Here is a 1,072,224-nt window from a genome sequence, read left to right on the forward strand (position 1 = left end):
TTTAGGATTTCGCAAATATAAAATAATTCAATAGTTTTTCTACACAGAGAAAATAAATTGTCTAAAGTAAAACGAATGAGAGCCCATTTACAAAATAAACAAAATAAGGACCTTAGCTTGAATAACCTCACTGAACTATGCAAATGAACCGTGGAAAATATCATAAAACTTGGCTTTACTTGAATTTTTTAAATAATACTCAAGTGCCATGCAATGATTTAGTTCAGAAAGAGCAATTATTTTTAAGAGGACAATTCTCTCAAATTATGTGTATTTTAAAAAGAAGGACTTGTCCTGACAAGGTACAGTAAAATAAGAAAACAAGGGGGAAAAAAAGCCTTAAAATAATATCGTTCTAAAACACGCATAAATAAATTGAATACAAATTATTTTAATACATACAATCTCATCATTGTTCTATAGTGACTCACCTTCTGTATAAAATTTATCTTAAGCAGATTCTGCATTGTATATATAAAAGGAAACAGCAGAAAACAGGACAGGAGTTGAATTATTTAATAAATGTGACTAGAATATTATTTTTATGAAAAAATATGTACTAACACTATTTATCATATAATTCTAGATGGGTTAAAGAGACGAAGAAAAAAATCAAACCATAAAAAGAGAAGGAAATGTTGATTAATATTTATCTGATTTCTAGATGTGGAGAGCCTGCTGAGCTTAAATAAATGAAACCTGATTTCAACCACAGGTTATTTCCCGTGACTGTCAGCTGCACTGTAAAAACCCAGCTTGGGAACAGGGTGGCGGTGGGGGATCCCACCAGGAAGGAAAGGCTTGAGCAGCTCAATTATTTCCATGTGACGACACAGCCCTGTCTCCTTTGTGATTTAAAAAAAAAAAAAAAAGTAAAATAAAACTTCCATTAGGTACTATTTTAGCAAAGATTGGTTTTAAAAGATATACAATTCAGTGACAATAAGATGTTAGTGTAAATTTTCCTAAATAAATATTGGCAAATATAATGATGAAATCCTGTCAAGAGTTTCAAAACAGGCCGGGCGCAGTGGCTCATGCCTGTAATCCTCGCACTTTGGGAGGTTGAGGTAAGTGGATCCCTGAGGTCAGGAGTTCGAGACCAGCTTGGCCAACATGGTGAAACCCTGTCTCTGTTAAAAATACAAAAATTAGCTGGGCATGGTGGCACGTGCCTATAGTCCCAGCTACTCAGGAGGCTGAGGCAGGAGAATCACTTGAACCCAGGAGGTGGGGGTTGCAATGAGCTGAGATCATGCCACTGCACTCCAGCTTGGGCAACAGAGCAAGACTCTGTCTAAAAAGAAAAAAAAAAAAAAAGAGTTTCAAAACTCAATCGGCTTCTTATAGGATTTAGAGAGGTCTTCCTGGATCTAATAAACTACTTGAGCTAAATATGCTCATCTCGGGGCAGGACGTTCTCTTCTGTAAGTCTCTAGAGGCCTTATATAGAATCCTTCATTATTTCTGAAAGTAACAGATGAGAGGTCAAATACGCAGCAACTTCCTTTGCACTGAAGTTGCCACGGTAACTTTCTACCATGGGAAATTTGAGAAAGATTATTTTATTTGATGTCTTACTGTACATAATAAGCAAATAGCAAAACAATGGTATTTAAATATCTTTTCTTTGGAGGGATAACATAAAGAATAAATGTCTCTTTTTGTTGAATTTCATAAAACAATGTCTACCACACTGGATATGGGTAGAGAAATGAAAAATGAAGAAAGAACCCACAGAACCTGAGCCGTGGAACTAGAAGAGGGGGTACTCTCCTGTCCGATGCTAGAATTTCGGCACAAGGGTCCCTAAACCACACCTCTATGTGAGTACCAAGGGTGATCCTGAACAGCGTGGGCCGCTGGTTTAATTCAGCCCTCATGACACCTTGTATCTCAACCTCTCCCTTTTCAGATGAAGAAGAGAGGCTGAGAGTCTGTCTTACCTTTGTTTCTGAGTGGGATCCTGACTCTCAGAGCTCACAGGTGAGCCCATACCTGTCGAATTCCATAGCCCCAGCCCTGCCCCTCACCGCACAGCCGTCCACTGCATGCTTTTCCTCCTAGGCTAGACAGGTGGGAACCAGTGTCCGGACAGTCAACTGTTCCCCCTCCTGCTTTCCAGACAGTGACCAGCCTTGGTTCAGCCCACCACTGTCCCCTGTGGACGCCATGCTAACCTTTATCTCTTCACCTATCCCTGAGTTGGTGCAAGACCCTGAGTAGCTTCTCACTCTCTTCACTCTCCATATAACTGTGCCCATCTACCTCATCAGCCAGTGCCCAGGCAGCATGAACTTGGATGACTTCTGTACGTTTATTAATGACTGGATTGTCTTACGTCATCCCTAAATTGTTCCAAGGAGCTTCTATTTATCTTTCCATTAAGAAAATGACTGACCTGATGCCTATTTAGAGTTATTTTGTGTACCTAACACAATGCCAAGCAAACGCTCACCGGGCACGTTTTCAAAGTGGACGTCATTGATCTTTGATGGCTGTGTCTTCCTCTGCCTTCCACCAACACATGCAGTGCCTCTGACTTCTCATGGCCTGGTTTGGCCCTGTTCTACCCCACAGAGTTTATTTCTGCTAAGTCTAAGGGTCCAGGGTCTCCTGAATTCTTGTACTATTCAAACATATCACTGGGCAGCTTCTGAGTCAAAATCACACTTTTCCCTACCTCCTTGTAGATAATCTAATTTCCTCCTTCCATAGGTAATATCCCTTCTTTTCCCCTATTCCTTTTTAACTGTCATCAACTGCAAAGGGTTTTCTGCATCTTTATGATCTGCAAGATCTCGCATTTGTGATGAGGAAAAGACTAACGTTTTGCATCAGGTAATGTTTTTCAATTAATGTGCTCCTGCCTCCCTGAAGCTTTTGAGGCTTCAGCCCATTCCTGAATTCTAGTTGAATCAGCATTTCAGTGCTCCATTTCGGTTTCAAATCAATTCATTGCCTGCTCTAAAGTGCTATAAAATGTTAGTGGTGGCCGGGTGGGGTGGCTCATGCCTGTAATCCCAGAACTTTGGGAGGCCGAGGCGGGTGGATCACCTGAGGTCAGGAGTTTGAGACCAGCCTGGCCAACAAGGTGAAACCCCATCTCTACTAAAAATACAAAAATTAGCCAGGTGTGGTGGTGGGCACCTGTAGCCCCAGCTACTCGGGAGGCTGAGGCAGGAGAATCGCTTGAACCCAGGAGGCGGAACTTGCAGTGAGCTGAGATTGCACCATTGCACTCCAACCTGGGCGACAGAGTGAGACCCTGTCAAAAAAAAAAAAAAAGTTAGTGGTATGAATTTGGTAACAGTGACCCAGGCAGCACGGCGAAGAATGATGATGGAATTTGGGTAACACTAAATAAGGAAATAAAACTGATGTAACTTTAAAGTATTTAACATATCCTTGACACTCAATGAATATTTTATCTTTTCCTTGGGTGAAACTAATGAGGATAGTTATGCATGCTACCTGAGAACAAATATGTAACACATGTCTCCCTAACAAACATTTCCATTTAGAACTTTTAAGTATATGCACCATGTGGTGCTAACCATAACTTTGCAGGAAATATTTACTGGTGATGCTATTTTTGAAAAAAAATAGTTGATATTATTGGAAAACTTAAATAAACCAATTCAAATCTTATGTCATATATTAATTTCAAGCTCTGACTTTACTTCCTGTATTCAGTGGTATACTCTTAAGTCTACAAATAAAATGCTTATGCTGTTTCATTTTGACCTTCAAATATCTTTGCATAGAAGATACAGCCAAAACGCCTAAACATGAAATTCATAGTCACCATGGGAAATAATTTTTATAATTGCTTAGAATAACATAACTGTACAATAAATAAGATTCAGCCTATTTTCAATGTAAATGAAATAATAGTTACTACAGGAATATTACACATTAGTGAGTTTGCAATTGTCTACACCCCTTGCCATTAATAATTATTATTACATTTATAGCATGCCCAAAAAGATACTGTTTATTAATGCAAAATATTAAAAATGAAAGAGGTTAGTTGGCTATATTATATTTGATCATTTCAACCACAGTATTTTTCCCCAAATATTAAATCCACATCACATAATCTAGGCATCAACATGAACTTTACAAGAAATCTACTTACTCTTATAAAGGCATATCACATATAATTGATTTTCACATTTAAGGATATATACTTAGTATATTTTAATATAATCTGTGTATATGGTTTCTGCATTTGTGTATATACTGTTACCCTTCTGTATCCATGAGGAATTGGTTCCATGACTCCCTGTGGATACCAAAATTATCTAATGCTCAAGTCTCTGATATATAATGGTGTGGCGTTTGCATACAACCTATGCACAGCCTCTCCTATACTTTAATTCATCTCTAGATTACTCATAATACCCAGGTAAAGAGGACTCAGGTTATCCCTCCTGTGATACTAATTTAAAATGCCACATTGACCATTTTGGGCTCACCCAGTGTCTTCTGCAACTGCACAGCATTACGGAGTCACATTCTCTGGACTCCTATTAGCTTTTCAAGATGCTGGAAAGTGTTGGGTTAGGAGCAGACAGAAGATTGCACTGAACATAAACTTGACTATTCTCTCTGCACAAGATAACATCCCCCAAGAATGCTGACCTTTCCAGAATCACTGTCCTCTCCTATAACTTGTTTGTAGTTGAATTATTTTTAAGAAAAACAAATTTCTTGAACCAATACTCTGCTTCGAGCTCTCTCAGCTGTTTTAGACATGGTAGTCATCAAATAAATGTCATGGAACTCTGAGGCTGGCACTTAACAGAACAGACAAGGTGGCTGGCATTTACTTAAACATTTCCTATGGTACAAAGTGGGACTTTAGTGAGGCCGTGAAAAGTCAAGTAACAATGGGAATGCTTAACTGAGTACAAAAAGCAAAGACACACATAGCTATATGACACAATTCTAATATTTAAGCATTTAAAATGCTATTTAGAACATAAATAAATGATACATTTAATTCCAAGCCTTCTATAAAGACAAATTTAATTTGTACTCACTTGTTATTCTAATATTAAAACTCATCTAAAGAATGAAAAGTTGTAATAATACAGTTTACTATTATGCGATTAAAATCATAGTGCAAATAATTTGGAGTGCTATTTTACTGAAAGAGCCCCAGAGATGATTATAGGTGCCTCAGTCAATACACTGACCATCTCGAACTGCATGACACTAACATATTAGCCAAAGTGCATTTATTATAGCTTTTTACCAACCCATGCAACTCTGATTTAAAGTCGTGCATTCTAATGTGTTTTGACAAGTAAATTGCTTGCCTTTTTCCATGATAGCCAACCATATAAATAATGCATGCATGGTAATAGCTGGAGCAATGATGTAAAAGTCAACCATGAAGCACATGCAGCATGTTAATGATCAAGATGCCTTGGCCTTGAAAAAGCGAGCCGCAACCCAAAGAAAACCGCACACCTGAGGCCACACATTTTTCCACACTATGACTAAGCTCATAACTTTACTTTTTTCTCTCTCCTCCACACCTCCCCAATTTAAGACCTGAATGCTTTTTCTTAAGAAATATCAAGATTCATGATAGTGTTCTGACTTTTATATAACACTTGATATTACTTGGAGTTGTTTTCTGAATAACATTCAGAAACAGAAACCATGGAGAAACAACTTGAGTTGTTTCTAAAGTACGGAAAAGCTTCTTGAAAATGATAATTAAGGTAATTGTACAGGAGATAATTTTATCTTAAGGGTTGTTTTTAATTTTCCCTAGCAAATCTCCCACAGTGAGCATCTTCCTAGATACCAAACCAAAAAATGAAGCAAAATGGAAATTGTCAATAATTATTCTTCTAGAGATCCTGTTGGGTAATTTATGGTGCACGTTTTTTCTTCCTTATAGACTCTACTTTTGTCTTCAGTTTCACATTCTGGGTCAAATTTTGAATTAAAATAACAACACACATATACATTCACGCTAACCATAGTGATTATCAGCATCACCACCATCATCATTACCATTATCATCATCTTCTTCATCATTATCACCATCATCACCACCATCATCACTATCACCATCACCATCATTACTATCATCATCACCATCATCACCATCACCAATACCCTCATCACCCTCATCACCATCAACATCATTCTCATCATCATCACCATGACTATCATCATAATCACATCACCATAATATCATCACCATCATCATTCTTATCATCACATAACCATCATTCACTACCATCCTTATCACCATCATCATCACCAACACCATCGTCATCATCACCCTCATCATCACTATCCCCATCAATATCATGTCACCATCATCATCAATACCATCATCATCACCACCATAATTATGATGATACAACCTCATCATCCTTATCTTCACAATCACCACCACCAGCATCATCATCATCATTATTGCTGGTACTAAAGGCAAATCTGCACAGACAGTACCACACTTTTATTGCTACTCCCCTGTTTTGTAATAACTCTAGCCCCAGTGAAACAAATTATATTGCATTTGTCAAATCATTGTAGTCTCCCCTCTTCCATTATTATTTATTAATCTTAGAGTAGTCATGTAGAAATATTAATATCACCAAATTTTTCAGTCTGTGCAGTTAAGCAAGACCACATGTTTGAACTGCTCTTAGAGCAGAAAAGATGAGTGTCATTCCTAAGATAAAGGCATCCAGTGCACAGTCTGGCTCTTCTTCCATACTTAAAGCATAGCCTAGTGTTATCTATTTAGATCTCTGAGACAGAAATGGGCATAGTCTGAATTCTGAGTTACAGTTTAGAAAGGCATTACTGAAGAGAACCACTGGACCTACAGGAGATTTTGTGTGAGTGAATAGTAAACTCAAACATATTAAACTTCCAAGAGAAAAGTGTTTGTGTGCCCACATCCAAACTTCTTAAGTAAATTATGAGTAATCTTGTCACTTACGTCCCTATTAGTCAAGTGTTATTTTACCTGTAGCCAAAGCCATCTTGACCTTGCTTTCACAGGAAAGGCCACTCATTATTACAAGTAGTAGTTTATTTGGGAAATCCTAATTATTCCCATTTAATTTTTTATTCATAATTTCCTTTATGTTATTGCAATTATCACGATCATTATTATTTTTTAATCTATCCCAAATAATATCTCAAACAAATCTATTAAGCATTTATTTGAAAGAAGGGAAAACCGAAATGCAAATATTTTGAATGACTAAGCAAATATCTTACAGAAAGTTACATATAAAATGACATCTCCTGAGTTTCATTCATTTTTCAGAGCTCCTTGTGTATCATCTATGCTACCCAAACAATATGTTTGTCATACTTTCCAGCATTTTAGAAATCTGATTTTCATGTGTGGAAAAGAAAACCAGGAGACTTCTGGGTTCCCTTCCAGCATGTAAGGAAATAGGAAGTCATCCCTCCCATCCTCACACCAAGAAAAGAGCCGGGGAAGCTGAAAATTAATAACTCTTCTTAGATCTGTCAGAGAACTGAGGTCACAGTGCAAATGGCTGCCCCCACAATTGGAGAAAGAGACAAGTAGATACAGGGAATCCAAGGTTATTGGCGCAGAAGTCCAAGAGCAGAAACCTCCCTGGGGCTTAGGAAGGAAAGTTTAAACTGTAACTGATAAATTGCTGGAAGCTCAGTGGGGACAGATCTGAAAGGAAAAAAAAAAGAAAGAAATCAAATTCCAGAAAAAGAAGGGAGCCTCCACTTTCGTGAATTTTTCTTCCAGGAGTTCTACCATGTTCAGGTTGAAGATTGGAAAAAAAATTCCATCATGTTTCTAGCAGGGAGAGGGAAAGAAGCCATTTTGGAATAAGCCAGAGCAGCTTCTTAACATGGTTGCCCCCAGGATAAACTATTTTATGATCGCCTGGCCTATTGGGATTCTACGAAAGCCTTACCACCTGGGCAGAGGGCAACTCCTTACTCAATTCCCCCAACTCTTCCTATCACATTTTAGGGTGAGGGGGAGAGGAAGCCTCTGTAAAGATCTCATCTCAGGGGCACCAGCTCACTGAAAGACTAAAACCTAATCATGGGTTCATTGAGGTCTTCTGTCTCAACACTCACACTTCACTACTGTGTCACTAAGCACTTACAGCACTTTCTTTTATCCAGTCCACCATATCCAGCTTTCAACAAAAAATTACAAGGCATACTAAAAGGCAAAAAGCACAGTTAGAAGAAAGAGCACAAGTATCAGAACCAATCTCAGATGTGGCAGGAATTGTGGAATTATCAGACTGGGAACTTAAAATGATTAAAATGCTGAAATTTCTAATGGAAAAAGTAGATGCAATGTGAGAACAGATGGTCAATGTAGGCACACAGATGGAAATTATAAGAAAAAGTAAAAGATGCAATGTTAGAAAGAAAAACATGACAATAGAAATGAAGAATATCTTTCATGGGCTCAGTAGTAGATTAGACATGATGGAGAATAGAATCAGTGACTTGAAGAAATGTCAATACAAACTTCCAAAACTGAAAAGCAGAGAAAAAAACGACTGAAAAAAATGGGCAAAATATGTGAGAAAAAAATCTGATAGAACCTCAAGGAGAAATAGATGGATCCACAATTTTAGTTGAAGAATTCAACATCTATCTATCAGTAATAGATACATCAATTCAGAGGGCCAAAAATTAGTAATGACATACTTAAGCTGGACAGCATGATCAATCAACTTGATCTACTTGACATTTATAGAATATTTCACCCAATAAGAACAGAATATACATTGTTCTCTGGCTCACTTGGATCACTTACCAAGATCAATCACCTTTTAGGTTATACAACACTCCTTAAAATTTCAAATCAATAGAAATTATAAAATGTATTCTCTCTAAAACCAAACTATTAAATGAGAAATCTATCATAGAAAGCTGAAAAATCCCCTAACACTTGGAGATTAAAAAACAAAGTTCTAGGCCAGCACAGTGGCTCAGGCTCATAATCTCAACAATTTGGGAGGCCAAGGCGGGTGGATCACTTGAGGTCAGGAGTTCAATATCAGCCTGGCCAACATGGTGAAACCCCATCTCTACTAAAAATACAAAAATTAGCCTGATATGGTGGTGCATGCTTGTAATCTCAGCTACTTGGGAGGCTGAGGCAGGAGAATTGTTTGAATCCAGGAGGTGGAGGTTGCAGTGAGCTGAGATCATACCACTGCACTCCAGCCTGGGCAACAGTGTGAGACTCTTAGTTAAAAAAAAGAGAAAGAAAAGAATTAAGGAAAAACCCCAAAAACAAAAACCAAAAAAGTTGTAAATAACACACAGATTAAACAGGAAGTCTCAAAAGAAACTAAAAATATTTGGACTAAATGAAAATGAAGATAAAACCTATCAAAATTTGCAAGATGCAGCAAAAGTAATGCTTAGAGAGAAATGTATAGTATTAAATACATGTATTGGAAAAAATATCTAAAATTAATCTAAACTTCCACTTAAAAAATAAAAAGTAGAGCAATTTAAATACATAAAAAGAAGAAAATAATAAAAATGAAATTAGAAATCAACGATATTGAAAGCATTAAGCAAATCAACAAAACCAAAATTTGTCTTCAAAATGATAAACAAAATTGATTAATCTCTAGCTAGGTGATCTTTAAAAAAGGAGAGAAGATACAAATTACTAATATCATAAATTAAATATGTACCAATATATTATTCCCATTATTATTAAATATATCATAAAGGAATATTATTTTAAAAACTGTGCACACAAATTTGATAACTTCGATAAAATTTGGACCAACAGATTGAAAGACATAATCTTCTAAAACTCACACAAGAAAAAAATGGATAATCGAAATAGGCCTCTTAAATAGGCCTATTTATTAAACACAATCTAAATAGTATCTATTAAAGAGATTGACACAATAATGGGCATCCAACCAAAAAGGAAATCTTCAGGCCCAGACGGGTTCCTGGTGAATTCTACTAAACATTTAAAGAACAAATTATTCCAATTCTGTATGATGCTTTTTAGAGGCTAGAAGCAGAGGAAGTACATTTTAACTCATTCTGTGAGGACAGCATTAGTCTAAAACAAAAAGCGGACAAAGACGTTACAAAAAAAGAAAACTACTGACAAATATCTCTTATGAGCATAGATGTAAAAATTCTTAACAGGATATTAACAAATGAGCATAAAACACTACATTTTATATTAGTATAAAGACAATTACACACAACTAAATGGAGTTTATTGTAGGTATGCAATTCATCCTCAATATTCAAAAACTAATCTATCACATTAACAGGTTAAAAAAGAAAAATCAGGTGGTCATGTCAATAGGTCAAAAAAACCATTTGATAAAACCCAATATCCATTCATGAAAAAAAAGTACAGTTAATTCAAAGCAGAGAAAAACTTCCTAAATGTGATAAAGAATATCTACAAAAAACCTGTAACTAACTCATACATAATGGTGAGAAACTAGACATTTTTTCTGTAAAGTTCAGAAACAAGGCAAAGATGCTCTCTCTCATCATTTTTTCTATATTATTTAGGAAGTCCTAATGCAGTAAAACAAAAGAAAAAAAACAGAAAAACAAACAAAAAAAAAAGCAAAAAGAAATGAAAGGTATACCAGATTGAGAAGGAAAAAATGAAACTGCCTTTTTTCACAAGTGACATAATTGTCCATGTAGAAAATCACAAAGAATTAAGAAAAAAAAATCATGGAACAAAGCTGTAAGATACAGGTTAATATACAAAATCCAATCATCTTCCTATATATGTGCAATGAACAAGCAGAATGCAACATTAAAAACACAATGCTATTTGTATTAGCACCTCCCAAAATGAAATACTTTAGGTGTAAATCCAACAAAATATGTCTAAGATCTATATAAGGAAAATTATAAAACTCTGACAAAAATGAAAAAGTATTAAATGAATGGAAGGGGTGTTTTAGGTGCATGGATAGGAAGACTCAATATTGTTAAGATGTTAGTTCTGCCTATCTTGATCTATAGATTCAATGCAATCCCAATCAAAATCTCAGAAAATGGATGTCAACAAGCTAATTCTAAAGTTTACATGGAGGAGCAAAGATCCAGAATTGGCAACACAATACTGAAAAAGAGGAACAAAGTCAGAGAACTGATACCATTAAACTTCAAGACATACTATAAAGCTTCAGCAATCAAGATGGTGCTATATTGGCAAAAGAAGAGATGGATAAAACCATAGAACAGAATAGAGAGCCCACAAATCAATTCACACAAATGTAGTCAACAAATGTTGAAGAGGCAGCAAGAAAATTCAAGAGAGCAAGGGTAGTCTTTTCAACAAATGGTGCCAGGAAAAGTGAGCATCAACATTCAAAAATATAAATCTAGACATAGATTTAATACCACCACATAAATTAAGTCAAAACAGACCGTAAGTCTAAATGTAAAACATAAAAATGTAAAGCTCCTAGAAGGTAACATAAGAGAAAATCCAAATGACTTTGGGTTTGGTGACTTTTTTTTTTTTTTTTTTTTTGAGACAGAGTCTTGCTCTGTTGCACAGGCTGGAGTGCAGTGGCACGATCTAGGCTCACTGCAACCTCCGCCTCCTGGGTTCAAGCAATTCTTTGCCTCAGCCTCCCAAGTAGCTGGGATTACATGTGGCCATCACCACGCCCAGCTAATTTTTTGTATTTTTAGTAGAGATGGGGTTTCACCATCTTGACCAGGCTGGTCTTGAACTCCTGACCTTGTGATCCACCCACCTCAGCCTCTCAAAGTGTTGGGATTACAGGCATGAGCCACCGCGCCCAGCCAGGTGATGACTTTTCTAATAGAACAACACTAAAGGAACATTCAGGAAAGAAAAAAAGTCGCATAAACTGGATTTAATTGAAATTAAAAACTTCTGATCTGAGAAAGGCACTGTCTAGAGAATGAGAAGAGAAGCCACAAATTGAAAGAAGGTGTTTGCAAATCACATATCTAATAAAAAGACTTATCCAAACTATAAACAGAACCTTAAATCTCGACAATAAGAAAATGAACACCCAATTTAGAAATGGGCAAAAGATCTCAACAGACCCTGCAGCATATGTGATATACAAATAACCAGCATATGTAAAGATGCTCCACATCTAAGTCATGAGGGAATTGCAAATTAAAACCAGACATCATTATGCATATATTAGAATGAGGAAAGCCCAAAATACTGACAAAACCAAATGCTGACAAGGATGTGGTTTAACAAGAACTCTCATTCATTGTTGCTGGAAATGAAAAATACTATAGCCACTGAGGAAGACAGTTCAGCAGTTTCCTGCAAAACTAAACGTACTCTAACCACGCATTCCATACACTCTTCACTATTTGTCCAAATGAGTTGAAAACTTGTAATTTACAGAAAAACCTGTACAAAAGATGCTTATAACAGCTTTATTTGTCATTGCGAAAGGCTGTTTTCAAGTAGGAGATGCTTCACTTGGTAAATGGCTGAACAAGCTGTGCTGTATCCATACAATGAGCTATGGAATCTGTGCTAAAAAGAAAGGAGTTATGAAGCCCTAAGAAAATGGAGGAAACTTAAATGCACGTTGCCAAGTGAAAGAAGCCAGTCTGGCTGGCTGCAAATTGTGTGATTCCAACTCTAAGACATTCTGGAAAAGGCAAAACTATAGAGACAAGAGAAAGGTCAGTGGTCGCCCGAGGCCGAGGGAGGGAGGAATGCATAGGTGGAATATAGGATTTTGCAGGGCAGTGAAACAACTTTTTATGATACTGCAATGACAAATACATGCCATTATACATTTGTTCAAACCCATAGAATATACAACACCAGGATTAAACCCTGATGTAAACTGTGGACTTTAGGTGATGCTGCTGCGTCATTGTCGTTTCAAGGATTGTCACAACTGTACCTTTCTGGAGGGAGAAGTTGATGGTGAGGGGGCGTGCGTGTGTATGGCTGGGAAGGGTGTATGTTGGAGCTCCTATACTTTCAATTATTCTGTGAACCTAGCACTGCTGTAAAAAATTGAGTCTATTTTAAAAACAGAAGCTAAAGTACAAAGCTTCAGTCAATCTAGCTGCTTTTTTGAACAATGAACAAAACACACATTTTTAAGTCATAATTATACTATATTGATCTGATAGGAAAGCAATACGTTTTGATAACAGCTGTTTTTCAGGACTAAAATCCCATTTCATAAGTATCTGACTTTGATTTTTTTCTTTTTTTCTTGCCTTTCGAGCATGAGTTGTGTGTTAAAAGATCTAGCTTATGAGCGTGTAGTTTCTATCACTCTCACAGCATGCTATGCTGCATTACATAATGATACTGAGGCTAAATCTAGCTACAATCTGTTGTTTCAATAATAACAAAATGCATTAAGCAAATGGACTAAAATGGAATTATAGTTGCAGATGCTCAATTCTCATTTCTTTTTATTTTGCATCTTATTACAATATCAGGCTTCAGTGTTCACCTCTGATCAGGTTGATCAACTAGTAATTATAAGTCTGTATTTAAATGTTCATATCTTTCTGCAAAGCAGTAACTAAGTTTCTCTATTTGACTCTTTGAAACATTCAGTAAGTAAACTAATTCATTACCTTATCGCAAAATTTCCTACTGAATGATACTGTGTTTGGACTTTTACAAAATTATTCAAGTGCAAATTCACTTAAAAGAGATCTCTCATCTAATTTATTCAGCTAAAAGTGTGGACCATTTGTGCTTTATTCACACTGATACCCAGACATATGATGATGTATTTGTCTTTGGTTAATTGTTCCAAATAAAGTTAATATATGTTATCTGACATTCACCAGCTCAAAAAATATACAACGGCTCATACTCTGACTTAGGAGTATACGTCATAGAATCAAGACACCGTGGTCAGGAGTAAAAATAGAATATGCATGCCTTTCAATAGATTTTTGAGTAAATACCAAGAGGGATGAGATATCAAGTTTTGTTAAATAATTGTTAAGTTTATTATATCAGATAATATTGAGAATTACAATAAAATTTTAAGTGCATTACTGAATGGTTTAATCTTTAATTCGTTGCTATTCTTTTTATTATTTTCTCAATATTTTGTAGTGTGAAAGTAACAGGTATAATAGAAATACAGTAGAAAAAATAAAAATTTATCATTTCAATGCACAGACATTTGATGAATATTACCCCATACACATTTAAAGGTATAATAAAAATTGCATTTTATAAAAATAGAGCTACATTCTTTCATCATATAATTTGAAAGTATTAAATTTTAACTAGAAAATTTGCAATTCTTGGACAATGATACTGCCTCTCCTTTTGGTCTATTGTGGATAATGATGACTTCGTCAGCCCTGAATATGTCTCTGCACCTTCCTGGTTATTTCTGTAGGATAAATATCTAACTTAGACCCCAGGAAGTCCATTGAGCAGATGTAGTTTATATATATATATACTTTTTAAATTTAATTTCTAGGGTACATGTGCACAACGTGCAGGTTTGTTACATATGTACACATGTGCCATGTTGGTGTGCTGCACCCATTAACTCATCATTTAACATTAGGTATATCTCCTAATGCTGTCCCTCCCCCCTCCCCCCACCCCACAACAGGCCCCAGTGTGTGATGTTCTCCTTCCTGTGTCCATGTGTTCTCATTGTTCATTTCCCATCTGTGAGTGAGAACATGCAGTGTTTGGTTTTTTGTCCTTGCGATAGTTTGCTGAGAATGATGGTTTCCAGCTTCATCCATGTCCCCACAAAGGACATGAACTCATCATTTTTTATGGCTGCATAGTATTCCGTGGTGTATATGTGCCACATTTTCTTAATCCAGTCTATCGTTGTTGGACATTTGGGTTGGTTCCAAGTCTTTGCTATTGTGAATAGTGCCACAATAAACATACTTGTGCATGTGTCTTTATAGCAGCATGATTTATAATCCTTTGGGTATACCCAGTAATGGGATGGCTGGGTCAAATGTTATTTCTAGTTCTAGATCCCTGAGGAATCGCCACACTGTCTTCTACAATGATTGAACTAGTTTACAGTCCCACCAACAGTGTAAAAGTGTTCCTATTTCTCCACATCGTCTCCAGCACCTGTTGTTTCCTGACTTTTTAATGATGGCCATTCTAACTGGTGTGAGATGGTATCTCATTGTGATTTTGATTTGCATTTCTCTGATGGCCAGTGATGATGAGCATTTTTTCATGTGTCTGCTCATGTCTGCACAAATGTCTTCTTTTGAGAAGTGTCTGTTCATATCCTTCACCCACTTTTTGATGGGGTTGTTTGTTTGTTTTCTTGTAAATTTGTTTGAGTTCATTGTAGATTCTGGATATTAGCCCTTTGTCAGATGAGTAGGTTGCAAAAATTTTTTCCCATTCTGTAGGTTGCCTGTTCACTCTGATGGTAGTTTCTTTTGCTGTGCAGAAGCTCTTCAGTTTAATGAGATCCCATTTGTCAATTTTGGCTTTTGTTGCCATTGGTGTTTTAGACATGAAGTCCTTGCCCATGCCTCTGTCCTGAATGGTATTGCCTAGGTTTTCTTCTAGGGTTTTTATGGTTTTAGGTCTAACATGTAAGTCTTTAATCCATCTTGAATTAATTTTTGTATAAGGTATAAGGAAGGGATCCAATTTCAGCTTTCTACATATGGCTAGCCAGTTTTCCCAGCACCATTTTTAACACTTCAATGTACATTGTTAAGTTGTTGTGGTGATTTTGTGGTGTATCAACTGGAACAGGCGATCGGGTCTCTTGGAACCCTTTCCCTGTAGGATTCTGGTTTAAGACGGGCCACAGCAGAGTTGAAGGTGTCTCTGGCAGTTACCGTGATGGGAGTCTGTAAGAGATGAACACAGAGCTCTGGTCGGTCTAGGGTCTGCTCTGCTAAGTGCTCAGCTCTTTTCTGAACTCGAGACCAGTTGACCAACAACCAGCCATAGGCTCCATTCTCTCCACTGCCTGCACCCCACGTAGCCATGGCCTGGCTTCCCAGATTTTCACAAGCTCCAAATGAACCCTGCATGCCTGTCCATGCCTCAGGAAGACTGACTGGTGATTCTCCTTTGACCTGTGATGTCTATGGCCAAATCTTGTTTCCCAAAGCCCTCCCACCATCATCTAAGGTGTAATTGCTGTAATAATCATGCACTTTCCAACCCTCATGACTGTTCTGCATTCCCCATCAGTGGGTGTCAGACAGAATAGCTGCAGCAACAAACACCTTACCTGACCCATGAACCTGGGTTTGGGGCCAGGCAGAATTCTGAAGGTGTAGAAACAAGAGTGCTGGAAGATTCAGGAAGAGCAGCCAGAAGGGGTCCTGGGAAGGTGGAGAGAGCCAACCCCTGCTGCCAGCACGCTCACTTGTGGCCATGGGGAAGCAGAGCTGACCTAAAGGCCCCTGGATTGTGCCAAGGAGACATCCAGGCTGAATGTTGAAAGCGACAGCTGGTTCTTCTTAGCTTCTTAGGAGGAAGCACAGGAGGAGAAAATGACCCAAAGATGCTACAGTTCACTTTCCAGGCAGAATTAGAGAAAAACAGTTTCAACGAAAGACTTCCGGGCATAAAAACTTTTTTTTTTTCTCATTTCCATTCTTCTTAGCTTGTGTGAGACTCTCAATGTTAGAAATAACATGAAGGCAAAGATCAAGTCCAGAACTTCCCCAGGACATACGGTCTTGGTATTTAGACAGAGATTCCAGAACAGCTCTAAGGCCTTTGTGACAACCTCAACAAGGTGAAAGCTGGGTGGGGCTCTGTGATTCATGCCTCTAATCCCAGCACTTTGGGAGGCCGAGGTGTGCAGATCACCCGAGATTAGGAGTTTGAGACCAGCCTGGCCAACGTGGTGAAACCCCATCTCTACTAAAAATACAAAAATTAGCCAGGCATGATGGCACGTGCCTATAATCCCAGCTACTTGGGAGGCTTAGGAGGGAGAATCACTTGAACCCAGGAGGCAGAGGTTGCAGCGAGCTGAGATCGTGCCACTGCACTCCAGCCTGGGTGACAGAGCAAGACCCCATCTCAAAAAAAAAAAAAAAGAAAGGTGAAAGCTGGGACTGTGTGCCCTCTCTCCTGGACAAAGGGTCTTGTAGGACTTTTTAGTGGAGAGAAAAGTGCTATCTTAAAGAGAGGGATGCACCTGGTCTAAGAAAGAGCCAGTGTAAAATGAAAGGAGGAGTCTCGCCTCAACCTCCTATAGGCTGAGGAAGCCTCTAAGCTGCAAAAGAGACCCTTTCCTTCGAAAAAGGAAGAACGATGCAGACAGTGACTCCGTTGACTAGTTTATTTCCCTACTAAGCAATTCACTCCGATCTCACTCTTCATTCCACGGTGTGTACAGGGTGTGAGAATACAAAAATCCACGTATTTACAATGCTTAGTAGCATAATGTACAGAGTACATACGTAGGCTGAGAAAAAATAGGGAGGCCACTTGGAAGAATAAAGTTGATTTCAAGTAAGAAAAAGAGTAATGTTGATTCCAAGTAACAATCAAAACTCAGAAATCTTCTAGCTCACTTTTAAAATGGCCAAACTATTTTTGGAATGTGTATTTTCTGCGTTTTGGAACATTTATCACACCTCCTACACATCTGGGGTGAGCGACTAGTTTGAGATGACTGGCAATGTACACTCACATAAATAGAGGTCTTCAAGCTTCATTTTTAAAAGTGCTACTGTAATTTACAATGACATCATTCTAATTTTGACATCTTAATACGTCTCCATAGGTTTGCTTTGACAATGTTTTGTTATGTTTTGACACTGTTTGTAGTTTTATTCTAAAGCCTCGGAATTTTAATTCTTTGTTTCACATCAGAGGCACAATGGAAATCAATTAAAATTTTTCCTGCTTTTGGAATGGAGAGAAGCACCCTGAGACTTGATTGACGATTTTTACTTTAATGCCATGTGAGAAAAGTATAATTCACATATATAACTCGAACAGATGTTTAAGGTTTTTGGAATTCCATTTACAAGTAACTAAAAGTTAAAGAAAATAATATTGAAACTTGGCTTCACTTCATGATTTAGGCTTGGAACAGGGAGCTCTCAGAAGTTGGAACTTGGTGAATATTGATTTCTCTAATCATCCAAATATGTGTAAATGAACTCCCACTAATGGTCAAAGTACATTTTCACATGTGTTTAAAATTATCGTGTGCTCCAAATAGAGTACTCAACACTGACCTAATCTTAGAAGCAGGTCGTCCAGCACGATGGTGGCCACGGCCTTGAGACCACTGGCCGTGCAATGAAGATCTCTTTGTATGCATTTACGTTTAAGACGCTTCAAATGGGCACCTTTCATGGTTAAAAGGGATTGAAAGAGTAAGGACCAACTCCATGTGTCCTGATGACTAAGTCAATCCTTAAATTCCATCTACAAGGAACTTCCATCTCTGCAAAGTTTTCAAAGGGCCACACCTCACATTTGGAGTATGCTGTGTGTATTCAACAGCTTTTCATGCTGTGGGTTTGTATGTGCTAACTATAGAGTACTCTGCTCCTATGAAACCATGGAAATAAAATCTACTGATAACTCACGATGTAGTCCATGTACAGTAGCTGTTCTGGCATCCACATCTTCTCTTATCTGGGCAAAATAATCCACACACATTTTTTTTTCAGTTCTCAGTGTGATATGTGCATGTATGGGATGCCCTGGGGTCTCCTGCCCTTCCTAATTGATCTTCTCTGGACATGCCTTTACACCATCACATTTTAATGTTTAAAAATATCTTGTTGTGATGGTTGATTGTATGTGTCAAATTGATTGGGCTAAGAGACACCAAGATAGCTGGTGACTCATTGTTCTGGATGTGTCTGTGCAGGCGTCTCCAGATGAATGAGATGAGCGTTTGAACCCATAGGCTAGGTAGAGAGCAGGTGTCTCCAGATGAGATGAGTGTTTGAACTCGTAGGCTGGGTAGAGAGCGGGTGCCTCCAGATGAGATGAGTGTTTGAACCCATAGGCTAGGTAGAGAGCAGGTGTCTGCAGACGAGATGAGCACTGGAACCCATAGTCTGGGTATAAATCAGCTGTCTTCAGATGAGATGAGCATCTGAACCCCCAGGCTGGATAGAGCAGATCCACCCAGCAGGTGGGCAGCATCAAATCCACTGAGGGCCTGAGTCAAACAAACATGTGGAAAAGGGGAATTCTCTCTCTCTTCTGCAGCTGACGCACCTTCTCCTGCCCTGGGACACCTAAGCTCCCAGTCCTCGGGCCTTGGGAATAGGACTGGGAGTCACACCGCGAGCTCTCCTGGCTCTCAGGCATCTGGACAGAGGCTGGATGACAGTTCGACTTTCCTGGGCCTCCGGCTTGCAGAAGGCAGACTGGGGGACTTTTCCATTTCCAAAACTGCTTGTGTCAATTCACATAAGACATCTCCTGTTACATATCTATTTATATCCTATTGGCTCTGTTTCTCTAGGGAACTCTGACTAATAATGTTATTAATAATTCTTTCTGGAAAATATTAAATATACTATTGACTCAGCTCATGGTACTGGACTGTCAAACCCATTGTGAACAATTATTCTGCCAAATATCATGTGCACTATTTTAAAAATATATGCTGTTTCCCACAGATTAAATCAACAGGACCTCTACTCTTCGCGCATCTGAAACATAGTTAAAGAGGAGGGGACCAGGCATGGTGGCTCTGCAGCATCTCAGTCTGCTGTGCTGGCCCCAGATGGATCTCGTCCTGTAGGGCCATTGCTCAGCAGCTGCTAAGCCACTGTAAGGAGTGGCCCCATTGCCTGCAGTGCTCTATTTCACACCAAGTCTTTTCTCCACCATTTCTGAATAATGAGGTTTTTTCTTGTCTTTGGCTTTCATAGTACTGAATAGTTTAACTCACACAGACATACACACACACACACACACACACAATGTTAGAAACATCTGAAAAACCAAGTCTCAGCTGGGTAGGGTGGCTCACACCTGTAATCCCAACACTTTGGGAGGCCGAGGTGCATGGATCACTTGAGGTCAGGAGTTCGAGACCAGCCTGGTCAACATGGTGAACTCCTGTTTCTACTGAAAATACAAAAATTAGCCGGGCATGGTGGCACGTGCCTGTAGTCCCAGCTACTCAGGAGGCTGTGACAGGAGAATTGCTTGAACTCAGGAGGCGGAGGTTGCCGTGGGCTGAGATCAGGCCACTGCACTCTATCCTGGCGACAAAACAAAACTTCATCTCAAAAAATAAAATAAAATAAAATAAAATAAAATAACTACATTGCTTCTCCAAGCAGGAGGACATGGATACACCCCAGAGGCTACAGTCAAAATAAGTCCATGGTGGCCATGTAAGGCCCGAGCATATTACATAGCATTTCTCTATCTCCTGAAGTGTCACATCACACCTTCCACAAGTGAGACAGGGTCCCAAAGACATGTGGGTGAGCCCCACTGCAGGCTTTGCATAGCAGGTGCACTTACTGATTTTAATTACAAAGGTAACACACTATGATTTCCCACCAGAGAACAATAAAAGAAATCCCAACACAGGAAGGTAATGTGGTCCCCTCACACCCACTCTGCCCCTCTAAAAGGAAGCCTGCCAACCGGGAGATGGTTTCTCCATCTGTCCCTTTCCACGCATTCACACTTCTGTGCAATCATATGCGATCATGTAGCTTTTTTATGGAAGTAGATTTCAAGGCCTGTCTATGTCACACTTCCCTGTGATCATATGCACTCTTATAGTTTTTTTATGAATGTGAATTTCAAGGCTTGCCTATGTCACACTACTTTTGTGATGAGGGGAGTGGTCATTTTATATGTTTAAAAATTAGGGGTTCCATGCTTGAAGGATTTTTTGGCAGCCAGGAGGCAGAAGTGTGACTGCAAAGTCAACTATGATTATGCAATCCAAGATAGTATTTTTAAAGGAATACATACTAATTAAGAAATTTAAAAATTGAAGAGATTAATACTAATTTAAACGGATTTATAGTCTTCCCTGGGTAAGCACAAAAAATGAATTTTGATTTAAAATTTTATGCTGTACTTCCATGTATTTGATTTCGTAAAGCCACGTCTTCATTAGAGATCTTGATACAAGTGCACCCCTAAGAACTTTCTCAAGTCAGATTACTGTTTGTATATACGTGTGTTTGTGAATTTGTTTTATTCCAGATATTTGAAAAATAGTTATTCATTTTCTCCCATCTACATGTTTCTTCAGAACACATTTATGGGACATCCGGACTAAAGCAAGCCAAGTGCCAACCCTGTATTTTCTGAGCAGAAATATTTCCTACACCAAAAGAGATGTATTGTGACGACGTAAATTGTTCCTATTTGGAAAACACCAATCTGTGAAGGCACCATAAAAAATGTGGCTCCCTAGTTCTCACTTAATAAAGATGATACACACATATGTTGTTCAAGATGCGCCGATTGAAAAAGGGACAATTTCTGAAGCATTTAGACATATGGTTTCCTTTTTTTGTCGTTGTTGTTTCAAGAATAATTAATAATATTTAAGCTGGCAGACAGAGATGCATTTCAGTTAGCCAACTGACCTGGAAACATAATCGGTAGTTGTGAAGCAGGTCTCAGGCTGGTGGTTGGAAGTATCCTTAGAGTAAGTTTTCAAGCATACATTTTTCTGCCTCTGCGTCGGGCAGCTCTAAACATCACTTAAGCCCTCACGAAAGAGGGAGATATGACCACCTGGAGAAGCACGCAGAGGGAGGAAAGGGCACAGAAAGACAGAGACAGGTGACACGATTCCAGGTGGAAGTGACACTGGTGTTTCACAGAAAAGATTGTATTGAAACCCTCTAGTTCCGTGCTCCAGGGGTTGACACTGGTTTTCCACTAAATTGCTGCCAGTTTGAGGCAACAGTGATATTTTATTACCCAACTAAATTATTTTATTTTATTGGGTAATTTTATTACCCAACTAAATATTTATTACCCAACTAAATATTTATTATCCAACTAAATATTGGGTAATTTTATTACCCAACTAAGTATTTATTAATTGTTGACCTGAGCTCTACTTTTGCATTTTCCATGCTTCTAATTAGGCTTCGTTTGTTTGTTTGTTTTCTCATGGAATGTCCTACATGCCTAGATTACAGTTCTGAGATGACAATATTTTATTTACAACTTTCTGAAGTAAGGGGAGAAGCAATAGTGTTTGTTTGCTGGGACTTCCAGCACAAAATAGCACAGACCAGCGACTTAGAAAACAGACACTTATTCTTTCACAGTCCTGGAGGCTGGAAGTGGGAGATGACGGTGTGGTCACAGTGGTTCCTCCTGAGGCTTCTCTCCGTGGCCTGCAGCTGGGCCTCTTCCTCCCTGTGTCCTCACAGGGTCATCCCTCCATGCATGTCTGTGCTCTAATACTTCTGCTTACGGGGACAGGAGGCAGAATGGATTAGAGCCACTATAATAGTCTCATTTAATTTGATTATCTCTTTAAAGGCTTTGTTTCCAGATAGAGTGACGTTTTGCAATATTGAACATTAGCACTTTGACATGAATTTGGGGGTCACTCAACTAAGCCCACAGGAGCAACATATTTGGCATAGTAGCTTTGAGCTACTTCATCGTTCAACATTGACAGCAACCATTTCTTCCATCCCAGGTTTTTCAACAATGAGACCTTGCCCCTTTCCATGAAAGGTGGTTCCCTCCTTGAGTCCAGGTAGGCCTGGGACCTTTCCTCCCATAGCACATAGCAGAAGCAACGTGATGTGACTTTTGAGGCTGGGTCACAAGAAGAATAGCAACACTAGCTGACCTGAGCCACGGTCCGGGAAGTCCCTACACTTGTTGTCTGCCACAGGGTGTGCAGAACAGGCCAGGACGTGAAGAACCCCGGGGGATGTCCTCATGGATGGTGATGGGAGGAGCCCCAGATGAACGTTCTGATGAACGGTGATGAGAGAAGCCCAGGGGGAGGTCCTGATGGACGGTGAGGGTTGAAGCCCCAGGGGACGTCCTGATGGACGGTAAGGGGAGGAGCCCTGGGGGACGTCCTGATAGACGGTGATGGGAGGAGCCCCGGGGGAGGTCCTGATGGACGGTGATGGGAGGAGCCCCGGGTGACGTCCTGATGGACAATCAGGGGAGGAGCCCCACATGGACATCTGATGGTTTGTGACAGGAGGAGCCCCTGGGGACGTCCTGTTGGATGGTGACAGGAGGAGCCTTGGGGGATGTCCTGGTGACCCATAGTCTTGCTCCACCATGGCCAGGCTCCAGAAGTGTAAGTGAAAAGGAAAACTCATGTAATTCCAGCCCCCAAACCTTAGACAGAGGGCTTTGGTTTGGTCCCATGTGGGGCAGAGCTAGAAGGGCCATGCACAGATGTTAATGAGAACCAGGGGGCCAGGGGATCCCCAAAGCCTCCAGCAAGGCCCTGGGGCTCCTTGCAAAGCTGGTGGCGAAGGTGGCGCTGGTGCTGGAGGAGGCTGACCCTCCTGGTGCCACATCAGGAGGCTGGCAGCGGCTCTTGGAGGGTACAGGGACAATGATGATTCAGGTTAGGAGACCGGGGCTGAGTGACAAGGGGCCACCGTGAGCTAAATAGTGATCTATTCCATTTACTGGCAAAATTTTCTAGAAATACAAATGAGCCAGGGTTTGCTTTGTCTAAAAATCAAACTATTTCTCATCCCCAGTCCTGCCTCAAGGAAAAAAAGTACCAGGATGCACAGAACAAATCCTGGAAAACGGGGCCTCAGGTGAAGATGTGGGGAGGGTGTTCCTGGAAATCTACCCACATTCTCCCTCATGGACGCTTCCAGACAAGATCACAGCCAGACAAGAGGCTGCACGTGTCTCCAACCCCTCCTCTAAAATTCAGGGCTTGCGGGAGTGTTGGGGCGCAGTGGCTCAGCTGTCCCCAGGAAGAAGGGAAGAGCTTGTCTGGAAGATCACAGCTCTGGATTTTGCCCACAGCAGCCCCTTGCTGTTCTACAAGACAAAGTTTTCAGGGAATCAGGGAAATGTGCCAGCATGGACAAACATGAACAGAAGTTGTAAAAACCACAACTTCTTATAGGAGGAGGCAGCTGACAGGGAGAGCCATACACCAGGCATTTCTCCCTTCCTTCCTTCCTTCCTTCCTTCCTTCCTTCCTTCCTTCCTTCCTTCCTTCTTTCCTTCCTTCCTTCCTTCTTCCTTCCTTCCTGTCTCCCTCCCTCCCTCCATCCCTCCCTCTCTTTCTCTCTTTCTTTCTTTCCTTTCTTTCTTTCTACTAAAAAAAAAAAAAAAATGCCATCCATGTGCAGAACATGCCCAGGACAAGATGGATTCACAGCTGAATTCTACTAGAAATAAAAAGAGGAGCTGATACCATTCCTTCTGAAACTATTCCAAACATTTGAAAAGGAAGAACTCTTCCCTAACTCATTTTATGAAGCCAGCATCATCCTGATACCAAAACTGGTAAGAGACACAATCAAAAAAGAAAACTTTAGGCCAATAACCCTCATGAACATCCATGTGAAAATCCTCAATAAAATACTGGCAAACTGAATCCAGCAGCACATCAAAAACCTTATCGACCACGATCAAGTCGGCTTCATCCCTGGGATGCAAGGCTGGTTCAACATATGCAAATCAACAAGCATAATCTATCACATAAACAGAACTAACAGAAAAATCATAGAATTATGTCAACAGATGCAGAAAAGGCCTTTGATAAAATTCAACATCCCTTCATGTTAAAAACCCTGAATAAACTAGGTATTGATGGAACATATCTCAAAATAATAAAAGCTATTAATGACAAATCCACAGCCAATATCATACTGAATGGGCAAAAGCTGGAAGTATTCCCTTTGAAAACTGGTACAAGACCAGGATGCCCTCTCTCATCACTCCTATTCAACATAGTATTGGAAGTTCTGGTTGGGCAATCAGACAAGAGAAAGAAATAAAAGGTATTCAAATAGGAAGAGAGAAAGTCAAATTGTCTCTGTTTGCAGATGACATGATTTTATATTTAGAAAACCCCACAATCTCAGCCTAAAAACTCTTTAAACTGATAAGCAACTTCAACAAAGTATCAGGATACAAAATCAATGTGCAAAAATCACAAGCATTCCTTTACACCAACAAGAGACAAGTGGAGAGCCAAATCATGAAAGAACTCCCATTCACAATCGCCAAAAAGAGAATACGATGCCTAGGAATACAGCTAACAAGGGATATAAAGGACCTTTTCAAGGAGAATTAGAAACTACTTCTCAAGGAAATAAGAGAAGACACAAACAAATGGAAAAACATTCCATCCTCATGGATGGGAAAAATCAATATCATGAAAATGGTTATACTGCCCAAAGTAATTTATAGATTCAGTGTTATTCCCATCAAACTACCATTGACATTCTTCACAGAGTTAGAAAAAACTATTTTAAATTTCATAAGGAATCAAAGAGGACCCCTTATAGCCAAAGCAATCCTAAGCAAAAAATACAAAGCTGGAGGCATCATACTACCTGACTTCAGGCATTTCTTAAGGAGGAGGAATGGGCCCTCGGAGGGTATCATCGGGTGCTCAGAATGGCTGTTTAGTCCAGTAAGTGTGAGGATGATCTGTAAGACATCAGCAACAATCAGATTGCAGCCACTGTTTTCTTGGTCATAATTTTATGAACATGGGTGCAAGTGACTTCCCAATCTTGCCCTGTTCTCCAGGTGAAAAGCCCAGGCTCCTGCCTCAGAGGATGTTCAGAAGGTCAGCCCCAGAGCAGCTGGCTGCAAGGAAGGAGATGTTTACAGTCAGGCTCACCTGTGAATATTCACCCCATGGGGCACTCCATCACACACAAGCCCCTACACATACATAGCACACACAGCACACACATAAACACACAAACACATACAAACATACCCATACGTGAACACAGACACACATTCATATGCATACACACCCCAGACTACCCACACACACCAGACTACACATACACACATCACACTGCAAACACAACACATGCATATGTACACAGAAACACACACACACAAACATGCACATACATATACAAACACCCTACCAAATACACCACATACAGACAAATATAGACATATGCACACATGCACACACAAACATACATATGTATACAGATAACACATGCATACACACAGTGACAGAGGCTGCAGGAAGAAATGCAAAAAAATAAAAATAAAAGAAGAAAACACTTGGCTTTTTAAACAGCTCAATAGCAGAACATTTCTGCATTCACAGCCCTCTGCCGATATTTCTGTCATGTCTGCTAAATATTTTGCATGAATGAATGAATGATTGTTTTTTAAAAAAAATTATCATGAGCTTTTTCAGATTCTACACAGCACAGTCTCTTTGGGACCTGTAAAATGCAGTTTGCATAGAAAAACAGTTTTTAATGTAAATATGATCTTCAGTGTTTCTTAAATTATATGTTTGAATATATTTTTCATGTTTAAATTATACTTTATTCTGTTTTGAGGTTTCAGCGCTGTGTTGGCCTTGTTAACCTGGGCGCTCTATGGGGTGTGAGTGCCTGTGAGGTGTACAGTGGCTGCTTTGCCCATGACAGGCTCCGTGTATGACAGAAACTCAAAGCATGTCAACACCAGCCTGCTTGTGTCCTGGTTCTGTGATGGGATTATCTTTTTTGTGTCCAAGAAGATGTTCAAATAATAACTCAGCAGTTTTAATGGTTTAGTATGACAATGCAATTATCCAGAGGCACAATTCAGCACAAGTCCATATTATTATCTATTTTGGTATAATCAGTCACCAAAACTTGACAGTTAGAATTACTGAGGGAAGTTGTGATAACTAGAATAATAATTATTCAACATTATGCATTTTGGCATTGGTTTTGATATGTGCACCTGCCAACAATTACTTTTCAGCCTAGAGAAAAGCTTCACTCTAATTATATGATCTATGGTTTAGAGAGGGCTCTTTGCCATCCCTTTATATCCTATTAGATCAAACTGTTCTCAGATTCACAGGCAAAGGTCCATGCATCTGTATTTGCTTATAAGTTCAACTACAATTGAGAGTTTGCAGAGCAAACTAACGCACAGTAGGTACTCAAGACAGAATTACTAAATTGATTATTTAATTCCATTTTTATCCACTGTATTCTTGCCCTGCTCAACAATGTGCTTAGTTTACTCTAATGCGGGGGAAATTATTTGAATACAAAACAACTCAACGTTGTTATAAAACCCTTGCTTTGGATTTCAGAATTTATTTTGTTCTCAGTCTCTGCATCTCTCCTCTGCACGGCGTGGAGTGAACTCTGATTCCATCAGGACATACACCATTTTCACAGTTCAGGAGGGTTATAAACAATCCTTCTATTACTAACCACTGAAAGTATCGGTGCTGTGTTTTCAGATGTTAGCCCAGGTGTTATTGCTGCCATGGTGTGTGGCGGTGGTGTCCTTTGAAGTAAGTACTTCCTTCCTTTTTTTCAGCAGTTATTTTCTATCCTGATCCCATTAAATTCACGCGTATAATTTGTTCGACTATATTGGAAAGGAAATCTATACTGGAAAGGAAAGTCAACTACTATCTTCAATAGAACCCATTTCTACCATCAACGATCTCTGTATCTCAGAATATTCCAGGGACTTAGAGAGAGGCTAATGCCTAGTAGCAGAGAATGTCATAGAAGTATATAAAACTTAAAGAGATTACTTAATTCTTAAAGATAAAAGCAAGCATTTTGGTTGTTGATTTTGGTATCAGTCTAATTTTCTGTATACAGCAGATAGACGATCAGCTTCAATGATCGCCTCCAGCCTTTACGATGTGACCCAATGAAGAGCAGGATCATAGGAGCACTTGCCGTGTGGGCTGGGTGTGGGGGCTCATGCCTGTAATCCCAGCACTTTGGAAGGCCGAGGTGGGTGGATCACTTGAGGTCAGGAGTTCAAGACCAGCCTGGCCAACCTGAAGAAACCCCATCTCTACTAAAAATGCAGCAATTATCTGGGTGTGGTGGCAGGTGCCTCTAATCCCAACACCTTGGGAGGCTGAAGCAGGAGAATCGCTTGAAACTGGGAGGCACGGTTGCAGTGAGACGAGATCTTGCCACGAGTGTACTCTAGCCTGGGCGATGGAGCGAGACCTGAGAAAGAAAGAAGGAAAGAAAGAAAGTGGGAAAGAAAGAGAAGAAAGAAAGAAAGAAGAAGAAAGAAAAGAAAGAAAGAAAGAAAGAAGAAAGAAAGAAAGAAAAAAAGGGAGGGAGGGAGGGAGGAAGGAAGGAGAGAAAGAAAGAAGTAGGGAAAGAGAGAAAGAGAGAGAAAGAAAGGAAAGAAGGAAAAAGAAAGAAAGAAAGAAGAAAGAGGGAGAGAAAGAGAAAGAAAGAAAGAAGAAAGAAGGAAAGAAAGAAAGAGGGAAAGAGAGAGAGAGAAAGAGAGAAAAGAAAGAAGGAAAAAGAAAGAGAAAGAGAAAGAAAGAAAGAGAGGAAAGAAAGAGAAAAAAGAAAGAGAGGAAAGAAAGAGAAAAAAAGAAAGAAGAAAGAGGGAGAGAAAGAGAGAAAGAAAGAAAGAAGGAAGGAAAGAAAGAAGGAAAGAAGCAAAGAAAGAAGGAAAGAAAGAAAGAAAAAGAAAGAAGGAAAGAAAAAAGACTCGCTGCATAGACCTGCCTCCCAATGGAGACGCAGAGAAAGAAGGAACATTCGCTGGGTGGAGGCACCTTAAGAGAGGTTTCCTGAATTCTTTCTTGAGGTAGAGAAGCGCTGTGGGGAGAAAGCATGTGCTCACCAGTGCACGGAGCAGAACCTCACCTGAATATGTAAAACAGTGAAGAAGGAGAGTTTTGAACAGGGCTATTGAAGGGTGCGTTAGATGGATATGAGAGACTAATGGAAATGCTGCTGGAAGCAGGGTCAGGATGGTACCCGCAGGAAATGCACCTGTGTGGATGGGCTGAGCCACGATTTTCCCGCCTAGCATATATGCTCTTATATTTGCTCACTGGTTTAGAGTGAGTCTATTTGTAACAAAAAAAAAAAAAAACACTTCAAATAAACAGGACTCCTTTATTTATGAAGGAGAGCTCTTTATTTATGAAGGACAGCTCTTTATTTATGAAGGACAGCTCTTTATTTATGAAGGACAGCCTTACTCAGAACATCTTGAATGATAAAATCCACAGGCAGTATGACTTCGTTTGGTAGTTAATGCTATTTTATTTTACAACAAAATAGCTTGCTGGACTTTCTAAGCAGCATGGTGTAAGAGGCATTTTGTCTCTGCCTCTCATCATAATGATCACGGGGCACATGTCTGTAGGAAGGGCCGTGCCCTGAAGACACAGGCAAAGTGCCTATAAATAAACCCTGAGTGGGCAACACGAATGGTCACAGATCAGACAAAATGAGAATCCAGTTAAACAAGTGCATGAAATATGCCCCTTAGTCCACCCAGCCTGCAACACGAAAGCACAGAACACGCAGCTTCTAAACCACAGACATTGACTTCCTTCCGTTCTGCAGGCCGAAAGTCCAAGATGGAGGGTCCTGCAGATTCCGTGTCTGATAAGAACTGCTGTCTGGTTCACAGAGGGTGCCTTCCTGCTGTGTCCTTTTATGGTGGAAGGGCCAGGGAGCTCGCCAGGGCCTCCTATATGCAGACAGGAATTCCATTGACAGGGAATCTGCCTTCAGGGCCTAATCACCTTCCAAAGGCCCCACCTCCTAATACACTGGTGTTGGGGGTGAGGACTTCCACATGGGAATTTGGGGGAGCACACACACTCAGATCACAGTAGGCCCCAATGACAAGAGAGTGTTCACCTGAGTTTAAATTGGGTTTGTTATTAAAATTAAAACCCCAAAAGTCCTATAAACCAGAGGCTAAACTACTAAACAAACACAAATAAGGTCTTATGCCTCTCCCATGCATTTCATACGAAAGAGACATCTGCTTTTGACTCTTTCAAGAAATCCCTTATTTAGTGAGCTAGGAACTAGGCTCCTGCGATTTTACAGAGCTTAACACGATCAAAATCAGCCCCATGGACTAAAATTGCATTTGCACTTTAAGGAATTCTCTGTTCGTATGACTATACCGAAATATTACAAGCTACCATTTCCTGCTGTGCATTGATTTTGAAAAATCATTTTACTGTGCTAAAAATATACCTAATATGTAAGTTCTAAAAAGGTCTTTTTCTACAGAAACATTGGCAAAATCATCTTCATTGTTCATAGATTGTTGCAGCAGATCCAACTGAAGGATACACCAACCACTTTAATCAGACACAAAAGAACACGCTGTCCTCACCTGACCACCACCCACAACAACCAAACTTTAATCAGACACAAAAGAACAGGCTGTCACCTGACCACCACCCACAACAACCGAAGGGCAGGGTGAGTCCATTTAGAGTCTCGAGAATTTTAGACGTGCATTCACTTTAAAGGTGAGATTATATTAATAGCAAAGTTTAAAAGTCACATTATACACAAAATTAATGAAATCATTAAATACCATAAATCTATTTTGAAAAATATTGCCTTATAAAGTAATTCTTATAGTTTTAATGAAAAATTATATAGCATTTTATTACTCATAAAGAACAATAAATATTACTTTTTCAGCAGAAATACAATTTAAAAATGGAATTCACATTTTTAAAACAGAACTTTAAATTCCATTTTACTTAGAGCCTACCAGTATTTTCTGAAATGTGTCTAGAGTGCACCGGAAGTGTGATTTGAAGAGAATAAATGATTTTCTAACTCCAGAGTGGCTAAAATATAATCCGGGTAAGTAAGGAGAAATGGAAGTGCCTAACAAATCCAACGTGTGAGAAAAGCTGGTGAAGACAATTCATGGGGGATTCGATGCTCTGTGTAAAACAGAGAAGGAAGAAAGCCATTCACTCGCGATAGAGGCCCTTCCCGAACACCAGCAAAGGCAGCCCAGGACAGGGATGCTGGCCAACCTCTGCTAGAATCACGTTGCTGCTAGATAATGCAATGCACAAATAAAGTAACAGATCCAATAATGCAAATTTTAAAAGAGAGAAATTATGTTTATTTGCAAGTGATATGAAGTGAGGGGGGAGCTATTGCTTAGAATAAGCCCATATTTCCAGCAGGGCTCAGGACCGTGACCCCAGGCTGAGGACTGAGGGTAAAGTGCCACTTGCCACATGGGGCCTCTGGGGGGAGTCGGGAAGAAACCTGCACAAGGAGGATGAGACCGTCCCCCAGCAGGACTCCAGGCTCCGTCTCCAGGGCCATGGCTATCCCAGGGCCATGCATGCCCAGAAACACCCTCTGTTCCCTGCAGGCAGGAACAGCAGGTGCAGCTCCTCTGCCTGCCAGCTTTGGGACCTCTAGAACTGACTGCTTCCTGCCTGGACACCAGTCCTGTAATGCTCTCATCCTTGCTGTCTGAGCCTGGCCAGTTCCTGCTGCCATCTCAGACGGCCTGTGGCCTGGTCCTCAGCAAACCCCTCTGGGCCAGCTTCTTCCCTCCTTGTATCCTCACAGGCGCCCGTCATTCCTCTTGGCTGCCCGCTGCAGCCGTGCTGTCTTCTCTTTCACATCCTCGGCCACTGGCCTGGGGTAAGACTGGGTCCTTTCTCTTCATGGCCGGCCTAGAAGCTTCTCCCTCTTTCCTTCCTGGAGCCTTGCTTTAAACCCATGTCAGCAGGTGACACTGGCAGCTGCCTCTCTTGGGGTGAGCAGACCTGACGCAAGGTCAGGAGTGTCTGCAGCTTCTTTGGGAGCGGGAAGAACTTGGGCAGGGAGCAGAGAAGGAAGACAGAAGCGTGGCAGCAGATAGGAGCTCACAGGTGCGTTACCAAGTCACCTCCACTGTGTAGGGAGGAGATGCGGCCTCCAGGAACTGAAACTGCAGGCTTCTTTCCTTTCAGGGACAGCTGTCCCTGAGTCATGGTAGTGGTTCCTGGAGGGCAGGGGGGAGACGGGGGACATGGCATGGTGTGTGTGGGGGGTTCATTTCCTGCATTTCTGTCCAGGCTGAGACCCCCAAAAGTTCCCTGTACTCTTGTACTGAGCATTCAGAAGTGTGGCCATTCCGGCTTAAAAATAAAAGCCTAAAACAACCAGACTGTGATGACAAAACAGCCACCTGCGACTGCCATCCATCTGAAAGCCGCACTGAGCTCCAGCGGCCGCATTTCTGCTGACCCAAGGTCTTGCCAGGTCAGGGAGCTGGTTTTCCTCCTCGAGGGGTCTCAGCCCAGGCTGCCCTGCTTTTCCCCCAACCACCGGCTGTTATCAAACGGAACGAAGCCAGGAGAGCAGGCGGAGAATCCCCCAGCTCACACACTGGGGGGGCCTGCCTGAGAGTCCTGGTCAGCACCTGACAGTGGACAGCACCGTCCAGGCTGCTCTGCTCAGCACCCACGTCCAGCCACAGGGGCCACGCTGCGCCTGCCCCAGCCCACGTGAGGGCCACCCCACGCACCTGGCTGTTCAGGGCCCTGGCCATGGTAGACACCCAGGCAGGGACACCGAGCCCCACCTGTCCTCACTCCACGGTTCCATCTGTTTGCTTCTTAACCAGAACCTATTGTCCCCAGTCTTACAAAGCTTATCTTACCAGGCCCCTACGAGCCAGTGGAACCCTTCACCGCTGACAAGAGCCCAAGCCTCATGTTGGCACAGGGAACGTTCCGTCCACACCAAGTCAGGGAATGGGAGAGTCGTCACAGCTCTCTGCTCGGGGCCGGGAGTCCTCCCACTTCTGCCATTCAGGGCCACATTGTCATCACAGCCGCCCGAATCTGGCCTCCCCAAAAATGTGTCCACACCATGATTTTTAAAAAGTAAAAATGGAGGATGATTTGGGCAAAGGGACAAGTGTGCAATCAGAAAGATCAATTCAGAGCTTTGTAAACAGCTGAGGAGAAATATGGTCCCAGAATATCTTTCTGGTTTATCTCAAGAAAGCCAGGTAAAAATTCCCAGTGGCAGGTTGCAGTTGTCGTAACCTCTTAATAAATCATATGATTACCTACCTCATTTTGCTTTGGTAACCACATGATTAAGTGTGCTAAAATTAAATGTTACCTTCCTTCTAATGCTGAAGTACTTCTGATTATTCTAATAATATGCAAATTGCATCTTTAGAACTCAAACTACATAATCACCTGAGTATTCCAGTAAGAATTCAACTTATTAATTATATTAAAATATATTCAATTAATTAAAGCCAGCTCATTGCAATTATAAACCTGCAAATAAAAAAAACATAAACTTTCCTCAGAAAAATAAGTGATTGAAAAGAGCGACACTTTGGTTGTTTTTAAGTGTATTTATGAAGTCATTAAAATTCACAGACTGTTTCATACAGTGTCTCCCACGACCTCTTATTGTGGACTGATTTGAATCAATTGATAATGAAATGACTCGAACTTGTAATAGCAATTAAGAAATAGTGCTGAGCGCAGTAGCTCACGCCTGTAATCCCAGCACTTTGGGAGGCCGAGGCAGGCAGATCACGAGGTCAAGAGATCAAGACCATCCTGGCCAACATGATGAAACTCCATCTCTACTAAAAATACAAAAATTAGCTTGGTGTGGTGGCACATGCCTGTAGTCCCAGCTACTCAGGAGGTGGAGGCAGGAGAATGGCTTGAACGTGGGAGGGGAGGTTGCAGTGAGCCGAGATTGTGCCATTGCACTCCAGCCTGGTGACAGACTGTGAGACTCCATCTCAAAAAAAAAAAAAAAAAAGAAAGAAATAGAACTTCCACCCACAATGCTTCCACATTGGTGATTGTCTTATGTCTGGGTCAGATGGGCGAAAGGATAAAAATCACCACTCAGCATCCAGAGCGGGGCGTCTGATAGGCACTCCTGCCAGGAAGAAGCCAGGGCTCAGGAATTGGCTGGGTCACACTCAGAGGAATAGACAGTCCTGGGAGGGCCCGGGAGAAATTTTGACATAGCTTTTTGTAGTGTGTCAATACGTATCTGATAGGGTTTGGCTGTGTCCCCACCAAAATCTCATCTTGAATTCCTATGTGTTATGGGAGAGACCCTGAGGGAGATGATTGATTCATGGGGGCAGGTCTTTCCCATGCCGTTCTTAGGGAAGTGAATAAGTCTCATGAGATCTGATGGTTTTATAAAGGGGAGTTCCCTGCACAATCTCTCTCTCTTTGCCTGCTGCCATCCATGTAAGACGTGACTTGCTCCTTCTGGCCTTCCACCATGATTATGAGGCTTCCCCAGCCATGTGGAGCTGTGAGTCCATTAAGTCTCTTTCTTTTGTAAATTGCCCAGTCTTGGGTATGTCTTTGTCAGCAGTGTGAGAACAGACTAATACAGCACTTATTAGGAAGAAGCTCAAAGGTTTCCAGTCTAGGAGGAACACGGGAGCCCAGCAAGGGGTGTGCCTGGTTAGAGAACAAGATGTCATTCTAAAGTGCACTTCTATTAGAGAGATAATTACATTGCTATCAATAATAGTTTGGTGAACTAAGTTGTTGTTATTTTTTTTCTGACAGTGATTTGGGAGATTATTTTGATAGAAGTTTCCAGTGAAGGAAATAATATGTATTTTTTTTTCTAATATGACTTGTGTGTGCACGAGGTAAGTACTGGGCACTCAGGCTGAAAATAAATTTGCATATCTCACACACATGCATTGGATGTGTATCCAAAAATCATACATAGAAAAGATTTCTAAAACCATGGCATGCTTGTCATTATTTGAGATGTGGGATCATCACATATCCTATTTCCAATATTTCAACTTCCTAGAGAGAAAGCATTTAAAATGTGCCACTGATCACTGGGAGCATTCAATTCCATCATTTCAGGGCTCCTGATCTCTAAAACATCCCTCACTCCTGGACTCTGCAGCCCAGCCTGCTCACTCGATGGCTGCTCCCTGCAGAAAGAACAATGTGTGGACGGCTCTCCTTGTGATCGTGCATGAGCACAGTTTCCCCAGGATGCCAGCGGCAGGGAAGAGCACTCACCACCTGGAGGACGGATCCAGGCAGCCTGAATTGTGAGCCCCCAAGGGCACTGGGCTGGGTGGGGTGTGAGAGCCTCCAGCTTCCAAAGCCTGGCCGGATCTCACCTGGGACAGGAACAAGACCGTCACCCTTCATCCCAGTGCAGTGTCCGTGAAGACCAGAGGGGACCTGAGAAAGCCCCTGGGCACCTCCAGCCTCGGAGCTCTTGGCATGTTTTCTGAGAATGCACCCTTCCTGTTTAATGCAGTCATCATTTTCTTTGACAAGATTTACTTTTTTTTTTTTTTGAGATGGATTCTCACTCTGTTGCCCAGGCTGGAGGGTAGTGACACAATCTCGGCTCACTGCATCCTCGCTTCCCGGGTTCAAGTGATTCTCCTGTCTCAGCCTCCTGAGCAGCTGGAATTACAGGCGCCCACCACCACTGTGCACCCAACTAATTTTTGTATTTTTAGTAGAAACAGGATTTTACCATGTTGGGCAGGCTGGTCTTGAACTCCTGATCTCAAGTGTTCCGTCCACCTTGACCTGCCAAAGTGCTGTGATCACAGGTGTGAGCCACCATGCCTGGTCTCTTTGAAAAGATTTCTATGTGAGCACCCTCCAGTCTTCAAAGATATCTACCTCACACACATAGTGCATCAAGTACGTGCTCAATAAATATTTGACTAATAGAAGAATCAGCAAAATTTCTCTTGAAGACTACTCTGATCTCAGAGTTGAGCTAAGCTTTGTGACAGTTTTAATGGCTTTCACTGTGATACCCTCAAGGAGTTAACAATGTATTTAAGAAGATGATTATAATACAGGACACAAATGTGAATATAAGACAGCACGTAATTGAGTGCTAAATTGTGTGGAACATCGTCTATGTACTGTCAAAGTTGGAAGGAGACAAATTAGTGAGAACTGAAATAGTTGGGAAAGGCAATCCATAGAAGGAATTGAGCTATGTCTTTAAAAATAGGGTTTGGACAAATACTGTCAGAGGAACATACCCTGAGCCCAGAAACGAAGAGGAAGACAAGCAAAGCTCACTCTTCCCACAAACTATAAAGGGACTACTCTGCAGAAAATGCTGCTTCAGCCCCCAGGGGAAATTCAGGGATAAGTCAAGAGAACTAAAAATAACTATCATGTGTTGGCTGGTGGCTCAGAGTGAGACATGCTTTTAAGTGATTCACAAAGTGTATTTCATTCAGTTCTCACAAAACCACCTGAAGTAGGCACCATTATTATCTCATTTTAGAGACAGAAACTGAAGCATGATGACATCAAATTACTCGACATCACTGTGTTAGTCCATTTTCACACTGCTATGAAGAACTACCTAAGACTAGGTAATTTATAAAGGAAAGAGGTTTAATTGGCTCACAGTTTCACATGGCTGGGGAGGCCTCAGGAAACTTACAATCACGGTGGAAGGGGAAGCAAGGCACATCTTACATGGCAGCAGGAGTGAGAGAGGAACCGCCAAACACTGCTAAAGCATCAAACCTAGTGAGAACTCACTCACTATTACAAGAACAGCATCCGGTGAGACCACCTTCAAGATCCAATCACCTCCCACCAGGTCCCTCCCTCAACACACCTGGATTACAATTCGGGATGACATTTGGATGGGAACACAGAGTCAACCTTATCATTCATTTAGCTAGGAGACTGTGGGGACGGATGTGAGTCCACACAAAAGCATGGGGTACGTAAGGAGGAGGTTGGGGGCAGAGTCAAAGCAGAGGCCCAGAGTAAAAGTTTAGGGCAAAGGAGGAATGGGGGTGAATCCTGATGGGCATTAGCAGACGCTTCATGGATATGAACAGGGTCTCTGACGGATAAAGTTGCAGATGTCTAAACAGCTGAGAAAATCATTTAAGCAAATACTTAATAAAGTACAGAATAAAAGAGCAATATACAATATATTTAACAAGTCTACATAGTATAGTGTATAATAAAATATAACATATTACTATATAATTTTATTAACATAAGTATATTAAAATAATGTAACACGTAACGTAACAAGTGTATATAATATATAATATGCAATGTTCTATAATTGTAGTGATATCAATTATATTAAATAAAATGCAATATGTGGATAATATAAATATGATCTATATTGTTACATAATGTTAAATAAGATATATAATCTAACAAGTCTATATAATATATAAGATGTAATTTTCTATAATTATAGTGATATCAATTATATTAAATACAATGCAATATGTGAATAATATCACTACTCTATATAGGATCTACATTGTTACATAATGATATTAAATAAGATATATAATCTAACAAGTCTACTGTCATGAAAACGATTCCTTGGTATTAAGTTCCTTTCAAATGCCAACATTTATGCTCATTTGCTGCATAACTGCGAGTGATTTGGCTTTGCATATTATGTGAGAAATTACACAATTACAAAGATAATAGTCATGCCCTGAGATCCCAGCAAGCCAATGGCCCGGAGGACAACGTGAAGCCCAGGCAGGTAGCTGGCAAGTATTCCGGAGTTGGTTGTTAGCAGCTTACAGTTATGCTCTCCTGAAAATCACCACGGCCTGATGGGGGGCCGTCTTGTTGGGGGAGTGCAGGAGCCTGCACCCTCCTGGGGTGCCCACCGGTGGCTGCCAGAATATGGTATACAAGCCCAGGCTCCTGCTCCAAGGGGGAAACAACCCATTCCTCCATGGCCAGAGATCCCACCCATCTCCCTGCAGAGTGCTCTGCTGCTCCCCGGCCCAGCCCCTGCCTCTCACTCCCATTCAGGCTCATCCAAGCGCCCTCCCTCAACAAATCACCTGGACAAAAATAGCCCCCATCCGGCTCTGCTTCTAGGAAATACATGCTAAGACCAAAGGACACTCAGGTAAGTGAGATAAACAAATAGCAAACCTGCTCAACCCAGCACACACACAAAACATGCATCACAGACCAGAAATGCCAAGGATTCAGGAAAAGAAGGAGATGGATTCACGTATGATTTCTTTGAGCAGAGCAATGACCAGAAGTGGGCTTTGAAATGTGCGAAGAGCTAGTGTAAGTGTGGAAAGGCCGGGAAGCGACTCCAGGAGCTTAGGTGAATTGTGAACACCTGAACATGGCTTAAGGTCTCTCCTGGTCCAGCTGCAGTGGCCACGTGTCTTCCCTGCCAGCTCTTGCTCTCCTCTGCGCCCAGAGGACCCACTTTAGATTCTGAACTGAGTTCACCTTCCTTTTTCCACAGTGCATTCGAGCACGCCCTGCTGCCTGGAACTCTGACCCCCATCTCAACTCAAACTGAAGACTCTGTGTGTGTGTGTATGCATGGACCCATGTTTAATGCCTGTATCCTGAGTTCCAAAGAGTCCAGGGTTATCCTTACACAGCAGCTACTACTTTTAGGAAGAAAAGACGGAAGTAAAAAAAAAAGGGAGGATGGAAAATAGATTTATATGGAAGAGTAATCAGAGCAATATGAGGGAAGGATTAGATACACAGACATTAAAGCAAGGAAGAGTAGAGAGAGACTCCGTATAGAAATGTAAGAGGGACAGATGCCACTGGGACTGGATGGACACACATTGGCATTTATGTGGAACCCAGGCATTGGTTGGTTTGCACCTGCATAACTCAGGTATAATGAAGAAACTGTCAGACATCTACAGGTCACGAAGGCTCTGGGTTTGAAGAAACAAGGACAACTTACAAACATTTCTTGCTGCAGTGCATCACTGCTGGCTTGTTTGCAGGCATAGCAGTGGAGATCCTTTCTTCCCTGGAGGAATCTGTGGTCCGACAACTGCATGGTGAATGGAAATGCAGCCTCTATCTATCTATCTATCTATCTATCATCTATCTATCTATCTATCTATCATCTATCTATCTATCATCTATCATCTATCATCTATCTATCATCTATCTATCTATCTATCTATCATCTATCTATCTATCATCTATCTATCATCTATCTATCATCTATCATCTATCTATCATCATCATCATCTATCATTTCTATCATCTATCTATCTATCATCTATCTATCATCTATCTATCTATCTATCATCTATCATCTATCGTATCTATCTATCTATCATCTATCTATCATCTATCTATCTATCTATCTATCTATCATCTATCTATCATCATCATCTATCATTTCTATCATCTATCTATCTATCATCTATCTGTCTATCATCTATCTATCATCTATCATCTATCTATCTATCATCTATCTATCTATCTATCTATCATCTATCTATCTATCTATCTATCTATCTATCTATCTATCTATCATCTATCATCTGTATCATCTATGTGGAGGACTGTGTGGGGGTTGGTTCTGCTTTGTTTTTGTTTGTTTGTTTTGTTTTGTTTTGAGATTACTGAGCAATGCCAGTAGCATTTAGGACAAGAAACAGGGATCTAATGTCCCGCAGGGTGTGGGACCATCCTCAAGATGAAGGGCCATCCAGCGAAAATGCCCATAGCCTTTCTTCCCACCTCAAGAAATATTGGGGTGGTGTCAGATATCAGGGCAGTTCTCCGGAATAAAACAGCATCTCTGCAACAAAACAAGTCATTAAAAATGAACTAGGACAGTCAATTTCTTGACAATAATTAAATCTGAACAGGATTTTTCTGTGTCTTTGCTCTTCTTGTAATACACTCTGTGGTGTTTACGAGCGGATGCAATGCTCCCCTCCACCGTGCCAGACATGAGGACGCCCCTCCCGCGGCTGCCTACTCGCTGTGCCCTGTCGCCTAATGAGGACAAACTCTTCTGTTTTGATTTGAAGGCCGTGCATCTTACCCAACAGACAGATGAAGAAGTGATCATTTCAGATCTCTTAAATATGCCCCTTTAGGTTTTTGTTCAGCTGTTCAAGGGAACCATTAAAGATAATGACTGCTAAACCAGCAATTCTGAAATGGAATAATGACGTGTTTCATTTGTTTCTAAACAGTTTCGCTGTTTTTCCACTTTTTAGAAAGCTACAGCTCATCATGTCCCAACAATGACAAGACATTTTCCAAGTTATACATTCCGATGCTTCCCCTGCACAGCCCCAGAAACGATTCTCATAAAGTGTGTGATAATCCCCACTGCAGACAGGCCTTTTGGAGGGAGTCAAGCTGCTGTGGGGCAACATGTTACAGATGAGTTCATGAGAAACACCCATGCATGTGCGCTGAGCACACCGTGTCTCTTCATGCTATTACGTGCTCATATTAGAGGCTCGCCGTTCACAACTAAGCATATTTGGAAACAGCATTAATATGAAAGCTAGTTTGGAATTTTATTTTTTATTTACTTATTTATTTAATTTGAGACAAGGTCTCACTCTGTCTTCCAGGCTAGAGTGCAGTGGTGTGCGATCATAGCTCACTGCAGCCTCCACCTCTTGGGCTCAAGAGATCCTCCCACCTCAGCCTCCTTAGTAGCTGGGACAGAAGGCATATACCACCATGTCTGGCTAATTTTTAAAATTTTTTGTAAAGATGGGAATTTCACTGTGTTGCCAAGGCTGGTCTCAAACTTCTGACCTCAAGTGATCCTCCCATCTTAACCTCCCAAAGCACAGGGATTACAGGTGTGAGTCACTGCACGCTGTTTCAAATATTTGTATTTCTAATATCTGTAGCCTTTGAACTATGAGCTATTATTAAATATTACTTTATTATGTAGCACTTAGCTCAGGATTCTTTTAGGCATATATATGTTTATCATCTCCATCATCTATCTATCTATCATCTATCTATTTTTCTATCTAGCTATCATGCTTTACCTATCATCTATCTCTATCCTCTGTCTATCCATCCATGATTGTTTACCTATCATCTATCTAGCTATCACTATTTCCCTATCATATCTATTTATCTATCTGTATCTATTTATCTATCATCTATCCGTCTTATCCATCTATCATCTAGCTAGCTATCTCTGTTTACCTACCATATATCTCTATCATCTATCAACCTATCTCTATCTATAATCTATCACTATTTACCTATGATCTATCTCTATCTATCCTCTAATCTATCACTACTTACCTATTATTCATATCTATCTATCATCACTAGTTACCTATCATCTATGTCTATCAATGATCTAGCTATCATCTATCTATCACTGTTTACCTATCATCTATCACTGTCATGTATCTAGCAAGGTAGCTATCACTATTTAGCTATCATCTATCTATCTATCTTTATTATCTCTCTCCTATCTATCTCTATCATCTGTCTATCACAATTTACCTATTATCTATCTATCTCTGTCATCTACCTATGTATCTATCTATCTATCAATCACTCTTTACCTATCGCCTATCCCTATCATCTATCTATCTATCTATCTATCTATCTATCTATCTATCTATCTATCTATCTATCACTATTTACCTATCCTCTATCACCATCATCTAGCAAGCTAGCTATTACTATTTAGCTATCATCTATCTATCTATCATCTATCTATAAGTCCTACATATTTCTTCTTTACATTACCTCCCCCTGCTTAGCAATGGAGCTCAAGATATGGCCCAGTCTAAATCTCTAAAAATAAACTAAAATAATTGGAACTATTACCCAGAAAATTTAGAACCTCAGTTTTCTACTTTGTTTTGATTCTGGAAACTCAACTTGCAAATGTAATACTACTACATACTATATGTAATACTACAGTGAAAAGCAGATTTATTTACTCCCCATAGCCTGCTACAATGGTTTTGTCCAGAGATGAGTGACTAAAAGAGCTATTGAGAAAAAGTTTAAAGTATGTTCTGATAAGATCAAAATTCCACTGCGTGGTTTGTAAATCCTTTCTTCCAGTGTCATGCACAAAGATCGCATTTAGATGCCTCTATGGCTGCCTATATTTAAATTCCTACTTCATATTCTTACTCAAAGTGAAATTCTCTAAATCTTTGGGTACGTTTATCAAAACATACATTATTATTGTGGACTTTCCTTCAGAATAGTCTTATGTTCTCATCTTAAGAACCTAAAATATTTTTGGTTTATGTAATAGGCACGCTTTAAAATATAATGTGTTATTTAAAAAATATTAATGATAATTTTATAATTTTCAGCAGGACAATGTGCTTCCCTAGGTGAGGAGAAAGAGTAGAGCCAACAATAGTTATCTACTCTGCCTCTGAGCACACCTTGGAAATAAACCACCCATGAGAGGAAGTCCCCCTTCTGATGTGGGGGGTTTGGAAGAGACGCAGGGACAGTGCTCACAGTGGATGGGAAGAAGTAACCGCACCACGCAGTGGATGGGGCAAAGTAACTGCACCACACCGGGAAGGAAGGAACTGCTGTGGACATGTTCTTCCTGTTGGGATGAGCCAGTGCCAACCTGAACATTCATCGTCTATGGTGAAAGTAGACATTAATCATCAATAACTTGCCAAGTTCTCCCTTCAAATATTTTCCAGACCCAAGTTGCCATAAACACCTTGTGGCTTCCTTCCTATAGGCAATGAGAATCCTGTATCTTGTTCCACGTTTAGCCTTGGCCGCCTACAGGCACAGAAGCACACTGTTAGTTCAAATTTATTGTCTGTGGGCCAAGGCACCATGCACATAATTAAATCAGTTTTTTAATACTTTAAAACCAAAAGGTAAGATATTTCAGACACTCAGTTATGAAATAGACTTTCTTAGAAAAAGACATAATCCTCTTGACATCTGCCCTTAGGTTTTCAGATATTAAATTGGAAGCTGGAATGAGAGCACTCATTTGCAGGATTTCATGCAGTGATAATGAACTAACCCCCATCCTCATTCTTCTCTGTGCTGTTAGACAAACAGTTAATTTTTTAAAATCATATCCCCACCTTGCATTGGATTTTATCTTTCTTATTTCCTCGTAAAAAACCTCCACATTTTGTTAATAATACCAGAAAGTCACTACTAATCAATTCCCAGAAATCTCCAGTGAGATTCACCTGTTTCTACTCAACTTCTGAATTCTGCAATGCTCAGCCTGTCTCTCTAGAGTCTGACCTGGGCTTTCCTAGCCTTATGCAAGTGATAGAGCTTGTGACTCCAGCCGTTAACCCCTTCCCTAGACTCCTGTCTGGTTTCTTCCACTTTATCTTGTTCAAAGGATGCAGTAGGCAAAGAGGCTAAAATGGACACTTTGTAACAGACCCACTGGAATTCCAGTGACTGTCCTGCTCCTTCCTTCTTCAGCCCCCTTGAGAAACTTAGTTAACCTCTTTAAAAAACCAATTTCCCCAAATGGCAAAATAGGATGATGATAGTGACAGACACATAGGTATTTCCTTCTGAGTTTATTTCTTCCTCTTGTTTCCTAAGTGTGGATTGTCCTTAAGATTCAGTCTGATCCTTCCTGAACCTACCTTTCAGAACCTTCTGGAGAGCTTTGTAAAAGCAAGCATCTTGGGGTTTTCAGCCCATTACTGAATCAGAATCCCTCCAGATGGGGCTGAGATCCATGTTTGAAACCCCTTGCTTTAGCTGATGTGTCTGCTATTCATCCTTCCTGTCCCAGGGCTGTTACCGCTACCTCCATGGTGTGGCTCTGCACACGGAGAGTCCCACACACTGGGGGTCCCGCTGTCTCTGCCCGTGAACCAAATGCATCCTCACCTCACATAGACCCTGCCTGTCTGCAGACTATTCGTACATATTTTCCTTTTCTGTTACATTTTATATCAATTTTTTTAGCATAATATAATTCTATGCAATGTAATCTTCCAAGCATCCTGAAATAAAACCAGATACCTTCCATATACCTTCTACTTCTGCTAATAAAATTAACAGGAAGAATATGTTGATAAAACACACTTGCTTTTGTTAGAACCCAATCTATTTCTTTTTAATTGAGACAGGCCTTTACAACTTTAGCCTAGTTAGTGGGAAAGGCAGTAAAATAAATATAATATAGTGTCTAGTGGTAGTTTAAAAATGCTATCCATATCTCTACCTATCTATAAATGAAGGAAATTTTGATTCAACCACTAGCTAAGAAACTGACTTTCATATGATTCTCTACAAATACCAAGACAATCTCATAGCACCTTACTCTTTCTTGAGGGGTATTGATTTGTAGTCTCTTTGCCTGTGTAATGAACTACTTCTGTCTGACCTCTGGAAACTCCTTTCAGTATCAGGAAAAGAGAACCTCATGAAAATAAAAAGAAAATAAAATGTTAAAAATGAACAACTCTACTAAACGATAATTTATTTTAAAGCAAGGATTAACTTTATCACTATTTATATACCCACATTTTCTGTGCTTAATACCTGTGCAAATAATTGATAAGATGAATGAATGTGTAAACATTATTTCTAAATGAAACCCAAAGAACAAGTTTTATGTGACTATAATATCTTTATTAGCAAATTCATAAAAGTTGAGCATCATTACTATTTTACTGTGTTTAGTAGAATGAAAGAACATATGTATTTCAATGATGTGGCTTCACCAAGTGAATCGAGATATTTTGCCAAGTGCCTGATTTACAAGGAGTCAACAAGGGGAAAACAAGATTGATGAAGAAACTGCAGTTGATCTATTAGAGCCAAGTCCGTGTACAACATGATTGAGTGCAGGCTCTGGAGCCGGACTGAGTGGGTTCAAATCCCAATTCTGGTTTTCACTAGCTCTAAGAGCTTGAACTAAATTCTTACCTTCCGCTTCTCAATTTTCTCATCTTCAAAAAGGGAAAATGGATCCTACCTAATGGGGCTGTTGAGAAGCTGAAGGTAAACACACATCTGAAGGCCCTAGGGTGTTCTGGCATGAAGTCAGTGCTCTAGCCATTATTACCGATGTCATCACCATCGTTGCATAAATGGAATTGCAGGGAACCCCAAAGCATAATAATACAGCATGACACCCAACAGGTGAGGTATAATTATTGGAGAGTACTAATGTGTTATGATGCAGCCTCAATTACCGTGGCCAAGTTTTAGAAGTATTTCTTTAAAAAAAAAAAAAAAACTAAGGAAAGACATGTCCCCATTGTGAAAACTTATAAACACACCTTATTTATTCCTTTTGTGACAGCATAGACAGAAGAGGCCTTGCAATGAACAGATTCAAAATATCCCATCAGTAAAGCTTCAGCTCCTTCTCAATGCCCTTGTCCCCACTGTGTCTTTGCCGTGCTGAACTTGACAGGGGTGGGCATCTAAGGCATTCATTCATGAGAGGTCACTCGCTCTGTGTGCCGCATGGTTGTGAGAATCAGGGACTCACGGAGCCATGTGGACCAAGTACCAGGGAATCTCATGTCAATGGCTACAAGAAGATGTTAAAAAAAGAGTGAGTTTTGAGGTGAGGAAGACATTATTTTTTTCTCCCCAGAGCATTTCAGTGGAGCTGTAAGAACTAAAGAGTGATTAGCGTGGTTTCAGGTAAGTCCAGTGGTGGATGTGGACTCCATGAAGTGGGGAAGGTAAATGTAAGTACATAAGCTTGTAGGGCTCATGATAGGTAAGCTTTATCCAAGATGGTAGAGGCATTAAAACTGTTTATAGTGCTGGATGCAGTGGCTCACGCCTGTAATCCCGGCACTTTGGGAGGTCGAGCCCGGTGGATCACGAGGTCAGGAGTTCAAGATCATCCTGACATCAAGACATCCTGACGGGTGAAACCCCGTCTCTACTAAAAATACAAAAAATTAGCCAGGAATGGTGGTGGGCCCCTGTACTCCCAGCTACTCAGGAGGCTGAGGCAGGAGAATGGCGTGAACCTGGAAGGCAGAGCTTGCAGTGAGCCGAGATCACGCCACTGCACTCCAGCCTGGGCGACAGAATGAGACTCCGTCTCAAAATAAAAGCAAAAAAAAAACAAAACCGTTTATAGTCCTTGAAAAGTTAGTCAGAAAATTATAAAATAGAGGAAAAGAACCACGAGACTGACTGATTTCAAAGAGAAATAGCACAGTGGATGGGCGAAGAGCACTCCAGCCTGGGAGACAGAGCGAGACTCCGTAAGAAAAAAAAAAAAAAAACTTTTATTGTAGTAAAATATACATAGTATAAAATGTACCATAGGTACTTTTAAAAATATTTTTATTGTAGTAAAATACACACAGCACAAAATTTGCCATTTTGACCAGCATAAGTACACTTCAGTGGCCTTAATTTCATTCACAATAGGTGTGGCCATCACCACCGTCTGTTTCCAAAATATTTTTATTGCCCCAGATGGAAATTCTGTTCCCACTGATCAATTGTCTTCTGGCTGACTTTATTTCTCTGGGAACTTGTCTATTCCAGATATTTCATGGCAGTGTCTGTCCTTTTGTTTCCAGCTGATTTCATGTAGCATAATGTTTCCAAGCTTCACCATGCTGTGGCATGTGTCAGAATGCCATCTCTTTCATGACTGGATAATATTCCACTGAGTATCCAGGCCACATTTGCTTTATCCACTCACCCATTGATGGACGTCTGGGTTCTGTGCACCTTTTGGTTATTGTGGATCATGCTGCAATGTACTTTGATGTACAAGTACCTTTTTGAGTCTTGGTTGCCATTATTTTGGGGAATACGCCTAGTAATGAAACTCTTGTATGATATGGTAATTCTACGTTTAAATTTTTGAAACTTCTAAACTGTTTTCCACAGCAGCTGTGCCATTTTACCCTCCCACCAGCAATGCATGACCACAAATATTTCAGTAAGAATCCAGAAACAATGAAGGAAAGCCGTGAAGGAGAAACCAAGGCTGGAGACTGGAGTTCCTGTGCACACATCCATGTATCTCTATGGAAGGGAGGACATCACACATGTAAAACACCGCCTGGAGCCCAAGGCTGGGGACTGGAGTTCCAGTGCACACATCCACGTATCTCTATGGAAGCTAGGAGATCACCCATGCAAAACATAGTCTGGAGCCCAAGGCTGGGGACTGGAGTTCCTGTGCAAACATCCATGTGTCTCTCTAGAAGGCAGGAGATCACGCATGCAAAACACATTTCAAAGATTTTTGATTGAAAGGATATATTGTTGTAATGTATTGTTATTATTGTGAAAAACAAAAGAATGTCGTTAAGATTCCTTTTTCCCCATTATATTAAGCCTTCATTAGAAACATTGTCAATCTTCAAAACACAGTGTGGTGATTCCTCAAGGATCTAGAACTAGAAATACCATTTGACCCAGCAATCCCATTACTGGGTATATACCCAAAGGATTATAAATTATTCTATATAAAGACACATGCACACGTATGTTTATTGTGGCACTGTTCACAATAGCAAAGACTTGGAACCAACCCAAATGCCCATCAATGATAGACTGGATATATACACCATGGAATACTATGCAGCCATATAAAAGGATGAGTTCATGTCCTTTGCAGGGACATGGATGAAGCTGGAAACCATAATTCTCAGCAAACTAACACAAGAACAGAAAACCAAAGACCGTGTGTTCTCACTCATAAATGGGAGTTGAACAATGAGAACACATGGACACAGGGAAAGGAACATCACACACTGAGGCCTTTTGTAGGGTGGGGGACTAGGGGAGGGAGAGCATTAGGAGAAATACCTAATGTAGATGATGGGTTGATGGGTGCAGCAAACCACCATGGCACGTGTATACCTGTGTAACAAACCTGCACGTTCTGCACATGTACCCCAGAACTTACAATATAATAAAAAATATATTTACCAATCAATTGATGGATAGAGATTCTAAAGTTGAACTTGGTCACTACTTCTCAAAATACAGCTATTAGGTTGCTGCAAAAGTAATTGCAGTTTACCATTAAATAATTAAATAATGACAAAAACCGCAATTATTTTTTTACTAGCCTAATAACCTTCTTTTCGGCAGAGCTTATCGGGATCATTGTTGATAAAGATAGAATTTTTCTTTCGAAATGGAAACGAAAATAGAACACAAAAAATAAACTGGTGATATTCCACCACCTAGGAGTTCTGACCTCGTCCTTCGGCAAATATTTGCTAACTTAATTACAATTTTAAGATAAGAAAAACTTCGAAGATAAATATTTACTCTAAGACTAGAATAGATAAATATTTACTCTAAGACTAGAATAGATAAATTGGATGGCTTGTAAAGTGTCTCAAAAAAGGCAGTGTTTACATTACATAATATAAAACATAAATTAGATAAAATTTATGGCACTCTCTTCTTTATTAAATGAATTCTATTGTGCAGAATTTACTAATAATTGGTTAAAACAATACAATAATTGTAATGTTGATGATAGTTTATGGTCTTAATAATGACTGTGAAGGTCTAGAAAGTGTTTGAAGTATATCTAGAATCATAAATAATTAGATTGAGTTTGTGGAGAGAAGTGGAAGACCTTAGAGATTAAATTAAAGACCTGTGTTCTAATCTTTATTTTTCCACTTAACTGGAGGAATTATTATTCTGAGTGAATTATTGATCCTATAAAGACCATTTTCTCATCTGTAAAATTAGAATGCCATGTAATTCTCCTGTGGAAATTAAATGCTTTAATAACTGTAATACACTTAGCACAATGCCTGGCCATATACTTAGAACACAGCACCTGCTGAAAGTTAAGTATTTATGAAGAGATGGCACACATTTCTTTCTGTATTTGCTAGTGCTCTCCTTTTCATTCTAACAGGCTAGAAAATCCATCCCATGAGTTTTCCATAAAACAAAATTTTTTCATTATAATAGGAGTATTTAGAGATAGATAAGTAAGAGCTAATTGATTGACTTAAATTTTTAGCCAGATGGACTGATGTTGTGTAGAAGTACCTTCCCATGTATCCACCCACAACACATTCTATCAAAATCCAGTGTGACCAAGTACACCTTCTTCTTAACAGGCAATAAAACAGGAAATAGGTGTTCTGGTTTATTCTTAAAGTTGTGGATTTGTGGCATCCAAAGAATCTTTAAAGTTGTGCAATTGGAAATGCATACCTCTCAACAATTAACCAGAATGCACATGTTGTATCTAATTTTATGTCTCTCTCATGAATATGGATGAACCGTGAAGGATCACCAGCCATTGGAGGCAAACTTCCAGCAAGAAACACAGAGATCCAAATAAAGAAACAGAAAATAGCAGAATTCAGAGTAAAGGGAATGAATGTAGATGACAGAATAACACTTCAAAACTCTAATGCCTGCAGAATGAGAATACTTTGATAAAGGAAGCCAGAGAACAAACAAAAGGTCTTGGAAGTTAAAAATATGTTAGTGGGAATTTAAAGAAACAAATAAAAATTTGGAAGGTAGAGTTGGAGCCATATCCCAAAATCGAAGAAAACATTAAATATATAGCAAGGAGATGTTAAAACCATTTTAAAGAACTGAAAAGATCTATTTAATTAGTCTGGAAAATATAACTAGTAATATTGGAGAAAGAAATAATAAAGAGAGGAAACGGAATCACCAATGATATCAGATGAAAAATAATTAAAAATATGGAGTCGATGGATTTTCAGATTTAATGTATTAAGGCAAATGCATTTAAAAACTACTTACACCAAGGGCGTTATCATTATATCCAAATACTAGGGATTAAGCTGATAGAGAGTGAAAAGAAAAACAAAAACAAGACTTAATAGGCAAAAAAAACTTGGAATAAAAATGACATCCAATTTCTTAACAATACTGTAATCTAGAAAGAAAATGCAGAACGGTGTTCACGATTCTCAGGGCAGGTTATTCTCAAGTTAAAATTTTATGTCAGCAAACTAGTAACAAATTATTAAGTTAATATCTGTAATTAGAACCATGCCTGACATGAAACAAGGACTTTTTAGTGTTTGATAAATTAACAGAATTGATAAACAAAGGAAGACTTCTTTATACATGAAAGATATCAATAATTATCTTCCATTTCTTCTTCCACCGGAAGCAAATGTGGATCACAGAATGGAGGAGCAAATCAGTAAGAAGAAAGACATTGGATCCTGCAAGGGTTGGAGCTTACACAGAGACAAAAAGCATCCCAGGAAGACACAAAGGGCTGCGGGAAGTTCTGTGCCTCAGGATCAGAGAATGCTAGCAAACTGGAGCCAGGGGGTTCGCGTTCCCAGAAGTGTCTTCTCCTGGATGAGAGACAGGGAACTGACAGATTACCTTATCGTTTTCATCGTATTGAAAAACATTTAAAAATATAGATTCATCTAAAATGCTGAGATTTAATGGCAGATTTGTCTCACACACAAAATATGAGATAAAAGGAAATAAAAAGAAGCAATTAAAATATGCCAGGGAAAAAGGGGATTGACAATGCATAGTAGTACAGAGTCATGCTAATGTAAACGTCATGAAGGATTTAACCAAAACTTATGACACAGCTAACTTGGGAATATGGGAAAAGAAGTTACTGAAGTGTGTATATTTAGGCAGGAGGAGGAATTCCAACTGCTTCTGTCTTCTTCCACAGAATGGATTCTATAGCTGTGGTCTATGAGTGTCTCAGTACCTGACAGTATAAGCAAACCACTGAGAAATCTGGAAGGGTGTTTTGTGCCAAAAAAAGCACAAGTAAGACTTTTGGACGGCTTTGACTCTGGAGATCAGCGAAGGGTGTGGGCGTGACACGGAGGCAGCATGAGACAGCTTGCATCTGCAATAATAGTTCACTTTCAAAACTGTATTATGTTAATAGCCAGATCATTTTTCTGTTTTTCAAAAATATTTTAAATATGCATGGATAAAATTGTGTACAATAGTCAAACGTATGAGACACATAATTTTTGTATAATTTTCATCAAAATTCAATAAAATGAGTATTTAAATGCCTCACAGATGAGAAAATAGAATCCTGATCTCTGAATATTTGCCCTGGGTCATTGACTTGTAGTACAAGTGGACCTTATATTGAGGGTTTAAAATATAAGAGTCCCTGATAGCTACAGAATCCTCATTAACAAGAAATACAGTTTTAAAAATACAAACGCTTGTGTTTGTCAATTGTGTGAAGTACTTGGTTTAAGTCCAGCATCTCTGCGTATAATCTCCGAACCCACTACTACGTCTGTAAAGTTAATATCAAACTGCACTATCAACTGCAGAAGGCTGGGGAGAGTGTAAAATGAGATTACCTATTTCTAAGCTAGCGCAAAAATTGAAACGTCATGCTCTGCCCTTGCCTGTGTGGTCATCCCATCCCCTAAAAGCTGGATGGGAAACCCGCTGCTGTGCCCAAAACCTCCTTGAGGCGGTGGAAAGAGGCTTAAAAATCACAGACACATGTGAGGTTTCTATTTTCATCCATTTTCTCACGTATTGAATCAGCACTTGTTACGTGTTTGAACACTGCTGGTGTGGCATCAACTTTCCCAGGTCCCTCGGAAAACCACTGAAATGATGGCAGTAATGATTCTGTTTGGCATGTAGACATTTCTTCACCAGGTAAAACCCAGGAGCTCTGATGCTGGGCATTTACTGAGTAACAAATCTACAGCACTAGCAGTGTGCATTTCCTCGTGCACCCTGAAGTATCTTTGCTTATGAAAATCTGAAGGCAAGAGGCATGGGTGCCTCTGACAGCAATCCCCTTTGCAGGTAAGCAAAGAATCCTGCACCTGCGTGAAGCCCATCTGCCTGCCCTCTGCTCCAAAGTACCCGCTTCCCCCCATCCGCCTGCCCTCTGCTCCAAAGTACCCGCTTCCCCCCATCTGCCTGGACTCTGCTCCAAAGTGCCCGAGTCTTGTGAATCGACATTTAATATCCTTAAGAAGAATTTTCTCACATCCTGATGCATAATCCTGATCACAGGTCATTCACTTTTGAATTTTATTGTGCCAGGCACTTTTCTGAGCATTTTACTCATTTATCTCAACAACAATTTATCTTCACAATGATACTGTAAGGCAAACATTATACTATCATAAAGGAGAGAAAATTAAGACAAAACACAGATTAAGTAATAAACCCAAGGCAAGCTAGCTAGTAACTGGGGGAGGTAAGATTCAAATGCAAGTATCATAGCTCCAGACCCTGTGTTTCTGGATTGTATGCCTTAGAAATAAAGAATAGTTTAAAATGAGAGATTGGACAGCCTTTAAATATAAAGTTAAAAACACACATTTATTATGCTGGAATTTGTGTGGGTCAGAAATCCGGGCACAGCTGAGATGGGCCCATGGTTCTTCACAGCTGTGGTAAGATGTAGACCAGGACTGAGGTCTCATCTGAAGGTTTGCCTGGGGATGGACCTGTGGATAAGCAGATTGGTTGTTGGCAGGATGCAGCTGCTGCAGGCTGGGAGCTGAGGGCCTTAATTCCTAGCGGCTCTTGGCTGGAGGCCATCCCCAGTGAGGATGTAAGGTGAGAAGGCAATAAAGAGGGTTGCTAGCAACATGGAAACTGCAATTTTATGTGTTGCAATCATACATAAACCATCACCTTTGCCATACTTGTCAAGAGTAAGGCACAGATCTGACTTGAAGCGGGGGGGGTTGCAGAAGGGCATGAATTCCAGAGTGAGGCATCATCAAAGCCATGCAGAGGCCACCTGCTGCCCAGCCCGAGCACCTCGTTTGGAGGATAATATGCTGAGGACTAATAAGTGAAGCCTAAAAAGATGCAGTTAGCTAACCTCAAATAGCCAAAAGTCTATGTCTCCTATTTATTTCAGAGTTGATTTTTTTTCAAATAGTTTAATGGGTTCCTCCTTCCAACTCTGCAAACTCTTGTGGGTGATCAAACGTTTATGTGAAAGCAGCAAAACTAAGGTGGTAGTAGACATGTGAGTTTAAAAATAATAGGCTGGAGAACTTTCCTATAGCACTCAGGGATTTCTCACACTCACACATGTAGACAAAACAGACATGTGATCCTGCCCACTAGGGTTTTTGTTGTTGTTGTTTGTTTTTTCTTTTTTCCCCATTGCAGCAGCTTTTTTTAGGTGTCGGTCTCAAAGAGAGTTATTATATCTTCACTTGCCGGCCAGGCGAAATCATTTCAGTTATACCTCACAGTGTCTGCCTTACCTCAAACTTACTATATCTAGGAGCTCATATAAGTGCACTTGCTGTAGAAGCACAGCCTGTACTCTTCAGCCCCACAAAAATGCAATCATGGCTTCAGGAAATAGATAGTTCTACGCATGTCAGCCTCTCCTTATATAATACTCGACCCAAGCAGGATTATTTCAAATACACACACAGAAACATTTATATGAAGAATTAGATGGGTTCAACAATAAAATCTTTAATATGACAAGCAATTGATTACAGATGCATCCATTTAACTGTGCTCCAAAATATTTGACCTGAGGAAGGAGTGTGTGAATTCACCAAAAAGAGCACAGCTGGCAGGAGTCTCCGGAGATGTGATATGTCAGGCACCCTCCAGGACAGAAGAGCTATGCTTGTTTTTATTAATGATCTTGTTACTTGAAATGAAACAAAATCACAAATACATAGACTTTCTAGGCTTAAAACAGGGCTGTGAGATTAGAGTATTATAGATTAATGTGCCCCTCTGGCTTATAAGAGCACAAGACCAAATCCAGTTAAAAAAGAGATAAGAGCAATTGTCCTCTACTTGGGATAAACAAATCTGCTTCATCCATCCGTTGGGGCTCAGATTAACACAAATCCCACCCAATAGGATTGGCCTAACTTATTTCCAGTGATAAGAACAGGCCCATGTGATGCAAACCTGCTGGAAAAACATGCTGATGTCTTTTAGCCATATTCCTTCCACAAAGGAGCAGTACAGGGCATACAGTATAAAGACGGAAACGTTTAAAAGGGAAGCGGATGTTTAGAAACTCACCCAGTGCAGGAGAGGAGGGGAGGGTCATTTCAAAAGACGTCCTATACATTTCAGATGTTTTTCTCACTCTGGGGTAAGTGATCGGAGATTGAATTGCTTCCTAGAGAGAAAATTCCACTCTGAGCTTACTTCTCTTTTCGTCTGCATTTATATTTATAAGAGGCATCAGAATGCTGGGAAGAACTGAAGCATGGCTGAAAAGTTGAACAGATACTGTCTCCGTATCATGGTTTAATACACCGATAAACAGACTATTGAATTCATTCTCCATTCATAAGAAGAAGCTTGAGGAAGTGAGCACATTGAACCTGCCCTGATTTTAGCATAACACACACTTAGGAGACTCCAGAAAGATGGCAGAGGAACTGCAGCCTCAGGAAGCCAACCAACCCCTGCTCATGAAATTTAACTACCTTCAAAGATGATCAAGCTTTGGCCAGGCAAGGTGGCTCACACCTGTAATACCAGCACTTTGGGAGGGCCAGGTGGGTGAATCACAAGGTCAGGAGTTCAAGACCAGCCTGGCCAACACAGTGAAACTCTATCTCTACTAAAAATACAAAATTAGCCTGGCATGATGGCGGGCACCTGTAATCCCAGCTACTCAGGAGGCTGAGGCAGGAGAATCGCTTAAACCTGGGAAGCGGAGGCTGCAGTGAGCCAAAATCATGCCACTGCTCTCCAGCCTGGGTAATAGAGCAAGACTCCACCTCAAAAAAAAAAAAAAAAAAAAGATTATCAAGTCTCATGAAGCATAAAAATGGCATTAATACATGTATAATATATTAATACATTGAATTAGGACTATTATTAGATTAATATGTACAAAAAGTGAAATGCAACTAATTTGACCCCTAAATTGTAGGATATATTAAGATATTATTTTTTGATTAAAAAAATACCACCATGATCTACCTGATTTGTAAAATAATGTGTATTTTATTTTACTATAATTATTGTTTGCCTACCCAATCACATCCAGAAACTGGCATGAAGAAATGGTTTGTTCTTCATAATAGGTAATGATATATAATAATAATGTTAACTGATGAATTGATTTATTAATGTATAGCATTTAGTGAATACCTATAGTTTGCCAGTAACTGGTTTGACAATAGGCTTCAAATTCAGCAAGAGAAATTGAGTCTCTGATTTCATCCTGTTTATAGTAAAATATGGGCAATGAAAAACAAACTAGCAATTAGAGTATAAACTCCACTGCAAGGAGTGTGTGTGTGTGCACACCTGTGCATGTGTGTGCGTGTATGTGTGTCTCTGTGTGTACATCTTTGAGTAGACTGAATTTGTTATATACGTGTATGTGATTCTCTATTCAAATATTTATGCACTTAATTAGATTATTTGATGATTAAGAACTAAGAACTTATTATTGTAACGTAATAACTACAGAGATGTGAAATGATTTTTAAATGCATATGAGTCTTTCAAGTTACAAACTCAAGTGTGCAAAACATAATTTTTATACTGAATGTAATGTGTACATTAACTCCCATTCCCCTGATCTTGCAGATTTTAATCTTAATTAATTCAGAAATGTCTGAATCAATTTGTGGTTTTCCTAGTTTGGAATTACCATCCCAACTCACTTTTCCTCAGGCATACTGCATTTTCCTCTATAATTTATTTCTTTTTTCTAACCAACCAACTCCTAATTAATTCAGCTCTAGGACAGAAAAAACTGATGGTCAGCTATATCAGGCATTTGGCCCAAATTTTTGTGTTTTCTTTTTTGTTTGTTTATGACAAAAACTGTGATAGTGATAATTTGAAAACTAAGATTTTGAGGTTTTGAGACTCAGTGTCCTTTTTATCTACAGCTCTCCTGAGAACTTCAAAATGCAACTCTGAGTCTCAAAAGATTACAAAGAATTCTTCGTTTTGTTGTTCTGCGGCCGATTTGCTTCCTGCATCTGTGTATGGAAATAGGGCCAACTCGGAGAGCTGCACAGAACCACAATGACCAATGCAAACACACTGGCCAACAACCCAAACGTGGCCCTTTCACCAACTCTATTTAAAGCAGTTGCCTACAAGTCCCAGAGAAGGGAGATAATGAATGAATCACGGCATAAACAGAAAAGGGGATGCTTCTCCATTTGTAAAGTTGTGGGGGATTATTTGGTGGGTTTAGCCATGCTCATTACACATCACTAATCATGAAGGCAATTGTGCAACTGGAGAAGCCAATGTATTATAATAGCTGGGGAGGCCAGGAATGGTGGCCCCTGCCTGTAATCTCAGCTACGTGGGATGCTGAGGTGAGAGGATTGCTTGAGCCTGGGAGATGGAGGCTGAACTGAACCGTGGTTGCACCACTGCACTGCAGCCTGGGGAACCCACTGAGACCCTGTCTCAGAAAAGAAAAAAATAAATAAACAACTGGAGTAAGTACTCTGTCCCCAGCAACGCTTGCCTCTAGGTTTTGTTAGGCAGACTACCTGGAATTTCTTTTTTGACTATTTCTGTATTTTCCAAGCTATGTATAGTCATTTTATAATACTTAGCCATTAAATATATCAAACATCATTTCTTTCCCATGGTCTTATGCTGCAGAGTTAACATTACCTACTGAAACGACTTGGCTCTGTGTTTCCACCCAAATCTCATCTCAAAGTGTAATCCCCCTGTGCCACGGAGGCACCTGGTGGGAGGTGATTAGATTATGGCACAGTTCCCCCGATGCTATTCTTATGATACTGAGTGAGTTCTCAGGAGAATTAATGGTTTTAAAGTGTGGCACTCTGTCTCTCCCGCCATGTAAGACATGCCTTGCTTTCCCTTTGCCTTCTACCATGATTGGAAGTTTCCTGAGGCCTCCCAGACATGTGGAACTGTGAGTCAGTTAAACCTCCCTTCTTTATAAATTACTCAGAGAGTATCTTTACAGCAGTGTGAGAACAAACTCATAAACCTACTATCCTACTGCAATGCCTGGATTATTCTTCATCATGACCCCTTTTCATAAAAAAAAAAAAAAACAGTTTGTGGAGGATCTAAGAAAATCCACAGGAAAGCAAAGTGATGAAGGTTTCATGCTGATGTAAAAGACAGTTCACATTTTATCTGACTTATTTTAGATGTATCTTTTTTTTAGCTAAACATTTGTGCACATCATCAGTTCTACATTTAGTTTAACCATGTAATTATAAAATATCACTCCACATAGAAAGCATTCACTCTGATTTGTCATGCTTTGTAATGTGGGACATTTTAAATTGCATATCTCTAATGCTACCTTTTCCATTGCTTTACCTAGAACCAGTCACATGGTTAGCATACTAAAGCAGCATATCTTTCAGTAGCATATGTACTGGAAATAACCTCATTAACACTTGCATACTCGATTTACATTAACCTGCAAGATAAAGAAAATACATCAAATATGGGATATCAGACCTTATTCTAATGCCCAGACAAACGTCCACCAGCTGGACAATTCACCTCTTAGTGGCTCCACATGTTTCTTAAACCAGATGCCAATTATCTTCTCAGTACGGGGCAGTGGGCAAAAAACATGGAAAAGGATGATTTAAAAAAAAAAAGTAACAATTGACTGGCCCACTGATTTTACTTGATAATCTACAAAATCCTTATTTAAAAAATAAATATAGAAAACATATAAAAGCACACTCTTGTGCATATGTTGTGTGTGTGAGAGAGAGAGCAAGTTTTTACTAAATATATTCACACTGTATGCACTATTATATCACTGCAAGGTTTTCTGTTGGCACGTTTTTCTTTTTCTTTTTTTTTTTCTTTGTAACCACAGAACATTCTACTATATGAGCAAGGTTTTATTTTTGTTCCCTATTGGAGAATATTTTGTTGTTTCCCATACTGTAATGAATATTTTTTGTTTCTGTTTTCTGCTGCCTGAATCTCATCCCCAGAACTTTTATGAGATCTCGTTCTCAGATCTTACACCTGGCCGCCTTTTCCTCTCATCTAGTCACCTTGAGCTGACCTCAAAGGTGCATTCTCATGAAAGTCCTTGCTGATCACCTAGCCTCTTAATTTCCAGTTCCCTATTAGATTTTTCTTCATAGCAATTTTCCTTATGAGAAATCACTGATGTTCATTTTTATAATGTTTTTCTAACTGGAATGGAGGCTTTATGGTTTTCTTATCTTTACTCAATAAATGTTGTTTGGGTTTATGAAGAGCCTACCTGTGTACGGTTTAGGGCTGAGGGGCAGTGGTCTTAAAGCCGAAGTCACTAACAGCTACAGCTCTCTTCTAGGGTCCCAAAGCATTCATAATACTCTGTTACAAAATGAGGCAAAGGTAGGCAATAGCAACACTAGTAGCTGATAATTCCTGAGGGCTCACTGAGCCCAAGTCTTGGGTACAGAATCCTCACAGGAACAAATCAGCATGTATCTGCCATTATTCTTCCCCTACAGCAGACTGTACTCTACACATACAATGAAACTCATTTTCTGACCCACATTCTCATGTGTGATATGATCTTTCTAGACATCCATCAAGATTTAGAGTTCGTTTTTTTTTAATCTCCTTTAGCCTGTGGGAGTCCTACACTGATTTGGTGACTTAGAACATGGTAGAAGTAACTTTGCCACTAACCTTCTAGAAGCCCCTGCCTCTTGGAAAGATTGGTCTAGGAATAATTCCTTTTGGAAGCCAGAAGCCATGGTGTGAGAAGAACAAGCTCTTCCAGGAGGCTGTGCTTTGAGTGATGGCTCGGATCACTTGTCTGAGAGAAGCTGTCGTGGATGCACAACCAGTTAGGTCATCAGGTTGCTCCACCTCCAGCAGCCATCTGACTGCAACCACCAGAGCCCTAAGCAAAAACCACCCCACTGAGCCCAGTCGACCCAAAGAACCACCTGTGGTAACAATAAACAGCTGTTTTAAACCACTGGGTTTTGGAGTGGCTTGTGGGTAACAATAGATAAGTGGAAAATAATTTGGTATTTTCAATGGGTGCTGTGAAAATGAAAACCCAGAACACGTGACACTGGCATTGAGTCCAGCAGGCAGGCAAGAGAGGGAAGACTTCGCAGGGGTTGGTGGTGAAGGTCTGCAGGACAGGAATGAAGTGGCTGTACAAGGCTGGAGAAGAAAAGGTTCAGAGTTCTCTGAAAGAGCAATTAGCAAACCTATATGTGGGCTGCAGTAATAACAGATAAAAAGGATATGCAAGGAACATTCAAACCTGGCTAAGCTGCATCCAGGCAGAAGGTAACGAGCAGCACTAGGAGCATCACCAGAGTCTTCTCATGTCCCAAGACGCAAAACAAAAAGTGGAAGCTTTGTGATGCACCAGTAAATATGCAGAACATCTCTATTTACAGGTGAGGAAACCAAGACTCAAACAGAAAACTGACAGATATTAATCATCCCCAATGTTAGGTTCTTGGCCAAGCATTTTTTCTTATTTAACTGCCTGGAGCAGCATGTAATTTTGTCCCCATGTAACAGATGAAGAGCCATGTATGCCACAAGAAAGTGGAAGAACCAGGTCCACACATCCAGGTCCGTGGATTCAACCTGGTCTCACCGACTCCAAAACTGACATCATGATAAACTGTTGGGGGAGTGGGGAACTAGAACCAGACCCTCTGCTGCTGAACACTGTTTCAGCCAGTGGGCTACTTTTCTTACAAATGCCAAGCAGACGCATGTACCTGCCTCTCCTGATTATTGGAGTAATGTACATATCACAACGGACCATGCAGTTCCTCACCCATTAATACTACACCACTTCTCAGTGCAGAAATGCCAGCTAAAACCACCACACAGCCATTTCTCTGTGATTATAAGCAAAATTCTTGCAAAGTTTCCCATACATAAAATGTGTTTTACCGTGGAGCTAGAATCCCACATGGAAGGAAAGGACTGTACTTTTCCCATCAGTTTCCTTTTATAGTGGAGAGGAAGAGGGTCTTATGCAGCAAATACCCTTTAAAGCTCTTGCTCTGCCAAATACACTTCCTGGCCACTTGTTATATGAGACAGGTGTGCCTCCCTTCCAAGACCCCTGGCTCAGAGGACAAATGCGGTCACTCAGGGGGCAGGGTGGATGAGGTGATACCAGGTTGCGACAGGTCCACACGAGTAGCTCAGTCAACGAGGCCACCTGCTCAAATGCAATCTGTGGATGACACTGTGTGATGTGCAGAAGGAACTTCCACGACTTCGTGGGCCTTAAGGAATGGAGCCATTGGAGGAAACCAGCCTAACAAAGTGCTTGAGCAATTCGTGTAAATAACAAATGCACTCTTGAATATTTCTTGCACTCATGTATTCAAAAATATTTATGGAGTGGGCACCTTGGCCATATTTTTTTCTAAGTGCTGAACTTAGCAAGGTAAGAGTCATATTTGACATGGGCAGAAGAGTTTCCAGGGAAAAGAGGTGCCTGGCTGGAAGAGTTCCAAGAGGAAAACGGAGAAGAGAAACAAGAGATGGGAAGATGGGACAAAGTCTTTCAAGGAGTTTTGCTGTCAAGAAGGACAGAAGCCAGGACAGTGCTGGAAGGTAACGTGAGGACACGACGTTTCCATTGTAAAATGGTCAAAATTACAGCATGTGTGTACAGAATGTGACAGTGACAAGGGAGAAATGATGGGATAAGTCCTGGGCACGTCGTTGAGCAGGTGAGGCAACACAGGCTCTAGCACACCCAGAGGAGCTGGGTTTCTTAGGACACCGATTGTGCCAGGCCTCACAAAGTCAGGCAGAGACAGACACAGGTGCAGTCAGATGGCAGATGTGTGTTGGGTGTTAGACATTGTCTTGTAATAACTGGCCAGGAAAGAGAAGAGCGGGAGGCTGGGGCTGGTGATGGGAGACAGTGACAGCAGAAGTGTGTTGCTTATGCCCAGTCTACTCTGTAATCTCATGTTGGTGGCGGTCGCTGCAGAAAATCCTGCTTCACAAAGACAGGATGTTGGAAATGGAAGGGTATGGGACAGTTTCTGGGAGATAGGAGGTCAGACCAGGGAGAGGGGCAGTCTTGCAGGACAGCCCCAGGAAGCCGCATACAATGTCGGGGAGGAGGAAAGAGGCGTTCTTGGCCCCCCAGAGCATACACGGGAACGAGGCTTGGAGCTCAGTTAGGATGTTTGTAACTGGACTTGCACACCCCACCTGCCCCTTCTGGAAATCTATGAGGCATAAAGACTCTCACAATACCCAGAGAGGGATGGACAGTTACATGCTATATTGGACATGCTATGTTGTCAGGGTAAAAATAAAACAGAGACAACATTTGTTCCCGTCGCTGGGATGCTGGAGGATGAATTATGGCACAGCTAGGAAATCTCATGCAGGGCAGCCTTAAATGCATATGATGCAAATCTCATGCAGGGCAGCCTGATCATGATCAGGCAGTTCAGGATATCATAATAGGAAATGATAGTCAAGGTTTATTACCAAGTAAAGCAAAACAAAATACAAGGTGTCGTAAATGTGTCTAGTATCTGACCAAATGTTTAAAGAGAAAGACACACACACACATACACACACACACGTACACACACATAGATATATATAAAGCATCCCCAGAATTACAGGTAAAAACTGATCAGAGTTGTTGCCTCTCAGATGGAAACTGAGGGATGTTAAGTAAGTGTGAGATGCTCCTCTACAGATAATGACGAAAAATAGGCATATTACTAGTCAAGTAAATTAAACATAAGAACTTAAGGTTCCATTTTGTTCTTTTTTTTTTTTTTTTTCAAATGTCAAGCTGTCCTGGGCTGTGTCTGCAGACCCATGGGGTGTGATTGACACTCTTTAGACTTGCCATGGTGGAACAGCTGAACCGCCATTGTAGACTGGCACTGTGGAAGGCTCATTTCCACATTTGTGGAAATACCTTCCCCCACAGAATTGTAAACTCTTGGAGGAAAAATGTAATACCTCTAAGATCCTCTGCCGGAAGTCATTACCTTAATCTGCCTCTATGATCACAAAGGTCGATTACACAGAGCCTGACACCCTTTTGAGAGTTAACGTTCTAATTCTGTGTTCCTTTCCACTCCTTAAGCCCTCACATCATCAACATGCCGTAACAGTAAAAGTAAAAAACAATGCTTTTCATGTAAGACCCAAAGAACTAGTGTGTCTTCAACTAGTCCATTATTTTTAGTTGTAGAGATTAAGATACTCAACACAAGTTGAATAACACCTATTGAGTCCTGTTTTACTTACTTAACCACCACGTCAGCTCGAATGTTTATTTACGCAAGGGGGTTCACAACACGGTGAGAATTGCTCACCTGTTATGTCCCTTACACATCTGACCCCCTGCGGCTGACGTACTAAGACATGGTCTGACACCAAGCTGGCTCTGCGTGTTTTCCTACCAGGTGTGATTCAAGATGCAATCCCATGCCAAGTGGACTGCTTCCGACTGAGCCAGCTAACACCGAGAGATGTGTTAAATTGCTCTCATCCATTACCATCAATGGCTCTCAGGAAGTAGAAAGGACCTTGGGGATTACTCTTGGCAACTGTTTTAATAACTCTCCTATAGCTCCACTGATGTATGGTCATTAAAATTTTTATAGGAAGTGATTAAAGTGGAAGTGGGTTTTGTGAATAGATATGGGACTTATAAAATGCTGTCTTTTCTGAAAAGATACTTTGGAAACCTTTGCAAAATAATAATTTGACCCACAGGACATAGAAAAAGTGGGCGAGCTTCCCTCTGTACAGCCAAGAAAAGGGATGGGAAAGGAAGGAAGGGCTGGTGAGAATCTGAGATGGACTTCCTTTCTCTGCAGCTCTGGGATAACCCACTGTTCCTTTAGGAAACAGAAGTGTCAACAAAAGAAATTGAAGCAAGAAAATTACCAACACAATGTCCAATAAATATGTAAATAAACACTGGGGGTTGGGTTGAGACATATTCAGCTACTCAGCAATACGTTTTTCAGAATTGGGGGTGGGACTTTCATTAGCAGTGCTTTAGAAACAATGCAAGTAGGTCTGAGGCAGAGATGGTAGCTTTGCTCATCGTCCTTGCTTTAAAAAAAGCTACTAGACCTTGGGCAGCTCTTCAGTATCTTTGGACACAGGTAGTGACCTGGGGAGAGGGAGTGGCTTGCGTTGATTGAAGCTCCGGATCCGAGCTCTATACTGCAGCTGCTTATTGGATTTTTGCATATTTATATAGTCTTACCGGCTCATAGATGCCTGGTGTAGCTTTTTGACTCAGCATAATGCCAAGTTCAGGCTACAGTAGCTTACTGCAAAATTTTCAATGAGCTAAATATCCCCATGCATAAAATAATTATATTTTGCATTGTTTAGAATGTACAACTCTTTGTATCTTTTGCCCAAATAAATCTGATACTATTTTGGTATATGATTGTTATCTGTAGTAAACCATTTAAAGGACATTTGGACATCCTCGTTTCTCCTGATTCATAGCACAGAAGCAGAATGTGCTGTTCTCCATAACCATGAAGAAAATTTATTCCCCACTGACCTGCCCACTGAAATCATGTCCTCGACGCAGCTGCATGCGGTTAGAATTGGAGCCTCCCCCAAGAACACCCATCTCTTCTCATATTGTTGACATGGATTTATTTTCTCATGGAGCTGCATTAGAAAGAGATTTAATTATGAACATCTAAAAATGCACATTGTGAAACGCAGCTGAACGATCCCCAAAGACTTAAAGCAGGTGAAGTCCATGGACAGCGTTGAAGAGTGTGTCCCCGGGGATCCACTCCCCTGCTCCTTCCCACGCGGACGACGTGCCTTGGCCATGTGAAAAGCACAACCCACATACCCCGGAGTTCCAGCTGAGAACAATGATTCAGAGATCAGGGCATGACGAGCTTTTCGATAAAATCAGCTTATGGAGTTAAAAGACTGGCTTCCGACTGATCTCCTTAGGATATATTTAATCCAAAAGGAAAAGTCACCGGTGAGTGCCAGCAAACTACTTGGATAATAAGGAAGTTTTAAAAATAGAAACATGAGATCATATAGGGTAACAATCAGAGTTAGAGCTGGTCTAGTTTATGAGTTATTGCATATTCTTAATTCAGAAAGCCACATACATATGGTTAAAGATAATGTGAATTTTCATGTGGGCCACTGTCTTTCTTAATTTAGTAAAACCTCAGGTCACTCCCAGATTGAAGATAATAAAATACAACCTTATCTAAAAATGAAGTCGACTCTTTAAAATAAAAACATGTTCAGACAGGTTATTATACTTACAATTTCCCTGACTTCACCCTGTAGCCAAAGGGATTTTACAACTTTTCTTTCAAATATATCTTTCCTGTATGACCTTCTCTCTTTCGAAAGTCACTTTCCTTTACAAACATATGTTCATCCATTTCTATCCTTCCTTCTTTTCCTCTTCTCTTCTTTAAATATTTTCCAATTTTCTTCAAACTATTCAGATTTTTTTGTGCATTTCATAATTCCTGCACTTCCCTAGGAACAAGGGTCTCTGAGATGTACCTCAGTGATGTGTGTGTTTTCTGACATCTTCATTCGTACAGTAATTGGACGGACCCAGTGGTGATCTGCAGGTTAACTTTGGTGATTCTCCAAACCCTCTTTCAATGGCTGTGTATCCTTTTCTGTCCCACTCCTATGAATTGTGTTCTAATAATTATTATAACAAAGAACTGACAGAATAGCAAACTGACCATTTTTTTTTTGCTCTGCTCTATCTATGCCTAGAAGAAAAAAAAATACAGCAGCTCTCAAATCCTCTTTTCCTATATCAAAGCTAATTTCCTTGCATTCCATTTTCCCAGACTTCTGCTTCTCACTATACGACAACAGGACAGAATAAACACTATTTTGGGGGGAATGTTTCTAAATGACATGCTGAAAGAGGCAGCTGGATTTTAGCTCTATTCTTCACTGTGAGCCCTTGCTATTTAAGGTTGTCACTTTAACTCCGCTCTGCTGACCTAGAAGCGAGATTCCTCTGCTCTCAGCACCTCACAGATCCCTGGGAATAGCGCCAGGGGCTCCGACCCTGAGTAAAGTGAGTTTCTTCGCTGCGCTGCGTCCTCCGCCGTGCGTCCTCCACCACGCATCCCAGCACTTTTGCTCAGGAGCTGCTAGAAGGAGCATCACCAACCCTCAAGCCAATGACAAGGGACCTGAATGTCTTCCAAAACACCAACATCCTTGGTTGACTTCTTCCAGATAATTATCCCCAAAACTGTTCAGATTCATCCAGGAAGCAGGCAGAATGAGTCCTGTCTCCTACACTGTGCCCAAATTTCAAAGAACTTCTCCAAGCTTCATATCCATGCTGTGTTCACTAAGTGCACACATGCACACATATGCGCGTGCACACACACACACACTCACTCTTTCCAGTTACCCCATTGGCAATTTGAAATTCATAAAGAAACAGAAGCAAGAGTTGGAAATATTCCCTTTTAAGGAACCATTTGAAAGTGGGCCCAGATTCCTTGTAAATGTGTATTACAAACTCTAAGATAACCGATATTTTCTTCTTTAGAGAGCAGAATTTATTTCTTTTTTTTTTTTTTTTTTTTTTGAGACAGAGTCTCGCTCTGTCTCCCAGGCTGGAGTGCAGTGGCGCAATCTCGGCTCACTGCAAGCTCCGCCTCCCGGGTTCACGCCATTCTCCTGCCTCAGCCTCTCCTAGTAGCTGGGACTACAGGCGCCCGCCACCACGCCCGGCTAATTTTTTGTATTTTTAGTAGAGACGGGGTTTCACCGTGGTCTCGATCTCCTGACCTCGTGATCCGCCCACCTCGGCCTCCCAAAGTGCTGGGATTACAGGCGTGAGCCACCGCGCCCGGCCGAGAGCAGAATTTATTTCTTAAGAGAAGAAATAACATTAAATTTTATGCAAATTTTAATCAGAGAATGCAAAAATGAAGAGGAAGAAAAAACGAATAAGTGTAATAAATACAAAATAAGAAAATGATTGATATTAATATCAATGCAATGCCATAAATATTTGCTTTAAATGTAAATGTTCTAACTATACCAACTAAAGACAATGATTGTTAAAATGGATTCTAAACAACAACAAAAGGATAGTTTTCTATAGGAAACTCAATTAAAACATAAAGACAGTAACATATTAAAATTAAAGGGGTGAAGAAAGATATATCATGCTAACAATAGTCAAAATGAAGCTCAAAGAACTTTAGCAATTCCATTCAAAACAGACTTCAGAGCAAGGAAAATTGTTAGGGATAAAGATGGACACTACAGAGTCCATAAAGTGGTTAATTCTCCAAGAAGATATAACAATCTTTAACAAGCATGTCCTTAACAACAAAGTATCAAAAAACAGGTAACCTAGTAGAATGGAGAAATGAAAAATAACCAGTTACAGCTGGAGACTTCAACCCCTGCCTTTCAGGACTTGGCGGATCTAACGAGCAGAACATTAATAAGAATATAGTTAATCTGAACAACAATGGGGATTAAGTTGATCTACGTGACACTTCTAGGCAGAAGATAGAACATTCCACTCAACAAATAGGAGAAAATACATTCTTCTCAAGGTCACCAGAAACATTTACCAAGACCGTGCACATTTTGGGTGATGAGACACATCCTAGCAAACTTGCAGAAAGAAAACAGACAAAATGCATTCTCAGATCACAATGTAATTATGCCATAAATTAGTAACAACAAGATACTTGAACCATCCCCACAAATTCAAAATTAAAAAGCACGCTTCTCAATGACACATGTGTCAAAAAAAAAAGTCTGAAGAAAGTTTTAAAAACATTTTGAACTAAATAAAAGTCAAAACACAACTTTCTAATCAAATTTTATGGAATAAGGTAAAGTGATACCTATAAAGAAATGCATTTATTAGAAAGGCATGATTAGAAACAAAAAGATCTGAAATCTAAGCTTGCACTTCAAGAAACTAGAGAAAAAACAATTTAAGCTTAAAATAAAGAGAAGAAAAGAAAAAAAATAAAAATCAGATTAGAAATCAATGAAACTGAAGCCAGGAAATTAATAGCAAAAATTAACAAAACCAAAGGCAGGTTCTCTGAAATGATTTTTAAAATGCTATACTTCTAACCTGGCTAACCAAGTAAAAGAAAAAAATACTCAAATTAGGAATACCAGAATGAAAGAAGGGACATTACTACAAATGAGCAATAAAAGGAAATAAAGGAATATTATGAATCGCCGTATGCCCACAAATTTAGCAACAAATAAAATGGATCAATTCCTAAAAAAATGCAAACTGCCAAAACTCACACAAGGAGAACTGAATAAAATCAATGAGTCTATATCTATTTCAGAAATTGAATCAATAAGCAATAACTTTCCAAAAGAGAACACTACCACATGTTTAAGAAAAAATGATACCAATTCTCTATGATATGTTCTGAAAAATAGGAACTGAAGAACACGTCCTAACTAATTTCATGAGTCCAGCATTACTCAAATGTGAAAACCAGGTAAAGAGGTTGAAAGTGACGAAAAATACAAACCAAAATCTCTTACGAGCATATGTACGAAAGTCCTCAAACACAGTGACAGCAAATAAAACCCAACAATAAATAAAATGAATTACAAACCACAACCAAGTGAGACTCTTTTCCACATATGCAGGCACATTCCACACTTAAGACTCACTTAATGTGGCTTGTGCGGTGGCTCACACCTGCAATCCCAGCACTTTGGGAGGCCAAGGCAGGAGGATTGCTTGAGGCCAGGAGTACAAGGCCAGCCTGGGCAACATGGTGAAACCCAGTATCTAGGAAAAAAAAAAAAAAATTAGCCGGGTGCTGTGGTATGTGTCTGTAGCCCCAGTTACTCTGGAGGCTGATGTGGGAAGGTCAATGTGAGAGAATCGCTTGGGCCCAGGGGGCAGAAGTTGCAGTGAGCTGAGATCACACCACTGCACTCCAGCCTAGGAGACAGAGTAAGACTCTGACTCAAAAACAAACAAACAAAGAAACAAAAAACCTCACTTATTGTAATCTACCATATCAACAGGCTAAATAAGAAAAACCACACAGTCATACCAATAAATGCAGAAAAAGCATTTGACAAAATTCAAATGAAAAGACAAGCCACTGATTGGAAAAATATTTGTAAAACACATATCTGATAAAGGACTGGAATCCACATGATACAAATAGCAATCCAAACTGAGCAGTAAGAAGACAAACAACTCCATTAAAAATGGGCAAAAGTTCTGAACAAACACCTCACTGGGGAGGATAAACAGATGGCAAATGAGCACATAAAATGCAGTCCACAGTATTTGTTTTCATGTCATTCCAAATTAAAATAAAAAAAAACTCCATACCTACTGTCAGCTAAATCCAAAAACCTGTCAATAGGAAGTGATGGTTTTGGAACAGCAGGATACATTAGATTTCTTCTTTCAACTCCCAAAGTGGTGGTTTCTGTTTCACTGAATCATCCCCTGGCTGGTCCTGTGTAGATCATATAAATTGGAGCTGCTGACCCAAGTCAGAGTTGTCCTAAAGTTACGTATTTCTTTTTTTTTTTTTTTTTTTTTGAGATGGGTTTCGCTCTTGTTGCCCAGGCTACAGTGCAATGGTGCTACCTCAGGTCATTGCAACCTCTGCCTTCTGGGTTCAAGCGATTCTCCTGTCTCAGCCTCCTGAGTAGCTGGGATTACAGGCGCATGCCACCACTCCTCGCTAATTTTTGCATTTTTAGTAGACGGGGTTTCATGACATTGGTCAGGCTGGTCTCAAACTCCTGACCTCAGGTGATCCGCCCGCCTCGACCTCCCAAAGTGCTGGGATTATAGGCATGAGCCACCACGCCCAGCATAAAGTTATGTATTCATATAACAAACATGCCTTGTGGATTATCTTCCTAGTGAATGTAATACTGGTAGAATATCACTATGTTAATTTCAAAACTTTATGAAAAAAATTCCTCTTAATAAATTATTTTGGCCTGTTTTATAGAAAAATCATATTTACATCTCCTAAACTCAGTACATTACTAACAGGATGAAATGTGAGAAATATCTTGAGTTATATTAAAAATAAAACTGGCCAAACATTGCAATCATGCTTATACATTTGGAGAAGCTAGTTAAATGTCCACTAAGGATTATGCCTCTTGAATTTTGGTGATGCTGAGAGACCACGTTCTTGCACAACGAGCAACTGTTTGTTAGCAAAATATATGTTTTAAATGATTAAGAAGATATTTTAAGCATCTTATCTCCTAAGATAATTGCTGGTTATGTATGGCTGGTTTATTGAATTTCATTTATACTGTAGGTCAATCATTAGGGGTTTAGGTTTATATGAAATGTATCATAATTTCACATTTCAAATGATAGGAAAAAGCCCCTCGACATATTCATGCAGAATCTCACCTTTTCAGGAATAAATATTGGTTCTATAACAAAAAATACACTTTATAAGGACATAGCTGTGCTATTGCTATCACTACTAATTTTTCACAGCTTGTAAAGGACAACTTATTTCTTTTCAGGTTCATTTTGTCTCAACACTGACTATTTCTAGTTGATCTTTTCAGTAAGGATATAAATATTCTGAATGTCCCAGATTAAAGTAAGAATCTTGGATTCACCTCCTCCCTCCCTGCCCAGCCCAAGTCAGGCCCACAGCTTAGCATTCCTTTCTCCTCCATATCAGATACCTCAAATGCCTGTAATAAACATTTACCCTCTGGCAATGCCAGCTTCTGATTTCATTTCTTGCTCCAATTTTAGATGACATTTATTGAGTTGTGTTATCTACAGAAAGGAGTAACTGCAGCAGGTATTCTTTTCAAAATATTTGCCCTGCCTTATTTCTAGAAATGGAAATCTTTCCTAATTGCTTTAAACACCAACATAGCAGTTTCATTTAACTTGAGTTTCACCTTCCCGTCTGTGATAACCCCACTTCAACACTCTGCATCAGACAATGAATGCCCTCTCATTCTTATTCTCCAGTAAGATTCCAATTCAAAGCTGTTGGTTAAAAATGCCAATATATTTGGCAAGAGCTAGGAATTTAAAATTCAGACATCATCTCCTATTAGCATCTTAGCTGGTCTGGGTAGCTCATCTCATCCCTCACATTCAGGCTGCACCAAGGCTTCTCGCCTGCTCATATCTTTGGCTGGGACACCTCTTCCTTCAGTGGCTCTCGTGTTCCAGCGACTCAGCCGCCCCCATGCACACCAGGACTCAACGTTGTCCACCTAAAATTTATTTTTAATAACTCACCAGATTCCAAATTCATTGTACAAAATTATGATTGTCAGGTGATGTTTCTTTCAGGAGAATAAATAATAAAATTCAATAAGTATGTATTAAGCAACAGTTCTGTTAATGTTCTGTTAATTGCTCTGAACACTAGAAAATAATTTCAGGGCAAGCTTTGCCTTTGAAGAGCTAACAGATTTAAAGGATCATTTCAGCCCATCATTTATATACAGTCCTTATTAGAAACTAAAAAACACATTTGGAATCAGTAATTTTCAATGACGGCCATCCAGATGATTGAGAGAACGTGCAAGCAGGATTGTTCTGAAAATAAAATCACCTGGGATGACCGAGACCACGTCCTCCTCTCCTCCCAGCAGCTCTGGCTTCTCCAGCACTTCGTCCTGCGACGCGCCATCTTATTCATCACTATTTAACCCCATCTTTTTTTTTTTTTTTTTTTTTTTGAGACGGAGTCTCGCTCTGTCACCCAGGCTGGAGTGCAGTGGCGCGATCTCGGCTCACTGCAAGCTCCGCCTCCGGAGCTGGGTTCACGCCATTCTCCTGCCTCAGCCTCTCCGAGTAGCTGGGACTACAGGCGCCCGCCACCACGCCCGGCTAATTTTTTGTATTTTTAGTAGAGACGGGGTTTCACCGTGGTCTCGATCTCCTGACCTCGTGATCTGCCCACCTCGGCCTCCCAAAGTGCTGGGATTACAGGCGTGAGCCACCGCGCCCGGCCCTTTTTTTTTTTTTTTTTTTTTTTTTTTTTGAGAAGGAGTCTCACTCTCTCCCAGGCTGGAGTGCAGTGGCACGATCTCAGCTTACTGCAACCTCCGCTTCCCGGGTTCAAGCAATTCCTGCCTCAGCCTCCCGAGTAGCTGGGACTACAGGCACATGCTGCCATGCCTGACTAATTTTGTATTTTTAGAAGAGATAGGGTTTCACCATCTTGGCCAGGCTGCTCTTGATCTCCTGACCTCGAGATCCACCCGCCACGGCCTCCCAAAGTGCTGGGATTACAGGCGTGGGCCACCGCGCCCGGCCTCTCCCTTTCTTCCACTCATTTACAGCAGTACAAAACAAGCGGTTATTTTCCCAAAGTCTTGAACTCACTTCGCCCACTAACTAGGACCCTAGTTTTTGCTGGGCTGTGCAGGACGCCTCTCAGGGCCACCTGCACCTGCTGTCTGTGGTTTGTCTCCCGAGTTACACTCCATGAGCGTCATCTCCTGAGGTCACTCAGGCCTCCGCATTGCCATGTCCAAGGGTGCATCCAGACCCTGACCTCCCGAGTCATCTCAGCAGCATTTTACAGACAGTCCTTACCTCCTTCAGCGCTTCCTTCCTCCGTGTTCCAAGAGGCCACACGTGGCCCCTGCAGCCATCTCCTTGGCGGACCCCACTCTCCTCCCAAGCCCCTTGGCGTTGCCTAACCCGAGTGCTCGGGCTCCAGCCCCCTCTTTCCTCTGTGAACACGCACCGCTTTGGTAACCACCGCATCCAGTCTCGAGGCTTTAAATAAACGCCAGGTGTCGGGGCGGCTGAGTAAGACAACAGGCCGCAAGGACGGCAGCGGAGGAGCCTCCACTGATTTGCTGTGATGGTGTGAGCCAGAGGTGAGGCCTGAAGGCCCCTGTTTCATTTTCCCCTCAGAGCAGAGACAGCTGAGGGTTGCTGGGCGTCAGCACAGAGCAGAGAGGGCCGGTCACGGGACTGTGGGCGGAGCCCTAAGGACGGGGCCTGATTTTATGGCTCCGGGAGTCCCAGGGTGGAGAGGAGACGCGCTAGGAAAGGACCCCCTGAAGAGGCCTCGGAGTGGAGGTGTCGGGCCAGGGGGGCGGATAAGGCGTGAGGATAGGAGTGCGGATAAGGGGTGCAGATAAGGTGCGGATAAGGGGTGCGGATAAGGGGTGCGGGTAAGGGGTGCGGGTAAGGGGTGTGGATAAGGGGTGCGGATAAGGGGTGTGGATAAGGTGCGGATAAGGGGTGTGGATAAGGGGTGCGATAAGGGTGTGGATAAGGGGTGCGGATAAGGGGTGCGGATAAGGGGTGTGGGTAAGGGGTGCGGATAAGGGGTGCGGATAGGAGGGCGGATAAGGGGTGCAGATAAGGTGCGGATAAGGGGTGCGGATAAGGTGCAGATAAGGGGTGTGGTAAGGGGTGTGGATAAGGGGTGCGGATAAGGGGTGCGGATAAGGGGTGCGGATAGGAGCGCGGCCGCCAGTGGGCCTAATCCTTACCTGCCAGCTCCATCCCCGGTGGACCCCAGCGCTTGGCTGTGCCCCGAGTCTGTTGTGGGGATGGTAGCATCTCCAAAAAGTCTTCCAGGAAAAGCTTTGTTATCACGCGGGGTTAGAGCTGAAAACCACACACAGATTTTTAACCAAGAGCCAGGCTTTTCATCCAGATATTGCAAGACATTCCAGTCCATCCTTATATATCCAGCAGCCTTCTTGGTTCTTCATTCTGATGTGTCCTAGATACCTCAAGCTGAATGTGCTCAAAAATGAGACCCCGCTGCCCGAATCGAGTGCCCCTACCCTCCTCCCCATTCCAGTTGTTGATACACCCATTCTTCCAATTGTTCAAGCCAACATCTTTGATGGCTCCAGAAAATTCATGAATTTTCTCTTGTTCCCTTATGCGTTCCCAGTCCATCAGGACATCCTAGTCCTTCAATATTCAAGCCTTTCCCATGATCATTCCAGTCCTCACCAACTGCACAGCCCCCCGATGCAGGTCACCACCTTCTTTTTATAAAAACTTCCAAGCAAATTGAACACTTCTTAAACATGAGTCAAAGGAAAACTTTCAAACAACCATAATTTAGAAATCATGTATGCAAAACTTATTCAGACAAAAAGGTGGTACATTAAACTAATGTGTATAGTGATCCCTCACTGGCATAGGGCACATTCTGCAATTGTGCAGTCGTTTGATTTCTTTTGCTATCTTGTTTTTTAAGCCTCATCTAGATCATAAGTATTCCACATCTGTGCTTTCTCCAGAGGCTTTTTATTTGTACGTTGTACAAGCATTCTAATTTTTCCCCTCATCTTGAATAGCATGCTACTGTGGCTAACTGACTCATCAAGGTTAACCATTCTTCTTGCCACCTTCAAAAATTACATTCCTAGAGGAACTGCACAACCAAGTCAGACACTGTGGGCAAATTTAATTAACTAAATGTCAGAGACCATAGTTGTTACAAATGACATAAAGGGAAGAAAACAGGCTAGGGCATAACCTTGAGAGACTTGTTATTGTTGCTGAGTGTTTTTAAAGGACTGTTCACTTGGGCATAATACCTTCAGTCCCAAGAGCGGTGAATAAAACCATGAATATTTCTATAAATAACAAATCACCTCAATTCTCCTATAATTATCTCATGTTGAGACAACATGAAAGGTTAAAAAAAATAAGTGGGAGGCTTTCATTCTTTTTTTCTGCCTCTGCTTTTCTCTGCAATGTGAAGTTGTGCATTTAGCTGATCCCATCTTCAGAAAGGTTGCTGGATCAGCTGCAGGCTAATCAATGGTCACATCTGGAGGGCCTGCAGACAGAGCAGCCGCTCTTGAAAGAGCTACAAATCGTTTTCACCTTCCTCATCCAACAGAGCCATAGAGAGCTGGATTGCTCCTTGAGCTAGGAGGATATAAATATTTCCAACATCTTCCTCACTTGCCAAGCTCACCTTGGCCTTGGTACTAAATATCTATGTGTGTTCCCAACTTGCTTTTGTGCTATGGCCACACCACATGTTTCTCAACCATCCACAGGTTCTAGGCAGCATTGCCTATTGGATATAGCACAGGTCTCATGTCCATCTGCTACTACGATCTCTAACAAAGAATATTTGCTGGAGGGTGTGAGCACTCCATTCCGCCTCCTACTCTGATTGTGTTGGATTACACCAGTCATATGAGACTTCCTGCTGGCCTTCCAAACTCTTGACCCGTTCCAAACATCCAGAGCTGTCTGCATCCTTCAACCTGGTCGAACAACAGAGCTTCAGCCAGGACTCCTCCGGCTTATGGAATGAACACTTCTGGGTTATTGAACCTGAATTTCTTTCCTTATGGGTGGGTGTCAACTATTATAAACTCAACCTTACCACATTTCCAGCATGGGACTTTATTATTTCAACTCTATTTCTACCAGAATAATACTTTAGAAACGCTGCAAAGTATAAGGTTTTGTCAAATTATCACCATTTTATTTTTACATTTGCCTGCTGTTTTTACCACAACAACACTGCAAAAAACACGAATGCTTTTAACTAAAAATATTTAGATGGAGCATTTCCTTCCAGCTTTTTACACACAACAATCCAATCAACATATGTCAACAGAAATCTATCATCATCTCTGTTATTTCTGACAGACTTCACACCAGTGAAGGAGCACTGTGTAAAATGAAATGTTTAAAAAAACTCAGAGAATCCAACCTACTGCCTTCTACAACTGGGGAAGAGCTGTTCTTATTTAAGGAATTCATTGACTTCAAAAATATGTAACTAACATCTTAAGTTCCTCTTGTTCAGATGACTTCACTCATTCTTTATCAGCCAAGGTGAGCAGAATCTAGGAATGGGTTGTTTCTTTCTGTCAAGGCAAGGAGCACCGGATGTGGGAGTGCTCCTGAGACAGAAGGCGTCAGGCATAAGAATGGAATCACGGGCCAGGCGCGGTGGCTTACACCTGTAATCCCAACACTTTGGGAGGCAGAGGCAGGCAGATCACGAGGTCAGGAGTTGGAGACCAGCCTGGCCAGCATGGTGAAACCCCATCTCTACTAAAAATACAAAAATTAGCCAGGCGTGATGACACATGCCTGTAGTCCCACCTACTTGGGAGGCTGAGGCAGGAAAATCACCTGAACCTGGGAGGCAGAGGTTGTGGTGAGCCAAGATCATACCACTGCACTCCAGCCTGGGAGACAGAGTGAGACTCTGTCACACACACACAAAAATAAAATAAATAAATAAATAAACAGAATCACGTTGTTCTGTGGTGACTGAGATGAAGAGAGAGTTTTGCAAGCCGCTTGGGGAGGGGACTTCTGAATAAAAGCGGGGACTTGCAGGGAGCAAAGGGAGAAAAAGAGTAAATTATATGGCTAAAAACCACAGAAGTTGAGTTAAGCCCTTGTTTAGAAGAATCTCCTAACGTTCCCCTGGTCTCTTCCCTAGAGATATGATGTCTGCAGGGTTGGCCATGCAGCCACTGGAAGCTGTAGTTTGGATGGTGGCTGTAGGGACTCTTGCGGAGAGGGCACAGACACAGGTTGACTCTGGCTGGGTTCACGCGTCACATGCCTGAAATCTCCACCTTCTATGTCCTGACTACAGCCGCAGAAGCCCCAGCCCCATCCCTCGGGAGACCACTAGGTTATCTTCACATGTGATGGGAAAACGGTGTGAGGTTTACCTAAGACAACAACAACAAAAACCTGGACTGAAGAAAAAAATTCTGCCTTTTGAAAACATGCCTTACCATCTCGTCACACAAATATTTTACCCATAAATTATGTATATCGTTTTTCCTATACTCTATCCACACAAAATGTATGAACATTTTAGAGCTATGTTAAAATGTGTTTGGATTTCTCAGGAAAAGTATGATTATTTACTTTTTCTCGTCTAATAATGTCTTCAATTTGTCAGTAGCACGTAGAGCAGCCGAGAAGAGGTACTTAAGCATGTCAGCAAAGCAGAGTACATTTACACCCATTTAAAAACCGTTTAAGATACTAGCTCGTGAAACAAAAGCAGCAGCAGGATTAAAGAATTAATTAAACTTTACAAGTAGAGTTCCAAGTAGATGTGGAATGGTTGTATGCATGAAAAACAGTATCTTCAGTACTCACTGGTTTCTAAGAAAAGTGAATTAACTACTTGAAGTGAAGAAGGAGGAATAATCTTGAAATAGGTGAAGAACAAAGAACTACGAGCTCTAAAAAGAAATGGGTAATTGCTACCATGAGGTAATATATATGTTTGAATATAAAACACAAACATAATTGCTACATACAGTCAACATTGGAGTAATTTGGTGAAATGAAGGCTATTTAACTAGAAAAATGGATACCAGAAATTTTAGTGAGAATGTTTTCGTATAATTGGGATACATGTGACCTAAATCTAACAAGGAATATTTTGCATAGTTTTAATGAAGTTATGGAGTAGAATCACAATAATAGATCACTTCAGAAACAGACTTTAAGGAAATGATTTATTGGTATATGAGTCTGTGCTTACACAACCATGGAAGAAGGGAACTCAGAACATACTTATTGTTGGTATTAGAGTTCATGGGGTGTGCATACTGGGTTTCACCTGTGGCTGAGAGGTCATCACTTCCTGTTGGTATTAGAGTTCGTGGGGTGCGCATGCTGGGTTTCACCTGTGGCTGAGAGGTCATCACTTCTTGTTGGTATTAGAGTTCATGGGGTGTGCATGCTGGGTTTCGCCTGTGGCTGAGAGGTCATCACTTCCTCTTGGTATTAGAGTTCATGGAATGTACATGCTGGGTTTCACCTGTGGCTGAGAGGTCATCACTTCTTGTTGGTATTAGAGTTCATGGGGTGTGCACGCTGGGTTTCACCTGTGGCTGAGAGGTCATCACTTCATGTTGGTATTACAGTTCGTGGGGTGTGCATGCTGGGTTTCACCTATGGCTGAGAGGTCATCTTGAGAACGATTTCATGAACAACATCCTTTGGCTCCTCCTGGGAGGTGTTTTAATTGTCTTTGCCTTACATATCTGTTAAGGAAGACACAATGAAAACAATTTTCCCCTCATCTCTCCCAGGAGGTATGATGTCAGCAGAGTTGGCTCTGCAGCCTTCGCAAGTTTTAGTTTGGATCAGCAAGTTGGAGATTAGAGACAGAACTTTACACCAATTCAGGCTAGCACAAACTGATACAGCAACTACTCATAAAGGGAAGGAAAAAAATCACCTAATTCCCATCAGAGTTGACCTACATTATGTAGTTTTATTTAATGTCCTCTAATTACTTGATATAATTCATGCAATGCAATTATTTGACATTGCTACCAAACCTAATATACCAAACATATTGACAACAACATTTTTCTGGGATATTTTCTGCTAGGCTTAATGCTAACAAGCTGTTACCCCTGTGTGAGTGCCAAGATGAGCCCAGCAATGGGACCCACTGCTTAGGGAGGACCCTGGGTTACCAGCTTATTCCGGAGTCCCACAGGAGAGCACCCCGCTATTGACTACTCAGTTCTCACACCACTTGTCTGTATTTGAACTACTTTGAAACCTTTGTATAGAAAGTATGTCACGGCATTCTTTGGTTTCCTTGTGCACCCCAAAGAGGGCATATTTTGCATATTTATTTCACCTCTGTTCTTTTCTCAGCTTCCCAAGACAATTAAGTTACCTTTCACTGGTACTAAGTCACTTTTTTAATAATACTGATTCAAAGTCTTAGACAACAGTCACATGCAATGAAATACTTTTCTTAAACTATAAACTACAAAAAAGTAGGTGTTGTACCTTAAAAACAGCAAGAAAAATAAAAGCTCAGCGTGGTACCACAGAAGTCATGTGGGGCCTATCAGATGCTGATTCTCCATGTGTTAAGGCTCACTGTTTCCTGCACTTGACTTGGGGTTTGGATGAGGACCCCAAAGCCTCACCCAAGCTCTCTCCCACATATTTAATCACACTACTATCTGATTCCCACCAAAAAAATAAAAATAGAATTGGGATTTGGGCCATCATTGATGTTCAGAGCAATAAATGCACCCCTGATGGTCAGGAACGGAGCCCTCCCAAGTGTAGCTTGCAGTAAAGGATTGCTTGCAGAAAATTCTAAAGGGATTAGGTGTCTCAACTGGTTGTGACGCAACATCATGCCCTGGAGATTCCACGGGAATGGGAGATTCTGTGTGTAATAGATAATTGACAGCATGAGCCAGTCCTCCTTCTTTGCCTCGACAATGTTAAGTGCAAAGTGAGTTGTGTATATATACGCTTGCTTTGTTTTCATCTTTTAACTCTTTAGGGCTTAGGTCTGGGTTTCTCTTGGAATGAATATAAATAGAAGACTCCCACCTGACTTAAAAAGTGGCTTCCCGATTGTCACAGTGAAGAGATAAATAAAGGTAAATCTTGGACTTGATGATGATGATGTGGCGGGAACATTAGGGACCAGTGTGAGGACTCAGAAAATATGAATTCATGGACTTCATGTTTTCCCTGAGAACAGCGGCTACAGTGGGGAGGCAGCCAGGCCCATCCAGCAAGGGTATTCGTGGGAGTCAATTCTGAATATAATCCCAGAAAATGACTGGACTTTAATCAAATAGAAAGAAACTCAGGAAAAGTAATATTTGAAATATTAACATAATTGAAAACATAAAACAACATGTTCACACCCATTAGCTGGTGAAGCTTGAGACACTCTGTTTATATCCCAAATATTGGTTGACTAATATTTGATGTCATCTTTAAGCTAGAACAAAATAAGTCCTAGAAACAGTAGAACCAAGTTCTAGAACATTGACTGAAGCCGGAACTGTCCCTGTCCAACTTGTTTTGAATTTCTTTCCACTTTTCTGTGCACGATATTAATCTCTGCCTTCGTTAAACTTGGGGGAATTCAATGATACTGAGTGTCCCCAGCTTTCCCTGAGGCACTAGTTTGACCACGTGTTATTTTTGGTGACATAACGGCCGTGTTAATGACACATGTGGAAAAGCCATTGGTCAGCAGGCAGGAGTCGTCAGTGCCTCTGAGACTCACTGCTGCACAAGGCAGTGAATAAATATTTAATGAGACCCTTTTCCATTAAAAAATAATGGATTACACTAGACTCTAAAGATCAACTTGAATTACTTCAGCAAAAGCCATCAACATTAGTCACGAGAGAAACGGATTCCTCGTCAGTGGTATAATAAACTTATGGTATTTGGAGATTAACATCTTTGTGACTTTGAATCTGCTCATCTCCTACTATTCAGAAGGCTCACCTAAAAACGGAAATTTTCCCATGAGGCCTCCTGCTCCCCATAGCCCATGTCCCAGGGAGAACTCGGAAAATCAACACGATGGGCCTCTGGCGGGGGTCTGAGTGGATGATGTTGGGATGATCTTAACTATGCTTTGGTTAGTTGCTCATCAACGCTGATTAAATCAAATCAGAAGTTTTCCTACATCCTATTTTGCCACAGGCATAGGTACAGAGCAAACGTAAGCTGGTGTTGACCATAAATAGCATAAGCTGCCTCCATGCACTGCTAATGGGACCCTTGACTGAATTCTTTGGAGCCTGGGAAGCTCTGGAGGCTGAGGCAGCAGTCACCATGTGGGCCTGGGCCTGCGTGGGGCGCCTAGGTCCGAAGGTTTAACTTTATGCGGATACATCCAACCTTAAGGATCTGCCATGGGTGTCTTCTTGTTGGGGGAGACATCTTGCCTCCTCTCTTGCGCTCTCCGATCTCTGTGATCTAAAGGACACATCCTCTGTGGAACCCTTCTGTCAATTGATCATTAATGCTACAGAGAAAGTGTTCACTGCTGGCCAGAAGGAACCAAATGCTATCCATCCACAAGCAGGAAAGTCAAGGATCCCGTACCCCAAGGTGTTAGGACGGGACGGGAAGAAAATCTTGGCCTTCCTTATTTTTAGGCCTAAAGTCATGGTCCCACTTATCAATCTCAATTTGCCTCCCCTCATTTTCTCTGCGTGAAAGATGTTACTTTCGGGTTGGGGAGGAGAGCAGGGAGAAGCTGATGATGTGGAAGCCCTGGGAGAAATCGAGGAAAGCCCTGGGCGAGTCTCTCACCACGCTTTGCACCTGTATTCCTACTGCATTTACCAGCTACCTTTCCGCTCTTTGCAGAAGTGGCCATTTCACTTCAGAAGTGCATTTCAGGTTTTTCGGCTCTGCCACTGAGAGGCATTTATTTATGTCGCCATCGGCCCTTTTATGATGTGTGCTAGCACCTGGCAGGTGCTTGGCCTTCCGGAGGACGCAATGTTATGCCCCGATGTTACTCACTGCTATGATGGCTTTCATCAAGTGGGCGGTGGGGCTGACGTGAATATTTTCGAGGAAATGATTACTTTGAAGGTCTGTGCCTGAACCCTTCCCGTGGAGGGGGAAGAGAAGCTCACAGGAGTGGGTGTTACGATGGGGCCCTGAGTGTGCTGTGCACCCTGTGTTGTAAAGCAGACATCACAGGAAAAAATAAACCGGGAGAGAAACAGAAAGGGACTCAAGATTCAAATGCATACTTTCAGGTCAGTCCTCATTTGTATTGCTTTAAGACAAAACATTAGATTTTTGTCTTAAATGTACTAATAAAAATATACCTGAATGCAGAAAGCAAAAATATGCCTGAATTCCAGAAGACTGGAATATGACTTGGAATTTTCTGAACTTATAAGTAAGCTTAGGGTTCCAAAACTGACAATGCAACGGCCTTAGGATTGGCTTTAAAATGATCTAGTGATGTAACTTCGAACTCAATCCATTATGAAGCCAGTTTTCTCCAGGTTCTTTGGGAAATGCCTGAATGGATTCAACATTCTAACAAAATTATTTGGGTTCTTTGTCCAATTTACTTTCTAAGGAATGACTCTCAAAGCAAAATATTAGTATGAAGTTTATAAAAAATGAAGCTGTTCCTGTCTGCGGTTTTCCTGGAAGCAGCCCTCACTCACAGAAAATGACAGCATTCTCCACGGAATTGATATTTGCTGCCACTGGGCTCCGGATCGCATGGACATTTCCTGCTATCTGCCCACAGAACTTGGCACCACTCCCTTCGTTAATTTCATTTTTCAGTTACCCAATTTTATAAACAACTGTTTCCTGCTTGGGCCTCGATTGTCATACATGAGAAGACGGTGCCAACAGTGTAACGTAGCATGATGCTGAGCCCCACAAACAAGGACTTGTATTTTCTTGAATAAAAATGAACAAAATTATTACCCAAAGAATAATTTAAAATTGTAGATACTCAACTGAGTTTTTCTATTTCAAATTTTCCCTGTACTATGTGTACTCACTGAGTTTTGCAAGAATAAAAATGAAAAATAATAAAACTGTCAAGTAAACATATTTAACAAATAAACATATTGGACAGTTTTATTATTTTTCATTTTTATTCTTCCAAAACTCAATGAGTATAAATAGTATACAAGTATGTTTATGTGACATGTTAAACAAAACAATAAGAAACAAAACTAATTATAGAATTCATATTTCAAACAGATTTAAAAATTTTTAGGAATTTAGGTGATTTTATCAAATTGCCATTTCACATGTGTGTTTCTATGGAATCTGCATTGAATAAATTAGGCAGTAATGATTATAATGGAATGCGATCAAGTTATCCTCTTAAGTATCACATTGTACTCACTGTAGACATTGGGTCAAAATGCAGAAGATTGTTCGAGTTTAGTTTTGTTTTTAGGCATTTAATCAATTTATCAATCCTATGTTGGTCATTAAATTGTATGACTCTCAAACCACCAATTAAAAAAAGAAGATTGTTAGCTGTATGAGGAGCTTGTTCACAGACACAATGATCGATAATGGATTCAAATGATTTAAATTTTTTGCAAAGCCATAATAATCTCAGGCTATTACTCAAATGCAAAATGTGAGGGTGCCCAACTCTGCTTCTCCTCCTTCTATCCAGGGGTTTCTGCCCATATCATGTGTACCCTCACGATCCTGCAACAGATTTAGCCTCTCTTTTCATCACTTATTTGTGTAGTATGTACAATCTGTAGTCATAGACAAAGGCAGTTGTTTATTATTATTATTATTTTTTGAGACAGGGGCTCACTGTGTTGCCCAGGCTAGAGTGCAGTGGTGTTGTCTTGGCTCACTGCAGCCTCACCCTCCCCATGCTCAGGCGATCCTCCCACCTCAGCCTCCTGAGTAGCTGGGACCACAGGTGTGTGCCACCACGCCTGGCTAATTTTTGTATTTTTTGTAGAGATGGGGTCTTGCTATGTTGCCCAGGCTAGTCTTGGACTCCTGGGCTCAAGAGATCCACCCACCTCAGCCTCCCAAAGTGCTGGGATTACAGGTGTGACCCACCACTCCCTGCCAAATGCAATAATTTTATCAGGTGCTTTATCAAGCGTATATAAAAGTACTCAAATAAATTTATCAGGTGCATCTTGATTTTTCAGGGTCCAAATTTTGTTGCTTATCGTTGCTGTGTGTTTTGAATAACCACCTTCTTAATGTCAGCGGATCCAGCCTATCCCATGATTACACATGGAGGTGGGTCCCATGAACACAGGAGGGGCTCCTCAAAGCAAAGACTATTCATTTAAAAAATGAGTACGGGGCAGACTTAGTGGCCCATGCATTATAATTCCAGCACTTTGGGAGACTAAAGTGGATGGATCACTTAGGTCCAAGAATTTGAGACCAGCCTGGACAACATGGTGAAACCCCATCTCTACTAAAAGTATATATATGTACAAAAATAAAATAAGTTTTAGAAAAGGGTACATGGGTCTCGGGAAATTAGAATCCTTGCTTCTGTGTTTCTTCTTTACACATATCTGTTCTAATGGCTGCACCCCTATTGTGTCATTACCACCCTGACGAGTTCAAGTTCTCCTAATAGATACACAAAGATTATTTTACCTGTATTAATATTTGAATAAATAAATATGCATTTATGGGGCAAATTCAGATACTGTTTGCTTACAACACAAATATTTGACATGGCTAGGAAATGAAATATTAAAGGCAATATATTCTAAATAAAAGACTGTAATTATCATCTCTCTCTCCACACACACACGCGCGCGCACACACACACACACAAACGAAAAACAAAAAGAATAAAAAAGCACATCCATAGGCACTGTTGGATTTCTGCCCCGGGGGATTCCCCTTGTCCACTGTCCTTTGGGGACACCTCACAGGGGCTTGGTGCTGCCAGCATCCACTCCTGTGTGCTGCCTGCATGCCATGCAGAACCATCTGTAACTCAGGCCCAGGTCTTCTCTCTCTCTGTCAACGGATCCTAGGGAACTCCCGATGAGGCCACAGGTGCAGGCTTGGGGAAAGAAGGCAGTGCGGCCACAGTGGGGGCCATGGGCACTTCGGCCACTGCCTCGTGTGACTCACTTGTGTCTCCAGGACCTGCTCAGCACTGGTCATGCTCTGCTGCTTCAGTTTGAGGATGGAGGGTGGCTGTGCACACCCCGTGTTGTAGCTTGGTGGGTCAGTGCCCCCAGCTTATGCTGGGCAGCTCAGGTCACACAGCAACTGGATAGTCCATGGTCAGGCGGCCAGCCTCTATTAAAAGCCAGTAACAGGCCAACGCTGAGCTTTCTCTCAACAGGAGAGTAGTCATCTGGGATGATGGCAAAGCCTTGCTCCAAAATCCTAAAGGCCTTCACTACAATTCAGCAAAGGCCCCATGCAGCATCCTTCTCTGCCACAGACACTTCAGGCTCCACTGGGTCTGCTGGATCACGTGGTCTAAGCATCAGAGCAGCTTGCATGAAGCTGGATTTGCTACAGAGGCTTTCTGATTGTTCTGGGCCCCAGAACGCACACACGCATGCACACACACACACATGCACACACACACCACACGCATGCACACACACCACATGCACACACGCATGCACACACATGCACGCACACACACACCACACACGCATGCACACACACATGTGCACACACCACACACGCACCACACACACGCACACACACACATGCACCACACCACACATGTGCACCACACACACGCACACACACATGCACACACACGCACACACGCACACACACGCACACACACGAAGAGAGGTCTAGGGAGACAAAGTCCTTCCTTCTCAGGAGAGCTCAGTCTGCACTCAAGAACTGCAGCCATTTGGAGGAGGCCACATTGTGAAGAATAATCTGCTTTGCTTGAAGGCCATGGATGCAAGTGTCAATCATATCACAAAATGTCTTCAAGACCACGTCTAGACTGTTGTTTGACCAAATGGCTGGACACCGTAGCTCAGCCCAGTTGACATATAAAATTAGCTGTCCCACAAATCTAATTCAGAAATGCCAAAATTGGCCAGGCACAGTGGTTCGTGCCTGTAATCCCAGCACTTTGAGAGGCCAAGGTAGGCGGATCACTTGAGCTCTGGAGTCTGAGAGCAGCCTGGGCCATCTCTACAAAAAAGAAAAAAAAAAGAAATGGTGGTAGTGCATGCTTGTAGTCCCAGCTACATGGGAGGCTGAGGTGGGAGGATCACCTGAACCCAAGAGGTCGAGGCTGCACTGAACCATGATTGCACCACTGCACTCCAGCCTGGGCAACAGAGTGGGACCCTGTCTCAAAAATAAAGAAAGAAAGAAATGTAAAAATTAAGACCAATGCATCAAATCCAACTTAGAATTACTCTAGCGATGCAATGATTGTTCAAGCTAAAAAACGTATTCGTTGCATTTCAATTAACAAACTAGAAATAAAATGACATAGTCACATCTTTAGATCAATAGATGCAGAGAAGAAAATGAGAGCGAAGTGGCATAGTCTAGTCTCTCTGGCCATATTTCAGCTGACCCACAAGCAGGTGCTGGAGCGCCTGAGGCCCATCAAGCCTCAACCTCTGACCCTCTGCCTGGCACGCTGGGTAAGCTCTCATTCTCTCAAGTCACTGGGCTTCAGTGTGGCTCCCTGTGCAGCACTATTTTAGTAGTAAATGATGGACACGTGGTGCTGTACAGAAAGAAAAGAGTCTCTTCACCTCTGACACAAAATGTAACAGAAAAATAAGTAACAGGTGGTCTTTACATCTACCTGTGGAAGTTAATAAAGTTAACAAAATAAAATATGTTCATGACATCAGGGTAGGTACAATTTACAGAAGCCAAGGCATTAAGCATTTCCATTTATCAAAAGACACTATTAAGAAAGTCAAATGTCAAGCCATAGCCTAGAAGATTTTTCAACAGTTAGAATCAACAATGAATAGCATTCAAAATAGACAAAGTATTTTTACAAAGCAATACAAAGATAAAGAACCCATTATAATGTAGGGGAAATTCATAAAGAGCACTGCACAAAAGACTGTTTTCAAGTGGCCAGTAAGTGTATATAAAAGTCCTCAAACACACTAACCGTCAAAAAATGCAAATTAAATCTGCAGAGACATAACCAGCACACACCTGCCTCAGTGGATGAAAATGCAAGAACTATAATATTAAACGTTGCCTGGAGATAAGTGCAGGGAAAGTTTCCCACTCACAAGAACACACAGCACTTACACGGTGAAAGATCACAAGAATACCCAGCACTCACACAGTGAAAGATGCTTTAATCTGGAAAAAAAGAAGATGCATTTTTCAGCTGCATACATTTGCATTCTCATCCAATATTGCAGACTTGAATAAATCCACTAGGTTAATTCTATTATCTCCTTCTTTCAGGCCCATCCCATTTTAAAGTCATTGGCTCCTAAACATATAATCCCAAATGAAGAGAGATCAGAAATCAATGTTCTTATACTTTCTTTCTTTATTTTTTTATTTTTATTTTTTTTTGAGACAAAGTTTCACTCTTGTTGCCCAGGCTGGATAGAGCACAATGGCGCAATCTTGGCTCACTGCAACCTCCACCTCCTGGGTTCAATCGATTCTCCTGCCTCAGCCTCTGGAGTAGCTGGGATCACAGGCACGCGCCAACAAGCCCAGCTAATTTTTGTATTTTTAGTAAAGACAGGGTTTCACCGTGTTGATCAGGCTGGTCTTGAACTTCTGACCTCAGGTGATCCACCCACCTGGGCCATCCAAAGTGCTGGAATTATAGGCGAGAGCCACCGTACCTGTCCCTATACTATGTTTTAAGTGTGAAAACAGGAGTAGTGCAATATCGTGTCTTGTTTCTGAACTAAGCATAGGGACGCAGCCTGGAAAATGAAATAAAATTTAGTGGGTGGTCTGGAGAAATACATAAAATAAAATAAAATCCGCTGCATATGGCTGTGGTGGTGGTTGGTGCCAGCAGCTGATTCATCTCCGTGGGCGCTCATGACCTGTTGAAGTGCGGCTCCGAGCTGGCTGCTTAATGAATAAGTAAACCCCCGACCACGCACGCCTCGGAGCGGCAATAAAGGGGCCTCGGACAATCCGTGGACTAGAGCTCCAGCCCGCACTGGGTCTCAGGAAGACATATTTGCTGAGGTGCGTTAATCTCCCTACATAACTCCCCACAGTTTATAATTAGTATTGCACTTGTATTCCACCTTACTGAGTGTTTTTGAAAGGCTTTTGAATTTAGGTTATGAGTTTTATGACGGGCATGTTATTAAATATGAACTACTGATACCCAGAGCTTCATGTGCATCACTGCCAGGGGATTTGACTTCTGTCTGCCTGGCGGGGCATTTTGCTGCCTGTAATAGAAGAGTTTTTGAAGAGATGCACGTCTGCTGCAAAGTAACACTTCCTTTCTCTGTAATTAAAAATGGGGGGAATGCACAGCCATTTATTGCATCAGTGAGATCCCCCCGAGCCCTGGGTGGGTCTGTGCAGTCGCCAGAAGTCCCGGGTGCACTCAGGGCCCCCATCCCTAGCCCATCATTTCACCCAATACCCCCTCTCTGCACTCACTACAGCCCCAGCCCATCTTCCCGCCTAGCGGCCGTGTTCCTGCTTCCATTTCAAGCAGTCAGATGAGACACCGCCCAGACCAGCAGCACTTCCAGGCCTCAGCCTTCCCCAGCACCCGGAGTTCCACCTTCCCAGGCAGCAGGGAGGGGCTGGCCCTGCTTCTACGGAAAAGCCCTTAGCCTTCTAGAGGGCGTTACCCAGCGGGCCTCTGGTTCCCCTACCCCACCAACTCTTCCATTATTATTCAGTTTCATTTTCCAGGTTTAATTCCATCCACTTTAAAAATGTTGCTATTCTTCCCTTCTTTAAAAACAAATGTGATTTCATTTCACTGGTTAATTTTTACTTCTATTCTCCTTCTTCTTCCCTCCCCCTCTTTCCCCCACTCTCCCTCTCTCCTTCTCTCTCTCCCTCTCTGTCTCTCTCCTTCCCTCCCTCCTCCTCTCTCTACCCTCTCTTGCTCTCTCCCTCCCTCTTTCTCTCCTTTCTCTCTCTCTCTTCTACTCCTCTCCCTTTCTCTCCTCCCCCTCCCTCCCTCCTTCTCTCCTTCTTTATGCCCCCATCTCTCTCTCTCTCCTCTCTCTCTCCTCTTTCTCTCTCTCTGTCTCCTCCTCCCTCCCTCTCTCCAGATAGCCACTCTACCCACAAGGCTTTCTGGGATCAAGGTGCAATGAGGGAAGAAAATTGCACTGGTAAAATTACTGAAATGAGGCCAGGTGCGGTGTCTCACACCTGTAATCCCATCCCTTTGGGAGGCCGAGGCAGACTGATCACTTGAAGCCAGGAGTTCAATACCAGCCTGGCCAGCAGGGTAAAACCCCATCTGCACCAAAAATACAAGAATTAGCTGGATGTGGTGGCACATGCCTCTAATCCCAGCTACTTGGGAAGCTGAGGCACAGAGTCACCTGAACCTAGGAGGAAGTGGTTGCAGTGAACCAAGATTGCATCACTGCACCCCAGCCTGGGCGACAGAGCAAGACCCTGTCTCAAAAATAAATAAATAAATAAATAAATAAATATCCTTGAATGGATATTGGTATTTCATATACTATACATCACATGGTTGCTAACAGACTGGATATTTTAATAAAAGAAGTAGTTAGCTTTTTTTTTCTGTTGAAATACATAGAGACTAACATAGCAGGAACATTAACTATGGCAGTCTTCGAAGTCTGTCTTTTTTCTCATTACTACTTGCCATCTCCTGTTACCTTTTTCTTAATATATCATTCATGTTCTGTTTTCCTATAATCCCCAAGACTAGAGCCACATTTAAATAGTATATTTATATGTTGAACAGTATAGTAATACTGTTTAGACTAATCTTAAGAACTTTTTAAGTCTAAAAAAAGATCTTGTTGAAAGCAGTTTAAGCCTCTGATGGCAATGTGTCTTTAAAGAACAGTTGAAAAGATGCCAAATATACAATCTGCTGATAAGTGGGAAAGCTATAGTCACAAAAAGGCACATCCACTGGAAATATAAAACATTTTACTGTAACGCAGAAAACTCATCTGGAAAATTATGCAGCAAATGACAGCAGTGATTAACCGTTGCTACGGTGGAAAGCGGGTACAGACACCTTCAACCATCTCTGTGATCATTGTATGTTTATTAAAAATGTGTAGCTTTTATATGGACAAAAGGAGTAGAGATGATAAAACATTTATCTACATATAATGAACAGATATCTCAATCTTTCTCCTCTTCACTTTAAACCCTGATGTTATTTTATTATTATTATTATTTGAGACGGAGTCTTGCTTTCCCACCCAGGCTGGAGTGCAGTGGCACGGTCTTGGCTCACTGGAACCTCTGCCTCCGGGGGTTCAAGAGATTCTCCTGCCTCAGCCTCCCAAGTAGTTGGGATTACAGGCACCCACCACCACACTTGGCTAATGTTTGTATTTTTAGTAGCGAGAGGATTTCACCATGTTGGCCAGGCTGGTCTCAAACTCTTGACCTCAAGAGATCCACCTGCCTTGGCCGCCCAAAGTACTGGGATTACAGGCTTGAGCCACCACACCTGGCCTGATTTTTTTAAAAATATATTTTTGTACTAAAAGAATGTCTATTATATTTATATAATATAAAGCAATTTATTTATACTTCATCATCTTATCACCAATCTTCAGTTTTATGTATAAAAATTTATGATTAGAAACTGTACAATCAGAAGTTTGAAGTAAGGACAAAAGAAGGTGACACAGGACCTCACAGTTTGCACATTTATGGCCTTTGCCCTCTTCTGAAAATTGTACATTTTCCAAAGATATTCAGAAAAAAAAATACATATAAACCACATATTACTGAATTATTTTCCCCATCAGTACTAATTTTATGTGTATTATACTGTCTGTTAGAATGAGAAATAGTGATTAATTATGACATCTCTCAGATTTAAATTCTTGCAAAATTTTCTACATGTTAGATGGTAATCAAACAAACAATTCTTTTAGAATTTAATGAAAATTTCTCCTCTTTAACATGGGTTTTTTATTAGAAAACAATACAGTGGAAGCTTTCCAATTCAATACAGTGGAAGCTTACAATTATTTTATAGAGAAAATTGCATGCAGACTTGATTACAATAAGTCACAATACTTCAATATTTTAACAATTGAGTCCCAGAGTCAGGTAAACGCCTTATGACATGGTAAAGGCACTTCTTTTCAAATAAAATCAGTGGTTGCCAGGAGACGCTGTGCTTGCTCAAAAAGAAACTCTAATCATATCTTCAGTTTCATTAGGAATAAATGTTCTTAGTAGTTTCGTTAGTCATTCAAATAACCTCAAATCTGCGTTCAAATATTTCCTGGGCTTCTCCTTTCCTCCCCGCAGGGATGGCACTTCAAGTGCATACGCAGGACTTTTATTAGGTATTTAAAATGAGTAGCAGACTCTTATCCAGAGCCCATTGTTCCTTCATTCGAACAGGAAACGAAAAAATAATAACTCTCGGTTCTAAGCAAGCAGCAAATGGCATAGTTCTTTCTCACTGGGAACCATCCCCACTCCGTGTAAAGGAAATTGTGTGGGGCTCTCCTCACCCTCTTTAGCCCAGCCTCGGCACAATATCAATGTCGGCTTGGGTTGAACGTTGTTTTCCCAGAAGATAAGAGTCTGAGAGAATCACCAGCCTTCCTGGAAACTTCCACCTCACAACCTCCTTTATTGTATTTTGGGGCAAAGATCATGAGACCAACACAGGCTGTCCAGCCCTTTCTTCTCCACTAGCCAGATGTGGGGCAAAGCTACCTTGCATTATAAGATTCAATGTTCTTATCTACAAATTAAAAATCACACCTCCACTACCGTGTTTGTTTAACTTATAAATTGAATTATTTTGGAAATAATAGACAGTTGCCAAATCAAATTGTTACGGGATTACTGATCAAACAGACTTTTGTTTACTCCACAGCCCCGAATCTCCCCATCCCGAGTAGATCCCAAAACACCGGTTTCAAAATGTTTAACATTTATACACCTTTCTGTTTTAAGCTGTTCTGGAAGTTGCCTCCATATATGGCAGTAAAGAGGAGAAACAAGTGGCTACTTTATGATTATGTTTAGCATTACAGGTGGTGGTTCTGTTTGTTCACACTCCCCACCACCTCTCTACCTGTCTACCTTCTCGGTGCAATTCAACACCTGTCGATTAACTGGGTGATTTTTAAGGATCTATAGTTAAAGTACTTTTTATTTTTCATCAAATTTGGAGTCCATATTTAGGTTCTGCACTTTGTACAATAAGGATGTGAATGTGCCGCCACCTGCGTTCACCTCATCTCTCTCTGTTGACTATATTTTTCAGTGTTCAGTTTAGTAACATTTCCATTACACTCTTAACCATCACTCTCTCCTGTTTTATCTGCCCATTGGTTCCAATTGAAAATACAGGGCTTCATAGCATTATGTGTAAGTGTTGCTACAGACTAAGATGATGATTCCACAGTTTCCAAGGAGGAAATTTATTTTCTTCGACAACTTCCTTAAATGCTTCTTGGCGTTCACATTGGCATGATTTTTAAGAATGTCCTTGAATTCTCTGCTTTCGTCATATGACTGATTTCTTCCAACATTTCATCACACTGTCTAGCCTCGAGAATTCCCCCTACACAGGGCTCTCCTTCCTGGGCCCTCCTCCCTTTGCTCTAATGGAAAGTGTCGGGTCTGTGCCCACAGCTGTCAGCCTGCGATGTGCCCAGATCACTCCTCCATGTGGGAGCCTGTTCTCTTCCCATCCCAGCTTCCCTTTCTCTTGGCCTGGGCTTAGTGCCGCTTCCCAGGAGAATGACCTCAAACAAGGCTTCCAGAATATCTGCATGGGAGGATCAAGCCACCAGTGCTTGAATGTTTCCCAGTCTAGCGTGCCTTGGTAGACTCTGCTCTTCATATTTTAGATGAGGATATAAAAGTATCAAAAGCATTTCCTGAAAACACTTTGATGAAATTGTTTCATTTCATATAATCATCCAACTTAACTTGTACACGTGGAATACCAATGAGCGCGATCTTCATTTCCAGTGAAGAAATTAATAAGAAATGAGGATTCCCATGATCTTTGCTTTATCACTGTAGTTCTACAAGCTCACAGTGTTGGATAGATGTGTGTATTTTTAAAACACGCTGTTTAACACTTAGTAAGGCTTCCTCTTAGAACACACATGCCTTTTGTCACTAAGAGATCCCTTCTGCAATTTATTTGATAATTTTTTCTCCTTCACTTTCTCTATGTTCTCTTTCTTGAAATCCTGTTAGTCAGATGTTGGACCCCTCACTCGGGTTCCTCCCTCTTAATGTTTTCCCGCACATACTGTGAACCTTGTAATTTAGTTTCATATTTTGTGAGACTTCCATAGCCTTATTTTCCAAGCTTTTTTTTTTTTCAATTTCAGCAAACACAATCGTCTTCTAAAGAAATCTTTACATTTTCTAATTATTTCTTATCCATAAAACCCAGTTCTTCTTTTATGGATAAAACATCTTCTTGAATTCTTCTAAATTCTAAGTTTAATTCTTCTAATTTAAGTCTAATTCTTCTAATTCTAAGGTTTTCTTCCTTTGTTTCATTTAGAAATAGTTTTCTGTTTAACTGGAATTTTAAATTCAATGTTAAAGATTTTCCTTGCATGTCCGTTTCTACTTGATCTTGCATTTATGTCTTATAACAGGAGGGTTTGTGGTGAGTGTGTGCATGCGGGTAAGTCATTTGGGAGCAGACCATTTGGAGCAGGTGACACCACACTCCAGCTTGCAGCATAGTTCTAAGAGGTCAACGACTCCCGTTAGCTTTCTTCCGTGATTTGTTCTGGATACTTCTGTGCATATTTTAGTAAACGCACCTCCACTGTGTTGCTGAGGTGGGAATGATGGCTGTGAACGCTTTGCGGGTAGCCACATTATTTATGAATTTGGAACAGGGATGTAGAGAGAAAGTCATATTGATATACGTTTAAATAACCCTTCTATTTTCACTCCGCATCTCATTCCGCTCTGACAGTTTCAGAGCTCAGCGCCTCTGTGTCTTTGTTCTGCTGGAGGTCAGCTCCCATGTGCCTGCCCTCTAGGCCTATGTTTACCTGTAGCTTACTCTGCTGTGCTATTCAAGGCGGGCACGTTAACTTTCTTCAATTCAGAAATCTGTTGAAAAATTCTATATGCTGATGGTCCCATCACAGTTTGCAGGGCTGCAGTGAGTTTACCATGCCATTTCCTTTATAATTCATGTAGTATAATTTAAGTGGAGTCAAAAGGAAATGAGGATATAAAGTTAGACACTCTTACATTCTCTCCTGAATGGATATCCATGACCGAGTTTAGCAAGCTGCTTCAGCGGTTAATCCAAGTGAGAGGTTTCTTTAGTAATGAAACCTCTTGAAAAATGAAAGAAAATGAAACATTTTCTTCCAAATAACAAATTGTTATTCAAAATATGTTCTGACACATGTTAAATCTTCTCTTTTGGGCATTAGAAATAACCCCTCCCCCATTTATTTCTTGAGACAATTTCTTGCCCTGTCACCTATGCTGGAGTGCAGTGGTGCAATCGTGGCTCACCGTAGCCTCGGCCTCCTGGGCTCAAGCGATCCTCCCACCTCATCCTTCTGAGTGGCTGGGACCTCAGGTAAGCACCATCCCCAGCTGATTTTGAAAATTTTTGTAGAGATAGGGTCTACCTATATTTCCCAGGCTAATCCAGCACTCCTGGGCTCAAGTGATCCTCCAGGCTGGGCCTCCCAAAGTGCTGGGATTACAGGCATGAGCCACTGCACCCATTCCTAATACCTCTTTTAGTATATCTAGAAATAAGCAAGACATGTGAACTGAGTTATACCATTTGAAGAAAAAGCCTTCTAATGAGACTGCAATGATAAAATTTAACTTTTAACATTTGTGTGTATACATATACACAAAACCGTATATAACCAAATCACATACAGCTGTTCTGATTTCAATACAAGTGTTTTTGCTTATCACAATTGGCTTAGTCATTTATTCATGTTTCAAACATGAATTAAACTCATTATTTTTATCAACTGTACTAGGAGAATGGCATTTAAAGATGAGCAAGATACTCAGATTCTAGTTAAATTGATTAATGTTTCTTCTTTTTTAGAAATAGCTTTAAACAAACATCAGTTGTACAAGTATTTAATTTAAATCAATCAAACATAAGCATCTGTTATGCAACACAGTTTCTCCCATAGATTTATACAGGATTGACTTTACCAGACTCTGAAAGCCCATGAGCACATTTTGTTAGAGATTTATTCTTTCTTTGATTTATTCATTTTATTTGCAACGCTTTGAACTTAATAAAGGCTCAATTATTGTGTGTTAGCTGAAAACACGGGCTTGGAAGGAGTGTAAGGCTTCATAATATAATTATATAACTCTTTATAATATTCCAGGCAATTCTTTAAAAATATTCTGCTTCTAAGGTTGTTCTTAATGTCCTCATGATCAAGTTGGTCTCTAGTTTGAGATTGGAATAGCAAATTAAAATACAAAGTCTCACCTGGTAGAAAAGAAAAAAAGAAGTAAAATATAGCATTCTGGTAACATAAGAGGTCAGATTAATTATAAGATTGGCTAGACATCTAAAATAGGTTAGGCCCCTGACAAGGACAAAAAAAAAAAAAAAAAAGAGGCAAGGAAGTGCATGCAGGCCGGGAAATTTCCAGAATGTGGGGCTCTGGCCCAGAAATTGCACTGAGAGATTTTGAGCAGCCACGGTGGAGTGGAGAGAGTGCATCTTCACAGGGAGGATCATTTTCTAAAACGGAATATTTTGTACCACCTAAAAGTGCGCGTCTCTTTATTCCCTAGAGAATATTATCGTGGCTCTAAGTAAATGTTGGAGTTAGATGCTAATTAAATATATTCTAGTTAATCTTGACTCAACACAAATGTTGGTAAGAAAGTTACTTTTTTTTCCTAAAGAGCTTTTTATACAAAAAATTAAGTCCCCGCAAAGCTATTGTGTATGAATCTCTCTGTAATGCACAAAGAGTATCAAAGATCAAGACAAGGAAATGTCTCAGTAAATGTAATGTCTCAGTAATTTTTTTTTAATTTTTTTATTTTTTTATTTATTTTTTTTTTTTGAGACGGAGTCTCGCTCTGTTGCCCAGGCTGGAGTGCAGTGGCGCGATCTCGGCTCACTGCAAGCTCCGCCTCCCGGGTTCACGCCATTCTCCTGCCTCAGCCTCTCCGAGTAGCTGGGACTACAGGCGCCCGCCACCACGCCCGGCTAAGTTTTTGTATTTTTAGTGGAGACGGGGTTTCACCGCGGTCTTGATCTCCTGACCTCGTGATCCGCCCGCCTCGGCCTCCCAAAGTGCTGGGATTACAGGCGTGAGCCACCGTGCCCGGCCCGTCTCAGTAAATTTAATGTCCAGATACACATAAATTCGTTATACACAGATAAGGCTACAAGCTAAAGTAGTTGATTCTTAACTTGGCAAATTTGAACTTACAGAAGATTTATAAAATTCAGCATTTTATTTTTTATATTAAATAGCCTTACATTAAAAATGACAACATTTGTTACACATAAATACGCAATCTCCATTACTAATATTGACTTAATAGCAACTAGATTTAAATAGAAAATTGTTAACATAATCCTTGCTCATTTATATTTCTACTGTTTCCTTACAATTCTCTGTAACTTCCTTTTCAATTAAACAATATTCTTATCCTGGAAACTAATGAAGATTGCTTCAAGTTTTTATAAATATGAACATGACCACCTTGGGACAGACACTCTGATGCCTGAAACAAATCAATACTAATGTGAGTCTTTAGATTTCAAACTGAAACAAGCCAAAGCATTTCTGAATTAAGAAAAAATATATATCAGGGGAATTTTAGAGGAACCTCATCAGTAAATAGAAGACAAAGCAAATGCTGCTTCCAACTAGGACTGGTGGTCATGCATTCCCGCAAGGCAGTATATGGAGTTCCATGGAACCAAGCCCCAGATAAACAACCACACTCATAAAAATTATTTATTTATTTATTTATCTATTTATTTATTTATTTATTTTATTCATTTTTTTCTGAGACAGAGTCTTGCTCTGTCACCCAAGCTGGAGTGCAATGGCGCAATCTCAGCTCACTGCAACCTCCTCCTCAAGCAATTCTCCTGCCTCAGCCTCCCAAGAAGCTAGAATTACAGGCATGCACCACTGCGCCCAGCTAATTTTTGTATTTTTAGTAGAGACGGGGTTTCACCATGTTGCCCAGGCTGGTCTTGAACTTTTGACCTTAGGTGATCCACCTGCCTCGGCCTCCCAAAGTGCTAAGATTACAGGAGTGAGCCACTGCACCCGGCCTTAAAAATCCTTAAGTGTCCAGAAATTATCCGAGTGTATGGCTAAAGAAACATCTATTCATGAAATTGGCTGAAGTTTGCAACAGCGACGAGAGTCTGTGCTTCACTCTTCCCTTCATCCCTCAGCTCAGTGAGGTGAGCCTCTCCTTGGGACTGCGCACAGAGTCGACGGGACAGAACCCCCCCGGCAGAGCCTAAACAAGGGCCTGGTGCCTCCGTGGGAGGGCTGGTCTCCAGCCTTTCTCATCCCCCACAGCTCCGTGATGCAGAGGACAAGTTCTTTAAGAGTTTGGGGCTGTCTTGTCCCCCCAGGGCCCTCTCAGAGGGCAGAAGCTCTCTTCCAGGGAAGACAAGCCAGGAACATCAGAACTCAGGTCCCCTGCACCCTGGTGGGCCTGGACGATGGAGGTTGCACACAGAAATCCAAATTAGAAAACTGGAAGCCGCTTCACCTGGCCCATGCTCCGCCCATAAAGCAGGTGTCACTTTGAGAGAAGCGGCCACCGTCCCTGCACCAGCTTGGGAGAAGTGGCTCAGAGATTTTGCCAGAAGCAGAGGCAGGCGGTGAGAAGAGACAGACCCACAGCTCTCCCCAGAGGAACCAACGTTATTTGAAACAAGGTGTGGGGATTTCCCTCTGCAGGAAGTCAATTCAGACTCCTCGAAAAAGCAGAGATTTTGTTTGTCATTGCAAGCCTATTTAGTAGTGTTTTTAAGAGATGAAATATATTAATTCCCATGGAGGCACCAGCCACTTTGGCAAGTGCTAGAAATAAAAACACAAAAGAAAGTCTCAGCCCTCCAGCGATTTTTAAAATCTGACTGAAAGAACAATATCCATTGGAAAATAAATACAATGAAAAGAAGGCATGTATGTGATTGCTCCTATGCATTCATTGAGAAATATGGTGAGCATCAGGAAGGGTGTCGGCCTGCACCCAGAGAGTAACGGCATTTCAAACCTCAGAGCAGGGCACGGGGAGTGTAGCAAGGGAGAGGGCAGATGGCCTAGAAGCCAATGAGGAATTTACGCAAAGGACTCAGCCCAATTCAGCCTGGTTTCTCACCAGCCGGCATCAGCCCTTTAAGGAGAAAGTAGTTATTTGCATGGAGATGTTAGAGAAAGAATTTAAATTCCAAGAGACAAAAAGGTATATACAACCAGCCAATTACATAATCTTGCTGCAATTTGTAATTTGCAGTTCAGAACTATACATATAAATATATCTTATTTTATGGTGCCCTCTGATTGAACATGAAAATAAAATATTCACTAACTGACCAGTTGTTGTACTTACTTCTGAAAACTTACCATCTTTGTTTTCATAAGGTAGATGAGTCTTTTGTATACATGCATGGATTTTATTATACTCATACATATGTTTCATGCATGTCTATGTAAAGGTGAGAAGAACAATTTTATTAAATCCCTGTCTCAGCATAATCAACTTGGTTGTTCAGTCTATATAGATTTTTTTATACCTTAAAGTGATAACTTAATGCTTCTTCTATCACTGCGCTGGTCTCTGATAGATGAACGGGAAGACTGTGGTTCCCAACTATAGTAAATTTATTTTAGCAGTGGAGCAACGACATGATGATCAAATGGAAAGTTTATTCAATCATGTGTCTTGTGGGACTGGGAGTAGAGGAAAATGCACTTTGACAACCAAAGCACAATTTTAAAAATCACTATCTTCATGTATAATTTTATTAAACAACAATGTCAAGCTGCTGAATTAAGAAGAGCTAATAGGTCATTGTCTGTAAAAAGGCAATTAGCAACCAGTGGCATTTAATAAGGTTGATTTTGCAGGGTATCTATCAGAGTCATAATTTTTTTATATAATTAGGGTAGGTCACATTTTATTCGCTGTATTAAAAATGATACTAATGTTGCCAAGTTTATGAATTTTGATGAAAGTGTTCAATGTACATGTGAATCATCAGTCTGAAGACAAATCATTAAAATGTCATGATCCCTAACATTAATCTTCCTTCAGGCAGTAACAAATTGGGGAAAGTGTGAGAATATGAGCTAGGTAACAGCTTTCACACACTGTCTTACTTTTCGTCTTAATTGTGTTGCATTTACAGTGACTGATCAAATTATTTTGTTATCTCCTTAAACATGACAACTTTATGCAACTTTAATTTTGAAAACTGCATCGACACTGAGTTCCACGATGATGTAGTCTAAGAATTTGAATATATTCATTTGGTCTTAAAATTTGAACCTTGACGTTTCCCTCAGTATTGCCAGCTCCCACGGTGTGTCTCTTTAATTAGTTCAATGCTTTGCTTGTCCCAAAGCACAGGACCAGGGCGTTCACCCAACTGTAATTACCCCTTGCAAATTGTCTTCCATAGAACCTGATGGAGATACTTTGCAAAATAATTTTTAGAAATGCATTTTTATCATCTTCTTTACTATCCATCAATATAATTCATAGCTGTCATTTTAAAGCTTTAATTTCTTGGTGGGCATTGCATTATTGCACATCCAGGATAAAGGATTAGAAAAGGCTACATCCATTAACGGGAATGTTCTGGCAGATGCAAGTTTGCTTTTCAGCGCTTTGCTCACTAAGCTGATCTTGTTCAATCCCATGCCATCCAAAAGCTAATTTCCACACCCTCTTTCTCATGCCCATCCAGAAAGAGATGCAAGTGCTTAAAACAAGGAAATCATCTTAAGTGAATTTCCATATCATTTAACTTTTGACTGCTTCACTTGCAGTTTTCTTAAAATTGACAGGTAAAGAACTCAAATAAAAACATACACCTAATGTATACATAACATATATAATCTCAGTGTGCCTTTTGAGTTTTTTATAGCCTACTTTTCCTGACAGATTTCTTTCCAAATAGTGGAACCATTCTTATTTTTTTCCAAAAATTTCAAAAACATGCAACACAAAATTACACTGAGATTTGTGACAATATCTAAGGTCTCTATATAGAGGAAATAAAAAAAATTGAAAGAATAAGCACATACTTGTATGGGAAGATGCTGTAGCGAGAAAGTTGTGGATAGAGCCCACTCGACTGCTTCTTACCCAGTTATTTATTCACTCCCATTTTCTGACTGCATCCAGACAGTCTCTTGCCCTTATTTATGTAATATACACATAGACCCCAACCCCAGTCGTGATAGAAGAAGAGTCCTATATGCCTATAGATGGAGACCCACAGCAGGGATTTCACGATATTGGAAGTAAAACATGCAAGGAAATTTTTTTTTAAAGTTGTGTGAGCTAGAAGAACAGCTGGATAACTCTAGAGGCTGGTCGTGGTGCCTGTGTGTGGACTCCAAACACACAATGAGCAGCTGGGATGCACTAACAGTGCCGGTCAGCACCACGCAGCATGGGAGACGGTCAGTGGAACTTATCAAGAAATATGATTAGGGAAAAAGATCAAAATGTGTTCAGCAGTCAAAAAAATTTCAAACAACATAAGTCCACACAAGTCGAGAATAAATAAATGCCAAACTATATGCTGACAACTATATTATCAGAAGTATGGTTTTAGGTGGAGAAAGGCAAATTTTGGTGAAAAACATAGAAAACATTTTGAAGGAAGTGACATTTGGGCTAGGGCTTAAAAATGGATAGGAAGCACTTTATTTTTAATATATCACAAGCATAAACCTACAAATGTAAATTTGGACTTTGCATTCTCAGCTCTTCTCCTTTTCAGAAATAATTGGAGTTATGTAACACTAAAAGACACATAAAACTAAGAACGTTTAAAATTGTTCTCAGTTTCTACCCAATATTATAAACAATAACAGAATTAGAAATATTGTTAAGGTATTGCCAAAACTAAAATTGTATTTAGGATATTTTATGATATTCAGAGCTAAATAAATTGTATTTATTTGTTACAATGTGGATTAACCTAGGCACATTATGTCAAGTGAAATAAGCCAGGCACAGAAGGACAAATACCCTCCTATATGTGGATCTACGAAAGAACTCCTAGAAGCAGAGAGCAGGGGTGGAGAATGGGGAGTTGTTGGTGGATAAGCACAAGCTTTCACTTCTGAGATGAATAAGTTCTGGGACTCTAACATACAGCATGGTGACTGTAGCTAACAACTTTAAATTATGTACTTGAAATTCACTTAAATGTCTTAACCCCAAGGCAAGGCAAAACAAAACAAAAAGGTAACCGGGTAAGGTGATAGTTGTGTTATTAACTACATTGATGATGGTGATCTTTTCACTATATACATTACCATATATACACATAAAATCATCGTGTCGTAGATCTTAAAATCCTATAATTTTATTTCTCAATTATACCTCAATAAGTTTGGAAATTTTTTTAATTAAGAAAACTAGTGGAGGTATACAAGTTTAAAAGTAATCTTTATATTTCTAGTTATATTCCAATAACTGATATATTTTACTTAGTTTATTCCTCTTACTGTGTATATTAGTTTTTTTTATTTGTAATGGTTTCTCTTCATGTTGTAAAGATGACATTTGAGTATGAATAATGTGGTGTTACTCATACAATCTGTGTATAATAAAAAGTACACAGAACATGTTACCTTTTCCCACTATACCAGAATATCCATTAGGACTAAGAACGTGTCTATACTTCACTTACCACCACGTTCCATGTAATGAGCACAGGGCCTGTGCCCACAATTATGCAGTCACCTGCTGGAGTGAAGTATTCTGAAAATCTCTATACCTGCTGGAGTGAAGTATTCTGAAAATCTCTATACCTGCTGGAGTGAAGTATTCTGAAAATCTCTATACCTGCTGGAGTGAAGTATTCTGAAAATCTCTATACCTGCTGGAGTGAAGTATTCTGAAAATCTCTATACCTGCTGGAGTGAAGTATTCTGAAAATCTCTATACCTGCTGGAGTGAAGTATTCTGAAAATCTCTATGAAATTGTGATAATCACATTGTTCAACAAGTTGGAGAATTACAGCAAATGAAACAGGTAAAAATGTGGAGAACTTCTCCAGGGAATTGGAATCTAGAAATAAAAGTCAAATTTTAGAACTAAAAGTACAATAACAAAAATAAAGGCCCTTGTAATCATGTATTCAACAGTAAATGAGACAATGGTGAAAGGAAATTTGGGACAACAGAAAATATTAGAGTTAAACACAGGAAATAAAGAATGGGTAAGAAGAAGGGAACAATGAAGATACACGGACATATTTGAAAAAGATCTAACATACACGCAATTATAATACACGAGAAGAAAAACAAGTAAATGAGGCAGAAGTACTATTTGAAAAAAAAAATAGCTGGCGACTTTACAAAACCAAGGAACTTGATAGATTCTGCAATGCACAATGTTCTGCAAATCTCCAATAGGATCAGTGCAAGGGAAACACGTGGGTGTAAAATAGACTGATGAAAAAAAGCAGCAGCCAGAAAAAAAAAGGAATAACAAAAAATGAATTTTAAGGGAGTATCATTAAGACTAAAAGCTTAATACTGAACAAAAATTTTGGAATCCAGAAGACAATGAAAATGCATCTGAATGTCCTGAAAGAAAGTAATTACCAAACCAGAATCAATAACACCTTTCAAAAGTGAAAATAAAATAATGATTTTATGAAGAAGAAAAACTCAGAATTTTTTTACCAGCAAACCTACACTAAGAGAAATTCTAAAAGTAGTTATTCAAGCAGATAGAAAATGAGCTAAGAGTTAAGATAAAATTATAGGAAAGAACAAAGATCAACAGTGAGGGTTATTATGTAACTACATAAAATTGACCACTGGCTAAATATTGACCTGCAAAATTAATATTATTAGTGGCCCTATGGTGTTTCAGTGCAGGGCAAAAAAAAATGCAAAAGGTACAGGGTGATAAATTGAGATAAAGAATAACCATCTTCAGAAATGTTAAGAATATAAAGTGAGATTCTTTATGAATCTAAATGTAAGATTCTGTAAGGTGAGGTTCCATGTTAAAATTTTTGCTAAAATGGTAGAGTGAGTCCATAAGTAAAAAATTAATGGAGAGAAAATAAATATTTGACTAAAATTACTCAAAAATATAGGAAAGATACAAATGCTCCCAGTATTATGAAATAAATATTTTGGTGGAAAAAACTGTTTTAAAATTTTGCTGAATTAAGTATTCTAACTAAGATTCAAGACAGTCAGATCGAGAAAAGAAGAATAATGTTGCATATTATAAGACACAAAACTTAAATATAGGAGTTGGTAATGTTGACAGTAAAAACATAAGAAAAGGTATACCACAAAAACACTAACAAAAGAAATCTAGGTTACTTGTATGAACAGCATATAAAGAATAGTTCAATTAAAGAAGGATTACCTAAAATAAAAAGGGACACTTTATGATTAGTAGAAGATTCACTGGGAGCTGTTATAATTTTAAATCTATATGTAGCCAGTAACAAGACTTCAAAGATATACAGCAAAAATTGACAGAATTGAGAGGAGATATAAGCAAGTACATGATCATAGTAAGAGATTTTAACACTCATAATTACTAATAAAATAAACAGGTGAATGTATCAGGGAGTATACAGAAGTCACAAATAACTGAGACATACACTATTATGAGGTATATCTGAGCTATTTCCTAGAATTGACCGTATCTTCAGTCATCAAACAATCAGAAAATCTCAGAAGATCGAAATTGTCAAAAATATATTGGACTAAAATGGAATTAAGGTGGATATTAATAACAGAAAGATAACTAGAAAATACTCAAGTGTATGGAAATAAAGACTACACTATTAAATAATTCATGAGCCAGAAAAGAACATTACAGCAGAAAGAAGAAAATATTTAACTGAATAGTCATAAGTATAAGAAGAAATCAAAACATATGGGTTGCAGCTAAAAAGAATGCTGAGGAGATTTTTCTTGAAAGCCTATTTTCCAGAATATACAAAAAAAACTGAAAATCAAACTTCCAAATGATAAGGCTGTTAAAAAAAAAAAGAAAGAAAGAAAAACAGAGTTGGAGGAAGAGAATAAAAATATCAGGGAAGGTTATTCTAATTTTGACACTTATCCCAATGTTTAAGAAACAAACACTCTCTCAAAGAGTTCATATAACAAAGTTAGATGACAGACTGTTGGGATTGTTTACCTGGGATATCAATGGATTCAACAGTGAATGATTTCTAGGAGGGAGTCATGGAAATGACAGATCATGCCATGATTTGTTTTCAGCCAGTAAGCACTGGTATGGCTTTTGTTTAATGTATTTCTGTGCCACTTGGTAAATAGTTACTGAGGTCAGTGGTAAAATCATGAGCATATCTTCTGATCTATTGGATCTGTGACCACATAGACAGAATGATTGAACTGCACATTCTTTGTAATATGTTCTAAACTGCAGTATTAGAATTATCGGTTTTATTATACTCATTATTTAGTTGTTTCTACTACTCCTGGATAAAATATCTTTTTCATTGCCTTTAATATCCACATGGACAGCACTTGTGTAAGTACTTACTATGCAATGCATATATTTATAAATTGGAGAATCTTTAATAAAACATTAAGAAAAAATTCAGGTCTTTCAAACGGCTTGGGGGAAAAGCAATGATACTAGTAACAAAAATAGTCTGGAATATTTATGACATCATAGAAATCAGAATAGGCAGGACTATATTTTGTCTATAAGAATCAGTAAAATTGAACAAACTTATTTCAAAAAATATGTGAGTGGAGTTGTACTGCTGGTGACATAATGTTGAAGGCAAATGGTGCTCAAAAGTTATATCAATAAAACCTGAAAGTGCTGATACTTAGATACTTCATCGGAATAGAATTATATTTGATTTAAGGTACAGATTTTAATGGGCAAAATGTGCAATCATTAATGAAGAAATGATGTAAACAAATTAAATTTTTAATTAAAACACTATACTAAAAAACAAATTATTTTTTAAGAGTGTTAAAAAAGCAAACAAATAACACAGAAACCAAGATGACAGTTTTTAACCATATGTACTTAATAGTTAAAAATAACCATGCACTTTCAGACACTTATGATTTACTAAGGCTTGAAAACAATATTAATAGATAGATATATGCTTTACCTGCTTTAAAAATAGATATCTATTTTCATGAGAAAATCAAATTTTAAAAATCAACAATTAAGATAATGCATTTTAAATAATAATCTATGAATATTTACTTCTTATAAATAAATGTGTTTAAATAATTTCCTTAAAATGTAAAATTCAGACCTTAAGATAATTTCATTTTTTAATCTCATGGAACCGGAAGGATCAGCACATGAAATTATGTACCAAAGGTTTGTTTGTGCTTTAAAGTTTCCATTTGGTAAAAAACTGTGAGTGAAAAATTATTGGATTTTAGTAGACATCATATTATTAAATTTATAGAAAAATATATGGTTTTAGTCAAAATCTTGGAAAAGTTTCTGAAGGTTTTATTTTGGCACTGATTTGCCACATGAAATTTTCTCTGATGGATACAATAAAAAATAAAATATTTTAAATGTTTTCTACTATATGCCAAATAATGTTCACAGAAAATTAAATACCAAAGATTGAAACAATGAACTATGGAAGGAAATTTAAACAATGTACTGTGGAAGAAAATTTAAACTTTGTTGGTTAGCCTTGAGTCCAGAGGATATGAAGCGGTTTGAAATTCTTATGGAATCTTCTAAATTTACTCTGATGAAAGTTAATGAACAAATAATAATCATTTTACAATGTAATTACTAGAGTTATTTGGTTTTCATAAAATACATCCTACCAGACACACCAATTTTGTTTCAAAAGAAATAGTTCAGTTGTTAAACCATGATTATTGATTTGTTGAAGATTTATTTAATTAAATGAAGGAAACTGGCAAAGATATAGAAATCACAGAGAAATTAAGTCATATGATATAAAATAAAACAGAACATTTATTCTTTTTACAATTTATGAAATATTGAGACATTGACAAATGACATTAACAATGTTCTATGGATAAAAACTAAACAGAAATTAATATTAAGCTAACTATTTAAATTTTAAGATCTCCCATTAAATATCTTATCATTGAATTTTTAAAAAATTGATCCATGACACAAACACGTTTTATAATGTCAATGTTATTAGAAATGTGAGGAAAATGTAATGTGATTTCTCTTAGATTATCATAAGGTAAAACAGAATTCAACTTACACATAATGCCGTGAACAGTGAACTATGTGGAAAACTAATGGAAAAGTTTGAAGTCACTACTCATGGCAGACCACGTGTCAGAAAGAATAGTTTAGCTAGAGATAACCACCCCAAATGCAATTTACAGGCAAAATTTCTTATTTTTCTTAAAAATATGCTAATTTTCTCAATAAATAGCAAATAACTGGAAATTATTAGAAAGACTTGATAAAAAAAAAATGTTTTGAGACAGAGTCTCGATACGTTGCCTAGGCTGGAGTGCAGTGGCAGGATCTCAGCTCACGGCAACCTCCGCCCCCTGGGTTCAAGTGATTCTCCTGATTCAGCCTCCCTAGTAGCTGGAATTATAGGCATTCACTACCATGCCTGGCTAATTTTTATATTTTTAGTAGTGATGGGGTTTCGTCATGTTGGCCAGGATGGTCTCAAACTCCTGGCGTCAAGCCAGCCTTGACCTCCCAAAGTGCTGGGATTACAGGTGTAAGCCACAGCGCCCAGCCTTGATCAATATTTTTAATACTACCACTTTTAAAATTCAGTAAACAGTGTTACTAATGATATAGATAGATGATAGATAAATATGTGGATAAATGGATAGATAGAAGATAGATAAATAGACAGATAGATGATAGATAGATAGATGATAGATAGATAGATAGATAGATAGATAGATAGATAGATAGATAGAGAATAATTTTGGAAAAAGGAAATATCAGTTTTTGAAATGACTTTTTCTCAAAAAAATAAAGCCAGAGAAAAATAGATGAACGTTAAGGGTAAGAATTATATATTTGAAAAATAGTCCAGGGAAGCTATTAATACTAAAAGTATATCTTGATGTATTGATTACTTTGACAATGTTTACTTCTTTAAATTCTACCTGTGCTCCACAGCTTTTATGGCCGCTAGAAAATGAATGGTATTTAAAAACACATATATGAGCCTTTATAGGTTACACTGTGGCTGGCTAAATCGAAGTTAAATAATTATATGATGAATGTACCTTTAAAAACTGTGGTCTGGAGGAAAGAAAATGATGTCATGGCATAATAAATGGGCACTATCTGGAAAAGTTGGGGACAATTTCCTCGAAGACGTGATACTGGAGGCCTTTCTTTCGTAAAAGTTAAAAAAGAAAAATATCTTTTGTTTGTCGTATTTTAGCATAAAATTATAAAAGCATATTAATTCATTGGGAAAAAAAAAGCCCTTTCAGGCAAAGATTCAGAGGAAATGTTTTTAAACACGCATTTGTCTCCACCTGAGCGTGATTGATCAATGCAGTAGATGATGTTCTCAACTTGTTTCCTTACTCAACTGAACTCAGAAAGAGTGAGATGCCAGGGCCTATGCTTCAAGGCAGAGTGTGGTATCGAAAAGTCCTGATCTAATTAAAAGGGGGGAAACCCGAAAATAAATAAATAGTCCAAATTTGAGTAATCTCATGTGGCTTTTGACATGAGCCCTGTGAAATGCAATGCACGAGACCAAAACAGATTCTCCTAGGAAGAAGCACATGCCTCAGCTACCCAGTAGGTAAGGTAAGATAAATCATTATTCATATGATCAATGTACTGTATTGATAATCAAAGTGTTAGCCTTTTAATAAATCAAAACTAAATGTGGCCATCTTTCAATTGTATGTCACCATTGAATTCCAAAGGGTCTCACGGCATCATGTGTGATTGTTTAGTAAACAGACTAAATGTTTGAACATTAGCGAATCCAAGTCTAAGAGCTGCATTCCCTTAGGCACCATTATTCAAGGAGCATCTCTCAGAGAACGTCGAAGCCAATGGGGAGGGAATTATGGGAAGGTCATCATGAGAAACTGGGGAGGGAATTATGGGAAGGTCATCCTGAGAAACTGGGGAGGGAATTATGGGAAGGTCATCCTGAGAAACTGTTCCCCCTGAATCCACCTGAGTCCAGTGGAGAGTGGGTTGGGAAGCATTTATCCTAGTTATAGGGTTCTTACCAATGAGGAAATATATTCAAACACAATTTAATAAAAGAAATAAAAATTAATTATCCTATAAAACAGCATAGATTCTCCAGAGTTTTGTACTTAAATATAATTAAGTATCCTGACTGAAAATAGCTCCGACTTATCTCAATGTTGAAGACTAATCTAGCTCACTATTCTGTGTCTCTGGATAGTTGTTAATTATATTATTATTACTCTCATTAATATTAGCAGTGTTCGTATTATTTGAGTTTCCTCTTACCTTTTGTAAGAAGATGCATTTGTGCATTTTTTCTGGATAACAATAAAAGAATTTGTAGAAAATGGCTTGTATAACATGACTCTTTTGGTATCCACAGCACATCATTCATGGGTGGTAATACACAGAGAAGGTCCCTCCCCACTAAGTCCCACTGGGCCATCCTCATATCCTACTTTGGAAGCTGAAAAACAGAATCTCATGATTGAAATGGTAGAACTGTCACATTTGGTAACATTCATGTATGTCTGCTGTGAACCATGGGCACGGTTTTCTCTTACTGTTGTTTTACTAAACATCATCAAATATTCACAAATGTGAGAGAGAGGAAAGAGAGGGTGGGATATAGTATGATATATATAAAAATATATGACATTATATATATGATAATGTGCCAATAAGTATGATATATGTTACACATCATATATACGTATGACAATGCGCTGCAGGTCTCCAGGAATTACCATGTGCAATATTCCTCAGGAGGCACCAGTCTCACAGTTCATATAAAGAGCAACATCAGAGTTTATGCAATTTCCAGCTATATGGTTGCATGAAATTGTCCCAGTAGTATGTAATGTAACATATAACATATGATTTATATAATGAAAAATACAAGGACCTCACCCTGAGATGTACATGTGTTCATGAAAAGCTGCACCTCCTATTTGAGGAGGCAAAAAATTTCACCAGCTTTAAAAATCTTAATGACTTTAGCTAATCCAATGCTGTTCTTTCGCAAATGTATCAGCAGAAGACCTATCGCTATAGCAAATGCTATTCCTGCATCTCATGCGTGGTGAGTGGTGCTTGTTATGTGGTGAGTGGTGCTTGTTGTCTGATTTTTATAGCTCTATTATGATCAGTTTGAAATGTAGTTGCAGTTCTCAGGCCTTACAAATGCATGCAACTTGTAGTCAAAGAAAGAGTGATTTCAGGCATTGGGATATTACCCTGACCCCCCCTTTATTAGATCATCTGATTTATATTCTGTTCCTGACTGTCATTGTTTTCTTCTACACAGAAAAAAAAATTGATTTTTATCCTGCTGCTCGAGCTTGTGAAACAGGGTAAGTCAGAAAACAAAGTAAAATAAGCAAATGTGACAAATGACCCAAGGCTATGGAGAAAATCTTTTTATTTTTTTATTTATTTTTTTTTGAGACGGAGTCTCGCGCTCTCACCCAGGCTGGAGTGCAGTGGCGCAATCTCGGCTCACTGCAAGCTCCGCCTCCCGGGTTCACGCCATTCTCCTGCCTCAGCCTCTCCGAGTAGCTGGGACTACAGGCGCCCGCCACCACGCCCGGCTAATTTTTTGTATTTTTTAGTAGAGACGGGGTTTCACCGTGGTCTCGATCTCCTGACCTCGTGATCCGCCCGCCTCGGCCTCCCAAAGTGCTGGGATGACAAGCGTGAGCCACTGCGCCCGGCCGAGAAAATCTTTTATTAGAGGCAGACCTCACTCCCCACTCTCCAGTAGAGGCCACTGGTCCTCCTGAATTAATACCTAATAATATCCTCAGATTCATGGGTGAGGCCCCCAGGGCATGACAGAGCAAGATACATACTCTTAAAATACTTTCCACAGGACTTTTTCGAATCTGCTAAGTTACTAGGTTTTGGGTTTTACCTGAATATTCAGAGCTAACTATCTCTTGAGAACACTTGGAATACAAATGTCATATGGACTAAAGAGAAAGAAGCCAGGCCACGGGCAACTGAGGAGTGATTTGGGTATAACTGCAGAGATGTTTAAAGAGAAAATAACTCAAGATCTCCATGTCTTGTGCAAGGCATTCTTTGCTTCCACTTTCCCAAAAAGTATTCAGTAAAATCTCCATACTCTTACATGCATGGCAAACGTTCCTGTATTTCGGGAGTTGTGACAAAGTACTGAATATATATTCTCACTAAATAAGGGCCCAAGGATCCCAGTTAATTAGCTGAGATTTGCTCCAATTAATTTGAATCTGTCTATTTTCCCCTTTTACCTTATAATCATGTCCCTTCTGATCTTTGCAAAACTCTCAGACAAAATTTCAGAAACAACAACGAAAACCAGAGACCATTGTCTTCCACCTCCATTATCAGAAAGTCATTTCCATCCTTGTCCACCATGTGCAATGCCTGCCCACTGCCCTCTAAGAATCACTCCAATTCCCGTTGTCCACTCCTGGGTAAGGCATCCACCCACCACTAAGAGTAAAACTGTATACTCAGTAAAAAGACTGCATCTGGATACCAAAGTGAGGCAGTCTCAAATTACCAGCATTTCACTTCTTTTTTTTTATGCTTCTCAAATTTATTTTTTATTTTATTTTATTTTATTATTATCATACTTTAAGTTTTAGGGTACATATGCACAACGTGCAGGTTTGTTACATATGTATACATGTGCCATGTTGGTGTGCTGCACCCATTAACTCATCATTTAGCATTAGGTATATCTCCTAATGCTATCCCTCCCCCCCTCCCCCCACCCCACAACCGTCTCCGGTGTGTGGTGAAGACACATGCACATGGATGTTTATTGTGGCACTATTCACAATAGCAAAGACTTGGAACCAACCCAAATGTCCAACAATGATAGACTGGATTAAGAAAATGTGGCACATATACACCATGGAATACTATGCAGCCATAAAAAATGATGAGTTCATGTCCTTTGTAGGGACATGGATGAACCTGGAAACCATCATTCTCAGCAAACTATTGCAAGGACAAAAAACCAAACACTGCGTGTTCTCACTCATAGGTGAGAATTGAACAACGAGAACACATGGACACAGGAAGGGGAACAGCATTTCACTTTCTATCTGCATATCGTTTTAAACTCCATCAACTTCAGAGTTGTTGTAAGATTAATAGAAAATCAGGCAAATGGCCTGGGTGAGCTTGTCACTATACATTAAGTATGCAGCAGCTAAGAAGTTCAATGATGGTGAGAATACTTATGATCATTGAGACATTCGTGCAGATGGGGAGAATCACGATGCTACCATATTTGAAAATTTCAGCATGATGTTTGTATTTAATGATAATTTCAAATACTAAAATTCTTTGACATTCAAAGAATGTTGCCAAAGGACAGAATAACAAGTGATTAGGCACCATGTGGAACGGGTCGATGAATAAATCTACATTTCTTATTACATTGGGTAATGACTTTCTTTTCAACCTTATGGAGAGAGACACAAATAATATCAAGACTGATCTGAAAAACATGTGGGGTTAGATTTACATCATAAGGAAAATATCCTGGATGCTATACAAATCCAGCTATTTGCATTTATTCTCATAAAGAACAATTGCATTTGCGAAGGTTGAATTTGGTTTTACCTTTTCTTACAGGAAAATCTTTGCTATCGTTGGACTTTATTTTTCCACTTGTCTAATGTAACATGATGTAATCTGATTCTTAATAGTTCTTCCTCTGGTTTTTAAATTTGTTTTTCTAGAATGAGGAAGTACACTGGGCCTTTTAATGTGTTAATATTTCTTGTATTTCTGTTCTTAGAAATGTAAAGCCAACAAAATTTAGTACCAGTTTTTTTTTACATTAATGAAATATTTTATTTTTCTGTTTTGCAAGAAGGACAGAATAGAAAGACACCATTTTAAAATTATGCCTTGTTTAAAGTTTATTAATTTCTGTTGTGCAGTGGGGCGTTATCTGTTTCTGTGACTTTCAACATTTACTATTGGGAGGACGTAGTGTGTTCAATAATGTGTTCGATTGAATTAGTTTTCTAGGCTTCAAGAATGTTTCCATCTCTGTATTAACCTGTTAATCTTTCATTCCAGCAGTTAGGTATTTGTATCACATTGGTTAGAGTGTGTTAAAGAAAATGTGAGTAAAAAAAACCTAAATTTTATTTTTAATGATATGTAGAAATGAGGAAAAGTGTTTCACCAAGTATTTTCAATGGCTCTCCCATGCAGGATAGACAGAGGTGGCGAGACTAGAATCTCACCTCCCAGTGCCCACTTTCCCTCTGTGATTTTCCTTCCTCTCCCTTCTTGGAGTCCTGAACTGTGGGATTCACGATCACTATCTGTCAAATTGACTCCGTCTCAAAAAAAAAAAAAAAAAAAAAAAAAAAAATTGCCTCTCACTATCACATTTTCATCCCTGCCTCCTTAGTGCTCAGAATGGGCCAAGAACGGCCTGCGGCCGGCCACATCTTTCTAGGTGATTTATCAGGAATGGAGGGATCGGTGTTTACTTTGACATAACAAAACTTAATCAAAACATAAAAAAGTGTGTTCTGCACACACTGCGCACCATTTCCCACACTTTTTAGAAGCAGAAGATACTGATCTACTCGGAAGACATGACCTACGTCCCCACAACGAATCACAAATGCTTCAGCCTTGCTTGAATATATACACTTTACCTACAGAAAAACGTTAGATGTCAGCCGCGGAGAAAATGTGTGTACATCCCACAGGAAATTCCATACTTGGCCAAACTGTAAGCCATATTTTACTTTACCTCTCTTACTATGATTTTGCTAGAGTTTTAATTATTTAACCACGTTTTTACTTGTTTATTCCCTGTTTCTCTAATATCCATAAACTTTTAGATGTCAGAAATGTATTTTTTCTGTTGGTTTGTTTGGGGTTTGGGGGGTTTTGTTTGTTTTTTGAGACAGAGTCTGTCACTTAGGCTAGAGTGCCCACTGCAGCCTCAACCTCCCCGGGGCTGACGCCATCCTCCCGCCTCCGTCTCCCAAGTAACTGGGACTATAGGCATGCACCACCACATCTGCTAATTTTTATTTTTTTCTTTTTTTTTGTAGAGACATGGTCTCACTACGTTGCCAGCTGCTTCCACACTCCGGGATCTAAGTGATCCTCCTACTCCAGCATCTCAAAGTGCTGGGATTACAGGCATGAGCCACCCTGCCTGGACAGACACCAGAGATATATTTTTAATATGTTTACTTCCGAATATTTATTACTTAAATTTTTAACAAATAAATAATCTACGAAATTGTTGCTAGAGCTTTCTGGTTTCAATAATGCCATACAAGGCCCAACACACTGCAAAGGTTTAAAGCCATACAAGGGTGTGCACTTCATCCTGCAAATCTCAAACAATACTTCGACAGCACCCATATAAATTTGGAAATTGAGGACAGTACATCTCACTTGCCCATATGATAAAGAATAATCCGTGATAAAAGATATTAGAAAAAATTCAGAACTAAAAATTTACTTACTATAAATTTTGATATGAAATTTTAAAAATAATTTATTGTTCTTTTTAGACTTAATGAGATGGATGCTTACATAATTTACCTTTTAGAAGAAAGTACAAAGGATCAAATATTAGCAATCATAGTAGAAATCAAAGGAACAGCAAACAACATATAAATATGCTCTAGGCAGGTCAACAAAACCTAGAATTAGCTTTTTAAAAAAATGTGTAATGTTGATAAGCCCCTGAGAACATTGATGGAGAAAAAAAGGCAGTAGAAATAACGAATATTAGAAATAACAAATGTATATCATTACCACTTTCTAAGTTTTTATAATGAGTATAGTGTAACTATATAATAATATAGAGTAAATATATAAATATATATTTCTATATAATATAAATCTATAAGGGAAAATATGAAGACCATGATTTTGAAGTACATATTAAATAGATTAATCCTCAGAAAACATACTTCACAAAGCCTGACCAAATAGATATAGAAATTTAAATCATCATAAAATTTGTAAATAAAATGAAACTATTATGAAAACTGCAGACCATAGAAACTATATTAGTGAATTTTACCAAATATTTAATGAAGGAATAATACCAATTTTTTATAAAATTTTTCAGACAACAGAGAATTATTAAATACACTCTAACCAATTTAACATGCCAGAAAAAAAAACTGATGCCAGATCTTGACAGAGAAATGATAACAATAAAATATAGGCCAAACTCATTTATGAATATAGATTCAAATATCCTTAAACAATGAAATTGATATATTTAAAAAGTCATTCATAATTAATTTTAAAATAGCATTCTAAAAATCTAATTAAATACCCTTCATCTTAAGGAAAGGGTATATACATGTTCTCACTCATAGGTGGGAATTGAACAATGAGAACTCATGGACACAGGAAGGGGAACATCACACTCCGGGGACTGTTGTGGGGTGGGGGGAGGGGGGAGGGACAGCACTAGGAGATATACCTAATGCTAAATGACGAGTTAATGGGTGCAGCACACCAACATGGCACATGGATACATATGTAACAAACCTGCACATTGTGCACATGTACCCTAAAAACTAAAGTATAATAATAAAAATAAAATAAAAAAATAATGAAATAATGATATTTGCTGGAGAAATGTTGAAATCTTTCTCACTGAATCAAGATGAGGATGCCTTCTCTGCTCACATTTACTCTGTACATTACTGAAGTGCTAACCCATTTAATAAAGGAAGAAAAAAATGAAATCTATAAGCTTTTGCAAAAAGGAATAACACCCTCATTATCCAGTGCATATAATTCTGTGTTAAAAGTCCAATAGAATATACAGAAATGTTATTAAAAGTTTAATATGAAAATTATGAAATTTAAATACTATTACTAAAGAGAAACAAACATTATAATAGATATTTGTCAGTTCTAACAGTTTTTTGGTGGAGCCTTTTGGGTTTTCTATTAGATCATGTCATCATAAAACAGACAATTTAACTACTTCTTTTTGTCTTTGGATCCCTTTTATTTCCTTTTCTTGCCTGATTGCTCTGGCTAGCACTTCCACTTTGATGGTGAATAGAAGTGTGTGTTTGGTGGAGGGCACCCTACCCTTGCTCTCGACGTTAGAGGGAAAGCTCTCAGCCCTTCACTATTGAGTGTGATCTGGCTGTGGGGCTGCCATGTGTCCTTCTGTGCCACATGTGTGCCGGGACATCACACTATACCGATGCTGACAGCTTGATGAGTGCGGTGGCCGTGTGTCCTGTGCCACATGTGTGCTGGGACATCACACTATACTGATGCTGACAGCTTGATCATGGAGGGTGCTGAGCAGAGGCCTCCAGGGCGCCCACCTCCTTCTTTCTTCCTTTCAGGGACTCCCCATGCTTCTGAGATGCTGTGATGTTTTAGTTGTAATTGGGAGGGCCAGGGAGGTACAGGGCCACTCTGTCTTGGATTAACCGTGGGTGTGCCCAGCTCTGCCTTGTCTTAGAGAGAGTAAACCCTCTCAGACTCCACTGTTGCCTGAAATCAGCCTCGGGTCATGTGACAGAAGGGTCCAGGGCCCCTTCAGATGCTGCCAGGTCGGAAATGGGCCCTGGAATCTTCATGGCACCAAACTCAAGTGACCTGCGGTAAAGCCCTGGGAAACGGGAATAAGGACTAAGCGGGGCCCCAGATCTCGCCTTTGAAAAAAGCAAGACAGTCCAGGATTTAAGAAATGCTGGGACTGCTGCGGCCACTGTGCTCTCAATCTGGAAGGAAATCGATATCCAAGAGAGAGGTTGGGTAGACCCGATCCTGGGGCGCACAAGCTGTGTCCGAAGCAGTGACACTGCTCTGAGGCACCCTCTGCAGTGTCACCTTACAGACAGGAAGGTCATGGCTGGGGCGCAGCTCAGAGTCCAGTGGAGACCCGTCTATGTTAGTGCATAGGATTAATGACAGATGCTTTCATCACTGGGAATGATCCATAAATATTGCTGGATAGCCAACTGGAAAGTAATCATTTGAATCATTACTTTATAACTTAAACCAAAGTAATTTTGATTTGAATAAGAAAGTATAGCATAAATCAATAAAAATCATAAAAGAACTAGCATAAAATGTGACGGAATCTCAAAGTAGGAAATGTCTTCCTAAAACTATGTCATAGTTGAGAAGAAATAAGTGAAAAGCTAGATCACACACATGCATACACATACACACACCTTTACAACCAAAAAAAAAAAAAAAAAACATACCAAATGAGTTCAAAGATCAATTACAAATTAGGAAAAAAAATGTAACTTTTGTTATAGCAAGAATTGTAGCTGTTGATCTACTGTAACATATATTGAAGTCCTAAAAATTAGTTGATACTCAAATTGTATGTGTATATAAAAAACTACGTTACACTATACATATTTTATAGAAAAGAAAACATTGTTTTTTAAACGTATGAAAAGATGTCCAAATTCTCTTTTAATAATAGAAATAAAAATGAAAAGCCAATAGAGACACAATTTTTCACCTATTTGAGTGATAAAGATGATGACAGACAGACATATAGGCAGATGATAGATGATAGATAGATAGATAGATAGATAGATAGATAGATAGATAATAGATAGATGAGTAGCTCAATAGGTTGATAGATCAATAGATTGATAAATAGAGATATCTAACTTAGGCAGAGAAAAACAGATTGTCTCATATATTGTCCATAAAGGATGTCAGAAGAATCGATTGGGAAGTAATTTGACAATATCTAGAAATGCATATATGCCAACAACTTTGATTCACTGATTTTATCCTTAGTATTTTTCTATAGACACTCTCTACCTGTGTGAATGGGGTACTCACAATGGCATTGCAGCATAATTTTTGCTACCCCATGTAAAATAAGTACAAAATAAGTAAGCATCAAATAAATAAGTAGCTGTACAGATATTGCCTTCAGCTTCTTCAGCCTCCTACAAAATAAAAAATAAATCCCATCAGAGTCTTCATCATCATTATGCAATTTTTCTATACAAAGATCAGGAGGGGTTTGAGCTCTGCATCTCTTTGCTGTTTCTTGTGAATGGACTATAATTGCATTCAAATTGACACCTTCAGAATAAACATTTTTTTGCATGATTTAACTGTCTTTACTATCTGAGCAAAGTGTCTACACCCCAAAAACAAAGTTCTGTGATTTTAAAAATGATTCATTATCTACAAGTTGTTGCTTAGGAAAAGAATCGTTTGGAGGATTGCAGGTGTGCAGATTTGAATGGATGATCGCTCTGTTTTTGAATTAGTTCCTCTGTATGTGTGTGCACCTGTGCATGCGTGTGTGCACGTGTGTGTCCATGTGTGTGCATGTGTGTATGTGCCTGTGCACATGCCTGTGTGCCTGTGTGCATGTGTGTGTGGTGCGTGTGTGCATGTGCATATGTGTGTGTGCCTGTGTGCGTGTGTATGCACCCATATTCTTTAGTACTTCAGCTTCCTCCTTCCCTTTTTTGTGTGTCTTCAGTATAGATATCAATGGTAGGCTTATTTCTCTGCCTTCTGGCAGTGGTCATAAGATTTAGATGGAGTGTCATGATTGTCGATAAACGTATACTGGCCTGACTCTGGAAACTTCTGTTGAAAACAGATGATCTTGGGTTATCATTTTTGAATTATACAGTGTGGAGTAGAGGAACTGAGTAGGAATGGCATTGGCTCGCCCTTGGAAATATGTGTAGAATGAGTTTGGAACAAGAAGCTGACTGGAGGAGAAATATCCATGAAGGCTTGCTTGCAATGCATCACTAAACACGTTGACACCCGAGGAAGCAAGGATTCAGGGGCCACCTGGAGTGCCGTGTTTCCCTCCAGTACAGAGAGTCCTTCTATCCCCAAAAGATGCTTTCTGATTCAAGAGATGCTTAAGTGGCTCAAGTGGTTGAATCATTTCCAAAATGTTAACATACACAATAGAAATTGTTTGGATTGATTTTCTCAAGAGGCATGGGATTTTCACCCTAGTGCTCATGGACCACAGATGCCAATAACAGAAGGAATTGTCAGTCATTGATCCAGTAAATAGTCATCAACTTCAAAATTTCAAATCGTAAATCCCAACACATACCCATTTTTTACACACAGCTTAAATTAATTCAGCATTATTGTGTGAATGATGGTTTCATATTTTTTACTTGAAATTCAGAGACATTGTTTAGAATCGGGAGAAAATAGAAGAAGAATAAGAGCTACCTATGGGTCATACTTAAGGGTCAATGCTATCCTCTATCAACCAGGAAAGATGTCTCTAGGAAAATCTCATCCTGCTGTCTGGCCACCTCTAGCCCATGCAGCTAACAGAGGCATGGTTTCCTTTGAGTAGAGCCTGGAGAGATGATGGGGAACTATTTCCACCAAAATCAACTTTTATCAGCCTTCTCCTATGCCAGAATATCTGAAAAAGCAAGCATTCCAGCTCTGTATGAAAGTCGGTTAAAATAGGAGTTTGATAGAGAATTCCATCCAGAACAGAATTCCCCCCAACTGCACGTTAGTTTTCCACAGTTTCAGTTACCAGTGGCCAACTGTGGTTCTAAAATAGGTGAGTACAGTACAGGAAGATATTTTGAGAAAGAGAAAGAACACATTCATGTAACTTTTGTAACAGTATATCCAGTATATTGCTATGATTGTTATGTTTATTATTAGTTATTCTTGTTAATTTCTTACTGTGCCTAATTCATAAAATGAACGTCATCATAGGTATGTATGGACAGGAAAACGCAGAGCTAGTATTACTCAACTTTGAGACTTTTTATAAGGATACATGAATCTAGACCATGGAGTGCTGGTAAAGACTAGACAAATAGATTAGTGTGGTAGGATAGAGACCCCAGAAATGGGATCACATGAATATAGTCACCTGATCATTGACAAAGAAGCAAAGGCAACTCATTGGAGAAAAGAATCTTTTTGACAAATGGTGCTGGAACAACTGGACATCCACCCCCACCCAAAAAAAAAAAGAACTGTAACACTGACCTTATATACGTTCACAAAAATTAACTCAGAATGGACACTAGAGCTGAGTGTAAAATGCAAAAGTATGAATCCCCAAGAAGATAACATTTGAAAATCTAGGTGACCCTGGATTTAGCAATGACTTTTTAGGTACAACACTGAAAGTATGATCCATGAGAAAAAAAACAGTAAGCTGGACTTGGTTAAAATAAAACATTTCTGTTCTGTAAAAGATACTGTTAAGGTAATGAAAAAATAAGGCACAAACTGAGAAAAAAATATTTTCAAGAGACATATCTCATGAAGGATTGGTATTCAAAGTATACAAAGACCTCTTAAAATTCAACAATAAGAAAACAAACAATCCAATTAAGAAATGGGCAAAAGATATGAACAGACACTTCACCAAAGAAGATATAAAGATGGAAAATAGTGCCATGAAAAAATCAAAAAATCCTATGTTACCAGGAATTGGCAAGTTCACAGTGAGCTACCACTACATACCTATTAGCATGATCAAAATGCAAAACGCTGACACCACCAAATGCTAGTGAGGATGTGGAACAACAGGAATTCTCATTCATTGCTGGTGGAAATGGTGCAAAATGCAAAATGGTGCTGCCACTGTGGAAGACAGTTTGACAGTTTCTTTAAAAACTAAACATACTTTAACCATGGAATTCAGCAATTGTGTTTCTTGCTATTTATTCAAAAGAATTAATAACTTTTGTCTACACAAAAACCTGCACACAGAAGTTTATAACAGCTTTATTCATAATTGCCAAACCTTGGAAGAAACTAAGATGCCCTTCAGTGAGTGAATGGATAAATCCACTGTGCTACATCCAGACACTGGAATGTCATTCAACACTTAAACGAGCTGTGCGGCCATGAAAAGACATGGAAGAAACTCAAATGTATGTTACTAAGAGAAAGAAGTCAATCTGAAAAGGCTACATCCTGTATAAACCCGTCTACATGACATTCTGAAAAATGAAAAACCATGGAGATGGTGAAAAGATCAGTGGTTGAGGAAGAGAGGGAGGAACAGGGCACAGGGGATGTGTAGGGCAGTGAAACTACCCTGTATGATACTGTAATGGTGGACACGTCATTATACATTTGTCTAAACGCACGTAATTTATAACACCAGGAGGAAATCCCAGCATGAACTATGGGTTTTGCATGATAATTATGCATCAGTGTAGTTTCATCAATTGTAACAAATGTACTGTTAAGATGTCTATGCTGCGTGGTGTACAATCAGTTACAGAGTTGCACTGCCATTGATCAAGCTATGGTGGAATAACAAAATTGTAGCATGCACAGCAACCCATGGGGGAGATGCTGTTAGTGAGGTCGCTTTTGCCTTGTGTTTGGAAGGGGTATACGAGAACACTCTGTACTTTCCACTACATTTTGCTGTAAACTTAACATTGTTGTAATAGAATCTATATTAATCATAAAATGAGGATGTGAGAAAATATTTCTGGTTTAATTATAAATTGGTCAAATATTTTTAAATAATTATAATATGAATCAAAAATTTTAAATATCATTACTTTCAGACTGGTCATTTTCTTTCAAGTCTGTTATCCAAAGCAAACAATCATGTATAGCAACATTTTTATAAATAAGAAAATATATTTTTAAAAATCCTCAGTATGTAATAATTTATATCAATTAAATCATTATACCTCCACACAGTGGAATATTATGTAGCTACAAAAATGCATTTTAGAAATAATTCAAACATTATAGGATGCTGTCACAATACAATATGAAGAGGAAAAATACTATAAAACAGTTTGTATAACACAGAATTGTATTACTAGCCATATGCAAATCATGTGCATTTATAATATATTTGAATGTATTTGTAATATATTTGAATGAATATACGGAATCAATCAGTTTTAAACTCCACTATATGCTTATTAATAAGGGGCATTGTTATGGGTAGTGACTATCTGGGATCAGTGTCACTCAGGCAGTAAAAAGAATTTAGCAAGACAGTTGTAGGTAAAGAAATGCAGATTTATTAGAGAAAGTAGGAAAATACATTGCAAGAAAGCAATGGGCAAGTCAGCAAGAGAGGAGCTGGCTGCAAGGGGACAGAGACTTGCTGGGGATCTTATAGGATGGTGCTTGTGCTGGAGAGAGCCACGTGCAGTACTAAGAACACCAAGGTTGCAATGAGCTAACTGGCATTTTTCTATCAGCACAGGGTCTGGGGATAGCTGGGCCCAGGAAGATTGTGAGTTATTTGCACAGGAGGGCTGTGTGTTCCGCACCATGAAGAAAGGCAGGCTTACAGCATATCTGCTTCTGCTTTTTGCTTTCCCTATCTCCCTCCAGCCTGGCTCCTGTTCCCTTATTAGGACTCCACAGTCATGGCTGTTGTTGATCTGCCATTTCTAACCATTGTATTGAGACCCTGATTCTTCTGCCCTGGTTTCTGGACTTTCCTTCCTTCCCGACTGCCTTTGGCCTCATTTGAGACTGGATTAAATGCTAGCTGTGCTTCCTCCCTTGCGTGCACACCCAGAAGTTAACCAGCGGAGTGTCTTGGCTGAGCTTCTCTCCCCATTTCTCCTCTGCATAATCCCAGGAGATCCTTCCGTGTTTCCCAAGTTCCCTGGGCGTCAGTGGACCACATAACTCACCTGCTGAGCGGAAATATTTTGGGTGGCTTTGTCTCTCATATTTTTCTCTTGCAAGAAACTTCAAACCCACTGACCATGTTTTGGCAAAATCCATTTGTATCACAGTTGACCATGCTACAAATTTGTTTTCTTTGAATACGTCCTTCTTGGGATGTATTCTGCAGGAATGCCAGAAAAAAAATGCATCAAATATTCTAGGACGCTCTGAGCGGTTTCCACTTCTTCAGCTACCATGGGTTATTTTATGTGCTTGGCATCCCTTGACTCTGCTACTGTCCACGAGCCCCACTTGTTCTTCAACTCGCCAAAACCTCAATGTCTAAGACATAACTTTATTTGTTTACTTTGTTTTTCTGCCTTATTAAAGTCATGTTTTACTTCCTCTGGTTCAAATTCCTCTGAGACATTACTTGATCACCCTCTGTTACTTTTTGTTCTTTGGGGATTTTTTTTGTTTGTTTTGTTTGTTTGTTTGTTTTTGAGATAGAGTTTCGCTCTTGTCACCCAGGCTGGAATGCAGTGGTGTGATCTCGGCTCACCACAACCTCTGCCTCCCGGGTTCAAGCGATTCTCCTGCCTCAGTCTCCTGAGTAGCTGAGGTCACAGGCATGCACCACCACGCCCAGCTAATTTTTTGTATTTTTAGTAGAGAACTGTCTCTACTCCCGACCTCAGGTGATCCACCCGCCTCAGCCTCCCAAAGTGCTGGGATTACAGGCATGAGCCACCCTGCCTGGCCTGGGTTTTTTTAATTAGATCTCCTTACTTTTTTTTTATTATTATTTTTGGGTTTTTTTTTTCTTCTTTCATTAAGTCCAGGAAACGTGTTTTCACTCTCTCAACTACTCTCTCTTCATTAAAAAAAAATCCCAATAAGATATATGCATTCCCTTTGCAGCTAATCAAAGGCATCTAATTTAAAATGCATTACTCTCAATTTGATAGTGCATGTTTTTTAAATATAGAAATTACTTTTCAGGCTGGGTGCAGTGGCTCATGCCTCTAATCCCAGAATTTTGCAAGGCCGAACTGAGAGAATTCCTTGAGCCCAGGAGTTCCAGACCAGCCTGGGTAACATAATGAGACCCTGCCTCTACAAGAAAATATAATTAAATTTAAAAATTAATTAGCTGGGTGTGGTGGTTTGTGCCTGTGCTCCCAGCTACTTGAGAGGCTGAGGCAGGAGAATCACTTGGGCTTGAGAGGTCAAGGCTGCAGTGAGCTGTGATTGCACCACCGCACTGACAGAGGGTGAAACTGTCTCAAGAAAAAATTATTTTTCATAAAAATAGAGTTGATATGTAATCCCAGCACTTTGGGAGGCCAAGGCTGGTGGATCACGAGGTCAGCAATTCGAGACCAGCCTGGCCAATATGGTGAAACCCCATCTCTACTAAGAATACGAAAATTAGCCAGACGTAGTGGCACACGCCTGTAGTCCCAGCTACTCTGCAGGCTGAGGCAGAAAAATCGCTTGAACCCAGGAGGCGGAGGTTGCAGTGAACCAAGATCGCGCCACTGCACTCCAGCCTCGGTGACAGAGCCAGAGGCTGTCTGAAAAAAAAAAAAATAGAGTTCTTACGTTTCATATTTATCTCAAAAAAAAAATGCGACTATATCTTTAAGTGAGAACAGTAGAACCAAAAATATGGAAGTACACAACCATAAAGACAAACACATTTTAATTGAAGGAGCAGACACCAGAAATACAAAAGAAACTTACGCAAGCTAGTTAGTGGGATAGGCTGACCGTTGATCTCTATCATTTCCTAAGCCCCCTACCCATGAATGTTTGCTGCACGTTTAGTAGACTGAATTATATAGAAAGACTTCTTGAACTTTGATTACTATGAGAGCTGAAGGAAGTACCTACAATACAGTATCTTCTATTTTGACATGTCTATTACAGGGGCCTGGGACAGGGCAAGAGCTCACAACACTCTTTAAATACTCTCAGGCTTATTTCACTCATCACTGTGAGTATTAAATAAGATCATATTTAATTAAATAAAAAAGTGCTTGGTATGTGTGTGAAATGTACAATAAAACATGGATTAAATCATAAGCAAACCAATGCTGGTAAGACTGAGACTCCACATAGATAAAAGGCTGGCAACGGAGACTTCCTGGAAGAAGCAGTGAACTCACACTCCTCACCAATGTTGCTCTGTGAACAGCGTGCAGCCCTGGGGCTTGTTTCTGCTCCCACCACGTCGCTGCTGCGGATGCTGGGATTCCGTTATTCCACCATAATGTGATCAATGGCACTGCAGCTATGTAACTGATTGTACATCAGACAGCATAGATATCTTTGATTAATCTCCTCCTGGTAGGTTTAAAAGACGAAAAAGCCCCTGAGGATTCCCGTTCGCTCTCCTTCTTTGCACAGGTCAGAGACAAATAGTTCTTTCCTATGTTATTCTTGTCTTGTGTAAAGACGGTTTGTACAAGAAAGCCCCTGGTGTAAACAGTATTGAAACATTGTTCTAAAAGATTAAAGCCCCTCTAATGATCTGACCCCAGGAGTGTGTCTTCTTGCAGGCTGCATTGATGTAACTGTGCTGAGGCTGTGGGAAATGATATGAGCACATGGTATGGAAAGTAAATAAAAAAGTAAAAACTGAGACAATCATAAAGTCAGGTTTGCTCCAATCTTTTAATATAAATACAAAAGAATTATAGACAATATATTAGAATATACGCACTTATAAGTATATCTATACGTGTGTATATATACACATATTTACACACACGTATATACATGTATAGATACACTTATACGTGCATATATTCTAATTTTAGTTGATACATTAGGTATGTGTAATTTATCAACTAAAATTAGAGACAAAATGCATAGGGTGTTTTTACGGGCTCTGAGGGCACGTTGAGCTAGGTAAATGGGATTATTACAAATAGGAAAAGCTGGAAGAAAAATAAATCCAAATATGGGTACAATGAAATAACAACACTGAAATCTGAAAACACTTTCCAGTTCATCACTCTAGGACTTGCAGGAGCAGGATTATTTTACCCGCTGCATCAGAAAGTTGTTCAATGTCAGCTTTTATTCCCCAGAGGGAAAATTTAGTCTGTCACAATAATCTCTTTGGATCAGTGAATCATTTGCAACTTAATTTAGCAAAGCACTGCTTTTATTTCCCACCCAAGGTTGGTAAAGCAGACAAATGTCTGAATAAGGCTGTGACCCACTGAGTTGCCTTTTAATGCACTTACAATGATCCAAAGATTACAAATAAATCGAAAGATTACAAACAAATTGCTGCCCAAGACTGCACACTTCCGTCCATCTGCTCTGCCCTGGAGTGGACAGGAGCCAGGGACAGTCAGTTACCACTTTGCAGATGTCTGTTCTGTCATAAGAAGGGGCGCTCAGCTGACCTTTCAAACTATTCTTTCTCATGGGAAAGTTAGAGTGGAGGAGGGTTCATATGAATAATCTTTTTAAAAATGTCCTTGCAGAATTTACTGAATTCTTGACAGAGTCCAACTCACTTAGTACAGCTTAACTCAAACTTGAGAATACTGCGAGGAGAAAACCACTCATTGCCACTCCTAGGCCCTGTTTGAAGGGCTACATTTTTTTCCGTAAATAAGCACACCATAAACCAACATACCTTAAACTGTTATCCAGTTTAAAATGCCATTTGAAATGGTGTCCTGTGGATTGAAAAAGAAAAAAAAAGGCAGGAAGCTTTGGATTTAACAAGGTATGAGAGATTTCTTCACCCCAGGGGTTCCAGGATCCTGTAATATACTAATGAGCCTTACGGTCTGCAGAACAGATTACATGAATATGTGTGTGCTATAAACAGTTCAAGTGCTGCTTTTGGCTACTTCACGAGAGCCTTACGTGCTCAAAGTGGATTTAATTTGGATGTCAAATATTCAACTGTTATCCAAAACACAGTACTCGATCACTGGATAGCTCACGGCTGGGTTCAAAGGCATTGACTTACTAGCAAGCCTTCAAGTGCATCACGATCACCACCGGTTTGGATCAGTGTCTCCAACAACCCGGGCTGGGGATGATTTTCTTCCTCATTTTCTTCACTGTCACACTCACCACTGCATGAGTCATTGCATTCCATGTGTCCTGTAAGTTCCTCTAGCTGGTCTGTCAAACCATTAGCATTTACCCCTAATATAGATCACTTTACAGATTTCCACCAAAATGTCAGGATGGATTTTTAAATTTCAAGAACACATCCTGCTAAGGATGGTGGATACTATGGTGGATGCTATGGTGGATGCTATGGTGTATACTGTGGTGTATACTGTGGTGTATACTGTGGTGTATACTGTGGTGTATACTATGGTGTATGCTGTGTGTATACTGTGGTGTATACTGTGGTGTATACTGTGGTGTATATGGTGTATACTGTGGTGTATACTGTGGTGTATGCTGTGGTGTATGCTGTGGTGTATACTGTGGTGTATGCTGTGGTGTATGCTGTGGTGTATGCTGTGTGTATACTGTGGTGTATACTGTGGTGTATACTGTGGTGTATACTGTGATGTATCTGTGGTGTATACTGTGGTGTATACTGTGGTGTATACTGTGGTGTATGCTGTGGTGTATCTGTGGTGTATACTGTGGTGTATACTGTGGTGTATGCTGGTGTATTTGGTGTATGCTGTGGTGTATGCTGTGGTGTATACTGTGGTGTATACTGTGGTGTATGCTGTGGTGTATCTGTGGTGTATGCTGTGGTGTATGCTGTGGTGTATACTGTGGTGTATGCTGTGGTGTATACTGTGGTGTATACTGTGGTGTATGCTGTGGTGTAATGCTGTGGTGTATACTGTGGTGTATCTGTGGTGTATTTTTTTTTTTTTTTTTTTTTTTTTGTGGTGTATACTGTGGTGTATGCTGTGGTGTATGCTGTGGTGTATACTGTGGTGTATACTGTGGTGTATCTGTGGTGTATGCTGTGGTGTATCTTTTTTGTGGTGTATTGTTTTTTTTTTTTTGGTGTATCTGTGGTGTATGCTGTGGTGTATACTGTGGTGTATACTGTGGTGTATGCTGTGGTGTATGCTGGTGTATGCTGTGGTGTATACTGTGGTGTATGCTGTGGTGTATGCTGTGGTGTATACTGTGGTGCATGCTGTGGTGTATGCTGTGGTGTATACTGTGGTGTATGCTGTGGTGTATACTGTGGTGTATGCTGTGGTGTATGCTGTGGTGTATACTGTGGTGTATACTGTGGTGTATGCTGTGGTGTATGCTGTGGTGTATACTGTGGTGTATACTGTGGTGTATGCTGTGGTGTATACTGTGGTGTATACTGTGGTGTATGCTGTGGTGTATGCTGTGGTGTATGCTGTGGTGTATGCTGTGATGTATAGTATGGTGTATACTGTGGTGTATACTGTGGTGTATGCTGTGGTGTATGCTGTGGTGTATACTGTGGTGTATACTGTGGTGTATGCTGTGGTGTATGCTGTGGTGTATACTGTGGTGTATGCTGTGGTGTATGCTGTGGTGTATGCTGTGGTGTATGCTGTGATGTATAGTATGGTGTATACTGTGGTGTATGCTGTGGTGTATACTGTGGTGTATACTGTGGTGTGGTGTATGCTGTGGTGTATACTGTGTGGTGTATACTGTGGTGTATGCTGTGGGTGGGGGGGGGGGGGGGCGTGGTGTATACTGTGGTGTATGTTTTATCTGTGGTGTATGCTGTGGTGTATGCTGTGGTTGTTATACTGTGGTGTATGTTTTTTTTTTTTTTTTTTTTTTTTTTTTTTTTTTTTTTTTTTTTTTTTTTTTTTTTGTGGTGTATGCTGTGGTGTATACTGTGGTGTATTTGTTTTGGTGTATACTGTGGTGTATACTGTGGTGTATGCTGTGTTTGTTGGTGTATACTGTGGTGTATACTGTGGTGTATACTGTGGTGTATTGACTGTGGTGTATACTGTGGTGTGTATGCTGTGGTGTATACTGTGGTGTATGCTGTATGGTGTTATACTGTGGTGTATGCTGTGGTGTATACTGTGGTGTATACTTGTTGTGTTTATACTGTGGTGTATGCTGTGGTGTATACTGTGGGTGTATACTGTGGTGTATGCTGTGGTGTATACTGTGGTGTATGCTGTGGTGTATACTGTTGGTGTATGCTGTGGTGTATACTGTACTGTGGTGTATGCTGTGGTGTATACTGTGGTGTATGCTGTGGTGTATGCTGTGGTGTATGCTGTGGTGTATACTGTGGTGTATACTGTGGTGTATGCTGTGGTGTATGCTGTGGTGTATACTGTGGTGTATACTGTGGTGTATGCTGTGGTGTATGCTGTGGTGTATACTGTGGTGTATGCTGTGGTGTATACTATGGTGTATGCTGTGGTGTATACTGTGGTGTATGCTGTGGTGTATGCTGTGGTGTATACTATGGTGTAGTTGGTGTATGCTGTGGTGTATACTGTGGTGTATACTGTGGTGTATGCTGTGGTGTATACTATGGTGTATGCTGTGGTGTATGCTGTGGTGTATGCTGTGGTGTATGCTGTGGTGTATACTGTGGTGTATGCTGTGGTGTATACTTGTATGTTGGTGTATGCTGTGGTGTATACTATGGTGTATGTTGGTGTATACTGTGGTGTATGCTGTGGTGTATGCTGTGGTGTATGCTGTGGTGTATACTATGTTGCTTTTTTGTTTGTTTTTGTTTTTTGCCACTTAGCAATAACTCCTATCAGTAAAAAGTCACAAAGATCAAGGAGCAATTTTTTTTTCAGATTTGCCTACGGTAGGATTAAATAGGAGAATTTTAAGGTACCACTTTTTGATTCTAGAGAGATCTTTTTCTTCACTCAGTTTCATAAACTATAGGAATAGCAACATTATTTTTTACTGGTATTTTTATTTCACTTTTGCTGCTTGTGTTTATTTTTTTAATCTTCCCATGTCTCATATATTGGGAGTTGATGGCAACATGGCCAGAACAGCAATTTTTAATCCCCAAGCCCATGTCAGCCGTGCTTCCTACGACTGTCTAACAAAGATCGGCGGAAACATAGACTTCCCCAGTCACAGGATTCCTCTCTAGCCGTTGAGGCTGTGGCCCTCTGAACAGCTTATCTGCTGTACGTTTCAAAATGCTTATTTTTTAATATTATTAATTAAATTAAGTATTAATATTTATTAAGTATATTGAAACATACAGCAGTTAAGCTGTTCAGAGCTGCACCATTATAAAAATGTCTTTCTTTTCTATATCCCCCAGCCTCCTGTATGCAAAGTCAGGAGAAAATAATAAGGGAAACAAAGAAAAATAATAAAATTCAGCTTGAAAAAATCTCCATTGCGACTGCTGTAGCTGTACTTTGATTTCTGTTGCCATCGGCTCTGTCGCGAGCCTCCAGCTCCATGACCTCCCTTGTCCTCACTCGTGTCCTCCAACATTAATTAGTTTGCACTTTGTGAATGGTTGCTGCTGCCTCGGAACCCAGGAGTTAATCACGGCACGAGGGAACTTGTGTTCACTCAGAGACTTTGTATTACAGCACTAATTGTACTAATAGTCTGAGGTCAGGTGGGGCAGAGGCGTCCCGCGCAACCTCGTGCTGGGGAGAGGGCATCCATCTCAGCTGGGCCAGGTGCCTCGCTGGCAGCCGCTCAGGGAGGGCACTAAACACGGCAAACACAGCGAAAATAAGACCTGGATTGAAATCTCCATCTGCGATCTCTGGATAGGGTGGGCAAAACATTGGTAAGGGGGTCACTTGCTGAGTGTTCAAGGGTAGGATTTAATAAAAGATAAGATTCCAGAGGAATGTGGAGGAGAGCACACTGTGGGCTGCGGTCTTGAATCGTTACATGCAACGCGCTAAGTCAGGGAAGAAGTGGAAAACGTGTCCCTGTGTTTCTCCGAAAATTGTAAATCTATGCAATTATGTTTCAGAAGATCCTGGAGCCCACAGGACTACATACATTGTATGTATAAATGGGATACACATGCATACACACATACATATATGTATATATATACACATATATATACAAAATTAACATTTCATATAAAATGAAGTTTAAAACAGGCAGTAGAATGCTACATTTGGATTAACTTTTAACATAAAATAAAAGAGTTCTAATGCTTTTGATATTTGGTGTGATTCTCTCAACATTATCTAGCCACTGGGGGCAGCCTTTCATAACCGTCTGGTATAGTTGTGGTTCAGTGAGAATTCCAAGAGAAATGACTTAATGGGTACAATATATGTTATTCGGATGATGGTTATCATAAATGCCCTGACATCACCACTGTGCAATCTGTGCTTGTAACAAAATCGTACCTGTACCGCCTAAAATTATACAAACAACAATTTTAAAAAGAATTGTAAGGCATTCTAATCTATTCTATATCCACAAACATCATCGTCATGTCTGAATATCCTGCATTGAGGACATGTGTACATAGAGATATGAGAAAATAGATCAAAAAGCATAAGTATATTAATGAAAGCAACACTAGTACATTTTAAATGTAACAACTTTGAGGTAGTCTTACTTTCTAAGCTTCTGGTAAGGTCATTTCTGTGTTGGAGAGATATTTTGTTTAGGCTACGGCTATGTTTCATAGAACAGAAAGAAGCAATTCTGCACAGTTAATGGATTAGAATAGAGAATTCTTGGAGGAAAGTCACAGGAGGGAGAGGGTTGGCAATGAAGCTGAGTGCTGCACATGGGGACAGGAGGCCAGTGATGGGCAAAGCAAGTCCTCCAAGGAGAGCAGCACGCCTGAAGGAGCCTCCGTTGCCTGTGCAGCACCCTTTATAAAGCGCCTGCTCTGGTCTGCAGGTAATGTTGACATTCTATCCAAAAACCCTCCATGTGTGGATCTATTTTTCTGGAGAAATGTGGGAATGCGGAGTTCAAGAGGAGGGTGAGATAGCAACTCATGTCATACCCAAATGTGGCATTCCACCTAAGGCTGCGATAAGGTGCAGAGCACCCTGGAACCAAGAGACAGGCTTGTCCCTATGGTGATGACCAAAATGCAAGAAGAGAGAGGTCAGACAGTAGCAATCAGAGAGCAGGTGCCAGGGACAGGCCAGCTGCTCTTCAATATAAGTTCTAGCTGGGCACTCTGGCTCACTCCTGTAATCCCAGCACTTTGGGAGGCTGAGGTGGGTGGATCGCCTGAGGTCAGGAGTTCAAGACCAGCCTGGCCAACATGGTGAAACCCTGTCTCTACAAAAATACAAAAATTAGCTGGGTGTGGTGGCACATGCCTGTAATCCCAGCTACTCGGGAGGCTGAGGCAGGAGAATCTCTTGAACTCAGGAGGTGGAGGTTGCAGTGAGCCCAGATTGTGCCACTGCACTCCAGCCTGGGTGACAGAGTGAGACTCCATCTCAAAAAAAAAAAAAAAAAAGTTTCTACACTTACCTGCTATTTAAAACTCAAGAGGGGTACACTTGACAGTGACATATTGGTAGACATGTGGCTAATTGTTATTGGTTATTCCCTTTTTATTTAATAATTCTTTACAAATGTATTAAATTCTTTATTTCTGCTCAAGACACAAAAAGTTGAAAGAAAGCATCAGATTGCCATGACAACAGACACCACTCAAAGACTCTCCAGAGTGAAAAGGCCTCGACGCCCATCCAAGAGTGGAGGAGGCAGAGAAACCCAATGGGCCGGGAAGATGAGTCTCCTCCTTGGAGGAGGAGATGCTCAGCGACTTTTATCTTCACCAGAATCACAGATCAGGGAGGGAGCTGCCCTCCGTGGAGGAAGGGGCAGGTAAGAACATGGCACTGGAATTTCAATGGACTTTAGGGCCAAGTACCCACTGGAATGGTGGGTGAAAGCCGCAAGGAACCCCATGAAGGGTTGGCTTTCACCTGCCTGTCCTTACCAATGGGTCTCACCTTTATGCTCATAAAAAGCTTCAGGCAGAGCAGGGGAGCAGAGAACCCCAGTGCTGGTCCTGCTCAAGTCTGGGGGAAAGACAAAGACATCGAGAAGAACAAACAAAGACTCCTAGGCACTCACCTCCTCAAAAACTCTTCTCACACTGCTCTCCAATTATTAACACCTCAGAGCGAATTGACTCTAGTTCGGAAAAATAAATCCCAGATTGAACTCAGCCACAGAGTAGATTGACCCAAGGCCCAAATTGGCCTCCTGACACAAGAGGCATGGAGTTTTCTGGGTGTAAAAATGATGCATCTAATTATTTTCTGGACTTTTTACACAATATACCTGAAATCCAATAAAAAATTAGTTGATACTTGAAGAAGCAAGGAAATTTGACATCTACCAAGACAGGACTGAGCAAAACCCAGAGAGAGGCAAATGCAGGAATTCTAGATTGGGACTTAAATCAACAACAACAACAAAAACCTATGGAAAGTTATTCTAGTAAATGAGTACAAGAACTGCACAATAAATATAAATAGATGGGAAATTTAAGAATAGAAATGGAAGTACAACAGGAAGGAAGGAAGGAGGAAGGAAGGAAGAAGGAAGGGAGGAAGGAAGGAAGGAAGGGAGGAAGGGAGGAAGGAAGGAAGGAAGGAGGAAGGGAGGAAAGAAGGAAGGAAGGAGAAACGGAGGGAGGGAGGGAGGGAGGAAGGAAGGAAGGAAGGAAGGAAGGAAGGAAGGAAGGAGGAAGGAAGGAAGAAGAAAAGGATGAAAGAAGGAAGGAAGGAAGGAAGGAAGAAGAAAGGGAGGAAGGAAGGAAGAAGGAAGGGAGGAAGGAAGGAAGGAAGGAAGGAAGGAAGGAAGGAAGGAAGGAAGGAAATGAGAGAAAACAGTATCCTCAAATGGGTTGTTGGGAAAATCTGATGGCAAAGGTCAAGGAGCAGAAGCAGAGGTAGTCATGGAGCTCTAACTGGGGTTGGATGTGTCTGGTTCAGTAAATATTATGCTTTATCCCCTATCTTTCCCCTGAGATTATATAATAAATTTTTGAAATGGCAAATATTTTGAGAAACATATAAAATGTGGAGGAAAATATTATCTTTTTAAGAGATAGAAAAAATGTAGAAAAAGATAAGATTTTGCAGAGAATATCTATCATTCAGCCCACTGTCATACAAACATTAAAATCCCACAACCTGAGAACAGAGGAAGAGGAGTGGAATCCACTGAGGCACAGCGAGCAGGCTGAGAGCTGCACTGAGGAGGGCGAGGAGAACCACAGCCTCTCCTGGGTGGGCAAGGGAGGACTGGGGAGCTGTCCGAGGAAAAGCTGTCAAATGACTGTTCATCTGCGTGATTGTTTCACCTCTTTGGTCAGTTCTTTGGGGAGAGAGTAAGTCATTCTGGGACAAAACTTAATCCTCAACAGGGAAAATATCATCCAATGAGCATTACAATGAAAGATGTACTAGAATAAAAGCTGTATCCAAGACCAAAGGGAAGGTCGATTACTGGCTATGGAAAGGTCAATATGGAAAGATCCTGAGGTGGGCTGGTTAGATGTAAACCCAGGCACACAGCCAGCCAATGGCAGCAGGGAAAATACAAGAACAGCACACCCCATTATCCTCTATTCGATGCCTTCCTAGTAAACCATCCACCAAAAACAAAGTGAGCTACTGATGTGACTGATTTTAATTGATAAATTTTGATGAAATGGATTCAATTGAACAAATAGATTATTTTATTGTATAAAAACCTATTGTATGAAATATAAAATGCAGTCCTCAGATTAATTCACAATCCCTGGTGTTTTTGATCTTTCAACATTTTAGGCCTACAAGTCAGTCCTGTAGTCAATCAGGAAATGAACAAGCTGATCACCAGAGCATTCTTACTTAGTGGCCACAGGAGGCCCTTCCCGCCTCCTCCCGCGTATATTACGCTATTCTGCCGTTTGTTTTGAGCCTTGTAAGGTAAGAAGTTAGCTTGCTGGCCAGGTGCGGTGGCTCACGCCTGTAATCCCAACACTTTGGGAGGTCGAGGCGGGCAGGTCACGAGGTCAGGAGATTGAGACCATCCTGGCTAACACGGTGAAACCCTGTCTCTACTAAAAATACAAAAAATTAGCCAGGCGTGGTGGCGGGTGCCTGTAGTCCCAGCTACTTGGGAGGCTGAGGCAGGAGAATGGCGTGAACCCGGGAGGCGGAGCTTGCACTGAGCCGAGATCGCGCCACTGCACTCCAGCCTGGGCGACAGAGACTCCGTCTCAAAAAAAAATAAATAAATAAAGTTAACTTGCTAATATTAGAAAACCAAAAGAGGTCAGATTTGGACATTAATTAAATTAGCTTTAAGGGCTAAAATTTACTCCTTTTTCTTATCCCATGCTATCCAAAACTATTCACTGGGGATGATTGTAAATAGCTCAAGATTCTAGCTAAAAAAAAAATCCACAAATATTAAAATGAAACCATATTTGATAGACATTGAAATGATAGCTTATTGCTTATATTTACATATAATACAAGTATAAGTCACAATTACCCATCTCAATGAATTTCTACATGTGTGTATACCAAAGTAGGTACCACCCTGATAGATTCCGAATATTTTTATCATCCTTGCATTTTCTCTCATGCCTCTTTCTATCTATATATTCTCACAGTCAATTCAAAGATTGGTTTTGCCTGTTCAAAAATTTTAAGTCAGTGAAATAATATAGGATAGACTCTTTTCCACCTGACTTCTTTTGCTTGGCGTCCACTTTTAATGTCCTCTGTGTTGTATCCGTAGGTTGTTCTGCTCTATTGCTGATAGTACCCCATCATATGAATAAGGCCATAATTTGGTTATTCATTCTCCTGCATTAGCAAGTCACATGTAGGAGAATGAAACCGGATCCTCATCTCTACCTTATACAAAAATCAACTGAAGGACCTGAATCTGAGACCTGAAACTATAAAAATTCTAGAAGATAACATTGGAAACTCCCTCCCAGACAATGGCTTAGGCAAGGATTTCATAACCAAGCACCCAAAAGCAAATGCAATAAAAACAAAAATAAATAGTTGGGACCTAATTAAACTAAAGAGCTTTTGCATTGCAAAAGGAATAGTCAGAAGAGTAAACAGACAAGCCACAGAGTGGGAGAAAATCTTCACAATCTATACATCTGATGAAGGACTAATAAACAGAACTTATAACAAACTCAAACAAAATAGCAAGATAAAGACAAGCAATCTTATCAAAAAGTCAGCTAAGGACATGCAAAGACAATTCTCAAAAGAAGATATACAAGTGGCCAACAAACATATGAAAAAATGCTCAACATTACTAATGATCAGGAAAATGCAAATCAAAACTGCAATGCAATACCACCCTACTCCCACAAGAATGGCCATAATCAAAAAATCAGAAAATAATAGATGTTGGCATGGATGCAGTGAAAAGGGAGCACTTCTACACTGCTGGTGGGAATGTAAACTAGTACAACCACTATAGAAAACAGCGTGGAGATTCCTTAAAGAACTAAAAGTAGAACTACCATTTGATCCAGCAATCCCACTCCTGGGTATCTACCCAAAGGAAAAGAAGTCATTATTTGAAAAAAATACTTGCACATGCACGTTTATAGCAGCACAATTCTCAGTTGCAAAAATGTGGAACCAACCCAATTGTCCATCAATCAACGAATGGATGTAGAAACTGTGGTATATATACACAATGGAATACTACTTAGCCATAAAAAGGAAGGAATTAATGGCATTCGCAGCAACCTAGATGGGATTGGAGAATATTATCCTAAGCAAAGTAATTCAGGAATGGAAAACCAAATATTGTATGTTCTCACACATAAGTAGGAGCTAAGCTATGAATATGCAAAGGCATAAGAATGATACAATGGATTTTAAGGACTTTTGGGGAAAGGGTGAGAAAGGGGTGAGGGATAAAAGACTACAAATTGGGTTCAGTGCATACTGTTCAGGTGATGGGTGCACCAAAATCTCAAAAATCACCACTAAAAAACTTACTCATGTAACCAAATAACACCTGTTCCCCAAAAACCTATAAAAATAAAATTTTTTACAGGTTTTTGTTTTGGTTTTATTTTAATTTTGTTTTTTGATATTATTAATAAAAACATGCCTAGAGAATTATTATAGGTTTTTTTCATTTCTTTTCCCCCTGTAAGTAGGTAGTCTGGTAAGCAGGTACCTGGTAAGATGAAGAATTTTTTTTTAATTACAGGTAGAAAAGAAATGAACATTTTTTCATTGGGTCTCATGAACATATATGTTTAACTTTATTAGAAATTTGTAGACAGTTTTCCAACAAAGTTGTATCATTTTACTCTTCAAGTAGCAGTGTTTGTAAGTTCCAGTTGATCTACATTTTTGCCAAGATTTATTAGTATTTTCAATCATTTTAATGTCACTCTGTAGTATAAAAATGGGAATATCTCATTGTGGTTTTAACTTGCAATTTTCTGATGACTAATGATGTTGAGCACCTTTTGTTTGCTCATTAGCCATTTATATGTATTTATGGGAGGTAACTGATTAAGTCTTTTCTCTATTTTCTATTTATTTGGTTATCTTTTAATTTACAATTAAAGGGATTTCTCATTAAAGGGATTTATTGGTTTTATTTTGAGACGGAGTTTTGCTCTTGAGGGATTTCTTTATATATATTATAGATGAAAGTCTTTTGACAGATATATATATATATATATATATATATATATATATATATATATTACCCATCTCAATGGTATATATATAATATTTGTGGCTTCTCTTTCCATTTCTTACAGATGCTTTTGATAAGCAGAATGTTCATTTGTGATGAAGCTAAATTTATCTTTCTTGCTATACGTTGCATGCTTTTCTTCTGTGCTGTTTGTTCAAACAATTGTGCCAATCTAAAAGCTGTGAAAATATTATTGAGTGTTGTCTTCTACAGTATTTATACTGTTAAATGTCTTAATTCCAATTAAAATTACTTATCTATGTGGTAGCAGTCAAAGTTAATTTTATTTGAAATCAATATCCTTTTATTTCAGCAACAATTGATTCTGAGAACTTCCATTTGCTACTAAATTATGGTGGAGGCTTGGTTGGTAATCAAATGGCCCAATGAGTATGAGTACATTTTTGGACTCTTCATTTGCTATATTGACCTAATTTTCTAATGGTATACAAACAATATACTCTATTATTGACTACAAATTCATAGTAAGTCATGAAATAAGACCAAGTAAGTCCTCCCATTCTTTTATTTTTACCTAAGCTTCTCTTGGCTATTCTGAGTGCTTTGAATTTCCATATAAAATTATAGACTCTGCTTGTCAATTTCTACAAAATAAAGCCTCCTGGGACTTTTGTTTGGATTGCATTAAACCTGCAGATTAATTGGTAGAGAATAACATCTTAGCAATGCTGGGTCTTGCAATTCATGAACATTGTATAACAGTCAAATCTTTAAGATCTTTTAAATTTCCTTTTAGTTTTATTTTGCAGTCTTTTATGTAATATACTTTAGTTGTTATTAAAGAGTTTTAAAAGTATTTAGTGTCTTTATGCTACTATAAATGCTTTTCTAAACGACATTTTTCATTATTCATTGCTAAGATAAGAAAATACAATTGGTGTTTCTATAGTAAATTGATACCCTGAAACTTTGCCAAATTCACATTAATTCCAGTAGATTGCATTTTTAAGTTTTTTTGCATATCCAACTAAGCATCATGCAAACAGAAATTTAACATTTATGATCATTATTTATTTTTCTTGCCATATTGCATGGGCTAGAAACTTCTATCCCATTCTGAAGCAAAGTAGTGAGAACGGACATTCATGACCTGTACCATAACTTGCAAGAAATTTAACCCCGCCAAATTTTAGCTGTAGATAACTCATAGATGTCACTTATCATATTGAAAAAGTGAGCTCCTCTTTCTGGTTTGTTGGTTTTATCTGAACAAATTTTGATTTTCTCAAGTGCCCTTTTTGCATCTATTGAGAACATCATGCAGCTCTTATTTAAAAGTCTGTTAATATACAGGTTGAGGAATTTTCAAATGTTAAACTAAAATTACATTCTTTAGATAAACTTGCTCATAATATGTAATTTTTAATATAGCTGGATTTGCTGATCTAAATTTTTATTAAGGATTATTGTATCTATGTTCATGAAAATATTGGCATGTAGTTTGCTTTTATTGTTACATGTGTTTGTGATTTTTGGGTAATACTGGCCTCATTAAATGGATTGACTACTTCTTAAGTCTTTTATTTTCTGGAAAAGAATATGTAAAATGATATTATACATCCTTTATTTATTTGACAGTAATCATCAGTAAAGCCACTGGGACTGGAATATGCTTTAAGAAAATGATTCTAGTGATGACTATAATTTATGATTTTATTTATATACTAGATCTAGAACAAGTCATACTCCTTTTTTTTTTGACGGAGTCTTGGTCTTGTCACCCAGGCTGGAGTACAATGGCATGATCTCAGCTCACTGCAAACTCTACCTCCTGGGTTCAAGTGATTCTCCTGCCTCAGCCTCCTGAGTAGCTGGGGTTACAGATGCCCACCACCACACCTGGCTAATTTTTGTATTTTTAGTAGAGATGGGGTCTCACCATGTTGGCCAGGCTGGTCTCAAACTCCTGACCTCATGATCTGCCTGCCTTGGCCTCCCAAAGTGCATCTTATTCCTTTTTTAAGTAATCTTTGGTGGTTTGTTTTCTTGACCAAGCACTCCACCTACTAATTGGTAAGTTTACTATATAACCGAGGTACTCTAAAAATATCTAAGTTTAAATCTACTATCTTGCTCTGAGCTTCCCTTTTGTCTCACATAACCATTGCTTATTTTTCCCTATCTGCATGGGAATTAGTGGAAGGATTTTAAGATTCAATCTGACCTCCAAGATGGCATAACAGGTGTATCTCTTTACTTTTCAGTGGTAGCACTTGGGTCTGCAGCATGTCACTGTAACCAATCTCAGGGAACCTTCACGCGCAGTGTAGGTGCATGTAAACACCATAATTCCATTCCCCTGCTACCATTTGGTTTTTGTTTTGCTGTCATGCACTTTAAATCTAGATCTGTTATAAACCCAACAATACATTCCTGTCATTTTTTTTATTAAAGAGTCAAAGATCAGTTAAAAAGTTTAACAAGTGAGAAAATATGTCTTTGATATGTCTGCCTGTATTTACAATTTCTGGTGCTCTTCATTTCTTTCTGTTATACAAGTTTCCATCTGGTGTAATTTTTCTTCTGCATGAATAACTTATTTTAACATTTCTTGCAGTGCAGGGCTGCTGGCAACGTTTTCTCTCAGCTTCTGTTTGTCGACAAAGACTATTTCTACTCACTTTTATAGCAGCTTTATTGAGGCATGATATATTTTAATAACATTATTCATGTTTATAACTTGAGGTTGGGCACCATGTCCAGACTTGTAATCACCAGCATGGTCATAGCATAAATGTTTGTCAACCCCAAATTTTCCTACCACTCCTTTGCAGCTAATCTCTGCCATGCTACCTGGTCTAAGCAATGACTTATTTGCTTTTTACCACTGTAGCGTTGCATTGTATGAAATTTAAAACTTTATGGACCTAAATTATACAATATGTAATCTTTTATGCCTTGTCCTTTCACTCAGCATCACGCTTTTGAGAATCTCCCAGGTTGTTGCATGGATTAGCTGTCTGTGTCTTTTTCTGGCTGAACAGTATTCTGTTATGTAGATAGAACCACGATGTATTAATCTCTATTGGTTTGATGGACTTTGGGTTTCTCTGCAAATGTTGACTATTTAAATAAAGCTTTTTATGAATATACAGATACAAGACTTTTGTCAAGGTACATTTTGATTTCTCTTGTTTTCATTTACTAATTGACCCATACAGTAAAAGTATGTTTAAGCCTAAAAGAAACTGCCAAATTATGTTCCAAAATGGCTCTACTACTTTGCCTTCAAAATAACAATCCGCGTGATTTCCATTGCTGCTGCACACGCTCCGCCTGGAACTCCGTGCCCCGCTCTGTGCAGCGCCTTCTCCTCTGGGCCGAGCCGCACAGATAGAAGACCCACAGCTGCCAGGCTCTGAGCCCTGCTTCGTCCTCCGCTCTGTGGGGTCACCGCACTCCACTGGGCTCCAGAGTTTGCCCCGAGGTAGAAAACTGTCCCCAGACCAAGAACCAGCATGAATGTGGAACTCACCTCAATAACCTCCTTTTTCCACAATAAATACCGTCCATCCAGTGATGACAGCATGGTGCTGTCTTTGTCCAAATTCTGAAAACAATCACTCCTTATATTTTTGTTTCCATTTTCCTGGTTGTTACGTGAGGAGCTGGTCTTGTAGCAGTCATTTCTTCATAGCTGGAAGAAGAAAGCCCCCTTGCACGCCTTTTAAAGTGTTTAAAGTACAGGGATGCGTTCACAAGAGAGGCTGTTTTCTCCCGGTATGCGTGGTGCTTCTGTATTAAGTGGTAACACACACACACCCACACATACACACAAATACGACCAACGCACACATCCCTCGCAGTGCAACTTTCACAGCTCATGTGGAGAAGACTCCCAGGATCATCTGTTCCAAGGGGCACAAGGGGCGCCACCCCATGGCTCTGACAGCTTGAGGGGGGCCAGTGTCAGCCACCGCAGCCTGTGAACATCTAAAATTATACATTTCAGGGATATCTACAGCTAATAATGTCAGCAACATATACTGCCCTGTTTCAAAAATGACAGTAATAACGCCAGAATGATAGCATTCAAAGGACAAGCCACGGAGAGGCTGAGGAAAAGTGAGTCCGTGTGGAAGGGGTTGTTGATAGACAGGTGAGATTCCCATTGTCAATGCTCTAAGTCAGGGTTTGCAAAATCTGGGAGTCAGACCTACTTAAACAAACAAACAGGCAAACAAGCAAACTTAGTTGTAAATATCTGCTCATACTTATGGTTACACCAGCAATAAACTGGTCATACCAGCAATAAACAGCAGACTTTATTCAACCATATTGATCTTATCTTCATGTAGATTAAGGTAGAAAAATATTGCATCATCAGTAAGAACTGGAACAGAATTAAAGTATTTGTTCATTACAAACGCTGAGCTAACCTTATGAGTAAAACAACGAACAAAGGCTCCGATGGAAATTCTGCCCAAGGAGAACTGCTATACACATTTTTCAAATTCTGTATCTTGCATATCATCTATGTCAAAGGCATATTTATCCAAACAAATTCTAGAATCAAAGAAAAGAAACCGCATTTCTCACCACATTACACATTGAAAATATGACACATTTATTTCTGAGCAAGAAGCTGTAAAAAAAGCTTAAGAATGGGAGTCGTGAGGTGACCCAGACCATTTTACTCTAAAGTTCTGTCCTTGACATAGGATATATTTTGCTGGTGGCAATGAAGTAGCATTTACGAGTCTGCACAGCCTCTCTCACATATGTGCACGTTGGCTGGTGGTCAGCGGGGACAGTGGAGGCCCCCACAGGTTGTTCGTAATCAATCAGGCTGCCAGGTGGCTGCACTCCGGCAGCAGGCGTGAGCAAGCCCTGTGGGGTGAGCACTGTGCACGGCTGGGTTGAAACCACAAGGGCTCTTGTCTCATCAGCCAAAGCAAGCCGAAGGCCTGAGCCCTACCTCAGGTGGGTTACTCTGAGATTGGTGTGATTCACGTGGGACCACACTGCGTCAATCGATTATCAACAATTCACTCTCTGGCATGACTAAGCTGCACCCCTCCCACATGCCCAGGGCTGTCACCCTACCCACAGCCCCCGATGCCTCATCCTACCATAGAATTCAGCCCAAAGCCCAGCATCTCCTCATTCACATCATGTCCAGAAGTAACTCCTCAAAGTCAACCCTTAATGATCCAGAAATCTTTGAATTAGAAGGTCAGTTTCTGTCTTTCACACACACAAAACACACTGGTGTTCTGGGGACAGCATATGTGTGACAGGCACAGCCACTGGGACAGTGAAGGAAGGCAATGGGTGATGTAGTTCCTGTTCCGAAACACCTCTGAGATTCTGCCAAGGCAGCTGCCGTTTCCCTGTTAGCAGCGCTGGCAGTGCCCACATCAGGCCTCAGCTCTGCCCCTCAGGAGCCTCCCTTCAGACCGTCCTCTCTCAGAAGCCCTGGCGCTTTGGTCCTGCCATGCCCTGCAAGGGGCTGCCTTCTCTGTTGCTCCCTCCAGCTCTTGGTTTCACCCACTGGGCTCTTGTCATCCTCCTCCAAGACACTCTTCCTTTTCCACAGAAACCTCTGGCTTTGCGGATAGGGCCTTCCTCACCTTGCTTCCTGCCTGTGGAAAACCGGGGACCTCTTTGCCCTTTCATCCATCTCAGGCCCTCCTAGCACAACATCATGTTACATTTTCATGCACAACACTCTTAAAAGTGTCGTGAGCTTTTCATATATTACAAGTTAGCCCTCTACGGTCAACCAAAGCCACACTCTCAAATGTTTTTGCGACATGTTTCTTTCTCAACCTGGCTTCCAGATATTTTGTGATTAAGCTTCTAAGAGACTGCACTCCTTGATTCTTAGAAGCCCTCCCTTAGAGCTGAAGGGTCTTCTCTGTAGCGCTTTAATCGTATCAGAAGTCCTAACAAACAGTCCTACCACCCCCTAGATGTAACCTTTGGCTCCAGGCCTCATGGCACATTGAGGGCCTTGTACCAGCTGTGGATCCCATGGAGGAGAAGCAGGTTTGTTTTTCAAACTAGCAAGACCTGCCTACTGTAGATTCCTGCAAAATACTGCATCCAAGCTGAACAACCATTTCTTGAGTTCACCTCCCTTTTCCTATGTCCTCTCATAAATAGCAAAAAGGAACCAACTTACACTTTCAACATTTTGCCTGGAAATCCCCTCCACAAGGTCCACACGTTGATGGGACCCATTTTCTGTCACCCGAGAGACCGCTGAAGACATTGCGCTAATTCTCTGGCTTCAACAGAACAGGGGCCAGCATTTTCCAGCTTTTCGTGGAGTTTTCCACTGAAAACCTGCTCATCATTTTCCAGTCCTTGTCCCCAGCCTCTGCTCCCTACCTCATCCCAAAGCCGACGTCACATGTTTTAGTTTGTTGTGTTGTTGTTGCTGTTGTTTTCAGCCTTCCTCTTCCAGGTAGTGATTTTTCCATCTGCGAGATTCTAAGTAACAAACCACTTCCAAACTTCGTGGTTTAAAACAACAACCAGGTGTTCAATTGAGCTTGAGATGAGCTGGACAGTTTTTCTTAACAGGGATCATAAAGTGTCTGTGGTCACACTACAAAGTCCGCCAGGGCCCAGCCGGCCAAGGGAAATGTCACTAGAGTCTGGGCAGCTCCGCTCCATGTGGAGTCTCTCTCCCCAGCAAGGCTGTCCCATCTTTCCCACAGGCTGGCAGAGATCCGTGGGCAACAGAATAAACCATGAGACCTCCTGAGAACAAGACCCAGAGCCTCCAACGACACCTCACCACAGTCAATTGACAGAGGCTAGTCAAAGTCAAGCCCAGGTTCAAGGACTGGGGAAACTCTCAGTTCTTGCTGTTGGAGGTTGCAAAGCACCTGTCCATGTCTGTAATCTGCACCCTTCTCCCATAGCAAGTCCTTGAGCACAGGACTTGGGTTGGACGGGTTATGTATGAATAAGAAACAAAGATGTTGACAGAAATGGGATAGAACGGCCTGTTTTGAGTTCCTTGTAGAAATCCCTAAATCCCTTTGAACAGATGCTCACAGATCTCTCCACATCTCTCTCACCACCTAGATTTTCCCCCTTCTTTCTTCCCACTCCCTCTTCTTGCAACACCACAGGTGGAAAAATTTTGAGGAACTGGCATAATCAAAGTGGTAGAGCAAGAATACAAATTTATAGGCATCTTGTTTCTCCCACTTGAATCCCTAAGAAAATCTCAACTTTGCCATCTATAGAAGAGTATCGGCTGGGCGTGGTGGCTCATGTCTTTAATTCCAACGCTTTGGGACGCCAAGGCAAGAGGATCACTTGAGCTCAGGAGTTCGAGACCAGCCTGGGCAACATGGCTAAACCCCATCTCTACAAAAGAAAAAAAAGATAGAAAATTAGCTGAGCATGGTGGTGTGTGCCTGTGGTCCCAGTTACTCGAGGCTGCAGTGAGTCATGATTGCATCACCACACTCAGCCTGGACAACAGAGCCAGACCCTGTCTCGATAAATAAAAAAAGAAAATAAAGAGTATTATGACTTAGGGCACAAGTGCATTTATTTTAAAATGGCATCTGTCCAAATACTGAAATGCTTTAAAATGTCATAGAACTTAAAGCAACACATCCTTCACTTGAAAATCAAAACGTGTCTTCTTGTCCTAAGCAAATCCCTGCATGATGCTGGTGATTTTCCCTGAGTCAACTTCTATGAGATACTAAAATTTGACATTCTCACCTCTGTTTGAACAAAGAGATTAAGGAAGGTGTTGCCTGGTAACAGAGTTAGCATGTTTAATGATGGCGTTGGAGACGTTCGCACCTTGATATATTTATAGAAGGTATCCTGAATCAGGTGAAGGTATTAATTTGATGTTAAGATGGTTTTGTTTTCAATGGCTGTCAAAATTATAATGATAAACTTTACATGTTAGCTCACAAATAATAATGGCCTTTGGGACATGCGAAGCTTCCAGGAATATTTTGGGCAGCTCAGTTGACAAGTGGGTCGCTCAGGATACAGGACAGCTGCTGACACATTCACATGTGCTGTGTGCTTTCTTTCTTCCTGTCTGTTTTTCCAGCATTCATCATATATATATATAGATAGATATAGATATTGATATATGTGTATATATGTGTGTATAAAGAGAGAGATATATATGTGTGTATATATCTCTTTTGTTTCTACAACAACATTCTCTTCAAGTCAGACTTTTTGGACAAAAATGATGTTTGACTTGAGTGCATTTCCAGCTTCCCACTGACATCACCAACAGAAATGAACATCCGTTATTGGCAACAGGGAGGAGACAGCCCGAAGTGTAGCCCCCTGTCTTCCCCCTCACACTCTTCTCTGATTCACAGTCCACAGTCATACTAATGTCATACTAATTTTTGTCACTGATCAGGTTGCAAAATGGTCTGGCTTTTACACATGCAGCACTTTAAAAACTTGGACAGCTGAAGCCTTAAAAATACAGTGTAGCAATATGACCTTTTTTTTTTTTTTTTTTTGACAGGGTCTCACTCTGTCTGCCAGGCTGGAGTGCAGTGGTACAATCACTGCTGACCGCAGCCTTGATCTCCCAGACTCAAGTGATCCTCCTACCTCAGCCTCCAGAGTAACTGGGACTACAGGCATGGGCCACCATGCCTGGCTAATTTTTTTTCTTTTTTGTATTTTTCATAGAGACAGATTTCACCATGTTGCCCAGGCTGGTCTTGAACTCCTGGGCTCAAGCAACCCTCCCACCTCAGCCTTTCAAAGTGCTGGGATTACAGGCATGAGTCACCGTGCCCCGATTTTTTTTTTTTTTTTTAGTTCACAGCATCAAAAATGCACCAGTTTGGTGACATAAAAAGGAAACTGTAGAATGATTACATTAAATGTGACAGAAAATAAAAAGTAAAACTTCTCCCATACATTTACTGAAGACTGCCTAGTCTTCCTAGGTTTATTAATCACTTGATTTTATGTAGCAAATGACTCAATGTTTAAATGGCAATGAATGCTTACTGGCATCTCACAATATGACTGAAAACACCAAATTAACTAAATCAATGACAATAAAATGAAGAAAAGGAAGAGAAATAAGCCAGGCACAGAAAGACAAATGTTGCCTGATCTCAGTTATGTTTAGAACCTACAAAACAGGAACTCACAGAAGCAGAGTAGAATTCCCATAACCAGGACCAGGGCTGGGGTCTGCAGGGCATGGGGAGACATTGGTCCAAGGGTGCAATGTTTCAGTTATACAGGAGGAATAAGTTTAGTGATTGATTGCACAGAATGGTGACTATCATTAGTAATAATGCAGTATATATTTCAAAATTACTAAAACAGTAGATGTTAAATGTTTTTACCACCAAAAAAAGATAAGTATTTGCAGTGATGAATTTGCTAAATAACTTGATTGAATTATTCTACAATGTAAACACATCAAAACATCACATCTTATCTCATAAATATATTACAATTAGTATCTGCCAAATAAAAATTAAATTAAATTTAAATTTAAAAAATGATTCTAAAAGCCATACTTAAAAAATAAAAAAGAACAGGATGCAATAATATTAAGATAAGGAAGAATGCTGAATCCCACATTTATGTGAGTTTTACTTTGGAGAATTCATGCTTTATTCTGTCTACATACAGTGCTGCTTCTGTTTCAATTCACAAAGACTTGTGCTCTGAACCTGCTACCCCCATCCCATGGCCCAGTGGGGTTTGCCGAGATTACTCCAGGCACGCCTACAGTTTTCCTATGACCATCAACCTTGCAAGATAGCTGGTCATGCCTTGAGAGAAACTGGGTTGGAGGCAATGAGTGTATCTACCCCAGCCTCATAGGTCCTAAGTCATGACCTTAGTCTCATGACCTCCATGCCCCAAGCTGCTAACCTCAGTAACCACGGCATAACATAACACAATCATCCAGATCATTCCATCTTTAAATTCCAATTACACGCAAATTACTTCCACTAAAAGATAACTGTTGCTATAATCTCCTTGCAGGTCTCTTAGAAAATAGATTTTAAAAAATTTATTGTTGTTTTCAGCAGCCTTTTATTTTGAAAGTGGATTATTTAATTTCTTTATAAAAGACACTTTAGCACTGGGGTGCTATCAGTGACAGTTAAATATCTGTACCTTACTTCTGTACAGAAAATACAGAATCTCGTTCAATGTAACACAATGCTATATTTTTCCAGGAATGAAAAGGTATTTCTTAGACAATCACAGTTTCAGTTGATAATTTTTCCTATTAAAACCAAACACTGCATGTTCTCACTCATAGGTGGGAATTGAACAATGAGAACTCATGGACACAGAAAGGGGAACATCACACTCCGGGGACTGTTGTGGAGTGGGGGGAGGGGGGAGGGACAGCATTAGGAGATATACCTAATGCTAAATGACGAGTTAATGGGTGCAGCAAACCAACACAGCACATGGATACATATGTAACAAACCTGCACATTGTGCACATGTACCCTAAAACCTAAAGTATAATAATAAAAAAAAGAAAAAAGAAAAAGAAAACAAAAAGCTCCTCTTGTATGTATCTCAAACATTCTCTGCAGAAAAATAAACAGGTGCTTAAGAATGACAATCAACTGATAGTACCAATCATGTGATTTCAGAATTAACTTCAAACATTAATTTGATATATTTCAGAAGCTAAAATAAACCTGAAGTAGTCAAGTTTAAAATAATTGTATAGAATTCATGGAGGGAATTTGAAATTCTAAAATACACGATTTCAGTTACAAGCCTCACATTTGCTTCTTTATAAATTTTTTAATAGGCAGCAATTCAGTATTCTCAAGGTGTCAGTTTTTCCAGGATTGATGGATAGATTTGGTGCAATCTCAATTAAAATTTCAGCAAGTTATTTTATTGACAACAATTCTGATTCTAAAGTTTATCTATAAATTTAAAAGATCCAGAAAAAACAAGCACGATACTGAAGGGAAAGAGCAAAGTCAGAGGACAGACACTACCCAGCATGGAGGCTTACTATGAAGCGACAGGAATCGAGGCAGGGTGGCATTAGCAAGAGAGGGGGCACAAAGATCAATGGAGCAGAACAGAGAGCCCAGAAATAGACCCACACAAATATAGTCCATTGAACTCTGACAAAGGATCAACGGAATTCAGAGGAGGGCAGATGGTGTCTTCAACCAACGGTGCCGGAACACATAGCTATCCACCTGCAAAAATGAATTCTAGACACAGACTATAGGTAATTTCACAAAAATTAACTCAAAGTAGATCACAGAGCTATATGTAAAACACAAAACTCTGAAACTCCTAGCAGATAATATCAGAGAAGATCTAGGTAACCTGGGATTTGGGAATGACTTTTTAGACACAACACTAAAAACATATTCCATGAAAAAATGATAACTTAGACTTTATTCACATTTAAAAACTTGTTCTGCAAAAGACACTAGTAAGAGAACAAAAAGATAAGTCAGAGACTGGGAGGAAGTATTTCCAAATTTAAAAACTGACAAATGACTGAGAACTCTTAAAACTTATCCACGAGGAAACAAAGTAACTGAATTAAAAAATGGGCAAAATATCTGAACAGACATCTAGTACCAAAAAATATATATAAATGGCATATAGGCATACAAAAAGATACTCCACATCATATGTCATCAAGGGAAATGCAAATTAAAATGGCAATGAGATCCCACTGCACCCCTACTAGCATGGCCCAAATCCAAAACATTGACAACACCAAATGCTGACAAGGATGTGGAGCAACAGGAACTCTCAGTCATTCTTAGTGAGAATGCAAAATGGGGCTGCTGCTTTGGAAGACAATTTGGCAGTTTCTTCAAAAACTTTTTTGAAAAGTTGTGTTTTGCAAAACTTGTACCATATGATCCAGCCATCACTTTCCTTGGTATTTACTCAAATAAGCTACAAACATATGTCCACACAGAAACCTGCACATGCATGTTTACAGCAGCTTTATTCACAATTGCCCAAACTTGGAAGCAACCAAGGTGTCCTTCAGTGGGTGAAGGGACAAGCCGTGGAGCGTCCGGACAATGCAGTGTTATTCGGTGCTAAAAAAGTGAGCTATCAAGCAATAAAAAGCACAGAAAAATCTTAAATGCATATCACTAAGGGAAAGGATCCAATCTGAAAAGGCTACAGACATCACAATTCCGACTCTGGGACATTCTGGAAAAGGCAAAACTATGGAGACAGTAAAAAAGTCAGGAGTTGGGGAGGAGGGATGAACAGGCAGAGTGCAGAGGATTTTTAGGGCAGGGAAATGACTCTGTGTGATGCCACGGTGGTGGTTACCTGTTATCCATTTGCCAAAACCCATAGAATATACAACACTAGGCGCAAACCTCAATGGAACCATGGACTTTGGTGAACAATATTGTGTATTATCATTGCCTAATCAACAGTAACAAATGTACCACACTGAGGCAAGATGTTAGTAAGAGGAGAATGGTGGGAAGCATTCATATGCGAACTTTCTACATGTTTCTCTCAACTTTTGAAAACCAACACTGCTATTTTTAAAAAAACGATAAATTAAAAGGAAAACAAAAAACTCAAATTGGTAGCATCAATTTTTCGTCTGAGCAGCTTCTGCCTATGAATTTTCAGGCTTCTGAACAGCCAAGTCCCCCACGCCGCTCCCTCGCCACCAGGAGCATGGGCCCTTGGGAGGATCCTCTGGGGAAGGAGCTGGGGAGCCCCTCCTTGGGGCTGCTGGGGTCCCCTAGAGCTGATGGCCATGTCCAGCGGCCCTCTCTCCTCCATCCGCGACCTCTGCTGCTGCATCTGAGACCAGCAGGTGGGTTGAGGGTTTCCCTGAAACATATTTTGGTTTGAGTCACACTTGTGTTGGGATCAGCGATTATTTAATTTCTTTATTATTTCATCTTCTTCATGCTATTGAAGCTCCATTCATCATGAAATTTTCATCCAACTAAAGGAAAGAGTGAAGGACTTTCACTTTGTCCTTAGCCCCATGAGCAAAGAAAGAGTTTATTAAATACCTTTGTACAGCTCTTATTTCATATTTCTACTGTGTTTGCCTTCCTGGGAAAGGAAACGGTCAGTGTTCGGTTTTAACCTGTTAAAATGTCCATAGGTGCGAGAGTCCTCAGATAAACCCAAGGTGGGCCAGAGGGGCTGGATCCGGAGGGCTTGAAGGGGGCTCCCCTCACCTGGCCCTACACTCAGCTTCCTCCTATGTCTTCAAGTTACTTCTATTTCATAAATACAGACCGAGAAGAGGTGAGAAAAAGGCCAACAAACCCAACCACTCGAAGTTTGCTGAAAAAAAAAAAAGGTTCAACAGAAGTGTCTTTCTAAGGAGACGTCACAGCTGCTCGGACTTTAGCACCTGACAAATTGCTGTCTGGGTCCCGCTACCTCCTCTGTCCCCACCCCATGGGAGGCACCAACATGAAAGCACCATGTGGGCGGGGAAGAGGACCGAGTCCATGAATAAGGATTGTGTTACATTGGCTCTTTCAATGTCCTCTTTAACCGTCTTGACTGCAGGGACAACCGAAGTTAAAGGTTGTTACGGCTCGACACCATTTCCTCCCTAATGGAAGCGCTGATGACCTTACACTGCTATAGCTCTGCTCAGCGTGGAATGGCCCAAGCTTATTACGTGTCTGAAAAAATGCACCTCATCCATTACTAACCCATCACTGCTTCCGGGAGGAGCAAGTGCTGTTGCCTCAGAGTGTGCAAAGCAACTGGACACAGCTCATGGAGAAGAGCAGTAAAAACAAGGTATTTTTGTCTGCATTTTTTTTAAAGAGGTGGCCTTTTTTCTTGAGTAATGTGTTTTTGGTCCTTTGTTTTTTTTTTGTTTGTTTTTTGTTTTTTTTGTTTTGTTTTGTTTTATTTATTTATTTTTTCTTTTTATTATTATACTTTAGGTTTTAGGGTACATGTGCACAATGTGCAGGTTTGTTACATATGTATCCATGTGCCATGTTGATTTCCTGCACCCATTAACTCGTCATTTAGCATTAGGTATATCTCCTAATGCTGTCCCTCCCCGCTCCCCCCACCCCACAACAGTCCCCGGAGTGTGATGTTCCCCTTCCTGTGTCCATGAGTTCTCATTGTTCAATTCCCACCTATGAGTGAGAACTGCAAATCAAAACCACAGTGAGATACCATCTCACACCAGTTAGAATGGCCATCATTACAAAATCAGGAAACAACAGGTGCTGGAGAGGATGTGGAGAAATAGGAACACTTTTACACTGTTGGTGGGACTGTAAACTAGCTCCAAGTTCAACCATTGTGGAAGTCAGTGTGGCGATTCCTCAGGGATCTAGAACTGGTCCTTTGTTTTATTCGCAATAAACGGTCACTTTTCAAGTTTAAACATGTTAAGGATTTAGTTGTCTTCCTAAGAATTCCCAATGTAGTTGTCCTCCTGAGGATTTCAAATCGAGATCTCAGTTTACAGCTCTACTAAGAAACAGGTCACTCTTCTATAAATCCAAATAAAAAGCATTTATATTTTTCCTAGAGTGCAAATTTTTATGTTTATAGTTTGTCCACAATCTCTAAAGAATATGTATTTTGAAAAAAAAAAGTTCTTAGCTACAAATTAGAGAACACAAAATGATGAACTTGGAACAGAAACACATGAATCCATCTTACAGCTCTGCCCACCCAGTTTCCACTCACCTGTGCTCACCATTCCTTGCAGTGCCTCACGGAGAAGATCTCCGCTCCTCTGTAGACAATCAGACTAGGAAGTTTGAAACTATTACTGAAAATGTTCTGGCCGGGCACAGTGGCTGACGCCTGTAATCCCAGCACTTTGAGAGGCCGAGGCGGGCCTCCCAATCGCAAGAGAACACTGACCTCCTGATCACGAGGCCGAGAGTTCAAGACCAGCCTGACCAACATGGTGAAATCTGTCTCTACTAAAAATACAAAAGTTAGCCAGGCATGGTGGCAGGCACCTGTAATCCCAGCTACTCGGGAGGCTGAGGCAGGAGAACTGCTTGAACCCAGGTGGTGGAGGTTGCAGTGAGCTGAGATCATGCCACTGCACTCCAGCCTGGGCAACAGAGCAAGACTCCATCTCAAAAAAAAAAAAAAAAACAAACAAAAAAAAGAAGATGTTCCTTTTGACAATTGTTGTACCCACAGGGGTGGCCTCCCTTAGAAACATTTTTGGGAGAGAACCCCTTTTCCACCAGCCTAACAGCACCCCAGCACTGCATCTCCTGTGTCTACAGCGATCAGCCATCCAACATCACTTCCTGTAAACCCACTCCTTTCTCCCAGAAGCAACCTGGGAGTGGGGCTTTGGCTCACTCAGCCCGGACTGACAGAATCCCTCCTGTTCTGTCCTGGGTTTGTTTTCTCACCTGGACGCTGAGCTCCAAGGGGACAGAAGACTTCCCATTGATCCTAACATCCCACATCCCTTTGGTCGTTTCTAGGCTGATCCTGGCAGCCCCACAAAGGGCAGCCCGTTGGGGACGCCCCCTGCATGAGTGCAGAAATGTCACCTCAGCATGCACGGCACACACCAGTTACCCACCTCACAGCTACAGCTTTTAGTTTCTTTCTGGGTGCAAGACTTAAGTGAACATTTTCCAGTACCTGTGTGTCTCAATGGATGTGGGAATCACTTCGCTTTTGTCACTGTGATCCAAAAAATGCAAATCAAAGTGTGGGTGGGTTTCATAATTTGCCAGTGAACATATGTTGAGTGGGCAAGTTAGTTGGAGTATTTGAAAACTTCAAATGAATGTTCTTTCTTCTTCCTTCGCCCTGTCCTTATCTATCTCTCCCTCCCTGACCCCTAACCCCTTTCTCTCTCCCTTTCCCTCTGTTTCTGTTTCTTTTTCTTCCACTCTTTTTCTGTCCTCTCTCATCCCTCCCTCCTCTCTCCTTCCCTTTCTGTGTCTCATCCCTCCAGGCCCTTATTTGCAGATCTAATTATTATAAATTGAGGAACACAGGTCCTCCTTTTAGGATCCCAGCTCCTGGACCCTCTTTCTCTCCCTCTCCCTCTCTTTCTCTTTCTCTCTTCCTCTCTCTTTCTCTTTCTCTCTTTTCCTCTTCCTCCCTCTCCTCTCTCGTCCCTCTCTTCTCTCTCTCACATCACTCCATGCCTTATGTGCATATCTAATTATTATAGACTGAGCAACACAGGTCCTGTTTTAGGATCCCAGCTCCTGGAGCTCTCTCTCTCTCTCTTTCTCTCTTTCTCTTTCTCGTTTCCTCTTCCTCCCTCTCCTCTCTCTTGCCCCTCTCTTCTCTCTCTCATCACTTGCACCCTATGTGCAGATCTAATTATTATAGACTGAGGAACTCGGGTCCTGTTATAGGAGCCCAGCTCCTGGATCCCACCATGGCTCGGCATGATAGCATGCAGGCTAGGGTGCCCACTGCCTTGAGCAGCCCAGCCCATCCATTATTTACCCTGGTTATCAACTGCAGACCGTAAAGTACTCTTGGCTTCTGAGCTGTAAATCATGAAATGGAATAATAACTAGGCTGAAGGGGAAAAACAAATTGAGATCAATCCTACAGAAGAGTACAAACTAATAACACTCGTTGTCTCTTTGGAGAATTGGAATGAGATTTTATCACAGGAGGTTGTTGACAACGTTATGACAAAGCAATTTTCACCCTAACCTGAGGGCACTGTTCCCATGGGACAGAACCGAAGTTTCTTTCATTTACATGCGGGCCAAACATTCAATTGATTTTTAACTGTCCTTTTTATTGTTTTTCAATATAAAAGAAAACATCCAATTTTAGGGGATTGGTTCCCACAGGCAAGCTCTTCAGAGCATAAAATCATAGGGTTCAGCCCCAGTGGTGCGTTTCCTGCCTGCGCGTGCGTCAGACTCTGCTAACATGTGGGCTGTGAGCAGGTGGTACAGGCCAGTGGGTGAAGATGCTGGGGGGAGCCCAGGACAGGGGTTGGCTGGGACCACTGAGGCTCTGCTACGAGCCTATCCCACGTGGACTCTCTCTGTCACTTTCCCTGCCTTCTTTCCCGTGGAAAAGGCCCATTTGTTCACTCTCTGAGGTTAGGAGTGTGACAAGTTTTCATAAGTCATCAGCCATTTGTACTGGAGTGAGAACTGTGTTTATCAGAATCACCCAGCTTCCCGCATGGGTGGGATACTCTGGCTGGGGCTGAGGGAATAAGAAAGCATCCCTTGAGCAGAGGTCCTCAGCGATCCCCCCACTGCCCAGGGCCACCTGGAGATGCTTGTGACAGCCATAGAGTCCTGGAGTAGTCACGGATCCCTTGAGCAGAGGTCCTCAATGATCCCCTCACTGGCCAGAGCCACCTGGAGATGCTTGTTACATCCACAGAGTCCTGGGCTTCACACCAGGAACGGTACCCATGAGCAAGATCTGATGGACTTAAAATACCCCCAAATGTCTTATTACTGATCCAAGATACTGTGTTCCCTTAAGTCATCAAAGCCTAGTGGGGCCCTGTGAGGAAGCACAAAGAGATACCCACAGCACAGCCTGAAGCGGGAAGCACCCAGACCTAGGCAGATGAAGAGGACTCAGGAAGCACAGCCACTGTGGGCCCCAGGATGATGGCCCACGCTCAACACCCACATCTCACATGGAGGCAGGATCCACTCCGAGTGGCGTCGAGATCTAGCACGTGAGGACAAACGCAAGAATTCTTGGCAACGTCAAAGCTGGAGCCCAGGCATATCTGGGCTCTGGTGCTAGGCATGCTCTGCTGTCCACATCTGCCTCTCAGGCACTCCATATGCCAGCCAGAGACTGGAGGAAAAGGGTCCCTGGGAAGGGCTGGTGAGTATTTGACAAACCCAGTTCCAGACACAAGCCCAGTGTCAACTCAGGTGCCCCAAATCAAGGATGGGGCCGACTAGAGACCGGAACACCTCAGGGACTTTCAGAAGAGGATTGCAACCTGGGAGTCCTGCGGGTGCACCTGCTCATGGTGGGGGTGACTGTTCAGATGGGAAGATTTCTTTTCTCTGACTTCTACCCGTAAGAGCTGTATTCCTGGGGTGGCCTCTTCATTTTACCAGGATTAACTCGGGAAGGAATTTGACCTAAGGGCCTGCTCCTTGGTGACTGGGAAGAGGTGAGCCTGGGCCCCTGAGGCCTCTCTGCAGGTTGATTCTCACCATTAGTCCATAGAACATTACTGTTTAATCTCATTTTCTACTGCTGCCTTAACCAATCACCACCAACTTGTCAGCTTCAAACCGCAGAGCTTTATCGTCTCTCACTGTTCTATAGATTGGAAGTCAGTGTGGGCTCCACTGTGTCCTCCGCACAGGATCTCATGGGCTGAGCTCAAGTCTCCTGCAGGGCTGCATTATTTACCAGAGACGCCAGGGAAGGAGGTGCTCCCCAGGGTGCTGGCGGAGTTCAGTTCTTGTAGCAGTGGGACTGAGTCCCTGCCTCCTCTGGTCCATCCCATCCTCTGATTTGGGTACCCGTCTTCTCCTCCGTGTCCTCAGCCGGGCACTGCTTTCTCCAGTGTGTCCTGTCCTCTGATACAGGCACCATTTCCTCAGCCAGGACTGGCCTTTTCCTCTAGAGGCCCCCACATTCCCCATCAGTTTCCACATGGCCCCTGCTGCAGTGGCCCCTTTCCCTGCCTTTGGCCCAGGGAAACTGTCTGCTTTCAAAGGCCCTTGTGGTTAAATAGGGCCCACCTGAATAACCCAAGACAATCTATTTTCACGTTCCATAATCCTAAGGACAGCTGCAAAGGCCCTTTTGCCACACAAGACAACAGCACTTGCAGGTCGCAGGGATTGGGGTGATGTCGTCAGGCCTCCCACTTCCCACACCCTGCAGTGATGCACCTGTCACTGCATGAGCCATACCTCCATCTCAGGAAGCGTCTGTGGTTGGGCTGCAAGAGAGAAACATGCCCTGGTCCTTGAGAGGCCACACAGCAGGTCTCTGATGGAGTCCTGGAATCTGGACAGTTGGCCTATGTGTCTGTGGATTCTACAAGAGCCGTTGTCCATATTTCAACATGAAGAGCATTAAAATATCTTGGGAGAAGTGGGTGCCTTGAGGAAATAGTTGGAAATAATTGAGGAGGTGCAGATTGAGGTACAAAAATTTTATGCCATCTGATTAAAGATGAATGCACCGAGAGGGACCTTGTTCTCCCAAGGATTGGGGACAGCCTGAGTTAAATTCCTGAAAATGTAAGTCGCATGTCCACTGTCAACAACAGTGGGTGTCTCTGCTGCCCCTGGTGAACAAAAATGAGGTGGCAAGGAGGAGTATTTTGGGTGGTCAGGTGGCACCTTGGTTGGCATTGGGATGAATTTCTATGAAAAGAAGAAAAGGTCATGTTCATTTACCAAAACTGATTTTTAATAGGAAAGGTAAAAATAAACTTATGTTTTCATTAACATCTATCTTAAATGTCAAATGTCTCAAAAATCATCCCCTGACAAGAATACATTAGTGATACATGATAATTTAATGCATTCTAGAAACTCAGGACAAAGACCTTTGAGGAGAGACGTTTCTGAGGATTTTGGTCTTGTTTTTATCACATTTGCTAAAAGTCTAGGATAAGAAGCTTGAGCTGACTAAATGTAAACAGAAAGACCTCTCAGTACAGCAGGGAAAAGTAAAATGTAAATTGTATAATTGCATATATGGGATGAACTTTAAATAAGTGGAAATTTTATCATGCTATGGTGTAGTATTTATGTACAGTGAAGTATTTATGTACATGGTAGTATTTATGCAGTATTCATGTACATTGCAGTATTTACATAGTACATTGTAGTATTGATGGAGCCTTTATGTAGTATTTATGTACATTGTAGTATTTATGTAGTATTTATGCATATTGCAGTATTTATGTGGTATTTATGTACATTGCAGTATTTATGCAGTATTCATGTACATTGCAGTATTTACGTAGTATTTATGTACATTTCAGTATTTAGTATTTATGTACACTGTAGTATTTACATAGTATTTACATACATTGCAGTGTTTATGTAGTATTTATGTACACTGTAGTATTTATGTACTTTGCAATATTTATGTACATTTTAGTATTTATTTATGTACATTGACAAAAGCTCTCTCCTCAACCAAACTTTAGTCTGACTCCTCTGCGTTCTCTTCTCCATTTGACCTTGACCTTGGACTTTCTTGTGTGTCCTTACTGAGTCTGGTTTTGGCAACAATTCTGCTAGGTCTGTGTAGGGAGAATCACCCTATTCTGGAAGCCTCCTCTTGGTAATTTTTCATGCACAGAACCCACACTCTGCTTCTTGACTATAAATTCCCACTTGTTCTTAGTGTGTTTGGAATTTAGTTTGATATTTTCCCCCATTGCAATAGTCTAGAATAAAGTCTTCCTTACCATTTTAACAACTGCCAGAGCTTTTTGTTTCATTTAAAAGCATTATATGGTGTGGATTTACATGCATATATTGCAGTTGGAATATTTCTTTAGAAATAAAATGAAGTAGGCTGATTACAATGAATATTTTTTTTCATTAAGCTGGTTTTAACTGTTTGTCCTTCACTAGAGAACTTTCAGAATTACAAGAGGTTATTAAATAATAGCCATGTTTGGACTTGATGTCATATAAGTCAAATCAATCTCATCTCACTTTTAGGAACAACCATTAAACTGAAAAGGAAGCATTTATCTTTGCAGAAAGTCAAGCACCACATCCCATTCACTTTATGATATAGACACTGAATAAAGAGAGGAGTCAAAAAGTATTCTCTGAAATTATAGGTATATAATTTATGTAAGTGTATAATTATATATGTATATATGTTTATGTGTATGCATACATATTATATTTAGTTAGTTATATTGGTATTTCCTTATATCCACTGTTGAGGAATTTCAAACAAGAAATTTGGAAAGAGATGATACAAGACAGAAAAAAATACTTTCTCATGAAACATTTTATTTTATTTACACATTTTTTGTTTGTAAAAATTTATGGGCTACATGTGCAATTTGGTTACATTGATAGATTGTGTAGTGGATGGATTATTAAATAAACTAATCAATCTTCTACTAGAGTCCTAGCTAAAAATAAAAATAGAAAAAAGCACTGGCACTTTCTACCACTTCATGGCACAGAAATGGCTCTGATCATGAGTAACTCGTCAGCAAGCTATCCAGGTATCCTAGGGAGAGAAAGACCTGAGGAAGCCCCAAAGCAGGCAGAAAAAAACAACAAAAACCTCGGAGAAAGAAGCATATTTTCATTTTCAGCTGGCTTTGCATGCATCCAGGCAAGTGTGGATGTATTTTGAGAAGGGTTATTGTTAAAATTAGCTGGGTAAAATTGAAAAAATGCCAAAGGCGGAGTGGAAATTGGAGTTGAAAGTCTAGTTCCTGAACGCACTGGACAAATGTGGGCAAGTTCCTGAAGTGTTCTGGGCTTGGTTCCTTATTTTCAAACCAGAGAAGATGAAGTCATCTTCATACGGCCATCCTGGGAATTAAATGAAGTTGCGTGTGGAGAAACTCATCGTGCACAGGGCTTGTATATAAAACACTAAGTAAACATCAGTGATTCAGTCTCCAAATCTTTACTTCCCTCTTCATTACCTGTCCATATCGTTGCACAGTCATCCCACAATATCCATGAAGAATTAGTTCCAGGATCTCCCACAGATACCAAAACCCTCGGATGCTCAAGTCCCTTATTGAACATTATGGAGTATTTGCAGATAACCTACAAACATCCTCCCATACACTGTAAATCATTTCTAGATTATCTATGATATTGAATACAGTGTAAGAGCTATGTAAAAAGTTGTCATACCGTATAGTTTAGGAAATAATGACCAAAAACACATCTGTACATGTTCAGTACAGACTCAGATTTTTTTTTCCCAAACATTTTTGATTTGTGGTTAGTTGAAGCCACAGATATGGAGCCCATGAATATTGAAGGTCAACTGTACACAGACGAAACTCAGAGATATGACGGGTTTGGTTCCAGAACATCACAAGAAAGCAAACATCACAACAAAGCAAGTCACATAAATTTTTGGATTTCTTCTGCATCTAAAAGTTATGTTTACACCATACCATAGTCTATTAAGTAGGCAAGAACGTCATGTCTAGAAAAAGTGCGTATCTTCACTAAAGAATACTTTATTGCCCCCAAAATGCTAAGGATCATCTGAGCCTTCACGAGCCATGATCACTCACTGGTGAAGGGCCCTGCCTCTATGGTGATGGCAGCTGACTGAACAGGGTGGCAGTTATGAAGGGTGGGGTGGCTCTGGCAATTTCTTAAAATAAGACAGTGAACTTTGGGGCCTCAACTGACTCTTCCTTTCATGAGACATTTCCTGTGGCATGTGATGCTGTTGATATCATTTTACCCACAGTAGGACTTCTTTCAAAGTTAATCCTCTCAATCTCTGCTGCTTCTTTATCAACTAAGCGTATATAATATTCTCAATCCTTTATTCTCATTTCAACAACGTTTACAGCATCTTCACCAGGGGTACGTTCTAACTCAAAAAAACCACTTTCTTTCCTCATCCCTAAGAAGCAATTCCGTGTCCATTCAAGTTTCCTCATAAGATTGCAATTCAGTCCCATCTTCAGGCTCCACTTCTAATTCCAGTTCTCTTGCTATTTCCACCACTTCTGCAGTTATTCGCTCCACCAAAGTGTTCAATCCCTCACACTCATCTACGAGGGTTGAAAATTAGCTTCTTTGAAACTTTTGGTAATGTTGATATTTGGACCTTGTTCTATAAATAACTAGTGTTACTAATGGCATCTAGGAGAATGAGTCCTTTCCAGAAAGTTTTCAATTTACTTTGCCCAGATCCATCAGAGGACTCACTGTCTATGGCTACTATAGCTTTTCGAAGTGTATTTCCCTTTTTTTTTTTTTTTTTTTTTTTTGAGACAGTCTCACTCTGTCTCCCAGGCTAGAGTGCAGTGGTGCAGTCTCAGCTCACTGCAACCTCCACCCCCCGGGTTCAAGCAATTCTCCTGCCTCAGCTGCCTGAGTAGCTGGAATTGCAGGTGCCCACCACCATGCCTGTCTAATTTTTGTATTGTTAGTAGAGATGGGGTTTCACCATATTGGTTAAGCTGGTCTTGAACTCCTGACCTCAGGTGATCCACCCACCTTGGCATCCCCCACCGCACCCGGCCTGAAATGTATTTCTTAAATCATAAGACTTGAAAGTCAAAATGACTCCTTGATCCCTGGGCTGCAGAATGGAAGTTGTGTTACCAGGCACATGAATGCAAACAGCATTATCTCCTTGCACGTCTCCATCAGGGCTCCCGGGTGACCAGGTGCCTTGTCAATGAGCAGTAACAATTTGAAGGGAAGCTTTTTTCTGAGCAGTAGGACTCAACAGTGGGCTTAAAATATTGAGTAAACCATGCTATAAACAGATGTGCTGTCATCCAAGCTTTGTTGTTCCATTTCTAGAGCACAGGCAGAGTAGATTTAGCATAATTCTTAAGGGCCCTATGACTTTCGGAGTCATAAATAAATATTGGCTTCAAGCTAAAGTCATCAGCTATATTAGCCCCTAACAAGAGGGTCAGCCTGTCCCTTGAAGTTTTGAAGCAAGACATTGACTTCTCACCTCTAGCTCTGAAAGTTCGAGATGGTATTTGCTTTCCAATAGAAGGCTATTTCATCTACTTTAAAACCTGTTGTTTAGAGTAGCCACCTTTATCAATGATCTTAGCTAGATCTTCTGGAGGACTTGCTGCAGCTTCTCCATCAGCACATGCGGCTTCGGTTTGCACTTTTACGTTATATGGATGGCTTCTTTCCTTCAACCTCACAACTTCAAACTTCTCTTCTGCAGTTTCCTCACCTTTCTCAGCCTCTGCAGAATCGAAGAGAGTTATGGCCTTGCCCTGAATTAGGCTTCCACTTAAAGGAATGCTGTGGCAGATTTGATCTTCTATCAGATCTCCATCTCAGCAATGAGGTTGTTTCACTTCTTATCATCTGCGTGTTCGCTGGTGTAGTAATTCTAACTTCTTCAAGAACTTGTTCTTTGCATTGGCCACTTGGCTGTTTCGCACAAGAGGCCTAGCTCTTGGTCTGTCTCAATTTTCAACATGCCTTCCTCACTAAGATTAATCATTTCTAGCTTTGCACTTAAAGGAAGAGAAGTATAAATTTTCCTTTTACTTGTGCAGTTAGAGGTCATTGTAGGGTTACTGACTGGGGCTGACTTTTAATATTGTTGTATTTCAGGGAATAAGGAGGCCTGAGGAGACAGAGGAAGATGGAAGAATGGCGGGTCAGTGGAGCAGTCAGAAGACACATCCTTCTATGGACATGGTCTGTGATGCCCCGAAAAAATGACAGCAGTGGCATCAAACATCACTGACCACAGAGCACTAAACCAGATATAATAATAATGAAAAACTTCAGAACATTGGGAGAATTATCAAAACGTGGCATGGAGACCCGAAGTGAGCACACACTGTGGGAAAATGCCGCTGGTAAACTTGCACAATGCAGGGTTGCCATGAACCTTCAATTTGTAAGAAACACATGATCTGTGAAGTGCCGTGAAGTGAAGCTCCACAAATCAAGGTGTGCCCATACTTGTCACATCATCCTGATTGTCCAACCTTTTGCTGAATTCACCTTCTCAACATGAATGTTCATTTATGAGACACAGACCACAACAGGGTCTTTCTCTGATATGAAACGTCAAGGTCTTTATCCAGATTGAAAGCCTTTGCTGGCATCATGGTGGGTGGAGGACCTAGGAAACTCCCCATCCAGGTGGGATAGTGAGAGGCAGGGGATCTCTGAGGCCTCTGTACTCCTGACAGCAACAATGTCCTTGGTGTGTCACTGGGGGGAAAAGCCTCAGCTGTTGGGTGGAGGGATCTGGGCCAATCCCAGCTTCTCTATTTAGTTTAATCTGGCCTTGATCAAATTCCTGCACAGCTTCAAATTATCAGGTGTCTTCAAATTTTAGTTTCCTCATTTGTAAAATGGAGTTTATACTATTATTTGTCAGTATAAAGATTAAATAGGGTAATTCAAGTCAAACTCCCTACACAATCAAAATTGTCAATACAGTGCATTAACTATGAGCAGAGCTATTGACTAATGATCTCGTGTAAACTGCCTTATGCCAGGTGCCTTCCACTATCTCACGGAGTTCCGACCATTCTTGAGATGGGCCTTATCATCTCCATTGTAAAGGATGAAGAAAATGGAATGCAGGACAATTAAAGCAAAAAAAAAAAAAAATCCCAATTTGCACAGCAGGAAATCACCTTGGATCCAATCCTGCCTCAGCCCTGGTGCTGCTTGTTAAATATTCTAGCTCTCTGAACTTTGAGACAGTCGTATCAAAGCTCCTTACCATGTCTCAGTGCTTCCACCTATGAAATACGAGTGGACACGGGTTCTGTGCAGGCTGTGCCTCTGTCAAACTGTTTCCCAGGGTAAGGACAGGCAGGGAAGACGTGGGCCAATGTGACCAGGACCCATTGAGCAGGTGGGGACGCGCATTTCTGTGGCATCACAGGTGCAGTCCAGAGTCCATGCTCCTCTTGCATAATACTCTGCCCTTGACCGAAGATGGACCACGTTGTCGTCTTTATTATTTACACCAATAAATGATGATCAATTATGCCCAGTTACTAATAATATACTGCTTATTTTGCAAACCTCTCTATGCTTAGTAATTAGTGGTTTAGAAGGAGTGAAGTTTCTACATAACATAAATAGTTTTTGTATTCCTAAAATAGTGTCTGTAGATTGTTCCTCCTTAGAAAGTGATTGATGGCTGAAACTGAATGTATATTTGATTATTTGAAGTAGATGTGATTTCTCAGTGCAGAGTTCTTTAGATTTAACTTCAGAAACCCTAGTAATTTGTTTTTATGAGTGCACTTCTGTTATAAATTTATTCTTGAATTGTTTGTTCTAAAAAGCTAAATTCAGAAATGAAATTGAGCCTGGATGAGTCAGTTACAGGTAAATTGCAGTTTTCATGTAACTGAATCATAATGCAATGAAACCCAGTAAAGGCATTAAACAGTTACAGGATAAACTAATCAGATAACTAATTCAATCATCCTAGAAAGGATTCAACAGTTAATATGATGGAGACACCTTATGTCATGATTAAACGTAGCAGGCCAAAAGAAAGTTATTAAATAGAAAGCAACTAATTGCATGCAAAACAACCACCATTCCTGCTATGTTTAGAATTGTATTAATTTGTTAACTATTGATTATTACACACACAGACACACACAAAACATTTTTACTTCCGCTTGTAAATCAAATGATTCAGACACCTACTGTATTACCTACAAAAAGAGCAAGAAGGCCTCATATTTTCGTTTGTACTTTGGTTTATTTTGCATAATTTCTGTGTTCCTGGACAAGAACCATGCAGTATTCCTGCTGCTATGTGGAGGGAACAAGAAGCAACCACATGAAAACAGAAAACGAAGCAAAGAGACAGCCTCTTCTTTTGTTCAGCAACACCAAACATGAAAGAATGGAGCCGTGCAAAAGTAGAAGCTATGGAATCTATGGAAACCAAGAGCGTACAGGATTCTGAAATACACATGCCAAATATCCAAATGAATGTTTTCACAGATAGCAATAGCCATGCAATCATGGCTTGTGCAATGCTGTCAAATGTAACTCACTTTAAGTTGGTATTAAAGAAATGGATTGTGTACTGAAGAGGGACGCAGGAGGGAAGCTGATATTCCAAGATCTTCCCAGCTGCTCACAGAGGTGTGTGAAACTACTACGCATCCTTTGAAGTGAAGGAGATTAAGGGAATGGCTCATTGTGGGAAAGAAATTTCTACTTGGAACAGACGGCACAGAAGGACCCGCAAAGCTATTTGAGATAAGACGGAAGGGAGTGGCAAAGGAACCTAAGACCCTCTCTCTTCAAAAATAAAAGTTTGTGGAATTTTTATTGTCCCATGGACTATATGTAAATACTATTTCTGAGATCTTTCTGATTCAATAATCGAATAAAATGACTCTGGCCCCATGCGTCATCCGCCTCATGTTAATTCCAGTTATCTGTCATCCCCTCTTGGCTCAATCCACAATATTTATTGAACAGCCCTCATCTGCATGGGACTGTGAAGGTGCCGTGCAGGGTGGGGATGAAGTGGCAAGGTGCCTCTTCCCTCAGTGAATTTCCATAATAACTGGAATGCCCTCTGCCAATTGCCAGCCAGGATCAGACACAAGCGTGCCAGTGCCTGCCTCAGAATAGAAATGGCAGGAAGCCAAACCCTCCCAGGAGGAAGTGACTGGGACGCTAGACCACATTTTTACAGGGCTTTTGGCTTCCCACAACCCTGTTTCCATACACACCGCTGTCTAAAAAGCACCAGTTAAGAAATGAGGAGTGCCATTGCTCAGTGTTTGCTGTTGACAAGGGATGGGATCCACAGCTGAAGCAGGCCAGGCTCATCAGTAACCAGCTCATTAAACATTTTCTGGATGTGATACAATTCCACATGTTCTGCTGGGCAGGGGTGACATTTTACAAAGTCTGAGGTGTTTTGATTTGGAACATCTCAGCAGCCAAGTCAGGTGTTCTTCCCTGATTCAAGTTATCTCAATACAGCCAATAAATATGAGCCACAGTTCAGAGACAGGTAGGTCAATGGATATATAGATGATAAAGAGATGAAGGATAGAGGCACAGATTGATACATAGACAGATAGATGAGATCTAAATAGTAGACAGATAGATACATAGAGAGATGAGATAGGTATTAGGTAGATGGATAGACATTAGATCGCTTAGATGACACAGATGATAGATAAATAGATCATAGATAGCTACATAGATATATAGATGAGATAGATAAATAGATGTTAAATAGATGGAAAGATGATAGATTAGATGGATGACAGATGAATAGATAGAAAATGATGGATAGATAGATGTTAGACTGGACAGATAGATAGATAAATAGAGATGATAGATAATAGATGATTGATAGATTATAGATGGATAGAGATGATAGATGATAGGCAATAGATAGATAGATAGATAGATATGATAGATTTATAGGTTATAGATTAGAGAGAAGACAGATAAATATGACACCCATAGCTTACATGTAGATCAGAGATTAGAATGATTCTTTCTTGTTTTTGAGGGTGAACTATCACTATACTGAAGATTCTAATTTTATCTGTAATATTTTACTTATTTTATTAAAATTGTAAGGCCAATATGACATAATATTAATAATTGTGGTTTCGGGGAGGGAGGCATTTGACTGTTTATGGCACTATCTGCTTTTCTTCCCTTTTAAAATTGTAGTTACCTACCATTTTACAATTTTTAAACCAATTTAATGATTTTCCAGAACAATTTAACTTTTCACATCTGCTAGTGGTTAAAGTAGTTTCTTCTGCTGTACATAAAGGAAGAGCTTTTCTAGGAAGGACATTTCTAGAGAGCTTTCCTTCCCAGCCGTATGAGTTTTCCACCAGAAAGCTCCCCGCTTCAAGCACTTTAGGAGGAAAAGGCTCCATGGCAATGAGGGGTGTGGGAAAGGATAAAGAGCAGGCTCGGTTTCAGAGAAGCCACGGCCTCCACGTGTCTGGCGTCTGATTGAAGTCTGGTCTGAGGCTGAGAGAACACCCATATAAATTCCTTGGTTCTGTCTTGGAGGAAGGAGAGACCCCGAGAGGTGTGCAGCGCTGTCCTCTGGCCACCGGCTCATCAGCTTGTGGCATCGCCCGAGACCCCAGCCCGCCCCTTTGTGCCCTGACTGCACAGCTGCCTCTGCTGTGACCCTGCCCAAGAGACTGATCAGTAAACCGACTTGGACCCAGAAAGATGGTGCAGGAAATGGGCTTCAATTCACTAGAGTGCTTCAGAGCTTCCTGGATTTTACTGTTTTGAAAACGTTTGTTTAGCATTGGCCCAGGGTACTAAGGCTGCAGGTGTCAATTTTATGAATCAGATAAATTCTCACTTGTTCACTGCAGTTGTAGACATTTTCCCCCACAGACGCTGCAGCTCCCAGCTTCATTAGTAAACGCCACACATTGGAGAATCAGGTTCTGCAGGAGGGTGGCTGAGTGCTTTGCCCAACCGCAAGCCTCACTCATGCATAGGCACATTCATTATTGATGACACCAACCATCCTGGAATATGCAACGTGGCCTTTCTGTTTGATTGATTGTTTCATTTTGTTCAGATATGTGGCTGTTTCTAGGTGGCAGGGGATACTTCCATCAGAAAGGCAGAGCAATTGGGGTTCTGGAGTCAGACGTGGCATCTGGAGTCACACTCGAAAAATAGGTGCCTCTGGCAACTACCTTATGCCTCCCAGCCTCGGTTTTCTCACCTGCAAAATGAGTAGGGTAATATTCTCCACCACGTATGGTTATGTTCTCATGCAAGTCCTTAACATGGTGCCTGACATACAGTAATAAAAATCCAATATGTGTTAACGTTTGGGCATCGCAGCAGCAAAAATGGTTGTGTAAGTAGTGGTCATGGCAGTGTTCTTCCTGTGTGTAACCGGAAGAACAAAATCACAAGGGAAGGAGCCTCGGGAGGGGCAGGGGGAAGAGCTCCCAGGGGAAAAGGCACCGTCCTGCTAATGCTCTGTTCAGTCCGGGGCGTGGGGGGACTTGGACAGCAGGAGGCTGGGAGCTGGGGCCAAGCCCTGTGATAAACGAGTGTATTTACTCTTTTTGTTCACACACTAAACCGCATATTTCCCGCTCAGATTGAGGCTTTCAAATGTGGCAACTAATTTCCCCTTAATAGGAAAGATAGAACACTATATTCAAGAAGTTACGCTTCATCTTAAACCCTCAGATATTTCACAAACCTTTTCATTTCTTTTCTTTTCTGTTTTCAGACAGGGTCTCATTCTCTCACCCAGGCTGGAGTGCAGTGGTGGTATCACAGCTCACTGCAGCCTCTAACACCTGGGCTCAAGCCATCCTCCCACCTTAACCTCCCTAATAGCTGAGACTACAGATGTGTGCCATCATGCCTGGCTAATTTTCATTTTTATTTTTTGTAGAGACAGATCTTGCTGTGTTGCCCAGGCTGGTCTTGAACTCCAGACCTCAAGCAATCCTGCCACCTTGGCCTCCCAAAATTCTGGGATTACAGGCATGAGCCACTGCACCCAACCCCTTTCCTATTCATATCTCCTGGTGATGGGGGGGTTCTTACAGCATCTACCTGTGTGTGGAAACTTCCCATTGTAATGTAATCAGCAAATGGACAGGAAGGAGGAAAGCCTCTATTTTATGACTAAGCAGCCATAATGAGGAATTCAAAACGGCAAGTTCTGAATTCAGGGCAATGAGTGGACAATACCCCAACAAAATATGCTGTTGAGTTTCAGGGTCCACCTCTTTTCTCCTCCAAAACTGCTGTCTTTCTTACCTAAGCATTAAGATTTCAAAATGAGAAAGCACCTTTGGAACTGGCGGGAGAACAAGCCGCAGCCTGCGTGTGGGTTCACAGGCATTATGGTATAGAAAGGTTAGATCCTCATGAGAACTTAGCCTGAAATTATATTTTGTTTTCCCACAACCTTTTGAAAAGAGGAGCGAGAGTGACCCGGAATGCTTCCAGAATATGACACAACAGCTCAATCTCTGAATGTAAGACCACATGAGATGAACAATATGAAAAAAATATTTAGAAATGTCAGGTGGAACACGACTCTTGATGTTACATATTCTAAAGACAATCACGGAAATGGGAAACCAGGCCTGCTCTATGTGGCCATGGAACAGACTTGACCTGCACCCATGACGAAGACCCAGTGGTGTTTTCCTGGCTTGTGCTTTTTACTAAAATCCTGCTCGGCAGATACACACACAAGCATATTTGCCTATATGGTGGCCTGAGAGACTGAGTTAATACGAAGAGACTTCGCACAGCCACAGCCATGCACTTTTAGAGAATAAGAGGAAGAGAGGAGGCAGCTTATATCACTGTTAAGTTAAAGCTTGCTGACTCTGAAAGGAAAACAAAAGTCCTCCTCACTCTTCTCTGCCTCCAGTGGGGACAGCTGTCCTGTCTGTGCCCCTAGGAAGTTCACTCACCTGGTGATGAATCTTACGCCACATCATTTCGTCTGAGGGAGAAAAGCCTTGAGCCAGAATAATCCTTTCCTTCAATACAGAATATTAAGAATGGGGCAAGTAGAAGAAGTTTTGAGTGATGATGCCTCCTCTCTGAGACTGCAAAATTCTGGAGAGGGGGTTGAACAGAAAAACAAGGTGGCACTGGGTACGGGCGTTCAGCTTGTGGAGCTCAGATGTGTCCACACACCTGTGTTTATAGGACTCTCTAGGAAGATGAACCACAGGCCTCATAAATATCTGTTCCATGGCGAACCAGCTATTCAGAGGAAGGTGTCATTAGGAACAAGTTGCTAAACAGTGTTTGCATATGGTTAAGGCTGGGAAGCAGGATATGCCCTTCTTGTTACAAAATAACTATTCCAAATGAAACAGCCACAGCCCTCTAAGACCCCACTGTCCTAGGTTAAATCATCAAAAATTCATTCAGTTTTCTACTTTGCTTTTTTTCCTAAAGGATTGTTGTATTCCGCACTTACACAGAGGCCTTCCTTGGCCTGGTGTGCCGCCAATTTTTTTTTTCTTTTTTTAACAGTTAGCAGGGAGGCCATCCTTGTGGTGCCAATGATGGCATCCAGGGCTGTAATTTTTCCAAATTACTGGTTTTGTTTAGCAGAATGGAGTTGGCTATCCATAGCAATCCCTGCCAGCATCGTGCGGTATGTTTAGACCTGCAAAGCAATTAGGAGAATCTCAGAGGACACCCCACGCACAGCTGAGTTTCCTGTGAAAGCCAAGCCGGTATCTCAGAGCCCTGCAATGGAGAAGAGCTTTCCAGAGTTCAGCTTTAAAACTCGCTGGCACGTGTTTTTTTAGTTCACCTTGGAGGGCTGGGCTGTCCTCCCACCACAGGCACCTTGAGTGGGTCCTGAGCCACTTGCCCCGTTGGTCCTGAAGCTCAGCTCTCAGGACAGGGGGAGACGGGCACCCACTCCCCCTGGTGCTGTCAGGCTCTGGCAGACGTGAATGGCATTCACCCGCCACAGGCTGCCTCCTCTTCACAGACCAACTCGTCTTCACTCGTCAAATTCCTGCTAACTCTTCAGGATCCAATTCAAATTAAACTGATCCAAATTTTACCAAAGAAAAAGTCAATTGCTTATTTCCATTATATTTTATAAACATATCCCCATTAGTACATCCTTTTCTCCGGGTATTTACTTACATTTCTGACTACCCTGTTTAGATGGTCTGTTCCTCCAGCACAACTGCAAACTTTTACATCTGCTCCCACCTGCCCTAAAGCTCCACACAATGCCTACATTTCAGGGTACAGGAAAGGTTTATAGTAAATTTTTGGATGCACCCCCTGGCTTCAGCTGACTTTACGTCTGTGGCATCTTCAGTGTGCCTGTGGTATCTTCTTTGAAATTAGGAATGGCACCTATGTCACTCATGTAGATTATACTCACGTAGAAAATGCAACTGATGAAAATAATAGGAATTTCGTTGTTTTTCAAGAAGATGAACTCTGACAGGAAAGGCTTCCTTCAAATTATTTATTTATTTATTTATTTATTTATCTGTCTATTTTGGGAGACAGAGTCTCGCTCTGTCACCCAGGCTGGAGTGCAGTGGCGCAATCTTGGCTCCTGAGTTCCTGCAACCCCCACTTCCTGAGTTCGAGCAATTCTACTGCCTCAGCCTCCCAAGTAGTTGGGACTACAGGCACATGTCACCACACCTGGCTAGTTTTTTGTATTTAGTAGAGATGGAGTTTCACCATTTTGCCCAGGCTGGTCTCGATCTCCTCAGCTCAGGCAATCTGCCCACCTCAGCCTCCCAAAGTGCTAGGATTATAGGCGTGAGCCACTGTGCTGGGTCCCTTCAAATTATTCATTTGTTTCTTCCTTGACCGAGGGCTGAAAATCTGCAGCACGCTAGTTGTGGGCGTGTTCGGATATTCCACACACAAAAGTATATAAAAATTCATCAAGTGGAAGAGAGAACGCTTGGTCATGATACCTAGGCGTGACTTCTTTCTTTTTTTCTTTTTTTAAGTTTTACTTTAAGTTCTGGGATACATGTGCAGAAAGTGCAGGTTTGTTACATGGTTTCTGATTGACACGCGGGGTCATTTCACTCTCAGCGCAAGGAATGGAATGGTCCAGGTTTCCACCCTGATTTTACCACATGCAGAAGTGATGGCAAGGGTTTAAAGGGACGCGGCTTCCATTCGCTGATTACATTACAACGGGAAGCTTCCGGAAACACACAAGCTGATGCCCTCAGAACCCCTCACCAGGGGATATTAATAGAAGAGGGGCGGGGGGCGGTGGCTCATGCCTGTAATCCCGGAACATACCACCTGGAACGTGGGTTCTGTGTTGTTGCCTCCTCAGCTCTGAGCGGCTCTGTCCAAATGATAAGAAAGAAGAAAGGAGAAGTCACTCCAGTCTCCCACGAAGAACAGCAAGGGTAGGCTGAGCATTTCTTTTATTTTTCAAAGTTACTGACATTAAAAAGGAGCACAGAAACATTTTTAAAACAAAAACCTAAGACAATTTCCTCATGTCTTTTTATTCTAACTCACTTTCGGAAACATCTCTTGGTCAAGGTTCAGCCCCGTTCTTGGAATCCTGTAATCACTCTTTCAATACAGAGACTCACCGTCTCCGATATCTTCCTAGGTTATAACACGATCTCCTTCATAGGAGAAACTGAGCAGCACTTGACACAAGAACAGAGAACGGTTCTGAGTACCACAGTCATCATGGCTGGAGTTCCCCGTACTCATGTCCCGTCTAGTCCATAGCACATGAGGGGACCACGGAGAGGGACGTCATGGTCACAGCACACCTGAGAAGTGCCAACTAAATATTCATCAGATTATGGAACTAATACATAAACTTTAATACCTGAGCAAAATCTACATGACCCTTTTGGTGCCACCCCTACCCAAACAAAGAAAAATGAGGAATTGTCCAGTAGAATTCTCCCCTCGAAAACTTCATTGCCATTTTTCTTATAGTTCCATTGTTTGGGACAAAATGAAGGGCATTTACACAAATGTTATTCCAAAGGGTCCAACACAATAATGCCAGAAACAGCCACTACTCATTCAGCATCTTGTACGTGTGAGCCAGTGGCCAGGGACTTCAGGAATACTTCCTGGAACCTTCACAACAGCCTTTTACAGTAATCACTGGTGTGCTCCATTTCATAGTAGAGCAGCCTGGGGTCATCCGTCAGGTGAGGAGCTGAAATCCAAGTCTGCCTATCGGTTTCAGTTTCCTGGACGTGTCCCAGGGACGAAGGCTACCTCCAAGGCAGGCAGGCGGTACACTGGGAGACTGAAGGAGCGGTGTACCCCCGGGCCTCACACACGCACTCTGCTGATGTCTCCCTGGGGCGGGGACGGCACTCACAGGGCTCACGGCACCTGTGGCTTCACCGTCAGACAAAGGACGAACGGAGAAATACCTTCACAAAGGAGAGAGAGAGAGTGCGTGTGTGTGCGTGCGTGAGAGTTTTAATATAAGAAACACATTTTTGCAAGGTGGGGTGGTGGAGGCAGCCCTTCTCTGATGCTGCCCAAGTTACAGTAACCGTAATTGGTACGCAGGGAAAACGCAGCACTCAAGTGTCAGGACTGGAGTCCTCAGCCACCGTCTCCCTGACTGAACTGTGATCGCTGGCTCATTAGAAGCACCGTGTTTTACTTAGAGAGATCTGAGGTTATTCATAAATAATTCAGTGCTACTGGGAGGGCAAAAACAATTGTGAGAACATTAAATTTCCATTAAACATATTAAACGCAAGCAGACTCTCAAATGATCTCTTGGGCACAGGATCCAGTACAGCATTCAGTTAGGTATCAAGAGAAAGCCCCCTGTACAGTGCATGCTAAATCGCTGTTTAAGATAAAAGTAAAAAATCAAGGAGTCCAAGACAGTTGAAAATGAATAAATCACAAACTTTGGTAAAAGACAATAGCTCGTGGAGAATATTTTATGCCAAAGGAATGTGAATAAATGTGAATAAAATTGAGACAAGAGTTAAAGTCGAGTTACTCTTACTGGAATGCATGAGTAAAGTCGCTTATTTATTTATTAATTAATTTATTTATTATTTTTATTTTTTTGAGACAGAGGCTCGCTCTGTCACCCAGGCTGGAGTGCAGTGGCACGATCTCGGCTCACTGCAATCTCTGCCTTCCAGGTTCAAGTGATTTTTCTTCCTCAGCCTCCTGAGTAGCTGGGACTACAGGCATCCACCACCACACCTTCCTAATTTTTGTATTTTTAGTAGAGAGGAGGTTTCACCATGTTGGCCAGAATGGTCTCAATCTCTTCAACTTCTGATCCACTGGCCTCGGCCTCGCAAAGTGCTGGGATTACAGATGTGAGCCACCGTGCCAGGTCAAGTCATTGTTTTAAATCCAATTCCAAAGGTATCTAAAATCCCAGGAAGCAGGAGGAGGTCAGTCCATCTATTCCTGTGCTCCTGCAGACAGTCCCAGCATCAGCCCAGGAAAACTTTATATCTACAAAATTAGAGAAGAGAGGTCTTAAGGCCTCCCAGGGTGAGCACTGCTGTTACTAGCAGGGAGCAGAACCTGCAGCCCCATGTTCAGCTGCTCTTAGAAGGATGATTAGTTCAGGCGTGGGAGGAGACAGAACAACGATCTTGCTTAAGCGGAGATAATATTGTACAGCTCATCTCACTAAAATGTGACATTGGTAAAATATTTGAGGGTTGTCACTAAGTGCATATGACAATAACTGATATTTATTGAGTGCCAGAGAGTGTCGCAACGGTATTGCGTGTCTCAACTCATTTCATCAAACTAGACGGCAAAGTGATTCTAGACAGTCACGGCACCAGGCAACCTCACTGGCTCCCGCTGCAGGGTTCTTGCTTGTTTTGCAATCCATTTACCACAGTAAGGTGGGAATTTTTATTTTCTCTTTAATCACCTTGTTAGAGGAGTAATTGGCAGACGGTAAAATTCGTTCTTTGTAAGGGTACAACGTAATGAGCTTTGACAAAGTATTGTAAGACTTTTAACCATGACCAAAATCGAGGTGGAGCATTTCCATCACCCTGTCAACATGGCACTGTTGACATTCATCAGTCCTATTGTATGAAGCATTCAACCTTAGCGCCAAGTCCTTTTCCATTATATGCATGTACCACAATTTATTAATCTATTAAAAAGTGGATAGACACTGGCTTCCCCCACCGTATTGGGAATTACAACTAAAATGGTTGTGTTCATTTCATGTCACGTAATGTGAATTAGTATTTAATATTAATTTCATTATTATATCTCATTTCACGATAGTTAGATTGCTGCTTAGGATAAGTTTATGTTTAATTGTGTAAGAAACGGCCACACTGTTTTCAGAATTGCTTACCCCACTTTGCATTTTCTATAACAATGTGTAAGCATACCAATTGCTCCACACTGCTTTGTATTTGCCTGGTTTTAGTCATTCTAGAAGTGTCATGGTATGATATCACGTTGTGGTTTTAATTTGTATTTCATTAATTAATGAAATTACTAATAAGATTGAACATCTTTTCATATGCTTATTCATATGCTTATTTAACATCTATATTTATTTGACTAAATGTTCAAATATTTTGCCCACGATATATTGGAGTATTCATCTTTTTTTTTTTTAGATGGAGGTTTGCTCTTGTTGCCCAGGCTGGAGTGCAGCAGCCCAATCTCAGCTCACTGCAACCTCTGCCTCCAAGAGCCAAGCAATTCTCCTGTCTCAGCCTCCCAAGTAGCTGGGATTACAGGTGTCCGTCACGACACCTGACACCTGGCTAGATTTTGTACTTTTTTAGTAGAGACAGGGTTTCACCATGTTGACCAGGCTGGTCTGGAACTCCTGACCTGATGTGATTCTCCTGCCTCAGTTTCTCAAAGTACTGGGATTACAGGCTTGAGCCACCGCACCTGGCCAGTATTTGTCTTTTTATTTTGAGTTTAAATAATTCTTTGTGTAATTTTGTTACTAGTCTTTGACCAGATACGTGTTTTTCAAATATTTTCTTCTATCCTGTGTGTCTTGTTTCTTCATTTACCTCACAATGTCTTTCAAAAGTTAGGCATTTTTAATTTAATTTTAATTTTAATAAGTCCGATTTACCCATTTTTTTTAACGTTTGATGTGTGAGTTTTATGTCCTAGTTCACTTTTGTACATATGGATACTCAATTGTTCCAGCACTATTCATTGAATATTTTTTTACTAAACCACCTTGGCTCAATTGTCAAGAATCGTTGAGAGTCTTTCTGTTCTGGTTCATTGATCTACATACCAATGATTATGCCAATGCATACTCTGTGGATTGCTCTAACTCTCTGGATTGCTCTACCTTTACAAAAAGACCTGAAATCAGGAGCGCTGTTTTTTCAAAATCACTTTGGCTGTTCTAGGTCATTTGTTTTCCTTATACATTTTAGAAAGACCTTGTAAATTTCAACACAAATAGGCTGCTGTAATTTTGATTGTGTTAAACCTATAATGCAGTTTCGTGATAGTTGACAATGTTACTGTATGAGTTTTATGATAAATATATACCATAAACATGGTATATATTTCTTCTTAACAAATTTATTTAGATTTACTCAATTTATCTCAGCAATATTTGGTAGTAGTTTTCTTTCTTTTTTTTTTTTCATTTAATTGAGATGGAGTTTCAATCTTTTGCCCAGGCTGGAGTGCAATGGCGCAATCTCAGCTCACTGGAACCTCCACCCTCTAGGTTCAAGCAATTCTCCTGCCTTAGCCTCCTGAGTAGCTGGGAGTACACGCACCCGCCACCACACCCAGCTAATTTTTGTATTTTTAGTAGAGACAGGGTTTTGCCATGTTGCCCAGGCTGCTCTCAAACTTCTGATCTCAGGTGATCCACCTGCCTCGGCTTCCCAAAGTGCTAGGATCACAGGCGTGAGCCACCACGCCCAGCTGGTAGTAGTTTTCAGCAAAGAATTTTTACATATATATTTTCGTTTTATCCCTAACAATTTCATAGTTTTTATGCAATTTTAATGTATTTTGTTAATTTTAATTTCTAATTTTTATTGATAATATATAGAAAAACTATTGATTTCTGTATTCTGAGTCTGTTTTCTGTTAATTTGCTAATCTCATCTATTCCAGTGCATTTTTGTAGACTCTTAGGACTTTCTTTGAAAATTATTTTATCTTCCAATACAGACATGTTTTATGTTGCCTTTCCAATATCTATGTCTGAACAATATTTTTCTTGCCTGTTTGTTTTGGTTACCTGTTCAGTATTGAATAGGAATTGTAAGGGAGAAACTCTAAGCCTTGTTTCCCATCTTCAGGGAAAAGACTTTCACCATTAAGTATGAAATTTCTTACAGATTGAGGAAGTTTTGTTATCAGGTTGAAGATGTCTTCTTTTTCTACTTTGCTGAGAGTTTTCATTGGGACTGGATTTTGTCCAAAATTATATAACATTATCATACACATTTTTTGATGTGTGTATTTTTTTTTTTTTGAGATGGAATCTTGCTCTGGTGCCCAGGCTGGAGTGCAGTGGCATGGTCTCAGCTCACTGCAACCTCTGTCTCACAGGTTCAAGCGATTCTTCTGTCTCAGCCTCCCAAGTAGCTGGGATTACAGGCACCTGCCATCATGCCTGGCTAATTTTTGTATTTTTAGTAGAAACAGGCTTTCACCATGTTGGCCACACTGATCTCAAACTTCTGATCTCAAACTTCTGATCTCAAGCGATTGCCCACCTTGACCTCCCAAAGTGCTGGGATTACAGGCACCCACCATCATGCCTGGCTAATTTTTGAATTTCTAGTAGAGATAGGTTTCACCATGTTGCCCAGGCTGGTCTCAAATTCTAGACCCCCAAGTGATCCACCTGCTTTGGCCTCCCAAAGAGCTGGTATTGCAGACGTGAGCCACCACTCCCGGGCCCTTGTTTAACATATTGATATTGGGAACTACACTTACTTGTTTTCAAATGTCGAAACAACCTTACATTCCTGGGATGAATTTCAATGAGTCATCCTACATTTTCTCATTTTGCTGGATTTCACTTCTCAAAATTGTGTTAGTGATTTTATTTGTCCCTGTGTATGTGGAGTATTGTTCTGTAGTATGCTCTTTTTCCTGTATTGTCTTTGTATGGTTTTGCTTTCACAGTAGTTCTAGTCTCATCAAATAAGTTGAGAACATGATCGGTCCTCTTATTTTTTGGAAGACATTGTGCTGAATTATAAGTATTTTTTTCATAAATTATTTTGTAAATTTTATCAGGGAAAATATACAGGCCTGTAATTTTGTTTCTTTAGTGAATTAATGATGATTTTGTTGATCTACTTCTTGGTCGAGATTGGAAACTTTCTTTTTAATCCCTCAAATATATTGCCTTACCATTATTTTAATATCTCTTATGTTTTATTACCACTAGAGTTTATAATAACCTCATTAATTTCATTCCTAATATTGGAAATTTGTGTATTTCTTTTTTCCCTTAATCACACTAGTTAGAGTTTTAGAAATCTTATTTATCTTTTCAAAGGATTAGTTTTGGTGTCACTGATTTTCTCTACATTTTTCTGTTTTCTATTTCTTTGCTTATCTTTACAATTTTCCTTTTCACCTTTTTGCATTTAATTAGCTTTTCTTTTTTAAGTTTCATAACCCTGCAACTTATATCATGGAATTGAAGCTTTCTTTCCTTTTCTAATATAAACATTTTAAGGCTATAAAGTCTCCTCTGGGCACTGCTTTAGCTGCATCTTACCCGATTTTATGAATTCTACTACATTTTTATTCAATTATTATAAATTATAACTTTCCTGATATTTCTTCTTTGACCGTTGTATGTAAAATACTGTTGTTGTTGGATATTGTCAAGATACCTTTGTGTTCCTGAATTTTAATTTTAATTTAATTCTGGTGTGTTCAGAGAACACACTTAGTATTATTTCAGTGACTTTATACCTGTTAATATGTGTTTTATGGCCAGGAGTACTGTCTTGAGCACTACTGCATGTGCACTAGAATATTATCCATACCCCTCTGCAGTTGGGTGCAGTAATCAGCAAATGTCAACAAACTCAAGTCGGGATGGCAGGGCTGTTCAGGGCTTCCGGACTCTCATTTCACTGTGTCTAATAATTCCATCAATTGATAAGAGAGGGGTGTTAAATACTCCAAAAACAAGTAGATAAATCCAACAATTTTGGATTCATCTATTTTCTTTTTTAGTTCTGTCAGATTTACCTTGAATCTTTGTTATTAGTTGCATAGACATTTAAGAATAACATTTTTTTCTAGACGAATTAACTTCTTCAATATTATATGTGTCTCTTTATACCTGGTAATACTTCTCCTTAGGCAGTCTAATTTGATATTAATTTGCTACTTAAGCTCACTTTGGGCTAGTGTTTGCTTAGCATTCTTTGAATTTTGTCTTATAATTTTATGTCTTTATACCTAAAAAGGGTTTAAATAGACATCCTCTCACGTCTTGCTTATCATCTAAAGTGAGAATCTCTATTAATATCTTTACATTTAATATAATTATTAACGTGGTTGTGTTTAAATGCAGTAGTTCATTAGTTGTTTTCCATTTCCCCATCTGTTCTTTATTCATTTTATCCTCTTTCTATGTATTGCCTTGTGTTAAATGAGTATTATTATTATTCCATTTTATTTTACTATTGGCTTATCAGCTGCACTTTAAAATGTTTAATTTATTTATTTATTTATTTATTTATTTATTTATTTATTTATTTTATTTTTCTGAGACAAGGTCTCGCTCTGTCACCCAGGCTGGAGTGCAGTGGCATGACCACAGCTCACTGCAGTCCCGCCCTCCTGGGCTCAAGTCATCCTCTTGCCACTGCCTCCTGAGTAGCTGAGATCACAGGTGCGCACCACACCCAACCAATTTTAGTCCAGTCTAGTCTAGTCTGTAGAGATGGGGTCTCAGTGTGTTGCCCAGAGTGGTCTCAAACTCCTCGGCTCAAGCAATCCTCCTGTCTCAGCCTCCCAAAGTGCTGGAATTACAGGTGTGAGCCACTGTGCCTGGCCTGAAATTTTTAATTTTTTCTAAGATCTGCATGTGCACATTTAATTTAATTTATCAGAATATATCTGTGACTGTCATTAGACAAGTCAGTTATCCTCGTCACCCTCCCTGACATGCAGGATTATTTCAGTGCTCCATCATGGTCCGTAAGTGTTCCATGGGCCCCCCCTCAAGGCTGTTGTCACAGTTGCTATTTTATATACTTTCTTCTGAATGATGATTTGACAAATTCACCTTCTAATATAATCTGTGCTCCAAGAAGACAGGAGACAGATCTGTGCTATTCTATTGCCTGTGTCCACATGCAGAATCAGGCACATGGCAGTGCATAAGGCTCTAGAGAGTAAATACTTCCCGAATCAGAAAATAAGTCAACGAATAAATTAAAGACTGGATTTTTCTCCAAATATTTCATTCTACATCGAGAACATATCCCTTCCACCCCAAACCCTCCTCTGTTCCCTCTGTTGTCTAAGTATCAATTAGGATCTTTGATCATCTACTTGGTACTAGGCCTATATTTCACTTCATCTCTTTCTTCTTTCTCTCCTATTTTTTTTTACATAAACACCACACACACGCATACACACACACATGCTTACACACTTGTACATATCTAAGTTTTTAAAAAATAGTTCTTATTTCTAATACAATCTTCACATACATAAGTATGTGATATATACACATGACATGTAATACAAATATATATGCAAACACATAAATTTAATATAATTTCAAGCCATTTCTGACATGAATATAAAACTGACAAGTGTGACTCAAGTGAGGGCTATATGGAAGTTCACATTCAGATGAAATACACCTCTACTTGGCTCCTGTTAACAAGTGTTTTAGCTTCTTGTGCCCAAACCAGGTCATGAATCAACAAAGAAAAATGGTTTCTGCCCTATAGTTATTTGAGAAATTGATTAGGAAAGTTAAAAGTCAGATTTGCGGTGCTAGACCTGAAAAGAGGTAGGAAGTAATTAGCAGAGGGTCAAAGAAATCTGAATCCTGAAAATGCCCGTGGGATTCGGGCACCCGATTCCATTGTTATTTAGTCGATTTGAATATTAATTAGGAAATGTCCTTACATTTATGCTCCCTGTGAAACTTCGAAAACTACCTTCACTTCCGTCAGAAGATGGATTCGAAATTTATATTTCCTTTCCCGTTAACGATGTTGACATTCTTCTTGACTCTTATGGCTTCCCATTCCGGGGATTAAGGGGTGCAGCTCTCTCGAGCCCTTCGAAGGGAAACACGCCAATCTCCCGTTCTGGACAGGGTGGGGCTGGATGCTCCTTCACCCCCGCCCCAGGCTCTACTGCACGCCGTCCGTCCACGCAGCCCAGCCTGCTGAGGCCTCAGTTCTGCTGTTTTCCCGGTGCTTATCCTCGGGCACAGCAATCCATTTGGACAGTGAAGTGAGTCCTGTTGCAGGCATAGCGCGAGGGTTTCTAATAAAGGACCATAACGTAAACTACCCGCCTGGCTTGTCACCTGGAAAGTTAATAGGCCAGCACCACCCTGGCGGAGCCCCTTCATTCACCGCTGGGGCCCACCTCCGCACGGTCCCTCGGGACTGCAGGGGCCGCTATGCAGGTGCATGGCGATGTGTCGGTGCAGGGTGGGGAAGCTGCTAGAGTAACTTCAACTCCAGGACTGAACGCACCGTCAGAATAGAGGAACTTGGCCATTGAGCCAGAGTGAAATGGGAAAGGCGAGGACACATGAGGGAGAGAGATACTAATACTTGAGAAGAAGGAGAATGAAGCCCAGATGGCTCCCGGGTTTGCCCACGGTCCCCTGTCTAAACCAACCTGACTCTTCCCAGTGCCTGCCTGCAGGTGGGTGGCTTCAAAGGACAGCGCCCCGACCTGGACAGCGCCTCCAATGAGAGGGCCTCAAGGATGACCCCTCTGCCTCCCTCTTCCAATGCTTAAATCCTTCCCACAGCACTGGACTCTGCGGATGCCCGGCCTCTGCCTGTCCCCTGCACCCACAACTCAAGAAACCAAAGTACTGGAGATCAGCAGCTTCTTCTTATTGAGCCCAAAGCTGCCTCCTTTAAATTTCACACATTGGATTTAGCTGAATCCAGAGGTCCACCCTTCATATTCCCCTTCATATTCCTGGAAAACGTGCTGTGCCTCCGACTCCCCGCCTCCCCAGGCTAGAATTTCAACAGTTACTCCAAGGACGTCCTATCATCCTTGCCACTGTTTTTTTTAAAAACCCCACTTCCCCTATGCCGTTATTAATGTGTGAGGTTCAAAACTACACAAACATCTTCATATATTGTCCAAAAAGTCAGAATAAAGGGGAATATGCTTCTTCTCAAACCATGTTCTCAGAAATGCAGCTTTCGCCTTTACCTGGGGGCTCAGGTCTGGCATCACATCGCACCTGGCGAGAAACAGGATTGAATCCCCCGGTCTTTCCAAAAGAAAGCCAGAGACAAAGTTTTCATGTTTCCAGAAGGTTATGCGCAAAGGAGAGGAAGAAAATACCCCAAAATGAGAAGAACATTTTATTTTTATACTCACATATTTGACTTTTTTAAAAAAGGTTTCTTCAATTCTTAAAAGAACTAGGTAACAAAATAATTCTTCAGAACTTCTTGGCCTAAATGCTATGATTAGGTTGTCTTTTCACTTTGGAAAGGATTTTTTAAACTGCATATCCAAATGCACATCTTGAGAAGTGACTTTTTTTTCTGTTGCACATACATATTAATAGGAACTTTCATGGAACGCCACCGAACTATATCTTCATTAAATCTGAGAAACATAGAAATCCAAATGCTTGAATAGGTCATCATTTCAAGAAACATGAGTGGTGTCACATTTTGATGATTTAAATCACATGGGCTGATAAATCAATGTTCTTCCATTTCTCTGCATAATGTGCCCTCTACCACCCACCCAGCAATTGTATCAAGATGGAAACAGCCGTGATCGCTGAGTGATAGCCGGAGAGATTTTGCCTAGCATAAGTTCTGGCATCACACACAATTTGGCTGAGAATTGCAGCTCCACCACTTACAGCGAGTGTGAAATTGGGAAAATTACTTAACCACCCTAAGATGAGTTATCGTAGGCAGCAGACACAGGTCATGGAAAGGGTGGTTGTGAGGATGCCGAGAGGTACCAGGGACCATCTCCTTCCCCGTGAGCAGCTACTCCTGTTTCCTATCATGAAGACTATGGGTTGAATTCTCATGCTTCTCATCCAGAAAATAAGTTAGGAAAACCTGGGACATATGGAGGATGGTTTGTTAATTCCTGCATTCCTTGATTTATATGCACAAGGCTATTGTCCATTCCTGCATGATTACCTTCGTTAAAAACACCTCCTCTTGCTCTAACTAGACTCTAATTTGGGGAAACCAATCTAGAAGTAGAAGCCAGCAGAGCAAACACAGAGTGCAGCCTCTGCTCCACCCTGACCACCAACCACGCAGCTCAGCGACCCAGAGCAACAGCCTCACCTAGAGCTTGTCAGATGTTCTGATTCTCCAGCTCCAGCGCAGACTCCCATGTTGAAATCCACAGTTTAACACATTTCCCCAAGGATTCACAGGCTCTCAGGGGCCCCACTAGAGACCGCCACAAGGGGAATGAGAAAGGATGAACACAGGCACAGTTTGGACTCACATAACACAAGGCAACGTGAGTGAGACCACGCTGAACCCCATAATTGCACACAGGAGGAATTTGTGAAAACACAGAAGTTATTTTCTACAAATTCTAATTGCAGTGAGTCAGAACTGGATCTCAATATTGCATTATATTCATAGCATCATTCTGTCTACCTTTTGAGCCACATGTTAGTAAGAAGATCATAGAACCAAAACTATAGGATAAGTAATTTTATCCACATCACTGCTGTTGAGTTGGATGAGACTTGCACCTGCCTTGTATGCCACAGTCTCTGTGCTGACACTCAGGATGTGTATAGAGAATGGTGCTGAGTGAATGAGGGAACCAGAGCCAAGTCACAGGAAATAAAGGAACCTTGTTGCATGTGCAGATGAAATATTAGATTGTTTTCAGCTCATATGAATGATCTGGGGAAGAGTTTGCTGGTAGCAAGAACATCGAAGGATTTTTTTGCAAACTGATTAATTGAACATTTAACAGCTTGTTTTCATGTACAGTTTACCCAATTTATATAAGCAATTACTGCATTTGCATGTACAAATGGATGCAGCTGCAAAGCCTAAGGTATTTTTTTTTATTCAATCTACTAAATTTGAATCAGAACATAGGTTTAAAAGTAGCATTTGACATAGCTGTTTCTGCTAATGACAAGCAGAGACCAGCATCCTGTATTTGAAAAAAGGTCATCCGGAAGTTCAATTTCACCAAATGAACTAATTGGATTTGAAATGCATGTAATCTTGTTTTACAGTTAAAAGGCGAGAATCACATCCTACCTTGATCGAGTCCTAACTCCTCAACTGTTTTAAGTTCGTTATTTAGAAATAAGCCTGTGGAGTACGGGTAACCTAGAGTGAAATGTGGTCACAGCAATGATGTTAATGCCTATTTCCGTTTATTACATCACGTGGATGCCACTTTGTTTATCAAGCATATTCCTCTTGATTTCTCACTGGAATATGAAGGATGGGTAAGACACTTCAGTGCTGTGGCAGATAATTTTATCAAAATTTGGCATGGTACATACTGAAATTTTTTTAGATTCTGTCTTCCCGATTTGCCTGCTTTCTTGTCTCTGGTACCTGTATTCTGAACTAAATAAGAGTGGTTTCATATAAATAAGGAAAGATGTTATTTTAATTTCTGATTAATTCTAAGCAAAGAGAATTTCATGGCACATCTGTGTAGATACCTCCAAATTCTTGACAATATACTGAATATATCTGAGGGTTATTAGTAAATTCATGTTCCTGGGAGTTTTCTTCATGCTTTACATAGTAAATTAATTCGAGAAGAATCTGCCAGATGATGTTTAAAATCACTTGTACACAAAAGTTACTATTGTGATATTCATTTCAAGCTTTTCAAATCAGACAGAAGTGCTTGAACATTCCTATATTTTAAATTATGTTGGTGTACGGTAAGCTAAATAACTTGCAACTCCCTGGTTATAAATCTAACAGGGTCTTTCAATCTCAGATATTTCCAACCTTTTTATTTTCATTAACGTAAATCACAAAGAGTTGAGGTGACAGTGAGAGATTGTTCAACCCATAAAACAAATCCAATAAATTTCAACTTGTTTGAGGCATTGCCACAGAACCTAAAATACCCTTATGAGAATTTATAACAATGATTTGTTCCTTCAAGCCTTCATGGATGTTCCATTTTATTGTTTCTCTTGATTTATAAATTGCCTTGGACGTTTTTGGCCATGGAGTCCTATTACCTTCCCTTTAGTGGTTCGTGAGTTTCAAATTTTTCTGGGGTGAAAGCATTTTATATTTAGCGGAATTCAGTGGCAATTTGTATAAATGGACTGAAGAAATGTCTCCAGACTGTATCAGTCTGAATGGTATAATACACTCAAGGCTAAATTGACTTAATTATGAAATCACACATATGTGTGCTCATATCCCAGTTATTTACTCAGGTGTCAGGCATTAATGCAAATTTCTCATTGACTACTGTTATTTTCCGTAACAACAGATAAAATGAGGTGTGCCAGGTACTGTGCAAGTGGGTTTATGTGTGTTCCATTCACATAGCTTGCAACACAACCCTGTGATGTAGGCGTTATTGTTATCCCGACTCTGCAAATAAGAAAACGGTGGGGCCCAGGAGAAAGGACAAAACCTGTTCCAGCTCCCACATCCGGTCAATGGTCAGTTGAAGATCTAACGAACAGGTTGCAGTAAACGGCATTGAAACCAATGTGCCTTGGATGTGGGTAGCTGAAAACACTCAGAGATTCCAGTCAGGAGAGCAGGCTTTGAGTCCAAATACTGTCACTAACCAGGTGTTTGGGCTTGACTTCTGGTACTTACAGTTTCTCATATATTACTGTAAAAGTTGGGCTTTTAACTGTTCAGCTATGCTCCCACCAAAACAATATAGAGTCTAATGAAAACCATTAAATGTATTTTTCAAAGTTTCTTTGTGGCCTTTAGATTATTGTCCTGAATTTCAAATTCAAATTCAAATTCCAGTTTTAAACTATTTGGATTAAAATATGTAAGAGATCTGAAGCCCTCTGATTCCTCTGAAAATTGAGCTCCTTTCAAAATGTACACTCTAGATTTTATTTTTTGTAATCGAAATGTCCTCAGGTTCATTATTCACAGTTAAAACACTCAATTGTGTTTGAAAGCACCATTATGGTACCTGGACCCAGGCCATTCACTTTAAAGCCTTCGCTTGCCCTCCCCACACTGCTGGGCAATAAGTGCCCTCCCCACACCCCTGGACACTAAACGCCACATCCCCAGGCCCCACGTGGCAGCGGTCAGCTGCCCAGGAGGGAGGACACGAAACTGACCTCTTGACCCCTTGGGGCAGCTCCTGGTCTTCGACCCGCACGTTTCTGGGAACCACATCTCAACGTGTGTCTTTACGTCTTTCTAGCACGATTGCTTTCATCTGTTCATACCTGGTTTGGCATCACTGTTACTTTTTATAAAAGCAGGATTGTATTAGGCAGGTTAGAAAATATCATGTATCAAAACTTGGAAATTAAAAAATATGAGGACTGTGTGTTCACAGGTGTGCAGAATTCTATCCAACTTGTTTCATCCTGAAAACCATGGCCTGTGTCAAGCTTCTGATGTGCTCAGTCATAGCTCCCCCTCCCTGCGGCCACCAAGACGATCTGTTTAGACCACATCATTGGTGGAGCTGTCACTGGTAACTGGCGCTGCCCCAGACACCATGCTAAATGGTTAAGATTCTTGACATTAAGACAAGATTGCCCCTGCTTCTCCTGCTATTTCAACCCAAAACTCTCTTCAGAAGCAACCTTACCAAGTATTCTTTGATGCTCACATCTGAGCCGGGACCGAGCTTTGTGGAAACTACCCAATAAATCATCATTGAGCAGATAGAGTCATTTTTTTCCTATATTGCCTGCAATAGAATATATTCACAACACTTCATATTTCATTATAATTATCAGCAAAATGACTTTCATTGAATTTTATTTCTTCTCTTAATAAAAAGAGCCTCCAAAGTGAATAATACAAATTTTCCTCTCATTTTTATACACATAATCCAGAATATAATCATCAGAAATAAATGACCCCTAAAATGGATGACAAAGGTCATTCCCTATAGGGTCAGGATGAGTCTTTTTTAAAACTTTCTCCAGAGATTTTATAAATTTATTTTATGAATTAAAACTACTCTGACTTCCACAAATTTTAAGTCAATGTATGAAATGTGATATAGATTTTTCATTGTTTATGGAATCTGTTCAGACTCGAAGTGCAATTCAGAGCTCCAGCATATTTCGTCCGTTCACTACTAAAAAGTCTGTTAAAATCGTCACAAATGCTTTGCATAAATTGTCAAGTTTGTGTACTTTCAAAAGCCGTTTAGAGAGGAGAACGCTAAAACAATTAGATGATCTTGTGATGTATGTGTTTATTCAATTCATACCTGTGAAAGGAAGATTTTAAATCATCTGAAAAATATATGCACACATTTATATACTTACCCCCCCCACACACACACAAGAACACACACACAGGAATGAACCCCATGTTAGCGACATTGATGTGAGATTTACGTTCGTATTTCTAAATGGCCCATCTTGCTGCTATCTCCCTCTCCATTGATGGTCTTGTTGGTGAGTTTTCTCTTTCCTTCTTTCCTTGTCCCTGGTTATAATGAGGGAAACAGGCAGGTCCTCACATTATTTCCTGAACAGACTCTGGTCCCTGGAGATGCAAAGTCTTTAACTCCCTGCTGACTGTGACTGACGAATGGATTACCGAAGGGCAAAAGAGACTCCATGGGACTCATAAACACACTGATTTTCATCATTTAGTCAATACTTTCACCTATCAAGATTCAGTATTGAATATCATTTTATAATTATCAACGGATACACACACACATCTTTAATAATTCATATGAAGAATTATCTAACTTAAATTTTCCCTTTGTTTTGTTTTTCATTCACATAAAATTTCATTCCATCCACAATCCAGGCTCTACAGTTAGGTTGAAGGGATCCAAATAAAGCTGAACCACTGGGGCTCTGTGACCCTGCCAGATTCACGCACCAATCTGTGCCTCAAATGCCATCCAGAAAGCGAGGAGTAATACAGCCTATCTGTATGCTTTGAATATTTAAATATAAATGATGATAGATGATTGATAGGTATATATAGATGGACAGATGACAGAGATAGATAGATATAGACATACAGACAGATAGATGACAGATAGATAGAGAGATGGAGATATATCTTCCTGAATTATGCCAAAGCCATCCATTAATATTAGCTGTTATTATTGTCATCATCATCACCATCATCATCACCACCATCATCATTATAATCACTGAATTTCAGGAATTCTGAAGAATGAAAAGTTAAACTACTATGCCTTAAGTTTGAAGAATGTATCCCAGATTGACTATAGAACCAAACAAGGATATAAATAACAAGAATATACATATAACTTAATAGATTTTTTAGGCCCCTGGTTTCTAGGGAAACCTCCCCTGCATTCAGGAAGCCTCCACGAATATTCTGTTCGGCCGCACTCTCTCCCTGCCACATGGATGACCCCTACTTAGGAAACCCTCAGAGGACAGCATCTCAGAAACGGCGCCCTAATTGCCACCACAATGATGTTAAGGTGAAAACCAAAGACACGATTCCCCAGTGCTCCTGAACCTGCAAACTTGCCAGCACACAGACATGGCTTTGGTGCCTGAAGCTCACACTGGAAAAGGCAACACAATCATTTGTAATTCAACACATGAAGTTCCCCTGATCATTCTTCAGCTAATAAGCCTGTGATTATCTGTTCCTTGTGTGAAGAGAACAGGAATGCAAAAACTCCTAGAGAAAAATGTGTCCTTTTGATGAGTTGACTCATGTCATGATCTTATTTTTAATGAGAGTGTTTTTAAGAAGCTCAAAAAAGTCCCTAAATTTATTACTATACCTCATATACATGAACACATCCGCCTGGTTTATATGCAACCCTTGTCTTTGAAATGATAATTATTGGTTTTAAAAAGCAGTTGAAGAGAAATATACAAAAAGTATCCTCATATATCAAATCTAGCTGCAAAATTCAAGAACCTAAATGTCCTAAAGGATGTATATAAAGACATGCTTGTGCAGAATTGCTCAAGGGAAAGCAGGGTGGGAAACAGCTCCTTTTACACCTGAGTGTTCCAGTCCATCTATTTTATTCTGTCTTTTCTGTCCTATATCAATTAGGCGCTCTGATCTAATGTTCCCTAATATTCAGCCTCGCACCAAAGCCTGCTTTACAGATAGACCGTGATGTATATCTGCCAATCTAAATCTGTGTATCTATATATCTAAATCCAGATGTAGATAGATACAGATATATAGACACATAGATATAGATATACAGATATCTATATCCATTATGTATCTATAGATGTATCAATGTATCAATATCTATAGATATAGATATATAGATATCAATATCCACAATGCATCTATAGATGTATCAATGTATCAGTATCTATAGGTATCTATATAGATATATCTAGATATGCAGACATATCTAGATATAGAGATAGATAAATAGATGGATGATCGATTGATCGATACATAGATACATACACACATACATACATACACAGATGTATAGATACATAGACGTATAGATGGTGTAAATTTAGGTGTTCACGATAATTCCTTGATACCATCAGCATCTCCTACAATCTTTGGGAAATTAATTGATATCTCCCTTCTCCAATTTCCCCTCCCTGGAAAGCAAGAACCCAGCACTCTGCACCAAGGTTGAGGATGGACACCATGAGACCTGCGGCAATAAGTACATTATACATATTTAAAATATATCTTGTACTTGTGGTCGATACATGGATGCAGAAAAGGAATACTGGACTAGAAATTCCTAGTATTTTTCCTGGTATTTTTCCAGTGTACTCTGAATAATAAACACATTCTTCATGTTCTTCATTATGTACTTCAGATGCCAACCTCAAAAAAGGGAAAACAGGCCTGAAATGTAGAATACTTAGAACCACTCAGCCTTTGGTGTGCATCAAACTTTGAACTGGGCATTGTTTCAATACTAACCAATACCTTACCAAGTATTTTGAAAACAGGGATTGATCTATAAAAAGTCACTGGCATTGATCATTTTCATTGCAATTGAGTTTGATAATACCATTCCAAATCCTTCACAGAAGTCACTGTAAGAATGTTGCATGTCAACCACACGATAACTCATTTTCACAAACCCTGCTTTTCCTGTTGCCTGGTTTTTCTCTCTCTGAAATATTCCATCAGAACTTTGTGTGCAGCACCTGGATCCTTTCAGCCTGGGCTGCAGCCATCTGGCTCCTGAAGGAAGCATCGCTGAAGACCCATGATGGCTTCAGGAGCTCCTAGAGGAGCCACTTTGGTGCATACTGAAGCCCAAAGCCCTCTATTAAATGTCCCCACCCCCATATCCTACTGTGTACCATATAACGATAAATAGTCCAACCCATCGAAGAATAGCTGGCCACTATTTACCAGAGCGTGTTGGAACCCACTCATTCAAGCATTTCTTGTACCTACAGTGAGAAAAGCAAGGACTCATCACCACAGTCAGAAACTCACAATTTCCTTCTGTTTAGTAGTTTTGCAACCCTATTAGCGTTATTTACTTTTTAAAAAAATCGTAAATCTTTGTTTTAATTTCTAAGCTGTAGTTCTACAGTGTAGCCTGTGGGCTTTAATATGACAAGTAATTAACAACTGCAGGCCTTTTGTGTTCATATAGATATAAAAACATCTTCCACGCTGAGCGACATGAGAGGGGGACATAGGAATCTGAAAGTCCTTGTTGCTTCTAAAAGACCCTTCCCTGGTGAGAAATTCCCAGGTTCTTTGTTTTTCATCTTTATAACTGACACATAAAAATTGTCTATATTCAATCCATCATGTACAACATGTTTTGATATTTGTCTGCCTTGTGAAATGACTAAATTGAGCTACTTAACATACATCACCTCATATTATATGGTGAGAACACTTAAAATTACTCTTTTAGCAATTTTCAAACATATATTATATTGTTATTGTATTAGTGTTCTCTAGAGGGACAGAACTGATAGGATAGATGTATATATGGAAGGGAGCTTATTAAGAAGAATTGACTTACGCGATCACAAGGTGAAGTCCCACCATAGTCTGTCTGCAAGTTGAGGAGCAGGGAGGCCAGTGATGGATCAGTCCAAGTCCTGAAACCTTCCCTGCACTAGGGAAGCCGACAGTGCAGCCGAGAGTCTGTGGCCAAAGACCCGAGAGCCCCTGGTAAACCACTGATGTAAATTCAAGGGTCCAAAAGCCGAAGAACTTGGAGTCTGATATTCCACAGCAGGAAGCATCCAGCACGGGAGAAAGATGCAGGCTGGAGACTCTCCAGTCGGCTCATTCCGCCTTCTCCTGTCTGCTTTATTCTAGCCATGCTGGCAGCTGATTAGAAGGTGCCCACCCAAATTAAAGGTGGGTCTGCCTCTCCCAGTCCACTGACTCAAATGTTAATCTCATTTGGCAGCTCCCTCACAGACACACCCAGGATCAATACTTTGCATCATTCAATCTAATCAAGTTGACACTTAATATTAACCATCACAGTTATCCACTAAGTCACCATGCTGTCCGATAGATCTTGAATTTGGAAGACATCGTGTTCCATGCAGTAAGCCAGGCACAGAAAGACGAACGCTGCGCAGTCTCACTTGTATGTGGAGGCTGAAGATGTTGAACCTGCAGAAGCAGAGAAAGGAACGATTATCACCAGGGGCTGGGGCTGTGTGGTGGGGACATGTTGCTCAAGGGATACAAAATGTCAGTTAGATGGGAAGAGTATGTTACCAAATCTTTCTATACCTTCATTTTCTGGTCTCTAAAATTCATGGCACAGAATCCTGCCACGTGGCCAGCACATCTCAGGTGCTGGATGGACGTGGGCACCTCCATTGGCCAGTTCCTCTCTTCAGGTCCCTGGCCTTTGTCCCACAGCCTCCAGCGACAGCTGATTCCACAACAGAGGGGCAGGTGGGAGGGGGGTGGCAGGCGGGAAGCTGAGCTTCTCGCACCACAGCCTGCCCTGTGGGGCCTCGGGATGGGTGCCCAGCTCTAGGGCTCTGGTGGCATGGCCTCATCCCTCTGCCCTGAGCCTGGCAGGCAGGTCCAGGTAACCTCCAGATCCTGTCTGCCTTGTCAGCCTCTTCCATCACCTGCGTAACTGAGGCTCTGCTGAGTCCTCCCAGACTGAGGGATGCAGAGTTGTTCTCCTCCCTTGTCCTCCCCCCACATCCATCCACAGCCCTCTGTCCAGTATTGAGCCATTTAAGCAGCATTTACAGAAGGTGCCAGATCCCTGGCTTCACCCAGGCTCGGGTCTCCACTGCCACTGCCTCCCAGGAGCCTCCGACCTCCTGACTCTCCCCAGCCCTTGCTCCTGACTCCCCTTCTCCCCACGTCTTTGACATCCAGTTTCACACTGTCCATTTCTGTCTTTTAGTTCTTTCATTTATTTTTGTCTTATTTATCAAAAGAGTTCCTAGAGGGTACAAATTGCATCTTACATTATTTTTCAAAACTACAACCCACACCTGAGTATAATATCAGTGCTGACCAATATTTAAATATCCAGCAGCTTCTATTCTAATTGCTTTGTATCTTAGTAATAGCAACTATACTACCACACGGAGAAATGGCAGGGAAAGCATATGAGATCTTCCAGCTGTAAGAGACACTACCGATAATATTAGTTAATTTTTTAAAGATGTGTATATAGAAAAATAGAAGTCAAGAAATGCTACTGGATTTATCTGACACAAAAGCTTAGGGGAAGCTTTCCTGCTTTCCAGCCCAGTAAGAATTTCAGTAAAAGAGGAATTCAACTAAGAATTTTATGACAAAGGTAGCCATTCAAAAGGAATTACGTTCAGTTATTTGTTTTTATTTTAAAAATATGTTATCTATTGTTTAAATTACAGAAAAAAAAACAGGCTTATAGGGTATTAAAATCAGATTAAAATTATATATTATTTCAAAATACCTGAATATCATACAAGCTTGGATAAATTATTCAGAAATAACTAGACAAATGTTGAGATAAGTGATGGTGTGACCTCTCTTGTTATTATTTTTAATTATTATCTTTTCAAGACAGAGATCCTGCTGTAGAGAATATACCTGGTTAATATGCTCCCATTCTCTTTGAAATGGTAATTACTGGGGGAAAGTTTTATAAAGAGAAATCAGAAAAACACGAAAACAGAATCATCTTCCTTCCTCGGGGCCCCGGCTGTGCGTGGCTTCAAGAGCACCCTCTGAGCCAAGGGAACGTCTCCAGCTGCACTGTGACCGCCCAACTGGGCTGAATAGATCCAGTGCGCATTTGCAAGGTGATTCTGCAATTACAAGGTCCCCAGACCAAAGGGAGATACTGGCATTTTTGAAGTTACAGTGGTCTCAGAAATACCGTTGAGCATTTGTGCATTTGACATGCAGGTCAGTAAGACTCACTGTGTGCCAGGCACTGCCCTAGGCTCAGGAGAACAGTCCTAGAGGAACAGACGGGGAGAAGCGAGCAGGTTCCCCGGGACAGGGGTTGATCACCATGCCAGGCAGCCGGGCAGGGGCCTGTTACACCCAGGTGTGCGCAGGTGGCCTCTTCTTCATGAAGGAGACCAAAGCAGCTTCAAGTGTGTGTCCTCCACTGGCCAGAATCCTGTGCAGGGAGAACAGCCCCCCTGGAGAAGCAAGGATTCACCCCAGGGATGCGTTTCCGCTTCAGATCCCAGAGGAAACAAAGGTGGGCTCTGGCCCCTCGGGATACCTCCTCCAGCCCATCACTGGTACAGCCACAAGAGTCAGTGTACACAGAAACCCAATGAATTGTTAAGAAAAAAAAAAAGAAGAAGAAGAAGAAAATAGAAAAGAAAAGGAGGCAGTTCCAGTCATATGGCTTCAAGTCAACAAACAAATACACAGACAGCCCCATCCCGGGCAGCGGGAAGCCCAGCAGGCACCACCCTCTTCCCTGGGCTCAGTGACCATCTGGACCCTGACAGACGTGTACATGTACTTATCAGGGGACTTTCTTCCCTAGGCTAGAAATGAGGTTGGTCCCTCATGTTGCATTTTATGGTAAATGTTGAAAATATTAACTCGGCAACCAGGAAAATGAGAGACAAGAGAAAACCACCATGAATCAAGTCATTTAATTTCTATTCAGGACACCAAAGACCACGTAGCAGTGTGACGTGTATAAGACATGTTTAAACGTGGATAGAGGAAAGCAGGATTCAGGCATGTGTGACGTCCACATATTATCACTCTGGTAGCTATGGGTCTCACTTCTTTATCAGCTGTTGCAATGAGATCTCAGTGGAAACAATTATTGTCCGTGCTCAAAATAGACTTAACAGTTTGCAGATGATAGAATGCCAGCACCCCAGGGTGTGATATAAACAATAAAAGGAATTTTCAGAAAATGCAAGGTAAACAGAAAAGTAAAAAAATATATTTCGGCCGGACGTGGTGGCTCACACCTGTAACCCCAGCACTTCGGGAGGCCGAAGCGGGCAGATCACCTGAGGTTGGGAGTTCGAGACTAGCCTGACCAACGTGGAGAAACCCCGTCTCTACTAAAAATACAAACTTAGCCTGGCATGGTGGCACATGCCTGTCATCCCAGCTATTCGGGAGGCTGAGACAGGAGAACCACTTGAACCCGGGAGGCGGAGGTTGCGGTGAGCTGAGATCACGCCATTGCATTCTAGCCCGGGCAACAAGAGGGGAACTCTCTCTCAATAAATAAATAAATAAATAAATAAATAAATAAATAAATATTTCATCCATACAGTTTGTAGGTCTGCTTTACAGAAACACTACAAAGAAAAGACCTACGAAAAAGAGCTAATGGAGAATATGAACTTAAACATTTTAAGGTATGGATACTGAGCAAATTGGACATACTAAAACCCAACGCATGGTGTCTCAGTTATACAATACGCATAAAGAAAGTAAGACAGGTATCGCACCTCATACAATTGAGTGCAGCAAACAACTGGTTCTAGATTGTTCTGGTCACCATCTCCACACAGCTACCAGGGATGTGTTAAAAGCATGAGTCTTCCTTCCTTTCTCCTTGTACCACATCTTATTCAGAATCAAAACAAAAGGCCAAGGTCCCAATCCCCTTTCAACAATTCTGAGTTCCTCAAGACCAAATAGTAAGAGTTGAAAGCCAAAACTTCCAGTACAACAGAAGGTGTTCTGGTCTGAAATGAGAGCTGCCTCTCACCTTTGTTCTTTCCACCTTTTCTCTGCTATTCTGTCCACATAAACGATCACATGGCAATGCCCAGACCCCATGGGAGATTGTGTGTTAATGGTAATATGCAGAAAATTATGTGATTTTTTTTTTAGACGGAGTTTCCAGGCTTTTTTGTTTTTTTACATTGAGTTTCTTGTTGCCCAGGCTGGAGTGCAATGGCGCGATCTCAGCTCACCACCACCTGTGCCTCCCATGTTCAAGCAATTCTCCTGCCTCAGCCTCCCAAGTAGCTGGGATTACGGGCACGCACCATCATGCCAGGCTAATATTTTGTATTTTTAGTAGAGATAGGGTTTCTCCATGTTGGGCAGGCTGATCTCAAACTCCTGACCTCATGTGATCCCCCCACCTCGGCCTCGGCCTCCCAAAGTGCTGGGATTAGAGGTATGAGCCACTTTTTTTTTTTTTTTTTTTTTTTGAGAGGGAGTCTCACTCTGTCGCCTAGGCTGGAATGCAGTAGTATGATGGCTCACCGCAACCTCCACCTCCCAGGTTCAAGTGATTCTCCTGCCTCAGCCTCCCAAGTAGCTGGGATTATAGGCACCCGCCACCATGCCTGGATAATTTTTGTATTTTAGTAGAGACGGGGTTTCACCGTGTTAGTCAGGCTGGTCTTGAACTCCTGACCTCAAATGATCTGCCCGCCTCAGCCTTCCAAAGTGCTGGGATTACCGGTGTGAGCCACCAGGCCTGGCCTTTTAACTGTATTTCTGGACATGATTTCTAGTTAGAAAACTTTGATTTCGAATTACTTTCCTGAAAATCTGGGTAAGTTCAAGTTCTGAAACACACTTGGCCCCCTCTAGGTTTGGAAAGACCTGCCATTCCACTGGTCAGCCAAGCCCTGTAGAGGGGACCCCACCTCACTCCTGCAGAAGTCAGCTCTCACCACACTGGCACCTGGTCCCTCCAGCACCATAGTGTCCCTGCCCCAGGGTCTTTGCACTGCCCCGTCCCTCTGCTTGACAATGTGTCTCACTAGATCTCTGCATTAGGTCGCTTCCTTGCCATTTTCCGGACAACACTGAAATCTGGCTTTTCTAGTAAGGCCTCCCAGGACCATATTGCTGCAAACAGCAGGTCCTGCATGCCTGGCCTGCTTACCCACTTGCTTGTTTTCTCTTTCTCAAGAGTACTCATGGCTCCTTCTTCACGCAATGGCTATTTTGCTAATATATTACTTATTTTGTCTTAGAGTAAATAGAAACTCCATGAGAAAAGGAGTTCTATGATGTCTGACCAATAGAAAAATTTAATAAATACCTGAATATATTTCTATGTGGAATATCTGTGTGTGTGTGTGTTCTCCTTGAATTTCTGGCAAATATTACATATGAGTACCAATTTCAGGTATTCTCAACTGAACTTTAGAGAAAAATATGTTATTTTATGATCTGGATGAGCTAGCTAATGATGTTTCTTGCTAACTTTTACCTTTAGAGGTGAAAATTTGATTATCACATAGGATATTTACTTGCCATAAAACAGAAAGCTGTAAAATTCCTACAGCTTTCATCTTTTTATTTTCTTTGAAGTGTTGTGTATTTTAAGCTGTAAAAGGCCTTTCATTTCTAGTAGGATTAAGAACTTTCTTTTGTTTCAGCTTTTTTGAAATATACCTGACAAATAAAAAACACATACGTTCAAGGTACACTACGTGATGCATTGCTATACTTTGTGAAACAGTCACCCCAATCAAGTTAATTACCATTACTCACATAGTCACCGTGTGTGTGTGTGTGTGTGTGTGTGTGTGTGTGTGTGTGTGTGGTGAGAACAATTTCAACAGGTTATTTCTCTGTTGAATCTTTCAAATCCAATCCTTTGGAATTTTATTGACACTTGAACAGAAAAATGTTTGCAAAGTTCTTATTAAATATTTTAACTCCCCTCCTTTTTTAGCACAATTTGACAAATGTTTGCTGAACACTGTGCTTAGGGGTGGAGATATGGCAGGAGCGAATTTTATCTGTCTTCAAGGAACTGGCAGTCAAATGAGTGAGAAAATAAAAATATATAATCACAACTTCTTATAAAAGTCAACAAAAGAAAATAAACTTCTTATAAAAATCACAAAGGCCATTAAGGTAAAGAATTCTGGGTGTGTGTGGCAGGGGCCAGGAGCAGGGAGACGTGCCAGGATGAGCAGAAACTTACCTGCACGTGGCCCCTACCCAGCCTGGAGGTCAGAGGCCGCCCCTCCAAGGTGAGCCATGGCAAGGGCGTCTCTCCAAATCCCACACCTGCATTCCTGCTAAGTTCTTTCTTGCCTAAGCTTTGGTTTTGAGGACCCTCAGGTATTTAGATGCCTTCATAGTGAAACCTGTTTTCTGGACCAAACTCCTATGGAATTTAAGGAGGTCGCTGAAGCTGCAGGACAGGTGGGGTGCTGGGTGTGGATTACCTGGTTGCTGGTCTATCAGTGTGATACCCACGTGTTTCTCCACCATGGTGTTGTCCACTGTGCTGGTGACATTAGGTTTGGGATCTTCCTGCCCACATCTGCAAACTGGCTGCCACCAGTCCAGTGTCACCATTTCACAAGCACTGAGGTCTATTGATGGCATTTCCAGGGCCTCCATCCCTCCGAAAATGGTGAGTAATTTTCTTATTCCAGGTGTCCCAATCCAGCCTCTTATGAAAAGCCAAAGCTTCACTTTTCACCCATGGTGAAGCCGGTGGTTAAACCGCTGGCTCATGTGAGAGGCACACATGTTGTTGAGCAAACACAGTGCCAGCCAAGGGCCCGCAACCTGTGTGCACCCTTTTCTAAGGCCGTGACACACTACGAATACTTCAAGCATGTGTAAATAACTATGGCTATGCTTTGGATATGATCTCCTCTACTCACACCAGAGGCAGGCTTCTGTATCCCTTGCCTGGTGATTAGCTGGTTGAAAAGGCACAGATCACACCGTACTTGCGTGTGCATATGTATGTGTGTATATGTGCAGCTGTTCATGAGTGCACGTGTGTGAGTTGTGTATTGCGCTTGTGTGCATGCATGTGCACATGTGCATGTATGTGTGTTTATTTACTCACCATATCTACTAACTTATGAGCTACTTGAAGCCTGGAGGTGACTTTTACCCCTTATATCTCTACACCAATACATGTTCATCAGGGACTGTATCTGCCATTGTTCAAGTAGTCCATGTTTGAAGCCACGGAAATCTCAACTCTGAGAATGGAAAGGAGGAAACTATAGCTGCAAGAAGATTTATGAAGGAAACATCGAGTTGAGAAAATGTCATGTGGACCTTTGATGAGTAATTCAGGGATAAGAAATACTCAACGGGTAAAAAAATCCCACATTAACTAGTAAAAAATAGCCAAGGTAAGAAAAAATCAGTGAGAACACTGAGTAATGAAGGATCATTACAGAATTCAGTTCTCTGTGACCTTCTCAGACATTAAAAATGATAGGGAAACGAGGAGTATCATGTATTTTTAAGACCATGAGATGATTGTGAGAGAATGCTAACAGTTAGGTCTAAAGTAATACAGTTCCGTTTCTTGCAGCATGTCTTTTCTCTTGTAAACACTTACAGGTGGTGATTATCCTGCACCCTGGCTGTGCAGGCTGTAATTACCATGCTAACAGAGCACGTTATAGTAACGCACAGCATGTCAGTCATGAAAGGAAGCCATCACTCCTCTCAAGTGCTCAAAATACCCTCTTGGAAAGCAAGAGAGTTTCCAGAAAATTGTTAACACTTATGCATATCAATTTTAACACATTTTCAGTTTTTTTAGATTTCAAATTCTCATCACCAATTGCAAAATCATTAATTTTTTTAAATCATAGAGCAACAGAAAAAGCAAAAGGCCTTATTTAGAGTGTGAATAATGAAGCTACAAAGATTCTTGCACATGTATTTCCGTGAATATGTTTTTAATAGAAAATTCGTTGATGTATTATTCACTTAGAATAAAATGTTCTCATTTAAAGTCACAATCTATTGATTTTCAGAGGTGTATGCTCCTGTGGAGTTGGCATCATGATTAATAAACAGACCCTCCCCATCACCCCCAAAGTTTTCTTACCAGCATTTGAAGTAGGTCCCTCCCTGCGTCTTCAGTCTCCAAGAACCATCCGGCTGTCCACTGTAGGAATATAACAGTTTCAAGAACCATCCGGCCGTCCACTGTAGGAATATCACACAGTTGCAAGTACCATCCGGCCGTCCAGTGTAGGAATGTCACACAGTTTTAAGAACAATCCGGCCGTCCACTGTAGGAATATGACACAGTTTTAAGAACAATCCGGCCGTCCACTGTAGGAATATAACACAGTTTCAAGAACCATCCGGCCGTCCACTGTAGGAATATGACACAGTTTTAAGAACAATCCCCCCACTGTAGGAATATACACAGTTAAGAACCATCCGGCCGTCCACTGTAGGAATATAACAAGTTCAACAGGTCCACTGTAGAATATAACAGTAAACCATCCGGCGTCCACTGTAGGAATATAACACAAACAGGTTATTAAAAGAACCATCCGGCCGTCCACTGTAGGAATATAACACAGTTTTAAGAACCATCCGGCCGTCCACTGTAGGAATATAACACAGTTTTAAGAACCATCCGGCCGTCCACTGTAGGAATATGTAACCATCCAGTAGTTTAAGAAAAGAACCATCCGGCCGTCCACTGTAGGAATGTAACACAGTTTTAAGAACAATCCGGCCGTCCACTGTAGGAATGTAACACAGTTTTAAGAACCATCCGGCCGTCCACTGTAGGAATTAACAAGTTTAAGAACCATCGGCCGTCCACTGTAGGAATGTAACACAGTTTTAAGAACCATCCGGCCGTCTACTGTAGGAATGTAACACAGTTTTAAGAACAATCTGGCCGTCCACTGTAGGAATGTAACACAGTTTTAAGAACATCGGCCGTCCACTGTAGGAATATAACAGTTTTAAGAACTATCCGGCCATCCACTGTAGGAATATAACACAGTTTTAAGAACAATCTGGCCGTCCACTGTAAGAATATAACAATTTTCTCATCCATTCATTCACCAGTTGATAGGTACATGTATTTGTTCCAATCTGGGGCTATTATAAATAAAATTTCTATGAACATTCACGTACAGGTTTTTGTGTAAGCTTTTAAATAATTTATTTTGCATAAATATCCATGAGCTGAATTGCTGACTTTTTTGAAAGCACATGTTTAACTTTTTTATTTTCATGTGAAAGTATTTTCCAGAGTGGCTGAATAGTGGGGGTTGCAGTTGCTCTATGCCCTCCTGACACTGCCATTGTCACCATTTTGATTTTACTTCTCCTAATGAGTGCATAGTGGTGTCTCATTGTGATTTTAATCTACAATTCCAGAATGATTTCTGATTTGGGGAATTTTTATGTGCTTTTTGACCATTCGTAGACCTTTCTTTTTTTTAACTTTTATTTTAGGTTCAGGGGTATGTGTGCAGGTTTGTTACATGGGTAAATTGAGTGTCACTGGGGTTTGGTGTACAAATGATTTTATCGCCAAGGTAGTCAGCACAGTAACTAATAAGCAGTTTTTCAAATGATTTTATCGCCAAGGTAGTCAGCACAGTAACCAATAAGCAGTTTTCAAATGATTTTATCACCCAGGTAGTCAGCATGGTAACCCATAAGCAGTTTTCAAATGATTTTATCGCCCAGGTAGTCAGCACGGGGACCAATAAGCAGTTTTCAAATGATTTTATCGCCAAGGTAGTCAGCATGGTAACCGATAAGCAGTTTTCAAATGATTTTATCGCCCAGGTAGCCAGCACGGGAACCCACAAGCAGTTTTTCTAGCCTCGCCTTCCACCCTCAAGTATGCTCCAATGTCTATTGTTCCCTCTTTGTGTCTATGTGTACTCGATATTTAGCTCCCGCTTCTAAGTAAGAATGTGTAGGATTTGGTTTTCTGTTCCTGCATTAATACACTTAGAATAATGACCTCTAGCTGCATCAGTGTTGTTGCAAAAGTTGTGATTTTGTTCTTTCTTATCGCTGTGTAGTATTCCATGGTATACTTGTACCACATTTCTTTATCCAGTCTGTTACTGATGGCTGTGTAGTATTCCATGGTATACATGTACCACGTTTTCTTTATCCTGTCTACTACTGATGGGTATCTAGGTTGATTCCATGTCTTTGCTATTGCAAATAGTGTGAAGTGTCTTGTGTAGAATTTAGGGAAATTATGACAACATTTATTTTGCTCATTAATTAGCAAATCAGTTAATTCTTAGCAGGGAGAGCTTATCTCAGCTGCCTGACACCACTGGAGTGGAGCAGGCTGTGGACTGGAATCTTCTTGAGGCTCACTGGTTGGTGTTTGTGGTAGTTGAGGCTGGTGGTAGCTTCAAGCTCTTAGTGGGGACTATTGGCTCTGATGCCTCCACACATGGCCTGAGCTTCCTCCCAACATGGAGGCTGTGTACCAAGGGCAGTTGTCCTGAGAGAGAAAGACCTGGCAGAGGCATTTTGCTGTCTATGACTCAGTCTCACTTCTACCACCTTCTATCAGTCAAGGCAGCCAAAAAAGGACAGCCACATTTCTATGAAAAGGGTAAGAGAATCAGCCTCTTGGTGGGGGAGCAGCACGATTCTGGAAGAGGACTGGAAGTATTGCTGTGGCAATATTGGAAAACACAATCCACCCCAGATGTTGTGGGAAGTCAGGGACCCCCAAGAGAGGGACCTGCTGAAGCCATGACAGAAGAACATAAATTGTGAAGATTTCATGGACATTTGCTAGTTCTCCAAATTAATACTTTTATAATTTATTACATCTGTCTTTACTGCAATCTCTGAACATAAATTGTGGTGTTGCCAGAAGTCAGGGACCCCGATTGGGGGACCTGCTGAAGCCATGACACCCAAGTATGTCCAAATCTGTTGCTCATTTTCACTGACTCATTCTGTGGACATGTTTTTATTTGTGGTGGGAAATAAGAGTGAAATTATCAAGCAATTGGATTGATTTAACTATATAAGAATTTGTCCATTGATCTATGTCTCTGTTGTTGTACCAGTACCATGCTGTTTTGGTTACTGTAGCCTTGTAGTATAGTTTGAAGTCAGGTAGCATGATGCCTCCAGCTTTGTTCTTTTGGCTTAGGATTGACTTGGTGACGCGGGCTCTTTTTTGGTTCCATATGAACTTGAGAGTAGTTTTTTCCAATTCTGTGAAGAAAGTCATTGGTAGCTTGATGGGGATGGCATTGAATCTATAAATTACCTTGGGCAGTATGGCCATTTTCACGATATTGATTCTTCCAACCCATGAGCATGGAATGTTCTTCCATTTGTTTGTATCCTCCTTTATTTCATTGAGCAGTGGTTTGTAGTTCTCCTTGAAGAGGTCCTTCACATCCCTTGTAAGTTGGATTCCTAGGTATTTTATTCTCTTTGAAGCAATTGTGAATGGGAGTTCACTCATGATTTGGCTCTCTGTTTGTCTGTGATTGGTGTACAAGAATGCTTGTGATTTTTGTACATTGATTTTGTATCCTGAGACTTTGCTGAAGTTGCTAATCAGCTTAAGGAGATTTTGGGCTGAGACAACGGGGTTTTCTAGATATACAATCATGTCATCTGCAAACAGGGACAATTTGACTTCCTCTTTTCCTAATTGAATACCCTTTATTTCCTTCTGCTGCCTGATTGCCCTGGCCAGAACTTCCAGCACTATGTTGAATAGGAGCAGTGAGAGAGGGCATCCCTGTCTTGTGCCAGTTTTCAGAGGGAATGCTTCCAGTTTTTGCCCATTCAGTATGATATTGGCTGTGGGTTTGTCATAGATAGCTCTTATTATTTTGAGATATGTCCCATCAATATCTAATTTATTGAGAGTTTTTAGCATGAAGAGTTGTTGAATTTTGTCAAAGGCGTTTTCTGCATCTATTCAGATAATCATGTGGTTTTTGTCTTTGGTTCTGTTTATATGCTGGATTATATTTATTGATTTGCATATGTTGAAACAGCCTTGCATCCCAGGGATGAAGCCCACTTGATTATGGTGGATAAGCTTTTTGATGTGCTGCTGGATTCAGTTTGCCAGTATTTTATTGAGGATTTTTGCATCAATGTTCATCATATAGATCAATGGAACAGAACAGAGCCCTCAGAAATGATGCCGCATATCTACAACTATCTGATCTTTGACAAACCTGACAAAAACAAGAAATGGGGAAAGGATTCCCTATTTAATAAATGGTGCTGGGAAAACTGGCTAGCCATATGTAGAAAGCTGAAACCGGATCCCTTCCTTACACCTTATACAAAAATTAATTCAAGATGGATTAAAGACTTAAATGTTAGACCTAAAACCATTAAAATCCTACAAGAAAACCTAGGCAATATCATTCAGGACATAGGCGTGGGCAAGGACTTCATGTATAAAACACCAAAAGCAATGGCAACAAAAGCCAAAATTGACAAATGGGATCTAATTAAACTAAAGAGCTTCTGCACAGCAAAAGAAACTACCATCAGAGTGAACAGGCAACCTACAGAATGGGAGAAAATTTTTGCAACCTACTCATCTGACAGAGAGCTAATATCCAGAATCTACAATGAACTCAAACAAATTTACAAGGAAAAAACAAACAACCCCATCAAAAAGTGGGCAAAGGACATGAACAGACACTTCTCAAAAGAAGACATTTATGCAGCTAAAAAACACATGAAGAAATGCTCATCATCACTGGCCATCAGAGAAATGCAAATCAAAACCACAGTGACATACCATCTCACACCAGTTAGAATGGCCATCATTAAAAAATCAGGAAACAACAGGTGCTGGAGAGGATGTGGAGAAATAGGAACACTTTTACACTGTTGGTGGGACTGTAAACTAGTTCAACCATTGTGGAAGTCAGTGTGGCGATTCCTCAGGGATCTAGAACTAGAAATACCATTTGACCCAGCCATCCCATTACTGGGTACCCAAAGGACTATAAATCATGCTGCTATAAAGACACATGCACACGTATGTTTATTGCGGCACTATTCACAATAGCAAAGAGTTGGAACCAACCCAAATGTCCAACAACAATAGACTGGATTAAGAAAATGTGGCACATATACATCATGGAATACTATGCAGCCATAAAAAATGATGAGTTCATGTCCTTTGTAGGGACATGGATGAAACTGGAAAACATCATTCTCAGTAAACTATCGCAAGGACAAAAAACCAAACACTGCATGTTCTCACTCATAGGTGGGAATTGAACAATGAGAACTCATGGACACAGGAAGGGGAACATCACACTCCGGGACTGTTGTGGGGTTGGGGAAGGTGGGAGGGACAGCATTAGGAGATATACCTAATGCTAAATGACGAGTTAATGGGTGCAGGAAATCAACATGGCACATGGATACATATGTAACAAACCTGCACATTGTGCACATGTACCCTAAAACCTAAAGTATAATAATTAAAAAAAAAAAAATATTTTGTCAAATTGCTCTCAAATAGTTTTGCCGTTTTTCAGTCCCCCAAGCAATGGACAGAGTTCCACTTTCTCAAAACGTCACCAGCACTTGGTGTGGGCAGTCTTTCCATTTCAGCCAGTCTACTGGATGTAAAGTGGTGTCTCCTGGTGGTTTTAATTCACAGTTTTCTGATAAACAATGCTTAGGACTGTCAAAGATTATTGCTCATGTGACTGTCACATGTCACAGATACATTTTCTAAATGTAAACTCTGATGGAGTATGAGAAGTATACTTTTTAAGGGATCAGCAACAGTGAAAGGAATGTGGAGAAAGTGAATTAAGCAGAGGGAGAAGTTGAATTGAGGTGCAGGCTTGACGAGGTCTCAGTGGACCTAGCAGGGACCTCCAAAGAAAACATGGACAATAAGCTGTGTCACCTTCAGCCTTGGATGTCCATGGCCTCAGGCAGGGCAGCTCCTTGCAGCTTGGCAGACCCGATGCCCAGGGGCTGCCCGCTAACCACTCTCCTAGAAAGTAGTGGCACGTCCTTCTTCAGGGAGTCCCCGCCAGTGTCTCCACATGGGCCATGCCCCTGTCTCCATCACTCATGGCCCTGCCAAGACCCTGTCTTGTAAATTTACGTCTGCTGCCCAATGTCATTGGGTTGTTTGAATTTTCATCTCTCCCATGGGAATTCTTCATATATTCTGGATACAAATCCTGTATCAAATGTGTGTTTTACAAATATGTTCTCTGAATCTGTAATTTGACTTTTCATATTCTTATTAGTATCTATTGAAAAAGGGATATTTTAAATATTTATTTCCTTTTTGTTTATTGCTTTTTTGTGTAATATATAAGAAATAGTTGACCCTGAAGTCTCAAAAGTATTCAATTTTTTATATACACTTTACATTTTCAGCTTTTGCATTTAGGCCTGTTATCTGGTGGTAGGCAGAATAATGACCCCCAAAGATATCCACATCTTCATCTCCAGAACTCATGAAGATATTACGTTATCTTATGTGGCAAAAGGGACTTTGCAGGTTTCATTAAATTAGGGCCTTGAGGTGGGAGGTGTTCCTTGATTTTCTAGGTGGCTCCTCTGAAATCATGAGAGTCCTTGGGAGGGAAAGAGGAAGGCATGGGGTCAGTCAGAGAGATGTGAGGAAGGAAGGATGTGGAGGTGGGAATAACGTGACTGTTGGCTTTAGAAGAACCTGTCTGTTCCCACCAATTTGTTGATCATTAGATTACCTTGTAACCCTTTTAATGTTGTAGAATCTGTTGTGATGCTCTCCATCTGCTTGAGGAGCAGCAAGGAAGTCAAGGCTTCTAGAGAAGATCATTGAAGAGAGAAGTCCCCAAGAAGCATCACTGCAGATAATGAAGACTGGCCTGTGTCAGGCCTAGGGCCCTGAGGGACTATGGCTTTCACTTCAGTTGGATTTGAGCAGAAAGTGGCATGTTCCTACATTAAGTGGATCATGCTGATGGCTGTAGAGAGAAGAAAGCTGGGGGATGCAGAGTGATAAAAGGAGGAAGTAAATCTGAAACCAGCAGCTGCCATCAACCCAGGAAGGGATGCTTTGCCTCCACCTAGTCTGGACACAGGGTGAATAAGCAGCCATTGGATACTGCAGGTTTGGAGGGCAAATTCAACAGCATATGCTAGTAACTGAGCATGGGAACTAAGAAAAAGAGAAAAATCAAGAGTATGTGTGAGTTTTTGCTCAAAAAGTTGGAAGAACCAAATTGCCGTTTACAGGCGTGAAGAATTTGCAAGATCAAGCTTAGGTCTGTGGGTGGAGGAAAGATGAAGATGGATTTGGTGGTGGATGCCTTCAGTTCAGGAGGCCACTGATGAACCGAGTCGTACAAGTGCCAAGAGAATGGATGGAATCATCACAGAGGTGAGTAAAAAGAAAGCCACGGGGGCTAGAGGACCGAGTGCTTATCAGAAGATGGAGAGGACGAGGACTCAGACTGGGAGAAAATGAGCACCAGTGGCGTGGAAGGGAAACCGAGAGAAGGAGGCTCCTGGAGTTCAGTGAATAATGCCGTGGGGGGAGGGCAGGCAGTTCTGTCAAAGCTGCTGACCACTAAGCAAGGGGGGCTCCCAGGCAGGAACACTGGGTTTACAAACATGGCAGACAATGGTGTTACTACTTGGGGGAAATATGTAAACCATGTTACCTTCAAATTAACTGTAATTTTGAAGTCTTGTAATAGTCATGGAGCATCCCTGTGGTTTTCTGAGTCATCAACCAAAGAAGAATCCTGTCTTCTCCACGGTAGAGTCCCCATTCCTTCCTCACTGCCAAGGCCTGGAAGCCCTAAGCCTGGATCATGTCCCGGAATTGACGCATAACAGCTCTGGAATCTCCAGTGTTCCAGAATGACCTGGGAAATATGAAGACCAAGCCAATCTCGAGGCACTAGGAGAACTTTCATACCTTCATAAAATCAACATGTTTCACAGGGAATAGCAAAAGAACATTTAACAGAGATGTGGAAGAAACCGTTTTGCACTAGAAATTGGGATCTGAGAAATTTCTTCTCAGCATACTGAAAAGAGAATGCCTGCTCTCCATCACAGGTCCAAAGCTGTATTTTCTCTTTTGTATTCACAGGATAAAATCTTCTGGGCATCAACACTCAAGATTTCTGGAACCAAGACCTACATATTGAAGATTCCAGGTTGTGTAACTATCATTATTCAATGATGCTTTCACAGCAGGACCAGGAGGTTGGCTTGATTTAAAATATCATATCTGCAGATGCATAAACATTCTAATCATTATCACTAGATTAAAGATGAGAATCTCTAAAACTCTTCCACTTGCAGAAAAGTTGATCCCACCCTATTTTAATGTTAAGTCTCTACCAATGTAATGTTTATGACCATCGATTGTTAAAGATCTTGTCTAGCTGACTTCCCTGGTCCAGCTTGTCTGCCTTTCCTCTCTGAGTACCTTGGTTGCTATTCAAATCTTAACTCAAATGCCACTTCTTCCACTTCTTGCTCCAGTCACCTGAGCAAGCTGTGGTTCTGACTTTAATCTCCACTCCCAGGGCAATAGCATCACCAACATGGTAATAATCATATTTTGTTAGGTGATAAAACTGTTTGTATTCATGTATACAAATGCATATCTTAACTTCTGTGGTGCACAATAAACTGCTTCAGAGCAAAAATAAGTCTGACTTATTGATAGCTACTTCACAACTCCGGGCAAAGTGCCTTGCATATAGGTGTTCCATAAAGTTATGCAAATACCCTAGCCAGAAATATTATAGATATTACTAATTGCCAGCATCTCAACTGAAGGTGAAGCTCAAGGTTGCTTATAAGAGGGAGAGATTGAAAATGAGAGAGAGAGATAGAGAGAGAGAGACTCAATGGTTAATATTTAGCTGATGATGTGACAAAGTAACAATTTCAGCTGGAATAGAGAAATTGACACAAAGCATTAAACAAAAGCGAAGATGAAATGATATGGAAGATGATGCTGATGAGAATAAAGTAAGAGATTCATTGCTAAAAGAGGCACCATGGAGAGTTTCAACTCAATTGATGGTTGGTGAGATCTAGATCGTAAGCATGAACAAATACCCTGCATGCAATAAAGAATTGGAGTTAGCAAGCCAGTACGCTAACAAGCAGAGAAAAATTATGTGCAGTGCTTGAGGGGATAATAGGATTCGAAAAGAGAAACTTATAAAGAGAAAGTGAATGAGGCGGTGAAGAGCTGTATAAAAATTTTATCTGGAATAGTTTAAGGGATAACTTTTGTATTTATGCAAGACAAAAAAATACTGCACTGTTAAGATGAAAAGTTATAAATGATGGCAAGGATTTGGTTTAAACTTTCAAAAGCACATTCATCTATCAAAATGTCTCTTTGGATTTGCATTTTGGGGTCAGCATACTCTGGCAGGGATGAGAGAAGAAACTGCTAAGTAAGAGGTGTGTGTCCTTTTTAAGTCATCTCTTTAAGCCATCTCTTCCTGGAAAGAGGACAGAGACACACAGGGTTGGGGTTCTAGAGCAATAATAGCCAATGGTGCCAAGATAGTTGTGCTAAAAGACCAGAGATTACCAATTTCCCTTGGAGTTTGGACATTCCCTGCTGTTTTTGGACTTTTAGGTGCCGGAAATTTCCACATCGCCCTGGACACCTAAGAGTGTGTAGAGCTCCCCTCCTTCTCCCCACGTCCCTCCCCTGCTGCACTGCCTGGCCAGTTGTCCACGGGAAACTGACACCCTCATCCTATATCATATTCTGGACACGCACAGTTTCACCCCCTTGGATCTAAAGCCAAAGTTATTCTTTGCCACGTTGTTCCTTTTGTTTTTCAAGTTCTGGTTCACCTTAAGTACACACCTGTCTGTCATTTGGACCCCCCATGGGACACAGAAAATGACTGCATTTTTTTCTCTTTAGTGTGTTAAAAATCAACCTCGAGATCACCTTTTTCCTACACCTGCTCCCTAGTGGAGCCAGTTCTGCACACAGGTGTCAGCTTTTTCTGGGTTCGGGACAGGTGCAGCCCATTCCTGCTCAGGGCTGTTAGAAGCCTCAGCTGGTTAGATGTATCTATGGTGATAGCAGAGGATGGTCCTCTGCCATTCAGGACCATAAAGTTCAGAACCAGCTTGCTCCTCCTTAACAGGCATTTACTTTCGCGTTCATTGTGAGTTTTACACATGGCAAGTCTGTTTATAAGGGGTCTGATATGGTTTGGCTGTGTCCCCACCCAAATCTCATCTCGAACTGTAGCTCCCATAATCCCCACATGTCACGGAAGGGACATGGTGGGAGGTAATTGAATCATGAAGGCGGTTACCCTTACACTGTTCTCGTGATGGTGAGTTCTCACAAGATCAGATGGTTTTATAAGGGGCTTTTCCTCCCTTTGCTCTCATTCTTCTTTCTCCTTCTGCCATGTGAAGAAGGACATGTTTGCTTCCCCTTATACCAAGATTGTAAGTTTCCTGAGGCCTCCCCAGCTGTGCAAAACTGAGTCAATTAAACATCTTTCTTTTATAAATTACCCAGCCTCAGGTATGTCCTTATAGCAGTGTGAGAACAAATGAATACAGGATCCATATGAATGGTTGCATTTTATTTATCCAGAAAAGTGTATACAAATTCTTCTGTGTGTGAGACTGATTAGGTGATGCGGTAGGATGGGAAGACAGATACCTGTCACTATGTCTTACACAAAGAAGCCTTCCATATGACATCTGGAGGATGATCAGCAGCCCCAAAGTGTACTTGCTCCTTTTTTTCCTCGATTACATTCAATGGTGAGTTTTCTGTTTTGTTGTTTTTACTGAGAGCTAGGATTTTTAGTTATTAATTTGACCTAACTTTTTTTCTCTATTTTATCAATTCTTGCTCACATCTTCGTTATATCCTTTCTTGTACCATTTCATGAATGACACTCTACTCCAATTGAGTCCAGTCCATTCAATAAATTGGTCCTACCATGTGTTAGTTTCTTGCCACCGTGGCAACAAGGTATGAAATGGGAGGCTTCAAACAAGAAATCTGTTCTCATCACAGCCCTGGAGGTCAGAAGTCTGAAGTTGTGGTCTCAGCACAGGTGCACTCACTCCAAAGGCCCCCAGGTGGAAGTCTTCCTGTCTCTTCCAGCTTTTAGTGACTGCAGGCACTCCTTGGCTTGTGGCCACATGGCTCCAGTCTCTATGGACACACAGCTTCTCCTGTGTGTCTGCCTAAGCTCCCTCTGCTCTTGTCTTACAAGAATGCTTGTGAGGGTGTTCAGATAATCCAGGATGACGGCATCTCAAGATACTTCATTTCATTACATATGCAAAGACCCTTCTTTGTAAGTAAGCTAATATTTTAATGTTACATGAATTAGAAAGTGAAGATGGATAAATTCATCCCTTGGTATCCACAAGGGAATGGTTCCAGGATCCCCTATTGATATCAAAATTCACAGATGCTCAAGTGTCAGATATAAATGGTGCAGTATTTGCATATAACCTATGCATATCCTTGCATAAACTTTAAATAATCCATAGGTTACTTATAACACCTAATACAACGTAAATGATATGTAAATACTTGCTATGCTTTATTTTTATTTGTATTTCTATTGTTGTATTATTATTTTTATTGTTTTTAAAATATTTTAAACTAGCAACGGGTTGAATATGTGGATGTGGAACTCAGGGATACTCAAGGATATAATTTGGAGAAGGTGATGGGGCATATCTTTTTTCAGTTTCCCACACAGACTATGTTTATGTAATTCCCTCTCTTGTTTACCAATATCTTTACTCATCTTCATTTTTGGAATCCTAGACCCATCATGTAGAGTTTATTTTTCTTGAAAAATATCCTCTGTTAGATGTTTTTATGTAAGCGGTTACTTCCATCAGATGGAAACATCCTTATTTTCCCATATTATTGAGTAACAACCTCTCTGGGGTTAGAGCTCCAGTGCCTTTTATCATCTGTTGTTTGTTTTCAGTCTTAGAACATCATTGTTTGGTATTGAGAAGTGGTAATACATGGTCTCAGGGTAATTTATTTTTATATGTCCTATTTTGAGTTCCTTGTTAATCTAAAATTTGAGGAATATATTTGTTCACACTTTCTGGAAAATGAATCATCTCTCCTCTTCTGTCTTATCAACTTCCCTCTTCTGATACTTTTAATGGAAATTGGAGTCTATCATTGCATCCTTCATAACTCTTCATTTCTATTTGATATTTTCTATTTGTCATCTCTAATCAATTCTGATGAATTTATAAAGCTCAATCACCTATTTAGTTCATTAATTTCTTCTTAAGATATGTCAAATAATTGGATTTAATTGCCATATCTATGCTTTTAAATTTGTAGATGCTCCACTTAATTTACAGAAATATCAATTTTCCCATTCTTCATACATCATGGCTTCTATTATTTGGTCTGTTTTAATCAACTCAACCATATTTTTTAGAATTGATCTTAATATTACTACTCTCTTAATTTAGTTCTTAAGTGTCTAATTCTACCTTTTGTTGTGTTTTTTGACTTTGATTTTTGTGATGTCCCCACAAAAATCTATTTTCCAGTTTTATAATAAAAATAGAAAACACAGTGTTTTCATGTGTTTTCTATTTTTATTATAAGCTCTTTTATGTTAATTTGTTTTTATTTAAAATCCCTTAAGTTTAGTTATTTTTCCAGCTTGTGTCATTTACACATAAAGCTTGCTGTTTAAATTCCAACCCCAAACCAATGTGATATAAAATTCTAAATTCTGAATTATCATTTTGGGTTTTTTCTTCCACTTACAGCCCAAACAAAAACAGGCAGCTATCACTGATGTTCATATGTTTTTCAAGAGGTGTTCATATGGATGATCTAACATTTTTCTACTGTTCCTTTCCATAGGGGAAAATCATTTTATGATTTTTGTTTAATGCCATACACTCATTTCCAACACCAATCTTCATGAAGATATTCAAACAAAAACTTACTAGGTTATCAAGACCATTAATACATTTCCCCCAAGTGCATTTGCTCATGCAAAAGATAAACCTGAATAAATAAGGTCATAGAAATGTTCCAAATTATTTATAGACCAGTGCATTTGCTCATGCAAAAGATATACCTGAATAAATAAGGTCATAGAAATTTTCCAAATTATTTATAGACACCAAAGCATAGATTCAGATTTAAGAATTACAACCATTCAGGACATAGGCGTGGGCAAGGACTTCATGTCTAAAACACCAAAAGCAATGGCAACAAAAGGCAAAATTGACAAATGGGATCTAATTAAACTAAAGAGCTTCTGCACAGCAAAAGAAACATCAGAGTGAACAGGCAACCTACAGAATGGGAGAAAATTTTTGCAACCTACTCATCTGACAAAGGGCTAATATCCAGAATCTACAATGAACTCAAACAAATTTACAAGGAAAAAACAAACAACCCCATCAAAAAGTGGGCAAAGGACATGAACAGACACTTCTCAAAAGAAGACATTTATGCAGCTAAAAAACACATGAAGAAATGCTCATCATCACTGGCCATCAGAGAAATGCAAATCAAAACCACAGTGACATACCATCTCACACCAGTTAGAATGGCCATCATTAAAAAATCAGGAAACAACAGGTGCTGGAGAGGATGTGGAGAAATAGGAACACTTTTACACTGTTGGTGGGACTGTAAACTAGTTCAACCATTGTGGAAGTCAGTGTGGCGATTCCTCAGGGATCTAGAACTAGAAATACCATTTGACCCAGCCATTCCATTACTGGGTATATACCCAAAGGACTATAAATCATGCTGCTATAAAGACACATGCACACGTATGTTTATTGCGGCACTATTCACAATAGCAAAGAGTTGGAACCAACCCAAATGTCCAACAACGATAGACTGGATTAAGAAAATGTGGCACATATACATCATGGAATACTATGCAGCCATAAAAAATGATGAGTTCATGTCCTTTGTAGGGACATGGATGAAACTGGAAAACATCATTCTCAGTAAACTATCGCAAGGACAAAAAACCAAACACCGCATGTTCTCACTCATGGGTCGGAATTGAACAATGAGAACTCATGGACACAGGAAGGGGAACATCACACTCTGGGGACTGTTGCGGGGTGGGGGGAGGGGGGGAGGGACAGCATTAGGAGATATACCTAATGCTAAATGACGAGTTAATGGGTGCAGGAAATCAACACGGCACATGGATACGTATGTAACAAACCTGCACATTGTGCACATGTACCCTAAAACCTAAAGTATAATAATAAAAAAAAAAATTACAATGAACAGCAATCAAAATGGATAAGTATCCACACACACTCACACAAATTAAACCTAGCAATACAAATTGTGAAAGGATATCTAGAACAAAATGGACTTACTTACATGTAGGTGCAAGTGTAAATTGGGAAATACATTTAAAAAAACAATTTGATATTAGCTAGTAGTGTTGAAGATGTACATATCTATGAGTCTGTGATTTAACTCATTGGTATTAGAGTACACCCTAAAGAGAGTCTTGAGCACGGGCCCAAAGAAACACATGTAAGAATGTTCAAATATCAGTGTTTGGAATAAAAATGAGGAAAATGACTATCAATAGAATAATAAATACATAAATGTTGATATATTCACACAATGGAATATTTTCTCACAATTAAAAATAAATGACATAATTATATGTAAAAACTAAACAAATATTAGAAATATTATTAAAGAAAAATGGTGAGTTTTAAAAATCATTTCACACGTCCTAAACAAGTAAAACTATAAAACTTTGCTTCATTGCATACACACACATACCTACACACCTTTTAAAAGCAAGTAAATAGAAAATTGTGAAGTAAGCAACTCCAAATTCTGTTTTTTCATAAAAGCTGTGAAAACCTGGCAAAATTGTTAGATTCAACATTTTTAGAACTCAGGAAATGAACCAAAGGCTTGCAGCACCCTGGGGGACACTTTTTTAAGAAAAAAAGAGCTTATTCTCAGAAGCAACAGCAAACTCCAGAGAGATTTGACTTACCACAGTACCATTTCTCCCTCCCCAGTGTAATGGTAGTCATAAAAGTAACAGCTCACATTCCCTGGACTTTGTATGTTGAAATCCTAACCACCAGTATTTCAGTGTGTAATCTTATTTGAGGAGGAGCATCTTTACAGAGATAACCAAATTAAAATGAGGTAACTGAGTGGATTCTAATCCAATATGACTAGCATATTAGGAACATTTGGACACAGAGGCATGTACAGAGGAATGGAGACATGAGGCCATGCAGGAAGAAGACAGCCAGCTGCAAGCCAAGGAGAGAGGACTGGAACAGATCCTGCCCTCAGAGCCCTAAGAAGGAACTAATGCTTCTGACACAGAGGTTTTGAACTTATGGCTTCTGGAACTATGTGACAATACAGTTCTGTTGTTTAAACCATCCAGTTTGTGGCACTTTGTTATAGTAGCCCTGGAAACCTACTAGAAAGGAATTAAAAGAATCAGATGAAAATTCTCCAATTGGGAAGTACTGTACCTGAAGTGAAAAATACACTACAGGGTCTCAGTAGAAGTTTCATGCAGGCGGAAGAAAGAATCTGTAAGCTTGAGGGTAGGTCAATTGAGATGACACAGTCTGAGGAATAAAAAGAAAAAATATTTTTTTTAAATGTAGAGTTTTATAGACCTGGAAGAGACCATCAAATGTACAAGCACACACAAAATGGGGCCTCAGAAAAAGACCAGAGAGAGAAAGAGGCACAAGTAATACTTCAAAAAATAATAACCACAGTTTCCCTAATGTGAAGAAAAATTTTAATCTACACATAAAAATGTTCAACAAACCCCAATCAGGATAAAATCAAGGAGATCCAAACTAAGATATGTTAAAACTGAATTGTTGGAAGTCAAAGACAATCTTGAAAACAGTAGGAGGAAAACAACTTGTAACACACAAGGGATGCTTGGCAAAATTAACAACAAGTTTCCCATTAGAAACAATTAAGTTCAGAAAGCAGTGGGATGATATATTTAGTGTTGAAGAAAACACTGTCAGCCAAGAATATTATTTCTAGAAAAGCTATGTCTTCAAAAATGAAAGAAAAATTAAGATATTACCAGATAAACAAAAGTTCAGAATCCGTTGCTGTTAGTGCTAACTTACAAGGAATGCTAAAGGGAGTCCTTAAAGCTGAAACAGAAGGACAATCAACAATATCTCAAATCCACCTGAAATAATGAAGGACTCAGGGGGTGATAACCACAAAAGTAAAAATAAAAACAGTATAAGTGAGTTGTTTTGTTTACAACTCCTTCTTTATCTTATTTTTTAAAAATGATTGCATAAAATAATAATTATAAATCTAGGTTGACGGTAAAACACTATATAAAGAAGCTACTGTGAAAATCACAGCAAAAAGTGGGGAGCAGAACTAGGTAGAAGCAAAATTTTTAATATTTTTGAGACTAAATTGGCATTAATTTAAACTGGATTGGTATAATTTAAGATATTTATTGTACTCTACAGGACACCCACTATGAAAATAACTCAAAAAATATAGTAAAGGAAATGTTAAAGGAATTGAAATTGTATGCTAGAAAATGTTTATTTAATGCAAAGAAAGCAATAATGGAGAGTGAGAGAAAAAAGGTATAAAACATATATAAAATAGTTAAATGGCAGAAATCCTTACTTAACAGAAATTTCATTAAATGTAATTGACTAACTTCTACATGATAAAAGGCAGAGATTGTCAGGACATATTTTAAAAATTATCATACTATATGTTATATATAAGAGACTTATGTTAAATTCAAGGACACAAATGGATTGAAAGTAAAAGGATGTAATTTATGGAAATAGTAACCAAAAGAGAGCTGGGGTGGCTATACAAATATCAGTCAAAATAGACTTTAAATTAAGAATTGTTATAAAGGACAAAGAAGGACATTATATGTTTATAAAAGGGTTAATTCATCAAAAATATGTAACAATTATAAACATGTATTCACCTAAAAAAAATCAAACTGATGAAGCAAAAATTAACTTAATAAGTTAAGCAAAAATTAAGCAAAGATTAACTCGCTTCAACAGTTTGGTACATTGTTTTTAGGTGAATAAGTATTTGTAATTGTTACATATTTTTAATGGATCAACTCTTTTATAAACATAATTTGAAAGAAGAAACAGACAATTTACGAAAATAGAGATTTTAATAGTCCACTTTCAGTAATTGATAGAGCCTCTAGAGTGAAGATCAGTAAGAAAACGAGACTTGAATTATATGCCAACCGGACATGGCATCTATAGAACACCCCATCTAACAATTGCAGAATACAAAATTTTTTCAAGAGTACATGGAACATTCTCCAGGGTAGGCCACATGTTAGTCCATAAAATAGTTATTAATAAGTTAAAAATCTAAAAATCCACATATGTTCTCTGACTTTAAAGGATCAAAATTAGAAAAAAATAGAATTCACAAATATGTGAAAATTAAACAACCTTTTATAAAACCAATAAAAATGGAGAATCACAAGAAAATACATTAATATGAACGAAAATGAAAACAAAATATGCTAAAATTTATGAGATATAATGAAAGCAGTGCTCAGATCAACATTTGTAACTGGAAATGTGAGCACTATGAAAGAAGAAAGATTGCAGACATATAAACTAATCTTCCATTTTAAGGGGATAAAAAATAGAAGAGCAAACTAAACCCAAAGAAATAAGAAGGAAAAGAATAATAAATATTGTCAGGACATAAAAGAATTAGACAATAGAAAAAACAAGAGAGAAAAATCAATGAACCTCAATTTTGGTTCTTTTAAAATATAAACAAAATTGACAATACATTGGAATATTGACCAAGAATAAAAGACAAAAAGGTCCAATTACTAAATTAGAAGTGAAAGAAGATACATTACAATCAAACTTAAGGAAATAAAAAGGATTAATAGAAATACTATAAACAACCAATTGCCAACAAATTAGATAACTTAGATGAAATAAAAGAACTACCAAAACTGACACAAGAAGAAATGGAAAATAAGATTAGACCTACAACCCCTAATATATTAAATTAGTAATAAAAAAATCCACCCACAAAGAAAAACCCATCTACAGTAGGTTTCTCTGATAAATTTTACTACATGCTTAATAATGAATTCATAGTAATTCTCTTCAAATTCTTCAAAAAAGAGAAGAACTATTGTCCTTTGAAGAACAACAGTTTTTAATTTTGATTAAATTCATCATCTTTTGTTTCATTGCTTATGCTTTTGATGTCTTATCTAAGAAACTCTTCCCTAATTCAAATGCACAGCAATTTACTCCTAAGTTTCTTGTAAGAGTTTAATAGTTTTATGTCATATATTTAGCTCTTTGATTAATTTTGTATTTGGTGTGAATCAGAGATCAAATTCATTCTCTTGCATATGGATATTCAGTTCCCAGAAACATGTGTTGAAAAGACAATTGTTTCCCCATAGGGTGGTCTTGACACCCTTTATTTCCATACTCTTCATGCTGTCCCATTGGTCCATATATCTATCTTCATGTCAGTTCCACATTGTCCTGATTCCTATAGATTTGTTGTAAGATTTGAAATCAGGAAGCATAACTCCTCCAACTTTGTCTTCTTCTTCAAAAAGGTTTGGTTTATATTGGGCCATCTGAATTTTCATGCGAATTTAGTATCAGTTTGTCAATTTCTGTGCCAAAGACATCTGGGATCTTGATAGGATTATATTCAATCTGTAGATCAGTTGGAATAGTATCCTATATTACCAACATTAAGATGTCTATTTCATGAATATGAGATATCTTTTTATTTATCTAGATCCTTTTTAATTTCTTTCAACAATTTATTTTAGTTTTAAGAGCATAAACATTCCGCTTCTTTTGCTATAATTATTCCTAATTCGGTGCTATCATAAGTAATTTTTTCTTAATTTAATTTTGTATTGTTCATGTCTAGTGCACAGAAATAGAAGTAATTTTTATATATTAATTTTGCATACTGCAACATTTCTGAAGTCATTTAGCAGTTTTAATTATTTTAATATATTTGTTAGAATTTACTATATACAATTATGTCATCTTCAGCTACATATGGTTTCACTTCTTCCTTTTCAATCTGGATGCCTGGTATTTCTTTTGCTTCCCTACTTGTCCTGGCCACATCTTCCAGTTTAATATTGAAAAGAAGTGAAAAGAGTGGAATCCTGCCTTGTTCCTTATTTTATTGAGACAACATTCAGCCTTTACCACTGAGTATGACGTTGGCTTTGAGAGTTTTATAGATGACTTTTATCAGGTCCAGGAAGACCGCTTCCATTTTTATTTTGTTAACAATTTTTATCATGGAGAATGTTGGATTTAATTAAATGCTTATTTTTTAATCTATGAGATGATTATATATTGTTTATCCTTTATTCTATTGATATGGTGTATTTCATTAATTGATTTTAGGATGCTAATCCCATCTTTCTTTTATAGGTAAATCCCCCTTGGTCATGTTATATAATCCTTTTATAGGTAGATGGTTGTTTGCTACTAGTGAAGAATTTTCTTATCTATGTTTTTAAGACATATTCATCTGTGGTTTGATTTTCTCACTATGTCTTTTGTCTGGATTTTGCTATTAGAGTAATATCAGCCTCATGGAATAAGTTGCAAAGTGTTTTCTGTTTTTTTAAGAGTTTGAGAAAAATTGATGTTGATTATTAAGTGTTTGGTAAAATGTAACAATAAAGCTAACTAGGTCTTGGGTTTTTTGGTGGGTAGTTTTGGGATTACTAATTTAATCCTTTAATCTGTTTACTAGGCCCATTCAGATTATCTATTTCCTCTTGAGTTAGTTTGAATAGCTTCTGTCTTGCTGGATGCTTCTCCATCTCATCTAAGCCATCTAATTTGCTGTCATGCAGTTGTTCATGGGTCAATGAACTTCCAACTTTTACACAGCTAGCCAATTACATACCTTATAACAATTATCTTACAATAATCTTTATTTCTATAGTATTGTCAGTAAGTCCGTCTTTTTTTGCTCCTTTGGGAAATGATTCTTCTTCCCTTTCTCTTTGGTCAGTCTAGCTAAAAATCCATCAATTTTCTTCTTTTCAAATAACCAACTGTTAGTTTCATTGGCTTTCTCTGTGGCTTTTCTATTCTGTATTTCATTTAATTATGCTCTAATATTTGTTATTTCCTTTCTTCTCATGGCTTTGTGTTTAGCTTGCTCTTCATCCACCTGATATCTTAGTTTGAGATTAGATTGTCAATTAAAGATCTATCTGGCTTTCCTTATGTGTATATTTTCAGCCATAAATTTGTCTTTAAACACTGCATTAGCTGCACCGCATACTCTTTGTCATGTTGTGTCCTCATTTCATTAATTTTGAAGTATTTTAAAATGTATCTTGTAGTTTCTTTTTTACTTGTTGGTTATTTAGGAATGTGTTAATATCCATACACATGTGAATTTCTCAAATTTCTTTCCATTATTGGTTTCTAATTTAACCCCTTTATGGTTAGAAAACATTATGTTTAAATTTTTTAATTATTTAAATGTATTAAGGCTTTTTATGGTATATTATGGTCCATGCGGAAGAATGTCCTATATGCACTGGAGGATAATACCTATTCTTTCTTGTTGGGTGGAATGTTCTATAGGTAGCTGTTAGGTGTAGTTCACAAGCAGTAAGTTATTATGACTAATTAATCATTAAGGTCTTATATGTCCTGGGGGATATAATGGTTAAGGCTGACCCCAAAGTTTAAGGAATGAATAATCTAACTGGAGAAGTACACATGAGAAATTGATGTTCAATAAAATACAATATTCATGCTACAAATTATGGATATAGAAAATAATTATTCTGAAGTGTCTGATACATTAAGAAATATGATATTTGGAGCAGGGAAGATTCTAGGAGAAGTGGGGCTTGAGTATTGGGCATGAAAGATGGGTAGGATTTGTCTGACATATAATCAAGGAAAGGATTAGGAATAAGCCATTTAAAATGACAGGGCTTAGAAACCATGTGGTTAGTATAAATCAAACTTGAGACATACAGACTAAAGGAGTTGACAACTCAATGGGAATAAAACATAAAATAATGAAGGAAGGGTAAGCAGATAATTTGGAAATCAGACAAGAATTATGTGAGAGTGATTGCTAATTCAATAATTTAATGAATCTGCACATCTAGTCATCACCTTTTGCTTTGTGGTACCAAATTTGTGTTCATATCTTTATTCTCATGCATTCATTTACATCTATTTGAATAATGCTCAATTTACTGCTTAAAACCTCTAAGGACAAATATTACCTACCTGACCTCCAAAGTTATCTGCTTTCAAGTAATGCTATTATGAAACACAAATCCCAATTTTTAGTCTGAGTGAATATCTATGTATTTTCTCATATTCCCTTAAATTCACTGACCCTGATTGTTGAATGGCTATTTGTGTTGAATCCTGGAAAACTACAAATAATCGATGCTTTTTGATGTGCATGCACTTTAATTTCATGCGGTTCAACTAATTAGCATATCTCTTTCCGGAAAATTCCAAAGCAGAAAGCCCAGAGATGTGTGGCTTTGCTAGGTGCTGACATGGTCTCACATTATGTCAGTGACCCACCGGACAGGAGCTTGTGGAACCATTACCCAAGTGAACTGAGCCATTTCATTCTTTAAAGGAAATAAAGCTCACGGAATCTCAAGCTTTCCTTTTTGTCCGCGTGCCTTAATTTACATAACAAATTTGTTCCAAATTGTTCCTGTTTGTCTCCTAACACAGCAAGTCCCTTATGGAGGCCTAATGAACACATTTAATGAACCCATAGTAATCCATTTGTAAAGGACAAATTGGATTGTAACTTAAAGAATCATTCCAAATATTTATTTACAAAATTAGATATGCATAGGTCCATGGTTGAATATATAGGTCTTATCTGTTTTGGACACATTCAATGTCTCTGAATACAAATTAAAATATTATTTTTCCCTTGATCTTGAATTTTTACACTTGAAGTAAAGAAGGAAATCTGTTTCTTAAATGTTAGATTTATTACATTGTATCTGCACACATCTCTATCCGTATGTATGTATAGATACATATAATTTTATAATTTCTTAGACTTCCTCCTATAGAATATAGCAAGAAACTTTCAATCTATAAATTTAAATGTGTGTGCATAGTGGTATTTCAATAAATACGTCATCAAAAATGGAATACTGAGATGAAAATATGGCGTTTTAATAAATGTTATAAACTCTTTTTTAAATGGCAAGTTAGACAATTCACTGGGCCTATTCTTAATTTTCCATGTACTGAAACTGATAATACCATTCTAACATGCAGAATGATTATGATTATACTAGTATTAAAGACAAAACGTGAAAATCAGATTGTAAGTCATGCAAACCAGAGAAAAATAACTGTCCGCCTATTTCCTCAAGGTTGTCTCATAACTTAGAGACTGTTTTGTGGCTTTATTGTGGATATAGTTTGGTTACAATTTCTTCTGCCACTCTAATTTCCATGACAATCTAAATATTTGTTTTGGAGTATTTTTGTAATTTAGAAACTCTAACTTTGAAAGGTTAATGGACTTTCAACTTTTACACTTCTTCTCAATAATAGAGCTGTGTCTAGAATTTAAGGGCTGTTTTCAAAGCCTCCCTCTTTTTTCTCCTCTCTTCTCTGCCTCTCTATCCCTCTGTGTGTGTTTCTCTCTCTGTCCCTCCCCTTCTATTTAGAAATATAACTAATAGCATTAATTAATTTTATGTGTCAACTTGGCTGGGTGTGGCATGCCCAGATATTTAACCATGATTTTGGGGGTGTCTGCACGAAGGCTTCTGGACATAACTAACACTGGAATCAGTAGACTGAGAAAACAAATTGCCCTCGCTAAGGTGGATGGTTCTCACCAAACCATTGAAGTCCTGCAGAGTAGACAAAGTCTGCATGATAAATAACTCTCTCTCGGCCAGGCGCGGTGGCTCACACCTGTAATCCCAGCACTTTTGGGGGCCGAGGCGGGCAGATCACAAGGTCAGGAGATCGAGACCATCCTGGCTAACACGGTGAAACCCCGTCTCTACTAAAAATACAAAAAATTAGCCGGGCGTGGTGGCGGGCGTCTGTAGTCCCAGCTACTAAGGAGGCTGAGGCAGGAGAATGGCGTGAACCCGGGAGGCGGAGCTTGCAGTGAGCCGAGATCGCGCCACTGCAATCCAGCCTGGGTGACAGAGCGAGACTCCGTCTCAAAAAAAAAAAAGAAAAGGAACTCTCTCTCTCTCTCTCTCTCTGCCTGAGTGTCTGAGCTGGGACACGGATCTACCTTGGCCTCAGACTGGACCTCACCACTGGCTGTCCTGGGTCTACAGCTCAGCCTCCAGCACACTGTGAGTCCGGTTCCTATCAAAAATCTCCTATTGCTTCTACTCCCTGGAACATCCAGACTAATATGCACATGTGTGTATATATTACCAACATACACATCTGAATATTCACATCACACACACACACACACACACACACACGACAGAAATTCTGGGAGTGGTTTCCGACAGCACCCTCCACTCCTTGCTGGCGTGAGAACCGTCTCTTGACGGCTGCTGTCTGTCAAGGGAGATCTGGGATGACTAAATGGGATGTGAAATTGTGTCACCCATGCCTAGAACATGAGGCACGATGTTGGTTGGTTTCAGCTCTGCACCTTACACAGCATACATAGCTTGGAAATTAATCTTATACGTTTTCTTAAAAGGAAACCAGCAGTTGTGACACTCACCTCTGCAGCATTCTCCCCTCACGGCTGGCTACACCCTGCTTCTCGGCCTGATCCAGTCTCCGCGCCGTGTTGCTAGGTGATTCTCAAGGCGGCTGGGCTTAGGGAAGCGTATGGACATGCGCATGCGCACACAGGCCTGCACGCATGCGCACACAGGCCTGCATGCGACAGCGCCTCGCCCACGCTGGCTCCGCACGCGGAAGTGAAGGCAGCGGAAGCTCCCCACTGTCCCCGCGCTAGTAACTGAAATATCTGCAGGAGTTATTTTAAGGAATTACACATAGAAACAGCAATAAGTTCAAATTGTCTTAATGAGAAAATATTTATTTCGAATAAAAATTGGAATTTTGAGAACACTTATTGCTTTATCATATTCCAAAAAATGTTTAATGCTGAATCTTTTAAAAATTTTCTTAGGCCGGGCGCGGTGGCTCACGCCTGTAATCCCAGCACTTTGGGAGGCCGAGACGGGCGGATCACGAGGTCAGGAGATCGAGACCATCCTGGCTAACACGGTGAAACCCCGTTTCTACTAAAAATACAAAACAGCCGGGCGTGTTGGCGGGCGCCTGTAGTCCCAGCTACTCGGGAGGCTGAGGCAGGAGAATGGCGTGAACCCGGGAGGCGGAGCTTGCAGTGAGCCGAGATTGCGCCACTGCACTCCAGCCTGGGGAACACAGCGAGACTCTGTCTCAAAAAAAAAAAAAAAAAATTTCTTTACTTGTTTTCTATAAAACTGATGCTTTTTCTTTTCCGTTGGCATCTATTTGTTTTACTCATATTTCATGAGAAAAAATTTCTTATAGTGAATAATGTCCTTGAATATTAGAATTGATTTTTAAAAAATATTTACTAAAAGCATCTGTAAAATTCCTATGCTAGACATACAGAATACGGTGAGAGACAAGCCATCGTTCTTCCTCTCCAGAAGATTACAAATCTTTTCTTATTATGAATACCCATTCTTTGTCCACGGTGAACGGGGCTTCATTTTATCTGATTTTTTTGTAATTATATAATAACATGTGCTTACTGTAAAAAGTAGCAATAATAATAATAAAACGTTATCTCCCTTTTATCCATGGAATATTCGTTCCAAGACCCCTGTGGATGCCTGAGATGGCAGCTTGCACCAAGACTTGTATGTATTATGTTTCCCTGTACTTACATATCTATGATAAAGTGTTGTCTATAAATTAAGCACAGTAAGAGATTAACAACGACAACTAATAAAAATAGATCAATGATAACAATATACTCCAATAAAAGTTAGGTGAATGTGGTCTCTTTCTTTCGAAATATTTTATTGTGCCATAGTTTGGGTAGCCCACGGGTAACTGAGTAACTGCGTAAGGGGGACTACACTAGTAATAGGATAAAGTAAAACAACCTAAACAAGTTATACCAAAGAAAATACTCATCTATAAATATCCCAGCTCTGCTGTGTTGGAGGCAACTCTGTGGCTCATGCCTGGCGCCCACGCAGGGACGGGCAGTGGCACCAATGTGTTCCCAGGACACTCACAGTTCTCTGGCGCGCGCTCCCGTCGCCCTGGCCTCCCCCAGCTGCTCTGCCCTCTGTGCCTGCCAGACGCCAACGCTGTGGCGTGGGCCTCCCAAACCTTCCCCCGGGGCACCATGGAGAAACACACGCCAGGCGGACACGAGGCGCGGAGCGCACCGTTCATGTTTCAAACATGATTGGAAATTTTTCACATCACCTCCTACACAGCGAACTCTAATTTTAATGAGTAGAAATAATGCACCGGCTTGTTTGTTTTTATGATCTGCATTCCCAGGAGTAGAATTGTTGGGTAAGAAGAGAGGTGTGCTCTTCACTCTCAAACTCTTTGCACACTTTTCCTCTGTGCCTGGCTGTGGTTGCAGTGGCTGGGTGTGTGCTGCTGAAGGTCCCTTTTACCAAGAACCCCCATATCTGGAAATTCAAAATGTTCCCTTTCGTGGCTCTCTGATGCCTTTCCGGGTATCTTTTTGTGTTTCTTGTTTTCTTTGCCATCTTTCTTTCTCCATTGCCTCTGCTCCCAGCTTCTGGGGTAACCTTAGCAAGGGCAGACCTCCTTCCCAGGGGGGATCACTGCCACGTCCCTCATCTGCCACAGAGGGGGGTCACTGCCGCACCTGTTATCTGCAGAGGCAGGTGGGAGGAGACAGAGACCCAGCCACGCTCCCTGTGCCATCTCTGTTGCTGGAGACCTCCAAGCTTGCCACCTCTCTCCAGCTACAGGGGCCCCCAGGCCAGCCCACCCACCTGTCCAGGCACAGGGCTCCTGGCCAACATGCCCAGGTTTCCATCTGTGCTGGCATTGGGTGTACCCAGCCTGGAGAGCCCCCCGCTGCCAGCCTGGACCGTGCTCTGCTCGGGAAAGCTCATGGTGGGTGGCACCAGCTGAGGGAGAGTCCAAGGGTGGCACATGTGCAGGCCTGGGTCCCTCCACCCATGAAGGCCACGCCCTGGCAGTGTTACCTGTGGGACCCAGACCTGCACCTGCAGGATAGATTTTCTTCCTCTCTCTCACACTGAGGCCTCTGATAGAGGAGGTTCATTCTCCTGAGCCCCTGCCATCTGACACTGCCATCTGACACTGTTGTCATCTCTGCCTGGGATGAGGGTTAGAATTATTATTATTATTATTATTATTATGAGACAGAGTCTCACTCTATTGCCCATGTGGGAGTGCAGTGGCACCATCTCAGCTCACTGCAACCTCCGCCTCCTGGGTTCAAGCGATTCTCCTGCCTCAGCCTCCCAAGTAGCTGGGACTACAGGCGCCCGCCACCATGCCTGGCTGATTTTCTATTTTTAGTAGAGACGGGGTTTCACCATATTGGCCAGGATGGTCTCGAATTCCTGACCTCCTGATCTGCCTGCCTCAGCCTCCCAAAGTGCTGGCATTACAGGCGTGAGCCACCACGCCCGGCCAGAACTCTGTCTTAACTGGTGCCAAGATCTGGCTTTGGTGGCAGATATCTTATCTGTCAGAGAGGATTGCTTAGACCCTGGAAATATCCCATCAGCAACAATCTCATATGTGTCCAAATGAGGCAAGTAGCATGGAGAGAAAAGGCCAGTTCTGAAAAGGATGGGTGGCCACGTCACGCTATGTCATCACCTACCTGTGTCTCTGTGCTGCATTTATAAGGAGTCCATCATCAACAGTTAATCCTCGAAACACCACTGAGACCAGGAAGAACCCTCAGAAGCAGTAAACCATATGAGAATCCACTCTCCAAAACAACATTTGCAGGCAGAGGCCGGGCAAATTATTCTAACAACGGCAGAGGTGACAGGGTGCACCTCTCAGGGCTCACTTCGGCTCTGCGTGGAGAGCGGCGCAAGTCATGGCCCCGCAGGTTTCTTCTGGTCTCTGATTGTGAATCAAGGTAAGGGTGTATCATAGAAAGTAAGAACTTATATTTTTCTGGGTTTGTAGCTTCCAGAGTGCTTTCCTGTGCATTCACATGACGTAGAAACGCAGCCGCTCTCTGAAGCCGGAACACTGAGTGTTGGAACCCACACCTGCAGCCACGGGGAAACTGAGTCCCGGGTGCTGCAGCAGGGCTGGGGTGGACCCAGTGCCCTCTCCAGGGGTCTTGATGGCCTGGCCTGTTTCTGGCTTAACTCGCCTTTGTCATCTTGTGGCAGACAGAGCCTGACACATGGTGACCCTTGATGAGTGTGACGAAGGAAGGACAAAGGAGGGACAAATTGAGTGAATGGACATGATAGAATAAACGTCCACACGTGCGAGATTTTCATTCCCAGCGTCTCTACCTGACCTGTCACCACGCCCTCCAGTCTCTTTCCAGAGGCAGAGCAGGCAGCGAGGTGTAAAATCACTGCATTCCCGACTTCCCTACACATGGATGGGGTCAAGGTAAAGACGCCAGGAGCTGTGCTGTGCCCTGGTTCTCCCAGTGCAGCCAAAACACACTTCATCACAAACACGTGTGTTTTAACATCCCTTGCAAGGGTGTGAGAACAACCTACTTATTGTCACTGAACCCAGAGGAAAACAACGGAAAGGGACTGGCTGTGGCATCTGCCCACAACGGTGAATGTCTCCCTTCAGGTGGAAGTAGCAAGTCCGTGACAGGGATTCTGTGATGACATCCTACGAAAAGTAGATCTCTCTGGGGCCAGAAAGAGTTCCCTAAACTCCGAAGAGAAAATGCTGCACCACACTGAAGCGGAGTAACAGAGGGCCTTGGGAAAACAGGTGGATGCTGGAAGAGGAGAGGCCCTTTTTAAAATTCAATCACAAATTGAAGTCTTTTTTTCTTTTTTTTTTTTTGGCTCTTGGATTTGTTGTTCCCAAAAATGAAGTCCGCAACACACTTAAGAAGAAATGATGGGATATTTCCCACCTCATATTTTATGCAGATCATCATCATTCCATATGTTGTTTGGCTTGTTTATGAAGTTTAAGAGTAACTATTTAGAAAAATGCATGCCTAATGGGGCCTGAGGAAGCTGATGCTTTTAGAGAGAAGTCCATATGTTTCTGCTCACACATACATTTTTCCAAGATATAGATGCTCCCTGTGTGTCACTTGCTCCTCCATAAATTAATTTCCTTATGCACCTTGGCCTTGGTTTTATATTAAAAATGGAAGGTATTTCACCTCCTAAAAACGGTAATTTATATTGAATATTACATTTGGTGATTCCGTCCCGTTTGAGGTTTGTTGCAAGAAAACTCTTATTTTTACCAATGTTTATCATTTGTAGACTAACCTAAGATAGGATTTTTACAAGAAAATCCTGCTTGTTACATAGCTACATAATTTCAAAAATATCTATCTTGCTGTCTTTGTGCTTACCCCACACCAACCGTGCTCCTAAAGATGGTTAAAGAAGCTAGGACTCCCTCTTCCTCCAGAGGCTCCTGCATTCTAGAGTCGACAGCCTGGATACATGCTGAAGAAATGGAGGAAAGACCCATTTGTTCGGATTCATCATAAACAATCCCGTGAGGCTGTGGGGGTGTCAGCTACCTCACCAGGGCCAGGCTGGGCTGAAGTCGTGGCCCGCTCAAAGGCCTCACAGTGGAGCCCTATTGTTTCCGTGGCTACAAAAGCAGGTCTGAACTGTGACCTCCAAATTCACAGGCGAGGTGGTGCAGGAATGAACGGGTACAGCCTGGTGTCATGAGGGCCTGAGGTTTTAAAGGAAACAGAAGTGGCCCGGCCTGGATGCACCAGTGAGGATCAAGGTGGGCCCAGCTGGCATGTGGGATGCTGGGTAGGAGGATGGGGGAGGGGAAAACAGCCCCCCGAGAGGCGGGCAGCCAAGGCCGCTGTGCCCTGAGGCTCTGGTCAGCCTGAGGGAAAAGGTGAAAGGCAGGGCTGAGAATGGGAGACGGTGCTGACAACAGGCTCACAGGTCTGGAAGCCCATATAGCAGGACCTCAAGAACTGAGGAAAATGGCCAGGCACAGTGGCTCACGCGTGTAATCCCAACCAAAACTTCAGGGCACTGAGGCAGGCGGATCACCTGCGGTCAGGAGTTCGAGACCAGCCTGGCCAGCATGGTGAAACCCTGTCTCTACTAAAAATACAAAAATTAGCTGGGTTTGGTAGAGGGTACCTGTAAGCCCAGATGAACTCAGAAGGCTGAGGTGGGAGAATCGCTTGAACCAGGGAGGCGGAGGTTGCAGTGAGCCGAGATTGCGCCATTGCCCTCCAGGCTGGGTGAGACAGCAAGACTCTGTCTCAAAAATAAAAAAAAAATTGAGGAGAAATGTGAATGGAACAAAGTGGTGGAGAGATGGGGGCATGGAGAGGAGGCCCCACTGCAGGGCCCTGGGCACGTAGCCTGAAGCACCTCTGATGACGGGGTGCTTGCCCAGAGTTGGTCAATACCGCTGTGTATTGCATCTCTGTGGTGTGTCTGTTGCAGAACTCTCATTGCTTTGTCTATATCCCTTCTCATCAGAAATCGAAGCCCTTTCCTTCTTTTATTTTCACCTTCTGCAAAGACAGGTCCACTCTCCCTCACTGAAGGGGCCCATCTCCCGTGTGCCTGCCACCCTCCTTCCCTCTTTACCTCTCATCCCCTCTGCTGCCTCCCCTCCTCCACACGTGTGGGTCTATTCTAAGGGTTGGCCTGCTTCAGGGAGCGTGCCACAGTGCACTTTCTGTAGGAAGTGTTCCTTGGGGGTGATTGAAGCCTCATGACCAAACTTGTCATTTATTTATTATTTTTGAGGCAGGGTCTCACTCTGTTACCCAGGCAGGAGTACTGCTTTTGTTCACAAATGACATTTCTCTATGTAGGAAGATATTCTAGTTAATAATGTGTTTATTGTGGGTGTGCAGGTTAAAAATTCTGGTACTGCTATGCATTCCCCTGGAATTGAATAGCTAAGTGAATGGATGTCGGTGGCTGGGTAATAAATAGGTATAAATAAATAGCGCGATCACAGCTCACCACAGTCTGGGCTTCCTGGTGCTCAAGTGATCCTCCCACCTCACGCCTCCTGAGTAGCTGGGACCACAGGTGCATACCACCTTACCCGGCTAATACTTGTGTTTTTTTGTAGAGACAGGGTTTCACCAAGTTGCCCAGGCTGGTCCTGGGCTCAGGCAATCCACCCTCTTCAGCCTCCCGAAGTGTTGAGATTACAGGCATGAGCCATCACGTCCAGCCTTGTCACGTATTTAAGCACTGGTGGCCGGGCGCAGTGGCTCACACTTGTAATCCCAGCACTTTGGGAGGCTGAGGCGGGCGGATCACGAGGTCAGGAGATCGAGACCACGGTGAAACCCCGTCTCTACTAAAAATACAAAAAATTAGCCGGGCGTGGTGGCTGGTGCCTGTAGTCCCAGCTACTCGGAGAGGCTGAGGCAGGAGAATGGCGTGAACCCGGGAGGCAGAGCTTGCAGTGAGCCGAGATCGCGCCACTGCACTCCAGCCTGGGCGACAGGGCAAGACTCCATCTCAGAAAAAAAAAAAAAAAAAGCACTGGTAATATCTTTATTACTCTGTGGTCCTTTCAGTTGCCACAAAAAACACAAATTGAATTTAGCTTGTCCCTTGCCATTTAAATAATGGCCTCCCGATTACCCCTTTCTAGGGCAGTGGAAACCAAGCCTTAAAGCCCCACAGCCCCAGTGTCTACTTCTGAGCACTCTCTCCAAGGTTCCCAGTAGCCCAACTATGCCTGACACTGATCACAGAGCCCAGAAGCACCTGCCTTGCAGTCACCCTTCCCTTCCAGACGTCCCTGCTTTCCAAAGCTTATGTTGCCCACTTGGCGTTCTCTCTCTTGGCCTTCTCTTGAGCAATGTGACATCACCCATGTTTCTTCTGGCCTCCTTATCTAACCTCACCATCTCTCTCTGTTGCTCTTTTCTTCTTCCTCTCTGTGCAGCAGTAAGTACATGCAACTTGTTTTATCATGCAAAGAAACATCCCTTTTCTCTGACACCTTGGGAGTCACCAATACCCAGGGTCTTACCTTGATCAGTGCTAAAGGTAGAAAATATTTTTCCAGTCCTGATTTTATCTCCCTAAAATGTATTCTGATGCCTGTTGTGGAGCAAAACAATGTAGCCTCCCCATCACAAATAAGTGTGCAAGAGGGAGGCCAGCAAATAGTGGCAAACATTCTTCATAGATCTCATTTTAAAATGAAATATGATTCTTAGTATTTGAATGGTGTCTACACTAAGCGAAAATAATGAAATTGAAAAACTCATTCTGTCAGATTTTCTGCACTCAAAATTCCAAACAATTAACTTGCGTGCTTGCATGATTTTTTTACAGAATTGGTAGAATTACAACAGTTGCTCAGGTATCATATGGAGAAACCATAAGACGTTCATCTTGATTTCCTTATTCCCTCAGGTACCATTTCCAACTAAATATATGCACTCTATAAAATCTCTGTCATAAATATAGACAGCTGACTCATAATGCTAGCTAACAGGATTTCAGCTTTTTCTCCCAAGAATGTGCAAAGCAATTCGGTTCCAATCCAAGTGGAAAAAAATCTCTAAAACTTGTATTTTTAGCAAGCATCTTATTGCATTATATAAGAATGCTGAGAAAAAGTGTAAACCCACACCTGTCATTATAAATCATCCAGAGGGCATGACACTGCCCTTTTCTTCTGCTGGGCAACATAGCTGTGATCATTCTACCCAAAGAATTCCTAAAATATCAGTCACTACCAATGGATCAATAAACAATTACTGAGAATCTGTTCTGTACAAAGACCTGCACTTGATACCCTGTGACAAAAAATGAGATACAAAGGATGGCTTTCACACAAAACCAAATAATGCATTGCAGTCCTGGGACTGCCACAGACAAACCCTCACTGGGGCTCTGAAGTTGTAAGTGGTATGTAGCAGAGCTCCTTACAGAAACTCAGAGAAGAAAACTGGGATTTGGGTGCATGGAGGAGGGAGAGTGTGTGTGTGCATGTACGTGCAAGTGTGTGTGTGCATGCATATGTATGTGTGTGCAGATGTATACACACGTGTGTGTTCTGTATATGTATATGTGTGGATGTGTACATGCATGCATTTGTTCTACATGTGTGTGTGCAGATATGTACATGCATGTGTGAATGTGTGTATGTGCAGATGTGTACATGCATGCGTTTGTTCTGCATGTATGTGTATGTGTGTGCAGATGTGTACGTGCATGTGTGTGTATGTGTGTGTGTGCAGATTTGTACATGTGTGTGTGTTCTGCAGCCATGTGTATTTACAGATGTGTGCGTGTGTGTGTGCAGATGTGTATATACATGTGTACGCATGCATGCTTATGCATGTGTGCAGATGCATACATGCATGTGTGTGTTCTGCAGGCATGTGTATGTGTGTGAATGTGTGTGTGCATGCATGCTTGTGCATGTGTGTGCCGATGTGTACATGCATGTGTGTGTTCTGCAGGCATGTGTATGTGTGTGAATGTGTAATGTGTGCATGCATGCTTGTGCATTGTGTGCCGATGTGTACATGCATGTGTGTGTTCTGCATGCATTGTATGTGTGTGAATGTGTACGTGTGTGCATGCATGCTTGTGCATGTGTGTGCCGATGTGTACATGCATGTGTGTGTTCTGCAGGCATGTGTATGTGTGTGAATGTGTGCGTGTGTGCATGCATGCTTGTGCATGTGTGTGCCGATGTGTACATGCATGTGTGTGTTCTGCAGGCATGTGTATGTGTGTGAATGTGTACGTGTGTGCATGCATGCTTGTGCGTGTGTGTGCCGATGTGTACATGCATGTGTGTGTTCTGCAGGCATGTGTATGTGTGTGAATGTGTACGTGTGTGCATGCATGCTTGTGCATGTGTGTGCTGATGTGTACATGCATGTGTGTGTTCTGCATGCATGCTAGAACCAAATGTCTTTGAGAGAGAAATAACGCAAAATATGCACATTAGACAGGAAGCTGATAAAATGACATTTTATAGGGCAATGTGTTTAAGGGGAATTTTTCTTTACTTCTAACAGATGGGTGAGCTGTAAGAGTGACGTGCAATCGTTCTGTTTTAATACGTAGGGACCTCTGGCAAGGGCCACAGCTGACATGCATAAGTCTGGTGGCCTGGCCTTGTCTCACCAGGTGAATGCCACAGAATCAAGACAGGGCCGTTGCTTGCTGTCCTGGAAGCTGATTCATCAGAGACTTTGTCTTTTCTTGATTCTTCACTCCCAGTCCCCACGGCTCAACATGTGTCTGCCTCTATTCTTCTTTTGGAAGGCCAGTCTTCCCAGGGGTCTTGATTCCTACTTCCGTGTGCTCCTAGGTGGGTGGCTTTGGGGTCTTAGGTGTCTGGCTTCTCCTCTCCTTCTTGTTCACGTACTTGGTCTCTCTCAGGTCATCTCAGACACACACACACCTGTGTCTCCGTATGGGATGGCATTATAGTAGCCACACCATCCTCTTCCTCCCTCACATCTGAGCAGACCCATGCCCGTCTCCTCACCCTTCCCTCACTCCCTCCTCAGTGGGACCTTCCACTGTGAACCTTCCCAGGAGAAGGTTCCCAGTGACCACATGGACACTGCCCCTGCAGGTCCTCCCGCTTTCCAGTGACCACCCTGGATGTGCCCTGGAAGCCACAGGCCCCTCCTCCAGAATCTCCTCCCTTCGCCTCTCCAACACCAACTCTCGTCTCCGGCCTGTCCCTGGCCCTCCAGCATCTCCTTAGTCTCATCACAGACTTCATGTTCTCTTCTGTCTCTACATACTGACGTTTTCAAGGATTCTGTCATTTGAATCTTCCTGTCTCTGCCCAGTGAGATCTTACATAATAGACACTTAACCTCTCTAAGCCACAGTTTCTTCTTCTTTAAAACATATATGCTAATGGTATCTATCTCATAGTAAACATGATGATTACATTGGTGAATGCTTGTAAAGCACTCGCAGGTGTGTTTGACATCAGGAAATGCTAAGTAAATCTGTCTAACAGTATATCATACGCTACCCTGAAGGATCTCATCCCCTCATACTGATTGTTCAAAGCCTTCTGTTCTCTAAATTCTAGATTACCTATTGGATAACTTCATGTTCATTCCCCGTAAGCATATCAAAAATAATACAACCAGAACTGAGCAAAGTAACACACACAGGTACACACATATTTCCGCCCTGTTTAACGCATCACTTTTTCACATTTCCCATCTTAAAGAAAAGCAGTGTCACTCACCTAGTGCCACTCACTAAAAGAAATGTCTTTTAATTCTGGTCTGAAGGAGCAGCTGTGATATAGAAGAAGGTAGGGAGTTTTGGGTAGATACAAAAGACAGTGGGGAAAACCGCCATTACTGGTGAAGAGTCAGCGATGGGGAGAGGCAAGGAGACACCCAACAGAGAAACACACTCCCTGGTGGAATGTCACAATGTCCCCAAACCTCAGAGCTGAGAACGAGGACAGCCGTGGAGCAAGCTGGCTCACAAGGAATGAGTCCTAGCAAAGCAGTGACCTAGTCACTCCTCAGTGGACTTTGCTTAGTTGATCTTGCTCTATGTAGCCTCTGCCATGGTAGGCCCTTTCCTGAGAGAATCAATTTGGGGGCATCAAAAGACAAAGTAAAAATGTAATAAAAATAATGAAAACAATATCTAACCAGAAACAGCTTGTTTATAACAGGATGTGTTTCCCTATGTTGCTCCCACAACTTCAGCCCCTTCCCATTGAAATATGCGCACCTGCCTTCCCCCCAGCTGACCACCATAAGGTAGAGGAGCTGAGACCAGGCACCAGGGAGTGGGTCTGAAGGGTGGGGCTTCCCCAGGGCTGTTCATGGGAAAGCTGCCCTCAAGCTGGCCACATCCTGAGTGCCCTGGCACCTGCTGCCTCCTGTGTCCGGTGTGAACGCTTCTGCAGAGAACTCTGGGGGGAATGGAGAAGGGTCGCAAAGCCCTCTCCCCAAGGGGCTCTCCTCTGTGCTTGACTCCCTGCCAATACTTTGGATAGAAAATCTCTGCTTCCTGGGAAAACACTAATTGTGCATTGCAGGTGAGAGGGGCCCTCCATGGAACTGAAATGCACCAGAGAGGGCCCCTAGGAAAACCATATAATGGCCTCAATTGCTAACTTACTGGATACTTACCAGCTACCTTAGACATGGACCTATGAATGTAATTAGGTAACAGAAAAATCAGCAGCTCAAAAGATGAGAATCAAGTTTACTAAATGTATATGAAGCTGAAGCTCTATAATATAGTAGTAGGATTCTGACAACACAGCTACAATACATGCTTAGGTTCGTATGTTGGTTAAACAAATAAGCAAAGCGCAAGAACAAGAATCACTGAAAAGAAGAAAATATAAAGTACAAGGAATTGTGAAAAGCATTAACTCCAATACATTTCAGAGTACAGGTCAAAGTAAGTGTTGATGATGTGGTATATAAATGTCAATGCAGTGGTTTAAAACAGTTTGCAAAGTTAGAAATACTTAATTTCAAAAAACAAAACTAAAAGGTCATTAAAAAGAAATTTCTTCTATCTGTGGGCAGTGAGAGTAGAAGTAGGAAAGATATGGAAGGATGTTTATATAGTGCAAGCCAGAGAAATTATTCAATACAAGGGAGGCTGATAAAGACATTAAGGTTTAAATGCATATAAACAAACTTTAGAGGAATCCACTAGTACTATTAGTAATATGATATGGAAATCAATAATAGTTCATCAATCAGTATTAGCATACAATCAGAAAACAACAAAATGTATAATAAAAGGAAAATGTATTGTGGCTAAAGTAATTTAGAGTATTTATGTTTTGACAAAAATTGTAAATGGATTATATTCTCCTGCTGAAAGAATCAGATTGATTTTTAAAACATCTTTCATTCACATACTTTTTCTGGGATGCATACATTTAAAACAACACAGTGTTGTTGAAAATAATGGAAAAGCTATGCTTTACTGGATTATTTTAAAAAACAAAAATAAAACTGTAATAAGAATATTGATAACTAAATTATAAAGAGGTGTGTGAATATGGGGGAGAGATTGAGGATGTCAAAGGTAAGTCATAACAGAACAAAAAAGTAGAGAAAAGAAGCCATCAAACCTGCACATTGTGCACATGTACCCTAAAACTTGAAGTATAATAATAATAAAAAAAAAGAAATAAGAAACTACTAATCATCAAAGCTTACATTGAATGAGTATATTTGAGTGTATATAGTAAGCAAGAATGAAACCAAGTTTGAAAAATCACTTCATGAAATCTTTAGCACATTTCTATGTTTTAGCTAAGATATGCATTACCAATTTTTCTATCTCAAAACAGAAAACTTGATCTCACAACAAACTACATTTAAATAATTATTTTCACCATAGGCAAAATGGAATTCAAGTGATCTATCTTTACCAAAAAACTTTCATTGTATGGTAGAAAAGAGTGATACAGAAATGTTTAATTATAATTAATAATATTTAATTATGTTTAATTATAAAGAGTTAGCACTTCATCTCTGACTTCAAGTATACAAATCTAAATATTTTCATTTTATTCACAGTAGATATAAAACCCACATATATCCAATGTTGATACTGTAGGGTTTCATGCCACTGTGCAATTGGAGAAAACCAACATTAGGAATGGTTTCCAGGATGCTTCTTATAATTACAATGGGAACTTAACAGTGTATCCTGAATGAAGAAATTATAGTAACAAGATGTCATTAGAGAAACTCTTATCCCTCTTTAATCAGGCAAGAAGCTTTCTCTGACTTGCCTCTCCTCACTGTCCACATGCAAGTTTCTCTCCACACACTGCTTCTTTCTTGTTTTTATTTCCATGTTACCACCTGCATCTTTTTATTCTCTCTGCTCTCCTGTTCTTCTTCAGGTCAGATGAGTTCCCATTCCTACTACCTTCTAAGGGATATGGCTTTCACGCCAGCCTTGGACTCTACTGATACCTACATTAGGTACTTGGGACTCTCAACATATTTTCAATTTTAAAATGAATGCAAATAGTAAAAAACCACTCAGGGCTGGTGAGACATACCTTGGGGAAAATAACATTGGCCAGTTCCAAGAGAACGTTCAGTGAGTTAAAAAGAGCCAGGCCTGAGAAAATATCTGAAAAAGCCAACCCAGTGAGATAATTAGTTGCTGAGAAACTGGGCTAACTCACCCAGAATCCAGTATTTGATATTTGATCATAATTATATCCAAATAAGATGTGGACCCAAGGAGATTTTGATTGAAAGAAAAATAACCTATTTATAATTAAACTGGATTCTTGGTGATTGAGCAGTCAAAGGGCAAAGAGAGCCTGTGTTTTCTGTTTGAATCATTTGAAGAGCTAATTGTGACTAATAATTCTGTAAGCTCCCATCTGCATCACCACTACATTGCGTAGGCGATGTGGCCACTGGGCTGCACCCCGACCTGTCCCACAGGACTGGAGGACCTATTTCCCCAGCTGGGGGTGCTCTGAGGGTCCTCAGCTGTCCACCACCCCCCACGGGATCCCCCACATGGCACAACTCAGGACAAGTCTGAAGGCCCTTTGGGGGCACGGCTCCCCCAGCCCACCTTCTCCCTCTGCTTTCTCACCTGCTTTCTTCTCTCCCTTCTCATTGACCTAATAACAATCTACCAGCTCTCCAATTTCAGACTCTGCTTCTCAGGGAACCTGCCAGCAAGAGTCATTCCTAGTGCAACACTTTAAGGTTGAGGATATTGAAAACCAGCAACATTAAGAGATTTTTCTCAAGATCACAGGGAAAAATATGGCAGAACTGCAATTGAAACCTTAATTGTTTGGGACTCCGTAAAACCGGTTCACTTCACACATACTCCATGTTGTGGGGACTGGTCCAAGCAGGAGTGAGCAGACACTCCTGCACCCATGAGTGTGCGTGTTTGTGTAGGGGAAGCCCCGATACTGCCTGTGTGTTGCTGATTTGAATTGCTCAGCCAGGATCCCTCTGCAAGGCCACACCAGGGCAATATGAGGAAAATGATGTCTTTCCGTGAGTTCTCCGTGCCTCTCCTCCTCCATTCTGTGATACTTCATTCTCCCTCCCAAGATACTGTTTCTCAAGATCTGTGCGAGCCATGTCTTCCCTCCCATCTCTCACCAAGCTTCATTTCTTTTCTGTCATTTCTGTCATAATTGACCACAGCTATGGTCTTTTTCTTGGCTTATGGTATTTGGTTAACCAAATATCATAACTAAGTGGCTTATAAACAATGGAGACTTATTTTTCACAGTTGAGAAGGGTGGAACTCTGAGATCAGGGTGTCTGTAAGGCGAGGTTATGGTGAGGGCCATCTTCCAGCCTGCCTACGGCCAGTTTCTCACTGTGTCCTCACATGGTGGAGAAGAGCAAGAGAGCTCTCTCATATAGGACACTTATTTATGAGCTCCTATATAAAGGCTTGGATAAGGGAACTAGTCCCATTCGTGAGACTCCACCTTTGTAATCTGACCACTTCCTAAAGGCCCACCTCCTAATACTATGCATTGGAGGCTGGATTCCAACATACACATTTTGAGGGGACACAAACATGCGCTCCATTACAGTGACCATAGCTGGAGCCAATGCTAAATCCAACTAAAGTGCAAATATCCTTTGATGAATGTGTCACCCTATAGAGAGATGAATGTTGGGCAGTTGTCCTGAAGATCTGGCAGGTAAATATCAAGCAGTGTGTGAACTGGAAGTAACTGGGAGAGACAACCGCTTTCCACCCTGTAGCAACGGGAGCTAACTGACGCCACTCTTTGCCTTATCTAAAACACCATGTCTGTAAGATCTCTGGGCTGGTCACTTTGGGATTGTAGCACCAGACGCACCCTGCACCCTTCCTCACTCTGTTTTCTGTCCAGGGCAGCTCACCTGTGTGAACAGTATCCAAGGCTCTCTGGTCATCTGCTTCTAATTGGGTTTGGTCACTGCGAAGACAAGCAGACAGTTGGAAAAAGGACAGGATGAAGTTTGGATTTGGCTATGTCTAGCTTTCTTGGGTATCAAAGACTGGCTCTGTGCCTTAACAAACAGTCAGGGATCTGATGGGGGCGAGGGGGTGGGTGGACCTCTCCCTACAGTTGCCTGTCCCCAGATTCTCATGGGCTCTCCTTCCCTCATCGTCATGCTGAGGATCAATTCGCACTGTTCCCAGCCCCAGGTCACTGCAAGCACATGGCAGCTTCTCCACTCTACCACACTTACGTGAATTCTTGAGAACATTCTTCACATCATCCGAATCTGTCATTCTGCTTTCTGCCAGCTTCTTAAATACTACAGTCCACTACATGCTTTCAACCAGACAAAGGTTACATCTCTGCAAAAAAAAAAAAAAAAAAAAAAACCACCACATGTAATGTTTTAGGCATTGCTATTCTAAAAAAAAAGCATTTGCATTTGATTTTATCATTTGTACGGACAGGCGTTTGAAGTGAACAGTTTATGAGGTGCTTGCTGGCAGTGTGATTACATATCTTTATGTGACTTTTCAATTTGGGGATGAAGTTGAGCCAACCCTAAGCACACATATATCTTTAGAAACTAAGTTGACATTTAATTGTTAAATAGGAATTTTTCTCCCCAGGGTGCTCTTGTTAAAATTCCAGTATCTTATTTTACAACGTCACTAATGTTACTCAATTTAGCTTATCGTATTCTATGTGTTGGTTTCATTTTCCCAACCTCTAAATTAAAATGCAATTTTTTACTATATTTTGAATATTTAAAATATTGAGGGTTTCATAAAGGCTTCTTATCATTATGAAGGAAGAAGGGCTTCTGTCCTTTCATCATAAAAAATAGTCTCACTGAGATCAGGAATAAGACCAGGCTGTCTCCTCTCATTTCTTTTATTTCAACACTTACCAGAAATCTTAGCTAATACAGTAAGACAAAAAAGGAAGAAGATGCATACAAATTGGGAAGAAAAAATAAAACTTTGTTCACAGATTACATAATTTTAATGTGGGAAATCCCAAAGAATCAACAAAAATTGTAGCAAATAATTAAACTAATAATTGTAGCAAAAAAATGAACTAATAAGTTATTGGAGAATTTAAGGTCAATATACAAAAGCCAGTCGCTTTTGTTTATACCAGCAATGAACAATTGGATTTGATTCAAAAACACAATAGTGCTTACTCAGCACTTCAAAAATGAAATACAAGTACAAATGTAGCAAAATGTGTACAATATCTGTATGAAGAAAACTAAATTTTGAGAACTCTGATTAAAAGAATCAAAGAAAAATCAAATAAATGGAGAGAGATTCCATGTGCATAGAGAGAAACACTCAATATTGTCAAGATGTCAGTTCTTCCCCCATTTGATCAACACAATTCCCATGAAAATTTTAGCAAGTTATTTTGTGAATATGAACAAACTGAATATAACGTCTATATGAAGAGGCCAAAACCCCAGGAGAGCCAGCACAATTGTGAAGGAGATAAAACAAAATTAGAGAACTAACACTACCTGACATCAAAGCTTACTATAAAGCTACAACACACAAAACTGTGTGGTATTGGTTGACCTATACAAACATAGTCTTGACAAAGCATAAGGGCAACACAACAGGGACAAGACAGTATTTTCAGCAAACGATGCTAGAATAGCTGGACATCGACATGCAAAAACAAAAAAAAAATAAAAGAATCTAGACACCTACACCCTTCACAAAAATCAACTCAAAATTATTCATAGACCTAGATGCAAACTACAAAATTATAAAACTCCTAGAAGATAACAGAGCAGAAAATTTAGATTAACTTGAATTTGGCTATGACTTTTTAGATATAACACCAAAGGCACAATCCATGAAAGAAATAATTGATTAGATGGACTTCATTGAAAATCAAAATGTACAAAATACATCATTAAGGGAAGAAGAAGACAAACCAGACTAGTAGAAAACCTTTGTGGAACACGGATTTGATAAAGAACTGGTATCTGAAATATATAGAGACTCTTAAAACTCTACAGGAAAAAAACAAACAAATCATTAAAAAATTGGGCAAGATATCTACACAGATCCCTCACCAAATAAGATGTATGGAAGAAAGTAAGCATATGAAAAGATGTTCAATAGCATATGTCATTAGGAAATCGCAAATGAAAACCACAATTAGGTACGTCTAGACACCCAGAATAACCAAATTCCAAAGCGCCGGCAAAATCAACTGCTGTCGAGGATGTGGAGAGGAAGGAACTCTCATTCTTTGTGTGTGGAAATGCGAAATGATACAGCCACTTTGGAAAACAATTTGGTGGTTTCTTAAATAATTAAACATGCACTTTCCATATGATCCAGTTACTGAGGATTGAAAGATAAAGGAGCATTACAAGCCAATATCACTCATTTAAAAAGGTAACAAAATACTAAAATATTGATAAACTATTCTAATATTTTATGTGTGAATGTAATATTATATATAATACTTCATTACCAAATATGTATGTATGTGTGTATATATTCATATATACATATCAGCTATGTACACATCATACATATGTATACTTCACATATATAGTACATCATTATCAAATTATGTTTATACCAGGAATGCAAGGTTAGTTTGACATTGTCTGGGCTAAATACCATGCAATTTCTAATCCTTTCACTATATAGAATATATTTCTCAGCATGAAAAAAATCTCAATTGATGTTTTTGTAAAAATATATTTACCTGGCCGGGTGCGGTGGCTCACACCTGTAATCCCAGCACTTTGGGAGGCCAAGGTGGGTAGATCACGAGGTCAGGAGTTCGAGACCAGCCTGGCCAACATGTTGAAACCCTGTCTCTACTAAAAATACAAAAATTAGCCGGGCATGGTGGTGTGCACCTGTAATCCCAGCTACTCCCGAAGCTGAGTCAGGAGAATCGCTTGAACCCGGGAGGTGGAGGTTACAGTGAGCTGAGATTGTGCCACTGTACTCCAGCCTAGGCAACAGAGAAAGACTCCATATCGAAATAATAATGATAATAATTTTATGTAAATATATATATATACACATATATATATTTACCTTCCCAATTTCAATGCAGCCTTTTAATAATGTAATATAATAATAATTTAATAATAAGATTAAATCTTATTTTAATAAATATTTTAATTATTTTATTTTTTAATCTTAGTTTAAATAAATATGTAGAGAATCACAGCCATTGTAAATTTTCTGAAAATCTTACTGAGTGCCTACGAAGGGGCTGTGAGCTCATATGGTTTTCTTACTAAAAGAGGCATTTTGCATTCTGCTGAGAGCTCTCCACTCTGCCACTTATCCTGAAGGTGTTTCCATATTGTCTTTCATATTCATTATTTTTCCTTTGAATTGCATGAGTTCCAAGAACATGGAAAAGATGCTGAAGAAAAAAGCTTGCCCTTCCCGGGCTGAGTGATCACCTCTTTACTCTGCAGCTGCCACAGGAGGTGGCGGTGGCTGCAGGGAAAGAGCAGCACATTCCCTGTCCTCAGCCCCCTGGCGCACCCCTGTCTATTCCTCCCTAACAGCTTTTTGGTGAGAAAACTTGTATGATGTGCTGTCTGTTGATCAGTCAGTTTGGCCTCAGCAGCTTGTCCTGCCTGAGGTTTATTGGGCAGGAAGGCATTCCCATCTCTGCAGTGTGCATCAGTCATGATAAGGATAAGAGCTGCCCCTCTCAGGCAAGCAGGGCCTGCAGTCTGTTGCATAGTGTGGCACCCAAGGTGCTGCACCCAGAACCCAGCACTGGACTCTGCTGCTGGAATGTTGGACATTCAGCAGTGGTAGAAGAGAGCCCATACTTTCAGAGCCACACACAGACTTCATTCCTTCGCAGTGGTCCAAAGAGCCACCGTGTTTACCGGTCCACTGTGCAAGGGCTGGGAGCAGCTGCAGGAGAAGCAGGTGGCCATCCAGGACGGAGATCACTGTTTCCAGCTCAGGCACTGATGACCCTTCATGAGTTGGCATATATTCCTGAGTATCTCCCTACAAATAAAATGGAAAACCAAATGTACTGCTCAACTTGCCACCTGGAGGGCTTCCCTGCACCCGTGTTCTTTAGGGGCAATGCTGAGAGGGGCTGCAGTGCAGCCAAAGTCCACATCGGTCTAGGAGCAACGTATTGTATGGATTCTGTGAATGTCACTCAAGTCCCTTTATGCTCTGCCAGTTGATGCTGGAAGCCTCCCATGAGGTCAGGTAGGAGCTGAGGATGAGGCGCCTCAGGGCCAAAGAAGCAGGTGGCATGGGCATCTGGTCTACCTGATGATGTAACCAACTCTTTCCTTCCTGCCTGGTTCCCAATGTGTCATGATCATCATCAAATCATGAGGCATTACTGCTGCCTCCAGGAGCCATAGGACATGAGGAGCCTCTAATACTGAGATCACAATTAATTCACATCTGTGTGGCCAGTTACGGATGCAGACCTGGTAGCAGCCAGTAAGCAGTGCTTTGTAAACGGAAAGTGTTCTCTGCCACTGAGGATAGTCCAGGCTCTGGGCATGTGCCTCTTCCTGGAACAGGGCTCATGCTTTCCTCATCATTGGGTGCTAATAACTGAGGCAGTGGAGGTCATTCTCTCCAAATGACCAGTCTACAAATCTGCCTTGTAAAGTAACCCACAGCAGCAGTTTTCTTAATTCCCTCTGCTCCCTAGAAAACGGAGAACCAGGCACAATTTTTGCGCTGAGATTTTTATTAAGTGCAATTCCAGCATAGTAAGACTATGGGAAAAAAGGAAGTGGGGCAAGAAAGAAAAAGAAAAAATATTCAAGGTGCTAAATGACAGAAGTAGAAGCACTCGGTAGTAACGGCTGGCGGCTCAGCCTTGCAGGCTGTCTTCAGACAGGTCTTGCTGGCCTCCCCGGCTCAGAACAGATCCGTTGAGGGAGAAGTGGAGGGGATTTTTCTGCCACTCCCTTTTTGTTGCTCCTTGATCAAAGGACACCACACAGGGTCTTAAGTCCCAGATTCTGTTAAACGGCTGCTCTCATTAACCATAGGATGGCCAAATCCACCTACCATGCCATGCTGAAGGAAGAAGAGGATGAGGGAGCTAAATGACCATGGTTGCAGCTGAGTTGGGCTGGGCGGACCTCACAGTGAATACCACTGCAGCCATGCCAAAGGCTGTTCCCCATCCCCAGGAGGCTGAAACAGCCAGCAGTGTAGACATATGAGGCCACAGTGATAGCACCTCCATTAAACAAATGCCCAAGGTGCATGCCACAGTTGGGAACAAGCTGTGAAAAGAATTAGGATTTGGATGCAGTAAAAATCATAACAATTTTATGAACATTATAAACAATTTTGAACCAATGTTCACTAGATACACTTACTTCCACTAAGCAAATAAATCCCTTTCAAAGTTCCACCATATCTATTTCCATCTGGAATCCTATGAACAGAAAATAATGGCGGAAGGATTTAAGAAAAAAAAAGAAAAAGAGGAGAGGCATAAGCAATGAGTTTGCCATTGTGTATCTACCATGTACAGTTATGGAGAGAATAGGACATTTCACATACCTTAACTTATTTTATTCTCACGTTAACTTCTGTGTTAGCATCACTGAGGGCATCATGAATGAAGAAGTTAGTGTTGATGAGATGAAGCCATATTCCCATGGGGAGTTCCACAGCTGCAGCAGAAACCGTGCTCCTGGCTGCAGAGTCTGTCTGCCCTTGGATTGAGCCAACCAATTCTCTGAAATTTCAACACTCCGTCAGTGCTACCCAGCATCGCTCCCCAAAGTAGTTTATTGCATACTATGTATAAGCATGGTACCATAATAAGTGATGTCTTTTTAAATCATTTCAAAATGGCATAAACTTGTCTAGTTTTAAAAAAGAAAAAGCACAGCCCTGTCATTGGCCAGACTTGGAAGAGACGTAGATAAATCCAGCTGCAGGTTCTGAGGAAGAGCTTCCTCTGGGGTGACGCAGCAGCTGTGAAATGCCTTCGCGACCCCCTCTTTGAGTGGTAATTGCTTTCTTTCTAATACCACCCTAGAACTGCTTTGCTATTTCCACCCAGAAATTGGATACCTGATTGCTAAACTGCCCTTAACTCATGGCAACACCTAATCCCGAATTAATCCTCACATTCACTAATCCCTCCAAAGAGCAGCCAATTCAGAACGGATCCCTGGCTCCCCTAGGCCCGCATCTCATTTCCAGCTTATAACAGGTTCTTCCCCTTGCCACTGAGGCTCATGCGCTGTTCCCCACGAGCTCCCCTTAGCTGCACCAGATCAAAAAATCGAACTACAGACTTTTCCTAGAGTTCACAGGGAAGTGATTGTGTATGTTTTATGCTGAAAACAGATGTTCATAGAGCCTAAAACAGGCTCCGGACTAACACACATGGTCAAAAAATATTTGTTCAATTATCTTATCTCAATAGAAATTATCGTATCATTTTAAACCAAGCATATGATTTGATTTAAGCTGACCACCTTAGGGAGGCAGTTCTTTTGCATAGACAGCGAACCCCTTTGTTACAAGAGTGCAATGGCTGCTGGACTTAAAATGCTACCACCTGGCTGCTCATCAAAACTGCTGACTTCCAAGAAAAAAGGACCACAAAAGAAATGTGGTTACCAACAGTAACTCTTTCATATTTATCATCTTCTTTCTAACTCTATTTTATGTACCTAAATAACTATATTGCATGGACTTAAATATAATTTGCATTAAAACTATACAACACTTCGCAAATTCTTTGAATCCTACGTGCAGAGGAAAATCTGATCATTTCACAATTGCAAGGGATTCAAGAGAATGCATGGCCCAAACGCCCTCGTTATACAGGTGACATCAAAAAGACTCAGAATGGCTAAGCTGACAGGACAACCAGAACCAGGGCTACATACTATGCACCTGACCGCCAGTCAAGGGCCCTTTCTATTAATATATCCTAATATCTGACATTTAAAGATATAAAATGGTCATAAAGGTTGTTTCAGAATTTCATAAAAGGTAAAATCATATTATCTTGTTGATCATAGATTTTGAATTTAAAACTATGAGCATGTAGTTACTAATCATGATTTATCAAGAGCAGCATGTTTGATTAAGTTCTACACTGACAAAATGTAGCTTCTGTTAAATAATCATCAGGAAGCATAATAAAAACATATGAATGCTAGAAAATATTTTTTACTCTTGTTAATTGGAACTTTTCTTGCAGTTAACCTGTATGTTGCATTGCATATAATTTTTTAGTGCAAGATTTTTATAACATATCTATTCTACGAGTATAATGAAATCACAACTGTAAAAACTAGTATGAAATAACAATAAAAGGTCATTTTAATTTTTGTTATTATTAGATTGCAAAACATATGTCTGCTTTCAGTGTAATCACTATGCAAAAAAAGGCTATTCATCTATTCAACTGCTATCTTGTTGAACCCAGTTATGACTTAGTGAGGAGATTTGTCATTTTTCAAGATATAAATTAATTTTTGAGCACAGATTAAATATTTTTAAAAATGAAAACTTGAAACAGATTGTGAAAGCTTATCACATAAAAGAATCTCAGTAGTCCATCTCTGGCTATTCACAAAACATATTAATTTATATTTTATCTGCTGAGGATTTTTCTAAGGCTTAACAGTGAAAACTGGTGCGTGAATCTCTCTATAACTTCCAAAGGACAGCTGCATTTTTTTAAATTCACCCTATTCAACACTTCATTTTGCCAAGCACCTCTGTGAATGTGCTTCCCTCTAGATATGTGCGTGAAGTCATTTCTTCATCTTCTATTTTAAACTGCCCACCGACCAGTGCGAAGCCAACAACCTTTGAAAGGAGGCTTCCTGGTCTCTGTGTGGCAAATCCACCCCACCTCTCCAAAGGGAAGTGGGATGGATTTGCCTCTAAAGTTCTCTAAAGAGAACTTACTTCCTTACAGTTCTCTTTAGTGCTAAATACACTGCACACATGCACATAAGCACATACACACATATGTACATGGAAACAAATATGAGTGCATTGACAAAGGTGCTCACACAGGTGCACACACATGCAGAAACACGTGCGGACACATACATGGCTGCAAGCACGTGTGTGTGTGCACAGTCAGGAACACACACACACACCTGCATGTATGTGCACTCACACAGAGCCTGTCTTCACATTCATCAACGCACAGCCCCTGGACACCTGCCCGTTACTATCCCAGCTTCCTCTGCATCTGCACTGACCACACAACCATCGTCTCCTTATGTTTAGCACAGAAGTTGTCTCCTCCATTAAATGTGTTCCAACCCCTCAAATATGAATAAAAGCGGTTCTCTGCTCTGGGTTCTAAGTCATTTTTTTAGATTCCTGTTATGTTTATGGGATAGATCTCAGCTCTTCCAGGGGAGGAATGACCATGCTGGAACAATGTCAAGTGCAAGTCTATATCGAATATTAATTGTAAAAAGTGTTATGTGATAGGTAGTTCCTCATATCTCCATTTTAAGCAAAGAAACTGGAACTTTGGAATATTTTTAAAAAATTTTGTGCATTGATTGACAGGATACGTAGCCAAATGCACCCAAGTTCATCCCAGTGATTACAAAATACAGTTTGTTTTTATATCTAAATAGTAGCCCCTTCAGAATATATTATCAGTTATTTCTGAAAGTTATTGGAGTTCTTACATGTGCCCATCACAAGGTGCCAACCACTGGTCAGTGCCCTCTGACCCTGAATTTTTGGAAACAAACCTCACCTCTGTCACAGTTGTTTAAAAATAGGCAAACAGTCATTCAAGTGCAGAGTGTCCCCTGAATGATCCCAAGGCTGGCACCCTCCAGTGACAGGGCAGGGTTCATTCAGAGGAAGGACAGCAGGTCCCCCCCCCCCCCCCCCCCCCCCCCCCCCCCCCAGGCAGAGTTCATTCAGAAGGAGGAGAGCAGGGGCCTCATCAACTACAGAGCACACTGTGGTGGTCTTTGCAAACTCCTGTCGTCCACGCTCAAGCTCAGCAGATGCACAGCGGCTGACAGACAAACACAAGAGCCACACGGGTTCTTCCATCCCCCTGGCAGCCCTCCTCCAGCTTAGGGCCTGAGCAGACTCAGGGAGGAGAGCAGGGGCCTCATCAACTGCAGAGCACACTGTGATGGTCATCACAAACTCCTGTCATCCACGCTCGAGCTCAGCAGGTGCACAGAGGCCGACGGGCAAACACAAGATTCTTTCATCCCCTCCACCCCGCCCTCCTCCAGCTTAGGGCCCAAGCAGACTCACCTGCTCCATTATTCATGGTGAGGCAATCATGTTGGCCAGGGTTCTCCAGAGAAACAGAGCACCCTGTTAGACACACACATGCACACGCGCACACACAGACACACACACGTGTGTGTAGGAACCGATTCACATGATCCTGGGAGCTGGCAAGTCCAAAACCTGCAGAGCCAGCATCCCAGCAAAAAGGCTGCCAGGCAGGAGATGCTCTGGCCCAGGGGAGGCCAGCCTTGTTCCATGCAAACCTTCACCATCCAATGAGGCTCACTCACGTTTGGGAGAGGGACCTGCTGTCCTCAACCTACTGATCCAAATGTTAATCTCATCCCAAAACACCCCCACAGAACCACCCAGAAGGACATCTGACCAAATATTTGGGCACCCTGTGGCCCAGTAATGCTGCACATAAAATGAACCCTCACAACACCCAATCCCCCGCCATCAGCACATGCTAAGGGCCAGAGCAGTGAGGGGGTGCCCGTGAGGGCAGCATTGCAGCAGACGGAATTCCAGCCTAAAATGCCCTTTTATAAAAGAAAAAAATCGCCACAAATGAAGAGACAAAAGAAGCTCAAATGAGAAAAATATCACACTACAAATCCAAACCTCAGGCATTTCATTGTATTCTGATCCAACATAACATTGTGTTGCTAAGGTTTTCAGTGTTAGGGTCTCACTGTTTAAAAATCACTTCTCAAATGGCCACACTGCCCAAAGTAATTTATAGATTCAATGCTTTCCCTATCAAGCTACCACTGACTTTCTTCACAGAATTGGGAAAAAACTACTTTAAACTTTATATGGTACCAAAAAAGGGCCTACATACCCAAGACAATCCTATGCAAGAAAAAAAAAAAGCTGGAGGCATCACGCTACCTGACTTCAAACTATACTACAAGCCTACAGTAACAAAAACAGCATGGTACTGGTACCAAAACAGATACATAGACCAATGGAACAGAACAGAGGCCTCAGAAATAACACCACACATCTACAACTATCTAATCTTTGACAAACCTGACACAAACAAGCAACGGGGAAAAGTTTCCCTATTTAATAAATGGTTCTTGGAAAACTGGCTAGCCATGTGCAGAAAACTGAAACTGGACGCCTTCCTTATACCTTATACAAAAATCAACTCAAGATGGAGTAAAGACTTAAACATAAGACCTAAAACCATAAAAATCCCTGAAGAAAACCTGAGCAATACCATCCAGGACATAGGCACGGGCAAAGACTTTATGTCTAAAACACCAAAAGCAATGGCAATAAAAGCCAAAATTGACAAATGGAGTCTAATTAAACTAAAGAGCTTCTGCACAGTAAAGGAAACTATCAACAGAGTGAATGCGCAACCTACGGAATGGGAGAAAATTTTTGCAATCTACTCATCTGACAAAGGGCTAATATCCAGAATCTACAAAGAACTTAAACAAACTCACAAGAAAAAAAAAACCATCAAAAAGTGGGCAAAGGATATGAACAGACACTTCTCAAAAGAAGACATTTATGCAGCCAACAAACATATGAAAAAATGCTCATCATCACTGATCATTAGAGAAATGCAAATCAAAACCACAATGAGATACCATCTCATGCCAGTTAGAATGGTGATCATTAAAAAGTCATGAAACAACAGATGCTGGAGAGGATGTGGAGAAATAGGAACACTTTTACACTGTTGATGGGACTGTAAACTAGTTCAACCATTGTGGAAGACAGTGTGGTGACTCCTCAAGGATCTAGAACTAGAAATACCATTTGACTCAGCAATCCCATTACTGGACATATACCCAAGGGATTATAAATTATTCTACTATAAAGACACATGCACACATATGTTTATTGCAGCACTATTCACAATAACAAAGACTTGGAACCAACCCAAATGTCCATCAATGATAGACTGGATAAAGAAAATGTAGCACATATACACCATGGAATACTATGCAGCCATAAAAAAGGATGAGTTCATGGATGAAGCTGGAAACCTTCATTCTCAGCAAACTATCACAAGAACAGAAAACCAAACACTGCATATTCTCACTCATAAGTGGGAGTTGAACAATGAGAACCCATAGACAGAGGCAGGGGAACATCACACACCAGGGTCTGTTGGGGGATGGGGAGCTAGGGGAGGGATAGCATTAGGAGAAATACCTAATGTAGGTGACAGGTTGATGGGTGCAGCAAACCACCATGGCACGTGTATACCTATGTAACAAAACTGCACGTTCTGCACATGTATCCCAGAACTTAAAGTATAATAATAAAAAAAACCTCTTCTTTGAACTGCTCATATAGGTCTTCTCAGCCTCTGCTCCCAACCTTAGATTCCCTTCAAAGAAAAACTTCTCTAAATCTTAATTTCTGACTCGCTTTATGTTTATTTTTTGCCTTTCTGGACATCGCAATTACCTGGGAAGTCAAGGACCTCCATGCTGCATGATGACACACACTTGTGCCCTGAGCCCCCGCATCCCGGGCAACTCGCTCTGAGAACACAGCACCTCCTTAGCCCATGTGCCTTCCACAGCCGGCATGGCCTGCTGGGATTACTCAGACAGGAGCACAGGTGCCTCCTGGAGAAGGAGCAGAATGAGCAGGTGCTGACATGATCTCACAGGTTTACAAAGTTCTGGTTAAATAAATAGATCTTCACGACATAATGTTCCCTTCCTAAATATCTCTTTGGTGGATGCAATTTATAAACTGGTTTTGTCGGTGAATCATTCTACACATTCAAAAATGGAATTGATGCTAACTTTTCCTTTTTGTAGCATGAAGAAAAATATCTACAGTGAGTCTTTGAATAAATTATTAGACACAGGTAACCACTATCAAAGTGTTATTTTACATGTAGCCATTTACAGCCCTTAATTAAACAGCCAACATCTAAAGAACAAACTGAAATACCGGGTAAATATGGAAATATTATCCATTCTGAATAAATACACTTAAAATAGGCCCAATTGACCACAATCTTAGTATAATTCTGCTAGGCAACTAAACAAAGAAAGGCAAATTACATTGCCTTCTCCCTTCTCTCCCTCTTCTCTCTCTCTTTCTCTCTCTCCTTCTCTCTCTCTCTCTCATCCCTCCAGCCACGTCTCTCAGAAACAACCTCAATTAACCCAACAAATTATCAGCTTCAAGAATTATAAAGAGTTAATAATCTTAATACAAAGGGCTCACGAATAAAAAATAAAATATGAACACAAAATAGAAATAAATTCAAATATCTAAAGAAGAAAAAAGCTCAATAAATACATTAAAATGTGAAAAATATCATGAATAAGCAATAAAATGCAAAAATATACCAGATACCAGAATTTATGTACCAAAAGGCATAAGCTATGTCTAATAAGAATACTAAATCTTTGCAAAAGAATAGTGAAAAGAGAGTTATCACGCATTGCCTATGGGAATACAGGTGTTAGAATACCATAAATTCCCTTGCAATTGCCTATCAACGTTTCTTTAAAATTCAGGTCCTTTTCCTCAACATTTATGTGATAGGAATCAATTTCGCCTTTACCTTCATAATCTGAAAGATTCAGATGAAAGACGTGTGCGAGTATGTTCATGATGCCATCATTCATGAGGATGTAGATTAGAAACTGCCTACATGGCCGGGCGCGGAGGCTCACGCCTATAATCCCAGCTACTTGGGAGGTTCAGGCACAAGATCGCGCCACTGCACCCCAGCCTGGGCAACAGAACGACACTCTGTCTAAAAAAAAAGAAAAGAAAAGAAAATACAGGTCGGGCGCGGTGGGTCACGCCTGTAATCCCAGCACTTTGGAAGGCCAAGGCGGGCGGATGACCTGAGGTCAGAAGTTCCAGACTAGCCTGACAACATGGTGAAACCCCAACTCTACTAAAAATACAAAAATTAACCGGGCATGGTGGCACATGCCTGTAACTCCAGCTATTCGGGAGGCTGAGGCAGGAGAATCGCTTGAACCCGGGAGGCGGAGGTTGCAGTGAGCCTAGATTGCGCACTGCACTCCAGCCTGGGTGACAGAGCGAAACTCCGTCTCAAAAAAAAAGAAAAGAAAAAAGAAAAGAAAAGAAAAACAAACCGCCTGCATATGCAGCAGCAGGAGGGCACTGACCGCAGTGGAAGGCATCCCTAGAACAGACGCTCTGGGACAGGCTCTCACATTTGTCTCAGATGCCCTGATGTGCATCATGAATTTTCTTTTTTCTGGGAAGCAGATGAAATCGACTGTGACAGTTGTCTACACATTTTGTTTCACCAAGATCTCTGCATCATTTCACCAATATACAGATTAGACTGTGGAAAGAAACACCAATGCTTCCTCCTGGCCTAAAGTCAATCTGTCTGAAGACTATGTATGCTTTATATATACCTTGCTGGTTAAGAGCTTTAAATTTTTTCACTAAAGTTTCGATATGATGGTGAAGATAGAGAGGTAGCAGGATAGACTAGAAAAAAAAAATCAGAATCTTAAAAGGGTCTTCTACATACCCCTTGAACCAATGATAAAAGGATTAGTATATTTTATTTTTTCTTATTATAAAGCAAAAACAATATTTATGAATTACTATCGTTAATGTTTAAATAATTTTTTAAAAAATGAAACGTCTTCCTCTAGTTTTCATTAAAAATAAGCACACAGCACCGCAGCTGCTGGCCTGCACATTGATGATGAATTAATTAATAAACCTATATAACATTGAGGAAAATGAGCTCTTCCTCTGAAATAGTAATATTAATGTTGAAAACAAGTTTCCCCCTGCTAGGTAGCTTAAATATCTTTCCTCATCCCATTTGAAATATCTAGGAGAATCTCAAAGTGTTTGTGAATGGGCACATGCTACAAAATTTCATTTCTTAATTTATCTTCTCTATTTGGGGATAATTTTAAGCTCCTCATTTCCCCGACGTTCCACTGCTCAATCTCATCCCAGTGCCTTAAGGGAGCTGCATCTATACATGGCATCAGCAGTATATGTGGGGATGAGAAGGAGCCCATGTTGTTAGGACAATTTAAATCCAGAGGGACCATCTCCATCACGGGGACCATCTCCATCACGGGGACCGTCCTGGTCCTGGAACTGTGATGTCCAAGGAACACCTGCTCACCTGACTGTTCCAAGCCTCCTCTGGAGTCAATGTCTTCCTGGTGCATTAACGTGGGATTCCAAGGTCATTGTACTTTCTGGCCAGGGCCATAGGTCCACCCGGAGGCTTTTTCTGGATATGTCCTTGTACTGGATCATGCAGTTTGTTCTGGAAGGAGTCTGTTGGCCAATCACTGGCAGTTTGTGTGTCCTCACGCCGCAGGGCAGTGCTCCCACCTTCCCAGCTGGACAAGCAAGAGTGCTGCACAGGGCTGGGGTTTGTGCCTGTGGTCCAGTTCCACTCTGCCCTGCTCTGTGCCCCTGTTCTTCTCAATGTTCAGCCACTTGTGTCTCTGCCCACTATGGTCTTAGGTTTTTATGGGCACAGGATGGGAAGGGGCATGGCAGGCTGGAGTGGGCTTGGAAAATGCAATGTTCAGGTGCAAAAACAGGAGTACCTGTTCTCACTTAGGTCCATGGGCACAGGCCAGAGGATGGAGCCTTCAACAGGGACCCTGCCCTTCTCTATGCAGCACTTCCCTGCCCCCATCACATCTCCCTAAAATGGTTAAAACCAAACTGTGCCCGGACCACTTTGGGCAAGTGTTCTCAGTGTCTCCTGAGGGCTGCATCATGGGCCATGGTCACTCATATTTGGCTCAGAATAAATACTTTCATATGTTTTAAAGAGTTTGACTCTTTTCGTCCACACTAATATGCACTTCTTGCCAGTTTATATTAAAGATGTTTTGTGATTTGAAGCTAATGTATGTATTGGTTATCTTTCTTTCCCTCTATTATAATTCTTATTTATATAAAAGTGAAGAAAACAGTGAGATAAATCTCACAGGTCTATGACCCAGCATCAACAAGGAGCAGCCATTCTGCCACCGCTATGCAATGGAGTCACTGGGTCAGCCACATGATAAAGAGCTGTGGGTGTGGCTGGGCGCGGTAGCTCACACCTGTAATCCCAGCACTTTGTGAAGCCAAGGCTGGCGAATCACTTGAGGTTGGGAGTTTGAGACCAGCCCGGCCACCCTGGTGAAATCCCTATCTTTGCTAAAAATACAAAAATTAGGCAGGCATGGTGACACGCACCTGTAGTCCCAGCCACTAGACAGGCTGAGGCAAGAGAATCCCTGGAACCCAGGAGTCAGAGGCTGCAGTGAGCCAAGATTGCACCACTGTACTCCAGCCTGAGTGACAGAGCAAGGTTTGATCTCAAAAAAAAAAAAAAAATACAAAATTAAAAAGCCATGGGCCAGCTTCCCTCTAGTTATTCTTCCATCCCCTGTGTGTTCCTTGCTTTGCTTTCTCTTTGTGGCTCAGTCAATGACGCAACTGTGGTCACTGGATGCAGACCTCGACCACACCTTGAATCCCCTGGTAAACTTCTGCATGGGGAAGAACATCAGACCGGGGTGCAGAAGAGGATTCCTTCTAATGGCCTGTGGGCCCCAGGAAGCCAGTGCCTTTCTCATTATTTAATTGTCTCCCTGCCTGGGGAGAGCCAGCACATGGCGAGGGCCACAGGTGCTGAATGCAGATGGCACTGAAATGGAGCTTGCTCTTTTCTCTGACACACAGCTCCCAGTAACATCACGATGGATCTGGCCTGATTAACCACTTACGAGATGTTGGAAAAATCACCCAACACATTTTTTGTGTGCAAGATTCCTCTGTTTGAACACTCTCAACTTCCCATTACCATGGAAACCATAAAGATTCAACTGTGAATTACAGTTTGAGATTTTTTCCTTGGCTGGTTGTGTATAATTAACTTTTGTCATATCATGTATTTTGATACTCCAGAGAGGGCTGCTGTAATACTAACAAGCCCAACTATATTCTATTTTAAAAAGTGGAAACCCCGCAGTGGTTTCTAGGAGACATGGATTCTTGTTCTAACTTGACTACAGCTGCACAGGTCAGAAAAGGGGAACTTTTGTTGGCCTAGCCAACCTCAGTCTCAGTGGTGGCTGCAGAGAAGTGGTTCAAGAATTATCTGAAGCCTGGCTGGATGCAGTGGCTCATGCCTATATCCCCAGCACTTTGGGAGGCCAAGGCAGGCAGATCACTTCAGGTCAGGAGTTTGAGACCAGCCTGGCAAACAATGGTGAAACTCCATCTCTGCTAAAAATACAAAAATTAGCCAGGCCTGGTGGCACATGCCTGTAATCCCAGCTTGGGATGCTGAGGCTGAAGAATGACTTGAACCTGGGAGATGGAGGTTGCAGTGAGCCAGGATTGTGCCACTGCACTCCAGCCTGGGCAACAGAGCAAGACTTCGTCTCGAAAAAAAAGAAAGAAAACAAAATTATCTGAAGTTCTTTCTAACACAAAAATCCTGTGAATCAATAACTGTTGGAATTGTCTTCTCTTTCAGATTAAAAACACAAGCAATAGTAATGTCTGAGCACTTTGAAGTCAATGATTCCATCTCAAAAGCCTAAACACTCTTCTCAATCAGATTGATAGACATTCTGGGGAACACTCAAGAAGCTTTAAAGCTTGGACCAATAGGCAAGTGGAAGTCAACAGCACTCAACCTATTAGTGAGCAAGATACTAGCAATAATAATAATGATAATGATAAAAATTCCTACTCCTTAAGTGACTGCATGTGCCAGGCACTGAGCTAGATTATTATAGTATTTGATGGAAATGACTTTTGACAGGTCATTATTAACATCTGTTCTCACAAGGAAAATTAGTTTCAAAAAATTAAACGGCCAGTCCACGACATCTGAGTAAGTGGCAGATGGGTGTGAAATCCTCCTGCCCGTCACAGCCTTTCCCCTGCTGTTTCCCTATTTGAGCCTGCCTTTTCCACTAGGGGAGCCCCTTGTTTCTGAGAGCCACGCTTTACTTCCACTGACCTTTTCTTAAATTATTCTCCCTCAATTTTCTGATAACTACTACTAAGTTCGGCAATTTATATTCTGATGAAAAAATTACAAATGATATTGAAAGCTCATATTTGCAACACTTCCATTCATTGTGCATGGCAAAAAAAAAATCCAAAGCAAGTTGTCTCCTTCCAAAAATGATTTTAAAATATCAACAACTGCCTGTGAAATATGGCACTAAAACAGAGTGTCAAAGGGTCCAAGAGGATACCAGTAAAATAGCTCTGTCCCCAACAGCAAATCCAAACAGGGCTGCAGCAAACTCACTCCTTGCCACCTCCCTCAGCAGAGGAAAGAATTCAGCTGAGGGGCAGAAGGGGGTTTAAGGCAGAGGCAGAGACAGGCAAGTTTTAGAGCAGGAGTGAGAGTTTATTAAAAAGTTTTAGCGTGGCCGGGCTCGGTGGCTCACGCCTGTAATCCCAGCACTTTGGGAGGCCGAGGTGGGTGGATCACGAGGTCAGGAGATGGAGACCATCCTGGCTAACACGGTGAAACCCCATCTCTACTAAAAATACACACACAAAAAAAATTAGCCGGGCGTGGTGGTGGGCGCCTGCACTCCCAGCTACTCAGGACGCTGAGGCAGGAGAATGGGGTGAACCCGGGAGGCAGACCTTGCAGTGAGCAGAGATCGCGCCACTGCACTCCAGCCTGGGCGACACAGCGAGGCTCCGTCTCCAAAAAAAAAAAAAAGTTCTGGAGCAGGAACAAAAGGAAATAAAGTACACTCGGAAGAGGGCCAAGCAGGCGATGTGAGAGGTCTCAGTGCTCCATCCACCCTTGACTTGGGGTTTTTTGTGTTGGCATGGCTCTGGGGTTTGCATTTCTTCTCCCCTGGTTCTTCCCTTGGGGTGTGCCGTCAGCGTGCACAGCGGCCTGCTAGTGCTCAGGAGGGCCGCAGGCCCGGTGTTTACCGGAGTTGTGCGCATGCATACTTGAGGCGTTCTTCCCTTAGCAGTTGAGCGTCCTAGAAGGTCATATCCTGGTTAAACTCCACCATTTTGCCTCTTAGTGCACACGCTTGAGTCTGTTTGTCCAACTGCTGAGGTCTTATCGGGAAGCTGCTGATCATCAGCTTCAGGTGTTTTCTATGGAGAGCCTGCCTTTCCCTGGCAGCAGCTGCAACCAATTATTATTTCGGAGAGACAGTTTAATAACTGCCTGACCATCACCTGAGGGTCACCTGACATTCCTGGATGGGGGGCCCTCTCTTGCCCTGCTCATGTCACTGAGCTCCCTACTCTAACAGATCGTTCCATTGTACATGTGTGTGCCCACGTACACATGCATAAATACATGTGTATTCAGAGGTTTGTTTTTATCTCCTTCCTTCATTATCTATGGGTGCAGAAAATTTCTATTGCAGAGTTTCAGATTGTTTATGCTTTTGTGCTGATTAAGACCTAATAGTACCGGAGAGTCAATGGAGAGTCCTGTGTTCTGAATGCCACACAAATAACAGCCAGAGACGGGAAGCCACTGGAACTTTAAATATCCACACACATAACCCCGCAGAAAAACCGTAAGCTTCGATTTTAGTTTGAAAGATAATCACATAGGGCTTAGTTTTCCTTTCTCTTACACTTTCTGTCATTTTTAAATGTAGCTGAATGCCCACTGGACCCACTCTATCCTTAAAGATGTAAATAAAATTGGACCAACACTTCTGTCCAGGGTGATTGTGGCAACAGCCTAACAGTTCTGAAAACCCCTCTTGCTCTAACTTCTATCCCTTCTCTCTCCCATCTTACTGCCTGCAGCAGTCCTCTTTCCTTTCCCAAATTTCCTTGGGAAAATTTCCTATTTTCTCTGGCCCTGGCCTGCTGAGCCAACAGTCTTTTCTTAGGGCATTGACTATCAGGTTGGTGCAAAAGTAATTCCAGTTTTGGACCATGAATTTTAAGTCATTATAACTAGGCTCGAACACACCTTTTTTTATTTTTTATTATTTATTTATTTATTTATTTATTTTGAGACAGAGTCTGACTCTGTCACCCAGGCTGGAGTGCAGTGGCATGATCTCGGCTCACTGCAACCTCCAATTCCGTGGAGGGTTCAGAGCCCATGAAACCAGCTCCCCACTTCCATCTTTACAGGATATTTCTGCAATTGCATCCCGTATTTCAAACCCCCAAATCCAGAAGTTGAGTTTCTTAAGCACCTGAAATTGGGAATAAGGAATTGCAACCTGCCTGCTCCTACCCCAAAGCCACTCAGAGCTGGAGCCGCCTCCTGCATTCCTGGCCCTACCTCTCTCTGCTCTCAAATGGTCAGATACTCTCTCTGCCTCCTGTCTGTACACTTCCTCAATCTGCTTCCTGAAGGCCTATCGTTTTTTTATTATCACCTCCATTTATTTGACAAAGAGCTGTGGATGTCTCTCTTCCTGTCTTTCCCTGATAAGCGTTCTGCTAAATGAAACACAATGCAGCTATTGGTGCAAATTACCGAAAAGATAATGTTGCCTGACCTGGGGTCAATGGTGTTGTTAGCAATGGAAAGGTAGTTACATTTACACAAAAGATCCTTCGAATTAAAGAGTCTGCAAGTAACCTGCTGGGTATGAAGGGCAAAATTATAAATATGCTAATATGCCTCATTATCATAATATGACTTTGTTGCTAAAAAATATTGAAAAATTATAATTATATTAATATAGTAGACACGGTGCTTTTCACGTTCATATCTGATATTTAAACTTTTATCTTGACGGCCACAAATTAAAGAAAGAAATACATTCCACAAGCAAGATGGGTTTTGCCATCAGCTCTTTCTGATTACAAAATGCCTCTTTTAAAATTTGGGATCTTTTAAGAAAAAAAATTGTGTTTAATTTAATTCATGATAACAATCATTCTTGGGTAAACATCAGTTTTTTTCTGGGTTTTTTTTTTTTTTTCACTTGATTTTGACTCTAGGATGTACATCTCACTTACAAAGAGGGAAAACTCCCTATTTGGGGGTTATTCACAGGCTGCTGTGAGGTCGATTACAAACGCCCAGGGAGAAGCTCATGATGGACACAATCTCGTCCAGGGATACCATTTACACGCTAACCTTTCCTGGTTGGATATGGTGGTTGTTCTTAAAGTTAAAATGACACATATTTCTGCTACATGTTTAAAATTCATAGCATCCCAGATTTATCCCTTTACAAATCACTTTTTCTCATCAGATAAAATATCGAGAGTCTGAGATTTAAGTGCCAGGAGTAGTCACTGCCCTGTTTTGCCCTCACTCATCTGGGAAGGAGGGAGAGGCATGAGCCAGGCCAGTTATAGCACAGAATAAATCCCAGCTGCAACCATACCTGCAGTCGGAATTACTTCCTCACAGAGCATTAGCAGAGGTGAATCTGTATGAGTCTGCAGCAACTCAATTCTTGCCTCTTCAAAAGAAAGAATTTGGCCAAGGGGCATAAGGCAGAGTGAGAGATTAAGATGAGTTTTAGAGCAGGAGTGAGCGTTTTTTAAAGTTTTAGAGCAGGAACAAAAAGAAGTAAAGTACACTCGGAAGAGGGCCAAGCAGGCGATGTGAGAGGTCTCAGTACTCCATCCAGCCTTGACTTGGGGTTTTTTGTGTTGGCATGGCTCTGGGGTTTGCATTTCTTCTCCCTGGTTCTTCCCTTGGGGTGTGCCGTCCGCAGGCCAGGTGGTTACCGGAGTTGTGCGCATGCTCACTTGAGGCGTCCTTCCCTTAGCAGTTGAGCTTCCTAGAAGGTCACACACTGGGTAAACTCCGCCACCCTGCCTCTTAGTGCGCATGCTTGAGCCTGCTCGTCCAGCTCCGGAGGTCTTATTGGGAAGCTGCTGATCACCAGCTTCAGGTGTTTTCTATCTATGGGGAGCCTGCCTTTCCCTGACACTGGCTGTGATCAATTACTATTTCAGAGAGAAAGTTTAACAACTGCCTGACCATCACCCGATGGTCACGTGGCAGTCCTGGGGCGGGGCCTCTGCTTCCCCGCTTATGTCTGCCGAGCTCCCTACTCTAACAAGACCACCAGGGCGTTTCCGTGGAGGGTCAGTGTGGATAGAGGGGCAGGATACGGAGATGCTAGATTGAAGCATATACATCTCAGTATGAAGAAAAGGTAAGAATTAGACAGACGCGAGACAGGCATCCAGGTAAGGAGGTGACCTGGAAAACAATGGTTACCACTGACGCCCTTCCTCTCCAGGGCACCCAGCACAGGCAGACGACTTACCACACACATCAACTCTTTCAGTGCTCACCACGCTTAGATTCCCAGCCCAAATCCCAGGACACTCTTGCTCACAGACTTTACCAGTGTCACATGAACTTGCCAGGGCTGGGACCTGAGCCCAACAGGAAAAGGAGGAAAAACAGACCCGGGAGAGGGTCTGGAGCATGAACTGCACATTTTATTGCCTTGTAAACATTTCTACTGCAGGTGTCCCGATGGCCCAGCAGTGTCTCCATCAGTAAAGTTCACCTGGTCGGGCGCAGTGGCTCATGCCTGTCATCCCAGCACTTTGGGAGGCTGAGGCAGGCAGATCACAAGGTCAAGAGATTGCGACCATCCTGGCCAACATGGTGAAACCTCATCTCTACTAACAATACAAAAACTAGCTAGGCGTGGTGGCACACGCCTGTAGTCCCAGCTACTCAGGAGGCTGAGGCAGGAGAATCGCTTGAACCCAGGAGATGGAGGTTGCAGTGAGCCGAGATCACGCCACTACACTCCAGTCTGGGTGACACAGTGAGACTCCATCTCAAAAAAAAACAAAACAACAACAAAAAACAAAAAAACCACCTCACCTCTGCTGCTACCTCTCATGCACAGAGCCAACTCTTGCACCGTATCTCTGATGGAGAGTCGTCCAGTCTGTGGAAAGTTTTCACATCCTGCCGAGAAACCCTCTTCACTGAGACCTGGCCCTCTTCATTAAGAAATTCCTGCTTTGTATAACAAATGGGTTTTTTTCAATGCTCAGACACTCATCATCGTCCAATCTCCTGGAGCCATGTGGAGGAAAGCACTCCACCTCCCTCAGAACAGAGTTTCAATAACTGAGGGCAGCTTCGACGACTCTCAGTGTCTTCTTCAGGCCAAGCCAGAGCAAACTGGCTCTACCGTCTTCTGCAGACTGGGCAGCGTCTCCCCACAGCACTCACGATGAGAGTTATCAAGTGATTGATAATCCAGGTGATCTTGGTCACTCTTCTCTCGGTAAATTACAGATTGTCAATGTCTCCTCCCTCTCGTGTCCCCGACCATACTTCCTATTTCACTCTTTCTAGCTCTGAATCCGTCCGTGGAACTCACACTGTCGGCTCACTACAAGCTTATCTCCAACTAAAACTCCCAGCTCCATGCCTGGCTGGCTGGGCCCAACAAGCCCTCCAAATCTATACTTTGGCAGCTGATATTTTGGTTGTTTCTTCTAAAGGTGATACTTCACAGATGGCCCTGTTAAATTTGCTTTTCTTGGCCTTGGTCCAACATCGTATCTGGTCAAGGTGATTGACATAGGGGAAGAAAGGAAGATGACAGTACAAACTATAAGGATGTCTATAAAGTCCAAAATGAAATAAATGCAAAATAAAGAGGTCTCAACATAATCAGGAAGAATAATAAACTTCAGGGGCAGAGCCAAGGGTATAAGTCCCATAATACTAGACAGTGGTTAGGGCACGGGGCGCCATTTCCTTCTGCCTCTGTCCAGATGTAAGGGGAGCTGCATTCACCTGGAAATGCACCTCGTGAAAAGCTAAATACCCCTCATCAGAAACACGCGCTGTGAAAAGCAGGACGTCTCTCAGCAAAGCGTTTTTCTCTGTCCTGTCTCCAATATGGATTTTGCAGTAGCTTTAGAGACGCCAGTCAAGTAGATGGGAACATAAAAATAATCTGACTTAACTGTGTTCCCTGTCCCATATCAAACAATAAAACTGAATTATGTTTCCACATATTCCCAGCTGTCCTATCATCACCTTTATTTATGACATGCATCTGGTAACGGAGGACAAAATACATAAAATTCCTTAAAGGAATTAAATGGACTAAAACTTATTAGATTTACAGCATTATTATTACTATAAATTTTTATATTTCTATTTTTAAATTTCATATAAGCCTAAGGGAATTTTACATTTAATTAATATCCCGGTCTAATAAAAGTCGCAGGATAAATGCCATCATTCCAAGACCTGAGAGAGCCTTCCTTCCAAGAACGATGAGCATAAGCAGTGGAGTGTCAGTACACTAAAACCTATCGACACCAGGCCAGCCCCAGCATGGAGAGAAATAGCCCATGTGCAGTTACCATGAACCAAAACAGGGTTTGGGCTTGTGTTTCTTCATTGTTCATCTGCTTCTCTTCTTTGTTCATTCATTTGATTTCTTTTTAAGTATAATTTTATCTTATAGTTCCAAATTGTCCCCAAATAGAAGAAAGTGAAGGAGTAGATAATTTCTAGCATTCTCTTGTTTTGTTTTAATCTGACCATAGCAGAGATCATCCCTGAAATAACTGGGTACTGAAAGCTATTATACACACATCCTAACACATCAGCATCCAAAATTACTTCATATTTCATTATAAGTCAAATGTCAATGCACATAGCAGAGTCCCTTCTAAACGCAGTGTTCCAAAATGTTATGATTTATTTATGAGCAAAATGCATTTATTTATGGAGACAATTCTTTTTTTATTGTTATTATTATTATTATACTTTAAGTTTTAGGGTACATGTGCACAATGTGCAGGTTTGTTACATATGTATACATGTGCCATGTTGGTGTGCTGCACCCATTAACTCGTCATTCAGCATTAGGTATACCTCCTAATGCTGTCCCTCCCCCCTCCCCCCACCCCACAACAGTCCCCGGAGTGTGATGTTCCCCTTCCTGTGTCCGTGTGTTCTCATTGTTCAACTCCCACCTATGAGTGAGAACATGCGGTGTTTGGTTTTCTGTCCTTGCGATAGTTTACTGAGAATGATGGTTTCCAGTTTCATCCGTGACCCTACAAAGGACATGAACTCATCATTTTTTATGGCTGCATAGTATTCCATGGTGTATATGTGCCACGTTTTCTTAATCCAGTCTATCGTTGTTGGACATTTGGGTTGGTTCCAAGTCTTTGCTATTGTAAATAGTGCTTCAATAAACATACGTGTGCATGTGTCTTTATAGCAGCATGATTTATAGTCCTTTGGGTATATACCCAGTAATGGGATGGCTGGGTCAAATGGTATTTCTAGTTCTAGATCCCTGAGGAATCGCCACACTGACTTCCACAATGGTTGAACTAGTTTACAGTCCCACCAACAGTGTAAAAGTGTTCCTATTTCTTCACATCCTCTCCAGCACCTGTTGTTTCCTGACTTTTTAATGATGGCAATTCTAACTGGTGTGAGATGGTATCTCACTGTGGTTTTGATTTGCATTTCTCTGATGGCCAGTGATGATGAGTATTTTTTCATGTGTTTTTTGGCTGCATAAATGTCTTCTTTTGAGAAGTGTCTGTTCATGTCCTTCATCCACTTTTTGATGGGGTTGTTTGTTTTTTTCTTGTAAATTTGTTTGAGTTCATTGTAGATTCTGGATATTAGCCCTTTGTCAGATGAGTAGGTTGCGAAAATTTTCTCCCATTTTGTAGGTTGCCTGTTCACTCTGATGGTAGTTTCTTTGGCTGTGCAGAAGCTCTTTAGTTTAATTAGATCCCATTTGTCAATTTTGGCTTTTGTTGCCATTGCTTTGGTGTTTTAGACATGAAGTCCTTGCCCATGCCTATGTCCTGAATGGTATTGCCTAGGTTTTCTTCTAGGATTTTTATGGTTTTAGGTCTAACATGTAAGTCTTTAATCCATCTTGAATTAATTTTTGTATAAGGTGTAAGGAAAGGATCCAGTTTCAGCTTTCTACATATGGCTAGCCAGTTTTCCCAGCACCATTTATTAAATAGGGAATCCTTTTCCCATTGCTTGTTTTTGTCAGGTTTGTCAAAGATCAGATAGTTGTAGATATGCGGCATTATTTCTGAGGGCTCTGTTCTGATCCATTGATCTATGTCTCTGTTGTGGTACCAGTACCATGCTGTTTTGCTTACTGTAGCCTTGTAGTATAGTTTGAAGTCAGGTAGCGTGATGCCTCCAGCTTTGTTCTTTTGGCTTAGGATTGACTTGGCGATGCGGGCTCTTTTTCGGTTCCATATGAACTTTAAAGTAGTTTTTTCCAATTCTGTGAAGAAAGTCATTGGTAGCTTGATGGGGATGGCATTGAATCTATAAATTACCTTGGGCAGTATGGCCATTTTCACGATATTAATTCTTCCAACCCATGAGCATGGAATGTTCTTCCATTTGTTTATATCCTCTTTTATTTCATTGAGCAGTGGTTTGTAGTTCTCCTTGAAGAGGTCTTTCACGTCCCTTGTAAGTTGGATTCCTAGGTATTTGATTCTCTTTGAAGCAATTGTGAATGGGAGTTCACTCATGATTTGGCTCTCTGTCTGTGATTGGTGTACAAGAATGCTTGTGATTTTTGTACATTGATTTTGTATCCTGAGACTCTGCTGAAGTTGCTAATCAGCTTAAGGAGATTTTGAGCTGAGACAATGGGGTTTTCTAGATATACAATCATATCATCTGCAAACAGGGACAATTTGACTTCCTCTTTTCCTAATTGAATACCCTTTATTTCCTTCTCCTGCCTGATTGCCCTGGCCAGAACTTCCAGCACTATGTTGAATAGGAGTGGTGAGAGAGGGCATCCTTGTCTTGTGCCAGTTTTCAAAGGGAATGCTTCCAGTTTTTGCCCATTCAGTATGATATTGGCTGTGGGTTTGCCATAGATAGGTCTTATTATTTTGAGATACGTCCCATCGATACCTAATTTATTGAGAGTTTTTAGCATGAAGCGTTGTTGAATTTTGTCAAAGGCCTTTTCTGCGTCTATTGAGATAATCATGTGGTTTTTGTCTTTGGTTCTGTTTATATGCTGGATTAATTTATTGATTTGCGTATGTTGAACCAGCCTTGCATCCCAGGGATGAAGCCCACTTGATCACGGTGTATAAGCTTTTTGATGTGCTGCTGGATTCGGTTTGCCAGTATTTTATTGAGGATTTTTGCATCAATGTTCATCAAGTATATTGGTCTGAAATTCTCTTTTTTGGTTGTGTCTTTGCCAGGCTTTGGTATCAGGATGATGCTGGCCTCATAAAATGTGTTAGGGAAGATTCCCTCTTTTTCTATCGATTGGAATAGTTTCAGAAGGAATGGTACCAGTTCCTCCTTGTACCTCTGGTAGAATTCGGCTGTGAATCCATCAGGTCCTGGACTCTTTTTGGTTGGTAAGCTATTGATTATTGCCACCATTTCAGAGCCTGTTATTTGTCTATTCAGAGATTCAACTTCTTCCTGGTTTAGTCTTGAGAGGGTGTATTTGTCAAGGAATTTATCCATTTCTTCTAGATTTTCTAGTTTATTTGCGTAGAGGTGTTTGTAGTATTCTCTGATGGTAGATTGTATTTCTGTGGGATTGGTGGTGATATCCCCTTTATCATTTTTTTTTGTGTCTATTTGATTCTTCTCTCTTTTTCTTCTTTATTAGTCTTGCTAGCGGTCTATCAATTTTGTTGATCTTTTCAAAAAACCAGATCCTGGATTCATTAATTTTTTGAAGGGTTTTTTGTGTCTCTATTTCCTTCAGTTCTGCTCTGATTTTAGTTATTTCTTGCCTTCTGCTAGCTTTTGAAAGTGTTTGCTCTTGCTTTTCTAGTTCTTTTAATTGTGATGTTAGGGTGTCAATTTTGGATCTTTCCTGCTTTCTCTTGTGGGCATTTAGTGCTATAAATTTCCCTCTACACACTGCTTTGAATGTGTCCCAGAGATTCTGGTATGTTGTGTCTTTGTTCTCGATGGTTTCAAAGAACATCTTTATTTCTGCCTTCATTTCGTTATGTACCCAGTAGTCATTCAGGAGCAGGTTGTTCAGTTTCCATGTAGTTGAGTGGTTTTGAATGAGTTTCTTAATCCTGAGTTCTAGTTTGATTGCACTGTAGTCTGAGAGACAGTTTGTTATAATTTCTATTCTTTTACATTTGCTGAGGAGAGCTTTACTTCCAACTATGTGGTCGATTTTGGAATAGGTGTGGTGTGGTGCTGAAAAAAATGTATATTCTGTTGATTTGGGGTGGAGAGTTCTGTAGATGTCTATTAGGTCCGCTTGGTGCAGAGCTGAGTTCAATTCCTGGATATCCTTGTTAACTTTCTGTCTCATTGATCTGTCTAATGTTGACAGTGGGGTGTTAAAATCTCCCATTATTATTGTGTGGCAGTTCAAGTCTCTTTGTAGGTCACTCAGGACTTGCTTTATGAATCTGAGTGCTCCTGTGTTGGGTGCATATATATTTAGGATAGTTAGCTCTTCTTGTTGAATTGATCCCTTTACCATTATTTAATGGCCTTCTTTGTCTCTTTTGATCTTTGTTGGTTTAAAGTCTATTTTATCAGAGACTAGGATTGCAACCCCTGCCATTTTTTGTTTTCCATTTGCTTGGTAGATCTTCCTCCATCCCTTTATTTTGAGTCTATGTGTGTCTCTGCACGTGAGATGGGTTTCCTGATACAGCACACTGATGGGTCTTGACTCCTTATCCAATTTGCCAGTCTGTGTCTTTTAATTGGAGCATTTAGCCCATTTACATTTAAAGTTAATATTGTTATGTGTGAATTTGATCCTGTCATTATGATGTTAGTTGGTTATTTTGCTCGTTAGTTGATGCAGTTTCTTCCTAGCCTTGATGGTCTTTACAATTTGGCATGTTTTTGCAGTGGCTGGTACCAGTTGTTCCTTTCCATGTTTAGTGCATCCTTCTGGAGCTCTTTTAGGGCAGGCCTGGTGGTGACAAAATCACTCAGCATTTGCTTGTCTGTAAAGTATTTTATTTCTCCTTCACTTATGAAGCTTAGTTTGGCTGGATATGAGATTCTGGGTTGAAAATTCTTTTCTTTAAGAATGTTGAATATTGGCCCCCACTCTCTTCTGGCTTGTAGAGTTTCTGCCAAGAGATCAGCTGTTAGTCTGATGGGCTTCCCTTTGTGGGTAACCCGACCTTTCTCTCTGGCCACCCTTAACATTTTTTTCCTTCATTTCAACTTTGGTGAATCTGACAATTATGTGTCTTGGAGTTGCTCTTCTCGAGGAGTATCTTTGTGGCGTTCTCTGTATTTCCTGAATCTGAATGTTGGCCTGCCTTGCTGGATTGGGGAAGTTCTCCTGGATAATATCTTGCAGAGTGTTTTCCAACTTGGTTCCATTCTCCCCATCACTTTCACGTACACCAATCAGACATAGGTTTGGTCTTTTCACATAGTCCCATATTTCTTGGAGGCTTTGTTCATTTCTTTTTATTCTTTTTTCTCTAAACTTCTCTTCTCACTTCATTTCATTCATTTCATCTTCCATCGCTAATACCCTTTCTTCCAGTTGATCGCATTGGCTACCGAGGCTTCTGCAATCTTCACATAGTTCTCGAAACTTGGCTTTCAGCTCCATCAGCTCCTTTAAGCCCTTTTCTGCATTGGTTATCTTAGTTAAACATTCATCTATTTTTTTTTCAGTTTTTAACTTCTTTGCCATTGGTTTGAATTTCCTCCCGTAGCTCAGAGTAGTTTGATCGTTTGAAGGCTTCTTATCTCAACTCGTCAAAGTCATTCTCCGTCCAGCTTTGTTCCATTGCTGGTGAGGAACTGCGTTCCTTTGGAGGAGGAGAGGTGCTCTGCTTTTTAGAGTTTCCAGTTTTTCTGCTCTGTTTTCTCCCCATCTTTGTAGGTTTTTCTACTTTTGGTCTTCGATGATGGTGATGTACAGATGGGTTTTTGGTGTGGGTGTCCTTTCTGTTTGTTAGTTTCCTTCTAACAGACAGGACCCTCAGCTGCAGGTCTGTTGGAGTTTGCTAGAGGTCCACTCCAGACCCTGTTTGGCTGGGTGTCAGCAGCGGTGGCTGCAGAACAGTGGATTTTCATGAGACTGCAAATTCAGCTGTCTGATCGTTCCTCTGGAAGTTTTGTCTCAGAGCAGTACCTGGCCGAGTGAGGTGTCAGTCGGTCCCTACTTGGGGGTGCCTCCCAGTTAGGCTGCTCGGGGATCAAGGATCCACTTTAGGAGGCAGTCTACCCATTCTCAGATCTCCAGCTGCGTGCTGGGAGAACCACTACTCTCTTCAAAGCTGTCAGACAGGGACATTTAAGTCTGCAGAGGTTCCTGCTGTCTTTTTGTTTGTCTGTGTCCTGCCTCCAGAGGTGGAGCCTACAGAGGCAGGCAGGCCTCCTTGAGCTGTGGTGGGCTCCACCCAGTTCGAGCTTCCTGGCTGCTTTGTTTACCTAAGCAAGCCTGGGCAATGGCGGGCTCCCCTCCCCCAGCCTCACTGCTGCCTTGCAGTTTGATCTCAGGCTGCTGTGCTAGCAATCAGCAAGACTCCGTGGGCATAGGACCCTCTGAGCCAGGTGTGGGACACAATCTCCTAGTGTGCCGTTTTCCAGGCCCGTTGGAAAAGTGCAGTATTAGGATGGGAGTGACCCGATTTTCCAGGTGCCGTCTGTTACCCCTTTCTTTGACTAGGAAAGGGAACTCCCTGACCCATTGTGCTTCCCGAGTGAGGCAATGCCTCGCCCTGCTTCGGCTCGCGCACAGTGCGCTGCACCAACTGTCCTGCACCCACTGTTTGGCACTCCCTAGTGAGATGAACCTGGTACCTCAGATGGAAATGCAGAAATCACCCGTCTTCTGTGTCACTCACGCCGGGAGCTGTAGACCGGAGCTGTTCCTATTCGGCCATCTTGGCTCCACCTGTGGAGACAATTCTAACTTCTACGCTATTTGGATCACAATGATTGGAAAAACACCAACACTTATTTCCAGTTAATAAACATATTGTGTGGATCAATATGATTTTGACATTAATACATTTGAATAAAAACAGATTTTTAAATAAAAACTACATTAAATATTCTCTCATGGCTGGGCATGATGGCTCATGCCTGTAATCCCAGCACTTTGGGAGGCCGAGGCGGGCGGATCACCTGAAGTCGTGGGTTTGAGACCAGCCTGACCAACATGGAGAAACCCCGTCTCTACTAAAAATACAAAATTAGCCTGGCATGGTGGTGCATGCGTGTAATCCCAGCTTCTTGGAAAGGCTGAGGCAGGAGAATCATTTGAACCCAGAAGGCGGAGGTTGCAGTGAGCTGAGATCATGGCATTGCACTCCAGCCTGAGTGACACAGTGAAACTCCATCTCAAAAAAAAAAAAAAAAAAATTCTCTCATTTTCTTCCTTATATGTCATTAAGCAGAAGAATTTAAAATTCCATTTCCTCAGGAAAGGTATTTCTATTTAGGCCTAGAACTGGCTCCCATTCAACTTTGCGTGTGAAAACACGCAGAGCTTGAGAAGATCAGTGCTTTATCTAGAAGAAACATTCTGGGTAACCTTATGTGCCATATTTCAGTGAGAAGATGGGACAGCTCATGCCAGCCTGAGGAGGAGCCAGGGAGGAGCTGCTCAGAGAGCCTGGCGTGCATCTGCGAAGGACAAGACCCATTCGGACTTGCCGGAGTGCAGAGGCCACAGGAGAGCTCGGACCAGTGGTCCCCCCACAGCTGTCCATGCAGGAGGACTGGCCGGGAGTGCAGAGGCCACAGGAGAGCTCGAACCAGTGGTCCCCCCACAGCTGTCCATGCAAGAGGACTGGCGGGGAGTGCAGAGGCCACAGGAGAGCTCGGACAAGTGGTCACTCCCAGGACCTCTCTTTATAAGGCCACCAGTTCCACTCCCATGATTACCCATTAATCTATGAGTCCATTAATTTATTGATCCATTAGTCCACCAATAGATTAATCTATTCATGAAGTCAGAGCCTTCATGATCCAATCACCTCGTAAAGGCCCCAACTTTCAATATGACCAAACTGGGGAATAAGTCTCCAACACATGAAATTTGGGGGACACACTTAAACCACAGCAAATATCAAGAGTTCAGGCCAGGTTTTCGGAGGTAGAAAGTATTTTGTTTGGTTTTGCTTTGTTTTGTTTTGTTTTCCATCAACATTTTTGAAAAGGGAAGTGGGAGAGGCAAAAATGTGAGTGGTTTCTGATTTATCCCAGCACACATACTGCTTACTAAAGAGGCCAGAATACATAGACATGTATGCGTATGCATATATACACAATGTAATATAGTGTACGTTACATATGTTTAAATATACATCGTGTAAAGTAATACAGGTATCTGCATGCGTGCATACAATGTAATATAATGAACTAATGTGTATAAATGTATACATACACATGTATTCACTATTTTTTCCTGTGGAACTACTCCAGGGAACAGTGCGTATGCCTGGGTGCCATGAGCCCTGAATGCCCCCAAAGCCGACACTGTCAATCCATAGTTGATTCCTTGGAAATCACCTGGGCTCTGGGGTCAGGAGCTCTGTCTTCCCTCAGGAGCATGAGACTGAGAATGGAAAGCAGCCTGAAGGGAGAACTGGGGGCTCTGGAGTGAGGCGGGCTGGTTTCTGATCACAGCTCTGGGATTTGAGCTGCATGGCTTGGGTGGCCCATCTGCCCATTTCCTCACCTGTACAACCATGGCAATGCATCTCCTCATTCTGGCTGGGTGAAGGTGAAGGTTCAACGGGATAATGTGTGTGTGTCATGTTTTGCCCAGAGAAGCTCCCCAAAGACGGTTCTTATTGAAATAAGCCGGGTGCTCTCCATAGCCTCACCCTACTAGACTTTAAAGTGGCGGGAGGGACCAGCTGTCCCTTCCTGCCTTAATGTACCCTGAAGACTCACTGAATACACATAAGAGACAGAAGCCTGATCATTTTGCAGTGCCTTGTTATGGACAAGAGAAAAAAGAATAATTGCAGTTGGTCCCACCGGGGAAGGGGTATTGAGACAAACAGCTATTTTCTTCTAAGAAATGGTATTTATTCCAGGTACTCACCAAATAAAAATCAGTCAATAATAATTATTAAAGTCTGGGCCACACACGGTGGCTCACGTCTGTAATCCCAGCACTTTGGGAGGCCGAGGCAGGCAGATCATGAGGTCAGGAGATCGAGACCATCCTGGCTAACACAGTGACACCTTGTCTGTACTAAAAATACAAAAAATTAGCTGGGCGTGGTGGCGGGCGCCTATAGTCCCAGCTACTCGGGAGGCTGAGGCAGGAGAATGGCGTGAACCCAGGAGGCAGAGCTTGCAGTGAGCGGAGATCGCGCCACTGCACTCCAGCCTGGGCGACAGAGCGAGACTCTGTCTCAAAAAAACAAAAAAAAAAAGAGAAAAAGAAAAAAAAAGTCTGCAATGGGTTACTGCTATACCAAAAATAAGCATGTCCTAAGACAGTCCCTGGGAATGCTATGTGGGGAGATTTAGTCCTATCAGCGAATTTACATGAAGGAGAGCCACATTTAAAAATCGGGGCACACATTGCTCCCCAAGTTAGAATTTACTTTCTTTTTCAGCCATGAGTTAGACTTTGATCTTGACAGATTTAAGGGGTAATTTTTTACAGTATAAGATGGCATGAAATGTATTTATTGACATTTCAAATTACAGCATTTTCAGTGAGAAAGATGTCTAATTTTGAGCCACTAAAGCAGCATGGTGTAGTCATATATTTCTTGCTGAATAGTAATCACTCAGATACAGGGTTCTTATTTATAGCAGGTATCTAAGACGGGAGTGCCACGTACAAAAACTGATGTTAAATAGACAAAAAGTTATCATTGTGATTACTCACATGCTTCACTTGATTTCAAAATGCTGAAGAATTCTATGATATTTCTGCATTTAATAATCATGCCAGCTCAATACAAAATATGAAATCATTATTTCCTGACATTAATGAAGTCAACTTTTCCAGCACAATTTGAATAGGCAATTGAACAGCGAGACTCAAAAATGCATTAAAACCGGGTCAGCTGCTTCCTGCTTCCAACAATATGTGCACGATTCCATGAAGGGTAATCTTAAACCATTTTTTAGAGCAGCCTGTACATCTTTATCTTAAAATTCCAAATGCTTCAACAATAGACAATTGTTAAGAACTAGACAATTATTTTTCAGCAGCCATTGATTAATGAGTTAGTCCATGTTGCAGGGAAACTGCAGAACAAAGGGGTCCATTAGAATAATGCACGGGCATTAAACCGTCTTCATTAACAGGATCTTCTGAATTCAGTTTAGCATAAAACCAAATATACCATCAAGAAAGTGGAGAGGTGAGAATTTTAAATATATTTTGAAAACTCACTTGATAAAAAGAAGATTAAATAATGGTACTGCCCTCTATTAAAATTCCCTCTCTCACTCACTCTCTCTCTCTCTCTCTCTCTCTCACACACACACACACACACACGGTTCACCCAGTTAAAACTGTCATAAAACTGCATTTTTAACAGCACTATAAATTAATAATACTTATACATTCATATATTCTCAGTCGTTATTAGCATTCAGGAGAATGTACAGTATTTTATGTAATTACAATCTGTTAAACATAAAATGCGATAAAACGACAGAGTGTGAGAGTGGCCATCCCACGTTAGTAACCTTGCTATGCAATCACAGCAAGGAAGACGTGGTTTTAGAAAACAAGATGGTTTTTTTAAAAGTTGTCTTGGGGCTAAAATTGTCAATAAAAGTCCTGTTCATGACAGAAGTGTTGCAAAAGGTATTATGATTATCAACTATTTCAGCCTTTTCTAGAACCCTATTAGGTCAACAGCTCAGCCCCCATCCAGTTTCTTCATGTGCAGGTCCGTGGCTGCAAGAACCCAAGTCACAGCAAATCCAAACAAAGCCGTGTCAGTCATGGTGTCCCCGACATTTAGGGAGCTTGACACGGCGAGGCGCGGCCTGAGTGGCACCATTCAGTTTGCACAATGGCCCTCAGGAGTGGGGACTCCAGACATTTCTGTTTCGTGGGAGAAGAAATTGAGCCTCAGTGAAATTAAGTTGTTCCATGTTGTGACTTTTTACTGTGGCTACTGGAAAATTTAAAATTCTCTACAGGGCTCACCTATGTAGGTGACTAACATTTCTATTGAACAGCTTTGGTCTTGCTACCCTCATTTTGAAGTTTCCATTATTTCTATATCAATTTAGTGTCTGCTTCAAGTGATTTAATCTGAACGTGCCACAGCGCATCTTCTGAGCACTGTGGCAGGAAGCCTCCCGGGTGGCCCTACCTACCACCACCTCCTGGTGCTCACCTGTCCCATGTGTGACTGATGGCAAAGGCAGGAGCTATGGAATGCCACTTTTGAGGTGCAGTTGCAAAGTACTGCTACTTGCTTCTTGGATGCCCTCTCTCTGTCTCTCTGCCCTCTCTCCTGTCTCTCTTCCTCTCTTTCTCTCTCTCTCTCTCTCCTTCACTCTCTCTCTCCCATCACTTGCTCTGGGGGATACCTGCTCCCCTGTTGCAGGGACACTCTGGCAGCTTATGGAGAGGTTCACATCGTGAGAAACCAAAGTCTCCATCCAAAAGCCAGGAAGGTCTTGTGTTCGCCCAAAAACCACGGAAGCGCCTTTGGAAGCAGGTGCTTACCGGTCAAGCCTCTGTTGAGATGGCGTCCTCAGCCCACACCAGGAGCCCTCTGAGCCACCTCTGGATTTCTCAGCCTCAGGAAGAATGAGATTTGAATGCTGGTTGCTTTAAGCTTCGGAGTTCCAGGGTGATTTGTTATTCAGGAATAAATCGCTGAACAGGGAGGGCTGTGGGGAACGCTTTGTGAAGGTGTGGAATGCCTGGCACTGTTTGGTAATCATCATTTCCTCTAATCTTGATGACAAGTCTGTGAAGTGAGTGTTGCCATCATCATTTTACAGATGAGAGAATCTACACTGACTGAGCTGGAGTTCTGATGAGGGGCTGGGCTGGGACCCTGAGTGCTGGAGTCTGAGAGACAGGGTCTTCTTCCCCACATCTCTGACCTGTCCACCCGCCGTGCTGGCTCTCGGGGAAGGCATGGGGTCTTACTATATATCCTATAGCCTAGACGAAGCACGGTAGTGTTTTCCGCAATGCATCAATTAAGGTTGTACTCCGCTGCAAGGACATGTGTATGCGTGGGTTAGGAAACAAAAGTGTCTGCTTATTCTCTATCACAAATGCCTGGAGATCTGCATGTCCGCCGTGTCCCTGTCGACCTGCCTTCCACAGCTTTCCACTCTGCTGTCAGGAGCATCGCTGGTTTTTGTCCCCCTGCTTATATGACCTCACACCTGCCAGAGTCCCTTGTACTGAAGCAAGGAAGACAGGGTACAGGCAGTGCTGGCAATCTCTCCTCTGTCCTTTAATTAGGAAGCAAACATCTTTCCAGAAGGCCCCCAAACTAGTGTAATTATTCTTTTTATATATTTCCTTGGTCAAATTTAGGTTATTTCAAAGAAGGCTGAAAAAAATAAAATGAGTAGTGGGGCTGGGCACGGTGGCTCACGCCTGTAATCCCAGCACTTTGGGAGGCTGAGGGGGGGGTGGTGGATCACCTGAGGTCAGGAGTTCAAGACCAGCCTGGACAACATGGTGAAACCCAGTCCCTACTAAAAATGCAAAGATTAGCTGGGCATGGTGGCAGGTGCCTGTAATCCCAGGTACTCAGGAGGCTGAGACAGGAGAATAGCTTGAATCCAGGAGGCAGAGGTTGCAGTGAGCCAAGATCAAGCCACTGCACTCCAGCCTGGGTGACAGAGTGAGACTGCAGACTGCCTATCTCAGCAGGAGAGTCCTGGAGGTTCGGGCAAGAAGGATTCTGGGTTTCCATCGAGGCGCACTGTGCCGTTCAACACCTTGTTCTGTATTGCATAGACTTGTTTTGTTCCAACCAGGGGAAGAGTCATAGTGGAGAGACCCTAAAGCAGGCCCCTGTGAGGCTGTAGGGTGGAGGCCGGCGAGTGGGGCTGTTGCTGGTGGGCTGGAATGGAGGCGGTGGGCATATTTATAAGGAGAGTCTAGAGAGAGAAGGATCAGAGGAGAGAGGACAACCTTTGCACCAATTTAGGATTTGGGGCCTGCACGTCCAAGGCATACTTGTGAAACTTTATTCATTTCTTCATCAGAGGGATTCACGAGGCTTCCACAAAGGGACAGGAAGCATAGAAAGTTCCACTCTGCAGCAGTTGTTCTTCTCTGCTTAGACATCCTGCCCCTCTACAGAACAATCAGGAGAAGTAAGTCAGGCCATTTCCTTTGGGATCAAAATGGGCATAAGCACTCACAGACCTGGACGTGACCAGTCCTCACGGGTAATTAGCCCGTAATAGGACTCCATTACCAAAGCAACACAGGAAACCCCACTTCCACAGCAAATTACCACATTACTGCAGGCTCTGAGGGCAACTAAGCGGGCTCAAATTTTATACAAAGAATTGGCCATTGGGGCGTTTTGTGTTATAATTTAATGGACTTTTACAAATATTTGTAGCATACTATTATCCCACAAAACAACAACAACAACCACAAAACAACCAGCAACATCAGTAATGACAGCAAAAGAATCTCATCACGGCAGTAGATTGAACTTCTGAAAGTAATTTTATGCGTGCAAAGGATGGAAATGTATGTGTGTGAGTGTGTGTAAGTGTGTGAACAAAAACAGACGAAGAGATTTCTGAATGAATCAGACTGTTGGACTGTTGTTTTAAAGCCCCGAGGATTGGGACATTCGTGCTTTAAGTTTTTGCCCTTGTATCCAGGACTTTCTCACCCTTTTCAATCTTTTCAGCATCAGCTTTTAATCGAGGTGACCTAATCGGACCTGGAGGTTAATGACACAGAGTGTGCAATTAATCCGTGTGGCTTTCTGGGCTCTTAAGCCTGAACGGCATCTGGCTGCCGGTGCTGATCTGCTTAAGATGATGATCAGCTGCTGGTTTTCTTGGAAGGGAGGAATTAAGACTTCAGGACAGACTTGCAAAAGGAGAGCCCTTCACTCTCTCCTGTAAGATACAGACAAGGGGATTCAACGGACAGGACGATGGAGCTGAAAGTTGGGGAGGGCTGTGGAGTGAGAGACTGGGGGAATTAACTAAATATCACCAAGGGTTTCAACCAAAAAGCTGTCTACTTTACCCAGGAGGGGCAGCCATGACCTGTATGAAAGAGTGATTTTCAGCAAGTGTCTTTCTATTTCAGCCTGGAGTCACTCATCTTTAGATGTGGACAGGGACCACTCCAATACGCTGCAGCATCAGGGCGGTCTATGAACAAAACCTTTAGATAACGTACTGCTTCTTTGGCCTCAGGGCTTTTTCAATAAAACCTTCCCCTTCTTTGGGAGGTACTCTTTGCACCCCCACTTTCATATTCGCTCAGTCGCAATCCCTGAGCAGCCATCATCCCAGTTGTCGCTTTTTTAGTGGAAACCTTAAAAAGAAAACAAACAAAAAAAACTTTTATTTTAGGCTCCGGGGTACATGTGCAGCTTTGTAATCTAGGTAAACTCATGTCCGTAGTTAGGAGGTGTGTTGTACAGTTTATTTTGTCACCCAGGTACTGAGCCTGGGACCCAGGAGTAATTCTTCCTGGTGCTCTCCCTCCTCCCACCCTCCTGAGAGAGCAGCGGCCAGGTCGGTGAGGTCGGTGCTCCCGGAGCCTGCGGGCCTGTCTTGGGAATGGAACCCTCAGCTGGGGAACCACCTGGTTGAGGGTGTCATGTCGGTCTTCACTGTAAAGAAGGCAAGAACAGGGCTGTGTCTGCCCCTGGTCCCGACTATAACCCATCATCCAGCACAGGGATAGGCATGAGAAAGGGCCTGGAAGGGAATAAGTGAACTGAGAGAACTGTGCAGATTTAAACACAGATTCTCATGTTCTCTGAAGTCAACTTGACCCTGAATCAGCCTGAACCATTGCTCCCCTGGAAAACACAAGGTTAGGATCCTGAAAGCCACTGGTCACACATTTTCATCAAATAGTCAATAGCTAACCTTGGGTTGGGTGTGTGCTTCTGTTTAAAGACGCCGTATTTAATAACCATTATGGACTCATTGACGTTGGACCCGAGGCCCATACCCCATAACCCAGGCCTGACCAAAACTCCTGTAGCACAGACTCTCCCAAGGAAGCACATCCCAGCTGCTGATGCTCACGTACACTGGGAAGCATCTCAGCTCTGTGCTGGGCATCGCTGTAAACAGCGAGATCGCCAGCAAAAGGCATGAAACAGCAAAACACAAGGGATGGAACAGGCCGTGGAAAGAACACATGTTCACAGCATGAGAGCTGCAGGAAGAACACAGCCTGGCTTCTGCCAGGAACACGCGCCTTCACCGCCCAAGCTTCTCACCCCTTTGAAGCTTTCCCGAGCACAAGCTTGGGGATAACAAGTTAAATCGTACTAAGTGGGCAAATTCATAACTATGAATCTGTGACTAATGAGGATCGACTTTCTGTTAAAAACTGAGCACATGGATCAATAGGTAATCACTTTCATAGCATCACGTCATCATGAGAAGATCATGCTGGTGGCCAGCGAGGTGCCCAGGAGGTGTAGAAACACGCGGGTCTGTGGGACCAAGACCCTTCCTAGCTGACCCAAGTGGTCTCTCGCAGACCTCCTAGAGGAGGTGGGTGAGTAGAGGGATGGTTCATCTCCTGGGAATTTATCCCTTTTTTAAAAGTATTTTATTATTTTAGTATCAGGGGTTACACGTACAGCTTCACCACATGAACATGGTACATGACACAGGTGTTGGGCTTCCCTTGAACCCACCACCCAAATGGTGAGCATGGCGCCCAGTAGGCAGTTCTTCACCCCTGACCCTCCTTTCTCCCTCCCTGCTTTTGGAATCTCAGTATCTATTGTTTCCATCTTTGTGTCCCTGTGAACCCGTTGTTTAGCTGAGAACATGTGGTTTATTTTTGGCTTCTGCATTAATTCACCTTTCTAACCAAAGTTCTCTCCAACTCAAATGTTCTCTGGGTCTTTGCTTTTAAGATTTCAAATGATAACTGTGGGCAGTTTGATTTTCCTTGTTTGAAAATTTGTCTGTAACAAGAAAACATTTTTTTTTTGAAGATTTTCTTTTTTTTTTTTTTTTGGTTTTGTTGTCTTGTTAGGAAGCAGCCTTTTCTTTTCTTTCTCCTGTTTTTGTTTGTTTGTTTGTTTGTTTCTCTCTTTTTGACTGTCGCTTCTGTTTTTGGTCCTTCTCCAGTCCTTCCTAACTGCCACGGGATACACAGGTAATGTTTACTTTATGCACCACTGAGTCATTCTTTCAGAGACTGACTTCGCCCTAAGGAAAATCATGTTTTCAGCTACTTCACTTGTTCAAACATTTTTTAGCTTTTAAGCAACAAAGTGATATTTCTTACAAGTAACTATCATATGGATGAATTTTGCAAATGTTTTTTTTGGCTTGTATTTGGATTTCTGTTTTTTTCCCCCTGGCTTTCTTACTCTCGCTTACATTAAAAACTATGAAGAATGTAAAGTGTCTTGTAATAAATAAATCCAAAATGGAAGAGTGGGTCTAATCATATGAGCTCCTTCCTGTATGTCTGACTATTTTAAAATTGCAGGGCAATGGGCCCCCTGGAAAGTCACTGGAGTTCTTTCCATGTTTAGGGAGTATGTGTAAATTATTGACCTAGGAGTTTGCATGGGTTTTTAAAACATCTGCCTCAGTCACAGAAGACAGCCTCCCCTGGGTCTGATGCATGGCTCTCATGGGTGTTTATTCGATTTTCTTTTCTCTTTTCACTCTAACTTCAGAGAATGAAGAGACATGCCTTTCTTTCTAAGTGCATTTTAGTTGAGTAATCTATAAAGGGCTGAAGATGTTTTTAAAGAAAAAAATATTATATCATATTTTCTATGGTTTTATGAGTCCACTGAAAAAAATAACACCTTGATAAATTTAATTCTGATTTTTTGAGAGAAGATTATGGGAGTAGGAACTCCTGAAAAATATATTCCTGGGTTTTGAATTTAGAATTAATACTTGGGTTTGTAAATAATCCATGTAGGGCTTCCAAAAATTATGCTCCATTCTTCATCTGAGTCAAAAACAAACCACTGTTTTTTTTAAATAAAGTAATAGTTCTTATAATTTTTCACAACAATTTAAAGTGTGTGTAAGACACAAAACTTGCTAATAGGTTATCTGGCAAGAATGTATATGGTCCAATTCACATGAATCACTATGCAGATTATGCATTTTTCATAATGCTAATAGCAAAATGCTCTGACATCTCTCAGTGTCTGCTGTTTATCAGTAAGTAATACTGCTACAGCTTCTTAACAGGTGAATTGTAGAAACTTCCTTTTCATAGTATCGGGCCATTCCCATTGAATCAAATTAGCCTTCATTAAATGGTTATGGCAGAACAGCCAGTTATTTTAGACATTAGGAAGATTCAAAAGCGTTTTGGCATAAAATATTTGTATTTTGTGTACATGACTAGTCACCAGTGCAGCCATGAAACTTCTATAAAAACTTCTTTTAAAACCATCAAATCTCATGAGACTCATTAACTATCACAAGAACAGCACAGGAAAGACCCACCCCCATAACTCAGTCACCTCCCACCGGGTTCCTCCCACAACATGTGGGAATTGTGGGAGTTAAAATTCAAGATGAGATTTGGGTGAGGACACAACAAAACCATATCAATAGTTCTTACGCTTCTTTGATAAATTTGTTTATCAAAGTTGTATGTGTTCTAATGGTTATTGAAGATGGAATTATTTAATTGCCTTTCCATAGTTTGCTGCTAGCATATAAAATTCAATGGATTTTTATATGTTAACTTAGTGTCCTCTGTACTAAATTCATTACTAGTTCCAGTAGAATTCTTTATTGTAAATTACTTAGGATTTTTCCACACTTGTGCTGTGAATAAGCACAGTTTAACTTCTCTCTCGTATCTATACCTTGATTTCTTTTTCATGCCTTATTGCACTAGTTAGGAATTCAAGTACAAAGTTTAATAGAAATAACAAGAGTGGATATACTTGCCATGTTCCTGGCCTTGTGGAAAATGTTCAGTATTATACTCTTAACTGTGATGTTTGCTGCTGACTTTTCCATAGGTTCACCTCATTGAATCAAGCAAGTAGCCTTGAATTCTCAATTTGCTGCATTTTAGTATCAGCTATATGCTATCTTTATAAATTGAGTGAGAAAATGTTCTTTTCTCCTCTGTTTTCTGAAGGATTTGGGGTAAGATTGGAATTATTTATTTTGTCAATGTTACACAAAATTTAGTGTGACTGAGTGTCAAGAATTTCTTTTTTTAATGAAGATGTTTTTTATAATGAATTAGAATTACTTAATAAATGTCATACTCAGATTTCATAGTTCATTTCCATCCATATTGGTAAATTGTGTTTTGAGGAAGTTGTCCATTTAATCTAGCTATCTATTTTATTGGTATGAAGTTGATTCATAATATTTCCTTATTGCCTTTCTGATGTTATCGGGATGTGTGGTGATTTTTTTTTCATTACTGCTACTGGAAGTGTGTATTTTTCTCTTTTTTCTTGATAGGTTCTTTTAGGAGCTTATCAACTTAATTACTGTTTTTCAAAGAACCAGCTTGCAGGAAAAGCAGGTGTGATTGAACCGTCACGCTCCTCGTTTTTTATTTTCTCCTTGCTCCTTCTTCATGGAGGCTTTATTTTCTCAAGTCTATTTTCTTTGACTTACCAGCTGCCATGGCTTCCATGGGCTCTGACACCACATATTCCCAGGTTCCTAACAGAGAGAGGCTCTTCCCTCCTCACACCCTCTCCCCACTGCTCAAGCCAAAAGTAAAGAAAAAGAAGATAAAGAAAACACTTGGGGAAAGATTCTGAGTCCTTTCCTTTGGGTGTCCATGGGTCATGTGGACATGTGTGAATGAACGTGCATCACTGCACTCCACTCCCATGATTCCAGCCCTTTCCCATGATGGGCTCATCTCCCTCATCCTATTGACTCCAGGCTGCCCGTGTTACTTGCTTTGGTCAATGAGAGGAGACTGGAAGTGATGTTGATCATGGCTGAGCAGGAGCTTTGAAAGCCATCTCATGGTTCAGCCACTGTTCTTTTCCTTCTACTTTGAGCACAGCAAAGCCCTAGATGAAGGTTATCGTCACCCTGGATTTGAGGATGAGGAGGAACTTGTGGAGCAAGGCCACAGCTGACAGGCAATGGTGTTGGAAATGAGCCTTTGGTGTTGTAAGCCTTTTAGATGCCAGGAGTATTCGTTACTGCAGCAGCAACTGGCAGGTGATGACTAATACAGTTGGTTATGGGCCTGGGCCAAGTGTATATGCTTCGAACCCTCATGGCTCCTAAGAATTTTTCATTCAGGGGGCAAATCGGAATTAGAAAATTTGGAGGTGGGAAGGAATACATTCCCTAGCATAGAAGGAGTACAAGAAAAAGCATTTTGAGGTGGATCTTGTCTTTGTGTTGATATCAGCCAACCACTCTTCTACTGAAACATTTTCTATGGCTTCTGTACAAAATAAAATTCAAATTTCCATGCTTCCATTAAAAGCCTTTCAATAATTCCCCCAGAATGACTTCCTCAGAACTCCTGAAACAAAGTAGACTATTCCTTTCCTTCTGCCTTTCAGCCTGAAATCTCTCTCCTGCCTCCAAACATACAAATCTGCAACATGAAGCAAAGCCATTTTTCTATTTCAAGGTTATTAAATACTCAAAAATTGTTTACTGGATTAATGAAAACTCACCTGCTAAATGAAGAATTCTCAGAATGCCCCAGCCTTATCTGTTCTTAATTCATATTTATATATGTATATGTATACACATACACATATACGTATTTTCTATATATATGAAAATATATATGTGCATTTTCATACACATATATGTAAATGCATGTATATGTATATGTGTGTATGTATATGTCAAAATTAGCAGAACTTGTTATAAGACTATATGAATTATTAGTTAACTTTTCATACCTTGGCATCTATTCCTTTGATACTACACAGTTGAAGAATTATGATGTACACATTCCCTGCAGAATATCTTGTGTGTGCCTTATCTGTGGCAGGTATTCAGATATTTTTTGATCGGCTATGGTTCTTTCCTTTACTCATTCAGAGTTACGTGATTGATAACTCAATCTTGGTAACTGAAAATTCTCGGAAATCTTTTTCACTTTTCTAGCCCAAAGTGAATTTTTTTTGTCTTATTTTAAAACTTTATTTCCACGAACATGTGTGTATGCACTTAGAGTATTTTTAAACCACCTCAGCAATTTACTTACCAAAATATAGGTAGATATACTTATCAAAGTGCTGAATGAACTCTAACCATTCATTCTGATAGAGCAGGTTACACCAAAAAAATAAAATAAATATTTTCCTTTACACTTTCTATTTTAGATTCAGCATTTCAATTTTCAATTTATTTTTGCCAGGTAAAGCACAGTAATTATTATGTTTTTCAAACATATTCTCTAAACATGACCGTGTTCCTTCTGTTCATTTGTGTGGACTTTTTCTCTTCTGTTTTTAATAATTAATTATCTTAGCATATCATAAAATTTTCTTTTCTAAATTATTCTAAGGCCAGTTTTGCTGGCATGGTTCCACAGGTCTATTCTGGGAGTTCAGCGCCTGGGCACCTGGCTGCCCGCTGACTGCCCCACAGCAGCCTTTGCAGGGGGCTGTCTTCACAAACCAGTTGATTCATCTGCACACCGCATCCCCTTTTATTCAATACTTAGGAATAGATTTTTTTTCTTACATTTTCTTGCTTCATTTTTTTCTGAAGCAAAGCAAGGTTGTCCCTGACGACTTCGAGGATGCTTTTGCTGATAAAAGAAAGGCAGGAGAAAGACCTCCCTGAGCCTGCAAGACCAGACTGGCGCTCTCCAGCGACCCCCTGTGGCCACACGGGACAAAGTCTGTCTCTCTGGCGTCGTTTGTTAGTTACTGGTGTGTGTGTGTGTGTGTGTGTGTGTGTGTGTGTGTGTGTGTGTGTGTGTGTGTCTGTCTGTGTGTGTGTCTGTGTGTGTGTCTGTGTGTGTTCGGGAGAAAACAGGGTTCTGGTTAGTTACATTAGCCTGAAAATACGGCACTTGAAGCATTGATAGTACTGCACCTTCCTAGAACCCAGCAATAGAGACCTGCAGGCGTGAGTCTCAGGATGGCCTTAGAGTCAGGCTCCGCCTTGTGTGAGTGAGGCTGTGAGCTCTGCTGGGGAAACACATTTGTGACCAAGAGAAGAAAGAACTCCCTGGTGTTATTCCAAGAACAAAGGAGAGAAAAGTATGTTTCACATAATGCGAACTAATTTATTACAAAATGCTGGTAAAAAGACAAAGCCTATTACAGGTAGCCACAGGCCTGGAGCTGCAGAGGTAATTTCTCTACATTCCAGTGGGACCTTTGGTTCCGGTGTTTCCCTGTCGTGTTGTTTTCAGCTGTGGGGTTAGTTTTGCTCCCTCCCTCTCCTAACACACTGGCATTTGAGCACACAGGAGGCCTGCAGCATCCTGGCCCTATGCCAGGTTCTCCCAAGCAGGACAGCACCTGAGGGAAGGAACCCAGTGTAACCGCCCTTCCCCAGAGGCCCAGCGCTGAAGAGTGTGGGGTGATGGAAAGAGAGGGCAGGAAGAGCTACAGAGAGAGGGGCCTTTGCTTCTCTCCAGCTACTCAGGACTTCCAGAGAAATCTGTTTCAGAGGTAAAAGATGGATTCATCTCCCTCTTCCAAGAGTGAGGAGAAGTGGGAACTCGGAGAGTGGGGCAGCTTCTGTGCAAGATGTCTCCACCCCAAGCCCCCCGGGTGACCCAAAGTGTGCCCTGCGGCTGCCCAAGGCCCGTCCTCACTTTCTAGGCGGTCCTGACAGCTCAGCCACGTTCGGCCTGAGCGGCTGGCTGGAGCTCAGCACAGGCAAGCAGGACTTGAATTATTGCTCTCCGGCTGCCCAACGATCCTATTGTTCTGACCCCTGTGTCTTGCAAAATGCAGTGGAGCCGTAATTGTCGCTGCTTCCCACACCCTGCAGCACAGCGAGCAGGGGTCAGCATTAGCCACACGGCCTTCGCGGGGCCCTCAAAGAGCTCCTGTCTCCTCTCGTGCTCAGCTGATAAAATGTTAAATAGCATCAAAGCTGACCATGCTTCTGCGACACAGAAAAGACGAAATCGCTTTACACTGCGACTTTGTTTCTCACAGGGAAGTGGAGCTGAGATGGATCACCCTGCACACACTCTCCCAACAAACAGAGATGTTTAAAATATCATAAAATCATTTATTTTCTGTAAAAGAGCCTGAGTCCTGCCAATTTCCCTTATGATTCATTTCAAGAGACACAGATGATACAAGAAATAAAAAAAAAAAACTTTAGTCACCATTCTTATGAGGGGAAAAATTGGAAATTATACCAGAATATGTTGACTTTGACACACGTAGAAATGTACATAGATGGGCCTTTTGGGCTTGATCTTAGTTTGTTACAGCCTTGATGACCAAGATAGGCAAAATGCTTGTATAACAAGAGGTCTCTAGCCAGACATCTGAATTTCATTTTTAACATTTTTGTTTTCTAGAGAACATTTTGATAATTGGCAAGGAAAACCACAACAACAGAAATAAATTAGAAAAAAATTATAAACCTAAAGTAATTACTTACGAAACCCAGAGCAAAATTTGTTGAAATTTCTTAAGCTTGAAGATTTGAATTTATATTAGACCTAGAGAGAGGTGAAAATTCTCTTTCATTTATTTTTTTTCCATGTGCACCAAAAAGCTTTTAAAGACAATGTAGATAAAAACAAAGGCATAACGTACATATGAAAAAACCACTTGGGTTTTGAGCACATGTACTAACAGAGCTTCAAAAATAAGCCATTTCCTCTGAGGCATGAGGATGGTGAAAGTTTCTGTTTTGAGTTACAGAGAAGAGTATTTAGAACAACGTCTTTAATATGCACACCCAGATACGGTGGGTAGCAAACCCCAGGTGAGTGTTTCTCATGACTGTAGAAGCTGTAATCTATAACACTATTGGCAGGAAGTATTTGGACTTACAGAGAGGTGGATTTACTGTTTTTTCTCATAGCCATTTTCAGAAAGCTGCCTCCTTCCTGGGTCCTCTGGGACATCGGGTTGAGCAGTATTGTGGCTGTCATCATGAACTTGCCATCAGGAACAGGCTCCAGTGTGTTTGAAATCACAGCCAGGAGACAGGTTCAAGCCACCTGCAAGGGAGGGTGAGCCTCTCTTTTTAACCATCTATGTCCCAAGGGGAAGCTTGATGACACCATATCTTCCCAGGTTTGCTTGATGGACAGTCTAAATAAATACAGTTGTTTCTCTTTTATACCAATAATTTGAACATCCCCCCCCATGCCTCCAAACACACAAATACTTTGCAGCCCAGTTGCACAGACAGGGTGTACAGAAAGAACTTATGCCTCCCACCCTACCCTGCCTGCTTCTGTGGACCATGGACAGCACTGCTCTCATTTAACACATTCCCACCGGTGCCTTCGCTCCTCACTTTGTCTTGAAGGCCATTGCCACAAGTCAATCATTTCTTACCAATCTCCCCAATGCTTTGGAAAATACATAGCTCCAAGACTTGCTAACTACAGATCTGGCCAATGAATGAGTGCGTGAATGAGTGAGTAAGCCTATGGGAGGAAGACCACAACAGCAGTGTTTTTCTGCCATGGTCACTGTTATTTGCCCATATTTGAAAGGATAATTTCTGCTATTCCTTGTGTTCACATCATAACTCTTAGATGAGACCCTCATTGGGAGTGTGGTCAATCCCAAAAAGCTTAAATAATGAGAATGTACTTGCAATTGTTATCCTAGCTATTTAATAAGCAATTGAGGTTAACGAATAGCATTATTAGGGTATTTCAGCTGATTGCAAGAGAAAATAACATTAAACTGCTAGTCAGCTTTCCTGCATGAGTATGCTCAATTCCTAGTGCACTTCCCTTTCTTGCTTAATAAGTACATGCCCTTTAGCTGTTGTTGAGAAATAAATTGCCCTACCTAGCTAGAGCAAAATGCTCTGCTAAACCTTCCAAGGTAGATGGTGCAGAACACTGGTCCCCATCCTTCCTGTGTGGATGGTGCAGAGTGGTGTTCCTAACCTTCCAATGTGATGGAGAAAAGCAGCGTCCCCAGACTTCCTGTGTGATGGAGCAGAGCAGGGGTCCACAACATTTCTGTGTACATGGAGCAGAGCTATGTCCCCAGCCTTTCTGTGTGATGGAGCAGAGTGGTGTCCCCAACCTTCCTCTTTGCATGGAGCAGAGCAGTGGTGATTAAATTTGGCTTTGGGTTCATGTTGCCTGTGGAGCTTTAAAAGGTGCTAATATTTGGATTCCAATCTCAGAGGCAGTTGGGAGTCCTTAGATTGCTTTTCAATGTCTCGACTTTCCCCCAACTTTTCTAATAAATAAATAAAGTTGAGAATCACCGATGATAAGATGGAATTGACTCTGTGCTGACCCTATGAAATTCTCTCAAAGATTTTTATTTTAGTATATTTGATATCTATTTTTTGTCATTTTTCTGTGGGTTCTCATAGCTAAGTACTGAAAATTGTTGTATCTAGCTGAAGGGCATTTTGTTTTGAGCTCTTTTAAAATGAAATTGAGATAGAATAAATCAATGAACTGCATTAAGCTGTACCAGGCATCTATTTTTGAGTAGCTCATGTAATCTACCAGCAGTCAAGATAATTAGTATTACATAATGTTTCAAAATATGTGCCTAATTTAGCAATATTTTCCTATTCAAAGAGACTCCGTGTCCAGTAATATAAAATAATATGCCTCACCTAAGCATAATGATTCTCATTATAAGGAAAGCTTAGAGAATTTTGTCCCTTGTTGTAAAACATGAGCATGTGGTAAAATGTCCATTTCCACTGATATATCTATAGATCCTTATACTTTTTGCACATATTTTTCCTTCTCTCTAATACCTCTAAAACCACAGATCTTTTGTCTAAATTTTTACTTTTGTAATTAGTAGCTTTTTTAAATCTCCACCACTTGGTTTTTCTGTAAACCAAATTCTTGCTAAATCAATTCTTTCTTCCTCACTTTCCCATTAACATCTTGCATGAATATGATGCATTTTCAACTGACAAACCTACATTTGGACATCATTATCACCCAGAGCCTATAGTTGACATTAGGCTATACATTTTATGGGTTTTGACAAATCTGTAACAAGATATATCCACATTATTAGAGCATCAATGCAGAGCAGTTTCCCTGCCCTAAAAATCTTCTGTGCTCCTCCTGTTCATCCCTTCCTCTTCCAAGCTCTGACAGCCACTGATCTTTTTACTGCCTCTATAGTTTTTCCTTTCCAGAATGTCATAGAGTTGGAACTGTACAGTATGCAACTTTCTCGGATTGGCTTCTTTCACTTAAGATGCAGTTAAGATTCCTTCCTCCATATCTTTTCTTGGTCTGATAGATTATTTTTTATCACTGGATAGCATTTCACTTATGGATGTACCTGTTTGGTTATCCATTCACCTAGTGAAAAATGTCTTTGTTATATCCAAGTTTTGGCAACTATGAATAAAGTTCCTGTAAATACTTGTGTGCAGGTTTTGTGTAGACTTATATTTTGACTAATTTTGGTAAATATCAAGGAGCATGATTGCTTCACGTTATATTAAGAGTATGTTTAGTTTTGTACGAAACTGCCAAATTGGCTTCCACAGCGGCTGTGCTATTTTGCATTTCCATCAGCAGTGAATAAGAGTTCCTGTTGCTCCACATCCTCACCAACATCTGATGATGTCAGTGTTTTGGATTTTGATCATTCTAATAAGTGTGTAGTAATATCTTATTATTGTTTTAATTTGCATTCCTAATAACATATGATGCTGAATATCTTTACATGTCTTTACTTGCTATCTATATATCATGTTTGTTAGGTGCCTGTTCAGATATTTTGCACACTTTTTAATGTAGCCTTTTTTAAAATTGTGGAATTTTAAGAGTGCTTTGTATGTATATTTTAGATACCAGTCCTTTATAAGATATGTCTTTTGTAAATATTTTATCTCAGTCACAGTCTTGTCTTCTTCACTTTTGAAGGATGATTTTGCTGGACATGGAATTTTACATTTGTATTTCTTTTTTTTCTTGTAATACTTTAAATATTTCACTCCACTCTCTTCTTGCTTGCATGGTTTCTGAAGAGAAGTCTAACATAATTCTTATTCTAGTTCCTCTAGAGGTAAGGTGTTTCTTTTCCACCCCTCTCTCTCTCTCTTTTAAAGGACTTCTTTTAAAACTCCCTTTCCTTTGATCTTCTACAGTCTAAACATGATAGGCTTAGGTGTAGATTTTTTTGGTATTTATCCTTCCTGGTGTTCTCTGAGCTTCTGGGATCTATGGTTTGATATCTATCATTAGTTGTGGAATAATTTTCAGTCATTTTTACTACAAATATTTCTTTTTATCTACTTTCTTTCTGGCCTTTCTCATTACAATTTTTATAATTGTCCCACAGGTCTTGCATCGGCTGGTGTGTCTTTTTTCCTTCCTCTTTCTCTCTGCATTTCACTTCCAGATGTTTCTCTTAACATTTATTTGGGCTTACTAATTCTTTCCTTGGCCCTGTGTGGTTTATTGAATGGCCCATAAAGGCAGAATTCATTTCTGTTACAGTTTTTGTTTCCAGCATTTCCTTTTTATTCTTTCTTAGTGTTTTCATCTCTCTGCTTACATTACCCATCTGTCCTTGCAGGTTATCTACTTTTTCCATTAAAGCCCTTGCACATTCATCATACCTGTTCTAAGTTCCCAGTCTCATAACTCCAACATCTCTGTCATACCTGAGTATGGTTGTGATTCTGGTTCTGCCTCTTCAAATTATGTTTTATTGACTTTAGGGTGCCTCATAATTTTGTGTTGAAAGTCAGACATGATGTGTTGGGTAAAGGGATAGCAGCAAATAAACCTTCAGTATGAGGTCTGATATTTGTCTAGCTATGAGTTAGGTCACATTTCCTGCTTGCCATAGCTAGCTGATGTCCTGTGTTTTTGTTTCTCCTGTTGTCTTTGGGTTTCCCTAGAGACACCTTCTTAAATAGGTTTGAGACACACAGTTCTGTCAGTCTTTTACTTCTGCTGTTATACAGGAGACTCGTTGAAGTGGTGGTGAAGAGTTAGGAGGGGGACATGTTCCAGACTCCTATGATTAGGTCTTGGTCTTTAGTGAGCCTGTGTCCTCTGGCCTGTGACCTTCACAGATGTGTTTGCATTGTTTGATTTTTATTTGTCTGTTTTACTCCCCCTTGGATCAGCCGTGTTCAAGCCTTTGAATGAAATGTTTTTTTGCCTATCTGTGGTGGCAGATATCATGAAAATTATGCATTGACTTTTATTTAAGCTCATCTTAAATAAAATTATTTTGAAATATTATTGTACATGTAGGTTGTAAATATCAGATTAGATTTTTTCAAATGGCATCTTTCGATTTTCCCTTTTTTAAAAGAAAGACCATCTTAGCATATTTCCTTTATTTAATCAGAAACTGTTTCCTGGATACAAAAGAAATTGAAAACATTTTAATAATAGCCCAAAGTGATTTTTCCCTTCCCATCATTTTCTCGGAGAGCCTGGGATTCATTATTGTTTTAATGACCAGCCTCTTGACTCCCAGCCAAGAGGAGGAGTGTTTTCAGGGCTGTCAAATCCACCAGGACGTGGTCACTGACACTGTGGGTCAGCCAGTGATGCCCAGAACAGATTGTAGTGCAGAGCATATGCGGGCTGCATGCTTGCCCTCCGCACCCAGCGGGCTCCGCTGCCACCAGCAATCACAGAGGACAACAGCACAGACCCACTCCAGAGGCTGCACAGGCACCTGCATACCACTGCCCCACCATGCCCTCCACTGCTGTCTGTGAGCACTCACACAGCCCCACCTTCACAGGCACCCACCCAGCACACCACTGCCCCACCACGCCCTGCACTGCCATTTGAGTGCTCACACAGCCCCACCTTCCCAGGCACCTGCACACCGCTGCCCCACCATGCCCTGCACTGCCATTTGAGTGCTCACACAGCCCTACCTTCACTAGGTCCAGCACTGACCGTGTGTCGCATCCATTGATTGCACTCGAACTGCAATCTACATGGATCACTGCCACTATCCTGTAAATCGGATCTCCTTCTGATGTGTTGGCAGCTGTGGAGGACCAGAATGAAAACCAAGGTGACTTTCCACAGCCCTGCGTCCCCTCTACCCACAGCCAGGCTGCTCCAGGCTTCATGGACGCCTCGGTGCCATGACTGTGGGATACCACCTCAGACGGTTGGATTCCAACAAAGCTTTGAAGCATCAGCGTGGAAACTGCTGTGTGCAGTGATCATATTAACCTAAGTATTGCGGGGAAACCAATGTCCCAGTCTGACAGGCTATCGGCGACACTCTACTGATGTTTGTGAGTGCCTGGGAACACAGCATTTCACATAAGCAACCTCGCCTGATCCTCAAAACACCGTGAGATGAATATTTATGTGGATACCCCACAGATGAGGACAGCACAGCTGTCATGTAGGTAACAGGTGACTCAACTGAGCTTGGGCTGAGGTCTGCTTGGCTCCAAACCCACTCCCTCCCTGTGGTCAGTGTCTACACACCCCTGCATGCACGGCTCGGATGATTCAACTGAGCTTGGGCTGAGGCCTGCTCAGCTCCAAACCCACTCCCTCCCTGTGGTCAGTATCTACACACCCCTGCATGCATGGCTCAGAGGGACCTGCTCATCTATTCCACCAGATTCATGTTTTCCCTGTACTTATTCATTTCTCTTGGAATATGTTTTAGTCTCTGTCTTTCTGCATTCTTTCTTCTTCAAAGACTGCAATGGTCTCTCCCATGACTTTTCCCAAATATATTTTAACAATATTTGTGGTGAACCAAAGGATCTATGAAAATAAAGACCTGCACTAAGAAAGTTAGTTGTATTCTCTAAGGCCCCACCCCATCCCAGTGTAAAATCTAACAAAATAAAATATGTCCGTTTAGTTAGTATCTGTAGTTAGACAGCATAAGGAGACAACCCAGCCATAGGCACATGTGTAATACATTCCCAAGGTGCACTTCAGCTGTGAAAATACACCCTCGACACTGCTGTCTAAAGCGATGGTGTGAGTTCCCTGCATTTTTTAATTTTTTGGCCATGATATAACAAATATCTGCACAGCACTCCGTGTGCCCAGCAGTGTTCTGAGCCTCACAAATGCTGACATTCTTCAACCACATAACAACCCGGTGCTTTCTGCAGATCGGGGACGTGAAGCCACAGCCCACGTGGCCAGTAGGGCCAAGACTGGGAGTCCAGCGGCTCTGCCCTCTGGGCAATGACCGCAGTACTGGGACCCTTCCTGGGGCTGAAGGGCACAAGCTCGTCTGCTGCCTGCAGACATGAAGTGTGCTGTGCAAGACAACAGCTGGCTCGAGTTATTTTCCTGTACCTGCACACACAGATTTCCACTGTTCTGGTAACTCTTACAAGTGTTAACTGGTTTAATCTTCACCAAAATGCCTGGAGGAAATACTGCGTCCCCTGGTACAGGTCAGGCCTGGATTGGAGCCCATCGGTGGGAGCTTCTCCCAGGGACAGGGTTTCGATGTCATGGATGGCAGTATAAATAATTTTTCTGAGCACTGGAAATAAGAAAAAGGAAGCATGGAAGTGGAAAACTGGCTTCATTTTCAGAAAATGTGAGTGGAACCCCAATGTCTCTAGGACAATTATCAAGCAGAAAACCCAGAATTATGACCAAAATTGCTTGGGTGAGGCTGAGAAGAGCAGCTTCGCAGGAAGGAGACATGGATGAATTTCATTTCCCTCTTTTCCTCCCCAGCAGGAGGAAGACCCCGCAAGCGTATCTGCCGTGGCTGCAGGGGTGCCCCCGCTTTGCCATCCACCCTGGGGCCACAGCTGATGGACTCTGCACTCGGCCACTGTCCTGGCGGGACCCCTTCCTCTGCCTCCTGTTCACTTTCCTTATTTCTCTTGCAATTGTGGCGGAAGGTGCTGCTGTTTTTCACAGAAGTGAGTGGGACAGGGTTTCTCTCCTAATATATATTTGTCCTCAGAGCAAGGCTGTTCTGCATGGACCCAGGATTTTGAGGAATAAGAGGATGTCACTGCGTTTTGGGGGATTTGGCTGTCTGGCCGGCCTTTGAGTGCCAAGTGGATACAATAGTAGCAAAGCAAGGTCCTTCGTCGCCTGCTGTTTGCGCACATCCATTCTAGTTCAGCAACATTTTCTGCTCGTGTGAGCGGTTACCTTTCATGAAGCCCAGGCTCACTCAGTTAAGGGATAATATGACGTGGTTTTGACCCGCAGGGCAGCCACAAACCCCCTTGGCGATTGTCCATTTTACTCATTTGTTAACTCAAAAAAATGAGACAGGTGGCAGGGCCCGCATCAGGGGCTTCTCACCGACCCCCACCTGGATCCCAGTCAGGCCGGGGTCTCGGGGAAGCAGAAACCCAAGGCTGCCCAGCTCCCCAGGCTTCATCCTTGCTTGGAACCCAGTAAGGGTTTCCCTGGCTCTTCCTCTCCCTGCTGGAACCAAATGTACGGAATTAAAATCCAGGGTTTTTAAATTAATGCTATCAATGGCCAGAGATGCCAGTTCAAGCATCAAAACCACGTGACAAGCAGCCGTCCACTCAGGCCTCTGCATGTGGTCCCCGAAGGCCAAGACCAGGGAGAGGGCCGGGCAATGAAGAATTGGAGTCTCACAGATGCGCACCACCTGCGCCTCAGATAGCGGGAGAACGGAGGAAGCCGGAGGAGGAAATGAAGTGTTTAGACTTTAAACATCAGAGTGGAAAATTGAAATAAATTCATTACATCAGCCTACCCTAGTTTAAATAACAGAAATGTATTCTCAACAAGCTTTCATCCTTTCCTTTCAATTTATTACATCGATTAACACCCCAAACCATTAATTCCATCTGTGTTTTGTTTTCCTGCTCTCTTCCTGCTGTCACACGGCGCTCTGGGGGTATGACAGTGTTCATTTTGAAAATCACTGGTTCAAAAAGAAGATTTGGAAAGTGTGAAAAAAATAACTCTTTGAACCATACTCATTTAAGACACAAAGAAACACCGAGGGTGGGCCGTGCATTAATGTAGCTTTAAAATGGTAATTTTTACGATTCCATAAAATATTAAGGTTTCTCATTTCAGAAACTAGCAACCAAGGGCATTGTCAATGTAAATGTAAGTAATTGAACCTATCTAGGATATTGAAGAGGATTATTTCAGGCCATTATTTCTCATATCCTGCACAAATATTTAGTAGTAAAATACCATACTTTACTCTATCCAAAGGCCACAGATATCATAAAACAACTTATCAGCACATTCTCCCCGCAGCTGGCAGAGCCATCTCATGAACGACCTGGACCTTCAGGAAGAAATGGAATCAGCTGTTACAATTAGCCCCGAGGAAAGATTGATGACTTGAGGTCACCTGCACTGCATAATAAATGGGCCTGGGTGTCTCCTGGGCTTGCGGGATGGAAGCCTCCATCCCTGAGTTCCCTTGATCTTAAAGACGATCTTGATTTTCAGTGCTTTCACCTGGGCACAGGTACGTTCGTGATTAAAATCAACTGTGTTAAAAGAAGACCCTAAACATCTTATGTGACCTTGACATTTCAGGATCATTCACAAAGAAATTTGCATCCTTTTTCTTTATCTTCATAGCAGTTCTGTGCCATCATTTTCCCTCCTTTTACAGATGATGTTCAGAAAGGGTTATGTCTTCCCCAATGTATTAGACCCATAGCACCAACAGAAGCAGGACTTGGAGTCTCCTCTTGTGAATACACATGTAGGATATTTTTTTCACTTGTATTTTCCAAGTACTGTCTTTTTATTTTATTTTATTTTATTTTTTATTATTTTTTTGAGATGGAGTCTCACTCTGTCACCCAGGCTGGAGTGCGGTGTCACAATCTCGGCTCACTGCAACATCTGCCTCCTGGGTTCAAGTGATTCTCATGCCTCAGCCTCCCCAGTAGCTGAGACTACAGGTGTGCGCACCACACCTCGCTAATTTTTGTATTTTTAGTAGTGACGGGGTTTCACCATGTTGGCCAGGATGGTCTTGAACTCCTGACCTCAGGTGATCCACCCGCCTGCTCCACACCAAGTTCATTCAGGAAATTGGTAAGTGTGCATTTGGTGCTCTCAAACCATAGGCATACCTCCGAGAAAAAGAATGAACAAAGGGAAAAACTGGTAAAAGTGTAGGATAAAGAGCATTTCATATTCAAGATGCTTCTCTGCATCTTGGGACTTCTCTGCTGCCCCCTCCCCTTCACCAGCCTCCTTCCACGCCCTTTGAAGAGAATGTGAATACACGCGCATGTGGCATAGCAGGTATATTGCACGATATTGTTTGGCAATACTTTCAGGTCTCATGCCCAAGTTCTTTGATGTGTGTTATTTAAACTTAAGAGCAATGGCTGAAGATGAAAGTAAAAAAGTCCCCTTGTGCTATTTCTTGTAAAAAGTCATAATTGTGTGTCATATGTGATGATAAAGTGAGTCAGCAAACACAAATATCTCCAGGGAATCCTTTGTTCTGCTATTTTCCACCTGGTAAAACTGTCTGATGGAGGGAAGTGGATATTAACTAGAATTCTGATTCTAAAGAAATCATGTTTGTTTGTCAGTGTTCTTATTTGTTTTGGGAAACCAGTAAGAAATCAAGTCAGCCAACCCTTTAACTGTCTGGAAAGACACACATTGCAATGCATTAAGAACTGAAGTATTGTAAGTCAGTCCTGACATCAGGACTTTGAAGCAAAGAATAGTTGTCCATGTCTTCAGACAGATCAAGGAGTTGAGAGGAAAACATTCCGGAGTAGGCACAAGATGACCTGAATATGGGTTAAAAGATGCAATCTGTGTGGTCGGCCGCAGGAAGGATGCCTTAGGTCTCTCTTTTGCAGAAATAAAAGATCAGGGCAGTTATGTGAATCTATGAAATTTCTCATGGCTGTTATTTTGGGGATGTATTAGAACCTTACGTTTGGGTCATGGCTCTGCTGCTATCTGGCAACATGACAGGAATCCAGACTTCACACTTCACCTTCGTAACCTCAGGGGAAAAATGCGGATGATAAGATCTTTCTGTCCACATCATATGTTCGTTCTGAAGAAAGAAAAATTCTGATTTGTTGATATATGTGTATATTATGCACACACATAGGCTTACTGAAGCTTTGAGTCACTATTTAATGTATTTTTTGCGTATCTCAAGAAGGCTTGTAGAAGTTCACAAAATCCACCAATTTCAGGCTGCAGGATAAAATACCAGCAGGGCATAGTGGTAACAACCCCAGACTATGAAGTTAGGATGTGCTGAATGTGAATCCTGACTAGTAACCCGTGTGACTTCTAGCAAGTTACCTAAGTTGTCTGAGCCTCTGCTCAGAATGTTGTTTCAGTACTGCTGCCATCGAGGTCTTCTGCATTAAATGAGAGTCACTATAACATTTAAGCTCAGAACCATACCTTCAGCAGAGCAAGCACTGCCCCACTGGTAAATATCAGCATCTGCCATGCAAGGACACTTGTGTCCCAGGTCAGTGCCTGCACAGCAGCAAAGCCACAGAGAGATGTGGTTTTGCCTCTGTGGTGCTTGTGATCTATGGAGAGACAGACATTGAAGAAACAAGCAAAATATCACACAGGAGACCTGTAACATCGCAGGACTGATGAGAGCAATGGTGAGTCGGGGGAGCTTTAAGCAACGCCAACAGAAGGACCCTTTCTGGCCTTGACTGAGAAAACTCCTCCTCCTGGCACACACATGCCACTTGGGTGTGGGGACTCACTGCGGAGGCAGCACTGTCCCTTCCATCCAGCCAAGGGCCCCTTTCTTTGCCTCACCCATCTCCCCCTGACCCCAATAGGTTCATGCCGGGCTGCAGTTGGCTTCGTAGCTGCCCGGTTCCTCCTTGCAACCTCTCTGCTAGTGCTTTGTTCTGTGGGAAGAGCAGGAACTGAGCATGAAGTAGCTGGGGACACCACAGCGACATCTCCTGATGGGCACCGGGCGAAATTGGCTCCTGCTCCTGAAGCCTCTTCCAACTGCTGCTCATCCCACCACGCTGCCAAGCTGCGCTGAGGCACTGTGGGGAACAGGCGGGAGGTGCGGAGGCTCATCGGGGAATGGCAGCTCACCAGCACTGCTCACTCGCAGCCCGGCTTGCAACAGCAGAGTGAGACGTGCTGGAAACCACGCTGGAGTTAATGCACTTGTCGCTGGGAGTTTCCTCTTTAAAGCCCCTCTATGATGAGAAACAAAGGCTTTCTCGCCCAGCCATCACCCTAACATCATCTATTATGCATCGTCTTATGCAAAATAATAAAACACAGAAAACAGCAAGTATCTGTGAAAACAGCATTTTCATAAATTATACAAAAATGAACAAATTGGAGGAACTTCAAGAAAAAGGTTTGCCAAAATTTTGATCATAACTAACTTTCAAATTAGAGTCTAAATGAAGTGTTCAAAGACAGTTTTCAGTTTTGTTTCCCCACTCCACCAACATCAGAAGAACATATAACAGACACGTTACTTTCCGGCCACCATACCTGCCCTTTGAGTGAAACAAGGGTCCGTGTATACGAGTCTCCCAGACAGCACGGTTGTTCCGTGTGATGATGGAGCTATTGGGGCCACTAATAAATGCTGACCACCTTGTGGGGGCTGTGTGTGTGTGTGAAGCTCTTCTGAAGCACCTTCCTTCGGTGACTTCACCTCCTGATGGGTTTTCTGAAGATACAGAAATAGGGCAACTCTGGATTAGTGCAGGCACATTGTGTGAAGCTCAGAAGTTTCACAGGCAGAGTCCTAGAGCTGTGTTTCTCGATATAGTTTAAGCACTTAAATATCTTGGGTATTGCAGAGAGGAGGTGAGAGAGCTATGTGCCTTCTCAACCCTCGCTGGGAATTATCAGCAGAGCTGAGCTGTGCTGTCATGGGAACAGGATTGTTGAAGCCAGCACTGAAGAGGGATATTGGTTTGATAGTGGTCCTCAGTCTGACTTGGACTAGAAGGTTCAACATTCTAAGAGGAAAACACAGAAGCCCTGTCTTTCTGAGGCCTGTCTGTAACATACGCTCATTCCTTCCAAATTATTTGCTGGTAAAAATTTAATAAACAATCATAGAGTAATTAACATGTTCCAGTTCCTGTCTATACTGGTCGATACTGATTCAACGAGTATGAATGAACTTATGAGGTGGGTGACCTTGTTATCCCCAGTTTACAGATGAGGAAACTGAGGCACGGTTTTACCTACCCAAGGTCATAGCAGTAAAGATTTGAAATCCAATCTCTTACTCTCTCTCATCAGTGAAAACTGAGCTACGATCTATGAACTCAGCACATAACACAGGAACATCCTAATTATTTCCAGTGTTCCCCAGAGTGATTATTTTTTCTTATGATAAAAATTATCTGGAAATTTCTAGGCATATAAGCAGCTGAAAAGGTTGCATGTGAGGCAATGAATAGCAGAAATATTTGTGTGCCATTTTTATATCGACATGTTAATGTGTGCTAATGAATTTTAGAGTGGATTTTTTTAAAAACATGACTATTGTAATTAAAAGCTTATGTGATTTAAATACAAGATGCAATGATGATTACCAGATTCTATTCCTCTTTGTATTTTACATCAGACTTCTAGGGTTCCATAAGTATAATCTTGAAACATAGTACATTCCTGGAAAAAAAAAAAATTGCTTAAAACTATTTCAATGTGCAATCCACCTCTTTGTAAATGTTACTTTCTTTCATCCAAATATTACCTTTGGCAACAAAACTCTCCGATGAGAGCCTTCTCTTCCTTTTCTGTCATTGTTCCCCAAATAAAGCAACACATGAAATTCCTGATGGCAAAAATCAGACTCAGGTCCCAAAACCTCTGTCTTTATGCAAGATTTATGTTTTGCATTGGAAATGGCCAAGGAATATGAAGAGGGGGAAAGAAGAGGCAGACAAGCAAACAGACAAGCATGCAGGCTCTGAGGAATAAATACCCCTCAGGACGCTGTCTCCTGGGGAACTGCAAACCTCAGTCCGTTTCTGAGGAAGTGCGGTCTCTGCGTTTCTGAAACAGGTATTTCCCCCCCTTGACACAAGGAGCATGATAATGAATTGACTAGCTAAAAATTGTTGATTGGAAAAACCCGTCCCTGTGTCTTTCTGAGCAGGGCGAGCTGAGCTGTCCGCGTGGCTGCGGCAGGAGGCCTCGTCCTCCCGGGCAGGGTCCCTCCCGGAGGCTCCCCCGGTCTCTCCCAGACGCACCCGCGCCGCGTCCTTGTTCCCCGGGAGCAGCCTCCTTCCAGCCGCCGGTCCTGGGAGCTTCAGCGTCCAAACGGGAGCTGAGTTTGCAAGCTGCCAGGCGGCGGTGCGGCTGGTGCTGCTGCTGATGTCAGAGCCAGAAAGCAGTTGTGATTGGATCTAATTAGACGCTGCTGCAGCAAATAGACAAGCTCCCTGCGTGATTGGCTTCAAAGTGGCTGGTGCCAAACAACTAGCAGAGGCGCAAAAGTAGCCTCCCTGCGCTGGGAGCCCAGAGCAGGAGGCAGAGCCCGCGGGAAGCTCGGAGCACTCAGGACGCCGCGCGCCCTTCCCCGCCCTCCCTGACCAGGGAGCAGCTCGCTCCAGGCGCCCAGCCGAGGCCCCCAGCCCAGTGGGAGCGAGTCATAGAGAACAATTCGAGAGACAGAGACAGACGGAGCGCGCTCTCCTGCTCAGTCCTGAAAAGTGAGCCGCTCCCGGGTTTGCAACCTCAAGCTTCGCAGCGGAGGCGGCGGCGGCGGCGGCGGCCGGGAAGGAGGCAGGTGCAGGTGCAGGAGAGAGGCGGCTCTGGGCTCGGCGCCTGGGTCTCCGCCATGGCCTCGGTCCTGGGGAGCGGCAGAGGCTCTGGAGGGCTGAGCAGTCAACTCAAATGCAAGTCCAAGAGGAGGAGGAGGCGGAGGTCCAAGCGGAAAGGTAAGGACCGCGGGGCGCGCCGGCCCCTGCCCCCCTTCCCCACCCCTCCGGCTTCTCCACCCCGGTCTCTCATGGGGTCTCCGGGCTTGTCCGTTGTGAGCAGATTCACTTTGGGGTGCTGGCGGGATGGCTGCTCCGTGCAGGGCGCTCGGGAGTTCAGATCCCGTGGAAATGTCTGGGGCCTCCTCTCGCCCAGAGGGGACAGTGAGCAGCCACGCGGCGACATGTTTGAGGGACCGGGACGAAGTGGGGCGAGGGCGGCGAGGAGCTCCCCGTGGACCCCGCGCGTCTCCGGGCCCCGCAGTCCCCAGTGGCCCGCCGGGCTGGCACTGCCTTCCACCCTCCAGAGGCCACCTCGTCTCCCGGTGCCAAAGGAATTACCCAAAAACGAGGGAACGAGCCCTCGCGCCAGCTACTCCCATCCAAACTGTCCGGGAGGAAGGGATGGGCGAAGCCCTGCGATCGCCTCCCCAAATTGGCTGGCAGTTTTTACTCAATGTGGTGCCCGTCGATTTGTAAACATTGGGACGTAAAGAGAACACAGGGCTCGTCCTTGGAGAAATAAGCAGAAATGAATACAGGAAAACAGAAAGAAGCAACATATTTTGTTAGTGGTAGAAAAAAAGCCGCAAACCAGGAAAGCAGGAAAAGCAGCCGCCGGCTGACAGTGGCCACTGACAAACTCAGCTGTGCCTTGTTACTGATATTCCTGGGGCTGGGCCGCGCTGAAGTTAGTCAATGCAGCAAGCGAGGGCTTTCACACTGGGGATTGTGCAAAATTAGCAATCGCTCCAATATGAGAGCAGTGCCATCGTAGCCTGCGTGCATGCCAGGAAGGATTAAAAGATTCTTCTCATGCCGACCCTTCTCGCCCAGAGAGGAACCTGTGTTATTGTCAGCTCCTAGTGAGCCTGCAGGAGAAAGTTCAGTTCTAATCATGATTTGAAATGTGCTGATTTTTTTTTAAGTGAGGTAGAATTATAAAGAACTGTTGGAAAAACACAGCTAGAATTGATCAGCTTTGCCAGGTGTTTGAAAGCAAGAGGCAACGTTAGGTGTGTTTGGGGTTGTCCATCTTTCCTGGAGAATTTTCATCTTTGCATTGGCCTAAGATAAGTTTCTACCAGACCGTTTCCTGTGTGCCCTCGAACCGTCACCAGGTCCTTTACTGCTTCTTCCAATAATAGAAATTATCCAGACAGTCTGCAGGCATAAATGTCAATAGCAAACAGTAATTCATTATGACCCAACGTCAGGACCACTGGGAGGGATTGGCCCCACAACTTCCTCAAAAGGTTTTGGAGCCTTTGGTTTCAGAAGGGGGGTGATGTTGTGGTTCTCATTTACCTCTCAGCTGCTAAGTGTGCGCTTGAGATTCACTTTGTTTGAAATTATCATTTTGAAACAGACCTGTTAGTGTCCTCCAAAGATAATGCCAACACAAAGTGGCATTGATATTGAGAAAGTCACGGGATTGAATAATGAATATGACTTTTAAAAGAGGAAAAAGGAAGCATCATCTTTGCACTTCAAGTGTTCACATTTCCCAATATTTTTTGATTAGTCTATTTAAATATTTAGAGTTGAAGAATGTGGAGTAATAGTTTGCAGTAATGCAGTTTATAGACATATAAACAGGAGGAAAGTGTTGCCTTTCTCCAAATTCACTTGCCTTACCAGGAAGCGTCAGTCGTGCTAGCTTAGAAAGTATTCAATTTAGGGGGGAAAGGAAATCTGGGGAAAGACTTCATTTGCTGTAGACTTAACTTTAGCAATTCAAAATAAAACTCCGATAGCAAATATTTCCATACCATATATTCCATGGTTATTTTGAATAGATCAAGTCCCTTAATTTTCATAGCCAAAAATTGAAGCGGGAAAGGGCATTCAGGATTTGTACACTGATTTCTATTGCGAAGAGATTTCTGGCGTGCGGGAGAATTTCCCATGGCACCTGCCGGCAGCTAGCTTGATAGGAGAGTCAAACCAAACTGCTAAATATTCAATTTTGGGGGAAATGTTAACCATGTAGATGTACCTGATCAAATTAAAAGGTAACATAGCCAGCTAAGAGGCACATTAAATAATTATTTACATTTTCCTGGGAATCGATTCCTTCATCTATGATACCTAGTTATTACAGATGCTGATTTTTTTTTATTTTATAAAAAACAATGGTGAGTTTAAATTATGTTCTAATTATCATGAATCTTAACAACCATAAATGAATAGAATAACCTCAACTTTTAAGCTTATCTGATATTAAAACTCTATACTTGCCACTATTTAAAATCCACGTGTGTATGAGAGACTGTTAAGGAATTCTAGTGTGGCTCTATTGGGTGCTAACTGAAGACACTGACAGAAGCACAAAGTAGGGGCTGTTCTTATGGGGGAATAAAGACAATTAAGATACATGCTGACCCTGTTGCCTGTGAGATGCGTATTTCCACCTAGTCTAAGGGACAAGAATCATTTTTGAAGACGCATGATAACTTTAATTTCCCAGTGTGGTGACATCTGGCTCCTTTTCTATGTGTGACTCTGAGAGTGACTTTGGCATGACATGCTTCTTATCAAAATGATCTGTGAGCTCTGAAATAAAGCATGCCGGGGCTACAGCTGAAGTGTGGTCAAGACGCAATACTTTCATTAAGTATAATCCATAGTCTTGGAAATGATATTTTTTCCTGTGGAAGGTATATTTTAGTTACTATGCCACAAAGGAAGCTGTATGTGTCTTTAAAAAAAAAACACCTTTGTCACAGAATATGACTTTCAGGTATTATTTGGCAGGAACCTGTATTTCTCTCTCAGATAAACTTTAAAGAAGATTCTCAGAATATGTCTCCCCACACATCAATCCTACTTCTGTTATTTTACTGGGACCTAGTGTTGTACAATTTTGCATTTTCTGTTTTATTTTTCAGCAGGGACTTTCTTTTAGAAATTATTCATAAATGGTTTAAATTTTTTATGTAAATGAAAAATGCCAAAATTTGACTCTCATATGAGAGAAAAACAAGCTGCTGAAAAAAAAAAAAAAGAACTGTGAGAAGGACAGGGAAAACCTCTCTCAGTTTTACATCGATGGCAAAGCAACGTTCATATCCCATGACACATGCCAGACACGTCAGTGTGTCCCGCGCCTGCCTCACTCAGAGCCGTTCGAAAAACAATAGCACTTGGAGTTTATGGAGACTGTTACCTGCCATCACTAAATACCCCTGGAGTTCATTTCTCACAGACAGTACCAGGAGATTGCACTTTATTTTATAGTTCTTGGTAGAATTATACAAGGTAATTATGTACAACCAAATCCATATTATGTGGTTATATAGAGTAATATCTGCCTGTATTAGAAAATAGCTCAATGTGTAAGTATTAAAAAAGGATATATTTTAACCAAAAAATAAAAAGGTGGTTTTTTTTTTGTTAATATCAGTTCAACCAGATAGAATAAGAGGCAGAACTCATCAAAACAGTATAGGATATAAAAATAAATCACTTTAAAATATGCCAATAATTCTCTGAACCCTGGAATAACTTCAAGGTAATATGTATAAGGAATTTCTTAAGTGTTTTTAGTTATTAAAACAGTGCGTATATTCTGTTTTGTCTTTTTCTCTCTTTTGTGAATGTATTTTTTTTCTAAAGCTATGCATTGGCATGAAAGGCATTTTGCAAATGAAATATTTTTAATCTTCTACCCATTACTGTGTACAATGTGTAAAATGGCTGAAGTTTCCAGAATTTTTCTTTGAAAAAGGCTCTTTCAAGGCAAACATATTTGGAAATAGATTGAGAGCCAATCCAAAATCAGCTGGCTCCACAAGGTACATTGGAGGCTGGGGTTTTAGAAGCGGCGTGTCCATCTTCATAGAGTGGAACGGGAAGGGGCTTCGGGGTGGCTGGCCATGCAGGATCCGCAGTCATCCGGGGCCAGTCGGGTTGCGTTTGAGCTTTGGCACAGGACACCTCTTTGAGGCATTTGACAGCAAAATAAGTTAACTTGAAATTTAGGTTTTGTTCTAGAGTGGTTGGTTATACAGAGTTTTAGGAACTTGAAAATGCATTTTGAGCACGAGGTAGCTCTGTAAAAGTAAAGCCATGAGTCATGGGAAGGTGTGGAGAACGGGCAGGTTGCTGAATGTTGTGAAATGTAAATAAAAAGTTGGCAAAGGGAACAAAATAAGTCGAGCAGATGGATGGCAGACGCCGGCTTGCTGTGAAATGAAAATCCATGAAAAATTAATGAAATAGAAAGATTGTGCTGAGGACGAGGGCAGAGCGGCCGTGGGCTCCGCAGCCCCTGCAATGCTACAGTCGTCCCCGCCGGTGTCACCCTGGCTGGCTGGGGACACAGCCCTGCACCGCTGGCCGGAGCCCCACATCCTCAGCTTATCTCGCTCACTAACAGCTCAAGAAGAAGGGCTGGATTTAGCGATAAAATCAAATTGATTCAACCGTTAACCAGCATCTAATTGTGTGGTGCTTTTTTCCCCCTTTCTCTTTTTAAAAATTTTGTATCAATGCCTCTGGTTTCTAGTGACCCGTCTAGTAACAGTAATTGGAGATTGCTTCAAGGGCATTAGATATAATGAGCGATTTTGAATGTAGAATAAAAATATGGGATTCGTGTATCCATATCTAAAAAGGGGTGAGTCGGTTCCTGCAGAAGAACCACCCTGGAAGAGCATTACGTGAGGAAACATAGAAAAGGAAAATTTTTTTTTTGAGGCATGAAAAGATAACTTATGCCCTAAAAGCATTTAATGTTCAATTTTAAAACTATACATATATATAGTATGATATACATACACACATACATATTATATATATACATGTATATTACTATGTATGTATGTATATGTGTATACACGGTAAAAGCAGCTGAAACATTTGAGCAATTTTTATACCCCCCCTACTTCTTTTTCCAAAATAGTGGAAAATGAATGTCAGCATTTTTGCAATCTGAACAATTTTGAACAACTCCTAAAACCAAAATTATTGTAATACTCTACTTCTCATCATTTAAAAATATTATATCAAAATAGATATTGCAGTTTTAAATTCGGTTCTTAATTACTAGCTCACAAGATTTCTAAAAGGATAATTTTCCAAATTGTAAGCAAGACTTTAAAAGCTCTTATTGCCATTTCGAAACCGAATATACGAATAAAGGTGAATGAATGCCAAATGAACTATGCAAAGCCTGGCTGCCCTTCACAGAACATTCAAACTACTGCGTGTTGACGCCGTCTCTGTGGTTAGGATAGCTCAAGAAAAGCAGCAGGGGCTGCACCCTGCCTGGTGTGTGGCCAAGAACCTGATTCGTGTTGCTAAGCATTTGCCAATAGAATGAAACTAAATTAACCTCTATCTTTACAATTAAAAGTTTTTCCTCCACTCAGAGAAACAGATGCTGCTTAATACTTGATTTTTCAAAGGCGATTGCTTACTCCTAGTTTTGATATATTATAACTCAATTAAGAACGTACCAATATCAAATAGAGACATTACGTTCAAAAAGAGAAGAAACAATGCTTATAAAATTTTTGGTTCACAGGGACAGCTAACGCGCTCTGGTGAGACTTTAGAAAACAGGAAGGGAAGGGAACATTGAGAAATTTAGGAACTCGGAGCCAGAACTCCTCTTCTGCTTGCATATGTTACTATCTTAGTATCAAGACATCCCTGTTCAGCAGTTAAAGTTGGGCTTTTATTTACTCGTTTGTTTGATTTAAAAGGAATGGAGGACGGGGCTATTTTATCTGATTGCTTGCCTGACGTTGTTTAAGCAACGCCCTAGCAAACAGGGCTCCTAGGCCCTGAATCTCCATCTGCAAATTTATGAGTGAATCCATTTTCCTGGAAACCACATCCAAATATTAGCAACTTAGAAACTGACATGTTTGCTTTTCAAGAGATCCACAATCTCCCTCCAGCCCCTAAAATTTGGTCACTTGCAAAGATAGCAGACTTTTTGGAAGAACGATCTATATTTGGAAATAAAGAGTTAATCTGAATTTCCCAGGCCCTCCATATGCACTGTGGATATTTAATCACCTTTTATTCTAGTCATAGGTGTTGAGTAGGAAGAGCAGCAAAATAATTACATTGTATTATTGATGGTGAATGAATACAGTTGGTATCTAGTTTCTGTCAGGAAGATGTCTGGTAAATCCTCTTTGGGTTATAAAATACATATATATTGGAATTTAGTATCATCTGTTCTAAATTACAAAAATGGTCAATAGTTAATGTTCAGTTTTTTAATCTCAAAACATAGACAGATCATCTAAATTCCATATTTATATTAAGGAGGGGATTTTATACTTAAGAAGTAGTGTCCAATAAATCATGCATTCCTATAAACAAAGAAGAGTAGCATGTGTGCTTAAGTTCGAAGAGAAATATGATATAAATGCTCAGGTGACTTAGATTTTAAGGAAATTTATTTCAACTCTCTAAGAGGTGAAATTTTGGAAGTTTTTTCAGCTGTGTACACTTAAAATTGTGGAATTGAGGGTGGCTTCGTTGAGCTGCTTCCAAGGCAGAGGGCAACTAGGACCCTCGTGTTTGTGTAACTGAACGGCTAATTCAGTTCTGATGCAAATAGTCATACCAGCTGAAGCCTCACGCAGAAGAGGGCCACATTGTGTACGAGCAAAATCTCCCACGGATCAGAAAGAGAAACCCAGCAGTGGGGATGCAAAGGTGAAAGAGGGCAGTTATTGATTTGGTGTTAAGTACCGTCTCACTCCTAGGGATCTCTAACTCAAATCTGGCCACGTTCATCACTGCACGTCTTTTTAACGGTGCCAACAACAGATCACTCATTTGCAAAACAGATCCAGGTTTCTCTCTGTGGCTGTTGTTTTGCCATTTGGATCATAAATAAAATGAACATTGCTCAGAATCTATTTGTAAACCCACTTCTCTAGGGCCTCTAATAGATGGAGCGAATCTTACACCAAAATGATAGCTCAACACCTTCAGGTGATTTGCACATAATGGAAAGAATTCCTTTAAACCCCTTAACCAAGATGTGCTTTGGAGAATTTATCGATTTAATTAATCTGTGCTGCTCCATTTATTTGAGATGAAGTCTTTGATTCTTGTTTCCCACTGCCGACAGACGGAAGCTCTGCCTCATCATTTTGTAATGTCTGACATGATTTCTCAAATACGTCTTCTCAAAGGTGGCATTAAAATAGAATGGGGAGCTCAGTTCTCAGAAACTGGAGCCTACTCCTACCTGAAAATGCTAACCCAAGTCAAATCTCTTCTTATGGCTAAAAACAAACAAGAGTAGAGGGTCCTTACTGTTGCTAAGAAGCAGGGCTTGAGACCCATAGCAGGAGAGCTCAAAGCATATACCTAGGGCACAAATAATGATTAAACAAAAAGCAGGTTTTATTAGTTTAAGTCCAACGGAAGTACAAAAATGTCCTCTCTTTAAAATAATTGCAATATTTCCTAAAAGTGTAATTGCATTTGGGAAAAAAATGCAATTTAATAAACATGACAGAAACAGCAGAATAGATTTTGACCTCCTCCAAACCCCAAGTCTGGCTGGGTTCACTCATCCCTGTCTGGAGCAGATGCTGTGCTCACATTGGGCTCATAGCTGTGAAAATAGCCGCATTCTTAAAGGAAGTACCTGCCCTCTTTGTGTTAGACTGTGCTCAGGACTGAGGACAGAAACGAAAAACATATGCAAGCTCAGACACTATCTGATGTGTACAATTAAAAAGGACATTGGTTTTGTAAATTTGGGGATCTACAAGTGATTTGTTTTTTTAAAAAACAATACCTTTTACTATTCCTTAGGTAAAGAAAAACATAGGTAGCCTAATTTAACCACAGACACAAAGATATTTTATTCGTGCTTCAATTCTAAATGTTACTACTACAGATAAACTTTTTAAAGGACTATCCAGATTCTCAAAGAATTCTAACAGGAAGAGAGTTTTCAATCCAAAATATGTGGCTGAAGGAGAAATTTTGAAAATTCTAAGAACTCTATGCTAATTTTTTCTGAAGAAGAAATAGTTTTGAGATAAACATCATTGTTGGAGTTCTAGGAAAACTACTAGGACAAGCAGTAGCTTTTGAAAAAACTCCAAGACAGCAGCATGAGGGATACAGAAACTTTGACAGCCCTGAGTGATACTGAACTGAGAGCAAAAGCTGTTGCCTCTAGAAATATAATAGCTTTGATGTGTAGCAAAGCGTTATTCCAACATCCTTATACTGTTTCACTCTCAGGAAATAAGGATGGGTATATATTCAGCACTGACTGACATGCAGGGAAATATTTATTTATTAACCATTTAGGAAGATAAGGTTCTTTGTTTTTAAGTATAACAAATGTGAGAATTCATATAATTTTATGTAATCACCCGAGTTTTTAATCAAATTGTTGCTTCAGGGAAGTGAAATCATGACATGGGCTCTTGTATGTGGGTAATGAATAGAAGGCATGCCATTAACATGTGCACTTGTGTGTTTGTGCAGATGTCTCATATATGCATGCAACGTAGAGGGATGACAGACTCAAGAGGTAAAGCACAAAAGCCATTATTCAAATAGAGAAAGTTGGAATACTAAAAGACTCCCCAGCTCTAGAACAGCAGCAGTCTAATATAAACATTACAAAAATCATGTAGAGAAAGAAATCTTATCTAAACCTCTGAGAGCACAAATTCTTTGGGAGGTGATGAAAAAGAATGTGGGTTTGTGACTGTGTTTTAGGGTATGGAGAGAAACACTGATTGCTTAATTTTAAAAATTGCAAAACATCATTGTTTAAAGTCTCCCTTTGTGCATATTTTACACCAAGTGAAATAAATCTTTTTGTCGTTGCCACTAATAAAAAAATTATCTTCTTACATCATAAAACAAAAGAGAAACAACCACCACACTGGTGTGAAGGAAGGGATTTTAACGGAGAGAGAGACAGAAAGAATAACTTCCAAGTCTCTTCTTGTGCCTGATTAAAGTTCATCTTTCTTACATTTAGTTTTATGTGACTACCAATACAGAAAGAACACTTGATTTTAAAGTATGGTGCATGCTATCCAATTCTGCTCTGTTTGCAATTTTGCCTCAAACATTATATGTGTCTTTAGGCAAAAACTGTATTGGGAATGAGTCTTATTTATTTGTTTATTCATGTGTAAATCTATCTCCAGTGCCTACTATGAGACAGGCAAAGAGTGAGGTGTCACAACAACATGAGAAAAAGCAGTGGATGTGGCCCTTGCTCCTGAGCTTCTATTGTTTATGGAGATACAGAGGCACATACCTGAAATCCGAACACGGAACAAAAATAACCTTCCATGATCTCAGCGCTATATACATATAAATTATCATCAGATGGGCTTACAAAAAATAGATTTCTATTGTATTTCCTTTATTATATCAAGTGAAAGTTCTTTATAAAACTAAACCGTTAAAATATAAACCCCTTTACGTTTGAACATTTCTATTCTTTCTACAATATCAAAACATAATAGCTACTCAATTAAAACCCACTGAGAAAACTGATTGCGTTTTTGTAATAAGAATTTCTTAAAGAAATAATCGGAACACTCTGGGAGAGGGGAACATTTTTCGGGGAGGCTGTGGAGAGACGGGCTGAGCTGTCGTCTTTTACACAGGGCAGCACTCAGTGTGGAGCAGGCTTTGGAGGTGGCTTCCACGACCACCTTTGGGGTGATGAGACGAGCAGAGAAGACTTCTTCCTTGGCTCTTGCTCTGTGGGGCTCCCCGCAGGTGTGGATGCGGGTGGTGCTTCCTCCTTTGTTGGGATTTCTCAAGAATGGGGGCCAAAATCCCTATCTCTGGGCTCCCAGAAACCAGCATAGTGACTGTCTCGCCGCATACCACGAATACATGCTTGTTGTAGAATTTATTATCATATTTACATTGTACATTTACAAAGTGCCCTGTCAGGTTTATTTTTAAGCCGTAGTTATGTAAATTGGAGTCTGTCCATTCAGCAAACATTTACTGAACACCTTTCATTGTCAGTCACTGTGCTACATGGTAGAGATTAAGCAGGATCAGAAGCTCTAGAACATGTAGCAAGTCTGAATGTGGTTTGCCTTCTCCGTGGTCTCTGTTGAAGATGGGCGCCCTCGCTGTCCTTCCCCGGGCCCTCTCCCTGGCCCCTCTGCTGAGCTTCCAGCGTGGGCCCCTGAGGTCTCCCTGGGATGCACGCACTCCTCCCTCCTGAATGCACAGCTGCTCTCCAGTCTCCCTCACCTGCAAACAGGTCCCCAGCTCCCCATCTACGGAAAGCCAGGCACTACCCAGTGCCCAGGACCCTGTGGCTTCTTGCAGCTCAGGGCAAGTGCTGCCTGCCTATCTCATGAAAAAGCCAGGCAGCCGGGGAACCGAGGACTCTGACTGTCAACAGAGCATGGCGACATTCGTGACCAAGGACGGCATCTCTTTGCCTGGAGGTCGGTCATGTGAAGCAGGATACACACTCATCTGTCTCACACTATTTACAGAGTCATCCGTGGAGTCACAGAAGGTGCTGGCAGCACCATGTTCACGCAATACTGCAGATATGGGATAGGGAACAGAAAAGGCGACAGTCACCCAGTGTGAATGGTCCCGTGTTTCTATGTAGACAGCATGTCTCTTGGTCGTCTTATTAGATAACTTTGGAATCATATCTATCACCCATCATCCAGCTATCTACCATCTACCTTACTGATCTGTCATCTATCATCTAGAATCTAAACAACCTATCGTCTGTTCCTTTTCTCTCATACACACTAACTAAGCAGGGGACATATGTAGAAGCTACACCCAACTGCACCGTACAGAATAAATAAAATTCTGTCCTATGTGCTACTTGCCTAGGCTCTGCTCATTTTTGGCCACAGGAACACCGGCTGCAGCAGTTAGGCAGAGATGCTTATCCATAATAGTACTTAGTAATGCCTCAAAACTTGAACATCAGGGAAACTAAAAATGCAAGTTGCTAAAATGGAAATCAGTCAATAGACTGAATGCTGTATACTGTTTGTACATATTTATGCATAATCATTGGTAAACACAGTAGAATTCTGGGGTTAGCCCCTGTATTCTTTACTATGAAAACATTTTGTCCGTAGTCCGGTGTGGCCGAGGAAATGGCCTTCATGCCTCTCTCCCTGGGACTTCTCTCCTTCCTTCGGTTCGGGCTGAGCTGATTCCTTGGTGTTTTCCAGGACAGCTTTACCCGCACCTCTCGAAAGGTTAGTGTCTTGTGTCAGCGTTCTTGTCACTCATATCAGAAAACACAGCTGAGGCTGAAGACATTCAAACTTCAGATACGAGTGCTGCGTGTGGCCTTCTGTCCTGGAAGTGAATGTCTTTGTTCCTGGCTGTCTCGGGTGTCGCCCTGGGTGGGGTGGGGGTGCCATTCCCCCCCTGCGGGGTCCTGGGCGTCTCTTCTGGGGGGGCTGTTCCCCCCCCTGCAGGGTCCTGGGCGTCTCTTCTGGGGGGGGCTGTTCCCCCCCTGCGGGGTCCTGGGCGTCTCTTCTGGGGGGGGGGCTGTTCCCCCCCTGCGGGGTCCTGGGCGTCTCTTCCTCTGGGCTGCAGGACTCACTTGAGAGTGTTTTTCATGTGACTCTGAAGCGGTGACATGTGATTTATCCTGATGTATTTTTGCAAGAAGGAATGACATTCTAGTCTGGGCTCATGTCAGAAACAGGCCCCCCACCCTTGATGGAGAAGAAATAAATAGAACCGCTTGTGCCACAGCCATGTGACATCGCCGAGACCGCTCTGGTTCAGGAGTCAGGGATGTGGCCCTTTACTCACATCCCAGGCAAGGGTATATTCCCTAAAAATTCATGAGATTGGAGGTATCTATTTTACAGCACGTTAACCCGGCCCCTGAGGTTAGCACAATGCAGGGAGGGCGTGTCCTGGCAGGTTCATCTGGTCAGGACTCTCCTTCTCTGCAGGGTCCACATGCTCAGTCAGGTGTGAATCAGTGCAGTGCGTCTGTTTAACTGATTGTCCGTTTGGCCCTTTGGCAATAGGAACTAAATATTAATAACTAATATTTACTGAGCCCTTATCCTGTCCTAACAGCTTCACGTGCATTGCCTCATTTAATCCTCCCAACAACACTACAAGGCGGGGACATTTATTGTCTTCATTTTACAGCGTTGGCGTGGAGAGGTTACAGCAGGTACCTGTGGCCCCTCATCAGGCATTGTGGCTGTCCACATTCTCCCTACGACACCCCTGCTTATTAAAGTTCTGTGGCCCCCTCCCTAGGTTACATCCTGTCTCCCACAAAGGGTAGACGTGGCTAGGGTCCCCCATTTTGAATATGGAACTTCCGGACCAATGTATTCTTTCCTTTGGATCTTCTTTTATTGCTCTATGGGACCTGAAGCTCTTCCAGGACCCCGCCAGGCTGTGGCTCACTGAGGCAGAGAACACAATGGGACCCTGGCCACGGAAATGAGGTGCATCATCACTTTCTGTCGGGGACCCGGGATGACAGGCAGGCCCTCCTGCTGCTGCACACACGAGGAGCCTCCGAGGCTGCTGGGGTTTGGGGGACTGGCTCTGATGGAGATGCTTTTGGGGGCTTGATGCATCTGGCACTTGGAAACAAAGATAAACCAGGCAGGAGACATGCCCTGACCTCTCGGGGAGAAGAGTGCTTTCACCTGATCCTGTGAGAGTGTCCTTCGACACCACCAGGGCACAGATACAGTTAGAATAATTAGCCAGGCAAGAATTGTGTACCTCGTGGTTCTCCATGGGCCAGATGCAGAGATGGGTGCAGCTGAAAAGCCAGCAGCAGAAAAAGCCCCAGTCCTGCGGACACACAGGCACATGCACACGCTTTTAATCTTGGCTGCACGCTTTTCAGCTGTATGTTTTCAGCTTCATTTTACCTTAAACACCTCTTTAAAGACCCCGTCTTCAAATATGGTCACACTGTGAGGCACCACAGGTCAGGATTTAAATGCATGAATTTGGGGGAAACACCATTCAGCCCACAACAGAGAGAAAACCACAGAAATTCACCTTCGGAAACATTTTCTGAAAACTAAAGCTTACGGTTAGGGTATCAGCGCCCTTTTCCCAGAAACATTATCCCTACCTCAATAAGGGCCAGAAAATTCATAAATCCCATCTTCATCCCTGTAGCATCACTGCTAGAGAAACCATCATGTCTCCAGGGGTGAGAAATACTTGTAGAATTGAACTAACCTCTGATTAGGTTAAATAACATCCAGAAAATTCCCCTTGATTTCTTTGCCACGCGATGCCCTCTAAGAGGGTGGTTTGAAGCTGAGTGGTTTTATTTCATTCCACCTTTTGAATTCTCCCTTCCTGGCCCTTTGGAAGGTGCCCATTTCTCATGAAAGGTGGAGAGAACTGCGGTGATTCTAAGAAGGGCTGCTGTCCCCTGTGCAGGTGGCAAGCGGACCATTCTCACCTCTCGCTGACGGCTCTTTTCCCAGGTCAGATAAGGTCTGCTCCATAACTCTCTTATGAGGAGGTAAAAAGAACCTATGACACCATCAACTAAACTGTGTCTCTGTCTCGTGGATGAGGGAAGTGAGGCCCAAAGAATGCAAGTGGCTACCGAAGAAAGCGAGATGGTGAGAGCAAGCCTGAATCAGAGCCTGGTCCCTCCGGTCCCACTGGCTGTTCTTTGCTTAAGAAGGGACCAAGGCCCTGGAGTGGGATTGAACAGGTGGGTTCAGAAAGGCCACAAGGAGAGCTCAGGTCCCCAGAGGACAGGAGCACAAAACTCAGGAGCAGGTGTTCTCTGGGCAATGTAGAGTGAATCACCACTTAGAAAAGACTCCGCTGGAAGCTCTTCCATGTTGCTCTTAAAACAGAAGTCTCAGAAACAGTGTGTTAGCAGTGGCCGTAAAAGCTACATCGCGGGACCATGACACACAAGGGCCTTCTGAGAAGGGGCATGCACTCCCATTTCCAGGGAGATACTGCATATCGTGTAGCCCGGCTCACACCTTAGTGAGCATGTGTTGCCCACACCTGTGTGTGCAGGTGCATGTATGTGCGTGTGTACACATGAATATGGATATAGGACACCTTAGTGAACGTGTGTGTCCACATCTGCATGTGCATATGCGTGTATGTGCATCTGTACACATGTATATGAATATAGGACACCTTAGTGTGTATGTGCACACTGCGTGTGCATGTACGTGCATGTGTACATGTGTATATTAATATAGGTAAATATGCACGTATGTGTAGGCACACTCCACTGTGCTTTTGCTTGCTTAAGTAATACACCTTTTTGATTTGAGGGTTAAAGGAAACTGCAGAGGTCGTTGAACTGAATTCAGATAGGCAAACATCTTCATTTCTCAGATATCTATATAATAAGTACATTGAATTCCAAAATAATTATTAATTACAGCACAAGGTAAAAATCTTTAAGGAATACAATGAATTAAGACGAGAGGTGAGGGAATTTTTAATTCTATTTCCCAAAAGAAAAATAGAAAAAATTAGGAAGCTGATGTGCTACCAAGAAATGCAACAAAATACAGCACATTATTCATTCAGTAAAACCCTGGAAATAAATTTGAAAATTACAAAGTGTGCTTATCAGGTTGATATTCACGCTTTTGGTTACCGGGCATGTAGATTTACAATGAGGACCTACTGCATTCCCTTGTGTGTCCCTGTGTGTTTGTGTAGAGGATACTTTCATCCACTTCCCTGCATAAACAAGAAGTCACTTCTCAGATTAACTGGTTCAGAGTCAGTGCTGGTAAAACAAAGCGGAATTGAAGCCACAGATAAATGTGCATATTCTATTTTAACCTCAGTAAGTCAATGAATGAAAAGTAGATTACAGAAATAAATCTGGATGCACAATAATAACCAGGACATTTGAACTCACTCTAAGTGACCAATGCCCCAAGTGTCAATTTAAAGGTTAAATAAGCGCGACCCTCCTAAGAAAACGTGTTGTAACATTGTAGCACCCCCACAATGTAACAAAGGGTTTACAGTGAAATAGAGTCTACACAATTTCATGACACACCAACTGACTAAAATAGCTCTGCCCATCTGTTCCCAATCTTACTTATAAAGTCATTTTACGTAAACACAGGTAGGATTTCTGAGATTTAAACATTTTAAACATTTAAATATAGTAAACAAATTCCCGATTCTTGGTGGCATTTTATTAGCAATGGGCCAGTAAGTATCAATCTCTGATCACCAGGAATGAGGGGTCCCCTCATGCCGCTGAACTTTGACAAGGATGCAGATGGAGACAATTTCTCTAGACCCCTCTCCAGTCAGTTCTGTGGACCCCAGGAGCCCTGACCAAGTGCTGGGATGAGGCCAAGGCTGAGAATAGATGAAAGCACAAATGCTGAGATCCACAGCTCAGTCCAGAACAGACACATCATTGAGACAATATTGTATGTTACACTGAGGCCACACAAGGCCCTCTGTACATCTGGCTTAAATGGGCTTTTGTGAGCTTCGCTGCTGTTGCAATAATGCATAAAATTCTTTATGTGTAAAATACCTTCCTATGCAAAGTCCCAACTGACTTCCAACAGAAATCACTTGCAATCTGTGTACCGGAAACGAATGTGTCCAGTGTGTGCGTGTGTCTTTGCACGCCATATGATGTGTGTGCACACAGCAAGCCCACCTAATTCGGTATAAATAGAATCCCACTAGATGAAAGCTACCCGGGAAAATATAGAAAACACGCCGATAGTAAGCTGGTGCTTTTAAAGTCTGTGTTTGATACTTGTTCTTTCTGAATTATTTTACGTCAACATCAACATTCGTTTGGTCTTATCTGAAAACATACAGCAAAATGTCACCGCTTGCAATATTTTTGTTTTGCATTCTTCTCTTTATTGCTTTATTTTTAAAAAGTGACTTGAATTATTTACATAATTTTGATGATGATGAATTAACTTCTCTGCTGGGGCCAGGGCCCTTCTTTCTGCTCACGTCCCCTCAAGCAGAGGGAGGCCAAACTTGAGCTGGAGATGCAGGTTTGTCAGATTAACCTCTTCCTGCATTTCCTTCAAGCGAGTGCTGGCCTTGCTTTCAGTTATGTTAACTGTATTCTTCCTCATAAAGTTCCACAACTGAACTCTCTTTTTGAAATCATCTTCATCCGAGCAATGGGAAGATGTACATTCAAGGTGGCTTTGTGCAGGGAGAGGTGGTGGGTGCCTTTGCTTTCTGAAAACCTTCCAGACAGAAGCACTGCAGCAAGCCAGTGGCGCCAGGACATCGGGCACACGCACGTTAATAAACGTCTTTTATACCAGCTCCTCTTCTTTTTCCATATATTAGTTGCTGCCCCCAAATTTGCCTTGAGTGAGCTTCCTGCTCCTCCAAATGTTTTGCCACAGGGTTTCCACGTGTCCAGGCTGCCCGGAGGCCCCCACGTGCTCCTGCAGTGTGGGCCAAAGTAGAAATAATGTCCCATTTCACACGTGAGGCAGTAGCCCATATAGTCCTGTACCCCATCATCCATGAGGCAATACTGATTACTCTGCTAAATATTCAGATAAAGACCGCCCCTAGATTTCTCTTTTGGCAATTTTTTCTTTTTGCCATCTACAAGTTAACCTTTTTTTTCTACTCTTATTTTAGATTCAGGGGTACTCAACTTTTATTTTAGATTCCATTAACGGGTGAGTTTGTTCCCTGAATAAATTGGGTGTCACTGAGGTTTGATACAGGATCTTCTCAGCCCGGGAGTGAGCATAGTACCTGGCAGTTTTTCAACCCTTGTTCTTCTCTGGCCCCTTCTAGTGTTGCCAGTGTGTGTTGTTCCCATATCTGTGTCCATGAATACTCTGTATTTACCTCCCACTTAGAGAACATGTGGTATTTGGTTTTCTGTTCCTGTGTTAATTTTCTCAGGGTAACAGCCTCTAGCTGCATCCATGTTGCTGCAAAGAACATGATTTTATTCTTTTTCATGGCTGCATTATATTCCACAGTGTATGTGGACCTCATTTTCTTTATCCAATCCACCATCGATAGGCACTAGATTGATTCCATGCCTTTGCTATTGTGAATAGTGCTGTGATGAACATATAAGTGCATGTGTCTTTTAAGCAGAACAATTTATTTGGTGGAGGGGTGGGGGTGGGTATACACGCAGGAATGGGATTGCTGGGTTGAATGGTAGTTCTGTTTTAAGTTCTTTGGAAAAGTTCGCTGAGCTCATTTACATTCCCACCAACAGTGTATAAGCATTCTCTTTTCTCCATAGCTTTGCCAGCATCTGTTATCTTCTGACTTTTTATCATAGCCATTCTGATTGGTATGAGATGGTATTGCATGGTGATTTTGATTTGCATTTCTCTAATGATTAGTCATGTTCAATGTTTTTCATATCCTTGTTGATCGCACGTTTGTCTTCTTTAGAGAAAGTGTTTGATCATGTCCTTTGCCGATTTTTTAATAGGGTTGTTTTTTTTTTTGCTTGTTGATTTATTTAGGTTCCTTATAGATTCTGGATCTTTGTCAGATACATAGTTCGCAAATATTTTCTCCCAATCCACAGGTTGTCTGTTGCTCTGTTGATGGTTTCTTTTGCTGCGCAGAAGCTCTTTAGTTTAATTAGGTCCCATTTGCCAATTTTTGGTTTTGTTTCTTTTAGCAATTTTTTGTCAAAAGGCCACTGTATAAAATGCTTCTGATTCAATGGAGCTAAGGAACAAATTAGTTTATTCTGTAGATATTATATATTCAATTTAGAAGGCATTTTTTTTCTGAAATCCAAAGATTTGAAATGTTGTACTTCATGAGAGAAGAATCAGTGGTGTAAAATGATGGGATCCCAATTTGGAGAGCAAGAGAATAGAGGAGTGTGTGAGACTATAGTGCCCTGGGGCATTATAGAAGGTAAAGATGGGCCAGGCATGGTGGCTCACACCTGTAATCCCAGCACTTTAGGAGGCTGAGGTGAGCCAATCACCTGAGGTCAGGAGTTCGAGACCAGCCTGGCCAACATGGTGAAACCCTGTTTCTACTAAAAATACAAAAACTAGCCAGGTATGGTAACACACACCTGTAATCCCAGCTACTACTTGGGAGGCGGAGGTGGGAGAATTGCTTGAACTTCGGAGGCAGAGGTTGCAGCGAGCCTAGATCACGCCACTGCACTCCAGGCATCTCAAAAAACAACAACAACAACAACAAAAGAAGGTAAAGGTCAACTTTTAGGCAGATTATACAGCTAAGAAAAATAGGAAAATCTGACCACTACAATCAAGGTAAATTTCCAAAGTTCCTGAATTCAGAATCAATTGAGATGGAAAGGCAAAGTCTCTCATCTTGCCAAGAGGCTCAGGGACAGTCCCGGCCACAAGAACCTCAGTCTGGGAGCTGGAAGCCAGAGCCTGAGCCCCCTCCTGGGAGGGCAGAGTCGGAAACACAACCGGGGGGCCTGGCCTCTGCCTGTCAACTGGGTCATGCTGCACCCCTAGGTAAAGCAGCTGTGAAGACCCTGGCCCCTGCCTTAGGGATGCTCAGAGCCATGTTGCCAGCCGCAATCTCTAAACGCCGCTCCCTGTCTCATTTCTCCCACAGGGGCAATGCTCAGACACGCAGGTGGGGCAGGAGGTACAGGACAGCCCAGCATTTGCCGAGAGACTTGATTGTGGACTCACATGGAGGCATGCACACACACAGAAGGGCAAGGATGACATTTCGGGTCAGTCCTGGGGGCTAGCATGCTCATTCCCCACCGTGTTCCCAGGGCAGTGGGGCCACAGGTGCCCAAGAACACTGGGAGGAAGCAGCCTCCCTACCAGCAGAAGCCCGGCTGTCCACGCATGTGGGTAGGACCACATTCTGGATGATTCCTCCAAGTCACAGGCAAGGAACATGGAGAGTGGGAAGAGCTAAGCTCCAGAATCAAAAAAGTGCGACCAAACATAAGTTTCCCCCAACTGTAGTTATTCGAATTCCATATTTTCAGTTTCTGCCCCGGCCATCACCTTCTTATGATGCGTGTTAGGTTTTCTCAGCATGGTGGAAACAGGGACTTCCTGCTGCTGCTGTGTTTGTGCCTGTTGGTTTCCTCCTCCTCCCTCCCTCCTTCCCTCCCTTCCTTTCTTCCTTCGTTAGCATTTTTCTAACTATATTATTCATAGGCTTGTGGGTTTGATGTGCCTGCATTATATTGTTCTAATTCCCATTAAAATATAAGATGGCATTTAATACACATTTAAAAGTTTTTCACATGCCACCCAAAATCAGCTTGCAAGCCACCCTTAGCCTGCATACATATTGAAAGAGACTGGTGTCTGGGTGTGGGGGCTCACACCTATAATCCCAGCACTTTGGGAGGCCCAGGCAGGTGGATCACTTGAGGTCAAGAGTTCAAGACCAGCCTAGCCTACATGACAAAACCCCATCTCTACTAAAAATACAAAAATTAGTCTGGTGTGGTGGTGTGTGCCTGTAGTCCCAGCTACTCCGGAGGCTGGGGCGGGAGAATCTCCTGAACTCAGGAGGAGGAGGTTGCAGTGGGCTGAGATCATGCCATTGCACTCCAGCCTTAGTGACAGAATGAGACTGTCTCAAAAAAAAAAAAAGAAAGGAAGGAAGGAAAAAGGAAAGGAAGGAAAAAGGAAAGGAAGAAAGGAAAGAAAGAAAAGAAAAAAGAAAAAGGAAAGAAAAGAAAGAAGGGAAAGAAAGAGACTGGAGTCCCTTCTCGCGCAGGGTCTGAGAGTGAGGACCCATCTGAGGAGTGGGTGCAGAGGGAGGTTCAGACATGCGGCTCTGTCAGGACGGACTTGTCACTGACACAGGCCCAGCTGCCCCAGGGTCCGCAGGGCTTCCCCGACTCAGATCCCTGCATAAGCAAATACACAGGGCCCTGGACAATGTTTCTGCCCCAAAATTGCTTTGAGAAATAAATGGGCCAATCTGTGTCTGCAAATGGGAAGAGCTCAGAGATTTAAAAACAAAAAGCCAAAAAAAAAAAACAAAAAAAAAACCAAAGCACACCACAAACCCGAGCAGAGACAGCGGACCCGCTTCCCGTCTTGGTTGTGATCAGAATAACACGTGCTGTGTGTGCGATGAAGCATGCGCTCTAACGCTCTCTAGGAATTTTTGGAGTGCCTTTAGCCCTTCCAATCCCAGTGAATTCAAAAGGCCTGCATGTGGTTTATTGTTATTCAAGGTATGTGTAAACTTTACGGTTATTTTGTAGACTTTTTTCTTGTAGATCTTCTCTACAGTATAGCTCCTTGATAGTCATAAGAGATATACACTCAGAGATCTCAGAATCCTAAATCTGCCAAAGCATCCATGGCATGACACTTCGACTGTGGGATGGAGTAAAGTAAAATTTCCAAATCAACTTTCATGTAATGTATATTTATTTTTTAAAGTTTGGGGTATTTTGCTTTATATAAATGTATCAGGTTGTCTTGCTCTAAGACTTCTTAGAGGTAACGCACATTGAGAACCCCCAAGGAAAAGAGACACATGCCATGTTTTCTAAATTTATCTCAACCTTAAACAACTTTTTTGGAGGGAATGATACATTAATGCCTCATTTAATATTAGCAATCAATGCAATAAAATTAGGAAATGCTCAGATGATTAATTCACAATATCAAGAACTTTCACTGGCTGCTTCATAATGGAGTTGGCTACCAAGTAATCTACAATTTTTACTTTGTCTGAAATGTCTATTGTCTTTCCAAGGATGATACTCTTTTTAGATCTTTCACACCTTCATGACTGTCTCCAGCTGTATTGGAAAAATGTTTATCATTTTCTGGCCCTTCAGAGTCTAAAGCACCTTTCTGCCTGGGGCAGTTACAGAGGCTGCCCAGTGTGTTTTTGGAGCTCAGCAGGTGTGCATGAGTCGTGATGGAACGTACAGGGAGAAGTTGGGCAAGGAGTGTGCACAGCAGGTGTGCATGAGTCGTGGAACATGCAGGGTGCAGCCCATTAGCAATCGGGAAAGGAGTGTGCACAGCAGGTGTGCATGAGTCGTGATGGAACGCGCAGGGCACACTGACTCAGCGGGCCGGAGGGGAGTGTGCATACAGCAGCTGGGCGTGAGTTGTGGAACGAACAGGGTGCACCAAGTTAGCAGTCGGGCGAGAAGTGTGCACAGCACCACCTGCAGGCAGCATTCCCTGCAGCCCTGCTGCTGTTCAGAAGGATGTGCAGAGCTTGCGCCAGCAGCTGGGGCAGAGGGGTGAGCAGCGGTGTTGGAGGCCATTGCCTCACTGTGCTGCAAGGCAGCTCTGGAAACTTCCGGAGCCTCCTGGCTTCCTCAGCGGCACCAGCTGGTCGCTCCAGGAGTGCTCTGTGTACTTCTAATACCTGTTTTTGTTTTTTTGCATAAAATTAATGGGTTTAGTTTCAACTGCTTGAAAATAAGAACTAGCGTATGATTTTCTTCTCAAGACCTTTGTAAGGTGATAGAAGAAGGCCAGATGTGGAAACACTGGTGAGAAGCAGATTTGGAGCCACTGGCTGGGTTTCTGCTTCAGGATACTTAAGCTTTCCTACATTTCCTAGATTTGGGGGTCAATTTTCATCTACAATTTTTTTAAATCACATTTAATATTAAACAACCTTGAAAGTTTCTCAATCAAAATCTATTTGTACAGTAAAAAATATTAAAAATACACTTAGTGACTTTTATTTCATTTTCAAACCCTACTTATTTCCAAAAAGAATTTCATAGGCTTACCATAAAAGGCATAAAGTTCTGCCAATGGAAATACACTTCCACATAGAATGGAAAAATCTGGGGGTAATGAGACCTACTGCAACTGAGCATGGAATGAAATGCTGGGATTCCTGGCAGTCAAGGCAAAAAGGGAAACATAATGATTTAGAGACTTCTTGCTTTCTAAGAAAAGCAATCAAACCAGGATGTCACACCACAGAGAGAAAAGAATTAGGTTATCTGACTTAGGAAAGAATGAGAGCAGATATCACTAATTGGCTATTATGGTGATAAAAACCCCTTGTTGGGAGCATCACACACCAGGGACTGTTGTGGGGTGGGGGGAGGGAGGAGGGACAGCATTAGGAGATATACCTAATGTAAATGACGAGTTAATGGGTGCAGCACACCAACATGGCACATGGATACATATGTAACAAACCTGCATGTTGCGCACATGTACCCTAGAACTTAAAGTATAATAATAAAAAACGCCCCTTGTTAAGGCTTCACTGAAGCATCTGGTGTTTAAGTAGCTGGTTCCAATGGGCTGTCCAGTGAGAATCAGCTATAAAATGCACACCTGGGTAAATGAAAGCGTTCACAGGCTTCGTGGAGTGACTTTCTATGGTTCAGATGGGCATGGATGTGTCAGGACTGCAAAGACAGGTATTGAACTTCCTGCCTTCTGTGGGAGGAGGGTATGTATCTACAAGAATGAAAGACAAGTAAAGTTACTTAAATAAGAAACATAAGAAGGGAGTTAGGACCCAAGCATAGCTTTTACCACTTTAGGCTGAATACAGAGAAGACTGTTTGCACATTCTGAACGTGTGCACGGATTCAAAAAGCATTAAATGGGCATTGGCTGGTTTAGATGTGTGCCTAGAGGCCAGCTTTGACCGATGAATTAAAGGCTCTATGGAAATTAGACATGCTCATTAGGTGAATTATTTTAGCTTTGGTTTTTGATAAATGAAAGATTGGCAATTAGCCTTAAAAAATATATGGTGCCTAAATTCTGTTTGGTCCTCATGCCGGTTCTAGATAGCAACCCTCACACGTAGTTTATGGAGGTGCTTCACAATGCCAGCTACGAACGCAATCTAAATCGTCCAAACTTCCTCCACCCAGTGCAAAATTCATGTGGAACACTGTAGTATTTCAAATCCTGGGGTCAAATTTTAAATAGAAACTGCTGAAATGTCCATTGGTTTTTGTTTGATTGGCTTTAGTACCAATCCAGTCCAAGGGGTACCTTCCTCTCAAATTTTCTAAACACGTTTTCACATCAAATCTTTTTTGAAGCAATGAAACATCTTTTAAGTGAAATCACACGCAGAGTTTCTTTATGCAAAACAAGGAACTAAGCTTTGCCCTCAGAGCTCCATGAAGCATGTTCAGTAGACCACTGGGTCCCCAGGCATCTGACCCTGACCCACACTTGTATGGCAGATATCATTTTATGTACGTCTGTAACCAGACTCCTCCAACTTGGCATTCTCTGTGTCCTCAAGGAAGTGAGGACATGCAATACATTGACAATTTGCTTTAAAGTGACAAGGGTGACTTTGTTCTCTCCATGTTCCCCACGGGACCGGAGCATGGCACTTCACCCATGGAGGTATCCAGGTACTGCAGCAGGAGGAATTCTGGCCATGGCGCTTGTTTAACAGGCTTCTGCAGCTCAGGTGTTGAGGTTCACTACACTCTCTTCCCATTGCTTTTTGGCCAAATAGAAGAGTATTGTGGCTTTGCCAATGCTCTTTGAAACCCCCTGGAACCCATGTGAGCAAGTCTTGCAGCACCGTCCCGCTGCAACCATTTACACCCACGGAGCGATGGCAGCTCTGTTTGTATTTATCAAGAGTCTGCCCGGCCCCTTTCCCACCTCCTTCGCCAAGCTCCGCCCCCTGCCCATCCTACTGGAATATGCTGGGAGCAGCACTGCCCGGATTCATGTTCTAAGGTTCTTCTCTAACTCTCCACGCGGCCAGACGGTTATGTGGTAAGGTGGGTGGGTGCCGGTCCGGGGAACAGAGAATTTCATCCCAAGCGCTGTAGGAACCACTTAAGCTTTCTTGAAACATCAACTGAATGGGACTTTGCAGGTTCCGCCTTCGCCTCCCATCACCCACACCTCCCCAGGTGTGTGTGGTCCCCTCCCCGGCACCCAGGTGTGAGCGGTACCCTCCAGGCACCCCGTGTCTGCAGGCTCCATCGCCTGTCTCCTAACAACTATTCTTTTTTCTCAAACTAGCCACTATTAAAATCCGATGTCAGCTAGTTGACAAGTGGAAATGATTTGATAGACTATTTCACAGGGAAGTACACATGACTGATGAAAACCATGCTGTCAGGACTAAGGAGCTTCATGTTAGTGGGAAAAATCATTTTTGACCAATGCAGTGAAAGTAATGGTGGTGGCCGGGCATGGTGGCTCACGCCTGTAATCCCAGCACTTTGGGAGGCCAAGATGGGCAGATCACAAGGTCAGCAGATTAAGACCATCCTGGCTAACACGGTGAAACCCCATCTCTACTAAAAATACAAAAAATTGGCTGGGCATGGTGGCAAGGTGCCTGTAGTCCCAGCTATTCGGAAGGCTGAGGCAGGAGAATGGCGTGAATCCAGGAGGCGGAGGTTGCAGTGAGCCGAGATCGTGCCACTGCAGTCCAGCCTGGGTGACAGAGCAAGACTCTGTTTCAAAAAAAAGAAAAAAAGAAAAAGAAAGTAATGGTGGTTTCAGTAACTGGAAGAGCTTTCTGGGTAGGATAGGGGGGGCTTTCCCAATCCTCCCGGGTTGCTCCCCACAGACCACAGCCAGTCCAGATTTTTTTTTTTTTTTTTTTTTGAGACGGAGTCTGCTCTGTCGCCCAGGCTGGATGCAGTGGTGCAATCTCGGCTCACTGCAAGCTCCGCCTCCCGGGTTCATGCCGTTCTCCTGCCTCAGCCTCTCCGAGTAGCTGCGACTGTAAGTCCAGCTTTGAGAACACACAGTGTGCCTGCCCCCTGTGCTTCCACACAGCCTCTCCTCATGCAGGAGGCACGCAAAGAAAAAAAAAAAAAAAAAAAACACAGCAAATTCTGCAATGCACCTCGTAACTTCTTACCTTTGTATAAAACTGAGGCCATCAAACTAGGTAATTTTTGCCTGCTAGAGCTGTGTGAAACCTTTCAAAAAATAGTAATTTTTACATAATAAAAAACTGTTGCATTTCTGCTAGGCAAATGCATTTTGAGCAATTACTGTGTGTCAGGAGATAAGCAAATATTGAGTCATAAAAAGAAAGTAGTCATTGTCACTCAGGTCTTTGTCCTGGAGGAAGTTTCATGCACGAATTTGAGAACATCTGTTTTAAATACAGCTTCGAACATTATCAGCTGTTGTATTTTCTTAATGTATCTTACACGTTTATAATTTGTAAATGTATTTTTACTGGGTGTATTTTGAGTAACTAAAATTATGAGCATTTGGAGAAGGCTGGAAAATCCAAAATCAACATCCATCTAACATTAAATGGATAAGCCACCCAGAGAATTTGTCTAGGTTTTAATTCCTTATCAGGATGCTTTGCGGGGGCCATGATAGCATGGTTCAGAGTTGTATGAAATTCTAGGCAGCTATGAGAATTCTACTAGAACCTGGAATAGCCTGGAAATGTCAGAGCCTCCTCTTATCCTAGTCCTTATAAAGGAGGAAGCTGTACATGTAAATCTGTAACCGCCTGGGCAGGAGGGAAACTCTTTCATCACTTATTTTCATGGGAAAGAGAAATGTCATTAGCCTCAAGAGCTTTGGCAATGCCTGTAACTCGTATTTGTTAGAAGCTATCACACAAGACACGACTGTGTTCCTGAGAAAGGAGGAATTACCTCAGCTCACACAGCTGGAAATCAGCGCTAAAGGTCTCCAGCTCTCTTGTTATTCTCACCTTTTCTTCTTTGTCAAGTGGAGGAAAACACCTTAGTAACGAATCCCCTATGAGACTATGTTCTATATCAAAGAACAGAAGAACAAAATCAGTGCCAATTATCGACATTCTCAGTGCTCCCATCAGCTATGGTGGTGCTCCCAGGATCCATGCTGGTCCTGGCCAGGGGTAGGAGTTTCCTAGGTGCGTCCTTCAGAGCGGGGGCCTCACCATGGCACCAGGTGTCCAGCGGGTTCCCCTCCAGATAGGAGACCTTGAGTGTGTCCTCAGCTTCTCATGTTGTAAGTGTAAGTCAGCTCCCCACTGGGCGAACAGGAAGGACTAATGCCTGAGATCCAGCCCTGAGCTTCCAGACGGGGCTGCCTGGCATCCCAGACGATGCTGAGGTTAGATGCTGGTGTCCCCGGCCATTGTGAGCCTATTTTGGGGCCTGGCAAGCTCAGGACGGGCCAGGTTTCGGAGTAACACACGGCACTGGCTGATGGTGCCCTGAGAGTTTGCAAGAACTGACTTTCAAACATGGAAATGCAGAGTACACATGGTTGGGCCAAAAATCAGATCCTCTAGGTTGGTCACATGTGACCCTGCAGGGCCACCGGACAGGCCTGGGAAGCACCTGTGGAGGTATCAAAGCCGTCCTCCTCCTCAACTGGCCTAAACAAGCTGAGAAATGAGACAAGGAGTGAAGGTGAAGCCCCAGGGTGGTCTTTCTGGCCAGTAAAGACGAAGCTGAAGGTAGGAGCATGGTGTGAAAGCTGAGAGGCTGCAGGAGCTCACGGTCAGGTGCCCAACGGCAGCCTTGGTGCCTCTCTCCAGTCGACGCTCATGGCAGTGTGGTGTGAGCCCAGATAAGCTGGTCAGCACACCAGATTTACCAGCCAGCCTCGTCTCTCCCCTGCCCTGTGAGTGCCGTGAAGAAGTGGCAGGGACAGTGGGAAGGAGGGGAAGGTGGCCCCAGCACCCAAGTGCGGGCTGGATTCCCAGGCATCTCATCCTTATCCCTCCAGCTTATCTCCTGGGTGCATGTGTCCCAGTGGTAGGGTCAACTCAAACCCAGGGAGTTTCGTCAATTGTTTTTGCTTATCCATTATATTTCTTCTAAATAGTAACTTTTTTGGAGAAAGGATGGTAATTATCAATGTCAAACAAGGCCCCAGCCTCTGATTCAGTGCTGCAGGGCCCTGAGGACAGTTTCAATGCTTGGGATCCATTATTAAGACTCAGAGATGATGAGGGGGGAAACCACAGCTATGATAGAAATTAAATATACTCTTCTGGGCTGAGTATAAAGGAATAGCTACTGCTGGCCTGTGAGAAGCTGTAATAACTAGTATAAATCATTAACAATGAGGACACAGCCTCCCCTAAAGCGACCCTTTCCACTCAACTGTGAACCTTCCCGGGTTTGGGGCATGGAAGTTTAGGACAAACCGTCCTCCACTGAGCACTTTGCAGGGAAGGTTATTAGCCCTGCGAGGGGACTGTGCTCTCAGGAGAGCTGCACGTAAAATGACCAGGAAGGAAATAGCAGCAACTTCTCAAATTAGCATAATTAGTAATTATCTCTTAATAGCCCCACTTGGCTTTAGAGACTTGGCACTTGAAATTCTGCTTAAAGTTCGGTGAGGAAAAACAAATTTCACGCTGCAATGTCTCAATAACACAGCTGAGCTGCTAAGGTAGTTGTCTGGTTGAGGTAAGGGAAGGAGAGGGGTGTGTGGACGTGCCAAGCGCTTCCTGTAAGAAGAGCTAGGCATGGGGTCATCTATACAGAGAGAAAGCAAGGGAAGCATCATTGGCACTCTCCCACTCGCACTCTTTGAAGATACTTTCAGAATGCTCCCCCCTTGGAAGCTCAAGTCACCACCTGTGCTTAGGGTCACTCTTTCTAATGACATAATTCAGCTTCCTTCAGATCAAAAGTCTCTCCAAAGTAAAGACAATATGAAAAGGAAAAATGGAAAAGAAAACCTGGCCTCCACATCATAGTCAGCAGCTAACAAACATTGCACAAACCTTGCTGTTTGCTCATTGGAATTCAAATCCAAATAAGATTCACAAAGAAATCAGAGTCTGTGGCAAGAAAACAGATGGATTATTTCTAATTTTTATGAAGACTTGCTTGGCAGGGAGTAGAGAAGACATAACTATAGTTTTACAAGACTAAACAACATCCCTCTTTAGGCAAGAAATACTTTCCCCCTCATCAGAGGGAACTTGTGTTATTAATTAGCTGTGTACATTGTAGCAATTTGCAGAAAGTCTAAACCATCCCCTTAAGAGACTTAGCATAAACACTGTACAGTAGCTTTATTATAAAAGGCAACATAAGTAGGTCTTCACTTAGCAACTTCCATAGAGACTCATTCAGCACTGGAGCAGGAAATACCCTATGAAACAGTCATTCTTAGTTTAGATCAATGGGGTCAGCATGGAGGCTGAGAAGATTTCTCAGCACCCGAGGTAACCTCCCCTCCTCCCTCCATATTTAATATGTTCCCTGCGTGGCCTCCTCCTGTCCTTACCTCAGGTGTGTCTTGCGTCCACCACCACTGTCCTCTCCTATGGATTTCCACCCACGCCCTCAGCCCTCTGCTCACGTACAGCAGGGGTTGCATGTTCGTGGGTGTGGCTTGCAGGCTGGAGGATGGATTCTGCAGTGACTGTAGAAAGAAGGAAAAAGGATTTCATATGTGATGGTGACGTGGCATGTGCCAAGTGCTTCTGTGTGTACATCCTCGCCAAATCCTCACTGTGACCCCAGGAGGGACATGCTACTATTCCCATTTTACAGAAAAGGAAAATCTTGCCCTGAAATGATAATGAATTTAGCAAAACTAGGACTTGAACCCGAATGTCTCCCAGGACCCCGGCTGCCCCCAAAGCCCATGCCTCTCCTTGAACATTCTTCTTCTTGTAGCTTTTCCTGCAAGTTCTCCATCGGCGTCTTGACTAAAGGGCCTTGTGTCTTGTTGTCCGCCAGCACAGTCCCTGGCTGAAAGATTCTGACCAGGAAGGAAGCAACCATATTCATACTTTCCTTTCAATCGAAAATTAATACATATTTAGTCAGGGCAGATTTTCCTGAGTAAATGCATTCTTTCCTTTGAGGAACAGATTGGGCTTCTCAGACCAAGGCTTGGTGGGGGTCTGCAAGGTTAAACTGCAAGTAGGCACCCTGGCTTTGGGAGCCCAGGGTCCCTTTTCTTCATCCCCCTTGATCTTCTCACCACTCCTGTAACACAGAAAACTCCCCTGAGTTCCTATAATCTTCCACTTTGAACAGGCATCAAAAGATACGAGTTAAACTAGAATCTGCTATGGAGAAACTGGAACCCCAAGGGACAGAAGGCAGCCCGCATGGAGCAGAGCCCCAGACAGAGCTGCAGCTTGCCACTGCCTTCCAGCACTGCATACCTGTCATTTCCACCCTCACGTGAGCACAAGCTGCCGTGTCATTTTCCTGAAGAGACCTGTGTCTTAGGCTTTAACACACTGTAGAATGTTAACAACTCTGAATACAGTATTTTTCATGATGAGAAAGAATGGAGGCCAGAAACTCTTTTTAGAGCCCCTGCAACCTCTCCTGCTGTCCGGAGCTGACTCTGCTGTGTGTGGACCCTGCTGGTCCCCCAACAAGCAGAGGACAAATCAGACAAAGGTCTGAATTCTGTGCTGCCTGCAGGAAACAGCTTTAACCAAGCTTCAACTTCACAGTCTTCTGAGCCAAATGTCTAGTTTATAAACAAAGGAGAAGATGAAATATATATATATATATTTGGAGAAGTCTATGCCAAACCAAGCCCATGAAGGCATCCCTGTATAGCGGTTAACCCACACTCTCCAGGCAGCCCGAGTCTGCCCGTCCTCAGGTGAGACAGTTCTGCACAGGAACCACTCTTAACACACCAGGCCACGGGATCGATTTTCAAACACCGTCTTCATCAAGTAACAAGATTAATTTTCCACATCGGGACGTCTCAAAGGCTACATTAGGAAACCAGATTCAAAACACAATGTGGAGAAAACGCCTGCTTGTGAGAAGACCACTGGCCAAACAAGCTGCAAATGAAGATTAAGATGAGCTCTCACTGGGACAGACAAACGTTCACAGAAAATTCTGGGAAACGGGATGCATGAGGATTTGAAGCCCCGTGGGACACACCCCTCTCTTCCTCCTTCGGAGTCTTCCCTCTGCCTCCTCTGACGAGGTGGATCTGGGGTGGAATCAGTGAAAGGAGGCGCCTGTGGGCAGATCCTGGGCAGATTGGGGCCGCGGTGCTGAGCTGTGCGCCGGCGCAGGAATCCGGGACACCGCGTGAAGGAAGCACCCGTAAAGGAATCCAGGGGAAAAGGGCATATTTTCTGGAAACAATGTTTGTTGTGATGGAAATAATTTTGATATCCATTTGATGAAATAAAAATCCTAAACTTTTTCTGTGGGGTGTATCTCCCTCTTCACTCCGGACCAGGCACCTGAAGAGAGGAACATGAAGCCATGTCAGAAGGCCCAGGGAAACCCTTTGCCCAACGAAAATCCCACTTCCTGCCCAATAAAACCCTACTTCCTGCCCAACAAAAACCCCACTTCCTGCTGTTCACCACTATGGTGTCCCCGGAGAGGTTGTCCTCAGTGGAGGGTGTGATTCTTTTGTTCCCCATCAGTCTCCTCCTGTTATAAGGCCAGTGTTGTCTTTCTGATTAGCACATCAATGTGTGTTTATTTAATGGAGTAAGATTTTTGACTTCACACACAGGCAGAAGATAAAAATACCTGAGAAACCAGGCTTCTGATCCTCAGTTACTGCAGAAAGCAACATCATCCTCCAGACTCTAGTCTAGCGCCAGGCCCTCTGTTGAAAAGTAGGACTGTTTTCCTTTGAAATAAAAATACTTGGAGGAATCAAAAGGAACCGAAAATACTCTCCTGGAACACCATTTGGATTTGTTGCCTTGAGAAGAAGAAATCACTGCGGCACAAAAATGTGTTACCTGAATATGTAAATACCTGTGGCTGGCCTTTGGCTTCCGGGACAAAGGCCAGCCCACAGGAAAAGCAGCAAAGGAGAGGAGATTTTTGAAACCTAGTGGTGCTCGCGTCTTCTGCTCCCAAGCTGTTCCTATTACCCAGTTCTCTTTGTACCCATTTCTCACCGTTTTGCATGCATGGAATGTTCTGCTTCTGAGAAGCAAGAAACATGGTCAGCCACGTCGATAAGCATGGCCTTGACCCTAGTCAAGCTCTACTTAGGAGAGAAAAAGTATCACCCATGCTTCCAGGGTAGGGATCAAAAACACCAGCGTTTTAGCAAAGTGAATTTGAGCATGCAGCTGATTCTGTACATTCTCTGCTCTCTGATAAAAGCAGGTCAACATTTGATGCTGCTCACATTTCTGTCATTCACTGCAGCTCCACTAATCACAGCTAACGGCTGGTAAAGCATTCATGTATACTAGAACCTCAGCTAAAGAATAAAAAGCAAGAGGATACAATGGTAAACACAAATTTAAAATAAGGCATTAAACCACTGTAATTCACCGCGAAATGTTTTGTCACTTTCTGATCCTAGAATAGCTAGAGAAGAAATACTTAATAGAAAAAAAAAAGCAAAATTTGATCTCCAAATTCAAATAACTTCCCAAGTATACCTCTCATTGCCCCTGTGAGTTGTTATCCACAGAGGCGGGTGCCAGCTATCCCTGGAACCCTCAGAGCAGCACAATACTGAGAGGCCTCACATGCTTTTTTGTAAGAACAGCTTTAGGTGGAGACGTAAAATCATCTGATGGTGGATGATGGAATAAATAGATCGCTTCACCTTAATTGCTGCACCCTGCATTTCAGGACAGTTATGTCTGAAATTTTCAGATTAAGCCTGTTCTCTACAAAACTGTCTGTAAACAATCTCCATTGCATTCTGTTCATTAACCCCCACTCAGCTGCCTGCCCGACATCCTGATAACCTACCTGGCCCTGCAGCCCCTCTCACCCCATCTGCCCCCTCTCCTCCTGCTGCTGCCCTGGGGCTCCAGTGGCACTGTGACCAAGTGACCCAGTCCGTCCTCTCCGGTCTCCCAGGACCCCGGTGCCATCCAAGTCGGCTGCCTTGTCCATCATACTGGCCACTCTTCCAGACCACACTACCCTCCCCAGCCACAAAACCGGCACAGAGTGGGCAGAGGCACCATGCAGAATGCAACCCCCACTCCCCTGCAAAGCACAGCTGCCTTGGCCCATCCACCTATGTCCTCAAAGTGTCAAAGTGGTTTCATCATTAGATCAAGAGGACTTTAGGGTCTAAGCCATTCTGATGCTACAGAGGTTTGGAAAATGTGAAGAAATGCCACTTTAATTAAATAATAGAAAAATCAACCTACATTTGTTTTTTTTTTAATGAAATTATGGGATTTCAGCTGTAATTTTTTTCACACATATTGAAAAGCTTTGAAAGGACTTCTTCCAGGGCTTTGCCTGTGGGTCTGTGCTCGTGGGGTTATTGCCTCTGAGACTCATGGTTGGGTGGTGCCCACACCCTCATGGTCTCCCCTGCACCCATTTCCTGCTCAAACAATAAACTGCTGGGCTTCTCAGTGAGAGTGGAGGCTCAGGCTGGCATGTGCAAGCTCACCGTTCTCAGTACTCCCCACCCCTTTAACATCTTGACCCACACTAGCTTTTTTTATCATTCTATACTTCCAGGCTCTCTGAGACCCTATCAGATTTATTCTTTGTAATAATATCAATGATCCCACATGATTCCAAACCACTTTATATGTACCCCTCACAAAACCCCAGAGTCAGATACTTTAACTCAGGCATCTCCAACCCTGGTACAAAAACACCAAGTGTTTCTCCACCAGCATCCGTTCTGGGCACAAAGACCCAAGTGGATCTGAGGGCAAACAGACCCCACTCCCTGCTTTGGACCCCTTGACCCTGTGCATTGCAGCCTTCAAGGAGTTCGCCCAGAAACTGAGAGTTTCTGAACTTTTCATCACTGCAAAATCTTTCGAGCTCACTCCTTCTTCTGCCTTTCGAATAAATTTAGAAGTTTTTCATGTGAGTTTGTTTGGTTTTCTTCTTTCCATACCTCGCTTCATCCTTCTAGAGTCATGTTCCCCAAATGTGCTCAATCAGGTCAGTTGGATTCCTTATGAAGCACAATTTTAAAGTTCTCAGAAATAAGATTTAATTTAGAATCAAGAGATGCCCGAATCCTCGGAAAAGTGAATTGCATCTGGGGTCAGACCTATCTCGGTAGGAATGCTAGCGCTATTTGTTTCTCCCTATGTAAACTCACACAAATATCCCACTGTTCTCCTCTGTGAATGAGAAATCATGTCTATCCCGTAAGTAAAGCATGAAAAACACACAAAATGTTGTCTGTAGCAGCATAGTCATCTCTGCTTCCACGCAAATGAAGCTGTGATGAAAACATTCGATAACCACATGCTTCTTAGCCCACCTCTGCGGTGCTGTGTTGCCCCCGGCATTCGGGCCGTGTTTAAAGAGCTGTATCAGCTGTTGGCCTCGTGGGCTTTGCGGTGTCTCACTCTCTCATCTGCAGCCCATGCCACAATGGTTCTGAATGCCATGAGAACCCATCTGCCCCTGGCCGTCTGCGTTACGTACTGATTTGAATATTATTCTGTTTCTGTAAATACGTGCAATTTAAATTTCTTACAGTCACCGTAATGTTCTCAACCCCTTCCCAGGACACACCTGGCAATGGTGTTGGGGGACCCCTCTGCTCTCTGGTCTTGCTAACAGAGACTGTGAGTGACACAGAACCCGTTTGAACCCTGAGAAGCAGTTGAGTGATGTTAACTGCAGTTGGAGATGCAGTTGGCATTCGGAAATTACACCCCGAACCTGGCTTAATCCCAGGTTGCACAGAAAAGAATGGCCAACAGAGGGGAGGAAGCAAAGAGACCCCCAATACCCGTGGTCCTTTCGGGTCTCTGGTTTGGGGTTATTTTTGGTTGGTTGGGTGGTTGGTTGGTTTCTAAGACCGACTTTCAGAGGATACTGGTTTCCTTAAAGTGCAAATGGCTTCCCAGGCTGCTTTCTTCATTTGGCAGATTATCTGGCTGCCGTTCCTCTAGGCGAGACCCTCAGTGGCTCTGCAGAAGCACGGGAGGAAAGCCAGGTGGTCGGGGGGTGGGGGGAGGCACGGACATTAGTCCTTCCTTCGCGTCTGAGCTTGTGGACGAGCTGCTGGCTTCGTGCTGAGGCCTCTGGGTCTTTGATGCCCAGTGCTCTCTTATTCCTCCATGTTCTTCCATCTTTGTGGAGTTCTCATCCATGTTTTTTGCACCTGACTGACCGCAACTCTTCCGTCCTGAGTCAGGTTAAGTGATTCTGTTTGAGAAAATAGATTTCAAAGCTATTTTAAATATCTCTGTGTGCCAGCACCCAGGGTCTGCATGGCACATAAATATGTGTCTGTCAAGGAAAGAATGTTGTATTCTGGCTGACAGCACCAAAGCTCGGGAATTTCATTTTGCCGTCCCCTGCTGTTGCCCCACCTGTCCACACTCAGGTGCCCTCACTTGCTGCATAGATGCACCCTCACACCCTTGAGTCTCTGCGGAGTGTGCTGCACTTTCACCTATGACTGTGGCTGGGAGGATTCCTCGCAGGGAGCCACACCAAACACCCAGGCCTCACTGGGTGACAGTATTTGATTGCATGTAAAATGCATGTTATCAGGCCCCATTGTGAAGTTGGACTGGGCTGCTTGAGAGTAGCAGTAGCCCTGTCTGCAGCCACGGGATCTCTGAGAGCTCTGCTCACTGGAGGATTGCAGAAGAGTGGAGCTCTTAGAAACCACAGGACCACGCCCTGTGATCACCTCATTTTACAGGTGGGAAAACCATGACCCTGAGGCCAAACAATTTGCCAGAGTCACACGGATAATTCATTGCAGAGCCAGGACTAGAATCTAGGTGGCCTAATTCCTGGTTTAGGGTTGTTGTTTTTTTTTATTATTTTTTAAGCTGTATTAGTTTGCCTCTTCAAGTTCTGGACTTTCTCGTCACAGGAGGAAATGGAGTCATAACAGGCATAACAATATTTTCTTTGAGAATTTTCTTCCACAAGTTGTTGGGAAAAAGGACATTAAGAACATACCACATGTGTTCTGGTTTAGAATAGACTGCTTCGAGGAAATGAATTTGAGAGAAATGCATTCTGGTCTGCATGGCTTGGACATAAAAATTATTTCATTGCTACTACAAGGTAAACTTTTTCTCCCTGAGCAAAATAAATCAGCTGAAAACAAATGGGAGATGTGTCTGCAGGCGGAGGTGGCTTCTATAACGAGAAGGCTGCACTTCATTCCTGAGATGAGGCTGCTGCGTCCTTACATTATTCCTGTCCAGGGGCTGCCTTCAAACCTGACGCTTCCCACTTCTCTCAGGCCCATTTAAGTCGTGACTCCAGGGGGGTCCCTAACCCCTTGTTTACAGACACACACCCGTCACTATTGGTGTGAGAATACTGTGTTCTACTATGGAGTTGCCCGTGTCTGGCCAGAACAATTAAGATTATTACAGGATGTGGTGAGGATTCAGTCCCCTGCTGCAGGCTTCGTAGACTATGAAAGGAGAGTTTTTGTTTTTCAAGTGTATGTGTGTGTCCTGAAAACTCACCCCAGGGCCTGGCATGACCCAAACGTGCTTGTTACGTTGAGTTACCTCTAGCCAGAAGCCAGCATCACACATTTCCTCCAAGCACACTCACAGTGATTATTAAAGCAAAACTGTCCTGAAGATTTGGGAGGAGGTAATAAATGACAGATGAGCCTTTCTCTAATAAAGCTGTAAATATCTTCACTCGCTCCTTCAGTTCCTCAGTGGATGCCCTGTTCTTGGGAATCTTTGGTGGAGAACACTGGGGGAAAATTCCCTAGGCTCTGTCTTCACTTCCAAAAGTGCACACACACACAGATAATGCAGCCTGTGGGAAGTGCATGGCCTGGGAGTCCTGGCAGGTGATGGGGACCAGCCCTGGCTAAGATGATCAGCAGAGTCTTTACGGAGGACACTGTACTGGCCCCTGTATGTATGTGGGCGGAGAAGGGTGTTGATGGGCAAAGATGGAAGCAGATGAGGGAGGAGACAAAGGTTATTTCAAGCAGGAGAGGAAAAGGAGGAGCTCAGGAACGGAGTATGGACGGTGCAAGAATGCTCCAGAAGTGACCAGAACACCAAGCAGTTTGTATGAATGGCGGATTGCACAGGAAAGAATGTGTAGGGAAATGGGTGCCAAGCAAACAGGCTGGGGAGGCCCAGGAGAATGGGGTTGCTGGCCACGGCATTGGAGCACTGCCTGGCAGGTTAAGTGGCTAAGGCTGCTCTGGGCCTGCTGTTGACTTGAGTCTGTGGGAAGGGAGCTTCCTGCCTTTGAACATTTCTAAGTGGGAGAAAGTGCAGCATGCCAAAGGAATGTCAACAAATGTTAAGAGTGACAACCCACAGACTAAGGAGGAACGGGCTTGTCCAGTCGTCCAGGCAGCAGGCATCCCCTGCACTCAGTTTCCATGTTGAGCCCAAGCAATCCAGTCGTTGGAACATTTCCTCATTCAATGACAGATCGTGGCACAGTGGCTTAGATGCCGCGTGTATGTCAGAACAGTCTGCAGCCGTACACTCTGGAAACCGGAGTGCTCCTAAGGGACAGTGCTCTTCATCCTGTAACCGGAGCTCTTCCCACCATGGCCATAATGAGGCATTAACATAAAAACACCTCAATTAACCAGGTCACATGAAATGAGATTTTAAGGGCCCAGGAGTTGCACCGAGTGGCACCCGATCACCTTGACTGAAATCAGCCATTCAGTCCAGGACAGATTTCAAGCCAAAATAATAGCACAAGGGTAAATCTCTCATTACTAATTCCATTTATGCAAAATTCTAATTAGCTCTGCTTGGAAAGATATGTGTCTGATGTGACAATACAGGGAGGGAAATAGAGACTCCTTGGCTATTGTGGTGGCCAGCACAGATCTCCTCTAAATAGGGTGCCCACATTATTTATCACCCAAACCAGGACACTCTGAAAAGTGAGAGAGGGCGCTACTAATAATGAGGCCAGGACAGTCCCCAGCTGCTGGAATGTGCGGTCACCCCTCCAAGGATGAAGGAGTGGGCAGCTCCTCAATGCCTTTTCTCTCTCCACGGCTGGGTTATCTTCGGAAAGATGAAACACCAACTGCCCCATATTTGCTGTTTAAAGCTGCCTCTCTGGAAATGGAGCCCAGGGCCTGCACTTCTTATTGTGAGAATTGCCCCAAATCGTGACTGATGGAAGCTGATGGGAAAGCACAGGGGAACTCACTCGCTCATGTCCGCACCCAGTGGACATTGGCCTGAATGCCTGTGTGGGAGCCAGCCCCACCTCCAGCCACGTGGGCACTGTACTCTCTCCTCCTCCATGCTAGGACATGTCTTACCCGGTGGGTAAGACAACCCCAGGCAGCAGGGTCCAGGAGGGACATTAGACACAGGATACTAGCAAGTGGCCATGGGAAAGTGGGGAGCAAGTGCCTGGGAGAGGGGGCTTGGTGGAGAAACAAAAGCAGCTTCTCGGTGTTAGGACAGCTGAGATGTGGAAGGGAAGGGGCCACGCTTACTGCCCAGCTGAGCTGCACCTCGGGCAAACGCTACAGTGGAGTTACCTGCAAGTAAAGGTGCTCTCCTAAAAAGAACTGGGCCCCTGGCTGTGAACTACGGCAGCTTGCTAACCATACCAGACCCGTAAAAGGGACTCCAGGGAGGGTAAAGCATCCCCAAGTCTTTTCAAGCTCTGAGCTTTCAAGATATTGTAGAAGATAAAAAGCGACTTGAAAAGGAGAGAGCCAGCAGGTGAGAGGGAGATGCAAGCCCAGGCAGCCCCCCTGCATTCCCCGAGGTTCTCCATGACCTTGAGTGTGACCCTGTGCTTGTTACTGTCCCGAGTGCTGAAAGGGAAGGTGCGCAGACGCTCACCCCAAGGACACTCACCCCGAGGATGCTCACCCCGAGGTCGCTCACCCCAAGGTCCCTCACCCTGAGGACGCTTGCCCTGAGGTCGCTCACCCTGAGGTCGCTCACCCCGAGGTCCCTCACCCTGAGGACGCTCACCCCAAGGTCCCTCACCCCAAGGACGGTCACCCTGAAGACGCTCACCCCGAGGACGCTCACCCCAAGGATGCTCACCCTGAGGTCACTCACCCCGAGGATGCTCACCCTGAGGTCGCTCACCCTGAGGTCGCTTACCCCGAGGACGCTCACCCCAAGGATGCTCACCCTGAGGTCCTGTGGTATTGCCCTGGGCATTTGCTGGGTGACCGGCCCCTCAGCCAAGCCCCTGCCATCTGCACTCACCCATTCCTTTGGAATTTGAAGCCACAGAAATTGGCCTTTAAAACCACTAGGACTGTGGTGTTTGTTATCCAGTTTGTTCCCTTGGTGTCTCCTGGATGTCGGAATCCAAGTTTATAGGGAAGAATTGGAGGAAAAAGCATGCTTGTAACCCTATGGTCGTTCTCTGCTATCTGTGAAAAGACATAAAGCCTTATTTACTGAATACAAAATACACGCTAAAAGAGCATCTGACCTGGCCTCCTAGGGAGAGTGAGGGAAGCCTGGCCTGCCGGCTGTCCCTCAGCAGGAGGTGGGACAGAGCCTGGATCTGCAGAGACAGAGCAGCCTCGCCGAGTTCAGCCTGTGTGTGCTGCGTCCAGGGCAGGTGCAGGAGCCATGGGCACAGCTGCTCCCCTCTGTGATCGCCAAAGCTGAGTTATGCAAATACCTAGCTGTAGTGGGGGTTGAAAACGTGAAAAGCGAATCCAACAGCAGGTAGACAGCTGCCTTCTTGAACTCCAAATCCATGGGGCAGCAGCAGGCCAGGAGGAGCTCCACCTGGCAGGAATGTGGCTTTGGGTCCTGGCTAGGACACTCCTGCCTTCTTCCCAGCAGGTCCCACTGTTGCCCCTCCCCAGGGCTCCTGTCATCTGGGACCCCCTTCGGTGTGGCTGACAGCCCTGCACACCCCATCCTGGGCAGATGTTCACCTCCTCCCAACCAGGCAGCACCAGCCCAGCCCCGCCCAGTACCAGCATGTTCTATCATTTAGGGGTGGCTCCCTTTAAACATATCAGGCTCCCTCTAAACAAACCATTTTCCACCTGTTTCCGTCTTTCAAGCCTAAAACAAGTCCTGCTGCTGAAGCATAGAGTGGTCCATGTCAGCAGCTTCAGTTTAAGGACTCTAGTGACAAATTCCTCCAAAGACACCAAACAAACACAGCTACAAAGAGAAACTGGGCCTTCAGAAGGAAATAGTTATTTTAGTCTGAACCTTCGTGTGCAGATTTCCACTCCAAGCCTGCTCCTTTGTTTATTATCTTATTCTTTAAATTAAAACTAAGCATGTTGATGAAATGGCCTCAGGCCCAGAGCCTTGCTCCTTAGTGCTGGGGTGAAGGGGATGTGTCAGCTGCCTGATAAGTGTGAAGAGTCCTTGTTTTCCAGAACAGGCAGGTCAGGGGGGCTCCTCCCCAGATAGAGGGGCTCCCTGAGAACAGGACTGATGCTGAAGAAATGTGCGGGCCCTTCACTCCACAGTGACCCATGAGGTCTGAGTTTCTGAGCACTCACTGGCCTCACCCACCTTCTCTCCATCCTCTTCATGCTTGCCCTGTGACCATCACTTCACTTCCTTGAAACACTCTTTCCATCTTAAAAAAAATTAAAATGAATAATAGGAGTGTCTGTGGAAGTAGGGTCTTTGGAATTTTTTAAACAATCACCTGAATGTTTCTAAGACTCTCTTGTTTCTTTCCCATTAAACTTCTAAACAATTGAGATAAAAATGACAGGGAAGCCAGGCATCGTGGTGCCTGTAGTCCCAGCTACTCCAGAGGCTGAGTTAGGAGGATCGCTTGAGCCCAGAGGTCCCCAGCCTGGAGAATACTGCAAGATCCTATCTCAAAAATAAAAATGAAGGGGGAAAATTCCATTTAAAAGATAATATGGTTATGCTTATGTCATTCTCAGGTGCACCATTAAAACTATTTTTCTTCAAAAGGAATGTCTAAATATGCTTCAAACATCGTGCCTTAATATATTCATGAACTTTAAATAATGTATAAAATGCCTAAGTCTATACAAGTCAATGGTTCACGAGCCAGGACTATCTAAGAAAGCCTTGACCATTCGCTCAGCAGTTCTGGGTGGGGGCGTCTAGAGGCCCTTGGGTCTGTGAGCTGCACTCACAGAAAGTTTCGGACAGATCTGAGAAAACAGGGACTCTTATTGTCTTCTGCAGCAGAAGTGGGAGTTTGAGCCCCTCTAATAATTTCCCAACTACCTATTAACTCACTTAATTTGATATTGCACATTTGCCAGACACCAAATGGCAATTTTGCCCTAACAGGCCTGCAAACCTTCAGGGATGGATCCTAGAACCCGGAAGCAGCTGTGCACAAGGGCTCAGGTCCAGAGTTAGAAACCCGCCCTGACTCACGGCCTCTTACCGAAGTCAGGGGTGGGTGGGATGCAGACCTTACTCCACATCTTCATCTAACTGGGCTCCAAGTCTGAGCAGATTCAACTCTGAACCACACGGACCTCTGCAGCCCCTTCCTCTGAGCTGCCACTCAGAGCTGAGGCTGGCCTCTTCCCTCCTGCAGGGATCAGAGACACGGCTTCCCTTCACTCCTGCAAACGCCTCCCTTGTTATCTCACCTGTTACAGAAGAGACACCACCAGCTCAGAGACTGAGTAACTAACCCCAGGTCTCCAGGCTCTCAGCCAGAACATCCATGCACCCCCAAACCCAAACCTCCAGAAATCCATGTACCCCCAAACCCAAACCTCCAGAACATCCATGCACCCCCAAACCCAAACCTCCAGAAATCCATGTACCCCAAACCCAAACCTCCAGAACATCCATGCACCCCCAAACCCAAACCTCCAGAAATCCATGCACCCCCCAACCCAAACCTCCAGAAATCCATGCACCCCCCAACCCAAACCTCCAGAACATCCATGCACCCCCAACCCAAACCTCCAGAACATCCATGCACCCCCAAACCCAAACCTCCAGAAATCCATGTACCCCCCAACCCAAACCTCCAGAAATCCATGTACCCCCCAACCCAAACCTCCAGAACATCCATGCACCCCCAAACCCAAACCTCCAGAACATCCATGCACCCCCCAACCCAAACCTCCAGAACATCCATGACCCCCCAACCCAAACCTCCAGAACATCCATGCACCCCCAAACCCAAACCTCCAGAACATCCATGTACCCCCAAACCCAAACTCCAGAACATCCATGCACCCCCAACCCAAACCTCCAGAACATCCATGCACCCCCAAACCTCCAGAACATCCATGCACCCCCAAACCCAAACCTCCAGAACATCCATGCACCCCCAAACCCAAACCTCCAGAACATCCATGTACCCCAACCTCCAGAACATCCATGCACCCCCAAACCCAAACCTCCAGAACATCCATGCACCCCCAACCCAAACCTCCAGAACATCCATGCACCCCCAAACCCAAACCTCCAGAACATCCATGCACCCCCAACCCAAACCTCCAGAACATCCATGCACCCCCCAACCCAAACCTCCAGAACATCCATGTACCCCCAAACCTCCAGAACATCCACACATCCCTGAGCCCAAACCTCCTGAACCAAGGCCCTTTGCTTCTGAAATCTTACAGACAGCAGAAAAGGTCTTTGGGGGCTTTCCGACTTGAATGACTTAAACTTTCCCCAGTATTTTTATTTTAAGTTTTGGACTCTTCCCCATGATGATTTTCGCTGCTTTTACTCACGTACAGTTGATGAGTGAGTGGAACGTGACCTCCAGGACCGGCCAAGTAGAGGAGATGCATCACACTGTGATCTAAAGGCTAGAAATCAAAACCGGGACAGAGTCTGTGAACTCCCAACCGCAACACAACCAAAGGTCTTGACACAAATAACTTGAGGATTTTTGGCCAACGATATTTGCACAGTTTATCAAATCACGATTGTGACTACTTCATGCTAGGCTGTGTAAGCTTTTTATTCTGACTTTTTACTACAAGCCAGATCAATATTGGTCAAGCCCATATTATAACAAATAGCTCCTATTGAAAATCTCAGTGCCACCCAAAGCTTCCAAAATGCCGGCCAAGTAAGTCTAGGGAGCCAAGCACAGCCAGTGCAGACAGATGCAGCCATTCATTGAAATCCAGCAGGAAACTCCCTCTCAAGTCACACACGTAGGACTGGTACATTTGAGGCTGCTGGGGCCCCCACAGTTGCCGATTTTCTCACAAGGGGGTTGGAGGCTTTAAAAAATGGATCTTTCAAAGAATATTTTTTTCCGAAGTAGAGGAGGTGCACACATTATGGAACTCACTCACTGCACAGGGCTGATTCCTGGGCCCCCAGCCGACGGGGCCGTTCCCAGCAGCCTCCTTGCAGCCCTCAGGTCTGACATCGACTTCAGGGGATTGTAGCAGACAAACATTCTCCTATAGAACCTCTCTCCAATTATTAACACATTATTTGGTTGTTATTCTCAGTTTTGCACATTTAACACATTTATGTTGGCTGTTCTGACATCCGCCCAATAACCTTTCTTTAATATGAAGCAGATATGAATGCTGCTTTTATTTTACGAATGAGAGGATGAAGGCAGGGAGAAGTCAGTAACCGGCCTAGGATCCCATCCCGGAAGTGGCTGAGTGGGCACACAGCCCAGCTGCCCCTCCTGGCATGCCCAGCAAGGCCTGCCTGGCAGTGAGCGGTGGCAGTGGCTGCACGGCCTCAGCCCTGAAGGCCCCTGTTCCCCCTCCTGGGCCCTGTCCATGCAGCAGACTCCATTGGAGGAATTCGCCGTTTCCTTCGTCATCTTTATGACCCGACGTTCCTGCAGTGTTCAGTGTTCATTTTTCACACTCTCATCCTGCCATGTGTCTTTCCTGGAATAATCAAGTGTCTCCCACGCAGCTACTTCAATAAGGTCTAAGCGACATGTTTCTTTGTTTCTGTGACTACTACTAGAAAGTAAAGAAATCATTTTGCAAGATTTATCATTACAAACTTTTTATTTCAACGAGTGGGTTTCATCAATATTTCCCTTAAGAAAAAAAATTATGAACGTTCATTTAGGATATTTTAAGTCCCAGACTTTGACCATAAGTTGCCCACTTACAAAGTGCCTCTAAATACACACACACACACACACAATGAAATCTACAAATCACTTGTTATGCATCTGAAATATATATGATCTCTTATACACATACATGTATATTCACTGAACAATATTTGTTTTTTATTATAATAAAATTCATGTTTTTACAGTGTGAGTTGGAAGGTCTTACCAATGCCAGAATAACAGACTTTTCAAGTCATCCATCAACTCTCAGGTCAGTATTGCTGGCCCTGGGAAAGGCTACACCAAAAGGAATGAGGTGAAGCCCATTTGGTCCAGCCGACAACTGTGTGTCTGAGGCAGAAACAGACGCCTCAGTTCATCCCCCTGGTCCCCTCTGGGCTGTTGGTGTCTCTGGAAACTAAGTGCGGTGGCGTTTGACAAGCCCTGGATGAAACCCGTAGGTTAAAAGTGTGTTTCCCTCCTACGGATTTGTGCAGTGCCCTGAGTAATCACTCTCCACTCCTAGCTCTTAGTTGTCTCATGTCTAAAATGATTTGTCCTCAGTAACTTACTCCATCAGGAAAACCAGACGTGGAGGTTGCTGGATATGTGTTAGCGGGAGGGAGGAAGGGGAAGTGTGTTGGTGGAGGGAGGCAGGAGACTTTCCGTGCGTGGAGGGAGGCAGGAGACTTTCCGTGCGTGGAGGAGGCAGGAGACTTTCCGTGCGTGGAGGGAGGCAGGAGACTTTCCGTGCGTGGAGGGAGGCAGGAGACTTTCCGTGCGTGGAGGGAGGCAGGAGACTTTCCGTGCGTGGAGGGAGGCAGGAGACTTTCCGTGCGTGGAGGGAGGCAGGAGACTTTCCGTGCGTGGAGGAGGCAGGAGCCTTGCGGTGCGTGGAGGAGGCAGGAGCCTTGCGGTGCGTGGAGGAGGCAGGAGCCTTGCGGTGCGTGGAGGAGGCAGGCGCGGGGCCTGAACGGAGGAAACGGAAGCGCGTGCGTAGAGGGAGGCAGGAGCCTTGCGGGGCCTGCAAGGAGGAGGGGAAAGTGTGTCCGTGGAGGGAGGCAGGCGCGGGGCTTGGAGGGAGGAAGAGGAAGCGCGTGCATGGAGGGAGGCAGGAGCTGTGCGGGGCCTGCAGGGAGGAGAGGGCGGGCTCTTGGAGAAGCGCAGCCTGGAGGCGGCACCCGTCAGAGGCAGACCTTCCTGGTGGAGGGATTTTGTTTTCCTTCTCAGTGTGCCGGCTCGGAGGTCTGTCTGTAGTTCAACCGCAGGTTGTTGGTAATGGCGAGGGAATCAGCAGCGTTCAGTCAAGAAGGATTAATCACGAGCCCCGTGCTGTTTAGGACGGCCAGGCTGCTCGACACCCCAGCACCCTTCCCAGGAACCCACAGGACATCCCTTGGCAGCCCGCAGTCCACAGGAGCCCCAAGCTGCAAAGGAGGCTGAAAGAGGGGCGTTGGCAGTGCCCGTGGAGACACTGAGAGGGAGAGGAAGACGATGGCAGGCTGTGACCCCCGCTGTCCACACCCACCTCATACTGACTCTCGGGGATGGTGCAGGGCTCTGGCCGCCCCTCCGCCCCCCGAAGTGTGCAGGAACAGAGGCATGTGACTCAAGAGCAAGTATGTTGCCGAAAGACAGCCAGTGAGAAAGGGCTATAGGTACAGACACCCCACTCCCCCCAGTGCAAGTGAGAAGGGAAAAGGGAAGCAGCGACGTCTCCTTACACTACTGACTTCCAGGTGCCTGGGCATCTCGGTGCGACGTGGTGTCCGTGTCTGTGGCAGATTCGCTGCATGTTCCTCAGTTTGACACAGCGTTATCGAGCGTCTCTTAATTGCAGGTTACTGGATGTGGTACACAGGGCACACTGTCGCAGCTGGAAAGGTGGCACCGATGCTCTGGGAATGCAATGTTATAAGCACAGAACTGAGGAGATGAATCATCAGCCCATTCCCAGGACTGGAACAGGTGACAGAATCCAGAGAAGCACGAGGGAGATGCCACCCCCATGGGCAAGTTGGCCCTGTCCCGATTCTACCTCACACCTCCTTCCACGTGCCCTGAGCCTGTAGGCAAATGCATGTTACCAGAAGCAGCAAAGCAGGCGTGATGGGTGGTGATGGCTGTCTCCTTCCGAACATCTCCAGGTTGATAGCAGACTTAACCTCTGCAACATCTGGGCTGGAGTTAACCAATATGATCAGTTTTGTAAACAAAGAAAAAAAAGCACACAGCAAAACCACACATGCATCCTTTCCTGGGGCAGCCGTGGTGAGGTGCTCTGTTGGGATATAATGAATAGAACGTTCCGAGGAGGAAGAGCAAAGCACAGACCTCTTGGTGCCCAACGTGGGTAGGGGCGAGATCATGAGAGCAGACACGTGGCTTGCCGGGGCCCAGCACCCCCACCCCGGCTGAGCCCTGGGAAGAGGAGAAGAAACCTGGAGGTGTAAGGTTCTTCCAGCAAGCTGGAAGATTGTATTTGAAATGTGCATGCGCAGCACGGAAATGAAATTACCTGTATTTGACCTTTCCTTTGCTTTTCATAGAAAGAATTTGAAAATCCATTTAAAAATCAGAATCAGGAAAAGGCTTGAGGTGTGCAGCCGACTCACTCAATAGATGTGTAATAAGCCTGATTCACATTTGTCTGTGGCGCTGACGTTCTGCCCCCATCCCTTCCAGACGTCTGAGTTTCCCATCGTCTGGAAGCGTTTTTGCCACGGCTCCTGCGCACACGTCCTAATCACCTGCTCCTGCTGCTCTTATGGAACCAGGCAGGGCCGCGTTGAGAAGCAGAAACCTGCTGGACAGCTCAGGAAGCCTGAGTGTTGGCCCCGCTGTGTGCCCGGCCTCCGTGGGGTGTTTAGGTCACAGCCTTTCTGAGCCTCGGGGCCCTGAGCGACAGTGAGCGTTGAGCTTCAGTGGGGCTGCACACACGTGTGTCCAGGCACCAGGTTCCTTCCAGGCTTGAGTCAAGTATGGCAGGGCTGGTATGTGTGGCAGGGCCGGGGCCACTGGGAGAGGGGTGGCTGCCGGTCAGCATCTGAGAACTGCTCCCAGCGGTGACTCGGGTTCAAGGAAGCAGGAGCTCCTGGTGTTTCAAGGGAAGCCAATAGCCAAAATCTTACTGGAGCAAATCTTGGTTTATAAGCTGATGAATCATTTGAATGTTTTGAAATACCGTCCCCTAGGTAAAATCCATCTGCTGCTGGGTTCAGTCCTCTAAGGACCCCTGTTCAAACTTTGGGAAATATAATAAAAGTTATTTCTGAAATTCCATGTGCTAGGAAGGAAATCTTGATGCAAAACCTTCCAAATACTACCTCTTTAACTAACTATGACACAAACCAGTATGAAAATTATACCCAAACATATTGGCTGCTAACAGAAGCAAAATGAACGTTTGATATGGGCTGTATTATAAAGATATCTTTCCAAATATTCAAAATGTTTAGTGTAGGATTCCACAGGGCTATGTCTTTCCCCTGGGAACCTGGGAGGCTTCATGAAGGCCTGAGGCTCCAGACTGGAGACATGGTCAAGTGTGAGACTCACAGACACCCTGTACCCACACGTGAATGGTTTCTTCCTGTGTGTGAGTCTGCATGTGTCTGTGTGTGTTTGTGTCTAGGTGAGTCTCTCTATGAGTGTGTCTGTGTTTGTCTCTGTGAGTGTGTCTGTGTGTCTGAGTGTGTCTGTGTGAGTGTATCTGTGTGTGTCTCTGAGTGTGTCTGTCTATGAGTGTGTCTGTGTCTTTGCGAGTGTGTCTGTGTGTGTCTAGGTATATCTCCCTGTGAGTGTGTGTGTCTGCATGTGTCTGTGTGTGTTTGTGTCTCCCTGTGTGTGTCTGTGTGTGTTTGTGTCTCCCTGTGTGTGTCTGCATGTGTCTGTGTGTGTTTGTGCCTGTGTGTCTATGAGTGTGTCTGTGTGTATCTGTGTGTGTTTATGTCTGTGTGTGTCTCTCTGAGTGTGTTTGTCTCTGTGAGTGTGTCTGTGTGTGTCTAGGTGTGTCTCCCTGTGAGTGTGTGTATCTGCATGTGTCTGTGTTTGTGTCTCCCTGTGTGTGTGTCTGCATGTGTCTGTGTGTATGTCTGTGTGTCTATGAGTGTGTCTGTGTGTGTCTGTGTTTGTGTCTGTGTCTGAGTGTGTCTGTATTTGTCTCTGTGAGTGTGTCTGTGTGTGTCTAGCTGTGTCTGTGTGTGTGTGTCTGCGTGTGTCTGCATGTGTCTGTGTCTCCCTGTGTGTGTCTGCATGTGTCTGTGCGTGTGTCTGTGTGTGTCTCTATGTGTTGTGTGTGTGTGCTTCTTTCACACAAGGCGGGTGGGTGGTGGAAGCTTCCAGGGAGCCTGACTTTCAAGTCCTCGGGATTGGCTGACTCTGAGACCTCTGTTCCCTTCTAGGGGTTGATGTCAACTCCCCCGGGGGACACGCGTGGTATCATCTCCTCAGGCCTCACTAGCCCTGCACAGCTCTTCGTGGAGCTGAGGGATCTTGGTGAAGCCCTGATGAGGACTCTCATTTGTAGGACACCTGGGAGGTACCACCTCACCCTGCAGACCTGGACTCCTCATCTCACTGTAACATTAGGCAGGCAGCAGGCTAGGGCTTGGCTTGCTGCATAAAATGTCCTCTCCATTCGTAATTCCCCAGTGTTGTCCTCAGGCCAGCCCCAGGGGCCAAGGGGAGACAGTCATGGCCAACCAGCCCAAGGTGAAAATAAGCTAGCTACTGCACTGGTCCTTCCTACAGGGCTGGTGCCACCTAACCAGGCTTTGTCACACATAATAAGACCTTTGCCACCAGGAGCTCGCAGAAGATGGTCCTCCTGGATGTAACAGAAGCAGCCTGTGAGCAGCACAATGGGAGGACTGTTTTATTTAGAAAGAAAGCTCTCGAAAAGATTAGAATGCCCTTCTCCTTCCATTAATAATATGTGAAACATAAATCAATCTTTTCCTTGGGGACCAGGGCTTATCATTATGAAAATTGGTTCTCATAAAGTGCCGCAGAACAGTGCACACGGGGCCTCTTGAGATGGTGACAGTGTTGGTCCCTTCAGTGTTCAGCCCTAATTGCTATTTGCTGTTTGAGTTCTTGACCTGAACGTGCGTGATTCACACCAGTTTTCCCGACCTCCAGTGAGCCGATCAGCCCCGCCATTGCTTCTAATTGGCTCATTTGCATGCCCTGGGACTTGGAAAACCACACATGAATCCAAGCTTTGTAGATGCCTATCTAAAATATTGGTAAACTGTCTCTGAATTCATATCTGAGGGGCTTTCCACTGCACTAACAGCACACGTCAGTGCCTAAAGTTTGAGAAGTATATTTTGACTGTTCCGATGTCGTTTGTGCCTCATTCCTAGAGGAGCAGCGTGTCACATGACTGGGTTCTAATGAGTTGTAACATGTGCAAAAGAAAAATTGCATGACACCAGTTAAGCAAAGAAGGAAGACTTCATTCAAGACTATTGCAACCAGAGAGATAGACTGAACCCAAGTCCAAATGCACCAGTGGCCAGTGGGGATGGCAGCCAAGTGGTGGGGCGAGGGCCTGGAGGGAAAATCACAGAGGGCCTCGGTTAATATCATTAAGGGTGAGGGTGAGCGTCCAGCCTACTGGCTCAGCAGGATTCCTGCTAACGCCTCATCCAGGGAGGGCTCACAGGACCCAACCAGCCTTTAGCCAAGGAGGGTGTCCTTGTCACGGAGAGAACTGACCTAATGTTCTCACCCAGCATGTTCCCAACAAGGCCTCACAGGTGAGGCCCCACCTGATCCATTTTCTTGTGTTTCAGGTTAATATCTACAGTTAGGATTTTTTTTTTCAGAAAGGTTATTAAACTTGAAAGATAGTTCTTATAAAGTTCACAAAGAGAATTAATACAAATGGAAATCAGAATTTTACCATTGCATTCAGAAATCACTATGAGTAACCCAAAATACCTCTAATTTGTGGCTTTTTAGGACAATTGAGCAACATTCTTGCTTGTTGATCTAAGGGCTTGCAACAAATAATTCAGGACCTATTTTGAAGCCTGCTAAGTGTGGGCTGCATAAACTGTCAAGCATCCTCCAATTATGGTGAACACCCCTTTGAATATTCAGCTGTGAAAACAAGGAGCTCTCAGTTCCACTGGAGATGGAAAAATTGCCTCGTCCACATCTTTTAAGCAACTGCTGTTTGTAAATGGATGATTTGTTTTCCTGGTATGATCTATGAAATTAAAATATTCTCATTAGCAAAGATATTTACAGAGAACCCCATTTGCAATTTTGTATGCAATTTTACATATACTATATGTGAGTTCAACTTAAATATGCCAAATTTGAGTGTCTCTACAGTCCTTAAAAAATAGCTAAATCAGAGGTTTGCATGTTTTATTGGCCTCATAAAACATATGATTCAGTCCTGATGCCTAAAGAGACAGAGAACCAGAAAGATCCTAGTTGTAAGCTCGCAATATCTGACTAATTATCATGTGACATTTAACTTCATGTTTGATTCATCATTCTCAGCTTTTCATGAGCAAGATCATAAAATCTATGGTTTTAAATTAAACTCTATTTGGGACAATTTATGCAAATAATTTCTCACACAAATGTACTTACTATAAGTGCAAAGACATTTCCTTAAGTCAACTGCCGTTACAGATGTTAATTACATAACAATAACTTAAAAACCCTCTGTGTTTTTAGTAGATTACATCAGGGGTCTTTTCAGAGTCTACACAAATTCTGAAAGTACGTAAACATACATGCTTGTCAAAGGTTCTTATGTTACCCTGAGCAAATGGGTCTACAAAACCCTTGGTCAACTTTGATGGGTTAAATACATCATGTCAAATAATTGCAACTGTGCTGGTCAAAGCTGATGCCGTTAAATATTGGCCATCTTGAGTCTCAGAGCCTCAAATATGAGTTAAAAATGTCAGAGCTTATGGGTGGATGACAGCCATGTGTGGGTTCCCGCATTTCCAATGCCCAGATGCCCTCGCCCCTCAAAACAATGAAACTGAAAATCAGGGTTGGAACCACTGTTAGGAAACTAAATGTTGATGTGACGGTTTCTAGCAAAACATTCAGAATTCCCCCTTGGCTTGCAGGAGGTCACTGGATACCCCAGATGCGGCAGACCACGGGAAGCAGGGAGAGCTAATGGGCTGGCAGTGGCGTGTGCATGACAGAAACCCTCGGGCAGCTTTCCCGCGGGAACACGATTGGGGAAACACAGTCTGAGCTGTCTTGTAGCAAAGCCGCGTCTGGTCATGATCACCTGGGTGAGAGAGGCTGGGACGTGTGCCACCGGCCCCCCTTCAGAGGCTCTGACTCACAGAGGAGCTGCAGCCCAGGAGAATGTGGATTCAGATGCTCGCCCTGGCGGGGCAGGCAGGGCAGGTGGCCCTCAGTGCCCTGCCGACCCTCGGGGCTGTGCTGTCTCAGAAAGGCCTCTGGCTCTGTCACCCTGGCACTTGCTCCAGCGAGGTCTTCCTCTCCCTCCCAGTTCTACACAGCCCTGAACCCTCGTGCGCACCTCTTGTGGCATTTTATAGCAGTGCCATCTCCTCTACTCCTGGGTTCTTGGCACCTAAGTAATCCCTGCCCACCCTATCCAATGCTGGCCTCAGCCTGGAGCCTCCACGCCTGCTCCTTCCACCTGGCAAGACTGTGGCCGGTCCCCGGCTCCCTGCAGGCCACTCCATGGGTCCCTGAATGTCGGGCTAAGCCCTTGGAGTGCTTTGTTCCCGTGTTGTCCTTGTCCATCCTCTGATGCCCGCATGCCGCACCCTCATTTACTGTGGGCCTGGAGGCCTCTGGTGAGCCCTGAGATGCTGCAAACCCAAGGAGCCTTTGGAGCATCCATGCCGCTGCCCTGAGGCCTCCTCTGGGGGACACAAGTCCCCCAGGGAAGTGTCGTCTCCAGGGACTTCCCAGAGAAATGCCCCTCCCTTCCCCCTGGACCCCGGCCTGTGCCATCACTCCTTTTACTCTTGATGTCCTCAGGACGGAGGAGTTGGATTTCCCTGAGCTGCTTCAGAGTGACTGACATTTCCTCTCTCAGTGGACGATCGCTCCTTAGCATGGGGCACAGGCCGCAGCCCTGGGCTGGACCCCAGCATGCAGGGCCTAGCACTGTCTATGCACCACCTGGGTGGGGTGCCTGGGGATTCCCTCTCTGGGCCTCGGGTGCCCTGCATGCAGAAGGCGTTCGAGGAGGTCCTCTTGGGGGTGGGCCCAGCGCTCCTGCATTGGCAGTGGAGGCAGATGTGTGCCCTTCCCTGGGTGGATGCGAGTTCCCCACGACCGGGTGCATCCTCCGTTTCCATGGCGTCTCCCCCAGCCATGCTCAGTGTCTGCACACGACGCCCACTCACGTGCATTTCCAATGAGCTGGAAACGGCGGTGAAGGCTTTATATTAATTGTTATATGAAGTCTTAAATATTAAGGAAAGATCTAGGGCAGTAAGCCAGGGAGCCAGGGGAAATAACTAAAATTAAAGATGTTGAAGTTGGAAGTTAGCAGTGACCTAAGCTTTTTTTTCTTTAATTATGGTTCCAGTACTTCCTGTGGGAAAAGTGAAACTTAATACAAGAAGTTCTGGCAACTCTAGAGATTTTAATGACAAAATACGGGGGCCCCTTCCCCCTTGCCCCTGGTCAAGGTGTCCACATGACACTCCTGGAATCTCACGGGTCCCTGGTGTTCTTTCAGTTCTGTGCCCTCCCAAATGCCATCTGTTTTATTTCCCTTCTCAACATTTCTTCTGCCATCTCATTCTAAGCAATTAAGCCCACGCAACTCAGTGGGGCACAGAAGAACTCTGGCAGTCTTGAGCCATTTGGCAACAACGCGATGAGGACGCAGCACACAGCGCCCTAGGCTGGGGACGGCAGGGCCCCCGGAGTCAGCCACATGGGAGTCCCATGTTCCCCTTGCCGTCTGCTGACTGTGATCTTTGAGAAGTTACTTCACTTCCCCAGTCTTCAGCTACTTGTCAGAAATCGAGGGAAGCTAGTGCACTCCTCCCAGACCACCGAGACGATGAAATGAGATGATGAACATGAGAGATGCCCAGCACACAGCCTGCTCGCCTTAAACAGAGACTCTTCTTACCAACTCCTAAAGGCCATTAGTGAAATGCGGTTCTCTGGACTGTGAAGCCTCTTAGAAAGAAGCCGTGACAGCAGCGTTTGTGGGTCATTAGGTCAGGTCTTTGAAGGATGTGGAGCAACAGCAACCCTCATTCATTGCTGGTGGGAGTGCAGGATGGTGCAGCCACTGTGGAGGGTGGTCTGGAAGTTTCCTGCAAAACTGAACACACTCTGATCATACGATCCAGCAAGTGCATGCCTTGATACTGACCCACAGGCACGGAAACACGGGCATACAGAAACCAACACACTGACCCACAGCCATGAAAACATGGGCACAGAAACCTGCACACTGACCCACAGGCATGAAAACACGGGCACACAGAAACCGACACACTGACCCACAGCCATGAAAACATGGGCACAGAAACCTGCACACTGACCCACAGGCATGAAAACACAGGCACACAGAAACCCGCACACTGACCCACAGGCATGAAAACACGGGCACACAGAAACCGACACACTGACCCACAGCCATGAAAACATGGGCACAGAAACCTGCACACTGACCCACAGGCATGAAAACACCGGCACACAGAAACCCGCACACTGACCCACAGGCATGGAAACACGGGCACACAGAAACCCGCACACTGACCCACAGGCATGAAAACACGGGCATACAGAAACCCACACACTGACCCACAGGCATGAAAACACGGGCACCCAGAAACCCACACACTGACCCACAGGCATGGAAACACGGGCACACAGAAACCTGCACACTGACCCACAGGCATGGAAACACGGGCACACAGAAACCTGCACAGAAACAGCTGTTTATAGCTGCGCTATTCATCATTGCCCAAACTCGGCAGCAGCCAGATGTCCTTCAGTGGGTGAATGGATAAACAGCAGCATATCCGGACCAGGGAATGATATTTCATGCTAAAAAGAAATGACCTGGCCAGGCGTGGTGGCTCACGCCTGCAATCCCAGCACTTTGGGAGGCCGAGGCAGGCGGATCACCTGAGGCCAGGAGTTCAAGACCAGCCTGGTCAAGATGGCGAAACCCTGTGTACTAAAAATACAAAAATTAGCCAGGCATGGTAGTACGTGCCTGTAATCCCAGCTACTAGGGAGGCTGAGGCAGAAGGATCACTTGAACCCGGGAGGCAGAGATTGTAGTGAGCCAAGATCGCATCACTGCACTCCAGCCTGAGTGACAGAGCAAGACTCTGTCTCAAAAAAAAAAAAAAAAAAAATTCATCTATCAGGCCATGAAGAGACATAGAGGAAGCTTAAATGCACATTATTAAGTGAAAGAAGCCCATCTGAAAAAGTTACAAACTGTGTGATTTCAACTCTATGATGTTCTGTAAAGAGCAAAACTACAGAGACAGTAAAAAGATTCATGGTTACCAGGGGTGGTGGGGAGGGAGGGATGGGCAGGTGGACCACGGAGGGCGTTTCGGGAGTGGCAGTGCTCTGTGGGAGCCACAGCGGGGAGATGCACTTGCCGAAATCCTCAGAGCCGCACCACGCAGAGTAACCCAGATGTAAATGTAGCCAAGAAAAATGCATCAATATTGCGTCATCAGTTGTAATCAATGCGCACACGGACGCGAGATGTTAATAGTAGGACAAACTGTGTACAAGGAGGCGGCGTGTGTGGGAAGTCTCTGTACTTTCTGCTCAACTTTTCTGTAAACCGAAAATTGCTCTAAAATAGTCGATCGCTTTTAAAATACTTTAATTGCATACTCTAAAATGTATTGAACTTATAAAATTTATTAACCGAATTTACCAAATAATTCAATTGAACATTGCAGCGAATCACATCCATTGGACTTAAATTTAGCTTTGTCCTGTGTCTCCCTGGTGACATCATGTTCTGCGTCTGGTTGATTGGCAGTTCTCTGGGTCACACCCTGGCATTTTGCTGATGCTCCCAGGCCGCATGTGTACAAATGTCTGGTCCGTAGAAACCAGAGCAGAAGTGGCCGCTGCCCATCAGGAGCCAGTGCTCCTTCCCCTAGAGGGGTGCTGCTGGGAGATGTCACCCCAACTTCCTGCCCAGCACCCTGGGCACCCGGTGTGGTCACAGCAGGAGCAGAAACGATGTGAATCGTTGCAGCCAGAGCCTGCAGACTCCTCCCTGCTGTCCTCTGTCTCTGGCCTGCAGGAAGCCATGGGTTTCGAGGGGCCGTAGTTCACTGCAGACCCTGGCCTCACTCAGATTTGACAGTTCTGGAACAGGAAATAAACTCGCTCTAGTTTTTAATAGCTGTGGTAAAATTACCACAAACTTAGCAGCATAAAACCACGCCATTTGTTACCTCATGGTTCCGTGAGTCAGAAGTCTGGGCCTGCGTGGCTGCACCCAGTCCTCTGAACAAAGCTTTGCAAGGAGGGAGCCAAGAGCAGGCAGGCCAGGCTCTGGGTGGGGAAGGGGTCCATGGGGAAGCTCTGCAGGGGGCTCCAAGGGCCCTGCTCCACTTCCATCAGGGCACTGGCTAAATTCAGTTCCTGAGGCCGAGGATGGAGGCCCATCTCCTCTCAGCCAGGGCCAGCCTGGGCTCCTGGAGGCCACCTGGATGAATTCCTCCTCAAACCCTTGGGCTGGGCTCCCCTTAGCCCCAAACCTCTCTGATTTTAGTGGGAGAAAGTTCTCTGCTTTGAAGGGTTATTGGATTGAGCCAGTTACCCCTCCCAAGGATAGTCCTCCCACTGCAGGGTCAGTAACCTCAACCACATCCTTAAAGCTCCTTCAACCCCGAAAAGTAACATGTCTGGGTCCCGGGCTTAGGGTGTGGACCTCCCTGGGGACTCCTGGGCTCACTGCACGTGCCCTGAGAGGAGCGGCTGCAGTGCGGCTTCATCTGTCAGAGCGTCTGCCGCTGCCTCCGTGCCTGCATCTCCCTTCAGCCTGATTATAGCTCCTAGGCCCTTTCCCTCTCCAGCAGCCGTGCGGTTCCGTAGAGGGAAGACGGTGAAGTGAAGCTGCCAAGAGACTTGAGTGCCTGATTCTCCCCATCCCTTTGCACTTGGGAAATTTAGGGCAAGTGTGTCAAAGTCAGTGCCTGAAGTATCTGTCTGTGCAATGGGAGTGACTGTGACGTTCTCTGAGGTGGGTTTGGAAGAGGATCCTGGGCACTGTGACTGCCAGTTCCTGTCTGCTCGGTGAATGCCGATCCTCGCATGGCACCCTCCCTCTGTCTCTGGGCTGGTTCTGTACTCCCCACCCTGGCTCCGCTTCCCCAGCTAAGGCCCACCCTCTGCTTAACTTGTTTGCACTCTAGGTGCTTTCGGGGGCCCTCCCCCAACCCTAGCTGCCTCTTCAGACAGACAACTTCCAAGGCATCCCATAAAATAAAGACCATGAAGGAAAGAAACCTGGCCCAACGCAGTGAATCTTTCTAATTCTCTTTCTCCTCTATTGGGAGATGAGATGAGAGGATGTTAGGGTGGGGAAGAAAGGAATAACCTACGAGACATAGGCCATCTGTGACTCAGGAAACAGTGGAAACCCACCCTCCCTCTAGCTAAGGTACACGAAACCATGGGGAACAAACCCAATTATGACCTAGAGAAAGTGACGGGGACAGGGCCTGGGGAATGTGTAAGAGTTAAAGAAAGAAGAAAGGAAACACGAAAAGTGGCCTCACAGTCAAAGACAGGTTTATTTTGGAAAATAAACCTGAGAGGGGCTTCTGGCTGATTTTGATCAGGAGCACTCTCTTACAGACTAAGGGTAGTTAAGGTTTTAGGGAGGGGAGCCTATCGCAGGCTCGGAATGTTTCTGTGTGAGGGAAAGTTTATTGCAGGGTTGGAATGCCTCTGTTTGGAGACGAGGTTATCTCAGGATTGGCATGCTTCTGGTCAGAGGGGGGTTTATCTCAGGGTTGGAATGTTTCTGGTCATGCTGACATTAGCCATTAGGCTGATGTTTTTGGGCTGGATTTAGGTGGTTTTTAATCAAGGAGAACTTAAAATGGTGCTGTTTGTCCAAGATGGCAATGCCCCTGCTCTATCAGAATGCGATTAAACGTGCAGTGGAATGAACGCAAGGCCAGACGTGTACTGACACAGGAGTGGATCAAAAGTCCATAGACTCTGGGGCCAAGGTGCAGGGCTGGGTGTGGGCAGGCGTCCACGGGGATACCCTGACACCGGATCCAACTCCGCTCCCACTCACCTGATACACAGGGTCCCAACAGTGGCTGCAGGAAACATCAGAGGGACACAATTGTAAGACAAATCCACCCTTTTTCTGGGGTCTTAGGCCTTACGTGTTCTGGTCGACAGGGCAAAATCCCAGGGGCTCCGGAGCCCCAGACACTGGAGCTTTTCGTTCCTTCTTTACCCCTCATTACCTGCAGTTATCTGTAGCTGACATGACTGGCCACCATTCCACCCCAGTTTAATCCAACATGCATAGTCATGCTCATCTGTAAACTTCCCAAAGGTGGGACCTTACGACTGACTTTGCTTCCCTCATCTGAATATATTAATAGTTGATAATTCCTGACAGAGTGAAATGCTCAATAAATGTTTGTTAAACCAAACCAAGTGCTGTTAGTGCACCTGCGGTAGGGGATTGATGACTTTCCTCCAGGAAGTAGTCAGTGCTTTGTGAGCACAGGCTAGGTCACAGGGAGCTTCTACTCTGCATCCTCCACTCCCCAGGCTGGAAGCGGGCGATGGAGGAGGAGGGTGAACACAGGACACTGGAGGAGAGGAAGGACGGCAGGCGGAGGAACCTGGAAGCAGCATGATGGGTCGCCCAGGTGGGGCAGGCAATGGAGGAAGAAGGTGGAGGCAGCCCCTGCCCCGGAGCCTCACAGGTCACTGGAGGAGAGGAAGCAAGGCAGGTGGAGGGACCCAGAGGCAGCAGGATGGGTCGCCCAGGCGGGGCAGGGCCCAGCAGCAGCTCCCCCTGCAGATGTGGGCTTAGGCGAGTTCACCAGGCTCTGAAAGTTGGGCTGGATTGCCCAGATCTTAGAGACAAACGCGTCATATTCCAGCCTCATGCTTCCGCAGCCGGAGACGCACTGAGAATTGAGACTGAAGTGACCAGGGCCGGCAGTGGGGCTCCAGGCTCCTTCCAGGGAAGAGGGATCAGCCCGCTTTCACTGTCTGAATTGTGTTTCTGTGCATGTTTTAGTCAGTTTGGTTTTTTCGTTGTTTAGATGTCGCGTGGGGACCCCCATTTTCTGTCCCTGTGCCTGGCTCCGGCCTTCCCTCAGCTCTCAGACAGGACGGGGATGTGAGCAGCAGAGCAGCCCGGGGCAGGCCAGGAGGGAGGACTCGCATCCCCGTTTATTTAGCAGGTGTGGAATGATTCGGTCTTTTTTATTGTGATGCAGATTTACAGTGCAATAGGCAATCTATTTTTCAATTTGGTATACTGCCGCTGATAAATTAACAGATGTCGATTGACTTTTTCCCTCCAGTCCCCTGTTTGCACCTGACAGGCCTACTTTATAGCTGAGCAGTTATTTGAAGTTATAAACATTATAATTAGCAATTTTTTAATTAGGCTGACAATTAACAGGAGATTTGCAAAGCTGCTAATTTGACATGTCATACTCTCCGTGGTGCTTGTGTTAACCACAACTTGAGTGAATTCAGTTGAACAGAAGCACAGTGTCTGGGAAAAAATCAATCTCAGAAAACCCTTTCTCCCCACTTGGCTGGCTTCATGGCACTTGGACAGAGAAGTGGAAACTCAGAGATTTTGCAGGATAACAACACTGACAGCTGAACCCCAAACAAAGCGGCCTGCACGAGATTAGCTCAGAGCACACGACACAAAGGCAGATCCTGCTAATTGCATCTGAGGCTCTTGCTTCAAAGTCTTGACGACCTAGGGCAGGTTGGAGGCTCCGTTCTGATGCCAGTTGCTCCTTAGACCTCATTGCCAAGGAGACCTCCTGATGCAGACACCAGCAAGGGCTGTCGTGACAGAGGCTTGTCCTGTATGGCTGGGAGCTTCCCCGGACCACTGGGTCCTGTGCTGATGCCAGTGGAGTGGGAGAGAGAGAGAGAGACAGAATTGGATAGAGACAGAGAGGAAAAGAGATACACAGAGAGAGAAAAACAGAGAAAATCAGACAGAGACAGAATCAGATAGAGACAGAGAAAGACAAGAGATACACAGAGAGACAGAGAAAAACAGAGAGAATCAGACAGAGAATCAGATAGAGACAGAGAGAGAATCAGATAGAGAGAGACAGAGAGACAGAAGAGGTACACACAGAGAGAGACAGAGAAAAACAGAGAGAATCAGACAGAGAGACATACAGAGAGAGAGAGAATCAGAGACAGAGAGACACAGAGACAGACAACCAGATAGAGACAGAGAGAGAGAGACAATCAGAGACAGAGAGACACAGAGAGATAGGAAGAATAAGATACAGACAGAGAGAGAGACAGAGCATCAGACAGAATCAAATAGAGACAGAGACAGAATCAGAGAGACAGAGACACAGAGAGAGACAGAAGAGATACACAGAGAGACACACACAGAGAGAATCAGATAAGAGACAGAGAGACACAGAAAGAGAGAGACTGAGATAGAGACAGAGAGAGACTGAAGCAGACACATACAGACAGAGAATCAGATAAAGAGAGACACAGAGATGGGGAGAAACAGAACCAGAGAGAAACTGAGAGTAGAGAGAAAGAGAGAGAATCAGAGACAGAGAGAGAGAGAGAGGGAGAGACAGCAGAGAAAGACTGGGAGGGAGGCTGCCCTTCTGCCTCCAGGGGAGTTCATCCCATCCCATCCGTGCCTCCCAGCAAAGGCAGCTCTTGCCATGGCGCCCTGGCTCTGGGATGCTGGCACCCTGCACTCGGCTTAGAGGACGCACTGCATTTGCATCCTTGGACCTTGCAAGGCTTCTGAGGTCTGTTACTTGGTAACCGCCTGCAGCACAGGAGATGCCACCTTCTGCTGGAAGCCTCGAGAGACCCAGAAATGGGAGACCTTCAGGAAACTGTGGCTTCAGAGGGGAGAGAGACGGTGGGTGCATTATCTCCATAATCTGTCCCAGGCCAAGAGAGGAGGAAAGACAAAATTATTTGAAAATTTCCCGTAAGAGGAAGAGAAATTTCACCGCTTTTAAAAAGAAGGAATTTTAAACATAAAAAATATGATTTATCAAATTCCATGAGTTACTCCTTGCTTTCTTTTCCCAAGGCTAAATCTCACTTCCTATATGCAATGAGCGAGCCATTAATTAGAATTTGCAGCACTACCAGAAGCAACGTATTGAAGTTGAGCTGTGCCATGGAGCTTTGATTAATAACTTTTTGCTGCTTTCATACTTTTTTGAAAATCTAGATCAGAAGAAATTGGCCACCTGGAGACACTGAGTCTGAAGACCTCTTTTCGAACTTTTCACAAGGCTGCATGCTTTCTATGGCATACGTTGCAAAAAAAAAAAAAAAAAAAATTAGAATTTGGCATCACTGAGTTAATCAGAAACCCTAAGCTTCATGAGCACTTTTGTTACAAAAAAAAAAAAAAAAGGCCGGGCGCAGTGGCTCACGCTTGTAATCCCAGCACTTTGGGAGGCCGAGGCGGGTGGATCATGAGGTCAGGAGATCAAGACCATGGTGAAACCCTGTCTCTACTAAAAATACAAAAAAAAAAAAAAAATTAGCCGGGCGTGGTGGCGGGCGCCTGTAGTCCCAGCTACTCGGGAGGCTGAGGCAGGAGAATGGCATGAACCCGGGAGGCGGAGCTTGCAGTGAGCCGAGATTGCACCACTGCACTCCAGCCTGGGCGACAGAGCGAGACTCCGTCTCAAAAAAAAAATAAATAAAATAAAATAAAAAAAAAAAAACAAAACAGTAGATGGGTACCACTGGTTTAGGAAGAGAGAGTTCCTTGACTTTTCAACTTAAAGTATCTTATCTTTGAAGGAATTTGCTTTGTTTTTTTCTGGCCCATCCTAATGCCTCTACTTCATGGCATGGAAAAAAAATCCACAGCATTCTCTGGGCAACAGGATAAATAATCCTTGAGGATCATTTTAATTTTAAGATAATCTTCCCATATATAATAGGCACATTACAAAGAGATTAATTACCATTATTATCATTGATTTGATACCAGTGAGCACATTGGCCTAAAGAAGTCAGTTCTAGTCACAGAGTCAAAGCTGGTGTATCCCACATGAAGAAGGGTGAGATTCCCAAATGTCAAGTCATAGCCAACACCCCAATATGAAGAGAAAGGCCTTTTATGCAAGAAGGTGCATCATTCACAAGACCACATACCAGAGGAATAGAGTTGTATATCATTAGCAGCTCTGTCTCTCTCTCTCTTTTTCTCTCTCTCCCTCTCTCTCTTTCCCCCAACCTCTCAATCAGTATGAAAGTGAAGCTATCTAATACCACCTCAAAAATATCAGATGCTTTAAAATTAGCACAATATGAGATTGCAAAGAAGTGTTTGTCTTTGGGCTAGAAGTCATGGCGGAAGAGAAAAGTAGAATTACATGTGGACCCTGGGAGGCTGGCAGGGATTCCTGGTGGAGGAGACGCCATGAGTCCCTAGGTCCGACGTCATCCGAGGCCCCAGATGAGCATACATTGTTCTACTAACACAAGGGGGATTATTTCAAAGTTACTTTCCAGGGTTTTAATTGATGCCCATTTTGGTGATGTAGTACCTTTAAAAGGTTATATTATGATGTAGTTTCTGTTTTAAAAAGCAGGGGGAGGAAGCAAAATATCCCAGAAATGCATTAATAAAAGTGCTTACAATTTTATAAAGACTTTACTCTTAGCTTTATTTCAGTTATCTGAAAGATAAAATGTGAGCGTTGTTTTGTCTGGATGAAGCTAGATAAACGAGATATGTAAGTGTGTGGGCACACCTCACACAAAACCCACAGCTTACTTCAATACAACTTTTAGTGGAACCCACTAATTTATAAGCTCTTTTGTAATGTAAACATGAAAATATTCTTCCTCCTTCCAAGAGGTGGTTTGATATCCACAAGATTAACCTTGAACAAGGATGCTACTGAAAATACTCAAAACCTCGCTGTTTCAGTACTGACACATCGAAAGGGACCCTCTGTGAATTTACTCCTGAAAGCCAGCCGTGCCCATGTGGCCGTTTTCTAATAAAAAGGCATTTCCAGTTTTCTTTTTTTTTATTCCACTTTTTCTAATGTGGTTTTCCACCTCCTCTCTAGAGTCAATAAAAATGCTGAACTTTGACCTACAGCATAGAATGTTTGAAAATGCAGAAGGTGCCAGCACTCCTTTATTTTGATAGTTAAACACACAGGACAGTTTTACAGTGGTTCTGTTATAATAAATGGTTAATCAATAGCAAATTAGGTATAATTAAGTGTACGTTGCAGAGTTTTTACCTCTGGTGGACCCGACAAGCCTTGCAGAAAACTCAGCCCGGAAAAGATGCCTGGACGACAATGTGGGAACCCGGGGGTTTCTCCCTTCTCTTCTGCATTAGGGCCAGTCTGGGAGTGAAACCTGCCAGGTCCCCTTAGACCCTGGGGTGCTGAGTGGGCACCCGCTTTCCACAGCATGGGGCTTGGCTTTAGTTGTCAACACCCCCTCTGTTCTAGTGCCTTATTGTCCAGGACAATGAACTGTCACGGCGCAGGCAGGTTCAGCAGCCGGGGGGTTGTGGCCTCAGGGCTCAGGGGACACCCTACAGAGAAACCTCAAGGAAAGGCTCCATGCAGGGCTGACCCCGCCTCTTCTGGAATCTCACCTCCCAGTCCTCACCCTGTGTCCCCTGCGTCTCTCCCAAGGGTCTGCAGGGGAAGTGAGATTCCTTCCGACCGCGTCCTCACCCTCTCGCCTGCCCGCTGTGCTGATGGCTCCATCTTGTAACCGAGTGTGACTCTGGTGTTCCAGCTCTCATGGGCTGGCCAGCGCCTTCACACAACTGAGCGTTTCATCACAGGCGCCTGGCATGGCCCAGCATGCATCACCTTGGGCCTGGCATGTGGCTGGGAAGCGGCTGCGGTGGTCAGCAGCCATGAGCCAGGCTCACCTGCAGCACACAGAAGCACGCAGGGCCAACCTGGTAGAGTCGTCAGGGAGAGGCGACATTGCTGCCATTACCAAATAGCCTGCACAGACGCCCACTCCACCCTCTGAGGGACTGCACTTCGGGATCTGTCCATGCTGGGATCTGACAGAACCAAAGGAAACAGGAAAGCTCCATCCTAGCAGAACCTCTGTCTAGAGGGGTAGGCAGGCAGTGAGTGGGAAGCTGGGGAGTGAGCCCTGAACTGTCACCCTGCGGGGAAGCTGGGGTACACTGCACAGGCGGGAAGAGGGGTTCTGGGTGGGGGTGCACAGGGGCAGCACCACCACACAGGAAGGGGATTTCAGAGCTCAGACAGAAGCAGGTGACATTGGAGGGTCTAGGTGGTCTCCAGGAACAGGCCTGTCTCAGCACCCCTGGGGTAGCCAGTGCCATGGGGTGGCCCCCAGGAAATGTGGCCCTCACACTGCAGCCCTGGGCAAGCTAAGATCCTTGGGGGAGGCGTGCACTTCCTGTCTCCATGGCCCCTGGAACCTGTTGAAGCTGAGCCTGAAACGCAAGCCTCAGGCAGCCGGAAAACTACATGATCGCCTCAGGTTGCTACTGACTGATTCAGGTATTGGTAGATACATTTCACCCCATTTCAAGTGGATTTGATGTGGCTTACAACACCTGCAATGGCCACAGAGACCAGGGCGATGGGGAAGGAGCAGGCGTGGAGAGGAGACCCAGACGCAGGCAGGAGCATCGGATGCTGAAGGCACCTCTGCTCTTCTACCTCCACAGAGCCAGCCCTCAGGACCCCCAGGACCCACGGGGCAGCTGTGGGGCATCTCCCTGTGATTTTATGCTCATTCTGTTACTCCCCTCCCTCAGCCACATGGAGCCTCCCTCCTGGGGGTCCTGACTGACTTCCTCTTTGTCCCCTGGGGCAAGGCAGCCTTTCAATCACAGGCTGCTGAAAACCCCATTGATAAAAACCCTGCTAGGGAGGGTTAACAGGAAAAAAAAAGTCAATTCTTCACCATCAATTTGATTACTCATTTATCGAGGGTCTACTGTGTCCATGGCATTAGGCCTGGTCCTAAATTCAGGGAAATTTAACAGGATTTGGGAGGAGATGAGACCAAACATGTGGTGCCGCAAAACCCAGACCCTCTGGCTCTGCAGGCGCAGAAGGCGTCGGGTGGAGACTGCTGACCACGATCAAATGTGGGCACATTCCTGGGCCCCCCAACATTCCTGGGACCCCCACAGAGCCCACAGCAGCCTCGAACCCCAGCCTCCTCACGCCCCTGGACTGTCATCAACACCCTCTGCCAGACACCAGCAAGGGAGGTTCTTTCTGTGTCTCAGGAGCAGCTCTGTGCAGGGGTTCCTGTTCCCTGCTGTCTCCCCAAGTCCTTCTGCCGTAACTAGGACCCCAAGCAAGTCAGCGCCCGAGCACTGGTCTCCCTCCTCGCCATCTCCCATCTGTCTCTAGGCTCTGGCAGCAGCCCCGTATTTCCCCTGGATGCTGACCCCCTCATGCAAGTCACCTCCGCGGGAAGGTGGCCCTTGGAGACAGCAACAGCCTGACATTGGGATCAGCCACCCTTTTGCAGGGAAGCTCTAAGTGGTCATTTCCAAGCACTCTGTGATTGGGTGCCTGAGATGGTTGTCATCAGGATCCCAGGGGAGGAGGCCTCCGTCGTCTAAGGGGCTCGGCATCTCAGAGAGGACACTGGCCTTGGCAGACGGCCACAAGAGGGGCAGAGCAGAGAGAGCATGCATCCCCCCCACTCTGCACACACACACCCTTCCGTCGTCACTGTCATGGATCGGCTGGTTTGTTATCAGCCCTAGACCAAGACTAAGACTAGAGGGGCGGTAAGAGGGCATGTCTTGGAATGAAAGCACACAGTCAAGTTCAGCACCGTCTACCTGCATTAAAAATGGGTAATGAGCCTCCCTTGCTGATGCTGACCTGTGCAAAGAAGGCCTGCCTCAGGATGGCTTGCCTTCACGAGGACTGAAAAGGTCAGCACAAACCGAGAACAACAATATGCTACCCAGTAGCAAAAGGAAATTAATGAATAAGGAAAAATCATAGCAACAATTCTAGCAAGCAACGACTTTCTTTCGCACACTGCACAAATTAGCTATTTCTAATTTGCCCCGAGGAAGTTTCTCTTCCTCCCCTAAGAGCAGATGTCAGTGGTGGAAGGACAGAATCCAACAGGCAAGCCCTGAGCTCTGGAAAGGAAATGGGGTGCTCCCGGGAGGAGCACAGATGGCTTGGTCTTCCTGGGAGCTGGCAGCAGCCTGAGATTACACGGAATGAATTAAACCCAGTAGGGGCCTTGGCAGTCCTGGTCACTGCTACGTCCCTAGCGGGGCCGGTGCACAGTGGGTGCTCAGGAGCATTTGCAGAACAGATGCCCCAGTTAAAAGCTGAGACTGGGCAGCCACGCTGAGCTGTCACTGGCCAGGGCTGTGCTGCAGGGCGTGAGGTGGCCCCTCCCAATAGAAGCAAGCAGGGGACAGACCCGCTTTGCTTTTTGTAGTGTATGACCTCCTAGAGCATCAAAGATACTGGATGGCCAATCAGAGTTCACCCAAATTACTGGAATACAGTGACCATAATCACAAAGAGAAAGGTGCAGCCCCACCCCCAAGGATCTCAGCAGGGCTGATGGGGCCCAGCTCTCTGTATTGAAAGCCATTTTATTTATAGTGTCGTTTTTCTCAAGAACTGATGCTTTTCAATGGATCTTTGTGTAAGCCGGACCAGTGGAGACAGCTGCCTCTCCTGGACAGGCTCTGCTCCCACTGGGAACTAACCCTGGGTCGTGTGGGGTGAGAAGAGCCCCGAGGAGCCCTGGGCCTGTGTGATGGTCACCTTCACGGGCAGAGAGAAGGCAGCACCCATAGGCGGGCAGCCCCCGTTCCCCCCGAGAGTCATGCCCACCACCCTCCGGCAGCAAGGCCCCGCTTCGCTGTCTTCTGTCTTCATTCATTCTGCACAAAATGTGCCCCTTGCTTGGCAATAATTACAAACGACAAACAGCGCGGGCCTGAAATTTCTGTATGTGGGAAAGACAGCTGGCAAGGGACTAGCGTGCCGAGGTCAGGGGCTGGTTCTGGAAGTTCCATCCAGTCAGGGAATGTGGTTGTCTAGGCGTGCACAAGCAAAGGGGTGCGGCTGGTGGAGAACGTGGCCCTGGCCATGGCCGGTGGGGGTGCTGCCCCCTCTCTCACATCACCCACTGTGGTGTGGCTTGCAGGACCCTAAGAACCAGGGAGGGCAGCCTGCCCTAGCCACCCCAACACCCCCTGGGGCTCGCCAGGGCCAACCTTGGAGACCTTGCCCGGATGGGGCCTTCACCGAACCGGGGCTTGATGCAGAGACTATTTATTCTGAGCTGTTTATTTAAGCACAGGGGGGTTCCTAATGGAGCCGTCAGACCTTGCTCATTGGCTAATAGTTTAATTGGGCCCATCTGGAGGACGCTGTGGCGAGAACTGTCCCTGCTCTGATATTGGCAGAGAGGCAATTTGTCATTCTGTGGCCAGTGACTGGCACTCCCGTCCCCAAAGCCACACAGAAGCCGGGCTGTCTCACGAGGGGACAGCGGAACATCTGAAGCGTTGTGTGTTCACCTTGGCACAGAAGGAGAAACACAGCTCTCCGGTGTCCTTCAGATAACCTTGGCTTGGGAGACCAAGCTGCTAAAGTCAGCCTGGTGCTGTGTGGCTGGCCAGCCCTCACGTGAGCCAGGAAAAGCTGCTCCACCATCCCGGACATGTGGGGTTTTGGTGACTGTGCTACATCCACGTCAGCATTTGCCAGTGGCCCTTGACCCCTCTGCTAGGGGCAAATGTCCCACTGCTGAGAAACTCCAGGCATGCACCTCTTCCTCAAGTGTTATTAAATGTCAGGCCTTCTTACTCCCCTATCCAGGACTGCAGTGGGTGGACGGAGAATTAAAGCTTCCCTCCAGGAAAGACCTTGTGGACAGTCAGTGGAGTCTTGTGCCCGTTTAATTTAAGATAGTAAGGGACAGATTAAATTAGACCTTTCACGGACCGATAGCAAGGACTTCTGATGCGGCTAGATCAGTACCTGACACTTTTGTATGGGAAGGTGCTGTGAAGTTCGCGAAGACTGGCGGAGATGCGTTTCTCTGAGCTGTGGTCATGTCTGGGCTGCAGCCTACCAGCCCCACGTTATTTATGAGCTGCCTTCGTTCTCCACCCCCTTCAGTATCACGGCCCCTCGAGTACTTAGCTTGTCAAAGGTCCTAGCAAAGTGTTTTTACCATCTCGTAATGTGGATGCTGACCTACTCAAAACACCAGGAGTCTCCCCTTGCAAACCCAACATTTTCTTCCCCTTTAAGTGACATCAACCAAGGGTAAGTAGGTTCTAGAAACACTGAAGAATTTCTTACCCCCAAAAAACGTGAACTAGGCTATAAATCTCACTCTTTGTTGAACTGTCACTTAATCTATGCTTCAAAAAACAATGTGAGAGCAGTCATGAACGTAGCCAGTCTTGCAGACACCACCACCATGTTTACGGCAGGCGTCTAGCATGGGGAACAGCAGCAAGAGCAAATACAGTCTAATTGTTCATGGATATTTCACCTTGGGAAGACCTTCAGGGAGGGTTTGTAGTTATGAAAAGGTACGATATGCAGCCCAGCCAGTGACAGAAGCAGGACCTCCAGGTCCTCCCAGGTTTGTGTAATCATTGCTCCTCAAGAACCCACTCCCTCGTGATTTCGGAAATCGTCTTAGGTAATTCTAGGAGTAATTCTGTGCGCATCACAGATCTAAGATCTCTAGTGGAGCTGGAGAGACTGTATCCTCTGCCTGAATAGATACAGCACTCTTTTCCTGATGATACAGCTGAAACCCAGAAAGTCAGCAGCTCTGTGAACTCAGGACTGGGGTGTCCAGCACCACATCTTGTGGCTATCTGGCTGAGATACACCCTGGCTGGCCCAGGGGCACATCCCGCCGACTGGAGCACACTCTGGCCCATCTGGCAATCTGGCCCAGGTTATAGGGTCATTTCTGGCAAAGCAATCAACCAATTAGAATTTTGTATATGTGCCTAAACATTTGAGACACCCATATCTTGTGTAAAGAAGCTGGCTGTTAAAACAGAAAAGTGGACACAGGTTAGCTGTCAAATAAGCCATAGAGAAAATAAAAGGGAGAAGTTATCATAGGGCAGAATGGTCAGGAAAGATGAACTGTGGTTGAAGGGCAGGACAGGAGCCCAGATCATGATAGGAAAGTGTATCCCCTGTGGAAAATCGGGGAATACTCGATGCTAGAGATTGCACATGAAGAGTCATGAGGGACTTTGAAAATTCCCTTCGAATTCCCTGATTCCAATTTATGATACGATTTCAAACCAAGTACAAGTACATGACTAAGGACATTTCAAAGGCCATAAAAATAAATCATCCTTTTTTTTTTTCTGAATTTCATTTCATACAAGCAAATTAGGCTGATCCAACCAAACATAAATGGAAAGATGGGCGTGAATGTGTTGAGGTTGCGTCTGAGGTCCGTGCCTGTGCACCCCGGGTACTCCACACAGCCTCTCTGAGCTTCACCGGAGCATCCACTTTTTCAAGATTTCTATACCAAGCATGGTAGCATCCTCTGTAAAGTGCCTTATTACCACTGCAAACGATGGAGGGGCAGCCCACCTGGTGCTGAGTAGGTCCAGCGCCACCTACTCGCCAGCAGCTGACATTGCACCAGTTGTTGAATCTCAGTGAGCCTCAGTTTCCCTCGTAAGATGAGGGGCTCCAGACTGCCCCTCGAGAACAGTGGTGCTGACTCCATGGCCCACCCCATGGAAGATACTTTCTAACGCAGATGGCGTCTAAAACACGCTCAGTAACCAGCCATCACTTCTGCTGCTAAGACACCGCTATCCCTATGACTAGACTTTGTTAGTCAGCATAATGGTAGATTCATCTTCTGAACATGCATTAAAATAGAAAGGCAGCTCAAAGAGCACCAGAGCTGGATTGCGTGAAAACATGTTTCCACGGGGGCCAGGGTCTCTCGATCAAATATACGTATGGACCAATGCTTACCCACATGTTTATTTTCTAAGTGAACAGTTCTCGAGCGTATGCAGGGACGATTCCAAGCACAACGTGATTTATTTTGTAAAACTGGTGGGGGCGGGGGGATGGCAGAACAAGTATTTCCTTAAAAAACACACTTTTAAAACAAGCAGTTGAGCCAGCTCGAGTTCATTCCGTTTATGAAGGGTCCTGGGAATGCTTGAGGAGGAGGCTGGAAATCAAGCTTACGGTGCTTCCTGTGTCCCAGCTTCAAGGTAAAGAACGTGGCTTTGTGCCTGGTTGTGTGTGAAAGGGTTGGAGATAAATCCTGCTTTGAAGAGACTGTTACTATGGAAGATGAATTATTTTAGGAAGCAAAGGGGAAAGTGCAGCACAGATACAGTGTAAACTTCATGTAATCACCTGCAGAAGTTCAGAAGCCAGAGAAATGTTACACTTCAGAAAAAAGAAAACAGAAGCTTTTTAAAACTATAAAAATGTGTTTTCAGTTTCCTAAGCTTTCTGCTAACATGTCTATGTGGCTTTAAACCACAGTCTTCTTGGATTTCCCTAAATTATCCCTCTCAGAGAAGACATGTATCCACTCAATTAGAATTTCTCACACCAGCTTATTGGCATTTCAGGCTCATAAATTGGAGCCTCCAGTTCGAGACATATCCTAAATTTAAAAATTGTATATATAATACATACACTTAAACACACATACATATATACACACACCAGACATATACACACATATATACACAACATATACACACAAACATATATACACATATATACACATATACATGCACATGCATACACACACATATATACACATACACATATACACACACCACACATATACACACATATATACACACATACATATATACACATATACATGCACATACACACACATACACACATGTATACACACACATATATACACATATATACTCATATACCCCCACACACATATCCACACACATATAAACACATATCCCCACACATATAGACACACACTATACACATACATGCAGATATATATATACACATGTATACTCACATATATAAACACATACATATATGCAGGCACATATATACACATGTATATACACAAGTATACAAACATACACATTTAAATGTATATACACAGGTATACACACATGTTTATACACATAGGCACACACATGTACACATATGTATACACACATACACATATATAGACACACATGCACACACACATATATACATGCACACGTATATGCACACACACTTTTTTTTCCTAAGGAGCCAATGGTAGAAGAAATCACAGCTAACAGAAAATAGTGGCTCATGCAATCCTGCAATTGTCTGTTTCTACAAAGAACTCTAAAGCACTTTCTTCTTTCTAACGTTCCTGGAAAAAGACTTTGAAGTGAAAGAGCCTCAGAGTACTTACTTATCTTGGGGAGGGTCTCTGTAGTAACACCTCTTTTTAAATTATGCCTCCAGAGCAGCAGGCACTGTAATGAATAACATCGGCAGTGAGGACAGAACTCGTGCAAGTGTCGGTGGCAACACAGCACGCAGTTTTCTCCTCTGGATTTTATCCTCCCAAAAATGGTGGGGCCTTTCCATTTTCTCACTGGCCTCCCTCACTGACAGCCACCCTATTTCTAGGTCAGAGGAACTCTTGCATGCTGTTCGCAGGCACGCAGGCACTGGCAGGACTGCACCAAGGGTGCATGCTCAGTTGCTGGTGTCTTGTGGGGGGCACACAGCAATCACACTCAGTGTATCTCCAGGGTCTTTGCTGAGTTCATCAGCACCTCAAATAGCACATCACACGCCCCCTCCCACATGTGAAAACAAATGAACAAAAAGGGAGAGGGTTGTCTGAGAGATATCAAACTGGTGAAGAGCAGAGAATGTAGGACTAGAAGGGACTGTTGCAAGTTTGGATTTGAGTCCAGAGCCCTGCTCTCATCTTGATGGGAAGATTGGCATTTTGCTGCCAGTGGGGTCAACCTGACTGTCTTCTGTGACTGCATTGGCAGCAGGGTGAGTTCACCATGCAGCCACGCCCAATAGCCAAAGCCACCAGCAGCCAAAGCCACTGCCCTTCCCAATAGTCATCAAGACCCACACACCATTAGGAGTTTTTCTTTCAATGTCTGATTTGCTCTCTTCCTATTCAATGAGGCCACTGTTCATTGCTCGTGGATTCAAAGGATGCCAAGAACATGCAGAGAGAGAGCCCTGGCTAGAAAATAGTCCCTCAAGATGCACACGGTCTGGGTATGCATGGGGGCTTGAGCTCTCATGCCATTTTGCCGCTTGACAAAGCCCAGCATGGCTAAGACGGCAGCAGTAAAGGGAACTATCATGAGCTAGGCTGGACCCCAGGACACATCGTCTTCAGAGCACTTGGGCCATGTGGATAGACCTGGGTGTGTCCTAATGGAAATCCCTCAGGGGTTTTAAGCTGCCCCTAACTCACCTGTGTGCACCTTGTAGCGTCCGCATGGGGATCTTCCCTCTGGGAGCCTTTCCTGGACCTCTCTGCATCAGACTGGGTGCCGTCCTCGTGTGTCTCTGGGACACACCTCCTAACGCCACTCTGGTTGTCATTTGTCATTATCTGTCTCATGTCTGTGGGATGGTGAGCTCCACCAGGCAGGGATAGACAGCACCTCACAGCGCACCTTCCCTGTGCTGGTATGACTGATTGAGTTTATGAATGATAAACCTGATGAATGAAGAAGAATGAGGGATGAAAAAGGGATGTCTTGAGCAAAAGAAGAGACCCCAAGCATTGGGGTGTAGGCGTTAAAGTGAACTCCAGAGAGGAGAGGCCGAGGGGGCAGCTCAACATTGCAGAGTTTCGTGATGGAGATGAGGTGTAGAAGGCAGGGAGGTGGGAGGCAGTCAGGTGCCAGGCATGGACTCACAGCTGGGTTAGATGCGACAGAGCCTCCAACCGGTCTGAGGAGTGCTTAGATGTACGTTTATATACACTGCCGGAATGAGTTTTGGTTTTGTGTGACTGAGGCATCCTTAGACCAGGTGAGGAAGCTGTCACAATCAGAGTTGGACTTTAAGTGGATGCTGTCTTCTTGCAAACTTCAAGAACTCAAGTTAGAGGCTTTATGTGGATGTAACAAAGTGGTTGCATCCCCCGTACTTCTGCTAGGCAATGGCACTGCAGGGGCAGTGGGAGTTCCATAGCTGTGCAGGCTCCAGGTCGATGGGCTGGCATGCATCTCTACCCTGGTCCATCTAACCTCCCAGTAGGGACATATAGAATCAGTCTCTGTGGATTCTGCCACACCTAAGGCTTTAGAGCCCATCCAGTGGGCTGTACCATAGCCATGCGTGCGTAGGCAATGCAACAATGGGCACGGAGCGAATCATGCTATTGGCTAATCTGACTGAAGCATCTTAAGTGCTCAGAACCTTGGTCCCTGTATCATCCCACATCCCCTGCAAAGGGGTCCAGATCCCCTGCCAGAATCCCAGGACCCACTGATTCTCCTCTCTGAAGCCGGTTTTCCATGCGTTGGCATTTTTGCCAAATAACATTCCTTTTATATACACTGACCACATAAACACCCTCCTTAGCCAAACGCTGGCATTCTACAGTCTACTTCGACCTCTTTTTTGTGTGTTTGAATAGGCGTGACATGCACTCTTGAAACTGCTTGCGAAAATTAGCTTGACGAAGTCACACTGGAAGAGCCCCTAGCCATCACTATTTGAGAGTGAAATCTTGAGTCATAAATTTAAACATTAACAAAACAAAGTGAAAATCCAGAACCTCAAGAAGAGGAACTCAGTGCCAATGCGATCTCTCATTCGGTCAGAAAAGTCATTTGAAAGGCTTCCCACCCTCCTTACAAGTGTGAGAGGCATCAGCAGCAGGAGACTCCATGGAGCCTTTCTTGTATAGACAAGAAAAATTGCTTGTGCTCCGCCAGCATCATTGACTGTCCACTCCGCGCAGGCGCCTGGCAGGACAAGACAAAGCTCCTGTGACAGCAATGGGAACAGCCTGCACATTTCTCTGTCGCCACCGATGATAACCTGTGTCACCAGCAGCATGTGCACGTTTTGCTTTTTAAAAGAACATTTGAGAATTCCCCACTCCTTTGTCCTTCTCCTTCTCCCTGCTCCCCCGACCGAGCCTGGTTAGCAAAGGGAGGTGATAGATGTAGGCAGCTAAAAATAGTTTGTTTTGCATGTAACATACAAGCAAATGAATAATTTTCTTCTGTAAGCAAGACGCCCAGGGACAGGGGGAGCTTGGTGGCAGTGGCAGCTCGGGGACATTGATGGAGTGCTGTTCCCAGCACAGTAAATCAGTAGTGGCGTAGCTTGGCACACTCGCAAATGCGGCTGCAGCCTGGAGGAAGAAAATACAAAAGCCCTGGAGGAATACTTCCTGCATTTAAAAATTATCCTGGAGCTCTTTGTGGCTGACACAGGGAATTTGATCATTTATCCTCAGCTCGTGTAAATGGCGTAATGAATGCCCCATCTCCCCGCATTAGCTTCTTCCACTCCTGCCTTTGAGATAACCTGGAGTTTTATTTATCCTGGGCTGAGAGGGGGGCCGGGAGACAGCCGTGTGGGCTGTGTGCGATTCGGTAATGAAGCTCTGCGTGAGGAAGCCTGGGGAGAGGAGAGCACACCGCCCTACTTTCACATTACTGACCTAATGTAGCATCCACTTCTCTAAGGACCAGCCTAATCCACCAGGCACCTTGTCACTGTCACTCCCCAGGCTCCAAATCATTCTCAGGATTGGAATTAGAGATCTGCGATTGGGTTTCTGCAGAGACGGCAAATTAGCCCTAATGCCTCTGTACAGAAAAAAAGTTGATTTTGGAGCTGCATGCGGAGGCTGGAAGGGACCTTTGCGGTCATGAAGCCCAGGCGCCCCTGAGGGGCAGGGAACCGGGAGCTGTCCGTGGTTCTGACGCGCGTCGCAGCAGGACTTGAGTTCTTCCTGGCCTCTCCCAGGTCATGGCAGCTCCCTCTTCCACCTTATTCACCCACTTCCCCATACTGGTGAAGCTGACGTCACTGTTGCTTTTGTTTTTTTGGGGATGAAATCATGAAGTAACCCTAGCCGCCCACCATCAGCCACGCTCCAGGTGACCTAAGAGTGGCCTGTAGCCCTCCAGTCTGGGAAAATGTAACACATCAAGTGTAACTGGCAGTTGCTTCATCTGATATGAAAGTGAGTGCGGGGAAAAATGAGTCATTCACCTTCCATCTGCAGGTGGCTAAGTTTATAGGCGCAGAGACTTTGTACTGAAAATGCTGCAAAAGGGAAATTCCAGCCCTTCCATGTAAAACATCATTAATACCCTTTAGGCAAAAATCTGTTTTTTCTGTGTTTGATGGCATGTCTTATTTAACGTAGCACCTTAGATAGGGAAGACAGAGTAGAATCCATTAGAGATGAGTTTTAAATTCCAGCTTTGCTGCTCACCAGCCCCATGGCCTTTGGGTGTCTGTGCATCAGTTTCCCTAGGTGTAAAGTGGAGAAGTGCACCTACATCCTGTTTATTAGGTGCATTACCTGAATAAAAACCCAGGCCTCTTGGCCCTGCACTTGCACACAGTGGGAATCCGTTCATGCTGATGTCATTGCTAATTAGGAGGGAGCCGCAGGGTGGAGGTTTCCTAGACTTAGAGGGGTCAGTGTGGAGGCCGTCTGCCTCTCCCACTTCTCCCATATCTGCCTGCAGTTCACAGCCAAGGGGTGAGTGTGTGTGAGTGTGTGTGTGGATGTGTGTGAGTCTGAATATGTCAGTGTGAGCGGGTGTGTAAGGGAGTGTGAGTGTGTGTGCATGTGAGTGTGGATGTGAGTCTGTGGGTAAATGTGTGAGTGTGAGTGAGTGTCTGTGGTGAGATGGCCTTGAGCTAATTTGCTATTTTGAAAGCCCTGTGGTGAGTGATACTTACTGGTAGCAGGTCAACTCTAATAGCTCCTTCTTTATCTTGCTTTTATTTTATATCAGTTATATCAATGTGGTGGTTTTTTCTAATCAAATGATCTGATTGGCTATAGTATGTGATTTGAGCAATAAAAACTGGGTAATAATTACAATAAATACTGACATAAATTTTCCAAAACATGCATGTGGCTGCCTGTACTGTTGACAATGTTTACCAATACTTAACTCATCCCAGGAAGACAGGGGAACTGACGTGCCTCCATCCCTTTCTGCAGGGCCAAATTCACGGGTTTCAGGAAGATTTGAAGTTAAAGGATTTGGGTGGATTTTTCATTCAACAAGTAATCATTGAGCACCGGCAATGAGGCAAGCAGTGCTTCGAGTGTTTCTGATATAAGGTAGACAAAATCCATGTGCTTTTGAAGTTTATGACCTCACGAAAGTTCTGGTTTTGATTTCTGAGCTTTTGGGTCAAATTTTCAAAAGAAGTCATTAATGGCACAACTACGGAGAATGAGACTTTTTTGGTCTAAAAAGTAAAAACCAATAATAAATATCAAATATTTGCACTGAGGTAAAATGTAAATTACCTGTAACAGGAGCACTTTTTTTTTTTTTAAACGGAGTCTCGCTCTGTCACCCAGGCTGGAGTGCAATGGCACCATATCGGCTCACTTCAACCTCCACCTCTTGGTTTCAAGTGATTCTCCTGCCTCAGCCTCCCGAGTAGCTGGGATTACAGGCGATCGCCACCACACCTGGCTAATTTTTGTATTTTTAGTAGAGACGGGGTTTCATCGTGTTGGCCAGGCTGGTCTTGAACTCCTGACCTCAGGTGATCCGCCCACTTTGGCCTCCCAAAGTGCTGGGATGACAGGTATGAGCCACCGCGCCTAGCCAGGAGCACATTTTTAAAAAGAGATTTATAAGGAAATAATCTTAACAGACTAACTTGGAAAGCAGAACACTAGCAGATGCTGGCAAGATGTGCAGACGGAGGAGGGGCCAGAGTCTTCCAACCACACTCTCGCAGCAAAGACACAGTGAAACAGGTGCTCCCAAAGTCCTTAAAGAATCAGCTTTCTGCTGCTCTTTTAACTACAGATGAGTTTTTGGCTAAAACCCCAGTAGCTTCTGTGCTCTAAAAATAAATACAGACCTTTTATTTCCTTCAAAAAATGCTGTGGCTTAAACAACAGCCTATGTGGTTTTTAGACTTGATATTGGGTTGTTCACATCATTTGTTTTTATGAAATTATAATAAAGCAGCTGACTTCAGTTACGCTAGGTCAGCACGTGGCAGGTCAACGTGGAAACACACCACTTCGTGCTGTTGCTTTGATTGGAATTTATCAGCTTTTAGACCCTTTTGGAGCTACTCCATGCTTTGTCAATGCTGGATTTAGATTTAAATGCCCAGAGATTTTTTTATTGAATTATTTTATATCGGGTGCTAAATAATATAGCGAGATCCACCCTTGGTAACACATGGTGTTCATATCCATTACAGATATTTTTATTATATATTTGTAGTTTATGAAAATGTTTCTTAGATTTAGCTAACCTTTCCTTTTAGCAAAGATAACTAAGAATGAAGACAAAACAATGAATACTTTTTCGCTAGAATCTAAGCTTTTCATGGGTTCGCTGATGTTAGCTAAGAGTGAATTTGGGATCTTGCGATTGTAGCCAGGTGAGAGCACAGGGCAGCTTTGTCCAGCTGGGATGGGTTACATTCACTTCAGCATCTCATCCCAAGCTTTCTTCTTATATCCTTTACTTTCCGTTACTAAAATTCACCACTTACCATTGGTCTCCTTTTGAGACGTCTATCTTCTCACTAATATATTTTTCCAATGATATACAAAACAAGCAAAATACTTCATAGTTTAATAGTGTTTCAGAAGATCATCCATAAAAATATTTAGAGTTTATAAACATTTATGTGTGTGTCTGTGTGTGTGCGTGTCTCCCAGGCAACAGGATTCACCTAGGTAGTTTGTTATCTGGAAAATGCTTAAGATGTTCAGCTTAACTTGTGGGTTTAGTTTAGAGCATCCGCCATTTTTATGGTTTCTGTCTCAATTGTGTTTTCCTCATATTTCACGTCAAAATGTAAATGGGCCCCTGGAGCCCCTCTAACAGCAGCAAACTGCAAGCTCTGACACTTGCTTTTAACTTGCTTTAAAAGGTAGAATTGGTTCTGTTTATTTGTCACTTTCTTTCAGCTTCTCATACTGCACAGGAACCGTGATATCTACCCTTCCCTCCCTAGCATGTCCCCATTAAAGAAGCAGTCATTTAGAAGGAGAGCTTGAACTTAACCCCTTCCACTTAAGGAGTAAGACTATAATTGTCCAACGAAAATGAGACTTCTAAACTGAATTTTACAAAGGTACAACCTCTAACAAACTGGCTAAGGACGGAGTAAATTTCCTTGGGAGAAACAGAAAAACACCCTTGGGAGATAGTGAGTTCCCCATCACTAGAGGTGTGTAAGTATAGCCGCCATGATCCCTCATTGATGGCATCCGGCGTTTATGGGCTGTGGGATTAAAACACACTTCAGACCTTCCCGCCAACACCCCATTAAGGCCTGAAGTTTTCTTCTGGGTGGTTCTGCAAAGAACCACCGTGCCTGTTAGAAGGGCAGGTCATGGCTTTGAGGCTCGGCCTGAGCCCTCTTCATGTTTTTGTTTGTTTGTTTTGTTTTGTTTTGTTTTGTTTGTTTGAGACGGAGTCTCACTCTGTCACGCAGGCTGGAGTGCAGTGGCATGATCTCCGCTTGCTGCAACCTCCGCCTCCTGGGTTCAAGTGATTCCCCTGCCTCAGCCTCCTAAGTAGCTGGGACTACAGGCGCCCGCCACCACACCCAGCTAATTTTTTGTATTTTAGTAGAGACAGGTTTCACCATGTTGGTCAGGATGGTCTCAAACTCCTGACCTCATGATCCTCTCGCCTTGGCCTCCCAAAGTGCTGGGATGACAGGCGTGAGCCACCGCGCCCGGCCCTCTTCGTGTTTTATGAGAACGGGAAGTCATATTGGAGCTCAAAGCTTTCTTAGGGCAGTGGATCAGCTGTGATCATCAGGCTGCTCATGAATGGTCTGGGATTGTGGGCCAGGCAGGGAGAAACAACCAGATAAAGCTCACCTAGTTCCAAAGCTGGTGATGTTTCTTGGTCTTCTCTGATTCCAAGACCCTGGGATGTTCCTGAAGGCTCTGGGGACTTCTCTTCCAGGGCCACATGACTGCCCACAGTGCAGGCTCTAAGCCCTGCTCTAGGAAGAACCATGCAGTCAGCCTCCTGGATGTGGTCAGCCTCCTGGATGCAGTCAGCCTCCTGGATGTGGTCAACCTCCTGGATGGGGTCAGCCTCCTGGATGCAGTCAGCCTCCTGGATGCGGTCAACCTCCTGGATGGGGTCAGCCTCCTGGATGCAGTCAGCCTCCTGGATGCGGTCAACCTCCTGGATGGGGTCATCTTTCTGGATGGGGTCAGCCTCCTGGCTCAGTTCCGGGACAGGGTTGGCAGGCAGCAGGAGAACACTCATACCCATGGGACCATGGCCTTCCCATTCTCCTGAAGTGCTCTGGCTTTAGGAGATGGCCACAGCATGTCTGCTCTGTGCTGTTGCTACCCTGACTGCACAAACACTTGTACCATGATGAGGGGATGGCCCTGATGGTCTCAAACCAAGACACTCACCAAGAGGGCTTCTTCCTCACTGGAAGTCCATGTGAGTGCAGGCAAGGCAGACTCTCCACCTCCTTTAAGAAAAAGACCTGTGTGACTTGTGTCACCTGCATGGAAGGAGCACGGATGAGAAGTATGTGAGCCCCCAACACACCGTTTTAAGCAAATAGAAGATGAGTGATGAGTGGTGACTTTGCCTTTTCTCCCAGCTCGTCAGGTCCAGCTGTGTCATCTCGTAGACACGGAGAGGACTGGCTGCAGTGGGAACCACCATTTATTAGATGAGCAACCTTACAAAAAAACACTTAATCCTAAATCTCATTCTACTCACCTGGAAAATGATGGTGATAAAATTATCTGCCTCATTGGCTTGTTGTAAGAAACTGTGTAATGCACACGAGGCACAAAGAGCGATGTTTGGCCAGCAGTCAGCACTCAATAAATGTTCACCTGAAATATATATCCTTCGCTATAATTGGCCTGGCCAAAAAAAAAAAACCTCATGAAAGTAGAACAATAGACCAAAGCTTTATAAGGTCTCAATCGAGTCAAACTGTCTAAGAAAGCGTGCCTTGAGCTACATTCATTATGGCTTTTATAAATGCCATTTCTGTATTAATGCTAAGAGATTTATTTGACATCAAGTTAGTCAAATATATGTACTTTTAGCATTTAAATTAACTTCTTGTCCCAAACTCTAAATGGGGAAATATGTCATCTTTTTTCAACAATCAAAGCTGATTGTTAATTCACGAGTTAATGACATTTTGAGACTATTTCCATATATTGAAGTGTAATATCGGCATCTGTCCTCCATCTCTCCTGGAATGATTAAAAGTTGCTTCATTTATATTGGGTGTTGAATTTGACAGGGTAATTCAGGAAATACAGCGGCAACTAATGAGAGCTAGAAAAGGAACTTTCATTATTGCCAAGTTTCCTGCATGTGGGAAACAGCCTGGAGCATCTCCTCCCAGCCACCCAAGACCCATTTTCCCCCAGACCTCTCTTTTCTGTCTTCTGGTGGAAGCAGCTCCAAGTGTTCATTCTCACATAAAAATATTGGCTGTTTTTTTCAATGCCAGACAAATACATTTTCCATGTTAACTTCTACTTTTCCATTCAGCACCCCTGATACCAGTGTTTGTAGGGAAATAGAAGTGGCGTTAAGAGGCAGCCTGGAGCAGTAGGAAGTTTGCTTTGCTCATAAACAGGAGCCACACAGACGCATTAACTTGGTGAGGAGGCAAATTATTGCGAGCAATTAATACATCATCATATGAAACTGCAGTTTAAGAGTGGTGACACATTTAAGTTATATTTTCTAGGGATGGGATAGAAATCTAATCAGAAGAATCATACTGTTAGAGGAAAAGAATTCACCTCACAAGATTTTCCCTACATGTTGCCATGGATTCTAACTTTTTAGGATCAAGGAACAAATACGTTATTTTATGGAAAATTATTTGAAAACTTCAACACCCTGAAACTTTGCGTTGAGGGTAATCATTTAAGAAAAAAAACCCTTGCCATCTTCTAAAAGAAAGTGTATTTGCTTTTCGAGAGTATAATCGGTTTCATTAGACTCGCATTTTCCACCAGTAATCAAGATTTGGGGATTGCTATGTGATTATAGCTCTAATCAAGGAAGAATGCCATAATTAAAGAATGAAGCCAGTGACAGGCAACGCTGCTCCTTCCTTCCCACTCCGAGCTGGCAAGGTGTGGAATTTAAAGAATTCTGTGGAAATAGGATTTACACCATCACGGCAGAAATATAAACTGCCAAGTATCTGATGTTAGCTAGAGCAGAGCCACTTGTGGTAAAAGAAATCTCAGTAATTTAAAATAAAGTGGCTCAGGCAGCAGTATTCCTTCAGTGTGTCTGCATCTGTTGTGTTGCAGACACCTTTAATTCTGTGAGATTTAAGCAACAGGCTTTCAATCATGAATGAGTATTCAATCATAAGGACACTTTTCAGAGAAAAAAACAAAGACTAGGCCGGGCGGGATGGCTCACGCTTGTAATCCCAGCACTCTGGGAGGCCGAGGCGGGCGGATCACGAGGTCAGGAGATCGAGACCACGGTGAAACCCCGTCTCTACTAAAAATACAAAAAATTAGCCAGGCGTGGTGGCGGGCACCTGTAGTCCCAGCTACTCGGAGAGGCTGAGGCAGGAGAATGGCGTGAACCCGGGAGGCGGAGCTTGCAGTGAGCAGAGATCACGCCACTGCACTCCAGCCTGGGCGACAGAGCAAGACTCCGTCGCAAAAAAAAAAAAAAAAACAAAGACTGTTATTTTAAGTGCCAAAAGTTAAACAAAGGTGACCCAAAAGTGTTGGTTGGACATTTTATATATAGAGAGAGATATTATATATATTCTACATAGAAATAGATATACATCAATATTATATATATTACATATCAATATTATATGTTATATAATTTGTGATATATAATATATGACATAATATATATGTTATATAACATATGACATATATCAATATTATATATGTTATATATAATATATTTCATACGTTGTATATTGATATGTATATTATACATCATATCGGTATATATCAAATATCTATATATTGATATATGTAGATAGATAGATATCTATCTACATATACATAAAAATTGAATAAGTTCAAGATTTATATCAACAAAGTGTTCTTACCAACATTCTTGTTGGCATTACTGGTGGCATGAACTGTGGTATCTCTTGCGAACTGCTGGTCTGTGCATAGCCTCCCCCCACATTACATAGGCACCATTTCTTTTGGTTTTTCACAGAGTTTCTCACTGTCACCCAGGCTAGAGGGCAATGGTGCAATCACAGCTCACTGCAGCCTCAACCTCTGAGGCTCAAGCAATCCTCCTGCCTCAGCCTCCTGAGTAGCTGGGACTACAGGTTCACACTACCATGCCTGTTTAATTTTTATATTTTTTATAGAGACGGGACTTTTCTTTGTAGCTCAGGCTGGTTTCGAACTCCTGGGCTCAAGTGATCCACCTGCTTCAGCCTCCCAAAGTACTGGGATTACAGGTATGAGCCACTGCACCTGGCTCTTTAGTACTTTTTAAGACAGTCAGTCTGCCTAGGCCAGTTTTGGTTTTTCTCCCAGCCTCACTTTATGTCTTGCACCCCACTCAACTCACTCCCTTGAGCTATTTCTCATCTTCTATCTACTGGAAACCAGTACCCAGTATAAAGTCAGCTTTAACAAAGAAGCACCAGAGCTCCAAAAACGTGCCTCAGAGCCACACCTGGGAGCCCTGCACTGATGTCCTGTGTGGACTTCATCATGGCTGGGTTCACCTATCCAGTGGCCTTTATGTGTCTTCGTTTCTTTGTCAGTTTGTTTTAACGTCAGGTTTTCTGCACAGTGTTCCAGAGAGCCCTGTTGCTAGATAAGAGGCCTCTAGGTCAGTGGAGGGGCTTTGACAGCCACACCAGCAACTGTCCAGGGATAGAATGAGGAGGTGTCCAGAGATAGCCAAAGCCGATTGCAAGGAGCGAAATGAGTGAAGATAAAAGGGACCAGAATCGCTCAACATGTGTCTGAGATAAATGAAGAGTAACTGAGTAATGATTTTAAATTATCTAAGAGAAGTGTGGCCAGCCAGTTCCGTTTACAGGGAGGGAAGGGAGATAGAGACAGTGGGAGAGCTTTGAACCCAATCCAGTGTGAGGCTGTTTCGAGGGAGGGAAGCTCAGAGTGGGCGGGGCAATCACCCACAAAGCAGGGAGGTTTCATCATCCGGAGATTTCAACACAACACTAGGCAGAGCCACATCTCAAGGCGACCTGTTGGGTTTGGTCTTCTCCAAGGAAAAATTTGACATGAATGCTTTCAGCAAGCACAGTGTTGTGGTCTCAAGGCTCATACCGTCTTAGATGAAGATCCTGCACACGTATTCTAAGTTACAGAGGACGTGCACCTGCCAGGACTGCTCAGCCTGCCGAGTTCACCACTCCAGGCCCAGCACTTTGCACAGAGCTTGACTCCAAAAACTCTATTGAATAAATTAACATAGGAACATTTCACTCTAGAAATGATTTAAATGATGAAGGAAGGTGATCATTCTCAAGATACCCTATTAAAATTGTGTGTGTTTTTAAACTGTGGCACCCATGGTTGATATTTTTTAAAGGCACTCCTGTATGTAAGATACATTTGAAATTGTAAAAATGCCATAAACTCTTTCAGTGTACATTATAATCTTTTCAATTTCACAAATATACTTATTTTAGTTAATATGTATTGGATCCAGAGAAATATTTAAGTTTATGCCATCTTTCCAGGGCTGAAATGAAAACCAGCTTCTACAAATACAGATTGGTTTGCTTAACCACATCCAGCTGTGACGGAGAATCGACTAGAATGAGAATAGATCAGAAAAATTAAAAAATGTTTGTTTTGGAAAGTAACCACTGGTTTTATGAAAAGCTTATTAGAGCTTGTTAAAAATGGATTATTAATGAATATTTGCACTTTTATATTGCTTTCAGTTAACCAGTGTTGGTTGTTCTGGTAATGAATTGAATTCAATTAAAATATTTTTATTACACATACATATAACTCTTTAGAGTGTATCAACTGGAAAGATTATATGGGTATTGTGTTGCTTCTAAAGTTTTGAGGTCATGTGACATAATAAACATGAATTCAGTGCAGGAATCTTGCCAAGTATATGACAATACTTGGCAGGTTCATTTCCAAACACCTTGTACACCTGGAGTGACCCTAATCTGCAAACTCCAGAAGAAACACATCCTTCTGGGTAGGAAGGAGTGCCTGGAGGAAGGAGCCTCTGGAACCTAGGGCCAGCCGGCCGCCCCTCCTCTCAGCTCAGATGGTCCCTGGGGGTCTGCGCTTCCAAGGAGCAGCGTTGAGAACAGCCAGTTCTGAGGTCACCTTGCCCTTGCCTAGGCTGGACACCTGGGGAGTCCTGGGAGAACACCCGCTGTGGTTTTCTTGAGGGAACATCACCTCTGTGTGCTGTGTCTGTGGCCTGATTGCAAAATACAAATGCCCATGTCCATTGTTCTCACAGATGGGTTAGGTCTTGGGCCATTGAGTGCACTTTCGGCTGAAGGACCTGCTTACTTGAATCTGACTCTGGAGCAGGCGTGGCCTCAGGGGCCTCCCGGTGTTGAGGAAGGAGGAAAAACATCCATGGGGACAGGCACAGAGGGCAGGTGGGAGCAGGCGAGGGTGGGAGAAGGGGCCCAGGAGCCACAGCACCGCCAGGCAGCAGAAATGTGCAGATCAAGTGAGGTGTGAAGACAAGGTGGAGAGGAGGAGCTCTGTGTCCCCCTGTGCTGGCAAGGAGCTCCATGGGGCTCGTGAGGTGCCATGTAGGATGGTGGGTCGCCTAGACACGCTGGTTCACATGGGGCTGGCACAGGACACTCCCTCGGGCTTCAGGCTGCTCCACACTAGAAGAGGGGCCAGAGTTGGGGGCCTGGACTGCAGGCTGCTCTACACTACAGGAGGAGCCAGAGTCAGGGGCCTGGACTGGGTCCCCGGGCCTGCTCAAACCCTCAGGGAGAGCCCAGGACAGCCTGTCCCCTGAACACCAGCTCAGAGGGTCAGCTGGCAAAACTTCATGTGAAAATATTTTGGAAACTACTCAGCATTATTCAATGTAAGATAGTGTGTGCACTAGCCATGGTTCTCCAGAGAAACAGAACCAGTAGGATAGATGGATGGATAGATAGATTACATAGAAAGATAGATAGATGATAGATAGATAGATAGATGATAGATAGATCGATAGATAGATAGACAGACAGACAGACAGACAGACTCATTGAGTATCCCTTACCTGAGACGCTCAGTTGGGATTTGGGTTTTTTCAGATTTTGGAATATTTTCAATACACTCATCAGTTCAGCGTCCACACTCTGAAAATCCAAGATCTGAAACACTCCGGTGAGAATTTCCTTTGAACTTCCTGTTGGCACTGAAAAAGTTTTGAACTTTGGAGCATTCCAGAGTTTGGATGTTTTGATCAGGGACACTCAACCTGTGTGTGAGGAGGTTTATTATGGGAACTGGCTCACATGATCATGGAGGCTGAGATGTCCCTCGATCCCTGCTTGGGCGCTGGTGAACCAGGAAATCAGTGACGTAGTTCAGTCCAAGCCCAGAGGGCTCAGAACCAGGGGAGCCGACAGTGCAGTCCCAGCCTGAGTCCAAAGGCAGAAGAAGCAGGAGAAGCAGGAGGACAAGCAGGAGGAAGCAGGAGCATGAGAGTGTGAGGCCCTGGGGAGAGGGAGGCCCACTCCAGCAGGGGTGATCCACCCTGCCCCCAGCTTTTGTTCCATTTGGCCCTCTGTGGACTGGATGCACCCACCCACATGGGCAAGGGCGGAGCTTCTTGACTCAGTTTACCATTTCAAATGCTAGTCTCTTCCAGAAACATCCTCCCAGACACACCCAGAAATAACAGTTGACCAGCCACCTGGGCAGCCCCGAGTCCAGTCAGGTTGCCACATAATGAGTCTTTACAGCACGTCACGCTAACCTGGAATGAGTGTGCAGATGGGAGTATTTCTTGGTGACTGCTGGTCTGTGTGGTCTCTGTCCATTCAATGCCACTTCATGCAGTCCCACAGTGAGTGGGAGGAGGACGCTGGTGTGAGGATCTGCCGTCAGTCCTTGACTTCTCAGGGCTTTAGGGCAGTTATTTCCCATCTAGTCTCACCAGACTTGAAGAACCATCATGGACACTGTCTCTGGGGTGAGGGCCACAACTCAGCCCACAGCCTCTCCATAGGCCCAGCCACATGGGCAGGTGCTTGGTCACAAGGCTAGTGCTGTGAGCAACCAGTGTGTGTGCATGTGTGTGTGTGCACATGTGTAGTGTGTATGCATGTGTGTGCAAGCACTTGTGTGCACATGAGTAGTGTGTACAGATGCATCGTGTGTGTGTGTGTGCAAACACTTGTGTGCGCATGTATAGTGTGGATGCAGATGCATAGTGTGCGTGCTTGTGTTTGCAAGCCTGTGTGAGCATGTGTACTGTGTATGCATGTGTGTGCACATGAGTAGTGTGTGCATGTGTGCATGTGTGTAGTGTGTGCATACGTGTGTGTAGTGTATGCATGCATGTGGCATGTGTGTGTAATGTGCACGTGTGCACATGCCTGCACAAGCGTGTTTATGAAGTTGGATGTTTAAGATCTATGTTGTTTTTCTTCATGAGATATTTAGTATAATGATGAATTTATCATCCAGTTTAGATTATTTTATGGCCCTAGGCACAGCTTAAATACTAGCTAAAAGCAAGGGTGTTTCTAAGATGCATACCTTTGAAAATCAACAGCATTTCTTTTAAATGTGTCAGTCCTCCCACCGCCGTGTTGTTTTTCCCTGTGAAGAGCAGACGCGTCCTCCTAAGGCAGTGCATGCCAAGCTCCTCTCTAAATCATGCTTATCCACACCTCTGGGTAGCAGTTTCAGAAGAAAAAGGTGAGAATTTTAACAGAGAGAAAAGTTGTTGTTTAGAATTTCTATGACACTATACATTTCCAGAATAACTACGATAATCTGATAAAATTCTCACAATTGTTTTTACAAATTACCATTTAAAAAATACATATTTTCCTTCATAACTGTGAACCGAGCCACATTTTCCTAGATCTGGCAGCAGGAGGAGAATGGAAGCTTGGTCCTACACTGCAGCCCACACAGCATCGTCCTTTACCCGAGATCTCCGGTAGACAGACATCATCAAATCACCAGACCCATTCATCCGCCAGCTACCTCACTGCAACTGTAACTGACGTTCAAAGGGTGACTTAGCGCTTCCTGGATGTAGAAGTCCTTCCCAGGCATCAAAGAGTGACGGAAGCACTGCTGTTCATTAGGGTTTCCTGTTAGGCATATTTTTTGCGTTCTGACGTCAGGCATGGGAAGGTGATACGCCCTGGCATGACCCCAGGTGGCCCTGAGCCCGAGCCTGCCCAGTCACCAGGAATGGGACCTCACAGTGGAACCCGAGGCAGCCTTTGTCAGGTTCCCTCTGGCTGAAGCTGAGTGAGCTGTTCCCTGCCACGTCCAGCCTGTCTCAGTGCCAGGTAGTGGTGGGTGCTCCACAGGCCTCACAGAATGGAATGGAGGAAGGAAGAAAGCAAAGAAGGAAGACGGGGTAGAAAGGGTGGAGGTGGACATACATGGATGGCGTTGGGATCAGACGCAGAGGCGCCTGGCACATCAAACGTGTGACATACCCTTTTTTCTTGTTCTAGGGAAGCTGGGAACTCACTGAAGGGCACTGGTTCACAGGCCACTCTCTTCCCGCACTTCACCACGGGTGGTGGCTCTACTGAGAAATAAGTATTTCCTTCATAATTCTTTTCTTTTTTTCTTTTTTTTATTTTTTATTTTTATTTTATTTCTATTTTTATTTTTTTGAGAAGGAGTCTCGCTCTGTCACCCAGGCTGGAGTGCAATGGCGCGATCTCGGCTCACTGCAACCTCCATCTCCTGGGTTCAGGTGATTCCCCTGCCTCAGCCTCCTGAGTATCTGGGACTACAGGCGCCCACCACCACACCTGGCTAATTTTTGTACTTTTAGTAGAGACAGGGTTTCACTGTGTTGGCCAGGCTGGTCTCAATCTCTTGACCTCGTGATCTGCCCACCTCTGCGTCCCAAAGTGTTCCTTCGTATTTCTGTAACTCAGAAATCTAAAATGCACATAGACTTTTAATAAACCACCCTGTGGAAACATGCACTGAGGCACTCATAGAGTCGCCATTTCTCTGCCTGAAACTTTAGCATCTGGTTCCAGCACACACCCCCTCCACCCTGCCCAGAGTCACTGTCGACAAGGGAGACCCAAGAGCTGAGTGAGGGTAGAGACTGAAATGTAAATGACTCGTGGCTTTCGATAGAGAGTTTACTGTAACCAGGGCACAGGGTAAGCCACTTTCCTCCGTCCCCTCCCTGAGAACAGGCAGGTACCCCGGGAAGGGTGTCACCGCTGGGTAGGAAGCCCTCCCCACCCCTTTATGCCCTGCCTTGCTTCTGTACAGCATTGATCACCATCTGAAATTATCCTGTTACCTGTACGAGTGTCATCTGCTCTCATCCTCATGAGAACATCAGTGTAGGGAGGGCCAAGCTCTAGTCTGTCCCATTCATGGACCCAGAATGGTCTCTGGCCACAGTGCACCGTTCATGAATGTTTGCCAAATGTATAAAGAAATCATTATCTCCTATTTCTAAGCTGAAATACTCAAAGCCAAAGGACCTGGTGCCATTGCTGGGTTATCTCATAAATCAACTGCAGCTCTAGCAAGCAAGGCTGGAGGCTCCTGTCTAGGTGGCCATGAAGCACCAAGTGGGTGTGGCTGGGTGACTGCCCGGGTGAACAAGGGCTCGGCAGATGGTGTTGGGCAAGTAGATGAAGGAATGATGGGGATTGGTTTTGTCAGGTTCCTCCCTCCTCACCCTCCCTTCCCCCGCATTCTCTGTGTCTCACTCCCTGTCTTTGTGTCCAGGTCACTTTGTGTTAATGCTGTTTTACTTAGCGGCGATTCTCCGAACGGCATGTGCAAGGCTGTTGTGTAACCCCTACAGAGGCCACACAAGGGTCACAGGCAAATTGTGTGTCTCAGGTTACAAGCTGTAGGGGTTTAGCGAAGAGAAACAACGTGTCGGGGAGGGCAGTTTGGGGGAGTTTGTGAAGGGCGGGGGGTGAGCTGGACTTGCAGGATCTGCAGATGGCAGGGCAATGGGGACAGACCCAGAGCGGAAGCACCCGGCCTTTGTGACAACCTGAGCGGCTTGAGTGCTGGGGGGACTTGGGCGCTGGGGGGGTTTGAGTGCTGGGGGGACTTGGACGCTGGGGGCTGTTGGGCACATGGGGGCGTTGGGCGCAGAGGAGGGGAGTTGGGCGCTGGGGGGAAGGGCTTGGGCGCTGAGGCTTTAGCTCCATGGGAGCAGGAGGTAACGTTGGGGGAAGTGAATTAGAATCCCACTGTGAAGTCCTGACCGTCGTGATGAGGAGGTCTCCGCCAATCCCAGTGGACAGCATGGCTAGGAGTAAACCCACGCTTGTCTCAGAAACATTTTTACCAACTGCAAACTGGCAGGTAGAAACTGTGGCCTGGCTCATCACTCACCAGGGAGTCCAGTTCCCTGGGCCTTAGTTTTCTTGTCTTAACAAAGGAGAAAGAGTAAATCAAGTAACCACAAATCTCTCAAAATTAAAAAATAATAATCTAAACTTCCAATGAATATGTTACTCGTGGACTCTGTGTTGCTGGGGGATACCCTGGCGAATAGCTTGAGCCAGTTTCACGTCTGTCCTCACTGAGGGTCTCAGCACTCCCCTCTCTGTCTTCTCATCAACGTCTCCAAGCCCCTCATGAGACAAATGAAACCCGGCCAGCTGCCCAGCCCTCACAGGAGCTCACAGGAGCTACAGGGAAGCACAGACCGATCTTGAGTCAGAACCCAATGGACACCAGGGAGGCCCCCTCCAGTGGTCACGACACTGGGCAGCCGTGATTCACTGGCCCGGAAGTGGGACCAGGGCCGGGCGGGGAGGCAGCCGTGAGCAAACGGTGGGGACTGGTTTCATTTTTCTCCATGGTTTCCAGAAGAGATAGACACACCAGGAAAGTCTTTGTGTTTCTTCCAGTTCGCCGGAAAGAAGGATTTCATTTAAAATGTAGAAATCCATGCTAAAATCGCTCAGGATTCAAATTCTTTTCTTTGAAACTGACTTACTTCCACACCCATGGAGGCTTCTTGTGCAGAATGAAACAGGGACCCTGGACAGCTGAGAGTCTCTGGTGACATTCGGCCAAGTGTCAGAAACACATTTTTATCAGCCATAGCTGTGGAAGAAAAGGCCGTGATTAAACTGTTTTCATTGTTTTAATATCTGTGTCATTCTCATGTAGAATCTTGGCTTATTAAGTTCCTCCTGGTGCCTTCACAGTAACAAAATTCTAAAATGTTTTGAAAGCATTGCTTAGAGCCGCACAACAGTAATTAACAGCCTAGCAAGCACTGAACAGCGAGTGCCGATCGTAACGCAGCCTAATGTCGGTAGAAAGCAAGTAATCACAGGCACTACCCATGGCTAGCAGGGTTGTGTACCGTTATCAAAAAGCACTGATGAGCCCCCTCGCTCCTTGATGATGTGCACAGAAGTGACTTTTTCCCCCTAAGCATGCCAGGGAGGCCAGAGGAGACTGCAGGCAATGCATTGCTGCCCATTTGCTCTCAGCCCCTCATGCACCTGCTGCCAGGGTACTCCAGGGTGGATGGGTCTTTCCTGCCTCTGATCTCCCCACACATGAACAAGGGCAGAGCTCAGGCCAGTCACAGAGGGATGGGCTAATCAGGATGGAGGGTCAGGCTGATTTCAGATGGGGCAGACGTGTCTGCAGTGTGAGTGGAGGAGGGGCGATGCTGGGGGGAGTCGCACCTTCTCCATGGCTGATGCCCTCCAGCTGCACCTCTTCAAGTGCTGGCACCTTGAAGACAAACTTGACCGTAGAGACAGGTGATCTCTACAAGGCTGTGTCTCAGTTTTATTTGATTTTGTATATTAGAGAGTGGGTGATCAATTGAAAGAAATCACTTGGGGGGAGAGTGGTACAGACAGCTGCCGTAGAGAGAGAAAAGCCAGAGAAAACCCCTGTGTCTCTTTCTAGTGTAATCTGTAAAATAGCCGGTGCTTCTGCATCTCCATCTCTTATGACAAACCAGTAGAAGTTAATTCCATTAGAAGTCTAGGAGCGTTAGCTTTCATAGCCATGGCTGTGTAGCTGCGGGAAACTTCTACATGAAGTTTTTACAACTTATGGTTTTCTACTTTGATTATGGGGTCTGTGCAAGGACTGAGATTTAAGTTTAAAGTCAAAGTTCACCTGATAGACATTGAACTGTGCCCTTTAACCTGCAACAGATGTAAGAAGTTGATGAGAGAGAAAAAAAATTAAGATAGAAAGGCAATCCAGAGAAAGAATGGAGGAGAATTTCTCTCCTATGTGGGAGGCAATCTTGGATGCACAGATCGGCCCTGCTCTCCGAATGGAGTCAAGTGCCCGTGATCACCACGGTGCTTCTCATGTCTCAAATTCTACCATGCAATCTTCCAGGAGTCTAATCTTCAGTTGCTTTGGCTAGAAAAGCAACCTCTAAATCAATAAATCAATCCGAGGCTCATCAAGCCCCTTCTTGTGCATGTCCCAAGTTATTAAATGTATAAGTCTCAGGCTCAGTGCTTGAGGAGCTAACGATTCACCCAAGGGGCCGGCTCCAGTTCGAGCGGGTGACCGATGCGTGAGCCTGTTGGGAGGGAGAGGCATCCAGGCCAGGGTGGGCAGAAAGCGGTGCTAGCGGGTGCGCCGGGGCAGGGGGAAAAGGTGGGACCTGAATGTGTCAGGCAACGAGAGGGTAGCAGGACCCCACAAAGAGGGATTCTTAGGAGGAAGGCACAGGGTGGGTGCTGATGAGAGAGGGCAGGAGATGCAGAACCACAATAGAAACCGATACGTGTTTATATTAGGTTGGTGCAAAAGTAACTGTGGTTTTTGCATTTTGTTAATATATAGTGAAATATATAGAATACAACATGTAACAATCGGGTCACTTCAGACCGTGCGGATTGCTTCGTGTGTGGCTGTTAACAGGTGGTGAATGACAGACGCTGGGATGTATGTAGCCACCTTCCCTCTGCCCACGGCCCCAGCAAGTCGTTCAGGTTCTTCTTCCCTGTCGAGTGTGGGGGCAGCCTGGAAATATCACTGAGGACAGGCAGTCATGGGAGTTTGAGAGGAGCAAGTCTGCCTCACAGAGGGCCTGGGAGCTCCCATGACACGTGCAGGAGAGTTCACAGCCACGGGAGGAGGGCCAGGCAGCACCTGCGGAAAAGACCTCAGCTGCTGAGCAGAGAAAGCCCCGGAGTTCAGGAGGTGCCTGAGGCACGGGCAGACGTGGGGTTAGTGTCCGAGGTCCAGTGGAGGCCTGTGTCCATGCAGGAGCTGAGGTCCGGTGGAGGCCTGTGTCCATGCTGGAGCGAGCGTGGGCAGACGTGGGGTTAGCGTCTGAGGTCCAGTGGAGGCCTGTGTCCATGCAGGAGCGAGCGCAGGGTCAGGCAGGGGCGTGAGAAGCGGGGCGGCCAGGCAGGTGCACACTGAGGGCAGGAGCAGGAGGCACAGCTGTGCTGGGTGCTGAGGACACGGGAGGGAAGGCAACAGCTCAGCAGGAGGGGGGTGGGAGGGGTCGGGCAGGCCTCGCTGGGGACACTTAGCAACCTGGGGCTGGGTCCCATGGGCTGGATCTGTGGAGGCTGTCATTCCAGGCCATGTCTGCTATCTGATGGCCAGTGAACATGTGTCAATTCTGTATTAATGTGATGACACTCGGACACTCACTGTGCCTTCCCTGCTCTTCACAAAGCCAGTGGGGACTCCCAAGCAAGCTGTTCGGTGGCCTCCACCCGTGGAGCTCAGACTCCAAAACCAAGCCCTGCACCTCCAGAGGCCTGTTTTTCCCCCCGAGGCACATTCCCTGCTGTCCGTTCACTGGGATCCCAGCGTTGGTTCCATCCAGGGCTCTAAACACCCCACCAGCACCAAGGTGCAAACCTCAGTCCCTGTAAGCTGCCCCTGATGGGCCAGCCCTCAGCACTGCAACCGGCGTTGGGATTGCAACCCACGTCGACTCTCTGTCTCCTAGTTGTCCCTGGAAAGCGGTATTTTCCCTTAAAGGAGCGTAAAGACGGCGAGTTCGGCCTCAGGTTCCACACAGGCCTGGACTCAGCACCTGAGCTGAGAGCAGCCTCTGCTCCCCCACACCACGCTCCTTTCTGCACCGCAGAAAACAGGCTGGAAAAATATCTCTTGGGGTTTAGCTCTCAGGACTCATCAATAATTCTGAACAATTTGTGGAGGTGTTTGGCCAATTCTGAACAGATGCAGATAAATTCACAATTCCCCAGACAGTTAAAAGAAAACTCTGTAGCTAACACAACAGTGGGAGAAACCCGTGTTAGAATGCCTTCTACGTATATATGTGTTCAATTTATTTTTATTGAGATATACAAGTGGTTTTCATGATTCACCTGCTTCAATAAATGCAGCACAACATCATCTGTAATTTAACTTTTAGATTTTTTTTATTCCAAGTCAAGAAAAATCTCAAGCACAAAAGCCATCTTCCCTTTCTAGTTTACTTCCTTTCAAGTACTTTTTTACCTTTAAAGACTCTGAAGATAAAATTAGAAGTCATTTTGTTCCTGCATATTGGTAATGAGTAATTATGCTGTCAAGCAGTACATAACTATTAATTACATGACTGCCTTTTTATTTCAAGGAGTTATTTAATAATTTTTTAATAAAGAGTTACATGTGTCAGTCTCTTAAAAACATATCCATCAATGTTATTTTCGGAGGTGGGGAATTGTCATAACCTCGTGAGTTTTGCTCAGTTTGTGATTATAGACTTCACGGATGTGTGTGTTCTGCTGTCGCAGGAAATGACAGTAGCATCTGGAAGCGCACATCGTGGCCCCCAGCCGGTGGGGAGACAAGGCGGGAGGGTGTGCTAGGCTCCCAGCTGCGGGGCTGTGCTCAGAGTCACGGGTAGACCAGGCAGGACGGCATGCTCGCTGGAGCCTGGAGTTGCATCAGATAATACGAGGAGAACCCCAACTCGTCTTTACTGGTTTAAAATGGAGGCAGTCTGGATTCTTATTCTCTTTCTTTTTTTCTTTGGTGTTTGTTTGTTTGTTTGTTTTCCGAGACAGGATTTCAGTCTCTCACCCAGGCAGGAGTGCAGTGGCGCCTTCAAAGCCCACTGGGGTCTCAGCCTCCTGGGCTCAGGTGATCCCCCCACCTCAGCCTCCCAAATAGCTGGGACTACAGGCGCCTGCCACCATGCCAGGCTAATTTTTTATGTTTTTAGTAGAGAAGGGGTTTTGCCATGTTGCCCAGGCTGGTCTCAAATTCTTGGGCTTAAGTGATCGACCCGCCTCAGCCTCCCAAATCGCCGGATCACAGGCGTGAGCCACTGCACCGGCCGTGATTCTTACCCCACATCTCTTTCACCAGCTGAGCTACCTTGGGCAAATCATTTCATCTTGCTGTGCCTCAGCGGCCCCATGAACAAATGATGATAATAATAGTGCCTACTGAAGGGGCTGTTTGAGGATTAAATGCTGTGGGTCTCTAATAAGCTCTACAAACATTAACTGTTTGACTGCAACACTCAGCCCTCGTACTGGGCATTCCTGAGGGTGAAGGCCCCTGGTCCTGCAGGGGGGAGGGAGGTCTCCAGTGTATTCAGTAAGGCAGGGAATCCATGAGTGTGCAATCGCACTGATGACAGAGAAGGTGATGACGGTGCAACGGGACAGACAAGGAGTTCAAAGCAGTGATGGCTCGCGGTGGACCATGCCTGGGGAGGCGGCCGGAGGCGGGTGTAGGCCCTGACAATGGAATTCTATGGGTAGTGACAAAAATTCTATGAGCTGTGTGAAATCTAGTTTTCTAACAAACATTTTCCCAAAACAACAGTTTATATTCTTACTCAAGTGTAATAAAGTAAGTGCCATTCTAGCTATATAGTAGAAACTACTGTAGTCTGCAGTTCATATATTTGTTGCAGCATTACTGACATGATTGCTTTCCTTAGACTTTGCCCATGTTCCATGCACAATTCAATCATCTTCACACATCTGCAGTGTTGAGCTGCCATGACCACCTGGGATGCCCCTCACGTCCTCTTGCGAATGTGGGCTTCATGGATGTGTGTGCAGAAGGAAGCTTGTTTTTTCATTTACTTAATAGTATTTTTGCAACAATCCAATCCCACCCCCAGCCCTGGGCAACAACTAATGGACTCCCCATCTCTGAATATTTTCCTCTTTTGGAGATTTTGTGTAAATAGAATCATGCCATACGTCACGTCTTCCTTCCAATTCCTGCTCAGCACAACGTTTTTGAGGCTCATCTGTGTTGCGGTGCGTGTCCGTAGTTCGCACCTTTGGCCTATGGAATGGTATTCTAAGGTTTGGATAGAGTTCCTATTGTTTCTCCCCATCTCTGTTGATGGACATTTGTGGTGTCATCAGTTCTTGCTTGTTATGAATGAAGCCACATGAGTACTCCCTGACATGCCTTTGCGTGGACGTGCTTTCATTCCTCCGGGGTGGGTGCCTCGGTGCTGAATTACTCTGTTATATGGCGGGTATATGTTTAGCTATTTAAGAAACAAACAAACAATTTTCCAAAGTAGCTGTCGCATTCTAAATGCCGAGCAGCCATGCATGAGGAGTCGTCTCTTTTCATAGTTCATCCAACACTTGGTATTTTCTGTCTTTTTAATTAGAGCTATTCTAGAGGGTATATAGCTGTATCTCATTGTGGTTTCATTTGCATTTCCCTAATTACTAATGATGGTATACATCTTTTTGAGTTTTTATTTGTTTTCTATATATCCTCTTTAGTGGCATGACTATTCAAAATCTTACTCCTTTTTACTGGATTCTTGTCATTACCGAGTTGTAGGATTCTTTCTTTACATATATTCTAGATAAAAGTTCTTTATCAGATATATAACTTGGGAATATTTTCAACCTGTATAAGATTTTTCATTAAAGATGTGTTTTGGAGCTCAAAGTTTTAAAAGTTGATGAAGTCCAATTTTTTAATATTTCCTTTAATGAATTGTGTTTTTTATGTTGTGTCTAAGAATTATTTGCCAAATGCAAGATAATAAAGATTTTCTCCTGTTTTCTTCTAGGAGTTTTAAAATTTTAGCTATGATCTTTAGGTCGGTGGTTCATTGTGAGTTAATTTTTGTGTATGGTGTAGGATAATGGTCTATATTCATTTCTTTGAATGTGAGTATACAGTCATACCAGAACCATTTCTTGAAAACAGTATCCTTTCCCCACTGAAATTTCTTAGTACTTTGGAGGAATTAGTTGCCCTTGGATGTAAGCATTAATTCATGAACCCTCAACTCTGTTCAATTTATCTAGATTCCCTTACCTTAGTAGTAAATTTTGAAACCAGCTAGTATAACTTTTCCAACATTTTTCTTTCTTTCTTTTTTTGCAAAATTCTTTTTACTATTAGATCCTTTGCATTTTATTTTCATACATATATTAGGAGGAGCTTGTCATTTTCTACAAAAAAAAAATCCTGGGATTTGAGATTTGGCAGAGATTGCATTGAATCCACAGATAATTTGGGATGAATTGTTATCCTGACATTTCGACATTACTGAGTCTTTTAATCCATACACATGGAATTTCTCCCTATTTACTTAGGTCTCCTTTCATTTCTTTCAGTGACGTTTTGTAGTTTTCAGTACACAAGTCTTGCATTTCGTTGTTGTTGTTAAGCGTATTCCTAACGTGGTGAAAACTCATCTCTACAAATAATACAAAAACTAGCTGGATGTGGTGGTATGTGCCTGTTGTCCCAGCAATTCCAGAGGCTGAGGCAGGAGAACTGCTTAAGCCTGGGAGGCCGAGGCTGCAGTGAGCTGCGATCATGCCACTGCACTCCAGCCCAGGTGACAGAGTGAGACTCAAAAAAAAAGAAAAGAAAACGAAGAAAAGAAACTATTCCTAGTTATTTATTTTTGAGGCTCTTGTAAATGTAACAGTGTTCTTGTTTTTCTTTTTAGATTGTTAGTAATATATAAAAAGATAATTGATATGTTTATACTAATCATGTGTCCTGCAATCTTGCTAAAATCACCTACTAGTTCTAATATATTTTTTGTTGATTCTATCAGATTTTCTACATAGATGTTCATGTCATCTACAAATGAATACATTTTAATATTTCCTATGCTGGATGCGTTGAATGATTGGCATGTTTGTTTATTTTGTTTGTTTTGTTCTCATACTTGCAAGGACCAGCAGTATACTATTGAATTCAAGTATGAAAGTAGACATCCTTGCCTTGTCCCTGATCTATAGGAAAGCACTCAGCCACTCCTGACTAAGGATGGTGCTGGGCATGAGTGATTCATATATGTCCTTTTATAGCTTGCAGAAGTTCTATTGTACTCAGAGTTGTTAAGGGATTTTGTCATGACTGAGTATTGGATTTTTCCAATACTTTTTTCTGCATGTATTGTGATAATCAGGTATCTGATCTTTATTTGATTAATATAGTATATTACACTAGGTGATTTTTACGTTTTAGGCCAACTTTTCACTGTAGGCATAAATCTAACTTGGTCTTTACATACACCCTTTTCATATGGTGCTTGATTCAGTTTGGTGATGTTGTGTTAATAGTTTCACATCCATATTCATAAGAAATCTTGGGCTATACTTTTTGTGATATTTTTGTGCTTGCTATCAATATAATAGAACAACTGAATGAATGGAGAGTCATCTCCCCTTCTGCATTTTCTAGAACAGTTTGTAAAAGATTGCTGCTAGTATTTTTTCTTTATTTAACAAATTCACCAGTGACATCATTTGGGCCTGGGCCTCTTTTGTGTAAAGGGATCTCTAATTATTAGTTTAATTTTCTTAACTGTTATTTTTGTAGATTTTTTTATTTCCTCTTTAGTCATTTTTGGAAATCTGCGTATTTCCAGTAATTTCCCCCATCTCATCTAAGTTGCCTCATTTGGGCCATAAAGTTGCCCATAACATGCACTTATGACCCCTTTAATTTTTGTAGATTGGTGATAATGTTTCTTCTTTCATTTCTAATTTTCATAATTTGTGTCTTCTGTCTTTTATTACTGGTCAGTCAATCTAAATATTTGTCAATTTGTTGGTTTTTTGGTTTGTTTTCTATTTCATGGATTTTTGCTCTAATCTTTATTATGTCTTTGATTTTAGTTTGCTCTTATTTTTCTACTGTATTCACATGGAAGCTTAGAATATTGATTTGAGATCTTTCTTTTTTTCTGATATAGGTGTTTAAAGCTATAAATTTCCCTCTACTGCCTTAGTTGCACCCCATAAATTTTAATATATTATAATTTTGTTTTAGTGCAGTTACATTATTTTCTTATTTTTCTTGTTTTTCCTTTGTTGATCCATGGGTTATTTAGAAGTACATTGTTTAATTTCTAAATATTTGCAGATTTTCCAGATTTATTTCTGTTGTTCATTTCTGATTTACTTTCATTGTGGTCAAAAACATCATTATATGATGCCAGTTCTATTAAATGTATTGATTTTTTTTCTAATCTAGCATATTATCTATTTAAAATGTTTCTTGTCCTTAAAAACAATATGTGGACTGGGCATGGTGGCTCATGCCTGTAATCCCAGCACTTTGGGAGGCCAATATGGGCAGATCTCTAGGTCAAGAGATCGAGCCCATCCTGGCTAACATGGTGAAACCCCATCTCTACTAAAAATACAAAAATTAGCTGGGCATGGTGGCACACCCCTGTAATCCCAGCTACTTGGAGGCTGAGACAGGAGAATCACTTGAACCCAGGAGGTGGAGGTTGCAGTGAGCCAAGATCGCACCACTGCACTCCAGCCTGGTGACAGAGTGAGACTCTGAAAAAACAAAAATATATGTTCTGCAATTATTACATGAAGTGTCTATTTTTGTTAAATAGGTTGAGTTGATTAATACTGTCATTTAATTTTCCACCTAATTGTTCTATCAATAAATAATACAGCAAATGTAGTTTTTTTAGAGTCACTGTATGGTGCGTATTTTTTCTTTTTTTTTTCTTTTTACTTTCAACGTATTTGTATCTTTGATTCTAAAACGTATCTTGTAGACAGCATGTAGCTAAATCTTACTTATTTATCTAATCTGATGATCTCTGCTCTTTTTATTTGGGTGTTTAGAACATTCATATTTAATGCAACTATTGATATGGCTGGATTTACATTTACCATTTTGCAATTTATTTTCCACATGTCTCTCGCCTTCTCACTCTCTTCCTGAATAACTGAGTGTATCGCTTTAACCCCTTTGTTGATTATTTTACACCATTCATTGCTCCAAGCCAAGTGATCCATTAATTACAGCCAAGAAGCTACAGTTCCTTCACAGCCTGCCTTAATCTGACACAACTTCTACAAGCTGCAGGGGGCAGGGGTTTCAGCTGTATAGTTGCTTTTGGAGGAGAGGTTTTAATTTTCTCTTCAAATGGCCATTGCTGGAAATCTCACCTGTGATTTGTTTTTAGTGGTTTTAATTTTTTTGTTGTTGAGACTGCCACAATGATCTCTCCAACAAAACAATACTCTTTTATTTCTATTTCATTCATTGAGAAACTGTCGATTACCATGTCACAGATTTTTAACTACCTGAAACTTGCTAGGTGGCACCACTTAAGATCTGACTTTTGGGAGGCTGAGGGGGGAACATCACTTGAGCCCCAGGGGTGGAGGTTGCAGTCAGCCAAGATTGGGCCACTGCACTCTAGCATGTGTGACAGTGCAAGATGCTGTCTCAAAAAAAAAAAAAAAATCTGATTTTTAAACCTAGTGACACTGTACTGGAACAAAAAAAAATACGACTTGTTGAAAGTAAAAATTACTTTTGGAAATTATTATGATGTGTCTTATGGTTGAATTATCAGTATTTCCTATAGGTATGCAAGTTTTCAGGATTGGTAGAATCTTCTCATTCCTCTTAAGTTTGAAGCATTATTGGACTTATTAAAAAGGTGATAAGCTATACATACTTTTACAATATCCACTAAACAATTATAATTTGGGGTTGTTGAATGGCAATAAAGAGGTTATAGTAATGGTGGTGGAGTTTTTAAAATAAAGCTGGACTCATAGGATCCTAAATAAGAAAAGTTCATAAATAAGCCTGCTCTTCTAATTTACAGAGCAATTCTATGACTCACCTAAAGGCATTGTGTTAGAGTAAAGGCTAGAACTTAGGTACACCTGTTTGGGCAGGCAGCAGATGGCACACTCAGAGGGTTAAGTAAGAAATTTAATAAAGGAAGTCCTCTTAAAGGTGCAAAGAATGTCACAGAAACTAAAGGGCATGATGAAGCTCCTGGGGAGATGCAGCCTCAGGGGAAAAAAGTGGACAGCAATTCACTGAACTCAGGGGAATCTGTAGTAAGAGGAGAAGAGCTGTCCAACAAAAGTTTTGGGCTTAGAAGAAACACAGCAACTGTCAGACAGAATGGAAAAAAAACAAACCCTAGAGCCTCCCTCCCTATCGCTGAAACCAACAGAATGCAAACCCCTCTGAGGCCAGTTCCCAGGATGCAGAGCACAGCAGGGCGGTGCAGAGTGTGTCTGGATGGGCACACAAACATCTAGCAACAGAATGCAGCCCTCTGTACCAAAACAGAGATATAGATCAATGGAACAGAACAGAGCCCTCAGAAATAACGCCGCATATCTACAACTATCTGATCTTTGACAAACCTGACAAAAAGAAGCAATGGGGAAAGGATTCCCTATTTAATAAATGGTGCTGGGAAAACTGGCTAGCCATATGTAGAAAGCTGAAACTGGATCCCTTCCTTACACTTATACAAAAATTAATTCATGATGGATTAAAGATTTACATGTTAGACCTAAAACCATAAAACCCTAGAAGAAAACCTAGGCAATACATTCAGGACATAGGCATGGGCAAGGACTTCATGTCTAAAACACCAAAAGCAATGGCAACAAAAGCCAAAATTGACAAATGGGATCTAATCAAACTAAAGAGCTTCTGCACAGCAAAAGAAACTACCATCAGAGTGAACAGGCAACCTACAAAATGGGAGAAAATTTTTGCAACCTACTCATGTGACAAAGGGCTAATATCCAGAATCTACAATGAACTCAAACAAATTCACAAGAAAAAAACAAACAACCCCATCAAAAAGTGGGCGAAGGACATGAACAGACACTTTTCAAAAGAAGACATTTATGCAGCCAAAAGACACATGAAAAAATGCTCATCATCACTGGCCATCAGAGAAATGCAAATCAAAACCACAATGAGATACCATCTCACACCAGTTAGAATGGCAATCATTAAAAAGTCAGGAAACAACAGGTGCTGGAGAGGATGTGGAGAAATAGGAAGACTTTTACACTGTTGCTGGGACTGTAAACTAGTTCAACCATTGTGGAAGTCAGTGTGGCGATTCCTCAGGGATCTAGAACTAGAAATACCATTTGACCCAGCCATCTCATTACTGGGTATATACTCAAAGGATTATAAATCATGCTGCTATAAAGACACATGCACACGTATGTTTATTGCAGCACTATTCACAATAGCAAAGACTTGGAACCAACCGAAATGTCCAACAACGATAGACTGGATTAAGAAAATGTGACACATATACACCATGGAATACCATGCAGCCATAAAAAATGATGAGTTCATGTCCTTTGTAGGGACATGGATGAAACTGGAAATCATCATTCTCAGCAAACCATCGCAAGGACAGAAAACCAAATACCGCATGTTCTCACTCATAGGTGGGAATTGAACAATGAGAACACATGGACACAGGAAGGGGAACATCACACTCCAGGGACTGTTGTGGGATGGGGGCAGGGGGGAGGGATAGCATTAGGAGATATACCAAATGTAAAATGACGAGTTAATGGGTGCAGCGCACCAACATGGCACATGTATACATATGTAACAAACCTGCACATTGTGCACATGTACCCTAAAACTTAAAGTATAATAATAATAATAATAAAATAAAAATAAAAAAAAAGAATGCAGCCCTCTGAGGTCAGTTCCCAGGATGCAGAGCACAGCAGGGCGGTGCAGAGTGTGTCTGGACAGGCACACAAACATCTAGCAACAGAATGCAACCCTCTGAGGTCAGTTCCCAGGATGCAGAGCACAGCAGGGCAGTGCAGAGTGTATCTGGACAGGCATACAGACATCTAGCGACAGAATGCAACCCTCTGAGGCCAGTTCCCAGGATGCAGAGCTCAGCAGGGCGGGGTAGAGTGTGTCTGGAGGGGCACACAGACATCTAGCACTACTTGCTGGTTCTGATCCTCGTTTTTCTTTTTTTTCTGGATGAAACATTCAAGTTCCCAACAGAAGAGAAATACAAAGTTCTCCTAGCAGCAGTAGTTTTGAATGATGATTTCAATTCAGTTACACTCCCACTGGGATCCTCTATAGAAATGCAAGCCACCATCAATGCCCTTCCTATGTGGTGGCAAGAAAAATGGGAGAAAAAGTATAATTAGTCAACATAAAACACAGCTGCCACATTCCTCACTTCTGAAGGAGGGCACAAAGCCTAAATGTAGAATTCCAGCCTCCCCCTGCCACCAACGTTGTAAAATGGATGATACTTTGCCATCTCCTCTGCTGGTTTGACAGGCGGGGTGATCTGAACCTGCATTCCAGTAGAATCCAATTTTCAGTGGCTTTCTCCTTATTTAGGGGTCACAGTTTCCCACTGAGAAATGCAATGAACACCAGAGGCTGGTGAATTCAGCGTGTTTACAACACAGCGTTGCTGCTCCACTGGGTAGGAGCACCCACTTTCTGAAGGGAGGGACTGTGGTGTTCAGGACAACAGCCCCCGCCCTGCCAAGTGGTGTCAACACTGGAGAGGTGGAAGTGTCCTGGGAACAGTCTCAGCCTCCTACTTACAGAAGCACGGCCATGTTCTCCAGTAGAGGAGTAACTACTTTGCTCACTACATCTCCAAATCCAGCATACCCAAGTCCTGGGGGTGGAAGAAACACATCCTTCCAGTGACGGTGTCAGTGGGAAAGCCCAATTCCCATTCAAGTCTGTGCATTCCGTGCCTTCTGACTGAGGGAATTGGCATGCATCGGACTTGGTGTAAGACACAATCTCCCGGGTGGACAGTGACCCACCCAGACAGCTGTGCACCCTGACACGTCCACCACACCGCGCATCCTGGGCCTCTGGGTGGTGGGTACCTGGTGATGGCGGTGAGTCCTGGGCCACATCCAGGGCTGTGCTGACTCCCCAGCATGGGCTGGAGGGGATGCCCAGCTTCTCTGGGGAGGGGCAGGCACACTTCAATCTGGGAGGCTGCTGTGAGCACAGCGTGGCAGGGCGGGAAGGCAAGGCCATGGGCATTGGCTCCAAGGTGGGGCAGGCAGTGGAGAGTGAACCTGGAGGCAGACAGACCATGAAGCAGTGCACCTGCTGTCCATTCTAGAACTTTCCTTCATACCCTGTTCTCACTATTGTAATTTTTGTCATTATTTTCTAATAGCAAAAAAAAAAAAAATTTAAAAATTCAGGCCTCAGACAAAAGTAACTTTGATTGCTGTTTTTTACCAATCCAACACATACACTTCTCAGTAGACCGAGGTGTACCCAGGGCCCATGAGCTCCTCCCCAGCAACGAGAAGAAAGAGCCATAAACCCCTGAGACCAGTTTATGTTCCTAAACCCAAAACAAAAAGGGCATTTTATTTTTTTTTTTTTTGAGACAGAGTCTCACTCTGTCGCCCAGGCTGGAGTGTGGTGGCGCGATCTCAGCTCACTGCAAGCTCCGCCTCCCAGGTTCACGCCATTCTCCTGCCTCAGCCTCCCGAGTAGCTGGGACTACAGGTGCCCACCACCATGCCTAGCTAATTTTTCTTTTTTTTTTTTTTTTTTAGTAGGGACGGGGTTTCACCTTGTTAGCCAGGATGGTCTCAATCTCCTGACCTCGTGATCCGCCTGCCTCGGCCTCCCAAAGTGCTGGGATGACAGGTGTGAGCCACCGCACCCGGTCAAAAAGGGCATTTTTCTAAAATTCTTACTAAGTCCTGAAACAGACACACCCCCTCTCTGCTAACACACATTGAGGGAACCTATTTTTCTGTATCACAGATGGGAACTCATCAACAAAGTCTGCTTTTTATTTCACTCATTATAGACCCTGAGAGCAACATTGCCCATGTTTTGTGAACTTTCAGAAATTGATCCTTAATCTAGATAAATAGAATCATTGCTTTTTCTGTATTTTGTAAAATTCAAATTAAAACCTGGGCTGATGTAGCCAAACGTTTTCGCTTTGCCTAGTTTAAAAGTTCCAATGAGAAAACAATGGTTTAAGGAGAGAACAGTATCTATTTTGCTTTTTGAAGCCGTAATAAACGTTGTTTTGATATTCTGTTAATGTAATCAATTTTTTTAACTTTTGTATTGAAACAATAGATTTACCTTTTACCATGTTAAGTTGATGACATCTGTACAAAAATATAAATTTTTCCTTTGAGAAAATGGAAATGCTGTATTCTTTAACAGCCTCGGTGGTTTTCAGGCTGTCTGTGTGTTGTATCAGTGACAGACATTTAGACTTCAAGGTATAATTTCCAGTAAAGAAAAGTCATTTTATTTCCATCTGAATAAGCACTCTATCACACTAACCAAGTCAAACAAAGTTATTATCTGGCTTTTTGCCAAGGTATAAAAAAAATACAAAGGTCATATTTTTAATAGCTTTGTACTCTATAGTAATCAAACTGGAAAGCCTGGAGAAATAAACTCCTTGAATTTCCCCGTGCTCTCCGAGCACATTTAACCACTGGCTTGCTGCTCTCAGGTGCAGAGCTGCGGGCTTTCGGCTCACTATCCAGCCTTATCTCCGTTATTAGCTTTGTACATGAAGGCATCGTGTTCTAATCATAAAGTGGCAGAAACCAGCTAATAAGAAACATGTCTATTCAACTCCACCTTTGAGGACTCTACCAAAAGATAACTTCCAGGCAAATCCCAGCTCATGGGTGAACACGATTACAGTGTGTAAACCTGGACACACTGTCGTGTTAATAGATTACTCAGCTCTGCATTCACGAAAATGAGCGTCTGCTGTATACTCCTTTTGTTTTGGGCGGCTGCATGAGTTGCTGGGAACTCTGCACAGTTACCCCTCCCTGCTGCTGGGGTGGATTTTTTTTTTTTTTTTTTTTTTTTGGGACGGAGTCTTGCTCTGTCACCCAGGCTGCAGTGCAGTGGCGCAATCTCGGCTCACTGCAAGCTCTGCCTCCCGGGTTCACGCCATTCTCCTGCCTCAGCCTCTCCGAGTAGCTGGGACTACAGGCGCCCGCCACCACGCCCGGCTAATTTTTTTGTATTTTTGGTAGAGACGGGGTTTCACCGTGGTCTCGATCTCCTGACCTCGTGATCCGCCCGCCTCGGCCTCCCAAAGTGCTGGGATTGCAAGCGTGAGCCACCGCGCCCGGCCTGCTGGGGTGGATTTTCAAGTTCACTTTGAAATCACAGGTAATCCTGAAAATTGAAGAATGTCTCATGGATGTTGTCCTCGAAATAGTAACGACAAGAAGTAGTAGAAAAAATTACAAAGACATTCCATTGAAGAATCGTGACATTTATATTTTTGCTTAAAAACAATCTTTTTATGGAATGGGTTTGAAGACATTCAACTGACCACACAAGACACACATTTCGGGCGTGGCTAATGCTTGTTTTGCCCCAAAGGCATTCTGAGAATGATGTTGCTTCCTGCAAGTAAACGCCTTTCTTTGTACATTTCTCCTTCCACAGATCTTACTCTGGAGATGTTAGGGTAACAGTAAAGTTTATTTTTATCTCTGTCAGGTACATGCCAGGGAGCTGTTACCATCAGAGCCTTTATAATTCTGAAGCTCTGTACGCCCACTAAAAGTCATTCAATTCATGTGGGCCGTAACTCTAGAAGTAAACGAAAGTGTTAACTTGTTCACAACCCATTATCAACAGCTTTCATCAAAACTTCAGACACTGTAATTTAAAACAACATTTATTTCAGCTACTAATCACTACAACCCAATAGTTTAAGATAGGGCTCTGCACACTTATCCTCAAGATCAGATAGTGAGTAGCTTAGATTTTGCAGAGCAAGAGGCAAAACGAGGATGTTATGTACCTGCTTATACAATGTAGCCCTGATAAATGTAAAAACCATTGTTACCTCACGGATGCCAAATAAATAAAGAAATAACAAGATATGCAGGCTGCTGGCTGGCTCCAGCTCCAGGGCCATAGTTTGCTGACCTCTGGTTCAAGAGAAAAGCCTCAGGCATCACACAGGGCTGCGATATTGGCTCTATCACTGGCAGGTGATTTGGACACGTTGTTTAATGACTTTCAACCCTAATTTTCTCACCTATAAACAAAGACAATAATAGAGCCTGCCTCAGAGTTGGGAAGATGAGTAATATTAGGAATGTGTAATATCTACGGAACAATTGCTAGCCCTGTCTTAGCCTCTGTTTCAGTATTTCATGACCACCTGCTGCTTTTTAATAAGCTTGACCCACCGGTGTTGTGACCGCCTCCTTATGTCCAGCCCCTCCCTCTGGAGCTCAGGGCCCAGGTCCTGGCTGGGGAGGGGCAGCCGTGGCTGCTCTTCTCTTGGGTCTGGAGCTCAGGGCTCAGGTCCTGGCTGGGGAGGGCGGCCGTGGCTGCTCTGCTCTTGGGTCTGGAGCTCAGGGCTCAGGTCCTGGCTGGGGAGGGCGGCCATGGCTGCTCTGCTCCTGGGTCTGGAGCTCAGGGCTCAGGTCCTGGCTGGGGAGGGCGGCCGCCGTGGCTGCTCTGCTCTTGGGTCTGGAGCTCAGGGCTCAGGTCCTGGCTAGGGAGGGGCAGCCGTGGCTGTTCTGCTCCTGGGTCTGGAGCTCAGGGCCCAGGTCCTGGCTGGGGAGGGCGGCCATGGCTGCTCTGCTCCTGGGTCTGGAGCTCAGGGCCCAGGTCCTGGCTGGGGAGAGGGGGGGCCATGGCTGCTCTTCTCTTGGGTCTGGAGCTCAGGGCTCAGGTCCTGGCTGGGGAGGGGCAGCCGTGGCTGCTCTGCTCTTCGGTCCTGGCTTGCGGTGTTCTATTTGAGGAACACGCCCATTCCCTCCGGCAGGGCAGATTCGTGCTTGGCGCAGAAGTACAAAGATGCGGCCCCTCCTCACAGTTCAGAAAAAGACGAGGACCCCAGCCTTTTCTGAATTTCTCTTAATGGCTAATGAGCTGTGGGAGAGGCGGCCTCCTCGGCTCAGCCCTGGGGAGGAATTGAGTCACAGGAGCTACCAGCTGGAAAGATCCACTCCAAGCTCCCTGGTCGGGCTGAACCAGCCTCATCGTGCCCCCCAGCGCTGGGAGATGAGTTCTGCCTAATTCCTTGTGATTCTGACGACAGGTCTCCTTGCTCACACGGGGTGAAACAGAAAGAAACAGACAAGGGCCGGTGGGTGCGGGAAGAGGCCTCAGCTGCACCCCCAGGCACCACGCATGCGGAGTGCATGGTCCAGGGTTGCCCAGGGCTCTGTCTGTCCATTTTTCACTGCTGCAAGAGTTTCCTTCAGAAGGAGACGGGTGGATAAGAGAGAAAAAAAATCTCATCGCTGGGAAGATATATCAAGTCACCTTGAGCTAAGGTCATGTGAAATGAATCCTCCACTTCTGGGCTGAAATTACACCAAAGGCATAAATGTTTTTTCCTCCTTTCCTTCAGCCTAATGTATACGTCATATTCCCATATTAGGAACATCTGTGGGGGGACCGTGCCCTGTTCCCAAGGAGGGAGGAAGAGGCCAGGATGCATTAAGGATGTGAGTGGAGGGGAAGAGCCGAGTTCTCATCCCACGAGACCCCCCACCTCCCCAGCATTTGGGGAATGGGGAGCTCCAGCAAGTGAAGCAGCAAGAGGGAGAAAATCAATTATTGGAGAGAGAATTTCATCCAGGCAGGTGCTTTCCAACGAAATGAGAGTGAATTTCCCCCTCGGATCAAATATACTGCCACTGTCTTAGTGTCTTAAATTATTTGTTCAGAGAGTAAGTTGAGAGAGGAACTGAGTATTACAGATTTTAGCAGCACACGCTGATTTATGGGCCTTGGGCACACTGAAGGTCCAAGAGAAGAAAGATCGGCCGCTGGAAGATGCATTCACTCCGCGCCTCCAAGATGGGCCTGAGAGAGCCCCCAGCCCCCAGCCTGTGACACTCCTCAGCCTTTCCGGGGAAAGCCAGGTCCACGGGGAAGGTTTCCTCCCGCTCCCTTGCCCTTTGTGTGTTTGGGGAGATTTAGGACTAGTTGCACACACGCGGCACCAGCGACTGGAAAGTAAAGGCTTGTAACGTTGATGTCGTCGTATGGACCGTATGTATTTCCTACCACTAATGTACAATTTGGTGGACACTTTATGGGCTGAATAGGTCCCCGAAATTCATGAGTTAAACCCCCCACCTCATACGTGTGTCTATGAGTCTGTGCGCATTTACATGTCTGTGTGTGTATGTGTGTTTTTATGTCTATGTATGGGTGTGTCTGCGAGTCTTTGTGCATGTCTGTGTCTGTGTGTGTGCGTGTGCCTGTGCACATGTGTGTCTGTGCATGTGTGTGTGTGTGCCTGCCCATCTCCATGAACAGTCCTGCTTAAAGCATTCTTGCCTTACGACCTTGTGAAATGCCGGGACACAAACTAAAAGACCCCGGATGGAGAGGCATCCATGGCCCAGCAAGTCCCTAGATGAGGGCTCTGACGAGGAAGCCCCTTATGCCCGGCTCAGCAGCTGGTGTTGGATGAGGACCGTGGCAGGCACCTGTCCCGACCCCACATCAATGACGCAGGTTTACAGGCCCCAGTGCCTAGCGCTTTTCTTTCTGTCCACTTGTTTTACCCAGAAAAGTGCTAGTTACTGAAAATTATCCCTTTTTCCATCTTTGCAAAGACATAGATTCAATGTTCATCACTGAGTGTGGGGACAGAGGGGAGCAAAGCCTGTTTCTGGCCCTTGACTTGGGGTCTGGGCTAGGAGAAAGGGGCCTGTGGACATATCGTATCGTTGAGACTGCGCCTGGGTCCCCAGCGAGCACCTTGTGCAGAGGCTGGAGCGGAGCAGCAGAACTGCCCGTGTAGGGGCCCTGGGGCTGCAGGGAGGCAGGGAGCCCACGGTGATTCTGGAAGGATCCTGAGAACAGGCTGGAGGGGGCCTAGGAGCATTTATCACTGTGCAATTTAACATCTCTGACCTATTGGGCCTCTTATAATAAAACAATCTTAAAAAGGAAAACAGGCAGTAATAATAAAAAAAAATGCAGCAATCCAATTCAGCTGGTGGCTGCCCAAGCTTGAAGGTCTCTGGGCACCTTTGCTTAAATAGCTGAAAACAAAATTATACCAAACAGAAGCACCTGAAGTCGGCCTGCTGCAATCCTAATGAAGAGGGCAGACAGGGACTGCCAGCGCCCTGCTATTCATCACCTGCCCTCCGATGCTGGAGAAGGGTGTTTAAACCAGACACCTGGAGAGGCGATTTGCCAACACTACGCGTGGTCATGACCACAGACACATGGCGGACACGCTCTTTGCAGCCGCACAGCTCACCCGGGTCCACTAGAGCCCAGTGTGTGGGTGAAAGCCCTGCCCATGTGCTCCCTGTGTTGATAAAACAGAGTCCCCAAGGGAAGCATCTTCCTAGGGCGTCCTTTCAGGATTACAGACGCACAGTTAAGAGAGCACGCAGTCCCTCATGTGAAATGTGAATACTGAAACACCGTCTGGCAACCAGTAAGCTGATGCCCTGGCTTAGGACCGAAGGTTTCTCATAGGGGAAGAGATGGCAGCTGTTGGATGCATGCAGGAGAGCAGATTCGTGGGTCCTCGGGCCAGGAGGCTTCTTGGCCCTGAGAACCTGAAAGCAGGAGACGGGGGCAGACAGGGCTGGCAGATGGGGGTGCCGCCTCCCCAGGCACGCAGCCTCCTGGCACCAGGGCAGCAAAGAGTTAATCAGGGAGACAAACCCACTGTGACCAGCAGGTCTCTGTGCAATCATCAGGAGAACTAGCTATTATAGCCCATTTAATAGCTTGAAAATGAACTCATTAGTGGTCTTTTATCAGTGGAAAAAAAGTCTATTAAACCCGGACGTGTGAGGCAGCAGCCCCACGGCACATTCCCATCCAGCCTGTGACCTGAGCGAATCCGAGAAGCATCTCTGGGAGCAGGGTCAGGCTCCCTGCAAGGCGGCCAAAGGCCAGGGACGCCAGGCGCCGGGCACATTGCTCCTGAGGTCTTCGCCTTAATTTATAGTTTGGTGGGTGTTTCGGGTCCTTGTTTCTAGCCTTCTGCATTAGCTGTGCAATCTGCAGGGGCAGCCGCAAGAGGATGCCACGGTTTAATGTGGTGTTGCTGCAAGAGGGACGCACAATAGGGCATGGCCATCGGGCACCCTGCAGGCGCTCAAGACAAAGGGCCAGAAATGAGGAGGGAAACACTGTCCCTACCCCCATCTCCCCTCCCTCCCAGCCTTCTTTCTCTCCTTCCTTTCTCCTCCCTCCCTTGCTTTTTTCTTTCTTTCTTTCTTTCTTTCGCTTTCTTTCCTTCCTTCCTTCTTTCTTTCTTCTTTTTCTTTTTCTCTCTTTCTTTCTTCCTTTCTTTTTTCTTTCCTTCCTTTCTCTTTCTTACTTTCTCTTTCTTACTTTTTCCTCCTCCTTCCATTTTTTCTTCTCGTCCTCCCTCCTTCCCTCCCTCCCTTCATTTCTCCTTTTTCTTCATTCCTTCCTCATTCCTTTTTTCCTTCCTCTCTCCTTCCCTCCTTCCGTCTTTCTTTCTCTTCCTTCCTTCATTCTCCTTCCTTCTCTCTCTCCCTTCTTTTCCCCTTTTCTTTCTTTTTTCCTTCTCTCCCTCCTCTCGCCCCTTTCCTTCCTCCTGTCTGTCAATGGTCCCCGAAGATAGAGTGGTAGAGTTCTTTCATGCACTGCACACTCACTATTTCCTGCCGCTGGTGACGATTTAAATTCTCTTGGACAAACATCTCAGCAGCAGCACAGGCATGCTGCATCTCCGTGACCTCTGGGACTGAGGGACCCAGTTAGCATAAATCCAGGAAATAAACTGTGAGGCAAATACAAAAGGTCTTCTCAAAATACCTCTTTCTCCTTTAATATCTTATGGACTTTCCAAACCCCGCTCCAGATGTTGGCACGGACTTTTATACTATGTCAAATCACTTTCCGTTTGCATGGATCTTGTTTCATGAACAAGATGATAAATAGATGATGCCAGAGGTTGTGTTTTACCCTTCTTTCAGAATCCCCCTGAAACCTAGGTCAGTTTCCAGTGGATGCTGTGGTCTTGGCCCCCCATGGGACAGGGCTATATTGCATTGCCCTTGCACGCTGTTGTGTGGGCTGTGATGGGTAGACAGCAGTCTCTGAAATTATCAAGCTGGGAGCCATGTTAAAAACAACCACTACTTACCTATTAGAAGCCACTTTTCCGCTTAAAGCTCATGCAAGGCCTGGAGGACCATGCCCTAAGCCCACAGAGGTCAGCCGCGTGATGTCCAGTGTGGGTGATGGCTGGAGCCCCAAGGCAGGTCCAGAGGCACTGGGCAGATGCTCCCTGGAGTCAGAGGTCAGCCGTGTGACGTCCCCTGCCTGGAGTCACGATTCTATGCGTGTCGCTGTGGGCAGGGTCCCTAGGGTTCCCATCGTGTCAGCATCAAGGGGCTCTCGTACTTTATTGGAGGAGTGAATGGCACTGACGCAGAGCTCCTGGGTCAGGGCGTCCCTCCAGGTCCCTCCAGGTGAATAGGGCTTCCGTAGCTGGTGCCAGGTGTCTGGGATGTGGTCACCATCATTTATCAAGCAGGACAGCAGCCTGTGGCTCAAACGTGTGTCTCAGCTGCAGATCACAGCATTAGGTGATGAGAAACTTCAGAGCCGAGGTTAGGTCTTGGGACACAGAGTGTGGACTGTATTTCTGTGACTCCAGAGTTTCAGGGTCCTTCAGACCTCTGTCCCAGCCTAAATGGCCTAGCATTACTAACAAGTGACAGGGAACTGGGTCCTCTCTAACCTCTGATGGACGTGGTGAATCGTCCATGAATGGTGAAAGAGGGGCAGCTCAGCCCTCGGGGACCTCGGCCAGGGGAAGCCCAAATTCTGCCCAACAGAGTTAGGGATCAGCCACTTGCGAGAAGAAAATTAAAAGTTTCATTTTATTTATCAAAGTTAAAAGGTCCAACTGAAATGAATTATATTTCATATTTGTTGTTGGATTATAGACATTTCAAAATGTGTATATTGTTGTTACCTGTCCAGAGTAGACATTATATGTTTTGCTTTGTTTTGTTGTTGTTAAAAATCCTCACTCCTTTTAGCAGTTTAAGTAGATGGTGGAATTCTTCATTCTTTCCCTGAATTACTGGTCTATTTGCCCCACATTTTGTCGTGGATGGACAAAATCAGTACAAAATGGCACAACAGCACAGGCCGTTTCACTGGGGTAATGTGAACCTCAGGTTTAGTTTGCCCGACACACAGTTGTGTGGGCTTCATTGGCTTCTGTTCCCCGTGCAGGAAGCAGGTACCAGCCCAGTGTGTCTCCTGTTCAGTCTGTGCAGGAGCCCGTCAGCTCTCCAAGTGCCCCAACCCACACTCCCATGGAGTCTCTCCTACTACTGCTGAACCTGCTGGATTAGAGGAGAAAGAACTTCTGGCCAGAAAGAAATCATCCCTTCCCTGCACCTTTTCTTCCCTCTAGACCACCCATGGGGTGGGGCTCTAGCTGGCTCTCTCTTGGTCTTCGGACTTGGGATGGACACAGCCTATGGGGCTCTAGCTGGCTCTCTCGTTGTCTCTTTTGGTTTCTTCCCTCTTGACGACCTGTGGGGCTCTAGCTGGCTCTCTCGTGGTCTCCTTCGGACTTGGGATGGACACAGGCTTGGTGGGTTCATCTCATTGCGTGTTTTGCCAGTCAGCCTCTGTCTGAAAGGCATATTGTCTCTTGCAGGCCCTAAACCTTTCCTGTGTCCCTTCCTTGGGCTGTGAAGCAGGGCTCTCACCTGCCTGCATAGAGAGCATTCTTTCGCACTCCTCACCAGGTGTGTCCAGGGTTACCTGGGGGCTTGCCAGGCACAGCCTGGAGGCCCCTTCTCTAGGTTTCCAGCTCAGAGGGTGTGGGCTGGGGCTCAACTTTGACTTCTAAGCCCCAGGTGAGGAGACTTTCAAGAGCTAGTGCCATAGGGTGAAGACTGTAGGCCCCCAGAAAGGTGCTGGGACACCAGGTGCACCCCCAAACTTGGGCAGCAGGAAAGGAAGGAGCGGGGGAAGAGACATGGAGAACCTGAAACCCAGCCCAGGAATCACCAGCGGGAATGATCTTGAATTGCGTGTAATTTTCACATGAAAGAAATATACATATTGCAAATGCCATCCTTTAAACTAAATCACTAACAAATTGATTGGTAAACATCAGGATCACTAGACTGTTTGAATGTTTAAATTCCAGAACTGTGCAGCTGTTCACCCAAACTGATTGTTCTACGGACATTTTGTCATGAAAATCAATATTTTATTTCATTCTAATCATTGACCTTGGGCATTCATTTGCCAGATAATGGGCTGCTAGCCCTCTTAACGTTCTCTAAGTTGTCCATAAATTCATATTCTAAGCCAATACACATTGAAGCCCTTTTGCATCACTCTTCCTGTTATTGAGACATCTAAAGCAGAAGTTTCATTTCTTTTCAAAGGTAAGGGCCCTCTTTAAATATCCAAAATGTTTTGCCTCCTCACGCAATAGTAGCTGTAGGTTGGGTACTTACTTTTTAAGAAAATAGTTACAAAAAGCAACTTACTAGGACTTGAATAAGTAAGGGCATTTTCCTTATCCCAATAGAAACTACATATATTAAAAATAAGTTACAAGTACAATTATAAGTGCAAGTAGAGTAGGAAATGGTCACCCTGGACTTTTTACTGAATCCTAAATCCAGGCTTCTGAGAGGAGACCATTCACACCCATTCAATCCAGAATCAGAGATTGGCAAGGAAGGAAGGTCCCCAGTCGTCTCCAGGCCCACCTCACTCCCCAGGCAATGCCTCTGAGAGAAGGGAAGGTGACATCTTCACAGTAAGAGCTGCATGGAATCGAAAGAACCTGATTGCATCAGTGACCAGCAAACCCTCAGGAGTTCCCTGTAAACCCCAGGCTAAAGTAACGAGGCGCTCGGGGACCCACTGAGGCCACAAAGACAACGCATGGCTTGCCAGCCAGAAGAAAAGACAGGAAGGGAGGACTCACCTGAACCATGGATTCTGCCCCGAGGGTCTGTTTGGAAACAGCTTTTTCAGTCTGGCTTTATCTAGATGACATTTTCATCATCCCTACAGAAAAATTGAATATACCATTTATTACTATAACTCTATTAGATAAATGGGTTTATTCTGCTGTTACAAAAATAATTGCATGGAAAATGTGCCTTTTGAGTTCTCTGACCATAACAGTTTGCCCTTTTTCTTATCTCTTTTCTGAGTTTTGGCTATAGTATGCATCTTCATCATAGCAGAAATGATAAAATTGGGAGACACTTGTACTGCTCAGAGCTTCATGCACACAGACATCCTCACCAAACTTGCCGTGAGAAGTGATTGGGTGGCTTTTGAATCTAGAACCAAATAAAGTACATCAGACACTATAGTTGATGCATGAATTCATTGTAATGTTCTCGTGCGTTAAGGAGGAACAGGCTTTGAGGAGACAAGGACCGGTTACAGGTAATAGATTCACAGCAGCTCTTTCCTTTTGGTGTTAACAGTAAAGAGAATATATGGCAGATGTAAGATTGAAAACACTACAAAACCAGGATCTTTGTATTTTACCCCTAAGTTGTGCTACAGTGTTTCTGATTGTGGTGTGAATACGTAAACCGTGGCAGTGCAAACAAAACAGCGCCTGGCCTCTCCCTGGAGTAATTCTCCATCCACTCCCTCTCCCTTTCCAGGAAGGGCTGACCCAGGGCTCTAGGGATCCGGGTCAAATCTTCCTGCCTGTTCCCAGCCTGGAGATCACAGGGAAGTCATCCACGCCTTCAACATCAGTTTCTTCTAGAAACAGTTAATGTCAGGTCAACATCAAATAATTCTTGTAAAGATTAAAATGAGATAATGCAAAAAAGGCTCTGACATTTACTAACTTCTGGAGAAAATACTGTTTATTATTGACACTTTATAAGGCCATTCCTTGAGAGCTAGAATTTATCTGGGTTCTGTAGTAGCTGAAACAAATATATTTTTCTGCAAAATTCATAGTAAATGCTGACTGATGACTGAGTATTGACTAGATAGATAGATAGATATAAATATAAAATGTTGGCCGGGGGCAGTGGCTCACGCCTGTAATCCCAGCACTTCGGGAGGCCGAGGTGGGTGGATCACTTCAAGTCAGGAGTTTGAGACCAGCCTGGCCAACATGGTGAAACCCCATCTTTACTAAAAATACAAAAATTAGGCATGGTGGTGTGCACCTGTAATCCCAGCTACTCAGGAGGCTGAGGCAGGAGAATCACTTGAACCTAGGAGGCAGAGAGGTTGCAATGAGCTGAGATCATGCCACTGCACTCCAGCCTGGAGACAGAGTGAAACTTTGTCTCAAAATAAATAAATAAAATCTATATGACTATATATTGATACTATAGCTTGTGACTAAGCAAATTATCAAATTTTCAGGACTCTATTTTGTTTTTTTGAGACGGAGTCTTGCTGTTGCCCAGGATGGAGTGCAGTGGCGCGATCTCGGCTCACTGCAGGCTCCGCCGCCCCGGGGTTCACCCCATGCTCCTGCCTCAGCCTCCCGAGTAGCTGGGACTACAGGCGTCCGCCACCTTGCCCGGCTAATTTTTTGTATTTTTAGTAGAGACGGGGTTTCACTGTGTTAGCCAGGATGGTCTCGATCTCCTGACCTCATGATCCGCCTGCCTCGGCCTCCCAAAGTGCTGGGATTACAGGCCCATTTTTTACTATAAAATTTGAAAATGGTAAAAAAAAATAAAATAAAATTGATCACAGCTCTAAAATTGTATGTGACTATGACTTATGACCACTGTACATATTGGGAGCTGTCACGTAAACCACAGAAGTGCAAGTGGCAGTGCAGAGAGAACCCTCCATGGCGATGGGCACCTCGTGCTCTCTCGGTGACACTCAGGCCTGCCTTCGGCCAAGGAAATCGTTCTAATCAGGGTGATTCCGGATGCTGTGGGTAGATTAGGGGACGTCCTTTTCACAAGCAGGAATCTTCAGTCCTGTGATCCTCATCTCTGTCCAGGTAGCAGGGCTAGCCCTACTCAGGGCCTCAAGGTGCAAAGGTCCTTAGAGCAGAGTGATTGCCAGGGTCGGGCTCCAAGCCGGTGCTGCTTCCTGGCCCTTGTCAATGTGGCACCAGGAAGAGCCACAGCCATGGCCATCCCTGACACAGCCCTGCTGTCATCCGGGGGTGCTGCCTACCAATTGCCCGAAGAATCCATCTTCCTCATCCCAGCTCCACCCCAGCCACATGTGTGAATGTGTGTGCAGGTGTGTTTGTGTTGATGTGTGTATAAGTGTGTGTGTATAGGTGTGTGCATTGATGTGTGTATGTGTGTGTGTGTACAGGTGTCTGTGTTGTGTGTATATGTACAGGTCTGTGTGCATGTGTGTGTGTATATTGATGTGTGTATGTGTGTATGTACAGGTGTGTGTGCATGTGTGTATGTTGATGTGTGTATGTGTGTGTACAGTTGTGTGTGTGTTGATGTGTGTCTGCGTGTTGATGTGTTTGTGTTCATGTGTGTACAGGTGTGTACGTGTTGATGTGTGTCTGTGTGTGTATGTACAGGTGTGTTCGTGTGTGTGTGTAGAGGTGTGTGTGTGTTGATATGTGTATGTACAGGTGTGTGTGTATGTACAGGTGTGTGTGCATGTGTGTGGATGTGTATGTACAGGTGTGTGTGCATGTGTGTGTGGATGTGTGTGGATGTACAGGTGTGTGTGCGTATGTGTGTGGGTGTGTATGTACAGGTGTGTGTGTTGATGTATGTCTGTGTGTATGTACAGGTGTGTGTGCATATGTGTGTGGATGTGTATGTACAGGTGTGTGTGCATATGTGTGTACAGGTATGTGTATTGACGTATGTCTATGCGTGTATGTACAGGTGTGTGTGCATATGTGTGTGGATGTATGTGGATGTGTGTGTGTATCTGCAAAGCCACCATCAAGGTTCATTCTTGAGGAAATAGCCAGGATAGCCTTTCCCTGGCTGTGCAATGTGGAGTCAGTTTCTCCAGTGACAAAAGAGGTCATGCCCTCCTCATTTATCATGGAGAGTCGATAGATGCCGGAAGGATGAGGAAAGAAGAAAAATCACGCTTCCCCTCCTCCATTCCTGGGGAGGCCTGTCGTTGGGAGCCATTCTTCCCTCGGTATGTTGTGAGGAATTGCTGATTTGGGGAGGGAGACGCTGGGAAAACACAACGAGCTCAAAAGTGGCGTTGAAAGCAGAGTGGACCTGGCTCTCAGGCCTCTGCAGGCACAGAAGGAACCTCGGGGAGAGGCTCCTCCACCCAAGTGGCCTGGCCACCCATGGTGTGCATTCAGTAGGTGCCAGTTAGTAAGTCCACGTCAGGGTCTCTGGGAGTCAGTCCCCCGTGTGGAGTCAGCAGACCCCACCGCAGGATAGCCAGCCATCGCTGGGTGGTAGGGTAGCGACTTCCCCGCCGCCTTCAGGCCCTCTGTGCCCGTCCCTGCTCCGTTTGCACACAGCACTCAACATGCACCGGTTCCCATGAGCCTTCCTGCCAGTGGCTTCCGAGAGTCCATCTCTGCGGGAGAACTTGCTGTAGTGATGGTCGACTCTGCTAAGAACGTCCATGACTTCTGCTGAGTCCTGGGTTTCCACAAAGGGAATGAGACCCCCTCACATTCAATGCTTTTGCTTTTGTTTTATCTTTGGCTTAGTTTTCTGTTGAAACTGAACTTTTCTCACTGTGACTCACAAGGACTGCAGTGACAACTCTTCCTAAAGATTTCTTTGAAAGATGCATGGAAGTCCCCCAGAACACAGACGGCAGTGGCTGATGCTGGTGTTCAGGGGAGCAGGTGGCTGTCGTCAGGAGCACATCATCTCTCCCACCAACGTTCCCTGGACACCGATCAGCTTTGTGGTTCTTTTTGGTGAGCTGCTCATTAGCTCAGCACATGTTTCTAACATGTGTACAGCATGCCAAGTTTCATGCCAAAGGAACAGACGTGAGCTTTTTTCGTGTGCGGCTAGCTCTCTGGCTAAGACACAATAGCTAAGATCGGTGTTTATTTTTTAAAGTAGGCTTTAAATCATGTTGTTGCAGGAAAATTGAATGCATTTGGCAAGGCTGAGATGGGGAGATTCCTTCAGGGCACAGGAAACTGTTTACTGTGAGAAGGGCATGCTGGCAAGAAAACTGGACAAAAGTTAGCTTAGACCCCACTGCAGAGCCGACCCTGGATTCTGTCCGCTGGCCACTGGTGGGGGCCCACCTGGCCTATCGTCCACTTGGTCATTGACTCCTGGGCTCCAGCGACCACTCACAGCCTTCACGAAAATCTAGGGAAGGTCCCGCTGAGTCTCTGAGCCACAGGTGGTGTCTCTGTGACTTTAGGAGTTGGGTGTTCCAAAGAGGACGGGAACAGACAAACTGGCTTTCTGCTCTGAGCAGCCGGTCTGTGGCCAACGCAAACCTGTCTGAACTTGCGTCTGAGTACTGCAGGCTCTTCACACTCAGAGCTCACTTCCTCTCATGAATTAGACGTAGCATCAGCCTCTGAGACTGAGCAAGGCCCTGCTGCAAGAGTCACTGCTTCTGCGGCCGCCATCATCATCGCTGCCACCAGCTAATCTGCCTTGAGGAAGCTGCGTGCTGGCTGCTTCCTCTCCACCATAGAATGCCATTTTCACAAGCACCTGGGAGGAGGGATTTAGCATCACCATGTTATGGAACAGGGCCCTCAGAGAATCATAGATTTGCCCAAACATATGCCGTTGTTAAGTTCCTTGCCAAATAGGAAGAATGGGAGAGGGGAAGTCAACTGGACTCCTTCTAGTCGGAGCAGCTATTACATAATAAATGAGTGTCCTTTCTGGTAACATTGAATCTTTTTTTTTTTTTTTTTGAGACAGAGTCTCACTCTGTTGCCCAGGCTGGGGTGCAGTGACGCAATTTCGGCTCATTGCAGCCTCCGCCTCCTGCGTTCAAGTGATTCTCATGACTCGGACTTCAGAGTAGCTGGGATTACAGGCACGCACCACCACGTCCGGCTACTTTTTGCACTTTTAGTAGAGATAGGGTTCTCGCCATGTTGACCAGGCTGGTCATGAACTCCTGACCTCAGATGATCCCCCCCACCTCAGCTTCCCAAAGTGTTGGGATTATAGGCATGAGCCACTGTGCCCGGCCTCCTGCTTGAATCTTAATACCCATCCTCTATCAGGTGTTTACAATAGGACTGGACCTGGGCAATGAAGGCCAGCAGTTGCTGGGATAAGGTATTGCCAATGCCAGTTTCCCTAAGTGTAGCCAGGCCTCAGCACCCCATCCCAGGCAAATGCCTAATGGGCCCATCTGAGGCTGCAGCTTCTCCCCGCCAGCAGATTTGCTTTTCCTGCCACTCCCATTTCTGCACTATTTATATCGCATGTGGCCTACCCTCAGGTGAACCTGGCATTGTCACGTGGAGTCCTCATGACTTTTTAAAAAGTAGAAGTAATTGTTGTCATCAAATTATTTCACAGGCCGAGCTCAGTGGCTCGTGTCTGTAATCCCAGCACTTTGGCAGGCCTAGGTGCTCAGATCGCTGGAGCCCAGGTGTTTGAGACCAGCCTGAGCAACATGGTGAAACTCCATTTCTAGAAAAAAAAAACAAAAATTAGGTATGGTGATGCATGCCTGGAGTCCTAGCTACTTGGGAGGCTGAGGTGGGAGAATCACTTGAGCCCAGAGAGGCAGAGGTTCCAGTGAGCTGTGATAGCACCACTGTACTCTACTCCAGCCTGGGCAACAGAGCAGCACCCTATCTCAAAAAATGAAAAAAAAAAAAAAAAGGTTTCACAAAGGCTTCCAGACAGAGGAAGGGATACTTAAGAGGCCAGGTGCAAATTTTTTCCTAAACCCTCTCACTGACCCACTTCACAATCTGTCTTTCTGTTGTGATTTAAAGTCCAACTGGGAGGGTTGCATCTTCCAAATAAATTTAGTGTCCATTCCAGTACCATGAATGTCTATTAAAATATTAATTAAAGGCTGTTCAGGACTACCCCCTCCCCAAACCCGTATTTCCAATACCTGCTTCCCTGTACACAGGATCATAACGTGAGGTGGTCATCGAAATGATGATAGCGATGACAGTGGCAGTATTCACAGCTACCGGTCGTCACTGCATGCTTGCAGGTCAAAGTGACACACACTTTACATGTTTCTCACTTAATCTGTACAGTTCTTGTATGAATTTCACCCGCCATCATCCTCATTTTGCAGCTCAGCAAACAGAAGCCTGTGGGTCAGTCCCTGGTCGTAGAAAAGTGAGATTCTCCATGGCCTTTCCCTCTTTGTTTCCACCCCCCGCCGGTCCCTGAAACTCTTTGTCAAGCGAGTCAGTGCTGCAGGGAGGATGGCCCGTGCCAATCATAAACTGGGAAGCTGGAGTTTTACATCTAAGATACACTGTTAGCTCACAAAACACATACACACTTTCTCAATTTATCAATTAAGATTTCTTTTGAGTCGTCCCGTTAACATGGCACTCATGGTTGTGAGCTACAATACTGGGCTGCGTGCTACCAGCTGAGGGCCTGGGGCCACCACACACCGGCAGCTGCGCCTCTGTCCAGCCACACGGCAGGTGCGCCCCGCGGCCGGAGGCCCTGGGCTTCCGGTCAGGAACCCCGTGGGCGTCCGCTCCCTCCCCTGGGCTTCACTCATTCCTGCCTGGTTGCCGCAGGCTGTGTGTGGCCTGGGAGATCCCTTCGCTTCTGTCTGCGGATTCCAGTCTGCCTCCTGACCAGAGGGCCAGGACTCTTCCTGGCTTGCTGAAGCTTTGACCGGATAGCCAGCTCCTGCGTGGCCCCACACCAGCTCTCCTGGGGCCTTCTGCATCCTCTACGGGCTCCTCCTGCCCAGGAACACTTCCTCCTCTCCTCTCGGGCTTGCTGTCAGGATCTTCCAGAATTGTGTGTAGCTCAGCATCAGGACTCCATGCAATGGGCCACATCACCCACCCGTTTCAGTCCAAGCAATGGGCCACATAGCCACCCTCGGGACTCCAAGCAATGGGCCACATTGCCACCCATTTCTCCACGGATCTTTATCTACTGTGGGCATCTGAGCAAGGCTGGGTGGGGACTTGCTTTTGTTATTTTAAGTTATGATCTTCATTTATTTTATTTCGATAGATCTGGGGGCTACAGCTGCAGATTTCTTCCATGCATATATTGGAGAGTGGTGGAGTCTGGGTTTAGTGCACCCACCACTGGAATTGTAAACAGGGCACACAGCAGGTGACATTTCAGCTCATGCCCCCATCTCTGCCCTCCTGCCTTGTGGAGCCTCCAGTGTCTACTTTTCCACTCAGTGTATCCATGGGTACTCACTGTTTAGCTCCTACTTACAAGTCAGAACATGTGGCATTTGATACATGCTCTGAGTTACTTCTCTTAGGACAGTGGTCTCCAGCTCTATCCATGTTGCTGTAAAACACATGACTTCTTTCTTTTTCATGGCTGTATAGGATTCCACAGTGTATATGTACCACATTGTCTTTATTCAGTCCATCACTGATGGACACTTAGGTTGATTCCATGCTCTGCTGTTATGAGTAGTGCTGCAATAAACAAAGGAAGGCAAGCATCTTTTTTATACGATAATTTCTTTCCCTTTGGGTAGATTCAGTAGTGGGTTTGCTGGATTGAATGGTAGTTCTATTTTTAGTTCTTTGCAAAATCTCCAAGCTGTTTTCAATGGAAGCTATACTAATTTACATTCTCACCAAGAGTGTAGTAGCATTCCCTTTGCTTCACAAGCTCACCAACATCTGTTGTTCTTTGACTTTTTAATAACAGCCATTCTGACTGGTGTGAGACGGTGTCCCCTTGTGGTTTTAATTTGCATTTCTCTGATGGTTAGTGATGATGGTTACGCATTTTTTCATATGTTTCTTGGCCCCTCATATGTCTCTTTTTGAAAATGTCTGCTCATGTCCTACGCCCACTTTTTAAAGAGGTTATTTTTTTTCTGTTGAGTTGTTTGAGCTCTTTGTAGATTCTGGGTATTGACCCTGTGTCAGATGCAAAGTTTGCAAATATTTTTCCTATTCTGTAGGTTGTCTGTTTACTCTATCAATTGGGAATTGCCTTAAAGATGATAAAAATCATAGTCACCTAAATATCTGCTTCATTTTTGCTATATACATGTATCCCCCTCCCCCAAAAGAGAAAAGAAAAACACCCAGAGGGCTTCACTTGAAAGGCTTTATTTTCATTTCATTACTGTCATTTGCAAGACTTTAATGAAGGCTTACAACTCTTCAAAAGAAAGGCACCATCAGCATAATGTATAATTATTCCATGTTCTGTGCCTATATAATCATAATTCCTTAATACTGTGGTCGGTAGTTCTAGTGAACTTTCTTGAGTCTCGTGGCCCCTGGGCAGGAGGCTCACTTTCCCTTTAATAATCACACACCGCCACCCACCGTGGAGAGAAGTCGGCGACGAAGCCCCGCTTTCCCTTTTGCCTAAGAAGACACTGGGCACCAGTGATGGGAAATGGGATAAAAGACTAAACCCTCTGGGTGCCAGTAAATCCTGGCTTGCTCCCACTCTCCCTCCTGCTGCGAGACACCCTTGCTTTGCTACTTCATCAACATTGCCATCTTCCCCACTGAGACCCCGCAGACCCCACAGGCCTTCCCAGAGGTGCTTCTGTCCAGTTGTGCTCTGTGGCCCAGGGCTCATGGCTGGGTGACACCGACTCCCTCATCCTGTTCTGAGCAGTGCTCCCCTGGCCTCAGACACTCAGCCAGCGGGTCCATCCTCGGCACCTCCCCAGCCCCTGCAGGGATCAGGGCCTGTCCCAGGGAGCATCTCTCCTGCAAGCCTCTATCCTGATGGGGCCCTCTCCAGGAGGCTTCACTCAGCTCTTAGCACAGGGGGTTGCACGTAAATATTTGTTAGGTGACATTTCTCTCCCAGTGCCGGACTTTATTCTCCTAGCTGCTGATGGTCATTATTAGTGTTATTAAATCATTTATAGAGCAGTAATGCTTACAGGGAGGCCAAAAGGATCCCTCTTCGTAGAAGATTTTCTTTATACTTGAGCCATTTTACCCCTAAACAAGATAGACATGTTGTTGGTTTTTCCCCACAAGTAAATGGGATATAAGAAAAACAATCATGACGTTCCAATTGATGCCCATCACTGTTTTCCTTGTCTAAAAATGTCATTGCCATTGAATACCACTTCAAACTATGTTATTGTCATTTTTGAATACGAGTTCTTAGAAGACAGTAATCCTAAAGATATATGCAACCCAGCAGTCCACAAAATCCAGTCATCCAGCTCTTGCACCTGGCTGGTTACCAGCATGAAGAAAGCCCCCTTCACTCTTTCTGTGAGCAAGTCATGAAGGGGTGTCTGTGAGACCTGGCCGCAAGTGGAAACAGACCACAAAGCCATAGGCAGAACAGCCTGTCTGTGAAGCAAACACCTGGAGACTGCAGAAGGCATGAACGAGGCCAGTGGGCCGTGGAACACAGCACGTTTACCTTCTTGGAAGTGAGCTCATTCTCCCCGTAGGCTCCAACATGTAGATGTCCAATGCTGCCGGGCCTAGGGCTGCTCTGATCTCTGTGGATCCCCACAAACCAACTTTGAAGTCCGTTATGACCAGCACCAAATGTTTTTAAAATGGTTCACCTGGGAGGATTTTGTCTCTTGGCCGAATTGTAGAAATTGTGAAGACAGGCACCGTGCAGAATAGTTCTCTCTGGTCTCTCTGGGGTCTGTGCAGAACAAGCAGTGCCTGCATGGAGCTCCAGGGAAAAGGCATTGGACTGGGAGGACAGGGAAGAATCCCAGAGCCTGGCCTCATGGTGACAGCTGAGCCTTGGCCCTCAGCCTCTGACCCTGACGGCAGCCATGGTTCCAACCAGCAGATGCCCCTGCCATGTCCACCCTCCACACTATTTTTTCTAATACAAATCTGATTGTGTTGATCCTTCTGAACATTCTTAGCCAGTACCCTGGGGTGAAGCCCAGCCTCCATACCGTACCATCTGATGTCACTGCCGGGTGCTCAGATGGTCTTTCTGGTCTCCCTGTTGCTGTACTCTGAGACCCTCTCCTCCCCACACAGAAATTCCATGCAGGCAAGCTGTTCTTGAGTGCATTTCTTGAATTTAAACATCATCTGTTCTCTGAGGGCAAAGTTTTTATCTTTTTCTGTGCCTTGCAAATGTCTGCGTATTTTCCAAAAGACAGCTCAAAGATTATCCACACGGAGGAACCTCAGCTATGTTATAAGTGCACCATTCCCAAGCCTCAGCTTCCGTGTGACATTCAGGCCACGCCCCAGATGCCACCTGGCTCCCTGCATTGTCTGTGCTGGGCGGGCAGGTCTAGGAATGAGTCACCAAGCCCCTGAGGAAAGACGGCTTCCTGCACTTCCTCAGATCCTGCAGCACAGCCCTGGTCCCCCAGCAGAGATGGGGGAGGCGGTGGGTGCTCAGCGGCTGTGTGCTGGATGTGTGGATGGCTACCCCACCACAGGCATGTCACACATCTTCAAGCCTTGCTCTGCCCCTGATACAACGAAGGGGTGGGAGGAAGGGAGCCCTGATTGTGCAATTCTGCGAGTCTCCACTTACAGGACCTGGTATCATGCCACTGGCGGAAAAACTGGAGGTTCTTTAAGCATCCTCCAGCACAGGCTCTTGATCTTGCTCCAGCAGCCTAAGCTGCTTTCAATGTTAATTCTGAAAAGAAGCCCCTTGCTTAGCCAAGAAAACGAGGAGTGGGCGTTTCTCTCAGCGCTGAGGCCACCGCGAAGGGTCTGCCTGCCGCCCTGTGCTGGAGCCAGGGCATTTGCTCAGCCCACTCAGAGAATCTGGGCCGCTTGATGGCGAGTTAGCAACATCCCCTCATGGCAAACACCCACGCCAAAATCCTTCCCAACAGACTGGGTGGGAAGGCCCTGCTCTTGGGGACTTGAGGTGAAAATGGCCCCACCACGGAAGACCTGAGGAGGAAAATGAAGAGAGAAATCTATGGCTGCATAGACAGGAGGCATGCCACCTCGTCCCGGGGGGGCAGTCACGCAGACGTGGGTTTTGTTGTTTGTTTTTTTATTTTTCTTTTGAGATGGAGCCTTGCTCTATTGCCCAGGCTGGAGTGCAGTGGCACGATCTCAGGTCCCTGCAACCTCTGCCTCCTGGATTTTAAGCAATTGTCTCTGCCTCAGCCTCCTGAGTAGCTGGGATTATAGGCGCCCACCACCATGCCTGGCTAATTTTTGTATTTTTAGTAGAGACAGGGTTTCACTATGTTGGCCAGGCTGGTCCTGAACTCCTGACCTTGTGATCCACCAGCCTCAGCCTCCCAAAGTGCTGAGATTACAAGCATGAGCCACTGCACCCCACCCGGCCTCACAGACGTGTTTTTAAGTCAGTACATCAGGAAGACCAGCTGCAGCTGACTGGATGCCTGTTACGGGTCCTGCGGCTCTCTGAGTCCCAGGAGATGGGCCAGGCATAAGATGTCATGTAGAAGCACTTCATGTATCGTCAAATTCTACTCTCAAGGGCTCATTCTTATGAAATTCCCCCAAACCATTTGACCAAGCACTGTATTAGGAAAAAAGAGAGAGAAGGGTAAAAGTCAAATAAACTTGGAAAAAGTTGCCCATCATCAACCTTGTACATGCAGTCACGTTTGCAGTAATATTGCTGAGGAGCCTCAGTTATAAGCAAAAACATAAACCAAATGGTAAATTAATTAATTCAAAGACAGCTTTTCTAAACTCTTGAAACTACAGAACTCTCTGCTTCTTTAAGCCCTCACTTATTACTACTTCACAGAAATGGTGTACAATGGAACATACTTGAGAAATTTAAATTTTAAAAGATTGTCATTGCTTGTATTTCTAATTACCAGTCACCTAAAGGATGTTTAATATGATTTAAATAAACTCAAGAGTACTGAGCACTCATGGTTCCCTGACACTGCTGAACCAGAGAGGAGACCTATGGAGCGTGGCTTGGGTGAGGGGAGCTGGATGACAGAGGGGACCATGTGGCATGGAGGAGATGCGCTTTATACTTGCGAGGGCATCTGAGCTTATTATTGTCATCAAAAGGATTTTATCCCATCCTGGGTGTCCAGTGCTCTCAGCATCTTCTTCCAAACCTTCCTAAACAAGATCTCGAATTCACTGTAAAGGGATCCCACCCTGATGGGAGAATCCAGGGAAAACCAGGGGTGTAAAAAGCCCAGGTACCAGGGTCAGCCATAGAGCAGGACCCCCTGCCCAGGGGGGCCCGAGGGCCGCTGTCCACAGGCTGGTGGGTGAGGTGAAGGATGCCAGCCGGAGGTCGATCTTGTGTTTTCCAAGATGAACTGCCAAGAAGATTTTCTTTCATTATAATAATTTATCACTTACAAGATACCAGCGCTACATAGAGATTGCTGAATAATAGATGAAATTGTGCTGAACCAAGTCCCTGCCCTAAGGAGTTTTCCATGTCAAGGCATAAGTGGAATCATGTCGGACAAGCATAACACAATCTGCCACCTCCTCCAACAAGACGGCGGCGGGTGGGGGGCTCCTGGTGAGTGCGTGCGTGTGTGTGTGTGTGTGTGTGCGCACACGCCTCTGTGTGTGAGAGATTCAGAGACAGGGAAACTAGAGATCCATTTAATGTGGAGGGAAGTGGCACCCAGGGAGCACTTTCTGAATTGCACAGGCACTGAAGACAGGGAGCAGCCCCCCAACCCCCAAAAGGGCACAGAATTAACTCAGGGGCTCCCATGAAGACCCCTGCACCCAAATGCAGCCCCACTGTCTCGATGCCTTTGGGTCCAGGCATTCGCCAATAATGCAGCTGTAGACCCTCAGCAGCGAACCCTTTAACCATGCTTAGTGGGAATGAGCTGTCAGTGGGGGGGATGAAGGGGCATTTTTGAGTGGGAGGAAAGAAGGAAGGGGATGGCACGCCCTCGCGGAGCCTCCGAGTGGCCCTGAGGTGTGGCCGAGGCAGGGACAGCAGCAGCCCTGCCTCTGGTGCTGCCTCTGGATTCAGGGCGGCTTCTCCCACCCACACTCGTCAAACTCAGGCGGAGTCCATAACCCGGGGACCAGGCTCCCTCCGAGGCCCCAGCCCAGGCAAGGTTGAGGAATCCTCTTCTGAGGAACCACAAAGGATGAATTAAAAAGGCTTCGGCCACAGATTCTTAGAACAGCTTCACTGAGGTATAATTGACACATATAAATTGCACCTGTTTACGGAGCCCAACGTGGCGTTTAGATGCACACGTACATGGTGAAATGATTTCCACAACTGCGCTCAGTAGCACGCCTGTGGCCTCACGTGGTCAGTTCCGCTTTTACTGAGTAACGTGAGCGCCCTAGAGCCTCTCTCATCACAGCTCCTGCAGCAGACAATGCACGGTTACTGACTGCGTTTCCCACGCTGAGCATCGGGTCTCCAGAAGGCTCTCCTCCCATCCCTGAAACCGTCCACCTCACACCAGCAACCCCCTGCACCACTCCCCTGGCCCCTGGCAACCACCCTTCTGCTCTCTGTTTCTATGATTTTGACTATGCTACCAACTTTTACAATCTCTTTGCATGAAAAGACTGCTGCAAATCTCCAAGCCTGACAAAAGCACACGGTTTTTTCCGGTCAGCACTTAGAGCCTCTCGTTTAATGGCCAGAGGGGAACCACGATGACAGACACAGGTGCTGCCTCCATGAGGAACCCGGTCCAGAGAAAATGGCTCTGGGTGGGAGGGGGGACTGCTGCCTTATTTTTATGTGTTTTCCACTTTTTATTTAACCATGTGGATATATTATTCATAAAAATGAAATTTAGAATAAAAATCAGCGAGAACCCATTCACATTAGAAGCGGCAATGTTACGGAATGAACTTCGTCATATGGAGCTATTATCTTGAGCCTGTTTTGCCCATGCTTAATTAAAACCTGAATTCCTGTATTAATAGCTGATCCCAGACTGGCCAAGCAATCTGAGGCTCCTTAATGGGCTGGGTGCCAAAACCAAAATGTGAAAATGAGCACAGCCGGAAATCACCGAGGCCACTGTCCTGTGCGGGCTCAGCACCACTAGGCCTCGAGATGGTACCACACGGGCACCCAAGACATGGAGGTGCTGGGAGCAACCGTGGAGGCGATGCCACCACCAGCAAGCCAGACCAACCTCGCGCAGCCCGCCGGGGCCTGGACACTCTGTCAGGCCCATTCCCCAAATCCAGCAAGGCCAGCCCACAGCTCACAGCCTGGCTCCAGAGGAGCACCTGCTGAAGCCAGAACCACCTAACACTTTGGGAGGCCGAGGAGGGTACATCACCTGAGGTCAGGAGTTTGAGACCAGCCTGGCCAACATGGTGAAACCCCATCTCTACTACAAACACAAAAATTAGCCGGGTGTGGTGGTGGGCACCCATAATCCCAGCTACTCAGGAGGCTGAGGCAGGAGGATTGCTTGAACTCAGGAAGCAGAAGTTGCGGTGAGCCGAGATCATGCCATTGCACTCCAGAATGGGCGACAGAGTGAGACTCCATCTCATACCTGAAAAATAAAAATAAAAACCTACTGAAACATGGGATGGGGGACAAGCAGCCGAGGACAGAAGCCAGCAGGCTTCTAACAGGGGTGGCCATGGACGAGCGTAGACCAAAGAGGCAGGGCCTGTGGTTCTGACGGAGCTGGACGCCCCACCGTGGACGCCCCACCATGGATGCCCTGACGATGGCGGGTCTGCACCTTCGCACCGTACATTCTCCCCTGGAGGCTGGCGGTCAGGCTGAAGGTGAGTAGGTTCCCGTATGGAAGTATCAGTCCTAAAACTGCCCACCATCCCTTTGCCACTAATGTGGCAGAATTCAGAACCAGCAGGGGGCTTTCCCATGTGAAAGGAAGGAATTCAGTGCACATAAATAGTAACCGGTGGACTGATGGAGCCATGCCAGTAACTTGGGCATGAGAACACACGAATATTCAGAGGAAGAGGGGTACGCAAGAAGACAAACAGCCTTGGGTCGCTTCAGGTTACGTCTCCCAGCCACAGGGTTTTAGATTTGGGAGCTTTTTAAAGTGTGGATGAGGGTGCTGGGCTGTGGTTCTCGGCCGGATGGGCCTGATCAGAACGAAGCCAGCCAGGCCTCAAGCCGACTCCTCCAAGGCATCGGAGGCCACGCTGCCTCTATCAGGAGCTCTATCTTGGTCTGTATCGATCTTGTCATCTGTGAAGCTCTCCACATCTTCTTCTCATGAATTTGTCTCAAAGCAGATCCCACACCCCGTTGCCTCCATAATTGAGTGTGAACCCCAAGGCAGGGGCTGGCGTCCATCCAGGGCCGGGCTGTATTCCCGCCTTTGTTCCCGGATTTCTGGCTGTTGAACCCACTTTCTCCTCCTTAGGCCAAGATTCCGAGCTCAGTATCAGGCATAGAAAGGTTTTCTCTGCCTTCATCCAGGTGATGCTCTAGCTGCAGAGGGGTGACTCTTGGTGCCGTCTTTCTGTGTTTGATTGTTCACCAGCAAATCCTCTCAACAGCAGCACCGTCTGGCCTACCTACCTCTGTCTACCGAGGAGGAATCTGTTTGAGACAATCTGCACATTAAATTCCCATCATTTGGCCTATCAAGTTCCTTATATTTGTTGCTGATGCTCCAAAAACCCAAGGAAAGGCTTTGTTGACCATCAAATCCGGGCTTATTGGACTCGCTGCATTTAAAAAACCACCTTGACGTAGCATCTGGGGTATCTCAAAATGGGACTAGAGGAAGATAAGTTCAGGGTCTCAGGCCTGGGCCAGGCAGCTTTAAGGTGGATCTTTCAGGGCAGCAACTGGAGGGATTGGGGAGAGGGTGTGACCTGTGAGCTTAGAACTGCTTGTCCTGCGAGGTGGGTCTTGAAGTGAGCCTTGAGCCAGGGTGGCCTCGGTGCATAGACTGTAATTGGGTCAAACAAAGATTTACTGGAGCCAAATCATTTTCCCCTTGTCATACTATTGTTGTATTAGTCCGTTTTCAGCTGCTGATAAAGACACAACTGAGACTGGGTAATTTATGCAGAAAAAGACACTTAATGGACTCAGTTCCACGAAGCTAGGGAGGCCTCACAATCATGGCAGAAGATGAAAGGCACATCTTACATGGTGGCTGTCAAGGGAGAATGAGAGCCAAGAGAAAGGGGAAACCTCTTATAAAACCATTAGATCTCATAAGGCTCACTACCGTGAGAACAGTACGGGGGCACTGCCCCCATGATTCAGTTACCTCCCACCAAGTCCCTCCCACAACACGTGGGGATAATGGGAGCTACAATTCAAGATGAGATTTGGGTGGGGACATAGCCAAACCAATCAATGGTTTAGCACAGAAAAAAATAAAATGCTTGGTTTCAAATTGTTCAGCTGAGGCAGAAGAAAGAAATCAGTATTATTTCTCGTGGGAACCCACGCTATCTCCCCACACTTACCTATATTGCTTTGTAAGTGCTCATGAAAAAAAAAATCAAAACAACACAGACCAAATGCATAACCATATTCACACAGAACCACCTTCTTCTGTCCAAAACCAAACCTACGCCACGATCATACACCCTGCCGAAGGAGTGGTTTTCAAACATTTTTTCATTTTTCAAGGGAAGCAAGAAAGTCCTATATTTAAAACAAAGCTGAGTTCTTCTGTCTGGATGAGGCCTGGAACCTCAGCAGTTCCCCTTTGCCGGAGGGACCCCTGAGGGTCTCTAAAGGGCCTCCGGACTCCCAAAACTGGACTACATCCCTGGAGCCTTCATGTCAGAAATCATTGTTCGTTTTGTTTTGTTTTGTTTTGTTTTGTTTTTGAGGTCAAAATCATTGTTTAGGGACAAATCAATTTTACCATCAAACTATGTGTACACAAGAAAGGAGATAAGCTCCTTTGGTAAAGGAAATGAGTATACAAGCAGTTATAATAATTTTAGCCATAAATGAAAAAAAATCTCTTGAATGCCGGAAGATTGAAAATTTGCAATTCCCCAGTGTAATTGAGTATACCTTTATAGACTTCATTTTTGTTTTGGAAATAAATACTTGCACAATAGAGATACCCTGGTTAATTTAAGTTATAATTAAAAACAACCCTAACTTACATATTGATTTCATTACATTGTATTTCATTTCTGTTTATTGTTTCATATTTTAACGAGTTAATAAAAGAGGCTTTTTATATATTTCTTTATGCTACTTACAAACCCACACTACATCCTGAATAGAAATCGCACTTGTGCAACACATTTTTTTCTTCCCAGCTACAGTAATGAGAATGTTGTTCCACTGACATTAAATAATCGCAGAGAAGCCAGGAATCCATTCTCTGTGTAGGAAGGAGTTGGTTTTCCTTGTTTTCTGGGCAAAGCAACTTGAGATGTACTTGAAAGAAAAGGTGTTGGGAAAGATCTAAGCACCACCTGCTCAAGTAAGGTGAGCAGATCCCCTCGGGGCAGAGGTGCAGGTGATCACTTAGGAAAGTGAGATCCTGACCTTGGTACCATGTTGAAATGCCAGCCTGTGTTGATCTTCCCACACGAAAGGCTTCACTCTGTCCTTGAAGTGAAATCAAATGCATCTGAAAATGTGGGCTGAGCCCTTCCCGACCGTCCAGCCAGCTGCTGCCTCACCTTCTGGATTTGGTGGCTTTCGGATCAAGCACCCAGGGTCCTTCAGCCAATGCCCTTTGTGCCTCATACTTCTTGTAGCTGCTGCAGGAGTAGAAAGCCAAAGACTGGGGGGCAGAAGAACTGGGTTGGACTTTTTGAGGCTGTTTGTTGTTAATAGACTTTAATAATATGGGGGTTGTGAACAGAAAATACCTGAGACAGGTCTCAATCAATTTAGAAAGTTTATTTTGCCAAGATTCGGGATGCACCCATGACACAGCCTCAGGAGGTCCTGATGACGTGTGCCCGAGGTGGTCAGGTCACAGTTTGGTTTTTGTTTTTGTTTTGTTTTTTGTTTGATGGTTTGTTTGTTTGTTTGAGATGGAGTCTTGCTCTGTCGCCCAGGCTGGAGTGCACTGGCGCGATCTCGGCTCACTGCAAGCTCTGCCTCCCAGGTTCACACCATTCTCCTGCCTCAGCCTCCTGAGTAGCTGGGACTACAGGCGCCCGCCACCACACCAGGCCAATTTTTTTGTATTTTTAAGTAGAGATGGGGTTTCACCGTGTTAGCCAGGATGGTCTCGATCTCCTGACCTCGTGATCCGCCCGCCTCGGCCTCCCAAAGTGCTGGGATTGCAGGCGTGAGCCACTGCACCCAGCCACAGTTTGGTTTTATAGATTTCAGGGAGACATGAGACATCAATCAATATCAGTCTATGTAAAATGTACATCAGTTGGTCTAGAAAGGTAGGACAACTTGAGGTCAGCAGGGGCTTCCAGGTCGTAGGTAGCTTTTCACCGAATACACAATTCCCATGTGAGAGGAGGGTAGAGCAGGAATGGTCATGTAAGCCTTGGTCTGGCTCAGTGACTCTGCATTGTTACATAAGCAATAGTGCAGAGGAAGCAATTAGATATACGTTTGTCTCAGTTGCACAGGGGGATGACTTTGAGTTCTGTCTGTCCTTTGTCCACGGGGAATTTCCTTGTGGGCAAATCACGAGGGAAGCATGTAGCTTTATTTATCTTTGTAGCGATCTTATTTAGGAACGAAATGGAAAACAGGGTTGTCCGATGCAGTTCCCAGCTTGACTTTTCCCTTTGGCTTAGCGATTTTGGGGTCCTGAGATTTATTTTCCTTTCATGGGGTTCACAGCATAATTGAGTGGTGAGTACAGAGTTGCCCCATGCCCCTGTCCCCGACACAGGCGCAGCCTCCCCCACTGTCCGCACTGCCCATCAAAGGGGGTTTTTGTTGTAGTCGATGAACCTACATTGACAATCACCACCACCCACCCAGCATTCACAGTTTACATTAGGGTTCACCATAGCAGAATGTATTGTACATTCCGTGGGTGTAGACAAATGTGCAATGGCACGTATCCACCATTACAGTATACAGCGCCATACAGGGTGGCTTTTCTGTTCTAAATCCCATGTGCTCCACTTGTTCACCTCCCCCTCCTCCAACCCGTGGCAACCCCTGATTTTTTCACTGTCTGCAAAGTTTCACCTTTTCCAGAATGTCCTACAGATGGACTTCTACAGGATGTAGACTTTTCAGATGGTCTTTCTTCTTTCAGTTAGCAATATGCGCTTACATTTCCCCCGTGTCTTTTTGTGGCTTTGTAGCTCATTTCTTTCAAGCACTGAATAGCTGGATAACAGGCCGTGATCTGGATGAACCACAGACGATATATCCATTCACCCACTGAAGGGCCTCTTGGGTGCTCCAAGTTTTGGCAGCTATGGATAAAGCTCCTACAACCATCCAAGTGCAGGTTTTTGCATGGACATAAGTTTTAAACTCCTTTGAGTAAATGCCAAGAAGCACGATTGCTGGATCATATGACCAGACAATGTTCGCTTTTGTTAGAAACCATGGAACTGTCATCCACAGAAGCTGTGCTATTTTGCATTCCCAGCAGCAATGATGGGAGTTCCTGCTGCTCCACATTCTCAGCAGCACCCGGGCTGTCCGTGTTCTGGGTTTTGGCCATGCTATTAGAGGTGTAGTGGCATCTCATGGGTGTTTTTATTTGCATTCTCTAGTGATATATGATACAGGGCATATTTTCATAGGTTGCTTTGCCATCTGTATCTCTTCTTTGGTGCGGTATCAGTTAAGGTCTTAGGTGCATTTTTTAATTGGGTTGTTTGTTTTTCTGTTGTTGAGTTTTAAGGGTCCTTTATGTATTTTCTCCTAATCTATGGTATGCGTTCTCATTTTCTTGATGTTGGCTTCCACCGTGCACAAGTTTTTAAATTAAGTCCCATTTATTGATTTTGTTTTTATGGATTGTTTCTTGGGTGTCGTATCTAAAAAGTCATCACCATACCTAAGGTCATCTACATTTTCTCCTATGTCATCTTGCAGGAGTTTTATAGCTTTTCATTTTACATTTAGATCTGTGATTCATTTTGAATTAATTTTTACGAAAGTTGTTAGACTTGTGTCTGGACTCATTTTTTGACTTGCAGATGTCTAATTATTATAGCACCTTTGCTGCTCTGTCAACGATCAACCCTGAACCCTAACCCTGTATTTGTGTGGGTCTATCTCTGGGTTCTCTATTCTGTTCCACTGATCTATTTGTCCAATCTTTCACCAGTTTGTGCTTCTCCTTCAGGATTGTGTTGGCTACTCTGGGCCTTTTGCTTCTGCACATAAACTTTAGAATGAGTTTGGTGATATCCACAACATCACTTGCTCAGATTTTGATTGAGAATATATTAAATCTACAAATCAAGTGAGGAAGAACTGACATCTTAAAGATACTGTTAAAAATACTGAGTCTTCCTATCCATGAACATGGAATTTCTCTCATCTGGTTATTGAATTTCTTTCTTTAGAGTTTTGTAGTTGTCCTCATGTCTTGTATATGATTCGTTAGATTTATACCTAAGCATCTCATTGGGGGGTGCTGAGTTCTTTGTTGACCTAATTATCTATTTTAGTAAACCATTCATCTCCTTTAGGCCTGCATCGCTTCATCTTAAAAATTCTGCTTTATACACTGCACAGGGCTGTTGCAAAGACCAAATGATAAATCACACTTGAAAGTTATCTGTAAAATGCAAAGCTCTGTAGATTCTCAAAATCATATTTGCATTAAGCACCCATCAGTACATAAAATTCTACAACTGTTTTTATGACAGTGACCCCTTGCCATCCTCTTATCATGTGGAATTTTTTACTTTTCTCTGGGGAGGTGAAATTTTGAAACACTTCATGTTGAAATGTGACCTCTGTGGAGGCAGAATAGGTCAAGTGTTGATCTACGGCATGAAGTCCCAATGGCTGAAATCCTGAAAAATTGTTCGTCCTTAATCCAACAATTACTTTGTGATGATAGATGAAACTGCAGTCACCAGGAGAAAGAGCAGTACCGGTGACAAGAAATACAAAGGGGATGCGTCTGGGAATACAGAGCTGCAAGTGGCTCAGCCCATGCACCAGGGAGGCCTTTCAAAGACAGGCCCACGAGTGCTCTGTAGTGTCATTAACACGCTCGGCAGAGCTGGGGGCTCTTACAGCCCCTAGGTCTGAGCAGAGGCAGCATGATTACGAAATCAGTGCTGAAGGGCACTACGAGGAGGGTGCCGAATGGGGCCTGGCTGACGTTGATCTTCCTGATAACCATGATTCCCTGTGACGTGGAACTCATGGGAGTCTATGGAGGGTAAGAGGAGCTTGAGAAGCCTGAGGACAGTAGCGTCTGCTCTTGGGTTAGGGTCGAGCCACAGACACCAGCAGATGTGGCTTGAGGTGGCTTGAGTTCACGCACTGGCACTCACTGTTTGGCTGAGGGTGCTGCTTGGGGCGCCCGTTGCTCTCAAACATGGCGGCAGTAGCAGTGGAAGTGGTCATTGTTTCATAGCTACGACTGTCATTCATCTCCAGTAAAGGCGGAAAATATATCAAGAAAAAAAATGCATGGATTTATTCTTTGAAGGCCATTTCTGGTCTTCTGACACTGCCAGGGAAACCAGGGCAGCACAAGGATGGATTTTGCTTCCTAAGGCATAAAATGTGGAGTGAAACGCAGGGATCTACCAGCTGTGGGTCAGTGCTGGGCAGACCCCAGTGAGGGCTGCTGCTGATAGGGGCCCTGAGACTGAGCATGGGAGGCAGTGAGGCCTTCCCTCTGCCACCAGCAGATAACACAGGGTCACATCACTTCCCACTGCCACTGAAGTAGCCGGGCCAGAGACAACTCCAACTCCAAATGGTTTCCTGTGTCCCAAGGTGCTCGTCTACCACTTAATCCATTTCTGCATCTCATCCATCATGTAAATGAAACGTGGAATGGTCCCAAGTTTCTTCAAGAGGCTGTTAGCCCTCGACAGCAAGTATTTTAGAGCTGATTAGATTAAGAAGGTCTGCTCGGACCTCGAGTCAAGTGCTGTTTACGCAGCTCGAGTGTCAACCAAGCTCAGTGGACCACAGTGAGTGGGGAAGTAGCCTCTCGGGGAGGAGGCGGTTTCCCGTTCCAGGACAGAGAAAACAGCCACTGTGTACTTAGCATGTGTGGACACGGTGCTGAGATCTTGGGCTCTCTCTCTCCGCGCGCACACACACACACACACACACATACACACACACACACACATACACACACACACACATTTCTAAGCCATCTCTATGCCTATCTGGGTGCATCTGTTTCTCTATGCACTGTATCTATGTATGTGTATGTGACTCTGAGTGTGTTCTCTCATCTACATGTGCTGTGTATACATTCTCTGTCTATATCTAGCTCTATCTAGATGTATGTACACACGCATGCATGTATATGTGTATACACACACACACTTAATACTCAAAAAATTATCCATGAGGTGAGTACTATCAGATACTCTAGACCTACACCTGAGGTATGTACTGTTGTTCCGTTCTACAGGTTTACGTTCAGGCTCATTACCTGGTCAAGGCCACAGCTAACCAGAAGTAGAGCCAGGCTGGGAACTCAGGAGGTGGCTCCAGGGCCCAGGCTCCACTGTCGCGCCTCCTGCTCTGGGAGTGAAGGGGCCACGTGGCCACCCGAGCTCCTGTCCTCGGGGGAGATGGTGACATTTCTCTACCAGGAGAGGCAGCACCTTCCTGGAAGCCTCGCTCCAGTGGAACTGGGTGTGTGCTTCCCTGTAGCCGTCACAGGGAAAGCTCCCACGAGCAGAACGTCTGATGGGTTTAAGCCTCACACAGCTCCAGGCTTCTTCCCTACACCTTGAACATCGTTTGAGAACTGCTGGCCCCACAGCAGGCTTCTCCCAGACCAAGTTCTATCCCTGCTTCTAGTCAGGGTATTGGTGAGGACATAGAGGGCCATAAACATTTTCACCATGTATTCCAGCAGCTCTACACTGAGTATTTACCCAAAGGAGCTGGAAACATGTCCACACAAAATCCTGCACACAGTTGTTTATAGCGGCTTTATTCAGAATAGGAGGCAACCAAGATGCCCTTCAGTGCATGAGAGAACAAGCACTGGGCCCGATGGAGCATGATTCTCACGGAGAGAAATGAGCGAGCAAGCCATGGGAAGACCTGGAGGAATCTTAAATGCACATTGCCAGGTGAATGAGGCAGTCTGAAACGGTTATAAAGTGTATGTTCTAAAAAACATTCTAAAAACATAAAGCTATGAAAACAGACCAGTGGTGGCCAGGGCTTGTGGGGAAGGAGAGAGGAACAGAAGGAGCACGGCGGATTTTTAGGGCAGGGACACTGCTCTGTGTGATGTTCCAATGTGGGTTCAAGACACTCTCCATCTGTCCAAGCCCATAGAAGGTTCAACACCAAGCGTAAGCCCCAGCTTAATCTGTGGACTTGATAATGGGGTGGTTGTGCATTTGTGGGGAGGAGGTACAGGGGAGCTCTCTGTACCTTCTTTATTTTGCTGAGAACCTCAAACTGCTCTAAATAAAATGAAATCTTTTTTTAAAAAAAAAAAAAGCTTTAAGACAATTTTTCTCATCTCGGAAAGAAAGACCCGTGAAGAGACAAGTTACAATGCCAGACCAACATATATACACAATTTTAGAAATATGGCATAGCATTATCCTAAACGAACTAATGCAGGACAGAAAACCAAACACCACATTTTCTTACCTATAAGTGGGGGCTAGACATTGAGTATCCATGGACACGAAGAAGGACCGATACACACCCTGCTTGAGGGTGGGGGGTGGGAGGAGGGCAAGGATTGAAAAGCCATCTATCAGCCATTCTGCATATGAGCTGGGTGGTGAAATAATCTGTACACCAGTGTACCCTGGCAACACGCGATTTACCTGTGCAACAAACATGTACATGTACTCCTGAAACCGTGACAAAGGTTTTTTAAAAATAAGAAAGAAATCTGGCACACAGCATAGACAATTCGGAGGCACTGTTCGGCAACTGGTGACTCACTCATCTGCCTCGTCCAAGTTGTACATTCCTGGGGAGTGGAGACTGTTTTCATGAACAGGGATAACTAATGTTTACTGGGTGAACAGACAAGACTTCAAAAGGGAGTCCCTGAGTCCCGAAAGGTGAGCGGCTGCTAGAGACACCAGGCATGTCTGGGGAGATTCGGGGAGAGAATGCCACCTGGGCATCCATGGCCAGCCTGGGCGGGACGTCTGGGCCACTCAGCAGTCAGACCAAGTGTGATGAGGGCTTGGGATGAGAAGTCACCGGCGGTAACCTCAGAGGTGTCAGTTGGGGCCAAGGAATTCGCCTTCTGTTGGGAAGTTCATCCTTCCTCTTTCTCACATGATAAACTAGCATATTTAAATCGACTAGCTCAGATTCGGAGTCTTTATTTTATTTTTAGGAAGTATTTCTGCTTCATGTAGAAAAGCAAGGTGCTCTGCATCTGTGACATGCTGCCTCACTGGAGAGTATTTTAGAGTCCCTTCCACCCCTGTGACAGTCAAATTAAATCTGAAAGGGATCCGTTTCCTTGAACGCCTGTTTCCCTGTGTACTCTTTACAGCTGAGTCACAATCTCTCAAATCATAGTCAGCAATTCTCTTGATTCCAACCAACTGGTGATTAACTTGCTGTTATGTGCATACTATAATTTCCCCATTTTCATCTTTCTTTAAAAAATGCAGAAATTACATGATTCAGCGGCACACATAACATGTGGCTGAGTCTAACGCAGGCAATCGTAGGAGGATGTAAATTGCGCCTTCTATTCATCGTGTGGTTTTGCCGGGGGCTCTAAGCCTCGTGGGAGACAGCATAGTTGTCCCTGAACAGGTGACCGACATTCCCAGATGACAGGTCTGTGGCTGCTGAGCGTCTTCACCTGCCTGACTCTAAGTACTTGATATAAAGGGGTGTGCTAGGAGGATGCCAGCCTATCAGAGCTGGAAGGCAGGGTAAACTGAGGCAGTGTGGGCACCTGGGGCTCTCCCACCTCGTCGTGCCCTGATCCATCCGGCTCACTGCCCACCTGCCTCCTGCCCTGATGGGCCAGGCTCACTGGGCCCTGCCCACCTCTGCCCCTGGCTGCGGCATCCTCCCTGTGTGTCCCACCCCAGACCCCAGTGCCCAGCCTCACCAGGCGCATGGGGAAGCTCTCCCAGGGTCCCCGGGAGAGTGTGTGAGTGTGGGCCTGTGGGTGCTGGTGGTGTTTGTAGGTGTGTGTATATGCATGTGTGTGCATATATGGGGGGAATGTGTCTGTGTATACGAGTACCTGTGTGCCTGTGTGTATAAACATAGGTGTACCTGTGTGCAGTGTGAATGTGTGCCTGAGTCTGTGTGAGTGTGCATGAGCGTGTGTGTGCACACACTTCTCTGTGTGTTGGGTAACATGGTACACAGTGTGAGCTCATGGAGAACAGTGGTTCAGCCAAGGATTTGGGCACCTGGCCTGACAGCACCCATGGCTGCCAGGGGAGCCTCCAGATCCATGCCAGGGGCCCCAGGAAGCTGAGCACTCACAGGCGGGGCTGCCTTTGCACCAGCACAGCTCCCAGCTCGCTACTGCCAGTGACTTGTTCAACCTCAAGTCTGTCCTAGAAATAAAGCCTCATGCAGGTTTCAAAGTCACTCACAGTGATAAAATGAAACTAAGTTGTTTACATTTTTTAATTTAAAAATGTCACAATTAACATGAACTCATTAAAGAAAAATAAGAAAATTTTAGTAACAAAATATTTTTAAATGTGTTTCAAAACGGGGATAAGTGTGACTTCATGCTTTGCCACCTGCTCTTTTTTGCTGCCTGGCCCTCTTGCCTCTGCACGTGCCATCTGTTCCGCTGTGGGAAGTGCTGGGAACCCCTAAAGTTTACCTCGTTCACATTTCCATCCTGTGGGGTGGTGACGAGGTGTAAATGAGATACAGCACACACCGCCTTGCTTTGCTGGGTCTGCTGAAAGAAACCCCGCAGATGGGGCGGCTGGAGCAACTGGCTTTCCCGCTCCCACAGTCCTGGAGGCTGGAGTCTGAGATCAGGGTGTCCACAGGGCTGGCTCTGCCTAAGGCTTCTCTTCATGGCTTGCAGATTCTGTCTTCTCCCTGTGTCCTCACAGGGTCGTCCCTCTGGTTGTGTCTGTCCTCGTCTCCTCTTTTTATAAGGACACCAGGCAGATCGGATTTGTGCCCATCCTTATGACCTCATTTTATCTTAATTACCTGTTTGAAGACCCCGATCTCCAAATACAGTCACCGTCTGATGTCCTGGGGGTTAGGGCTTCAGCATGGGACTTTGGCGGACACAGCTCACGTGCAACACATTGTGCTGTTCCCTGTGTGTCGTGCGTGGCAGGGCTGGTGGGGCTGCATGTTCACTCCACCCGCCACCCTTTCCCACCGTCCCCTGGGCACCACCCTCACCAGCTACAGCCACAAGGCCTTCCTACAGCCTGGCACGTTTGCAGCTGCCAGCCCTGGTCGGAGGCCCTGGTCTCAATGACGTCAGTGCTAGTCTGGGGACAAGCACCATTGCTTTTGGATAGAGTCACCAGACCAAATAAAGGAGACCTGATCAGATTCTAATTTCAATAAACAACATCCACCTTCTGTGTACATGAGTGTATCACTGCAGCTTCTGGATAGCCTTGCACCAGGATGCACCTGAGCTTCTTTCCATCCACCTTCTGTGTGCACGAGGGTCTTACTGCAGTTTCTGAGACAGCTTTGCACCAGGGCACACCTGGCTTCTTTCCATCCACCTCCTGTGTGTGTGAGCATATCACTGTAGCTTCTAGATGGCCTTACACCAGGATGCACCTGAGCTTCTTTCCATCCACCTCCTGTGTGCATGAGAATACCACCATAGCTTCTGGATGGCCTTACACCAGAGCGCATCTGGGCTTCTTTCCTTGCTGTGTCTGAGCCACCCCAGGCCTAGGGCTCTCCAAGGTGGAGAAAGTTGGGGGGTCCTTCGTGAGAACTGCAGTGAATCTGTTAAATCAGCCACGGGAACCCAAGGGGACAGCAACCACTGCACCTGCTGAGCCTCCCCGGGCCAGCAACCTGCCCAGAGCCTGAGGCCTGCTGTCACCCAGCCCCAGCCCCTTGGAGACACCTCACTGCCTCCAAGACCAGAAGGGGAACTGAGGCTTGGAGAGGGCAAGCAGCTGCTGCCCCAGGGCCGCACAGCAGAATGGGGCCTGAATCGCACTTGACAAAGTCCACATGCCCCTCCTTATCCTCCACCTTCAATGTGTGATGCAGCCATTGTCCCCAAGGGCCTTTCCTTGAGAGACCCTGGGGATGCGGGTTTCAGGGCTCAAAGCTTCAGGAAATGCAGCTGCTCCATCTCCAACTGGAGGGTGCAAGGGGCACAGCGCCCCTCTGCTCACTACAGACTGATGATCACCTGTCTCCAAATGGGGGTTGCACAGTGCCCCTCACCCACTTGAGACCGAGGATCACTGGACGGAGACACAGACCTAGCACTGCTTATCCCCGGGGTCCCACCTGTAGTTCACGGGACCCTCAGTCCTCTCGGTTCCTGCCAGCACCACAGAACCATGGCATGAACTGCTGCTACCATATCTGCAGGACGTCCAGCAGGGAGAGCCCTCCTGCAATGGCCCCTGAGCCCCTCCAGTGACCCTGAGCCCCCTCCTGTGACCCTGAGCCCCTCCAGTGATCCTGAGCCCCCTCCTTTGACCCTGAGCCCTCCAGTGACCCTAAGACACCTCCTGTGACCCTGAGACCTGTCCTGTGACCCTGAGCTCCTCCAGTGACCCTGAACCTGTCCTGTGACCCTGAGCCCCTCCAGTGACCCTAAGCCACCTCCTGCGACCCTGAGACCCATCCTGTGACCCTGAGCTCCTCCAGTGACCCTCAGCCCCCTCCTGTGACCCCAAGCCCTCTCCTATGACCCTGAGCCCCCTCCAGTGACCCTGGGCCCACTCCTGTGACCCTAAGCCCGCCCTCCTGTGACCCTGACACCCCTCCTGTGACCCTGGGCCCCCTTCTGTGACCCAGCACCCATTCCTGTGACCCTGGGCCCCCTCCTGTGACCCTGAGACCCCCTCCTGTGACCCTGACCCCCCCAGAGTGGCCCTGGGCCCCCTCCCATGGGTCCTGAACTTCCCTTTAGTGACCCTGAGCACCCCTCCAGTGGCCTTGAACCCCTCCAATAGGCTTATCCTATTGGATGGGGGGGTCTGAGCCCCCTCCCATGGCCCCTGAGCACCCCTCCCATGGGCTGTGTGCTCTGCAGCTATAGGTGCCCCTCTCTGACTTGAGGCGCTTCATGAGCTCTCTGACAGGACGGGTTTCCTGAGCAATGTGCAATGGAGGAGGGATGCAGGTGGACTGGGTTGAGCTGATTCAGAAATGACCCTGGCCCTGCCCCAAGGCCAGAGCCAAACCACCAGGCTCCCTGGGTCTCTGTGACCCCATCTGGAAACCATGGAGCTTGACCACAGGGGATCCCACAGAGTCCCCCAGCTGAACCTCCCACCCTCCTCCACCCCAGGGCCACCGGGACACAGGAGCAGGTGGGGAGGAGGCTGAGGATCGAGGAGGAGAGAGGGTGGCTGGGCACAGAGCCCCTCAGAGCAGTGTCTGCACACGTGTCTCCAGGGTGTGCAAACAGGAAGGGCCTCCACGGCCTCTCTGACCCGGCAGTGCTGGCGCTGAGTGCTGCATGCCCGTCTGCTTACTTTTCTCCCATGTCTCCGCTGTGAAATGTGCTGCTTTGGCATCTTTAAGACCCATTATTCTCCACAATCACCACCTGTGAGTTGCCAGAACGAGCATGCATTTCCCTCCCAGAAAAATAATCAGCACTGAGAATACAGAATCCAACCACTACCTTTTTAATGAGCTGAGAAGCCTGGCCTTTAATTTATAGCAGCTTCTTAAGCAGCCAGGGGAATATATTAGTTTTAATTTTTTTTTAAGAAACCAAAATAGCAGAATTGCTCTGTTCATAAAATCCAATCACAAGCAAGCCATTCCGTGAGGGGTGAATTAATTAGTGCTACTTACTAAGGTTTTACTGCTATTGATTCATTCTGGTCCATCAATAATCTTAATTCACCCACAAAACCAATTCAGCTTAATAACCTGTACAGGGGAGTCAGGAAGTTGAGTTACCTATTACAGTGTTGCAGCCCTGTTGCCTGCTATAATGTTGCAGCCCAGTTACCTGTTACAGTGTTTCAGCCCAGTTACCTGTTACAATGTTTCAGCCCAGTTACATGTTACAATGTTTAAGCCCTATTACCTGTTACAATGTTGCAGCCCTGTTACCTGTTACAATGTTTCAGCCCTGTTACCTGTTACAATGTTGCAGCCCTATTACCTGTTACAATGTTGCTGCCCGTGGTTTCTCCTTTGGCTTTTGTTCTTCTATCAACACAGCCCCTGAATTGCTGCCTCTGGATCTCCTGGCAGTGCCACTCTGCATCCTGAAATCACCCCTCAAATCCTCTTTTCTTCTCCACTCTGCCAACATAGCCCCTCCTGCCTCATGTCAGGTAACTGAAATGGCCACCTCTTCCAGGCTGTATGTGTCCCCCGAATTCACAGGTTGAAGTCTGACCCCCAGGACCTTAGTTGACTGGGTTTGGAGGTGGGGTCTTTACAGAGATAAGTAAAATGAGGTCTTTAGGGTGGCCCCTACCCCAATCTGCATGGTGTCCTTATAAAAGCAGAGATTAGGACACGCACAGAGGGAAGACCCCGTGAGGACACAGGGAGATGGCAGGGTCTATAAGGACAGGGACCTTAGGAGGAACCAGCCCTGCTGACACCTTGACCTTGGACACCCAGCCTCCAAAACGCTGGGAACAGGAGTGTCTGTTCTCGGTGGTGCTTTCTAGGAAAGTCCAAGCAGACTCGTGCCACTTCTAACCTGTCCTCTGGCTCCCGTCGTCTGCCCAATTCTCTTTCCTAAAACTCCACATTTCACCATGTCCCCTCTGCTTGCAGCACCAGTTTCTCAATCTTCAACTCAAAGCCCTTATCCCAGCCTGACGCCTCATCATCTATGCAGGTTTGACTCATGTCCTCCGAGAAAATGCCCTCAAACCAGCTGTTTCCTTCTTGCTGTGCATGTGTAAGAGGCTGTTCTGTTCCGTGCTCTTGGCCCACATCGCATGTGGCTCCTCCTCGCTCAGTAGATGACTCAGCTGGGAGGCGGGAGGGAAGGACGCCACCTTCCATAATTTGCAGCCTCAGGATTCCCTGCGTGGGTATCTTATCTTTTTCCTAAAGGTCTTTCAGATATAAGACATTTTGATCTTCAAAAAATGCCAGGTACATCATGGAGGTCTTGTCATTGTTTTAATGTAAGAAACAAAGGCCCCAAAAGGTTAAGAGATATAGTTCATGACAGATGGAGGGTTAGCAGGACGTGTCTTGTGTCCTGCCCAGCGGCCATCACAGTGGGTGTCACTGACCTCTATGGCCAGTTGAGGAGCTGGCTGCAGTGGGCTCACTGGGCGGCAGGAGGGCCTCACCAGACCCCGTTGAGCTTGCATCCCAGGGTGCCCCAGTCCTGGCTCCCATGATCTTACCTCGAGGGGCCGGGTAGAGCACCGCCCTGCTGGGTGCCTGCTGCATGGAGAACGTCATAACGAGAACCCAGCATTTTCCTCCTCAATCTGCCAAGGACACTGAGCTCTTCCTGAGGCCTCAGCAAGGAGCTGTAGAGTGTGCCTGGGCCTGGGAGGGGAAGGGAGAGGCCGCCGTGGCCACTGCATGATCCGTGTTATTCACCTTCTCTCAGAATGGATGTCAGGGGACGGAATGAGAGCGAGGGTGGGGTGTTCGAGGCACCGGCCTGGCTCTCTGCTGATGGTGCCTTTACTTTCTGCTGTGTACTTCGGCCTCACCTGCACACTCACCTGCCTACTCAGTTTCCACCCCATGCTCAACACATCCCCAAGCTCTTCTGTGACATGGGGGGAAATGGGGGAAGGCCCTTTTATCCCAGGCAGCAGCAGCTGACAGCTGGTGCACACGGGGTGGGGAGTTGCAACCTGAGCACAGCTGAGTGCCAGTGACAGCCCCACCTGGGCTCATCCAAGCTGTCCTTTCCCAGATGAGAGCCATGGTCCCCTGGCTCATTGAGCCTCTTATCCCCATCAGTGACAGGGACAGGCCCACCCCAGACAAGCACACAGAGCCACTATCTGTCTCCAAGCAAATGTCGGCAGATGCATCCTCTGTTCATTTACTGGCCTCCTGAACTGAAGCCCAAAGCCCTGTTCTGAGCTCCACCTCTGCTGAGAGCTCGCTGGCCTGCAGGAGCCTGGGCTGCTGAAGCCGATCCTCTCACAGGCTGGGGCCACTCTGGCCGTGTAAGTGAGCACTGGGGGGCAGTGGATGTGGAAGAAGGTCACTACTGCAGGAAAAGACCCGCCCGCCGTGCCGCAGTAGGATGTGTGAGTGAGCCAAGCAGGGAAAAGCCGTGCATGGGTGCAGAAGAACACTAGGAGTACTTGGAGCCCAGAGGCACCAACAGCAAATGTCCACGCAGGGGAAGTCCCAGCTCAGGATGGCCCCTGCGGAGCCCAGGCTGCAGCACCTGCTCTCTGGATCCTCCCTTCAGTGACCTCCTCTCTACCCCCCTCTTCCCCAACCCTCTCTCTTTACAAAGTGTTGTGTTTATTTTCTTCTTTATCTACTATTTACTGAGGGCTCAGTACTATGCCAAGTTCTGCCCACATCCTACCCAGTCAGTACTCAGCCTAGCATGGCACAGGGGTGGTCCTCCCATTTTACAAGTGAGAATGACAAGACTTGGGCACTTGTCTCTTCTATACGAACCAACATGCTACAAAACAAAACAAACACCCTCACCGTCATTCAGACGGACGAGAAAGGGCACCCACCGTCAGTCCCTGAAGAGCCTCCTGCAGCCATTTTTATCTTCCCTCTTCTATGTCCTGGTGGCCTCACAGCATAGCTGCCTGATGCCTGCCTGGCTCAGCCCTGTAGAGACCTGAGATAAACAGGTGCCCACTCACCTGCACACGTACCTGCAAGCTCACCTGGTCACTCATCTTCACACTCACCTGTCTTCTCACCAGCACACTCACCTGCACAATCACCTGCCTACTCACCTGTCCACTCACCAGCACATCACCTACCTATTCACCTGTCCACTCACCTGCACACTCACCTGCCTACTCACCTGTACACTCACCTGTCCACTCACCAGCACACTCACCTGTCCACTCACCTGCCTACTCACCTGCCTACTCACCTGTCCACTCACCTGCACACTCACCTGCCTACTCACCTGCACACTCACCTGCCTACTCACCTGTACACTCACCTGTCCACTCACCAGCACACTCACCTGTCCACTCACCTGCCTACTCACCTGTCCACTCACCTGCACACTCACCTGCCTACTCACCTGCACACTCACCTGCCTACTCACCTGTCCACTCACCAGCACACTCACCTATCCACTCACCTGCCTACTCACCTGCACACTCACCTGCCTACTCACCTGCACACTCACCTGCCTACTCACCTGTACACTCACCAGCACACTCACCTGTCCACTCATCTGCACACTCACCTACCTACTCACCTGTCCACTCACCTGCACACCCACCTGTCCACTCACCTGCACACTCACCTGTCCACTCACCTGCACACCCACCTGTCCACTCACCTGCACACCCACCTGTCCACTCACCTGCACACTCACCTGTCCACTCACCTGCACACCCACCTGTCCACTCACCTGCACACCCACCTGTCCACTCACCTGCACACTCACCTGTCCACTCACCTGCACACTCATCTGCCTGCTCACCTGCACACTCACCTCTGCAACCAAAGGAAAAGGGGGAGATGAAAGAGTGAGTCCTGACACTCACGTATCTGGCTTCATAGCTCCTCAGGAACTGTGGCTGCCACAATATCCACAATTCTTACTCATTTGCAGCAGAAAAACATTTCAAATCCCGCTGGTGATTTTGCTTTGAACAACTCCACACTGTTTTTCTGTTTTACTTCCTAAATTTATAATGAGAAAATATCACAGAATGCAAACGTGATTGAAATAAACTTAGTATCAGCATCAAGCACTATGCAAATATTTTCATGAAATTGTAAACAAAACCTGTCATACAGGCCTTTTAAAAAAAAATAAAAATAGATCAAAAGTTACACTTCTAAAAGTATATCGTATGATCCCCGTTTGGCTCTGCAGGAAAGTGCGCGTCTCCTTTGCTGGATGCAGATGTTCAAACGCGAGGGCCTTCAAGAAGCGACTTTAGTGTGGGCTTTCTTTTAACTCTACCTTAATTCTGAGTGCATTAAAAATTATTCTTAGAAACGCTGATTCTTTCACATCACTCGATATTTATTTATTGGAATAAATAAATGGAATCACTTCAATTCCACGAAACTGGAAGACCCAATAACAGGTTTTGTCTGGGAGGCAGGAGAGCCTAAAGCCCAGCAGGTGTTTGCCCTGAGTTCCCCGTTGGCCAGACTGTGCTCTCGGAAGACTGGAGCAGCAGCCTCTCCTGCACCTGTCACTCAAGTCCTCCGGTTTCCAGGGTGCGGTCTCCCATCCTCCTGGAAGTTTCCAGCATGCGGTGTCCTCTCTGCGTCCCCACTCGGGTCCAGCACCCTCCTATCCCTGTGGGTTCCTATCTGCCCCGTCCTCCCTGCCACTACAATTACCAGCCCCCATGCCATTCCAAAGCACTAGCAGGGCTAACTTTGGTCTTTCCCCTGTCAGAATCCCCGTCTCCTCCCATAGCTGTGCCCTCCTGGCTCACCCATTGCTGTGCCAGGCCAGGGGGCGTGAGAGTCTCTGGTGAGAGAAATGATGTAAGACGCCCACGTGATCCGAGGCAAAAGGTCCGTGCTTCAGCTGAGGCTTTGCCAAGAAACCAGCGAATCCTGAAACCACCAGGCTTAGAGACACACTCGGGAGGGAGGCCTTTCCTGCTGTGCGGCGAGCGTGGTGCCCGTCCTGCTTCCCCTCCCCGGTCCCTCGGCATTCTACCCAGTACCTCCCAGGTGCAGGTGCTGGGGGACGCAAAGGGGACAGAGCCGTGGTTAATCAGCCCAGGTAGCAACCGCCGAGGGGGAGAGACAGCAAAGTGAACACGCGTGTTTAGTACATCTTAAAAAACATCAGTCTCAAGCTAAATCCTAGTGTATATTCACCATACCGCAAACATTTTTAAATGGTGGCACATTCAACTTCAACATATAGTGTTAAAAAATAAAACGGCACAAATCGGTATGTCATAAGGGGATGTATTTAACATCTTCTAAATTATACTGAAGTTTTAAGGTAATTTTAACTTACATACATTTATATGTAAATGAGACAACAAATCTTGTTCTCGGTGACAAAAATCAATATGTGTAGTTTTCATGACAGGAGGAACTGCTACTTTCAAAATGGAGTTCCCAGCCATGATTTAGTAATTTATTCAAGGAACGGTGACCAACAATGTGAATTATTTTTGGTTTCCTTTTTGATTTAAATAATAATTGTCAATGTCCCAAGGCAGTATAAAAATGTAGGGATAAAAAACAAGCAGTGCCAAAGGCTGCCATTCTTTTAGGACGTCATTTGTAAGAGAGTCTTGAGCATTATATCATAGTATTTTGAGCAGTACTACTTTTTTAAAAAAATGATATTTTAGAAAATAATTTCTATGTGTCTAGAGTATGAAGGCAAAAGATGATCAAATTTATGGCCAATTAAACCCTAAACTGATTTTAAGATATGACAATGGCTGCATTTAATTTCCAAAAAGGAGACAGGTGCGAAGGTAGAAATGCTTACTTCCTAAGGCCTCCTCCTCTGCAGCTCATCAGAATGGAATTTAAGAATAAAATTAGAAGCTGAAAAACAGATGGGGTCAGAACCCAGAGGCAACCTTTGCTGATCTCGTTAGGTGTTGGGTAAACCAGCCACACTCCCTCTGGGAATGAGAGAGGATTGCTCCCCAGCTGCCCGGCCTCTCCACACGCCTCCTGCTGCTCACCTTCTGCAGGCTGGGGGTTCGTGACACAGGGTGTGTCTGCTGCCACACAACGGGCAAGAAACAGCACAGCAGCAGCTGCTGCTGGAGTTTCCCACTGGGTACATCTGGATCCAGTTCTTTCTCTCTCTCTCTCTCTATCTCCCCCACCCCCCCGCCACCACTTTCTCTTTTGGTCACTGTCTCTCTGTCTGCCTCTGTCTCTGCCTCTCTCTGTCTCTGTCCCTCTCCTTATATATCTCTGTCTCTCTCTGACTCTCTCTCTGTCTCTGTCCCTCTTTATATCTCTCTGTCCCTCTGTCCCTCTGTCTGTCTGTCTCTGTCCCTCTTTATATCTCTCTGTCTCTCTGCTTCTCTCTGTCCCACTCTGTCTCTGTCTCTCTCTGTCTCTTCTCTGTGTCTTTCTGTCTCTTTATCTCTGTCCTACTCTGTCTCTGTCTCTCTGTGTCTCTCTCTCACCATCTCCTGTCTAACGGGCGCATCTCCTGTCTCAGACCCTTCCAGGTCATCATAGAAATCGTAACTTTTTCACTTGGGGAACTGAACTAGCCACAGAGGCTCAAGACAAATGGGGGATTCTGCCATGTGTGTTTTGTCCATTTAGTATACACACACACACATACACACACACACAAGTTTAGATTCAAAAGTCAGCATTTCAGGAGTTGGGCCCAGTGTCAGTAAATCAGACCTGCTTACCTTTCCAAGGGCCTGGTCTCCAAACTCCGTAGGAAACGGTAACATTGTTAACTCCATGTGAAGACCTCCAGCTTTCTTTCCTTCCTTCCTTCCTTCCTCCCTCCCTCCTTTCCTCCCTTCCTCTCTTTTTTCTTTCTTTCATCCTTCTTTTCTTCCTTCCTTTTCTTTCTTCTTTTCTTTCTTCTTTTCTTTCATCTTTTTGGTATTTTTTAAACTATTAACTCAGTAAATAGCCTTTTACTAAAACCACAGACTTCTGGGTTACACTTCACGTGGGCAGGTTGACTGGTGAGAAGTTCGGCTGTGGGGAGTTGCATCTGCAGAGACGCCCCTGCAGCTGGACCGCGTGTTTGCTGAGGCCCCTGCAGCTGGACGGCGTGTTCGCTGAGGCCCCTGCAGCTGGACCATCCGGGCTGCTTTTCTGTGCTGCTGGTGCAGAAGCCGTTCCTTCCCTCCCTCCTCCCTGCTGAGCGTTTCCTGGCAACTGTGGTCCCGGGCTCCATCTAGACTGATACAGGACACCAGAGCAGAGTCAGGACCGCGGAGGCCTGGCCAAGCCGCTGTTGAAACGCCTCAGCTGTGTCAAGGGTTCCCCAGCGGCGGCTCAGGCCCTGTGAGGTGACACTGTTCCCCGGGTGATTTGCACTGCGCCGTCTCTCGCTGGTCACTGAGATGATCCAGTGTATTCTTCAGCTGTGTTTCCTGTGAACCTGTTTAGGTTTCCTGTGAGTTAGAGAGAATGGCAGCTGCTGCTGTGTGACACAGGTTGTCAAGAATCGAGCTTCTCCAGATGGGGTGATGCCGTGCCATCAACGGTGTCTCTGAGCTGCTCCCGCAGGCAGGAGGCAAAGGGCACCCCGAGGAGTCGGGATCAGATCCCGGGCCTGTCTGGCCGCTAAACACCTTGGCCTCGAGTGAGGCACGTAACTGTCCATTCCTCAGTTTCCCATTCCTTCAACCAACGCTCTTTGATCCCCTGCTATGCACACGGCAGTGGATGAATCCTTGTGAGGAAGATAGTGGTGAGGAAGAGAGGATAAAAGAAGGTCTGCCTCCGAGACGCCAAGCATCAGAAGCCTCGAAGTCAGTAGTGACCTGGTAGGGCTGCGGGGGTGCCCGGGCACAGCTAAGAGGCACAAGCACGAAGTCCCCATGCCTGGCCATGCCCTGTGTCCTGGCACGAAGCCCCCTGCAGGGGCTGACCGTCCTTTCCTCTTCAGAGTGGGGGCAGTTTGCTTTGGGTCCTGACAGACGGATGGAAGGATTGTGGCCAGTGAGGGTCCCCTGGCCTGGGAGAGTGGGAGAGACAGACCTGGGATGTGAGCCTTGGGCAGGGTGCTGAGACCCACGCTAAAGCCAACACCCACAGCCACATGCAGGCACCACCCACCCCCCCGCACTGGGTTCACGCCTCTGAGTTCAAAGCACATTGGGAGAAAGAGCATCTAGAAAGTGATGGGTCATCTCAGGCTTCTTGGAAAAGGATTCGAAGTGGACGGGCAGGTTTCCATAAGACCAGACTCCAATCTTCCAAATGCACAGGCATCAGTGTGAGCAGGTCTACTTCTTGGTGGGGGGAGGACGCACAGACTTCCTCTGAGCATCACAGGGACCCCCAGTCACCCTCAGCCTCACCCACACGGGTGCCCACTGGCCTTCCTACTGTTCGTCCTTCGCTCTCTAAATTTTCACAGTTCTAAGTCTGCTCTGAAGTCTAAACTAAAGAGAATACAATTAAGAATTCTTACTTACATTGTATTTCCAAAACCCCCGGGTTTTTATTTTCTTTCCTGACAGGTGTGTTTTATATTTATACCTCTTCATTTCTGATCTTCCTATTAATTTTAAGTCAATTATAGTGACATTATTTTCTGTTCATAAAAATTGCTTTAGCTAGATGTTAGAATTTTAAAGAATGTAGTTATATGGAAGCACACATTTAAGAAAGGAACATATACGTGCATGGAATTTTGTAGTTAAAATGGTTATATGTAGATATACAGAATATATAGAAGAGTTAAACAGGATATGTAAACAGTGTATAATTCAACTTCCAGCTTAGAATGCAATCACCACATCTAACAAAATGACACGAATTTTTTAATGAATGATTTGAGTTGCAATTTCTCTCATTGAATCTGCCATCTGCTATTAGAAAATATACATCACTGAATCACATACAATTGTTCTACTGAAAAATGAATGCACTTCTTTTTCCCCACAGTAACCACTAAAACGCTGCCCATTATTTCCAAATTACTTTCTCGTGTGCACAGCTATTGAGGGAAAGCAATTAGGATTTCATGGTACCTGGTCTTTAGAGTAGCAACTTGGGAAAACAAATTAGAATTGCTAACAAAAGAGAAAAAAGAATAATTTCTTAGTACCGTTGTTTAAAGGAGACACATGTTTAGACTGAAAATATGAATCCTTTTCTAAACCAGGACCCTGTTAACTGGGCAAGGGGGTGCTAGCAGAAATTACATAGTACAGGGGACAAAAGCTGGGTCTGTCCCTGGCAAATCCAACAACTGCGAACTCTGGGTATGTGAAATGAGAATGAAAGCTTCACAGGAAGTAAACCATCTTACAAACAATTACAAAATATTCTCAACTAGATACACACACACTCACTGTACACAGATGAGTTTTGTTTTGTTTGCTAGACTGAGCTCAACCTAGAGGAGAAGTAACGATGATAAAAGTATCAAGATCTCTTAACTCTGTCCTTCTCGGACCAGCCTACATGGAGGGCTCTGCGATCCTGGCTTCCTTTGCTTGCAGAGTTAAGCGGAGACGGTGATGACTGATGGGGTGGGGCGCAGAGTTACAGGCAGGACCAGAGCAGGCAATGCTGCCCACCACGGAGAAGCAGGTGAACACACCAGACCTCCAAGACAGATGACCGAAATGTCCCTTCTCTCCAGGAATCTTCTTCGGATAAAACACTCATTCCTAATGCTTTGATGAAATAAGTGTCTTTGGCATACCACAAATACAGTGTATAGTCAGCCTGGACAAATTGTGGAAAACAGGAGGAAAAAAACAAAGCTGCTTGCTCTCACTCAACAGAGTAAGGTAAATTATTCTAGGTGGCCAAATTCTAGTATTCAAATTCTCTCTTATCCTGGGTGGCAGAAGTTAGACGCCTTTCAACAATGCTCCCTAATTGCTTCTAAGGCCCCCAAGAGATTGGCCCAGTTCCCTGCTGCCTCCCCTCAGCCTCTTCTCCTCTTGTAGACACTCTCAGTTCCATTTCAGAAATTCCAAGTATATCCGTGGATCTAAAAAGATAGACAGCACTGGAGAAGAGGGCGTGCTTCGAGAAGGGGGAGGGGAGGCATAACATTACATGCATACCCATGTATTTATAGTGGTTCACGAAGACACATTCAATCTGTGTTGCAGGCAATGATTTTTCCTGGAATTAGATTAAAACAGAAAAAGACACAAGAAGAGGTTTCATATAAAGAAACCAGAATAATGCACATAAATAGATCCAAAGTCGTAGACTGACAGACATACAGATGATGATGGCGCAAATTATAGGACAGAGTGCAATGAGAGGTCCAGAGCCTAAAATGTTCTCAAGCAAATTTCACAGAAGACCTGGTGCCAGCGTAATCAGAAGAACAGGAATGGTATCATTCCAGGCGAGGAGAGTGGAGAGCCCTGCGCGGGAGGGAGGGGAAGGCACCGGTGCTGCTGCACGTCAGCCCCCAGGCCAGGTGGGATGCAGGTCTATGTCCAAGGCCAGGCCTGAATCACTGGAGGAGCCATTCCTTGAATTCTCTAGAAAGTTGATGAATTGAGATCTCGGGAATCTTGAATTCACCCTGCGGCCCACTGACCCTAAGAGCTGTTAAGGCAAAAGGTATTGCTATTATTACAAAGCTCTAGGTATGTTTTAAAGGCAGAAATAAAAACAAACAAAGATAATAAAAGTAAAATCAAATGTCCTATAGAGACAGGGAGTGCTCTCTCTTCCTCAAGTCAGCGTTCTGTTTGTTCCATAAACTGGCGTGATTGTAGTAGTGACCTTATATTCATTCAACAAAATTTCATCAATGGCCTCTTAATATTTAAGTGGCCAAGGAGGATAAGAAGGATGATTAAGCTAAGCTACAGCCAGCAGCAAGCATCTGATGTGGGAGATGGATGCAGGAGGTCATATGGAGGGGGACGCAGGGACACACGTGAGGACCTTAGAGCAACCACGTTCTCATCATAGGCAGATCTAAAGGGTGTGGGAGATCTTGTGGGGAGGATGCAGGGATACACATCAGCGTCTTAGGGGGACCATGTTCTCACCATGGACAGCTCTAAAGGGTGCGGGAGGTCACCTGGGGAGTCGCAGGGACACAGGTCAGCACCTTAGAGGGACCACATTCGCACCATGGACAGCTCAAAGGGTTCAGGAGGTCATGTGCGGAGGACACAGGGACTCAAGTCAGCACCTTAAGTGAACGATGTTCTCACCATAGACAGCACCAAAGGGTGTGGGATCGCAGCATGGGAAGCGCTTCTTTCTGGCTGAGAGATTAAGGAAACACCTGTTGAAGGAGCAATTGCAGAAGAGGAAGAACAGCAATAACAACTTCAATCATATTTCTTGAGTCTCTGCCATGAGGGACGCCACTGTTACCTGCATCGTCTCCAGCCCATGCGGTGGCCTCCCCACACCCCTGCAAGGGCAAAGGCCTGACCTTGGCTGTCCTACTGAAGAACGTGAGGCAAAGAGAAGTGAAGTGGCCTGCCCGTCATGGCAGGCTGGTAACTGGCAGAACCATGATTTGAATTCAGGTCTAGCCCAATGCCAAGGGCCAGGCTCCAGGAAGTATTCCAACCAGGGGAGCGTCATTCTCCTTTTTAGGAATATTCACTGGCACCTACTATATGCTAGGCCTTATCACAGGTGCTGGAGATAAATGAGCGATCACAGATCGTAACTGGCATGTACTGAGCCAGTTCCAGGGAGACAGCTCATGAGCGCACCGCATGTACCTGACACACTAGATGTTGTTGTCTCACACTTGAGGAGCAGATTCAGAAACGCTGGGAACCTTTTGTCCCAGTGATGGAGTGAGGCTTGTAACTAGGTGGGTCTGATGGCAGAGCCCTGACCCTAACCTCTGTGTCCTGTGACTTTTTGAGACAGGAAGGTCTCTGCCCTCCAGAAGGGAAGACTCTCTCCCTGCCAGAAGGAAATGGCAGCTGCACGAGTGATGAAGGCCTCATGTGATGGGGGCTGGGAGGGACATGGATTGGCAGCATGAGCCGAACACGCTCGCAGGAGAATGGCCAGATCTAGGGGCCCAGAGATGAATGCTCACGGTGAACAAAAGCTGACTGGGCTTGGGAGGGGGTTGGGCTGGGTGAGAGGGGCTGCTCCAGGCAGAAGAACCAAGGGTCCCTGAGAAGACAGGACATGTGGCAGGCGCCCCTGAGAACCGCAGCGCGAATGGCCAGAGGAAGACAGGTTCCTGCTGAGGCAGGACCATTCCCGGGAGGCGATGAGCTCGGGAGCTGGGGCTGCACACAGAGGCGACTGCAGTTCACAGAAGCATTTTAGCAGGATCTGATTTGCATATTTCCAGGGCTTCTAGGCATCAGGAGCAAAGACACGATGTGGCAATCCTGGTTGCATGGGCAAGAGTGGGAGAGAGGAAGTGGGGTAAGCATGAAGTGGGTGCCGAGGGAGCGGCGGTGCTGAGGAAAGCAGCTGTGGCCCCATCAGGAGGATCCTGAGTGCCAGGGAGCCCCTGAAGGCCTTCGGGCAGGAGGAGCCTCTCAGACCTCCACCTGGGGGGAGTTCTAGGGTACGGTGCGTGAGATTGATTTAGGAAGCTCTTATCAGCATCCAAGATCAGGCCCAGCATCTGCAGGGAGGACCAGGTGGAAAGAGGGGAGGACTGGCAGGTTCCAGCAACTCCCTCCAATCTGGGATTAAGAAAAGGCTCCGAAATGATCATATGGTTCCCAGCCTGGGTGAACAGACAAGGGGGCTAATTTGGTCTTTTGTTCATTTTGTTTTGTCTTGTTAAATCTTCAGTGCTGAAACAGTGGTGAGCCCATCAAGCCCTCAGGAAATATTAGTTGAAGAACGTGTTGAATGCTGTGTGAAGTCAGTTCCAAAAAATTAGGCATTCAAGGAAATGAGCAAGTTTGGGACGGATGAAGATAAATTCATGTCTCTGTACCTTGCACTTGAAACACAAGTTGTCTGGGTCTATGACACCCAGTCCCGCAGCCAGGGCACACGTGCCAGTTACACACTCAGATCCGGGCAGGTCTGGAGAGAGAGGGGCTGCCAGTGACCCACACACAACACCTTTCAAAGAAAAAATGAATTTCAAGTATCTCCTTGATGTCTTTATACACCAGGGTGCCCCCCGTGTGCTCATGCGTGTGTGACGACCCAGGGTGCCCGTGTGCTCATGCGTGCGTGATGACCCAGGGTGCACCCCGTGTGTTCACATGTGCGTGATGACCCAGGGTGCCCGTGTGTTCACGCGTGCATGCTGGCCCAGGGTGCCCCCCATGTGCTCACGCATGTGTAACGACCCAGGGTGCCTGTGTGTTCACATGTGCATGCTGGCCCAGGGTGCCCCTCATGTGTTCACACGTGTGTGACAACCCAGGGTGCCCCTCGTGATGACCCAGGGTGCACCAGGGTCGTTGAAATGCACCCTTCTCGTCTGATTTTCTGCTGCATGCGATGGGTGAAAGAAGTTGTTAAACTCTTGCTGCTCTACTAAAACGATTGTGGTTTTGATCAAATAATGTTTCTAATAATCACTCCTGACCTCTCGGCAGGAACAAGGGAGAAAGCAGATCCCATTCTTTTCGAGGCTGCGTTTCAGGAACAGGCTTCAGCTAGGGGGTCCAGAAAAACACAAACATTTGGCTCTCTTTTCTTTTCAGGATTTTTTAGAGAAATGCGTTAGGGAGCTGACTAGTCTGGGAATCTTAGGATTTGTTAGATAAGTAATCCAAGTTGGCCGTGAAAGGAGAAAATCTCCCGTCTTAACCTTTGTCCTAGATATGAAAATAGGTTGTTTACACTGACAGTTTTCACCTGCCGTCCACACAGTGGGATTCCTCACTTATACAGATCTGATGTGGAGCCCGGGGTCCTTTAACAATCAGAAGCCTGCCGCTCCCCCGTGGGTGAGGACACGTCTCCGAGAAGCCGCCCGTCTCTAGCGATGATGAGAATGTCACGGCAGCGTGGGCTTCTCTTTATAAACTGTTTTTCCTTGCTTAGTCCTATCGTTTTTACTTCCTGCTCCAAAATGAAAAGACCTGTCAAATCTACAGAAAACCCTATGAAATGTCTTAAAATGTCTAAAATCATCAGTCAACCCAGGGCAGGACTGTGGAGTCGCTGAGCAAGGCATTTGTTTTCTGGTGTGATTCTCGCCCTATTCCTCCACCGCTGACCTCAGCACCACCCCCCACCAGCCCAGGCTCCTCCTGACCTTCTTGTGTCAAAATCTGAACTAGGATCTGCTAGTCAGCACCCATCCCCTGTCACGGTAGCTTAACTGCCACATCTCCAGAGGGTATCTGTCCTTTGAGCCAGGCCGGTGGTGGAAGAGAAGTCCTCCGTCTCAGGGGCCCAGGCGTCCACCCAGTGGACCAGCCTCTGGAGGACCCTCCCCAGGGGATGTGACCCGAGTCACTTGCAGGATCTTAGAGAGACTCCGACCTCACCACGCACATTAGCATCTCAGGACCCTTGACACCATGTCAGGGACAGCCCCAAGAGCCAGCGATCACAGCCCTTATCAGCCAAAACCGATATCCACACTGCAACATGATCTGTTCAGCCCTCTTTCCTCTCCCACAGCAATGTGCATTTCCATAAAAGCAGCAGAGTCCTGGGTGGGGAGAAGCAAGTATCTGGCATTTATCTTGGAAACCACAGCATTCTCTCCTGAGCTTGGATTTGACGGTCCCTGCAGCTGAAGTGCATCAGTGTCTTAAAGCCTCACGTGATGTGTGCGTGGACTGTCTCAGCACTGGGGATGCGATTGGGAGACTTTACCCGCCTTTCCCAAGCCTCAAAAGCAGCGCCAGACACAGATACCAGATGTACACGTGCCAGGCTTTGAGTCCAAACGTGAACAAACCAGCCCAGTGTTGGTTCTCATGGAACATAAACATCCGTAGATAAAACAGAAACACATGCATGTTATGCTGGGAAGTGGTCATGGCTATGAAGAAAAACAAGGCAAGCTGAGCACCCACGGAGGGGGGCAGAGGTGGGATGCGGGTTTAGATGGGGCACGCGGGGGCTGAGCACCCACGGAGGGGGCAGAGGTGGGATGCAGATTTAGATGGAGCACGCGGGGGCGGAGCACCCACGGAGGGGGGCAGAGGTGGGATGCGAATTTAGATGGGGCACACGGGGGCTCTCCGGGGAGACGGCGCCCGGGCACAGCCTGGGGGTGGGAAGGATGGAGCCGTGAGGGTTCCAGAGGCAGGGGGTCTGGGCAGCTCCTTTCTTCTTTGCTCCATGAAGAGCGTGGAAGCCACGCTCACTGCTGGGCCTGGGGTGACGCCGCTGAGGCTGGAACCTCAGCTGCTTGCAGCTGCTTTAAAAGGAGGGTGGGGAATGTGGCAGCTGCAGGTGCTGGAAGAACATGGATTTTTTTTTTTTTTTTTTAGATAGGGTCTCCCTCTGCTGTGCAGGCTGGAGTGTAGTGGCGCGATCTCAGCTCACCGCAAACTCTGCCTCCCGGGCTCAAACGATTCTTATGCCTCAGCCTCCAGAGCACCTGGGATTACAGATGCCCACCACTACGCCCAGCTAATTTTTTGTGTGTGTATTTTGTATTAGAGATGGGGTTTCACCATGTTGGTCAGGCTGGTCTCGAACACCTGGCCTCAGGTGATCCACCCACCTGGGCCTCCCAAAGTGCTGGGATTACAGGCGTGAGCCACCACCCCCGGCCCGGAAGTTCTTTTGATAAAATAAACAAGTGTGGGCAACAGCTGGGAATTAGGAAGGTGAAGAACTGTTGGAGGCTTTGTTGAGCCTGGAAATTGCAAAATAGCTGCCTGGGAAAACGGAATTATAAATTAACCAGGAAACGTGCTGAACTGGCGGGAAGCGTGGGGCCTGTTGGAGGCCTGTGGCTGTGAATTTTAGGCGACTCCAGGTGGCAGGGTTTGCTGTTTCCTTCCAGCCAGGTTTCAAGGGCTCCGGTGCAGCCCTGAGATGGGTGGAGAGTTGGAGCTGCCAGGGTCAAGGTCACTCCAAGGTCACTCCCAGGTCCAGGTGCACTTGACAGAGGAGGGACAGGCAGAAGCCCAGCACCAAGGGGAGGACGGGGCGTCAGACGAGAGGTGGTGGCTGGGCAAAGATGGGGGTGCCATGAACTGGACACGGTGACTGGGCAAAGATGGGGGCACCATCGACTGGACACAGTGGCTGGGTAAAGATGGGAGCACAGTGGACTGGACCTGGTGACTGGGCAAAGACAGGGCGCCATGGACTGGACACCTGAAACTGAGGAAATGGGAAGGAAAGAGGTACCCTTGGACAGTGGGATGCTTAAACTGAGGTTTCCGAGGAGGGACAGGTTTTGGTGATGACCACAGGACTCAAGAAGAAAAGTGTGATGCAGGACAAGATTCCTGGAGGTGAAAATTGTCTGAACTAAAGACCAAGTTATTACCTTCATAAATATTGAGGTCACCAAAAATAATGATAGGAGTAGAGGTCAAAAGAGGCCTCATTCAGGTACCAAACCTTCCCCCATGAGGAGGGGTTGTGCAGAAAATCTGCAGCAGAGCGAGTGTCTGCAGCATATGCTTCCGGGGACAGGGCTGTGGTCAGGGGCAGGAAGATTTGGGGTCTTCCTGGGGGCTGGTTGGCTCCCACACAACTCTGTTGACACGGGCAGGCAGGGTAGATGTGCCCTCCGGTCCTGGTTTGTTGAGCTCTGGTTGCAGCCGGGGTACTTGGAGCGCTATGTGATGTGAGAACAGACATCAGGGCATCCTCAACAGCTGCAAAAGAGACAGAAAAAAGCAAATGCTTAGGCCCTCCCCAGACCATGGAGTCGAAATCTCCACTTAATAAGATCCTAGGTGATTCGAATGCACAGTGAAGTTTGCAAAGCACCAGCAGGGAATAAGAGGGGAGGGAATATTTAGAGATAAGGAGGAAGATGTAGAGCATTTTTGCTGGCAGGACTCTGGAATCGGCACCGGGTAGAGTTGGGAATTGCTTCACCAAGAAAAGTGGAAACACAAATCCAAGATATCCTACACAACGCATCTATCCCCTTCCTCTTCTAGAACCCTTTCAAGCAAAGGGATTTGTCCCCCAGTAAAGCAATTAAAAAAAAAAAAAGGCTTGTTGGTTGAGAGGAAGGCTTACTTTGAAGGTGCTCTTGGTGGGGTGAAGAGGGAAGGAAGACCTGGGGCCCTGAAGCTGTGTCCCTGTTTCCCAGCCATGGGAAGGTGCCCCTCATCCTGGGAATTTCATCCCTTGAGCATCATATTAAACAGTGTGAGGAACTGAAGGATTCCAGACCCTAATCTCTATCTAAGAGCTGATAATTCAGAATGTATGAAACACAAAGAAAAACACAATTTCTTATTTTCAAATGTTTCCCCATTCTTTCATTAACATGCACAACATATATGTTTTCATTTTTTTGTTTTGTTTTGTTTTTTGAGAGTCTTACTCTGTCACCCAGGCTGGCGTGCAGTGGTGTGATCTCGGCTCACTGCAACCTCCACCTCCAAGGTTCAAGCAATTGTCTTGCCTCAGCCTCCCGAGTAGCTGGGGTTACAGGCACCCACCACCATGCCCAGCTAATTTTTGTATTTTTAGTAGAGACGGGGTTTCACCGTGTTGGCCAGGCTGATCTCGAACTCCTGACCTCAGGTGATCCAACCACCTCGGCCTTCCAAAGTGCTGGGATTACAGGCGTGAGCCACCGCGCCCGGCCCGTATATGTTTTCACAAGGCCCTCAGCTCTGCCTTGTAGTCTCGCATACCTGACACAGGGATACAGTTTCTTAATGAAGCCCCGGTCCATCCTTCGTTTTTGGCAACAGCACACTCATGGTCCCTGCAGTCAAACTTCTCACACTTCAAGAAAGCACAGGACATGAGTTCCCTGAAACTTCATTAGCCCCCACTTCTCTTATGAAGGATGATTGAGCTTCAAATTGTATTTAAGAATATGCCTTTTCAATTATTAAAAAGGCAAAAAATAACAGATGCTTGTGAGGTTGCAGAGAAAAGGGAACACTTATTCGCTGTTGGTAGAAATGTAAATTCGCTCAGCCACTGTGGGAAGCAATTTGGAGATTTCTCAAGGAACTTAAGACAACTGCCATTTGACCCAGCCATCCGATTACTGGGATATACATCCAAAAGAAAGTAAATTGTCCTACCAGAAAGATAACATGTGCTCCTGTGTTCATTCATGATAGCAAAGACATGAAATCAGCCTAGGTGTCCATCAGTGGCGAACTGGATAAAGAAAATGTGGCACATTGACACCATGGAACACTATGCAGCCGTAAAAAAAAGAATGAAATCGTGTCCTTTGTGACAACATGGATGACTCTAGAGGCTGTTACCCTGAGAAAATTAATGCAGAAACAGAAAAACAGTGCATGTTCTGACCTGTAAGTGGGAGGTAAACATTGGATACTCGCGGACATAAAGATGGGAGCAATGGACCCTGGGAGGGGGCAGGGGACAGGGGTTGAAAAACTATTGGGTTCTATGCTCACTACCTGGGGCACGAGATCGTTCATATCCCAAACCTCAGCGTCACGCAGTATACCCCGGTAACAACCTGCACACGTACCACCTGAACCCACAAGAAAAGTTGAAGTTAAATGTTTAAAAATACCTTTTTAGTAGTGTAAACAAAGCTATCCTAGAAATAAGAGGCAAGACAGGCCCAGGACACACATGTTGCTTGAAATCGGAAGGGACCTACTGACGCCCACAATAACTGAAGTACCGTTGGGGGCTGTGGTGAAGGCAGGAGAATGAAGGGAAGTCGTCTGTGCCCTGAAGTCACCTCCCCCGGGGGGAAGAAAGCTGTGCTTCAGCACCACCAGCAGAACTTGGGGGGATGCTGGCTGGGGGACAGTGGAGACCAGGGCAGAGGTTCTTGGTGTGTTTTTAAGTGAATTTTTAATCTCCAGCATACACCAGGAAAGAGACAGCGTTCATTGATGGTTCTGTGACAGCCCAACCATGAGAAGAAAATGACTCTGTGCATTTAAACCCGAGGGAATTTAATCCTAGGAGGTGATTCCATGGGCCAAGGAAGGACTGGGAGCCCCATGAAAACAGCCAGGAATGAGGAAGCCACAGGCAGGCCCCTGCCCCAGGCTGGGTGGATGCTGGGGAGCTGAGTAGCTGAGTAAGAAGCCCAGAGCCTAGGGCACAGGCCACCCGGAGACGGCACCAGGGCCCTGCCCTGCAGATGGGTGGGGGAAAGAGAAATAGGGCCGCTGAGATGAGGCTGGGGGACCTGGGGGGACTCAGACCCCAGATTCTGTCTCTGCCCTGGGCTGCGGGACCCAGGCCCCCTGAGACAACGGAGCAGAGCTGAGCGCTGGGGGCAGGTTCCAACCCTGCACCGCCTCCACCGGCCGACTTTCCAGATGCCAGTTTACAGGCCTCCTCTGCTGATTTGCGTAATCTTAGAATTCTACCGGTTCTAAGTGAGCCTGGACTTCCTTTATAGGCGAGAGGCGCGGGGCTTGTGTTTGGGGCAATGGGAAGTGCCTTTCCCACGTGAGGTGTGGCCTCTGCAGCTCGTTATTCCTGCCAGGGTCGCTGTGCTTAGAAGAGCACAAGTCTCTTCTGCCTGCGCTCCAAACGCCTTCTTTATTCTTAACCTACTCTGGCAGTGCTCTCAAAAGCATGTATTTTTAGGCTTCTGGGTAGAAAGGACTGTGGTTCCTCCGGGAATAACCTATTGGAAATCAAACAGAGAAGAAGCCGGGATGTTTCTGAACAATGCCAAGACGCAGCCGGCCTCCTTGAGTCCATTAGAGCATCGTGTTCCTTTGATTTCCATTTTCCACGGCGGAAACTGCATCCTTCCTTTGAGACCCGCTAGAATCTCCTCTGATTAAAGGGTCTTCTTGCTTTCCACGGAAACCTCTTCCTGGGAGCAGGCCAAAGGTTTCAGTGAGAGGTCGGGTGCTTCTCGCGCTGCTGCCGCCGTCAGAATCCACTGCCTGCCTCGTCCATGCCAGTTCCCAGAAGGCGCCCGGTGCCAGAGGAGTTTGAACCTGATCCAAAATGTGTGCACCATGTAGCTTGGGAAAATTCAGCAATTAAAAGCAGCTAAAACTAAGCAATTTATGACTTACAGATGTCAATTTATGACAGAAATTACTGCATATATTGTACCAGCAAAATGACATTTATTTGGTAATTAATGATTAAAACAGTCATTTCCTGATGTTATGAGCCACCTGGTGTCTGGTGGCATTCAGAGATGGCAGTGCTGGCCCAGGCTGTGAGGACGCGGTGCTCCTGGCAATGGGGCAGGGTCTCCAGCAGGGAGCTGTGGGTGACACTGCTCTCCCCCCATGTCCCAGGATGTTCCCACAGTGACTTGGTACAGACCGTGGGGGTGACACACAGTTTCTGCCTCAAAAATCCTGACAAACGTTTGCTGAATGAGTGACTAAACAAATGAATTAATTAAGGGTTCCGTTCCACAGAAGGTGAAAACCAAAACATACAGAAAATCTAGGTCAATAAAATACCTGACAAGACCACAAGGATCCATTCCATTTCCGCCAGGGGTGAGTGTCCGGCAGGACCAGGCCAGAGGAAGGTGCTCTCTGACCCCAGGGCCACTCTTCATGCCCTTCTCTCCCCTTCCCTCCCTCCTCCTGTCCCCAATAGATGTGTTGATTGACTGTTCCCCGAAGCTGACCTTGGCAGCCCCTCGCTGAGTGCCGGGCAGGACCAGGCCAGAAAAAGGCTCTTCGTGCTCTTCTCTCCCCTTCCCTCCCTCCTCCTGTCCCCAGTAGATGTGTTGATTGACTGTTCCCTGAAGCTGACCTTGGCAGCCCCTCACTGAGTGCTCTGGAGCCACTGTGGGGTGAACACACAGATCCTGCTCCCTCCGGCCCCCTGGGGCGAGCACTGGGGCTGTGCCTCCCACTTCTCTTCACCTACTCTCAAAAGGGCATCACCCATGGGTCTGCAGGCATTTCATGCCCCTAATGCCCCAAGGACAGGGCCCGAAACTAGCCAGAGAGGAGGGAGAGTGCAGTGAAACCCAAGGCTGTATCCACTTGCACGGCGCGGGCCACGGCTGCCCTGGAGTGCAGTCCACGAGCTGCAAAGGGAAGGCTCCTGGCCACAGGCCAGCTCCCCCCATGGGCGTCCTGGGGGCTGCAGAGCCACCTGCTCGGAGTGGGGGTGGCCAGGAGCAGCCTTTAACCCCCGATTGATAATGACTGGCTCACACGACTGGGGATGTATGGTTCTGTGATCGACTGCGAGGGAGGAGGCTCAGGCCACTTGCGGAAGGAGGGCTTGGCCAGAGCCTGCGTGCTCCACGCAGGAGGCCACCTGGAGCCCCTCAGCCTCACTCACCTCACTCCGTCCCCCTGGGGTGGCCACGCTGCCGCTCCTGAGGCCAGGACTCCGTGTCTGCAGTATAAAGGCCAGTCGGTCCCATTCTCTCTGCCTTTCTCAGCACGTTCTGACAAGCCCAGCTCAGCCCTCACTTCTCAGAGCACCTGTCTATTTGGTAAGTTGTGTCCCGGAAACATTCACAGCCAGAAGCCCGGCAGGACCTTCGATTTGGCCATCGCTGGACCTGGGACCTATCGGCCACCAGAGGGGCAGGAAGGAGGCTTTTGGGAGCCAATTCCCAGGCCCCGGCGCCTCAGGTGCTTCCTCGTTTTCTTGTTTTATTTCTCGGTTACCAAGTAAGATGTCATTGGAAGACGGACCTTAAAATTATTTTATTTTTGCTTTAAAAATAATAATGGAAGTTTTACCAGTTCTACAATAGAGGGATGGCAGGAAGGGTGGGCAGAGGGACAGCCACCTAGGAAGGGAAGGTGTGACTTCATTTATCCTCATCAGCTCTGTAAGGACACCACCTCCAAACACTGTCACCTTCTGAGGTCCTGGGAGTCAGGGTTCCACATGTGAATTTTGACAGGGCCAAATACAGCCCAGAACAGCCCCTTTTCTGCTGTCCTTTTTATTTTAAAAGCACAATGCACCTTTAGTCTCTGAATTCTGCACGATTCGTCCTGTTGCAGCACAAACAGGGCTCGCACAGCGGCCTGGGAAGTGCGGGGACCGTGAGGCAGAGACTCCGCGTTTTAGATCTGCCACCTCTTCACCTTCACTCTTGCCAAATGACTAAGCACTCGGGGTTGCAGTTTTCTTGTCTGTACAACCAAGGTATCTACTGGTCTCCAAATCCCTTCTAGCTCCCACAACTCTAACAAATTCCAAAATCAGTTCCTTTCACTCCAAAGCCATGAGACTGCATAACACTAAAACCTCTCCAGTGTCGGTCTGTGTGGCTGCAACCTCCCTGAAGGGGCCTGAGGTTCGTGCCATTTATATCTCCAGTAAATAGTGGTAAATAGGGCCATGTGGGCCATCGGCTTTAATCAACTAGAGAGCGTCATTAGCTGCAAAAATGTGTTGACTCATATTCGTTGGTTTTCAAAGACCTTTGGCGGCTCTGAGGTTTCCAGAGCCAGCACGATCAGTGCAATTACACTGAGACTCTCCAAAGAATGAGCTTTCTCAGAAAATAGCTGCTGTTCGCCGTGTCAGGCCAAAGGTACTCTAGGAAGGCATTTTCCGTGGTACTTTGAGGTTAGCACTTCCAGGAAATTCGGGGGGAATAAAGCAACAAGGAGGTGCTTAAAAATTTGATCAGAGGCCCAGAGAGGAAAACAAACCAAATGAAGTTGTGTGTTTGCCGAGTACAGTGGAGCAGGTGGCCGGGCAGCCTGCAGGGGGGAGGGGTTCCAGGTGTGGGCTGTGGTGTGGGGAGCAGGGACCCCATTTCTCAGAGCCTACTGGAAAGAGGGGAAAATCTCTTTGGCCCTGCTGGGTGTAGGGAAGACTTTGTTTGTCTTCGTGTTTACTTTTCAGCCCCTGGTAGCCTCTCCTAAACAATATTGTGTGTTGTGTTTTGGAGGGATTCCCTCTATTGTAAGCTTCTATTGCATATTAAGAGAAACTCAAGGATTCCTGGATGGGCACGGAGAGCTCCATCTAATCTCACGCTGCAGACCCAGCACCCAGGAGAGGGGGTGAGAGGCTCTCCTGGCTGCCGTCTCTCTGGGATCACAGTTGGCTGGAAGGAAGGGTCTGGGGTCTTTCCCACGCTTGAGCAGGGATCGGATCGTCCCGCTGGGCACCCTGTGATATTTCCTGCCTTTCCAGGGCATCGGTTTTGGAGTCTAGAGAATGGGGACAATGGATCTGGCCAACTCCGTGACAATGAGGAGGAAGAGTGCATTGCATTCTCTCTTACGCAGTTCTCTCAGTGCAGTGCTCTGCATTGCGTTCGCCTCTTATTTAAACTGACCATGGGTGGGTCTTGGAGGAAGAACAGGAGGCAGCGTCTTCTTTTAGCACAATCAGGACAAATCCATGCCACTGGGTGGAAACACCAGCCCCGGGCACCCTGCTCGCCCCTGTGCCCTCCTCCCGTCTCCCTCCTTCCTTCCTGCATTTCTCCCACAAATATACCTTTGGAATAATCAAATAACAAAGATGAATCACAATCCATCCACTCCCAGGGCTTTCAGAAAGAACGCCTTGTGTCCCTGCTAAACAGAGACAGTCGAATTTTTTTAAGGAAACTTGTTTTTCCTGCTGAGTTCCAACTTATACACTCGGGGACCCCCCAGCTCCACGCCCCACCCCACTCCACCTTTCAATGAGAGAGGAGGGGACCCCCCAGCTCCACGCTCACCCCACTCACCTTTCAATGAGAGAGGAGGGGACCCCCCAGCTCCACGCCCCACCCCACCCCCCTTTCAGTGAGAGGAGGGGACCCCCCAGCTCCACGCCCCACCCCACTCCCCTTTCAGTGAGAGAGGAGGGGACCCCCCAGCTCCACGCCCCACCCCACTCCCCTTTCATGAGAGGAGGGACCCCCAGCTAAAGCGATTCCACCCTAGTGTTTTGAACTCCGTGTACCGGACCCCAGCCTCTGCTCCCACCCTGTACTGAAAGCCGGCTGCAGTTCCCCTCAGACATCTTCAGATTCTCCCTCTCTTTTAGCATCTTGTAGTCGGCAACTCAACAAGCTTAATTCAAGAACAACGACAAAACAACACCTCTCTCCCCGGCCCCTGTGGCCCAGCCAGATCCCCTCATTCCCACCAGGCCTGCCTTGGCCCCTCACACTCTGGCCACTCACTTGTCCCTTTTAATAAAACTGTCAGCCCAGGTCACAAAATAACCCTTCCCAGGTTCCTAACTCTCCAGGTGTCCTGGCATCATGTGACACCATTAGCCAACCTCCCTTGAGTGTGGTATTTTCCATGTAGCTTCTGCTGGCTTTTTCTCTTCCTGTTTCTGTCAGTGCCAGTATCTCTTTCTCTCATTATCCTAGACCATTACTCCCCCTACACTTACTGGACTGCAATTCACATCTGTGGCTTCAACTGCAACCCATGCATTTGCCAAATCTGACCCTCTGGTGAGACTTTATTCACCCTGCTCCACTGCCTCCAGGGTATCTTGGCTGGGACATCTCACTGGCCTTCCCAAATTCAAAGTCTGTGAAACTTAGTTTGTCATTATTGTCTCTGGACCTACACAGTGTATTCACCATGTCAGTGAAGGGGTCTTTGGCTATGCCGAGGGTCCCCAAAACCACCCTTGGGCTCTGTACTCACTGGTACTCACTGGGTAAGGCTGGCGCACCAGCAGCCATTGTTTAACTTTGTGAAAGTCCACAAATTGTCACCAGCGAAGGGAGGGGAGCCTGGGTGACAACAAGGAGAATCCAGGCATGTGCCTCCAGGCGTCCTTGCCCAGTGAGTTTCGGGAATGGGCTTAGTTCCCCCAGAAATGATGGTGAGAATGTGTGCAGTGTCACCAGCTGGGAAACTCACCTGAGCCTCCGGGTCCAAGGTTCAGCCGGGAAAGCTCAGCTGAGCTTCGGTGTCCAAGGTTCTTATTAAGGGTCAGTCACTTAGGGAGGCAGTGTCTGTGTGACGGATCACAGTGGCTCAGACTCCAGCCTCCCAGAGGGAAAACAGAAATTCTCTATAATTCCATCGTTAAAATAAACTATCTGGTCAAGTGAGTACCATGTGGCCCGAATCCTCAGGCCCACCAAACACTGTGACCAGGCAAGGCCTTCCCAGGCCTGTTTGGGGCCTCACCAACAGCCCCGCCCTGAGTCTTGGCTCTGGCCTCCAGATCAGTCCTGCAATGACAAACCAATGCCTCTCTCCCCTCCCCACAGTGTATACACCAGTGCAGCCTCTCCCCCCCACACAATGTATACACCAGTGCAGCCTCTCCCCCAACACAGTGTATACACCTGCACAGCCTCTCTCTCCCCCCTCCCCACAGTGTATACACCTGCATGGCCTCTCCCCCCCCACACAGTGCATACACCTGCACAGCCTCTCTCCTCCCTACAGTGCATACACCAGTGCAGCCTCTCCCCTCCTCCCCACAGTGTATACACCTGCACAGCCTCTCCCCTCCCCACAGTGTATACACCTGCACAGCCTCTCTCTCCCCCTCCCCACAGTGTATACACCTGCATGCCTCTCTCCCCTCTCCCCACAGTGCATACACCTGCACAGCCTCTTCCCCCCCCTGCATACCCCCCCCCCCCCACAGTGCATACACCTGCACAGCCTCTTCCCCTCCCCACAGTGCATACACCTGCACACCCTCCCCCCCCCCACAGGCATACACCTGCCACCCTCTCCCCCTCCCCACAGTGCATACACCTGCACAGCCTCTCCCCCCCACAGTGCATACACCTGCACAGCCTCTTCCCCTCCCCACAGTGCATACACCTGCACAGCCTCTCTCTCCCCTCCCCACAGTGCATACACCTGCACAGCCTCTCTCCCCCTCCCACAGTGCATACACCTGCACAGCCTCTCTCCCCCCCCCACAGTGCATACACCTGCCAGCCCTCTCCCCTCCCTCCCCTCCCCCACAGTGTATACACCTGCACAGCCTCTCCCCCCCACAGTGTATACACCTGCACAGCCTCTCCCCCCCCCCCACAGTGCATACACCTGCACAGCCTCTCCCTCCCCCCCCCTCCCCCACAGTGCATACACCTGCACAGCCTCTCTCCCCCACAGTGCATACACCTGCACCTCTCCTCCCCCACAGTGCATACACCTGCACAGCCTCTCTCCCCTCCCCACAGTGCATACACCTGCACACCTCTCTCCCCACATCATCCCTCTTCCCCTCCCCCACAGTGCATACACCTGCACAGCCTCTCTCCCCTCCCCACAGTGCATACACCTGCACAGCCTCTCTCCCCCCCACAGTGCATACACCTGCACAGCCTCTCTCCCCTCCCCACAGTGCATACACCTGCACAGCCTCTCTCCCCCCTCCCCACAGTGCATACACCTGCACCTCTCCCCCCACAGTGCATACACCTGCACAGCCTCTCTCCCCACAGTGTATACACCTGCATATCCTCTCTCCCCCTCCCCCCCTCCCCCACAGTGTATACACCTGCATACCTCTCCTCCCCCACAGTGCATACACCTGCACAGCCTCTCTCCCCACAGTGCACACCTCCCCTCCCCCCCACAGTGCATACACCTGCACAGCCCTCCCCCTCCCTCCCCTCCCCACAGTGCATACACCTGCACAGCCTCTTTTCCCTCGCCCTACAGTGTATACACCTGCGCAGCCTCTCTCCCAGTTTCCCCAGAGGCGATGACGTCGCCTGCACTGCTGTGCACACACAGTGGTGACCGACATGCCACAGTATCTTATCTTCACGTCCTGTGTCTGTGTAGCCAAGGCCTCCCGCCCAGGTCCTGCTCTCGATGAACGGCTTCTGTCTGCTCCTGCCGGGCTGTGTTTACTGCATCTGTTCCTAACATGCAGTGCTCACTGGGTTGTTCATCCTTTCCCCAAAACCAGCGAGTGTGTTCGCACTTCACAGACCCTCCCTTCCTGGCAGCACTGCCTCCAGCCAGCCCTCGTCGCGTTCCTGCCTTGCCTGGCATTAGCCGATGGATGCAGAGGCCTTACCCAGCTTTGCAGGGAGTCATTTGTCAGGGCCTTCCATCGGAATGGCTATCAGGATAGGGGTAATGGGTTCTGCAGGAACCTCCCGGCGTTGTTTTCACCCTTCACCCGGCTGTGATCTCCTAAACATCGTTACCATCCTCTGGCTGGGACGTGGCCTTTCTGAAAAGGCTTTATCATCTGCTTTAAGGGGCAAGAGATGCCTGGTACAGGGTGGCACTCTTGTCTCACATGAGACCCAGGACACAGGGAGAGTTGCTGCCCCTTCTCCAGTAACTTGTGGTGAGAGCATTGTGATTGGAGAGCCACAGTGTCCCCAGGCTGTGTCCCCAGCTCCTCACCATTTTTCATCAAAGTCAGGAGCAGGACAGAAAGGCAGACTTTTTCACTGCGAGTTGCAGGTGGTAATTTTAGAGCTGGTCAACAGTGGTAACAGAAGCACAGGAGAGCCTTCCCACCCAGTGGAGGCCAGTCTCCTGTGCTTCCGTTGCACAGCCTCCACAGTGCAGGAACCTGTTGCCAAAACACCAGGGGTTTGACTGACATCCTGCTGCTCTCTGCACAGAAAGCCAATCACTGAGACAACGAGTACTGCTGACGCAGAGGAGAGGAGAGCTCAGTCTCAAATCCATCGCCTGGACCAACTAAAATCGGGAGTTTACATAGCAGGGAAGAAATGTAACCACGTGTGGGAAAACAGGAGCCAGGGAGAGTTAGGAGGAGCCATTGGTCAACAGGCGGCAAAGGCAGTCAAGGCAGGCGAGGGGCTGGTGTCTTGCTGTTCCGATGCAGTGATCTGGTGAGTTTCAGCTCCTTGGTGCTTTTTTTTTTTTATAAAGGACTGAGGGTCATTTCCTGAGGAAGAAACTCAGATAAAACAAATGTAATTTTCAAGCTTTAAGACCAGAAGGGTCCATTTCTCTGTTCATTTCAAAAAGCTATGGGACTGTTGGGTCAGTTTGAAATCTGTGCTCCCTGCAGCCTCCCTCATCCTGCCCACTAGCCCCGGCCGCTCTGCTGACTGCTCCCAACACTAGACTGTGCAGGGCACTGACAACATGCCCCGTGCGCCCTCACTGCGCTTCTGCCTCTGCTGACCTTGGGGTTTCCTTGTTGCTTTTCATGGAGTGCAGTGCACTCAGCATAGGCCCCTATGCCATCCTTGCCAAGGCTGCCCATGCCCACGAACAGGTAATACCCCTCGGCTGCTAAGGCCGCAGCATTCCCAGAGCTCCACGAGGACCCTTCCTGGCTAACCGAGGCCGTCTTCCTTAAGGGAAGGGGAGGAAGGGGAGGAAAAAGTCAGGAAAGAGACAAAATTCGCACAGTCAAGGTCACTGCCCGCGGGAGCTCATTGAAACTCTCTTCTAACTTTGCGTGCGAGGAAATCCGTTCTCGTTTCTGTTCTACTTGTTTTCCTTTATCTTATATCCCAAGGAATCTATTGTTTGCTATTACAAACATCCCCCAAATGTTCAGATCACAATGATTTTAATTATTTTGAACTATCTTTAAACATAAAAAAGATAGAAAATGGAAGTAAAGTGCAAAATGTAGCTAGTCTTCCAGAGAAGGACACTGGTGTGAATTGCACCCACTGTATCTGGTTCTGAAAATATTCCCTAGTGGGATCAATACTCGTTAGGAAGCGTGGAGCCATGGCTGCAGCGTGCTACACACTTCAGAATGAAGTGGCACCACACGACACAGAGGCTCAGAATGCCGAGGCCAACAGCTATGAGACAGGTGGAGAGATGGAGCTGGTATTTCAACTCCTGTTACTGGGTGCTCAGCAAAAGTCAGTTCACCAAGCCTATGAAACTTCCCAGGGACCATCCACATTCCTGCTGCAAGGGACATATATGTGTGTGTGTGTATGTGTATGTGTGTGTGTGTGTGTGTGTATATATATATTTTGCAATTATAGACTTCACATATTATATAGACTTTACTTAATATGTAGACTTTATATATAATGTAGTCCCTTTGCATTATATAGCCCATATGTATTTTGTTTATTTGACATATTACACACTCTTATCATATACACTCTACATGTTATATAGACTTTACGTGGTATGTACACTTGACATAGCATTTGTACTTTACATATTATATAAACTTTATTATGTGTACTTTACATACTACATACATTTCACACTGTATGTACACATTACACATCGCATAGGCTATACCCGCCTCCTAGACGTAAGAGCAGAGTCTGTACCTGTGCATCCATTCCTGCACCTGTACCCCCTGTCCAGGCACCAGCATTATCCTCCTGCCACCACCTGCTGTGCCCGCCCCCAACAGAGCCTTCTCCAACCCTACAGACTCTGCCGTGATGACTCTGGCTGGGTCCTCTGCAATCCAGAAGGGTGGTCCCTCAGGTGAGCAGCTAGTCCACATCCCATGTGAAAAGCCGCAGCCCCCAAGCCTGCTCCTGAGAAGTCTGCCCTGGGCCAAGGAGTGGCGCTGCCCATCAGAGCCCCCGAAGGTGGCACACAGCCCAACACTCCACACCCCCGGGGGCTTCATGCTGCTGCCCACCAGGTGGTGACCAACGGGAGGGGCTGTGGTCACTCACCAGCCGATGCCCCTGGAAACTCAGCAGCCCTGGTGCCACCTGCCCCAGGCCAGGCTCAGCCCACTGCCCTCTCAGACCCTGGCGTTGCTTTCAATATTCACATAACAACAGCATGCAGTTTCATGACTGTCCTCAGCAGGGCCCAGAGGGTCTGCCTGGGACGGCTCTACTCCACGGTCAGGAAAACACACAGTGAAGCCATCATTGCCTGTTCGTCACGTCCCTGAGGTCACCATTTAGTGTTTTTTTGTTTGTTTGTTTGTTTGTTTTGTCACCTGCAATTCTCGCTTTCAGTAAGAGCTATCTGTGGGCCATCACAAACGTGTTAAGGTCCCATTTTGCAAGAGATACGTTCTTAAAATACAGACAAAATTGACTTGATGAGATGAATTTGAGATTTCTGGCCAGAGCTGCCTCACGTCGCGGGCGGGCTGTAAACTTAACTCACCTTTGCTGTTGCGCTAATAAGCGGGCCCAGCGCCGCCCCTTCACAGGGAAGAAGAAGGAACGCAGGCCCTGGCGGCTCAGGAGAGCACAGGCACAAATAATTCCACCACATCATTGTTTGGGTCTATTTTTTATTTCAAAAGCTCCCTTCATCCGTTAAAGAATGAAGTTGGTGACAATTTATCTTTCCTCTGATGGTAGCATTTCTTTTCCAGTTGAAATCTCTTCATCTGCCAGGGTGTGTGGGAGACGTGAACAACTCCCAGCCCGAATAAATGCGGCAATGGACGGCAGATCTGCTGTTACTGTGATGTCTAAATCGTCCTTCAGTTAAACCGGCGAGGTTTGTGAGAGCTTTAATTGATCTCTTTTTGGATACAATGAGCTATCAAACATGGAATACTAAATAACAGGCTTGTTGTCCGCGTCTGCTATTCAAGGGAGAGGGAGCTATTTAAAATGTGTTCCCAGCACGTTAATTGCAGGAGGCCTGGGCTGCACTGCAGACCCACCTGGAGGGCGCCCTTCACAGGCAACTCTTTAAAGTTGGAAAGACCTCGCGCAGCCCTCAGACGAGGCCTGGCAGAGGAGGGCAGGCAGAACACCCGGCTTCTGCTTCTCGGGGTTCCGTTTCTGGCTCTCAACGCCGCCATCCTGCAGCATGGGAACGCAGAGAGCAGGGAGAGCAGGGAAGGCACCCCACACTGCCCCAGGGCTGGAATCCCACCCGCCCCAACAACCCAGGCAGGGAAGCCGCACCGTCGCTGTAACAGGCCTGCAGCTGCCCAGCCGCGGAGTTGCAAGTGGAAAAACACCTGGACAAGAGTCTGCTCGGGAGGACAGACGGCTGTGATCCAGTGAGTGGGGTCTGGATGGCTGTGATCACAGCGTCCGAATTGCGTCTGAGTGTGGTCTTGGCGGCTGTGATCGCAGTGTCCAAATTGCATCTGAGTGGGGTCTGGACGGCTGTGATCCAGGGTCCGAACTGCGTCTGAGTGGGGTCTGGGCGGCTGTGATCACAGGGTCTGAGCTGCATCTGAGTGGGGTCTGGGCGGCTGTGATTCAGGGTCTGAGCTGCATCTGAGTGGGGTCTGGGCGGCTGTGATCACAGCATCCGAATTGCATCTGAGTGGGGTCTGGACGGCTGTGATCGCAATGTCCAAATTGCATCTGAGTGGGGTCTGGACAGCTGTCATCCAGGGTCCAAACTGCGTCTGAGTGGGGTCTGGGTGGCTGTGATCCAGGGTCCGAACTGCGTCTGAGTGGGGTCTGGGCGGCTGTGATCCAGGGTCTAAACTGCGTCTGAGTGGGGTCTGGGCGGCTGTGATCACAGCATCCGAATTGCATCTGAGTGGGGTCTGGGCGGCTGTGATCCAGGGTCTGAACTGCGTCTCAGTGGGGTCTGGGCCACTGTGATCCAGGGTCTGAACTGCATCTGAGTGGGGTGTGGGCGGCTGTGATCCAGGGTCCAAACTGCGTCTGAGTGGGGTCTGGGCGGCTGTGATCACAGCATCCGAATTGCATCTGAGTGGGGTCTGGACAGCTGTGATCCAGGGTCCAAACTGCGTCTGAGTGGGGTCTGGGCGGCTGTGATCCAGGGTCCGAACTGCGTCTGAGTGGGGTCTGGGCAGCTGTGATCCAGGGTCTCAACTGTGTCTGAGTGGGGTCTGGGCGGCTGTGATCCAGGGTCTCAACTGCGTCTGAGTGGGGTCTGGGCCGCTGTGATCACAGCATCCGAATTGCATCTGAGTGGGGTCTGGACGGCTGTGATCCAGGGTCCGAATTGCATCTGAGTGGGGTCTGGACGGCTGTGATCCAGGGTCTAAACTGCATCTGAGTGGGGTCTGGGCCGCTGTGATCCAGGGTCCGAACTGCGTCTGAGTGGGGTCTGGGCGGCTGTGATTCAGGGTCTGAGCTGCATCTGAGTGGGGTCTGGACAGCTGTGATCCAGGATCCAAACTGCATCTGAGTGGGGTCTGGGCGGCGTGATCCAGGGTCCGAACTGCGTCTGAGTGGGGTCTGGGCGGCTGTGATCCAGGGTCCGAACTGCGTCTGAGTGGGGTCTGGGCAGCTGTGATCCAGGGTCTCAACTGCGTCTGAGTGGGGTCTGGGCGGCTGTGATCCAGGGTCTCAACTGCGTCTGAGTGGGGTCTGGGCGGCTGTGATCACAGCATCCGAATTGCATCTGAGTGGGGTCTGGACGGCTGTGATCCAGGGTCTAAACTGCATCTGAGTGGGGTCTGGGCGGCTGTGATCACAGCATCCGAATGCATCTGAGTGGGGTCTGGACGGCTGTGATCCAGGGTCCGAACTGCGTCTGAGTGGGTCTGGGCGGCTGTGATTCAGGGTCTGAGCTGCATCTGAGTGGGGTCTGGACAGCTGTGATCCAGGGTCCAAACTGCGTCTGAGTGGGTCTGGGCGGCTGTGATCCAGGGTCCGAACTGCGTCTGAGTGGGTCTGGGCGGCTGTGATCCAGGGTCCGAACTGCGTCTGAGTGGGGTCTGGGCAGCTGTGATCCAGGGTCTCACTGCGTCTGAGTGGGGTCTGGGCGGCTGTGATCCAGGGTCTCAACTGCGTCTGAGTGGGGTCTGGGCGGCTGTGATCACAGCATCCGAATTGCATCTGAGTGGGGTCTGGACGACTGTGATCCAGGGTCTAACTGCATCTGAGTGGGGTCTGGGCGGCTGTGATCACAGCATCGAATTGCATCTGAGTGGGTCTGGACGGCTGTGATCCAGGGTCCGAACTGCGTCTGAGTGGGGTCTGGGCGGCTGTGATTCAGGGTCTGAGCTGCATCTGAGTGGGGTCTGGACAGCTGTGATCCAGGGTCCAAACTGCGTCTGAGTGGGGTCTGGGCGGCTGTGATCCAGGGTCCGAACTGCGTCTGAGTGGGGTCTGGGCGGCTGTGATCCAGGGTCCGAACTGCGTCTGAGTGGGTTTGGGCGGCTGTGATCCAGGGTCTCAACTGCGTCTGAGTGGGGTCTGGGCGGCTGTGATCACAGCATCCGAATTGCATCTGAGTGGGGTCTGGACGGCTGTGATCCAGGGTCTGAACTGCATCTGAGTGGGGTCTGGGCAGCTGTGATCACAGCATCCGAATTGCATCTGAGTGGGGTCTGGGCGGCTGTGATCACAGCATCCGAATTGCATCTGAGTGGGGTCTGGACGGCTGTGATCCAGGGTCTAAACTGCATCTGAGTGGGGTCTTGGCGGCTGTGATCACAGCATCCGAATTGCATCTGAGTGGGGTCTGGACGGCTGTGATCCAGGGTCCGAACTGCGTCTGAGTGGGGTCTGGGCGGCTGTGATTCAGGGTCTGAGCTGCATCTGAGTGGGGTCTGGGCGGCTGTGATCACAGCATCCGAATTGCATCTGAGTGGGGTCTGGATGGCTGTGATCCAGGGTCTGAACTGCGTCTCAGTGGGGTGCTACCTTCCAAGGCCACCGGTGAGACTCACATGCCCTGAGGCAGGTGGGCCAGGAGGGCGGGGCTGTTGCCTGACGTGCCCTCAGTGGTACAGACTGAGTTTATTTTCATTCTCCTACTGACCATGTTGGCCACGAGAAACTCGCCATTTCCCGAATCAGATGTGGACTTGCTCATCTCAGGACCCACAGGCTGCCCTTTAGGGACCATAAAACATGTGTCAGCCAAGAGTGAGGAACTGTAAATAAAATCCTGTTTCCTTCTTATATTGTTGAGAATCAGGGCCTTGATTTGGTTCCCAGATTTTAAAAACAAGTCAGAGCTGCCATGATTCAGATAAAATCCAGGCTGTCTGTTACACCTCTAATTATCAGCTTGCCTTCTGGGTAAAATGGTACTATTCAATTATTGGTTTTGTTCACTTGTCAGCCACCAAAAAAAAAAAAAAATTATCATTGCTTTCAAACCACTAAAAGAACAGAAATTCTTCAAATTGCTTTCTAAACATAGCTACTTCCGACCCAATACCTCTCTGCAGAGTGTCAAAAATTGTATAATGTTATGTTGCATGCAAATCATATTTAATGGGGGCTGTTTCTAAGATTTTGTTTTACATTATGTAATTTTATTGAAATGATTTCTTTTGTCACCACTTTATGTGTGGCTCATTTTGACACTTTCCACTTATCACGTAAAATATACGTTTGATCCAGGCCCTGTAAATAAAAGCGAAATTGTCAAACAGGAGTGTGCTGCTTTAAATTCCCTTGTGAAGTGAAGGCAATAACTAGCTCTCCTGGGCAACTTCAGGGTTCCAAACACCGTGGGTGGGCCTCCCTAATTTCCAGTGTACCCTCTACCTGGCCAGCTGTGTTTCGTTTCCTGTTTGAGAGAAACGAGACCAGCATAGTTAGCCTAGTCCCGGAGAGGTTACTTACACTTCAACACCAACAGGCCCAGTGTCCCCTTTCTGTAGTCTTGGAAGCCAGGCACGCAGCACTGGTCGATGGGTTTGCATCAGGCCAGACCCTGGCATGGAGAAAATGGCACCAGCCGCTGTGGAGTGAGCGCCTAGCACCTGCAAGGCTTAGGCAGAGAAGGACTCCATGCCCCTTCAAGCTCACTAGCAAGTGGGTAGCACACCTGTTGCACTGCTGGACCACAAAATAAATAAACAAGAGACAAAGCGTTCAGGAAGTGTTAAGTAAGGTGCGTAGTCCCAGAGCAGCTACATCCTAAGGCCAGCTTTGAACCTGGAGTGCTGCCCCTGGAGTTTCCGTTGTACCCGCTCTGGCCTTGCCTCCCCTCTGCTACAGTCTCCGAGAGGAAATTCTGGCTGTAGGATGCAGACTCACATCCCAGGTCTGACGTGCATGCTGTGTGGAGCCAGGCAGGTCTCTGCCCTCTCTGGCCTGAGACCCCTCACCTGTCATGAGAATGACACCAGCACCCTCTGAGACCCGCAGGACAGCAGAGAGGCCTCGGTGAGGGCAGATGGGATGCCATGCAGTGTGAACCTCTGGGCAGGCAGAACCTGTCACTCTCCCTCTAGGGGTGGAGCTGAGTGTCCACTGCGTGCGGCAGCAGCCAGGGTCAGGCGGCATGGGCAGCAGAGGCTTCTCCTTCCCTGATTTCTGCTGAGTTCCTGTCCTTGACTGCCATGGCCCCGACGTTGTGTGACGTGCTCCAGTGGCACTAAAGACCTCGAGCCCCTCAGCGTGCCTGGCCTCAGCCTACTATACCCTCACCCAGGCCACGTCCATGGGCAGAACGCTCCCCATCCACCACATGATGCCCATCCTCCAAGGGCCCTGTGGCCTCCATGCCTCTCACTCTTCCCGCAGGTCTGGGTCAGGTGTGCGTCCAGCGTGTCCTCTGGGGGCCATGTGGTCCTCCGAGATAACTCACACTGGGCTCTGCCACAGCTGCCCGCTTCTCTCTCCTCTACCAGATGCTTGGGGATGTCCTGTCTCACTCCTGGATCCCCTGTGTCTAATGCAAATTGAGGAGAGGGTGAAGGAGGGATCAGAGGAGACCCCTCCAGCTTGTGCTCTGGAAGCGGCTTTGCAGTCTGGCCAGTCCCAGATCAAGACCCCTGTGGGACACCCACCAGCCGGCACGGACCCGCGGGCCCCCTCCTTCCCAGAGGCCTGCGACCCCCGCAGCCACAGACACAAATGCAGGCACCGCAGAGACTGCCAGGCTCTCTGGACGTGTGCAAGAACGCGGCATTGGCCCCGAGAGGGAAAGGAAGGGAGGCGGGCAGGTGCGCAGTACATCCAGCCTCTAAAGTAGCTCCCCCAGGCCTCTGTGTCATCCACGTGTGTCTCAGAAGCGCTCCAACTTGAGCCCTTCCACCACCTTGCTCTAGGAGGAGCTACTGCTTGCAGTTCTGAACTTTCAATTTTTTTAAAAAAGCAATTCTTTTTCTTTTTTATTTTAAGTTCCAGGATACGTGTGCAGAACATGCAGGTTTGTTACATAGGTATACATGTGCCATGGGGGTTTGTTGCACCTGTCGACCTGTCATCTAGGTTTTAAGACCAGCGTGCATTAGGTATTTGTCCTGATGTTCTCCCTCCCCTCACCCCTCACCCCCCGACAGGCCCCAGTGTGTGATGTTCCCCTCCCTGTGTCCATGTGTTCTCATTGTTCAACTCCCACTTATGAGTGAGAACATACGGTGTTTGGTTTTCTGTTCTTGTGATAGTTTGCTGAGGTTGATGGTTTCCAGCTTCATCCATGTCCCTGCAAAGGACATGATCTCTTCCTTTTCATGGCTGCATAGTATTCCATGGTGTATATATGCCATGTTTTCTTTTTTCAGTCTATCATTGATGGGCATTTGGGTTGGTTCCAAGTCTTTGCTATTGTGAACAGTGTTGCAATAAACATATGTGTGCATGTGTCTTTATAGTAGAATGATTTATATTCTTTTGGGTATATACCTAGTAATGGGATTGCCGGGCCAAATGGTATTTCTGGCTCTTGATCCTTGAGGAATCGTCGCACTGTCTTCCGCAGTTGTTGAACTAATTTACATTCCCACCAACAGTGTAAAAGTGTTCCTCTTTCTCCACAGCCTTGCTGGCATTTATTGTTTCCTGACTTTTTAATCATTGCCATTCTGACTGGCATGAGATGGTATCTCATTGTGGTTTTGATTTGCATTTCTCTAATGACCAGTGATGATGAGCTTTTTTCATATGTTTGCTGGCCTCATAAATGTCTTCTTTTGAGAAGTGTCTGTTCATATCCTTTGCCCACTTTTTGACAGGGTTGTTTGTTTTTTTCTTGTAAATTTGTTTACGTTCCTTATAGAGTCTGGATATTAGACCTTCGTCCGATGGGTAGCGTGCAAAATTTTTCTCCCATTCTGTAGGTTGTCTGTTCACTCTGAGGATCGTTTCTTTTGCTGTGCAGAATCTCTTTAGTTTAATTCGATCCCATTTGTCAATTTTGGCTTTTGTTGCCATTGCTTTTGGCGTTTTAGTCATGAAGTCTTTGCCCATGCCTATGTCCTGAATGGCATTGCCTAGGTTTCCTTCTAGGGTTTTTATGGTTTGGGGTTTTACATTTAAGTCTTTAATCCATCTTAAGTTAATTTTTGTAGAAGTAAAAGGAAGGGGTCCAGTTTCAGTTTTCTGCGTATGGCTAGCCAGTTTTCCCAGCACCATTTATTAGATAGGGAACCATCTCCCCATTGAAAAAGAGCAATTTTTATTTTCTCATTTTTCTTGGGAACATTTTGCTCGTCTAGAGCTGGAGTCCTAGTTACAGCATTCAGAAAATAAACACATAAGCTAGATTCTAGAGCCGTGAGTAATCTGAAAGGAGGCGGCCACCGTCCGGTGCCAGACGCCGCATGCGAGGTGGGATGTGGAGACACAGGGGCAGACCTGCCTTCCCAGTCCATTGCTGACAGAGAAGCCTCAAGGTTTTTGGGCGACATGGCACTGGGAGAAAGGTGTCTTAGCCCACTCAGCTGCTATCACAAAATACGATAGATTTGGTGGTTTAAACAATAAATGTTTATTTCTCAGTTCTGAAGGCTGGAAACCCAAGACCAAGGTCCAGCCCACTAGGATTGCCGTGAAGGCCCCTTGCTGGCTTGTAGATGGCGCTTTCTGTGTCCTCACGTGACAGACAGCAAGAGCGGGCCCAGTCTCTTTCTCTTCTAATCATGAGGGCCCCACCCTGACGACCCCGTCTAACCCAAATCACCTCCCCAGGAACCACCTTCTCGTGCCAGCCTCTGGGGTTGAGGCTTCAACACCTGAATCAGGGGCACAACACAGGGTTGGACCCACTCTGCCAGGAGCCTGGTCACTCTGCCGCCGCTGCCCATGTTTCTGGGGCATGGTTGATGGGCCGGGATTCTGTGCTCTCTTTCTACCCTAAAAGGCCAGGATTCCTGGTCATCTGTGAAACCATGGGAGAGAGATTTGATGTTTGCCTCCCTTTCAAATGAAAGGAAAACACTGGGGCAAAAGAGGGCGGTACTCCCCAGACAGGCCCTGACCACACCTGGCCCCCACACCTCAGCGGAACAGCTCTGAACCTCTATAGACTCACAGGGGCGAGGTCGTGGCAAGGAGACTCAGGGCCTGAGCCACTCACCGGGCGAGAAGCCACAGCTGGTTAGGAGGCCGCAGGTAAGCAGTGGTGCGAGCTACCCGGGACGGCGTGAGTTATGTCGACAGAGTCCCCTCAAGGGAACCCAGTGTCTTGGCAGCAGATGAGGCATGCGTCACTGTCAGCCTCCATACAGGATAAATGGATGGCCCGGAATCTCGCCATCAGCGACATTGCCGTCTGGGGAAAAATGAGAGTTGAGTTTGATGTTATAAATCACCATAATTTGTTACAATTTCCAAAGACAAATATGACAGTGTGGAATTACTCTGCAGCGCCGAGGCTGTCATTTGCAGAAGCCATAAAGTGCCCGAGCAAATCTAAGAACAAGATACATTTAATCTGAGGAAGCAGAGCTCAGTATCACCTCGGAATACTGTGTTTACCGAGAACTTAGCTGCACCGGCATGGAGGTATTGCCGAATGCTCATTTCACTTCACTCCGAATCAGACTGACTCTCGTCTGAAGATTTTGTTAGCAGCTGGGATGGATTCTCCTGGACAGCTTACATTTGCTCAGCTGGAGGAGAGAAGAGCCGATGTCTGTGTTGCCTGGGGACGGCGTGAAGAGCAGAATCCCAGCACAGGCGTGACCATGGGAACCTCCCTCACCATCATGGATCAGAGCAGGAGCCACAGGGGTGTTCCGTGTCACCAAAATCCTGTTCAGGACCCATGGGTTGGGGAGGCGTGGCCTGTGTGCTGTTGCCTGGTCCTGGCTCATTCAGTCTTTCCAGATCTGGACACCTCTCCAGCCACTTCCCTCTCAGTGACGGGGCTGCACGCGTGGGCAGGGAGCCATAGAGACAGGCATCGTTAGCAGCATCCAGAAGTGAGACCGCAGGGTAAAACAGGGAAAACCATCAGCTCTGCCAACTAACGCAGGGATCATCTGCCGAGCAGATAGTTTCAGAAGCATCAAGGGAGGAAGTAATGGCAGAATTAAGCAGAAATGACTGCTCAGACGGGAATGGACATCGGAACGCAAACGCGGAAACACCAAAAGCCTCCGGGTTGTTCTGGCCTTTAGACTTCAGTGCAAAAGGCCGGGAGTGGTGGCTCACGCCTGTAATCCCAGCACTTTGGGATGCTAAGGTGGGCGGATCACCTGAGGTCAGGAGTTCAAGACAAGCCTGGCCAACATGGTGAAGCCCTGTCTCTACTAAAAATAGAAAAATTAGCCAGGCATGGTGGCAGGTGCCTGTAATCCCAGCTACTTGGGAGGCTGAGGCAGGAGAATCGGTTGAACCCGGGAGGCAGAGGTTTCAGTGAGTCCAGATGGCGCCCTTACACTGCAGCCTGAGTGACAAAGTGAAACTCCTTCTCAAAAAAAAAAAAAAAAACTATTTCAATGCAGGAAAATCGCCTTCTAATCCTTCTTAACCCTAGTGTTTGTCTCCTTAGAAACTAAATCAATCTCTCTCTCTCTCTCTCTCCCCCCTCCACCATCAAAGTCATCAAAACCCAGTCTCTTCAACCTGTGTATCCATAAAATAATTAAAATCCTGTAATTATGGTTTTGATAATCAGAAAGTTATTTACAAAAATACTCCTAAATGATTATGTTAAGAACCACTTCTCAGAATGACTGTGTGGTGAATGTGGACTAGCCTCCCTTGGGGCCATGAGGGTCCCGTCCTCTGACAGAGGGGGAGGGCGGATGCATCTCTTTGGCACAGGACTTGTCTGGGCATTTCATACACTGATGTTACTCTGAGGAGGAAATGGAATATGAGTAAGATCTTTCCTAAATTCCTTTCAAACCTCTAGCTGTGGTGTCCTTTGGAACATAGTTTAGGAAATATGCTCAGAAATCATTAACTTGTCCTGGTATTCCCAAGGGCAGCATCTTTTGTGGCAAAGACAAGAACCCATTGCTCACCCTTGGGAGGCATCCCTGAGTCAGGACCTGGTGTGGCCTTGAGTCCCTAAACAGCCCCACGGCGCTCCCAGCGTGGCCCTGGGTTCCTAGGGGGACTCACACGTGGCAATGCCAGGGTCACAGCTTGCAGGTTGGTGATTAAAAGGTGATGTTTGGCTGGGTGCAGTGGCCACACCTGTAATCCCAGGACTTTGAGAGGCCAAGGCGGGCAGATCACAAGTTCAGGAGTTTGAGACCAGCCTGGCCAACATAGTGAAACCCCATCTCTACTAAAAATACAAAAAAAAAAAAAAGAATGAGCCAGGCATGGTGGTGTGTGCCTGTAGTCCCAGCTACTCAGGAGGCTGAGGCAGGAGAATTGCTTGAACTAGGGAGGCGGAGGTTGCAGTGAGCCGAGATTGCACCACTGCACTCCAGCGTGGGCAATGGAGCGAGGCTCCATCTCAGAAAAAAAAAAAAAAAAAAAAGGTGATGTTTACACTAGAGACAGTAATCAGCTGGCTCCTTACTCTCCAGGGCCCAGCAGGAACATCCAATGAGAGTTTGCTTCGAGGAGGGTGGAGGCCAGCGCCCTGTCCTTCCCCTGGGGTAACACACAGGATGCAGTTCCTCCCCTTCATTTCAGAGCAGGCTCATTACAGACACCGCTGGATGCCCGCAGGTGAGGCGAGGCTCCTGGGGCAGCCTGAGGGGTTCAGATGCACCTCATTATCAAGATTTAAGTTCCTGGAGAAGCACCCGTTCTCCGCCTGGCCTGCGTGCACCTGCACATTCAGGCTTCTGCCTGTGCCCTCACCTGCCTAGAGTGACGGTGCAATTGACCCACTGGGAGAAGAGTCCCAGCGCCTTAGCCAGCGGTCATATCCCCCTAAAGAAAAGTTTTGTTTCTGATCATCACAGCTGGCAGTGAGATGAGAAGAGGCCCGTGATGACCTCTTCGCGTCTCAGTGGCCCTGCACGCTGTGGACAGCTGCCGATAACACGCACTGGGGCAGCACCCAATGCCTGCCCCCTGAGAGCCACTTCCCAACTCCGAAGAGAATCGCACCTTCCCCTGGTCAATGCCAGGGGGTGAATTTCCCAGCTACAGGCCCACAGCAGAAGGACACGGGGACGGGCCACTGAGGCTTCACAAACAGGAGCCCACACCAAAGGCCCCATGAACAGACACGGGGAGCCAGGGGTCATCAAGATCAGAACAGGAAATCATGGGGGAGAGTTGGTTCCCATGCTTTCAGATGATAAGGGTGAACAGCTGTTTTTGATACTGGTTTTGTTGTTTCTTAAAGAAAATCAATGTGGGAATTAGAGATAGACATTATGTCTTCGAGGGAGAAAGCAACCTTGAGAAAGCATCACAGGACGGTCTGTCTTCAGGGAATGGCACGGGCTGATACAGGAAAACGCCAGCAGACAGCACGCCGTGGGGGCACCAATAATTAACTCTTCAGGGACAGTGCCCAGGTGCCCAGGGATGTTTTGCTCTGATTCAGATCACAGGCAGGAAACTATCTGATGTAAGTTTGCAGCCTACAATACTGGATGGTGTTTTTTTGAAAACGACACACAAAAAATACACAGAATGCCGGAGGAATCTGCAGTGGGGGTGGGAATCAGACACGGGATGTGGACCACGTGTGTTGTTAGGAGGAAAGCTGGAATTCTAGGGCACTTTTTTTTTTTGAGACGAAGTCTCGCTCTGTCGCCCAGGCTGGGGTGCAGTGGTGCTATCTCGGCTCATTGCAACCTGCGCCTCTGGGGTTCAAGCGATTCTCCTGCCTCAGCCTCCCGAGTAGCTAGGATTACTGGCATTTGACACCACACCTGGCTAATTTTTGTATTTTTAGTAGAGACAGGGTTTCATCATGTTGGCCAGCATGGTCTCAAACTCCAGACCTCGTGATCCACCCACTCAGCATCCCAAAGTGCTGGGATTACAGGTGTGATCCACCATGCCCGGCCTCTAGGGCACTATTACTGTGTGGCTGTAACAATGATCAGCCTGCACAGTTATCACTGCAATGAGTAAAATGCTTGACTGAGCTGCAGTTGGTGTGGAATATTGTAGATAGGTGTCCATTTCGGGGCTGGAAGGAGGATTTTTAATTAAGGAACTGTCAACAGCCAGAGGCTCAGAAAGACTTGAATTTTGGAGCACTGGTCATGCCTCTTGCGAAGGGCTGCCTGGAGGAGGAGCCCTTGGCGTGCAGCAGCCTTCACACTCACTTTGTCCTGATGGGATTGACTTGTGAAATGATCCTGCACTCCCAAAAAGGCAAGGTCTGTTCGGCCACTCACTAATTTACTAGATCATTCCATGGTTACTCTGCCCACTGCCTGCGTGGGACATAGTACGGGGGAGGCGCTCAGCAAACCTATGGGTGGCCCACAGGCAGGACATCCTGGAGCACATGGTAGGCTGAGGTTCACCAGCTATCGTAGCGCAGGGCTTGTCCAAAAGCCTCATTCGAGGATCCAACCTAATGGGAGGCAGAAATGCTCAGGGCTGACCTCGCTGAAGAAGCAACGACTGACCTGAGTGCTGAGTGCTGAGACCTGAGTGCTGGGTGCTGAGTGCTGAGACCTGAGTACTGGGTGCTGAGTGCTTAGACCTGAGTACTGGGTGCTGAGTGCTGAGTGCTGAGACCTGAGTGCTGAGTGCTGAGTGACAAGTGGGTTTCCAGAGGTGAAGGGGAGCAAGCCTCAAGGCAAAGGTGTACATGGGAAATGAGCTTGGTGAGCTGAAGAGAGAACCCATTGATGCCATGAGCAGGGAGAGTGTGGGCCATGACTTGAGAGGAGTTTGGAGAGTATGGGACGCCCACATCCCACACCTCACGGATCTTGTTTAGAAACCGACAAGTGGGCGGTGTGCACGGAGGGCTTTAGGCGCAGGGGCGGACGAGGCTGATGAACAGAAAAGCCCACTCAGGCTCTGCGTGAAGAGCAGGCTGCAAGGAGTCTCGTCCTGTGGCTCCCACAGAGGCCAGGGGACCCTGGCTGAGGCAGTGGCTGTGCAGAGAGAGAATTCAGTGAGACACACACACAAGGACCTGGGCAGGCTGGAGAAAGGAGGACGAAGTGACTGTGGCCCAGGTGCTGGGTTTGGAAACTGGATGAGGAAACCCAGGGTGCAAGTGTTTCAGGAGGAAGGAAGGTTGTGGGTGTGGGAGGCCTTAGGGCAGAGGCCATGCAGGATGAGGTCTGAACAATGTCCCTTCACCTGGGTGCCAGGAGGGAGACCCTCACTGAGCTCTGAGAGGGGCATTTCTGTCAGGCAACTCGGCTGCATGCTCCATGTCCCATAGCAGGGGCAACAGGTGAGCAGAGGAGAAAGGCACGAGGCAGTGGACGGGTGCCCACAGTGGCAGGAGCAGTGGATGGGTGCCCGCAGTGGCAGGAGCAGTGGACAGGTCCCTGCAGTGGCAGGGGTCAGTGGATGGGTGTCCATGGTGGCAGGGGGCAGTGGACGTGTGCCCGCAGTCACAGGGGAGCAGAGAGCGGCTTCCCAGCCATGCACTGGTGCTGGAGATACCCTGTCCTTTGCCCTGCGTGTGCCCCTGAACTCTGCCCTCTACATGCAGCAGCACTGCACGCAAGTCTCACAACCAATAGTTTCTGCTGACATCGTTCTGTCTCCTGGGGAAGGCTCCCCCTCCCATGGAAGCTACTGAGTTGCAGGGGCAAAGGGGCTCCAACGAGGGCTATTTTTTAAATGGGGGAGATTTGAAAATGTTTAGAATATGGTGATAAGGGTGTTGGTGAGGGGAAAACTATGGAAGGGGTCACAGGAGAGGTGACGTTGCATCAGAAGAGTGGAAGGGTGTGGGGCCCACGGCCAAGGATGGCCATAGCCACTGTGCAGGGGCGGATTCAGGCAGGTGTCTCATGGGTGCTGGTGACCCCAGGGAGTCAGATTTCTCAGGTCCTCGCCTTCCCTAATCTTCCCCGTCAATCTGTGGGGGACACGCAGTGTTGGGGATGGTGCATGGTCTGATTGGAGGATTTGTGTTGGGGATGGTGTGTGGACTGATTGGAGGATTTGTGTTGGGGGTGGTGAGTGGACTGATTGGAGGATTTGTGTTGGGGGTGGTGTGTGGACTGATTGGAGGATTTGTGTTGGGGTGGTGAGTGGACTGATTGGAGGATTTGTGTTGGGGATGGTGAGTGGACTGATTGGAGGATTTGTGTTGGGGATGGTGAGTGGACTGATTGGAGGATTTGTGTTGGGGATGGTGTGTGAACTGATTGGAGGATTTGTGTTGGGGATGGTGCGTGGACTGATTGGAGGATTTGTGTTGGGGATGGTGTGTGGACTGATTGGAGGATTTGTGTTGTCCTGGTGCGTGGACTGATTGGAGGATTTGTGTTGGGGATGGTGCGTGGACTGATTGGAGGATTTATGTTGGGGATGGTGAGTGGACTGATTGGAGGATTTGTGTTGGGGATGGTGCGTGGACTGATTGGAGGATTTGTGTTGGGGATGGTGAGTGGACTGATTGGAGGATTTGTGTTGGGGATGGTGCGTGGACTGATTGGAGGATTTGTGTTGGGGATGGTGAGTGGACTGATTGGAGGATTTGTGTTGGGGATGGTGCGTGGACTGATTGGAGGATTTGTGTTGGGGATGGTGAGTGGACTGATTGGAGGATTTGTGTTGGGGATGGTGCGTGGACTGATTGGAGGATTTGTGTTGGGGTGGTGAGTGGACTGATTGGAGGATTTGTGTTGGGGATGGTGCGTGGACTGATTGGAGGATTTGTGTTGGGGATGGTGAGTGGACTGATTGGAGGATTTGTGTTGGGGGTGGTGAGTGGACTGATTGGAGGATTTGTGTTGGGGGTGGTGAGTGGACTGATTGGAGGATTTGTGTTGGGGATGGTGCGTGGACTGATTGGAGGATTTGTGTTGGGGGTGGTGAGTGGACTGATTGGAGGATTTGTGTTGTCCTGGTGCGTGGACTGATTGGAGGATTTGTGTTGGGGATGGTGCGTGGACTGATTGGAGGATTTGTGTTGGGGATGGTGCGTGGACTGATTGGAGGATTTGTGTTGGGGATGGTGAGTGGACTGATTGGAGGATTTGTGTTGGGGGTGGTGAGTGGACTGATTGGAGGATTTGTGTTGGGGATGGTGCGTGGACTGATTGGAGGATTTGTGTTGGGGATGGTGCATGGACTGATTGGAGGATTTGTGTTGGGGATGGTGCGTGGACTGATTGGAGGATTTGTGTTGTCCTGGTGCGTGGACTGATTGGAGGATTTGTGTTGGGGATGGTGCGTGGACTGATTGGAGGATTTGTGTTGGGGATGGTGCATGGACTGATTGGAAGATTTGCTGGGGTGGTGCTGCTTGACTCCTGCAGTCAGACCCACCTCACAAGCAACATCTTGTCCCAAAAATTAGTCCAAAGAAAAGCTACATTGTGGGAAAGAGAGAACCATGGGAACCTAGGAAGGGACAGACCACAGGGGCAGGACGAGCCCAATCTGGAGCTCATAGAGGGCAGATCCCACTGGAGACCACACGCCACTGGGTAAATACACTTTCAAAATCCCAATTCCATGCATTCTGCTGGCGTCAACAGAAACCACTTCCCTCTCAGGCCGTCACTGCCTCATTCTAAAATCTGCGGTTCAGCTTCTGACCAAACATGACAGCATCTAACTGTTTTCACTACAAAGGGCATCACCTGTGCAGGAAAGGGCTTTTTCACCCAACGGACAAGAGTGCCATCAACCAGCACGACGGGAGGGGTGTGGGTGATGGGAAAACCATGCAGAACTGGAGAGGGTTCACACTGGGCACTGCTGGGATGACCAAAGACCTCAGATAAGTAACGTGAAACTCTGTACCACAGTTTGCTTCTATAAAACAGGGCTAAAAGTGTGTTCCTCACACCATTATCATCAGCAGTACTTTGGTGCATCCATAAGTCCTTCCTGAGAGCCTCACATACAGCAGGGACTCAATAAGTAACTGCTCATAGATTCATGTGCACTGTCAGATCAGTTACATAAATATGAAATGTGGCCAGGGGTTCCAAACATCGATACCAATGCAGCTTGAAAGGAACCAGAAATGGAGGAACAGTATTTGATATGTCACTTTAAAAATCTGGGTAGACCAGCAATTTAGGAAGTGAACACGGGCACTCACAGGAGGCGTGGAGCTGCTGTATCGCACAGTAACTTTAATGCAGTAAACTCAGGTGTGTTGGCTGAAGACACAGTCATCGGTGAGAACGTAGCCCACAGCCGTGGACACGAGTTTGTCGAGAGGCTGCGCACGCATTCGGGTTATTCACAGCCACCTCCAAGAGGGGAGTCCATAAAGTGTGGGGGCTGTTATTGATGGAGGCAGGATTATATGTCTCTTACTGCAAAGATATATCAGCCTGGCATTTTTCTACTTACTCCAGGATTTTTATAAGGTACAGTTCAATGGCATTCTTGCTTAGTGAATAATTTTAATTTGTGCATCCAGAATGATAGATTTGTGAATGTTGATGACAGCAAAGACCCATCCCTCATCTGCTTCTCCCCGTGCAGCTGGGCCCCTCTCCCCTGTTGTCCATCTGATGTTCTTGCCAACACCCCTTCAAATATCTCACGCTGGACGGCTCTCCTGCTCCTCTGATGAGATGTGTGATCAAACGGAAGAAAATAATTCTAATAGACTATCTGACCCCCGTCTTACCAAATCAAATAGCATCTCACGATATTATATTTTTAACTTTCTAATCATCCTGTTATGCATATCAAGTCTTTTTACAACAGAAATAGCATCCCTCTTGCCAGTCATGTTAAGGGCATTGATTTTAATTTAGTTTTTGTGGATTATCGTGTTTGCTTGATTTAAAATGAAAATCAAGGAGGAAGAAGTTTTTAAATATCACCAGGCAGTTTGCTGAGTTACTACTATAAGCAAACCCCGTAAAAATCATCAAAACAGAATCCTAGGCTTAGGAAAGAAAACTCCCTCATAACCCCTGGTCTAGGTGGGGATGAGAATGTCTCTATAAGGAAGGGTAGACATGTATTTAAAACACTAGCAGAGTCATATCGCAAATGAGGATGCGATAAGTACAAGAAGCAGATCTCCATAGGAATTGGAAGTGAGATTCTGTGGCGAGCACTGTACTTTTAAACTGAGGCAAGCGCAGGGAGAAGTTGCTGTAGGAATTCTTTCCCTTTGTCATTCTCCTCAGGCTCCTGACCAGTTTCTGGGTTAAAGAGAAGGGCAGTGCCTCTCTCGTCTGTGGTCACTTGGTTAATATCATCCCCAAACGCGGAAGCTTCCAAAAAGCTGGAGTGGTTTCGTTTGGAAGTCAGAGCTGTGCACAGATAAGTTATTTTCTCTATGTCACATAGTTATTAACAAATGCGAATTAAGATGCAGGGGATGTTTCTATGCCAGGACTCACCTGTGGGGAACCGTGGGGCTGATGAGGCAAGCAGCGAAGTGGCTGCCTGTGCCCGCTCACGAGCCCTCCACGCACCAAGCGCGTGAGTCAGGGACGTGCCAGGAGAAGGCGGGAACAGCTACTTCATGTCATCCGGCTCAGTCCGTGTGTGTTGCTAGAAAGGAACACCCGAGGCTGGGTGATTTAAGAAGAAGAAAGGTTTCTGCAGCCATGGCTCTGCAGGCTGTGCAAGAAGCGTGGCACCAGCATCTGCATCTGGTGAGGCCTCAGGAAGCTTCACTCGTGGCCGAGGGGGGCGGGGAGCTGCCTGTGCAGAGATCACGTGGTGGGAGAGGCGGTGGGCGGGTCCAGGCTCTTCCTACCAATCAGCTCTCACTGAAACGCACAGCACAAGAACTCATTCATGACCGGGAGGACAGACGGCACCAAGATACTCATGAGGGATCCACCCCTAACCCCAGCATCCCCCACCAGGCCCCACCTCCAACACTGGGGATCACGTTTCAACATGAGATCAGGAGGGGACAAGCCTCCAAACCATAGCACTGACTGTGCCACTCTTAATAGACAGTTGGACAGCTCCTTGCCTCCTCTGCAAGGCTAGGGATGGGGTTCCAGGCATGTTCGTTAATGCCTGCCCCACATGCCCCACCTACCCCACCTGCTCCAGGCCATCTCTCCAACTTCCCACCTGTGTCCTTTCCAAATCCCAGGAGCAGTCACACAAGTGCGAGACTGCCCTGCTGCCTTAGAACAAGGCTTTCCCCAGGAAGCTGTCTCTAGTCAGGACAAGTCCTGGCCCTTGCTTCCTGAGCAACCACCCCCTCAACACAGATGCACACGCATGCATACACACACACACAAACATGTGCATACACTCACATGCACATAAATGCACGCACACACGCACATAAGCATACACATACACCCATACACGCTCACACACAGACACACGCACATGAGCATACACGCTCACACACACATGCACATACACGCACATAAACGCATGCAGACATGCGCACACACATACAAGCACGTGAGCATACACGTGCGTGCACACACACCTACATGCTCACACACACACATGCACATACACGCAGATAAACACACACACACACATGAGCATACACGTACACACCCATACATGCACACGTACACACCCACACACACTCACACAGGCCAGCTGCCTTGGCTAGCTCTGTGCAAATGGTGAGTGTCTTCTGCAAGCCACCCTGGCTTCCCAGGCTGCCTCCCTCTCAGGACGCACATACAACCCTTCCGAGGTAACGGGACACAGATGCAGCCCACAGAGCCGACAGGAAAACATGGACCACCAGCGTCGGGCTGCTGATGTACTTTGAACTGAAAGGCCCCCTAGATACCCACAGAACTGCACGGCTGAGGCGAAGAGAGACCATGAGAAACAGAGACACCAGTGTTTCAGTCAAGGAAAAAATTAGAGAACAATGTGGAATAAAAAGAGTCATAAAGTGAAATAAATGTTTTCAGATTTTAGATTTCAGATCCACTCCCCCAGATGAAATTGTGAGATTCCTGAAGAAAATAATTGCACCAGTATTTGATCATTTTACAGTTTTGACTATGATTATTTCCAGTGTTCCACGAAAGAAATCTCTGCGTAACCTCATATGCACGTGTCACAGGCAGAACTAGAAATTACTCCTCCCCCAACATACACAAAGGAAAGAAATTATTTAAGTCAGGTTCCTGACTGTTTTTACAGCTATTAGTACACAAAGTGTTTTCTGGGGTGGTTCCCTGGTGTGAAACTCAGGATTTATAGAATCTCTTCCGGTTTGTGAAGTTATTATTATTTTATTACTAAAGCCCTTAACTAAAGCAAGGATGCTTACTTAAATTGGCAGCTAGCTGTGAAAATGGAAAGGTAAAAAGACATAGCAGTATGTATTTGTGGATATAAATTGTCTTTAAATCTTGAGGCTCAGACATAGATTGGGCTATCCTGACTATTTTCTGTGTATTTCATTCCAGCCAGACTGCAAGTTCTAGGCTGGAAATATTATTTTCAACATAGAATTACAGGCCTTCGTGTGGCCGCTGACTGTGATAACCAGCAGTTCCTGGAGCCCCGCAGCACATGTACACAGCACACATGAACACACGCGTGTGTGCACTCTGACCCTGCCCACCACCTCCCCCTGGGCAGCCACCGGGCTACGCTGTTCTCATAATCAAAGGTGGAGATGAGGAAAGTGTCTGCCTACAGCAAACACTCAGAAATAGATTCCTGTGAAAACCAAACAAAAAGGCAATAGAAAGGAGAAGTGGGAGATACTACATTTTTCATTAGGGCTGTTGCTGTGGAGGTTTTCGAACTTGGGCTCAGGAAAAGTGATTCTTGCTGATTGACCCATTATCCAAGTCTAGTTGGAGGAAATTGTGATGCCAGCAGGACTGAAAATTGCCCAGAAGATCACAAACATGGATGCCTGCTGGTGGACCAAAGAGATATTAAAGAACTCTAATTATTTTCTTTTATATCTTTCCTACTGAATATTGGATGTGTTAGTCACAAATGGCGATTGAATTAATGGGACTTACATGTGGTGATTCCATAGGCATCAAAACACCTGCGAGGCTTAGTAGTCATAAAGCCCTGACCCAATTTTTGCTCTATTGCACCAAATACATTCATTGTATTATAAGAAGTTTGTATGTCTCAGACTCTCCTACAAAATTTTGTGTACCTTAAAGATAATGACAAAGAATTATCTAACTATCATCTATTCTCTCTCTCTCCAATCCAACCATCAATCGATCTATCTATCTTCATATCCCCAGGATACTGTCTAGAATATAGTAAGTGCTGAATAAATTAATGAAATGCTTAATTCAAAAATGAATAGGTGAATGAATGAGTGGATGGATGGATGGATGGATGGATGGATGGATGGATGGATGGATATTGAGTAGACAAATCAGGTTGATTAGAGAAAGAAACAAGCTATTCAATACTGTTTATAATATGCAGGACATTTATACAGAAAAGAGCATCTATTAAATAGGAGATTAAAAGGATGACAGATTAGAAAATGAAATGTTCAAGATTTGTGCTGATACAATGGTGAAACCGGGATGTGGAGCATCTGACTAGATTTTAGAGAGAATTAAGCCTCAAGGTAAAACATCTTGATTTTATTTCAGTGATACTCTAAATCATTGCTTGTTTCTGATAAGGAAAGAGTCAGTATTAATTTGGAAGCTGCAAGCTTGGAATAAAGTTATTTTAATGATGAGTGGAGAATCTGAAATGTTGGAACAGGCTCATGGTCAAAATGCAGAAACTCGTGATAGAGATGAATGAGACTGAGGTGCTGTTCCAGACGAAGCCTCTGGCAGGTTCTTTAAGCAAATCTAATGTGAGGGGGTGGAACGGCCCAGCAAGCATAGGGGCTTTGTTCTTGGTTTCCCCAGCTCAGGGCTGCGTGACATGAGTGTAACTTAACCCCGTAACCGAGCCACCTCCAACTTCCTGATCTGTAACACAGTGGGGTGGAGACTATGTCCTCTTTGCACTTACACAAAATCTTGGTTCTAATGTTAGGATAAAATATTACTTCCAATGCCTATGTTACATATCTAAGTAGATAACAGTTTGTTATCATTGTTAATTAATTTGTCATCAGATTAAACAGAAATTCATAGATATTTGCCATACTCGTTTCTCTCTGAAGAAAAATAAAACCTAAAACTAAGAAATAGCCGTTGTTGATTTTGGATTTGTCAGATAGTGTTATCGATTTGCTATAGAAGCATGAGTCGGTGCTCTTCTAACAAGAGGATGATGTCACCAAGCAGTGGACTCACATCTGTCTGGTCGGTGTAAGGAGATAACGATTTGAAACACACCTGAAAGAGAGCTTAAGGGCTTTATAAGCAATAACATCATGATCCTCGTGCTCGTGTGAGAGAGGAGTCGCTCCTGCCATGGGGACTGGAGCGGCACAAACGACGTGTCTGGTTAGGAGCCACGGTGAGCTTGGAGCCCAGCATGAAGGCGCCTGGCCTGAGCTGCAGGCACGTTGTCCTCCGAGGACCTCGGAAGTGTTCTGAGAGGTAGAAGTGCAACAGTCTTTAGAGGCTACTGAAAAATGGGGCTAAGACCCACGAGTTTAATAACTAATGTATAAAAGGGCAAAGGAAGAAGGAGAGGAATGATTGCTGAGAAGAGGGACATGTGTAGGGTTGGCATGCGTGTGTAAGAGTCCCTAGTACACAATGGACCCTCTGACACACACACTGAGTGACAGAAGGAGCTGGAGCATGCAAAAGTGGAGACGTTGTCATGTTCTCATCACAGACAGAAGGTGGCATCTGGGCCTGGACCTTCCTAGGAGTCAGGGTTTACCCCATGGCTAGCTGGGGACACTGGTTTCTGGTTTGCAGGAAAGGCCTTCAGTCACCTTTTGTTTTACTGCCCTCTGACTCTCAGGCATCAGACACCCCACAGCGAATTTTCCTGCCTTCCACCTCCCCTCTTAGAGGCAGTGTCCTGTGGCTTTTTCTCTCGGATTCCTATAGTTTGTGAGACCAGAGATCAATTGTCTCTGATCCCTGTCTATCTGATTATACGAAGACAACCTCAGTTACTAGCAGCTACTTCAAACATGAGGCTCTCTGAGAACTGAGAGGTAGCCACGTATTTTAGCAGCTCTGACAATATCACAAAGGTAGGGTCTCAACAGTAAAATCATGATGATTACCATTCACTGAATGCTTCCCTTTCTCCTGACAGTTGTGTTGTTATCAGAAATTCCTTTCATTTTTCTCAACAGTCTTGTGGGGTAGACATGTTTAACTAAGCGTCAATGAAAAGAGTCCAACTCTGTAAAATATTTGAAGAGATTTATTCTGAGCCAAATATGGATGACCCGGCCCACGACACAGCCCTCACGAGATCCTGAGAACATGTGTCCAAGACGGTCGGGGCGCAGCTTGGTTTTATACATTCTAGGGAGCTATGAGACTTCAATCAAATACATTTAAGACATATGTTGGTTTGGTCCAGAAAGGTGGGAAAACTTGAAGCAGGGAAGGGGTTCGGGGTGGTGGGGGATGGATGGGGAGGGCTGCACTTCCAGCTTATAGATAGATTTAAACATTTTCTGTTTGTCAGTTGGTTGAGTTTGTCCAAAGTCCTGGAATCAATAGAAAGAAATGTCTGGGTTACAATAAGAGTTGGTGGAAACTGAAGTTTTATCATGCAGATGAAGCCTCCATGTAGCAGGCTTCAGAGAGAAGAGGCTGTAAATGTTTCTTATCAGACTTAAGGTCTGTGTTGCTGTTAATGCCGGAGAGGCATCATGAGGCATGTCTGACCCTCACTTCCCATCATGGCCTCAAACAGTCTCTCAGGTTAAATTTTAAAAGAGCCCTGGCTGGGGAGGAAGTGCATTCAGAAGCTTAGGGGGCCTTAGAATGTTATTTTTGGTTTATGTAGGGAATATGTATATAAAAGACTGAAGCGAGGTTTTAAATGTCCAAGACTGTACAGGTGGTTTGGAGCTGAGTCCAAATTCACCCCTGAGTCCATTGAGCTTCAAAGACTTGCTTTTAACCACTACATTCTATTGTCACCTGAGACGCCTGGGACCCAACTTATCTATGGTGGGGGGAGTAATGCCATGCCCATCATAAACAGAGCTTGTGGCAGCTTTTAAACATGCAGTTTCTACGACTAATACAGAGTTTCTACAGCCACCTCACCCAACTCCGGGACGCCTGTACTTGCTGAGCACACAGGAATATTAATTCCGAGTCCCCGAGGGGCAGCCTCAGGGTCTATTCCAAGTGGTCCCGAACTCAAAGAATAAAACTTCAGGATGACAGTGGGGCTGGACCTAGACTAACCCGTTTGACGTTTCTGAAATGTATTCTGTCAAATTAAACATTTCTGCGTAAATCGAGGTCTTATTCTCAGAAATGGAAAAGGTCCAGGAACCGTCTGAAAAGCTTGCATCTCAATGCTATATATTTAGTAAATATTCAAATATCACTTGATATCAACATGTGTAGAAAGTAGTGTTCTCTGAGAAGCCTCAGTGCCCACCACCCAGGAAATGTGTGAAGTAATTTTTCCATAACTTTCTTATCATAGGAGGTGATACATATTAGCCAAAAATGCACGCAGAATGACTTTAACTCAGATTTTTAGTCTAGCCATTTTGGCCAAACAGCAGACAAACTAAGCAATGTGGTTCTTGCCACTTCGTATTGAAATGTCAAAAAATAATCCAAGTTTGGTGATTAGCAAATGTTCCCTACATCTATTAACTAATTGGCCTAAATGATTTAGTTATCATCAGATGCCAGATGGGAAAGTCTGACCCATTGTTCCTTCTTCCCTAAGTTTAGCTTTTCATGTGTGTGTTTTAAAAAATATAAAGTATGGCCATGGTAAAAGTCTAGAGAATTCAGACAGATATTAAAAATGAAAGTGAAAAGTCACTCATAACCCCACCAGCCAGATATAAGTGCTTTTTCAATTTTGGTTTGTGTCCCTCCAGATATATTTTTATACACATACATATATAGACATTTGCAATAAATATAAATACAGTTTTATTACAAAAACAGGGTCATATAATGCATACGGTTCAGTCAGAAACTGGATTTTTAACCTAACAATGTATTATATGAAAATCTCTAAGCAAATGTGCTACCAAGTTAAAACCGCATATGCTCCTGTGTATGGATACGCTTAATCTAGTTTTTGTTGGATATTTATTCTACTTAAACGTTTTGGTTTTATGGAAAACACCAGCATATATGCCCATGCGAGCTTTCCCCGCATGCTCACTACAGCCTCTTCTGAAGTGGAATTCCCAGGTAGGGACAGCAAGGGACTCATTCTAGAGGAAAGGATTTGCCCAGGGTGTGTGAGCTTCTGAAAAGACATTTCCAGTTGGCAGAAGGCAGCCTATATGGCAACTATTTGAATACTCTATGGTTACTGTTTCAAGGAATCAGAGGGAGGTAAGTGTTACAAGATCCATGCAGGGCGAAAAATCCTCAGGCCATTGGTTTTGCTAACTGTGCCATGGCCAGTCCCAAATCCTGAGTGGCGTGACTTTTTCATGTTCTGATAATATGGGCATCACAGCAACAGAGAAGTCAAACGGACCCAAAGGTAGGGCCCGGGGCTGACAGAGAGCAGCGCACCTCCCATCCACACCACCTGAACCACAGCAGGGCACTGGGGGTGATGGCTCTCTGCTGGCGCAGCTGCAGGGTCCTTCAGGGAGCTCCTCAGACACAAAAGTAGGCCACTACAATGCAAGCATATAACACCACATGTGGGTGTTAAACAGAATGCATACATACAACAATACCACACACAAACACTACACAAACGCATGCATATGACCACACCACCTGCAGACGTTACATGGAATGCAGGCGTATGACCACACCACATGCAGACGTTACAAGGAATGCATGCGTATGACACTATCACATGCAGATGTTACATAGAATGAATGCGTATGACCACACCGTGTACAGACATTACACGGGATACATGCATATGGCAATACCACATGCAGACGTTACACGGAATGCATGTGTATGACAACGCCACATGCAGACATTACACAGAAGGCAGGCGTATGACAACACCACGTGCAGATGTTACATGGAAGGCTCCATCTGACGCCCCTCAGGGAAGGTCCAGGGACGTTATCGTTTCCAGGAGCTCGGGTGTGCAGAGCTCCGTCCTCACAGGCTACATGTCCACAGATGAAGCAGACGCATTCCGGGGCAAACAGATACAGATGTGAAGTGAGATTGGGAGCATTCACCTGGAAACTCTAGAAGTCATTGCTTGTGTGGGAACTGAACAGGTCATCCCCGGGTTTCTGGAGTGAGAACGTGGCAGAGTGGATCAGCTCTGAGTTCACTTTGTCTGACTTCACTGCTTCTACTTAGAGGGCTGAGATTGAAGCTCATGCGGCCAACACAGCATCTTCTGATCTGATCGGGGAGTTTCGGATCCATCACTCTCGCTGCTGGAGTGCTTGCCTTTCTAACGGGTTGGCCTCTCACATACAAAGTAATAAATATCCCCTGTTTTGTTTCATCTGTCTGTCTGTTCTTGAATTCTTTTTACCTCCCCACTAAGAAGGCCTATTTCAGAGTGATGTGGGACTGATAGGGATGTGAATTTTGCCCCCTTTCATTCACTCAAGGAATGTTTCCTGAGCGCCCGCTATGCAAAGCCTCTGTCCTGTGCTTTGGGGCTGAGCTGCGGGGAAAGGGTGGCTCGGGAACCCCTTCCTCACAGAGTGCCTATCCTGGTGATTCACAGGAAGAAGCAGAGACTAGTAAAACTAAGTAACTTCCTGGCTAGCTGATCATACGACCGAAGACAAAATCCCATCTCACGATTCTCAGTGCAGGCTCTTTTCAGGATTCTTCATGAAAATGGACTCCCACAGTCGCTGGGTCCACCCCACCTTGGAACGGTGTCCCAGAAAGCTGCGTGTGCAAGTATTCGGACAAAATCCTCATTATTAAGCGAGGTGACACATGGCGTTAGCAAATTCACTTGGTGGGCATTGGTGGGGGCAGACCAGGAAAATAAGAAAAGGAAAGAAGAAATTTAAAAACTTAAATTCCAATATATGAAAGAAAGCAAGTTTTCCCATCCTTTCCCAGCCATATCAAGAGCAGATTTACTGAACTTCCAAGTGGAATTCTAGGCTTACTACCTAGTAGAGCTTTTTTGCTGTTAATACCAGTTTCCATAATTGCTTTTACCCCAGAGAAGATTACAGCATTCCAGGATGTCTCTACCTTGCTTTGCTTTTAGTGAGAATATAAAGAAGGACAAGAAAAATGTGCTATCGGATATTAATTTGCCTAAATGATCTGAATGAGAAAAAATGAATTTGAATCACTTCCTGTCCAATTCCCCATTTAAGCACATACAGTAGTGCCCTTTTCCAAAAAGGGAAGGCAGGATGCAAGAGTTACTTTCAGGGGCCACGTCCGAGTGACATTCTCTCTCACACTCTCGGTGCAGCCGCCTCCGACTTTGAATTTGAAATTTTCTAATGGAAATCCTCCCTCCAGTGAGCAGGCGGCCCTGGCGCCACGACGGCTGGGGTCAAATGTTCCTCCCGCAGCAAGTGCTCGGATGAAAAACCGGGAAAGGACTGGCCGGCGTGGGGGAAAAGCCGTCCCTTTTCTGCTACTTTACATGCATAATGACTCCTAAAACCCAGCACGCGAAAGGCCGAGTCACAAACACACGTGTCTAGAATAAACTACCCAGCCGACTTCCATGCGTTATCATTGCCTGAGACCTTTACAATACAAACGCTTCAAGTGAGGCCGTTTGCAACCTTTTTGTGTCACTTTACAGATTATCCTCACACTTTAACTCATTTTCCCCCATCTCTGTCGCATCACATTCGGAAGGGTGCACAGGGCCTCCGCGGGGAGCTGCACTTTGGATGATATTGGCACACAGCTTGAGGAAAATGTTTTCTTTCTAGCCCTTATTAAGGCATAAAACGGGATGGCATTGCCGCAGGAAATCATGCCAACCTTCATTTTCCCAAGCGCAGAGCAGCCCGCACAGCGCAGAGCAGCCCCACAGCAGAGCAGCCCCCACAGCGCAGAGCAGCCCCGCACAGAGCAGAGCAGCCCGCACAGCAGAGCAGCCCCCACAGCAGAGCAGCCCCCACAGCAGAGCAGCCCGCACAGAGCAGCCCGCACAGCGCAGAGCAGCCCGCACAGAGCAGCCCGCACAGCACAGAGCAGCCCGCACAGCAGAGCAGCCCGCACAGAGCAGCCCCCACAGCGCAGAGCACCCGCACAGCGCAGAGCAGCCCGCACAGCAGAGCAGCCCGCACAGCAGAGCAGCCCGCACAGCAGAGCAGCCCCCACAGCACAGAGCAGCCCGCACAGCGCAGAGCAGCCCGCACAGCGCAGAGCAGCCCGCACAGCAGAGCAGCCCCCACAGCGCAGAGCAGCCCGCACAGCGCAGAGCAGCCCCACAGCAGAGCAGCCCGCACAGCGCAGAGCAGCCCCCACAGCGCAGAGCAGCCCGCACAGCAGAGCAGCCCGCACAGCAGAGCAGCCCGCACAGCAGAGCAGCCCGCACAGCGCAGAGCAGCCCGCACAGCAGAGCAGCCCCCACAGCAGAGCAGCCCGCACAGCGCAGAGCAGCCCGCACAGCCAGAGCAGCCGGCACAGAGCAGAGCAGCCCGCACAGAGCAGAGCAGCCCGCACAGCACAGAGCAGCCGGCACAGAGCAGCCCCACAGCAGAGCAGCCCGCACAGCGCAGAGCAGCCCGCACAGCGCAGAGCAGCCCACACAAAGCCCGCACAGGTGAACAAGCAGACTTTTGGTCTGAAGCGTGTATGTCGAGAATGTACACTTGTCACAAGCAGGTGGGAAGCTCTGAATCCACCTCCACCTCGGGAAAGGAGGAGAGAAAGGGAGCGGGGAAAGCCGCCTCTGATGCACCCATGGTTGTTAAACACACCTGTCAGAGCTCACCTGCCGGCCTCCATTGTCCTGGGAAAGCAGAGGGCCTCGGGTCAGGATGGAGGGAAAGTGGTTTATTTGGGGTAAGGGTAAGGGACGCATCTGCAGCACACGAGGAAGGAAGGTCAGACCGCAATGAGGCCGGCCTTGAGCCTGCTACCCGGTGAGCAACTGGTGGGTAGCCCTTCTGGGGAACCTGCAAGGCTTGAAACACGTGCATCAGAACCACGCCCTGTGAGGGAGGTGGGAGCCAGGCGTCCTGCGCCCACGGCCCCATTCTTGGTCCAAGGTGGCTCCTGGGAGGGTTCCCTCCCCAGCCCTTCTGGCCCAAGGACATGGCAAAGCCGACCCTAACAGAAGAGAAAACCTTGGGCAAAGCGATGCAGGTGCAGTTAGAAGTCCAGGCATGGAGGTGGCAAAGGGAAGAGGGTCAGAGCACCCCGGTCTGTATCACAGTAGGGCCGTTCTCTGGGAAGAGGGTGTGGTCAGGGCACCCCAGTCTGATTCACAGTAGGGCCGTCCTCTAGGAAGAGGGTGTGGTCAGAGCACCCCGGTCTGATCACAGTAGGGCCGTCCTCTGGGAAGAGGGTGTGGTCAGAGCACCCCGGTCTGTATCACAGTAGGGCCGTCCTCTGGGAAGAGGGTGTGGTCAGGGCACCCCGGTCTGTATCACAGCAGGCCGTCTCTGGGAGAGGTGTCAAGGCCTCTGGAAGGGGTGGTCAGGGCACCCCGGTCTGTATCACAGCAGGGCCGTCCTCTGGGAAGAGGGTGTGGTCAGGGCACCCCGGTCTGTATCACAGCAGGGCCGTCCTCTGGGCTCTGACTTGAGTTTTGTCCACATCTGGCACTGGCTCAGATCTCCTGCCCACAGATATGGAGGCAGAGCCCAGGCGTGGAAGACACCTTAGGACTGCACACTCCGTGTTGACCATGAGCAGACAGCAAGAATTCGGAGAGGTGATAGTGGCACTGTCACGTAGGCTTTCCTTAAATCTCACAAAGAAGAATCAAAGAATCAGAAAAATCTGCTCACAGATCGGCTGAGTGAGAATAGCATCATGGCTGCAGGTGCCAGTCGGGCAGGCAGTGGCTGGCCGCTTCCTGCACCTTCCGGGCCTGTAAGAAACACTTTGAGATCCGAAGTTACTTTTTCCTTGGGCACCTGAGTGACTCTGGCTGAGGGGTGGGTGGGCAGGTGTCAGCACAGCTGTGGAAGGCGATGAGGTACACCCTCTCACTGTGGGGACAAAGGACCAGTGCTCCAAAAAGAGGGTCACTCTGGGGCCTGGGGAGCCTCCCAAGGCTGGCGGGTTTTCCTACGCCTTCAGCTTCTCCAGAACTGACCTGGGTCTTGGCTGCAGGATGACCTTGCTGGGATGTCCTTACTCTTCTGCAGTGTGAATGTCCCCCTCATCACCCAGAAAGCTTTAATGGCTGTGATCTCGGATCCACTGGGTCATGGCGGCAGCCAGGCAGAGGGTTTCCCACCTGGAAACAGGCGTGCTGTGCTCACCTGGACTCTGTCAGCTCAGGGTGTCGGGGCCCAGTGCACCAGCCAACAAGCACCAGGTTCCCAGCAGGGGATCCAGGCATGAGCCACACCGTGTGCCTGCCTGCCCCTGCTCTGTGCTGCTGTGGCCTCATTGAGGCTTCTTCTTCGGTCTGCTTCCTGGCTATTCCATAGTTTTCCTCTCCAATTTTGTTCTTTTTTTGTTAATGATGTTGCACTATTGCTGCTGCAACAGGTTTTCTGCAGAGCCTCCAGCTAAAATTTAATTTGAACTTGGCCAGTAGATTTGGGTTTCAGCTGTAGAACAAAGGCCTTCCAGTGAAAACGCCTGTTCACAGCGTGCCTTTCCATTTTATTGTCTCTTTCGCCCCTTTTCTGTGTCCTTTCTCTACTGTGGTCATGAGAATTCACAGAGTGCTGAAACCCCGCACTCCACTTCTGGCCTCGCTATGAGCAGAGAGGGCTCCACTCCGTCCTGCAACGTGGCCAAATTGCATAATTTTCCATGTACTTGGCAAGGTGTAAAAACCTCTTCATAAAGGATTTCTTGTTCTCACAACACAAAACCCATCCACATTTGAGTGTCCTGGGATTTTAAGCTTCTTGGGTGGCGGTCCAGTGCAGTAGCCATCGGCCACAGGTGACAACTTTAATTCAATCAAAATTAAATACAACTTAAAATTCAGTTCCTCTGTCTCGGCGGCCACATTTCAAGCACTCCAAGGCCACAAGAGGCCAGGAGCTGCCATACAGGACATCCCAGATCTGGACACGTCTGGAGGGAACCAAGTTCTATCAGACTGTGTGGGGGCAGACAGAAATGAGCCCCACTGAGGGAGGTAGAAGGAAAATAAGTCCCAGATGATGGGCATCAAAAAACATAGTACCACATGGTTACTGAGAAACATTAAAATTCAAAATTCATTTCTTGTTCAAATAATTGAAAAGCAGTGGAGAACTAATGGCTGTTACCCTGAAATTGAGGGCCGTGGAAGTGTGTGATTTACTAATTCCCCGACTATTGTCCCAAAGCGTCAGAGCCGTCCTTCTGAACATTCAAGAGTCCTCTGTATCAGCAATATCGGGGAGATTTTTATATATTTACATATTTTTGTTATTTTATATAATATACATATATCTATATTTTGAGACAGTGTCTCACACTGTCACCCAACTCTGGAGTGCAGAGAGCTATCTAGCTCACTACAGCCTCGATCTCCCAGGCTCAAGCGATTTGCCTGGCTAATTTTTTGTTTGTTTTTCATAGAGACAGGGTCTCGCTATGTTGTCCAAACTAGACTCTAACTCCTGGGCTCAAGTGATCCTCCTGCCTGAGCATCCCACAATGCTGGGATTACAGGCATCAGCCATTGCCCCCGGCTGTATTTTTGTTATTTTGTTTATATACAACCTCATTTAAAACAAAGTTAAGTGTTTTAGATAGAACAGGGTTAACAGAGCTCAGAAAATGGAGAGTTGAACAGTAAGGGGCAGCCAGAGAGGTGATAGAATACAAGAAAGACAAGCATTCACCAGCTATCCCTTCAAGCCAGCATGATTAGCTGTGATCTAACTCTACCGGCCCAGAGCTTCTCCTTCTCCGCAAATCCATGGTTGTTCCTGACACTGAGTCCCTCCACACAGGCACCGAGCTTCTGAGCGTGCATCTGGGCGGAGGGGTTGCAGAACCCCTGCCCCTCTCCTCAGGGCTGCCCTGGAACCCCAGCACTGCCATGCGTTTGGATAATTCCACCCCAAAGTAGCCCTTCCCACCGCGCTCCATCATGAGAGACTCCCGGCTAGAACCACGGTGGGAGCACCGGAGCCAGAGCAGAGCCACGAACTCCACGCAGGTGAGAAGAGGATCCCGAGCCACAGAGGATGGCCATCATCACTAGCCACATACTCTGGAGTGCCCTCCTGCCAAGGTCAGCTGCGGGGCGCTGCCGGCTTCAGGAAACAGGCCTGATGGTGGCGGTCATTCCGTCATAGCCAGCCTTGTCACTGAGGGTATTCGAGGAGCATTTCTAGTTACGTTTTGTCGTTAATGTATGGGCTATGGGTTTCTGGCAGCTCAAGATTAAAATAGGTTTCTTGGAACTAGTGAACATTCTGGTAATTTTTTTATTTACTGTTATTGTATATATCTAAGGTGTACAACACGATGTTTTGATATACATACAAATAGTGAAATGAACACTACAGTCAAACAAACCAACATGCCCATCACCTTCCAAAGTTACCATTCAGTGTGGATGTGGTAGGAGCACTAGAATCTACTCTCGTGGCAGATTTTCAGTATACAATGTAGTCTTCATTCTTCACGTTCACTCTCCAGACCTCGTCACCCTCCCTGAGTGTAAACGTGTCAGGTGAACTTTAAAGTAAGCCGCTTGGCAGAGCCCATTGTCTTTACCAAGTCCTTGTTGATTTCCTGCCGTGCAAAAGGCTGGTGGCAGATGCGGGGTGAGCCCAGCACAGACTCCGGATGTGTCCCTGGCATGACAAGATCAGCACACAGCTCCTGCATCTCACTGGGACACGTAAGAGCACCTGCTCCACGTCCCTGGAGGACAAACAACTCTTCCAATGTCCACACACCTTGCTTGTGGCTGAAGCTCTGACCCCTGAGAAGGTGTTGTCTGGCAATGAGAGCAGAAACTTGGAGGGAAATAATTTGCTTCAGAATCATGTGCTCTCGAATTTACATCCCAGCTCTTCTCCATGTCATGGGACTTGGATTTATTTGGAAATAGCTTCCACTCTTTGGACTTCAGGCTTCTCATCTATGAAATGCATATGATGATACTGACCTCATTCTGTTGCTTTGAGTGAAGGGGTGGGTTGCCCCTCCACACCTGTGGGTGTTTCTCGTTAGGTGGAATGAGAGACTTGGAAAAGACAAAGACACAGAGACAAAGTATAGAGAAAGAAATAAGGGGGCCCAGGGGACCAGCGTTCAGCATATGGAGGATCCCGCCGGCCTCTGAGTTCCCTTAGTATTTATTGATCATTCTTGGGTGTTTCTCAGAGAGGGGGAAGTGGCAGGCTCATAGGATAATAGTGGAGAGAAGGTCAGCAGATAAACACGTGAACAAAGGTCTCTACATCATAGACAAGGTAAAGAATTAAGTGCTGTGCTTTAGATATGTATACACATAAACATCTCAATGCCTCACAGAGCAGTATGGCTGCCCGCATGTCCCACCTCCTGCCCTAAGGCGGTTTTCCCCTATCTCAGTAGAACATACAATCGGGTTTTATACGGAGACATTCCATTGCCCAGGGACGGGCAGGAGACAGATGCCTTCCTCTTGTCTCAACTGCAAAGAGGCGTTCCTTCCTCTTATACTAATCCTCCTCAGCACAGACCTTTTACGGGTGTCAGGCTGGGGGACGGTCAGGTCTTTCCCTTCCCACGAGGCCATATTTCAGACTCTCACATGGGGAGAAACCTTGGACAATACCTGGCTTTCCTAGGCAGAGGTCCCTGCGGCCATCCACATTGTTTGTGTCCCTGGGTACTTGAGATTAGGGAGTGGTGATGACTCTTACGGAGCATGCTGCCTTCAAGCATCTGTTTAACAAAGCACATCTTGCACAGCCCTTAATCCATTTAACCCTGAGTTGACACAGCACATTTCAGAGAGCATGGGGTTGGGGGTAAGGTTACAGATTAACAGCATCTCAAGGCAGAAGAACTTTTCTTAGTACAGAACAAAATGGAGTCTCCTATGTCTACTTCTTTCTACACAGACACAGTAACAATCTGATCTCTCTCTTTTCCCCACATTGAGGATTAGATGGCCAACGTGAAACACCCATCTTGGTATCCAGTGTAGGCAGCATCAAAGTCTTGGTATCCAGTGTAGACTTAATTGATGTATTGGTATCCAGTGTAGCAGCATCAGCATCTTGGTATCCAATGTAGACAGTATCAGCATCTTGGTATCCAGTGTAGACAGTATCAGCATCTTGGTATCCAGCATAGCAGCATCAATGTCCTGGTATCCAGTGTAGACAGCATTGACATCTTAGTATCCAGTGTAGAAGCATCAACGTCTTGGTGTCCAGTGTAGACAGCATCAACATCTTGGTATGCAGTGTAGACACCACCCATATGTTGGTATCCAGTGTAGACAGTATCAAAGTCTTCATATCTAGTGTGGACAGTATTGATGTCTTGGTATCCAGTGTAGACAACATCAACCTCTTGGTATCCAATGTAGACAACATCCATGTCTTGGTATCCAGTGTAGACAGTATCAAAGTCTTGGTATCTAGTGTGGACAGCATCGATGTCTCACTGGACACTGACATCTTGGTGTCCAGTGTAGACAGCATCAACATCTTGGTATGCAGTGTAGACAGCATCCATGTCTTGATATCCAGTGTAGACAGCATCGACCTCTTGGTATCCAATGTAGACAGCATCCATGTCTTAGTATCCAGTGTAGACAGCATCAAAGTCTTGGTATCTAGTGTAGACAGCATAAACCTCTTAGTATCCAGTGTAGACAGCATCCATGTCTTGGTATCCAGTGTAGACAGTATCAGAGTCTTGGTATCTAGTGTGGACAGTATCGACGTCTTGGTGTCCAGTGTAGACCCATCAAGATCTTGGTATCCATGTAGACAGCATCCATGTCTTGGTATCCAGTGTAGTGGCATTAATGGCTCATATGTGTGCTCAGCCGATTCTTCCTGGGCTGATTCTTCACTCCTTTCAGACTGGGCTCACAGATGTAGCATCAAATGTTGACACTGCCCCCACCCCCCCATGCCACAGGAATCCCTACCTCGTTGACTTTGCTTTTCTGTTCTCCATGTAACTTCTCACCCCTTGGCACATCCCACACATGTCTCCCCCCACTGGAATAGGAGCTACCTGAAGAAAGAGAGTCCCCCTGTTCTGTTTACTGTTGAATTCCAGGCATGAGATCAAAGCCCACCATGGGGTAGGTGTTCAATAAATATGTATTGCTTTAACAAAAAGGCATTCTGATACATAATCTATCCTTTGAACATAGCACTTCCCCTTAGCTTTTAACAGTATTATAAGTGCATCCAGCCGATATGCCCACCCACCCCAGCAGCACACAAACAAATGGATCAAAACAAGCAATAGAACAGGAGCCAGACACGGTGGTCACATCTGTAATCCCAGCATTTTAGGAGGCCAAGGCTTGATCCCAGGAGTTCAAGACCAGCCTGGCCCATGTGGCAAAACCCCATCTCTACAAAATCAAAAAAAAATTAACCGGACATGGTAGCATGCACCTATAGTCCCAGCTACTCAGGAGGCTAAGGTGGTAGGATCACTCGAGCCAGAAGGTTGAGGCTGCAGTGAGCCATGATCATCCCAGTGCACTCCAGCCTGGGTGACAGCATCAAGAAAGAAAAAGAGAGAGAGACAGAGAGAGCTTTGGAATTGAGAGTTCCATCTATAATGGTATTTGATGATTACTGGTTTTGTGGCAAAAGCTTTCAGTGTTCTAGCCTGGCGTTAGGCTAGATTCCAGTGAAGAAGGGACTGTAGGGGGTGGGGGAGTTATTAGTCTGAGATTAACAGTAATTACAATGATTACTATAGAATCACAAAGGACTCTAAAGTGTCATTGATTCTATCCTTCATCTCCAAGGTCTCCAGATAGATGTATGCATATGAAATTCAACCAAGAAATGATTCCCACAGTTAGTTTAAGACACCTTTCAAATTTTAGCTTTGGTTTGAAAATAAACATTCGGTAATAGGTGTCCTCAGTGGTTGAAAACAATAGCCAGAAATCACTTCTGGTGCCTGCACAGTGGCTCACCCTTGTCATCCCAACACTTTGGGATGCTGAGGAGGGAGGATTGCTTGAGCTCAGGAGTTCAAGACAAGCCTGGGCAACATAGTGAGACCCCAACTCTAAAGAAATATCAAAAAATTTGCAGAATATCATGGCACACAGCTGTCATTCCAGCTACTCATGAAGCTGAGACAGGAAAATCACTTGAGCCCAGGAGCTCAAGGCTGCAGTGAGCCGAGATTGTACCACCGCACTCCAGCCTGGGCAACAGAGTGAGATCTTGTTGAAAGAAAGAAAGAGAGAGAGAGAGAGAGAGAGAGAGAGAGAGAAAGAAAGAAAGAAAGAAAGAAAGAAAGAAAGAAAGAAAGAAAGAAAGAAAGAGAAAAGAAAAGGAAAGACAGAAAGAGAAAAGAAAGAGAAAGAAAGGGAAGCAAATGGAATTTTAAGACATCAGAACCTCAGAAGCAATGCAAGCATTAAAGCATAATTTTAAGAAGCTCCCTCCTTGATATAAAGAAGAAAATAGCCAGGCCCATGGTTTTGTACCACAGACACGGCTTTATCTGATGCCCCTTTAAGATAAGATCCCTAGCCAGGCTCTCAGCTGAATTCCCCTTTCCATTTCACAGCTGTTACAATGTTTTCCAAAAAGGCTCTGGAGCTTAATTTGGATTTGAGCACTTTTGAGCCTGCACAGACCTAATGAGAAACTGCACATCAGCAGTCTGGTGCCACTTACACATCCTTTTCTCAAACAAATAATCTAATACCTCTTCTGTGAGTCAATGAATTTATTAAAGACAAATAGTCAGGCCTATCTGCAAATCTTGCAGAATCCAGCATTTTGACTAAATGACATTTAGCCAAGTTGTAACTCTAATGGCAAGGAAAACAGTAGCAGCTCGGGCTTAAACCTCTGTCCCCGGGTGAATATCATTTCCAATATCCTGTACAAATTCTTTGAAGGATTTGTGCCTGACAAACCCCCGAGGGCTTCTTCAGAATTAGTTAATAGTGAGAAAGCATCGAGCTAAATTTATTGGTTATAGTCCCCCATGATTGCATAAAAAATAAAATTAAAAGCAAGCCTCTGAAGAATAGTTTCTCAAGCTTGGTAATGGTATCATCTCCGACAGTGAGGTCATAAAAGCATATTAGTGACCCCCCGATGGAACGTGTTTACTGCAGAAGTCAAAGAGATTGATCATTTTACCCAGGAGGTGGCATTCAGTTCAACATACTGTTGCTGTTAGTCTGAAAAACACGCTAATTACTGAGGGCATGGTACGCAATGAAAGCGGGAAACGAGACATGATTATCAAGGTTTTTATAGACCGACCGGCTCCTCCCGGATGCTACAAAATAGGATCCATTCATAGACTCCTCTTCTAGAAATGCCCAAACTCCTTGCTTAGCTCCCCAGCCTTCATGCTCCTCAGCGGCCCAGGGACCACTGGGCCAGACAATTTCTCACCTGAAGCCAGAGGAGAAGGAATGGTCTCAGCAGAGCCTGAGTTCAGGGCTGGGCTTTCAGGAGCTCTGCAGCCTTCCAATGTCTATTAAAATCAAGGTTGATTTCTTAGGGACTGACGGAATAAGCACGACTTCTTTCCTTCTTTATTCTGAGATGGAGTCTCCCTCTGTCACCCAGGCTGGAGTGCGGTGGTGTGATCTCAGCTCACTGTAACCTCCGCCTCCCGGATTCAAGCGATTCTCCCACCTCGGCCTCCTGAGTAGCTGGGATTACAGGTGCCCACCAACACATCCGGCTAATTTTTGTACTTTCTGTAGAGACGGGTTTCACCACGTTGGCTGGGCTGGTCTCGAACTCCTAACTTCAGATGATCAGCCGGACTTGGTCTCCCGAAGTGCTGGGATTACAGGCGTGAGCCACTGCGCCCGGCTAACACGACTTCTTTAGAAGCCAGTGTGGAAACAGCAGTGTAGGCACGGGCCTCCTGGGAGTCTCCCACCGACTCTGCCAGGGAGGTTTACTGGGTTCTCCCCATGTTTGATAGAAAGAAACAAGCTTCATGTTCACACACAGCTTGGCCAAGCCGAGGTCCAGACGCAGCCTCTGACAACAGCGTGTGTCTTCATCAGCTGTGGGGACAGCACTGACGTCCACTGAGGTTCTGCACGATGCCCGTCCTGGGGATGGATGGAGGTCGGTGACAGTGAGGGCTCTCAACCACCAAGGGGCCCTCAAATGCATCCTATTCATCCAACGCCAACACCAGTGTCAAGGGCTCGCTGGCCCTGTGCTGCTGGATAATTCATGTTCATGAGCGACCTCACTTGACCTCCCTGATGAACGCACCCCTCAGGAATTGTGTGATCTCCCTTGTGAGGTTTAGAAAGGTGAGGTTTCCCCAAGGTCACACAGTAAGTCAGTTGTGGAACCTTGGACCAGACATCCTTAAAATTAAAGAACAGCCCTGACCGTGTTACTAGTTCTGAAGGACCCAGAGGCCAGTGGAAGAGCCATCGCTGCCTGTCCCACCCTGGAGAAGACGGCAAGAAGGGCACCGTGGTCGAATCCAGGACTGGGAGGGCTGGCTGCTCCCAGCTCTTCTCCTCCTGGGTTCTCCCCACGTGAGTGCCAGGAAAGCTGTATATGCCTAATGAAGTCACTGCACACCCGACATCTGGCACTTAGGACTCACAACAAGCCGGGGAAACCCCTTCAGACAGCATCCTGCCCCTCCACCGAGTCCTGGAAGACGTTGGAACTCGGCCTGTCTCCCATCCTGAGCCAGTGCCCGCACAGGAGCTACACTGGTAGATTCCAGTCCCTGCCATTCAAAGCTGCCACCTGGTCTAGGGCAGACGTCTCCAGACGGAGCTCACGTTTCCCTCTACGTGGTCATCAGATTCACGTAGTGAAGGAGGCACTCAGAAGGGACTGCCATGTGCTCACGAGGGGCCTTGAAGGCCGGTATGAGCAGGACCTGGGGCGCGTGGATAGCAGGGAGCTCCGGACGCAGCCTGGTGAAGGGGGCAGGTGCAGCCTCCCTGTCCGGTGCCAAGGCTCATGCTGGCCTCTCCGGTGGGTCTGGTCTTGCTGCCTCCTGAGGTTCCCTCACCTAAAACGAGCTCCTCTTCTGCAGTCAGCACATCTGAGCCCGCTCTGTTTCCTTCCTCTGTAGCAGCGTCACCTCCTGTCCTCCTGGCTTCCATATGTATTGATCACAGCTCTGCCCTCCTATAGGAAAGTCACTCGACAGCCATTGGAAGAATCAGTGAGTAACACCCTAGGACTCGGAAGCGTCACCGAGGAACACCCTAGTACTCAGAAGTGCTTCCATGTCGGCCACCGTCTTGGGCAGCCATAGCAGCGGGGCACAGGCTGGGTGGCTTAGGCAGTGGACGTTGGTCCCTGAGTGCCACAGGCTGGGAGCCCACTGTCCAGGCAGCAGATCCAGATTGTGGGGAAGACCTGCCTCCTGACATCCTGGCCTCCGGCCTGCAGCCAGCCACCTGCTCACTGTGTCCTCACACCGCCGGGATCAGAGAGGGACGAAACCAGGGCCCTCATGTCTTTCCTTAGAAGGGCACTGATCCCATCACCAGGCCCCACCCCCGAGACCCAATCACCCCCCAAAGTCTCCACCTCCTAATAGCATCCCTTTGGGGTTGGGGTACCAACATAGGAATTTGGGGGACCCCACAGCCAGTCCACAGCAGGTACTTACAGCAAGTTTCTCCCCTACATTTAATTTTCCTCTTTTATGAGATGAACACGATAAGAATCTCCATCTCCCAGGGCTATGTGGACAGTCACATGAGACCGTGCACAGTGGGTCAGCAGGACGCCTGGAGCCCAGATGATCCTCAGCAAATAGAGCTACCGTTCTTAGCATTATTACGGTTTTCTTTCTAGAAAGGCATGCCTAGACAGGCTGTCGCTGAAACTAACAGAAAAGCGTAAAGAAATGTGCTGCGGAGTTTTGCAGGTGTCTGGTGCTTGGGAACACGTAGCGGGGGAATCAGAGTTTTGCTGGTGTCTGGAGCTTGGGAACATGAGCCTCAAACAGGCAAATACCATAGTGGGGGAATTGAACGGCCTGTGGGCTTCCTGCTAGACCTGGGACTTTTATCATCTGGAAGCTTCCATTAGGCATTCTAGCATTTCCCCCCCAGAAATAATAAATATTATTGGCAGAATTTCTCTATTCCACAAGGGTTGCAGGAGGAGAAGTTGAAATGAGTCGCATGACAAAATTCAAACTTTCATAAACAAATCCAGTCGTCGTTAAATTTCTTCCTGACCAATACCATAATATTATTCATTTCTACCTGAAAACCATTCCAAAGAACCGTCATGACAGACAGTAAAAAGTCCAATAGGTGAGATGCACATCATCTCCCCAAAGACACGGTCACATGCACTGTTTCCCTTAAAATCTGATAATAGATTATCAGATAAAATAACAATCAGATCATAGATGATCAGATTTTAAGAGAAACAACCAGAAACAATTAGATGATTATTAAAGTGTGCTCTGATTTTGATACCAAGAATGGAAAAAGTCAAGGAAAAGGATACATTGAAAGATTGTTTATTACTTTTTTGTAAGATGTCACACACTCACTCACACAGAAATAGAACACAATGGAGCTTCTGGTTTGGAGTCCTCCTAATTCAAGAAGATGCCTGGAGCGCAGACGGTGGGGATGGGAGTGGCAGAACCACAGGCATGGGGAGGCAGCTGCCACGGTGGAGACGGGAGTGGCAGAACCATGGGCATGGGGAGGCGGCTGCCACGGTGGGGATGGGAGTGGCAGAACCACGGGCATGGGGATGCGGCTGCCACGGTGGGGATGGGAGTGGCAGAACCACAGGTGTGGGGAGGCGGCTGACGCGCCTGGCTGGGGCACAGTGAGGCCAGCTGGCTCAGGGCTAGACACACTGGTTTCAATTCAGGCAGAACGAGTCTTTTCCGAGGGAAGATGTGTGTGGATGTGAGTCAGACGACACCTTAGGGAAATCATTTCACCTCCCTAAGACAGCTAACTCAACCATAAAACTTCCCTGGAAAGGAAAACTGGCATCTGAGTTATTTGTTGCAAAAAAAAAAATACCCTCCGATCTCTTGCAGGGGCCATATTCCCTCTGCGCTGTCATCTTCCTCAGCGTCATCATCACATACACACTTTCCAGCAACGCAGGATGCGGGTTAAATGGGGCAATGCAATGCACACAGTGAGGTTGATTTGTCGTTGGTGTGTGTTTCTGTGTATGCGTGTGTGTCTCTGTGTGTGTGTCAGTGCCTGTGTGTTTGTGTGCATGTGTGTTTTGTGTGTATCAGTGTGTCTGTATGTGTGCGTGTCTATGTCGTGTGTGTGTCTGTGTGTGCATGTGTGTGTGTCCTGTGTGTGTCAGTGTGTCTGTGTGTCTGTATGCATGTCTGTGTGTCATGTGTGCGTGTCTGTGTGTGTTGTGTGTGTCATGTGTGCATGTGTGTGTGTGCATTGCGTGTGCATGTGTGTCTGTGTGTGTCGTGTGTGTCTCTGTGTGTATGTACGTGTGTGTGTGTGCACACGCATGTGTGTGTGTTTGCATTCCTAGAACCTGGGTCCCAGATTCAGGGATTTCAGTCCAGAGCAATTTCAAAAAAGAGTGCCAGGCACAGCATGAAGCTGGCAACAACTACCCCCTTGTATATTAATAGCAAAAAATGAATAGTAAGAATACTGTTTAAGAATTTTTTAAATATTGAAAAAAATGTAGCTTTATACAAATTTTACTTCAAGGTCATTGTTTTTCTCCTTTTGTCACGGAAACGGTCCTGGACTGCCCCACCTGCAGACTGGCTTTTTGCAGCAGCTGACCCGTGTAGTCAGCCAAGCAGTCCACAATATTTCACCACCACGGCAGGAGCTCTATGTGAATGTCCAGGCCCACGCACGTGGGGCTCCACGCAGTGCACAGCCAGCCGAGTCAGGGATCTGCAGCAAAACTCCCTAACAGGGCCGGGCTGGCTGCATAACGCCCGCGTACACACATGTCTGCAATGAGACGTGCACTCAGACACGCTCAGAATTTCCAGAGCCAGATGCATTATTTCCCATTAAGGAGGGGAAAAAGTAAGGGGTGGGCTGAGTTATGGAGAAATGAAAGGGTTGGCTTCATGGGAGAAAACAGCAGGACTGGCTTGTGGGCTGTGAAGGAAGGTGTGCAGGTGTTGCCTGGGACAGAGCATGCCCGCTCGCAGTGTGAGAGCTGCTGCTGGAAGCGATGGGCTCCGTGTTGAGGGATTTAAAGGGGGTTGGAGCTGCAGATCCAGGATCTCAGCATGGAAGTGAAGGAGCCAGTTCAAGCGACGGAATCCAAGTTCACTGAACATGGCCACTTCCATGTCATTTGCGCCTGCTTCGTGAAATACTGGCAGAGTGGAGGATTGGGAAAGAGGCTGAATGATCAAAAACTCCTAATCTCTGGCCTGTATTAAGCCATTCTTGCATTGCTATCAAGAAATACCTGAGATTGGGCCATGTATAAAGAAAAGAGGTTTAAATGGCTCATGATTGTGCAGGCTGTACAGGAAGCGTGATGCTGGCATCTGCTTGACTTCTGGGGAGGCCTCAGGAAGCTTCCAATCATGGCAGAAGGTGAAGATGGGGCAGGCATGTCACATGGCAGAGCAGGAGCAAGGGGGCGGGGCATAGGCGGGGCTACACTGTTAGAGACCAGATCTCACCAGAGCTCACTCACTATCACGACGTCAGCACCAAAAGGATGGTGCTAAACCATTCACGAGAAATCCACCTCCATGATCCAGTCACCTCCCACCAAGCCCCACCTCCAACACTGGGGATTACATTTTAACATGAGATGTGGATGGGGACACAGATCAGAACCATATCACGGCCCTTTATGGAAAATGTTTGCTGACCAAGATCTATATCGTGCTGTATAAAGGAAATGATACAACGAATGTGAAGGGCTCACAGGTGCTGAAAGTGGGGGCTGGAAGGGAATTGACTGCGTTTGTGCTTCCCTGTGACTTATCAAGGTCTTCGGGGGCACAGGGAGGTATCTGGAGTCCAGAAGTTTGAGACCAATCTGGGCAACATGGAAAAACCCCATCTCTAAAAAAAAAAAAAATAGCTGGGTGTGGTGGTGTGTGCCTGTTTTCCTAGCTACTCAGAAAGCTGAGCCAGGAGGATCGCTTGAGCCTGGGAGGCAGAAGTTGCAGTGAGCTGCACTCCAGCCTGTGCTACAGACTGAACAACAACAAAAAATCCCTTCACGAAAGCCTGATATTGCATAACCCATGGTTCTCTTCCTAAAAATTAAATGTGTATGTGTTATTTTGAGGAAAATAATTTACTGAGTAAAGCTCTAAACAGTGGAGATAGCTGCTGTATTCTTTTAGATTTCTCCTTGGATGTGCATATGATACGTGTGTTCAGGGTTAATCTCATTGCTATTCCTTAATGCTTTCTCCAAAAGTTATTTAAAACATAATTAAGATAATATGCTAGATTGCCACAAAAAATAAGGAAATGAATAAGATGGTGACAGAAAATAAATGGCACCATATGCTCATGCTATTACCAAGATCTCTCCGAAATGCAGACATTGCACCAAAATTTATTGAAAAATAATTCTTTCTTGCATGCTTAAAGATTTTTAATGCAATAACCAGACAACATGATCCCGTTTGTTTTTCGATCTAAGTGTTGCGAGAAAACAAACAAAGATTAAAGTAACACAGGCTAGAAAATGGATGTTTTAAACTACACAACCTGGACTTCACCCTGAGGCCCAGGTAATGCACCCAAGTGACACCCACTCAGACTTCCGTCCACAGGCCAGAGGCCCTGACAGAGGTAGGACTGAGGCCCCTGCAAGTGGATGACAGCTCTTTTATTGCAGCTTAACTCCTCTTCAAACACCAGTAAATTTAGTAGACTTGCTTCTTCTATGGGTTGCCGTGTCAGTGATTCAAGCCTGGGAGGGGTGGCACAAAACCTTGCTGGGAATCTCAGGATTTTGAAGGAGGCCTATAGTTTGCAAAAGCACCTTTTATCGCTCTTGAGAGACCAAGGATGTGTGGGTCTGCCTGTGTGCACACAGTCACATACTTGTCCAGAGTACAGAACTAAACCTTCTTTCCTGGTGTGGGTGCACAAAATTTAAAATTAGAAATGCTCCAGGAAGTAAGGGGTCTTTAGCATGACTGGCTGGATAGTTGTGGGAGATGCAGCATCACAGAGCCCCGATGGGGGCAGCAGGTGCAGGAGGGGCCGGGCCCACACTGAGGCTGGTGAACGAGAAGCCTCTTTTCGCTGTGAAAGCAACAGCTATTGTGTCAGTTCTTGATGGCACCCAGGTGGACCCTCTGTGGCATCCTTCCTTGCCAGTTTACCTGGTGGTCAGTGATCAGCCTCAATGTTCTGAAAGTTTCCTCACGATTTTTGCAGTTTTTATTTTGGATCTCACGAGGCTTTTCCCACAGATAACATCCATTGACCTACTTTGGTACTGGGTACAGGGGTGACCCTTCAGCCAGGCAGAGTTCTTCAAAAGAAGAGAATAAAACCTTAATCCTGTCCTCTGCCCAGTTGATTAATGAATCAAATGGCTTTGTCCTTAGTTGAAACACTGAATTTCTGCCCTCCAAGTTCTTGTCAGTGAAGAAAAAAAGAATTCTGTTTTCTAATCCTCCTGAAATGCCCAGTGGGGAGAAATGATATTTATGGAGGATTGGCTGGAGGACATGAAGTCCATAAATTCCCCTAGCTAGTTTACGTTTTACCCTTGGATCAAAACAGGCTACTGGCGAGCAATATACTCGAGCTGTTTTGATTGGACCCCTCTGTGGAATTGCTTTCTGCTAAATTGATTTTTGCTATTTTTCATTTTTAATCGAATTAAAGATAATGGTAATAAACAGACACATGAATTGGTTTGTGTACATGTTGTGGGGGACGAGAGAGAAAGAGCCATTCTAATGCACACTCTTGAGTTCCATCTCCAGTGACTCTGATTCATGTAGGGCCCAGTACTCTGCAATTTACCAAGCTCCCTGAGTGCTTCTGATGCAACTGGGCTGTGGGGCACATTGAGGAGAATGCTGCCTTTGAGAACCCGGAGAAAGCTCCAGATATTTAACTCTAGAAAAATCATGTATACATGCACACCGAATTCTGTGTACAATTCCAGGAGACTCAAAACTGTTTCCATACATAGCTAGCAAGTTAAATTCCCCCTTTTACTGCAGGAATGTTTAAGCTGCCCAAACACACCACCCATCACTTCTTTGAAAAGGTGCACTAGAGGCCGGGCGCGGTGGCTCACGCCTATAATCCCAGCACTTTGGGAAGCTGAGGCGGGCAGATCACGAGGTCAGGAGTTCAAGACCAGCCTGACCAACATGATGAAACCCCGTCTCTACTAAAAATACAAAAATTAGCTGGGCGTGGCGGTGCATGTCTGTAATTCCAGCTACTTGGGAGGCTGAGGCAGGAGAATCGCTTGAACCTGGGAGATGGAGGTTGCAGTGAGCCGAGATTGGGCCTCTGCACTCCAGCCTGGGAGACAGAGCAAGACTCTCTGCCTCAAAAATAAAAATAAAGTAAAATTTAAAAAGGTGCACTAGAGAATATGACTCTAGGTTTCAGGGACAGCACAACAGTGCTTTTCCAGAACAAGTGTTTTGTTTTTATCCCATGATTATTGTGAATCTTGCAAAGGTCAGAATAATTTCTTTGCATTGGCAGCTAGGAAGCTCCTCTCTAAATATGCAGCCCACCTATAACAGCTGGGCAAGATTAAATGTTTTTGCTGTGTATCTATTTTACCTCTCCTTTATTGCCCCAGTCAAAATTTTCTTTGCTACAACTCACGCCAAAATTATTTTTACCCTTTTGTGCTGCAGGTATTTATGAAGAACTAAAAATATAATTAACTAAATTATTATTTTATGTTAGTAAATAAGTTATCATTTAGAATCAACCTAGAAGTATCAAGATGCATTTGGGAATTGCCACTGTTTTTGTCATGCGGCCCTTTTTGGTAGCTATGAAAACAGAATTTCTACTGGAATAATTGCTTCAAAGTCATGCCGATTCTACCTTCTATAACTTTCCAAAGACAGAGAAAAACACAACAGCACTTTGATTCGTGTAACCCTTAGGTTAAATGTCCTTAGAGTTCAGGGAGAAAACTGAAATAACAACAGAGGACAGGTCATTACACATGGGGTGAGGCGATAGGTGCCTAAACAAGAACACAGGTGGGATGATGGGAACAGGGCACTTCAGTGCTGGGCTCCGTGGGAGGCACTGCTAAGAAGCAGGGACCCAGGCCTGACAAACAACTCCAGCTCTTCAAAGGAACTCTTGAATCTAGCTTTTTTGCATAGAACTATACAAAAAATTCACGAAGCAAATGATACCTAATATGTTGTGCAGTTCATATGCAACCTATGGGCTATCATTTTATAGCTGATTAAGGGTTAAAAGATATCAAAATCACTTCTTCATGTAGTCAGAGAGGTACCTATATTGGTGACTGAGTGTTGAGTGAGTGACGAGTAATGAATGAGTGATAAGAGATAAGTGAGTAATGACTGAATGATGAATGATGAGTGAGCGATGAATAATGAATGAGTGTTAAGTGATGAGTGAGTGATGTGTGAGTAACAAGGGAATAATGATGAGTGAGTAATAAGTAATAAGTGAGTGATGAGTGAGCAGTGAGTGATGCGTATGAGTGATGAATGAATTATGAGTAATGAGTGAATGATGGTTAATGGGTGAGTGATGAGTAATGAGTGAGTAGTGGGTGATGAATGAGTGGTGAGTGGTGAATGATGAGTGAGTGTTGAGTAAAAATGAGTGAGTGGTGGGTTATGAATGATGAGTGATGAGTGATGAGTGAGACATGAGTGAGTGATGAATAAGTTTGAGTGAGTAATGAGTGAGTGATAGGTGAGTGATGAGTGGCTGATGACTGAATGATGAGTAAGTAATGAGTGAGCGATTAGTGAGTAATAAGTAATAGAGTATTGGGCGAGTGATGAGTGAGTAATGACTGATACATGAGTAAGTAATAAGTGAGTGATTAGTGAGTGATGAGTAATGAGTGAGTAATGACTGAATGGTTAATTCAGTGAGTAATGAATGCGTGATGAGTAATGAATGAATGTTAAGTGATGAGTGAGTATGTGTGAGCAATGAGGGAATGATGAATGATGCGTGAGTAATGAGTGAATGATGAGTAATGAATGAGTGTTGAGTAATGATGAACGATTAGTAAGTGATGAGTGAATGATGAATGATGAGTAATAAATGAGTAATGAGTGAGTGATGAGTGATGAATGAGTGTTGAAGGATGAGTGAGTGATGAGTAATGACTGAATGATTAATGATGAGCAATGAGTGAGTGATGAATGATGAATGAGTGTTGAGTGATGAGTGAGTGTTGAGTGATGAATGAGTAATGACTGAATGATAAATGATGAGTGAGTAACAGGTGAGTAATGAGTGAGTGATGAGTGAATAATGAATGAATGATGAGTAAGTGATGAGTCAGTGATGTATTTCTAAACAACATTTTTTGATTTTGGTCATTTCTGAAATTTATACAAAAGCGTATGTCTATAACTTGTGTTTTACGTCTTTCATTCACCACTGCATTGGTGAAATTCATCCATGTTATTGCGTGTGTCATGTTTATTATATTTTGAACACATTAAAATTTCGAACACATAAAATTATTCGTTCTAACATAGATGGATGATTTCCACTTTTGGTTTTTATAAACAATAATTTCTTTTTGTATGCTAGGAGTTTCTCTTGTTTATAAATGTATGAGCGAGATTACCTGGTCATAGGCCATGTGTATTTTCACACATATGGGATCACTCCAAACAGTTTTCTTTTCCTTTCTTTTTTAAAAAATTATTTATTTATTTATTTATTTGAGACAGGGTTTCACTCTTGTTGCTGAGGCTGGAGTGCAATGGTGCAATCTTGGCTTACTGCAACCTCCACCTCCTGGGTTCAAGTGATTCTCCAGCCTCAGCCTCCCAAAGTAGCTGGGATTACAGGCACCTGCCACCATGCCCAGCCAATTTTTTATATTTTTAGTAAAGATGGGTTTCACCATGTTGGCCAGGTTGGTCTCGAACTCCTGACGCCAGGTGATCCACCCGCCTCAGCCTCCCAAAATGCTGGGATTACAAGTGTGAGCCACCATGCCCAGCCCAAACAGTTTTCCAGGGTATCTACTGACTTATACCACCACAAGCGCTGAATGAAAGTTTCTGCTTTTCCATATACACACAAATATTTGATTTAATGAGATTTTTTTATTTTGGTCACCCAGAAATGTTAATTTTCTCTACCTCTAAAACCGAGTTATTCTCTCCCGTCCTACCCAGACACATTCTCTTCCATGCCTCAACTTCCATGCCCTCCAGGAAGCCATCTCCACCTCACCAACCAACATTAAACTCCACCCCCCTTCAAATTCTATGGAATTTATACTTTAAAGTGGCTACTTCTGCAGATATATCAGGAATGTATGTGAGATCCCCTCAATTAACTTATAAATGATTGGAAAATAGAAGTGACATTTATATGTAATTATATTTCCTCAGAACAAGTTCTTTATGAAATTTCAGATTGAAGAGATTTAGGATTAGTGTCTAAAAAGCATAACTGATGCTTGTGCCTGTGTGTCTGTGTGTACATATATATGTAATTTATAAATAGTTTTGAATCAATTATTTATAAGAGAAAGAAGAACAATAAGTGTTTAATACAACTGAGAGGAACTGATGAATTAGAAAATGGTTTCTAAATTGGCCTTTATTTCAAAAAGCTCTTTCTCTAAAATTTGTCTCAAATGAACAAGTGTTTTCTGCATATTTCCACAAACTTATTTAGAAATTTTTGGTGAGTCTCTAAAAATGGAGAGGAACACTATTAAATGTGCAATATTTCATATGATGAAGGCGTATAGACAAGTGGTTTGGGGCACGAATTCTCTAATCAAAAAGACCCTAGTTCATACTCAGACTCCGTCAGTTAACACCTGTGCTTCCTTGTATATGTTACTTAATCTTCATAAGCTTGGTTTTCTCTTTGCAAAATGAAGATGTTAGTAAGGATATCGTGTGATATTCACAACAACTTCTTAGTCAAGTGTTATTATTATTATCCCACTTCTTTGATGTGACAACTTAGGCTTATAGAACTTAAGGGGCATACCTGAGATTCAAAAGCCAGTGACAGGGTCACTGTCACTGTCACAGGTCCAGCTAGAGGCAGGGATGGACTAAGGTCCTCTGAGTCTGCATTCCAGGTCCTTACCACTGGGTCATGGTGCTATAAATGTCTATCTAAAACCTCTTAATATGTGGTTGTTTCTACCTAATGTCTCAGCCTAAGAAGCCAAAGTACACAGTAATTTCCCCATTGTTCATAGCCCAGTGTACATTGCTCTCCATATGAGGAAAGTTAAGTTACATTATGATAATGATGACAATGGTGGTGGTGATGATGATGATGATGATGATGGTGATGATGATGCTGGTGATAATGACAATGATGATAACAGTGATTATGTTGATACTAATTATGGTGATGATGACAATGATGATGATGGTGATGATAATTATGTTGATAATGATGGTGATTATGATGAATATGATTATGATGATAACCATGATGATGATGATGGTGACGATGACGATGATATGATGATAATAATGATGATAATGATTGATTGATTAGTATCATCAATGTTGACACTAATGATGGTTATGATGATGACTATGATAGCAATGATGATCATGGTGATGATGGTGATCATGACAATGATATGGTGATGGTGATGACAATGATGATGATGGTGGTGGTGATGTTGATACTAATGATAATGTTGATACTAAATGATGTTGAAGATGGTGAGGATGATAATGTTGGTAATAATGACGGTGATGATGACAATGATGATGGTGATGCTGATGACGATGATAATGGAGGTGATGATATTGATACTAATGATGATGTTGATACTGATGATGGTGACTATGATGATGATAAACTTGATGATGGTGCTGATGACAATGATGATGGTGATAATGACAATGATGACAATACTGATGATGTTGATACTAATTATGGCGATGATGACTATGATGATGGTGATGATTTGTTAATAATAATGATGGTGATTATGATGACTAAGATAATGATAACGATGATAATGATGATGGTGATGACAATGATGATGATGGTGATGACAATGATGATATAGTGATGGTGATGATGGTGATGACAATGACAATAATAGTGATGGTGATGATGAAGATAATGATGATGTCAATGATGAGGTTGATAATAATGATGGTGATGATGATGACTATGATGATGACAATAGCAATGATAATCATGGCAATGATGGTGATGATCACAATAATGATGGTGATGGTGATGACAATGATGATGATGTTGGTGATAATGTTGATACTAATGAAGGTGATTATGATAATGATGGTGATGAAGATGATGGTAACGTTGATGACAATGATAATGGTGGTGATGATGACAGTGTCGATGATGGTGATGATGTTTATACCAATGATGATGATGATAACAATGATAATGATGATGATGATGGTGATGATGTTGGTAATAACGATGGTGATGATGACTATGATGATGGTGATGATTATATTAATAAGTATGATGACAATCATGTTAATAATGACAACCATGATGACTAGAAAAGTTTGTACTTTTCATCATATTCTAACTAATGGCATGGAATATTTCTAAGCCTCCTCTAAAGCTTACCATCTCAAAGGCTGGAGGCAGCTCCAAATCTTTCCTAAGACTATGTTCTGCCAAAATGTAGCATTGGGCTGGAATTCTATTCGTCAACCTGGGTATAAATGTTTAAACCCATTGCATAGTAGTGTTGTATTGGATTTATTTTCATTTGGCAAAATAACCTCTATGATATTTTTTATTAAATTCAGGAATTATGAGCTCTCCTTTTGTCCTTAGCACAATAGAAATCCTCTGAGGAGTTTTGTAAATAAGTGTGAACGTGAACTACTTGATATACCTTGTATGTATCTGATATACAACTTGAGCGTTTCCTCCAGCATGAATCTTCTAACTGGTTGCTTTTCAGTGGCAATTCTCTTAAAGCCATGTGCTTTAATGGGAGAAATATCCTTGCAAGGTTGGTTTTGTAGCAGACTTAAAGGAGTTCAGTTCACCAGTTTCTACTAATTATGATAAAAAGCAGTTTTCAAATCAGCCAAATCATGTAAACTGTGGTCTAAAAATTATTTTAACCAGAATCAAACTATTTAAAATTAGGAGATAATCCAAGACTTCCTACTAAAACATACATATAAATTATGCCTCTGTTTTAGTTGAGGATTTAAAGTAGAAAGAAAGAGAAAACCTAGAAAAATCTTTAAATATTTTATGTTTTTAGTGAGAGATACCTCCAGATTTTCAAAATAGGACAGACTGTAGTTTGGAGGATGGGAGATGGTTCGTCCTGAAGCTGCACTAATCCACCAGGTGTACTTCTACTAGATTATACATTCGTCGAGGGAGGTTTGGAGCACATGGTACACGTTTGGGAGGTCAAAGACCCCCACAACTCACCCCTTGGCTCCGCCTGAATTTTGTATTTCGGAGTCAGAGAGTAAGCCTAATTCCATTTATTTGTACCATTATTTAATCACTCTAAAATGACACGTTACTGTTGTCACCTGGATATAGTAAGTTTGCCATACTTCAAAAGAAAGTGGAGCTAAAGGGTACTCAGCAGTTGGTGTTCTGCCAAGCTGAAAATAACATTTAACAGGCTTTTAATCTATTGTGTAGGTTATTGTCCCCAAGAGTGCTGTTGTAGTCCACAGATTTGAAAAATTAGAACAAAGGGTCATTTTTGCTTAGCATGCATAGCTGGTGGTGTTATTGTTATGGCTTTAGTAATCAAACAGAGGTTCACCAACAAGTACAGCATTTCCATTTACCATCTATGCAAATATTTACATATTTCAAAGTAAATAAAGAACAGAAATCCAGACAGGACACTATTCAATCGAAAGTAGTTGATTGACCTCAGACCTAAAGCTGCCTCTCAGGAGACATGGACATCGTCTATGGGCTCATTCCTTCGTGATTTTAAAGTCTATTTATAGGAGAAAAATGGAGGAAAATATACTTAACATTTATTCCTGTTTGTGATTTTGCTAACTTTTCTATTGAATACCTAAAATTAGTGTCCTGAGTAAGAAACCATGCAAATGGATCATTCTTGTCTCTTGTAAACCAGGTACTATACTTGGCATAAGAATACCATATTATGGGCCAGGTGTGGTGGCTCACATGTAATCCCAGCACTTTGGGAGGCTGAGGCAGGTGGATCACAAGGTCAGGAGTTCGAGACCAGCCTGGACAACATGGAGAAACCCCACCTCTACTAAAAATACAAAAATTAGCTGGCAGGGCGTGGTGGCTCACACTTGTAATCCCAGCATTTTGGGAGGCTGAGGCGGGCGGATCAAGAGGTCAGGAGATCGAGACCACGGTGAAACCCCGTCTCTACTAAAAATATTTAAAAAATTAGCTGGACGTGGTGGCGGGCACCTGTAGTCCCAGCTACTCAGAGAAGCTGAGGCAGGAGAATGGCGTGAACCTGGGAGGCGGAGCTTGCAGTGAGCCGAGATCGCGCCACTGCACTCCAGCCTGGGTGACAGAGCGAGACTCCGTCTCAAAAAAAAAAAAAAAAAAATTAGCCAGGCGTAGTGGCACACACCTGTAATCCCAGCTCAGGAGGCTGAGGCAGGAGAATCGCTTGAACCCAGGAGGCAGAGGTTGCAGGGTTGCAGTGAGCTGAGATCATGCCATTGCACTCCAGCCTGGGTGAAAGAGCGAGACTCCATCTCAAAAAAAAAAAAAAAAAAAAAAAAAGCCATATTATGCTGTGCCTAGAATAATAATGCTTGGATTCCATCTCTACTTTGCAGATTAAAGACAGGATCACACTAGTCTTACAGTATGGTCCTCTCAGCACTGAACAACAAACAAACACTTGGTAAATTAAGGAAAGAATTAATTAATTGAGGAAATAGGTTCAGAGAGAACAGCAAGAGGACCATGAATCAAGTGTGAACTTGCACTTTCTGATTCCTTAGTTAGTTCATTCTTTGTAGCACACAGAGCAACAGACCAATTTGCCATTATTATTCCCTTTGAATCTTTATGTATTCATTATTGTGACCTGAATCTATCATGGTCTGAAACTAAACTATATCTACTTAATACAAAAATATACCCAAAGAAATAAAAAGATGGAACAGAGCTACTGACTGCAAATTAGCACTTAAAAATTAGGAATTTAAATGTTTCTGTAACCTGCACCACCTAATACTTTATAAATAGCATAAATACTTCTATTATCCAATAGCAAAAATAAAATACTATGATAGATACTATGTTGCCAAAAATTGGAATCCCGATTTGATTTCTGAGTCTGGAGCCAATTGTACTGCCTTAATTGAAGTGTACATTAGGTGGTGGCTGTTGCATGGTTTAAAAGTTCTGATGAAGCATTTTTACAACTATTGAATAGCAACAGAAAATGTCACGTCACAAACTTTAAAAATGTTCTGTGACCTGTCCCTTTTAGGGTTTTAAAGTCACAGTCTTTCTTGGGAGCATTTCGTGTGGCCTTGCCCTGCAAGTGCGTGGGGATTACACACTCCCATCAAGGCCTGAGCTCCATGTCAGCAGCGACCTGTGTTTAAAGCTCTCCCAGGCCTCTCATGGTACTTGGCATGAAGTCCAAGCACATCACCTCCCCCTACAAAGCCCTGCTCTCCCTCCTGGCCTTGTCTCCCACCTCCTTCCCTACCTGCTCCCCTCCAGCTGTCTTGCCCACCTTCTGATTTATGAGGCTCACAAGGCCAGGGTCCCCCGGCACCCGGGACACTCCCTGACTTGCATCCCTGCCTCCCTCCTTGGTTGAGTCCCTGGTGAAATGCTGCACCTGTAGACAGGTGTTCTTGGACCACCCATTAGTCTTCTAGGGCTACCAACACAAAGTCCTGCAAACCTGGGCACTTAAAGCAACTGAAATCCATCCTCTCATAGTTCTGGAAGCCAGAAGTCCAGAATCAAGGTGTCAGCAGGACTGCACTCCCTCCGAAGGCTGCAGGGGACGATGCTTCCTGCTCCTTCAGTCTCTGCCTTAGCATCACGTGGTACTCTCCCTGTGTCCCCTCATGACTCTCTTTGATAAGGACACCAACATGCTGGACCATGGACCCACTCTACCCCAGTGGGGTCTCTCTTAACGAGCTAGGACCCAATATCCAAACACAGTCACATCCTGAGGTCCCATGGGTTAGGACACCAACATGTATTCTTTGGGTGGGACACCACTGAACCCACAACAATCCCTACCTCTGAAGCCCCTCCCCCAGCCATTCTCATTCTCATCCCATTACTTAGTTTTACTTCTCTGTGTGGCACTTATTGTTCACTTATTGATGGTTCACTCTGCCTTCTGCCACTAAACTGTTTGCTTCCCTGTCTTGCCCACTACTCAGTTCCCTAAATCAAAAAGCAGAGACTCAATGAAGAGTTATAGAACAAATGAGTGATGCTTATGTCACAAAAATGATCTTATCAACAACTATTAAAGGCCAAGAGAGATACATAACAATAACTCTCATTTTGTAGCAACTTACAAATTAGAAGTAGCTTTCTGCTCTCTTATCTCCTTTGATTTTTACAACAATCCAGTTAGACAAGCAAGGGAAATTTATCTACTTTTTAACACGAGAAACTGCAACTCAAAGAGGTGAATCACTCAGCCATGAACAGTGGAGACGAAAGGTCTTTCCACTCTGATTTCTTTTTCTTTTTTTCTGAAATCTTGCTACAGACAAGCTCCTTGCCTTGTTGAGGGGTAGCATGTATACACAGATAAAGAAAGGTAGGTTATGGCAGGCTCATTGGCAAGTCTAGGGGTAGGATATTCTCCAGACCGTGGGGCTCATTAAATCTGACTTTGTTTGTTCCAATTTTATTTTCCACAAAAACAGTGTGTGTTGGTTTGGGACTCCTTATGAATTGGCCTGCTAATTGTCAGGCAGGATGACTGTAGAGCTGACAAAATGGTGAAACAAAGAATGGGCTTTTTTGAGTTATCAGATTTCTTAACATTCCGTAGGCACACAAATGCTAGGTGTCAGTAAGACTGTAAAACTCTGGTTAAATAAAAGGATTCAAAATGGTTCCTAAAAAGAAATAATAGGCCAGGCACGGTGACTCATGCCTGTAATCCTAGCACTTTAGGAGGCCAAGATGGGAGGATTGCTTGAGACCAGGAGTTCCAGACTAGCCTGGGCAACGTGGCACAACCCCTTCTCTACAAAAAAATAAAAACAATTAGCTGGGTGTGGTGGCTTATGCCTGTAATTCCAACTACTTGGGAGGCTGAGGTGGGAGGATTGCTTAAGCCTGGTCGAGGCTTGTGTGAGCCATGATCATGCCACTGCCCTTCAACCTGGGCCACAGAGCAAGAGTCTCTCTCTTAAAAAATAATAACCATTAAATAAATACATAAACAAAAAGAAATTATAAAATCGTGAGGACTGCAGAAGGCAATTCCTCTGGCCAGTTACTTTTTCATTGTTCCTAACAGATATGAAGCACCTGCCATGATGTGGACTTCAAGGTCCTCTTCCTTCAGCTGGTAAACCTGTAAGGCTTAAACGTGGCATCCTCTCTGCTGATGTATGTAGTTCATGAGACACCAGGGGTATGGTCCTTGGAAACAGAGAACCGAGTTCAGCTCTGGATTCTTACTTTCATGTGTATATTGTCTTGGGTGAGCCATTTAACCACTTATTTAAAAAACAATAGAAGGCTAGGTGTCTCGGCTCAGGCCTGTGATTCCAGCACTTTGGGAAGCCAAAGAGGGCAGATCACTTGAGGTCAGGAGTTCAAGACCAGCCTGGACAACATGGAGAAACCCCATCTCTATTAAAAATACAAAAATTAGCTGGGCGGGGTGGCACACACCTGTAATCCCAGCTACTGGGGAAGCTGAGGCAGGAGAATCATCTGAACCCAGGAGGCAGAGGTTGCAGTAAGCCTAGATTGTGTCACTGCACTCTAGCCTGGGCCACAGAGCAAGACTCTGTCTCAGAAAAAAAAATCAAAATAAAAATTAAAAGCAGTAGTAAAAGAAACCTCAGAGGATTTTTTCAGTGGTCATTTGAATTAATACGTTGGAACTTACCTTGTAAACAGTTAAGTGCTTACAGATATAAGATTATCTTATCATTTAACCTACTGTTCTTAATTATTATTTATTCTATGGTATACTATTGCCTGCTATTATCATCCCATTATTGCCTTTCTGAGTGGTGGAATCCTACTCTTCCTCCAGGACAAGTTCCCAAGGCACGTCCTGGGTGAAGCCTTCTACTAAAGGGGCTGGCGTTAGGCTTGCTTCTTCTCCCAGGCCTTTGCTAGTGTTGCTTCTTCTCCTGGGCCTCCTGGTTCTTCATGTATTCTCTGATGACAGCACCTTGCACAGGCTCACTTACCTGACAGCTAATGTGTGCTTCTGTTTATCACGGAATTGTCAGTCAGCTGCAAGGGTGAGGTCTTGGTTGTCTACGCACCTGTAGCAGCAGCTTGCATAGACAGGCCCTCATGATATGAAAGTATGTGCTGTATAGAGACTTTTTAATTTAAATATCCCACAGCATTTTGTCCCCCTCTCATTCAGGGTCACCAGATATTTCACCCAAGAGAGACACCCAAGAGTGTTTGGTCCTAATATGATAAACTCATCCAGCGTTTCTTTTTTTTCTTTTCATAGTTTTTTTTTTATTATACTTTAGGTTTTAGGGTACATGTGCACAACGTGCAGGTTTGTTACATATGTATCCATGTGCCATGTTGGTGTGCTGCACCCATTAACTCATCATTTAGCATTAGGTATATCTCCTAATGCTGTCCCTCCCCCCTCCCCCAACCCCACAACAGTCCCCAGAGTGTGATGTTCCCCTTCCTGTGTCCATGAGTTCTCATTGTTCGATTCCCACCTATGAGTGAGAACATGTGGTGGTTGGTTTTTTGTCCTTGCGATAGTTTACTGAGAATGATGGTTTCCAGTTTCATCCATGTCCCTACAAAGGACATGAACTCATCATTTTTTATGGCTGCATAGTATTCCATGGTGTATATGTGCCACACTTTCTTAATCCAGTCTATCATTGTTGGACATTTGGGTTGGTTCCAACTCTTTGCTATTGTGAATAGTGCCGCAATAAACATACGTGTGCATGTGTCTTTATAGCAGCATGATTTATAGTCCTTTGGGTATATACCCAGTAATGGGATGGCTGGATCAAATGGCATTTCTAGTTCTAGATCCCTGAGGAATCGCCACACTGACTTCCACAATGGTTGAACTAGTTTACAGTCCCACCAACAGTGTAAAAGTGTTCCTATTTCTCCACATCCTCTCCAGCACCTGTTGTTTCCTGATTTTTTAATGATGGCCATTCTAACTGGTGTGAGATGGTATCTCACCGTGGTTTTGATTTGCATTTCTCTGATGGCCAGTGATGATGAGCATTTCTTCATGTGTTTTTTGGCTGCATAAATGTCTTCTTTTGAGAAGTGTCTGTTCATGTCCTTTGCCCACTTTTTGATGCGGTTGTTTATTTTTTTCTTGTAAATTTCTTTTATGCAATTGTGTTGGAGTCTCTTCTTCCTTACATATACTTCTTCTAGGCTTCAGAAAGTGCTGGTTTGAGAAGTTCAGAGTTCGTCTTACCTAAAGACCAGGCAGGTTGAAATAACTGTGGTGTCTTCTCCCTAAGAATTGTTCCTCAAAAGCATTTGCCATCTTTATAGTTTGCCAGTGGTTTAAAAAACTCTGAGATTGACTTTGTTGTTTTTCTTCTGCTAATGCAAACAGAAAGCTTGAAACTTGTGGATCCGCTACTAATGGGCAGCACATTAAGTGGCGGCTGTGAAGGTATTTGTTCCTCTGGACTCACAGGAAAATGTTAGATCGGAGGATACTGAGAAATGTGACCAGACAACTTGGATAGATCCACTGCCCTGAGTGCAGAAGCTCCCAGAGAGGCACGGTCACACCTTGCTGAAAGGGAAGGTCAGGTGCATCCAGTGCAGAAGCTCCCAGAGATGCACGGTCACACCTTACTGAAAGGGAAGGTCAGATGCCTCCGTGGGCCTCCACGAGTGCATGAGAAGCTGACCAATGTCTTAGAGTTTAAATATCAGGGAGTAACTTTGGCCAAGAAATGAGCAAATTGAGAGACATTTGGCTGCAATACTTCACACAGCCGCGAGAAATCTGGCAGAAGCAAGCCTCACTGATCCGAGGTGTGCAGTCGCACTTGCTGGCACCCGGCCAGGAGCCTGTGCCTCTGAAGCTGCACGATCCATCTTCGCCTTAGTGGAGGATGCCTTCCAAATTCTGTCAGAAACAAGGGCAAACACTGTATAAGTTCTCTCTGACCAGATCGGAACGTGTTCCCGTCTCATCCTGGTTTGCTGACCAAGAAGAAACCATCTCCTTCTAAAACCTGTCAGACGGTATCGTCAAGGACCGCAGATATGCGAGCGTTTTCCCCCGAGGAAACACAGATAGATGTATGCTGTTGGGGAGCATTGCTCTTCACAGACTCGCGCAGGCCCAGAATTCACAGAGAAGACGTGCATGCAGGGAGATGCAGAATATTCCAGTGTGAGGAGCGGACGTGCATTCGCCAAAAAGAAAAGTCCTCCTTTTCACGTCTCCCCAGCGTTAGGATCTTTCATGGGGTGCAGGGCTCATTGATCATTGATCACTGATCCTGCAGCCTGGCCTATATCCAGCACAGCCCATTCTCTGGTGGGAGAGGGATATCCAAGTGCTCCACTGTCCCACCAGGGCCATTTGGCCCCTTGTCTATTTTCACACCAATTCAGTAGTGCCCTCCCTGAAGGTCACTCTTTAGGAAAGGCCTTAATTAAGATTTCTGCCTGCAGCAAATTGTAGAAACTGTAATACACACACCAGCAACCCAGACACAGGTCACTGGCTACTCAGACCTGCTTATGTGATATGAGCAAATATTACCATTTTCACTTTGCTGTGGATCATTTTTGAATGCGCTTTAAAAGGCAGTGCCAACTGTAGGATGTTTGTACATCATTTTTTTTTTTTTGCCAAATCTGAGATAGTGTCTGTCTCTTTTCAAAGAAAATGATTGCCTCAAAAGTCTACACTCGCTTATAAATTAGGAAATCGTCAGATGCTTAAGAGAGATTTTAATATATAACAAGAAATAGAATGGATTCTTTATATTGAGTGCTTTCCCAAAGCAAACCAAGAAACATATATATGACCGTCTTGGAAATTTCCACAATTTATGAAAAATTACAAGCTGATATATTAATTTTTAAATTAGTACAATGGAAAGACTCCAATTCATTGTAAATTCAACAAATTCCTTTTCATCTGTTTGTTTGTTTTTTTTTTCCTTTTTTCTTCCTCCTCTGTGGAATCATGCCAAGCTCTCCTCACACCCGGGGCAGGTGTTTTTAACTCTCAGGAGGTGAAAAGCTACCACCACACTTTTGTCTTTCTGACCACTCTTGGTTCTTCAGAGCTGTCAATCTGTATTTAGTTCACACCAGCCTGAAAGCATAAATTGCAAAACAAACATCTTTTTGCACATTTTGTAATACCTAAAATTTTTCCCTAAACCATGTCCGGTCCTGAATGTCTATATTCTTTTCTTCCTGCTTTATTCCAACTACACTTCAGGAATAAGTCAGATATCCCAAGTCATGTTCCGTGACCTTTATTTACTTCACCTAACCCTTGGCCCAAAATGAAGTGTGAGGCTATAGCTTCGCCCACAGCCCAGGGCCGGGAGCGTGTCGGGTCAGGGCATGGGCGAGCCCACAGGGTATCCACTCAGCAGCAGGCACCTCCTCTCCTTCCCCTCAAGAGCTATAAAGAAGGCCAGCTCCCAGAACAGCAAGGGCTTATCTTGCCAAATTCTGTTTACGAGAAGTGTGAGTGTATGTGTGGAGAATGTTTATTTAGTCTTTTTGTTTTCGCTTGTTTTAAATAACTTGCAACTGAACAGCTCAAGTAATTTAAATGTTACTGGGGTTCCCAACCCTAATGCTGCATCAGAATCACCAGATAACTTGACAACCCTTCACCTGAGTCTCACCCAGTCATAGATGGATTTGGTTTGATTTTCCAGGTTTGCTATCCAAGGGCTTGGACAAGGGGAGCCGGGCTGAAATCCAGCCTCCCCAGTATCCGGGCTCCCACGGCACCCACACACACAGCTGATGAGCCTCTGGTGGGGCCCAGGGCTCTGCGACTTTCTAGAGTTCTTGCAGATAATTCTCACACACAATGAGCGCTGAGAGCACAGAGGTCTGTGTGGGGAACTTAGAACAGATATTCGCGTGTTCGCTCTTCTTTCCTCTTCCAACCCTAAACCAGTTACATGTACTTCATCTATCTCAATTCCAGTGACGTTCACTCCTCATGCATTTTAAATGTGGGAATCTCTTACACCAGTAAATCTAGATTTCTGGCTACTCCTGAAATATCTGGCAGTCCTGGATGCCTTCCCATGTGGTAACAAAGAGCTGTGGTGTCTCTGGTCAGTCCCCACCAACCCTGGTCACCCTCAGTTCTGAAGCTGATGCTGATGGCTGGCTGTCGTTACTTTTGCACCCCTGCTTTTTCCTGAGGTCTGTATGCCCATATTTCTGTCAAAAATAAGAAAATAAAACACGGTCCAAGGAAAACACAGTAGAATATATTTGTATGAAAGCAGCCCTAACTGCTTAATACACAGCCAAAGCAAATCTGTTATAAACCCAGCTTGGTTAACTCTGGCCAGACACAGCCGGTCCCTAAAGACCCTGGAGTTTTTAATAGCTCCGCCTGAAATGTGCAGACTTTGTGTCTATATTGTTCGACTCTCCAGATGATTTACTTAATTATCCGTCTAGAGTTACCTATGTAGAATAAACATATTAATGATCTGGAATTTAGAGAGAATAACGCAATAATTAAGAATTCTATTTATCATCTCCCAAACAGATAAACCTGGAATAGATGCCATCCAGAAAGCGTCTCTGAGATGTGCTTAACAACACACACACACACAGGCGTCCATACACATACACATGCACACATACATTTTCATTGTGTTTTTCCTCTAACGAGGTTTACAGTAGAGCTTGAGATAATTGGCCCAACCACAAAACTCAGAGATGAATGAGTACCGACGTGGCACCTCTAGAAACTGTGTGTCTCCTCCCTTCAATAGGACCATACATAGGCCAGAAATATAGCACCTCGGAGCTTCTGCCAGCTGAAATAGATTTTCCTTCCCTGCCAGGCCTTCACAAACATTCAATTGCTGGAATCCAATGATGCAGTCAGAAGAGGGAGGGAGAGTCATATATTTTATTTCTCACTGGACGAAACTTGAATACTCCAAGCCAAGGCCAATATTTTGTCAATTAGAATCACATTGCAAGTCTGAATTAGAATCATTTCTGGTTCCAAACACTCAAGGTGGGTGAGACAGAGGAATGAACATGGGGGATCAGGACTGCCTCATTCTCACCCCAAACAATTCTGCAAAGCCTGAGCCTTCGCCATAGACAGAGCGTTATTATTCCATCCTGCTGGGGCATGTGTTGTGACAAGGTGACAGGACAGCAATGAACAAGTTAGTGTTTCAGCCTTGTGGATCAGACCAGGAGAGTCATCAACTATGCTGATGAGACCTGGGACACTTGGTGGACTCCTCTGCCCCCACCCACTGCAAGTGGGCAGCGGCCAGAGAATGGCGGGTGAGAGTCACTGATGCAGGCTGCGTGTGGAGCTGTGTGGTGCCTACATCTCCCCCCACATGCTGCCATAGGTACATGCCTACATGTCTGCCTGTGTCTGCACCTATATCCATGCCTCCTAGGTAGAGATCTATCCATAAGTACACTTACAAATCTACCTACACATCTATATATGTACACACATGCTCACAAGTGCACCTACAAATCTACCTACATACCTACATATACCTATATAGGTACTTACCTCCAAGTACACCTACAAATCCACCTACATACCTACGTATGTATCTACATGCATACCTACCTACAAGTGCACATAGAAATCCACCTACGTACATACATAGGTATCTACCTGCAAGTGCACCTAAAAATCGACCTACATACTTACATATGTACCTATATACATACCTGAATGCCGACATAGGCACATACCTACATGTATAGCTGCATCTGTACCCATATCCATACCTACATGCATAGACACTTGCACACCTACCTGCAAGTGCACCTACAAATCTACCTACATAGCTACATATGTACCTACACACATATCTGCATAGGTGCCTATATACACACCTGCATGCCAACATAGGTGGATGTCTACATGTGTACCTGCATTTGTACCTACATCCATCCCTACCTGCATACCTACCTACATGCATGCCTACATACACACCCCCACACCCACAGACATACGCACTTACACATGTGCCTCACCTGCATACATGCATGCATACCTACCTATGCAGAAAGGCAATTAGTGTAGCTGCCAGAGCACTTCCCATAGGTCCCCATCAAATGAATAGTCTGGAGAATATACACCATGTGGTTGCCCAGGTCTGTAAGAGGAATGGCTTAGGCTTCTTCCCATTCCTTACGCTCCACTCAGCATTTTCATGGAGAAGTGACTTGAACAGAATAGACTTGGAGCCACAGGAAGGGGCGACAGCGTGGACAGGGCTCTAGCTCTGAGCTTGAGCGGTGGGCGGCAGCCTGGGGCGGCAGTGGCACAGGGACACTCAGCGGTCCGGCAACTTCTCATTCTCAGTTTCTCACACGCGACTGTTTGACGTGAGGGCGCATCATGAACATGTGAGCATTTAAAGAAAATTGTGTGCCCAAGAAATTTTAGCTCTGACTGTTTTTGCACACCACTTTTCAAACCAATTTTCAAGGATTTTTCTCCTTCTCAGCCAAATGAGAGAAATAAAGTCTGCAGAGGAGAGATAGTATTGTCCTGGGAAATATCGAGAGGATTAATGTATCTTGACTGAAGCTAGCAGGAAATTGTGTTTCAGTTGTGCTTATGGGCTTATTGTGAAGACGTCACATCAAGAACAATTCGTTGAACAAGAAATATAGGGTGTAGAAATAGGAAGGCAAAGTAAATGGGGAGAGACAGATTCAATAGTGGCTTTGATGTGTATCTGCATTGTTAATAAATGAGATGCTGACACTTTCATTCAGGGTAAGAAAAATTCCCTGGTGCATGGCGGAATAAGAAAGGATGTTTTCATTTAAGTTACTTCCGTGTCATATTTGAAACTGGAGGGATAATTCCAGCACTGTTGATTTGTAAATACTTTGAAAGTCGAAACGGTTATAACAAGCTCAACACTAACTTGATTAAACAATGTCGTATTACAGTCTCTCCTGTAGGTGCTGTCTTTTTAAACCTGTAAATGCTAAATCTCTCCAGAGAGTCATTGGAGGGTGGCCCTGGCCCTGGGACATCAGTGACAAGAGGGGAATCAAGTGTCACCAAAAAATCAAAAACAACACAGCTAGACTTCGTCAGTTCCAGGGGGGCTTTTGTGGCTATTTTTGTATGTTTGCTTGTTTTCATTAGTTGCTTCGTCATTTTCAAACACTTTTGTTGGCATCACGTAATAATCAAACTGACTTTCTGGGTATTATCAGGTAAAGAACACCACCGAAAGACCAGAAAAATAATACTCTGGGATAGAAAGGACAAAGAGATTTCTGACTTTTCCGCAGAGGGCTGTGTTTCTTCTCAAGGAAAAAATGCCCTTGAAAAGTATCCACCCTCTAGGGAGCTAAGTATTGTTTTCCATGAACATTTGTACAGCTAGGACGAAACGACTGTTCCATTGTCTTGGAATTACCATCGAATCGTAAAGTTGTTTTTCAGGATTCTGTGACTTCTTACATCATTAGAACAGTGTGGTTTCAGTAACGGGGTTTCCTAGATCCCAAGAGACCTTGAGCTCACAGTGTCCAGAAAAATGACTAACAAAATAACTACTTTGTTTGAAACAGAAACGTGTTGAAATATGCCATTTTGAAATGTACTATTATTCTCCGCTTTTACTTTTAGCATCATTTGAATCTGTAATTTAAATCCTATGGGACTTTTAGAAAAAAAGGGAAACTAAGGAGAAATAAAAAGGTGTACCATAGGTTCAAAGCTCTATTTAGTTATAATAATTAGTACAACGCAATTTACAGGAACACTGAATTCAGTTACTAGGATGCTTTTAGTGTAACAAAACAGGAAATGAAATGCATTAAAATCATGTCCAGAAACAGGAAAAATAAAAACATAATTTCATTGGAAAGTTAGAACACATACATGGGCAATTTATAAGTTGAGCTACAAATTTAGCATGGGGCTTCCTTGCAGCCCAAGTATAAAGAAAATTTTGACAGCTTCACAGTTTTGTTAACTTGCTATTCATAGGGAACAATGTCTGTCCATGGCCCCCAAGAAACCCAGAACACAGATGGAAGAAGGGTCCCAGACGAGTGTCCACATAAGCAGTCCTGACAAGGGATGTCATCCTCACTGCATTGCAATGCAGGCAACAAGAATATCATGAGATAGCTTTGCTGAGTATGTGGGTGTTTCATCTTTTTTGTAGTAAAATACACATAACACAAAATTTACCACTTTTTAGTATGGTATGGTTCCGTCATGTTAAACACCTTCTCACTGTTGTGCCAACACCTCACCATCCACCCACAGAACCATTTCATCTTCCAAACTGAAAGTCTGTCCCCATTAAACACGAACTCCCCCTTCTCCTCCTGGTAACCTCTATTTTGCTTTTGGTCTCTATGAATTTGACAACTCTCAGTCCCTCATATGAGTGGAATCACACAGGATTTGTCCTTTAGTGGCCGGCTCATCTCACTTAGACTAATGCCTCCATTATGCACGAATCAGAATTCCAGTCCATTGTATGGATATCCATTCGTGCACTGATGGACACTTGGGTTGTTTCTACCTTTTGGCTGCTGTGAATAATGCTGTTGTGTACATGGGTATTGAATATCTATTCTAGCCTCACTTTCAATTATTTGGGACATATACCCACAAGTGCAAGTTATGAATTATGCTTATTTTTCCCAAGGAACAACCATACTGTTCTCCCCAGTGGCTGCACCACCTTCTATTCACACTGGCAATTTACAAGTTTCAGTTTCTCCACATTTTCACCAATAATTATATTTCCTGTGGGTGTTTTTTAGTAATAGCCATCCTCATGGGTGTGAAGTGGTCTCTCATGGTTTTGATTTTTATTTCTCTAATAATTTGTCATGTTGAGCATCTTTTCATGTGTTTAGTGGCCATTTGTACATCTTCTTTGGATAAACGTCTCTTCAAATCATTTGCCAATTTTTAAATTGGATGGTTTAAGTGTCGTTGACTTGCATTTCTTTTCTTTTCTTTCTTTCTTTTTTTTTTTTTTTTTTTTTTTTTTTGAGATGGAGTCTTGCTCCGTCGTCCAGGCTGGAGTGCAGTGGCACAATCTCAGCTCACTGCAACATTCACCTCCTGGGTTCAAGCGATTCTCCTGCCTCAGCCTCCTGAGTAGCTGGGATTACAGGTACCCACCACCACACCCAGCTAATTTTTGTATTTTTAATAGAGATGGGGTTTCACCATGTTAGCCAGGCTGGTCTCAAACTCCTGACCTCAAGTGATCCACACACTTCAGCTGGATTTTGCATGAGCCACTCTGCCCAGCCCATATTTCTTTATATATTCTGGATGTTAATCTCTCATCAAATATATGATTTGCAAATATTTTCTCCCATTCTGTGGGCTTCTATTTCACTCTCTTGATGGTGTCCTTTGAGGAACAAAAGCTTTTAAATGTGAAGTAGAATTTATCTATTTCTTCTTTCATCACCTATGCTTTTGGTGTCATTCCAAGAAATAAGTGCCAAACCCAGCGTCATGAGGCTTTTCTCTGATGAGCTTTTCTACGAGTTCTATAGTTTTAGGTCATATATTTAGGTCTTTGATCCATTTTGAGTTCATTTTTGCAGATGGTGTTACTTCACTCTTTTACATGTGAATATTCAGTTTTCCCAGCACCACTTGTTGAAAAGACTATCCTTTCTGCATTGACTGGTTGCAGCATCTTTGTCAAAATTCATTTGACTGCATATGCAAAGGTTTATTTCTGAGCCCTCTGTTCTCTTTCATTGGTCTGTGTGTGGTATGCTAACACCACTCTGTTTTGATTTGTAGCTTTGCAGTACGTTTTGAAGTCAGGAAGTGAAGTCAGGAGTTCTCCAACTTTGTTCTCCTTTTCTTAAAGATTATTTTGATCATTCAAGGCCCCTTGAGATTCCAGGAATTTTAGGATGGGTTTTTCTATTTCTGAAAAAAAGTCCTTGGGATGTTGATAGAGATTGCATTGAATCTGTGGATTGCATTGGGTAGTGTTATCCACTTAATAATATTAAGCCTTCCAATCATAAGGTGTCTTTCCATTTATTTATGTATTTTATTTATTTCAACAATGTTTTGTAATTTTCAGTATACAAGTCTTTTACCTCCTTGGTTAAGTTTATCCCTAAGTATTTTATTCTTTTAGATGAGACCATAAATGAAAAAAAATTTTTTTTGAGACAGGGTCTCGCTCGCTCTTTCACCCAGGTTGGAGTGCAGGGGCATGATCTCCGCTCACTGCAAGCTCCACCTCCCAGGTTCACACCATTCTCCTGCCTCAGCCTCCCAAGTAGCTGGGACTTCAGGTGCCAGCCACCACACCCAGCTAATTTTTTGTATTTTTAGTAGAGACGGGGTTTCACCTTGTTAGTCAGGATGGTCTCAATCTCCTGACCTCGTGACCCGCCCACCTTGGCCTCCCAAAGTGCGGGGATTACAGGTGTGAGCCACCGTGCCTGGCCAGAACTTCTTAATTTCCTTTTCAGATTGATCATTGTTTGTACATAGAAATGCAACTAATTTTAAGTGTTGATTTTATATTCTGCAACTTTGTTGAATTCATTTATTAGTTCTAACAATGCTTTTAGTTTTTCTACATATGATATCATGTCACCTGCAAACAGATAATTTTAATTCTGTTTTTCCAAGTAGGATGCTTTTTACTTCTTTCATCTTGCCTAATTGCTCTGGCCAAAATTTCCAATACTGTATTAAATAAAAGTGGTAAATTGAGTATCTTTCTCTTTTTCCTGTTCTAGAGGAAAAGCTTTCCGTCTTTTACCACTGAGTACGATTTTCGCTGTAGGGTTTTTTTTTTTTTAATATATGTATGGTTCTTATCATATTGAGAGCATTTATCTCTATTTCCAGTTTGTTGAGTTTTTAAAGAGCTCCTTCCATCTCTTCTGTGTGTCATTTGGGTGCGTAATCCAAAATGCAATGGAGTAAAGCATGTCTATGGAGGACCCCAAAGAACCTGGCTTAAGCACGGAGTCCTCCGATGTTTTGTATTGATATTGAGAGAAGCTAAACCTTCTCTTGACAAATGAATGAAGAGTATGTCCTTCAAATACACTTCCCTGTGAATGATTGTTCTCAGCTTTGATCAACATAAATCAATAGTAAAATGCATCCCTCAAGTAACTAAGTAAATTGACCTCCTGCCTGGTGTTATTGGTGGAAACCAGTTACATGTTGGAGCCGCGACCCCTCTTCAGCCTCTCCCCTCCCTATAGGGCTCTGCCCTCCATACACCCAAATGCCAACCGTGGTTTAGGAGGCAGAACCCGACTCTGGATTTCCTGCTCTCCCCAACAGGCTGTGCTGGGCTCCTCTCAGAAACAGGTTTTCAATCAAAAGCTAGGCTGTGAGATCCTACCTACTCTACTCCTCCGAGCTGCTCTACCAAAACTCCATCTCCCAACCTCTGCTGTCTGGGCGCTGAAGCCATGCAAACCCGCCGTGTGAGGCCGAGGTTCTGAAAGGAATCTGCTATCCCTAATTTGTCATTCACGTGTCATGGGTGATCTGCTACTGCCTGGGCCCCAGCAAACCCGTCAAATATCAGGGCTTCTTCCCGCTCCATGTGCCTGCTGCCTTGCCTGGGTTCTGGTCTGTACCCCTGGTCCTCACTCCAAATAGTCCCTCTGAATGGAGTCCCAGCCTCCAGCCTAACTCCTGCCTTAAGAATTGGACTCTGTACTGCAGCTACTGACTGGGATCCTGGTTGACCAAGATAGGTTGCCCTATAGCTGAGAGGCTGAGATGCGGCCACACATACTCAACCTATGCTGCCCCTGCTCAAGACAGCTGCAGCCCCACTCCCCTCTTGGCTGCTATGCCATAGACTGCTGGCTTACCTTTCAGGAGAGTGCTACCAGCTATTGGATTCATTGGTGAAGACCCATCTGTTTGCAGGCCCCTCCTCCTCCAAGGGTCCCCATCTTGGTTCTCTCCCGTCTGAGGGTCCCCATTTTGGCTCTCTCCCATCTGAGGGTCCCCATTTTTTGCTCTCCCATCTGAGGGTCCTTATTTTAGTGCCCTCCCATCTGAGGGTCCCCATTTTGGTGCTCTCCAGTCCAAGGGTCCTTAGTTTGTCTCTCTCCTATCTAAAGGTCCTTATTGTGGTGCTCTCCCATCCGAGGGTCCTTATTTTGGCGCTCTCCCATCTCAGGGTCCTTATTTTGGTGCTCTGCCATCCCAGGGTCCTTATTTTGGCGCTTTCCCCTCCAAGGTCCTTATTTTGGCACTCTCCCATCCGAGGGTCCTTATTTTGGCGCTCTCCCATCCGAGGGTCCTTATTTTGGTGCTCTCCCATCCGAGGGTCCTTATTTTGGCACTCTCCCTTCCGAGGGTCCTTATTTTGGTGCTCTGCTGTCCGAGGGTCCTTATTTTGGTGCTCTCCCGTCTGAGGGTCCTTATTTTGGCACTCTCCCATCCAAGGGTCCTTATTTTGGCGCTCTCCCATCCAAGGGTCCTTATTTTGGCGCTCTCCCATCCAAGGGTCCTTATTTTGGCGCTCTCCCATCCAAGGGTCCTTATTTTGGCACTCTCCCATCTGAGGGTCCTTATTTTGGCGCTCTCCATCCGAGGGTCCTTATTTTGGCGCTCTCCCATCCAAGGGTCCTTATTTTGGCGCTCTCCCATCCAAGGGTCCTTATTTTGGCACTCTCCCATCCGAGGGTCCTTATTTTGGGCTCTCCCATCCGAGGGTCCTTATTTTGGCGCTCTCCCATCCAAGGGTCCTTATTTTGGCACTCTCCCATCCGAGGGTCCTTATTTTGGCGCTCTCCCATCCGAGGGTCCTTATTTTGGCGCTCTCCCATCCGAGGGTCCTTATTTTGGCGCTCTCCCATCCAAGGGTCCTTATTTTGGCGCTCTCCCATCCAAGGGTCCTTATTTTGGCACTCTCCCATCTGAGGGTCCTTATTTTGTGCTCTCCCATCCAAGGGTCCTTATTTTGGCACTCTCCCATCCGAGGGTCCTTATTTTGTGCTCTCCCATCCAAGGGTCCTTATTTTGGTGCTCTCCCATCCGAGGGTCCTTATTTTGTGCTCTCCCGTCCAAGGGTCCTTATTTTGGTGCTCTCCCATCTGAGGGTCCCCATTTTGGTGCTCTCCAGTCCAAGGGTCCTTTGTCTCTCTCCTATCTAAAAGTCCTTGTTGTGGTGCAGTCCCATCTGAGGGTCCTTATTTTGGCGCTCTCCCATCTCAGGGTCCTTATTGTGGTGCAGTCCCATCCAAGGGTCCTTATTTTGGCGCTCTCCCATCCGAGGGCCCTTATTTTGGCACTCTGCTGTCCGAGGGTCCTTATTTTGGTGTTCTCCCGTCCAAGGGTCCTTATTTTTTTTTTTTTTTTTTTTTTTTTTTGATGCTCTCCCATCTGAGGGTCCTTATTTTGGCGCTCTCCCGTCTGAGGGTCCTTATTTTGGCACTCTCCCGTCTGAGGGTCCATATTTTGACGTTCTCCTGATGATCAGCAGTTAGTGACGGTGCTCATCATCACTTTGAGAAGCTGAAATCTTTCAAACAACAATGTCTGTGTCCAGAGTTAGGACATTTTCCCCAACAAATTTAAGAGTTGGACCCAGGGTATTAAGTTACTTAAACAGAGATACTAAGGAAGCGTAGAGCAGATGACAGAGGGATTCTCGTGACTCTACTTACAGCCAGCCATGGAAACCTCCATGCCCTGTGCCAATGCCAGGGTGAGACACAGAAGAACCACCCCTCTGACGTCCGTGACACCATTCCCAGGACTTCCATCACATCTGTGCAGCTCAGAGTTTTACTGAGACACAAAAGAGAATAACACCACGCCTGAATGCTATGTACTTCCTAAGACACTGCACACTGTTCGAGGGCTAGAGAGGCCCAGCAGAGCTCCCATGACTGGAGTCTGTGCCTTTTAGGGCAGCACTGGCGTCTTCTTTGGCTTTGCAGGCCCAGATCCTCACTCACAGCTCAGTAAAGTCTCCAAGAGGTTTGCTGCAGTCAGGTTTTTCACAGGGAGAGAACTCAAGCACAGGCACACAGTGGGACAGTTTACCTGGGCATGACAGGATCCCACATGGACCCTCTAAGTCCTCCAGCAGAGGGGCTCTTCCCTGGGATGCATGTCAGGGCAGGAGGGAACCTCCCAGTGCACCTGTGAGAAGCGTTCTGGGGAGGCACCTGCCCGTCACAGGATTGTCAAAGACATTTGTGGCCCACAGAAGTCCCAAGTTAGATTTAAACTAGCCTGAAATAATATGTGGCTGTGGTCTCTATTCATGTCGAAGGGAAACAGTCACGAAGGCATTCTTTGAAAATTAAGCACCCTGCCTATCATGTGGAAAGAGGTGCACAGGGTGATGCTTCATGTCTGTCCCCGTATTTTTATCTATGTATGGATGGCTTTTCATTGTTTCTGGCACATCACCATGTTGTTGTGGGTGCAGTGGCTGGGGCTGGTGTCACAGGTTGTAAAAGAATTTACCAAGACAGTCGTGGGTAAAGAAGGCAGATTTATTAGAGAAAGTACGAAGATATGTTGCAAGAAAGCAATGGGCAGCACAGCAGAAAAGGGGCCATCTGCAAAGAAGCAGGGCTGGAAGGAAGCTGTATAGGGTCATGCGGAAAGGGGCCGTCTGTGAAGAAGCAGGGGCTGGAAGGAAGCTCTATAGGGTCATGCTGGAGGGGGCCATGGGCAGATAAGGTCATGCTGCTGGGGCTACTTGTGGAGTGAGGTATTTGGGAACAGGATGTCATGCCAGCAGTTGCCTATGATTGGCCATCTCTCAGAACAACTGTTCTCCCCCACCTGTAGTGCCTTCCTCAATGTTACTTACTAATCTTATCAGGACTCCACACTTGTGATCAGTGCAGTCACCTCTCCTGTAAGGAAGTGGTGTTAGCCATGGGTCAGAGGAGAAAGCCAGGGTTTGCAGGATTGGGCAACCCAAGTTTCACAGCCATGAGTGAGAGGCAGTGCTGCGCAGTGGGTGGGTGTCCTTGCGTGGCCGCGAAGGTGCTCTAGGGGTTGGATCGTAGGCCAGGTGGGGATCTGGGGAGAGTCATCATGATTTGCCACAAGGTCAGCATCTGGAACCCATGGGCAGCCCAGCACTTGTGTCTCTGATTGTTAAGAAAGGAAGTCCCTGTGGGCCAGGAGTGTTGCCAAGCATGTGAACATCATGTGGCCACCCTCACTCATGGCACCCAGGCTGGGCTCAGAAATTAGAGTTCCCTCCACACCCCAGAGGGCTGTGGCACCTGCAACCTCCCGGCCCTTTGCATCCAGCCGGCCTCGGGTGACTCGGATGCACCGGGACGCCCCTGCCTCCCTGGATGCACGGTGGCACCTGGCACTTGGCAAATCCATCGTGCAAATCAGAGTTCATGAGGCTGATGGCCTTTCTGATCTGGTTGCCATGGGAACGGCGGTCAGATGGAAGAGGATAAGGTAGGGAAGTTATAAAAAGAAGGCTGTCTTTAAAACCTCACCTCAGCTCCCCGTCCTGCGTGCGTTTCCATGGAAGCAGAGCAATAACCACCTGGCAGATGCGTTCAGGCCTCAGCTTCTGGGCTGTCAATCAGGCAGCCCAGGCGTCTTCAGGAGCCTGGAATTCATCCCCCAAGAACTGGAGTTTTACAAGCACAGTCACCACGCATGAAGCTGAAAGCAACCGCCTGAGCCCCAGGTGTGGCCTTCTCCCCACTCAGCCCAGCTCTGCCCTGCAGGGCCTGGGGCTCCTCCCTGCCAAGGGCCCTTGCCAGAGACCCGCAGTCAGGCGCCCTGGGCTGGACCGCGACCTCCACACTGGCCCCCGCCCGAGGCAGGCCCACCCAGCTCCACTCCAGGCTGCTTCCTGCAGCCCTCAGCTCTCCCGTTCTCTCTCTGCCTCTCTCTCCCTCCCTCCCTCTTCCTCCCACTCTCTTTTTCTGTCTCTCTCTCTCTCTTCCTTTTTTCTCTCCTTCTCCTTCTCTCACCCCTTCAAAGGATGTTTTACTTCTGCAGAGCTTTCTCTTTAATCACTAGTGACAATTTCCCACCTTCAAAATACATTTCTTTTGTTAAAAATGCAAAGTTTTCACTGTTTTCAAAGCAGCTGAGAATTTTCTCACAGTAACACTTAACTGTCTCTAAGACAAAAGACTGCCACCTAGACTTGGCTGAAATGAAAATGTTAGTGTTTTGTAGTGAAGAAACCATCCTCTGTGGCCTAGAAAATTCACACAATTACCTCCAGCTGTGGGGGCATTGCCCTCCTCATTGCTGGCGGCCTTCGCATCCTGAGATAAGGCTCCACGCAAAGGGTAATTGATTTCCACATTTTCTTTCCATTGGGCAGCCCTATCTCTCTTCAAACTTCAGTTCCAAATTTATGCAAAATATCCATCAAACATCAAGCATTCATACAATTCCCATAATAAGGTCTGGCTTGAACGGCTGAACTTTAAAAATTATGCCAGAATGTGCCAGGTGGAAAAACAAGGTGTCACATCTTTTGTTTGTCTTCCCGACGTGTGTCTCCTTCTCTTCCAATTTTCAAATTCCTTAGGGGCAATCCTGAGGGTCTTTCAAGGATTTCTGTGTCCGCACAGCACAACTCTGGAGACTCCAGGCCGCTCCGCTGCTGTCCCCTCCCCACAGAGGAGGCCGTTGAGGCCCGGGATGGGTGACGTGCTGCTCAGGGACAGAAAGCAAGAGATGAGAGTGAAGGCCCCTGACTTCCCCTCACAGCACCTGAAACAGACTCCTGACAAAACCAACCAGGAAGCCCAAGGGGAAAAAGCGCCCAGATACACTGTCAAACCCAGCCTGGGGTACACTTTCCTTTCTCCACAGTAGTTATTCAAAACCACCTAAGCCCCTAGAGCAGCAGAAGGGGACCTGCGTCTGGCTTCGGTCTGGGAGGAAGAGGCCCCTCCTGCCCCGGGGGGGCTCCTGAGTGCCGGACCCTCCCCGGGGGTCCTCCTGCTGACTGAGCTTGAAGACACGGCGTTGATTTCTCCTCAACTCTTCCTGAGCACCTGACCTGCTGGCACCCGCTGCTCTGTAGCAGCAGCCCGTGGGGGTCCCCGTGGGTGTGGCGCCGTTAGACCAGGATCCGACCCACTGTGCAACAGATTCACAGGCAGCGCTCCCTGCAGGGCGACCGACAGCCGTCTCAGTCACTGAGGCTCCGGGCTCAGTCCAGCCATGTGGTGCGGGACCCTCCGTGGCACGCAGTCCTGCGAGCATCCTTGCCTTTCTGAAGCCGCCTCCTCCCGGCGTCCTGCTCAGCACCCTCACACAGGCGTGTCCGTCCCGACTTTGCACACGTAAATCTCACCTCCCCAAGGCTTGGATCCCCGCCCAGTCCACCCACCCGCTGCCTGGGGTTCATCCATTCCCACGCATTCTCTCCCCTGTGTCCTGGGCGCAGGTGAACTGGGTCTGCCTCCTGGAGGGGAGATGGTCTCACTCAGCAAATGGAGGCTGAGAGCCTCTCCCAGGTGCTTGGGACACGGACGCGGCCTGTGTCATGTTTGCGTGTGTGGACACAGCATCACCTCACCCCTCCACTCCAGCTGTGTCACTCAGTTCACAGTCCTGCTTGGGTGCCACCAGCCTCCTGGGATGCATCCCCCTCCTCCTGGCCCCCAGAAGAGGCCTGTGTGTCCCTCAGTCTCTCTGAAGACCCACTGACCCCCAGTGTAGACCGCGCTGCCCCTGCTCTGAGCCCCGTGTGTCCCAGACATTTCCCTCCTGGCAGCCCATCCCCAAACTGCAGCTGGTGACCTCTCACCCTCCCCAGGGCCGTCCCTTCCCAGAGGGCTGAGAACGAGTTTTACCCTCGATTTCCCTGGAATTTACACAAGGATGCTGGGAGCTCAGGAGGAAAGAGCAGGGTGTCCGTGGAGAAGATGCCTTTTAATTTACAGAAGAGACGTGCGCTGTGAGATACACATGAAGGCCACGCAGGGACTCAAGCCTGAGACGTTCACACGAAGTGGAGAGGACGCCAGCAACCAAAGAGCAGGTGCTCAGTGGGATGGGGGCTCAGCAAGGAAAGGCGCGTCTCCTACACTAGAAACTACCCAGCCCCCTGCCGAGGGCTCCCCGGTGATTGGCCACACTTCAGCTCTAGGGTGGAACCTGACACCTGTCCCCACCACGAAGAAGGTTTGTTCTCTTCTTACACTTTTCATCCTGGTGAACACCCCAGAAGCTACCCAAATTGTCCAAAAACCCTTCTCTCTTTATCCCAGATTTCCAGTCCACGAGTCCAATAAATTTCCTTAATGTCTATAGACCTCTATAGACGGCTGTGGCTCTGGGGACAGAGTGACTCTTTAAAATGCAGATCCGAGGCCAGGTGCAGTGGCTCATGCCTGTAATCCCAACACTTTGGGAGGCCAAGGCAGGTGGATAGCTTGAGCCCAGGAATTCAAGAGCAGCCTAGGAAACATGGTGAGACCCCCATCTCTACAAAAAATACCAAAACAATTAGCCAGGAGTGGTGGCACCTCTGTAGTCCCAGCTTCTCAGGAGGCTGAGGCAGGAGAATCCCTTGAGCCCGGGAAGTGGAGGTTTCAGTGAGACAGATCACACTACTGCACTCCAGCCTAAGCAACAGAGTGAGGCCCTGTCAGGAAGAAAAAAAATAAATAAATAACAGATCCAATTATCCCAGCAGCAAATTTGTATCCATTAGGGTCTGCGGCAGGCAACCTCAATTCTTGCCTCCTCAGAAGAAAGAATTCGCCTGAGGGGCATAAGGCAGAAGAAGAGACCAAGGCAAGTTTTAGAGCAGGAGTGAGAGTTTATTTAAAATCTTCAGAGCAGGAATGAGGGGAAGGAAAGTATATTTGGAAGAGGCCTAAGCAGGCAGCTTGAAGGACAAGTGTGCGGTTTGACCTGTGACTTGGGGTTTTACCCACTGTCATGCTTCCAGGGCCCCACGTTGCTTCCCCCATGATTCTTCACTTGGAGTGGGCTGTCCACATGCGCACGCCTGAACGCACCAGCCCAGTTCCTGAGATCCTGTCGGGAAGCTGCTGATCACCAGTCCCAGGCATTTCTATCTATTGGGAGATGCTTTTTCCTGGTGCCGGCTGTGACCAACTGTTACCGTAGAGAGACAGTGTGATGGCCGCCTGACCGCCGCCTGATGGCACCCGACACTCCTGCTGTGCGTGGGAGCCCTCTCCTGCCCTGCTCATGCCTCCTCACGTCGGTGTGAGGAGCGTGGCCCTGCCCCACCCTGCAGAGCCCCAGGCAGCACCCTCCCATCGCTAAAATTACTTAATAAATCACATATTAATACTTAACACAGGCAAAAAGTCATTGCACAGAGCGATTGAGAGGTTGTGCTGAACCGGTTTCCTTTTCAGAAGTTTCTAGATTGTGAGACCAGGAGGCTGCTGGGCCATGGCCACCATCTTTCTTGAAGGCATGACGTTTCTCTCCTCTAACTGGTCCTTCTCCCAGCATAGCTCCAAGTCCCCGGGATGGTGAGGAAGACTCTCCTGGCCCGGTGGCCACTTGTGCACACCCCCACGGTCCGGAGCTCGTCACACCTGGCTGACCCCTGAGCCGCGTGGCCCTTGGTCTCTGCTTGGGCAGTTCCTCCTGTGGCCACCCTTGCCCCTCATGCACGGTCGGCTGGAGAAAAGGGTTCCCTGGGTGATGCCACAGCCACAGCACCTCCTCCTGAGACCCTGCACACTTGGCCATTGCGCTTGGCATCGACATGCCTTTGCTGTAAAGAAGCAGCAAGACAAGCCCTTCTCATGCGGGTGCCGCGTCTCTCTCATCTCAGCCGTCTCACTGGCACTCAGTAGAGGCTCAATGTGCTTCTTGAACTCTTAGACTGTGGGGTCTCCTCTGAGGGCAAGATGGTGTAGTGTGGATTGAATTATAGCATAAATGAACTTGATGTGTAATGAAAATTACCAAAAATTAAAGTACTTTTTTGGTCAAGTGACAGTACCCAGAAACCACTGTTCACAGGAAGGGGGATGAGGAGGGTGAGATACAAGGTTCTCTCCTTGGTCCTGTGTTATCCAATGTCTAACATGTGTGCACGGCCATAAATTTGCGAAGGCACGGGGACTTCGGAAGCACATAATGTAGCAAATATCAGAATTAGGATGCAAAAGTATTTCACCAAATTACAATAATGTAAGCAACTCACCAACATAAAGTTTAACAAGAAATTACACAGGCCAGGCGTGGTGGCTCATGCCTATAATCCCAGCACTTTGGGAGGCCAAGGCGCGCGGATCACCTGAGGTCAGGAGTTCAAGACCAGCCTGACCAACATGGAGAAACACTGTCTTTACTAAAAATACAAAAAAAATTAGCCAGGCACGGTGGCGTATGCCTGTAATCCCAGCTACTCACGAGGCTGAGGCAGGAGAATCGCTTGAACCCGGGAGGCGGAGGTTGCGGTGAGCCGAGACCTCGCCATTGCACTCCAGCCTGGACAACAAGAGCAAAACTCCATCTCAAAAAAAAAAAAAAAAATATACAGAGGTCTGCTCTTAGTTTCACCCCTGGCCCCCCACCAAATAAAAGAGCAATTAGTTGTCATTCCATAGTGGACACTCAGAGACAGAGTTCTACTCACTCTATGAAGCTTCAGAAGGAGAACGGTGGGAAGGTTTTACAAGGAGGACGCTGATACTAACAGAAGAAAACCTCTCTGGAGTGTTCTGCGGAATGAAATCCTTTGTGGAATGGTGAGTTTCCATTCTTTTGAGGTTGAAAAAACCAACCCTTGTGGGATCATTCCGAGTAGGTTCCCAGGCTGTTAAGAAATGGGAGGTGTTTTTTGGGTTTTTTTGTTTTTTTTTTAGACGGAGTCTCGCTCTGTCGCCCAGGCTGGAGTGCAGTGGCACCATCTCAGCTCACTGCAAGCTCCGCCTCCCGGGTTCACGCCATTCTCCTGCCTCAGCCTCCTGAGTAGCTGGGACTACAGGCGCCCGCCACCGCGCCCGGCTAATTTTTGTATTTTTAGTAGAGACGGGGTTTCACCGTGTTAGCCAGGATGGTCTCAATCTCCTGACCTCGTGATCCACCCACCTCGGCCTCCCAAAGTGCTGGGATTACAGGCATGAGCCCCCGCGCCCGGCGGGGAGGTGTTTTTATAGGTTCTCTTTTCTCTGGTTCTTACAAGAAATTGATGCCATAGGTTTCTATCTATTTTTACATCTAATGATCATTTACACATGTTACACTACATGAGTCAGAACATTTGCTAAAAATCGGTGTTCTTGAGTTAATACAGACTGAAATTATGCATTTACACTAAGTCCTGGCTGTGAAAGGGCTCCCAGAATTCCTGCAGTCAGGGGAAGAGCCCTTGTTATTTTGAGTTAGTCATGGTTTGGAGTTGCCAATTTTCATTTTGCTAAGTATAAAGTTCTGTTAATTTGGCATTTTCAGCAATCTCATGGGATGCCATTGTTAGCCCCACAGGGCCTGCAGTGCAGAGTGATGTGTATTTGCATCAGCAGCATCTCAGCGAGGGATGTGCTGTGCGTGGATGTGGAAAGACGTGTGTACTGCAGTTGGACTAGGAGTAGGCGATACACATTTTGATAAAGTGCATAAACACATCATGACCTCGAAGGCACTTGTATTGAAAAGTTATTTTTTAATCTGACTGGTTTTGCTACAGCTGAGCAGAAATGGGTGTGTAAGTGGCTCATGGCGTCATCTGCCCAGGACCATGGCTGGGAAGGTATGAGACAGGATGGATGCAGCTGGGAGAGGGTCAGGTCAGATGACCTTGGGAGAGGGTCAGGCTGGATGACCTTGGAAGGTCGCTCCAGGGCTGGGAGTCTCCAGTTCTCTGTTGTTCCCTTGACAAAGTCCAGCCTACCAGGGCTCCCAGGCACGCCAGCCTCATGCCCCCTGGAAGGACACTTCGCTTCATCCAAACTGAACTCCCATCGTTCCCTAGGAGAGCCCTGTTTATTCTTGTCTCCGAGACCTGATTGTTTTTTCCATCTGATTGGATTCATTCTATGATTTTGAAATCACTCCACCCGTGTGCTGCACCTGCCATGGAGCCCGTTTACCATCTCTCTAGCAGTTGTCATCCTTTTGTGGATTTTCATAGCACTTTACAGCTTCCTCCTGTGTTACCTTTTTCTAGTATCACAGCTCTGGGTGTTACTGGCTCCTCTTAGCCCACAAGTGCCTTGAGGATAAAGCAGTGTTTTCTTTTTCGTTCTCTCCTCAGAAGGCACCCATCATCAATTACGACAACTAACATCAAACCAACCAATTCAATAAACTGATTTCTAGATGGTTGAGACAAGTATTCTCCCACCAATCTATTCTAGAGGTTTTCATAATTTGGGGCTTCTCAAGAACTTGTGTAAAAGTGTAAAAGTTTGGTATTAAAAATGTGATAATTATCAGATAGCTCCAGTGAAATCTGGAGAATCCAGCCGTTTTCAATTTTTTTTTCACTTTTTCCGTACAAAGTCTAAGATCAGAATACTGAAAAGAAATCCAAATAGGGAAGAGAATAAAGATGGTGGACTTAGAGATGTGACTCCTAAGTGTCGTCTGGCAGCTTTGCGTTTGCCAATAAAGGGAAGGCCGTGACCTCCCGGAGCCGTGCGCAGACCACGGCGCTTTGCAGGGGGCACTGGGGAGGTGCTGCTCTGTTAGTTCTGCCATAGAAACATCCACATTAAACCCAGTCCAGCGTTCCCGTCTCTAATAGAAACGACTCTTTCAGTGTCTGTGATCAGCACTTTATGTAGAAAGAGAAGACATGGATGCATCTGGGGGCCGTTTCCAATTCCTAGAGGGCAATCTGAACAGACTGGGTAGCGAGAACGCGTCGCTGTGTTGGAAAGAACACACGGTAGCAATCAGGGGGCCCCATCAGCCCAGCGGGGCCACTTGGGGAAGACGCCCCAACGTTCTGAGCCACAGTGTTCTCGGGTGCAAAATAACAGAAGTGTTGGTGTGGATCCTGCAGGCTTTCAAATTCAACCACTCAAGAAAGTACAAGCTGTGTCCCACTTGGGCACGGAGGTTTGCCACTCACCGTCACCTCCACACCTGTTCTGTGGCAGCTTTGCCATGCACGCCCCGTCGCTTCCACAGGCTAAAGGGAAAGGTGGCCGGGGGTCTGAGTCAGAAGAAGGAAGGCACCCCTCGTCCTTGAGCCAGAATGTGTTGGGCAGCACTGCTGCTTGCTGGGGGAGCCCCCGGCCCCGACTGCCGAAACCAGGCTTTGTCAGACCTACAGGCTTCTCCAGCACCAGCCGCTGCCTGCCACCTTCTCCGCTGGAGAGCATTTGGATAGCAGAGCCAGGGGATTCAGATGCCAGAATAACACTGTGGCCTGTGAGATATCCACGCAGCCGCACCGCGCCCGGATTTGTGGGTGGGATGAGTTGGACAGAAGCACATCTTGGGCCACACTAGGTAGCGTCTCCCCGTTGACGCCACACCGCCAGGGAGCAGGAGTGTTTCCCAAAGAGAGAAGGCGACTCTCATCAGGGACCCGGACTAACAGGCCCAGAGCCTGGAGCCTGCTTTCCCAGAGAGCCCCCTCGGTCTGAGGCAGCAGCAACACCCCACCGTGGGCCTCCCTCCCAAAGAATCCTTCCATGGCCGACCAAGAGGCAACGGGGCTTGGCTGGGTTTTACATTTTCAGGTATTTTTCTTTTTCTTTTTAGTCTCACAAATATTTAAATGTTTAAGTAATAATATTATTTTAGGGGAGAAACACAGAAAATAAGGACAGGTTGATCCTGACAACCTCATACGGATGACATATTAAAAACAACATATTGGCTGAGAAGCCCCTACTATAAACAGCTGGCACAGAAGCTCCACGCATTAGCCGGCTAGCCTTTTGATTCCACTATAATTATAGGAAGAACGTTTCAATCCCTGCAGTGGGGGAGCATTTAGAATTGCAGCGGAGGTAGTAAATTACGGGTCCTCGATGTCCTCGTCAGACAGACGGCTTTCGTTTCAGGAAGAGGGACACGGCGCTGTGTCAGAGCCAGCCTCCCCTGGTGAGCTTAATGTGCTCGACTCAAAAGCACAGGATGGAATAAGGGAAGTGGTGGGGGATTTTACAATCCACCAGCATCAACATTTATTTTTATTTTCCCAGAGCAGGGCGTGCCGGCGCTGCCTAGGGAATGCTTACATTATTCACTTTGATTCTGCCTTCCACACCCCCAGGAGCAAAGTCGACCAGTTAATAGTCCGTGTGTGCTGGTTTTGCTGGGCACAGTGTCAGCGGTGGCTTCAGTCCTCGCTCGACAGCAGGTGCCTTTGGATTTGTCACCTCGCCCAGACCCTGAGTCTCCATCCTGAGCCAGATGTGGCTTCGTGCGTCAACACAGCCCAGAAATAACGCGGTTGGAGCCGCTCTCGGGTTTGCTTTCCAACCTCAGCCTAATCTTGAAGAAACTGAGAAGGAGATGGGGAGGGAGAAGGATTTCGCAGGAAGCTGTGCAGTGACTTAATTAGCTCTTGAAAACCCAACTGGAATTTTTCTTGGGTTCTGCCAGAGAGATGGGGTTTGCTTTGAAGATGGGGGCTTGAAGAATGGCAATGCCTTTTCTCACAAATCATCTCCCTGAATCTTGTGCATCTCTCCAATTGGTAGCGAAGAGCTAAACCGATGAGCAGTTACAGTATTAAAGACAGAAACAGAGCGACTGCCATGCTCACACAGAAAGCATCGCAATGTTTAGACAGTGGCTATAAACCAAGGAGTCTCTCTCCTGCTTTACGAGAACAGATCAAAGTGTGGCAGGAAAGGGGAGAGAAAGCGAGAGAGAGAGAGAGTTGCCATAAATAGACTGGAAACCACAATACGAATTCCCTACTGAAGGCCGGTCCTTCAGAATGGCGCCCTGAGTCCTGTCTCCACCGCTCACCACATTCCTTCCTCTCCATAGAACTCTCCAACCACCCTGAAGTCAACACGCAGGGCCGTGCCTCAGTTTACCTTCCCTGGGTTCCAGTTTACATTAAAGTAGAATCTGTCCCAAAGACCCAGGCAGCTTCTGACAAGCAGTGTCACATCCCGTGTCACGGGGAACGTGCTCTGTGGCTCCAGGTGCTAGAGTCTTCCATAGAGAAATTCGAACTTTATTTGGGGCTTTCCGGGGATCCAACAACAGAAAAGTCTAATGAATTCCAAGGGTGGAAATTAGTCCCCACGGCAGAGCCTTTGGTCGAAATCAACCCCCTCCCATGTTCCTGAGAGGGGCCCCTCCTTTCTCACAGGGTGGGGCAGGCCTGAATCCACCCTGTGCTGTGTGTCCGCCTAGCCACTAGGTGAGGCTCCCACCCCAGGATTCCCAGAGAAAGAAACGTTTTCATCCCCCACCATGTGTGCGGCCATGGCAAGGACCTCCGTGTGCTCAGAGAGCTGCCCACATCCTGGAGACACTTGGATGGGGCCCTGTGAAGACCCTCAGGGAGGCCATCTCTCTTTGTGCTACTCAAATTTCTCTAACATGCAAGGGGCCGGGAGGGAGGAGAAGAACCGTCTTTGCCCCATTTTTCATTCGTCAGAAGCCATCAGCAGCCTGTTATCACGAGGAGCCTGAACTTCAGCCGTGGCCAAGGTCCAGGAAACAACAGTGCCAGAGGCCGGGGAAGCCAGAAGATGTGTCTGAAGCCAGCCTCACGTCACCCACGGGCTCTCTGGAGGGCACTTTGGTGTAAGAACAAGGGCAGAGCTGTGGAGTCAGCAGTGGACTACGGGTTTAACACGGTGAATGGGAGGTCTTGCCTGGGTCATGTTTAGCTGCTCCCATTGTTGATGGCGATTGAGAGCCTTCGGTTCTTGTCTTCTTAGTTTAAAAGAATTTAAAGAGACACACAGCAGTAGAAAGCAGTTTATTGCAACAGAGAAAGAACCCTCTGCAAACTAAGTGCAAAAGCAAAAGTATACTTGGAAAGAGGAGTCAGTGCAGCTGATGGAGAGTGAGTCAGCCAGGACCACGTGAGGGAGGCTCCGGCTCTGGGTGTCCCACACCACTGTTTATGCGGGGATGGAAGAGGTGTTGCTGGTAGGCACATTCTGGGTGGCCCTCTGGGTGCACATGCGGTAGCTGTCCATGCTTGTCCATACGTCACGAGCCTCATTAGCACCTTAAATCTCCACCCAAGTTGCGTTTTTCACTATTCTCATGAGCAAAGGTCAGTCTGAGGACGGGTAAAGTCAAAAGGCACACGCTCCCTACAGGGGAATTGCCCTGCCAGAGGCAGCTTTGCTTGAGTGAGCTGTTCTACAGGGCGATTCTGGGGCTCACTGTGTCGGCACTGCGGTCGTCACGGTCCCCGAGGACACGGTCACGTCCCCGACCCCCTAGTGCCTCAGAGGGGCAGGCAGCTCCAAGCACTCCTTGATGTTTTCCAACTAAGAGAAGCCCTGGCTGCTCCGTTCACCTTGGCTGAGGTTTCACTGAGGTGTCCTTAACACACAGGAAAATTCAGTCCTTTCGGGGCATGGTGCTGGGTGTTGACAAGTGCACATGGCTGAAAAGCACCATCAAATGTAAAAGAGCTCCACCACCCGGAACCCTCTTGCACCCTCTGTGGCCCATTCCTGCTCCCACCCCAGCTTCTACAGACAACAGCTTTGCCTCCCGACCCTGTAACTTTGCCATTTTGAGAAGGACACATAAACGGAGCCGTCCTCAGTCGCCTGAGCCAGGGCCTGTCACCGAGCAGGACGTGTCTGAGTTTCGCTGTCGGCGGCTCCTTCCTGGGCATGGCTGGGTCCTGTTTCATCCCAGGGAGGAGGCCCGTTGACTCCTCCATTCTCCGATAGGAAAACATGTCACTGTTTCCAGTTCAGGGTGATGATGAACCAAGCCGCTGTGGGCAGTCTCATGCAGGTCTTAGAGGGGGTGTGAGCGCCCTCACCCTGCGGGAGGTGACTGAGGCTGGTGTCGCCGGGGCCTCCAGGCAGCGTGTGTCCACCCTCTTCTCCGGTGCGCTGCCCGCTGTGACTGCCCCCAGCACGTGTGTGGGGGAGTGTGTGTCCACCCTCTTCTCCGGTGCGCTGCCCGCTGTGACTGCCCCCAGCACGTGTGTGGGGGAGTGTGTGTCCACCCTCTTCTCCGGTGCGCTGCCCGCTGTGACTGCCCCCAGTGCGTGTGTGGGGAAGTGTGTGTCCACCCTCTTCTCCGGTGCACTGCCCGCTGTGACTGCCCCCAGTGCGTGTGTGGGGGAGTGTGTGTCCACCCTCTTCTCCGGTGCACTGCCCGCTGTGACTGCCCCCAGTGCGTGTGTGGGGGAGTGTGTGTCCACCCTCTTCTCCGGTGCGCTGCCCGCTGTGACTGCCCCCAGCACGTGTGTGGGGAAGTTTGTCCACCCTCTTCTCTGGTGCGCTGTCCGCTGTGACTGCCCCCAGTGCGTGTGTGGGGAAGTTTGTCCACCCTCTTCTCTGGTGCGCTGTCCGCTGTGACTGCCCCCAGTGCGTGTGTGGGGAAGTTTGTCCACCCTCTTCTCTGGTGCGCTGCCCGCTGTGACTGCCCCCAGCACGTGTGTGGGGGAGTGTGTGTCCACCCTCTCCAGCACGCTGCCCACTGTGACTGCCCCCAGTGCGTGTGTGGGGAAGTGTGTGTCCACCCTCTTCTCTGGTGCGCTGCCCGCTGTGACTGCCCCCAGCACGTGTGTGGGGAAGTGTGTGTCCACCCTCTCCAGCACGCTGCCCACTGTGACTGCCCCCAGCACGTGTGTGGGGGAGTGTGTGTCCACCCTCTCCAGCACGCTGCCCGCTGTGACTGCCCCCAGTGCGTGTGTGGGGAAGTGTGTGTCCACCCTCTTCTCTGGTGCGCTGCCCGCTGTGACTGCCCCCAGCACGTGTGTGGGGAAGTGTGTGTCCACCCTCTCCAGCACGCTGCCCGCTGTGACTGCCCCCAGCACGTGTGTGGGGGAGTGTGTGTCCACCCTCTCCAGCACGCTGCCCGCTGTGACTGCCCCCAGTGCGTGTGTGGGGAAGTGTGTGTCCACCCTCTTCTCCAGCACGCTGCCCACTGTGACTGCCCCCAGCGCGTGTGTGGGGAAGTTTGTCCACCCTCTCCAGCACGCTGCCCGCTGTGACTGCCCCCAGCACGTGTGTGGGGGAGTGTGTGTCCACCCTCTTCTCCAGCACGCTGCCCACTGTGACTGCCCCCAGCGCGTGTGTGTGGCGGTCCTGGCTCCTCCGCATCCTTGTCAGCATTCACTGCCGTCAGCTTCTCTGTGGCTGTTTTATTGCAGCCACTCTCGCAGGTGTGTCCAGGCGTCTTACGGGGTTTTGCGTTTGCACTTTCCTAATGACTGATGGTGCTGGCTGTCCTTTGTGTTCTTGTGTCTCTTATACTTATTCTTCAGCAAAGTGTCTGCTCAAACCCCTTTACCATTTTTTTGTTGGGTTATTTATCCTCTTAATATTGAATTTTGAGAGTGTTTTCCATTCTCTGGATACTGGTCCAGCATTGGCCGTGTGATTTGCAAATATTTTCTCCCTGTCTGTGGCTTTTCTTTTCATTCTTAGTGCATTTCAAAGAGCACAAGTTCTTAATAAGGCCCAAACTATTTAAGTTGAATCTCAAGCTACATGTGTGCCAGAAATCCTTTCAGTAGCACAAGTTGAGACAGAATCATGTCTGGGTCTATTATGAAAAATAAAATCGAACTTTTGTTTGTTGTACACAGTAGAAAAAATGAAGGCATTTTATTTATCAGACATAAATAGATTCTCATTCTAAGATGAATATGCTCGCTTCTTAAGCCTGGGTTAACCACTTTAGCGGAAGAGCTGATGGCATCAAACCTGCTGCCACTTCCACCCATGTCTGCATCTGCATCACTGACCAGGACACGCTCCTCTTCGCCAACGACACACGGAGGTTTCTGAGCAGGGACCAGGGACACAGGAGGGCAGAAGGCAGCTTCATCAGCAAGGGCCATATGCAGGGATTCTGTGCAACAAGTGCTGGAATAATGGCCTCCACCAAATGCTGTGAACACCCCAGAGAGGAAACACTGCTGAACACCACAGGCACCTGCACCCACACACCACCCACACACCATGGGCTGACTCCTTCTGCCCCCACTGCAGCCCCCAATCCCACTCATCACCCTGGGTGAGATCACATCCTTCTCAGTGGCCCACAAACCCACCGTGACCCCTGGTTACTATGCTCAGCTCACTCAGGCCTCCCTAAATCGACACACATACCACCTGCCCCACCAGCCGTGTCCCACCCCACCCAGCCCCAGAAACGTACTTTCCCTACTGCATCCAGAGTGGAGGACATGTTTCGAGGCTGTTTCTTGTTTTAAATAACATTTCTATTTGTCAGTTATTTCCTTCCCAATGGTATATAAATGCATATGCCCACACTCGTGCACACTACACACATTCACATACACATGCATACACACATGTACGTACACACATTCACATACACATTCACATACACATTCACATACACATGCACACATACAGGCACACACACATGCACACATACACACAAGCACATACACACAGGCACATACACGCACACACACGTACATGCATACATGCACACTACACACAGTCACACATACATGCACACACACATACACACATGCACATACACATGCACACATACACACAGGCACATACACTCATGTACATACATGCACACATACACGCACACACACACATGCGCATACACACATGCATACATACACACAGGCACATACACTCATGTACATACATGCACACACACACGCACACATACACACATGCGCATACACACATGCATACATACACACAGGCACATACACTCATGCACATACACACAGGCACACACGCATGTACACATACACACAGGCACATACACACATGCACATACACTCATGTACATACACACAGGCACATACAGGCACACCGCACTCATGCACACGCCCTAACTGGGCAACTCTCAAGCCCCCAGCCTCATCCCATTCCGAAAGTCGCCATCATTGCCTGGCTGTCTTTGGTTAGGACACAGCCCTGGTGGCAGGTAGAGGCTTGTGTGGAGTACCTTTTGTCACAGGCTGTAATAATTTGCTTTTTGCCACTGATTTGCCTCTCCCCTTGAAGCTCTCTTTCACTAAAAGGCTTGCTGGGGACACTTGGCCAAGAGAACACATGCACAGGTGACATAAGGGCTTCAACAGCAGAGCTGGCAGAGCCCTGAGCTGTGGCCAAGGCAGGTTCTGTCTAAGGGTTGCTGCTGGGTGCTCAGGGGGCCTGGGGATGGTGGGAAGTGGGCAGGGCTGAGGGGGGAATGGCTATATCCTGCCAAGAGGGGCAGAGAAGCTGAACACACACTGTGATCATTTTGCTTGGGAAAACAGAACCTGATGGCAAAGTAATTATTAAAACAACTTTTAATAATTAACAACTAAAATTTTTTTTTGAGATGGAGTCTCACTCTGTTGCCCAGGCTGGAGTGCAGTGGTGTGATCTCAGCTCACTGCAACCTCTGTCTCCCGGGTTCAAGTGATTCTCCTGCCTCAGCCTCCCCAGTAGCTGAAATTACAGGCACACGCCACCACGCCTGGCTAATTTTTTTGTATTTTTAGTAGAGAGGGTGCTTCACCATGTTGGCCAGGATGGTCTTAAACTCCTGGTCTCAGGTGATCCACCCACCTCGGCTTCCCAAAGTGCTGGGATTTCAGGCTTGAGCCACTGCACCTGGTCTAAAAGCAACTTTAAAGTCATCTGTGATGCTTCAAGAAAAAAAGAAAACGATTAAGAAACTCACCTGGTAGCTTCATTGGGACAATTATGTAAGGTCTACCAGAGGCCAGGTAATGCACAAGAGATCAATATCATTGAAGAATCCCTCTGGAAAATGTGCTTTTTCTGATTGGGGAAAATTTCTTTAAAAAAAAAAATATGCACAGGGAAAGGATTAGATAAATTGCCCTTGAAATTTCTCCATTCTCATTTGGTGAGAAATAAATCATCCAAGTCAATGATAAAAGGATTACGAGTCGGATTCTCATTTCCTCACCCGAGAAAGAGCTATAATTACAGTGACCATATTTTCTGAACCAAACATCAGGACTGCAGGCCTGACAAGTACACGTGTTCTGATGAAGACAATAGGACAAGTTCTCCTAAATGGGAGATGACCTGCAAGAGCCAGAGCTATAATGAGTGACTCTGACACAGAAATAATTCGGTCTGGGGCGTTTGTCATGATGTCATTGATATGGCACTTCTTCTGGAGGTTTGAAGTGTCACGTTGTTGCTGAAATGATTTCTTCTGTTGCTGTCCCTGGCGTGCAGCAGATACTGATTTTAAGGAAGTTAATTCCGTTGACTACTTTTCTCATCTTAGTAAAGACAATCGAAAACAACAGAATATATAATGTCCAAATTAACATTTAAATTTAGCCACAAAACCTGTCAGGGTATTGCACATAAAATTGTTTTTTTTTTTTAACTTTTAAGTTCAGGGGTCCATGTGCGGGTTTGTTACACAGGTAAACTCGGGTCACAGGGGTTTGCTGCACCGGATTATGTCAGCCAGGTGTTAAGCCTCATGCCCATTCGCTATCTTTCCTGATCCTCTCCCTCCTCCCGCCTCCACCCTCCAACAATGCCAGTGTGCGTTGTTGCCCGCTCTGAGTCCATGTGGCTTCATCATTCTTTTTTGAGACAGAGATTCAATCTTGTCACCCAGGCTGGAGTATAATGGTCCAATCTAGGCTCACTGCAACCTCCGCCTCCTGGATTCAAGTGATTCTCCTGCCTCACCCTCCCAAGTAGCTGGGATTACAGGCATCCGCCACACACCCAGCTAATTTTGTTATTTTTAGTAGAGATGGGGTTTGGCCATGTTGGCCAGGCTGGTCTCAAACTCCTGACCTCAGGTGATCCACCCCCCTTGGCCTCCCAAAATGCTGAGATTACAGGCATAAGCCACCATGCCTGGCCAATGTGTCCTCATCATTTAGCTGTCACTTGTAAGTGAGAACATGAGGTGTTTGGTTTTCTGACCGTGTGTTAATTTGCTAAAGAGAATGGCTCCAGCTCCATCCATGTCCCAGCAAAGGACATGATCTCATTTTTGTTTAGGGCTGCATAGTATTCCATGGTGTATATGTACCACATGTTCCGTATCCAGTCTGTCATTGATGGACATTTAGGTTGATTCCATGTCTTGCTATTGTGAGTAGTGCTGCAGTGAACATACATGTGCATGTGTCTTTATGACAGATGATTTATACTCCTTTGGGTATATAACCAGTAATGGAATTACTGGGTCAAATGGTTCTTTGAGGAATTACCACACTGCTTTCCACAATGGTTGAGCTAATTTGCACTCACACCCACAGTGTTTAAGTGTTCCTTTTTCTCCACAACCTCACCAGCATCTGTTATTTTTTGACTTTTTGATAGTAGCCCTTCTGACTGGTGTGAGATGGTATGTCATTATGGTTTTTATTTGCCTTTCTCTAAGGATCAGTGATGTTGAGTTTTTTTCATATGATTGTTGGCTGCATAAGTGTCTTCTTTTGAAAAGTACCTTTTTAAATATATTTATTCCTTTGAGTATTTGTTCTGTCACACTTGAAGCAAATCTAGTGTTAAATTTAAAAATGTGCATGAAGAAAAGACTATGTTCGCTGCTGGATGTGTCCTCATTTCACAGAAGCCTTCCCCATGAGGTTCATTTAGGTGGATACTGCCCTTGTTACTTAAGAACTAATTGACTTTTAGCTCCCAGAGTGAGGGGCAGGCAGAAAAATGTAAAAGCAAAGATGCCAGGCCAGAGGGCACCATGGAAGCCATAGCAGCGGACCCCCAAGTGGAGAAGGAAGAGGGGTTCTGCAGGGCCTCCCTCCACATAGGCGAGCCTCTCCCAGGACAGGGCTAAGAGGGGCATCGTCAGTTCTTGAGCAGGACTTCTTGACTTTCTTTTTTTTGTTGTTTTTAGTGATCAATAAAAACTTACAATGTATATTAAAATGCAAAGAAGCTTAATTTCATAGAAAAGCCTCGATTGTTTCATCAGGGAAAGAGAAGCCTGTGAGACCCCAAGTTCTCCTTCTCGAGTGGGACCTTTCCTTCTTCTCCTGGCAGCTCATTAGGGCCAGGAGATTGACAGCAACTGCAAGCTTCAGAAGATCCTATCTTGCAGATGGGAAGTATTTGCAAGAAATTTAAACGTGGGCGCACACTGTTCTTTCTGTGGAGACCTCCAGAGCTTCAGACAGATGGACACGTGCCTAGAGAGGGTTCACCACAGTGACACCTCCATTGAGAGAGGTTTGTTTGGCCCTAGTGTGACGATGTGTCTGGGAAAAGAACCAAAAGTCACATGAGTGTCCATCACCTGCGCCTTTTCTAAAGAGCGTTTGGGGAACTTCGATATTTAAAGGGATAAGAGAGAGCAGGAGAGAAAGAAGGAAGGAGGGTCGGCAATGAGGCAAATGGTTAAGTTCTTGGAGGCTCTGATGTGAATCTACATTGTACTTGCAAAGAGAAGGGGTGCAGGAAAAGGCCAATGATGCATTCGCCTCGGGTTGGGCAGAGGGATGATTTTTGTTCAGGTCTCTGTCCTCTACCTGTGAAGATGAGCTGGTCATTGACATTGTCAGGGTGAGATTCCACAGAACTTGGTTTTAGGGCTAGAAACGGGGATATCTATCCTGAAAGGTTGAGGGATTTAGGGGTTCACCAGGAATTTCCTTGTGAGCAGTTTGCGAGGGAGGCCATCAGGGAGTTATGTGGCCTTCTGTCACTGTGGGAACCTTGCTTAGGGATGAGGCTGTGGAATTGTAGCTCTGTGCTCAGGAACAAAAGGAAAGCAGTATCGCGTGGCTCAGCTCTGAAGCGTAACTTTCTTTTTGAAAGCAGAGTGAGTGTGGGGTCCCAAGATTCGATTTTATTTCCCGAGGCATAGCGGAGACTCCTAAGCTGCAGCAAGATGCTTTTATGTGTGTGGGTTAATGGGGCACACCTTCCACCCACAGCTGGGAGAAGCCTGGCCACGGGAGCATCAGAAGACAAAGACAGACCCCGACATGAGAAGCCGCCTTAAAGCGAGGATGGCTTGTCCCAGCGAACTCAGAACCCTCCTGGAATCAGGGTTAGAGGTGGACACTGGCTGTGTCTCAGTGGTCGTGTCCAGCGCCCTGGCCAGCCCTCATGCTCGCCACTCCTCTGCAGCAAGCTGAGCCTTATGTCTAAATTTATTTCTTATTCCAGTTGTCCAGAAAATTATTCTCTGAAGGTTTCCTTTGTAGTTTCGAGTGGTTTTATTTTGTTCAGGCAAAATGTGTCATTTAGGATGAAAACCTGTCCCAGGAGATTGTGCCATGTCATCTCTTTCCGAGAAAAGAAATTGATCTTTCTGCTGGCACAGTGGTTCACGCCTGTAATCCCAGCACTTTGGGAGGCCGAGGCAGGCAGATCACGAGGTCAGGAGTTCGAGACCAGCCTGGCCAACATGGTGAAACCCCGTCTCTACTAAAAATACAAAAAATTAGCCAGACGTGGTGGCGCTTGCCTGTAATCTCAGCTACTCGGGAGGCTGAGGCAGGAGAATCGCTTGAACCTGAGAGGGGGAGGTTGCAGTGAGCCAAGATCGTGCCACTGCACTCCAGCCCGGGCAACAGTGCGAGACTCTGTCTCAAAAGAAAAAAAGAAATTGATCTTTCTCAGGCAGTCAGAAGATCCTATTTTCTTAAAGAAGTCTCAACTGTTTATTTTACCCAAAGTAAAAGAGAAATATGTTTAAGGGGAAAGGGCAAGAAAGGGCCACTAGTGACCTGTTTTACCATGCCCCATGCGTCTTGAGCACACCTTGATGACTAATTCCATCAACCTTCAAGTCCCCAAAATGGCCACTTGCAGGATCGTTGCTGAGGCAGAGCTGGGTTCACGAGACCCCCTGCAGTGAGGTGGGGGTTGCAGCCTGGCAGGAGCTAAAAGCAGAAAATTAGGATGGGGTGTTTATAGGTTTTAGGCCAGGGATGGGAGGCATGAGAGCCAAGAACTGGCTTGTATGGAGCAGAGTTGATGAGGAAACTTTAGGTTGGTAGGAAGAGCAGATGTCTTCTGGGCAGAAGCTTCCAGGAGCCGTTGCTGGTGTTGAGAAGGAAGTGACTTGGTTGGTTGGTTCCCAGGCTTAGCTCTCATGGGCAGGTATTTCCTGGAGAAATCAGGGAAGATCCTTTTGCTGGTCCCAGTATTGTTTAACACAGGGACAAGGAATTACAGTGGTTTCCGTTCTTACTAGTACATAACGTCTAAAAAGTTTTCCAAGCTTTTTCCCTCACCGGGTCCCTAGGTGAAACTAGATAAAGAGTGTAAGTTTCATTGATCTTAAATCTTTAATTATGCATGAAATGATATATTGAGTTTAGCTTAGTTAATGTGCCTGGAAAAGCATACAAATAATTATAGCCATATGATTAATTCTGAATGTGCTATTTTAAGTGAAACTTTTCAACCACTCTTTTGTGCATGAGTTCACCAAGTTCTGAACTAGTACAATCCTTTAAGTGACATACATTAAAGAAAAAGGAATCCCTTTTGTTTAATATTATATGTTATTTTGCTTGCGTTCATGGAAGACGTATTTGTGTGGTGATAGCTGAGAAATAGACAGAAAGGGGCAATAGTTTCTAGATATAAAAATCGTTTGCTTTTGGTCAGTTCTTCCCTATAAAAAATAAGTTTACAGTTCAATGAATCAGAAATGAATCTGTATCCATGAAGAAATTTGGAAATTGACAATCGTAAATGGCTCAGTTCCCTCAAATATAGTAGTAGTAAGAATATTAATTTTTAAAAAAGTAACAATCCCAAAAAGAGTTTTTCTAATGCTATGAAAAAACTGGATCCAACACATTAAACTTTTTTAGAGAAAGAAACAGAAATACCTCCAACTTAGCTCTGGCCAGAGCTTAACTTTCCATAAAGACACATCAAATTGTTTTCTTTTTAATCTGTGCATTATTATTCAATTATTGCTTCTGTTTTCTCTATTTTTTTATTTTTGTTTACTTAGATCTAGCTGCTTAATCCATGATACGTAAGTAATTCAATATTATCATAGTCTGAATAACCTGGCTCCCTAACTTAGGAAGTCTGTGTTTCCTAATTATTTTGTTCATCAGAATTGTTTTAAATTAACATTTTAAATTCAGAGAGTGACTATTTTTAAAAACATCGCAAATGATTACATTTCTTCCAGGTGGTGCTTGATTTGCACCTGGCAAAAGAATAGGGAAGCATCTGGTCCTTAACAAAGCACCTCCTCTCACCTACAATCCGTCCTCCCTAAAGCCAGCTGCCAACTATTCGTATGTTTAAGCAGGACGTGGCGTTGCCTGTAAATAAACTGTACCTGGGAAAATCACATTGTTCAGTGACAAGGTATCCAATCTTTCCACTGAGGGGTAAAAGCCCTGAAGGAGTTTGATTCCAGTCTCGAGTTTTGTAAGCAAATTTCTACGACGTGACTAAACTTATTTAGAATTTCCTCTGTCGCTTGCTGGTATTAAACAGCAACCTGGCGCCATCTCAATTCATGAAGAATATTTGAAGACAAGACTGAGTTGCTTGTAAAGCTCGGCAAGGGTCTTCTTTTTTCTGTTCTTTTTTTAAAATTATGGTAAAATATACATAACACAAAATGTACCCTCTGATCCACTTTTGAGTGTATAGGTCAGTGGCACTAAGTACATTCACACAGTTGTGCAGCAATCACCGCCATCCATCTACAGAAAGTTTCATCTTCAGGCCGGGCGCGGTGGCTCACGCTTGTAATCCCAGCACTTAGGGAGGCCGAGGCGGGCGGATCACGAGGTCAGGAGATTGAGACCATGGTGAAACCCCGTCTCTACTAAAAATACAAAAAAATTAGCCAGGCGTGGTGGCGGGCGCCTGTAGTCCCAGCTACTCGGAGAGGCTGAGGCAGGAGAGTGGCGTGAACCCGGGAGGCGGAGCTTGCAGTGAGCCGAGATCGCGCCACTGCGCTCCAGCCTGGGCGATAGAGAGAGACTCCATCTCAAAAAAAAAAAAAAAAAAAAGAAAGTTTCATCTTCCAGAACTGAAACTCTGTCCCCACGAAACACTAAGCCCGTTACCCTCCCCGGCCCCAGCAACCACCCTCTACTTCCTGTCTCTGTGGCTGTGAGGACTCTAGGGACCTCATGCAGGTGACATTGTTCATTGTTTGTCCTTTTGTGACTGGCTTAGTTTTCATTGTAGATGGTCCCTATGGTTCGTCTATGTTGTAACGTGTCAGAATGTTCTTCCTTTTTAGGCTGAATAGTGGATATTCCACATTTTCCTTGCACATTCATCTGTCAATGGATAGATGCTTCCAAATTTTGCCCATCATAAATTGTGCTGCCATAAACATGGATGTATAAATTCTCTTCAAGTCCCTGCTTTCAATTCCACTGGGTCTATGATATGGTTTGGCTCTGTGTTCCCACCCAAATCTCATCTTGAATTTGTAGCTCCCACAATTCCCATGTGTCATAGGAGCAACCCAGTGGGAGGTAACTGAATCATGGGGCTGGGTCTTTCCCGTGCTGTTCTCGTGATAGTGAAAAAATCTCACGAGATCTGATGGTTTAATAAAGGGCTGTTCCCCGCACACGCTCTCCTGCCTGCCGCCATGAAAGACGTGACTTGGCTCCTCGTTCCCCTTCCGCCATGACTGTGAGGCCTCCCAAGCCACGTGGAACTGTGAGTCCATTAAACCTCTTTCCTTTTTAAATTACCCAGTCTCAAGTATGTCTTTATTAGTAGCACGAGAACAGACCAATACACTATATAACTAGAAGAATTGCTCGATTCTATGGCAATTTTATTTTTAATTTTCTGAAAACAGCCATACCATTTTCTAGAGCAGCTGCACCATCTTACATTCCCACCGTCAGTGCACAGCGTTCCATTTTTTTCCCACATTCTCACTAACCCTTGCAGTAGCCATTCCAGTGGGTATGAGGCGGTATCTCGCAGTTTTGGTTTGCATTTCCCTAATGATTAGTGACGTTGAGCTTCTTTCCATGTACGTACTGGCCGTTTGTTTACCTTCTTTGGAGAAATGTCTGTTCAAGTCCTGTGCCTATTTTTTAATTAGATTCTCTGTTTTGTGTGTGTGTTCAGTAGCAGGAATTTTTAATATCGTCTAGAAACCAATTCGCATCAGATCTATGATTTGCAAGTATTTTCTCCCATTCTGTGGGTTGCCTTTTGGAAAAGGGCACCGAGACCATTCAGTGGAGAGAGGACGGTGTTCTCAAGAAACAGTGCTGAGAAACCTGGATATTCACATCCGAAGGAATGACGTTAAACCCTTACATTACACCATATACAAAAATCAGGTCAACATAGATCAAAGATCTAAATGTAAGAGCTAAAACTTTCTTAGAAGAAAACATGGGGGAAGCGTCATGACATTGGATTTGGCAAATGAATTTCTCGGATGTGACACCAAAAGCTCAAGAAACAAAAGGCAGAAAGAAATTGAACATCATCACATTAAAAATTTTTTGAGCATCAAAGGGCACAATCAACAAAGGGAAAAGCCCATGATTTACTAGGTTATTCCACGGGAAGACAGAGAAGAACTGCCTTGTCTAATGTCTTGTTGATACAACTCCTTCAAGGCCATTTTTTTGCAGACTTGGGGGAGGGGAGAGAGGATGTGGAATTAAATTCTAGGTAAGGGACTAGGTGTCACAGACCCAGGGTCCTCAAAGTGTGGCCCCAATGACAGCAGCAGTGGCACCTGGGACATGCTGGAAATGCAGATTGTCAGGCCCGGCCCGACCCCACTGAGGCCCGGCTCTGTGCGGCCCATCAGGATGCATTGTGACAAAGCCTGGTGACTGGCACACACTGATGTGGAGAACCACTGCTGTCGCCTGTATTTCTTTTTTAAATGAATTTATTAGCTGCATAAGCTCGCTAAAAATACAAAAGGTTTTTTTTTTCATGTCTTCTTTTTTTATTATACTTTAAGTTCTGGGGTACATGTGCAGAACATGCAGTTTTGTTACATAGGTATACACGTGCCATGGTGGTTTGCTGCACCCATCAACCTGTCACCTACATTAGGTATTTCTCCTAGTGCTGTCCCTCCCCTAGCTCCCCACCCCCCGACAGGCCCCTGTGTGTGATATTCCCTTCCCTGTGTCCATGAGTTCTCATTGCTCAGCTCCCACTTACGAGTGAGAACATGCAGTGTTTGGTTTTCTGTTCTTGTGTTAGTTTGCTGAAAATGATGGTTTCCAGCTTCATCCATGTCTGCAAAGGACATGAACTCAACCTTTTTTATGGCTGCATAGTATTCCATGGCATCAGCTGTATTTCTAAGAAAGTCTCTGAGCTGAGTAAAAGAACTAGAAAGTCATGGAGAGAGAGAAAACCAAGAAGTTTTTCAATTATTGTTATTATTATTATTACTATTTTTCCCACAATTATTCAAACCCAAGACACAGAGCTGATTTTTGTGGACCATGGACTTAGATTTACATGTGCGACAGTTGACCAGTGCTTTCACATTTGCTGTCTCCCTGTGTATGCCGTCATTATGCCACTGAATTCCCGCAGCTGGAAACTGCTGTCTCGGATCAAACTACACCCAGTGGTGTGATGGTGGCAGCGGCTCTAATCCAAAGAGGGTGTGTCAGCCTCCTGGCCAGGCATCTGCTCTAACCAGCAGGGGTGCATGGCAGCAGGCCACCCCTCAGCTCCCACAGAGCCCCCAACTCCACGTCTGCGATTCCTGGGTACCATTCATAAGGCTGTCCTTTAACAAGCCACTGAGATGTCCTGTGACCTCTCTAAAAAAAAAATGTCCACTCATTCTCTTCTCTAAATCTATAAACAAGATGCCAGAATTTCCTGTCTGTCTCACATGTGGGCAAGGAGAGAGACCAGATGTCTCTCACGATCTCATGTCCACCGGCCCTGGCACATGGTGGGGGCTCCCTTCCTCTGCAGGTGTGTTCAGTGTACTTCCTCCTCATACAGGTGTACTTCCTCCTCATATGGGTATGTCCCCTGTTAGACAGGTGTGTCCCCTTCTCATACAGGTGTGTCCCCTCCTCAGGCAGATGTGTTCCCACCTCATACAGGTGTGTTCCCTCCTCATACAGGTGAATCCACTCTTCATACAGGTGTGTCCCCTCCTCATACAGGTGTGTCCCCTCCTCATACAGGTGTGTCCCCTCCCCATACAAGTGTGTTTTTCCTCATACATGTGTGTCCCCTTCTCTGCAGCTGTGTTCCCGCTTCCTGCACAGGTGGCTCTCATCCTGCTGTCCACCTAGGGATCAGTCCAAGTTGCCTCAGACTCTGAGCCTCACTTGGCCCTATGAGTCCTCAAGTGTCAGGACAGCACCGCCAGGTGCAATGTTGGTGGCTGAGTAAGGTGCACACTCCACCTTTTGCTCCCTCCAGAGGATAAACGCTGCTCCTGTGTCCCTGTTGAATACTCTGCTGTCTTTCCCATACTGGGAGGGCACTTTCACCTGTATCGCTGGTTCACCATTTCATAATGTGTCCTAGGTGATTCCTAGTTGTCACCTGAGAAAAAGTGTTTTATGATGAACTATTTCCTACAAACACTTGTCACATGAAGATGGACAGGCCAGGCTTCTTCTTTGCTATAGGACTTCCCAGAGTCCCCGGGCTGTGAGGACATGGTTATTTTCCAGGTTTTGTTGGCACACACATCTCTCTGTGTTTCTGGCTTGCACACAGCAGACACCATCAGCTCCCTCTTCTTTTCTCAAGGCTGCTATGCCTGTGCCCCAGGAGCTCCCTGCCAGCACATCTGACTGTGTGCTGTGCCCAGCTATGGTGAGGGCCAGTGAGGTCACCCAAATGTCACCACTTTCCCACACCTCAGCAGCAGCCTTCAGCTCATGGAGGGTCAGGTGGCAGATAACACCCCAAATCTTGGGTTTTCAGGCTGGAACAACGCTGAGGCATGCTCCTGCAGCCCCCAAAGCCCCAGGGACCCCATGCAAGCAAGGGCTTTTGTCTCCCCTCACCTCCCTTCCTAGCCACTCACCCATGTTCCCTGCCATGACCTTCAGAATAAATCCACCTGCACTCAGATCCTCGTCAAATAGCTTTAGGCAGCCTGTTCTTGTTCAGTCCCCTTTGTGATCAGTTTCCCCTGGGGAAGAACCAGACATCCTCAACAAAAGGAGCCAGCAAAGGGTAGGTGTGAACACGATGAGTGACAGATCCAAGGGGGCGAGGGAGGCATTCGCAGGTGCAGGAGGCAGCATCTGGGCATTCGACATGAGAGTCAGGTGCTGAATCATCACCCAAGCCATGAGAGCCAGAGGCAGGGGCGGCTCTGGGTGCCTCCTACAGCAACCAAACTGCAGCCACAGGGGCTAAAGAAAAAGCACCCTTCCAGCCACAGGAAACAAAGTGGACAGACACGCCCATAATGATTTTCCAAAGATTATGGATGTCTTTTACATAACAGACTGTAATTGCATAAAATAGATGAGTTGTCCTCATTTTCAGAGGGCAGGAAAAGAAGCAGGCTTGTAACTGAGGACCAGGGCTATGCAGGAGGAATTCCTCCCTCTCGACGGGAGCGTGGGGCTCCCTCCACCTGTGCTGTCGGTGTGGAGACTCTCGGGAAGCTCTTCCCAGGAGGGCAGGGTGGCCAACTTCAAGTGTCATGCTGGCGGCAGCCTCCTTCCATTCAAGCATCATGCTGGCCGCGGCCTCCTTGCAGCCAGCACCTCCGTCAGGGTCAGCGAGACAAAATTAGCATGCACAGGCACTGTGCCGGCCTCTCCTCCACGCCCTTGGCTAACTGAACTCACCCAGATGTTTTCTTTTCTACTCAGTGAAATGATGACATTATTGGAGGTTAATAGTTAAGGGTTTATCTAAATTAGGTATCGGTAAAGTCCTTAATTTAGCCATTGAGTGCCTAATAGAGATTAAATTGGACCTGGAGATACTGCCTATATTTCAATCTAGGGGGAAGCACTTTGCACAAAGCCCTGAGGATGAGCCTCATCATGTCCCCTCCTTTAAAGGAGTACCTTGAATTTCTTCCCATGAGGTCCTGACTCTCAGGGATTTGCATGAAATTTCAGGCGTGTTCTCTTCGGCTTCTCCTCTGGGAATTCTTTCTGGCTGAGCATCTAATTTCTGCTCCAGGAGCCTTTATGAAGCTATCTGATGTGCTAGTGCGGAGGGTCCTGAAAGGAATTAGGGGAGAGGAAACAGAAGTCACAGGAGACACCTGGGATAAAAGGGGAGAAAACATACAGGACCAATGGATATGGGACATCTTAAGAACTTTTACTGTAGGGACGCGTTGCACACACTCAGCACAGTGGAGGGGGCAGCTGAATGATACAGGCTGATACAGGATGGGTCACTGGGATGTGAAGGGGCACGGGGTCCAGCTGGCAGATCTCACCAGATCCTAATAAAAAGGTAAGGGATACTAGCCAAAGGGCAGCCCTGACCGAGGCAGAGTCTTGGGCAAATGTGGGACAGGAAACAAAGATGTTAACATTAGAAGCTATGTGAGATGGGCTTGTCCATGCACCCTATTACCATGCAAGTGATCTGTGAAAACTTTCATAAGAAAGCACCTGAGAGAAGCATGGCCATCTCACAGGCTGGGAAGAAGAGCTTCCTGCCAAGACCAGAAATGGGCACTTCCAAGGAGGAAGGATTTGGGCAGTAGCTCTATGCTGAATAGGTTGGCTAAACATACATATTCAACAGGTGGCAGAAGGAGCTGTGGATATTCATGAAGGGGGTCTTGACACATGCATATACATAAAACCCATGTTCACTTTGGAGTAGACACTTAACATTTAAATATCAAACGGAGCCATACCCTGTGTCTCATTCACATTTGTTTCATGGAGGTAGAGACAGCCTGTCAGCCCAAAACCTAATCATCCCCTCGCCTCTACATGGATATTGTCTTACATGTTTTCCAACACCACTAACATGTTTGTTTCAAACATCTGTATTACACAAATCAAGCACCACCAAGGATATAATTATCTTTTGCCTTTGATAGCTAAAGAACATCAATTTAGCCTATAGGTTTGTAATACTGTTTTTCTATACCATAAAGACACATGCACACATATGTTCATTGCAGCACTATTCACAATAGCAAATACATGGAATCAACCTGAATGCCCATCAGTGGTAGATTGGATACAGAAAATGTGCTACATATATACCATGGAATACTATGCAGCTATAAAAAAGAACAAGATCATGTCTTTTGCAGCCACGTGGGTGAAGCTGGAGGCCATGATCCTAAGCAAACTAACACAGCAACAGAAAACCAAATACCACAAGTTCTCACTTATAAGCAGGAGCTAAATTATGAAAATACAGGGACATGAAAAAGGAAACAATAGACACCAGGGCCTACTTGAGGATGGAGGTGAAAGGAGGATGGAGATCAAAAACCTACCAATCAGGTACTGTGCTTATTACCTGGTGCCATTACAATCTGTACAGCAAACCCCTGTGACACAAGTTTACCTGGATAACAAACCTGCACATGTACCCCTGAAGCTGCAATAACATTTTGAAAAGAAACAACCAAGCAAAACAAAACAACAAAAAAAATTACATATGATCTGTCTTCACTCAAAAATGCAGAAGCTCTGTGGCTGGACTCCTGTACTCTTTTCCCGTTTTGTTCTGCCTGGTGGAATTACAGTGACATCCTTTACAGCCATCTCCTTTCTCCCCACACTTGAGAGCCAGGTTGGTTGTTACCTGCCATGAGCCACAGGGGAAAATAACTTGATCCTTACAATATCTTTTGGAAAGAGATATAAAAATCCCATTTTACAGATGAGAAAACTGAAACCTAAAGAGGTTAACCTAAAGAGGTTAAATAATTTTTCCAGGATAATCTCAGATACCTGTGGAGCCAGAAGCTGTGTCCTGCTCTCCAAGCTTCTGTTATAAAGCACTTCTGGCTACGCTGCTCTAAGCCATTCCATGCGTTGCTCTAGGTAGTATCCCACTGACCTGTGCATCCGAAGGCTCTTAATTGAATCCTCATCCTTAAGATGCTTTGAATAAATCTGGCATATAAAGTTATAATTAAATTCTTATTCAAGCTTTAATTAACTAAGACGTTCCATTCATGTTTTACAATTAAGTGATTAAATAATCAATTTTCAAATATTTTCTAAATGAAGTCATGAGCTTCAAGAACCCAAGTGCTATAATTCAATTAAGGAGAAGAATGAAATAAACGCTTGACAATTGCATAGGTTGAAACCCTCTGAGGCCATGAACCCTCCCGGGACCTAAGTGAGGCACTTTGGAAGGAGTATCAATAAATGAGAAATGGTTGAATATGTTCACAAGAAAGCAAAACTTATCAAAGTCCACTCTGAACCAAGCACTATAATAGGCGAACTTGCATACATGAACGTTTTAACTGTCATGAGAACACTGTAAGAGATGAAAAATTATTCCTTTAAAAAGTATGAAAACTGGCATAGAAAGCTCAAGTGACTGCCCTGAGGGGCACAGCTATTCACTGACAAACAGTAATGGGAGCCCAGGCTTTCTGCCTCCGTGCCCAGCGTGTCTCCTGCTTCAGCACCGCCTCCCTGCATGCCTCCGCCCCCGCCTAAGCCCTGACCTCAGCACTCATACTTACTGGCTGTGCCACTGAAAATCTCTGCCTCAGTTTGCCCATTTGTTAAGTGGGAAAAATAGTAACACCTACGTCATAAAGTCATTGTGAAGATTGAATAAATAGGTGCGTGTAACATAGCTTGTACATTTGTACAAGTGTCCAGAAAGATGGGGTGCTATTTTTCTTACTATGACGATTTGTGTATTGGGGTACCATTTGGGTAGTTCACAGAATTCTTTCCTATCTTCACAATAATCATCTGAGGTAGTCGTAGTCATAATAATAATAATATTTCCATTCCAGAAATGGAGACGCACAGGTTCAAAAAGACTAAATGACTTGCCCAAAGAATTTTGTCCAGAAAGTGGAAGAACAAAAACACAGCCTTATTTCAGCTTTCTTGTCCTGGTCCATGACAACGCAAAGCATTAACTTAATGACCTCATGTTTCCTTCACCCCTCCCTTCCATTCCCTGTCCTACAGTGTTAAAGATAGAACCTTACCCTAGGGAGTAGGAGCTTTACATGGTGAGAGAGAGTTTATGCAGTCTCACTTTGGACTATAATATCGAAAGAAAAGCTATGGATTTTTCACCTGCTTTTCCTTCCCCTAAAATATTGAATGGCCCACTATAGAGTTTTGTCATTTACATTGCATAACTATCCTATCCAAATCATCAACCGTATGTCTCACTCTTAACAAACCTCCTTTCATCACACAGGTCAGCTTATTAGCCCATTAGCTCATTCCTTGGCCTCTCCAGTCACCTTTTAACTTTTCTTTGACCACTACTATTCTTATTTGTACCACTGAAAGTGTATTCCCCTACTTTACTGGCAATTTTTAATTTTCTCAACTAAAGAATAAGTTTTTAAGAGTATGGTTCTATATTAAATTTCTAATTTCCTCACAGCATGTGATTTACTAGTGAGTACATGCAACATGTAAATAATGGAAGGACAGATGGATGGATGAGTTTAGATGTATGGACAGAAGGACAAGTGGACAGATGGATGGACGGAAGGATGGGTGGATGGATGGTGAATAGATGGGTGGGTGGGTGGATGGATGGATAGATGCATGGAGAGATGGAAGGATGGATGGATGTAGATGGATGATGAATGGGTGGATGAATGGATGGATGGAAGGATAAATTGATGTAGAGGGATGAATAATGAATGGACAGATGAAAGGATGGATGTAGGCGGATGGTGAATGAATAGATAGGTGGGTGGGTGGATGTATGGATGGATGGAGAATGGATGTAGATGGATGGATGGTGAATGGATGGGTGTGTGGATGGATGGATGGGTTGGTGGGTGGATGGATGAATGAAAACATGAATGTAGATAGATGGTGAGCGAATGGATAGTAAATGGATGGATGGATAAATGGGTGGATGGATGAATGGAGGGAAGGATGAATGTAGATGGATGGATGGTGAATGAATGAGTGAATGGATGGGTGGGTGGATGGATGGATGAATGTAGATGGATGGATTGTGAGTGGATGGATGAGTGGGTGGATGAATGGATGGGTGGGTGGATGGATTGATAGATGGAAGGAGAATGTAGACAGATGGTCAATGGATGGATGGGTGGGTGGATGGATAGATGGATGTAGATGGATGGTGAATGGATGGATGGGGTGGTGGGTGGATGGCTGGGTAGATGGAAGGATGAATGAGTGGATGGATGGATGGAAATAGATGCATGGTGAATGGATGGATAGATGAGTGGGTGGATGGATGGATGGATAGATGGATGGATGAGTGGGTGGGTGGATGGATAGATGAATGAGTGAGTGGGTGGGTGGGTGGATGGATGAATAAGTGCATGGGTGGGTGGATGGATAGACGGATGAATAGATGGATGGAAGAATGGATGTAGATAGAAAGATGGTGAATGGATAGAGTGGTGGGTGGATGGATGGATGGATGGACGGATGGATGGAGATGGATGGATTGTGAGTGGATGGATGAGTGGGTGGATGAATGGATGTGTGGGTGGATGGATGGTTAGATGGAAGGAGAATGTAGATAGATGGATGATCAATGGATGGATGGGTGGGTGGATGGATAGATGGATGTAGATAGATGGATGGTAAATGGATGGATGGGATGGGTGAGTGGATGGATGGATGGATGGATGGATGGATGGATGGATGGAAATAGATGGATGCTGAATGGATGGATAGATGGGTGGGCGGATGGATGGATGGATGGGTGGGTGAGTGGATGGATGGATGAATGAGTGGGTGGGTGGATGGATGGATGAATGAGTGAGTGGGTGGGTGGATGGATAGATGGATGAATAGATGGATAGAAGAATGGATGTAGATAGATGGATGGTGAATGGATAGAGTGGTGCGTGGGTGCATGGATGGATGGATGGATGGATGGATGGGTGATGGAAATGGATGGATGGTGAATGGATGGATAGATGGGTAGGCAGATGGATGGATGGATGGATGGATGGGTGGATAGATGGATGAGTGGGTGAGTGGATGGATGGATGAATGAGTGGGTGGGTGGATGGATGGATGAATGAGTGAGTGGGTGGGTGGATGGATAGATGGATGAATAGATGGATAGAAGAATGGATGTAGATAGATGGATTGTGAATGGATAGAGTGGTGCATGGGTGCATGGATGGATAGATGGATGGATGGATGGGTGGATGGACAGATGGATGAATTAGTGGGTGGATGGATGGATGGATAGATGGACAGATAGATAGATAGATAAACTGGTGGATGGGTGAATAGCACTTGTGTTAACCTGCAATAGTGGTAGATTTCTACTCCCCTATGCTGAATAGGGAAACATTTCTTTGCCTTCCTTTTTTTCTAATACTCTCCAGAAAAAGATAATCCACTCACTTCGAGTCTTCCTTTTATTTAGTTTTTATCATCTCTTGCAATGACTTTCTCAATATTCTTAGATAACTCTCATTTAATCGAGTTTTACTCTTGAACCTTTTATTCTCACTTAAGTCCAAGCTATTAGGAATTAGCTGTGAAATCAACTAAACTCATACTTATATCTGAAAAAAGCAGGTTTCTATTAATGTCTTAATAGTCCTAAAACATTAAAATGGTGACTAGAAAGGTGTTGAATTTTTCATTGTCCTCTGGTCCCACACACAGAGGCGATTCCTTCAATAGAGAGCTGAAGAACTTGAAAACTGAAGGACATGGTTAAATAAAAATACTACTTCAATTTGCAAGGGGAATCAAAGAAGTTGTTAGGAATGGCAGACCAAAAACTATAATATTTAACAAATGGAATATATTATTAACATTAAAGAATTAATTCGCCTGCATAATAGGAAAGGAAACTGAAGACAGTTAGTTTTGAGGGAGCATAAATGGCAAAGAAAGGTCTTCAGCAAGAACCAGATGTAGGTTCCAGGTTTCTCACATTCTCCCACATGAAATGGGGCAAAAGCTCTCCTAAGGAAAAATGAGTCCCAAGCAGAGAACAGAAAAACAAACTTTGAATTTGGGTGTTTTTCCCGCTTGGCCTATGCCTACTTAGAGGAAAAATTTAAATCACTTTGTACTTGGTCTCATCCTAGAAGTTTCAGTTGTTTGTTTGTTTGTTTGTTTGTTTGTTGTTTTTATTCATTCACTTCTCTCCAGGCCTTCCCAACCCATTGTAGGTGCTATTTCAATTTAGTCTTTTGTGCTGAAGTAGTTTTCATCCCTCTTTTCTCTTGTCCCATCTCATTTACTTTACTGTCTTCTATCAGTTTAAGTACAGTCAACTCCCTTTTCAGACAGGCTCATTGCATTTCCCCATCTTCCTTGTTTTTGCTTTTCCTCTTGTCCATTGAGCTCAGGTGGTCATACCCCTCGAGCATCTCTTGGTCTGTTTATTTTATACTAGGTCAGAATTCTCTGTTTCTCTCCCAAGTTTTCCAAGAAAAAAAATCAAAACGGCAAAGTGTTAAACTGAACTTTTCTTTCTTCTGTGCTTTTACCATATACAGTATAACAGGCAGCATGGTTCTTATTGATCTTTTCATTTAATCTCGTAAGAACAGTGTTTCACTCTCAAGAGTATGACTGCTGGTCCCTTTATTTTATAAGAATGTTTATTGTTGGGGTAGCACCAGGGTGAGCCTGGAATAACACTATCATTATTTGAACTGAGAGAGTAGCTATTAAATGAAAATGTCTGGTTTTCTATTTTGTGTGTGGATGTTTTTGTTTTTCAGTTCAGCTTCAAGCACAGCATGGCCGTCTCTAGCAGGCCTGTGGTTTGAGCTCCACACTGAAAACACGAAACATTAACACATACTAACACAGAGAAAACTTAAAATTTAGATTAAAATGTGAAGACATGAATTCCACAGGGTGATGCTTAGTGGTGGGGGCACAGACAAGACCTAACCAGGGAGAAATTTGACAAAGACATTAGGAAACCTCACCTACCCAGGAGGGAAACCTGAACAGTCTTCTGATCTTCCCCAGAAGGGGTTCTTGGAAAAAGGGAACGTATTTATTGGGTCAGGGTAATAAGGAGATAAGCTGTTGCAGAAATTTTGAATAATCCAGATCTTATACAGTTATATTGTTTAAATTTTATTAGCCTAATATAGCCCATGGGGTATTTAACTTTACAGTCATGGGCAAGTTAGAGAAAGATCCTATTTCAAGGATGTTTTAGCATGCATTGGTTAAAAATCAGACTGAAACTGAATTTTGTTTTGTTTTTTCATTGTTAATGGGGACCAGGGTGTTGAATATCCACACATTTACTTGGGAATTGACTTGTAATATAAAATCAAATGAATATTTATTTCTACAGTATAAGAAGAGAATCTAGAATAACAGAATTAGCACAAGTTTCTTAATTTCTCTAAGCTCAATTCCCTCATCTGCTTAAAACACAGAGATGAATATCCTATTACCAATGTGAATTTTGAAAATTAAAGGAGATTCTATACATTATTAAGCACTGGAAGCATCAACATTTCAATGAATTTTAAAATTTCTTTTGATTATTACAACGTTAATAGATCGTCACAGAAAAAAAGACAAATATGTCATGAGAATAAGTAAAAATGATTGATTTACTTCCTGTGTGATTTTGCGTAAGTGAAGAGTAATACCTACTTCATAGGAAGGATTGAATGTGAGTTTAATGAGATAATATGTCTAAAGGACTTGGAAAATATCTTTAACTGTTATTATTTATTATTGTCGTCCAAAACTAAGAATCATATGTAAACAATGGATTTTCTGCATCAAATCTTCTTTCCTTTGAGAAGTTGTCTCTTTATTTGGAAAGATTAACCACACTAACTCTTCTTTCTTTCAGATGTTAGAAAGCTTATGTTAAAAACAGTGCATCTGAAGCAAAAACAATAAAAATAGCAGATAGGAATATTGCTTTTCCAAAAAACAACTTTTTTAGACAAGTTGCAGGTAAAAGATTTTGCTAGACATATTCTTTTTCTATTTTTTTCCCAAGGAATCTAGGATATTCTTCTCTAAATGCATAATGAAAGGCAATTCAGGAGGCAGATGTTATTAACTACCCAACAGCAAGGGAAACTAGTTGTCTACTGCACAGATGCAAAAGCTGACATCTGGTCTACCTGACAGTCCTACTTAGGGAAATGATTCAGCTGACACCACCAAGCGAGCTGAGAAACTGGTCCACCAGTGAACCCATAAAGTATAATCACAAAATATCCTGCAGTGTTATGAATGAATAGTGCTAGCTATTCATTCCTCTAGGTCTAGCAAAGGCTGGAGTGAGGCTTGAACACATGAATTTTCGTTGTCATGTCTGTGGGCACCTTGGCTAAGGCACAAAAATGGCTGCAAAACTCACCTGAAGTTTGTGCTCATGTTCTCCTGAGGACCCCATTTCATGACTTAAAACAGTTTCATCTCCTGGCATTTCATGCATTTGTTCTGTTGGACTTTGGAAACACATTAGGAACCACTTTACAATTAACACTTGGCTCACAGCTTACCTTGGACCAGAGTGTTGCATGATCTTGATTAATTTATGTTAGAGTTTAGACATTTTTCAGGAAACCAGTACAGAGCCCCCCCCAGGACAGGCTACAAATAAATTAGGTTGTGCAAAACTAAGGATTAAAATTGAAGATATTATGTGTAGCTGATGTCATTCATTATCATGACATTGAAACTGTGTCACAATGTGGGGGTATATCGTGGGCTCTGTCTCCAAAAAGCAATCTCTGAGCCAGGTGCTACCAGTTTTAAAGATGGTATCAAAAAAAAAAAAAAAAAAAAGGTGGTTGCAGCAAAGGTGTGGAATATTAAGGACCGGAGATATAATATTAGATTTAATATTGGACACGGTCCACACCATGAGGATCAGAATGACTGTCCCACGGTCACCTAGCTCATCAGTGGCCATGTTCAGTTTGGAATCCAGGCTGTCTCTGAGCCCAGGTGCTGCTCAGCTCGTCAGCGCTAATGTGCAGCAGAGACTCAGGAGCCCCATCGTGAAGGACCTGCCTCCGTCCCGGGGGACACTCAGGAGCCCCATCGTGAAGGACCTGCTCTCTCCACTGAGGAGAGGGAAGGTGCGTCTCACTCCCAAGGCCAGAGCTGGTGTTTTTCAGGTCCTTCGGCTGCCCGCCCTGCTTCAGCCACTCTGCCCAAAGGAGAGGAGGGAGTGAGAGGTGGCAGGAAGGGAAGGGGATGAAGTGGTTCTCATGAGTAAATGGGGTCACGCCAGCTGGGATAGTGTTCCTAAGAAGTGAGACCTCAGGTGGGGAGCCTCACGTTGGAGATTAACGATAGCAGATCTGCTCAGCGTAACTGGAGTTATTCTGCTCCTGTTTATTCCATCTGCCCTACGCGTCCCATCCACGGCCCATTGTAAGTTTTACTGTTTCCTGCACATTCCATGTCACTTTTCACCTCCAAAGAAGCTTCGCTCCAGCCTGAAACACTGGCTTCCTTCCCCACAGGACCCGCTATCACTGTCCAAACCCCACTCCTGCCCAGGATGCCCTTCCAAGGCCAGGATCCTCATCAGGGCTCCGATGCACTTGGATCCCTCCCTTCTTCCCATATTTCTTGCCTTAATAATTTCCCAATCAGCTCAAGGGAGTCACTCGACTCTCTTAAGGCAGGAGATGCCTTTTAGATCAGCGCAGAGGCAGGCACACAACTGCTGTGCAAAGAAGAGACTTGACTCGGGCTCCTAATAAACCCGTGGCTGCGTGTCTGCTGTAAGCGTCCTGGCTGGAGTCGCTTCTTAGTCTTTGTACCGTAAGCATGTGTGTCCTGTGACTCTATGGATATGTACTATAAATATGTATGAATTGCAACTATACATAGACGGAAACGATATAATAAGCTACAACTAACTTTACATTCATCCACATATATACATACACACACATATGGAAAGTTAGCTATGTATATGTATGTGCATGTGTGTGTGTGTGTGTGTGTGTGTATATGTGTGTATATATATATATATATACCAAATTATTTTTGGAAGACAAATTCAAATAAAATGTTTTTCCCCATTTAAGTCTTTTACAAAGTAATTTCTAAAATTTTAATGAAGTTTGTACATTTTTTACTAAAGAACTGAAGAAAACCTTTGCCCTACTGAAAATGCTTTTTAAATTTCTAAGAGTTCCTTAATGCAACTAACAGCATACATTAGACAGGCTCCTTCAGGTGAACAGAATGTGTTGATTCTTGCAATTATATTTATCAAAATACATAACTACTATACTTTTCTGATTTTTTTTATCCAAATAGCATGAACACAGATGCGGTGGGATTAATAGAAAATGCCAAACAGTAAGAAATATAAGAATTCCTGCATAATGTCTTTGAGAAGAATATTCTCCTTGAAAGAGGATATAGTCAATAATAAATCAAGATGCTTCAGGGTTACAAGGAGCAGCTGAATTTTCATCACAGAAAATAAGACTTTTTTATTTAAATGAAATCACTCGTTTAAAGCAAAAATGTAAAACTTGAAATGGCAGTTAAGGTAGCTTCTCCCCAAGGGAAATTTAGATGTATCTGTGTGCATTAACATCTTTTAATGTTCTCTTTCCTAAAAGCTTTGAGAGGTGGGAAATTTTAGAAAACAAAAATTAAGTGTTCATAATATAAATGCCTTTTTATTATTATAAAGCTGGTTACAATACTGCAAAGTATCGTATGAAGAATAACCCAGTTCCAATGGTAACATTCATATTATTATTTTGGAATATCAGAGTAGCTGCTGGATGAGAAGCCAGGCATAATTACCTTTGAAACTGCAAACATTATCGGCTTTTGCTCACAAGAAATAAGTGTGATCGTTAAAAATCAGTGAAGACTTTCTTTAAAACAAAAAGAGACCTGGGCTAATTACAAAAAGAATTTTTAAAAAGTAGCTGCTAGGATAGTATAGGTTTCCCTCGTGATGATTCTCCATATTGTAACATTCTGGAAAATTAACGGATCAATCCAAGTGGCTTCTGAAGAGCTGCTCTATTTGAATAGAGGTGTTCATTGTACACCCACACACAAGCATGCACACACGCACACACAAACACACATCACATACACACACAGCCTCGCAAGAGCCTCTTCCATTACAAAATGAAGTTATATTACAAAAGGTGATGACGGAGGCTCGAGCCTCAAACATCCTCCCTACTTCTCTAGTTTGTACATAATTTCATTCAACTCAGCTAACATTTGTTTAGTTAATAAGACAAACATTGTCAGGAACAGAAAGGTGGTGCTGTCACAAGCAACACGCTCTAGCAAGGCAATTTTATCATAAAGGTTACCCATCCCTTTCTATAAAATCATTTTCCCCTTGAAACGTTTTAACTCTTTTTGCTGAATGTCGTATTATGAGTGACATGTGGACTAAAACCTTCCCGGAGGCCACATCCTTCCGGCCTCACATTGCCCACTGGGGTGGCCAGCAGGGAGGCAGGTGGCAGCCAGGGACAGGACAGGACCCGTGCTGGACGCAGGCAGGCCTGAGTTTAAATTATCCTGTGCAGGCTTTGGAACGATGCTGTGAACCCTAAAGTCTCACCCAGGAAGTGGAAGGAGGGAGAGGGGCCTGGCAGGGCGGCCACAGTTTGGATGAGAGGACACTGCAGGATGGTGCAGAGGCAGGCTCAGCCCAGGGCATGAAGGCTCGGCCCTCAGGCAGAAGGAACACAGGCCCCCTGGTTAAGGGTCCTGTTCCAGAGGCAGGCTCAGCCCACGGCAGTGAAGGCTCTGCCCTCAAGCAGAAGGAACACAGGCCCCCTGCTTAAAGGTCCTGGTGCACAGGGAGGCTCAGCCCCGGGCAGCAAAGGCTCCGCCCTCAGGCAGAAGGAACACAGGCCCCCTGGTTAATGGTTCTGGCTTTCACCACAGCAGAGATTAGAATATAACTTTAACAAGCTTTCTCCACCAGGAGTAACACTGAGGGGAGGAAAGCTTCAAACCCTCACTTGAGTTCATTTTATGCAAAAGCACCGGCTTGGAAGCAGGCCTGAGCCCCGCTCTTCTCTCACCAACACCCGTCTGAGCTCCTGCTGTTCATCTGCTCCCAGCCCCCCAGCCAGCACCAGCCGCCCCACCTTCCCCCGAATCTGGGCATCCACAGCCCGGGGACACCTCTCGTTGGAGGCACAGCCAGCCTGGGGCCAGGGTGGGTTCTGTGCCCTCCCTCGTGCTCCATGGCCTCCCAGGGGACCCAGGCCCGTGCTGTGCTTTAATTTTTTGAGGATCTGAATCTTCCCCCAATGAAGCTGTGAGCCCAAGTCTCCTTGTTCCCGGACCAAACTGAGGGTTTGGCTATTGTTTCTCTCTGCCCAATAACAAGATGCAGATGATCTGAGGAGGAAGAGAGTTTTTATTTCTATAACTGGTTACAGGGAGAAGGAGTGGAAAATATCCCCAGACCAACTCATAATTACAAAGCTTTCCAGAGCTTCTATACCTTCTAAGCTCCATGTCTACGTGTAAGTATGCATTCATCTAAAGACATAAGTGATTAACTTCTTCTAATCTATAACTAAGGTCAAGTCCTGAAGACCTTCCTCTGGAACCTCAGTAAGTTTACTTAATCTAAATGGGTCCAGGTGCTGGGGTGATTACCCTTATCTTGTCTCCTGATAAATCATGGAGGTTTGGGGAGTTTCTTCAGACCCCCAATAAAACTTGTTTAATTCTAAATGGGTCCTGTTAAGAATTCCTTCGGCCGGGCACGGTGGCTCACGCTTGTAATCCCAGCACTTTGGGAGGCCGAGGCGGGCGGATCACGAGGTCAGGAGATCGAGACCACAGTGAAACCCCGTCTCTACTAAAAATACAAAAAATTAGCCGGGTGTGGTGGAGGGCGCCTGTAGTCCCAGCTACTCGGAGAGGCTGAGGCAGGAGAATGGCGTGAACCCGGGAGGTGGAGCTTGCAGTGAGCCGAGATTGTGCCACTGCACTCCAGCCTGGGCGACAGAGCGAGACTCTGTCTCAAAAAAAAAAAAAAAAAAAAGAATTCCTTCGTTATTTTGTCATGCTTTAAGGCCCAGGAAAGGCCTGGGCAAAACTCTTGGTAGGCTTTTGTTCTGTCCCAGCCGTTGTATAAGGGCACTGGCTTTTAATATTTAACTTCACCACCCAGTCAATACTGAAACAGTTGTTACAGAGGCCTGTATTAGTGAGACCTGGCCTGCCACACCCGCACATCTGAGGCCCCAGCGGGAGCCGAAACCTGACACAAAGACAGCAGGCCTTGGAGAGTGAGGGCCAGACATCTCCATTTAAAACGCAAAAAGCGGTGAGAGGCAAAACATTTTCAAATTACAGTTAATGTGGTATTTCTCATACTGGCCTCTGTGTACGTCACCTCTTCATGTTATTTTAAATCTCTCATTATCAGCCTACTCTGAATCTAATAGCTTCACCCAAAACTCAAACCCTTTATTTAACATATACTTGAAAATATAGTTGTTTTCTTTCTGATTACAAAAAAATCAGCACCTAAATATTAAAATAGCCACAGTGTTCTATAGTATGTGTTCAGCATGCACCAACTCGTCAAATGATACTGTAATTTCACATTCAGTTACATTTACAGGCAACAGTATAATGGTAATGTCACCATATAGTGTCCACCGAGATGTATCTTAGCGGAAAATTTGATTCATTTTAGACCTATATTTACAAAATTATTAAATTTCTGAAGGAATCATTTAAATTTTTCAGACATTCTATACACATAAATAGAACTTCTTGCTACTGATCCTTTAAATTATCTCTATGCTGTATTTCCAACTTTCTGTCTTCTTCTCCCCACAATTTCCTGTCAGTGGGGCAGGGCAGCAGTCCTCATCCCAGCTCAGGGTTGGTAGGGGTGGTCCTGGGAGAGACACTCAGGCTCAGGGTTGGACAAAGTGGGTTGAATCCCTGCTCCACTCCTCAGTCATCTATGGACGTGGTCTTGGCCAAACGACAACCTCACCACCTGAAGGTCAGTCATCTATGGATGTGAGTTTGGCCAAACAACAACCTCACCACCTGAAGGTCGGTCATCTATGGATATGATCTTGGCCAAACAACAACCTCACCACCGACAACCTCACCACCTGAAGGTCAGTCATCTATGGATATGATCTTGGCCAAACAACAACCTCACCACCGACAACCTCACCACCTGAACGTCAGTCATCCGTGGATGTGATCTTGGCCAAACAACAACCTCACCACCGACAACCTCACCACCTGAACGTCAGTCATCTGTGGATGTGATCTTGGCCAAACGACAACCTCACCACCGACAACCTCACCACCTGAACGTCCGCATCTGGGAAGCCGGACTCATTTCTTTTGTAAGGAGGCGATGAGGATTACAGGAGACTTCCATGCAGCAGCTTATCCACACATTTTAATCCACTTCCCTGGTGATAATACTCTCTGCCGTTTCCTCTTATTCCCTGAGATCACTTTAAAATCAGTCACAGAGCAACATACGTCCTCCCTGCAGGCTTGTGGGGCAGTGAGAATGACATTGACCAGTGCAGCACTTCCACGCATGCAAGATGTCCTGGGCACACACGAGAGACTCCAGACCTCATTTCACACCAGCTGCCACAATTCGGAGAATGCTGTGGTCCTGGCTATCCCACCATGTTCTTTCTCGAGCTTCGCCTTTCCTTGCATGACTCATCTTCCTACTCTCTTAACTTCATTTTCTCTTTGATTATGATAATTCCATTCCCAAAGCTTACGTCGGAGTTGAAATGGCTTGAATTCTTTCCAGACCAGGATTTTTTTAGAAAATGGGAGATTTTTTTGGCTTGTTAATTTTTTCTTTTTAAGGATGTATATCAGCCAGGTTCATCTTCACCTGGGATCTCCTTTAAAACTAAGGATCCATTGAACCACTTATTAATTGTTCAGGAAATATTTAGGAAGAGGCTATGGCTGTGCGAGATTCTGGCTTCCAGCTGAGCAGAACCACCCCTGCCCTTGGGGAATGCCTGGGTCAGCCGCAGCCTTCCCTGCCTGAGGTGACCATCTCCCCAAGGACAATAATCAATAACAATGCAAAGCAAAAGAGAAAGTGGAGCCCTGGGGACCTCTGCATTGATTCTTTGAATAAGCAGATTCATATTAAGCATACTCATATAAGCATATTGAATGGCAGTCTGTACCACAGCCAGACAGCAAGGTTATGTTCCCAGACAAAGGAAGTAAGTCGTAACTGCAACCTCCATTAAAGAGATTTGGAACTTCCAGACTTGGGACATAAGTGAACATGCCTCCTAGATTAAAATACCCTCATGAAAAAATATTCCTAGCAAAAGTAAAAAGGTAAAGGTCACAGTCACTGGCTAAGACTTCATAAAATGGAAGACAAACTCTATTGTGTAAAACTTTAGAGAATTAGGGGCCTGTGCTTCCTTCAGACCTCTGTTTACTTTTTCCTCTAGCCAGCCAGCCCTTGACTGACCCCATGAGCTAATATTTGTCAATGACGAAGACATTGCCAAGCTAAACAAATTCCATCGTGATATTCTAGGGCAATTTCTCAATATATCACAAGTTAAATAAGACACCCTGAGAGCTATGTTTCTATCATTCAAAGATTTCATTCATTCATTCAGTTACTATCTCTGCATTTTCCGTGAGGTGTCAGGCTTTATGCTGAAGACATAAAATAAGTAACATAGTCATGGAATTTATAGGATTCTGGGAGAGCAGCTTAATAAGATAATCATATTAATATATTATTATGAACTGTGATGCATGGTGTGAAGGAAAAGAACAGGAACTAAAGCAGAAGTGGGTGCCTGACCTAATCTGAAGTGTGGTGGGGAGCTGAACCTGAATATTTCTTTCCTGGGAGATTTTAAATTATGAGTTCACTTAATGGTTATAAGACTATTCAGGTTAGCTATTGCATCTTGGTTGAGTTTTTGTGGTTTATGGTTTTCTACAAGTCATTTCTTCTAAGTGTGGAATTTGTGAACTTAAAATTGTTCATAGTTTTCCCTTATTCTTTTAAAAACTACACGTTCTGTAGTAATAGCACCTATTTCATTCCTGATACCAGAGATTTGTGTTTCTCTCTTTGTGTATCTTTCTCAGTCTTGCAAAACATTTTTCAGTTTTATAGATTTTTTGGAAGAACTAGTTTCATTTCACTGATTTTCTATTTTCTTGTTTTCAATTTCATTGATTTCTTCTCTCATCTTTATTCTTTAATTCTGCTTGCTTTGGGTTTATTTTTCTTGTTTTTTTATAGTTTTATAAAATAGAAACTTGCACCATTGATTTGAGACCTTTCTTCATTTCTAATGTAAGCATTCTAGATCAATTATAAATATGTATAAGTGCTAAATGTGCTATAAATTTCCCTCTCAGTACTGCTTTAGCTGCATCTTAACATTGGAGCTTTTGTATTTTCATTTTCGTTTGGTTCAATGCATTTGTATTACCTTTGAGATTTTTTTCTCTGATACGTGGGTTATTTAGAAGTGTGTTGTTTAATTTCCAAATGTTTGAAGACTTTTCTGTAGTCTTTCTATTATTGATTTCTGGTTTAATTCCTTTATGGTCAAGGAACACACTATATGATTTTTATTATTTTAATTTGTTGAGATTTGTTTAGTAGCTCAGTATATGGTATATATTGACGAATGTTTCAGAAGAAATGAAAAATATGTGTATTCTTTGTTGCTGATGGCAATTCTGTGACATTTTCTGTGACAACATTCTAAAATGTCAATTAGATCCTGTTAGTTGATGGTGTTGCTCAAGTCTTCTATATCCTTGCTGACTTTTAGTCTAGCAGTTCTATCAATTACTGACAGTAGGGTGTTGACGGACCCGAAGGTAACTATTGATTTGCCTACTTCTCATTTCAGGTCTATCACTTTTTGCTTCATATATTTTGATGTTTTGTTGTTTGGAACATGCACTAAATTTAGGATAGTTATGTCTTCCCAAGGGATCAATCCTTTTATCATTATATAATTTCCCTCTTTGCCTTCAGTGATTTTCTTGGCTATGAGTCTACTTTATATAATTTCATATAGACACTCCTGATTTTTTTTTTTTTTTGAGACGGAGTCTCACTCTGTCACCCCGGTTGGAGTGCAGTGGCATGATCTCAGCTCACTGCAACCTCCACCTCCCAGATTCAAGTGATTCTCCTGCCTCAGCCTCCCAAGTAGCTGTGACTACAGGTGCACGCCACCACACCTGGCTACTGATTTTTTAATTACTACTTATACAGTATATCTTTTCCCATCCTTTTAATTTCAATCCACATATGTCATTGTAATTTAAGTGAGTTTTACATAGACAGCATATTGTTGAATCATGTTTTTGTGGGTTTTCAAAAAATCCACTCAGCCAATCTCTGTCTTTAATTAGTGTTATAGGTCATTTACAATTAGTATAATTACTGACATATCAAGGCTTAAATCTTCCATTTTATTATTTGTTTTGTTTGTTCCTCTGCCTCTCATTCTGCTTATTTCCTTTTTACATTACTGTGGCTTATTTGAACATTCTTAAGGATTCTACCTTGATTTATTCATAATTTTTTAGTATTCGCCTTTTACAGTTTTCTTATCAGTTGCTCTTTGTATCTCAGTACACCGCACCATGGTCTACTGACATCAGTGCCTTGCCACTTCGAGTAAAGCATAGAAAGTTCACTTTCACTTAGTTCTCTTACACTCCATACTTTCTAAATACAATTGTCGTAAGTATCGTCTATAGAGAGAGAGCGCCACATGAGGAAAAGGATATTTAGCACTGTTTTTACTCATTTCAATGTTGTTCTTTCCGTTTCGAAGCCCCAAGCCTTCTTCTGTTATTATTTCATTTCTGTTTAGAGAAATTCCCTTAGCTGTTCTTTAAGAGTGGGTTTGCTAGCAACAAGGAAAGGAGATGGGGGAGGAGAGAGGAGTAAGACAGGGGAGGAAAAAAGAGGGGAGAGGAGGGAAAGAGAAGAGGAAAAGCAAAAATAGCAGCTATAGAAAAAAGCAGTAAGATAAGGAAGAGAAAGATTGTATCTAATCTTTAGCAGGATTCCTAAAGTCAGGTATTCAAAGTGACTGTCTTTATAAGCATCGTGCAGACCAGCCCAGCAGGATTCATATCTAATGCATCTTCATTTAAGCAAACGTATCAGCAGAATATAGAAGCTGAATAATGCTTCTTGCAAGGCCTAGAGCCCACAGAGGCTGCTTCTCATGGAAAGACAGTCTTCATGTGTGTACCAGAGCGAGCAATAACCTTTGTCCTGCATTCACGTCTGCAGCATCCATGTGGGCTGGGCCCGAATCTATAGGCTAATATTTTACCATTTTCTCTTTACAGAGTCGTCTTATTGAGAATGAGAATTTCCATCTGCGTGCTAAATGTTTCAGTTTATGTTGTTTGCAGGCTGTTGGGTACACTTTTGAATGATGAGCGTTTTGTCCTACGTAAGGCAGGTTAATGTAATTTCATCAGCTAAAACACCACCAGAAGCACCACTGCAGTTCATGATCATGATTTAAGATTTTGATTATGAGATTTATGCAAACATAAAACCCATATAACCCTGTAAGCATTTAACAATTTTTAATTAGACTTTTAAGTTTATGGACACACATGCCATTGTAAGAGGCATCACAGAAGTGCCCACATACCTCGTACCCAGCTTCCCTCCATGATAATAACTAGCAAAACTAAAGCACACTATCACAACCAGAATATAGACACTGGTGCCCCCCACCCACCTTATTCAGATCAGAATATAGACACTGGTGCCCCCACCCACCTTATTCAGATTTCCTGTTTTACTTGTTTCCTTGTCCGTGTGTGTGTGTGTGTGTGTGTGTGTGTAAGTGCATGTGTTTAAATCTATGTAATTTTATCACAGATGTAGGCTTGTACCTCCACCATCACTGTGAAGAACACAGAACGTCCTGTCACAAGGTCCCCATGTTGTCCTTTCATAAGCACACCCACCTCCCTCCCATCCCCAGCCCCCAATCTCTAACCCATGACAACCACTAATCTGTTCTCCATTTCCATAGTTTAGTCATTTCAAAAATGTCATATAAAAGGAATAAAAGGCTGGGCGTGGTGGCTCATGCCTGTAATCCCAGCACTTGGGGAGGCCAAGGCGGGCGGATCACAAGGTCAGGAGATCGAGACCATCCTGGCTAACATGGTGAAACCCCATCTCTAGTAAAAATACAAAAAATTAGCTGGGAGTGGCGATGGGTGCCTGTAGTCCCAGCTTCTCTGGAGGCTGAGGCAGGAGAATGGCGTGAACTCGCGAGGCGGAGCTTGCAGTGAGCCGAGATAGCACCACTGCACTCCAGCCTGGGTGACAAAACAAGACTCTATCAAAAAAAAAAAAAAAAAATAGGAATAAAAACATTTTGGAGCCAGGTGTGGTGGCTCATGCCTGTAATCCCAGCACTTTGGGAGACTAAGGCAGGTATATCTCTTGAGGTTAGAAGTTCGAGACCAGCCTGGCCAATATGATGAAACCTCATCTCTACTAAAAATACAAAAAAATTAGCCAGGCGTGGTGGCGCACGCCTGTACTCCTAGCTACTCTGTAGGCTGAGGCACAAGAATCACTTGAACCTGGGAGGCAGAGGTTGCAGTGAGCCAAGATCAAGATTGCATCACTGCACTCCAGCCTGGGTGACAGAGTGAGACTCTGTCTCAAAAAAAAAAAAAAAAAAAGAGACTGGCTTTTTTCATTCAGCATGATTCCCAGGAGATTTATCTAAGTTGTGTATGCAGATAGTTCATTTCTTCTTATTGTTGAGCAGTGTATATGACCATGGTGTGTTTAACCATTCGCCACTGATGAACACCTGGTCTGGACTAATTCCTGTGTGGAGCTATTACAAATAAAGCTGCTATAAACATCCATGTACAGTTTTTTATGCAAACATAAATTTCCATTCCTCCAGGATTAATGCCCAAAAATGTGACCTCCGGGTCATGTGGTAGTTGCATGTTTAGTTTTATAAGAAACTGCCAAACTATTTTCCAGAGTGGCTGTAACATTTTACTTTCCCACCAGCAACGTATGAATGATCCAGTTTCCCTACATCTTCACCAGCATTTGGTGTGGTCACTACTTTTCAACCAAGCCATTCTGCCAGGTATGTGGTAACATCTCACTGTAGTTTTAATTTGCATCTCCTTAATGGCTAATGACGTTGAACATCTTTTCATATGCCTGTTTGCCAACTGTATATCATCTTCAGCGAAATATCTTTTCTTGTCTTTTGCCCATTTCTAATGGTATTGCCGACTTTGTTACTAAGTTTTGAGAGTTCTTTATATTTTTTAGACATAAGTCCTTTGCCAGATACGTGGTTTGCAAATACTTTATCTTAATCTTGAGCTTCTCATACCCTCTTAACAGAGTCTTCTGCAGAACAGAACAGTTTTTAATTCTGATGAGGTCTGATGTGTGCATTTTCTCTTTTATGAATTGTACTCGGCATCACATCTGAGAACTCCCACTCCATGTTCTAAAAAGGCCAACTGTCCTCCATTGAATTCCTTTTCCACCCTTATCAGAAATCCTTTGCGACTCTATGTTAGTCTACTTACGGGGGATCTAAATTTTATAACTCAGTCTCAGGGACAAGTTAGAAAATCAGGCCCCTGGAGCCCAGTGGAGTGTACATGTGCCTGCAGCGGTCTGCCCAAGCGTGAGGCCAACACATAGCTCTGTGGCCCCTTCCCGATGGGCAGGGTTTGGGGACAGGGGTCCTCCGGCTCTTTCACAGCTGCTTTAGGTTCCTGGCCCCACTGTGTTTTGTCCAACACAAAGCTGCCTTCTTAGGAGTCTGCCCCTCGTCTGATGGGAGAAGCGGGGTATAGGAGGGGTGCAGTGGTGGAGTAAGCGCCATCAGGAGTCAACCAGGAGCAAAGTGTCTGCACACGGCCTTGCCGCCTGTCCCGGGCCAGCCACTGGGCTCTCTTGCCCAGCATGGCGAGCAGGTTCACTGGTCTCCCAGTCTCAGAAACTCAGCTCCGTCCATTCACACTCCTCACCTTATCAAATGGAAGAACCTCCGCCTGGCAGCAGACTCAGAGCTGGAGGCTTTTCCTTCCAAGCCCACAACAGGGGAGAGAGGCAGAACTGAGGCCTCACAGGCGTGGGGATGGGACAGGACCGTCCTTCCATCATAACTGCACCTGAAGAATGATGCGTGTGCATGCTGACTCTGTTAGTTCTCCAAATCGCCACGCAGAAGAGGGCTTCGGTTTTACAGCAACAATGACAAGGGAACATGAAATTTAAAGAGAAAAAGAAAGGATTTAAAAAGGCCAATTCCCAGGAATAAGGCAGTTTTCTCCTTGTTCTGTTTATACACAGTGAAGACAACAGAACTGTACATTTCAGAGGACCACGCGGGCCGACCTAGCGAGGCTGGTGCTGCAGAGCTGATCTGTGTGCTGCATTGCTCAGCCTCACCACTGACCAGGGAGCCCAAAATACCTCCATATTTTAAACCACAGGCTCATTTACACATCAGATCTTGATTCCCCTTCTCTATATGAGTTTTGTTGTGTCATTATAGATCAAGCATAAAACATAAACACAACCTTCTGATAAATGCCACAATGCTCAGAATGACTGCCTGAGTTGACGAAGGTAACTCTAGCCTCCTGAAAGAACCTGTTTCCACATTTTTGAGGAACATCCCTCTGTGAGATTAGCCCTCACCCATTCAGCTCCACATTGGGTCATTCTCTCTCCTCCACTTTTGCTCATCCTCCTCTGACCAGTGAGTTGCAGTTGGAAGGCTGTGGCTTTCGGCAGGAGTCAATGTTTGCTAATCTATTCCAGCATGCAGGCTTCCTGCCCATGATGTCTTCATGGCAATTAAAATAGATCCAGCTCAATCTCCCATCATGCAGTTCAGGCTACAAACTAACCTGCTGACAAGGAAGAGAAGTCAGAGAAAGGCAAGGACTGAAGGGTCACTGAGCCAGGAGCACAGCTGGTTTTTATGGGTTGGCAACTTGGAGGCCGTAGATGGAAGGTTCTGCTTAGATCCAACCGTCTTCTACAAGATCTAAGCGGAGTGAGTGAGCCCAGGCTCCCACACTGCGGTGCTCCGCAGAGACCTGCCCAGTGACAGAGGGCTGGGAGTATGCAAGCAAATCCCTGGAATCCTGGACAGCAACACATTCAGTATAAAAGATTAGATACTTCAGGTATTGCTTGAAGGATACAAACTTGAATTGGTTTAATCAAAGCAATATTTGTTGAGCATCTATTGTGTTCTAGGACAAAGCATAGTCTCTATGCTCTGGGAAGGTTAAAATGGATTCAGGGAAACAAAAACCCAAATAAATGAGTGCTGTTCAGTGTAAAGTGTCCTGAGAAACAGGTGGTATATGGGGCAGGAGAGCCATGACCAGATCACAGCATTTGATCAGGAAATCAAATGCAGTAGCACAATAAAATCTCAATTATTTTTCCTGAAACCCTAGTCCAGTTACAGGATAATGCTTGTTACCTTTGACCAGAAAGACTTAAAATACCAGGGTGCAAAATAGAGGCTCCAGGCTCATTGAATTCTGACCACCCCCTTCTCTTGCTTTTCCAGCTGTAACAAGGCTTCGAAGCACGCACCCCGGGACGTGCGTTAGAAGAGACTCACTCTTCTGTTACGGTGATTAGCTTTTTTCATGGGGCTGCTAAATGCTTTTGGAGACCTTAGGTTGAAATTTCAGCTTTACAAAAAAATCACAGTTGATGTTACTTAGAACAGCTGGTGGTTTCCACCACTTACTCCCCAGTGGCCACAGTTCCAATTTGTGGCTAGCCTTGTCTTCAAACATCTCGGGGCAACCAAAATGCGACAGGATGACAGATCGTCCTCTCAGTGGACACTGACAAACAAATTAGTGCAAAGATGCTTTCCACAGCAGAGCAGATGTGTTGAGTTCCATCACATGGAACAAGCAATGAGAAGCTGTCCATGCCCCATCTGTGCCTTTTTTTATTTCTCTCTCTCTCTTTTTTTTTTTTTTTTTTTTTGCAATCTCCTGATGCACCATCATGACACACAAAGCACCAAGCTTCCAAGGGCACTAAATGACCACTTTGGCGGGCTGGCCACAGTGCCCTGTCCTAAACTTTTTTAGGACATAATCCAGGAAATCAGACCACTCAGCAATAGAACTGTCCAGTGGTAAACGGAAGTCATTTGTAAATATCCACAAGAATCCACGCTTTGCCACGAGTCAGTAAACACGAGGAAGAGGCCTCAGAGCATGACATCTCACGTGGTTTTTGGAGCCACAGCTCTGACATGGTTCTCACAGCGGTGTCTAACCTTTCTTCCTGCTCTCACGCAGGCCCACAGAGCATCCATTAGGCCAGGAGGTAGTCAGGTGTGTAGCCCTAAACACTTCTTACTCCCAAAGCCACAGGAAAAACATTCATATCCTCCTATCCTTCCTCAGATCAATCAGCAAAATCTTTGCAGACCTACTACATACATAGTGGACCTACTGCATACATAGTGGTCCCACTGCATACATAATAGACCTACTGCATATGTGTTGGACCTACTGCATACATAGTAGACCTACTGCATGCATAATGGTCGTACTGCATACATAGTGGTCCTACTGCATACATAGTGGACCTACTGCATACATGGTGGACCTACTGCATACATAGTAATCTTACTGCATACATAGTGATCTTACTGCATACATAGTGGACCTGCTGCATACATAGTGGTCTTGCTGCATACATAGTGGTCCTGCTGCATACATAGTGGATTTACTGCATACATAGTGATCTTACTGCATGCATAGTGGACCTACTGCATACACAGTGGTCTTACTGCATACATAGTGGATTTACTGCATACACAGTGATCTTACTGCATGCATAGTGGACCTACTGCATACATAGTGGACCTACTGCATACACAGTGGTCTTACTGCATACATAGTGGACCTACTGCATACATAGTGGACCTACTGCATACACAGTGATCTTACTGCATGCATAGTGGACCTACTGCATACATAGTGGACCTACTGCATACGCAGTGGTCTTACTGCATACATAGTGGACCTACTGCATACATAGTGGCATGGAACTCACTAGGCCCTAGGAAGGTAGCAAAGACAACTGAAGAGTAGTTGCTGCCTCCCCCAGAACCTCTGAGTCCCCCTAGCACCATGAACATGCAGCAGCCACACTGCCAGGACCAAGCAGTGCTGGGCAAGGTGGCTGCAGGCTCAAGGCCGGTGCTCAGGAGCCAGGAGGCTGGAGGGGTTTCTAGGAGGCTTGCAGAATCCCTCAGGGAGAACAGGGGAGTTGAGCTGAGTTTTAAGGAATAAACAGGACTCAGATTAGAGGGGAAAAGAAGGACAGTGATTTCAGGAAGGGAGGGGGCCGAGGGTGTGAGCAATGGCATGAAGCTGGGACAAGGGTCCGGGCCAGGACTCCAGCTTAGCGAGGGCTGGGAAGGCGGTGGCAAAGGTGAGAGCTGAGCTGGAATCCAATGGCCACGGCCACCTGTGGAGACTCGGGGACTCTGAGCAGAGAGACTGCTGGCCAAGGATCCCCTTCCGTGGTGTAGGCTCCAGGAGAAATGCACAAGGCAAGTGCCTCTCTGAGTCTCCAAAAAATGGGAACACAGGCTCACAGAACATCTAGCCGCAGGGCTGTCTGCCATAAGGACCACACAGGTGGGAGCCGCTGCTCCCAGGATCCAAGCCATTGTTTCTAGGGAGACTCAGTGGGCTCCATCTGCAAAATGGAGTGGAGAGCGATGGGGTGGACCCCAGGCGGAGTTTGCGTGTGGCCATAGGAGGTACGCTAATGCCCTTTATACCTGGGTGCTGCAGGCTGAAAGCCCAGTGGGTCCCTACAGTCTGCACGGTGTATACAGCCTATGCTTGGTGACACATTGACAGATGAGTGGTTATTGTTACAGCAATTTATCAGAGTTCACTGGTCAGCCTTCCCCAGATAACTGAGGCACTGTGTCAATTTTGCACAGATGTGTAGGTATCCATGGTTTCCAGAGTAGATGGCTCCCAGGTAAGGGACATGTGACCTGCAGGCTGGGGTCACAAAGGCCACTGTGACCTGCGGGCTCCTCTCCCTGCCCCAAGACCAGTGCCGTCAGCTCAGCCACAGGGCGCCGCCTCTCACTGCACCTTCCCCTCTGGTGGAGTGTCCAGGTGGGTTGAGGTCCACCTGTGCCCCCACCTGCAGCCCCGGTCTCCCAAGCATGAGCTGCTGGGCTGGCCTGAAAGTGTTGACAGTACTTCCCTCTCACTCGTGAGTCCTTATTCCACCCTAGGACAGCTGTCTCTGTAAATAAATTTACAGAATCAGAGCACTGAAAACTCCTGACCTTATATCAAGTCTTCCAGGATTTATCAGAAAAGCATAAAGCTGTGAAATATCCTTTGTGGCCTCATGGATTCCATATATTTTGGATCTTTCCTTTGATGTACCTTGACGTCCCTGTTCTATTCCTCTTGCCAACCTTGGCTTAAAAACTCATGGAAGTCAAGAGCCAAGTGTGTTGCCAGGGACATGTCCATGGCTTTGATGGGGGACGTTGCCCATTGTTGGGCCTTTTGGTGGGGGCTTCCTTAACTCACAGCAGCTTTCAGATGCAGGCGCCTCAAGCCTGCCACTCTGCCACTAGAGTAGGTGCCTGGGGCTGCTTCTCCTCCGTATTCTCTTCAAATAACCTGAGATGGAAATAGCACGTGCAATGGGTACATGTCTCAGCTCTACCCCAGCAGACCCACTGAGGAATAAATACAATCATCCAAAATGTGCTTCCTTCTCCCTGTTTCAGTCCAGGGGCTCTCCGAGTGTTCTAGCTGGATTTAGGTCAGACCACCTCCCTGTCAGCATGTTCCCGGCCCTGGGGTTCACTTTAGGAGACAATGGGGTGAATCTTACAATGGAAAGGACAAAACAAACAGTCAGTACTAACAGCGTGGGCTCTCATGACTTCCACAACGCAGGCCCGTCTGAGCATCGTGAGCCTTAACTCTCAGCATGTGCATTTTATAAAGGCAGGATTTTTGTCTACTTTGTTCACTGCTATAGCCCCAGGGCCCAGGATAGTGTCTGGCCCACAGTAGGTACGAATAAATATTTATTCAATGTGAATAAGATTCTGTAATGAAAGAGAATCTAGAGAAGAATAAGTTCAAATTGCTCCCTTACCCCCAACCTCCCACTGCTTTTAGGAGTAAGCCCATTGTTACCCAAAAAGATTTAGTGGCTTCTGTGAAATCGCAAGAAGCCAGCCTGGAACCTGACCCTGAGACACTGAGACCCTTTAATCTCCTCACAGCTGAGCGTCGGTGGGGTTAGGTCCTGCAGATCGTGACCAGCCATCTGGCCCACAAACCAAGCAGGAGACAAACACTATGGAACCGACAGGCAGGTGCACAGGCTGTGCTTTGACTGTAACGCTCCAGTGCAGAGGGCCCCCTTGGTCCGGGTTAATCAAGGCAGGTCTGAAGGAGCCCCCGCCCTCCTCCAGCCGGTGCCCCCGCCATCCTGGGGACCTGACTCACATCAGCGCTCTGATCAGAGGTGAAGGGCGGGAGAACTTCGAGCTCCGCCTGGAGGTGAGTGTTTCACAAACACACTAGATGGAGAACGGTGGAGGTGTAATACCACCCGTGAGAGCTCCCCCTGGAGGGAGTGTTTCACAACACACTAGATGGAGAACGGGAGGTGTAATACACCCGTGAGAGCTCCCCTGGAGGCGAGTGTTTCACAACACACTAGATGGAGAACAGGGAGGTGTAATACCACCTGTGAGAGCTGGAGGCGAGTGTTTCACAAACACTAGATGGAGAACAGCGGAGGTGTAATACCACCCTGTGAGAGCTCCCCCTGGAGGCAGTGTTTCACAAACACACTAGATGGAGAACGGTGGAGGTGTAATACCACCCCGTGAGAGCTCCCCCTGGAGGCGAGTGTTTCACAACACACTAGATGGAGAACGGTGGAGGTGTAATACCACCCTGTGAGAGCTCCCCCTGGAGGTGAGTGTTTCACAAACACACTAGATGGAGAACGGCGGAGGTGTAATACCACCCTGTGAGAGCTCCCCCTGGAGGAGTGCCACACTAGATGGAGGGGGGTAACCACCGGAGAGCTGGGGTGGTTTCACAAACACACTAGATGGAGAACAGCGGAGGTGTAATACCACCCTGTGAGAGCTCCCCCTGGAGGTGAGTGTTTCACAAACACACTAGATGGAGAACAGCGGAGGTGTAATACCACCCTGTGAGAGCTCCCCCTGGAGGCAAGTGTTTCACAAACACACTAGATGGAGAACGGTGGAGGTGTAATACCGGAGAGCCCCCTGGAGGATGTTCCACCCTGGAGAGCTGGAGGTGTTTCACAACACACTAGATGGAGAACGGCGGAGGTGTAATACCACCCTGTGAGAGCTCCCCCTGGAGGCGAGTGTTTCACAAACACACTAGATGGAGAACAGCGGAGGTGTAATACCACCCTGTGAGAGCTCCCCCTGGAGGGAGTGTTCACAAACAAGATGGAAAAGGAGTAATACCACCGAGAGCTTGGAGTGTTTCACAAACACACTAGATGGAGAACAGCGGAGGTGTAATACCACCCTGTGAAAGCAGAGAGAGGAAGGAGAACCGAGCGGCGCAGGGCAGGCGGGAACATTTCGCTTTCATTGGGAAGTGTCCATCTTCTCTACTGGCCGGTTTGCTCCGGGGTGTGTGCAATGCAAGCTCCTCTGGAAGCATGCCTTACAAGACATAGCACTACTTCTTTCAGGACGGGGCTCTAATTTGTGGCTGGCCCTGGGTGGGCATTAATCAATGTGTTCCTCGAGAATTACATCTTCTCCTGCTTCTGTGCCCTGGGTGCAGAGCGTGTGTTCTCAGCGGCAGGCGGTGGCTCCCTCTCTGCCAGCGCTGTGCTCGCTCGCTCTCTGTTTCTCAGCCAAGCTATTTCCTTTCCTCTGCCTTTTTTTTTTATTATTATTCCTCTTTCTGGAAGATGAGGACCTGCCATCATTCATCAAGGATTTGATTCTTCATCATGAAAAACCATGGTCCTGAGTCCAGCTTCTATTTGGTAGATACAGATCAGCTTCAACTCTAAGTTGTATAAACCTCTTATAATAAAATCCCTCAGATGTGAATGTGCTGTCTCAATAATTAGATGAATACACCCAACCACTGGTTACCAGCATGATGAACGATCTGATTATATTATTTTCCGTGGCTGCGCTGGCCTGACAATCCCCCACCACATATCTGTCCACGCTACTCTTTGTCAGCCTTACACGTAGCTGTCCATGTAAAAATACTTATAAAGTAACTGCTCAAACATGAAAATCACAAGGCAAGAGCTCATTAAACAAAGAAACGGCATGAGCTGTGCTGTGTAGTAGATTAGAACTTTAAATATTTCCTGCTAGCAGGTAAGGTATGGGGCCTTTAAATATGTATTATTATTCACATTTAATCATGCACCGAATGTTCCTGCCTAATTGCTAAATGTTTTCTCTTGTGCTTAAATTTCATGCCACAGATTATTAAAAATTGACTTTACAATATTTATTTTACTTATCTTCTCAAGCCAGACTGGGCTTAGCTGATAGATTTGGTAAATTATTAATTTTTAAAGGCAATTTGTGCTACATTTTACACTCGGATGATGTCCAGAGAGACCCTGATTTCTAGTCCAAAACTTACAGAACTGAATCACTTTGATTCATCTTTAATCTAAAGACTCTTAAAGCACATATGCAGAGATGTGAGAGCTAATGAATCCCTCCAATGTGATGTGAAAAGCTAACAAGCACTTAGTTAACATTTAGATTCATGTGATGAAGGAGGAAAACTATCACTTCCAGTAGGTTATCTGAGCAATAACCTTGGACGATATAATTCATTCTGTTATGTAACAAGAGCTGCTTAGAGACATGATTAGACTTTAATAAAACCCACAAACATCTCTATATCAGGCTTAATTTACTGCAGCACCAACCTTCTGGGCTTAGCGTCCCTCTGGGTACCAGTTCCACCCAGTGAGGCTGTGCCCTCCATAAAGTGGCCCGTAGTTTTGCTATAACTCGGTCAACATAGGGGAGCATATGCATGAGCCGAGATAAACCTCTCATATGGATTCTGCTGAATTTTTTTAAGGTGTTTGATAGTAAGTTCCCACTGTCCATGTGTTAAATTCTAAGCTAAAATTATATACCAAATTGGGAGTAGATTCTTAGACACCAAAACGATAAAATGATCAATAAAATGAGATCAGGAGTTCGAGACCAGCCTGACCAACATGGTGAAACCCCGTCTCTACTAAAAAAATACAAAAATTAGACAGATATGGTGGCGGGCATCTGTAATCTCAGCTACTTGGGAGGCAATGCAGGAGAATCACTTGAACACAGAAGGCAGAGGTTGCAGTGAGCCAAGATCGTGCCATTGCACTCCAGCCTGGGCAACAAGAACAAAACTCTGTTGAAAAAAAAAAAAAAACATATCACGGTACATTTTTGTGTATATTTAATCTCCTGTTTAGTTTCATTTTTCTGAAAACCAGTGTTGTCTAAAAGTCCCTTTTCTTAGCCACACTATGCAACCAAGATCCAGGGTTCCAAGTGAACCCTTTTCTTCCCTTGGCCATGCAGCCTACATACCAAAAGGGCGTGGGACAGACTTGGCTGGTTTCTGACAGCACGCATGAAACAGAAAAGGGAAATTTTCCGAGACAATTGACAAAAACCAAGACATAGATTTTTTTTTTTCTCAGAGTTATCCTGCAGAAACTTGGAAAGGCTTGATATATTTGCTGAACTTTGGAATGCTCATTGAGTTTAAAATCACTATTGTATCAGTGTTGCTTGGCCTAAAACTAGCCAGGGTGCTGAGGAGGAAATAGTCTGGATAGTCACATAATACTACAGACTACTGTGGCCAGTCTAGAGTCCTGCATGAAAGACAATAGCGGAAATAATTTCCTCAAGACACCAGAAGCTTCAGACAACTGCTTTTTACTGCAGGCTTTTTTATCCCCTTGTCGATACCCTTCCAATTATTTTGTTGGTGCCTGGAAGGAAATTAGTTAAGTGACATTCAAGTGTCAGAGCTTCTCCTTGGCACCTTGGGCCTTGTCTGCCTCTAGCCAGAGCCCACATACAAGGAGGCTCCCCCGTGGCGTCTCGGCAGGGGATCCATCAGAGCAGCCAGGGAGAAGGGAGATGGGACTGCCCGGGACAGAGCAAAGCCACAGGGCAGGTCCCCACTGCATCTTAAAGCTCCAGGCCTGACCCTGGGCCCACAGTGTTTCCAGGGAGCTCCAGGTGTGCTCATAGCCGACTTGAAATTCTAAGGAGAGGCTTCCCCACACAAGGACTAGGCTGCTTGGTTTCTGTGGACAGTTTAACAAAACACCGTAACATGATGGAGGTGATCCTAGATGGGCGACTCCCTTCGGTTTACGGAGCCGTCCCTCCACCGACAGAGGAGGTGCAATTGTGAACCTCCTTGCCTGGGCCGTCTGCTCCAAAGTCAAGTCTCCCCAGACATCTCAGCAAAGGATGTGGAATGACCTTCATCGGCTTTTAAATGTACTGCAAGTGGCTTATTCTTTAAAGCTTCTAAATATTGTGATCTGTAAACAAATATGCAGATCTCTGTCCGCCATTTACCCTGTGCACCCTGGCTGGCGTCTGCTCTTCCTGCCTAAACTTTGTGATGCCTTGGGGCCCACAGCACGTGGCCTCAATGCACGTGGCTGCCACTCGCCATGCAGGCATCTACTGTGAACCCTGGAGGGGCAGCCACGGCACACACTACGAAGCACGCAGAGCCCAGGCCAGGCAGGGCGCGGAGTCCAGAGGAGTGGGGCCCACCCCAGGAGGTACAACGCCGGCCCGTAGCACAGGAGTGAAGAGTGGGGAGGCAAAAACCTCCCAGCCACCAATACAGAGCCCAGACAAAAGAGAGCACAGACTCCTGTCCATGTGTCAGGCAAACAGTGCAAACTCCATACCTGCCTGTTTTGATGTGATTTTAGGAATATCACTTACTCCGCTGTGTTCATTGACGTGTAAAATAGGAATGATAATAAAATCCATCCTTCAACAACCCCTCATTGTTCTTATGAGTCAGTAAGATAATTAGTGCAGGGCAATTAGCAGAGTGCCTTAGAAATCGCTCATCAGGTCTCTTCCCAACCCTCTGGACTACACTTCCTGATCATCTACCGTGACCGACTTCCTGACCGTCTAGACTCTACTTCCTGACCGACTGTTCTCTACTTTCTGACTGTTCTACCCTTCCTGACTATCTAGTTTACATATCCTGACCGTCTGGTCTATACTTCTTGACTGTCTTGGTCTACACTTCTTGACTGTCGTAATCTACACTTCCTGCCCATCTATTCTACACTTCCTGGCCATCTGGTCTACACTTCGTGCCCATCTATTATATCCCACACTTTCTGGCCATCTGATCTATGCTTCCTGACTATCTGGTCTACACTGCAGGCCACCAACCACACAGTTTCTCAAACACTCCTGCAGTAACAACTCCTAAGCCGGGGGGTCTGATGTCTCCACATGGAATGTTTCAGGGGGACCTGTGCTGCACCCACCTCCCTTCTCAGCCATGGATGGTCATGCCCCAGGCCAACACCTTCTCTCTCCCACATCAGCAAGCTGGGTGCTGCCAATGTGAAAAGGTTGGCTGCCCTAATGGGGTTTCACCATGTGACTTACTGGCGGGGATCTGGCTCTCATGGAGACTGAGTGAGTTCATGGGCCCCATTCTCTGGAGTGCAGCACATGGCTGACTGTCATCCTCCCAGACCCCACAAGGGTGGTGATGGAGCCAGATGCGTGGTACAGACCTGCGTGCGTCAGCGCAGCCTGGGTGAGAAACTCCAGGGCCCCTGCCTGCGCAGCCTCACAAGGGCCTTTCCTGGATCCCAGTCAGTTACCTGCTCTAGCTCTCCCCCCGGCCCATCCACAGGGAGGCTGTGAATCAACAGAGGGAGAGAGACCCACAGGGGCCGGCCAATGGCCAGGCGCTCACTCCTCTGGGCTTCCTGTGCTGACTTTGAACCCCAGAGTAGGTTAGTGGAGGAACCAGCTGTAATCGAAGTGCAATAGAATGATTGGCGTCCCCTCAACAATCACCCACAGGCACACTCACCCCAGTTGGGCCCTCATTTAGTTTCATCTCCCAACTTTTGACAGCATGAGTTGCCCAATAATTCATTTATTCAAAAATATCTTCTATTTGCCAAATCCTGTCTTACATGCAAATGTACATGTGTGTACATATCTGTGTGTGTGTGAATAAGTGTTTATGAATATGAACCGCATATGTTCATGTGATTCACAGACCAGTCCATCTAAGAACCTGCAGGAGGGAAATAAGACAGGCAATCACAAGAAGTAATGTCTACTTAGATCTTCACGGATGGTACAGTGATGTCATGTGTACTGCTTGTTAAGCCCCATGGCGGATCTTGAGTTTGGTCCTATTGATATTTCCCATTTATGGAGTGGGAAACTGAGGTCTACAGATATTCACTCAGTAGGCTGTGATCACACGGCTGGTGAGTGGTAGAACCAGCCTCATATCCAGGCTCTATAACATGACTACCCTAGGAGTTCCATCAATGCTCAGAGAAGAGAGACACTACTTCTTTAGGGGCAATAAATAGGGCTGCATGGAAGAGGTGGCATTTGAGAAAGTGATAATTTTTCACATAAGATGATAACTTTATTTTGACTCTATGATCAATAGAATCAAATAACTTTTCTAATTTAATTTTAGCCTTAATGTAAATTAAATTATTATTTTTAATGTTAATAAATAGCTAATCTGCTATATTATGGTAGTTTTCTTATTTGCATAGAATTGACTTGACGAATGACTAAGAAATAGCCAAATTATCATTTCATGACACATACTCAAACAAAAAAGTGATTTAAGTCTTAATTAGAGAGAGTCACCCTATTCCCAAATATTTCTTACCATGCTGAAGAGGTGTCGTGTTTATCTAGTTGTCTGTCATCGACCGCCAACTAATGTATCAATCATCCGTTCATCCATCCACTCATTAACTCATCTGTCATCCATTCATCCACCATCTATTCATCCACTCATCTATCCATCTCTCCATATACCCATTCTTCATCCATCCATCCATGATCCACCCATCCATCCATCCATCCATTCACCATTTATCTGCCCATTCTATTGTCATATACCCACCCAGCCATCCAGCATCTAACCACTCACATACCCTTGTACCCATCTATCTGCCCATCCATCCGCCCATCCATCCATCCATCCACCATCTGTTCACCCACCCATCTATCCATATACCCATCCTTATATACATCCACCATACATCCACCCGTCTACCCATCATCCCTCTGCCCATCCATTCACCATCCATCCATTGGTCCACCATCCATCCACGCATCCATGATCCACCCAAACATTCCCTGATACATCCATCCATCTATCATCCATCTATCCATCCATCCACCTTCTATCATCCTATCCATTCACCATATAGCCACCCACCCATCCACCATCCATCCATCCACCTATCTATCCATTCATTCACCATTCCTTTATCCATCTCTCTAACCATCCATGAGCCACTCATCCAGCCCCCATCATCTACCTGTCTCTCGTCCCTCATCTCATCGTCCCAGCTGTCTCTCTATCCATCCTTCTGTCCATCTGTGTTGGGGTGATCAGGCCCAACACCAGGTCGTGGGGGTGACAAAGTCCAGGGAAGTCAAAGGATTGAGAAAAAGACAGTTTGAGAAGTAAAGGTGGGACCAGGGGCCATCGTGATCATGGAGGCTGCAAAGGCCCCAAGCTGTGGGAACACACGCTATTTATTGGTAATCCAACAAAGAAATGGGTGATGAGAATGTGGAGGTCGAAAGGGCATGTTGCATCAAGCACATGATTTACAGCTGTGATGGTTTAGCATTTGCTCTGCTACCTGAGATAATGGAGAGCAGGTCCTTTTAACTCAAGATACAATCGATCCTGGGAGAGCAAGGAGCAAGGAGCCAGCAAGTCTAGACACATTCCAGAGCCACGAGCCCTGGATTCTATCCAAGCCACGAGGGATTTTATGCCCTGGGCTTAGATTATGGTGCGTCAGGGTAGCCTTCCACCCTTTAGCACAGAGCTTGGTGTTCCAAAGGCCATAAGGGGTTTTAGACCCTGGACCCCGGACATGTTCTAAGACTCTTTTACATTATGTCAGACATGCAAGCCCTGCCTCAGCTTCTCCCAACACTCAGCTTTTCCCAATAATCTGCCCATCAGCTAAGTGCTCACTGTATTCCCCCATCAAGGAAATGAAGCTGGGTGGGGGGTAGGTTGAGCAATTCCAGGACAGTGAGGGTAGCTGGCTGGAGGCCATGGCTGTGCAGGGCACCCCGCGAGCTGGGCTGGTGAGACAAGGAGTATCGGGGAGACTTCCAGGGAGTGGGCCCTGAACAGCGTCTGAAGAGCGAATAGAGCCCCTGATGTGGGTCTGGCACCCAGTGAGCACACATTGTATTTTGGGCTTCACTGAGGGGACATCACCGTGAGACCTGCAATTGCAAGACAAGGATTTCTTTACCTGCTTAACTGAACTCATCCCCAATGTTCACTGGGTATCGCAAAACTTTTCTATCCATCATGGCAGAATTGATGCATAATTTACAAATCGGTTTTTACTAAAGATTATTTGGGTTCTGACCAAAAAATTAAAAGGATGAATTTGTCATTGTGCCTGGGAGCATCATCAGCTCTCAGTCTGTAAGATTCTCAAGGCGAGGCTGAGAGATCGCTGGGCAGAACAGGAGGCCTGGCCCCAGGGGTGGGGCCTGGGTGAGAATCTTGGCTTCCCTGCCCTGGGGTTCACGGCTGCGCTTCCTGTGTCCAGGTTTCTTCTCTGCAAAACAGGGCTGATAGCAGGACCCTTTCATGAGATGGTTAGACCCGAGCAGGTGCATGACACAGGCTGTATGCACTTCAGCTGTAATTTATGGTATTCCAGTTACACAAGCCATCGCTGACATTGGCTGGGTCGCTGTTAGGACCCACATGGTTTTTGTGTGAATTCAAGACTGAGAGCTTGGGCATGATGAAATAGACTTTCTTGCCCTGGAACTCTGCCTCCATTCTGCGAGACCGGGTGCCGTTTCTATCCACAGAGCAACCCCTTCCCCAGTGCTGTGTCAGTGTCCAGATTGGGGCTGGGACATTGGCTGGGGACCCCCTTCGTGCACCATCTTCCACTCATGTTCTCACTGGGACCCCTGCTGCCCTGGCTGGGCCCTGCGTCCTCACCATACAACAGCTGCTCAAGTGGTTCCTAGGCCATCAGCCACCTGGGTAGATTCTAACACCCATCTCCTGCCTGCAGACCATTCTAGAGTATGCATGGCTGAGCTCTGCCAAGCTCCTATGGCTCCTCTGCTGAGAAGCAGCCATGCCCAAATCCCCATGGAGCTCACAGCCCGAGGGCCCATCCACCCTCCCGCCAGCCCTGAGGCAGTGGGCAAGACCCCTCTCCACTAGGGTGGGCAGCTAGGGACTGGCAGGGAAATGAACCCAGGAAAAGGAACCTAGGTTAAAGTCACAACACTGTACGTGGATTTCCTTATTCGATATTCAAGACAATTCTATGAGGTAGCTGCTATTTTTGTAGTAAAGAGGAGAAAATTGAGACGTAGAGAAGCAATGTAGCTTCCCACAGGTGGTGGGGGAGGATGAGCCCCGAAAGCTGTGCCCCCACACCCACCTGCCCCGCCCAGGTCTGAGCAGGGATGCGCCCTGCATCCAGAAATTGACTCATTACATGGTCCATTACCCTCGGAAGCCTTCTGTTGCTCCTGAGTTGATTACCTGAAATGCGGTCCGGCCCATCCTCTGGCAGATACGAGGATTATTTTGTGCTTTATGCTTTGGCTCAAAAGAAATATTTTCTGCTGTTTTGGACTTTTTTGAATGTATGGATATAATTGCTTTAAAATAAAATAGAGAGCTATTTTAAAAGCAAAAAAATAATAATAAAGTCACAACCTCACATAGCTAAAGCCCGGGTTTCATTTAAACATGGATTTATAAATTTTTTAAGTTATTTGTTCACAAAAAAAAAAAAACACATCTTTTAATCAACTGTTCAGTAAAGACTTCACGGTGATACAGTAAACAGACAAAAGAAGTCCAGCTCTTTAACAGGGTTTGCCACTTCCTTTTTTTTATTATTATTATTATACTTTAAGTTTTAGGGTACATGTGCACAGCGTGCAGGTTAGTTACATATGTATACATGTGCCATGTTGGTGTGCTGCACCCATTAACTCGTCATTAAATGTCCAACAATGATAGACTGGATTAAGGAAATGCGACTTCCTTTTAAAGACCCAAGTGTTTCCTGGGAACTGAGCCGTCCTCTAACCAGCCCGGAGGTCTCCAGGCTCGCAGGATGCAGCACCCTCCGAACCCGTCCAGCACCGTCCCGAGCCTCAGCTCAGCGGAGGAAAGCGCCCTTGACAAGGCACAGACATCTTGACCACATCCCTCCCCAACGCATGCCCTGGAGTCTGAGAATTTCTCGGAAGACAAGCACTCTCCTCGAATTCCTGATAACTTGACCACGGCAAGAAGGGAATGGACACATCAGCCCTCTCTGCTCCTCTCAGCCCGCTGCGTCGTTTCTAAGTCCGCTCTGAGTAAAGGTTGTTTTAAATAGCAGTTTCCAGGTCTTTATGTATAGAAATCTACACTGCTAGCTGAAAGCAATGTCTTTCAAATTTTGGTTGAAAATGCAGGGAAACAACATAGCTTTTGCTACAGAACTGTGTGTATTTATCAAGCACTGAGGGGCACTTGCTGTATGCCGGGCACTTGCATCTAAGACCTTCGTAAATGGCGCCTCAGGAAGTACCCACAGAGCCATGCACGGACGGTTCGATCCGCTTCTTGCCGGCAGAGCTCACACCCAGCGCACTGTGGGGCCTCCGTGGTGTTGCTGCAATGTGTCCACTCAGCACCGACCGCCCGTCCCCGCCACCCACCCAGGACCACATCTGGGGTGCCTGTCGCTTTAGTGAAGCTAACATGGCCCCAGGATACAGTCAGAAAGTCACCTGAGGAGGAAAAAGCTTCAAATTCCCACTTTGGGTTCACAGAATCTTGGGTCCAGCAGTAACTTGGGTAAGAGTTAGGAGAACATTGCATCTGGAAGGCCTGTTTTCTCCTGAACCTCCCGCTGGTGGCCTGGAGAGGACGTGGTGCTGTGGGCTGGTCCCACCCTGGGCTTGTGGGGATGGGTGGGCTAATGACAGAGCCTCCGGTGCGCTTGAAGGAGCAGCATTGTGCTCCCCCAAAGCCAGGGTTGCCCCACAGCCTCACGGACGCACCTGTGCCTCAGCCACCATGCAGCCTGGAGCAGACAGGTGCAGAAGGCCTGAACCAGGCCCCTGAGATTCTCCAGGCCCACAGAGGCTGGGACGCATCTCACCTGCCCACCTGGCCCAGGAGAGACAAGGAAGCTAAGGCCGTGTCTGGATGGCTGTGCCCTGGTCCCAAAGGCTGCAGAGAGGAGAGCAGGATGCAGTTTCCCTGCAGTCACCATGAGGGAGGAGCGCAGACGCCAGCACAGCATGGAGCAGACCAAGGACAGGCCTTCCTGCTCCGCACCAAAGCCCAGGATCTGAGACTCAGGCCCTCGCCACCAGGAGGACAGGGCACAGCTCGAGAGAGGGAGAGGCTGTAACTGACTGGACTCCCCTCCATCCAGGAGGCTGAAACAGCTGCTTACCAGGTGATCAGGCGGCACTCACAGACTTCTCAAGGCAGAAGCTCAGTGGAAGAAGGTTCGCTTGTTTACGCAGGTAAAATTGCACCAACGATTCCTGCTCGTCCCTGTGGTGAATCAAAGCACAGACTGGCTGACCCTGAAAGGGAAGGAGGACAGGGGTCTTCAAACAGGAAAACCACCGCAGCCGCTGCGGCAGACACCGAGGAGAGGCGGTCGGAGCAGATGCTACACCATCCACAGTTATTTAGACTCCAGTGATCTCCTTAACGTCATAATATTTCTAGAGCAGCAGCCATTTTCTGCTGAGCAGGAGCAGGCCTTTAGATGTAATTGACATCTCTGTTGTCTGCCTGCCTGGAGAAGGGAATACATCACTCCTTGTTTTATTATTTTGCTCTCAGGAAATGAGATTACATTATCTCAGCCTCAGAAGACATCTGGCCCAAACTTTTCCATCCCTGATACTGTGCTGGTGAGGGCAGCACCGAGCAGAATCCTTCCCCATGACCAAGGCCAGGCCTCGGCACCACTGAGAATCCATCACCACAGCGATGGCCAATCCATATGCCCCACGCAGATGGGGTTCAGATGGCCACAGAGATGAAACATCTGAAAAGAGAAAAATTCTCTGTTTAGCTGCAAGTCAAGTCAAGGTTGCAGAATGCACTGACAAAGGTGGGAGCCCGCTGTCAGGCAGGGCGGGGCGAAGAAGGCAGAGATACCTGCACGGGGCTGGATGCGGTGGCTCCATGGGCCAAGCGTGCTGCAGGGGTGTGTCTGGTGTGAACAGAGCATGTCCAGGGGTCCAGAGTAGACTGAGACATGAGCACCAGCCTGAGGAGTGAGCAGAAACTCATTAGGTCTCCCCAGAGTGCAGCACAGCTGGCCCAGCCTCCTCTGCAATCACTGACAGCAGCTCCAGGGGTGGGACACAACCCGACCAGCCCAGCTGCAGCGACAGTGGATGAGGAGCCGCGGCCACCCTCATCCCCTGAGCCTGCAGCAGGCGTTGGGTCCCAGGCAGACAGAGCAAGACCCAGGCCACTCCCTGTGTGCTTGTGCAGACACAATTCCCAGCTACAAGTGTGCAGCCCTGGTCTCTCTCAGTCCACAGAGGCTCAGAGGCAAGTTAAATCGAGAGCCCAGTGAACACAAGATTCACACAGGCTCACCAAGACACGCAGCAGCCCAGCCGCCCTAGTTACCAACAAGGACAGGTCAAAGCCATAAGGTGACTTTCTGGCTTTTGATGGGCAACAAGATTTTAAAATTGCACTCACGGCTGGCAAGGGTTGAATGAGATAGGCATATTCATGCTGGATGAATTATGCCCTGGGACTCGGTGTGACTCTAAAAATAATTTGAGTTTGGATATCGAAAGCCCTGACATTCTTGACTCCCTTTCGCTCAGCTATTGCATTTCTAAGAGTGTGAACTGAAAGATCATCACAGATGTGGTGCAAGACTCATGTGTAAAGATGTTCAGTGCAGCATTAATAATACATATGCATATCACATGTGAGCACATACCTACACAATATCTAAAAACACTGATGCTCCCTGTATATCCAGCAATCTGGGAATGGTCGACCATGCCATGGGATATATTTTCATTGGAATGTGTTATGTAGACATTTTAACTCGTGTTTTAAAGAATATTTTAGATAATGAAAAATGTTCACAATGTAATATTAAATGGGAAAGGGGATTGCCAAACCATGTAAAGCATGATCTCAGCTTCATTAAGAAGGATGCATGCGTGCATATTTACAAATTAAATCCAATTTATATTCGTCTAATATCTTGCTTGCCTCTCAAGCTAAGACAGTATAAAATATTCTGCAAAATAATTAACAGTGTGAGCCCTTGGAAGGTGGGGTGTGAGACAATGCAATTTCCTTTTTAAATATTATTGTATATTTTTATATTTTCTATAATACTGAGATAATTCATTTTAGAGTCAAAGAAAGCATTGGCCTCCAGCCTCCTCACTTCTCTCTTTTGCTGGGAGGGTTTGGGTCTGTCTGCCCAGTTCCCCCCACAGAACAGTCATGCAGAGGGGAAGGAGGGCCTGGGGATGGAGGCTGGGCGAGAGCAGCCCCCAGGACATGCTCGGGAGAATCTGCCATCCTGGAGGCAGGGGAGGGCACCACCTTGGGAAGCAGGTTGAGTGCTCTCAAAACACCGTCACTCATCTGATGCCAGGATCTTGAATTCTCAGAAGCCCCAGGGAGATCGTCTCTGCCAGTGCTGGGCTAGGACTATGCCCTGAGGAAGGGCAGCCGGGACGCCTGGGCTGAGGCATAATCCAACAGAATGCAGGCTGAGGCCCCAGAAAGCAATGACTCCCTGCCCCCTACCATCGAATTCCCCAACCTCTGAGTCTCTCTGAACCTGAAACCATTTTTTAAGGGCAGCCTAGCCCTGCAGGGAAAAAGGCCAGTGGGTCACCAATGGAACCATCGCCAGGGGTTAAGCCAGAGACCCCCACCCCGGCTGTTGTACCCTCTTCAGGGGTAGCCGTGGCTCACAAGGATGCCAGAGACGTCGGACCCGGGACCCCTTCCAATGGCACTTGTAGAAGACAGAGGCCAGCACAGGAGCTGCGGGTGACTGCAGGTCATCGTCCTGCTTCCCAGGAGTCAGTGGTGCTGCCCGCCTGTTCCTGTCCTGTCCCGGGAACAGCAAATCAATGTGGGGTCCGCTCGGTCTGTGCCAGTTCTGCCACCGTGTCAGGGAACAAGGGAGCCATCAGAGGCTACTCAGTGGACTTTGTAAGCACCTGCATAAAACAACACATTTAGTTTAATGCAAGGTCATAAAAATAAGTGGGCTTTATGGATGCCTGCTTTATGCAGCCACACAGCCAAAGGAGGAGACGCATCCCCCAGGTCCCAGATCACCAGCTTCCCCCAGCCATCCCCAGGAGGGCTGCTTCTGGGGAGGGTGGGGGTGGGCTGCTTCTGGCGTGGGGGACATAAGCCCCTCCTCTTGTCCTGCAAGCTGTCGCCACTCCCCCCATTCATCATCTGTGAAGTAGGAAAGCCAGCAATCCTCGTCCAGTCCTGGGACATGCAGGAATCAGGGCCCCAGCTGCAGGGCCAGTGGGTTGATGGTGGGGAAAAGGGCGCTGGTGCCATCGAACCTGTGGGCAGCCCCAGATCCACCCTGGCACTCACCCTCACAGAAGTCACAAGGGGTGCCACCCCTACCAAAGCCTTCTTTATTTCAGACAACCTGGGAAAAGGGAACATCTCTAGCTAACACAGCCCAAAGTTAAATTGTCTGAGAGTTAGGCCAAAGTTTGAAAGACCCATCAACCCATAGGAGGGAAAGTCAAGGCCAAGTTTATTTCTAGCTACCAGCGGCCCCCTGGTAGGGAAGCCACAGAGATGAAGGAGAAAGGAGACACTTTAGGAGATGATCCTCTGTGGGTTTCAGTGACCCCTCCAGCCTGCCACAAGGTCCCCCAGGCCACTCTCTCCTTCCCTGGTACCGAGCCCACATGGCTTTAGGGCTGGATGGAAAGCAGATACCACGGCAAGGTGATTCATGGACAGCAAGTGTCCTGAGAGTGAGGTGTGTCCTTCAGCTCCCTACCCAAGCCCCTGGGGAGGGCCCACACACAGAAGGAAGCAGGCCCTGGGCTAATCAGTCCTACAAGGAGAGCAGACGGGTGAGGACCAGGGTGACATCGAAATCCACAGATCCTTCAGCAAGCTCATTGCAGTGAAAATCCACACCTCCACCACGGCCGGAGATTTTAAAAAGAACACACATAGCCCAAGCCTACAGGTGAAGGGTTTAATAAACAGGTGTATGTAGGGGAAGGGTTTAACAAACGGGTGTATCTGGGTGAAGGCTTTAATAAACGGGTGTATCTAGGGGAAGGATTTAATAAACGGGTGTATCTTAGAGAAAGGTTTAATAGTATCTAGGGGAAGGGTTTAATAAATGGGTGTATCTAGGGGAATAGTTTAATAAATGAGTGTATCTTGGTGAAGGGTTTAATAAATGGGTGTATCTTGGCGAAGGGTTTAATAAACGGGTGTATTTTGGCAAAGAGTTTAATATACAGGTGTATCTAGGGGAAGGGTTTAAGAAATGGATGTATCTTGGAGAAGGGTTTAATAAACAGGTGTATCTTGGCGAAGGGTTTAATAAACGGGTATATCTAGGGGAAGGGTTTAATAAACGGATGTATTGTGGCGAAGGGTTTAATATACAGGTGTATCTAGGGGAAGGGTTTAAGAAACGGATGTATCTTAGAGAAAGGTTTAATAAAAAGGTGTATCTTGGAGAAGGGTTTAATAAACGGGTGTATCTAGGGGAAGGGTTTAATAAACGGGTGTATCGTGGCGAAGGGTTTAAAAACGGGTGTATCTTGGCAGAGGGTTTAATAAACAGGTGTATCTTGGAGAAGGGTTTAATAAACGGGTGTATCTAGGGGAAGGGTTTAATAAACAGGTGTATCTAGGGGGTTTAATAAACTGGTGTATCTTGGTGCACAGCTTCTTAGAGGCTTCAACATACATTGTAAAGATGTGGGTGGATTCTGGTACATTTCCCAAGAAACACCTTAAATTTTTTTTTTTTTTTTTTTTGAGACTGAATCTCACTCTCTACCAGGCTGGAGTGCAGTGGCACGATCTCTGCTCACTGCAACCTCTGCCTCCCAGGTTCAAGTGTTTCTCCTGCCTCGGCCTCCTGAGTAGCTGGGATTACAGGCACCTACCATCGCCTCTGGCTAATTTTTGTATTTTTAGTAGAGACAGGGTTTCGCCACGTTGGCCAGGCTGGTCCCGAACTCCTGACCACATTGAATCTTGAACTCTTATTTCTGGAGATCTCTCATTTTGTGGAGGCGCTAGAGCCAGCCTGAGTTTCAGCAAACTGAAGCTCCAGATGGGAAGGAGAGTAATTGTAGGTAGCTCAGAAGACCCCACGAGCAGTGGTTGAGGGAACATGTCTAAATCAATGCTTCCCGCGTTTTTGGAACACAGTCAGGGTGTGGTAAATGTGAATTCTCCTTAGCACTGAGTGTCTTACTGCATCTGGCACAGGAGCAACATGCAGAATGGGGGCCTCTGCCCCGTTACCTCTATGGTTTGTCAGCTGGGCCCCGCATGAACCCACAGGCTCTGGAACCCTCAGAGCTGGGAGCAGTTTCTGAAGACGCAACGGTCCTCCACGCAGGCGCCGGGAATTGTACGTAGGAGGCTTCGACCTGAGATTTAATTTGCACATAAAGGGACACAGGGTCCTGCTGCTTCAACAAGCTGCACTTCCTTAAACACTCTAACGAAAAAGACCAATGTAGAAAGCGTGAGCTACTGGGGAATTCACCCATGTCTCCCTGGGATGGGAAAGATGGTCCTAATATATTCTGTTCCAGCTCCCTTTTGGAGATTTCAAAACAATTGCCCATCACTTTCCCTCAGGGGTCTGTCCAGGGTCCTTTGGGTCCATGAATGTCACTGCTAGCCCGTCAAGCGGAAGGAATTTGCCCCGAAGCCGGCGAGCTCACAGGTCTCCAAGCAGCTTTAAGAGACTCTCCAGGCACCAGAGAGGAGGGATTTTGCTGAATTCAGCTCAGCTCAGTGCCTGGCACAAGTGGTCACTTTTCTACCTGCAGAGCCCCACATGGTTGTCATTGAGAAAATCGAGTGACACAATGACACATTTTTTTTTCAGGGCACAGGCGGGAGGAGTGGAGCCCGCGCCAGTTCTTGGGCCCTCATCACCACGCAGCGTCTCCCTGGCGTCTGCTGGATGGCAGCCGGCAAATGAGCAGCATCTCTGCAGAGTTATTTGTGCTGGGCACTGAGGGGCACCTCAGCACCTGCCAAGGGGAGATGCTTAGCCCCATCAGGCCCCAAATGGTAGGGCCTGCGAGACCAGCCTGGGCATCTCCCGAGGTCCCCCGTGAGCCACTCCATGCCCTTCCCTGTGTCCTGCTCTTCTCCTGGCCAAGCATAGAGAGCTCCTGGCAGCAGCTTCTCCTGCTCCTTCTGAGCCAAAACACTTGTTTTAACTAAGTAAGCAGCTTGGCCTCTAGAGCTCATCTTTAGGAAAGCACCGAGGTGGCAGGGGCCCTGCGCTGGGAGCTGTTTCATCCTCGTTGGCCTAGAGCTTTCCAGCTGCGGGGACACAGAAGCCCCTGCACCACAGGAAGCCCCCTGACCCTGGCTTGCTGAGAGTGGATGGGGGGTGGCTGGTGACCCTGGGGTGCAATGTCGCTCCCCATAACTACTGGCCTGGTTGATAGTCACAGGACAGCGCCCTGCAGACACACCCAGATGACACAGGTGTGTTCTGGCTGCCTCCAATCGGGAAGGCAGGAGCAGAGAAGGCTAGGGAGCAGGGACGGTAGGAGCACTGCAATGATGAATGAAAGCAGATTTAGGGGCAACAGGAGACTGGGAGGGACATGCCTCCAATACTGCATTGCATGAGAAAGTCTGTGGGTTACAGAGGAACTTGTCCTTGCTGCAGGCCAAGTGGGTCCCAGGATGCAGCTCTGAGAATGACAGCTCGGGGGTCTGCAGATCAGCTACGCCAGGGGGCCCCGGTGCCCTCCCTCAGAGTGGGCAGCTGCTGGGCCCCTCACATGGAGTGCAAGCTCTGAGCTTGTCGAAGTGGCTTCCCCGTCAGCTCACCTGGAGCTGCTGCCTAAGTTGGTTCATTCTGGCATGAATAAGGCAGGAATGAATGAGAATGGCTCTCACCGACAAAAGTAGCAAAAGCCCTTAAAAAATGTATATATAATTTCAAGCACAGCCCACACCTGACCGGCACCAGGCTTAGCCTTGCTCCTGCGCCTGGGGTGTGAGTGACGACCCAGATAGGGCCCCCCAGTGACTGAAAGAGACATCGTGATTGCCCCTTTACGCATGGGGGACTCCAAGCCCAGAGAAGACGCCTCAGGTATTCGGTCACAAGGGGTGTACGAACCAGGACCTCTTTGGTTGCACGTGTGAGAAGGCACAATCGTGGCTCGTGGAACTGAAAAGCTGAGCAGCGGCTGGCTCAGAAAAGAAAAAATAAGTTGAGCAGCGGCTGGAGTCAGGGTCCAGCGGAGGCGGCAGCCGGCCTTTCTCCATGCCCACCTCTGGCGGCTTCCACGAGAGCCGCACGTGGTGCCTGCAGGACCCAGCAGAGCTCCAGGCGCACGAGCGCACCTGCCCCAGCAGGAAGACTGACTTCCGCCGCCCTGAGCTGAGTCCTGTGCCCGTCACGGAACAAACACCAGGGAGGAGGGTGGCATCCGGGCGTGGGGCAGGAGCCGGCCCAGTCCCACTTGGAAGGCCCCGGCCCCGGCTTCATGCTCTGCTGGCGCCATCTTGAAATTCTTAGTGATTTTCGAACATTTCTGTTTTACACTGGACACTGCAAATTGTGGAGTCCCTCTTGGCCAAGAGAGTAGGTTTATGCTGATCAGGTTAATCAGAGCCCCCGATGGAGCTGAGGGGTCAGCCTCATCCACTCAGGAAGCTGCGGGGCAGGAGGGGTGGCCCCAGGGAGGAGGAGTCCTCTGACCAGAAGGAGATGGGGGCTGATGGCAAGGAAGGCAGGATGACTCTCCGCTGAAGTGGGGCCGCCTCTGACTCGATGACAGTGTGCGCCATTGGCTGAGCCCCCCATCAGCCGTCTTTGATTGATTGACATATTTGAGAATTCAGTTTGATGTAAATGACATACTACACTAGCGTGCATTTCCAGGCCTGTGTGAGCTAAGTGGCTGCGTCTATGCTAACCACGCACCAATTCCACACGGCATTTTTTCTCAGTGAAACTCCCTCTGTTCTATTCTCCCCTGACCCCACCAGGCAAAGCAGAGTGGGCACGTGGCAGGCTCCCCACGTGTGTGTGCAGAATAGCCGTTGATAAGCAAATCGCTCAGTAGATTTTAGAGTGCGCCCTACCCCTGGCCAGACCGCGGGCACAGGCATAAACACTGACTTTGGACCAGAGCAGAACTCATTCTGCTCAGCCTTCCTTCCCTACCCTCATCCTGGAGCTCAGCACAGGCTGAATGAGGTCTGTCTGCTGCTTCACTTAGGAAATGTCTACAGGGCAGTTCCCAAGACATTAGCCAGGCCTCGTGACACCCCAGATGTCAGCACTTCTCCAGTCTGTCTCGTGGAACAGAAGTTCCGTGAGATGCTCGTGAAAATCGAGTTCCAAGGTCATGAGAGAGGCTGCGTGTTTACTCCATTTTGGAGATTTTCAAATTGTATCAAAACAATGTGCATTACAAGCCCCAGGAAGCCCTTCCCTAAAGAAATCTGCTTAATTCTGTAGAACTCAGCCCTCCACAAGTACATGCTCGGGGGAATGCTCTGGGCAGTAGCACCTGTGTGTGTTTGGCAGCACACACTTTGGGAACTGCTCCCCAGGCCTTGCTGCAGTTTTCTAAAGACAAGCAAGAAACTCTGCCTGCTCAGTGGCTCATACCCCTCTGGAGAGGGTGAGGTTCCCAGAAAAACAGGGACTCTGCAGAACAGAGCCTGGACCCCACTCCCAAACCGCCGTGAAGCCGCCGCTCTTCGGTAGAAAGGGGGACATGGGATACACAGTGTAGCCTCCTTGCTGGCGCCGTTTAAAATGCACCGACGTCTTCACATCGCGCAAGCTCCCATTGGATCCACGGGGATCCAAGTGTCAGAGGATTCCAAGGCTGCCCCTGGCCTTTGTGGGAAGGGAGCTGGGACCATCACCGGAGGCCCCGAACAGCGCTGGCACCTGCCCTCCACGGCCGGTCCTGGAACCGGGGGTACCCGTGTGCTGTGAAACCCCAGAACCCAGCTGTCTTCTCTGACAGGGAGAGGACCCAGGCTTCCCGCAGCATGACTGAAGCCCGGGGTGTTGCAAAACCCCGGTCCCCGCAGGGATCTGTGCTGCTTACCATCATCATGCCTCCTTCCCACAGGTCATGCCTTGTGGGAAAGTCACAACCAGACCACACACACCGGGCCCTGTCCCCTGCCCGGCTGCCTCCATGGTAGGTCCCTCAGCTGCTCTGGAGGCTCCTTCTCATCCAGCAGGTGGGGAGGGTGACGCTGGCCCTGACAGTGTCTGTGGCTGCTGGGACACACAATGGGAGGCATGTAATCGCGCGGGTGCCCACCCAGGCTGGGGCCCTGGCAAGGGGTCCTGGGACTCTCTGATACTGCACTTGCTCTTTCCAATTTTCCAATCATGGTCAGGGGCCCCAGCGGTTAAGGTTCTGGTGGAGGAAGTGATGATTCTCAGGCCTTCTTCACTCCTGCCTTGAGGTGGTTCCTGGCCCTCCCTGACTCAGCCCTCGCTGAGGGCTTAGCTGCAAAACAGCTGCTTCCTAGAGCATTCAGCTGTCCCAAGGATCCAACTCCAAAACCATAAGCCCTCCCACGCAGGTAAATGAAAAACATCCACATGCCACACCTTTTTACAAATCGTGTGGAATGCAGAAGAACAGCATGAAAAGGAGGCTGTCAGCGATGAGGTGGAGAGGGGAGCGGCGCCATCTCGTCCCTGGCACCAGCCCCTCAGTGCCAGGGAGCACTGCATCGTCCCCACCCAGAGGAGGAGCATGGGGCTGGCAGTAGCTCAGGGCGCTTTACTGCATGGTGTCTTCAGGCCTGGCATCGGGTGGGAAAACACTCCTGAAACTAAATTAACCAGTTTTAGATCTAATTTCACCAGGCTGGAGTGGGCTGCAGATTGATTCTCAGGGCATCTAACAGAGAGCACTGCGGCTGCCTTTCTCCCAGAAAACCATCTCCATGTGCTGCCATGACTTGCTTTGCTGGTCGCTGGGAGCAGTGAGAGGCCAGCGATTCACCGCAATGTGTCTCGCTCTGTGCACTTCAGGCAGCTGTGACACGAAGTCCAGGCCCTGAGGTGTGTTTGCTAAGGCGCCTTTTATGGTAAAACTGCTGCCTGGACTCGGACAGGCCCAGGGCTCAGCCCTGCGGCGGAATTGGCCTGGGGGAGCCCACGCTGCTCTGCCGACCCATGCAGGAGTGACAGACGCAGGACAGCTGCAGGTGCCGGCTCCACGTGGCAGGCAGAGCCCTGGAGGCTGTCCCCTCCCTGCCCACGCTCCCTTATCCCCCACAGTGGTGCCTCCAACCCTGCCCACCACACACCCCATTCCGTCTGCAGTTGATGCTTTTCCACTGATCTGAACCTGCTAATTCTCGCTCCTCATGTTTGTCCTCATCCGTCAAAGCCAACCTCCAAAATAAGAGACAGAAATGGAAAGTGCGGCTGCACTGGCACCTCCCAAGCACAGGCCGGATGCAGGCTGTGACATCCTAGAATGCACAGCTTCCTCGGGGCAGCCTCACACCAGGGCCTCTTGTGTGTCCCTCGGGGCACTCTCAAGGGCAGCCTCCTGCCGGGTTTTCTTCCCTTTGTTTCATTATTATTGTTGTTATTATTACTCATAGTCCTAATGACACAGCGAAAATAAACTTCTCTGGTCAGTGGTTCCCTGGCACACTCAATGACAAGCTGGTGCACCCTTCAAATAATATTACAAAAACCCTGAACGTAGGAAAGACCACATTTACCAATCCGTCTCAGGGTGTGATCATCACATAGCAGGACGACCCCCACAGAGCATCTGTCACACTCCCCCTCTTGCATCTCAGCACTCATTAGCCCCTTCCTGGGAAGCTGAGAGGCAGAGGGACCCCAGGCATTGGGCCGGGGACCCTGCTAGACCCTGCTAATTGACTGAATTTCAGTCGGAAAGGTGGGAAATGCTGAATGGTAATGAAAACCAGGAGCCAAAAAAAAAAAAAAAGATATTATTGGCCAGATTCTTTATGAATGCCATTTGACCAGTGTCCACTTGTCCCATAAAAGGGTCTCATCTGCAAATCTGGGGTGGCCTCATCTATCATGGGCCCAAAACACCATCCCTCTTCATATTATCGCAAAGATTTCTGAGAGAGGACAGGATCTCCAGAGCTGGTTTCTCCTTGCAACCCATGAACTATAAATGCCCTCCTTCAGCCTCTTAGGAGACAGCCGGCACTTCAGCACAGCGGCCTAACTGCCACTGGTCCCGGCAGGCGGCTGGGGGGAGTCAGGGTGTTTCCTCTGTGTTTGGAGATGGACAAAATAACCAGTCCCTGCAAATCTTCCCAGTTCATTTTATTTCATGTTTCCTACATCCCATGTCATTCATTTATTCATTCAGTGAACGTTTGTCGTGGCCCCGCTGATACCAAAACCTGTGCCAGGCTCTGAGGAGAGATTTCCCAGGGCTGAAGTAAGTGCCACTCTTGGAAGTTGCTGGAAGGCTCTTCGGTGGTTCTCTGGCAAACCACTCTACCCGTCAAGACCCCGAAGACAGAGCGGTCTGTTTCCCCCAGCGACCTCGTGCAGGCTGCGCTGCTGCTGCGGAGGGAGAAAATCTCTTCTTCCCAAATGTGAACCTGGCCTCTCAGGTAAACTGGGGCACGCCAACCCACGCAGAGCGACAGCTGGGTAATTTGAGGGTCAGAGGCACGAAAGTCTCTTCTCCATCTATGCCGATACCTGAAATTCCACCGTTAAAACTTTATTTATATCGATCAATTGTTCCTTAGCCTATTACAGATTTCTCAAAGAAAGAAATGGCAAATTCACGTTTTTCGATTGTCTTACCTCCGCTCTAGAACTGGGTTCTGACAGTTTTAGGAAAAACAGAAGGTTTTTCTGGAACTGGGGTTAGGGGCTCCTGGAGAGGGGTCTTCCCTGGAGCTCTACAGGGAGAGGGTGGGGAGGGCTTAGCGTCGGAGAGGAGGGGCCCTGAAAAATGGGAGCGAGTGGCAGGACCAAGGAAGAAACCCGTCCCCCTCCCAACCATGCACACGTGAAAGGCCAGACGTCTCGAGCAGCACTCACGGTCTTTCACCTCCTGTCGGAGCCCCTGCCTGTGCTGGGCAGCTTCCCGCGCCCTGGACACAATTGCAGGAAGCAGGTGAAGCTCTGACCCAGGAAGCCTGCACTCAGCGGGGGAGAGGCGGCGGGGAGAGGTGGAGGGTTCCCCAGGAAGCCTGCACTCGGGAGAGGAGAGGCGGTCGGTGACCCAGGAAGCATTGAGGAGGGGAGAGGCAGACGGTGACCCCGGAAGTCTGCACTCGGGAGGGGAGAGGCGGGCGGTGACCCCGGAGGTCTGCACTCGGGAGGGGAGAGGCGGACGGTGACCCCGGAAGTCTGCACTCGGGAGGGGAGAGGCGGGCGGTTAGTAGGCGTCACAGGGACACTGGAGGCGGGGATGGAAGGGAGGAAATGGAGCAGGACAGGAGCTCAGGGCTGGATTCTTAGATCTTGGGACACAGCACGTGCCTGGCAAGTCTTTGTTGAACAAATGAGTGATGGAAGGAATGAATGACAGGCTTTTCCAGCGTTTGTTCAAATAGCCCAAACTCACCAGAGACGGGCTTGAAGGATGTGTCGGCCGAGGCGTGGGCGCCCACCCGTGCAGCTGCGATGGGTCACCAAGGGCGTGGGGACAGGGACGGGAAGTTCAGTCCGGCAGCGCTCTCAAGGCTGGAGAGAGTCGCACGAGGAGAGGAGTCGGGAGGCTCAAAATAATAAAACCCATCCCGTGTACCAGCCAGGAGCTCAGTGCTGAGGAAATAATTCGATTTAGACTTGCAAGCTCAGCTATTAACTCTTTGACCTGCTCTCTAAACAAATTACTTACGCCATCATTGCTCGCTTTCCAGTTAACTAGAATGTCTAATTCGTAGAAGAGGTGAGAAATGGCCAACATTTGGACCAGTGCTGAAGAAACATGGACTCAGAGCAGACAATGTGGCTCAGTCCGGTCAGCGGAGGACAGGGCACCCTGCTCGGAGGGTTCGCGATGCCGCACTTCCAGTTTCAAATAAGCTCAGTAGAAAATAAAGCAAAGTGCCGGTCATGACTGGCCTCAGAAGGGTAAGCGTCAGCAAGGCCTGGGGAAGCCGGGGGCGCTGAATGCAGCCGCTGTGAGACGCAGTGAGCTGGGCCTGGCCATCACAGGAGGGCAGCCCCCCACCCTGCTGCACTGCCTGTCCTTGTCCTTGTCTCATTGGATTCCTGCAGCTCCCCAGGACACACATGGGGATGGTCTGCATCGCCCGGATAGTCTGTGTCGCAGGGATGAGGACGACAGCTGTAGGAAGGTCCAGGACTCAGAAGAGTCTCACAGCCCCTGCACTGGAACCTGGAGCCGCCGAGGAGGCAGCCTGGGCCTGCAGGGAGCAGATGCCCCGCTGGGGAGAAGTGCCTGGCGGCCCATCACGGCCCCTGGGCTCCCAGTAACAGCAAGTGTGAGGCTGGGTCGTCAGGGCTGGAGGAGTTAGAGGAGGGCAGGAAGGACCTTGCCATTCTCTTATCAAGGAACTGCCAGGACCTCTGGGAAGCTGAGGCCTTCAGCGAGCTCCTCCCAGGACCTTGGGAGAGTCCAGGGTTGGAGACAGGAGGAAGGTGGCCAAGGTCCCTGGCTCACCCACTCACCATGGGGATTAAAGCCTGACTCCTGCATTAGGCTTCGATTCAAGACGGTGTCATCAGCTGTCCAGTGGGAGCTCTGAGCAGTGAATTCAGAAAGAACAGATTAGGCTTGGAGAATAAAAGATCTTGGCCAGGCACGGTGGCTCACATCTGTAATCCCAACACCTTTGGGAGGCCGAGGTCCCAGGCAATATAGCAAGCCCTCATCTCTAGTGAATATAAAACAATAGCCAGTTGTGGTGGCACGCATCTGTAGTCCCAGCTACTTGGGAGGCCGAGGCAGGATCAATTGAGCCCAGGAGTTCGATGCTGCAGGGAGCTGTGATTGTGCCACTGCATTCCAGCCTGGGGACAGAGCAAGACCTTGTCGAAAGAAAGAGAGGAAGAAGGAGGAGGAGGAGGGAGGAAGAAGAAGGAAGAAGAGAAAAGAAAAGAAAAAATGACCTGTGCACAGCAAGTCCTGGTGTCTGGGGTGCCCCTCTTCCTTAGCAGGGAGAGGAAGCAGCTCCTCTCCATAGACGCTCCTACGAGGTCTTTGCAGAATGCAAGTCTCATCTCAGGCCCTGGCTTCAGACCCTTTGACGTTCCTGAGGCCCCAGGCAGGTTGTCAGTGACTTCATGCAGTGCAGGGAGCCCAGTGGGCCTCACTTGCTCCTCTTTGGCTCGTGACTCACCTTTGACCCTCCAGCACTGGCCACACGAGCCTCTGTGAAATTCCACGAGGTCACTCCCTCTCCCCTCCTGGGCCTTTGCACAACGTTCACTTAAGAAAAGTGACTTTGGCAACCAGTTAACAAATAGATCGGTGAACATGATAAATAGGAGATTATTGCAAAGCCCAGATGAGAACCAAAGCGGCAGGAGCAGGCTGTGGAGCAGAGAAACGGCAGGAGGGACCCTCTAGAGAAGCTGAGGCATTTAACAGGTGCAGTGAGGAGAACAGGCAGGCAGAGGTGACCCATGGGACTTGAGGCTGGGCCCCAGGCAGATGGCGTTAAATGGGTCAGAGGAACAAGGACACACTGCATCTTCACAGGACATACTTGTCCAGTTTTGAGTAGATGGACTCAGAAATCCTACAGAACAATCAGATAATCTTCCAGTAGGACGTGAGGAATTTGGCCTTGGAATCAGAAGCTGATTGGGGATTAGAGTATGGTTGCCTTCAGGCCACCCGCCTCCCAAGGGAGCTTCTTTCACACGTGGGATGGCTCTGCGCTTTCTCTTCTAAACCTGGGACGAGTGAGTGGGAGCAAGTGCTATTAATTATTGCACTGTAAGGCAGAGTTCACGGAGGACACCACCCTGAAAGGATGAGGATGATGTCAGGCAACTTCTGGAGCCTCCACTCCCAGGACAACCACTCGTGTCTAGAAGTTTGCAAATTTGGCTGAGCCTTGGTTAATCATTTGGAAAGCTGTGAGTTTCTCCTTGTGAAGTGTGAACAGACACCTTTAGACTATTTTCCTAATTTAAATATACTTTCTTGCAAGGAGTCACCTTTTCCCATCAATCATTTGAGGGACCATCTGTATCTATGCCCAACGCTCACATCTGGAAGGGCACACAGAACAATCTGGTGTGTGTCCGTGTTGGCGTTTCAGCTTTTTCCAAGGTTAGCTGGAGTGTGGTGCATAAAGCGTGGCCTGGGTGGTCTTTGAGACTGTGCACAGCACCACAGTCACTGTCAAAACCCTGCCCTGTCATGAGTCCCATTGTTGGCACAGGAATGTCCCAGTGCCCTGGCTTTGAGGAAAGCTACCTGGGAAGAGAACAAAATGCCGTAGAAATTAAACCATGAGGTGGGGAAGGTTGTGATGGCTAATGGGTACCAAAAAAAAAATAACTGGGAAGAATGAAGACGACCTAGTTTTTGATAGCACAACAGGGTGAATAGAGCCAATGATAATGTAATCGTACATTTTAAAATAACTGAGTAATAATTGGATTATTTGTAACACAAAGGATAAATGCTTGAGGGGAGGGACGGATACCACGTTTTCCATAATGCTATTGTTATGCATTGCACGCCTGTATCAAAACATCTCATGTGTCCCATGAATAGATATACCTACTATGTACCCACAAAAATTAAAATTAAAAAATACTAGAAACATTTTAACCAACAAAGAGAAAAAGAAATTAAACCATGAAAAAAAGGACACATTCCACCAATAGCTCAAATTTGGCTATGCAACTAGTTGCTAGCCCTGCTTTGAGCCCTATGAGTTGGAAGTGATGTTTTCACATGCACAGCTACTAGGAGCTCCTGTCACTGCCACAGGTTCACTGCCACTTTCACAGACAGATTAGTTCCTACAAATTTGGGGACTTTGAGAAGGAAATTAGGAGTTGTATGTTTTCTTTTAACACAATTACCTCTTTAAAGAAACTCTCTCCAAATACGGTCACGTTCTGAGGGACTGTGGATTTAGACTTCAGCATGAATTCTTGGAGGACATCGTTCAGCCTTTGACAATGAACGTGTGGCTGACACCACAGGCCACCGCCGTTTTAACTGGACGCTTTCAGGACCAAACCCATGAATCGTGTCCATCTCTGAAACTGCCAGAAGAGATTCACCAAAAGAATCAAACCTTGTGTTTTACAAAACGCAGTGCAGACCCAGAATCTCTTTAAAAGTTGCCCGAGCTCCCTGTGTTGTTCATAGGACGGAAGCTTGGAGATGGCGTTTTAAAGCCCATGTTCCTGAAAACCTGTGAGACAAACTCCTTGCCTTTCGTCCGCAATGTTATTCCTTCCTCCTGCCTGCATGGAGGTTAATCATCCTTTTGCTTCTCAGGGCATCCCACCTGTCCACACTGATTCGCTTTTGTGTTTAGATAGAAGTGCATCCATTTGAAGACATACCTGTATTCTGTTCGAATATACAGCTATGGAGAAAGTGGGTCAAGCCTGAGGGAGGCCATCTGTCAGAGCGTGTTTTGGCAAAAGGAAAACATGAGAAGGAAACTAGTAACAGAGGCTGAAGTATTGTAGCCTGAGGGCACCAAGAGAGTTCTGTGGACTCCAACTGTCAGCCCCAATCCCAATTATGTAACTGTTCAGGAGTGCAGAGCTTTGCGAGATGTGGAATGGACGTGGCCCACAAAAGGGAAAGACAGAAGTGCAAACCTCACTTTCAATTTTTGAAATAAGGACAGACCCAAAGGCTCGATTTATGTATTTTTAATAGCCTATCCTATGAAATATTTAGTGCTTTTTAGGAGGCAGAGTATTAGATCAAATTCTGGCTAGGCATGGTGGCTCATACCTGTAATCCCAGCACTTTGGGAGGGTGAGGCAGGCAGATTGCTTGAGCTCAGGAGTTTGAGACCAGCCTGGGCAACATGTCAAAACCCCGTCTCTACAAAAAATATAAACATTAACCAGGCATGGTGGTGGGCACCAGCTATTCAGGAGGCTGAGGTGGGAGGATCGCTTGAGCCCAGGAGGTTGAGGCTGCAGTGAACCGAGATCACACCACTGCACTCCAGCCTGGGTGACAGAGTGAAACTCTGTCTCACAAAAAAAAAAAAAATCCAATTCTGAGACATCCTGGCAGTTATCATTTTATTATCATTTTTATTGAAACTTCCAGTCAATATGTTATTTCACATGAATAAGTTTCCAGATAACTGACATATCATGCACCAAAAGATGTTTTTAAGTTTTCATCATAGTTGCTAAAAATTGTTTGATAAACTGTAAACGAAACAGGGTTTCAATCCACAAAGTGGACTCTAAAAACATTGATCTTTTCACAGTCCCTCAAATCATCGTGGGTAAACTGAAGCCTCAGAGACCACCAAGGCATGTGTGGTTGGGCCTGTGAGAAACAAACTCACTCGTCCAAACCCAAAGAATGGACTCAGAGACCCACAGAACAGCGATAGTGAGACTTCTAATGATGGTCTTGCAAAATCAGGTGTCTGATGGGCAGGCAAACCTAGCACAGTTTCAACAAGCAATTTATCCCCTAGTGCACAGGTCCCTCCCCCAGTTCCTCATAGGCTGAGCACTATGGGGTCACAGTCTTCCCGGACGTCGCCTATTGGTTGTTGGGCAGGGGCTTTAGGTGTTTTCTTTAGAGTTGTCTTGCTGCATTTTATTGCAACCCACAATGTATTGCAACCCCAGTCAGCTCAGGGGCTCTTCAGATATTTGACTTGTGACCTAAGTAGCTGGGCAGGCTGAAAAGAACAGACAAAACGAGCTATTTCACAGGCTAGTAAACTTTCATCTTAGGCTAAACTTCTTTGGTTCGGGTGAGGGCAACTAAGGGGGCAGGGGGTTGGCCAAAAAGCAGGTGTCGGCTATCCAAGGAGGGGCCTAGTAGATCCTGTTTTTTCTGTAGTTTGCTGACCTAAGCCGATTTAAGGCACATTGTCTTGGAAATGGACCACTGTATACATTACTTCCTTCAGGCCTGAGTCTCACAGTTCTGATCCTAGCTTGCAGCTTTCTGCAGCTCTTCTTTGCCCCTCACTGGTTACTCCTCCTTCGCTTTGTGTAGATTCAGAGGCTCAGTGCAAATCCAAAGTTGGCTCTGAAGGACTTTGAGACTGTAATTTTTCTTATTGCAATGTCTAAGGCTTTTTAATATATTTGAGCTTTCACATCTATAAAATAGGGGGAATAAAAAAGAAAACAGAAACCCAAAGTCCTGATAAGTAGAGACATAAGCAGATATGCTTTCCTAGCAGAGATCTTCATTTAATATCTATCATCCTCAATTTTCTTCTTTATAGATTCAACAATTCTTTGAGGCTTGCTTTACATCATTTATTTTCTTGTCCAGTCATGATTTTTGTTTTTTAATTGTTTTTAATAATGGAAGTATAATTTACGTACAGCAAAATGTACAAACCGCACACGTTACAGTCCAATGACAAATGCAGGCACACATGTAGCACATGCCCCATCTAAATACAGCATCTTTGCATTTCACCAGCAGAAGCCCACTTCCGCCTCTTCCCCACAATCCACAAGCACCCCTCAGAGACACCCATGCTCTGCTTTCTCCACAGAGTGCTGAAAGCCTTCTGGAACTTTATGTAAATGGAACCACACTGCATATTCCTTTTCGTGCCCAGATCTTTTTGCTCAGCATAATGCTTTTGAAATCCATCTATATCATAATGTAAAATTTTAATATTTCACTCATTTTGTTTTGTTTTACTGAAGAGTAATTCATTGTATAAATGCACCACAATTAATGTATCCATTTTTCTCTTGATGGGCATTTGGAATATCTCCCGTTTTAAGCTGTGATGAATAGTTTGAATAAATATCCCTATGTGAGTCTTTTTGTGAACATATACATTTCATTTATCTTGGTTAAATATCTAGAAGTGGAGGTGGTAATTCATAGGAAAGGTGTATATTTAACAACCAAGACATTTTCCAAAGTTTCTTGAAGTTATTATACCAAGGTATGAGCTCTGATTTTCCACATGGTTACTGACATGTAGACATGTAGCACTGTCAGTCTTTATTTTTTATGTATGTATGTATGTATGTATGTATGTATGTATTTATTTTTGAGTCAGAGTCTCACTCTGTCACCCAGGCTGGAGTGCAGTGGCACGATCTCAGCTCACTGCAACCTCTGCCTCCCCGGTTCAAGCGATTCTTGAACCTTAGCCTCCCAAGTAGCAGGGATTATAGGCACCCACCACCACATCCAGCTAATTTTTGTATTTTTTGTAGAGACGGAGTTTTACCATGTGGCCCAGGCTGGTCTTTTGGAAGTGCTTATTGGCTATTTGTATGTCTTTGTAGTGTCTTCCATAGTGAAGATTCTGTTCAAGTATGTTGCCCACTTTTTATAAGTGGAGATTTGTTATCCTTTATTATTAAGTTGTAAGAGTTTTTATACTCTGGATACAAAACAGTCATTTTGATTGTAAATATATCATCCCAATCTATCCATTCATTTTAGCTTAATCAACAGTGTATTTCAACAAGCTGAATTTTTCCAATTTGATGAAAACTAATTTGTCATTTTTTTCTTTTGTAGTTAGTGCTTTCTATCTCCTAGCTAAGAAATCCTTGCCTACATGAAAACCATGAAAGTAATCTCCTCAATTTTCTTCTTAAAAATTTATAGTTTTAGCTTTTTCACCTGGTTCTATGATCCATCTTGTGATCATTTTCACATACGATGTGAGGTAGGGCTCAGAATCATTTTTTTCCAATATGTTGTCTAGTTTCTTAGAACTATTTATTAAAAAGACTTTTTTCCCTTCATCAACTTGCTTTGGTACCTTTGTTGAAAATCAATTGATCATACAGACTTGATTCGATTCCTAGACTTCCCCTTTTGTTCCACTGGTACTTATCTAGCCTTACACCATTACTACATTGTATTTGTTCTGCAGTATCAACATTGTTTCGACTATTCTGGGTCTTTTGCATTTCCATATAAACTTCAAAATTATCTTTCAATTTCAACAAGGGTGCTGGTTGAGATCGAATCATGTCTATAGATAAATTAGGGGACAGTTGATATTGTAAAAATACTGAATCTTAGATTCTGTGAAAATGGCATATATTTCTATTTATTTAGGTCTTTTTAAACTTATTTTAGCAATAGTTTATAAATGTGAGTGTAGAGGTTTGGCATGTCTTTTTTTTTCTTCAAATTATGCTTAAGTGTTTTATACCTTTTTGTCCTAATGGTATTGTTTGTTAATTTAATTTTCCACTTTTTCATTACTGGTACATAGAAGCATGTAGACTTTTGTATATTGGAGTTCTGTCCTGTGACCTTGCTGAATTCACTTATTAGTTCTGGTAGTTGTTTTCATCTTTCCTTAGGAATTTCTACATATATGATCATGCCATGAGGATAAAGTCAGTTCTACTTCCTTTCCAATCTCTATGACTTTTATTTTCTTGCCTTATGACACTAACTGAGACCTCTGTGCAATGTTGAAGTGGTGAAGGCAGACATCCCTGCCTTGTTCCCAATCCCACAAGGAAATCATTCACTCTTTCATCATTAAATATAATACTAGCTATAACTTTTGGATATGTCCTATATCAATTTGAGGAAATTTTCTTCTAGTCCTTTGTGTGTTGAGAATTTTCATGAAAAGTGGGTTTTTGTATCTATAGATAAATTAGGGGACAATTTATATTACAACAATATTGAATCTTGAATTCTGTGAAAATGGTGTATCTTTCTATTTATTTATCTTTAACTTATTTTAGCAATAGTTTGTAAATATGAGTGTGGAGGTTTGGCATGACTTTTTCAAATGTTTTTTCTGCATCTATTAAGATACTATTATTTTTCCTCCTTTATTATGTTAAGGTTGTGAATTACATTGATTGATTTTCAAACTGTAAACCAATCTTGCATTCCGGGATGAACCACACTGGTTCATGATACATTAACATTTTTATATAGGGATGAACTTGATCTACTAATATTTCGTTAAAAACTCATCTGCTTATGGCAACAAAAGCCAAAATTGACAAATGGGATCTAATTAAACTAAAGAGCTTCTGCACAGCAAAAGAAACTACCATCAGAATGAACAGGCAACCTACAAAATGGGAGAAAATTTTCGCAACCTACTCATCTGACAAAGGGCTAATATCCAGAATCTACAATGAACTCAAACAAATTTACAAGAAAAAAACAAACAACCCCATCAAAAAATGGGCAAAGGACATGAACAGACACTTCTCAAAAGAAGACATTTATGCAGCCAAAAAACACATGAAAAAATGCTCATCATCACTGGCCATCAGAGAAATGCAAATCAAAACCACAATGAGATACCATCTCACACCAGTTAGAATGACAATCATTAAAAAGTCAGGAAATAACAGGTGCTGGAGAGGATGTGGAGAAATAGGAACACTTTTACACTGTTGGTGGGACTGTAAACTAGTTCAACCATTGTGGAAGTCAGTGTGGCGATTCCTCAGGGATCTAGAACTAGAAATACCATTTGACCCAGCCATCCCATTACTGGGTATGTACCCAAAGGACTATAAATCATGCTGCTATAAAGACACATGCACACATATGTTTATTGTGGCACTATTCACAATAGCAAAGACAATAGCAAATCAACCCAAATGTCCAACAAAGATAGACTGGATTAAGAAAATGTGGCACATATACACCATGGAATACTATGCAGCCATAAAAAATGATGAGTTCATGTCCTTTGTAGGGACATGGATGAAACTGGAAATCATAATTCTCAGTAAACTATCGCAAGGACAAAAAATCAAACACCGCATGTCCTCACTCATAGGTGGGAATTGAACAACGAGAACACATGGACACAGGAAGGGGAACATCACACTCCGGGGACTGTTGTGGGGTGGGGGGAGTGGGGAGGGATAGCATTAGAAGATATACCTAATGCTAAATGATGAGTTAATGGGTGCAGCAAACCAACATGGCACATGTATACATATGTAACAAACCTGCACATTGTGCACATGTACCCTAAAACTTAAAGTATAATAATAATAAAATAAAATAAAAACTCATTTGCTTGTGAGGACCATGGTTCTGTAGGGTTTTTTTCTTATAACATCATTGATTGGTTTTGGCTTTAGATTAACATTGGCCTCATCAAATAATTTTGATAGTCGCCCCCCCTTCCATTTTTCTAGAAAATTTTGCACAGAATTAGTAAAATTTCTTCTTTAAATATTTCTTGCAGTTCACCAGAGGGAGCTACCTGAGCCTAGTTTACATGTGAGGTGGTTTTTACTATGAATTAAATTTACTTAATATATATTGCACTCTTCTGGTTTTCTGCTTCTCCATCGGTGAACTTTGACAGTGTGTGCCTTTCAAAGAATGTTCCCATTGCAACTATGTTTTTCACTGACTAGCATACAATCGTTTACATTATTCCAATATTCTTATTTAATGACTGCAGGAACTGTAGTAAGATCCTCTTATTTATTTCTAATTAGAAAACATGGAAGTTTTTTTCTCCTTTTTCATGATTAATCTCACGAGATTTATCAAATCTATTCAAAGAGCCAATTTTTTTGTTTCATTAGGATTTTTTTCCCTGTTGCTTTCCACATCCTATTTTGACTCCTACTATTAATTTTAGTATTTTCTTCCTCTAACGACTTTAGTTTGGTACACTCTCTTTTTTTTTTCCTTTTTAGCTTCTGACAGTGGAAGCTTCGATAATGTTGGACATTTCTTCTTTTCTAATATAAGCATAAATTTAGAGCTAAAATGTGTCTCTCAGCATTGCTTTAACTCTGTTTCACAAATTGTGTTATGTTATACTTTCATTATCACTGAGAATAAAGAGGCTTTAATTTTCCTGTGATTTCTCTTTTAACTCTCGGGTCACTTAAAATGGTGATACTTAATTTGAGTATATTAGAGATTTTCCATATATCTTTTTGTTATGTATATTTAACATAACTATATTGTGGCCAGAAAATACACTTTTATGATTTCAAACCTATAAAATTTATTGAGACCTTTTATATTTTGTAGTGTATAGTCCATCTCAGCAAATACTCTATACAATGTTCTATAAATGTAATTTAGGTCAAGTTAGCTATTAGCATTCTTCTAATTTTTTGTTCTATAGAGCCTTTTTCTCACTACTTGTTCTATAAGTAACTAGGAGAGGAAGGTTAAAATCTCAAACTATCATTATGTACGTTTCTACCCTCCTTCATTTTGTTAGTTTTTTATTCATGTTGTTTGAAACTCTGTTGAGTGCATAAACACCAACGATTATTATATTATCCTGATGACTTGATCATTATGATATGTTCGTCTCAATCCCTGGCAATATTTCATATTTTGAAAACTACTCTGTCTATTGTTAACATAGCCATTCCATCTTTCTTAAAATAAGCATTTACATGATGTATCTTTTTCAATAATTTGACTTTTAACCTATCTACATTTTTATATTTGAAGTAGGTTTTTGTAGCAATCAAAAATAGAAGTTTTGTTTTTTAAATACAATTTGAATATCTCTGCATTTTAATTGGAGTACTTAGTCTATTTACATTTAATGTAATTACTGACATGTTTGCATTTAAGTGTACCATATTGCTAATTTTTTTCTGTTTATTCCATTTTTTTGTTTCTCCTTCTTTGCCTTTTTCAACAAATTGATCGTTTTTAGTATTTTGTTTTATCTTCTCTGTTGATTTTTTAGCTATACTCCTTTGTATTATTTTTAGTGACTGATCTAGAGATTAAAGCATGCATGTTTAACTTATCACAGCCAACTACCTTATGATCAAAGGAAGAAACTTACAACAGAATAATTATATTTACCCCATCCCAAGGTGTGTGCTGCTCTTTTTATATATTTTCTAAATATACAATAAACATTACAGTACACTGTCATTATCTTGTATTTAAAGAGTTAGTAGTCTTTTAGCAAAATTTTAATTTGTATTCTGTCATTCTCATTGCAGTTGCTCTGTATGTAACATGTCTTGTTTCTCTGGCTACTTTGAAAATACTTTCCCTGTCTTTTGTTTTCAGGAATTTGGCTGTGCTCATTGGTACAGTCTTCTTCAGATTTATTCTATGTAAGTTTGATTGAGATACTTGGATCTGTGATTTGATGTGTCTAAAAAAATTGAAAACTTTTAAACTATTATTTAAAGTATATTTTCTACCTTAACAGTTTTTCCATTTTTTCTTGAATTCCAATTATACATAAGTTAGACTGCTTTATATTGTCCAACAGATCATTGAGTCTGTCACATTTTTCACCTTTTCTGTTTCTTCTCCCTGTGCTTAGTTTTCATTGTTTCTATTGATCTGCCTTCAAATTTACTGATATGTTTTGCAAAATGACATATCTAATGTGAAACCCATCCAGTAAATTTTTTCATTTCAAATGTTATGTTTTTGAGCTTGAGAATTTTTATTTGATTTACGTAGTTTCCATTTCTCTACCAATATTCCCCATCTATTTACTTATCACGTCCCCTTTATTTTTAAATTCTTAAAAATATTTCTAACATCTATTTAACATCCTTATCTCCTAATTTCAGCATCAGTAGATCATTTTACTTCGACTATATTTTTTTCTGATGATAGGTCATATTCTCCTGTTGCTTCTCACTTCTAGCAATGTCATTACTATTACCATGACATTATTACTAAATTACTGTATCATTATTTGCTGGGCTTTGTGGATACCATGTTGTTCAGAATATGGATTTCGCGGTGTTCCTTGAGTTTTCTTCTAGCAGGTAGCTTATTACTAACCAAGGGTAGTTTATTACTGACCAATTTCTAGTTGAAATGATCAACTAGATCATTTCGAAGCTTGTTTTAAGCCTTTGTTAGCACATGTTCATGGCAGTTCTTAATCTAGGACTAGAGTATTCCTAGTCCTAAAACTTGACCTTTTTACAATCCCAGCTGAATCCTAGCTCTTCAGAGATCTATGATTCCGCCTGATCAGAATGCCAGACTTTCAGCATTGTGCCATCACTTGAATTTTCATTCAGCTCGCAGGTCCCCAGCCGCTGCTCTCCGTGAAATCTGAGTCTCCCTTCTCATGTGGGGCTGAATCTCAACTAAATCCAGCAGTGGCCCCACCAGATCTCTGAAGCAGCTTCCTTCTGCCCTCAAATTCTAGTTATCTCAGCAGCACAAACTTTGGTTTTCACCTTCTCAACTTATCAGTGCTGCTGTGTTCTTCTCCAGGTCCACTTGTCTACTGCTAAAAAGAGCTTCCAGGTGGGAAGCTTGTGGAGCTGTGGGGTGCACTCGTATGCCTTCCTTTTCTCAGGAACAATGGTCATGCACTGCCTGGCATCCAAACTCTGAAAACGGTTGTTTCATAGACTTTGCCCAGTTTTGCCGTTGTTTACAATGAGGCAGCTGGTGAGCTGCAACTCCCTCATCCTGCCAGAGGCTTGTCCATTCACAGCCAGCAAGCCTTCCTTCCTGCCCTTTCTAGGACTGTGATGTGGGCTCAAGATGACTTCACGCATTCCTGTCTTCTCCAGGCTCACTTTGGAGGAGGCTACAATGCACTTACCATTTCCCTTCTTGGTTTCAATAGGTCAGAAAATTTGGTAAGACGGAACTGAAAACTCACTGCGCCCCACTCTGCTAATGGTGTTGAGTCACGGTCCTTGGACCAGGAAGGGTAGAGAACTGGCTCTCCTTCTTCACGATGAGGGAATGTTCCCCTACACCGTCTATTCCTGGGGCTTTCGGCCAACCCCAGTAACTTGTTTATGAATACATTGTATGCGATTACTTCTGCAGAGAGGAGAGTCCATCTGATTTTTCTAGAAAATATTAACCAGACCCTAAATTTAAATGCTTTTCATACTTGAATTAGAAACTGTTTATTGCACTATTCTTCCTTTTGTGGCCCTAGAAACAAAGATGATATTCTGATCTTAAAGATATGACAAATGAAACATAGAAGGTTAAATAAAATTTAACAAAGGCAAGGCAAGGAAGAAAAATCCAGAAAATTCAGCAGCCACTACAAGGATAAACTTACCTTGGGCAGAAAAAGACAGGAAGATGAGGATCTCCTTAAGTAGCCTTTGCTCAGTGAGGAAGGCAACTGCAGGCTGGGAGCCTGGGACGTGCTGAGGACCTTATAGAGAGTCCTAGGCACATCTGCTAACTTCTCAATGTCTCAGATTCTTTACAGAACAAATACATCAAGAAAGCTAAGATGTGTCCCAGTGATTATGCAGTGTGACTAATAACCAAATAACCAGGTATCCTCAGTATGTGCAGTTATTTTGATTTTGCAAAATACACTAACACCTAATACTTCAACCACATGTTCTTAAAGCCTGATAATTCCTATCAAGCATTCTGGGGAAGGCCATGAATTCAGGGGACTCATGAATTCCTGATATTGCATGAAAAACTGCTGGCATATCCACATGTGCCTTTCAGGGAAAATAAGCCATTGCTTTTTTTTTAAATCATGCTCAAGGAAAATCCTCACCCCAAGTTGTTAACAAGAAACAATAAGTAAACTATTAACTCAGGACATTTTATTTCTAAACAAGATGATTAGGAAATCTGAAAATACCTAAAAATTATTCCAGTGAGTACCTCTTTCCCTCAGCCCTGACAGTGTAGTAATTCTCCCAAACTGTCGTAATATGAAAAACCAGCAATAACCTCAGAACCTCAGTGTTGCAGACGCCAACTGCACTTCACAGCTACACTTGGTTCCAGGCAAGGACTTCTGTGCCCTCCAGTTGCTCACCCAGGTGCCCCCTAAAATACATAAAATTGCTTCAAGTAAATGCCATTTATTCCACAGTGAGTAACAAGGTTTATAAAGCAAGTGTCCTGGAACTTTCAAGTCATACATTAAAAACGGCCATCAGACCTTTCCTGAAAATGACTCTTGACTCTTAGACCAGGGCTGGCCCCGGGCCACTGCGTCCCCCAGGTCAGTTTCCAGCTGGTCCATATTCGATGATGGGAGCCCGAGCTCAAGAACCCAGGATGTGAGCAGCTGAGGAGTGGGGAGTGCCCAGCTGACCCCTGACATTTCTAGAGTAACACCTGGCCAGCCCGGCCCCCTCTTCTAGGCATTACCCAGAGGGTGGGGAGATGGCGGTAGCGTGGGGAGCCCTGTGATGCAGCTTCTCCTGGCACACCCCAAAGGTCCAGAATTGAGGCAAAAAAAAAAAAAAAGTATGGCATCCTTTTTTCACCAGAAGCTTGAGTAAAACCAGATTTCCAAAAGAAGACAATGAGAAGCATGCAAAAAATCGAATTAGCTGAATATCGGAGTTCCACTCATATTGAACTAATAGAATATAGATCAGATCCCAAAAGGACAATGAGTTCCGAGGAAACCACAAAGAGAGGCCCTGACGTCAAAGAACTTCTGTTGTGCTTTTTCCATATTAAAAATGTAATTCTTCACCTCTTTTCTAACAACACTCTAAAGATGCGGTCTGCCCTTTCTTAGAAATAATTGCTTCTCTCCCGGTGCTTACGTGCCTTCATGGTGATTGCAGACCATAGTTGGAATTTCAGGTGTACTTGTTAGCAATAAATAAGTGTTAGCAATTCTGCTGGCTTTCTGTTTCCTTTGCTTCAGTCTGGTTGCTCAAGCTGTCCCATGAAATCTAAAGTCCACTGCACTCGTGGAAAGAGAAGTTGGTTAGGGACAACTAGGGGTGTCAGAGAAAATACAGGATGCCCAGTTACATTTGATTTTGTTTTGCCATTGTTTTTTATGTATTTATTTTAATTTTAAAATGTTTAATTGACAAATAAATGTTGAATATGTTCAGGGTGTACAATGTGATGATTTGATATACACATTGTGTAATGATCACCACAAATTAATTAACACATCTGTCACCAGCCATAGTTACCATTGTGGGGGATGAGGATGCTTAAAATCCACTCTCTTATCCCATTTCAAGAGGGCAATACATGTTATTAGCCAGAGTCCCCGTGCTGCACATTAAGACTCCAAAACTCATTCATCCTATCTGGAAGTTTGTACCTTAGACCAACATCTCCTCACTCTCTCCCTTCTGCCCTCACCCCATGGACCCTGGCAGCTACCATGCTGCTCTCTGCTTCTGTGAATTCAACTTTTTTAGATTCCACGTGTGAGTGAGATCATGCACTAGTATTTGTCTTTCTATGCCTGACATTTCACTTAGGGTGAGGCCCTCCAGTGTCATGCACACTGGTTGCAAATGGCAGGATTTCCCTTTTTTTAAGGCTGCCTAATCTGTTGCTTGGCTGTACCGCATTTCACTTATCCACTCATCCACTGAAGGATACTTGAGTTGCTTCCACCTCTAGGCTCTGGGGCACGATGCTGCCGAGGATATGCGGATGCAGATCTCTCCTTGAGTTTCAATTATTTGGGCATTGACCCGCCGGCAGGCAGAACTGCCGGTTCCCCCATTTTACATTCCCAGAGGGCTCTCATCTCTCCATGTCCTCACCAACACATTATTTTCTGGCTTTGCTTTGTTTTTCTAATAGCCATCCTAATGGGTGTGAGATGGTATTTCATTGTGGTTTGGATTTGCAGATTACATTTCCCTGTGCTTAGTGACATTAGTACATCTTCCTTGGAGAAATGTCTGTTGAAGTCCTTTGCCTTCCACTGAATTTCAGACAAATCATGAATAAGGTTTTTAAGTATATATGTGTGTGTGTGTATATATATATACACAAATATATATTTATGTGTGTGTCCCACACAATATTAGAAATGTCTATACACTAAAAAATTATCTATTGTTTATCTACAACTCAGTTTCAACTGGATGTCCTGAATTTTTATTTGATAAATCTAGCAACATCAGAAAGTAAAAACTTTGATGGATCTAAAACAATCCTTAAATATCTTACAATTTTGCTAAAGTCAAGTCTGGAATAGTTTAGTGCATTTTTGTGAGTGTTTGGCTGGTAGCCCTGCTTTATTAAAAATGTAATTTCATCTTGAGTTCCTCCGGACTAAATCATTTGAGCTTCACACTCTTAGTGTAACATTACTGGACTCCCTTAATAAAATTATAACTCAAGCAAGATATTTCATTCTCTGGTAGTAAATTAGCTTGGGCTGCGAGCGTTTAGGAGAGCAAACCCTTCCTGGTTTATTCTTGTTTGGTAGTACAAAGAAGGCACAGGCATTTTATATTTGAGTTAGTTATTGTTCTCTCTGTTGCCCATCCCTACTGGAGACAACAGTTGTTAACAGGCCCCCGAATGAATTTCAGTGGGAAATCTCCTGGACTCTGGAAATCTTGGCTAAGGAGAAAACATGCTCAGCCTCAAAAGAAAAACAGCCAGTTTCAGGCTGGGTCTGGAGGCCTGAAGGCCAAGGGCAGATGAAACCAGCAGTTCATGTTTTCTTGAGAAATCACGCTCGAGGAAGTATACAGCGCCACGGTGGGGCACCTGTGGACAGCCGTCCTCATTACAGGGTGATGTAAACTCAGTGACCTCCTGGGAAATCCCACCCGCAGGTATCCACAGCTTCCGAAGGAGAGGGAAGAATCCCGCGTAGTGAAGTAGCCAATCCCACAGCCAGTGCCCTGGAACCTAGCAGAGACGCTAGAACTTGCTTCTGTCACTCTCTGCACCGCGTTGGATGAGCAACGCTGACATTTGAACCTGGGGCGTCTTAATCAATGTGGTCCAGGTTCATAATGGCACATGGCGAACCGTGCGGACTGGAGGACGTCTGGGAGCCAGGGGCTCTCTGTGCTGTGTCTCTTGTTGGCGTCTCCTCTGCAGTGCGGTGACTTCTGCGTGTGCACCAATACTCCCGAGTGCGGTGGCTTAATTTAGGTGGTGAAAATCTCCAAAGTAAGGAGCTTTTCTTTCAGATCCCTTTATTAGTCATTTTTATTTCTCTCAATCATACCTCGAACCCACCATTGCTTAATCTCGCTATTGATGAAATAAATTGCTGAGACCATGGGAGTGAAAAAGCATACTTTATTGGTGAGGAGTGGCATTTCCTGGTTGGATCTGTTTCCACAGCTGTGCTGCACTCAGAGTGGTGGGGACCCAGGAGGCAGGACCTGCTTGGCCTTCGCTCACCCAGCCACAGGCTTCAGGCAGAGGCAGTCCCTGGAATTCCAGCCACCGCGTTCGGGACGCTTGGCCGTTTCCAAGAGGACTGTGTGTGCTCTGCCCCACACCGCTAGCTCCCTCCTCCCCTCCTCTACTTCTGCCAAACACCCGCTAAGTGACAGGTCCTTTATTTTTAATGCATGTCAAGCCCAGAAAGCAAATTCTGCACTAATAGGGAAAGACAGTCTTGGCTTTATTTGCACCATTCTCTTTTAATTGTGAGATTGTTTTACTTGTTTTAGCCCATCTGTGTGAAATGATCTGGACAGAAGGCTCTGCCCTACCCAGGATTTTGTAAACAGATGCAAGTTCGTCACCCTGGAGACAGCTGCTTAAAGTTTTAAGGGACATGGGCAAGATGACAGGAGATGCCAAAATAAGAGAAGGAAAAAGAAGGAAATCAGAGTTTTAAATTGAGTGGAGAGCGGAATTTGATAAAATGCTGTCAGTTATTCAATAAAAGACTGAACCAGAATGAAATGGCTGAAACCAAAGTGACCTCTCCACCTCCCTTGTCCAACCTGCAGTAATAAGAACTTACAAAACATTGAGTTTTTCCGAAACTCCATGTCAAAATTGCATTTCCTGTTCTTTTCTTTCCAGATAAAGTAAGCATATTGTCAACCTTCCTCGCTCCCTTCAAGCACCTGAGTCCTGGCACCACAAACACGGAGGATGAAGACACCCTAAGTAAGCAGCTTCCCTTCCCCAAAGTACACAAAGGCCCCTGTATCCTGAGTGCGGGGATCCCTGCTGTCCCTAGAACCTGAGATATGTGGGGTCATCTGGGAGGGTCTGTTTGGTCTTACCTGGAGAGACAGTATCTGCTCTCATTCCTCCACAGAATCCCCATCTTCCCTGCAATCCCACCCGCACCTGCAATTCTATCCTCACCTGGAATCCTTTTCTCATTTGAGGTCCTGTCCTCACCCAGAATCCTATCTCCACCTACAATCTTGTCTTCATCTGAGGTCCTATCCTCACCTGGAGTCATACTGTAACCTGCAGTCCCACCCTCACCTGCAGTCTCATCGTCACCTGTGGTCCTATCCTCACTTTCAGTGTCATCCTCACCTGGAATCCTATCCACACGTGTGATCCCACCCTCACCTGGAATCTTACCCGCACCTGCAGTCAGTCCCATCCTCACCTGGCATCCCTTCCTTACCTAACGGGCAGGAAAGTGTCAGTAATGTCTGTGGGACTGAGAAATTATTCCAAGAAATTAACCAGTCTTCTTGGACTATTCTCTCCTCTCCTTCCTTTGTTTTTCCATCAAACCAGAAATAACAATGGTCACGGTGTCTTAGAGCGCGGTTTGTACAAGTATTTAACAAGGAAAGGGCTGGATAGGAGCCCCTCCTGTGCAAATATTTCTGGTACATGAAACTGGAAAGGGGCCAAGCAGTGTCCTCAGGATGGCACCAGGCTGGTTTAGGAACGGGATCTGAGCGGCGTCTCGGGAGCAGACTGCGGGGGTGAGGATCCAGGAGTGTGCGGCTGCAGGAGCTGTCCTCTGGTTCACAGCAAATTGTCAGACATTTAACAAGGAGGACAAGACATTCCACACCATGTGAACAGCTCCTCAAATTTTAACACCACCTGGCAGATGGCTCCTTTTTCAACCAGGAAGAGGTCAGCACAGGCCTGTTGTTGTAGGACGGGGAGGAGGCGAGGTGACCCTGGGATTGCTGGTCAGACCAATAAGAGGCAGTGGGAGGGGTCTGCAAGGGGTGCCATGTACTTTGCCATCGGCCTGGGAAACACAGCCCTTTCCAGACGGCATAGTAATTAACCATACTGGAAACGGAGGTTGTTCCGCAAAAGCAGCATCACAGCCTTTGAGTGTCAGGACCAGAGTGAAGGTCAACGCCCTCTTTTGGACCCTTTCTCTACTAGACGTGGAAGGAGTGGGTTAGGAAGAGGGTGTGCTGGCACTAGAGAGGGCTCAGCTCAGACTCTCTGCTCCCTCCCCAGCATAGGCTGAGACTCAAGCCAAGCTTTGACACAGGTCGCTTCTCTTCTCTGGTGACCCAAACTGGAAAATTTCCAGAAGAGCCCCTTTATTGATCACTGCTTCTGAAATCTGGGATACAGAAAGTAGAAGCACACACCAGACACGCGCATGTGTGCACACACACCCCAGGAGCACATGCACACATGCGCACACACACCCCAGGAGCACACACACACACACCCCAGGAGCACACACACACATGTGCACACACACCCCAGGAGCACACACACACACACCCCAGGGGCGCACACAAACACACCCCAGGAGCACACACACACACACACACCCCAGGGGCGCACACAAACACACACACCCCAGGAGCACACATGCCCCCCCAACTCCCGCCAAAGCTGAGCCTGAGGTGTGGACCTAGAAACACGTGGGAAGGGGAAGTTCACTGTTTCCTGCTCCACACCTGGAGCTGCTAGGATCCCAGCTGGAGCGGGTCTCCCTCAGGAGAAAAAGAAATGAAGCTTCAGCAAGGGCCAGAGGACATTTGGGGGTGCGGAGCGAATGGTTTCAAACTTACAGAGGTGCAGCAGCCACCTTTGTGTAGCAACTAGAGGCCAAGACCTGGAGAAATAAACCACCTGGCTGCATGGGAAAGTTACTGCTCTGCCCGTGAGGTTCCTGAGAGAGGGACGTCCCCACCCCACGTAGGAGCTTCTCCTTCCCCTGCCCTCCCATAAGAACCCCCACACTGGGCAGAGAGGAGAGCAGAGGGCCTGATGAGGCCAAGACTTCCTGGACTTTCTGGAAGCCTTTCAGGCTCTGTCCTGGCAGCCAAGCTGCCTTGGGCTATGGACATTACATAACTCTCAGAGCCTCCACGCTAATGGGTAGAAACTTAGAGGTAACAATAACTTTAAATTATTTACGGTAGTTAAAATGCTCTTGAAATGCTTGAGGAGTCTCATTTTCAACCAGTGAACTAGTTGCTCCCCTTTGTGTAGATGATGTTTATTTACTTTATTTTCATAGATTGTTCAAAGACAAACCGGCAGATGAGTGGGCCCTCCCTTCATAGATCCCTGCGGCATTGCCAGTGCAGTCTCATCTTCTGTAATTCAGATGCACGGGAAGGTAGAAAAAGATGTGCGTGTGTGTGTGTGTGTGTCGTGATGTGTGTTCATGCATGTGGCGTGTGTGGTGTGTGGTATGTGCCCGTGTGTGGGGTGTGTGAGTTCATGTGCATATGTGTCATGTATGTGTGCATGTGTGTGCACATGTGTGCATGTGTGCATGTGTATGTATGGTGTGAGTCTGTGCATGTGTGTGCATGTGTGGTGTGTGTGCATGTATGTGGCATGTGTAGTATGTGCATATGTGTGTGGTGTGGGAGTTCACATGTGTGTGTCACATGCATATTCGTGCATGTGTGTGGTGTGTGTACGTGTGTGTGCATGTGTGTGGTGTGTGTACGTGTGTGTGCATGTATGTGGTGTGTGTCTGCACATGTGTGCATGTGTGTGGTGTGTGTCTGCGTGTGTGCATGTGTGTGGTGTGTCTGTGCATGTGTGCATGTGTGTGGTGTGTGTCTGTGTGCGTGTGTGCATGTGTGTGTGCATGTGTGTGGTGTGTGTTGTGTGCATGTGTGCATGTGTGTGGTGTGAGTCTGTGTGCGTGTGTGCATGTGTGTGGTGTGTGTCTGTGCGTGTGTGTGCATGTGTGTGGTGTGTGTCTGTGTGTGTGTGCATGTGTGTGGTGTGTGTGCGCATGTGTGCATGTGTGTGGTGTGTGTCTGTGAGCATGTGTGCATGTGTGTGGTGTGTGTCTGTGCACGTGTGTGCATGTGTGTGGTGTGTGAGTCTGTGTGTGTGTGCATGTGTGTGGTGTGTGTCTGTGCACGTGTGTGCATGTGTGTGGTGTGTGAGTCTGTGTGTGTGCATGTGTGTGGTGTGTGTGCGCATGTGTGCATGTGTGTGGTGTGTCTGTGCGCGTGTGGCATGTGTGTGGTGTGTGGTCTGTGTGTGCATGTGTGTGGTGTGAGTCTGTGTGGTGTGCATGTGTGTGGTGTGTGTCTGTGTGCGTGTGTGCATGTGTGTGGTGTGAGTCTGTGTGTGTGCATGTGTGTGGTGTGTGTCTGTGAGCATGTGTGCATGTGTGTGGTGTGTGTCTGTGCACGTGTGTGCATGTGTGTGGTGTGTGAGTCTGTGTGTGTGTGCATGTGTGTGGTGTGTGTCTGTGCGTGTGTGTGCATGTGTGTGGTGTGAGTCTGTGTGTGTGCATGTGTGTGGTGTGTGAATCTGTGCACGTGTGTGCATGTGTGTGGTGTGTGAGTCTGTGTGTGTGTGCATGTGTGTGTGCATGTGTGTGGTGTGTGTCTGCGCGTGTGTGCATGTGTGTGGTGTGTGAGTCTGTGTGTGTGTGCATGTGTGTGTGCATGTGTGTGTGCATGTGTGTGGTGTGTGAATCTGTGCACGTGTGTGCACGCACATATGTCAGGAGCGAGGGTGGGTGATAGGAGCACACATGACCTTGCCCTGCCTCCTCCGGTGTACCGTGTTTCACACCCTGTGAGTCTATGTGTCTGGGGCTCCAACACGAGCACAGTTCTCCTCCCACCTGGCGTGTATTCCACGTTTGGGGAATCCCATGTGCTTCCCTGAGGATGTTGGATGCCCACAACCTCGCAGGGTCATGGCTTTTGTCTGGGGCTGAGTGCCCCTCATCTAAGGGTGCAGAGCGGGGAACAGGCTCGCAGGGCACACACCATGCCCTATACCTGAGGGAAGTGGGCCTGGGAGCCGCATCTGGAAGCCCATCAGGCATAGGCTGGTCTGGGCTGAGTGGACCGAACAACTGCACGTTAGTAAGGCGTGTCTGCCCCGGGGCAGTTAATTCTGAGGAGCTTTCTCTTCCAACACTGAGCAGCCATGAGTTCCTGCCATCTGGCCACTGTCACCTCTCTGCTGACCGCTGCCCAGGGGTTGGGATCCGACCCAGTTCTGCAAGGACCAGCTGAGCCCAAGGCCGCCCGGCACAAAGGCGGCCCTGGGCCCTGGAGGTGTGCTGAAAAGAGGTCTCCAGACAGCCGCACCTGCTCCTTCCTGAGTCCCACGCACCACAGGCCCAGCCCCGTGGGGTCCTGCGTGACGAGTCTTTGAAGGAGGCCCTTCTGCAGCTGCCCAGCCTGCCAGTGTCCACTCCGCAAATGCCAGGAGCCACTGCCTCCCACCGCCGGCCCCAGCCTGCCTCCTGCCGCTTCCAGACCCTCTGCCTTGCCCTGGAGAACCCAGGCACCTGCCTTCCCGTCGCTAAGCGGGCTTCATGGAGGGAAAGGGCTGCTCGGCCTCAGAATAACCTTCACCAGGAGCAACATTATCTCTTCCAATGTAGCGTGGCGCGCTGCCTGGCTGGCTCCCGGGAGCCCGTCTGACCCGCAGACACGCAGCGTCATTATTAGTGATGCGTGCGGTCCCAATGATACCTTACAGGGGAATCCGGGCGTGCAAACGGCCCAGCAGAGGACGGACAGCGGGAGCCGGAGGAGAGGACGCCTGAGCTCTGGAGCAAGTGCAGCCCTGCATACGGCGGGCGGAGGGCGGACAGACCCACCAGGCCTGGCCCCACCCGCACCTGCTCTCCACCTCTGAACAGCAGCAGCCTAGGCCATCCGGCTTTGCACAGCCAGAACAGCTTTCACTTGGAAAGCAAAAGTTTCGCCACAGTCATGACAATATAAAACGTTGGCCTTTCTCCCCCGAATGCTATCCTTTAATGCATTAAAACTTGAAACTTAGCACCACATTCCGGACACTGTATCAAACAAGGTCATGTGCGTATGAGGCTCAGGAGGACGCCCGTGGGAGAAGTGGATGGAAATCATTTCATTTTGCATTTTCCCAGGCAGATGCCTCCCTGAGTTTTCAAATTGCTCGTGATCGTCCTATTACTGTGGCTTGTGGTATTTATCAATAGTTCCAGATTATTTGCCTGCTCTTGTCTAATTTCTACAGCGGAAAGATATGTGCAGCTCTCTGAAAACCTGGTGCCGCCCACAAAGACCTCAGAGAAGCCACAGTTCACAGATGCCTCATTCTAAGAGGTCTCCAGAGTGAGGTGCTTGGCTGGGGTGCAGAGGCAGGAGGACATGCCAGGGTGTGGGCGGCCGGGATGCCACCCGCAGAGTCTCACTGGGAGCGGGTTTCATTAGGAAAGGTGCGCGGAGTCCACATCAGGAATTTTCCAGGGAGAAGAAGTGTGGTGTGAGTCCCAGTGAGGGCAAGAGGGCAGGGGAGCTGTGCTGTCTTCCCAGGGCCACCATGCCATCCTGCTTTCTGCCCAGTTCCCCTGCCATTTCCCACCGGGCTGATGTAGGTGTACACACAAATGCACACACACACATGCACACAAAATATACATAATGCACACGCACATGCATGCACGTAGTCACACTTACATGCACACATGCACAATTACACGTGCACACACAGGCACATGCTCGGGCACACACTCGTACACACACTGGTTCTGTTACACACTCAGGCACTGTTTACCAGCTGGAGACCTCCAGGGGTTGGTAAGAATCAGTTTCCAGTCTGAGTGAGTGACTCTGAGGAGCCTTAACCAACGCGCGCGCGTGCGCGTGTGTGTGTGTGTGTGTGTCAGAGATAGAAACGGATAGAGACAGAGAGATACAGTGAGACAAAGACTGAGAAAGACACGGAGACAGACAGAGAGTGGTACTCTCCTCTGTTCTTTTTCTCAAGACTGCTTTTCTAGTGCGGAATCTGTTTCGATTCCATATGAACTTTAGGATCGTTTTTTCTAATTCTGTGAAAAATAACTTTGGCAATTTGACAGGGGCATGGCATTGAATCTGCTGAGTGTTTGGGGCAATATGGACATTGTAGCAATATTGATTCTTCCATTCCATGAGCATGGGATGGTTTTCCATTTGTTTGTGTCTACAATTTCTTTTCTCAGTGTTTTGTAGCTCTCCTTGAAGCTATCTTTCATCTCCTTGGTTAGATGCTAAACCTTTCTAAGAATCCGGATGTGCAGCTGACATAGCAAGTGGTTCCCCATCTGCCCTGGTGTAAGCACATGAGTTTCTTGCAGACCTACTCCCAGCTCTAATATACTATGAGTATGCAATTATGACTGGCAAGAATAATAATTATTTGGGATAATAAATTTCGGAGTGGACTAAAGGAATCTTCAATTCTTATATTCTGTTTTGAATTGTCCATTTGAATTGTTCCAAGTGCAAATAAATGCATTTTCTGAATCACATCATTTTTATAATGCAGGCCCCTCAAACCCCTTGTATCCCAAATCCCAAGCCCACCTGTGAGGTGGGCCCCACACCTCCCTCTTCATGCCCTCAAAAGGTGTTGGCGGCTTACAGTGTCTTTCATGGTCACAATTAATGTGTTCTGAGGGCCTGCAACATTTGATAGGTCATGCCAAAACTTTTTTTTTAATTTAATTTCATTTTATTTTAGGCTTAGGGATACATGTGCATGTTTGCCCCGTGGGTATACTGCACCCTGTTGGGGATTGGGCTGCTAGTATACCCATTACCCAAATAGTGAACATTGTACTGATAGCTTATTTTTCAAACCTTACCCATCTCCTACTCTCCCCACTTCTCAAGTCCTCAGTGTCTGTTGTTTCCATCTTTATGTCCATGTGTCCCCATCGTTTAGCTCCCACTCATAAGTGAGAACATGCAGTATTTGCTTTTCTGTTTCTGAGTTAGTTCATTTAGGACAATGGCCTCCAGCTCCATTCACATTGCTGCAAAGGACATAATTTTACTCTTGTTATGGATGCCTAGTATTCCATGGCGTATATGTACTACATTTTCTCTATCCATCCACTGTTGATGGACATTTAGGTTGGTTCCATGTCTTTGCTATTGTCAATAGTGTTGAGGTGAACGTACACGTACAGGTGTCTTTTTTATGTAACGATTTTCTTTTCCTTTGGATACATGCCCAGCAGTACAATTGCTGGGTCAAATGGTGGTTCTATTCTTAGTTCCTTGAGAAATCTCTATGCTGTTTTCCATAGAAGTGGAATTAGTTTACATTTCCACCAACAGTGCACAAGCATCCCCTTTTCTCTGCATCTACACAAACATGTTGGATCTTTTTTGACTTTTTAATAATAGCCATTCTGACTGGAGTAAGATGATATCTCAGTGTGATTTTAATTTGCATTTCCCCTATGATGTTAAGCATTTGATCATATGCTTGTTGGCTGCTTACATTTTTTTCTTTTGAGAAATGTCTGTTCATGCCCTTTGCCCAATTTTTCATGGAGCTGTTTGGTTTTTTCTTGCTAAGTTATTTGAATTTCATCCAGATTCCAGGTATTAGCCCTTTGTCAGAGGCATAATTTGCAAATATTTTATCCCATTTTGTAGATTGTCTGTTTACTTTTTTATTTTACTTTCTTTTATTTTTTGCTGTGCAGAAGCTTGTTAGTTTAATTAAGTCCACTTTGTCTGTTTTTGGGTTTGTGCATTTCCTTTTGGGGCCTTCATCATAAATCATTTGCCTAGGCCAATGTCCAGAAGTTTTTCCTAGGTTTTCTTCTAGGATTTTTATAGTTTCAGGTCCTATGTTTAAGTCTTTAATCCATTGTTGAATTAATTTTTGTATATGGTGAGAGATAGGGGTCCAGTTTCATTCTTCTGCACATGGATAGCCAATTTCCTAGCACCATTTATTGACTAGGATGTCGTTTCCCCATTGTTTATTTTTATCAGCTTTGTTGAGGATCAGATGGCTGGAGATGGACCACTTTATTTCCGGGTTCTCTACTCTGTTCCATGGGTCTATGTGTCTATCTTTGTACCAATACCATCCTGTTCTTACTATAGACTTGTAGTATAATTTAAAGTCAGGCAATGTGATACATCTGGATCTGTTCTTTTTCTCGGGACTGCTTTAGCTATTCAGGGTCTGGTTTTGGTTTTATATGAACTTCAGGATTGTTTTTTCTAATTCTGTGAAAAATAATGTTGGAATTTGATAGAGATTGCATTGAATCTGCCAATTGCTTTAGGCAATGTGGACATTTTAACAATATTGATTCTTCCAATCCATGAGCATGGGATGGTTTTCCATTTGTTTGTGTCTACAATTTCTTTCATCAGTGTTTTGTAGCTCTCCTTGTAGCTATCTTCCATCTACTTGGTTAAATGTATTCCTAGGTATTTTATTTTGTGTGTGTGGCTATTGTAAATGGGATTGAGTTCTTGATTTGTTTCTCAGCTTAAACATTATTGATGTAGAGAAATGCTGCTAATTTTTGTACATTGATTTTGTATCCTGAAACTTAACTGAAGCCATTTATCAAGTCTAGGAGTGTTTTAGAGGAGTCTTTAGGGTTTCCTAGGTATACACACATTTATGTCATCAGGGAACAGAGATAGTTTCACTTCCTCTTTTCCAATTTGGATGTCTTTTATTTCTTTCTCTTGCCTGATTACTCTGGTTAGGACTTCCAGTACTATCTTAAGTAGAAGTAGTGACAGTGGACATCATCTTGTTCCAGTCCTTAGGGAAACGCTTTCAACTTTTCCCCATTAAGTGTGACGTTGGCTGTGGGTTTGTCAGATGGCTCTTATTATTTTGAGGTATGTGTCTACAATGCCTAGTTTGTTGACAGTTTTTATCATGAAGGGATGTTGGATCTTATCGAATGCCTTTTATACATCTATTGAGATGACCCTATGGTTTTTGTTTTTAGTTCTGTTTGGGTGGTAAATCACATTTATGGATTTGCAGATGCGGATTCATCCTTGCATCTCTAGAATAAAACCCACTTGATCATGATGAATCATCTTTTTGATGTGTTGCTGAAATCACGCATTCTGAGTGTCTGCAACATTTGACAGATCATGTTAAACTGTTACACGCACTGTCTCCATTGATCTAACAAGGCCCATGTAGTAGGTTCCATTTGTGAACCGCGTGATGGGCCAGGTCCCACTGCCAGCACCCAGCCGCTGGAATCCACCTCTGTGCCCCAGAGACAACGAGTCCATTCACCAATCTGTGCCACGAGCTTTGGAGACAGCTTCCCGAGAGAAGACAGGGACAAAATACAAAAAGTGGGAGCCAGGGAAAGGCTCAGTGTGCCTGCTCTGGGGATCAGAGACAGAGGGGATGACTCAGGAGGGGTGTGGCCATGCCCACCCTCTCAGAGCAAGGGCAGAGCTGCCCATCGGTGGGCTAATCAGGCTTTGTGAACCTAAGTCAGGCTGACTTTTTTAAATGTATTTTATTGTGGGTTTCCTTGTGTATATTTCAGGTGTACATCATCATGTTTCGTTACACTTACACTTAGTGAAGTAGTTACCACAGTCAAGCAAATGATCACCCGCACCTTCCACTGCCTTTTGTTTGGGTAACAGCCACTCTCATATCATCTTCCCTGCTGGCCAGCGGGAACACCCAGACTTGGGGCACACAGAGAAAGAGTGAGGGGTTTGGGACACAACCCAGGGGGTAACTTCCACAGGGCAGAATGAAGAGGGGAGGCAGATAGTCCCCCAGCTCCCCTCACCCCCAGGGTGTGGCCTGTTGAGTAGAGACCCTGGTGAGTGCAGGAATTCGGCTCTGAGACCCACCAAGCAGGTGCATCAACAATAGCTTTCCATCAATAGCTTTCTACTTAGAGGCAGGTGTTTTCTTGGTCTCCTGATGTTTTATCTCTAGGTTTTTATATATGACGACTGAGTGTGAGAAACCTGTTGATTATATGGAGAAAAAAATGAGACTAATTTCCTGGGTTGGGGAGGGGAGTGTAACACATTTCATACCTTCTGTGTGGAAGGAAAAAAACGTTAATTTGTAAAGTTGGTGTTAAAGCTGTGAGTGGTTCACATGCAGTCGCTACAGCAAGAGGCCGGCAGGGGCAGCACCTAGACGTGAGCAACTCAATTTTCCAACAGCCTCAGAGCCCAGAGCGCCACTCGCCTAGGACCAGCTCCCACCCTCACCCAGGCCGGCCCCACGACTGTCACTGGGCCGTAGTGTCAAGGCTTCTCCCACTTGGGCCTGAGGGACCAAAAAGGCAAAGCCTGTTTTTCGCTTCGTATGCCTCAGGCACCTGCACTGTTACCTGACTCAGTAGGTTCTGGAAGGTTTTGTGAGAACGAACTCTTGCCTTGCCAACCAGAGAGAGAGAGGAGGCTTTGCTGTGTGTGGAAAAGCTAATGCTGCTCTTGGCCCTTCTGAGGGGGCAAAACTCCTTCAAAAACTCTTCTCAAGGCGGAAGACACGACCCCCACCACAGCTCACGACTCGCAGACTTGAGGCCCTGGAAACTCTTCTTCCAGGTGCCCTGGAATTCCTGCAAAGTACACGGAGAAGCTCAGGGAAAACGATGAGCAGGGAGAGAAGCGAGGCCTGGACAGGGAGAAGCAAGGTGGGCGAGACACGGGTGAGAGGAGGGTGAGAAGTGTCTGCCCCACCATTTCCCTGCTGTGTTTTCAAAATGTGTCCAGTGTTCCCCCACGGCTGACTCTCGCTCAGCCCGTTGATGTGCTGCCTCTGTTCGTCCCTGTAAGAACCTTATAAGGCAAATATTTTTTAAATCTTCATTTTCTGCCTTAAAAAATCAGTTGGCCAGACTGAGTGACTTGCCCAGGGTCACGCATCCCTGGATGATGGAGCAGAGCCTGGAGTGTCCCCTGTGCCCCCATTCCCCACAGCTCCATGCAGAGGCCACCGCTGGGCTGTGGCGTCTGTTCTGGGCTCCCACGTCAGGGAAATGGGAATCGGGGCCTGTGCCGAGGAGTCCCAACCCTAATCAGGTGATATCACCCCCAGAGGGCCCAGTTGGTGTGTCCAGGACAGGCCCCTGAAGTATGCTCTTATTATCAATTATTGATTATTATGGAAGAAGCCCTCATACCACAACCTGACATTCATGGTTTATGCCATGGAAAACTTTAATTCTGAGAGTCATAGGACATTGAGTCAGGAAGAGGCATTCAGTGCAGCTAGCGGCAAAGCGTTGCTCCGTGAGTTCTGATCTGAGATCCAGCAAAGGTCATGCAATAACGCCAGCCACTGTAATCACACTGACAGTCTCGTCCATCCCCACCTTGCAAGAAATCAATAAGAAATTACAGAGTACCAAGCAAATCTCTATGCAATGTGGTATGGGGTTGGGGGTTTGATCTTGTTGGGTTTTTTGCTCCATCTTTAAGTTCAATTTGGAAAATCACATGGTTAAGCTCATCTGCTAACCCTTGGCCTGAAACACACTAAACAGTAGAGCAGTGCTATATGTATACCCAAAGTACATAATGATTAACAAAAGCATTTGCACTCAGCACTTTCTCCTCAGAAGGTAACTGTTTCTGCTGCCATCAACTGTAAATGAATGTTGTGCACCTATAACTGATCAAGCTCTCAGATCCACATTTTGAACAAAATTACCTCCCCAAACCTAGTACTTTTTAGACATAATTGCCAGAGAAAACAACAAAGCCACCTCACAATTCAAAAAATTCAAATGAGAAATAGAGATTTTAGCAAACAGAGAGCACTTTCAAAGCAGAGCCCGGAGCCTTCTGCAGGAGAACCCAGGTGGTGGTGATAGTTGAGGCCAAGAGACGGATGGTTTCACCCCAAGCTGAACGGGCAGGCAGCGCGCAACCTGAAAAGAACATTCCCCAATGTCAGGATACCTCACAAAGGTGCCTGATTTTCAAAGGCATCTTTTGTGCCTATGAAATGTATGTTTTTATTATTCTCCAACAACGATGTCATAAGCTGAGGGGAGGGGAGCGTGGGGCTGGGCCAACCAGGCCTCATTCCTGCTTGGCTTTCGGGCCACATGGCCAGCAGGTCCAAGTGTCAACATCCAGCTGCACTCAACCTCTATTTCTAAGCTGTGGGTTAGCTGTAAAAATTGCCTCCAGTTTCCCCTTGCTTAATGAGAAAAAACTCATCCACACCTGGCAGAAGAGCCTGTCCCCACGGACAAAGCCGATGAGTGAGGGGAAAGCCTGTGTGTTCTTGCCCAGGACAGCTCACCATCCGGTCACACGTGGGGCAGCCTGTGGGCTCAGCTTCATCTTCCTCTTCCAGAGAGCCCAGAAAAGGGTGTTACTGTGCATAGGCCAAGACAATGATGGAAGTAATCAGTTTCCATAAAATCACCTTTACAGCAACAACACAGACGAGGGTGATCCCATGCCTAGGACTGAACTGCACCGCGACCAACTAATAAACTCTGCAACCTCAGTAAAGGAACTTCCTCACTGAGAAAATCGGACATTAATACCCTCACCAGAGCTGACTGGGGCAATGGGAAGCAGCAAAGTCCGGGTTCTGCATGAGCCAAGCCTCAGGGAGGGGCAAGGGCGCAGCTCACTACCGTAATTCTCAGAGTATTTTGTAGTAAACCCGCATGGTGCCTTCCAGAAGCACATTCACCAGTGAGGGCAGTATGGACCCAGCAGGTCATGGGGCCATCCGTGGCTGAGATTCCCTAATGGAACAGCTTTGCCAGAAAACAGTGGTCCAGGATGGTCAGTCCAGAAAAATTAAATCATTATCAAATGCATCCATCACCTCAGCTGGCAAATGATGATTTTGCTAAATTGACTTCAGAGCATTTTCTGCAAAAGAAATAAAGCACTGAAGTCACACGTGAAGTCACCCCCCAGCCCTCATTGCACTTCCCTCCTGCACTCCCCAGGGGAGATTGGACTGGATCTTCATTACCCACGCATCAGCAGCCTTGTCACAGATGCATGGCTGCATGAAGAATATAGAACGCTGGTATTCTTATAATATCCTATCCTGTGGGTTACTTTGCAAGTCAATTTTATTATCTGGCCTCCTCTTTCTTGAGATTCATCTACATTGAAGCATACAGACATAGTCCATTAGATGCAACTGCTATATAGTATTCTGTAGTGTGATTATTTCACTGATGACTCGTCGTTCCTCTAACCACAGAAACTTGGGCATTTTCAAAGTTTTCGGTTTTGTGAAAGCATGCTGCAGTGCACACCTCTGTTCAGTTCTGCCTCTGTGTATGAAGGTTTCTCTAGGATGCATCTCCAGTGGCAGAATTGCTGAGTAAGGTGTGTGTTTCTTTACTCTTGCCCAGTGCTCCCAAAATGCTTTCCAAAGGAGCTGTGCTTGTGCTCCTGACGACCGACCCATGGTACCTACCCTGAAAACACTGGGACATTACAGGTCTTTTTAAAGTGCGTGCCTGTCTGATGAAGGTGGTAAGGCTCCCAGGGGCAGAAACCAAGCAAGTGGCCTGCGTTCCTGCAGGGACCAGCTTTCGACCCATCTTAGCCATCATCATGCCTTCTCCCTACATTTGATTTAAAGTGAGAGAGGAGTGACTCTTCCTTTCACTAAACACTTAGGGGCCACTGCAGGGTTATTAAGTGGCCTAATTTCAATATTGGGGCTTCTCAGGGAGGCCTGAGCAGAGGGAGAGAGATGAGGGAATGGCCAGTCCATGGAGCAGTGGGAACACACACAACACTTACTAAGTTTGCCGTCTTAAATGGGTGCGATCCACGACACCCCAAGACAATCACCATAGTAACATCAAAGATCACACATCAGAGGGCACCATAACAGATAAAATAATGGGAAAGTTTAAATATTTTGAGAATTACCAAAATGTGGCCAGGCGCGGTGGCTCTCATCCGTAATCGCAGCACTTTGGGAGACGGAGGCAGGCAGATCACCTGAGGTCGGGAGTTCGAGACCAGCCTAGCCAACATGGAGAAATCCCATCTCTACAAAAATACAAAAATTAGCCAGGCGTGGTGGTGGGTGCCTGTAATCCCAGCTACTCGGGAGGCTGAGGCAGAAGAATTGCTTGAATCTGGGAGGTGGAGGTTGCAGTGGGCCAAGATCGCACCATTGCACTCCAGCCTGGGCAACAGAGTGAGATTCCATCTCAAAAAAAAAACAAATTACCAAAACGTGACACAGAGGCATAAGGTGAGCACATGGTGTGGGATCAATGGGCTGATAGGGTTGCTCAACTCAGGGTTGCCACAAACCTTGGATTAGTGAATAACACGATACCTGGGAAGCCGAACGAGGAGGTGTGCCTGCACTTTAAATCATCTCTGGATGACGCATACTGCCTAATACAATGTAAATGCTATGCAAATCATTGTTATACTGTATTGTTTAGGGACTAATAACAAGAAAAATGTCTGTACACGTTCCGTAGTGATTCATCCATTTTTTCCCAAATATTTTCTCTCCACAGTTAGTTGAATCCATAGATGGGGAACTCAGGAATACAGAGGACCAACCGTATTTACTGACCAAGTGTGCCCCTCCTCCAGGGGAAAGGCCAGGGACTCACCCCACGGCTGCAGTGCCTCACCTGGGCCAGCTCCTAGGGTTTCCTCCAGGGAGGTCTCAGGAGACACCACCTGTCTCGCCTCTGGCTGTGAATGAGGAAGTAGAGTTTGGGGGCTGGACCCCCTGCCCCTCAGTACTGGGGGGGCATTGGGCACCGGGCCTGGAGGTCCCTGTAGCAGGTGGGAAGGGGGACACTAGACCACACCACCCCGGGAAAGGCCTCTCTGACCTTTGACATTGCCCAAAACTTGTACAGAGTCAGGGGTGCTCGTCTGTTTGTGAGACACAGCCGCACTTAAAGCAGGAGCCAGCCCAGAAGAGGACAGCTCTCAGCCACAGGCCCTCAGCAAGGGGCCAGGGAGGCTGCTTCCCCTCATGGGCCATAGGCTCCCAGGGGCTCCCTCCCTCCCTCCGGCGGCCACAGTCATTTCTCAGGCCTGGCCTGGGGGGCGCGGGCGGCGAGCGCGCTGGGACGGGGACCCTCGGGGAGTGCCCGCTGTGCCCATCGACCTGCCGGCGCCCGCCCAGGGTCCTGACTGGTCTGTTCTCCCCTCCAGGTACCAGCAGCGCGGAGGTGAAGGAGAACCGCAACGTGGGCAACCTGGCCGCGCGGCCACCGCCCTCCGGGGACCGGGCCCGGGGCGGTGCGCCCGGCGCGAAGAGGAAGCGGCCGCTGGAGGAGGGGAATGGGGGCCACTTGTGCAAACTGCAGCTGGTCTGGAAGAAGCTGTCGTGGTCGGTGGCACCCAAGAACGCGCTGGTGCAGCTGCACGAGCTGAGGCCGGGCCTGCAGTACCGGACCGTGTCGCAGACGGGCCCGGTGCATGCCCCGGTCTTCGCGGTAGCGGTGGAGGTGAACGGACTCACGTTCGAGGGCACGGGCCCCACCAAGAAGAAGGCCAAGATGCGCGCGGCCGAGCTGGCACTCAGGTCCTTCGTGCAGTTCCCCAACGCCTGCCAGGCGCACCTGGCCATGGGCGGGGGCCCGGGCCCCGGCACGGACTTCACCTCCGACCAGGCCGATTTCCCCGACACGCTCTTCCAGGAGTTCGAGCCCCCGGCGCCGCGTCCCGGTCTCACGGGAGGCCGCCCCGGGGACGCCGCGCTTCTGTCCGCGGCCTACGGGCGACGGCGGCTGCTGTGCCGCGCGCTGGACCTGGTGGGCCCGACCCCCGCCACCCCCGCGGCCCCGGGCGAGCGCAACCCCGTGGTGCTGCTGAACCGCCTGCGCGCTGGGCTGCGCTACGTGTGTCTGGCAGAACCGGCCGAGCGGCGCGCGCGGAGCTTCGTGATGGCCGTGAGCGTGGACGGCAGGACGTTCGAGGGCTCCGGGCGCAGCAAGAAGCTGGCCCGGGGTCAGGCCGCGCAGGCCGCACTGCAGGAGCTCTTCGACATCCAGATGCCCGGCCACGCGCCCGGCAGGGCCAGGAGGACGCCAATGCCGCAGGTGAGCGGAGCGGCGGGTGCAGGGGGAACCGGCGGCGCCGGGGGCGCGGGGGAGCCCCCGACCGTTCCCTGTTGGGAGTGGCGTCCAGGCTTCTCGGAGAAGGAGCGGCCGCCTGGAGCGGGAGGGGAAAGAATGTCTCCCGGCCTGGTGGGGTGATGGGAGAACAGGTGCTGCAGGCGGTTTTGAGGGTGACGATGCGGCTGCCCGGGAGGAGACGGCGAGGCCGGGTGGGGAGCGGCCAGGGCGCCTCTGTCTGCAGGGGGAGGGACGGTTCCCCCGTGCCAGGCTTCGTCCGTGACTGGGTCTCCACGCGTGGGGTCGGATGGTCGTGCCGGGTAAAATTGGGGTCAAGTCCTCCACCAGGGAGGCGCCCTGTGCCTGGGTGCAGCCGCGGAGGCCGCCAGCCCGGCAGGATCCAGACGGGGTCCCTGGTCCAAGGGAGAATCGCGCTGGGAGGCGGAGGAGGCCGGAGCGAGAGTGGGGAACTGGGCCTCCCTCTGCGGCAGGACCCCTCTGGTTCCTTCCTGCGCAGCTGTGGGTCCGCCTTCTAACCTGCGATTACCTTCACTCACTCCAGTCATGTTCTCAACTGTCTGGGCGTTACCGGTTGAAGGTGCCCAGGTTCTTGGCGCCTTGAGCAAAGAATTGGACAAAACCCACAAGGCAAGGAAAGAACGAAGCAAGAAAAGCAGAGATTTGTGGAAAATGAAAGCACACTCCACCGGGTGGGAGCGCCTGAGCACAGGGGCCCAAGAGCCCGTTACTGAAGTTTCTGGGGTTTAAATACCCTCTAGAGGTTTCCATTGGTTACTCGGCGTAGGCCCTGTGTAAATAGAGAGGACATTTCCTGTCATCGCTGAAGTATTTCCACTTGATTCAGCTCTAGGAAGTCACTGTGAACCGGCCTTATGTGCCTGCCTCCAGACCCTGCCTGAGTCTGGTATCTGTGAGAAATACCCTCTCCTGCCTGGTATCTGTGAGAAACTATTCTGATACCATTTTAAAACAATCTTATCCTGCCAAGTCTTGCAATGGCTGATTTATGCAAATTATCTTTTCTCTTATCATGTTCAGAATTATTTGTGGGCATCACTAATGTAGCAGATACAGAAAATTATCTTTATTCATTTTGGCATCAATCAAGGAAAGAAACATTTCACATAGTTAAAAAGCACTTAGCCCAGGGAAGGACTCGTCGTAAGTATGCAGTAATTGTAAGTTATGGCTGTGATCGCTACCATCCTTCCATCACAACACCTAGGACAGAATCCGTTATTTTGCCTGGGGAGATGATAAATCTCTTCACGAACGTAGGGCCCCACTCGAACCTCAGACACTGCTCGGGGAGACTGCAGGGTGACACAGACCACATGCGTCGTGGCAGAGCCCTCATCTTGAATTGTGACTGGGTTCAAGTGCTCACTATTCACTTGTCAACCAATGCTTGTTGAACTCTTGGCCGGTGTGGGGTAGGGCACACCCCTGCCTTCTGCCTCTCAGGAAGCCATTCAATCATTTTCAAGTACTTGTGGAACATCTGGTGGTCATTTTAAGGAGTGGGTTAGAGGGATTTAGACCACAATCTCCATCAGTCTTGCAGTCCAAACTCACCCTCAAATAAAAACACAATGTAAGTAAAAACAAGGTGGCAGACAGCAAGGACGGCTCCCACAGGAGTCCCTGGGCACCTCCTCACAAGGGCGCTGGGGCCTGGCTTGGTCTTTTCTTACACCTCCTTCTTATTTACTCCCCTCTCTCTTCCTTTTTCACCCTGTTTCTACACTCTCTGTAGCTTAAACTTGCCAATGACCATCCTGGAAGCCACTTCACCCCTGTAGCCTGAGGTGGGGGGAAGGGGGGGTGGGAGGGCTGGGAGAGAGCCCTCCTAAGGCTGCCTACGACCTTGGGTGCAACCTTGGCAGGCTTGAGTCTCCTGCCACCTCCTCTGAGAAGCCCCAGCACCCATGGTCTGGGGCGTGTCCCCCGTCGCTGGGATACCTTGCTCACCCAGCTGAGCCTGCCACTCGTCTGTTGAATCTGTTAAGCAGGAAACATCCCTCCACCCTCCCCAGGCCCTCTCCTGCATCCCACTCATGTGAAATGTGGAGAATGTCAGTGAATTCTGGCTGCAATGCCTTTTTCTTTCATGTTGTCAGCCCAGAGCTCTCACGATGGAGAAACCAGGCAGCACTACTACTTTGTAATAGTCATTTGACCCCAGAATGCAGCACATCAGTTAGAGCCATGGCCACTAAATTATTTTTCCCTGACAGTCCCTAACCACCCCGACTGGATGATGAAGGGCACAGAGCAGCGCGAGGGTTTCGTGCCATTTATCACTGCTCGGCACCCGGCGTCCCAGGGGCCCATTACCCTCCCTTGTACCCCTCCCCACGCACACCCACAGCTGGGCAGGGGCTGGGAGGACACTGGGACTCAGGGCCAGGAACCTCCAGCAGTTCATTAAATTCAAATCCTGTTATGGATGCGACTCAGGGAGAAAAAAATGAAAAGATTTCAGAAATTGCTGTAAATGTGGCTTTTCCTCCTTGCCCTGCCCCAACCTTTCCCCAAAACCCCGTCTCTACTTCGTGGACCCCCATCTACACAGCTTGCTTCCTGTTCACGCAGACCCCTGGTCCCACCGCATGGTGGCTCTGGAGCTGAAGTTCCTAAAGGCCTGAGTCCCTGGCCCTTGTCTGACGGCCCTGTTAGCACCTGTGTCTGGAGGGCAAGCCATGCGTTTTCCTGGGCTGTGTCCCACGCTCAGAAAAGGGCAGGCCCAACTCTGGGGCTGGGGGGAAAGGCCGCCCTTCCGGAGTCCCTCCAGGGAGCCTGGAAGCAGCGCCTCCTGCTGGAACGATGCAGTCTCTGCACTTGGGTGCCAGCCCCATTGCCTGAAGTTCTCTGCCCACAGTCCCAGGCTTGCCCCATGCAGGGCTGGCTTCCACGTGCAGGACGACAAAACCACGTCTGGATCCACACGGTGTTTCGGTAGAAGCCAGCAAAGATGCTGCACGTCTGCTCAGTGCTCTCCCAAAGGCTTGCTCCTACGAAGGAAGCTTCAGAACCACCCTGGAGGGAAGTCTCCTCATTAAGTAACAGTCAATGAAAAAAGTTTCCAACGTGATGGTGCATATGAATCATGTGAGTGGCGTGTTTAGACACCGCTGAGGAGCCTACTGCAAGAACCCAGTGGGTTCTGGAGGAAGGTCAGCAGTCTGCACTTCCAGCTCGTCGGGTGGTCAGAGACCCACACTGTTGAGAGCCAGGTGGCCAGAGCCTGTCATGGTGCTGCTCACAGCCTCAGCCTGGAATGGCAGGGCCGCAGCGGGAAGAGTCTCTGTCCTGCCGGGACAGCTTGCAGGAAGCAGGGCCTCCCAAAGGCCCTCGGAGACCTGCGTCGTGTGTCTGTAAGGGTGAGCGTTGTGGTGGTGGTTGGGATTCACAATATCAGCTTCCTTATAAACACGTGAAGTCACCCTCCAGTGGTAACGATGACGTACGATAGACTTGTGTGTCATCCGGATTTTGAAAGAGGAAGTTCAGAAGCATGATATTTTCATAAAGATTAAAATCACAGGTGTGGCTTCTTCGTATCTGATTTTCACTATTTCCTGCACCCGGGGTGTTTCTCAGGATCAGACTCATCTAACCCGTCAGCTTCAGGGGATCCGAGTCAGCCAGAGTGACAAAAGCAGGCATTTATCAGATTCCATAGAACTCACACCAGACCTAAACATGTAGGGTTTACAGTACTGGCAGAGGGTTTGCAGGCCAGTCTCCTCTCCATGAGTATCAGCTGATAGGGGAAGTGCCTGCTCAGGTGCACCTGCCTGGCCCACTGCAAATCCCTCATGCTCTCCTCATCTGCAGTCCACTCAAGACTCCTCTAGGTTAACTGGGTACTCAGAAGTAAGAACAAGACTGTGTCAGGATATAAATATGTGCTACCTGGAGGCATCATCATAAAAAATGATAAAATCACAAAACCTACATCTCTCTTCAGTTTGCTCCCCACCCCTAGCATGAAAAAAATTCCTAAGCAAAAACGCAACCATAAAGGAATGCTTTTCAGCATTTTCTTCCCATGAAAACTATCTAGAAAGGAGAATAAAGTACACTATAATGCCAGTAAAAATAAATCAGTAAAAGTCACCTGTGTGCTCAGTAACTCCGAAAAGGAAGTTTATTGACTTGTTTATGAGTTTATCTTTCACCTTCAAGTACCCCCTTTATTTCTTTGTTTTTTAAATTTTCATGTCAGGCACAGACACCCTGTTGTCCACACACCCTCACCCTGCACTCTCCCACACTCAGTCCATACTCCAAACTAGTGCCTTCAGAAAGAGAAACAGTTCCTTGAATGACTTTCTATAAATGTTAAAAGAATCTTTGTTTTGCTGAAAAAAAAAAAAAAAAACTTTCCATTGCCACCCAGCCTTCTGAGAATTATTCACTGCCAGCGAGAAGTTCTTTATATTTTCATAAAGACTCAGAGAGACTGGGAACCCAGAGAGGGAGGGGTGGCACCTCGGGCATCCCCGGGCAGCGGAAAAGGCACTAGAACCAGGTGTTTGAACTGGGAAAGGTGGGTTTGGGTCTGGGAATGCAGGTATTAAAGACATAAAAAGTGTCTGTGAAGTCCCTGGGAGAAGAAGCCTAGAGTTTGGGCCTTTACCTCCTGAGATGGACCTGGCTCCACATTCTCACCAAGCAATCCTCAAGGGCTGAGGGCACAGCAGGTTTCTCTCCTATCCGACATCATAATGGCTTTGCATCCCCAACTGTTCCCACCAGAGACACCGTAGTGAGGGGAAAGCCCGAGGGGTTCATGCTCTGTCCCCACACCGAGAAATATGCAGCTGAATCCTTGCAGAAAAATCATGACCAATTATTGGGAATGGCTTCAATCAGTTGAGGCAGCCAGTCAAGATGAAGCCACTTCTTTGATGCACGGAGCTAAGTCCAGGGTAATTTCTTTCTCCCTGTCTGTCTCTCTGTCTCTGTCTCTTTCTCTCTGTTTCTTCCTCTCTCTCACACACTATTTGTGCAGGATGCACATGCACATATGTGTGTATATAGATCTACACTAGAGAGAAAGACTTACAGTCAGCAAAGCTTTGTGCAAAGGTAGGAAAAACCTGCTCGTCCTGTGTGAGCATTTCTGAGACCTACCAAGAGATCTTTAATTCAGCAAGTTGCTAACACGTCTGTGGCTCAGTTTTCTCCTCTGCACAGGGTTTTTCTGGGGCTTGTGTGTCTACAGCACTAGAGTAAGCGCTCCAGGCCTGTTGGCTGTTATTTGTATTAGCATCATTGTTTTTATGATGCAATCACAGGTTCAATTATTTAAGATACTTATTCCCACACCAAAGTATATTAAAAGCAAACAAAAGTCCTGATGGCTCATGTCACTCCCATCCTGGGTGAAGGTGTTTTCTAGATTCAGAGGAGACGTTTGCTTGGGGTCTGCAGGCTCCTTGCAAGGGGTTACCAGATAAAATACAGTGACAAGCTTACATTTAAAAATTATTGTTGTTTATCTGAAATTCAAATTTAACCAGATGTCTTATATTTTATTTGCTAAAAAAAACCATGCATCCCTCCTTGCAACTGAAAAGCGAGAAAGGGGGTGAGAGTGTGGTGCCAGGGAGAGGAGGGTCCCATGGGAAGAGGGAGACTCCAGCAGCCACCTGTCTGCCGCTGTGCCCACCAACCTCCCTCGTTTTTCTCAGAGCACTCAGGTCACGGATATGCCAGTGTCCTGGGGTGGGGACACTAATGATTTTCTGGTCTTTTCTTGTCTCCCTCACTCAAATATTGCAGTCCCCTCTGGCTAGAAACCGGCCATTCAGTCTCACTCACTTTGTGAATAAATCGAGTGGAGGAAGGGTAATCACAAGCAGGCCAGGAGCCAAGTGTCTCTGCAGGGTCCTGAGTTCAGTTTCACGCCTCTGCCCTTTTGCTGGCAGGAACTCTTTTATCCCCCCGTGCGGACAGTCACTGTTGATTTCACTTATGTGTAAAATTACAAAGGGATTGCTGTGAGTGGGGGCCCTAGAAGAACCCTCCTGACCATAAGGCCCAGGAATCCAGTGTTAAAACGAACGTCATTTCTATCGTGGCAAAGGTCTCAGTGTAACTCAGGGAGAAGACTGAAGAGAGACCAGTTAGGTAGGAATCAGCCCTTCCTACCTAATGGTTTTCAGTAATTCCATAACTTATGAGAAAAATCGGGATTTCACAATTGACTTGTTTGAAGTCAGTTCTCATGTCTTAGAAGCAGTGATGAGTGTGTCGTTGGTGCTTTGCTTGAGAAGGGTGGAGGGAGGTGAGATTGAAGAGCAGCGTATGCCATTTTTCATCATGATGACTTCCAAAGAATGGGCTTTAAGATGGTGCCACTCCTACATGCAGCTTTTCCTCCAGACTTGGGCCAGCCCTAAGGCTTCCCTGGAAGACCAGCATGAAAGCCCCAACTCCCCTCCGTCATCCCCAGGTCAGCTAAGTGCCCTGGGAGGCTTCAGTCACTGGGGACAAGCAGCGCCTCATTGAAGCTGAGGTTCTGGGTCCTGGTAATGGATTGTTGGGCCTGTGTGAAGTTCTGTTGTTTTCCACCAGCTCACCCCAGGTGGTTCTGTTCTCTGTGAAGCCCTCCAGGGGGTGGGTCCCCAGAACGCCCTTCCACCCCAGCTGGCTGCCTGTGTCTCTGGGACCATTCTTCCCATGCGCCTGTGGCCACATCACCTGCTTTGAAGCAGGAATGATCCCAGCAGATTGCTTTCTTTCAGCACCTCACCTTCTGGGTTTTGTGTCCACACGCACCATCCTGTGGTCCACGCAGGAAGGCAAGGTGCTCTTTTGGGGAAGGAAAAACAGTCCTGCAGATCCAGCCATCCCCAAACCTTCTGGCTTTCTTCGTGTCCTGGGTCTGTGAAAGAGATGCTGACAGCCAGAGAAAGGGTGAGAGGTCACTCACTGTCATTACACATGGGAAAAAAAACTTTCAGAAAATCCCTCCTTAATGAGGCACTAGAGGCTTCGTAGATGCTTAACAATACATTTATGCATTTATACAATGTAAATACAATGTATGATATACATTTATACACTATACCTGTGTACAATATATATACAGTGTATGCTATATATTTCTATAACATATGTATACAATGTATATACAATTGTGATATATGTTTACACAATGTATATACAATGTACAGATACATTATGCAGTGTACATGCAATCACAGTGTGTGTTTATACAATGTATGCAATGTACAATATACATTTATATAATAGCTTCTGCCACCCTACTTCCTACTAAAACATGTTAGGTGAAGTTGTAATATGTAACTGAAATGTATTTAAGCCTATAGGTTCCCAGTACCATGTTCCAAATTTTCAAATATGGTTAATATGACTGTTCATTAGTTAAGCAGGGCCTGTGAGCCAAGCTTCACCACTTGTCTCTATTTCATAGCCATGATTACTGATGATGACAATAGTGCCATTAGCAGCTAATATTTCCCAGGCACTTAATCTGGGTTGCACATTATTCTAAGTGCTTTACATGCACAGTAACCCTCATTTAAAATTTTTGAGGTCTATTTTACAGAGGAGGACATTGAGTTTCCAGAGACCTGAGTCCCACATCCAAAGTCTAGTCGCTGAGGGGTGGAGCAAGGAGGATAGTTACAGACAGCAGAGCTCAGCTTCTGTGGGGCTGGGGCTCATCCTCAAGACTCCAGCCTGCTCCATCCTCCCAGCCCCCAAGGGCTTTAGGCTGATGGAGGACACAGAACACTGTTAATTAAATAGAGGTCTGTGATTTAGCACAGCGAGAATGACAAAAGAGTGTTTGTTATTAGTTCCAAACACGGAGAAACCACGGTGGGCTGACTGGCAGGGAAGAGTTGATTGAAAGACTTCAGAGCCCGACGGTGTGGGAGGAGGTGGGCAGCCAGGGGAGGGACACACACACCTCAGGGAGGTGCAAGCTGGAGAGGATCCGGTCACCTGCCTGCAGGGGCTCCACTGCCCTCCTGGGCTGGTGCTGCCTTGGGTACCTCCATGGAGCTCAGAGGCTAGAGGGGCTTGCTCCCCGTGGGAAGGTGGCTCTGTAAGCAGAGAGCCTACAGCCTCCCTGGGGTAGGCAACGGCTCCATTAGGATGGCTGAGCCCCCTTCCTTTGGGACTCATCGTTACACCAAAAAGGACAGGGTCAGCTAAAGGAGATGGCAACTGGGAAAAGCCAACGTTTAAATGAACCAGAGAAAGGAAAGAGGTGCATCTGAGAGAGGAGAGGGGATGTGGGAGAGCACATGGGGTGCCACCTTCCCCACCCCAAGGATGCCCAGGAGGGCCCTGCTCCCCTGAATCCTCTCCCCTGGACCCCCTCTCCTTCGCCCATTGTCACATCCCCTGAGGCCCCTCTTTTCATGCGCGTCCGTGTGAAGAGACCACCAAACAGGCTTCGTGTGAGCAACAAGGCTGTTTATTTCACCTGGGTGCAGGCGGGCTGAGTCCCAAAAGAGAGTCAGCAAAGGGAGATAGGGGTGGGGCCATTTTATAAGATTGGGTAGGTAAAGGAAAAAGGGGGGTTGTTCTCTGGCGGGCAGGGGTGGGGGTCACAAGGTGCTCAGCAGGGGAGGTTTTGAGCCAGGATGAGCCAGGAGAAGGAATTTCACAAGGTAATGTCATCAGTTAAGGCAGAAACTGGTCATTATCACTTCTTTTGTGGTGGAATATCATCAGTTAAGGCAGGAACCAGCCATCTGGATGTGTACGTGCAGGTCACAGGGGATATGATGGCTTAGCTTGGGCTCAGAGGCCTGACATTCCTGTCTTCTTATATTAATAAGAAAAATAAAATGAAATAGTGGTAAAGTGTTGGGGCAGCGAAAATTTTTGGGGGTGATATGGAGAGATAATGGGTGATGTTTCTCAGGGCTGCTTTGAGCGGGATTGGGGCAGCGTGGGAACCTAGAGTGGGAGAGATTAAGCTGAAGGAAGATTTTTGGTAAGGGGTGATACTGTGGGGTTGTTAGAAGAAACATTCGTCGTGTAGAATTATTGATGATGGCCTGGCTACGGTTTTGTTCGAGTGTCTACAAGCAACCTTTCACTGTTATTTACGGGGCTGGGTATAAGGAAGCAAGAAGAGGGGGTGGGAGGAGAGTCTGATGAGCAAAGGGAAGGTAGCCAAGGATGGAGTGAAATACAGAGTAAGTGTCTTCCTAAGCAACAATTACTGGTTTTTAAGTTTGCCAGTATTGATGGAGGGCTTGTCTGTAAGATGGAGCTGGAAGGCTCCACTTGTTTCAGTGATGTGTGTAGTTGGGCTTTGGAGATGAGGAGTAAAGGAACATCGAGAAGATGAATGGTTACCCAGGGGAATTCCAGTGGGTCTTTGCTGAGAGATACATAAAGGAGCAGCCACAGGAATAGTAGTTTGTGTTGTGAGAGGTCCAAATATGGGGGGAGCAGAGGTGATATAACGAGAAAGGTTTTTTAAATAAGAGCAGAGGAGGGTGGCAGCTTGCTGATGTGAGATGTCTGCGGAGGGCTTGCTGGACCCATCTAGAAAGTAAATGAGTTCTTCAAGAGGGTAAAGGTGAGGGCTGTTAAAGGAAGTTCGGAGGTGTAAGGAGACAGGAGTTGTTGCCCAGTCTGCATGTTAGGTGGGGACAGCTGTGTAGGCGCTGCAAGAAAGCGAAATGCAAAGCCAGTGGATGTTCGCTAAGGAGGGATTAGAAACGGCTAGGAGAGAATGACTAAGGTGGATAGTGTGGTAGAGATAGCTGGGGAGAGGTAGAGGGTGGCATAAGAATGGGAAAGAATAGAACTTCATCAGGGTGAAAGTATTGAAGGGTCTTCTGCCAGCAAAGATCATCTGTCCACTCTAAGAGGGAGTTAAGAGTTGCCAGTCCTGGGCAGGGGCAAATCCCCGAGCTTGATGTGTAGGGAAGGGAGGGGGCCTGAATAATCCCTGAGGAGTAGTAGAATAGCAGATGGAACACTGAGAGGCGATTTCCTTGAGGATAGATTTCTACGATGGAAAGGAAATGAGAGGTTCTAAGAGGCAGGCTGGTGGCTTGTACTATAGCATAGCCTGCCTTTCCTGGTGTGTGGCGATTAGGCCTGGTGGAACTGCCATCAATAAACTAAATATGATCAAGGTGAGGAACAGGGAAGGAGGAAATATGGGGAAATGGGGTGAACGTCAGGTGGATCAGAGAGATACAGTCATGAGGGTCAGGTGTGGTATCAGGAATAATGTGGGAGGGCGGATTGAAGTCCAGGCCAGGAACAATGGTAATTGTGGGAGACTCAACAAAGAGTGAGTACAGCTGAAGGAGCCGGGGAGCAGAAAGTATATGCATCAGGTGTGAGGAAGAAAATAGATTTTGGAAGTTATGAGAACTACAGAAAGTGAGTTGAGCATAGTTTGTGATTTTAAGGGCCTCAAAGTATTAAGGCAGCAGCAGCCGCTGCACGCAGACATGAGGGCTAGGATAAAACAGTAAGGTCAAGTTGTTTGGACAGAAAGGCTACAGGGTGCGGTCCTGGCTCTTGTGTAGGAATTCTGACTGTACAGCTCTGCACGTCAGCTGTGGGTAATGAAAAGGGTTGGGATCAGTCAGGGAGAGCTAGGGTGGGGGCAGTCTCTAAAGCTGTCTTCAAGGAACAGAAAGAGGAGTGGGGAAAGGACTTAGGATCTATGGGGTCAGCTAGGTTTCCTTTGGTGAGTTTATATAATGGTTTTGTTAGGATGGCAAAACCAGGCATCTAAAGTCGAAAGTATCTAACCATGCCTAGGAAGGAAAGGAGTTGTTTTGTAGAAGGTGCTGGGGTTTGAGAGATCAGCTGGACATGATCGGCAGGGAGAGCACGTGTGTTTTTATGAGAATTACACCGAGATAGGTAACAGATGAGGAAGAAATTTGGGCTTGACTGAAGTAACGGGGGCTGTCTGTGAAGCCTTGCGGCAGTATAGCCCAGGTAATTTGCTGAGCCTGATGGGTGTCAGGGTCAGTCCAAACGAAAGCAAAGAGAGGCTGGGATGAAGGGTGCAAAGGAATAGTAAAGAAAGCATGTTTGAGATCCAGAACAGAATAACGGGTTGTGGAGGGAGGTATTGAGGATAGGAGAGTATATGGGTTTGGCACCATGGGGTGAACAGGCAAAGCAATTTGGTTGATAAGGCACGGATCCTGAACTAACCTGTAAGCCTTGTCTGGTTTTAGGACAGGTAAAATGGGGGAATTGTAAGGGGAGGTTATAGGCTTTAAAAGGCCATGCTGTAGCAGGCGAGTGATAACAGACTTTAATCCTTTTAAAGCGTGCTGTGGGATGGGATATTGGCATTGAGTGGGGTAAGCATGATTAGGTTTTAATGGGATGGTAAGGGGTGCATGACCGCTCACTAAGGAGGGAGTAGAGGTGTCTTATACTTGTGAATTAAGGTGGGGAGATACAAGGGGAGGATGTGAAGGAGGCTTTGAACTGGGGGAAAAGGCGGCAATGAATAGTCAGGGAAGCAGATAATTTAGTTAAAGTGTCTCGGCCTAATAAGGGAACTGGGCAGGTGGGGATAACTAAAAGGAGTGCTTAAAAGAGTATTGTCTAAGCACCAGAGTTGTAGAGTTTTAAAGAGGTTTAGAAGCCTGGCTGTCAATACCCACAACAGTTATGGAGGCAAGGGAAACAGGACCTTGAAAAGAAGGTAATGTGGAGTGGGTAGCCTCCATACTGACGAAGAAGGGGACGGACTTACCTTCCACTGTGAGTTACCCGAAGCTCGGCATCCGTGATGGTCCAGGAGGCTTCTGAGGCAATCGGGCAGCATCAGTCTTCAAGCGCTAAGCCGAGAAGATCTGGGAAGGAGTCAGAGAGCCTTGGGCCAGAGTTCCAGGGGCTCTGGGAGTGGCTGCCAGGTGAGTTGAACAGTCTGATTTTCATTGGGGTCCTGCACAGAGGGGACTCAGCTTAGGAGGAATCCTGGGTTGTGGGCATTCCTTGGCCCTGTGGCCAGATTTCTGGCACTCATAGCAAGCTCCTTGGGGAGGCGAGCCTGGAGGAAACCCTGGCAGCTGCGGTTCAGGCATTTCGAGTTCTTGTGTGCTGCAGATATGGCTGGGGTTTGTCTCACAGTGGAGGCAAGGAATTGCAACTCAGAAATACATTGCTACTTGGCTGCCTCTACTTTATTATTGTACACCTTGAAGGCGAGATGTAAAATTAAGTCCTGTTGTGGGGTTTGAGGGCCGGAATTTAATTTTTGGAGTTTTATTTAATGTTGGGAGCAGATTGGGTAATAAAATGTATATTGAGAATAAGGCCTTTTGACCTTTTAGGGTCTAGGGCTGTAAAGTGTCTCAGGGTTGCTGCCAAACAAGCCATGAACTGGGCTGGGTTTTTATATTTGATGAAAGAGCTTAAACGCTAACTGATTTGGGATAAAGAAAAAGGAGCATTAACCTTGACTATGCCTTTAGCTCCAGCCACCTTTTTAAGAGGAAATTGCTGGGCAGGTGGGGGAGGGCTAGTCACGGAACGAAACCCTAAGCCTGACCGGGTGTGAGGAGGGGAGGTGATAAAAGGATTATTGGGTAGAGGAGCTGAGGCTGATGAAGAATTGGGACCTAGCTCAGCCTGGCGAGGAGCAGCCTGGGGAGGAGGGGAGGGGCCAGATGGGTCCGTAGAAAAGGAAGATTGGAAAGAGGAAAGACTCAGCGACGCTTGGGATTGAGACTGAGGGGAGGGAAAGAAGGAAGATTTGGGACGAGTTGCATTGGGAACAGACTAGGGATGTGTAAAAGAATGCCTGGACGTCAGGCACCTCAGACCGTTTGCCTATTTTACGACAAGAATTATTTAGATCTTGTAGGATGGAGAAATTGAAAATGCCCTTTTCTGGCCATTTAGAGCCATTGTCAAGTTTGTACTGGGGCCAAGGGGTGTTGCAGAAGAAAATAAGACGCTTAGATTTTAGGTCAGGCGAGAGTTGAAGAGGTTTTAAGTTCTTGAGAACACAGGCTAAGGGAGAAGGAGGAATGGAGGGTGGAAGGTTGCCCATAGTGAAGGAAGCAAGTTTAAAGAGAAGGGTAGAGACACGGAGAAGAGGGGTGGGGAGAAGCCCTGGGCTGCAATGTGGGTGAACAGCCAAGGCAGGTGTCCCCGCAATTGACTTGCCACCAAGGGAATGTGGGTGAATGATCAAGGCAGGCGTCCCCGCAGAGATCAGACACCAATGGAACGTGTGTGAATAATCAGAGAGGCGTCCCCGCAATGATTAAACACCAAGGGAAGGCTGCCTTCCTGAGTCCATGACCGGCGCCAGAGTTTTGATTCAACGGATAAAATGTGTCTCCTTTGTCTCTACCAGAAATGAAAGGAATTGAAATTAAGAGAAGGGAGAGATTGAAGGGTGGTGCCAAGATTGAAAGAAGAGGTTGAGGGATAGTGAGGGAGGTTGGAGAAGAGAGTAAAAAGAGGCTGCTTACCGGATTTAAAATTGGTGAGATGTTCCTTGGGCTGGTGGGTCTGAGGACCTGAGGTCGTAGGTGGATCTTTCTCACGGAGCACAGAGCAGGAGGACAGGGGATTGATCTCCTAAGGGAGGTCCCCAGATCTGAGTCAAGGCACCAAATTTCATGCGCGTCCGTGTGAAGAGACCACCAAACAGGCTCTGTGTGAACAACAAGGCTGTTTATTTCACCTGGGTGCAGGCGGGCTGAGTCCGAAAAGAGAGTCAGCAAAGGGAGATAAGGGTGGGGCCATTTTATAAGATAGGGTAGGTAAAGGAAAAAGGGGGGTTGTTCTCTGGCGGGCAGGGGTGAGGGGTCACAAGGTGCTCAGCAGGGGAGGTTTTGAGCCAGGATGAGCCAGGAGAAGGAATTTCACAAGGTAATGTCATCAGTTAAGGCAGGAACAGGCCGTTTTCCCTTTTGTGGTGGAATGTCATCAGTTAAGGCAGGAACTGGCCATCTGGATATGTACCTGCAGGTCACAGGGTATATGATGGCTTAGCTTGGGCTCAGAGGCCTGACACCTCTCCTTCGCCCATTGTCATATCCCCTGAGCCCTCTCCCCTTCACCCATTGTCACATCCCCTGAGCCCTCTCCCCTTCGCCTATTATCACATCCCCTGAGCCCTCTCCCCTTCGCCCATTGTCACATCCCCTGAGCCCTCTCCCCTGAGTCCTCTCTCCTTCACCCATTGTCACACAGGCCTCTTTCCATCATTCTCGCAGCACCTGGTGACTTCCTGGGCCGCTGTCGCTCACGCGCCTGCCTGTGCCTCCCACGAGCCCCGGAGCTGGTGTGGATGGGTGCTGGGCTCTCTGAGGGGACAGCCCTGGGGTGCGTGGGCACTCAGCTCCCAGCGTTGGCCTCAGCAGCAGCCCAGCCATCCTCACACAGTCTCAGGGCGCCCAGATGGAGCCCAAAGCCAGCATTCGAGACCTGGACCCCATCTTGGGGCCTTCACAGCCCTTAATTCTGCTTCTCCCCGTGTCAACTCAGGTTCCCTTGGAAACCAACAGCAGACAGAGCAGAGCGGGTGGGAGGAGGAGAGCAGGGCACAGCAGAGCTGCAGGAAGGGCCTCAGATGGAGGCAGCCCAGGGAGGCACCGCCTGGTCAAGGGCCCCAGACCACCCACTCCAGACGGAGTCTGGGCCAACCCCGCAGGGAGCAAGCACTGCTCAGGCTGGCAAGAGTCACAGGCTCCAGGGTTCGGGCATCACCTGACAGCCCAGGAGTGGCAGCAGCAGCAAGACCTGCAGGCTCAGAGGCACCGCAGAGGCCCCTCAACCCCTCCCCCGGGAAACCCGCATCCCAGACTCCCAAGACCCCTTCCTGAATCAGCTTTCCACGAGCGCAGGCAACACGGCTTCTTTAGAGACATGAGACAGTTTCCTGAGAGTTCAGAAACAGCAGGGACATGTTCCGCCCATGAGAAATGACTTCGCAGCCACTCCCACCCCAGCCCCCAGCAATGCAGGGCACACCCCATGCTCGGCAAATCACTGCACCACGGGACCGAGATAGCCCTGCAGGGGCCCTGCAGCTCACATTCCCGCTGTCTCTGTTTCGCTCTGTCTCTGTCTCTGTCTCTCTCGGTCCCTGTCTCTCTTTGTCTCTGTCTCTCTCTATCTCTGTGTCTCTGTCTCTTTCTATCTCTCTCCGCTCCTATCTCTCCCTGTCTCTGTCTCTCTGTCTGTCTCTGTCTCCGTCTCCCTCTCTGTCCCTGTATCTCTCTACCTTCCTCTATCTCTTACTGCCTCTCCCTTCCCATTCATCTCCCAATTACCCTGAGCCTGTTCCAGCCCCCTTCTCAGCAATCCTGGTGTCCACTGGGGGTGCCTTCGGTGCACTGCGTACGTGGGGTCCAGAGGAGGGCATCACCTGTGAGCACTGTCGGGAGGCATTGATGCTGCGCTCCTTGTGCACCGGATGGGTCAAGGCACCTGTGGTCTTACTGAGGGTCTTGTAGCCGATGGGTGTGGAGAGCTGAGGTGATGGCTGAGGCCTCCTGGCTCCTGATCTGTGTGCTCTTCAGTGGTCTCCTGGGTAGGGGACAGGTCACACAGCTGCCGTCCACAGCCCTGGAGAAGGTGGTGAGCTTCGTCTCCAGAGCCAGTCTCCTGCATCTGCTTACCAGCTGTGGGACCTAAGCCCTTGAGTGCCAAGTACCCGTGCCCTGGTTTCTCCTCATTCCTAAATGAGATGATACCAAAAGCAGTCGCTCACAAAGCAGCTGGGAGAATGAAACGGGCAGATGCATGAACCATGCTTAGAGTGGCATTTGGCAATCTCATTCTTGTCCCAGGGATGCCGGCTGTGGAGATGAAGCCTCGGTCCTCCGACACGACTCACTGCAACTTCATGATCGGGAAGGCGGGAAAGGGAGCGGGGATTTCAGGGAAAATCCAGACGAGCTCCTCTAATCCCATTTCTGGAGTAACATGTTGAGGGCTGGCGTGTGGGGCTGGGAAGTCAGAGCAGAACCGAAGAGAATGGGCCAGTCCTGGGCCCCTCTGGGCCTGCACTTCCTCATCTTGAAAATAAGGATCTGTGATGGAATGTTCACATGCAGTTCTCACATCCTGAGAAAATAGAACCCGTATAAGATGTCCATATGTCAACAGGATATATCCAATATGGGCACATATGCTGAGGGACGCTTTCTTGGTAACATTTGAAGAGCAGCAAACACGCACACGTCCCCATTGACATGCAATCTGCAGCATTTTGCCCAAAACTGGAGCTTATATTTTCTCACTCCTATAGTATTTTCCATTAAATTCTAGCTTTCCAAACCAATGGGAAACAGAGGACCCTGGGCAGATGGGAGAAGGCGGTGAGGACCCAGGTGCCCTCACCTGACATGGGCCTGGCTCCCAGCCCGCTGCCCCAGGTAGTGTCTGGAGCAGGAGATGGGTGGGGCGCCCCTGGCACCTTCTGCCTCTGATGGCCTTGCTCTCGCCTTTAGTTCCCTAGTACCGAGTGACTCTGTAAAGGCTGGAGCCTGCAGCATGGCTGGGGGTCAGATCCGTTTAAATATGCCACATCTCGAGGCGTTTTATCTCTTCCTCCCCACAAATGCTCCCAGATCATTCTGAAGAGCAAGACTCAGTAACACTGAAAGCCAGTTCCTGCCCCTGTCAACAACTGTCTCATATGCTACATTTTTAAGTAAAATGCGGTGAGAACCTCAGGTCCCTCAGAGTTGCAGGGCGCCTGTGTTCACAGCACCCACAAGAGGGGCAGGAACTGAGGGGCTGAGGGGTTCTCACCAGTTGGTGAGGGACGAACTCGTTATTCCCAATCTCAAGCCCCATCTCCTTCACTGCCACATTCTGGCCACTCTCTCACCCATACATCTGAGACCCTGTCGGTGCATGGGGAGTAATAAAGTGGAATGAGAGTTTGTAACAATGGCACCACGATTAAATGTTTTTAAAATGCATTTTTCTAAATTAATGCACACAGTGGAATTGTGAATTCACTCAAGTATTCAAAATTAAAGGCAAACAGAACAAAAGTTACTATACAAACACTAAGTGTGAATGGGTCTTTAAAAAAAATACAGGGCATTTTTCTTCTGATCACGATGATAATACACACAGTGGTGAAATCCATCCTCTCTGGCAGTCTCTCCTTCTGCCTTAACCACGTTTCATTTGTGATGATTTTAGTAAAATGAAAAGTATTTAGTAAAATGGCTCTCAGGTTGCAGGGTTTGGTGTAGAGGCTTTGTTCATTTATCTAAACTGAGAAATCTAGGTGAATATCCTTCCGTCAAGCACATGTGTTGGCCTGCAGCATCCATGCAAAGTCGTTCTGGACTTCAATGCCAAGAAACAGGAATTCAAATGCTAAGAATAGGCTGGAAGAGGCAGAGTCATGCGTCCATGTGGCCTCTATACATGACCCTACAATTCTTGTCCCGTCCCTCAAAAAAGAAGGGGTGCTGTCCTCACAATCAGAGTCACGGGGGGAAACACAGCAGCAGCCCTTCTGTCCAGCCAGCTCCCCAGATGGGAACCCAGGTCACCAGCAGAGCCGTGTGCACGAGGCTGGGCTGGCTCAGTTCCCAAGGGCAGGAGGACATGGGGTCAGTTGAGCTGTGACAACTGTGGTCACAGGAGTGTCCACAGGGTGCCGAAAAGGTCCTGGTGTGTCCATTCTAATGGAACCGAAGGAAAGCCTTCCGGGAAGCTGGAGGACGTGGACTTCAGCCTGGCTCTGCCTCTTGCCAGCCGGGCGCCCCGAGCAACGTTTGCAGACTCTGAGCTACCTCATCCGGGGAGCAGCCAGGGTTTCCAAAGGAGGGAGCGTCTCTGAGCACCTCCAAGGTCTGAGGGCATTGGCCCATGAAAGAGTCCCTGGATTGTGCAGTCCAGCCCAGGCTGACACCATTCTGGGTCTGACGAGGCCTCGTGAGGGGTGACCACCGTGACAGGTGGGTCTGGCATGAGAGTGAAGCATCCTTACCCCCGAGGCTGCGGTGGTTCCCTCCACGCGCCCTCCCGGCTCACCCCCGAGGCTGCGGTGGTTCCCTCCACGCGCCCTTCTGGGCAGCTATGTGTTCCCTGAGGGGCCGCCTGCCTCTTTGGCGCCACCGAGTCCCACAGTCTGTTTTATTTCTTGGCCTGGGAGGACATTATGCACAGAGCTTGGAAACACAGTGAAGGCCACATGGAGAGACAGCGGGCACACGGGTGCCCAACCCCCAGCACAGCCAGGCTGAGGGCTCCTCTCCTGCCCACTCGTAGAATGTGGGCACTGACGCCGACCTCCTGGTTCATTTGGGGCCCCACGATACGGTGTGTGTGAAAGTGCCTCGCCGTGCCCGTCCCAGAAGTCACAGCCATGTCCACGGCTTTCGCTCTTACCACCTTCCTAGCACCTGTTGCTGACATTTTGCCTCCTGGGAAACAGTCTGTGAAAGGCATGGGGTCCATGTGGGACCCCTGTGGCTGCCAGAAGGGTGCTGGGGTCAGCCTCCTGCAGCGGCCTGACCGGTCAGGTCACCTGCCCAGGGGTCTCCCCTCTTATACTCAGCGTTCAGCTCCCATTTATGCTTTGTGACAATTCTTGCCTTTTACCTTCCCTCTGTGAGTGTAACTTTAATTATTTAGTAAAGGCAGGGTTATTCCCAAACAACGCCAGAAAAAATTATTCTGAGCACTTCCTTCTCCTGCCATGCAGCTTTGGGCATGCTGAGGCATCACCTTCTCTCTAGGTCATTGCCGTGACGGCCATCCAGGCTCCAAGAGTTCACACATAACCTTGACTGAGTCCTCCTGCTGCTGAACAAAGGAACCTATTTCCCTGCCTTGTAGCTTGGTCTGTTGGTTTGGTGAGTAAATCGGATGCCGGTAGAATTTTAGAAACATTGACCCAGTCCGTTATCTTACAGAAATGGAACCCAAATCCCGTGAGGCAGGTGGCTTGGGTGAGGACTCGCGGCCACAAGTGGGAGAGCCATGATTAGGAGGACCCCGCCCTGCTCAATCACACACAGATGCCTCCTGCAAAACCTGGGTTTTTTTAAACTCTTATTTTAGGTTCAAGGGCACATGTGCAGGTTTGCTATATGGGTAAATTGTGTGTTGTGGGGGTTTGCTGTACAGATTGTTACCCATGTGATTAGCATAGTGCCCGAGAGGTGGATTTTCAGTCCTCACCCTCCTCCCACCTTCACCCTCAAGTAGTTCCCAGTATCTGTTGCTCCCCCATTTGTGGCCATGGGTGCCCAGTGTTTCGCTCCCACATATAAGTGAGAACATGGATATTTGGCTTTCTCTTCCTGAATTAGTTTGCTTAGGATAAGGGCCTCCAGCTCCATCCATGTTCCTGCAGAAGACATGATCTGGTTCTTTTTTATGGCTGCATAGTATTCCATGGTGTATATGTAGCATATTTTCTGTATCCAGTCCACCATGGATGGGCATTTAGGTTGATTCCATGACTTTGCGATTGTGAATAGTGCTGCGGTGAACATGCATGTGTGTCTATGGTAGAACAATTTATATTCCTTTGGGTATATACCCAGTAATGGGGTTGCTGGGTCACATGGTAGTTCTGTTTTAAGTTCTTTGAGAATTTGCCAACTTGCTTTCCACAATGGCCGAGCTAATTTATATTCCCACTAGCTCATTCCCACTGAGCTAATTTACATTCCGTTGTTTTTTCTTGCCAGCATCTATTATTTTTGGACTTTTTAGTACTAGCCATTCTGACTGGTGTGAGATGGTATCTCATTGTGGTTTTGATTTGCATTTCTCTAATGATCAGTGATGTTAAGCTTTTTTTTCATATGCTTATTGACTGCATGGATGTCTTCTTTTGAGAGGTGTCTGTGCATGTCCTTTGCCCACTTTTTTATGGGGTTGTTTGAAAACCTGGTTTTTAGGTACAGGCTTCCTATGACTTCCTATGTCAGAAAAGCCCTGACTAACTCCATGTCTCGTGTATAGATCTCATTTCTCTTCACCCTAGATCTGTCTTTTATGCTCCATTCTTTCTCCTTGTGTTGTTGGGAACCAGCAGGTCATGACCACACCCTGTTCTTGTGTCTGCAAAAGCATTTTTTATCATACAAGTCTCTTAAGTTGAAGTTCCAACATTTTTCTCCAACTTTTGTGCATTCCCCAATTTGGAGATCACTTTCATATGTGATTCACAAACAAGGCTCTTGTTTTTGAGATGCAGGGAGGGGACTTTTGTTCAAAAAAAAGCACTAACTAAAAAGAGTAATAAATGTGGGAGAGAAGATGAGAACTGATCACAGCAAAACACCTCTTTTCCTAATCAGCTTGTCACCCCGTTGCAATACAGTCAGGTGGACAAAGATGCAGAGGAGGTGGCTGAACCGTTGGGGTGGTAGGTTTCCTAACTCAGAAGAGTGCTGCTGATGTCCTCAAGTGCTAGCCCATCACAGGCAGGGCTGGATGAGGCTGAGACTTTCTACCCCCACCCAACCCATGTCTGAGAGCATCTCAGGGTACTCTCCTCCTGTGGGTCTGCGATCTCCAAGAGGAGGAGAGAGGGAAAGACCGGCTTCCCAAAGCTCCTCCTCCCTAGGAATGGCCCACCTGAAGAAGACTGTAGGAGTCAGGAGTCACCCTTCCCTGAATGTTTCTTGATGCTGTGATGTTTAATGGGAGCAGACAACCAAGCAGCGTGCAGGGCGGTTGGGCAGGGGCCTCAGAGTCAAGGCCCTGTGGGCGTCAGTCCTGGTTCTGTGGGGCCATGTGTGTGTTTGAGGGACTTGCCTCAGCCTTCTCCATGGCGTGGGGAAGCTGAGGAAGGGAGTCCAGCACAGGGTGGTTTTAATGATAAAATGGGACATCCAGGCAGAGGGTTAAAAATTCATGAAAAGCTGGAATTGACCCTCACTGTCTTCACCATAACTGCCCATCTTTGAGAGTAAGCAGGAGGATGGGACACCCCAAGATGTGGGCACTGCCAGCCAACCACACTTTCCTGCACAGCTGCAGCTTAGTTCTGACTAAATTCAAGACAAAACCTGGCTGAAAGAAACATGTAGCAATACCATGATCAATGAGCCTGGGGTGCACACATCAGAGAGAAGAGTGAGAGGGTGAAAGTGGCTCAGGAGAAAGAGATATCACAAAAGAGCCCCATTCTGCCTAAAGGAAATCGCCACTGCGGGGCACCTTGTTCTCGGGTGGATGCTGGTTATCACTGCTTTGGGGCACGTGGTTCTCTGGCTGATGCTGGTTATCACCACTGCGGGACACTTTGTTCTCTGGTGGATGCTGGTTATCCCCGCTGTGGGCGCGTGGTTCTCTCGTGGATGCTGGTTATTGCCGCTGCGGGGCAGGTGGTTCTCTGGTGGATGCTAGTTATCACCACTGCGGGGCACCTTGTTCTCGGGTGGATGCTGGTTATCACTGCTTTGGGGCACGTGGTTCTCTCGTGGATGCTGGTTATCCCCACTGTGGGGCGCGTGGTTCTCTGGTGGATGCTGGTTATCGCCGCTGCGGGGCAGGTGGTTCTCTGGCGGATGCTGATTATCGCCACTGTGGGACGTGTGGTTCTCTGCTGGATGCTTATTACCGCCGCTGTGGGGCGCGTGGTTCTCTGGAGGATGCTGGTTATCGTCGCTGTGGGGCGCGTGGTTCTCTGGCGGATGCTGATTCAATTCCGGACCCATGTAGCTCTCAGCTGTCTGGGGCCACAGCATACAGGAAAGTTGATAATCACAGGTGTGGCATGTTCCCTCTCCACTGCCCACCCCCAGCTGTGAGCCCACCCCGCCCCTCTAGAGACACCAAGCCAGAATGCAGGAGCGCTGCTGTGAGAGTAACTTCAAAACCATCAAAACTTCTGTCAAAAGCAGTTATTCCAAACCTTCTGCGTTGGATTGTTGGGAATGCAATTCCTTTTGAAAATCTGCACTTGATCACAAGTGGGCTGGCACCTGCCATCGATGGATGTTTCTTCATCCTCTGAGCTCCCAGCGGGGCTTCAGAGCAGGGGCCAGAGGAGCCCCACATCCGCTCCCTCTGCGGCTCGCTGCTGCTCAGCTTTTCATGGCCTGAAAAGCTCTTTTCTAATGGAAGTATTCACTTGGAGAATTTTCAAAGTTTGGCAAGAATCCACTGCACCTAGATGGGTTGATATTTATGCTGTGTTTGGTGTTGTTTGATTTTGTTTATCTGTTTTTAATCCCTTCTATAATCAGAGCAAATGTAGGGATGTGAGAGGCAAGATGAAAGTGAAAACAGTAAAAATACAGCCAGAGTTTGTCTCCACCTCCTCACAACCTGTTACATGAATGAAACAAAGGCTCTGAGTGACTCCTTCCGTAAAAGTGCAGTCGGCAGGAATGGGACCCAAAAGAACATGGCTTCTCCTTAGTCCTGTAGACTTGGGGTCAATGCAAGGTGCAGGATGCGCTTAGCCATGTGTGAATCATGGTCACCATGTTGCCAGCTCTGAAAACTGCAGATTTGACCCACCGCTTCAATGGGGCAGGGTTAATCTGAGAAGAGGCTGTGCTGGGCTGTGGGGGTCCATGCTCAGCTACAGGCGTGGCAGGAAGACATCTCCACTCAGCACAGGGTGTGGCCGAGCAACCCGGCTAGTGTGGGGTCCAGGGAGGAGAAACCCAACAGACGGGAAACACTGTCCGAAACTTGGAAAGATACATCCTATCCAACCAAAATGAGGAAAGCCTCTCAAGAGAAGCGATGCTTTGAATCCAGGGTATGAGACCCAGCGGAGGCTGCTGGTGTTGGAATGTGGGGATGAGTTGGGAAGATCAGCCCTCAAGGTCCGGAGCTGCTGGGAATGAGACAAACGTTGGGGTGAGTGAGCTCACAGCCACCCTGCCCTCCAGCCCATGCAAGGAAGCAGACAGCCCGCCCACCGCCCTGTTTCCAGAACCTGGAACCTGGTGGCTGGTGGAGAAGAAGGGGCAGATTTGTCTTCTTTCAGCCTAGAAATCCTTCCTCCCCCTCTCTGTCCATCATGCCAAAATGTCAGGGGGTGACCTAAGGCTGGGGCTGTGAGCTGGTCCACGTAGGAGCCACCATTTCAATTCGTGTCTTAGATTCATTTATGAAACAGACAGAAATTGCCTAATTGAGAACTAGCTGGTCCATGTTTGAGGCCGACCTAAATGGAGAATTCTTGCCATTTTAAAACCCTGCGTCATTCTAAACAACACCTCACTTGACTAGGTGGCCTGGTTTTCTTGTTTCAGCATTTTGCCTCTATAGGATTGTTTTTGTTTTTGAGGAAATAGTTAAAACTGAGAATTTTATATGATAGGGATCTGAAGAAGAGAAATTGGAAATGGGGAAAAATGGTTTCAAAAATGAAGTTTATCTGCAATGTAGTTATTAGAGACCAGACGCAGTGAACTGGGAACAGTCAACTGAAACTGTGCTGCCCAAGACAGTTGAGCTTTTGGTGGAATGAATTTAAGCATTTGGGCTGAAGCTCTGAAGCCATGTTCGGTTAAGCACTTATCAGTCTGCCAGCATGAATAAAAGGAGAAATGCCTGCCACATTCCTTAAGACACTCCCTATTTTTAATGAACTCTCTGTAGAGTTTGGGCAATGTAGTTCTCCCTCAAAGTTCCTTCCACATGGACTAGCTTCAGTGAATGTTTCTCATGTAAAATAGATGCTTTTATTTCAAGCCACGATGATTTTCTCCAATGATTCTACCCCATTTTGCAAAGCACTACGGGCATATTAAGTGATGCCATGACAAGCACGTGTCAGTCCCAGGTGACAACATAACTTCAGCAGAGCATCCAGCATGTGTGTAGTGTGCATGAGGTGAAGAAGGCTGGGCTGGATCAAGACCTAGGAAGCAAATCCTATGACTTCTCCTCTTTGTAAATTAAGGGCACCCCCCTTTTATAGTCTGACCAAATATCTTAGAGATTTTATGACCCAATTCTTTAACTTCTCCTGGTATTTGAAATGGGAATTAAATGCAATAAAATCAATATAGTAAAATCGTATCAATAATTGGAGTGGCCTAAATGAAACAATGGGTATCAGAAATTTCATTCTAATCCCTGCACTCCAGCCCCAGGGTAAAGTTGAGGTGATAAGGAGGCCTCGGTGGGAGGGATGGGTAACCCCGGCACATGCCCCTGCTTACCCTCAGAAGACCACAAAACTTCTCTCCAGAAAAAATTACACTTTCTCAGTCTGCTGAGGCCTTCCTGTGTCAGGTGAAGTTTTATCGTAGTCCTTACCATGGAAGAATTGTTTGCAGGATGTTTCAGCTCATTTCTTGAGCATTTTAATGGCATCACTGACACCAACCACTCAGAAAAGCTGGAACACTCAGCCGGATGCCCAGCATTTGGTGTAGTCGAGCCCAGCCTGCCATCTGAGGCGAGTGTGCACCTTCTCTGACTGCAGTCCATGCAGGTGAGCCATTAGAGCTTGCCATTAGAGTCTAAATCTTGAGTGAGAATCACTCTGGGTATTTTACGTTTCCTAATACTTGATTATTTGGCCCAAAAATTTAATTTGGAGACAAGTGCGCACACACACCACATGCTTATAAACATGCACTATCTGTACCACTTTCTATTTTCCCCTAGTAATTAAGTGACCTTTGGAAAAGTTCATTCTTGATTATATCTAAAACACACACACACACACACACACACACACACAAATCTTTAAATAAAAAAGGGAAAAATCATTATTTGGATTAGTTATAAAATAACCCAGTCCATTAATCTCCTGTCCGTTGATTTTTGGCTGTCTGGAGTCATTATCTGTGGCAGGGCTGTGTGCTCTGTTTAGATGGAAAAGAAGAGGAGAGTCAGGAATCGGAGCAGAGGGGGAGACCACACCTGCACTGTAAATGTTACCACCGCTGAGAATCACCAATGACGACGGAAAGAAATGAGCTGAAACATCCTGCAAGCAATTCTTTCAAGCTAAGGACAATAATAAAACTTCACCTGACACAGGGAGTCCTCAGTAGACTGACAAAGTGTAAAACTTTCTGCAGAGAAGTTTTGTGGTCTCCTGAGGGTGAGGAGGCTCTAGGAAATGTCTGTTCCTTGAGGAACCCCTCGTAATTCACAAGCAGCTGAACCTAAGTAGAGTTGCAAAGGTCACTCTTATTTTATGCTATGAAGAAATATCCAAGGACCCTTTAAACCCTTCATTTTCCTCCCACGGCTATGCAGTACTCGTACATCCTAATACAGGATGATCTGCCTATCTGTAAGGATGTTCATTTCCTAAATATGAGGGGTGGGTTTCCCATGATGCTTCAGAAGTTTCGAGAGATACAGAGATGTGTGAGAATACCCTTTAAATGCCGAAAGCATTGATTAGGAACCTGGTATTTAAGACACTGAGGAAACAAAGATAAACAGGGTGACATTTGTTAAGAAACAGTGAACCAGAGAAACAGATACAGAAATAGCCACACAATAACAAGTTAATTGCTTTAATGGAGGTGCTACTACATTCCTTAAAGAGTCATCCAATTATTGCCAAGTGGGTAACATCTTAAATGCATTATAGGATCCCATTGTTTGTAGGCCTCCTGCAGTGAAGCCCAAAGCCAAGAATCACTGTGAGAAGAATAGATGCTGAATTTATGCACTCCATGAATTCGAATGTTTGCATATTAGAGTTTCTTAAAATGGAGGACATGTTTAGAAATCACTGCATTCTACAACCAAATTATTTTTGAATAAGAGCTAATTATGTTTACATTTGTCATGAAGAAATAGGAAAACATGCTATGAATGGTCAAATTAACCACCAAAGCTAAATGTGAAGACCCATTTAGCACTATTCAATTCCAAATTCAGTGTGAAGACACGGGGATTGCAGCGTGTCTGTAATGCAGGCATCTCTCTAATTTGCATGTGCCAAGCAGGATAAGCCCGGCAGTGAGCTGGTGCAGAAACAGTGAGGTAATCGGGATGTGTACATTCTGCTTTGATGGCTTTTGAAATCAGAGAAAAGTGACAGTATTTCCTATTTAGGATGGGACTCACTTATCCTTATTTAAGACATCAAAATGTTCCTGAGGTTTTAGAAAAGACATAAATGACTGCCCAAGTTTGTTATAGCTCAACCAGTGACTTGCAAGCAGTCAAGCCTTCCTGCAAGGAGACAGGTTTCCATCCCTCATCCATCTTTCCACCCCTCTCTCCATCATTTCTTCCCTCCAACCCTCCATCCATCCATCCATCTGTCCTTCTACCCTTCCCCCATTCCTTCACCCCCCACCCTCCTTCCCTGTTTACCCATCCCTTCCCCTATTTCTCCCTCCATCCTTCCCTCCATCCCTTCCGTCATCCACCCCTCTATCCTTTTCTCCCATCATCCCTCCTTCTCTCCCTTCCTTCATTCCTTCTTCCATCCCTCCCTTCATCCCTCCTTCCAGCCCTCCATCCTTTCTTCCATCCCTCCCTTCGTCCCTCCTTCCATCCCTGCATATCTCCCTCCATCCCTTCCTGCATTCCTTCCTCCATCCTTCTATCCATCCCTCCCACCCTTCATCCCTCTTTCCATCATTCCCTCCCTCCATCCACCCATTCATCTCACAGACATCCTCAGTGAGTACTATCTGCCCTAGGCGCAAGTAGCTGGAACACACAGAGACAAGTAAGACAAACCCATTGCCCCTGAGAAGATCTCACAGTCTGAACTGTAACCCACACACATAAGACTTGGCTGGGTGTCATGTTTAAAATGTAGCTCCTCGGCACTTACCCCAGAGCTACCAAACCATACTATCTTGGGCTGCACTTTTAACAAGGGCCCCACATGATTTTTAGTCATGATAAAATGTTAGAATTAAGCTCTGGGAAGAGTTTGAAGTGAGGACAAATAATGACAGTTAATCTTCTGGTGCCATTCTGGAGATGCACTGAGGGTTTTGTCAAAGCACTGAGGAGCGAGGACCAGCTCCAGTCCCAGAAATGAGGACCCTTTGCAGCAATGGCACAGCTACACACAGGTGCTTCACAAAGAAGTTACACACCCTTTAAAAAATCAAACATTAAAATAAGAGGCTAATTTTAACTCTATACAAATATTGTTGACTTCTTGAAGAAACTTTATTTATAAAAGGAAAACTTCAAATAACACAGAAAATAATCGGCCTTGCAATCTTAAAGATTCATCTATTGAGGTTATAAATCTTGACCAAGGAAACTGCATGTGAGTAGCCAGATTTGCAGATACGAATGATAATAAATGCATTTATATATATACACATATAAACATGCAATACACTATAAATTTATTATATACAAACACATGCACACATGTGTGCACCCATGTGCGGAGAAATATTCCTACTCTCTGGAAGCATATTTCTCTGTAGGAAGCGCAGTGAGGAGTCCATGAGGCTCACATTGACAGCTTTAGACTTCGCTGCTCATGGCGCTTGACAGTCACAGCAAGCAGGGCATTTGATAAAATATTTTCAAATGTATTTGACCAAAAGCCGTGGCCTGATCTCTTCCATACGAATGTCATTAATTAACAAATTAATTGTTCCCCTTTCTGGAGATCACTAAACACCCACCTAGGCCACCCCGCTGCTTCTTCCATGTTTCCTGCCGCACCGCTGCTCCAGGGAACAGAAAGCAGCCTCCAGCCTCTGCCCATGAGTCTGCAGCCTGCCATGGGCCCTGCCTACCTGAAAAGTTAAAGACACACCTTGGCAGAAATAACCTTCATTGTGTGTCCAGTCTAGTTGTTCCGGCCTGTCTGAGTAACCTGCCGTGTGAGCGTTTCTGTAATGGGGCTACGGGCGTTTGTAAAAAGACCGCTGGGGTGCTTGGTGTCTGTTTTCTCTGAGAGGTTTTTATTTCATCAGTCTGGGTAGCAAAGGAAGCAGGAATTGTGTTTTAGGTTTGGGCTGCCTTTTTGTCCCTAGGAATTAGCATCCCTGTGGCATTACAGATAAGTAGGATGAACCAAGGGCACAGGCAGTCCCACCTGAGACAGCTCCTCTCACCATCGGCCCCACAGATAGTAGCCCACAGGCTGCTGCTTCCCTTTCATTTTATTGGACTTTGAGGTCTGCAGTTGATAAATCATCATCATCTCTTTCCCCAGCCTCGTTTCTGCATGCTTTTTTTCTGTATAAAATTTTCTGTTATACATACACACTTTGCCTGTTACAAGTATCATGTATTAATATGATGAGAAAAACAGTGTGCTGAAGTGTAAGAAAAATTAACCTCTAGAGACTAAAAAATACCCTCAAAATTAAGTGGGGCCCATCTGAGCACAGAGAGGCAGTTTCACGTGGTGGTTGAGGTCCTGGACCTGGGAGCCCAACTCAGGAGCTGAACCCTGGCTCTCCCTGTGAGGCCTTCTTTCAGCATGTGGCCCACTCTGCTCCATAAAATTTGGATGGTAAGGGCACCCAGCTCACAGAGCCTTGGTAGACAAAGGTACAGGGCCTGGCACACATTGAGACCACAGCTGCTTCCCAGCAAAGCATCACTAGGTGCCTAAAGATTGTGTAGCATCAGATGACTCCAAACTAAGCAACTATGGCATCAAAGTTCATCAAAACCAGGAGAAAAGCTAGTAGAAATCAAGTTAACTCAGCCAAGTCTGGGGCACATGTAATGAGCTTGGCAATTGAATAAGAAATGGATCAAGCACTTTTTCAAATGTATTTGACCAAAAGCCATGGCTTTGTGTTCTGAGATGGCCACTTGCAATTGGAGTCAAAACTCAGTAGCAGGAAGGGGCTGGAGATCAGGAATCCAGGCTAACAGAGGAAGGCTATCAGATTGCTGGCTCTGCCACCATCAACACAAGTGTCTATCCCATTGATTGTGGAAATGGGGAGAAATGGACAACTCAAAATCTAGAGAGAGGGAAAACAGTAACTCTGCTTCCAATGTAATCAGAGAAATTCTTACAACTTAATCAATAAGATAATTTAGTCAAACAAATCACATGAAGCTTTGGGGTTTTTCCTCAAATAAATTGATATATCTTGTCTGAATTAACCAAATTAACCAGTAGTTGTGTCTGTATTGGACAGATGCCATCACAGACCAGAATTACAACTTGGAGTGGGAGGGACATTGGAAGTCTCCAGTCCTGCACATGGGGAATTCTCTTTGATGTGTCTCTCCTCTGAGGTCAGGGGGCCAATATCCTGTGCTGTCTGGAAGTCTTTCGAATTCTCAACTCAAAATATAAAAACTATGCCACTCTTTACTGTAATATTTTAATCAACAAAAGATATTCATTTAACACCTGTTAGATGGCAAAAAAAAAGTGATGCTAGTTAGCCAGTCTATCCACTCTTTTGTTTTTTATTTATTTATTTTCTGAGACAAGGTCTCACTCCATCTCCAGACTGGAATGCAGTGGTGCAACAACAGCTCACTGCAGCCTCAGCCCCCCGGGCTCAAGCAAACCTCCCACTTCAGCCTCCACTTCAGCCCCCCATGTAGCTGGGACTACAGACGTCCACCACCGCACCTGGCTAATTTTTTATTTTTTTGTGGAGACGAGGTCTCACTATGTTGTCCAGGCCACTCTCAAATTCCTGGGCTCAGGCAATCCACCTGCTTCAGCTTCCCAAAGTGTTGGGATTACAGGCGTGAGCCACCACACCCAGCAAGTGTGTCCATTCTTGCCTGCTTTGCAGATTTAAGACTCTGACTTCTTCAGATGAATATGACTAAAGAAAATGGCAGATGGCACCCTGAGCCCTGTCAACCAAAGCCAAGTATTGCAGCCAATCTGACAACTGCAGCTGTATCTTTTCTGAAAATTTCCCAAACTGTTCAAATAACCACCACCATACCATGGGGAAGGAAATCTCTGAAAAACCCTAAAAGCTCTCTGAATAATTCCAAATGCATGGGGCCAGAATTCAGTAGTGTAGTGTGTTAAAGTCTTCAAAGTTTGGGGTATGTAGGTGATTCATTGAGGTAAAGGAAAAAAATCTAGAACTTTTACTGATACTTTGATCTCAGTATTTTTATAACAACTTTATTGAGCTATAAATCAGATACCATAAAAATCACCCTTTAAAGTACAATTCAAAGGTCTTTACTATATTCACAGTGTTGTGCAACCATCATTCTTATCTTTGGATAGGAATTTTGGAACATTTTTCTGACCTCAGAATAAACCTGTTAGCATTTTCCCCTCCCCTGGCCCCTAGCAACCACTGATCTTTCTGTCTCTATGATTTGCCTATTCTGGACATTTCATGTAAATAGAATCACACATAAGTGAGCATTTGTGTCTGGCTTCTCTCACTAAGTTTGGTGTCTTTAGGGTGTGGCATACGTCAGAACTTCATTTCTTTTTATAGGTGAGTAATATTCCACTGTATGGATGTCCAGAATCTCATTTATCCATCTGTCAGTTGATCATCCAACATTTGGGTCATTTATACTTTTTGTCTATTATGAATATTGCCACTATGAACATTTGAATATGTGGTTTTATGATATATGTTTTTATTTCTCTTGGGTATATACTTGGCAGTAGGTTTGATGAGTTAAAATGTATTTAACATTTTGATAAACATCCAAGCTGGTTGAATCATTTTGAATCCCACCAGAAGTGTATGAGGGTTCCAATTTCTCCACATCCTTGTCAACACTTGTTATTATCTGTCTTTCTGATTGTAGCCATCCTAGTGGGTGTGAAATGGTGTCTCATTGTAGTTTGGATTTTAATTTCTCTAAGTATTAATGATATTGAGCATCTTTTAATGTACCATTAGCCATTTCTATATCTTCTTTGGAGAAATATATATTCTAATCCTTGGTCTATTTTTATTTGGGCATACTTATTGCTGAGTTATAAAATGTTATTATGTATTTGGGTATATCATACCATTATCAGACATAGGAGAATGTCTTATCAGTGCCTCATCAGATATATGACTTACAAATATTTTCTCCCATTCTGTGGGTTGTCTTTTCATTTCCTTTTTTTTTTTGAGACGGAGTCTTGCTCTGTCACCCAGGCTGGAGTGCAGTGGCACGACCTCGGCTCACTGCAAGCTCCGCCTCCCGGGTTCCCGCCATTCTCCTGCCTCAGCCTCTCCGAGTAGCTGGGACTACAGGCGCCCGCCACCACGCCCAGCTAATTTTTTGTATTTTTAGTAGAGACGGGGTTTCACCGTGGTCTCGATCTCCTGACCTCGTGATCCGCCCACCTTGGCCTCCCAAAGTGCTGGGATTACAAGCGTGAGCCACCGCGCCCGGCCTGTCTTTTCATTTTCTTAATGGTGTCCTTTAAAGTACCAAACTTTTTTATTCTGATGAAGCCCAATTTATCTGTTTTTTCCTTTCATGACTTGTGCTTTTGGTGTCCTAGCTAATGAATCATTGCCTAAAGCAAGAGCACAAAGATTTACTTCTGTGCTTTCTTCTAAGGGTTTAAGCATTTCACGTGAAACCTTCAGTGCAACGTTGAGTAGAACCATCAGCACTGGTGAGAGCCAAGGTCCTTGCCCCAGTTCTGCTCTCAGGGGACAAGCCCAGCATTTCCCCGTTTCACGTGGTGTTGACTGTGGGAGTTTTGCAGATGCTGTTTAGCAGGTTGAGGAAATTCATTTTTATTCCTGTCTGAGCATACCTCATCATTTTAAATTTATATTTTTTATATGTTTTACAAATTACATTAATAGAGTGATTTATAGATCATCTATAAATGAGTGGGCATGCAAATGTGGAGAGAATGCTCCAAAGTACTTGGGGTGCATATCATGCAATCGAAGGTCACCAGCTGCGAGCTTGTTGCCCTGAGGCCATGACCATGGCCAGCCTAAGCCGGCAAAGGCTCACAGCTGCACATCCTCTACCCGCTGTCTCTCAGATGCCTGCCAACACCCTGGGACGGCCCATGGCTGAATCGACCCTGACTCAGCCCTCCTTGTGAAGAAGTCTCTATTACCACCCTTACACACAAAAGAACGTGGGTAAAATTCACTGATTATCCAGGTATTCCCTACTTTCATAGGAATATCCAAAATCATAAAATACCATGCAAGGGAAGAGATAATACATCATTGAACAGGTCATCCAGCCCTAGAAGACATTCCTGTCCTATCTAAACATATTTAAGAGAAAAAAAAAAAAACAAAACAAAGGCACTTCTTCTACCTGGCTTTACTAGTTCTGAGGCCCTGATTCACAGCCCCTGGTCTGGAGCCTTCACGAGGAGCATCAGCAAATCGGGATAACCACCCCTGCCTGGTCCCGCCCACGCTCTTACAAACGGTTCTGTCCAGTCCTATTTTCCAGAACAAACCAAGCCCCCAGGTGGTGCGCGGCTCCAGAATCGGGGACCAGTGCCTGGCGGGGATGTTGTTTGTTCCACACCACCGAATACAGATCTTAAAAGGAGCCATCAGGGAGGCCGAGGGATTAATGAACCCTCTAGACCGACACCCACTAGAGGACCCAGATGGAGCAGCCAAGTGCAGGGGAGCTGATGGGGCAGAAACCACCACCTGAATCCCAGCAAGGGTCAGGGGCCCAGGACACTCAGCCTAAAGACGTTTTCTACAGAACCCAGGCGCCCTGGGTGTGGCTGGGGCACCCAGCCAGGTCAGGCCACAGCCTTCCCACATGGACAGTGGGTTCAGAATTTCGAAAGGTCAGGGCATCCTGCTTCCGATCTGAAAGAGCTTAAACAAGTGATACATTTTGAGAGATTTAATCATTTAAACTCTTAAGAATCACTGGAACAAATTTAACAGTAGAGGTTTTTCTTATTTTTTTATTCACACGTTCATTGCTGTGAATGCCTAGATTTCCATTTAGAAATAGTCTGACAATTTTCACATCTCAACTGGCAGCAGGCACAGAATACAGACAGCTGCCGAGACGCTCTCTGTCGCGCTGAAATGTAATATTGAAGTGCTTTGTTAAATCCTTTATCTGCATACCTGCCACAGGCTGCCCACACTGGGGTGTGAACTTCATATTTAATCAGAGCAGCGTGTCTGAACCAGATGTGTCATAAATTAGCACAGCAACTAACTTCTGCAGTCCTTTTTTTTTTTTTTTTTAAGACAGGGTCTTGTTCTGTCACCCCAGCTGGAGTGCAGTGGTGCCATCATGGCTTGACTTTCCCACCTGGGTTCAGGTGATTCTCCCACCACAGCCTCCCAAGTTTATGGGACTGTAGACACACACCACCATGACCAGTTATTTTTTCTATTTTTTGTAGAGTCAGGTGTCTCACTATGTTGCCCAGCCTTGTCTCAAACCCCTGGGCCCAAGTAATCCACCTGCCTCATGCATCTCAAAGTGCTGGGATTACAGATATGAGCCACTATGCTCGGCCTTGCACTGCTTCTTGGTATGCAAAATGAAATCGAAGTTTTACATGCCAAGCTCTGGAGAGGGATTTTTACGCTGGCATAATCCCATCCCCTCCGTTCTGTAAACACTCCCAGGAGGCTGTCCCCCTCCAGGAATGTCTGCAAAATATGATGATAAGAATAACTGAAGTATGTAATAATGTTTGCACTGTTCAAGAAAAAAGCAGGACACGGGTTTGAATGGAATAACTGAATGTTACGTGGTTGATTTTCAGGTAGTGTCTGCTCATTTCATCACACTGGCATGGTGTCTACCAATTCCCTAACACAACTTCTAAACCCACTTTTCCACCCTTAAGAGCCTTTCTTCGAGGCCAATGCCATTTTGCAGTCCTGTCCCTTCCACGCTCCACTACTGTTAACTGCCAATTTCCTGGATGCTGTCCTTCGTTGACTACAGCCAGGGGTTCCAGAATGCCCTCTTTGCCTCCCATAGAGGGGTCCCTGTGCCGCCACAATGGCTCATCTCCACGTCATGGGTGTGGTCCTTCCAACACACGTTGACGCCTCTATTTCAACATTTCCGGAGCCTGCGCTGCCTCTCCGCGCCTGCTGAGCTGCTTCACGTGGGTCCCACCATTTCCCGACTGGGTTATTGTAAGGCTTCCTTGCATGTCATTTCCTCCAGTGCAACTTCCCTGCAATCCGTGCCCCCAGAATGAGGAGGCGCTGTGAGGAGGCACTGTGCCATAGAAGGCACTGAACTGTGAGGAGGTGCTGTGCTGTGAGGAGGCACTGAACTGTGAGGAGGCGCTGAACTGTGAGGAGGGGCTGTGCAGTGAGGAGGCGCTGAACTGTGAGGAGGTGCTGTGCTGTGCAGTGAGGAGGCGCTGAACTGTGAGGAGGGCTGTGCTGTGAGGAGGCGCTGAACTGTGAGGAGGGGCTGTGCTGTGAGGAGGCGCTGAACTGTGAGGAGGGGCTGTGCCGTGAGGAGGCGCTGAACTGTGAGGAGGCGCTGTGCTGTAGAAGGCACTGAACTGTGAGGAGGTGCTGTGCTGTGAGGAGGCACTGAACTGTGAGGAGGCGCTGAACTCTGAGGAGGTGCTGTGCAGTGAGGAGGCGCTGAACTGTGAGGAGGTGCTGAACTGTGAGGAGGTGCTGAACTGTGAGGAGGTGCTGTGCTGTGAGAAGGCGCTGAACTGTGAGGAGGTGCTGAACTCTGAGGAGGTGCTGTGCTGTGAGAAGGCGCTGAACTGTGAGGAGGTGCTGTGCAGTGAGGAGGCGCTGAACTGTGAGGAGGTGCTGAACTGTGAGGAGGTGCTGAACTGTGAGGAGGTGCTGTGCTGTGAGGAGGCGCTGAACTGTGAGGAGGGGCTGTGCTGTGAGGAGGTGCTGAGCTGTGAGGAGGTGCTGTGCTGTGAGGAGGTGCTGAGCTGTGAGGAGGTGCTGAGCTGTGAGGAGGCACTGAACTGGGAGAAGGCGCTGTACTGTGAGGAGGTGCTGAACTATGAGGAAGGGCTGTACTGTGAGGAGGTGCTGTGCGTGAGGAGGCGCTGACTGTGAGGAAGGGCTGTACTGTGAGGAGGTGCTGGCGTGAGGAGGCGCTGAACTGTGAGGAGGGGCTGTACTGTGAGGAGGTGCTGTGCCGTGAGGAGGCGCTGAACTGTGAGGAGGGGCTGAACTGTGAGGAGGGGCTGTGCTGTGAGAAGGTGCTGAGCTGTGAGGAGGTGCTGTGCAGTGAGGAGGCGCTGAACTGTGACAAGGCGCTGTGCAGTGAGGAAGCGCTATGCCTTGAGGAGGCGCTGTGCCGTGAGGAGGTGCTGAACTGTGAGGAGGCGCTGAACTGTGAGGAGGCGCTGAACTGTGAGGAGGCGCTGTGCCATGAGAGGCGCCATGCTGTGGGGAGGCGCTGTGAGGAGACGCTGAGCTGTGAGGAGGCACTGTCGTGGGAAGGAGCTCTATGGGTTTAATATTCTTGTGCTTCCTGTTTTTCTTTTTCTTCTGCTCATTTCCTCCTCCATCTTCCTCAGCTTTTATAAAAATAGTCAAATTTCATGTTGGGATCCAGAGAAAAGTTACTTTCCCAAGTTCATATAGAAACAGTGACAGACACGGTTACTTTTCTGAGTTCATAGAAAGACAGTGACAGAAACGGAATTAGCACGGGGTCATCTCCCTCGTGGGTCTCGCCTTTCCTGCCAGATCACCCTTCTCAGCTTGCCCACGTCACAGAATGGTTCAGATAGTTCAGCAATTACACTTTTGCCCACCCATCGGTGCCCACCTGGAGTTATTGGATAGTTCTGATGTTTTCCTAGTGAGGGACTCAGGCAGTTACCAAGGCACTTCCCCAGAGCATCATAATTAGTGAGTTAAAATCGGCTCAGCCTTGTGTGCTGCAAAGTTCCTAGCAGCACAGTAAAGCTGAAGATAGTGACTTACTGTTCTCTGCGTGTTTCACTCTGTGGACAAGACACCAAAATGGGTAAGTTTTACCAAGTTTGGGGGGAATGGTCAAATTCACTTGCATTCAGTTTTCCAAGATAAGAATATCTTACTGTTTACATGTCTACTGTTTTAACTTTTTATTGCTTTCTGTCTTAGATTCGAATGGTTTCCTGTGAGAGAGTTGATTAGTAAACTATCTCAGCAAAGCAAATATTGTAAACTTACAGAATCTACATTCTGAGGTGTTAGGAGTTTAAACAGGAGAGTCACTGTGTCCCGGGCTTTGGGATGATTAATTCACCTCCAGAATGAACAGCTTGTTCTCAGGTGCAGATATTCTAATGGCAGTCGATGGCTCTTAGGCATCTATTTTCAGAAGTATAGGTGCCCAGTGCTTTCCTCTGTCCCACATGGTCTTCCTTCTCGCAGGACTGAGAAGGAAACTTGAGTCTCTAGTACAAGAAAGATGTGGGGGGACTTCAGGGACTGTCTCACAATCGCCTGGTGAACAGTCTCCATGGAGGAGGAAGGCGCAGCTGGAAAAACAGATGTGGTCCCGGGGTCTTGTCCCATTTTGAATACTTTTCTTATTTATTTTCCTGAGTGACAGAAATATTTAAATATGGAGGGAAGTCAGCTTCCAATTCCACTTTACATTTTACCCAAACTGTTTGCAGTGAGTTACATGCGGGAGTGCTACTCAGTCCCTCACCAGGAAAACATCAGAACTACCCAGTACATGCAGGAGTGCTGCTGGAACGTGAGGATATGAACCCTTGCCCCAAACAGCTAAAACATAGGAGGTGAGAGCATAGAATACACTTGGGGTGCAGGAGCGGAAGCAGTGTCAGGCGTGCAGTCAGAAGTCCTCATGAAGAGGTGAAGAGAGGTGCGGCATGAAGTTGTCACGGCCCCAGCATTCAGGATGTTCTCATGAGGAGGGACCCCATGGCAGAGGACTCTGTGTCCATGGAGGTTCCTGGGCACTATCTGTGACATATCGGGCTGGGTCCTTTGCAGAACCCCTGAGCAGCATGTGGAGCAGACACTGTAGCTTCCCTTCCCAAGAGTACAGATGTGTAGGTTTGGTGTGAGGCCCAGAATTTCATGTGTGAGTGTAAGTGCATGTTTAAGCTTTTAGTTCTAACAATTGTAGATTCACAGCTGTTCTAGGACATAGTGCAGAAAGAGCCCATGTACCTGTGCCCAGTGTCCCTCAGTAGTTACACCTTGAAGAGCCAGAGCACAACGCCTCACAGACAGGCATTGACAATCCCCTGGCTCGCTCACATTTCCCCAGTTTTAATTGCACTTGCATTTGTTTAGCTCCATGTAATTTTATCCCAGGTGTAGGTTGTGTGCCCACCTGCACTGTCAGGACACAGATCACCCATCCCACAGGGCCCCTTGATGACCATGCAGCCACCTTCCAACCCCACTCCCCATAACTTTAATATCTGGTGGCCACTGGTCTGTTCTCCATTTCTATAATTTTGATATTTCATAAATATTATATAAATGCAATCATGCACTATGTATTTGGAATCATGTCTTTTCACTCAGCATAATTCTTTGCACACTCATCCAGGTCTTGCATTCATTCATATTTTGTTCCTTTTCATTGTTGAGTAGTGTTCCACAATAAGCCACATTGCAATTCGTCTAAGCATTAACCTGTGAAAGAACATCATGGCAGATTCCAGTTTGATGTTCATATGAATGCAGCTGCTATAAACATCACTACAAATTTTCTGTGTGTGAACATAAATTTCAATGCCCTCTGGGGTAAATGCCCAAGAGTTTAATTGGTGGTTTGCATGGTAATCACATATTTAGTTTAATAAGAAACATCCATCCAGAGTGGCTGCACTGTTCCACCTCTCAGACAAGGCATAAGGGACCCACCCGGGCTCTTCTCAGCCTTTATTGTGGCCACTGCTTTTCACAACAGCCATTCCATGACGTGTGGACTCATATGGTACCTCGTGTGGTTTTCATTTGCATTTCCTGAATGACTAATACAGTTTAACATCATGTGCCTATCCATATATCCATGTATCGTCTTCACTGAAAAGTCTTTCTGTCTTTTGCCCATTTCTAATTTGTTTGTTTTTGCTGATAAGTTTTGAGAGTTCTTTGTGTAGTCTAGACACTAGTTCTTTGTCAGCCAAGTGAGTTGCAGATATTGCCTCGCAGTTTATAGCTTGTTGTTCATCCCTTTAAATCAATCTTTCACATAATGAAAGCTTTCCATTTTGATGAAATCCATTTCTTCCATTTTTCCTTTTATGGATGGTGCTTTTGGTATCAAGTCTAAGATACCTTCACCTTGCTCTAGATCCCAAAGATTTTCTCCTGTTTTTTTTCCTAAAAGTTTTATAGTTTACGTCTATGGTCTACTTTGAGTTACTTTTGTATAAGATTTTGTATAAGACATGGAGATGTGGGATTTACAGTTTACTTTTTTTTTAAGGCTGTGTTTCCTCCACTGAATTACCTTTGTACCTTTACTGGGTTCTCTATTCTGCTCTATGGACCCATGCATCCGTCCATCCACCAACATCACACGATCAATTACTATAGCTATAAACCTTAATATTCAGTAGAGTGATTCCTTCCACTTTATTCTCCTTTTTCATAAAGTTGGCATTTCAGTTATTCTAGGACTTAAACATTTATATACACATTTTAAAATAAGCTCGTCTATGTCTACAAAATATTTGCTGGTATTTTGTTAAGAATTGCACCAAACTATAGGTCAATTTTGGAATAATTGACATTTCTTCTATTTCAGTCTTCCAATCTGTGAATACGGCATGTCTCTCTATTAATTTAGGTCTTCTTTGATTTTTTTGTCAGCATTTTGTAATTTTCGTCATACATATCCTAACTGTGTTTTTTTTTTTACAATTTCAAAATATCCCATAGAATCTGTGAAGTATGATGAAGATGATGATGACAATATTAACTAAAATTTAGATAGCCTTCCTCAGATTCAGACGCAGTTCTAAATGTATTACTGTGTTAATTCATTTCACAAAACAAAAAGGGCTTTCCTCCTTTATTAACCTTCAATACTTTTTGAAATTCTGATATACTTTTTAAAAACCTTCCACTAACCAACCAAAGAAGGGTATTGTTTTCCTGATTCTAACAACATCGTCGTAGTAAGTGCAGCAGAGTAGCGTCAGCTTTCTCCTGGTGCCAAATGTGGTACAGAAAGTTGAATCAAATCTGTTCCAAGTATGGGCTACTGATGCCATCTTATTTATGTACATCATGAAAAAGAGAGCAATTACACTAACTTGAATTTTGAAATAATTTAAAATTATACACTTTAATGCCAAATGTTTTTCTTTAAGTAACTTGGGTAGAAATAATTATAAATGCCATACCTTTTCTTCTTGAATAGAGTGTATCAAGTATAACATTTTTTTCTAGAACTTTCATTCTTCTGGACATAGAAGATAATATTGTATTACAGTGGGTGATGTGCCAATGGCTCTTACGATCTGTCAATTTTCTATTTTTCCTTCACTTAATGGCTCCAAATGGCCAAATGGCTTAAATTCCCTTGCCTGTTTTGTTAATATTATATTCTCCTTCCTCAAGATTAGCCTCATAGGTATCATCTGATCTTTTCTCATCATTCTCCAATCTGGTAAATCTCCCTAAACTACCTAGATTAATCGCCGCATTGCCTAAACCAAAGACCTCTGTAGTAAGTCATGAAGAAATCTAACTCAAATACTCAGTTTGGAGAATTAGAAGAGGTACAAGGAGAGAGACAGACAGAAGGTGAGAGCAGCATTTGAATTTAAACTAGAGTCCACCTTGCTCTGAAGCCCGGGCTTTTTCTTCCATCCTATACTGAGTTTTTTGAAAAAGACAAAATAGTTCCCAAGACAAGGTTCTTAACAAATGGGCTGAGTCCTTTCTACCAACAGAAAGAGCCCGTCCGAAATTATTTCCATCTCTGCCATCACCTCTCACCAAGCTTCAAGGGCTTCATTAAAAAGACAGCGAGGAATGTTGAATCCTGCAGTTTCTCTGCACTGAGTTATTTAGAAATATCACCAGGTACCAACTGGTGTCTCCTGAGTCCAGGGCTGGGTGCTCGGAGGAGGGAGGAGGAGGCAGGATGGAAACAATGCAAAGGGAACATTTCTGTGTCTTCTGCGGCTCTCATCCGTCACCAAGAACCCAAAGTCCTCCCCAGAGCCTCTCTCATCCCCTCCTCATTCGTGCTCCCTTCCTCTCCCCCTTCCCCATCAGCTGTGGGACACACATGCCCACAGGCAGGAACGGTGTCCATGGAACCTACCCAGCCTTCTTCCTTCTACGTTAGAGTACAGGGCTTACCAACCCATGCCATTTTCAACCTAGATAAAAGCCCTCATAGCTGGGAAATTCTCCCTGGGACAGAGTATGATGATTTGTTTAAGAGAAGGAGGATATTAAAATAGTAGCATCAGTAGCATGGTGGCTCACACCTCTAATCCCAGCGCTTTGGGAGGCTGAGGTGAGAGGATTGTTTAAGGCAAGGAATTTGAGACCAGCCTGGGCAACGTAATGAGACCCCCATCTCTACAAACAAATTTGAAAATATTAGCAGGGCGCAGTGATGAGCACTTTTAGTCCTAGCTACTCAGGAGGCTGAGGTGGGAAGATCACTTGAGCCCAGGAGTTCAAAGCTGCTGTGAGCTAGGATTGTGTCACTGCACTCCAGCCTGGGAGACAGCAAGACCCTGTCTCTAAAAAATAAAAATTAAAAGTTAGTAGCACACTTCTTTATCTGAGGATGGCAGGCAGTACAGTCACCTTTGTTCTTAATGGGCTGTTTTCAGGCAGGATAGGCTGGGATCTTCCAGATGAGGACAACATCATGGGCTTGCTCTCTGCAAGAGAGAAGAAGCGATTTTCATGAGGCAAGATTTGGACAGTGCTTCTGCAAAGTGTGCAGGAGGAGAGATCTGTATGACACCATCATATGGGGAGAACTATAAAGAGCCAATGGGATGGATTTGGGTTCCAAATTATTTATATTGGTTTTTAACTACAGAGTCATATGGTACCTCAGTATGACAGATGGAAGTCAGAATGAAACCTGTTGTTTAGGTTGTTGGAACTTTACAGTCTAATGTCATCAGAACATTTCACAGTAAAATATGTTCCCATTGAACAATGAATCCCAATGACCCTGTGCTGCCACAGGCTCTGAATCTGGGCCAGTTCAGTTCTGTTTACAATTACAATACGGCACTGCTCATCCACAATGCCCCACCTCCAAAATGTTTTATTACAGTGCTTAAAAAACAGGAAAGAGGCATTTTATCATTTGCCTGCCGGCCCGTTGTATTCTAATACTTTTTTCTTAAGGAATTGTTTTATCATCTGTCTCTTATTTTGTAGCTCACCACATCATCTCTCATTATAGAAAAATAGGACCCAACAGACTGACAGCAAATCTCAGCATCGCTGTTCTCTGGCAGAAGGACAGCTATAAAATCAACACCAAAGCTACCAAATCATTCATTGTGGAAAAATTCTCACTTTGTAGATAGTTGTTAAATTGTATATATTATGACTAAGAACTATCTGATACACCATGGTTCAGTGGTTTTTCTCAGCCTGAGAGGGGGCACTTTGCCTTCACCAAGGAGAAACCCTAAGACGTGAAATTGAGGTCTTGCCTGAACTCAGATACTGGCCTCCTCAGTAAGCCCAACTCCCCTAAAATCAAAGTGACATCTACATGGTGTAATTTGAAAGATGCTAGATACCAGACCCTAAATCTGGATGATCTATTTGGACAAATCACTGCCTTTACCCTTTTAAAATTCAAATACTTTTGGGGAGCCCCACTTTGCTATGTAAAGACAATGATGTTTATTGAGACTCTGTTCTCCATAGCATGTCATGGGACACCAGAATGGCAAGAAGCATCCTACCAGCCTCATAGGAGGGACTCAACTTCAATGCATGCTTTCCATTTGAATGGGAGTGGTTGGGCGGCTGGAGGCCACTGTGAGTCTGAGGATGGAGACAAGATATGAAGATGCTGGAATGAGGAACAGGAAGGGAGTAGCAAGAGGTGAGCTGAGGCCAGGTCTACATGAGCATAGCCCCAGTGCTGTAGAGGGTGAGGGCAGTGTCACATGCACACACTGCTAGTGGGCTGCACCTTGCACAAAACAATTTGGCAATACACACCAATAACTTCAGAAATGTTTACACACATCAGTCCAGTCACTGCTGGGAATCCATACAAAGGAAATATTTATATTCATAAGGAAAAGACAATGTGGTGACTCTCTAACTAGCCAGGCATTCAGCTACATCATTACATTTATACTGTCTAATTCCCAGGAGAAGTCATGTTCTAGGAAGTAAGTACAACAAGCTAAGGTAGGTATGCAGACAGGGCACAGAATGCCTTGGCATTCAAGACAAAGAGGGAAATGTGCATTGCGTAGTCCCCAACACTCTGTAGAAGGAAAAATGCCAGCTATCCATTAATCGTGGAATAGACTCTTTTCAAGTTCTGATATAAGAGGAATTTGTGCAGTGAGTTCTTATCAACCAAGATGTTGTGATTATAATCATTTTGTTTGAGATCTTGCTAATCCATAGTTATTACCTGAATATGTCTTTTATTTTGCTTTTTATTTTGATTATGATGGAGGGTTTTTGATACAGAGAAAATTTTAATTTCCAGGTAATCTATCTGTCAGCTCTATGACTTATCCTTCTGCTTTTATGCTTTGAAAGATCTTCTCTACCCACCCCCAGGAAGTTTGGTAAACATTCGTGTTTGCTTTTCTGTGCTATTTTTCTGTTTTATTCTACCTACCTGTAATACATCTTGAGGTATGATCCACAGGCACGATCATGCTTGCCTGTGACAGTCGGCCTAGAAACCTTTACTGAACTTACTTCCTCATTGTTTTGGGGTGTCCCTGCTCTCATACTATATGCTGCATCTCTGTGTGTAAGGAAGTCTGTTCCTAAGACACCAGCCCCATCCTATAGATCTGGCCTTATTCTTCACTCTGTTTTTATCACTGTCACAATGTGGCATGGGTCAGCCTGAGCAGGTCACATGTCCCGCTTACTCTGAGCTCCTTGAATCTTTTTTATCATCTCCAGTCAGGATTTTGGATGGAGTTATAAGCAGACGACAGAAATTAAGGCCACTGGCCACATTCATAAGCCTTTGGAGCACGGTCCATCTACCTTGGGTCATTTTCTGCTGGAACAGATGCCTGTCTGGAGGCTGGCAGACCCTTTACCCACCACGGGAACTTGTGGGGTGTGATCTGAGAGATGCTTTCTCCAGTGGAGATGTGGGAACTAGATTATTCCGACAGTGGCCAACACAGTAATGAGAGATTCCCACACTCCGCGATATTCCTTCTGACAGGGACAAATTACACTTTGACAACACTTTAGAGCTCACAGAAGGCCTTCCCAAACTCAGTCTCAAGCGGCCTTTGTATCAATCCTGAGTTGAATGAGCAAGTACTGTTGCCCCTAATTGTACATGAGGGCAGCAATGCCCAGAGAGATCAGGTGGAATCTGAACCCCAGCACTCAGCGATTTTTTTTATTATACTTTAGGTTTTAGGGTACATGTGCACAATGTGCAGGTTTGTTACATATGTATCCATGAGCCATGTTGGTTTGCTGCACCCATTAACTCGTCATTTAGCATTAGGTATATCTCCTAATGCTGTCCCTCCCCTCTCCCCCCACCCCACAACAGTCCCCGGAGTGTGATGTTCCCCTTCCTGTGTCCATGAGTTCTCATTGTTCAGTGCCCACCTATGAGTGAGAACATGTGGTGTTTGGTTTTTTGTCCTTGCGATAGTTTACTGAGAATGATGTTTTCCAGTTTCATCCATGTCCCTACAAAGGACATGAACTCATCATTTTTTATGGCTGCATAGTATTCCATGGTGTATATGTGCCACATTTTCTTAATCCAGTCTATCGTTGTTGGACATTTGGGTTGGTTCCAAGTCTTTGCTATTGTTAATAGTGCCACAATAAACATACGTGTGCATGTGTCTTTATCGCAGCATGATTTATAGTCCTTTGGATATATACCCAGTAATGGGATGGCTGGGTCAAATGGTATTTCTAGTTCTAGATCCCTGAGGAATCACCACACTGACTTCCACAATGGTTGAACTAGTTTACAGTCCCACCAACAGTGTAAAAGTGTTCCTTTTTCTCCACATCCTCTCCAGCACCAATTGTTTCCTGACTTTTTAATGATGGCCATTCTAACTGATGTGAGATGGTATCTCATTGTGGTTTTGATTTACATTTCTCTGATGGCCAGTGATGATGAGCATTTTTGCATGTGTTTTTTGGTGCATAAATGTCTTCTTTTCAGAAGTGTCTGTTCATATCCTTCGCCCACTTTTTGATGGGGTTGTTTGTTTTTTTCTTGTAAATTTGTTTGAGTTCATTGTAGATTATGGATATTAGCCCTTTGTCAGATGAGTAGGTTGCGAAAATTTTCTCCCATTTTGTAGGTTGCCTATTCACTCTGAAGGTAGTTTCTTTTGCTGTGCAGAAGCTCTTTAGTTTAATTAAATCCCATTTGTCAATTTTGGCTTTTGTTGCCATTGCTTTTGGTGTTTTAGACATGAAGTCCTTGCCCATGCCTGTGTCCTGAATGGTATTGCCTAGGTTTTCTTCTAGGGTTTTTATGGTTTTAGGTCTAACATGTAAGTCTTTAATCCATCTTGAACTAATTCTTGTATAAGGTGTAAGGAAGGGATCCAGTTTCAGCTTTCTACATATGGCTAGCCAGTTTTCCCAGCACCATTTATTAAATAGGGAATCCTTTCCCCATTGCTTGTTTTTGTCAGGTTTGTCAAAAATCAGATAGTTGTAGATATGCGGCATTATTTCTGAGGGCTCCATTCTGATCCGTTGATCTGTGTCTCTGTTGTGGTACCAGTACCATGCTGTTTTGCTTACTGTAGCCTTGTAGTATACTTTGAAGTCAGGTAGCATGATGCCTCCAGCTTTGTTCTTTTGGCTTAGGATTGACTTGGCGATGCGGGCTCTTTTTTGGTTCCATATGAACTTTAAAGTAGTTTTTTCCAATTCTGTGAAGAAAGTCATTGGTAGCTTGATGGGGATGGCACTGAATCTATAAATTACCTTGGGCAGTATGGCCATTTTCACAATATTGATTCTTCCAACCCATGAGCATGGAATGTTCTTCCATTTGTTTGTATCCTCTTTTATTTCATTGAGCAGTGGTTTGCAGTTCTCCTTGAAGAGGTCCTTCACATCCCTTGTAAGTTGGATTCCTAGGTATTTTGTTCTCTTTGAAGCAATGGTGAATGGGAGTCCACTCATGATTTGGCTCTCTGTTTGTGATTGGTGTACAAGAATGCTTGTGATTTTTGCACATTGATTTTGTATCCTGAGACTTTGCTGAAGTTGCTAATCAGCTTCAGGAGATTTGGGGCTGAGACAATGGGGTTTTCTAAATATACAATCATGTCATCTGCAAACAGGGACAATTTGACTTCCTCTTTTCCTAATTGAATACCCTTTATTTCCTTCTCCTGCCTGATTGCTCTGGCCAGAACTTCCAGCACTATGTTGAATAGGTGTGGTGAGAGAGGGCACCCCTGTCTTGTGCCAGTTTTCAAAGGGAATTCTTCCAGTTTTTGCCCATTCAGTATGATATTGGCTGTGGGTTTGTCATAGATAGCTCTTATTATTTTGAGATACATCCCATCAATACCTAATTTATTGAGAGTTTTTAGCATGAAGGTTGTTGAATTTTGTCAAAGGCCTTTTCTGCATCTATTCAGATAATCATGTGGTTTCTGTCTTTGGTTCTGTTTATATGCTGGATTACATTTATTGATTTGCGTATGTTGAACCAGCCTTGCATCCCAGGGATGAAGCCCACTTGATCATGGTGTATAAGCTTTTGGATGTGCTGCTGGATTCGGTTTGCCAGTATTTTATTGAGGATTTTTGCATCAATGTTCATCAAGGATATTCATCTGAAATTCTCTTTTTTGGTTGTGTCTCTGCCAGACTTTGGTATCAGGATGATGCTGGCCTCATAAAATGTGTTAGGGAGGATTCCCTCTTTTTCTGTCGATTGGAATAGTTTCAGAAGGAATGGTGCCAGTTCCTCCTGTACCTCTGGTAGAATTTGGCTGTGAATCCATCAGGTCCTGGACTCTTTTTGGTTGGTAAGCTATTGATTATTGCCACCATTTCAGAGCCTGTTATTGGTCTATTCACAGATTCAACTTCTTCCTGGTTTAGTCTTGGGAGGGTATATTTGTCGAGGAATTTATCCATTTCTTCTACATTTTCTAGTTTATTTGTGTAGAGGTGTTTGTAGTATTCTCTGATGGTAGATTGTATTTCTGTGGGATCAGTGGTGATATCCCCTCTGTCATTTTTTATTGCATCTATTTGATTCTTCTCTCTTTTCTTCTTTATTAGTCTTGCTAGTGGTCTATCAATTTTGTTGATCTTTTCCAAAAAAAACAGCTCCTGGATTCATTAATTTTTTGAAGGGTTTTTTGTGTCTCTATTTCCTTCAGTTCTGCTCTGATTTTAGTTATTTCTAGCCTTCTGCTAGCTTTTGAATGTGTTTGCTCTTGCTTTTCTAGTTCTTTTAATTGTGATGTTAGGGTGTCAATTCTGGATCTTTCCTGCTTTCTCTTGTGGGCATTTAGTGCTATAAATTTCCCTCTACACACTGCTTTGAATGTGTCCCAGAGATTCTGGTATGTTGTGTCTTTGCTCTCGTTGGTTTCAAAGGACATCTTTATTTCTGCCTTCATTTCATTATGTACCCAGTAGTCATTCAGGAGCAGGTTGTTCAGTTTCCATGTAGTTGAGCGGTTTTGAGTGAGTTTCTTCATCCTGAGTTCTAGTTTGATTGCACTGTGGTCTGAGAGAGAGTTCGTTATAATTTCTGTTCTTTTACATTTGCTGAGGAGAGCTTTACTTCCAACTATGTGGTCACTTTTGGAATAGGTGTGGTGTGGTGCTGAAAATAATGTATATTCTGTTGATTTGGGGTGGAGAGTTCTGTAGATGTCTATTAGGTCCACTTTGTGCAGAGCTGAGTTCCATTCCTGGATATCCTTGTTAACTTTCTGTCTCGTTGATCTGTCTAATGTTGACAGTGGGGTGTTAAAATCTCCCATTATTATTGTGTGGGAGTTTAAGTCTCTTTGTAGGTCACTCAGGACTTGCTTTATGAATCTGGGTGCTCCTGTGTTGGGTGCATATATATTTAGGATAGTTAGCTCTTCTTGTTGAATTGATCCCTTTACCATTATATAATGGCCTTCTTTGTCTCTTTTGATCTTTGTTGGTTTAAAGTCTATTTTATCAGAGACTAGAATTGCAACCCCTGCCTTTTTTTGTTTCCATTTTCTTGGTAGATCTTCCTCCATCCCTTTATTTTGAGTCTATGTGTGTCTCTGCACATGAGATGGGTTTCCTGAATACAGCACACTGATGGATCTTGACTCCTTATCCAATTTGCCAGTCTGTGTCTTTTAATTGGAGCATTTAGCCCATTTACATTTAAAGTTAATATTGTTATGTGTGAATTTGATCCTGTCATTATGATGTTAGTTGGTTATTTTGCTCGTTAGTTGATGCAGTTTCTTCCTAGCCTCGATGGTCTTTACAATTTGGCATGTTTTTGCAGTGGCTGGTAACGCTTGTTCCTTTCCATGTTTAGTGGTTCCTTCAGGAGCTCTTTTAGGGCAGGCCTGGTGGTGACAAAATCACCCAGCATTTGCTTGTCTGTAAAGTATTTTATTTCTCCTTCACTTATGAAGCTTAGTTTGGCTGGATATGAAATTCTGGGTTGAAAATTCTTTTCTTTAAGAATGTTGAATATCGGCCCCCACTCTCTTCTGGCTTGTAGAGTTTCTGCCGAGAGACCAGCTGTTAGTCTGATGGGCTTCCCTTTGTGGGTAACCCGACCTTTCTCTCCGGCCGCCCTTAACATTTTTTCCTTCATTTCAACTTTGGTGAATCTGACAATTATGTGTCTTGGAGTTGCTCTTCTCGAGGAGTATCTTTGTGGTGTTCTCTGTATTTCCTGAATCTGAATGTTGGCCTGCCTTGCTAGATTGGGGAAGTTCTCCTGGATAATATCTTGCAGAGTGTTTTCCAACTTGGTTCCATTCTCCCCGTCACTTTCAGGTACACCAATCAGACGTAGGTTTGGTCTTTTCACATAGTCCCATATTTCTTGGAGGCTTTGTTTGTTTCTTTTTATTCTTTTTTCTCTAAACTTCCCTTCTCGCTTCATTTCATTCATTTCATCTTCCATCGCTGATACCCTTTCTTCCAGTTGATCGCTTCGGCTACTGAGGCTTCTGCAATCTTCACGTAGTTCTTGACACTTGGCTTTCAGCTCCATCAGCTCCTTTAAGCCCTTCTTTGCATTGGTTATTCTAGTTATCCATTCGTCTATTTTTTTTTCAAAGTTTTTAACTTCTTTGCCATTGTTTTGAATTTCCTCCCGTAGCTCAGAGTAGTTTGATCGTCTGAAGCCTTCTCTCAACTCATCAAAGTCATTCTCCATCCAGCTTTGTTCCGTTGCTGGTGAGGAACTGCGTTCCTTTGGAGGAGGAGAGGTGCTCTGTTTTTTAGAGTTTCCAGTTTTTCTGCTCTGTTTTTTCCCCATCTTTGTGGTTTTATCTACTTTTGGTCTTTGATGATGGTGATGTACAGATGGGTTTTTGGTGTGGATGTCCTTTCTGTTTGTTAGTTTTCCTTCTACCAGACAGGACCCTCAGCTGCAGGTCTGTTAGAGTTTGCTAGAGGTCCACTCCAGAACCTGTTTGGCTGGGTGTCAGCAGCAGTGGCTGCAGAACAGCTGATTGTCGTGAGACCACAAATTCAGCTGTCGGATAGTTCCTCTGGAAGTTTTGTCTCAGAGGAGTACCTGGCCGAGTGAGGTGTCAGTCTGTCCCTACTGGGGGGTGCCTCCCAGTTAGGCTGCTCAGGGGTCAGGGACCCACTTTAGGAGGCAGTCTGCCCGTTCTCAGATATCCAGCTGCGTGCTAGGAGAACCACTACTCTCTTCAAAGCTGTCAGACAGGGACATTTATGTCTGCAGAGGTTCCTGCTGACTTTTTGTTTGTCTGTGCCCTGCCCCCAGAGGTGGAGCCTACAGAGACAGGCAGGCCTCCTTGAGCTGTGGTGGGCTCCACCCAGTTCGAGCTTCCTGGCTGCTTTGTTTACCTAAGCAAGCCTGGGCAATGGCGGGCGCCCCTCCCCCAGCCTCGCTGCTGCCTTGGAGTTTGATCTCAGGCTGCTGTGCTAGCAATCAGTGAGACTCCGTGGGCATAGGACCCTCCAAGTCAGGTGCAGGACACAATCCCCTGGTGTGCCATTTTCCAAGCCCGTTGGAAAAGCGCAGTCTTAGGGTGGGAGTGACCCGATTTTCCAGATGCCTTCTGTTACCCCTTTCTTTGACTAGGAAAGGGAACTCTCTGACCCCTTGCACTTCCCGAGTGAGGCAATGCCTCGCCCTGCTTTGGCTCGTGCACACAGTGCACTGCACCGACTGTCCTGCACCCACTGTTTGGCACTCCTAGTGAGATGAACCCGGTACCTCAAATGGAAATGCAGAAATCACCCGTCTTCTGTGTCGCTCACGCTGGGAGCTGTAGACTGGAGCTGTTCCTATTCGGCCATCTTGGCTCCACCCCCCAGCACTCAGCGATTATGTGTGCACTGAGAAATCCACAAATGCATAGATGAATAATAAATGAATCCAAGCCACTCCCCACACCAGGAATGCAAATGGTACTGCTTGTTTCTAGCGAATGGTCCAGCTTTCCCACATCCCTCCAGCCCAGCCCATGATCTCTCTCACTCCTGCATGGTTCTCAAATTCTGCAGGGAGCTGTCAGTGTTTAAATTTAAAGGGAGCTTCTAGTATCTTATGGGCTGTAAGAGGTTGCAAAAATAAACAAATGGTACCAAATCGTACCATGATAGGGCTTTACCATGTTCCTGTCACAGGATCCGTCACCTGTGACTGCACGCTTCTGTGTGGGTGGATTTTTTTGTCTTTTATTTGATTGATTGTGTTACTGTGAAACTAATAATAAGTAGTAGAAACTGACATAGATTTTACAGTGTCTAACAAAAGTGTAGTATATTCTTCACCATCTTAAATTGCCCAGCTATGCAGAATGCAGGTTTATAAGTGGCCAACACTTCACACCCAGTCAGAGGAGACAGGGTCTTCTCCTAATGTTAATGTTTTTATATATCAGGGTCCAGCAGTTACCCGGCACCCACACCAGGGACTGAAGGAGAGTCGAGTAAAGGGGCACTGGCAGGGAGTAGGCAGGCTTTAGGGAAGTGACAGGATGGGTACCAAGCTCAAGACGGGAAGGCTGGGGTGCAGAGAGGCAGCCATGTGTCCAGCCACCCTTCCAAGCTGGGCCCCCAGTGGAGAGGCATGGCCAGCCCACAGAGACCAGAGCCACACAAACTGACCCACCCCCCCAGGCCTACCCCTGCCTGTGCCCCCTGCTGATGGGCTTTCGGGGGACCCAGGGACACCGAGCCCTCCGTACTGCCCAAGGAGTGAGAGAGGCAGATGGATGCACCAGCAACATCAGGGAATTGGACTTACCCCAAAAACATTGCCAACTCCTGCACCAAACCCAAACCAGAAGACAGTGCCTAAGAAAGGGATGTCTTCCCAGAAGTGATCTTGTTTATATAAAGACTCTCCCAGAGCCATCAAAACTAAATCATGTTCACTTAAATGTTTGATAATTTCCCTTCACCAAAAATTAAAAAATTATGTGAAACCCTCAGTGTTCTAGAAAAATCCGTACAACAACTTACGAAGCCAATCGACTATGCCTGTCAGGCTCGTGGAGATTATGGGATGTTTTGTAATTACGCTTGGGATTATGCCTGATTATGTAAGTGATATTCAGTGATTAAGTCTCAGGGAACATTATCTGGTACAAGGTATAGAAGATATGGCATAATAATTATTTTTAAATTATGTCTGCCTGCCTCCATTCATTTTTTTCTAATATAAGTAAGACTTTAAGCACAAGTGAGGAAACTAAAAAACATAAAAATCGGCTAAAATAAAAAGTGAAGCAGAGCAAGGCTGTCAGCAGAAACATACAGGAAGGGAGGGGCCTACACCACAGCCTTTCTAAAAATGGAATTATTTTCTTTTGCCACGGCAGTGCCCATAAAAATGATTTTTCCTTCCAGCCTGAGCAGTGGCAGCTCAAGAGGAAATGGACCAGATCTTAGACCGGGGGTTTAACTGGGAGAAAAATGTCCAGGCTGCATTTTGCACACAAGCATGCACAGACACACGCACACAAAACTGCAGCCTTGTGCCTCCGGAGTGAAGAGCTCAGCACATTACTCATTCAGGGAAAAATGATGGGAAAATCTATCATTTTAGTATTTCCTTCTCAGGGCAAAATTCAATGAAAATCTAGTTAAGTTTTAGCCAAATGGCATTTTCATTAATGCAAAATAAAGACTTTGAAAGCAGCCTTGTCACTTTATAGCCAGGCCAGTGCACATGGGGTGTGGGGAGGGCACAGCAGTAGAGGGCCCTGCTTCTGCGAGATTCTCAGGGCTTTGTGCTGTTTTGTGATCTAATAAGTACTGCTCTGAATACAAAGGATTTACACTTGTACCATTTTTTAAACAATCCTATTCCGGGTAGGAGGAAAATCAATGACTCCCAGAATGACTGAGATTATTTTAGATCAAACCAAAAAGGGGACTCTGGAAAACAATGAGGCCAGCACAGGGCGTGCACCGTGGCCGACACTGCCGTCAGCACCTTGTACGTTGCCACTCACGGGAGTCCTGCAGCAACCCCACAAGGCAAGGGCTGCAACAAGGCCACGTTATGGGCAAGGAAGCCGAGTGAGGTGAGCCTGGACTCAGGGAAGCCGCCATCGCCACGGCAGAGCAGGGTCCAAGCCCAGCAGCCTGGCACCATCCACTCCCTTCCCCGCTGTGTGATGCCACCTGTCACAGGGATGTGGGAGCTGACTCGGAAGGGGAAATGAACTCACTTCAGAAATTAAACAAGTGGGAGCATCTCTGCTGCCCTATCTGAGCAAGAAGGAAATTAAGAACTGCAAAGTTCACACTCAGTCTTTTAAAAAATTAAACTTTTAACATTAATTGCTCCTGAACACTTGTGAGTGCCCAAAATCCTGACATAAAAGCTTTAATTTCTATGCAAAGTAGATAGGATGATTGAGTTATAATTAAAATGGTAATTATACCCTTAATGCTCCATATTTGACTTTTCAAAAAACTGTTATGCTCCAAGAAAAGCTATTTAAAGATCAGAGGAAAATGTTTGAAAATGAATGTATTCAAGACATTTTAAATCTTTTAAAATCCAGTTATTGATTTTTACATGCTTTCAAGTGTAGTCTAAAACATTTTCTTCATTTATTTTGGTCGATGGAAATAATAAAAAATCATTGGAACGTGAAAAGCTTAAATGAAGGCAATATTCTGGAGGCTGATATTTAACGTGGTAAATATTTGAGATGCTGGGGCATAGGGAAGGGGCGTCTTCACCGGCATAGGGGCCCCTCAAAGCCCCTCCCTGGGAGGCCAGGGAAGGGCCCATTGTGGGAGCAACCACGGCACCTCCCTGCCTGGCTTCCGAGGAGCCCCTCTAAGCTTGAGCCCTACAAATATGACATTTCCTTTGATCCCTCATTGACTGTTTAGAATTAAAAAAGAACACCTAAAGCTATAAATCAAATGTCAGGTGCAGCAGTCTAGTGGAACCATATCAATATTTCATGATGTATGGCTTGCTGGGAGGCTTAGAAACATCAGCCATGCCAAATGCCGCGCTCAGGACACTTTGCGCTCACTCAGCCATGCTGGGTGCCCCAGCAGCAGTCAATGAAGGTGGAAACCGTGGAAGCCGTGTGCGCTGGCTGGGCCTGATGCAGAGGCCCAGGAGCCCCTGCAGACTCTCACCCTGTCACCTGCAGCACCTGGTGCCTGGCTCGGCTGTTCCCGAGCTGCCTCCTGATCTCTCCCTGCAAGCCCCCACCCCACTGAGAGGAAGAAGAGTCTGCACCAACTCAAATCATCCCTGGCCTCCCCTCCTGACCACTTTCCCAAACTCCCAGAGAGACTCGATGGGAGAGGAACTCAGGGCTCCCTGCCCAGGACCCCTTAACTGTACCCCACTTCCTCGTGTCGGAACCTCGGGGAGGCTTCTCTCCGTGAGAAGGGTGATGATCAGGAAGGGGTTGAGAGTGCGGCTGACACCCTCTGCATGAACTTCCCTGTTCCCATTAGGACAGTAAAATAAATTCTGGGGAATTTTGCACCAACAGTGAAATATCTAAGGCCAGAGAGGGCCTTGAGTTCACTCTGAACGCCACAGTGTTCAGAGCAGCCCAGGCACAGGCACCCGAGGCCACGTTCCTCCTGGAGAGCCGCTGAAGCGTGCAGACATCCGGGAGCACTTTTGTTGCTTCTGTTTGGGTCGTGTCTAATAGAGATGCTCTCAGGGGCCCCTGTCCCCTCACGTGGTTGGCAGATTGTCGTCACATCTCGGGCACCTCAGACTCAGCTCTGCACCTTCGCATGCCATATTTGAGACCCTCCTGCGAAACCCTAGGCTCAGGTCTGTCACGTGGGTCAGAGGTGGCCACAAGGCCAGGGCGAGTGTGGGAAGAGGTCTCCCTGGAGGCCGGGCAGTGGGGAGGATGGAGGGGCACTGGCCATGGAAGGGCCGATGTGGGAAGGAAGAGGTCGACCAGGAGGAGGAGGAGGAGGAAGGACTGGCTGCAGGGACAGACCCGGGAGGGTAGGGCCCGTCTGCTGACTTAGGGCCCCCAGCTATAGTCCGTCTGGCTTTGCTTCTCATCAGGGACTTCCTAGGAGGACGGGGCAGGTAGAGCCCAGCTGTGGGCAGGGCTGGTGACCTGCGAGGGGAGATGTCGTTGCTGAAAGGGAGGGGGCTGCAGAGAAACCTTCTCAGCTCTGCTGGGGAGCAGGTGTCGATGGTTGGCAGCTCTCCTCTTGGTGGTTTTCAAAACGATTACGATGGTTCCTAGAGCAACGGGAAGACAGAGTTCAAAATAAGAATCCAGAATGTCGGGTTCCTAAGTGAGTAGGTCCTAAGGCCAGGGCCGAAGTCTCTGAGCCTCGGGTCCACAGGGCTCCTGAGCTGTGGCACGGGCTGTGTGGCTTCCACGACTGCCTCTCCTTCCTCAAAAGTGGAGGCTGGAGATTGCCCTGCAGAATGTTCCAAGTGACTGGTTTTCAGACATAGCAAGTTTCAGAAATATTACTGGTTAGCAAAAGACATGGCATGGGTGTTTAGCATTGCCAGCTGGCTGCAGGAGGACGCTGGGAGGCAGGACCCACAGCCACAGGCATTTGGGAGTCCCTACAACCTCAGAAGGAAGGTTGATGATGCAAGCACGTTTCTGTGAAACCTTTGCACAGTGGAAGTTTGCACTGTGCAGGCGGGGCCCCTCGACTAACTCGGACGGGTGTGCAGGTGTCTTCTCTGGTGTGTGTGGCCACTGGGGTTCTCCCACTCTCCCTCTGACCAAGGGCAGGAAGCCATCTTGGCTGGGCAGAGGTAACCCTGTGCTGTTTTAGTTGTGTTTCCCCTGTTATCCCAGGAGGTGATGCCTCACAGTGGCGGGCTCTGCTGTGGCAGCATCGGTGCTTTCTGTGAGCAGGGACTCTTGTCACTACAATTGGCCCACACTTGAAAGGGACAATCACTCGTGAGTGGCAGAGACACGTTTTGGAATGGGCAGTCCCAGTTCCACCGCTTAGTTCCCAGTGCCTGGCACTCAGTGAGGCCTCATGAACATTCTGCCATCTGTCGTCCACTGTGGGGACCCCCTGGCAGGCAGCAGGACACCCCTGGCTGTGGAAGGCTCGAGGAGTGGCGTTGGGGGACAGGTGGAAGGGGCATCTTTCAGAAGTTCAGGCCACAGCCCTGAGTCACTTCAGAGGCACTCAGGGCTCATCCCCCTTCATCCTTCTCCCCAAAGCTGCCCCCCAATGGGCCCTCCCCCACAGAGATAAGACTCTGAGACCCTGGACTCACCTGGGCACACCCACCCCACTCCACAGCTGGTTCCTGGCTCTCACCAGGCCTTCAGCAGATGCTTGTTGAGGAATGGACAAATGGCCCCAACTGTGTCATTGAATGTAAAGGCCAAAGAATTCCAAATGAAGTTCCAGCCTCTGGTCAGGTGAAATGGTGAGAAAAACCCCAAGATCCCATCTTCCCACCCCCTCTCCTGCCGCCCTCCTGTGTCCACTCCATCCCCCACCATCTATAAAAAGATGGTGAAACACACAAAATAGAAGACACAGAAGCTCAGTGTGGCAGTGGCTGTGCCCAGCCTTGTGGGCAGAGGGGTCACAGGCATGGGCACCTCGGACAGAGCACTGCATGGCAGCTGTGTGCAGCATGGCAGTGACACCTCCACAGAAGAAAGACAGGCAGGAAAGGAAGGCCGGTTTGGACGCTGGTTCCCACCTGCTCGTGCGGGTTGGGCAGGTGCCTCATCTCCCTGCGTCTTTTTCCTCCTCTCTCAATGGGAAACGTGGCAGCACCTACCTCAAAGGGTTACTGTGACAGCCAAAGGGAGATGTGCATGCTTATCACTGCACCTGGAGTGAAATTACAAACAACTGGTAAGCTTGGCTCTCTTCACAATCACTCCAAAAATGAGAAATCAGGAGAGACATCCTGGAAACAGGAGACTTCGGGTGATCTTTGAAATCTGTTCAGTGTTGAAGCCAAAATGTGATGAAGTGAAGAGAAATCCACATTCAGGCCACAGCAGAATAACTGAACCTGCTGCATCAGCCTCAAAGCCAGTCTGGGACCTGCCGGGGGCTCACTCTGACCTGGAGGTGGCCACAGGGGCTGCTGGAAGAAGGTATGGCTGTTGCCCTTGCTTCCAGAAAGTGCATCCCCCACACCCTGGAGGAAGCTGCATCCCCACTGCGTCTCTGGTGCATGCCGGCCGGCACCCACCCAGGTGTGCATGCTCCAAGGAGAGGGAGAAACAAGAGCCAGCGAAACTGGCCACCTGCAAATCCAGGACATGGCAAGCCAGAAAGTTATTTTTCTGTTCCATTTCACCTCCAAGCTGAATTATTGATTTTAATACTTTATTTTCACATGAGTTTATTTGAGCGACAGATGCTACTCTGGTAGTGCTCGTGAAGCAGAAATGAGACTCTGGTAATTAAGGATTCCATCCTGACGCCGCAGGTACCAGGAGGATTAGGCTGCTCACTTGAGTGAGTACAAACTCTCAGGGATTAGGACACAGACTCAATCATTCCTTCCACTTTCCTAAATTACACTTACATTCTCAGGGAGGCTTAAGATCCAGCCCATTGGCTCCAGAAAGAGTTTCATTTAACTATGCTTCCATCATCATAGGGTGGAGATGGTAGCTTGGGTGCCAGCTTGAGGAACAAGCATCCAGGTAGCAGTGACAGGGGTCCAAGTGGGAGACAGAAGGAGCAAGGTCTTTGCTGGGACCCAGGGCTGACAGAGTTGGGGGAAGGGTTGAGGAGTTTTGCAGGCTCTCTCCTCACTCAGGGTCTTCATCTGTGTGGTGGGGTCTCTGTGGAGAAGGCAGGGGGACACTCCAGGCGCCTTGGCCAGCTCTTCGCCTATCTTCTGAGTTCAGAATATCTGAACATGGAAGATGCAGGTGTACTCAGATATTAAACAACAACAACGTCAGGTGTCATTTTTTTTCATTTCCCAGAAGAACCCACTAAGCATTTATTAGAGATGTTTGGGGAGCATCTGAAGGATCGCACTTGTTACCAAGACAGGAGATGCTTCACATGGGCCCCAGCCATTCCCTGCTCCTGGAAAGCCTTTTGTTAGGCTTTTTCCCCCCAAAAGCCTAAACAAAACTGACACCAGAAACGAAAGTAATGCCATCAGCAGTAGCACAAGTGCCTGGCGTGGGCACTCAGTCATGTGTGGCGGGGGACAGGGCCGGCACCAGCATGGAGCTGGTGTGCCCACCATTCCCCATGGAAGGAGAAATGAGGTTTGCTTGAGATCACACGACTGTGTAAAGGCAACGCTTGGATCTGTAGTCAGGTCTCCTGAGTGACCCCCACGAGCATTGGTCTTCACTGCTCCATGCTGCCCAGCTCTGGAGCTATTGAGGCTGTCTCACTCTTCATTTGCCTATAGCCAGATCTAGATCGTGGCAGACCAGTGGCAACATCATGTGAATAATCGAAATCCACATTTACTCCAAAACACGCATTTTAGCTATTTAGTTGAAATATATGAAATTTTCATTCTTGTAGGTCAAAATATTGTCACTAAGTTCAACCTTTAACCTCAATTTATCTTTAATCCAAGTTACTAAAAACTACTCCTTGTCTTTACAATCCTGTCTCCTCTTTCCCTGCCTCTTCCTTGGGGAAATGAGAGTTGGAGTGAAACGGGACAGGAGATTGAGGCACCAGGGGCCTGGAGAGCCTCCTTCCCTCTCCACTTATCCCAGTCCCAACCACAGAGATCCCCTCCAGGGGCACCATGAGGACCTAGTCCCGACTGGAGCGCAGCAGCCCCCACCGTCACCCCATCACTACCCCCATGCCTGCAACAGTGCCCAGCACCGAGTGGGCCCTCCGGAAATGTCTGCTTAGTAAATTAGTAAAATAATTTGTGGTCGAGGACTTTCACTTCTGGGGCCTCCAGGGCTTAGAAAGTAGGTTTAGATGGATTCTTGTCGCTTCTTCCTCTTTTTCTTTCATCCAAGGAACGTTATTCGGAGTCAATGAAGTTTTTCTCATTGATTCCAACATCTCCATAGGTTAGCAGGAGTGCTGAGCCTCAGTGCCGGCTGCTTCTCCAGGACTGGCGAATATTTTAACATCTGGGAGTGTCTCTCAGCGCCAGGCATGGTGGAAGTCAGAAGTTGTACCTCTGCGTAAATGCAAACACTTTCAGACTGCTCACTCAGTGTGACAGCAGCACCTGGCACAGTGCTCGGTCCAAAATAGGCCCCATTCAACATCTGATGAGGGACTTAATAAAGCAGCAGGAAATTATAGAGACTTTGGTGAAATCAAGTACTGAGAAGCAGATGAAATTGGAGAATGAAGGATGGAAGTTAAAGGAAACACATGAAGACCCAGAAAGCATGGAAACAAAGGATGAAATTAAACTGGAATCTCAGGGATGGAGGACGCTGAAGACGGAGATTCCAGGCGGAATGATGCGGCCCCAGGTGTGCCTGCAGGTGGCAGTCCACACAGCTGCAGAGACTCGGAACTGAAGGGAACCTCAGGAATGTCCTGAATTAAAACGGGGACCGGGAGAGCAGCAAATGGGAAGCGGAGAGGTTGCAGTGCTTCGTGAGGGAGATGGGCTGCACCCCAGAGAGCACCTCCCTCCCATGGAAATCCGGGGCTGACTTCTCCAGCACCACCAGCCTGGAGACTAGGATCTGAAGACCAGAGCCTAGTGGCTCGTCCCGCCTTGCCAGGCCCTGAACCAGGGAGGCTTGTGCTTAGGGGAAATGTTAACATGTAATTCTGCTGAAATTTCTGTTGTTGGAATGATAATAATCCGTCCTAGCACATTTCACAAAACTTTTCAAATATTAAATCTAAGCCAGAAACAAACATCCAGTGGTAGCCACCGGACCTCCCAGGACCACTCACAGGTCTTGCAGAATCCCCATCCTAGGAGCCAGCCCTGCCCCACTAGACAGGCCTTGTGTATCCCAGGGAGCGCTGCCAGTGCACGCTCGGCTGAAAAGGCACTTTCCACAGTGACAAGGCCACGGTCGGCATGGAGGATTTTGGTCTATAGGCACGGGCCGAGATTCAGACCCAAGAGTCAGGATCCGCTGAGAGGCAACCTTGCACTCTCCAGCAATGGCACATTTCTTTCCGGATCAAGTTTGGTGCTCAATACCCAACATGACAGGCAATGTTTATCAGTCACCCTCTGGGTATGGAGTCCTGAAGCCCCTAGAGGCAACCTCAGACATGTCTCAAATATCATTCCTTCAAGTGCAAATTCCTACAACCCAACACACAAAAATGTCTGTATGGTTTGCTGTCAGAGGCATGGACTTCGGTTAGTCTAAATATCCATCAGTTAAAGAACTGAATTTTATTTAAAAATTATTGCCTTTTTGGGGACTTTTCCCCTGTAGGAAATCTTAGGAATCTGATGGAATTTGATCATTGCCAAAACCAACTTTATAAGAAACTGCATCTCTTTATCCTAGAAAACCACTTCTCCAACCCTTTTCCAGCTGAGAAAATAAAGTGCTAGAGAAAAATGTGCATTCCATGCTCTATGTACCCTGTCCTTTCCAAAAAAAAATAGAAATAGAGGTGGTCTGTGTTAAAGAGCTCCCTGACCTGCTAATCATCCACAAAAATAAATTATATGATGGAAAATTAGCTACCTGGAAATGCAAATTAAAACAATGCTAAGATACCAGTACCAACACCCAGAACACTGACACCACCAAATGCCGGTGGGTGTGGAGCAACAGGAACTTCAGTCGCTGCTGGTGGGAGTGCAAAATGGTGCAGCCACTGTGGAAGACAGCGTGGCAGTTTCTTATGAAACTAAACATACTCTGACCATATGGTTCAGCAATCACACTCCTTGGTCTTCACCCAGATGAATTGAAAACTTGTGTCCACACAGAAAAAAACACATGGATGTTTATAGTAGCTTTATCATAGTTGCCAAAACATGAAAGCATCCAAAATGCCCTTAAGTAAGCCAGTGGATACACAAACTCTCATCCATCCAGACAATGGAATATGAGTCAGCACTACAGAGAAGACAGACAGGGAGGAAACGTAAATGCATATTGCTGAGTGAAATAAGCCCATCTGGAAAGGATACAGGTTGTATGATACTGTATGTATGTCCATCTACAGGACATTCTGGAAAAGGCAAGACCATGGAGACAGTGGAATGATCAGGGGCTACCAGGGGCTGGAGGAAGGAGGGCTGAGTAGGTGGAGCACAGGGGATTTTAGGGCAGGGAAACAGCTCTGTGTGTACTACAGTGGGAGATACATTTTATGCATTTGTCAAACCCTTGCAGTGCACAACACCAGAGTGAGCCCTCCTGTGAACCGTGGGCTCTGGGTGATGGTGATGTGTCACTGTGAGGTCACCAATTGTGGGGACTTTTGATAATAGAGGAACAGGTGCTTGTGTGGGGGCAGCAGGTATAGGGAACGTCTCTGTAGCTTCTGCCCAGTTTTGCTTTGAACCTAAAACTGCTTTAAAATATAAAGTCTATTCGTTAAAAATTAGCTACCTGGCAGGGTTATACCAGAGCTGTCAGCACAAAACTCAATGACAGGAAATAAACCACAAGAAATCCATAATGACTTCTCAGGGATGCCTGGTCTTCACTCCAAATCCTAAGCAGTCACCCTAGTATTTAATCAGCCAAATTAATGAACCCTGAGGAGGGAGGGAAGGAGGGAGGAACGGAGGGAGAGAGAGAGAGAGACAGGAGAGAGAAATATCAAGAAAAAGTTTTCTGTTTAAGGTTGATTTTCTTAACGGTTTTATATTGGGCATTGATATTCAATATTTCGATGGGTTTCATTTTCAATAATGTATGTAAGCGCTTCCATTTATAATCCGTTTAGGTTCTGAAATTCGCCTGTTCAAGCCTATCCCCATATCAAAGGCTGCTATCACCCTCTGTTGGTGGTAACCAGAGTTGATAACTTTTGCTTGGCCACTTAATTTTTCTTATCTCTACGAATATTCAGCAGTTAAGTCACTTCTGTGTTTTATTTTTAATGCAATTAAATAAACATTTTATCTTGCTGTCTTTAAAACTGGCACACACAGAGTTCATAACTGTGTGGACCTGTCAAATCCCTATGCCGTGATTTTATCATCAGTACATAACTGAAGAGACAAGAAAGTATTTCGTAATCCCTCAGTATTTTACCAAGAGGAGTGGGCTTTGTGACCAGTGCTTGTGTGCCCTGTATTTGGTCAATTCCTCTCAGAACCAGTGGTTTTTAAGTGGGAGATGACACCGTGGTCTGGCAGTAGATTGGACACCAGGACGTTCAGGGCCAATTCAGCTCCTTGATCACTGATCCCAGAAGCATGTCACAACCCTGATAATCACAGCAGCATCTTACATTGCATATTGCTTTATCTTCTAAACACCTTGGCCTACATTTCCTTTCTTTTGGCATAGTGACCACATCAAGGTGAAAGAACAAGTGGGATTGTAACATCTCAGGGATGAGAAAAACAAGCCTCCAAGAGCAGCGTAAATGATTGCCCACAGCCAGAGAGTGCACAGCAGCAGATTCACATCTGTGTGTTTCGATTTCAAATCCAAATCCCTTCTCTGAATATTTACTGAGCATCTATGAAGCCACGAGGAATTTTAAAATGAGGAAGATACAATTGCTATGCTCAGGGAGGCACCTAAAGAAGCATTTTGAACAGGTCTTCAGTAAATATTCATTGAATGAATGAACAAATTATACCGTGTCATGAGTAACATAGGAAAGATATTTTTAAGTGTTATAGGAGCACACGTGGGGGGAATTGATTAGTGGAGGAGGAGGTGTCTGTGCGAGCCCAGCAATGTCAGGAGGAGAGGCGTGGGGGTGCCCCAGGGAGAGGCAGTGTGGGGGGCGCGGAGCTGGCATCAGCCTGACTGTGTGGTGGTGTGAGAGACTGGGCGGCCGTCACTGTAGGAACAGGGGGATGTGGAAGAACCATCCCTGGCTGTGTGGTGTGGTGTAGAGGTTGGGAGCGGCCGTCACTGTAGGAACAGGAGGGATGTGGAAGAACCATCCCTGGCTGTGTGGTGTGGTGTGGTGTGAGAGGCTGGGAGCGGCCGTCACTGTAGGAACAGGAGGGGATGTGGAAGAACCATCCCTGGCTGTGTGGTGTGGTGTGGGGGGGGTGGTCTGTAGGAAGGGTGGTGGGGTCCTGGTGTGGGTGGTGTGAGAGGCTGGGAGCGGCCGTCACTGTAGGAACGGGAAGGGATGTGGAAGAACCATCCCTGCTGCGAGGGCAGCCTTCGATGGGCGTCCATCTGTAGATGCCATTACACCTGCATGTGAGAAAACTTAAGCCACCAGCAAGGCTAAAAGGGTTTGGAAGTAAGACAGATAAGAAGCAGAGAGACTACTTAAGAGGCAACTATGATAGTTTTTATTTTTAAAAATCCCAAAAGCACCAAAAAAGGGAATCATCTTTAAACAGCTGGAGGGCAGAGTGGGAAAATCTCATACCTGCGAGATGAGACAAGTGTGGTGGGTGTGGCCAGGATGGTGGGGAACCGAGGAAAAGGACCTCTCCCTCCAGGATCCTCCACCCGGCCCCCCTGGTGAGGTAGGTAACTCCAGCATGTGGTCGATGGCCAGGCGTGAAGTGGCCGTTAGGACAATGAGCCACATTCAAGTAGCAACTGCATTTTATTCACTTGGAGACACAGAGCAGGGAAGAGGCCAGGGTGTCCGCATGGCCCCCGGGAGCACAGGGGACCAGAATGTGGGACCTGCTCTTTGCCCAGGAGCCCAAACCAAAGGCTGCCGCTGCATCATGACCCAGGAGGTCAGGAACCAGGAGGAGGCGAAGCCCAGGGGTGGAAGAGTCCCAAGTCTGATGGATGAAATGTCCTTAGCTCCACGCCCCACAGAAAACTGCCACACCAAGCCATGCACCAGTCTGGGATGGGAGGGCAGCTTCCCCATGAGGTCTGCAGGACACAGCCTCGTCCTCCTGTGGTCAGGGCTGAGACTCTCACACAGGCGATCAGCCAAGGCAGAGTTCTCATTTGCATACTGTCCAAACTAGTGGCTAACATACTGGGCTGCCCACTTAAAATCACCAAAGGAGTCACTGCTTGCGACTTAAAGTGACTCTAGAACTTTCTAATGCCTGGAGTCTGCTAGATCTTCAGCAGGGGCGGGGGAAGGACACCCCTGCTGACATGTGAGGGGCAGTCCAGGCCAGGGCTGCGGCCACGTCCACATCCCCCAGTGATGCAGGTGCCCCTCACACTCTGCGCACACTGGTTCTGCCCTTCCTGGCTTTTGCAGGCAGGCTCCTGATGCCTTCTGGGCTCTGCTTGTGGGTTTCCTCATTTGGGGGCCCCTTCCTGACTCCCCAGATTAGCTGGGGTCCCTGTGATCTGGTCTCCTAGTCACTTACGCTTTCCTTCCTAACACGCAAGACATTTAAGAGCATGTGTCTTCCAGCTGGCTTGACTATCATCATCAGGGAGAATCATTATCCATCATCAAATAAAAATGGCATTGCAGCTGGGCATGGTGCCTCACACCTGTAATCCCAGCAGTTTGGGAGGCCAAGGCAGGCGGATCACTTGAGCCCAGAAGTTCAAGACCAACCTGGGCACCATAGTAGACCCCATCTCTACAAAAAATAAAAATAAAAACTTACCCGGGCCTGCTGATGCACGTCAGTGGTCCTAGCTTCTCGGGAGGCTAAAGTGAGAGGATCGCTTGAGCCCCAGAGGTGGAGGCTGCAGTGAGCTGAGAGTGTGCCATTGCACTCCAGCCTGGGCAAGTCTAAAAAAAAAAAAAAAAAAAAAAATTCCCATCGCCCATGGGACAGTCGGCACCATTGCACTGCACTCTGCAGTGGGGCATGTGCCCTTGAGGGGAGCTCCTGCTTGAGCCAAGTATGTGTCTTCTCCATCCACGTGTGTCCTGTTTCTTCCAAAACAGAGGCCCTTCCTGTGCCTCAGTTTGGCTATTGCCTGTCTCTATGAAGTCTTCTCTGGCCTCCCTCAAGGTGAATTTTGTGCAAACCATCCTGCCTATGTTTTAAGCGCAATGGCATCTCAAATACAGGCTGTAAATCAGGTGAAGGGAAAACCTCACTTTCAACAGACAACGGCTGCTCGGCGCTGGGATGTGCCCCCAGGATCACCCAGAGCAGATTTCATGGAAACCCTTAAGTCCAGCCACTCCAAAAAAACCTTCCTTAGCAAAAGGCATAAAAACAGCTGGCTGTTTTCCCCAAGCTGTGTTTACAAAGCAATTGTGAGAAACTTCATTTTGTCTTTATAAGCTTGGTTATTTTTTTCAGTAGCATCTACTCCCTACATTTTAGTCTCCCAGAAAGACATCTCTGTCCGTTTCGTTTGCTGCCTGGCATGTGGGGGCACAATGGAGAAAAGGTGTGTGTTTCTGAAATGAATAAATGACAGAATAGTCCATTTTGTGCTATCTCAAATATGAGGGAGGGAAGTGGAAAGCAAGGCTGTGTGTGTGAGAGCTCCTCGGCCGCTATAGCAAGTGGCCATGCTCAGGTGGCTGAAATGACAGAAGTTTATTCCTCGTGGCTCTGGAGCCAGAGCTGACCTCAAGGTGTGGGCAGGGCTGGTTCCTTCTGATTCTAAGGGGCATCTGTCCCACCTTCTCTCCTGGCACCCAGTCATGGCTGGGGATCCTCTGCCCCTGGGCTGAGGCTGCATCCCTCCGGCCCCTGCCTTCATGGCCGCTGCTGTCCTGGCTGTGCCCGTGTCTCTAGATTGGGGGAGTTTCAGGGCTTACCAAGGAAAAAGATGTGCCCCCAGGTGGCAGGAGCACACACAGGCTGTATGAGGCTGGCGCTTGGACAGATTTGCATGCAGGGGCATCCGTCACAGCCTAAGACTGTTCCAAGAGGAGAGGAGGGCAAGGGAGCTGCCGGGAAGAGGGGTTCAGAGGGGGCTCCATGTCCAGGCAATGCCATGCAGCCACCCTGGGGGTCTCTGGGTCAGAGGGTTCTTTGGAGTCTGAACGGCCTGTGGTCTTATAACCACAAGGCCCCATCTTATCAGTGGGGAACAGCTCTATGGTAAGGTTTCACAGGGAATGCCAAGCAGATACCCTTTCAATGGCTAAAAATCTGCTTGTTTGGGCTATTTTTAAAATAACTGGATGTGTAAAAACTTGAGTTTGGCTCTGGCAAGCTTTGAGCTAATGGGGCTCAGTTGCAGTGAAGAAACATACCACCTGCAGGTCCATACCCAAGGCCGACGGGGGCTACGCCTCCCTCCATACCCAAGACTGATGGGGCTACACCCCCCTTCCTCCCTGTGATAAAGACACCAGTCCCCGGATTTAGGGCTCCTCTAAGGCCAGGATAATTTCATTTCTAAATCCTTCACTAATCACATCTGCAAATACCCTATTTCCAAATAACATTATGCTCTGAGGTTTTGGGTAGACCTAAATTTGGGGGATACTATTGAATCCAGGATACTTATTTTTGTTTGTATGTTTAGATAGGTATTTTGTATAGGAGGAAAAGAAAAGGAAAACACCAAAAATTACACAAATAAAATACTGGAGAGACGGGAGTTAGAAAAGACAGACTGTTACTGTCCTGAAGGCAGCGGCAGGACAGTGCCCAGCATCTTAGCAAGGAGCCAGGCTGGGAGCGGAGAAGGAGCGTATTTTTTCTGGCAGTAAGGAAGGAGAAAGGGATGAGTGAAAAAGGAATTTTGCGGTAGAAATGAGGGTGGCTAAAAACTACTCTCCTGTTTCCCAATTCTGTTGTTGAGCTTAGAACACAGACAGGAGGGCCTCCTCCTTTCCACACTTGATCGTGTCCCAGGAGTTTTGGGGTCATGACATATGTTGTGGATGGAAAGATGCTAAATGCAGACAGTCCCAGGCAAAGCTGCAGACAACCATCCTGACCCCTTCTCCCTGCCCTCCCCCAACATTTGTGATGGAGCACTTGGCCTTCTGTACCCCACAGCACCACAGGAAGACCCCCATGCACCAGGCCCATCCCTCAATTCTCCCCCGCCAGTTAGGCGTCTCAGTGTGGCAGTTGTCTGGAAAGGCATAGAATACGTTATGGAAACATCAGTAGCCAATAACCTTTTCAATCCTGTCCTCTGATAATGGGGTTAAGCAGCATCTCGACTGTGAAAGAGAGACCAGCCATGGGGAAGGAAAACTTTAGTGCACACTTTCTGGAGCCTTCACATTTTTCTACACTCTGCACACACTAAGCTTTTGAGATGGGTTAGATTACAGGTCAGTAAATATTCGCCTTCTCTCCCTCCTCCGTGGAGGGAACGCACTTTCCCCTCCCATTCATGTTGGTCTTACACATGGATCCTGCTTAGGCCAGTGAGACTGGAGGGACCTGATAAGCAGAGGTTTGAAGTTCACTTGAGCAGCTGGACTTGGACCCTGGCACATCTGCCAGCACCGTGACAGGAAGGGGTCTCTAGAGGGGCTGATCCAAAGGGAGTTGCACATGGAGCGGGCCTGACCCCACAGCACAGCTGGAAGCCAAGCTGCACAGGCCAGCCTGTATCACCCCACCCTGGTCCAAACACAGGCTCCTGAGTGAGGAGCAAATGCTTGCTGACTGAGCTGTTGTGCTTGGGGATGGTCGTTACACAGCAAGAGCTTACTGCTGCACCACACATAGGCCACCTTTTCCTACTACAGTCTGTGAATCAACAGGGTCTTAAAGAAGCTGTACTTCTCCCATATTCAATGATATTAGAGATTAGTTCTCTGAAAAATATTTTGAAAGAATAAAATAAAACCATTTATCATTATTCTGTATTTTAAACAGGTAATTCTAAAAAGCAAAAATTCTTAATGAGACCCTTCATACATTCTGCTGTTTCTGATCTCTAAGTAAGTCAGGATTCTAGAGGCAGATCCAAAATCTTATCAAGAGAGGTCATTGAAGAAACAGAGGCACACACGTCAGCTCAGAGCCCAGACTGGCCACCACAAGAGAGAGCGGCATTCAGGGTCCTCTCGTCCTCCCTGTCCATTGTACTCTTTCTCCTAAATTACATCGGACATCTCTGATGTTGTCCCCAACATTTTCTGCTGAAATTATTATGGTCTATCTGATTATTACCTAAATGGCTTAAAGAGGTCAAAAGTGCACAGCAATCCACTTCAACACATGCCTGGGATGCAAATACCTGTAACCCCAGCATATCTTCCTGCACCCAACTCTCACACCCTTCCCAAGATTTTGCAGCACTGTGAAGGTCATTTCTTGGTTTTTAGCTCCACTAATGTTTCTCTCTCACATCCCATGTCACATTCACACTCTCCAGCCCCCATCAATCAGCCAACCAAAAGCGACAAATGTCACATGTCAAGCTCTGCACCAGACATAACGCCATGACCTCAAACAGAAAGGCCTTGTCCTGGCCTTCCTGGAACACCGGCGTTTCCATAGCTGAAGTGAGAGGAACACATGTAATGAAGATATTCAACATGTTTCACCAGGAAAGGATGTGGGCCATTCCCACAGAAGCCAGCTGCTTACCTGCTGCCAGTGACTCCACACTCCAGCTGCACACAGAAATCTGCTTTGACAGACAGAGACATCCTGGCCCCAGCCCAGGCATCCCATCACAATTGGTCTAGGTCGGGGCCTTGGCAGGGGACGGCTTTTAAATCTCCCCAGGAGAATACAATTTGCAGGCAGGGCTGAGAGCCACCACTCCATGCTGTGGGCACATGGGTTGTCAGAATTGGGTAGCGCTAATTAGGGCTGGCATCAGGGGACAGGCGATTTTCAACTCAGGGAAGGAGATGGCTTGATTGGAATTCCATCAATTCCAGTAATAATGAACTCAGCAAAGCTTTGAAGTTGGGGGCAAGATAACAGAAAGGCAAGGCAGTGTGACCCAGCGGTTACCATTGCTGGATGGGGGAAGTGAGACAGTCATGTCAGAGCTGGAGAAATCCTAGGGACGACATCGCTGGAACCCTCTGCCTGGTTACCAGTCAAACAACGTAAGGGGCTGCCGCCTTCTTCAAGAATCAGTTTCCCCAGCTGTAAGGCAGAACGCCATCAGGTGAGTCAAGGGCCCATCAGCACACACTCAGAGTGTGCAGCTGTGGCTGACGGAAATGAGGAATTCATCCTCACACTGAAGATGAGTGAGGAGCCACATCACCCCACCAGGTCCCGGGCATCACAAGTCTTCCTGGGCGTCTGTTCTTGCACACACACTGCTCATGTGAGCCTCAGCCATCTGCATATGGTTAGCATCAAAAATGGAATTTCTCAGAACTGCAAGCACACCCCGATGGAGAGACGCGGCCACCACAGAGCTGATTCTATCGGCAGTCACTCATCTTCAATGGTGGAAAAGTTAAATTCTTCCTCATCTCAAATGATCTATTCTCATACCCACTGCAGCTGATTTTCATCCATCTCCTCACCCTGCAGCCCACCTGATGGAATTCTCATTCATGGGAAGTTCTCTTCTGAGCCTGCTCTAAGTTTTTTCTTTGTTTGCACTCCCAGATGACCATCAGCGCCCCCATGCCCACCCCTCCCTAAACCACAGATGCTGTCTTTTGTTTTGCATTTCTGCTGCGAGAAAGGCATTGCCCTGCCGACACTCTGAGAGGCATCAGTGAGTAAAGTCTGTTATACAGGCTGCAAAGCCATCTGGACTTTCTGCTGAAAAGGTTGGACATGGTTTTAGGCAAGATTTTTATCACATCTGAGAGGGAAGAAAAGCCTTGAATGCATTACCGTCTTCCGAGGTTGGTGTCAGATTTTTTTCCCCTTGTCAGTTGCAAAACAAAACAAAAAGAGTTGACATAGAAAGGAGTGGGGAATGAAGATACACATCTCCAGAGGAAGCTTTGTCAAAGGTAGTGGAGGATAAACAAAAAATAAATTAGTTTTGGTTTTATCAGAAACTGGACAGACTTCCACTGGTATAATAGTTTGTCCAGCATGCCTGAGCCTTTCCAGCGAGAATGCCCGGAAAATGCAAAAGAAAAATCTGAGATGCTCACGACAGAGGCAGAGATTTGCTTTCTAAAACTGATTAATAGCTTTCAAAACACACACAAGAAGAAAGGCAGAGGAAGGGGCTAAAACAGACCACATGAAGAATAAAACTGCTTTGAAATCTCCCTATCTTCCTCCCTTCTTCCTTCCCTTCTCTTTCTCCCTCTCTCCACTCTCTTTCCCCCTCTCTCCACTCTCTTTCCCCCACCTCCCTCCCCCTCTCTTCCTCTCCCTCCTTCCCTCTCTCCCTCTCTGTCGCTCTCTCCTTCTCTGTCCCTCTCTCCTTCCCTCCCTCTCCTTTTTTCTATTCCTGTCTTTCTCTCCCCCTCTCTCCTTACCCCCTTTCTTACCCTTCCTCTCTCTCTCCCTCTTTCCTTCCCTGTGTCCCTTTCTCTTTCTCTCTCCCTCCCCCTCTCCTTCCCTTCTTTCCTCCCTCTTTCTCTCCCTCCTCTCCCCCCTCTTTCTTTCCCTCCCTCTCTCTTCCTCTCTGTCTTCCACTCTGTGTCCCCCTCTCTCTCCCCCTCTCTCCCCCTCTCTCTCCCCCCCCCTCTCTCTCCCCCTCCCCTCTCTCTCCCCCTCCCCTCTCTCTCCCCCTCCCCTCTCTCTCCCTCCTCCCCTCTCTCTCTCCCTCCTCCCCTCTCTCTCTCCCTCCTCCCCTCTCTCTTCCTCCTCCCCTCTCTCTCTTCCTCCTCCCCTCTCTCTCTTCCCTCCCTCTCCCTCTCTCTCCTTCCCTCCCTTTCCCTCCCTCTCCCTCTCTCTCTCCTTCCCTCTCTCCATGGAAGGATGTTACGTATCTTAGCAACAAAGGCTTTGGATTTTCCCCTCCAGTTACTGACAAGAAACCAGAATTAGTTCTGGTGTCAGAAACCTTCCTCGAACAAGGAGTTTTCTCTGAAGAACAGGCTCTGAGCAGCCACATGCCACTCGACCTCTGTTCCCCGCTGGGGTGTACTCAGGTCAGGACATCCTGGCAAAAGTGGGCCTACAGTGGGCAGTGGCCTCGCAGCCTCAGCCGGGAGACCTGAGTCACTCCTCTCAGAAGCGCAGGACCCAAACCACCTCTGTTCGTCACATTTTGTCCCATGGAGCAGTGACAAGACCCAGCAAGATTTCATGGCGACAGAACTTGAAGGTTGCAGGGTGACGGAACTTGAGAGTGATACAGACATTTTTGATTCCTGGTGCAACAGGGTATGAAGAAAACACACACCTAATTTTATCAGAAAAGATATACTGAGTGTCTATGCGTGCTGTGATTTGAAAGAAAATCACTTAATAAATAGGGAAGGGCCTCAGGTCACAAGCCTTTTGTCTAAGTGAGGGGGATAAAAAGGCTTCACAGTAGAGTGACAATTACTAATCCTGTGACAGTAATAGATGCAACTTTTCAATTTTTTTCTAAACATTTATTTTGTGACTACTCTGTTTCAGTGCTCCCGGGAGTGAAAAACAAGATTCTAGCCAGGTGCGGTGGCTCACACCTGTAATCTCAGTGCTGTGGGGAGGCTGAGGCGGGAGGATGGCTTGAGGCCAGGAGTTCAAGACCAGCCTGGGTCACAGAGTGAGGTGCCCTCCCCCGCCCACTCCCAGACCATCTGGAAACACCCAGTGCAGACAAGGTCAAGTCAACTTAACGCAGCACATGGATAGTGGTGAACGCTGCTTTCTGGGCAGTTGGCAAGGTCAGAGTCTTAGGAAAGTTGGTGGCAGACGCCAACACCCCACTAGGATTGGTAACTTGGAGGGTGCAGCTCTACTGACACGGCCACGATGTGCCTTCTGCCACCATACAGCCCCTGACCTGCTGCAGTGCCAGGCACGAAGCCTCTGCCCAACCAGGCCTTGGGGTCCTGTCTAGGGAAACACAGGTTCCTTCTCCTCTCCTGGCTTTCTCTAGGCCCTCCAGACACCAGATGAAAATCTAATGGAGCCCACACACCATGCATTCTGCGGGGCTGAGCTCAGGTTCCTCCAGGACACCACAGGAGCCATCTTGATCGCATGTTTGTCCAAATTTAAAACTTCACCCGGCTGAGGTGGGCCATCTGTGGCTTCGTCTGAGACGCTTACTTTTCACGGGATTTTCTTGGAGCTCTGGGACCTGGTGGGGCCCTCACTCCATGCAGTTGCTTTCACTCCACCAGGGGCATCGGGTATATAAATAAACAAAATAAAAATATTGCAGGATTGTGCAGGGAACACAGCGTTACAAAGGTGCTGGTGGTTTTGCTGTGAGGAGGGAACTGGAGGACTGCGTTTTCTGCACACACTGAGCTGTGAAGGAGCTCCGATTCCGCTCCTCTGGAAGCCCGCAGGACGCTCAGCGGTGCAGGATGCTCAGCGGTGCAGGATGCTCAGCAGTGCAGGATGCTCAGCGGTGCAGGATGCTCAGCAGCGGCACCCAGCCTGCCTCAGACACCCAGGTGCATTGGGAACAACTTGGCAATTTTCATCCACTGATTTCTGTTCTCCAGATCCTGCTTTCAGGACAGGGAAAGACTCAGGGGCAAAGTCATGGGACAAAGGGGTCTGAGGGCCCCCACCTCTGCGGCATTGGAAGCCTCATAACGTCAGCTTCCCTGGTGATTTTGCAGAAGAGGGGTTGGCGTTCCTTAGATGCTCACTTAAAGGGTTTTCTTGAATTTAACAGAAGCTGGGAAGTAAATACTACTTTCTTTATGAAACAACTACTTTTTCTAGGGAAATCTTTTTCTCTAGATGGCCTGAAATGATTCTTCTGGTTTTTATCTTTTTAAGTCCAGATGAATGCAAATAACCATGAATCAGCCCCAAACAGAGGACCTCATCTGTTAGCACCCTCATGTCAGCACACAAATGCGAATTTAAAGATCCTAATTAAACTCGGGCTCAAAATATCTTCCTGAGTAGACCAGAAAGCACCAGTTTCACAAAAAAACAGAAATATGCATCTTCCCAATGTGGTTTTTAGTTTATTTTCTGTGTTTTAATGGTATTCAAATTTGAAGTTGATTGCTAAAGCGGTAACTCCTGTTAATGTGTGTAAACAGATTTGTGGATATTTAACGATTTAGAAAACTGTGGACAACTACTTTACATAATCAACAGGTAGACAGACGCCAGTGCACACAACCCTCAACCCTCAGTTGCTCAAGGCTGAATGTGGGATCTCTTATCTCAGGCTTGTTTGAAATCCTCAGTTAGTGAAAAGCCCTTGGAAGGCACCTCTAACATCGTGGTCAGGAGCCCAGATTTTGGAGCTAGAATTTAAACATAGGGATAGGGATTTGATTCCAAGCCTCCCACCAACTGCCTGAGCCTGTGTCAGCGAGCCAGCCCACCTCTCTGTGCTGATTGTCTCATCCGTGCAGTGGGGGTGTGGACACCTGGTCCTGGGGACCCCAGCATCTGGCTTCAACGTCGATGTTCTTCCGCTGACCAGGAGGGAGGCCCTTCTCCACTCTGCTGTAGGCGTGGGTCACCTGTGAGTCCCTGCAGGCCTCCACTCTCTGCTGGAGGTGCCCGTGAGCTGGACAATGGCTGGGGCTGATTCATAAAATAAACAGCAACATGCAGAGGACAGAATCCACTTGTCAGACACGGGGGAAAAGGCAGTCAGCTCCCAACCTTGCAAAGCGTCAGGCACCAAGAGAGACTCAGCCTCATAGGACTCAGTCCCTGCATTTGCTCTATGCAGATGCTTCATTTTAAAGCTGTATTTTCTTCATTTTCCCTAGATGGATTCTTTACTGTAACTAATTATGTCAGATTAAAACATACTAACAAGACGGAAATGCCTCAATGTCTGTAACCCTGGAAGTTAAAGCTGTGTCCAGCCACCAGCATATGCCGTGCCTGCTCTAATGCATCTCCTCACACGCGTGGGAGGGCCTTCCTGCGGCAGGCTGGAGGCTATTGTTTGGCAAACACCTACCTGCCCCTCCCTGGTGTGGAGCTGGAGGAGCCTGGCCTGCTCCTGTGGCCTGCTCCTGTTGTGGCACACCCACCGTGGAGTGAGGGTCGGGGGTGGTCCTCCCAGGGCCGGGATCCTGTGGGCTATCTTGTCACCCAGCAGCAATGCATGGTGTGAGGGCTGCATAAACCAAAGGGAGGGGCAGAGAGAATGGGTCCTGGCCACTGAGCCAGTGAGAGGAAGCAGGAGTTGGGCAGTGGGAGGCCCAGGTTTGGTTTTCCACCTCAGAAAGTGGGATGCGTCTGCCCGTCAGGAGCACCCTGGTCTGTCCCACCCAGCAGCCCTGGCAGACTCGGGCTTCCCGACGGTGCCGTGGGCAGAGGCTTCCCCCTGAAGGCCTCCCCCTCCCTCTTCCGGGTCCCCAACGTGAACCCAAAAGTATCTGAGACAAGCATCAACCAATTTAGAAAGTTTATTTTGCCGAGGTTAAGGACACACCTGTGACACAGCCTCAGGAGGTCCTGACGCCATGTGCCCAGTGTGGTCGGAGCGTAGCTTGGTTTTATACATTTTAGAGAGAATTGAGGCATCATTCAATATGTGTAGGATTGACATTGGTTCAGTCTGGAAAGACGGGACAACTCAAAGCAGCGGCTTCCAGGTCATAACATTTTTCTGATTGGCAATTGGTTGAAAGAGTTACAGTCAGTAGAAAGGAAGGTCTGGGTTAGGATAAGGGGTGCGGAGACCAGGTTTGACCGTGCAGATCTCTGGGTAGCAGGCTTTGGAGGGAACAGATGGTCACTGTTTCTCATCGGACTCAGGTCTGTGTTGATGTTAAGGCTGGTTGGCTTTTCCTGAATTCCACAATGGAGGGAGGTATCATGAGGCATGTCCAACCCCCTCTTGCATCATGCCTGAACCAGTTTTTCAAGTTAACTCTGGAATGCCCTTGGCTGAGAGGAGGGGTCCATTTGGATGGTTGGGGGGGCCTTAGAATTTTATTTTTGGCTTAGACCAGTGTTTAGACAACCGCGTCACATGTCAGAGTGCCTTGGCATCTTCTGTCAGAAACCCCTATTTAGGGAGTGGGGAAGGGGCTTAAGACCCGCAGAAGCACCCCGTGGTCTTGATGCAGGTGGCTGCCTGCCTGCTCCAGGAGGTCGGGGGTCATTTGCTCCCCTAAGCTCCTACCCCAATTCGTCTAAGAGGCAGCATTTGCCATGGCAGGCCTCCTACCTGCAGGCTCACCTCATCTGAGGGTGGGGGCTGTGACCAAGGCACCTCCTCTCTCTCCTCAGCGTCTCAGAGGCAGCTCGCATTGTGGGGCCTCATGGAACTAGTGTGACTCCCAGATCCACAACTTACTACCTGTGTGCTGGGCAAGGAATTTTATTTTCCTCAGCCTTGGCTTGTTCATCTGTAAAACAGGATAATAATCGTAACTGCCTCTTAGGAATACAGTGTAGATGAACAGAAATGACACTCGCTGTTACTTAGAAGAGCACCTGATATGCAGTCAGCCCTTGAGAAATGTCAGCTGCCATTTATCACATGATGTTTTGTGTTTCCTGTTTCGTATTCTAGGCTGCTTTATGTAGAGGACCTTGTCTTATTTTGCCCTGTATTTCATCAGTGCCTTGCACAATAAATTCTGATTGATTCTTTTCCCCGAGGGACAGGGATGGGGGTGAAATAAAAGCAGAAATGCTTGAGAACTGGTGTCTGTGACGTTCTGGGCATGGCCGAGCCTGTCTGCAGTCAGGGCTCTGACAGACACCCCCTCAGCTCCTTTCCGGCTTCCCTTTAGGGCAGGGCTTCAGAGACAGCCGTGCACGAGCCGACCCAGAGGTGAGCGTGCTTTGGGATGGGGACCCACCGTGCGCACTCAGTGGATGTTGTGATTGCAATGAGGAGTGAGACAGTCCTTGTCCTCGGGCGTCCAGTCTGACGAGGACAATGTTTGTGTCAACAGTCACAAAATAACACACCCAAGCTGTGAAATCAGAGAGGAAGGAACGCTTAGATCAGAAAACAATGCTTAGAGGGCCACACAGCCGACGGCATAACTCCAAAGCACACTAATTTAACCTTTGATGTGCTGTTGCCTCAGAGGCTAGCTTCCAATTTAAACAGAAATAAAGGTACATGTAATTAAAGAGTGAGCAGGCAGTTTCACTGATGAGCATTTCCTCACCAAAAATAGATTGATGATTTCACTAAAAGTGACTAAATGGAACAGCTGATACATGTGTAATTTCCTCCTAAGGTTGGCTTTGGGTCCAAAATCTACCCAGCATCTATCAGAACCCTCGTGGAAATGGAGAGGAGAAAGGTGGTTACCAGGGACTAGGATGTCCATCAGAGGGCGCAAGGTTTCAGGTAGACAGGAGGGACAGGTTCTGGGGATCTGCCACATGGCACGGTGACCATAGTTAATGATAATGGATCATGTATTTCAGGACAGCCAAAAGAAAGGACTGTAAATGCTCTCATTACAGTAAGTCTTTGAGGTGGTGGATATGTCAGCCTGATATGATCATCCCACAACGTGTATATGTATCAAGACATCACAGTGCACCCAATACATATATACAATTATTATTTGTGAATTAAGAATAAAACTCTAAAAGGCTAACTATGTAGCTTTGATTTCCTTATGATTCAACTCGTTATTCAGGTTCTTTTAAGGGGACCATCCTGTGAGCACAGTCGTGGGGGACAGGCCTCACCAGCAGCAGCAAAGTCAGAGAGTTAGCCAAGACAGAGGCCAACTTCAAGTGAGTCACAGGAAAGGTCACCCCAACATACGCCCCCTCAAAACTGCATGTGCCTGTATACTTAATTCTATCAAAATGTACCCTTTAAACAGGTCACTTTAATTTGAAGGATGAGGCACGTGGGGGTGAGTTATTTCTGTATTTTTTCTAAAAAAATATTATGTTTGCACACAGTTGGATGATAATGGCAATAACAACAGCAGCTGGTATTTGAGTGCTGGATGCTGAGCTTAACAGTGCCAGGCACCAGGCTAAGCACCTCTATCCACTGTCATCCAACCTCATAACACCCCTATGACACCAGCACGGTTCCTACTGAAGAGACGAGTGCAGGATGCTGCAGGTGTACATCTCTGTGCCAAGATGCAAAGCCTTGGCCTTGAGGGGTGATTATGATGATGCCTCTTGCAGAGGAGGAACCCATGGCTCAGAGACCCCAATTGCCCCATGGTGGTCATGCAGCTGGGGGAAGGTGGTGGCAGAACTCAACTCCGGTTCTTCTGATCCCAAGTTTAGGGCTTTTCCCACCATACAATGGCTACAATAAGCGATTTTCCTTTTCATGCCTTCACTCAAATTTGCCATCCGCCTTTAGGTAATTTGAGATTTAGAATAATAGTCAGATAATTTGAGCTATTTGGTTGGACATCGGTTTTTACCAGTCCCTGATTTTGAAATTAATGAAGCTTTATTGTAATTGTCAGAAAACAGGGCTCATTACATGACATAGAGACTGCCTCTTCCACAGAAACACAAAGTGATATGAAGACGGAAGTCAGGGAAGATCATCTTCCATTTTCTCTGATTATCGCGGAGGCTTCAGTTTGTATTTGGCTGGACTTTCCTGGCAGTGTTTCTCCTACTTCCCGGGTCTAGACAGAGTGGGTTGTTTGAGAGGGTGCTCCGAGGTGTATCCCACCTCCATGTGGATTCTGGCCCTGCCTCCCTCTGCCATCTGCACTCCCAAGACCCCTCTCGGCTCTCTCCAGTGAGGCACCCCACCCCCCGCCACCCCACCACTGCAAAACAAAGTTCAAAGGGGAAAGGAGCCTGGGGACTCAGGGCATTGGTCCTGGATTCCGTGTTACCTCACCCACATGCAAATCTAACCTTTCTGATTTTTCAGCCGTATAAACCCAAAGACAGGATTTCAACAGGAAAATATTTACTAAAGGCTTTCTCCTTTATAATCTATGGATTTTAGTATCCCGCCACTTCGGCTGAATGTCAATTTTACCCTGAGGACTACTGCTGCATATTTTAGCACATTTTATTTATTCGTGCCATTCAAAATATTAGTGTTAGAAATGAGTAAAGTTTGAGTCTTGCAATGTTTCCATTTGAAGTTCATTTTCCAATGTGAATAATGCTGGTAATTTGCCATGGTAATTGGAGGCAATAGACAAAATGTGGGCAACAAAAAGTGGGAGCTAATGGAGCAGCCTTTTGCTTTGCTTTTCCGTTAAGCACAGGAATGCACAGCTCATCAAATATGGGGCTGACTCCCCACTTAACTCTGGAGCTGGAAGCACCTGGTTATCACTATCATGTAACATCTGACCATTGCTGGTCCAATGTGCAGCCGGTGCCCATTTGTGCATTCATAGCTTCAAGGCTGGGTATCTCAAACCTCTGCTCCGAGGGCTCCAGGCAAAGCCTCAGGGCATCACCAAGGATTCTCTGGAACCCCCACCCACCCAGTCCCACCTACCACCATCGTGCCTGCGAGAAGCCGAGCTGCTTTGTAAGGGTTCACAGGAGGGCGTGTTTCCCACGGTGTGAGCTCTTTCCTGGGAGGCATGAAAGACTCGTGGAAGACACATGAACCCTGCCCCGCTGCCAAGAGACCCTTCAGCAGGCATTTTATTTTCTTTCTTTTTTTTTTTAATTCTCACAGTTTATTTCTTTTTTATTATTAATATTATACTTTAAGTTTTAGGGTACATGTGCACAATGTGCAGGTTTGTTACATATGTATCCATGTGCCATGTTGTTTTGCTCCACCCATTAACTCGTCATTTAGCATTAGGTACATCGCCTAATGCCATCCCTCCCCTCTCCCCCCAACCCACAACAGTCCCCGGAGTGTGATGTTCCCCTTCCTGTGTCCATGAGTTCTCTATTCAGTTCCCACCTATGAGTGAGAACATACGGTGTTTGGTTTTTGCTCCTTGCGATAGTTTACTGAGAATGATGGTTTCCAGTTTCATCCATGTCCCTACAAAGGACATGAACTCATCATTTTTTATGGCTGCATAGTATTCCATGGTGTATATGTGCCACATTTTCTTAATCCAGTCTATCATTGTTGGACATTTGGGTTGGTTCCAAGTCTTTGCTATTGTGAATAGTGCCGCAATAAACATACGTGTGCATGTGTCTTTATAGCAGCATGATTTATAGTCCTTTGGGTATATACCCAGTAATGGGATGGCTGGGTCAAATGGCATTTCTAGTTCTAGATCCCTGAGGAATCACCACACTGACTTCCACAATGGTTGAAACTAGTTTACAGTCCCACCAACAGTGTAAAAGTGTTCCTATTTCTCCACATCCTCTCCAGCACCTGTTGTTTCCTGACTTTTTAATGATGGCCATTCTAACTGATGTGAGATGCTATCTCATTGTGGTTTTGATTTGCATTTCTCTGATGGCCAGTGACGATGAGCATTTTTTCATGGTTTTTTTGGCTGCATAAATGTCTTCTTTTGAGAAGTGTCTGTTCATGTCCTTTGCCCACTTTTTGATGGGGTTGTTTGTTTTTTTCTTGTAAATTTGTTTGAGTTCATTGTAGATTCTGGATATTAGCCCTTTGTCAGATAAGTAGGTTGTGAAAATTTTCTCCCATTCTGTAGGTTGCCTGTTTACTCTGATAGTAGTTTCTTTTGCTGTGCAGAAGCTCCTTAGTTTAATTAGATCCCATTTGTCAATTTTGGCTTTTGTTGCCATTGCTTTTGGCGTTTTAGACATGAAGTCCTTGCCCATGCCTATGTCCTGAATGGTATTGCCTAGGTTTTCTTCCAGGGTTTTTATGGTTTTAGGTCTAACATGTAAGTCTTTAATCCATCTTGAATTAATTTTTGTATAAGGTGTAAGGAAGGGATCCAGTTTCAGCTTTCTACATATGGCTAGCCAGTTTTCCCAGCACCATTTATTAAATAGGGAATCCTTTTCCCATTGCTTGTTTTGGTCAGGTTTGTCAAAGATCAGATAGTTGTAGATATGCGGCATTATTTCTGAGGGCTCTGTTCTGATCCATTGATCTATGTCTTTGTTGTGGTACCAGTACCATGCTGTTTTGGTTACTGTAGCCTTGTAGTATACTTTGAAGTCAGGTAGCGTGATGCCTCCAGCTTTGTTCTTTTGGCTTAGGATTGACTTGGCAATGGGGGCTCTTTTTTGGTTCCATATGAACTTTAAAGTAGTTTTTCCAATTCTGTGAAGAAAGTCATTGGTAGCTTGATCAGGATGGCATTGAATCTATAAATTACCTTGGGCAGTATGGCCATTTTCACGATATTCATTCTTCCAACCCATGAGCATGGAATGTTCTTCCATTTGTTTGTATCCTCTTTGATTTCATTGAGCAGTGGTTTGTAGTTCTCCTTGAAGAGGTCCTTCACGTCCCTTGTAAGTTGGATTCCTAGGTATTTTATTCTCTTTGAAGCAATTGTGAATGGGAGTTCACTCATGATTTGGCTCTCTGTTTGTCTGTGATTGGTGTACAAGAATGCTTGTGATTTCTGTACATTGATTTTGTATCCTGAGACTTTGCTGAAGTTGCTTATCAGCTTAAGGAGATTTGGGGCTGAGACGATGGGGTTTTCTAGATATACAATCATATCATCTGCAAACAGGGACAATTTGACTTCTCTTTTCCTAATTGGATACCCTTTATTTCCTTCTCCTGCCTGATTGCCCTGGCCAGAACTTCCAGCACTATGTTGAATACGAGTGGTGAGAGAAGGCATCCCTGTCTTGTGCCAGTTTTCAAAGGGAATGCTTCCAGTTTTTGCCCATTCAGTATGATATTGGCTGTGGGTTTGTCATAGATAGCTCTTATTATTTTGAGATACGTCCCATCAATACCTAATTTATTGAGAGTTTTTAGCATGAAGGTTGTTGAATTTTGTCAAAGGCCTTTTCTGCATCTATTCAGATAATCATGTGGTTTCTGTCTTTGGTTCTGTTCATATGCTGGATTACATTTATTGATTTGTGTATGTTGAACAAGCCTTGCATCCCAGGGATGAAGCCCACTTGATCATGGTGTATAAGCTTTTTGATGTGCTGCTGGATTCCATTTGCCAGTATTTTATTGAGGATTTTTGCATCAATGTTCATCAAGGATATTGGTCTAAAATTCTCTTTTTTGTTTGTGTCTCTGCCAGGCTTTGGTATCACGATGATGCTGGCCTCATAAAATGTGTTAGGGAGGATTCCCTCTTTTTCTATCGATTGGAATAGTTTCAGAAGGAATGGTACCAGTTCCTCCTTGTACCTCTGATAGAATTCGGCTGTGAATCCATCAGGTCCTGGACTCTTTTTGGTTGGTAAGCTATTGATTATTGCCACAATTTCAGAGCCTGTTATTGGTCTATTCAGAGATTCAACTTCTTCCTGGTTTAGTCTTGGGAGGGTGTATTTGTCAAGGAATTTATCCATTTCTTCTAGATTTTCTAGTTTATTTGCGTAGAGGTGTTTGTAGTATTCTCTGATGGTAGATTGTATTTCTGTGGGATTGGTGGTGATATCCCCTTTATCATTTTTTATTGCATCTATTTGATTCTTCTCTCTTTTCTTCTTTATTAGTCTTCCTAGCGGTCTATCAATTTTGTTGATCTTTTCAAAAAAACAGCTCCTGGATTCATTAATTTTTTGAAGGGATTTTTGTGTCTCTATTTCCTTCAGTTCTGCTCTGATTTTAGTTATTTCTAGCCTTCTGCTAGCTTTTGAATGTGTTTGCTCTTGCTTTTCTAGTTCTTTTAATTGTGATGTTAGGGTGTCAACTTTGGATCTTTCCTGCTTTCTCTTGTGGGCATTTAGTGCTATAAATTTCCCTCTACACACTGCTTTGAATGTGTCCCAGAGATTCTGGTATATTGTGTCTTTGTTCTCGTTGATTTCAAAGAACATCTTTATTTCTGCCTTCATTTCGTTATGTACCCCGTAGTCATTCAGGAGCAGGTTGTTCAGTTTCCATGTAGTTGAGTGGTTTTGAGTGAGTTTCTTCATCCTGAGTTCTAGTTTGATTGCACTGTGGTCTGAGAGACAGTTTGTTATAATTTCTGTTCTTTTACATTTGCTGAGGAGAGCTTTACTTCCAACTATGTGGTCACTTTTGGAATAGGTATGGTGTGGTGCTGAAAAAAATGTATATTCTGTTGATTTGGGGTGGAGAGTTCTGTAGATGTCTATCAGGTCTGCTTGGTGCAGAGCTGAGTTCAATTCCTGGATATCCTTGTTAACTTTCTGTCTCGTTGATCTGTCTAATGTTGACAGTGGGGTGTTAAAATCTCCCATTATTAATGTGTGAGAGTTTAAGTCTCTTTGTAGGTCACTCAGGACTTGCTTTATGAATCTGGGTGCTCCTGTGTTGGGTGCATATATATTTAGGATAGTTAGCTCTTCTTGTTGAATTGATCCCTTTACCATTATATAATGGCCTTCTTTGTCTCTTTTGATCTTTGTTGGTTTAAAGTCTATTTTATCAGAGACTAGGATTGCAACCCCTGCCTTTTTTTGTTTCCATTTGCTTTGTAGATCTTCCTCCATCCCTTTATTTTGAGTCTATGTGTGTCTCTGCACGTGAGATGGGTTTCCTGAATACAGCACACTGATGGGTCTTGACTCCTTATCCAATTTGCCAGTCTGTGTCTTTTAATTGGAGCATTTAGCCCATTTAAATTTAAAGTTAATATTGTTATGTGGGCCGGGCGCGGTGGCTCACGCTTGTAATCCCAGCACTTTGGGAGGCCGAGGCGGGCGGATCACGAGGTCAGGAGATTGAGACCACGGTGAAACCCCGTCTCTACTAAAAAAATACAAAAAATTAGCTGGGCGTGGTGGCGGGCGCCTGTAGTCCCAGCTACCCGGAGAGGCTGAGGCAGGAGAATGGCGTGAACCCGGGAGGCGGAGCTTGCAGTGAGCCGAGATCGCGCCACTGCACTCCAGCCTGGGCGACAGAGCGAGACTCCGTCTCAAAAAAAAAAAAAAAAATATTGTTATGTGTGAATTTGATCCTGTCATTATGATGTTAGTTCGTTATTTTGCTCGTTAGTTGATGCAGTTTCTTCCTAGCCTCGATGGTCTTTACAATTTGGCATATTTTTGCAGTGGTTGGTACCGGTTGTTCCTTTCCATGTTTAGTGCTTCCTTCAAGAGCTCTTTTAGGGCAGGCCTGGTGGTGACAAAATCACTCAGCATTTGCTTGTCTGTAAAGTATTTTATTTCTCCTTCACTTATGAAGCTTAGTTTGGCTGGATATGAGATTCTGGGTCAAAAATTCTTTTCTTTAAGAATGTTGAATATTGGCCCCCACTCTCTTCTGGCTTGTAGAGTTTCTGCGGAGAGATCAGCTGTTAATCTAATGGGCTTCCCTTTGTGGGTAACCCGACCTTTCTCTCTGGCCGCCCTTAACATTTTTTCCTTCATTTCAACTTTGGTGAATCTGACAATTATGTGTCTTGGAGTTGCTCTTCTCAAGGAGTATCTTTGTGGCATTATCTTTCCTGAATCTGAATGTTGGCCTGCCTTGCTAGATTGGGGAAGTTCTCCTGGATAATATCTTGCAGAGTGTTTTCCAACTTGGTTCCATTCTCCCCGTCACTTTCAGGTACACCAATCAGATGTAGGTTTGGTCTTTTCACATAGTCCCATATTTCTTGGAGGCTTTGTTCGTTTCTTTTTATTCTGAACTTCCCTTCTCGCTTCATTTCATTCATTTCATCTTCCATCACTGATACCCTTTCTTCCAGTTGATCGCATCGGCTACCAAGGCTTCTGCAATCTTCACGTAGTTCTCGAAACTTGGCTTTCAGCTCCATAAGCTCCTTTAAGCCCTTCTCTGTATTGGTTATCTTAGTTATACATTCATCTATTTTTTTCAAAGTTTTTAACTTCTTTGCCATTGGTTTGTATTTCCTCCCGTAGCTCGGAGTAGTTTGATCGTCTGAAGCCTTCTCTCAACTCCTCAAAGTCATTCTCCATCCAGCTTTGTTCCGTTGCTGGTGAGGAACTCAGCAGGCATTTTCTAAATGGCTAAATCACCAACAATAATGGGTACAGCCGGATGTCTCTCTTTTTCATATGTAAAAAAGAATGTATGCTGCAGATGACTTTTCTGTTGATTATTCAGGCTTTTTTGAAGTGGTTTTAGAGTCTCTCTGTACAGGGCTTTCTATATTACAAAGCACTATCTCACCTGCTCCTAGTCCAGCCTCTCTCGGCCCCTCCCCAGCCGCTCACCTGTCCTCTGCAGGAGCTGGGGCATCTGGACGGCAACCTATGCCTTCCTGACATTGGAGGGGAAGTCACTGCTAGGACTCTCATTGTGCCTCCCCTCAAGGACTGAAGGTGGACCAGACCATGAGGGTCTCTAAGGCCCACCTTCCTCTCCCACTCAAGGACTGGAGTTGGATGCCACAGATGTGCTGAGTTCTATATCTCGAGGATTTACAGTGTATGGTTGGATTTGTTTTCCGAGATCTTCTGGGAATCCACCTCAAAAGAGCATCAGATAGTGTCCATAAAGATAGGCTGCCACAGCTCAGATTCAGACCTGAAACAACCCCATTTCTGCCTCAACTATTTGCTTGCTTTAGACCTTTGGCCAAGCTACCAAATCTCCCTAAACCTCTTTTGCTGCAGTTATAAAATGGGATGGTTCTTCACACAGTTGTTGGGTGGATTAAATAATGTGTTAACAGTTCCCAGCAGGGATCTCAATCAAGAGCCTCTCAGGGTGCTGCCCGTGCTGTGGGTGGAGACAGCCATTGGTAGCAACAGCTATAGTGCAGTACCAGTGCAACAGTTTAACTTTCCTAGCCCTGAGAGCATCCTCATAATTCAGCTTACATCTACAGTGCTTGAAGCAAAGCAAAACAGCAAACTGCTGACCTTACCATGACTGAGATGTGCCCTCGGTGCCAGGCCCTGGATCATTGCCCTCACCAGGACATGTGGCCCCTCACACAGCTGCAGACCCAGCCCTGTCACCCTGCCAGTCAGGGTCCCTCAAAGGACATCCATGTGCCTGGGTAACGTCTGAGCTTCACGTGGGAGCAATCTCTGCCTGTTTCTTGTGCTGATGTATCCCTGGCAGGTATAATTGTGCCTGACCCTGAGAAGCATTCCATAAATATTTGATGAATTAACAGATGACCTGGAATCAAGACCCTACACTCTCCTGTAGTGAGTGGCCCTTTCAGTTTAATTTCTCATAACTACTCTGCACAAATTCTTACTCAGGCCAGACTGATCTACTCTTTGTTCTTATCCCAGAAACAAATGTTTCCACCTCTGAACTGCTTTAGGGTACAGCTTCTACTAAGTTTTTATGATCATTTAATCCCTGACAGTTTAGATTATATGATTCCTTCAAAGCCCAGAAAGAAACTGTCTCTTCCAGGGAGCCTTCCCTGACTACTCCACTCCCAGTCCCTACCCAGAAGTGGCTTCTTCCTTCTGCAAGTATCTATACAAGTCCAGTGAGCCACATGAAGGACACAGGTCATAGGCTGTCTACACTGGTTATTCTCATGATGGACAACACTCCACCAATGAGCCACTTGTAGGACATGTATCCTAAGCTGTGCACACTACCATTAATTCACAGGATTGTAAACAAAGACAGAGATCATTGCAGCCCCTTAACTATAAAGTGGTTTATGAGGATTAATTAAAAACATGCACCTAAAGCATTTAGAAAGTGTCTGGCAAGTAGCACGATTTCAATGACCTTAGCTAGAACTCCTATTAACCAATAGAAAGTCAGTAGAAACAGTAACCACCTGTCCACAAGGTCTGCGGTATATTGCACATGTACGACATGTACAGGAGAAAGAAAGACAAGCATACAAATTATGCCAGGAAAGGACACAGCTTCAAAGTGCTGTAGGACACCAAGGGTTCCCATGCTGGGAAGCCTTTATAAAGGAGCTGGCATTTGACCTCCATAGAGAAACATAGGTTTGTCTGCCTTCTATGATGCAAGTTCAAGTGGACAGAATTAGTAAGCACGTGGTTTTTGAGCACCCTAGGAGCCTCTGGAGAGCTTCTGACGTAGGCACTGAATTGAAAGATACGACGGGAAGGTGTGGATTGGTCATAATACACAATGAGATAACTCAGTCCTCCGGGTTATGGGAAGGTGTCTTCCCTTATTTTAGAAAGGGACCATGCAATATAACTTGGCCCATGTGCTCAGAACACTAAATCTGAATGCATTTACCCATCCTAGGAGATGAAATGAACCCTTGCAGGCCCATGAGCATATTCTGTAATTTGCATGCAAAAAACTAATCAGGCACAAGCTTATTTTTGAGCACTTTAGCTGCTTCTCCTGTAAACCAAGTGCCAGGTGGGGAAGAAAATCACATTATTGTAAAGTCTGATTAGTTGGGTTTGCAGTAACCAAAGTTGACTGTATATATTATATCCCAAGTGATTAAAACATTAAAAATCACTAGTGTTAAAGAAGTATGTCTCCCTATCTGAATTCTAAGCTGCTGTCTAGCTTCTAACACCCTGTGTCATCAATGGCAGTGTCATTTACATACAGTAATTCAACTATGGAAAACTACATAGAGCTGCAATCATGTATGTGATTTAATTAAAAACCAATCACTTAAAATATCTGTGGCACAGTAGACACAGTTCTGTGGAGAGACCCGGAAAGGGCTTCACTGGGGAAATGGAAGGATGCAATGCAAAAAAGATCTATGTTGAAAGCCATGTTGGTTATCAGTAAGACGGGTTTGTGGCCAAGCACAGAAATATTTCAAGTCTCTGAGCACCACGTAAACACCAAGCTGGTCTTGAAAGGACAGGGAGGGGAGGAAGATCTGCAGTGAGTAAATGGGACCCCAACACAACCCATTCTAACTCCACTTCCTGGAGAAAGAGATTAATTACTCAGGCAGTGAGGTTATCACTGGAGCTGAGCTGTGCCAACCTGTGGGGACCCCAGCCAGGAGGTGAGACTTGCTGAAGCCGTCATGGGAAATCACGCTGGTTAAATATCAAAGAGAAAATTTAACCAGCTTACTACAAATCTCTCTACATTTTAATTAGTTCACCACTCAAAGTAAGGAAAGTTTTTAAAATTTTTGCTTTTCTCTTTTTACATTTGCCTTTATGAAATGTTAGTTGAAAAATATGCTTCATATAAATGTCAAGCGCCCCTCAAAACGTAAAGAATAAAGAGAAAAGGATTATAGAGGAGGAGATGGGGTTGGCTTTTTAAAAGGAAAAAAAAAGTTCTCATGGAAGTTTCCTGGGCTTAGGAGTGTAGCGAGAGCAGTCACCCAGGAACCTAGTGCCACATCCTCCCCATGCAGCCCTGTGGTCCCTGAGGGGCAGGATGCTGGGGCGCTGGGGCAACAGTCTCTGTGCACCCCTCGGTGCTGCTCCTGAGCCCCGCTGGCACCGTGCTGAGAAATCACGCAAATTGTCTTTCACCAAGGCTGGACTTGCACGAGAGCTGGAGAGATGCTCAGAAACAAGTTCTGGAGCCATCCAATCCACGTCTTCCCACTGGACCAGGATCGACCAGCACAAAGCATATACGCGCATGGTGCTTTGCCTGGGCCTCCTATTGCATATCTGAATCCACAAACCACCAACACACAGAAATCTAGCATTCCATAGGTGAGGCCCTAATAATGGCTACTTTCATAACAAAAATGTTTTCTGCTGGCCAGCAGAACAGTGAGGAGGAGCTAATCCCTGAGGCCTGGGGACCCCCAGCACATGCTCAAGACCTGCCTCTAGGCCTGAAGAGCCCCTAAGTGGAGATGAGGTCATCATCTGGACCCACCATATGTGTGACATCAGCAATAGACCAACTCATCATGGATCCACCACACATGTCAAATCAATCAAGAGTTATGGTGCAGAGACATTTGCTATTTATAAGTTGTAAGATTTTATGCACTATTTGCATAAGTCTTCAATTCAATTGCCACGTTTTCTTTGTCTTTTTCTCATGGATTTCTCTCCTCTATGACTCAGAGTAAATAATGTTGTTGCCATAGCCCACAGCCCCCAAAGCCAGTGGCGTGCTATAAATAAGCCATGCAGTGCTCAGCTTGTAGCTAACTCCTTCACCCTGGCCCCAATCCTCTTGTGCCTCCATCCTGGGGTTCTCTGAATCCAGCTTGTAGGGATGGAAGAGAGAAACGGGGGATTGAGGAAGAGGAAGAAAAGAGCCTAGGAGGCGAACACAGAGCATCACTCAGGAATTTCACAGGGCATCACTCAGGAATTTCATAGGGCATCACTTAGGAATTTCACGGAGCATCACTTAGGAATTTCAGGATCCACACCTAAAAATGGCAAACACAATTTCCTCCAGCACTCAACAGGCAGCCCTGGTCACACAGCCCTCCTTGATGCTGGAAGCAAGGAGATATCATGTGTTGAGGAAGGAAAGGGACAGTCCACACCTGCATGTCCACATGTTTGTGAATAAAGCCTATGAGGGGCAGAGAGCAAGTGATGTCTGCCCCTAAGGTATACCCACCAGGCTAACACATGACATGGGTTCAGAAAGGGAACCACTCAGGTGACATCATGTTTTCTTTGATGGAACTAACGTTTGTGTCCCCTGAAATTCATATGTTGAAGTCCTAATTCCCAGTGTGGCTATATTTGGAGATGGGGCCTCTAAGGGAGTAGTTCAGGTTAAGTGAGGCCATGAGAGTGGGGCCCTGATCTGATGGGATTAGTGTCCTTGTAAGAGGTGACACCAGAGAGTGAGCTCACTCACTGAGCCAGTGAGGTGACACTGCCACAGACATTCAGTTGAGAACATCCTGTCCCTGACCTCCCCCAAATTCACGTCCTTCTTGCATGGCAAATGCACTCATCCCATCCCAGCAGCCCCAGAAGTCTTAAGTCATTCCAGCATCAGCGCTAAGGTGTGAAGTCCTGAGCCTCAACAAAAATTCACCTGAATCAGGAATGACTGGGACTCAGGGTGCGATTCGCCCACCCTGAAGCTGAGCTCTCCCCTCCAGCCGTAAACCACGGAACCCAAACAAGTTCCATGTTCCCAAAATATAACAGTGAGCCAGGCATGGAGTAGACATCCCTTTCCAAGAGAGAGAAAGAGGCAACAAGGAAAGGGTGGCAGGGCCCAAGCAAGTCCAAAACCCTAAGGAAGTACTTATGGCAAAATGAGGTCACGGAGTTGAGGCAGCTGATCCAGTGGATTAGTGTCCTTATTAAAGATGACCCCACGGGCCAGGCACAGTGACTAACACCTGTAATCCCAGCATTTTGGGAGGCCAAGGCAGGAGGATTGCTTGAGCCCAGGAGTTTGAGACCAGCCTGAGCAACATAGTGAGACCCTGCCTCTACAAAATATTGAAAAATTAGCGGAAGTCAGTGTGGCGATTCCTCAGGGATCTAGAACTAGAAATACCATTTGACCCAGCCATCCCATTACTGGGTATATACCCAAAGGACTATAAATCATGCTGCTATAAAGACACATGCACACGTATGTTTATTGCGGCACTATTCACAATAGCAAAGAGTTGGAACCAACCCAAATGTCCAACAACGATAGACTGGATTAAGAAAATGTGGCACATATACACCATGGAATACAATGCAGCCATAAAAAATGATGAGTTCGTGTCCTTTGTAGGGACATGGATGAAACTGGAAAACATCATTCTCAGTAAACTATCGCAAGGACAACAAACCAAACACCGCATGTTCTCACTCATAGGTGGGAATTGAACAATGAGAACTCATGGACACAGGAAGGGGAACATCACATTCCGGGGACTATTGTGGGGTGGGGGGAGGGGGGAGGGACAGCATTAGGAGATATACCTAATGCTAAATGACGAGTTAATGGGTGCAGGAAATCAACATGGCACATGGATACATATGTAACAAACCTGCACATTGTGCACATGTACCCTAAAACCTAAAGTATAATAATAATTTAAAAAAAAAAGAAAAATTAGCTAGGTATGGCACCCTGTGCCTGTGGTCCCAACTAGTTGGCAGGCTGAGCTAAGAGGATTACTTGGGCCCTGGAAGTTGAGGCTACCACTGTGCTCCAGCCTGAGCAACAGAGTGAGACCGTGTCTCAAAAACAAACAAACAAACAAATGATGCCATGGAGTCTGGTCCTGCTCTGTCTTCAAGCATACACAAAGGAGAGGTCATGTAGCACACGACAAGATGGCGGCACCCAAGCGCCAAGAGAAAAGGCCTCAGAAGGAAACTGACCTGGCCGACACCTTGATCTCAGACTTCCAGCTTTCAGAACTGTAAGAATGTTAATTTCCATTGCTTAAGCTGTCCAGTCCATGGTATTCTTTTACGGCAGCCCCAGCAGATGAAGACAGTGAGATAAGGTTGGTTAAAAAAAAAAAAAAAATGCTGATAATAACTGGTGGGAAAAATAATAACCAACTTTTTTCTGAAATTTTTACTTTGTAGACAATTCATCCCTGAGAGTTTCACTTATCCATACACACAGTCATTCATTCAAGAGGTACACCACTGTTGATGACAGCCGTGATCACTCATGGTGCTATGGCAGGACCATGAAAATGCAAAACGCATCCAAGCCATGCTGCCAGCCACAGATGCAGCACTGCGTGGGAGTCGCTTCATAAAACATGAACTGTTAGGTAATCGTGCAGGAAAACACATGAATCGACCCCTACATGAATGTTTCTGGAGTTCTAAAGGCAGTGGATTGCAGATGAGGGAGAGGACCTCCAAACAGGGGCACAGGAAACCTTTCAGGCCTAGGAAGGAGTTTTAGAGACTGAGGCAGGGCAGGACATAATGGATTGAGAAACAGGCTATGCCATAAAAAAAAAGAATGAAATCATATTCTTTGCAGCTACATGGATGCAGCTGGAGGCCGTCATCCTAAATGAATTAACAGAAAAAGAAAGCCAAATACCACATGTTCTCACTTATGAGTGGAAGCTAAACATGGAGTACTCACAGACATCAAGATGGGAAGAGCAGACACTGGGGAAGACCCGGGGGAGGGAGGGGGTTGAGAAACTAACTACCGAGTACTGTGCTCACTACCTGGGTCACTCGTACACCAAACCTCAGCATCACTCAAACCTGCACATGTACCCACTGAACCCAAAATACAAGTTGAAATTTTAAGCATCTATTTGATTCTTCTCTCTTTTCTTCTTTATTAGTCTTGCTAGCGGTCTATCAATTTTGTTCATCTTTTCAAAAAACCAGCTCCTGGATTCATTGATTTTTTTGAAGGGTTTTTTGTGTCTCTATCTCCTTCAGTTCTGCTCTGATCTTAGTTATTTCTCGCCTTCTGCTAGCTTTTGAATGTGTTTGCTCTTGCTTCTCTAGTTCTTTTAATTGTGATGTTAGGGTGTCAATTTTGGATCTTTCCTGCTTTCTCTTGTGGGCATTTAGTGCTATAAATTTCCCTCTACACACTGCTTTGAATGTGTCCCAGAGATTCTGGTATGTTGTGTCTTTGTTCTCATTGGTTTCAAAGAACATCTTTATTTCTGCCTTCATTTCGTTATGTATCCAGTAGTCATTCAGGAGCAGGTTGTTCAGTTTCCATGTAGTTGAGCGGTTTTGAGTGAGTTTCTTCATCCTGAGTTCTAGTTTGATTGCACTGTGATCTGAGAGACAGTTTGTTATAATTTCTGTTCTTTTACATTTGCTGAGGAGTGTTTTACTTCCAACTAAGTGGTCAATTTTGGAATAAGTGCAGTGTGGTGCTGAGAAGAATGTATATTCTGTTCATTTGGGGTGGAGAGTTCTGTAGATGTCTATTAGGTCCACTTGGTGCAGAGCTGAGTTCAATTCCTGGATATCGTTGTTAACTTTCTGTCTCGTTGATCTGCCTAATTTTGACAGTGGGGTGTTAAAGTCTCCCATTATTATTGTGTGGGAGTCTAAGTCTCTTTGTAGGTCTCTAAGGACTTGCTTTATGAATCTGGGTGCTCCTGTATTGAGGGCATATGGGCAAGGACTTCATGTCTAAAACACCAAAAGCAATGGCAACAAAAGCCAAAATTGACAAATGGGATCTCATTAAACTAAAGAGCTTCTGCACAGCAAAAGAAACTACCATCAGAGTGAACAGGCAACCTACAAAATGGGAGAAAATTTTTGCAACCTACTCATCTGACAAAGGGCTAATATCCAGAATCTACAATGAACTCAAACAAATTTACAAGAAAAAAACAGCCCCATCAAAAGGTGGGCGAAGGATATGAACAGACACTTCTCAAAACAAGACATTTATGCAGCCAAAAAACACATGAAAAAATGCTCATCATCACTGGCCATCAGAGAAATGCAAATCAAAACCACAATGAGATACCATCTCACACCAGTTAGAATGGCAATCATTAAAAAGTCAGGAAACAACAGGTGCTGGAGAGGATGTGGAGAAATAGGAACACTTTTACCATGTTGGTGGGACTGTAAACTAGTTTCAACCATTGTGGAAGTCAGTGTGGCGATTCCTCAGGGATCTTGAACTAGAAATACCATTTGACCCAGCAATCCCATTACGGGGTATATACCCAAAGGATTATAAATCATGCTGCTATAAAGACACATGCACATGTATGTTTATTGCAGCACTATTCACAATAGCAAAGACTTGGAACCAACCCAAATGTCCAACAATGATACACTGGATTAAGAAAATGTGGCACATATACACCATGGAATACTATGCAGCCATAAAAAATGCTGAGCTCATGTCCTTTGTAGGGACATGGTTGAAGCTGGAAACCATCATTCTCAGCAAACTATTGCAAGGACAGAAAACCAAACACCACATGTTCTCACTCATAGGTGGGAATTGAACAATGAGAACACATGGACACAGGAAGGGGAACATCACACACCAGGGCCTGTTGTGGGGTGGGGGGAGAGGGGAAGGATAGCATTAGGAGATATACCTAATGTTAAATGAGTTGATGGGTGCAGCACACCAACATGACACATGTATACATATGTAACAAACCTGCACGTTGTGCACATGTACCCTAAAACTTAAAGTATAATTTAAAAAAAAGAAAAGAAAGAAGAAAGGAAGGAAGGAAAGAAACAGCTGTGGAGTCGGGAATGTGTGGACCTGGGGACAGGAAGTGCCCTGCCCTTGAGGGCACCGTGGCCGCCGTGGCCGCTGCCTGGAGCTGCCCTGCAGGACTGAATGTGCACACGTGGGTGCCATGGCCTCCTGGCTGGCAGCTGTGCCTCCCACCTCCTCCAGCTGGGGTGGGTGGAACCGCCCGGCCAGCAATATCTCCATTCTGCTCTGTCAGTTCAAGGCCGTCTCTACCAGCCAGGGGCCCTGGTCACTCTGGAAGAAGGCGGAGCATCACTGTCCACCTGGCATCTGCTGGCCGTGCAAGCCCTCCCCAGTGAGTCGAGGAGGGCTTCGTCTGTGGAAATGCTGAGGCCCAAACCAAATGTGATTCATTCCACCCCAGCTGTTCCTCAAATGACCCCACAAGGGAGTGGCCGGGGCTCAGGCTGCTTGGTTCATAGTGGGAGCCTAGGGCAGGGGTACAGGCCTGCAGGGTGCGGACAGCAGGTGGCCAGGCTCCACCACGGGTCCCCCTCCGAAGGCTGCCGCCTTCTCAGGGTCCCGGCCGCGGCTGCTCCAGCCTGCACCCAGAGGCAGGGAAGCCTGCGGCCACCCTTGAGTTCAGATCCTGCTTTTCCTCAGAGCAATCTGGTCACCAGTTCAGTGTAAGGTTCAAGGTCAAGATGGCTGAGTACATCCCGTCTCTGCCACCCCCTGCTGTGTGACTGGTTATGTTGCTTCAACAGCTAAAAACGATAATATTGGCACCTTCCCTGGGCCGGTACCACGCCTGTTCAGAACGAGTCCCTGCTGTCACAGTTTGTGTGTCTTCCCATCTCTAAGGGGACAGAGCACTCCCTAGGTTTCCACAGTGAAATCTATTTTTGCACGCACTGTTATGACTCAGTGGTCTGAGACCATCCTGATGTCCTGTGCTGGAGCCTCTCAAGCAGACACAAAGTGACACAGAGAGGCCTCCTGTGCTAGACAAGCTATCACTTCTTAGACATTTGAAACTTCATCCTAAAAAAAATACAAAGAAACAGCTACACACGTCATTTGGAATAACTCCGGAGCACAGCATGTGCGGGAATCAGATCCCTGGCACCAAAAAAGCTGTTTTAGAAGCAAAAGATGTAGTTCTGTCCTTGAATCAACATTAACACCCATGAATCACCCAGAATCGGATACCAGAGCTGGGAACGACAGTGAACCCCGTGGGGCAGATGTGGCCCCCAGGCTGCCACAGCCACCACCCGGGCTGGAGAAGTGTCCCCGTGGCTGGAGTCCGGGACACCTGTGCAGCAATGCTGATCGGTGCTGCCCTCGCCTGCCCATGTGCTGTGGGGCCAGCTGGTGGGAGAGCAGCCTGCGTTCTGTCACCTGAGAAAGGGAAGCTCTCCTACTCTTCCTTCAAGGTTCATCTCGGACGTCAGCTTTGGACAAGGCTTTCTAGACCCTCTGCCCAGTGGGAAGCCCTTCGGTGCCCCGTCCCCTCTGCGGGGCTGGTGAAGATGAGCACCCTAAGTCAAGGCCCAGTGCCAGCCTACCCACCTCCCAGACCTGCTGGCACCCACGAGCCCTGGGCCTGGCAGAGGTCCCACCCATCACCGGGTCCCTGAGCCAGGGCTGCCCCATCAACCCTGTGCCCGGATACTTCCCCTGGGAGATGCGGGAGGTCCTGGCAGGATGGGGCTGGCGGCACACGCCCTGCCCTGCAGGAGCCTGTGGCGGGGCTGCTGATGTCACCTTCGCCATCTGTCATGGTGTTCAGAAGCTGATTCCTCGAGGCCTGAGGTGATAGCTGAGGCCTGTTGGGGCTCCAGGACTCTGTGGGCCTCTGTCCCCCTGTGTCTTCTTCTCCACCCCACCTCAGAGCTCAGCGTGCAAGGTTGTGGGGGGCACAGGCGGGGCCCGATGACCTCACAGCCAGGCCTGACCTTTAGATGTGGGCAGTCAGCCTTCTAGGTGAGAACCAAGGACCGTCATGAAGGCTCCCACCTGCCACCCACCTTGTGAACGTCGTTTATGGCAACTGTGTGTGATTTGGGCACCAAGGAAGACCAGGTTATCACAGGGGCCTGGCCCAGTGGGTGGAGCCTGTGATCCTAGCACTTTGGGAGGCTGAGGTGGGAGGATCATTTGAGCCCAAAAGTTCAAGGTTGCAGTGAGCCGTGATGGTGCCACTGCACTCCAGCGTGGGTGGCAGAGAGACCCCGTCTCAAAGACAAAGAAAAAAATTAAGAATCATGCTCTCCCTTGACAGCATGCATTGAAAGAGTAAATGAGGGTGCAGCAGGTTGAGCACTGGCCCCAGAAAGACACATCCAACCCCATGACAGTGACTGAGAAAAAGTTCTCTGCAGATATCTTCAAGTTAAGGACTTTGAGATGGCCTCATCCTGGATTGCCCAAGTGGGCCCTAAATCCAATGACAGTTGTCCCTACAAGAGGCAGAAGAACAGACACAGAGGAGAAGGCCACGTGGGGATAAGAGGCGGAGACTGCAGTGATGCGGCCACCGCCCAGGGACGCCCGGAGTCCTGGAGCCAGGAGAGGCGGGAAGGCTCCCCGGAGCCTCAGGAGGCAGCACCGCCCCTGGACACTTCAGTCTCAGATCTCTGCCTCCAGAGCTGCGGGAGGATGAATCCCTGTTGTTTAAAGACCCCCAGTTAAGGGTATTTTTCCAGCAGCCCCAGGACACAGCACACGGGGTGTCCAGGACACAGGTTTCCCTCTCTGGACCTGATTCCAGACATGAAAGACAGGACAGCCGGGAGCAGCCTGGGCTGGGAGCACCCAGGAAGACTCCAGGCTCACAGCAGTCCCTGAAAGGTCGGGGTGCCTTTCATCTGCCATGTGTCCCATGTGGGGGTTCCATATTGATTCACGACACAGTGGGAAAAGTAGCTGACATCATCTACGGGCTACAGCAGCTTGGGGCCCTCAAACCCCGGGGTGAGCAGAGGAGACTGCGCCAGGCCCTGCACTTCCGCCCTTTACTGCGGAAGAATTAAGAGGGAGAGGTGCTAGGTTGTTTTGTGGCAGGTTTTTCGCTTCTGGCAGGCAGGGCTGTTTTCACACAAACATGGTTTACTGCCTACAAGTGGGATTTTTCAAAACTGTCTATCTTTCTTATCATTGTTAATCAGAGAGCTGTCCTTATTGGCAGCAATGCCTGCACAGCATCAGCGTCCGCACACGCCCGGTGGAAATGTGGAAACCGGGCCCAATGGCTGCACAGTATCAACATCAACACATGCCTGGTGGAAACGGGGAAGCCCAGTCCATCGGGAAAAGGGACTGTTTCCTGCCTCACGGATGAGACGATGAATTGATTTGGCTGCTCAGAGGCTCAGGCAATGCCTGTGGCGACTGGGGGAGATGATGATAATGATGCAAATAATAAGAGGAATAGTCACAGCCGTCATCTCTGAGCACTTCCTGCCAAGTGTGGGGCACTGTGCTGAGCACTTAAGATGCCGTATTACATTTAATCCTTACGAAAACACCATAAGGTGGAAATGAAGATGATTCAGTTGTAAATTAGGAAAATGGACTCCGAGGCGTTAATGACTCACCCAGGCTCCGAAGTGGCGAACTGAGGGTCCAACCAGGCTTCCCTACTCCAAGGCCTGCAACAGCTATGCCAGCCAAACTGCCCCCGATGAAAAGCTTGGCACCCCATGTCAAAGAAAGGGCAGTGCTGCAGCCTTGGGCCCAGAGGAGCCGGGGAAAGGGCAGCCACAGAGCCACACTCTGGCTGCACCATGTGGAGCCACGTGCTACTGTGTGTGCTGCCTTCCCAGAGACCAGGAGTCACCTTATCACTAATCAGAGCATGTTAAGGGGTGTGCAGGGGCACACGTGTATGTGTCTGTGTGCATGTGTGCACATATGCACATGTGTGCCTGTGTGTGCATATGTGTGCATATTCATGTGTGCATGTGTGCCCTAGGTGTGTGTTGCATGTGAATGTGTGCATCTGTGTGCATGTGCAGGAAGGTGAGAAGAGGTTGTGGAGTGAGCCACAGCACCAGCCATATAGCCAGGAGAGCACCCTGAGACTGCTGGCTGTGTAGACACTGGCTCTGGAATCCTCAGAAGACTGTGGTGGTCCATCATCCCTGTAAAAATTCCCTCCTCCCCGAAAGACTCCTCCAGCCACTGCTCTGAGAGGCAGGGAGGGGGAAGTGGACACTGTTTCCGTGGGGAGGTTGGCAGAGCTCAGGGTTTCTGCTAAGAGCAACGCTGGGGTTAACCACTCATAAGCCACTCAATATGATTCTGAGTTTTGGAGGCACAGCCAGAGAGAGGCCATGTGTGTTCACGTGGGGACAAGGCTGTGAGGAGGGGAGGAGAGCAGGCCCACGTGTGGCCACATGGGGATGAGGCTGTGAGGACGGGGAGGACAGTGCCCATCATCCTCCGCGGCACCTGCTCAGCCCAACGTGGAGGCCTGTGCTTGTGTCTTTCAGGAATTCGCAGACTCCATATCCCAGCTGGTCACACAGAAGTTCCGCGAGGTGACGATGGACCTCGCGCCCATGCACGCCCGCCACAAAGCGCTGGCAGGAATCGTCATGACCAAAGGTAGCCACCTCCTCTTTTCCTGTGGGCACTTTCATCTCTAAAGAAAGGGGCATTAGCATCTACCTGATCTTGGAGGCCAAAAGGCTCTCTCTTCCACAACAAGGTGTGACAAAGACAAAATATTATAGCATACACAGAGATCAGTGGCCAGAGCGTATTAGCAGGAAAATCCATCCTGACCATGGTGCTGTGATTAGGCTGCCGGGGCCCAGCTCTGCGTGGGCGTCCCCCGTCTCTGGGGGGCCTGGCCAGCCCCTTCCGGAGAACCCAAGTCTCCTGAGAGTCCTGAGTCCCTCTTGTTGGGGTGTAACCCACCCCAGAATGCTCTTCTTTCTGCCAAGATTCCCCATCTCAAACTTACAGGGAGGGAATTCCACTCTGAGAAACAAGGGTGACCCAGCCGCGAGGGGCATGCTGACAGCCAAGGAGGTGGCCTCTGCAGTCAGCCAGGATGGGGGAAAATGAATGAGGGTTAAATTTGATCAATCGGCCCTGTGGAAACAACGAGCCACCAACCCATTAATAACAAGCAGCTGGTTGTTTGAATTCAACCATTTCCATTTCCAAAGTTTTTCACGAGTGTGTAATGACCTCATCACACTCATTACACTCTCACACACTTGAGAGTCGTTACTGTGAAATAGTAACTGACCTTTGAATTAAGTTTCACACACACGCTTGCTCTGCATGTGCCGGCAAAATCTAAGGCGGAAAAAAACCATCGACCTGACATACAAACATATTTATGTTAAAAAATAAAGGACCAGATGACTGGCATCGTTCTCAGCCATGCTGGGCCAGCAGGGTCCTCTCCAATCTTGCTGGGTGTGGGAACACTGGGACCCAGTGCCATGTCTTGGCTGTGTCATCTTCCCAATGTGGGCCTCCTCGTAAAATGAAAATAAAGCTGCTTCCTCGCAATGTAACTGGGTGAGATCTAGAATATGAGATGCTTTGAAAGGTAAAGTTGCTTTATAAACACATCATCCAGTATATAAATATACCAGCCCCACCCTGGCCACCAGCACCTGGCCCCCTTTCAGACACAGATGACACCTGCCTCTTTGTGGAATTAGGAATGTTCTAAATTGAGGGCTATGAGTTCACCTCCACCAAGCTCATCCCTGCTGGAGGTGACCATTCCTTCATCTCAACTGGGCACCGCCATACACTGGGCACTGCTCTGTAGGCCCATGGGGCTGTGAGGAAGAGACACAGCCCCCACTCAGGGTACAGCAGTCTCACTGAGGGAGCACTGAGTTTGGCAGGCAAAGAGCATCATCCTAGCACAGAATCCAGCCCCACCTGCACAGAGCTCTGCGACCCATGACCAGACACTGAGCCTCGCTGGGACTCTGTTCTCTCACCTTTAAAATGGGGATAACAGCAACACCTACCTGCTTAGGTTATTTTGAAGGCTAAACGTGTTCATGTATTTCCAGCTCTTAGAAAGTTACCTGGCCCATGGCAAGTACCATGTAAGTGTTAGTTAATTATTGGTAATGGCACTATTTACAAATTATTTAGTCAGTGCCTGGCATACAAAGTTCTGGGGAATCAGCAGAGAACAAGAGACCAAACACCTACCCTTGTGGCTCTTATGTGCCAGTGGGGAATGGTTCATAAAGAACAATTTAAATCCAATATAAAAGAACTATAAAAGAATTATATACACACAGAGTTTCTGGTCCATATAAACAAAACTTTGGTAAATTTTAAAATGTGGAGTGTTACACAGATTTCTGCTACAGATTTCTGAATAACTCAGTTTAAATTAGTGTCTTGGTATGAAAAGGAAAGGAGGGAGGGGAGGGGGAGGGAGTAGAAGGGGGAGGACACAAGCCACCCTGGCTTCCTTATTGTGCAATGCACTTCCAGCCTCAGAGGCATAAGTCAGTATGACCTGAAAAGTAATTTTTTAGCATTTCTCGGCTCCGGAACTGTGATTGTCCAATGTCTTTCCATCTTTCTGGGAAACAAATCTGGCAAGTTTTGGAAGCTACTCTCAAACTTCATGTGGAAACTAGTAATGTTTTAGAGGCTTGTGGGGAAATGATACTTCTAAGTTGCCAGTGAATACAATGCTTTATGGGTTGGCAATTTATCTATATGAATTAAACTTATTATATGAAAATGAGACTTCACAAGGTAGAGCTTCACTAGCGACTTCTGAACGCTGAAGAATAACTTGCTGAAATTTACTTTCCTATGTAAAGAGATAAACACTGATTTTTAAAAATTAGAAATGTGCAAAATTACTAATACAAACATTTTTAGATACTCATTGACTTAAAGTTGATGTGCCATTTCATCTTAATTCTAGTTCAGTTATTCAAGCAAATACCTAAGAAAGGGTAATATGTCTTGTTCTAGTTGCTGTATATGTCACAATGTTTTAAAATTAAACTTATTTTGAAATAAAACACAATTTGATTTGCCCCCCCCAGTGGATGGGATGCCAACTCACTCACATTTATTAGCTCCTGAAAGTTCTCTTTATGAATTAGAGACCATTTCCTAGCTATTATGAGAAATATAATCACCGAAATATATACTTATGAACAGAAGTTTTTATTTTTATCAAATTAATGCAGTCATATGGTAAAGACTCTAAAGAACTTCTGAATGAAAAGCCGTATTCTCCCACTCCACCCCTCACTCCCCTTCATTCTCAGAAGCCACCTCTGACCATTTTAAATTTTTTTCTTGTGACTCTAAGTACTATATACTTCTATATTTCTAGATTTTCAGTTCTAGATAACATCTATTGACTCATGCTATTAACATTTGATACTTTTTCATTTTCCATTATGTTTGTAACGCGCAATTATAGATACACCTTTATTTCTTATTGCATCAAATTTAGAAGGTGTGGTTTCACTCCCTGTTCTGTGCATTGAGGGTGGCAGCCCTCAGCCCCTTCCCCACTAGCCAGCCTCTCTCAATTATACTTGTTACATCTTTACACCATCATCACTGGTATTTATATCCTTTCTTATGCCCATAATTAGGGCTTCTCTATTTTGTCTTTTGAGTGATTGTAAGGGCTGAATAGCAGCTATCTGATGAGAGTGTTGTAGATATTCCCACCAGAGCCAAGCAGAACCACGTTCAACCCTCCCAGCACAGTTCCCCTGGAAAGGGAGCCTGGCTGCCTGGCGTCAGGACACACAGAGGCTCTGCCTCCACTCCCAGCTCCAAGTCGTGTTGTTTCAGTTTGATTCACGTGTGTTGCTAGACTTGCTTATATCGCTTTTGAAATATTGTGCGTGTTTTTTTCTGAAATGTCTTTTTTTCTTACTGAAAAAAAAGAAAGAAGAAGATTGTGCCTTTACCATAGGTGCTAAGCCATGAGGCCTATGGAAGCATCTCACAGAGGGTACCTGCCTCTCTCCCGGAGAACTCCCAGGCCAGGCCCATCGAGGCACGTGCTCTGTAGACCCTGCGTCCTGCTCTTCGGTGGGACACCGTCTCCGGGATCATTGTCTTCTTCCCTGCTTTGTCTCCCCTCATAGAGAGCTTCCTCAAGAAGCATCATCTAAAATAATGGGAGACCAACTTTGTGAATATTCCCACATGTCAAAATGCCTTGATTTGCTTCTCATCCGTCTCAATAGATTCCCAGGTGGGGAATTCTAAGCTTTCAATTATTTTCCTTCAGTATTTTGAAGGAATGTTTCCATTATCTTTTATCCAATATTTCTGACCTGCCTCACATTTTCTCTGCAGTGACCAGCACCCACCCCTACCCAGGAGGGGGAAACGTCTTTTTTTTAACTTGGATTTAAGAATATGTTTAGGTGTGAGCCATTCAGTTCTCTTGACATATTTAAGCTATTTGTATATTTTTATGTCATTTGTTTCATGAATCCCTTCATTTACACACATTTTTGTTAAATTTTCAATACTCTATTAATCTTCTGCTTTTACTTTTAAAATTTTAGTTTCTTCATTCTTTTACTCGATGTTTTTGGAGATTTTTTTTTTTTTTTTGAGACAGAGTCTTGCTCTGTCACCCAGGCTGGAGTGCAGTGGCGCGATCTTGGCTCACTGCAGGCTCCGCCCCCCGGGGTTCACGCCATTCTCCTGCCTCAGCCTCCGGCGTAGCTGGGACTACAGGCGACCGCCACCACGCCTGGCTAATTTTTTGTATTTTTGGTAGAGACGGGGTTTCACCATGTTAGCCAGGATGGTCTCGATCTCCTGACCTCGTGATCTGCCCGCCTCAGCCTCCCAAAGTGCTGGGATTATAGGCATGAGCCACCGCGCCCAGCGGAGATTTCTTAAATTTATCCTACAGCTCATCAACTGCCTTTCCCTCCTAATTTTTGCAACCTATTTTCATTATTTAAGTCTTTCCCTTATCCTCCATTCTTCCTTTTTCAAGGGAGCCTCTTGTTCTGTAGCTGTAACTTCTGCTCAACTCCTCTGAGGAGACGCCCTGGCCCGTGTCCTCCAGGCCAGGGGCAGTGACTTTCTGTTTCGCGTGGTCTTTCTCCCGTGTCCTGCTGATGGCTCTCGTCTGAATACACACACTTGTGAACGAGACGTTAGATTGGTATCGTAGGCGCTGGCCTGGTGTCTTCTGCAGTGGTGGCCGGCTGGTCCTTCTCCCACAGGCTCCCGCCCAGATGGGAAGGCGGCCCAGGGCCCATTTCCATCAGCTCAGGTCTCCTCAGGATTCGCGGGCATGCCCCCCCCAACCCCCGCCACAGCGCCAATGAGGTGGGGTCCCAGCTGGCCCTGGACCCTTCTCAGGTGGTCCTTCCCTCCCTGTAGGGAGGAAACAAATGCTTCCACCCTCAGACATTCTCCCCAGGGGGCAGGACGCTTGGCCAACTGCCATAGCCATTTATTTAAAATAATCGAGTGAGCCCTATGCCAAGAGTACATGCGCTGTTGCCCCCGGACCTGCAGGCACCCAGCCTGGGCCCTCCCAGGCCCGACCTTGAAGACAGCTGCTCTCTCTGCCACTCGGAAGCTTTGTTCTCATTCTCTCCACTCCTTCTCCGTGCCGACCCACACGCCATCTTCTCAGAGGCCGTGGACCGTGTCTTCTGGGGGAGCTTGGACCCCGCTCAGGCCGTCCCCTAGGAGGGCATGGGCCGTTGCTCAGGTCTTCCGGAGGAGCCGCGCCCATGCTCAGGCCGTCTCCCGGTGGAGCGTGGACCCAGCTCAGGCCGTCTTCCGGGAGGGCGTGGTCCCCCCTCTCAGGCCGTCTTCCGGGGGAGGCTGGGCCCGCGCTCAGGCATTCTTCCGGAAGGGCGTGCGGCCCGGCTCAGGTCATCTTCCGGGGGAGCGTGGACCACCCTCAGGCCGTCTTCCAGGGGAGTGTGGACCCGGCTCAGGCCGTCTTCCAGGGGAATGTGGACCCGGCTCACGCCATCTTCTGGGGGACCCTGGGCCCTCGCTCAGGGCGTCTTCTGGGAGGGCATGGGTCCCACTCAACCCTTCTCTCGATCACACAGTAGTGCAGCGTTGTTCCCTCCCAAATCCTCTCGTTTCACTGGAAAAAGAGAAGCAAATGTTCTCCCCCATCCTCTTGAACCCCGACAGCACTTACTAGCCAAGCTGTCAGGGTACCGCTTTATTTAGAAACTCTTGTGTTTCATGAGAGAATGATTCTTAAAGGGGCTGTTGATAGTGATGCTTTGCATTTAATGTGCAGATTTACAATTTTGACAGCATTTTTACATACACTAATCAGTTTGATTGACATAACCCCGATAAGTGGGGAAGGCAGGAATTCTTATTAACGCTTTAGGAAACGCAGACACGAAGATCAAGAGGCCAACTGGCTTTCCTGACGCCCTGAGGGCAGGGCAGAGCTGAAATGTGGAGCTGATGGTCCTTTATCCTTCCCGGCTCCAGGCTCCTTTTGGAAGCAGGCATCAAGGCCTGGTGGTGACTATGCATTACCTCCTTATGGGAAATTATTTTTCTGAGTTTATTAAGTAAATAACTAGAAAAAAGGAGTTTTCCAGAGTACACTTTTAGAGGCTCATGTTTAAACTTTTGCTAGTCTAGCCTACAAAATATATTCTGAAAATATGGCTTTTATAAATATTCTTTACCATTTAAACTAAGGTCCAGCTTTATCACTCCATAAATTTCTTGGACTTACAACTGCCCTGGAAAAATGTACATTTCTTGAAAACAGCCTGGTAGAGTTGAACTTTGTAAAAACAGCCCAGGACAACTAAGAAACCCTTCTGAGGGAAGTGGTCCGGCCTCTCTTATTAGGGAAAATACAAAAGTGCCAATTAATTCCATGGTGGAGCATAAGTTTTCCAGGTTTTGAAATGCAGACTATGTTTTGCTGCATATGTTTGGCTTTAAACCTAAAATGAGCACATAAGGTAAAGAAATGTGTCCGTACTGTCCGTGCCATGCTTTCGGCTTGAATAAAGAATTGTGTTACTGTGTTGTACCAGATAAAGCTGGTTATCAACCATGATTTTCCCATTTGCACTTTAGAAACCATCACAGTTTAAATACAGTTAAAACTTCTCTTTCTATCATACAAAGAGCATCTGTGTAAGTTCATCTTCACAAGGACCTAAGAGAAGCAGAGTATAAGGAGTTTATTCCCCCAATTTTTCAAAACCTTTCCTTCCGTTGTCTCCCCTGAATGACTGGCAGTTACTTTGGTCTTAAAATTAAAAGCAAGGTCTTTTTATTTGCATCCAGTCGGGCATGAGGAAGATAAGCTGAAACAAATGAACTGGACAAAAAACCCTAAACAGAAACCTCATGCTGCGATGAAAGATGGTGAATTATCATCTGTATTTCAAGGAATTGATCTTAATGATTGCTAAGTGGATACTAAGAAATGTGAAGCTGATGCTGCGTCTCTATGGGTCTGTTCAGGCACATTAAGATTCATGGAGGCTGACGGCTCAGTACAATAAGGAGCACTGATGGGCAACTGATTTTATATCTTTGGTTTAAACTGTTAGGTTTAAACTATAAGATGCAGGACAGATTTCACTACACCGATGCTGACCCGTGCGTAGTGCGAATGCTGACACATGTCTACTAAACATCCCTCCTCAAAATGGAGAGGAAAAGGAAATCAGTCAATGACTGGACATTTGTTCCACCCAAATCCCACTCACGGCTCATTTAAATAGTTTAGCCTGGAATAATTCACAGGGTGCCGATGGAAACCCTCAAGGCTGAATTAACTAAGGAGAGGACTGGCAGCCCTGGCTGTGAGTTAAATCCTCACCAAATGCCTTCATTTATCCCAAGTAAGGAAATGGGTAGATGGAAATACATGAGAAAGGGAGGAGAAAATAAATATTTTTGCTACACTCTCTCAAGGTCTAGTACTCCAATCAAAGCTGTTCATACACTTCTGCACTTTTCTGATTATTAACTCGTAACTGAGCATTCAATTCTATCTTCAATCTAATTGTCCAAAAGGCTTCACCAAGAAAAGAAAATCCAACGCTATATTATATCTCAAGGCAACACAACTAAACTCATTTTATTCTGGTCTCTTTGACTATGAGTCTTTAATGGAAGCATAACATTAACTTTGTGAAAAAATAAAGGATGCTAGCATCCAGTGTTTACCTGCATGCCAGGCAATGTTTGGGGTGTGCGAAGCCACAGCCTCCTATTACTCAACAAGCTAACATATTCTTTTTTTATATATATACTTTAAGTTTTAGGGTACATGTGCACAACGTGCAGGTTTGTTACATATGTATACATGTGCCATGTTGGTTTGCTGCACCCAGTAACTCGTCATTTAGCATTAGGTATATCTCCTAATGCTATCCTTCCCCGCTCCCCCCACCCCACAACAGTCCCCAGTGTGTGATGTTCCCCTTCCTGTGTCCATGAGTTCTCATTGTTCAGTTCCCACCTATGAGTGAGAACATGCGGTGTTTGGTTTTTTGTCCTTGAGATAGTTTGCTGAGAATGATGGTTTCCAGCTTCATCCATGTCCCTACAAAGGACATGAACTCAGCATTTTTTATGGCTGCATAGTATTCCATGGTGTATATGTGCCACATTTTCTTAATCCAGTCTATCATTGTTGGACATTTGGGTTGGTTCCAAGTCTTTGCTATTGTGAATAGTGCCGCAATAAACATACGTGTGCATGTGTCTTTATAGCAGCATGATTTATAATCCTTTGGGTATATACCTAGTAATGGGATTGCTGGCTCAAATGGTATTTCTAGTTCTAGATCCTAAGGAATTGCCCCACTGACTTCCACAATGGTTGAACTAGTTTACAGTCCCACCAACAGTGTAAAAGTGTTCCTATTTCTCCACATCCTCTCCAGCACCTGTTGTTTCCTGACTTTTTAATGATTGCCATTCTAACTGGTGTGAGATGGTATCTCCCTGTGATTTTGATTTGCATTTCTCTGATGGCCAGTGATGATGAGCATTTTTACATGTGTGTTTTGGCTGCATAAATGTCTTCTTTTGAGAAGTGTCTGTTCATGTCCTTTGCCCACTTGTTGATGGGGTTGTTTGTTTTTTTCTTGTAAATTTATTTGAGTTCTTTGTAGATTCTGGATATTAGCCCTTTGTCAGGTGGGTAGATTGTAAAATTTTTCTCCCATTCTGTAGGTTGCCTGTTCACTCTGATGGTAGTTTCTTGTGCTGTACAGAAGCTCTTTAGTTTAATTAGATCCCATTTGTCAATTTTGGCTTTTGTTGCCAATGCTTTTGGTGTTTTAGACATGAAGTCCTTGCCCATGCCTATGTCCTGAATGGTATTGCCTAGGTTTTCTTCTAGGGTTTTTATGGTTTTAGGTCTAACATGTAAGTCTTTAATCCATCTTGAATTAATTTTTGTATAAGGTGTAAGGAAGGGATCCAGTTTCAGCTTTCTACATATGGCTAGCCAGTTTTCCCAGCACCATTTATTAAATAGGGAATCCTTTCCCCATTGCTTGTTTTTGTCAGGTTTGTCAGAGATCAGACAGTTGTAGATATGCGGCATTATGTCTGTTCCATTGGTCTATATCTCTGTTTTGCCACCAGTACCATGCTGTTTTGGTTACTGTATCCTTGTAGTATAGTTTGAAGTCAGGTAGCATGATGCCTCCAGCTTTGTTCTTTTGGCTTAGGATTGACTTGGCAATGCGGGCTCTTTTTTGGTTCCATATGAACTTTAGTTTTTTCCAATTCTGTGAAGAAAGTCATTGGTAGCTTGATGGGGATGGCACTGAATCTATAAATTACCTTGGGCAGTATGGCCATTTTCATGATATTGATTCTTCCTATCAATGAGCATGGAATGTTCTTCCATTTGTTTGTATCCTCTTTTATTTCATTGAGCAGTGGCTTGTAGTTCTCCTTGAAGAAGTCCTTCACATCCCTTGTAAGTTGGATTCCTAGGTATTTTATTCTCTTTGAAGCAATTGTGAATGGGAGTTCACTCATGATTTGGCTTTCTGTTTGTCTGTTATTGGTATATAAAAATTCTTGTGATTTTTGCACACTGATTTTGTATCCTGAGACTTTGCTGAAGTTGCTTATCAGCTTAAGGAGATTTTGGACTGAGACAGTGGGATTTTCTAGATATACAATCATGTCATCTGCAAACAGGGACAATTTGACTTCCGCTTTTCCTAATTGAATGCCTTTTATTTCCTTCTCCTGCCTGATTGCCCTGGTCAGAACTTCCAGCACTATGTTGAATAGGAGTGGTGAGAGAGGGCATCCCTGTCTTGTGCCAGTTTTCAAAGGGAATGCTTCCAGTTTTTGTCCATTCAGTATGATATTGGCTGTGGGTTTGTCATAGATAGCTCTTATTATTTTGAGATATGTCCCATCAATACCTAATTTCTTGAGAGTTTTTAGCATGAAGGTTGTTGAATTTTGTCAAAGGCCTTTTCTGCATCTACTGAGATAATCATGTGGTTTTTGTCTTTGGTTCTGTTTATATGCTGGATTACGTTTATTGATTTTCATATGTTGAACCAGCCTTGCATCCCAGGGATGAAGCCTACTTGATCATGGTGGATAGGCTTTTTAGTGTTGCTGGATTCGGTTTGCCAGTATTTTATTGAGGATTTTTGCATCAATGTTCATCAAGGATATTGGTCTAAAATTCTCTTTTTTGGTTATGTCTCTGCCAGGCTTTTGGTATCACAATGATGCTGGCCTCGTCAAATGAGTTAGCGAGGATTCCCTCTTTTTCTGTTGATTAGAATAGTTTCAGAAGGAATGGTACCAGCTCCTCTTTGTACCTCTGGTAGAATTCGGCTGTGAATCCATCTGGTCCTGGACTTTTTTTGGTTGGTAAGCTATTAATTATTGCCTCAATTTCAGAGCCTGTTATTAGGCTCTTCAGAGATTCAACTTCTTCCTGGTTTAGTTTTGGGTCGGTGTATGTGTCAAGGAATTTATCCATTTCTTCTAGATTTTCTAGTTTATTTGTGCAGAGGTGTTTATAGTATTCTCTGATGGTAGTTTGTATTTCTGTGGGATCGGTGGTGATATCCCCTTTGTCATTTCTTATTGCGGCTATTTGATTCTCCTCTCTTTTCTTCTTTATTAGTCTTGCTAGCAGTCTATCAATTTTGTTGATCTTTTCAAAAAACCAGCTCCTGGATTTATTAATTTTTTGAAGGGATTTTTGTGTCTCTATTTACTTCAGTTCTGCTCTGATCTTAGTTATTTCTTGCCTTTTGCTAGCTTTTGAATGTGTTTGCTCTTGCTTCTCTAGTTCTTTTAATTGTGATGTTAGGGTGTCAATTTTAGATCTTTCCTGCTTTCTCTTGTGGGCATTTAGTGCTATAAATTTCCCTGTACACACTGCTTTGAATGTGTCCCAGAGATTCTGGTATGTTGTGTCTTTGTTCACATTGGTTTCAAAGAACATCTTTATTTCTGCCTTCGTTTTGTTATGTACCCAGTAGTCATTCAGGAGCAGGTTGTTCAGTTTCCATGTAGCTGAGCGGTTTTCAGTGAGTTTCTTAATCCTGAGTTCTAGTTTGATTGCACTGTGGTCTGAGAGACAGTTTGTTATAATTTCTGTTCTTTTACATTTGCTGAGGAGTGCTTTACTTCCAACTATGTGGTCAATTTTGGAATAGGTGTGGTGTGGTGCTGAAAAGAATGTATATTCTGTTCATTTGGGGTGGAGAGTTCTGTAGATGTCTATTAGGTCTGCTTGGTGCAGACCTGAGTTCAATCCTGGATATCCTTGTTAACTTTCTGTCTCGTTGATCTGCCTAATGTTGACAGTGGGGTGTTAAAGTCTCCCATTATTATTGTGTGGGAGTCTAAATCTCTTTGTAGGTCACTAAGGATTTGCTTTATGAATCTCGGTGCTCCTGTATTGGGTGCATATATATTTAGGATAGTTAGTTCTTCTTGTTGAATTGATCCCTTTAGCATTATGTAATGGCCTTCTTTGTCTCTTTTGATCTTTGTTGGGTTAAAGTCTGTTTTATCAGAGACTAGGATTGCAACCCCTGCCTTTTTTTGTTTTCCATTTGTTTGGTAGATCTTCCTCCATCCTTTATTTTGAGCCTATGTGTGTCTCTGCATGTGAGATGGGTTTCCTGAATACAGCACACTGATGGGTCTTGACTCTTTATCCAATTTGCCAGTCTGTGCCTTTTAATTGGAGCATTTAGCCCATTTACATTTAAGGTTAGTATTGTTATGTGTGAATTGGATCCTGTCATTATGATGTTAGCTGGTTATTTTGCTTGTTAGTTGATGCAGTTTCTTCCTAACAAGCTAAAATATTCTTATGTTTACCCTAACCATGCTCTGGTTAAGCACACTTAGGAAAGAGGGCAAGAAAGAAAAAGAGTTAGGGAGGGACGGAGGGAGAGAGAGAAAAAGAGAGAGTGAAGAAAGGGAGGGAGAAGGAAGAAAGAAGCTTCAGGAAATGACTGTGCATTATCTGTGAGCAGGAGTTAATCATCGTTGACAGGGTCCCCACTGTGTGGATGGAGATATAATAAAGATATTCTAAAGGATTTGGGCTAATTAGTGAACAAATGTGAAACTGAGTGAAGCTGTAACCCTCTGAAGTAAGTGTGGACTTTCAAATGCGTGCACCTGGGGTCATGGTTTACGCTCCCTCGTTCCCCAGTAGACCCCAAATTTAAATTTTCAAGATGTGTCCATCTGCATTAGGTGATATTGAAAGGGCTTCCCTGCAAAACACTGGAGGAACCTGTGTTGCTGTTCCAGACACATCCACGTTGGAACCTGGGGTAATTCACACCAAGAAACACAGGGTCTCATGACTTCACACAGCAAAATCGAGGTCTCCTGGCTTCCTGCCCTATGCTGTTATAACCAAACATTCCTCTCCCCGCACCTCTCTTTCCCACACACCCTCACTCAACAGCGTGTCTGTGTCTCCTTCTCCTGCTCCGTTGGACTTTTGAAGTCCTCATGCACAGTGCTCTGGACCTAGCCCCTGCAGCAGCTTCACCACACTGATGACAGGAAGAGGTGTGCATGGAGGCAGGCTCCCAGGTTAGAGAGGGGGTGGGCATCTGATCCCTGAGTGCTGACCCTGAAGAGGAAGGGAGGTGCGGTCTCGGGCTGAGGAGGAGCTCCCGATGGAGGAAAGCAGTCTCAGCTTTGGGGCCATCCTGGCAACAGGTGGCTCAGGGAGGAGCCAGTCAATGACAAGGTCAGTGGAGGGCAGAGAAGGGGAGGAGAGTGTGAAGCTACAATCGACAGCGGGTTCAGGGCGGCCTCCCCAACTTAGGTCAGTGCCTCCCTGTGTGGTTGGGTCATTACCCAAGAATGGGTGCTCTAACTAGTCAGCCAGATTTGAGCCCAGGGGAACTCACACCTCAGTCAAGAAAAGAATAGAAAGTATTAGAGGTCAGCAGAGAGGGTGTGGAGCTCACAGGGCCTGAACACAGCTCCCCTCTGAGCTGATTCAAATATGATCTTAAAAACAGAACAAAAACGAGCATACCAAGTGGTTGCTTACAGATGAAGAAAGCACTGTCACTTACAGTATTTAGTCCATGAATTATTTATGAGCGCGGGCTTCACGCTCTCATTATTTCTGGTTTTAGTGCCAGTGAGGAGACCTTGTCAGCCATCCTCGGTGGGAGAAGGAAGAGACCGTTCATCGATCAGACCAGGTGTTTCCTATTTGTTCCTTTGATATAAAAGAATGAGTTACTAATGGGGTGAAGAGCTTGCTCGGCCCAATGCAAATGAGGAGATAAAAAGACTTTTCAATCTATTAATTGCAAAGCGTTCATTGTCATTCTACCTCTTTCTTGGGGGTAGGAAGAGGGCATTGAATATATTTACTAAATGTGAAATTACCATATTTATATCCAGTGAAACCCTCGCAGTGTTGATGTTGAGAAACGTAACTAATAACCTTCTCATAAGCTCGCCTGGCCCCATCTTTTGATGTATGTGGTGTCCTACCCCAAATTCTACGCGTTTTGAGGTTTTATCCACTTGGAATGCCACTGGCTGCAGGAAGTGAGATAGCTGATTGGCAGTGTTACAAACAAGCACCTTTTTATTGTCTCAGTAACGAACAGTTGCCCACGTGCCAGACAGTGGTGGCAGGCACCATTCAGGCCCCTGTGGTTTCAGGGTCTGTGGCCCCCTGGCCTCTCCTCATCCCGCTCGCTGCTGCAGGTCACGCTCCCAGACCCCATCAGGACAGGAGGAGGACATGTTCCAACCCACAGACTTCTTTTGGCCAGGATTTTGCTGCTGGCCACTCAGCTGTGCAGGAAGTAGTAGGGAGAGTTGGAAAGGGAGAGTTTTGCATCTCAGTCTCCACAGCAGAGCCAGTGAGGGAGGACGGCTTGGAGCTGGATGTTCAAGAATCAACACTGGTGCAGGCATCCACAGTGCCTGCTCACATCTCCTGGAGCCTCATGTCCCTCTTCTTTACTGAGCTGTAATACTGGGGAATACTCCAAGTTGAGCACCACGCTGGGACGGGTGTGGAGAGGTCTGTGCAGCAGCAAATACTGCTGCATCTGCCCATCCATTCTCATGCCCCAAAAGTATACTTTGGAAAAGTCAAGTTAATTCAGTAGGATAATGTGCCAGTTGTGCCACTGTCATGTAAACACCGTTAGGTCCCAGGGCTGACACGTGGTTGTCAATGTGCTTGCTTGCCTGGATGCCGCCTGTGCCAGTGCCCAGCTTGTCCTGCCCTCTGATGGGACTGTAGTGTGTTTGACCCACCATGAGTCACAGACACACGTGTGATGTGTTTGGGACAGATCCCCTCTACTCTCATGAGGTCGCAGTGTCTAGCGAACCATGAAGCCAGCTCCCGCCCAAGGCCCACAGAAAGGCCACTGGTATCTCCTAAGTTTCCTCCCTCTTACCTCTAACCTCACCGACAGCCCATCAGGTTTGGAGAAGTTCCATTCCCTGACAGGGAACAGCAAAGAGTGTTGACCAGCTGACATCTGGTCACATCCCTGTCCGTGGGCTGACCTTCTTTGGGTTATAGTGGGGGCCACAGCGCCCAAGGCCATCACAGGTGGACAGCAGCCGGCGTCAGCCTGGCGTGGTTTCTGGGCTCTCTCAGTGCCTTTGTTGTGTTGTATGTTATGTGGAGTGAGCAGCATGTTTGATTAGTGTGTAGACCGAGCGCTCACATGTGCCTGGCACAGAAGGCTTGGTGAGCGTCAGCTGCACTGAGGAGGACAAGCTACGTGACGTGGCACCCAGGGCCAGTGACTGCCTCATTTCCTGTCAGAGCAACATGTGAATCTGTGTCTACAAAGCAAGCCCCAGCCATTTTGGAAGGAAAAAGAATGAGTGTTACAACAGCAGTTATTCATTTCTGACATTCCTGGATCCAAGCACTCCCTCATGTTTTGGCCCCATGAGGAGCTCAGAGCACTGGCCCTGCTTGCTCTCTCACTGGGGCTGAGCCCCAGCATGACTGGCAATCTCAGCACCTGAAAGTGAGGGTGGCATGTCCTGTGGGAGCATTTTATAAGGAAATTAATGAGTATGTGATTACTGTGCTTATCCTGACAACTAAGTGCTGAGGCTGAGAAACCCTGGCTTTCACAGTGTGTTCACACAGTTGGACAGTCAGCATTTGGGATTCACTAATCAGTTGCCCACCATTCTTTGAAGCTCAGGTACAGCAAATGGGGACCATGGCATCTGTGGGTGCCCACAGTGTGGGTTTTCTTTGTAGATGCCTCGAATCTACTGAGCACCATATGTGTGCAATGCTCAAGAGAAACCGCCCCTCGATTCAATGGTTTCTCTTTCAAATTGCCAAACCAAAGAATCCACCTCAGTGAAGAGCACCTGTTCCCAAACTGCATCCAATGACATCACACAGCCAGGTGAAAAAGTGAATATTCTGCATCTGCTTTTTTTCACATACTTGTGCTCCCCAAATTCACCTGGCCATAAGAATAACCTGAAAACATTGCCTAAAAACAGATTTTCAGGAACCTTACAAGGAGACACTCATTCAATAGTTTTGGGGTTCTCGATTGGTAGGAGGCTGGAGCCACATCTGTGATTTCAACAGTGACCAAAAGATTCCTCTGATCACACAAGTATAAGAAAGAATGGCCAAAACTTGCTTGACATCTTTTATGCAGAGAGCAATTCTCCCAGTTTTGGTGAAGGCAATATGGTGGGCAAGGCTTCTACCCATTGTCTCCACTCAGGAAGACCTGGGAAGAAGGTAGACAGTTCTGGTGATGTCACCCATACAACAGGAGGCCCTCCAGAAACTACTACTGCCCCACAGGCACTGGAGTTCTACACCAGTAATCACACAGATCCACCCCATCCTAACCACAGAGCCCACCGTGTCCTAACCACAGAGCCCACTGCATTCTAACCACAGAGCCTACCTCATCCTAACCACAGAGCCCACTGCATTCTAACCACAGAATCCACTGCATCCTAACCAGAGCCAACTGCGTCCTAACCAGAGACTGTGGCATCCTAACCACAGAGCCCTCTGCATCCTGACCATAGAGCCCACCTCATCCTAACCACAGAGCCCACCTATCCTAACCACAGAGCCACCTCATCCTAACACAGAGACCACCTCATCCTAACCACAGAGACCACCTCATCCTAACCACAGAGCCCACTGTATCCTAACCACAGAGCCCACCGTATCCTAACCACAGAGCCCACCGTATCCTAACCACAGAGACCACCGTATCCTAACCACAGAGCCACCTATCCTAACCACAGAGCCACCTATCCTAACCACAGAGAGCACATCCTAACCACAGAGCCCACCACATCCTAACCACAGAGAACACCACATCCTAACCACAGAGCCCACCATATCCTAACCACAGAGCCCACCATATCCTAACCACAGAGACCACCGTATCCTAACCACAGAGCCAACCACATCCTAACCACAGATGCCACCACATCCTCACCACAGAGCTGTCCTCCCATGCTCCTTGTTTTCATGCAGGCTGCTCCCACTCTTCAGCTACTCTTCCTCCATTACCTGGCCAGTGTTTACACACCTTCTAGTCCAGGACACAGGTCTCTTCTTTCTCCCTCTCTTAACACTGGCTTTGATGTCCACAGTTGCCCCATCCTCTGAGAAGGCATCCCCACAGCTGGTGTAGCCCAATCACAGTGAGTTTCTGCTCTCCTGCCACGCTGCCTTCTCCCTGCCTGTGAGCATGTGCTGTGAAAGGGGCTTTGAGACTGCACAGTTTTTTATCCCCTTTCCCTTGAATAAGTTAGGTGTTTAATGCCCATTGAATGCATGGATGGATAAACTAACGGAAATACATTAAAATATGCCCTTGATACTTTAAAGCAAGCGAGTGCTCATCCTGGAATTGTTATTTGGCCCCTGGTGCAGTACCATGGTCAGATTTAGTTGAAAGGTGTTCTTGAGCATGTCTTGTCTTTAAGCTTTCCCACACCAGCCCTCTTGTTCTCATTGGAAGAACATGTGCTTCATAGTAATGAATAGTAGAAGTAATAATGGAACACATGGTTTTTTGTGTGTTATTCTAGCAAGGGAAGTCACAGAAACGTCCTGGTTGCAGATGGAGAAACAAATATATTACAGGAGAATAGAAATATATGCATCATAATAGCTAAAGATGGTGGCATTTTTGCTGTGTATCAGGCACATGTTAAGAACTTCACATTATTTTCTTTAATCGTTAAAAACATTTTCCAAACAGACAACTGAACACAATTAAATTCTTGCCTCAAGTAAGCAGCAGAGACAGGGCTACCTGTGCCCTAGAGCATGTTAAACTCTGACTACAATGCTTTGTTATCTGATATTCCCCAGATGTATTGTCATTCATAGAGGAGAGCACAAAACATTTACACATAACTTGTTTTCCTTCCAAAATCAATGCATTTGAAATGTTTAGAGAATAAAAGCCCAGGGGACACTGGTGTCTTCTGATTCCTGAGGAAAGCCATAAATCAAGACCCTAGTGGAAGAAAAATCTCCCCTGTCAAAAGCAAAACTGTTTCCTTTCAGTCTCATTCCAATTATGTCCCCAACAGACAAGATGTCCCCAAGCCAGACATTTTAAAATCTACCTGATTTTGAACTAATTAGAGGAAATACAGAGAATGGAAGCAGAAACACTAGAAGATAAAAAAAATTGGCTTGCAGGAAAAGATTGAAAATAAAACATAGACTTTGGCCAAATAATGACTAGAGATGGGACTGCAGGCCAATCATGATATTCCCTGTGAGTATTGAGAGAATACCAACCACAAGGAGACTGGGAGCTTTAACGATGAAGTCTGGGAAGTGGACTGAAATTGTACAGAAGATCAGTTAGGCTGAACATTGAAGAAGGTTTCCTAACACTGAGTGCTGATAAACTGTGGAAGAGTCTTTCTCAAGGGAAGGTGTGGAAACCCCTTTATTGAGTCATTAAATTCAGTGGGCACAGTTCTAGGAAACAGGGAGTCAGAATTAATTACACATGACACCCTTGGGGCAGTCTACATGTGGAGTAAAAATTATTCCTTTCTCTATCTTTTATAATTTTGAAATGTATTTCTTTGATGCTATTTGGTATATTTTACTTTCAGTTTTCTTCTTAGAAATTTGGTAATCCTTTTCCTCCAAAACCAGATACAGTATAAGAAATATACCTTTAAAACATTGGAACAGGCTGAGAATGACTTAGTTCCAAGTAAATAAATAAAAGCCCATTCCCAGACATTGTCTAGAGATGGGTGATGTGCTGGGGAGAAGCCCTGTGTCTGAATCCATTTGTGCTGCTGCAACAAAATACCTCAAACTGAGCCATTTATAAACAACAAAGTTCATTGCTCACAGTTCTGGGGGCTGGAAAGTCCAAAATCCAGACGTCAGCAGTCTTGGTGTCTGGAGAGGGCCGTGCTCTGCCTCCAGGATGGCGCCTTGTTGCTACATCGTTTGGAGGGGAGGAACACTGTATCCTCACATGGCAGATGGGATGGAGGGCAAAAAAGGGCTGGACTCTGTCTGAAGTCTCTTTTTTTTATAGGGGTATTAATCCATTCATGAAGGTGGAGCCTTCATCCCCTAATCACCTCCTAAAGGCCCCACCTTTTAATACCACCACAATGAGGATTAAGTTTCAATATAAATTTTGGAGAAAACACCACATTTAAACCATAGTACCCACCAAGTTTATACATTATCCCTTATTTTCTTTATGACATATGCATCTTTATTTCTTTAATCACCCAAAGTCCTTTCTTTGTGTTAGGGTTCGCTCCTGGTGTTGGACATTCTGTGGGTTTGGACAAATGTATAATGACATGGATCCACCACTGTACCATCATACAGAGTAGTTTCACTGCCCTAAAAATCCTCTGTGCTCCATCTATTCATCCCTTCCCCCCCTCAACCCCTGGCAACCACTGACCTTTTTACATATCTCCATAGTTTTGCCTTTTCCAGAATGCCCTGTAGTTGAAATCATACAACATGTAGCCTTTTCAGATCGGCTTCTTTTACTTAACTTTTATTTAACTTTCCTTCATGTCTTTTCATGGCTTGATAACTGATTTATTTTTAGTGCTGAGTAATATTCCATTGTCTGAATGTACCATGGTTTATTTATCCATTCACCTGCTGAAAGATATCTTGCTTGTTTCCAAGTTTTGGCAACTATGGGTAAAGATGCTGTAAACATTCAAATACAGTTGTTCATTTCTTACATCTAAATATTGATCAATTTGGAATTTACTCTGGTACATGGTGTCAGATAAAGATGCAATTTTATTTCTCAGATGACTATGCAGTTGTTAGATACCATTAATTGGATAGTCTCTCTTTGTCTCAGTGGTTTGAGATGTGATTACCTTTGTCCCATACTAAATTCCTGTACGTGTTGGGTCAATTTCTGGACTCCCCACTTTGTTCCATTTCACTTCACACCCCATCCCCACAGCAACCTGGCATGGAGCCTCTATAACCTGCTTGATGTACACTAGGGCTTGTCTCCAGCATTAGCCTTCTTTTTCAGAATTTTCTGGGTTTCCTTTTAGAATCAGCTTGCCCAGTTAAAAACAAACTATCTTAGTTCATTTTGTGTTGCTATAACAGAATACATGAGACTGGGTACTTTATAAAAAATAGTGGTTTATTTAGCTCACGGTTCTGCAGGCTGGGAAGTTTAAGGGCATGGCAGTGGATTCTGGTGAGAGCTTTTTTTCTGCATCATAACATGATGGAGAAGGTCAAGGGGGGAGCAGACACTTGCAAAGAGAAAACCAGAGGGGCATCACGGCTTCATTACAGCCCACGCTAATGGGAACTAACCCATTTCCTTGAAGACTAAGGGGCATCATGGCTTCATTACAGCCGACTCTCATGGGAACAAACCCATTTCCTTGAAGACTAATCCATCTTGCCAGAGCAAGAACTCACTGCTTTGAGAACAGCACCAAGGCCTTCTTCATAAGGAATCCACCCCATGACCCAAACACCTCCCACTAGGTCCCATCACCCCCCAGCACTGCTACACTGAGGACCAAATCTCAACAGGAGTTTTGGCTACAAATGAACCATACCCAAGCCATAGCAATGACAAAGCAAAACAAAATTATACTTTTTAACCAGGTGTCTTGTCCAAAACAAAGCACTATTGCTGTTTCTTTGGGAGTCCTGTTAACTTTATAAATCAATTTAGAGAGGATTCATTATGCTAAACCTCCCTATCCAAAAATGTGACACGTCCTTCTGTTTGTTTAAATTTTGTTGTGTCCTTCAATAGGATTTTGAAGTTTTATTAACTATAGTCCTTGGTCATTTCTTGTTAAACTTATTCCTATTATCTTGTTTGCTGCCATTATAAATGGAGTCATTTTTCCTTTACAGTGTCTCTCTAGTTGCTGTGTGTCTATATGAAAGTTATTGATTTCTGTATATTAACTTGGAGCGCTTTCACCATATTAAGCTCTCTCATTGTCTCTAGCAGTATGTCAACTGGATTCTCTGGAGGTTTCCAGACACAGAATCGTAACATGTTCAGACAGTGCTTGTGTTACCTGCCCCTCTCCAATTACTACAGAGCTAATTTCTTTCTCTTGTTGTGCTCGTCAATGGCTGCAGCAGATGTTCCTGAAGAGTCATAAAAATGCCTGGAGTGCTTCCCCATAGAGCATGATACTCGTGTGTGTGTATGTGTGTATGTGTGTGTGTGTGTGTGTGTGTGCATAAAATCACATTCAGGAAAAAAAATCCCTCTGTCCCACTTGACGGAGTTGAGTTTTGATAAAAAGTCAATGTTTTATCAAAAGCAGTTGTTGTATTTTGTCAGATGTCTTATCAATGTCTGTAATTATGCTAATTTTTGTATTGCATATAAATCCTTTTTTGCTGTTGTTGTTTTTTTGAGACAGGGTCTTGCTCTGTTACCCAGGCTGGAGAGCAGTGGCGCAATCTCAGCTCACTCCAACCTCTGCCTCCGGGGCTCAAGTGATCCTCCCACCTCAGTCTCTCGAGTAGCTGGGACTACAGGCTCATGCCTCCACACCCAGCTACTTTTTGTATTTTTTATAGACTTGGGGTCTGACTATGTGGCCCAGGCTGGTCTCAAACTCCTGGCCTTAAGCAATCCACTGTCCTCAGCCTCCCAAAGTGCTGGGATTGCAGGTGTGAACCACTGTGTGCCTGGCCTTAATTTTTTAATGTAATTGATTTTCACATTTCAGAAATAAGCCCACGTTGCAGGGATGTACTGTAGTGCTCTTTTCCTCTGCTACTTGATGGCTAGTATTTTGTCTAACTGAGGGTCCTCTGTTGTCTTCTTTGTTTGCGTAGCCTACGTCAGTATGGCAATGATTTAGGCATTCCATGATAACACACAACCTGAAGGCTTCTCTTGTCTTTATATGCTCCGGAACACTTACAATTGCCTTGAAACCATCTGCTACTTAAAGGTTCAGTCGAATTCTACAAAACTCACTGTGCTTGGTGCTTTGGCAGGGGCGCAGTAGCCCTGCTCTTTGGCCAGCTTTTCCACTTATTCTATAGAAATTCATATACATAGATTTTCTGTGACTACTTCTCATGTTGTCTTACAGAGTAGTAGTTTTACTCTCGATAGCCATTTATAAGAAAAGAGATCACCAATAGCCACTATGTATGGAGTGATGCTTCTATACAAACTTGCCTTTTATTGGCTTAACAGCATCATTGGAAGGATTAGGAGTAAATGCTGTTGGCACCACAGCCACCCCATCCTGGGCTTCCTGATCTCCTGGCTCCGAGTACCAGCCAGGAGTAGCTCATGGCTGCAGCCTCCTCCTGAGAATGGCCTTGGCCACCAGAAGCCTGCATGCCTGGGAGCGCCCACAGCTCATTACTGACACGTCACACACCCTTGCCTCACACTCCAGAGCTTTCTGTTGGGTCAGCTGGAGACAGGACCTCAGGAAGACTTCCTGCACGTCCTGCATGCCTGGGAGCACCCACAGCTCATGACTGACACATTGCACACCTTTGCCTCACACTCCAGAGCTTCCCGTTGGGTCAGCTGGACATGGGACCTCATCTGGCGTCTTTGCTGCCCCATCCTGTCTTCCTGACTTAATAAGCCCCTGCTGGAGCATCCCCCACCCAGCCTCTGCTGCAAGGTGGCCTAGCTTCGGGCACATTTTTACACAAAGCATTGCTCATTGAGTGCAGAGCATTTTCAGTGTCCATACAGCTTGGCGTGGCCTCACCCCAACCCCAGCAATCAAGGATCCCCGTGTGGGGAACCAGAGCACTGAAAAACGAGAATGTTAGACACTTCTGTGCAGGGTTGACACGGCCCCAAATGCCACTGGTTTGTACCTGGAGGGTGATGCCCATAAACCAAGGACCCTGTTTCTCTCCATAGGTATGAGTGGCCTCGACCTGCCTGTGGCCCCGCCATGGTGGCAGCACCCTCGCGCTGTCCCGTGATGGGGGTGTTAAGAAAAGTGTGTTTATCTGAATGCTGGTTGGTGACTTTCTGTTTTTGACACCTTTTTACTCACAGTCTTCAACTGCTACTGAGCTCTGTTCTCCACCTCACTATGCTGCCTGATGCCTCATCACCCTCATGGCACCAAGGGGAGAGATGATGACGCCCGCCCTCTCCTTTCCCCCAAATTAAATTGGTCAGCCCCAAATTTGGCCATACTTCATTAATGGGACGTATCTCAAAATAATAAGAGCTATCTATGACAAACCCACAGCCTATATCATACTGAATGGGGAAAAACTGGAAGCATTCCCTTTGAAAACTGGCACAAGACAGGGATGCCCTCTCTCACCACTCCTATTCAACATAGTGTTGGAAGTTCTGGCCAGGGCAATCAGGCAGGAGAAGGAAATAAAGGGTATTCAATTAGGAAAAGAGGAAGTCAAATTGTCCCTGTTTGCAGATGATATGATTGTATATCTAGAAAACCCCATTGTCTCAGCCCAAAATCTCCTTAAGCTGATAGGCAACTTCAGCAAAGTCTCAGGATACAAAATCAATGTGCAAAAATCACAAGCATTCTTATACACCAATAACAGACAGACAGCCAAATCATGAGTGAACTCCCATTCACAATTGCTTCAAAAGAGAATAAAATACCTAGGAATCCAACTTACAAGGGATGTGAAGGACCTCTTCAAGGAGAACTACAAACCACTGCTCAATGAAATAAAAGAGGATACAAACAAATGGAAGAACATTCCATGCTCACGGGTAGGAAGAATCAATATTGTGAAAATGGCCATACTGCCCAAGGTAATTTATAGATTCAATGCCATCCCCATCAAGCTACCAATGACTTTCTTCACAGAATTGGAAAAAACTACTTTAAAGTTCATATGGAACCAAAAAAGAGCCCGCATCGCCAAGTCAGTCCTAAGCCAAAAGAACAAAGCTGGAGGCATCACGCTACCTGACTTCAAACTATACTACAAGGCTACAGTAACCAAAACAGAATGGTACTGGTAGGAAAACAGAGATATAGACCAATGGAACAGAAATAATGCTGCATATCTACAACCATCTGATCTCTGACAAACCTGACAAAAGCAATGGGGAAAGGATTCCCTATTTAATAAATGGTGCTGGGAAAACTGGCTAGCCATATGTAGAAAGCTGAAACTGGATCCCTTCCTTACACCTTATACAAAAATTAATTCAAGATGGATTAAAGACAAATGTTAGACCTAAAACCATAAAAACCCTAGAAGAAAACCTAGGCAATACCATTCAGGACATAGGCATGGGCAAGGACTTCATGTCTAAAACACCAAGAGCAATGGCAACAAAAGCCAAAATTGACAAATGGGATCTAATTAAACTAAAGAGCTTCTGCATAGGAAAAGAAACTACCATCAGAGTGAACAGGCAACCTACAGAATGGGAGAAAATTTTTGCAACCTACTCATCTGACAAAGGGCTAATATCCAGAATCTACAATGAACTCAAACAGATTTACAGGAAAAAAACAACCCCATCAAAAAGTGGGCAAAGGATATGAACAGACACTTTTCAAAAGAAGATATTTATGCAGCCAAAAGACACATGAAAAAATGCTCATCATCACTGGCCATCAGAGAAATGCAAATCAAAACCACAGGGAGATACCATCTCACACCAGTTAGAATGACCATCATTAAAAAGTCAGGAAACAACAGGTGCTGGAGAGGATGTGGAGAAATAGGAACACTTTTACACTGTTGGTGGGACTGTAAACTAGTTCAACCATTGTGGAAGTCAGTGTGGTGATTCCTCAGGGATCTAGAACTAGAAATACCATTTGACCCAGCCATCCCATTACTCAGTATATACCCAAAAGATTATAAATCATGCTGCTATAAAGACACATGCACACGTATGTTTATTGCGGCACTATTCACAATAGCAAAGACTTGGAACCATCCCAAATGTTCAACAATGATAGACTGGATTAAGAAAATGTGGCACATATACACCATGGAATACTATGCAGCCATAAGAAAGGATGAGTTCATGTCCTTTGTAGGGACATGGTTGAAGCTGGAAACCATCATTCTCAACAAACTATCTCAAGGACAAAAAACCAACCACCGCATGTCCTCACTCATAGGTGGGAATTGAACAATGAGAACACATGGACACAGGAAGGGGAACATCACACACCAGGGCCTGTTGTGGGGTCGGGGGAGCAGGAGGGATAGCATTAGGAGATATACCTAATGTAAATGACGAGTTAATGGGTGCAGCACACCAACATGGCACATGTATACATATGTAACAAACCTGCACGTTGTGCATATGTACCCTAAAACTTAAGGTATAATAAAAAAGAAAATAAATAAAATAAAAATCTTCCTATTTCTTATTTGTAATGTATGGTACTCAAGCACATTTTCTGGCTTCTTCCTCTCCCCTATCCTCTGTGAAAATTTCCCAAATCCTGTGGATTCGGTCCTTGCTGTGCTTTCTGGGTCCCTCCCACCAATCCACTCCTGAGGGCGCTTCCTAAGTCCTCATGCACCATGTCCAGCCCTGGCCTCCCACCCAGTGTCCTGGCCCCTTCTCTTCTCCTGTGCAACCGAGCACTCACTCATGGGCAACAGTACTGCTGTCCTTCCGGAAAACCCTTTCACAGCTCCCATTGTCTATTGGTGAAGAGCTAGATCTTCAAGGCCTCTGTGACTGATTTCCACCCGCCTTTGAAGCTTCACCACTTTCCCACACACGTCTCCCACAGGCTCCAACATCCCGCAGAATACGCAGATTACACAGAATGCGCCTGTGCCCTTTCCCATCCGTGCCTCTGGCTGCCATACCCACTCTGCCTAGGACGCCTCCTCCCGCCACCTGTGCAGAAGCTCCCTGGCTGTGAGTCCGTCTCTCCCTTTTCCTCCCTCGCTGTCACTGTCATGCTGGTGACATTCCGTGTACAGCACTTCTGCGACATTTCTCCTACGACTTCTCTTGCTGCAGCCGTTTCTGACCGCGTCATCTCCCTCGGTCCAGGTTTCGCGTCTCCTGTGTAGGGAGGGTGGTGCTGGCCGTGGGGGTGGGAATCATGAAATGAATATGCAAACAATGCACTTCTTGGGCCACGTAATTGTGCTGAGTGTGGCAGAGTCTGGAGCCAAACGGAGCTGGGAATCAATGAGAGGTGAAGGGAAAGCAGTTGCTTTTTTCTACAGCTCCAATTTCCACGGAATCCAAAGAGGAGGAGCAGGCCGGGGCCTTACGGGCCACAGCACTTATTCCTGAAGAGTTGTCCATTTCCACCAGAGACTGCACGTGCACCAGTCGTGAACACTGAAACTTGTTAGGAATCGTTATCAATGGGTTTCCCGTTTCTCTAAATACCTGCTTTAACGAACTGGAACCTGCGGGGTGGTTTCTGCATCGCGATGTCATCCTTGTGAACCATTTCTCAACAGTCCACATGTCACTGACGGCCTGAGTGAGATGGTGGCTCCCACCCCTGGCAGAGTCAGTAGCAGCCGCCCACCCCAGCTCCCTGTGGCCTTAGATCCTGGTCCCATCTGCTCCTCCACTTCTGGGACCCCCGCTGGGAGGCAGCCCCCCCCACCAGGATGGCTGAGAGAGGAGGAGGCCTGGACCTGGAACCCGGCAGCTGCTCACAAACCTTCCTGGGGGAGGAAACTCAGGGGGGCTGGTCGTGTCCTGTTCTGATTAAAGCGGCGTGGGGAAGTCTGGTCACTTCCTGAGCTCAGGAGCAGTCCATTCCCACCAGGGAGGGGGCAGTGGGTAGACAACAGCACCAGGACCATGGAGTTCTCTTCAGGCACAGAAACGGGCTGCTGGGAGAAGCTGGGGTGAGCGGAGAGAGCAGTGGACATGGGCAGGAGGCGGGGGCTGTGCTAGACCGCTTTGCCTGGAAGGAAGGAGACTGGACAGACAGACCCCAGCTGCAGAGCCACGGGGGCAAGGATGCCGCTGGGCCTCTGCGGGGCACTCCCCCTGTGCTCAGTCCCTCCCAGCCCCGAATGCTCCCTGGCTGTCACTGGTAGCTGCTGACACCACCCTTTTATCTCATAAAGATAGATCCCGCGGTGGGGCCCAGAGAGGGCAGATGCCCTCAGGGCTCAAGAACTAAGTTCTCAGGGGAGAAAAAGTCACATCAGAGGAACAAGTGTGTGAGAAGTGAGAAGTGCTCATGACCAGCCCAGCACCGTTTGCCGTGGGGAAGTTGATTTTATTTAAGATGGGAGGGAGGTCTGTTTCTGGCGTGACATTAATTTGCGTGTCACCTCTTCCAAGAAATGGTCTGGACATGTATTTACCAGGTAACTCCGTGGACGTGGCCACGATCAGCGGCTAACAAGTCTCTGTGCTGCCCTCACTTCGCCTGGGATCCGGGCCCAGCCGGTGGCTGTCACATCCCAAGGCTCCTGGGCGTCCACAACATACCCGCCACCTCCAGCCGAAGGGCCTGGATGGTGGATTTGTTATTGGATCGGCAACACTGACCCGTCTAATGACACGGACTCCCTAGGGAGCCCCTGCTTGGAGTAGTTGGTGAAAATTCTGACTCGTGTCCTCAAGGAATTCACCATCTAAGTGCAGAGAAAATACACATCCACACAGACCTGCTAGAGCAGAGCAAACAAACATTGGCTTGTGTCTTCCAGCTTCTCCTTAAACAAAGTGATGGATACTATACTTTAAGGACATCACGTTGGGGGTTGTTTTTGAGGTTTCTTTGTTTTGTTCGTTTTCAGTCCCTGAAGAGAGTATCATTTTTGTGGATGGGGTTCCTTTGACTATGGTTAAAATGACACATCCAGCCTCCTTTCTGTGTTAGTGTGACAGGTTCATCAGCTCCTGTCCTGTGTTTCTGTGTTAGGGTGAAGGGTTCATCAGCTCCTGTCCTGCCCTGATCCCGTTGGAGGACAGGAGAAAGCACAAAGGTGGTTAGAGGTTGGGCAGGAAGCCCAGGCCGCAGCCAGCACTGCCCCCACTCACAGGGGACCTGGGACTCAGAGGTGGAGAAAACTGCCCTGGTAGTAAGTTTGACCTCAAAACTCTGCTCCTATGGTGCCTAAGGAGCATTTCAGCAACCTTAAGGATAACAGAGGCACTTTGAGTGCCATCTCAGGCCGCCATGGAGCAAATGGGAATCCCTCAGGTGGGTGGTCACCCGTGACGGCCTGGGCACACAGAAGCCTCGCTTCCCAGCTCTCAAAACGCAGTTTCCAAGGTTTCCTAACCCAGGGAAACCGCTGTTGTGAGACCCTGAGAAGGCCGAGAAGGAGGGAGACGGGGGCCATGGGCCGCGCTGCTCTGACACTGTCTGTGTCCCCAGGCCTGGACGCTCGGCAGGCGCAGGTCGTGGCCCTGTCCTCGGGGACCAAGTGCATCAGCGGCGAGCACCTCAGTGACCAGGGGCTGGTGGTGAATGACTGCCACGCGGAGGTCGTGGCCCGGCGGGCGTTCCTGCACTTCCTCTACACGCAGCTGGAGCTGCACCTGAGGTGAGCGGCTGGTGACGGGCTCCAGGGTAGGCGGACGCCGCGGCTGGGGGCTGCCAGGGAGATGCCTGGCTCAGAACACGCTTCCCTCTATCCTGGCACAGGGTGAGCCAGGAAGCATCCCTTTTTATTCAGACTAGAGACATCCCTGGCGCACCAATAGAGCCACCGTGCGGGCTGGGAAGATGCTAAAATTCCAGGCTTCCTCCTTACTCCACGTTTCCCTCCAGAAAACACCTTTGCAGCCCTCGTCCTCCCGGGCAAGGCCACCCTCTCCTGGCCTCGGTTCCCCACGCCCCCTACATTCCTGCACTGCCCCCTTTTCTACCGTTGCCCTCAGAGAACATGAGTGCAGTGTCCAAGGAGTGGCTTGGAGACGCGCTGTCTTCTTGCCTCCTGTGCCAAGTACCTGTGAAGAGGCCGCTGAGGCCCTGAGAACTGTGCCCCAGTATTGGAATTCCCAGGGTTCCATGGCCTGCTCTGGCTGTCAGGCAGAGGTGGCTGACATGGGGCAGCCTCCTGTCCCTGAGACACCTTAGACGGGAGCGAAACCCAGGTGGTTTGCAGCACGTGGCCTCTCCGACACACCCCCAGGCTGGGCCGTTCAGTCCCGAGGGCTCACTGTGGGCTCCTTGCCCGAAACACCCCCGCCTGTGTCTCCTGTCTACACTTTTACATCCCTTGAAGCCGTCTGTGTTCCTCAAATCCACAAGTAATGGGACCTTGGGGGGCTTTGGCAAGGGTCATCTCCGTGCCCATTAGCTGTGCAAAAGCCACACAAAAGGAGAAAGGCCCACGTGTAGCCCTAAAAGCAGACGCTGCTGAAAACAACACCTTAACACACTCAGCTCATTTTTTTTTTTTTTTTTTTTTTTGAGACGGAGTCTTGCCCTGTCACCCAGGCTGGAGTGCAGTGGCATGATCTCAGCTCACTGCAGCCTCTGCCTCCCGGGTTGAAACAATTCTCCCACCTCAACCTCCTGAGTAGCTGGGACTACAGGCATTCACCACCACGCCTGGCTAATTTTTGTATTTTTTAGTAGAGACGGGGTTTCATCACGTTGGCTAGACTGCTCTCAAACTCCTGACCTCAAGTGGTCCACCCGCCTCGGCCTCCCAAAGTGCTGGGATTACAGGCATGAGCCACTGCGCTCAGCCCACACTCAGCTCATTCTTATCTGAGCCTCCGAGCAGGGAGCCACAGGTTGAACCCATCCCTCAGTTCCCTGAGGCCTGCGGGGTGCAGCAGGAGTTGGATATGGGGGAACAGAAATATCTCCGAATGTAGGGAAGGATTTCTCCTAAATGTCCACCTGCTCAACTGGGACTGTCTCCAAGATCCCTCGCTCTTGTTTGTGTCAGAGCAGGCAACTGGGCCAATATTTACCAGGAGCTGGTTACATGCTTGGTGCTGTGCCACCAGCTGGGGAATCCATAGACAGGTGCACCCGACGCCTGCCCTGCATGGGGAACCAGCACAGGGGAGGGGGGTCCAGGGCAGCCACGTGGCTGACAGGCCCTGTGCCGGGGCCCAGGCTTGGGACACATTTGCCAAGGGTCCTGGGGGAGGCAGCTGGGGCAGTGGGGGACGGTGGCTGTGGGCAGAGTGCAGGCACAGAGGCAGGAAGGTTGCTGGATGCCGCAAGGGCTTCCTGTGGAGAAAATGTCTGTTCTGTTGCCTGTGTGATCTCAGGGCCCCACAGAACACAATCCATCACCCATGGGGCAGAACACGCGAAAACAGCAAGACCGGCAGAAAGTAGATGGCCAGGAAGCAGGGGAATAAACACCGGAAGGGAAAACACGGGAGCAGGGAATAAACACCGGGACGCAGGGAATAAACACCGGGACGCAGGCAATAACCGGAAGGGAATAAACACCGGGAAGCAGGGAATAAACACCGGGACGCGGGGAATAAACACCAGGAAGCGGGAATAAACACGGAAGCGGGAATAAACACCGGGACGCGGGAATAAACACCGGGACGCGGGAATAAACACCGGACGCAGGGAATAAACACCAGATGCAGAGAATAAACAGCGGGAGGCAGGGAATAAACACGGAGCAGGAATAAACAGCGGACAGGAATAAACACGGACGCAGGAATAAACACCGGGATGCAGGGAATAAATACGGACGCAGGGAATAAACACCGGATGCAGGAATAAACACAGGATGCAGGCAAATGAACGCGAGACGCAGGAAAGAACACGGAAGCAGGAAAAACACGGGACGCAGGGAATAAACACCGGGACGCAGGGAATAAACACCGGGACGCAGGCAATAAACACCGGGAAGCAGGGAATAAACACCGGAAGCAGGATAAACACCGGGACGCGGGGAATAAACACCGGGAAGCGGGGAATAAACACCGGGACGCGGGGAATAAACACCGGGACGCGGGAATAAACACCGGACGCAGGGAATAAACACCAGATGCAGAGAATAAACAGCGGGAGGCAGGGAATAAACAGCGGGACGCAGGGAATAAACACCGGGAATGCAGGGAATAAATACCGGGACGCAGGGAATAAACACCGGGATGCAGGGAATAAACACCAGGATGCAGGCAAATGAACGCCGAGACGCAGGGAAATGAACACCGGGATGCAGGGAATAAACACCGGGAAGCAGAGAAATAAACACCGAAGAAGGAAATGCAGGCGCATTCGTTCAGCGCCCGCTATGGTGGGGCTGACGTGGGGCTGCTCAGCTCGAGCTTCACAGCTGGTGGGGGTTTTGCAACAGGCCGAATCATTCACCATCAGAGAGAGGCTGGGACCTCTCCTGCCCCACCTGGGTCATGGCTGGATGCAGAAGGAAAGCCGTTTCCCCGCGGCTCTCCACTCCCGCCTGTGCTGGTGACTGAGCCCAGGCCTTCCTACAGCTCCTTTCCTCCTTTTAATCACGCACAAGCTGCCAACTTAGGCTACATGAAACCCAACAGTCCACTGTGAGGTATGGCCATGAGCAGCACTGGCAAATCCACAGAATCACAGGTGTATAGATAGATAGATGTGGGTGAACAGCAATGGGAAAAAATGGCTTGGTAAAAGATAATGGTGGGGCCGGGTGCGGTGGCTCACGCCTGTAATCCCAGCTCTTTGGCAGGCCAAGGCGGGTGGATCACCTGAAGTCAGGAGTTCAAGACCAGCCTGGCCAACATGGCAAAACCATGTAAAAATACAAAAATTAGCTGGGTATGGTGGCATGCACCTGTAATCCCAACTACTCAGGAGGCTGAGGCAGGAGAATTGTTCGAACCCAGGAGGCAGAGGTTGCAGTGAGCCAAGATTGCACCACTGCGCTGTAGCCTGGGACAAAGCGAGACTCCATCTCAAAAAAAAAAAAAATAAAGATCATGGTGGCTCACACCTGTAATCCCAGCAGTTTCAGAGCCTAGGACAAGTGGATTGCTTGAGCCCAGGAGTTCCAGACCACTCAGGGCAACAAAGCAAGACCCTGTCTCTATAAAAAAGTAAATAAATTAGCCTCACATGGTGGTGTGCACCTGTAGTCTCAGCTACTCGAGAGGCTGAGGCAGGAGGATCACTTGGGCCCAGGAAGCCGAGGCTAGAGTGAGCCATGATCGCGCTACTGCACTCCAGCGTGGGCAGCAACAGAGCAAGACCTTATCTTTAGAAAATAATAATAACCCTGACAGGTAAATGTCGAGGGGGGTAAGAAAGCGGGGTTTCTGCCAGTCACTTTCGCATTCACGTAGTTTCATTGCTGCCTGTTCTAGAAGTGTTGGTGCAGGGAAAAGACACACTATGGGGTATAAAGAAGAAAAAACCTGGGGGCCAGGCACAGCAGCTCACACCTGTAATCCCAGCACTTTGGGAGGCTGAGGTGGGCAGATCACCTGAGGCCGGGAGTTCAAGACAAACCTGGCCAACATGGTGAAACCCCATATCTACTAAAAATACAAAAATGAACTAGGCATGGCGGCACATGCCTGTAATCCCAGCTACTCGGGAGGCTGAGTATCGCTTGATACTCAAGGCAGAAGAATTGCTTGAACTCAGTGGCTGGAGGTTGCAGTGAGCCAAGATCGCACCATTGCACTCCAGCCTGGGCGACAGAACAAGACTCCATCTCAAAAAAAAAAAAAAAGGAAAAAGATAAAGAAAAAACTTGGGGAACAACTCTACAAAACACGACTCAAGCGTTCACCTGGTTGGAATGTTTCTGGTTTGGTTTGTAATAAATGACCCCAAACCTCTTTGTGACTCTAGCAAGCGGCGCGAGGACTCGGAGCGATCGATATTTGTACGGTTAAAAGAAGGTGGCTACCGGCTGCGAGAAAACATCCTCTTCCATCTCTACGTGAGCACCTCCCCCTGTGGAGACGCAAGACTCCACTCTCCCTATGAGATCACCACAGACCGTAAGAGACAATGCTTTTACCTTCTGTAGGCCAACAGCCCCCAGCTCCCTCTATCTGGGACTCTCTCCTGGGCTTTCACAGACCAGTGTGGGGGTGTGGTGTGTGGGGCCCTTGGGTACTGGAAGGGGATTGCGTCTACAATTAGTGGGATAACCATGCCTCCAAAATCTTAGTCTGAAATGCCCAAGTGATTGGCAGAAGAGCAGTCTGAGGCCTAAAATTAGCTACCTAATTGCCATAGTTCTCTGCTTTAATAACTGAGACAATCTCTGTACCCTGGGCTGGGAAAATGGAATGAAGGGAAGGCCAGTGAGAGTTACGCAGGCTGGGAGCAAATTCCAACTGGCTCTGCTTGCCTTCGCTCACAGTGTTGGAGGGGAAAAAAGCTCAGCTTTTGCAACCAAGCCAGGGATGAGTGATTCCCTGCAAAGGGGTCTCCCCAGGTGAACTGTAAAGTTCCATTGCAAACCTGCCCTGTGAGCATTTATTGGTGGGAGTGGGACAGAATGCATCCACGCAGCCCCCGCCCCTCTGTCCTCTCCATCAGCAAAGGGCAGTGATGCTGTGATTGCCAGGGTCGGAGGGCAAGGCATGGGGCAGGGTGGGGCTCTCCCTTGATGCCACCCTTGACATCAGCAACTCCATGATAAAAGAAAAGGTGCTTCAGGGAAACTCCTCTCTTTCATTTTAATGATGAAATCCTATTGCTTAGTGCTATCTGCATATGTCACACACATATGTATATACCACATACACCACACACATACCACACACACCACACACATGCCACATATACCACATGCATATATCACATACACTACACACAAACCACATACACCCCACATATACCACACCACACACACCCTACACACACTACACACATACCACATACACTGTACACACCACATATACCACACATGCCAGACCACATACACCACGCACATCACATATACCACACACCACACAAATAGCACATACACCACACATGCACACCACATATACCACACACGTCACACACACCATATACACCACATGCATATCACATACACTACATGCATGCCATATATGCCACATATGCATACCACATACACTGCACACAGCACATATACATGTATGCCACATGCAACCACACACCACACACAGACCACATATACCACACACGTATACCACATATACCACGTGCATATCACATACACCACACACACATTCACATGCTCCCACACCCTTTCCAGAAGCAGCTCCAGGTAGATCTTTCAATGCAGGCAATGCATGTGGTGTATGTGGTATGTGTGTGGTGTATGTGGTATGTGTGCAGTGTATGTGGTGTATGTGGTATGTGTGTGGTGTGTGGTATGTGTGCAGTGTATGTGGTGTATGTGGTATGTGTGTGGTGTATGTGGTGTGTGTGGTGTGTGTGGTGTATGTGATATACGTATGATGAGGGGTCCAGTCCTGATAAGGGAGGAAATCTCTGGTAGACATACATGGACAGCACACGGCTATTAAGGCTTGGCTCTGGGCTGACTGTCCTCCGGTGGAAGGCTACATGGCGTCTTAATTACCAAGGTAAGGAAAATTAAGCATTTTTGTAACACCCTGCTGTTGTCCAGGCTTGTCATGCAGCCTCCACCAAGGACAAGAAGGTGTGGGGAAAATGGTGTCTTTAATCTCACATGAGCTTAGCCTGATTCTGCAGTCCTCACAGGGGATGCTGGCCCAGAAACATTCCTCCTCCTTTTTGCGGACTTCCCTCCAGCCCCACTGCTTTCCCTTTGGGATGGCTGGATAGGGTTCTCTGTAAGTGAATTTGGGTAGCATTTCCACACCCTTTGGAAATTAAATGAGAGAATCCCGTCAAACTGGGAATGAAGAAAAGGAAGCCTGTTCAACAACAGGGACTTTTAAAGGAACTTCCTGCAGGAGGGAGAGAGAGGCAGGGGTGGCCTGAGTACCTGAGAAGTGGACACAGCCCTCCCCAGAGGGAAGGGAGCCCAGTGTGGCCCCACAAGATCACACAGGGCACCCCCCCCACTACCAGGCCAACTCAGGAACAGAGAGACAGAAAAACCACCAGGAGTGGCTTCATTTTCACTGGACATATTCAGTAAGCCAGAGCTACATGATACCAGCTCACCCTATAAAACTGTGAAATCTGGTGTACTGCACAGCTATTGGGAATTTTGTGAAATCTGGTCCATTGGACAGCTACTGGGAATTATCTTTCCATTCTTCTTTAAAGGGTTGGCATCGTAAAGACCCAACTAGGAACCCTCAGAATCGAGAGGAAAAGTCCTGCCAAATGCCTGGGGTTGGCACTAATTTATCCAGCCTCTTCCTTGGCTAATGTGTCCCTGGTGGGAGTTGGGAGAGGGCTGAGTGAGAACAGCAGGAGCCTTGTCCATGCCTGAGACCCCATGTCTCCACAGGAGACAGTTCTAGTCCATTGGGCCTCCCACGTCTCTGTACATCGATCACCAACTGCAGCCTCTCCAGCCAGCCCTCACTTCCAACTGCAGTGTCTGTGCTTTAGAAAAACAAATACATTCTCCGAGGCACCCTGAGGTTCACTTCCAGACACACAACTCTTTTATTTCATGGTGCTTTTAAGAAGTGGCAGGTGCTGGTAGGAGAAAAAATAAAGCATTTTTCTCATATTTTTGCAGCAGATATGCCAGGCAAAATTGAGAAACTCCTGCCTGTGCTGTGCCTCTACATTGGGCTGGTGCCGTTCCTCTGCTCTCCTATGTGGAGAGCGTGGAGAAGGAAGGTACTTGGTGAACTCTCCTATAACAGGGACTCGTCTGCCAAAGTCACTCAGTAAAGGCAGGAGAACTCAAGTTCCTGCTGTTCTCTGCTTGGAAGGACCCTTCAGAGAGCAGGCTCTGCATCCTTCGAACTGCCTGAGGAAGGCAGAGACCTTCAGGAGTTGTACAACTCCTGCCATTTCCCCTGCAGAGAGATGCTTTAAGCTCCTTTACAATAAGGGGCAGAGGCCTCCACGTTGCTAACTCAGGCGGTGTATTTCTTTGTTACCCTTTAAAGAGGGTGGGACCATGGATAAGGGGATGCAAGTGGCCAGATTTTGCTGTGAGGGGCTCCTCCAGGGCTAACCAAGGGCAGTGTCAATGGTGACAGGCCCCCAGAGGAAAGGCTGGCGGCGGGAGCTGGACATCTCCAGTTTGCACTGTTCCCAGAGGTCTGCAGCTGGCACTGCCTCCCTCCTATGGATTAACCCTGCAGAAACCCAGCAGCACTTCCCCTCCAATTCAGAGGCCCACACTCCCAAAAGAAGCCCAGGGAATGAAGGAAGCCCTGAGGGCCATGATGTTATTCTCACAAATGCAGCGGCCACAGAGTACAGACAGCTCAGTCCCCTCCACCAAGACCTTTGCTGGGGCCAGAGGAGCTCATCTGAAACCGAAGGAGACTCTGGACGGAGGTCTCAGTCTTCTCCAGTGCTCTCTGCCTCTGACCCCTTCTGGACCTGCCGTGTCTCCTCTCACCAGCACAGTGCTTGGTCCTGGTCACTTCAGCTCATCCCTTCCTCAATCTCCCATTTGGCCTGCATCGAGCTATTGTGCATCTCCACAGGGGCCATGCCTGCTAACCTCTCTCTCAACTGTGCCAGACTTCTCCTCTTTCTCACACATATATACCCATACATACACGCACATAAGCACATGTGCACACACACATAAGCACATGTACACACGCACAAACATACATAAGCATGCATGTGCACATACATGTACATAAGCATATGTGCACACATGAACATGCATACATAAGCACATATGTGCACACATACGCACATGTGCAGACATAAGCACGTGTACGCACACGTACATAAGCACGTGTGCACACAAACATGTACATAAGCACATCTGCACATACAGATACATAAGCACGTGTGCACACACAAACATACATAAGTACATGTGCACAAACATACATAAGCATATGTGCACACACAAGCACATGACAGGTATCTGATGCATCTATCAATATAACTATGACGTGATTAAGTCAAAGAGAAGTTTCATGCCCAGTATTGTTCCCCCTTCTTTTAAAAATGAAGGAACACAGAGTACAGCATAAGAAAAAATTTCTGTAGATAGGTTTAAATAATCATTACGGTAAGTGTCATGTAACCAAAGGCCCAGGAGAGAGGCGAGTCTGACTTGGGGATTCTAGGAGCACACTTCTGACTCTCTGGTGGCTGGTGAGCAGCTGCCTCCCAGCAGCAACCTGCTCCAACAGCTCAGCAGGACCAGGGGTTCCCCGAGCCCCAACCACCTGAGGCCCAGGCTCAGGGGCTCCAAGTCTTAGACACAACACGAGGGCCCTGGAGTTGCCATCAAGCCCCACTTTCCTGAGATGCATGTGGCTCAGGAAATTCTAGATGTCCCCATTTTATTTTTCCCCTCAAAAACATCTGTCTAGATAGATCATAAATTCCCCATTCCTGGAGGCCTTAGACATGGTATCAGTGCCAACTGGTCTCAGGTATTTTGGGGGCTGTGTCGCCTGCTAGCTTCAGAAGGCATTCATTCAAGTTTGTTGTTTCTAGCTCTAGCTTATCTATCAGGGTCCCAGGCCGGTGTTTACCAATGCAGCTCACCTCATGCACTCTGGCCAAGATTCTGATACATTTGGGGCAGAGAGTTATCTAAGACTCTAGTTTTCTGAGCACAGGTCGGGTTTTGAGCCACGAGGTTTGAACTCCTTAAAGTTCAAAGTCCTCAGACTGGGCATTTGTTGCCTTGCTTGCTTTGTAGCAAGGGCTTGGAGGCGTAGACGGCCTGGTAGCCCGTCTGTGTGCAGAGGCCAGGCAGAGCTTATGGCCAGACTCCCTGCTCTGTGGCGTCACGGGCAGGAAGGAAAAGTGTTTGTGGTGCATCGCGTGTGACCGAGGGGAAAGTTGCTTTCGCGACAGAGACTGCAGACTCAGTCTTCAATGTCATGCGACCCAGGGCTACTCCATTCATCTAAGGTGACTCAAAACTGCCACATCTGTGGCTTTCCCCTGGACCTAGAAGGGCCAGGTCAGTTAAGATAGGGACAAATGCCTGAAAGACATTTATTCCCACAGCCAGGAGAACATGCTGCATGTGTCTATGTTAGAGTCAGGGTTCCAATGACTGCTCTCAGCGCAGACTCACAGAGGGCGACGGGTCCCTTAGTGGCCCTAGGAGGCCTGGGATAGAACTCAGGCAGTTCTGAAAGAGCCCAGATGGAGCAGAAGATGAGGATCTCTGTGCTTCACTGTGGTTGAGCAGCTTCTCTCCTCCCAACCCACCAATGACCTGCCTGCAACTTCTTTCTTGGCATGGTTTTTAAATAACCTGGTAAACTCAGTTCTTACAGCCATTTTCTGAGAACTTAGCAGCCTAAATGCTCCAGTCTGTGTCCAGAAAATGCCAAGAAAAATAGATTACGTCGTATATTTACCTACAAGTTCATGCTATGAGCCTAGTACATTTGTTCTAAGCCAATTCCATTCAACGATTAGAAAGGTAGTTCAAGAGATTTAACCAAAATCCCATAGGAAGTCAGGGAATATAAAATACAGTTCCTTAAATTCCTGTCTTCAGATTTTCCCACTGAGTTACAGAAATATGCAAAATATGATAATATCCGTGCATTGTAGGATAATGAATTTTAATGGCATTATAATCCAGCATCATCACTATCATCATCAATCAAATAAGGCAAAGTGCACCCACATGGCCACATGGTAACCACTGTGGATATTATTATTACAATGAATACTGGGTTGCTTCACAGGCAGACTTTCTGGGATATGCCTTTTGAAGACAGTTTGAAAATCTAAAATTTATTTGGTGTATAAAAATATTTTCTTCTTTTCTCATGCCTGTGGTTTGTTTCATTTTTGGTGCTCTCTCTCCCCCTTGTGATTGTAGCAACCATGCAATGCTTTTTAGATAAATCTTTAGCTCCCCAGGGGACAAACCTCTTGATGTTTGTCTCCAACTCCTTTTGATTCTCCCCTAAAAATAAAAGATTCACTTGAACAATTTTCTAAAGCACATCCTCATTTAGAAATGAGGATCTAGGGGGAGGAGCCAAGATGGCCAAATAGGAACAGCTCTGGTCTACAGTTCCCAGTGTGAGCGACGCAGAAGACGGGTGATTTCTGCATTTCCAACTGAGGTACCAGGTTCATCTCACTGGGGAGTGCCAGACAGTGGATGCAGGACAGTGGGTGCAGCGCACTGTGCATGAGCCAAAGCAGGGCAAGGCATCGCCTCACCTGGGAAGCGCAAGGGGTCGGGAGTTCCCTTTCCTAGTCAAAGAAAGGGGTGACAGACGGCACCTGAAAAATCGGGTCACTCCCACCCTAATACTGCGCTTTTCCAACAGGCTTAAAAAACGGCACACCAGGAGATTATATCCCGCACCTGGCTCGGAGGGTCCTACACCCATGGAGTCTCGCTGATTGCCAGCACAGCAGTCCAAGATCAAACTGCAAGGCAGCAGTGAGGCTGGGGGAGGGGCACCCGCCATTGCCCAGTTAGTTGTTTGATTAGGTAAACAAAGCAGCCGGGAAGCTCGAACTGGGTGGAGCCCACCACAGGTCAAGGAGGCCTGCCTGCCTCTGTAGGCTCCACATCTAGGGGCAGGGCACAGACAAACAAAAAGACAGCAGTAACCTCTGCAGACTTAAATGTCCCTGTCTGACAGCTTTGAAGAGAGTAGTGGTTCTCCCGCACGCAGCTTGAGATCTGAGAACAGGCAGACTGCCTCCTCAAGTGGGTCCCTGACCCCTGAGTAGCCTAACTGGGAGGCACCCCCAGTAGGGGTGGACTGACACCTCACACGGCCCTCTGAGACAAAACTTCCAGAGGAACGATCAGGCAGCAGCATTCGCAGTTCACCAAAATCCACTGTTCTGCAGCCACCGATGCTGATACCCAGGCAAACAGGGTCTGGAGTGGACCTCTAGCAAACTCCAACAGACTTGCAGCTGAGGGTCCTGTCTGTTAGAAGGAAAACTAACAAACAGAAAGGACATCCACACCAAAAACCCATCTGTATGTCACCATCATCAAAGACCAAAGGTAGATAAAACCACAAAGATGGGAAAAAAACAGAGCAGAAAAACTGGAAACTCTAAAAATCAGAGCACCTCTCCTCCTCCAAAGCAACGCAGCTCCTCACCAGCAATGGAACAAAGCTGGATGGAGAATGACTTTGACGAGTTGAGAAAAGAAAGCTTCAGAGGATCAAACTACTCCGAGCTACAGGAGGAAATTCAAACCAATGACAAAGAAGTTAAAAGCTTTGAAAAAAAATTAGACGAATGGATAACTAGAAAAACCAATGCAGAGAAGTCCTTAAAGGACCTGATGGAGCTGAAAACCAAGGCATGAGAGCTACATGACGAATGCAGAAGCCTCAGTAGCCGATGCGATCAACTGGAAGAAAGGGTATCAGTGATGGAAGATGAAATGAATGAAATGAAGCGAGAAGGGAAGTTTAGAGAAAAAAGAATAAAAAGAAACAAACAAAGGCTCCAAGAAATATGGGACTATGTGAAAAGACCAAATCTACATCTGATTGGTGTACCTAAAAGTGATGGGGAGAATGGAACCAAGTTGGAAAACACTCTGCAGGATATTATCCAGGAGAACTTCCCCAATCTAGCAAGGCAGGCCAACATTCAGATTCAGGAAATACAGAGAACACCACAAAGATACTCCTTGAGAAGAGCAACTCCAAGACACATAATTGTCAGATTCACTAAAGTTGAAATGAAGGAAAAAATATTAAGGGCAGCCAGAGAGAAACATCGGGTTACCCACAAAGGGAAGCCCATCAGACTAACAGCTGATCTCTCTGCAGAAACTCTACAAGCCAGAAGAGAGTGAGGACCAATATTCAACATTCTTCAAGAAAAGAATTTTCAACCCAGAATTTCATATCCAGCCAAACGAAACTTCATAAGTGAAGGAGAAATAAAATACTTTAGAGACAAGCAAATGCTGAGAGATTTTGTCACCACCAGGCCTGCCCTAAAAGAGCTCCTGAAGGAAGCACTAAACATGGAAAGGAACAACCGGTACCAGCCACTGCAAAAACATGCCAAATTGTAAAGACCATCAAGGCTAGGAAGAAACTGCATCAACTAACGAGCAAAATAACCAGCTAACATCATAATGACAGGATCAAATTCACACATAACAATATTAACTTTAAATGTAAATGGGCTAAATGCTCCAATTAAAAGACACAGACTGGCAAATTGGATAAAGAGTCAAGACCCATCAGTGTGCTGTATTCAGGAAACCCATCTCACGTGCAGAGACACACATAGGCTCAAAATAAAGGGATGGAGGAAGATCTACCAAGCAAATGGAAAACAAAAGAAGGCAGGGGTTGCAATCCTAGTCTCTGATAAAACAGACTTTAAACCAACAAAGATCAAAAGAGACAAAGAAGGCCATTACATAATGCTAAAGGGATCAATTCAACAAGAAGAGCTAACTATCCTAAACATATATACACCCAATACAGGAGCACCCAGATTCATAAAGCAAGTCCTTAGTGACCTGCAAAGAGACTTAAACTCCCACACAATAATAAGGGGAGACTTTAACACCCCCGTCAACATTAGACAGATCAATGAGACAGAAAGTTAACAAGGATAACCAGGAATTGAACTCAGGTCTGCAACAAGCAGACCTAATAGACATCTACAGAACTCTCCACCCCAAATCAACAGAATATACATTCTTTTCAGCACCACACCACACCTACTCCAAAATTGACCACATAATTGGAAGTAAAGCACTCCTCAGCAAATGTAAAAGGACAGAAATTATAACAAACTGTCTTTCAGACCACAGTGCAATCAAACTAGAACTCAGGATTAAGAAACTCACTCAAAACCACTCAACTACATGGAAACTGAACAACCTGCTCCTGAATGACTACTGGGTACGTAATGAAATGAAGGCAGAAATAAAGATGTTCTTTGAAACCAATGAGAACAAAGACACAACATACCAGAATCTCTGGGACACATTCAAAGCAGTGTGTAGAGGGAAATTTATAGCACTAAATGCCCACAAGAGAAAGCAGGAAAGATCTAAAATTGACACCCTAACATCACAATTAAAAGAACTAGAAAAGCAAGAGCAAACATATTCAAAAGCTAGCAGAAGGCAAGAAATAATTAAGATCAGAGCAGAACTGAAGGAAATAGAGACACAAAAAACCCTTCAAAAAATTAATGAATCCAGGATCTGGTTTTTTGAAAAGATCAACAAAATTGATAGACCGTTAGCAAGACTAATAAAGAAGAAAAGAGAGAAGAATCAAATAGACGCAATAAAAAATGATAAAGGGAATATAACCTCCGATCCCACAGAAATACAAACTACCATCAGAGAATACTATAAACACCTCTATGCAAATAAACTAGAAAATCTAGAAGAAATGGATAAATTCCTCGACACAGACACTCTCCCAAGACTAAACCAGGAAGAAGTTGAATCTCTGAATAGACCAATAACAGGCTCTGAAATTGAGGCAATAATCAATAGCTTACCAACCAAAAAAAGTCCAGGGCCAGATGGATTCACAGCCGAATTCTACCAGAGGTACAAGGAGGAGCTGGTACCATTCTTTCTGAAACTATTCCAATCAATAGAAAAAGAGGGAATCATCCCTAACTCATTTTATGAGGCCAGCATCATCCTGATACCAAAGCCTGGCAGAGACACAACAAAAAAAGAGAATTTTAGACCAATATCCTTGATGAACATTGATGCAAAAATCCTCAATAAAATATTGGCAAACCAAATCCAGCAGCACATCAAAAAGCTTATCCACCATGATCAAGTGGACTTCATCCCTGGGATGCAAGGCTGGTTCAACATACGCAAATCAATAAATGTAATCCAGCATATAAACAGAACCAAAGACAGAAACCACATGATTACCTCAATAGATGCAGAAAAGGCCTTTGACAAAATTCAACAACCCTTCATGCTAAAAACTCTCAATAAATTAGGTATTGATGGGACATATCTCAAAATAATAAAAGCTATCTATGACAAACCCACAGCCTATATCATACTGAATGGACAGAAACTGGAAGCATTCCCTTTGAAAACGGGCACAAGACAGGGATGCCCTCTCTCACCACTCCTATTCAACATAGTGTTGGAAGTTCTGGCCAGGGCAATCAGGCAGGAGAAGGAAATAAAGGGTATTCAATTAGGAAAAGAGGAAGACAAATTGTCCCTGTTTGCAGATGACATGATTGTATATTTAGAAAATCCCATTGTCTCAGCCCAAAATCTCCTCAAGCTGATAAGCAACTTCAGCAAAGCCTCAGGATACAAAATCAATGTGCAAAAATCACAAGCATTCTTATACACCAATAACAGACAGAGAGCCAAATCATAAGTGAACTCCCATTCACAATTGCTTCAAAGAGAATCAAATACCTAGGAATCCAACTTATAAAGGATGTGAAGGACCTCTTCAAGGAGAACTACAAACCACTGCTCAATGAAATAAAAGAGGATACAAACAAATGGAAGAATATTCCATGCTCATGGGTTGGAAGAATCAATATTGTGAAAATGGCCATACTGCCCAAGGTAATTTATAGATTCAATGCCATCCTGATCAAGCTACCAATGACTTTCTTCACAGAATTAGAAAAAACTAAAGTTCATATGGAACCAAAAAAGAGCCCACATCACCAAGTCAATCCTAAGCCAAAAGCACAAAGCTGGAGGCATCACGCTACCTGACTTCAAACTATACTACAAGGCTACAGTAACCAAAACAGCATGGTACTGGTACCAAAACAGAGATATAGACCAATGGAACAGAACAGAGCCCTCAGAAATAATGCCACATATATACAATTATCTCATCTTTGACAAACCTGACAAAAACCAGCAATGGGGAAAGGATTCCCTATTTAATGGTGCTGGGAAAACTGGCTAGCTATATGTAGAAAGCTGAAACTGGATCCTTTCCTTACACAAAAATTAATTCAAGATGAATTAAAGACTTACACGTTAGACCTAAAACCATAAAAACCCTAGAAGAAAACCTAGTCAGTACCATTCAGGACATAGGCATGGGCAAGGACTTCATGTCTAAAACACCAAAAGCAATGGCAACAAAAGTCAAAATTGACAAATGGGATCTAATTAAACTAAAGAGCTTCTGTACAGCAAAAGAAACTACCATCAGAGTGAACAGGCAATCTACAGAATGGGAGAAAACTTTTGCAATCTACTCATCTGACAAAGGGCTAATATCCAGAATCTACAATGAACTCAAACAGATTTACAGGAAAAAAACAACCCCATCAAAAAGTAGGCGAAGGATATGAACAAACACTTCTCAAAATAAGACATTTATGCAGCCAAAAGACACATGAAAAAATGCTCATCATCACTGGCCATCAGAGAAATGCAAATCAAAACCACAATGAGATACCATCTCACACCAGTTAGAATGGCCATCATTAAAAAGTCAGGAAACCACAGGTGCTGGAGAGGATGTGGAGAAATAGGAACACTTTTACACTGCTGGTGGGACTGTAAACTGTTCAACCATTGTGGAAGTCAGTGTGGCGATTCCTCAGGGATCTAGAACTAGAAATACCATTTGACCCAGCCATCCCATTACTGGGTATATACCCAAAGGACTATAAATCATGCTGCTATAAAGACACATGCACACATATGTTTATTGCGGCACTATTCACAATAGCAAAGACTTGGAACCAACCCAAATGTCCAACAACGATAGACTGGATTAAGAAAATGTGGCACATATACACCATGGAATACTATGCAGCCATAAAAAATGATGAGTTCACGTCCTTTGTAGGGACATGGATGAAACTGGAAACCATCATTCTCAGCAAACTATCGCAAGGACAAAAAACGAACCACCGCATGTTCTCACTCATAGGTGGGAATTGAACAATGAGAACACATGGACACAGGAAGGGGAACATCACACTCCGGGGACTGTTGTGGGGTGGGGGGAGGGGGGAGGGACAGCATTAGGAGATATACCTAATGCTAAATGACGAGTTACTGGGTGCAGCACACCAACATGGCACATGTATACATAGGTAACAAACCTGCATGTTGTGCACATGTACCCTAAAACTTAAAGTATAATAATAAAATTTAAAAAAAAAAAGAAATGAGGATCTAAAAACTATCCTTATTTACCTTGATATTGACCTCAAAAGACAAGGGTTTTATCTAGGGTTTTATATAGGTTAATAAGCACTGTAATGAAGAGTCTGATGACTTGGACTGTCAGAATTGGACCAGAATGTTTGGATGGATTTGGGAGCATCTATGTAGACAAAGCAGTCAGGAGTTTGAGGTCCTACGCTTTCACTGTCTCAGGCACACTCTAAATCCACTACAGATCATTTAGGGCCAGCTTCCTGCAATTGCTGGTTGGACTGGCATTTTTTTCAGCCTTAAGTGGCATCTTCAACTCCTTCCTACCTCTCACAATTAGCCAGGAAAGAGCCAGAGGAAATGGGCTCTGCAGGATCACCGACATTCAAGCCACCCTGGGGCTGCTCAAACTCATCAGGGAGCCTGTGGAGAAGGCAGCCCAAGACTGAACACCTCCAAAAATAAACACTCAGGAGCATCTCATGCACCTGGCTCCTCAGGCAAAATTAGTCTAACTTGAAAGCTTTGGGTTAACTCCTAGGAACTAGTTGTTAACTAAAGCCAGGCCTCCCTGTTGTCATGGCATTAACAGGCTATCAAGTGTACTTCATGGAAAGTTAGTTGTGCAGTAGCAACTGGTAAAAATTTAGGAAGGCCTTACAATATAATAGGCAACTTTCAAGATCTCGAAAAATACCACAATATTTGAAACGTTGGGAGAATATAAGCATACTATAATTAACAGAAATGGAGGGACAGCAACAACCACATTCCCTGAGAAAATATCCCCCAAATGGAAGAGTAAAGTCCCTAATATTGTGGTAATGTTGTGGAAACTGTTAGGTGTGATGGCTCCTCCATGCTTTCAATGTTGCCTTCCACAGAAAGTTGATGTTCATAAAGACCCCACCTGCAAAAAGTCAGTTTAAACCAAGTGTTTTGAGTCATACGAACTATTTTATGTTCAATTTATCATCACCACCACCATCACCACCACCACCACACCACCATCACCACTACCACCACCACCATCACCACCATCATCACCACGATCACCATCACCACCATCACACCATCATCACCATCATCACCACCACCACCACCATCACCACCATCATCACCACCACCATCACCATCACCATCATCACCACCATCATCATCACCACCATCACCACCACCATCACCACCACCACCATCACCACCATCACCACCACCATCACTGCCATCACCACCATCACCGTCACAACCATTACCACCACCATCACCACCACCACCATCATCACCATCACCACCATCACCATCACCATCATCACCACCACCATCATCACCACCATCATCATCACCACCATCACCACCACCATCACCACCACCATCATCACCACCACCACCACACCACCATCATCACCACCATCACCATCATCACCACCACCATCATCATCACCACCACCACCACCACCATCACCATCATCACCATCACCACCATCATCACCACCATCACCACCACCATCACCATCATCACCATCACCACCATCACCACCACCATCACCATCACCACCATCACCACCACCACCATCATCACCATCATCACCATCATCACCATCACCACCATCACCATCACCATCATCACCACCACCATCACCACCACCATCACCACCACCACCACCACCACCATCATCACCACCATCACCATCACCACCATCACCATCACCACCACCCATCACCATCATCACCACCACCATCACCATCATCACCATCACCACCATCACCACCACCATCACCACCACCACCACCACCACCACCATCACCATCATCACCATCACCACCATCACCACCACCATCACCACCATCACCATCACCACCACCACCACCATCACCATCACCACCATCACCATCATCACCATCATCACCATCACCACCACCACCATCACCACCATCACCATCATCACCATCATCACCATCACCACCACCACCATCACCACCATCACCATCATCACCATCATCACCACCACCACCATCACCACACCACCATCACCATCATCACCATTACCATCATCACCATCACCATTGCCATCATTATCTTCACCATCATCACCACCATCATCTTCACCATCATCACCACCATCATATCACCATCTCCACCACCACCATCATCTTCACCATCACCATCACCTCCATTATCACCATCACCACCACCATTATCATCACCGTCACCATTAAAGCTACAAAGAAAAGATCTGTGCTTTATCTGGGGAAGGGCTGGGCATTTATTTGCTGTGCCTGCCCAGGCTCAATACCTCTCCTTGGCTCTTTTTTCCATGAATGACTCAAAGACTGGTCCAAATTTTATCTCATCAAGTAACTAGTTGGTTACAAAGTGAAAAGCCACCTGAAGCCTCTCAAAGGGTTTTTTCTCCAAAGAATGCAGCGATCTTTCTTCCCAAAGCACAGCCTTAGGTACTATGAATGTATAGTGAAAGAATGTCAGTTCTTAGAGACAATTAGAAAATACACTGGAAATTACTTGGGATCTTTAGGAGAAAGTTCCTATATAAACCCAAGCATTAGTTACCATTCAGCACTGTATTAGTCCATTCTCGCATTGCTCTAGAGAAACATCTGAGACTGGGTAATTTATAAAGAAACAAGGTTTAATTGGCTCGAGGTTCCACAGGCTGTACAGGATGCATGATACTGGCATCTGCTTGGCTTCTGGGGAGGCCTCAGGAAGCTCACAATCATGGCAGAAGGTGACATGGCCAGAGCAGGAGTGAGAGGGCGGGGGAGATGCCACACGCTTTTAAATAACCAGATCCGATGAGAACAATTCACTGCCACGAGGACAGCACCAAGGGGACGGTAGTAAACTGGGCATGAGAAATCCGCCCCATGATCCAGTCATCTCCCACCAAATTCCACCTCCGACACTGGGGATAACATGTCAACATGGATTTCGGTGGGGACACAGATCCCAGCCATATCAAGCACTGTCAGTGGGGGAAAGTGAGGGGGAAATTCCACTTCCACAGCTTCTAAAACTTCAATAGGAACTTTCTAAAGAAAGCATTTAATATTCACTTATGTTATCACATGTATGTAAATGATAGAATCACTGTACTATTTTATATATAATTCAAATGCAAAGCAGTGGGCCATTTCCATATTACAATATAATCCAGATTTAACGTACACGATTTTGGCTGGGTGCAGTGGCTCAGGCCTGTAATCCCAGCACTCTGGGAGGCTGAGGTGGGTGGATCACCTGAGGTCAGGAGTTTGAGACCAGCCTGGCCAACATGGCAAAACCGCATCTCTACTGAAAATACAAAAATTAGCCGGGTGTGGTGGCGTGCGCCTGTAATCCCAGCTACTCAGGAGGCTGAGGCAGGAGAATCTCTTGAACCTGGGTGGTGGAGGTTGCAGTGAGCCGAGATTGCGCCACTGCACTCCAGACTTCCCCCTACCTCGACCTGATGCCCCGAGACCTCCCCCAACCTCAGTCTGATGACCTGAGACCTCCCCCAACCTCAGCCAAGCAGATGGCTCCATCTCAAACAAAACAAAACAAAAACATAAAAAATTTTTCCAAAGAAAGAAAAACATAAATTTAAGCTTCCTCTTGCTCATGCTAGTCCTCCAAGTAATTGTGGGGAATGTGGTATGGGGGGGGCGGGGGGTGTCAAGGGGACCCTGGAAAGGAGAACACAGAACACCTGAGGGACCCACAGAGACCCACCAGAGGCTCCGTCACTTCTGGGCCTCGTGGAGCTCCTGCCTATGGAGACCCTCAGTAATTAGGGGACACAGCAAGAGCGGAGGTGCCCAGGCAACCCCAGCACCTTCACAGGAGCCACCTCACCGACTCCCCACAGCCTGGGTGGCAAGCACTGCTATTACCCCTGTCGTTAGAGGAAGTAACCAGGTCACAGTGACTTTGAGACACTTTCCCAAGGTTACACAGCCAGCTGACCATGAAGCCAAGATTGACACTTGGACCAGGGTAAGAGCTGAGTCCCACTCACCACCTATTTCTGCACAGCCCTCCAGCTAAGCATAAACATTTACATTTTTAATGGCTGAAAAGTGAGAAAAATGGTATTTGACAACACCTGAAAGTGATACGTGCAACTGCGTGTTCAAGTCTGCGTCCATAAATGAAGCATTGAGGATGCAGTGGCCCCTTGCTGGCCTGAGCACGGTCCAGGCCGTGGCTGCACTCACACAGCAGAGGCAGGTGTTGGTGAAAAGAGTCTGGCCCATGAAGCCTGGGGTTTTTACCCCCTGACCCTTGACTGGGAAGTTGGCCCAGCCCAAGCGGGATGGTGTGGCTCTGGAGCCCACCCCTACATGGCGCTTACTTCTGAAGCCCCTTCCTCCTGCCAAATGCCCAGCCATGGTGAGGGGCCCTTTGACCTCTGTTGCAGTCCTTCCTCTTCTCCCACCTCCCAAAACCAAGGCAGCTTCCCTCTTCTCACCCCTCCCCACCCTCTTATCTCCTAGTGCACAGCAGCAAACACCTCGTCAGGAAGTTCCGCGGCCACCTGCGCACCAAGATCGAGTCCGGGGAAGGGACGGTCCCTGTGCGTGGCCCCAGCGCAGTGCAGACCTGGGATGGCGTCCTGCTGGGGGAGCAGCTGGTCACCATGTCCTGCACAGACAAGATCGCCAGGTGAGGCCCACAGCTTCCTCTCGTGGACATTGGCTGCGGCCGGTGCTGAGTGCCAAGCCCCAGGCTCCCTGCGTCCCACTTCTGGTGAGGTCAGAGATGCTGGGCACATGCGGTCAGGGCCCTGTGCCTGAGCCGTGGAACTCCACAGCTGTTCCGCGTGTTCAGTCCCACACCCTGAGGCCGAGGTGCCCCGAGTCCCCGAGGGATCAAGGCCCTGCCACCCCAGGCTGCCGCTGCATGGGGCAAACAGCCTGGCCTGAGGCTGCCGGCCAGTCGGGTGGCCATAGGCTAACTAGAAGCCAGGGCCTCCCTCCCCACTGGGCTTTCCACCAAAACCTGACTAACATCCAGGGACAGCCACAGGCCTTGAGGTCAGCTGGGTGGAACACCTCTGCCCCATCACCCCCTGAGATATTTTCTTCTTGGAAGGAGTTTTCAAAGCCTCCATGTGGAGGTCTCGGGGTGAGGTGCCTCGGCTGAGCTCTGTGCAGAGGAGCAGGAAGGGGCAGAATGGGCACCCGCCTCCCTCCCAGCACCTCCAGTCACTGCCATGCCCTGAGGTCCCAAGCTGCTCTGCCCTCCCCAACTGGCCATGCCCAGACCTCCCCCAACCTCCGGCCTGATGCCCCGAGACCTCCCCCAACCTCAGTCTGATGCCCCGAGACCTCCCCCGGTCTGATGCCCTGAGACCTCCCCCAACCCATCTGATGCCCCAGACCTCCCCCAGGTAGTCTGATGCCCTGAGACCTCCCCCAACCTCGGTCTAATGCCCAGAGACCTCCCTGTCCTCGATCTGACCCCCTAAGACCTCCCCTGACCTCAGACTCATGCCCTGAGACCTCTCTGGCCATGGTCTGACGCCCTGAGACCTCCCCAACATGGGTCTGAGGCCCCAAGATCTCCCCACATGGCCTGAGGCCCCGAGATCTCCCCCACATTGGTCTGAGGCCCGAGCCTCCCCCACATTGGCCTGAGGCCCGAGATCTCCCCACATTGGTCTGATGCCCTGAGGCCTCCCCAGTTGCTCTGATGCCCGAGTCTCCCCCAGTGTGGGTCTGATGCCCTGAGTCCTCCCCAACATTGGTCTGAGGCCCTGAGACCTCCCCAACATGGGTCTGAGACCCTGAGACCTCCCCGATGTTGATCTGAGGCCCCGAGACCTCCCCCACATTGGTCTGAGACCTGAGACCTTCCTCACATTGGCTTGACGCCCTGAGACCTCCCGAACATTGGCCTGATGCCCCGAGAGCACCATCCCCCAATGCAGCACATTTCTGTAACTTTGGTTTGGAAAACAGGGGTCACAGGTGTGGGGACAGCATGAGCTTCCCTAAAAGAGCCATGAACTCCCCGCAAGCCTGATAAAAAAACTAACAACAGCGTGGTCACAGGAAGTCTGGGTTGAGTGACCCAGAACACCCTTGGACACTCTGGTCGTCCTGTTCCTCTGTCATCTGCAGCTGGAGTGAAAACAGTGCATTCGGTGCAAATGTGGTCTCCGGGCGCCACCCCCAACTCCCAACGAGGCTGTGGCCCTGAGACCCTCTGTAAGGATGTTTTGTGGTGGAGCCAGGCAGGAGATGCAAAGGTTGGTCCCCAGGATGTGCAGGAAGGAGGATGAGTGGGGAGGGCCAGGAAGCCCAAGGCCTGAGGAGGACCCCAGCGCATCACCTCTGATGCTTGCATGGAGGCTTTTGTGCCCATGGGGTCCTGGGCTCCCTACAACCACAGCAGGATCTGGGGGAGAGAAGGGAGAGGGTGGCCCAGCCAGGCCCCATAAAATCCTCTTCAAAACGCAGCCACCCCGGGGTTCTGGCACAGACGGACGCCCATGGGGCAGGCAGTGCCTGCACAGGACGGGCACCTGCCATGTTCCCAACAGATAACAGGACAACTGTTTACCCACCCTAATCCCGAGCGCTGGGCCCTGGCCCGTCCACAAAACTCAAGGGGCTGGAGGTCAGGGGGGTGACGTCAGGGGACACAGAGCCCAGGAGAAAAGGGGAGACCCCCGCCGCACCTGCCCCCACCCCTGCAGCCCCTACAGCTCTGCTCCCTGGGATCTACACAGACCGGCTTCTGGGCTCCACGCAGATGAAACCCCAGCCCTGACAACAGTGGTTCCACCTTCTCGTGGAAATCATGGGAGAGCTGGGGAAAATGGTGCCCTTTCCTTCCCGGCTCTGGGCGCTCCTGGCTGGGGAACCGCAGGGTCAGCCTAATGACAGCAGACCAAAGCCGTGGTTTCTACATCAAAGGGAACAGGCCATTGTTGACAAATAGCTCATTTTTCAGAAGAAAATGTATTCCTCCTTTGTAATATTTTCATCTATTCATGATGAGGAAAAAGCAGTAATTTTCACCTCAACTGAAATTCTCTTGGTGCCCTAAGATAGCATGGGGTTTCTAAATTTGCTCTCTGGTGCCCCAGAAAAATGACGTAAATTAGCACCTACAGAACTGAAATTTGGCCGTCCCTGGGATCTTCAACATCCACAGATGGTGGACTAAACACAGGTGCAAACCACGTGACACTGGACACAGGTGCAAACCCACGCAATGCTGGACACAGGTGCAAACCCATGCGACGCCGGCAGGTGCAGGCACAGGTGCAAACCCACGCAACGCTGGGTACAGGTACAAACCTACATGACGCCAGCAGGTCCGGGCACAGGGGCAAACCCACACGACGCTGGCAGGTCCGGGCACAGGTGCAAACCTACACGACGCTAGACACAGGTGCAAACCCATGCAACGCCAGCAGGTCCAGGCACAGGTGCAAACCAACACGATGCTGGACACAGATGCAAACCTACATGATGCTGGACACAGGTGCAAACCTACGCGACACTGGCAGGTCCAGGCACAGGTGCAAACCTACACGACGCTGGACATAGGTGCAAACCCATGCGACGCCAGCAGGTCCGGGCACAGGTGCAAACCAACACGATGCTGGACACAGATGCAAACCTACACGATGCTGGACACAGGTGCAAACCTACGCGACACTGGCAGGTCCGGGCACAGGTGCAAACCTACACGACGCTGGACATAGGTGCAAACCTACGTGACACCGGCAGGTCCGGGCACAGGTGCAAACCAACACGACGCTGGACATAGGTGCAAACCTATGCGACGCCAGCAGGTCCGGGCACAGGTACAAACCTACACGATGCCGGACACAGGTGCAAACCTACGCGACACCGGCAGGTCCGGGCACAGGTGCAGACCTACATGATGCTGGACACAGGTGCAAACCCACGCGATGCCAGCAGGTCTGGGCACAGGTGCAAACCCACGCGATGCTGGCAGGTCCGGGCACAGGTGCAAACCCACACAACTATGGCAGGTCCAGGCACTCAGTGGCCACTCAAGGGGCAGGGTTTTCTCTCTGTAACAAAATCTCCTTGAAAAACAAAGGTCCACACTGCTTCCTGGCCAGGGGCTTTCAGTGTCCGGGATTTGGGGGCGATTCTAGACTCCTTTTGAAAAGAGAATACAAGTTTGTGGAAATTGTCACACCCGTGGTTCTGGGCGGCTGGAGTGAGAACTCCTGAATTTGTCCAGGAATTAATCCTAAGCGCCCGCCGGGTTAGAACAGAGTTGCGTCCTCTCTCTCCATTCACAAGTGCTTCACCCCCGAGTCTGGTGACAGGACAGGGGTGCAGTGGACAGGGCGGTGCCCAGGTGTGGGGGCGCAGGCAAGGCTTGAAATGCCCCCAGCCGCTGGCCCAGGCCCCTCGGTGCCCAGCCCACCTTCTGGTTCTGTCACTGGTTCTCTCCTTAGACTTGGCTTCCCCTCGTCCCCGTCATCTCTTGTCCCTCCTTCTCTCGCTCTTGGCCTCTCTCTGTCTCTGCGTCTGTCTCTATGTCTCTCCTTCTGTCTCTCTGTATCTCTCTCCCTCTGTCTCTAGCTTTGTCTCTTCATCTCTGTCCTTGTCTCTCTGTCTCTGTCTTTCTGTGTGTGTGCCCGTCTCTGTCTCTGTCTTTTTATCTCTGTCCTTGTCTGTTTCTGTCTCTGTCTTTCCCTCTCTGTCTCTGTCTCTCCCTCTCCATCTCATCCTCCTCCCTAGCTGTGCATATCTCATCTCTTCATCTCTGCTCCACTCACCCTCCCTCACTGATGAGCTCCCTGAGCTGCTCCTTCTGCCTCCCTCCCTCTTCCCCAAAGCCTTTCCCTCCTCGGGTCCTGCCGCCACACTGTTCCCTGCATGGAGCCTGCAGGGGCTCAGTTCCAGGTACTGTCTGCTTCTGCGTCTGAGTTCTGACCTCCAAGGGCTCACCGGTGCCGCTTGGCTGCAGGGTGCCTGCCACGGTGAGGTGCACTCAGGGCCCCTTGGCTGCAGGGTGCCTGCCACGGTGAGGTGCACTCAGGGCCCCTTGGCTGCAGGGTGCCTGCCACGGTGGGGTGCACTCAGGGCCCCTTGGCTGCAGGGTGCCTGCCACGGTGGGGTGCACTCAGTGGCCCTCGGTGGTCCTGGGGGGCCCTCGGTCAACAGCCCTTGTTGGTTTAGCAGGAGGGGGAGGGGGGGCAACAGTGGTCCCGACGATGACAGAAGTGGTGCCACCACTCGGAGCCTCTGCCCTGGGCCAGGCGCAAGCAGTGGCATGGGGACACAGGCTTTGTCAAGAAGGTACTTGTGTATCTGCCAAAATCAGACCTGAGCATAGACCAGGATGTCGGTGCTAAGGCAGGAGCTGCTTCAGAATTGCACCGCACTTGCCGTTTGAGTGGAAGTGTATGTTACGCTAATGATTCCAGACCATAAGCATCTGGACCATGCATTATTTGTACAGAGAGACCATCTGATAACGTATGTGTTCATCTGTTTTGTATCCTGTACAAAAGCAAAAATTAAACCTAGGGCTTAAATAACATTCAACATAAAGGACCCTTCATACACAAATACGGATGAAATACTCTAAGTCAGGGAGTTAATGACAGTCAGGGCTCTGTGGAGAGTGGAGTCTGAGGATGCAGAGGTGGAAGTCGCCGTCCGTGAAGCGGCAGGAGGACACACGTGGCTGTGGAAATGACCTCACGCGAGGCACCGTGCCTGGCGCAGGTCGCACAGGAGCCAGCATCGTCATCCTGAGGGCCATGATGAGATGTGCAGCCAGTTTTGAAAGTTGGTTGTCAAATAAGTCATTATTAAAAACTAAATTACATAAACTTAGAACTAAATTATGGTAAAACAAAGGTAATAGGTACTCAAAACTCACCACTCCAAATTATTTTACTGTTATTTGTGCTCTTGAAATTATTTACACCTCTTGTATCTGTGTGGTGGAAATACCACAAAATCCTGCTGTTTTCCAAACCCCTTCATCACTGCCCAGACCTGCTCAGTGACCTCACACTGAAATCGGCCACAGTGATGGTGCTTATGCCATTGAAATTGGAAAGCTACACACACATGCTGCTTGCTTTCTTTCGAGAGCTGATTGTTGGCAGCATACCACGGTCTTGTCCAGAAATAACATATTTGAGGCTGCTGGGAGTCCACTGTCTGAACCCAGGAGGCCCTCACCCTCCTTAGAATCCATCCTTCCCACCAAACTCTAAGCTTCTGGCAGGTGGGGACCTTGTCTCATTCCACATCATGCATTCAATGTCTGGCACGGTGGGTGCGGGAACATAGCAGGTATACATAGATTGATAGATGACAGACAGATAGATAGAGATGACAGATAGATGATACAGCATATAGCAGGCATACATAGATCGATAGATGACAGATAGATGGATAGAGATGACAGATAGATGATACATAGATTATAGATTAGATGACAGTTGATAGATGATAGATAATAGATGATAATAGATGATAGATGATAGGTAGGTGATGATAATGACAGATGATAGATGAAACTTAGATGATGATGGATTAGATAGATGATAGATTATAGATTAGATGACTGATCCGATAGATGATAGAAGATAGATGATAGATGGATAGGAGGGAGGGAGGGAGGGAGCCATGGGAGGCTGAGCCACAGCAGGAGGGGACAAGGGCTTTGAACCCCTCACAGCGCCATTGGCAACACCTTGGTGGGCTGTCAGGGACAGTGCCCGGAGCCTCCCTGGCACAGGCTGGTGAGTGGAGCCTCTGCGTTGCCCTGGTGCTAGCTGCAGCAGCCTTCAAGCGCCGGCTGACTTGGCTATGATGGCTCCACTGAGACTCGTCCCGAGGAGACGTCTACACCATGGGGAGGCCCCAGCGCAGGAGGGGGCTGCTTCCAACCGTCCCCACCTTTCCATCTGCCTGAGGCCTGCGGGCCAGGCTTCTTTACACCCCCAGGAAGTACAAAGTGCTCCACACGGTCAGCATCCAGGAACTGCTCACTGCGCTCATGAACCAAGGAAACCTGCTCTTTTGTCCGAATGGCCACGACATGAAATAGGAATCGCTGCGACGTGATTGACGATGCCCTGGGAACTGGAAGTTGAAAGGACTGCAAGCTTCTGATGTGCCACGCAGACAACTTTATGGAGGTGAAGCACGTGTCCTCTGCTCAGCCACTAACTTTGGCCAGGGCTCCAAAGGTATGTGTGCTGCTCGTACGTTTTAGGGATGTGCTAAAACCAGTGAAACCTACGGATTTTCTCTCCTAGACAGCACGAGTCTCATCCCACACGAGGCCGGGAACCTGTGGTCATATTTGCTTCGTCGTTTAGAAATTTCTCTAGGAATAGATGCAGTTCTATTCGAGCAGCCATGAGATAAATGTCTGGCTGGCTTTTGATCTCCGACTTTGTGCCACTTTCATGTATTAAAATGAGAATAAATGGATAGAATTGTATATATCATTAAGGTACAGAAAGTGTGTCCGCCAAATAGGTCATTCTCTTTGCAGTTTCCCTTTGATATGAATGAAAAATGATCTTTTGTATCAAAAGATCTAAACAAACAACACAGCTACATTACTTCCCACCTACAGATCAAAAGTAATGCATAGGCATCACCTTTAGGATCAATAATACCTGTAGTAATATTCTTGGGTGACAGCAGACCTTCTTCTGGGTATGGAATTCCATGAATAATAATAGATTTCACTTCACAATGTCAGTGGTAAGATCAGTTTACAGCAAAATATGAAAGTGTGTGATAGAAATCTTGAAATTTTTACAGTGGCTTAGAATGAGCCGTAAAACATTGTGGAGAAGACTTTTTTCACATTTCCTTACACATCATCTGATGTCCCCTCTGTCCTCTGTGTGGGCTTCTGGCCGCCTCCTGCAGCCACAGTCGATCAGTGCACCAGGGCACGGGAGGGCACTCGAGTTGGGAAAGGGTGTGGATGTGGATGTAGGTGACAATGTGGTGTGGGTGTGGGCAAAGCTGTAGGTGTGGGCATAGGTGATGGTGTAGGCGTGAGCATGGGTGTTGCTGTGGGTGATGGTGTGGGTGTGGGTGATGGTGGGGGTGTGGGTGATGGTGTGGGTGATGGTGTGGGTGATGGTGTGGGTGTGGGTGATGGTGGGGGTGTGGGTGATGGTGGGGGTGTGGGTGATGGTATGTGTGTGGGTGATGGTGTGGGTGTGGGTGATGGTGTGGGTGATGGTGTGGGTGTGGGTGATGGTGTGGGTGATGGTGTGGGTGATGGTGTGGGTGTGGGTGATGGTGGGGGTGTGGGTGATGGTGGGGTGTGGGTGATGGTATGTGTGTGGGTGATGGTGTGGGTGATGGTGTGGGTGATGGTGTGGGTGTGGGTGATGGTGTGGGTGATGGTGTGGGTGATGGTGTGGGTGTGGGTGATGGTGGGGGTGTGGGTGATGGTGGGGGTGTGGGTGATGGTGGGGGTGTGGGTGATGGTATGTGTGTGGGTGATGGTGTGGGTGATGGTGTGGGTGTGGGTGATGGTGTGGGTGATGGTGTGGGTGTGGGTGATGGTGTGGGTGATGGTGTGGATGTGGTGGGTGTGGGTGATGGTGTGGGTGTGGGTGATGGTGTGGGTGATGGTGTGGGTGTGGGTGATGGTGTGGGTGATGGTGTGGGTGATGGTGTGGATGTGGGTGTGGGTGATGGTGTGGGTGTGGGTGATGGTGTGGGTGATGGTGTGGGTGATGGTGTGGGTGATGGTGTGGTGTGGGTGTGGGTGTGGGTGATGGTGTGGGTGTGGGTGATGGTGTGGGTGATGGTGTGGGTGATGGTGTGGGTGATGGTGTGGGTGATGGTGATGGTGTGGATGTGGGTGTGGGTGTGGGTGATGGTGTGGGTGTGGGTGATGGTGTGGGTGATGGTGTGGGTGATGGTGTGGGTGTGGGTGATGGTGTGGGTGTGGGTGATGGTGTGGGTGTGGGTGTGGGTGATGGTGTGGGTGTGGGTGATGGTGTGGGTGTGGGTGTGGGTGTGGGTGATGGTGTGAGTGTGGGCAAGGCTGTAGGTGTGGGCAAGGCTGTAGGTGTGGGCATGGGTGATGGTGTAGGCAGGGGCATGGGTGTGGGTGATGCTGTGGGTGACAGTGATGGTGCAGCCATCCCCATTCCTAAGGGCTGAGGCAGGTTACCCTGTGCTGATGGGGTTGTGATTCCCTCTCAGGCTCCCTCAGTGTTGCTCTGGGGATCACTGAATGAGTCGTTTGTCTCCATCCGGCGTGTCTCCCACAATGCACACCTAATGTTCTCTGCCATTCAGAAGGATCTGGGGGTATTGGCAGCCACACGCCCCTCACTGCGTCTGAAATCCACCATGGTCTCTGGGGACCCACAATGAACCACAAGAGGATACCCTGAGCCTGTTTGCTGGGCAGAACCCCCACCCTGCCTGCCTCGGTGCCCTGACAGCACTGACCACTCAGGCTCCGGGGGCCCCAGCAGAGAAAGCTGTGAGCCAAGCCCCTGCTCAGAAGCCCCTCTTCCTGGGCCAAGGGCCTGTGACCATCTTGTCTCCCCTGACAAATCAGGCCCTCCCTGTGGCACTTAGAACTGTGTCCTCACATCTCAGGGGCTCGGCAAACACCACTGACTTGATGATTACGTGACCACTTAGAGCCCGTGGGTGCCGTCTGGTGGCTAAGACCAGCCCAGAGGAAATGGCCTGATGTGCAGCCAGGCCCACTGGGGGTCCAGGCCATGAGAGGACGCTCTAGCGTCCCATGTCCCTGAGGCACCTGTCTGCCCAGGGCCTCGTGCTGATGCAAAGGGGCTGGGCAAGCAGGGAGGCGAGAGGATGGGAGGCAGGGACAGAGCCCAGCACAGGGCCCGGCTGCCTGCACTTGAGTGCTGGGGCCAGGGACAGACACGCCTAGGTGTCCTTGGCATCCTCTGTGACCTCAGGGGCAGTGGGTGCTTGGAGGACAGGGACCCTGGGGGGTGGCACCAGCCACATGCACCCAGGGGAAGCACTACCCAGCAGATGCCTTTTCAGGCTCTGGCCTCCAGAACTGGGGGAACATCCCTATTTCAAGCCACCCCACTGTGGTTGTCCCACAGCAGCCCTAGGAGGCTGGCACTGGCGGGTGAGAGAAATCACCCATTTGGTCTTCAGGAAATCAGAGAACAAATAAAGTCACAGTAAACTTGATTCCTGAAATCCTACCACCACCATAGCCCTGGGAAGATGGGATGGAACTGCAGAAAGTGGGTGGTTACAGCTCAATGAGAACTGACCTGCAAAGCCACAAGGTAAGGTTAAGGAGCGCCCTGGAGACCAAACCCTGCCCCTGCATGGGATGAGGGTCGAACGCCACAGGCATAACAGTCCCATCCTGAAGGCCTGTGGATGCGGCCTGTTTTTCCAGCTCTATGGAGCCAGGCTACACTCTCACTAACAGCCAAACCCCAGGGTCCTGAAAGAATGGGGAAAACCGCAGAGGTGCTTTTAGCTTTTGTCTCTAAGAATCAAACATTGAGTGGCATATAAAAAATCTAAATCTCCTGGAACTAATGTTCCTTCAGATATGGTTTCTAATTTTAAGTACCTGAGCTTGATTATTGATCACAATGGGTCTTTAAATGAACAGATTAAAACTTTCTCCATGAAAATGAACCATAAGAAATTACAGCTGCTCTCTGGGGAATACGGCACTGGCTGATTTCTAAACCTAAATTTTAGCCTGTGCAGAGTGCCGTCTCCCCGCCCCCCACCGCCTAGAGATCAGCTGCTCAATGTTCCCTCAACAACAGCTTCTCAGGCCTCCCCTTGGCCACGCAGCCCGCCTGGGAACAATTCTGACACCTTCCTCCATGATTTGTTCACTCCACTGAGGTCAAATGAGCGATGCTCATTGTTCTCATCTCAGAGTGTAGGTCCTTCCTAACAGAACTGCTTTTAAACACCAGACCCAAAGTTCCCCCAGTCTGGTTTAAAAATATTTTTACTCCTTTTAAAATATAGATTGTACAGATTAAGACAAAGTCCCGCTCTTGTCACCCAGGCTGGAGTGCAATGGCGTGACCCTGGCTCACTGCAGCCTCTGCCTCCCAGGTTCAAGCGATGCTCTGCCTTAGCCTCCCGAGTAGCTGGGATTACAGGCGTACACCACCACTTCCGGCTAATTCTTGTATTTTTAGTAGAGACAGGGTTTCGCCATGTTGGCCAGGCTGGTCTCAAACTCCTGACCTCAAGTGATCCACCCGCCTCAGCCTTCCAAAGTGCTGGGATTACAGGGGTGAGCCACCGCGCCCAGCCTTAAGTGACATTTTATAACACCTCTAGTGAGGAAAGAAGCAGTGATCAATTCATTAACACTTATCAGATATAAAAAGTAATAATGAAAAAATCAGCAGCCCCGCTGCCTCCGCGGCTCTGCCCTCCTGCACCAGCACCACCGACTTCGGCCACGGCTCCTGAGACCAGAGCCCAGTTCCTGGGGGAACCCCGCCCAGATGCTATGGAGACGGCAGAGGGTGACAAGCCCAGCATCCGCAAGGTCAGAACTGGAACTCCAGTCAGGGGCACAAGAGAAAACACGAGGCCGGGCTGAGTGGGGACCTGGGACGCTCAGCAATGACCCAGACAGCGTGGACGCCACCAACCCAATACAGAGACGCAGAGACGGAGGCGCAGGGCTGAGGTCCCTGAGTCACAAGGCGTCATCTCACGGCCGCTGTCTTCACAAAAAGAACCAAAGGTCCCCGGGCTAAGTGAAAAGTGTCCTCTGTCCCCAGAACCAAGAGGCCCAAGAGTGGCCACCGCAGTTCTCTCAGACCGCACAGACAACAGGAGGAGACGTCGCCATACTCTCAGACCACACAGGCACGAGGGGCCACCGCAGTTCTCTCAGACCCCACAGGCACGAGGAGGAAACTCCGCTGTTCTCTCAGACCGCACAGGCGCATCCACACGGCAGAAGGTGCAGGTGGGGCAGCTGTGGCCTCCTGGCCCCGAGGGCATCCCAGCAAGCCAGGCCCGCCTCAGAGGCACAGGAGCTGTGGGACCCACGGTCAGGCAAGCCAGGGTGTCAATAATGCACCATCATTTATGTAACCAGTTCCCTGTTAAGACGCACTTAGGTGATTTCCCGTTTCTGTTTTGCCGAGCTTTGTCTGCTTTGCAATTACAAACAGCCCCTTCAAGACCGGCCCCGTCCATACATCAGGCGTTCCATTGAGAATGCAGATGCTGGGTGAATTCCTAGCAGGCATGTTACTGAGTTAAAAGGCTTTTGGCTTCTCTTTCACCTAGAAAGGCCCCCAGAATAGGTCTGAGTGGCCTGGAAATGGGGTGGGGCCTGTATGCAGAGACGTCTCAGGGTTATTACCTGTCTTGTCAAGAGGTGGGAGGAAGAAGGTGTGTGACAGGGTTTGGAGGTAGGGTGTGGAGGAAGGGAAATGTCACCCCCAGACCGGCCAGAGATTCGACTGTCTCCTGTGCTCTTCCAATGCCATGAAAGGTAGATACAGTTACTGTGACCCCAGAACCAACACAGAGATGGTGGTTCTCGAACTGAGCAGCCTCAGAGCCACCTGGAGGCTCCTTAGAACTTGCACCGCCGGGCCCCACCCCAGAGTTCATGAGCCGGCAGCTCTGGGGTGCAGCCAGGAATCTGCATTTCTATCAAGTTCTCAGATGATGCTCCATGGCTGGCCCAGACATCCCACTTTGAGGACCACTGAGAAGACAGTCACTCACAGCAGCAAGAGAAGAGTCAAGGGAGGCCCTACTGACCAGCATCACAACCTGACTGGTACCTGACTGTGTTGGCTCCAAATGTGCCACTTTGCTGCAGAAGTCCTCAACCCTGGCTCACATGAGAATCACGTGGGCGACACCGAGAAAGCTGATGGCCGCATTGACTCCCCAGTCACATCAAAATCCTTGGGGGAGCCAGGCCTCTGGAGATCCTCAAAGCTCCCAGATGATCCCAGCAGCAGGCCTGAGAGCCAGCCCTGCAAAGCTGCAGACGCCGGGCCGGGTGGCAGCTGAGGACTTTGCCGCAGGCTTCATGTAACTTTAGAGAGTTACATCTCCTCACAGGGCCGCATCATGGCAGCAAACCAAAGCGTCCAAAACAGGCAAGGGCGGTCCTGTTCCCTGCCTGATGCCGGCGCACTTGCAGGAACAGCCTGAGGTGTCAACCCACTGGAGACCTGTCTTTCCTTCCATTGTGGCCTGGAGGCTACAGCCTGGACTCAGTGAGCAGGTTGCATCTCCTGGCTAAAGAACGGCAGCCTTTTTCCAAGACCTTCCCCACTTATCTGTGGTATTTCAATGACTGACAAACAAACAAAAATATACTTACTTAGGGATTATCTATTTTGAAAACTAGACATGGGTTTTTTTTCTGTCAACATTGCAGTAATATCAGCTGTTTGAACAAAAGCAGAGGCATTTTTCCATTCAATCCTGAATGCTGAAAATTCTCCAACTCATATTCAGAAAGACATTTGGTTTTATTGATCGTGTTAGCAGAATAAGTTTAGCCTCTGGTAGCCAGGCAAGGAGAAGGTTGATTTCCTCTTTATTGTAAAGCTTATTAGGTGGGAACCAGAGAGAGAAGTTATTTGTCTTCCGACGGACCTGCAGCATCACAGCCACTCACATATGTTCCGGAAGTTTTATTCAAAGCCCGTGCTCTGGTGGCCTCTAACATTGAGGCGTCTCTTCCAGGAATCCCAATTTTACTTTTTAACTCGTGGCTTATTTCACGAAGGTGCTTTGTTACAGATGGTGGAAATATACCTTTCCCTGCTTTAATTTATAAGACATTTTAAGACTGCACTAACAGTCTGAGAATTCACAGGCCCACTGGGACCACGGAACATGGAGCCCTGGACCCTGCACGGGGTCCTTTCCTGGGCCTTGTTTTCCGGCATCTCCAAATCTGAGGAGGGGCATCTCACGTCCCAAGGAGGGCCATGCTGCTGAATTTCCTCCCAGCTTTTGGTCTGTCCTCTGGTCTCAGATTCAAGGGAACAAGCCAAATCCCTCAACCGCTCCTCAAAAATGTTGGCATTGGCTGGACGCGGTGACTCATGCCTGTGGTCCCAGCACTGTGGGAGGCCAAGGTCGGTGGATGGCTTGAGCCCAGGAGTTCAAGACCAGCCTGGGCAACACAGCAAGACTCTGCCTCTATGAAAAAATACAAAATAATTAGGCTGCAGCAAGCTATGGCTGCACCACTTGCACCACCATACTCCAGCCTGGGTGACAGAGACCCTGTCTAAAAAAAAAAAAAACACAAAGACCAGGTGCAGTGGCTCATGCTTGTAATCCCAGCACTTAAGGAGGCTGAAGTGGGAGGATCGCTTGAGCCCAGGAGTTCAAGACCAACCTGGGCAATATGGCAAAATCATGCCTCTATTTAAAAAAAAAAAAAAAAAAAAAAAAAACAGAACAGAAAACACTGCCCGTTGTTCCCTGAAATAAAAGCTCAGTTACAAAAAATCTCCTTTCCCAGGATTTGTTGCCATTCTCTGACTTATCAGTGAACATCAAGGAAAAGATTGACTCTGAAGAGCCACCATCTGAGATCCAGGCAGACACGCTGTGGAATCTGTGGAATGAAGGTCCTCGGTGACAGGCACTCTGTGACCTCTGACCATCTGAGATCCAGGCAGACACGCTGTGGAATGAAGGTCCTCGTGACAGGCGCTCTGTGGCCTCTGACCATCCGAGATCCAGGAAGACACGCTGTGGAATGAAGGTCCTCGTGACAGGCACTCTGTGACCTCTGACCATCCGAGATCCAGGAAGACACGCTGTGGAATGAAGGTCCTCGGTGACAGGTGCTCTGTGGCCTCCGTCTCATCCTACCCTTCAGAGCGCCTGACCTCGCCCCTCTGGTAGACGCTTGCGCATCCAGCGGCCAGCTCTTCCCTTGCTTTCTGGGAGAAACACCGTGACTTGTAGAAATGACCACAATATTTTTTAAAATGAAGCTATGCAAATCTGATAGACTGAAGTAAATGTTTCATAAAACCAATGACTGTTTAAATTGTAGGACTAAATTGTTTGTCTATAAATATAACCTTTTATATTCCATTTGAGTTTTATGTAGATGAGCACATTACTTTAATGACCTGCATTTGCAGAGGGAGACAGGGAGAGAAGCTCCCCGAAACCCCCACCAGCCAGATGGCTGCCTTTTCTTGCATGAGATTAAAAGATGTTTCTCATTCATGGAGATGCTTCTGAGGCAAATTAATATCGCTGGCTAAATTGCTTGTGTTTTTGGAATAAAATTTAAAGAGAACTTTTTAAACCAATTGGTGTCACAGGTTCTCAGAGAAGATTACTCTCCAGGTAGATTCGGTAATTAATGGAAAGAATTCTGTGTTAATTGACTGCTTCGGGAAGGGAAATGTAATGACTCCTTATTAATCATGAAAAGAGACGCTGCATGCGGGGATGGCAGTAATTGCTCTAACAGTGGAGAAATGTTAATTAATGAAAAGAACAATGATGTAAGAAATTGGCTACATAACGCTTGCTGCTGAAGGAGGTAGGATTTTAAGCACATTATTTAGAGTGGAAACCATAGAATGTTGCCTCGAAAAACACACACATGGAACCTCTTGCCACCCAAATTTAAGGGGAAAAAATGTCAGTGCTCTTGGCATTTTTGCTTGAGGAAGCAAAAACATCCACCCAGAGCTATATTTATTTCAAACAAAATGACCTTGTTGTTCATCTCCAATCCGGGCTTCTGAAACCAAAATCATGCCCAGACCAAAACAAGGTCATTTGTTAATGTACTTTCAACACAATAGGTCATTTTGACTGCTAAGGACAAAGGGAGTACAAAGTATTTTTCCCTAAACTAAAATAAACAAATTCCATTTATAATATTTCCCAGCTAATATAAAGAAAAATTCAGATTCACTTTTGGGACAGAGTATCTTTTTTAAAAAATCGAATTCTAAGTCCCAGAGAGAACATAACAGCCTCCACTCTAACAACTCATTTTCAGAAAAGAGAGCAGCGTTTGTCAGCACACGGGCCTGCGGAGCCCAGTCCCAGGCAACAGTGTCCCCAGAGCCCCCGTGATGGCTGGGTTGAGTCTGGGGCACTCCCGGGAAGCCCCCCCAGGGCTGCACGATGGGAAGACTGGCAGGTCCTCAGGACCAGGCCGCAGATGGGCAGAGAGGACCGGGCTCCCTGGGCTCCCGGTTGGGGGGCCCTGCTGACCGCTGGCTCTCCCCACAGGTGGAACGTCCTGGGGCTGCAGGGCGCGCTCCTGTCCCACTTCGTGGAGCCCGTGTACCTGCAGAGCATCGTGGTGGGCAGCCTGCACCACACGGGCCACCTCGCACGCGTCATGAGCCACCGCATGGAGGGTGTCGGCCAGCTGCCCGCCTCCTACCGGCACAACCGGCCTCTCCTCAGCGGTAAGAACCCCCATCCCGGGGGCCCTCCGCCTCCTTCCCACCACCAGGCCAAACGCAGGTGTGCCCGACAGTGCCATCCCTGGCAGACTGCACCCATGCTGGCTAGTGGCAATTTAGGATTTAATGGGCAAAGTCCTACAATTTTAAAAAGGAAAAATGATGAAAGGTTTCAGCGTCTCTCTGCATATAGCAATAGGCCAGGTCCTGATGTGAATTCGCGATTGTGTGATGGTGCTGTTTTCACAGCGGTGTCTGAAGGAGCTCTGAAAACAGAATCGCTAGTGCTGGGCTCACCCAAGAGGCCCCACCTGCCCACCTGGCCGCCCATAGGAGGCGATGCTGAGGAAAAGCCAGGTGGGTGAGGAGGGGCAGGGAGAGGGGGGCGCCAGGGCCACGTGGCCAGAGCGGGTCTTCGGGACCCAGAGCCCCAGGCCCTCCACACCCTTCAGAGACTGCAAGGTGACTCCGCGGGTACTGGGCCAGCTCCGCACCAGGATTCCCCACAGCCCAGATGTCCTCAGAGACCCGAGCCTCCCCAAGCCTCCACTTCCCCACGTTACCTGGAGCCTGCCCAGGCTGCCTGGCACACAGCCAGTTGCAAGGATGAAGAGTCCCTTGGCAGCTGTGAGGTGCCCTAGAAAGACCAGGGCGTGGTCTCGGGAGGGTTTTGTGAAGGACACACTGACAGGAGGTGACTCCTGGCCTTTCACAGGAACAAAGGGAAGTAGGGGGAGGGTTTCCTAATCACTGCCAGCCTCATGCTGGGGCCTGCAGAACACCAGGTCTTTGAGTCAGCCTCCCTTGCTGGAGTGGGAGAGCTCTCTGAAGGGCCTGCCTGTGGCAGAATCAGGCAGATATGTGGGGGAAATGGAGAAAACCTCTGCCCCAGAAGGAGAGTAACACCACGGGCTTGGCGGGGTTGGGTCTTAAACCAAATCACCTGAAAGAGAAAGCAGGAAGATAAAAGAGTGGTTTCCTGCTGCAGCTGAGAGTCACTGGGCCTAGGATTTCTTCCCAGGATTCTAAAACTGCTCTAAGTTATAAGAGCAGGGGTTAAATAGGGCTTCGTGGGGGCAGGAGTGGGAGTTTTTTGGAATAATTTGTGCAAAGCACCTAACTGTGCTGCTCGATTCTCACACCAGCCAATGACAAAGGTTATTATCTCTGTTGTCTCTTTATTTATTTTTTTATTGAGACAGGGTCTCTCTCTGTCACCCAGGCTGGAGTGCAGTGGTGCTATCTCAGTTCACTGTAACCTCTGCCTCCCAGGTTCTAGTGATTTGCATGTCTCAGGCTCCTGAGTAGCTGGGACCACAAGCACGCACCACCACACCCAGCTAAATTTTGTATTTTTAGTAGAAATGGGGTTTTACCGTGTTGGCCAGGCTGGTCTCGAACTGCTGGGCTCAAGTGATCCACCCGTCTCAGCCTCTCAAAGTGCTGGGATTACAGGCATGAGCCACTGCACCCGGCCCCTCTGTTGTCTTAATGTGGGATGGGAAGAGAGTCAGAAATTCAACACCTCACCCAAAACCCTCATCGGTAGGGAGCAAGGACTTGAACGCAGATCCGATTGGTGGTAAACCCCTGGTTCCTTCGGCGTACCACTCTGCATCCTGGGCAGTGCGGCACAGTTTCTTAGGGCAGCTGTCCGTGTTTCTAATCACACAGTAACTAACAATGCGAGACAGGCCTCGCAGGAAGAGGCAGCAGCTAAGGGAGGGGCAGCCGCTGCTCCCACGTCGTCACCAAGACACTCAGTGGCCGCCGTCTCCCACCAGGCGAGGGCCTAAAGGTGCGCCTCCAAGTCACAGCCCATACAATCCTATGCATTGTTGAAATGGCCAATCACTGCAGTGATTCTGGACCCAGTTTCAACCTCTTTCTTGCTTTCCTGTTTGCTTTGGTTCTTTCCCCTATTTTTTCTTAAAAGTGACGACTCCTTACTTACTGTGGTTGAACAGAAAAAACCGCTCTGGAGTGGGCCCCGAAAAGCCCTGGAATCACCGGCTTGGGACTCAAAGCAAGTGTTCCCGTGCTGGGGGCCCCAAAGGCCTCAGTGCAGTTCTTAGATTTCTGAGTTAAACCTGAGAGGATTTTCACCTGTTTGACGAGTGGGCCCTGCACTCTTTTTCTGTGCATTTTCCTTAGGCCATCCTCATTCTGTGTCCAGCACCTACTGAAGGGCTTATTTAAGCTTGCTCAGCACAAGGAAATATGGAGTACAAATGCAACCACGTCCTCCCCAAGCCACTGTCAACGGAGCAAGTTTTGCCCTCCCTGGGCACTGGCTTGTCACCCTTGGCAGCCAGTCTCCCAGTGCTGATTTTCAATCATGTGTCTATCTGGGAACATGTCAACATAAATGAAAACAGGAATTTCTAATCCTAAGTGTGAACATAGTGAATTTTAGAAAACACAATTAGAGAAATTCAGATCCACCTGACATCATGGAGTGGCACAGATAATGGCCAAGCCCAAGAGACACCTGTCTGCTTCTGATCCCAGGTGGCACCTGCCTACTCCTGATCCCAGGTGGCACCTGTCCACTCCTGAGCCTAAGTGGCACCTGCCACACCACAGCCAGTGCAGCCTGACTAAATATTTCAGCCTCCATTTACATGCTTATTGGGAATCTGGTTTTCATTATTTTGGAGATGCAAATGAGCCTAAATCTTGGTATCTTGCCTGCAGGCAACCTCTAAGCTGTCCCTGCATTGTTCTTGATGGACATCTACAAACCAATCATGCAAATTTTGAAAAGAAATCATCAGAATTTCTTGCACCAAAAGGAAGAGAGAGAGACCTTGCATAGGGATAATAATAAAAAGCACCCTCAAATAAGCAAATGAAGTTTGCTTGAAGCTTCCCTCAAGGTCAGTTTGCAGAATTGCCTTAGAAGATGAAGCTTATGTATTAGCAGAACGAGGCCCAGCAATTTAGATATGGCTAAATCAGCTCTGAGTTAAAAAGAAGCAACCAAGCTGAAAAAGGTACCCTTACTCACACAGTCACGGGATGCATAGTAATGTTCTTGAATGATATACTTGAAAAATTCTGCACTTTCCAGTCTAAACCTGTGGCAAAACTTCAGGACCAGAAGCCCATTTCGAGGCTGTCTCAAACCCTGAATCCTTCAGCAAAAGTTGCATTATTTCCTGAGTACAGATAGCCTAAAGGAGTTTGCCCTTGGTCCTTCTCATTGAATTCAGTAAGATGAACAAAATGATGGGGATAGTAATTAATAAAAATCTATGCTTTGAATAATCATCCTTTTAGGAAAAAGTGAGATGAAATAGCCACTTTGACGGCCTGTTCACCAAGCTGAGGATATATGCTTCTCTGAGCTTTCAACATCAGGGCTAAATTTTTATTTCTCTTCATCAAGGAAAAAAGAAAAAAAGGGAAAAAAAATTGGGGTAGGATAAATTCGTTGTTTGTGTTAATGGCATATTTAACAGCTATGTTGTCAATGATTAATTTCTTAGTCCACACTGAAGATAAAACTGTGATTATTTTTACAGCCCACCTCAAGGTCTTGGCAATGAACATGAAATCTGAGAGATGGACCCAGAGAATTGATTGTTAGAACCATGACTTGTTTAAGACTCTTGGTTTATGTTTGTGTGACGATCATTGCAGTGCTGGTGTTAAAATAGAGGAGAATAGGGGCTGTCTTCCTTCACAGCACACACTTTCCCGGAGTGTGAAAAGGGCCAGCTGGGGCGTCCAAAGCCCTTTCAGGCGTCCATGTTTCACAGCAAAGCCATTTGTCAGAAAGAAGTTAGATGCGTACTAAAATGTGAAGTTAGATACGTACTGAAATGTGTACCAATACTAATAGCTTATGAATTTTCCCAATGCCACCTATTTTTGGCATTCAAAGTCTCTCTCTGTTGCCATTTATGTCCATATTTTTTTATGAGTCCAGATTTTCAAAATGTTGTCACACTAAGTTGAGGAAATTTCCAGGAAGTATCAGGCCTCTTTAATTCAGGAGAAATTTCTGAAATTAATGATCATTAAGAGTATTTTGCAAAATAACATGGTGAAGCAGTAACAAATATTTTATCCAGATGGTAAGTGATTTGCAATATTATTTTTACATTAAAACAGAGGTCTATTTTGGAGTAACCTACACAATTTTTACAAATGTTTAGTAATAAACATATAAGCATTACAAAAATATTTTAGCAGCCTGCTGTTTCTTACAGTCACTAGAGCTAGGAATTTATCCTCCTGTGCCCTTGCAGGAATTTTTGGTGGAAAAAATTATAAATCTTGCTAGAATAATCTAAAAAGCAATCTTAGCTAAGCATGGTGGCTCATGCCTATAATCCAAGCACTTTGGAAGGCTGAGGTGGGAGGATCACTTGAGGCCAGGAGTTTGAGACCAGCCTGGCCAACATAGCCAGACCCCATGTCTACAAAAAAAAAAAAAAGAAATTCTAATATCTTTTCATGAAAACTAAAAAAGTTAAATTCAACAAAGAACTATTTAATAAGACATTTTTATAGATTAGCACAGAACTTTCTAGGCAAATTAGATGGCACATAGCTTATGATAAATTCAAAATTATTGAAAAACCTTGTTTTCATTTTCTAGAGAATCCTTTTAAAAATATTTTGTATGATAATTAATTTTCATTTAATTTCCACCATGATCTTAAGGAATTGTTTCCCAATAGAATTTAAGCAAAGAACTTAATTACATCAATCCTGAGAATTGTATCATTGACTCCAGGAAAATACTTCCATTGTCAATACATTAAATGTATCCAACATCGAGAAATTGATCAGCATAATCCAGGCATTTGCTCAATCATTCAGCAAATGTGCATTGATGATTTACAAAGTGCCGGACAAAATCCTACACAGAGAATAGAGCAATGAACAAAATAGTCAAAAATCCACACCTCAGGGTTATTGCATTCCAGTAGGGGAGACGGACAAACAAAATATGAGTGCTTTGTCAAAAAAAAAACAAGACAAAAGAAGGATTAAAAAGTGACCCTCAGCCCTAATAAAAGGGTCAGGAGCACTCTCAGTGTGGCGGTGACACTGCACAGAGTCCTAGAGGAATGAGGAAATGGAGCTGGGAGAAGGGCTTCCACAGGGTTTTGGGAAATGGGTGGGGTTGGGCTGAGAGTGCGAGGTAAGCGGGCAGGAGAGAGAGGCTCTCTGGAAAGGCTGCAGCGGGATTCCTCTCCCTTCTCACCAAGGGAAGATTCAAGCTGGTTTCAGGCTGCTGTTTGGTTCCCAGACCTGAAACAATCATGTAGGCCTCACTTCAGTGGGGTTATGAAGGTGGTCGCAGGGCTAACGGGAAAAACGCAGACTAGGACGGTGCCATAAAAGCCACCTGGCCCCCGCCGTCATCTTAGGATGCCAGACTCTCCCCCCTGTGCTTTGCTGGCTCGGGGGCTAGAAAGCCTCGCCCTGCTGCAGTGAGCCATACCTCCTTCAGAAGCCTGGGGCTGACAGCACCATCCCTCTTCTTCTGAACCAGGATCAGCCTCTCCAAGGATTCAGAAGCCTGGGGCTGATAGCACCATCCTGCTTCTGAACCAGGATCAGCCTCTCCAAGGATTCAGAAGCCTCAGGCTGATAGCACCATCCAGCTTCTTCTGAACTGGGATCAGCCTCTCCATGTACATCCCTCATTGCTCACAGTCACACCCCTGGAGTCAAAACTCTGAGGTTTCTCTAGCATGAAAACCTTTCAACATCGTCTCTGCCTAGATGTGCTCTCCTACCCAGGCACGCAAAGCTCTGCCATTCTGAGAGAGAAATGTTTGCCAGCCATAAAACTTAACAAGGGACTAAAGACCCTTATCTTAAAAAAAAAAAAAAAAAAAACTGTACAGCATTGACAGTAATTGAATGATGGTTCCCTGAAGATTCTGTAAAGCTGGAGAATCCCGCTCCCCCTGGGACCGCACCGCAAACCCTGAGGACGGCGGGAGACATTGGCAGGGGCACCTGCAATTCTCCTTGGTGGCACCAGAGAGTGAACAGGAGAGGGAAGAGTTGCCAGGCCAGGACCTGGGGAAGGACAGGGATGGGAGAGGAGATCTTCCCATAAGAGTCGCTGAGAAGCCGAAGGGCTGAGAGGTGCTTCAGCAGCCACGGGAGGCTAAGGCGGCGGGTCAGCCTGCCTCCCAGGGCCAAGGTGGGCTCAAGGCAAACAGCCCCTTACCATGTTTACAGCTTGAAATGGTCTCCACTCCTGATTTAAATTAAGATGGTCCTCTTACTCGTTAGATCAAAATAACTCTACAAAAAAATTATAAATAGAATATTGCTACACACAAAAAATAAGCAGACACAGGAGATAAATCCCAAATCCAGAAGAAACAACAGGCAGCAGGACAGACGCTCCAGCTGGAGTTTCAGACACAGACCCTAATATGACCACACTCAGTAGGAGAAAGGACATTTTCTAAAGCAAGATGGAACACTTAGGGGGAGAGATGAAAGCTCAGAAAAAAATAGAACCAAATAGGAATTTCAGAAATACAGAAAATAAAATAATTTGTTTAACAGAGGATGGTTTAATACCAAATAAACACAGCACAAGAGAGAATTAATAAATGGGAGCACAGTTCTGAAGAAAACATCCAGAATGCGGCACAGAAGGCAGAAATGATATATGGAGGATGGATGAATAGATAGATGATAGATAGATAGATACATAGATGATAGATAGATAGATAGATGATAGATAGACAGACAGACAGTAGATAGATGATAGACGATAGATGATAGATAGAGACTGATAGATATTTATTTTAAGGAATAGGCTCATGCAATCGTGTAGGCTGGCAAGTCTAAAATGTACAGGGCAGGCCGGCAAGTGGGAAGTTTCAGCAGGAGTGGAAGTGGCACATCTAGAGTCCACAGGCCATGTGGAGGCAGAATTTATTTTTCTTCACAGAACCTGAGTCTTTGCTCTTCAGGCCTTCAGCAGATTGGACGAGGCCCAGCCATGTTGCAGAGCGTAACCTGCTCTATTCAAAGCCTAATGAGTTAAATGTTAATCGCGTTGAACGTGCCTTCCCAGAAATACCTGGGACTGCTGGTTAATCTCGCAGTTAATCTAGTTGGGTGCTACAGCCTAGCCAAGGGGACACATAAAATGAACCATCACACACACAGAAAGTACAAAAGAGAGAGCTAAGAGAGCAGGAAAGTCTGAATGCATGTAATAAGAGTTCCAGAAAAAGAAAGAAAAAGTAATGGAACAGGAGAGATATTTAAAGAGATCATAACTAAGAATTTTCCAAGACAAACAAAAAGCATCCAAACGCAGATTTGAAAAGCACATTATACCCCAAGAATAATTTTTTTAAATTCTCATCTCAGTGGTTAAATTGCTGAAAAACAGAGACCAAAAAAATCTTAAAAGCAGTCAGGAAAGGAAAGACAAATTCACTTCAAAGGAGCTAAATCAGACTGGTAACTGACTCTCAGAAGACAAAAAAACAATGAAATGGCATCTTTAAAATGCCGATAGAAAAACAATCTCAACTTACGATCTGATATCAAGAAAAAGTATCCTTCAAAAACAAAGGTGAGACAGCGTTTGCAGACAAACACTGACAGAGTCTAACTCTCCAGGAAACACTCAATGTGTTATTTGGGCTTAAGAAAAACGATCTCAAATGAGTAATGTGGACTGAAGAGCAATGAAAACCAGCCACACTTTTATCCGGTTTGAAACCTGGCACATTACTACATTTTGCATACTAGGGCACAAAAAAACATAATTTGGAACAACAAAAGACACCATTCTCCCAAAGTCCCTTTGTCCCATATCTTTTGAAATAATGACAATCCTTACAGAAGCCAAAAGTCATTGTCATTATCAGGCTGAAAAATGAAAAATGCAGATTCTTTCCTCTGCCATGGAAATTTCATCTTTTGAAGCCTCCTGTGAGCCTCTGCACTTTAAACTAGGGGGAACCTGAGCGGTTGTCCATCCTCGTGACTCCTGGGTGGTCTCTTAGGAATAAAGGTCCTGGAGATCAGTGGAGGCACAAATCCCCCTGAGAGGACACCACCCAGGCCTTGGCATCCCCGGACATCACTGTCGTCCCAGCAGAACTTGCACCCGGGACATTCACAGACAGTGCAGCCAGCGTGGCCCGTTCCACGCCCTGCAGACGCCTGCCTTCCACCCTCTCAACACCTCCACCTCAAACCAGTCACACGAGGGAAGGCGAGGAAAAGCCACCATGGCCTCTGCGTTCTCAACATTCACATTCCCTTCTGGCTTGCAGGAAGCCACAGAATTTTTTTTCGAGACGGAGTCTTGCTCTGTCACCCAGGCTGGAGTGCAGTGGCGAGATCTCGGCTCACTGCAACCTCTGCCTCCCGGGTTCACGCCATTCTCCTGCCTCAGCCTCCCAAGTAGCTGGGACTACAGGCACCCGCCACCACGCCCGGCTAATTTTTTTTTGTATTTTTAATAGAGACAGGGTTTCACCGTGTTGGCCAGGATGGTCATGGCTCATGATCCACCTGCCTTGGCGGGTGGGATTACAGGTGTGAGCCACCATGCCAGGCCGAACCCACAGAAGGTTTTAGGACTATCTCACAGCAGAAAGAACCAGCTGTCCATCCTCAGTTAACCCCACCATCTCCAGCCTCCATAGCACATTTTATGTTTCTTATGGAATGCGCTGTATCAAAGCAAGACAGCAGCTATAAAATTACTGGCAATTATAAAGACATTCATATCAATGATAATGAATAAAACGGCATTAATACAGCCTTAGAAGTTCGTTACCCCAAATCCGTAAGTCCACATTAAACTTACCAGCTCTACTTCCATTAAAGGTGTGTGGGTGTGCATGAGAGAAAGACCCCACAGCGTGTCTGGCCATATAGAAAACTCAGGAGATCCCTCTGATTCCTTTAGCTTTATGAATCTGTGCAGGCCCAGATGGCATGCTGTTTCATTCACTCTGCAAAATTAAATGCAGTGCTACCCAGCGACACAGACTTGTCTCACTGCATGTAAAAATTATGCTCCTGAAATGTCTTGTGTAAATTTAATTTTGGGAAAGTGAGTTACATTGTAAATATAGTAGGCTCACTATTTGAAGAAATGCTGTAATGTCTCACTTACATAATGCCTTTTTAAAAAGGTAAATAAGGATTTTCTTCAAGTCAGGCATCTTTTTATAGCTCCGTGAGCCACAGTAAAACTCATTTCCATAGATGAGTTGTGGATTCACCCCCACTGGTCCTAGTAATGGTGATGTAACAGTAGTGGTTGTGGTGATCATGGTGGTAGCTGAAGCGGTGCTGGTAGGAGTGGTTAATTAACTTGTCGGAGGCCACACTGCTAGTACGTCACAGAAGTGAGTCCAGATTTGCTCTGCTGCCAGAGCCCACTGTTAACACGATTGTGTGCGTTTAGCAAAAAGGTCAATCTCATCATGCCGATCTCTGTATACCAGACAGCCTGGTAGAATATTCATGTCAAAGGCTCCAGGAGACCAGCTTATTCCTATACAGATCTACTCTGAAATAAGACAGCTCCCTAAAAAATGTTATCAAAGATGAATGGCCCATATGCTGCATGGTATATTCACAAATTAATAAATGCCAACACATCCCTGAGTTACATACCAGGTTTAACAAGCATCTGTGAGCATGGTTCCCTTACAGACAGCTCAGGGAGAAGCTGCTCAGGTAGCGAGGGCGTTACTCCCAAGGCCGCCTGGGACCAATTACTAAAAAAATGTGGGGCTTCACCCTGCTCACCACCAGGATACACAGTGTTTCAGGGACACCTTTTTTCCTCACCCTTCCTTGGGCTTCCTACACAAATTTTCAAATCCAAGGTCCTACCCGACGGAGGCCACCCTCACTCAGCAGGTGCACGTGTTGGGCGCCCCGTGCATACCCAGGTCGCTCTGCACACCCAGCCGGTGGCACAGAACTGCTCTCTGGGCAGCCCCGGCCCCCCACCCTCCTGGACCATGAGCCCCGCTGGTCCTCATCACACACAGAAGGTCCAGAGGGAAAGAAACAGATGCGGGCAGAAGTAGCCCATGAGCTGCCACCTGCAAACCCCTCTGGATGTCTAGGCGGAACCCCTGTGTGGGGCCAGAGCGTGCAAACCCCTGTTCTGCGGATTGTGGGGCCAGAGCGTGCAAACCCCTGTTCTGCAGAGCGTGCAAACCCCTGTTCCGTGGGCCAGGAGCCGTGGGGGGGCCCAGAGCGTGCAAACCCCTGTTCTGCGGATTGTGGGGCCCAGAGCGTGCAAACCCCTGTTCTGCAGAGCGTGGGGCCCAGAGCGTGCAAACCCCTGTGCTGCAGATTGTGGGCCCCAGAGCGTGGGGCTGCCCCTCCTCCGGGAAGAGCGCTGCTCACTCCATCCTTAGACCAGTCCCGAAGTTCACTCCCCAGTGGGCTGGATAATGGCCCCCATCGATGCCAAGTCCTAATCCCTGACCTGTAAATTACCTTCTCTGAAAAAAGGGGTCTTTGCAGATGTAAGTAAACTAAGGATCGTGAGACAGAAGATGATCTGAATTATCTCAGTAGGTCCTGCCTGCAGCCACCTCCGTCCTTAGAAGAGGTAGGCGGGGGAGATATGGCACATGCAGAGAAGCCGGTGAAGATACAGGCAGAGATGGGAGTGAAGCCACCACAAGCCAGGGAGCCTGGGACTGACCACAGGCTGGGAGAGTCAAGGAGGGGTCTCTCCAGAGCCTCTGGAGGAGGTACAGCCCTGCCTGCACCTTCAGACTTCTGGCCTCCAGAGCTATGAGGACAGATTTCCGCTCTTTTAAGCCACCACGTGTGTAGCAATGTGTTAAAGCAATCACCTAAAACAAATACAGCCTACAAAAGTACAATTTTCTGCGCATGTGGAAACCACATTAGAATAGACAGTACTGTTCCTGTGTTGCCATTCACCGAAGGCAGGAGGTGCGTCACAGAAGTGTTCCATAGGGTTAATTTGGATTTGTTGTAGCTTCTGGATGCCAGAGGTTCACAGGAATTTTGGTCTCACAGGGCGGCCTGCAGAGTGAGAAGCGCGGGACCCCTGTGCAAGGGTGTGTACCTGTTTGTCCACGGCACTGGGGTATCTGCGTGCGATTTCTTGGGAGGACGTGTTTCTCCTCGGAGCTCAGCTGCTGATGCTCATGTTTTCTGAGTTCAGACTCCTGTGTGCAATTTCTCAGGAGGATGGTTTCTCCTCGGAGCTCAGCTGGCCTGATGCTCACGTTTTCTGAGTTCAGACGGCACAGGCTCCGTCCCTCAATCGCTGCAGGTCTGTTGGCAACTTTCACCGCTGGAGATTCCCTGAATCCCCTCCAGGAGGCATTTCGTGCTGTGAACTGGGGAAAGGAGGTAGCGCCACGCGTTCTGGGGAAAGGAGGTAGCGCCACGCGTTCTGGGGAAAGGAGGTAGCGCCGTGCGTTCTGGGGAAAGGAGGTAGCGCCACGCGTTCTGGGGAAAGGCGGTAGCGCCACGCGTTCTGGGGAAAGGAGGTAGCGCCACGCGTTCTGGGGAAAGGAGGTAGCGCCACGCGTTCTGGGGAAAGGAGGTAGCGCCGTGTGTTCTGGGGAAAGGAGGTAGCGCCACGCGTTCTGGGTAGACTGGGTCACTAGGTATGTGCTGCTGTGTTATCTTGAGGAACAATGTGAGACAGGCCTGAGTAGGTGCCCCTGCAGCTGCAGACACCCTCTGTCCTTGGGACTCAAGTTCTATCTTCAATCAGCCGATGCCCATTTCAGGAGGAATGAGCCAGGAGTTACTGCATTTTCACATTTCCAGCCACAGGAGTTAAAATTAAACACAAGCCAGGCTTTCGTTTCTAGGCCTGAGCACATGTGTCTTCACCTTGTCTGGCTCTATCCACAACTACCGCTAGGAAGGCAATCCAGCTGAGTTAAAGTTTAGCCCTAACACCCTTCAACCCTTTTGAAACCCACTTCTCCATGGCCAGGAAGGTGCTCGACAGGAACGCCGTGGGCGAGCAACTGGACCAGCTCCCAGAACACTCTGCATGTCTTCGTAAAGCACCTGGGAAATTGGTGGAAAATTATAAAATCAGTGCACCATGAGTGAGATCATTCACGTATGAGCAGAAGGCTCCTAAGAAACCAAGTGGCTTCCCTGGGACAAAATAAAACAAAGAAAGGAAGAGCCTGGAGTGACCTGACGTCCCAGTGCTGGAGTGTCCTCAGGAGACATCCCAGGACGGGGAGTTACCTCCGTGAGGGTGATTCGGAACGCAGGGAAATGGAAAGAGAGTGAAAGCACACATGAGGCCATGGCCCTTCCATGTCAGTGAGGAGGAGACAGCCTTCCTGGAGCCTGGACACCTGCTGCGGGAGGGCTGGACCCCAGCATGGGAAGAGGGCCTGGCTGCTGGCCACACTGGAGAAGGAAACTCCTGGTTCCTCAGAGCAAGCAGCCCGCTCCTGACTGCACTTCCTCTCACCATGAGGGATCTGTCCCACGGAAAGAGTCATTAACGGCAAACCTAATAGTGAGACTGACATCCATGAGCATCCGTCTCTCTGCACATTAGACTCCGGGGATCTGGGCCGTGGTTCCCACTCCGTGTCCCTCTGCACATTAGACTCCGGGGATCTGGGCCGTGGTCCCCACTCCGTGTCTCTCTGCACGTTAGACTCCGGGGATCTGGACCGTGGTCCCCACTCCGTGTCTCTCTGCACGTTAGACTCCGGGGATCTGGGCCGTGGTTCCCACTCCGTGTCTCTCTGCACATTAGACTCGAGGGATCTGGGCTGTGATTCCGGCTCCATGGGCATGATCAGCTGCGGATGTTAGTTACAGCGATGTCAGAAACTACTGCCTGTGTGAGTATTCAGGAAACATCCCAACACGATCTCTCTATGGAAGGTTTATTTAAAAAAAAAAAAAAAAAAAAAAAAGACAAGAAGGTAGAAGAAAAGGACTGCTATTCTTCCAGGCTGCCTTGGGAAGTTTTTCTCTTGCCAGCAGAACACAGAGGGGAGCAGACCCTTCCCTAGAAGCTCAGAGTGTAAGCACACGGTCCTGTCCCCTGCAGAGGACAAATAAAGGGAACAGAATGTGTCTTCCGTGAAAGGACAAGGAACTCTGACCTTTGCTTGTTGGTCGGTTCCTCCATTCCCTGGACACAATTAAGTGATTGTAACTAAGTTGGAAACATTCCCTGTGATCTAACTAGAAACATTTTCGTTCTGTGTGACTTGGAGAGCACGAAACAAAGTGCAGTTGGCCTTCAAATCCTCCTTCAGATGAAAACAGCAGCATTCATAGCCTGGGTGCTCCAAAAGTGCTCTCATTTGCCCGGTTTGATCTGCACATCACCTCGTGAAGCAGAGAAGTCACCTGTCACAGAGCGGTAAGTGGAGGATGACTCAGGCCACAGAACTCAAACTGCCTGGAACTCCAGCCACCTGGTTCCTGATCAGTGGGAGAGGCCCCTGGGGTGTGTTCTCCACCTCCAGGGTCATGGACAGGCTCGGATATTGAAGATTGCTCCTGGTTTTACGCCACTTTCTATGTTAAATAGTAGCCTGTGGGGCTGTTGTAGTTAGAATTGAAAGACTTGCAGTGTGATTTACATCATCGCAGGTGAGCTGAGATGTTATTTACAGCACACGCTGTCCTCCCTGTGCACACAGGGACACATGGGACCACACCCTGGTGAGAAGCCCCCATGCAAGGTTGGACCCTGCAGCCCACCCGCCAGCACCTCCCTCGCTGCCCCGCCAGCTCCTTCCTTCTGTCCCCCACATGTGGAGCAGTGCACGTGCTGGATTCACACCCACATCCTCACAGCTGTCTCCAGCTCCTTCCTTCTGTCCCCCACGTGTGGAGCGGTGCACGTGCTGGGTTCACACCCACGTCCTCACAGCTGCCTCCCCGGTGGTGTTTGGGTCTCGTCATGCCTGGCAGCCAAGAGCGCTGGGAGGAAGCCCTGTCAGACAGCAGCTGGCCAAGGGCCTGCAGCAACTTGCCCACGTCGTCCGCAAAGAGAAGGGAGAGGGGCACAGGCCAGAGCCAGGGCATCCTGACAAGGAACCAGGAGGTCCTGTGTAGACCTCAGGCTCCAAAGGCTTTCCTCTGAGTTCAGACTTTGCAGCTTGGCACATCAGTGGTTGGTCCTGACGGTCATGGAGACCAGAAGGATGGGAGTGGGAGGAGGAGGGGAGGCAGCCTGGTGACGGGAGTGGGAGGAGGAGGGGGGAGGGAGGGGAGGGGAGGCAGCCTGGTGACGGGAGTGGGAGGAGGAGGGGAGGCTGCCTAGTGCACGCAGATCAGGGCAGTGACTGCCTCTCCTGGTGCCCGGTCACCCCTGGCCTTGGTGGCTGGCTCCCCCTGCCCAGGCGGCCCCTGCCTAGTAGGACGGCCACAGCAGCCAATGGGCCAGACTGTCCCTCCCGGCTCTCGGGGTGGCAGCTGCCACCATGAATCACTTGAAGGAAAAAGGAAGAGCTGACATGAACAGGATTCACTTGGGTGTCCCACATCGCCCGTCCGTGGCCAGCAGAAGCTCACCAAGTGACTTTCAAAATGGGTGGCAGATGGCCATGTGCTCAGTCTGTCCACAGAGCTCAGGCTCGTGGATGAAGCTGGGAGCAGCAGAGGATCTGGGGTCTATGGCTGTGCAGCTCCGTAGTGAGTGGGTCTTCCCCTGAATTTAAATGAAGCCTGCTTCCAGGAAGGTGTTGTGAGCTGTGCTACCATGTGACGTGGGGACAGCTTCCTCCCAGGAGTCTGCTATGGCCCGAACCCACTCACAGCAGCTCAGCCCACCAGGTCTTTGCTCTCAGACCAATGCTGACACCTGGGCTTCTCCACCAATAGCTGGTGGCTTCCTGCAGACCTCAGCAGGCACTTGGGCGGCCTGTATGCAATGCCCTGGCCAAGACGCCAAGTTTTTCTCTGCAGGCACCGCCATCTCGCGTGATGCATGACTGGCCCCCAAAAGCTCAGGGGCCCCAGTACCCTCCAAGCACCGCAGGACAGCAGGCCAGGAAGGCAGGAAGGGCTGGAGAGGCAGAGCTGACCTGTAAGGAGGCATGAATGAGAGGGAGATACCCGGCCAGCTGGGCTTGGGGAACGCGTCGGGTAGAGGCCCTGCAGGTGCCGCGGGAGGTAGGAGATTCAGAAGGCACCAATGGGGCAAGAGATCTTGGGTTATAAACCAAGCGTCTCAACACCACTGCTGTGAGCGGGAGCCTGGACTCCCTGCCGACTCACTTTTGTGTGGACCACGCATCTTCCTATGAGACTCTGAGCAGAGACAGGGCCAAACAGCACGTGCCTCCCCCCACCGCCCATGGATGTCTGAGGGCCACGTCCACTATGCTGGGTTCATGAAGAAGCCCTGGGCATGGGAAGCATCGGGCTTCGTCCCCGGGGTGCTGCCTCTGGCCTCCCACGGCCTGTATTCCTCTGATGCCTTCCCTACCCCGAGGGTCACATTGCCAAATGCAGCCTTCAGAAGGGACTGAAGAGACAATTAACTGAGGGGGGCTCAGCTGCGCCCGAATCTCATGTGTTGGAATCCTCAGGCCGTCACAGGGCAGGGTCTCAGCAGGTGCCCCCTGGTGTTTCCAGACATCTCATGGCAGCATGTCCAGAAGCCCTAATCAGCACGGGAGCACCTCAAGGAGTTAGGGCTGGGGCCACAGTTGGAAGCCAAAAAGTGCACCACCCCCAGCTGCAAAGCAGCTGCCACCCCAGAGTGGAGACCTCCTCATCCATCCTTCTGCAGTGTTAGCCGGGCTGCAAGGACTGTGTGGTCCGGGTTAAAAGTTCAAGCACACAAGAGGCAACACTTTCGAAACGAGGGTTTCCCTGAAGACGCCGGCTCTCTCTGGACAGGACAAGCATCGTGCGCGTGCAGCCCTGCAGCTCACGCAGGCACCTGAGCTTAGATGAACCCACACTTGGTTTAATGCCCCACTGTCATCTCGAAATTCTTTGTAACTTTCAAACAAAAGGCCCCATATTTCCACTTTGCACTGAGTCTCAAACACTCTGTAGCCAGTGTGATTTCGGGATCACATTGCGGATCAATTGATCCTACACTCACTTCTGTCTGGTTTTTATTGTTTTGTTTTGCTTTGTTTTTCTCATCAGCTAAACTGTAAACCCGAGGCAGCCAGGGAGCTGCGTGTTGCTTACTAGCCCCGGTGTTTTGCCTCCAGCAGAGCGGGGCCTGCAGAGGTGCCCAATAAACACACTCTCAGATCACTTCCACGTGGCTCTGTTCATTCATTCACTTAACAAATATTTATAGAAGGGGGGGAATCTGGACGGAGCTTTATTATCGCCAGACTATTAAAATCTTTTCAATTAGAAGGTTGACGTAGGTGCAGCAATGCTGTGGACCTGAGGCGGCCACCACGGTCCTGCCCAATTTGCAGCCTCCACCCTGCAGGTGACACGTGAACTGGCCAGTCCTGAGGATGAAAAGGGAGGACCATTCCTGCTCACACACAGGCTCCACTTCCCTGCAGCTGCCCTTGGGGGAGCCCCGTGTGAGGCCAGGAATATTAACGCCCGCCTTTCTCCATCTCCCCGACAGGCGTGAGTGACGCCGAGGCGCGCCAGCCAGGGAAGTCGCCCCCCTTCAGCATGAACTGGGTCGTGGGCAGCATGGACCTGGAGATTATCAATGCCACCACTGGGCGGAGGAGCTGCGGGGGCCCGTCCCGGCTCTGCAAGCACATGCTGTCTGCACGGTGGGCGCGGCTGTACGGCAAGGTAGGTCGCACCCATCCCTGGAGGGAAACTGGGCCCAGGCAGACCCTGGCTCCAGCCCTGAGCAAGCTCTCAGGAGAGGCCAACACTTGGCCTGCAGGGAGGGAGACGCAGGACACAAAACCCAGCGCCCGTCACGTGTCCTTTTCCCAGCTGCCCAGGCCAGCAGCATTTCCCCCGTAGGCTTGAGACCCTGCTACCCCAGGCACCACCCCCAGACCAGCCCGGAGCTGCGGAAGCAGGAAAGGAGCCCATCGCTGAACCCCTGACGTAGCCGGCACGGCACCGCCTGCTTCGTTCGGGGTGTCCCAGGAGCAGCTCCTGGGGGCTTTTGAAGTCGATACTATTCCCGGTTTAGATACCAGGAAACTGACACTCAGAAAAATAGTGTAATTTCCCCAAAATTTCACAGGTAATGAATTTCAGGATTCGAATTTCTCCCCAACCCCAAAGCCCAAGCATTTCCACAACATCCATGATTAGAAGCAAGTTTCTCCTACACAAGTAGGGATAACAGCGATATTTCTGGATTTTAAATCAAAATCCGTATTTGTATGCATTTCCAAAGCATAGACTGTAACCAAAAACAACAAATAACAGAAAAACCAGCCAACACATAAAAAATGCCTCGCTCATTTTTCCATACTTTTTAATCCAAGCAAGACTCCAAGCAGGAATAATAGTGTTGTTGATTTTTCAACTGGTAGAGCAGGGTAGGCATACTAATGCCTAAAATAAACATTTTCGCCAACTTAGAGGACACTCAGAATTGCACATATTAGCTCTGAGCTTGGCTGAGACGCCCAGCATCCTGCAGCTCTCAGCCTCTGTCCTGTCCGCTCAAGGGCACTGCCCGGGTCTCCCTTCTTCTGGAGACTTGGAAGGTCAGGGAAGCATCGATGCTGTCCTGCTGAGCAAAAGGGCCCTCTCCTCTTGCACATGCTCGAGGTGACCCCCGGTGAGTGCCTCCCTGGAAGACCCGCTGTGGGATTTGGAGCTCCCCCATGGCCCCATCCTCTTCCCTCCTGGACTCCCCGCCCCGTGGTGGGGGTATCAGAGCTGCACTTGATCCCTGTCTTGTGTTGCTGCAAAGCTTTGCCTGGCACACCTCAGAAAGCTAACAGAGGAAACGCCCCAGCTCCATCATCCTCCTGCTCAGCCGACATGACTCTCACCAGCCTGCTCCCTGCCCACTGTGATGCTGTCTTGGTTCCCACTGCCCCGCTCCGTCCCCAACCCTGCCTGGAGCCCCTGCAGAGTGTTCGTACTTTTAATAGCAGTCAAGTTTATCTGCTCATTGATCATTCACACCTCGGATGAAGCGGGTTTCCTTGATGACTAGGTTTCCTGTGGAATTGCCAGAGGACCTGGTCACAGTTGCTCTCTGTAATAGTGGGAGAAAGAAAAGCAAAAGGCCAAGGCCAGGAGCTGATGCCTGGCACGTAAAACTCACCTGGCAGAAGCTCCTTTTCTGCTGGTGTCTGATTGGCTCTTTCTCCTTCTTGTCCGCAGCTGAGCACACGGACTCCCAGCCCTGGAGACACGCCCTCCATGTACTGTGAGGCCAAGCTGGGGGCGCACACCTACCAGTCTGTGAAACAGCAGCTGTTCAAGGCCTTTCAGAAGGCTGGCCTGGGCACCTGGGTGAGGAAACCACCGGAGCAGCAACAGTTTCTACTGACTCTCTAGGCTGCGGGCTCCTGGCTGCTGGAGCTGAGTGGGACGCTGGAGGGATGGGACCCTGTCTGGGGGATGACACGGCGGGTCGGCCGGTTCCCTGCATTCGTTTTACTTTGGTGTTCCAGAAACACGCGAGTGTGCAATGTTTGGACGAGCAACAAGACGAATTCAGAACATGCCTCTTTCCAGATCGCTGGCCCCAGAACCCTGTCCCCCACAGCCAGGGGCACACGCACTGTTGAGTTAGCGCCAACTCTTCCTGTGGAGTCTGAGGGAGGGGTTCCATTCAGGCAAAGGGGTTTTCGCTGCAGCCTTGGAAGGAGGCACCGACGCGACACCAGGGAGGAGTGAGCCTCAGGCCCCATCCCTGCACCCCACCCCTGCGTGCGCCTCTTGGCGATGTTGGGGTTTCACTAGCTTGAGGGGGCACATGAAGATAAGCCACAAGCGAAGAGAAAAGCCATGCCCACCCCAGCCCCAGAGAAACCAATAAGAATCCTCTATTATTTTCACTATTCATTTAGGTTTTTATACTCCACCTCCTTTCAAAAAAGATTTAAGATGCACGACATTACGGAACACCTAAAATAGAACCAGAGAAAGGAAAGCCATTCCCACAAAGTGAAGGAACAGTTTCCAAAACCCCGGCGAGGCAGAGTTAAGACCTGTGATGTGGGGAGCCTGGAAACACCCGGCCCACGCTCGCTGTAGATGTGGGGAGCCTGGAAACACCCGGCCCAAGCGTGCTGCAGATGTGGGGAGCCTGGAAACACCGGGCCCACATGCGCTGCAGATGTGGGGAGCCTGGAAACACCCGGCCCACGCGTGCTGCAGATGTGGGGAGCCTAGAAACACCCGGCCCACTCACGCTGCAGATGTGGGGAGCCTGGAAACACCCGGCCCACGCGTGCTGCAGATGTGGGGAGCCTAGAAACACCCGGCCCACTCGCGCTGCAGATGTGGGGAGCCTGGAAACACCCGGCCCACGCGGGCTGCAGATGTGGGGAGTCTGGAAACACCCGGCCCAAGCGTGCTGCAGATGTGGGGAGCCTAGAAACACCTGGCCCACGCACTGTAGATGTGGGGAGCCTGGAAACACCTGGCCCACACCTGTTCAGTTCGTCATGGCGTTTGGTTTATTGTGGCCAATACTGAGAGCCACTGAGGTCTGGGTTGTGTAAGGGTTAGCTACCACCCTATAACCTCCCTACCAGGTAATAAGGAGACCAAGTCTTTGATCAAATTCTGACTTTTTAACTAAATTTTCATTAGAAAGCAAGCACAAAATAAAATCAAAACAACCTTTGGCTTCAGCTTGAGAGGCTACCAGCTCTCTACTCTTTCAGATTCTCCAATCAACACCTTGCAGGACAAGACCCCAAAAAAGTTCAGCTGTCAAAAAATGTAAGAGGCAGGATTCTGTGACCCTCACAGCAGGCTTCCAACACCAGAGACCTTCAGCTCACAGTGGAGACGGGACACGGGGCCTTTAGCCCACAGGGTCATCCCTGAGAGCCAAGGCACTGTATTCATACAGGGTCAGGCTCTTTTCCAAGTATCTTTACGTAATCCATGTACCTCGAGCTGCTGTCATCTCACCACTGAGAACTCATTTCTAACATTCATCACGCTAGATAGCCAGTCTCTCATTTCTCCAGCTTAAAAACTCCATCTCTGAAATTCACGACAGTGATGGCAGATGGCAAAACATGGTGGTGTCCACCTCTGGGGTGTGGGCTTCCCGGAAAGAATCCCAGCTGACCACCCAAGAAACTGCAAGAATAACATCATGCTGTACATAGTCAAGTGCAATAAATTACAGTTATCATAATGAGAAGGCAGAAATGAAACTGAGTTGTAGCTATTTGTTACAAGATAATAAGAAGTAGAGATATTAGTATGGAAATAGAAACTTTTCCTGGGATTTAAAATCAGGCCAAATTTATCACTCGAGTTCTTTTAGAAAAGAAAACAGGCACTGGAGTAGACAACTTCTTCCAGATAAAGTTTCAAAAGAACATTTTTCAAATAAAGGACTCACATTAATCTTTTATAAAAATCGCAAAAATAAATGAAATCTTAATTCAGTGCAAAAGCTAAGCTCAAACGACCAGTTTCTATTAAGTTCTGGTAACTTGACATCACTAGGATGAAGCTTAGAGAACTTAGGGTCAAGAGGTGATGGGTGGCTCAGACGTTCGCAGCCGTCAGAAGTGAGCACTCCCCTGAATGCATGGGAGCACGGCCAGCTCCTGGCTGAAGTCTCCCACCCAGGCATCAAATCACCTTCATCTGAGATGTTGGCTAGAGAAGCATATGATGCTTTGTCCCAGTGGGCTCCAAATCACAGTTTCTGCAGCGAGGGGGCCTATGTTGTAAGCAGACTTCACTGTCACAGGGACGACGCAGGGTCTGATTCATGGGGCTCAGAAAGCGCTCGGCTACGCAGTGGCCAGCATCATGAAGCCGCAGCTGTGGGGTTGGGATTCAGTTTGTCTCACACGCATTGACCTTCCAGAAACAACTCAGACTTTACTGAAATATCAACGTCTACACCTGGAGAAAGCCAAACATTAATTCCATGCTACCCATTAGTACAAGTGTATGTATTAAATCCACAGGAGACTCCATGGAAGGAGAGATTAAAGCTCTTCAGAGAAGGTTGATAGCGAGAGAACAGTTTCCAACGCAGCCAGAGTGAGGTTGAGGTGCTGGAGCTTTTCCGTGGAGGGATCTGTCAGAGGGGATGTGGGCTGCAGAGGGGACACCATGTAAGGAGAGGAGGGTCCCAGGCCCTGGGTAGTAAAAGGAGAAGGTAGTCGAGGCAGTCAGGGGTGACCCCACATGCGGGAGGCACGCCACACCAGATCACGCCACACGCAGGCTGCTCCCAACTGGCAGGGCCTGACCCAGCCAGGAAGGGCCAGGTCCCAGGATTCCCACAGCCCCAGGTATACCTGAAGGGGCCAGGTCCCAGGATTCCCACAGCACCAGGAGTGCCTGGAAGAATCCGGGTCCCAGGATTCCCACAGCCCTGGATGTGCCTGGAGGGGCTGTGCCACCTCTGCAGAGATGGAAGGGCTGGTGTTGAAGTCTGAGGATTTCACCCTCGGGTTCAGGTCAGAACATCCCAGCACCACTTTCAGGCCAGGTCTGCCCTGCAGTTTTGACCACTGAATTGGTCTTAAGAGTGGCCACGCACCCTCCTCCAAGACACAAGTAGGGGACGGGTCACTTTCTGTCACCCTGTAAATACGCTGGGCACGACACAAGGGGGGCTGATGAAGTCAGGCCCGCCCCTCCAAGTCCACCTCAAAATCACCACCTGGCTTCCCTGCACTTCCCACCACCTCACACCACCAAGCCCCTCGCTTCAGATTTTCTGTAGTCTGTATTCATGCCTGCTTAGGCCCCTACAAAGGTCCTCATAAAACGAACGCCACCTTTATCTGCCTCCAAAACACACATTGCTTTCCCATCGGGAAGGTCAGCAATGTGGTTTCCGGCCTGGTTCTTAATCAAAAAGTTAGTGTCTGGTGGTTTCTGGCCTTTTTGCAGGACGGAGCACAGGGAACAGCCGCGTGGCCAGGCAGGCTCTGCTGTCCACCTCCAGCCCCGCTTTTGCAGCCATGTGTGATGTCAAGGGATGGAGTTAGGGTTTCTGTGGGTTTTGTTTTTGCCGAGGAAAGGATGTGCGGGTCAATAGCTATTGTTTCCTTTCCATTCCTGCGATTCTCTTTACATCTGTATATATCTATCACACCATGCTGACTTTGTGATGAGTCCTGTTCCTCAGAAACATCAAGCTGGGTTCCTTTTCAAAGAAACACACAGATCATATTTCTCCATCTCATTTTGTTTTCACAGGGAGCTTTTCTTATCAACAAAGTCACATGCTTTTTTTCTGGATATAATGTTTATCACGTCTGCAGAGCCATAAACAGTAAATACAGAGGATATCGATGCCCAGAATAGTTAGAGTATTTTGATGAAATCCTATTTTTAGATGATAAATTTCAAGATATGTCTATAGAATATTGTTTAAAACAATTAAAGACATTTGAGACGTACATAAAGTAGACATTTTTAATTTAGGGAAACTTATATACCCTTTTTTAAGAAGCCATTCTAATAAAATAATCTGACTAATTGGCCCAAAATACAATAAGTATCACTTTCTAATGGAGACCAAAGGGAGGCTGAGAGCCTTTCTTTTTCTGTACTGCCGTTGGATCACTGCAGCCGCCTCTCGTAACACCCGACAGAACCCAGTGAGGCTCTGTGGGCTTCTTGCAGCCCTCAGGTAGGCTGCAGAGTCCCCTAGTCCACGTCAGGGAGCCACCGTCCCACACACCTCCAAAGCCTGTCCTCGCCTGCGGTTTTTGCAGAGCTCGCGGTTGGAGGTGGAAATTTAGAAGCTCTGTGTTGCAGGAGAGGCTGTAGCACCCCCCGGCAGCTCTTAGCAGGGACAGACCGACCCCCGCCTCGCCGGTATTTTAGGGTCTTTTGGTATTTTGCCACCATGTGGGGCGAGGTGGGCGGCTGGAGGACACGGCGTAGGCCTTGCCGCTGTCCGAGTCCTTCGCCACTGCAGGAGCTGGTGGTGGCCCCTGTCAAACTTCTCCCACAAATTCTGAATCCGAGAAAGTGAAGGAAGGATGGTGGGGAAGTGAGGAGGCAGGAGCAGAGGCCACAGGGACTGACCAGAGATGTGGTGAAGACAGAGGAGCTTCCTTCTCAGGCTGTTTCTGGGAAGCCTGAGAGGCTGCCGGCACCACCCTCCGCTCCTCCCCTCAGCCTCTTCACTCCCCTTCCCGCCCCTCTCTCCTCCCCTCTCCCCTCAGCCTCTTTACTCCCCTTCCCGCCCCTTCACTCACTCTCCCCTCAGCCTCTTCACTTCCCTTCTCGCCCCTTTCTCTCCTCCCCGCCTCTTCCCTTTCTTGCTGTCTTGTTAGTCCCCGTCCCAAAACTCCTGGCTCCTTTGTTCTGCTGCCGTGGCCCCCACCCAGGAGGAGGTCTCAGGCACCATCCCGCTGTGAGGGATCCACGCAGCAGGTTCATGCCGGGGCTGAGAGAGCCCTGCTGGGTTCCTGATGCCTTGTGCACAGGGAGTCGCTGCAGTCATTTTTGGACTCTCCTGAATGTGTCCACATGCTCTGACCTCTCACCAGAAGGAACGCTGGTGGCCACATCTCTAGAGATCTATTTACTTTTTTGAGACCAGCTTATGAGATTGGCTAATTTTTGTATTTTTGGTAAAGATGGGGTCTCGCCATGTTGCCCAGGCTAGTCTCGAACTCCTGGCCTCAAGTGATCTGCCCACCCCGGCCTCCGAGAGTGCTGGGATTACAGGCATGAGCCACCACGCTGCCTCTAGAGATTCGCACCAAACAATATCACTTCTGCGGGAACCGTAGACAGAGCAAACCCTGGTGAGAGGAACACTTTATTTCCCAACTCATTGTCCTAAAGCCAAGGTTGGAGGGATAAGCATCCCCTAAACACCGAGGCGAGATCATCTGGGTACCAGTGCCTCTTTTCACGCAGGCCCTAGATTTCTATCTCTCTGCAGTTTATGCATCAGTAAAAAAAAAAAAAATCTCTCCCAGTACGCCCCGTTAGTTTTCAGCATTTTGTAAGCAAAATGAACTTAATACACAGTAATTCTAATTGAAGGTATGTACATAAAAAGCATGACTGAATGGCAATATTGTATCAATGGATGTACATTTGTAATATTTGTAAAAAAAAAAAATCCAAAACCTTAAAATATGAATTTACATATGTTAATTTGCCTCTAAGTTCTGTAAATTGCACTTCAGTGATATCTGATAAGTGAATGTTTAAGTGAATAAAAATATTAAGTAAAATTGTTCTTTCCTGAGTTGTTGGGCCTTTTTCATCAAGCAAAGTTCTGTGGGTCTCAAGACTAATGTGTCCACCCACCCCAAAAAAGGGACATGATCAGCTCTAAATCCTTCTCCTGGCCAGGTGCGGTGGCTCACACCTGGAATCCCAGCACTTTGGGAGGCAGAGGCCAGTGGATCACGAGGTCAGGAGATGGAGACCAGCCTGGCCAACATAGTGAAACCCCATCTATACTAAAATACAAAAAATTAGCCGGGCATGGTGGCGCACGCCTGTAGTCCCAGCTACTCAGGAGGCTGAGGCAGGGGAATCGCTTGAACCTGGGAGGCGGAAGTTGCAGTGAGCCGAGATCAGGCCACTGCACTCCAGCCTGGTGACAGAGTGAGACTCCGTCTCAGCACAAACAAACAAAACCTTTTCCTTTTTATAATAGTTACATCAATTAGTGGCCTCTGCCTGAGCAGCAGTTACTAGCCCGACATTAGCCTTACATATTTACTGTAAATGAACTCATTATAATAGCACGGGGCTGGAAATGAAAAGAACTCCCTTCAAGCCTTGAGCCCGCTTCTCATTAACTGCACAAAATGAATTAATCACCGCATGCGTGACTTTGCGCCTCAGTTTTCTCACCAGTGTGTGAACGCAGCCTTAGCCTCCTACTTCCCAGGGCTGCTGATGGAGGCTTGAGGGGTTGAAGGGTTATGAAATCTGAGATGTTCTGAGTCCTCTCCCAGATTTGCCATACATTTGCCATACATTTGCCATAACACACTGAGCATGGGTGTGGCTGGTAATTTCATGCAGAATACTAAGCCAGGTGGAAACTGGGGTGAAGGGATTCCCAAACATCTCAGGGGCTTGCGCCGCAGCTCCATGTCGGTGTGTGGACTGAGCACCCCAGAATCCAGTAGAGTGTTTTCCCCGTGACACGTCTTGCTGCTTTCCAGGGGCCTAACTGTGGGCATGGCAGGCCCAGAAAGGGACATCCCTGTGCTGGCGGAAGGGACTTTGATTTCTCACTGTCACCCAGGAAATAGACTAAAATTACAGCCATGCTGAGCACGGGGCTCCAACGCTGCAGCCGGAGGGGCCGGGATAAGACGTCTTGTTTGGAGGCGTTGCTCTTGTCCACCCCGCGTCTCCAGTCCCACCTACCTCCCTTCAGGCCAGGCCGTGGGTGCCTGCATTGTTTTTTTTTTTTTGTCTGTGTGTTTCACATTAACCACAGTGATTCTCCACTCAAGGGAGGGTACGGGGGGTCTCAGGTAGGGGCAGAGGCAGAGGTGGGGGGGCTCTGAAAACACCCCAGGAGATTCTGACGCCTCCCCCTCATCCGCAGGTGGGGGCCGTTCCTCCGGGTGGGGTGTCAGTGCCCTAAAGAGCATCTCATTTCTTGGGCCTTATGATAAATTACCCCATAGACAGCAAAACAAGGGGTCAGGGTTATGGGCAGAGAAAGAAGAAGACCTGCAGGTGTAAAGAGGGTTCAAGATGAACCCCAAAGGCTTCAGTGGTCCCTGGCCAGAGTCACCGAGCGTGGAGAATCAGTGTCAGGAGGGATGGTTTAATGGCACAGGGACAAGAAGGTCTCCAGCCTCATCTCTTCATGGCCCAGAAGTGGCTCCTGGGGTTGGTCTTTGCTGTCACTCACAGAGGAGCCCCTCCTACCCAAAACGGCCCTCATTCTTGCCAATGGGGGGTCTGCTTCTTGGTAACCCCTCCAAACATAACGGCTCCACACATCTGCCCAGTCTTTCTTCAAGCCTGCCCTCACCCCAGACAGCCTCGTCTCCTATGTCATTTTTCTTTCTTGTTGAGAATTTTTTTAAAGCATGAAACCTGAAGTTGATGATAAATCACCTCAGTAAGAGGTTTCAGCTAAGTGCATGTTCCCAAAGAAAGTAACCACCATCCACTCTGATTCTCAAAATCTGATAGGTGTGCACGGGGTTCAAGGACAAAGTGGCCACAGCAGTGGTCCTTATGCTCTGTGATTGACACACCGCTCTGTGATTGAAACAACACTCTGTGACTGACACACCCTCATCCGCTTTGAATCTATTTTTTTTTTTTTTTTGAGACAGAGTCTCGCTCTGTCACCCAGGCTGGAGTGCAGTGGCATGATCTCGGCTCACTGCAAGCTCCGCGTCCCAGGTTCACGCCATTCTCCTGCCTCAGCTTCCTGAGTAGCTGAGATTACAGGTGCTCACCACCACACTCAGCTAATCTTTTGTATTTTTAGTAGAGACAGGTTTTCACCATGTTAGCCAGGATGGTCTCAATCTCCTGACCTCGTGATCCACCCGCCTCAGCCTCCCAAAGTGCTGGGATTACAGGCGTGAGCCACCACGCCCGGCCCGATTTGAATCTATTAAATCCGGTTCCGTTAGTTGGGTTAAACTTGATGACAGAAATGCACTCTCCCTGGAGGGTTTCAGAAAGCCACTACCCTTAAAGGGCCAGCTTTCCCAAAAGAAAGCCTTTCATCAACAGAGATGAAGCCAGGAGGAGACCGAGGAAAATCATGAGCACAAATACAGAGGACCCCAGAGCGGTTGGCCTCCATCCACTGGCCTGAGAGGATTACACATTGCTTGATGAAACCCAAAACAGGTGGCTGAGAACCTCCGCATGTTCCCGCTGCTCAGAGCTCAAGACCACAGGAGGATGTGCCTTATGCACCAAAGGAAATGACCTCACGAATCTTCGTGGATGGAATATTTGGCTCCGTCAAGGAGTGGGCTTGGTATGGAATGATGGGAAGGGGATGCTGTGTGGAATCAGGGGGCTGGAGTACAGAGTGGTAGGGAGAGGACCACAAGCGCACAGCTCTGCCCTGAGGACACAGCCCCTCCATAGACCACATTCACCCATCTCTGTCCTGAGGATGTGGCCCCTCCATAGAACACGAGCCCACACCTCTGCCCTGAGGACACGGCCCCTCCACAGACCACATACACCCATCTCTGTCTTGAGGGCATGGCCCCTTTGTAGACCAGGAGCACACAGCTCTGTCCTGAGGATGTGGTCTCTCCATAGACCACATACACCCATCTCTGTCCTGAGGACGTGGCTTCTCCATAGACCATGAGCCCACAGCTCTATCCCTGAGGTATGAGATAGTTGCTTGAGAAGCCAAGCACAGGGAAAAGTGATTGTCCACATTCTCATCCACAGCCCCTGAGCACTGCGGGCCCCCAGCACTCCTCTCTGGACAGTGAAGGAGACAGCCTCGTGGTCAGCTTGGCAGGAGACTTTTATCCTTTCAGTATTCAGTCAATATCAAAAATATCAGGGCCTGGGGTGGTGGCTCACACCTGCAATCCCAACACTTTGGGTGGCCAAGGTGGGAGGATCACTTGAGGCCAGGAGTTTGAGGCCAGCCTGAGCAACATAGCAGGACCCCATCTCTACAAAAGAAAAATACAAAAATTAGCCAGATGTGGTGGTAGCAGCCTGTGGTCTCAGCTACTCAGGAGGCTGATGGGGGGAGGATCGCTTGGGCCTGGGAGGTTGAAGCTGCAGTGAGCTGTGATCATGCTACTGCACTCCAGCCTGGGCAACGGAGTGAGACCTTGAGACCCTGTGTCTCAATAAAACAAACAAACGAACAAACAAACCCCAGCTGTCGTCACACTCTGAACACCACCTGTGCGTGTGGGCCACTGGGGACGGTGGGTGGAGCCCACGCCCTGTGTTCACGCGTGCGCACCTGTGACTGCTGAGACCCAGGACGCTACCTCCACCGGTGCTTCATTTCATCTTATTCAGATGAACACAACAGGGACCCACTCCTGGGTTGGGAATGGGCTCAATTCTGTGCCTGGACACAGAGTTAGCACTGGAGCAAGCCCGTGTTCCAGCCTGCAAGCGGATCCTGTGCAGTACTATAGGTGTGCTGCACCCTGGCTGGTTCTGCACACGCTGTTCCAGCGACACGTTCTGTTCTCGAGGCCCCTGCACACAGCCAGTCCATGTCGAAGTTTCTGCGTCCTGCCCTGTGCCCTCTGATGGAGGAGGAATTAAACTGGCCTCAAGGGCACATTGGCATCTAAGAGTCGCAGCACCTGGTGCAATGCAACTGCTCCCAGTCGACCTGCCCCTCGTGCCCACGGGCTCAGGGCCTGGGACTCAGAGCCCCACGTCATCCTAGGACTGCCCGGCCCTCCCGATCCCTCCAGCACTGCACACAAACCTCCTGGCCTCCCTGGGCAGCTAACTCCACACCAGATCATTTTTCAAAAGAATGCAAAGTCGGTTCAGAAATTCCCTGCCAGGCCTGGCCAAGCATGACCTAGGGTCTCACAGGAATCGGGGGAGGCCGGAGAGGGAGGGGCAGACATGCCCAAGGCTGAAGCTGATCACCAGAGGCCCCGGGAGCTGCTTTTTCTCACTCAACCAACACAAGACAAATCTCTCATGCAATTTCATGAAGCCAAATATGGGTACTTTATGTAGCTTGAAAGGAATTTAGTTGAACATCTGTTAAGCACCTGCTACCTACGAGGCAGTGTGCTAGCGGCTGAGGGAACGAGAGGACAAGGCCAGGCTGCCCTGTAGCTCACTCTCTGGTGCAGAAAACAGGTGAGGACAGCCCGAGAGGCTGGAGGGGAGTGGCTCCCTCTGCCGCTGTGTGCAGTGAGTTCTGTGTTGTTAACAGCTCTTACTGCAGGATGGAGAAAACGGGAGCTGGGCACTGACAGGACACAGCCTGTAAATCAGCATCCCGGGGGCCTGGTGTGCTAGGCTTAGTCATACATATAAAAAAACAACCAGCACGTCACAAGACCCTAAGATTTTATGGAATAACCAAGAATAGTGTGACCAGTGTCGCCTTATGAGAAGCTGAGGATGCTGCTGCCCAAGCCTCTTCCTAAAGACGCGCCCTCGTCACAGCAAAACTTCGACTAAGTTCTTCCCTGTCCACATGTTCTGACATTTCAAAACAGTGATCGATTCCCCAAAGGCTACGATTTCTGAGCAGACTTAGTAGCCACAGGCCCCATCTCCTTCACACTCACGTTTCAGAATCCAATGCCCAGATGTCATCCGATGTTTGCCTCAAAGGAATCAGCATGGGACGTGGGATGGCAGGCAGGGACCAGATCAAAGGAGACGGCCCAGAGATGACGGCACTGGGGCTCATTCTGTTCTACTTTGCAGGTGTTTGAACATTTCCATAATGAGATGTTTAAGAAGAAAAGGAAAGGAAAATGACCATTATTACTGTCCCTGAGAAGGAAAAGTAAGTATCCCTTCTCTTCTTTCTTGTAAAGGGAAGATCCCAGGCAGGCTCTCGCCACTGGTGGGGCAGTCAGCAGTGTGGACACGGATGTCTGGGCCGGGGAACAGCGCATGGCTCCAAATGAGAGGAAAGGGAAGAAACCGCAGGGATCCAACGGTGGGCTGGTGGGTCTCAGACAGAGGGGAGGAGGAGGGCATGAGGGATCCCACGGGGCAGGGGCCACTCTCTTCCGAGGGCAACAGCCTGGGGTACAGGAGCTGATGGTGTCTGGGACTAGTGTGGGTTATGTCTGGTCTCTGTGCCTGGCAGGGGCCTCCTTCCAATGCTGCTCCTGCCTGAGCATTTCCAGTCAGAACTCTGTGGGGAGTGTGTACACATGTGTGTGCATGTGTGTGCTTTGCACATGTATACACGTGTTGCATTGTGTGCATGTGTACACATGTGTGACCATATGCTGTGTGTGCATCGGACATGTATGTGCTTTGCATTCATGGACATGTGCTGCACATGTGTTCTGTGCATGTGTGTGCTGTGTGCACACGTATTGTGTGTATGCATGTGTGTGCTTTGTGCACGTGTGTGCATGTGTGTGCGTGTGTGTCGTGTTGCACATGCATGCATGTGTACGTGTGTGTGCATATGTGTGTGTGTGCCAGATTTAGCACACGAGAGGCTCAGAAGGCAGCAGGGGCAGCAGCTGTGTGATCAGGCGTGGGTACCAGCCCCCTCCGTTCCAGCCTCCTGGACATCCCCTGGGCCAGTTGCTCTCCAGGCTCTGAGTACTCTTTGCTCTTCAGGCCTTTCCTGCCCTCAGTCCTCCGTGTGCTGGCGATGCCCAGATCTGGGCCTTTCATCAGCTTCCCTGAACCCTTCTCATGGCTTCCTGAGGGCGGCTTGATCACCACTTCTTGATCACCACTCACGTGTGCTTGCCCATCCCTCCAAGGCCCTCCTAACCCCAGCCTCCATTGGCCCTGGTCCTGCTTGTTCTTGGAGATGCCCCCATACGGTGTCCCCTATACCACACAGATGTGCAAGAGGTGACACACCACCTCGCCATGCCTGGTGGCTTCCCACGTTAAGACTTTTATGCTAAGCATGAGTTTCTTGCAAATGAAGACGTTGGTGCCTCCTCCCTGTCTCCTGGAACTCCCAGCCCCACATGCAGCCAGCTGTGTGTGGAGTGAGGGGAGAGGGCTTTGGAACGAAAGAGCCCTGCCACTTTCTGGCTGTCATTTCAGAAAAGCATTAGACTCCCTCAAGTTTGCTAGTTCATCTGTGGATGACGGCAGCCCCAATGGTGCCTGCCACCTGGATGTGTCATGAGGCAAGAGACCTTAGGGCCCTACACTTTTGGGGAAGGGGCGAGCTTGGCCACTGAGGGAGGAGTGCGGGCATCAAACTCGACTCCTCCTGGGAGCCCCTTGCTGCTGGCTCAGGATGAAACAGAAGGTCTGAACTCTGCTGCTCTCTTCTGGAGCTGCCGGAAGCTGCCTGGTTCACGTGGACATTATGTATCATTAAATAAAAGACAGTGAAGATCATGGCTTCTCATACAAGCCAATGAATTTTGGTGGATAGACTTCCCCAAAATAGAATGTGCACTTGGACACCCTAAGCCAATCTCGGCATTGCTGGTGTGAGCCGTCCTCACGCAGCTTGGAGGCCAAGGACAGGGGCGTGGCTGCTGCTTACGGGCAATCAACAACCCACCCTGACCAGCCAAGGGGCGGCTCCGGGGCCCCAGCTCAATTCCAGGTGTCATCGGAGAGTGGGGGTGTAGGAGGGGCAGGAATTCCTCAGCAAAGCACATTTAGCCAAGTGTTCCCTCCCTCTGTCTGGGAAACCATTTCAGCTGCTTTAGCAGACGACGAAACAGCAGTGGCATAGACAACACAGGAAAACACGACTCCCCCACGGAAACGTCAGACACGTCCCTGGAGCTGTGGGACGCGCATGGTCTTGGAAGCCCCCTCTTCCCACTCAGGTGCTCACTCAGCTTCCCGAGGTTGTGCTGGAGTACAGCAGGGCATGGGGCTGTGGTGGTGAAGGCGGGAGAGGGGCATGGGGCTGTGGTGGTGAAGGCACTGGGAGGGGTGTAGGGTGGCCACTGTGGAGCCTGGCCAGGTACCAAGGGCTGCCCAGCTGCGTCCAGGGACCACCTCCCCCTGCACCCCACCGTGAGTCACTCAGACTCGAATCTGCACAACTTTCTTTCCCCTGCTGCCCTGGCCCTTCCGAGCCAGGAGATGTTGTGATTTGCCTCGTAAAAAGTAAGCCCTCAAATTCTATTCTTGGGGCTCATGAATGAATGAAGAAAGCACTACAAAGCCAAAAGGAAAGGAAGGTGCATCAGTTCCTCCTGCAACACAAACTTCCAGCCGCCCCACGGGGCTGCTACAGGCATCAAAGGAAGGCATACCAGGGAGCCCTGGGTAAGCTGCCCGGATACAGGCACAGCCCCAGCCTGCAGCCCACAGCCCACAGGGAAGGCTGAGGACATGCCAAGGCCACCCATGCACACCTCCACCCCCGATGGGACCCTGCGAGCCAGCCCTGTGCCCAGCAGGAACCTAAGTCACCGGGTCCTGCCATGTGGCACACGTAAGCCACGGAACAGATGAAGATATTTAAAACTATCGGGCGTCAGAACATGCCACACTTTTCTAACCACATCCAGTGACACCTCTTATTAGTTTAATTAAAACTGAATGCTTAATTTGGCCATATGGAGACAGAACACAGGAAGTTGTACCTAAAAGCACTCATTAGCGCCTGGACAGTGGGATCCTCTGGGAGGTGCCGCTGGCGGTGGGATTCTTACGGCCGTGTGGAGAAAAGTCGGCCTGGATGTGCAGCCTGGCCCCACCACCTGGCCAACTACTGCCTCCAATGTGCTTTCCCGTGTATCACATAAGAATAGTAGCAGCTCAGGCCAGCCATGGTGGCTCACACCTGTAATCCCAGAACTTTGGGAGGCCAAGGCGGGCGGATCACCTAAGGTCGGGAGTTCGAGACCAGCTGGCCAACATGGTACAACCCCGTCTCCACTAAAAATACAAAATTAGCCAGGTGTGGTGGCACCTGTAATCCCAGCTACTTGGGAGACTGTGGCAGGAGAATCGCTTGAACACAGGAGGCAGAGGTTGCAGTGAGCCGAGATCATGCCATTTTACTGCAGCCTGGGCAACGAGAGAGAAACTCCTTCTCAAAAAAAAAGAAACAAAAACAGAGCAGGTCTCATGCAGGGTTTTTGGAAGACTAGAAATAACGTGTGTAAAATATCTGATATGTAATAGTCACTAATAAATAATGGTTGTTGTGATTAGCTAATATACTGTCAATAACTCTTCATTGATAGTGGTGTGGAGAAAGAAGAGGCCCTTATTTCAAAGGAATCAAGACACACCACAACACAATTTGATGTACTTTGATACATGGTTATCTCACCTGTAGACAGTGATTTACCTGAAAGCAGGGGAGATATTTGTCTCAGGGATTCAATCTGTAATTTTCAAATCAGTGAGCATACCCTTTGTCTGTATCATCAGATTCTATCGTATGCTTCTTGAGTGAAAAGATATTTTTAATTATCTTTTCTTCTTAAGGGATTAAAAAACCTGAGAATATCAATTGTGCCATTCCTGGTTCAGCATAATAAGGTAAAGGTGTCTATGACAGTAGATTATTATCAACACACCCACCTCACTGTGGTCATCAGACACTTGCAGAGGAAGTACCTGCCTGGAGACACATGTGTGGTCTTGGCCAGGGAACCAGAGTCCCACCATCAAGAGACTTATGTGCGTGTGTCCCCCACCAGGAAATCCTAGAGGACCAAATATCTAAAAGCACAGAGTTTCAGAACTAAACTCTAATCTAGTGCAACCTCATCGTTGGTTTAATAGGGGGGTGAATTTTTTTACTATCAGAAGGAACTTTTCCTTGACCGTTTCATACCATTTTTCTTAGGGTATGTGAATGCATTTAAGACAATATTTTGTTTCCTCTCATGGCAAATATAAACCTTATATTATGAAGTTTTCTAGTGTATGAAGTGAGGCTTATTTGTGTTTTCAATAGACCAATGACTGCTAGAAAAGATTCTATCCTAAGAAAACAGAAAAACAATCAAAATCGGGAGAAATCTCCTTGCCCACAGAGATTACACAGCAATTCTTTTGTGACCCTAAAGAGAAATACATAGCACAGGTGAGGTGCTCAATGACACACAGGCATTGAGGAGAGAGGGGTGAGTGATCACGGTGCATGTCTGAGATGGAATTTCATTTCACATTGTATCAGAGCCATTCATGACAGAGGAAAGCGTCAGGCCACGCGGTGCGGTGGGAAAATGGGACAGTGGAATGCACTCCATGAAAAGAAACAGTTATCGGTGTCTCTTTCTGAGTGAGAGGCTTGTGGATGATGTTTCTATAATTAATACATTTCACATTTGCAATTAGGAAAAATCATTATTTTCAAAATATCAATGCCAATTGAATTAAGTCACAGGAGTGACGGAGCCTAAAATTCTACTGCGATGAGATGACCAAGAGGCTAGCGCAGACACTTACTTTAAGATGAAGGGAGTTTTCTTTGAAGACACTTTTTCTCTCCTGCTCAGGGGTCTTTTTAAGCCCCTTTCACTTGGAAGGACAATTATAGTGGAGATAATCCCCAAAGCTGCCCCTGGAAATGGCTCCCGCTACTGCCGTGGGTGCTGGACCTGGTGTGGCCACTTCTGATTCTGGGGTTTGCGGGAGAGGCCTGCCAGGACGTCACCTCTCCAGGCTCCTCCCTGGGTCAAAGCTTCAGATAGAGGGTTTCCCGGTGTTCCGGCTGGCACGGAGCCTCCTGAGCGCTGGCCCAGTGAGCACCTCGACCCCCTGAGGTCAGGGTGGCTGGAGGGCCAGTCCCAGGGGTTTCAGTCAAGTCCCAGCTCAAGGAAGCCACTGGGGGTCATGAGCTGCTGAGCAGGAAGAGAGCAGTCAGCTTAGAGGCTCTCAGGGAAGAGGCCAGGAGCCCTTCCTTAGGTCTGAATTGTCCAGGGGCCCACCCATCCTTGGCCTCTGGGAGCTCCTGATAGTCAGGGAAAGGTGACACAGGAGCCGTGTGTCACACCGAGGGAAGCCAGCCCCAGCCTGAGCCTGACCATCTGGCTCCAGCCGTGACCTCTGACAAGACACTTTCTGATCTTAGTTCATCTTTGTCTGAAAATGAGGCCTCTACACCTACAGGTTACATGAAATGTGTGACGTGGGCAGCAAAGTCCTGGCAGGTGGTGAAAAACCCAATAAATACCTGTGAGATGAGCAGCCGCTGTGCCATGGCCCCTGGAGAGAGGAACGCAGCCCCTCAGGAGCCCCCTCAATCTGAGCATCCAGCATGGGGCTCGGCTTCCCACTGTGGCTGCACAATCTCCGCAAACTTAGGACCTTTTGAGCCTCTGAAATGGGTCTCCTGGCTGAAGTCAGGGTGGCCAGTGGCCTGTCTCCCCTCCTCCCCTCTCCCAGGACCCGCCATTCCCACTGTCTTCTCAGCCAGCAAGGTCCTTGCACCCTGCTCTCCCATGCACCCCCAGTGCTCTTCCTGCACCCCTGTTCCTCCCATTGCTCCCCTGGTCCTCTCCTCCTCACCCCTGTCCTTCCCCCTGCTCCCCCCAGGTGAGCTGTGGGGCTTCCATTCCGGGCCAATTCTTCCAGTGATGCTCCCTGGGCTGTCCCAGGTTCCTCCCTGTGGACGTTGTAAGTTCTTTGAAGCTGCCAGGTGCCAGGCTCCCTGACAACAGGACTCAGTGCATCATGCTAATATACAATACATAGTGCCCGCTATTTCCAATGTAATCTTAATGTATGGCACACAGCACCTACTACATGATGCATAGTGCTTCCTACAGGACCTTGGCATACAATCTTCACAAAACAGACTGAGCACCTACTACATAATCCACAGTGCTTCCTATAGGACCTTAGCATCCAATCTTCACAAAAGAGACTGGAGAGGAAAACCAGTTGTGGTCCTAACACTGCCTGTTTCTCACTGTGCCTGCCTTGGTCAAGGCACTTGACCTTCCTGGGCTACAGTTTGCCCTTCTGAAAATGGCATGTGTACTGGAGGACTTATCGCTCACAGGCCTAAAGTTCTATAGCTCTGTACAGCCACTCAGGAAAACAGCAGACAGGTTCCTCAAAAAAACACAAACAGAACTACCATGGGATGCAGCAACCCACTGCTGGGGAAACCCAGGTGACAGGAAACCCGTGGGTTGAGGAGACATCGGCACCCGCACACTTATCGCAGCACTGTTCATAATCGCCAAGGTATGGAATCGCCCTTGGTGCCCAACAACGGAGAATGAATAAAGAAAATGTGGTGTAGATACACAATGGAATACCATTCTAACATGAAAAAACTGATATCCCAGCATCTGTGACAATATGGATGAGCTTGGACATCATGTTAAGAGAAATAAGCCAGGTACAGAGAAACAAGTACTGGGTGATCTCATATGGAGCTCTTGTATGGATTTCTTGTATGTGAAATCCAAAAATAACACAAAATTTTAAGTTGCTCTCCTAGGAACAGAGAGTAAACAGTGGTTATGGAAGCTTTGGAGGGGAGGATGAGGACACAGGATGAGGAGAGATTGTTCTACTGCACAATAAGCTGACTTTGGTTAACAATAAAATAGCGTATATGACAAGATAGCGAGAAGAGAGGCTTCTGAGTGTTCTCGCCACAAAGAAATGATAAACGCATGGGGCGATGCATGACCCATGCATGATACACACACAATGATGCATAATGATACATGATGATGGTACATGCATGATACATGCATGAGGTGATACATAATACATGCATGAGGTGATAATGATACATGCACAATGATGCCTAATGATGCATGATGATGGTACATGCACAATATATGCATGGTGATACATGATAATACATGCATGAGGTGATACATTATAATATATGCATGAGGTGATACATAATGATACATGCATGATGATGCATAATGATGCATGATGATGGTACATGCATGATACATGATGATGCAAGATGATACGCACAATGATCCACCCTTGAGGAAATGGGCACGCACACTACCCTGATTGGATCATTACACAACACAGATATGCATGGAAACAACAAATTGCACCCCATAAACATGTACAGTGTGTCCATTAAAAGTTAAATACATAAACTTTTTAAGTCTTCTGCAACCTAGCTCTGTCTCATTTGTCTTTTAAGCTTTTCATGCACCTGTTACTCTTATTCTATCATTCATGGCACCCAATGCAGTGCTCTGTGCGTAGATGGTTTACCGCATGTAGTAAGAGTAAATGGAAATAAATTTCATGCTTTCTTGCTACTTATCTTACACTAAAAAGTATCAGGTACTTGACTGTGTACTCAGCACTTGCCACTCACTTTTCATTACTGTTTTTAATCCTCACAATGTTAAGGAATGGGTATTTTTGGCCTCACACAATAAATGAGGAAACAGCATTAAAGAGCTTAAGCAACTTGCCCGATACATCAAAGCTACACAGTTGGAGCTCTTAACCTCCACCCAGATGGCTTTCAGCCACTCTCCAGAAACCTGAGAATGTGGGGAGACAGGCGGTTTCTCTAACACGAAGCTCTTCTGTTTATCCAGTGAGAATCTATGGTTCTCCCACAAGGGCTCTGACAAAGTTTCTTGGACCCAAAAGGTACTAACTGCATTTCCCAGTTCCTGGGAATGTAAGATCTGGAAGTCACAGAAAGAGATGATTTTGGGGCCTCTGGTCAACATCAAGGCACCTGCTGAGGTGTGAAATGTGAGCACTGTGCCCTAACATGGTGGGTACGTGTGGAGCACACCCACTTCTGACAGCTGACTGGGGCCACGAGTGGGACCAAGAAAATGTGCACCTATCTCAACTTTGGTCCTGAGTGTGGAACACACATACACACACAGACACAGAGAGAACTTGTGTATAAAGAACGCATCGTCTTCACAAGATGGTCACCTGGGAGAGGCAGAGCCAAGAAAGACCCCACTCCTCGGAAGCGTGGCTGGTGAAAGTCCGCGCTCACGAGCACAGTCACTGAAAATGCCTAGTGGAGGTCCACGCTCACGAGCACAGTCACTGATAACGCCCAGCAGAGGTCTGCGCTCATGAGCATAGTCACTGAGAATGCCTAGCAGAGGTCCGCGTTCACAAGCAGTCACTGATATCACCTAGCAGAAGTCTGCGCTCATGAGCACAGTCGCTGATATCGCCTAGCAGAGGTCTTAGAAGGGCCACACGTGTGTCATTATCACACACTCATTGTAAGAGTTTGCAGATACTTCCCCGAGGGCTACATTTATCCGACTGTGGAAAGAGCTTGCAAGCCAGGTCATGATTGAGAACCCGCGTGGACCCAGCAGCCAGACTGCAAGCCCACGTGATCTGCCCTGGAAAGTGCCTGCCATGGGTCCAGAGGGCAAGAGGTGAGGAAGCGCCACCTGTCCAGTGAAACCAACCCTGCCTGTAATGAGAACAGCACCAGCACTTGCCTGGGCACGTTTCCTGGGATGGCGCAGCCACACCTGTGGGGCTGGAGCCTACCTTTGCTGCTCGACGCTGCTCAGCACCCACCCCTCCTGCTTTCCTTGGGAGCCTCCTTCCAGGCCCTTGGATGACTTGATGGGACCATTTCTTGCCACAGGAGCCAGAGGGTCCAGACGGGCCCCTCCCCAATGACACAGTGAGAAGAGAGGTGGCATATGAATGAACCCTGACCTCTAAGATGCTCACTCCTGAAACTGTGACTCTTGAGCTAAGGACACAAGGAAACGCCCCACTAACTGCTTCTGCCCAGCCGTCTCGGGCATAGCAGCCCAGCTCCTCACCTCGGAAAGTGCGTTAGCTCTCTGCTCTCAGCCCACATTGCTGCAGTTCCCGGGCCCGGATATCCTAACAGCATGTTCCCTTTGGTGATTGGCCAGAGGCTTCTGATGTTTGCATCTAGAAACCCCAAATGACAAAACGGCTCACAGCCTGTTCAAGACAGAGGGCAACGCCACACCTCTAGGAAGGCTCCCCTCCAGGCAGAAGGTTTTCCATGCAGAGCTGGGTTATATGTGCAGTCTTCTCCCTATAATAGAATAGACTTTGAAAGTAAGAACCAGTGTGAATGGAATCGATGCTGGACAGCACAGTCGCAGACTGAGGACCCCACAAATCTTCACATGTGACATGAGAGAAACAGCGGTCCCCAAAACTGTGCGGATGCTTTCCTTTCAGAAAAACTGGAACAAGCAAAATCACTCTGGAACAAAATGTCACTGGCACAAAGTACACCCAGAGTCTGTGCAGGGCAGCCTCCTCCGTCCACACATATTCTCTCTTTATGTTAGTATCAAAACTGCTAGAAAAATGAATATGGGCTCATTCAAAGCCATTAGCTCCCATACAACGCAGATGTCTCAATAGTGAGACTGGTGTGCCCATGTTGAATTTCCCCATGTGTGACTCCATCACCGTTCATCAAAGCAATGTGTCACGGTCCCTGTGCCCTTAAGAAAGCATGTCTCTTCTGTAATGTGTGTTTCTATTTCACCTCTCCCATCTGCTCAGGGACTGAACTGCCGTGAGAAATCGGAATGCTACTCCTGCTGCACCTGCGAGCACATATTATCCAGCAGAACCCGAAACTCCTCCAGGAAACACAAAACAAAACAAGACTCCCAACTCTTTCCCTCCAGCCACCTCCACCCCCAGAATTCACTGCAGCCAACACAATGCCAGGCTTCAAAATGGGGCTGTGGGATGTTTGTCTAATTGTCTCCAAAATACTCACATAGAACCAAGGCTCGCGTGGTGGCTCACGCCTGTAATCCCAGCACTTTGGGAGGCTGAGGCGGGTGGATCACAAGGTCAAGAGATCAAGACCATCCTGGCCAACATGGTGAAACCCTGTCTCTACTAAAAATACAAAAATTAGCCAGGCATGGTGGCAGGCGCCTTTAGTCCCAGCTACTCAGGAGGCTGAGGCAGGAGAATCACTTGAACCTGGGAGGTGGAGGTTGCAGTGAGCCGAGATCACACCACTGCACTCCAGCCTGGTGACAGAGTGAGACTCCGTCAAAAAAAAAAAAAAAAAGAACCGAGGATCCAGCATTTTCTAATTTTAGGAACCATGAACCATCAGGTGCCGCCAAAGTTGAGGAGGCGTTTTTCTAAATGCAAATCTTCACAGTTTCTTCTGCCAGAGGCACAGAGAGGGCTCACTGGATTTTCTGTTCTACCTCAAAGCCATTGCATGTTTTTTCTTATTTGTTGTTATTTAATTTTTTTAAACAAGCCAACCAACTAAAATAACAAATTGATTTTCATTCAGGCAGCTCCCAGAACATAACTGGCTGGATTCCAGTAATGTCCCACGCTGTGGAACACTAGGGCCCTCATCTTTAAAGATGTGGCCTGAGGTTTGCAGGCCTTATTGCTCATTAGCAATCCAGCCAGATGCAATTGCTCTGGAAGCAAGTAGCCCAAATAGACAGGACCTTCTGGAAAGGAGCCTTCAGAGGCTGAAAAGCATCTTGGAAGAGCAGCCCCCTCTCCACCCAGCTGGCAACTAAGTGGGTGGTAGTGTTGATTTCATTGTCTGTCTCTGCTTGGGTTCTCTCAAAAAGCCTCTGAGCCAAAGATTTGAGCGCGGGTGATTTATTAGGCACTTGCTCCCAGGCAAAAACGGTCAGGGGTGGGAGGATGAAAGGGAAGAAACCAAAACTTGCAGAAGCATTGTCCTCGCAGCTAACATGGCCGCGTGCAAACGTGCCAGCCAGCAGGGTGTTGGCATCGCCCTCTCAGCTAACATGGCCACATGCGGAAGTGCCAGCCAGCAGGATGTCGGCACGGCCCTCGCAGCTAACATGGCCACGTGCGAACGTGCCAGCCAGCAGGATGTCGGCATCGTCCTTGGAGCTGACATGGCCACGTGTGAACGTGCCAGCCAGCAGTAGTCAGCATGGTGCTGAGCACCCTCCGGGAACCGTCCTTACCTGAAATATGGGTGTGATGTACGGAGCACACGCAGCCACCCTGCAGCATAAGATGACTGTTGAGTACAGGACACACAGAACGAAGCTGGAAGATGAAAAAAAAAAAAAATCCTGGCTTGCTGACTTCCTGGGACACATACTGAGTGTTGGGAGATCATTTCCAGACTTAAATATAAGAGATAAGTAAACCCCCGTTTTATTTCAAAGCTTAGCATGCCTATAAGTCACCTGCAGATCTTGTCAAAATGCAAGTTCTGACCAGAGAGCCTGAGCTTGTGACTTAGATTATCTCCTGCTGAAATGCTGACGACACTCCGAATAGCAAGGGTTTTGGCCTCTATTATTTGGGGTTTTCTATCATTCACCATTGAAACTAATCCTAACTAATTAAAACAGTTTCACATTGGGGAGGAAAATAAAGCTTTTGTCTTCTTTAAACTACTAAGACTTAGGGTCTGTCAAAACCTCAAAAACTATATAGATATATTTCATTTCACTCGATTTTATTTGGGACACAAATGGAGACCAGAATCACAGGTCTCTTTGGAAACTGTTCTCAGCCTTCCTAGCTCAGCTGAAATGTCCTCTTCCAGGGACACTGGGCCCAGTGGGCTGTGGTGGGGTCTGCGCTGGCTCCCCGGGCGTTGTTCATACCTTGGAAAGCTGCAGAGCTGACTTCAGGTTGTGCCAATTCCTGTGCCAGCGTCATCCCTCATATACATAAACCGTGAGGCGCACAGGCCTCTGCCTGCGCCATCCGTCATCTACGTAAAGCGCGTGGCGCGCAGGCCTGCGCTTGCGCCATCCCTCGTCTAAGTAAACCGTGCAGCGCGCAGGCCTGCGCTTGCGCCATCCCTCATCTGCATAAAGCGTGCGGCGCGCAGGCCTGTGCCTGCGTCATCCCTCATCTGCATAAAGCGTGCCGCGAGCAGGCCTGTGCCTGCGTCATCCCTCATCTGCATAAAGCGTGCCGCGAGCAGGCCTGTGCCTGCGTCATCCCTCATCTGCATAAAGCGTGCCGCGAGCAGGCCTGTGCCTGCATCATCCCTCATCTGCATAAAGCGTGCCGCGAGCAGGCCTGCGCCTGCGTCATCCCTCATCTGCATAAAGCGTGAGGCGCACAAGGCCTGTGCCTGTGTCATCCCTCATCTGCCTAAAGCTCTGCGTGCAGGCCTGTGCCTGCGTCATCCCTCGTCTGCATAAAGCGTGAGGTGCGCAGACCTGTGCCTGCGTCATCGCTCATCTGCATAAAGCCTGTGGCAGCAGGCCTGTGCCTGCGTCATCCCTCATCTGCATAAAGCTTGCCGCGAGCAGACCTGTGCCTGCGTCATCCCTCATCTGCATAAAGCAGAGGGCGCGCAGGCCAGCGGGTTGGAAAACAACGCTTTGACGTTGTCTCCTGGGTTTTCACAGCCTCTCTCTCACAGGAGAACACGGGTGGACCCCGGCCCTGAGCACATCTGAGCTCTCTGTCTCCTGCGTGTGCTCCTGTTGAAGACATTGAGCCTCCGACTGCCCTCGGGAGGATGGAGATGCCCCGGTGCTGAGGCCAGAGCCCATGCGCAAAGCGAGGGCTGAGACCACGGAGGCCCCTTGTCTCCTCCAGCGGGTTCCTGAAGCCACCTCCCTGCTCGTGGAGGAAGAAAGCCGAACTGCAGCTCAGGGAAAGGTGGGCTTGCTGGCCTTGCTGGCGGCATCCGAATGCCTGGAGCCTCATGGTGGGTTCTGCTACTGCTGCCAGCAGCTGGATGTTTCGAAATTTGCCCGCTTTGGAATGATAGAGTGAGACCTTGGCGGCCGCGCTGCCTGAGACGATGCTCTTGCGTTTGCAGGGGAGGTTTCAAGGCCTGCTGGAGTCAGCGGCTGCCTCACCGCCCTGGGAGGTGAGCAGCCCATCCCCATGCTGGCTTCCTGCAGGATGCAACCTGCATTTTCACCCCAGACAGACGCAGTCTTGGACATCTGCTTGCCAGCATAGAAAATGCGTTGTTTCCCCCAAGTTTATTTTGGTTAATGGATTGAATTGGTTTTTTTAAACTGCATTGCTTTGAAACATCACTGGAATTTTTCAGTTTTCATATTACTACATTTTTGATGTATTATCATTAAAATGCTATTTTAATGATGGTCAAAGCGGCTCCCAAGCCCCCCTTCACTGGCGAAGCACCAAGGAAGGTGCTCAAGTGAGCTCCCAGTGTACGTGGGGCTGCTCTCGCTTTTGAAAAAAAGTGAAGGAGGCCGGGCGCGGTGGCTCACACCTGTAATCCCAGCACTTTGGGAGGCTGAGGCAGGCGGATCACGAGGTCAGGAGTTCGAGACCAGCCTGGCCAGCATGGTGAAACCCCATCTCTATTAAAAATACAAAAATTAGCCATGCATGGTGGCACACACCTGTAATCCCAGCTACTGGGGAGGCTGAGGTAGGAGAATCGCTTGACCCCAGGAGGCACAGGTTGCAATGAGCGGAGATCGTGTCATTACACTGCAGCCTGGGCGATAGAGTGAGACTCTAAGAAAGAAAAGAAAAGAAGAGAGGAGAGGGGAGGGGAGGGGACGAACAAAGGAAAAGGAAAGGAAGGGGAGGAAAACAGGAAGGAAGGGAGGGAGGGAGGGGGAAGGAAGGGAGGGAGAGAAGGAAGGAAAGAAGGAAAAAAAAAAAACGTGAAGGAAATGGAACCCTGTGGCTGTGCAGGTCACGTGGCATTGAGCAGGCCACTCTCTGTGTTGCCCGGGTGCTGCCCTCACGCCGCGCCAGCCACAGGCGACCCTGCTTTCAATGACTGTGGGAGGAAACGTTAGCCACGTCCCACACAGATTTGAAATCTGACATTTGGAAAACTGAACTCATCATTTTTTTCCCCTTTTTTATTTTTCGATTCCTTCTTCCTCGGTTCTCCATTCTCAAAATTTTGCAGTCATCATTGATTCTTTCTCTCCCGAGTTCAGTTCGAGGCCAGGTTCTGCAGAATCCTGAGGTGGCATCACGAGCATCTCCTCAGTCCCTTGGCCGTGACGGCTTCTCCTCCGCCCTCCATCCTGGATGAGCCGCTGAAGATGGTCCTTCCTCAGAAATAACCACAGCGCACTGGTCCTCCTCTCATAAGCCTAGGAAGCTCCCCTATGCTTCAATACCCAAGAGCTCTGCCGGGTTTTCTCCAAGTCTCCCCCCACCCCCAGATGGCCATTTCCTCTCCCCATGATTGCCTGCACACATTTCAGTGAAAAAATGTTGATTGGTCCCTACACGGGGGCTGTGGCAGGTGAAAAAGAAGGAGTCAGCTGTCAACCTGCAAGTCAACAGCGGCCTCTCCATACAGGGGATCTTCCGTTCCCACCTTTGAGCTTGGTAAGTCATTCACTTCCCACACAGACCCCAGCACCTCCACTCACCACCCCCACATGCCCCCTGACCCTGATCACACCCACCAGCCTCTGCCACATTTAGAGTTAGATGTCTCTCCCTGTCTCTATCTCTTACTGTCCCTGTCTTTCTCTGTGTCTCTCCCTGTCTGTCTCTGTCTCTCTGTCTCTCCCCATCTCTCTGTCCCTGTCTCTGTTTCTCCCTGTCTCTCTGTCCTTCCCTACCTGTCTCTCCCTGTCCGTCTCTCTGTATCTTACTGTCTCACTCTGTCTCTCTGTCTCTTCCTGTCTCTCTCTGTCTCTCCCTATCTCTGTCTCTCCCTGCTTGTCTCTGTCTCTCTCCCTGCTTCTCTCATGTGCACACATGCTGCACACACACACGCGGGATCACTCGGGAGCGGTTCACCTCCATCGTGAGCATGCCGTGATGCTAAGCCCTCCCTCAAGTGTGTTTTGCTGGTAGTGGCTGTCAAGGTGCTTTTGGGGTGTGCACTGATTGCTGTGGTCACTCGATGGCGGTGATGGGGTGAGATCCACAGCTGGCTCCAGCACCCACGCGGCCTCTTCCGCCCAAGGCCGCCCCCACAGCAGGGCTGTGAAGACGTGGCTGCACCCCCCAGCGCCCCTGACCTTGAGAGCAAAGCGAGAAGAGAAAGAAAAAGATGAGCAAGAAGATGACCTCCTGGGACCCCTGCCCCCGGGGAGCCCTGTTCCTCATATGTGCGTCACAGACCCCAGGGGCCTTTTCCTCTAGAAGGTGTCCACACAAACAGCCATGGGGCCCTCAAAAGGTGGCTCCCTTCGCACAGGAGAACACGCACCCACACGGACCTGCTGAGGACACATGTGTGCAGCGTGAGCATTGCCATCAGTGCTGCGTGGCAGTCACCTCTTCTCCAGACCCTGCTTGGAGTCCCTGACCCGTCTCACCATCACGTGATCTCATGTTTATTGAAGGAAATCAGATGCAGCAGCAAACATGCTTCTCAGGCTGAGAAACAAAACCCTCGCCACTGAGCTGATGAGTCTCTCTGTGCTTCTAAACAGTGTGGAAAAGGTTAATGAATGAGGCTCAGGCAGGCCTGCGGGTTCCTTCAATCAGGGCATCGAAAGCCTGGGCAGTTTTAACAGAGGCTATTGATGGGCATGTTTCGAAGCAAACAGCATCACGGCCCTGACAGGCCAATGACAGCACTGTGCAGTGCTTGGGGGGCCCAGGAGGCACAGCCACAGAGCTCAGCCCTGGGGACACGGGGCCTGGGTGGGGGGCATAGCCACAGAGCTCAGCCCTGGGGACGCAGGACCCGAGGGGGCACTGCCACAGAGCCTAGCCTGCCCTGGGGACGCGTGGCCCTGTGGGCACAGCCACAGAGCCTAGCCTGCCCTGGGGATACAGGGCCCAGGGGGCACAGCCACAGAACCCAGTCTGCCCCGGGACATGGGGTGGAGCCTGAGGACGGCTGGGGTCAGGCAGCCCTGTCCTCGTCCCCAACACTCCACATCCCCAGCGTAGCTGGAGATCCAAGCAGATGACTTGGACGCAGGGCAGGAAAGGGCACAAGTGACTAACAAGCTCCAGGCCTGTCCTGACGGGATCAGAGGGGAGGCAGGAAGGGCCCTCCATGGCAGGCAGGTGGGGCGCCTCTGCGGAAACCATAGCAGGTTACAGAGAAGAATCGAAAAGAGGCCACGCGGCTGGGGGCAGAGGGAGGGCCCCTGGGAACCAGGGAGGGCCTCCGTGAGAAGAGGAGGCACTCATCGCGGGAGAGCCAACGGAGAGACAGAGATGGGGATGCTGCTGTGGCCATAAAACCAGGTACGCATCTCAAGGGCCTCAAGATGCTTTCTTTATTGTAGATTTTAAATCCCCAGGTGAAGGGTTGTCCATGGATCTTCCCCTGGGCACCTTCTAACCCAACAGACAGCTTGTCTGGTTCCCGAATGTCACACTGCGTGGGGATGAGATGGAATCCCATACAATGCCTCGGGAAGAACTAGAAACTGCGAAACTCCCAAACAACCCAATAACCACGCAGCTGCTGCAGCAAAGTATGAACACAGCGGGGTGAAAGGCCCACTTCCTCTGGCTCCCTGGCCTGCACTGACACCCACTCCAAAGACGGCTCAGGCCTTCCTCGAAAAGGCAGGTCCTGACCTAGGCTAACATTTGTAGGTAGCTTCTTGGATATGAACTACATGCCCTTGAACACTGATATTTCCATAAAGAGAAGGTCAAGTAAAAATAGAAGCAATCTTGCAAAATTTCTCAACATTTGGGGAGATCTCTTATCTCCTCCCCTTAAATATTGTTATCTCCCCTTAAATATTGCAGATTTCTTTTTTCTTTTTTTTTTTTTTGAGACGGAGTCTCGCTCTGTCGCCCAGGCTGGAGTGCAGTGGCGCGATCTTGGCCCACTGCAAGCTCTGCCTCCCTGGTTCACGCCATTCTCCTGCCTCAGCCTCTCCGAGTAGCTGGGACTACAGGCGCCCGCCACCACGCCTGGCTAATTTTTTGTATTTTTAGTAGAGACGGGGTTTCACCATGGTGTCGATCTCCTGACCTCGTGATCCGCCCACCTCGGCCTAAATATTGCAAATTTCTTTTCGACAGAGACCGTATTTTATCACTCTGATTTTTATGACAAATTGGCAGGAAGTCTAAAAATCTCATTTTAGAGACACGAAAATTGAGACCCAGAGAAAGGCTTCTCCTGCCAAACAACTGTTATCTGGTTTGGAGAGAAAAAAAGAGAGCTAATACAGGCTAGAAAACACATTTTTAGAGAATGGTTGAAGATGAAAGAGTTATTACAAAGCCTCGCAGATGTTAACATGTTATAAGCACATAAAAGAATTTAAAGCTACAGTGATCTTTTCAAACATTATATGATTAGTTTGGTTCATATGCTGGTCATGAAAAGGAATTTATTTCAGTGTAATCTAAGATTTATGCCAGCAGAGTCATAGTCCCTCAAAAACACCCTCGTCCCCATCCCAGGCCCTGCAACTGCGTAACACTCCACGGTGAGGGATTAAAGCTTCAGGGAAAGGAGGTAGCTACTCAGCCAACCTTGAAATAGGGAGGCTGTCCTGGATCATCTGGGTGGACCCCATGTAACCTCAAGGGCCCTTACATGGAAGCTGGCAGAAGAGGCAGAGGAAGACTGGACGAGGGAAGGATAGGGCAGGCGGGGCCATCTGTGGCTGTGAGGATGGAGAGGGACCTCCAAGGGGGTCCTGGATACTGGAAAGGAAATGGCATCTCCCCAGAGCTGCCGGAAGGGGTCCAGCTATCACTGAGTGGACACCGCATCGGACTCTAACCCACAGACTGTGAAATAACAAACCTGTGTTCAGCCTCTGAGTTCGTGTTCATTTGTGACAGCAGCCCCAGGAAACTCACACAGCAGCTTTCACCAATATATACATTTTCCTATTTCTCAGAAAATTCTATAATATCCTGTAGAAGTACCGATTTTCCTGTACTGGTCAGGACACTGTCCTGATAAGAAGCTATCGATAGACAGAAAATCAATAGGTAGAGAAAGTTAAAATACTGGCTTTTTAACTAAAGGTAATGTCTGGTGAAGGTTTGTTCTTGGAAGAGAAGTTTGCAAAGTGTTTCGTCCTGGCATCACTGGCGAGCGTCTTTGAAGATCTGCAAAGGTGCGTGTCGGGCAGCCCCCCGGGAGCTTTGGGTTTCGTGCCCCTGCCCTGTTCCCTGACGCTGGCAGGAAGGCCATCGGGTGCTCCGTGTGGGATGAATTGTGAGAATCCAGCGAGTGCAGGCAAGGGAGACAAACGAGAGTGACAGAGGCCGGAGGAGGACCCGGAGAGCCAGAGCCCTGGGGAAGAGAAGAGGGGAGCGATTAGAACAACGGGAAACTGAGGACAGCACAGAAGAGTGGAAAGACAGAAGGAAGTTGTGCAGGAGAACTGAGAAGGCACCTGCAGACGTGGGGAGGGAATGGCTGACTTCTTTCCAGCCAGAACTGAGGCCGGCCCTTGTCTGAGTCAGGCGGGCAGGGCCCGTGGGAGGGACAGAGACACCAGTGGGGTGGGGGTGTGCAGTGGTGTTGGCCGTTCCCACCCCAATCCCCTAAGATGTCGCCCTGCACAGGCTGCTTGGCTGTACTGAGTGTTTCCTTGAAAAACAACACAGTGCAATTTGGACAATCGCAGTTTCACTGGAAGTCTGAATATGAACCGAAGCCTACATGTTTTTTATATCTAATATGCACGTATATTCACAAAACAATTCTTTTTTTTTTTTTTCCCAAAAAGGCAGGAAGAAAACAAATGATCCCAAATGTGTCTTCTATGAACATTTTTGGCGGAGTTTGAACCACATTTTGTCTAGGCAGGCCTTGCACACCAGAAAGACCTCTGAGAAAACCTGTTTCTTCTCTTTCTCATGTGGTCTCTGGTTTACCAGCTAACAGAAATAACAGAAATTCTTTCAGGGGAAGAAAGAGACGATTGTCCCTTTACCTCTGGCTTCCTTAGGAATATGAGGTTTTAGAATTGTATCAAAACTGGACTTCGGCTGGGCGCGGTGGCTCACGTCTGTAATCCCAGCACTTTGGGAGGCCGAGGCGGGTGGATCACGAGGTCAGGAGATCGAGACCATCCTGGCTAACATGGTGAAACGCCATCTCTACTAAAAATACAAAAAATTAGCCAGGCGTGTTGGCGGGCGCCTGTAGTCCCAGCTACTCAGGAGGCTGAGGCAGGGGAATGGCGTGAACCTGGGAGGCGGAGCTTGCAGTGAGCCGAGATTGCGCCACTGCACTCCAGCCTGGGCGACAGAGCGAGACTCCGTCTCAAAAAAAAAAAAGAAAAAAAAAACTGGACTTCACGATTGATTCTGCACCATTTACCAGCATTAGACTTGCCATGACTGTTAGATGCACTTGAAAGTTGTCCAGCTTCCTAGTCAATCCTTGCAGGCAACAGATGTCGGCCCTCTGGGTACTGCCAGTCAGCACAAATGCCTACTCTCAGAGGTTTGCAGAATCGAACTGGGGTGGTCAGGAGCTCCTGATTCATTCTCTGCCCAAGCCAACGTTTAACATCTCCAAGTGGGTCTGTGAGCTTAGTTGCTCCTCTGCAAGGCGTCAGTTATCTCGTGCAGAAGCCATGACTGTCTACCCGTGTGGACGCGTGGGAGTGCGCTGACGGTGGGTGCAGGCTGGGCAGGGCTCTTCTTAAGTTGGATTCCAGGAGAGACTGAGGAAGCTTCTGCCTCTTCCTCATGGTTCTGTCTCAAAGAGAGTCATCGCTCTGTGGTTCACTTCGGTGTGCCACGGGGCACACATCCTCTCGCTCTGCTGGGCCATCCTACATCTGAACCCCTCAGATCTAGGGAACCCCCTGCCTCCTGCATGCCATGGGGCGCCCATCCTCTCGCTCTGCTGGGCCGTCCTGCATCTGAACCCCTCGGATCTGGGGAACCCCCTGCCTCCTGTGTGCCATGGGGCACCCATCCTCTCGCTCTGCTGGGCCGTCCTGCATCTGAACCCCTCGGATCTGGGGAACCCCCTGCCTCCTGCTTGGACGTCAGATACTCCATCCTCAGCTCCTTAAAGCGAGGGCTCAGCTCTGCTAACGGCATGCTCATGATTTTTTAATCATGAGCCATAGCTCTTAAACAATAGCAACCATGGAGAATTCTGTCTGCTCGATAGAGGACATAAAATCACGGAGTTTCTGGGTCAGGCCGCAGCAGGATACGCTGGACGCCTGCTCTTCCCGAGGACAGCTCCTGGCAGGTTCTGTGGTCACCCGTGGAACGTGGACTGAGGCTGGAGCTGCTCCCGTGCAGAAGGCTCTCAGGACACTCAACCCCTTTTCCGTTTACATCTCCAGATAAAAGTTTCTGCAATTCCAACGGTGACACCAGACTGATGCATCTAAGCGCATGGTCCATCAACAATTGTGGGTCAGGCCGGGCGCAGTGGTTCACGCCTGTAATCCCAGCACTTTGGGAGGCCGAGGTGGGCAGATCACCTGAGGTCAGGAGTTCAAGACCAGCCTGGCCAACATGGTGAAACTCCGTCTCTACTAAAAATACAAAAATTAGCTGGGCATGGTGGCAGGCACCTGTAATCCCAGCTACTTGGGAGGGTGAGGCAGGAGAATCGCTTGAACCTGGGAGGCAGAGGTTGCAGTGAGCTGAGATCATGCCACTGCACTCCAGCCTGGGTGACAGTGAGACCCTGTATCAAAAATTAAAATAAAATAAAACAAAACAAAAAATAACTGTAGGTCAACGCCGGGCGCAGTCCTGGGCCCTGCCCTTACACACTTACAAGCTGCACAACACCCCGTGCCTGGAAGGCTCTCGTGAACAGCACTGGTACTTGAGTGAATCACCCATCAAATCTTGGAGACAGATGAGACCCAAACAGCCAGGCGCTCTCCAGAGACAGTGGCTGATGTTGCTGGCTTGTGGCTGCTATGGTAGGAAGGGCGTTGGGGTCCATGTTTAGCTGAGAAGGCTGCATGTCACACAGGTTACACGCTCTCCTATCCACAATAACCCTCACTGCGTTCCTCTGTTAATGTCTAACGAAGCCGTGAACCAAACTAAAGAATGAAAGCGCCCAGAAAGTCGTCTTTTTTCTAGATGAATCAGCTCAACTTGTGATTACCTGTTGAACCAGTTCAAACTAGATCCATCTTTTATTTCACTAAAACTCCTGAACCAAAACATAAGAAATATTTCAGAACCTGAAATCAACTCATTCTTTGAGGCTCTGACTTACAGGACAAGCACTGTTCTTTGCAAACAAGCCACAAGGCTGCGTTCTCCGGACGAGGTGTATATGGTGCTACCTGACGCATGATGGAGTGGCTGATAAAGGCAGTATTAACTCTTATCTCCCCACCACACCCCTGCTCATGAGGCTTTTGGGTTCTTGACCACATTCTGGTAGTGTCCAGAGATGGCTCCCTCCATGCCACAGATGGATGTGGGAAGCCCCAGATTTACTGACTCATCGCAGAGGTCGTGGCCACGCCTGGCTCACCAGGCTCCAGCGCCCAGGAGGAAATGAGGAATCACGGAGGAGCTCCGTGGACTCAGTCCCTCTGGGTCCAGGCCTAAGAGAGCCCAATGCTGCTCTCAGGATACAGCCTCACTGCTCTACTGGTGCTTCTCATAGAGAACGTCTTGTGAAGGTAGAAAATGACTCTGCACGCCCACCTTGGCCTTCGCGGGCTCGGCTGGTCCACCTCATCTGCGCTCTTCCTCTCCCCTGTGACCATCAGCCTCCATCTCTAGGACATCTGGTGCTCAAGGGCCTCTTCTCCAGGGCTCCCTCTTGTCTCAGAGACCTTTGCAAATTTCACCACAAAGTGCCCAGGCCCACGTCAGCACTCCACTTGTCACATGTGGATCCATCGGCCCTCCATGCTCAGCAGCACATGCACCCGGATGGCCGCACGCACACTCGCTCACGCCTGGGCGTCTGTCCATCATGCCCCTCTGCCCTGGGCTGAGGCAGATACTGGATTGACTATTTCCGTGCACCACAACCACACCATTCAAAGCGGGGGCAGGGGCTTCTGCAGCTGGAGCAGAGAGCAGGGCCAAGGGTGCCTCTGTCGTGTGTGGGCACGTGTGTGCTCGCACGTGTGCATGTATGTGTGTGGGGTGTGGATACCTCTGTGCATGCTCACATGCATGTATATATGTGGTGTGTGTGCTCACATGTGCATGCTCACATGGGTGTATTCTGTGGTGCATGTGTACGTATGTGCATTTTGTGTGGTGCATGCATGTGCATGTGTGTCCTCATGTGTGCTCGCATGTGTGCGTGTGTACACACGTGTGTGTGATGGAGGGAAGTCAGGAGGGGGCCACCTGTCTGAGGATGAATCAGGAGGGAAGCATCCCTGGGAAGGGAGCCTGAGGACAAAGTCAACCATGATCGAGTGGCCTGTGCCCCCTGTGTGCGCCGCCCAGCAGCTCTCGTCCCAGCTTATCCAGGGCGCACAGGCTCCTGAGTGGCAAGAAGGCCTCTCCTGTCAGCGGAATCCATGGTGGCCGAAGAGACAGAGCTTGTTGGGAACTGTCCCTCTCCCTTATCTCTCCCCCTCCACAAAGAGGGACTGTGGAGCCACTCAATCTAACAGCAGATCAGTTTCCTACCATGCACTGATTTGCAGAAGGGACTAATGTGCAGATTAAAAATGGACACTGCTGAGCGAAGCAATTTCCACCCTGTGATATTTGAAAGTGCTGATAACTGCCATAGCAACCCGCTCACCACACTTCAGCTTCCTCTGGCCCCGGTTTTCACAGCTGGTGGCTGTGGCCGCAAGGTTAAGATGACGTTAGCTTTCTAAGGCTAGACAGACTGTGTCTAGGATGCGCCATGGGAATGTAATGCCTCTAAATGTGAGGTTATATGATGGAAGAGAGGCTACTGACAATGTATAAGCTGAAAAATTGTAGTTGCTTCTTTTGTATATTAAGCTTTTTTTCAAGATATAGAGAAATTTACTGAGGAGATAACTAGCCCTAATACCCTACGGAGAAAACATAAACTGAGTCAGGGAAAACTGCCTATGCTTTGAGTTAGGATCAAGGGGAAAGGACAGTCTCTGTGGGGAATTGCCATGCTGTGCACAGTTGTAAGGGATGGAGGCCGCTCATCTCCTAGGCCGGTGGGGTGAGAGGGGCAGGAACCTGGGAGATGAGCATGAGATACAGAAGCCCAGGAAGGGCGGCAGCTTTAGGCAATGCCACCGGGCCAAGTTCCACTTGCTTAAGAACCCATCCTCCTCTAGTCACCCGACAAGCATTTTCTTTTTAACTAAGTCTGAATGGAACACAAGGTCAGCACTTCCTCAGTCAGTGCTACCACAAGTTAGGTGTAATGCCAGGAGAGAGACATGGTTCCCGATAGGTCCATGGTCTCTATGATGGTTAAAATATAACAAACGATGACAGCAAAATATTACAGACACTGCGGTACACATTTGGAGGGAGTGCCAGCATCAGAGGGGTCAAAAAGATTGATAGTGGCCCGATCTTTAGGCTGAATCTTCATGTGTGAGTCACATTCTCTCCAGAAGGAGGCTGGAGAGAGGGAGAAAGCGTGTCCCAGGCCCATGGTCCACAGAACAGCTGGGGAGACGGAGACAGCCTGTTCCAGGTGCGTGGTCCACAGCCTAATGCACGAAGGACTTCAGGTCAGCATCTAATTGGGTAGAGCCACAGAGACTGCAAGGGTCCAATCATGGGGGTGTCAACTGCCACACCCAGTTTTATCCTATAGACCAGGGGTCAACAAACCACAGACCCTGGGCCAGATCCATCCCACGGCTTTTTTTTTTTTTTTTTTTTTTTTTGAGATGGAGTCTCTCTCTTGCCTGGGCTGGGGTGCAGCGGCCCAATCTCAGCTCACTACAACTTTTGCCTCCTGGGTTCAAGCAATTCTCCTGCCTCAGCCTCCTGAGTAGCTGAGATCCACCACACCTGGCTAATTTTTTTTGGTATTTTTAGCAGAGACAGGGTTTCACCTTGTTGGCCAGGCTGGTCTTGAACTCCTGACCTCAGGTGATCTGGCCGCCTCAGCCTCCCAAAGTGCTGGGATTACAGGTGTGAACCACCGCACCCAGCCCATGGCGTGTTTATCTGAATAAAGTTTTACTGGGACACAGCCACGCCCATCTATTTGCATACTATGGTGGCTTTCATGCTGCCACGCCCATTCATTTGCATACCATCTATGGTGGTGTTCATGCTACCACAGCACTCAAACAGTTCCAGCCAAGATCACATGGCCCACAAAGCTTAAAATATTCACTATCTGACCCTTTAAGAAAGTTTGACAACCCCTGCACAGGAGACAGAGTTGTTAAAGGCTTTTTAGAAAGTTGATTATTTGGATTTCATCAAAATTTTTTTTTTTTTTTTTTTTTTTTATTATACTTTAGGGTTTTAGGGTACATGTGCACAATGTGCAGGTTTGTTACATATGTATCCATGTGCCATGTTGATTTCCTGCACCCATTAACTCGTCATTTAGCATTAGGTGTATCTCCTAATGCTGTCCCTCCCCCCTCCCCCCACCCCACAACAGTCCCCGGAGTGTGATGTTCCCCTTCCTGTGTCCATGAGTTCTCATTGTTCAATTCCCGCCTATGAGAGAGAACATGCGGTGTTTGGTTTTTTGTCCTTGGGATAGTTTACTGAGAATGATGTTTTCCAGTTTCATCCATGTCCCTACAAAGGACACGAACTCATCATTTTTTATGGCTGCATAGTATTCCATGGTGTATATGTGCCACATTTTCTTAATCCAGTCTATCGTTGTTGGACATTTGGGTTGGTTCCAACTCTTTGCTATTGTGAATAGTGCCGCAATAAACATACGTGTGCATGTGTCTTTATAGCAGCATGATTTATAGTCCTTTGGGTATATACCCAGTAATGGGATGGCTGGGTCAAATGGTATTTCTAGTTCGAGATCCCTGAGGAATCGCCACACTGACTTCCACAATGGTTGAACTAGTTTACAGTCCCACCAACAGTGTAAAAGTGTTCCTATTTCTCCACATCCTCTCCAGCACCTGTTGTTTCCTGATTTTTTAATGATGGCCATTCTAACTGGTTTGAGATGGTATCTCACTGTGGTTTTGATTTGCATTTCTCTGATGGCCAGTGATGATGAGCATTTCTTCATGTGTTTTCTGGCTGCATAAATGTCTTCTTTTGAGAAGTGTCTGTTCATGTCCTCTGCCCACTTTTTGATGGGGTTGTTTGTTTTTTTCTTGTAAATTTGTTTGAGTTCATTGTAGATTCTGGATATTAGCCCTTTGTCAGATGAGTAGGTTGCAAAAATTTTCTCCCATTCTGTAGGTTGCCTGTTATTCTGATGATAGTTTCTTTTGCTGTGCAGAAGCTCTTTAGTTTAATGAGATCCCATTTGTCGATTTTGGCTTTTGTTGCCATTGCTTTTGGTGTTTTAGACATGAAGTCCTTGCCCACGCCTATGTCCTGAATGGTATTGCCTAGGTTTTCTTGTAGGATTTTAATGGTTTTAGGTCTAACATATAAGTCTTTAATCCATCTTGAATTAATTTTTGTATAAGGTGTAAGGAAGGGATCCAGTTGCAGCTTTCTACATATGGCTAGCCAGTTTTCCCAGCACCATTTATTAAATAGGGAATCCTTTCCCCATTTCTTGTTTTTGTCAGGTTTGTCAAAGATCAGATAGTTGTAGCTATGCGGCATCATTTCTGAGGGCTCTGTTCTGTTCCATTGATCTATGTCTCTGTTGTGGTACCAGTACCATGCCATGCTGTTTTGGTTACTGTAGCCTTGTAGTATAGTTTAAAGTCAGGTAGCGTGATGCCTCCAGCTTTGTTCTTTTGGCTTAGGATTGACTTGGCGATGCGGGCTCTTTTTTGGTTCCATATGAGCTTTAAAGTAGTTTTTTCCAATTCTGTGAAGAAAGTCATTGGTAGCTTGATTGGGATGGCATTGAATCTATAAATTACCTTGGGCAGTATGGCCATTTTCACGATATTGATTCTTCCAACCCATGAGCATGGAATGTTCTTCCATTTGTTTGTATCCTCTTTTATTTCATTGAGCAGTGGTTTGTAGTTCTCCTTGAAGAGGTCCTTCACATCCCTTGTAAGTTGGATTCCTAGGTATTTTATTCTCTTTGAAGCAATTGTGAATGGGAGTTCACTCATGATTTGGCTCTCTGTCTATGATTGGTGTACAAGAATGCTTGTGATTTTTGTACATTAATTTTGTATCCTGAGACTTCGCTGAAGTTGCTAATCAGCTTAAGGAGATTTTGGGCTGAGACAATGGGGTTTTCTAGATATACAATCATGTCATCTGCAAACAGGGACAATTTGACTTCCTCTTTTCCTAATTGAATACCTTTTATTTCCTTCTCCTGCCTGATTGCTCTGGCCAGAACTTCCAGCACTATGTTGAACAGGAGCGGTGAGAGAGGGCATCCCTGTCTTGTGCCAGTTTTCAGAGGGAATGCTTCCAGTTTTTGCCCATTCAGTATGATATTGGCTGTGGGTTTGTCAAAATTTAAAACTACTTTTCCTCCTACGACACTGTTAAGATTTAACAACTTCTAATTCTGAGGAGGCAGCATAGACTCCTCCCTCCCTGCTCCTCCCCACGAGGTGACAAAAGGGTCTGACAGGTGGGAGGGGGAGAGCAGATTGTGGAGAGGCCCTGAGGACTTGAGGAGGGGCAGCACCCCAGTGCTCCCAGCCACACCTGGGGGCAGAAGGCAGCCCAGGCCCAGACCTCCAGCTTACTCAACCCCACCAAGCGGCAGAAACCAGCCGGATCTTTCTTGGATACTTTTCTGCTCTGTCCATGGTGCCAGCAGAGGTCAGCCAGGAGCCTCTGCAGCATTGGGTGGTCTGGTGGCGTCTCCACCCACAGTCCTGGGGTCTACTGACTCCTGCTGAGCACCAGCAAGTGGCCGTGGGAAGCATCTCTAGCTTCAGCAGCCACGTCAGCTGGGAACGACCAGGAGTCCCTCTGGCATGGGTGGCCCAGAAAGCAGTCCCCACCCACAGGCCCAACGTCCCACCCCACACCCATGGGCACCAGTGGCTCAGGAGAGCACCAGCGGGCAACACCAGCAGGAATCAGGTGACACAGACAGGGACTGAGCAGGACAGCTACAGGCACCAGGCAGCACAGGAAAACCTTTCTGGCTCAGGGCCCCCCAGGCAGTGCTGGAAGGACTTTCTACCACAAACCGCACCCACCCCAGGGGTGCCAGCAAGGATGAATAGGGCCCATCAACACCAGGTGACCTGGGGAAATGTTCTCCCCCTCACAAGCCCAGGGTCTCCCTCCTCCCCCTACACACACCATGAGGCCTGGGGAAGCACTGTCCACCCTGCAGCTCGGGGTTTCTTACCCACCTCCCAAAAACTAAGAAGCACCAGGAGACTTGAGGAAATGCACTCCACCCTTCTGAGTGGCACTAGCAAACAGCATTCTGCCAACACTAAGTGGCCTGAGAGGTGCCCTCCTGCAGGACCAGAATCACGCCCCCACTCAAAGGCAATAATAATTACAAATACTCTTGAACCAAGTGAAAAAGGAGAAGGACTTAGCAAATAAATGGAAGATACAAAAAGAATCAAACAGAAATTGTGGAACCCCAAAATACAACTGAAACAAAAAACAAACTCAATGCATGAGCTCAATGGCAGAATAAATATACCAAAGAGAGGATCAGTGAATTTCATGACAGAACAATAGAAACTACACAGTCTGACCAACAGAGAAAAAAATAGATTTAAAAAAAATGAACTGAGCTTCAAGGACCAATGGGACAATAACAAAAAAAAAATCAAAATTCATGCCATCAGAGTCCCAGAAGGACAGCAGAAAGTGTGTGGGGCTGAGAAAATGATTCAAAGAAATCATAGCTGAAAATTGCCCAAATTTAGCAAAAGACATAAACCTAAAGACTAAAGAATCTCAGTAAGTCCCAAGCAGGATAAACCCAAAGAAATTCATGCCAAGACACATCATAATTAAACTTCTAAAGACTAAAAACTAATAAAAACATGTTTAAAAGCTGCCAAGCGTATAATCCCAGCACTCTGGGAGGCCAAGGCAGGTGGATCACGAGGTCAAGAGATTGAGACCATCCTGGCTAACATGGTGAAACCCCGGCTCTACTAAAAAAATACAAAAATTAGCCAGGCGTGCTGGCGGGCGCCTGTAGTCCCAGCTATGCAGGAGGCTGAGGCAGGAGAATGGCATGAACCCGGGAGGCGGAGCTTGCAGTGAGCAGAGATGCGCCACTCACTGCACTCCAGCCTGGGCGACAGAGCAAGACTCCGTCTCAAAAAAAAAAAAAAAAGGCTGCCAAGAAGAAGCAGCATATTACCAACAGTGGAAAACCTATTCAAATATAGCAGATTTCTAATCTGAAACCATGGAGGCCAATAGAAAGTGGTACAATAGTTTTCATGTGCTGAAAGGATTGTTAACCCTAAATTTTATATCCAGCAAAAATATCCCTCAGAAATGAGGGAGGAATAAGATGTTTTCAGATGAAAATATATAAAGGAATGTGTTGCTAGTAGACCTATACTTAAAATGTGGCTAAAGGAAGCTCTCCAAACAGAAAGGAAATTAGAGCAAGAGGAAACTTGGAACCTCAGAAAAGAAGGAAGAACATATAAATAGGTAAAAATAGGGATAAATAGGACACACTATTCTTTTCCTCATGAGTTTTTAAAATCGTATTTGATGGTTGAAGCAAAAATGAGAAAACCATCCGATGTGGTGGTTGATATAAGCAGGGCAAATACTTGAGACAATTTTATTGTCAGAGCAATACTCATGACAATATTTTAAAAGTAGAAAGAACAAATTGAATTAATTGAAAGTAAGTTTTGTACATTTCACTCAAAGTGCTAAGACAGATACTAATACCAGTAGATTGTGATGTTGTATATGTATATTGTAATACTTAAAGCAACTAATAAAAATTATATGAAACAGTATACTCATAAACACTACAAATAAATCAAAATGGAATTGTAAAAAAAAAAAGTCCAAATAACATATAAGAAGGCAAGAAAACAGAAATGATAAAGGAAACAAATAGACAACAGTCTTAAGTCCTAACATATCAATAATTACTTTAAATGTAACTAGTCTAAATATAGCAATCGAAAGTCAGCAGTTGGCAGGATGAATTTTTAAAAAACCTGACCCAACTATATGCTGCCTACAAGAAACTCACTTCAGACACCCTTATCTTTTTTTCTTAACTTGAAACAAAAAGGATAAGGATGGAAAAAGATATACCATGCAAACATTAATTTAAAAAAGCAAGCCAAGCATGGTGGTACATGCCTGTAGTCCCAGTTACTACAGAGACTAAGGCAAGAGGATTGCTTGAGCCAGGAGTTCAAGGCTATAGTAAGCCATGATTGTACCACTGCACTCCAGACTGGGTGACAGAGAGAGACCCTGTTTCAAAATATAGAATAAAATAAAATAAAATAAATAAAAAATTAAAGCCAGAGTAGCTATATTAATATCAAAAAAATGTAGACTTCAGGGCAAATAAAATTACTAGGGATAAAGTGGGACATTACATGATGATAAAAGGATAAATGAGAAGACATAATGATCCTAAATATGTATGCACCAAATGACAGAGCTTCAAAATACATGAAGCAAAACAAGGTTGAAAGAATAAATAGACAAATCCACAATTATATTGAGAATTTCATCACCCCACTCTCAACAATTTATAGAACTACAAGAAAAACTCATCAAAAATATAAAAGAAGTAAGCAACATTGACCAATGAGATCTATTGAATTTTATAGAAGACTCCATCCAATAACAGCAGAATACAGATTCTTTGTATGCACTCATCAAACTTGTAATAAAATAGAACATATCTTGGGCCATAAAAGCAAAACATGGGAAATGTTAAATAATTGAAATCATGCAGTATGTTCTCTGACCACAGTGGAACAAATGAATAGCAGAATTAGAATCAATAGCAGAAAGAACAGGAAAACATCCAAGCACTTGAAATTAACAACATACTTCTAAATGAACCATAGGTCAAATGGAAAGTTTTCCAAGAAATTTAAAATGCATGGAACTGCATACAAATTAAAATAAACACACTAAAATGTGTAGGATATGGGAAATTTATAGCACACAACATTTATATTAGAAAAGAAGATCTCAAATCAATCATTTAAGTTCTTACCTCAAGAAATTAGAAAAGGCAAAGTAAATCCAAGACAAGCAAAAAGGGGAAATAACAAAGATTAAAATCGAAATTAATTAAACTTAAAAGGAAAACAAGACAGAAAATCAATGAGACAAAAAGCTACTTCTCCATCCCCACACCCCCAAAAGGAAATCAATAAAATTGATAGACCTCTAGCTAGGCTGACAAAGATAAACAGAAGGTACAAATCACCAAAATTACAAGATAGAGGATATCACTACAGATCCTGGAGCCAGCCACAGGCTAGGAGAAAGTACTTGCAAAAGACACACTTGATAAAGGACTGTTGTCCAAAATATACAAAGAACTCTTAAAACTCAATAATAAGCTGCTCAGGAGGCTAAGGCAGGTGGATGGCGTGAACCCAGGAGGCAGAGCTTGCAGTGAGCCAAGATTGCACCAGTGCACTCCAGCCTGGGCAACACACCGAGACTCTGTCTCAAAAAAAAAAAAGAAAAGAACCCAAAGGTCTGAACAGACACTTCACCAGAGAAGATATACAGATGGCAAGTAAGCACATGAAAAGATACTCATCATCATATGTCATTTTTTTTTTTTTTTTTTTTTGAGACAGAGTCTCGCTCTGTCACCTAGGCTGGAGTGCAGTGGCGCAATCTCCGCTCACTGCAAGCTCCGCCTCCCGGGTTCACACCATTCTCCTGCCTCAGCCTCCGAGTAGCTGGGACTACAGGCACCCGCCACCACGCCCGGCTAATTTTTTTTTGTATTTTTAGTAGAGATGGGGTTTCACCGTGGTCTCGATCTCCTGACCTCGTGATCTGCCCACCTCGGCCTCCCAAAGTGCTGGGATTACAAGCATGAGCCACCGCGCCCAGCCTCATCATACGTCATTAAAGAATTGCAAATTAAAACAACAATGAGATAATGAGATACTACCATACACCTATTACAATGGCCAAAATCCAAAATACTGACAATACCAAATGCTGACAGGGATATGGAGCAACAGGATCCTTCATTTGCTGCTGGTGGGACAGCAAAATGGTGCAGCTACTTTGAAAGGTAGTGTATTAGTCCATTTTCATGCTGCTGATAAAGACATACCCAAGACTGGAAAGAAAAAGAGGCATAATGGACTTACAGTGCCACAAAGCTGGGGAGACCTCACAATCATAACAGAATGCAAGGAGGAGCAAATCTTACACGGATAGTGGTGGGCAAAGAAAGAGTTTGTGCAGGGGGATCTCCTCTTTTTAAAACCGTCATATCTCTTGAGACTCATTCACTATCACGAGAACAGTGCAGGAAAGACTCACCCCCGTAATTCAATCACCTCCCTCTGGGTTCCTCCCACAACACATGGGAATTGTGGGAGTTATAATTCAAGATGACATTCAGGTAAAGACACAGCCAAACCATATCTGGTAGTTTGGCAATTTCTTACAAAACTAAACATACTCTTACCATATGATCCAAAAGTTGCTGTTCTTGGTATTTACCCAAAGAAGTTGAAAATTTATGTCTACACAAAGACTGGCACACAGAGGTTTACAACATTTTTATTCATAATTGCCAAAACTTGGAAGTAACCAAGATGTCCTTCAGTGGGTGAATGGATAAACTCTGGGACATCCAGACAATGGAATATGATTCAGTAGTAAACAGAAATGAGTTATCAACCCATGAAAAGACATGCAGGAACCTTAAATGCATATTGCTAAGTGAAAGAAGCAATCTGAAAAGGCTACATGGTGTAGGATTCCAACTCTGACATTCTGAAGACAAAGCTATAAGTGAAGGTAATTTTTAAAAAAATCAGTGGCTGCCAAGGCTGAGGAGAGGGAGGGATGAATAGGTGGAGCACAGAGGTTTCTTTGGAGCAGCGGCACTACTGTGTATGATACTAAAATGATGGATCCCTGTCATTATACATTTGTCCAAACCTATAAAATGTCCAAAACCAAGAGTGAACCGTAATGTAAATCGTGGATTTGGGGTGATAATGATATGACAATGTTGACTCTTCAGTTGTGATAAGTGCACCCTCTGGTGGGGGATGCTGGCAGTGGAGGAGGCTGTGCATGTGTGGGGGCAGAGGGATATGCAACAACTGTGCATTTTCTGCTCAACTTTGCTGTAAGCCTAAAATTGCCCTAAAAACTAACATCTAAAGATAAAATAAAATGGTTTGGTAGAGGGATAGAGAATAGATGAATATGTGATAAAACAGGAATGTAAAATGTTTTTTTTGTTTTTTTATATCTTTTTTTATTAATTTTTTTTGCACACAAAACAATAAACATTTTCTAAAAACACATACAAACAAAAAGATGCATATCAAACATATTAGGAAGGTTGCACATGGGAAGATGGGGAATAGAAATGGGGAGTGGGAATTAAAGAAAATGAATGAGAGAGGAACTTTGTATGGATCAATGATAATAACTCAATCCTCTATTTGACAAAGAAGAAGGAGAAGGAAGAGGAAGAAAAAGAAAGTGGGATAAAGGATCAGAAAGGGAGGAAAATAGAAAAAATTAGAGTATGACTCCAGGGTAGACCTGTTTTGTTGTCACTGGGTTGGTTGGTTGGTTTGTCTGTTGTATTTTTCATATGTTTCGCCATGTTGGCCAGGCTGGTCTCGAACTCCTAGCCTGAAGTGATCAACCCGCCTCGGCCTCCCAGAGTGCTGGGACTACAGGCGTGAGCCACCACGTCCAGCCCCCACATTGCTTCTGGCCTCCGTGGTAGACCTCCCAGACGGGGCGGTCGGGCAGAGGTGCTCCTCACTTCCCAGATGATGGGTGGTGGCTGGGCAGAGGAGCTCCTCACTTCCCAGACGGGGCAGCCGGGCAGAGGTGCTCCTCACTTCCCAGACGATGGGTGGCGGCCGGGCAGAGGAGCTCCTCACTTCCCAGACGGGGCGGCCGGGCAGAGGCGCTCCTCACTTCCCAGACGGGGCGGCCGGGCAGAGGAGCTCCTCATAACCCAGACGATGGGCGGCCAGGCAGAGACACTCCCCACCTCCCAGACGGGGCGGCGGCCGGGCAGGGGCTGCAATCCCAGCACCCTGGGAGGCCAAGGCAGGCGGCTGGGAGGCGGAGGCTGCAGCGAGCCAAGACAACGCCACCGCACTCCAGCCCTGGCAACACTGAGCACCGAGTGAGCGAGACTCCGTCTGCAGTCCCAGCACCTCGGGAGGCCGAGGCGGGCAGAGCACTCGGGGTCAGGAGCTGGAGACCAGCCTGGCCAACATGGCGAAACCGCGCCTCCAGCCAAAGGAGAAAAAGCAGGCAGCGGTGGTGGCGCGCGGCGGCAATCCCAGGCAGCCCGCAGGCCGGGGCAGGAGAATCACAGGAGCCGGAGGCAGGGGGTTTGCAGCGAGCTGACTAGATTCCAGCCTGGGCCACAGAGGGAAGAAGAAAAGAAAAAAAAAAAGAAAAGAAAAGAAAAAAGAGAAGAAAAGAGGAGAGAGAAGAGAAGAGAAGAGAAGAGATCAGTGACTTTAAAGGAACCTAAAATGTTAATCATAAAAGTTAAGTGGTGGAAATATGGACTTTCACTGAAAAAAATCTTTCAATTTTTCTGTAGGTTTGAAAATTTTCATAATAAAATGCTGTAGAAAAATAAATGTTGATATCATGAGTTTCTGCCATCCAGGACATCCATGACATCCAGGTGGCAGAGTCTGGAGATCTGCACAGAAGTTGGCTTAAAGAGAAAATTGAGAAAGTGGCCAGCATGCGTTTCATAGCGTGCAAATTCAAATTCCTGCAGGAGCTCGGCAGTTAAGGACGGTGCTGACCTGGTCCTGGCTCAGGTATACAGACAGGGTGGCCCCTCTGCAGCTCTACCAGTTGCAGCGTGGAGATGCTGGCCCAGTTTTGTCTGGTATTCTAATATTTACAAGAAAAGTCAAAAATCTGAATTTTAAACCTTTTGCTTCATAAATGTTGGTAATATTTAAATATTAGTTTAAAAAAATACCAGAGACTATGTCTGAAGGCACCCTTGGGAGTGGTCTTTGGGTTCTGTTAAAGCTCTTTCCTTACAAAATCAGCAGGGAGAATCACCTCACCAGCCACTCACTCAGGAGAGCTGCCCCAGCCCCACCAGTCGCTCACTCAGGAGAGCTACCCTGGCCCCACCGGTCACTCACTCAGGAGAGCTGCCTGGGCCCCACCGGTCACTCACTCAGGAGAATTGCTACAGTCCCACCAGTCGCTCACTCAGGAGAATTGCGTGGGCCCCACTGGTCGCTCACTCAGGAGAGGTACCCCGGCCCCTCCGGTCACTCACTCAGGAGAATTGACTGGGCCCCACCAGTCGCTCACTCAGGAGAGCTGCCCGGGCCCCTTCGGTCACTCACTCAGGAGAATTGCCACAGTCCCACCATTCACTCACTCAAGAGGGCTGCGCTAGTGATGCACTGTTTTCTGACAGCGTTGAACCCACTCTCCAGAGCATCCAGTCATTTACAGAGCTGCTGGAAGAGACACCATTTTAAATGGGTTCTTCATCCCACAGGCAGTCGTTACTTGGACGGAATATTGCGGGGTTCCTCTTTCCTGGCACATTTGGAAATCTTTGAAATACAGAACATAACCACAAACTAGAAAATTAACAGGAAATACATACTGCTTCCCAAATATATCAAACATGGAGTGACTTCCTTGCAGTGGATACTGACGATTCCTGGGCAATCTCTATTGCAGGCCTGCTGTGTCGCCCATGGTGGGCATTTCACCCTTTCCTGAAGTAGCCATGCGAGAACTGGAGATACCTTCAGTGCCTGCTGGAGGGACCTAACCCAGGAAGGGCGACAGTGTGGTCCTCCCTTGTTCAGAGTGTGCTCAAGTCCATATGTGACTTCAAAAGGCTGCAAAACCATGGAGTGAAGCTAAAAGTAACAATGCAAGCACAAGACTTCAGCCAAAAAATGAAAAGAAATGGAAGCACGACACTGCTTCAGCCTGTTTTAGTTTGGGCTAGGAATATCATTAATCAGTCCCTCAAGACATCTTAGCTGTTGGTAAGAAAATAACACCTTTCATAAACAAACTTATCTACAAGGAGAGAAATGTAAAGCCAGAGGCTGGGAGCGTCGTTAAATGATTCCGTTGCTGATGACAGCATGTGACCTGGGACAGACAGCAGCAGCAGAAAGGCAGGAAAGAGAAGAAAATCTGTCATGGCTAGGAGAGGTTTGCTAAGAGCCTTGCCACCAGGACACCCTGGCCTCATGGAAAGGTACCAAGCCCTGCACCACCCAGCCCCATTCTCTTTTTTCAAATGGGCTAGAAAAGGGAAGCCTGACATAGGAGCTGTCTGAGCACCCATGGCTGCATCTGATGGCACTGAATTAGGATAATTAATCATCCCCATGCATTTTCCAAACACAGGCACATTTCAACCACTCCAGATTATGATGTTTTAAATTTAAGTTCAATTTTACATTTGAAAACTACACATTCCATTCTTGAGAAAATAACTGTAAAGTAACTGTACAATGTTTCATAAAGATAAAGGGCTATGAAACATGGTTTCATTCTGGTAAAGATGACTTTTATGTTTTTGTGACTTTACTTTTCCTAATAAAATGTTTTCACTTAAAAACAAAAGCAACAATAACAACAACCAAAAAACAAAACAAAAAAAAACCCACAATGTGTCACCTATTTTAAAAGTTCCCATCTAGGCAGTTAGATATGGAAATGTAATTTTCTAACTTCGATTTAAATCAAAGATCACAGCTTCCACCTTAAGTGAAAAAAGAAGAACAAAGTAAACTCAAAAGTAATGAGAAGAAAGGAAATAATAAAAATCAGAGCAGAAAACAATAAAATACCAAACAAAACAGAAAAATCAATGAACCAACATTTTGTTCATTAAGGGTATCAATAAAATTGATAGACCTTCGGCCAGATTAATCAGGAAACAAAGACATAATTACCAATATCAGGAATGAGAGAGGTGACATTATTATAGATTCTACAGATATTAAACAATGAGAATGGAATAATATGAACAACTTTATGCCAATAAGTTCAATAGTTTAGGTGAAATGAAGGAATTCCTTGAAAAATGTAAGCTGTCAACGTTTAACTCAAGTAGAAATCAATAACCTGAATATCCTCATATCTAATACATTTAACTTATAGTTTAAAACCTTTTCACAAAGAAAACTCCATATCCATATTGCTTCACTCATGAATTCTACCAAACATTTAAGGTAAAAATAATACCAATTCTACACAAACTCTTTCAGAAAACTGAAGAACAGGGAAAGCTTTCCAACTCTATGAGGCCTGCATTACACTGATACTAAAATCAGACAGAGACTTCAGAAGAAAACTGCAGCCCAGTCTCTCTCATGAACATAGACACAAAAATCCTTAACAAAATAATTGTAAATCAAATGCAGCAATATAAAAAAGAACAGTACAGTATGACAAAACGGGGTTTATCTTCAAAAATGCAAGGTTAACATTCATAAATCCATTAACATAAATCATGTTAACAACCTATAAAAGAAAAATATGGCTATCTCAATAAGCACCAAAAAAATCGGAAAAAATATCCTACATCCATTTCTGTTAATAACTCTTCAGCAATCAGTGAAGAGAACTCCTTCAACTTGATGAATATCTGTGGAAAACAAAGAGCTAATATCCTAATTAATGGTGATATACTGAGTGCTTTCTCTTTCAGATGAGGAACAACATGGAGTTAGTTCACCTTACCCACTTTGGTCCCACATTGTAATGAGGGTTCTCACCATCACAATTCATCAAACTAAGAAAATAAACCAACTGCTGCTATCCCAAGGTAGAAAATCTGACAGAACCTATACTAAAAGTGATTATAACTAACTGGTAAATTTTTTTAAACTGCAGGATACAGATAAATGCACATATTTCCTCTGTTTTTGTCTCGGAAACTATTTCTCCCTCACTTTTGCAGGATAATTCTCTGGACACAAAATTCTTTATTGATGGTCTTTTCTTTCCAGACTTTAAACATTTCACTCCATTCTCTTTTTAGTTGCATTGGTTCCTGACATCTGATGTCATTATTATTATCGTTCCTCCATAGATAAAGTATTTTTGCCCTGACTTCTTTCAAGATTTTCTTTTTGTCTTTGGTTTTCTGTAGTTTGAATATAATGTGCGTAAGCGTTGACCAAGTCTGGTATTTGTCCATTTGGTATTTATTCCCTGAGCTTTCTTGATTTGTATTCTGGTTTTTCTTATTAATTTTGGAAAGTTTTCAACTATTACTTTACATCTTTCACCTCATCCTTTCTCTTTCTCCTCCTGGTATTCCCAAACATACATATTATATCTTTTGTGATTGTGCCACACATTTCGGATACCATTCTGCCTTTTTCATTCTTTTTTCACTCTGCTCTTCAGTTTGAGTGGTTTCTATTGATCTGTCTTGTAGTTCACAGATGCTTTTCTCAGCCATGTGTAGTCTGCTAAGAGCCAAACAAAAGCATTCTCCATTTCTATTACAGTGTTTTCTATTTCTAGTATTTCTTTTTATTCTTAGGATTTCCATTTCTCTGCCTACATTACCCAACTCTTCTTGCCTGTTGTTCATTTTTCCCACTTGAGCCCTTGGCATACTCATCATAGGTGTTCTTAAATTCGTGTCTGCTAATTCCAGTGCCTCTGCCATATCTGAGTCTGGTCTGATATTTCGTCTCTTCAGATTGTGTTTTGACTTTTAGCATGCCTTCTCATCTTTAGCTGAAAGTTAAACATGATGTATTCAGCAGAAGGCACTTAGGTAAACAGGCCTTTGGTGTGAGGTTTTATGCCTCTGTCTAGGAGGGAGGCTGGGCTCATTGTCTGCTGTAGCTGCAAGGCTCCAATCTCCTCTGGTGTCTTTGCTTTTGTCTCCCCTATTGTCTTGATCTCCCTTGAAACTCCTTCTTAAGTATTGAGTCAGAGCTGTGGCCCCCTTGACTGTCCTTATTCAGGAGCTCTGTAGTTGTGAGGCCAGGTGGAAGAGCGGAGGGGAGGGGAAGGGAGGGGAGGGGAGGGGAAGGGGAGGGGAGGGGAGGGGAGGGGGAAGGGAGGGCGGGAGGGGAAGGGGCGGGGAGAAGAAGGGAAAGGCAGGGGAGGGAAAGGGGAGGGGAGGGGTCTGTAGTCCCATGGTTTGGTCTCGTTTTCAGGGGGCCTGCACACTGCGGCTGTGACCTTCACAAATGATCAAGGTACTGCCCCCTGACACAGGAAGGCTAAGAGGCTGGAGCCAAGTGATTTTCCCTCCCCCCAAGTCAGATGTGCTGGTGAAGGCCTTGCCCTTGTAGAGTGGGGTCTGTCAGGAGAAAGCTCTAGCTGAATTCACAGTCACCTTCCCTCCCCTCGCCACACTGGAGGGGATCCTTCTCCCATCTTCACCATAGGAACTTGGTGGTGCTCCTGGAAGGAGAACCCATGAAACTGAGGCAGCCAGCAGACCAGACATCTGGGAGCCCTCACTCCGCAGCCAGCCCCAGCCTCCGTCAATGCCTCCATGGCCCCATGTGGGGTCCCTACCCATTTCTGGCTCTAGGAGCTGCTCTTCCGGAAGCCATCATTCTCTGTATCTGCCTGTTTCTCCAGTTTTGGGGTCAGCAGTTTGCCCTGTGGCCACAACTCTCTGTTGTGATCTAAGAAAAATCACTGTTTTCTGTTTTTTGCCTTTTTGTGGTGAGGGAGAGAGAAACGACTTCCAAGCTCTTTTCCATGTTGGAATGGAAACCAGAGGTCTCCAGAACGGTCACATTGGGAAAGGTATGGCAAGCTCTCAGACTTCAAAATCAGCATTTACAAGAATTCGCCCAGGAGAATGAAAACATGTCAGCACAGAGACTTGTACACAAGTGTTCATACCAGCTTTATTTGAAATAGCCAAAAACCGGAAACAATCTAAATGTCCATTGGCAGGTAAACAGATGAATGTGGTTTATCCACATGACAAAATCCTACTCACAAGGAGAAGAAATAGATTGGGATATGCAATAAAATTAGTCTTTCAAAATAATTTTTCTAAGTGAAAGAAACCAAAAAATACATACTGTATAACTGCATTTATACAAAATTATAGAAAATGCAAATTAATCTCTAGTGACAGAGGGTAGACCAGTGTTTCCCCAAGGGTGGAGTGGGGGTGAGGAGGGGCAGTGCAGGGAACACGGAGGGGCCCGGGTGACTTCCTTGGGGGATTGTGCATGATTTCGGTTGTGGAGATGATTTCATGGTAAATGCTTGTCAAAGGAAATCACGTTTTATACCTTAAATATGTCTGGTGTGTTGTCTGTTACACCAGAATACCAGAACAAAGCTGTTTCAAAAGAGAGGAAAACTAAAATTAGCTCCTTCTGACAGGGAGTGGTCAGAGAACATATACAATTAATTTTATTACTGAAAAAGAAAGAAAATAAAGTTTATCAGTAGAACATTTTTGTATTATGCAGCTAGAAAACTCCATCATACTTCAGGAGCTAGAAAACTTTTGTAATGCATATGCATTATAGAAAATGATTATATGTTTAGCCAGTATTCTAGAACTTACCCACCTATGCAATGAAATGCTGTTTTCCCAAAACACAGACTGAAAATAAAAATTTTTATTCCAGTATGAGGCCATTGCTCAATAACCATTTTTGGACTGTCTCCTGCATTTGAAATGATTTTCAGTCCCAGTTTATGAGCAACATTAGAAAACTACTTTGATTGTTTTATGATCACACCTGGCAAATGAAATCCTTATTACATTTCCTACTTTAAAGCTGGGATTTCTAAAATGTATCTGAAAGCAGCCCAGTTTTGACACAGTGTAACACACTGCCTTTCAACAACTTCCTCAGTGACCATTTTCTCAAGAACATTATCTTGGAGCAAAATTGGCTTTGTGTTTCCTCCTATGAAATGTGCACACTGCCTGAATATCAGACAGTTTAGAATAATAAAACTACATGTTTATAAATGGAAAAAGTACTAATATGTGAAGTGAATAAAATATGGCTCTTCAATGATGAGTTTAAAACTGATGCTGTCAAAAAATATTGGTATAAATCCCCCATCTTATCAGCACTCACTTTATCCATCTTTGGAATAACACACACTTTCTCTTTAGAATTTCTTACTCTTTTAATTATATAATATTAGGTACACTGAAGGAATAGTATAAAAAATTCCTTCTAATTGTAGAGTATTATAAACTATGAATACTCAGATTGCTTGAGCCCAGGAGTTCAAGACCAGCCTGGGCAACATGGCGAAACCCTGTCTCTACAAAAACATACAAAAATTACCCCGGTGTGGTAGCATGCATCTGTAGTCCCAGCTACTAGGGAGGCTGATGTGGGAGGATTGATTGAGCCCAGCAGGTCGAGGCTGCAGTGAGCCATGATTGAGCCAGTGCACTCCAGCCTGGGTGACACAGTGAGACACTGTCTCAAAAAAAAAAAAAAAAAATGTTCCCACCATCCAAATTAAGAACCAAACACTACCAATTCTGAGCTCTTCCCAGTCCTACCCTCTGCCCCAAAAATATGTGATCATGGATTAGACAGACGGACTGGCAGACGTGGTTTGGTTTTGCTTGTTTTTGTACTTTATGAAAATGGTTTCATATGTCTGTGGTCTTCAGTGCCTATGTTTTCATTCCACATTATGTTCCTAAGATCAAGGATTGCGTGTAGCGTGGTGTTCTCCGATTTTACCGCTCTGTGCTACCTTTGTGTAGATTTGCCAGTTTACCCCTGTGGATACGTTTGTGTTGTTTCTAGTTTGGTGCTATCACCCTGCACAGTCCCCCAGCACATGTTCAAGTTCTTTAGAACAGTGGTTCTCAAACTGGACAGTAGAATCCCACGTGACAGCATGTTTGTTATAAAAGGCAGGTCACCATTCCCCAGAGATTCTGAGTCAGTAGCTTCTAGAGACCCAGAGGTTTCCATTTTAACAAACACTCAAGACGATTCTAATGCAAATGCTCTAGACATTACAGCATAATCAATCGTATTCTAAACACACACCTAGTGTGCTGGGCACAGAGGTATGCACACAGCCAGACTTGCAAGATGATGTTTCCAAAGTTGCTGTATTACTTTAGGCCCCAACCAACAGAGTGCAAAGTTCCAGTAGTCTATATATGACCACAGATTTTCCCTCCAATCTAATGACTGTGAAATGGCATTTCATTTTGGCCTTAATTTTCATGTTCTCAATTTCTGTATTTTGTTATTGGCTACTCGTATGTTCTCTTTTGTTACATACCTATTCAGGTCTGCTGTTCAATTTCCAATTCTCCTATAGACATATAAAATCTTATTTTGTTCACTATCCTGGACAGCAGTCCTTTGTGAATTATATATGTTGCAACTACCATTTGTGGCTTATCATTTCACCCTAAAGGTGTCTTATAATAAACAGAATCTTTTAATTTTAATGTAGTTGAATTCATCCATCTTTTCTAGCACACTTAATGCATTTTTAAAGAACTTTAATAAATCTAAAGTTATTTTAAAAATCTAATTTTGATGTTTCTCCTTTAAAATTTAACAGTTAATGCTGGAATTCATTTTTGTTTGGTGTGAGGTAGGGATCCAAATAGATTATTTCATTTCATGTGGGTAACAAACAGTACTAGAACCATTAACTAAATAGGTCACTGTATTAGTCAGGGTTCTCCAGATTAACAGAACCAATAGGATGTATATAGATACACAAAGACTTGTGATGAGGGACTGGCTCATGTGATTATGGAAGCTGAGAAGTCCTGCAGTCTGTCATCTGCAAACTACAGGCCCAAGAGAGCTGGTGGTGGTGTTCCAGGCCAACTCCAAAGGCCTGAGACCCTCCTGCCCCCCAGTCAATCATGCTAGACAGGGTGTCACAAACCAGGGCATGACAACTCTGACAGCATCCATGTGGGAGGCAGACGTGGTGCCCAGGTGAGAGGGAGGCAGAGTCTCTGGAGTTGGGGGGACAAGGTGCTCATCAGCACGGGTGACAGATGAACTTAGCTAAGATAATAATGTCTCTAAGTTGTGACTGACATTTCCTAACTCATCATCAACCCTTTAAGGGGAAAATCCTGATCATATATTTTAGGTTGTCGGTGCTTGAAACATCTTTTGAGTACACTAAGAAATGCCTGCACAGTCAATACCTTTCCTAGATGTATTCTCAACTGTAGAATGAAGAACACTTCTTTCCAGCAAGAACTGCCTGTTCTAACCCTTAGATCTCAATCCATCCTCTTTCTCCATCCTACTGCCAACAACAGCCGGGGCAACCAAAATCCTTCACCTGGATGACTGGGCAGTCTCCCCACTTCTGATCTTCACCCTTTAAGGTGCAAAGGATGAAATCTACACTCTTCCCCAGAGCTTCTAGGTAAGACAGTGCCTGCATATCACCCCAGCCCCCTGGGGCCACCACCTTTCACCTGCACTCTGGTCACGCTGTGATCTCAGCACCTGAAGTGTGCCAAGCTCACCTTGTTTTTGTTTATGGCACTCTGCTCACTGGGAACTCTCCCCACCACTTCCTGGTGCCTTGACTCATCTCAGAGAAGCCTCCATGATCAGACACCCAAGGCAGCTCCTCACTGTTCTCCACTCGGCCCACAAACCAAGAGGCCCCAGGAAACTCTTGCTTGGCTTCCACACAGAGCTCCTGCGTCTCCAAAGACCTGCTTAGTTCATTTTCATTTTGACCAAAAGCTGCTTAATAAAAGATATTCTACTAAAATTAATTTTAAATTACACAAGACTTTTGGCCAGGCACAGTGGCTCAAGCCTATAATCCTAGCACTTTGGGAAGCAAAGGTGAGCAATTGCTTGAGCTTAGGAGTTCGAGACCAGCCTAGACAACACAGTGAGACCCTGTTTCAAAAAAACTTTTTTAATTAAAATAAAAAAATCACACAACACTTTTAGCTAATTTCATTTTCAGCTTCTTCCCACTATAAGATGAATTGTATATGTTACATATAATAAAATCAGGTGTTCCCAAATTTTAGCATAATTTTTTAAATTCTAAGTTATTAGGGAAAAACAGTAAACCTATGGATAGTAAGGGAGACCAGTGCCCTGGCGTTTTGGTGAAATCACAGCAATGTGTAAGTGTTTCTATCTGGATTCTTGATACTAATAGAGCATGAACTTTTAAATTCACTGAAGATGTAACATTATGAAATTTAGACAATAATCACAGGCTATTTAAGGAGGAAGGTGAGAAAGTTAAATAACCAGTGGAGAAATGGTCTGTCTTTCTGGGTGTGAAGATACTCCCAGCACCAACACAGCTTAGGCAGTGGCCTCGCCAGTGTGAAGGAGCCACTATCTGCTCAAGCAAGAACCCTCCCAGACTCTCCACCTGCTGAGAGCGCAGCAGCCTCAGCCTCAGCCACAGCCACAGCCTCAGCCACGACCTCGGCCTCGGCCTCAGCCTCAGCCTGGGCCACCACCACAGCCACCGCCCTGGTCTCAGCCTCAGCCAAAGCCTCCGCCCTAGCCTCAGCCCCAGCCCCAGCCCCAGCCCCAACCTAGGCCTCAAGCCTCAGCCACAGCCACAGCACCAGTCCTGGTCTCAACCTCGGCCTCGGCTTCAGCCATGGCCTCAGCCACAGCCTCAGCCTCCACGCGTGGGTCAGACATGGCCATGCACCAGGAGCCCCCAGGAGCCACTCCCAATCTGGTTTGCATTCTCCCACAGAAAATGGCACCTACTTTCTGTAACTGCATTTTTTTTTAACTTTCAAACAAGCTTACTGCAGTGAGAACAGTATGAGCATTTTATTATACTGAGGAACTTTACCAAAAATTTACGTCAAATTGTTAACCCTTTTGGAAGTTTTCGGGGTCCTGATGAAGGATGAAGCAACATAATTATGTATTGTTTAATGTTAGCATAAGAGATAGACAGAAAACACAACTGATTTTTTAAGTCTAAAAATTTTTCGAGTGACCAATATTATATTTGTTCAATTTCTAGGTCATCGTGATGTTTATATAGTCATTCACAACGTTTCACCAAAGCAAAACATGAAAAACTATAAAAAGAACAAAAGACTCCCAATAACACAAAGCTTTTATAATAGTAATTATGGAACATGGACATTTTAATGAATTTCATATTGCAATGAAGACACTCAACACTTAGAGACAATTATATCGATACAATAAAAACTGATTCCACAGAACACTTATAAATGCATACATTTTCCTCCAAAGAAACATGTTTTTCACAGATTTAAGTAACAAATGATTTACATAGGATTCTTCAGATTCCAAAATATGTACAGAGTTTTTGTCTCTACAGAAACTGATGAGCAGTGGTTGAAAAAGAGTTGCTTTGCCCAACAGCATGGCTCTTAGGAAATTCTGTATCGATACACACTTTTCAGTAACCACACATTTTCCATCTATCATTAAATGAAATTCTGGACACATCAGCATACAGGACAAAACTGTTCCCACTTCCAAACACTGTTTCAGACGAGATCACGTGTGGTTGACAGTATGACTTAATTTAACCACACACACGTGCACACATACATACACACACACACACACACACACACCATCCCCGATCTTGTCTGTGACTCCTGATTACCACGCTGCAGCAGCAGTGGATGAGCTCACATTAGAAGACAACACAGCAGCGAACAGCAAGGTGCCCTGGCTCCTGAGAGCTCTGCCTGAGCACCACAGGGCTGCGCCCCCAAGGACGTGCAGGGGTCCAGTTTCTGAGGTCCCTCCAGTTCGCCGGAGAAGGTGAGCAGCTGTGGCAGTGAAGGGCACCAGTGTGCCTGGAACTCAATGGCCACTAGGAATATTGATTTTTAAAAGCTTCAAAAATGTTTAATCTGGCAGAGATCTGGTTCTTAAGTTTGATTTGGCTATTTGCAGCCATTTTTCAATGTTCCTAACCATCATCCTAAGACACCCAGACTTTCAAATTAAACTCTGAGGAACCCAAGCAGGTGGCCTGTGCAGTGGCCCCAGGAGCTGCCCTGGGCTCACACCTTTGCATGTGCAGTGCAGGAGGCCCTGGCAATTGGACCTCCGGCCAAGAGAAAAAGTGAGACCCCAGCAACATCTGGACACAGCACAGCCCTGCATCAGGCAAGTTCACTCAGGACAGCAGGAGCTGAAACCTGAGATTCTAATCAACCAGAGGGACCAGGTGGACTCCATTCTCAGAACAGTGCAGTCAGGAAATAATGTCGGACAAAAACACAACACATTTTTTATTTGTAAAATCAAAATGACTGAAATATTTGCTGTTTGTCCCTTAGCCACGTCAGATCCATCTGAGGTGGTTATCAGTTTTTCTTTGGCCCGGGGCTGTCAGTCATTTCAGAGTCATTCTGGATGACTTAGATTTGAAGCTCCTTGGACCAGCTCCTGAAGACCCAAGTAGGGAGGTGCCTCTCACCCCTGGCGAGCTGCACCAAAGGACGGGTCCAAAAGTCCCACGCCCTACTGCACTTGCATCTACCAGTCCCCAGATGTGTTCCCTCCTACCTCACTGTAAAACAGGGCAAAACACAAAGACCTGGGGATGTCACATGACAGCTGTAAATATTACCTTCCTGTGTCTCTCCAAGTGGTGAGCCTCCAGGTAGACGTATTGAAAGGACTGAAAATACAAGACGCAGGAAATGAGAGCCTCTTTACCAAAACTGTAACTCAGCAAGAAACATTAACGTACAGATACCAGGTGAGCAGTAATTTCCAAGAAGGCAAGAACACCAGGCTCCCTCAGCAGTGGCGGAACTGGCACTGAGAGGCGTCCCCACCACAGGACCTGGAAGTGTCTCGTCACCGGGGCCTGCTGGCTGCGGCTGTCAGCTTGTGCGCCTAAGTGGAGAGCCTACACCTTCAGGACACGTCGGTGTGACTGTCTTTCCTGCCTTCTGAACTGAACTCAGTATTCCAGCTATAAACCAAAGTGCTCCAGCCAGGCAACAGTGAGACCCAAAGTTTCCCAAAGACCCGTCTCTGAGGTAGTGTTGTTGGCTCTCAAACACCACCACGGGAGTGAGCCCATTTGGAAGCACACAACCGAGGTGCGGAGAATTAACTGGGCTCTGTGTGCAGGCGGCAGGGCCTCTTATCAAGGTCAAGTCACATTCAGTGGACAAGTCATTTGAAACATCTAAAACCTGTTTATAATCATAGCTATAAATTAAAGTGCTTTACATTTTGCTTAATATTTGAAATCGGTGATTAGAATCCTATTTCAAAATTTGCTAGCATGAGACCTCGGGAGATTGAAATGATTTTCTATAAAAAAGCAGAAAACTTTTCTTTCCTAAAGACACTCCAAATGGTGCAAATCCAATATCCCATGCTTTTTTTTTAACTTCTAAACTCCAGGTTACCTTTGCAGAACTGTAACAGAAATTAGAGTAGAAGCTGACTACACAACAGCACGTGCTGAACTTCACGCAAGGTAAACACAAAATCCCGGAGCGATCCTGCTGGTCGCCAGCCAACACAGGCAGCCCCACAGTCTTCCCAGCACAGGCAGACACGTACAGTTACTCCAGGGAACGCAGGACTGCCGACGCTGCAACATAATACAGAAGTTCACATTTAATTCACACAAATGTAATGCCCTACTGTTCACCTGTCCAATGTCAACAACTCACAAGCATTTCATGTGCTACATGGGAGGTGAGCTTCGCCTCTACTGCCCAGAGGACCCAATACACATACATATACAAGACAAAAGTAAAAAATACGACCACACATTTCTCTGTACATTTCATGCAAGCTGGGCACTATGTGAAAAGAACATATACAAAGCACCCTTCCCAGGGTCAAACTCTCACAAAAATGGCTGATTAATACGCAGAAAAGCCTGCACCCGTCAAAGGTCTGTGCGGGCAAACAGTGAAACTAAGGACTGCCGGTGTCCTTATTTCTCTTGTAGTAATGCAGGGATGTTGATGTTCCAACCAATGGCTTGCCGGTCAAACCCACAGGTGAACAGATTGCACACGGGGTGGTCTTCACTCCATGCCGAGCAGCACACCATTCTCCTGTGGCCCTAGTGATGATCAAACAAACCAAAATCAGTGCATTATTCCCGAAAGTAAGATTTATAAGACCTCAGCGAAATGAATAACCACATCACTCAAAGTAAGTAAGTTACAAGAAAACAACATGGTGTGCAGGATTAGTCCCACAGACCGCCGAGCACGGACCACCGTGCATGGACCACAGATCGCGGACTGCCGAGCACCAACCGCCGCTGAGCACGGACCACCGAGCACCCCACACACCATAGAGCATGGACTGCCGAGCACGGACCACTGAGCAGGACCACCGAGCACGGATCGCCGAGCACGGCAGAGCCGCCAGGACGTGCAGCCAGGCCAGGATGAGTGACGCCAAGACACTAGTGAGCACAAGGGTTGGTGGAACCCAACCCAAAAGCACTGTATGAGTCCTTCTTTAAGAAAATGAGTAAGATTACAGTCAGACAAAATAATAAATAAATGATCACGGTGACATTTTTGAATAAATGAAGCTAGGAGATATTTAGGGGTAAATTAAATGATATTCCCTCAAAGACTTCAAATTGCATTTTAACAAATAATTGGCTTCGGTAATAAAGGAACTAGAAAAATACATTTGGTGTCATATAAAACAAGGATAAATAAATGGCCTTTTAGGTAGATTCCTGCCATCTTCAGCAATTCCAGTTAAATATCAGCATGTTGGAAAAGTTACTGCAAAATATGTGACAGAGCAATAGCATATCGGTGTGTATGTACACAGCAGATGCAGGCTCTTAGCCAACACTTAGAATATCTGTAAGCAGTGCCTTAGCACCTATCTGCATTTTCTAAATTACACAACAGCTCTGATACATTGCTGCTACAGCATCAGGTACAAGAATGAGTCAGTATTAAGTTGACAGATTAAGAAACACTCAAAAGAATGGCATAAAATTTTCCTGCAAAATATTCACCTATAAATATGCTATTTATACATCTGGAGAGAGAACCACAATAGCTATTTATACATCTGGAGAGAGATCCACAAAAGGCCAGAAAAATAAAATAATTGTAAGAAAGACCACATAACAAAGGGTTACAAAAGGCACAAAAAAGGAAGCAGCAATGCATCCACTAACTGGAGGTAAAACCAAGGCTGTAGGCAAGAGCTCTTCAGAGTGAAACTCAAGGCATTCGCTGCAGAAGTGCCAAAGATAAAGAGCTTCCAGAAGAAAGCCAGCCAGGCTTTCACCTCCGCAGAGCTGCCATGGGATTTCCATCTCTCATGCGCCCACAGCATCGCCACCCAGGAAGCAGATGCCCCATGCCGTCGTGAGCCCCAGTGCACGTGATGTGCTCCAGGACGTCAGCACGGGGCCCGACGGGACTCCACTTCACGGGGATCCTTGAGCCCCATGGGCCTCCACGTCACAGGGACCCTCACGCTCCATGAGCCTCCACTTCACAGAGACCCTCATACATGTACCCTCGCGCCCTGTGAGCCCCCACTTCATAGGGACCCTCGCGCCCCGTGAACCTCCACATCACAGAGACCCTTGCACAGGGACCCTCCCACAGGGACCCTCACGCCCTGTGAGCCCCCACTTCATAGGGACCTTCACGCCCCGTGAACCTCCACGTCACAGAGACCCTCATGCATGTACCCTCGCGCCCTGTGAGCCTCCACGTCACAGAGACCCTCATGCATGTACCCCCGTGCCCCGTGAGCCCCCACTTCATAGGGACCCTCGTGCCCCGTGATCCTCCACGTCACAGAGACCCTCACGCAGGGACTCCCGCGCCCCGTGAGCCCCCACTTCACAGGGACCCTCACGCCCCGTGAGCCTCCACGTCACAGAGACCCTCACGCAGGGACCCTCGCGCCCTGTGAGCCTCCACATCACAGAGACCCTCATGCATGTACCCCCACGCCCCGTGAGCCCCCACTTCATAGGGACCCTCATACCCCGTGAGCCTCCACGTCACAGAGACCCTCGCACAGGGACCCTCGTGCCCAATGAGCCTGCTCTTCACAGGAACCTGGACCCCGGACCTCCTGACTCTCCACCAAGCAAGCTCGCTTTCCCAAAACTCACGCTGGGAAGTGACATCTACTCCAGCACTACAGGGAAATCTTTTCCATCATTCCCTTTCACTCCACTACTTAAAGGCCCAAATAAGTGTTTTGTTTTCTCTTTTTCAAGTCGGTCAGCTGAAGAAGAACAATGTAAGTCAGTGATTTCCAGCAGGGTTCTGTGACACTGAAAACCACATTTATTTATCTGAAGAGGTGTTACAAGTTCTAAATAAAGTTAAATCACATTCATTAATCTTAAAAATAAATCTATTTCACATACCACTTTAGGAGGGAATAAACCCAGGCACAACAGAATCCTACAACATCTACAAAGTTGATAACGGTAAATAAAACTGTCTACACAGAATTAGGGCCAAGAAGAACCATTCAGAATTCCGTTTTTCTGAGGGAAAATACTCTCAAAGTAATAAAGTCATAGTTCACAGTCATAAACAAATAGTTCTCATGAATTTGTGCTTCAAAATGCAAACTTTACTTGCTGCACAGAAATTTTAAAATCCACACGAGCATGCTGAAAAGAAAACATTCTACTGTGTCTAAGATGCAGCTGGGAGGACACACAAGTGATACTCAGCTGTTAGCAAAACATGAAAAGATTCCCCAGAACAAGGAATTTACGGCTGTTAGGGGTTGTAAAGCATATTTTAGTTACTCTAATTTCATGAAATTTTTCTACTCCACTATTTTGATGTGTATCGAGGAGTAAAAACATCAATAATTAACTTCAAACAGTGCACTCTCATGCCAGGAAGGGGACTGAAGAGGCAGCCGGTCTCAGGGAAGATCATTTCCAGAAAGTCTGTGCCACCTGAAGAAAAGGTGTTGCTGCTCTGAGAGAACCCCCACCTTCGCACGTGCCTCCCTAACCACCCGGCCTGCCTGCAGTTTCTGAGGCTCACACCCCATGCAGAGTAGCTGCGGCCCACGAGCCATGAGCTGGTGTCCACAGAAGGAGCCACAGAGGCACTGAGGGGCCACCCAAGCTGCCTGCAGGCGTGTGGCCCTGTGCAGCCACAGGAGGCCTCGGGAAACAAATCCATTTACTCACACAGGTATCCAGACAGTACTCCGACAAAATCAAAAGAAGACAGGAAAGAGGGATCCTCTGTGGGGGGCTCCATTACGCACAAGGCTGGGGAGACGCTGCCTGGACCATAGGGAGTTGTTTTTTTTTTGTTTTGTTTTGTTTTGAGAAGGAGTCTCACTCTGTCGCCCAGGCTGGAGTGCAGTGGTGCGATCTCAGCTCACTGCAACCTCCGCCTCCCAGGTTCACGCTATTCTCCTGCCTCAGCCTCCCAAGTAGCTGGGACTACAGGTGCCCGCCACCACGCCTGGCTAATTTTTTTGTCTTTTTAGTAGACATAAAGTTTCACTGTGTTAGTCAGGATGGTCTCAATTTCATAACCTCGTGATCCGCCCGCCTCGGCCTCCCAAAGTGCTGCGATTACAGGCGTGAGCCACCGCGACCGGCCGCTGACCACGGGGAGTTTCTGTGCATCGCAGCTGCCCCTGTGACCTCCCAGAGGAGAGCCAACAGCAAATGCCACCCACATCACAGTGAGGCCCGACTGCAGAGCACATCAGAGTCGCCAGGGAATCTGAACACTGGCCCCCCAGGCTCCCCGGGCCTCTGCATCTGTGCGGGTGCCATGGAGTCTCTATTCTCTTTGCACCTTCCAGGCAGCCAGGACGGGTGGGCTGAACAGCACATAGCGAGAAACTCCCTCCACTGTCTTCCGAAGTTAGCAAGGAGCAACCCTTCACTAACAAGAAACCAACATTTAAATAGATTTCTTCCTGTCGCAACAGCCTGCCATAGAAACATGTTTTTCTGGCTGGAGGTGGAAGAGGTCCCACCTTAAAGACCCCCCAGCCTACAACCAACCCCGCTTCTGCCTGGCCACAAGGCCCACTCGACACTTCCAATCCGCACAGACACAACTGCAGACATCTAACGGCTTCCCTACAGAGCCACCAGCACTAACACCTGCACCAAACAGCTCGTTCCGCGTGGCTACGAAACAGAGGAACTGCATGTTTTATTTAGTTTTAAACTTAAAAACTGATCATGGTATTAAGAACACTGGGCTGGACGCGGTGGCTCACGCCTGTAATCCTAGCACTTTGGGAGGCCAAGGAGGGCAGTCACCTGACGTCAGGAGTTGCCTGACCAACTAACCAGCCTGACTAACAAAATTAGCCAGACGTGGTGGCGTATGCCTGTAATCTCAGCTACTCGGGAGGCTGAGGCTGAGGCAGAAGAACTGCTTGAACCCGGGAGACAGAGGTCGCCATGAGATCATGCCACTGCACTCCAGCCTGGGCAACAAGAGCAAAACTCCGTCTCAAAAAAAAAAAAAAAAAGGAACACTGAGGTAGGTGTGGAATAACTTGGGTGTACAACTCTACTTCTTCAATTTTAAATTTTATGAACTCTAAATACAGCTCAAGCATTTCCACGGAAAACTTAGCATGCAAAGACTTAGCAAGAAAATAAGAACGTAAAATATCTCTACCCGTCCTCCTCCACCATGCCCTGCGTATGTACACCGACCGTGCTGTTACCTGTCGGCTGCTCCGGGGAAGCCGCGCCAGGCGCACTCCTGACATATCAAACAGTCTCACTTGTCGGTTGTCATGGGGGAGGGCTATGATTTTTTGGCCGACACATACATTGATCCTGCAAAGAAGAGGTAAAAGTGGGTTGTGTATGAAACAGTGACACTGTAAGTTTTTGAGTTGACAGATAATGAGGCAGGGGGTTCCATATTATTCACATTTCAAGGCCGATTACATGAACACACTGCGTGTACCACCTGCTTACGGGATTCAAAAGAGACCAAGTTACTCACACGTAGCTACAAGATCACACAGGCCCCATGCACATACACACAATACACACACACATGCTGCTCAATGGTAGAACCAGACCCACCCAGACACAAGACCAATCCTCACAAGAAGTCAAGAGAAGCCCTGCGTGTCTGCCACAAACAGGTCATTCTCATTCTTACAAATCTCACTGATCCAACCTGGTTTTACACTAAGTTAGTTTAAGTTTTCATGGAATACTGAAACTGCATTAGAGGACAAAGGAGCCTAAACCATTGTTCCCAGGGTTCTATCAATTAAACCCCCATGAATAAAACATGAAATCACAATCAACCCTTTCACATCAAACTAAGCCACCTACTTAACTAACAGTTTGACTTTACCTGTTAATGGCAGAGTCCGTGCGAATAGTTGCAATGGGGGATCTCATATTTTTCAAGTCCCAGACTTTCACCGTGCGGTCATCGCTGCCTGAAACCACGTTGTCTCCCACGGTGAACACGGCAGAAGTCACAGTGCTACGAGCAAAGGGCACAGAGTCAGACGCAACAGCAGGTGCAGGACGCGACACCACACCCCCCACACAACCCTGACCAAGTGGGTGGGAAGGAGGTCGGAGAAGCGCAAACTCACAGCTCTCTCCTCTGCAAACTGCTCCCGCCTCCCAAAGCCTCTCCACCAGTGCAAGAAAAGGACACCCGATTTCTTCCCAGTGGATTAGAAACACACAGTCCATTCTACTCTATTCCACATCTCCAGGCAATGGAACGAAGAGAGGTTACAGAAAGTAGGGTTGGACAGAACATGCCCAAATGTCTACATCTCTGGGTCTATGGCAGAGAATTTTAAAAATCCATTCCAACAACAACTGTCAATCAATGTAATCATAACATATCTGGGTCTATCGCAGAGAATTTAAAAGAAATCCATTCCAACAACAACTCTCAATCAATGTAATCATAACACAGGAGTTAGAGAAAAACACTCTGACAACTCAACAATTCAAACACGGACAAAGGACTTGGATCAACATTTTCCCAAAGAAGATATACAAACAGCCAAGAAGCCCCACACACCAGCATTCACAATAGCATTACTGAGAACGGCCAAAGAGGTGCAAACAACCCACATGTCCATCAGCAGATGGATTTAATGTGGCATGTACACACAATGGAATATTATTCAGTCATAAAAAAGAAACTCTAACACATGCTACGACATGAATGAACTTTCAAGAATCCCCCTCATCTAAGATCCCTGGACTAGGCAAATTCATAGACACAGGAAGTAGAACAGAGGTTCTCGGGGTCTGGGAGATGGGCATGAATAGTTTCACAAGTGCAGAGTTTCCATTTGAGATAATGAAAAAGCACAGGAAATAGTGCTGGTGGTTGTAAAACAATGTGAATTGATTTAATACCACTGAAACACACACATAAAAACAGTTAAAATAGTAAGTTTTATATTACGTGTATTAACCACAATTTTTATCTTAAAAAGTTTGAGGAGAAAAATTCAACATCACAACCACTCTTGGAACCTGCTTATATAAATCCAAAACAATAATAGTTTTCTTTTTAATTCAAATGTGTTGAAATATGTGGCCCTCAGGGAGAGGGGCTCAAGGAACCGAAGAGGCCCTGAAATGGCTAAGATGGGAGACCCACGCCCTAAAGATGAAAAGTACCATAAAAACAAGAAGAGAGGGGGAAGAAAGGTTTCATCAGTTTGTGTTAAACTCTTTCATCAACTTTTCTTTTGAAATGTAAAAAATGTGTTTGACATGGTGCTAAGTATATTAAATACTCTTACTAGTGGTAAAATTGGATTAAACATATAAACAAAGGATGTTATCACTTGAATTGCACTGAGAATCTGTGAAGAAACCTAGGCCAAATCTGCAGAGGAAACCACGTCCTCACCAGCTGAGGCTGTGCTGGCAGTGGCTGGGGTGACTGCCTTAACCAGTGATCAAAGGAAAGTCTCTGGCACTTGCCAGCAGGTATTTAGAACTCAAATAATAAAATGACATTTGAAGAAAATTCAATCACCTCTTTGCTCACTGGCAAAGTTCAGTAAAAAGAATGGGATAAAAACCTTACTTTCCCTGTGAGCTAAGGGCACACCATCCAGGCATGATCCACCGCTGTCTCCAGCAACAGCCAGGCGAGCTGCGCGTCCTGCCTGGCTCAGGACTGGGGTGGGTCCCCATGCTCGCAACTGGGCCTGAGTGGCCCACCCAGGAAGACATGGTCTGACTTCAGGGCAGAGTGAGCAGATCCTGAGACGCAGGGGCAGTGCCTTCTCAGAGAGACACAGGCTTGACCCCTACACTGTCTCCCAGGGCACAAAAACTGGGTTCACTCACTCTGTACAGGGGCTCAAAACCCGCCTCACCCCTCACTGAAGCGGCTGAGATACCTACGAGATGATAAGCATGTGAATTTCCACCTATCCATGAAGGAAGTGTCCTCTTGTCATCACAAATCACTAATTTAACGTGGACCAAAAGCTTGGTTTCCACACCTACCCTCACCGAGGTCCGGTCCATCAAAATTGCTTGGAACTCTGGAGTCCAATTAAGTGCCAGTTGCCCCAGCCACTGAACCTGTGCCATGACATGGGATTTCATGCTCTACGCGGCCCTGGATGAGAGAAGCACCATCCAGTCACCAAGCCCATTTATGAAAATCCTCCTCGTAGGCCGGGCACGGTGGCTCACGCTTGTAATCCCAGCACTTTGGGAGGCCGAGGCGGGCGGATCACGAGGTCAGGAGATCGAGACCACGGTGAAACCCCGTCTCTACTAAAAAAAAAAAAATACAAAAAATTAGCCAGGCGTGGTGGCGGGCGCCTGTAGTCCCAGCTACTCGGAGAGGCTGAGGCAGGAGAATGGCATGAACCCGGGAGGCGGAGCTTGCAGTGAGCCGAGATTGCGCCACTGCACTCCAGCCTAGGCGACAGAGCGAGACTCCGTCTCAAAAAAAAAAAAAAAAAAAGAAAAAAAAATCCTCCTCATTTAGTGGACACGAGCTGAGTTCTAATTAAGTCTAAGTTCCACTGCATTAAGACAAGGTTTTTAAAAATATAACATCAAAGTATAACGAAGCTACTGAGAATCAAGGTGTGCCAACAACACCTGGCAACACGCTCTGACGCCGAGGCCCTGGAACACAGTCGGGATGATGTGGCAGCGACCGGTTTCACGTCTGCCTTCTCAAAGGCCTGGTCGTGGTGCCCACAGCTGCGGTGTGGATTTGCTGACACTTCTTCCCCCGCTAGGACCTGATGTCTGGTCGGGGCCCTTCCCTGTGGTGCAGCATCCCGGCCTGTGGATGTAGCAGCCGCCCTGCCCAGGCACATTAGAAACTAGAGCAGACCCTTCCCCAGGGTGACAACAAACACCGTCTCCTGGGGGGAAACTGCCTGACTGGAAACCACGGCATCACATGGGGCAGGACACAAGCAAACGCCCAGCCCGGGTAACAAGAGCAGCATGGGTTACGAGAGCAGCATGGGCAGAGAAGAGAGACTGCAAAATCAACCCAGTAACTCCTCCAGATTCTTCATCTAAAAAAATAACGAGGAGCGCCTCTGCCCAGCTGCCCCATCTGGGATGTGGGGAGCGCCTCTGCCCGGCCACCCCGTCTGGGAGGTCTACCACGGAGGCCAGACAATGTGGGGGCTGGACGTGGTGGCTCACGCCTGTAGTCCCAGCACTCTGGGAGGCCGAGGCGGGTTGATCACTTGAGGCTAGGAGTTCGAGACCAGCCTGGCCAACATGGCAAAACATATGAAAAATCCAACAGACAAACCAACCAACCAACCCAGCAACAACAAAACAGGTCTACCCTGGAGTCATACTCTAATTTTTTCTATTTTCCTCCCTTTCTGATCCTTTATGCCACTTTCTTTTTCTTCCTCTTCCTTCTCCTTCTTCTTTGTCAAATAGAGGATTGAGTTATTATCATTGATCCATACAAAGTTCCTCTCTCATTTATTTTCTTTAATTCACACCCCCCATTTCTATACCCCATCTTCCCATGTGCAACCTTCCTAATATGTTTGATGTGCATCTTTTTGTTTGTATGTATTTTTAGAAAATGTTAATTGTTTTGTGTGCAAAAAATTAATTAAAAAAAGAGATAAAAAAATAACAACGTGAGGGCTTCACTATAAATCAGACGCTGCCATGCTTCAGTGAGAAGGTTACAATGAGGCTTAGAGGACTCCAGCTGCTGGGGGAGCCTGGAAGAGCGAGAGGAGAGCTGCCCCCAACTTCTCTTTGAACTGGAGTCTTCAGGAGGTTTGGCCAACTTAAGTTTCAGTGAACATTCTGCTAAATTAATAGGAAAAAAGGCTCAACAAAAGATCGCCTAACTCCATGTTAATGAAATGCTGAAAGACATTAGGTTTTTCATAAATCACAATCCTGACAAGTATTGTTGGACATCAAAAGAAAAAAGAACTGGAAAAGAGGCAGCAGTTTCCAAGGCACCCTCAGCCCACAGGTCCCACGGGGAGGCTGGTGCGCACGGCCGTGCACTGGAAATGGTTCCAACGCTGCCAAACTCCGGCAAACTCATTTATCTTGTCATGTGGGGCAGCCGAGCGTGCTCCTCCAGCTGACAGTGCAGCACCTCCTTGCCGCACACCACTGCCTGGTCTGGAACATTCCGCTCCCTCCGCGGGTCTCCATCAGCGGAAACGCCGCAAAGCTGGCATCCTCATTAGGACGAACAGCTGTCTCCCAGTCACACAGAGACACAGAACCGCTTCTGCATAACAATCTGCCGAAATTTCACTGCTAAGGAAAAGAAGACACGATGTGGAAAACACCGAGCCACAGAGCGCGGATGGGAGTGCTTTTCCGGCACGACATCAAACACTAACGATTGTTTCCTTTCCTATTCCTCAAGGTAACGTGTTTACATCTGAGGAGCACGCCTGTGTGTCCACAGACAGCAAGGGTGCGCGAGGGGGAGGCCTGTGGACGGCAGCCCCTTCCTTGGAACCCAGCCTTCTCAGTCAAGGTACCGAGAACAGATCTTTGAAAATGAACAGCTGTGAAACAGGCACCACTGTGACTTTATTACTTTATTACTTTGGCGGGTCAACTGTTCTATTACAGCGCTCATACAAAAGTACAACACCTGTGTCACCAACAGTCCTGACTTTAAAACAGTGCCCTAAGTAACCAAAGGACACCCCAACAAGCCAGCCAGGACCCCCGGGTGCCCCTCGGAGAGGGCGCTTCACAGCGCAAGGGAAGACGTGGGGTAGCTGCGTTGTGTTCGGAGTCATCAGGGCCCTTCCTGCAATTTCCAAGCTATCTGCATGAAATCCAACTCCTAACACATTAATCAGGTCTTCCCTTCACAGCCAGGCAGCCCAAATGCACACTCGGGGTCTCCGAAGCTCCATCCTGGCCTTTCTCATCAGCCACGCCTTTTGGAATTCAAGAACTCACACAAGCATTCATTTGACGAACTCATAGGACTGACCAAGAAACGGAAAAGTCACATTCAAATAAGACACATTTCTAAATACTCCTTGATTGCTACTTCCCAAAAAAGTGGACCCTTAAGATAAAAATCAATCAAAGCAAAAATCAAGTGTGTATCACATGTGATTCTTTTTCAGAATTTCAAATTCAACTGTTCCCTGGAGAAGTCAGTTCTCCTAACGCATAGTTCTACCTCAGTAGTCTCATGGGGCCATGCTACTCTCCAAACCCCTCTCGGCAGAAATAATGAGAGATTTCCCAACTAAGTCACTGATAAGGGCTGCACTACAGAACTGTTCATGCAACAAATATTTATTAAGCACTGGCTGTGTGCAGGCCCGGTAAAGTCACTCCAGTGACGCCTCCCTCCTCCCAGCGAAGGGGGCAAGTGACTGGCCACTTATAATATTATAAGGTCAGCAGTGTTAGGCGCACAACAGCACCCTAAGGCCTGGAAGTGCTGCCAACAGGCACCACAGCAAAGCCACAAGAAGCCTCTGTAATATCCGTGTTTACCACGTCCCACAGAGAAGGGCTTCTAAAGTGACTTCAGACTACGCTAAAGCCTCCCTAATATTTGACTCACTGAATTAGTAAGAACCTTTCCACAGACTACTCAAAGAAAACATTTAGTTCAGTATAACCTGACACCTCACCCGACCAAAAATAAGATTCTAAAGATCAGGTCCATGAGCTATGGGGGCACAGTGAGAACACTCTTCTGCTAGCTGAAGAGCTTCACCTTGGCTACGACACAAAGAAAGAAGACCCATTACAGAAACACTGACCTGTGGTGCCTGGACTCAGTAACAGCACCCAGCTCTGTGTTCTCTTGCTCTGCTCTGTCTCGTGTGCTGATCTTATCATCCTAGAATGTCAAGGCTACTACGGACAGAGACTGTTTCTTACAACTCCTGCATCTGCAGGAGCCTATACAGACGTATTTTCCAAATACACGCTCTTGGCTAGTATTGCAGCACGGCCTTCTGGTATACAGAAGAAATTCCTAACGCCCATGCACTCATGTTCTTTCTTCATAGGAATGGCCCTTAGTCTTTTATTCAGGGTCATTTTCATTTCTACATATCAGTTTTAGAATGTTCAGGAGCAGTAAGTAAATCAGTGGGATTGAGTGAGAAACAGCGTTAGAAACCAGCACAAAAATGGGAAAAAGCAACAACTGACTTCCAGAGAAGCTGAAACAAAACACACGGCAGAGACAAACGGTAACGCCCGGCCTGTGAAGCCATCAGGGCAGGGAGGCAGCGTGGCAGTGCGTGCACACTCCTAAAGCACTGGTGTGTCCCTCTCTTACACACACACACGAAATAGTCTTTTTTTACAAAGTGTTGGTTCTTGAGGGATCATTGGAGAAATCACTTCTCTGGAACATCGTGCTCTCCAAAGATGGTGTTAAATGAAGTGTTTCTCTGCTCTGCTGCTGAGCACCAGAAACCCTGCAGCTCAGATGCCTGCAGGGACTTCATGCAGAGCTGGCTGAGGGTGGCTGAGTGCACGCAGCTCAGATGTGTGCAGGGACTTCAAACAGAGCTGGCTGAGGGTGGCTGAGTGCACACGGCTCAGATGTGTGCAGGGACTTCAAGCAGAGCTGGCTGAGGGTGGCTGAGTGCACGCGGCTCAGATGTGTGCAGGGACTTCAGCAGGGCTGGCTGAGGGTGGCTGAGTGCACGCGGCTCAGATGTGTGCAGGGACTTCAGCAGGGCTGGCTGAGGGTGGCTGAGTGCACGCGGTTCAGATGTGTGCAGGGACTTCAAACAGAGCTGGCTGAGGGTGGCTGAGTGCACGCGGCTCAGATGTGTGCAGGGACTTCAAGCGGGCTGGCTGAGGGTGGCTGAGTGCACGCGGCTCAGATGTGTGCAGGGACTTCAGGCAGGGCTGGCTGAGGGTGGCTGAGTGCACGCGGCTCAGATGTGTGCAGGGACTTCAGGCAGGGCTGGCTGAGGGTGGCTGAGTGCACGCGGCTCAGATGTGTGCAGGGACTTCAGGCAGGGCTGGCTGAGGGTGGCTGAGTGCATGCGGCTCAGATGTGTGCAGGGACTTCAGGCAGGGCTGGCTGAGGGTGGCTGAGTGCACGCGGTTCAGATGTGTGCAGGGACTTCAAACAGAGCTGGCTGAGGGTGGCTGAGTGCACACAGCGCAGATGCTGATCAAAGGCTGCCAGGCGACCCTCACATGCCACCCGGGCCCTGGCTCTGCAGTGGGCACGCACACAGCATGGTCACCACCATCTTTTCCAAACGTAAGCTGACGCTTTAGGCAGCCACCCCTCCCCATGCTGCCCGCTCTGCATATCATGCTGGTTTCTGCTGACTTGTGGACTCAAAGACACCCGCACCTGTCTCCGGAGTCTGTCCTGAAGTACCTCACAGTTAGGAAGTTTTGAGTATGTGTCAATAGCCTGATGGCTGTCTCACAGTCATCTCAAAGAAAAGTGACAGAATCTACAGGCCGAAACAAAGCTGTCGAGTAGAGCAATTCAAATGCAATCATTTCCTTAAGTCCTTATTTATCAGTTCCTGAGTAGCCCTTCTTAAATGAGGAACTTTAAAAGGGTAAAACAGAGATACACTAAATCTCCTCTCACTTTTAAAAACAATATTCTAACTTGGAAGCAACTTTAAAATGCATCAATAGGCAGCCAGGCTGTGATCATGCCTGTAATCCCAGCACTTTGGAGGCTGAGGCAAGAGGATCACTTGAGACCAAGATTTCAAGAGCAGCCTAAGCAACATGGTGAGACTCCATCTCTACAAAAAATACAAACATTAGCAGGGAGTAGTGGCACAGCCCTGTAGTCCCTGCTACTCAGGAGGCTGAGGTGGGAGGATCACTTGAGCCCAGGAGGTCGAGATTGCAGTGAGCCATGATCATGCCACTGCAGTCCAGCCTAGGCGAGAGGGTGAGGCCCTGTCTCAAAAAAATAAACCAATAAAAATTTAAAAACATGCATCAACAAGGGACTGGCTCAGAAAGTTACTGTTAGGTTCATACCACAGGACACTGAGAGGGGAGGATGGAACAGCAGCTCTGCAGGTGGTGGCACGGACAGCGCTGCTCTGCTGGTAAGAGACAGGGATTCTCCTTTGCACAGTAAGAACCACTGGGCCTAGGTGTGCCCAGCTGCGCACTGTATCCGCTAATGTCTCCTTGGCAGTTTCTGTGGTCACAAGACAAAGCATTCACTAACTAATACACAGAAACACCCAAGACCACCCCTGAACACGACTGCTGCAGTGAGGTCCTGTTCCCGCCAACGGCTGCCCACTACGGTTCTCTGGAATCTGCACCATACTCAGGTCAACCACCAAAGCTCCGAAAAGCTGTCACGGGCGACAGATGGAGTCCTTAGTGACCCTAGCCTCGGTTTTATGATAACCTTGGATATCAGCCAGTTATTATTAAGAGTTGTATTTATATAAATCTATACACTTCCTAAAAATAAAATCACCCTTATTAATTTATGCAGCAACATGGATAGAACTGGGGGCCATTCTCTTAAGTGAAACAATACAAACACTGAAAGACAAAGAGCGGGTGTCCTCACTGGCAAGTGGGAGCAAAACTATGTGCACACAGGACAGCGGAGGACTGACAGACAGGGTGGAGACCCAGGGTGAGGTGGGTGACGGGAGGACTGAGAGACAGGGCAGAGACCCGGAGCGGGGTGGGTGATGGGACGACTGACAGGGCAGAGACCCGGGGCAGGGTGGGTGACGGGAGGACTGATGGATAGGGCAGATATGACCCAGGGCAGGGGGGACGACGGGAGGACTGATGGACAGGGCAGAGACGACCCAGGGTGGGGTGGATACAGGACTGATGGACAGAGCAGAGAACCGGGGCAGGGTGGATGACAGGAGGTTGCCTGGTGAGTGCAACGAGTGTCACTCCAGCGAGGGGTACGCTGAAGGCCCTGGCCTCACCTGAGTGGAGTACGTCAAGGTAGCAAAACTGCACTCACACTCCATGAATACATACAACATTTTGTTAAAGTACTCTAATGTAATCTAATTAAAAAGACAACCACCAAGCTTTCAGGCATATGGGTATGCGATGTAACACTGAGAGGAGACACAGGTGTGCTTCCAAGGCCCCTGCAGCCTGCAGGCCGTCCTCATCTCCACGTCACTTCCGCCCCAGAGGCCCTTCCACAGGGCCCTGCTGTCCACAAAGTCACCACCTGGTAGATGGCTGGCTCTCCACCTTTCCCACAGACAAGGCCTCAAAGCCATCACCAAAGAGAAAGCAGATCTGAAAAGGGAAAGCAGACTGATTTAGAGACCACATGCGGCCTTTCCAGCGCCCACCTCCCAGGCGGCCGGCTGGCTGCACAGCACCCAGAGGCCCACACCCAAGCTGACGCCTGCACATCATCCAGTTAAAAATGTCACTTTCCAAACTTTTCCCTTTAAAAGCATAAAGAAAACTGTTAACACCATGACACAAGGTGCAAAAGTGTGTTTACCTTTCTGAGCACACGATCTAGAACTCAGTGTTTAGTACCAAATCTCTCTCCCAGGTGTTTGGAAATAAAAGCACACAAACATGTCATCACTTCAAAGTGATCATTGTAATTTCTCAACTGATTTTTTAAAATTTTGTTTGCTTACATGTGTGTTGTGTTTTCTTTACAAGAAAGCACCAAAGACCACATTTTGGGAATAAAGTTAAAATCGTTTGTAAAGAATTAAAAAGGAAGAAAACAAAAAACTTTGCATCCTCAAATATTGCATCCATGTTGAGATGATCTCCTGTTTTTTTCAATGCTGAAGTTTATCCGCATTGCAAACACTGCCAGCCCAGCACAAGGCAGAGCCACCCGCCACCCACAGAGGAGGCTTAATGGCCAGTGACGCCTCGCCTGTCAGCTCCTTTTTATAGCAACCAAAATAACAACAACAACAAAAAAACAAAACAAAACAAAGGGAAATGGGGAGGGGAGGAAAACTCTACGGGATTGCGGTGTGCTGAGGGGGGTCTGAGGGCTGAGGCTGAGATCTAAACAGGCAAATGTCATGACAGCAAAAGCCTCTTGCAGGCACGTCTATTCACCCACAGTCTGCACAGTGAGGGCCCACGCTGGAACGGCCTGGTGTGGGTTCACCCCCCTGGGTGTGTGCAAGGGAATGCAGCAGCCAGGAGAGGGCCAGGCTTTGGAATTACACTGCTGGGTGAAAAACACATGAACAGAAAAGAACTTAGTTCAGGTGAAAAGCACTGACTTCCAGCTGCAGCTCCTGGTGGTTAGGACAAACACAGGCAATCTTGGAGCTTCTGCGGGTTCCGTTCGTTCCAGAGCACGCTGTGAGGTGAAGGTTGCAGTAAGGTGGATCACAGGAGCTGCCTGGTTTTCCGGTGCACACAGAAGCTATAGCCACACCATCCTGTAGTCTGTTCGGTGAGCAACCACATTACCTCTAAAAACGCAATGTGCATTTCTTAAGTAAGACAGATTTTGCCACTAAAAAACACTAATAGTCATCTGAGCCTTTGGTGAGTCATAATCTTTTTGCTGGTGGAGGGTCCTCCCTCGATGCTGACGGCTGCTGACTGATCAGGGTGGTGGCTGCTGAAGGCTGGGACAATTTCTTAAAATAGGACAGCAATGAAGTCTGCTGTAGCAACTGACTCCTCCTTTTACAAAAGATTTCTCTACCGCATATGATGCTGTTTAAAAGCATTTTACTGGGGCCGGTCATGGTGGCTCACGCCTGTAAACCCAGCACTTTGGGAGACCGAGGCAGGTGGATCATTTGAGGTTAGCAGTTTGAGACCAGCTTGGCCAACGTGGTGAAACCCTGTCTCTACTAAAAATGTAAAAATTAGCCAAGCGTGGTGGCAGGTGCCTGTAATCCCAGCTACTCGGGAGGCTGAGACAGAAAAATCGTTTGAACCTGGGAGGCGGAGGTTGCAGTGAGCCGAGATAGAACCACTGCACTACAGCCTAGGCAACAGGGCGAGACTCCCATCCCCCAAAAAAAAAAAATGCATTTTACCCACAATTGAACTTCAAAACTGGAGTCAGTCCTCTCAAACCCTACCACTGCTTTACTACTGAAGTTTATGGAATATTCAAAATCCTTTGCTGTCATTTAAACAATGCTCACAGCATCTTCACCAAGAGTACATTCCCACTCAAGAAACCACTTTCTTTGCTCATCCGTAAGAAGGAGTTCCTCATCCATTCAAGTTTATCATGAGATTATAGCAATTCAGTCCCATCTTCAGGATCCACTTCTAATCCTAGTTATCTTCCTGTTTCCACCACACCTGCAGTGACTTTCTCCATTGAAGCCTTGAACCCCTCAACATCTCTCAAATTCCTGTGACATTTTGACCTTCTCCCATGAATCACAAGTGTTCTGAATGGCAACCAGAAAGACAAATCCTTTCCCAAAGGTGCCCAATTGACGTTGCCAAGGTCCATCAGAGGAATCACTATCTATGGCAGCTATAGCCTTACGAAGTGTATTTTTTAAATAATAAGACTCGAAAGTCAAAATGACTCCTTGAACCATGGGCTGCAGAATGGGGGTTGTGTTACCAGGCATGAAAACACCATTCATCTCCTTGTACCTCTCCATCAGAGCCCTTAGGTGCACTGTCAATAAGCAGGACAATTTTGAAAAAAAAAAAAAAAACAAAAAACTTTTTTCCTGAGCAGTAGGCCTCAACAATAGGCTTAAAATACTCAGTAAACCATGGTGTAAACAGATGTGCTCCCATCCAGCCTTTGGTGATCCATTTATAGAGCATAGGCAGAGTAGGTTTCACATAATTCTTAAGGGCCGTAGGATTTTCAGAATGGCAAATGAGCACTGGCTTCAACTCTAAGTCACCAGCTGTACTAGTCCCTCACAAAAGCATCGTCTGTCCTTTGAAGCCAGGCAGTGACTTCTCTAGCTAGGAAAGTTCTAGATGGCATCTTCTTTAACAGAAGGCTGCTTTGTCTACACTGAAAATCTGTTATTAAACACAGTCATCTTCATCAATGATCTCAGCTGCATCTCTTCCAGAGAACTTGGTGCAGCTTCTCCATCAGCACTTGCTGCTTCACCTTGCACTCTCATGTATGGAGACGGCTTCCTTCCTTAAACCTCATAAACCAACCTCTGCCAGCTTCCAGCTGTTCTTCCGCAGCTCCCTCACCTCTCTAAGCCCTCACAGAATTGAAGAGTCAGGGCCCTGCTCTGGATTAGGCTTTGGCTAAAGGGAATGTTGTGGCTGGTTTAATCAATCCAGACCACTCAAACTTCCTTCATATCAGCATTAGGATCGTGTTCTTATCATTCGTGTGTTCACTGGAGTAGCAGTTTTACTTTCCTTCCGGAAATTTTCCTTTGCATTCAGAACCTGGCTGTCCGGTGCAGGACGCCCAGCTTTCAGCCCCTCTGCCTTCGACACATCTTCCTCACTAAGCTTCGTCATTTCCAGCTTTCAAGTGAGAGACACGCAACTCTTCATTTCAACACTGAGAGGCTGCTGTAGGGATGTTAATTGGCCTAATTTCAATAGTGTTGTGTCTCACTCAGGGAGTCAGAGGCCTTAGGAGAAGATGAGAGACGAAGGAATGGCCAGTTAGTGGGGCAGTCGGAACACACACGATTTATCGACTAAGTTCACTGTCTTCTATGGGCAAGGTTCCCAGGGCCTCAAAACCAATTATAACAGTTACAGCAAAAGTCACTGACCATCCTCACATAATCACAATGAAAAAGTAAGAAATATTGTGAGAATGACCAAAATGTGAGAGAGAGGCAGGAAGTGAGCATGTGCCGTTGGAAAACTGGCACCAACAGACCTGCTCGGCCAGGGCTGGGCTCCACAGACCTTCATTTGTAAAAAAACATCAATCTACAGAGTGCAATCAAACAAGGTATAAGAAATAGCCACCAAGGCACGTGCCTGTAGTCCCAGCTACTCGGGAGGCTGAGGCAGGGGAATCGCTTGAACCCAGGAGGTGGAGGTTGCAGTGAGCCGAGATTGCGCCACTGCACTCCAGCCTGGGCAACAGAGCGAGACTCCGTCTCACAAAAAGAAAAAAAAAGAAAGAAAGAAAAAGAGACAGAAATAGCCACCAACAGCTGAATTCCTGTGACACACTGAAATTTTCAAATTAAGCCTTTTTATTATTTCTAAGAACAACACATACAACTTCATATTTCTGCTGTATGAAGTATCTAAAATTGCTTTTCATATAAATCAGTACACGCTGGGTCACTAACAAACAGTCAAATAAAAACAGCCATACAGTTACGCCAACTAACTACTATCATGGTAAAATTCCTGCTATAATACAGAGATGCCATAACACAGAGTGAAAAGAAATAAGACACCTCAAAAGGAAAAGGCGACTGGTCCTTCTAAACACGTAGGACCAAAGCCTTCAGCAGCTCACAGCACGGAGCTCCATCCCCATCCAGCAAAGGTAACGACCACACGTTTCAGGGAACCCATTTCGCTACGCTTTTCTTTCTTACAGTGAAGCAGTAGAACTCAAACTCCAGTCTTTCAAAAAGACACAGAATGCAAGTAAAAGTATGAGGATTACAGTAAGAAAAAAATGAAAGTGGGGAAAAATCTCTCCTGGAAACTGGATCACAAAACTGGGCCAGTTACCCTTAAGCCTTTAGAGCTACTTCTTGCCTTAAGAAAACCCAATATACAGCAATTCACCTTAACTAGACAGTTATTTACATTACAAAAGACATTAGATTCTAATATACTATACTAAAGAATTTATGCTGAGTTCCTACAAGTGAAAATAAGCCCTAAGATAAAACTTTGAAAAGCACATTCCACATCATGTTAATATAAATTACGTGAGAAAGGGTATTTTTAGTCACATATGTTGAAGAAATACTGCCTCTGTTTAAGAGATATCACTAAAAACACCCTGCATACAACTTTTCAGCCTACATCAACAAGAACAGCAAACTTCCTAAGAACGCACGTCTGACTTTTGCTTTCAATGCTCAGGAAAAGAACTAGCGAAAAGGACTCAGGATCACCCTGGAAAACCGACGGAGCTACTTCCTGGATGAGCAGGCAGTCCTGTATGCCTCAGGCCGGCCCTGGGTGAACATTCTCACCTATCAGGGTGCCAGGCCCCGTGGGTCGGGGCGCTAACACGCTGGACGCGCATCGGAGGCTCACGGATGTCCTTGGCGATGCCGTGGCCACTGCAGAGAATCCCCCGGAGCAGAGGGTCTCTCAGAATGACATGGTGGCAGGGAAGGCAGGAGACCCAGGGTGTGCTCTTACAAGTCATGTTCAGAACGTCCCAAACAAGTGATCAAATGGAACACACACAACCTGGCCATTCCTCTTAGGAACTAAACCCGCACCCCGGACCTCACCCAGGTGTGCTGTGGAGCGGATGCACATGTCAGGAACTAAACCGGCACTTCTGCTGTGGCGCAGATGCACATCTCAGGACCTACACCCTCACTCCAGACATCACCCAGGTGTGCTGTGGCACGAAAACATGCACTTGCAATCAACTCTGGTGATATAAATACAAAAACTTTTCTTTTTATACAAAACAAAAATAAAATCTTTCAATTAAATATGGCAACTGAACAGAGACATGCACATGTCAGGAACTAAACCGGCACTTCTGCTGTGGCGCAGATGCACCTCTCAGGACCTAAACCCTCACTCCAGCCCTCACCCAGGTGTGGTGTGGAGCGGATGCACATGTCAGGAACTAAACCGGCACTTCTGCTGTGGCGCAGATGCACATCTCAGGACCTACACCCTCACTCCAGACATCACCCAGGTGTGCTGTGGAGCGGATGCACATCTTGGTCAGGAACTAAACCGGCACTTCTGCTGTGGCGCAGATGCACATCTCAAGAACTAAACCCGCACTGCTAGGACTTCACCCAGGTGTGCTGTGGCACAGATGCACAGCTCTACACATTTGTAAGGATCATGCACTCTGTAGGTTTTATTTGTCTATTGGCTCGAACCTACAAAACCCATGCCAGAGACAAACGCAAGCGTTACTAAGAAGACGCCACAGATGAAACATTTTTGTAATATGACTCATTTCCTGCTTTTCTCATTATGAGGCATGTGTACAGGCTTACAGCTGATCTGATGTCAGGAAAGAAGAGTTTGTGTTCAATAAAGGCATCCACGGCTCCACCTGCTGACCAAACCCTCATCCTGCATGAGCACAGCTGAGGAAGCGCCAAGCCGGTGAGGGGAAGCTGAATGTCCAAGAGCCCAGCGGACTCGCCCCGACACAGCAACAAAATTAGCACCAAAGAGAGATCTTTTCAAAACGTATTTTTGGATGTACACATCAACAAGATATGCTAGTTCATGATAATTTGAGTAAGAAAAAAGAAAGCATAAACGATCTGAGTAAGCCTGGCCCAGGCAGGGTCTGGTCCACGTTCACCTCACCCCCACGGTTCAGGTGCATGGAAGCATAGCCTACAGCTTGGAAGACCATGTGGGAGAGAGGGCACACGGGAATTACACACTCCACCTTACTCTACCCCCACACCTGATTCCAATAGAAAGACATAAACCCTAGGAAACTGTATTCATAGGTCCACATTAATAAGAACTCTTTCATAACAGTTACTACATTCTTCATAAGTACAGCTGTCTAAAAAACAATCATTGTTTCATGTATCCACTAGCTGCAAAAATGTACCACAAATTAACCAGATTTTTTTTTTCTGAGACGGAGTTTGGAGTTTCGCTCATTGCCCAGGCTGGAGTGCAACGGCACAATCTCAGCTCACCACAACCTCCACCTCCCAGGTTCAAGCGATTCTCCTGCCTCAGCCTCCCAAGTAGCTGGGATTACAGGCGTGTGCCACCACACCTGGCTAATTTTGTATTTTTAGTACAGACAGAATTTCTCCATGTTGGTCAAGCTGGTCTCAAACTCCCAACCTCAGGTGATCCGCCTGTCTCGGCCTCCCAAAGTGCTTACAGGCGTGAGCCACCACACCCCGCCTAAGCAGGTATTTTAAAGACGCCACCAGCATTGACTACACTTCACAGTCAAATGGCCAAGACCACACGGTTGCAACAGCCTTAGAAGCGAAAACATGCACTTGCAATCAACTCTGGTGATATAAATACAAAAACTTTTCTTTTTATACAAAACAAAAATAAAATCTTTCAATTAAATATGGCAACTGAACAGAGACAATACAGGACTAGAAGGGTCTTAAATAACACAAGAGGCACCTTGAAGGCACCAGGAGGGACTGCTCTGGAATGACCCCCTAGAGCCAAACCCTCAGCAAACCACCTGGCCTCCTCATGCCTCGGTTTCTCTCTCTGAACTGGGGTGATGCCAAGGCTCCAACAGTGCCTGGCACAAACCAGCAACTCACCAAGCCCTGGCTCCACTGCGTCCTCCTCTGGACAGAATTCTTCGGCCTTTCCATCCTGCCCTCAAAGGGGACGGGCACCACAGGGCACACTGGCTTATCCCTGCAACTCCCATATCGGAAGCACATAGGAAGCTGCCCTGCTCTCTAGACACAAAACTACCCTCCTTCACCCAATTCTCAAAGCTCTGACAGATTTTTGTGCTCCATACAGATGACCAGAGTCAATGCAGTGAGAGCTGCTGGGTTGTCCTAGCCTGGGGCAGGGAGCTGTGCCAGGATGGTGGCACTCAGGGCCCTGCAGGTCCCACGGTGGGGTGGTGGGGGGGCACTCAGAAGCCAAAACCAAAGCAACCACAGGGATCACAACCACTAACACCAACAAAGTGCAGGTGTCTATGCTCGCTAACACTCAAAAAACACAGTGCCAACTAACCAGTGTAGACAGAATTACAAAGATCCCCTTCTGCAGGACTCAACGTAACAATGAGCTGAGGCCCTGGACCGAGGAAAGGTCAGTGGGGAATTAACATCCGTGGAATAGTGTCGCTTCACTATTTGAAACAGGAGAGCACCTCTGGCAGGCAGACCTGCAGATGCCATCTTAACCGCAGGAGCGCTTCAGCACACCAATAGCACAGCAGAGGGGCACTTTAAAGGAAGTCATAAGAAAAATGCAGAATGAGGGGCATTCTACAAAAGAGCAGGCTTGGATTCTTCACCAAAAAACTCAATATCCTAAAAAGTAACAAAAAATAGGGAAAGGACCATTCTAGATTAAAAGAAGCCAAAGGACATAATATCTAAATGTGATGAGAGAATCCTGATTAAATTCTAGCTCTAAAAAAAGTATCAAAGACATTTTGGGGAGAACTGAGTAAATTTAAATACGGACCAGATAAAGGATGCCATAGAATTTTTACTAATTTTCTTATTTGAACAATGGTACTGTATTAGGAGAACATCTTTATTCTTAGAAAATGCATATGCTGGAGTTTTCCTTTCAAAGGGCTCAGCCAAAGAAAACATACAAGTATGTGTTACAGAGCGGTGTGTACACATCTACAGAGACAGCAGGGCTGCAATACAACAACAGGCGAACCTAGGTGAAGGGGAAGTGGGCGTGGGTTTCAGAGAGAGGCGTGTACACATGTGTAAAGAGAGATAGTGGTGCTGCGATACAACAGGTGAACCTAGGTGAAGGGTTAGTGGGCGTGGGTTTCAGAGAAAGGTGTGTACACGTGTAGAGACAGCAGTGCTGCAATACAACAGGCGAACCTAGGTGATGGGGTAGTGGGTGTTGTGTGTTACAGACAGCGGTGTGTACACGTGTAAAGAGAGACAACAGTGCTGCAATACAACAGGCGAACCTAGGTCAAGGGTTTGTGAGTACACTGTACTACTCTGTTGGTTTTTATGTAGGCTTGAAACTTTTCTAAGCAAAAAGCTTAAGAAGGCACTGCAGGCGCAGGAATGAGACCGTCTTGCTCCTCCCGTCCTCTAGGCCTCTGACTGCCCTTCCAGTGAATTCTCATTATGAGGAACAGCAGGGCAGTCATGCGGCCCCTCTGCCCCGCCCTGCACAGTGTTGCCAGGTGGCAGGCCCAGGTCCAGCCAGGGCTTTGCTGTGGGGCCCCTCTGCATCTGGTGGACGTCAGGGAGCACCACATCCAAGCTAACATGCGTGTGAAGCAGCACTCCCCGAGCTGCAGCATCTTCCTCACCAATGAGCTGGCCTGCAGCGGGGTCAGGCCCATGTGGCGGAGCTCATGGGGGCCCAGCTCAGCACCTGCCGCACCCTCATGCAGCAACAACACAGTGCTGTGTTCAGCCACTGACTGCCAGGAGGTCTGTATTAGTGTGGCTACTGCTGACAGAGCTGGCAGAATAAACACTGACCTGATGTCAGGACGAAGCAGTATAATGTGTGTGATGCCCCCAGAACAGACCCAGGCTGCCATAAAGATCTCTACACATGGTCGTGACTGCTGCCTGCTCCTGTTCCAGCCTCAGAGTCAAGGAATTAGCTTTCCAATCTCGAGCTTCTTTTTAAAAACGTTGTCCTGGCCAGACGCGATGGCTCACACCTATAATCCCAGCACTTTGGTAGGCCGAGGCAGGCGGATCACCTGACGTTAGGAGTTCAAGACCAGCCCAACCAACATGGTGAAACCCCACCTCTACTAAAAATACAAAAATCAACCAGGCGTGGTGGCGGCCGCCTGTAATGCCAGCTACTAGGGAGGTTGAGGCAAGAGAATCGCTTGAACCTGGGAGGCAGAGGTTGCAGTGAGCCAAGATCGTGCCACTGCACTCTGGCCTGGGTGACAGAAAGAGACTCTGTCTATTAACAAACAAACAAACAAACAAACAAAAAGTCCTATTTTCCTTTCCAACATCTTACTAACATTTTGAACATTAAATCTAAAACTTAGTAACTAACGTTAAACATATAAAACAGATTTTCATATTTGGAGTTCATGTATAAACCTTTCAATGCACGCTGCTTATCCAGACGTCGGAGTGGACGGCAGCACTGGTGGGAGGTAGGGGGGTATGGAGGAGCGAGGAGCGGCCGGGAAGATCCCACAGGCATGGCTGGCAGGAGACTTGCCAGTGGACCACAATGGGGCGTGATGGGGGAAAGGGGAGCAGAGATTAAAAGAGAAGAACCAGGGAACACTCTAGGTAGACAGCCCCCATGACTGGGCAGACGGTCTCATCATTGACTGAGCAGGGCCAGACTGGGGGAAGGAGGTGGTCGCGGAAAGAACTGAAAAGTTCTGTTAAGACCTCACATGGCCAGGTGCGGTGGCTCACGCCTGTAATCCCAGCACTTTGGGAGGCCGAGGTGGGCGGATCACGAGGTCAGGAGATCGAGACCATCCTGGCTATCATGGTGAAACCTCATCTCTACTAAAAATACAAAAAATTAGCCAGACGTGGTGGCAGGCGCCTGTAGTCCGAGCTACTCGGGAGGCTGAGGCAGGAGAATGGCGTGAACCCGGGAGGCGGAGCTTGCAGTGAGCCGAGATGGCGCCACTGCAGTCTGGCCTGGGCAAAACAGCGAGACTCTGCCTTCCTTACGCTTGAGTTGCTGGAGAGAAACCCAAGCAGAGAAGGACACACTGTGTTTGCGCGTCTATGTGTGTACCTTCTCCCAGAATATACCACGCAGACACATGTAATAACAAAAACTAGATGGAAAAGATCCAGGAGACGCCCCGTGGGTAGCGGTAACAGCTCCTGCGGCTCCCATGGTGGCACGGCCAGCTCCAGTGCTCAGCTACAGGCCCTGTGGGTAGCAGTAACAGCTCCCGCGGCTCCTATGGTGGCGTGGCCGGCCCCTGTGCTCAGCTACAGGCTCTGGCAGCCCTGCTCTTCTCCACCCACTCCCCCATTCTGTCTGCATTAAACTTGAGAGAACATCGGAGGGTGCCTTCTCTTAATCTCCTAGATCCTTTGAAATAGCCAAAATGGAGCTAAATGTTTAGAAAAAGAATAGCAGAATTTGAAAGGTAGTCGTTTTTTTGAAAGATAGTAGAGTTGGAAATACTGAAAATTAAGGCTAGAATTAAGTTTTCATGTCAACCCACAGAACTTTTTCATGACTAAAGACAGACGTCTAAACTACCGCAACTCACTCCGTGTGTCCCTGGAAAACATTCACCGAGTGGATGGAGGGGTCCCTGAAATCCCAGAGACGGAAAGTCGTGTCGCGGGAGGAGGTCACCACGAGCCGCTGGGTGGGGTGTGTGCAGCAGTGCGTCAACTCCTGGTCGTGCCCTGTAACCAAGATGGCAAAACACAAGGTCATCACCTGAGGAGCACACTGGGAGAGAAGCTTTTCAACAGCACAAGAACCCAAGAAGCCGTCTCTCTGAGAATGTGAACCTGACCTAATGGAATCACTCAGCAGCATGTGGGTCACAGTGGGGCAGGTTTTCCCTCAGAAGCTAAAGTCCTTTCAGCCGTCCATGTCAAAGGAACAGAAAACCAAACAGGTGCACAACCCATTTTCTCACCCTAACAGTTAGAAGGTCAGGCAAATTAACAGGTTGAATGTGAGAACCACTTAAATCTTCATTCTTTGCTTAGAATATCTTCTAATGATACAACGCTATGGGTCCTCAGTCAAATACAATCTTTAACGCTCATGCAGGAAATGCACTTAGAGACAGATTCGCAGAAGCAACTTCAGTAGGCAGAATCCCAAGATGGCCCCAAGCCACCCCCACCCGTTACATGCCTAACACCCTTCCCTTCAGTTAGGGCAGAGCCTGTAAATAGGATGAGATTATCTTTCTGGTAATTATGATACATTATAAGGCAAAAAGGATTTTGCAGATGTAATTAAGGTCCCTAAATGAGTTGACTTTGAGTTCATCAAAGGGAAGATTGTCCTGGGTGGTCTGGCGTAGCCCTTAAAAAGGGTCCCAGAAGTTGGAGAGTTCAGAACAACAGGGGAGCTCCAGCTGCAGAGGAAAGCGGCTGCTGTGTGGGAAAGGCATGCCCTGTGCAGGGACCCCGGGGCCAGGCACAGCCTCTACATGCCCAGAAGAGCCCCTGCTGGCAGCTGGCAAGAAGACAGGGCCTCAAACTCCAGCTGCAGGAAGGAGCTCCTCCAACGACCAGCAGACTTGGAAGAGGACCACAGCCTCGGGGAGGTCCTGACCAGGCAGCACCCTCACTTAGGTCTTTGAGGCCCCAGGGAGAAGAGCAGCTACCACGGGCCCAGAATTCCTGACCTGGGAAACCATGAGGCCGTCAATTCCTGTCGTTTTAAGACACTAAAATTGTGAAAATTTGTTACAGAGCAATGGAAAACTAATACAACTACCATATGTCCAATATCTAGATACTACATGCTACAATTTAAAACCCCTGAAGATGGCCGGGCGCTGTGGCTCACGCTTGTAATCCCAGCACTTTGGGAGGCTGAGGCGGGCGGATCACGAGGTCAGGAGATCGAGACTACGGTGAAACCCCGTCTCTACTGAAAATACAAAAAATTAGCTGGGCGTGGTGGCGGGCGCCTGTGGTCCCAGCTACTCGGAGAGGCTGAGGCAGGAGAATGGCGTGAACCCAGGGGGCGGAGCTTGCAGTGAGCCGAGATTGCGCCACTGCACTCCAGCCTGGGCGACAGATCAAGACTCCGTCTCAAAAAAATAATAATAAATAAATAAAAATAAAAAAATAAAACCCCTGAAGATAAAATAAATTTAGCTACCAACAGTTCTATTATTAATAGAAAGAATCTCCAAAAATTACCACAGAAGAGCCAAGAGGACAGAGACTCATTCTGGTCAAGAAGTAATTGGCAAGGTCAGACATAACCCATGGACATAAACTAACATGCACAGCCAGGAAGCGGCGGACTCAGAGAACCCAGGCACCTGTCAGAGAGTGAACGAGCTCGGACGTCTCCACGTCATACAGGTTTGCCGTCCGGTCCCAGGAGGCAGTCACGGCCTGCTTCCCCCCAACCAGCCAGTCGGCGGCGATGACCACGCCCTGGTGGCTCTTGAGGGATGTCAGTGGCACGCGGATGGTGGGGCAGTCACTGGACACATCCCCATCGAGGTCGGGCTCGTCCTTGTCAGAGCACTCTACTTCATCTTCCCCAGATATCTGCTGCCAAAGGGAAGGCCAAAAAAGAAAGACATTTCCTGGAAATCTTGAGTTTCTTCTGACATAGCTACAAAATAGATGGTTCTCATTAATCTCTTGAGGACATATCCATCATGATGGCCACCACTAGGAGCCCAGTGCTGGTCACTGTGATGAGTATGTCCTCCTCTGACCCATAACTGCTGCCCATGAACACCCATCAATTCTACGACCATCTCGTACAGAAAAAAAGTGGAATCCACAACATCATCAACTGAACTACCATTTATTTCCATGCATCAACAGAGCGGCAAATAAAATGATTTTCAACATTTAAGTTTTCATCAGTTATTAGTAGAAATGCAATCTAAAACTAACCAAATACAAACAAAAATCAGTAATTTATCACATTACAAAAAAGCATTTTCATTCTCAAGAGCCTATTTAAAATATACTTAGAATTCTATTGCTATAGTCATGAGACTATTTTCCTTTGTAACATCAAGCCCCCTGTCAAAGGCCAAGGCTAAAACAAACACATTACAGCCAGCTCTGTAAGAAAATCTGTATATGCATCCAACAAATATTTATCAGGGGCTGACAGAGTGCCAGTCCCCACCCCCAGCCCAGGTGCTGCTTACACAGTGCAGAAGAGGCCAGACGGCTTCTGACATGCACACATGCAAAACTATGCTCGATCTAGCAGGTAGGAACTCTGGAGTGAAGACCCCTGGTAAAGCCCCTGCCCTCAGAGAATTTATGTTCTAGCAAAAGAGAGAGACCACACACACACGTTAGTATGGGAAGGTATGTCATATGCACACAAGTACTAGTACTGGAACTGATAAAGTTTGGAAATTTGTCCCAGCTCAAATCTCATGCTGAACTGGAATCCCCTGTGTTGGTGGCAGGGCCTGGTGGGGGTGTCTGGCTCACGGGGAAGGATTCCTCATAGCCTGGTGCTGACCTCACAATAGTGGGTGAGCTCTCAGGAGATCTGGCTGTTTGGATGTGGGGCACCCCCCGCCCCTGCCTTGCTCCTGCTTCCATCACATGAGGCCTTCTCCCGCTTCGCCTTCTGCTGTGAATGAAAGCTCCAAGCTCCCTGAAGCCTCCCCAGAAGCCAAGCAGATGCTGGTGCCACAATTCTTGTACAGCCTGTAGAACCAGCCAATTAAACCTCTTTTCTTTATAAATTACCCGGTCTCAAGTATTTTTTATAGCAATGCAAGAATGGCCTAACACAGGAACGCCATGAGCACATACACATTACTAGGGAATGCACATCACAGGGACGCACAGCAGCCCGGGAACGCATGTCACAGGGACGCACAGCAGCATGGGATTACATGTCACACGGACTCACAGCAGCATGGGAACGCACGTCACATGGACGCACAGCAGCACCAGATCACACGTCACAGGGACGCACAGCAGCACGGGAACACATCACATGGACACACGCCGCACGGGACCACGTCACATGGACGCACAGCGGCACGGGAACACGCCACAGGGACGCACAACACCACGGGAACGCACGTCACAGGGACGCACAATAGCCCGGGTTTCCACGTCACAGGGATGCACAGCAGCACGGGAACGCACGTCACAAGGACGCACAGCAGCACGGGAACATGTCACAGGGACGCACAGCAGCACGGGAACGCACGTCACAGGGACGCACGGCAGCACGTCACAGGGACGCACGGCAGTACGTCACAGGGACACACAGGGACGCACGGCAGCACGGGAACGCACGTCACAGGGACGCACGGCAGCGCGGGAACGCACGTCACATGGATGCAGAGCAGTACGGGAACACACGTCAACATGGAGACACAGAGAAGGTGGTAGTAAATTCTATGAAGTAAAATAAAACAGGACAAGGGGCAGCTGGACGGGGGCTGTTTTACATAGAATTACTGAGGAGGGACTCTCTGATGAGGTCGCACTTGAGTCAGATGTGAGGAAAGGAAGGGTTAAGTAAGGCTCGCCCGGGCTGAGGAACAACATTCCCGCCATGTGCGGAACAGCTACGGGAGTCCCGCAAAGTCAGAGGAGGCATCGGGAACAGCTCCTGTAATCCCGGGAGACTGGAAAGGACACCAGGTTTTATTTCGTGTGATGCAAAATCACCAGATGGCTGTGGGCGGGATGTGATGCCCGGTGTGTGCTGTGTGAACAAACTGCGGAGGGAACGGTGGAAGGGGCTGCTACGGGCAGAACTGTGGACCCAAATTCCTGTGCTGAAGTCCTCACCACAGGACCTCAGAATGTGGCTGTTCGGAGAAAGGGGCTTTAAAGAGGTGATTAAGGTAAAATGAGACCAGGAGAGTGGATCCTATTCCAATAGGACTGACGTCCTTGTAAGAACAGATGAGGACACAGACACTCCCAGAGGGATGAAGGACCCAGGAGAAAACGAGATCTATGAGCCATGGAAAGAGGCCTCAAGAGGAACCAGCCCTGCTCACACCCTCATCTCGGGCTTCCAGCCTCCAGGACTGTGGGAACGCGGATCTGTTGTTTAGAAGTCACCCCACCTGTGGCACTTTGTTATGGCAGCCCCAGAAAACAACGGGGGAGACGGACAGGAGATGAGAGAAGTGCTGGTGAGAGAGGGCGGCCTGGAGCAGGGTGGAAAGAAAGAACTGAAGCGCCCTCTGCTGCAGGAGTGGCTGACAGGGTGATTTCCACAGGCAGTAAGAGAACAATACAGGCGTTCAGACAGTGGAAAGGTGTTTGGTCTAAAGCACTGGGTGACAGACAGGGACGTTTCCTGAGACGGGTGGCACAAGGAAAGGAACACCAAGAGACAGCAAGTTCAGGGTGGCATGCGCAGCTCAGTCGGGATGGGGGGCCCGAGGCTCACAAGGCTGGCAGAGGCCCCCAGACAGGTTGCAGCAGAGGGGTATTCGGGATGTCACCTTGAAGGCAGGGGGTGACGGGTGACAGCACTGCACGTGGCTGGGAAAATGGCTCTGGAGGGAGCACAGCAAAGAGCTAGGAGCAGCCACGGGGTAAACCCCTCAAAGAAGAAAAAGAAGGCTGACGAAGTTAAATGAGTAACTCTAACCTAACTCACATGTGACAGTCATTCTGTTGGTCTAAATCTGTTTCCACTACGCCACCCAAACGCTTCCTTATCAACACTGTGGATGTCAAGCAAAACTCACAGATGCAAATTTTAAAACACAAGACGTTTGCCCAAAAGCTGTAATGATTCAAGATGAACACGGACTTTAACAGATTAGAGTTTGTGTTAAAATTTAAAATTAGAACTGCTAAGCAAATCAGAGTCAACACTGGCCGGCAAAAGCTTCATAAAACAAAACTGCTTTCCACCTAAGGAGCCTTATTTCATCCAGTAGTGCTGGAAGGAGCCTCCAACGCCGTTTCTGCAGGGATCTGGCCATCCACAGGCTGCACTGCCTCCTCTTTATTAGGGAGGGCCCAACACAACTGTGTGTGCAGTGCTCCCAGGACAGCTCAAGTCACGGCACATCACAGAGGTTCGTCTTTAACTCAGACCCCCCAATACCAGCCCCAAATCTTGAGGTGGCAGCTATCAACATGAGAAGTGCACTCACCCAACACAAGCAAAGTAGTGAAGAAGAAAATAAAATTAAGTGTACATTCTAAGTAAACTATTAGGTGTTTTTAATATAAGTACTGTACATGAATCTGCCCTCTGACAAAATTGGGTGTTTTCCTTATTTTATTTGGAAAACAATCCATACATTAACTCCTTTGAATTTCCTGAGCATCAATGCTCACCCTCCTCACCTCTCCATCACACCCATCATTAGCGCACATTTTGAGTTTCCTAAGCATCAATGCTCACCCTCCTCACCTCTCCACCACACCCACCATTAGCGCACATTTTGAGTTTCCTAAGCATCAATGCTCACCCTCCTCACCTCTCCACCATGCCCACCATTAGCGCACATTTTGAATTTCCTCACCATCAATGCTCACCCTCCTCACCTCTCCACCACACCCACCATCAGTGCACATTTCACTTGTTTCATCACTAAATGTGCACGTAGTGGACAGTGTTATGCGCTACATAATAGTCTGGCAATTCCACAAAGAGAACAAAACTGTGTTAATACATAATACATGCAGTTAAAAATGAAGTATTATAACCTCTATTAGGACTAAAGAAAACTCATTTATCACTGGAATGTATTAACTGCTTAACTATCTCCACACAGAACAGTGTTTAGAATGTTCACAAAGCAGAAAACTCAAGGAATATTCCAAGACGAAAATATCAAAACTAGATTACTCTCATCCTTGCAACAATCACAGCCCAATACAAACTGAAACTTCTAGATGTGTACGTCATTTACACCGTCTGCCTGGCACTGTTCCCACCTGTTCAGGCACTGAACAGGGAGGGCTGAGCATGTGGGAAGATCATGCCACTAACGTTTATCCTGTCATTGAAACTAGGGAGATAACTGCACTCAGAGAAACATTCAGGCCTCTTTGTGATCATAAACATAGGGCACTGGGCTACCGCAGAGAGCACAAGGCAAACAGTAAGTGAAGAATTCTATGAATTTATGGTATAAATACATGAATTCATTCTCTCAATACACATCTTTTGTTACCTACGTTTAAATTTGAACCACATAAAATTGATGTCATACAGGCCATTAGCTGATGTGATGATACAAGTCCATGAAAGATACCAGATGTCTAATATTAAACAGATGAAACAGTAAGAAACAGGATCCAAACAAAAAGAGAGTGGATGGTAAACGTTTATTGTCTGTAGAAAGGAAGGCTGGAGCAGATGCATGCATACAGAGGTGAAGGGGCATCTTTCTAGGCACTGTCTCAGTCAACGCAGGCTGCCAAAACACAAGACTATAGGCCGAAAGGTTTCAACAACAGAAATTAGTTATTTTCCAGTTCTGGAGACTCTTAGTCCATGACCAAGGTGTCAACCAGTGCAGCTTCTGGTGAGTCCCCTCTTCCGGTGTGTGGCACCGCCATCCTGCCGTGTGCCCCTGCCATCCTGCCGCGTGCCCACAGGGGCTCTTCTATTAATATTAGCACAGAGAGGCTGGGCACAGTGGCTCACACCTGTAATCCCAGCACTTTGAGAGGCCAAGGAGGGCGGATCACGAGGTCAAGAGATCGAGACCATCTGGCCAACATGGTGAAACACCGTCTCTACTAAAACTACAAAAATTAGTTGGGTGTGGTGGCAGGCACCTGTAGTCTCAGCTACTCGGGAGGCTGAGGCAGGAGAATCCCTTGAACCCGGGAGGCGGAGGTTGCAGTGAGCCAATATCACGCCACTGCACTCCAGCCTGGGCGACAGAGCGAGACTCCATCTCTCCATCTCAAAAAAAAAAAAGACAGATGGGGAGAGGGGGAGATAGAGAGCGTGCACGCACAAGGGCAGCCATAAGGGTGAGCTGTCTGGTGTCTCTTCTGACAAGGACACACTCATGCTATGGGATCAGGGCATCCTCTCCACTACCTCATTTTGCTTTAACCACTTCCTTAGAGGCCCCATCTCCAAATACAGCCACACTGGGGGTCAGGGCTTCAACACAGATTTCTGGGGGATGGAGACATTCAGTTGAGAACATCCTGTCCCTGGCCTCCCCCAAATTCATGTCCTTCTTACATGGCAAATACAGTCATCCCATCCCAACAGCCCCAGAAGTCTTATTCCAGCATCAGCGCTAGGGTATGAAGTCCCGAGTCTCAACAAAACGTCACCTGAATCAGGACTGGGTGGGACTCAGGGTGCGATTTGCCCACCCTGAAGCTGAGCTCCCCTCCAGCCGTAAACCACGGAACCCAAACAAGTTACGTGTTCCCAAAATACAACAGTAGGGCAGGCACGGGACAGATGCTCTCTTTCCAAAAGAGAGAAAGAGGCAACAGGGAAAGGGTGGCGGGGCCCAAGCAAGTCCAAAACCCCGCCAAGGCAAACTCCACAAGCTCTTCAGGCTCCAGAGAGCCCCTCTTGGTCTGGATGCACCACCCTCCAGGCATGCTGGGGCAGGAGCGTCACCCCCTTGGCTCAGCCTGGCAACCCCATCCCCACAGCACTGGACCATGGCAACCTGGCCCTGAAACCAAGGAGGCTCCCACACTTCGAAACCAAGGAAGAAACAGGCCCTCATCCTGGGACTGCAGTGAGAGCTGCAGCCCTGCCAACCTCAGAATCACCTTCAGGGGCATTCTTCCCTCATCTTGAAGGGTGGTAAAGGTTCTCGCCCAGGCAGCTCTGGTTTCCGTGCTGTGGAATCCCAGCAGTCTGATGCCTTGCTTCAATCTGTCCCCACCGTGTCCCCTCTGGTTCAAGCTGGCGGGGTCTCTGGGTGTAATCCCATCTCCAGTCCTGGATCCTGCTGCGGTGGGTGCTTAAAGCCGTGGCTCCCACCCACACTCACCTCCCTGCAAACTGACTGTTCAGACAAACCCTGCATGTTCTCTTCAGAACCAGCTTTCTCTTTTTTTTGTAACAGGCATAGGCTGGGAATTTCCCGACTCTTACAAGTTCTCGTCCCCTTTCCCTTAACAACTCTTTCGGAGTGTCTCCATCCTTTCACACAACAACTCGTTCGGAGTGTCTCCATCCTTTCACACTTCATTATAAGCGAGGAGAGCAGCAGGGCTGCACCTTTAACATTTCATTCACAAGATCTCAGCTCAGCCAAGTCCTCAGCCATTTTGTCATGAGGATCACTTTCTTCTGGTTCCCCGTAACCTGTCCCTTGCCTCCTCTAAGCCTCAGCAGAAGGGCCTTCAACATCCACTTTTCCACAACATTCTATGATACCTGCATTCTCTGAGACGCTAGAAGCTTTCTCTCCAGCTCTCCCCTTTCCTCTCTGAGCCTTCACCCAAGTCACCTTCAGTGTCCATATTTCTACCAACAAGCTCTTCACAGCTATCGAGGCTTTCTCCAGCAGGTACCTGAAAACGCCTGCAGCATCTACCCATTCCCAGTCCCAAAGCCATGTCCACATTTTCAGGCATTTCTTAAGCAGCCCCCCACTTTGTGGTACTAAAATCTGTCTTAGTTTGCTCTGGCTGCCATAACAAAATACCACAGACTGGGTGATTTATAAAAAACAGAAATTTATTTTCTCACAGTTCTGGAGGCTGGAAGTCCAAGATCAAGCCAATTCAGGTTCTGGTGCGGGCTCATCCTTACGGACGGCCGCCCTCTGGCTCTGCCCTTACATGACACAGAGAGTGACAGAGAGATTGAGAACACAGGTGAGCTCTCCACTGTCTCCTCTTATGAGGACCTCACGCAACCTCACTGAACCTTAACTACTTCCTTAGAGGCCCAATCTCCAAATTCAACCATACCAGGGGTGAGGTCTTCAACACTGAACTGGGGGGACACAAACATTCTGTCCATGACAGATATTATAAATGGATTCTCAGATTCACAGACATCAGCATCCTACACACTCGCAGGTAAGGAAAGGTGCTTACACTAGTGTCAGCAACAGGCTGGGGTGTCGGCAGCTGCACCGCGTATCTCCAGATATGAGCAGTCTGATCTCCAGAAGCTGAAGAGAGAAATCGGGGAAAATTACCCAAGGCACAGACCATGGTAAAATGCGCTCTTCACCGCCACTACGGCTAAGCAGCAGCAGTCAGACCTTTCCGGCTTAGTGACCACTTAGTGAGATCAATGTACTTTTTACTTAAATAACTCTTTTCTGAGACTGCACAATGCTATTGAGAATAGAGTACATGTCCAAAATTGAGGAAATAATGATTACTTATAAAACTATTTCACCTTTCATGTTAGCATAGAAAGTCCTGGAAGTTCAGAGAAAATGTACAAATAGTAGATTTTCCTCTCCATCTATCTAACCTAAGAAACCCTATCGTAACAGAACTTAGAGCTCCAATCAACTCTGAGATGTTCGGGAAAGTGACATTCACTCCATCCAGTCAACACAGAGGCCCTTTCAATGCGCCAGGCACCTATCAGCACTACTCATGTGTGCGGCTCCCGCCCTGCTCTGTTTTCAGCAGCCAGTTTGCGAGGAAACGCTTTGACTGAGGATTGGAAAGACAAAAGGACAGCAATGCGGGGCATAGAACAGGCCTCGGACACCAGCATGGCCACGTCTCATCCACACACGGGCAGGCTGGCTTCCACCTTCTCTTCACTGCCACCCAACTTCCCTAAAGGAGCTGCTCTGAGATGATGCAGTACGTTTTATGCAAATGAATGTACTGCCCCGACTTGCAACTCCTCAAATCAACATCACGCCCAGTCCCAGTCTAACCCTCCTCTCTCCATGCTCATTACCTCACGTTTCCCAGTGTAACTCTCCTCTCTATCCCCATTACCTCACGTTTCCTAGTCTAACTCTCCCCTCTCTATGCTCATCACCTCATGTTTCCAAGTCTTCATCAGTTCCTGGATGTGTCTGGTTCCACCCTCTTTTCCAGCCGTTTGGTTTGAATCTGGACACATCTAATTGCCACCAGTCTCCTTGCCCTCTTTCCAATCATCCCACAAACCGCCAACTTCGTAAGGTGTAAACTCCTTGTCTGCTTTAGTCTTCATACACGTATGAAGGTGAAAGTCAGCTATGTGGTCTGGGCCTGCTCAAAATGACTCTCAGTCTAACCCTCCCGCCACATTTCTCTCTCACATAGAAACTCCAACCAAACCACGACTCGCTGCATCCCACACACTGGAAGTACTTGTCGCTGGGGCTCCTTCTTAAACAACTCCACCTGCATGAAGCGGCCAGTCATCTCGACCTCGGTGTTCTATTCCTGGGTCAGCACAATTTGGCCCATAGGCGAAACCCAGGCAGCTGCCTACTTTTGTGAATAAGTGCACACAGCCATGTCCACTCATCAGTGCACTGTCTGCTGCTTTTATGCTGCAATAGCAGAACTCAGTACTGGCGACAGAGCCTGAATGTCCCGCAAAGATGAAAATATTCACTGCTTATTCCTTTACAGAAAAATCATAAGGACCTCTGGTCTACTGAAAGCCTACACACATCCTTCAAGATCATCACCAATGTCCCTGGGCTATCATGGGGATCTGTGGGAGTCTGACAATCTCACAGGAAAAGTTCTCAGTACTGTAAGGCTACCCTCCAAAAGCAACCAAGGAAGGCACGTTTTTAAAACTACTCTGAAATTATGGCAAATCCAAGCTACCACGGGTTAGGTAAATTACCCAGAAAGAAGTAAAAATGCTAACATTGGCAACTTGCCGTGTCTCTGTGCTACTTTTCTCATTTCTCCGTACCAGATCCGTACAATCTAAGGGAACAGAATGGTAACCACAGGGCCTTGAGGAGCTCCGTCTACAGGAACCACGGGGGGAACAACAAACATGCTGATGCTGTACGGAAAGGCTTCAAGAAGACCGTGAAGCCATCTTCATCTCACGATAAATCCAACTGCTTATCCACTACTGTCTCTAGAAAGTACTGCTCAATGTATTTTCCTTTATCCATTTCTCATTTAATTCATAAAATGTCTACTGAAGATTAACTTTCATAAAAGCCATGGATTATTCTGCTATGATAAGAAAGGAATATTTATAGTTGTTTTAAGACTATCTAACATTTTGTTCAATGAAGAAAAAAATCAACATACCAGTGAGAGCCAACTGCTCTGAGGGATGAAATTTGATAGAATTTACTGCAAAATAAAAATATGATAAAAACAGGTTTAAAGTGACAAAAACATGTTATCAACATTTTATTAGCTATAGCGTGTATTTCAAAGTCAACATTAAAAGAACTATGAGTTCAATATTAGATCCTCCACTCAGTTAAATTATAAATAAATGTGTGAATTAGAACAGAGGCACAATAAAAACAACTAAGCTATGAACCACCAAATCGCTACAGTTTAGGACCCCAGGAAAAGGATATTCATCATCTAGTTCTTTTTATAGACAAAGATGTCATTTTTAGCTAAAAATAAATCAGGATTAAAAAAAGAAAACATAATTATGACAACAGGTGAAGACAAATTATAGTGTGGTAGACACAATTTATTACCATAAGCCCCACCCCACCCGCCTTCCTTCCCAGCCTAAGGACCCCAATCTGTTCTGTGACTAGTAGAGACCCCAGGACCCCAGAGAGTATAACCTCTGCCAGCCTCAGAAAATGAATCAGGACTGGGCTGCGCAGGCTATGACGTCCTCCCACTCTCCTTACAAAAGGGGTATCTGGCAGAGGTCTTTTTTTTTTTTTTTTTTTTGTGAGATAGGGTCTCACTCTGGTTGCCTAGGCTGGAGTGCAATGGCGCGATCTCAGCTCACTACAGCTTTGACCTTCAAGACTCAGGTGATCCTCCCACCTTAGCCTCCCAAGTAGCTGGGACCACAAGAATGTACCACCACACCTGACTAGTTTGGGGTTTCTTTGTATTTTTAGTAGAGACAGGGTCTTGCCATTTTTAGTAAAGACAGGGTCGGGCCGGGCGCAGTGGCTCACGCCTATAATACCAGCACTTTGGGAGGCCGAGGCGGGCGGATCACGAGGTCAGGAGATCAAGACCACGGTGAAACCCCGTCTCTACTAAAAATACAAAAAATTAGCTGGGCGCTGTGGCAGGCACCTGTAGTCCCAGCTACTCGGGAGGCTGAGGCAGGAGAATGGCGTGAACCCGGGGGGCGGAGCTTGCAGTGAGCCGAGATCATGTCACTGCACTCCAGCCTGGGCAACAGAGCTGAGACACCATCTCAAAAAAAAAATGACAGGGTCTTTTGCATTTTTAGTAGAGACAGGGTCTTGCCATGTTGCCCAGGCTGGTCTCAAACTCCTGCCCACCTCAGCCTCCCAAAGTGCTGGGATTACAGGTGTGAGCCACCGCACCTGGCCAGAGGTCTGAGGAAGCTATCATTTTCTTGAAAAAGGAGCATGAGACCCTGGCACTTCACCTTCCCCCTTGCTCCTGTCTTGAATGTAGACAGAACAGCTTGACATGTGGTCAGCAAGACCACAAGCACGCACATAAATGCCAGCATTGAACACAGAGCCCAGCTCCACAGGCCTGACCTAGTCTGGAGCCCACACTGCCCACCTGGGATCTTCCCGAAGCAAACGACAGGGATTGGGATGGGGTGAGCTACCGTCAGTCAGCACCAGTCAGCAGAGCAAAGAGTTGACTCATGTCACTCTGGGGACACCAACCCTTATTTCCACCCCTTGTGAAGAAAATGCATGTCCCTAACATAGAACATATAGAAATTTTACCAAATCTGAATAGGTGATCTCCTTAACAAAATGTTGGTAGCTATACCATTAGAATTATATTTTTCTAAGGAACTAAATGAAAAATGCTAGAAGATAGCCTCATTATTAATATTAAAATACAGATAACTGTGGGAAATACTGGTGGAAACTGTGTACGCTTATAAGCAATAAACTTAAGCACTCAATGGAGCTAAAACCAAATTATCACTAGAACCACTAACAAATAGTATTAATGCTTCCAATTTTGATGAGAAATTTTGGTAAGATCAGTGTTCAATTTTCACTTTATTATGTCTATCCCAACCTTCAGCTAATCACAAATGAAGCTGGGCCACTGTGAGGTGTGGGTGGAAGGCACCACGCCACAGAAGGAGGCAGAGGGCAGGTACAAGGTGACAGGAGCTGTGGAGGCAGTTTCTTCGCAGCACTGCTCACGTAGGCATAATAACGTGAAAACTGACCCCTGATCTTACCAAATCGGCACAGAATCATGTTGGGGTGAGGATGGAAACCAGGCCTGTGTAATGAGGCCCTCGAGAGAGCTCAGTCACCCCCAGTCACCTTCCACAGTGGATGGTCAACTGGTGGGCTGGAGCAGGAAGGCGGGGGCAGCACTGTGAGCCACGATTTAAAGGTGCGGCAGCAGAATCCGCGGGCACCTGACCCAATCCACAGTGGCCATGAGGGGAGCAGAAACGGGGATGCCAGCCATGGCTACCCTTCATCCAGTGTCAAAGGCACTGGCTCTTTCCATCACGTGCACATTTAACTGTCATAAAATTTAAGCTGAAATCTAAAGAGAGAAGAACAAAGGGGACAACAACCTCTGCCACCAGTGTCACCTCTGCCTCCGAGAGGCGCAGACACAGTGAAACTGGGACCCTCACCCATTTTCTTCTCCTGGGGGCCAGAGAGGGGAGTCTGCTGTTGGGCATTTTGCTCAGAGGACCCAAGAGGAAAGAGGCAGAGTGTGATTCAGGGTCAAGACCACCTCCTTGTAGAGTTGTACTGATTCAACTCCCACCAGCCCCACCACTCCCTTTAGTTAGGTCAACTTAGAGATCAAAACATCTCCAGGCCAGGCACAGTGACTCACGCCTGTAATCCCAACACTTTGGGAGGCCGAGGCAAGCGGATCGCCTGAGGTCAGGAGTTCAAGACCAGTCTGACCAACAAGGTGAAACCCCATGTCTACTAAAAATACAAAACTTAGCTGGGCGTGGTGGCATGTGCCTGTACTCCCAGCTACTTGGGAGGCCGAAGCAGGAGAATCCTTTGAACCAGGGATGCAGAAGTTGCAGTGAGCTGAGATCCTACCACGGCACTCCAGCCTGGCGACAGAGCAAGACTCCATCTCAAAAAATTAATTAATTAAAAATAAATTTAAAAAAAATACAAAATTTAGCCAGGCGTGGTGGCGGGCAGCTGTAATCCCAGCTATTCGGGAGGCTGAAGCTGGAGAATCGTTTCAACGTGGGAGGCGGAGGTTGCAGCGAATGGAGATCGCACCACTGCGCTTCAGCCTGGGTGACAGAGTGAGACTCCGTCTCAAAAAAAGAAAAATCCCCTAGTGGAAAAACGCAAACACAAGTCCCCAGGAGGAAGAGGAGAGACACACGCAACACAACAGCGTGCCAGAAACACAGGCGTCTTCTCCCCTCTCTGACACCTCTCCAAATGCAGGAGGCATCCTGGAAGAAATAGGCACAGACCCACAAAGAAAGAACTAAAGAGATGATGAGCGAAGAGACGACACCAAATACTGGAGGCCAGAAGAGCAGATGGTGACGGTGAGTGGGTGAACACGGGAAGGTTAAATTAACCTGCGTGAAGAACGGAAAGCCAACAAAAAAAACAAGCCAGGCAAAAGAACAGGAAGAGACTTCTTCCTGCTGGGACAAGGCAGCCTCTATGGATCCACTCAAACCCCCTACTGGGATTAATTATAAAAGCTGCAGATAAACAGCAAAAAATAAACAAAAAGCTTTAAGTCATCATGGAAGCCCTGAGGCCCCAGAGGGAAGCACTGGAAACCCCACTACCTGACGCACTCCCTCAAGGCACAGAGACCAGCCGGAGCGAGGGTGAAGTCCAGACGTGAGGGGCCACGACAGGAGCTGAGGCCAGATCCCTCAGGAGAGGCAGCCAGGAAGGAGCAGGCCAGCTGCTCGCCTCCCCCAGGCACTGACAGCACCTAAACTGGGCATGAGGGCGGACACCAAGCAGAAAGCAGCCTCTAAGAGCTAACACGGCAAGGACTGGCAGATGAAACTAAAGCTCAGGGCCTGTGAAGGCACACCCTTGAAGGACAACTCCCTTAGAACAAGGGAAAGCGAGAGGAACAGCAGAGCCCCTAAAGCCTGAAACCCACCGGCCACCAACCCTTAAGTCAATCAAGGCTTGCCGTCCACTCTATCTGCTGGCCAAGGGAAAATTAAATCCCCTCTAGAGAACAGAAATGACTATGTGTGTATGTACACGTCTGTGTGTGGATGCAAGCATACCCCGTTTTATTACCCTTCACTTTACTGTGCTTTGTAGGTACTGGATTTTTTACAAATTGAGGGTTTGTGGCAACCCTGCGTTGAACACCTAATTGCCACCATTTTCCCAACAGCATGTGTTCACTTCATGTCTCTGTGACACACGTTGGTAATCCTTGCAATATTTCAAACTTTTTCTTTTTTTTTTAAATTTCTTTTTGCCAGCACCTTGACCTTGGATTTTTGCATTATTATTATATCTGTTAATAGTGACCTGTGATCTCTGATGCTACCATTGTCATTTTGGGGGGAGGCACAAACCACACCCACATAAGACCACAAACTTACTCAATAAATGTTGTGGGAGTTATGACTGCTCCACCAACCTTTCTCTCATCTCTCCCTCTGCTCAGGCCTCTCTACTCCCTGAGACAAAAGAATACTAAAATTAGGCCAATTCATAACCCTACAATGGCCTCTAAGTATTCCAATGAAAGGAAGAGTTGCACATTGCTCCCTTTAAATCAAAAGCTAGAAATGATTAAGCTTATTGAGGTAGGCAAGTCAAAAGCTGAGACAGGCTGAAAGCTGGGCGTCTTGCACCAAACAGCCAACTTCTGAATGCAGAGGAAAAGCTCCTGAAGGAAAATAAAAGCGCTATTCCAATGAACGCACAAATGATAAGAACGCGACACACAGGAAGTTTGAGTGGTCGGGATTGATTAAAGCAGCCACAACATTCCCTTTAGCCAAAGCCAGAGCAGGGCCCTGACTCTCTTCAGTTCCCTGAAGGCTGTGAGAGGTGAGGGAGCTGCGGAAGAAAAGCTGAAAGCTGGCAGAGAGTTGTTTATGAGGTTTAAGACGCCGTCTCCACAACATAAAAGTACAAGTTGAAGCAGCAAGTGCTGATGGAAAAGCTGCAACAAGTTCTCCAGAAGATCCAGCTGAGCTCATTGGTGAAGACGGTTACTCTAAACAACAGGTTTTGAATGCAAACAAACAGCCTTATATTGGAAGAATATGCCATCTAGTACTTTCCTAGCTAGAGAGGAGACATCCATGCCTCCGAAACTTCAAGGGACAGGCTGACTCTTGTTAGAGGCGAATGCGGCTAGTGACTTTCAGCTGAAGTCAGTGCTCACTTGCCATTCCAAAAATCCCAGGGCCCTTAAGAATTACGCTACATCTCCTCTACCTGTCCTCCATAAATGGAACAACAAAGCATGGATGACAGTACATCTGATGACAGCATTGTTGACTGAGTATTTTAAGCCTACCATTAAGACCTACAACTTTCATAATACAACTGGCTCATTGACAACGCACCTGCTCACCCAAGGGCTCTGATGGAGATGTACAAGACGAATGTTGATTTCATGCCTACTAACACAACATCCATTCTGCAGCCCAGGGATCAAGGAGTCATTTCCACTTTCAAGTCTTAAGTTTTTAGCCTATGCACATATATTTAATTTTTTTTAACGTTTTTGAAGAGGAAATTTGGATGAGGAAACAGAATACAGCACTCGTTCCTGTAACAGCGTTTTGCTCTACATCTGAACACCAATCACACACACGCCAGGCACTGCTAGAAAGCTGCAGGTGACACTGTGGCACCCCAGCCAGTCTGTGGGATGCCAGGGGAGGAAGACAGGTAAGAAGGCAGCACGGAGGAGGGTGTCTAACACGGGAAAGGCACCAGCCTGTCTACACACTAAGGGGAAATGTCCAGGGCAAGAAAGAGAAGACACGGTGACAGCAGGAATGGCCGAAGGAGAGGAGGTCCTGGGAAAGGGGAGGGGAAGGCTCCGCAGCTCATCAGGGTCCTGGGGACGGGCAGACAGGCGCTCAGAGCCACGGGCCCCACCCACACCTGTCCCTCTGTGCACACAGGCAATGCCATCTCTCAGCCTGGCAGCGTGGAGGGCGTGAGGGAGGGCAAGTGAGCAGGTGAAGAGGGCACTGTGGGGGAAGGAACCACACAGCACGTGCGAGAGGAAACAGAAACAAAATCTGGTCGGGAAACTGGTACACACACAGCTCTAAGTGAAAAGGCAGAAAAGAGCTACGCGGACAGCATTAACTCCGTGGACAGCATTAACCACAGGCACGCAAGCACATTCGTGGAGTATCCTTTATTGAATACATCCAAGTTATCACTACATCAAAAGTAAACCTCTAAAAGAGATATGTATTTTGTGATAAATAATGCACATTTCAGTTACAAAATTTCCTGCATATGGTTTATAGACAACATTAAATAAAATGCAGACTAAGACGATATGTACATTGTTTAGGGAGTTAAGCGTTTCCCTGTTATTGAGCCCATACGAGCTCAAGACAGAGTTATCCCAGTCTCTGAACAGACCACACTGTCCCGACAACCGAAACAGTAAGGCTTCCTACGGAGTAGCAGCTGGCTTCATCATGCACGATTTTAAAAACACACTGGAGGAGGCAATGGCCTCTGGCTACGGCACTCCTTAGGCAGTGCTTACCTGAGCCCACGTGGCCTGCGTACTTGACTAGGCACTTCCCTGTCTCTATGCTCCACAGCAAAGCCGTGTGATCTGTAAGATGGAAATGAAGAAGTCAGAACTTAGCTATCATCAGTTTATAGTTTTTCAAATGAAAGAATAAGACAAATACTCTAAAAATGGGAAGTTACACTACCACTGATATCTCTTCCACCTTTGATTCTATTACTCTCTACACTTCAACAGATCAAAGAAAACATTTCCCAAATGGGAGAAGCTGTGACCTGTCTGAGGCCATGAAGTCAGCTAATGGACAACCAGAGACTTGATTTCCTACTTTACTATGAGGCTGGCTGCATCATGCTGGAAAATGACAGACAGAGGTCGTTCCCATCACAGTTTCATTATTTTATTAAAGTATTAAAATGTTCCAGAACATCTCCCAGAGTTCAAATTCAAACAGCATCCAAATCCAGTTACAACTGTTGAGATAAGCATTTCTTTGGATCTTTGGGCCTTTCTCTTAATAGCCATTATTTTTTTAAGTAGATTTAATGGGAAAATCTGAGAAATAAGCACCAATTAGCCAAATGAAATTTCTGAAATATCAGAAAGGACCTTTTTATTCTTTTTTTAAAACTATGATTTCCAAAGGAATCCAAGGCGCTCATCCATGAAAACAGTTTCAAAGAGGAGCAAGAACTTTCTTCGCTATTCAAGTGGTTTATCACATTCACTTCTGCCTCTAAAAAGCAGAGTCCAGTGAGTGATTAACGTCTCACAAGCTGGGACAGCATTTTCAACGAGCACCATTTGTAATGTGAGCAATTTTTATCTCAAGGGGTATTATGCCACCTTAGATAGCTTTCATAAAATATCTTTTTTTAGAGAAAACACAGGGTCACTTTCCACACTCTGCCCCTGTGGGCAAACCTCTGCTGGGGGAGACTATCAGCCTCACTGCTGGCTACACGCCCAGGTAGTGTTCACTTTCAGTGAGTACCACAGTCCTGTCCCTCAACTGTACTCCACTTGTGGAAAAAAAGTCAAATACATCTACAAATCAGAAACACACTTGGCTATGGATAAGAAAAAAAGGGCCAGGCACGATGGCTCACACCTGTAATCCCAACACTTTGGGAGGCCAAGGCGGGCAGATCACAAGGTCAGGAGATCAAGACCGTCCTGGCTAACACGGTGAAACCCCGCCTCTACTAAAAAAACAAACAAACAAACAAAAAAATTAGCCAGGCATGGTGGCGGGCACCTGTAGTCCCAGCTACTTGGGAGGCTGAGGCAGGAGAATCACTTGAACCCGGGAGGTGGCGGAGATTGCAGTGAGCCGAGATTGCGCCACTGCACTCCAGCCTGGGCGACAGAGTGAGACTCTGTCTCAAAAAGGAAAAAGAAAACGAATAATTGGAATACTGATTCCTCAACATATTTAAGTTAAATCCATTCCAAACAAGTATTTCTTTCCTCAGATACTTGGTTCACTGTGAGTTCCAACGCCCTACCCACGGGGACCTGGAAAAGACAGGGTGCAGATGCACATCTATTCACGGGAGCATGGAATGCAGGATGCAGCTGGACACCCACCCACGGGACCACAGAATGCAGGACTGCAGGCCACAGCACTAAGCATCACCAAGGGCTAATGTGTGGGTTCCACTGACTCCTCCATGACGCTTTTGCATCTAGGGTTCCTCTGCCACAGAAAAGTGAATGTCTGTCACTCAGGGATCAGGCACAGCCATGCTTCTGCAGGCTGGCCAGGTCCGTGTGCGACTCACCAGCTGATGCAGTCCCAAGCACCACTGGCTGTGTCTTGGCCACGCTGACATCCCAGATGCCGTCCCGGTGGCCGATGTACTCCTTCACGAGCTGGCAGGCAGCTCGCGATGTCGTGGTCTTAAAGCTGGAGACAATCTGAAACCGAGATGGGGAGTCTTGTGAAACAATTTGCTGAAGTAAATTTTTCTAAGTCAAGAAAGAGAAAACGAAAAAGACGTCTTGGAAAATGCACAAATCACTGACTAGGACAGTTAAAAGCATCAAGGAACACAGCCCAAGTGTGAGCTGAAACGCCCTGTGTGGACAGGGTGGCAGGTTCAGCTCATATCACAGAGAATGCGTGCAGCTCTCGCGGCGACCTGCGCAGGCTCCCCCACCTCAGTCCGACAGCCAGGCATGGAAGGTCTCACTGCAGAAGGGTGGATTTAGGTGTTTCAGGTCCTCTCCCCCAAACCCAAACCATGAGACAAAATTTCCAAATTCTTAAAAAAAACAAATCGTTAGCTAGCCACTCAGACACAAAGAAGTCAGGAAGGACATCCCAAACCTTTAACTTTAGCTAATGACACTGATTGCTGTACATGTTCACATTTTGCTGTTTTTGAAAATTTATACCAACCACGTATCATCAAGTGTAAAAAAAGCCTGTGGTGGGGAGGAATCAAAAGACGACAGTAATAGGTTTGCCCGAGACTGGGCGCTCGCTCAGAGCAGGCACCAGCTATGAGGATGCAGGGCAGTGCGGCCGTGGGCCCCTGGCCTTTTGGACATGCCCAGCCCAGCAGGAGACAATGCGAACACATCACAGACCACAGAAAGGCATCGTCTCGAATGACGACACACACAGCAGACAGTTCTCATGTCTCTTGTCAGGAAAAATATGAAGTGAGTGAGGAAGAAACTAATTCAACACAACGATTTCTGCAGAGTTTGCTTTTTAAATTTTTCTTCGGTAAGAAAACAGCTGTCCAGCTGTTAGGTAAATCAGAATAATGTAGACTTTTCAGAATAAAACAAAAAAACTAAGTGAAGAACTAAAATCAGTGGCACTACACAACTTGTTTTAAACACTGATTTGGCATAGCCCTGAAAAACAGATCTAAATTCATTCTTCCTAAGACCATGAAAGCACAACCCACTGTCACATGGATTTGGGTCTGCACCCTCGAGTTATTCTCCTCGGATACAGTGACATAAAAGGCTGAGGAAGAGGCCAACATTTTCACCAGTTACAGAAAGAACTTCCACTGGAACTGGTCACAGGAATTGCAAAAACACTTGTTCAACCTCAAACCCATCATTATCCTCTTTTCTTTCTGAACACTAATATCCTATTCAATCCAGCAAAATTATGCCTCCACAACGTGGGAGATACTTTTGCTTACAGAAAGTGTCATTCAGATGTTAAATAATATTGTAACATTTTAGGAGGGAGTGAAATTAAAGGACACACACAACCTCCCACCATAATAAGCTGTGGTAAATTTCACTTTCCAAGTCTCTCCCCATTTCTAACATTAATAACCGTATCGTAGTAAATTTCATTTTCCATGTCTCTCACCACTTCTAACATTAATAACAGTATTATAAGAAACAAACTACTAGAGTTACATTCTTCACCTGCTCCATTCCCAGGGTAAGAACAGAGTGGCTCCCTCCCGGAGGCTCCAACTGCACTGCTGCTGGAGCTGTACGGCTGGAGCTGTGCGGCTGGAGCTGGGCGGCTGGAGCTGTGCAGGAGATCATGTGCCGTTTTCAAATATTTTCTCATGTGTTGCTTCCAAAATGCCCACTGCACTTTGACCATCCATTACCTTAACTCTTTTTCCTTAGAAAAGCTGACTTAGTCGTCATTATCAAGAGGCCCAACAAAACAGACTGAATTACTTAGAGGGAACGTTCATAACAGAAAAGCAGCAGAATGAAGCAGCAAACTGACGCTCACGCCCATCATCCCAGATCATTTTAACTGCGGCGCAATCTGAAGCATGGTTGTAAAAATGTGTGCAAATATTTTTGAGAAGATGAGTATCTTCTTTTGTGGAAAAAGCCCTTTCTGATTTTTATAAGTTTCTTTAAAGTGGGCTGCAGGTTAGACTCCCTCACTTCCCTCCCACGTAGGCATCAGAAATCTCATTAGCCACCCAGGAAGGGGAAAAACCTCTTCTGCGTTCATGTAACACACTTTTGTGTTCCCGCTATCCCACCAGGCACGTTACTTGCTTTTCATGGCTCTGGGTCAGAAGGAGGGAAAGTAATAAATCTAGACTGTAGCCTTTCTCTTATTCATGCTTAGCTTTGGCACCAAGAATCCACACTGTAGTACAAATCAGAATATATTCTGTTACCAAATTATTTCTTCAATCTTCAGATGTCTTATATTTTCAGTTATTTTTTACAATGGGTATGGGCAGTGTGCAAAGGCTATAAAGATCATTAGTAATATGCTTCTTATAAATTCAGATGAATTTCTAATACCTAAAATGACTAGGCTTTAAACATCTCTAATACATTTTTTAAAGCAAAGCATTACTGTACATATCCTTACCCTTGTCCAAATCTTATCTTTTACTGCTCATGGTAAAGGACAACTTTATATAATCATTTCTTCCTCTACTTCAGTAATAATGAGAAAGTTTTGGAATTCCAAGACCATACATTGTATACATACAACTGTACACACCAGAAAAGGCAACATAATCTGAGATAATGTAATAAGAAATTAAATGAGGAAGAACATAATTTCACACTTCATTATGAAGAAAAAGCTTCAAGTTAATTTATTCAAAAGTTCCAAACTTGTAAGTATAAGCTAGATATTACATGGCCAAAAAAAATCAAATAAATTAGCAGCTTACATTCTAGATGTTATCAAAGGAAAGTACAGTAGAAAACACCAGCAATTTCAGATTTTCTTTTGAATAACAAAGAATTACCAAAGACTATCAAATGAGGACAAACGGCAGAAGGACTGAATTTGCTCTATTAATGGCAGTTAATCTTACTACAGATGTCATGCTAAGTAACTTTAAACTCAAGGAAACAAATTGGAAAAATAAAAAGCTACCAAGAACTACTTACACCATCATAGCAAGATCACTGAAAATTTCAATTTATCTTTTGTATCCTTGAAATATGCCAAAGTACAGATGCACACAAAATTGCCTCAAAATATCACTTGATAGTAATCCATCACAGACAAATGAATTCCCAAACAATTAAACCCTTTCCACTTTAAGAAGGTCAGCACAAGATACTTTAAGAAAATACAAAACATCATGAACATCCCTGTGTGCCTCAGAGACAGACCTTCACTTCCTGATCACACAGGAAACTGAGGAGAAGAACGTGATGAACTAAAATGTAACTTTAGCTCAGAACATAATTTTCACTAATTTGCACCTATTTATTAGCTTCCTCCAAATTCAGACCCTTTATATTAAGCCAATTAACAACAGAAATTATATATTCCCTCTAAAGACAATATATTTACTAATACATCATATATTAATCCCTGTAGGTACTAGGGTAAGCTACTATGTAAATGCCTGCATACTGACATTCTTTTTCTTTTTTTTTTTTTTTTTTGGAGTCAGAATCTCACTCTGTTGCCCAGGCTAGAGTGCGGTGGTGTAAGCTCGGCTCACTGCAACCTCCACCTTCCAGGCTTAAGCAATTCTCATACCTCAGCCTCTCAAGTAGCTGGGATTACAGGCACCCGCCACCACGCCCGGCTAATTTTTGTATTTTTAGTAGAGACAGGGTTTCACCATGTTGTCCAAGCTGGTCTCAAACTCCTGACCTCAAGTGATCCACCCACCTCAGCCTCCCAAAGTGCTGGGATTACAGGCATGAGCCACCATGCCAAGCCAGGACATTCCTTTAAAAAACTAAATTTCCCTTAAAACCATTTATCTTTTTCTACTATGCCTTTCTAATTGGAAAATATGCAACTTAAAGTACACATCTGCACACCTTAACCACCACATGATGGCTCGAGAGCCGGTGGCCTGCATACCTTGCTGGTGGAAGCCTTGTAAGTGGTCTTCAGTTTCTGGGAGAGCTGGCTGGTGCTGTGACTGGCTGCAGGGACAGAGAGTGTCAATCAAACACAATCACACAATCAAAGACCCACAGCCTCCCAAATGGATCTTGTGTCTTGCACAGGAAGAAAGGGGGCCCAGAAAGGCTCGTCTGACCCTAGTGACACAGAGCCATGGCAGAACAGGAACAAGAACCGAGCTCCTTATTCTCCTAGACCCACACCTGAATTAGATAGTTCAAGGTCTGCTGACAGCAAAACGCAAACCAGCCAGCATCCTGCACTAAATTCCAAGTTTCCTGCATATATAATCTGCAGGACAAGACTTTCAATTCACCTTACCTTTTGCTTTGAGTTGGCCCTTACTCAGCTCTGCTCCATCAATCGCTTGTCCTTCAGCAGCTAAACGTTCATTAAGGGTGTCGATTTCTCTACGCACTGGGAAGAAAAAAGTTTTCAAAAATCTAAAGTATGTTTTTATGTTTAAGTGTACTCACCACTTCCAAAACTTGCACACAGAAAAAATGCTATATATTAGTGTTATATAAACAAAGACATGAATAATATTCTAATAAGCAAGATCACAATTCATAGAGTTCTCAAAAAACTAAAGAAATCATTTGAGGCTGGGTGCAGTGGCTCACGCCTGTAGTCCCAGCACTTTGGGAGGCCGAGGCAGGTGGATCACGAGGTCAGGAGTTTGAGACCAGCCTGACCGACAGGGTGAAACCCTGTCTCTACTAAAAATACAAAAATTAGCCGGGCATGGTGGTACATGCCTGTAATCCCAGCTACTCAGGAGGCTGAGGCAGGAGATTTGCTTGAACCCAGGAGGCAGAGATTGCAGTGAGCCGAGATCACACCACTGCACTCCAGCCTGGGCAACACAGTGAGACTCCATCTCAAAAAAAAAAAAGAAAGAAATCATTCGAGATACCATTCCAAAAATAAAAGCTCACACACTTACTACACCGTGGAAGACACTGCTATCAGGGTCTCAAAGACAGCACCTGCATTTCAACATAGTTTCCATAGTGCTTGATTCTGCACGATTAAAAACATTATTCTGGGCTGGGCACAGTAGCTCATGCCTGTAATCCCAACAATTTTGGAGGCTGAGGCAGGCAGATCACTTGAGGCCAGGGGTTCAAGACCGGCCTGGCCAACATGGCAAAACCCCTTCTCTACTAAAAATACAAAAATTAGCCAGGCGTGGTGGTGGGTGCCAGTGATCCCAGCTACTCTGGAGGCTGAGGCATGAGAATCGCTTGAACTTGGGAGGCGGAGGTTGCAGTGAGCCCAGATCGCGCCACTGCACTCCAGCCTAGGTGACAGAGCAAGATTTTGTCGCAAAAAAAAAAAAAAAAAAAGTTGAAATAATTTTTCCCTCAATGAATTGTAAAGGTGGACTCTTTAAAAAGGAGAATCCTGTATTAACATTAAAATTTCCAACAGCAAAGTTTAAATGACATAGGATTATATTCTCTTCATTATTCATCCAACCACACCACTTAGCTACAGAGTGAAAAACAGCTTAACAATGGAAATGCTCTTTGTTAGTATTCAACTTTTGGAATCAACCTGTAGATAAAGCATGAAAGACTTGATTATAGTTACATTTGTCTAATACAAATTTTATAGGTTGGATGTGGTGGCTCACACCTATAATCCCAGCACTTTGGGAGGCCAAGGTGGGAAGACCGCTTAAGCCCAGAGGTTTGAGACCAGCCTGGGCAACACAGTGAGACCCTGTATTTATATATATAAATTTTACAAACACAAACCCTAGAAGAAGAAAAACTGGCAAGTAATAGAGCAGTGGAAAAGGACCTGTTTATTTCACTGTGAAGCATTAACACTAAAGCGGATAGATCTAAAACCAGAAGACGATTACTTACATTCACAGGACTAACCACCAAAAGAACCAAAAGCAAAAACACGCAGAAAATGTCTTCCTTTGAAGAGTGCGATGGGCTTGAGGGGTAATGGTAGATTTCTTTTTATACTGTTTGATAAATTTTTAAGCACATATGGGCATTACTTCCAAAATAAAAAAAAAGAAAGAAAAATTAAAGCCAAGCTAATTCAAAATTGTTTTGATTTGCCTTTAATAAGTCAGATATAGTATATGCATCAATTTTCAAATGATGTTATATTAATAAAAAAGTAAATCAATGTTTTCTCAATTTATGGTGTACTTGGTGTAGGGAAAATTATAAGATCCATGTATTTTTTATTTTTTATTTTTATTTATTTATTTTTGAAACGGAGTCCTCGTGGGAATCACATCAGACCCACAGAACTGCAAGATGATAAATCTGTGTTAGTTTAAGCCACTAAAATAAGTTTAAGTTTGCTACAGCAGAACAGAAAACTAATATAGTGATGAATGTCTATTCATAAATTTGACTATGGATAGGTAAAGCTATAAATGTATATTAAAATAGGAGATACTCACATTCTAAGTTTTCAATATAAAGGTTTTCAAATTCTCTTTCTATTTGACCAAACAGTTCCAGAAGTGTACTGCGAACCGAGGAAGGCAGTTTAGAATCCTGCAGAAGAAGACTTTGTTTAAAATGAATGAATGAATGAAAAACTCTAAGTACAAATATGCTTTTTCCCAAGTGAATTATCTTTTATTCTAAACTCTTATTTTGTATTATTACATATTTTTATACATAAAATGCTTAAATAGTTCCAAATTTCTGCCAAGGAAACTATAAATCAAATTGTATAATGGCTACCTAGTATGATATGGGATTTATAAACAAACACTCCTTCAAAATAACACAATTTTTCCCTTTACAAGAGAGGACATAAGCCTACCTTATTTTAAAACTTCCAAATTTGTAGAGAAAGGCAGCAGCTCCCATAAATGAACTATTATAAACAGCCTCTGAGTGCCATCATACGCTATCCTACAAGTATTTTAATCTACTAGACCCTCATGGAAGAGGCACCTTTACAGAGTTCCCGCCACACCCACTGCGCTTCAAGCAAAAGCACAGTCACTCTTCCCGTCACTCTACATAACACCTAAGAGAGCGTTCCGAAGAGGAAAAAAAGAAAAATTTCACAAAAAACAGCCAAATGTCTATTAATTGAGTGAAAAAATGATTAACTTCTAATTTCCCGGCCGGACCACGCTCTTCATGCCTGTGTGTTTCCCGCACCCCTGGGAAGGTGAAGGGAAGGAGCTACATTGTCAAGTGTGGTCCAGCAAGTAAGCAGGTCCTGAGCACCAAACATATCACAGGCACTCACTGCCTGGACCCGCTAGTCAACAAGAGCCTGCTAGATACAGCCATGTGCCACTCCAACCTCCCTGAGGGCATGGCCTATGTACCATTTGGTATGTGTCCCCTACTCCCAACACCCAGAGTAATTTTCAAAAAAATCCTCATCAAATATTTCTAAAATAGTGTTTCAATACTTACCTTTTTTTTTTTGAGACAGAGTCTCGCTCTGTCACCCAGGCTGGAGTGCAATGGTGTGGTCTCGGCTCACTGCAAGCTCCGCCTCCCAGGTTCAAGCAACTCTCCTGCCTCAGCCTCCCCAGTAGCTGGGACTATAGGTGCACACCACCACACCCAGCTAATTTTTGTAGTTCTAGTAGAGACAGGGTTTCACCATGTTGGCCAGGATGGTCTCAATCTCCTGACCTCGTGATACGCCCGCCTCAGCCTCCCGAAGTGCTGGAATTACAGGCGTGAGCCACCACACCCGGCTGATACTTAACCTTTCTATGGGACTTTTCAAATTTACATATAGTATAAACTTTTTTATTCTGATGAGTTGTAAACTTTTTTTTTTTTTTTTGAGATGGAGTCTCGCTCTGTCACCCAGGCTAGAGTGCAGTGGCACGATCTTGGCTCACTGCAAGCTCCGCCTCCCAGGTTGGTGCCATTCTCCTGCCTCAACCTCCTGAGTAGCTGGGACTACAGGCGCCTACCACCACACTCAGCTAATTTTTTTGTATTTTCAGTTAAGATGTGGTTTCACAGTGTTAGCCAGGATGGTCTTGATCTCCTGACCTCATGATCCGCCCACCTCAGCCTCCCAAAGCCCTAGGATTACAGGCGTGAACCACTGCGCCTGGCCGAGTTGTAAACTTTTAAAAAAGATGTACTATATTTATTAAATCCTTCTGAGATTAACTTAAAAGACAGAAATTTTAGGGAAAAATGACAGCATTTTAGCAATGTGAGTTTTTTTTTTTTTTTTGAGACGGAGTCTCGCTCTGTCACCCAGGCTGGAGTGCAGTGGTGCAATCTCGGCTCACTGCAAGCTCCACCTCCCGGGTTCACGCCATTCTCCTGCCTCAGCCTCTCCAAGTAGCTGGGACTACAGGCGCCCGCCACCACGCCCGGCTAATTTTTTGTATTTTTAGTAGAGACAGGGTTTCACCGTGGTCTCGATCTCCCGACCTTGTGATCCGCCCGCCTCGGCCTCCCAAAGTGCTGGGATTACAAGCGTGAGCCACCGCGCCCGGCCAGCAATGTGAGTTTTACAGTTATCACAGATTTCTCACAAAAATTTTACAGACTACACACACACACACACACACACACACACACACACACACACACACTACTCTAAATACTGAATCTACTGAATTGGTACTATAGCCTCTAAACATCCTTCTAAAACCAATGAAGAACATGAAGAAAAAAGAAAGGAAAACACAACCATAAAAATTAAAACTAGGCCATTAAAAAGGACGTCCCAGCCAGGCACGGTGGCTCATGCCTGTAATCCCAGCACTCTGGGAGGCCAAGGTGGGCAGATCACCTGAAGTCAGGAGTTCGAGACCAGCCTGGCCAACATGATGAAACTCCGTCTCTACTAAAAATACAAAAATTAGCCAGGACTGGTGGCAGGCACCTGTAATCCCAGCTATTTGGGAGGCTGAGGCATGAGAATCACTAGAACCCAGGAGGCAGAGGTTGCAGTGAGCCAAGATCACTGCTGAACTCTAGCCTGGACAACAGAGTGCGACAACGGAGCGAGACTCCGTCTCTAAAAAAAAAAAAAAAAAAAGAAGAAGTTCCAATAACTACGAAACATAAGCTTGCACTGAACTGAGAATCACTATTAGTATTTTCCCTGCCCTGTGGCCTCTGCACGCCCCATTCCCTCTCTGTGAACATCCCTCCCCACAAGCGTCACCTCCTCAGAAGCCCTTCTGACTCTTACACGAGGCCAATTTCCTCCTACAGAATCAGTTCCTACTCATCTATATCCGTCATGTTTTAAGGCTCTTATTGTTCAGCAACTAATTACATCATGTCATATATACTTAAATATTAAGTGCATATTAATATGAAAGTAATTGCTAACACATGGACACAGGGAGGGGAACATCACACGTCGGAGCGTTGGGGGGCTGGAGGAAGCATAGCATTAGGAGAAATGCCTTATGTAGGTGACAGGTTGATGGGTGCAGCAAACCACCATGGGCACATGTATACCTACGTAACAAACCTGCTTGTTCTGCACATGTACCCCAGAACTTAAAGTATAATTTTTTTTAAAAAAGGAATTGCTATGGAAAAGAAAGCTGAGAAGTCAGCATTAATCTCACTTTATAATCAAGAAACTAAATGCACAGAGAAATGAGGACTTGTCCCACTAGAAGGGGAACTTGAGCCCAGGAAAAGCACGCTTACAAAATGACTTTCAAACTTTTCCATCAGTTCTCCCTTTCTGTGCCATTCAATTTCACAGACTCTCAAACGAGTTGTTGAACTTTTGGTACCACTTGAGAAAACTCAAGACACTACTGGTATGACTCAGCAAAGCTTTTAAATGAATTTGTTTCATCACATCGACACCAACACACACCTGAAAGCTGAGGCACGCACACGCAGGGAGCAGACAGCTGTTCAGGCCGCAGCCAGCACTGTGTGCACGTGGCCGTCGCAGTTCTCCGCAATGACAGACCTCCCGCGCCTGCGCGAACCTGGCTCTCTAAACTACTTCAGACTGGCAAATCTGAGACGTATAAAGTTAAACCTAACACGATGTCTCCCTCAGACTCATCTGCCCTCTCTTCTATATTGCTGCTCCTCAACAACTGAAAGGGCGTCACTCTACACTGTCTAGAACGAGACCACTCCCACATTAATCAACACCTCCCTGTTCTGAGATCACCCCTCACACATACCAGGCCAAACGCGTGCAGCAGACACCACAGCTCTCTCCTGCCCACGGCAGGGGGAAGGCAGAGCGCCTCACGCGGGCCACTTACAGAACATGTTGACTGGTCCCACTCCAAATCACTGCTCATTGAACAAATGAGCTCCGTCTAGGGAGGGAGCGTGGGAGACACAGGCTGAAGGTAGTGCAGAGGACGAGGCCGTGTGGCTCTGAGCTACCTCTGAGCTACCTTTGTGAGGGTTACCATGAGATGCAGTCACCGCCTATGCTGTGTCACAAAGGAGAATGGGCATTCAGGGCCCAGAGGAGAACACATTCACCCCAGGCAGGAGACAACTCTAGAATATGCCAGCAGGGGAGGGGGCAGGGTTTCCACTGCTAGAAACAAAGTAGGAAAACCGATCTTTGACTGCTTACTCACACGGTCCAATAGGGGAGCCACTTGCCACATCTGACTATGTAAATTTCAATGTAATTAAAAGTTTTAAAAATTAAAATTTCATGTCCCGGGACACTGGCTACATTTCAAGTGCTCAGCAGCCACATGTAACTGGTGGTTCCCGCATCAGACAGCAGATACAGATACAGACGCTGCCCCCACCACAGGAGTCCTGCCGCGTAGCTCTGCTGTCTCCTAAGTGCTGTGTTGCACGGGGTCCCCTAGACGTCCCATGCTGAAGTCCACAGGCCCAGGACCTCAGCATGCGACTGTGTTTGGAAGCAGGGCCCTGACAGAGGTGGTGAGAGTAAAATGAGGTCATAAAGGAGGGCCCTCCAGTATGACAGGGGTCCTCGTAAGCAGAGACTAGGACAAGACACACAGAGAGGGACAACTCTGTGAGGACACAGAGAGAAGACGGTGTCAGCGAGCCACAGACAGAGGCCTCAGGAGGAACCAGCCCTGCTCACACCTTGATCTAGGACTTCCAGCTGCCTGGAAGGACCACGAGAAAATAAATGTCTGCTGTTTAACTGCCCAGTCTGTCAAGCTACCCAGTTTATGGCATTAGGTTATGGGAGTCCTAGCAAAGTTACACACTAAGAATACCAAAGCTATTTTTGTAATTTTTTTGAACACTAAGTTAATATGTAATCACTTTTTATAGAAATTAGAACCAGGTATTGGTTTATTTATTCAATGCATAATCATCTAATTTGAGGTGAAGATCCTCTTCGTGGCAACAGTCATGTCGGGTTCTGGGTTCACACTGTTGTATTCAGTGTAGAGGTCCTGGCCTCGAAGTCCTGGCATAAAGTTACCCACATGGTCCTAACAAGATCCAATATTCATAGAAGCCAATTTCTCAGGTTTAAGCTTTATCTTCCTACAGCATTATGGCTGATGAATTTGCTCTAATTGTGAAGGAATGGTTGTAGGTTTATGTATAGTTATATACGTATATAACCATGTATTAGATATATCTAGAGCTTATTTTAATATAAATATACTGCGTCTAGGCTTCACAATACTCTTAAAAATTCTGGGCCAGGCACAGTGGCTCACGCCTGTAATCCCAGCACTTTGGGAGGCCGAGGCAGGTGGATCATGAGGTCAGGAGATCGAGACCATCCTCGCTAACACAGTGAAACCCCGTCTCTACTAAAAATACAAAAAATTAGCCAGGCGTGGTGGCGGGTGCCTGTAGTCCCAGCTACTCAGGAGGCTGAGGCAGGAGAATGGCATGAACCTGGGAGGCAGAGCTTGCAGTGAGCCGGGACCGCGCCACTGCACTTCAGCCTGGGTGACAGAGCGAAACTCCGTCTCAAAAAAAAAAAAAATTCTGACAGAATTTCATCAGCTATAAATGAACTAGAGAAAGTATAAGCAAAACTTATCTTTATCAAAAATAATTAGTTCATTTTAATCCAAGGATGACATACTGCAGCAGAGACAAGGATGAACCTAAGCAAAGTCACTAAAAGATCTGATTCCAAAAACTCTTCACAGAAAGAGATCATTAAAAGGATATGATACTCTTCTTTTCTTGAGACTATCAGAGACAGAAAACCCAGAATTGTATTGTCCACAAGCCTGTGCAAAGAATAAAACTAATCCAAACTCTCATACCTACTTTGATTTGTTATTACTTAGTATACATATCCTAACCCATCTGTGTATGCTGTTGTATTTGATAGAAGTTTTAACGAGTTTATTTTGGGGGAGTTTGGGAGGGGTGATCTTTTTTTAGTAACCCAACCCTTTTTTTCTACTTTGGAGACCTTTATATATTTGGCTACTTTTATAACATTACAGACACAATCACCATCTTTAAAGTAAGGCCTTGATCCCGGGCCCAGTGGCTCACGCCTGTAATCCTAACACTTTGGGAGGCCGAGGCGGGTGGATCACCTGAGGTTAGGAGTTCGAGACCAGCCTGACCAACAAGGTGAAACCCTGTCTCTACTGAAAATACAAAATCAGCCAGGCGTGGTGGCACATACCTATAATCCCAGCTACTCAGTAGGCTGAGGCAGGAGAATCACTTCCACCCAGGAGGCGGAGGTTGTGGTGAGCAGAGATCGCGCCATTGCACTCCAGCCAGGAAACAAGAGCGAAACTCTGTCTCAAAAATAAATCAATCAATAAGGCCCCGATCAATAGTAGCTTACTTGTCCTTCTAACATGTCTCTTGGCAGTCCCGTCCTCTCCTGCTCCGAGCTGTTAGTTCTTCGTATAGAAAGGCTATGGGATTTGCGCTTCTGTTTTGTTTGGCGAGCAGTCGAACAACTTGCGCTTTCTGTGGGCATTACTTCTAGGAGGTAGTGTCCTGGTCACTCCTGCAGTAAGCTAAAAACAGCAAGAAAAAACAGTGTTTCTGATACAGCGAGTTGAAACAAAAGAAAAACAGTGAAGAAGATAATGATGACTTCTAATTACAAGCTTCCTTACTATGGTTAACATTAACTATATAATTTGGAATATGACAAATTAAGATGGTTTAAGGTAGGGACCACAGCCCTTATTAAAGAAGTAATTTCTTTATCAAATTTCATTAACATCTTAAGTATCAAATGGCAAAAAAGAGGTTTAAAATTTTTAAAAAAAAATAGCTCTCCCTTAACCCAACGTTCCCCAGGCACAGTCTACTCCCCCGAGGGAACCAATGTTAATTGCATATTCTAGACTACAGATTCTAGACTCATGCTGTCCAATAGGAATATAATGCAAGTCATGGATGTAAATTTTCCAGTGTCCATATTTTTAAAAATCAAAGCATATGAAATTACTTTTAATGATTTACTTAACCCAATACGTTTAAAATATTTTATAGTCAACATAAAAAACAATGGGATATTTTATGATTACCTCTTTGAAATTCAGTGTGTATATTTACAGCATATCTCAATTCAAACTAACCACATGTGATTAAGTTATTCAAATCTCTAATTTAAACATGATTTACCCACTTCGGGCATTTTCTACTCATTTCCTGTTATTATCCATCCTTCCTCCCCATTATATCACTACATTACTTACTACAATCTTAGGTAATATATTTACACACATATCTTCTTCCTTCGACTACAGATTTTGCTATTTTGAACATTACCTGGTGATTTTTTGCTATTACTGATCCCTCCTCCCATGAACACAATCCTATCATCAGGCCAGCTCAGCACCTCACCGTGACAGAATCCCTGCCCCAAATGCAGTCAAAGGCAAAGCAGGACACGCCCACAACCTCCCAGAAGCCAACATGCCTCCATCATCTTCATTTAGAGAAGACTGGCCCAAGTACCAAGAGTAGGGGATGGTTCTGTGAATATATCAGCATAACGGAAAAATACGCTAACCTTTAAAATACACATAAGGACTATGTAAACATCTAAATTCCAAGTAGACAGTTACAACGGTGACTCACGCAACAGCAATAGCCTGTGCCTCAAGGCAAGACCTTATTTCTGGTGTGCCCAGCCCTCTTCATTATCAACTCCTTAGACATTACCAGGTGCGGACACACATCCCTGAAATGCTACTCCTTTCCTTCCAAACGGCTCTCACTTACTCAATAGCCCTAACACCTCCTTACTTTGTTATAGAATGATTCCTTTTCTACAATATTTAAAAATCACTAGCGTTCCCTTCTTTTTAAACAAGTCAGCCTGTTTTGAAAAATAAGTTTATCTATACATAAGAGAGTATTCTTAACAGAGATGAAATGTATTCACAAAAAATTTAGAGTGTCTTCCATAAAGGTTATTAATAACATAAACAAGATCTTTCCTATTCAGTTTATTAAGCATTCTAATTATAATCCTAAATACCAAGGCTGAAAATATTTTTCTAAGAGAAAATATTGTGACTTATAAAAATTCACTTCATTTATTTTTAATATTATAAATAAAACAGTAGAAATCAACATATTTAACCTTAGAATTCAAGGAAGTCGTAGCATTTTTCTAAATATCTCTTCTAAATATCTTTCTAAATATGAATGTGAGTATATACAGTTTAGCTTTGTTTCCTGTTTCTTACATACTATGCAGAACTCTCATATGTAAATTTTGTTATTAAAACTTTTTTAAAAGCCAAGCATAACCCAAAAATGTTAGAAACCTGGAAGACAGTTTGCCTATTATTTAGGACAGTTTTTAAAAGCTTTAACTTAATCACAAGCTTCTAGTAACTCTCAACCAAAACAGTCGTGTGAGTTATGAAGTTCTCACTTTTTTTTTTTTTTGCTTTTTGCTTTTTGCTTTTTGTTTTTTTGAGATGGAGTCTTGCTCTGTCTCCCACGCTGGAGTGGAGTGGCGTGATCTCAGCTCACTGCAACCTCCATCCCCCAGGTTCAAGCAAGAATCTCGTGCTTCAGCCTCCTGAGTAACTGAGACTATAGGCATGCACCACCATGCCCAGCTAATTTTTGTATTTTTAGTAGAGACAGGGTTTCGCCACATTGACCAGGTTGGTCTCGAACTCCTGACCTCAGGTGATCCACCCACCTCAGCCTCCCAAAGTGCTAGGATTACAGATGTGAGCTACTGTGCCTGGCCTCAACTTTTTATTTTGAAATAACTGCAGATTCACAGGAAGTTGCAAAGATGGTCCATATCTCCCCAGTGGTTACATCTTATTACAGTACAATTTGTTAATTTGTTAGTTTGTTAATTTCACTAAACCAACAAACTGACATTAGTATAATGTGTGTATAGATGTCACTCTGTCACATATATAAATTCCTTTAGGTGCCACATGTTCAAGATACAAAACACTCCCCTCACCATAGAGATCACCCACACTACCCATTAGTTAGCCCAACTCCCTGGCACCATCCCTCAACTCCTGATAACCATTAATCCGTAACCATCTCTACAATTTTGTCATTTTGAGAATGTTATGTAAATATGATCAAAGAGCAGGTACCCTTTTTGAGACTCTTTTTTCCACTCAATTTAATGGTTACGATCCAACCAATTTTCTGCATGTATCAACAGTTTTTTCCTTTTTATTACTAGCTAGTGTCCACAGTATGGACATTTAGCCATTTGTTTAACCATTCACCTGCTGCAAAATACATATATATATATATATCCTTTCCATTTTTTTACTATTACTAATAAAGTTGCCATGAACAATAATATACAGGGTTTTATGTGAACCTAAGTTCTCATTTCTTTTGGATAAACAGCCCAGGGATAAGGCTGCTCAGTCACAGGGTAAATGTGTATTTAGCTTTAAAAGAAATCTTGATATATGATTCACATACCATGTAAGATACCTATTTAAAGTGCACAATTCAATGACTTTCAGTATACTCAGGAAGTTGTGCGATCATTACCACAATCGACTGTACATTTTTATCACCCCAAAAAGAAATCCCACACCTATTTGCCCTCACTCCTCATTTCTCCCACCGACTTCCCAGCTAGCCCTAGGCAATCACTAACTTACTTTCTCTCCATATGAATCTGCCTGTTCTGGCCATTTCATAAAAATGGAATCATACAATATACGCTCTGGTCTATGACAACCGGCTTCTTTCACTTAGCACAATTATTTCAAAGTCCATCTATGTTGTAGCATAGTGGTAATGTATTCCCTTTTATTGCCAAATATAACTGATAGACATTTGGTTGTTTCCGTATTTTAGGTTATTATGAAGGTTAATGTGCAACTTTCTTGTATGTGTATACTTTTATTTCTCTTGGGTATACCTGGAAACAGAATTGCTTATGTTTAATCATGTTTAGTTTTTGTGGTTTTTTTCTAAGAGTGTCAAACTATCAGTATTTTCCAGGGTGGCTGTTTCATTCTACACTCCCATCAGCAACACATGAGAGATTCAGTTATCCACATCCTCACCAGCATTTGGTATTGTCACTACTTTTTTATGAAAATTTATGTCATACATGAGAAATTTTGTGCCAGGTATACAACACAGTCATCAAGACAGGCTATTTAGGGTATCCACCACCCCAGTAAAACAGTTTTCATTTTTTTTCTTTTTTTTGAGACAGTCTTGCTCTGTCGCCCAGGCTGGAATGCAGTGGCACAATCTCGGCTCACTGCAACCTCCGCCTCCCAGGTTCACGCCATTCTCCTGCCTCAGCCTCCCGAGTAGCTGGGACTACAGGCGCCCGCCACCACGCCCGGCTAATTTTTTGTATTTTTAGTAGAGACGGGTTTCACCGTGTTAACCAGGATGGTCTCAATCTCCTGACCTCATGATCCACCTGCCTCGGCCTCCCAAAGTGCTGGGATTACAGGCGTGAGCCACAGCACCCGGCCTAAAATACTGTTTTCTTAAGGATAGTCACCCTACTCTGCTGTCAAACACTGAATGTATTCCTTCTATCATACTGCATGTTTGTACCTTTTAACTCTCTTCTCATCCTCCCTCCGCCCCTGACTCACACCCTTCCTGGTCTCTATTATTTTTCCACTGTTTACCTCCATGTGTTCACATTTTTTAGCTCCCACATGTAAGTGAGAACATGAGTCATGACTTTTTGTGCCTGGCTTATTTCACTTAAAATAATGGCCTCTGGTTCTATCCACATTGCTGCAAATGGCATGATTTCATTCTTCTTATGGCTGAATGGTATTGCAGAGTGTGTGTGCACACCACATTTTATTTATCTAGTCATCCATCAATGGGCACTTAGGTTGATTCCATACCTTTGCTATTGTGAACAGTGCTGTGTAAACCTGCAAGTGCAGGCACCCCTTTGTCACTATTTTTTTATTTAGCTGTTCCATTAGGTGTGTAATATCTTACTGTGGTCTTAATTTGCATTTCCCTGATGGCTAGTGACACTATCTTTTCATGTGCTTGTCATCCACATATCCTCTTCAGTGAGGTGTCTCTTCACGCCCATTTTCTAACAGTATTGTTCGGGTTTTTTACTGTTGAGATTTAAGAGTTCTTTATATACTCTGTAGTATGAATTACATGTCACATAGGTTAAGCTGCAAATCATTTCTCCCAATCTGTTGCTTTTCATTCTAAGAGTTTTTCACAAAGCAACACTTCTTTAATTTTGATAATTTTTTTCTATGCATTGCACTTTTAAAGTCATGACAAGAACTTTTCATGAATCTCTAGGGGCCAAAAATTTTCTCCTGTTTTCTCCTGAATTTTTTATAGTTTTCTGTTTCATATCTAAATTTATTACCTATATGGTACTGACCTTTTTATAAGGTGTAAAATTTAAGTCAAGGTTTTTTTGTTGTTTGTTTTCACCTGTGTATCCAATTATCCCAGCCCCATTTGTTGAAGATGATCCATCCTAGATTGAACTGCTTTGGACTTCTGTCAAAAAATCAACTCACGGTACTTGTGTGGCGTTATTTCTTGGTTCTCTACTCTGTTCCACTGATCTACATATTTATCCTTCCACCAATGGCAGTGATATGGTTTGGCTATGTCCCCACCTAAATCTCATCTTGAATTCCCATGTGTTGTGGGAAGGACCCAGTGGGAGATAACTGAATCATGGAGGGGTTGGTCTTTTCCGTGCTGTTCTCATGATAGTGAATAAGTCTCACGAGATCTGATGGTTCTATAAGGGGGAGTTTTCCTGCACAAGCTCTCCCTCTCTGCCTGCCGCCATCCAAGTAGGATGTGACTTGCTCCTCCTTGCCTTCTGCCATGATTGTGAGGCCTCCCCAGCCATGTGGAACTGTAAGTCCAATAAACCTCTTTCCTTTGTAAATTGCCCAATCTCAGGTATGTCTTTATCAGCAGCATGAAAATGGACTAATACACGCAGTTTCTATTATTGTTCTGTATGATAAGTCTTAAAATCAGTTACAGTGATTCCTATTAAATCTTTCTCCATTTTGTTTTAGCTATTCTAGTCCTTTGTCCTTCCTTTTACATTTTTGAATAATCTTTTACATATCTACAAAAATCTTGCTGGGATCTTGATAGGAATTGTGTTAAATCTGTACATCAGTCTGGGGAGAAGTGGTATATTTATTATGTTGAGTCTTTTAATCTATGAATACAGTATTTACGTAGATCTTACTTTCCTCCATGTCAAGGTTTTTTCTGCATAAAAGTCATAGTATCGGGATGGGCGCGGTGGCTCACGCCTGTAATCCCAGCACTTTGGGAGGCCAAGGCGGGCGGATCACAAGGTCAGGTGATCGAGACCATCCTGGCTAACACAGTGAAACCCCGTCTCTACTAAAAAATACAAAAAATTAGCAGAGCGTGGTGGCAGGCACTTGTAGTCCCAGATACTCTGGAGGCTGAGGCAGGAGAATGGCATGAACCCAGGAGGTAGAGGTTGCGGTGAGCCAAGATCACACCACTGCACTCCAGCCTGGGCGACAGAGCGAGACTCCATCTCAAAAAAAAGTCCTACATATCTTTTCTCCATTTTAGACTAACATCTCTCTTTTTATTTTTTGTGTAAGTTTAAATGATACTGTATTTTTATTTTGGTTTCCACATGTTAATTGCTAGTATAAATACAACTGGATTCTATGCATTAAACGTGTACATTCTTGCTGAACCTAAAGTTCACGATTTTTTGTGGATTCCTTGGGATTTTCTATGTCAACTATTAAGTCATCTAAAAAAAAAAGGACAGTTTTATTTCTTCCTTTGTGGTTTGTAAGCCTTCTATTTCCTTTTACTACCTTCTTGATTTGGCTAGAAATTCCAGTACTATCTTAAATTACTATAGTGACAGCAAACACCCTTGCTTTGCCCTGAATATTCGGGTGAAAATACTGTGTTTCACCATTAAGTCTGATGCCAGCTGTAGTTTTTTTATAGATGCTGTTCATCAAGTTGAAAATGTTTCCCGCTATCATTCATTTTCTGAGTTTCTTTCACGAATGAGTGCTGAATTCTATCATGTTTTTTTTCCGAGTAGCTTTTTTTTTTTTACCTACTGACAGCACCAATTACACTGACGACTTTCAAATATTGATCCAACTTTGTAGCCACAAACTGCACTTGGTCATGGTGTATCATTCATTCTCTCTCCCTCTCTTCTCTTTTTTGCCTTCCTATGGGGTAAACACTTTTTATAATGTCATATTTATTTACCTACAGTATTTCTGAGTTTGCCTGTTTTGTGTAACTTTTTAGTGGTAGCTCTAGGCTTTACATTATACATTTACAGCTTATTGTAGTCTACTGATTGTCAACATTTTACCAGTTCACAAAGTATACAAATCTTACTTTCCTCAATGCTTCTTTACCTTCCCCGTTTATAACATAATCATAAATATTTCCTCCACATACACTGAGAACCACACCACAGTTATGCTTCAAATTCCAAACACAATTTAGAAAAATAAACGAATACTGAATCGACCGATATTTTTGCTGTCCATTGTTTGTTCTTCCCTCCTGATGTTCCCACATTTCTTTTATCGTTTCCTTTCTGTTTGGAGAATTTCCTTTATTTGTTATTTTCATAGAGTAGGTCAGCTGGAGATAAATCATGTGAAGGAAGTTTTCACTTGATATAAAATTCTGAGGTGATAGTCCTTTTCCTTCAGCACCTGAAAAAAATGTCCTGCCACTTCCTTATGCCCTCCACAATTTCTGATAAGATCCATTGTCAGGCCAGGCACAGTGGCTCACGACTATAATCCCAGCAAGCTCAAGGGAGGCCGAAGCGGGGAGATCACCTGAGGTCAGGAGTTCAAGACCAGCCTGGCTAACATGGTGAAACCCCGTCTCTACTAAAAATACAAAACTAGCCAGGTGTGATGTGGCATGCCTGTAATCCCAGCTACTTGGGAGGCTAGGGCAGGAGAACTGCTTCAACCTGGGAGACAGAGGTTGTAGTGAGCTGAGATCGCACCACTGCACTCCAGCCTGGGTGACAGAGCAAGACTCCATCTCAAAAAAAAAAACAAAGATCCATTGTCACTCAAATTGTTTCCCATTACAGGTCAAGTGGTATCTCTCTTACTACGCTTCTGTCTTGTTTTCAGAAGTTTGCCTGGATGTGTCTTAGCATCTTTGTGTTTATCTTCTCTAGGTTTATGCTGCTTCTTAAGTCTGAAGGTGTATGGCTTGCCAAGTTTAGGAAACATACAGCAGTGATTTCTTCAGACACATTTTCCCCCCACCCTGTCCTTCTTTCTAGACCTCTGATGACACAGATGTTGCATCTTCTGTTAAAGTCCCACGGGCCCCTGAGGCTCTGCTCACTTTTTTCCAGTCTATTTTCTCCCTGCTCTTCAGATTGGGTAACTTCTATTGTTCTATCTTCAAATTGACAGCTTTTGTCTCTCCTCTCCTTTCTGCTGCTGAGCCATCCACGGAATTTATTTCACGTATTCTATTTTTCACTTTTAAAATTTGGTGTTTCTTTTTTACATCCTGTATTTTCTTCCTGAGGCTATTTGTCGTTTGTCTCGAATGTTAATTGGTTATTGAAGCATTTTTACAATCGCTGCTTTAAGGTCCTTGTCAAATAATTCTAAAGTCTGTGTCATCTCTACGTTGGCATCAGTGGTCTTTTCTTACTGAGGTTGAGATTTTCCTATGAGTGATTTTCCATTGAAATCCTGACATCAGACTCAGGATCTGATGTAAGTCTTCTGTTAGAGCAGGCCTCTGCCAGGTGGATGTGGACGGTGAGGTGAAAGTTGAGATTCCCACTCAGTCTCCACGGACCCCTGCATGAGAAAGAAAGTTCAGCCTCCTCCCGAACCTCCACTCCCACCACCAAGGCTGAATCAGGGCTGCCTCCCTGCTGCTCCCTATACAGTCTCCCCCACACCACGGAGGGGTGGCCTCATGACCACAGGGCAGCAACAAAGTTCCTGAGTTTTGCAAGGTCCCTCTTATGATACCCTAGCAGAAAGGAGGCTGTGCTCTGTCACCACCCAGCAGAAGTAAAACCCCAACTCCTCAGCCAGCATTCTCTGACAGCAACCCTGCAGAGAGGAGCATCTCATCCCAGCTTGTCATGAGTGGGAATCTGAAGTACCTGCCCAGCCTCTGATGAGCAGGGTGAGGGTGGTACTGCAGGGTTTCCTGTGATATTTAGCTGGAGGAAAGTACTTACCATTGAAAAGTTCTCTGATTTGTAGGCTGCCCCTTTCCTGGTCTTTCAGACACAGAGAGCAGGCTTTTCTTGGGCCTTATTTTGTCTGAATCCTTTTATACCTGCGCTGCTAGCTTATCCAGCACAACATATGAGATACATGAGGCAAAAGGAAAACTCACAGAACTAAGTTTGGTGTCATTTCTGTGGTCCCAATGTACGAAGCAAGTCTACTTTCTTTTCTCCATCTTTCAGTCTCTTTTTTTTTTTTTTTTTTAACAGAGTCTCGCTCTGTTCCCCAGGCTGGAGTGCAATGGCACAATCTTGGCTCACTGCAACCTCCACCTCCTGGGTTCGAGCAATTCTCCTGCCTCAGCCTCCCGAGTAGCTGGGACTACAGGTGCCCACCAGCACATCTGGCTAATTATTGTATTTTTAGTAGAGACCAGGTTTCACCATATCGACCAGGGTGGTCTCAAACTCCTGACCTTGTGATCTGCCCGCCTCAGCCTCCCAAAGTGCTTGGATTACAGGCGTGAGCCACTGCGCCCGGCCCACTCTTACATTTGTTTTATATATGTCCAGTGTTTTTAGATGTACTTCGAAGGAGGAATAAGGAAAAATAAGTCTCCATCTTTCCGCAAGCAGAAAGCCAAGAATCATCTTTTATTCTGAAATTGCATATGTGTAGGCCTATTTTTAAAGAAGTAAGTCTTGCTTTACAACATAAAACAGTTACTTTGTAGTTTATGGAGTACGTTTTGTAAAGGAAAAAAGAAACCACATCAAAAGCCTATGAAAGCTGTCCTGATATGGCCTCAGAGAAAAAGGGAGACTCTATCTTCAGTTAAATGAAGCAGATAAAACCAGCAAAGGGTTTCCCTTCCCTCTATTAAGAACTTCATCTGTAGAAACATTCCGATGCATTCCAGACATTCTACAAGTTGGTTACCAAACATGCAGAGATTACAATATCACCTTTCCTTTCTCATCAAAATTATAAGTTTTGGATCACTGATTTTATCTCACTGGCTCTTCCAGCCTCTCCATAAGTTACATGGTGTTCTCTTTGGTTTAGCTTGCTTTCTTCGCCACTTCACATAATAGTCAATACCACTGGCAATCTTTTTCTGCTGATCAACTGCAACCAAATGTATGCATTTCCTACAATCACCTCCCTGGAACTTGGCACCAAATACAGATTTTTTCATACTGGAGTAATCTTATCGTCTCTGTACTCACACCCTCCACATTTTTTCCCAGCGTCCGTATTGGTCCCATCACCACTTCCTTCCTTTCACACCAGATCCTCCATGGAAACTCAGTCCTTGGCCCAAAAAAAAAAAAAAAGCTCAAGACCAGAAGTGTTTCAGAATTCAGACGCTTTCAGATTTTGGAATATCCGCATATGCATATTAAGATATCCTAGGGATGGGACCCAAGGCTAAACACAAAGTTCACTTATGTTTCATGTATACCTCATGCACGTAGCCTGAAGGTAATTTTTTTCTTTTTTTGAGATGGAGTCTCCACTGTAGCCCAGGCTGGAGTGCAGTGGCGTTAACCTCGGTCACTGCAACCTCCATCTCCCAGGTTCAAGCAATTCTCCTGCCTCAGCCTCCCAAGTAGCTGGAATTACAGGCACCCAACACCATGCCCAGCTAATTTTTGTATTTTTAAGAGAGATGGGGTTTCGCCATGTTGGCGAGGTGGTTTCGAACTCCTGGCCTCAAGTGGTCTGCCCAGCTCGGCCTCCCAAAGTGCTGGGATTACTGGCCTGAGCCACCACGGCAGGCCCCCTGAAGGTAATTTTATTTTGCCCTATGGGATCCTGAATAAACTATGTTGTGCACCCACATTTTGACTACAACCTGTCACAAGGTAAGGTGTGGAAATTTCCACTTGTGTCATGTTAGCACTCAAAAAGTTTTGGATATTGGAGCACCATGGATTTTGAATTTTTGGATTAGGATGCTCAACCGGTAGTAGCATAAATCTTCTTTAACTGTTTAATAACTAGTTTAGGGGGTTTTCAGGTTGGTATCATGGGAAGAGTGACAAGGAAGTGGCAGGTGTTTGTAAAACTACTGAAATGGTATACCATGGAATCTAAAATAGACAACAAGGGAAGCGAAAACAGAAAGAATTAATGGAGAGATACTGGAAGAAAGTTGGTGGACTGGCAGATCTACCAGAGGCTGAAGAGCTACTACAAAGAACTGCTGTAAGGCTTAAATGGATCAGTAAATACAAAGAGTCACTAATCCTCACACCATCCCTATGAGACAGAGTTCCCAAATCCAATTAAGAGCCTTTCAACACAGTCATACATCGCTTAAGGATGGGGACAGGTTCTGAGAGATGCATCATTAGGTGATTTCATCACTGTGGGAACATCACAGAGTACACTTACACAAAGCTAGGTGCACAGCCTACTCCACGCCTAGGCTAGATGGCCAAGCCTGCTGCTCCTAGCCTACAACCCTGCACAGCATGTTACTGTACTGAACACTGCAGGCAACTGTAACACAATGGTATCTATTTGTGTATCTAAACATATCTACACATAGAAAAGGTACAGTAAAAATAGAATATGACAATCTTATGGGACCACCATCTTACATGAGATCTGTTGTTGACCAAAACATCATTTGTTATGTGGCGCCCGATTGTATTTAACAGACTAAACACTAATAAACTGATTATAGAACTGTAAAGAGAAAAAACAAACTTCTTCACTCCAAATACAACCTTCTTTAACCTCTGTGCACTGTTTTACCTAAATACAAGCAAAGAGAAACCTGAGATCCAAAACATAATTATTTTCCTTCAAAATATTCACATTTACCCAATATTATTGGACAGATTACCATATTAAAAAGAAGGCTTATGGAGATTAAATGTCCTTCTGGTTTTCAATAAAACATTATTTTCAAGAAACTATAAATAGTCCCCTCTAAAAATTCAATCTCTTTATCCTACCATGGAGATTTAACAGAATAAACTCTCCTTCTGAACTCCTGACTCATTTACAGTCTGCCCAATTCATCTGCCCTTAGTATATGTTGCCATGTACGTAATATACCTCTACTATAGGCGGGCGGTGGCTCAGCTTGTATCCAGCACTTGGAGGCGAGGGGCGGATCACGAGGTCAGGAATCGAGACCACGGTGAAACCCGTCTACTAAAATAAAAAAAATTAGCCGGGGGGGGGGGGCTGTAGTCCAGTACCGGAGAGGCTGAGGGGAATGGCGTGAACGGGGCGGAGCTGCAGTGAGCGAGATTGGCACTGCATCAGCCTGGCGACAGACAAACTCGCCAAAAAAAAAAAAAAAAAAAAAATATACCTCTACTGTTTGTAAGCAGTCAGAAACAATAGGCACACAAATTTGATGCAGCACAGTGCTCTACACACAGCAGGCACTGGCCAAACGTTCGACTAATTAATGAAACCCATAAACACACTTTGTGTTAGCAGCTAAATTCCTCATCTTTAGAAATGCTGTAATATTGGGCCAGGCATGGTGGCTCAATCCCACCATGGATTACACCCGTAATTCCAGCCTTTTGCGAGGCCCAGGCAGGCGGATCACCTGAGGTCAGGAGTTTAAGACCAGCCTGGACAACATGGTGAAACCCCATCTCTACTAAAATACAAAAATCAGCTGGGCGTGATGGTGCACGCCTCCCAACTACCCCAGAGGCTGAGACATGAGAATTGCTCCACCCTGGGAGGTGGAGGGTGTAGTGAGCTGAGATCATGCTGCTGCACTCCAGCCCGGGTGACAGAAATGCTGTAATATTAAACAGCATCAATGAACACTTAGCTTTCTGCCGTTTCTCAAAAGATTCTTTACTATATTTTTTTTTCTTTTTTTTTTGAGACAGAGTCTCGCTCTGTCGCCCAGGATGGAGTGCAATGGTGCGATCTCGACCCACTGCAACCTCCACCTCCTGGGTTCAACCAATTCTCTGCCTCAGCCTCCCGAGTAGTTGGGGTTACGCGCCCACCATCACGCCTGGCTAATTTTTTGTATTTTCAGTAGAGACGGGGTTTCACCATCTTGGCCAGGCTAGTCTCGAACTCCTGACCTCGTGATCCACCTGACTCGGCCTCCCAAAGTGCTGGGATTACAGGCATGAGCCACTGCGCCTGGCCAGACTCTTTTCAATATTTCCAATATTAATTAATTTGTAGCTATAGAAATTATCATTCTCCTAAGTGTGTATCATTTGAGGAAGGCAGATAACATAACCAAAGTAGCTTTAAACAGCAATACAACAAATTCTTTTCTTTTTGAGACAGAATCTCGCTCTGTCCCCCCAGGCTAGAGGGCAGTGGCGTGATCTCGGCTCACAGCAACCTCTGCCTCCTGAGTTCAAGTGATTCTCCTGCCTCAGCCTCCTGAGTAGCTGGGATTACAAGTGCCCGCCACCATGCCCAGCTGATTTTTGTATTTTTAGTAGAGACAGGACTTCACCATGCTGGCCAGGGTGGTCTTGAACTGCTGACCTCAGGTAATCCGCCCACCTCGGCTTCCCAAAGTGCTGGGATTAGAGGTGTGAACCACCACCCCCTGCCAACAAATTCTTAATTTACACTTTCATTTGAAACAAAAAACACAAAACATTACTTTCAGTTTCATATCCAGTAGGACTTTAAACATTTTTCTTTCATCAAAGCAAAAACACTTGCTTAAATGGTTAATTTCACAAATGTTAATCACATGCAAAAGAATGGTTAAGGAATATAATGTTCATGTGGCATTAAAAATAAATTGGAGAAATAAATTGAAAATTGAATAAAATGTGATGGAATTTCCACCAGAAGTTTAATCAAGTTTGTAGTAACATTTTATCATAATAACACTGTTAGACGAATTCCTAGTGGTCTGAGACACCAAATTCAACTTCTGAGCAATATCGAGGAAGAGAATGGTCTCTACAGGCAACCTTAGAAATCTGTCATCAGTATTAACCTGCTTAAAATGTTTTGTCACTGACGAAACGAAGGCTTGGAATACACACACCATCAATTCTGTGAATGACAATAAATTAGGAAATACCATTAATCAGATAAATAGCCATCAAGATTTTCAAAAGATCTCAGTAGTTAAAAGAACAACTTTAAACCAAGGATGAAATTCAATAGATGTAAAATCTTTTCCCTGAAAAAATAAGACAAGATAAATATGAAAACTCTATCTTAGTTTCACCTCGGGGAAAGGGACTTACGGATTTTAGTTCAGGGCAAATGCCCAAAGTGAACAGTCTAACATAGCTACCCAAAAAGAGGAGGAGGGAAACACACTCACTCAAGATCTCCATACACCGCTTTGCAAGAATGGCTGGCATATATTACATAACGTAACCTTCCCAATAACAAAATGAAGCTGATACGAACACTATGTTAAAGACAGGAAGTGGGGACTTAGGAAGGCCTTGCCCAAGGTCACACTGCTGTTATGAGACGTGGCCAGTGTACACGAGTCCCTGCTCTGTCTTCTGTGAGCAGTATTAATAGAAAGGCAGCGTCCAAACCCAGGGGATAACAGATCACTCCATTTGTTCCACATTGGTCAGTTCATATTTAGCTACCGTGTTCAACTCCTGGGATATATCGAAAGCTATTCTGAAAGACTCGAATTTGATCAGGAAAGTAACCAGAACAGTGTGTGTGTGTGCTGGGGTTGGGGGAAGTTCAGAAGAGGAAGAAAGATCCTGGAGATATAACTATCTTGAGCTTTCTCATTCAGAGGTAAATAATTCCTGCAATACTTTTATGACCATAACTCACAGGCCAACATACTGAATTTAAGAGAAAAACACTTGAACTTCAATAAATGAAACTTCCAAGCAATTAACACTTTTCTATAATGGTATCCGCTTCAAGGGACGAATGTTTTACCGTTTAAGTTAAATGACAAAATCTCTAAAAACCTGGCAGACCTTAAGCTATTTTCGCTCACAACCTGGAAAAATGTATTTATTCAACTTTGTTTAGTAAATGAGTACATTATTATTGTTGCTCTTGTGTTATTCCGGTGAACAGCTGTCTTAAAATGTTTCCCTCCAGCGGTGGCTGCTTTCAGGGGGAAGGGAAGGAAAAGGAAATCTTCAAAAGGGGAACAGTATCATGGCGCTGTTGTTAATCACTTCAGCATCCGTCACTCCGCACTCACCACCCTTCTTGAAGCCGACCATCCCCACTCTTTGGATAGAAGGAAGGCCATCCTCCTCTCTGAAGGGCCTCCCAAGTGCTTCCCTGGAGACGCACTTCCCCGGGATGCCCAGGCCGAAGCAAAGCGGGCGGGGAGAGACCCCGGGCCGAACCCTTCTGCCCCCAACCCCTCCAGCGCCGCCCCGGGCCCTCCAGCGCCCCGACTCTTCCTGGACTCCGACCTCTTCTGCACCGCCCCGGGCCCCGATTCCTCCGGCACCCTGGTCCCTCTGGCACCGCCACGGTCTACTCCGGCGCCCCGACTTCCCTTGCACCCTGAACCATTCTGCACCACGGCCCTTCCTGCACCGCCACCGGCCCTCCTGGGACCCGATCCCTCCTGCACCACCAAGGACCTTCCGCATTCCAAGCCCACCTGCACCCCATCCGCCACTATGCCCCGACTGTCCCTGCACCCCCTTGAGCCCTGCAGTGTCCCGACTCCTGTTCTGGGCATCCGGGGAAGGACTCAGAGCCCGACAGGTAGGAAGATGGCGGCACTCACCTGTCACAGCAGCTGCGCCCGCCACCCCCGGAGCCAGCCCGGGTCGCGCACCGCCAGTGAGTCCCTACGACGCGGCCCCCAGTACTGACCCGACGACGCGCAGGACACCGCTGTCTCCGCACTGACGCGACCCCACAACTCCGACCTACCGCTAATACACTTCCGGCGACGCCGGAAGTCCCGCCCCAGTCCCGCGCCTCTGGGGCCGCCGGAAGCCGCCCCACACCTCCGCCCCATACCCGGCGGCGCCGGAAGTCACGCTCCGGCTTCCGCCCCGCAGCCCCGAGGGGTCCGGGCGCGCTAAAGACCCCTTTCGGCTGCTGGGCCAACGCCCCCACCCTTGGTCGCCTACTGCTGCCGCTGAGCGGTTCGCGGGAGGTGGCCTCGGGGGTCGTAGCTACTCACCGGCGGGGCGCTCCGAGTCCATCTGCCCCGCAGCCCGGCAGCCGGGGCGGGAGGGCAGCGAGCCTGGGGCGGGGTCGGCCTGAGGCCTGAGACCCGGGGCCGCCTGCGCTCAGGGCCGCGCTGCCGGCCGCGCGGGAGCCTGGCGGGGACGGCGCGGTCAGTGTTCGGCTCCTCCGCAGTGACTCACCCGCGTCCTGAAGCTTTTGATCACCATTGGCTGGGAAGGAAAAACAGAATCAGCTGTTCCCTGCGAAAGGTGGGACTTGGGCCGCCTTTTTCTTAGAATCTAGGTTGGAAACGCCGCATGATGGTCTTTACGTAAACAGCCGTCTCAACGCTCTGCAGAAAGCTCTAACCGCGCATTTGAAGCCCACCTAGAGTAAATCAAGAGTGTGAAAGCATTTTTTTTCTGTGTAGGTTGACATTCCTGCTCCTTCCTTTAAAAATGAAGCTCAAGGCCAGGCGCGGTGGCTCACGCCTGTAATCTCAACACTTTGGGAGGCCGAGGCCGACGTATCACGAGATCAGGTGTTCGAGACCAGCCTGGCCAACATGGTGAAACCCTGTCTCTACTAAAAATACAAAAACTAGCCGGGCGTGGCTGCGCGCGCCTGTAACCCTTGCTACTCGGAAGGCTGAGGCAGGAGAATCGCTTGAACCTGGGAGGCGGAGGTTGCAGTGAGCGGAGATCCCGCCTCTGCACTCCAGCCTGGGACAGAGCGAGACTCCGTCTCAAAAAAAAAAAAAAAAAAGAAAAAAAAAAAGGAAGCTCAAGATGAAGAGTCAGAAGTGGTAACTTGTTTGTTGCACAAGAAACAAATTTAGCATTCTATTTAGGGGATCCAGACTACGAAAAAAAAGTGATTTCTGCATTAAGTATATTAATAAAACTTTATCACTAAAAACAATTCTGTAACAGGAACGCCAAGGAAAAAATATTTGACTTTTTAGAGGAGTCATTTTTTAAACTTTTAGAGGTTGTGACATTTAAGTAACATAATTTTATTTAGTACGTGGTATGCAAAGACATTCTGCTGGGTATGGCAGCAAATAGCTTTGTAAATCGCAGTGTCCCATCTAATTAACCCACATTCTAACAGGTGGTTTTATTTTGCAGCACTGCACCAGTCAGGTAACACCAAGAATATCGTTAATGTAATTTTTTAAGTTGATATATTTAGGATTCCACAAAAGTCACTGAAAAGAACTGAGTGCATGACATGTCACAAAACAAGGGAAAGAAATCATTTTTTGAGGGTCAGTCGTCTTACATCTTTTGTAACTAATTTAATCCCCAAAAGAATCCAATAAAGTAGAAGTTATTCTAATTGAATTTTAAGCATGAGAATGGAAATTACTCGTCAAAAGTCAAAAATAATCGTGCAGCAGGGCAAAAACTAAAGGCTGACATCAGAACCCATGTTCTTTTCACTGTTGATGTGCTAGGGCTGCAGGAACAAAATACTGCAAACTAGGCAGCTTAAACAAATTTATTGTCAGAGGTTTGACTGAAGTCCCAAATCAAGGTATTGGCAGGGTTGGTTCCTTCTGAGAGCTGTCATGGGAGCCTGTTAATGCATCTCAGCGTCTGGGCATTCCTTGGCTTGTGGCAGCATACCCCCGCCAGTCTTCACATGACGTTTTCCACGTCCATGTCTGTCTGCACACAGCGTTCTTTTTATGAGGACATCAGTCATATTGGAGTACGGTAGGCGCTACTCTAATATGACCTCATGTTAACTAATCATGTCCACAACAACCCTGTTTCCAAATAAGGTCACACGGTGAAATACTGGAAGTGAGGTCTTTAACACATGAATTTGAAGGGGACACAATTTAACCCAAAACACACCGTATCCCGAAATAACTATCCAATGTAATTTTTTTAAAAGACACAAAACTAGCCGAAATTATAAAAGGTTATGATTGCAATCCTGGTGTCCAATTACATTCTCCCTCCTGTAGAAGCTGTGGGGAATCCTGTCTCAGAAAACCAATTTCTATTTTGTCACATGTCCATCTATGCAAAATACATGTACTTTGTCCCTGACAGGGCAACAATGCTGAATTTACTAAGGCTCATTTTTGAGCATGGTTTGATAGGGAATTAAGATTTACTAGGTATTCTGTCATTGTCCTCCTTACCGATTATTTTAACTGTGTCTCAAACGCTTGGATAGTTAGTACACTATAGTGTTATAAGCTGTTTGACATGTTGCTTCATAAATTCTCAAGTTTTATATATATATATGTGTGTGTATGTGTCATATAACAGGCACAACTGTTTTCGTGTGTATCACTTTATTGCACTTCACAGTTATCATGTTTCTTACAAAGTGGAGATTTGTGGCAGCCCTGCATGGAGCAAGTCTTCAGCACCATTTTTCTAACAGTATGTGCTCACTTCATGTCTCTGTGTCACATTTTGGTAATTCTTGGAATGTTTCAAATGTTTCCATTATTAAATCAGTTATGGTGATCTGTGATTAGTGATCTTTGATATTACTGTCATAATTGTTTGGGAGGCACTATGAACCACCCCTATATAAGACAGCAAACTGAGTCAATAAATGTTTTGTATGTTCTAACCACTCCATTGACCAGCTGCCTCCCTATCTCTCTCCTTCTGCTCAGACCTCCCTATCCTTGAGACACGGCAATACTGAAATTAGGGGCCAGGCATGGTGGTGGCTCATGCCTGTAGTCCCAGCTACTTGGGAGACTGAAGCAGGAGGATTGCTTGAGCCCAGGAGTTCGCGGCTGCAGTGAGCCGTGATCATGCTACTGCACTTCAGCATGGGCAGCAAAGCAAGACCCTGACTCAAAAAAAAAAAAAAAAAAGTCAGGCAATTAATAGCTCTAAAATGGCTACTAAGTGTTTCATAAAAGAATGAGTTGCACATCTCTTACTTTAAATCAAAACTAGAGATGATTAATGATCAAGCACAGTGAGGAAGGCATGTTGAAACAGCCAAGTTGTGAATGCAAAGGAAAAGTTCCTGAAGGAGATTTGAAGTGCTCCTCCAGTGAATACACAAATGATAAGGAAATAAAACAGCTTTATTGCTGATGTGGAGAAACTCTGAGTGGTCTGTATAGATTAAACCAGCCACAATATTCCCTTAAACAAAGCCTAATCCAGAGTAAGGCCCTAACTGTCTTCAGTTCTCTGAAGGCTGAGAGAGGTAAGGAAGTTACAGAAGAAAAATCTGAAGTTATCAGAGGTTGGTTCATGAGGTTGAAGGAAAGAAGCTGTATAATACAAAAGTGCAAGATAGGCCAGGCATGGTGGCTCATGCGTGTAATTTCAGCACTTTGGGAGGCCAATGCAAATGGACCACTTGAGGTCAGGGGTTCAAGACCAGCCTGGCCAACATGGTGAAACCCTGCCTCCACTAAAAATACAAAAATTGGCTGGGTGTGGTGGCACACGCCTATAGTCCCAGCTACTCAGGAGGCTAAGGCAGGAGGATCACTTGAACCCAGGAGGTGGAGGTTGCTGTAAGCCAAGATCACACCACTGCACTCCAGCCTGGGTAACAGAGTGAGACTCCATCTCAAAAAAAAAAAAGTGCAAGATAAAGCAGCAAGTCATCTAGGAGATCTACCTAAGATCACTGATGAAGATGGCTTTGCTAAACAACAGGTTTTCATTGGAGTGGAAACAACCTTACTTTGGGAAAGGATGCCACCTAGGACTGTCATAGCTAGAGAGGAGAACTCAAAGCCTGGCTTCAGAGCGTCAAAGGACAGGCTGACCCTTGCTAGGGGGCTAGTGCAGCTGATGACTTTATGTTGAAGCCAGTGCTCATTTATCATTCTGAAAAATCCTAGAGTCCTTAAGCGTTATGCTAATTCTACTCTGCCTCTGCTGTGTAGATAGAACAACAAAGCCTGGATGACAGCACATCTACTTACACAGTGTGGCTTACTAAATATTTTCAGCCCACTGTTGAGACCTACTGCTCAGCAAAAAAAAAAAAAAAGATTTTCTTTCAAAATATTACTGCTGATTTACAGTGCTCCTGTTCACCCAAGAGCTCTGATGGATATATACAAGGAGATTCATGTTGATTTCATGCCTGCTAACACAACATCCCTTCTGCAGCCCATAGATCAAGGAGTCATTTTGACTTTCAAGTCTCATTATTTAAGAAATACATTTTGTAAGGCTATGGCTGCCTGAAGATGTAACTGAATCACTGCACTAGCATAATGAAACATGAATGGATAAGCAGTTGCTTCTTGTGGATGAACAAAGAAAGTAGTCTCTTGAGATGGATCCTAATCCTGGTGAAGATGTGAACACTGTTGAAATGATAACAAAGGATTTAGAATACTCCATAGACTTAGTTTATGAAGTAGCAGCAGGGTTTGAGAGGATTGACTCCAATTTTGAAAGTTTTTCTGGCTGGGTGCAGTGGCTCACGCCTATAATCCCAGCACTTTGAGAGGCCAAGGTGGGCAGATCACAAGGTCAGGAGTTCGAGACCAGCCTGGCCAACATGGTGAAACCCCAGCTCTACTAATAATACAAAAATTAGCTGGGCATGGTGGCATGCGCCCATAGTGCCAGCTACTCATGAGGCTGAGGTAGGAGAATTGCTTGAACCCAGGAGGTGGAGGTTACAGTGAGCCAAGATCACACTGCTGCACTTCAGCCTGGGCAAAAGAGCGAGACTCTGTCTCAAAAAAAAAAAAAAAGTTTTCCTGTGGGTTAAAAAAAATCTTTAATGAAGAGTCAATCAATGTGACAAATTTCATTATTGTCTTATTTTAAGAAACTGCGACAGCCACCCCAACTTTCAAGCACCACCTTGATCAACAGCCATCAACATTGAGGCAAAACCCTCTACCAGCAAAAACATTATGACTCACTGAAGGCTCAGCTGATGGTTAGCCGTAAAAAGATATTAACGTTAATCATCTCGACCATTTGGTACTCATCAAATATTCTCTATAACAAAATGGGAAATACACATAAAGCACTTCTGCTACATACTGAATTATGATTGTTGTCTCCAGGAAAAGAACTTGGGGGAACGTTTGAGTTGTAAGCTGAACTAACTAGCTGCTTTTTTCATGAAATACCACTTTTACTGGAAAGAACTGACAGATAAACTGAGGTATTCAAACCTAGATATTTGGCAGATATTTTCGTGAAAATAAATATGTTCATGCCACTTCAAGGAACATAATTCTCAGTGCTTGTTGCCAATAATGTTTGAATTTTCATGCAAAAATTCAAATTAAAAAAAAAAATTAAAACCATCAAGAACTTGGTGACTTTATGTGGAAGCTAGTGCTACAATACTTTAGCTTCCCAATACTTAAAAACTTTTCTGATGAGATTACTAGTGATATTAACAATGTGATAGATATTGAATAATGAAATGTTTTAGCATTTGGAAGATCTGTTTAATTCAGTAAATCAATATTTTCCAAATGACCAATGCATGACATTTCAACATCACGCATAGGAAAATAAGCATTCGAGGTACAGTCAAAAATGAGTTTTAATGTAACAAGTATAAAATGTCCATTGAAGTGGTTTCACATTGCAAATAGTAATTGGAAAATCCACCACTCGTGTTTTGGGGTAGTAGTATCGAAAAAGAATAACCAAGATAATTTGAAAAGGCTATTAAAAAATACTTCTCAATGTTCAAACTGCATACAGCAGGTGCTCATTCATTTCTTTGTAACGTTGATGAGAAAAAGACTCCCGGCCAGGGGCACTGTCTTTGTGGTGTTTACGTGTTCTTGCCACACCTGCATAGGTTTTCTCTGGGTACTGCAGTTCTTGTCACATCCCAAAGGTGTGCACGTGAGGTGTACTGGTGTGTCTTCACTGTCCCAGTCTGAGTGTGGGTGTGTGAGTGGCCCTGTGATGGAATGGCGTCCTGTCCAGGGCTGGTTCCCTCTTTGTGCCCTGAGCTACTGAAACAGGCTTCAGCTACACATTACCCAGAACTGGAATAATTAATTATCTTGTTTTTTATTAATCTTTCTCAAATGTATGGATAGCTCACACTTATTTCAATGTTTAATATTAGAATACTTTGGCCTTTAGAAGCTTAGAAATTTTTTTTTCCTTGGCCAGAAGTATGCTTTAGGAACTTAATCTTTATTTTTTAGCCTCTGGTAAAATTGGTTTTGCTATACGTTGTTTCACTTAAAGTCGTAATTCCCAAGAACGCACTGACAGCAGTGACGACTTGCTGCGCATGCGGGAGGCCAGATTTTCACTGTGTGAAGCTAGTCATGAAAGAGATTTGCCAACATATAAAACAAAATCAAAGTCTGTTTTTTGTCTGGAAAAGATTTTTAATAAAAATGTAACTTATGTTAGTGTCATGTGTTAAGTGAATATTTAAATATGTTTAATTTCTACGTTAGTAAATAGCAGTAGTAAACAACAGTGAGCAAAAGCTTTTGGGGGTCCTCAGTACATTTTAAGAGTGTGCAAGCGTCCTGAGACCAAGAAGTTTGAGAACTGGTGCACACCAGTTTCATCTCACACGTTCAGTATTTTAAATTCCACACAAAATATAGAGGAAACAGCTGAATTCGCTTCAGCTGCGCGTACATTTCACGATTATTTAAAAGTTTAGAGGGCTAGGCGCGGTGGCTCACACCCGGAATACCAGCACTTAGGTAAGCTGAGTCCAGTGGATCACTTCTTAGGGTCAGGAGTTCCAGACCAGCCTGACCAACATGGGGAAACCCGTCTCTACTAAAAATACAAAATTAGCCGGGCGTGGTGGCGCATGCCTGTAGTTCCAGCTACTTGGGAGGCTGAGACGGGACAATCGCCTGAACCCGGGCGGCGGAGGTTGCTGTGAGCGGAGACTGCACCATTGCACTCCAACCTGAGCAACAAGAGCGAAACTGTCTCAAAAAAAAAAAAAACAACATTTAGAACGTCCTGTCATGTACCCCGAAAGCGAACACTCCCCAACATAGCGTGGAGCGCCCCACCCGCCCCGCGGCTCTGCTCCGCCTTGGTCCCGCTCGCAGACACCGCAAAACGGCCACCGTTCTAGACAGACAAGACCTCGCCGTGTAGCCAAACGCTGTAGTCCCAGCGGCGGAACTCCGCAGGGGGATTGTCAACCAGCCAGTCAGCAGTGACGTCCCGCCTTTCCTCCGTTTCCATTGGTCCAGCCACGCGGAGGCCACGCCCATGGGACACCGAGCTTCCGGCTACCGGGCTTGGCGCCCGGGCGCCTTCCGACGGGGAGGGCTCCGCTCCACGGAACGCGAGCCTCGGGACGTCTGACGTTAGGCACCGTTCGCAGCGCCTCGGGCTCGCACGGCAGGATCCAAAGCGTGATTGGCTGGCGGCTGCTGTGGTCTCGGGCACCGCCCAGTCGCGGGACGCTGCCTCTGCGGAACTGGGGGTGGGGCCTGTTGACCCCCTTAGGGGCGGCCAGAACCCGAGCTCACGGCTCAGGTTCCCGGTGCTTCGCGCGTCTGCGGTTGCCACAGGCCAGGGAGGTGGCACCACCAGGCGAAGCTTGGCGAGATTGTGTCGTCAGGCGCGTACGGGCGCCAATTGGCCGGGCGATGTGGCGCGGACTGGCGCTGGCGCGGGCGATTGGCTGCGCGGCCGGGGGGCGGGGCCGGTGGGCGGTGCGCGCCGCGGACCGTGCTCAAAGCGGGGGCGCTCCGGGACCGGCCGGTGTCCGTGGCCGGAGGCTGATCAGGTACTGTGGACGGGCGGCGGAGTTCGGGAGACGGGCGGGGCGGCACCGGGGAGCTGCGGGACGGGGCGGGGAGGAGGCCCGAGGTCTGAGCCACCCGTGAGGTCTCGGCGCGGAGGCCTGGACAGCTGGGGGTGGCGGCGTTGGTCTCCCGAACTGGAGACAGGCCGGGCCGTCCCGGGCTGTGGTGGGCGCCCGCGCCCCGTGGAAGGCGGAGGCGTGGGTCGGGGCGTCAGAGACGTTGCCATTCTTTGTCAGTGGAAAAGATAGTCGTGTGCGCACAGTCACCTGAGGTTTCGGAACTCGTGGAATTGGAAACCGAGTCGCAGGAGACTAAGAGTTGCGAGTCTCCCCTTAGAGAATTCAGAAACAAGCGTAGCCAGCATCGTCAGAAACACGAGCGTGACGACACCGGCCTCCCCGTGCCGAGTCCACGCGTGTGACGCGGGTGCATACACCTGCGTCCGTGCAAGGGGGTGACAGCAACACATTCAAAGGGCTTCTCCTGGGAATGGAGCAGGAGAAGAGATGGGGAGCATCGCATAGATGGAACTAGACCTTTTTCTTGGGTTGGGTGATGTGTTCCCGAGTCTGCTACATGGTATTATGTTTAAACGCATAAGTAGACTTATTCATTTTATCTTGGGATTATGAAGCTTAGTTTTAAAGTCTGAATTCTGAAAATCCTGACAGAGCAATTGTCATTACAGCTGGGCGGTGGTGCACGCCTCTAATCCCAGCACTTTGGGAGGCGGAGGCGAAGGCTGCAGTGAGCCGAGATCGCGCCACTGCACTCCAGCCTGGGCGACAGACACAGCAAGACCCAGCCCCATCCCCCTGGAAAAAAATGTCACGTCAAAAAGTCTAGTAATTATGTAGTAACAAAACCTATCTTAGTGATCACCTAATATACAGTTGGCCTACTGTATCCTTGGGGTCCATATCCATGGATTTAACCAACTGCACATTATAAAATATTTGGAAAAAAATTTCATCTGTACTGAACATATACAGACTTATTCTGTAAACAATACAGCACAACTATTTATGTAGGATTTACATGTTTTAGATACTATAAGAGATCATCCGCAGATGATAATTTAACGTTCGGCCCGCATCACTTAACAGGGATACTTTGGAGAAGTTCATTGTTAGGTAGTTTCATCATTGTGGAAGCAGAGTGTGCTGACGCAGACCTAGACAGTGGAGCAGCTGGGCTGTGTGGTGTAGACAGTGGAGCAGCTGGGGGGGGGGGGGGGGGGGGGGGGGGGGGGGGGGGGGGGGGGGGGGGGGGGGGGGGGGGGGGGGGGGGGGGGGGGGGGGGGGGGGGGGGGGGGGGGGGGGGGGGGGGGGGGGGGGGGGGGGGGGGGGGGGGGGGGGGGGGGGGGGGGGGGGGGGGGGGGGGGGGGGGGGGGGGGGGGGGGGGGGGGGGGGGGGGGGGGGGGGGGGGGGGGGGGGGTAGACAGTGGGAGCAGCTGGGCTGTGTGGTGTAGACAGTGGAGCAGCTGGGCTGTGTGGTTAGACAGACAGTGGAGCAGCTGGGCTGTGTGGTGTAGACAGTGGAGCAGCTGGGCTGTGTGGTGTAGACAGTTGCTCCTAGGCTATTTTTCCTGTTGCTTCAGGCCTAGATTTGGACAGTGTGTTACTGTGCTGAATAATTGGGCAGTTGTAACACAACAGCAAGGATCTGTGTATCTAAACATAGAAAAGGATGTGTTGTGCTCCGATGTTTCAACGGCTATAACATCATTTGCAATAGGAATATGTCAGTTCTGTTATAATTTTATGGAACCACTGTAGTGTATGCAGTCTGTAGTGTACGGAAACACCATCATGTGACACATGTATGTATACAGTAGGATATACACAGGTGATCTGCAAATATTATGCCATTTTATATCTGAAGCTTCAGCATCCTCAAATTTTGGTAGCTGTGGGAGGTCCTGGAACCAACTCCCATATATACCAAAGGATGACTGTAGATAAAACTAGCCTATAGAAGTTGGAAATCTTTCTAAAATTGAGGCTAACTCTGAAGTTGACTTCCGTTTCACATTATTTTCCCTCTTGTTTTAATCATTAACCTTATTTCAGATTTTTTGTATTAGATATCAATATCTCCATCATCACTGACTCCTGACACACGCATTCACACACACACACACACACATACCCAGACCCTATGTGGGTCTAGAACTTGTATTAAGTAGCTGTTTAAACACTTTGTGTACATTCTGCAGTATGCTTGAACTCTGTTGAAAGTATTTCAGTGGTCCAGGTGTGGTGGCTCACTCCTGTAATCCCAACACTTTGGGAGGCCAAAGCAGGCAGATCTCCTGAGGTTAGGAGTTCGAGATCAGCATGGCCAGCATGGCAAAACCTCGTCTCTACTAAAAATACAAAAATTAGCCTGGCGTGGTGGTGCACACCTGTAGTCCCAGCTACTTGGGAGGTCAAGGCAGGAGAATCACTTGAACCCAGGAGGTGGGGGTTGTAGTGAGCTGAGATTGCATCATTGCACTCCAGCCTGGGCAACAAAATGAGACTCCCTCTCAGAAACAAAAAAGTATTTCAGTAAAATCTATGTATTTGAAATAGAGTCACATAGAAAGTAGAGCACATGGGATCTTCAAAATATATTGTGTAGAAAAATCAAAAAACAAAAATTATAATTCATTCAGAAATAAAGGAGAAGAAAAAAGGGAATAAAAAACTTCAAAGTCAGGCTATGTAAAGATGCCCTGAAGGATACAAAGGTTAGAAAGCTTAGACGCTGCTGGATATAGATGTGTAAAAGTGTGAGTCAGAATACTGAAAGTACCCTAATAAGTGCTTTACATTTTAATCACATGGGAGGGATGAATGGGGGTTCAGAAAATTAATGCTTGATGCACTAAGGTAGGGATGGGCCAACTGTGGCCTACAGGCCAAATCTGGCCTGCTGCCTGTTGTTACGTCCTGTGAGCTGAGTGTTTTTCTCATATTTAAACGGATGGAGAAGAATCAAAATATTTTGTGACACATGAAAATTAAATGTAATTCAGTGTCCATAAATAGTTGTGTCCATAAATATTGGCATGCACCCACACTCAGTTTACATATTGCCCAGTTCACTTATTGCTTGTGACTATTTTACTGTTACAGAGGCAGAGTTCATACTCTCTGGCCCTTCACCGAAAAAACTTGCCAAGCACTGCCTTAAAGCATCTATTGAATGTAACGAATTAAGTCTTCTCCTTTTTATCTGGAATGATATCAGCTAAGTACTGTCCTGGGGGAAACTGACAAAAGTTACACAAATCATTTTTCTGATCAGGAGCTTGGGTTGAGAAAAACTGGATTAAGTCTTACTGTGACATTGGTAGAAAGGTTATTGAATGTCTGGCACATGAGTTGTGCCTTTAAAAAATGGATTTCCACCAAGATTGGCCTGTGGCATTCTTGAGCAACTATGCAGAGACAGGCAGTGGGAAAAACAATTCAGGACGGCAATGGGAGCACATTCTAGAGATTACAGAAGCTGGTGTAGAAAAGCAGGATGAAAAGTTAGGTTGGGGCCAAAAACCAGAGAAGAAAAGTACACTGGAAAAAGGATTGAGTATCAAGTGCTGCAGAGGATCTCAGAGGTCAAGAATTGAGAGTGGAACACTGAGCTTGGCGTTTAGGAGCATGACTGTGATAAAAGGCCAGCTGTGGAACCTGGAGGAGAAATGATGACCGAGATAGCGCTGAGCAGCCAGCTGGCAGCGTTCTTGGGGTCCCTGTGGGGATGCAGAGTGGTACAACTGCAGATGGGGAAGCAGCATCATTATTAACCTGTGTTTATATGACATTCGGAAAAATATATGATGGCCTTTCTTTCTCTTTTCCTTTAATATTAGTGTTCTAGGACAGATCAGACATTTTATAATGATGCCTGAAATAAACACTGACCACCTCGACAAGCAACAGTTGCAACTCCTGGCAGAGATGTGTATCCTTATTGATGAAAATGACAATAAAATTGGGGCTGAGACCAAGAAGAATTGTCACCTGAATGAGAACATTGAGAAAGGTGCTGCTTTGAAATAGTCTTCCTTGTAAAGCGATTTATGTAGGCATTTCCGATTTGCCGAGAAGAGCACTCTGTTCAAGGAAGTGCAGTCTTCAATAGTACCGTATTTTCTCTTTGGTTCCAGTTCGTTAAATAGCGTAGTCACTAGCATCTGCTTTGCTGTCTTCCTGTTACAGCGATTTCTCTTCACTTCATGCCTTTTTCTCGGCTTCTTCAGAGTTATTCTGGATTCATAAAAGAGGGACTAACCCTGACATACAGCAGCAGCCTAGCCTCTAATATTTCTAGAGAATGGAGAGAGGCGGGCACCATGCAGGGAAGCGTGTGCCTTCACCACTTTCCGAGAACTGAATGTCCTTGATAGGGAACTTGACTGCAGGAAAGGGGCCACCAGCATCACCATTTCCTTCACTCGACGGCCAACTTCCTTGCCCAGTGCAGAGCTCTTCGTCACCATAGCCATGCAGAGACTATGCATGTGGACAAACCATGGGAAAAAGCAAAGGCAGCAGCAAGTTACTAATGTTATTCTGAACTGCAGGGAGAGAATTTGGCAAATAACTGGTACTTAAGGCTAAATTAATTGTTATTTCTTTTGCTTTCAGGATTATTGCATCGAGCTTTTAGTGTCTTCTTATTCAACACCGAAAATAAGCTTCTGCTACAGCAAAGATCAGATGCTAAGATTACCTTTCCAGGTTAGTACACTTTTAATGTACAATATTTTGTTTGTACATTAATTTGACTTTTTATCATTCTGAATTCTTGGAGCCAAGGTCACAAAGGGAAATCCTGTGAGTGGCATAATTTTATATTCTGCATAAAGTGAGTTTACACAATGAGTGCAACCTAATACAACAGCAAGAAAAAAATAAGAACTAGTAAGCAATTGGGCAATGTGTATAATTTACATATTTATCTTTCATCTGTATTATCTACGCTTTGCTCTTTTTTGGTTGAAGAAGCATTAATAAGGAACTTACCTACAAATGTAGTCTGTTTCACAACATAATTACTGATAGCCCATCATATCCCGTTTCAAAATCCTTAAAATAATTACTGATAGCCCATTATAACCAATTTTAAAATCCTTAAAATAATTACTGATAGCCCATTATAACTGATTTTAAAATCCTTAAAAATCATTTCATTTTTCAGTTACTTGTAAAACTTTTTCTTGATCTTTCAGACCTACTTTGAAGAAAAGTTGATCTGTCTGTATATTAACATTTTCCAGGTTGTTTTACTAATACTTGTTGTAGTCATCCATTAAGTAATCCAGGCGAGCTTGAGGAAAATGACGCCCTTGGAGTGAGGCGAGCGGCACAAAGGCGGCTGAAAGCTGAGCTAGGAATTCCCTTGGAAGAGGTAACCGGCTCTACTACACAACCATACAAGCCGAAACCTAAACATACTTTAAAAAGGTTTTTAATAAAATTTTTAAATTCAAATGTAGTTCTCTGCTTGGTAACCTCCTGAGTTATGAGTTAGCCCCACAAACCATCTTGAATAAACATTATTTAAATTTTGATCTCTTAATATCACTCGTCAAAACTTAGCTCAATACCGGGATGGATTGATCTGTTAAGCACTATATAAGTTTGAATATTTCTATAATTGATCAAATCTAAGATGAATATTTCTAAGTGTTACAACTCTTGTAGAATTTGACTAGCAGGTTTTCCAGTTTTCACCTGAAACTCCCCCCCACAAAAAAAGGTGAAGATTTTCTTACAGAAATTCTTAGGAATATGAACCATAAATCTAATTGGTTTAATTGAAATAATTTTTTTTCTTGGAATTGTCCCCCTTAAATAAGACCTGGATAAATAAAGTATTTCTTATCTATATTTTCCAAAAAACAATTTTAAAATATGAAAAAGAAAAATGTCAGGCCCGGCGTGGTGGCTCACGCCTGTAATCCCAGCACCTTGGGAGGCCGAGGTGGGTGGATCACGAGGTCAGGAGTTCGAGACCAGCCTGACCAACATGGTGAAACCCCGTCTCTACTAAAAATATAAAAATTAGCTGGGCATGGTGGGGCGGCACGCCTGTAATCCCAGCTACTCAGGAGGCTGAGGCAGGAGAATCGCTTGAACCCGGGAGGCAGAGGTTGCAGTGAGCTGAGATCACACCACTGCACTCCAGCTCGGGTGACAGCAAGACTCTGTCTCAAAAAAAAAAAAAAAAAAGAAAAAGAAGAATGTCACATTTCTAGTTTGAGTGACTGCCCTTGCCCCTTTTTTTAACATTAAAAAAAATAAATAAAAACTTACCTGTTTGGTCCTATGGGAAAAAATGCAAACACTTGAAACTAATAATATAATCATTTTTCCATATATAATATTAAGATTTCCATATACCATTGATAGGAGATTAATGCTTTAAAACTTCTAATCCTAAAACTATACTGCTGTTCAAGATACCGCTGTAATACAGTGAGCTAATTTTAGATTTTTTTTGTTATTGTGGCCAATGTTTTAATTACTTTTTTTTTTAATGTCTTAGGTTCCTCCAGAAGAAATTAATTATTTAACACGAATTCACTACAAAGCTCAGTCTGATGGTATCTGGGGTGAACATGAAATTGATTACATTTTGTTGGTGAGGAAGAATGTAACTTTGAATCCAGATCCCAATGAGATTAAAAGCTATTGTTATGTGTCAAAGGAAGAACTAAAAGAATTTCTGAAAAAAGCAGCTAGTGGTGAAATTAAGATAACGCCATGGTTTAAAATTATTGCAGAGACTTTTCTCTTTAAATGGTGGGATAACTTAAATCATTTGAATCAGTTTGTTGACCATGAGAAAATACACAGAATGTGAATATGTAGGTAAAATGATTACTGAAAAATTTCTCTACTTAACAAACTTAGAATGACTTTTTCCTTTTAAATTTAGTTCTATACACTGATACTTTAAAACTTGTGTGGAAAAAACTAACTTATAATTTTGTATCACACACCCTGGATATGTGTTCTGTTTCTAAGCAACATTTGTGACAGATTATTGTAAAATGAGAGAGAGCAAATAAAACTTAATTTAACCTTTGCAGATACATGCTTATGGGAAATTTGAGCAAATGAGTGAAGCCCTGTGTTTTTAGTAAGCTGTGAAATAAAACTTAATTTAACCTTTGCAGATACATGCTTATGGGAAATTTGAGCAAGTGAGTGAAGCCCTGTGTTTTTAGTAAGCTGTGAGAAACATTTCTGGAGCACTTGCTGTGTGCCAGGTGCTTTATGTATCATTAAATTTGTATCATAGTTCAGAAAAATGTGCAAAGGAAACCATTGCCTCGCTCCTTCAAAACAGTCCTAATTAACTTTCATATTAGCAGAGTAAACTAGCAGAGCAGGTTTAAGGGAAATTAAATGATATGGACCCTAATTTGTATCATTCTGAGTTGATTGTTTGGTTTATTCATTCTGGAAACATGTTGATACTTACAGTCAGCCACTGCTTTTGATAAGTGATATTGATTAGGTTAAATCTTTTAAATAGTATTTACCAGTTAGCAAAGTCTGTCTTTTCAGAATTACAGTGGGCACAGAGGTGTTCATAAAATGGGAATTGAGTCTCACTCGATAAGAGTTGCTTAACCTTGACACTGTTAACATTTGGGCTGGATAAAATCCTTGTGGTGGGGGTCCGTGCTGTGCATTATAGGATGCTGTTTGCATCCCTCTCCTGTGACACCCACAATTATACCAGATGTTGCCAGATGCCCCTAGGGGACAGAGTCAACCCCCAACTGAGAACCACTGTCCTACAGAGTCAGGAAATATTGTAGGAAGAAAAAAATAACAACGACAAAGGTGAGTGTTAATGTTAAATAGATGAGATTATGAAATGTGTATATTAATGTTAAAAATTGTACCTTGATCAATGTACTTTTTATAAACTTGCCATAGGTATCTCAGATTTGAGATCTCAAGACAGCTTTATTATTCTTAAATGCTGTATGATAATGAAGAAAAATAAAAATTTATTTCTTGCAAAGTTAAATGTTTGTTAAATTCAATAGAATGACTCATTTATGTTTAACTTTGGGCAATTTATAATTTCAGACAAGACTGTTTAGCAAGTATTTTATTGACAAGTAAAAAAAACTGCAATTTAATACTGTGTTTAGTTTGTTAAAATTTTGATACACTGATAGGATATTGCCTGTATAGTTTCTGTTGCATTTATAATATTGTTTCTAGTTTTTTTAGTTTTCTAGGAAGTTTTAGGCTGAAAGCCACATATAATTAGTTATGTGATAACTATGAATTGCCATGGCTACTGAATTGGACATGGGACCCTTAGACTGTTACCCACCACCTTGTTAAGTACTTAGCAAGCGTTAGATACTACTGTTGTAATATTACTAGGATGCCATCCAGAAAATCTAAGTAGGAATGTCTTTTGACCTGATAAACTCCTTAGAACTCCTTCATCTTTTATAAAGAGGAGTATCCCTCTCCTAGATATAGCTGCTTCTGACCTCAAAGGCAGATGTGTTGGTTTTAAACTTGAAAGCTAAATGATACCTATAAATTTTTTTTTCTTAAACTGTTTTAAACTCTAATCTTCAAAATATATACTTGTTTGATTCTGGTCAAACCATTGCCAACTCCTTTAAGGACAAAGTAGAAGTGGCTTTCTAATACTTGCTGATTCTGTTTCCCTACCTATATTATCAAGAGAACAAGACCAAAACAGAAAATGGTGTAATAGGAAGGAAGGCACATTTTCTTCTTACTTGGCCCTGGCACCTGGGGACAAGTCCAGGATGTACCCGCAGTGGGTCCCTGTGGGAACTGCCCTCCACCTGCTCCCTGGAGACAAGTCCAGGTCGTACCTGCAGTGGGTCCCTGTGGGAACTGCCCTCCACCTGCCCCCTAGGGGGTGCTTGTGCAGTGGTTTCATCCTCTCACTTGGATCTGTCCGTTGGACCCTCACTAGAGTTGGGAGTTCCTCATGGGATGAGGTACTCTAGATCCCCTCTTGACAGATTTTCTTTTTATTATTTCAGATACACCTCTTCTTTACCCTTCCTCTCTGGGTGCTTTTTCAGCCCTAAGTATGTACTTACACATTTTATAACATTTTATAGCATGAACTGAAGTGTGTATTTGTGTGTATTCAGGTATCCTGACAGCTTTCTACTTTACAATTTTCACACATACTTTATACTTATTTACCATACATGGTTTAGACTCCCAAACGTAAATCTCCAACACTGCATTCTCTCCTCTATTTTATATGCCTATAGGTGAATGCATAAGTAAACTGATATATCCAGACAGTAGAATGTTATTTGGCACTAAAAAGAAATGAGCTATCAAGCCACAAAGACAGGAAGGAAAGTGAGGTGCATGTTGCTGAAAGAAGCATGAAAAGGCTATATCCTGAAGGAGTCCAGTTCTCCAACATTCCTGTAAAGGGAAAACTGGAAACAGTAAAAAGCCAGGGGGGTGAGGGGAGGGAGGAATGAGTGGGCAGGGCACAGGATTTTTAGGGCAGTGAAACTCTTCTGCATGGTACTGAATTGGTGGATACAGGTCATTACGCATTTGTCCAACACCAAGAGCAAAGCCTCATGTAAACTGGACTCCAGGTGATAACGATGTGCTGATGTACATCTATCGGCTGTAACAAATGGACCACTCTGATGGGGATGTTGATAGTGGGGGAGCCTGTGTGTGTGGAGGGGCTGGGGGTCTATGGAAACTCTCTACCTTCCACCCAATTTTGCTGTGAACCTGAACTGGTCTAAAGAATAAAGTCGATTAAAATTTGGATGTTAAACATGAAAAGGAGCTTAACCTCATTAATCACTGGGTAGGTGCAAATTGAAACCCGAATTTAAAGGACTGACATCACCAAGTGTTGACGGAATATAAAGTAACTGCTTATGAGCATGTCTGCTACCATGGAGCTGTTGGCCACTGTCTACTAAAGTCAAACGAGTCGGACCTGGCAGGAGACAAATGTGCATGGTTCTGCCTTCTTTTGTTGCCATTTTACTAACTTAGCAGAGAACGAATGCAGCATATTCTTGAGCTGGGAAGTCACTGACATATTCGTTGTTACTTTGAGAAACTAGGTGTTTCCTAGATTTTTGTGCAGTGCCCTATAAGTAGGTGATACAGTGTGGGTTCAGGGCTTGCCTCGCTCACGGAGCTCTTTACTACATGTCCAGTCTCTAGCCCAGGGACGCCCCTGCAGAACATCTGCAGTGATTACATCAGCCTTGGTGTTCGCGCAATCGGATGCTGCCATGCCGCGGGAGCAGTCCTGCTATACACAGCAGTGTGAGTAAATCCACAGACCCAATCTTGAGTGGAAGAAGCCGGATACAAAAGGCACATGTGATTCCAGTGAAATAAAGGTCAAAAACAGGCGAAACCAATTAAGATGTAGGCAAGAATAGAGGCTACTTCCAGGGGGCGCAGGGAGCCTTGTGAGATTTTGGAAGTACTCTCTGTGTTGATAGGGTGTTGGTTACGTGGGTGAATGTGTTAGGATTGATTGAAACAATTTGTGCACTTTTAAGTGACAGCTTAACACAATACAGAATCTGCGAGCTCTAGAGAATAGAGCTCAGCACTGATAGAGAATCAGTGGAGAGCAAGTGGCATCTCACCTTGACAGGAGTGGAAGTGCAGGTGCTTCTGGCCACTGCATCTTGTTATCAGATTGGCCAGGAAAGGCCATGAAGACATGCCCTGTGTGGGTTGGGGCTCCACTCCTGAGAAAAGACAGCAAGGTCAGCTGCCACGGTGTGCATTGCGTCCCCGTGGGCCCCTGCAGGCAGCTGACACGGCATTGGTTGACATGACACACTTATGCTGTAGGAAAAGAACTCTGTGCCCACCCCCACCCCACGGGGGACAGATGCTGCAGTGGGGTTGGTCGCGTGCTGCTCGATCACATGCCCTGACGCAGATTAAGAGGAACACACAGTCTGAACGGGAAAGGTGTTCCCACACCAGGTGACAAGCCAGCTCCGGCTGTGAGGCCTTGCCTGCATCTCAGCGTGTCCACGTGTTTTCCCTTCTGCCTGGAACCTGCACTCCCTTCGTCTGCACCTGGCTGAATCTGACTCATTTAAACCCTTGGCTTAAACATCATCTCAGATGATCTTCCCAGGACTCAAATCTGAATCACGAGCATGAAGTCAGAGCTCAGTGACTTTGAGTAAATTATGAATAAAAACTTAAGCGTTGGCTGGGCACGGTGGCTCACGCCTGTAATCCCAGCACTTTGGGAGGCCGAGGTGCGCGGATCACGAGGTCAGGAGTTTTGAGACCAGCCTGGCCAACATGGGGAAACCCCATCTCTAGTAAAAGTACAAAAATTAGCCGGGCGCGGTGGCGGGCGCCTGTGGTCCCAGCTACTCGGGAGGCTGAGGCAGGAGAATGGCGTGAACCCGGGAGGCGGAGCTTGCAGTGAGCCGAGATCTCACCACTGCACTCCAGCCTGGGCGACAGAGCGAGACTCCAACTCAAAAAAAAAAAAAACATAAGCGTATACTCACGGGTCCCATAAGGCTACATCGCTTGTGTACAGACGGTTCCCTCTCAGCAGTGGCCACTCCCACCTCAAAGGCTGTTCATGCTTCCCTTCAGGTAATGGTGGGCCAGGCAGTGGCACAGCCCACCTCCCAAGAGCGCTGGAAAAACCTGAGAGAAAATGTCAGAGACCAAATAGCTCTGAAAAGAAGCATACGGCAAAATCTAGGAGAAGAAAAACCTGTGCTGCTTTTCCCAAGGGGCATTGCCCAGTTCCAGTAAAGGAGCAGAGAGGCTGGGCAACGGAGAGGTGCTTCCAATAGCTGGACAGGAATGGGGGAGCAGAGACCAGGGGAGAGAGCTGCCAAGGGCAAGGCCCACAGAGAGTTTCCCGAGCTTCACGTGCTAGGAAGAGGAATTTAGGGCCAGCCTGGAATTGGCTCAAAGCCTGTTTTTATTAGGGAAATCTGAGATAGTTACTTCTCTAGTTTCTTGCAGAAAACCATTATCTGGAGGACAATAGCACATCACAGGCTCCAAACAACCCCCATGTCTTTGTCACACACAGCATCCAGAGCTCACTGGGCGTCCACCCGGTGGGAGACAGGCCAGCATGACAAAGTGGCCAGCACACAAGCCAGCGGCAGTGACTTCAGGGCCCAGAGAACGTCAGCAGCCACAAACCTAAGACACAAAGCTTAACATCAAGGAAATAAAAGTCATGACAGAATTTTTAGAGGAACTGGACATTATTTTTTTTTAAAAGAACGAAATGGGCCCAGTTTTGAAGGATGCCCCTGAGAGCCATCGGCCCCAGCAGAGAATCACTGCTGGGGTCTCTGTTTCTTATCACAGAAATTCTAGAACTGTGTCCAGAACATAATCAGCACTCAATAATTATTTGCTAAAGGGAGGAAAGAAGGAAGAGAAGATAGAATAGAAATCTTCCATGTGAATTTTTTATTGAGGAGCCTTGAGAGGTGGCCAAGAGGCCTGGGGAGGCCTGTGTTCCTGGCTTTAGGCTGTTTGTTGAGCAAAGACAGTGACCTTCCTGTTCCCAGGGAGAACAGCCCTTCTCAGTTTCATTATGGACAATGTTCTTCACAGCCCTAAGTTACTTCCAGAGGAAAAGACGGAGACTTCATAGGCCTACTTAAGTAAGATTGAAAGATGATTTTATTTAAAATCTTCGCAATTTTTATACTTCTGGCCAACAATAGGCATTCTTAGAATTTTTGAAATTTACAACTTAATCATGACATGTGAACATCCTAAAGTACACACATGTCCTTGAAAATATTCCACGGAGAAGCTACAATGAAAGCCATAAGACTCTCTGATTGGCTCTGTGACCATGGTTTGCAGATTGATTTGAGCACTTTGGCCAGGCATGTGCCACTTGATTCTTGTCCAAGGAAGCCCAAGACGTGACACGGTGACCCACTTTAATGTGTTTATATATAAGTGATTTCAGGAGGCAAAAAAACAGATTACACTTTTTTTTTTTTTTAAGACGGAGTCTCGCTCTGTCGCCCAGGCTGGAGTGCAGTGGCGCGATCTCGGCTCACTGCAAGCTCCGCCTCCCAGATTCACGCCATTCTCCTGCCTCAGCCTCCCAAGTAGCTAGGACTACAGGCGCCTGCCACCGCGCCTGGCTAATTTTTTGTATTTTTAGTAGAGACGGGGTTTCACCGTGTTAGCTAGGATGTCTCAATCTCCTGACCTCATGATCTGCCCGCCTCGGCCTCCCAAAGTGCTGGGATTCAGATTACACTTTTAAAAGTAATGGCAAACACAATTCTCAATTTAGGGTCTCAGTAATTTACAAATGTATGTCTACAGTTAATGGGCACAGAAATTTACCCAGAAGAATTAAGAGGGGTATGTATGCAGGGGGTAGAAATGGGATCCCAATTCAGAGAAAAGGGAATTGTTCTCAGGGAATCAGGACAAGGAAAGCTTAGGGAATAAGTCAAGAAGAGAAGAACCAAAGTATTGAACTTGGGGCAAGACCAGAGTAAGAACCAACAGGAAAACCAAATTGCTGCACAAAGATAGTAAACAATGAGACAGGGATAGTTTGTTGGCCTGAAGAGACTAGCCCATACACGTATGCCAAAAGCCTACTGGCAGTGTACCCAAAGAGACTACTCACAGCATCATGGCACAGCACAGCCATCCAGTGGGTAAGGTTTCCTGGCATCTCGTCACAACCACTGGGCCTTGACCTTGGTCATCCATGAGCTCTGAGCTCAAGTCTTAGCAGGTTGGTCCTACTTACTGATTGTAACAGCGCTCTTGTCACTGGAGTTTGGCCAGTTATGTTAACATCTAGCTATTTATGAACCTTGTCATTAATAATTATTACAAGATACAACATAATAGGAACAAATCTATTCATAAAAGATATATACACATATACAACAAAAACATTTATATGTATCGTTATTCAGCCTCCTAGATGAATAACATCTTAAACCTTATTTTTAAGTCTTTAATTTTTTGCCTTTCATTTACTTAACTTTCTATTACAGTTTCAGAGCTTGGGTTATACCTGAGCCTAAACATGGTTAAATGCCACCCAGTTGTACAGGAGACACGATCAAATGATAGAGAAATTAGAGAAGTGAGTGCTGGAGGAAGAGCAGTAGTCTTCTCATGGCTGAAAATTAAAGCTAAGTCTGAGATTGACCCCTATTCACATGGATGTGGGGCCCATTTTAATAATGAACTTACGGCCGGGCGCGGTGGCTCACACCTGTAATCCCAGCACTTTGGGAGGCCGAGGCGGGCAGATCACAAGGTCAGGAGATCGAGACCATCCTGGCTAACACGGCGAAACCCCGTCTCTACTAAAAAATACAAAAATTTAGCCGGGCGCGGTGGCGGGCATCTGTAATCCCAGCTACTCGGGAGGCTGAGGCAGGGGAATGGCGTGAACCCGGGAGGCGTAGCTTGCAGTGAGCCGAGATCGCACCACCGCACTCCAGCCTGGGCGACAGAGACTCCGTCTCAAAAAAAAAAAGAAAAATGAACTTACATTTCTTTCACATATATTCAACTCTTCACATTTTCTTTTTCTTCTTTTGTTAGATTTATCGAGCTGTGCTTTTCAAGAATTTGTTGCTTTAATGAACATTATCAAATTTAGGGGTGTAACCTTTCCCTACATACAATCTTAGTATGTTTTTAATATCTTCCTTTTTCTTACACATTTTCCAAAATCTTTCCTGTCTCCCAATAGCATATGCAGAAGAAAATGAGATATCTCAAATACAGCAAAAACTGCATTAGATAGCTTTGGAATAAAAAAATTGAAAAGCTTCTAGTGATCCCAGCACTTTGGGAGGCCAAGACTGGCAGATCACTTGAGGCTAGGAGTTTGACACCAGCCTAGGTGACATGGTGAAACCCCATTTCTACAAAAATTAGCCAGGCATGGTGGTGTATGACTGTAATCCCAGCTGCTCGGCAGGAGGAAGGGGGGACCGGCAGGGGGAGGGGGCTGAGACACAAGAATTGCTTGAACCTGGGAGGCAGAGGTTGCAGTGAGCCAAGATCGCACCACTGCACTTCACCCTGGGCAACAGAGTGAGACTGTCTAAAAAAAAAACAAAAGAGCAACAGAGTTGGCTAAAAAAAATAACTAGAATGATCAAGAAGAACAGACAGAATGCAAAAAAGACGAAAATCCAAAATAATGCAGGTACATCTTTGTATTACCCAGCTAAGGCATAGTAATTAAAATCTTCCCATGAAGAAAAGGCAAAGCCCAGTGGCCTCCCTGGTGAGTTCTACCAAACATTTATAGAAGAAATATTGGCCGAGCACGGTGGCTCACGCCTGTAATCCCAAAACTTTGGGAGGCTGAAGCGGGCGGATCACCTGAGGTCAGGAGTTCAAGACCAGCCTGACCAACACGGTGAAACCCCGTCTCTACTAAAAATACAAAATTAGCCGGGTGTGGTGGCACACGCCTGTAATTCCAGCTACTCAGGAGGCTGAGGCAGGAGAATCACTTGAACCTGGAAGGCAGAGATTGCAGCGAACCGAGATCGCGCCATTGCACTCCAGCCTAGACAACAAGAGCAAAACTCTGTCTCAAAAAAAAATAAAAAATAAGAAATATTATCAGTTCTTCATAAGCACTTCCAAGAAATAGAGAAAAAAGGAACACTTTCTTTTGGTTATTACAAGAAACTATACTAATGTATGTTAGTTATTTTATATTTTTTATATATTGGTGTTATTTTATTCGTTTTATATATATTTTATAATTAATCTATATGTTATATTATTTTATATATTATGGTTATACTGCAGTTATATATAGATATATAGCTATATATAGTTATATTACAGTTATTATATTAGTTATTTTATATATTGTTATTTTATATTTTATATATAATATTTTAGTTATCCTATCTCCCAATAGCATATGCAGAAGAAAATGGGATATCTCAAATATAGCAAAAAGAATTCTATTGAGAAGTGTTCAATAATAAGTAAAATGACACCTATGTGATTGATACCTTTTTTTTTTTTTTTGAGTTGCCCAGGCTGGAATGTAATGGCATGGTCTCAGCTCACTGCAACCTCTACCTCCCCAGTTCAAGAAATTCTCTGCCTCAGCCTCCCGAGTAGCTAGGATTACAGGCGCCCGCCACCACGCCCGGCTAATTTTTGTATTTTTAGTAGAGATGGGGTTTCACCATGTTGGCCACGCTGGTCGTGAACTCCTGACCTTGTGATCCATCCACCTCAGCCACCCAAAGCACTGGGATTACAGGCGTGAGCCACTGCGCCCAGTGTGGTTGATATCTTAAGGCTGATGACAGCAGCCCTCTTAAATGAATCTGCAATTTGCTACTGAATCCATACAACTCACCTCCTCCAGTATTTGGCCAAGCCACACAATAACTATTTATAACAGTTATTACAAGAAAACTATATCAGTCATGAATACAGATACAAAAATCTTAAAATATTAACAGAAACCAGCAACATACAAAAAGAATATACTCCACGACCAAGTGGAATTTATTTCAAGAAAGCAAGGCTGGTTTAACATCTGAAAATCAATTAATATGATACACCATATTGCTAGAATAAAGGGGACAAGACCACAAGACTCATTTCAGTAGAAATGCAGAAAAAACATTTGACAAAACTCAACATCAACTCATGATAAAACCTCAACAAAGTAAGAGGAGAAGGGAACTTCTTCAACCTGATAAAGGTCACCTTCTGAAAACCTACAGCCAACCCTATCTTTGCATTGAACAGTGCTGTAGAACTACAGCTCAACACACTTTCTTAGGAAAGCAGAATCTGAGAGCCCATTCAGAAAAAGTCTGAGAGTCCATTCAGAAAAAGTGTTCTTCGGAGGGCAGGATTGAATTAGTTTGGTCTTTTCAATTGAATGAGGCAGTAAGCCACTAGGCACAGTGATACTAGCTTTGGTAATGTGCAGCTATATACAAATATATGTAATCCAGGCTAGAGTACAGTGGCACAATCCCAGCTCACTGCAGCCTTGACCTCAGAGGCTCAGTCGATTCTCCCATCTCAGCCTCCAGAGTAGCTGGGGCTACAGGTGCACACCACCCCGCCTGGCTAAGTTTTTGTATTTTTCGTAGAGATGGCGCTTGCCATGTTGTCCAGGCTGGATCCCTGAGCCCAAGTAATCCATCCGCTTCAGCCTCCCAAAGTGCTAGGATTACAGGCGTGAGCCGCTGCGCCGGACACTGCCTTAGGAGTATATGAATATATTTTTGATGCAAATGGAACTTTTCATTCAGGTGTAAATAAACTTGAGCTAAGTAAATGGTTAATAATAGCAGTTGATTTACATGCTTGCATTTATCTATTTTTTTCATTTACATACAACTCTTTGTGGGAAAATACACTAAAGATGCTGAGTACAAAAACTTTGTATTTATTTGCAGGATATAGCTGAATATTTTTAATTAATTAAATAACCGAAGTTCCAAATTATAAACCTACAATCATGGACAGACATGGGAGCTTAAAGATTGCGTGGCTTGGCCAAAAGTTGGAGGAGGTCCGGGCGCAGTGGCTCACGCCTGTAATCCTAACATTTTGGGAGGCCAAGCCAGGCGGATTGCCTGAGCTCAGGAGTTTGAGACCAGCCTGGGCAACATGGTGAAACCCCATCTCTACTAAAATACAAAAAAAAAAATTAAGCAGGGGTGGTGGGCACCTGTAGTCCCAGCTACTTGAGAGGCTGAGGCAGGAGAATTACTTGAACCCAGGAGGCGGATGTTGCAGTGAGCCGAGATCACGCCATTGCACTCCAGCCTGGCGACAGAGCGAGACTCCGTCTCAAAATATATATATATTAGAGGAGGTGAATTGTATGGATTTAGTAGCAAATTGCAGATTCATTTAGGAGGGCTGCTGTCATCAGCCTTAAGATATCAATCACATATGTGTCATTTTACTTATTAGTGAACACTTTTCACTGAGTACTTGTTCTAGAAGCCCTCCCAAATTAATTATCTCTTCCAAATTTTCCCAATAATACCAATGGCCTCATCTTCTGTGATCATAGCTAAAGTGTTAATTCTTTCTTGATTTATATAGATAAAAATAACCCTATTATGGAAAGTTATTTTTATTTTCCTCACTGCCAAAATTTTATTGATCACCGTTTTCCAACATATGGATTTGAATATAATCTCTTAAGATATTTACAGAAATTTTAACCTATGTTATCAAATATCAGGAAGTGGTTATCTTAGAAGCTTATTCTTTGGAATTTTGTTGATAGGAGTTGAAAATTTGAACAGCTCAACAATTGTACTTAACAATTTAGGTTAAGTTACTTGATAGTTTTAAATGTGAGAAAAGGAACGAGAAATACTAGAGAAAGGAATTGGATATAGTGAGCATGAAGGAAGTTTTCTAAGAGTGTTCCTGCAAAGGAGAGCAGAGCAGCAGTGGAGTAGCTTGCTGGGCAAATGAGGTCTAAAAAACTAGCTGTTACTCAAATGAAATCATGGTCACATGCTTGCAGACTGATAGGAGAATTCCATCAGAGAGAAAACGTGATGATAGGGAAGAAAAAGGGAAAATTGCTGGACGATGTCTTTGAGTAGGTGACTGTGGGTGAATCTGCTGCAGAAGAAGTTAGTTTTTTGATTTTGTTTTTTGTTTGTTTTTGAGACAGTCTCGCTCTGTTGCCCAGGCTGGAGTGCAGTGGAGCGATCTCCGCTCACTGCAAGCTCCGCCTCCTGGGTTCACACCATTCTCCTGCCTCAGCCTCCCCAGTAGCTGGGACTACAGGTGCCCACCACCACGCCCAGCTAATTTTTTTGTATTTTTAGTAGAGACAGGGTTTCACTGTGGTAGCCAGGATGGTCTCAATCTCTTGACCTCGTGATCCACCCGCCTCGACCTCCCAAAGTGCTAGGATTACAGGCGTGAGCCACCACACCTGACCCAAGAAGTGACTTTTGGTAAGTACACGGATCATCCATCATTCTAGGTGGAAAGCAGAGGATTAGGGTTGTACAATGCCTAGGAGATGGAGTGATGGTGTTGAGAGTGGGTGTTCTCTTCTTCATGCAGCAGTTTTCTCAGAGATCTGAGAAGGTTACCCCAGTGTCAACGTTAATGTGTCAGTATATCTGGAACATGGCAAGCCTTTTCCATCTGTGGATTTAAGTCATCTTGTATGTCTGGGATATTTTTCTTTATTATTATGGCTCTCCTTTTCAAGGATACCCTTTAGCACATGCTGTATTTGTTTTACCCTCTCTTTCATACCTACAATACTTGGCCTACTCCTTTTTAATTCTTTCCACTTCCATTTCCTTTTACTTGCTTTTCCCAGTCTTGGCCTCCATGTCTTTCTCTATATTTCACTGATATCTACAGCCCTTTCTGTTGCTTCTAATTTGCCTTAATCAAATGTAATCATCTATTCCTAGAGTTTATTCTTAACCTCCTACCTGCAGCATTATAGGTCATCAACTGTCATTCTTAAAGTTGTCACAACCTCTCAAGAAAATTCTCCGCATATAGCCTAATCAAAATGTCTTTCTTCCTTTCCTTCATGATGTTTTTTGTGTGCTTCATGTGTCAGAACCTTGTCCCCAGATCAACCTAGTGAAGGGTTTCCCTCCTTTTCATCCCCTAGAACATTTTACAGAGAATGACAATTCCTTCCTGGAAATTTTGATAACATTTGCCTCTAAAGCTTTCAGTGCTTAATTTGGTAGTGACAGTTCCAACATGTTAAATTGCACAGATTCTGGAGGCTCAACTGCATCTGCAGCCACATTGCCTTGGGCAGGTAATTTACCTCTCTGTGCTTCAGTTCCTTATTGATGCTGTGAGAATAAAAAATAATGCTTATCTCAAAAAGTTGTTGTGAGGATCAAATGAATTAATATGCATTAAACTCTTAAAATAGAAACTGGCACCAAAGAAGCACACAATGTGTGTCTGGCTGTCTTATTATTATTATTATTATTATGAGTTGTTGGATTATAATAAGTACAGTATTGTATATTAGTTTCTTCCTCAAAGCCTAATTCATAGACTTATTTATTATTTTTTAGATCTTTAAAAGAATATCATTTTCCCATTCTTACTCTTCTGACTGCAAAAGAAACAAGTTTCTTTTTTTTTTTTTTTTTTTTTTTTTTTTGAGACGGAGTCTCGCTCTGTCGCCCAGGCTGGAGTGCAGTGGCGCGATCTCGGCTCACTGCAAGCTCCGCCTCCCGGGTTCACGCCATTCTCCTGCCTCAGCCTCTCCGAGTAGCTGGGACTACAGGCACCCGCCACCACGCCCGGCTAATTTTTTTGTATTTTTAGTAGAGACGGGGTTTCACCATGGTCTTGATCTCCTGACCTCGTGATCCACCCGCCTCGGCCTCCCAAAGTGCTGGGATTACAAGCGTGAGCCACCGCGCCCGGCCACAAGTTTCAAAGAGACCATTTATTCCTCAGTCTCAGAACTGATTTCTAGGGAAAACATTTCAGGCATAGCCTTCTGATTTTCTACATAACTAAAAATTACATGTATAAAGGTGAACTTACGGAAAGACAAAAGAGCAAAACACATTCATCTTTTAATAGAATATTACCCCTCACAGCTGTTGTGTTATTTTTGTTCTGTATTATCTGTGCCAAAGTCAGCTGAGTCATGCATCCATCGTGCTTCCCTCCTCATATCCCCTAAGAGAACTGACAGATATGGCAAACATTTTTTTGATATTTTAACAGAACCTACTTGCAAAACTATTTGGCCCAGAGCTTTAGTTGGTAGATAATATTTGGAATATGATAGGCAAGAAATTATACAGTGTTTTAGCTCTTCCAGACACGTTGGTTTCCAAGGTCTTGCATTTATTTATCGATTTTCAGTTATTCTAAGAATTTATTCAGTAATTTCAGTCACAATCTTTATTATTTTTCTCTTCCATTTGCCACCTTTATTTTTTCTTTTTAAAATCTGGAAAGATATATACTGCAAGTGAATTAAAAATATGGCATTGAAGGGAGCAGTGGTTCACACCTGTAATCCCAGTGCTTTGGGATCTGCTGAGGCAGGCAGATCATGAGATCAGGAGTTCAAGACCAGCCTGGCCAAGATGGTAAAACCCTGTCTTTCCTAAAAATACAAAAATTAGCCACGTGTGGTGACACATGCCTATAATCCCAGCTACTTGGGAGGCTGAGGCAGGAGAACTGCTTGAACCAGGACCCAGGAGGCGGAGGTTGCAGTGAGCCGCTGCACTCCAGCCTGGGCTACAGAGTGAGACTCTGTCTCAAAAAAAAAAAAAAAAAATTAAATAGATAATGAAACAATGCAAAAAAATGATACTTTCAAGGTTTTTTAAATAGTAAGATTTTTGCCTCTGGAGCCTCAGAAAAGGGACAAAAAAGAAATGGGACTATTGAGAAGTCCCTCATCCCTCTAGGCGGATACAGGTCTGCTGCAATAGGAGCCATGATCCAGGAAATGTACAAATGGCACAATTTCTAAATAAAAATATGCTTGAGGGAAGAACTATCCCTACCTCAAGGTAGATGAAGTCAAGGTAAAGCATCCCAGCCTCCTCACCCAGAAAGAATAGGCTTTCCTGGAACTGATGTTAGATAAGTCAAGAAATTGAGCAAGAGGGAGTGCGCGTTGTTGAAAACCAGTTAAACGAGGCAAAGGTCAATTACATATTTACATTATTTTATTTTATTTTTTTTGAGATGGAGTCTCACTCTGTCACCAGGCTGGAGTGCGGTGGCGCAATCTCGGCTCTGTCATCCAGGCTGGAGTGCGGTGGCGTGATCTCAGCTCACTGCAATCTCCACCCCCTGGATTCAAGTGCTTCTCCTGCCTCAGCCTCCCAAGTAGCTGGGATTACGGGCACCCACCACCATGCCCGGCTAAATTTTTTTGTGTATTTTTAGTAGAGACAGGGTTTCACCATGTTGGCCAGGTTGGTCTGTAACTCCTGACCTCAAGTCATCTGCCCACATCCGCCTCCCAAAATGCTGAGATTACAGGCGTGAGCCACCATGCCTGGCCAAACTAAATATTTAAATTAGAACTGAAGAAACTCTAGCCCGTGTACACCAACATGTTTCATAACAACAATCAAACAGATACTAGTCAAATCCATCTTAAGAGTGGATTTAAATACCAAATGGTAACATCTTTACACAACAGTCTCCCTCATTTTTGAGTTGTATGTCGATGCTCTTATATAATTTTCTACTATAATTACATGGTTTTCATTGTAAAATTAGAACTCTTCTTGTCTTAAGGATATTAAGTCTTTATCTGTAATATTTTATCAAGATAAAACCTTTTATAATTTTTATTTTTCTTTTATCAAGGCTTTGCTGACATACAGAAGGATTATTTTAAGGTATTTAAATCTACCATTTTTTGTGTGTCTAGAGTTCCAACTTGGTGTCTTGCCTGTAAAGATTTTTCTTTACAGAATATCATGTAATTATTCATCCACATATGTTTCTAGTACTTTTATGCTTTCATTTTAAAAAAATTAAATCTTAAATTCACATGGATGTCTCTAATATGACATTAGAGAAAAAGATACAACTTTATTTCTAAAAACTAGCCAGTTATATCATCAATTCTCAAATAATGTACCTTTTCTAGCTATTTTAAATGCCACCTTAATCATACATTAAACTGCTAATGTTGCAGGGTGTGGTGGCTCACGCCTGTAATCCCAGCACTTTGGGAGGCCAAGGCGGGTGGATCACTAGGTCAGGAGATCGAGACCATCCTGGCTAACATGGCGACACCCCACCTCTACTGAAAACACAAAACAAATTAGCCAGGCGTCATGGTGGGCACCTGTAGTCCCAGCTACTCGGGAGGCTGAGGCAGGAGAATGGCGTGAACCCAGGAGGCGGGACTTGCAATGAGCTGAGATCGCACCACTGTGCTCCAGCCTGGGCAACAGAGCAAGCCTCTGTCTCAAAAAAAATAAAAAAAAAAAAAAACTAATGTTGGCCGGGTGCGGTGGCTCACTCCTGTAATCCCAGCACTTTGGGAGGCCGAGGCGGGCAGATCACCTGAGGTCAGGAGATGGAGACCAGCCTGGCCAACATGGTGAAACCTCGTCTCTACTAAAAATACAAAAAAATTAGCTGGGCGTGATGGCAGGCGCCTGTAATCTCAGCTACTCGGGATGCTGAGGCAAGATAATCACCCGGACCCGGAAGGCAGAGGTTGCAGTCAGCCGAGATCACACCACTGCACTCTGGCCTGGGCAACAGAGCTAGACATCATCTTAAAAAAAAAAAAAGCTATAGAGTAGAAAATAATTTACCCTAGGTTTAAAAACTAAAAGCATTTTTAAAAGTGAGGTTGTGTCAAAACAATTTTCTATTATCATTCAATTGAGAGGGACAAAGATAGAGAGAAAGAGATGGAGAGAGAGAGACCAGGGCGTGCTTTCTTGTTGAGAATACAAAAATGTCAGATTGGCTTAGCTGATATCTTTCTACATCCCCAGGGTATAAAAGGGCCCTGGTGCATCTTGCACATTCAGTTCCACATCTGACACCCAGGAGTCTCCAGCTTCCAAGAGAGGTTAATGCATATGTTTTACCTTGTGGGAATTCTTTCTTTTATGATCTAAATTTGTACATATTCAGTAATTGTTTTCCCTGCATTTCTATTGTATCTCATGTCCACGCATTAAGTCAAACAGCCTTTTGCAAAGAGGAGGAGCAGATTGCTGAAAATAATAACAGTAATGATAACGGACAGACGTGAATGCATTTTTTTTTAAAAAGTAGAAAAGGATGATGAGAAGGTTTTACATGAAGATAAATGACCCTGAAAACATTTTTTTTTTTTTTTTTTTTTTTTTTTGAGACAGAGTCTCACTCTGTCTGCCCAGGCTGGAGAGCAGTGGCGTGATCTCGGCTCACTGCAACCTCTGCTTCCCAGGTTCAAGTGATTCTCCTGCCTCAGCCTCCTGAGTAGCTGGGACTACAGGCACATGCCACCAGGCCTGGCTAATTTTTGTATTTTTTAGTGGAGACAGGATTTCACCATGTTGGCCAGGCTGGTCTCAAACTCTTGACCTCAAGTGATCCTCCCACCTTGGCCTCCCAAAGTACTGGGATTACAGATGTGAGCCACCCCGCTCCTGGCCCTGAAAACATTTTGTGAGAAGATCTTCACCTGAGAATCTCCTTTGCACTGAAGAGGATCATAGGCCTTCTGTGGGTGAGCGTAGCTTTCCTCCAAGGCTGTGTGTTTCTCCACGTCTGATCCAGGTCCAGTGGTTTTGCACAGGGCTGCACTTTTCCCCAAAAAGTTGTACAAAGAGTGTTACCTACAGTTTACCTCGGGGTGTGTGTGTGTGTGGGGGGGGGGGGGGGGGCGGGGATTCTTTAAATCTTCACTAAAGGAAACCTGGAAAACATGAGGAGTATGTACATACCCAAGATTTCCCGTTCAGAAAGATACTACATTAGAAACAGATGATTTGGCCAGGCGCGGTGGCTCACGCTTGTAATCCCAGCACTTTGGGAGGCCGAGGCGGGCGGATCATGAGGTCAGGAGATCGAGACCACGGTGAAACCCCGTCTCTACTAAAAAATACAAAAAATTAGCCAGGCGTGGTGGCGGGCGCCTGTAGTCCCAGCTACTCAGGAGGCTGAGGCAGGAGAATGGTGTGAACCCGGGAGGCGGAGCTTGCAGTGAGCCGAGATTGCGCCACTGCACTCCAGCCTGGGCGACAGAGCGAGACTCTATCTCAAAAAAAAAAAAAAAAAAAGAAACAGATGATTCACCTTCCATATCTCACAACTGTGCTGCTTCAACGCAGTTTCTGTCACTTGTAGACAAGGTGTATGCTAAATCCTAATGTGGCTGCTAACAAATAGCAAAAACGAGAGGACAATATCTTTCACGTAAAGAGGCATTCGTGTGCATCTATTTCAGGTCGGATCACAGCCTGCAGCTATGTCTGACATAAATCTCGACTGGGTTGACAGGCGTCAGTTGCAGCACTTGGAGGAAATGCTGATTGTTGTGGATGAGAATGATAAGGTTATTGGTGCCGACACCAAGAGGAATTGCCATCTGAACGAAAACATTGAGAAAGGTAGCCCCCGCCCATTTTCTCTGTCCAGTTCCCAGGGTTTTCCCACTTTTCCCACCCAACAACAACCTAGAGAGAAGAGAGGCTAGGCCTTCCCGGCGAGGAGGCGACCACTGGGTCACCTGTGTGCTTGCTGTGCCGTCTTTAGAAGGCTTGGGGAACAGCACCTGGATGATGTCTTTGCTTGGTCAAGCCGTTGTCAGGCTCCGGCACCTTCTCCTGGGCATCTGTGCTCTTCCTCGTAAGATCCTGTTTTAGCAAGAATTCTACTAGGTTGGTTTAGCGAGAACCCTGACCTTAGCATCTGATTAAATTCCTCAATCCCGTCCCCCCCAGGTGATGTCTGATCACGCAGGCCTGTCTTCAGCAAGTCTTGTTAGGTCGGTGTAGCCAGAACCCCCTTTCCACTGATGTTTTCTCTTAGCAACATTTAATCCACAGACCCCAGCCTGCTCCTTGGGTGTTGTGTGCAGAGTTAGGCTGGCTCCACGTGGAGGTCTCTTTCCCCTGTTGAAATGGCTCTCAATAAACTCAGACTTTCCTGCTGTAACTCCTGTCCAGCTCTGGTTTTCTTTGACCATCTTAAGCCATTTTATTATTTTTTTCTTATTTTCATTTTTGTGTCTTTTTTATAAATACATAATTATACATATTAATGGGGTACATGTGATAGTTTGATACCAGCATGTCATGCATAATGATCAAATAGGGCATTTGGGATATCCATCACCTCAAACATTCATCGTATCTTTGTGTTGGGAACGTTCCAATCTTCTGTTCTAGCCACATTGAAACATATAATACACTGTTAACTACAGTCACCCTACTGTGCTGTTGAACAGCTGATATTATTCCTTCTCTATCGCTGTATGTTTATACCTGTTAAGCATCCTCTCTTCATCCCTCCTCGCTGCCCTTCGCAGCCTCTGGTGTCTAGCATTGTGTTTTCTGCCTGCATGAGATCAACATCTTTAGAGCCCACATAGCAGTGAGAACATGTGATACTTGTTTTTCTGTGCCAGGTTTGTTCCACTTAACACAATGGCCTCCAGTTCCATCCATGTTGCTACAAATGGCAGGATTTCATTTTTTTTTTTTTTTTTTTGAGACAGAGTCTTGCTCCATTGCCCAGGCTGGAGTGCAGTGGTGCAATCTCCGCTCACTGCCAGCTCTGCCTCCTGGGTTCATGCCATTCTCCTGCCTCAGCCTCCCAAGTAGCTTGGACTACAGGCGCCCGCCACCACGCCCGGCTAATTTTTTTGTATTTTTAGTAGAGACAGGGTTTCACCATGTTAGCCAGGGTGGTCTCGATCTCCTGACCTCATGATCCGCCCACTTCGGCCTCCCAAAGTGCTGAGATTACAGGCATGAGCCACCGCGCCCGGCCCGATTTCATTCTTCTTTTGTGGTGGAATGGTATTCCACTGTGTATCTAACCCTCATGTTTTCAACCCTTCATACCTCCATGGACCCAGGTTGATCTCATATCTTGGCTGTCGTAAATGGTGCTCAGCACACACGAATGCTGCAATATCTCTCTGATAGACTGATCTCTTTTATTTTGGATATTTGCCCAGTAGTGGGATTGCTGGGTCATCTGGTAGATCTATTTTTAGTTTCCCGAGTGTTCTAATCCACTGAGATTCTGAAACATGTGTTTGGGCAGCCAGCAGTCTCCTTTGCCCTGCCCAGGTGCCACAATCACAGGCTTTTCTATGAGAAACAGATTGAGGACAAAAAGCACAAAGGACTATCATACGGACTCCAGGCATGTGCTCACACAAATGGCACTTACCTTTGCAGGGCTGCTGCACCGAGCCTTCAGCGTTGTCTTGTTTAACACCGAGAATCGAATCCTGATACAGCAGAGGTCGGACACGAAAGTCACGTTTCCTGGTGAGTCCATTCAACCGAGCCCCTGACTGAAGAGAACATCTTCATGTGATTTGACCTGAGGAATCTGGGACAGGAATTCTCTGGTGGTCGGTGCCCCACTGTGGTGAGCTGTCAGCTCATCCTGGAGAAAATTAGTGGTTCAGGCAGATGCTAATTATGCTGATAGCTCTTCAGTAGACTGGGTTTTCTTTTTTAAAAAATTAAGAAACTATATGAGTTTCTGGGGTTTTTTTGTTTTGTTGTTTCTCTGCAATGGCAAGTTACTTAAATGCAGAGGAATTTATCAACCTAAGGACTTAGGGGATTAAAATAGCATTTAGCATAAAATTAACTAGGTAATAATAATACAAATTGTTATCTTACAGGCCTTAGAGTTTTAATTATCTTGTACTTCTTAAAAAATTTCTTTTTTTTTTTCTTTTTTTTTTTGGAGACGGAGTCTGGCTGTCGCCCAGGCTGGAGTGCAGTGGCGCAATCTCGGCTCACTGCAAGCTCTGCCTCCTGGGTACACGCCATTCTCCTGCCTCAGCCTCCCAAGTAGCTGGGACTACAGGCGCCCGCCACCACACCTGGGTGATTTTTTGTATTTTTAGTAGAGACGGGGTTTCACCGTGTTAGCCAGGATGGTCTTGAGCTCCTGACTTCGTGATCTGCCTGTCTCGGCCTCCCAAAGTGCTGGGATTACAGGCGTGAGCCACTGTGCCCGGCCAAAAAATTTCTTTTTAGAGGGGAACAGCATTTACGTCAACTGTGGTCATTTAAAGTGTTTTGGCCTAGGCTGTCCTCAAATTTTCAAAACCAGAACTTGCCTGACCCATTAAAGTGAATGGCTAAGCACGGCCAGCTGTGGCAGAGGTTTTCTCCTCCCTTAGTTCTTCCTCGGAGCCGCAGTGGGTACATCCTGCCCATTCCCAAATCCACCGCCGTATCTGCTGGTCAAGTTGTACTCACTGGCTCCTTGACGGAGCTGAATGCAAAGTTTGTTTCAGAAAAATTCAGGAGCTGCAAAGTTAAGAGGGTCAACTGTAGTACAGAGTCAACAGTGTGCAAATAAAGCCCCTGGAACTAAGATTTCCTATCATGTGTTAGCCGCCTCCAGGATACATAGGGGCAGGTGGGAGTACCAGCTCTTGTACTTGCAAGAGTGGATGCAACTTCAGCCAAACTCCTTGCAGAGTGACCGAAGGAAGCACTGAGGGTCTGAGGAACGAGAGGGAACAGAGATTTACTGAGAGTGTGACCTCCTGTCATAGCGCTATTGCTGTTACTTGGGTAAATTAAGTAGAACCTTTCAGTAAGGAAACTTGGTCAAAGGTATTCCAGCAGTCTTCTATGAAACCATGCTCACTTATTACCACCCTCCAAGTGCAGCCCAGCTTCCTCAGCCCAGCTGGTGCAGCTACCCACCCCGCAGCCCCACCTCCTCCTCCTGCCACCCCATGGCATCTCAGGTCCTCTGTGGGTACAAAACTGAGTGGGAACCAGTCCCTCTCCTAAGACATACTGGGATAGTGCCACAGGACATGTGTGTGCACATCTGCAGGAAGGGCCGCAGGAGCAGTCCGGGCCAGCCTCGCCAGATGGTCACGTGGAAGACCCTCACCAAGCCCAGGCCGTGGAGGCTGGAGGCGGGTGCTGCTCTGAGAGCCCACGACAAACCGACTCCCCCCGCCGGGCTGTCTTCTGCTGATGACGGATGATGGTTTTATCTGAAGCGTCTGCATTTGTATTTAATATATTAACTTTTCAGGAATAAAGAGGGATGTTCTCACATGCATTTTTTCCAGGGTATTTTACCGACTCCTATAGTAGCCACCCATTATACAACCCAGCAGAACTGGAAGAAAAGGACGCCATCGGAGTGAGGCGGGCAGCCCAGAGGCGTCTGCAAGCAGAGCTGGGAATTCCTGGGGAGCAGGTACACACAGCACCCAGTCTCAGCTGTGTCCACGGGAGCCCAGGTTGGCAGCGGGCAGATGGTGAACAAAGTCCAGGCTGGATCTACGCCGTTGACCTCATGAGGCATCATGACGATGAAGGATGGGGCCGTGAATGAGCTGTGAATTGGCTATGGATGGGCTGTAATGGGGCTGTGGATGGGCTATGGATGGGCTGTAATGGGGCTGTGGATGGGGCTGTGAATGGGCTATGGATGGGCTGTAATGGGGCTGTGGATGGGCTATGGATGGGCTGTGATAGGGCTGTGAATGGGCTATGGATGGGCTGTAATGGGGCTGTGAATGGGCTATGGATGGGCTGTGAATGGGGCTGTGGATGGGCTGTGAATGGGGCTGTGAATGGGCTATGGATGGGCTGTAATGGGGCTGTGAACGTAGCTATGGATGGGGCAGTGTGAGTCCCTATGTGTCCCAGGCAAGGTTGAGACTGCAGGAATCTGTCGACCACACACTGAAGAGGAAATTCAAGCCGGGCGCGGTGGCTTATGCCTGTAATCCCAGCACCTTGGGAGGTCGAGGTGGGCGGATCGCAAGGTCCAGAGATCAAGACCATCCTGGCCAACATGGTGAAACCCCGTCTCTATTACAAGTACAAAAATTAGCTGGGCGTAGTGGCACGCACCTGTAATCCCAGCTACTTGGGAGGCAGAGGTTGCAGTGAGCCAGGATTGTGCCACTGCACTCCAGCCTGGCAACAGAGCGAGACTCCATCTCAAAAAAAAAAAAAGAAAAAAGAAATTCAAGTGTCCACTAGGAAGAATGTCCAGGACCCTGTGAGCATGTGTGTTACCTTCATCCATTCAAGAACACGTTTAAGAGAGGACGGATGTTCTCCTGACAATGCTGGCCGGTTTCTATGGGATTTTCTGTTGAGGGTGTGTGTGTGACAGGGTTAGTTCTTTAAATGAAGACAGACAGGTTTACCGGAACCAAGAAACCAAAGCCAGTTTATCATTCAGACTTCAGTCCACAAAAATTTACTTAGCTAAAATTGAGGTTTTGGAAATTATCAATTGCCAAAGAAAGTGTTCATTTTCTGAGGAAAATAAATGCATTTATTTTCTCTATTTTTCTGTAAATTCTGTGTTTTACATTAGCATTGTTAACAGTAACAGTGCACCAATTTCTGTCAGTAGATTTCTCCAGAGAACGTTGTGTTCATGACAATCTATCACCACAAGGCAAAATCAGACAGAACGTGGGGAGAGCATGAAATTTGTTACCTTCTGCTTGTGAGGAAAAATGTCACTGTGAACCTGGGTCCCAGTGAAACAAAAAGCATCCTCTACCTGTCCCAGGAGGAGCTGCGGGAGCTCCTGGAGAAGGGGGCCAGGGGTAAAGTCAAAGTCACCCCCTGGATAAGAACCATTGCCGAGAGGTTTCTGTACCGGTGGTGGCCTCACCTGGATGATGTTCGTGGAGCTTCACAAAATACACAGAGGGTGAGAGGTAGGAAGGTCAAGTCAGCCGTGTGTAATGCTCTCAGTTCAGGCAGATGCACCATCGAGGCAATGACACGCCCTCTCCAAAAAAACAGGGCGAAAGGGGCACTTGATTGCCCATCAGATGATGGGCAAATCACTACTTTAACCTTTTCATCAACTTTGTCATATCTTAATTTTCCCTTTTCCTTATTTCTGTATTTCTCATCTGCCTGGTTGCAGGGAGGAAATTTAACGTTTCCTTTGTCCCAATTTCCATTTTGTAAGCACTTGGTCGATTAACAGCGGCTGATCCTCAAAGTCTTGGGGAGATCTTGAGAGTTCTGAAGCAGACGGACTAGCTTGGCTGGACCGTGAGGCTGTCTCCCCACAGCTTTATCCAAGCCTCCAAGGTCAGGATGGGATCTCTGCATCATCTTTTTCTTTTTAAATCACTTATTTCAGAGTGCAACACGAGGTTGCATTTTTTAAAAAAAAAGACACATTCAATCTTGCATCCTAATACAAGCAGTACAGAAGATGTGTATGGTCTCAGCCAAGTGACTTGACGTTTACCCACTTCTGTTCATTCGATTATGTTTCAGTACTATGCTTACAAATGAAGACATACTTGCTTTAAAACACTGCTGTTTAACACAAAGTAAACTACATGTTAAGTTTTGGTGTTTAATACGGAGAAAGAATTGCAAAAACCAGACCTGGTTTTTTTTTTTTTTTTTTGAGATGGAGTCCCGCTCTGTCGCCCAGGCTGGAGTGCAGTGGCCCGATCTTGGCTCACTGCAACCTCCGCCTCCCGGGTTCATGCCATTCTCCTGCCTCAGCCTCCCACGTAGCTGGGACTACAGGCACCCGACACCACGCCCAGCTAATTTTTTGTATTCTTAGTAGAGACGGGGTTTCACTGTTTTAGCCAGGATGGTCTCGATCTCCTGACCTCGTGATCTGCCCGCCTCGGCCTCCCAAAGTGCTGGGAGGCCACCGCGCCCGGCCATACTGTTGTTGTTGTTGAACACAAAGTAAACTATATGTTAAGTTTTGGTGTTTAATACGGAGAATTTCAAAAACCAGACCTGGTAATTTTTTTTTTTTTTTTTTGACACGGTGTCTTCACTGTCACCCAGGCTGGAGTGCAGTGGCACGATCTCGGCTCACTGCAACCTCCGCCTCCTGGGCTCAAGCGATTCTCCTGCCTTAGCCTCCCGAGCAGCTGGGATTACAGGCGCCCACCACCACGCATGGCTAATTTTTGTATTTTTAGTAGAGATGGGGTTTCACCATGTTGGCCAGGCTGGTCTCGAACTCCTGACCTCCTGATCTGCCCACCTCAGCCTCCCAAAGTGCTGGAACTACAGGCTTGAGCCACTGCGCCCAGCCCAGACCCGGTAAATTTTTAAAATTGCCACATGTAATCCAGAAGTGTGATTAACTAAAATCCTTTCCTCAGCTATAATGTTGATTGTGACTGGATAACTTATCTGTGGTGACTCTTGGACCCCTGTGTGTCTTTGGGGCTCCAGGAGCACACGGACCCCTGGGCAGGTCCCTCCGACCCCACAGCTCTTCACCCCAACGCTCCCCAGCAGGTGCTTTTGAGGTGGTATTGGGGGTGTTTTTGTGTTTTACTGAACATATAACTTCAGGAACGGGCCACAGAAATAGGAAAATGCCCATATTTAATTGCCTAACGCCTCCAGCAACATTTTACTCCCCCAAAAGTATTTTTGCTTTAAAACAAAATAGAAATGTCATATGTTTTTGGCCTTTTTATTTGGCCAAATCAATAGCGACTATAACTAAACCAAAATATGAGCTAAGTAAATGAAAACTACTTTCTTCTGGAGGTTTACTTTGGATAAAATAGTTGAAGACAGACTACAATGAGACACTGTACAATAAGACTAGAAAATAATTTAAGAGAGTATTTTAAGCACGGGATTCCGACACACTCATAAACCTGTTTGCTCCCAGCTCTTACAAAAGAAAATGAGGTTTTTCTCCATCAAAAACAACCCAGTTACACCAGTAAATCTTCCCAGTTCTGAAAATCTGAAGCAACTGATACTCCATTAAATGTGGAAACACTGTCTACTCAAAATATTTGTAATATTGTGCAGTGACAAAAATTTCCCACATCTATATAGGGTTAACCATAGTTTTCAGCAAAGCAACAAGTGCTTTACTTATTTTGTCTTTTTCAGTTTATACAGAACTCCAATTTCATGAAACCATACTGTGCCAAGCTAGGAAATAAACAGCAACAGTCTAGCCGAGCCACGCCAACCAAACGGACACTATCTCCTGTCCTTTTTACCAGCTTTCCTCTTCCCAGACAGCAAGTGCTTGGGCTTCATATCAAACACGTGTCTATCCGCCTCCCCTTTCTTCCCCAACCGATTCATCTTCTTCTGAGCATTCTTCATCATAGTCTTGGCTTTCTTCACCATCTAAAAGGAGGAGAAAAAAATAAAGTATGTTCATTACTTAAAACCAATTTTCCATTCTGAATTTTAACTACTGGGTAACAATCTGTTTAATGGCTCAGGTCTGTTCAGTGAAGAGACCCTGTTACATCTCTGTTCTCTTAAGCCCAGCACAGTATCTGCAGGAACTCAATGAGTATTTTTGTATCAAGGCTGGATGAAATCACACCCAGGACAAGCTTTATACCCAGGACTAGATACGCTTTAGACCTAAAAGGTCAGCACACGTCTGTTCTAACTCCCTCTTACACAAGCTAAGGACTCCCCAGGACTAGATACGCTTTAGACCTAGAAGGTCAGCACACGTCTGTTCTAACTCCCCCTTACACAAGCTAAGGACTCAGGCCCATGAACCTGTTTTCCTCAGGTCTGATTGACAAGTGGCAATGCCAATATTAACAGCCAGGTTTCAAGATGGCAACGGCACAGAGGAGCGAAGCTCAGGCTTCCATGAAGGAGACTGCAGTTTATACACAGACTCTCCTGCATCTTCATTGCCACAACGCTGAAACTAAAAGTTGTTGTGTTTAATAAAAGGACATTTCAGCAAGACAGACTGTGTACATCTAAAGTGTCTTTGCCAAAAGACATTACAAATAAACTAAACGTGACTCAAGCTCTCCACCTGGGGGGAACAATCCTGCAACCTAAGGATGAGCAGAATCACCCGCCAATCGACCCAGGCGTTCCCTCTGCTGTTCCTCCCACGGGGGCTTGCTGGGACTTGAGGCCTCCTGATGCTCAGCAGCGGCCACTTCCTGGCCCTCTTCAGACAGCGGGGTCTAAGCCCAGACTGCTAGTGCTGTCAGACCATGCTCTGGCCACTCTCCACAAAAGGAAAGTGCCAGGGAGGGGTCCATCCAGGGCAGCTGTCCAGAGGCGTCCACCTGCACCCTGGCCCGTGCTCTCCTCTAAAGGATGCCACAAAACGAGGGCACACAGTGCACACAACCCCTGCCATAGCTCCTGCAAATGGCAACTGCTGGTGTTTGCCCTGAACCCTGTGCAATAAACAACAGAGACTGTCATTTTATTACATTACACAACACAGAGACTGACCTTGACATCCCTAAGACCAGAAACGTCACGTGGAGTTCGAGAGCAACTCCGACTCCGGGCCACAGAGGACGGGGGAGCAGAGTCTTCCCGCTTTCTTTTCCTAGTGATGCTCCGGGATCTTCTTGCCTGGACTGCGTAGTGGGCCTGCAAAGCAGGGGAAGCAACGCTCAGCTCTCAGGACCCCAGCCCTGCTCCCAGGCTCAGCGCTCAGCACTCAGGACCCCAGCCCTGCTCCCAGGCTCAGCGACAGGCATGAGGTCACGCCAGCAAGAGGGGAGGACAGGAGTGTTTGAACCATTACCACATGGGCTAAAGATCTTGAAAATACACACAGTATTTTCATATTAGTGATACCATTTCAAGTTCACATTAGTAACAATTTCACATTAGTTGTTGGTCAAATATTCTTATTCGCTTAACGGAAGCGGCTTTGTGTAAGAAAGCTGATTTTAACTCCACTTAAAGAAACTTAGAACTCTCATTTAAAAATTATTAGAATATAGCATCACAATTTATATTTCAGATACAAATAATGCTCTCTCCCTCATCGCCCCGTTTTGGGGGTTACTGATATGAACACAAAGGGACAACCATCAGACGGAAACTGCAGACTGCACATCTAGAGGACAGGGTCTGCAGCCACACCCTGGGCACGTCATGGCGCAGCCTCATGCTGGCTGTGGATACACCCTGGGCACGTCACAGAGCTGCCTCGTGCTGGCTGTGGAGCCTTTTTTTTTGAGACACAGTCTTGCTCTGTCGCCCAGGCTGGAGTGCAGCCTCAACCCACCACTTCAACCCAGACCCAGGGTCAGGGAATCCTCAACCCATCACTTCAAGTCAGTCCCAGGGCCAGCAAATCTCAAAAGAGAAAAACTGGAAGCTCTCACTTCTTTTTGCTGTAATTTCCCACGTTCCCACGGCTTCCCAAAACCCTGGTTTTCTTTCTTTCTTTTCTTTTTTTGAGATGGAGTCTCACTCTGTCACCCAGGCTGGAGTACAGTGGCGCGACCTCAGCTCACTGCAACCTCTGCCCCCCAAGTTCAAGCAATTATCCTGCCTCAGCATCCTGAGTAGCCGGGATTACGAGCACACGCCACCACGCCCGGCTAATTTTTTATATTTTTTTTAGTACAGACTGGGTTTCACCATGTTGGCCAGGCTGGTCTCGAACCCCTGACCTCATGATCTGCCCGCCTTGGCCTCCCAAAGTGCTGGGATTACAGGCGTGAGCCACCATGCCCGGCCGGTTTTCTTTATTAAAAAGGTGTATCTAGCCAGATAAACACATGAACCGCCCCCAGACTCACATCCTCTTTATCGTCCATGTCAACACCAAGACTACGCATCTCCTTCTCCAAAACTGTCCTCTGAACCTGAGAAGGATAAAAAGAAATATTTGCTTTAAATCAGTTTGATGAACTGTTGAAAAAAACTTCAAGGCAATATATATGTATATATATTTTGCAACAATTATACTTATTTTAGAAGTTGTAATTTTTACTGGGCCTCGCTTTCATGTTTTTGGATAGCTCAGTTAAATCCCACGAAAACTAACATTAACGGAGCAGTTGCTGTGGGAAGAATCAGCGTATCCTCCACGTCTGTCTACTCTTCACCGCAACACAGGGGAGAGAGTGACTGTCTCCATCAGAGGTGAGACACTAAAGCTGAGGTTAGCGAGGTGGCCTCAGACAAAGGCAGTGCGCCAACCTCACTCCTCCCAGAGATGGCCGAGCCCCACCTGGAGAAGTACAAAAATGTCCAAGTCCGCCATAACCAGTCACTCGCCACCATATGAAAACAGTGTGTTCAAACAGGAAGAACCACTGAGAGGCATCCTGAATATCAAGTGCCTTCCCTGGTTACATGTTAACTGTCCTGCATGTGGGCTTTTTTCCCCTCCATCCCACCCTGTCACAGAGCCAATAAATTGCCTTTTGTAGACTGCGTCAGGTTTCTGTAAACTGCTAAAGAGTCCAGATTTTTTTTTTTTAATTTTTTTGAGATGGAGTCTTGCTCTGTTGCCCAGGCTGGCATGCAGTGGCGCGATCTCGGCTCACTGCAAGCTCCGCCTCCTGGGTTCACACCATTCTCCTGCCCCAACCTCCCGAGTAGCTGGGACTACAGGCGCCCGCCACCACGCCTGGCTGATTTTTTGTATTTTTAGTAGAGATGGGGTTTCACTGTTTTAGCCAGGATGGTCTTGATCTCCTGACCTCGTGATCCACCCACCTCAGCCACCCAAAGTGCTGGGATTACAGGCGTGAGCCACTGCGCCCAGCCTAAAGAGTCCAGATTTAATGCAGAAATTAAAGAACAAGAAAACCAGCCAGGCGTGGTGGCTCATGTCTGTAATCTCAGCATTTTGGGAGGCCAAGACAGGCAGATCACTTGAGGTCAGGAGTTTGAGACCAGCCTGGCCAACATGGTGAAACCCCATCTCTACTAAAAATACAAAAGTTAGCCAGGCGTAGTGGCAGGTGCCTGTAATCCCAGCTACTCGGGAGGCTGAGGCAGGAGGATTGCTTGAACCCAGGAGGTGGAGGCTGCAGTGAGCCGAGATGGCGCCATTGCACTCCAGCCTGGGCAACACAGCAAGACCCTATCTCCCCCCTAAAAAAAAGAGAGAGAGAAAAGAACAGGAAAATGTTAACTGATAGCCTTAAACGTCTATGAACCATAAGTTACAGTTTTAATCTGTACAACTGCAAAATGACTGGATCTAGAGTAGTGCCAAACTCGAAGCTGAAAGTCACCAAGAAAGGACACAGTAAAGAATATAAAAGATCAGGACGTGAGCAATCTTGCAAATCCAAACACCAACAAAACGAGAACGTGCCATCTGACGGCCGTAAATGGGTTGAGAAGTTGTTTCTTAGCAATGATCACACAGGAATCCAATTTCCAAAAACTAGCTCACACCTATGTGGAAAGACACAAACTTGCCTTCTTAGCAGTTCGCGGCATCCTGGGTCCCTGTGTATTCTTTTCTTTGGACTCCAGAATTTTCAACTTCTTTTTCTCTCTAATCTGCTTTGCCAGCTGTCGGATTTCCAGCATCTCTTCGTCTTCACTCTCAGATACACTGTCATACTCTCCAGCAGCTGTTCTCAGCTCTTCTTCTTTTTCTAATTCTTCCAATTTCTTTAAAAATAGAGTTATAATTAAGTAAAATTAACAACGAGAAAACCCCTAAGTCAGTGAGTGTGGCAGTGTGTGTATGGGAGCTGTTTCCCTGCCTCGGAGGACAGAGCGACTGCCCTGGTCCGGTCCCGCCTGGGCCCTGCCTACGTGCCATTTACCTCACAGGGAGGTTCTGTGAAGAAAATGGAGACCACGTGAACGCCAGCTGCCAGCAAGTCAGTAACCCCTCTGCACTGTTTCCTTTTTTTTTAAAACAATTAAATTCCAAGGCTAAAAATGCACAGAGACCGCCTCCTTCACTTCCAATGCTCCCAGCAGACACACAAAAGGAACTCAGTCCTGAGAAACTGAATTCGTGCCACATCCCATGTATCCGTTCTAACGTCACCCCAAATACAACCTCACTGGCTACAAATAAGACAAAAATGAAAACTAAAATACACGCATGTTTATCACACCTTAATGAAGCAACCCGGTCAGGAGCCCAACAGGCAGATATGCCTGTGTGAGACTCTGGCCAGGAGTGCAGAGGGTGAGACTGGGGGGCCAGGCCTCGAGGAAGGGGATGGCACAGGCACAGCTGTGTTGGAGGAGGGGAGTCTCAAGGCTTCTCGCGCCCGGGAGCACGGACTGCAAAGGGGAAGAAGCTGGGAAGGCAGGGACAGTGAGGGCACGGGCTGGACGGGGGCCCCAGCAGTGGTGAGAGGAGATGCCCTGAGGCCATTCCTCCAGCATCAACAAAATTGAGATGCTGCCCCCAGAATCTGCTATGGAGGCACAGGGAGCGCAGAGACCATGAGAGTGAAAATGTGAACTCAGTGACGGAGGGCCTGTGTGAACCAAGGAGTGGCAACATGGGACATGCAGACGGCAAGTATCGTATAAAGCATGTTTCAGACAGCTCAGCTGAGAGAAGAAGGCAGGACAGCAACTAATGGAGGACACGGTCTAAATATGTTTTCGTTTTTTAAAAAGATGAGTAAAACTTGTGGACATTTATATGCTAAGGAAAAGCAAGTAGGGAGGGGATTGAGGCAGGAAAAAGATGTGACAGAGCAGAGCTCCCAAGGAAGAGGGTCCAGCACAGCAGAGCCCATCCAGGGCCTGGCGGAGACACAGGGTGGGGAAGGTGGTGCAGGGGGCACAGTCAGGATGGAGGGGTGCAGGAGAATGAAGGGGTCAGCACAGCAGAGCCCATGCAGGGCCCAGCATCTCCACCAGAGTCTCAGGGTGGGGAAGTGGTGCAGGGGCCAGAGTCAGGATGGAGGGGTGCAGAATGAAGGGGACAGGCCCAGCTGAGCCGAAGCCATGCTGCTATCTTCCAGCAATACTATTATAATAAAAAGGAAAACAATCCACAATTTAAAAAGTGACACGAACCTTCATGATGGCTGGATCAATATAATCAGCTATATTATGGCCTTCCCAGATTTCTGGTATCTTATCATGTTTTTCAGACGAATTCATTAAATCCCAGTACTCTAAAGTTAAAAAAAAAAGGTGGTTACATTTACAGTAGTTTTTAATATCTTCAAGTACTACGTGCGTAAAATGAGTTGTGACTGACGGCAAGTCAGCGACTCCACCGCAGGAGAGCACGACGTGCAATTCCACATGCAGCAGCATCAATAGCATCAGCCTCATTCAACACCCACATGTGGAGAAAGCTACAAAAATCACCCCACCAACCCAAAACAGGAAACGATGGAAGAACTCCCACTGAGTGCTATCAGTATGCACCTTTTCTTTGAGACAGGGTCTCGCTCTGTCATCCAGGCTGGAGGGCAGGGGTACAATTTCTGCCCACTGCAGCCTTGACCTCCTAGGGTCAAGTGATCCTCCCACCTCAGCCTCCCGTGTCGCTGGGACTACAGGCACATGCCACCACACCCAGCTAATCTTTGTATTTTTTGTAGAGACAGGGTTCTGCCATGTTGCCCAGGTTGGTCTCAAACTCCTGGGCACAAGTGATCCAAAGTGCTGTGATTACAGGCGTGAGCCACTACACCTGGCCTGCAGGATGCAACTTTTAATCTTCAAGAAATTAAAAGTTGACAAATAGGCTGAAACACTTTTATTACTCATTAAAGTGTTTCCTCCCTTTTCTGAAATACTTCACGTCCAATTGGCATTTTATAATAATGATCACACTCTGGCCCTTACTCTGAAGATCCAAAATATAATCATCTCCCATTTCCAGCTCAAGATCTCGTTCCTGCAATGGAAAGAGAAATTATCATCAGCTTCATTTTGCCTTTCGGATCCAGAAATGCTCTGCCCCTTGTCACTTGAAACAATCTTTTCTCCAATCCTCTCAGTATCAGTAGGGTTCACCTTCCATTTCTGGTAGGAAGGCTGTTTCTTTTTTTTTAGACGGAGTCTTGCTCTGTTGCCCAGGCTGGAGTGCGGTGGCGCGATCTCGGCTCACTGCAAGCTCCGCCTCCCGGGTTCACGCCATTCTCCTGCCTCAGCCTCTCCGAGTAGCTGGGACTACAGGCGCCCACCACCACGCCCGGCTAATTTTTTGTATTTTTAGTAGAGATGGGGTTTCACCGTGGTCTCGATCTCCTGACCTCATGATCCACCCGCCTTGGCCTCCCAAAGTGCTGGGATTACAAGCGTGAGCCATCGCGCCCGGCCAGGAAGGCTGTTTCTTATCTCCCTGTCTGTGGGGCCGGCCTTTGGGTTCTGGTAGGAAGAGGCTGTCTCTGGCCATCTGGGGACTGTCTATCCTACTCGTGCATTTGGTTCACGGCCATCTTCCCTCAGGCCAAAGAGCTCCATGAGAGAGGCTTCTGCAGGGGGACTCGCTGCTGTGTCCGCAGCCTAACGGGGCCAGTGCCTGGGCACCCGCAGCTCCTGTTCGATGCCTAGGCCCCCACGATGGGCACACACGGCCTGCCTCCCCCCATGAGAACACCAGATGAGGGCTCCAGCAGCATACCCTCTTCTTCTTGGGCTCCTCAGTCTCCATCCTCTTCCTGCGAGCCACCACTCCTTCAGGGATGAAAGGGGGCCTCTCCTAAGAAGATCCCACATAAAATATTTATGTGAAATGCCTGCTGAATGAGATATGTACAAAGCTGAAAAAGTAGAAACAAATTCCCTACGTGTAAGGGGAACAGAAAACCATACCCAGACCAATTAACAACCAACAGATTATTTTAGAGGAGAGGAATGGGTTCAGGGTCACTTTGAGCATAGAAACCAGGAGGACTCCACAAAGTGATTCCAAAGTTTATCCAAGAAAAACACAAATCATGATTATCGTGAAAAATTATGGAAGAAGAAAGTGGTAAGAAATAACACTGGATCAACAAATGAAAGAAATTTAGACATAAACTCAAGTGCATATAAGAATTCAATGGAAACATAAAATTTCCAATACTCAGGTCAGAAATGCCGACCACTTGAAACGGAGTGCAACCTCCACCCTCACAATATAACCAACTCAAGACACGGTGAAGACTATCCAAAAAAGCTAATTTTTAATGCAAGTATAAAAGATAATTTTTTTTTTTTTTGACAGAGTCTCACTCTTGTCACCCAGGCTGGAGTGCAATGGAGTGATCTGGGCTCACTGCAACCTCCGCCTCCCAGGTTCAAGCGATTCTCCCGCCTCAGCCTCCTGAATAGCCAGAATCACAGGTGCGCACCCAACTAATTTTCATATTTTTAGCAGAGATGGGGTTTCACCATGATGGCCAGGCTGGTCTCAAACTCTTGACCTCAGGTGATCCACCCGCCTCGGCCTCCCAGCGTGCTGGGATTACAGACGTGAGCCACTGCACCCGGCAAGAAAAGATACTTTTAAAATGACTTTGGAATGAATGGTAAGCCTTTCTATGTACAATGCAAACCTGAACAGCCAGAAATAAAATATTAATATATGTTAATAGTTCAAAAATGTACAGCACATTTGAAGTTAAAAAGGCAAGTGACAAAAAGAGAAAAAAATATTTACAATGTATCTGACAAGAATCCAACCTTTGTAATATAAAAGTAACAAATCAGCGAGAAAAAGATAAACAGCCTAAAGAACTTTGAAAAGGCCAATAAGCAGACAAACATGCTCAACCGCACCCAGCATTACATAAAATCAACTTTACACCACGAGACTGACAGAGTCAGCGCCCGATCACTCTGAGGACACAAGGGAAGACAGAGGGAAGGACACAGCCTCCAATGTCAGTGGAGCACACACTAGGAAGGCGTCTGTGGGACAGGAACGTTGTCAACACCACATGGTGAAGTGCGGACACATTTGCAGTAAAACATGAAGAGACAGCAGCGTAACGATGTGTGCCCATCCACAATGGACAAAACAATGAAAATTTATGTTATTTTATTTTTTATAGAGACACGGTCCCACTATGTTGCCCAGGCTGGTCTCGAACTCCTGGGCTTAAGCAATCCTCCCACCTTAGCCTCCCAAAGTGCTGGGATTACAGGCATGAGCCATCTCCCCCAGCCAAAAAAATGAAAATTTAAAGAATGAAACAGATTTCCATCTGTGTTTAAAGAACTTTTTAGTAATCTATCTTCTGTATCAGAAACATTTCTGGAAGGATAAACTAACAGTGACCGTGTCATGCAGTGAGAAACAGGTGTCATGTGGCGTTCTGCACTTTCTTCACCTTCTCAATCCTTTACTGTATGCAAGAAGGTGAAACTGAGGCCCACCCACAATATCCACCTGCTAGTATGTGAAGCTGGATGGGAGGCCTCTGGAAAAGGCACACGGACAGCACCTGCTGACAGCACCATGAGCCCACGGCTGTCCCAGGGGCCATCTTACCTTATCATCCCTCCTGGTTGGGACAGCCAGGTGCAGTCTATTCAGCACCTCATTCACTTTATTTCCCTTCATTTTGGTTTCCACTCGATGAGCCAAAAGTCTATCGCAAGCCTAATAACATAAAAAAGAAGACACAGTCACAAACGCATCCTCCCGCAGCCTCCGGCTACAGGTTCCAGGAGGAGCCGCAGATCAGAGCCACTAAGCCTTTTCCCTCAAGGTAACTAACACGTAGGGGCCACACTCTCTGAGGCCCAGGTGGAAGCGGCCCTGAGGGAAGGTGCATCTCCAGTGCCTGGGCCTCTCTCCCACCACAGTGACCCTCTGCACAGACGCAGGGTGCCCTCCAACTGCCCTTCACGAACTGGAGGCAATGTTGCCCCTCAGGACTCTAACCGAGCAACAAATCCCTGAGTGCGACCACGGCATCAGGAGCGCCATCTTTTTAATCCCTGAGTGCGACCACGGCATCAGGAGCGCCATCTTTTTAAATCCTGAGTGCGACCACGGCATCAGGAGCGCCATCTTTTTAAATCCTGAGTGCGACCATGGCATCAGGAGCGCCATCTTTTTAATCCCTGAGTGCGACCATGGCAACAGGAGCGCCATCTTTTTAAATCCTGAGTGCGACCACGGCATCAGGAGCGCCATCTTTTTAAATCCTGAGTGCGACCACGGCATCAGGAGCGCCATCTTTTTAAATCCTGAGTGCGACCACGGCATCAGGAGCGCCATCTTTTTAAATCCTGAGTGCGACCACGGCATCAGGAGCGCCATCTTTTTAAATCCTATGGACCATCAGGAGCGCCATCTTTTTAATCCTGAGTGCGACCACGGCATCAGGAGCGCCATCTTTTTAATCCTGAGTGCGACCACGGCATCAGGAGCCCCCCCCCCCCCCCCCCCCCCCCCCCCCCCCCCCCCCCCCCCCCCCCCCCCCCCCCCCCCCCCCCCCCCCACCAGGAGCGCCATCTTTTTTTGATGCATCAGACGCCATCTTTTTTTTGAGATGGTATCTCACTCTTGCTGCCCAGGCTGGAGTGCGGTGGCACGATCTCAGCTCACCGCAACCTCCGCCTCCCAGGTTCAAACGATTCTCCTGCCTCAGCCTCCTGAGTAGCTGGGATTACACGCATGCGCCACCACGCCCGGCTAATTTTGTATTTTTAGGAGAGACGGAGTTTCACCACGTTGGCCATGCTGGTCTTGAACTCCCGACCTTGGGTGATCCACCCGCCTCAGCCTCCCCAAGTGCTGGGATTACAGGCGTGAGCCACCACGCCCGGCCAGAAATGTCCTTTTATTTGAGATAAAAACAACATGAAATACAAAGTAATTAGGACAGCATGTGAAATCCAGCAGCAGACTGCCTCCTGCAAAAGCTGTTCTGCTTTTCAGACTTTTCTCCCTTCTACTTCTGAACAGGTTCCATAAAAATAATTTTCACTGTACTTGCTACCAAAATATTAGAAGGCCAGAGACAACAGCCGCTTTAGGGTAAAGTTGTTTACGGTGAGAAGAGCAAAGCATCCCCTCACACCCCACTGTCCACTGGGGGCAAAGTGGGTCTTAGGAGGGTCTGTCTTCATGCCCTGCTCTTGCATGCCACCCGCCTCACTACTGTGAGGATTCCAAGTGTTAATAAAGTCTAGAAAGAAAACTATTTTCTCCCCACGACTGACTTGAATCAAACAAGAGACAGTAAAAAGACTGATACCTGACTTAAGGCAGCACTGACCTCTGTTTTAACTTTAATAACACCTTCCTCAGTCAGGGTGCTGGTCTCTATTACCGGGAATCCTTCAGCCTGCAAATCTGTAAATATTTTCTGGGAATGCAAAGAAAAAACGAGAGATGTATTATTCATTTCCAGTTCCCTATGGAACAAACTGTACAGTTCTGCAAATGGAGGTTGCAAATGTGAACATCTGTGGCTATTTCAAAGTCTTAAAAAACAGACATATCCTAAAAACAGTTATTTTCTCCATATTCTTCTATGATAAAGAAAACACAAATGACATCAACAAGATGGCCGACTAGTAGCCCCTCACATCTGTCCCCCACAACAAAGGCAATCAGAATAACGAACAACTACATGTTAGTAACTGAGGGGGAGCTCGCATTACAGGAGTGACAGGCACCCTGGGGAGCAGAAAAACGCAAGACGATGAAATATAGCCCAAAGAAAACACCAGGGGCTGGGCACGGTGGCTCATGCCTATAATACCAGCCTTTGGTAGGCTGAGGTGGGTGGATCATGAGGTCAGGAGATCAAGGTCATCCTGGCTAACATGGTGAAACCCTGTCTCTACTAAAAATATAAAAGATTAGCCAGGCGTGGTGGCTAAATAATAATATAATAAAATATAAAATATTTTATTATAAATATAAAAAATATAAAATATTTTATTATAAATATAAAAAATATATAAATAATAAAAATATAAAAAATTAGCCAGGTGTAGTAGTCCCAGCTACTCGGGAGGCTGAGGCAGGAGAATGGTGTGAACCCGGGAGGTGGAGCTTGCAGTGAGCAGAGATCGCGCCGCTGCACTCCAGCCTGGGCGACAGAGTGAGACTCTGTCTTAAAACAAACAAACAAACAAACCAAAAAAAACCCAAAATGCTGGGCCGCCAGCAACCCACCCCACAGCTGGGATGCAACAGGACCCAGGAGGAGGTTCTCCCTATGGCGAGGGGGCAAGCAAGAGGATGGCAGCAGCCCCACCACCACTCTGGACACCCACAGCCCTCACCACCAGAGCCCCCTGCCACCCTCACAGCTGTGCTCCCGCACAGAAGGAGCTGACACTGGGCCCTATCTGTTGGGCCCATGGGGCGGCTATTTACTCCGTCATCTTGGGACTGGAACTGCGGCTGGAGTATGTCTTGCTCAGGGGAAAGTGGCCACAGCTCCCCTTCATCCCTGAGGCTAAACTGCCTCCAAACTACCCAAACCTGGTGGTGCAACATCCCCAAGCCAGCTGCGAGCAGCTGCTACCCCTTCCCAGCACGGCTTGGTGGAGGTGGAGCCTCCCTACTGGCCCTTGCTCCAGCACCCAACGGTACCCTGCCTCCTAGTAAACAGCACCGTGGCCTCTCAGGGCACCCTTGTCTCCCTGCTGCCTGAACTGAAGCAGTGCCCTGCTTCCTGGGAAATGCCCAGAATGGTCACATATCCCAGCATCTATGCTGAAGAGGTACCTTGTATCCCAGGGAAACGGTGTCTGGGCTGTCCAGAAGAGTTACAACCCTCAGGCCCAAGCTGACCAGCCACGTACCATGGGGAAGAGTTGACATTGTACTCCACACCCCAGGGAAACAGGGCAGGGGCTGAGCCGAGGCACCTGCCCCACCAAGTGAACAGCTCCAGCACCTGCTCCCTGGAGCTGGACTAACCCTACAGTCTGAGCTGCAGAGTCACCACTCTTTCCAGGAAATGGAGTCACTGCTGTCCTCCTCCCTGTCCTCCAGGGCCCAAATGACAGCTGGACTGGTCCATTCTGGGGTCCTTGCTGTCACCTCACCTAGCATCAGAGAGTCTGGGATACTGCTGGGCCCCACCATCCCAGGGTCCAGAGTTCCCCTCCAACCGACACTAAGCCCTCCCTACTGGCTCAGGTTTCTGAAGTGCAGCTCTACCCTGCTTCCCAGCCTCAAACCTCTGGAGTACGTCTGCCCTGGAGTCAGGCCAGGACTGTGCCCTGACCCCATGGGTGGAGTCACAACTACAACCTTGCCCTGTGGGCTTAAGCTGCTAGGGGTGCTTCAGGATCAGAGATCCACCACAGAGAGTAAACCTGCACCCCAAGGCCAGGCCATGATAGGTACACAAGACCCTAAAGGCTAGGACCCCAGTCCCACAGCTACTCTGAGTACCTGTAGCTGGAACCCAGCACTGTGGCAGCTGCTTGCAGACAATGTCAGACCTGACACCAAGAAAGATCCCCTCAGATAAGTCCCCCATTGTGGGAAAAACAAGAATAGCAGGACCCCAAAAGCCCCTGATACCAAGGACATTAAAAACGTACACCACCACTGGCACAAACTTCCAGAGCCGAGGCCACTGAGCCACCCAGTTATTGCCAACATTTCATGGAGTTGAGGAAGCTGCACAGAAACAATGTCACTGCTCCTATCCAGAAAGTCACGGTTCCCTTCCCAAATGGCATAGTAAAACCCAAGTGAGGCCAACGTCTTTCTCCATGAAAGCCACTCTAGAAGAAAGTATAAAAGAGGCTCTTGTTCTACCAGAGGCAGAGACATCAATGCAGGGACACAAGAAACATGAAAAAGCAAGGAAATAAGAAATCATGAAAGGAATATTAACTCTCTAGGAACAGACTCTAATGAAAAGGAAATCAATGAATTGCCAGAAAGAGAATTCAAAATAATTTTTTTTGAAGGAAACTCAACAAGAAACAAAATACAGATAGACAATTCAACGAAATCAGGAAAACAATTTCATGATATGAACAAGAACTTAAATTGAGACAGAAATTGTAAAAAAGAGTCAAACAGAAATCTTGTAGCTGAAGAATTCAATGGATGAGATAATACAATAGACAGTTTTAACAGCACACTGGATGAAGCAGAAAAAAATCTCTGTCATTTGAAACTACCTAGTCAGAGAGAAAAAAAGCAGGAAGAATGAAAAAGAATGAAGGAAGCCTATAAGATTTACGGGACAACATTAAGTGAATACATGTTGGCATTATGGGAGTTCAAGAAGGAGAAGAGAAGGGAAAAGGCTTAGTAACCTATTTAATGAGATAGCTGAAAACTTTCCAAGACTGGGGAGAGGTATAGACATCTAAAACCAGGAAGTTCAAGGACTGTCAAATAGAGTCAGCCCAGAAAGGTCTTCCCCAAGGCACATTATAGTCAAACTGTCAAAAGTCAAATACAAAGGAAATTCTAAAAACAGCTAGAGAAAAGCTTGAAGTCACATATAAGAAAATCCCCATTAGACTAACAGCAGATTTCTTTGCAGAAACCTTGCACGCCAGGAAAGAATCAGATGATATATATTCGAAGTGTTGAAAAACAAAAAAAGAAGACTGCCAGCCAACTACACTACATCCAGCAAATCTATCCTTCAGAAATAAGGGAGAAATAAATTCTTTCCGAGAAAAGCAAAAACTGAGAGAATTCGTCACTACTAGACCAGCCTTACAAGATATACTTAAGAAAGACCTACATCTGGAAGAGAAGACAATAATCACTACCATGAAAACATGAAAAAGCATCCAAGAAATTCACTTAACCTGTAAAGACACAAATAGACTGAAAATGAAGAGATGCAAAAAGATATTCAACACAGATGGAAACTAAAGGCAAGTAGGAATAACTATACTTCTATCAGATAAAGCAGATTTTAAGTCAAAAACAATAAAAAGAGACAAGAAGGTCATTATATAATAATAAAAGGGGTCAATAATATTTGGGGACATCAACATCAGACTCGCAACATTAGACAGATCCTAGGCAAAAAAGAATAAACAAATACTGGATTTAAAGTGCACTGTAGGTCAGGTGCAGTGGCTCACGCCTATAATCCCAACATTCTGGGAGGCCAAGGTGGGCGGATCACTTGAGGTCATAAATTCGAGACCAGCCTGGCCGACATGGTGAAACCCTCTCTACTAAAAATACAAAAAATTAGCTAGGTGTGGTGGTGCACGCCTGTAATCCCAGCTACTCAGGAGGCTGAGGCAGGAGAATCACTTGAACCTCGGAAGTGGAGGCTGCAGTGAGCCAAGACCGTGCCACTGCACTCCGGCCTCGGTGACAGAGCGAGACTCCGTCGCAAAAAAAAAAAAAAAAAAAAAAAAGTGCACTGTAGACCAAACATCTACAGAACATGTCATCCAACCGCTGCATAATACACATTCTTCTCCTCAGTCCATGAAACATTCTCCAGGATAGACCATATGTTAGGCCACAAAACAAATCTCATCAATTTTTAAAAATTGCCAAGTATCTTTTCAGACCATAATGGAATAAAACTAGAAATCAATACCAAGAGAAACTTTCAAAACTGTAAAAAAAAAAACCCCATGGGAATTATAAACATGTCCCAGAATGACCAATGGGTCAATGAGGAAATTAAGGAAGCAATTAAGAAGGTGATGCTGACATTGCTGGTCCAGGACCACAATTTGAAAGCCACTCTACCAGTGCACGCTTCTAAAAGCATTTATCGTGAAGAATGCCTATTAAAAAGGGTTGTAGGATTCAATTAGTTTGAAAAATTATGTCCAACAATACTGCCTGCCTCTTGGAGAAAGCTAGCAGGCACGTCTCACTCATAGATCCAGATCCAGAAAGCCCCGAATTCCAAGATCCTCCTTCTCCTTCACTCAATCATTCGTTTCCAAACTCATTTAATCACAGAACCTGTTTTGTGAAGTAACACCTGTGAGCACCCTTCTCCAACAGTTCTCTCCTAAGTAATCACATTTTCCAAAAGTCCAACCCATCAAATACAGATGCTTCTACACACTCAAGAACAAAGAATCCAGAAACCTACGTTTTCGTTTTAGTTTGCCAATAACTAGGTTTTTATTAGGTCATTTCACTAAACTACTGAGGATATTATCTCAACTATAAAATACAATGGTGGACTAGTATTGCTAAAATTCCTTCATCTAAACTTTGGTTGTCTGAGATGAGAATTCAGAATTGGTAAGTAAGAAATATTCAGAATATTAACGTGATTTACCTGATCATCGTCAGAAAGTTCAGCTATTCTCTTCACATCACATTTGTTGGCTACAACTATGAGAGGCTAGGCAAGGAAGAAAAATAATGAAATCATTATTCTCATACTGCAGGATACGAAGCAAAACATGCGTGATCACACACACCTTGTTGATGAAGAGAGGTCTGATGTTCTGGAAGAGTTCTAGCTGCTCCCTCAGCCCGTGCCCACACTGCTCAGACAAATCCATCACATACAGGACTGCAGCACGGAGGTGGGCCAGGGCAGTGATGGCCTGCATCTCGATGGTGTTCCTATCCTCCAGAGGGTGGTCCAGGATCCCAGGAGTGTCTACAACCTAACACAGCCAGACCTTGTCACTGAAAGCACACTCACCCACAAGCTTCTTGTCCAGCATATCCCAGAAGTCACTCACACACGCCCAACCAGACCTAATAATCTTACAGGAGAATTGGATTAAAAAAAAAAATTAGGGCTGGGTGCAGTGGCTCACACCTGTAATTCTAGCACTTTGGGAGGGCAAGGCAGGTGGATCACGAGGTCAGGAGATAGAGACCATCCTGGCTAACACAGTGAAACTCCATCTCTACTAAAAGTACAAAAAAATCAGCCGGGCGTGGTGGTGGGTGCCTGTAGTCCCAGCTACTAGGGAGGCTGAGGCAGGAGAATGGCATGAACCCAGGAGGCGGAGCTTGCAGTGAGCCGAGATAGCGACACTGCACTCCAGCCTGGGCGACAGAGCGAGACAACGTCTCAAAAAAAAAAAAACAAAAACAAAAACAAAACAAAAAACGAAAAACAAAAAAAGTAGGTCTCCCAAACTGAACACCACAAAATAAAGCAGTGACAGAAAAGTACATACTATTTAAACATCAAAAAATGGAGGAGAAACCCTGTAGAGCTCAAAGAAATGCTAGCCATGACGCTGAGAGAAATGACTCCTCTTTTTACCAGTGACATCATAAAACACAAAAACTGGGATAACTGAGAACCCTTCCATGTCTTAGGAATTACTTTCTTCACAATTTATAAAATTAGAGCATGGAAACATTGCTTCTTGCTTTGTATTTATTTATTTTTTTTGAGACAGAGTTTCGCTCCTGTCGCCCAGGCTGGGGTGCAATGGCACAATCTCAGCTCACTGCAACCTCCACCTTCTGGGTTCAAGCAATTCCCCGGCCTCAGCCTTCCAAGTAGCTGGGATTACAGGCGCCCGCCACCATGCCCAGCTAATTTTTGTATTTTTAGTAGAGACGGGGTTTCGCCATGTTGGCCAGGCCAATCTCGAACTTCTGACCTCAGGTTAGCTGCCTGCCTTGGCCTCCCAAAGCGTTGGGATTACAGGCGTGAACCACCGTGCCCGGCATGCTTAATGCTTTTAAACTGTATATATGCCATTTCTGATAACAGAGCTGGAAATGACACAATTTCATTTTATGTTAACAAAATGCAGAAATCCACACTGGCAGCTGGCTGCCTCCCCTGAATTATATCAGAGACATGTGACCTGTTCTTATGCACCCCCAGAGCTCAGACGGGTTTTCTTCATGATGATGGAGAAATTTCAAGTTCTTGATTACCTTAGATAAACCAAGATATTTGTTCTGTTTAAAGACAAGACTCTCACCAGGTGCAGTGTGACTCACACCTGTAATCCTAGCACTTTGGGAGGCCAAGGCGGGCAGATCACCTGAAGTCAGGAGTTCAAGACCAGCCTGGCCAACGTGGTGAAACCCCGTCTCTACTAAAAAAACACAAAAATTGGCCAGTCGTGGTGGTGCGCACCTGTAATCCCTGCTACTCAAAAGGCTGAGGCAGGAGAATCCTTGAACCTGGGAGGTGAAGGTTGCAGTGGACGGAGATCATGCCACTGCACTCCAGCCGGGGACAACAAGAGTGGGACTCCAGCTCAAAATAAATCAATAAAAAATAAAGACAAGACTCTCACCTGCCAACGTAGATACTTATAATCCATGTGCCCAACAAACAGAGACTTGGTTGTGAATGCATAGGGCTGGACATCCACGTCTGCTCTCGTCACCTGAAACAACAGTGAGAACTTTTAGAATCACCTCATTTCCTCTGTGTACACATGGGATCTGTGTGTTTTAACAAGACTGATTTTGGGTAGGAAAAAACCATAGAAGGAACCTCACACGATAAAACTGCATCAAACAGGAGCCTGGTACCTCTCCCTTTGCACCACCAGGCCAAGGACTGGTGTACTAGGACAGCGTGAGGGCCGGCATTTGGAGGACAGCCACCACCTCCCCTCACCCTCCCACGTCCTGCCCCACCGCCTGCAATGCCCACAGAGCTCTTTATGATGACAGGAATGTTCTGTCTGCACTGTCCAAACCGGGCCACCAGTCACGCACTGCTAACAAACTTTCAGTATGTGGCTCATATGACTGAGGAGTTGAAATTTTCGTTTTGCTGAATTAAACTGCAACTTAAAAAGCCACCTGGTCCAGTGGCCACCAAATCGGCCACAGAGCACTGGCTCACTGTGGCAGGTTCAGAGCTGACGAGCATTTGAAACATCAGCAAGGACCCTGCAGAGCTTTGCTGGTCACCACGTCACAGCAACCTGTAGACAAAATAAACCTCACAAATCTATTTCAAAGCAAAAGTGATCTTAAGGCAGGGTGGAGTGGTTCATGCCTGTAATCCCAGCACTTCGGGAGGCTGAGGCAGGAGGATGGCTTGAGCTCAGGAGTTTGAGATCAGCCTGGGGAACACAGTGAGACTCCATCTCCACAAAAAATAAAAAAATTAAACAGGTGCGGTGGCGTGCACCTGTGGTCCCAGCTACTTGGGTGGCTGAGGTGGGAGGACTGTTTGGGCCCGGAAGGTTGAGGCTGCAGCGAGCCATGTCTGCACCACTGCACTTCAGCCTGGGCAACAGAGCGAGACCCTGTCTCAAAAAGAAAAAGTTTCAACAAAAAGAAAGACAAAAATTTTTTTAATTAAAAATAAAGTGATCTTGGCACTGAGTAAGCCATAAAATTTGACAATTTTCTTGGCACATGAGCTGTTGATGGTGGTAAATTCACATTTTAAATGTTACTTTGCCTCTTCCTGGGTCCCTGAAACTCAGCCGAATTTTCCTGAAGCACCAAATGACCAAGTCCCTTAAATGTTAGGCTTATCCTAGTCAGCGAGCTCACCCAGGGAAAGAGCAACTCGGCACCGTCCCTCTACTGGACCACATGATTTCATGTGAAAACTGACATAGCAACCAAGGTAACAGACCACTCAGATGCAGCTGCAGACGGGAAGACCCCAGCTGGGTGAGTGTCACCTGCCACCGGAGCCCCTCTGGCATAGCCATTCCAGGACAGGCCAACACCACCCAAGAAAACCTCTCCAGTTGTCAACAAAAATGCACTTACATGTCTCAAATTCCTTAGAAATTATAGGACACACACAAGAACAAAAAGTAATGGCTTCTGTACTAGTAATATAAATGTAGATACAGACAAAGTCAATCCTCTCCAAGAGGAACTCCAGCGTGCTCAGGCACTGGGGCCTCCTGCAGACCAGGGCAGTGTTTACTCAGGGACCAGCTCGGAGGCCGAAATTATTACCAAGGCCATCCTGAATCCCACGCCGTCCGAATACAGTAACACTGACCTACATGGCCATCCTGAATCCTACAGCGTCCGAATACAGTAACACTGACCTGTAAGGCCATCCTGAATCCCACGCCGTCCAAATACAGTAACACTGACCTAAAATAGTCAGATAATTTGCTTTACGATAAAAACCAGACCAACCTTGTTGATGAAGCTGGACTTCCCAACATTTGGGTACCCACACAAAAGCAGGGTCCTGGTATTCGGATCAATGGTTGGCAAACGGGATAAATGCTGACGCACTAGGGAAAGTTCAAATTGAAAAATTAAGAAACTCAAAGTTTAAGATTTGCTTTAAATTTTCTTTTCAACTTAGTTACAGTCCAGGCCTGTGGCGATATTAATCTTACTCCAAGTTTTGTAATGCAAAAGTGATGGAGAAAATAGTTGCAGAGAGTAACAGTATATACATAGTATATTCAATTGTTATTGCCCAAGTTGGCTCTAGTAAGAATCATATTCCTCAGCCCTTCTAAGCCCATGTTTTAACTCATTAGGTGAAAGGTGGGACCAACAGCATGTCTGGAAGTGTCCAGACAATTCTCATTAGCAAGATGACATTAGGGAAACAGTGTACTTTGAAGCCTGCATGCCATGCCATTCTGGCTACAACATGGGTTACTGCCATTCTGCCACCTCATCTGTAAGGTGGCACCCCCGGGCCATCATGAAGACCACACAGATCTGTAGGAAAGCACCTGCAAAGCATCCAAGTATCATAGATTTTGTTAAAAATTATTTCTAAGATGCAGGAGGGAAAACAAAACCAAGTGAGTCAAAATAATTTGACATGTAAGAATACACACAAATAAATAAGCAAGTAATTGTTTCAATAGAATCATACTACATTAATTCAGAAAGTCCTATTAAATAAAAGTATTTTTAAAAATAAAAAGTCAATAATAAACTATGAGCCACCTTATTTTTTATACTTTTCAGTATTTTCTGACTTTTTTGTCTATGCCTTACCTATTAAATATGAAATACATAAATTTTCTTATCAATGCTATTGATTTTAAGTATTATAAGTGCTAGCACTTTTTCAATAAAAACCAGCCTATTACTGTTTCTCATAGATAAAGCTAGGAAAAATAACTGACCCTGTCATCTCCAAAATACAACAAAAACAGACATCTCAAGTCCTCAACAAGGACGCATCCTCTCAGCAGGATGCTAACACGGTTCCTGCGGACACATGACAAGCACCTTGCTCCAAATACTCCAAACTCTGCTTCTGCCTCTTGATCACCGTGCACATCCGTCCCAGGGCCGCGCGCTTCAGCTGTTTGCAGCGGTAGAGAGAGTCGCCGTACTTCATCAGTCGCACATAATCTTTAGCAACACTGTAAAAAATAAAAAATATTAGTTTTTTTATCCACTTTCGATAACTTAAAAGACACTACAGTAAAAAAGTACCTTACTTGTCCACTAAATTTTTGGCAATATTTATTTGCCCCAGAGCCAACTTGTAATGATCCTTGTCGTAGAGAATATTCATCAAATCAGCATAGAATGGATGAATATCCTGTAACAAACAAACAAAAGCACACCATGGTCACTTTGAGCCAGCAGTTTCTCATCCCTACGTAGAAGCACCACTTGAAGAACAATTTCTTTCCCTCTCCCTTCAAGCCTGCAGTGTCTCCTCCCCAGTTCCCTCTCCTGGCCAGGGACCCTGTCTATTTAGTCCTCTGAGAAAACAAACATCAGAAGGGATGTGGGTGCCAATGGTCACGGCTCCCGCCCACCTCGCTCCCAGTGCAGTGGTGGAGCTGTGGGACCCAGCAATGACCAGCCCCCGACCCTGCATGTACCCTTCCTGCTGCTCAGGAACTCAGCACTAGAAATTCTTCCCTCCACCTGACTATTCCCATCAGCCTAAAAATTTGCTGTTATTTCTCAATCTTTAGGAAAAAAAATTAAAAATTCCCATAGCCCCAAAATCCTTCCAATTCCCTCTCTTTGCTCCCAAGAGACACCGTGTCTCTCCTATCCTCTCTTGAACCCACTCTCTCCAGAATTCTGTGTCCACCATTCCATCTAAATAGCCTACAAGCTCACCAAGGACCTCCCAATGACCAATTCTCAGTTTTTATCTCACAGACCTCTTGAAGCGCTGCAGGCTGGCCACGCATCCTGCCTGCAGCATTTTCCTCACAGCTTCCAGGTGGAGAGTCTGACCCCTATAAGTCCTGTGCTGGCTAGTGCTCACAGCTCTACCCTAAACATTCATGCTCCCCACAACACCCTTCTTCCTACACTCCCTTCCAAGGTGATCTCAGGTAGATTTAAATGTCTACATTTTACTAATGCATTTTAAATCACCAGGCCAGCATCTCCTGAGATATCTCACCAGCGCATATAAACTTGACCCTTGACTACCACCTCCAATCCCATGTCCCAGTGATCACCTCCCCACCCTGCCCCAACTCCTGGGTCTCCTGCACCTGCTGCTTCTTTGATTACAGGCCTGACACCCTCTCCCCGCACAGATACTCCCTACTCCCTTCCATGGCTTCACTGCATTCATCTGACACGCTATTTACTATCTTTTCTCCACCAGAATGAGAGCAGGAACCTTTACCACTTCTGGATTCCTAGTGCTCAGAACAGTACCTGACAGACAATAAGCATTCAGTGAATGACAACTTAATATCTAATCCTCCAGGCTGAAGGTGTTCGCAGATAACTAGTCCTGGCTTCAAAAGGAGTAATGGAATGTTAATACATCTGAACTCTCCTACCTCTGATGGCTATAACACTGAGGATGAAAAAGACAAAACTTCTTAAAAAGAACCACAAAAATCTGATACTAAGTAGATCAAAATATGTTGTTGGCTAAAATCAAATGTTTCCTAATATCAAATCAGTTAAGAATAATCTCATTCTTGGCCAGGGACTGTGGCTCATGCCTGTAATCCCAGCACTTTGGGAGGCCAAGGCAGGCGGATCACCTGAGGTCAGGAGTTTGAGACAAGCCTGGCCAACATGGTGAAACCCTGTCTCACTAATAATAAAAAACTAGCCAGGCGTGGTGGCGGGCACCTGTAATCCCAGCTACTTGGGAGGCTGAGGCAGGAGAACTGCTTGAACCTGGGAGGTGGAGGTTGCAGCGAGCCGAGATTGTGAGACTCCAGCTTAAAAAAAAAAAAAAAAGCCCTTATAACTTGTTTAAATATGAAGTACTGTCACAGAAGCCAAACATTTCTCTCTGCCCACACCTGCCTTCAGGGACTATTCTGGGGCAATGGCGGATTTAGGCTTTGAGACTATACTGCTGATCCCCACGCCCTTCACAACCTCAATTAACCTTGCAACTGCATTACCCCACACGTGGTGTCATAAGGCTTTGTTAGTCTGCCAAGCAGTTTCTGCTCTTGCTTTTCTACGGCTAAAGAAACAGGCAGGCCGGGCGTGGTAGCTCACGCCTGTAATCCCAGCACTTTGGGAGGCTGAGGCAGGTAGATCATTTGAGGTCAGGAGTTCGAGACCAGCCTGGCCAACATGGTGAAACCCCGTCTCTACTAAAAATACAAAAATTAGTCAGGTGTGGTGGTATGCACCTGTAATCCCAGCTACTCGGGAGGCTGAGGCACAAGAATTGCTTGAATCCAGGAGGTAGAGACTTCAGCGGGCCAAGATCGCGCCACTGCACTCCAGCCTGGGCAACAGAGTGAGACTCAGTCTCAAAAAAAAAGAAAAAAAGAAACAGGCAAACTGCAATGTGCAGCAGAGAAAGGAGCTCAAGGTTTTTGGCTTCATTCAAGTCACAGCCCCCATGAGATCTCTTCTTGCCAAAGAAGAAAACAGTCAGTGCCGAACTGACTGTCATCAGCTGATGAAGCAACAAGATCACAAACAGTGGTGGATCTTACACCACTGACCCAAGCTGAGCCCAGAGGAAAAAAAAACCCTTGGAAAGAAGGTGGAGGAGATGAAGCCCAGACAACCAGTGAGCTGCCAGCTTCTGTGTTCATAAACCACAGCTGTCATTACCAGTTGGGTTGGCACCTGCAAGCCCAGGGTTTACACAGAAAGCCTGAGAAGACAGCTTCAGGCCTCCTTAGATGGGGTTTGGTTGGAGGAAAGAAAGAACAATAGGGAATCAAAAAACCCAAATTCTGTCCTCACTTTTATTAATTCAACAAATTAGTTCTTTGCCACTAACTTACTGAGTAATCTAAGTCAATTATTTTGTTTCCTTTTCTGTCAAATGAGTACACCAAACTGGTTAAACACTGGTTCTCTGAAGGCTCATATTTACATAACCATAGAAGTCCCCCAAGTCACTTACATCCAATTTAGGGAAATCTGTTAGAATTTGTGAAAGTCTATCATGGTAATTCTGTTGAGTAAATTTGACTTTTCTCATGTAAAAATGTCTAATGCGATGTATTTGGTAATGTTTATGAATAACAGTTGGAGTCTTTCGTTGAGTCTTCGACAACGTGAGGTCTATAAAGTCCTGCAATTAAAGAAAATAAAACATAATTACATCAAAAGTGTCTACTCGCTCTGTCGCCCAGGCTGGAGTGCGGTGGCGCAATCTCGGCTCACTGCAAGCTCCGTCTCCCAGGTTCATGCCATTCTCCTGCCTCAGCCTCCGGAGTAGCTGCGACTACAGGCGCCCGCCACCACATCCGGCTAATGTTTTGCACTTTTAGTAGAGATGGGGTTTCACCGTGTTAGCCAGGATGGTCTTGATCTCCTGACCTCGTGATCCGCCCGCCTTGGCCTCCCAAAGTGCTTGGATTACAGGCGTGAGCCACCGCGCCCGGCCTCAACTTACCCATGTTGAAAATGACTTCCAAAGAGGCAGGTATTTTATCTAATGCATTTTTGTAACACAGTACCCGATGCACAGGACAGGCACTCACTCAACATCTTCTATAATGAACTGAATACCACACTTTCCTGATGTGATTTTTTTTTTTTTTTTTTTACTTCCAGTCACCAAACAATTACCATGGCCCATCTTTTAGATAAGTAAAGTCATCTGTTCTCTAAAAATACAAATCTCACTCCACAGAAGACGGATGGTGTATAATATATTCTAAAGTTCTCGACATAAGTCAATAACATGAACAAAGTTCATACAATCCAAAGAGCAAATTCCTTCAACAAACTTGAGAGATGGTTGACCAAAAATACAAATAAGACATGATTCCTGCACTCGAAAATACTGCAATCTGGCTGGGCGTGGAAGCTCATGCCTGTAATTCCAACCCTTTGGGAGGCTGAGGCAAGTGGATCACTTGAGATCAGGAGTTCAAGACCAGTCTGGCCAACATGGTGAAACCCCATCTCTACTGAAAATACAAAAATTAGCCAGTCCTAGTGGCACGCGCCTGTAATCCCAGCTACTCAGGAGGCTGAGGCAGGAGAATCACTTGAATCTGGGAGGCAGAGGCTGCAGTCACCCAGGATCACACCACTGCGCTCCAACCTGGGCAACAGAGCAAGACTCCATCTCAAAGAAAGAAAGAAAATACTACAATCGATCAAGAGATGTGCCAGAACAATTGTCAGGAAGAAATGAGAAATGGCGGAGAGAAGTGGGGAAACAACTTTTGCTATGAAGGTAAAATACGAGACTCCCACGAAGCTTTCCAAGTCAAGCTCACGCCGTCCTTGAGACTTGAAGAAAAGGAGGCACTGACGAGAGGAAAACAGTCACTCTGCAGGGACTTCAGTAACTCCCTCTCGTGCAGGAGTCCCTGGGAGGCTCGAGTTGCCCGTCAATGTCTGTGTAATTGCGACCCAAATCGAATGTTCACTACATAAAAAAGTGACTTCTTAAAAGTCCTAATACTAGGGCTGGGCACGGTGGCTCACGCCTGTAATCCCAGCACTTTGGGAGGCCGGGGCGGGAGGATCACCCAGGAACGGGAGTTCGAGGCCAGCTTGGCCAACGTGGTGAAACCCTGTCTCTACTAAAAATACAAAAATTAGCTGGGTGTGGTGGTGCACGCCTGTAAACCCTGTTACTCGGGAGGCTGAAGCAGGAGAATCGCTTGAACCCGGGAGGTTGAGGTTTCAGTGAGCCGAGACCGCGCTCCAGCCTGGGAAACAAGAGCGAAAAACTCTGTCTCCAAAAAAAAAAAAAAAAAGTCCTAATACTCAGCACTTGTTGACTCATTCTTGCCACACCAACCAACCCTGTAAAAATTTAGTCTGGGCCTACTATGGTCTGAAAAGGAACAGGTATTCCCAAATCTAACAGTGAAAGAGAATGACTTAAAAATTAAGAAACGTTAAATCACCAGAACAACGAACCGAGGATTCCTGAGAGGGGAGGGGGCTACGCCAAACCCAGAATCCGAAGGCTTATCACGGACCACGGAACGCTTCCTCCCTCACATGTCGGGGTCCCCCTCCACTCGCCCACCTCTTCACCCGGGGCCCCTCCAGGGAACCCTACTCTGGGTGTACCCCGATCACTGGGGGCCCTCAGTCTTTGGGTGGACCACGGTCTTAGGTGGGCCCCAGTCTCTGGGGGGTCCGATCTCTGGTGGACCTCGGATTCTGCTGGGGGAGGGGAAATGATCCCGAGTACGCGGTCAGCCGGTCGGGCCCAGGAGCGGGGGGGTGGGCGAGCGGAAGGCGACCGCTCTCCCACGGCTACAGGCCCGGACCCTCCCCGGGGACCCAGCTAAGGAGAAGGCGAAAGTCGCAGTGGCCCTCCCGGAGCCGCCTACCTTGGCTGACGGCACCACCGTAATTTTCTTGAAATTGTAATGCGCCATGCCGGCTGCCGTATGCACGCGGGTACTTAGCACTCCCGGAACTTCCGCCGTCGGGCGCAGGAGGGACTTCCACTGTCGGGCGCTTCAGGTACGTCACTTCCGGGAGCTCAGCCAAACGTGTCCTGCGTGCTCTATGGCACTTTCCTTGTCGCACAGCGCACCCGTCCGGCCTGGAGGTCCGCCACGGAGGGCGTGTGGGGGCCCAGGAGCGAGGTGCGGGGGCCCAGGAGCGAGGTGCGGGGGAGAGGACGCCCGGGTTTTAGGAGGAGCGCGGAGACTAAATTCCTGCTGAGTAAATCGCAGGCTTCCGACAGACTGCCCTGCGGGTTTCTGGAGCGGGTTCAGGCCCCCAGCCACCCGCCCTGGGCCGGGGTTTGAGGGTCCGGGGTCTTGGGATTTGGGGGTCGCGGGGCTTAGGAGTCCAGAGGGTCTAAGGGGATCCGGGAGTCTGGGGGTCCCGGGTCGCGGCGAGCCTCGCAGAGGAGGAGGAAGCCACGCGTGCGGGGCGTGCCCAGGCTCTGGGTGTGGAGCAGGTGACGCCCCCACCCCGGCCTCGCGCGTGGTACCTGATCCCGGGCAGTGGTGAGGAGGCTCTCGCGGCTCCTCTGCAGCCCTCCTTTCTCGTGCTTGTTAAATCCCAAAACGGGCGGAGAAGGGAAAGCCTGATCTAAGGCAAAAGAGGTGCAGCTGGTTCCGCACAGTGCCGTAGGAGAGCCAAGGGAGCAGTTGCGAGAGACTGTCCTGTGGGGTCCAACTGAGGAGAAGGTTGATGAGGACGGAGCCTTTACTGCTTTAATGTTTGTGAATAGTGTGGCCGCTCCCTTTGGGAATCCAGGGCCACAGCCCTTAAATTAAACGTTAGGTAGGGCTGACTCAGTCAAGCAGTGTTCAGAGCTGTTGACTATATATTAACTCGTTTAATTTCTGCAACAGCCTCATGAAGTGCGTGGGGAAGCAAGGCACACAAGGCTCGAAGGCACCCCGTGGTTGTGCAGCTAACAGGCAGCAGAGGTGGGCTTTGAACCCAGGCAGCCTGGCTCCAGCAAACCTGCTTCTAACCATTAGCTATACTGCTTCTCACGCATCTGGGATGCCCCCCACTCTCCAATCCTTTTAAACAAGTCCTATTATTCTTACACGAAAATACGTCTCATAAATTCCCACCATTCCAATAGTGAAAATTATTCTGAGTCTTGCTTTTCTCATCTATTAACTATGCTTCCATTTTTGTGTCACAAGGCGGATAAGCATACCTCCTACATCTTTGTGGCACTTCTAGAGGAAGCTTCTAGGGTAATTAGGATTTGCTGGCTATGATCATTTGCTAAACCACAGGACAGTTCTGGCCACCATTTCCGAGATTAGCAAAGCTATGCTCATACTTAATTGCCCTTTCTTTTAGGTTCTTGTATGTTTCCTCAACCTCTCGCACTTTCCCTCACTCTGATATAGCTAGTTCCTCTTTTTCTTTTAATCCGGTATTTAGATAAGTCCAGTCACTACTTTGCTTCAGATGGGCAAACCTCCTTTCTTTAATTTTTTTTTTTTTTTTTTTTTTTTTTGAGACGGAGTCTCACTCTGTCGCGCAGGCTGGAGTGCAGTGGCGTGATCTCAGCTCACTGCAACCTCCGCCTCCAGGGTTCAAGGCATTCTCCTGCCTCAGCCTCCCGAGTACCTGGGATTACAGGCACCTGCCACCACTCCCGGCTAATATTTTGTATTTTTAGTAGAGACAGGGTTTTACCATATTAGCCAGGCTGGTCTCAAACCCTGACCTCAAGTGATCCACCCGCCTTGGCCTCCCAAAGTGCTGAGATTACAGGCATGAGCCACCTGCTTTTAACTTGTTCAGCTACAAAGGCATGTCTGTGAATGCACAACCGTAATGACTCATCATGGGCCCAGAGCTATAACAATGATTAGGTACCAAGCATCTTACACCATGTGCGTGTTGATGAGAATCAACATCCTTGCCTGTTCTTGTGATTTTCTGGCTGAGTATAGCTTCTTGGGGGCAAGTATGTGTTCCACACCACTAGGAGCAAGCTTCTCTATCATACACTTCGGGCTTCTCTGGGGAAGCCAAACTCTAAAGGCCTTTTCTGAGGAGTGTCGGAAATGCTGCCTGCAGTACGAGGCACATTGCCAGTTCCTGACTGTTAACAGAGGTGCCAGCTACCAGGACGCCTCCGAGTGTGTACCTTGTGACAGAGAAAGGTACTTCTCAGCTGTAGTAAAGGATGCTCTCAAGGGTACTCTGCAAAGCTTCTGACTGCAAGGCACTTCTCAGTCAAAAGCTTTGTTTTTCAGACCTTTTTATTTTGTGGGCTTGGTCTTTTCTGTTTTACCTTCTCGTTGCTGTAATTCTGATGGATGAAAGGTACATTTTGCAGAACTGAACTTCCTGCCTGAAAGGAGCCTATTAACCATCAGTAGGCATCCGGTCTTAGAGGGTCCTATGAGTACTCCTTCGGGTCTGTCGGCCACTTCCTTGGATCCCCACAGGAACTCATTCAGAACGAGTCACAGGCTGCTTTGTACCTAGATGCTTCCTTGTGTACATCTTGTTTCCAAAAGAAGTAGCCAGCTCTTCGTGGACAGGAACGGTGTCTTACTTTTTTGCCATCCCTCACATCAGGCAGCACTGCCGAGAGCATTCACAGTGACCGTGGAACTCCGTTGATTGAATGTTGGCTTGAGTAAGTTCCTGATGTCGTTGGGGCTGTAGCACTTGGAATCTGGCTTCTGCAGCCGGGCGCGGTGGCTCACGCCTGTAATCCCAGCACTTTGGGAGGCCGAGGCGGGTGGATCACGAGGTCAGGAGATCGAGACCATCCTGGCTAACATGGTGAAACCCCGTCTGTACTAAAAAATACAAAAAATTAGCCGGGCGTGGTGGCGGGCGCCTGTAGTCCCAGCCACTCGGGAGGCTGAGGCAGGAGAATGGCGTGAACCCGGGAGGCGGAGCTTGCAGTGAGCCGAGATTGCGCCACTGCACTCCAGCCTGGGGGACAGAGCGAGACTCCGTCTCAAAAAAAAAAAAAAAAGAAAGGAATCTGGCTTCTGCAATACTCAAGTAGTCCTACTGAATTACAGTACTGTCAAACCCCCCTGCACAACCCTGAAGTGGGTCAGAACTCCACACTGTGCCGTAAAGAGGAAAGCTGTCAACAGGGAGGTCTAAGGAAACACCTTCTTTGTGGAAGGCAGCAATGGCATGAGAACCACCCTCCAGGCCAAAGGTGCAGCCTGACATTCTCTGCAGAATTACACAATGAGTTAGAGTGTGAGCTTCGTGTCTGAGATACAGCTCCACCCGCTGTGATCCTGGGAAAATGTCTCAGCTTCACCAAGCCTCTGTTTCTTCACTCTTTGCTCACTTACTATCTGCCAGACATGTTGAAAGTACTTTATGTGAATTATTTTAGCTTTTCACTAACCCTATTCTACAGGCATTAATAAGTGAGCAAAGAGATTGTGTATTATTAGTTACGCATTATTATGTATTATCTATGTTCTTATTAGCTGCTTAGTTACAATAATATTTGCTAAACTTTTGTTCTATTCATTAAATTATCGTTGAACCTTAACAACTGCAATGCAGGGAGCCTCCACCACATTCCAGGTCACTTGCTTTCTTCTCGGGACAGCATAGTGAGGTGGGTGTGATTGTCTCTGTTTCACAGACAAGAGTGCTGGCTTTGAGGTGGTTGAGTGCTTGCTCACCGTCACACAGCTGGAGAGACACAACTGGAGGTGGGTTCAGGGCGCATGGAACTCCAAAGCCACTCTCCTTTTGCACTGCCAGCCAAGAGTGGCTTTGTTCTTGACCTCTTTAGAGTTATTACCTTGTTTGGTATTTGTTTGTTTGTTTATTTATTTATGAGACAGGGTCTCACTCTATTGCCCAGGCTGGAGTGCAATGGTGTGATCTTGGCTCACTGCAACCTCCACCTCCCAGGTTTAAGCAAATCTCAGATTTAAGTGCCTCAGCCTCCCGAGTAGCTGGGACTACAGGTGCACGCCACCACACCTGGCTACTTTTTGTATTTTTTAGTAGAGGGGAGATTTCGCCATGTTGTCCGGCTGGTCATGAATTGTTTGGTATTTAAATGGAGGTACATGATGGATTGCACTTGGGGCCATATGCTGTCAATAATCCCCCAGCACCTGTGTTTCACTAAAGCACTGTTTGCATACGCAGACAGGTTGTGTTTCTTCTGTGATAATTCCGTTCCTGTGCATGGATCATGACAGGCACCTGCGCTAATGAACTTCTGCCCTTGCTCACGTCAGAGCTGCTGATAAGGGGTGTTTCTATGGGTTGAGTACGAGTCATTCTATTGACACACTGTTAAAAACATTCTTTGCATTCTGCTGTTCCATAAAGGAATAATTTTAGGTTTAATGGAAATCTTGCGATCTCTTTTCCTAGAGAAGATTTGTGATAATAAACGTACATGTATTTGGAATGCATGTACTTATGCTTGTATGATCAATTTCCAAATGATTCTAAATATCTGCAGGCAGAATTTCTTAAGATTAGCAGTCTGTGCTGTACCCAAAAAGATACTCGAGATAAGCAAAGACAAGTTTCATGTTGCAACAGACATCTGAATCCTTGGTGTTTCTGGAAGCTGGTTAAGCAGGTGGTTGTGATGTCTGACCCTCAGGTTAAAAACAGCGAAAAAAATTCACTTTGATGATGTGACGTCATTGTCACAAGTTTAATAATTGATTTTGAAGGTCTGCACAAGGAAACCATAATGCTTTAGCAATTTCCGTTTTCCAGAGGGAGGAGGCTTAAAATTTCAATTCCAGCCCTGCCACCAACTTCTAGACTAATAGTAAGCTAAGTGCCTTTCTTACTATTATTTTTAATTAAAAACATATTATTTCCTCACAAAAGCATACAAGTATAAAAATGATAATATTCACTATCAGAATGCATGTGTCTGGACAGTCTAAATTATCCTTTGATAACAAATAGTCTCCAAATCTCAGCATCGGTTATTTCTCTCTGATGCTCCATGCCCACTGCCGTGGACCAAATTAAGTCTCCCCAAATTCATGTGTGAAAGCCCTGTCTCCCAGTGTTAAGGCGTTTGGAGATGGAGCCTTGGGGAGGTAATTCAGTTCAGAAAAGGTCATGAGGCTGGAGCTCTCCTGATGGAATTAGCACACTTAGGAGAAAAGACACTAGAGAGCTGCTCCCAGGCTTCCCCGACCCCATACGTGCACCAAGGAGAGACGGTGTGAGCACAGAGAGAAGGCGGCTTTCAACAAGCCAGGAAGAGGCTGCACCAGAACCCAACTATGCTGGTGTCCTGATGTTGACCTTCCAGTCTCCAAAACTGTGAAAAGAAAATTTTCTGTTATTTAAGCCACTCAGTCTGGTATTTTGTTATGGCAGCCCAAGCTGATTAAGATACCCACCATAGGTCAGCAGGGGCCTCTGTTCAGGATGGTCATTGAGGGATCAGACTCCTGGAGTAAAGGTTGACAATAGCTATGCTGAGGAAAGCAGAATGAGTTTGACAAACGTTTCCGTCTCAGCTCCCATGGGCCTATTTCTGGACAGTGAGTTGAGAATAACAGAGTTATTTGCAAACAGTACTGATGCCTACTGCGTTGGCATCTAAAGCAGATGCTCTTTAAATCTGTGTTCAATTGATAATTAATCCAAATATGCTACAGTGTATAATGTCAAAATACTTATGTTTAGAAAATCCGAACCTATGACCGTTATATAAACAGACAGGTAATAAACCCTCTTCTGTTCCTGTGTCCCAGGCTAATATTGACTAATGCAGGTCTTTCTTCATAAATGTTCATTCATTTAAAAACTCCACTAAAGCATCAGTATACCTGGGGACTGACAAAGTAGGAATTCCAAACTCTTAAGAAAACATGAAAGAACTCTCGTGAATGATCCCTACCCAGCAAATAACTCCTATCCTGTTTCCCTTCTCCTTATAGTCTGTTTCAGCTGATCATCTTCATAGCTCGCTTTCCATTGGGATTAATGCAGACCACTTTTTTATTTTAAGTTATTCTCATTTTCAAAATTTCTATGGCAGACTGCCATGCCAAGACTCAGTAAACAGCAGTTGAAACACATTCGAAATGGGAAAGTACTAGGAAGGCCATGTGATTGGTGGAGAAAATGGAATCATACAGAATTTTGATAACTTTAAATAGTAAATTTTAGAAATAGATATGTAAAAACTTCGTGATTTCATATTTTGAGGCAATATGTTATTGCCTGCTATATGTGGCTTTATCTAGATAGTGTTTTGCATTTCGTCAACTCATCACAATTTGCTCTTTTTTCCCTTTTTACTTGACTGGCCCACTCTGCCATGAGAAAATGTGGTCTAGTCCAAATTATTCTTTAAAATATAAAAAGTTATAGGTTGAGGCTGGGTGCCGTGTCTCACCCCTGTAATCTCAGCACTTTGGGAGGCGAGATGGGCAGATCACTGGAGGTCAGGGGTTCGAGACCAGCCTGGCCAACATGGCAAAACTCCATCTCTACTAAAAATACAAAAACTAGCTGGGCATGGTTGCATGCACCTGTAGGCTGAAGAAGGAAAATTGCTTGAGGCAGGAGGTTACAGTGAGCCAAGATTGTGCCACTGCACTCCAGCCTGGGCAACATAGTGAGATTCCATCTCAAAAAAAAAAAGAAAAAAGAAAGCTATAGGTTGAAAAAGTAGCAGATCAAGAATAGCTTTGATTAGCACATATATGCTAAAAGCATGTTTACCCTGCTGCCTGCTGCTAGATTCGGGCAATTTCAGACTATCTGTTCCACACATAATAACAAATTTTAAAACAAGTGCCATTTCTTTTACATGGTCAGCTAGGAATAAAGGACAGTCTCGTATTGAAAACAGTACATGGCTGGGCGCGGTGGCTTATGCCTGTAATCCAGCACTTTGGGAGGCTGAGGCAGGTGGATCCATGAGGTCAGGAGTTCAAGACTAGCCTGGCCAAGATGTGAAACCCCATATCTACTAAAACTACAAAAATTAGCTGGGTGCGGTGGTGGGCGCCTGTAATCCCAGCTACTCTGGAAGCTGAGCAGGAGAATCGCTTGAACCTGGGTGGCAGAGGTTGCGGTGAGCCAAGATCGTACCACTGCACCCCAGCCTGGGCGACAGAGTGAGACTCCATCTCAAAAAACAAAACAAAACAAAAAAAAGTACAAAGTACCTAAAATATGTTTTAAACACCCTTTAAAGTTATCTAAATATTACTTAGTGATACAGTTTGGATATTTTTCCCCACCCAAATCTCATATTGAATTGTAATCCCCAGTGCTGGAGGTGGGGCCTCGTGCAAGGTGTTTGGATCACAGAAAATTGGTATCAATGAGAGGAGCATGGCTATAAAGATACCTGAAAATGTAAAATTAACTCTGGAACTAGGTAATAGGCAGAGGTTGGAAGACTTTGGAGGGCTCAGAGGAAGACAGGATGATGAGGGAAAGCTTAGAATGTCTTAGAGACTGGTTCAATGGTTGTGACCAAAATACTGATAGTGATATGGACAGTGAAGTCCAGGCTTCTGAGGTCTCAGATAGAAATGAGGAAATTATTGGGAACTGGATCAAAAGTCACCCTTGTTATGCCTTAGCAAAGAGCTTGGCTGCATTCTAGTCGTGCCCTAGGGATCTGTGGAAGTTTGAACTAAAAAGTGATGATTTAGGGCATCTGGCAGAAGAAATTACTAAGCAGCAAAGCGTTCATGAGATAGCCTGGCTAATTCTAACAGCTTACCTCAGATGGGGGAGCAAAGAAATGACCTAACGTTGGAACTTACATTTAAACAGGAAGCAGAGTATAAAAGTTTGGAAAATCTGCAGCCTGGCCATGTGGCACAGAAAGAAAAAGCTTTTTAAGGAGAGGAACTTAAGCAGGCTGCGAAATGACCGCTTGTTAGGGATATTTGCATAACTAAAAGCGAGCCAAGATAATGGGGAAAAAGGCTTAAAGGCATTTCAGAGATCTTCCCAGGAGCCCCTCCCATCATAGGCCCAGAGGCCTAGGAGGGCAGAATGGTTTCACAGGTCAGGGTCAGGGTATCCATTGCCCTGCACAGCCTTGGGACACTGCTTCCCAGCTGCTTAGCTCCAGTCATGGTTCAAAGGGGCCTAGGTATAGCCTGGGCTGCCACTTTGGAGAACATAACCCTTGGCAGCTCCTGCATGGTGTTAAGCGTGCAGGTGCACAGAATGCAAGGATGAAGAACTCTTGGTGGCCTCCACCTAGATTTCAGAGGATGTATGAGAAAGTCCGAGTGCACAGAGAAGCCTGCTGCAGGGACAGAGCCCTCACAGAGAACCTCTGCCATGGCAGTGCCAAGGGGAAATGTGAGGTTGGAGCCCCCACACAGAGTCCCCAGTGGGGCACTGCCTAGTGGAGCTGTGAGAAGGGGGCCATCATCCTCCAGAAACTGGAATGGTAGATCCACCAGCAGCTTGCACACTACACCTGGAAAAGTCACAAGCATTCAACTCCAACTGGTGAGAGCAGCCCAGGGGGCTGAACCCTGCAAAGCCACAGGGGCAGAGCTGCCCAAGGCCTTGGGAGACCACCCTTGCTGCAGTGTGCCCTGGATGTGAGACATGGAGTCAAAGGAGGTTATTTTGGAGCCTTAAGATTTAATGACTGCCCTGCTAGGTTTTGTTTGCCTGGGGCCTGTAGTGCCTTTCTTTTGGCTGATTTATCCCTTTTGGAATGGGAATGTTTACCCAATGCTGCCTGTGTCTCCACTGTGTCTTGGAAGTAAATGACTTTTTTTTTTTTTTTTTTTTTTTTACAGGCTTATTGGTAGAAGGTACTTTACTGTCTCAGATGAGACTTTGGATTTTTGAGTTAATGCTGGAACAAGTTAAGATTTTAGGGGACTATTGGGAAGGCATGATTGTATTTTATAATGTGAGAGGGACATGAAATTTGGGAGGGATGAGGGGTAGAATGATAGAGTTTGGATATTAGTCCCTGACCAAATCTCATGTTGAATTAGTGCTGAAAGTGGGGCCTAGTAAGAGGTGTTTGGGTTGTGGGGGTGGATCCCTCATGGCTTGGTGCTGTCTTTGCAATGGTGAGTGAATTCTCATGAGATCTGGCCATTTAAAAGTGCATGCCACCTCCCCCACCTCTTGCTGCAGCTTTCACCATGTGATGTCCTACTCCCCTTTCACTGTCCACCATGATTGTAAGCTTCCTGAGGCCTCCCTAGAAGCTGAGCAGATGTCAGCACCATGCTTCCTGTACAGCCTGAAGAACTATGAGCCAATGAAACCTATTTTCTTTATAAATTACCTAGTCTTAGGTAGTTCTTTATAGCAATGCAAGAATGGCCTAGTACACTTTGAAAAAAAGTGTCAGTGAAAGCAGGTACTCAGATGGAGCTCTGCACTGGTTTTCACTCTCAGAGCATTTGCTGAGCTGAGTGAACTCCAGTTTTGGTGTTTATAGCCTTGTGGGGATGAGGCACTGGAAATAGAGCCTAGGGCTACCAAAGGTGAATAGAGTATTCACTCTATAAAGCTGGGTCCCAAAGGGTGCACACTGAGCACTAAGAAAATGGGTAAAGGAGGCCCCTGAGAAGTTGTAGCCAAACCCTAGGCCTCATGCTGGTCTTAGAGTGAACTTGGCAAAGCAACACAATTTTTGCTGAAGAAACTTATTTTCATGCCAGGCTCCCAAGAATACCTACAAATAATTTTCCATGGAAAATGAACAACTCATAATAAAAAAATCATTAAATCCAAAAGAAAACAAGGCATTAAGAACAAGAACCAGCAGAAACAACAAATAAGATAAATCACAATGACTTCAGATTTTGGAATTATAGAACACAAGATACAAAATAATATTGTTTCTTATGTTTAAAAAAGTAATACACAAACTTTAAATCTATGCAGAAAGGAAAAGAAAGAAACGCAGGCTATAAAACTTAACCAAGAAGACTTGGAAAAAATCTAACTGAAATTTCCTGATTAAAAAAACTAATTACTGAAAATGAAAACTTAATAGACAGTTTTAACAGCAGAATAGAGATAGCTGAAGAAAAGTAGAGAACTGAAATGTAGATGAAAAGAAATTATCCAAATCACAAAAAAGTAGTGGGAAATATAAATTTATATTAGTTCCTTCAGGCAGGAAATAGATGGCACACTCGAAGAATTTAAATAAATATAATTATTTATTTATTTATTTATTTATTTATTTTTGAGATGGAGTCTCACACTGTCACCTGGACTGGAGTGCAGTGGCGCAATCTTGGCTCACTGCAACCTCTGCCTCCCAGGTTCAAGCGATTCTCCTGCCTCAGCCTCCCGAGTAGCTGGGATTACAGGTGCCCACCACCATGCCCAGCTAAATTTTTTTTGTATTTTTAGTAGAGACAGGGTTTCACTATGTTGGCCAGGCTGGTTTCGAACTCCTGACCTCATGATCTGCCCACCTCGGCCTCCCAAAGTGCTGGGATTACAGGCATCAGCCACTGCATCCAGCCAAAGACACTATTAACAGAAGTGTTAGCTGGGTTAAAAGAACCAACAAAGGATGACGAAGGACCCAGGTAACTGGCAACTGTGGGAAGCCATCGCAATTCATAGGACTGAGGGGCAAGGTAATGGTAGAACCTAGCAAATGCTAAAGCCATGTAGAAGGGCCCCAGGTGGGAGCCACAGCCATAGAGGAACACCATGACACCAAGCCTCAGCCCTGCAGAAAGAGAGTGAGAGAAATTAATAACCAGAGCAGTCTCTCCTCATAATTCTGCTGGGGCCTCCCTTTGACTAACCCAACAGCCAGAATGCAAGAGGGCCTGGACATCCAGTCTGTAGAAGTCAACTTCCAGGGGCACAGAGCAGGGCAGAGGAAGACACAACTGGAGGGGCAAATGGAAAACACACAACACTGAAGTTAAGCAGATTGAAATAGATTGAGAAGACCGGTAGGGTTGAGAGCAAATGTTTGTCCAGTAAGTACTCCAGAAGGACAGGAGAAGGAGCAAGGGAAGGAGGCAATGCTTGAAGATATAAAGACTAAGATTTTTCCAGGAAAGATAAAGTACCAGAAAGATAAATAAGAAATCATAGTCAGAACACGGAATATCAAAGACAAGAAGCAATTCGTTAAAAGCAACTGAAAGGAAAAGCCAGATTGCCATCAAAAGAGCAACAGTGAGTGTGACAGCTGACTGCTCAGCAGTAACATTGAGAGACAGGAGACAGTGGAATATCTTCAATATGACGAGGGAGGGAAAAAAGCAAACAATGCTGCCAAACTAGAATTCGATGCCCAGAGAAAATATCCTTTAAGGATGAGGAGAAAAACATTTACAGACAAAGGAACACTGAGAAATCTTACCATAAGCCAACCCTTTCTAAAAGAAAGTTCAAATAACAAACTTGCAGTAGAAGCAAAGTGATCAGAATGAGGAACAAATAAAGTGCATAAAAAACAATAGTAAGATCTTATTACATTTTAACACATAATTAATAAAGCCTATAAATCAAGAAAGGGATAGAGTTAAGAGTTCTAGGTCCTACTTTCAGAACTAGGGTAAAGTACTGATGAATTTCAGACTTGGTATATTAAGTATCCCTGTTATAATTCCTAGGTTAATGATTATAACTACACAAGCAGAATGTATAACTTCCAAATTAGTAGAAAAAAAACCTAAAGTGGTTAACAAAAGCTATTTGAAATGAAGGCAAGAAAAAAGTGAAAAGAAACAGAAAAAAAATGAAAAAACCACAAATAATATGGTAGCTATAAACCCAAATGTGTTAATAAGTACAATAAATGTTTAATTCATAAAGATAACTTTAATGTAAACCAATAACATAATCTTGACATATAGAATGCAAAAATTGACTTACAAAGAGAAACTCGTTTCTCTGTACATGAGTACAAAATTCTACCTGAAAGTTAACGAGGTAAACATCCATCTTAAATTTAAGAACAGCAAAATAAAGTAAAAGAACAAATAAAATGGAGGAATGAGCAGAAATTCATGCTGTATAAAACAAAAGTTGATAATGAAAGGACTAAATGGCCAAACCTGGGGCAAGACTGATGAAGAAAAGTGAGTAGTGGAAATACTGTTTCCAGCCTAGAGGCGGCTCCTGAATGTGTGGCCTCATTCTTCAGCCCCATTGTTCTGTTTGTAACTCTATAGAAATAGCCTATGGGATAGGGTAGTTCATCTGACACACCCTAGGCGGGGGGCTCACTTTTAAAGTGTGGCAGTGTGGGTAGAGTTGCCTCACCCACCCCCACACCCAGTGACCCCAGTCCACCCTTGCCTTTCATCAGGGTCTTTGTATGTAGTCATCGCTTGGTATGAGTGGAGCACTGGTTCCAGGAATCCCTGTGGACACCCAAATTGGTGGATGCTCAAGTCCCTGGTATAAAACGGCATAGATTTGCATATAACCTATGCAATCCTCCTGTGTACTTTGTCACTCTAGGTGATTTATAATACCTAATACAACATAAATGATATATAAATAGTTGTTGTACTGTATTGTTTAGGGAATAATGACAGGAAAAAGAACTCTAGGCCAGCACGTTGGCTCATGCCTATAATCCCAACACCTTGGGAGGCTGAAGCGGGAGGATCTCTCTCTCTTTTTTTTTTTTCTGAGACAGGATCTTGCTTTGTAGCCCAGACCCAGGCTGCAGTGCAGTGGCACTATCTTGGCTCACTGCAGCCTTGACCTCCCAGGTTCAAGTGATTCTCCTGCCTCAGCCTCCGAAATAGCTGGGACTACAGGTGTGCATCACAGCACCTAGCTGGGAGGATCTCTTGAGCCCAGGAGTTCAAGAGGGCAACAGTGAGAGCCCATCTCTACAAAAGATAAAATAATTAGCTGTGCATGGCGGCAAGTTCCTGTAGTCCCAGCTACTCAGGAGGCTGAGGTGGGAGGATCATTTGAGCCCAGGAAATAGAGGCTACAGTGAACTGTGATCACACCACTGCATTCCAGCCTGGGCGACAGAGCCAGACCCTGTCTGTAAAAATAAATAAATAAATGAATGAATAAAATTAATTCAGCATTATTTAAATACCTTACCGTAGACTCACTGATTTAAACTCATGCCACTGATTCCTCTCTGCTAAGTGAAAGATCTGTTCCTCAAGTGTCTCATTTTGCAGACAAGAAAGTGAGTTCCACACATCACACGACAGGCCTACCTTCTACTAGGCCGGGTCCACACATTACGTGACAGGCCTAACTTCTACTAGGCCGGGGCCACACATTACGTGACAGGCCTACCTTCTACTAGGCCGGGCCGCACATTAGGTGACAGGCCTACCTTCTACTAGGCCAGGCCGCACATTAGGTGACAGGCCTACCTTCTACTAGGCCAGGCCACAATTCTTGCCTTCCTATTGTGTTTCCCACTTCACACTGCCTGGGTTCTGTCACGTCCACCCCAAGAGATCTGTGTGCATTCAGACAATTCGCCACTCAGGGGAGCTCCCTCGAAAGTTGCTCCTTGATTGCACATAAGAAAACAGCATTTTTTCCATTTCTTCAAGCCTAACATTTTGTATATGAAAATCTAGGCAGGGCTTGTGCCCCAGTGACTGGGAGAAGAATAAGAAGAAATTCTAGGAGTACACCTCAGGGTGTTTAGTGCATCGTAACTGAATTCAACAGACACTGAGCTCCAGCTGTGTGGCAGACCCTGTACTAAACACGTGGGGACGTAGTAAATAAAACAACATGTAACTATTGCTGTATCAGAGCATGCGTGCTCGGGACACCACAGGTGAATGCTGTTAGGAGAATTAATTCAAACAAGCACATCATCTAAGAACTGTATTGTAAACTATTTCTGATTAATAGATTTGCCACTTTTTCTGACTGCTGAGAACCTATAAAATCATAAAAGTAACTTGTATGTATTTCCCTTTTAAATATCAAATTTTTATGTAAGTGACTTCCTCTGAAGCACAGGCATTTCTGTGTGCTGGTTTGATCCGTTGTGGTGGTGACTAGTGGACACAGAAGGAGCCAGGCAGGGCCTGCAGAGGCCAGACCCCATCCCAGCCACCGAACAGTGCCAGGTCTTGAGCCTCCTGAGCCTGCCCTGGCTTCCACCCCCACCGCTACTTTCCCAATCACACTATCATCTCATGCCTGTCCCCAGACCCTTGAATGACAGAGTGGGAGGGTTGAGCGTCTGCGCAACAGTGACAGCCGTCATTTGTTGAATGTTGTGGAGCTCCAAGCTTTCGATGAGCATGGAGCTGTTTAATTTTCACAGCACCCTTGAGGTCTGTATTAGCAGGTGTTTCATGGTTGAGGTAAACTACATCTCGTTGAACTTCTGTAAACACAGAACCGATTACAGTCTGGCCTAATGGCCGAGGGAGCTTGGACCAGTGGCCTGGCCTCGTTTCTGTGTTCTGAGACAAGCAGCCCGGGTCAGAGCAGTGCTTTCTAGATGACAGTGTGCACGCCAGCCCCTTGCTTTACGTGAGTTATTTCTAGTCCCGAGAGTAACGCTTCAAGGGAGCCTTTCACATTCCCAATTTATAGATAAGGAAACCGAGGCCTGGGACAATGAAGGAAGCTGAGACCACACAGGCCGTGGGTGCCCAGGCCTCTCTGAGAAACACTCAGACACATTTCCCACGGCAAGTCTTCCTGGGAAGTTGCGGTTTTAGAAGCTCAGCATTGTCTGGAGAAATAGTTAATGGGGGAAAGAGGCAAACTCCCCAGGGAACACCCCTCAAGGGGAAAACCCCTTCCCACCCGCCCTGGGTCTCCATGGGAGCGAGCCGTGTAGACAAAGCACCCGCTGAGTCATTCCTCATGGGACCTTGACCACTGCCCCTCCTGGTTACCCCGTGCTGTCTGGAGGTTGAATCGAGTGTTTGCCACTCCAAACCAGCTCTCCCAGACCTCGCACAAAAGGTGTGATGTTTGATTAGCTGTGCGGAAGCAGGCTCACTCCCCAGGTTCTCTGACTGTCCACCTTTGGGACATGGGGAGCTGTTGATGTTTGTCAGGTTGGGTCCATCCTGGGGAGTTTTGAAGGTTGTAAAGGACCACACAGGGAAACGGCACTTCCTAAGGTTATTCCCACCTAACTTAAGGTCATGGACCAGAGTTAGGTGACTGGAAATACTCTGTCACACCTCAGCATGAAAACACAGCAGAAATCCTGGGAGAATGCACTTTTCTCATTCCACAGTATCACTGCTTCCCTGAGATGGTGGAAGTTAACATGTTATTCATCAGGGCTAAGCTGTTAAGATCTAGTGCATGTAACCTCTGGAAGCTCTTACCTACCGCATGCAAATGACAATACTGTATGGTTAAGAATTTAGCTAACGGGAACCAGTGTGGCTGTGGCTAGAGCACAGGGAAGCACGTTAAAAGTTTAACAGGCCAGGCACAGTGGCTCACACCTGTAATCCCAGCACTTTGGGAGGCCGAGGTGGGCAGATAACAAGGTCAGGAGATCGAGACCATCCTGGCTAACACGGTGAAACCCCATCTCTACTAAAAATACAAAAAAATTAGCTGGGCGTGGTGGCAGACGCCTGTAGTCCCAGCTACTCGGAGAGGCTGAGGCAGGAGAATGGCGTGAACCCGGGAGGCGGAGCTTGCAGTGAGCCAAGATCGCACCACTGCCCTCCAGCCTGGGTGACAGAGCAAGACTCCGTCTCAAAAAAACAAAAAAGTTCACCAAAAGCGGATCATGTTCGGATTTTTAAGTGAGAATTGAATGGCTGTTGTTTTATAGAAGTGGGGTGTGCCATGCCCTGTGTGAGGAAGGGGTTGTGCCGTCCCAGCCACCCTGTGAGCTCCTCCTGCCCCAGTGAGTCGTCCCTGCTGCACTCGCCAGCAGTCTGGGCCCATTTCCATTGGGGCTCTGGCAGGTGGGACTCTCATAGCACATCCACCTCCATCACCAGACCAGAGCTCCTTTACTCTCTGCAAGAAAGGCGGCCCGCAGCACACGGTCAGCAGCTGAGTGGGCACTGAGTGGGCGCTTGCCCCTCGACTTCTCCCATTAGCCTCCTTGCCTCTTTGTCCCACCCACAGAATCACAGTGGTAACGCCCACTGCACAGGGAGGAATTGAGCATGGTCTCAGTAGCTTAGCTGATGCGTCTCCAGAAAACTTGATGTGGCTCAGCAGCGAGCCCTCCAAACAAACAACAGACAGAACTGCCAGCATTCTCTGTAATGCCAAGACCTGCTGGGCAGCATGTGTGGCCTTGGAGAGGGGAAAGAAGGCAGCTACCCGGGGCTGCATCTTCCTTCTTTTCTAGCTACTTTTCTCTGCCTTATGTCATTTACTAGTCAATATCAGATCTCAATGTAGAATGCCTGATATTCTCAGTGTTTGATTCTCAGCAAGCACATACTTCATACCAGTCAAATGGCTTACATAGAAATGGAATGTTTCATGATTGCTTGGAAGTCCCTAAACACCCCTTTCTTGATCTAACTCTGATGCTGTGGCTGTGTGATCTGTCTTCCTCTGGCTTTTACGTGAGTGGACGTGAACCCCTTTGGAACCTGTCACCCCTCTGGGAATAGAATGAGAGCTGTGGACTGTCCCGCCACAATTCCACAGACTGGGTAATACATAAGGAATAGAAGTTTTTTTGGCTCATGGTTCTGGAGGCTGGAAAGTCCAAAAGCATGGTGCCAGCATCTGGTGAGGGCCTTCCCCTGGTGGAGGTGGGTGCAAGAGACAGAGAGAGGCTGGGTGCGGAGGCTCATGCCTGTAATCCCAGCACTTTGGGAGGCTGAGGCAGGCAGATCACCTGAGGTCAGGAGTTCAAGACAAGTCTGGCCAACATGGTGAAACCCCGTCTCTACTAAAAATACAAAAATTACTCAGGTGTGTTGACACATGCCTGTAGTCCCAGCTACTCAGGAGGCTGAGGCAGAAGAATCTCTTGAACCTGGGAGGCAGAGGTTGCAGTGAGCTGAGATTGCACTACTGCACTACTCCAGCCTGGGCAACAATTGCAAAACTCCGTCTCAAAAAAAAAAGAGAGAGAGAGAGAGGAATGGGGACGAACTTATCAGGAGCCACCTCCCTAGACAACGAATCCACTCCCGACACAAAAGCATATTCCACCCACAGGGGCAAAGCCTCAGGCCTAACCATCTCAGAAAGGCCTCAACACTGTTACCAGAGCAACTCAGCTCCCAGCACGTGAACTCCGGGGACACAGGCAAACCGCCGCGTTCAGAACATTGGCACTTCTCGTTTGAACTCTATCTTCACACACCCTGCATGAACTGGGAAGCACCCTCAGCAAATAGATTCATGTGGCTACACTACGTTTGTTCAGTTTGCCTCCTGTATTGCAAGGGTTTTGCCCTTCCAGTTTCTGTCAGCTTCTGGGTGAAATCTAGTGCCTTCAAACTGTTAATATCTAATACAGAAGTTATCATGGTTATTAGCAGGAGAGTTCCTCCAGTAAAGGCAACACTGCCGTGGCTTAAAACAGATTATGCAAAACAATTTCACCATGTGGATGTACATTCAGATTATGGACTGATACATAATCGAAATCAGAAATCTTTACAATTGAGGAAAATGTATTTTCCTACTATTGTTATAAAATAGTTTGGGCCACTTCTACTTCCTAGTATCCCTGGACTACATAAAACTAACAGCTGCGATTCAGTTCCACATTCTGCATCTAAGGAGCCAGCGGTGGGAGCCGAGCCTTCCTGCCTTGCATCTCCCCTGTCCTTGTGCTTAATATCAGCAGCATTACATTATACTTGCTAATAATTCACCTAAGAGTGACAAAAATAATTTTTATAAGCATGTCACAAAAAGGAAGGAAAAGTTTCTTTTCCCTGCTTTGATATTTGAACCAAATGGAGCTCTGGAAGTTTTCAATAAAACGAAAAATAATTTAAATTGGAGGAAAAAATTCTGTTACAAAGGCTTACCCAAATAACTCTTTCCTAAAACTGCGGCTGGGCTTGCAGAACTGCCAGAGGGACTGGGCATGAAACGTGCTGGGCGGCTCAGTGTGCCCGTGTGCACTAATGCTGCTTTAATTGGATTTTGCAAACACTGATGATGTCCTCTGACACACAGCAGAGCAATCTCAGGGCAGTCGAGCCAAGGCCAACACTTGGAGCCCTGACACATTCATCATAAAACAATCAGCTGGGCTGGGAAGTAGCCTTAATACTTCCACTGTCTCTTCCCAGTCTCTGCCTTCCATTTCCTTTGCCCCCAACCCCTCCGGCTCTACTTGCAACATGTACTTCAAATGTCTTCTCTCTATGCTCAGTCCAGTCTTGCAGTTACCATAAGAAGAAAAAACACGTTCCTTACACATCAAGAAAGAAAACAACACCTCTGACCTTGAAAGCAAGCAAAGCTGACACGGCTGAATTTTCCCTGTTTGCAAATGAGTTCAGTCACCCACTCGAGGATCCAGAGTAAAATAAACACTTTGGTGGTCACTCAGGGCAGAGTGTTATGGCACAGAAGTCCCGATGAGTGCTTTCAAAGGACGGCTGTGCAAATATTTACAAGCTCTTAGAGCCTCAGTCCAGTCCCACCTGTGAGCCAGGGATTCTGATAATTCATAGAATGACAGAACCCCAGATTTGGGAGGAATGGAAGATATTGCTTAATCCAGTGTGTGACACCCATCATGGAATTTTTCCTTAAAACACCCCTGAAAGATGGGTGTTAGTGTTCTGCTCTGTGGCAGGAGCTCTGGCTTCCAAAAGCGCTCTTGACAATGCTTAGAAATTTCTTTTTGCATTAACTAAATCTTCCTTCCAGAACCTTCTACTCATTGGTCCTTGATCTGTCCTTGAGCCGTATAAATGTATAGTCATCTAATCCATAAATATAGGCATGCAAGAAAGTAATTTCTTTATTTAAGTCAATTTACATTCGCGTCTAAGCCTCCTTCCATCAGCATTGTGGCGGCACTTCATCTCAGTCGTTATTAGTTCCCAGTCACTGTCCGACAGCCCTGGGACAACGAAGAGGTCACCGGAGTTGGCGCAGAGCCAAGCACGCAGGGACCTCCTGCAGACGCCAGTCCGGGCTCATGACTACTGAAATGCTCACGGTCCCTTGCCTTCCATCTGGGCTCATGACTGCCAAAATGCTCACGATCCCTTACCTTCCATGTGGGCGTGCAGGTCACGAACTCCCGTCAGCTGCATCTGAGGTCCTCTCTTTCGGACATCTCCATAAAATGCAAATCAGCCTTCCTCTGATCTTGAGATAGTTCCGTTCCCTTCTTCCCAGAACAGTTCTTTTTCTCCTAATTTTCTTTTCTTTTTTTTTTTTTGAGACAGAGTCTCTCTGTGCCGTTCAGGCTGGAGTGCAGTGATGCAGTCTCGGCTCACTGCAGCCCCCACCTCCTGGTTCAAGCAATTCTTGTGTCTCAGTCTCCTGAGTAACTGGGACTACAGGCGTGTGCCACCATGCCTGGCTAATTTCTGTATTTTTAGTAGATACAGGATTTTGCCATGTTGGCTAGGCTGGTCTCAAACTCCTGGCCTCAAGTAATCTACCCAGCTCTGCCTCCCAAAGTGCTGGGACTACAGGTGTGAGCCACCGTGCCCAGCCTTTTCTCCTAATTCTTACAAGCATCACTCCTTTATCTACCCTACCACTACATTCTTCCAAGCTTTTATAAAAGTCAGGAAGAGCCCTTGTCATCAAGCTTTCTGGAAGACACCCGCAGCAGCCGAATTCAAAGTCTGAACCGTCACCTGGAGTGGAGTTGGGAGATGGGAGAACAAACCAGGAAGGTGAATGGAGGGGGACACAATACAGGTTGTCACTGCCTACCTCGTAAAGGGAACCATTTTTTCCCCTTACTTTCCTCCCACATATTTGAAAAGATCTTTCGTGTTTGCCTGAAATCCTATCCAATCCAGAAATTACTCCCATTTCCTTCCGCTATTCCTCATAAGACAGAGTTCCTGGTGTTTTACCCTGTCTCATGCACTTGTTTGCCCAAGTCTCTCTTAAAATACGGTACCAAGGCCCAAGCACACACGGAAGATGTGTTCTACGGACGCCGAGGGTCACAGGGCTTGGAGAATAGCCATTGTTCTGGGGAACGCACAATGAATAAAGCGTAAGATCATAACAGCTTTCTCCCCAGATACAGCATTCTGTGATTTATATTGCATTTGCAGCTAGATAGAACTACCTATTCTCTTTCTAGCCCTTTCCCCAGGATGTGTGCTCGCTGTCACGCAGGAAGCCGTCATACGCGAAGGTGCTCACGCCCACAGCTACCAGACTCTGAAGAAGATGGCATTTCCTCCTGATGTTGCCATCACTTCATTCCAGCCAAGTTCTTCTTTGTGGCTCAAGGAATGTTAGCTCTTTGAGATATCATCAACAAAGCACGTGAAATTGTCAGAGGCTGAGCTTTCAGGAAAATCCTATCGACAACAGCCAAGTGGAAGTCAGTCTTCGTCCACAGTGACCCGTCTTTGTTCCTTAGAGGACCCTCATTCACATCTTCTTTCTGTGGCGATAGTCAAGATACTTACGTCGGGTAAAATCCTATCAATTTAGGCTAATTGGAGGGAAGGCCGTGGAATGAGGGAAAAGTCAAGCATATTCAGTAACCAAAAAATATGCCAATAAAGGGTTGCTAAGTAGAAAAACATTCTTCGGAAACTATCTCCGAGAACTATTTTCATTATCACACAAACTGCTTGTACGGTGCATTTATAAAGTTTGATCTCAGTTTGCTCTTAAGCAGCATTACTTGCTGGGAAAGCCTTTTTATTAGCTCAACGCCGCACTCCAACTTGAGCTCAGTATGATTAGTATAAATTACAAATTACCAGGTTTCATGTTAATGAGGTTTTCATGCCATAAGGATTATAGGGTCTTGGAGACAGAAGGAATCTTAGTGGGAATTGAATCCAATCTTTTATCCATTTCTAGAAGCCTCTGCTTGACTATTTCCTGAGCCAGAACTACACATATGAGGGGATAACACAGTCCATCAAAAACACTGCTCGAGAAAATAGAAAACAGGGCCAGGCGTGGTGGCTCATTTCTGTAATCCCAGCACTTTGGGAGGCCGAGGCAGGCGGATCGCCTGAGGTCAGGAGTTCGAGACCAGCCTGGCCAACGTGGTGAAACCCTGTTTCTACTAAAAACACAAAAAATTAGTGCGGCATGGTGGCACACGCCTGTAATGCCAGCTACTCGGGAGGCTGAGGCAGGAGAATTGCTTGAGCCCAGGAGGCGGAGGTTGCAGTGAGCCGAGATGGTGGCTGAGTGAGGAAGCTTAATGAAGATGGTGTGCCCACGGAATTCCCGGCATTCCTCCCTCTGTTGCCGCCTGAAGTCTGGGGTTGCCTCCGCCTGGCCCCGTGTCAGGCTGGCTTCCGATTCTCTCCGCAGCAAGGGTTGAGCCTCCTCCTCCCTAGAGTTCTGAGATTTCGTGACATGCCTTGTGGGTCTTGTTCATTCTTTGCTCAGGCTGGAACTCGTTTCTTTTAAATGTTTTAGCTCCTCACTGAACCAAAAATGTATCTTTATTCTTTTATTTTCATCTCTTTGTCTTTTGGTTTCACCTTCTGAGAGTTTTTAAAGATTTTATCTTCCAACCTTTCTTTTGAGGTTGACATTTTTGCTCTCATAGTTTAATTTTTTTGCACAAGCTTTTGTTTCCTTTAATACATTCCTTTTTAAGGTGTTCTGTTCTTGTTTCACGGGGTCAATGTCTACTTCTCTAAGGATGTAAATTCTAGCATTTTTATTCCTCGAGGTGTTCTCCCTGTGCTGCGCCCATTTCCTCCAAATAGCTTTCCGTTTGTCCTGTTTGTGTGTGAACTTGACCGTGGATGCTTTCCCCAGGAGTCTGAAGATTTGGGGCTGTCCACCCAGCAAATCAGGCACTACCAGGCTGACTGCAGCTCTGTGTGTGGCCACATTGTTCCGTGATCTTGGGGGAGGCCTCATCGGAGAGCCCTTCCCGTTAGGGTCTTCGTGGCTTTCCGAGTGGATGAATGAGAGCCTTTAAAGGAGAGGGTTTGAACGCCTTGTCTTGGAGACGATAATCCTTTGGCTGCCAGTGTTCTGAGAGCCAAGTGGGGAAGAGGGGGTGGCCTCAGACTCAAACCATCCCGGGAGAGACCTCTCTCTGTGTGGTCCAGAGAACACACCTTCTCCAGGCGTCAGCCACAGTGGGGGTCACTCACCTTCTGTGAGAGGTGGAGGAGCAGGCTTCTTGCCCCAACTCCAGCGAGCCTTTTATTTCAGGTCTGCCTTTGCCCAACACCCATGGGTGCTGACGCTCCCATTCTGTGCCTCTTGGGTTTGAGCTGCAAATGTGCTTGCCTGCAGCTCCACCAGCTTTCGGCTTCCTCGGTAGGATGTGCGGACACCACTGACCCAGCTCCCACGGCTCCTCGTCCATGCCTCCTCTTCTGTTCCTTTTGTCCTCAAAGGCTTGTGCCACATTCTTCTTTCCTCCTGTTTATCGAGATAGGGTCTGGCTCTGTCGCCCAGGCTGGAGTGCAGTGGTGTGATCATGGCTCAATGCAGCCTCAAACTCCTGGGCTCAAGTGATCCTCCCACCTCAGCCTCCTAAGCAGTTGGGACTACAGGTGTGTGCCACCATGCCCGGCTATTTTTTTTAATTTTTTATAGAGATGGGGTCTCACTATGTTACCCAGGCTGGTCTTGAACTCCTGGCCTCAATGAATTCTCCTGCCTTGGCCTCCCGATGTGCTGGAATCACAGATGTGAGCCACCACATCCAGCCTCCTCCTTCTTCTTTTTCTCTTTCTCTATCTTCCTCGCCTCTACTGTCTTTTTAGAGAGATTTTTAGATAGAAACAAAATAAAATCACACACACACACACACACACAAAACCCACACATACAAGAACCCACTGTGTATTCAATTCATCAACACCTAAGTCCCTTTCTGCTTCTTCAAACAACGTTATGCTCCAAACAGGGATAAATTAAAATCATGAGTGAGTCCACCACGAGGCCTCTCTCTCCTAAACAGCAAAGCCACTGCCGGGAAGGGGCCTGAGCTCTGTTTCTATGGTTGCTTCCTTTGCTTGTTTGACATAAATCAGTTGATGATTCTAAACCAAAATGTCACCTGTTTATTGCTCATGTTTTTTTGTTGTCGTTGTTGTTGTTTTGAGACGGAGTCTCGCTCTGTCGCCCAGGCTGGAGTGCAGTGGCGCGATCTCGGCTCACTGCAAGCTCCGCCCCCCGGGTTCACGCCATTCTCCTGCCTCAGCCTCTCCGAGTAGCTGGGACTACAGGCGCCCGCCACCACGCCTGGCTACTTTTTTGTATTTTTAGTAGAGACGGGGTTTCACTGTGGTCTCGATCTCCTGACCTCGTGATCCGCCCGCCTTGGCCTCCCAAAGTGCTGGGATTACAAGCGTGAGCCACCGCGCCCGGCCTTATTGCTCATGTTAAGCAGCAGACATAACTCTCTCCCAGAAGGCAGTCACCTCCCAGCGTGTGACATCGCCATGTTTTCTTCACAGCGCCGGGTCTTGGTATCTAGTAGGTGCCAGTTAACAAATGTTTGAACGACTTGGTGAATAAACAACCGTTTCATCGATTATTTAATCAGCAACTGGTTAGTGCAGAAATGACTCTAAATAGCATGTTTCCTTTCTTCTTTAGTTTGTTTCTGCTTATATACAAATATCTGTCAGTTGCTAATTCTTCCATCGCGTCTGCTGCATTCTTGGTGTCTCCGACAAGGCTGTAAGCTGCTTGAAAATACGGATCGCCTTCGAATTGTATAACCGAGAAATGGGGAGGAGCAGGCGCCGTGTCTTTGAGATGACCCAGGAGCCGCACAGAGGTGGGGCAATGAGGGCAGAGAAACCGGCCCAGACCTTGGGGGCCTCAGAGTCTAGGCAGGACCTTGGTTTCTGATTGTGCCTCAGAAGTGACTCAGCATCACCGCCTTCTGTCCTTGGGACGTTCCACTGAGCACCACCGTGGGAGATGCCGACAGCCAAGTGGGGCCCTCAGCCCGGCCTTGCCCCACGGGCACTCCTGGCAGGACAGACACAGACACACGGCTGGAAGGACTCGTTCTCCCAAGCTGTGTGGACCACGGGCAGGCGGGTGCTGAGCCGTGAAGACCTGGCAGGTCCCCCGTCCATTCCCAGCCTGAGCCTGCATGGCTCCCAGGCAGCCCTCTCGGGCCTCAGTGTGCAAGGCAGCCCCAGCTGGAGGCCCTGCCTGGGGTCATTCGTCGTAGCCTGTGCGTCTACACCGAGTGTGTGTCAGTGTTCCGTAAGCCTCCCAGGGCTCCCGGTGAGGCCTGGCCCCGCGGTGGGTGTTTATCCTGTCCACCCCTCTCAGAGCTGTGCTGTCCTGAGCTGTCCTGAGCTGTCCACACCCTTGACAAACACACGGCTGGTGAGGTCCCTCTCTCCCCGCAGCCCCGGCACCCCACAGTCAGTATAGTCCTGGCCACTGTCGCCTTTTCATCACAAACACCCTCATTAGTTAGCGGGGCCAACAGCATTATCCTCAGAGGGGTCAGGAAACCTGGTGTCACTCTGGGCTTACACTTGGACCCTGCGTTTTGTGGCCCGTGACCTTTAACGTCAACGTGGCCTCTGACGTCTGACATGTCCATTGAGCCAGACCTCTGCTAACTTCAGCACATTCCAGTTTTTATGGACCCCAAATTGATCATCTGCTGCAACAACATTTGACATCCTGGTTTCCGGTTGCTTCATCTATCCTTGGCCCTAATCCACAGATTTCTGGGGACTGTGCCCTACCCCACAGGAAAAAAAAACAACAACAACAGATGTAACTAATGTTACTAAAATGTTACTAAAATCATATTTTAAAAAATGAATCTGGGCTGGGCATGGTGACCCATGCCTGTAATCCCAGCACTGTGGGAGGCCAAGGCAGGCAGATCACGAGGTCAGGAGTTCGAGACCAGCCTGGCCAACATGGTGAAACCTGCCTCTACTAAAAATACAAAAATTAGCCAGGCGTGGTGGTGGGCGCCTGTAATCACAGCTATTCGGGAGGCTGAGGCAGGAGAATCATCTGAACCTGGGAGGCGGAGATTACAGTGAGCAGAGAGCATGCCACTGCACTCTAGCCTGGGCAACAGAGGGAGACTCTGTCTCAAAAATATAAATAAAAAGATTCGTATCACCCTCAACTCACAGCCAGGTTTACAAATGGGGGCATCTACATTTTTAGGCCTTAGAGCTTGTTTATAGAACTTACCACATTCTCCCTGCTATGGGTTGAATGTGTCCCCCAAAAAATACATGTTGGAGACTTCATTCCCAAGGCAACAGCACTGGGAGGTGGGGCCATACGGGGGGTGTTTGGGTCACGAGGGCTCCACCCTCATGAAGGGATTAATGCTGATGCAACTTTGAGCCCGTGCTCTCTCTTGCCATGTGACTGACGCCTTCCACCATGTCATGACACGGCAAGAAGGACCCTTGATCTTGGACTTCTCAGCCTCTGGAACCATGAGCCAAATAAACATCAACTCTTAATTACCCAGCCCGTGGTGTTCTGCTATCGCATTGCAAAATGGACTCAGACACTCCCTTATGTTGTCATTGACGGCATGTTTTCCTCTTTATTAGGTTGAATTTGTAAACTCCTGGAAGATGGGGACCATAACCCATTCATCTTTCTATTTCCCACACTTCTGTTTAGACACCAGAGGAATTACGACATTTTAATATATCCAAAAGCTCCCAGGAGAACAGGCAAATGCCCGGCCTTGTGCTGATCATTCAGATTCTGCACGTTGGAGGCAGGGCCCCAGCTCCCCAAGCCATGTGCAACGGGTGGTCCTCAGAGCACATGTCAAGGAATAGCAACGTGGTGGATAAGAAGCACGTGGTGAAAATGAACCAAGAAAGAAGATGATGGGGTGAGAAAGATCCACAGTCACTCACTTGTGAAGTCAGGGTGTCTCTGGAACTCAAGCTTCATGAACTTGACATGCTTCTGTCTTCCCACCCCATTTTAAACATATGGTTAAAAATAGCAGGTCACTGTGGTGATCCTGGGGCGGGGGAGGACCAAGGCCTGGACTACCATGGTATATGGGGTGCAGAGAGCAGGCACCTGGCCACAGGCTGGAGGAAGGAGCGGGGGAAAGGAAATAGCAAGTGTGGGAAACGCTACTGCTACACAATTTAGCACAAGCTTAGAGTGGAGAGCAACGTCCAGCTATCACCTCAGCTTCTGTAGGTCAGAATTCCTTGCACATGAAGCTCAGCCCTCTGGCCAGGGTCTCGGGAGGCTGCATCTGGAGTTCAGGTGGTCTCATCTGGAGTTCAGGTGGTCTTCCGAGCTCACTGAGGCTGTGGCAGAAGTCAGACCCTGTGCTTGTCTGAGGGAGGTCCCTGGCTTTGGCTGGCTGTTGGCCAGTGGGAGGTCAAAGCTTAGGTTTCTGCATTCTTCCTTGAGGCCAGCCAGAGGAAAATTTTGCTTTTCAAGAGCTCACCTGATTGGGTCAGGCCTACTCGATATTATTTTTCTTTTGATTAACTGAGTCAACTGGCTTGGGTCCTTGATTCCATCTAATAAATCCCTTTTGCCACATGACATTTCATAATCACAGGATTTGTATCACACCTAGCTAACAGGTTTGTCCCACACACGACAGGAGGGGGGTCACTGAGTATAGTCATCTCTGTGTCAAGGAAGCCAAATTCTTATTTTAAGCCTTGACCTCTCCCTTGGACTCTTATGGACTGAGTTGTGTGTCCCCAAATTTACATGTTGAAGTCCTAACCCCCCACGTGACTGTGTTTGCAGATAGGGCCTATATAAGGGTAATAAGGTTAAATGAAGTCATATTGTTGGGCCCTAACCCAAAAGGATTGGTATTCTTTTTTTTTTTTTTTTTTTTTGGAGACGGAGTTTCACTCTTGTTGCCCAGGCTGGAGTCCAATGGTGCGATCTCGGCTCACTGCAACCTCTGCCTCCTGGGTTCAAGTGATTCTCCTGCCTCAGCCTCCCAAATAGCTGGAATTACAGGCATGAGCTGCCACACTTGGCTAACTTTTTTGGTATTTTTAGCAGAGATGGGGTTTCACCACGTTGGCCAGGCTGGTCTCGAACTCCCGACCTCAGGTGATCCACTGGCCTTGGCCTCCCAAAGTGCTGAGATTACAGGTGTGAGCCACGGTGTCTGGCCTAGGATTGGTATTCTTATAAGAAGAGGAGATTGGGACACACAAGTGCACAGAGGGAAGATGAAAGGAAGACACAGGGAGAAGTTGCCTGCCATGGTTTCGATATTTGTCTCCACAAACCTCATGTCGAAATGTGATCCCCAGTGTTGGAGGTGGGGCCCAGTGGGAGCTGTTCCGGTTATGCGGCTGGATCCCTCATGAATGGCTGGTGCTGTCCTGGCAGGAATGAGAGAGTTCTTGCCCTATTAGTTCCCCCAAGAGCTCATTGTTAAAAAGAGCCTGGTGCCTTCCCCCTCTCTCTCGTCTCCTCTCTGGCCACATGATCTCTGCACAAGCAGCTCCTCTTCACCTTCTGCCATGAGGGGACCTTCCCGAGGCCTCACCTGAAGCAGATGCCGGTACCAGGCCGCCATGACTGGACCTTCCCGAGGCCTCACCTGAAGCAGATGCCGGTACCAGGCCGCCATGACTGGACCTTCCCGAGGCCTCACCTGAAGCAGATGCTGGCACCATACTTCTTGTATAGCCCGCAGAACTGTGAGCCAAATAAACCTCCTTTCTTTATGAATTACCCAGCCTCAGGTGTGCCTTTATAGCAACACGAATGGACTAAGACAACAGCCATCAATGAGCCAAGGAGAAATATGAGTTTCTGACCTACGTCATTTTCCTTCTCTGAAGAACTTCTTTTCACATTTCTTACAAGGCAGATCTCCTGACAACAAATCCCCTCAGGTAATTTGACTGGACACAGAAATCTAGGTAGGTGGTTTTTTCTCCCCACACTCCAGCAGGCATCAGTGGCAGTCTGGCATTCCTGCTGGTGCTGGATCCACATGCGGCTTCCGCTCCCTTCAGCTCTGCTCCTCTGCGTTCTCCTGCCTCTCTGGGGTTTTGGGCAGTGATTTTTCCCTATGCCTCGATTCTGTGGCAGACCAAAGAAAAGGCATTGATTTTCACATTCTTCTGCTTTTTTCTTGTTCTGAGAATATAAATGATGACATCCCAGCTCTTTACCTGCCAGACTGGAGTCCTGAATGCTCTAAGGGGTCCATGAAATTAACCATATTAATTAAATAATTAATTCATAAATCATTTGGTAATGACCCTCTCTTCCATTCTTTTTTTTTTTTTTTTTTTTTTTTTTGAGGCAGGGTCTCGCTCTGTCACCCAGGCTGGAGTGCAGTGGCATGATCTTGGCTCACTGCCACCTCCGCCTCCCGGGTTCAAGTGATTCTCCTGCCTCAGCCTCCCAAGTAGCTGAGATTGCAGGTATGCTACCACAGCCAGCTAATTTTTTTTTAATATTTTTAGTAGAGATGGGGTTTCACCACGTTGGACAAGCTGGTCTCAAACTGCTGACCTCAAATGATCCACCCTCCTTAGCCTCCCAAAGTGCAGGGATTACAGGAGTGAGCCACCATACCCAGCGCCTCCCTCCATACCCAGCGCCTCCCTCCCATTCTTAGTCTACAGTTTACACTGGGGGGTCAGTCTTGCTGTTGGACATCCTATGGGTTTGGACAAATGTAGGATGACATGGATCCACCACTACAATATCCTACAGAATCATTTTACTGGCCTAGTAATCCTCAGTGCACCCCCACTCATCCCTCCCCTTCTGTCAACCCCTGGCAATCACTCATCTTATTACTGATCTTATTATCCCCAGTTCCGCCTTTTCCAAAATGTCCTGTCATTGGACTCATAGATAATGTGGCTTTTTAAGATTGGCTTCTTCCACTTAGTGACATGTGTTCAAGGTTCCTCCATGCCTTTTCATGGCTTGATAGCTCATTCTTTTTATTGTTGAACAATCTTGTCTCCAACAACTGCAATACATTTCACAATGAAGAATGCCCACGTGTGGGTGATTCATGAGGGGACACGAGGAGGTGGAATTGACGAGGAGGTGGATTGATGAGGAAGTGGGATTGACGAGGAGGTAGGATTGCTGAACCAGCAGGAATGCCTGCTTTACACCTTTCACCAACAAATGCTGCCAAATTTCCCTTCCCAACAGTTGCATCATTAGGGGAGAATATACATATTTCCACACCCCTGCAGCCCAGTACATCTCATGTTTTCAGGAATAAATTTTCCAAACTTCTCTGAGCGTGTCCTGGGACCACACACTCTATATCCAAACTCAGCCAGTACCCACTGTCAACCACACCTTGTCCACCTGCCCTGCCCTGCCATCTGCAGGGACTCGGCAGCCACCAGCCCAGGGCTGTTGCCTGTGGGGACCTCAGGCGGAGCGTCCTTCCTCCGCCCGGAGACTCCACTCTTCCAAATGCCACTTCATCCTGGCTGAAGTTGCTCCTCCCGGGCTCTTTGTCCTTCTGGTCTAATGTGTTTTGTTTCTTTCTGTGCTTTCAGAATTAATGTTTCATGTTCAACCTGAAGTCTCTGATAAGTCCTTTAAGTCCAAGCTGGCGTAGTGGATGATGTGGGCAGCAGGCCCGTGACTCCACGTGGACCCCCATGACCGTCGTCAGTGTGTCTACGCGAAGCTGTACCAGTTACAGGAGAAACACTGGGTGGTGCGACTTGGATGAGGTCAGCAGAGAAAGCGGCTAAATGGATTCACCCGTCGCTTCAGGTGACTGGGGAGCTATGAAGACCTGAGGCAGGTACTTTTGTGCTAACAAGGAAGGATGTTTATGACATAATTTTAGGGGAAGATATAAATCAGAGGTGTGGGGTGTGCAGAGGCCCCTGCCTTCCCCGGTGGGTGGACAGCACCTGCACCAACATCCCCAGCAAGGCTACACAGGTGCTGTTCTTGGCAGCCATCAAGAGAAAGGTACCTGCCTTAGGCTGCAGGATGCTTAAACATTTCGAAGGTCAATTGAAGAAAGAAGGAGAAAGAATATCAGGAGGGGTAGTGGTGCGTGCCAACGCACCGAGCCTGAGGAATAAGGTGCTTTCACAGGGTGTCTGCGCCCAGGTGCAGCCGGCGTCCTTGGGCCTGATAGTGGTCAGATAGGCAGGTCCCAGAAGAGACGTGTTTGCAAGCACCAAACTAAGCCAGGGAGCAGCTGACCAGCAAGACAGGTCAGCTTTCAGGGACCCTTCAGCCTAAGGGCTGTGGAGAGAACTGGGTGGATTTTAAGCAAATCCAAGTGACAAAACCAGTGGGCATTTTAGAAATATCGCCACAGTTACACATAGAAAATTAATCGGAGGCCAGCCACTGTGGCTCACACCTGTAATCCCAGCACTCTGGGAGGCTGAGGCAGATGGATTGTTTGAGCCCAGGAGTTTGAGACTAGTCTGGGCAACATGGCGAACCCCATCTCTACAAACAATGCAAAAATTAGCCAGGCATGGTGGTGCACACTTGCGGTCCCAGCTACTTAGGAGGCTGAAGAGGGAGGAGCGCTTGAACCAGGGAGGCAGAGGTTGCAGTGAACCAAGACCACACCACTGCACTCCAGCCTGGGCAATAGAGCCAGACCCAGAAAAAAAAAAAAAGAAAAAAAGAAAAGGAATCGAAAAGGGTAAGATTACAGGAAAGAAAATTTTATAAAATCTCTAAGCATGATTCAAAAGGCCAAAATCATACCCCCCAAAGCTTAGATTTAACCTTATAAAATTTTTATTATATTTGAGTGTCATAAAAACACAATTAAGTCTACATATAACCCAAAAAATAATCCCATCACAAATTAAAAAGCATTTATATTTTTGGTATACAAAGTCCAACAATAAAATAAAAACACCAGCTCCAAAATCGACAAATAAGCAATTCATATTAAGTATCTAAAAACATTCATCATCAATTCCAAAATTGCCAATAGAGTAATGAACTACAGCCTGGGTATGGTGGCTCACACCTGTAATCCCAGCACTTTGGGAGGCTGAAGTTGGTGGATCACTTGAGGTCAGGAGTTCGAGACCAGCCTGACCAACATAGTAAAACCCTGTCTCTACTAAAAACAAAACAAAAATCAGCCGAGTGTGGTGGCACACACCTGTAATCCCAGCTACTTGGGAGGCTGAGGCAGGATAATCGCTTGAACCCAGGAGGTGGAGGTTGCAGTGAGCTGAGATTGTGCCACTGTGCTCCAGCCTGGGTGACAGAGCAAGACCTTGTTTCAAAAATAAAAATAAAAGTAAAAAAAGAAGAGGGTCAGGAGAAGGCCCAGATTCCCCGAAAGGACCAGCTTGCACTCTCCCATCACAAAAGTGCTTATGAACAGTGAGCGGGGCTGCTGGTTTGGGATTTGAGGCTTTGTTGTTTTCCTGTTTGGAGTTCACTCCCATCACAGAATGACAGGATGTAAAGGGGCAAACTGTTCACTGCATCTCAGGCTGCAGACGAGGCCTTGGAGATGCCAAGCTCTTCTTCAATGTCTGCCTGCATCGTATCTCATGCATCACCTTCCTGGCCCAAATTAAGAGCTCCTGTGGTGTCTCCTCTTTACCCTTCTCCTGACCCCCCAGGCCTGGCTCCAAGCCACATACCTTGGGCCTGGAGGGACTTTCCTCTCGGCTACAGGCCATGGCTCTAGCAACAGGTGTGGGGGCCCCAGATCCTGCAGCCCACAGCCCACCCTCCAGGGAGCAGTCCAGTCGGAACCTGCTTAGCGCTTGTCTTTTAGGCTAATTGGAATCCTAAGTTAGAGAATTTCTGGGCCAGGCGCGGTGGCTCATGCCTGTAATCCCAGCACTTTGGGAGACCGAGGTGGGCAGATCACGAGGTCAGGAGATCGAGACCATCCTGGCTAACACGGTGAAACTTCATCTCTACTAAAAATACAAAAAATTAGCCAGGCGTGGTGGCAGGCGCCTGTAGTCCCAGATACTTGGGAGGCTGAGGCAGGAGAATGGCGTGAACCTGGGAGGCGGAGCTTGCAGTGAGCTGAGATTGTGCCACTTGCACTCCAGCCTGGGGGACAGAGTGAGACTCCATCTCAAAAAAAAAAGAAAAAAAAAGAGAATTTCTGAGTGAGACAACACTGCTTGAACCCCTTAGATGCAGGTGTACCCCTGGGCCCATAGTCAGGGGCTCATACGTACTCCCATAACATAACTGTGTAGTTTGTGGTGTCCGTCCAGCTCCAAGCTGCCATCACGCTCAGCTGTAGGGGTTGGCTTGGGTGCAATTTGATGGAATCTGTCAGGGTTTGTGGAGTCATTGCCATCTGAGTCAGCTCCCAGAGGCGCTGTGCAAAGAAGGTGACCATTTGGTGGATTAGCCGGAAACCTGGCAGGGGCCTCCTGTCCTGCAGAGCCTGTATCCCCACCTCTGTGGGGTGCCTGGCAGGCACTGGGGCAGGAAGTGGGAGCCTCAAACTGCAGGGGCCAGGGTGGGAGGGAAGGACGCTCAGCCAGCGGGGAACAGTCGCCTCAGATGGGAGTGAGAGGGGGAACCGTCGCCTCAGGCAGGAGTGAGAGGAGGAACTCGAGGCCAGGTTTCCGAGTGGCCTCACACAGTTTCCTTTCTGCCGGGATTTTCAAAGGATTAGAGTTCTTTTTTTTTTTTTTTTTTTTGATTAACAGTGCAATTTCAAGTTATACCAGTGAATAGGGCAGTCTTTACTTTGTTTATTTCCTGCTACAACTTAAAGCAGAAAGAACACTAAGCTCTCCAGATTTTGAAGTCAGGCAGCCCAGAAAAGCTCTTTAATAACCATGGTGTTAGCAAACGTAAACTCCCCGTCCTGGGCAACAGGTGGAGACACGTGTGGAGGGGCCATGGAGTGTCTTATTGAAGAGGCAACGGCCCGAGCTGAAGGTCTTAGTGTTAGAAGCGAGGACATGGTCTGATCAGCAGCATTTTGGAGGTTTATCAATTACTGGCACCAAAACCACAGAACAGGGAGTCATCTCAGGAAGCACAGAAGTGCTAGAAACACTTCTAATCCCTTGGGGACTAGGGACAAGGAAGAATGACCTGGCAGTGTACTCAGGCACCTGCCTAAGCTGCCACCCCATAGCCTGCCTGGCGGCTGTGGTGTGGGCCCCCCATGGGCTGCAGTCCTGGCTGGGGCGAGGGGGCAGGGGCAGACTGGAGTGAGGCAGGGGTGGGGCCCTCAGTTCAGAAGTCGGGGTGTTACCTCCACCACCTCAGAAGCCCACTGGGGTGAAGAGGGAGGGAATGTGGGCCTACTGTTGGGAGGAGTGTCAGAGCTGCCTGAGAGTGTGGCCGTGGGATGGGAGCTGTCCTGGGGAGGAGACATCTGCCATGCATGTGTTGCACCATCACTGAGCGAATGCGCCCAGCCTGTACCCTGAAGGGCTCCACTGCCACTCACGGCCGCACCCCCAGACCCACGGGTCCTATTTAGGTTCTGTGGCCTCTCGGTCCCTTGACTGCAAGCAGTAGCTGTGTCCTCCTCCCGACCTCAGGCAGCCAAGGCCATGTCCCGACTCCCATTCCACGGGACCCAACTTTTCGCACCTCTTCTCTGACCCACCGGTCTGAATGAGCCCGGCCACCCTCCCTGGCTCTGCCTCACACCCCCGTCTTTCCATCACATTCACCACTGCCGGAGATTGTCCTTTTCGCACATTTCTTTCCTAGGGGTTGTTTAGAGCTCCCTTTTCGTCCGCGTCCACATATAGGAGGCCCAGAGCGGGAGCCCTTCCCCAGCCGGGCTGGTGGACACACACCACCATAAAAGACAGGCCTTTGGCTGAGGCTCTAGGTGGTCTCTACCTTTGCAGCTCAAAGTGCTGCAGATGGTGCAAAAACAAATGAGCATGTTCCCAAGGCCGCGGAGATCCAGCCTGCGGGCCTGGGACTTCCTGGGCTGCCTGGCCGCTGGTGTGAGCGAGGGTGCAGCCCTCCCGGCGGATGTCACTCACAGACAGGACTCCAGGATTAACCCATGCGGCTCTGCCTGGCAGGCCTGGCCTTCGCCTTGCACCTTGCCTTCCCCTTGCTCCCAATCAGCAAACGCCTCCAGGCTGAAGCGAGCTCCCGTCTTTCCTTGGAGCTTGCTCAGGGATTCCTCACGTCCTGTTGGTCCTCTGATGTTTTCTAGAAGACTTCGAATGCTGCCTCTTCAGAGGCCTCCAGAGGGCTGGATTGCCTAGTCCACGAGTCCTGAGGCAGAAGCCTCACAACTGGCATCTCTTTATGCTTCTAGCGCATCCTAGGAGACGTCCTCCAGCAAATCCTGCCAATTACACACTGGAGCCCATTCTGTTATGCAGTTGGTTCTGGGCTGGTGTGATTTCTTCCTTTTTTTTTTTTTTGAGACGGAGTCTCGCTCTGTCGCCCAGGCTGGAGTGCGGTGGCGCGATCTCGGCTCACTGCAAGCTCCGCCTCCCGGGTTCACGCCATTCTCCTGCCTCAGCCTCCCAAGTAGCTGGGACTACAGGCGCCCGCCACCACGCCCGGCTAATTTTTTTGTATTTTTAGTAGAGATGGGGTTTCACCGTGTTAGCCAGGATGATCTCGATCTCCTGACCTTGTTATCTGCCCACCTCGGCCTCCCAAAGTGCTGGGATTACAGGCGTGAGCCACTGCACTCGGCTGATTTCTTTCTTTTAAAGGTTGTATGTTAAACTCCCTGGAGCTCTATCTGTGGCTCCTAGTGGCAGCCTCTTCTCATCCTGGGATGCAACATCACCCTGGATGTCCCTGAAGGCACCACTTAGTCTCTTGTTTGAAGTTCCTAGCAAAGTGGATATTGTTTTTAATTCAACATCTCAGCAGACTGGACTTTTTTTTTTTCAACAGAGTCTTGCTCTGTCGCCCAGGCTGGAGTGCAGTGGTGCGATCTCGGTTCATTGCAACCTCTACCTCCCAGGTTCAAGCGGTTCTAGTTGCCTCAGCCTCTCGAGTTGGGATTACAGGCACCCAACACCACGCCCCACTAAGTTTTGTATTTTAGTAGAGATGGGGTTTCACCATATTGGCCAGGCTGGTCTCGAACTCCTGACCTCAGGTGATCCACCTGCCTCAGCTTCCCAAAGTGCTGGGATTACAGGCATTAGCCACCACACCTGGCCTAAAAAACTGTTAAAAAATAGAAATAAAGGGAAGCTTCCTCAACTTAATAAAGAACACCTATAAAACACCTGCAGCTAACAGGATACTTAATGGAAAAGACTGAAAGCCCCCAGCCTAAGATCAGGAACAAGGCAAGGATGTCTGTTATCACCACTGCATTCAATATGGTGCTGGCAGTCGTAGCTATTGCAATAAGGCAAAAAAAGAAAATAAAGGGAAAAGAAGAAAGAGAGAGAGAGACTGAGAGAGAGAGAGAAGGAAGGCAGACAGGCAGGCAGGAAGGACGGAGAGAAGATGTCCCCTATTTGCAGATGGCATGATTGTCCACAGAGAAAATCCCAAGGAATCTCAAAAAAAACCCTCCTACAACTAACAAGTGAGTTCATCAGGATCACAGGATACATGACAAACCATACAAAATTCAATAATATTTCTATATACTAGTAATAAATACAAAGACACCAAGATGAATAATACAGTATTATTTACAGTCACTTGAAAAATACTGAGGTATAAATCTAAGACATGTACAGGATCTATATGCTGAAAACTACAAAATGCCAGTGAAAGAAATCAAAGAAAGCCTGAATAAAGAGAGAGACACAGGGTGTTCATCGATTGGAAGACTCACTATAGCAAAAATATCATTTTTCCTAAAATGAGATAGAGATTTAATGCAATTCCTATTGAAATGCCAGCAAATATCATGCAGATATAGAGAAGATTTTTCTAAAATCTGTATGTACAGACAAAGGAATGAGAGTAGCTAAAGCAATTTTGAAAAAGAATAAAGCAATGGACTCAATCTACCTGATTTCAAAATGGATCACAGACTTAAATGTAAAATGCAAAACTGGCAACCATTTAGAAAATAAACAGAGAAAATCTTTGGGATTGAAGACTAAGAAATGATTTCTTACCTGCATGATAATATATAAGATTTCTTACTGGCATCATAATATATAAAAGGAAAAATAGAAAAATTGGACTTCACAAAAGAAATTGGACTTCACAAAAAATAAAAACTTTTGCTCTGCAAAAGACTACGTTAAGAAGATGAAAAGACAAGCTACAAACTGAGAGAAAATATTCTGTTTTTTTTTTTTTTTGAGATGGAGTCTCGCTCTGTTGCCCAGGCTGGAGTGCAGTGGTGCAATCTCGGCTCACTGCTAGCTCTGCCTCCCGGGTTCATGCCATTCTCCTGCCTCAGCCTGCCAAGTAGCTGGGACTACAGGTGCCCACCACCACGCCCAGCTAATTTTTTGTATTTTTAGTAGAGACGGGGTTTCATCGTGTTAGCCAGGATGGTCTCGATCTCCTCACCTCGTGATCTGCCCGCCTCGGCCTCCCAAAGTGCTGGGATTACAGGCGTGAGCCACCGCGCCCGGCCGAAAATATTCTGAATATATTCAAACTACATATCCAACACAGACTAGTGCCTCAAATATACAAACAACTCTCAAAAACTCAATGGTTAAAAAAAAAAAAAAAAAAAAAGCAAAGGCCAGGCACAGTGGCTCATGCCTGTAATCCCAGCACTTTGGAAGGCCAAGGAGGGTGGATTGCTTGAGCCCAGGAGGTCGAGACCAGTGTGGGCAACATGGGAAAACCTCAACTATACAGAACAAACAAAACTTAGCTGGGCATGGTGGCACCTGTAGTCCCAGGTACCTGGAAGGCTGAGGCTGCAGACAACTGCTGTCGCACCACTGCACTGCAGCCTCGACAATGCAGTGAAACCCTGTTCAAAAAAAGAAAAAAAAAGGTGCAGTCCAGTCAGAAAAATGGGCAAAAGACAGGAAAAACATTTCACCAAAGAGGATACGAATGGCAAATAAGCACAAGAAGAGATGTCCGAGAGAATGATACCGAACATAGTGGGCCCTTAGGGAAATGCAAATTAAAACAAGACAGCCCTGCACTTCTATCCACATGGCTGAAAACAACAGGGTGATGCAGCCGCAGGTGGGTGAGGACGGGGAGAGCAGATCACTCACGCGGGGCTGGTGGGATGTAAGATGGTACAGCCGCCCGGAAAACGAGTTGGAGATCACTCACATGGGGCTGTTGGGATATAAGATGGTACAGCTGCCTGGAAAACAGGTTGGCAGTTTCTTAACAAACTAAACATGCAACCACCGTCGGACCCAGCAACTTCGGGCCAAGGTGTTCATCCCGGAGAAAATGAAGACTAACGTTCACATAAAAACTTGTACACAACTGTTCGTGGTAGCTTCATTCATAATGGTCAGAAACTGGAAGCTACTGAGATGGCCTTGAACCAGTGTGTTGTTAAGCAGACGGTCATAACCCACACCATGGAGTGTACTCTGCAGTGAAAAGGAACAAGCTATGTGCACATACACCACGGCCTGAACAAACCTTCAGAGAGTGGCTCTGGTGAAGGGAGTCCAGACCAAAAGGTTGTACACCATGAGATTCCATTTATAGAACATTCTTGAAATGATCCAAGTACAGCAATGGAGACCCTACCAGGGCCGAGAAGGAGGCAGGGATGGGAGGGAATTTGGTGGCTTTAAAGGGAGCAGAAGGTCCTGTGGGGGCGGATGGCTGTGCCTGGGCCACAAGTCAGGATCCTGATATTGTCCCCCAATTGTGCAAGATGCGACCACTGAGACCAGGCGTGGTGGCTCACACCTGTAATCCCAGCACTTTGGGGGGCCCAGGTGGGTGGATCACCTGAGGTCAGGAGTTCGAGACCAGCCTGACCAACATAGTGAAACCCCGTCTCTACTAAAAATGCCAAAAATTAGCCAGTCATGGTGGTGGGCACCTGTAATCCCAGCTACTTGGGAGGCTAAGGCAGGAGAATAGCTTGAACCTGGGAGGCGGAGGTTGCAGGGAGCCGAGATCATGTCACTCTACTCCAGCCTGGGTGACAGAGTGAGACTCTCAAAAAAAAAAAAAAATAATAAAAAAAACCAAGATGCAACCATTGGGGAAAACTGGGTAAAGGTTACACAAGACCTCTCTGTATTATTCCTTACAAATGCATATGAAGCTACAATTATCTCAAGATTAACAGTTTAATTTTAAAAACCAGGCAGCGTGGCTTTGTATTTGGAGCCAGGTCTTTGACTGTGTGTGAGCTGAATGAATGCACGCCTTGGGCCCCATCAGCAGGGAGCAGCGCAGGAAGCTCGGCAGTGGGCGGTGGGCGGTGGGCAGTCGGCGCGGCTCCAGGCAGGAGGACCTCACTCTCGGGGGTCTCCTGTGCTGCCCTCCTCAGGTCTCAGGTTCACTATCACACTGCCAGCAGTTTCAGCGTGGTTAAGTTTTCAGCCACTTTTGTTTGATTTGTTAATTTAAAAAACATTTCACTGGCCGGGCGCAGTGGCTCACGCCTGTAATCCCAGCACTTTGGGAGGCCGAGGCGGGCGGATCACCTGAGGTCAGAAGTTCGAGACCACCCTGACCAATATGGAGAAACCCCGTCTCTACTAAAATACAAAAACGTGAGCCGGGCGTGGTGGCGCATCCCTGTAATCCCAGCTACTTGGGAGGCTGAGGCAGGAGAATCGCTTGAACCTGGGAGGCGGAGGTTGCAGTGAGCTGAGATTGCACCATTGCACTCCAGTTTGGGCAACAAGAGTGAAACTCTGTCTCAAAAAAAAAACCAGAAAAAAACAAAACAAACGAACAAACCATTTCATTAAGGTCATGATTTGGGAGTTTTTACATTTAAAGAAGAAACCAGTATTCCTCAGTCCATCAAGAAAATCAGAGACTCCTCAGCCTCCTCCTTCCAGGGCCACAGAACATTTTGTTCTGTCGTAGAAGGCTGTCAATTCTTTCGTCCTTCCTGGTACTGCGTGGTGTGTCCTGACTGCCTGGGATGGGGTTGTGATGGCCTCAGAATATGTGGGTCACCCAATGGCCATCCTGCCCCCGAGAGCCACAGCACGTTTGCTGTGTGTCTTGCTGAATGGAACTGTGCCGTGTATCTTCCGTGCCTGAAAGCAGCAGAGCAGAACTTTTGTTTGTTGGCAAGAACCGGCAAGACACACAGATGACGAAAGGCTGCCTCGCTTCCTCGTCAGTCTGAAATAGGTTTACTTCTGGAGATTGGCAGATAAAAGTGCTTCCGGCCGGGCGCAGTGGCTCACGCCTGTAATCCCAGGACTTTGGGAGGCCGAGGTGGGTGGATCACCTGAGGTCAGGAGCTCGAGACCAGCCTGACCAACATGGTGAAACCCTGTCTCTACTAAAACTATAAAAATTAGCCAGATGTGGTGGCACGTGCCTGTAATCCCAGCTACTCGGGAGGCTAAGGCATGAGAAATCGCTTGAACCCAGGAGGCAGAGGTTGCAGTGAGCCAAAATTGCGCCACTGAATTCCAGCCTGGGCAACAGAGCAAGACTCTGTCTCAAAAGAAAAAAAAAAAGTGTTTCAGAGTCAAAAGTATGGAAGTTCTCATGGCCAGGCACCTTTGACTTAAGTTCTCATCACTCAATGTTTTCCACAAAGAAGAGGGAGGGTGGCAAGGAAGAGGAGGGAGATGAATTTGTAAGATAAAAAAAAATTGATATAACTGCTCTGTTCTGTCACAGAATAGTTTCTAGTTCAGTATTTCATTCAACAAATGGAAGAAACAAGCCCCAAGGAGGTTAAATAACTTGCCAAAAGTTAGAGAGAGAGAGAGAGGGGTCCCCCAACCCCAGTCATGTTACCACACTGAATTACAAGACAAAGTTTAAAGGAAAGGCCTATTCCCTAACTCTATGAGATTCTTTCATAACTAGAGAAACAGAAACTGCCACTCTAACCGACCTAAAAGTGAATCAGGAAAGCAACTTGCTTACCTTTCTACATCCTTTTGGACAAATGTCACTTTAAAAATCACAGTTATCCCTAATCAATTTAAGAATCTTTGTATTTTCGCTTTAGAGCCAGCTGATGTAATTTGCGTAGAACCTTCAGCTCCTAGAACGTCTCCCACAGAAGGGAAAGGGGTGTAAAGGCCTCCCCAGAAATTTTCAGACAGAATGCAAAATGTTTAAAAGGCCATTTTTATGTTTACTAGTGGATTTTCGGTATTCTGTGATGTGGTATCAACCAAAAAACAATAAATGTGAAGAAGTGGCAGCAAATAATATCCATAGAGAGACTTTTTCCGGGATTTATCCTGTCGTTATTGAGTTTTTCCTGACTGTAAGTTAACTTCAGTTCAGGATGTAAAGAAGGCTCATAGGCACACTGCTGCGTGGGGATGAGTCTACTCCGCCGGCCGCAAGAAAACACCACAGGCTGGGCTTATGTTCTCGCAGCTCTGGAGGCTGGAGTCTGAGACCAGGGGGCCGTCAAGGCTGTTCCTGCTGAGGGCCTCTCCCTGGCAGGCAGATGGCAGCTTCTCGCAGTGTCTTCCCATGACAGAGGGCTCCGCTGTCTCTTCTTATAAGGACACAACCTCATTGGATCAGGACCCCATCCTTACGACCTTAACTAACTATAAATACTTCCTTATTCGAAAGAGAGCCACGGTGGGGGTTAAGGCATCAACATATGAATTTGTGGAGGGACACATACATTCAGTTCCTAACAGATAGTAATGCTAAAATGTCTTTTTTTTTTTTTCTGAGACAGAGTCTCGCTCTGTTGCCCAGGCTGGAGTGCAGTGGCGTGATCTCGGCTCACTGCAAGCTCCGCCTCCTGGGTTCACCCCATTTTCCTGCCTCAGCCTCCCGAGTAGCTGGGACTACAGGCGGCCGCCATCATGCCCGGCTAATTTTTTTGTATTTTTAGTAGAGACGGGGTTTCGCTGTGTTAGCCAGGATGGTCTCGATCTCCTGACCTTGTGATCCGCCCGCCTTGGCCTCCCAAAGTGCTGGGATTACAGGTGTGAACCACCATGCCTGGACCATGTCTTTTTTTTTTTTTGAGACAGAGTCTCACTCTGTCACCCAGGCTGGAGGGCAGTGGTGTGATCTCGGCTCACTGCAACCTCTGCTTCCTGGGTTCAAGTGATTCTCATGCCTCAGCCTCCTGAATAGATTACAGGTGCCTGCCATAATGCCCAGCTAATTTTTGTAATTTTAGTAGAGACGAGGTTTCACCATGTTGGCCAGGCTGGTCTCGAACTCCTGACCTCACATGATCCACCTGCCTCGACCTCCCAAAGTGCTGAGATTACAGGGGTGAGCCACCACACCCAGCCTTAAAAATGTCTTTAAATTATTTTTTAAAATTTATTTATTTTTTATTTTTTATTTTTTTTTTTGAGACGGAGTCTCGCTCTGTCGCCCAGGCTGGAGTGCAGTGGCGCGATCTCGGCTCACTGCAAGCTCCGCCTCCCGGGTTCACGCCATTCTCCTGCCTCAGCCTCTCCGAGTAGCTGGGACTACAGGCGCCCGCCACCACGCCCGGCTAATTTTTTTTTGTATTTTTAGTAGAGACGGGGTTTCACCGTGGTCTCGATCTCCTGACCTTGTGATCCGCCCGCCTCGGCCTCCCAAAGTGCTGGGATTACAAGTAAATTATTTTTTAAAATATATTTATAAAATATGAATTATAAACATGGTTACAATCTATGCTTATATTTTTTGCAATATGTAAAAAATTGGAAACATTTTAAAATCCATAAACACAAGTATCAACAAACACTTCTTGAATTCCAAATTGCTAACATTTGTTAAAGACTATCAGCAATTTACTGGCCACTAATTGTAAGTACGACTTGGACTGTAATGCACTCCTGAGATTCACAGTGTCAGAGAATCGCCTTTAGATGCCGACTTGAGCCAACCATTTAGGGACTGGATTTAATTACAAATCAAAGAACATCAGAAACAGAAACTGGAACTTAGGGCCAGGACTTCAAGATGGGAAATAGGAACTCAGAGGGCAGCAGGAAAAGTGAGTCACGGGCAGACACCAGGGCAGGGCGGGGGCAATGCCCAGACACGTGTGGGGCTGAGAGCAGATGCCCACAGCCGGAGTTTGCCCCGGCACTGGCGCTGGCAGGAAAGGAGTGCTGTTTCCCCAGCGCTGGCTGAGTGGCAGGCACGTAGGCTATGCTGTTTCTTCACACCTACAGCAGCATTGCAATGCGAGGTCTGTCCCCACGCAGATGGGGAAGCAGAGACTTGGGGGTGACAGGGCAGGGGCGAGCTGGGGGTTGAAATGCAAACCCAAATCTGCTAGCTCCAAGATCCCCACTCCAACCTCTTCTAGGAGCCATACCTCAGGCTGATGATGTTGAATGAAGATGTCCAGGTTCTCCTTGTGGTGAAAACCAACTAACTACCTTCCCAGGAAACAGGTCTCATCAGCCAGGCCTTGAATACAATTGTCTTTAACAGGAGTATTTAGACTTCCCCACCTACAGTTTAGGTAACTGTTGATACAAACATAACCACTGTTCCGAGGTTGGTAGCAGGTGAAGGTTGAAGTTTTAGTCCTTGGCTACACGGTGACAAGTGTGTAAATAATTCGTGCAGCCAATGTTCAGTACTTCATCGAGAATTCTAAAGAAACAGACAAGTCTGACCTCAGAATTCAATGTGTCTTTGGTTCATTTCTTCCTAATTCCCTTTGTTATGCACCAGTAAGACCACTTTTTCTTTTTGAATCATACTATTCATGTTCTTCCATATTTTCTGCAGCCCTGTAGGGCTGTAGGGCACCCGTCCCGCTGAGGCTGCAGTGAGCTTCGATGGTGCCTGTATCAGGTGCTGGGGATAAAGCAGCGGCTCTGATGTTGTGGAGCTTATGTGGACACCACCAAGAAAGCTGCAAAGTAGACATCATTACCCCAGAAATGCCGCTGCACTCCCCGGGCCCTCCCGACCTGGGCCCTCCTGCACCTTCCCTCCACTCCCATCACCCTCGCCGCCCACTGCTTCCTTCACAACCTTGTTTTAAAAATACCTAATAATGTCAGTCTTAGCTCACCCAATCACCTCTTGGAAAAAGAATTCAACAGAAATCATAACCACTCAGAATGGAGGCTGAAAACTGGCCCCATGTGGTGGCACATGCCTGTGGTCCCAGCTACTCAAAAGGATGAGGTGGGAGGATCATCTGGGCCCAGGAGGTTGAGGCTGCAGTGAGCCATGATCGCACCACTGCACTCCCGCCTGGGTGACAGAGTGAGGCCCTGTCTCGAAAAGACAAAATGAAACAAAGCAAAACAAACCCTGGCCCCAGGTCATCCTCCTGCTATGTTCAAATGCTTGCTGTGCTGTGAAGAGGCTCCATGTGCATCCCACAGACTGATGGAGGTGACAGGAGGAGGGAGGCTGGGGAAGTCCCAGAATAACACACAGCAGGCAAAGTGCCCATCTGTGGTTTCAAAAAGGACTTGTGAGGCCAGGTGCGGTGGCTCATGCCTGCAATCCCGGCACTTTGGGAGGCCGAGGTAGGCAGATCACCTGAGGTCAGGAGTTCAAGACCAACCTGGGCAACATGATGAAACCCTGTCTCTACTAAAAATACAAAAATCAGCCAGAGGTGGTGGTGTGTGCCTGTAATCCCAGATACTCGGGAGGCCGAGGCAGGAGAATCTCTTCAACCCAGGAGGCGGAAGCTGCAGTGAGCTGAGACCATGCCACTGCACTCCAGCGTGGGT

At 45.6% G+C, this 1,072,224-nt stretch overlaps 5 protein-coding genes, 1 long non-coding RNA gene, 1 other non-coding gene and 1 pseudogene across 12 annotated transcripts; 4 read left to right on the forward strand and 4 right to left on the reverse strand.

Annotated features, from left to right (window-relative positions):
* The first annotated feature begins 294,588 nt into the window (after positions 1–294,588).
* On the forward strand, positions 294,589–831,241 carry ADARB2 (adenosine deaminase RNA specific B2 (inactive)). The gene is made up of 10 exons (XM_030819367.1): positions 294,589–295,064; positions 633,362–633,448; positions 648,661–649,550; positions 745,659–745,773; positions 773,515–773,683; positions 777,919–778,070; positions 794,768–794,936; positions 810,530–810,711; positions 827,291–827,469; positions 828,979–831,241. Exons 1-10 carry the CDS (start codon positions 294,965–294,967, stop codon positions 829,153–829,155), a joined length of 2,220 nt encoding a protein of 739 aa, XP_030675227.1. The 5' UTR covers positions 294,589–294,964; the 3' UTR covers positions 829,156–831,241.
* A 15,982-nt stretch (positions 831,242–847,223) lies between these two features.
* LOC101176383 lies at positions 847,224–852,136 on the reverse strand. Its single transcript, XR_178780.2, has 3 exons — positions 851,964–852,136; positions 851,310–851,394; positions 847,224–849,400 (listed from the first exon to the last, which is right to left on the reverse strand). It is a non-coding gene; the product is annotated as an uncharacterized LOC101176383 (long non-coding RNA).
* Positions 852,137–884,496: 32,360 nt separating this feature from the next.
* On the reverse strand, positions 884,497–962,120 carry WDR37 (WD repeat domain 37). Of its 5 annotated transcripts, XM_030819369.1 has the most exons (15): positions 961,263–961,419; positions 953,455–954,166; positions 945,682–945,859; positions 939,368–939,464; positions 937,252–937,347; positions 936,886–936,950; positions 932,867–933,002; positions 931,095–931,166; positions 924,501–924,545; positions 922,353–922,429; positions 914,654–914,891; positions 912,902–913,043; positions 892,751–892,885; positions 892,101–892,215; positions 884,497–887,484 (listed from the first exon to the last, which is right to left on the reverse strand). In XM_030819369.1, the coding sequence occupies exons 3-15, from the start codon at positions 945,817–945,819 to the stop codon at positions 887,353–887,355; spliced, it is 1,488 nt and encodes a 495-aa protein (XP_030675229.1). In that variant the 5' UTR covers positions 945,820–945,859; positions 953,455–954,166; positions 961,263–961,419; the 3' UTR covers positions 884,497–887,352. The 5 variants fall into 5 exon arrangements, with proteins under 5 accessions (XP_030675229.1, XP_030675228.1, XP_003280287.1 ...); XM_030819368.1 differs by lacking the exons at positions 953,455–954,166; positions 961,263–961,419 and adding an exon at positions 961,668–962,120; XM_003280239.4 differs by lacking the exon at positions 953,455–954,166 and having other exon boundaries at positions 914,654–914,888; positions 961,263–962,120.
* Positions 962,121–969,124: 7,004 nt separating this feature from the next.
* IDI1 (isopentenyl-diphosphate delta isomerase 1) lies at positions 969,125–976,354 on the forward strand. 2 transcript variants are annotated; one of them, XM_003280243.4, is made up of 5 exons: positions 969,125–969,376; positions 973,255–973,427; positions 974,033–974,125; positions 974,665–974,795; positions 975,936–976,354. In XM_003280243.4, exons 1-5 carry the CDS (start codon positions 969,237–969,239, stop codon positions 976,251–976,253), a joined length of 855 nt encoding a protein of 284 aa, XP_003280291.2. In that variant the 5' UTR covers positions 969,125–969,236; the 3' UTR covers positions 976,254–976,354. The 2 variants fall into 2 exon arrangements, with proteins under 2 accessions (XP_003280291.2, XP_030675231.1); XM_030819371.1 differs by lacking the exons at positions 969,125–969,376; positions 973,255–973,427 and adding an exon at positions 969,399–969,974 and having other exon boundaries at positions 975,936–976,342.
* Positions 973,402–974,035, reverse strand: LOC101176424 (annotated as a pseudogene).
* Positions 975,072–975,134, forward strand: LOC115836802. The gene has a single exon (XR_004031815.1). It is a non-coding gene; the product is annotated as a U7 small nuclear RNA (small nuclear RNA).
* Positions 976,355–994,415: 18,061 nt separating the features above from the next.
* IDI2 (isopentenyl-diphosphate delta isomerase 2) lies at positions 994,416–999,854 on the forward strand. Its single transcript, XM_030818493.1, is given in 5 exon segments — positions 994,416–994,557; positions 996,358–996,450; positions 998,238–998,368; positions 999,545–999,819; positions 999,821–999,854. Coding segments are annotated over 5 exon segments (675 nt in total).
* Positions 999,855–1,001,606: 1,752 nt separating this feature from the next.
* On the reverse strand, positions 1,001,607–1,028,513 carry GTPBP4 (GTP binding protein 4). The gene is made up of 17 exons (XM_003280236.4): positions 1,028,395–1,028,513; positions 1,025,991–1,026,161; positions 1,023,118–1,023,221; positions 1,022,903–1,023,039; positions 1,021,838–1,021,938; positions 1,020,007–1,020,099; positions 1,018,204–1,018,395; positions 1,018,059–1,018,124; positions 1,013,073–1,013,162; positions 1,011,335–1,011,445; positions 1,009,481–1,009,558; positions 1,008,700–1,008,751; positions 1,007,917–1,008,017; positions 1,006,339–1,006,536; positions 1,004,700–1,004,765; positions 1,003,390–1,003,533; positions 1,001,607–1,002,294 (listed from the first exon to the last, which is right to left on the reverse strand). Exons 1-17 carry the CDS (start codon positions 1,028,440–1,028,442, stop codon positions 1,002,142–1,002,144), a joined length of 1,905 nt encoding a protein of 634 aa, XP_003280284.2. The 5' UTR covers positions 1,028,443–1,028,513; the 3' UTR covers positions 1,001,607–1,002,141.
* Positions 1,028,514–1,072,224: the final 43,711 nt, after the last annotated feature.

This window comes from Nomascus leucogenys, chromosome 9 (assembly GCF_006542625.1).
Source record: "Nomascus leucogenys isolate Asia chromosome 9, Asia_NLE_v1, whole genome shotgun sequence".
Lineage (NCBI taxonomy): Eukaryota > Metazoa > Chordata > Mammalia > Primates > Hylobatidae > Nomascus > Nomascus leucogenys.

What these genes read in the sequence shown, in the direction of transcription:
- ADARB2 (XM_030819367.1), top strand. Translation starts at nt 294,965, where the DNA reads ATGGCCTCGGTCCTGGGGAGCGGCAGAGGCTCTGGAGGGCTGAGCAGT. An exon ending in GGAGGATGAAGACACCCTAA is followed by an intron (nt 633,449 to 648,660) that starts GTAAGCAGCTTC and finishes TCTCCCCTCCAG; the next exon opens with GTACCAGCAGCGCGGAGGTG. An exon ending in CAACCGGCCTCTCCTCAGCG is followed by an intron (nt 810,712 to 827,290) that starts GTAAGAACCCCC and finishes TCTCCCCGACAG; the next exon opens with GCGTGAGTGACGCCGAGGCG.
- WDR37 (XM_030819368.1), bottom strand. Translation starts at nt 945,819, where the DNA reads ATGCCCACAGAAAGCGCAAGTTGTTCGACTGCTCGCCAAACAAAACAG. An exon ending in GAGACATGTTAGAAGGACAA is followed by an intron (nt 939,465 to 945,681) that starts GTAAGCTACTAT and finishes CTTCTTCTGCAG; the next exon opens with GATTCTAAACTGCCTTCCTC. An exon ending in GCTTGGGACTGCATCAGCTG is followed by an intron (nt 931,167 to 932,866) that starts GTGAGTCGCACA and finishes TCCATCTTACAG; the next exon opens with ATCACACGGCTTTGCTGTGG.
- IDI1 (XM_003280243.4), top strand. Translation starts at nt 969,237, where the DNA reads ATGTGGCGCGGACTGGCGCTGGCGCGGGCGATTGGCTGCGCGGCCGGG. An exon ending in CGTGGCCGGAGGCTGATCAG is followed by an intron (nt 969,377 to 973,254) that starts GTACTGTGGACG and finishes CTTTAATATTAG; the next exon opens with TGTTCTAGGACAGATCAGAC. An exon ending in TGCTAAGATTACCTTTCCAG is followed by an intron (nt 974,126 to 974,664) that starts GTTAGTACACTT and finishes AACATTTTCCAG; the next exon opens with GTTGTTTTACTAATACTTGT.
- GTPBP4 (XM_003280236.4), bottom strand. Translation starts at nt 1,028,442, where the DNA reads ATGGCGCATTACAATTTCAAGAAAATTACGGTGGTGCCGTCAGCCAAG. An exon ending in GACCTCTCTTCATCAACAAG is followed by an intron (nt 1,018,125 to 1,018,203) that starts GTGTGTGTGATC and finishes TTCCTTGCCTAG; the next exon opens with CCTCTCATAGTTGTAGCCAA. An exon ending in ACATGGACGATAAAGAGGAT is followed by an intron (nt 1,003,534 to 1,004,699) that starts GTGAGTCTGGGG and finishes CCTGCTTTGCAG; the next exon opens with GCCCACTACGCAGTCCAGGC.